This window comes from Asterias amurensis, chromosome 4 (assembly GCF_032118995.1).
Source record: "Asterias amurensis chromosome 4, ASM3211899v1".
NCBI classification, from domain to species: domain Eukaryota; kingdom Metazoa; phylum Echinodermata; class Asteroidea; order Forcipulatida; family Asteriidae; genus Asterias; species Asterias amurensis.
This window is the reverse complement of record NC_092651.1, coordinates 9,864,784-11,018,216: the sequence shown is the minus strand read 5'-3', so window position 1 is coordinate 11,018,216 and position 1,153,433 is coordinate 9,864,784. Positions and strand designations below refer to the sequence as shown.

General features: G+C 38.6%; 37 protein-coding genes, 5 long non-coding RNA genes, 30 other non-coding genes and 1 pseudogene across 106 annotated transcripts; 24 read left to right on the top strand and 49 right to left on the bottom strand.

The window, feature by feature from the left end:
- The first annotated feature begins 10,156 nt into the window (after positions 1-10,156).
- On the top strand, positions 10,157-12,539 carry LOC139936238 (uncharacterized). Its single transcript, XM_071931021.1, has 2 exons — positions 10,157-10,493; positions 11,176-12,539. The coding sequence occupies exon 2, from the start codon at positions 11,198-11,200 to the stop codon at positions 12,095-12,097; it is 900 nt and encodes a 299-aa protein (XP_071787122.1). The 5' UTR covers positions 10,157-10,493; positions 11,176-11,197; the 3' UTR covers positions 12,098-12,539.
- Positions 12,540-12,702: 163 nt separating this feature from the next.
- LOC139935772 (uncharacterized) lies at positions 12,703-18,144 on the top strand. Its single transcript, XM_071930350.1, has one exon. The coding sequence runs from the start codon at positions 12,974-12,976 to the stop codon at positions 13,904-13,906; it is 933 nt and encodes a 310-aa protein (XP_071786451.1). The 5' UTR covers positions 12,703-12,973; the 3' UTR covers positions 13,907-18,144.
- LOC139935771 (tripartite motif-containing protein 2-like) lies at positions 18,142-51,355 on the bottom strand. 5 transcript variants are annotated; one of them, XM_071930345.1, is made up of 8 exons: positions 50,715-51,355; positions 50,482-50,522; positions 47,009-47,208; positions 43,323-43,419; positions 26,694-27,248; positions 24,478-25,893; positions 23,472-23,612; positions 18,142-22,740 (listed from the first exon to the last, which is right to left on the bottom strand). In XM_071930345.1, exons 5-8 carry the CDS (start codon positions 27,192-27,194, stop codon positions 22,588-22,590), a joined length of 2,211 nt encoding a protein of 736 aa, XP_071786446.1. In that variant the 5' UTR covers positions 27,195-27,248; positions 43,323-43,419; positions 47,009-47,208; positions 50,482-50,522; positions 50,715-51,355; the 3' UTR covers positions 18,142-22,587. The 5 variants fall into 5 exon arrangements, with proteins under 5 accessions (XP_071786446.1, XP_071786449.1, XP_071786447.1 ...); XM_071930348.1 differs by lacking the exon at positions 43,323-43,419; XM_071930346.1 differs by lacking the exons at positions 50,482-50,522; positions 50,715-51,355 and adding an exon at positions 48,502-48,639.
- A 1,179-nt stretch (positions 51,356-52,534) lies between these two features.
- On the bottom strand, positions 52,535-75,331 carry LOC139936383 (sodium channel and clathrin linker 1-like). Its single transcript, XM_071931192.1, has 23 exons — positions 75,157-75,331; positions 70,060-70,127; positions 69,486-69,538; positions 67,465-67,537; positions 66,873-66,928; positions 66,324-66,459; positions 65,675-65,746; positions 65,395-65,445; positions 64,942-65,007; positions 64,488-64,649; positions 63,697-63,788; positions 62,821-62,907; positions 62,100-62,190; positions 61,289-61,459; positions 60,643-60,717; positions 60,300-60,442; positions 59,609-59,801; positions 59,091-59,227; positions 58,364-58,423; positions 57,759-57,837; positions 57,201-57,296; positions 56,962-57,062; positions 52,535-55,495 (listed from the first exon to the last, which is right to left on the bottom strand). The coding sequence occupies exons 1-23, from the start codon at positions 75,191-75,193 to the stop codon at positions 55,246-55,248; spliced, it is 2,349 nt and encodes a 782-aa protein (XP_071787293.1). The 5' UTR covers positions 75,194-75,331; the 3' UTR covers positions 52,535-55,245.
- Positions 75,332-79,020: 3,689 nt separating this feature from the next.
- Positions 79,021-89,992, top strand: LOC139936326 (kelch-like protein 5). The gene is made up of 10 exons (XM_071931119.1): positions 79,021-79,172; positions 80,869-81,214; positions 81,437-81,633; positions 81,968-82,180; positions 82,498-82,687; positions 83,448-83,672; positions 84,047-84,209; positions 84,741-84,950; positions 85,221-85,392; positions 86,135-89,992. The coding sequence occupies exons 2-10, from the start codon at positions 80,929-80,931 to the stop codon at positions 86,192-86,194; spliced, it is 1,716 nt and encodes a 571-aa protein (XP_071787220.1). The 5' UTR covers positions 79,021-79,172; positions 80,869-80,928; the 3' UTR covers positions 86,195-89,992.
- An 859-nt stretch (positions 89,993-90,851) lies between these two features.
- Positions 90,852-107,926, top strand: LOC139936553 (sodium/glucose cotransporter 4-like). Its single transcript, XM_071931380.1, has 14 exons — positions 90,852-91,188; positions 93,265-93,336; positions 94,163-94,267; positions 94,821-94,880; positions 95,647-95,751; positions 101,774-101,960; positions 102,535-102,746; positions 103,361-103,496; positions 103,926-104,033; positions 104,415-104,565; positions 104,914-105,082; positions 105,382-105,597; positions 105,972-106,098; positions 106,550-107,926. The coding sequence occupies exons 1-14, from the start codon at positions 91,096-91,098 to the stop codon at positions 106,762-106,764; spliced, it is 1,956 nt and encodes a 651-aa protein (XP_071787481.1). The 5' UTR covers positions 90,852-91,095; the 3' UTR covers positions 106,765-107,926.
- On the bottom strand, positions 91,917-91,989 carry Trnaa-agc (transfer RNA alanine (anticodon AGC)). The gene has a single exon. It is a non-coding gene; the product is annotated as a tRNA-Ala (tRNA).
- Trnaa-agc (transfer RNA alanine (anticodon AGC)) lies at positions 92,577-92,649 on the bottom strand. Its single transcript has one exon. It is a non-coding gene; the product is annotated as a tRNA-Ala (tRNA).
- Trnas-gcu (transfer RNA serine (anticodon GCU)) lies at positions 96,073-96,154 on the bottom strand. The gene has a single exon. It is a non-coding gene; the product is annotated as a tRNA-Ser (tRNA).
- Trnas-gcu (transfer RNA serine (anticodon GCU)) lies at positions 96,269-96,350 on the bottom strand. Its single transcript has one exon. It is a non-coding gene; the product is annotated as a tRNA-Ser (tRNA).
- Trnas-gcu (transfer RNA serine (anticodon GCU)) lies at positions 96,466-96,547 on the bottom strand. The gene has a single exon. It is a non-coding gene; the product is annotated as a tRNA-Ser (tRNA).
- On the bottom strand, positions 96,659-96,740 carry Trnas-gcu (transfer RNA serine (anticodon GCU)). The gene has a single exon. It is a non-coding gene; the product is annotated as a tRNA-Ser (tRNA).
- On the bottom strand, positions 96,855-96,936 carry Trnas-gcu (transfer RNA serine (anticodon GCU)). Its single transcript has one exon. It is a non-coding gene; the product is annotated as a tRNA-Ser (tRNA).
- On the bottom strand, positions 97,052-97,133 carry Trnas-gcu (transfer RNA serine (anticodon GCU)). The gene has a single exon. It is a non-coding gene; the product is annotated as a tRNA-Ser (tRNA).
- Trnas-gcu (transfer RNA serine (anticodon GCU)) lies at positions 97,245-97,326 on the bottom strand. Its single transcript has one exon. It is a non-coding gene; the product is annotated as a tRNA-Ser (tRNA).
- On the bottom strand, positions 97,439-97,520 carry Trnas-gcu (transfer RNA serine (anticodon GCU)). The gene has a single exon. It is a non-coding gene; the product is annotated as a tRNA-Ser (tRNA).
- Trnas-gcu (transfer RNA serine (anticodon GCU)) lies at positions 97,633-97,714 on the bottom strand. The gene has a single exon. It is a non-coding gene; the product is annotated as a tRNA-Ser (tRNA).
- Positions 97,823-97,904, bottom strand: Trnas-gcu (transfer RNA serine (anticodon GCU)). The gene has a single exon. It is a non-coding gene; the product is annotated as a tRNA-Ser (tRNA).
- Trnas-gcu (transfer RNA serine (anticodon GCU)) lies at positions 98,018-98,099 on the bottom strand. The gene has a single exon. It is a non-coding gene; the product is annotated as a tRNA-Ser (tRNA).
- On the bottom strand, positions 98,212-98,293 carry Trnas-gcu (transfer RNA serine (anticodon GCU)). The gene has a single exon. It is a non-coding gene; the product is annotated as a tRNA-Ser (tRNA).
- On the bottom strand, positions 98,408-98,489 carry Trnas-gcu (transfer RNA serine (anticodon GCU)). Its single transcript has one exon. It is a non-coding gene; the product is annotated as a tRNA-Ser (tRNA).
- Trnas-gcu (transfer RNA serine (anticodon GCU)) lies at positions 98,603-98,684 on the bottom strand. The gene has a single exon. It is a non-coding gene; the product is annotated as a tRNA-Ser (tRNA).
- Trnas-gcu (transfer RNA serine (anticodon GCU)) lies at positions 98,797-98,878 on the bottom strand. The gene has a single exon. It is a non-coding gene; the product is annotated as a tRNA-Ser (tRNA).
- Positions 98,991-99,072, bottom strand: Trnas-gcu (transfer RNA serine (anticodon GCU)). The gene has a single exon. It is a non-coding gene; the product is annotated as a tRNA-Ser (tRNA).
- On the bottom strand, positions 99,186-99,267 carry Trnas-gcu (transfer RNA serine (anticodon GCU)). Its single transcript has one exon. It is a non-coding gene; the product is annotated as a tRNA-Ser (tRNA).
- Positions 99,381-99,462, bottom strand: Trnas-gcu (transfer RNA serine (anticodon GCU)). The gene has a single exon. It is a non-coding gene; the product is annotated as a tRNA-Ser (tRNA).
- Trnas-gcu (transfer RNA serine (anticodon GCU)) lies at positions 99,575-99,656 on the bottom strand. Its single transcript has one exon. It is a non-coding gene; the product is annotated as a tRNA-Ser (tRNA).
- Trnas-gcu (transfer RNA serine (anticodon GCU)) lies at positions 99,771-99,852 on the bottom strand. The gene has a single exon. It is a non-coding gene; the product is annotated as a tRNA-Ser (tRNA).
- Trnas-gcu (transfer RNA serine (anticodon GCU)) lies at positions 99,965-100,046 on the bottom strand. Its single transcript has one exon. It is a non-coding gene; the product is annotated as a tRNA-Ser (tRNA).
- Trnas-gcu (transfer RNA serine (anticodon GCU)) lies at positions 100,159-100,240 on the bottom strand. Its single transcript has one exon. It is a non-coding gene; the product is annotated as a tRNA-Ser (tRNA).
- Positions 100,354-100,435, bottom strand: Trnas-gcu (transfer RNA serine (anticodon GCU)). Its single transcript has one exon. It is a non-coding gene; the product is annotated as a tRNA-Ser (tRNA).
- Positions 100,730-100,811, bottom strand: Trnas-gcu (transfer RNA serine (anticodon GCU)). Its single transcript has one exon. It is a non-coding gene; the product is annotated as a tRNA-Ser (tRNA).
- On the bottom strand, positions 100,926-101,007 carry Trnas-gcu (transfer RNA serine (anticodon GCU)). The gene has a single exon. It is a non-coding gene; the product is annotated as a tRNA-Ser (tRNA).
- Positions 107,927-108,443: 517 nt separating the features above from the next.
- Positions 108,444-126,732, bottom strand: LOC139936097 (magnesium transporter NIPA2-like). Of its 2 annotated transcripts, XM_071930816.1 has the most exons (7): positions 126,332-126,732; positions 123,277-123,382; positions 117,339-117,632; positions 116,698-116,754; positions 116,007-116,097; positions 114,826-114,986; positions 108,444-113,961 (listed from the first exon to the last, which is right to left on the bottom strand). In XM_071930816.1, exons 3-7 carry the CDS (start codon positions 117,481-117,483, stop codon positions 113,339-113,341), a joined length of 1,077 nt encoding a protein of 358 aa, XP_071786917.1. In that variant the 5' UTR covers positions 117,484-117,632; positions 123,277-123,382; positions 126,332-126,732; the 3' UTR covers positions 108,444-113,338. The 2 variants fall into 2 exon arrangements, with proteins under 2 accessions (XP_071786917.1, XP_071786916.1); XM_071930815.1 differs by lacking the exon at positions 123,277-123,382.
- Positions 126,733-126,798: 66 nt separating this feature from the next.
- On the top strand, positions 126,799-135,823 carry LOC139936344 (transcription initiation factor TFIID subunit 7-like). The gene is made up of 14 exons (XM_071931143.1): positions 126,799-126,895; positions 128,241-128,447; positions 129,588-129,735; positions 130,183-130,261; positions 130,576-130,628; positions 131,059-131,139; positions 131,291-131,411; positions 132,611-132,669; positions 132,801-132,873; positions 133,362-133,442; positions 133,821-134,030; positions 134,482-134,591; positions 135,312-135,371; positions 135,682-135,823. The coding sequence occupies exons 2-14, from the start codon at positions 128,248-128,250 to the stop codon at positions 135,715-135,717; spliced, it is 1,311 nt and encodes a 436-aa protein (XP_071787244.1). The 5' UTR covers positions 126,799-126,895; positions 128,241-128,247; the 3' UTR covers positions 135,718-135,823.
- Positions 135,417-142,423, bottom strand: LOC139936345 (protein FRG1-like). Its single transcript, XM_071931144.1, has 8 exons — positions 142,259-142,423; positions 140,738-140,808; positions 139,219-139,344; positions 138,645-138,817; positions 138,172-138,276; positions 137,521-137,612; positions 136,732-136,842; positions 135,417-136,477 (listed from the first exon to the last, which is right to left on the bottom strand). Exons 1-8 carry the CDS (start codon positions 142,324-142,326, stop codon positions 136,441-136,443), a joined length of 783 nt encoding a protein of 260 aa, XP_071787245.1. The 5' UTR covers positions 142,327-142,423; the 3' UTR covers positions 135,417-136,440.
- Positions 142,424-142,690: 267 nt separating this feature from the next.
- LOC139935799 (PDZ domain-containing protein 8-like) lies at positions 142,691-165,593 on the top strand. Its single transcript, XM_071930393.1, has 17 exons — positions 142,691-143,017; positions 143,932-144,197; positions 145,910-146,098; positions 149,405-149,497; positions 150,473-150,649; positions 151,724-151,804; positions 152,229-152,451; positions 152,894-153,075; positions 153,467-153,549; positions 153,674-154,379; positions 154,600-154,826; positions 155,247-155,492; positions 155,932-156,010; positions 156,489-156,583; positions 160,221-160,524; positions 160,921-160,983; positions 161,148-165,593. Exons 2-17 carry the CDS (start codon positions 144,051-144,053, stop codon positions 161,448-161,450), a joined length of 3,198 nt encoding a protein of 1,065 aa, XP_071786494.1. The 5' UTR covers positions 142,691-143,017; positions 143,932-144,050; the 3' UTR covers positions 161,451-165,593.
- Positions 165,585-171,384, bottom strand: LOC139935800 (uncharacterized; annotated as a pseudogene).
- A 77-nt stretch (positions 171,385-171,461) lies between these two features.
- Trnam-cau (transfer RNA methionine (anticodon CAU)) lies at positions 171,462-171,533 on the bottom strand. Its single transcript has one exon. It is a non-coding gene; the product is annotated as a tRNA-Met (tRNA).
- Positions 171,534-178,576: 7,043 nt separating this feature from the next.
- Positions 178,577-182,315, top strand: LOC139936198 (uncharacterized). 2 transcript variants are annotated; one of them, XR_011785914.1, is made up of 4 exons: positions 178,577-178,798; positions 180,598-180,725; positions 181,304-182,114; positions 182,159-182,315. It is a non-coding gene; the product is annotated as an uncharacterized lncRNA (long non-coding RNA). The 2 variants fall into 2 exon arrangements; XR_011785913.1 differs by having other exon boundaries at positions 178,579-178,798; positions 181,304-182,315.
- A 1,370-nt stretch (positions 182,316-183,685) lies between these two features.
- Positions 183,686-203,952, top strand: LOC139935994 (uncharacterized). Of its 5 annotated transcripts, XM_071930687.1 has the most exons (24): positions 183,686-183,853; positions 184,525-184,570; positions 184,961-185,046; positions 186,182-186,255; positions 186,464-186,724; positions 187,145-187,278; positions 188,067-188,190; positions 188,922-189,039; positions 189,706-189,811; positions 189,989-190,238; positions 190,621-190,757; positions 191,031-191,073; positions 191,573-191,613; positions 192,342-193,049; positions 193,134-195,315; positions 195,889-196,006; positions 196,724-196,847; positions 198,596-198,812; positions 199,185-199,511; positions 199,936-200,216; positions 200,591-200,731; positions 201,104-201,328; positions 201,869-202,036; positions 202,615-203,952. In XM_071930687.1, the coding sequence occupies exons 2-24, from the start codon at positions 184,535-184,537 to the stop codon at positions 202,642-202,644; spliced, it is 5,931 nt and encodes a 1,976-aa protein (XP_071786788.1). In that variant the 5' UTR covers positions 183,686-183,853; positions 184,525-184,534; the 3' UTR covers positions 202,645-203,952. The 5 variants fall into 5 exon arrangements, with proteins under 5 accessions (XP_071786788.1, XP_071786785.1, XP_071786787.1 ...); XM_071930684.1 differs by having other exon boundaries at positions 184,528-184,570; positions 192,342-195,315; XM_071930686.1 differs by having other exon boundaries at positions 192,342-195,315; positions 201,872-202,036.
- A 1,931-nt stretch (positions 203,953-205,883) lies between these two features.
- LOC139936160 (FHF complex subunit HOOK-interacting protein 1B-like) lies at positions 205,884-235,978 on the top strand. 2 transcript variants are annotated; one of them, XM_071930913.1, is made up of 13 exons: positions 205,884-206,021; positions 208,158-208,462; positions 209,050-209,465; positions 210,213-210,419; positions 210,820-210,978; positions 212,562-212,648; positions 220,348-220,389; positions 223,496-223,663; positions 224,939-225,018; positions 226,331-228,126; positions 228,553-228,731; positions 231,033-231,228; positions 231,657-235,978. In XM_071930913.1, the coding sequence occupies exons 2-13, from the start codon at positions 208,279-208,281 to the stop codon at positions 231,920-231,922; spliced, it is 3,780 nt and encodes a 1,259-aa protein (XP_071787014.1). In that variant the 5' UTR covers positions 205,884-206,021; positions 208,158-208,278; the 3' UTR covers positions 231,923-235,978. The 2 variants fall into 2 exon arrangements, with proteins under 2 accessions (XP_071787014.1, XP_071787015.1); XM_071930914.1 differs by lacking the exon at positions 220,348-220,389.
- A 1,782-nt stretch (positions 235,979-237,760) lies between these two features.
- Positions 237,761-249,303, bottom strand: LOC139935904 (uncharacterized). The gene is made up of 10 exons (XM_071930528.1): positions 249,108-249,303; positions 248,357-248,463; positions 247,968-248,065; positions 247,307-247,467; positions 246,330-246,436; positions 245,890-245,989; positions 245,189-245,358; positions 244,491-244,743; positions 242,382-243,020; positions 237,761-241,593 (listed from the first exon to the last, which is right to left on the bottom strand). Exons 1-10 carry the CDS (start codon positions 249,282-249,284, stop codon positions 241,357-241,359), a joined length of 2,049 nt encoding a protein of 682 aa, XP_071786629.1. The 5' UTR covers positions 249,285-249,303; the 3' UTR covers positions 237,761-241,356.
- A 115-nt stretch (positions 249,304-249,418) lies between these two features.
- Positions 249,419-260,847, top strand: LOC139936159 (post-GPI attachment to proteins factor 2-like). The gene is made up of 7 exons (XM_071930911.1): positions 249,419-249,524; positions 250,453-250,699; positions 251,479-251,624; positions 255,336-255,439; positions 255,977-256,083; positions 256,695-256,803; positions 257,209-260,847. Exons 2-7 carry the CDS (start codon positions 250,520-250,522, stop codon positions 257,340-257,342), a joined length of 780 nt encoding a protein of 259 aa, XP_071787012.1. The 5' UTR covers positions 249,419-249,524; positions 250,453-250,519; the 3' UTR covers positions 257,343-260,847.
- Positions 260,848-263,118: 2,271 nt separating this feature from the next.
- On the top strand, positions 263,119-332,967 carry LOC139935873 (TBC1 domain family member 1-like). Its single transcript, XM_071930486.1, has 19 exons — positions 263,119-264,088; positions 265,399-266,133; positions 285,384-285,482; positions 301,968-302,091; positions 305,130-305,221; positions 308,184-308,333; positions 309,566-309,679; positions 311,422-311,514; positions 312,167-312,522; positions 314,961-315,115; positions 316,492-316,692; positions 317,457-317,618; positions 318,332-318,490; positions 319,101-319,252; positions 320,108-320,200; positions 321,931-322,090; positions 324,555-324,724; positions 325,593-325,826; positions 326,848-332,967. The coding sequence occupies exons 1-19, from the start codon at positions 263,255-263,257 to the stop codon at positions 327,229-327,231; spliced, it is 4,467 nt and encodes a 1,488-aa protein (XP_071786587.1). The 5' UTR covers positions 263,119-263,254; the 3' UTR covers positions 327,232-332,967.
- A 1,277-nt stretch (positions 332,968-334,244) lies between these two features.
- On the top strand, positions 334,245-369,394 carry LOC139935824 (cytoplasmic FMR1-interacting protein 2-like). 2 transcript variants are annotated; one of them, XM_071930421.1, is made up of 28 exons: positions 334,245-334,330; positions 335,537-335,790; positions 340,041-340,118; positions 341,084-341,185; positions 341,806-341,987; positions 343,156-343,381; positions 344,347-344,451; positions 346,813-347,016; positions 347,645-347,764; positions 349,081-349,158; positions 349,648-349,862; positions 350,386-350,533; positions 351,322-351,478; positions 352,433-352,515; positions 353,207-353,280; positions 353,936-354,032; positions 354,852-354,928; positions 355,879-355,987; positions 356,451-356,570; positions 357,632-357,831; positions 358,165-358,252; positions 358,760-358,903; positions 360,151-360,241; positions 363,077-363,280; positions 364,011-364,105; positions 365,199-365,437; positions 366,383-366,530; positions 367,157-369,394. In XM_071930421.1, the coding sequence occupies exons 2-28, from the start codon at positions 335,581-335,583 to the stop codon at positions 367,325-367,327; spliced, it is 3,765 nt and encodes a 1,254-aa protein (XP_071786522.1). In that variant the 5' UTR covers positions 334,245-334,330; positions 335,537-335,580; the 3' UTR covers positions 367,328-369,394. The 2 variants fall into 2 exon arrangements, with proteins under 2 accessions (XP_071786522.1, XP_071786521.1); XM_071930420.1 differs by lacking the exon at positions 334,245-334,330 and adding an exon at positions 334,346-334,426.
- A 2,186-nt stretch (positions 369,395-371,580) lies between these two features.
- On the top strand, positions 371,581-376,051 carry LOC139936499 (uncharacterized). The gene is made up of 2 exons (XR_011785961.1): positions 371,581-371,696; positions 375,847-376,051. It is a non-coding gene; the product is annotated as an uncharacterized lncRNA (long non-coding RNA).
- LOC139936760 (U1 spliceosomal RNA) lies at positions 373,032-373,194 on the top strand. Its single transcript, XR_011786015.1, has one exon. It is a non-coding gene; the product is annotated as a U1 spliceosomal RNA (small nuclear RNA).
- Positions 376,052-376,914: 863 nt separating the features above from the next.
- On the top strand, positions 376,915-383,011 carry LOC139936498 (uncharacterized). The gene is made up of 6 exons (XR_011785960.1): positions 376,915-377,059; positions 377,872-378,073; positions 378,356-378,553; positions 379,372-379,576; positions 380,112-380,309; positions 381,387-383,011. It is a non-coding gene; the product is annotated as an uncharacterized lncRNA (long non-coding RNA).
- Positions 383,012-406,572: 23,561 nt separating this feature from the next.
- On the bottom strand, positions 406,573-429,150 carry LOC139935715 (uncharacterized). The gene is made up of 9 exons (XR_011785843.1): positions 429,080-429,150; positions 421,186-421,319; positions 419,795-419,942; positions 416,838-416,985; positions 411,910-412,163; positions 409,403-409,476; positions 409,034-409,113; positions 408,712-408,810; positions 406,573-408,019 (listed from the first exon to the last, which is right to left on the bottom strand). It is a non-coding gene; the product is annotated as an uncharacterized lncRNA (long non-coding RNA).
- A 1,019-nt stretch (positions 429,151-430,169) lies between these two features.
- On the top strand, positions 430,170-435,415 carry LOC139935714 (COMM domain-containing protein 6-like). Its single transcript, XM_071930258.1, has 6 exons — positions 430,170-430,350; positions 431,204-431,328; positions 431,699-431,775; positions 432,367-432,478; positions 432,982-433,188; positions 433,734-435,415. Exons 1-6 carry the CDS (start codon positions 430,317-430,319, stop codon positions 433,782-433,784), a joined length of 606 nt encoding a protein of 201 aa, XP_071786359.1. The 5' UTR covers positions 430,170-430,316; the 3' UTR covers positions 433,785-435,415.
- A 1,009-nt stretch (positions 435,416-436,424) lies between these two features.
- On the bottom strand, positions 436,425-637,992 carry LOC139935711 (calcium uptake protein 3, mitochondrial-like). 7 transcript variants are annotated; one of them, XM_071930249.1, is made up of 16 exons: positions 637,860-637,992; positions 622,347-622,790; positions 565,980-566,115; positions 514,832-514,945; positions 513,305-513,352; positions 511,219-511,301; positions 509,889-509,978; positions 507,172-507,216; positions 501,062-501,109; positions 497,854-497,939; positions 495,874-495,913; positions 489,335-489,472; positions 460,142-460,250; positions 451,359-451,448; positions 448,062-448,129; positions 436,425-439,892 (listed from the first exon to the last, which is right to left on the bottom strand). In XM_071930249.1, the coding sequence occupies exons 2-16, from the start codon at positions 622,761-622,763 to the stop codon at positions 439,821-439,823; spliced, it is 1,584 nt and encodes a 527-aa protein (XP_071786350.1). In that variant the 5' UTR covers positions 622,764-622,790; positions 637,860-637,992; the 3' UTR covers positions 436,425-439,820. The 7 variants fall into 7 exon arrangements, with proteins under 7 accessions (XP_071786350.1, XP_071786351.1, XP_071786352.1 ...); XM_071930250.1 differs by having other exon boundaries at positions 509,928-509,978; XM_071930251.1 differs by lacking the exon at positions 507,172-507,216.
- Positions 465,484-472,491, top strand: LOC139936490 (beta-4C adrenergic receptor-like). Its single transcript, XM_071931320.1, has one exon. The coding sequence runs from the start codon at positions 466,732-466,734 to the stop codon at positions 467,719-467,721; it is 990 nt and encodes a 329-aa protein (XP_071787421.1). The 5' UTR covers positions 465,484-466,731; the 3' UTR covers positions 467,722-472,491.
- LOC139936193 (probable G-protein coupled receptor 21) lies at positions 484,857-488,091 on the top strand. The gene has a single exon (XM_071930959.1). The coding sequence runs from the start codon at positions 485,508-485,510 to the stop codon at positions 486,498-486,500; it is 993 nt and encodes a 330-aa protein (XP_071787060.1). The 5' UTR covers positions 484,857-485,507; the 3' UTR covers positions 486,501-488,091.
- On the top strand, positions 565,539-634,597 carry LOC139935713 (fibroblast growth factor 16-like). 2 transcript variants are annotated; one of them, XM_071930256.1, is made up of 4 exons: positions 565,539-565,602; positions 624,981-626,022; positions 630,323-630,426; positions 630,829-634,597. In XM_071930256.1, the coding sequence occupies exons 2-4, from the start codon at positions 625,563-625,565 to the stop codon at positions 631,030-631,032; spliced, it is 768 nt and encodes a 255-aa protein (XP_071786357.1). In that variant the 5' UTR covers positions 565,539-565,602; positions 624,981-625,562; the 3' UTR covers positions 631,033-634,597. The 2 variants fall into 2 exon arrangements, with proteins under 2 accessions (XP_071786357.1, XP_071786358.1); XM_071930257.1 differs by lacking the exon at positions 565,539-565,602 and adding an exon at positions 589,769-590,593.
- Positions 637,993-638,122: 130 nt separating the features above from the next.
- On the bottom strand, positions 638,123-683,832 carry LOC139935710 (uncharacterized). Its single transcript, XM_071930248.1, has 20 exons — positions 683,716-683,832; positions 681,549-681,700; positions 680,118-680,152; positions 677,391-677,436; positions 673,322-673,403; positions 671,869-671,923; positions 669,492-669,547; positions 666,670-666,734; positions 665,892-665,951; positions 664,403-664,493; positions 662,747-662,936; positions 660,371-660,451; positions 658,671-658,819; positions 656,634-657,975; positions 655,561-655,695; positions 654,565-654,739; positions 652,990-653,131; positions 650,878-650,959; positions 648,454-648,573; positions 638,123-646,817 (listed from the first exon to the last, which is right to left on the bottom strand). The coding sequence occupies exons 2-20, from the start codon at positions 681,583-681,585 to the stop codon at positions 646,434-646,436; spliced, it is 3,327 nt and encodes a 1,108-aa protein (XP_071786349.1). The 5' UTR covers positions 681,586-681,700; positions 683,716-683,832; the 3' UTR covers positions 638,123-646,433.
- A 1,826-nt stretch (positions 683,833-685,658) lies between these two features.
- Positions 685,659-854,946, bottom strand: LOC139936711 (rho GTPase-activating protein 7-like). Of its 5 annotated transcripts, none has more exons than XM_071931589.1 (18): positions 854,806-854,946; positions 825,553-825,916; positions 799,394-799,433; positions 741,200-741,271; positions 729,476-729,557; positions 725,345-725,405; positions 718,099-719,761; positions 713,905-714,199; positions 704,782-704,847; positions 702,005-702,124; positions 701,476-701,708; positions 699,171-699,296; positions 696,350-696,483; positions 695,458-695,664; positions 693,893-694,039; positions 693,260-693,423; positions 692,390-692,515; positions 685,659-690,535 (listed from the first exon to the last, which is right to left on the bottom strand). In XM_071931589.1, the coding sequence occupies exons 2-18, from the start codon at positions 825,877-825,879 to the stop codon at positions 690,244-690,246; spliced, it is 4,155 nt and encodes a 1,384-aa protein (XP_071787690.1). In that variant the 5' UTR covers positions 825,880-825,916; positions 854,806-854,946; the 3' UTR covers positions 685,659-690,243. The 5 variants fall into 5 exon arrangements, with proteins under 5 accessions (XP_071787690.1, XP_071787691.1, XP_071787692.1 ...); XM_071931590.1 differs by lacking the exon at positions 854,806-854,946 and adding an exon at positions 837,801-837,985; XM_071931591.1 differs by lacking the exons at positions 799,394-799,433; positions 825,553-825,916; positions 854,806-854,946 and adding an exon at positions 791,117-791,370.
- A 201-nt stretch (positions 854,947-855,147) lies between these two features.
- LOC139936712 (pirin-like) lies at positions 855,148-877,528 on the bottom strand. Of its 2 annotated transcripts, none has more exons than XM_071931595.1 (10): positions 877,424-877,528; positions 874,165-874,389; positions 873,494-873,586; positions 872,315-872,395; positions 870,131-870,337; positions 869,442-869,571; positions 868,789-868,871; positions 867,375-867,441; positions 862,377-862,460; positions 855,148-855,242 (listed from the first exon to the last, which is right to left on the bottom strand). In XM_071931595.1, exons 2-10 carry the CDS (start codon positions 874,387-874,389, stop codon positions 855,202-855,204), a joined length of 1,011 nt encoding a protein of 336 aa, XP_071787696.1. In that variant the 5' UTR covers positions 877,424-877,528; the 3' UTR covers positions 855,148-855,201. The 2 variants fall into 2 exon arrangements, with proteins under 2 accessions (XP_071787696.1, XP_071787695.1); XM_071931594.1 differs by having other exon boundaries at positions 855,182-855,340.
- Positions 877,529-879,343: 1,815 nt separating this feature from the next.
- On the top strand, positions 879,344-880,531 carry LOC139935903 (neuroligin-3-like; the record flags this gene model as incomplete). Its single annotated transcript, XM_071930527.1, has 1 exon — positions 879,344-880,531. A coding segment is annotated over exon 1 (1,188 nt), but the record flags the coding sequence as incomplete, so codon positions are not given.
- A 129-nt stretch (positions 880,532-880,660) lies between these two features.
- On the top strand, positions 880,661-883,747 carry LOC139936122 (carboxylesterase 3-like). Its single transcript, XM_071930853.1, has 2 exons — positions 880,661-880,839; positions 882,058-883,747. Exons 1-2 carry the CDS (start codon positions 880,661-880,663, stop codon positions 883,745-883,747), a joined length of 1,869 nt encoding a protein of 622 aa, XP_071786954.1.
- Positions 883,748-884,716: 969 nt separating this feature from the next.
- Positions 884,717-894,197, bottom strand: LOC139936121 (uncharacterized). The gene is made up of 3 exons (XM_071930852.1): positions 890,530-894,197; positions 887,634-889,304; positions 884,717-887,506 (listed from the first exon to the last, which is right to left on the bottom strand). The coding sequence occupies exons 1-3, from the start codon at positions 892,002-892,004 to the stop codon at positions 887,065-887,067; spliced, it is 3,588 nt and encodes a 1,195-aa protein (XP_071786953.1). The 5' UTR covers positions 892,005-894,197; the 3' UTR covers positions 884,717-887,064.
- Positions 894,198-894,879: 682 nt separating this feature from the next.
- Positions 894,880-897,396, bottom strand: LOC139936120 (uncharacterized). Its single transcript, XR_011785904.1, has 2 exons — positions 896,056-897,396; positions 894,880-896,025 (listed from the first exon to the last, which is right to left on the bottom strand). It is a non-coding gene; the product is annotated as an uncharacterized lncRNA (long non-coding RNA).
- Positions 897,397-968,078, bottom strand: LOC139936118 (adhesion G-protein coupled receptor G7-like). Of its 3 annotated transcripts, none has more exons than XM_071930850.1 (18): positions 967,873-968,078; positions 930,354-930,551; positions 928,100-928,180; positions 924,494-924,604; positions 922,989-923,267; positions 921,570-921,803; positions 919,306-919,422; positions 917,075-917,208; positions 915,976-916,125; positions 912,853-913,225; positions 912,027-912,217; positions 911,110-911,346; positions 909,531-909,652; positions 906,647-906,746; positions 904,849-905,017; positions 902,879-902,945; positions 900,013-900,283; positions 897,397-898,419 (listed from the first exon to the last, which is right to left on the bottom strand). In XM_071930850.1, exons 2-18 carry the CDS (start codon positions 930,433-930,435, stop codon positions 898,168-898,170), a joined length of 2,970 nt encoding a protein of 989 aa, XP_071786951.1. In that variant the 5' UTR covers positions 930,436-930,551; positions 967,873-968,078; the 3' UTR covers positions 897,397-898,167. The 3 variants fall into 3 exon arrangements, with proteins under 3 accessions (XP_071786951.1, XP_071786952.1, XP_071786950.1); XM_071930851.1 differs by lacking the exon at positions 967,873-968,078 and adding an exon at positions 930,861-930,878; XM_071930849.1 differs by lacking the exon at positions 967,873-968,078 and having other exon boundaries at positions 930,354-930,593.
- Positions 935,255-967,888, bottom strand: LOC139936117 (uncharacterized). The gene is made up of 4 exons (XM_071930848.1): positions 967,294-967,888; positions 939,505-940,967; positions 936,448-938,118; positions 935,255-936,318 (listed from the first exon to the last, which is right to left on the bottom strand). Exons 1-4 carry the CDS (start codon positions 967,303-967,305, stop codon positions 935,877-935,879), a joined length of 3,588 nt encoding a protein of 1,195 aa, XP_071786949.1. The 5' UTR covers positions 967,306-967,888; the 3' UTR covers positions 935,255-935,876.
- Positions 943,738-950,081, top strand: LOC139936603 (uncharacterized). Its single transcript, XM_071931444.1, has 3 exons — positions 943,738-945,234; positions 945,395-947,065; positions 947,194-950,081. Exons 1-3 carry the CDS (start codon positions 943,748-943,750, stop codon positions 947,657-947,659), a joined length of 3,624 nt encoding a protein of 1,207 aa, XP_071787545.1. The 5' UTR covers positions 943,738-943,747; the 3' UTR covers positions 947,660-950,081.
- LOC139936702 (uncharacterized) lies at positions 952,109-963,137 on the top strand. The gene is given in 4 exon segments (XM_071931578.1): positions 952,109-953,815; positions 959,751-960,109; positions 960,112-961,420; positions 962,199-963,137. Coding segments are annotated over 4 exon segments (3,600 nt in total). The 5' UTR covers positions 952,109-952,358; the 3' UTR covers positions 962,674-963,137.
- Positions 968,079-968,776: 698 nt separating the features above from the next.
- On the bottom strand, positions 968,777-987,689 carry LOC139935902 (uncharacterized). Its single transcript, XM_071930525.1, has 3 exons — positions 986,064-987,689; positions 974,331-975,853; positions 968,777-972,729 (listed from the first exon to the last, which is right to left on the bottom strand). Exons 1-3 carry the CDS (start codon positions 987,549-987,551, stop codon positions 972,231-972,233), a joined length of 3,510 nt encoding a protein of 1,169 aa, XP_071786626.1. The 5' UTR covers positions 987,552-987,689; the 3' UTR covers positions 968,777-972,230.
- Positions 987,690-991,894: 4,205 nt separating this feature from the next.
- LOC139935901 (acetylcholinesterase-like) lies at positions 991,895-993,448 on the bottom strand. The gene has a single exon (XM_071930524.1). It carries the CDS (start codon positions 993,446-993,448, stop codon positions 991,895-991,897), a length of 1,554 nt encoding a protein of 517 aa, XP_071786625.1.
- Positions 993,449-998,252: 4,804 nt separating this feature from the next.
- LOC139936616 (carboxylesterase 3-like) lies at positions 998,253-1,008,426 on the bottom strand. Of its 2 annotated transcripts, XM_071931464.1 has the most exons (4): positions 1,006,940-1,008,426; positions 1,000,382-1,000,528; positions 999,380-1,000,145; positions 998,253-999,340 (listed from the first exon to the last, which is right to left on the bottom strand). In XM_071931464.1, exons 1-4 carry the CDS (start codon positions 1,008,268-1,008,270, stop codon positions 999,284-999,286), a joined length of 2,301 nt encoding a protein of 766 aa, XP_071787565.1. In that variant the 5' UTR covers positions 1,008,271-1,008,426; the 3' UTR covers positions 998,253-999,283. The 2 variants fall into 2 exon arrangements, with proteins under 2 accessions (XP_071787565.1, XP_071787564.1); XM_071931463.1 differs by having other exon boundaries at positions 998,253-1,000,145.
- Positions 1,008,427-1,012,926: 4,500 nt separating this feature from the next.
- LOC139935930 (exocyst complex component 1-like) lies at positions 1,012,927-1,063,618 on the bottom strand. 2 transcript variants are annotated; one of them, XM_071930570.1, is made up of 24 exons: positions 1,063,548-1,063,618; positions 1,061,736-1,061,883; positions 1,060,831-1,060,958; positions 1,060,174-1,060,269; positions 1,059,530-1,059,599; positions 1,058,956-1,059,149; positions 1,058,120-1,058,245; positions 1,049,655-1,049,889; positions 1,048,629-1,048,738; positions 1,047,241-1,047,390; positions 1,044,715-1,044,954; positions 1,044,024-1,044,122; positions 1,041,475-1,041,528; positions 1,038,523-1,038,587; positions 1,037,169-1,037,207; positions 1,036,650-1,036,730; positions 1,035,396-1,035,528; positions 1,034,848-1,034,931; positions 1,033,811-1,033,964; positions 1,030,871-1,030,891; positions 1,030,130-1,030,254; positions 1,028,152-1,028,274; positions 1,027,464-1,027,535; positions 1,012,927-1,016,017 (listed from the first exon to the last, which is right to left on the bottom strand). In XM_071930570.1, the coding sequence occupies exons 2-24, from the start codon at positions 1,061,857-1,061,859 to the stop codon at positions 1,015,865-1,015,867; spliced, it is 2,676 nt and encodes an 891-aa protein (XP_071786671.1). In that variant the 5' UTR covers positions 1,061,860-1,061,883; positions 1,063,548-1,063,618; the 3' UTR covers positions 1,012,927-1,015,864. The 2 variants fall into 2 exon arrangements, with proteins under 2 accessions (XP_071786671.1, XP_071786673.1); XM_071930572.1 differs by lacking the exon at positions 1,041,475-1,041,528.
- On the bottom strand, positions 1,051,300-1,051,492 carry LOC139936761 (U2 spliceosomal RNA). Its single transcript, XR_011786016.1, has one exon. It is a non-coding gene; the product is annotated as a U2 spliceosomal RNA (small nuclear RNA).
- Positions 1,063,619-1,063,775: 157 nt separating the features above from the next.
- Positions 1,063,776-1,075,648, top strand: LOC139936639 (uncharacterized). Its single transcript, XM_071931492.1, has 6 exons — positions 1,063,776-1,064,263; positions 1,070,758-1,070,888; positions 1,071,419-1,071,525; positions 1,072,153-1,072,234; positions 1,073,115-1,073,273; positions 1,073,871-1,075,648. The coding sequence occupies exons 1-6, from the start codon at positions 1,063,914-1,063,916 to the stop codon at positions 1,074,035-1,074,037; spliced, it is 996 nt and encodes a 331-aa protein (XP_071787593.1). The 5' UTR covers positions 1,063,776-1,063,913; the 3' UTR covers positions 1,074,038-1,075,648.
- A 3,997-nt stretch (positions 1,075,649-1,079,645) lies between these two features.
- LOC139935745 (uncharacterized) lies at positions 1,079,646-1,152,767 on the bottom strand. Of its 7 annotated transcripts, XM_071930306.1 has the most exons (48): positions 1,152,641-1,152,767; positions 1,148,965-1,149,078; positions 1,145,289-1,145,337; positions 1,139,123-1,142,236; positions 1,138,358-1,138,495; positions 1,135,636-1,135,704; positions 1,133,015-1,133,076; positions 1,131,217-1,131,298; positions 1,130,475-1,130,546; positions 1,130,257-1,130,332; positions 1,129,857-1,129,909; positions 1,127,830-1,127,883; positions 1,126,181-1,126,215; positions 1,125,717-1,125,765; positions 1,125,150-1,125,256; positions 1,123,831-1,123,915; positions 1,122,980-1,123,040; positions 1,122,244-1,122,297; positions 1,121,381-1,121,555; positions 1,119,504-1,119,588; positions 1,118,004-1,118,072; positions 1,115,701-1,115,731; positions 1,114,112-1,114,152; positions 1,113,508-1,113,535; positions 1,112,150-1,112,311; positions 1,111,285-1,111,343; positions 1,109,384-1,109,454; positions 1,108,852-1,108,954; positions 1,108,028-1,108,063; positions 1,107,180-1,107,227; positions 1,106,312-1,106,420; positions 1,105,303-1,105,372; positions 1,104,339-1,104,411; positions 1,103,257-1,103,350; positions 1,101,854-1,102,063; positions 1,100,285-1,100,390; positions 1,099,471-1,099,555; positions 1,098,216-1,098,380; positions 1,094,253-1,094,336; positions 1,093,370-1,093,481; positions 1,092,171-1,092,289; positions 1,091,196-1,091,309; positions 1,090,185-1,090,267; positions 1,089,433-1,089,474; positions 1,087,999-1,088,062; positions 1,086,087-1,086,116; positions 1,084,203-1,084,256; positions 1,079,646-1,082,048 (listed from the first exon to the last, which is right to left on the bottom strand). In XM_071930306.1, exons 4-48 carry the CDS (start codon positions 1,142,081-1,142,083, stop codon positions 1,081,944-1,081,946), a joined length of 6,585 nt encoding a protein of 2,194 aa, XP_071786407.1. In that variant the 5' UTR covers positions 1,142,084-1,142,236; positions 1,145,289-1,145,337; positions 1,148,965-1,149,078; positions 1,152,641-1,152,767; the 3' UTR covers positions 1,079,646-1,081,943. The 7 variants fall into 7 exon arrangements, with proteins under 7 accessions (XP_071786407.1, XP_071786406.1, XP_071786409.1 ...); XM_071930305.1 differs by lacking the exon at positions 1,145,289-1,145,337; XM_071930311.1 differs by lacking the exons at positions 1,086,087-1,086,116; positions 1,145,289-1,145,337 and adding an exon at positions 1,083,526-1,083,541 and having other exon boundaries at positions 1,081,988-1,082,048.
- Between the last annotated feature and the right edge of the window lie 666 nt (positions 1,152,768-1,153,433).

The window sequence follows — 1,153,433 nt, the reverse complement described above, 5'->3', positions numbered from 1 at the left end:
ATTTAATGCATGATACACACGGCATGTGGTGATTATTGGAGAAAACAAATATATGCGTTGAAAAAAAGCCCGGACTTATAAAAACTTTCAGCTATACTTTTGAATTATTCTGGAACTAAAAACGATAGAGAGACGCAGTTTGTACCTGCGTCATTCTGGCATGTCCCCCAATTCAGATTTCAAAGTCTTAGAGCGGCTTCCAGACTTCGTGATACCGAAAATTAAAAATAGGCGGCTGTGCTCCGAAACGAACTCAACAAGCCTCCCTACGGAATGTTTGTGCACAGAGAAAATCAAAAGTACAACGGGTCAATTTGACCCGAAATCATTGCTTAATCTAAACAAGTTTAGCACCATTGGATGGACAATTCCAAGGGCTTTCCTCTCGTACAAGAATTGGTGCTATGGGCGACGCTAGAGGCCAGGGAGTAGACCCGACACACCCCTTAAATTTTGGACATTTAATGCATGATATACACGGCATGTGGTAATTATTGGAGAAAACAAATATATGCGTTAAAAAAAAGCCCGGACTTGAAAAAACTTTCAGCAATGCTTTTGAACCATTCTCAAAGCGACGCTAGAGGCCAGGGAGTAGTACCACCCCAAAGTTGTATGCATGGGCTATACACAAAAAGCCGACGAATTGTTTTGTTGAATGGTTTTAAAATAAATCTGAGCCGAACTCTTCAATAACTCTGAAATTAAACATGCTACAGACACGAAGTCATTGTACCCGACTCTACCTGGCATATCCCTGTATCCGAATTGTAAAAGTTTTAGGGCGGCTTGGACAATTTCTTGATAGCGGAAAACATCAAGTAAGGGGGAATCAGAACTGTGCTCAACAGTCTCCCAAAAGGGATTTGTGTGCAGACTAATGCCCAATCTCTACAAGTTTACCGCGTCATCGGTTAGCCATACGTACACCCGATTTATTACGGGACGAATTTTGTCGTTTTCCTTTGTACATATGCTAAGTTTAAACTGGTTGAAATGGAGTGATAACAATGCTGTACATTCTCTGTGATCAAACACAAGGGCTTGGCCACAAAACATCGGTATTTCTCATGCTTAAAAGAAACTGTGCCATCTATATAGCCAAAGGAATGTGAAACGTTACGTGTTTAACTCTAACTGGTACAATAGATTGCATAATGGCTATAGAACTAGTTCTGGCCAAAGGAATAAGCTCAGGACATACCGTATCTTCAAACCCAGTTTGAGTTTGAGTTATATTTACATTTACGTTGTGTTAATTATAATATCGCCGTTCTTTGGCCCAATTCAGATGCTCTTCACACAAGCTACTTATTGAACTCTAGGGAGGTTTATTGGGTTAGAGACAAGCCAAAGAATTGGCAAAAAGTTTCTGTATGGCGCCACCACTTATTAGATTGATATGAAATGATATAGTATCTAATTTACCTCACTGAGATCCTTTTTTGTAAAAATGAGTGAAAAAGTGGTTGCGCCATATGGAAAGTTATCCAAAAAATTTGCCCTCATTGTCACCTTGATGTTGAAACAGAAATCCATTTTGTGCCTTAAATTGCCCATTAAACAACGACCTTATGAATATTATGTTGGTTTATGTTATTGATAAAACAAAGACTTTTAAATTCTTTGTAGGGAAGATAGATGTAAGTTTGTTTATGGACACTCCTGATGAAGCTATAATTCATTGCGTTGCAAAGTATGTCTTTTTATTTACCATTTAAAAAAATCAAACTGTGTGAACAAGGCTTTACCAATGTATGTTTTTTGTTATTAGTTAAAGGAACACGTTGCCTTGGATCAGTCGAGTTGGTCTTATTACATATGATTAGAAATATATTTTAAAAGTAGAACATAATGATCCACACAAGTATCACTCTAAGTAACCACTCATTGCGTGGTTTTCCTTTTATAACTTGTCGACAAACACGGCCGGCCATTTTTGGGAGTCAAAATGTTTTGCTTCCATAAATGGCCGACCGTGTTAGTTCGTCAAGTAATATGTGTGGATCATTGAATTATACTTTTAAAACATCTTTCTAAACCATTGTCTAAACCATTTCTAAATTATTGTTATTTTTTATTACAATGTTACCCTCCCCGTTTCGGAATGAAATAAAATACATTTAAAACAGTTAACTTAGAGGATAGACAGGCGGGGGTACGGCTTACAACAGCTTACCACTTGCTGAGTTAGACACGTCCTGCCGTGTTCAGACGCTATCACTCGGCGCTCAAAATGGCGGCAAACTTCACTGTTTCAGCTCTCCTTCAGACGCATTTCCTGATGGTATATCCATGCATGTTCTGCATCAGTCCATAGACAAGTTTGGGTGATCATTGCTACCTTCTTGTGACGGATGCTAAGACCTTTGATGAAGCTGAACAGTATACTGTTACAGTTTGTCCCGCCTTGCGGGGTTGCTCAGAAACGATTTCAATAACTTCCACTACGGGAGTTTTGTGCACAGAGCTGTCGGAGAGAAAAACAAAATGTACAATGGGTAATTTCGATCCCAGTATCATGCTCAATCTTCAAAATTTTACCACCACAGGATTGCCATGTTCAAGGGCTTTCCTCTCGTACAAAACTAAATGCTCTGACGATTTTTAAGGCGGGGCCAGATGCGACGGCGCGAGCAGGCACCCATTAGAAATTGACGTACACTGTGCGTGTCTACAATGTTTACAAACACACGGCGCAGTCTGGAATCCAACCAAAAATAATAGTCATTCAAAAATAGGCCCGGACAATTAAAAACTTTCAGCAACGCTCTGTAATAACTCTGGAACAAAAATGCTAGGGAGATGCAGTTTGTACCTTAGTCATCCTAGCATGTCCCTGCATCAATTTTTTAAAGGTTTATGGCCACTTGCACACTTCTTGATAGCAAAGAGCTCAAGTATGCGGAGTTGCTCAGAAACGATTTCAACAACCTAATATTCTATATAAGACAGATTTGAGAGCCCCCAGAAGGTGTTTCAATGTACAAAAATGTTGCCCAATTGTGACCTGGGGGTTGTCCCAGCACCTTACGCACTGCGCTACAGTGTTGGTGCTTAAAAACTGGTGTTTTCATGGTCATAATCAATAGACCGATTGCGCTCCGTGCCTCACGTGACATAGTGGGTGAAATGTAAACAAACACGGCGTACTGCATATAAACGTGCTATAAGAAGACACGATTACTGTTGCAATTTCTGGCTCAATAAGGACTCAATTCGAAGAATATTCCGGATTTTGTCATTATTTGAGACCTTACGGATGGCTGAACAATGCCAGTAACAGGTAAAACAAACAGTCGCCCAACTAGGAAATTCCACGAGAATGTTAACACGATGTCATGTGTTTATGCACGGAAAGTGTGGTTTCATTGCCCTCATTGTAATGATTTTGCTGCTAATATTGTAAATACAAATCTCCTGAAGAAGCTGCAAATTCATTTATTTTCACCCTCAAGTTATTTTAATTTGAAAGGGGTAGCTAGAGTCGGACGCCTTAAAAGTTGCGGTCTCAGCCATTGGTCCAGCCCGACTTCACGCCGTGTACAGCACAAAATCCACGGCGCGTGAGCTCGCTCTAACCTCAGTAATGTACGTAATCTATCAATACTCTCAAAAGAACCCGTTTTGTAGAAGAATACTTGAAGTATCAAACAGCAAAAGTGATTTAAATCAACAGCACAACATTCAACTTAATAATAGGGCTTCGTTTTAGTCAAAAATACAGCCGATTATGGCCCATCGGCGCGCGTTTCCCCATATCTTTCCTGTGCAGCTTTGTTTTTCTATAACAAAGTGAAAATAATATGATAAAAAAAATCACAAAAACAAAACGCCTGGCAGAAATGTACAAACAGTTTGACTACATATATTTAAAGGGTCTATACTTTTTGTAGACCCAAAAAACACAATGTCCACATATTTACATTAAACTGACACAGTTTAAAGAGAATGATAGTAGAAAGCTTCTCTGAAGTTATTACCTTCTGAAGTGTTGTAGTTTTTGACAAATGAGTAAAACAATGTCATGAAAATAATTTTCAGAGATCATGAGACGAAAATTATTTTAGCATGTAAAAACGTAATTCCATGACATTGTTTTACTCACTCAAAAACTACAGCACCTCAGCAACTATTACCATTATCTTCAAACGGTGAAAGTTTAATGTAAATCTGTGGACACTGTGTTTTGTGTACAAAAAGTACCCAAACCCTTAAAAACCAGAAAACTTAGCAAGACATTAAAATGGTTTTAGGTGTTTAGAAGCTTGGTGAGGTATGGCAAGGGGCTATTTTGATATCTGTTGGTTTTACAGCTAAACAAAGCAAACTTGGCTGTTTGGCGCAATTGCAAGGACGAGTTGTTTTCAGACGCAGTGAACCACCTAGAAAATTTCACAGAATCTCACATAATTGTGTGCTATGTGTAATCATTGATGAAGACATTTTAACTCGCACAACAAGTTTAAAATGCAACAATTGCCATGCCCTCACGTACAAAAACATAATGCCGTATTGCACTTGCACCCTTCAGCATCTGTGCGCCCCTACCCAGCATCTGCGCCCGTCCCAGCATCTATGAGTGAGACCAGGAAGCTTGAACCCAGCAAACTGTGTCCCTGGTGTGCCAAAACAAGGGCTTGCTCTGTGTCCAAATGAACAGAGGAAACTTACCAAAGACAAACAAATTGATCCAGTTGAATATTGAAATAAGGACTTCACATCATTCGGCCATCACAATCCTGTCCACTTGGGTTGCCTTTCTGACCGTAATGTTGTCTGTGTTTCCTCGTAACGCAAATGTACAGGTTTTACGAAGAATACCATCAAAAGTCAACCAACGGGCTGGTCCAGGGAGACTGCAAACAAACTAGTGTCGGCACTGAAGGCTTTGTCTTAAAGAACTGAGCATTCACCCACCTAAAGTACGGTTTAAGATGACCAAGTATTGTAGTAAATTACTTTCGCCATTCTTTGTATGACGAACCAAGAATGTTCTTTTGTTAAGGTTGGCATACTGCACAGCCATTTGGTGTTTGAGATGTATGTATACCCCCCCCCCCCCCAACACCCTCCTCATGTGTCTCCATTGTGTTCTGGAATCTCATGAATGAACTCCTTCGAGGATTTTTAGAGGGTTGGTATTTTGTGTACAAATGGGAAATAGTGTGTATTAGAAGAATCATAGGGTCACCATCTGTCACATACCAGCAGTGTTCAGCGTTTGGTTTCTTGCCAAAGTGGCGGCAATTCAATGGCATACGCCAGCACACAATTGTCATGAGTGGTGGACTCCCAGTGAAAGCAATCGCAAGCCCCCCTTTCTTCTTATTGTGTTTTCATTATGTTCTGTGTATGTCGATAATTAATTATTTCCATGAGTTTACAGGTTGTGAATAGATCTGTAAAAGAGTAGATAGTATGTTAACTTATGAGGTCATTATGGGCACACCTCCTGCCAAATTTCGGCCAGTGCAAAGTGGCGGCATTTCGTGTCAAACGCCACCACCAAATCATGAAACAGTTATGGTCGACTCATTGTAAAAGCAATAGCAATTACCCCCACCCCTTCAATGCAGAGCCAATCGTTGATCGAAATATGTGTTCCCCCCCCCCCCATATTTTGTCTTCGCTGTGTTCTGTGGAACTTAGAAATTAATTCTTTCGGGGATTTTAGAAGAAGTTGGGTAAATTTGTACATGAGAAAAATAGTGTGTTAAAGATTTTGAACATTGTGGACACACCCCAAGGCACACCCCACCACTTAGGCATGTCGGGCAAAACTCAACTTGGTTTCGGTTGCTTGCCAAAGTGGAAGCAAATCGTGAAAACGCCGACAATTTTTTTTAACAAAAGTGTTGAATCAGCACAGGCGCGGTTCTAATGGGGGAGGGGGGCTATAGGCCCCGCCCCAAAAAAGTTAAAGGTTAAGGGGAATACGGGTAAAAAAAAAATCAAATTCCAGCTGTTTAAAATATCTAGCAAAATTCAATATGGCCGCCATTTTAAGTCCTAAATACGTTTTTCCTTGAAGGTTGTGTTTAAGTCGGTTTCAATGCGCAAATGTATAGTACACACGGAATGGGATACTTTCGTAGCTGAACTGTTGATGTAAAATTTCACGCATAAATATTACCTATAGCAATTAGGTAAATGTTATGAAAATGTATTCACTTTTGAATGTTTTTTATAATGAAGACGGGAATAAAACTATGACAAGGAAAATGAAATTCAATCTATCGCTACACGAAGTTGTGTGCGTTTAGATGGTTGATTTCGAGACCTCCAGTTCTAAATCTGAGGTCTCGAAATCAAATTCATAGAAAATTACTTCTTTCTCGAAAACTATGGCACTTCAGAGGGAGCCATTTCTCACAATGTTTTATACTACCAACCTCTCCCCATTACTGATCACCAAGAAAGGTTTTATGCCAATAATTATTTTGAGTAATTACCAATAGTGTCCATGCCTTTAAAGCATAGCTGCAGCACACATTATTTGTGCTGAGACGTTTCTGGAAATGGCTTAACAAAATTAGATTTCTGCAAAATGCATAACAAAGGAAATCTGGTCCGTTAAACGCACGCTGGTATGTCAAATTTTGTTCAATCGAATGCTTATAATCTCAGTGGAAAATAAGCCACGCCCAGCTTCTCACTTCTGCTGTCACATCTCATACACACATGTGGGTGACGGCAGAACTTTGGCTTGGTGTCAAGTTTTCCTAATTTGCATAACAGAAAAAAAACAAAATGTACAGGAAAGTACAGGAACGGCAGGTGTGTAAAAGTCGTCGTTAGCTTTTTGAATGGTGGTGGGGAGTGGGTATTGAATGCATGTTGAGATAATGGTAATGGGCAACATAGTTAATTCTTCCAGTATAGGCGACACTACACCCAAGCAAAATGTGTCCACTGTTTTCAGGTGTCCATCCTATCTCAAAAGGACAATTGTTGGGTTTAAAAAAGCAACAGAAGACCTTAAACGTCAACATCTTTATTTCGTTATGGGTTAATAACATTCACTTGACATTTGAATGGTTAATTTCTTTCATTTGAATAATAGCACGCACGGTGTTTTGATCCATATAACTATTCCAAATAATTACAGTGACCCAAAATAATAATATGCTCACAAAACTAATAAGGGCATAATAAAACATAAAGCAAATTGATCTGGTTCCTAAAACAACTTATGTTGTTTGAAAGCCCCTCCAATGTCGCAAGGTCTTCACATAAATATCAAAGGAGGCCTACATAAAGAAATATTCGTTAAATTTAAAAGTCTTAGACGCCAACGATTGTCTGGGAATGAAACTTTTGTGGCTCATCGTGGATCACACTCACTTCTGCCTACAGTTAAAACTAAACTATTATTTTTCAGCTCGTATATTTTCGGCTGACCCCTAAAATATAATTTGATTATTGTTTTTAAAAACCTGCTGATGAGACTCTGAAATCTTGGTCGTCACAATCCATCAACAGAGGACAATGTGCACATTTAGCGGTCTCCAAATTCTTAGCAATTTCGACCGCTTTGGGTGTCATCACCCGCAAAATGTGCACACCTACTATTTTTGTTCAGAAATCTAGCCTTCTATTTATTTGGCCGATATTATACACCAATTTTCATATGAGCAGTGAAGTGTATTATCTGCTAGGAAAAAGAGTGTATTGTAGGCCTATAGGTCATAATATCATTATGCCTGTAAGCACAAAAAAACTTGCTTAGCACACAAAAGTGTAGCTTAACAGAAACTGTTGCATCTGAGGTTTACATTATTGTGACGCTAGGGCCCCACTCAATGTTTACTTATCAAATAAATTTGCTAAAGCAGTATGTTCTGCTTAACAGCTTCATAAAATTTGGCCCTAGTCACTCTCCGATAACAAGTTTTATAAAGGACACTTAATGGACAATTAATTATGGTATTTCAGGTGAAGTGATTGGACAGGTGCGTCTAGTTGAAGTAGTTCAATCAGGTTGTTAAGGATGCAACATTAAATTAATTGTTCGTTCTTTTTTTGAAACAAACAATTTTAATTAATCATGTCACAGTATTTCCACAACCTTTATAGAAATTACTTTAAGTTCTTGATTTATAACATAAACTGTTGTGGACCTATATAGAAGCTTAGAACAGCTGTAGGGGTGCACTTATGTGCGCACTGATTAATCCCTTTAATCTTTGACAAGCAGAGAATCTCTTCCACTGCTGATTTACCACCTTTTCCCCTACCCGCCCCACTCCTCCCCGTGGTGGCAGGCAGGGAGTGAATGGCCAGGATGGTGAATCTCATTTCTGTTTGTATTTCTTTGTCTTGTTGTCTTCTTAATCTTGTACCGTTTCTGTTAATTTGACTAGTTATAAAATCAATCTAGTTATAACAAGAGTTGACTCTACCTCCATCTTTTTCTCTCTACCCATACCCCGAAAAGCATTGGGGGTGGTTCTATCCAATGACTGATTTACCTCCACCTTCATAAGATACATCCAGCCCGGGAACCACGAAGTACAACGTGGCTCTCTAAAAAAAGCTACAGACAGATGAAAATCTGTCTATCGCGCTAATCTACACGATTATGTAACTTGTTTTAAAAGGAATCTATATAGATAATTAATTTGCATCGGGGATAAAGAATATTCATTTTGGTTTGTACCCCTACACCGATGTGTGCACTGGTGTTAGCACTGTATACTCAGTACTTTCCCTGAGTGTTGTGGAAAAGAATGTTACACGGGTTGGAGTCGAATCCACGACCCTTTCTAAAGCAGTGTCTTACCAACTAGGGGAAAACAAACTAGTGAAACAAAAATATCAATCAAATCGGTAAAACGTACTTAATTCATGTTTTCACATGACGCAAATTAATGTCTTTTCTGATATATTTTCCTGCATGGTGCATGGACATAACCTTCCCAGATTTTCGACGTTATCCCAAAGGCTAAAACAACAACCACCACAACAACATAGACTATGTGCTTATAATATGGCTTACTTCGCTTTTGCACATGTTCATTTCCAACACTGTGAATGCCAACAATTAATTCCCCTTTTCGTCATTCTTACCTTACAATGTCCTCTTTAGGGTGAAGAATTCCAGAAGAACTTTTGCAGTGTATATTTCCAGGGTTTTGACTGTAATAACATCTTATTTCCGAAGCGTAAACTACACACGTGCGATTGTTGTCAACCCGCACACGACATACACGTGTGCATCCGGGTCACACACACCAGCGCCGTTATACTCAAATATGGCGCCCTCCATTGATCACTTTGATTGGTCAATCGGCGTATCTTGAAAAGCATTAATTTCCAGTGTGAGCTACAAAAACACGTTGTCAAAATGTATAGCCTTTTATTCGTTTGATGCTTAATAATATTATGGATTATTTACTTCGATACTGAGCCTTGCATACTCATTAGGTGGCGTCACACGTCTCTTATAAGGGAAACTGGCTTTATTTACATTTGGGAATACACTTACTTTCGGTACAAATTGCAGTTAAACTGTGCAGGCCCCTATATCATGATTGTTTGTTAATACAAAGGGGGTGAACATTGAAAATTACATTACCTCTTATGCAGTGTACCTGTACAAAAAAAAATGACCCTGTGGTGTTTTTTTTTTACTTGAAGCCGTTAAAATGATAAATTTAGCCAAAGTCAGAATAAGGCTTCAATTTTATGGCATTCAACTTGCACAGCTCAGCTATATTGAAAAATTTATTTGTTTTGCAGATGACACAACCAAACTTAGTGAGACATATTTGCACTGAGGCATTTTAATAACATTTTCAGAAAATGTCAGGTTTCTTCTTCTTTTTTGTTCGTGGGTGCCGACTGCATCTCACAACTGACTGTAATTAGCACACAAATTTACTTAGCAGTTATTAATAGCACAAACAAATTTTGCTTAAAAAAAAAGGTTTATTGTGAGATGAATAGAGCTTGGCTAGATGTTACTCGAATAGTGTGGTTTATTCGTAAACTAACATCTTTCACCATTTTGTTTTAACCAAGTTGTTGACTCAAAATGGCGGACGGTGAAAGATCACGAAGTAAAAGGAAACCCACTCAATACCAAAATATATTTGAGTGGGTCATTCTTATCCTGTTTACTTCTAAAATCTCTTTCCAGCCATTTGTATCGTGTTCTTTTCATAACAAACATACGCTGACTACATTATGTAATATGACCTCGTATCCCGGTGATTACGTGCACCGCTCAATGACATCGAGGCCATACGAGGTCACCGATAGTCAACAGTGGCACTACAGAAAAAAACAATTGTCACATGCATAAAATGGTGGCAGTGCAACCAGGGTAAATGCCACTGGGAAAAAATTAAAAGGTCACTCGACAAAAACGCCGAGCCGAGCCGGTCTATACGGACTTCATTGTAACGTTAAGCACCACATAAACATAATTTGTGTAAGCAAAAGCGCTGTGGGGTATCAACGACTGCAGAGTAACCATTCGAGGCTAAGTAAGTATTAAACCATCATCATTCTGATGTGCAAATAATCGGGGTATTATTCAATATACCAAGTTTTCTTTATAAAAGAAGCATATCAGACAGTTTATCCTAGGAAATACTGTCTCAGGGACGTTTTTGCCTAAATGATCCATGGAAAGTTATAAAGGGACAGATTCACCGGGGAGACATATTAATAGGCTCCATCCACACCGTTGTCCCTAGGGAAATCGGTTCACCAGAGATTCTGTAACTTGCAATGAGAACGATTATTCAGACGAGCTATAGGGCGCTCATCATAGATAAAGTTTGTAAATACCTACAATTCACGAGGGGGGGGGGGGGGGGCTCAGTGTAATTGGAACTGAATCTCCTGCCGTACCCGTACATACGCTTGTCATTAATTGTATTGTGAACGTGCAGCAAATCTATCTTTGTAAAAAAGACTGAGCGGGTCAATTTGTGCACAGTTGTGTTTTAATCGATTGTATAGCGATGATAGACATTGGGTACATAATTGGTGACTGGTTGAACAAAAAGCTATTACATGTTTTAGGGCAGACAGGAGGCAAATCCTTCCAACCATGTAACTTTGTATTGATGGTTTTTTAGTTTGTTGTCATGCGAGGAAAGTTTTCTTCACTTTTATTAACCTTGCAGGTTTATAACCTTGCTGTTTCCTATTTTGTAACAGGAATTCGTCAGCAACCAACGATATGGCAGAAGATATGAAACGCCTCTTTGTGTGGTGCGTACCACGCACAGTGTCCACAGCACTTGTCAAATGCCTCAGCTTTGTTGAAGGACTTCAGGTGGTTCTCGAGCCTTACGGGTGTGCCTTCAAATCGGGACCTGAGAGAAAGAATCCAAACCCCGACTTGACAGACCCGTATGAGCAGCGATTGCATGAGTTACGATCAGCACCTGTCGACGACGAGGTTCGTGGTTATGAAGATTCAGTATGCACTTACAGCTTTGTTAGGGACGAGCTCCTGTCAGCATCTTATAAAGACACGAAGATCCTGTTTTGTAAAGATATGGCTTACTATCTTGATACTAAGTATCACATGCTTCCCAGAGGATTCAGGTACAGCTTCTTGATTCGCCATCCGGCCAAGGTATACTCATCAGGTAAAAAATCCCTGACAAAAGTATATGGCGAAGATTTTGACAAAGAAGTGGATTTGCTAAAGTTACCAAAAACGTTGGTTCCTGCTGGATATGGTTTCAAGGAGCTTTACGAGTTGATGGAGTATGTGGAGAAGGAACTCCATCAAGAGCCTGTGATACTTGACACTGATGACCTCTTAGCTGACCCACCTGGCATCTTGTCTGCCTATTGTCTTAAGATGGGTATTCCCTACAAACCAGAGCTTCTGTCTTGGGAAGCAGGAGTTGAAGTCACCGACAAGTGGGTAACATCTAAGACACTCAAAAGGTCAAGCAAGAAAGCTGGATTTTTTGATAATGCTTTTAATAGCAGTGGATTTTTTAGTCCACAACCTCCCCCTGCTCTGGACAGCCTGCCTGCAGATGTGCAGACTTGTGTAAGAGCTTCGATGGGATACTACGAAAAGCTTCGCACCAGACGAATCAGACCTCTGTCTGAAGTGTAGCATCAAAATCAGAAAAAGCCTAGTACGGACCGTTGTCATCTTAGATTTTGATCATAATATGTGTTATAAATAGCTGGAATTTCGACAGTTCTGTATAATATCACAATTCATTTGACAATTGGCTTTCTATGAAACCATTACTTTCTATGAAATCTTGGCTCGTGTATTTCAATCTCAAAGGAGAAACTGTCACAAATCCAAGTATTCCGCTCAGTAAACTCAAGTATCCGTTCATTGAATCACCATTGAGTTTAACGCATTAGGACTAGTCATCATGTTTTAAAAACAACATAATTGTTAACCATACCTCTTTAAAAAATGTCACAAAATGTAAGTTGCGGCAGCATAATACAAACAAACAAAAAAGTAATGAAGAAAATTGAATAAAAGCAGATACAAGAGAAATCAAAAATGCAATCACAAATGTATTAATACATTAAAGCAAGCTGATTAAAGCCCTACTAAAATGCCGTGTTTTTTTGTTGCCTCTGTATAATGTCGTGTGTAATCAACCGTGCAATCCAAATAAACTGGAGACACGACTAGTTAATTCGGGGAGTTCCCCGTCACGGTACCAGGAAGTTCATCTACCATGCTGTCCGGTCAAAGATCACAGCAGGCTCAGCTAAACCAATTCAGATCATTATACACAGTGGTTATTCATTTAGTCCATTGAGTGAAGGAAATGGAGAGCACAACGTTGTACTACTACATGAACTGTTTTCATGACAACTCTGGGAGAGCTCTTTACAACAGCAGGGACGTTTAGCCAGTAGAACTATATATCATTCTCAAAATCTTGTTCGCAGTTACAGCCACGTCTCTATTTATTTCTCGCAATTCAATCAACACATTAGTTTGTTGTGTTGTTTAATCATGACAGCCACTTATTCAACGATGTCTGATGATATGAACCGAATCTTTCTGTGGTGCGTGCCCCGAACAGTGTCAACCGCATTGGTCAAATGTCTCAGTTTTGTCGAAGGCCTCCAGGTGGTCAACGAGCCTTACGAGTGTGCCTTCCATTCAGGACCAGAGAGAAAGAATCCAAATCCAGATCTAAACAACCCGGTAGAGAAGCGGTTGATGGGGTTACTTGATATTACAGGCTGCGACGAAGACATCGGCGGTTATGAAGCGTCAGTCTGCACTTACAGATATGTCAGAGATGAGCTCTTAAAAGCATCATATGGAGATTCCAAGATCCTGTTTTGTAAGGATATGGCATTCTACCTCGATGCTAAGTATCACATGCTTCCAAAAGGCTTCAAATACAGCTTCCTGATTCGTCATCCTGCCAAGGTTTTTTTATCATGGAAAAATTCACTCAAACAAACATTCGGTGAATCATGTGCCAAACAGATGGATGATTTAACCACAATACCAGCCACGGTGTTTCCTGTGGGATTTGGTTTTAAAGAGCTGTACGAGTTGCTTATGTACGTGGAGGTGGACCTCCATCAAGAGGCTGTCATCCTTGACATCGATGACCTCTTGGCCGACCCACCAGGCCTATTGTCTGCCTACTGTCTCAAGATGGGCATTCCGTACCAGCCAGGGCTTCTGACTTGGGATGCAGGAGGCGAAGTCAGCGAAAATTGGGTGGTGTCGAAGTCACTGAAAGTTGCCAACAAGAGAGCTGGATTTTATGGAAAGGCACTTCAGAGTAGCGGGTTCCAAAGCCCCAAACCGCCCCCTGCCCTGGACAGCCTTCCTGCCGATGTTCAGACCTGTGTGGAAGCGTCAATGGGATACTACGACAAACTCCGCGCAAAACGAATAAGACCTCTCTCTGCCAAAATGTTATAGCTTCAACTACAACCTAAGGATGACAAGAAATAATGTCTTTTATAAACTTCGACGACATTGTGTGAATTAGTTTTCCCTTTGAAGCCTCGGAACGGCACTGTGGTAATGAAGTGAAAATTTTAAAATAATTTGACATTTGTTTTAAATTATAAATGTGCATAAAGTACCGGTACATTAATGTTTTTAATTGCTTTTGTTGGGTATCTTTTGTGTTGGCCTGTATACATGTATGAGCCTTTTGTAAAAATAAAATCAAACGATTCACATCAACATACAAAGTATAACTAAGCCATGGGAGGTCAAGTGGGATTTATCTATTTGATAATTCCTGTACGTTACTAAAGTGTAAAGGGCAAATACAACGGGGGTGGGCATGAATCTACGCCTTTGACAAGTATGTAGCAAGTACAGTATCGGGAGCTTACAAACATGGTGGTTAAACAACCCAATGATTTGTTCTTAAACTGAACTATGAAACCAATCTACAATAGCAACTATCCTATACTGAAATCATCCATAAAATGCATCACGTTTTCATATAATAACTTCGAGTCGTTAACAGTACCACCTCCCCCCCCCCCCCCTTTGTATCGATCAATATTCCAAGATGAAAACCAATACATGCATTTCCACAATGAATTGAAAAACACTGATTGCAGCTGCAAGTTCAAGTAGACCTCTACATAAATCAAAATCTCGCATTATGCAGGGTCCAGTCGCATACAGCTGCTTTAAAGCACAAATAGCCCAGCCAAAATATCATTTAACATCAAATAATTCTGTCACCACCAGTGACTGGTTTCCTGCTAATTATGGCTAGCTTAGTGGAAAATCAGTATCTTAAATACAAATTGTTTCATCTAAGTCAGACGGGTACCAGTGCATATGGATATTCGCCAGTTTTTTCTCCGTCCAACCGGATGTCAAATCAATTCAAGCATCCAAAAATAAACCTAAAGTTCGAAGTTCCAGTGGTAGAAGTGTATAGCGCCCTCTGTTGCAGGAATTTGGGCAGGCTTAAAGTTAAAACTTTTTTGATTTGATTCAAACTTTTACACTGGGTGCTGATTGAACTTTGATTAGCTCTGAGTTCTGGGGATTATATCAGTTGTGTATAGCTTGCAATTGTTTTTTTAAGAACTTGAGAAAAACATTAATCAAGGATTTAACACATTTTATGCAATACTAATTCAAAAGTAGCATAAGCACAAAGAGCACAAAACATTTCTGCTTACAGAAAAAGATTGCCAGCTCAAGTGGCATCTGAATTGTACCCTCTGTGACTGGTATCCTGCTTTTTACTTAGCAGAAGTCTGTTAAAATGTACTGGACACTATTGGTAATTAGCCTACTAAAATAATTGTGAGGTAAATTGGGTCATTATGTACAAAGGACTTTTGCTAACAAAAACAGCAGAAGAAAACATCAACCTCTCATTAACATTTTTCCACATTTTTTTAGATGCTTTTTTAATTTGCCTGTCACATAACGCTTTAAATTTTCACAGTTCACCAACAGTTACATAATTATTGTTTTCCTGTTAATAAAACTTGTCACTTTTTAATCACAAACAGTAAAATCATCATTGATATTGCATAGAATGATGCGTCTATCAGAACGCATGCAACATAATACAAATGGATGGGCGGGTTTTGGGTTACAGTCATTGTTACAGCTGACATGAGTTTCATGAGTACTGAGTTATGAGCTAGTTATGAGTTATGAGTTATTACAAAGAGTCCTTTGAGACAAATACTCACAATGCCTTGGATATTCCAACTTTAAAAATACTGTAACCATCCCACTTTTACTATTACAGATATCTTGAATAGGACCAACTACGTTTAATTCATAATTAATATAATTATTTTGCATCTTATTACACATCTGCAGTACTGTACATATACACTGTTATTACTCTCTTAAAACTACAACGGCAAAACTCCATGCCAAAATATTACAACTTGCTAAATATTGCACTAAACTCGCTTTCATCTAAGGCAACTGTCTTGCACAAACATGTAAGCTTCAAATTGAAACCAGTTATCTTTGGTCGCCAAAAGGTTGCATCGTATCAAGAGGGTTAATTTAGAGTTTTAATGCTTGTTGACCAATGTTATGAATGACTGTTAATCACTGACCAGGTGGGCCAATCTAGTACGAGTTGTTGGGTAATGCCTGGCAAAGGCGTGTAATTGGTTCAGACCATCTAACTGCTTCTAGGGCAATTCTTGGTTTGGTTCTATTGTTTATCAGTTCCCAGTGAATAAAGCCTTGAAAATCTTTGTGTTAGCAGAGGTTTTTACTCATCCTACTTAAACACACAATTAACCGGGTGTGATATAATATAATTTAATAAAATAATAGCACACTTGAGCCATCGTCTTTCTCAGCGATTTGACATAACTCATTTATACATATTATTTTTAACTTATTCATGAACTGTCCGACCAAACTGAATGACGACTGTATACAATTCTTATATTTTACAATGGTACCATCAGATATATTTGTGAAAAATCGTTGCAGATGTTTTCTCATCGAACTCGGCCAATGTTTCATTTTTTTTTAAAGTGCCACGCAGTTCTACTGTAAGCCACACCCTATTTCATAGAGCTGCTTAGGCAGAAAAAGTATCTAAGCAAAATAAAATTGTGCTTAACAGAACAAGGTTACCAACCAAACAGCCATGTCACAAGTTGTGACTGCCTGGTATCCTCCTCACTTTTGCTAAGCAGCAAATTTTTAAGCAATACTTGCTTTCTAAGCTGGGGCCAATTTCATAGAGCTGCTTAAGCAAAAAGCACGAAAATAGCACGCTTATTTTACACATGTTACTGGCCAAAATGTCATGCCATATACATTGCTTATGACTAGTATTTAGCTGTTGTTTACTTAGCATAACAGTTGAGTGGAGTCTTGGCCGGTAATCTGATTTTACTAAGCAATGAATTTTTTGCTTAAGCAAACATTTTTGCTCAAGCAGCTCTATGAAATTGGGCCCAGGTGTATGAAATTGGACCCAAAAGCCTACACGAGCTGCATTGAGTAAGTATTGAGCAAGTGTTTCATAGATGATTTATGCAAGAAAACTTCAAACATAATATTGAGCTTGGCTTTTACATACGTTCTCCATCCAAAGACTCAACTTCTTCTCATAATTATAACTTTCTGTCATAACAAATACAAAAACACCACTCATTGAACTTTTAAAAAGTTTAACAAATTTAAGTACAAGTACATGAGTAACTTAACTGACATACAATGTACTTTTAAGACCAGACGACAAAACATTGACCAACACAATGAGTATTCATTGTAAATACTGCAAAATGATTGATTCAAAAAGTTGATTCGATTGTGCATACAGTTATACAGCGCAATTCGTTCTGTGCAACACACACTTACAAACGTTTGGGCAAGCGGATTTCATAGAGTTGCTTAAAATGTTTCTGCTTCGCAGCAATACGAAGGATACCAGTCGCAGAGTGTACGTGTCACATGGTATTTTGGCTGGCATTCTTAAGCACAGTTTTATTGTGCTTAGCTATTTGATGTGCTTAATCAAAAAAAGTAGCTAAGCATAGCAAAATAATGCTACCAAAATTGTTTGCTCTATGAAATTTGGCCCTGGAACCGATTTTTCAAAGAGCTAGGACTGAGCTTATGTTTATCAATCTAAATTGCTTAATTGTAAAGTGGGACATCACAATACAAATTATCTTGTCCAAATCAACAACTTACTCATCTCATGCGCATGAATCTTATAGAGTACTTTGTGAAATCGATGCCTGGTTTATCATTGCCACAAGTTGAAGGTGGCCTTTATTTTGAGGGAGTATGCTAGCTCCCTGTGTTTGCAAGGATTCAATAAATTAACCCATCCAACATTACAGCTTCCTTTGCGGTTCATATGTAATACCTGTTAGGTCAAACTAGATAATGAAGCAAAAAGAACCCTGTGTGATTTCTCCCAGTTTATTGCACTTTCAATCTGTAGATTGGCACATTTTGGTTAAATCTGGTTGTGGAACCATGGGGTCTTAGAAAACTGAGAATACATGGAAGTTTCAGTTGTTTTATGTTGGAGGAAGAAACTGGAACCCTCAATCCACATAATGCCCTGCCAGGGTTTGAACCAGGGTCCAAGTGGCAGGCAAGGAAAAAAAACCTCTACACCAATGTAACCAGCCCACATACAAATGCACTAGGGTTTAGGGTGTGTGTGTGGGGGGGGGGGGGGGGGGGGGGGGGCTGGGCTCACATCAAAGCTTTCATTTCCCAAAGGTACACAATTTCAGAAAGGAAATATTGTTCTTAAAGACAAATCCTTTAATTTGGCTATAGATGGAAAGCTCAAGGCTCTTTTCACAAGTACCGATAAAATGCCTTTAAAATTGCCTTATAAATACATTGTCCCCAATAGCTACAAGCATAAACACCAGTTTTGTTTTACTTAGCTAGCAAGTTCGACAGGTAGCTTGCAGTATACAGGTACCGTCACACGCTGGCTAAGCCGAAGACCCGGGTGCTGCTTGTTTGACCAATAACAATGGGCAATGTCGAAAGTCATGGCAACCCAAAACTCAAGAAATGTCAGATATTACTTTATGTTTTATGGTTATCATTACTGTAGACTGTGTGAATAATTTTTTTTTAATTCTTTGAAAATGTTTGTTCACATAATATATGCTTGCTTGTTCGTTTGTAATTTAAACGGCTGTTGTATATTCTGGACAACTAAGGACCAACCAAACATTACAAGCCTTGACAACGATGTGACTCAATCATTTTGACTGTAAGAAGAGAGCTGTGGCCACTTAAAGGATTTTTCTTTTTCAGGACAGCGCTCCAAAATAATTTAGAAATCCAGCCAGCCAACCAACCAACTTTCTGTAATCTTGGAGCTGAGCAACTGCAATTGTATGTGATTAAGAGTTCTCTTTTATCCAATAAAACTGACTTTCAATGTTTTATTAATATGTTGATAGGTGAGAATATGTTTAAGTGAAGTCAGTAAATAATAATATTGGCGAAATGTTATTTTGGATGAGTGCTGTCCAACACAATGTTAAACACACATTGGTGTATGGGTTACACACAAGTCCTATATATACCTGATGAAATTTTAACATCTACTTAAGACAATTGCCCCATTTGTTAGAGATTTGAAACCCATCCAAGAGTACTGTAAGGGGGAATGAAAACTGTTGTGATATATTATCCAATTTTTCTTCTTCTCCCCCTTTTCTTGTATGAGTAACAAACATTTTAAGGATGTTTGTGGAACCCCAGAGAAAGTTTGCTTCCTCAAGATTTTGTTAGTTATGTTAAAGATGTGCACATAGCTGAATGTTATGAAAATGATGTTTGTCAAATCCTTGTGAACTATTGCCGAACTATTGTCTAACTTGCTTTTATGTGACAAGTTCTTTTTACTTAGGATCCAAAATAAGAACGGTTAGTATTGACTGGTGTGAATGATCAATATGTTAGTAGTATTAGTATTATTAGCAAATGTATGAATGGATGAAGCCATCATTTCAACATTATTTTTAGCGGAAATTAGTTATTTGCATGGATTTATAAATGTTTGTAAATATGTTTTTACATGTTATGACTAATAGCTGTTAGTTCACTTCCCAATAGTTTTTTGCTACCATGACAACATGCATGAATTACAGAGGCAAACATGACAGCACCAGGGCCCACTTAGATCCAGCGCCGGCCAGTGTCAACCAGCTCAATCCAGTTTATTCCGGTTCGGTTCATTCCTGTTAGTAGTTTCATGCAGAGAGCTCTATGTATATACACATCAATATTCCCTTCCACTTTTCCTATTTAAGTAGGCATCGAGTTACATGAGTACATCTTGCTTGTCACCCAGCACGAAATGCCCACTACTCCAAACCTTATCATCAAGTTGCTCGCTGTTTTGGGGGTTTTAAATAGTACTGGGTTTGCAAGCAATGTCATCACAGAGGTAAAACTTGGCATGCAGAATTGGCAACGGAGGCATTTTTCAAAACTGTTTCTCTGCACTATCCCATTTCGTTTTGATCAAATTCATTATCCACAAATTGTGCCATAATAGTGCAATTATGGAGTTAAATGTGATTACCAGGGAAACTGATTACCAGGGAACTGATTTGAAATGGAGACAGTGATACTGAAACCACTTACAGCACTTTGTTTTCAAATTAAAAAAGGGTTGTTATTTTAACACAACAGTGAACGATCATGTTGCTACTTCTTTTGAATACAACAGTGAATGATCATGTTGCTTTGAAAATAGAAGTATTCAGTTTGTCTCCTGAGTAAAAAGCTGGGGAGTATTTCCCCATTGGCTCCCTTGTGTCTAACCAAACAGAGGGTTAGAGAAACAATGCTTGTTATTGCAAATGGAAGCCACTTTACCAAGTTTAATGGCAGCAAAATATTTGCAGAAATATACCAAAGACACATACCAAGTTTTACATCCATTAACAGCACTCTTGTCAATTGAGAAGAAAGGCACGGCAGTATTAGAGCATTCTCGAGTATGGAATAATATTTGTGCATATATTTTCCTCTTTTTTTTTTTTTACACCTATGTACAACATTTTCCAGAGCTACGTTGGCATCATGCCTGCCTTTGGCACATTTTAAGTATGGTACAATTTCTAATCAGAGCTTTGGAATGAGAAAAAATAATCAAACTATTGCAAAGAAATGTATCAACAGAGCATTCAATGACGGCAACGAATTAAACATGCACATGCAGTGTGTTTAGAGGTGCAGACAAATAAGTGTAACTGTGAGTGAATATACAAGAGCTTCTACCCAAAGGGAGTCCTTCATCATGTGTAGAATAGTCATTTTCGGCTTTACCTCAAAAAAAATCACACTGAGGCTCAAAAGAACAATTATTTTTTGTTTTTCTTGATAAGTTTGATTTGTGTGTATTTTAATGCAGTAAACAACATGAGCATGGCCACTTTGAGTACACAAAGGGGCTTTTTCCCCTCAGGTCAACCTGAACAAAATGTGCCTACTTCATTTTAAGAGTCCACCTCGGCCCTCTAGATATCTATTTACCCTCCCGGGTAGAGAGAAGCAATTTTGGTTGTTTGCTATTTCAAAGATTAGGCATTCCGACCCTGGGTCTCCTCTTCTCATCATTTGGAGGTCCTGAACAACCAAGTGTCCCGCTTTGGACCATTAGCCCCAGAAATGTTACAAATTAAATTCTGTCCAACAAATTATGCTGTGGTCTATGGGAAAAACGACAACAACAACAACAACAACAACAACACACAAAACATGCAAGAAGCTATCAATTTGAATAATTCTGAAAAGTTTTAAAGCAAGTTATGTTCTGTGTGGTTAACTTGGACATCAATTTTGAACCAGTGAAACTCCAAGGAAAAAGAACAATACTGCAAGTATTGTTAAAGTACTTTCTATCAAACAAAGAGAAGAAAAACAAATCACTGTTGGCATTCTATTAACACTTACGCAAAAGTTATATATTACAACTTTGTTTTACATTACAAATAAATATACACAACTCTTTTGATCGAAGGTAGAAAAAAAATGTTAGCAAGCATTGTTTTAACTGTACATTTATTTCCAAAAGAAATGTACATTTTTACAAACATAATATATGCAGCAAAACAATATAACATAAAGTATAAAAAATAATAATTCCATGCATAAAGCAAAAGCGTGATCATCCAAAGATGTGAACCATATCCAATTGTAACATGATCTGTCAAAATTTGTGACAGTTGTTAAACTCTTGATAAATTGTTTCAGGCATAAATTTGCATATGAATTTTAGCCGTATGTTTTACTTGTCTTGAAAATCACTTAGAAACGGCTTATTTCAAGTTGGGGTTAATCATACCAGAAGAATGTTGTTTGGTTTTTAACTACAATGCTACAATGAGTTGGCTATGGTATTGGTTTTAATAAAGTCCAGTTGCTTGAGTGTGTTTTCACATTTTCAATTAACGAATCAGAAAAAGATGCATGGTGTTGAGAATCTATAAACTTATTCAGTACGAAGACTTTTTTCATTTTACATTTCTTGGCTGAGATCTGCCAGTGTACATCTCACCTGGTCTTGGATGCATCTTATAAAAAATGGAAATCAAGATGAAACCTGGTGCAGAAAAGTTGAATGTAGTAAGATGCTTTACTACATTCGGCATTTTGTTATCTTTCAATCCTGCTTAAAGCAGGGGTCAGTGGTGACTTTAAAACTTAAAGGGGCTGTGTCATCTTGATCGAAGCAGGCCTGTGGCTGTACATGGAATTATGAACTCTCACCCAGTTACAGCACAAGCGTAACTTGGTGAGAGCTCATTATTCCCTGTACAGCCAAAGGCCTGCTTTAATTCATCATTGAAATAGCCCCTTTTAGAAAATAGTGCTGCCTTAAAATCCCAATATCTAAATTCTACAACAGGCATCTCTCTCTGCTCTAAAATTCCTTGCATGCTTTTTTAGAATTCTACAGACAAAAGTTGCAGAAACTTGTTTGGACGTCATTTTAAGAGTGTGTTGGTATTTCTTATGTCACTCATTACATAGCCAACTCATTTTTAATACTGCCATGACCCGCTTCTTGCCGCGCTCCCACTACATAACATATCCATAAGCCCTCTGCATGGAACATAGGGACACTGGCGTACCTTCTACTGCAAGTACTTGTACACCTTGACACAGTGGTTACCCGAGTCTGCCACAGCTACGTGACCGTCGCTGGTGATGGCCAGATCCTGTGGGCCGTAGAGAGGATCCCCAGTGGTGTTGACGTAGGAGAGGAAGGAACCTGTATGATCAAAGACCTGGAAAGGGAAGATTGAGAGAAGGACAAGAGAAGTGGCTTAAAGAACTTTTTGACATCAAATCCAAGTCATTTGCAATATTTCAATTCTAAATTTACGGTGTTTTCTGCATTCAAAGATGGGAAACTTTTGACAGTCCTTTTTCACATGTCTCACCAGTAGTGTGCGTGCTCAGACATACAGGCGCAATACTAAGCATGTTCACGCACACTCAGAGCCGCAAAAGGACCGTAGTGTCTGCTGCCAGCAGTGTCTCAAAAGTCTCCCATTGAAAATAGAGATGTTTATTTTTTTACATTTAGAGGAGGACTGTTGTCATGCGGGAGTTTATACTTGGTTTTTTTAGACGTGTTGTACTATACACAGGAGTAACAGCTTTATGTCCGACTCGAAAGACGAAATCAGTGAAGGAAACATGTTTCAAGACCGAGACTTGAACCCACACTCTGCTGATCACAAAAACCAGAGCTTGAATGTAGTGTGCCAGCTTGACCACATGGCCACGATAGACTTTGTTTCATACCAAGGGTCTGTAGATTTTGCACACATTGTCATCGACCCCCATACATCCATATTTGATGATAAAGAATGGGAAAAGTGCACGTGTGTACTTAAGCTGTGCTGCAGACAATGATTGCCTTTCACGCATGCACGTTTCATCAAAGATGGTGGTCAATGACGTCATATGCAATCCATCTTTTCCTTGAGTCTTAAACATGCAGTCACATTACCTGGATTCTGCTGTTACCCCAGTCAGCTACAATGATATTCCCGATGAGGTCAACTGCCACACCTGTAGGAGCATTGAACTGTCCATTCCCCTCACCCCTTGAGCCAAACATTGTCACTAGCTGCCCATCTTGCTCAAATACCTAGTGAAAGGGAAGAGATCAGATAATGTCGTCACAGTGCTGAGTACAATCAACCTAGGATATGTCAACAAATAAACAAATCTTTAAAATCTTTAAAGCCATTATACACTTTTGGTAAACAGTATTGTCCAAGTCCCACACTTCGTGTATCACAATTTATATATAAAATAACAAACCTGTGAAAATTTAGGCTCAATCGATCATCGGAGTCGGGAGAAAAAAACGGGAAAACCCACTCTTGTTTCCGCGCGTTTCGTCGTGTCATGACATGTGTTTAATATAAATCCGTAATTCTCGCTACCGAGAATTGATATTGTTTTAATGTTTTCTCAAAAAGTAAAGCATTTCATGGAACAATATTTCAAGAGAAGTCTTTCACTATCACCTTCTGTAAACCCTGTAAATTATTTGTAAATCTGTGAACTTCTTTTTTTTTCTGTACCGAAAGTGTATAATGGCTTTAAAACAAAAAAAATCGCCTAACATCGCATGTCTGCTGAATTGTGCTATCAGCCCAAATCAACTCACTGCCATCAGGGCTGTTTCCACCTCCTGGGGCTGAAACAGGGTTACGCCTTCAGTCTGTAAGGATGTAGGCATGGGTTTCATCCACTAGGAGCCTGGCTGGTAGGGAAGATTGCACTACCTTCCCAACTTTTTATAAAGTTACATATATTATGAGGCACCCTTGGTTTCTAAAGAACTTTCTGCTATACTATATGCAGTGAAGTTTATAGCAAGTTTTGCAGATTTAAGACATGCATTCATTTTATCTTACTTTTGCCATTTTTTCATACTGCCCCCAAAACTTTTCTTTATAAAAGTACCAACTTTGTTCCTTTTTTCCAGATTGAAATGGACTCACCTTAATGCAGTGATTATGGAAGTCTGACACCACTATCTGGTTACTGTTATTGACATCCACAAAGTGAGGTCCACACAGCTGTTGGTCCTCAGCTCCTCTAGATCCAAACTTGTTGAGGAGCTTTCCTGTTGATGTGAAGATCAAGATGGTGCTAGACTTGTTGTCAACGACGATGATGTTGTTGTTGCTGTCCACGCAGACTCCCTTTGGTCCGATGAGCTTTCCCGTGCCGATCTTATTGATGAACTTGCCATCTGGTCCGAAGATATTCACCCATTTGTTGTCGTAGTCCGCCACAACGTAGTTTCCAGATGCTGTGAATGCAACTCCCGTGGGCCGCTGCAGCTGGCCATTGCTGCGGCCTCGGATGCCAAACTTGTGTTTGCAGTCGCCGGTGTTATTGAAGACTTGTATGCACTGATTGTTACTATCTGCAACCACAATCCGGCCACCATTGGCAGCGGTTGTACCTACACCCTGTGGGTTTGTGAACTCCCCTTTATTGCGCCCTCTCTGACCTATGATGAGTACCAGATCGTCCTCCATGGGGTTGGATTTACGATAGACTCTTAGCGATCCGGCAGCGCTCTGTGGTCTTCTCATTGCACGTTGTTTGATGTTACTCCGTGGGATCTTACTCGTCGGTGACTTAGGACTGGATGAGCTGCTCTCCCTCAACACACGCAACTTAAAGGGGCTCCCCTTGATGTGTCGTCCAAAGAGTTTTATACTCAGTTGATGTGGGCCTTCTTTATGTATTGTATACAAGACGTCATACGTACCGTTCTTGTTATCAATCACTCTTGTATCATGAACCCCACCATCTGAGGAGAAAAGCTGGGCACAGATCTCAGCTCCTCCAATGGTTATTAAGACCCCTTGATAGTTCTTCGTTGTTATCGTAACAATCATCTGCTCCCCACTGAAGGCTCGCTTCAGCCCCTCCCCAACGGCTATCGTCTGATGGGCAATGGCGCTGTTGCTGCGCACCGTGCCGAGGTTTGCCAATGACTTCTCCATCTCGCCGACATCACCGGCAAAGGAAATGAAATCATTCTCCTCTGGCTGGAGATGCTGACACTGTTCTGTTAGTTCTCGCAGACGCTGTCCCATTTGTTTCCGTACAAGTAGAATCTGCATCTCGTTTCCGCTCCGCAGGGCCTGGTCAGTGAAGTCACAATTATGCTCTATACTGAGAAGCTCTTTCTCCAGATTTTCCTGCTGTTTGTGAAGCACCTCTTGCTTGGACTCATGAGTGCCCTTCAGTTCATTGATAAGGGTCTCTTTTCTCTCTTGGATTCCCCTCTCTAAGGTGTCGAAGGAGGTCAATATCTCCGTCTCCGCTTTGTTTCTGTTCTCCTCCAGGTTGAGGTTGATGGTTGTCACTCTCTCAATGGCATCCTGAAGACGTGGAATCTAAACACAAATTTTGTAAGTATCCATAAAAATAAAAATAAAGATTTAATCAGTTCAGGGTACCATTCATACACTATACTTTAATAAAATTATTAGGGAGGTAGTGTATAGTTTGTTTTTGAAGTAATAAAAAGCAGATTAAAAAAAATTATTTGACCTTCCACCTTTAAAAGGCACTGGACACTGGTTATTATGAACAAAATAACTGTTAGCTGTAAAAACTTACTTTTTTAACACGCAATGGAGAGCTGTTAGTAATACAAAAACAGTAGTATAAACAGTAGTATAAGACATTGTGAGAAACGGCTCTCTCTGAAGTAACATAGGTTTTGAGAATTAGGTAATTTCCTAAATTTGTGCCACATGGGTGTTTTTTCATTATTCGCTCAAGCAATTGACACCAAATTGAGTCCAACTTTTCAAGATTTGTTATTTTATGCATATATGTTGGAATACACCAAACGAAAATACTGGTCGTTTACCAAAGGTGTCCAATACCTTTAAGATGAATCTTAGTGTACTAAACTACAGGTTTGGACACTCCAATGTTGACTATTTCATTTCTCTCTTTGGCCACTGCTTCACTTCTCTCAAGAAAAAAAGACAGCTCAGACCTGAAAATCTAATTGTATTTCTGTGTGATACTTTTATTAACTTTTGATGGTAAACATATACATGAAAATCTATACAGCTTTGGATAGATGATATTTTTTACAAAATTCTTTTAAATAATTGGGCTGCTTGTGTGATGACTTGTTTTAATGAGCATTTGGGTGTAAATAAAAAAATAACACATTTACCTGGTCCTTAGCTTTATCTAGTATATCCCTCAAGACCTCCTTGTGTTCGTCAATGATGTCACTCAGAAGCACTGTAGGGTGATCAATATGCTCTGACTCTGTGCACTCGCCACACACGGCCGTCTCACAGTCGTCACAGTAATAGTCCAAGGGCTCCCCCTCGTGACTGGAGCAACAAGGCACGGCGTGGTGGGGCTGGTCCCCTCCGCTGGCCCCTTCATCGCTGCTGCTGTCTGGCCCCTCTAACACCTCCATCAGATTGGTGATGAAGAAATTGTTCTGTAGACCTGTCACCCCTTCGATCGGGAGGATGGATTGCTGACGACAGAGAGGGCAGGAGAGGGTCAGGGATTCGGCAGGGACGTAGTTCTGCAGGCACTTTTGGCAGAAGGTGTGGAGACAGGGGAGTACCTTAGGGGTGTGGTACCGCTCTAGGCAGATGCCACAGACTAGGAACTGTTTATCAATTTGCTTGACGACGGGGCTCTGTGTCGCTGCCATGGCGACAGGGTTGGTGACACTGCTGTATCACTCTGGCGACATGATGCATTAGGCCTGCAAAGATGTATTGATAAAGATTTATGAAATATTATGTGGAAAACAATAACATCAACCAAATTAAACTTGAAACTTGAAAACAAATGCCATGATGCACTGGTGAAATGTGTAATTGGAGGTAACAAACATTTAATTAAAAGAAATAATGTTGAAAAATAAAAGTTTCCTAGGGTGACATGAGAACGTTTTTTTTTTTTTCATGAAACAAAAATAAATGCATTTCATGCAGGCAGCGCATGTATCTCAACAACTATCCCTCGCACTGCTCTCATGAGCCATCTGTCTTCCTGTTTAACAGATGTTTTCCACCTACGCTCACATCTCCCATTCCTTCAAACATTTCTCTTTTCTTTTTCCTCTCTCCCCACATCCAGCGCCCCTATAAACAAATAAGCACTCTACCCTTTCCTCCCTTCTCTCTTTTTGTCGCTGTGCTTGATTAAATCGATTCAAGTGTTGCTGACGTCAGATCTATCACATCCGCATCTTGAGGGAAGATATACACTTATTATCCTTGGTTTACCACCTAATCATGTTGTGCCATTACTCAGGCGTTATTCATGCAAGATGAGCAGGTATTCATTCAGCTGCCCTTTAAACATGTCAAAGGGTTTGGGTGCGACATAAAACACAAACGTCCACGGATTTACTTTACATGTTTTACCATAAATATAATGATTGTAGACAGCTTTCCTTAAAATAATACTAATTGAGATGATTTAGTTTTTGAGACATGAGTAAAACGATTTCACAAAAATAACGTCTGTCTTAATTTTCCTTCTTTTTATTTAACTTGAGAGCAAGAGAAAAGGTATACCAAAAGAGAAGAAAACAACTCCCTCTTCTCTTTAAAATACCACATAACACAACAGATTATATATCCATATAAATAGATAATACATCTTTGTGCTCAAAGAGTTTCAAATAAAAAATAATCCAGCGTAAACTAATTCTCATGCCTGAAGGGATAATCAGTCTTGAATTCAACACATCAGATTACCATGGCTCATATTCCAAATGCACTTTGAAAAGATGAAATGGAACTATGTTCAAGATAAAATGGACAACAATTTTTTTTTACAGAAGGGTCATAAAATTGGTATTTGTCAACGAAATGCTCATTTAGAAACAGAACACAAAGAAAGATACCGCGATAGCGTGCTACACCTGAACTCTGGAACAATCTTCCTCAACACTTGCACTAACTAGAATCCCTGTCAACTTTCGTACCATCACTCATAACTCATCTTTTCCATACTCATTATTCTGTTTAATTTTTGTATTGCCTAATGCATCATGAGCATCATGCTTGGCGAATACAAGTGCTTTCCAAGGGCTCATTAAAGCCACCTGGAAATAGAATTTGTTTTCTTTCAAACATAAGAGTATATGCTTACGAACAATAAAACAATTTTTTTAGTAATTGTTTGTCACGATTTATATGTTTAAAAAATATATAAAGTTGTTTGGGGGGCTGACTCCGCCTACCCCTTTTGTGACGCCATTCAAGGCAGAGTTTGCCTGCAATGCGTATAGTAAACACACGTGCAAAGTACATGTACGTCCAAGTCGTGAGTTGGTACATTTCAAATAGTGTTTTTCTGCATTCAGCAGCAATACACCTGGTCGGCATTGCCGGAAAAAAAAAAAAAAAAACTCACGACTTGGTCCGTACATGTACTTTGCAATAGACTGTGCAAGTCTCGCGAGAAATTGAACTTCCGGGACCATTGTGGTCCCAACCTAATGGAGTTTTACGTTGGGGAGATTTTGTTCTGTCAATAATTTTAGTTTAACATAAGTTATGACTCTAAAAAGTGAATATGTTCTTGGGAATGTAAAAATAAGTGATTAAAAACAGAAAAGTAAAATCAATTCAACAAATTAACGAAGAAAACTAAAGAAAAAAACTTGACCTCCAGTTTCCGGTTTACTCTAAACAATTAAGAATATTACCCAATTGACGTTTCCAATTATCGCTGAACCTATGTGATGATCGCACCAATTGGACGTGATTCACAAACGGGGTTTGTTAGAAAAACCATCCAGGTCGATGTCGAACAGCGATCCTCGTCCCGATAAATGTATAATATTTACGTTAATTTAAACAAAACAATTATTATGTACACGAATTAAAATAATAATTATACAAAAAGTACGTTAAAAATAATAATCTTTAAGAATTTTTTAACAAATAACAATTTCAATACAATTTGGTTTTGTACAAAAATATACTTTTTTTCGAATTAAGTTCTCGTTTTCGCTACGTGCGAGACTTGCACAGTCTATTGTGTTTACTATACGCATTACAGGCAAAGTCTGCCTCGATTGACGTCACGAACAGCGCCCTCTCGGGTCGGGGTCTACTCTTAAATTTGTAAATAACATAAGAACTGATTTTTTAAAACCTTAGTTAACTGTTTATTCACATTCAACTCATCAAAACACATATATTAGTGACAGCAGCTTTATTTTGAAAAAATACCACTTCCAGGTGACTTTAATATGCAGCATTATTCTAACATAGGGTTTTTACACATTTTGCAATTAAAATTTGACAACTTGATGGTTGGGGGGGCTTCATAACATCCCTGTGTTTAGATAATTCTCAGCTTCATTTTAACTGGTCTACATTCCTGCTCTTCAAGAGTGAAAGAAGAAAAAAGAGGGAGGATGTAAAACCACACGAGGAGTGAATTGAATATTATACATTTTTTACCACAAAGATTTATACAAGTTTGATAATGATAAACATTTGACAGTCTGGTGGTTGGTGGGGGCATTATAAATAAATAAACAAAATCATGCAATATAAAATTTCTAATTATTAATTATTATTTATCATGTATTATAATGTGCTTAGTTAATCAATTCTCCACTTCATCCTAAACAGGTCTTTATTTGCATTCCTGCATATCCTGCTCTTCACGAGAAAGAAGAAAAAAGAGATGAGGATGTGGAAACACAAGAGAAGCCAAAAAATAGAGGCATGACTCATCATCCTGCATCCCTGTGAGGCTTTATAAGACTGTTAATGTTGACCCAGGAGCAAGAGATGTAAACTGCTTAGTATACCATGGCCCTGATTATACAGTGGCGACTGCTTAATCAGGCAGAGGGGGGGGGGGGGGTATGCAGATGAATGTGGACCAGTCATTAGACATATTGATTGAAAGGGGCTTGTAGAGAAGATGGAGTAATTTTGAGTACAGATTATTTATTTATTTGTGTTTGTTTTGGAATTTCTGCCACACGCTTTCATCAGAATTCTACATGTAAGCAATATTTCTTTCACATATCTAAAATATTACCCACAAATTATTTTTTGAAATCACTCTTATTTCTTTTCCGTAAAAAATCAACACCAAACAAGCACCACAGTCTTATTTATTAGTTACACACACACAAGCATAAACCAAACTAGAATAAAACTAGAATATCCTATATTACAAAAATATGAAATAAAAGTCATCTTTTTGTAATAAATTTCTGAAAAACTCGAAGCATTAAAAATTGTGTTTTTTTCTATTTTCTTCTTTTTTGTACATCTATTTTGTCTCAAATTCTCTAAACTTTGACAATAATTTATTTTCTAAATTATTTTTGTCAGTGTACATCTTTTAAGCAAGTTTTATACTATACCACCATTTGAGTTTGGATAGACAGGCTTTGGGATACAGTGTTTATCCTACACTTTTGTCTATCCTTGCCGGCTTAAAACAGTTATGCTGTTCTTATCTTTTTAATTTCTATCTTTGTTCTTGCTTTCCTATCCCATCCTGTCCCTACCAGCTTCATTTTGACTTGGTATTTGTTTACGAGCGTGTTTGTTTTGTCAACCGCTTCTTTTTCACTCGTAATGTTAAATTGCTTTATTTTGTATTGATCCTTGGTCACATAAATAATATTGATTTAAAGACACTGGACACTAATGGCAATTACTTAAAATAATTGTAAGCATAAAAACTTACTTAGTAACAAGCAATGAAGAGCTGCTGATAGCATAAACATTGTGAGAAACAGCCAATCCCTCCAAGTAATGTAGTTTTTGAGAAAGAAGTACGTTCTCACTCAAATATTCTGAAATTTTTTAGACATCTGTTTTTTCTATCTTTGTTCTCTTGCAACTTGCATGACCACCTGAGTATAAACAATTTCACAGATATGCTTTTTTGGGATACACCAAGTGAGAGTACTGGTTTTGACAATTACCAAAGGTGTCCTGTGCCTTTAAAGTAATAATGGGACAATTGTCATTGGATGCTGATGACAGCATTGTGTCTCCTTCATAGACCCTGACATTCACTACTAGAATCACCACAGCCTCAATGGTAATATTACACTCATAACTGTTTCACACATTCAGATCCTTGCCACACTTACAGTTCGCTCTCGAGTACAAACCTGAGCCAATTTACACAAAGCAATAACATTCATCGCAAAACAAATTGTCAGTATTACCATAGTGATTTGTATTGGCACATCACACTTTACTTAGCAACTAGGATTGATTCGCAGTTAAGATCAATCTTAGCTCTTTGTGAAATCGGCCACTGATGAAACTTAACAAATCAAAGTCCGCTCTAAATTTAAGCCGAGCGTTTTGTCCTAGAGCAGCTAAATTATGCCTGGCGTGATGAATTGATGACTCATACAGCCGAACAAGCCAAGATACATGATGCAGAGTTTGACATTCATGACGATTCCAGTTCAGTATCTCGAACCATGAATGCAGAATTAGAATTCTACCTCCATGCTCAAACATACCTGTCTGCTGCTGAAGCACACACCACCCAGATGTGGTAAGAGATGCCCAAAACCCACAACAAGACTTTTTGCAAAATAGTCAACCAGTGCTCTCGTCTACAAAACGTGCGGGTGAATAAATTACAATGACACTCAACATTATAGATTTACATTCAGGAGGCCAGAATAAAATCTACCCATGGGGGGAACATTGATGTTGCCAGGGGAATGCTTTTCTCTCCTGAATTGATTGCACTCTTGGGATGAGGAGGCCATCCACCTCAACCCTAACATTCCAAATACTGTGCCCTTAGATGTAATTTGGATTTGACATGTTAACTAAATTGTAACTGAAAATATATCTAAAATAGCTGAGAATTGAAGCAACGTTTCTTTTAATATTAACCTACAATTCCCTCAAAGTAGACCCAAGCAGGTTAACTAAACAGGACAAAGCTTCTAAGTTTTGTTTTTGTAATAAGCAGAGAAGATGATTCAAGCAAAGATATTTAATTGTTTAGCTACAAGTAGACTAAGTCTTGTCAACTGTGGTCAGTCACCCATCTAACCTTGATCCCTGCTGCAACTCCACAATTTCTCACAAGAATAATCAATCATGAGCATTCCACTTGGAAACTGATACTGACATTTCCAGTACATAAATGTAAGCCTATAAATAAGCATCAAAGAAAAGTGATGTTATAAAATGACAGGACTAGTGTCTGAATCCGCTCATGATTTTTCCACTTTGGACTGGACTGGAGCCGCTTTGGCAAAATGTATGCACCTAAACTCCAACTCAAAAGGTTCAAACTTTAAAATAGAATTAGCTGTTGTACACTGCACACCAGACACCAACCAAAATGGTATAAATGTACATTGTACAAAAATAGTTAAAAGCCTGATGATGTTTCGATCCTAGCAGAGTCTTTTTCGAAGGCTAAAATCAAACTTTGTACACAGTAGTAAAATTGGAGATAAGGCTGATAACTATAATCCAGCTTCCCTTTAAATCTTGCAACATAAGACCTCCCTGGTACTTTCACATCATTATCTACTTCAACCCAGACAGTCCTCCAACCGTGTGTCACTGACACACTCCATGACAAACAGCAAATTACACTCAAATACATACAAACATATGTCCTACATGTATATCCACAATGAGAACAATTTTCTGAAAATGGTTTGATGCAAAGTAGTTTATAATTTGTTATTATCAGATAATGCACTACCTTGTGTTAACCACACAATTTTGTTCAATTATTTGACTGTCGTGGATGCACTTTTGTAAAAACAAGATCCAGTATTTGTTCTTACCATGCAAAATTATGATACAGTCATAGCAGTCATAACTCCCCTCCTAAATAGTGCTTGTATCTCCCCTCTAACTTAAGGCGCCTGGACAAACAGAAACATTTTAAGACAGGTTTTTGAACTTAGTTTTTGAATTAGGAAAACAATTTTATGTAGTTCCTTCTAAAGATGTACAAGTGCATTCAGAAGCCACTACCAGAAACACTGGGGCAAACCCCCTTCTCCTGGTGACTAACTGGGTTCTTTATATATTCATTACACAATGCACGAGACCTCTGGCTTATGTCCTTTTTAAAGGTTAAAGCAATAATGGTTAATAGCCTATTGCACAAAACAATAAAGTAAGAAAAAGTGACCAGCTATTAAAATTTAGCAATTTTTACGATAAAAACAGGAAGGACAAAATGTACCCCTACCCACTTCCCATTACGTTTTAGTCTGAAAATTATTTTACTCCAATCAGCAGTGGCTTCTTATTGCTAAAACGGAAGTGGATATTAAATGAGTTTATTATTTATGAATGTGTACATGTACTCTCTAAATTAAGTACATAACACAATTTATTTGACATAATCTATAAACAATGTTGCAGTACCTGCTGCTAAAAATTTAATTAGCATTTGAACTACCTCTAGCCACCGGGCATATATAGCGTGTTGGTCTAGTGGTTAGACAAAATGGTAAAGGTTGCGAATTCAAATCCCACCCCAATACTAGTCATGATTATGAGCTGTTATGTGCACATTGTGGTTAAGACAACATAAACATTCAGTGAGACGCCGGCCCTCGTTTAAGGGTTTTACTGATGTTCATTTTGTTTAAATTGTTTAATTAAACACTTTGAGGTTAAATATTCAGAGTTCATGAGTTCATAATTGATTCAATATTTTGAGCCAACTCAAAATATCACACAAAACAACCAGGCTGTAAATTCTATAGAAATTATGCTGTCTAGAAGGCGATATATAACCATGGTGACAAGGATTTCATAGCAAGGTCCCATGGTTACATTGGGACTACTCATGTGGCTAGCTCAGTGGGCATCCACAGCTGAAATGACAATCTATCTGTACGACAACAATGTATAGCTATGAACTTTGCTATTGTATACATACAGCATATTTTATCCGCTCTGTGGAATAACGACAAATCATCTGTTTGTATGATGATGGAAAGAAACAAAAAAGTAAACTGACCTTCAAACAAGGTTTCACAGTCCCAGACAATGATGGCTTTAAAATTTAAAGCCCTTTAAAAATCATGTACAGATTTCCTCAGGCTTGTAATGTGAGCTTCATTGATTAAGTCCAATTTTGAGGCATCCTTGGTTTCATTACCAACTATTTCTAAAGAAAAAGGACCTTGAGCCTGGGTTCAAAGACCACTATATGAACACAAGTCTAGACCACTTTTTGGTGTGAACTTTACTGAAATAGAGGTGTCACCTACATTGTAAACTTGTGCATATAAAAAAACATCATTGCATCTATGGTTGCGAAGAAGGCGCAGTGTCCATGGTCTAGTGTTTACCCTACACCAACAAATGATATTTAAAAAAAACTGTTCTTTACCCCCAATATAATAATGACATCAGGTAAAGAGGGTCTCCATAGGTCAATTGCAGTTTTAAGATCCACCAATTTTGCCAATACATAAGAGTCCCAAGGAAATGGGGGAAATTGCAATATTTTACGGTTTAAAACAAAACTGTGTTTGATACCCTTGAAGTGCGATGTTTTTCAAAATACAAAAATGCTTGATGATGCCACGTTCCAAGGTAAGAGATTTTTTATCATTCCTAAATTTTGATGATATCCAATCAAAACGGGTAGTAAAAACTACTCTGGGCTAGCAAACACCACTAACAAATTTTGACCTACTTATTTATAAGGCTTAATATACTTCTTCCTTTTTAAATGTGAATAAAAAAATTCTAAAAGGTACGTACTGAGTGTACAGTGCTAACACACATCAGTGTATTGGGAAAAAATAAAAAAACATTGCTATTTTCTAAAAGTGTTCATTATGCTGATGCAACTAATTTCATTTGACCAATAAATTGGTTGTGATCGCTACCATGAATTCATCAGATATAGTTTTGACAATACATGTTTGAAATTTGGGCCACTTAAACTTCTCCAGGGCAGATAAATGCACTATTTACTAGCCGGATGACTACCTGTACATGTACTATCTAAAAAGCTCAAGCGCAAGTCCCATCTAATGTCTTCACAACATGTGGCTTGCACTAGTAATATTGTTAACATATGGCGACCATGCTGCATTCAATTTGACTCTACACCAAAGTTCAAAGTGTGTGTGTTTGGTTATTCTTTACATAATGAGCTGAATGAAATCAATTATCAAGAACACTTTACGACTAACGAAGCTGTTGATTGATATTGGCCACATATTTACTACTTCAACACTGGGTTAATTAAAAACAAATTGATGATTTGAGTTATGTAGTGTGTGCATTGTCCATTGCATGAAATGCAAAAGTTTTAGTGCTTTTCACTTGACTTTGAAACAGCATCATCTGCCAAAGTGAGCTTAAAAAAAATATTTTAAAAACGAAAAAATTACATCGGACATGTAATTTTACTGCTAGGCATACGTAGGCCTACTTTATATCCTTTATTTAGGGATGACACAATATAATTATGCAGGTACAGACACATGTAAGGTTAGTAGATGTACATGCAGGTATGTAAATGTAGAGCTCTCAAAATCAGCAATAATTACTCGTTCATTACTATAAACATTGTTTAACATTTTGTATTTTAAAAAGTGTCGGTTTACAGCTATGAACAAAACAAAAATGCCTTGATAGCCAGTACCAAATATGCTCCGAATTCTTAACCAATGCTTGGCAGTGTAAAACACTGAAAACTTATTGTCTATAGATTTGCAAGGTATAGTCAGGTATAGTTAATATACTGTGTTAGGAATATAAAGCTATTTTGATATTATTAAGTAGACCCACCTTTCTTATCATGACTGCACAGATGATGGTTTAGATACAAATAATGGTTTCATATGCTATTGTCTATTAGATAAATTTTTAAAAACCTGTTCTATTTCATGTATAGTTGATAAACTGTATTTAGGAATATATTTAAAAGCTATTTTGATTTATAATTTAGTGGACCCACCTTCTTATCATGACTAGTACAGATGATGGTTTAGATACAAATAATGGTTTCAAATAGTATTGCCTATAGAGAGATTTGCAAAAAAAACTATTCTATTTAATGTTTAAAATATACTGTTTAGGAATATAAATTTTATTGATATAAGTAGACCCACCTTCTTACTGCACAGATGATGGTATAGATGTAAATAATGGTTTCAAATACTATTGTCTACGGGAAGATTTGCAAACAAACTATTCTGTTTCATGTATAGGCCTAGTTGATTTACTACATTTAGGAAATTATAAAGCTATTTTGATATGTAATAATAAAGCAGACACACCTTCTTATCATGACTGCACAGATGATGGTTTAGTAATCAAATACACTGTTGTCTGTAGATAATATTTCAAAAGAAAATATTCCAATTCATGTATATAGTTGATATACTGTGTGTATGAACATAAAGCTATTTTGATATAATATAATAAAATAGACCCACCTTCTTATCATGACTGCGTGGTTGACTGTTTTTCTGAGAGAGACAGTCAGTGTTTAATGGAGCAGTGATAGAGAATGCCTGCTATGAGGGTGACACACGCATCCTTGCTGCTATAGTGAGTGCAGTATGATGAGATGGGGTTCACGTCAACGATGCAGGGGGAATAATAATGAGGGCTAGTCCATTGTGTCTGGAGGGGGATAGCTTGGTGTATTGGAATGGGATGGGCTTGTGTTTGGATGAGTTAATTGGGGTTAGTCTATTGTGTTAACAGGGGTGGGCTGAATGCACACACAGTCCTGTATAGGGCATGATGAAATTGTATTCTTCTGTCTTTCTTCTGTCTTTTCATTAGTCTATTCAAGTATTGAATCCTGAGAATGCACTGTGTACAACCATGGAATAACATTCAGCATGTTTGCCACACTGCTTCATTAAGTATGATTTGATTAAATTAATAAGAGCTGTGCACGTTTCAGCAAGCAGTTTTATGTCTGATGTCATCAACAGTGAGCATTTATGAAAATGTAGTCATATTTCTTGTAAAAAAATACGTGTTGGTAGCTTGACTCCCACTAAAATCTTCTCTAAAAAACTGACTATAATTTTAAAATGATCTAAGAACCTTAATGTGTATGTTCATATAATAATAATAAGAAGAAGAAGAAGAACAGGAGAGGATGTTTATGGTGACCGATCAAAGTCTCCTGTGGTTTTGTTCTGCATATAGCCTGGTTCATACATGTACTTCATGCTAATGCTAAAGCGAATGCGATAAGAAATTTTACGCAACAAATTTGAAATGAATAACTCGCGTCAGTTGACTTGTGCTAAACTCCTACGAAAAATTTGTTGCCAAAACGGCCCAGTTTTACGTCAACAAATTTGTATAGCATTTAAGCATTCGCAGGAAGTATGAACCTCGCTTAACTTGGAGTACACAGCACTCCTACAGGGTGATGGAAAGTTTTTAATTAGTTGGGCATAGCATATAGTCAAATTTTAAATTATCCACTTCTTGGAATGTTTACATAGCTGAATTTAGAAATAACCCACAGGACATTCGATGAACTGGTTTTATCAACAATGGCATAAACATAACAAAAGGCTGAACGGGAAATCTCTCCTTAATCCAAAACAAACAAATGGTAAAATGATAAAGACATTTTTATGATTTGATTTTTTAATAATGTATAGGACTACATGCCTACATGTACAAATCCTCAGCTCATAGCAACCATGTCAAAACAACCCACCAATTGCTGGGCCACAAAAGATGAAGTCACTATCCAAAATCCAATTAATTTCTGAGACTGGTTTTCTCAAGGACCCAAGTGTCAGGACTGGGATTTAACCCCCTCACTTTGCTTCTGATATTACCAAAGCGTTGGTCCATTGAACTAGACCACCCATCAGCCAAGAAAACACGCCACATAAATATTTAATCTAACCAATTTTGATGAGCTTGACAAGATTGTAAAGAATGCTTTGAAAGAGTTCAATCTTCTGACAAACTTAAATGACATCCATGTTGATTCTCCATAATCTAAATCTTTTATACCAAAACTGCTAATCATTCAAGCACATACTTCATAACATGTCATTATGATTCTTTTGTATCTTGATTGCCCGGTTACAGTCAATATAGTTCATCTCCACGGTCAGTATAATCAATTTGTGTAATTGCCAGGCTATACAAAAGATATCCATATGCTATTCAGAATAATTTTTCAGCTAGTATGACAGAAAAAAATTGAGATGTACACACTTTTTTTTTTTTAAATTAGTGCTCCCCGCACCTCTTCTTCTGTTTTTAAACTAGCAGTGTTATGTTCCCAAAGACGGTGCCCTGCATGGCTCCTAGCAAAGACCGACAAAAACTGCAATGTGAAAACAACACTGAAGACCCCAGTGCCACAGAAAACCAGCACAAAACCTGTCAGTGTTGTGATCTAAACTACATGACATCACAGCCTGGATGAAGGTTGCTTATCTTTGTTGCTAAATGCATCTTCCATTGTCTTGTTTGGATCGCTCTGTACTGTGATGTCACAAAGCTTTTCCTGAAATTCAGCATTTTTGCCCAGTGTAACATTTGATCAAAGTCTTAGGTATGTTTTTTTCACAAGAAAGTATAATTAGCTGTTGCAAAGTGCTTACCAAAAAAAATGAACCTAATGACTTGATGTTTCAACCCCAGCATTGTCTTTCTCAAAAGCTTTGCATTTGGAAACAATTATTATTGAATCGTAACTTTGGTCGTACCCTAACACCGATACGTGTTAGCACTGTAAACTCAGTACTTTCCCGAGTTCTGGGGAAAAAAAATCACAGGCATATAACACGGGTGGGATTCGAACCCACGACCTTTGCAATTCTAGAGCAGTGTCATACCAACTAGAGCACCGAGATTGCCCGGTAGAAAGAGATTGCCCGATAAAAAGGCAGCTAGAATAGAATGCTATATTTTAGCAGCGGGTACCTAACCACAGTGATTTAATAGAAGTTACCTTCTATTAAATATATTGAGTTTCACTCAATTATACAATCATTACACACTCATTTACCTTTCTGTTATACAAGCAAAGTACTATTAATTTCATTGAAGTGGATCTTTAACCACTTGATGCCAATGCCTTAGGTCACTTTCAGAATACATCCCTGAGTGAGATGTTGACAAGAGAACCAGACACCAAATCTATACCAATTAGCACGCCTTCCAGCATTGATTTTCTCCACAAGAGAAACTTCATGCCCCAGAAAAGTTGCTCATAAACAAAAAACAAAGAGATTGAAAAACAAAGGTTTGAGAAATGTCAAATCAAAACAAATTTCTAAATGTACTTCTGAGACGTTACAGAAATTCAATTTATATCTCGGTCTTGAGATGTATGGGTCATGTCAAATGCCACAGGAGACAAGTGGAGGTTGACAATAATAAAAGCAGAGTAGGAATTCATTTCCCGCAAGAATTCAGAAATGTTTTAACAATTCCCAGTAGAGTATTGTATTCAATCACTGCAGATGTTCACCAGCACTCAGTTAGGGTTAGATCGAAAACCCTTTCTTTCACATGTTATTCAGTACCTCAATGCTTCAGCCCCTTCATATCTCATTGACTTACTGTCAACCAAAGAACCTGTCAGAAATCTGCGTTACTGTTCAGACACTTCACTTTTTCACATTCAAAGAACTAAACACAGTTGGGGGGATTGTGCCTTTTCTATGGCAGCACCAAGGATGTGGAATCATATTATTACATTGTACTTCATTAGCAAATTAGCAAACTTTGCTTAAATCTCATCTTTTTTCAAAAGCCTACTGTATGGCGCTACGAGCAACGACTGTTAAATTTCACGATTGATTGATTAGGTTATTTAGGAATGCAAGAGCTCTCACAAGCCATGGTGAGATGCAAAGCTGTTTGTCCTGTAAGCTGTGTTGTGTAATGCACGTAAAAGAACCCAGTGTTTCTGGTTTGATTAGCAGCATATTGTGCCACAGCACCTTGTAAACCATTACATGGTGCTACGTAAAAGGATAGTAGGTCTCATAACTCAAAGGTAGTCCCACATGCCTTGGTAAAAAATGCTGCTAGTTAAAGCACCTTGAGCGTTAACTTGCAAATCGACAAACCTTGTTTTGCCAATTTATATCAATTTTAGTCCACCTGTCATTGACAAATTACTTTTGGAATGTCACTGTCACACCCTCCTACATTCCCTGATAACTACCCCCCCCCCATGCAGAAACTTATACTTTATGCTTAGCTATTTTATTTTATTTTCGTAGGAAGGAAAGATGTTTAATAAGTGCCGACATTGTAAGGCAATCTGGGACAGCCCAACGAGCCTGAGTAAACATCGCGTAGGGGGACAGAGGATGAAGACATGATGTCCATTCAAATCCAACACATTCTCAGATTCCTGACGAATATGACAAACATATTTTGCAGCCTGTTATTATTCAATCCAATTGCGACTCATTTTACACTTCATTAGCGAATAAACCACGCATGTTTGCGCTTTGTAGGCCGACATGACACACGTTCTACAATCTTATCGGCTGTGTAAATATGATGGAGAGAAAATGTTCCACGATTTGAGAAGCAAAAGAAAATCCACACAGATAGGACTCAAGGGATTCATCACTAATGGCAAGCCCCTTCAGGGCCTATGAATCATTTTCAATGAATGAATTAACATTATTTATTTGTTTTGTAAAAGTGGGGGTTTTTTCCTGACCAATATCAAGTATTTGGTATCCTGTTCGATTGATGATACAAAAGTACATTGTGTGAGATTTGTAAGAGAAAGTATGGTGAACTGAATGGATCAAATTGAAGTGAATCAACTAAGGTTTTATGCTAATAATTGTTTTGAGTAACTACCAATAGTGTCCAATGCCTTTAAGAAGATAATACTTTATGTTAACATTTTAAAATTGGATTTGTACATTTTTATTACGCACATATTTTAAAATTGGAAAAACTTTGAAAGAGCAAACTTTCTTGCTCAAGAAATCCCAGGTGTTTTGGGGTTGGGTTTTTTTGTGTGGGGGGTATGTTCATGTGGACCTATTTAAGAAAGAAGTTAGGTCCATTTTAAATGGAAATCTAATCCCAAATAGTATAACAACCTCAAATACAAAGTTCTTTGTGTTGTTTATAAATTAATGTTATCCCAGGTTCAAAAACTACACATTGTATTTGCTCCCATCCCTACTTGTCCTAGTTGTTTATGGCAGTTATGGAAAATGTCACTCTGATATATTTAGGACTCCTCGACCTTCCCCTTGACTTTGGAACTCAACCTTTTCAACCCCAATGTCCCGGCAGATTTACTTTGTTTATTTTAAATATCAAACTTTAACAGATCTAGAGTGTTTATTACAAATTTGTATTTATTCACCAACAAATTGCAGTGGTGGTGACAGATATACGATTGTAAGCTGGTTTCATGAGCTCAACAGTCTAGTCAGCTTGGACAACATGTTGGTCCGCAAAAAAAACAGACAGTTCTTTTCTGAACTATGAAGTTCTGAGAAGTCTCCTGAATTCCATAAATCTACTACCCCCCCCCCAATACTTCTCAAAAGGACATGATCTACCTAGCAAGTAAATGAAGATACACACATGGTGTTACCCCGAACCAAATAAATATTGATACCTCATCATGCTATGCCTTAAATCAAATATGTGTTGGGCCAAGCTAACTAAAAATACAAGTTAATCATCCTCGTTGCCATCTTCCTTGAGAGCCACATCCTTTCCTTTAAAAATTTATATTCTTATATAATTTTGTCCCCCAAACTACTAATTTTGTTGTGTATTTCCTCTACATTCCTTCGGCATTTGATTTCATTACCCGTATTATTTTAAGGCTTCAAAGTTCTACAGAGCCAGCAACATAATTTGTATCTCTGCCAACAGCCTTCAGAGTCAATCCTAAAAATATACATCTCTGCTTTGAACTCCTAGTTGACCATTAAATGAACCAAAGAGGACAAGATAAGCATATAGCCATCCAATCCATCGCAAGTCACTTCAGACGTTCATTAAAGCTATGTAAATAACATACTCCTGAACCAATACTCCAAGAGCACTAGCTCAGCATAAAGGTTGCCGACAAATGAAAGCCGGCCGGCAGAGCCAGACTTGATGACAATCTGTTGACTTTGTGCACACAACTTTAGCAGGATTTTCTTTTTATACAAAAGTTTATTACGGACATGATATTTGTTCATTGGGAAAAAGTAGGACAACAATTTCGAGTAAAAGGCCAGGCCTTACTTGTTCATGTGGTATATAGGCTTTAATAGACTTATCAGGCTATTTAATCACAATTTTCCAGAGGAAACTAGAAATTCTTGAAGCAAGAAACACAGTGCTCGAAAACCAGATTTAAGAAGAAAACAAAAGCAGACCAACAACCCCTCTCTATTAATACTTCTCTAGAAGAAAATCTATGCAAACTAATAATAATATAACATTTGTATAGTGCTACATATCTACTTAACAAGTAGGGTCTCATGAACAAAGGCACAACAAAAAGGAACATTTAACAGAAAAACAAAACGTATAAATTAAACTGTTCCATTGTAGGTAATTGCCAGGAGGTGGGTTTTAAGGGAGTTTAGGGTAGAATCAGAGCGAATGTTGCGAGAAAGGCAGTTCCAATGGAAGGGGAAGCAGTATGGAAAGATCTGTCTCCCAAGAGCGATAAGATCTTGGTGCAGTCAAAAAATGTTTACTTACTCAACGAAGACCAGCTCGACTGGAGTTATAAGGCTGGATGAGTTCAGATAAATATGAGGGTGCAATGTATGTCTAAGCGTGGTTTAACTAACAGATTCAATTAAAACACACATTACCTTTCAGCAGAGTAGAAAAATGGCCTCATCTCATCTCATCTGAAACTTCAAACCTAGCATCATTGAAGCAGGGGATTATCAAATCATACCAGAAGATCTGGCAGGAAAAAGAAATAGGATTATTGCTTATGGGGTGAATACACTAATGTTACAGTGTATGCTCTGTATGTCGCATCCCCTTCAGGTGATCCCTCTGCTCCCCCTCCTAGGTTGAATCGAGGTGAACTTGTCTACGGTACTGAAATGTAGACTTGAATGTGATCCCTGGCTATACAGCAGTTACGGGTTGAATAGCTTCTGACTTGCACCCCCATACAAAGTAATTGCCAAAAATAGGGTGACTGTTAACATTAGGGCTCATATATCTCAGTTGGTAGAGCACCCGCACATGAATCCAGAGGTCACAGGTTCAAGTTCAGTTTATTAAAACGATAATTCTTCATTCAAACAGGGAACAAAAAGTGGCTGACTGCATCATTTGTACAGGCAGGCTAGCTCTTTTACTTGGTTTCATTCATCCCCATAAAAATAAATAGTATTAAATGTGTTTGTATTTTATTATCTGATAACTAGGAGAACCAATTGCGGTGTTACTTCACAGGTTACTTTTAAGACACACAGTGGCATGGTTGGGCCTAACAGTTTTGTGCATTGGACTCAAGTTCTAATGGCTGAGTCAACAGGGTAAATTCTGCTTAGCAATTCTGAACTCATTCAGCCTTATAACTCCAGTCGAGATGGCATAACATGTACGTACATGAGGAATAAAATAAACAGTATACTAACTGGGGTAATAATGTTCAAAGTGCCATGATCATTTCTTTGGAATTGTGCTATATAAGAGTTGGTATTATTAGTATTATGTGTCTGGAACATAAAAGTAAAACTTAAGTGAACAAGTAACATCCCTTTAATTCCATCCAGAATTTTAAGTATGAAATACTCATGGGTTAATTGCTTCTGGCAATTTGTGCTGATAGATGTAATGATAGCTGGCTGAAATTGACTTTGACACCTTGGTGTGTCTGTGCTTAGTGTCATGAGGCCTTACCAGACTCCCTAGGATTTAGCTTTCATTTTTCGATCATCAGAGGTGAGGAGGGTATTTTAAAGACAATCAGAAGGGGATGGCTTAATTTTATTTACATTCTTACTGGCTGCCTTGCTCAAGGACACAAATAATGTGACTGAAATGGCCAGGATCTGAACCCTTTTGGGGGCATTTGAAAGCACACAAGTTTGTGCTACACTACAAGGGTGTTTTTTCTTTCATTACTCTCTTGACTTGAGCAATTTAGCCCAAATTTTCACAGATATGTTATTTTTGCACTATGTTGGGATACACCAAGTTAGAATACTAGTTTTTGACAATTGCAAAAGGTATCCAGTGCCTTTAAAACTCAAGTCACATGGAACATATTGGACAGCACTTGCAAGTTACTCTTTAGCACACTTGAGATACATGGATATATGGTAATCAATGGAAGGGCCTGACTTTCCAACCGAGTCCAGAAATGCTGCAATCTCATTTTCCAAATTTTGTTAAGGCCCTACTCTTTTATTTGTGGGACTGCTGGCAACATTACTGGATTAAAAGACTAGCAAGTGAGATGAGGCAGAGAAGGGAAGATGAACTGAAGTATGTATGCGGATAAATTGATTAAACAGATGGAGGAGCAATTGATTTAAGAATGCGGAAGGCTACCAGTTTGGGATTTGATGATTACATTAAATGGGAAGGCCTCTCTGAGGAGTTTACAGTAAGGAATAGATGTGCATACAAAAACACTGCAAGGAGGATCGTATGTGATTTAAGGAAAAACTAATAATAATAGTAATCGTTTTTTAAATCGCGCTTTGAACACCCCAAGGACATCTCAAAGCACTTCCAACATTATAACCTCAGGTCACTGGGTCATTATGATTTCATTCATTACCTCAGTTCCCTGGGGAGTCTACTGCCTGTGCAAATATGTGCTAAGAAGCTAAATCAATCACAGGTACCCATTTACCCCTCGGTGGAGAGAAGCAATTATAGTTAAGTGTCTTGCTCAGGGACACAAGTGTCCTGACCCGACCGGGACTCGAACCCACACTGCTGAACAGCTCGAGTTTGGTGCTCGTTTGACCACAACACCCCATACAAGCAAAAAATAGCAAGCATCAAATTCTATGATTTTTAGAGAAAGGCTACTTTGTTTTTGAATGTAGCATAATTTTGTGTAAGGACACCAGCAAGGCTATGAGCTACATGTATAGGACACAAGGCCAACTTGCATCCTTAAAAGGGCAGCAAGGTCATAAGAAAAAAATCATGAAACAATCTCTGTTCAGTCTCTAAACAAGTTCATCTGGATTGTTGGTAATCTTGGATTATGATCAAGTTTCTTTTTCCAAATCAAAGAACAAAAACACCCCAACCAAACCAAACAACTATAACTGTACCCTGTTTTATAGAGATCCAAATATATGGCTAGTTTGTACTTAAAGAGTACAGAGTGCAATCAGACATGATATTCTCTCTACCTTATAATCTGATTTCCCATTTTGTTTTTGCCCTTGGAAAAAAATGAGTTTTGTGAGAATGGCCATGACCACATTATTCTTGGATCCTAAAACATATCTCATAATCCAATATCTGTGTTCAGATTCTGGCAGTTACTTTAATGAGGCAGGACAGTCGCATATTACTTTCGCTTTTGTCAATAAAGTTGTTTAACCTCTACTCCCTAGGGTTGTTTATTGAGACCTGCCCTCACCTTAAAGGCGTTGGACACTATTGGCAGTTACTAAAAATAATTTTTAACATAAAAACTTACTTGGTAACAAGCAATGGAGAGCTGTTGATGGTTTAAAACATTTCAAACATTGCAAGAAACTGCTCCAATTGAAGTAACAGAGTTTTTTTAAAAGGGGTTATTTCTCACATGTTAGAAGGCTTGAGGCTTGAAGTCTTAACTAGGATGCATCTGAAAGCACACAAATTTGTGCAACAACAGTGTTTTGTCTTTCATTATTCTCTTGCAACTTATGACCAATTGAGCCTGAACTTTCATAGATTTGTTATTATAGATTTGTTATTATGTATACACAATATGTTGGGATACACCCATAGAGCTATATAATACACCAGAGCTTGAACAACATCAAACACTGCGTCCAGCCTTTAGCTGCAGTAGCAATCACATTTCATGTCAACAATCAACTCCATTCGCAAGGATTGAACGTGATTGAGTTAGTTAATCTATCCCTACACAGTCTACAGTTCCAATAACTATATAGTCCACTTAATCTGTGATGGGAGTGAGAGGTAATTGTTGACAAGCCAAATGTCAGAAGGTTGCTGATAAAAAGTACAGAGTGTTTTCTGCTATCTTATTCTAGCTGCTATAAAAACCCACAGCCCAACCCAGTGATCTCTCTTTTAGCAATTACAGCCAAGTCTTGTCATTAATACCAGTCTGTGCTTATTATGGAATTTTGACATTGGCAGTCATGACCATCCGCTCAGAGGGTAAGCGGCAAAATTTTAAGCTCCCTGTGTAAGCAAAGAATTGCTTAGTGACTTAAAGTAAAGTATGCATATGCAAGAGAAATACCCTTGCAGTCATAATCCATGATTTACCAACAATCCAATTGAACTACTTTAATAAATTACCAACAAAAATGATTAGAGATCAACTTACCCTCAAGACTCTCCAATCTTGAATTCTGATCCGATAGCCTCTTAACTCTATTCTATAGGGTATTCTTATTCCAAGCTTGGCTGTGCAGACACAAGTCTCAAGTACATAACATCTGCTCACCTCCCTGGTTCACTATGTAGACTGCGGTCCAAGGCCCATGCTCATTCCCTGGACATCTGAACTATACCACACCAGGCCTGCTGTGTAGAGAGGGTAGAGTGTTTCACATCACATTGAGTATTAACACTTTGGTCAGTGTGACCATGGATTGACCCACAGTAATGTGAACTGCTACTGTCTGGTGATGTAATGTAAGAATATGTGTTAATGTGCCCTACTATCCTGGTACATTTGTACATTATAAACTTGCTGCCTAAAGCATCTTGCCTTGAGCTTAGAGGTCTACACGTGTGTGTGGAGTCAGTATCCGCTTTGCACTGATACATGTACAGAGATAAAAAATATGTACAATTACTTCCTGCAGAACCATCAGATAGTGTTGTGCACTGTGGTACTTACCACATTAATTATGGCTCTGAGTTGGTGCTTAAAGGGCCCAATTTCATGGCTCTGCTTACTGTAAACAAAGAATCGACGCTTACGGAAGCAGGGAATTCTGTGCTTACATGTACATCAACATGCCTACTAGACTTTCATTGCTTACACAGATACGCGCAAGAAATTTCTTCTGCAACATTGGAGAGCTAAGAAAATTTAACATGAAGGCTTCAGTTTTTTTTTTTTTTTGGGGGGGGGGAAAGATGCAGGGGGGGGTGCCACTCAAGACAAGTTTCTGGAGATTCAGAGCATAATATCTACAGTCACATCAAAAACACCCATCAATGACATCACAAAATTGTGCCCCCACACACCTTAAAGGAACACGTTGCCTTGGATCGGACGAGTTGGTCTATGAAAAGCGTTTGAAACCGTTAGTTATGAAATGCATATGGTTAGAAAGATGTTTTAAAAGTAGAATATAATGATCCACACAAGTATCACTCAAAATTGCACGGTTTTCATTTTACGTCGCGAACTAACACGGTCGGCCATTTATGGGAGTCAAAGTTTTGACTCCCATAAATGGCCGACCGTGTTTGTCGACGAGGTAAAACGAAAACCACGCAATTTCGAGGCATATTTGTGTAGATCATTGTATTCTACTTTTACAACATCTTTCTAACCATATCGATTTTATAACAAACGGTTACAGGACGCTTTTCAAAGACCAACTCGACCGATCCAAGGCAACGTGTTCCTTTGACGAAAAGAAAAGTTCCTGGAAATTCTGAGCACAATATCTACAGTAACATCAAAAACATCCTACAGTGATATCACATATCAGCAAACAAAGATAAACATTTCTAAAGTAAAATATTTATGGCCACTAATGCCCAACACTACATGTACAGGGACTTGGGAGGACCAAGTTGGAAAAAATAGGCAACAAAAAAAATAAAGTTATGTTAAAAACTTATATCAGTATAACTCACATGGTTATGAAGCGTCTCAGTTGACTGAGACAATGAGAAACAGACGGTAAACGGTAAAATACAAAGAAACCATAATAAAAGTGGAGAAATAGTCCATGTTGAATGCGTGCTTTCATATCCCACAATAGACATGCGATCAGTCTTTTATACTTTAATCTGTGTACTAACTCCTAAAGGCCACTCTAACACGAGTATCAACAAATCACAGGAAAGGCTGGTTTTCCTATTTGCTAATGTTATCAACTGATGCTACTCTACTCATGATGAGCCGTTATCGGAAACCATAACCAAGTTGGTTGTGTGACCATCAAGGGCTTTCGGAGTGTTTGTTTTGTAGTGTAAGGCCAGACATGTTATATTTGCAATATAGATTAATTTATATAAGCCCAACACATTGATCCTTGTCATTTGATTGGTGGAACATGCATCACATGTCATTTGCCATGTATCTGTCTGCCGCAATGCGTGCCATTTAAAAATGTAGGAGTCCTATACATATGTAGGTTGATGGGACGCAGCGATTCTTCGCAGTGGTGCTTCAAAAACAACAGTCACCGCCCATTCGTCCCATCCAAACGAAACAAGGTCTTGTCCTGGTAGACGAGTTGTCCTGTTGTTTTGAGGGTCACCCTAGGGTTTGGGTATTTTTTTAGGACATAAACGTCCACAGATTAACTTAAAATTTACACAGTTTGTAGATAATGATGCTAGAAAGTTTCCCTTAAAATACTACTTGCTGAGGTGCTTTTTCACGAACAATTTCACGAATAATTATTTTAGCATGTACAACAGATTTACGCGACTCTCCAGAAAATGTGACTTTCACCTTCATTCTCAAAAGCTTGACAACTAATAATGAGGCTGCAACTTCTACAGATATTTTATATGAAATACATCTTCATTCACAGTGAATAGAGTATTTCATGGCCAAAAACCTTATCTACAAAAGGCATCAAACCCCTTGAAAGAATTTTCATAACTTGGGGTGGACGCGTTTCCGTGTCAATTTTTTTTTTCTTTTGAAAAAAAAGTTCAAATGACAAGAGTCAATAGTAAAATAAATATTGAATGCATTTTGTTTGTGCATTGTCGCAGAATACCTCGGTGAAATCTAGCTATCCCATTTCACCCGGCCTTGCCCTTGAAAAAATGGAACAGTCAAAATTTCACCTCGTGGTGACAATGCACTCTCATGCATCTGATATTTGTACAATATTAAAACAACTTTTTCAGTTTTGATATAAAGAATTGGGTGCTTTCCAACATTGAAACTAGCTTATGTCTACATTTCCTGTGTTACATGTAGATGTCCTTGAGCTAACTGCCCTTTCAGGTATTGTCAAAACTATCAAGCATTGACCTGGGACATTTCCTTTAGTTTTATCATGGAGGATTTTGTTCCTCCATGGTTTTATACAGACACTGGCAATGCTGTATAACAAATTAGCTTCCCAGTAATAGCAAATGCTAAAACCTAAATATTCAAAAATACTTTAAAAATAAGTCTCTCGGCCTTTTGAAAACAAATTGAGTTTTTCTCACTCAGGTTAAAATACTTCAAGCATGAAGCCTTATTTAGACATCTGAAAGTCTGTGCAAAACGGGAGTTTTTTCCTTCATCTGTTCATTATTCTCTTGCAACTTCGATGGCCTATTGAGTAAAAATTTGTAAAAAAAAATGGTCTTTGACAATTACCAAAGGTGTCCAGTGCCTTTAAGGGAGAATGCTTATGTGAGTTCACAGTTTTTTTCATGAGGTCTGAGGGTTACTCATCAAAATTTAACTTAATTCTTCAATGTTTCAAGAATAAAGGAATGTGATTTATGTACAAGTACTTTGCTGAAATCTTTTAGACACAGATAAGCACATACAAACTTCAGGTAAATTGCAAAAGTAAAACAATAAAGATGTTTATTATTATTTTTATTTTATATCCCGACAATTCAATCATTATTGAAGATAATATAAATCATTCTCACCTTTTCAATAAGTTTTCCATCTGTGGCAGCATTGATGTACACTAAGAATAATAACAAAGTAAAAAACAAATAATCAAGATACAATGTATGTGGGATTTGAGACAAATAATAAAATTCCTGTCAGAATTATACTGCGATACATGTTTTAATAAACCATTTTTGAATTAAATTGAATAGAGTATAATTACCTGGAAAAAAATGTATTTTAGCAATTTCAAAAAGTAAATATTCACCTTTCAAGAAAGGTTTTCTTCAGCAGCTTTCAAACCATCCCACTACAATAACACTTCAGAGTAGAAAATCCAGTCAGCCACAGTTCCCTTCTTTCCTGCAGTGGACATCAAACTGGAACGGATTTCAGTTTAATAACCTACCGTAGAAAACTAACACCAGACCAAAATAGGATAAACTTCATTAAAACTTCAAAGCAAAATCTCCAGACATAAAGTCAATATTTACTACACTCTCCTAACATGATTGAATCTGCCCATATTTTTTCCTATTGAATAAAATGAAAAGAAGTAAAGAGCCCCCTCACTGAGCAAGCTTTCGTTATCCCAGAACAAAGTTTTTTTCCTAACAAACGTTCAACATCCAACTAATCCGACAACAATCAGGATGTCAGCTTTTAAAAGGATAATAAACACGTTAAAGTAAATACTATATTTTCAAGGTGAATGGTATTTCCTGAAATCCCGCTCTGATAAGCTGTAAAAACCTAATGATAAGCCGGCTGTAGCTTTGAACATGTTTGCTTAGGTCCCCAAGGGGCATTTTGTATTTTTAGACTCAACAATTTAAAGTAGTAGAACTGCTGAAATGGAAAATTGGTTCACAAAAGCTAAACTGAGATTTTTTGCGTCAGCTTTTCCATACCATTTCCCCCCTGGCAAAAACTGCCAACCAGGATCTAAATGGAACAAAACTTTATTCCGTCTTGTTAACACTTTTGTATTTACAAGTTCACCCCAAACAAGGCTAAAAAGCCACTCTTGGTAAGGGGCTAGAAGCAGAAAACATTTGTTATGATCTAAAGGTAGGAATTGATATTCCTCTTAAAACAGCCTAGGTTGCAGGATGGTGGAAAACATGCACCAGTTGTTTTCCATATTCTCCATAAATGTCACTGACCTTAAAGGGACACACCGGCTCACCGTTTACGCAATTTAGGGATGTAGAATCATAAATAATGTTTTTATAGATGGTTGCTGTAAAAAAAAAAGAGAGTTGAAGGTCACGTGATTGTTTGTACCACTTTTTGGTTAGAACAATCACACGACCTGCGTTTTTGTCTTAAAATGCTCAAAAACGGCTAAATTTGATGATTTTTTTTAAGGACTGTTCTTCTTCATTCCTGGAAGACCGTTGAAGTCATATCTTAGTCTATTTTGTAGCCCAAATAGCCCAATTCGGCCGGTGTGTCCCTTTAACATAAGATTTTCACACAAACAGCTCTGCAGAGAGATATAATGGTTTGCATTCATATAGTTAAAAAAGTATTTCCGATTCACATTTCAAATTGCCATAACAGAGTCTGTTATCTTCACTTTTCTTCCCTTTTACCCATTCATACACCATTTATTGTAGTGTTAAATTGATCATATGGACACATTAAATGTTCACTCGTTCAATGTTTTTAAACAGGTCACTCGATGACCCTCAAGCATGTCAAGTGATCTGTTCCCATTCTGTAAATTGTGTGGCTTTTTTCTTCTTTTCGTTTTACAACTAGTTTCCTTTAGAGATTTAAACCGTTTGCTAGTGACTGGTCAGCATATGAAACAGTTACTTTGACATGGAGGGCTGTGGTGGGTGTGATTAGATATTGTGAGGTAAGATTATCAGCAACATTAACAGAGTTTCATGTAAAATGGAAACAATAACAGTGTTTACATGTAGTTCTTCCACCTTTCAAGTTGAACTTCAAATGCCTTAATGCAGTGGAAGTGCTTTGGTTAAATAAAAAAAACTCACCTGTTTAACTTGCCCTCATCTGAATATTCTTATGTCAGAGCTGTTTTCATAATGCAAATGATCAATTGTGACAATCTGATTTAAAATTCACACAAAATCAACCATAAATTTAATGACTACAAGCAAGCAACCTCAATCAATCATGTTTTAAAGACCCATTTGTTACAATGTTGCTACGATTACTTTGATTTATTTCAGTTTCAGAAATGTTGAAGAATACCCTGCGTTAAACCTAAGCTTGTTCGGTGTTAATAACTTTACTTTAATAATAACAATTTTGTCTTGCATAAAAAAGCATGGCACTTGGTGGTATGAGATTAAACCTGCACCTCTGAAAATACTGTTGCAGCAGTGGTTACTCACAAATTTGAATGTGTTGTCTCTTGCATAATATTTAACTGTTATTGTTTGCCTATTGTTTGCCTTTGTGTTTTAAAACCATTGGACACAGAAAAAAAATCACAGATTTACAAATAACTTACAGGGTTTACAGAATATATATAAGTTGTGATACACGAAGTGAGGGCCTTTTGACAATACTATTTACCGAAAGTGTCTAATGGCTTTAAGTGTTTTCTGTATATTTTGTAATTTTAATGTTTTTAGACTCGCAAACCGAAGTGAATTTCACTGTGTATATATATATATCTATGTGTGACAATAAGCCAATTGAATTGATAAGACAATTGACATGAAATGAATAATATGCTGTACTCCAAATGCTGTACCTTAACTAGACTCAAAATGAGTAAGAATGCCTTCTTGAGGTAGGCAGGTGGGTCAAATTTGAAAAACAAATTGACATGTTTTTTGCATTGATAACTCTGAATTACCCTGATGTTGTTTTCATAGGTTGGTTTAGGTGCATATCCTGTGGTTTCATAAAGTAAGAATGTTTTTGTAAGACATTTCAAGTGCCACTGGAATGTCTTGTATATTCAAAAAGGCACTATTGAATTCACTACTCAATGGACAGTTGAGTGACATTGTGCATGCCATCAAATGGTTCAAAAAATTCTGCTTTGCAAAAAAACAAGGGAGAAAATCTAACATACAATGTACAAAAACATTTTATAACAAAGCTACTTTTTTTGCATAAAGTACAATATAGTAATACTACACAATTAAAGAGTATCTCCAAAGTCGAATTAAGTTTTGTGATGAACTCTTTTTCTAATAGATAGAGTCCTCATGAAAGTGTGGTTTTGTAATACAAAAGATCAGGTTTAACGATTTTTCTTAAAAATTTGAGGCCTGTCTTTGAATAACATTCACAAATAAATAGTCATTCAACTTAAATATTTTACAGAATCTCATATATACAAAAACGAATACTCACTGGTATTTTTTCTAGAGCATGTATAATTACTTTACATTTCAAATTGTATTAGAAATATTGAAAACATTCAGCGCTGATAAACAAAATTTCAAGAAGTTTCATAACAAAGCAATCGTTTAAAAAAAACAAATCATTAATTTTTCCTCGTGCCCTGCCTTCCTCGATTCATTTGCATCAGAAATATAAAAATGTTATAATCTTATAATTTTTAGAATTCCATATAAATATGTATTTCTAAGAAAATTGTAAAAGGCACAAAGAATCAGCCACTGGGTGTTAACCCAAAGCCCGGCACATTTTTCAGGCACTCCGTTGTATGCAGCAAAAGCCCCTCGAATAAGGGGGGTCCCTTTTCTAGGTTAAGGGTAGTCTAGCCTGAACATCTGACACATTGAGGCTTGTGAATTGCGCCAGAGATCTGCCATTTGAGCCCACATACATGTACATAATCAACTTTGACCTCGCATCATTTCAAATGGCCTGCATGAGATTCGCAGTTAAATCCGAAGTGCATTATAAAGCGTTATTCTGTCCTTATCCTTTTTCGGATAAGGACAGGGGACTGATCTAATGTTAGTCTCAACTAAATTGTGACTTAATTCTAATATGACTCTTCCAAACAGACCCCTGGCAAAGACAGTACTGGCTAAAGCCAATTGTCCATTTAAACCTGATTAGTTGACCCTGTGCTAAAAACAAGTGGTGTGTATAATAAATATTATTTTCTTGCACTTTTATGAGTGAGAGCTTAGCTTACAGCAAGCAAAGTGTTTGAAGCTTTGCATGGTGTGGAAAATAAGAATTAAGTATTAAACTTGCGGGTACAACCATGAATAAGAACTGTTTTGTTTGAGTGTAACTTACTGCTGGCTCCGAAAAGAGCCTGTGTAGTCTCGACGATTCAAATAGCATACTCTGCTCGTCTTTTTTGTTAGTTCTTATCTTACTTAGCAAAGTATTTACAACTTTTGAAATTGAATACTGAGAGTTTTAAAAAACCAACTGACAAAGGCACAAGAACAAAACTCATACACTGAATAATTGCAGCCCATGTACAGAGATACCTCCCACCCCTATAGATGGATTGCACATAGCGTCATTGACCGCCATATTTGATGATAAACAATGGAAAAGTGCATACGTGTACGCGTTGCACTTTCAGCCAATGATAGCCTTTCACAAATACACGTTTCATCAAAGATGGTGGTCAATGACGTCATGTGCAATCTCAGGCCTAATACTTCATGGAGGCAATGCAGGCGATTGACTCCATGCCTCCTGGTCATTGCCTTAGTGCCCTGAAAATGCTACAGTAGAAATTTCCTCAAAGGGTGCCCTTCATCAAGAAGAAAATGCCTTGGTGTCCTTGCCCTTTCAAAAACGAGGCATACAGGACTGCCAATCTATCTTTTCAACTCTCTTTGTCCAATAACGTTTGTTACTGTGAGCTTTCATTTGAGGTAATCCGGGGTAGAGTTTCCACTCCCAATCGATGACGATGACCGCCCGCTGCGGACACTGCTTGCATGGCTACCGGTCCCCCCACTGGCCGCAGCCCCTCCATTGATGTTATTGCTATTTACGTTATAATGGTGTCCGAAGGTTACTGTTGACTTGCCGTTAAGCGTTCGATGGGGGGCTAACCCTCCTCCGCCATCTTGCCTGGTGTCCAAGTCCGACAGGTGGATTTGCTCAGATAATCTTAACAAACAAGATAACGTTTCTTACGTATGTTTAGAAAGAGTAGTAGAAAAAGTAGAAAAACCCAAGCAATTTGTTTTATAATTTCTTAAACACCAAGTAACTTTACCCTCTTCTGTTTTAATATTTTCAAGTTGAACAAAACAAAATTGGCTAGAGCAGATTTGAACCGATTAACGTGACAGCACTCTACCATATCTTCGTTCGGGTGTATAAAAGACAGATTAGCTTATGAAATAAAAAAACATCATTTTATTTTTGAAGTATTTTGTTCAACAAGTAAACAACGGGTGGTGCTAAGTTTCTTTATCATCTATTTAATAACACTAAGGCTCAATAAAATTTGTTAATACTTCATAAACATTTTTATTTTTTATTTTTAACAAGCTGGGTCATACTTCACTTGAATGCAAAGACAAATTTTGAAGTCACAAATCTTTATTCTCGAGAGATTTAGAATTTGGGATGTCCGAATGGAGATATGAACCTGATTTAACACTAATTGCAACAGGAAAGAACACAAAACAAAGAGGTTCGTCCACAAGATAGCAAGGAACACATTTAACATATTACTCTTGTTTATTAAGCTACACCGATGTTTGATATGCAATGTATTGTATGCTTTATAATAATAATCCACAGGCATGCGACTCGGGTGGGATTTAAACCTACAACCTCTTAAGTGGTATTGGTAAAAATATTTTTAATCCTGAATCAAACTGGTTAATATAGCCTATAATAAAACACAAAATACTCGACTTACAACAGTACAAATCAGAATCAGACATACATTCAACATTGACGTCTTAATTAGATGTATCTTTTCTAAAACATACAATTCTTCCCAGAAGAATTTTAGTCAAGTGCTTTTCAGTAGAGTTGAAGTGCTGTCGAGCACTTTGTACTGGTGATGGGCTATCAAGTAAGAGTACAATTGTCCAAGTACCAAGTAAGCTAATATCTGAGTACTGAGTCCAACAGCCGAGTAGCAAGTACTTAGATCTATGAGTTTGAGTTCAAATACTTAATAAAAACAACTACAAAATGCAACATAAAAAGAATGTACTAGTCTTTAAAATTGTTACTTCTAGACAGTAGTGTGTGCTTGTTATGATCTTTAAAACACAAATAATATTAATCAAAGACAACTTAAATTTCCTTTTTTCAAGAGATTTCTTCCTCTATCCATCAAATCCTTGCATTAACGCACATGAAGGAAATTGAAAAGAAAAGTGGCATTTCGACCACAAGAAATGAAAATTGTAGTAGAGTTTCAGTTGAGTATTGAAAACATGGATTTGAGTCAGATTTTCAGTCGAGTATGTACTTTTCTAGCCTAGTACGATACAAGTATGAGTACGGTAAGAACAATACTCGAGTAGTAATCGAGAACAGGTACAAAGTAAGTGTATTACAACACAGTAGCCAATAAATATTTGTTGATCTTATAAATCAAGCCAACTCACCTGTTTGTCCTACTGGCTTCTAGCTTCAGCTTCTCCAGTTCATTCTGTAAGTGTTTCCTGTCTTGCAGCAATCTCTTCTCTCTCAACAACTGCTCAGAAAGCTGGGGAACAAAACAATGCTATTTATAGTCATTGTATCTCTTGGTTGATTTTTATGAAGAAATTGTTCCAATTTGCTTCAAACAAAACCAATACACTGAGAAAGCAAATTATTTGGTTTGAAAGTTAACTACTTGTACCTTTTTAGTTGCTGTAGTAGCCCTGAGTTCTGTATCAGCAAGTTTTTGATTGAGTTTACGTAGGTTGCTTGCTTCTCCACTCTGTCTCTGTTCACTCTGAAATGCAAAAAGTGACAACACATTATAAACAACAAAAAGCTAAAATTATGATCTTAGGGCTTGGAAGTTACACTGGACTGCTGGGCCAGTAGCCAGTGAATCTAGGCTAAGAAAAGTCCAGAAGTTTTGTGTTTTTTAGTTAGCGAGTAAGAAAACATTACTCTGCATATGGTATCTTTAAAAAATTGACAATTTGTGTGTAAGTGTGTGTCTGATAAGTATCTTTAAAATTCTGTTGAAAATCAACATAAACTTACCCATCAGACAAAAGATATAAACTTTCTCCCAGTGCTTGTTCAAATGTTAACATATTGAACTGTAGGAATTCTTTTTCTTCTACTTTTGATTCTGTTTTTTTTTTTTTATAATCTGGTCTAGTAAAACTTTTGAGCTACAAGCCCCTATAGTCTTGTGGATGTTCCCATATAATTTGATCCCTGAATCTAAATTCTGTTCTACCTCCAGGAACAGTGCCCTCTGTTGACCGAGCTGTGTCGTCAGCTCCTCTGAGCGACTTTTATGCATTGAAATCTCTGATCTGTAAAGGTAAAAATAACAAACAAAGCATAAACAGAGAGCTCAATACAAAAATAAAATACAATTGTGAGCTGGGTCAGGGGATGGTAGCTAGTTTGTATTGTTATGGTTAGGGCTTTTTTGGAAAACAATAACTTAAAAACCCATTCCAAAAGACTAAGGCAAACATTGTTTTAGAGGGTTTTTTAAGGAGTTTGTTTGTGGCACTGCAGCCAACCATATCAGAAACACCTGGAAGAACCTCTTCTCGTATTAAGTGTACTGGGTTCTTACATGCCTTATGTACACATAACACATGGGAACTATGGCTTTCCACACATCAAAAGGACGAAGCAATAATGGTCAAGTGCCTTGCTTAATGACACAAGAGTCAAGACCGGGACTCGAACCCACACTCTGCTGATTGGAAACACCAGAGCTTGAGTCCAGTTTGCTTGACAGCTCAGCCACAACACGACACATAAAATAAACAGGATCATGAATACAGCCCTGTTGGATTACATACTTACTGTTATTTAAAAACTAACCTTAGGTCATTGACTTTTGATTCAAACTTCTTGGCAAGTGTTTTGGACTCCTCCCTCCATCTAAAGTAGAAAGAAACAGCAATAAGTTACTACTATATATTTGGCTTGAGGTATCACCATGTGTGTATCTACTTGCTGGGTAGATAATGTTCATTTGAGAACTTGTCTTGCTTTATATTCTACTACCACAGAGTAGATTTTGGGAATTCGGGAGACTTCTCAGCTCTGTAGATCGAGGGGACTTTGTGTTATTAACTTCACTACCGTGGAGTGAGTTCTAAATTGGTCTCAAGTTTGGACTAACTTGCTCTAGTCATTGGCAGGAGACATTATTTATCAGGAGAAAGGGAACTATATTAAAAATACACAATTTACTTCACAGGGATTTCCCTGTGTTTACAGTTCAATGTAAGACCACATGAAATCTTATGCCAAGGACATGAAGGAGATGACAATGAACTATCAATTTTTGATGTGAAGAATTGAGTATATCTGAAAATGTATTTTGCTGTTACTATTGCGACACTCATAATTGTGTTCAACTACATGTACATGTAAGGCAGTATCAGAATTAGTGGCTACAGCTACGGCTACAACTACCTGCTTATTAGGACATACTAAGTTCAAAGCAAAATGGTGTGGCAATATAGCCATAGCAATACTATAGGTGTAGCCGCCAATTAGAGCACGGCCTAACCACTATGTACACTAGTCAAGCTGCTCTTACTTGGCACTCATTCTTTGTTGAGCTGACAACATTTCTCTGAGTTCCTTCATGGCGCGGTTGCTTCCTTGCTCCACGCCCTCCAGCCTGGCTTCATACTCTGCCCTCATCTGACTCATCTCCTGGTTTACCCCCGTCATCTTAAGATCAAATTATTGATTTCAGATTATTGATTTCAAATAGGAGATTCCAAATTGTTGATTCAAATTACTGATTTTAAATTATTGATTTTAAAATATCGATAACAAATGACTGATTTCAATTTATTGATTTCAGTCTAAAGAAGATTTACACAGGCCACCACGAAGCCTGCTTTCATACATTTATCTTTGGTTTAAAAGCCCTACTATACCCTGCAATCTGGGGTGTCCTATCTTCATGTTGTTATAAATTTTATCTTAACTATGGAAAAAAAATGGATTTCCAGTTAAACACGCAGAAATCACTACCCTGATAGTTGCTTTTTTAATTCCCATAAGACTTGGACAACCATAGTTTGCTGTTAAAAGTTCTATCCATACCTGTGTCAGGCATTTCCTCTCGGCTCCCTTCTTCTCTTTCTGGGCCATAAGGAGACGTTTCTTATAATCGTCAACGACCTCCGTCAGTCGTAGCCGCTCCTCAGATATGGCTTCACATTCCTTAGACACTTTGTCCAGTCGCTGTTTCAGCTGCTCATTGATCAAGAGACTTTGGGATTTCTCCTCTTCGTGACTGTGTGTTAATGAAAGAGTATTAAGTTTCTATTATAATGTTCAGATTACCAACATGTGGTTGTAAGATGCACTCCAGACAACTTGTTTAGCCTTAAACAAAAGCATCAATGTACTTGAAAAGTATTTATCAATTTTATTCTTACCCATACTACTGTGCATTAAGCACTGTATACTGGTTTCAGAATCATTAGTCATAAAGTGTTTGAAAAAGTGAAAATCTGAGAGTCAAGTAATCCCGTTATACATGCTAAAATCATTTTCGTGAAATTGTTTTACTCATTTCTCAAATACTACAGCACCTCAGCAAATAATATTTTAAGGGAAGCTTTCTTCTTTCAGTATCTTTAAACCATGTAAGTTCAATGTAAATCTGTGGACGTTTGTGTTTTGAGTCACACAAAAGATACTCAAACACTTTTGGGCAATAAAACCAAACAATGATCTTTATCTCTGATGCAAAATTAACATCTATTATACAGTACATTTGAAATGTTACCTGTTTTGTGTTCTGTGCATAGCTTTCTCCAGTTTCTGCACCTGTACCATAGCCTCAGCCCGCATCCTCTCTGCGATATTAAGACGTCCTTGTAGCTCTTGGTATAGATGGTCATCAGGACCCTTGGCACCCTCTCTATATACCTAGCATTAACAATGAACACAACACTCTTATCCTTGGGTGCTATAAACCTTTCTGCCGACACCAGAGCTTGAGTTCGGTGCTCAAAACTGCTCGGCCACAACTGGCCACAGTATCTACATCGAGAAAAGGTTTAAGACAATTTTGGTTGAATATTGAGATGTACTACGGTAAGGTGGATGACATGATTGCACCGACTTACAGTCTCAAGTTCTTGTTCTACTGCTCTTTTCTCCCTCATCGCTCTCTCGTTTTCTGCTTGTTTTTCTGCAGTTTCCTGAAAAGAAAAAAAGAAGAAAGGCATACAAAAAATATTTTTATGACCCAAAAGTTCTGAATATTCGACATCTTCACGAGCACCTTTAGTTTGGGCTTTAGGGCGCAACAAATATCCTAAGTTTTATTTTTATTTTATAGAACTATGAGTAAGAGCTGAGCTACTATTTGGATATAGATGTGCACGTTATTTTTAACATTTCAACCAAATTAACATCAAATCATGTACTCCATGAACACGGCCCGAAAAGTGACAAGATTTTCTACTGTACCTAGAAACCTTACATGACTTTCATAGTTATTATTTTCAAGGGCAGTTTGAGGAGTAACAGGTAAGGCGGTTTGGGGCAAGGAGTAACAGGCTGGGCAGTTGGGGACAAAATGAGTAACAGGTAAGGCGGTTTAGGGCAAGCAGTAACAGGCAGGGCAGTTTAGGGCCAGGAGTAACATACAGGGTGTTTGGGGCAATTTATTTATTTTAAGGCACCCGTGCAGCCAAAAGTCTGCTCAATTTACAACTGTTAATAGGCATGAAACGAGGATGGAAAAAAACCTGCAGTAGATCCACTTACCATCTCCAGACTCTGAATCTCCTCCATGAGTTTGCCGATGTTGGTATTACACTGCTTCCTGACATTATCCACCTCCAGCCTGGTCCTCTTGCCTGCCTCATTGATCAGCTTAGACAGCGCCACCTGGAGTCGACCTAACTCCTGGGTCTTCTGCTGCTCTCGCACAAGTGCCTAGTAATGCATAAAAAACTCCCACTAAATGGCAATCTATGACGAGGTTCAGTGACCCTGTACCTCCATTCTTAACCACTTCATTTTGTAGCAAGAGCTAGTAGGGCAGGAGAGTATTGACACCCTTGCATGACGAGCAGTGTACCTACCCTGTCTACTATTTTGGGTGTCAAAAAGTACACATAGAAAATGGTAGAAATATGTACATGTGTGGGCATTTTGCGATGGCGCACTCCTGCGTCTACAAGAGGTCAATACAGATTTAACTGGGTTAGTTAGTTCCAAGCACTTGTGATCTAGGTGCATGTAAAAGATACATTTTATTTACAAATGACCAAAAAGGTAAAGTGATATTCTCAGGTTTTGTTTGTTCATTTGTTAAATTTACTGTACATGTACTTTCCTATACTTCATGGCTAAATTTTACTTTCCAAACAATGTGATATGAGTTGTATAGCCATAAACTACTTGAACAAGCTTATTTGTTGAATCATGTAAAACTCATTATGGTTGGGACCAACATGGTCCAAGAAGTTTGAATATGCGCAAGACTTGCACAGTCTACAATGAAGCTACAGATGCTGATGTTGTGAAACTCAAAATACAATTTTTCGTAGAAACCTCTCTTCCTGTCACATACCTCGTCCTTCTCCAAAAGAGCATTCTCTACCATCTGGATGCTGTCTCGAACCTGAGCCAGTGCTTCATGCTCACGCCTCTCTGCTTTACCACTAAATAAATAAGTAACAAACAAATGGAGTGATAATGGCTCCTGAAGATGATAATAAGTCAGCCACTGATGAATCCAACATGAACAGGTACAGACATGCAGATAATATGCATCCTTTGTGAAGCAATGCAGCTGTTGATACAGAGCTACATGTTCCAACCTTTTCATCTTGCAATCAGGAAGATTTTGTAAAACAGTCGGGGAGATATTACAAACTACATTCAATAAAATGGGGATAAATTATCCATAATCAGGGAGATTTTAAAATGTCTTCATCAGAACATGGAAGGATTGGTTTATTTTCAGGGAACTTTCTGCAGAATCAAGGAGAAGTGACAGCTCTGTTGATGGAATCAACTATTTTGAGACAGGATTCCCCTCAGGGTAATATGGTTTGGATAATTTGTCACCTGACGCCATCATCACTAATCTTGGGTACAATTTGGGGAGTCAACGCCCTATGTGTTTATACAGTATAGCTGGCATTTCAGGTGAAGCAGCGTCTGTACCTTAAAATGAGCCAACTTCCACAATCCAGCGCAGCGGCAGTGTGATGTTTGTGCAAGGGGAATACAATGAAACCCACTCATACCATAAAGAAGAAAAATCTTGATGTTTAATTAAAACTTACCATTTGTGATGAAATGACTTGACTCGCTCTTCCTGTTCCTTCTTGGTGACAAGCAGTTTGGCATTATCTTCCGCTAAATTGGTTAATCTGTGATAAGAAATGCAAGGAGAAATGCTCGTTTGTTATTGTTTAATCTTGAACAGTTGTGTTCAGGAGTTTAAAGGAGTTTGAAATGAAGGCAATGGAGTGATTTGATAATTTAATTTGAGCGACACCACTGCCAGTACTCGAATCAACCCTCTGAAAATGGAAGTAGGATGCTAGACTTTTTGAACTTGTAACTTTTTGGAAATGATCATGGAATGTTGTGATACTCGTGTCACTTTTTTTTATTATATTCCTACATTTTTGATTCCTTGATTTTTGTTGTGGTTCTGCACTCTGCAAAAACTGTGCAACACTGCTCATGTATCATGTGAAAGAGTGAAGAAATATGGGGGCAATTTCATAGAACCACATAAGCTGAAAATACTTGGTTTATACATTATAGCATGAGCAGGAATTTCAGTCACATACAGTATACAATAAATGTTACTTTGGCTGTTATCTGTATTCTGTTGAGCAATATTTTGTTGTGCTAAGCTAGTTTTTGTGCTGAAGCAGCTCTATGGAGAAGACCCTTCCCATGAAATATGTTGATTACATTCACGCATACGTATAGACCCTATTGGTTGGCAAAAGCCATTGAGATGTGCACTAAGCACATGCACAATCGCATCTGCATCACGCCGGTGATAGCCGATACAAAACAGCCCGATGTTCCCTTATTTTGCCATTCAGAATGTTAGTGCAAATGCACTGTGTGAAACTTACATATATGGGAAGGGTCTATTGGGCCCCAGACATGAGAAACCAGTACAAAACTTTCTTTTTTACCTGTGTTCTAGGTCCATAACAATGGCCTGTAGTTGGGTCAGTCTGTTATCAGCAGATTCCTCTCTCCCTTTGGCCTGCTGTGTTTCCCTTTCCTATATTGAATCAACCATGGAACAGATATTTGGATTTGAACATAATATTCTCAAAGAAGTGAGGAAACAATGAAGAAATTTCAGTGTTAGAAGTGGGAAGAAAACCGCACAGAATGATTACCGGGAAAACCCATGCAGTCAAGTTGGGACTGAAAACCCAATCCACATAGTGCCCCTGTTAGGGATTCAAACCTGGGTCCTAGAGGTGGAAAGCAGGGCAAGACACCACTACACCAACCTGACTGTCAATATTGTAAACCATAACGAGACCGATGATAAGGGTGAGAATTGGTGAGAAGTGAGTGCTTTACACACATGCCATTCGTGCCAAAATGTAGCGTTGTCCATTCGGGGATAACCCAATCTATGGAGTAGGGGAGGTCCCTACTCCATAGATTGGGTCATCTATACCCTCAGTCTCCTCTAGGTTCCCTCTCTTTCCCTGTGCTTGTCACCAACTGTATCAGTTTAGTTTCCAGCTCAAGCCTACAAGCTTCACCGAGTATGCCCAGCTTATCCTGTTCCTGCCTTCGCTCACCACTTATGCAGCATCCAGTATCCTCCTGAAGACTATCAGAGCATACTGATCAAAATATTCGGTTGTCAATCACCGGTTCTTTTCAGAACTAACACTACTATAACAGATTTAAACATGGTGCTACGAAAAACCTCAAAACTCTGAAAATCCTACAAGTGTACCTTGATTTTTTTTTCCTCCTTGAGTTGGTCGGACGTATTCCTGGCGTCTGCAAGTTGTATGCTGGCTGTTCTCAGGTCAGCCCGGGATTTCTTTAAGTGATCTCGGAGTGACTCCAGCTCCTGAGACTGAGATGCAATCACCTGCTGTAGATGCTGACTAGCCTGATGATCACAAATTCAAAAAGTGCTCTCTTTAAATCTCCTGGTAAAGCCACTGGACACTTTTGGTTATTACTCAAAATAATCCTAAGCATAAAAACTTTAATGAGCATTTGAGAGCTGTTAATAATATAAAACATTGTGAGAAACGGCTCCCTCTGAAGTAACATAAGTTTTGGGACAGAGGTTATTTCTCACTCAAATTCAACAACTTCAGGCCTGATGCCTTTTATTCGTATTGAAAGCACACACATACCACAATGATTTATCGGTACAGTTAAGAGTTTGCGCTTACCATTTCAAGTTTTTGATTGCTAGTAGCCAAACCTTGATTCTGATTCATCATAGCTGAACCTTTCTCCTGAGGACACAAAATAGAAAGTTAACTATGAATGAGATGAATTGTAAATCAATGTGTCAGTGCAAACATTTCTTAAAGTGTCACTTACATTGTTTGTGTGTTTGAGTGTATCAAAATGTTGTATCTCACTAAAAAATAGCCCAGTTGACACACAAAACAAATAGACACGCGATACAAAACAAATTTATGCATTTTTTTGTGCGAGATATGAGGTTTTCGGAAATCGAGATACATTTTTTTTGCACTGCCACAAGAATATAGTGCCTTTTTATGGGGAAACCAACTTCTTGTGGTTGTTACATGATAAAGGATAAATTCAACATCAAACTGACTAATAAACTCATTAATTATTCAATTGAGTAATCACAACAGGAATTTTATAGCTACCTGAATTGCTTGAAATCTTTGGGTCTGGGCCTCTGTACTGCTCAGTAGATCCTACAGTTTAAAAAAATTAATCAAGTTATTGCAGCGATAGTACAAACAATCAATACTTCACGAAGGCAGCGAAGGCGACTGCCCTTAACATGCTCCAGTAGAAATTTACAATATCCTCATAGGGCCCTTTACACCAAGGAGAAAATGCCTTGGTGCCCTTGCCCTTTCAAAAATGAAGCACACATGCAGGCCTGCACTATGCATTTTCCCATTTTAAAAGTTAACTTACTCTATGGTCCTTTGCAAGTCTGTCCACTTCCAGAACCGATTCTTGCCACATTTCCACAGCTGAATCCTTCTCCTGTGAAAAAGTGTAAAAAAGATATTAGGCTCGAGCGACTTATGACAACTGCACAGATTGCTAGTTTAAGGCTGCGGACACTATTGGTAATTACTCAAAATAATTGTTATCATAAAACCTTTCTTGATGAAAACGAGTAATGGGGAAGGTTGATAGTATAACAAATTGTGAGAAACGGCTCCCTCTGATGTAACATAGTTTTTTAGAAACAGGTTATTTCTCACTCAAATTTTAAAATACAAGTGCAGGCCTGTTTTTAGACATTAGAAAGCACACGTTTGTGCAACAAGGGTGTTTTTCTTTCAATGTTATCTTGCAATTTCGATGACCAATTGACTCAAATTTTTCACAGATTTGTGAATTTGTTCATAGGATGGGGTACACTTTTAGTGAGAATAATGGTCTTTGATTACCAAACATGTTTGGTGCTTTTAAGTTCAAATCTTTAATTGAGTTGGGGTGGTTCTGAAAAGAACCAGCGGTTTCAACTCGACGTTTGGATCAGTATGTTTCTAATACTAATAGTGTGCATTTATAATAAGTTGAGCTTAATAATTGAACTGAATTTTTAACATACTTGTGTAAGAAGAGTTATCTGCTTTTGTAGATTCTCAATAAGTTTGTGCTCCTCCAGTACGCTGGTGTCTGCTCTGGAGACCTGCTGTACCGCCTCCAACTGACCCTCTATGCTGGATTTCAGTTCACGATGCAACCTGGAAATACATTCATTTAGAATTACGTTACTGTGCGCAGAAATAATTTTACTCAACAAAAACAGTTTGCAAGAAATGTTGAGACAATGTTATACTACAAAAAGTTGCGAAACACACACAGAAACTTGAATGCCAGTTTAAAAGATGCCCTTGCGTGTTGCATGCGAGTTTTGCACATTATGATGTCCTCCGAAGTGACTGGTTATTAACATTGTTTGTGTCAATGAAATCACTTGTGGAAACTTTAAATGTAATGTCATTGAAGAATCGAGTGCAAACACATCTGTCTGTTGTGCAGAGATTTCACATGTTAATTGTTCAAAAGTTTGATTTTTGATTGAGCTCTAGTCTGATGAATTCCTAAATGCACACAAGTCTCAAGGTAATACTAAATATTCACACACGCAAATTACCTGTTGTTTTCATTCACAAGCCTGTCAATCTTTCCTGCTAACTCCAAATGTTCTACCTGAAAACAAGAGAGATTACTCCACTCATTAGAACACTGTGCACTGCTTCACTGCTACTGTCCGCCCCTGATCTGCCAGTTGGAGGGTCAAGAAACATGTGAAGATATGCTGAAGGTTTAATCCCCATGCATTACAAGAATAAAATCTGTCAATGTCGTCAAAACTAGTTTTCTATTTACACACAATGCATTTGTTTGTGTATGCCTCATTAGCTTAGAAAAATTTGTAAATAACAACAAGAGCGCTGAAAAGAGTCTTGTTTAAGAAAAATGCAAACAGAAACTATCGCTTTCATTTTTCCAGAAGTGTCCCAATAGAGTTTTGTAACTTTGAGACATCTGAACAATTAAACAAAAAAAGGTGACTACATACAAGGCATGGATTTCATCTTTGAGAGGGCAAGGCCATTTCCATTTTGCAATGGGTACTGACATTGGAAAATCTTAAAGTCTATGGGAAAGTTTTGAAGGGGCACAAAGGCCAAGACCAGGGGCATAGAGACCATGGCCTCCTTCTAATTCTAGACCTAACATACCTTGTATGTGTTAAGCTGCTTACGAAGTGATGCTAGTTGATGGTCATACTCAGCAATAAGAGGTGATAACAAACTGCAAGTAAATAATAATAACAGTAATAATAACTAGTCTTTATAATAACAACAATTTAACAACAATTATTATTGGCCAATAACATTCCTGTAATCTTTCTCAGCTCCAAGGGGGGTGTACAGCCCCAAGCTGCCGTAGCGCTCCGAAGGCTTTTCTAACACAATATCATACTGGTTGTATAATTTTCTGTTTTTTAATGCTTTGTGTACTACATGTATATTATGTTAAATCTATATTAATTTTATTGTGTACCCCAGATGTGGGGCAACAGATCTACGGATCATAGGATGTATTTGCTTTTGTTGTCCCTTGCCCATCTCGGGGTATATTGTCAATGTATTATGTTTTGTACTGTTATGGCAAATAAAATAATAATAATAATAATACTCTACCAATATACTTTTATCTCTGGGTAAAGAGAAGCATGTAGGGCCTATAGTAAAGCATCTTGCTCAAGAGCACAAGTGTCATGAACGAGCTTCGAACCCACACTCCAATGACTTACACACCAGAACTTGAACTTAACACAATTATGTTTTGTTTTTAATTATTTTCATATGTCGTTACAACGGGTTAAAAATTGTACAAAAGAGAAATGGTCAAATCTTTTAGAGGGGTAGCCTTGCTCAAGGCAGTCGCATTATTCGCTCCGAAAAGACGCAGCTGTAAACCCACCCGCCGTATACCCTGTGCATGGTGTGTGCGATCACACCGAATGACCAACCCGTATACACACTGTCACATCGCACGAATACTGTTCACACAAGTCATCGCACTCGTACACCACTAACCGCATGCGGAGGCCGTCAGGCCGACAGCCTTGTCGGATCTGTATCTTCCCGTTTTAATGTGTTGTATTGAAAAAATTCCAATAGTGGACGAAATTGGGGGGGCTCGAGGATATGCTAGTATGCAGCTCATGAATATGTATATCGTTCGTCAGACCTATCAGACAACACAGGATGTGAGACAAATGAATTATTCATTTTGACGTCCAATCACGCACTTCCCTTATCACGACCTTTGGACCCTATCATGCGTCCGTGGTGGTGGTGTGTGAGGTAAACATGTCTCGTCTTTCGCGGGCATTATGGTAATGAGCTGACCGTGGGAACTCTTCGCTTATTATAGTAATGAGGTCAGTGGCTTCAACACAGATCCTACAAGGCTGTACGGCCTCCGCATGCGGATAGTGTACGGGGGCATCGTGTCTTGCGATGTTACGCACAGTGAATACGGGTGGGTTTTACACACAGTGAATACGGGTGGGTTTTTATACAGCGGCGGTCTTTTTTCGGAGTGAATAATTCGACTGCCTTGAGCAAGGCTATTAGAGGGGACAAAAAGTTGAACAGAAACTTGGGGGAATAATTTTAAAGTCATCTGGAAATAGAATTTTTTTTCTTTCAAACATAAGAGTATATGCTTACGAACAATAAAACAATTTGTTTAGTAATTGTTTGTCACGATTTATATTAAACAAATATATAAAGTTGTTTGGGGGGCTGACTCCGCCTACCCCTTTTGTGACGTCAATCGAGGCAGACTTTGCCTGCAATGCCTATAGTAAACACACGTGCAAAGTACATGTACGTCCAAGTCGTGAGTTGGTACATTTCAAAAAGTGTTTTTCTGCATTCAGCAGCAATACACCTGGTCAGCATTGCCGGAAAAAAAAAAACGACTTGGTCCGTACATGTATTTTGCAATTGTGTTTACTCTACGCATTACAGGCAAAGTCTGCCTCGATTGACGTCACGAACAGCGCCCTCTGGGGTCGGGGTCTACTCTTAAATTTGTAAATAACATAAGAACTGATTTTTTAAAACCTTAGTTAACTGTTTATTCACATTCCACTCATCAAAACACATATATTAGTGACAAAAGCTTTATTTTGAAAAAAATACCACTTCCAGGTGACTTTAAATCAGGAGCTTGATTTGCTTACTTTTTGCTGGTCAGCCATGGAGCTGGAGGATCTCCTGGTTTTTGTAAAGTTGCCTGGAATGAAAACAGGTAAATAAACTAAACAGACAATTCTGAGTTTTTATTATTGCTCAGGCCTTTCACTGAACTTAAGCTTTTTGTACAGTACATGTAAAGTAATAATGTGAGTGAGATAGGCGCGGAAACTGCATGATAGGGTCTCTAAAATGGGCTGCATTGGCAAGGTTTTTCAACAGAAATTCAGTATTCACTTTCTGTTTAGTTTCTCAAAGGTACATTCCAAATGATTTTGTCATACATGTACTGTCCTGTCAGGGAGAGTGTGTACATCATTGAGTAATGAGGAAGACACTTAGTTTTCATAAAAAGTTAAAAAGACAACAACTTTGCCATGTTCTTGTGTACAAAACATTGCGCTACTCTGACCCAGCAATGGCGGCTCAGCCACAGGCAGTGTGCAGCACTTGCACGCTTGAATTGGTCTAACACATGTACATTGTAATATCAACAATTGAGTTCAAGTTGGTTGGTAGGGTTTTCCCCAAATTTATCACAGCAGTATTTTTTCCACAAACCTTTTCACTTTCGTTTAAGGCAATGAACCTCTCCTGGTAGTGCTGCAGCTCTGCATTCAAGCGCCGAACTAAAAGGTACAGAAACAGTAATATAACATTTAATAGGCCAATGAAATATAGTTCCAATGACCTGTCATCTGTCATACCGTAACTGTTGAGAATAGGGCAAACTGTGACAAATTTAAACTGTCAGAGAGATCTTGTTGTGTAAAAAGTCGGTCTGTAAAAAAAACTGATATTCAAACAATGGCTGGTCGACGATCGCTATCAAGTGAAACAAAACCCCATCTTTCTTTAAAATCAAACAACGTCTGGCAGCGAAACAATTTCAGTGGATACTTGATGTGCTTTCAGTCAAGTAAGTTATTTTGTCTGTAGACATGGTAGATAATAAAGATTTCAGAAAAATAATAACTTCTTTGGAACATACCGGACACTTTAGTAAACATGTGCAAGCAATTATTGGTTCCACTCAGTTAAATAGAAAACTTGAAGCAACTGGTATTTGAGTTTGATGTCGTCCAAATTTGACGGTTGACTCTGAGAGATGCTCATCAGGTACAATTTGCACACACAGTTTCCATCCAATGTACTATGTATTACCATGAAGCTACCGATCTAATAACCCCAATTGCATGTATGCCGATATTGCCGTGTAGCAATCCCCAGCCGGAAAATGACTTTGCAATCCATCTCGGTTGTGAATGATGAGATGCTCCATGCATTATTGATTGTATCCTGAGGTTGATAAGTCTCTCCGTGACCAAGACTCAAAAATGACAATCACAAGGTCATTATTACACTGCGTCAATCACCATGGTTACCACTGGAGGAGAGGTGGGTAGCAATGCCAATCTGCACCTGCTCTTCACGTAAAGCATTAGCCACGCTTGGACGATGTCATTAGTAACTGTATGCAGACAATGGCATTTTAACAATGGACTCCACCGGTTATAATTTGATGCAATATATTGGAGTTTTATTTATTGCCTCCATGGTTTGTGATTATCGTGTGCACCGCATTTAATTTTAAAAGAGGAGTAAGTAGGGACACTGTCATGCTGTACGCCTGAAAGCAGTACAGCAGTGAGTGAAATTGGCACTTGACAACTTGTATCAGGCATAATACTTGGTCCTTTCGAGAACAAAAAACAAGTTTTATCCAGAACAAGGGCTGACCTATTTACAGGTACTAACGTACACATGGTGAAAGCTTGTAAAAATAATACTTATTAATAATAATAATAATAATAATAAATAATAATTTAAAAAACATTTTTAAGTGAGGTATACTTATTATAATTCAATGGAAACACACAAGACTGCCGAACCTGTCAAATTTGAGACTTTCGAACGCTGGCAGCAGACTTACCAGGTAAATTTCCATTGTTTTCGTAGTTCTGAACATGCGCATAATGCTGAGAACACAGGCTTTACCTGGTAAGTCTGCTGTCACCTTCTCATCCCAAAAAGTCTCCTATTGTGAGTTTACTGGCCCAAAACTATGCCCGGTTCATACTTCCTGCGAATGCGAATGCGATACGAATGTTCACGCCACAAATTTGCAACGAATAATTCGCAGCAGTTGAACTCTGCTCAACACACTTGCGAATATTGGTGCGAAAGGAAGTTGTGACGTCAAATTCACGTCAAATTCGCTTCGCATTCGCATTCGCAGGAAGTAACCATGCTTAAAGGACACCGCCTGGTCCTACTACTTCTGAACTTTCTCGAGTGCTCAAGCATGACTACCCCTGGAGTGTACCCAAGGTATGAGTTTGAGAAGCTCAAGCTCAAATTCATGAATGTTGATCAAACTAAAACACACTGAATTGATCAGCGAAGTACTGCAAACAAATTCTGTTATTTCCTGAAATGCATGTAGCACTTACATTCATAATGCGCGAGTTTGAAATTGTCTAAACGTAGTATCTTGCTTTTAAAGACACCGACACACTGAGATATGAAGTAACAAACTTTTTGAACTCATGCCAAGGAATAGTGTCTGCAGCTTTAATTAATTTTAATCACCATAGATTTTGCGCCATCATGTGGTAAATGCGAATAAAATTGGGTGATCAAAAATACATCGATTCCAAATGGCACAACAACTACATTGTACCCTGCTTGTGTCACCAGTTTTTAGCTGGCTAATGGAAAAGTTGTTCAGAAATAGACGCTGCTCCAGTTTTTCATAATTATCTGATACTTTGTTTTTAAGAAATTCTTAGTTCATTTGAACAGGGTCTTGTAAACTAGAGAGATGACGCATTATAAAAGCATTATTATTTATAACTGACGACATTGCAATCTTTTGTGACAACCCGGATGATTTACAACATCTGCTTACGTTATGCTCTACAATGCCGAAGCATCTCAGATGGCTCTACGCATCAACAAAGACAAGACTGTGACTATGTGTACTGGTCCAGACGTCATCTTTGAGATTGATGGTCAGCCACTCAAAAACGTTGACCACTTCCAATACCTAGGGAGCCATCAATCTACCGACTGCCAGATGAATTACACACTCAATTGAGCAGGATCCAGGCTGCGTCCTGTGCCTTTGGGCACCTGAGAGTTGGTTTTGACAGCCATGACCTCACGAATGAGACGAAAGTGAAGGTGTACCAACAATGTATCGTCCCCATCTTTATGTACAGTTGCAAAACATGGACACTGTACCAGCACCAAGTTCGCACCGTAAGAACAGTCCAACCATGGATGGTCTAACTCAGTCACCTTTGCCAAAGTTTCCGGATCAGATGGAATTATTTTGTTCGAAATGATGACATTTTGATGGTGGCAAAGGTCGATGACATTGAGATAGTTTGGATGCTGTGCCAGCTGAGATGGATAGGACACATCCACAGAATGACCGACGACGAGAGACCAGTGAGCTTGAGGAGGGCACTAGGCGTGCAGGACTGGTTTCCTTATTATGGTAGAGTAGTAGAGTTATTAAATTTTCTCCATTCCGGCCCCCACCCCCACAACTTACTTACATTTTTACATTTTTTATACAATCATAAACTTTTTTGAAACTTTGTTTATACTCAGCGCCTTGAGTACCTTGTTTGGTAGATATGTGCGCTATATAAGACTTTGTTATTATTTTTGTTATAATTGATCAACTTCGAAGGGGCCCAAATGCCCCAACCAAATCAAATATTCGAATAATTTTCCGTATCTTATGGCGCCATCGTAGCCCACCTTGTTGAGCTGTTAAAATGGCTCCGCTTTTAATATCGGTCTCATCACTGTCGCCACCACCAGTGAAGCGACCAATGTTAAAGCCTTTGGACCCTTTCGGTACAGAACAACAACAAAAAGTTCACAGATTTACAAATAACTTACAGGGTTTATAGAAGGTAGTGGTGAAAGACTTCTCTTGAAATATTATTCCATGAAATGCTTTACTTTTTGAGAAAACAGTAAAACAATAATAATTCTCGTTGTAGAGAATTACGAATTTATTTTAAACACATGTCATGACACGGCGAAACGCGCGGATATGATGGTGGGTTTTCCCGTTATTTTCTCCCGACTCCGATGACCAATTTAGCTTAAATTTTCACAGGTTTGTTATTAATTTGATATATCCTCCCCTTACCAGTTTTCACGCTATTATGCCTTTTTCTTAGAATTGGGAAAAAAATAATGATGCCTTATATCAACCGATGCCCTAATTACCTTCTTTTGTTAATATGAAGTATGCAAACATATATTAAAACTTGATGGACATTGAAATGTTCACACTACACACCGATCTTTGATGACTTCAACTGGCCCCATTTGTTTTGAGTTTTTCCTGTTTTCACGGCAAACAAGAAAGTATGGTTTCCTGGTGAAGCCATACATGGAAGAAACATCTGCAGTGACTACAAGTGTTCTTTGAGACTCTGTGTATGAATCTATAGCCAGCAGTTGTCTTCGTTTTATTCAAAATATTTTTTAATGAAATTTTAAAATTACCATGGTAATTTGCAAAAAATAACAAAAATAAATAATTAGAAAAAAAGTGTTAATAATCATTGGCTTTCAAATCTGATTTTTATCTATTTTTTCCCCCTTTTTTTTCTCTTAAAATTTAGAATAAAGCATATAAATAAACAGTGATAATTGAATCAACAAGCTGATCGTTTAAATTTTACTATTAATAATAATACTGATCGGAGGGTTACAAAAAAAAATCTCCAAAAATATTAGAAAATGATATAAGGCACACGACTTCTTTAAGCGTCTGTATTTTTTTTCCAGAATGCTCAGCAAAATATTCATTCACATGGTTTGATCATCATGATTTGTGAATTGAAATAGTGTTTGATGAAACTTTTTCGGTGGGCAAATATTTTTATATGGCCTCAACATTATGACATATTTTTGTACCTTGTAGTTGTAGAAATGCCTAAATAAAATACCAAACTTTTTGCATTTATCCAGTGGAGCCTTACGTGTTTCTAAGTTTTGGTCAAGGGAGAGGAGACTCTTCGCTTGGCAAATAAAACCACACAATTTGTATCTAGGGACTGTTTACATCGCGCACAGAGAGGTAAAAGATTTGCCACGATTTTAGGGACACCTCGAAAACAGGACCTCCTACGAGAAGTTGTGATACACGAAGTGTGGGCCTTGGACAATATTGTTTACCGAGAGAGGGTCCAATGGAAATGGCTTTAAAAGCGGAGCCATTTTACAGCTCAACAAGGTGGGCTAGGCGCCATCGTATCTCATTCGATGAGTATAATTCTTATTTCGGATAACTTTCCGTATGGCGCCACCACTTTTTCACTAATTTTTACAAAAAGGGATATATCAATCAGGTAAATAAGTTCCTATATTATTTTATATCCAATGAAAAAGTGGTGGCGCCATACGGAAACTTTTCCCTTATTTCATAACGAACAAAAAAGTGATGGCGCCATACGGAAACCTTTTCCTTGGCAGAGGCCGCCGGCATGACACGACCGGGAGCGAGTACAGCGTAACGTCAGCAGGGAGGCCGAGTGGGGAGGTGTGTGTACGGGCCCGGCGCCCGCGTACACACGGCCCAGTCATGCCAGTTTACGTGGGAACTTACAAGTTTACGACACTTACCTTGGTCCCTCAAAAACTCCAGTTCCCCAGCCTCCATCTTGATCCTACGTAGTATTTTCAGATTGCATACACACAAAATGTTTTCCTGCCACACCGTGCCCGGAGTGAAATACTTTCTGACAGGCACAGTAAGTTATTCCAAACTCCTGATTTCAACGGACGCGGTTCTGGTGTCCGCCATCTTGTTCAATTCAAAGCGAGGCTTCAGAGCGAGACGTTGAGATGCGCGCGCAGCTAGCTCTGCCACCAGAAACTTTGTCGACCAATCACGGTCCGAGTTTTCATACCCTTTTCCACACGCCCTAGCTGTTTTAGTGCCAATTATCTTTTACATAACAAACGTTATTATTCCTAAATTCCTGTGCTGTTTGAACAGTAAAAGGAAACTTTACGATACGCTTGGTTTGGTGGTAGTTTTGAGCATGCGGGATCTGAGGAATAATTTTAGGTCTCCATAGAAATGGAACCTAGACAACGCTAAGTGATTTTTTGGGCCGAGTTCATAAAAAGTAGCAATTCCTTTTTCTAGGCAGTTGCTTACATCTTCAAATACATAAAAATAAGCCGTTGCTAGCAAGCAAAAGCCCTTATTTCAGAAAACAGAGGTCGCGGCCGAGCTCAGCGTTCTCCGGGTTCCAACCTCCCCCCCCCCCCCCCCCCCAGGTTGTGTAGAGCGGTTACAAGGTTGACGCTTGAAAATAAAGTATACCATGGGGACGAGTTTGGGGGGGATCTGGCATGAGATCAGGGGGTTCACAGACCAGCCAACGATAATAATTTTGTTCCACGTAAAAAATAATATAATTATGTTTTACTTCATCTCAAAAATCTAAGAGTTTTCTATACAAATTTGTATTTTAATATAAACACTGCGGTTTTGTTGTTAATTAGGCCTAAATCAAAAATACATACTCGCTAATACCCTTTTAGTTTCTCTAGACCATTGTTGTACGTAGTTGGTGTCATGGTTTCAAAAAAAAAACGTTTTAAAATAATTATTCACTTCATTTTTGTATGCAGATCTTTAGTGTGACGTGCCTTTAATAATGATTTGCATCATCCGAATAATAAAATTAGTCTAAAACGTTTACGTCACGTCCGATTTCCGCAAACTACTTCCACACCATGACTTCAAGTGCGTCCCCAAATTACCCCATTGCCAAATTTTTACACAGGCTAACAATTCTCCAAGAAAAGATAAGAAAAAAATCACCCCGGGGGTCATGAAGCACTAAGTGGCTCCCTAAAGAAGCTAAAGGCAGATGACAAAACGAATGGTATAATATACAACTGTTACTAGATGACAAGCAAACAAATAATGTACTTTTCTTTAAAAAAAACTTAAGTTGGGCATTACTCGAGTTACTACTTATTAAAATTGTTCAATTCACCCTCCTCTTTATGGAGAAAAATAACCCCACTCAGTAAACCCTGTGAACTCCCCTCCCCCCCCCCCCGGCTGCCTTCGGGGGCCTGGCACGGGGCCCAAACTTCCGATGGAAAGACGGTGTTTTTGGAGTACGGCATAGTGCATCATAAAATCGGAGGCATGGGAGAGATGCCTCGGGGGGACGAGCATGCGGTGAAAACGCGGTCCGTTATTAGAGTACGACCGAGGAGGCTGCCGGGGCTCCCCCCCCCCCCCCCCGGCTGCCTTGGGGGTCTGGCATGGGGCCCGATCTGTTGGAAAGACGGTGTTTTAGGAGTACGGCATAGTGCATATCGGAGGCATGGGAGAGATGTCTTGGGTGGACGAGCATCTATAGCGGTGAAAACGCGGTCCGTTATTAGAGTACGACCGAGGAGGCTGCCGGGGCTCTCGCCCGGCTGCCTTGGGGGTCTGGCATGGGGCCCGATCTGGTGGAAAGACGGTGTTTTTGGAGTACGGCATATAATGCAGAGTCGGAGGCTTTCGTGTGAGAGATTGTGGGGGCCAGCGGCGCTCCGTGCCCCACGAAAGTTTGCGGTGAAGACGCGGTCCGTTATTAAAGCACGACCGACCCGAGGAGGCTGATAGAGCTCCCCTCGGATGCCTTGGAGGCCTGGCATAGGGCCCCGATGTGTAGAAATGCGGTCTTCTTGGAGTATAACGTTTATTAGTGTTTGCTTGTTCTATGGGTTGTGTTTGGTACGCTAATTGGCGTCCCTGACGACATTGCTGTTTCCACGTACTGTGTTGTGTAGCCCAATGGCATCATGTTGTGTTTTGAACAATTTCTTTGATTACTACGTAAATCTCGTAGTACCTGTCATAAATTTTAACAACTTAAAAGGAACACGTTGCCTTGGATCGGACGAGTTGGTCTATAAAAAGCGTTTTTAACAATGTTTTATAAAATGTATATGGTTAGATGTTTTAAAAGTAGAACACAATGATCCTCACAAGTTTGCCTCGAAATTGCGAGGTTTGCCTTTTACTGTGCGAACCAACACGGTCGGCCAGTTATGGGAGTCCAAATTTTGACTCCCATAAATGGCCGACCGTGTTAGTCGACGAGGTAAAAGAAAAACCGTGCAATTTCGAGGCATGTTTGTGTGGATCATTGTATTCTACTTTTACAACATCTTTTTACCCATGTGCATTTCATAACAAGTTTACACACGCTTTACAAAGACTAACGACCGATCCAAGGCAACGTGTTCCTATGTATTTTATATGTAAAGTAAGCATTAGGTGAGGAACTACAAATGTTTTTTAATAATCGTCACTTCGTGGATAAAATCAGTATAAAGTGGTGTTCATTTTGAAATAATCAAATTTAATTGACTAAAACTAGAACTGTATTTTACTCTGATAGATTGGAAATAAAGTTTTTGGAACCATACCATTTTTTTTCCACGTGAAAAAATAATATAATTATTGTTTACTTCATCCCAAAAACCAAGAGTTTTCAACACAAATTTGTATTTTAATCACGGCGGTTTTGTTGTTAAAAAAAATCGAAAAGCGTAGTACCTTTTGAGCTTCTATAATAGTTGTGCGTTGTTGGTGTCATGGTGCCAAGGTAGAAAATCGGACGTACTAGAACTAGAAACGTACTAAAATAATTATTTAATATATGCAGATCTTTAGTGTGACGTGACTTTACTAATGATTTGCATAATGCGAATGATGAAATTAGTCTAAACGTTTACGTCACGTCCGATTTCTGCAAAATACTTCCACACCATGACTTCAAGTACGTCCCCAAATTACCCCCTTGCCAATTTTCTCAACAGGTCAATTAATTAAATAAAAGAAAATTAAGAAAGATTCCTCCCCGGGGGCCACGAAGCACAAAGTGGCTCCCTGAAGAAGCTAAAGACAGATCTCAGACAACTGTATTTCTAGTTGACAATTTAATGAGAACGAATTATTTTCTACTTTTAAATCACATCGATTTACCGCACATTAAACTGAGCAATTTCCCTAACCTAGAGGGAGAAAGATAACTCCACTCAAAAAGCTCAGCAATGTTGGATTTCTTTGATCGGTGCGTCATCTCCGCATGGGCGAAGAAGGTGAACTGTAAGTAAGAGTTCAAACTTCAAATCCGGGAAAATAATGTTAGTTTTGAATAAAGGTTGTTTAATCAATGATGATTATATATATCGTTCATAATGATGTGTTTAATGATAAGCTTAATCAATATCTGTGTGATGCAATGCATTATGTAGATATTTAATGTTATTCGCCGAGCCAAATTTTGTTCTGGGCAGGCCCGCCAAGCTGACCACTGGTCGATCTAAATTGCGCCACCAATCGGCGGACAATGCAAACGTCCTATTGGTGATGTCTTTACCTGGACTTCACAAGCGATTAACATTAGTGTCTCCTTAGAAGTACCCGACTAGCCCCCAAACAATCATTGTTTATGAACTTATTATGCAGCAGGCGCCTGCTGAGATTGCATTATTCATGCAAGGAAACACCTTCATCAAGTGCAACAGATGCATTTTGTTGTCTCTTTAGTCATGCTTTAGTACAGCAGCACTAAATGTACAAAGTATCGTTAGATTCCAAGAGCTGAGATCAGGTAATCTTTCAATGGAAATACGGATATGTAATGTAATAATTGTACTGTATGTTTTTTTTGTAATTCTAAATAATTGTAATTGTTGTAAAGTAATACTATAGTAAAAAGTAGGCTACTCTGCTCATCGGATTCCACTGAAACCTCGATTGTTCAGGTGATTGGCTTCCATGTATATACACATTCACAAAATGATACAAATTATATGTGATGTTTAATAACATTGTTATTAATATTATGTATTTATTTTAGTTGGAGGTGGAAATAAAGTAGGCCTGTTGCGATAACGTAACCCTCCTGCCGACGGTGTAGCCGGAGGGTTACGAAGCAAACGCAATGTGTGTAGGGCGAAATGGTTAAAAACGTACAATTTCGACAGCTAGTCAGCAGATTTGCTCCATTTTTACCACTTTTGAAAATCATGACACAAATTCTAGAAAACACAAACTTGACTTCAATGTCTAATGAATCCTACAATATCACTCAAAACACCATTGAGGAAATAATTTGAAGAAAAGGCACAAAAACATACCAGATTCCCGAGCGAAAGACCCAGGTTGAAAATTCGAACCTGAGGGGGGCGGAGCTTCGGCTGTAAGTGCACGTCACAGACTCAGCGCTGCGTGTGTGGGGTGCATTCTGTATCCCTGCAACTGTGCAGCCGTAGTCTTGTACACGCGCTGAGATGCAGAAATCAGAGAAACAGAGCGGCCGCTAACGTTCGATTATAACAAGCGTGTACAGTTTTTGCCCTGCATAGATCGGAACGTTGGTTGTGTGTGACCGCGCAACATCAATGGTCTTGGATCAAGACTACGGCTACACAGTTACTGGGATACACAATGCACCCACACGCAGCGCTGAGTCGTTGACCCCGGTGACGTGCACACACGGCCGAAGCTCCGCCCCCCTCAGGTTCGAATTTTCAACCTGGGTCTTTCGCTCGGGAATCTGGTAAGTTTTTGTGCCTTTTCTTCAAATTATTTCCGCAATGGTGTTTTGAGTGATATTGTAGGATTCATTAGACATTGAGGCTCAAGTTCGTGTTTCTAGAATTTGTGTCATGATTTTCAAAAGTGGTAAAAATGGAGCAAATCTGCTGACTAGCTGTCGAAATTGTACGTTTTTAACCATTTCGCCCTGCACACATCACGTTTGCTTCATAACCCTTCGGCTACGCCGTCGGCAGGAGGGTTACGTTATCGCAACTAGAAATAAAGTAGGCCGACATTCAAATTCAACATTTATTTATATAACACTAACAGTGCACTGTCACTAACTAACACACAGTAACAGCATGAACAGAGATTCCGACCATGTTGTTGTTGCAACCAACAAAATGCCAGCACAGAGCAGTAGTGGAATGTTGCTTCCCTATTAAGTTCAATTAAATTTAAATGCCCACGGCATACATGGTTTGATTGATTGTAACATTCATGTGGTATGCATTGATCAGTTGATGCTCTTAGGGTATTCTTATGTTAATAATAATAATAATAATAATAATACATGTATTTATATAGCGGCTTTAATGTGGATCAAATCGCTGAACAATAAATAAACAAAACAAGAACAAAGCAAAGAAAGAAAGAAAAACAGAACAACAAAGGACTAATGACTAGGCTGACTGAAAAAGTAGCTCTTGAGGTTTTATATATCATTTCCAAATAATTATCCTTGTATGTATTTTCTGGCAAAGCAATGACACCATGTGTTGAGTAACCACAACAGAGGGTCAGAGACATAGGTTAAAAGCACCATGGACGATTCAACCAGCGTCGAGGGGGAGAAATTCTGTTCTCTCAACCACGCCGAGCGAACCTTTAAGAAGATGCAAGTCTACCTCCAGCGCAAACAGCTCACCGATGTAATCTTGAAGGCAGGAGACGTTCGCATTCCGGCACATCGGCTGGTCCTGTGTGCTGTCTCTGATTACTTTGCAGCGATGTTCACAAATGATGTGGTGGAGGCCACAGCTGGGGAGGTGGAGCTACGAGAGCTGGATGCAACGGCATTGAAAGCATGTATCCAATACATATACACAGGTGATTAACTGTGATTAACATTTCTTTTTAATCTCTCTTAGCTCCCAGGGGAGTATATTGCCCTGAGCTGCCATGGTGCTCCATTGGCTTTCTCATAAAGAATATCAACCTCTTCCCTCGAAGGTACCCTTTTATACTCAAGGACACAAGTGCCATGACTGGGATTCAAACCCACACTTCGATGGCTTAACATATTATGGACTTTTTTATTATGTTCAATAGGAGAGATTTTACTCCAGGAGGACACTGTAGAGAATCTGCTGGCCACAGCATGCATCCTGCAGTTATCAGAAGTGGCAGAGGCCTGCTGTGGTTATCTCGTTAAGCAACTCCATCCATCCAACTGCCTGGGCATCAGATCCTTTGCAGACTCTCAGGGCTGCCCAGATCTACTCAAAGTTGCTCACAACTACACGATGGTATTGAAGTCATCTCTCAGTAATTTTACTATCAAATATGTTGAGATGTGTATTTATTTTGTTTGGACTGTTTTGCTATTAAGTGGCATGTTTACGAGGAGTTTTTACTTTCCATTCTTGTTTCCCAATCACCATCGAAACGACATTGATTTGATAGTCTTGGCTTTGTCTGTGTATTGGTTTCCCATGAAGCAGTGTGTTTACAAGGAGTCTTTACTTTCTGCCTTTTTGTTATCCATCTTTTGGTAATATCCAATCACCCCTGAACATCATTGATTTGATAGCCTTAGCTCATTCTGTTTTGACTGTAACTTGTTCCTTTCCAACCATCCAGGAGCATTTCTGTGAGGTGACTGTCAACCAGGAGTTTCTAATGATGAATGCTAAAGATGTGTGTGACCTCTTCGCTAGTGATGACCTCAATGTCCCTAATGAAGAGATAGTGTACTATGCCCTTCTCTCATGGGCTAATCACAACCTCCCTGAACGCCGTCAGCACATTGCCAAAATCATGGAACACATCAGACTGCCACTGCTCTCTCCACAGGTAAAATGGTCAGAGATTAAGAATAGTAATAATAATAATTGAATTGTATTGTATTTTATTTTATTCCAAAACTGGAACAAACCCTATAACCCTGGGAAGGTTAACCTCAGTATAATAATAAAACCTGAATGAATTTAATATTCATGTGAAAATTTTGACAGATAGTTGCTATTTTTTCAGCAAGTAGGCTAGGCACTGATTCAGCAGAAACTTTCACAAGTGACTTTTATTGTATTTTTTTTTTGTTATTTGTTCAATAAATCAGCACTATATTGACCCAAAACAAACGATGACCCTACCTTTAAATTCTCATTTAGTTCCTGAGTGACATCATCGATAACAACACTCCCTTCAAAGGAGACGAGGAATGTCAGCATCTTATCTTCGAGGCCATGAAGTACCATCTCCTACCTGAACGGCGCCCTCTACTGCAAAGCTCACGTACGAGACCACGTAAATCAACTGTTGGTACTCTGTATGCAGTTGGAGGAATGGACAGTACTAAAGGTGGGTTTGTGTAGTACAGGTATGCATGTTGAGGAGGGTGATTAGATTACCACTTTATTTTGGACTCTATGAGCAAGTTTAGGTGTGCACATTTTAGTTGACTACGGACCAGCAACGACATGGGCAGTGATGCACTCACAGGAATGACTTGTTTGGAACCATCCGTGCAAGGTACTCAACACTCCATTGCCTCCTGCATTTGCTTTAGTGTCACTGGCTCCCCTCTGCGCTTTACACATGTTGGCATGGAGCAGGCTACTGTGACCAGCGAAGAAAGCATGGTCCTGACCTGAGGCTGGTTTCAAATGGTTGAGCACATTAGTCAACCAATAGTGGACCAGCCTAGGTTTGAGTAAAAATGGTCAACCTTTAGTTGGTGTACACTCAGACTTGCTCTATGTAGAAACCATGTGTTGCTCGAAATAAAAGGTTACAAATTGACCAATGGACAGGAAATGTCTTTGGTTATTATGAACAGTGAGAATTTTCACATTGTTAATTAAAAACTTTCATTGTCGTCAAATTAATATGAAAAATTTCGGGAACTTCGAAACATTTAACAATAGTTTGCTGACATATCTTAGATAGCTCCCTGACACCTTAACCATGCTGCCACAGTCAGTTTTCCTTTGAGTTTTCAAAAGTGCATGAACTTCAGTCAAAAGCTAACTTGAGACCTTTTTAGAGTTATCTTAGTTTCCTGCTAAAAGGTACTCCAACCATCTCTTTAAATGCATTTGTGATATTGTCCACACTTCAGGAGCCACGAGTATAGAGAAATATGATTTACGCACAAATGCCTGGACTCACATTGGCAATATGAGCGGACGAAGGCTGCAGTTCGGCGTGGCAGTCTGCCAGGAGAAGCTGTTCGTTGTTGGAGGCAGGGATGGACTGAAGACTCTCAACACTGTGGAGTGTTACAATCCAGTGGGCAAATCATGGAGTATGCTTACACCTATGGGAACACACAGACATGGGCTGGGTGAGTTCAGAGGAACAAATTGCTTAGTGTAGGTTTTCAATAACATCCTTCGTGTAATTTGAATGTCAGTTGGGCATAGATTCAATGAAAAGAGAGTTCTTTCGTTAGAACGACCCAAGTTCAGCAATGTAAAGTGTTACAATCCAGAGACCCTCAGAACAAGTATTGCTATGTTACTTAACCCTGAAATTGACAACCACTACTATCCATGGCAACCCAGAAACCCAAATGTGGCAACGCTTTCACTCTCTTCATTCCAGGGTTAAAGCCAGGAGACACAAATCATTTAACCAATGTGAAGGTTGGGAGGCATTACAGGGTGATGTACCAATGTGTATCAGTTTACATGAATGTAGTTGTTATTATTGATACAGGTGTTGGTATGCTTGAAGGGCCGATGTATGCCGTGGGAGGACATGATGGTTGGAGCTACTTGTCCTCTGTGGAGAGATACGATCCACAGAGTAAACAGTGGAGCTATGTGTCCTCAATGTCATCACCTAGAAGTACTGTAGGAGTAGCTGTCCTGGATGGCAAGTGCGTGCCATTTCATTATTGCAAGCGTTTTCTTATATTCACATGTAGATATTTACCCTCTAGGTTTCCAGCCTTTCCATAAAGAGGAATGGAAATGGCCAGTTCAATTATGTGATGTACTCATTTTCCAATAGATAGAGTCCTTATCTTAAAATGGTGTAAATTGCCATTTTGGAGTCTATACCCTTCCAGCGCAAACCTTTTCAACGTCCAAATCATCTGATTACATTCTGAGAAAAATGGGTCTCTACAAACAGGGATGTTTTGGTTAAAACTGACTTTTTATGAGCAAAATTTGCAACATTATGTCAGTGGATTTCAACAACAAATGGATCTTAACAGGCCTTTTTTTATCTGTCAAAGGCCTTTTTTATCTATCAAGTTGTCATGTTCAAGGTCGTTTTGAGTAAATATTATTGAAAGTCGAGAACAAACCAGAGATCCATTCCAAGTTTTCAGTGTGTTATTTCACATATTCCCACACTGTTTTTTCAACATAAATTTCCTTTCTTCTTGATTGATTCCAACCAGACTGTATGCAGCAGGAGGGAGGGACGGGAGTGCGTGCCTTCGTACAGTGGAGGTATACGATCCACATATTAATCGCTGGACCATGTGCTCTCCTATGAGTAAACGACGTGGTGGGCTTGGGGTTGCTGTGTGCAATGGCTGTTTATATGCCATAGGTGGACATGACACACCAAGTCAACAGTCGTCCAGACAGTTTGATTGCGTGGAAAGGTAATAATTGTGCCCATTGCAGGATTTTCCATTTCAAGCAAATAATATATGGCTACTTTGAAGTGAGCAATTGTAAAGTTATTAATAGTCCAGTTAACATTATTTTTGCGGAATGTGACTCAAAATTCTTATATCAAAAAACAAAGAATGAGCTTGTTTTCAGGGACAGTTGATTTTTGAATTCATTTGTTTGAATGCAAGTAGCATGCATTTTTGTTTGGTTTTTTTAAGATGATTTCTCACTGTTTTCTCATCCACAAATTTATTTAGGTATGACCCCCGTTCCGATGTCTGGTGTACTGTTGCTCCTATGAGTCTGTGTCGAGACGCGGTGGGTGTGGCAGTTCTAGGGAATCGTATTTTTGCTGTCGGCGGTTACGATGGTCAGAGTTACCTCAATGCTGTCGAGAGCTACGACCCACTTTCTGGAGAGTGGAATTACGTAAGTTTATTACACTATCATCACTACCCAGAGTGGCAACACAATCTGTTTTGAATTGGACACTCACAGACTGTGGGCACTCACAGACTCTCTTGTGGGTGCCCACATATCCATCACAAACCCTCTGTTATTACTCACAGAACCTCTTGTGGGTGTTTGGGGACCACAGACTCTCTTGTGGTCACTCACATACCCTCCTGTAGGTCACAGACCATCTGTGGCACTCACATATCCTCTGTGGTCACTCACATGCCCTCTGTGGTCACTCGCATACCTTCTATGGTCACTCACATACTCTCTTGTGGGCACTCACAGACCCTCTGTTATTACTATCAGACCCTCTTGTGTGCACTCAAAGACTCTCTGTGGTCACTTAAAGGCCCTCCGTTATCACTCACATACCCTCTGTGGTCACTCACATACCCTCTGTGGTCACTCACATACCCTCTGTGGTCACTCACATACCCTCTGTGGTCACTCACAGACCCTCTGTGGTCACTCACAGACCCTCTGTGGTCACTTTCAGACCCTCTTGTGTGTACTCATAGACCCTCTGTGGTCACTTATAGGCCCTCTGCTATCACTCACAGACCCTCTGTGGTCACTTTCAGACCCTCTTGTACTCAAAGACCCACCATGAACATTGTCATGCACAAGTTATATTTTCCCGGTCAATTTGTTTGTAGAGTAATACATTGAATTAAACTCACCTCAAATCACTTTACTTCTTTTCTTTACTCAGCTTGCTCCTTTAAATACTGGCAGAGCCGGTGCTTGTGTGGTGCATGTCCCCATCACATGAAACGCCAAGTGTCATGAGGTTAAAGGGATAAACTATTCAAAGCCAAAGAGAGGTAAAAAAAGAAGTGTGTTAATCTATAGTGTGAAAACATCGTAAGCCCTTTATGTTGTTTTGAGGCTGATTGTGATAATACAAGAGTGTTCCTTTAAAGGATTTGGGAACTTTTTGTTCTAATGATAGCAGAAAGCTTCCCTTAGAATGATACTAGCTAAGGTGCTTTAGTTTTGAGAAATGAGTAAAACAAAGTCACAAAAATACGTTTTACATCTTTAGAGATGAGACTTATTTTCGTGACTCGTTTTACTTGTTTCTTGAAAACTACAGCTAAGGGAAGCTTTCTACCATCATTTTTCCAAACTGTGTGAGTTTAATGTAAATCTGTGGACATTGTGTTTTGTGTCCTAAAAAAAGTACCCATACCCTTTAAGGAGCATGTGTACTTATTCATGACATAATATATCGTCACAAAGAGTCACATATTTTAAAATGAATTGATGAAAATGACAAACATGTCAGGATTCTTCAACAGCATTCTATTCCTTTCTTAGAAATGTCTCCAACAAAGCATTTCCTACTGGCATTAGATGATTATATTAACCATGTTGTTTATGGGAGTAGCTGTGGTTTATGTTTAAATTGTCAATATTAAAATTCATGATTTGGGAATAAACAAAGAAACATTTACTAAACTGGGCTTTGATCCAATGACTTACGGTTTAATGTGCTGGCGCTCTACCAACTAAGCTATATATGAGGAGACTCAGAAAGCTCAGTTGGTAGAGCGCTGGCATGTTAAACCGGAGGTCATTGGTTCAAATTCAGCTCTAGTCTATTTTTTCTTGCTTCAACCCAAAATCATAAAATTATTTAACACGTAGCTTGATATTAAAGTCATGCTACATGTTCGTGTAAGCAGATCTACATGTTTCTAATAGTATAAAAAACAAACACTGTGTGTTAATGTTAACGCTTACGTGTCGGTGCTTGCCATGGGAGACTTTCCAACTAGACAACCTAAAAAGCTCCTAAGATTCTAGATTAGCATTTTTGCATCTTGAAAAAAAACGGATGAGAATTTGCATCTGTAAAAACCAAGGAAACCTCTGTTTCGGTCTCTCAATGAGCTTGTACCTTTTTTGTAAAACCGCAATGGAATATTTATATTTAATATTTATTGTAGAAGCTGCTTACGTGACTAGACATATTTTGTTCACAAAGTGCAGAGGACATTTTAAGAGTAAATAACTGATTAATTTGTACGTGTGTATACCCTCTTGCTAGTACAGAAATATGTCTATATTTCTAGTATATTTTAGAAAGCCCTATCTGGTCTTCCCACTTTCCCTGAAAAAAGTGCGTCCATGTGAGTTGTTACCAATTAGAAACCCGTTTTTTTGTGGTGTACAGTTGCTGACATTCCATGCACATTTTGTGATATTGAAATATTATAACAGCCTTTTTTAAACATTATACTAATCCAAATAATATATAGATTAACTGCGTAGAGTTTGTTAACAAGAGGCTCCTGGTCATATTCAGTTTTGTGATGTACTCATTTTCCAATAGATAGAGTTCCTTATTGGAGTGGAAACAAAATTTGCCAAATTTGAAACATGTTATTGGGTTTCAACAACAGCTGGGTCTGTGCTTTCGGAAGGGTAAATTTCGCCGCGGAAATAATGTGAAATTCAATTTACCAAATGAAGTAACCGTACAAAAATGTACAAACCCATATATTCATTGGATTTTTTTGATGCTGACAAAATTCGCCAGGGAAGAGCATCAAAAATTGTTTTAAAATGAGGTTAGAGACTTGTAATTTTAGGACTCTAAATGAGTGCAACACAAAACTGAAAGAGCCCCTCTTTTATGGGTTACACAGCTATACTCTGACACCCTTATGTTCCGTTCTTATTCCTAACCCTAGACCCTAGCATGTAAATCACTAGGGGGGATGACAGTACATAGGGGCTATGGAATATATAGCTGTCACCCTTTTATCAGGTATTGTACTATGAATTTAGCAGATTATTGTCTTTAAAGACATCTGCCACATGTATCTTCCAAACACAATGCCATCATTAACTACTTTTGCCAATCACAAAATAATCGATTGTATGTTGAGCAAATCTGTTGCTGTACTTTAAAGGATTTGCACAAAGGAGAGTTCCAATGACCTTATGTACAAGACATCATTTGAGTAGGTTACTCTTTGCTCAAGATGTGCGCTTTCAATTATCATTGTTGTTTAACCTCTAAGATGGGCCATGTAGGTGTCAGCGACGTAGATGCATGAGGTCTATCTGGGTTTTTATACCACTAAGAGAAATGTGCTGGACAGAAGTTACAAGTGTTAAACTTTTTAAAACCGTATAACACACATTCTAATTAATAAGTTTGCGAAATGTAAGTCGTAGGGGCTTTGTTTCGTTGAATGTTCACACATTTTGTTGGCTTTTTGTTCAGGTATTTCTTACTATACTTTGATGAAGAGGCTCTTAGTTTGAGATGATTATTCAGACATCATCCTTCTTGCTAAAACTCAAGTGCAATTTATACCATACGCATTACTTTTCTATGTTTTTTTAGTTGTCTAACTTTTACATCTCATTTGATGCAAATTCTGGTTTTGTAGTATGTATACCGCACTGACAGATCCTTGTCAGTTGATGTGTGGAACAGGTGTCATGTGTCATGTGTCATGCTTTATTTTAAATGCTTTAGATAATATTTTTATGAACTATCATGGATTACATAAAAAAAAACATAAAATGATAAGGATCTTTGTGTGAGGTACAAAACAAATATTGGATGCATTTCAATCATACCATAACAAACAAAACAAAACTACTTGTTCAAATCTGGACTTTCACTTTGCCTCGTGAAATGGAACAGTCCAGGTTTCTACAAGACTATTTTGCATTTTATTAATGTGCTCATACGCACCAATTTTTGTTAAATATATTTTCCATTTTTCCATTAATGAACATACCTTTTTGGTTCATCGAGGTCATCATAAAGCACTTTTTATGCTAAGTACCTGCTCGGAGTCCTGGTTGGAGGGGGTGGGGGGGTGGTACTTCTGGTGGGATCATTTCACTAGACTGCTCTGAGAAGCCAGCTCCAATCTCTTTAGTGGTACCTGAGGATTAGAATTTTAGCAGGAATTAATAGGACTAACCATGCAGTATTAATATGATTTGAGTCAAATTGTTCAGTTGTTAAGTTTTTTCAGGGCTATTGGTAATATTGTTTGCGCAGAGGCTTTGCTCTACTTGAAGGATATTTTGTATCAATGCAACCCACATTTGAGTACTTATTGTTAACAACTGTTGTTAATTTAACTGTGTATTATAACAACTCTTTGCCATTTCTTTTGCCAAAAGTAACTGTTTATTTTAATATTATTGTACTGCTGTATTTTATGTGTAACTCATTAATCTCAAATTTTAAGTTGTTCCAAAACCTTGTTTTATTTTGTGGTTTTTTGTAGGCCATGAATTTCTTGTCATTACGAAGTGTTCATTGCTGTATCATGTTAAACAAATAAAATGTCTAGCAGCATTGCTGCTAAGCAGACTTTTAAACATGATTCATGCCTTAAGTGGGAATGTTAGGGTTGGTCTGTGTGTTAAACTGTGGTATAATTTTGAATTTTTTGCTTTTATGTAGAATACAAACATAATTTTGATGAGTTTATTTTTTAAATATCATCCACATGAGAACTCAAAACTTGACAATTTGAAATAATAAAAAAAAAAAACATTCAAGTTACAACAATGATACCAACAAAATTGAAGTCGACTGTTACTACATTAGTTAAAAGCTGTGTTTTGTATTCATGTTATCGCTATCAAGACAAATCATGAAAATAAAACTGTTAATTGTTACAGCTTTGATTGTTATAACATTTTCTTGTCGGTTATTTGATGTATGTTTCCCAGTTTTTCCGGTAAAGAAAGAAACCCCAAACGAAAAAACAGCTGCCAGCTCTCACTGACTCTAAGGAAGCTTGGAAGATAAAGCAATCTTTTTATGTTCTGATATTGCCCAACCCACTATGTACAAATAGATAAGTTTATATGGATATATGACTGCTATGACATTATTAAGTGGCAATTTAGTTCGATTAGCAGAGAGATGGGCGTAGAGGTTATAATATTATGGGTCATAAACTGTTGTATGAAGTTATATTCACACACTCGTTAAAAATCAATTTACACGTTTTTAAATTTATTTTTCACAAATGGAACAGAGAAATAGGAGCGTTTTAGACAAGCTGGTTGCACAGTTTTTAGGAGCACATTACTAGACGGTTCAGAAGTAAAGGGTGAGCCCTGATCTCTTATTACCACAGATGGGGAAAGAAATAATGATTAATTAAGCACTTAAATAATTTAGGGATTCCACATCATGGTCAGATTTCCAAACGCGGTTGGCAATTTAAACTTTCTTATCAGCAATAGTGTGATGGGATAAATGTTTACATTGGTTCCCTTGTTACTTGGGATCAAAGATCGTCTACACAAATGAATACTGCTTTGCAAATTATGTTTGCACAAAATATCAAATTTGTATATTCGGGGGAAAACACCACACAAAGTATTCAATGATGATAAAAACGGCAAAATGTGACATTAAAATAGAATACTTCCATGACATCAGCAATTTCAGATGCCCAGGCTTGGGAACTCTAGTAGAAATAACCAAACTTCGTCAGTTAATATTGGTCATTATTATGTAATAAATGGCATCGTTGACCTTTGCTCTGGCTATCTTTATGACAGTGTCCTGACGTGTTTTGATTTGGACAATAAAATATTATAGTCTTCGAAACATCATTCAAAACGGTGAGGCTTGGCAGGAAAGGAGGTGGGGTTTTTTTCTGAAGAGATACCAGGATGGATTATGATGATGCAGGAACCGGACTGGAAGGATGGGATATTGCCATCATAGTCATCGTCTTTGTTCTTGTACTGGCACTCGGATTATGGGTAAGATATTTACATTATTTCTGGTCTGTTATTCAGAATGTAGGTTTGTTGAGTGTTAGGTCCAGATACAGTTACAGACAAACACTGGTGCGGTATTGAAGCCTTAACAAGTTTCAGGTCAGAAAAACGACCCGATTCTGGAACAGTGGTCTTGATGGCCTAAATCTGGGTCAGGCTGAAACTGGTTTAAAAATGGAAGTTTAACGCAGATTGTCGTCGGTTTGACCCATTTCTGGGTCATTTGGACAGATTCCGAGTCTACTGACCCTGGTTCGGGTCACTCTCTGACCCAGGGAGGAGGGTATTGTTTTAACCGGTAACACGATGTTGATTCTGATTTGCTAGATTTGGAACTGAATAAAAATAGTAAAATATCAAAACACCTATATAATAAAACAACAAAAATAACCCGTTTGAAACAAAGGAAATTGCACCGTGCAATTAAACAAAAGATGGTCCACTAACCTTACCCTGCTTAAAAGTTGAATTTTAACTCTGTTTTAACTGCTTAGGTTGACCCATTTCTATGTCATTTTGACAGACTCCCGGTCATACTGACCCATAAATAGGTCAGGCCCCCACGGGAACCTGATTCGGGTCCCTTTCTAACCCGGAATAAGGGGAGAGGGTATACATCGTTTCCTCTGCATGCTTTGCTAAGTTTTTGAAACTGAATATAATTCTCGAATATAAAAATACAAAAAAAAAAAGGAAAACATTCAAAACTTTGGAGAATCCGGGTATCGATCCCGGTACCTCTCACATGCTAAGCGAGCGCTCTACCACTTGAGCTAATCCCCCTCTAATCTGCGCAATATATTTTGTCCTTAAACAGAAAGTTTAAATGAGCCCTCTTGCCTTTCAGGAATGGGGAAAATTAACCCTACAAATAAAAATAGAATAAATAAAAGTGTGACAAAAAAGCAAACTACTCTCTATATGCAAACAAAAAGTTAAAAGGCACTCTTTTGAGCCATATGAGGGACAACTCTTTTACGAGTGGTCTTCCACTCTTTTAGATTGAAGTTTGCATCTTGAGTACGTTTTCACTCTGTCCTGGCATGGAGTGAAACCCTCTAAAAGGGTGGAATAACCATCACCCTTTTTTAAAGAGCCATAATTGTATGAGGGACAACTCGAAATGTAAAGATTTTACATTAAGAGAGTAACTATAAACTTGACCCTGGTTTAAAGATGACTTGTTTTGTACAGATACCATGTCATACTGACCCATATAGGTACGGCCAACGTGGAACCGGGTTCGGGTCACTTTCGGAAGCGAGGGAGGTAATGTTTTGAACCGGTAACCAAAATGTTGCTTCTGCTTTGCCAGATTTAAAACTGAATATAATTAAATATTTTTAAATTGAATAAACAAAAAAAAGTATTGGAGAATCCGGGTATCGATCCCGGTACCTCTCACATGCTAAGCGAGCGCTCTACCACTTGAGCTAATCCCCCTATATGAGATTGAGAAGTGTTCTAGGTTAAAACCGAAAGTTTAAAATGACATATCATGTCTATAACTCAGGAATGGGGGGAATCAACCATCTGACACAAAAGATTGCACCATACAAATAAAAATTAAATCTATTAAAGTATGAGAAAAGAAGGGAACTAACTAACTGAGTCTTATATACGAACGATCTTATTTCTGCATGTACTGTAAACAGAGTGTTGTGGAAATTTAGGTTAATTAAAAAATAATAAAATACCATTTTAATCCTTGATAGTGCGTACAACCATCCTTCCTCTGTGGTACAACCAAATACTGGACTTTGGTCGTTGTGTAATAATCGTATTAAAGTTACACAGCCATCTCAGTCCCATTTCGGTGTAAAGAAAATAATGTTTATATTTAAAAATGTTATATTCATATTAATTTATTTCAGAATCACAAAAATGTTGGTTTAGGTTCAGATTTATTATCTTGTATAGTGCATTAAAAGAATGCCGGGTCAATTGGCCACAAGACTCTGTATTCATTTTAGATCTCAACCCTGTTCGGAAGTTTAATTGTCTGACAAAACCTCACTATCCTAAAAATAAATGGTTGATTTCTCCCCTTATATATAGTCTGCCTGGGTCTCAAATCGAGGTACGACCAGCGGATACTTCTTAGCGGGGCGAAGTATGTCTTGGTGGCTGGTGAGTACAAACAAACACATCGTGTACCTACTTGATAATTCCGGAGTACGTACATGATCTAAGCGTGTACGTACATAATAGTTCGCCTGTATGTAAACGGTAAGACCGGGATATATAGATATTTTTTTATTTTTTTTGTATGTGGTGGCACTATGCGCTTCCGTGATTTGCACTATAAACAATAACTCACTCATTCTCATAGTTCAAATTATTTAATAATTCTTTTCACGAAATGCATTTAGTTTTCATACTTAAAACTGAAAATTTGAACTGCGATATTAGTGAAAACTATTTTAAGTCTGAGCATCCTTTGAAATTTTGATCATCACGTGACAATTTAATATGTATGATGTCATGTTTAGTACATTTGTGATTCTAGATTTGACCTGCCACCAAGTTGAATTGATTGCTGATTTCTATACAGTTTGCCGGGATTCTCTCATAGTGTGTTTGGTTGAAGATATAATCAACTTAAAATAATCGTCCTTCGGATGGGACGTAAAGCCGTTGGTCCCGTGTGTTGTGTAACGCAGGTATATATACCTCGAAAAGAGAAGGGATTCTCCCCGGTGTTTCCGGTTTGATTGGCTGCATACTGCGCCACAGCAGCTTTTAAACCGTTACAATAACTACAAAATAAGTAGGTCTCATAATACAAAGGTAAAGTTCCACATTCTTGCAAGAAAAGCACTGAATGTTGAAGGGCATTCCTAGCCTCACTGAGTGACGGATGTCATCGCTATATACCATGATGCCACTGTATTATTATTAATATTATTATTAAACTTAATTCCGTTTGTTACCCCCACCCCCCTCCCATTTTCAGGTTGGTTTATCTCTGTATGTGAGCAACATTGGAAGTAGCTCTTTCATTGGTTTAGCTGGTACAGCATCAGCCAGTGGGTATGCAGTCATCGCATATGAGTTCCATGTACGTTTCAATGACTTCTGTTTTTCTGTTCTTATGTATGTTCAGACAATTTTGTATAATGGTTAATAAAAGGATTTATTATGCACTTTTACTATTTTTCTTAATTGTCCGCATCTTGTGATTGCTTTCCTTTTTATCATTTTGACTTGATGTACAAAGTTTTCATTCTTTATCTTCAAGGGAATTTTATTAACGAATAAACAACCAATGAATGAATGAATGAATGAGCGAAATAATAATTCGACTGTTCGATATAAGGGAAAGTTTAATTCGATAAGAGAAAGTTTAATGCAAATCGAGCTTACCTTACTGTTGGCTTTCTCCTTGAAATTTCTTCAAGTGTTTCAAGCAGTTCTTGCATCATTCTGAAAACAACACAAGCAACAAAGGTGATTAGAACTTTCAGGTTTGATTTTAGAATTAAGGTGAGCTTTGTTCATTGCTGTTGTGGTGAAATGCGTTCTGGAACAAACAAGTCAGCTTTAATGACTTGACACAACGTCTTTAACCTCAAATTTGTGACATTTTATGGGGTTATTTTCTTCATTTCCAGGGCTTATTCTCTTTAATACTACTTGGGTTTGTCTTCATGCCGGTGTACATCGCTGCTGGGGTGAGTCAAACTTACAAATAAAATAAAATTTTGTATTTTTTCAAGCATTCAAGAAGAACATTAAAACTAATTGAGGTGGCCATAATTGTGTTTTACCCGGGGTTTACCCGATGCATGAGCTAAAGAAGCGGCCATGACAATCAATGGTAAACCGCTTTATTTGTAATTTCTTTAACCATGTAAGCATGTAAGAACATAGGATAATAATATTGAGGATACCATACACGATGCCCAAGTATTCAAAGAAGCGGTTTGAGGATTGATGGTGCAGCTTTATTTGTTATGTCTCATTTAAAGGCAGTGGACACTATTGGTAATTACTCAAAATAGTTGCTAGCATAAACCCTTACTTGGTTACGAGCAATGGGGAGAGGTTGACCGTATAAAACATTGTGAGAAACGGCTCCCTCTGAAGTGCCATAGTTTTCGAGAGAAAAAAAGTAAATTTCCACGAATTTGATTTCGGGACCTCAGAATTAGAACTTGAGGTCTCGAAATCAACCATCTAAACGCACACAACTTCGTGTGACAAGGGTGTTATTTCTTTCATTATTATCTCGCAACTTCGATAACCAATTGAGCTCAAATTTTCACAGGTTTGTTATTTTATGAATATGTTGAGATACACCAAGTGAGAAGACCAGTCTTTGACAATTACCAATAGTGTCCAGTGTCTTTAACCCAGGATAGTAAAACTAATTGAAGGAACCATAATTTTTTAAATAATTTATTACAATTTATTATAATTTTGCTTTATTACTTGAAGGTTTACACGATGCCTGAGTATCTAAAGAAGCGGTTTGGAGGAGAAAGACTCCGCGTCCTGCTCTCCGTGACTGCCGTAGTCCTCATTATTCTCACCAACATCTCAGTGAGAGAAACTGCACAAACAAAAGTGCAAACGATGTTTTTCCAAAAGACGATCGGAGTAAACTGATCGAAACGTCGAGTTTAAACCAACGGTTCTTTTCAGAACCACCCAACCCATTAATAGAGACTACCAGTACATAATGATTCGAACACACGCGTGCAGAGCACAATGGATTAGCAGTCCATCGCCTTAACCAGTCGGCCACCTCGTCTTCTGAATATCATTACACATTCACTGTTGCGCAGTTATAAAAGAAGATAAACAAATCAATAAATTAGAATTTTCACAAAAGTTAAGACTAATGTTTAGGTGCAAAAACGCCGACGAGGATGGGATTCGAACCCACGCGTGCAGAGCACAATGGATTAGCAGTCCATCGCCTTAACCACTCGGCCACCTCGTCTTCTGTATAACGTAACACGTTTACTTTTTGTGAAGTTTTTAAAAAAAGACAATGAATTTTGAGAATTAAGACTTTTCACAAAAGTTAAGACTAACATTTTAGGTGCAAAAACGCCGACAAGGATGGGATTCGAACCCACGCGTGCAGAGCACAATGGATTAGCAGTCCATCGCCTTAACCACTCGGCCACCTCGTCTTCTGTATATCGTTACATATTTACTGTTTGTGAAGTTCTATAAAAAGAAGACAAACAAATTAAGAAATTAAACAAGTCACAAAAGTCAAGACATACATTTTACGTGCAAAAACGCCGACGAGGATGGGATTCGAACCCACGCGTGCAGAGCACAATGGATTAGCAGTCCATCGCCTTAACCACTCGGCCACCTCGTCTTCTGAATATCATTACACATTCACTGTTTGTGCAGTTATAAAAGAAGACAAGCAAATCAAGAAATTAGACTTTTCACAAAAGTTAAGACTAATGTTTAGCTGCAAAAACGCCGACGTGAATGGGTTTCCAACCCACGCGTGCAGAGCACAATGGACTAGCAGTCCATCGCCTTAACCACTCGGCCACCTCGTCTTCTGTATAACGTAACACGTTTACTTTTTGTGAAGTTTTTAAAAAAAGACAATGAATTTTGAGAATTAAGACTTTTCACAAAAGTTAAGACTAACATTTTAGGTGCAAAAACGCCGACAAGGATGGGATTCGAACCCACGCGTGCAGAGCACAATGGATTAGCAGTCCATCGCCTTAACCACTCGGCCACCTCGTCTTCTGTATATCGTTACATATTTACTGTTTGTGAAGTTCTATAAAAAGAAGACAAACAAATTAAGAAATTAAACAAGTCACAAAAGTCAAGACATACATTTTACGTGCAAAAACGCCGACGAGGATGGGATTCGAACCCACGCGTGCAGAGCACAATGGATTAGCAGTCCATCGCCTTAACCACTCGGCCACCTCGTCTTCTGAATATCATTACACATTCACTGTTTGTGCAGTTATAAAAGAAGACAAGCAAATCAAGAAATTAGACTTTTCACAAAAGTTAAGACTAATGTTTAGCTGCAAAAACGCCGACGTGAATGGGTTTCCAACCCACGCGTGCAGAGCACAATGGACTAGCAGTCCATCGCCTTAACCACTCGGCCACCTCGTCTTCTGAATATCATTACACATTTAATGTTTGTGCAGTTATAAAAGAAGACAAACAAATCAAGAAATTAGACTTTTCACAAAAGCAAAGACATACAATTTATGTGCAAAAACGCCGACGAGGATGGGATTCGAACCCACGCGTGCAGAGCACAATGGATTAGCAGTCCATCGCCTTAACCACTCGGCCACCTCGTCTTCTGAAAATCATTACACATTTAATGTTTGTGCAGTTATAAAAGAAGACAAACAAATAAAGAAATTAGACTTTTCACAAAAGCAAAGACATACATTTTAGGTGCAAAAACGCCGACGAGGATGGGATTCGAATCCACGCGTGCAGAGCACAATGGATTAGCAGTCCATCGCCTTAACCACTCGGCCACCTCGTCTTCTGTTTATCCTTACACATGTTTGTAAAGTTTAAAAAAGAAGACAAACAAATTAAGAAATTAAACAATTCACAAAAGTCAAGACATACATTTTACGTGCAAAAACGCCGACGAGGACGGGATTCGAACCCACGCGTGCAGAGCACAATGGATTAGCAGTCCATCGCCTTAACCACTCGGCCACCTCGTCTTCTGTTTATCCTTACATATTTACTGTTTGTGAAGTTTTAAAAAGAAGACAAACAAATTAAGAAATTAAACAATTCACAAAAGTCAAGACATACATTTTACGTGCAAAAACACCGACGAGGATGGGATTCGAACCCACGCGTGCAGAGCACAATGGATAAGCAGTCCATCGCCTTAACCACTCGGCCACCTCGTCTTCTGAATATCATTACACATGTAATGTTTGTGCAGTTATAAAAGAAGACAAACAAATCAAGAAATTAGACTTTTCACAAAAGCAAAGACATACAATTTAGGTGCAAAAACGCCGACGAGGATGGGATTCGAACCCACGCGTGCAGAGCACAATGGATTAGCAGTCCATCGCCTTAACCACTCGGCCACCTCGTCTTCTGTATAACGTAACACGTTTACTTTTTGTGAAGTTTTTAAAAAAAGACAATGAATTTTGAGAATTAAGACTTTTCACAAAAGTTAAGACTAACATTTTAGGTGCAAAAACGCCGACAAGGATGGGATTCGAACCCACGCGTGCAGAGCACAATGGATTAGCAGTCCATCGCCTTAACCACTCGGCCACCTCGTCTTCTGTTTATCCTTACATATTTACTGTTTGTGAAGTTTAAAAAAGAAGACAAACAAATTAAGAAATTAAACAATTCACAAAAGTCAAGACATACATTTTACGTGCAAAAACACCGACGAGGATGGGATTCGAACCCACGCGTGCAGAGCACAATGGATTAGCAGTCCATCGCCTTAACCACTCGGCCACCTCGTCTTCTGAATATCATTACACATGTAATGTTTGTGCAGTTATAAAAGAAGACAAACAAATCAAGAAATTAGACTTTTCACAAAAGCAAAGACATACAATTTAGGTGCAAAAACGCCGACGAGGATGGGATTCGAACCCACGCGTGCAGAGCACAATGGATTAGCAGTCCATCGCCTTAACCACTCGGCCACCTCGTCTTCTGAAAATCATTACACATTTAATGTTTGTGCAGTTATAAAAGAAGACAAACAAATAAAGAAATTAGACTTTTCACAAAAGCAAAGACATACATTTTAGGTGCAAAAACGCCGACGAGGATGGGATTCGAACCCACGCGTGCAGAGCACAATGGATTAGCAGTCCATCGCCTTAACCACTCGGCCACCTCGTCTTCTGTTTATCCTTACATATTTACTGTTTGTGAAGTTTAAAAAAGAAGACAAACAAATTAAGAAATTAAACATTTCACATAAGTCAAGACATACATTTTACGTGCAAAAACGCCGACGAGGATGGGATTCGAACTCACGCGTGCAGAGCACAATGGATTAGCAGTCCATCGCCTTAACCACTCGGCCACCTCGTCTTCTGTATACCCTTACATATTTACTGTTTGTGAAGTTCTAAAAAGAAGACAAACAAATTAAGAAATTAAACAATTCACAAAAGTCAAGACATACATTTTACGTGCAAAAACGCCGACGAGGGTGGGATTCGAACCCACGCGTGCAAAGCACAATGGATTAGCAGTCCATCGCCTTAACCACTCGGCCACCTCGTCTTCTGAATATCATTACCAATTAAATGTTTGTGCAGTTATAAAAGAAGACAAACAAATCAAGAAATTAGACTTTTCACAAAAGCAAAGACACCTATTTTAGGTGCAAAAACGCCGACGAGGATGGGATTCGAACCCACGCGTGCAGAGCACAATGGATTAGCAGTCCATCGCCTTAACCACTCGGCCACCTCGTCTTTTGTTTATCCTTACATATTTACTGTTTGTGAAGTTTTTAAAAAGAAGACAAACAAATTAAGAAATTAAACAATTCACAAAAGTCAAGACATACATTTTACGCGCAAAAACGCCGACGAGGATGGGATTTGAACCCACGCGTGCAGAGCACAATGGATTAGCAGTCCATCGCCTTAACCACTCGGCCACCTCGTCTTCTGAATATCATTACACATGTTAAGTTTGTGCAGTTATAAAAGAAGACAAACAAATCAAGAAATAAGACTTTTCACAAAAGCAAAGACATACAATTTAGGTGCAAAAACGCCGACGAGGATTGGATTCGAACCCACGCGTGCAGAGCACAATGGATTAGCAGTCCATGGCCTTAACCACTCGGCCACCTCGTCTTCTGAATATCATTACACATTTAATGTTTGTGCAGTTATAAAAGAAGACAAACAAATAAAGAAATTAGACTTTTCACAAAAGCAAAGACATACATTTTAGGTGCAAAAACGCCGACGAGGATGGGATTCGAACCCACGCGTGCAGAGCACAATGGATTAGCAGTCCATCGCCTTAACCACTCGGCCACCTCGTCTTCTGTATATCGTAACACGTTTACTTTTTGTGAAGTTTTTAAAAGAAGACAAAGAATTTAAGAATTTAGACTTTTCACAAAAGTGAACACATACATTTTAGGTGCAAAAACGCCGACGAGGATGGGCTTCGAACCCACGCGTGCAGAGCACAATGGATTAGCAGTCCATCGCCTTTATCACTCGGCCACCTCGTCTTCTGTATATCGTAACACGTTTACTTTTTGTGAAGTTTTTAAAAAGAAGACAAACAAATCAAGAAATTAGACTTTTCACAAAAGCTAAGACATACATTTTAGGTGCAATAACATCGAACCCACGCGTGCAGAGCGCACTGGATTAGCAGTCCATTGGCTTAACCACTCGGCCACCTCGTCTTCTGAACATCGTTTGACATTTACTGTTAGTGCAGTTTAAAAAAAGAGGACAAAAAAATTAAGAAATCAGACTTATCACAAAATATAAGACATACATTTTACGTGCAAAAACGCCGACGAGGATGGGATTCGAACCCACGCGTGCAGAGCACAATGGATTAGCAGTCCATCGCCTTAACCACTCGGCCACCTCGTCTTCTGAATATCGTTTGACATTTACTGTTTGTGCAGTTTAAAAAAAGAAGACACATATATTAAGAAATTAAACAATTCACAAAATATAAGAGATACATTTTACGTGCAAAAACACCGACGAGGATGGGATTCGAACCCACGCGTGCAGAGCACAATGGATTAGCAGTCCATCGCCTTAACCACTCGGCCACCTCGTCTATGAATATACCAATGACACAATTTTCATTTTATTCTTGTATCAAAAAGTTGACAGGACTCAGGACTTTGTACTGATAAGTCGCATATACTTTACGTGCCCGTCAGACATTTGGTTTATCTGTTTGTTGTATGAATAGTACGATGCATCCAGATTTAGATCCGTTCTGGGATTAATATCTTAGTGAATTCATTTGACTAGGTTAAATATTGATTTTAAGTATTACTCAGACAGAATGCTGTCGTATAGACCAGTTTTGGTGTTATCCGGGAAGTTCAAAGTATTCAAAATAAATATCTAGCGTTACTTCTAAAATCAAAGATAATTGTTCAAGTTGATTAAATTTAAGACTTCCCAAAGTTGTATCCCTTTTTTTTTTTAAAGTTCAGTAGCCCTACTTTCAAAATGTAACCCGAAAAGTTCATCAAAGTATTCAAACAAATGTTGTTCATGTTGAAGGAACATCAACTATTCCCAAAGTTGTATCCCCTTTAGTGGGACACGGACAAAGTGAACATTTCCACTCTTAATTTTAGTACTTTCAAACTGCCCCGAAAAATTAAAAGTAAGGCCCTATTCAATCTTGAAGTTGAAGGAGCTTTAACACTGACTTGAACCAAAGTTGTATCCCTTTGATTGAACACGTGGAAAGTAAGTGTACAAGCAACTCTAAAGGCCAGTACTTTCACATTGTCGGGCTTAACCCAGAAAGTTCAAAGAATTCAAAATAGCCATATTAAAACTTTGTTCGTATTTTGCTCCAACAGTCTGAGATGTACGCAGGCACAATCATCATCCAGCAGGCATTAAATTGGGACTTGTATCTGTCCGTGTGTCTTCTTATGGCGATGACTGCTGCGTATACAGTGGCCGGGGGTTTAACAGCGGTTATCTACACTGATGCTATGCAATCAGTTATTATGATAGGAGGTGGCATTGCCCTGTCAGTCATTGGTGTGTTATTATAGTTCCTATATTTCACAATAACCTTCCCAATGCGCTTTACATCATTGGGCCAATAACATTCCTCTAATCTTTCTCAGCTCACTGGTGAGTATACAACCGTAAATACCGCGCCAAAGGCTTGTTCGTTTACACAATATCAACCTCACCCACGGAGGTACCCATTTATACACCTTGGTGAAGAAAAGCAATTATAGTAAAGTATCTTTCTCAAGGACACGAGTGGCACGACCGGGATTTGAACCCACAATCTGATGACTTATTCACCGGAACTTAAATTCGATACGCTTAACCACTCGACCATGACACCAAATCCTATGTTAAAGATTATGCAAATTTATGCAAACTTATTCGAAATGGTTTAGTTGGGTTACAGTAAGGGATTTTAACTGAATCTGAACGTGCATTAATTAATTAGCTAACGACTTTAATCAATGGTGTGTTTTAGTTGTATGTTTTATTATAGGTGACAGTATGTCATTACAGCTGCAAATTGCGTTAATATTAGATTTTGACAACTTTTCACATAACATTCTAAAACCTTGTTTTCCCTCCTTTTTTCCAGCATGGATAAGAATTGGTGGCCTCGACAGTCTCTATCTTAAGTTCATGACAGCCATACCAAACACGACAGTGTATGCTGGCAACACGACATGCGGCGTACCGGGCGAAGACTCCTGGCACATCTTCCGTGATGCCGCCACCTCGGACCTACCATGGCCCGGCGTTTTGTTCGGCATCTTTCTACTCTCTGCTTGGTACTTTTGCACAAATCAGGTGAACTTTCCCTTGTGTTGATGTTCATATACGATTAGGATATAATTGAGGGGGGAAATGACAAGGGCGGGATTCGCACCCCATGCACGAAGAGCCCGTAGTCCATCGCGTGGTGCAACCGGTTGGAGCAGGGGAACAAATGTTTTCTCCACCCAATCACAACAACCACATGATATTCAAAAAATTCCCAAATAAATGGTTCGGTAGGCCTTCATCAAAGGGCACAACTGTTTGCATTTCCCCACTTACCCCCTACCCCACTCCTCAAATGAAATGTACAGTTACGCCATTGCCCTTTTCACAGTGCCACTGCCACTATCCTTTTAACCGGTGTCCTTAACCATTAGTTTCCTTTGGGAAGTGCAAAATGTTATTGCTTCTGAGAACATTCACGCAAATAATATAAAAAGAAAGAACAACAATAAGAATAGAAAACTCGAAATCTTCCGGTGGGGAAAAATAATTGTGGGGTTTGATTTCGTAACCTACTCGCCCTGCAGACAATACTTTTTACCATTCCATTGCCTTAATTCATTCATCTCGTCTTCTCATAAAAAAATGTCACAAAATATTTCTTGCAGTAATAAATCAAATGAAATGAATTCTATACTCAGGTTCTAGTACAGCGATCTTTATCAGCTAAGAACGTAACGCATTCAAAGGCGGGAGCTCTCCTTGCTGCTGTGCTTAAGATTCTGCCGATGTTTCTCATGATTTACCCCGGTATGATCAGCAGGGCTCTCTGGCCAGGTGTGTCTTGTTCCTTATTTCAACTAAAACACCCAATTAATTTTGTTCTTTTCTGTTTCGCCATCAATACAAAAAAGTGCCCGTCCTTCATATACCGAGGCCCGATGTGCTCAATCACAAACAGTGACCACTCATCAAAGTTATGCTTACCAGAACAAGGTTACCAGCCAAAATACAATGTCACATGCACCATCTTTTACTGGTATCCTTCTAATTTGCTGGTTAGCAGAATCGTATGCTGTGCAGCTCTAATAATATGAAAATGGTCCTTAATGGAGTGGCGCTATTCTGAAAAGGAGTTTATCAACAAACACGTGGATGTCAAGTTCGTTACTATACTTTTTGTAGTTGTCCCTGACTCAATATTATGAGGGCGCAAATGACGTCATTGATTGTGTCTAATGTTAATGTATGTATTTATTTCTTTAGATTATGTAGCCTGCCAGACTCCCGAAATTTGCTTCAATGTATGCGGTAACACCAACGGCTGCTCAGACATTGCGTACATCAGGCTGCTTCTACAACTTATGCCCACAGGTTTGTATTATAAAAAATAACACATATACTATGGAACGAGGTGTGTATATGCACCCTGTGTGACTGGTGAGTGACCAGAAGAGGTTCTATGACCGGAGGCAGAAGGAAGGGGGAATTAGGTTTTGCTAGTATTAGTAAACTGTTTTATTTTTACTACCAACTCTCCGTTAACCGCTACTATCATTATGTATTGTGGTCTATATCCTTCAGACTTAAAGAGGTATTATCAGTGATAGCCTTATGTAAAACAAAATGTAAAATTACAACCATTTACAAAAACCTAAAATGTATTTTAGGTGTTCGGCTGAAGTCAGAACGCATAATCAATTATTGAACAGATCGACACACGTATATTAGTTACAATTCTGATTACTTCATCAGGTCTGAAAGGTTTAATGATGGCGGCCATGCTAGCAGCTCTGATGAGTTCATTGACATCGGTATTCAACAGTGCAAGTTCCATCATCACCATGGACCTATGGATCAAAGTCAGACCTTTGTCCACGGAAACAGAACTAGTTATCATCGGCAGGTAAATAAGCTAAACAGAAACCACTATTCCAAAATACGTTTGGTAATATCGAAGACCAGTATTCTCACTTGGTGTATCCCAACGTAATGCATAAAATAACATACCTGTGAAAACTGGGCTCAGTTGGTCATCGAATTTGCAAGAGAATAGTGAAAGAAAAAACACCCTTGTTGTATTTCTACTACTCTGTGTGCTTTCAGATGCTTTCTGAGGCCAAAGTGAATTTCCCATTGGGGATATAAGGTGATTTGAAATTAGTTGAAATTGAAATTAACCCCATCCCTTTCCCTCATTTGATGCAGAATTCTTGTTGAACAAAATTTCCCCTTTTTGCACTCAACCGTACAGATTGTGCACCGTGGTTCTTGCGGGTATCAGCATCCTTTGGCTGCCGTTGATAAAGGCCTTCGGCACGGGTCAACTCTTCGTCTATATTCAGTCGATTTCGTCCTATATGTCACCGCCAATTCTTGCCGTCTACACGGCTGGAATATTCTCCGAGCGGACAACTGAGCCAGTATGTATTTGCTTCATTTGCTCTTATTAAACAAAATTGTCAAACCAGTTATTTCTCTGGTATTCATTTCGTACTGGAGTGATCTATAGACCTACAGTCAAACTTGCTATTAATTTGTCTGATAAGAGTCACATAAAAAATATCAACATGTAACAATTGCAACAAAATAATAAATCAAACTACTTACCAAAATGAGCGATTCATTTTCATAAAACAATGCGAATATCATCATACAACCCCCAATAACATGCCCATATCAAACAATACTGATGCAACTATTTTTCTCTTTTATGGTAAAGGGTGCTTTCTTTGGTCTTTTGCTCGGGGAGCTTTTCGGATGTACATGGATGGTTCTGGATTTTCTCTTCCAAGGACCACCCTGTGGCGAAGAGGATATACGACCCATAGCACTACAGAAGATACACTATTTACACTTCGCCATCTTAAACTATACAGCAACGACACTGATGATCCTCCTCATTAGTCTTATGACGAAGCGTATTCCAAGAGAAAAGGTAAACATTAATATCGATGGATTTTTTTATTTATTTTTTAATTTTACTTTTATTTATTTTTTGCGATGTGCCGGTGTCGCAAGGTAATTTGTCCGCATGAGATTCTGTTCCCCGTATGGGAAATTATGGGCTCAAGGAGGATGATTCAAAAGAGATAGCTATCAGTATCAGAAGTAGTTTGTACACAGTTTGCCTAATGGGGCAGTAAAATTGTACAAAACGAATGTTTTGTCAATGGTGCAGGTATGAGCATGGCTAGTATTTAAAGTAGACCTTTACTTGTAATCGTTTTATAAAAATAAGGGCTATGGTCAAATTTATGAGGAGCAACAGCCAGAGTTTACGATTATTGTTTTCATCGTTTATGCTATCAGCTAATCAGACTGACATGGTGGACGAAAACGAGCAAACTGCCGCGGAAACCAATGTCAGAGACAGAGAACAAAAAGGAGATTGCACGCCAAATCAAGAAGAAAGAACTTGCCTTGCAAAAAGAGAAAAGTAAGATGATTTCCATGTTTACATTTTAAATTAAATATATAAAATTTGACTAGAGAAACATTTGTTTATTCTTTGAGCTATGATTTATAACCATAAAAATGATAAAAAATAATACAAAATTATAAATTTAATTAACAAGCTTAGTTTTACACTGGGTCTAATTTTATAGAGTTTCTTATCAGCATAAAAAGTTGCTAAGCACAACACAACAAATGCTTACGAGAATAAGGGAATGTCAGGAAGGTTACAGCTGAAATACCTTTTTACATGTTCAAATTGTAATAGGGGCCATCCTGCTCAGTTGTGGTAACTAGAAAAGTGTTAAGAGGCATTTTCTACATAAGCAGCTCTATGAATTTGGGCCCTGATTTAAATAACAGAAATTAGTCAATCATAATAATGTTGTTCAGCATGCCACCAATAATTAAACTATTCTGTCTTTTCACGATAGCGGACTCTGCGCCACCGTCTACTATCCGCCGCGCCTGGAACTGTCTCTGCGGTATCGAAGCTTCGCCTCCACCCGACATGACTGAAAATGAGATGAAGGAGACTGAGAAACGCATGACGTCGTTGGTTGAGGATCCAACATGGTCCAGAGTCGTCAACTACGCTTGCGTCGTTGTTTGCTTCCTTGGTTTTTTGGCTTTTGGATTTTTCGCATAGACGCCAACAAATGCAAAACCATAATTAATAGTATACAGTTCCAGTGCCGGCAGACCTGGGGACTATTTCACATAGAGCTCACTAGACTCATTCTTAAGCTGTGCGAAAAGCTCTTCTTAGCAAGTGTGATGCCAAAAAATAAATCACTGAAAATTGTGCTTTGAAATCGAGCCCAACTACCTCTTTTTTATCAAACTCCAAAGAAGGGATGATTAGTCATAATGTACCCGGGTGCTGGGATGTTTCAAGAGTAAAAACATTAATGTATTCTCACTCGTAGGCCTACGGGTATTAACTTTCGCTCTCTGCGGCATTCATGAAAAACTTTTGGTTTCACCACGCATGCACCACGCATATTATTGTTTTAACTTCCAAAGTTGCAACAAGTGTACAACGCAGCAACGTCTGCTTGACAAGCATGGGCACCATTGCGGTCAACTTTTTAATATAATTAAACAACTTACTTTGCAAAGTCTCTTCAAACTTGGACAGGTTGAGCCTTCTTCCAACAAGTCTTTCAAAGTATTTAGCACATGTTTTCACGTCAAAATTCATACACTCCCGCCGAAAAACAAGAACTGAACCCTCTCAAAATTGGCCGCCATTTTACTTTCAGAAAAGCCGGCCTCGTTCAAAACGTTTATCATTCACAAACGGAATAAATACTTTCCATGCGTTTGAACATAGTTATTCTTAGGGAAATAAATATTTTTCATTGATTGATTAATTGCGTGAGAATTGTTGTAAACCTTTCCTTTTTTTAAGTGTATTATTTCGCGAATCTTAATTACGATTTGTTATTAATAAATTTAATCAACGGCTGATTGATGTTATAATTACCCCCACCTCTACGCCCGTGTCGTTGTTGTTGTCAGGACATTCTTGTCAATGTCACAACTTAGGCGACCCTTGGGCTAATGTTGATGTTCTCGACCAAATACCTTTTGGTCCCCTAGCTTGATCAAACAGGTAAAGGGAGGGGCGATGTCCGAAAAGTATCAAAAAATAATGTTCCGTGTTTTTCGACAGTGACGGCGCACTAATGCTTGCTTTCTGATCTCCGTGTTGTGGCTTTGTTTTTCACACTTTTTAACGGAATTAATAGTGTAGAGAAATTATATTGTTACCTGTAACTAGTATAGACATTGTTTTAAATAAATGATTAAATATGTTGCAATTTAGTGTCATTATTTTGTTCTGGTTTGAAACGACGTTTTAGGGGTGGAAAAGTGGCACATTTCCGTACCAGCCCTGTAACCACCAGGCAGGACTCCCGGCGCATACCATGTCATGGGCCTTGCTGCCCCCCCCCCCCTCCCCCCCCCCCCATGCCCCTTTGCCGGAACGCCTGCTCTCCCGTGCACGGACTCCCGACTCCTGCTCGTTCATTAGATTGAGACTCAAAGGAAAGAGGCAACGACTACTTGAACTCTTTATGATCCGTCCAAGATAAGTTGCAATACAAATTGTTAGCTGTCAATAGAGGGCGGTATATAAGATAAGCGGTGTACTTCCAAGACTGCCCAATGCACGTCCCCAAGTACGGGGTGTATGGCTTGATAGTTCAGTTGGGACGTCAAACCGAAGTCGCAGGTTCAAATCCCGTTCAAGTCAAACTTTCTATTTCAACCCAATTTTAATAGACAAATGAATATCAGCAATAATGGACACAAACTCACTTTTATACAAAAAAGGGTAATTTTTTTATTCAACATTAATTTATGGAACAGTACATTAAAGTGCACGGTCGTGTGGATTTAAGCAGCATGTGGTTGGCTGTACACATGGAATTATGACCCAAGTGTACTGCATGTGCACACTCTCACTCTTCCGCAAAATCAGCGTCTGCCATTGCCTCCAATTTGGGAGTCAATTCCCAAAATGGCGCATGCAAGTGCAGTAACTGGGTCGAGAGTTCAAAATTCCATCAGCTCATAACATTATAGAGCTGCTTAAACACAAACAAAATAGCTAAGCAAAAAAACAAACATTTTGGCTTGCCCGAACAAGGTTATCAGCCCAAATACCAACTCATCCATGTATGCATCCTCTGTGACTGGTATCCTGCTTATTTTTGCTTAGCAGAAATTTGTTAAGCAATATTTTCTGCTGAACTTGTAGAACATTCAAGTAGGCACTGCTTTGATCAGTCTATTAAGTATCATAGGGAGACAATGGCCACTGTTCAACTCAGTATAGTACTAGGTCGGTTCCTGATTATTATTTTTTTTCAAGGCATACCTCAAACTTTCGAGAAATAATCTTTAGAATGATGAATCGCAAATTGTTTTGAAGTGAGTCTCTGATACAAAACAAAGGCTATCTAAAATAATAGTACTTTTATTCAAAGATCAGTTTACAAGTTCATTTATGTTAATGCGCAGTAGTATACAACTTTTATACCAAACTACGGACCTATACTTTTTGAAACCATTAACTAAAAAACATTTATATGTTATTAAGGAAGTGAGCATAACAGAAATCATTTCTTTTGGTTTAAATACCCTAACACAACCCAAGCAATATGCCTGTGATTTTGCTTTACAGAACTCAGGAAAGTTACACAAATCAGTGTGCGGGTGAAACTTAAAATAGTATTCTTTATCCCAGGTGCAAATTTAACATCTATTAAAATAACACGAGTTAACTGAAATTACACAACCATGTAGCATATAAAACATTTTTATGGCATGATATTGACCCGTTGAAAAAAGTAGCAATACTGTTCAATGCAACCCTCTTGACAGTTAAGGTACATAAATAAGTTTGAAGAATATCATACCTGCTTATAATAGAAAGTTCTTTACTCTATGCATTGACATTAATTTAACATGTTGGAATAAATTATATGACTTGTACCTCCCGGGGTGGGTGTTTTCATAATATCGAACAATTTGAAAGGGAGGCTGTAACTGTCTTTGAGTGGCAGTTTGACAATACAAATTAAGTGCAGTTTTCCCCCCTACTTTCCCCATTCAACTAGTGGCCACTTTCTTTGACTTAAAGATAATTAGCTCCAGTAGTTTCATTAAGGGAATTTTCATGAGGCAAGCTACATTTTATTCAATAACATTTGACTATTAAATGTTAATCTTTTTCTCCTCTTTTTGTTCGCTGCCATGAGCAGTGTACAATGTACAGTTTTCTTGTATTGAAGATGGAAAAACAAATGATTTTGTTTTTGTTTCTGCTTGTTTTCTTTTTAGAAATTCCAGGGGCAAATTTCATGAATTTTATTTATATAGAGCTGCTTATACAGAAACATTGCTCAACAATATTCTGCTTACAAGAAAGATAAAAGTCACAGTATGCTAAATGTGAAATGTATTTTGGCTGTTAACCTTATTCGGGTAAGCATAATTCTGTTGTGCGCTTAGCTCCTTTTTGTGCGTAAGCAGCTATGAGAAATTGGACCCAGAACATGAGTGCCGTCGGTAATGTTAAAATATACAAATCAATAAACATCCACAATGAATAACTATTAATAACTATACATACATCATACACAAAAATACAAATTCTAATTACACATATAATTGTTCTCTGGGATTGACAGTTATTATTTACATACATTTAATTACTTGAAAGAATGGTCTTTCACACCTTTTTGAATGTGTTACAATACATAGACCATGTAACATTTGACACTGGTGGTGTTATTTTTTTTCTATGGGAAACTATTAACATTTGTTTCATAATTTCCACATAGTTAATGACGCCAGCTGAACATGTTTTGAGATGGGCCCCCTTTCTTCATATCAAAAGTTGAGAAAACTCAGACAGCACGATCTCCATAAAGTATAAGATTGTTTGTGTTCTTCAATTGAGCTGCTTGCCTGCAGGAAGTTCAGGCTCATTGGCTCTTTTGTAAACATTTGACATCACATGTTACATGGTTTGTACTCAATAAGGGTTTAAGACAACTGGGTCTAAGCTCATCAAAAACCGAGTATATTTTAAATATTCAAGTGAAGACCGGGGAAACACACAAAAAGGGAAAAGGAAAAGGTCTTCATGAGCCTGGGGTGCCCCACAATGGGTGCCATGAAGTATGGAAGGATATTAAGTACAGGGACACCAGTAAGAACAACTCTACAGGGATGTAAAATTTGTTTGTTTAAACACAAGTAATGAATAAACACATATCATATAGCTTTTTGCCAAAAAGGGGTTACCAACCACAATGCCATGTAATTCACCTTGGTGTAACTGAAGCTTACATATATTTTAAACGTTGATAATGCAAATATTTGCTCAGATCTAGCGCCATGACAGGTCAATTTCAGAAAGCTATTTAGCAATTAAATTGCTTGCCAAGCAAATATTGAGTCGGCTTTATGGAAAATTGGCTGATAACCTCTTGCTGCTAAGCAAGACTTTTTATAAGCTTCAGCAGGTTTTTGTTGTGCTTACAGGCTTTATGAAATTCATGACTTTAGTTTCACTCAGAAAAGTCAGTGTTCTTAAAATTAATAGTTACATGAGCTTAGGTCCATTAAAGATGCAAGGTTTGTTTTTTATCTGGGCCGAATTGACCTGAAAATTTAGATTTCTTTTTTTTTAATTGCTATTTTTAAGAAGCAAGAAAGGTGTAAAGTTTCCATTGAGGTATTGCACACAAATATCTGCCAATGATTAGAGGTAGTTTATTAAGAATGAATTGTTGTTGGGATCCCTACAAAATCTAACATCCATCAGCCATAAAAATATTACATGGATTTTGTGCATTGTCCGTGGCAAATGCAAAGGTTTTTGTATGTTTTTCAGTTTGAAACAGTATCATCTGTCAACAATGTTCTCTACAAAAATTCTTTCAGCAAAAATCAGGCCATGCATCTTTAAGGTACACATCTCAAATATTAAACGAAATGTTTCAGAGGGTAATATATTACTATGTGGCATGTCCCTGTCTCAGATGCAAGTAGCACAAGTTGTTAGATATCCAAATCAAGTACACACAGCTATTACAAATGCTCAGTTTGTATAAATGTACAAGCGCAAACATGCCTGCTGTTACTCCAATAAAAAAGCTTAGCGCTAACATTAACCCCACCAATAATTTTACCCACAATTTCCCAGGAATGCCCAGAAAATTGTTTATACCACCTTTGCACTCTGCTGGAACACACAGCTCTGTGTTACATACCCACTGAGGGCATTCCTTTGTTCTGCACACTTGAGGAAAACCCTACTCTTCAAAACTGGTGAAAACCCATTGTGGATGTGTGTAGGTCCACAGTGCTTCAAAACCCTGCCTTATGTGGCCCTCTTTTGTTTTTACAATGTACATGTATGTCCACAGTTTGAATGTAATGCTTACCCACACCTGGCCAAAGTCAAGCAGGGCTCAGAGTCAAAAGAGTTCTGCATCATCTCCACTTTGGAGGGAAGCCGTTTTTTCTTTTTCAATTCATAGAGTGATGAAGGGTAATACTGCTACCATCCAAACTCCTCAAAATGGACATACCTTAATAGTGTTTAGTGAAATGTGTACCTGCGTGTACCCACTGGATGGATTCAACAAACAATTTGCAGACGAACTCAAAAACTCCAATGGGCAAAACTGAAGTCCCAATTGATGTGTGATAGGTAATGCCAAATAAAGCCGGGTTCATACTTCCTGCCAATTAAAATGCGAAGCGAATGTTGACGTCACATATATTATGGTGGCGGCTGTTTGCAGTGACTGTTTTGCATTGCGAATTATTTGCTGCAAATTTGTAACGTCAAAATTTGTATTTTATTTGCATTCGCAGGAAGTGTGAAATGGGCTTTACAATTCTTCATCCCTCCCCCTTTCCCTGGTACCAGTATTCAACTAAATAACCATTAACAACCGCTCAAATAACAGCGATTCTTTACATCAGGAATGTTGAACAGTTTTTCAACATTGCTTAACAGTCTTGCAGTGAATAAAATTATGATGGCAGTACAAACATGGACGGTGCAATTTCTGTACAAACCTGGCCATGCGTTATAAATGCTCTAAAGGAACTCATCTCGACGAGAATTCCACACAAGGTGAGAAAACAAAAGGTGAGAAAGTCAAGTCCAAACACGTGTTAAGCCTCTCTGTAGAACGAGACAAATTCATTACATATGAGGGTCATCCATCGTACAAAATCACCTCGGCAAGTGACTGTATAGTAACTTGACCTGTCACATGAAATACCAATTACATTCACGCATGCGTACAGACACTGTTGGTTGGCAAACATTGTAGACATGTGCACTAAGTAGATGCACAAACTTGTCTGCGTCACGACACCATCATCCCCATACAAAAAGGCGTGATGTGATTAATTTTGCTGACCAAACTGTTAGTGCACACGGGTGACGTGCAATTTACATATTTCGTGGGAAGGGTCTTTTATGTTCTCACTTCCCCAAACAATTTGAGTTGATGCATCCAAGAGAATATTCGTATTAATGCTGTCTGCTGTTTAAAAGTATAATGTGTCCACTTGGATTAATGGCGATTCATTTGACACAAAAAGCACCAAAGTTATTATGTACAGTAATTATACTTTCAATTTCTGCCTAGATTCTCTCTTTTCTCTGCTTCTTTACGGTCTCAGTTTAACAGTCCTTCTTCTGTCTCACTCAACAGTGTATCAGTCTCTGTATTGATCAATCTACTCTCATCTGGGTTATTAATCGGCGACGACTCTGAACTTCTGATCAGTCCGTTTGCCCCTCGGCGAGACGTCGCTGTGGGCAGATCACTCAAACTCATGTTGACATCCTTGAACGCGTGTAAGAGGAATATACCACATATTATGGTGACAAAACCGGATATGGTGCCCAATACGGAGGACGGATCCATCAACATCCACTCCTGAAATAATATCGCTGAGGCCACAATGACGCTCGTGGTGAAAAAGACATAATAAATAGGCGTCACCACCGAGGTGTTAAAGACGTCCAGTGCACGGTTCAGGTAGTTCATTTGGATGGAGATAAACACCACTAAACAGACTACGAACAACCACATCAGGGGGTTGGACAGGGAAATTTTAGCACCGAAGAAATCCTTGAGGGAAATTCCAAGTCCTTTGGCTGCCATGACGGAGAGTGAGCCAATGAGGGAACAGATGGTGATGTAGATTAGGATGTTTTGTTGACCGTACTTTGGAGCATAGTAAAAGATCATCACCCCGGCTACCACGAACACCAGACAGATGTAGGTGATGAAGGCTGTGTAAAAGAAGAACAGATATTAGTAGGAATATTAACTGAAACTATAAACGTATTAATTCGTTTACAGGAAATATGCAAATGACATTGCATACTTAAAGACGTTTTTCTCCTTGACATTTCCATGAAACATATTGGATCAATAGCTGTACTGCACATGGCGCCAATGATCGCCATCTTTTATGAAAAACAATAGAAACGTGCACGGGTGTATGCACTTCGCAGAACTCTCAGCCAAAGATGGCAGCCAATGAAAGGGGTTTAATGAGAGTCCTGACAGGCACATGCGAGTCCTGACAGGCTCATACCAACTGATGCCTTGCCTTTTGATGGTTCATAAAGCCATTGGTCCCGTGTTTTGTAACACATGACCATGTAAAAGAACCCAGCGCACTCATCGTAAAGAGAAGGGGTTCGCCCCGGGTGTTCCTGATTTGATTGGCTGCATATTGCTCCGCAGCACCTTGTAAGACATTACATACAACCGATTACATTGTGCTATGTAAAAGGAGCAGCAGCCGAGTTAGGATGAGTAGCTCGTTCTAACTTAGGATGGGTTCAATGTGTCCTAACGTCTATGGTTACGGAACTTAACTTGTTAGATTACAAACAGCCGATTACATTGTGCTATTTAAAAGGAGCAGCAGCCGAGTTAGGACGAGTAGCTCGTTCTAACTTAGGATGGGTTCAATGTGTCCTAACGTCTACTTAACTTGTTAGAAGTCCTAAGATTAATCCTAAGTTAGAAAGAGTTTGGTGAAATCGTACTGATTAATGCAGCAACTTAAGTGTCACTGAGTAAGGGATATGAGCGCTGTATAAGAAGCCACTATTATACTATTAATATTATTATTATTACCATACCTGGATCTTTTAGTCTCTTTCCGAGTTCCACAAGAGAGTTTGCTGGGTCTTCTTGAGGGGCGTGTATGACCATGACGGTGGAGCCAAGGATGCAAAGTAGGCACCCTACCTTGCCTAATATGTTCAGTGCTTCATGGAGGAGATATGAAGACAGTACAGCTCTGTAAAAGAAAGGGGGTAGTGAGTGTAAGACAAAAGATCAATCATAGCAGCAGATTGCAGTTTTTGACAAAGCAATTAACTTGTTGGCTGTCTTGTATCTACATTAGTCAATCCTGTTGTAACCATGGTGGGCAGTGCCGGGTGGGCCTGCCCATGACCAACAAATTCCGCCCAGATTGAACTTCAGTAATGGGAATGATGGCCCCCATATCTAAAAGTGAATAATATTTGTTGAACCCCTCGCCCTTTTGGACTAAAAATGGATATAGAGCCCCACTATTCAAATTGGTGCTGGGAAGAGTGTTGGGTCTGAGAAGAACTGTTGTGGTCATGACTTTTTGAAGTGTATACTCTGCTCGTTTTCAGGAGAGACCACACCTGTTCTTTTGAATTTTGATTGCAACCCCATATTTTGGTGGTAACCAGAGCCTTGAAATTGGGCCCTGGTCTCTGTTAAACAAACGTTGTCATTAACAGGTTTTTTCCATCAATGCCAGTAACAAAATACCTTTAAAATCCCATTCATAAATACCTCAGACAGTTTCGCTATTCCTATTGGTGGAGAGCGCGTCACATGGGTGTGTTTAAACCTTTGTTTATGACCGGTAAAATGCGTTAATTCATAGGCGTGACACGCGACCTTGCACCTGTTCTTATAAGACTGTTTCTTAATTCCTATTGGTCGAGAGCAACGGCTGAAAAAGTTGTGCCACATCACGCGATACGCGCGACCCGCACAGCATTCCCTTACAAGGAGTTGTTTACCCGAGGGCGGCGGAGGGCTTTACCATTTCATAGCTGGAAGGATGTTGTGTTGAAAGAAATCATTTAACAATTATAATTGTTGCATTTATTTTACTTTTGACCAAAAAGAACCAGGCCTCATTGGGATTAAACCACTAGTTGAAAACCTCTTCACCACACATTGATTCCCTTATTCAAGCATATGAAACTAACTAGCCATTTCATTTTGCTGGTATGCATTCATAACAGGATTAAATATTAATTTTAATACTTACGCCACTAATACGCTGAGAGCACCGAGTGGAGTCACAAGTGTTGCTGGGGCGAAAGCGTAGGCCACAAAATTAAATAACTCGCCAAATCCCACTGAAATAAAATTTAATCATATTTCTAAAGTGAGACATTTTTTCTTCTTCAAAGTTTTATTATTAACTGATCCCACAATCTACAATCAGTGTTTATATTTTTACTCACAAACCAAAATGTCATGCTTGATGCTAGTGATGGTACATTCATTGATTGATGTATTATTTACTCTTTATGTGCTTGTCTGATATAATAATTCAGCCATTAGGAAAGGTTCTAAAAATACGTTCTTTACCATAAATTCGTCAATCCTACGAGACAGTGTACGTGGCTTGTCATGAGCGTTTCGGTGCATTGAACTCAAGTTCTGGTGGCTAAGTCATCAGGATGTCAGTTTCGAATCCTGGCCATGAAAAGACACTTAACCAGAATTGCTTCACTTCACCCAGGAGTAAATGGGTAGCTGTGAGGGCAGAAGTGGTTCTTGTTATGGATTTAGCTCTCCAGGGAGCTGAGATGGTTGACGGAATGAAATAAATCCTCCAGTGACAGGGGTAATAATGTTGGAGCACCATGAGCGTCACTGAGTGACGGATTTGAGCGCTATTCAAGAAGCCATTATTATAATAATTATTATTTACTATTATTATTGATACTTACATAATAAGAATCCTGCCCACCATAGCCATTCTTTAAGGTATCCGTAACCACCATCACCTAGGCAACCACAATAAAATAAACATGAGCAGGTCTTTACGCAAAAAAAGAGTAATGTAGATCACACATGCATGTACATCAATCATATCTTAATTTATGAGAAAGAATTGTACATCATATCGGTCATGTGGAAAGAGAACGATCCTTTTTCACAATTCTAGGCAGTAGTTCTCAGACCTATGCAATATGCGCCCGCACGCTCAGAGCGGCAAAAAAAGGAACGTGATGTTTGCCGCTGCCAGCGTCTCAAAAGTCTTCCATTGACACACACAAGTCCATGGGACTTGTCCAGTCATAAATTTACTGGCTGGACACTAAAACCACTGGCCTCGGGCCTGCAGTTCAGTGTAAAATTCAAGAACTGAATGTGTTGAAAGAAAAATAGCTCCTTCAATTCATATAACAGGCTTGATATTTGTTCCTTGGAAAAAAAGTTGAAAAATGTTGGCGAGTCCAAGGGTTGACCTACATGTATACTTCCAGGCTTTATTATATCAATTTTTTGAGATTTTCAAAAAGGGATACTAAATCGAAAAAACCTAAGTGAGAAGAATATAATGCCTGATATTAATACATGTATTTACCTGCTCTGGTGGAGTAGGAAGATATCTTAATCAGTGCTTTCTTCTTGATGATAAAGCTGGACCCGATGAAGATGCTGGAGCTAATAGCCAGCGCCAGACCAATGTAGAAATCCTTGGATGCGACTTCGTCAGTGTTTGGAGACATGGTGGTGTCGTTAGTCCTTTCAGAGATGAGATCCCAGATGGTTGTCTTATTACTGGTCACAATGTCCCACTGGAGGGTGGTCTGCAAATCGGGTGTGGACTCGGTGTTGCTGGAGTTGTCAAACCACGCTGTCTGATTTTCTTCAGAACCTGCCACAAAATAAATTCATACCACTCTTTATTAAATGAAAACTTTATGTTGATGGGTATAGTACTGGAATGTCATCATGGAAAGGGCAATGCCATTTTCGTTTTGAAAAGGGCACTTCCATTTGAAAATCTTAAAGTCTACATGTATGGGAAACTTTTGAAGGGGCACCAAGGCCAAGACCAGGGGCAACTGAGGCCATGACCTTTGTGGCATGCGTGTAATTCCAGGCCTGGATGTACAGTACAATTGCAAGCAGGGCCAGTTGTTGCTGCTCATATTTAAAGCTTTCCTTACTTGTCATACAGTGTACATGTACATAAATGTAGATTAGAATGTAATGTTCACATGGTGGTTAGTCAATATGCATTACAATTACAATAGGTATTGTATTGGACTTTGCATCCAAATAAGATCATTTACTTATAAGCTTTAGCCGTTTTGGTTTGCATATATATGGCTGGAACCTCATAAGTACATTATCCATCATCCGCTAGCTTGTGCATGAGGAAACCCAGACAGAAAAAATCAATGTTTAATTTCATAATCAATGAATGAACATGGACGTCATACAACCACAAATATGTTTTCTGTTTTCCTAGCAAGTGTAATGTTTACCAGATCTTCCCAACCTGTTGTTACACATGGATGGTATTGCACTCAGTATGCAAATAATATTCAAGCATGCATTGAGCAAGCCTTAAGCAAGTCAGCAGACTGTCATGCATAGAAAACACTCAAGGAACCATGCAAAATGGAATATGAACAAAGTAAAAGATGTAAGCGATCTATAGGATGATTTCTTTCAGCAGGCAACTTTGCATCAAGAATAGCGTAATCACAACTTGTACAGCACACGTACAATGCATTTTATCTCCTCAATGGTAATCACCGTAATTGTTTAAACGCGACTCACTTTTATTGCTTGTACTCATATTGTACAATGCATAAAATTAACATACACGGTAATTGACTAAGTAATATGCACCATTCCAATCAGTATTAATTGTTAATTGTCAAACACTTTACGATTTAATCACTGCTCTCTTGAATATTATTAAAGTAGTAGTACCAATACTATTACTAATCATTGGTTTTAACTATTTTATAAATCATAATAGGGCCTACTGTACATATGTAAATTTCTGGTAATGAAACCAAGGATGCCTTATAAGACATAAAAAAAAAAATTGAAATGTTCGCGTAACTCGACCTACCCTAAAAATACGGCCGACTCTGTTGTTTGTTGGTGTGTGTAGCCTTGTTTTCTTTTGTTATTGTGTATACTAACGACTTAAACTATTAGAAAACATGTCATTTTCGTTGCTGGGAGGGAGAGAAACATAAAAAGAAAAAAAAATCACTCCCTACCTACATGTACCCTATTTTTGGGGGCCCGTTACGCCAACATAGAAAACATGTTATGCCTAAAAATAACTGTTATTCTCAAGCCTGAGGAAGTAAACAAGAAGGGTGTTTTCTACATGTACGTGAACCAGAAACACCAGGGTTATAACCTAGCAACTCTTATGATAAGTGTTCTCAGTTATATTACATGCACTACTAATCCAAGTACACAAGACCTACTGCCCATACGAAGGACAGAGCAACTATGGTAAAGTATATCAAGGACAATCACCTCCGCTACCTTGGTGCCCCATACAATAGTTCTATAGAAGTTTACAATTTCCTCATACTTAGGAGAAATGCCTTGGTGCTTTTGCCCTTTTATAAACATCTCATAGAGGTGCCCTTTACTGATGAGAAAACGCCTTAGTGCCCTTGCCTTTAAAAAAACACCTTATAGAGGTGCCCTTCACCAATGCCTTGGTGCCCTTGCCCTTTCAAAAGCGAAACATCAAGCCAGCTTGCAAAGGACACAATTTGCGCAAAGAATGCACAGGTTAGGAAGGCTAGACTGGATCAATCACTGCATAGCTATACATGTATGGATAATTTAACTCCCAGCATAGCCAGGGTCCACAAAAACAAGACCTCCTATTCATTTATAATCTTGGCTGCAATATAAATCCCAGTACAATTCCTCGCTCTAGGAGTTCGCATAAACATATCCATCACACTGATCTTCCCACACTGATTAGTATCACACGAGTCCAGGAGTCAAACCATCCCAAAATAAACATGACAAACACAGTCTCATATGAAAGCTATGTACAGTGCTAGGGTATCAAAACAAATATATTTCTAAAATTTCAATATAAATTTCACTTTTCAATTAAAAATGGTTGCTTATTTATTATTTTTTATCTACTATTTCTAATACTCTTTGATGTAAAGCGCGGCCGATGCCGAACATTGTGTAAACACCAGTAAACTCACTTGGTGGATCCCAATAACAAGTCTGTCAAAATCACGATTCAATTGGTCATCGAAGTTGCAAGGGAATAATGAAAGAAAAAACACCCTTCTTGCGCAAATATGTGCGCTTTCAAATGCCTAAAAAGGCTTCAGGCCTGAAGTCTACTTCAGAGGGGGCTGTTTCTCAAATGTTCTATACTATCAACAGCTCTCCATTGCTTGTTATCATAAACTTTTATGAAAACAATTATTATAAATAAAAGCCAAAAGTCCTAAGTGCCTTATGAACTACACGTAGCTCAACACCATGAATGTTTGTAAATAAATAATCATGCTCAAGCTCATGCAGATGCCAGTTAAAACACCTGAGGACCAGTTAAATTTCACGCCAAGTGGTCCAGCTGGCTAGTTCAGTGTTTAAAAGCAACCCTATTTAATATGATTTACGGACAAGTGCAGAAGTTAAAAGTCAAGTAATATAAAACTGGTGCTGCTGGTCAGTCACTGAAAAAGTTAAGGGCAAACCCTGCATTGAGTAACACTTACTGTTCACATTGTAGCAACACATTGTCGATATCACTCTTCCATTGATATATACAATAAACCACTAGCAAATTAGATTTAAATGACGACCAACACAATGCCTTGATCAGTCACAAATGACTGCACAACTGACAAATGACTTTATTTACAGCATATTGCATAATTGTTGTTACTGGGCAAGGCATTTGTGAGTTGCGCAGCTAGACACAATGGTTTCCCATTCTTCTGAGTAAACAAACTAAACTGTACTAATTTCAAGGTCTATTTGAAATCCGCAAACTAAATAAGAGTGTTGCTATTATTTAGTGATGTCAGGGCTCGAAATTGATACTAGACCATTTTCACATAAATGTGCAGTGTTGTATTGTGACAGCATTGAAATAAACGTTTCTAAAATGAATGAATGAATGAATGAATGAAAATGTGAGTGGCATGGTCATGGTAAACCCTCTCCTCTTGTGTCTTCATTATGTTCTGAAAATCTCAGGAATTCTTCTGTAAAAAATGAGAAGAGTGTACCTGAGTACTGGAACATTATGGAGTGGGGGGGGGGGAAAGACTTTCTCTGCCACATATGTATTGGGCATAAATCTGACCTTAAAACAATGATTAACTGACCAGTGCCTAAGTATCACATTCACATAAAAACATTACAGAATAAAAACTAAGAATTTGCAGACATCTGTTGTCTCGAAACAGGACAAGTCATCTGGGACTGGGAGTTACATGTAGTAGGGCCTATGCCCTTTGGCTTTTTAATACTGTCAGACTGGTAAGGGGATTACTGTTATTGATTTATCACCATGCAAGTTGTTTGCTCTGGCTGAATTAAAGGGAGCTGCAACATTACATAATATATGCACACATATTTGTTGACAGAATATCTGATCAAATTATCTGATCAGTATTTTTGACCGCCTGAACTGAATTTATGTGATGCAAAGCACGTAAAACACTCTTTGTTTTCTCTTTGATGTTATTATATTTTATCCATTGATACAAGAAACCAATGTACCAGCAGTCAAAACAGATAAAACTGTGATTGTGATGGAAGGGAATTTGCAGGTGAAAGCGCCCTCATGCGATCATAAATACAGCAAATATTTCACAGATTCACAGATTCTTAACACTTTTTTAAAACAATTGCCCATTTAAATGTGGTATTCAATACAAATACCAGATTGAAATGGGCAATGTGTTAATAAGCAGAAGCTTAATTTCATATTAGTTCACAAATTTTAATTTCTGTGCAACCCGGCCCGCCCACTCACACAAATAAATCAATGAATCAAAATAGCCCAAAGGCGGGTTCAAATAATAATCCACCATCTAGTTAATAATAATGCACGTCTAGACATTGGCCGTTCATGAAGCAATCCACATGTGCTTGAAGCCAATATGTTATTTTCTCAACAGGATGACGTCAAGCTAACCATTTTGCCTGGCGTGTGTCAGAACGAGCAGACACGTTGAGACAAGATCTACGATGTGTACCGGTATTTCATCATGAATTTTACAGTACAGGCAATAGAGTTTTAGGCAACACTGAAGTAATGAGGGGAAGATAAAAGCTCCTGGCTTATGCAGCAATCAATGTACTACATATATACCCATCCCATAGCAAACAATTTAATACAATAATAGCAACGACAGCTTTTTTGTTTGGTTCTAAAGCAAGCATCCTACGTACAATGTAGCTTATTGGGTGTTATACAAACTCATATGGACTGGTTTTACTCCTGCCATACATGTACATGTGTAAAGCTTTATTTTGGTGTGAAAAACTCTTTTCAAAAATGGCAATCTGTGCAGTTTTGGGAAAAAGTTCAACTTCAACTGTGATTTTCTCCAAACACAGAGTTTTGACAGTGGTGCACTATATGTCATTTCATGCCCAAACCGAGCATTTGCAAGGACTAAGTACTTTCAATTTATTGCAAGCAAGAAGTTCATTTCCATGTACAAGGGTGTATGGTACCTGTACAAGTTTGTTGCTAGTAGATTTTTTAGCATGTATAATAGCGGGACGAAATGGTGCTGGTACTTTTTTTACCAATTGATGCAATGGCTTGTTAGCTTTTCAACCTCCATGGTTTAGTATTCAATGTAAATCATACATGAATCATTCACGGTATAATTACTTTAATCATAGTATGTACCTGTACATATATGCCAACCATGAACAAATTATGAAGAAGAATGATTTCTTGAATAGATTCATTAGTTCACAACGATACTACAGCATAGTTGTGACAAACAATCTTGCACTCAATTTCATCTTTATTGTTCAATGGGAAAATGGTCAGTTTACACCATGGTTACACCATGCGAGGAAAGGAAAGATGGAGGTTGTTCGTTCAAGTGTATGGTGTATTGATTGAAAAGTACATGTACAGGATAAAAGTTATTAAGTTAAATCTTTAAAAGAAGAAAAGATGAATGTGCAGATTACACATTATTCTAAATGGGTGTTATGGTACACTGTACGTGCACATGCATCCAAAATGGTCATATCGGTGCATGAGGCAAATTACACACAAGGACCATTTATTGACTGGCTGGTAATTTATTTACTGGTACTCAAACTCAAAAACGTGTGTAGGGCACCAGGCAATACCAACCGCTAGCCGACATATGGTCCTTGTGCGAACTTGTAGGTTGGTGTTAAGATTCTCTGGAACAAGGCAATGTCAGCGCAAAATGCAAAGGTGCTAAATGTGTATGTCAAAAGAATGTAGCAAGACAAGGTGCATCAACATGCAGGATGCATTCATGTTTACTCACCTGAGATGAAATTATTCTTAAATAGTGTAAACTCAGTAAATGGCAAAGCACCAAATTAAGAAAACACCCGTGCATACAGTTGTTGAAAGAAAACTTCACGCTCCATCTAAATGAATGAAAACATCACAGGAAGAATGATGGTATAATGCAGGAGAGAGGGATTATCGGGAGTGATGGGGGGATACATGTACAGTATGGGTGAGGGAAAATATTAGGGGGAGAGAAAATAAATGTGAGTATGTACCACATGCAACAACAAGGAAAAACACAGCTTTAATTTCAATCTTTATTCATACAAATTTAGGCAATGTTGTACACTAAACATTGTACATGTACATGCAGCTTTAATACACAGCATGTAAAGCACTTTAGTTCTGGATTCCCCTTAATAACCCCACACTAAGCTTGGGGGATATCGATTTATTTTATTCACCATATATCGCCGACAATATATCGCGATATTCGATATAATCGCGATTAATTAAATTTGACATCATCAGTCTTCAAACTCCAATTGAAAGTTGTAGAAGAGACAGTCATAGCATAGGAGAGGTGTTCTAATGACCTATTCTTCTGGTTTTACTCCAAACCTATGGGGTGCAAGATGTCTCAGCTAGCAAATACATTGCGATATTTAATCGATATCGCGATGTATCGCGATTATCGCGATATATCGATATATTTCGATAAAAACTAAATCCATCCGATATCGAAATTGTTTTCAAGTTAATATCGCGATATTCGATAATATCGTGATATCGCCCAAGCTTACCCCACACAAACTATGCCAGTGTGATCCAATGGTTAGACTGCAGGACTTACAATAACAAGGTTGTGGGTTTGAATCCCACAAGCTACAAACCATTGAGTTCACAATGACTAGAATAAATATTGTGTTCTAGATTTGTCTAATTCATAATCATAGACGTTAAAACTTGTGTATGAGAGAGATCAGCTGTGCCAGCTTGTCGTTTATGTGGAAGTTTGCCTAGTTCCCTTGATGGGAAGATGTGGATAAAAACTACTTGCTGCAAATGGGAAGATAACAAGTATCAATTTTCCTTGCATGATTGGTCGGGCAACCACTTGGCTCCCCAGAAATATTAGAACACTTGCAAGGCTCAAAGCCAAAACTCACGTTGCCCATGTCATGTCTGAGCTGTTTTTAGGTTAGCCGTTATGTCTGTGTTACATGTATTAATTGCTATTGGTCAACTTGTTTCGATGGTGAACCTCTGTGCTTTATGGCAAAAATTTCCTCCATAACAAAGATGCGCCCAAAAAGTCATTGCATTCTTCTGAGCTGGGAGAACATTGATCAAAAAAGTCCTGCCTCATTTGAGGAGTTGGCTGTGTATTACACAATGCAACATTTGTAAGTGTTTGTTCATCTTGCCTGTCAGACTTAAATAGTTTAAAGGAAGGAAGGAAAGTTAGGCAGTGTGTAGATGAAATTGATGTTTTCTATGATAAGACACAATAGACTCACACAATAAAAGAATGGCCACAAGCTTTGTATACAGCCTGTATGATCATAACTAAGGGAATTAAAGAGATGATATCATTTGTGTGTGCATGTGTCACTATTAGGAGGTTAACTTGTACAGAAGTCAATTTACATGTAGTTCTATTTAACTGAGAAGTGTTACCACTCTAAACATTGGGTAAGGTACACAATGTGTACCTACCCAATGTTTAGAGTGTCACACTGTAGCCATTATGTGGTGAGAGTGCACTGTTGTAAGGGGGTTATGATGGATGCAGACTTGTAGACAAGTTGTTAATTGTCACGTTGAAAGTGTATCTGCTCTCACATGTGAGACTCTCGCTAGACTGCTGGCTCCAGACTGCTGGAATTGCAAAACCTGAAATAAGACTTTTGGCTCTGCCAAACCTACCCGGCCCACAAGCCTTCTGCAGTAGTCGGGACCCAACAGTCTCACAAGAAAGCGGGTATTGGGAGAGTCGTGTGGTAGCTGTTTATAATGCTATCAATGCATCAAAATCTAACAAGTTGTCCACCTAGTTTCTATATTAGGGCCTACAGAATGAAACCTGTAACTCCTGAAATTAAGTACACTATACAATGTTTAACCTACTGCAAACAATGAAAACAACAAGACAAGCCCACTGCACTGATGTGTATAAATTGTACAATAATAAAAATATATATTGTACATTGATACTACATTCATGACATTGGAGCATGGAGGTAGAAACTAGAAATACATTCATAAATACCCCAGACCGGTTCTCTACTCCTATTGGTGGAGAGCGCGTCACGTGGTGTTTAAACCTTTGATAATGACCAACTGGAACTGTTTATAACAAGCTGGCTTCCGCGTGTCGTAAAAATGGGGCAAATCTGGTGACTAGTAGTGCATGTACGTAGCTGTCAAAATTGATTTGAAGGCGAGTTGATTGCACCTACCCAGTTGACGGCGAAGACTAGCGGCAAGACAACGCACTGCACTCAAAGCCATGCGCACTTGCGCTCACACTATCAGTTGGTACATGATGATCACACCGCCAGTGCAGAACTTCAACATGTTTTCGGAAATAATTTCTTCCATGGATATATTTGTTCGCTGTAAACTCGTTGAAAATATAGTGAGGGACACTATGAATATAAGAAGGGAATTTCAACTTCTCAAATCAGGTAAAAAATAAAGGAAATTGTAGTCAAATTTGTGTTCGCATCGTAAAGAACCTTTATATTACTATTAGGTATACCCAGGACATCAGAGTGGCACTGACTGACGTCCTAGTACCTACCAGGGCTAGTGTTGGACCGGATTGTCATTTGCCGATTAAAAGAATCTCGTAACCCTCCGGCCTTCCGGCCGTCGGGAGGAGGGATACGTTGTCGCAACTATGTGGTAATAGTAATACACCAGTGAGTCATTGATTGGTATAATATGGTCGGAATTGAATTCCACCTCCATCATCATCATTTCCATGCTGTAGAAATGAATGGCGCGTCACGGTTAAATTGTTGGCATGATGACGGCACATTTATGACGGTAAATCTGTGATACAAAATAACTATACTTACCAGGATCTAACATCTTCGCAGGTAATCATGGAATTATAAATCACTGAATGTTGTCATCGGAAATAAACTTCACAAGCCGTGATAATTCAGTATTATTCTGCTCTTCTTGTCTAGTAAGCGGTGGATGTCCGAACAACTCTCGTCGAAATGGTCTGTGGGTAATAAATTTACAACGTGTAGTTGAAGAGCCCCTCCTTCGTGTCCATTTGCGAACTGGTCCTGATTTGAAATTTTGGCCGTGGTTTGTCGCGCCTGCTGAGAACAATGCAATTTATTAATTATGGTAAACAGAGCATGTTTAATCCAGATATAGCCTAATTCAAATGAATGAGATGTTTTATTAAACAAACACAAAATTATAGCAGTCTTGTTCTTAATTGGGTTGAGTTCAATTCGGCAGACTGATGTAAAGGGCCGCCCAAGTGCTTGGTGGAAGACCTTCTTATAATTCTCACACAAGAGGGCGCTATCATCCGTACACAATCTCAGCTCAGGAACTGGGATTCCAGAGGTTGATGGTCAGAAATCGTTTATCAATATCCACAATTCTTGACATTATTTGAGGTAAGGTTTATCTCTAAAATCACCCAGTATCATACAGATGCATAGTGCCGCCACATGCATATAAAGTTACTTTGTCAAAACAAAAGAACATTTTGCTAAAAAAAAGCCTACGGCACAAAAAATAAATATCAGTGTGTAGGGGACTGTAGCACTGTAGCAGTGTAGGCATGGGGATGGTGTAGGTTACCACAAAAAGTTACCATTATTGCTGTATACTGCCAGTCAGATCGAGTGATGATTTCATTGGATAAACGTGCAGTGATCCGAGCTTTGCCGTGCTCCCAGAAGACCAGCTTTCCACCAAGTCGGGGCCCCGTGCGGATTCCCCCCGTGCCGGGCCCCCAATGCAGCCGGGCGAGAGCCCCGCAGCGCAGCCCGCCTCGGTCGTTCTCTGTTAGCGGACCGTGTCTTCACATAATGCTCATGGGGCAACTGGGTTCAAATCTCCGAGCTAACTGCTGATTTTACAAGGACTAGAATAAATCTTGTTATCTAGTTACTGAATCACAATTTCTTGATTTGTGTAATATATAATCATCTAGACATTAAACCAATGTTTGTATGAGAGAGATTGGCTGTTGTCAGCTTGGTGTTTATATCCCTTTGTGGGAGTTTGTCGAGTTCCTTTGATGAGGAGATCATTCAAACAAACAATAAATTTGCTGAGCAGTATTTTCGGAATTTTAGCTTTAAACAGCTTTTTTATAAAATTGTGCCTATGGGCTGTTCATGCTGTGGTTGTGCGTTGATGTCAATCTATCTGGGCCTATGTACATGTAAGCGAAGAATGCATAGTAGGCGGGAGTACGTACGTGCACAACCAAAATTTCCCTGCTGTGCTTTCCCGTGATACGCTTGGCGTGATGCACATAATTGCCTGCCTCAAAAAGTAAACACCGATTCTTTGCTTATGGTTCCAACATCAATCAAACAGAGTTGGAGCCTAAGCTGAAGTTTGAAAACAGCTCCAACCAAGGGAATCCTGTATTCAATTGTGGAGCCACGCAGCTATATAAATTAAATAAACACCAGTCTGAGACCAGTGTCTTTAGTCTTTTGATGGGACGCTGGCAGCACAGCAAGGCTTTGTACACAAAGACGCGAGAAAGCCAGTTGTCTTTTTAGCAATATAAACTATTTAAATACACCAACAATCTCTGTCACTCCCATTGAATCCTGCATCGCACGCATGTCTTACAGAAGAAATGTACACACAATACATTACTGTCTGTAGGGCCAGTGTGGCATGAGATTCTGTCACGCTCCACATTTTAAACCTTAAGCACAGTTTATAGCAAAAACAAAAGATGTACTTATTAATGATTTCAAACTTGTTTCTTGACAGAATCAAGATGAGTAGCAGTGGCAGTAAATCTGGTGGCAAGGCCAAGAGTAAGTCACCGGCAAATGCACGACGGTCATCAGCAGGTAGCAGGCCAAGACCAGGTGGCAAGTCTAACAGTAGACCTGGTAGTAGACCAAACAGCAGACCTGGTGGAAGACCCAACAGTCGTCCTGGTGGCCGGCCTGGGGCAAACCGAAATGGAAGCAGGTATGGTAACAAACTGGGTATAAAGGCTGTGCATCTTTATTTGTGGGACTGGACACTATTGGTAATTATTCAAAATAATTCTTAGCATAAAACCGTACATGGTAACGAGTGTTAGAGAGCTATTGATATTATAAAACATTGTGAGAAACAGCTCCATCTGAAGTAGCAAAGTTTTTGAAAAAGAAGTAATTTCTCACTGAAATAATTGAATTTGATTTTTGAGACCTCAGAATTAGATTTTGAGGTCTCGAATCAAGCATCTGAAAGCACACAATTTGTGCAACAAGTGTGCTTTTTCTTCTATTATTCTCTTGCAACTTTGACAACCAATTGAGCACAAATTTTCACAGGTTTGTTATTTTATGCTTATGATAAGAAACACCAAGTGAGAAGAGTGGTCTTTGACAATTACCGATAGTGTCCAGTGTCTTTAAACCTTGCCGGCGCTCTTCCAACTGAGCTATCGAGCTCTATAAATGGCAGTCTCCCTATCAATAACTTTCTTCAGGGTTGCCAGTCAGAAGCCATTCAACCTGTAACTGCAATATAGCCAGGGATCACACCCAATTTTGTCAATACAACCTGCCAGCAGAGGGATCAGGTTAAGGGGAATTCATGCGAGTTTTATCTCAAATATCAAGTAATAAAACACAAGAGAAACTAACTGGGTTAATTAAGTTTTGTAGTTTGGTTTAATCTGCCATTGAAAATTTACATACCGATTTTGTACACAAAGAATGCTGGCATAGGTTTTTTTCTGCCCCCTCCTTACCAAATCACCGACCCCTGTTGATTGAGACCCCCTCTAGTATGTGTGGGATGGTCCAGCTTAGGGTATCATGGCATATGAGTTAATGAGGTTAGCCTTAAGTGATTAGCCTGGAAAGTATGAATTATTGAGCTCTATTACGGAACCTCTGGGAACTTAAAGAGTTTGGGTACTTTTTGTACAACACAAACACAATGTTCACAGATTTACATAAAACTTACACGGTTTAAAAAATTTTACAGGTAAATTATATTACATACATCTTCATTCACAGTGAGTAGAGATTCATGTCATAAACAAAAACTTGATCTACAAAAGGTATAAACTATCTTTAATGTAGACCTACATGTAAATATCTCTTTTTTCAATAGGGCAGGAACCCCTAAAGGCGGAGGCAGTGGAAGATCAACACCTAATAGCAGACAAGGTGGTGCAGGTAGCAAGATGAATCCAGCCACACTACGCAGAGACGAGCATCTACCAGAAATGGAGAATCACTTCATTCTAAGAATGCCACAGGTCACCATGCTACTCCTATTCAATTCAGTTCAATTCAATTCGAGTCAACATTTATTTCAAGATATCTTTTTAAGATATAACATACAAAATATTATTTAGATAAGCAAAATCATTGGCACAGAGGATGAAGGGAAAATAGTTAATCTATGTAAACCAAAATAAAGAGAGTATGAGGCTGTCAAATTAAGCCAATGCTTGTAGAAGACAGCCTAGACAGACAAACAAACAAGGAGACAAGACAAGCGGGTAACAATAAAAATACAAAAGAAAATACTGGGTTGGTATGAGAGAAATATAGGAGCTGGACTGACTATAAGTGAGAGCTATGCCACAAAATAGGAGAAAAGGAATCTACAAACTGTTGTCAAAACTTATTGTCAAGTTCATTTTATGCGTGAAATATTTTCAAACCACATTTTGACTGTTGGAATCTTTTTGTTTTCACAGCATGCAAGCGGTGAATTGAGGAAGCTGGTCAACATAGGAAGCCAAGCTGTTAAAGACAAACTAGCCATAGAGATCATGTGTAAGTTTTCACAAAACACAGTAATTTGAGATTTGTGAAATACAGTAAATGATTGTGTATGGGGTATGACTCGATGAACCGTATAGTGCTATGAGAAATCTAACCCTGCCTCCATACTGATATACATCACCCTTGATAACCAATCAAGTTTGTTGAATATTTTGATTTATGTTCAAAAATAAATGTTGGTGAATTAAAATTGAACTGAGTTTAAAAGTGAAATGAAACATTGTATAACAAAAAAAAACATTGTGATTTATATTATTGCTTCGGTACAAGGTTTTTGATCCTTTTAAACTGTCCTTCTCCTGCAGCTGATATGCGTCATGGAACTGTCAAATTTAATGATGAAGTATTCTCTGCAAAAGTAAGTAAGATTAAGCAAGTTTCAAGAGGGTCTGCTTAAATCACCTTTGAAACCTGGCCCATGGTTTAGGTGTGGATCGGGAGGGGGGGGGGGGGGGGGGGGCAGAGATTTCTCCATGTTCTCCATCTAGAAGAATAACTGGAACTCGATAACAAAACCCATAGGAACTTAACCAAGTGTGTACTACAGTAGTGAACATGGGAAACTGATCTGTGTGGCTTCATTAGAAATTTCTCAATCTCCATTTTATCATCAATAAATTGGAATTGGTAAAATGAACACCTTTATTGAAGTTTTAACGGACATTCCTAATCAATCTATTCAAGATTATTCCACCCATTTTGTTTTTTTTGTGGACATAATGGAAGATTAAAAGTGCGGTTTGTCTAGTAGTATTGTGACTTTGTGTTTGATCTTGTCCCATCATCAGCTGATGGACCTGCCCTGCATTCTAGAATCTCACAAGACGATTGATAAGAAGACGTTTTGGAAGACTGCTGATATTGACCAGGTAATTTACATCATTGCATGCTTTTTCTCTCCATCTTATCAATGAGATTTAATTGTTCAGTAATAACATTTTTTGTAGCTACCACAAGTTATTTGGTGGCATGTCATGGCCGAGTGGTTACAAAAATGTCTACATCCTTTCCTTTTTGTAGATGCTTGTGTGCAGCACAGAGGAGCAGACTCTGGAGACGGATCAGAAAGAAAAGGAAGCGGAGGAGAAGGGATTGAAAAAGACAGACAGAGTTGATAAGAAATTTATTCAAAATCATGGAAGTGAGTAGATTATAACAGCTACATCAACCTTGATTGTAGTGCGGCCATTTTGGATTTCTTTGTTTCAAATGAATGTATGAAAATGAGGCTGGGAGTAATATTGGCCATGGTCCATTTTCATGGCTTTGCTTACCGCCAAATTCTGCGCTTATGATCACCATTCTCTGCTTGCATGGCAAGCGCCAAATTTCTTTGCTAACTGTGTACGTGAAATATACCTAATAACATTGAGTACGCACGAGCCGAAATTCCCTGCCAACCTGAAAATATGCTTGATGTAAGCGAGGAATTCCCTGCTTCTGCTGATAACCGTAATCTGAGCCATGAAATTGAGCCCTGATCCATTTTTAGAATGGTAGTAGACCTTAAAAAGATAAGCATGATGTGATAATTTGTTTTTGCTTTGTTATTGGTCAACCCTTCAGAGACCATAGTGCCTGCAGGTGGCTGGTACCAAAGTGACCATGGGCAGATTGCATTAAAATGGTCTTAGTCAGCAGTCTAAGACCAGTCAGTTATAGCTGGCTATCTGCCTAAGACGGTCTTAGCTTAGTCAGTCAATAAGCCTGTTGCAAAAAGCCGGTCTTAGACAAGTCGGCGAAAAGTAATGCAATTTTACGAACAAATATCCCATAATACTTAGTACTTCTGCAGGCACTGGCGGTATGGCATTGTTCTTATTGCTTTGTTTTGAATCATCGGATATCCAATCTGTGAGTTGTATCATCTTTTTACTCTGGGGAACATTATAAATGTATCATCATCATAATGCCTCTAGTGGGTGTCATCTATTTCTAAAATACAATCTCATCATAGAGCTCTTTGTATCAAATCATCTACAACTAACAAATGCAGCGCCATCTTTAAAAACCAAAACAAAGACCGATTATAGCAAGCTCAGAGCAGGCTTAAGATTTAAGACTGGCTATAATTATAGATCGCGCTATTGCAATTGGTCTATAATTAAAGACTGTCTAAGCGCGTTTCAAGTTAGCCGGCTATAGCGTTTAGACTGGTTTAAGACCGCTTGGTGCAATCCGCCCCATGTGTGCAAGGTCTGTGTTTCACTTGAATGCAGCTAGTCAATCGACTGGTCAAAATCTAGGTCACCCAATGGCCCGTCTGATCATTGTCATAAATTTATCTACAAAAGTTGAATTTTTCTTGCAGTTAGTTTTAAATAATCCGTTTTCTTGCAGTTACTCCACCACTGAAGAATGTTAGGAAAAGGCGATTCAGAAAGACGGCAAAGAAGAAGGTATGAATAGATTAGAATTAAATACTGAAATAATATAATGAAGACTGAGACTGCACAGCTTGTTTCAATGGACATTGTTTGTGACTTGAACCTCTTTCCATTACATCTCTGTCCTGTTTTTCCTTTGACAGTATATTGAAGCCCCTGATGTTGAGGAAGAGGTCAAGAGGTTACTGAGAATGGACAGCACTGCAATCAAGATTCGTATCCTTTTGTTACATTTTTTCTGGGTATGAAGCCAAAGACTCTCAGAAAGGTTAACTTAATCACTGTACTAGCCAAGAACCCAAATGGAGAGAAGACATGGAAGGAAGTATCAGTTATTTGAACTGAGGTACTAGAGGTGCTACCAATGCGGCATCCTACTTTGATAATGACATGGATAGGTTCAACAGTCTATGAAAATACAGTTTTTCGCTCAATCTAATGCATTCAACTGAAACTTTCATAGGTGATTATTGTATCTTTCTTTTCGTCTATAAATCAGCATTACGTTAACATAAACCAAAGAATGGCTGTACTTTTACACATCAAGTAAAACTAACCCACAAATTTAAGTGTTTATGTTTAATTGTGCAAAGTTTAATTATTGTTGACATGGATTTCTGTCGGATTAATATCTGGAAGGGTTGTTCATGAAGGTTCCATTGAAGCATTATGTTCCTTATGGAGGCAATTTTCTAATTTGATAGGATGGGAAGTTTTAGCAGAAGAGGATGTTAAAGATGAGAGTCGTTTGGACCCTACCATACCTGGTGTATCTCACGGCTCTGGTAAGTACATATTATATCTGTGTTTTTAAAACATTTGACGCAAATAATTGTAATAATAATATTAACTAGTTCATATATAACGTTATTTCACAAAATGTCTCAATGGGCTTTACGATAGTGCTGCCCTGGTCGTTGGGCCAACAACATTCTTATTATCTGTCTCAGCTCCCTGGGGAGTATAAAGATTATAAAAAAATTTTACCCTTGCACCGATGTTAGTTAATACTTGGTAAGTTCCCGAGTTCTGTGAACAAATCCACAGGCACATTTCTCTGATTGGGTTCAAACCCATAGAGTTTTTCTCAGACTGTGTGTTTTCAAAAACACTTTGCACAGTCCAGTAGGATTTTATATTGGACACTTTTGGGTTTTTTGCAGCTGAGGGCGACGACCTCACCCGCATCTTCGGTGATGTGAGCAGCTCTGAAGAAGAAGATGAAGACATCAATATCTTAGACATGGACGAGGATACCAGAGACTCTGTAATGATGGGTGAGGAGCTACTGGGAGGAGAGGAGGAGGAGGAGGATGGGATGGATCAAGAAGATGAAGATTCCAAGATGGGTATGGAGGAGACCGAGCAACCAAGTAAGTCCAAAATATACTATCATCAAATTAGGTTGTCAAATTTTCAGGAATGGTTGAACGCTTGTTTCAGGGATTTTTGTGTTCAAAGGCACTGGACACTATCGGTAATTACTTAAAATAATGGCTTGTATGGACGTGCTAGATGTGGTGTGGTCGGTCGTCAAGTGGATGTACATTTGTGCACACAGACTGGTCCATTTGTAGTACGATCGTCCCAGTCACAGACAGACCCAACTCATTACCAGAATTTAACTAACAAGGGTCACACATAGATGTTGTCCGACTTTAGCTATACGTTCTAGCCTGACCAAACCCAATTTTATGTTAGGGTCGGGCTCAAACTAGTTTGGTGTGACCCAGCTTTTAGTAAAAGCAATTGGTTAGCAATTTTTTAATCATTGTAGTTACAGTCGCCCTGCGTTTATGTAATTTATCACTCTCCTTCTTTCAGATGAGTTCATGAATCGCCTCGAAGAACTACGGAAGGAATTGGCAGACTTGGAGGAAAGAAAGCAAGCCCATGAGGAGTCCATCCGAACAGTCGATAACATGTTACTCAAGGTAAAGGTCATGCACAAGATGCGCTGTTTGTAGTTACCATGTGTTAAAATATAACCATTGGGATGAAATAAGATAAGCAGTGGAAAGAACCCGCAAACAATATTTTTACATTTTGTTATGCAAGATATTTTATGTGTCAATATAAACCACAAGGGAAACTGACTAAGCTATTTTATGGTGATTTAGTTTAACTTAACACGATTTGTATTGACAAAATAGGGCGACCAGGGGCATGAGAGCTCAGTTGGTTGGTCTTGTCAACTTTTTGTTGTTCAATCCAAAATTACAGATAGTATTTACAAAGACAACTTAAAAACACAAACAAATTTTCGTTATAACACACAAATTATTCGTACACTTATGCTCGTTCAGGTTGTACCAGGAAAAAAAAAACATTTCCTTTAGCAGGCATGATATTTGGTTCATGAGCAAATGCAGGGAAATGTTATCGAGTACAAAGGCTGACCTACATAAGGTGTGGGGTTTAACCAGGCTTTTTAAAAACAATTTTTGTGACTTTTCCTAGGGCAAATCAAAAACCTATCGAAAATCAGACGAAAGTAGGAAGAATATCATGCCTGCATTAGATGATCAACAAACTTATTTGTTGATTATTTGCTTGTTTAATTTTGTTTACACAAAATGTTCAGAACATAACAATGACTGGAAATGCAGATTTTTAAATACAAGATTTGTTTTGTGACTATTTTTTGTTCCTAGGATCGGTTCCAAGCTCTGCTGGATGGTCTTCTGGAGGACATTCAAATCAGACAGAAAGAGGTAAGTCCCATCAAAACAAATAACATGAAGTAAAATGTTGCAGGGAACCAGTTAAAAAACAAAATTAATTACATGGCTTTTTTTTTGCTGGTAGTCTGGTTCAGCTATGCAAATTTGTTTTGTGCTAAGCAGTTGATTATGCCCTTCTGCTCAACAACTTCATGATATTTTGCTGCTTCAGTTTAATCCCTCGCTTATTTGGGGGTTTTTTAAAGGCCAAAAACCGATAAACTGGTGTTCCTTTGGGACCTTTTGATTCTTTCCAGTTGCTGTGCTTTGATTTGATAGCAATTCTGTTCTCTTTTTGTAGGTGGAGACATTGGAGGCACTTATTGGTGATGGCTGAAGAAAAGATGAAACTAAGGTCCTGGTTGTCACAATTTAAATGTACATGTATTTTATAATTTATTATGTACTTGATCTAAGGACATTATTTACAACAGAGAAATTGGATCAGGGTTATTTATAAAAAGTGACTCCAGAATGGAACTTTGAACAAGTATTCCTTTCTCTGTTCATTTTTTTACCAATCAATAACTCATTTATAACACAGGTGTTACAAAGGTTATTGTCAAAGACCAGTATCCACACTTGATGTGACCCAACCTATAGATAAAATAAATAACCAAAGAAATTAGTGGACAAAAAACTTTTTCAGTTTTTAAACATTAAGTTAAGACTTGCAAATAAAAACATACCCTAGGCAGGGGAATAACTTAGTAGAGTGGTGCTACGCTGTGAAGTGATCATTCACTTGTAATACTACTAGGTACTAGACAAATATGGCCTAATGAGGCATGTTGAAATGAAGTAGCCATCAGGTTATTTCTAAATGCCACTTCAATTGCACATGTTGATACTGGACTCCAGACAATGCTGACTGTGGAATCCGTTCTCCTGTTTATAACTAGTTAAACTTGTGCCGTCTGATGAAGTCATAAAGTCTGATGAGGTCCAAAAGGCATTCTGCAATGTTGGTTGAAATGTCAGCAGAATTATAAACTCCCAAGGTGTATCATGCTAATAAAAAGCTTGTACAGATGATTACAGTCATGTGTTTTGCTCTGGGTTATTTACAGTATCTGTCAGCTTTCATTTTCTCCCTCCTGCAAAATTAAAAAAAAATAAAGTCATTAGTGAAACATCCAGACTAAAAGCCTTGGCCAACTTTCATGGCTATGCTTACAGCACTTACAGCCCATGTGAAGTACTGTAAGCGAAGAATTTTCCAAAAGCAGTACCGCTAAAATGGATCCTGTTGCTCTACGTCAATGTACCAGGCTGGATAGTTAATCTACTTTTTTTTTAAATCAGCCTCACTGAGTGATGGATTTGAAAGCTATATAAGGTTTGTACATACCTATCAAGTAATGCTTCATGTAGTTTACCCGTTGTCCTTGCCTTGGTCAGGCCGCCTCGTTCAGTCTCATTCACCCGCAGTCTGTGATCCTGAAAACTCTGGAACTTTTTTCTGCAAATCAATTGTTTTTTATAGTCGTTTATAAATGAAACTCTGGATGTGAAATGTTTCTCTAAAGTACTTCAATTTTCCTGCAAATCAATTGTTTTTTATAGTCATTTATAAATGAAACTCTGGATGTGAAATGTTTCTCTAAAGTACTTCAATTTTCCTGCAAATCAATTGCTTTTATAGTCATTTATAAATGAAACTCTGGATGTGAAATGTTTCTCTAAAATACTTCAATTCAAAGGAGCGTTTACTTCCACAAGCAATTCACAACGAGTTCAATTACAGGCAAGAAATAACCACAATTAAACCCCCATCACACCGAACTCTACCCGTATTGACAACTTTCTTGGGACGGGTTCAGATGTTTTGGTGTGACCCAGCCTTTAAGAGCCGGGTGCAGGCAAGGTCCAGGAAAAGCAGGGCCAAAATGTGTAGCAGCTTGCCTTTTTTATAAACATTAATTAATAATTTTGAGCAACTGAGCTACATGACTGGGTTGGCAGTCTCCCTATGGGATCACACCCAAGTTTTTATACAACCTGGGAGGCAAGCAGCAGGAGAGAGATCACCTTCAGGGGATGCATCTTTTTATTTCAAATATCAAGAACAAACGACAATATAAAACATGTAAATGTGTGAAAACAGACACACATTGGTTAAACATGTTAAGTAACTTACACATAGCTAACTTCACACGTTGAGATGTCTCCTTTATCTTCTGCTGGTGTAGTATCTTTCTTCTTCTTGATCAGAGGAGCACATGATCGGATCTGAGCAGTGGACAAAATGGATGAAGGCAGATTCCATGAGGAATGTTGATTTGGATACAGATTTTTGTTTCGGCAAACTACATACTGTAGTAATGGGATACTTGTTTAGGAAGATTGGTGGCAGAAGACTTACCAGGTATTTCCATCGTTCTTGGAAATGTGAGCATGCTCAGAGTGACGTAAACAATGGAAATTTACTTGGTAAGTCTGCTGCCACAAAGGGTTTAAAAGTCTCCCATAACGATAAAGTTGGGCCTTTAATGTCCAAGCTGTTCAGTTGTCACTGCCAGCAGACAGGCCTCCCCCTTGTCATAAACACTGCTCCTAGGAGATATTTCCATGGTGTTATACTAAGGCCTAAATGCTTGTTTTTGAAAGGGCAAGCGCACCAAGGCATTTTCTCCTCTGTATGAAGAAATTGTATGGTTTCTACTTGAGAATTTCAAGGGCACTAAGGTAATGACCAGGGGTCATGGAGGCAATCACCTTTAATTTTCGCCTTGGAGTATCAGGCCTGTATACCACTACTCTCCCTGAACTATTATGTTTGACTCATTACCTTCATCATCTCAGCTGGTCCAGCTGTGCTACTTGAAGCCACGATGTCGTCCTGCTCGTTACAAGACATAAAACAAGAGTTGCAGCCCATCAAAGCCAATTTACCCTGCAAAAATATAACATTGTTAACAAATCAGAAAGTCTAAAAGGCTATTAATATCACACCCCTAGGGAAGAATCAAAGTGCTCAGTCCTACAAGGTATGTGGAGCTACTTTTTGAAGTATGAGACCTATTCCTTTAAAGCACCATGTAATGGTTTACAAAAGAGCTGTGGCGTAATATGCTGCCAGACAAACCAGGAACACCAAGGGGAACCCCTTCTCTTTTCGATAAGTGCACTGGGTTCTGTTACGTGCGTGTCACAACACATGTGGTTCCGACGGCTTTACATGGCATATTAAAAGTAATAAATTAAGAAAAGAAAAAAATTCATCAACAAATATGGAAAAGAACAAAGCTCAGAGTTTCTTACATCTTCGAAGACCGGTTCCCATTGCTCCCTTGGCCCAATGGCATCAGAGCGACCAATCACCCTCTTCTCGTAATCCACAGAAATGTATTTATCAAAGCCTGTTTTCAGAGCAATCTTTGTGTCTGACAGTCGGATGGCAGTCAACTGCTCTGGGGGTGCTGGGCCCTCTTGAGCTGAAAAAGAAAACAGAATTGTCAACAAACATCTAAAAGTAAACAGCATGTTTGAAGAATCTTAGTATTGATAATAATAATAATAAAGACATTCCTAAAGCGCAAAACATATCCACCCAAGGGGTGCTCAAGGCGCTCACAAGAAAAACAAATTATTAAAAATGGCGTATTATAAGAATTGATAATTTATATAAAGGAACAATATACACACAATACATTATATTCTTTGGTACTTGGATACAAATTGACTTGGATACAAATTTACTTGGGTACGAGCTAAGAGCTGACTTGGTTACCAGTTGACCTGGGTACGAGTTGACTTGGGCACAAGATGACCCAAATTCTAAATACTGATTCAACAATAACATTTTTAAATGCACACATGACAGTAAGGCACTTACAGTTTGTGTGAGGTGCCCCAAGGGTAAACATGCCGGTATCCTGCGCAAAGATGAAAGCATTTGGTGCCATCTCGATGACAACATCACCGGTAATCTCATCAAAGTTCCTGATGGCCCACCAGCCTCCTAGAAGGCAGGAATAGAAACAATGTGAACTGAGTTACACTCTGAGAAAAGGCATCATACTTTTGAGACGTTGGCGTCAGCAGATATAAAAACCCTTTTAATCGGCTCTGAGCGCGTGCACACACGCTTAGTATATAGTGCTTTTTTGGTCTAAGCACCCGTGTCGCACTATTGCCTCCTTGCGAGAACTATGAAAAAGGACCAAACAAAAGAGTGCCATATTGGCAAACTAAGAAACATACAACGGTTATAAATGTAGAGGTGGACCAAGAAGAATGGAGTACATTGAACAAAATGTTAAATTAGTGTAAGAATACTTTGCGACTTCAAGAAAGGTATCAACAGACCCCCAGGCATTTAGTCACCATTTCTGAGGTCAAACAGGGGAAATGTTATCAAAACCCCTGCCATGCGGCTTGAAATCAGCAGGGTGCACTCATTGGTTTGAGATCAGCAGGGTGTACCTGCAGGTTTCACTAATTGGTGCACCCATCAAAAGGGTGCACCTTTTGGTTTCACCCATTGGTCCATCCTTCAGTAGGGTGCAACTGTTGGTTCCACCCATTGGTCCACCCATCAGTAGGGTGCACCTGTCGGTTTCACCCATTGGTCCATCCTTCAGTAGGGTACACCTGTTGGTTTCCCCTATTGGTGCAACCAGGAGCACCTGTTGGTTTCACCTATTGGTCCACCCATCAGTAGGGTGCACCCGTTGGTTTCACCCATTGGTGCAACCATCAGTAGGGTGCACCTATCGGTTTCACCCATTGGTGCAACCATCAGTAGGGAGCACCTGTTGGTTTCACCTATTGGTCCACCCATCAGTAGGGTGCACCCGTTGGTTTCACCCATTGGTACACCCATCAGTAGGGTACACCTGTCGGTTTCACCCATTGGTCCATCCTTCAGTAGGGTGCACCTGTTGATTTCACCCATTGGCCCACCCATCAGTAGGGTGCACCTGTTGGTTTCACCCATTGGTCCATCCTTCAGTAGGGTGCACCTGTTGATTTCACCCATTGGCCCACCCATCAGTAGGGTGCACCTGTTGGTTTCACCCATTGGTGCAATCATCAGTAGGGAGCACCTGTTGGTTTCACCTGCTGGTCCACCCATCAGTAGGGTGCACCTGTTGGTTTCACCCATTGGCCCACCCATCAGTAGGGTGCACCGTTGGTTTCACCCTTTGGTGCAACCATCAGTAGGGAGCACCTGTTGGTTTCACCTATTGGTCCACCCATCAGTAGGGTGCACCTGTCGGTTTCACCCATTGGTACACCCATCAGTCAGTAGAATGCAGGGGATCATCTTTATTTATCCATTGTTTTTCTGGGAAGAGGGGTGTTTTGATTGGCTACCACTACTAGTGTACAGTAGTCTCTTTTTCTCTCACCATGACTTTCAGCATCTGGGAGTCTTTCATCTTTCTCTTCTTCCCTCTTCCGCTTTTTCTTGTGTTTTTTGCTGTGAAAGACAGAAAAACAAAAAGGTTAAGCAGGTAGGGGTGTTTCAAAAACAAAGAAATGATATTTGATGGATTTTGATTTGAATTCAATTAATCATGAAACCATTGAATATTCATGTTCAGATGTTATGTCTTCAGTCACTGCTGTTTACTTCTAAAGAGCTAATTCGGGTGAGCGACTAGACTTTTTACCACTGCTCTCGATCGAGTTGACCACATCAATCATGCCAGTGCAGTGCTTGGTTCAATCTTACATCCATGGTTTGATATAGTCAATCTTTCTGGTTAGTCTAGTCGGTGTCTAAACAGTAGTCTGTAGTCAAGTGTTGTCGCTCACCCAAACTTGCTCTTTTATAGGTAAGGTTAGCTGTGTCAGTGTCACCAGTAGAGTAGGGTGTCACGCACACTCACAGTCAGTGACAATCAATGTCGAGACCTCCATATATTATGTGCAACTGTGTGCTCTGCAGAGCGCAGTTATATTACCATTCACTGTTTAGTGTGACTGAAGTTAACTTCTGTATAGTCGAACGCACGACTGGTTTTGCGCAAATTTAAAAAGGGGCATATTCAATTATTGCACACGACGTAAAGCCAATTACGGCACCAACTCAAAAGCCATGCGCACTTTAGCTCACACTATCAATTGGTACATGATGATCACATCGCCAGTACAGAACTAGGGCTTATCTTCTACAATAATTTCTTCCATGGATATAATTGTTAGGTTTGAACTCATTGAAAATGTACTAAGGGACACTAAGAATTTATGTACGGAATTTCAACTTCTCAAATAAGGTAAAAAATAATGAAAATTGTAGTCAAATTTGTGTTCGCATTGTTTGTAAAGAAGCTTTATAAATTATACCCAGGCACTGACTGACATCCTACCAGGGCTAACTTCTGTATAGCGTTTTAAGTGTGCGCAGAGCAAGAATCAATAGCAACATAAGCAAACATGCCCCTGGCTTTTGTTTTGTTTATTATGTTTGTATTTTTTATGTGTTTTGTATCTTTTTATAAATTATAGTTTTTTGTACCTTTTATGCCGAATAAAACAAATTAAAAAAAATAATATTATAGGCATATTAATAAAAACCAAAGGGGGCCTATCTCATGACAAAAAAACACATCTCATGTCATGACCATGATGACAGTGCGTTATACATCTCAATCATTTGAAGGCTGCACTTTTCAAGGAAGAAGAAGATTCACTGATGAAAGTCTTTGACCTTGTAACCTTTGGACCTTGTTGTCGTTTAGTCCAGTACTACAGGGCCTACTACTTACTACGTGACTAGACTACATTGTTATACTACTAGTAGTACTACACAGTGGCATGCTAGCCCTGGTAGGACGTCAGTCAGTGCCACGCACGGAGGAGTCCAACCTGGGCCAAGTGGCATGCATGGTACACACTATCACTAATAAAAAACAATCGAAACAAACCTTTTACGATCACTAGTGGTGCCTTTAAGCTTCAGCTTTCCTCCCTTTACAAAATTATATTCAGACATCGTTCTATTCAGATGAATTCTCAGAATCTTCAGAATCAAATTGTTGTTCCCATCTATCTATCTCCGACGGCAGTGTCTAAAAACTACAACTAGTGTATTTATTAACGGTCCTCTTAAATAGCGTCCTCTTTAGTTTGAGAAGTGTCAATGTACCTTGATTGACTCGTGCGATTACGTGACGTGTGTGCAGTAGGGGTGACTGTGCCGTTTTCGAAGCCACGGCTTGAACTTTGGGCTTTGGTCTGAGCTCCCGTCGGTTATTAAAAAGGCGTGTGCTTTACTTACCGATCGTTCCGATCAGCTGAACGGAGCCCATGTCTAAAACGTGGTTTCGAAAACGGCCATGTCTCTCACACAACCTCGCGCAAGGAGAAAAAACACGGATACAAATACACAAGATAGCTCCTCCTTGCCTAAAATAAGGTGGTTGACAGCGCTGTTTTCTGAACTGTGAAAATCAATATGGCAACGCCCACCATTCACGGGAACTTAGCTGTGGAAAAGTAGAGACAAAACTAGAATAAAGTCGATGTTTGCACCCCTTGATTTTTATCAATGTTAAAAAAAAATTACACCTTATCTGAACACACTACACTGGCATCAGTGCCATTCATCACGCACGGAAGGTTGACAGCACAGCAAGTTGGCGTTGTTGTCGTTCTCATGTGATCATGCTTCGTGGAAAATTATGGTGAGAATTTGTTTTATATTTCCTAAAATGAAACCTAGGATGCGATAATTGGAACCAATAATATCCTCTTGACGTAGACTGGACCGGTATGGTACCTCTATCATGGTGTAGAGGGTTACAATTATTGATTTGTTGTCCTTTTTGTCCGAAATGTTTTTGTATTGTAGTACCTAGTAGGTAGTAGTAATAGGGGCGTATTGTCACATACTAGGTACTACAATACAAAAACATTTCAAACAAAAAAGACAACAAATCAATAATTGTAACCGTCTACACCATGATGGAGGTACCAGTCCAAAAACAAAACAGAGTTAATGTTACACCATGGTTACACTGTGTAGTGTTTTGTCATTTAGAATTAGATTCTGGTCTTGTTAAAATTTATAAAAAGAATGTTGGGCCAATAAAAATGTTGAGCAACGAGAACAAGACCGTGTGGATGTTTCACCTGAAAGTTTAGCCCTGGAACTGTGGGGAATGTTGTGTGTGTCTCTTAGATGTATTGAACAAAATGTAGGCAGTGTTCCAGAGGCAAATTAGAAGGTTAAAATTAAAGGGACCTTAGTCACTAAGACTGGCTATGTGACTCAGGGGAACCAGCATGTTGTCTGATGACCTTGAGACCTGGCCTGACATGCTGTCAGGCCAGGTACTGAAGCATCTTCTGTTGGGAAGGAGGTGAAGTGAACGATGAAAGGATTTCAGTATCAGGAATCCTAACAATTGATTGCCAACTTGAGTCATGCTTAATCCTCAAGAATTTCATACTTTTGGAAGCAATGTTATGTTAACTGTTGTTATTAATAATGCATCACTAGTAGTAGTAGTAGTACCTTGTTTTTATTTAGTTATTAACTTTTACAAGTCATTATTTGAATAAATGAACATCGGTATTTCCTTTTTTGTCATTTCAGATACCAGTCTTTTGCCTTGCAGCATGTTGCAGCAACCAACTCTCAGCCAATCACAAGCCATGTACCATAACTCCCACCAACACTAAGTGGTGTGTGTCGTGTTCAGCCAATCGGGCACCATGTTCTTTGTGGTGTTTGTGTCGGTGCTCTTCGGTGCTTTCTGCATGCTACTGATGCAGATGTTTTTGATGTTCCTGTACTACAAGAACCAAGAGGTGCACCCTATTCCACATCGCACACAGTATGAGAAGGCCAAGATTCCAGAGGTAATCAAATAATAACCGGTTTTTATATTGCTCTTTTCACACCCGAAGGGCTTCTCAAAGCGCTCCAATATCATTACCCTTGGTCACTGGGGCATTTAATTAATTCCTTTAAACATCATAAGAAGACATAAGACATAAGAAAACTTTTTTGATCTTCAAAAGAAGAAATTGCATTGCTCAGTTTTTAAAATTACACCAAATGTGAAAATGAAACAACAGGCAGATACAAAAATAGCACAAGATACACGCACAAGGATTTAAGAATAAAAAACATAAATACGCCGACAGACCATGTGTCTACACAACAATATAAAAATATAGAGAATAATTTATGTTAAAAATATGCAAAATTGTGATTCAGCATTTATCTTTTATACAAAGCGTTAAAAAGTAATTCCCATGGGGGCAAAAGAGTGCAGATGACGGTTAGTGCGAGGAATAATGTGATCAGTAAGTTCACCATGGAGCGGGTGGCTATCATCACCAGCCCCCTAGCAAGTATACATCCTGCGCAACAAGTATACGCTACTATTAGCTAAATCAATTTACAAAAACCATCTCTGCCCTCATAGTCATAGATAACCATTTGCCCCTGGGTGGAGAGAAGCAATTATAGTTAATTGTCTTGTTTAGGGACACAGGTGTCACGACCGGGACTCGAGCCCACACTCTGCTGAACAGAAACACCAGAGCTTGAGTTCAGTGCCACAACACCCCTTAAATAAGGAAGTAGACATTGTGGAACTGAATTATCACTTTGTCTTCCTTTATGAAAGTGAAGGATACTTTTTATTACATGTAAGGGTACACCTCTCTGAGTACTGAGGGAAAGTATCATTTGTTGCCAGAACATTTCAAAGGGCACCAAGGCTTTGGCTTCAGCTTAGGCTGCGGTGATTTTTGAAAATGGTGGCTCTTGGTACATGCCTTCTTGAAGGCTGACAAAGCCTAAGCCAGAACCAGAGCACAAGGCAACTTCACCTCGCGGATGACTTTTTATCCGCATGTTTCTGGACTGACTTAACCGATCAAATGGTTTTATAATGAAACTAACATCTTCGGATTTGCCTCACCTTTTTTCCTGGCAGCCGGACGCCTGACAGAAATATCCGCCTGGACTTTCCATTGTGTAGCTGGCACGCACCTACCGTACTACGTTTTTTTCACCCGTATAAAGAAAGACACCATGCCTTGTAAAATTAATTTTGTGGGATTTATGTTTTTTTCTGGTTGCATATTTAAAACAATGTATTATCTTTGGAACAATGAACAGCAAACAAAGTCGGGCAAATCTCATTTCTCTCTAAAAATATCAAGTGGGCCTAATAAACCAGAAGAGAAATTTAACCAATCAGTTTCCCTTGTGGTTTATTACTTAATATTTGAAACATAAAGTCCCATCCCCTAAGGTGATCCCTCTCACTGCCACTTACCAAGTTGTATCGTAATCCTAGGTGTGATCCCTGGCAGTTTCAAGTTGAACTGAATAGCAACCCTGAACAAAGATAGTGACAAAATAAGAGGACTGCCAATATAGGGTTAAATAAGATCAATTGGTAGAGCGCCGGCATGTATTCCGGAGGTGGCAGGTTTAAATCCAACGTCCTCAATTTATCTTTTTTCAACCCAAAATTAATTAAAAATTTACTTTGAAATCATACAAGTATCTTTCCATTCAGTTTTTCCTTCTTATTTGCCCCTTGTTTTCCCAGAACATTGACATCTCCTCCTTATTACACAAGACGGAATCCTGCAATACCCTGAATGTCTTGATATCGTTCCTCTTCCGTGAACTAAAGGATGCCTCGTTTGTCCGTCGCTGGGTTGTCAGGAAGATGAACGTTGAGTTTGAGGAACTTCTGACCACCAAGGCAGCCGGGAAGATTCTGGAGCAGATAACTGTAAGTATTAAGAAAGTGTCTGTTTTTGAGTGTGTTTTTGAGAACAAGTTTGATATAACTGTTAATGCCGCAAAATATTCTCTTGATATACATTTATAGAGCTTTTTGCGAATACCCATTGCGCAAGCGCTAATTGTTGAATGAGTTACATGCCGGTCTAGCTAGCGATCAAACTTGATCACTAGGTAGACCAGCGTGCGGCCCATTCATTGCCTAGCAAGTGCGAACCAAGTATTTGCGGTAAGGTCTATTTTGTGTTCATGTAATAGCGCCCTCATGGGAAAGTGGACGCCATATGGAAAGTTGTTGAAATGTTGTAGGCTGGTACGAAGGCTGGTGATTAAAGAAGTGTTGTATAATTCAAGAACTGTACTTTCTTTAAAGTACATTAAATATGCGATTTTAAAACAAGAATCTTATCTCGTCTCTCCCATTATTATCAAAGTTTATTGTATAGATAAACCTAACAGACCCCATATTTAAGGACAAACTGCATTTTGGCTTGCAGGCACGTCAAGCGTTTGAATTATTTTCGCAGCCGCGTTGTTCCCTGAGTTGTACTTGAGTTTTGTGAAATACATTTGTGCTGCACGTCACTCCAAAGCGAATACGCATGACTGTGTGTTCAAAATTGTCCGTAAATATGGCAGATTGATGTCATATTGAAGCCTATCTATACAGTGAATTAAAATAGACCAAATTGCTTTTGATTCAGGCTCCTACTTTACATGTAGGTCTTGCATTAGTCAGGGCTTGTTACACTGGACTGCAGGCCTGAGGTCTGTGAGTTTAGCATTGGGGCCAGGAAACGTCTGACAGTCTTGTGTTTTGTTCAATTGTTGACTTTCAGTCTGATAAATCGCTTTCAATTCTGTTGAGTGTTAAAGAATACTTAGCCATAAAGAGATACAATGTAAATCTTCTCTTATTACTTGTTCTTAAAACTTAGACAGTTCCAATGTTAAAGACCTGCTTGAACGAAAATGTCAAGTCGTGAACTTTGCTGAATTTCACTTCAAATGTTTTCAATGAATAAGGAAATTGAGTCATATGATTATAAATAGATTTCAATTGTGTAAAAAAAACAATCATTTCGAATGCCCTTATCCAGTGCTTTTCTGAGAGATTTGCGAAAAGCCCCGTAACCAAATCATTCTCAAAACGTCATAGTTGGGAGCTTCAATTTGTAAAGCCGCTTTGTTGCAGCGTGGAGGTATAACAAAGCAAATTCCCACAAATGACGCCAGCGGCATTTGTCCTTCGACGCGTGCTCTCAACAGCAGAAGTGTTTTTAGTTTTTCAAACCCTTTTTAGGTTGGGGCCTGATTTTTTAATCGATAATTACGAAAAATTCAGAAGTGTACACATATCAAAATTACATTAAAATGGTGAACAAGTGCATTATAAACAAGTTACAATACCATTTTCGTTTTAAACATTCCGCTCAGATAGGTGTTTAAACTGTGTAGGTACTTTTTTATCTTGTCTCAATTCTGGTCCTGAAAAAATGTTGGTCCTGTAAACATTACCCTCGTGAATGGAAATAAAAATAGATTTTTGGGGTTGAACAAGGCTTAGTAGTTCTTACATGTAACTTCGTTCCCAAAACAATAGATTCAGGACAATATTAATTTCAGAGTGTTGGTTGGACGAGTTTCCATGTATCTTTTGTTTTTATTGTTACTTATGTGTGAGTTGTAGCAAACACTACATGCAATTCATTAATGCACTGTTGCACATACTCACTTGGATGATGAAATCTGGCCTTTCCATTTCACTTGGCTTCGCCTCAAGAAATAGAACAGTCCAGATTTCACCCTCATAACCTCATTCTGCACCAATGCATGCATCATTGATGTACTCATATCCACAGACATCGTCTTTATTTGACACAAGATGTAATTCAAGACCCCATGAAAACCAGATGGTCTTTCACATGAAGATCCATCAAGAACTCAGAATGTGCAGCAGTACATTGTGTAGTAATAGAACATTCACTGTGGCATGTGCCTCAAGGTGTATGTTCCAATGCATTACATACATGTACATAGTACTGTCTGCACATTATAATAATGATGTGATGTGATCTACAGTGTGGTATACTTGGCTATGGTGCAGTGATGATATGTCACTGTCAGCACATTTCACACTTTAACATGTGCTGTACAATACATTCTTTTGACAAATTGAATACTAGAATTTTAGAGTGTATAGTATATAATTAAAAATGTCTGCATTTTTTTTTTTGGTTCATTTGATAAAGTGCAGGTTGCGATTAAATAAGCAAAGTGGGTTTTTTGTGCGGGGTCATTACAAAAGTTTGACTCTTTCTGCACAAAAATTTGACATTAATTTTTAGCATGTTACATTTTGTTTTAAATAGTATCCTCGCAGTAACTGTTTATTTTTTGTGTAAAATGGCAGCTCAACAGAGAAAAATTGACAGTGAAGATTCCACTTGTCCGTTTTGAAGCAGAATACATGTAGATTACAGTAGGATAAAACTACAATGAAGAAGAACAAGTGTACACTGCTGAATTCAAACTTGAGTTGTGTCAACAAAGGCGTACAGGAATTCCCAAAAAAATTCTGGGGGAAAAAAAACAGTGGGGAAAATTTATGCACAGCAAGAAGAAAATATTGTATTACAAATGCTCATGAGTATACTTTCTCAAACGTGGGGCAAATCAACCCCTCTGCCCCCTTATAAATGTTTTAAATTATTATTTACGCGACTGTCCTATAAACATTTTTCTGTAATCTTCAGCTAAATTATATTATTAATTAAAATACACTTCATTCACAACGAGTAGGGATTAATTTCATGGCAAAAAATTTGATTTACAAAAGGTATCAAATCCCTTTAACACATGGGAGTTGTTTTTTGTTGAGTAACCAGTTGAGCATGTACACATGATCCATTCCCGAAGACAGCACCCAGATGGATCATTATTAATAACCAACCGTTCTCTCAAAGCCGCTCACACTGTGTCCCTATGCCTATAGTGGCCTGCCTCCCCATGTGGAACTAACGCGGTAATTATATCACTGGACAAATATAGACAGTGGCAGGTGTTGAAAACCGAGCCAGGTCTGTCGACCAAGGATCCAATCTTGAGAATTTCCTGTCACTATGTAAATTTTGGGTTTCATTCTTGAAAGGGCACAGCAGTTTTCCTATGGTAAGGGGCACACCTAGTATAAGAAAAATTTAATTTTATTGGATTTTTACAAAGGTAACCACATTTCACCACAATGCAAAACTTTGACTCACCCATTAATTTAAAATGTTTTTATTTGTTCTAGGTTCAAGATTATTGTCTTGGGACATCTTTTCCGACAATCAAATCTGTGACGTTGATGAAATGTCTTCAAGATGATCCGAAAGAAGTCCCTGAGGTCAGTGCTTAATTTCTTTTTTGTGATGCCAGGTTCCCATTGTTGTGCGATCCATTATGAACGCCACGATTGGACATTTAAAGCTGATCGTGGAATTTTTGTTTCCTTCTCCGTAATTCCACATTTGCCCTTTCCCTTTTGCTTCTGGCATTCTTGGGTGGCATCTCTAAAAATCTCCAAAAATACTAGCAAAAGCAACTTGATAGTACAGATGTGCTCTCTTCAAGTGCGATCGCTGAATGATTGGCATTCCATCTTGTCTGGTATATATATGGGCGCAAGAACTTGTAGCGCGAGAACTCGAAAGTGGTCTTTACTGTTGATAAAACATTGAACCAGTTAATAATAGATCACACAGTGTTTTGCAAACACCGTTGTGGGGACTTGCTATTGCTGTTCTATTATTCCGTTTCTAAAGAATCCTGTTTTGGGGACACAGTTTAACAAAGAAAAACACTGTGGGGGCCTTTATCCATTGTGTAAAAATCCCCACAACTCTGTGTAGCTTGAAACCCACTTTTTTGTATGCAGGGATGCAACTTTGTAGCTGATTTCCTGTTGTTTTAGTAGTGACAAAGAAAACTGAAAACTGTACAACGTTGGAGAGTGGTTGGCTTTTCAGTTCTTCCTTGATTGCATTTTCCCTGGAATATTTTTCTGGGGTTTTCTTTCACATCTAAAACTGAATACTTCCTTCTTCAGTGCCTTCTCTCCATTGCGTTCTTGGCTAGTAAAGTGGTTAAAAGTCACTTTTCTGGAAGTCCTTGACTTTACAACCAGAATAAAAAAATGAAGATTGGGTTATGCATAGATCTATGTTTATCTTCTACCAATTCCAATCCGAATTGAAACTAAAGTGCAAGGTGCTCATGACCACCGCAGATCATTCAAACTTACAACACTCTTTTTATGTTCTTTATCTGTAGTAAGTGTGAAGAAGTTTATGTACTTAATGTGCATTTTGTTCTTTTGTAGGAAATTGATGTTGCAGCGGAAATCGAATACAACGGTGGTCTGAGGGTCTCAGTTGACGTGGATCTAGTGTTTGGAACAACTGCCTATGTGTCGGTCGCTGTCACCAAACTCAAGGGTCGGATTCGACTTCAGTTTAGCAGAAACCCATACACACACTGGTCAATGTCTTTCTATGATGTAAGTGGACGGATTCTATTTTTTTGATTTGTTAAACAAAAGTTTTTTAAGGGTTTACAATCTGCTGTGTTACACTCAGCAGCCACTGCCAGAAACACCAGGGCAAACCTCTTCTCTAAGTGATTAAGTGTAACTGGGTTATTTCACCTGCGTTACACAATACACGGAGAATACAGCTTTAAGTCCCATGAAGGACTTAGCAATATTGGTTAAAGCCATTGTACACTTTCGGTAAACAGTATTGTCCAAGTCCCACACTTCGTGTATCACAATTTATATATAAAATAACAATTCTGTGGAAATTTAGGCTCAATCGGACATCGGAGTCGGGAGAAAATAACGGGAAAACCCACTCCTGTTTTCGCCCTTTCGCTGGTCATGACATGTGTTTATAACAAATCCGTAATTCTCGCTAACGAGAATTTATATTGTTTTACCGTTTTCTCAAAAAGTAAAGCATTTCATGGATAAATATTTCAAGAGAAGTCTTTCACCATTACCTTCTGTAAACCCTGTAAATAATGTGTAAATCTGTGAACTTTTTTTTTTTTTTTCTAAACCGAAAGGGTCCAATGGCTTTAAGAGCCTGCTTAACATGGACTCAAACCCGGACTCTGCTGAACAGAAAGCCACAGAGCTTGACTGCTCAGTCACGACACACCAATGTCTTCTTTTTTGAATTTGATATTAGTGATGTATTCGTGCATACAGACATGACAGATTGTGAAAAAAACAACTAAGAATTGTTGAATGGCCAATTTTACAGGACAAAATCTGCACCAACCCCTGTGCCAGGAACTATCTCTTCTACACGTTATAAAAAAATCACTCCTTACGTATGTCAAGACATCTTGAAATGTTTGTGCCTGTACAGATATTATCTTAGTTTCTAATAAAAGTTGTTACCTTTGTTCATTAACTTTTGAATAATATTTGTATTTTTTTTTAGCTATTTACAATATTGTACTGTTCTCGTTAAATTCTAGGGACATGCGAATCTTGATTGTAAAACTTACAGTTGTTCATTTTGAGTCTCTAGATTCTTACAAACAATACTTTTTATGACTGATACAGGAGCCCGAAATAGAGTTTGAGGTGGAGAGTCATTTTGAAGGTCGTTCAGTACCGAAGCTCGGATCTTTAATTGTCAGTCAAGTAAGTCAAATGTAAAGCTGCTTAAAAACAAACAACCCCTCCCCAACAACAAAATATATATGGCTGATGTGAATACATCAAAATGCTAATTTATATGTTTATGCAAAACGGTAGTGAATGACCAGTTAGTTTACAGACCAAGCAGTCTCTTCATAAAATTCAAAATGTTTTTGATCAGTGTGGACTGTTAGATTATTAAGTTAAATACTACTGCATTAACCCCACATAAGCCCCTTTCACACTACACTTTAATCTGGAGAATCTCCCTGTTAATAGAAAAAACATTAGCACAGATTCTGCTGATCAGAAACGACAGAGCTTGAGTTCGGTGCTCTTTACTACTAGCAATTGTCAAGAAATAGACTGGCATGCACAGCATCTGTCTTTACCAAACACAACTTTTCTTGTTTAACTCTCCATACAGCTCAGGAAAACCTTGAGAAAGAAGCACACCCTTCCAAACTACAAGATGCGCTACCAGCCCTTCTACGTCAAGCCGGCGCCTCCTCATAGCAGTGGAGATGTCTACGTTCATGATGCCAAGATAACAACAGGCAAGATGGCGGTCACAGTGATTGAGTGCAGCAGGTTATCAGTATCAGCAGCGCAGAAGGGACTGTCGGAAATCTACTGCACCTTGTCAGTCAGTAAGTGTGTGAATCTATTTATTTATCTACTTTGAATGCACTGTGGTCACGCGCAGTACCTCAGGCATCCAACGCTCCATGTGGTATTCAAGTCCCAGCATGTGGTCTTCAAGTCCCAGCGTCGAATTCTCCCGAACTCCGTTGGCAGTTCTGATCCCAGTTGTGCACTGTTCGAAGAATTTCCGTCAAGTCTCATGTGTGAATTTATTGACTTATTTATTTTTCATGCACTGACATTACATAAGGCGCCACTCCCTCTCTGAAATTTAGTGATTGTCCTGTGAGCAAAGAATGGTGATCGTAAGTGCAAATTTGACAGTTAGCAGAGCCATGAAATTCGATTCTTGTGAGAAGGTGCCAGTGTCTCTTTTTATTAATGGCATGTGAGATGGCTGGGCACTCCTCAGAGATTGACTATTCTCTCTTTTTTTTCTAATGAAAGACCCAGATCCGTGGAACCAAGAAGATATTGTCCGCCGCTTCCCGGGGGAAACATTTGAGGTGGAGTTGCCCAAAGGTGGCCCTCGTGTGGGCGTCACATTTAGGCCTGGGTACCATGAGTATGACGTGGTCATTGCTTCCATCAATCGAGATTCGCCGGCTGGCCAAACTGAGCTCAAAAAGGTAAGTTAGCAGACAAAACTTTGTCATAGGTTTAGTAGGGATGTACCGACAACAGGCTTGGTGTTTGCTGTATTGCTGTGGGTTGTGAAAGGATCTTGGACCAATTTGTTAAGTATGAAACTTCATTTTTGCAAAGTTAATGTCACAATTCAACATCATGAGAAAATACAATTAGCTGTTGCAAACTGCTTACCAAACAAATGGATTTATGGTATACAAATGCAAAAAAATTTTGACCTGATGTTTCGACCATTGCAGAGTCTTAATCAAAGGCTAAGAATTCAAAATCACATGACTTGTTTAGTTTCATCACATTTTTATTGCATTAATTGAATAGTTTATAATTATACTTATGTATATATTGTGTTTTTTCTCTTGGACCCTTTTTTAGGGGGACCTTATTCTTGCAGTGGAAGGAATTCGAGTGACATCAACTAAACATGCTGCTAAGCTCATCAAACAAACCAAGGACAGGTATAACAGTATTTGCTACTTTGGTGTGTACACTCATTTTTTTGTTAAAATAAAAACTTGACATAGGAGGTAGAGAGCTTCTTTTAATTGAATAACATAATGCCACAACTCTTTGCTTTCTCAGGTGTCTATTAAGAGTGCAGCGTCCTGCCCAGCCCATCGATATACCCCAAACAGATGGCCACACAACCACAGACAGTGGCACACAGAAGAACGTTGAAGTGGTGGACGCACAGCTAGACGACAATGACTACGAAGATTTCATCAATGTGAAAATGATGCAGACTCTGGGCGTGAGTGCTGATGAGGTGGATCTCTTACCACGGGCACCCACTGCTCCAGGTGGTCTTCAAGTCCCAGCGACAGATTCTCCAGTACTCCGTCGTCGAACTGGCAGCTCTGATCCCACTTCTGCACCTGTTCGAAGACTTTCATCCAGTCTTGACTACTCCACCCTGAGGAACCTTTCCACAGCTGTGGATCGAGAAAACAGACTTCAGAGCATCAAGATGCTGTTTAAGGAATCTATGCAGGCCAAACCGGGTCCGAGGAAAAAACAGAAACAGGTCAAGAATCCAGTGATTTCCAGTTTGCAGGGACAGGGGGACGCGGACAGTCAAGAGGTTGACCCTGACAAGATAAGTCTTAACAGCTTAGCATCTTTGCCTGATGAGACTGATATGGCGGGAAGTTCCAATACAGCATCTGTGGTGACTGGATCATCTGCATCCATTGGTGGAGGGGACCAGGCAGCAACTTCTGAACCAGCAAACTCTGAGTTTTCAGGCTATGATGATTTGTATGAAACATCTCTAGTTCCTGCTTTTGACGTGAGTTAAATATCAGTAAAAAATAACTAATCAGCAGGTTGTTTGTTAATCCTTATTGATCTAGCTTGTATATCTTTAAGGACATGTCACATGATTCCTTGAATCAATTTACAGGGAACCAATTCCAGGCAATTCCAAACAAGAAAATTCATTCACATTTTTGTTTTACATTATTTTCTTAAAGGTTAACATACAAAACTATCCAATTCATATTTACCAGGAACCACTCTGGGACGAAACTTTCACTTTTGAGATTGACGAGTACGATCGTTATCTCAACGTATGTGTGTGGAATCGCATCCCGCTTTCCAGTGGAACTAAAGACATCTTGATTGGTTACACATGCGTGCCGCTGATGGATGTGGCCTTACAGTGCCTCAACACCAAGGCTGGGGAACATCTACAGCTGTGTAAATTACATCCTCCGGAACAGAGGGCTGGGGCAACGTAAGTGGCACAGTTAGCTCATATAGGGTGTACTCGGACAGGTTCTCAACCCTTTTGAGCATAATTTGTTTGCGGTTTGTGCTTGATAGAGTTGTAGTTTAAATATTTGGCTCCGAAACTTTCATACGTCTCTCTGTAATTTAACTGATTTTTAATGCCTAGCAATAATGGACATGCATTTTGTGCTGGTATCTGCATTAACATTATCACCTCCATTATTTGGCAAATTACTTTATTCCTTAAACATTCCATACAAAATTGGGTATGTAGATCGAGTTGTTAACCACCAGTTCTTTCCAGAACCAACACTACTCAAAAGAGATATTCACATGGTGTTACCGCAAACCTCTCTTGGCTAACAGTATTATCATTTCCCCCTCCATCTCGTTCTGAACACTTTCACTGGTCCTCTTTATGTAGTCGGTTACCTGGCCAGTCCTACTTGTACCAACACTCTGGTTTTGAGAGCCGGCTTTGCTACGGTGACGTCACCCTCTTCTTCAATCACACACCGTCTGGGGAACAACCTCCATCCCAGGAAGATCTAGACACGACCGAGTCTCTACTCAAAGAGCTCCAGAGCAAACACAAGACACTGGCGGAGGAAAGATGGAAGACACTCAATAAGACCAAAGGCAACAAATACACAAGGCCGGATGAACTTAAGTAAGAAACTCTGTTTTTAAAGGGAAATTTTGTTGTCTCCTTAAATGGATTTACTCCTTTTGGTTTTTACCCATATACACGGATGTGTGTCAACACTATATACTCAATACTTACCCAAGTTCTGAGCAAAAAATCACAGGCATATTACTCAGGTGGGATTCAAACCCAAAACCTTTGCAATTCTAGAGCAGTGTCTCACCACCTAGATCACCGAGATTGCCCGGTGGCTAGAGGCAGTTTGAATCCTATGTTTTAGCAGCGGGTACTGCAAACAGTTTAAAATGAAATGTGAAATTTGAATTGTATACGTTTTGTAATTGGAACCAAGTGTTCGTCTCAATCCCATGTGTGGTTATAGAATAATTATACTATGAAAATAGTGAATGTGGGATAAATTAGTTTTAAAGGCTTTTGTTTTTGTTTTTTCATTTCTGTGCAGTTTATTTCCAGGGTTACAGCATAGGTTTGTTGGAACTCATTTTTCAGTACCTACAAGATGTGATTTCTGCTCTAAAAAGGTAAAAATTGTGTGTTGTCACGATGTATGTATACCCAAAAGTCAAAATTTGTATTGTAATTTTTTTTTTTTTTTTTTTTATTCACTCGATTTTTCCGGATAGTCACTACCAATGCATTTTTCTACACAGTCTTGTGTTAAGAGCTTTAATATATTAACAACAGCATCTGTAGTAATTAATTTTCTCAATTTATTATATTTTGTCCATATAATTGTTCCTGCTTAGCTTTTGACTAGTGCCATTTGTTCAGCGCCCTAGAGCATGCCTAGATAAAGGGACTATAGAAGTTTTGATGTTATTATATAGTCATGTTGGGTCTCAGAATCCATCACTGCAATAGCCTATCTTTCTGAAAGTGTGTATATACTCCGCGCCTTGAGTACCTTGTTTGGTAGGTACATGTGCTATATAAGACTTTGATTATAATGTTGAAATTTTGTATACATGACCATTTTTATCAATTCAAACTTTTTTTTAGGTTTGGACCAAATATGCTCTCAAATGTCAGATTTGTCAGTTGATTTGTCATAAGAAATGTTCAGAGAAGACGCAAGCTCAACTACCATGTGACAGGTACAGTACAAATTTGCTATTGCTTCATTCATTTGATCTATGCTAAAGTTGTATGCTGTTTGTCTTTATATTAACTGTTTTTGATCCATGGCATTTGTTGGGCTTAAATGCGGTTTTTGACTAATGCCTGTATTTTGTTTTTCAGCACTTTTGTTTTAGTGAAGACATTTGTCTTTTGGAATTTGAAAAGATTCTTAGAGATCATAGGAAATAAATGAAACATAACATCCAACATTATTTTGACATTCGAACCATTGGTTTTCACTTTATCCTAAATATTTTACATTAAGGTCTTGATGTCCAGAACTGTAAGCCTGTGTTTTAAATGGTTCGTATTATCAGTTTGGTCTTAGTTTTTGTCTTGGCTTTTCAGGTCTAATTGGTCTGAGTCTCACACTTTCATATCCAAACTATATACCTGCAGCATTGGAGCTGATTTTGAAGCTGTTACAAGCTGTTTGAACTTAAAGGCTGTGTTCAAATTGATGGATTTTTAGCAGTGGCTACAGCCGCAATGCCAAAAAGTCCTATTTAATTTTCCCATTGCAGTCATTGGACATGGCTTAATCGTTGCTCATTTTGGATGTTAAGAAGCTAACAATGGCTTCAGTGTTGAATATTTTGTTTTCTCTCATTTATTATTCATTCCACTTATTTTAAAAGTGTTAGACGTTTTTGCCTTAAAGAAAACTGTTTCCAAGATGAAATACTCTTGCACCTTATTTCAGAACTGTTCACAGAAACTGTCATGATGCCCTGGGACTGGAAGATAATGTCTTCTAGTTGCTTAGCGCCCTCGTGCAATGGTTGGTGACCCTTGTATCTTGCACAATGACTGTGGTGCATTGTTGCGCATTCTTGCATGGCATGACCCTGTCATCTTCCGAAAAAGACAATTTAACCTACATAACACTACCACAACTGCAAGTAGCTGATTTATTACTTGATGCATAGCCCACAAATTAAGGCTTTCTTCATATGGTGTAGTGAATTCATTGTACCATCACTTCAACTGCACATTGTTTCTCAGCCTTTCTCAAATTTCTCAGGTTTTGGATGCTTTTCTTCATCTGAAATTTTTCTGGGTAGAATTCAATGTCTACCTTTTGTTTGTCTTTTGAGTGGCTAACTTTCTTTCCAGGGGATGGTACATCATTACCTCTTGGAAGAGGGCATTTTTCCCATTCTGGTTTACAATAAGGAAATAAAAGAGTAGGCGGTGAGGTCTTTTTAAACAGCCACTCAAAACCAGCAGGATTATGGTCGTGTGATAAAAGATTAAGCCGAAAGCAACCATTTGTCCCTTAGAAAAGTTTACATTCATCTGCAAGGGGGTCATCCAATTACCTTAATAAAACACTTTCATTGTAAGTACATTCTCTTATCATGCATTCTCAGAAAACAAGAGGAAGCTTCAATTGGCTACTGTTAGTCAAATCCATAATACCTGTAGCTTAAACAGACCTTGGTGTAAGCATGTTTTGTATGGAAATTTTTAGGTTTTTGGTTAACAAGTACATACTACCATTGAAATCCAACCAAAATTGTATATTTCCTTTGTTACAACACTAATGTACATTAACATGTCCCAGTGCAGTATGTCCATTGTACAAATATTACATACATATGAGTGAATTGTCAGGGAATGTAGTCACATTCAATGTCCGTTTAATGTAAATCACACATAGATCCTTGTCATTCGATATTGTTTTCCCAACACATGCAAAATAAGAAACTCGACCATCCCACATTCTGACTATTATAAAAACAACTTCTAAACTTGCCTCATTGGGACAAAACTTGGAATAACTATTTTGAAAATGACGCTGTGACAGCGGCCAATAATTTCTTATATTGGACTAATATTAAATTGTGGATCATCGTGGCAGCAAATACATAGCAAAATAAAGAATGACACGTGACGCGTATTCGACCAATGGAATGATAAGAATCTGTGTGTGTGGTATGTAACATTGAATATAACTTGCATAAAAGCCAAATTCATACTTTACACACATATTGATGTAAGACAGTGAAGCACTCTGCATCATGGTTATGAAGCCATTATTAATCAAATCTTGTGTGCCCTTTGACCTTTGATGATATAATTCTACTCGGTACTAATATATTTAAGCATGTATTTTCCACAGCCATATGGTGTTACAGTTGGCCATATATTCATTCTTGATTTGTTACTCAAATGTTGCACTGGTCCTCATATCGGTGAATTGTTTACTTAAAGACAGTGGACGCTATTGATAATTGTCAAAGACTAGCCTTCACAGTTCGTGTATCTCAACATATGCATAAAATAACAAAGCTGTGAAAATTTGAGCTCAATCGGTCGTCAAATTTGTGAGATAATAATGAATGAAAAAAACACCCTTGTCACACGAAGTTGTGTGCTTTCTGATGCTTGATTTCAAGACGTCAAATTCTAAACTTGAGGTCTCGAAATCAAATTCGTGTTTCTCAAAAACTATGGCACTTCAGAGGGAGCCGTTTCTCACAATGTTTTATACCATCAACCTCTCCCCAATACTCGTAATCAAGAAAGGTTTTATGATGATAATTATTTTGAGTAATTCCCAATAGTGTCCACTGCCTTTAACATCAAACATTTCTCTTGTACATGTACATGTTAAACATAAAACAGGTTCAAGCATGACTTTTTCAAATTTATATAATATAGTATATAGGCCTATAAGTCTTTATTGTTTCTGAAGATACAAAAAGACCTTTTTTGAAATCATGGTTACTGCTCCTCCAGCATTCATTCAACAATTTTCATCCGTGTACTTTCTGCCTATGATATCTCATGCAAAAGTCTCCAACAGTTAGTTGATGGAATCTGTGCGGGGGGATAACCTGATACCCATTCTGATTCTGCTTAGCATTTTCTTAAAGTATTGCTATTAAGCAAAGCTGCTAAGCAAACGTGTTAGGAGCAGAAGCCATTGCTCCTTTAAGGCACCTGTAAGTACATCACTTTCAGCAATTAAAATTTCTTCAGTAATGGTGCAAAATAGTACTTTATAAATTCTTTCACTAATCATCAAAGTATAAACTGTTTTATAGAGCTCAAAAATGTGATGCCCATTCAAAAATTAGGCATTTTTCAGGAAATGGAACTGGTAGTAAAAGTGAAGAAAACAAAATTATCGTCCATGATATCTATGTGATGTGATACCTTAATCATGCTGTATAGTGAGAACTACTTATTTTATAGGCCTAAATTTACAAATGTAGCTGTAATTTAATAGCTCTACATGTATTTCTAGTCCATTTGTTTAGGAAATAAACCTAGTCTGACATTTAGACATTAAGACGTTAATCAATCTGCAAAAAGGTCCACTTTAGAAAAAGCGAAACTCAAATAATCGGTGACCCAATTTTAAAATTAATTTTTTTTTTAACTGTGATCGCTTTATGTGCATCATGAAAAGGAGGTATTAATCCTTCATTTATTCAGGAAAACAAATAATATCTAGGCCTAAGCCTGCCTTTATACTAATTAGAAAGTAAGTTTTGATAATTGTTTACTCTCTGTTCTTCTTATTGTCCAGTCTTATGTTATCTTCGGATTGTAAATTCACCACATTACTTCAGTAAAACACTCCCTGACTTTTCTCTCCAGAACCAAAGTGTGGCGGAAACCGGACCAGTCCTCCCCGCCGAAGGATCTGAAGAATCTAGACCCCTCCCCTCAGACAACGCCTACAACGCAGCGGCGGGGCTTATCCCCGCAGCCCTCCCCCAACCCCTCCCCGGTCCCGTCACCTCATGACTCCTCCCAGTCTTCGGACGAAGAGGAATATGATGATATCAACACGGCCGTCCGAGGTCTGAACCGACTGAAGAAGGATCTCAGAGACCTGGCTAGAGCTGAAGGCAACCGCATCGATGACACCGATGCTGTATTCATGACAGCTGCAAGAGAGGCAAGTGCAGTTTTCAATTTGAATAGCAAAAAGAAATTGGGGTGTTATGGCTTAGTAGTTAAGAGCATCAGACTCAAGCTCTGGTGTTTCTGATCAGCTTAGTGTTTGGTTTCGAGTCCTGGACTTGGCACTTGTGTCTGTAACCAAGACACTTAACCACTATTGCTTTGTCCTTTGTGTGACACATGAAACAGTTGGTACAATGTGTTGTATAATGCATATAAAAGAATCATGCTACACTTATTGCTGTTTAAATTTTGTGTTTTAGTCTAATAGTTCAAAGAGCTCCACCTTCCATGATAATTTAAGAAGAGCAGTTTATAACTCTTCTCATACTTTCTTAAAATGAAGGAATGCTTGATAAATTTGCTACTGTTTGGTGTGGGTTTTTTTCAGCTCGGCCGGGAGTTGCATGTCGATCTTCCAATTGACGAGAGAAAGGAGAAACTGGAAGCAATGGTAAGGGGTGATAAGCTTTTTGTTTAGGATTGTTTTCGGAGGGGTAGCTTTTCACTTTCATAAATTTAACTAGGAGAAGTTTAGTGCCCAAAATTTCCAAGGGAGATTGGCATAGTAATGTATCACCAGTAAATGCTATACCATCTTCTGATTGTTGTCAATAGGTGAGTAAACTTCAGAAGGAGATAGACGCAGAGGTCGACCGTCAGCTGCAGTTATCCCAAGAGATCCAAGCCGACCAGCACCGACCCCAGCAGCGCCTAAGCCAGCAGCAACTCCACCAGCGCCAACAGCAGCAGCAGCGCCATCAGCGCAAGACCAACAGCATGTCCCGTAGTGAAGAACGCATGCAGATGCTGGCCGTCCTGATGCTGCACTACTGCGCAGGCATACAGCACTGCAATGAGATGCCGTCGCCGCCGCCAGTGGAGGAGCAGAATGGAGAGGTGAATGACAGCTGTGGGTAAGGTGTTGTAGTTGGTGTACATCATGGCAGAGTGATGGCATATAACCCTATATCATAGAGCTGCTTAAGCACAAAATGTAGCTACATTGTAAGTGCAACAAAATCTTGCTTACCAGATATAGAATACTAGCCAAACTACCATGTTACATGTGCAGCTAATGACTGGTAACCTGCCCACTTCTGCCTAGCAGAAAAATTGTTATGCAATATGTTCTGCTTAAGCAGCTCTATGAAACTGGGCCCAGTTAATAACGTTAGATAGTCTCTCAGGCTTTGTCATAGACCCTCAGCACATTTTATAAAGTAAGGCTAAATGTTCTCCGATGTTTTACCATTTTTTGTATGGTTATAAAATAATTAACATTAAAAATGTACTTTACTTTGGAACATTAATATACAATATACTGAGTTTAGCGCCATGAACTCGCGAATCTCTATATGCATTGGCGTTGTACAAAGCGCTCTGCTTGCATGTTTTCAAGCTTTGGTGTTTCTCACCAGCAGAGTGGGGGTTCAAGTCCCTGTCTTGACATTTCGGATAGGACAGAAAGTTGTGTCCCTTGTGTTGTGTAATGCACATAAAATAAACCAGTGCACTTATCATTAAGAAAAGGGGTTCACCCTGGTATGGTTGGCTGCATTAAAATTGCTTGCACTTGAACCAATGTGTGAGTATACTCTGGACGAGGTGTTTGTTTTATTATTATTACTATTTATGGTTTGTTAAAACGGTCAGTTTATTTGCCAAAGGCAAAGTTACATTGAATTCGCAATTGAAAGATTACGTTAAAAAAATTGTATTGAGATAAGGTGGATCATTAATAGTACTCAATAAATTATACAAAAAAAAAAAAAACTTTAAGTGGATACAAAATAATGTGAAAATTAGGTTTAAAAAGCAAAAACTAAAAGTTTGCACAGTACAAGAAGATGATGATTAAGTGCTGGTCACTATGTGAGCCACAAAATGTATGGTAATGTGATGTATACATGTAAATTTGAAACACATTATTACCTTGAAAATGTGCAAGGCTGAAATCATTTGAAAAATGAGTTGTCAATCTTGTCAATTGTAAAATCAATATATTAGAGGATAGTGTTCATTATTGTTTTAATTTTCCATTTTTTATACAATTTTAGTTTTACCCTTACACTGATATGTATTAGCACTGCATACTCAGTATATTCCCGAGTTCTGTGAAAAATCATAGGCCTATTACTCGGTAGGATTCAAACCCACGACCTTTACAACTCGAGAGTCTTACCAACTAGACCACCAAGATTGCCCTGTAGCTAGAAGCAGTTTGAATCCTATGATTTAGCAGCGGGTACTGCAGTGATCTAATAATTGTTGAATTCGCATCAGGATTCAAAGAAGAAAAGTTTGCCTGGAGTGTTTGTGCTATCTCTGCACCCTCCAGATACGCCACTAAAAATGAGCTGCACATTTTGCCTGTGAATTATGTGTACACATTTAACTACAAAATCATTGTTCTTCTTTTAATGCTATATTGTTTTGAGAACATTTTTACCAGGCCAACCTTGGACCACAATTGACCTTTGTCAGAGTCCATCCGTCTCTACTTTCCTTCCTTATTCAAATATCATTTTAGGGCGGTACTATTTGGGATGGATGGAGTTTGGTTAGGCTTGGGCCAAAATATGTCAAAGGCCACAAATATGAATTGAATATTAACTGATTCCATATTGTATATTTTTTAGTAGCTTAAAACAAGAAAACTAAATATAAATGTGCATGTACCATGTAATGTAAAAGCTTCTAAATTAACTTTATTTGTAGTTGAAAACAAAATGGTCACATAAATACACCAGATGAATATCTTGAATAAGTTTTATTTTTTGGATGCAGCCCGTTATAGAAATGTATAATACAAATTTAAATTTTAAAACATTAAGCAGAGTGACTATTTATTAACAACTATGTTGGTCAATTATTAACTTACTGTCGTGTTGTAGAATATAATATACCTTAAAGGCAGTGGACATTATTGGTAATTACTCAAAATAATTATGAGCATAAAACCTCACTTGGTAACGAGTAATGGGGGAGCTTTTGATAGTACGAGACATTGTAAGAGACGGCTCCCTCTGAAGCAACGTAGATTTTTGAGAAAGCGGTTATTTTCCACGTATTTGATTTTGAGACCTCAGAATTAGATTTTGAGGTCTCGAAATCAAACATCTGAAAGCACACAACTTCGTGTGACAAGGGTGTTTTTTTTCTTTCATTATTATCTGGCAACTTCGACGACCAATTGAGCTCAAATTTTCACAGGTGTGTTAATTAATGCATTTGTTGAGTTACACCAATTAAAAAGACTGATCTGTGACAATTACCAATAGTGTCCAGTGTCTTTAAAAGCTGGGTCCTCCTTTTATCAGTATTAGGTCAGATTTTAGTGCTAGTGTAGAATAATTTATTTACTGACTTGAAATTTTTGAATATAATTATAATTATTATAGTAATAGATGTTAAATTGCATCGAGGATAAAGTTTTACCCCTGTACACCAATTTGTGTTAGCACTGTATACCCGGTACTTTCCCAAGTTCTGTAAACAAAATCACAGGCATATTACTTGGGTAGGGTTCAAACCAGTGACCCTTACAATTGAGCCTTGCAATTCTAGAGCAGTGTCTTACAAATTGACACAGCTCTAGAATCGCATAGGTCATGGGTTTGAATCCCACCCTAGTAATATGCATGGATTATTTTTTACAGAACTGGGGAAAGTACCGAGTATACAGTGCAAACACACATAGGTAAAACGGTAAAACCAAAATAAAGTATTAAATGGAGTCTTGTAAAGCGCTGGTTTCCGCCAAAATGTGCTCATGGATCCCTCATGATACAAAAATGGGGATGTGAATAGCTTTGTGAGCTCTCTGATGAGTCTGTGATGATAATGCCGTGTCCAAAACAGCAACTTCGGCTACAGCTACGGCTAGATCATGCGCATCTGCCTATTCTTCAACTCTAGCGGACGCACTTAGCCGTAGCTGTAGGTGAAGTCACCGTTTTGGACACAGTCTTTGGAAGTAAGAATGCTGATGGAATAAGTGAACATTTTGCTGAGTATACTTTAAATCATATTCAGCAGTCTCCTGTTGACTTGTTTCTTTTTCCACCTTATTTCAGTTGGCTTGCTTAGGGCAAACTTCCAAAATATGGGTCCAGATTGCTCCATAGTTTTGAAAGATATTATGGATAACCCTTAGTGAGGGTAGACTGTGTTTAGAGTTGATCTGTCTTTCACTGAAGCCTGCCTAATTTTTCTATTTGTGTACTTCAAAAAATAAATATATATATATATATATCTATTAATGCTTTATTAATGTACATGACGCAAAATATGTGTGGTACAATGTTGACGTTAGTGTCTGGGTTAAATCGGAAGCTCGATTATATTCCAGCAATGTGTTCCTGTATTATGTACTGCTCCATACGTGGGTTTTCATTCCAAAATCCGAACACTTGCCATGTATTTTTGTTTCTGTTTTTCCAAAACAACTCGAATTTCATGAATTGTTTTTTTATTTGAGAACTCTCCATTCCATCTCATCAAAATATCTATTATATTTTGAGTGGTCATTTGTCATTGAACAGTTCTAATGTTGAACTTGCATGCAGTGCATTCCAACATCACAATGTCTGTTTTACGTATTCCTCTCTTTCTCCATTACAGTGGGGGGGGGGGGGGTAGGAGTGTGAACTTCACTTTATGTCAACTGCCAATCTCTCTCATACAAACAATGTGTTAATGTCTTGACAGTTGCAGTTTTAACATAAGAATGTTTATTTTAAGATGTTTTCATGTGAATACGAGCTGCTAAGCACAAAGCTATGCATAGCACAAAAGAAAACTTTTGCATAGTAAAACCAGGTATACCAGCCAAAATGTTATACAGTATGTGTCTGGTACTCCGTGTATTTTTGCTTACTACATTTAGATGTTAAGCATGTTTTTCTTCTGGACAGCTTTATGAAATTTAGGCCCTACTAACTTTGTACATTTCCTGTTAGGGTTCATACGGTGGTTTCCAATGTTTTATGTGTACAAGCCCTGCTCGTATGGACTAAGTATCATAAGCAAGCCATAACCCCCCAACCGCCCCCCCCCCCCCCCCCTCCTCATTGTACTTCAATTATGAAATTACGAAGACTTTTGTACTTGCATGTGTACTCCATTCACATGTATTCCAGATCATCAGGCCTGTATGTTTCGTTTTTGAAGTGGGCAAGGGCACCAAGGCATTTTCTCCTTGGTGAAGGGCACCCTATATGAGGAAATTGTAAATTTCAACTGTGAGCATTTCAAGGGCATGAAGGCATTGACGAGGGGGCATGGAGGCAATCGCCTTTGTTGCTTCTGTGAAGTATCAGGCCTGGATCATGCATGCAACGCTTGAGATACTCAAGGGCATGATGCCCCATACAGGCCGTTATCAAGTCACTTTAATAACCGAAGGTAACTATTTGCAATGATGTGTTCAATAGTACAACCTAGTGTACTTAGGAAAATACTGAGTGAATTTTCTTCTTTTATATCTAATGTGACCAAGTATTCGCTGTTTTGAAAATTCTATTGAAAGACACAGTATTAAAAGATCCCAAATTGTGAAGATGTTTGTAAATAATGAGAGTTATGCCAGAAATCCATGTGTACCATCATGCATATATGCGTAGTGCGCAATGCGTAGTGCGCAATGCGTAGTGTGCAATCCCTTAAAATGATACTCACAGTAGGGTGACAAGGTCATGAGCTATAGTACCATGTACATGCTTTTATTGTTAATGCGTCGTACAAAACTTTACACATTGTGAAAAGGACATACACAAGTGTGTTTGTGAACAGTACATGTACAGGGGATGTCAGAATTAAATGCTAACAGTAATAATTAAGGTCACAGGTCATGTCAGGGGACAAAGGTCACAGCAGGCGAAAGTGACACGAAACAAGGCAGGGTATACCTTTGGTTCTATTCCTAAATTAAAGGTCAAACAAATTTCCCTTCTAATGAATGTGGTTTTAGAGAAAGGGATTCAAAGTTTCACTCTGAGATGAAATGTTTTTAAGGTTGTGTATTCCAGTTTCTAGATTATCCTGCGTGGGACATAACTACTCCAGATTTCCAGTGACATTTCAAAAACGCTACCACCTTTTAAGGGCAGTGGACACTATTATTGTCAAAGACTAGCCTTTGCAGTTGGAGTATATCAATATTTATAAGCATAAAATAACAAACCTGTAAAAATTTGAGCTCAATCGGTCATTGAACTTGCGAGATAATAATGAAAGAAAAAAACACCCTTGTCACACGAAGCTGGTGCGTTTAGATGGTTGATTTCGAGACCTCTAAATCTGAGGTCTCAAAATCAAATTTGTGGAAAATTACTTCTTTCTCGAAAACTATGGCACTTCAAAGGGAGACGTTTCTCACAATGTTTTATACCATCAACCTCTCCCCATTACTCGTCACCAAGAAAGGTTTTATGCTAATAATTATTTTGAGTAATTACCAATAGTGTCCACTGCCTTTAGAAGGAAACTTTCATGGGTTGGTTTTACTATAGCATATTACAAAGGATTAAAACCAGTGAAACGGTTACAAAGACCAAAGGTATACTTTGCCTTTAGCCTGTATTGTACTACATGTATACTGTTGACTGTAACTATTAGTTTTGCGTCATCTCTTTATTTTCCAACCAAATTATGTAGTGTGACATATTAATGAAGTGCAATAATGCTTGATAGTTCAAGATTTAATTTTAATAGATTATTATATTTTATATTTGTGTATAAGTGTTGATGAATAATGTGCATGTTCATAGTACATTGAAAATATGAGACTGCCAATAAAGAGGAAATTACTAAGTTATCTTGAGGAGCGAGTATTTTATTATTGCGCTTTCTTGGCCTTAATTCAACTTAACAAACATTTACTCAAGTACCAAGCCTGGGTGACTAGTGTCGAAGTCGTGACTATTGATTGCTTAGTCGAACGCAACTACCATTTTTCGGGTAATCGGTTATTACAAAAATAGTCGCAACTTCCTGCTCGGTGAACCAATTGGTCACAACTGTTCACGACAACATAATTACTTACAAAACACAATCAGACATCAGTGACACAATTTTTTTTTTTTTTCTATATTTCGCCTGCAAACAATATGCTGCAATGCACCTTGGGAATTAAAAAATAGTGCGACTAGTGTCAAAGTCCTGACTATTTGAGGTGCCACTGGTCTCCTTGGGCTTTTCAAGTACCATTGACACAAATCAATAAAAAATCTATTGGCAAATATTATTTTACGGGAATCATAAGCAGACGTTTTTGTGTTTTCATACAACAGAATGATTAGGAGAGGCTATTGTGAAGATGCTGCGCTAAACAATAGAGTTCTTCAGTGGATATGGAACTACTCAATTCTCCATTTAATTTCACCCCAGCCCGTCTTTATCATACTGAGCCCATTGGGACGGAAGTTTACTGATTGGTCTGTTTAACTGGCAAGCTCCTTGATTCTCCATCAAACTCATTGGCTGCTTAAACGCAAAAAGTAGCTTAGCACAACAAAATTGTGCTTACTAGAATATGGTTGCCGGCCACAATACAATGTCTCATGTACAATTTGGGACAGGTATCCTGCTCGTTTCTGCTAAGCAAACAATATTTAAGCAGTATTGTCTGCTTAAGCAGCTCTATGTAATTGGGCCCTGATTGTCAGTAACAAGCTGTTCTTTTCGTAGCACACATTTGCCATTGTAGTAGAGATTTGCTGGATCACAATCGTCGACTGTGTATTTACCCTTTGCTTTCCACAGCTTGATGATCGCCGACTTCTGTTGCCTTGTTCTGTTTTCGGTGGGGATTTTGAATTGCCCCTTTAAGATGTCCACCATAAGAGAGTAAGATGCTTCGTCTAATGCTGGAAACTTACTGGCGTCATTTATGGGGCTGGATTCCTTTGGCTGTTTCCTTGGTGATGACTGGGCCTCATTGTTCCTTCCTCGATGTGAACTCTGTGATGTATCACTAATGAAAATGAAGATACAATAATATTCATTATAAGAATGTTGGTAAATCCAAATTCCAGGTAGTCAAGGGCAATAATTGCAGTGGCTGCATCTACCTCACCAATGGGAGACTTATTTTGAGACGCTGGCGGCAGCAGACATAACGGCCCTTTTTTGCGGCTCCGAACATGGCAAACAAACATTTGTACAACCTCGGCCAAGTCCCAGCTATTGCCCCGGCATTAGCTGCAAAGAATGGCAAGATATATTTTTATTGTATTACATTGGTTTTACATTTACCTAAATAACTGTATACTGTCATCTCTCTGATCCTGCCTCAAATCTTCACCAAAGTTCCTCCCTGCTAGAGTGACAAACTTGGCCCCATGTGTCCTCTTTAATGGCCTTCCTCGTCCTCGATTCTTTCCTTCTGACCCTTTAGAAGTGAAATCTCTTTGTTGTGATCTTCGTGGCACACATTTTCCATTGTAGTAAAGATTTTCTGGATTGCTATTGTTAACGGTGAACTTTCCCCTATTTCTCCATAGTCGGACAATTGCCGACTTATGCTGTTTTGTTCGATCCTTGACGGGGATGTTAAACCGTCCCCATAAGACATCCACCATGAGTGAGTAAGAAGCTTCGTCTATGAATGGGATTTTATCCTGAGAAGATGTCGAGGCTTCTCCTTGCGTTGTGATTTCTGATTCAACTACACCATCCAGTCCTTGGTCCAAGTTGAGGTTTGTATTACACCTAGATGTGAAATTGGGAATAACAGTGGTGTTTTATTTATTTATTTATTTATTTATTTATTTATTTATTTTGTGGGGAGGGAGGAAGAGGTTTCCTTTTTAATACAAGATAACGTCAGTTTTTATTTTTATAGCAGCCTCGCAATACTATCTTTGGGGCAATTAGGTTAGCATGGTGGTACATTGCCTTGCCCTCCTCTTGGACCCGGTTCAAATCCTACCAAGGGCACTATATGGATTGGGCAATTAGTTCCTACCTGACTGCTGGGGATTTTTCTCCCACATCTAAAACCGAAACTTCCTATCTTGTCTTTTCTTTATTCAGTTCTTGTCTAGAACAGTGATTAAGTTTGCTTTTCTGTGAGCCCTTGGTTTTTTAACCAGAATTTATTAATAATCTTACTCACAAAGATAACCTAATTTGCCAATTTCTTACTCCTTTTATGGTATAAAAAAAAATAATAACAATGTATAATAGATCAGGGATAAATAATATTCATATTGGTTTTACCCTTATACAGAAATGTGAGTTAGCACTGTATACTCAGTACTTTCCCCGAGTCCTAGCTGTGAACAAACTTGGGTGGGATTCCAACCCAAGACCCTTGCAGTTCTAGAGCAGTGTCTTACCAACTAGACCACCAAGATTGCCCGGTAGCTATACTTTTGTTTCTCACAGGTAAAAAGGGTTACACGTACTGTTTAACGAGCTGGTCATTTTGATGAACATTTCTACACTGAAGCACAATTTCACCTCCAACTGCACTTGAACTTCTTGAACTGGATTGAACTTCTGTTGCTTTGTTCAATGGTATACTTGGAAGAACTTGCTCAGGTGGCTGTTCCCATATACTGCACTGTATACCAACTGTACTGGTACCTGGTCTTGTGTCTATCATTGTTTCTGTGGAATCAATTGAAAAAGAAGGCACAATTTGATCAAACGACACATGTGTTACTACCATGTATCTCAAAGCTACAGCACACATGGCTCTTCCCAATTCAAGTCTTTTGACCCATTGCACTAAACATCGCATGCGGTAACTGTGCACGGTCCACTATGACCTTTTCGCAAATACCCAATGCGAGTGCTAATTTAACTGTTGAATGAGGTGCATGCTGGTTGATCACTTTCTAGCTAGACCAGCATGCACCACATTCCATTCCTAATGCGCTTGTAGCGAGTATTTGCAATTAAAAAGGTCTATGCTGCTATGCAGAGTCACACTACATGTAAAAATTATGGTTAATGTGGAAATACTTTGGTCGCCTAAAAATCTGCATTACTCGAAGGATAATTTTGCGCACATCGCTGCCAATTTATCCGCCCTTTTTTAAATAGTGCACCCAAGAATGTTGAATGTGATGTGAGATTGTGAAGGTGATGTCAAAAAATAAAATACTAAAAATGTCACGATTTCACTTGCCATGCCCTTCCTGCCTGGATTTATTTCGAGGTTGAATGAAAGCGTTCTGTCCAACTGTAACACAATTCAGTTATTATAATCATGGGGACCTCCATGTTATGGTCATTAGTTTCCTCATTATATTTTCAGGCAAGCCGCAGGGCCAGGCGAGATGAGGCCCTGAAAGCATACAAATCTGCTGGCGGGCGGGGGACTGCACCTGCGTTTCACGGCATTTTTTTTTAACGTACACAACTTTAAACTCAAACTTTAAACTCAAAATATACTTACCTTTCGAATGCATTCTCACCGCCATTGTGCACATCATTCCACTGATATGTGTAATTTGTTGGGTTTTTTTTTTATACGAAAGTTGAATGAAAGAACACGAAGGAAATTCCAGAACGTGGAAACGGTGGGTGCTCTCACCAAGGTGTTTATGTTTACGAGTTGCACGATTTTTAACAATAGGGGGCGCAATTGAAATTTAACGGTCGGCGTCGCGTTCTCATGTAAAGCATGCATTGCTAATTCTACCTCCATGTGTAAAGTAAAAAGAAATTCTCCATCGAGTTATATAAATCCATAATCATGAAGCAAACATGACCGCCACGAAAATACTAATTACAACATACATCACTGCATTAATACATTAAATACATGCCAGCATTATTATAATTAATTTAATATGCACCACCAAAACCAAGAATAAGCACAACAGTACACATAGGCAATAATGAGGAACAAGTCCGGCCGCTCACTGGTTCCTGAGGATTTTAGGTACAATTTTTTCAGAACTAGACAAAAATTATTAGCAGAGCGAGGTTTCGATCCTCGGACCTCTGGGTTATGGGCCCAGCACGCTTCCACTGCGCCACTCTGCTGTGATGAACTTCAATACTTAAGTCGGTTTAAGTACCTGTGAAATAGATGATGCAATCGCAGTACCGACCATGAAAGAAATTATTAGGTTCACGTGCTTGATGAGTACACGCCTAGAAAGCTAACTGCTTGTCCAACGTGACACATGAAACTAGGTTATTTATTAAATAATTGTTGTAATAAATAAAATAAAAATGGGTAAATAAGGGATTTTGTAATAAATGAGGCGGGCTAGTACTTTTTATTAATAATAATAAATAGGGACAATATTGTCAAATTTCTACCCGTAGTTAAACAAGAAGTGTAAATTAAATCCTATCACTGATGGACGCATTTATTTTTTAACATCTAGAACAAAACATCCAGTCCTCCCCTCTTGAAAAACGCCGTGGGCCTAACCATCCAAGCATCCAACCAAGTGACTGACCATGGGTTTGCAATAAATCACTGAAGGTCAAAAGTGTTGTTCCCCCTGCTCAGGAAAAGTGGACTTCCGAATTTAGGTCTCACTGGTTATTTGGACCACTCTGGACACTCTGGACCAAACTCTCTATCAAGCCTATGCACGCCAAAGATCAACAACAAAAATTAATTAAGATACCACATAATTCTGCCACCCGATAACCTCAACCGCGTGCAAAATCACGGACCACGGAGACAGCAGCAAATTAATTTTAACGAACGGGTCTCAAGGGCCGGGGGAACCAGGAGTTCGCATTGGTCAGAAGTACACGACGACTATGGCGTGTCAAACGTTGCATTATTCGATAATGTACAATATATGTGCGATGTTTCTCATATATATGCGATAATTGTCACATATGTGCGATATTCATTTGATGTATGCAATAAATGTAATATATATGCAATAAATGTAATATATATGCAATAAATATAATATATATGCAATAAATTGTAATATATGTGCGATAAATTGTAATATATGTGCGATAAATTGTAATATATGTGCGATAAATTGTAATATATGTGCGATAAATTGTAATATATGTGCGATAAATTGTAATATATGTGCGATAAATTGTAATATATGTGCGATAAATTGTAATATATGTGCGATAAATTGTAATATGTGTGCGATAAATTGTAATATATGTGCGATAAATTGTAATATATGTGCGATAAATTGTAATATATGTGCAATAATTTGCAATATATGTGCGATAATTTGCAATAGAGATGCGATAAGTTTTAATATATGTTTGATAATTTTGTAGTATATTATATGCGATCATTTGTATGCGATGTTTTGTGACGGTATACATATGCGATAATTTAATATACATGTGCGATGTTCATTCTTATATATGTGCGAAAACGGAATTGTGGGTTATAGTATGGCTTCCTGTCCACTTGATCCCCGTATCCGTAATGTTTTAGATCGGGCCAGACTATACTCTGGACGGTATAGTATGGTTCCTATGGTTCAATGAGATTGGCGTAGGGTTTATAGTGATGGTCAGGGTACGAGACTCGAGCAGCGTATTTCCGAAACAGCCAGCCAGCCGCGTATTCGGATAATAGAACACATACAGTACAGGGAGGTGACAAAATGTTGCATTTTGCTCAAATCTGAAGGTGAAGATCTGTTTTACTCGAACGAATTCTGCAATATTAGCATAATTTAGAATTTTTAATTGATAATATGTCAATTTCATAGCTTCACATGATTAAAAAATAATTTTTAAAAAGTGAAAAACATTAACAAAACGTCAAAAAATGACCCGCAAACGAAAAGGCAAACATTTTTATTTTGTATTTTTTGCATTTTTTAATATGTCAAAAAAACATCACTGTGAAATACAAAACCATAACTTGAAAAGAATTTATACCCTTCGTTAAAACAAAACATTTAATTTGTAATCCAGAACTTTCAAGACTAATATAGTGGGCGTATCAAATTTTGGAGCTGGGTAAATTTGGTTCACTATCTAGTGGTTAATTAACCACAGTTATTCTGACGCCATTGTCAATGTACATTCCGCCCAATTACATAGACGGTGCACTTAAACACAATTTGAAAAGAATTTGAACCCTTCGTTAAGACAAAAAGTTGCTTTCTTGTTCCAGAACCTTGAAGGAAGATAGACTGGACGTATCAAATTTTGAGCTGGCTAAATTGGTCAACTATTATTGATTCTGCAATAAAAAGAAAATGTTTAAAGAAAATGTTTAAAGAAATTGTTTGTCTTATCGAAGGGTGTCACCACTTTTTGCTCGCGGCTGACATAACTATAAATGTGATGACTAAGATTCAAACAATTTGAAAAATGATTTTGCAAACAAGACACAGTTGAATTTTTATAGCACAAGAACTTTTAAATTTTATTGACAACAATTAAAAATAATCAATCATGAGTGTTTCAGATATAGCTCGGTAATTTACTAACTTTAACTGTTCTACGATTTAAAGTCACCTGGAAATAGAAGTGTTTTTCTTTCAAACATAAGAGTATATGCTTACGAACAATAAAACAATTTATTTAGTAATTGATAAGACAAACATTTTCTTTTTATTGCAGAATCAATAATAGTTGACCAATTTAGCCAGCTCAAAATTTGATACGTCCAGTCTATCTTCCTTCAAGATTCTGGAACAAGAAAGCAACTTTTTGTCTTAACGAAGGGTTCAAATTCTTTTCAAATTGTGTTTAAGTGCACCGTCTATGTAATTGGGCGGAATGTACATTGACAATGGCGTCAGAATAACTGTGGTTAATTAACCACTAGATAGTGAACCAAATTTACCCAGCTCCAAAATTTGATACGCCCACTATATTAGTCTTGAAAGTTCTGGATTACAAATTAAATGTTTTGTTTTAACGAAGGGTATAAATTCTTTTCAAGTTATGGTTTTGTATTTCACAGTGATGTTTTTTTGACATATTAAAAAATGCAAAAAATACAAAATAAAAATGTTTGCCTTTTCGTTTGCGGGTCATTTTTTGACGTTTTGTTAATGTTTTTCACTTTTTAAAAATTATTTTTTTAATCATGTGAAGCTATGAAATTGACATATTATCAATTAAAAATTCTAAATTATGCTAATATTGCAGAATTCGTTCGAGTAAAACAGATCTTCACCTTCAGATTTGAGCAAAATGCAACATTTTGTCACCTCCCTGTACTGTATGTGTTCTATTATCCGAATACGCGGCTGGCTGGCTATTTCGGAAATACGCTGCTCGAGTCTCGTACCCTGACCATCACTATAAACCCTACGACAATCTCATTGAACCATAGGAACCATACTATACCGTCCAGAGTATAGTCTGGCCCGATCTAAAACATTACGGATACGGGGATCAAGTGGACAGGAAGCGTACTATATCCCACAATTCCGTTTTCGCACATATAAGAACGAACATCGCACATGTATATTAAATTATCGCATATGTATACCGTCACAAAACATCGCATACAAATGATCGCATATAATATACTACAAAATTATCAAACATATATTAAAACTTATCGCATCTCTATTGCAAATTATCGCACATATATTGCAAATTATTGCACAGTTATTACAATTTATCGCACATATATTACAATTTATCGCACATATATTACAATTTATCGCACACATATTACAATTTATCGCACATATATTACAATTTATCGCACATATATTACAATTTATCGCACATATATTACAATTTATTGCATATATATTACATTTATTGCATATGTATTACATTTGTTGCATATATATTACATTTATTGCATATATATTACATTTATTGCATACATCAAATGAATATCGCACATATGTGACAATTATCGCATATATATGAGAAACATCGCACATATATTGTACATTATCGAATAATGCAACGTTTGACACGCCATAGACGACACAGCGCAGTTATAGTCGTCAGGCATAAAAATAGGTTTGATTATTTTTTTAACGGTCTCCTTATATAGCGCCCCCATCGGAGGATAAGGTCAGCCTAGACTGGTCCCCTCATTTAGCTGGTATCCGCAATGATAAGAACATTCCCTGCTAGTCTGCACTACCAACGGTTTAATTGATGCAATGATTTCATTGGATAACGTGCGTGACGTAAGCTTTCCATACTGTGGTGTGATTGGTCCGAGGTGACGTAGTTTGGTAGTAACTTATTACACATTTTTTTCGGTCGTCTGCTCTCTCCTCTGCGGCGGCGGCATGCATGTGATGCATGCAGAGTGTGCATTACTTGACAATGTAATGTTGTTTTATCGACTACTTTCTGTGTGTATAAAAATTATTGTGAGAACCGAAGCTTACATCATGTAATACATCGTATAATACGTGTGGTGAAGCTCATTGAGCTGGTCGCCCTTATTTTCTTGCCGGAAAAAAAATAATAAATAAGCATTTCTGATTGTGTTTGTCTACTAACGACGAACTTACCGACAAGTAGAACTCCAGAGCCAAAGGTTACATACACGCACAGAATAATCTTCAACACAGCAGTAAATTTGAAGCCCACCTCTTCCCCTAATTCCTAAACAGGGTAACATTATCCACACCCACACTTATCAGCAACTGTTTCTTTCTATCGGTCAACCATAATATTCCGTATTGGTCAGAGTGTCGTCCCAGTTTAATTAACGGTCTCCTTATATAGCGCCCTCCTCCTAAGACTCCGGCTAATAACGTTAACGGTCTCCTGATATAGCGCCCAATGCTTTCATTGATGCAATTTAATTGGCTAACGTGCGTGACGTAAGCTTTCCATACTGTGTTGTGATTGGTCCTAGGTGGTGACGTAGTTTGCTCGCAACTTACACACTTTTGTTCGGTCGTCTGCTCACTGCGGCGCGCGGCGGCACGCATGTGATGTCGTGTTGTATTATTACTTGACAATGTTTTTGTTTCATGGGGACATGGACTACCATTCTGTGTAGGCCTACAAGGTGTGAACCGTTGCTTTTTATCATGTATCTACATAATTAATGACGGGTGGTGAACGCGCAAGAAGCTTGCCGCCCTAATTTTTTTCCTGGCCGTAAATATTTAAGCATACTGACTACGAACTTACCGACAAGTTGACCAGGCAGACAGTAGAGTGTATAGACAGGCACAGAATACGTCAACACAACCAGTCCATGCCTCCAACGCCCACCTCTTTCCCCTATTTCCTGAACAGTGTAACATAACTAATATCCACACCCATACTGGACTCCTTACGGGCCTCGTCAAAAACATTACTACACGGGACCACGGAGAGTTGAAGTTGTTGCATAACTCGGCAACTGTTACTTTTTAGCAAACAGTTCATCCACCATATCGTAATAGTCAGAAGTGTCCTAGTTTAATTAACGGTCTCCTTATATAGCGCCCTCCTACGACTTCGGCTAAATAGTTTAGTTAACGGTCTCCTTATACAGCGCCCCCAACGAAGGATATAGTGCCCAACGCTTTCATTTAGCAATGATTTAATTGGGTAACGTGCGTGACGTAAGCTTTCTATACTGTGTTGTGATTGGTCCTAGGTGGTGACGTATTTGCTCGCAACTTACACACTTTTGTTCGGTCGTCTGCTCACTGCGGCGCGCGGCGGTACGCATGTGGTGTCGTGTTGTATTATTACTTGACAATGTTATTTCATGGATTACTGTGTACGCCTACAAGGTGTGAACCGGTACTTTTATTATGTATCTACATAATTAATTACGTGTGGTGAACGCGCAAGAAGCTTGCCGTCCTAATTTTCTTGCTGGACCGTAATTATAAGCATGTCTGCGACAAACTTACCGACAAGTTGAGTAGTTGACCAGGCAGATTCCTCCCTGGGTATACAAACACGCACAGAATACGTCAACACAACCAGTCCAACGCCCATCTCTTTCCCCTAAATTCCTGAACAGGGTAAACATCGCCACACCAACCTGAGTGACAGCGGGGCCTCATCAAAAACATCACAACACGGGACCACCTTGAGTTAGTTACATGTTGGATAACTCAACATGTTTCTTTTTATTTAACGGTCCTCCATAAACTAATGTGGTCAGAAGTGTTTAGTTTAATTAACGGTCTCCTTATGTAGCGCCCTCCTACGACTTCGGCTAATTAGTTTAATTAACGGTCTCCTTACATAGCGCCCCCAACGGAGGGGAAGGTCAGCCTAGGCTGGTCCCCTCCTTTAACTGGTACCCGCAATGATAAAGACATGCACTGGTCTAGTCTACATGCCCAATGGTTTCCTTGAGAATGATTTCATTGGATAACGTGCGGTGACGTAAGCTTTCTATCTGTGTTATGATTGGCCGATGTGTGGTATAAGTTTTGTACGTCAGCTTGGCACGTGCTTTCGCGATCGTCTGCATGCGACATGCATAATATTAATAATGTGTTTGTGTACTACATACACACATGTACATTGGCCGCTTGTCTCATCAGCAGTATTCGTGTGCATGTACATGTCTGTATGGTCAACTGTATGCTGCTGGCTGGCATGCATCCGTTAATTAAGGTAGGATTTGGCGTTACGAACTAGCCTGTCGAATTTCAGGCCTGAAAGTGAACGAACTAAACTTAGTCAGGATGTTCTGACCTATTTTTATTTGATAATATCCAATAAGATTTAGGCTATTATAATAGCCCTCGAGCTTCGCCTTCGTAAATCGTAGCTAGTAATAATACTAATAGTATTGAATTGAATGAATGGGTCAGCCTTTTTTGGAGGGCACAACTAATTTTGTTGAAGAAAAAACATTGTCGCTTGCTTTATTTACTGTCTACATTATAAACGCTCTCTGTATTGCTTTGGTGTAGAGTGTTTAGTTTAATTAATTCATTAGTGGTGACATTAAGTAGCGCCCTCATTGAGCTCAATGGTCTGTATATGCTGTTTTTGGTGTGCGCATGTGCAATTATAAATACTAGACTAGTGTCAGTCTTTTATCCGTTACTACGCACACGTCCCACCTGGTTTATTGAGGGCGCTATACAATGAGACCGTTAACTAAACTAAACTACCTAGTTCGTATGAGGGCGCTACATAAGGAGACCGTTAATTAAACTAAGACACTTGTGACCAATGAGAGCGCTACTTACGGGGACCGTTAAAAAAAATTACACAGTCGTGACAGTTGCTTTGATTGAGTTGTCCATCTGCTTTCCATCCAAAGTTAGTTCACCGTTAATTTTTCAGATGAAACTAGGACACTTAACTTTCGTCTTGACCTCGGCGGAGACCAAAATGATAATATTGGTTAGTTCCTTGCCGCTGAGTGTAACAGTGTGTAAGTGTATAATGTAAGTGTAACCTGTGTCAGTGGCAAGTATAATATTACATTTATGATTTATACTCAGTCGGTGTCAGTGTCACTGTCACTTTTTGTGTCAGATTCTACGTATCCTGGTGTCATGTGTTCTCAGTTGGATAGCAGAAAAATTCATCACAATCAAAAACTAAATATTTTGTTCCCAAATCATCTGTCCAATTTTTTAACAATAACACTTAGGCCAACCTACACTTCATCGTGTGTTGAAATTTTTCAAGTTTTGGTTTTACTTTACAAACAAGAGACAGTCCGCCATTAACAGTGCTTGTGCATGCACAATATTGGAGCAACGTCACATGTTTTCACACCTTTCATTGGTTGGTATTTTATTTAATATTCAGAAGTTAGTATGGCGTGCAAAATAAATCAAAAATATTATTCAAATTTTACTTCTTACTAAACAAATTTAATTACATTTTTGTCCTAAGGCATTTTGGCTACTTTATTAGAATCCAGAAATTTCACAAGGCATTAGAGTAAAACACCCCACCCCCTTTTAAACACACACACTTCATAACAATCCATTTTCCCCCATTTCAGACCAGTAATGTTTGGTTTCAGGAGATAAGAAACCAATCTATGATATTTTCTCTTTAATGTAGACTTAATATTTATTACGCTAATCGGAATGTATTACAGTATTCAGTAAATCAAAATAAAAAATAAAAAATCCCAAATAGTAACCACCTCACATGATCCATCTAGTGCCTAAGCAGAATGAAACTCAATCTAGTAGATAGTAATTTTGTTTTGAACTTTTGAGGTTGGATGATGTTTCTTTGACTCATTTGAATGTTGGCATAATAATGCACTAGTGATTTGTACCGAAATTCAATCATTTTATAAATGTTTGAGCATAACCAACGACAGGAAACTTTTTTCTCAGCGTGATTAAGCCTGATGAAAATACAGACCGTGAGTAAACTGCATAGCTTCTGTCACCGGTGCAGCTTGCACAATCTCACGGTAAACGGGAATCAAAGTTTGGGACCGAAAACATATGAGGGTCAATAGCGTATGACGCTACGATAGGAGGTCCTGTTTTCATTCAAGGTGTCCCTAAAATCGTGGCAAATCTTTTACCTCTCTAGTCTCTGTGCGCGGTATAAACAGTCCCTAGTGTAGTAAGTAAAAAAAAAAAAATATTGTTTTATTTGTCAATTAAAGAGTTAGCCCCACTTGTGTGGCCATGCGGGGCTAGCAAACATCACTACCAAAGACTCACTTAAAATTCAAATCAAAGCGTCTCCTCTCCCTCGACCAAAACTTAGAAACATGTAAAGGCTCCACTGGTTATTTGCACTTGCAAAAACTTTGGTATTTTAGGCATTTCTACAAGGTACAAAAATATGTCGAAATGTTGAGGCCATATAAAATAAATTCCCACCAAAAAAATTTCATCAAACACTAGGCCTATTTCAATTCACAATTCACGATGATCAAATCATGTGACTGAACTTCCTGCTGAGCATTCTGGGAAAAAAATACAGAGACTTAAAGAAGCCGTGTGCCTTATATTATTTTCTAAGATTTTTTGAGATCTTTTTGTAACCCTCATATTCATAGTATCAATATTGTTATAAATATTAAAATTTTAACATCAGCTTGGTGATTCAATTTCCACTTTTTATTTATACGCCTTATTATAAATATTAAGGGGAAAAAATAAATAAAAATTCGAAAGCCAATAATTATTCAGACTTTTTATTTAATTTTTTATTTTATTCTTTATTTTTTTGCAATTTACCATGGTAATTTTTAAATTTCTAGAAACAGTGGACATGTGGCAACACTCTCAAACAGTCCATTTGGCATCCAGTAGCTGAGTGATTGGCTGGGTGTGATTTAAGTACCATGGTTACCGCCTTCTGATTGGTGAAAGGCAGTTGACACTATTGGTAATTACTCAAAATAATTATTGGCAGAAAACCTTACTTGGTGACGAGTAATGGGGAGAGGTTGATGGTATAAAACATTGTGAGAAACGGCTCCCTCTGAAGTGCCATAATTTCAGAGAAAAATGTAATTTTTCACGAATTTGATTTCGAAACCTCAGATTTAGAACTGGAGGTCTCGAACTCAACCATCTAAATACACACAACTTCGTGTGACAAGGGTGTTTTTTTTAGAAAACAGCAAAACTTTACTTTTTGAGAAAACAGCAAAACAATATAAATTCTCGTTAACGAGAGTTACGGAGTTGTTTTAAACACATGTTATGACACTGCGAAACAGGCTGAAACAAGGGTGGGTTTTTCTGTTGTTTTCTCCTGACTCCTATGTCCAATTGAGCTTAAATTTTCACAGGTTTGTTATTTGATATACCGGGTAGACGTTGTGGTACACAAAGTGTGGGCCTTTGACAAAACTGTTTACCGAAAGGGTCCAATGGCTTTAAAGAATAAATATCAGTTCATTTTCTTCAGCCAACTGGTTTACTAATGTGTTCTTCCTTTTTTGCTCCTTTTATAATCAGGTTTAAACCACTCCTTTGGGAGTGGCCTTACAGTGGAATTGTGAGAAATGGGAAACTTGTCAACATTTGGTGTCATCAGACAACTGCTTGCCAATGTTGGGGGACTTGGAAGTCCATTGTCATTGGCCTCTGCAGGGTCCTCCATGGTACTTCAGCTAGTCACAGCTAGTTATACAGCTAGTCACAGTTCAGTAGGTGCTCTCTAGTCTGGGTGGTCCTTATCTGGAGAGTACCCCCCCCCCCCACTTCTCTGTGTAATAAGTTTACAATTGTGTAACTCTCTGGTTTGTTTTTCATAAAGTTAATTGTTGTATGGGTTATTGAAGTTTTTGCTCATCAACTCGGCCACAACTTTTCTTTTTGTCATTATGGATGCTTATGATTAAAGAATCTTTAAAAGTCATTAAAACAACATTATTAATTTCCAACAATGTTGTTTAAACAACTGTAAAACATGATGGGATGTGCTGTTGTTTTGTTTTTTGCTGCTATTATTTGCTGTTTTAGCCAAAAATGCCATAAAGTGATTTTGTTTGTAAGGAAATGTTAGTTTAAAACCATGTTTCAACAAATATATCAAAAATGAAATTCATGTTTTAAATTGATATTGTTTTAATTTCACTGCACACTATCTAAATAGAAATTTCAACATACAAAATCACATTCATAATTTGATTGGAACTTGCTTTTAGTTTTTAAGGGAACAAGAATTTGATATTTTTTAATTTTTTAAAGTCATTGCAATTTTGGTATATTCTTTTAAACTGAGGGATCGTTTATTGACAACCTTCCAGGGGCTAAACACTCTTAGGTTGGGGCAATTTGACTCTTAGGTTGGGGCAATGTGACTCTTAGGTTGGGGCAATGTGACACTCCTTTATTCTGATCACCATTAGTGATTCTTTATATAAACCCAAACAGAGTAATATTTGGCCTCTGTGTTCACACCACTATTGTACAACTTAATTAGACCATTGGACACAAATAAATGGAGCCTCGACTCTTCAAGACAAAGGAAATTAATGTTTGGACAGTGTTATTGCAATTGAAATGTGATCTGCTTTAAATTATCTCTAAGGTTGTGGAGTACAACTTCATGACACAAAGCCCGGACATCATCTGAGAGCGCTTGTACCAAAGCCTAGATATCCTCGACCAAACACTCATGCCTCACAGTATGGATAAAGATAATGCATCATTAACTTACTATGAGTGGATGACTAAAAATGATTTCACATCACTCAAATTGAGCAATGATTTTGATTAATAATGACTAACCATTAATAAGCAGCACACAAAGGCCTGAATACTGGAATCTCAAAGCACTCTACGAATAAAAGAGCCAAGTTTTGAACTTTATATAGAACCTGCTTGCAGGCTTTATTAAATTGGGCCACGGTCTTCAAGTAGAATTAGAGCAAAATGTCTGTAAGTGTGTTTAGATATTCTCCATATCAGTATAAGTTTTTTCCCTCGTAGTTTGAGCCCCCTCCCCCCCCCCAAGAAAAATATATAAATAAATAAGTCCCCCCTTTTCGGTTTTAGTGAGTTTTACCCTTGGCTGTGCTTTTGCAAGTTTCTAGCTAAAGGCCCATAGAAATCAAAAACATTCAAGAACTACTGGCAAATCCTGTGATGTTTTACCCACCCGGCATAATTACTAAACATTTGAATTAATTGCCATGATCTGATTTTAGGGGTGAAAGACAATGTTTCTATAGTGTGGAATTTAATTTTTCTTATTTTAGCGAGTATAGTAATTATTCCACAATCCTTGGAATATCTCTATTTAGAGGGGTGCATGCAGCCAACTATTATAAAAACTCCCTTTTTTGCGAAATGCTAAATATTAAAAAATACATGAAAATACTAAGTGAAGTCTCACAGCTTTTCACACAAAAGGAAAAAATAATCATTGACTCTTGAAGTGCAAGAAGTGCTCAATTTAATTTGGGAGTCCAGGACTGGAGCCTGTCGTTTTACCCCCCCCCCCCCCCTCCAAGTCAAACCCCCCCCCCCCCCCCTACACTTCCCGTTTAAAAGTTTTCCAAGATTATCTGAGCAATAATTTTTTCAAATGTCTCTGCTCTGAGCAAACAGGACCATATCTATCATCCTTTAAGTTGGATGTCGACAACCCCCAGGTCACAATTATTACCAATTAGCCCAGAAACCTTTTTGGGGGGGGGGGGCTCTTAAGTCTGTCTAGCGCCCTCAAGGAGTGACCAATTTTTGAATACTGTTTTGTAAATTTACAACCTTGTGCATTGTCACGGGCGCACTTCGCTCGTCCCCATCAATTCGATAACCGTAGGGCGCACAGGTAAACGAGTGTGCTACCCGTGCCGTGGGAGCGACACTGACAAACGACTTGCGCCGATTTTGAACTGATAACTGCGCTCTACTATTTACTACGCCTAAAGTCAGAAGAAGATGTGGACCGAAAATAGAGTTAAATGTACGCAAATGTTGATAGTACTATCGTACTTTTAGGGCTTATAACTTAAACAACAGTGCTGAATATCTTTAAAGTAGGAATAACCCTCATTGGTGAGTGTTTTTAACAAAACTTTGACGAGGCAGACTTGACTGCCCTGCCGGCCGGCTGTCGTGTTTAGATTTCTAGATTCACAATCAACATGATCAACAACTTGTTAGTTGCGATAACGTTAACCCTCCTGCCGACGGCTAAGTTATCGCAACTACACTACACAGTACCACCAGGTACAGGTTTAAATTTAATCATACATCAACTTGATCAAGTGAGGCATATATGATGAGATGACATCAGCATCAGGTCAAACCTGCTCATGTCATGCTCTGATGCTGTGTGGTTTGTTTATTTCCAGGCAGGACTAAGTTACTAACTTATTAAAGGAACACGTTGCCTTGGATAGATCGGACGTGTTGGTCTAAAAAAAAAAGCGTTTGGAACCGTTTGTGATAAAATGCATATGGTTATGGTTGTTTTAAAAGTAGAATATAATGATCCACACAAAAACATAAGTGTCACTGAAAATTGCACGGTTTTCCTTTTACGCATGTTACGTTCCGAACTAACACGGTCGCCATTGCTATTTTTCTAGCCCAAACAAATTTCACTAACCTGTCAAGGCGTTAGAGAATTTAATCAGTTAATTACTTGCTATTAAATTACGAAACCCAAACACTACCTATTTTTGTGAAACAAAAACTAAACGTCTGTTGTTTTGTCTGTATAGAAGAAGTGGAATGGATCACGGAAAGCTGAAGAGCCTTGCTCATTGGGTGAGTCAAATATTGTTTTTCATGACCAGGTTTTAAAACTGAAGTGTGATATCAGTTAAGTTTTTTTAAATGCAATCTTAAGATTTCAGATTTGTAATGACTAATGTTGACTTAATGACTAATGTGTAAAAATTATGCCCCCTCCCCCAAAAAGACAAAAAATTCACAGATGCAGTTACTATTATTTGACCACACTGTCAAATAGATGTATGTGATACACGAGACAAGGTACAATTTTAGCACCATCAGATGTGCCAACAATTTAACAAATGAAAAAAATATGCTCCAAGCAAATCAAACAAAACAAATAATTGCTCACAAGTTTTGCTAATGATGACTGAAGTTTATTTATATATTAGTTAAAGAAACAAATTTGTTTTGTCCCAATAGGTAAACTCTGTGGGAGTGGGCCACTGTGTGGAGTCCCTGCAACAGCTTCAGGATGGAGCTCACTTTATCAGTATCGTCAAAATCATGTAAGTTTACCTAATGTTCAGTGAATGACTAATTTTTAATTTCCAAGATGCATTGCAGCATATTGTTTGACGCAGGAGCAGTAGTAATTCATGCTGAAAGGATTGTGTCACTGATGTATAATTGTGTTTCGTAAGTAAATTATGTTGTTGTAAGTAGTCATGAACGACACAATTGGTTAACCAAGGAGGATGTTGCGACTTTTTTGTAGTGGTTGTGGCGACACGATTTTACAGTCTTTTCATCAGGCTTAATCATGCTGAGAATAAAGTATCCTGTCGTAGGTTATGCCCAAACATTTATAAAATGATAATTTTTTAGCATAAATTATTGCATTATTATGCCAACAACCAAATGATTCAAAGAAACATCATCCAACCTCTAAATTTCAAAACAACATATATTATCTGCTAGATTGAGTTTCATTCTCCTTTAGTCACTAGATTGATCACGTGATGTGGTTGCTATTTGGGATTCTGTGGTGTGCCAATTTGATTGAAAAAATAAAATATTTTAAATGAAAATGAAAACGAAAACAAATGTATGATTATTGAGGAATCGATAGTCACAATTTTTCAGAGTTGCACTAGTTGCACAGGCTTACCAATGTTTAATGATCACTATATTGTTATGTATGTGCCTCCTTGTAGTATTCAGTAGTTTATAGACAAAGCTAAAACCATTTCAAAACTAGATGGCAGGCATTCTGCTAACTAGGTCACTTGACTAGCCTTAATTAATTGGGAAGTTTGGAAGATTTTGCAGGTAGATCCAATTCAGGTTGTGACCCTGGTTAACCCATTTAAAACCAAAAACATTGAAACAAAAACAAAACATTGAAATACAATTTCAATTTTAATTAGCGGTTAAAAGAAGCTAACAGTTTACAAAAAGTGATGGGGGCCAAATGGCTTCATTTACACTGTACGTGGGTGTAATTTGTATTCATTTGTATTCATACACTAGTGTTTTTTGTTTTTGTGACTGCAAAGACTGGGTATACACGTAGGTTGTGTCTATTTGAAATCATGATCCATACTGGAAAAAGGAAATCTGCTCCTTTTACATGTTGGCTGATTTACTGGGGTAGGTTAAAAACAGTCAGTTTCTTTTTTGTTTCCCTATTTTTTCTCACAGCAATGGAGACAATGGAACCCAGTTTTGTGACCAGCCTAAGCAGAGGTTTCGATTGATAACATCATTCCTACAGGGTGAGACTGTGTTCAAAATTCTCTTTGGCCAAATGTATACATTCTTCCTTGTACTGTCTCCATTCTTCTGTAGGTGGACATCCAAAAATCCAAAATCTTGCTACTGAAAATTTCAGGCTTGTGGTCAAGCTTTTTCTGTCTCTGTCTCTTGACTTCAAGATCTAATAATGATCAATCAATAAATAACAAAACATCTCCTTTGATACAGAATTTTATCGGATTTCACTGGAACGGCATTTGGACCACGCCAAAATCCTCCAGCATGCCGACATTTCAGAGCTGGCCAAGGTTGCGGCGTTGTTGCTGTGCGCTGCCATTCAGGGACCCAAGTTGGAATTCTTTGTAGACGCCATCACCAAGCTGGACATTGCAGTACAGACCCACCTCAAGGAGATTATTGAGGCCATTGTAGCAAGAGGAAGTGGCAGTCGGCTACATACCAACTTTGACAGGGTCCTCTACAAGAAATGTAAGAGAGTAAATACTTTTTTGTACATTGAATATGATCATGTAGATCTCAGACTACCATAATACCCCCACCTTTTAACTACTGCACTAGTTTTATGCCGCTTGTTCCTCAAAGTCGTATCCTGATTGCATTTCTCCATGCATTTTTTTTTCAACTATTTGTTTTTTCCCCTTAAGAAATTAGCCCTGTGAAAAGCCTGTCAAACATTGATCATGTTTCTTCACCTATTCCAGTTTCGGATAAGACTCTAGTTCGAGTCTAAATATCATGCCTGTCCATGTTTTGTGGGTGTGGTTGATAGGTGTGATGGGTGATGCTTATTGATCTTTTCTTTCGCTAACTATTTTATGGGGAGGGGCGATGAAGTTTTTCCAGTGAAATTGTATGTTAATTTTGTTTGTGGGTCTGATTTATCTGCAGTAAATGAAGAAGTGAGCACATCATCCCCCATGGAGCCCTGCACTCCAATGTTGACTGGCTGCAAAACCCCACTCTCTGCTGCTGGATTCTCCCCCGTCAAGGCTCTTTTCAGCACACCTAATATGGTATCAAAGGTAAGGAGTAAATCAATAAATAAATCAAATGAAATTTGTAACGTTTCCAATAAATGAAAATAAAGTGGAGAAACAGTTATTACATGCAAAGTCACTGTTTAGTGTTACAATTGGAACTTTTGTCGATTTCCATATCTGACTTTGATAATTGTCTACTTGAATTGTTTCATAATGACAAATAACAATGGATTGTACTCATTTAAATAGACTCTTATAACAAACATAAGTGGATTAGGCTTTACTTTTTATCCTGAGTTTCTTAGAAACTATATTGCTGCTAGATATATGGTTTACATGAAAAAGCAATTGACTTGTTCAGAAAAGTTCTGACACAGTTGGAGCCTATTTTCATGGTTTTACATTATACCATAGTCAACACCGATGGTAGCAGGAAAATTCATGCTTAGAGTAAGCACATTTCACTGGTTAGCAAGGAATTTTTTTGTGCATGTGGGTACTCCAGGTTGCTCAAGAAATTAGGCATAACCATCAGCACAGAATTTCGCAGTAGAGCAAAGCTACATGGTTTGGTTGCTTTTCTCTAATGTGAATGCGATACGCATTTTGACGTCACAACTTTGCAACAGTTGCAACTACAGTGAAACATTTGCTGCGGAAACAACCATGTGATTTCAAAATTCAATTTGCATTCGCAGGAAGTATGAACCGGGCTTCATCATTCCTCCATGCAAAATCAAAAGTCTACATTCATAAAACGTTTGCAGTTTAAATTTTTTACGTTCTGCCTTGGACAGAATTACAATTTTGTTTGTACAACTTATTCTCAGATCAAAAATCGCCAAATGCATGATAAAGTTAGAGCGCTGGAGTCAAGCATGGCTAGGGAGAAGGATCTTAGACTGGATCTAGAAGCAGAAATCGTTGAAAAGAATTCCGCCATTGATGAGAGGGGTAAGTAAAAGACAAAGTTTCTTATTTTTAAAGCTTGCCAAATTTCATAATTTTTTTTTCTCTCGAAGAGGATCCAGGTGTTTGAGGAGGGATTAACAAGCCATAAAACAAACTGGGGATAAAAGCTCTACTAAATACATTGGTTGTGTTCGCGTGTGTTACTCGTGTTAGCGACAGTATATCTCCTATGCCCAAGTGTGACTAGAATATGACAAGCGTCAGTAAGCAAGCGTATACTCCCAGTCGAACCGAGAGTAACCTCTTGCACCCGTGAGATTAAACATGGGGTGGGGGAGCACAAGAGTTTTTCTTCTTGTTTATTTATCAACACAGCAGCCTTTTTGATGTTGTGTACATGCACAAAAACAACAAAGTTTGTTCCTGCCCTTTGTGCGATGAAACTGTAGAGTATTGCGCACACGGTATTTTTCTTCACACGGGAGTAGCGAGAGTAACACACGCAAATGCAACCGTTACCTTGCAAAACACTGAGGTAACCCTATGGTTGAACCCCGCTGTATTTTGTGCATTAATAGCCATTAAACACCAACCGATTTAAGAGTGAGAGATTTTTATGTTTACAGTTTTTGCCTCTTGAATACTGACTGTCATTGAAATATATTTTTTTTAAATGACTTTAAAGAAACCTTGGCCTCTTCACGAGTCATAAATTATGTGAATAGCATCAGTAAGAATCACACACAAAAACTTCCTCTGGTTTTTGTTTTCAGATGCCAAAGTGAAAGAATTGACGCAGCGTGTATCTGCCATGAGGGACCTGGTGGGCAAAGTCAATACAATGCAAACATCACATGACCAACTGCAAGCAAGTCAATTACAAGTAGCAAGGTATGTATAAGTATGCACACAGCACTCAAGTAAAAAAGGAAAAATCGCTGAACCATCACACTGTGTTGGAACTAAGAATGCAACGTAAGTTTTTTCTCAACAGGTCAAGACCTCATCCATAAATTGTTATTTCTTTTATACTTTAACACATTATAGCTATTATCATCCTTCTGGTTATATAACCAAGGCACCACAAAAAGAGACTAAAGCACTGTAACCACTGTCCGTGTGTACTAGAGACGATATATAGAAATGTCACTTTTAGATGTGGGAGTATGGCCCCCCCCCCCTTCCCCTTAAACAGGGAAAACCTAAGCAGTCACGTAGGGACTGAAACCTCAGTCCACATAGTCCCAGGTGGGATTGAACCGTGCACTAAGCCAACTGAATGCACTTGTAAACAGGACCATTTACCTAAGGGATGAGATGATAGCTTATAACATGATTTTAAAATGCTAAAGCCTTCAAGTTCAGAAAGTTCTAGAACTGTTTTGATGGTGCCTTATGGTTTTTCTTGTTAGCAGCAGCAGTAGTACAAGTCTTCACCATTACAATTTTTTTCATTTGCAAACAAAACTGTCATTCCCAGTTTGTTTATCCGGTTTGGTTTTTTCTTCCCTAAAAAGTAGTTACCTGTCTCGCTGCATTTTTGTATGCCTATCATAGATTGGAGAAGAGGTTAGCTGAAATGGAACCAATCCGCTCAGAAAATAAAATGCTGGAGTGTCAGGTCGAGAGAGTAGTCAACGAAAACAATGAACTTCTGGCTAAGGTTTGTCATTTGATAATATACTTAAACCCTTTGACTGATATTGATGTGTTTCATTATTTTGCCTTTTTTTTTAGTAGAACCTTGATTCAAATCAGGGTTGTGTCTTGTGCAGAATTGTTTTCATTTCAGAAAGATGGAGGCGTTTTCAAATGTTTTCTTTTTGTGGTCAATAATCAGATGCGGGACTATCAAGCGCTGAAGGAGAAAAGCAACCACCGTAAATCCATCGCGACAGAATCACAAATGAACTTGCGGGAGTATCAGGACAAAGTTCTTCAGATGAAAAAGGAAAAAGAGCTTATGTTGGCCGCCCTCAAAGAGCGAGAAGCAGAGCTGGTCCAGCTGAAGGAAATCGGCACTGAGCGCCAAGAGGTGATAAAAGAACTTGAGGAGAAGCTGCAGCAACAACCAGTCTGGCAACAACCCGGTAAAAAAAATAAACATTTTGACACTCCCTCAGGGCCTGGAATTTCATCTTTGAGAGGGCAAAGCCATTCTTATTTTGCAAAGGGCACTTGCATATTGGAAAATGTCAAAGTCTGTGGAGAACTCTTAAAGGGGCACCAAGGCCAAGACTAGGGCAACAGAGGCCATGACCTCTTTAGTCCCCGTTTAATTCCAGGCCTGCCCCTCGATCCCTCAGCTGAGTCACATTAGATACCCTAAACTCTTTTCTACCACATTCTGTTTGTAATTTAACCACGGCCGGTGAAATAAAAGAAAATAATATCAGTCAACCCATTAATTTGACATAAGGCATGACTGCGTTCGATGTGTGTCTTTAATTTGTTGTGTTTTACATTTGACAGGAGGAGAGACTCTTAATATAGTCCCAGAGCGTCAACTTGCAGAGATGAACACTGAACTACAAACACTGAAAGAAACATGGATACAACCCAAAGTGCACCAGCAAGTTGAAAATCAACTTCAGGCAGCTGTGGAGAATGTGAGTATATATTTGGTTTGATTTTGAAACCTGGCAAAGAAAGTTATCGTTCAAAAGCATAATCGATTCTTAAGCAGCATGCAGTATCAGAGTCCTGCTTTCTCCTGAAGACGATCAGAGCATACTAATCGAAACGTTGAGTTGAAACCTACAGGTCTTTTCAGAACCACTCCAACTCATTAGAGATGATAATTACATTGTATTACCACAAACCTTACGATATATTCGATTCCATTCATTTTGAACGTTTGTTTTTTTTTTTTTTTTTTTTAGATGAGGGTGATGAAAGAGACATTCGAAAGAGTTCAAGTTGAATGTAAGAAACCTTTTTTTTTTAATATTAATTATCAAACTTGCCATGTTGTGGCTGAGCGGATAAGAACATCAAACACAAGCTCTGGAGTTTCTAATCAGCAGTGTTTGTGTTTGAGTCCCAGTTGTGTCCATTAAGTCAATTTAATTGGCCTTGGACTCTGCTCAGGTTGAATACACCATTGCTACACCTTAATTGCTAACACAACTGTAGACATATACTTGAGTTATACATAAGATTGTAGCATGTTAGGCCTATATGATCTCACCATCTGTCTGTTTTTTATCCTGCATTTTAATGCTTTTCTTGGCTGTACAGCACTTTGAAACAGTGTTAAAGGGCTTCATAAATGCATTTAAGTCTTGTTAATGTTTACCCCCCCCCCCTTTTTCACTGTGATCACATCTTTGGGCTTAGTGACCAGTAGCCCCTCTTCAATTTGGTTCAGAAATATCCATCTTCATATTCTCTCCTAAAATCTTTAATTACAAATTATTTACAGATGAAGAAAGGCTGACCACTGAGAGACAAAATGCTAGAGAGGTACAGTCAATTATTCCATTTTAACAAGCTACTGCCAGGGATCTTACATTTTCCTTCCTTCCTGACATGAATTTTATTTTGTGATTTTTTTTTTCGTTTCGTCTTTATTTTTTTTATTATGTGGCCTTGTGTAAAAAAAAAACTTAAAGGCGAACCAAAATTTGTTTGACCCAAAAAAAAGTTCAGGGTAATAGTTTACATGTGTTCATTTCACGCGACAACAACAAATCAGTACTTTTCATTTTTTTTCAGAATCTCCTCACTTGGGGAGGACTCCCTATGATTAAGAAAAACATTGACATTTTATACAAAATGTGTGCATGTCAAAGGCCTTGAAATTATTCCACAATGTTTTATTACTTATTGAAATATTCAAATGTTGGCAGCTATGTATTAAAGCCTTCACCATGTGTACATGTAGTTTTGTACTGGATCAAATATTGCTACTATTTTCCAACCACCAAATATCATTGCCTGATATTCATACACCATGAATAGCAAAACCTTGGCCCTGAGACATGGCTGTCACTTGGGCTCAACCAAGGCTGGAATCTCGGTCTACTCACTAAAATACAAATCACCCAAATTAAAGCATGGAAAACATTGACATGTGAACACAACATCAGGCGTCTTAGTTATACAGCCACCATTTATGTTTTCTTTAGATCTGCAATTAAACAAATATAGCAGTTGTAAAATGTTTATTTATTTCTTTGCACTGCTTGTAGCGCTTTGAAGAATTGGAAACATCCGCTTTGTGTAAGGTCAACTCCCTTCAAAAGGATCTCCAACTACAAACAGATAAAAACATCAGCATTGAGGAGAAATTACAGAAGCACGCCCAACAAATTAAAGGTCTATTGGAGGTCAAAAACCTCCTCACTCAAGATATCAGCAGCGCTCGTGCAGAGATAAGTCAACAATCTGAAGATTTTACTATCCTGCAGGAGGCAATGAGTGACAAAGAGGAAGAGCTCAAGTCGGCCAATACACAGCTTGAAAAGTTCAAAGAAATTATTGAGGAAATGCAAGAGAGTAACAAGATCTTGGTAGGGGAGGAAGAGCGTCTTAAAGAAGAGGTTGCATCGGCCTGTGTCCTCATGAAGCATCAAGAAGAGATCAATGGTGGTCTAAATGAGAGAAAGCGGTGTCTAGAAGAGGAAGCGATGAATGCCCAGGCTTACGCCAAACAGCAAGCTGAGTTTATTACATCTCTCCAGGCATCAAAGGCGGAACTTGAGGGTGAGGTGACGTCATCCTATGAGAAGATAGCGAGGTATGAGGAGGTGATACAGGAAGTTGAGCAGAGAAACAACGACTTGAAGATGGAAGAGAGGCGTCTCTCGGAAGAGATTGAGTCTGCTCATCTACTCGCCAATCAACAGAAAGAAGCTCTGAGTAGTCTGAATGAGGAAAAGAGGCATCTACAAGACGAAGTCTCCAATGCTCAAACTGAGGCTGAGCAGCAAGCTGTTACTCTACTGAGCCTCTCAGCAGCAAAGTCGGCTTTGGAAGACGAGACCCAGTCGGCCAATGCACAGATCAAGAAGTTGGAAGGATTAATCAAAGACCTGCAGCAGAAGAATGATGATTTAACGGCAGAAGAAGGCCCCTTAACTGAAGAAATTTCATCTGCTCGTGTTTTCATCAAGCAGCAGGAAGAAATCATTAATGCGCTTACTTCAGCTAAGAAGGGTCTTGAGGATGAAGTCTCCAGCGCTCACTCTGAGGCCAAAAAGCATTCAGAGATCATCACTGCTCTCCAAACAGCAAAGGTAGCATTTGAAGAGGAAGCCACGTCAAATAATTCTCAGATCCAAAGAAGTACGGAGATGATTGTGGAGCTGCAGCACAGAAATGAGGGTTTGAAGACACAGCAGGAGCGTCTTTCAGAGGAGGTTGCATCTGCTCATGTTCTGACAAAACAGCAGGAAGAATTTATTAGAATTCTGAATGAGAAAAATACACATCAAGAAGATGAGGTCTCACGGATTCGAATTGAAGCTAATCAGCAGTCCGAGGCTATTGCCATTCTTAATGCAGCAAAAACAGCACTAGAAGAGGAGGTTAAGGTGATCCATGCACAGAGTCAGAATTTCAAGGAAATAATCCAGGAGCTAGAAAAGAGGAATGAAGACTTGAAGACCGAGAGAGGATGCCTCACGGAGGAAGTTTCTTCTGCTCAGGAGCGAACGGAGAACCAAGAAAAGATCATCACTGCTCTAAATGAAGAAAAGAAGGCTCTTGAGAATGCAATCCTTGATGCCCGTACTGGGATCTCCAATGCTCAAACTGAGGCTGAGCAGCAAGCTGTTACTCTACTGAGCCTCTCAGCAGCAAAGACAGCACTGGAAGAAGAGACCCTGTCAGCCAATGCACAGATCAAGAAGTTGGAAGGAATCATCAAAGACCTGCAGCAGAAGAATGAGGATTTAACGGCAGAAGAAGGCCCCTTAACTGAAGAAATTTCATCTGCTCGTGTTTTCATCAAGCAGCAGGAAGAAATCATAAATGCGCTCACTACAGCTAAGAAGGGTCTTGAAGATGAAGTCTCCAGCGCCCACCTTGAGGCTGTTAAGCATTCAGAGATCATCACTGCTCTCCAAACAGCAAAGGCAGCATTTGAAGAGGAAGCCACGTCAAATAATTCTCAGATCCAAAGAAGTACGGAGATGATTATGGAACTGCAGCACAGAAACGAGGATTTCAAGACACAGCAGGAGTGTCTTTCAGAGGAGGTTGCATCTGCTCATGTTCTGACAAAACAGCAGGAAGAAGTTATTAAAATTCTGAATGAGAACAAGAAGCAAATTGAAGATGAGGTCTCATGCCTTCATGCTCAGGCTAATCAGCAGTCCGAGGCTTACACCATCCTTAATGCAGCAAAAACAACATTAGAAGAGGAGGTTAAGATGACCCATGCACAGAGCCAGAATTTCAAGGAGATAATCCAGCAGCTAGAGAACAGTAACGAGAACTTGAAGACACAGCAAGAGCAACTTTCAGAGGAGGTTGTGTCTGCTCATGCTATGACAAAACAGCAAGAAGAAGTTATTAGTATGCTTAGTGAGAACAAGAAGCATCAACAAGATGAGGTCTCATGTATTCAAATTGCAGCTAATCAACAATCTGAGGCTAACACCATTCTTATTGCAGCAAAAACAGCTCTAGAAGAAGAGGTTAAGGTGACCAATGCACAGAGCCAGAATTTCAAGGAAATAATTCAGGAGCTAGAGAAGAGGAATGAAGACTTGAAGACCGAGAAAGGGAGCCTCACGGAAGAAGTTTCATCTGCTCAGGAGAGAGCAGAGAAGCAAGAAAAGATCATTAGTGCTCTAACTGAAGAAAAGAAGGTTCTAGAAAATGCAATCCTTGATGCTCGTACTGGGGGTTCTAAGCAACTTGCGGCTCTTGCCAGCATCCAGGCAGCAAAGACAGCTCTTGAGGAAGAGGCCACCTCAGCCAATGCCCAGATCCAGCGCTTCAAGGGGATGATCAAGGAGTTACTTCAGAGGAATGAAGAGCTAAAGACCGAAGAAGGCCGCCTCACAGAAGAAGTTGCATCTGCTCGCCAATCTGCAAAAGAGCAGGAGAAACTTATTAATGTCTTCAAGATGTCACTTGAGAATGAGCGTTGTGCTGATAAGGAGAAATGGGCAGAGACTAAGATGAAAGCTAAAGACAGGCAGCAGATGTTGCAAGGTGAGAAAGTGTAAATAAAAACTACTGCAGACTATTTTGTGAATTTAACATCTTAAGCTAGTTGCCAAGTTTGTTTCGGGTGTGTTTGTTTAAGGTAGGAGAGGGTTATTATTTGTGTTTTTTGGGGTGGTTTTTTGGGGTGTTTGGTTGGGTTTCTGTTTTTTTACCGACAAATGTACAACAGTGGACATGAGTGTGCAAGTCAGTTTTCCATTTTCTTGTAAGTAAAAATCTAAAATAATAATTACAGAAAGCGAAGTTGTTTTTGTCTTTCAAATTCCAACTTTCTTTTGTATAGAACAACACAAAAGTAAACTGTGCGTTGACCATTTTCAAGCAGCATTTATGTTTATGTATTTTTTCTTGGGTGGGGGTGTTTGTTTGGGGTTTTTTTTTACTGGCAAAACAACAGTGACCATAAATGTGCAAGTCAGTTGTTAATTTTCTCGTAATTACACACCTATGTGTAGTTCAAACCTAAACTATTACAGAAAGAAGCTCCTTTTTTCAAATTCTAACTTTTTCCTTTTTGACCGATTTCTAACAGCATTTATTTTGATTATTATATTTTAGATGAGATCGATAGGCAGAAAGAGCAGCTGCAGAGTCAGACGATGAGGTTTGAAGAGACAGTCACCTCAAAGGAGGCCCTCTTGGAACAGATCCAAACGCAGATGGAGATCCAACAACGGTGAGACCAACTTGCTGTAGTATCCTTACTCTGCACACTGACCCAAGTGTAGACATTACCTCATCTACATTCCAATCATGACCCAACCTAACTAATGAATCACCACCCCATGCAATGATTGTTCCCTTGAAACAGTAGCCCATTGCTAAGCATATTGTACCATATATACTGTATTCATGAAGCATGACTTGTACCACAATACACTAAGCAACCAACAAACAAACAAACAAACAGTGTCAAGCTTAAGACAGGGCTGGAAACCCAATCCACATAGGATCTCCAGTCAAATCGTCCACAGAGGTGAATATTTATGGCAGGGCAAGATAGCACCAAAACAACTTGATCCCCTATAGCGTCCCCATTGAAAAGCATTTACACTTTCTTACATTTTACACTTTCGTCTATTTGGGGTGGGAAAAACACCTTATCTCTATACTGACTTTTTTCAAAAAGTCATTTTTGGAGTAAAGCCTGGTTCATACTTCCTATGAATGCGAATGCGATACAAAGTTTGACGTCACATGGCTGTTTTCACAGCGAATGTTTTGCAGTGAAGGAGTTGGACACATTTCAACTGATGCAAATTATTTGTTGGGAATTTGTGACGTCAAAATTTGTATAGCTATCGCAATTGAAGGAATAAGAACTGGGCTTAAGGCTGTTTAGCTGTGGATAGGCTGAGTCAGAAAAGTAATTCGCTTTGGTTTGATTTTTCAGTGTTCATAGAGAAGAGGTCTCTCTCCTTTTGGAAGAAAAGAAGGAGGAATGTGAACTCCTTCAGGCCAAGATTCGTTTTGAGAAGGACAGTCACAGCAAAGAGATAGACATTCTGCAGGAAGAGGTAGGCATGCCCATTGTTATCATTTACATTTCATTTTGGTTGCATCAGTGCCATAAGCCTGTTTGAGGTATGGCGGACGTGATACGCGCACATCACACGCCGCGACTGATGCCACGCTCACCATGTTGGTGGTCATTAGGTTTACATGTAAACGCCGCGTCGCCTAAAATGCGCACTTCACTGAATAACATACGTTCTATTTCTATGGTCAATACGCACAAATTTACCACAACTTTACAGTGTTGTAACATTGTGTCCGCCATATCTCAAAAAGGCTTATGGCTTAAAATTGTCAAGAAAATTGTCACAAGGCAACAGGGGCCCATTTTCATAGAGCTGCTTATAAGCACAACAAAATTATGCTGACCAGGACAAGGTTACAAGCCAAGTACCATGTCGCATGTACCATTCTGTGACTCAGGGTATCCTGCTTCATTGTTGCTCATAAGAAAATTGTAAAGTTAGACTTTTTGAACAGCTCTTAAAATTGGGCCTTCAGCCCAGTTTTGTAGAACTGCTTAACCCTTTAGCCCGCATAACGCCCGGAGGCGCCCTGCGTATGACCACGCATATCGCCCGCACGCGCCCGTGCAGTTTGACATGGTGTAATTTGAGTTATACACATGCGATTATAATGCAGCAAACAGCCGTAGATAGAGCGCTATCTCAAGATGACAACAGTCTAAAAATAGCACATGGTCCACATAAGAAAAAATGACGTAAGGTTCAAAGGTCGAAAGTCATTTCACAATCAAACAACGCATGTAGATGAGTGGGCGCTTTTTCTCTGTGTGGAGCTGTACGTTTTCTCTGTGTAGCCGGATCGTATAGGGGATGTACCACGTACTACGCGCGCATGTACACAGTAATGGCAGTCTTCGCTTGTTTCGCGTCAAACTTTCTGGTGTTTTTACACACGGAATACCGCGATTTGAAAGGATTTTACAAAAGATTTTTGGTACAGAAGGTATCTGTTGATAATAGAGGCATTCATTTTCATTTCTCAAGGTATGTTGTGATTATTTTCAACCACTTTTCGCAGCTTTGTTTTCCTGTCGGACGACAGTAAAGTTGAGAAAACTTGTGTGCACAACTTTCCACGTAAACAAACCTTCATTGGATGCGCAAACAATGTTTTCAATTTTTTGTTGCTCTCTCTTATGTTTCCAACCTGAAAGCTTGGATTTTGTGAGACAAACAAAGCAACTGTGACAATCATCCAAAAGATAATTTCATCCTCTACAAAATAAACTAAACTTGTAACACAAGAAAATAATCACACCGACAGTTATCCAACGTTTTTTTGGATAGGGCTGGAAATCGATTGAATTTTCCTGGTGCACTAAGGAGCGTGTGACATTATGTTTAATGTTGCGTGCGTGCTAAAGGGTTAAAGGCACTGGACACCTTTGGTAATTGAACAGTATACTCTGAAGACGAGCAGAGTATACTGTTAGAAACGTCAAGACCAAACCGGCTCTTTTCAGAGCCACCACTCCTTCAGAAGAGATTTTATTTTACTCATGGTTGTACCCGCAAGTTTACAGATAATATTTATATTTATAGTTACTCTTATAACTCTCTATTGCTTGTATAATATTTGCTAATATTTGTTTTGAGTCGTTGCCAAAAGCTTCCAATGCCTTAAAGCCAAAATAGTATGTCACACTTTCACGAGTATTTCCATCCTGTAATGGTAGGCCCCCCTATATTGTTTAATACTCTATCCATGATGCTCCTAACTATAGCTTGACCACACAAAGCATCTCCTGGACCAGCAGCAGTCATCTTCAAGGTATGGTCTACCCCCAGCCCTTGATCCCTTACCTGTTGATGTCAGCATGCACAGCCTAGACAGCCTGGATGATGGTGAGCTTAACCTGGCCGAGCTCGACACAGGCTCTAGGGCTAGTATTGCGTCCAATGCTTCAGGAGACAGCATCCGATCCACAGACAGTGCCAGATGTGAGTTAGATACTAGAAAGAAATATAAAATTGTACTTGACATCTATCTTTGTCGTCATGCTTGATTCATTTGAATTGTTAGGTAATTATTTTAAACATTGGTAATCTTCAAATGCATTAGTATAATTTGTTTTCATAATTTGATAGCCTCTATGTAATAGGCTCAAAAATCAAGACTGGAAACAGCATTATGATGTAGTTGTAATGTGTTTTATTCCATTGTTCCAACGGTGGAAACCGCGCGCAGCCAGCGCTGTACAAACCTTTTATCTCTTTAAAAACAACTCCTTGCAGACCATCTACAAAACTTTGGAACCTTTGTAAATTGCTCTTTCTACAACGCTGGTAATCTTCCTTCCCTTCTACATACAGGCAAGTATACAATTGAGATACACAGCCGTCAGCACACACCAGTTAACGAGTCGCTAACCACAAGCCAAACGACCACAACGCACCTGTCCACCAGTCGCCACTCCATCACCTCCAATCAGCTACACCTGTCTTCTCACAGTAACCTGTCCGATAGTCTCAACTTGAGCCGCCTCGGACCGCTGTCTGTGTCTCGGGCCAGCACTGACCGTGGGGATAACCTCCCTGATCAGGTGTCGGAGACCATTGATGAGCTTAGTTGCAGTCAGAGCAAGACCAGGAAGATTAGGGCTTCCATGAGGCAATCCCTTGTCAGCCGCAAGACAACGGGTAAGACTAGTATTTATATTTCTTCTCTACAATTTCAGATACAGGATTTTCATAAGCGTTAAGCGAATTTCTTCCCAGCAATATTTTGTATTGGATAAGTATTTAAAGGCATCAAACATTATTGGTATTAACTGAAGAATAATTGTTAGCATAAAAAGTTATTTGGTAACAAGCAATGGCGAGCTGTTGATAGTATAAAACAAGAAAGTATAACTAAGAGAGTTTGCTGTAATACCATTTGAATATCTCTTTTGAAGTAGCGTAAGTTTTTGGGGAAAATGGTGTGTTTTAATGATTGCATGGTGGAAGTATAACTAAAAAAATTTTTAGTAACACCATGTGAATATAGTCAAAATGGTGTTACAACAAAACTCTCTTAACTTGCCTAAAACGACACTACATCTCCCACTGCTTTTGCATGTAGGCCGTGGCCGTTTCTTCATTGTAAACAACTGCGAGGAGGAGCCTGACGTCTTTGACTGGAACCGTCTGTCGGAGCTGCAGCGCAGGAACACCCTCTGTCTCCCCCACTTGCAGACGTCTTACCCTGTGGAGACCCAGACCAGACCCCCGCAAGAAATCTCAGACGATAGTCTGAAGCTGGGAGAAACTATGGAAGGGTCTGTTGGAGAGATGATGACGCGCTCAATGCGCAAAAGAAAGAGTGGAGATCTGGAGCTTCCACCAGGGGGTGGGCCATCAAAGGTTTGAAATTGTGACACATTTTTTAGCTTTGTCCGTTTGCTTGTGCTTTTGCTTAGTTTGTACTTGATTTGATCAAGCTTGTGGTTTGTCAAGATTTTTCTTCTTTATGGGCTTTGTCACAGATCCTCCATGTTTATCAATGGGCCTTCAGATTTTGTTGAAGACTGCCCTTATTATGACCAAGTTGCTTTTTGTGTTTTCTTCGATTTGGGAGCAGACTGATTCTCAGCAAAATTAGTTTCAGTAAACTTCTTTGTTACAGACTGTTTCTCAGTAAAAGTAATTTCTGTAAACTTCTTTGTTACTCTATGGGAAAACAGACTGTTTCTCAGTAAAAGTAATTTCTGTAAACCTCTTTGTTATAATCTATGTAGATGAAAACATCAAACTCTTACCACGCCATGCCACCTCCTCCCCCACCTGATATGAACAACACGGCCAAGAGATCAGTCTCCTTGCAGAATATGAAGTCCACAGCTGCTGGATTATCCTCAAGCTCCAGCCTCCAAAGCAAGGTAAGGCCATAGACCTATATATTGATCAGAGCGCTTCTTCGTTTTTTTTAAGCCCCCAGTGGTCGATTTCACAAAGAGTTAGGACTAGTCCTAGGAGATATTAAAAACTTGAGGCTATTCCTAAGTTAGGACGAGTCACTCGAGCAAACTCGAGATAAGACTAGTGTTAACTCTTTGTGAAACCAACCCCAGGGCCCAATTTCATAAAGCCTGTAAGCACACAAAATATGCTAAGCACAGAATAATATTGCATACCAGAAACAGGTTACCAGCCAAAATTACATTAAGTTTGCATTGTTGTGGCTGTTGCCCCATTTTATTTTAAAAAACAGTGCTGTCCTATAACAAAAAAAAATTATTTTTATTTTTTAGCCACAGGAAAACAGCAGAGGATTAACCAAGAATATCAGCAGCAGTAGCATCAGCAGCAACACAAGCATCCGCAGCAAAGCAAGCACCCACAGCACAGCAAGTAACAGCAGCAGAACAACAACAAGCGGCAGTAACAGTAGAATAGACCGAGCTGGCGTACTGCGAGCCAGCACAAAGTCCAACAAGAGGCATGGGGCAGTTGAGCCGAGCACCAAGGCAGAAAAGGTACAAATGTTGATTAATAAACTTGGCATAGAGCTGGGCCCAATTTCATGGCTCTGCTTACCGTAAGCACAGAATCGGCGCTTACGGAAGAAGGGAATTCTGTGCTTACGGCAAGCGTATTTCAAGGGTTAGCGACGAATTTGGGCTTCTGCACGTGCGTACTTCACGTTACTAGGCATTCTACGCTTAGGCTAGCGCAGAAATTCGGCGCTTGCACGTAAGCGGAGAATCGCGATCGTAAGAGCAGAATTCGGCGGTAAGCAGAGCCCACACCTTAAGAGAACAATATCAATCGAAGTAAAAGTAGAAGTAAACTTTATTAATTCTCAAAATTCCAGTGCCTGGTTTTGATGGATTGTATACACTGCGCAGCCAACCTCACTATGCTTGATGTGATGAGGCCAAGTTGTGATTCTTACCAAATTTCTTACCAAAGTTCAAAGCTTTGGCATAATACCATTAATCAGTGTCGGCGATGCTGATTGACAATTTAAAGTAAAACCTCCAAGTACTAAGGTTAATGATATTTTGCTCACACAGCAGAACGACCCACGTCGAGAGAGCATCGCCTTCAGTGTTGGCTTCTCCCCCAAACCCCAAGCCAGACGCCGCGCCTCCAGAATGTCTCTATCAAAGAAGGCAACCAACAGCCCTAAAGTACAGGCAGCTGCACCGGGAATAACACCCAGCAAGAAATCATCCAGAAGGGTACGTGTCCAATTCTCATGAGCCCAATTCAAATGAAAAATATTTGTGTCATGTCGCAGAAGGTTTAATTAATTTTTTTCTGACCTAAAATGAAGCTTTCAAAAGTTGTTGTTATTGTAGAGTTGATAAACTTGACAAAACTCAATCAAGTGGACATAAAATTGCAGACCACAGCAGCTGCAAGCAACTTGTGGCAAAATTCCCTCAGCGACCGACAAAAGCTGCAAGAGCAGACCTTCCAATCACAACCATGAATTGACGCTTTCCATGTAGGGATAGGATAAGATAAGACAAGAACTTTTCATTCTTCCACACTAGGACAATAAAACTGTTTTGCCTGGTTTGCTTTCAAGACATTTTGCGAAAGCAAAGAAAACATTGAGTTTAAAAAAATCAGCAATTTGAATCATTTCAGGAGATGATTCATACACAAATGAATGGTCTCTAAAGGGTTCAAAACTTATGTCTTTTTATGTCCTCACCAATTTTCTCTTCCCTTTTAACAAATATCTGCTATTTTTTTCTCCATCATCAATATAAACTTGATACTTATTGTTGTTTTTCCTTTTTTTTTACAGAGATCTATTGCTAAGTGGCTTGCCAAGTAGTCGTCCACACGGGTCCATCCTGCTCATCAGTTTATTACAAGGTTTTATTAGGTTCAAGTATCTGCTTAGCATAGAAAACATTTCCAAGCTTTTGGATAACGGTTTACACACTTTGTGACGCTCCATGCTCAAACTTTGAATAGGATTGCACTATTTCGAGAAGTGGCTGTTTTTGCCATGTTGCATCACAAATTATAAGAGTTTAGTGTGTTCATAATTTCATCCTGATTGTAAAAACATTGTTTTGTTGTTTCGTGAAGTTTGTGATTGCATTTTTACATGAGTTTATACCAAATCAAGTGTAATACCATTGGATATTTGATTGGTTAAAATTCTTTGTTCGACCTCCCCCCCCCCCCCTCCTGTAAATAGGTTCTTTTTAAGCTAGATTTGACAGCATTGTCTATCGACTTGTACATATTGTGGTAGTGGGATCTATGCAAATGGAACATTAGAGAAAGGAAAGGGGACCAACTAATTTATAAATTCAATCTCAATTATTTTTCCAGTGATTGTACATATTTTTTACTTTAAAAACAACAGATATGTTGAATACAAACTACTCTTAAAAAGCTTTGCTTTGAAGGACTGGTATGAACCCTTTGCACTGGTGTTGCACACGCGGCTACTGAATGTCAGTCTGCTGTTTTGACTTTCAACTTGTATGTAAAGATATATGGTGATGTTGAAAATTGCGCACACGCCACATTCGGTATGCACCACTGCACAGTTGTGCAGACTTTGAAAGCAAGCTTTTGGGTTTAAAGTTTGTCATTTTGAATTGTTTCCTCTGTATGATTTTCAGTTCAGTTTATTCAGAGCAGCTTTTACATTAATTCAGGTTTTAGTATGACAGAAAAATCTAGGTTATTTACTTTAAAATGCATTTATTCTGCAAAATCGAATGAACTGACCATTGGTTTAAGAGGTGATTCGAGGCAAATGTACTAAATTGTTTTAATTGGTAAAAGTGGTCAATTAAAACAATGGTTTGTTCATGGTGGTGGTCATAAGTTATTTTTAGTTTTGTTTTGCCAATAATAAAACACAAACATGTAAATAGCAACAACAAAAATCCTTCGTAATTGTAAATAATAGATTTTCTATTGCACAAATCATTGATTTGACGTACCATGAGTTTGCCGTGGGGTTGATTACTAATACATGTACTGACATTGTTTGGGGCCAAGTCTTAGTTTCTTACATTTAAATGATGCATAGTTGATGTGGACAATCAAAGGTGAAAGGTAGTATATAAATTGTGTGTACTGCGAGTAATGTGCCATTAAATAAACGAAGTGATTTTTAGACACTAGTTTTCAGCAAAGTTTTCTTTTGTTTCTGTTTAGTATGCCGAGTTGAATTTTGTACAGCTACGTAGACACACAAATAAGCTATACAGTAATATTACCTAATTGAGGTGCCCTTTATAAATGATAGAAAATGCATTAGTGACCTTTTCCTTTAAAGAAAAAAAACTGCATGCCTAATATTCACTCTTGGTATGTCAAATTAGAACAGGCAGTACATTGGACACAAGTTGTGATTGGCAGAGTCTATTGACGATGTGACCTATGTTTACATTCAAACCGCCCTTTGTTGGCAAACCATTGTATGTGTCATGTTTCGCCGGGCAAAAGGACGCGTAGTCATGGTAAGATTGCATACACTTTCTAGCTGGCTGCCAAAACACAAAGGTTTAGCCTGGGGTATGTTATGGTTTTCTGGTGACGTCAGAGGTCGCATCATCTATAGAGTTTGGGTTCGAATCCCGGTCATGGGCAAAAGACTTAACTGTAATTGACTCAATTCACCCTGGAGAAAATGGGTACCCTGGAGAAAATAGTTGTTGATGTAAATGCTAAGCAAACTGCGCTCATTTGGCTTGCATACCGCAAGGGATTTATGTTTGAGACCAAGTGATTGATAAGTAGTAAAAGGTGCCGCTAATAAGGGCCTAATATTATTATTATTATTATTATTAAACTAAAATTTGCAGAAATATCCTTTACAAATTTAGTTGAATGAAGTTTTCAGCTCGGTAAAATTTGGCCTACAAACAAAAATTGTTTTTATATAGAGGAAAAGTTTGTACTTTGTATATTTTAGATAACATTGAACTTTTTATGGGCATTTATATCCTCATATCTTCCACAATTTTCAATTTTGTGAGCATATGCCAGGTTAAGCAGTTTAATGTCACCCAAAGGTTTGTTGATGAAGATCAAACTACTTGCAATTGCAATGTGCTCAATTTAATCAAATTGTAATGCTTGGAATGGAGAAGTTTGGTGCTGGTTTGTTGGGGGTTGTAAGAACTGACCTTATAATATGCACATGAAGTCATTTGAGTAGGGTGCCCCTGGTAGAGGCAAAAGCCACACATTTACAAGATGTGCATTTTCCATTGTTTCATCATCGTTTAACCTCTAAGATGGTGAGATGTCAATACACAAGGTCATGTTGCACATCATGTTTTTTACTTAAGTCGTGAAGGCTTTCTTGGAATGAAAAAATAAAAATAAAACTGCAACTTATTTTGATTAGAAACATATTATTGTATTTTGTTATGTTTATTGTCTTTGTGTTTTTCATTACTGTACATCTCCTGACCTCGTCCTTAGAATACAGTTTCTCTTTGATTGCCTAATATACAGCACATATAAATACTCACATGTTCATCATAAATTTAACAACATTTTTCTTTTCTTTTTTCCCCAAATATCATGACAAATCAGTGACTTTTTCTTTTAAGGGTGCACCACACGTTAACACTAACATTCATCTACAAGCTGATTGTTGAAATTTGTAGGGCCCTCACAATCTTTAAAAAAATAGTTTTTTGGGACATCGTGCAATCAATAGATTGTATTATATACCAACCTGTGGGCTCTGTGCTTCAGATTTGACAAATTTAGGCTTAAAAAGTTGGTAGTATGTATTTAGCTTGGGAATGGGAGTAATGCCTCATGAAAACTTGCAGGCATCGAGTCAGTCGGGGAAAAAATACATTTTCGTGTCTAAAAAATTATCTGATTGTTTTCAAAATGTTGAGAGAATTTAGATGTTGAATACTTTTGAATATTTAGCATTGGTTTATTTAGAAGGGACACCGTTAAGTATGAAGCCCGCCCTCTTGCAAAAAACTTGGCCAGGAAATGACAACTACACTGGTAATCCGCATAATGGCCACAGTATAATCACACTATCTTAGGTAAATTGTCTGTTGATTGCTGCACACCAGTTACACATCAATAGTTCAATCTCTTATCTCTTTTCGTGGTAAATAAACGGACGCCCATCTGCCCGAAAAATAAACGATTCATTATGTTGGTCCATTATTCATTTTCTTGATGATGTCAACTGTACCAGTGAAGGTAAATATAGTTTCTTTTTAACTTCCAAATAATATTTACTTGTGAGTTAAAAGTGTAAATCATTTGTGCATTTGTTGGTCTTGTTTGTCTTGCTGTGAAGTTGGTTCAGTTTTGATGATACCAAAATCAAGTCAACAACTTGAAGTTGAACAAGAGCCATGATATTGGCAGTTTTGGTGACCCTTTTTAAATTTTGGTTGCCTATGCCATTTTACTGTTTTGTTGCACTGGTCTGCAGTGCTGCTGTTTTCGTCCACCCCTTGCGGCTCTAGTCTTGTTATTAAAGCCATTGGACCCTTTCGGTACAGAAAAAAAAAAAAAAGTTCACAGATTTACAAATAACTTACAGGGTTACAGAAGGTAGTGGTGAAATACTTCTCTTGAAATATTATTCCATAAAATGCTTTACTTTTTTAGAAAACAGTAAAACAATATCAATTCTCGTTAACGAGAATTACGGATTTATTTTAAACACATGTCATGACACGGCGAAACGCGCGGATACAAGGGTGGGTTTTCCCGTTATTTTCTCCTGACTCCGATGACCGATTAAGCCCAAATTTTCACAGGTTTGTTATTTGATATAGAAGTTGTGATACACGAAGTGTGGGCCTTGGACAATACTGTTTACCGAAAGGGTCCAATGGCTTTAATGTTGTTTCATAAAAAGTGCATAAAAAGTGCATGTTTTATTTAGTTAGTGCACCGCGCGCAGTCTGCACACTGAGTAGGCCTACCGACACTGCAGTGACACAGCGTCACTACCTCAGAAAAACATGAACCAGTAGCAAAGCACACTAAATCAAGCTCTGACTTCTGAACATGTGACCTTGGTACTAATTGTTTGCTGGTACTTTCTATGTACATACAGAGAACGTACATGGTAGTCTCTCTCTGTTATGATTGTTTGTGTTTGTTGACGGAAGAGACTATGGTAAATGATGCTAACACTAGTTTGCAATAAAATACAGCTTGCTACATTGACAGGAAAAAGACTAGATTAGTGCTGGCTCGGTTTAGTGTAATAATTTTGATGCTGCATCTTCAAGCTGATTAATGATACTGACCAGTTACTGACATGTTTTTGTTTTTGGACACCCATCATGAAGCAAGGTTTCAAAATTTGCTTGAATTATAAAAACTGGGTGTCAAAATTTGTCCCTTACATGCGTATATAATGTAAATAATAGGTACAACCGGGTGTCCAAATTAAAAACGGGGTGTCCAAAAGACACCCAGACAACCCCTCTGGCTAAACACTACGCCATGGAGTTAAGACAAGTACACAATATGAATTATGAAGACATAATGTTATTTTTAAAACAAAAATATTAAAAAGTTGTATGCCCTTATTATCATCACATAACCTTGTTGCACAGACACTGTATGGTTTTAGACGGGTCTAAATGTTGTATCTTGAAAATATGTAAACAACCTTGTGGCACAAACTGCATTGTGTCGTTTAAATGGGGAACAATGTCATACTTCTTAGCGCATCAAGGTCGTGTGTCTGAGCTTGCGTTATGGTCTGAGATACAACTTTGTTGCTTTAAACATGTTAGCAAATTATGACCTGTATCTCTTTAATAATTTAATTTGACAGTTTAAACTTAAAAGTTCAATCAAACAAAGCACCTTTTGTATACATTCAAGTACTCATTTTCACCCCCAAATGACATACGACCTTGTTTCACTGACCCAACATAATAGTCTTGGTATGGTGAGAAGATTTGTCCACAAATGCAACAAATACACTGGAAACATTGCAATGATGACAGCCAGTATGACTTTTCATATAATGAGCCTTCATACTAAACGTAACGCAATACTTCAGTTCAAAGTACTACGGGCATACAATTTGCACTTGCTTTATACTTTACACCTGTGCCTGTATGTCATCTTGTTTACTTAGTTGAGGTTCATTTTACACTTCTACACCCATGAACATTACACTGGGATAGATGTTCTCTTGCAGGTGTACTTTGTAACATATCTGCTTGCTACAAGTTACAAGTATTTGTTGTACGGCGTAGATCACACTGACACCTGTGCTTGTGTGTCACTGTGTTGATTTAAATTCTGTAATTTATTAATTGATGGATTATGTTTCCTGGTTTTTCTTTTGAAAAAACACAGGATGTAAAAGTCAGAAACATGACACAGTGGTTTTGGCACACAGCCAAAATGGAAGTGAAATAAGAAGAGTCGTTGCTGTTGGTGACTTTGTGAACGTGTGTGACATTGAAATCGCATCACCATGAGTCGATTAATCCGGCGTTTATCAGGGTCTTCACTTTCGTCCATTACCACCATTGGGGGGTCGACTAATGGGGCACCTCTACCGGGTGTTGTGGGGTCTGTCGGGCCCATGGCTATCCCTGCAGGAGCTGATCCCCAGGCTTGTTTTGAAGTGTTCTGCAGTCACTGGGCTCAAATAAAAGGTGAGTTCAAGAGTTCCTATGTGTATTTAAATATTTATTGTCCTACAGTCGTAGTTTGTTCTTAATGTTTTTGTCCTATAAAGAAAAGCAGGTTACAACTAGCAGAGAAGATGATATGTTTTTGTTTGGCATAATTATTAAAACTTTGTAAAATCATAAAATGTCTATCTTTATTTTCCCCCTTTTTTGTGGAGTGTCTTTTAGCCCTTATTTGTATCTGGTCAAAGTTCAGTGGTTTTTGTTTAATATAAATATTTTTTTAAATCACTTAAAAAGTATGTTACTACTTCTTGCTAGTATGATTTCAGATTTTGTGAAAAAGAAAAGAACAAAATCTTGTACACATGTTTTATGAGAGTCCTGTATTACATTGTCAATGAAGAAACTATTTTAAAAACTATTTACTGCTGGTTGCTGATGATTGTTTATTTATGTAATTAAATAGACTAAAAAGTCTATTCAAGCCTACACCATGTAAGTCAGCCCTTGTCCTCGATAAAATATTCCCACTTTTTTTCCCAAAGGGCCAAATTATAATATGCCTTACTCATAAATCTAAATGGTTCGGTAATACATTGCCCCTCCAGGAATCATTGTCAAGCAAAATGCCAGTAGTGGCCGTTTTCCCCGCACCAAAGCCAGCTTTGACGACATCCAAGCAGTGGCTAACTACGCCACCCAGATGATGTACCTCCTAGTGGAGGAGACCCAACCCACTGAGGGCGTAATGGGCCACATGCTGGAGCTAACCATCGAGGAGAACGTGATGGACCAGCTGCTGTCGTGGGGCTTACAGTGCGGGGAGCACGTTGAGGACATGAAGAGGGAGCTATTACGAATCTATGAGATGATGCTGGCCCAGGCCAAGCAGGCTGTGTTGATGCATAATGCCCTGTTAAACCCACTATTGAGGTTGCTCATAGCATGCTCGGAGTACTGCTCAGATAGAGTGGAGCTGCATCTTGTCTTGTTGTTACATCAGCTGTGTGTCTCCTTATCAAAGGTAGATATTTCAAATATATATTTGTTTTCTTTCTTACAACTGGTAGGCCTATTCTATTTAATTTATTGGTTTTCTTTTTTCTTTCCTTTGTAGCTGAATACAGAGTTTAGGGTTGCACTATCAAATAAGAGACAATCAGTAATCAGTTCGTTATGTGCATGTCAGATCTACTGCGGGACAAACACAGTATGCTTGCTTCAAACAATACAATTTGTTGTATTCACTTTTTTTTAGGTATTTGCTTTTCCAGTCTGACTATGAACAAATATTTGAAGGCTTTTCATTCAACCTCTGGGAATTTAGATTTACAACGGTTCACATAGAAAAAGTTTCTTTGTGAATGTTTCCTTTCACCTGCCGTATTTGTACCATCTATGCTGTGTTTAGTAAACCAAAAACTTCTGTGATATGTCAATTATTGAGTGCCTTGCAGTTTTTGCTACATACGGTGTGAATAACATATTTTGGTTAATTCAGCACTGGCCTGAAATTACATGAAGGCCATAAAGGCCTTTGCTTCTGTTGCCCCAGGGTTTGGCTGTGGTGCCCCTTCAAAAGTTTCTCAGTAGGCATTTGATTTTCCAATGGAAGTGCCTTTTGTAAAATAAAAGTTGCCTTGCCCTCTCAAAGATGAAATTCCATGCCCGAAAACAGTTGTCATCTTTATCCAATTTCTGTTGTTTACTTCAATCAATACAATCAATCAATCATTTAATATCATCACTTATTCTACTATTTCACTTACAGGACCCAATGCTACTGGAATATCTATTCCATGCCAGCCCTAGCCAGGGGCCAGCCAAGTTTCTTCTCTTCTCTCTCCTGATTCCGTTTCTTCATCGGGACGGCAAGGTTGGCCAACAGGCCAGGGATGCCCTCCTTCTATGTATCTCTGTCTCTAGTCAAGGGAGTAATATCGCCAAGTACATTGCTGAGAGTACAAACCTTTGCCCGGTAAGTACGTGGGTATAAATGAGTAACTGCTAGGATTGAGGTTGATAATGTGTTTGAAAAAGCCACTGGGGCACCACGGCAGTTCAGGGCTGTATACTCCCCATGGAGCTGACAAAGATTAAAGCAATGTTATTGGCCCAATGACCAGGGCACTTATGTGAAGCGCATTGAGATGTTATTGGGAGATGAGCTATATATAAGAACTAGTTATTGTTAAGTGTCTAGACTAGAACTCTAATGCACATTCTGCTGATCACAAACACCAGAGCTTTCGAGTCTGGTGCACTTGACTGCTCAGCCACAACACTTTTACAGATTTTCTTTTCATTTGGGATCGTTTTAACACTCAATAATTTGTCAGGCAAAGAACACACCGTTAACCCCCTACTTCCTTTGGCAGGTCTTAGCAACAGGGCTGGGGGCATTATACTCGCGGCTGCCACGTAAACTTGACATCCGGGTTGACCATTGGCACTGCTTGACCCGTGAAGATTGGACAGTCATCCCTGAACTTTGTATGTTCCTGCACTCGTTAGAATTCTGCAACGCTGTTGTCCAGGTTAGTACTAATTCAAGTTCGAATTCCTATGGAAATCTTTCAGGGATATTCTGTTCCCCTGAGATTCTGTCCCCCATACAGGAGCGCTATCAGAAGGTTGTTCACAGGTCGCCCTTATCCCTGGGGGGACAGAATCTCCCGCCACACCGGCATGAACTATCCAATGAACTATTATTTGAGAGTTGGTTAGTGCACAAGTTAATATCTGATTACTATACTCACTCATTGGTTGGGTTTTTGTTTTGTTTTTTTGTTTTGTTTTCCACAAAATATAGAGTGCTCAGTGAGTACACACAGTGTTTTATTTCTGTTTTGAAAAGAAGGGCATTAGCATCCAATAACCAGTTTTTGTGTAGAAATGTGTATAATGCCTGTATGTGAAATTAACATGCCTCATTCTTTGTATCACATTTATTCTGAATTATATTGTATTTTGATCCTATTTATTCTCACCTTATGTCTTTTTATTATATTTATTCTGATTCTAAATTTCTACAATGTAGTACAACATTGTTTTATTGCTGCAATGTTGTGTCATGTTATATTCACCTGTTACCATTAAATAATTTGTCATTGCATTCATTTTAAAGTATATCATTGTCCCCTTTCATTGACAATGTTTAATTCATGCCCTCTGAATTAATTCATGCCCTCTGAATTAATTCATGCCCTCTGAATTAATTCATGTGCTTGCATTTTAAAAATGTATCTACTTCAATATGTGTGAATTTTTTTGTGATCTGTTTCTGATGATTGTTGCTATCCTTTTTGTTGAAAAAAATGAAACTTTATTTGTTTTTCCCATGAAATATATCTGGTGTATTACAGGCCCAGAGTATTCTATTGCTCTTTCCAGATGCAGCCGTTTCAGTTATTTTTACATCTGATTTCATGTACAGGAATCTGTTTGCTGAAAGTAATTTGAAAGTAATGCAAAATATGTAATGCTGTTCTTGACCAAATCTAGTGTAATGTATTTGTTTGAATGCATTGTGTGCATAGCTTAATCCTCTGTTTACATATCAAGGCAAAATAGACCTAATCAATGACTCAAGGACATGAAGAAGGTAGAATTAAAGTCTAGTATAAAGGCTGCTTTGTACTTTAAAAAAACTCAATAACCAAACGTATTGTCAAACACTTAAATAATTTAAAGGAGACCCGACAGTACCTTGAGAAATAGTTCTGCTTGAAATGCTGTCATGTTTCAGAAACAAAAAGTTCTGGCCAGAATAAATAAGACGGTATCACATACACATCATCAATTTTATTTATTTATTTATTTCCTCAAAACCTCTAAAAGTGGAGAAGATAAAAACATTTATAAAAACTACATCAAATATACAGTATAAGGGATATTAACACATAAATAAAGAAACAGGATAACCCTGACACTCTCGGACGACCCCCTGACCATCTTGACAAGTATGAAACAAAAGAATTGTTAGAACTTAGTAGTTGACCAAAGTGGAAAAACAAAAGCTCTATTCACAAAAACAGCTAATGTGTTTGTGTTGTCATCTTTTAACTTTGCTTAAAGTGGTGTGGTGGTTGAACAGCATCTATCTGTTTTATTCTACTAGGTGGCACATCCGATAGTCAGTAATCAGCTCATACAATACTTCCATGATGGCTTCTTGGTACCAGTCATCGGACCAGCACTACATCAGGTAAAATAAAAGAACATTCATGCATTGTATTTGTTCATACTTTCTGTCTTTTTGTGTATGTATTTGTAATTTTTGTTTGATTGTTTGTTTGTATTGAGGCTAGGGAGGGGATAGATCGACATGTATTTTTGTTGTATTAAATGTTTTTACAATGTGAAATTGGAGGATAGGTACATGTACTTATTTATTTGTTAATAGTTATTTATGTCACCCTAAATGAGTGAGGGGACCCTTAGTTATACCTGTCTTTTTATTTGTTTTCAGGAAGAATAGTTAGGCCGTGTCCGAAACGGCGACTTCGGCTACAGCTACGGCTAGATCGCGCGCGTCTGCCTATTCTTCAACACTGGTAGACACGCTGATCTAGACGTAGCTGTAGCCGAAGTCGTCGTTTCGGACACGGCCTAAGATTTGAGTGGTTTGTGTATTCGCTCATAGTCTAAGTTATGAATTATGTATTAATGCATGTCTGGCAAAGCTGCACAGTGCATAGTTTTAGAACCCAAGGGTAAAAGTCAACTAGCTTGTCTAAATGTACATGTCAATTGCAAGTGGAAACATGTCGCTGTTTTATTTAAAAGTTGTTCAGGACATGAAACGGGCTCAGTTTTTCTCACTTCTCAGTTCTTTGTTTGGTGAGATTTTATTCTTTGTTGAGCATGTTTGTGATAAATGTGAAGTGCGTTTTAAATCAAACAAAAATTTGTATAGTAAATATGAAAAAGGACAAATATAGAACGAAGGATAATTTTCTGAAATGTTCTGCTGTATGGACAGCAAGTAGTTCACCATGTGTTAGACCAGGGCCTGATCTCATAGAGGCTGCTCAAAAGCAGAAAATATTTCTTACAGTTTTTCTGCTAAGCACACCAATGTAGGATGTAAAATGGTATTTAAGCGTGTATCGGTATTCTGGTTAGCATAATTTGTTTATGCTTAAGCAGCTCTAGCAGCCCTATAAAATTGGTCCCAGGCCATTGGGTTACTGTATTACAGTTATGATTGACTTAGATGAACAGCCAACATTTTGTGTAATTTTATAACCTAGACCCCATGAAGTGTGCTAATGGCCATTGAATGCCAAAGAGGGTTATCTTCTCTGGTCTGGTGTCACTTTCTGCAGGACACTACAAATAATATGCTGCCATTAATACGTGTTTGCATAACATTGTGATTACAAGATAGTTCTAAAAGCATCTTCACTGTGAATTACAGCAGTGTTGACCTCAGAGTATTTGAAATGTATGTCAAATTGTGCTGTAAAGTTTAGTCTTTAAATAGGATTTGGAACTTTTGATGATGGAAGTATTACTAGGAGAGATTTGCAGTAACATAGTGTGAATATCTCTTTTGAGTATAGTGTTGGTTCTATAAAGAACCTGGGGTTTACGACTCAACATTTCGATCAGCATGCTCTGATCGTCTTAATGAGAATGCTGGACTCTGTTTGGTCTACATTGTAAAGGCAAAAAATAGTTAATGGCCTGAAGTTTCGACTCTAATGGAGGTTCATAGTTGTGGGGGTAATCAGATTCAGTCTCCATTTCTTTTAGCTGCTTGTAGTTCCTTCTAATATTTCACTCTCGCTGGCCACAACTCAATCCAGGAAATTAGTGTAAAATCTCATTAAAGGCAAAGTAAACCTGTGGTTTTTGGAACCGTACGGTTGTGATAATGCTATATGAATGTACATGTATGTACACAAAAAAACTAAACCTGAAAATTTAATTGCAAAAGGTGATCATGTTTTTAATACATTGCCGAAAATTTTTAGCGGATGCAGGATGACAAATCCATAATACACAATCTGAGTCAGACTCCAATTTGGGGGCGTAAGAACTGTTTTTACGTGATAACCACATTACTTCAAAGTGAAATGTTTCTCAATTTGTTTGCCATTAATTGTTTGATTACCAAATGTAAACCATCCCTTTAAATCCATGTTGATGTAATGGTTAAATGCATCTAGTGGTGTGTTGCCGCAGATTAGTGCCGGAATACAACCTTGTTGTAGTCTTGTGTACCATGTAAAGTTCACTCCGAAAGGTCATGGCCTCTCTGACCTAAAATAGACTGAAATTGAATTACCCAGGCATTTGTCAATTTAGGGGGGCGTATTTTTGCTTTAAGTCAATGTAAAGGGACTATGGTGTGACAGCACACAATAAAGAAAAAATGTTTAAATGTACTGCACAAAACCTGCTGTGAAAACATGTACAAAGTTTGTCATGGCAAAAGGTCAGAGATCAGCTTAGCAGTGATGACCTTTATGACCTTTAGCAACCCTTCTAGGTTGACCCACTTGCTACCAGAGCCCATTATCATTAAAGCTCTCAAGCATCATGTTGGTCACCTACCAAGTTGCCATGTAATGTGCAGCTCTTTAAAGATGGTTGGCTGCTAATATGTCTTGCTGTCAAGCAGCTTCATGAAATTGGGGGATGGAATAACAATGTATTTTACTATTGTTTACCAAAGGCTCACTCTGGACAACAATGTAAATAATTTGACCTTCAACTTGGTATATTATGTTGGGTAAATTTATTAAATATAGCTCAGGAAAAAGCTGACATTTTCTAAGGTACATGTAACTCAGGATTTTTTTTCTGCAAGCTGAGCAATTTAATCTTTTGCCCTTCTCACTTCTATGTATCTGTATCATATTACACAATCTTTACAACAATTAGACTTCAGCTCTCAAATCTTCACTGGTTTCCAATAGAAGTGTTCATGTCTCCGAGCAGGTGTCCCACAACTTAGCACGTAATGTTCACAATGTTCTGTTGATTTTTTGTTAGTTTTTTTTATGAAATTTCCCGTGATATTTTAAACAGATGTGGAAAAACTTGCCCAGAGCAACCTCCCTGGAAACAAATTAACTCTTAGCTGGAAAATGTCAACCAGGCTTGTAAACATTTGACTAGTTGACAGATGATTATGTAGGTGATTTTGTTTGTTTAGATGATCATCCCAACAAGGGAACTCCGCAAATGTCCCTTGGGGGATATAAACCCCAGCTGGCAACAGTGAACCTCTCACATACAGACATTGATTTAACGTCTATGATTGTGAACCAAACCACTAAGTTATGATTCAGTAATTAGATGACACCACCACTTCTTTTAGTCATTGTGAAATCAGTGGTTAGCTTGGCCGGATTCGAACCCACAACCTTGCGATTGCAAAGTTCTGAAGTCTAACCATCTCTGGAAACTTTGATATGTTCAAAATAAATATTAGTTGCAGCAAATTCTTATGCAGAAGCACACTTTCATTGCATGTTTTGCACACTTTTTAAATCATGTTTTAGAAAGCAACTGAAAAGTGGCATTTTTCATGTCGTAGAAAGAAGCGTTTCTTCACATTAATTGTAAAGGGCCCATATTACAGCTGTGCGTTTGGGAACAAAAAACACTTTATTATAACATTTTATTGTATTTATTTAACAATGACAGCTAGCAGCATTCGACTCATATATAGTAAGTCAGCTTTATTTATTTAATTTTTTTTTCTTACTTTACTTTCTCATTGAGTCGTACACTTTGTTTAATAAACTTGTCAACCTCGTAATGTTTTTGTAATAACATCTGTTAAAGCTTCTCATTGTTCCCTTTAACAACAAATCGTGCTGCAAAATTTACAGGAGATCTTAAACATTCGGGTTATCTTTTTCAGTATGAATTTTTTGTTATCACAGCTCAAAAATAGAAAATGCCCTTCTTTTTTGTCAAAGTCCCTAGAAAAAAATTATTTCCTCATTTGACAAGCAATCAATGCTTAAAGTGCTAAAAATACTCAATCTAAGGTTCTTTTTTGATGCAGAAATGCTTCAGCGGGCATGTAATTACATGGAGACCCTCTGTTTCCCCTGGTCTTTAGCGTGGTTCCCCTTGAAAAGTTCCAATAGACTTTAAAGACATTGGACACTATTGGTTATTATCTAAGACCAGTCTTCTCACTAGGTGTATCTCAACATATGCATAAAATAACAAACCTGTGAAAATTTGATCGTCGGTCATTAAAGTTGCCAGATAACAATGAAAGAAAAATAATCCTTTTTACACGAAGTTGTGTGCGTCTAGATGGTTGATTTCGAGACCTCAAGTTCTAAATCTGAGGTATCGAAATCAAATTCGTGGAAAATTACTTTCTCGAAAACTGGCACTTCAGAGGGAGCCGTTTTTCACAATGTTTTATACCATCAACCTCTCCCCATTACTCGTCACAAAGAAAGGTTGTATGCCAATAATTATTTTGAGTAGTTACCAATAGTGTCCACTGCCTTAAAGATTTTCCAATGGAAGTGCCCTTTGCAAAATGAAAGTGGTCTTTTCCTCTCAAAGATGAAATCCGCTACAAGCCTAGTGCACAATCTACTGAGCATATTAGTTGAACACTCATTATGTTTTATGTTCTAGCTACACGCATACATTATGCTCCCATTTATGCATCATGTTCATCATGGCCCAATGTCATAATAATAATAATAATAATAATAATAATAATAATAATAACAATAATAATAATATCGAAGTCTTATATAGCGCACGTATCTACCAAACAAGGTACTCAAGGCGCTGAGTATATACAAACTTTCAGAAAGATAGGTTATTGCAGTGATGAATTCTGAGACCCAATTATTTAGCATCTTATAAGGGTTTACAAGGTGCTACGGTGCATTAAGCAGCCACAACCAGGAACACCGGGGCGAACCCCTTCTCTTTTCGATAAGTGCACTGGGTTCTTTTACATGCGTTACACAACACATGGGACCAACGGCTTTACGTCCCATCCGAAGGACGAAGCAATGGTTAAGTGTCTTGCTCAAGGACACAGTGTCATGGGTGGGGATTCGAACCCACACTCTGCTGATCAGAAACACCAGAGTTTGAATTCGGTGCTCTTAACCGCTCGGCCACGACACTTCCATAAAGCTTTTAAGCACAAATATTAAGCAGAGAGAAACCTTACTCAGCAGACACAGGTTACCAGCCATCATGCCATGAAGTTCACATTGTTGTGATTGGTGCCCCGCTCTTTTTTTGCTAAACCAAGATATTTTTAAGCAATATTTTCTGCTAAATAGCTTTTTGAAATTACATGGGCCCATGTCCCAACACACTGCACCATTTACATGTACTACCTATGACTAGTTATATAACCAAAGCAGCAAGGTGAAATTATGGATTCACTCAAAAAACCAATAACTTTAACGACAGGCCTAGTACCTTCTAAAAATGCTGGTAGGCCATGAGGGAAGGTACATCATGTACATTTCTTGTTGTTGAAAGTTCGAGTTCCAAACTCTTGTTTGTATAATACAATCACAGGTGTAACTGTTTTGGATTGCCGATCTTTTGCAGTTTGACCTTGCTTATTGTTGACATCTCTTATCTACAACAAAAGTTCTCACAGCTGGACAGTATTTATATAAAAAATATACTTGACTTTTGAATTTGTAGTTTCCACCTATGTCAACAACCAAAGTACCATGATTGTTGTCTTGGTCGTATAATTTAAACAAATAATATGTATTGCATGGTTTGTACACTTTAGTGTTCATTAATATTACACGTAACGCACGTACCAATACGCCGTATCTTTTACCGGATGGGGGCGCTCTAAATAATAATTGTCTCATTTCTGGGGGGTACACGTCATTCGTCGGCACAGTTTTATCACTGGCGTTCTGTCACTTCTGTGCGCTGTTGTTTTTAGTTGCTTTAGAGATGAATTAAAATGGCTCATTTAAGAGTCTTGTTGTCCATGATGGATATGATGTCTGTATTGGTAATGTGTCCCAGTCTTTATAACTGTTTTGAACTAATATACCCCCGCAAGTGATAACAATATTTTTTAGAGCGCCCTCACGCGATCAAAAGTATGGTGGATTAGATCGAAAAATTATGCACAAGTGTGGGAAATAGTTGTACACGAACTCTGCATGTCTGTATCTGATCCTGAACAGAAATCTGTGTGGAGTTATTTGTTGGTCTTTTATTAGATTGTAATTATTAATTATTTGTTGATATTGTTAGGTAAATTTGTACAAATCGGGTGAGTTTCTAACACACCAACTTGATCTTTCTTGCGATTTATCCAGAATGTGTTAACAAGGTTGTCCCTGAGCGTGACATTTAACCATCATTGCTTCATCTTTTTGGATGGGAATTAAAGCAGTTAGTCTTGTGTGCACCTGTCGTTAAGATTTAGGGGTTGGCCCAAGTGTTGCTGGTTTACTTTTAAAAAGACACTCATGACTCCACCTGTATTGTAGATTTACTTTTGCTAATTTAACAAGATTTGGCTATGTAGCCCAGCCTTCTGAGAGCCATGACTTCTTCAATGATACGGCACATTATGATGGATGACAACAGATTTTGTCACTGCCATATTACATCGTTGCGATGAACTAGCACCACTACATAAAGCATTTTTGTTTAAAGGCGTTGGACGGCAAATACAATGCAATGCACACACATTGTCTTTTAGAATCCCTTACTGTAGATAAATAGTTAGGCCACATCTTATTGCTTTGTTACGAAAGTTGACAATAAATCCGTTGTGATTGTTTGAAAAAAATGTGATGTAGACACACAGTTTACCTAAGCACCATTGTCCACATTTTCATTGGATTTTTATTTTCATTTTACATGTTTTAAGAGTCAAAATGTAGCGTGTAAATCATTAAGTCAGTTAAAGCACAAAGTTTTGCTTAGCTCGCAAAAATCCCACCGTCATCTCATTGACACTTTGTGACAGGTATCAAGCTATAATATATTCGGGCAACTTTTTTAATGTTTTATTTTTGCTATTAAGGCAGTCACGGACACTTTTGGTAAATACTCAAAATAATTCTTAGTATAAAAACTTATTAAAGAGCAATGGAAATCTGTTGATAGTATAAAACATTGTGTGAAATTGTTCCCTATGAAGTGAAGTAGTTTTTGAGAAAAAGGTAATTTCTCAATCAAATAATAAAAGACTTCAGGCCTGAAGCCTTTTTTAAGCATCTGAAAGCACACAAAAGTGTGCAACAAGGGTGTTTTTGTTTCATTATTCTCTTGCAACTTCGATGACCATTTGAGTCAAAATTTCCAAAGTTTTGTTGTTTAATGCATTTGTTGGGATACACCAAGTGAGAAAACTGGTCTTTGACAATTACCAAAGGTGTCCAGGGGTCGATTTCACAAAGAAACTTAGGACCAGTCCTAATGTTAAACTAGTCCTAACATAGGAGATATTAAAAACTTAAGGCTAGCCCTATATTAAAGTTAGGACGAGTAACTAGTCCTGACTCGAGATGATACTAGTCCTAACTTTTTTGTGAACTCCAACCCAGTGCCTTGAAAGCGGTTTATAAAATGTTGTCGTAGTTGTGTTTTGACGCAAGTCGCACATTCTCTGCCTGAGAAGTACTCGACGGATGAAGGGCTAGATTTGTGAAATATTTTTGTTCTCACTTCAAAATGAATAAATTTAATGCTTAGGAAGTATCAACCATTACATGATTAGCTCATAAGCTAGAAGGTTAGTGTCCGTATGTGATTGTATGTGTTTAGTTACATCACAGGTGATCTGTTACTCGACTATAGAGGGCCTGTGGCCCACGAATCATTTCAAAACATTTTCTTTTCATCACTCATGTTAGTTGTCGTGTTTTTTTCCCCCACTCCCCTCATTCCAATTTCATTCATAGTTCTCTTTTGCCGATGGCGACAGTGGTGATGTAGATAATCCGGTAGGTTTTGATTTATTCCGTTTTTAGGATGAGCTTTTTCCGTAGACGCATGAGTTTGGAGGCAGATTGCATGGGTGTTGCTGTGGTTTAGTTTATGTAGATTTATGCAGATTTATACAATGTTTTGTTTCCTATTTTATATTATTTATGCACATTATATTCATTTGTCATTCATCATACTTCACTTGTTATCACATTTGTAATTAACAATTGGGTTTTTCCAAGTTTTGGGTTTTCCGTAATTACATCATTGTCATCATCTTTTTGTTGGTGTGATGTTTCCAAATGGATGTTCTTCCAACTGTGTATTTAACTCCAACTTATATTCACATACTACACAACACAATATTTTGTCATTATCACTCCCTGATCAAGAGTCTCTACCCAATTAGGAGTCCCTTGTCTAAGCCCCTCAGAATCAGAACAAACCCATCTGCCAGATTTTGATGGATTTGTTATGGTTGGTATTCAGTTGAAAATTCTTTTTCTTTAAAGTGTGGCTCATGGTTTTGTGTGGCTTTATGTGAGTGTGCTTGTTCCACTATTTGTGCATGTTGTTACTTTACAGTGTACAGTGGAAATGGGTCACTGTTAATTTTGGTCATGCAATTAAAAATTTCTTGTTTAATTTTTCTTCAGAGGATTTTTGCAACTAACCTTTACAGTAAACCCAGCACAAACCAAGCATTCTTTCGGATTAAGTCTCTATGCCTTTTGCATGGGCCAATGATAAACTCTATGTTGATTTCAATTTCTTTTTCTCCATGGAAATGCATTTTTGCATGCTGCAAGGGCAGGCACCAGAAATGTTCAGGTGCAAGATTTAGAAAGTTATTTTTCGTTTTCTTTTGAATACACCCAACTTTATCATAGCATGAGAAAAAGCATGATGTTGTTGATATTTCAAAGAGAAAATTGAATACTTGGTGAGAGGAGATTAGCACGATGCATGAGGTGGAAGGGATTTTACTCATTCTCACTGAGAAAAATAACAATAATAATAATATTAACTAGGTCTTATAAAGCGCATTTCATAATAAACGCCTCAATGCGCTTTACATTTGTGTCCTGGTCATTGGGTAGATGACATCCTCGCAACCTTTCTCAGCTCCCTCGGGAGTATACCGCGCTGAACTGCCATGGCACTCCATTGGCTTTTTTCACACAAAATATATCAACCTCTACCTTCGCAGTTACAAGCAGCTTGAATAGTGATCATGTAACAAGGTTAGCACCCAAACCAACCTCCCTCTCAAGCTAACCTACTCCTCATATTTCTCATACATCATATTTGTATGATTTTTTTATCTTGAATCAGATTTGTAAGATCAGCGATTAATTTAAATGTTACACAATTGTTCATGATTAACTTGTGTTTAAAACCCAAAGTGTGCTGTAAGACCATATAGAGACGTCAAATTAAACAACGGTTTGTACAGAATAATTAATTGTACTGAATCCATAGTATTGTTTGTAAAATACATGTATGTGGAGCTCTCACAATATAACAGAAAGTGCATTGTTCCCCTTGGCTGATGAACTTTTCTTTATAATCCAAATGGTTGAACCCAAGTGTTTTGTTAAATACCCCTATTTATTTAAAAATGGTCATGTTAACTACATTGTTTTTTGTAACTTTCTTTGTACGTTAAGGGAATGTCTAAAAAGTCAGGCACGTTCTAGTTGGGGAAAAAAATGATTCTGTGAGCACATACCTTCAATTCAATGGATTATTACACAAATTAGACTGTTCTGCTGGACCACTTCGTTTTGGCAAAGTACAGGATCAATCCCACACTAATTACTTAATATATTTTTTATATTCCGATGACATTACCTCGAGTTGGAATATTATCCGATCCAATTAGAACGTTATTACCATTCCGACTTTTGAGACACTCGCTAAAGGTAACTTTATATAATTTTAGCAAAATTAACAAATAACATAGTTGCTTTAATACTTAATGGTATTAATACAAATAGTTACAAATGTTATTTTATTTTGCTTTTCTCATTTTTGTTTATAACAGTTTCAAGTTTTCAAATTTGTGAAGATCTCTTCATTTTGTTGTGTTGATGTTTTATGTTGAATGCATTTAAACATGTATTGCAAGATTATAGTGCTAACACACATCGGTGTATATGGGTAAAAACAAACACGAATATATTCTTTATCCCCTGATGCAAATTTAACATCTATTAAACCTCTTGCTCTGCAAATGTGGAGTGTCGTACGTATAGTACATTTTTTAGTTAAAGTTCACAGGAAAAAATTGCGAGAAAAAAATTCGTGGCCAATTCCTGAGTGAAAGGAACTTCCATTTAGAGTCAGATTTTTCATTGGGAACAGTTTTCATGGTATAAAGGAGAAGTTTATTGATGTATACTGTGCATATTCCTTATAATATTAAAACGCTTAAATGCGCGCCATGCGCTGAGAGAGGACACATCATGCAGCAAATCTGCCCCATTCCCATACATGGAAGGTCTCCCATCCACTTACTGACCATTGTCAATGCCAGTTTCAATTGGCAGTTAACGCCATTGGCTCTCACAAAAAACAAACAATTGCTGCAGTAGAAATAGACAAACTCTCAACATGTCCATAGAAAAAAGCTCTTAAAAATAGTTATAGACAAACAATTGCATAGTCTACTTTTAATAGTTTAGCCAACAAATGGAAGTACATGGCAATATTAAGGACAGTTGTATTTAGGTTTGAGTTCAGTGATGTTAAGTAGGATTTGAAACTTTGCATGATGGAAGTATAACTAAGAGAGGTTTGCGGTAACACAATGTTAATATCTCTTTTTGAGAAGTGTTGGTTCCGATAAGAACTGGTAGTTTACGAATCAACGTTTTGATCAGTACGCTCTGATCAATCTGAGGACCATTCATTCTAAACATCCCCCTGAAGACAATCAGAGCATACTGATCGAAGCGGTGAGTCGTTAACCACAAGTTCTTTTTAAAACCATTACTACTCAAAAAGAAATACATGTATTCACATGGTGTTACCGCAAACCTGTCTTAGTTTATAGTGGAGATGTTGAACAGATGTCGCCATCCAATTTTGATGTTGTTTGGTTTTTATTTTATTCTTCAGAATCCACAAGACGAGATTGTAGCAGCTACCGCCTACGTGAATCTGTTCCTGACCAGCATCACGGCCCCGCCCCTCATGAAGGGGTTCCTTCACTACCTGTGCATGGGTCAACATGAGGGACAATTAGTGTTAGAGTCATTGCTGTCAAGGTTTAGCACTAACTCCAGGGTAACTATAAAAAATTCTTATATAAATGTAATGCATTTCACAATAACCATCTCAATGTGCTCTACATTAGTGCCCTGGGCCCAATTTCATAGAGCTGCATAAGCACAAAATTTTGCTTAAAGGAACACGTTGCCTTGGATCGGTCGAGTTGGTCTTTGAAAAGCGTTTGTAACCGTTTTTTATAAAATGCATATGGGTAGAAAGATGTTGTAAAAGTAGAATACAATGATCCACACAAACATGCCTCGAAATTGCGTGGTTTTCCTTTTACCTTGTCGACTAATACGTCGGCCATTTATGGGGGTCAAAATTTTGACTCCCATAATTGGCCGACCATGTTAGTTCGCACAGTAGAAGGAAAACCACGCAATTTCGAGGCAAACTTGTGTGGATCATTGTATTCTACTTTAAAACATCTTTCCAACCATATGCATTTTATAAAAAACAGTTACAAACGCTTTTGTTTTGACCAACTCGTCCGATCCAAGGCAACGTGTTCCTTTAAGCAAAAAAATCCTTGCCTAGTAAAATTAATTTACCGGCCAAAACTCCACTCAATTGTTATGCTAAGTAAACAACAGCTAAATACCAGTCATAATTAATGTATATTGCATGAAATTTTGGCCAGTAACATGTGTAAAATAAGCGAGCTATTTTCGCGCTTAGGCAAATTTTTTGCTTAAGCAGCTTTATGAAATTGGCCCCATTCCTTTAAACTTTCTCAGCTCCCTGTGGGGTATACAACCTGGGCAACTGTATCACTCCAAAGGCTTTTTCAATTGCTAACAGAATGCATCTCCCGGGGCAAGAAAATGAATGACGTCAAAATGCAAATCCATGGTTAGTTCTCATGCTAACCTGTGAAATGCGCTTTTGCTTGAGCACATTTTTCTGCTTTAGTTAGCACAAAAATTTGCTTACCATTAAGCAGCTCTATGAAATTGGGCCCTTGAGGTTAATTTGCTTGAAATTTGCTTTAAAAACATTCAGGTCAATAAAGTTTGCTAACTGGTTCCCTAAGACAAACTTTGACTTTTTACTTACGGTAATTACTGTGCATTTCAGCCTCCAATTCAGATTAGGATTCAAACTTTTAGATTTTAAAGCTTAACCTATTTAAGATTAGGATTCAAATTTTTAGATTAAGGCACAGACATTTGCAGATACCAATTGTAGTTTACCATGGTCAACAGCTCAACCTTCTCTGTTAAGAAATTTTTTGCTTCTATATGTTTAATAAATATTTAAATGATACAATGTGTCATTTTTTTCCAGTTGTGTCTTGTGACACTGTCGTTGTTTGACACCCTGGTGAACCTGAACTGTGAGGACTTCATGCTAGAACTTATCCTCAGGTATGTTGTTGAGATAAAACCAAACAAAAGCCCTTTTCACATAGCCAAAATGTAGCCAGGGTCCTTTGCTACAAAATTTACGAGCGTGGATTGTTCATTTGTAATCACTGTGTGGGACTGATTTTGTGAGGTTTCCCACTAAAGCTAAAAAACTAACAACCCTTGTGCGACATGAGAGTGATATAGCATGCGCTGTATGGGCATTTTCTCCTAGGAAGTCGTTCAATAAACAAGGATTCCTTTCACACGATGATGTAGCCCACGTCCTTGGTCAAAACTTCCGCTAGTGTAAGATTTGGTCGTAGGTCCGGACCTCCGACAAAATGTAGCAATGTTGGACAAGATTTGACAAGGGACCCTGGACACTCCAAAAGTATTTGTCCTTTCACACGAGGTGCATTTTGTAAAATCTAACAACCATGCTACAATTTAGCAAGGGACCCTCGCTAAATTGCTCTCGTGTGAAAGGGGCTAAAGTGACACATGTAATAATCTAGTTCTATTGTGTATGTATCCTTAGGGCGAGAGCCTTGTCACTCAAGGCAACCTTTACAGGCAACTTGGAGGCAACCAACTACAGTGCATGCTTATTGCTAACAGACTACTTTGGTCACGCATTGGTATACTTTTAAACAATGTCTTACTACCCCAAGACAAACATTTGAACATTTGAATATGAATGCATTTCTTCTTGGAGATTGCCTGGAACTGGTTGCCAGTGAATTGCCTTGTTTGACATGGTCGTTGTGCTACTTTTTCTAAACCTTGCCACATTGACAAGTTTTTCTTGACATACACTTGTGTTTTTTATTCAAGTTATAAATAATGTTATCTATTATCATTTTGATTTGGACGATTTTGTAACAGTCCATTTATGCACAAGCGCCGTCTTAAATACTATTACAAGCATCCAGGGAATCCGAGCACAGTTAAAAATGAAATCAAGCTGTCAAGATGGTTGCCATGCTGTTACTTTGCCATGTTTTAAAGTTGTGTACTACACTGGTTCAAAATTGGTGTGCTACATGTATGATGGTTGTCGGTGTTTCATGTGTCATTTGTCCTTTGCGTGCCATTCATGTGCATTGGGACTGTAATATGCCTGTATTTTTTTTACAGAGCACAGGAAAGTACTGATTATACAGAGCTTACACACATCGGTGTAATGGTTAAAACCAAAATTGATACCATAGATATACATTGTAGCTGCTACACCAGCGGTTTTCAAACTGTTATTATGTGTAACCATTATTGTGGGTGTGCACTTAAAAAAAAAGAAATTGATGAAAATTATGATTTGTTTGAACAACAGATACTTGGTGCCATGCAACCATTTGATGGTCAGCCAGCGTAAAGCTATCCGAGAGGTGGACCTGCACAGTAAGTCAGCAGACAGGTTCTTGTCGCTCCGACCGGCCTGTTGCAAGACCAAACCCACTAAAGAGGAACCCAAAAAACCGGTGACAGTCCCAGCAGCTAGTGATGCCCACAGAATGTCCAATGGTGACTTGTCACCAGTGAAGAAACAGGTGAAACTTACTTTGCCGAGCCGTGTGTGGACAATCAAGGTTAAAGGCCAGGTTGCCAAACAGCAAGAGCCTCCTCAAGCTGCCGACAAGCTCCCTTCATCGGCCAGTCAGCCAACGGAACATTCCTTGGAAGATTTTGAAACAAGTCAGGTGGAGTACCTCCTCGATGCCAAAGAGGGGATAAAAGCCTGTACTCTCAGCACTCTGAATTGGTCTGCACCCTACGATGGACTCCACCCTCCCCCGGAAACTCTCAGTCCAGAGATTACGCCTGTTCATGAAAGGAAAAGGTCTTCATCCACTTTTGATATGTCTACAAATGCTCCAAACTCTGCAACATTTGCCGTATTAGCTGCCGATGAGGATACTGGATTATCATCAACTTATAAGTCTTATAGTGTAGCGGAATATCTTCCAAGACCTAGGGATAGAAAGCGGAGTGTTGACCCTAAACTAACTGCAACGATTCAGGAGGTGTTATCGTTGAAAATCGGAACTGATTGTGAAAGCGTGGACACCTCTGATGTCAATATCATTGATTTATTCATGGATGAAAAGGATCAGAGTGCAGTTAACGGAGGTTCTCCAGAGAATGAGAACAAGTCCTCTCCAAAAAGTGTAGAATTCAGGCCAGTAGAGAATGGTGTTGCCGACCATGCTGAAATGAAAGGAAGCAGGAACCACACAAGTGAGCCTCAACAGTCTGTGGACAAGAAGCCATGTGTAGAAAATACCACAGGAAGCAGACCAGTTGCAAATGGTCACGGCGGACAAACAAAACCATCAGGTAATCTACACACCACAGAACCCAATCAATCTGAAGATATTGTCAGTGAACTCTCCACGCCAGAGAGCAGGGTCAGCTCGGGAAAATCCAGACCCAGAGATCTTAATGTTCCCTGTAAACACTCACAGGAATCTGATAGTGCCTTTTCTGGGAGTAACTCGCCGGTTTTAGACAGCAACTACAACAGTGGTAGCTCAATTCCTCGAGTCAACCCCATCGGAAGCTCTCACAAGGGCTCCCAGGTTGCCAATTGGCTGCAAGCTCTTGGGGAGGACACTGACAGTGTCAACTTCATAGACTCTCTATCAGATGATCAAAAGAGACGAAAGAGACTCAGCCTGACCAGGCCGGAAATGGAGAGGGATAGCGACGAACCCTGTGTATTCTGGGAGTTTGACATTGAAGCTTCCCCTGAGGCTGTCTCATCGAAGAGGGCTTCCTCAGGAGGTGACGGCATCAAGAATGAGGTTGATCAGATCCTGCATGGGCTGGGATTCAACGTTCCAAGGGGTGCAAACCACAAAACCAACTCGAACGGCGGAGCTTATAGAAATGCACTCAACAGTGAAGCCAGTGAAGCCAGCACCATTGATACTCTAAACTCGTCCATGAATGAGAACCATTTCTCAATGCTCAACTCATCATTCCAGTGGGACAGGAGCCTTAATGCCTCGGGTTTCTCAAACCAAAGTTTTAATAAATCACTGAGGTCCCACTCGTCACCTGTTCAAGGAACTGCACCCAGGTCTCTGTATACTCCAGTCGGAAGGACTATTGGAATGCCAACCACAGGTAAGACACTTTACACTTTATTTTATCTCTACAATGGCATCTTGATTTGATTTGCTTCATATCAATTTGGTAAGTTTCTAATCTTTTGGGGGTTAACACAGTTTCAAGAATGTAGGTGTTTTCTACATTTGAGATAACACGTAACATGTTTCGTTGCTCACATTGACCCAATTTACTTGATGTCAATGTCAAGTAAATTTTGTTTGCAACATTTTGTAAGTTAGTGTCTATGTGTGTTACTGTACTGTACTGTAAAAAACCTTGCCCCGAACCACTTTACACTAGTAACTGTCTCTTTAGTCTGAGGTGTTTAAATCTTAGTGGTGTTTTGTGACTAAGCAAGTCAATGTACAAGACTTTATTCAAATCTATCTTGCAAATTGCTTATTTAGAGTTTGTGTTTCTTCTTGTCTGGTTGTTTAACAGGTCCCTTCATGGATGCCATCTTTGCCCGTCTGGATACCATGATGCAGAACTCATTTTATGTCAATCTACTGCTGACTGGAATCGTAGCCAGACTAGCTTACTACCCACAGCCCCTCATACGCTCGTATCTCCTCAATACAAGTATGGTATTCCAACCGAGTGTCAGGTCGCTTATACAGGTCAGTAATGTTTCATATGATGGTTGACAATAAATATATGTCAAGTTTTCGGTGGTCGGGTTGGCATAGTGGTATCTTTCCTCACCTTCCACCTCCCGCCTCCGATCATGGTGGAATAGGTTTTAATTTTTTGCCTTAAGTGGGATTCGAACCGGTTTCCCAGAGGTGAAAGGCGCAAGTCAAGACACCATAACAACAACCTGACTGTCCATCCATTAATGTTATGTACATGTACATGCAGCATCATTTGTATAACTAAATACAGGAGCGCAGTGTGTTTCTGTCCATTGTGTGTCATTTTGAATTTGTTTAACTTGTTCATTATTGTGCACCATTATATGTGTGCGAAAGACTGGCCGATATTTTTGCTGTTCAATGTTTGTGTGTCATTTTGAATTAATTGTTCAATGACTTTATGATCTACACTATTTTCTGTTTATTACTGTACATCGTTCTTTGCAGAGATCTTTTGTGTGCCAGAGATCTTTTGATGTCAAATGTTTATTTGACATTTTGGAGTGACCTACATTATTTGTTGGTCACTATTCTGCATCATTATTTGCTAAGAACTGTGGCAGAGATATTTTGTGTGTCAACATGAATTTATGTTACATTATAAATTTGTTTACTAAAACTTAATGACCTCTATTATTTGCTGTTCATTATTGTGTCTCATTCTTTGTTGTGAATTGTAGCAGAGGTCTTTTGCTATCTAATGTTTGTGTGGCGTTATTAATTTATTCACTAACTGAATGACCTGCAATATTTGCTGTATATTATTGTGCATCATTCTTTGCTATGAACTGTAGCAGAGGTCTTTTGCTGTACAATGTTTGTGTGGCATTTTGAATTTGTTCTCTAACTTAATGACCTGCATTATTTGCTGTATATTATTGTGTCTCATTCCTTGCTATAGACTGTAGCAGAGGTCTTTTGCTGCGCAATGTTTGTGTGGCATTTTGAATTACTCACTAACTTAATGACCTGCAATATTTGTTGTTTATTATTATGTCTCATTCTTTGCTATGAACTGTAGCAGAGGTCTTTTGCTGCGCAATGTTTGTGTGGCATTATGAATTTATTCACTAACTTAATGACCTGCAATATTTGTTGTTTATTATTATGTCTCATTCTTTGCTTTGAACTGTAGCAGAGGTCTTTTGCTGCGCAATGTTTGTGTGGCATTATGAATTTATTCACTAACTTAATGACCTGCAATATTTGTTGTTTATTATTATGTCTCATTCTTTGCTTTGAACTGCAGCAGAGGTCTTTTGCTGCGCAATGTCTGTGTGGCATTATGAATTTATTCACTAACTTAATGACCTGCAATATTTGCTGTTTATTATTGTGGGTCATTCTTGGCTATGAACTGTCGCAGAGATTTTTTGCTGTCTTATGTTTGCATGTTGAATTTGTGCTCACCTAGAGACCCTTGCCCATTAATTGCCCATTGTTTCATGGATTTGAATGAATTGTTTGTGTGGATTTGTTGAACTTTTTTATGTCAATATTTGCATTATTATGTCAACTACCACTCATAATGAATGGTGTTGTTCATTTTTCTTTTTTTCATGTAAATTATGTTTACTCAGCAAGTACTTTTACAATGCTTTTATTAAACCTTTGTGTATTATTTATTTAATTTTTTTTTTTTTTAAACAATCTTAGTAAACTCATATTGTTTGTTTTGTGGGTATTTTGTTGTAGAATTTAAATTATTATTTCTTAGTTGTTAAAGGAACACATTGCCTTGGATCGGTCGAGTTGGTCTTTGAAAAGCGTTTGTAACTGTTTTTTATAAAATGCATATGGGTAGAAAGATGTTGTAAAAGTAGAATACAATGATCCACACCAACTTGCCTCGAAATTGCATGGTTTTTCTTTTACCTCGTCGACTAACACTTTTGACTTTCATAAATGGCCGACCATGTTAGTTCACGCAGTAAAAGGAAAACCACGCAATTTCGAGGTAAACTTGTGTGGATCATTGTATTCTACTTTTAAAACATCTTTCCAACCATATGCATTTTAAAACAAACGGTTTCAAACACTTTTTATAGACCAACTCATCCGATCCAAGGCAATGTGTTCCTTTAAGTAGTATCTTAGTTGTTAAGTAGTATACAAACAAATTAAAAGTAGTAACACTTCTTTTTCTTCTTACCTTATTTCAGTTATATGTTACCAAAAAAGTTTCAATTATTAGGCTTTGTTTCTTTTCTTAAACTTGTATTCTAGTTATATTTTACCTAAAAAGTTTCAAGCATTAATTTGTTTTTCTTATCCTAATCCTGTCAGGTTCTCACAACAATAAGGAACAACTTAGATGCCTATGCAGCGACCATCCCCGAATTTGAAAACCTTCTTGTCCGGGCCAAGGAGTACCTTTTCATGAGGGAAGATGGCAACAGCGTTTATAAAGGACGCTCCCTCAATGAGAGTGAAGAGCTGGACAAAACTACGAGACAACGAAGTGGATCGCTGAAGAGTAGTGGTGAGATGTATTTCATATTTGCTCACAGTAAAGCCTGGTTCATACTTCCTGGGAATGCGAATGAGATTTTAATTTTGATGTCACAAATTTGCAACAAGCATTTGTGCTGTGGGCAACTCCTGCAAAACATTTACTGCGAAAACAGCCATTTGACGTCAAAATTTGCTTCGCGATTGCATTTGCGGGAAATATGAACCAGACTTTTTCTGGTACCAGTTAGCCTTCAAGGCTTACCAAACATTTTTTTTTTAAAGAACAATACGGCTCTTTTCAGAGCCAACACTCCTCCACAAGAGATTTTATACATGGTTGTACTCGCAAGTTTACTATTTATAGTTAATTATGATCTTATTTTGCACACTCTATGAACAAGTTTAACCACCAATTTTCTTTGTAATCAAAGGGTCTTTTTGTTTCTCTTTTCACAGTGACCCGCAAATCAAACGCCTTGGATCTCTTCCTACGCCGTAGCAGTCGTCGCAACAAATCAATCAGCGCTGCGGAGAAACAAAAGCTGTCCAGAATAAACGAAGCAGGGATGGCATTACCGGCTGCATCTGCAGAGTACCAGTCACTCAAGACAAGGAATGCTGTCTACTGCGCGGTCATTTTGGACGAGTTCCTTAAGGAACTGGCAGCCATTTCTCAAGAGCATGCTGTTGCGTTCAGTGAGCTGGAACTTGGATTAAGATGAAAGACTAATGGGAGATTTTTGAGACGCTGACGGCAGCAGACAGAACGGTCGTTTTTGTGGCTCCGAGTATGTGTGTGCACATACTCAGTTTTGCGAGCGTAGGTCTGGACACATGCACTACTGGTCAGAATTGTGCAAAAGGGCCGTCAAAAAATCTCCCATTGTGGCGACAAGACAGACAAGAAGACTCAGCAAATAGTAGATTTTTTAACAACTTTTAAAAGAATTTTTAGCCATATAGTATTTTTTATGAATCGTTAATCTCTTCTTTTTTTTTCTTTTCTTTTTTAAAAATATGTGGTTATTTTGAGTGTACCAAGGTTTATATGAATAAGTGTCTTTTTTCCAAACATTCCTGGCTTCTGTTGGTGGTTAGTAATTCAATATGCAATGCACACACACATTGGTGGGATGCTAGGGATTATTTGCTACGTCTGGCTCCAAAGCTGGAACCAAAGTGTTCAAAGTTTGGTGCGGTTTACGGTAGATTTACATAACACTTTGTTACTCCAGATACAAGATACAAGATACAAGATGCATGAATTCATTTCTAAGTAACATTATTTGACCACCATTCTCCTAAATCATACTTGGTCTGATTACCGAGGATTGAGGACTACTGACACAAATAACAGTTGTTTTTTTACCATAAAACTGTTCTTCTTTTGTTTATACAATAACCAAGTCTTATACAGCGCATGTATCTACCAAATAAGGTACTCAAGGCGCTGAGTATTTACAAACTTTCAGAAAGATAGGTTATTGCACTGATGAATTCTGAGACCCAATTATTTAGCAACTGATAAGGGTTTACAAGATGCTAAATCGCATACAGCCGCCACAGCCAGGAACACCGGGGCGGACCCCTTCTCTTTTCGAAAAGTGCACTGGGTTCTTTTACATGCGTTGAACAACACATGGGACCAACGCCTTTACGTCCCATCCGAATGACAAAGCAATGGTTAAGTGTTACGGCTGGGGATTCAAAGATTAGCACAGATCAGCAGATTACCAGGGAATTTCCGCCAGCACGTGCGAACTCCACATTACCGGACATTCTTTCCTTCCACCATATACACAGCTAGAGCAGAAATTTGGTGTTTGCCTTGTAAGCGAGTAATTGCAGAGCAAAATGTAAACAATTACTTCAATATCTTTTCTTTTGACTTATCAGCAAAACTATTTTCAGGACATTAAAATAACTTTTTTTTGGGGGGGAGGGGGGGGGAATCTTTGGTGTGTTTTATATATCGATGACAACTGTTTTTGTTTGTGTGCTTCTGATATTTGTCAAATATTAACTCTGTCTTTCCATGGTAACTCACTTGTATTGTTCTACAAATGTGTGTGTTTCAAATAGTGCCAAAGTATCCAATTGTACAGAAACAATTAATATCAGGTTTATTTTGTATCTAATCTCTTGAAAGAAAACAAAGAAGAATAATCTTACAGTGCTCATGTTTCTTAAATGAAAGAAGAGCCAAACATATATATCATAAAACAAAAAGGGGTAAAAGTTGTAGGTGTGATACTGACTGAACTTTTTTTTTCTGAGCATCGCAAAATATTAATAATTGTTCTTTGTGGTGAATGATACAGACATCTGTTATGGAATGGGAAAATAACAGATAAATTATGGATATTTGAAAGAAAGCACTCAGAAAGTATTACATTTTTCTTAACTTGTATTAATGATTTCTTTCTGAATATAAAATCTGTTAAAACTTCCCTTCTGTACAACATATAAATACTTCTGCTTGAGATACCAAACATTGCAAGAACGTTGACATTCAGACTCAAAGATTGAATGTTGTAAACTTGAAACCAGGGCCCAATTTCATAGCGCTGCTTAGCGGCCGATTTTGTGCTTACTGTGCAATTTCTGTTTCATAGCGCTGATAACCGTAAGCACACGAAAAGGCATGCTAACCTTCCGGTGCTTACCGCACAAAAATAAATGATGTCACAATGCAAAATTCAAAACATGCAAGATGGCCGCCCAATTTTTCTGCTAACCTGTGAAATACGCTAAGGCTTAAGCAAATTTTTCTGCTACAGTAAGCACGCAAATTTGCTTACCGTTAAGCAGCGCTGTGAAATTGGGCCCTGAAATACAGTCATAATCAAGAAATTTGGCCCCGCATACAAGATTTGTATTTTCTTTTGGCATATCAAAATTATCATGCAATAAAAAAAGCTCAGATACAATAGATAAAGCTGTTCATCAGAGTTTCCTCTAACAGGAAATCTCATACTTATTTTATGAAGTTTTTTTATGGGTCATTTGTATGTTGTGTTTATTGAAAACAACATTTTTATTTTTATTTATTTATTTTGGGGAGGTTTTGGGGTGTACTCTTCCATACCATTGAAATGCTATCCTATGAAGGGAAGGAACAAAAATAAACAGACCTTAGAAAGTTAAGGAGTTACCTCAACGTACCAAGGTAGAGACACAAAAAAAACAGTGAGGGACCTTACTATCCTATAATAGTCAAAGAGATGCTTCAACTATCATAGGAAGAAAAGAATGCTTAACATACATTTGAAATAATTATGAAATGACACAGACTTAACTAGTTAAAGTTTAAAAGAATGTACATTATGAACATGTATTGTTCCCTCAAATACTAGTCAGTGTCTAGCAAGGGATGCTCTGATAAAACTATATATTGAAGTATAAGTTACAAAATGAACATCAAGGGCAAAACTACCAATGTATGTAAATATCTAATTGCACAAAACAGTGTGTGACATTTCTATTGAAGGTTTTGGTACTAAAGTGAACAAATAATGATACAAATGAAATTGACAGAGCTTTACGCAGTTAGAGTACATTAATCGGATGTCAAGTTTAAATGGTGTAAATACAGGGAACTCAAATTGGCATAATCAAAGGATAGATTGAAGGTTCTGTTCCCAATTTCATAAAGCTGTTAAAAGCACTGGACACTACCGGTATTGGTAATTACTCAAAATAATTGATAGCGTAAAAAAATTACTTGGTAACAAGCAATGGAGAGCTGTTGATAGTATAAAACATTGTGAGAAATGGCTCCCTCTGAAGTAACAAAGTTTTCAAGAAAGAAGTAATTTTCAACTAAAATATTTATATTTGATTTTGAGACCTCAGAATTAGATTTTGCATTTTGAAAGCACACAACTTCGTGCGACAAGGGTGTTTTTTCTTCCATTTTTATCTCACAACTTCGACGACGAATTGAGTTCAAATTTTCACAGGTTTATTATTTTCTGCATAATGTTGTGATACTCCAAGTGAGAAGACTGGTCTTTGACATAATACCAAAGGTGTCCTTTGTTTTTAAGCTGAAAATACTGCTGAACAAATTCCGTTGTTTAGCAAGTGGAGCACCAGGCAAATGTAATTTTGGCTGGTAACCTGTTTCTGCTAAGCAAATACTATTCTATGCTAAGCAAGTTTTTGTACTTGCAGGCTTTATGAAATTGGGCCCTGTTCCTTAGGACCCTAGGTCAAAATTCCAGTTGAACCTAGTTAAACTGGGTTTAACTGGAACTAGTTGAAACCAGCTGATAAACTAGTTAAACACAGTTAAAACCAGCTGGTTAATATGGAAAATGGACGAGTTTGATCACTATCCAGTTGAACCAGTTGACCCCAGTTAACTAGGTTCAACTGGAAATTTGACCTGGGACTTTAACTCAAACATCCAGTATTATAAGCCGTAAATAACAGTTCATACATAAATCTGGAGTAGTTCTGTAATGTATTTTTTACTAATTATAGCTATCACTATATTTTAGCCATTTTAAATTTGAGGTAGTATTTTTAATGTTGAGGATGACAGAACGTTAATGCGAGAGAAAAAGAAAATATGTACATATTTTTTAATGTATTATTCAAATATTTCTGGAGAATTAATATTTGGTAAGAAGATCAAGAGTATATTTTTTACAAATTTTAATGGAAATTTTAACAAGTAAATTGTTAATTTGTGCAGGGTCTGGCTATTTTTATCAAACAGTTATGATCAGCTACAAAGAAACAAAATGCAAAATAAACAGCAAGCAAACGTTGGTGTACTTGTGAGCGTGTGCATATCTTTACATGGTTCAGCTATTTGCATGCAGGAGCAGACATGGTTAATTTTTCTGGGGTGGATTTTACTGGAGTTAGGACAGGCTAGCCCTAACTTTTTTTTAATGTCTTCTAAAGTGTCCGAGTACTAGTCTGTATTTTGGACTGTTTTTGTGAAATTGACCCCTGATCTATTCACATGATACATGTACACTGACACACAGTCCCCTTTGTATTGCTGCTGTGTTTGTCTGTTCTTCAATACCAAACCCAGAAAGTAATATAATTGGCCTGGGGTGTTTGGGGGGGGGGTACTTTTGTAGTGTGCTATAAATTAAGTAGGCATTGGATTAATTTTGTTGTTTGGGGAGGGGGGGGGCGCATCCGCATAACTAGATCTGCCTTTGTTCTTGTAAATGTTTCTTTGTTTCTGTAGATATATTTTTCATTCCAGCTATCCTGTATTGTCAAGTTGCTGCTTCTTAAGCTAACAATAAGTTTAGCATTGAAATAAATTATGTATTCATTTTTATGTAGAACATTTTAAGTTGAGTGGAAAAATCTGCATTTTTTTTATGATCTGTTTTTATCAATACGACATACTAATCAATTTATTAAGTTTAAAGGGTTGATATCATTTGAATTTTTCTTAACCGCCCTTAAAGGCAAGGAAAACACATGATTAATTGTATTTGCTTATTTAGTATCGGTTATAATAACTTTGTCTTTTGTTTCTGAGAGGACCTCGGATACTTTTATTTGGTTTTATCTTCTACCTTTGGGAATACTGTAACCACTGGCCATGAGACTGTTGCTGCCACTATAGCAGAATTTGTTTTGACTAAGCAAGAAATAACCAGGGTACCAGTTGCATCAATGTTAACTGTATGGTGATCTGGTTGGTAACCTATTTTTGCTAAGCTAAGGTTTGCGTGCTTACATGCTTTATGAAATTTGGCCCTTAAGTCATGTTCCTCTTTCTGCAATAGCTGTCAATGGGTCAGACTTTTCAGAGATGGGTTGTTGGACCCTGGAAAAAGGGTGTTAAATCATCTGTGCGTTGCCTTTATCAAAAGTCGTTATCAGTATTTCCACAACACGTCTCCAGAATCTGATTCGGGATTCAGTATTGTCCATGTATCATGGGTTTGCATTTCATGTTGTGAGAAATCATTCTAAATGGATTAAATTTCAGGGGAAGATCAACTGACATCAGGCAAAGAAACAGCTGAACTATAAATTTAGTGTAAAATCCATTTGGCGAGTAGTTATCAAACATTTGCTCTTCAACTTTCAGGGATGATTCCTTTAAATTATTATGGAGTTTTTACTTTTGACGAAATTTATAAGCAAATTGAAAAAGTAACACAAACTTTGAGGAATTTCCTAAATAACAATATACGAATTGATGGAAATTGTTAAATTTTAGACAATTTCCACAATATTCTCATAAAAGTAAACTAGCACAATTTTATGTTCAGCTTGTTGGAGGTGATTTGAAAATATATAAAATGCTATTAGCTTATCTGGATTTAAAGAAATTTTGATTTGGGTTGTTTGTATTCTGTGAAAAGAATCTGTGAGCTATCCCTTACATGTTATGTTCCTGTTATTTTGCAATGCATTTATCAAAAGTAAAATATACTTTACAGTAAAAAAGGAATAACTGTCTTGCCAAATATATTGGGATGTTTTTCTTTGTAAATATAAATAATTTGAGATACTTTGAGAAACAATAAAATAAAAGCAAACTGACAAAGTGTTGACGAGAGATAATTTCCTTTGTGTTTAAAAGTTAAGTTTTATTCAAATATGGCAGATGTATGTAATCACACTATGATATGAAGTTTGAAAACAATGTTTACAATTAACAAACTAAAGCATGTTACACTACTAGTTTAATTTTAAAAAAAATGATAAAATATAATCAGCTGCTGGAAACTGCTTAAACCGATTATAAGAGCACAGGGGTGGATTTCACAAAGGTAGTCCTAACTTAGGACTAGTCTTAGGCAATGCAAAGAGATAGGACCAGTCCTAAGTTAGGATGAGTTACTGGTCCTAACTTAGGAGCAGTCCTATCTCTTAGCATTGCTTAGGACTAGTCCTAAGTTAGGACTACCTTTGTGAAATTGAACCCCGGTGTTGTTAATGCACAAATAGTTTGGCCTGACATTTCAACCCTTCCCCTAGCAGATGGCAAAACAACACAACACACCACAGATAAACAAGTGTAACATAATAGTTATAAGTTGAAATACATGAATAAAGAGAGATGAGCAGAAAGCACACAGAAAAATACAAATAAACCAATGAATATTAAGGAGACAAAGGGGGAAGGGCTTAGTTTGGCCACACAAATAACTTCAATAAAATGTTTGGTAAAATGAGTTGATTTAAAAAGTTAGATAAAATGCAAAAAGAATCTCTCACGAAGATCGGGCAGTTTAAATTATACTTTACAGATGATGCACAAGTTACTTCATACATGAGCTAGTACACAAAAGTAAACAATCCTTTGAGAATAAAAATTACCATTTGTACCTTTTTTGTAACCAATGTTTCTTCAAAATAATTGCAGCTGTTTTCCCATTCTCATTGCCTAGGTGTCCCCTACTTCATTTTCAAAGACACGTTAATAATTAGTAGTTAATTTAACGCATTAAGATAAGTCCAAGTAAAATAAATAACATGTTGCTCTTCTGGACTTTTTGAAAAGGTAAGTGAGGGAGGTCCTTGTTATTTGTTATTATCAAATTTTTTATTATTTTTTTCAAGCTGGCAACCATGTCTAAGATGGCCGCAATATCGTATTTGAAGATGGTTTTATGAGTATGTTCTGTATGTCCTGAAATACTGTGTGTGTTTTTGTGTCTACTTTGATACATTATTCTTTCCAAAGAGTTACTCTTGTTTTTGCTCCAAAGTTATTGCATAGAACTGTGGCATGCAAACGTGAAGGGCAAAATGTTTCAAAGTACCAAGTTTCTCATTATGCGTTTTGCTAGCATTTTTTGTAGGCCTACATGTAAGAAAGATGATGAGTTTTTTATTTTTTTTTCAATAACAAATAAATAAAAAAATCAGTGCGGCCGCGAAAACCGGTGCGGGCGGGGACGAGCAACATGTTATTCATTTTACTTGGCCTAAAATACACTTGGTTAAATATAAAGCAGCTATATATGGCTTTTCACAAAGTTAAAGTACAAAAGTTAACTATGAAAGTACGTAGTCATAAACTTCAAAGGTTAAATTCTGTACTGGTAAAATGTCACTTATAGTGAATTTTAACAGAACTGAAAACTTGTTAAAATGTTGAAGTGTATCCCCTTTTTTAACAAAATTGTTGGCATCGGATGCATTTCAACATAGAAAATTATGTAAACACTACAGAACAAACTTACAAATGTTCCAACTAAAAATTAACTACTGTAAAAACAATTCAAAAGGCAGGTTTCTTGATATTCGTGAATTCATTTTCAATCCCAATTAATGGATTAATTTGGTTTTGTATGATTGCAGACAAAGAATGTTGTCCATCTGCAGTTATAAACAAGTTTTAACCTTAACGATTGTCCATCGACTGCATAGAAAGAAAAAAAAACTTTGTTCTTTCTGTTGGGTCACGACATTCTTTTTGAACACACACTGTATATATTTTTTTCTTTAAAGGGTCTGTGCAGTTATTGTAGGACACAAAACACAATGTCCACAGATTTACACTAAACTTACAGGCAGTGGACACTATTGGTAACAAGTAATGGAGAGCTGTTGATGGTATTAAACATTGTGGGAAACGGCTCCCTCTGAAGTTTTTTAGAAAGATGTAATTTTTAACGAATTTGATTTCGAGACCTTTAGACAAAACTTTATTTAGCATGAAAACGTATTTTTGTGACATTGTTTTTACTCATTTCTCAAAAACTACAGCACCTCTACTACCATTATTTCAAACTGTGTAAGTTTTAATGTAAATCTGTGGACACTGTGTTAAGTTACAAAAAGAACCCAAACTTGAACAAAATACTACACAATAATTGGGTTGCTCTCCAAAGGTTGTGGAATCAGAATTTTTTTGAACAATAACGGACCTGAGATTTTAAAAGTTGAATGTATTGTCAATAATAACCTCAAAACCCACTCTTCTCAATAGTCGGCCATCAGCTTGATACGTTCGGTCATACAGATGTACAACTTAAACATGATTGTAAAATGTATAATTAGGACAGTGGATAAAATAACTGATCATTGCAACCCCTGTTTTGGGGGTTCAAAACAGACCTCAAATTTACCCGCAGCAATTACTGAGGTGCCCTGTGCTTTTGCTGTGTTGCCATTTAGTACACATTTAACTCTCCTCATAGAATGCCACCCCCCCCCCCCTTACCAGAGGAAAAATGATGTGCCCTTTCAAAAGTGAAGTTGAATCATAGAGCTATATATATTGACTAGAGCGCTAACTTGCTCTGCGTTTTGAAGCCACCCTGGGCGCAGACATGTTTGATGTGTTGCGTGAATTCGGAATTTTAAGAGAACACACATTGCCGCGATTATTTTAAGTTCGGCGTGTGCGCTTACGTACGCAACTGTCCACTCGCGTACATCCGAGCTACGAAAACTGTAACTTCGACTTTATTACCGTACTAAAAAAAGTAAACGCGCCTTTTTATCATGACGCACATGACGCTCGCAGTTTGTGCGCTGATCAGCAGATTGTGCGTTCACATTTACTGCATTTTTTGCTTCGGTGGCACATAACAAAGAACAAACGCACTATCATGCAAATAGCCGTACAATTGCCGTACAAAATTTCAAGCTTTTGTATTGGTTTGTACATAAACATGGATGCGCCCACACGGCTTCAAAACCTTAGTGCGTGTATAATGGGGTGTTAGCGCTCTAGTCAATATATATAGCTCTATGAGTTGAATACCTTAGCACAGTTTTCAACAGTATTTCAATCGAAAATGCAATAATACTACAGGTCTGGAATTACACGCAGCTTTGGAGGCCATGGCCTCCGTTGCCCCTTGTCTTGGCCTTGGTGCTCCCATCAAAAGTTTCCCATTGACTTTAAGATTTTCCCAGCGATGGATGTGCCCTTTGCAAAACTAAAAAGGGTCATGCCCTTCCAAATATGAAATTCCATGGGTCAATTTCACAAAGAGTTAGGTTAGGACTAGTCCTAGGAGCTATTCAAAACTTGAGGCTAGTCGTAAGAAGTTAGGACAAGTAACTTGTAGGACAAGTAACTTGTCCTAGCTAGAGATATGACCAGTCTTACCCCATTGTGAAATCCACCCCAGGCCCGATAAAAAAATTAAAAAATAAGAATTGGGAAGGACAACCCAAGTTCTCAGAATCTCCTTGTGTTGCATTACTTGGTTGCAAAACCCATCACATGGGGGCGTATCAATCGGATTAACTTAGGATGGGCAAGGAACTTCTTATAGAGGACCTTGGAGAAGCCGGCCTGGTCAACGTTGACCCATGGTGTCCGAAACTGGCAGCCATCTCCAAGGTAAGACCATACTGGATGGATAAACCACTGGATGGTGCGCACCCATGTCCCTGGTTCGGCCCATACATGTTCCAGAAAGTAGAACTTTCCACCCTGTGTGTAAAAAAAAGCACAAGTTTACAACTATCAAATAATAAACCACAAGGGAAACTTACTAGGTACATTTTATAAATGATTTTGGTTTGAACAAAGAAAATCAAGTTTACAACTTCTTAGTTTGAAACTAGCCATGGACATGTACGAAAAGCCATTTGTATTCAATATACAGTGCATTTCATCTACTAGGTGAAACTGCTTCATTGTACTGGTGTAAGCTAGAACCCTTGCCCCTCGATTCGGCGATTTAGATAAAAAAGTGCACAATATAATAATAAGTAATAAGAATAACCGTATAACGCGCTTTTTGCAAAAGGATACAAAGCGCCAGGTATTTTTACTGCAAGGTGAGTGGGACGATAAATTGGTTTGATACATTTACAGTAACTGCCCCCTCCCAACAATTCTGTGTTTGCCTTCGCTTGAATCCCCTCCTCCCCCCCCCCCCCCCCATATATATGAAATTGTATAGGTACAACTGCACTAGTTGCGATTACGTAACCGTCCTCCCGACGAGAGGAGGGTTCGGGAAGAGGGTTACGTTAACACAACTACAATTGCACTTGTTGTAGAGCTGTAGAGGCACGACTCGTGAGGTAAAAGTAGACCCAGTAAAAACTGGGTTTATTTTTGAAACATTAATGCAAATGAAAATGCAAATGTCAAAAACAAATTAGAATTAGAATAGTACAGAACCCCAATTAGGTCTTTCTAGCTAGTGTGACCATATTTAGTACTGATTTTTAACTTTTTTAAATCTTGGCGCATGCAGTCATAATTCATACCGGTTTAAGAACACGTTTTGCCTCTTTTATCACTGCATCAACGTCCTTGACAGTGCAGAGCACAAGGGTGCTGACCACCGCATCAACGCTGCTGTCATCAACATGTCCACGGAGATCCTCGGCATACGCCACCACCGTGCGTTGCAGACGAACCCGTGGGTAGTACTCGGCAGCGTTCTTCCCGAGGTAGCCGGCAAAATTCGGATTCGGTTCAATTCCAACAACCTCAGTTCCTTCGGGATAGTACTTAAAATTTGCACCAGAACCAACTCCAATCTCCAGAACTGTTATACCTGGAGTCGTCTGGCCATTTGCAGCAGGTTCCTCTACGGATTCTTTCTCGGATTCTGTTGACTTTTCAGGACGAAGACTCTCCAAATCTTTGAGCAGCTCTTGTTTGAAACTATCCATCGCCTTGTTGTACACAGTCCGCATACGGTTTAAGAAGTAGGCCATTAAGGGAGGCTGGATATACCTGATGAACACCACATGGAGGACCCAAAGCACAGCAACAAGGAGCAAAACTCGAGAACTGTAAAAGAATGCCACAGACGAGAAGATTCCTTCTGATTCCATGGTTGAAGTTGGCGGAGGTCCGGCTTCGTTTCCAGGTGTTGCGGCCATGTTTTTGCTGTCCCAGATTTTTGTCAATCAATAAAGCGTATTCTATGTGTGTGTGGAGGCTGGTCATCTCGCCACCTAGCAAAGTTTCCCCCTTTTATTTGTACGGTGGCCAGGACATGACACTCAAATATTAAATATATCTGAACTCAGCAATGTAGAATGATATCCCATAATTTATTTACATCTTGCACAAAGTAGTTGCGTACGGCTTTTGTTATACCAAACGTTTGTAGGAAATATTTTGCTCTTCATAATTGTTATTGTTATTGTTATTGTCAGGTTTGTAATGTTCTCTCGATGCCTACATACTCAAGCGCCCTATTGAAGATTGAACTTTATTGTTTACATTATCTGTAAATAGCAAAGAATTGGTCAACGCACTTTGCAGTATGGATATTGCAATAATGACTTTCCATGTATAACTTCAGTCCGCTAGCTTATTTAAAGTACTAGCAAAAGTAAGCTGATAAGTATTAATAATGCACAGCCAAATCAAATCTCACCATTCAAGGAAGACAAAATGTTTTTCCAAACTCTTTTGTGATCTTTTTCAAAAATTATATGGTTTATTGTTCATAAAAACAGGAAATACAATACAACTTGAATTGTATTATCCTTGTCATATTTTATCCTTTAGAAATGCAAAACAAATAATTACATAACTTCATAAATAACTTTTAAGAACAAAGTTTAAAAAAACTATTTTGACATAAAATAAACTTTGCCTCCTTTTACACTTGTTGTTGTTGCTGTATCTATGGAATGGTAAACTATGTATACAATGAAAAGAAGCCCACGCTGCCCTCTGAAAATAAACACTGAAAAACAAAACTATAAAATGCTCACTTGGGCTCTTTGATTACTTAAAAATAGGTTTAAAAATAAATCAGGGCTTGCTAAACAAAATTCAACATGTTTACTTGCAGAAAAAAGGGTTTAATTTAAAACCTCAGCTTTTTATTGTAGATCTTAGCTATTATATTGTGATGGCTGAGACTATACAATGTAAACAAACCCATGGGCAATCATGTATCATGGGTGTCATAGCAGAGTGGTTAAGAGTGTCAAACTCAAATTCTTTATTATTGTTATGTCAGACAAGAAAAGAAGTTCTCATGCTTTCCCTTGGCGTTGAAATGTCTGAATTTATTCTTGGGTTCTGCCTTAGTCTGGGGTTCCACGTCTTTCTTGAGGAGGTGCGACACATTCCAGAATTTAATTTTCTGGTCGTGGGAGCAGCTGATCAGGAAAATTTAATATTTAAAACCTCAGATTTTTATTAATGTTATTTCAGACCAGAAAAGAAGTTCTCATGCTTTCCCTTGGCATTGAAATGTCTGAATTTATTCTTGGGTTCAGCCTTAAGCCTAGGGGTCCACATCTTTCGTGAGGAGGTGCGCACATTCCAGAATTAAATTTTCTGGTCGTTGGAGCAGCTGATCAGGAAAATTTTATATTTAAAACCTCAGATTTTTATTAATGTTATTTCAGACCAGAAAAGAAGTTCTCATGCTTTCCCTTGGCATTGAAATGTCTGAATTTATTCTTGGGTTCAGCCTTAGCCTGGGGGTCCACATCTTTCGTGAGGAGGTGCGACACATTCCAGAATTTAATTTTCTGGTCATGGGAGCAGCTGATGAGGACCTGTTTGTCTGGGGTGACCGCGAGGGACTCAATTGGGAAGTCACCGTGGTCTCCAACCACACCAAGGAAACGATTTGGGAGGATGCTGACGGCTCTAAAACAAATACAAAAGAAGAAGAGAAATTAATGCTTTGAATAACAGTAGGCACTGGACACATTTGGTAATTGTCAAAGACCAGTGTTTGTTCTCACTTGGTGTATCCCAACATGCGTAAAATAAAAAATCTGTAAATTATTTGACTCAATCGATCATCGAAGTTGCAAGAGAATAATGAAAGAAAAAAAAACCTTGTTGTACAAATCTGTGTGCTTTCAGATGTCTGTAAAATGAACACAAGTGCCATGACCAGAATTCAAACCCACCAGAACTTGAATTTGACACTCTTAACCACTCGGCAATGACACCCATGACACATGATTACCCATGGGTTTGTTTACATTGTATAGTCTCATCCATCACAGTATAATCGCTAAGATCTACAATAAGTACAGTGACAAGAACAAGGTCAAAGCGAGTGAAAGTAGACAGTTTGACCCACCTGACCATTCCATCCATGCTGCCAGTAAACACAATGCTATCAGTGAGTGCCACACAGCAATCAACAGACTGTGGGTGACCGGGGAAGCGGTCACTCAGGTCACCAAACTCATTCCAGTTGTAGATGTTGAGGGCGCCGTCACTCGCTCCGCACACAATTTTCTTTCCATCCTGTAAAACATATCAAATTATAAGAAATTTTTAAGGACACAAAATAATTTTTTGATAGGATGAGAGAGTATATTCATTCATATTCTCTAGTTTTAAACAGTGTATGAAAATTCAATCAAATATCTCGGGAAAAAAAGTTGATGTTTTGTCAGGGATTGGGCTTGTTTGTGATTAGACAATGGTTTTTTTTCTTTCTAATGCTGTTTCTTTGACTGCAGAAGAAGTTAGACAGGTTTCTTTTGAGAGGATTGATCTATAAGCTTACAGGTTGAAATAAATTTCTCACTAATTTCCAATCCTGAGCTTTCTGTTAAAACCCAGGATAAAATTTCCTGCATTTAACATTGAAAAGACAATATAGATGTTGCATGAAGAGAATGCATGGGAAAGGTGTGTTTGCAACCCCCCCTCCCTCAAAGAATAAAAGCAGCAGCTTAAGTTACTGTCTTAATTTAGAGATGGTCAGTACAATCGTGTTGATAAGGCTCAAATCAATGATGAATACTCATAACTTAAGAAAACATCATGTACCTTTACTAGTGTTATTGTCATCATCTCGTTCTGAACATTCTCTGATTTCATCACAAACTTCCTTCGTCTGATGTTGAAAGAAGACATTGTACCATCACCACTGAAAGAAAACATGAACAGAAAAAAAACTGTCAAACACAAGTTCTACACATGATTATGGTTTTACCGCAAGCTATACAATGTTTAATGTATAGGATTAAGCGGATCGCCTATTTGGGTAATTTCACTATGACAAGAACAAGTATTGTCATCTAGTTACTGAATCACAATTTATTGGTTTGTACAATTCATAATCAAAGATGTTAAGGCAATGTTTATATGAGAGACATTGGCTATTGCAAGCTTGGAATTTATATCCCCTTGTGTTCCATTGATGGGAAGATCATCTAAACAAACAAACAAAGAAACAAAGAAACAAACAAGCAGACAGATATAAGTACCTCGTTGCCACAATGATCCGTCTAGCCTTGTCAATGGCCATTTCACTGATGTAATCTTCATTCTCCTTTACTTCCATAATAGCATGTTTCTTTCTCAGATCCCATACCTGTAGGTTAGAAACACAGTAGTGTCAATCAAATATCAGTGGAGCCTAGACCAAAAGATTATTGCCAATTTAAAGGGAATCTGTAATGCAAACATGGATCGTAAGTTTTGCCCAAAAACTAGAAAGCACAGAAAACTTTGTATGTTTTCCAGTTTTTAATGATATTTACAAATAAGAAAAAGGTCTGGCAATGTTGACATTCTAAACACTGAGAAGGAGTATCGGTATGCACAGTATAAATATTTCTTTTATTGAGTAACAAACTGCGATGGTTGGCATGGATGGCCAAGTGTTAGCAAAACATTCAATCGTGTTAACAGATGTTTTAACCAAAACTTAAGTTTCATTTTTTGTAGACTAAAACTAAATCCAAACCCAAAACCATACTAGCTTTGACTCTTCTGGCATCTATCAAAATATTTGTCTTAAGACTGTCATGAGATCTCAAAGACACAAACATTTCTCTTAAGATCCTTGTAGTTAATTGGTCAGTTTGTATCAGTGTGATTTAGTCTACTAAATGAAGCCTGTGTTATACACCTATTAGTATTATTTTAGACCATGTTACTTGGCCATTACGCTTACAAAGGAGACACAGAGCCTGGACTTTCTTACAGGCAAAATCTGTACACAGCTTAAATAAAGTTTGTGGATAATGTAATAAAAAATTCTAGAAATTTGACCCCTGGCGCCATCTCAAAGATTGACCTCTGTATAAACTCAATCTCAGGCCATGTCCAAATCGGCGGCTATGGCTACAGCTTAAACTAAGGATGTCCAATACAACACATGATGACGCGGCGATCCAGCAGTTAGCCACAGCCTGCTATTCGGACACAGCCTAACTTTCAAACTCATGTAATGCCTTACTTTAAATTGACCATCATCATCAGCTGTGGCAATAAGATTCTCATCAGCAACCAGTAAACAGTAGAGGGGGCTATCATGTGCCTTAAGAAACTGCTGTGTCGTCTGTCCAGTGTTGGCATCAAAAACCCTTAGTGACTTGTCCCTTGAAATTGTGTAGAGTGCTGTAAGAGACAGAAGTAAACAAATACATAAGAGATTTTGTGAAGAAAAAAACTAATATACACTTTGAGACAAGTAATTGTTTTTGTAACCTTTAGTCTCACCAAACAGTTATCCATGGTAACTATTTGAAAGACAATACATTGAAAAGCAAGACAGTTCTCAAGAACAAAATCTACCTGGGAAGTACACACACAAGTGTTGTTACCACAAACTATATAGAAAATCAATTGTTAACAACAACAACTGTTTAAAAGGTCTTTCACGGCACCTAAACAAACAAAAATTGCTATTGTTATCACCTCATCTTTGTGGAAGGCAACATCTCACTACACTTTTGACTATGAATCTTCTGAACCATTTTCCTGATGAACATGAGATTTTAGCAAAGAAAAAAGTTGCAGTGTTGTTTCTCACCACGCGTCCAACCAAATTAGCTTGTGAAATAAATTATATTTCTTAATATTTCTTCTTTCACTGATCACAGAGAAATGTGACTTACTTTTACCATCATCTGAGAAGGCCACACCCCTACAGGCTTTCTGATGAGCTGGCAATGACATAATCTCTTCACTTGGCATTTCTGGTGAAAAAGAATACCTAGGCAAAAAAGGGGAGAAATTAAAACAAGTACGTATTTAATACCAGATCTTTTCTGAAGAACTTTGTGTAAAGTAATAAACTATATTGCAAGACATTGACAACTGATATCAAGATTTATTTACACACTTAGAGTCATTATTTTATTAGAAACACAACTTCAAATTCAACACAAAGATAAAATTTCAAAAAATACCAACATCATTCATATACAAAACTTTGGCTAAATGTACTCGAGGAGGCCTATCATTAACAACAATGTGAACATTAGCATAATGTAAAGGGTCTTACAGTTTAACAGTGCCATCCATCATAGCTCCAGCCAGGATGTTATCACTTGGATGGCAACATAATCTGGATATCATATCATCACACAAAATGGTCTTGGGTTTGGGTGCCTGTTCAAAAAATATATAATAATATAAAAACAATAGTTAAAGATGGTTGCAAGCCTCGTCCCCACCAACAGTCCCTGACCAGAGTCAGGGGGGAATACTATAATCACCACAAATAAAATGAATAAAATATATCAAATGAGCGGCTGCAACTTGGATTGGAAGATGATTCATGATTCATTTTCCATGCAATTTCCTAGTTGCGATAAATAACGTAACCCTCCTCCCGACGGCCGCCAGGAGGAGGGTTACGTTATCGCAACTAGCAATTTCCTGGCTTCCTCTACACAAAAACAACAACACACCCAACTCAACTTGTCATATTTATTTCTATTTATTGTTGTGTTGGCATAAACAAGCTGCCCGCGCAAGCTTGTTGATAACGCAAGCTTGTTGATAACGCATAATCTTCAGTTCAAGTTTGCACGCTAAGCGAGGCTGAAGTTTGCGCGCGAGGATAGAAGTTTGTGCCATATTACATACAAACATTGTCATCTTTGTTTGTTAAAATGTATTTATATTTGTAACCCTGTACTGTCCCTGCGGTGGTGCAATATTTCGTCTTTTTTAATCTGTGTAAACAAAAAATTATTTTCATAAAAAAATGAAATGAATTGAATTGAATGAGAATGAATGAAAATTCTCACCTCCGATTCGTCATCGTCTTCTTCTTCATCTTCACTATTCCCCTCTTCCTCACTTTCACTTTCCGATTCTGCTTCTTCTTCTTCGGAATTATTGCTGGCTTTATCTGAATCAGAGACAGAATCATCTTTAGCACAGTCCTCAAGGTTGCTCACGTTTTCCGTCATGGTGGCCGCCATCTTATAATTTCACCCAATTACAAATAATAACCCGAATACGAATAACAACTTCCCCCAAAAGGGGGCGCTATTTTGGGGACCGTTAATTAAACTAAATAATTTCTACCAAAGAGGGCGCTATTTTGGGGACCGTTAAATAAAGAAGGAAGCTAAGGGCCAGCGATTTCTTCCCTAAAAACACACTCCCCTGCCGGTCAGACTCGACGTGACAGTGAAGTGCCAACCTACTTCACCGGGACCGTAAGACGCTTACTCAATTGTAGTTATTGTATTGTATTATTTTGTTTAATATAATATTCTCAACATTCATAACAGCCAAACGAGCAGAGTAAAGAACCTTTACTTTATTTTTTTTTTTTTATAGATGTGGACGATATGAGCGAGGAAAACCCGAGAGAATTATTCCAGGCCAGGGGGAAAACCCACGATTTCATTGTTATTGTTTATTTGAGCATTCGCACTGACGGTGACACTCCCACAGCATTGTGCAGTAAATCCAGTCATTTTCCTAGTTCTTGTCTGGACTTGGATACTTTTCCTACTCCTTTACTGGGTCTCTCAATAATGAGATATCCCTTTATATGAAAAATAGTGAAAAAGTGGTGGCAGGATACGGAAAGATATCCAATAAAAATTATATTTTATAAACAAACAATCCATTGCTATTATTTATTGATGTTCGTTCCTTTTATTTATACTACGCAGCAATAATCGTTCTGAATCTCACGGGTTCTTCACCAGGAGGATTGAGGGTTAATAATCACAACTTACTAGGCCTACCACCCATCTACCAGTGCCACCATCACTGAACAAAAAGTTTAGTTGTAAGTAACTGTGTAGGTTGGTGGTAAGTGCTGAGTTGATTGAAAGACCATCTGCCAAAAACTGGTGCCAAGTTTACAAGGTTACACTCAGGTTTACACAGCTGAATTTGTGGGTGCCAAGTTTCTTGGTTCCAAATAGTTGCGACAACGTAACCCTCCTCTCCTCCTAAACGTTCCGTCCTGCACAGATTGCGGATGCTTCGTAACCCTCCGGCCTGGCGGCCATCGGGAGGAGGGTTACGTTATCGCAACTAGGTTCCAAAGTGATTGGCTCCCATTGCATTACACATTTTTAGATGTAGTTTTATGTTTGTAACCTATCGATCCTTTGTTTTCTCTCAAAGTCTTGAGGCAATTTTTAGGTCGGAGGACAGAGAAGACGCAAAGCTAGAAGAAGCCCAGGCTAAGACAATGCATGACCTCAACAAGAACCCTGAGCCAAGAGGTCGGCCTCCAAGGATTCTTTACATCCCATTCTCTGTAGCAATCATCTTCACGTTGAGCACCATGGCAGTGGGATTTCTGCTTTGTGTTACCTCAGCCCTAATGTTCAACAGGAAGAAGAGTGTCGAGACGCATTGTGGAGTACATGTAAGCTTTTTATTGTCACTTTATTTTGTGCTGAGGTATGGAGGTAGTTTTCTAACTGGTTATTTTTTAGTAGAATAATTGAAAATAAGAAAATATTAATGATGTCTTCTATAGCGCTGGCATCCACAAAAGTGGTGCTCGCTCCAATAACAAAGTTCATCTATGGATGTCTTGCAGTGGTGCACAAGCAAAAACAGGTGAGAAGATGCCCTGCTTAGGGCTTGAGTTTAGGTGAAATTCGATAAGAACACAGAGCTTGTACCTCAGACAGATTTACTGAATCAAAGGAGCAGAATCTGGGAAATATGTATCCACACAGTTTTTCATTCATGTATTCAAGTAGCTTTTTTTATTTGAACAAGTATGAGGTTCAGCCAGATTCAGATTATCAAACAGCATGCCACATTGTTGACTGATTGGACCAAGTAAAAAAATGTAACAAATGTGTTTAACTACAACCGTCAGCGTGACAAACAAAATCTCAAAACTAAATCTACTTTAAATGCTAGTCTGGACAAAGAGCTTCCATTAAAAAGTTTTAAATATCTTCTTTTACTTAAACACCATCATTCAGCGTAGCCTGATCGTGTCTGTGACCACCTCCTCTTCAGATTGTAATGGGGAGAGGTATTCCTGGGGTCACCGCCACCATCTGTTCTCTTTTCAATCACTGCGGCGCTATTCTCAGCTCTTGCACACTTCTTTTACTCCACTTTAAACTATATTTTATTTCCAAACAACATTACCAATGTTTTAAACTTAATCTTGTTGTATCCAAGGTGCCCAACTTTCTTCCTTCAATCAGTGCTGCCATAGCTCTTCCTCCATCCTCGTACATCTGGAAGCTGTCAATCATCTTAACATCAGTCCAGAGACTGGTTGCCGTCAAGTTTCACCATATGCAGTTTAGTTCCATTAGGACAAGGTGTGTAATGAGGGCCTGGATATTCACCATCGAGAGGCCAAAGCCTTTTTAATTTTTTTTAAAATGGCCTTCCAATTGAATCCTTGCAAACCGCAGCAAAAGGAGGCAGATCACAATTAGACTTAGCTGTGAATATAACAGTCCTGAGTGACACAATTGGTTCACCAAACATATTTTTGTAGTAGTCATGGCCTGGCAGCTCGATTAACTGAGTAGTTGAAAAACTGTAGTCATGACGCGATTAAGCAATCAGTCTTGACTACGGCACTACTCGCTTAGCACTAATGCAAACTGTTCAATTCTTCTTCTTTTTTCTTTGCTAAATTTTTCCAGACCACGTGAATGATATTTAGGGAATGTCTGGACAAGGTTGAAAAGAAAAAACTGCTCTTATAAATATTAGCTCAATTTCTTTAGGCTAAAGAAATTAAAACTTACAGTAAATTGGCATACATTTGATTGGTTAGCGACTCACAACTCAGTTAGGAAGCTTGACAGTTGATCCTGTATACAGTGAGAAGTTTGGCCTTTGAAGTCATCACTTTTGGTTTACTGCATGTTTGTGTTAAAATTGCATAAATTTTGAGCTGTTTCTTACCAAGATAGTGTTCAGACTTAAAGGAACACATTGCCTTGGATCGGACGAGTTGGTCTATTTAAAGCGTTTGAAACCGTTTGTTATGAAATGCATCTGGTTAGAAAGTTGTTTTAAAAGTAGAATACAATGATCCACACAAGTATCACTCAAAATTGCACGGTTTTCCTTTTACGTCACGGTCGGCCATTTATGGGAGTCAAAATTTTGACTCCCATAAATGGCCGACCGTGTTAGTCGACAAGGTAAAAAGAAAAACACGCAATTTCGAGGCATATTTGTGTAGATGATTGTATTCTACTTTTACAACATCTTTTTAACCATGCATTTTATAACAAACAGTTACAAACCCTTTGTATAGACCAACTCGACCGATCCAAAGCTTCCTTTAAATTTAACCCTCTAAATCAGAAAATTGTTGTGACAAATTTAAAGTGCTGTATGTTTGTCTTTTATCTGATTTTTAACCCTTCTACGTTAGTTGACCAACTATTTGAAACCATCCTTTTGCAATTGCATGGGTTGTGTATTGTGGCAATGCTTGTGACAGAAAGAACTGTGTGCATTTATGTGTATTGAACATGTTATAGTTGCATCAGAGAATGTCATTTATTCATTTATTCTGGCCTCTTCCTTCTAGGTATGCTGGGTAGTTTGGTTGTAAAGATGTCCTCTGTAGAATTGGTTTGGTGTATGGGTTCACATCCCACCCAAGATGCCATTGTTTTTGTTTGGTCTTGAATGCTTATCGCTTGTCAAGTTTGACCAACATACCATTCTTCTTGTGTTTTCCTTTCATAATCATCATCCTGTTGTTGCTTGTGCTGTTGAATGCGTAGTAAAATTAATTTGGGGTTTAACAAAGAAAAATTTACTCAAGCAGGATCTGACCCTGTGACATGGACCTGTGACCTCAGAATTACCTGCGCTCTACCAACTGAGCTATCTAGTCCTAATGCTGGCAGTTTCCCATAGTTTTTTTTTTTTTTAATATTTTTGTTCAGAGTGCCAGTCAGAATGAATAAATCAATAGTTTCAATTTATCCCTAATACAACTATAACACAGAGGTCGAAATTAAGTGTATTTCCATGGTAGTCAGCAGGGCTAGTGACCAATAATTTTTAGTAGCCCTGATTAGATTTTGGTAGCCCGAAAGACACATTATGTCTCGCGTCACGGCTCAAACTTTACAATACACCAATAACATAGTTCTTTATTGTTTGTGATGATGATTTTTGCATTATTTTTCCACTAGCCCGTCGGGCTATCAAACTGGAAAAATGAGTAGCCCGGCTGTAAATCTGGTAGTCCCGGGCTAGCGGGCTAGTGGCAATTTCGACCCCTGATAACATCAAGTAAATTGTTGGAATCTTTTATGTTCACTCAATGAAAACAAGAAAAGAAATTGTTCCTGTTCTAATAGGAAAAAACTGAAGTTGTATTTAAAAATATTTTCCTGGTGAGGCGGAGAAATTAATATGTGGGTATTTCACTGAAATTTGACAAAACGCCTTCGCTGCTGTACTGAACATTTGCTTTCCATCTTTGCAACTTGACTTTTCACACCTGACTCAAAGATCCCACCACATTCATTACCAAGAAGTCCTGCATGCTGCATCCAATTGGCATCCCATAAACAAGTAACCAATCCTAAGTGTAAGTATGAACTATCTCTCTCCAATAAAACACATCCTTCTCCTTCCTACTTTGTGATTCCGCTTTCAAATTATACAGGGTTGGTCAAAATGAAGTTAACCGAGATTTATGATTTAAAAACAAAACCCCATCAAAGCACATATTAAGCAAGCGTTCTTTCTTGCTTATCTGAAAAGAAAAGAATGAAACAAATTTATAATTTCTAAGGGAAGTTGTGCCTGTTTTACTGAAAGCACTCATGTTTGTAAACTGTCCATGGAATGTTAGAAAGTTATTCCGTGGACAGCTTGCAAAATGAGTGTCTTTATTAAAAGATAAACTCTTCTTAGGAATGATAAATACTTCGTTCATTCTTTTTTTCTAATAAGCAGGAGAGAGTGCTTGTTAATTAAATGCTTTGAGTGTCATTTGTTTAATTTGAAAAACATCACCAATATCGGTCAACTTCTTATTGACTCGCCCTGTAGATTGTTTGCTGCTTTCTGAGCCCTTGGCCACAAACGAAAGCAGATATTATTTTCTAAAGTAAGTAAAATAGATAGAAATATCTGTTTCTTTTACTGCATCATTAAATGCATGTGGAATAGTTTTGTTGCATATTTAGCTTAGAAAAACATGTCATATTTATTACTTGTTTGTTGCATATGAACATTGCATTCTGGGAAAGTGGAAGAAATTTTATTTGACCCTTGACCTTTATATTCTGACTTGAGCACTAGTCATCAGTGTTTTGTGTGAGTCAGACTCGAGTCTGATTTAAGTCACCGTTTTTTATGACTGGGAATTAGACTTGACAGTCTGGAATTGGAATTTGGACTCGGACTCAATTATTGTGACCCGGACTTGAAAAAAAAAAAGTTAATTATTTACACGTATAATTATTTTTCAAAAAAGACAAATTCCTTTTTTTCTTTTTTTAAATGTTTTCTAACTCTTCATTAGGGGAAATACAGTTACATGAAATGAGAAGTTTAACCGGTACAGTATTTATTTTTAAAGTGTTCTTTTTATTAAGGAGCAATGATGAGAATTAAAAAGTTAAAGACACTCGACACCTTTGGTAATTGTCAAAGAACAGTGTTCTCACTTAGCGTGTCTCAACATATGCATATAATAACAAATCTGTGAAAATTTGAACACAATTGGTCATCGAAGTTGCAAGAGAACACTGAAAGAAAGAAAACCCTTGTTGCACAAATTTGTGTGCTTTCAGATGCTTCAGGCCTGATGTCTTTTAATATTTGAGTGAGAAATTACCTCTTTCTCAAAAACTATGTTACTTCATACAGGGAGCAATTTTTCACAATCAACAGCTCTCCATGGCTCATAACCAAGTAAGTTTGTACGCTAACAATTATTTTGAGTAATTACTCAAAGTCTCCAGTGCCTTTAAGTGACTTGTGTGATATCAATGTGATCAGTGAGATGTTGTATTTACTTGTTTATTCCATCTCTTCAGTGCATACTGGTACCCAATGTTGTGCATTCTGTGTGCAGTGGCAGAGCTGATGGAGAACCTGTCTCTGATTGCACTAACATGTGTCACATCATCTGAAGACACAGGTAAATTATCAAACATTCCTTGAATTTTCCCGCGATTTGATCCATACTTGAAATGACTCTTTCTCAAAACCAGTCATGAAATTTCATCTTTGAAAGATCTAGGCCTGTTTCCATTTTGCTATGAGCACCTCCATTTGAAGTATTTGGACAACTTTTGAAGGGCTACCACAGCCAATGGTCTGAAGACCAGAGGCCTTTCTCACAAACCTCAGCTGGGGAGACGGCTTCGGCTCAGGCTTCGGCTCAGGCTCCGGGTCCGGCTCAGGCTTCGGCTCAGGCTCCAGGCTCCGTCTACCGATGTTCAAACCACAACGTGCCAAATATACACTGCTCCAAAAATGCATAGGCCTAACAGCCAGTTCATACTTGCTGCGCTTCCACTGCATGCGCAGGAGAGAGCCAGAGACGGAGCCCAAGCCGAGGTTTGAGAAAGCCCCCAGGGCACTGGAGGCCATATCATCAGTGGCCTCTGCGTAATTCCAGAACCGCTAGAGCTGTTGTTAACTGTCTTTTCTTTATACTTTGATTGTGTACCAGCTCTACATGTGAAGTTCTTTGGCAGTTTTCAGGTGTTTTCCAGTCTGTTCATGCTGCTAATGTGTGTAGTGTACAAGACAGCTAGTGGCCAGCATCCTACTGTATGGGTAAGTTCACCTTCATGTATTCTCAAACAATTTCATCTTTCAAATTCACTATTCAACTGTAGAGTTTGTATAATACTCAGTGCCTTGAGTACCTTTTTAAGACTATAAGACTTCATTATTATTATTATTATTGTTGTTGTTGCTCTTGCTCTTGCTCTTGCTCTTGCTCTTGCTCTTGCTCTTGCTCTTGCTCTTGCTCTTGCTCTTGCTCTTGCTCTTGCTCTTGCTCTTGCTCTTGCTCTTGCTCTTGCTCTTGCTCTTGCTCTTGCTGTTGCTCTTGCTCTTGCTGTTGCTGTTGCGGTTGCGGTTGCGGTTGATGTTGATGTTGCTGTTGCTGTTGCTGTTGCTGTTGCTGTTGCTGTTGCTGTTGCTGTTGTTATTATTAGATCACAACTCGATAAATGGCTAGTGCACCGAAGTAAAGTTGTGTTGGACGAGTCATCCTGATGTGGGTTTGAATCTTGGTCTCGGCATTTGTGTCCTTGAGCAAGACGCCTTTAACTTGCTCCTGGGTGTTTATATCTTGACTGATGGATTCAGCTGAGTAGGGGTAGAAACAAAAGTAAAAGGATACTTGAGATACAAGTGGTGGTTTTTTTTTCTCTGTACAGGAGCGCAAGTCGCTGAGGTTCAAATATGCAGTGTTTGCAGCCAATACTGTCTGCATTCTAATCGCAGTCTTCTTTTACTACAGACACACTTACTACTGTGACAATTATGGTAAGACTTTCTTTAATAATACCAAGCATTTTACTCAGCTTTCGTTTTGTTACACTAAATTGTAGCTTAGTACAACAAAAATACGCTTCCAAGAATAAGGTTACCAGCCACAAAAAAAATTCACATCTACCATATATGACTGGTATTCTGCTTGTTTTTGTTTACCAGAAAACTGTTAAGTAATACTTGCTGTTTAAGCAGCTTTGTAAAAATGGGGACCAGGGCCCAATCTCATAAAGCTGCTCAGCACAACAATTCGCTAAGCATGAAACAATTTGTGGCAAGCATGCCACAATCTCGAGAAAGATTACTATGCCAACCCATATTTGCAAATAAATACCCAATGCATCACTTTTATACCTGATGTTAAAAACATGTTTTTGTTTTATTCTTGTTCCTCATCAGCATACACCATCTTCTCTGCCTTTGAGTACCTCGTCGTTCTTACCAACATTTTGTACCACTTCATAGTAACATACAACTTCAGTGACAGGGGGATTATATTTGGTTACAATCCAACACCAGAAAAGAGAGTCTGATGACCAGTTTATACTAATGCTGTACTTTATCTTGATTCAAAGATAGTACAATATAGTTAAATATCAGGCTCCAATTTGGTGGCTCTGCTTATTGCGAAATTCTCGCCACTTATAGGGCTAGTGTGAAAATTCTGTGCTAGCTGTATGAACTCGAGCGCAGAAGCAACAATTCTTTACACACCTGTGAAATATGCTTATTATAGGATTCAAACTGGTTTGTTGTCATCAGGCACATGCAGTTGTCTCGTGGTAAGATATCAGGACCCGATTTCATGAAGATTATCAGCACAAAAACTTGCTAAGCACAAACAAATCTTGCTTAGCAACAATATGTTACTAGTCAGAATATCATACAATTTCTAATTCTGTAACTGGTACCCCACTCAGTTCTTGCTTGCTGAGCAAAGAATTTTGCTTGACAGAAATTTTGTAATTAGGCCCTGCTCTAGAATGACGAAGGTTGTGGGTTCGAACCCCACCTGAGTTGTAGAACTGTGGGTTTTTCCCCCACAGGACTTTGGGAAAAGCTCTAAATATAGTCACACACCGGTGTAGGGTAAACTCACAATCTTCCTTATAATAAATGCAGTCAATACCAACATATATAATGCATTAAATATGCTGAGATCAAAGGTCTTTTTCTGCAATAACGAAAACCAGAGCCATGAATTCGAGCCCAGCAGCTGATTTCACAAAATGCTAGGATTGATCTTATCTCGAGTTAGGGCGAGAAGACCTGTCCTTACTTAGGACTGGTTCAATGTGCCCTAATGTCTTCGGATACGGAACTTAACTCGTCCTAAGTCCTAAGATTAGTCCTAAGTTAAGAGTTTGGTGAAATCGACGGCTAATCAAATAAAAGTAGCGATGCTTTACAGTATCCAGGTCTAAAAACAGTACCAGCAGTTTTGATAAACCTTGTAGTATTGATATATTTGTCCAGTCCTTCAGTATTGTCTTGTGTATATTACTAGTTTACTTAGGGCCAAGCAATTCATTTTGATGATACGTATTTTCTTTGATAACTAATATGCTGCACTTTATAATTAATTAATTTTTAATCTGTACTGTGTTGTGCAAATAATTTGTTTTTTAATCCAAGCAGCTACGTAAAGTGATTGCATATTTTTAAGATCTATGTAATGTATTTAATTGTTATTATTTTATTGTTATTACTGACAGTACTAATCTTATTTGATATAGTTAGATATACTAAATAAATCATGAAAAATGCCAATATTTAATTGTCTTTTAAAACTAGGCCCTGTTGTACTCAAGTAGTTGTAAGAAGATTTAATATTTCAGGCTGACTGATTTAAAGTTGCCATGTATGTTAACTTGTAAATAATCTCATATCTGTGGACAGATGTTAGGACAGGAATTTTATATTTCCAAATAGAAAATTGGCTGAAAGTTTACGGGATCATTTTGTGGTATTATGAGGTGGTCAAGCAATCCAGTGCACTGGACAAAGCTTTGTTCAATGCACGATTCAAAGAGCTACTGTAGCACAAAAAGCACAAGCACAACAAAACTATGCTTTCCAGAATAAAGCCCGGTTCATACTTCCTGCGAATGCGAATGCGATACGAATGTTGACGTCACAAAATCGCAACGGAATTCTGAGTTGAGTCATGTTCAACTCACTTGCGAATATCGCTGCGAAAGGAGGGTTGTGACGTCAAGTTCATGTCAAATTCGCTTCGCATTCGCAGGAAGTATGAACCAGGCTTTAGTTTGCCATTCAAAGTACCATGTCACATGTACAATCTTTAACTTGTATCCTGCATATTGTTGCTAAGCAGAATTTATTTAAGCAATACTTTCTGCTTTTGTTGGGCACAGTGGTTGTCAGAGTGGGCTCATCTTGTCAAGGGCCCAATTCCATTGCTTGACAAAAATACACTTAGCAGACATGAGCAGGATAATAGTAAAAAATTATGCATGTGATGATGTGACTATGTATTTTGACCGGTGACCTACTTCTGGTAAGCATTTTTTTTTCTTTGCCGCTCTCTATGATTAGGTATCTCTGTGAAATTGGCCCCTGGTCGTGTTACTTTGTAAAACACTTTCAAAAAATTGTCTGTCCTTTGGATGGGATGTAATACATTAAGAATAGGCCTACACTTAGTAATTTCAGAGAAGTATTTTGCCTCTTTGTTTCTGGCATGGTTATCTGCTGAAAATTAATTAATGTTTCAATGCTCTGATAAACAAATTTGAAAATCTTCCTGTATATGGAATTTGTCCTTATTGTATGAAATTCTAAATATCTCTCTGATTTTTTGTCAAAAATCATCCTGGTTGCAAGAGACAAATGTTAGAAGCTCTGCCACGTAAACACTTTCAGGGTGCTTTACTAATGCATCTCAAAACTCAGTGAACTAAACTTGGCATATACCTGTTGTAATGGGAGTCTGTAGATATTATAAGTTATCACACAAGCGCGAGTGAAATATGAAAAAATAAAGTGCGTCTGCGGCACATGGGACGCAGATGCGCCATATTTTCCGTATTTCCACGAACACGCCTGTGATGACGTATTTATCTTCAAGCAAACTTGGCACGTGACATAGAACACACAAGATGCAGGTAGTGATATTAGCTGTGCAATATAGGTTTTTATCACCACTCCATTCTGCGAATCTGATTGGAGGATTAGTGTGTACTTGAAGATATAGTGCTATATATTGTTTGAGTATAATCATAGAGAAAGGATATAATCATTACTATTATTGTGTTTATTCAGAGGCTGACAGTTTTTGACATGGTATAAATGAGACATAAATATCATAATTTCAGGAAGAGGGTACATTTATCTTTGTAAACTTTTTTTCTGCAGGACATGAACTGTATAAAATACATAGGCTGTTTATTATTTAGAAGTTAATATTTATTTACAAAACTGAAATTGAGAGTAATATTATTTTGATAGGAGTGATGAAAGTGGAATATTGCCATAGTAATTGTTTATTTGCTGAAATAGTTTTAAATTGTATTTAATTTTGTTTTGTTATTTTGTGAATTTCGGGAAGAAGTGACAGACTAATTAAAGGCATTTTCTTTAAAGTGTAATTGATTAAAGAAGAAGACTCTGCTTTAGGGTCGTAACTTCAGCACATTTAACTGTTTGTTTTTTTGCATTTATACCATATTAATTTATTCTGTGAGCGATTTGCAACGGCCAATACTAACTATTCTCGCTTCCCCATGTTAACAAAAGAGTTTGAACACACCTTAATGTTAGCCCAAAATGTTTTGTTTTTTACATTGGGCGTGGTCTCATTTTCTTGACATCATAACAATAGTCTTCAACTGACACACAGTTCTCTAACCATGCCCTTTCTTCTGGTTCTGTGAGGGCATTATTCTGAAGTTTTGGCCTTGGCACTCTCCAACAATAGACTATAGACTGCGGTCCAGTCATGCTGTATTGCCCAAGCAAAGCAACAACTGTAACCACATGTTATCAAATCAAATCTGTCTGAGTTTGGGATCACTTTGTGGTCAATATTATTGCCAATAAATGTATCCATCGTTTTCAATTAAAGAGAGTTTCAGATGCTTGATTTTGGAAGAGCAAATCCATCATTTGAACTATCAAATGTCACCTCCCCCCCCCCCCAACCATCACCGCACAAAAAACGAGAACTCTCTATCCAAAGAAAATATTGAATAAATTTTCACCGTAATCAAAAGAGAGTATCTCAAATAAGTTTTCTCTGATGTTTTTCTTGATCGGATCGAATTCAAATTACATTATTTCACCTTTACATTTCGGATTTAATCATTTATCGGGACCTTGAGCTTATTTAGGCGTATACAACTTTTTTTCAGGACTGCCCATTTTCAAACGCTTTTATACGATTGATAATAACTTGGTGAACTGTGGGATTAGCATCTTAACAACAACTATAGTTGACAGTAATTATGAGTCATCGATTATCTGTTTATCAATACAGTCGACCAGACGGCCACTTCCTGTGTTATGGACTACAAGACGTTATTTGTGATGACAATATTAGACCAGAGGAAGCGACTAAAGATAGAACAACAACAATCAATTAAGATAATCATAAACAAAAGTCTGCAATTAATCGCATTTTTCTTTTCCTATCAAACATTTTTCTAGCTCTCAAACGGACGATCTGTAAACATTGGGTAACGATGCTAGACTGTTAAATTGAAATTTAGCCAATAGGGTTCTCAAATTGGCGCCCATCTTTGATGAACTTTAAGAAGAAGACGCAAGCACTTGTGAACAACGATTCGTATGACATGGTTTTTGTAAGGAAAGTACTCGCGCAAGATTTAGTTTTTATTGGGCCTATTATTCGTATTATTTATTTATTTCGAGCAGGCAAAAAGATTGGAATGCATTCAGATGATAAGTTTAGGGTGAAATTTTCTTGAAGAATCTTCAGTGTAAAATCCATGTATGCCGAGACACAGCTGATGTATGAATAAGCATTGTGAAAGTATTTGATTTCGATGCGTGTGAAAAAAAACATAGGTTGTTTGTTTTCCAGCTTTCAAATTGGCTGAACCCATATCCCCCAACTGCAGGTGTGCCATGTTTATGAAACACAAGCACACCATTCTCTGTCGTTACAAGATCTTATTTTTAGCTGGGAGTGTGCCATAACTCATTTGCCGAAGAACCTATATCGATGCCTTTCCCCGGTTTGACGCTTCTAAAGTTCTGCATGCGTCATCATCTTCACAACACACAGCGTTCCCTGCGGTTATTTTGCCGTAAACACCACCGCCAGATCAGACTACATACTGGGGCTATATGGGTGATGATATCGCGCAGGAATGTTCATTGATCATAATATAGCTATTTTTGTGATGGGGACTTTCGCATTGTATTACGCATTATGTTTATTTCTCCTGTCAGTGACCAGCAAAAAAGGGTTGTTTTCATTGAAACTTTTTATGGCATGATTAATGACGGAAATAAGTGTCCGGGGTGAGAGGTGGAAATAACCATCGGGTGGCATTTTGACCCTGGTCGATGGGGTGGGCGGGGTCGTGCGCGTAAGGTGGTAAGGTGCCTGTCACCCAAAGTGGGGATTATTTCAACTAATTTATGACGTTCAAATTGTATAAATTGTCTCGAGTTGCCACCCTATACTGACGTCATTTCCCTCTTGACAATGTGTCCCTCTCGACCTATGCAACAGCTGGCCCTGTGGGGTGTGATCATGTGTAAAAATATTATCCCAATTTTGATGACCATAATATAAAAAAGGCTTACTCGATATTAGTCTCACTGGGATGGGATTCCCCTAAAGTTTTAAATAAACAAAGCTAATAAAACAGCAAGCTTGTCCTCGATTTTATCTAGGCCTTTCCATCATTTATGGAGTGATTATCAAGAAAGAAGCACCTATAAGTAAAACAAAAAGAACGCAGGGACTTTTTGCGAACAATAAAAACCGTTATAGTCGGGAACAATAATCGTTATCACCCACTTAAAAATTACGAGGGGGTGGATTTACGCTTAAGTGGGTTTTCATTTATGACCGTGTACTTCGCGTCAATTTTATTGGGGGCAGTTCCAGTGTGAAATAATATACAAAATACATGTCTGTAGCATAAATTAAATTTTCTAATAAATATATTTTAATTTGACTTGCGTGTGAGTTGGGAAATAAAGTTAAAGAATGTTTTAACACACAATTAGAAAAGGTTTCATCTATACGCGTTGTTTACATTCTCTGGTGTGGGGCCGACCGCATACACACCGTATTATGAAAATGGCGACCCGCTCGCATGGCATTACAGAAACGGTTGGAGGTGCATGAGTCACCTTGTCTTGTGTGTCATACCAAGACGGTAGGGAATTCTCCCCTGAACTACAGAACAAGCTCAAGTACACGCCGGTGACGGCCAAAAGGTTCAGTATGTCCCAGCCTGTACGCCTAGGTACAACCAAAAAAGCACTGTCCTTGGACAGTGGTTTGGGTACGGGAGTAGTTGGTAAACAACAACATCAGCAGGCTCAGCCGCCGAGTCATCAGGGTGCTATACACGCCGCACCGGATAGAACTCTGTCCGTGGACAGTACACGCAATAAAAATCTCACGGGTGATAACGCAGAGAAGCTTTATAGCACTTGTCACATTGTACCTGAACCTTTTACAATCAGTGAAGAAGAGATGCCAGTAGCACTCACTCCTTCACCGGACTCGGGTAGCAACAATAATGCCACAACATCATCTTGTACAACTTCATTTTCAAACACATCAGTTGTGAATCTGGAGGAGAGTGATGATGGCATCATGGATGGTAGCATCTTAGATCCGAGCAAAGTGAAGATGCGCACATCCTTGGAGATAAGCCCCAGAGATAGACGGAGCAAGATGCTGGATCTCCACCCAGTCATCGTGACGGGTGGTAGGGATGTGATCGATGGAAATGCCAAAGCTTTCTTTAAGATGAAGTATTACGGGAATGTGCAATTGGATCGACGTATCACTCAGCCGATGCTGCCATGGATTCTAGCCGATAAGCTGCGTCGAGCGAGGAGAGATGTCCAAAACATCTTCCTGCAGGTGTCGTCGAGGGGAGTACTAGGCATTTCAGAGAGTAAAGGCTCAATCGTCTTTGAGCATTTTCCGCAGAATATTACACGTTTCTCGCGGGGCCACAACAAGAAATGTTTTGCGTATCTATGGAGATCTGAGAGTGATTCTAACTTCACATGTTTTGTCTTTGAAACATCTGATCCAGATGTGGTAAGAAATAGTAAACATCGTCTTTAGTTATTATAAAATTACTGTCTTCCCTGCATACAGTACAGGAAGTTTGTTATGGCTGAAATAAATAAAAAAAATTCTAGTCAGTGTGTTCTACACATTTGCTGTGATTTTAAATTATGGTGTCTGAAAATTGCTCCTTTTGCCAACTAACAAAAACAGACTTACTTAATTTATATAATGGTGCGGTCTTATGCCAAAATGGAAAATATATCGTTGTTTGGGTCTTATGGACCCACAGTGTGGCTAAATGTGAACCACACTAGTGGGGCTAAGCTTCCTTCCACGTTACACAGTAGAAAAAGTGTTTTAATAGAATTAATTGTTCTGTGTTATTCCTGTTGACTGAAGATTTACAAATTGTGCATTCTTACGCTATAGGGATAGAACTTAAATCACTTTATCATGTCAGGATTTGAAGTTCTGCATGCCACTTGATATAATTTTATTACAGCCAAAGTCTACATGCAATGGGCCCTCATTAGGGGATAAAACAAGTTTTCATGTTGGGGAAGGGGGAGGGTAGTGGTAAAGAAAAAGATTGCTCCAGCCCAGTTTCTAGCCTATTATTACAGGTAAATGGTTGTATTCGGTGCATACAATGAGTGTCTGCCAATCAGTGCTTTAACTAGTCTGCTTAATTAAATTAATATTTATTGTTTATAACTGCCTCTGCACTTGATGTATTTGGTCAACATATTTTCAAAGAATTTGGAGGGAATATTCCTTCTAAAGTCTTTAAATGGCAAGTGTGCAGCAAGGATTGAGGGTGATGTTCATGAATCAAGTATGGTGGGCAGTACCCGGAAGAGTGGTTTTTAATTGTTCTAATTGGGAACACGGCTTTAATTGACAGCCGTGTATATGTAGCCTACTTCTGACATGGCCTAAAAGATACAAAGTACGGCCAACTCTTGTCTGAAAGCACTTTAAACTTTAGTTGCAATAGCGCTGCGTAGCCCTCCTGCCGACGGCGAACCCTCCGGCTCCGCCGTCGGCAGGAGGGTTACGTTATCGCAACTATTTAAACTTGAGTGTGACACAAGTTTTTATGTGCACACCGTCACCGTGTATGAAGAAGAATTTATGTTTTTCACTGAAAGTCAATACTACTTTTTGTTTACACTGTGCTTTCAAAACTACATTTGCTTGTTTGGTGTACATGTACAGTAAATGCAGAATATCTAACTTGTTAAAGGTTGTTGTTAAAAGGAAGTGCTTCCTTGATTAGGTTGTAGTATGTAGAACAGTGTTCTGTTGAATAACACAAAGTAATCAATTTTCTGCAGGTGCATCAGGTTGCTGTAAATGTACGCGATGCATCCAAGGAAGCCATGAAGTACAATCTCGTCAGTGAGGAAGAGAAAGCTGGAGTTGAGGCCATTGAGAACATACGCATCAACAATGCAACCATGTTTGAGGTGCTGTACTGCGGACGGGTCACCGTCTCGCACAAGCGCGCCCCGCCCACCCTCATCGACGACACCATTGAGAAATTCAATGTACACGAAATCGAAACCAAAAAGAAGAAATTGGCCGTGACGCGTAAACGTCATTTCTCCAGCGGAGATCAGAATGGAATAATATCGCCGAGCAGTGATGATGCGTCTATGGCCACAGCCTCGGTAGACACCGACAGACTGAGTATGGAGGACACTGCATCATCAGTCAGCTCTGAGTCTATTACCTCGTCCCCTCTCAATCCAGATGCTGATGGGGACAGCATTGGTAGCCGCTCCAGCCAGAAAGACATGGCCAATGTCCTGTTGTCGCCAGTTACTAGGGACAGAGTAAGTTCGGCCGGGGCTGGAAGTCTGAAACATCTGGACGGAGGATATGGAGATACTTTATCCTCGGCTTCGTCAACGACCTCCACGACTTCAGCAGAGACTAAAGTGCTAACAAGTGGACATAATCGCACAATGCTCTTCCAGATTGGCAAGACAATGCTGACTCTCATTAGCCCAGACAAGAAATCCTTCATGCTCACTAAGAAGTTCAACGACATCTCCTTTTGCTCACAGGTGAGTTTCAAATACTTGATATTGTTCTGGTGTGTTGTTTAAGAATGCAGACAATCAATTGGTAATAATCGAATACCAGTATTCAGCGTATGCGTAACTTTTTGAAACAGAAAGGGCACCGAGGCATTTTCTCTCTTTGGTAAAGGGCACCCAATGAGGAGATTTAAAATTTCTACCGCCAGAGCGTAGGCCTATAAAGGGCACGAAGGCAGTGACCAGGCCGGGGCATGAAGGCGATCCTTCGTTACCTCTGTGAAGTATCCAGGCCTGAGTATTTGCACTTTGAGTGACCCATCCATAAAACAACAAACCTAAGAATGTTAAAGTCAACTGGCTATGCGATTTTGTGAAAAATGTTTGGGGAAAAAACTAATACTAACACTGTTTTCAATCGTCAGGTTTTTGCTGCGAGATCAAAACAAATTGTTTTACTTATTTCTCAAAACTAGAGAATTTCAGGCAATGGAAGTTTTTAACCATACCATCTTTTACCATGCCGTGCAATTGGGCAAATTTATAGCTTACAATGTACATGTGTAGTCTATACTACAATGTAATGTACATTTACGCATACTGTCCTTTTTTATTATACATAGATGGGTTTATTTTTTAGTTCAATGTCCAAAGTGCGTGTGGTCATTCTTCTGAGAAAACCATTACTGTTCAAATCAGAATTCATTAGATTTGTTAAGATTCGTGCTTATTTCGCACTAACCATAATAATTTGGTTTGGTTGATCAGTATGTGGATAGTTCCTAAATGGTTAAAATGTGTTGTAGGGTAACATGTGATTGTTAATCAACCTAATTATAGTTCATGAATTTCCAGTGCGAACAGATGTAGTTCTTGCGTACGTGCTGGTGCACACATGGTGTTTTTTCCCCTCCCTTCTGACATGGACATTGGTGTTATAAGTAATGTGCCTGAACCATTGCTCACTCAACCATAGTTGCTTTGCATTCACATTAGTCAGAGTGATCTGTGAGTTTCTCATTCTAAGTAACGCCATAAACCACATTCATGTTTGTATTCTAAAGTGTCTATAGGTCTATAGTGTAAGGCCATGCATTGTATGTTAATTGGCTGAGCTTTTGTGTTTGAATGTGAATTCTCCCCTGCTTTGTCTGTGACTGTCGGATGAATATATCCTGACAAAATTGTTTTTGAAGGAAATAAAAATTAACTTGAAATTGAAAAAAGAAAAGAAACCGCAACAACAGTTTGCAAGTGCTGGCTTTGGGTACGGAAAACTGAACTTTAAATGTACATTGTGTCATTGATATGGTGAGTTTATTGCCATCCTTCAAAATCAACCATTGTGTTTTAAGAGTCCCTGCCTGTAAGAGTGTACCAAGTGGTGATTCATGGGTTCTCAGATCTTCTTCTAAAAAATTAGAGTGATACATCATCATACCAAACGAATAAATCCAAAATTTTAGTTTGCTGACGCTTTCGGTTTTGGAGTTACCAGTTATCAAAGTTTGGGCCAAAAAGCCCTCGAGAAACGAATAGTACATTCCCTGTAAACACAAAAATGTGCGCCAAGGTCATCCCAACAAAAGTAAAACATTTTTTGAAACCTCCAGTTGGGCTTATAACAAAAGTAAAAAAAAAAAATTGGGATCTCGTTGGCGCATCATGTTACGCGCACCTGAACCTTTGACGAACAGTGCCCTCGTGCCATTTTCAACGCCTCATAACTCAGCGCGCCTATAAGTTCCCATGAATTAAACAAGTTCAAATGAAAGAGCTTGCATCCCTAAAACAAATTTAAGTGCAAAGTGCGTGGGATCTCGTTGGCGCAGAGAGATAATAGAGGTCAAAGTTCAAATTTTACCAATATATTGCGTTTTTGCACCTCCGTAACTTCGCGCGCCAAAAAAAAAAAATTGTTTTTATGGCAACTGGGTATTGGAACAGTTTTCATCTAATGACAAATGAAAAAAGAATCTTGGGATCTCTGCATCTTGCATGTCAAAAGATTTTTTGAAAATTTTCTAAAGTATTGTCATTCCACACATTTTGGCCTAAATTGGGACAACATTCACTTTTTTCATCACTGTAAGTATCTGTGCCAACAAGATCCCATCAATGTTTTCTTGTATTTGGTTAAGTTGAGTGTTCCTAAACAGATTTCAATTGAAAAATAATTGGGATCATGTTGGCCCACCAATATAACAAAGGTCAAAGGTCATATGAAACTACACTACTGCCTATTTCGGGCAATTTTACGTTGTCTAGAAATCCACGCGCCAATATGATCCCATTAAATTGTCTGCATTTTATGATTATATAGATTCTCAGCAACACATAAAAAGCAAAAAGCTAATGGGATTTGAGTGGCGCTAACAAATATTACAGATCAAAAGTTTGCAATACATGCCTACACACATTGTACTTATGCATTGCTGTGGCAACCGAAAGTGAGAAATATCCCCCAATTTGAAAATGTTGGCAAACCATGAAGGGGATAGGTCTCCAAAACGAATTTTGGTCAAGAGATAGACTGGACTTGTTTTTACAAATGGTGTTAGTTTAATGTTGGTGGGTAACTGTTGCCAAGGTCAAAGGTTACACAGAATATGGGTGTTTTTTATATTTCTGTCAAGAGCCAACTTCAGAGCCTTTTCAAGATTTTATTTAAAGAACAAGGGCTCTATCCTTTCAGTTTGGGACAGCCACTTATAATATCTAGGCACATATGGTTGTCCCAAATTAATTATAGAGCCCTTCCTTATTTGATAAAATGTTGTCAGGGCTTCGAAGTTGGCTCTCCACAGAAAATGAATTACAAAACACCAATATTTTCTGTGGAGAGCCAACTTCAAAGCCATGTCATCATTTTATCAAATGAACAAGGGCTCTATAATTAATTTGGGACAATCACATGTGCCTAGATATTATAAGTGGTTTTCCCCAACATAAAGGATAGAGCCCTTGTTCATTAAATAAAATCTTGAAAAGGCTCTGAAGTTGGCTCTTGACAGAAAATATCAAAAACAGCCATATTCTTTGTAACCTTTGACCTTGGCAACAGTTACCCACCAACATTAAACTAACACCATTTGTAAAAACAAGTCCAGTCTATCTCTTGACCAAAATTCACTTTGGAGACCTATCCCCTTCATGGTTTGCCAACATTTTCAAATTGGGGGATATTTCTCACTTTCGGTTGCCACAGCAATGCATAAGTATAGGCATGTATTGCGAACTTTTGATCTGTAATATTTGTTAGCGCCACTCAAATCCCATTTGATTTTTGCTTTTTATTTGTTGCTGAGAATCTATATAATCATAAAATGCGGACAACTTAATGGGATCATATTGGCGCGTGGATTTCTAGACGACGCAAAATCGCCCAAAATAGGCAGTAGTGTAGTTTCATATGACCTTTGACCTTTGTTATATTCGTGGGCCAACATGATCTCAATTATTTTTCAATTGAATTCTGTTAAGGAACACTCAACTTAACCAAATACAAGAAAAAATTGATGGGATCTTGTTTGGCACAGATACTTACAGTGATGAGAAAAGTGAATGTTGTCCCAATTTAGGCAAAAATGTGTGAAATGGCAATACTTTAGAAAATTTAAAAAAAATCTTTTGACATGCAAGATGCAGAGATCCCAAGATTCTTTTTCCACTTGTCATTAGATGAAAACTGTTCCAATACCCAGTTGCAATAAAAACAATTTGTTGTTGTTGGCGCGCGAAGTTACGGAGGTGCGAAAACGCAATATATTGGTAAAATATGAACTTTGACCTCTATTATCTCTCTGCGCCAACGAGATCCCACGCACTTTGCACTTAAATTTGTTTTAGGGATGCAAGCTCTTTCATTTGAACTTGTTTAATTCATGGGATCCTATAGGCGCGCTGAGTTATGAGGCGTTGAAAATGGCACGAGGGCACTGTTCGTCAAAGGTTCAGGTGCGCGTAACATGACGCGCCAACGAGATCCCAACTTTTTTTTTTTACTATTGATATAAGCCCAACTGGAGGTTTCAAAAAATGTTTTACTTTTTTTGGGATGACCTTGGCGCTGGTTTTTGTGTTTACAGGGAATGTACTATTCGTTTCTCGAGGGCTTTTTGGCCCAAACTTTGATAACTGGTAACTCCAAAACCGAAAGCGTCAGCAAACTAAAATTTTGGATTTATTCGTTTGGTATGATGGTGTATCACTCTAATTTTTTGGAAGAAGATCTGCGAACCCATAAATCACACCCCCCCCTAATTTGGTACATTCTTACAGGCAGGGACTCTTAAACCATAGAGCAAGGACCACTGGTCATTGCTGTATGAAAACATTTGAATATGTGACCAACTAGAGTATGGGTACAATGGCTTACCTATGGGGTATTTAGACAACCATCAGGCCTTCATTTTAAAGGAGCGCGATCGCGCTCGCGCTCCTCCGCGCTCCTTAAAATTTTTAAGGAGAGCAAAAAAAAGCGCTCCTTACAATTTCAACAAGAGCATTTTTTTTCAAAACGCAAATTGTTGAAAAAAGTAAGCGGCTTAAGTCTGAGAGTTGGAGGTGGCAACATTTAAAGAACTCACGCTTTTCTTTTTTGTTTCCCCTCGATTGTTGAAAATAAGCTAGCTGCTGCTTGATGTTGTTAATTGAAAGTGGTAAACGAGCCCTATTCAAGTACATGTATGTTTTGACTGTGTGTGCGTGCCCGCATGCCTGATGTTTACCGCAGCCGGTCACACAAACGGAACTGAGTGGGTCGCGCGAGCGGGTCTTAGAATATCACACAGGCGGCAAGAGCCCTCTGTGGTTAGATAACAGTCTCGGCACCAAAAATACACGCTCGTGATTGGTGAAGTATTTTTGCCAAAGAATTGGCCGCCCTGCTAAATCTATTGGCCGCCCTGCCCAAAAAAGTACAAAGAGACTATTTTTAGGCTGCATTTACTAAGATCAAACGAGTACCTGACAAGCCAGAGCCGACTTCAAAATTATAGCATCACAAATGCGATCGTAAACAAACTTTAAAACACGATGTACACACGGCCACATGGTTCGTATTTATATGCCGAGTGGATTATGCATCAACCAACCATGCACACACACCACGCTCACCATCAACGATGGGAATACCCACTGCATGCATTGTGCATGAACAGTCCGCACGCTGTGATTGGCCGTTGATATACTCCAACACAACACGCACGTTCACAAACCGAGAAAGAATTACCACACAGTGCTGCACGCATGTACATAATGGTACAATGTACAGCCTCGAAGCATGTTCAAACATGTCAACTTTCGCCCATTGAGGGCGTGCGCGATGCGGGGCAAAGTTCATCGATCATTGAATCTCGATTATTTTATTACAAACGAAGTTCTTAACGACGGAACCGCTAATCACTAATTCATGGAAATGGTTTTGAATGGAAAAAGTAGTATTTAGGGCCATAATTTGGGGATAACATCGTCCAAAAATGTGGGTTTTGATTTTTTTTTCCGTTTTGAAAATTACACACGAAGACCGTCCGATCATGGTCCGATCACCCGCTTTCTAAATTCTGACGTGCGGCATGCCGATCATCCCTTTGAGAATATTTATTGGCGCGGCGCACAAAGCAAAATGTATAACACATTGTAGTTTTGATTTAGTTTTTAAAATAAGGTTGTTCCAACCGAAATGGATGCCCATCAATAGGTAGGTAGCGCCGTCGTAATACATTATTTTAAGAAAATGGTTTTCTCAAGCATTTGTTGATTTCACGTCCGCTGACGTCATATCAAAATGGGCGCCATTTGATTACGTCATATTGACGGGCGCCATTTTGATTACGTCATGCCGCCCTCCTAAAAAAAAGTCTGTGGAGAACATGTATTTTTGTAATAGATAAAATGCCAAAGAGTTGGGGGAGGGATCTCCGGCCGCTTGGCTGGACGCCGATGTTCATGTTCCAAACAAAAAGTGGGAAGGGGGTGGGGAATCTCCGGCCGCTTGGCTGGACATGACCGGTGTTTTTATTAAAGGCATAGACCCCTTAGTTGGCATTTTGAGTAACTACAGATAGTGTCCAGGGCCTTTAAACTTGCGTTTTGTTAGCGAGAGCAAATCACTCTCCTTAATTCATTGTTTTGATTTAAGGAGAGCGATTTTAAAATCGCTCTCCTTAATTTACCTTTTGATTTAAGGAGAGCAATGCACAGCTCTCCTCAGATTTATTAAAATGAAGGCCTGAACCATGATTTGACGAATATCGAGTCTGCTGAGCGCATTTTCTGTCAAGTATCAAGTATGACCTTGTGTGTAGTGGGTTATTTTCAATATTGAGTGTATGGACTTTGAGTGTGAGTACTTTGCTAGCTGAGTACAAAAATTGAGTAAAAGTACCATCAAAATGGTACTCGAGTAGTTGACCAGTGGGCCTACAATTGCAGAGTACAGTATTTTATACTGTAAATTAGACCAATTGTTTTTGTTTGCAGCCATCACCCTGCAGTTCGTTGTGTTTTTATAAGGGGAATTCTTTTTTTATTGTACCAGATTTATTATTTAAAAAAAAATCTTGCTTAATTTTATATACTGACTTTTTATTATGGCAAAAAGACATTTATTTGAGGGAGTTTCATCTTTTTTTTAAAAGCTTTTCTATTTTATTTGGACTGACTTTTGGAATTTGTAAGGCTCCTGCCTCTATGATGAGTCAGGGTATACTTCTTTCAAGTTTCAACAAGGTTAATTACACAGGAATCACAACGGTCTGAAGACGGAATAATCTATCAATTCTGCTCACTATTGAGCCGGGGTATGTACTGAGCCAAGACAGTCAATAAAGAACAGCCTAAACAAGCGCGCAACACTTCAGACTCCTTCCTACTATTTGACATTACTGTAATTTGATCCCACATCCTCCCCCAACAGGAAGGGTAGGCTAGGCAATTCCTCTGCACAATGTAGATCATATCACATTCTGGAACTGCTGTGCAGCGGGCCGGCGTCAACGCATGCTATCTAAGATTAATTGTAATATTCAGAGTAATTCTTTATAACAGTAGTTACTGCCTTGAAGCCTGTGGCTGCTGTCTGGGGCTTTAATTTAGTGAGAGGCAGTGACGTAGTCTTTGGACAATACACGTAAGAGGAATTTGCGTTGGAGATACGCGGGCACTCTGTGCAAACGTGATAAATATTGCTTACAAGTGCTTAAAAACAGGGGGACTCCAATTGTGTTACTATCCAAATATGGAAGTGTGGTGTTCGTCATGCCTTTTCAGCTGGCAAGATTTCCCATCCGCGTTTTTATAATTTGGTCAGCAGTGAAACATTGATCTTTTGAGGTTGAATTTGAAATCGTTTGTGGTTGGTTTGATAATGGTACTTTTGACAATTTTGTTTAGTTTCAACTAGACAGTATTTTTGTAGTTTGATTTATTAGGTACTGTGGAAAATTTGGTGGTTCTTAGATGAGCCAAATTTGGCAGATTTTGTAAAGTTTATAAGCTATAAGTTTTTGTTTGCGGTTTGAAAAGTTAAAAGCAGTTTATCGTTTCTGATGAAAAACAAGTAGGCATTTTGTAAATTTAAGCACTATTTTGCATGCTTTCTGAGTTTTACAGGAAAAATCTTTGCAGGCATTCTTGTTCCTAATCCGGGAAAAAACCCAGAAAAGAACAAAAGATAGAAAGAAAAACAGACACGTGCAAGGAGACCTCCAAAGATGGTTTCGGATATGAAATTTGTCCATGTGTTTCTACATTTTTTTATATCATGTTTCATAATATGTAAACATCTTAAAACTATGCAGTAGTTACTCTGTTATTTTCACTTACTTATCATGCTTTTCAACAAAACATTTGAAAACATTGTGCATGTTGTTCATGTAAACAAAATGTTGTCAGACAGCTAGACTAGAGGTTCAATATTACTTGAAGTAACACAGTCTTGTTTTATCAAGATTTCAAGATCTGCAATCCCGGTTTGGCTGCCCCTTTTTATTTGTTTTTATATATAAATTTCTCACTCAACTGAGCACAAAATGAGCTCCTACCTAGGCATATATGTTGATCTTGTAGTTCTATAAACCACATTACATGACTGAAGGATGAAGCAGCAATACGTTTCATTTTTGTTTGCACAGGTCAAATTTGACTTGTTTATTTTAGCGCAGTTAAATTTCTCATCAGGTTTACTGAGAATAACGACAAATTATGCTTGGCAAAGCAAACTCTGCAATGCCAATGTGTAGTGTGGACTTCCAGACATTGACATTGGTTCTGAATCCAGAAGAACAACATGTGTTTTTTACATCAGTGTTTTCAGAAAGTTGCATAAAGGACCTTTTGTGCAACTTGGACAATGGTCTTTTACAATCTTTCAAAGAATAATAACTTTGTTTCAAGATTGATTTGACAGCATTCCATGTACTTTTCCATCTGTCTAATTTGCTAGTAGTGGTAGTCAAAACTTTTTGTTGTTGTATTATTTCTTTCTTGCCATGGGTCCATAATGTTGAGATGAAATCGGACCCTGTGTGTATGCATGTTACAGATTCATTTCATAGACTTTTCTGCCCAGGGCCCAATTTCATGGAGCTGCTAAGCACATGCTTAGCATGAAATTTCTTCCTTGAACAAAAACAGGATTACCAACCAAATTTCCATTTCTTGCATATATCGCTTATTACAGGTGTTTAGCTATTGTTTGCTTATCCTAAAAATCATGTGGAAATTTGTTTGGTAATCCTGTTTTTATCAAGGCAACAATTTCATGCTATGCAAATTTTTGTGCTTAGCAGCTCTATGAAATTGGGCTGTTTGGAATGGTGCCACCAATGTCCCCCAGCCATTCTGATATTGATTGAGAAAGTCCTTTTCCTTATAAAATGAAGAATAATAATATCTGAAGGCATGTTACCATTGATTAGTTGGACAAACTCAATCGGGGTATTTTATTGTCTTTCTGGGATGAGACTTTGAAACTACAAATCATCAAAAAGAAACATTTAACTTAATATTTATCTGCTGATATTTTGGATTTCAAAATCATTGAAGGTTACAATTACATTGGCATTACATGTGTACCGCCTACGTTTCCTGCAATATACAAACAAGGTCCCTTCCTTTTGGCACAATTGACTTCCTTGTTACGCAGAATTTTGCCAAACAAAAAGGTTAAGTTTTCCTTAAACTTTGGGTTAAAATCCTAGAACTATCCCGACCCATCGAAATCAAACTTCTGTGTTTGATTCTGCATTTGGCCCGTTTTAAATTTTGGACACCCTGTAGTGTTTTTACATTATTGATGTTGAACAATTGTATACCCGGGTTTTAGATTTCCAGTAAATTTAGACCCTTTTACCAAAATCTTGCTGATAAATGCACAGTAGTATATTGGGGCCAAGCATTATCTCAATTTTTAAGAGTAAAAATACTTTGGTGTTTTTGTAAAGTCCTTGATTTTGTCAGACTTGAGAAAGGATCCTAGTATTTATCACTCTCTGAATGGGATTTTAGGGTTAATTTTTATGGAAAGTTATTTAAAAGAGCAGAAAAGACACTCTAGCTAAACCAGCTTGTATGCCATTGATAACTTGTTTGTTTTCAAATGCACATTTTAAATTAAGCTGGACCCCATTAAAAACTTATGTGCCTAGCATAATGCCTTGGGGAATTTTGCAGAATGGAAATCCACACTAAGCCGCAGTCATGGCCACTGTGTGATGAAACAGTACACAGAAGATGTAAAGATGAGACCATCTATAGGCCAATTTATCTCAACGCTTTAGTCAGCACTTAACACCCGCCTGGCCCATCTTGCATTACCCTGTGCAGGGTTTCAGAGTGACACGTTTATCAAGAACCAAAGCATTCATTTAAAAATAGCAACTGATCAATTGTCCAAGTTGTAAAAAAGCTAAGTTCTTACAAGACACTCACTGCTTGTTCACAACATTAGAGGGCCGAGAACTAATTTTCGTACTAATTCACTGCCCAGTTCAACCATACAAAAACAAATTACAAAAGAAATGCCACAATAAAACCTTTCAGTACAAATGATATTGAAATAGCAGCACTTTTCATTTTATGCAACACTTTATTTCTTCAACATCATTTCTCTTTTTAGAATAAGTACATGTATGTGCACATTATAAGTACATTTAGGTTGCATGTAAGTGTCAAAAATTTAAATTGAAGTGATGCACACCTGCTGTTACTTTAATTATAATGAAAGTTCTCAAGAAAAAATCCCAGCGGGGCTCCCTGTATCCTTAACATCCCAATTTTACATACAATGTAGGCCCTATAGATGCCACCTTGATACTGTCCCTACCTAAATGGAATGTCATGGATCTACCTCCATGGATGAATAATGTCTCTCAAAAAGAACCCAAACATTTGACTTTCAGTTAAAGGCAAAGTAGACCTTTGGATTTTGGAAGCGTTAGATTATTTTACTCACTGTATAAATGTAGACATTATTATAGCAGTAAAATTAATATCAACCGAACATTTTATTTCAAAAGTTGATTTTTAGCATTTTTTGAGATGCATGTATGGCGGAATGTGCTGAGCAGGAAGCAAAAAATCCACACTTGGAACTGTTAATTCGGAACACACAATCTGAGAAACGTTTCTGACAGAAACATTTCTTAGATTCAAATTTGTTTGCCACATTACTTCAAAGCGAAATGATTCCTTTGAAGATGCCTTTGAATGCTGACAACCAAGTTTTGTTTGCCATTAATTTTTTAGAATTAGATAACCACATCCCTTTCTAGTCTTGGTCCAGAAGTATTCATTTGAATGTTTTACATCATGTAGCTAAAACAACAGCCCTAATTAGGCCTACAACAATCTATAGCAAGATTCTGCATCTTTTGCAATTATATTTGTATGTCAGGTTTTTGTGAACAATTTACTAATTGTATGTAGTCTATACTATTATTTTTAAGTAGGTTGTGTAGAATGTTACATTACAAGTAGATGGCCTTGCTCTAGATGCTTTGAGTGTTGGTTTGATTTTTTTGCATTTTGGCAATGAATTTACCCTTGGAATGGATACAAAGTGCAAGTAGTTGGTGATGGTTGCAACAGGATCCTATAATTGGTAAAAAGGAACTTAGGGGTTTCCCCAAACTGTATTAGGTGCCCATGGGTATGTAGAAAGTCCCATGGGATTTCCCAATGCTTCACTTTGACATGTTGTAAACAATTTTGCAATAGAATTGTAAAAACCCCGAGGAATATGTTTAAAAAACGCAATACCAAGAAAATATAAGAAAAAAACCCAAGCCCAAATCGATTCAATTGGCTCATATAATAGGTCATGCCTGTTCAGGAAATAGTGTCTAGAGTCTAGCCTAACAACAAGCATTATAGCAGGTCCACAGGGGTAAATAGATTACCCCATATGGAAGGGATGACATCAAGTTGGTAAAAAAGGAAAGGGGTTTTCCTGTACTGCCCTACCTTGACTCGTACAATATGCATTTATACATGTTGTGAGCACACAAAAAAAACAAATTATTACTGAGAACGGCTATATATTGTAAAACTCCAAAACTAAACAAATGCAGCCCCCTATTATCAAATCATTTGTAAATTGTATTATGTGCTCATGGCCGCTTGCTGTTTTCAAATATGCCAACCAAAAAATTTGTCAATAATTCACCAGTTGAGACAGGCCTGAAGATAGGCGAGGAAGCCAGAGGGGAAAACAATAATTATACAATATGTACACGTATTGTAATTTGTATATTACATCAAATAAATTTTGGTCTACACTTATAAATAAGTTGTATAGGTCTACATTAAAGGAACACGTTGCCTTGGTTTGGTCGAGTGGGTCTTTGAAAAGTGTTTGTAACCGTTTGTTATAAAATGCATATATGGTTAGAAAGATGTTGTAAAAGTAGAATACAATGATTCACACAAACATGCCTCAAAATTGCACGGTTTTCCTTTTACCTCGTCGACTAACGCGGTCGGCCATTTATGAGAGTCAAATGGCCGACCGTATTAGTTCGCAAAGTAAAAGGAAAACCTCGCAATTTTGAGGCAAATTTGTGTGGATCATTCTATTCTACTTTTAAAACATCTTTTCAATTAAATGCATTTTATAACAAACGGTTACAAATGCTTTTTATAGACCAACTTGTCAGATCCAAGGCAACATGTTCCTTTAAATCAATTTTATTTCTATGTACACTAGATCCAAGGCAACATGTTCCTTTAAATCAATTTTATTTCTATGTACACTAAATCATTTTTTGTCCACGTTAATCCACATAAATAAATTTAATGTGTACACAAAAACATTATATTAAATCGATTATGTGGACATTAAATCAATTTTATGTCTACAATTATTCAAACTATGTGGGACATAAATATATGTCACCTAATAAAGTGTGTTTGAATGAAATAGGCTGCTAAAATTCTATGCAATAAACATGTTTTTATTTATTTATACAATGTAATGATTTATTTTGTTCACCTTTGTCTTGCCTACTGAAGTAAAGACATACAGGATATTGTTTGCCCTCTTTTTCTTTTCCTTGGATGCATTAAAAAAAAATCTATCAAAATTTCTGCAATACTGCATTACTTGCGACTGACTGCAAAGATCTTACCCGAAGATGTATTCATGGTTGTTTTAATCCCAACGTACACACGACTATAATATGATGAATTCATTTACCTCACCCCTTTATTCGACATATATGGCATTGTGTATGTGTTGTAGTGTTCATTTGCTTCTAGAATTTTATTCAAAGATCGCACGTACGAGGAAACGTGTCCCACCCTCAGACCTGGGGCTTTTTTGTCACCTTGGTTTAGGCTTTGTATACGGCTGTGGGCTATGTTTGATGTTGGAAACATTGTGCAAAATAAAATCTACACTCCTCTAAAATTGATGACAGAGCCCTGGCGGGGGCTGGAGCCCAAGACGAGGTTTAGGAAATTACCATGATGATTTGTTCATGAGGGCAAGACAATTAACAAGCACCGCGGTATTAATGACCAAGGGCATCCTGGCAAACTTACCCTCCATTGCCCCTATGAACAATCCTATCACAAATCCTTAATTCAATATCTAAGATTGCTTTCAAAAGCAACAGCATTCGTTCCCTGTCTCAATTTGTGTGCTGTAAAACACTTGTTTCAGGAAGTGGTTTCTGGTAACATTTTGTAAACATGAAGTAAATTGAATTGATGTTTAGCGTTCCCATAGGAAGGGGTGTCTTTGGCTTGAGACCCAGGCAACTGAATCCTGTGAAATGGTCCACTCTTAAGTACATTTTTTTGGGTGATGATGTAGGCCTTCCTCTGCACAAATATATTGGACTTAATTAAAGGGGCTGTGTCATGTTTTTTTTTGGAGGTTGGTGTTGTTGTAAGGAGAGGAGGTATGTACATTTGTACAGTTGTTTGAGCCATGCTAGAACATGGAAGCCTGTTACTTCACAGAGGCAATCATTTCTGGTCAAGCAGCCTCTGTTCCTCCATTGAGCCTTTGAGTTGTCCATTACTAAGGAAACATGCCTTCCTTTTAAAAGAACAAAATATCAGGCCTGCAATACAATGGTCATTCATAGATAAAAATGTAGAACCTTTATTGTACTGCCACTCAACATTTAGAAAATATAATTTACTAGTCGCTTCCCAACACAGGGTGGTTTAATGTGTACAACTCTCAGCGCTTCAGACTAGATTCCAAAGCCCCAGGGTCATAAATGAAATGTAAAAAGTGGTTGCTAAGGAGCTTGCTAATGTTTGCTGAACACTAAACATCCTTCTCGTTTGAAGGTGTGTACAAATCAAGGGAGTGGTATAAAGGAAGGAAAATCACCAGCAGAGACAATCTTACCCAAACAGACAATTGCACTCCCCTTGATTAAAACAGAGTTGCAATGGCAAACGCTATTGGGAAACAATTTGCTGACGTTGGGAAATAATTGACAAGTTTAGTTAATTTGGAATTGTATGTTTTTGATTGATCAAATAAACCCCAGTGAGGCTTGCTAGATTTTCACTGTGTAACCACTTCAATTCGTTTCATAAGTTAATGATCTTCAAAGTACACACATCTTCAATGTACATTACAAGTTCTGAAACTTGCTGAAAATATTAAAAGCAATTATGTCAAGAATTTGTATAAAAATTACAACCAAATGTTGACACATTCGTCAGTTCATGAAAACTGCACGATGTAATTGTGTGAAGAAAATGCATTCAGAGTCCCTGATTAGATGATACAGCACAGTGATTACTGCTTTATTATTTTAATTTGGTAATATGGTACCTGCAGCTTTTGCCTTGAATCCCTAATGAAAATTGATGGAGTGTGTAATTGCATCAATTCCCTAGGCGTGTTGAACTAAAAGCAGTTCCCTGCGCATCGGTAACCAAGAAGCGTAACAGGCGATAGGTTTTAAACCGTTTTGATTCAGACACCGGTGTATTATTGGTAGGCCTAGGGAGCTGGTAAAGCAGACCTCATGCTAAGTTAAGGGGCACCTCTATGACGGAAATTTAAATTTCTTATTATGGAACATTTCAATGGGCACATTAAGACAATGACCAAGGGCATGGAGGTGATTGCTTTCATTGGAAAGAGGTACAAGGGTCACAGTATAAAGCAAGTTGCCAAAATCTAATTGTTTTAACATGTAGGGCCTCCTCAGTCAGTTTTCATTGCCGTTAAAATCCAATGACTTTTCATGCTTAACAATTTGTTTGAAATGGTACAGTGAAATGAACGAGTCACAACCTGTGGTCTTGTTGAGGTTTTTTTATGCAATCAAGTCTTCCACTATCATTTTTGTAAAACCCAGACTATATGCAGTTTCTTCCTAGAAATGTGTAAAATCTTTCTTTTGGGAAGCAGGAGACTATGCTTGTTTTAAAATTTCTTGTAAAGCGCTGTCCTACCTCGTGTAAGAGCGCGATATAAATGTCTCTTATTATTATTATTATTTTGAGATGCTGAAGGCAGCAGACATAACGCTCCTTTTTTGCAGCTCTGAGTGTACGAGCACATGCTCAGTATTTCGACCTAGTTTTGAGCATGCGCACTTCTCGCGAGAACTGTGAAAAAGGATCGTAAAAGTCTGTCATTGCAACCCCTAATCTTGGCCGGGAATTTTCAAATGCTGAATTGTTGTAGCTCCCCTTTAAATTGATGCAATCATTGGCCAAGTGACAGAATGGCTTTGGCCATCAGATGTCACTCAATGAAGAGATTTGTTGGTGATGATATCACTGCAAGTGCTCCAGGGTGATTTCCTATAGTGTATGCTGTTCACTGTATTGCTTTCAATGGAAATTGCCACATTGTGTTGGGATATTATTTTAGTGACTGCAAGGCTTTTCATCCAGGTAATAAAATTACATAGGTGTTGGCCAATGAACGGTTCTGCTGGTACATTGAAGCAGAACTTCACATAATTTGTAATTAAATGGATGGTGCTCAATTTGCTAATTGAGCAAAGACTAGACTAAATTCCTTCCTCCATGGTGGTCCGGTTGGCATAGTGGTATCTTTCATCGCCTTCCATCTGAAGGACCCTGGTTTGAACCCCGTTGGGGCACTAGATTTTACTAGGTTCTCATTCCCTACCTGACTGCGTGGGTTTTGCCTGAAATACTTCTTTGGGGTTTTCCTCCCTCATTCTCTTCATTGTTCACTTATAAATTGTTTGGAGTCCTTTGCCTCACAGCCCGAGTAAATGAAATAAAATGAAATTGTGTATAATAATGTGGCCATATTGCTTACATTAGATTTCAAAGTCATCATGCGGTAGGAATTATAATAGCATGTCCTTTAGCAACATACCCTTTTTTTAAAGTAGCATTCTTTGGTTTAACTGTAGCCGCAAATTTAGGGTCTTAGGCTAGAGTGAGAAATATAGTCTGGTCCCTTATAGTTTGATTAGAGAATGGGTCTATTAAAGCTCATTGTGACAGGGGAAACTAACACACTGCCTGGACAATGTTCGTATTTTACATCATAGTCAGCCACATCTCAGGATTTGCAGAAGATTATGTGTTGTGTATCATGAGTAACGAGGCGGAGCTAGCAGTAATGATGCTATAAGTTAATGCCCTGCTGCTCAAATCTCTGGGCTTATAATTAATATCAACCTACTTGACACTTGAAAGCTAATTAATCAGCAAGGATTGGCGTAACGGCCTAATAAGGTGTTAGTTCCCATGGGAGGTTGAGAAATCACAGCTTTGTCTGTCCCCATAGGAATGTATTATTATATGCTGTGCATAAAATAACAACAATCTAAACAGTTGAATACATGTAGGCAGAAACATAGACGAGAATTTGTTACACAAATATTTATAAAAATACAGCCTAATAACATCTAAAACTGCTCCAGGGTTGGAAAATTGTTTTTGTATTTTCCTTCTTCAAAAACAATATCGCATACCTACATTGCAAATTGGGTGATCCACATCAAAAAAGTGAAACCAACAATTTAATGCAAAGAGCGTACATTTTTGTAAATAATGTTTAAAAGGAAATTTGTGCATGCTCATGGTTTGTTATTTGCTTGAATGAAGCAATGATAATTTGGGTTTGTGATCCCCATATCAATTCCTTACTTTGACAGTATTTCAGATTGAATACTGGAGAATGGGTACTGATCGTCCAGTACAACATTTATAACTAGCGAGCTTTCATGTTGAATCTTATCAACAACAAGAAGTTAATGTTTTAAATTACTGTACTTTTTCTATTGTTCAGGCCACCTGCTTAAAAAAATTGTTTAATAAACTTATTATAAAATAACATTTTGCCAATTAAAAACTTAATTTGACACCTTAATGTTTTTTGTTGAATGTTTTTTATGGATGTAAAAGTTAGATTTTTATCTAATTTTTAAACCCTTTGTTTACGCCAGTGTGCATTTCAGCTTGTATGCTTATTAGTGTGTGCGCATCAAGATTAATTTTCCATACACTTTGATTTATTGATTACATTATAAAGCCATCTACAGTAAACACGAAGTGTACAAATAGAAAACATGCACAGCGTAATTGTATGGTACAAGTACTCCTGTCATACGGTGAATTTGCACAGTTGCTCATGATACAGACGCATTATAACATAACAGCCCTGTACACATTGCATTTACACACAAACTCATAGGAGCAGTAATTAGTGATGTAGGCCTATCCAATTTTAACATGTGCCATTTGTGCCTGTTTGCTCACCATGTTGATATTTAACTTTAAAAGGTCATTTTGTGTGTAGTATCGTACGCATAATTTGTTACGAGGACGTTAACGAGGACTTTAGCTGGACATCATCCCTGGAATAAATTAACAAATTCTATTCTTATTTGTACACATCAGTAAGATTCAATGCTACGGGTTTCGAAAGCATACTGTGTGCAAGATGGCTCGTAGATATTGGTTTTTTAAATGTCATTGCAAGACATACATAATTTACTACGTCACTGACATACATTGTGTAAATAATGTAGTTCACATCGTACAGTGAGGGATGCTAACTGCTAATAAATAGGGCCTCCAATATGAATCGCACACTCATTTGTGACGTTTTTCATACACGAATGGCTTCAATTAGCTGTGAAAGGAGATTCTCAGAATTTAGTGTCTCATGTCTTCTTTTATTAAAAAAATGTATTACAAATTTCTTTATAAAATTAAAATACATAACAGTGTTGGATTTTATTTAATTTTTGTTTACCCCATGTTTGTGTTTATTGATATTTGTTCATGCTGTGTGTAATTTGAATGAAATAATATGTAGTCATATATCTCACTATTTTTTTCTTGCTAGCCTTTAAAAAGACTCTGCTACATGTAGGGGCGATATGTCAGGCCACAACTGTTTGGTTTTTAACTAAAATTTGAATGCAATACTCTTTGCGGTATGATTATCTAAATTTGGGATGTCTTAAAAAAGTTGAGACATAATATTGCAAGTCAGATTCAAATAATATCTGGTCCAGTGAGTTGCAAAGTCACAAGTAACCGCTTGTAAAATTTCAATTGCTCGGACTATAGACAGTTTCTGTGTCACATGGTTCAGGGCAGAAGTTTTTACAATTTCTTTTTTTAAAGAGACAATGAACACATAACCTATGCAATTCTGAATGAGTGTGTATGACATAATAAGGTCTTTTCCCACCTGGGGTCCCTTTAAACATTTTGCCTGAACTAATGTATGTGACTTATTCATCTGCAGTATTTACTGTCTTTAGTCTGAGGAATCCAATGGGAGTGTTAACTTGCAGCCAATCAAGTCATTGTACCAGACATTATTAAAAATGTACAGTTTTGCAAATAATGGCTTTATTCATTTCAGTCAAATTTGCAGCTTCCACCCAAATGTTGTCCCCTTTAAAGGGAAGGTACATTTTTGGTAATTACTCAAATCAAATATTAACTTAAAAACTGACTTTGTTACGAGCATTGGAGAGCTGTTGATGGTATAAAATATTGATAGAAACAGCTCCCTTTGAAGCAGTATAGATTTGGAGAAAGAAGTAATTTCTCACTAAAAAAATAAAAGACTTCTAGCTAGAAGTCTTTTATTCCTAACTGAAAGCACACAAATTCGTCCAACAAGGGTGTTTTTTCTGTCATCATTTTCTCGCAACTCCGATGACCAATTGAGCTCAAATTTTCACAGGTTTGTTATTTTATGCTCATGATGGGTACACCAAGTGAGAAGACTGGTCTTTGACAACTATCAAAAGTGTACCTTCCCTTTAAGTTACTTGTCCGAGATCATCCGCATAACATTTTATTCGCATAACATTTTGAAAAGTGGATCTTGTGTCAAGAATTCAAAATCACTTTAAAAAGTGATCCTGCTGGAATTGTCTTTAGATGAATTGCACATGGCGTCATTGACCACCATCTTTGATGAAACAGGCATGCGTGCAACTGCAGGTCTATCATTGACTGGGAGGTTGCGCGCAGCGGAAACACAAGTGCACTTTTCCATTGTATATCATCAAATTTGGCGGTCGATGACACTATGTGCAATCCATCTCTTCATCTCTGCTGTGTTTAGTTTTTAAGTTTCAATTTTTTACTCATCCTTTTGGCAGGTTCCTGGAAAAGGTCACCGCACTCTCCCATCTAGGATTTCCTTCCTATCTTAGATCTCTCCAAAAATAGTTCACCAAATCTCATCTACTATCTCCTAGTCCTAATATATCTTGTAAATAACACCTCTTTGAAGATATAAATGAACCTGTTTTTAAACTTTATGTCGTCTCTCTCCACAGGGCATTAAAGAGCCAGAGTTCTTCGGCTTCATCTGCAGAGAGAAGTCCACCGTTTCCAGCTACATGTGTTATGTCTTCAAGTGCCAGTCAGAGCCTGTGGTATGTACTTAACACATCAGTTTAATAAAAACATTAGGAAAACTTGCCCTATCCTGCCACCACTTTTTCACTCATTTTTACAGAAAGGAATATGCTCATTTGAGTAAATTTACGATTTTATTTTATATCAAATAAAACAATTGGTGTCGGATACGGACATTTTTTCCAAAAATTTAAATTGATGGGATGTCTGTTTCTGTGTGAATCAGTTGTGAGGTGAGAAAGTATGAAGTTGAGAGATGCGTGCACTTACATGTACCAACCCCAAACCCATCAAAATACAACTGGTAGACTGATGAATGCACTTGTGAACTGATTATGCTTTTATGGGATCAATCTCAGAAGGAATTTTGTTCTTGGGACACAGCAATTTTGCTATTTTTTTGTTCTTCTATGAAACGATTTAAATTTGTATTGGAACTTTGCAAAGGGCACCACAACGGAAGACCATGGCAATTGGTGTGGCTTCTTTGTGTTAATTTCGAGGCCTGAATCTTACCATTTTACCACCGTACAGAGTCTCAATAGTTTATGTGTTAAATTTTGATGGCGTTCGGATTTTGTAAGAGTGTGGAAGGATCCTAGGTGATCACTTAAGAAATGTTAGGGTTGTATGGTAGCAAACAAATTAGAATAGGATTAATCAGTGACTTCTTGCATTAAGTATATGTAGTGTCATTTAAAAGTAGCGGGAGGACTGATCCTAAGTGTAGTAAGTCACGCAAGGGAGTTATAGGTTTAGCATCTTGAAGTATAATATCTAATTTGGTTCATTGGGGACTTATTATGCTTTATTACTGCATACATGTAGTTTAACAAGTAGATTGAGGAATTTCAAGATGTGAAGTCACTCAAGATAATTTTTTCGTCTCCTAAAAATAATTTTGTTTTTTTTCTCCGATAATGTTGAGAGCAAACAAATCGATTCAGAACAACCGTGTTTCTTAGTTACAGAAATAATCTTAAACAGATTCATAAATACCCCAGACAGTTTCGCTTCTCCTATTGGTGGAGAGCGTGTCACGTGGGGGTGTTTAAACGGTTGATAATGACCAGCTGGAGCTGTTTATAACCGGCTGGCTTCCGCGTGTCGGGCGCGCGTGACCGCCAATATTGTCACGCAGAACGGGCAATTCATAGCTATTAGTAACAGCGCGTAATCTATTTCTAAGCGCACATGTAATCTATTTTTAAGCGCGCGCACGTAATCTATTTCTAAGCACGCACGCGCGGACACAACCCACACTGCAACGACCCTGCCGGTTTTAACCGGCTGTTAAAGAACTCGTCGCTACCCTTTTATTTCCTTATTTATAGTACCATAATTTCCTGCGTACAAGACACAGCTTACCTGACTTTCAAAAGGTCAAACAGACAAAACAAACAAACAACATGCACTGTGTGTGTGTGTGAAAACTTATGCGAAGAGGATACATTGATTTTTCTTTGAAATTTTGGGTTAATTTGTAAGGTGAGCTGTTTATTGAAGAAGCTCTTGCCTAGGATATTGATATGTCTGATATGTATGTGATGGAGATAGCAGAAGGTGGCTTCAGTTCGGTCAGCTGAAGGCCAAGTTGGGTCTGAGACTCTTTAATTCTACGTTTATTTCTTACTTCTTTTCTCAAGATGAAACATACAAAATATTAAATAAGAAAAATAACAACCACATTATGACATAAGATGTAGGGAAAATAGTTAAAAACCAGCACAAGGAGAGCATGGGGCTGTCAGATTAAGCCCAGGCTTATTGTTCATGTAGAAGACAGCCTAGACAGATAATGTACGAACAATGAGACAAGACAAACGAGTAACAAGAAAACATAACTGGGTTGCTATGAGAGGGATATTACGAACTAGCAAGGCTAATAAAGCAAATGGCTTATGACATAGGAGCTCGGACTGACTATAAAAGAGAGCTATGCCACATCTTTGGACGTGACTTTTGGCTTTCTGTTTCCATGGCACTTTGAATTATGGACCAAATCGGGGATAATGTAGCCTTGCCAGCGGGTACAACTGCTATATGTAAGTCCCTCAACCTTTCCCAATCCTTAAACCTGCTTGGGTTTTAGTCAGGAAATTGAAAAGAGGTATCCATATTTATGAATGACGTATGGTGTCCAAATTAAAAAATAGGGTGACCATTCCAAAAAATACAGAGAGAGACCCATGTATCTGGCACCGTATTTCCCTGCACTTTATCGCCTCCATCCACAGGCCTGACTCCAATCTTGTAAAAGGCAGGGCAGTTTCTCCCAAGGGCACCTCTATGAGGGAAATTAATGTCTGGAACATTTCCAAAGGGCACTGAGGCAAATGGCCAGGGGCATGGAGGCAATTGCCTCTGTGAAGTTTCAGCCCTGCCTCCCACCCCCTCCTTGAAACCCCTCACCCCTTTCCGCCCACATCTTTTCCCCGACTCCTATACTTTGTTAACGACAGCGAGAAGTAATCGCGTTTCCTCGCCCACACAGATTCTGGGATCTGTGCCTCGCCGCTGTGTGTAGGAATCACAAACTGTCAACATTTACCTGTTTACTCCACACAGTGGGTAGTTTCCAACCACAGCCTGTTTCTTAAGCTCAATTAATCACAGCCCCTAATCCAGCCCCGAATGGCATTTTTAGGGACAAGGTTAGTCATTCAGATTGGAGATTTAGTTCTAGTCGGACTCCGAAGCAGGGAGGGAGGGGGGGGTTGTGTGACCTACATTATTTTAGCCAAACTCGGTGAGCTTGAAGTTGAGCTCACCTCCCAGCATGCAGAATTTACCTTTCTGTAACTTGTTTATTTATACCTTACTGTCCTGATTCCTTCAATCCTGTTTTTCTTTGTTCGTTTGTTTTTGTAGTTGTTGCTGTTTTGTTGATTATTATTGTTATTATTTATTTGACCAAAACAAAAGTTACAATTGTACAAGAAAGAACAAATAAGAAAAAATTAGAAATAAAGCAAGAAGTAAGGATGTTGTTATTTTTATTTGTATTCTTTATTATTATTATTATTATTTTTTTTTTTTTGGGGGGGGGGGGTTCAGCTTGGTCAAAGCTCATCAGTCAGAGTGAACAAGGTTGGGTTTTTTTGTTGGTGAACTACTGTTGGATTGGGAAGTTTACTCTTAATAAAATTAATGTTTGTTATATGTAATCTTGGTGATACTCATGTAATTGCAGGGGTCGAAATTGCCACTAGCCCGCTAGCCCGGGACTACCAGATTTACAGCCGGGCTACTCATTTTTCCAGCTTGATAGCCCGACGGGCTAGTGGAAAAATAATGCAAAAATCATCATCACAAACAATAAAGAACTATGTTATTGGTGTATTGTAAAGTTTGAGCCGTGACGCGGGACATAATGTGTCTTTCGGGCTACCAAAATCTAATCAGGGCTACTAAAAATTATTGGTCACTAGCCCTGCTGACTACCATGGAAATACACTTAATTTCGACCCCTGAATTGGTATGGTAACTCATTTCACGGCATGAAATGTGTCTGAATTAGGGTTTTTCTTTTTTAAAACAGCTCTTAAAAAAATCTTCGTATTATTCACAACAGTCCATCGCCCCCTTCCCCTTTCTGGACGGTTTTACCACATTATTGAGTATCGATTCAAAGAGAAAATTACCACAGATTCAATGCATGTATTTTTTTTGACACTGTTTTTTTAATAGCTACAGTTGAATTGGAAGTTCTCTTTAAAAAAACAAGTAATTTTTGCATGCCAAGAAATCCTCCAGACAGCACCAGAATCTAAAATCCACATACGTCAAGTCCAAACTTGATAAATGTGACTCTGAGGAATAAATTTTTCTGCTCCCACACGCTCCAAATTTGTAACCAGCGAAGGAGCTGACAACATGTATATTTAGACAGGCGGTTTCAAATCCCAGTTCAGTCTTGGACAGGCAGAGAAAACTCCTAGAGAAAATTATTTTTATCCGTGATCTGGGGATATTCCATCTGCAGAATCGGAAATTTCATTTTGCCGACTGTTACATTTAATAGGGATATTTATTTTAAATCTGTGATCTGGGGGGAATATTTGATCTGCAGAATCCAGTATTGCATTTGCCCATGCCCACTGTTAGTAGGGGTATTACTCTGTAATAGCCAATCTCATTTAGGGTAAGACTGCACACTGGGAAAAAACCCAAGGCATATCTCTATTATTACATTGCAATTTGCTACTCTAATATTTGAAAGGCCAAAGGTATAAGAGGGGAGAATGGTTCTGCCTTTTTTTTCTTTATTGAGCTGAGGCTGAGTGGTGCAATAAATTCTAATTTGTTGGCCCTCCATCGTGTTGTGTTAATCGAGCTGAAATGTTTTACACTTCTGCATGGTTTGTGCGATTGACAAATCATTTAAAACATCTTCTAGCGAGACAGATGTTGAGTTTAAATAACATAAAACTTTATTGTTAACTACATGTTTGCAATTGTCAGCGTAAGGAAAATCACCCTGATTATTTCTTGAGATGCAAGCTTATATTACCTGAGATGCAAATATTTACAACTGACACAAAAAAACATTTTCATGCTTGTGTGAAAATCATTTTGTGAAATACCCAATAATCATCTAAACAATTGATACTTTTTGATAAATTAATAACATTTTAAGATGGTACTTAAACTTATAGCTAAGGTTTTTTTTTAAGGAAAACCAATGCAGAAGTAGACCTACAGTGCAGCTGTTTTGCAAAAACATGTATCTTTGCACCTTTCATGTACCTTCCATATAAGTTTCTCTCTTCTTACCAACACAGTAACTTTATCGCTGCATTGCGCAGTTCCTCAAAAAAAGTCGTCAGGCGATCTATTTCAGACATGTGACCTACGGAAGTAAAGTACGTAAATACGTACTTGGTCTAACCCTGGGAACACAGCACCAACGATAAACAGTTTTAAAACCATTCTTCAGTTACCTTTCGTGCGGTTCGCAAATATCAAAGCCTATCTTGGGTGAAGCTTACTGATTTGAGTTTGCATTTCTAAATTTAGAAGACTGGGCAAGTTACGCTGTTCAAGAGAGCAACATTGAGTTGGAGTAATTGGAACTTGGCCAAAGCCTCTTCCGAGGCTAAAATTTTTTACTGAGAGTAATTTTGCGCTTTTGGTCGGTAAAAGGTCGTCAAAATTAGGATCTGGGGTTGGAAGGAACATCTGTTGACTGGAGGATTTGCTTCCTTGACGTAAAACTTTCTTGGAATGTAAATCTTGGCCAGAATAAGAAGTGGGAGTGATTTGACATACGCTTGTAGTTTTTCTCAGCTTTGAACCACAGTTTATAACAATTTAAGTGAGTTCTCTTCCTACATGTAGGCATAATCAATCTCAAAATACGGCAACAAATCTGCAGTTTTTATTCTTGAACTATACATTTTCTCAAGTGCCCTCAAGTTGGTCTGAAATGTTTTTGTAAATGTAGAATATCTCCGAGCAAATATTAATACAAACTTGAGAGAGTCTGTAGATGTTTACGTACTGATTGAGTGTACCAGGGCACTTTGAACACAGTTACTCCTGCACTCAAAGGGTTTGGGTAAATTTTGTATGACAAAAAAACACAATATCCACAGATTACATTAAACTTACATGGTTTGAAGTTGATGATGGTAGAAAGCTTCCCATAAGTTGCTGAGGTGCTGTAGTTTTTGAGAAATGAGCAAAAGCAATGTCACAGAATAATTTTCCTCTCAGGTTACAAAAATTATTTGAACATAAAAAAGGTAACCAGTAGTAGTATTCATGCGACTTTTCTGAAGAAATTTTATGTACAAAAGGTTCAAACCCTTTTAAGGGGTGTTAAGAACTAATGTGATGGACTAATGTTTTGGATGCCCACAGGGTTTGCTCTTTATGATGTATGTATCCTGTAATTTTGTTTTGTGTACTTGTAATTAAATGGAAAGATGGGATTCAACATGAACTTCGAATTCACACACAAAATTGAATTGAGTGATGGAACCCATCGATCTCCGTTGGCGTCAGATTTTGTTGACGGTAGTGAAATTGTCATAAAAGATCGTTCTTGTTAACATGACCTACATGTAACCTTCAGATCTATTTGAAATGATGAGAGTATGTAAACGTCTTTAATGTAACATCCTGTTAAAGGCACCAGACACATATAAACATATAAACATATAAACATGGTAATAAATCAAACTAATTGTTATTTTTCAAACTTACTTGGTAACAAGCAATGGAGAGCTGTTGATAGTATAAAACATTGTGAGAAACGGCTCCATCTGAAGTAACATTGGGAATGAAGAGTTTGGTGAAATTGACAGCAGGTCCACAAAAAAGTATTACTCTGAAACTTCATGTTTTTATCGAGATCTATTAGAATAACAGTATATTGTACCATACAGCAAGGACCTCCTTGCCCAAACCTGGGCCCAGTTTCATAAAACCTTTAGGCACAAAAACTTGCTAAGCACAGACGAATATTGCTTAGCAGAAACAGGTCACCAACCAAAATTACATGAAAATTGCATTATTGTGAGTGGTGCCCCACTCAATGTTTTCTTAGCAAAGAAATTTGTCAGACAGCTTTATGAAATTGGGCCTTGAGTCTCCAAAACCAGGTTTTGCTGGATTTGAAGGGATCTGAGTCAGCTGATAATAACAAAATATGGCCACCTTTGAAACAATGATTCTCTAGTTTTGAAAACACCTGTTTTGGCTTGAGACAGTTTTGTGCAAGTCCTGTTTCTGTGTCCATTTACTGTTTGTTTGTTAACAGGGAGATGTCTTGGTTTTTATGATTTCTTTATATACAGTATCATGCAAAACAGTTTATGCTCACTAGAAACTTTCCAAAGATCACACATTGTACATATTCTGCAGTGTTTACAAACAACAAACAGGGTTTGTATTCATGCTGGAACTCCTGCTCATATAAAATGCATTCTTTCCTGAAACAAACCAGCACACAACATGGTCCAATTTCATCCAATTTACATCAATAAGTGGTGTTACTTATCCATGTGTAGTAGTCATTACGCAGAATAACAGTGTAGTAGAACAGCCATGGCTGACTCATTCAGACAAACCACAAGTCCAATGTAGACAACAAAAATCATACCCTCGTCTGAGCTTTGCATGTTTAAGTGCTGCATTATCGTGCATAGACCGACCCATTTATTATGTACACAGATTTTGAATTTATTTATTGGTGTCATTTGAGCAGTGTGTCAATATCTACAGTTTCCTTTATGTGAGTTCGTTTTATTTTTTTATTTTTCTAGAATGAGCTATTAAAACATTTTTCGATGTAGAGCAGGAATGAGATTTTTCAGACTTTTAATCTAAATTCAGACTTTTTATGTCGACCTGGCGAAGAAAATCATATTTTATTTTTTTCACATTATAGAGAAGTCCTGCTCTTTGGTCTACCTAGTGCTGCAGATACTGTTCCCAAAAAGCTTCTTGGAAAATTTTACTCCAGGGGTTACAAAAATGTGGAAATGCCATCATTTCAACATACAAAAATAATTTGCATCCAAATTTCAAACTTTGTTTGTTAGCAATGAATCTCACCCCCTGATAGAGGCCCTGACATACATGTAAGTGGACATACATTGTTTGTGCGATCGCTATTACATTTTCTATAGGTTCACAAAATTGCAATAGTTGTTTTGGCAAAAGGAAACATTACCTTTCCCTTAAAAAAAAAACCATACTAGTATTACATAGTAGACTATACATACAAGTATTTTGCATCATGAATATATATGATGCGAAATACTTGTATACAGTATACTGTACTGTACTGAAATAGTATATTGAATAGTATGATGTACTTAAATACCCACATGTTTTACCTTAATATCATCATTATTTTATCTCTCCCGAACTAGAACATTCTTCAATAATGTAACCAAATCGAGGTGGGGGATGGGGGGGGGGGTAATGAGGACCCCTGTGAAATTTAAATTGGAGCTATCCCAGTATCCAGTTGACAAAGTGGTGATGGTCTTTTGAATGGGAATATATACTTTCCGATGCGTTAGTAATTGGCTTAGTAGAGCATGAAGTATGTATGACCCAGTGACTTTACTGGTGTCCTTTATTGAGCCCCAGAGCAAGGAGGATTGTGCTAAGAAGAACAATAATTGTGCTGCTAAGTGCTAATACTTATTATTGAGGAAGGAATGTCAGATATGCAGAAGTATCCCCTGAAAGAAGTGCCCACTACTTTAAAATAAGGAAGCAACTGTGCACAGTGTTGTATTCAGCTTGGATTTACCATACCCATGGAGGTACACATAGACATGCCAGGTAGTTTTATCATAGAGGAAGGATATTGGTTTGATCAGCTACTGAGAGAAAGGAGTGTTCCGGAAATACAGCGGTACACACATACTTATTAAAGAGATAGATGTAAGTGATATTTTCTATGGAATATTTTACCTCAAGAGTAGTTTTGCTTTCTTGGTACTACGCTCATTACATATCCAAGGGCCTCGCTGAATACTTAGTGTGGGTGTTCCACTGTACTTTTATATAACGGGAGAATAAGACACAAGATCTGTGTCCCACAGTGCTGCAAAAAAAGAAATTTTCCTTAGATGTAAGTGATATTTTCTATGGAACGTTTTACCTCTACCTAGAGTACTTTTGCTTTCTTGATACTACACTCATTATAAATCCAAGGGCCTCACTGAATACTTAGTGTGGGTGTTCCACTGTACTTTTATATTATAGAGGAATAAGGGACAAGATCTGTGTCCCATCGACAGGGATGCAAAAGATGAAATTTTGCTGTGATGGTGTTCGGAGTTATAGAGCTACAATGTAGTGTAGATTGGGTAAACTGTATAATTTCAACAGGTGTTCTTGTACAGTTTGTAATGTATTTGTAATCGTAGACACTGGACAGATATATTTTTCACCTGTTCAGCTGGAAATATTTTGTTAAGAGAATATTTATATCAGGCCTGGAATTTCATCTTCAAAAGGGAAAGACCAACTGGAAAATCTTAAAGTCAATGGGAAACCTTTGAAGGGGCATCAAGGCCAAGACCACGGGCAATATGGCTGCATCTAAATTAAGAGACATTGGATATGGCCATTGGCTGTCCAATGACAGCATTTAATAATGAGGACATTGGAGCGTTCTTTTGGGGTAGCATTTCCCTCTCACCTTTGCCCGACACCATGAAGAAGACACTTCTTCAAGAGAATGTATTGTTTAATACACCCTGGTTCTTTTCAGAAAGACAGAATAAATATATACTCAAAAGAGATACTTCCTTGTAGTTAAAATATAACATTTGTGTTTGTTGGTATAATTCTACCAAATCAGGAAACTATCTGAACATGTCATAGCAACATTTAGTCACACTATAGGACAATTTATTTATAGAGGAAGGAAATATTTTGTACCACAACATTCACTCCTCCTTTGGAACTGTTTCAGATGGGAATGTATTCAGAAAAAGAAACAGTGCAAACATTTTTATCTCCACTTTCTTGTGTTGACCAAAAACTGAATCATTTTCACCCAGATCGGATTGAGATTTTAATCGGATTAGATTAAAATAATTATATCGGTCGTAACAAGTTAAGTAGTGGCGGTCAGATACAGCACTTTTACCTACCGAAGTTTAATGTTTGTTACCATTGATGCTATTAAGAAACACTGTCATTTGGAAGTTTCTTAGTACACAAAGCTCTCACCCCCTTCCTCCATGCTCACCCTAAGCTAGTCTTAGTGCAAGACATTCTTATGGGAAAACCCTCTATAGGTCCTACGTAATGTATGATACACTCAACGCTGCCACACATCACGACTATTCTATCGATAGTTGAGTGGTATTGAATAACAACGCCTTGCACCAAGACTAACCCTAAGGAAGGTGATGTATTATGACAATTAAGTTTTCTAAATGCGTTGTCATACTTCACATCAAGGTACAAGTATTATCAAGTTCTCCATTAAAAATGCATAGTTTAATGAACTGTTGATCAGTCAGTATCAGAAAGGGTACTGTTTAAAGGCACTGGACACTATTGGTAGTTACTCAAAATAATTGTTAGCATAAAAACTTACTTGGTAACAAACAACGGAGAGATGTTGACAGTAAAACATTGTGAGAAACGGCTCCCTCTGAAGTAACGTAGTTTTTGAGAAAGAAGTAACTTTCCACTAAAACATGTGAAACCAGTGCTTAATATTTGTTTTATATATATTTCAAGGTATACATTTAACTCAAGTGTTCCTTACAGCATGCACATGTTTTTCATTAATTTCGAGACCTCAGAATTAGATTTTGAGGTCCCGAAATCAAGCATCTGAAAGCACACAAATTTGTGTGACAAGGGTGTTTTTTCTTCCATTATTATCTCACAACTTTGACGACAAATTGAGTTCAAATTTTCACACGTTTGTTATTTTATGTTAAGATACACCAAGTGAGAAAAACTGGTCTTTGACAACTACCAAAGGTGTCCAGTGTATTTAAGGAACTGTCAGTATCAGACAGGTTAATGTTTACTGTTCACTTGTTGATTCCCTAAGAAGAGTCGCCTTGCAGTGTTTTCTCAGTAGCATTGTTCTTAAAGCATTGTCTCTTCCTGTTGGCTCTCCCACTGAGACAATAACCGCAGCAATGCACAGCGACTGAAGTGTCAACTTCACATGTTGATAATCTCATTCCATTAGTCGTATCCCTCGAGAAAAATTAAGTGCTGACTGCGGGTACACAGGACGCGCAAAACGGCTCCCAGCGAGGTTTTTATTTTTGGTCTCTTCTTATTGACTTTAAAGGTTGAAGGCATTATTCTGCCCACTGGGGGGGGGGGAGGGGGACTGTTGGGGGATCCTCTTCAGCTCGGGTAAACAACCATGAACGGGTTAATTAAAGATGCAGGGATCCGTCACAATCTACATGAAGCACTTTTTAAAGGCACTGGACACGTTTAGTAATGTTCAAAGACCAGGATTCTCACTTGGTGTATACCATCGTATGCATAAAATAACAAACTTGTGAAAATTTGGGCTCAAATGGTCATCGAAGTTGCATGAAAACTTCTTGCACAAATTTGTTTTGTTTTCAGATGTCTAATAAAAGGCTTCAGGCCTGAAGTCTTTTAATATTTGAGTAAGAATTTACCTCTTTCTAGAAAACCATGTTACTTCAAAGGGAGTTGTTTCTCACAATGTTTTATACTATCATTATCAACAGCTCTCCATTACTCGTTACGAAGTGAGTTTTTATGCTAACAATTATTTTGAATAACTGCCAATAGTGTCCAGTGCCTTTAAATGTGCAGGGATCTCTGTCACAATCTACGTGTGTCTGAGGAGGTTGGTACTAGAGGCACAGCTTGATTGCTTGTCATTATGAGGGTTTATACCCTCCAGAGTTAATTGCCAATTTTAGCTTCCTATGGAGTGACTCGGGATGAGACTGGGTTTTCAAATATTGTTTAAATAATACTTAGACCAAATTAGTATAAGTTTGATGTATGTACATGTGGATGGGAAAACATTTTTTTATGATTTTGGTTCTGCATTAAAAAATAACTCAAAACAAATTATTTATGCAGTACTATGTAATGTTACTTACAAATTGTTGTTGGTAAAAATTTTAAAACAAATTAGGGGAAAACAATAACAATAGGTTTTAAAAAAAATACTTGTTTTCATTGAAAACTTGGTGTCGAACGAAAAAGAAACTTGTGTAGACCTGGTCAGTGGTTTTACTTCTTTGGAAGACAAGAAGTGATACTTATGGTGATCCCCTTACTGCCACTTGCTAGGTTGTGTCACAAACTGGGTGTAATCCCTTGCATTCTACGCCCTCCCCCCCCCCCCCCCCCCCCAGAAAAAAAGGTATTGACAAACTAAGGCATCTGCCAACATAGAACTAAAAAGCTTGATTTGAGGTTGCAGGTTCAAATCCTGGTTTAGTAAATATTTTATTTTTTTCCAAAACGTTTGAGAAGGCCCTATTACCATAAAGTAGCAAGGCGGGTCCGGGAACCAAACATTAATAATAAACAATGGTTTATAAACAAGACAACCAATATTTCAGGTTAATTTATTTATTTTTAAAATGAAATGAATATTTTAATAAGTATTCAAAGATGCGGAAAGGTCAGCGTGTTTCTGTACCACTCCTTCATCACCTCCAGCCTACGCTGATGCTGTCCCACTGAGAGGCAAATAATAATAATGCAGTCATTGAACTGCCTTCACAATTACTCTCAAGAACCTCCTTGAATTTAGGGGGCTCTACATGTAGGTGTAGGTTATATGCAGACATTAAAGTGGTGGTGTAGGGGTGTCTTGCCTCAACTTCCACCTCTGGGAGCCTGGTTGGAATCACACCGGGGGGGCACTACGTGGATTGGGTTTTCAGTCCCTAGTTGACTGCGTGGGTTTTCCCTGGAATAATTATCTGGGGGTTTTCCTCCCCCACATTTAAAACTGAAATGTCTTCATTGTCTTCTCCCCTTGTCCAGTTGCTGAACAGGCTTGACACAAATTATCATAGATGTAGGTCTACTTCACTTATACTTACCTGTAGAGCTCAAAACCTGCTGCTGCTTTTGATAGTATAAAGCATTTTGGGAAACATTTCACTTCGAAGTACATTGGATATAAAAAAATAATCACTTTTTATGCCTCAAAATTTTAATCCATGAAGCATTTTTGTCAGTAACATTTCTCAGATTGTGTTTTCATAATAATAGTATAAAGGCTGAGTCACACTGCAGCGATAACGATAACGATCACGATGCAGAGAGAACGCATTCTATTGGTTGAATTGCTCCACGCAGAATACGCACACGCCTATTCAACCAATGGACTGCGTTCTCTTTGCTTCGTTATCGTTATCGTTCTCGTTATTGCTGCAGGGGGACCGGGCCTTAAGGCTCAGAAGCTAGAAACCTTTAACACTACACCATAATTGGTGCATTTGCAGACATTTTGTAGGGTTATACATAACTCCTTTAAGACATAAAAGGTGAAGTAGGAATATTAATCCAGCCATGAGTTATTCCAAGTGTATGACGGAGTGAATTTTCTAAGAACACTTATGTACGTCATATCCATGGAGAGCGCGCATCCCTTTGCTCCACAAGAAGTGAATCAAAATAAACACCCGGATTTGTTGTGCTTTATTTAATGCTCAGTTCTGGGAAGATTGGGGATTAACTTCCGAGGTAAAGTTTCATCTATCGGAGGAAGGGCTAAACCTGGACAGTCAGTCTAAAGATGAAGGAATCCTTTGCCATGCAATTGAAATTTTTAAACTAAATTTTTGACTATTTTTGTTGGGAGTCTTCTTTGATTTCACTGAATCCCGAAGCTGATTCTGTTTTGGGAGGCATAATTTCTTGTTTGTTCTTGAAATCAGTGCTTAATTTTTGTTTTGTATACATTTCAAGGTATACACTTAACTTAATTGTTCCCTTTAGCATGCACATGTTTTTCATTATTTCTAGCTCAAAGTATCCGTTTGTGTGTAATGTAGCCTGAATGCCTTGCTTTTCAATTATAACAAATTTAAATGAGATTTGAATCCAGAAAGAAAAACTTGATAACTTGACATTTTCAATTGGCCTCTGACAATATCAATTGAATATATCAACCATAAATATCAATTGAGCTAGAGTGTGATGTTGGTTGGTTGATCGTGGGTTTTTTTTTTTTCAAGTTTGTTTAAAAATTTATCAAGGTACATGTATATATATACTTAAGGCATTTTTGTTTTGTGTGCAATTTTGTGCACATTTAAAGGCAGGGGACACTGTTGGTAATTACTCAAAATAGTTATTAGCATAAAACCTTACTTGGTAATGAGTAATGAGGAGAGGTTGATAGTATAAAACATTGTGAGAAATGGCTCCCTCTGAAATAATGTAGGTTTCGATATAGGAGTAATTTTCCACAAATTTGATTTCAAGACCTCAAAATTAGATTTTGAGGTCTCAAAATCAAGCATCTGAAAGCACATAACTTCGTGTGACAGGTGTGTTTTTTCTTTCATTATTATCTCGCAACTTTGACGATCAATTGAGCTCAAATTTTCACAGGTTTGTTATTTTATGCATATGTTGAGATACAGCAAGTGAGGAGACTGATTTTAATCTCAATCATTAATTCTGTCATGTCGAAACTTAATGCGCATTGAAATGAATGTACATGTACACTTAAGAGGGTTCTGCACATGCACAAGCTGGGCCGAGTTATTTGCTTGTCATGAGCGCGAATTTCAGCGGAAATGCAGAACAAACAAACAAATAAATTTATTATTTCACACACAAAAAAACACAAGGAAAAACCATTAGTAGGGCTTTTAAAACTTCTAGAAAAAATTGGTCCAAACTGCCCCACAGTTTGGATAAAACCTGGGGGAGAATTAACCCTGCATGTATGTTATAGCATAGAGGTCCTTTCTCTATTAAACTAGTAATTTTCCAAGTGGCAGGGAAAGAATTATCCATTGCATTCTCTGACCACCAATTACTCTCCTCAATTGTAACAGTAGGCCCTAATAACAGTGTTCAGTGGTGTCGCTTTCATTTTGTCTGAGTTGTTGGCGCAACTAAAAGCGATGGTTTGGTTGTACCTGTACCTGTCTTAGCCCCTCCCCCTCCCCCTTTTGAAATTGCCCAATTAGTCTATGGCACATTGATCAAGTTCTGCAACACTATAGCCCCAAGCTGCTGAAAATTTACCCCCCAAGGAGGTGACCAAAAGGTCAGGAGCTTTGTTTTGTCGCTGTTCATTTCCCCTTAAGTCAGGCTCACCTATGATGAAGTCTGTCCACAGGAACTTCTTATAGATGACTTTTACACATAAATAAATAATAAGTCTGCCTAAAAATCTCGGCCCAATTTCATGGCTCTGCTTACCGCTGAATTCTGCGCTTACGAACACCATTCTCTGCTTGCAGGACTAGCGCCGAAGGCCCAGTACATGTATGTGGAGTAAGGTGATTTACAAATAAATAAAAAATATGTCTGCCTAAAAATCAGGGCCCATCTTCATGGCTCTGCTTACCGTAAGCACAGAATCGGCGCTTACGGAAGCAGGGAATTCGGTGCTTACAGCAAGCGTATTTCATGGGTTAGTGGTGAATTTTGGCTTCTGCACGTGCGTACTCCCCGTTACTAGGCATTCTAGGCTTACAAGGCTAGCGCAGAAATTCGGCGCTTGCACGTAAGCGGGAAATCGCGATCGCAAGCGCAGAATTCGTTGGTAAGCAGAGCCATGAAATTGGGCCCAGGGCCCAATTCCAGGGCCCAATTACATGGCTCTGCTTACTGCCGAATTCTGCGCTTACGAACACCATGCACCGAATATGTGTAAGAGAAGAATGCCTGGATGGAGTTCGCACACGCACAAGCCAAAATTCCCTGCTTACCTGTGAATACATAAAAATAAAAAATACTCAAAGTCAGTATAGTATTAACTTGTGTCACATAAGACCACCGGACTTGTCCGTTCATGACTTTACAGGCTCGACACTGAAGCTACTGGCCTAGGGCATGTGGCCCAGTGTAAAATTCGATCCCTGTATATGATACTTTGAATAAATAAATACTCATTTTTAGCAAGATTAGAAGCATCCTATGGAGTTAAACCATTAGTAACTCAGTTGCAATTTACCACATATGGAGTTTTGTGTGTGTATAAGGGTAGACCTCAAGTTGAACTCATTAATGCATATTGCTGCATCCAAATCACTCAAACCATGGAGCTACATGTATAAACCTACAGTGGTCGATACCCACATGTGAAGATTGCATGTATTTATAAACAATGTGTAATATCATAGAGCAAGGGTAATACGATACCTGTATATTTACATAATGTAAGCATTGAGGTGTTAGAGAGAGCTTTTGCAGGTATTTTTTTATCTGTAAATTGAATGTGATTTTCCTAAACTGGTAAGTAGTCAACCTTAACAAAATTACTTGCATGTGAGGTTTATGGTATTGGTGATATTTGTTGCGTTTGTTGATCTTTGTTTTCTGAAACTTTGAGTTCTGAAAAGGAAGATAAAGCCATGACCTTCCTCCATGTTGGTTGGAACAGTGTTGTTTGGAAGAGTTGCCAAAATTTCAGGGTTGTGTTTTTAACAGTTTTTGACGAAACCTTTTTTGGACAGGAGTTTCTGCTAAACTGCGAGGAGAGATCATCTGTGAACTTCTGAGCTTGCACTTTTTGTGCTTGTTGTGTCCAAGATTTTAGGAACCCGATTTTGCTGTTGCTGGTAATGGAATGAGAAGACCTGTAGTTTAGCCCGGATCATATATCCTGCGAATGCGAATACGATACGAATATTGATGTCATGGGCTGTTTTTGCAGCGAATACTCCGCAATGTGTTTTATCACATTCGCACTCACCGGAAGAATGAACCGGGCTTACCAAGCACTTCAATGTTGGGGAGTAAATATTTAAAGTTGGCGAGTCAATATAATATAATTATTTTTTGTTTCCATGAATCGTTTCCAGGTTGATAGCATTATGACCACCCTACGGCAGTCCTTCAACGTCGCACTGCAGAAAAGTAAACTCCATGTGATCTGCGGAACGTGCCCAATGCACCAATTGCACAAGCTCTGTCAGACTTTGGAAGGTTAGTGGCAATCCCAGAATAAATAACACGCCAGAAAAGCTTTTAGCGCCCACCGACATAGATGTTTGCAGGAGTATCATTTTTAAGCGTGATATAATTCACTTTATTACGTGTTTTTTATTTGAGAAGAGAAAGTTTAAAGCAGAGCTGAGAGTATGGGCAAAGCTGTTTGTGACAGTAACATTTTTATTTATTTTATGTGGCATAGTTCGATTTGTAAATGTTTTGGGGGGAGAGGCGGTAAACAAGAAAGAAAAAATAGGACAGTTTGCCTATAGATATCATGAGAGGACAATTTTACCCTGTTTCAAGCTGGATTCAATGATTTAGTTAATTGCTCTGGTATTTTTAAATTAATATGTTTGATTGGCCATAATTTCCTCGCTTTTTCTGGATACCTTCTCTTTTTCGTTTGCGCCTCTTTATTGCTATAAATGTATTTGTATTTGTTTGTACTTGTTTATGCCTCTGAAGAAGGTGCGGTTTGCATTTTAAGCTGAGGCAATCTAACCCTACTCATTTTGTATTGTTTTGGGTATTTTTTTCCTTCTTCAAGGGGGGGGGTTTAAAAAAAGTTATAGCAAGCGAGGAAAGTCACTATTGTGGAATGATGCCGGATTGAATCAACGTTGTTCTTTACAAACTAAGCCAACAAGCCTTTTTGAGATATGGCGGACACAATGCTACAACACTATAAGGTTTGGGTAAATTTGTGTATATACACCCAAACCAAACGGTACACTCCTATCAAATCTGCCATACCTCAAAAAGGCTTATGAACACTGTAGATTCCACGCATTCTGAGCGTGTCAATCACAGCATTTGAATGCAAATTGCATTATCGTCCCAGGGCTGTTTGGACATGGTGTTTTCAAGTTTTTTCGTTTTGTTTCTTTTTTACATTGGGTGTACCACATTCATTGTTGAAGGGGAAACATTCATGCAATACACTCTGCATTAATGAAAGTAAATCAATCAATAAATATTGACAAACTAAGTGATGGTTATTTATAAATGTGACTGGTTTATTCATTTGCAAATCCATAGTGACCGAAGGTCAAAACAGAAAAACTATGCTGAATGCAACATTACAGTCAAATTCTGTGTGAGTTTTTTAAAAAGAAATTCACCTATAGGCCTAACTAAAACAAATATCTTAGATAATTCATTGAAAATTTATTTTGACAAATTAGATTTGTAGGCCTATACACATTGAAATCAAAAAAAGTGAGTGTGAGCCATTGAAATATTCTTGTTGACAATGACATCTCTTTATGGTAATAAAGCCAAGGATCCCATTATATCTTGTACTTGGAACTTGTTTTGAATTTTTTTTTTTAAGTTCACAGATTAACAAACAAATAACTTACAGGGTTTACATAAGGTAATGGTGAAAGACTTCTCTTGAAATATCATTCCATGAAATGCTTTACTTTTTGAGAAAACATTAAAACAATATCACATTCTCGATATCGAGAATTACGGATTTATTTTAAACACATGTCATGACACTGCGAAACAGGCGGAAACAAGGGTGGGTTTTCCCGTTATTTTCTCCCCACTCCGATGACCGATTGAGCCTAAATTTTCACAGGTTTGTTATTTTATATAGAAGTTGTGATACACGAAGTGTGGGCCTTGGACAATACTGTTTACCGAAAGTGTCCAATGGCTTTAACATTGGAGATACAAGACAATGCACTAGAACATGTTTAATGGGATTCTGAATTGGGCAAACTCAGCTAAAGCTGGGACCGAACGCGAACACTCGAGAGGGAAACACCGGTTCTAGATGGGATGTGAATCTAGTACCATCTAGTGGTGAATTGTTGGACAGGATAAAATGTACATTGGCCTTATACCATTGTGTATTATCACTCACTACATGATACTCTTTCCCAAGTTTGTGATAACAATTTGTAGGCATAATCACTCAGTTGGGGTTCGAACCCACAACCTTTGCTATGCTAGAGCTAGATGTCTTGCATTAGACCACCAGGCGAGCTTGAGGCAGTGTGAACCGCAACAATCTAACAAACTCAGTGGAAGGACAAAAACTAAATAATATTTTGTATCCCCGATGCAAAATAACATCTATTCATTGCATACTGTATAATACAAATTTGTGTATCAATCATGGTGAATTTATCAATGTGCACAGCTGACAATCTATGCTGAGCTTCTGCAAAATAAATCAAATCCACGAATGTTGATTGTATATGCTGCTTGCATGCATTAGAACTACTCATTTACAACTGATTAGAGCACATTTACAACTGATTAGAGCAAGTGTTCCAAGTGACAGCTTGTATTGGTTTCATCTACATACCTCTGGCATGCATGTAGCGTGCTGGCTGTTTTAAAGGGTTTTAATACCTTTTGTAGATCAAGTTTTCTGGCCATGACATGAATCTCTACTCACTGATTAATATTTAATATAATGTAACTTTTGTAACTAAATGTAAGTTTTGAGGAAATATAAAGAAGAAAATCACAGAGCAATGTTTTCAGGAGAGTTGCGTTAATCCATTGTACATGCTTAAATAATGTTTGTCTCACCCTTGCTCTATGGTCTCACTGAGACGAAAATAGTATTCATAATTTTTTTTACCCCATTTATAAGTACTATTTTGAGGGAAGCTTTCTACACTCATAATCTTTAAACCGTGCAAGATTTTATGTAAATTTGTGTTTAGTGTAGAACAAAAAAAAATACCCAAACCCTTTAAAGGCTAAATGGAAGTATAAGATATTACCTGGGGTCTCGTTATGATCGTAAGGAATGAACATATAGAGGCTGGGGAGAAGAAGTGTGAAAATATTGGCTTTAATTGTTTACAAACATTCATGTATTGAATTACTAAACATATCTAAACATGAATAATTTTGTTGAACTGCACTTTGTGGACTAAAATTGGTCTAGCTACAACACTGTTTACAACCAGAATAAATTAAATGAATGAAATGACCTATGTATTATCTGTACATCTAATGTTTACAAGACTGGTTAATGTTTTTTCTTCTCCTGTATGTTTCAGGTCAATCTCCTGAGAAGGGGCACAGTATTTTGCTGAAGCAGCTGGAAACGCTGAGTGAGTCAGAACGCAGCTCCGTCGTCACAAAAACAAAGGTGTGTAGTCTAAGTTTCTCCTGTTCAAAGGAAAGGTATACTATTGGTTATCACTCGTAAAACTAATGGCAATGCATTTGGATAAAACTCAATTCAAAATAGTGTGGTTACGTAACAAGATATCATGTTTTTAAAACATGAATTTGAGAAACGATACTGTCAGTAATGTTTCTCAGATTGTGTATTCCAATTATTCTGGACCTATCTGCTGTGGATTTTCGGTGATATCTCACAAGCGCAACCACCTTTTGAAAATAATGTTCACATGCTTTACTGTATACATCAAATTGATTTCAAAAACACAACTACCAAAGAAATTTTTCACACTTTCCCTGTAAGCGAAGAATGGCGATTACAAGCGCAGAATTTGGTAGTGAGCAAGTTTAAGCCAAGTTATAGCCACACTTTAAGTGACATTGCCTGGCTCTAAATTCTCTGCATTTATTTTCTGCTACTAACAGCTTCTAACGGACTACCCAGAGCTGATTTCTTACAGCTCAGTGAATTTTAAATTCTCCCCTTTCGCCCACAAATTATTCCAGCTCACAAAATCTGAAAAAGAATGCCAGATGGATAAGTCTCAGGAGTCTTTCTGTATGTTTGTTTAGTCTGGCTGATATTAGAAATATGTCTTTAAAGTCAACTTTCATCTAATATAGACATTCAACCATTCTTCAACTGTGTTTGTACAGTTCACAATATGCCATATAGTATGTGCACAAACATTTACTTAAGGTTCTGTTGGTGCTTGCTTGCTGTCGAATCAGCTTTATTATTATTACCGATACATTCATTGAAATTGGCAGTAAACACAAAAATGTTGCTGCCTTTTAAAGGGTAGTTGGAGAGGTGAAAGGGGGTGTGAAATGATTATAAGTTTTTAATATATCATGGTTTCCAATCCCCAATACCCAAATAAGTTTGTGAAATGAGGTGCATCACAAAACCAGTCAAATGGAAGGCGCCCAATATTTGATGTTTGCCTTATTGAGTTAATTTCTTTTCACACAAGATACCTGGAGAGTCTTTCTTATATTATAAACCGAACATTCAGAAAGCTCCCAAAACTGAACCTTTTTAATACATTATAGTACACTTGATTTTGACTGGCCATGTTCATAAATGTTAATATGATAGGGGGTAGGGCTAGGTCCCTGAAGCAGCTGACTGAGTCTACAAAGACAAAGCGCAAACCCCGAGTCTTAACAGGCAGTTCTTGTTTTTCTAAGTGCAAGTTGGCACCTTTTAGGGCCTGATAGTGTGCAGTGAAGACATGCACGATAAATAGAGAGAGGTAGCATGCCTCGGTTGTCGCTTATAAAGGGAAATACTGTCTGCCACCTGGTGTGATGAGAACTGGGCGAGGGTCCCTCGATGATCGAGTCATAGCTTTTGATCGATGGATGCAATTATTCAGTCCAGAAATAGATGGATAAGTTATCTTTGTTTTTTCCCAATGCATCATGTGCAGATTCAATCTGTGTACAGAATCGTGAGTGAATTTGAGTTGTTTTACTCTTTACAAAAAAAATCCTTTCTTTTTTATCAGGTGTTTGCTTTTTTTTTTTTTTTTTGAGGTTTATTATTATTTCAGATTTGTCATATTCCGCTAAAACATTGCTTGCTAGAGATGTCTTTAACATATTTCTTTTGGTTTTAAAAATCATTTTATAATTGAAAGAACTGTTTTTATTCATAATTATTTGGTTGTTTTTTTATTTTTTTTGGGGGGGGGGTGAAAATGTGTTCATTGTTTCCATTTATACTTTGAAAATGTGAAATGCATGCATCATTGATTTATGTTTACTGCCTGAAAGAATATTTTGATATTTTTACATCATAAATTTGTTCCTTCTTAGGGGCCCTGGTTTCACCCCGAATTAGTTTTTATTCATTTTATTCATTTATGTATTTTTTTGTGTGTGTGATATAAACCTACTATAAATTTTGGACAAACTTTGGTCTTGGAGTGAAACCAAATAATATTCTTTGTCAACTTTGACACGTAGTTTAAACCTCTCTAACTATGATGTCATGAGCTTAACAGTGCACTCATGCTGAGAGTTTCATTCTGTGCAACACATGTGCGTGAATTAACTGTTTGACAAACGCTGTGCTCACAGTGTGTCTTATAGAACATATCCATCTGCACAAGAAGGGGTCTACATATTTTGTTTCCTAAAAATAGCTAAAATATTTGTAATGCATTATACAGAATTGGTAAGGATATAAAAAAACACAATTGATTTATTTTAGTCTGAAAGCTTATCGATACTAGAAACGAAACATCTTTCCAGTGAAATACCTTCCTCAGAAATGAAGTCATGTTGGAGAAAACTGTTTCTGAAAACCTAAATATACGCAACAGCTGATTTCGGTTGTTACAACCAAAATTATGGAAAATGTGTTTATATTTGTTGAAAAATTTGTGCACCGTTTTTAAAACATTGTTTAATGGCGTCGCACAACGAATCAGATGTAAGCACGAGTGATAACACAAAACATAAACACTGTTTGCGACTATTTTATCAACTCTGATTTCTGTGTAAAGCCTTTAAAGGGTTTGGGTACTTTTTGCATGACACAAGACACAGCCGTCCACAGATTTACATTAAAATGTCACGGTTTAAAGATAATGATAGTAGAAAGCTCCCCTGAAGTTATTACGTGCTGAGGTGCTGTAGATTTTGAGAAATGAATAAAACAATGTCATGAAAAAAGAAAAAAAGTTGTCTCAGTGAGATGAAAATTACTTTAGCATGTACAACGGATTTGCGCAACTCTCCTGAAAACAATGTGCTGTCATTTTCACCTCTTCTCTTTCAAAAACTTGACGACTAATAAAGCTGATACTTCTATAGGTAAATTATACATACTTCCTTATTTTACAAAGAGTTGGGGATTCATGTTATGGCCCAAAACAAAAGGTATCAAAACCAATTAAGTGTCTTTCATCTTTCAGGAAGCCAGAGCTACGAGTGCCCAAGAGGCTAATGAAATCATCATGAGCCATCTGATCAGCATCTGTGAGCAGCAGCAGAATGCACACACTCACAACAGCGACACGGAGGTTGGTGGTGGAGGAGACAGCACCAATGCAAGTCCTACGCAGGTATTGTCAAGACTGACCAACCATGACTTGTTTCATCAGTAGGCCCTACAGCTGCGTTAAGAGTTTTGGCAAGAATGTCCCAAAATAATAATACTTATAATTATGCGAGACATTTATATGGTGCATAATGTAGAAGCCTGTATGATAATAATAATAATAATAATAATATCGAAGTCTTATATAGCGCACGTATCTACCAAACAAGGTACTCAAGGCACTGAGTATATACAAACTTTCAGAAAGAAAGGTTATTGCAGTGATGAATTTTGAGACCCATTTAGTTAGCACCTTATAATGGTTTACCAAACACAAAACATAAAACAGTTATTCAATTATTCAAGGATGTCTATACTTTATTCAAAATGAAAAACAAAGTTTATAAAGTAGAAACTTTTAATCCCTTAAAAGTTAAATTACAAGTTAAATGAAAGGGTTGAAGAGAGCTCTGCACAATACAGGCAATTCACAGCACAGTGTGCCTGTATGGTTTACCAAGGAGAGACAATTTGTCAAAATATCCTCCACTTCAAACATTACTTGCAAAGCTTCAAAAAAAAATACCATCTCATGAGCTTGCTACTTTACCTGCATTCAAACCTTCAGTGCAAACCTTTAGTTCAACATTATTAACCAAAAACCTGTCCTTAGAAACACTGCGAAAACACCATTCCCCAAGGAATGTTTCGGACAGTCCCCATATTTGATTTAAAGGAACACGTTGCCTTGTTGGTCTTTGAAAAGCGTTTGTTATAAAATGCATATGGTTAGAAAGACATTTTACAAGTAGAATTCTATGAACCACACACATTTGCCTCGAAATTGCGTGGTTTTCCTTTTACTTTGCGAACTAACACGGTCAGCCATTTATGGGAGTCAACCATAAATGGCCGACCGTGTTTGTCGACGAGGTAAAAGGAAAACCACGCAATTTCGAGTGATACTTCTGTGGATCATTGTACTCTACTTTTAAAATATCTTTCTAATCATATGCATTTTATAACAAATGGTTACAAATGCTTTTCAAAGACCAACTCGACCAATCCAAGGCAATGTGTTCCTTTAAAGGGGGGGGGGGGGGGGCTTGTCAAATACCTTAAAATCCCTTTGGCTAACACATGCAGCTGCTGTGAAGAATATTCAATTGCTCAATAAAAATACATTCTAATTAAAACTTTGCCAAGATATGGATCACCCAAGTTGAAATATGTTTTTCCTCTGTATCCCTGCCTTAGGAGCGGAAAGTGCTCACTAAAGGAGCATCGACAGAAAGTGGCGAGGGGAAAGTCGGGGCTTTCAAGAAGGCCAAGAAGTCACTGGCGACTTCCTTTGAGAACCTGTTGTCGAGAGTAAGTAATCTGATACTGCTGGTTTGTTTCTAATGAGGTTTGAAAACAATGGGGGGACTTTTAGGACGCTTGGTGGCAGTATAGACTTACCTGGTAAATCCATTGTTCTTGGGATTGTACGCAGGCTTAGAACTATGAAAACAATGGCAATTTACCTGGTTAGTCTGCTGCCACCTGGCGTTCAAAAGTATCTCACTTTCAAAATAGTACACTTTCGTAACAATTATAATAATAAAAGTTTATACAGCGCAAAATTACAATGAAATCTCAAAGCGCTTTTGGGAAGTGAGAACCAAGACTGTTGAATACAAAATGCATACAATGCTCATTAATGCTCATTACAATATGGAGAATCAGGGGTGGATTTCACAGGGGTGGAACTCACAAAGAGTTCTAAAAGATTTGTCTTATCTCGACCTAGTTTTTAAAAAAATTTTAATATCTAGTCCTCAATTATGACTTGTCCCAATCTTTTTGTGAAATCGACCACAGGCATGATATTCTGCCTACTTAATGTTCGCCTTTGTGCTCAATAAAGATTGTCCTACTTTTTTTATGAACCAAATATCATGCCGTGAGAATTGATTCCCCCCCCCCTTTCATTCTTTTTTGTTTTCAGGGATAAATTCATAATTTTAAAAGCACTCTCGAAACACATTTCCTGGCCAGTTAAAAGGATCCTGTTTTGGCCTGCAGGGCCTAGTTTCAGAAAGCTGTTTTTACAGAAAACGAAGCTGATACATTTTTATTAAATGTGGCCTTGTTGTAGAAAACAAGCTGCATTAAAGGCACTGGACACCTTTGGTTAATTGTCAAAGACACCAGTTTGTTTACTTGGTGTGTCCCAACACATGCATAAAACAACAAATATGTAAACATTTGAACTCAATTGATCATCGAATGTGCAAAAGAATAATGAAAGAAAAAAACACGCTTCTTGCAAAAGTTTGTGTGCGTTCAGTTGCTAATAAAAGGCTTCAGCTGAGATCTTTTAATATTTGGGTGAGAAATTAGCTCTTTCTCAAAAACCACGTTACCTCATTTCTCACAATGTTTTATACCAAAGTTTTACGAACAATTATTGAAGGTAAGATTTCTGCATGTTGCACTTTGCCACAAGAAATTGTAATGCGAGAACTTAATGCGCTAAATTTTTCAGCAGTAAGATGGCAACAGACATGACATAGTTTTAAAGCAAATGGCGAAAAAGTAGTTAACAGACTGATTGATAAAAAGAAAAGAACAGGATTATAATCCAAATGTTTCTGTTTTTTAAGTGTCTTAAAGGCAGTGGACACTATTGGTAATTGTCAAAGACTAGCCTTCACAGTTTGTGTATCTCAACATATGCTTAAAATAACAAACCTGTGAAAATTTGAGCTCAATCGGTCATCGAACTTGTCACACGAAGTTGTGTGCATTTTGACGGTTGATTTCGAGACCTCAAGTTCTAAATGTGAGGTCTCGAAATCAAATTCATTGAAAATTACTTCTTTCTCGAAAACTATGGCACTTCAGAGGGAGCCGTTTCTCACAATGTTTTATACTACCAACCTCTCCCCATTACTCGTTACCAAGTAAGGTTTTATGCTTATTAATATTTTGAGTAATTACCAATAGTGTCCACTGCCTTTAAGATACTTGCCATATATAAAACTGTATTATGTATTGCTTTTTTTATTGTGTTTAGTTTGATTGGAACATTTTAACTTATTAGTCCTTTGTGTGTCTTTTTGCTTTAGAACAAAAAGAAAAATTCCATTGAAGATCAGACGAGTTTCCCCAATACTGGCTACAGGAGTAGACAAGGCACCCAAGAATCCATTAACAGTGTTGTAAGTTACACAGTTAACTGAAGTCACTTATTTTAATAGGTGATCTAACATAATCTAAGTTTTACACTACCTTTTACAACTCTAGGGTACTCACACTTGTGATCTGGGTCAAATTTTTAAGGCCTGTTTTCCCACAGAACTTTGCATTTTTGGTGCACTTTAGAGTGCATGATTCCTTAAGGAACATAAGCACAGAATTTGCAGTAAGTAGCTCGTGAACTTGGGCCCTAAAGTCTTTGTAACTGAAGAAAAGCTGAAGACTCTCTCCTTTCTACCTTTCTACTTTTTGAAGAGTGAATTCAAAACCTATTTTTTTCTGAACATAGTCCATTCATGAGAAGATCATTTGGTTGAAATTTAACTTTTAACAAAAGTTTACCATTTCATATAACTTTGTTTTTCTGGTTGCATAAATGTTTCAAGAGCTGCCAACTCTTCCTGATTCTGCGGAAAGTTCCCTGAAAATAAAACCAAATTTTCTATGTTCTGATGAAAGAAATTTTGAAATTCTCCCTGATTAAGGAAACTTATGTTCATTTATGTTAAATGTGAAACTAATACTCCCTGATTATTATACAAAATCTCCCTTTTGCAAGATGCAAATGTTGGCAGCTCTGTTTCATTAACAACTTCTATTGTATCTTTTCTTTAGGAGTCACCTCATGAATCTCCACGAGACTCCCCTGTTTCCACAGCCCTACACACACCCCCTGTTCAAATCGTCACACCCACAACGACACACAAATACAGCATGGACGACATCCCCACCCCGCCTGACAGTAAAGATCGGCCCCGACGACCGAGCCCCATCATGTGCAAACAGGACAGCCTACCGGAGTTCATGGTATCCCCCATGACACGCCCTCGCAGTAAAACCCTTGGTGACACGCCTTCACCATCGCCCAAGACCCCGCCCCCTGAAAGCAGCTTTCAATATCCGCAGACAGCCAAGACGGCCCTTCAAGCAGTGCAGAAGCCAACCCCATTGCGCAAGGTGCCGCTTTTAAGGTAAACATTTCTAAAAATAATTACAATAATAACAACACATTGAGAATTGAGCACCAGATAGCCAAAGGATGCAAGATGATTTAGACCTAGTTTTATTCCCCTCAGAAAAAATGAATCTGAGACCTGACCCACTTTTCGGATTTATGGAATGGCCCACCTTAGGAAATCAATGAATACGACTCTCCCAGGTTATGACACATTGGAGAAACTTTTGCCCACACAGTTTGATGGCATTAGGGTGGGTGTGTTGGAAACCAAATGCACTTTGCCATAAGCCTGTTGCATACAAAATACAGACGGCTCCATTTATCTGGTAAGCTCTCTTGTTTTTGTATTATGTACCGCAAATTGTTTTCAACTATTTTGTTTTTACAAGCTTGCTAACTGACGACCCCTGAGTAAAAAACAACTGTTGGAAATTGACTTCCATACACCCTCCCAAAGAAAGTGCCCTTGCTTCAACCCTGCCCTGTTCATGCCCCCAACACAGAGAAAAAAACTGCTAGAAGGATGGATTTATACTCACAAATCACCATGCTGTCTTTTCATTCTTGTTGGATTGATGCTTTTGGGCCTGCAGTCGAAAACTGCCACTTAACGTAGGGGCGCAGCTTTACTGAGAAGTTGTTGTCTGTGATGTTATTTCATTAGATTCTTCAAAAGAAAATTGGAAGGCTTCCCCCAGAAATCATGTTTATCTCGAAAGAGAAGATCTTCCTGAGCTTTTTACCAAGGGCTATGGATAATAATAGACTGTCACTAAACGGAGAGGCACAGCTTTACTGAGAAACTGCTTGTCCATGATGTTATTTAGATTTTTCTTTAACAATTTTTAAGGCTTCCCCCCAAAAAAATTGTTTTTCTCGAACAAGGCAATCTTCTTGGGCTCTTTACCAAGGGCTATGAACATAATGAAGATTGTGTGGGAAAATCTGACGCTCTGGTTGATTGTTTGCCTTGAACGACAAGTTCCCCTGAGAACAAGAATCCTATGGTTTGATTTCTTCAGGGCTGTTACTTTCTAAACTGTGTCATTAAAATTCATGGCTCGAGGGCACTGCTTTCTAAATGAACAAACATCAGAAAAACAACCAATTATGATAATAAACGTGTTTCTTGTAGACACAGTTTAAGAAGAAAATCTATTGGCATTAAAAAGAATAACAAGATCTGAAGGGATGACAAATAAACCACTGTACAAGGAAAGCTTAATTTGCTTGTTGCTTGTTGCTTGTTTTTTTATTTTTCTAGGAATAAATTGAACAAGACAGATCTTGTGGGTGATACTTGATTCAAAGAAAAAAATAGCCCCCCACCTCCTCAAATTTCCTAAATTTCATTTTAAGATGCATATTAAAAACCAACAAATTACACAACTGGTTTAAAGGCAGTGGACACTATTGGTAATTACTCAAAATAAATATCATCATAAAACCTTTCTTGATTACAAGTAATGGGGAGAGGTTGATGGTATAAAACATTGTGAGAAATAGCTCCCTCTGAAGTGACGTAGTTTTCGAGAAAGAAGTAATTTTCCACGAATTTGATTTCGAGACCTCAAGTTTAAAATTTGAGGTCTCGAAATCAAGCATCATAAAGCACACAACTTCGAGTGACAAGGGTGTTTTTTCTTTAATTATTTTCTCGCAACTTCGACGACCGATTGAGCTCAAATTTTCACGGGTTTGTTATTTTATGCGTATGTTGAGATACACCAACTGTGAAGACTGGTCTGTGACAATTACCACTAGTGTCCACTGCCTTTAAGTAATAGCTGTATAAAAATTGAACTCGCCTGCTCTTGGTTCTTATTAAGCACCTAATCACACAAAACAAGCATTTCAAATTCCTCATTATTTTGACAACATGTTTATATATAGGACATGCAGAGTTGACTGTATTGTACGACCCACTTACATAGCATCTTGTAGGGGTTTACAAGTTGATGCAATGTGATCTGTTGCCAACTATGCCAGAAACACCCTGGCAAACCCATGGGTACTTTCACATGCATGATACAATACACAGGACCTGTGACTTAAGCGCGGTTCATCCTTCCTGCGAATACAAATGCGAATGCGATATACAAATTTTGATGTCACAAATTTGCAACAAATGTTCAACTCCTGCAAAAAAATTCACTGCAAAAACAGAAAAAAAGTTTTGCCTCTGAAGACAAGCAAAACTTTTTTTCTCTCATGAAGATGAGCAGAGTATACTGTTTGAAACGTGAAGACCACTGCTCTTTTCAGATCCAACACTCCCTAAAAAAAGAATTGTTACCAGGTTGTACTCGGAAGTTATTATTATTTATAGTTTATTCTTATCCTTCACACCATGCTAAGCTTCAAACATCACTTAGACCACATAACATCTTTCCTGTTTTGTAAGACCTTTCTGATTGACATGACTCATTTTCCTAATTCCTTCCTATCCAGAACGAATAGCGCATTCTATGATGACAGACCACATACGCTGACGCTAAGCCCTTACAGTCCCTACCCAGGAGCATCCACTGCTCGTAGGATGTCATGGAGACAACAAATCTTCAACCGTGTGGTCACGCCCATCAGCGAATCAAAACATGGACAAGGTACATACATTGGGGGGATTTTTTCTCAATTTTTAACCAGAAATCCTTTTTTAAATTTTTTATTCCAGTAAAAAGAAGCCATTAAGAGTTAAAGCCATTGGCCACTTTCGGTAAACAGTTTGGTCCAAGGCCTACACTTCGTGTATCACAACTTGTATATAAAATAACAAACCTGTGAAAATTTAAGCTCAATTGGTCATCGGAGTCGGGAGAAAATAACGGGAAAACCCACCCTTGTTTCCACCTGTTTCGCCGTGTCATGACATGTGTTTAAAATAAATTTGTAATTCTCGATATTGAGAATTGATATTGTTTAATGTTTTCTCAAAAAGTAAAGCATTTCATGGAATAATATTTCAAGAGAAGTCTTTCACCATTACCTTCTGTAAACCCTGTAAGTTATTTGTAAATCTGTGAACTTTTAATTTTGTTTCTGTTCCGAAAGTGTCCAATGGCTTTGAACAAGAACAATTTTTTATTTATAAGAACATGAAGATAAAACCATATGGAACACTCCAGATGGCAGAGCAGGGCTTTAAAAGTCAATGATAAATAATTGTTGGCAGGCTTCGGGGCTCCCAAGCTTTTGCGCTCATAATTCAGGGTTTATTTCAACAGCTTATCACATCATATTTGCAAGGCTTGAAATCTACACTAAACCACAGGCCCAAGGACAGTGGTTTTGTGTCAAGTTGGTTGTCTTGTTGTCTTGTGTTTTCTCAATTAAATATAAAATATATATATTGAATGGTGTTCGAGTGTTGACTTTGAGTCTGATAAATATCTTTCAATTCTGTTGAGTTTCAAAGTCTACTAACCCATAAGACAAGTGAGATCAGTCTGTTCTTCTAAAGAAAGAAAACAGTTTATTGGCCGATGCTAAAACTGTTGACACAAATGACTCTTTAAAGTCACATTATAGGATATATAAGCAAGTTTCTGCCATTTAATGGTGTCTTTTGTGTATTTTACCCATAAGGGCCCCTAGTGATAAACAGTCACTACATGTATAGTGCACAAGACTTAATGGAGAACAGTTCTCGTTCTGCAAAACAACCGTGATGCAGATTGTGCCTTGTTAAAATTGAAACTATTCCCCCGGTTGAATTATATCTCATCTTACTACATGTACTGTTGCTTGTTGTCTACGTACACGTAAACACACACTGTTATTGTTACTTGGTGTGTAGGTGTTATTTTGTTTGTTTTGTTAACTCGTCTTTTGTAAAGGTTTTGTTTCATTTTGTAGCCTGTTCCTAAACAAGACCAGTTTTTTTAACGTGCCTCCACATTCATTTATTATTGACTGTACTTTTGATGATAATATGCGGAAATAAACGCAACTTTGAATTGAATTGAATTAAATTTCTTTACAGTGTCGGATATTAATGAGGAAGCGGAGGAAGATGTGTTTGAGACCGAGGGGTTGCCGTCTCTCCGAGGGTTGGAGAGGCAGGACAGTTTACCTAGACCAAAGAGGTTCAGCTCAAGACAACAGATCAGTGATCTATGGAAGAAGGCCATCAGAGAGCAGATCCTATTGATCCGTATGGATAAGGAGAACAGAAACTTACAAGGTGAGACTCTGGCAGCATCTGAAGCCCTTTCTCCTTTATGTAGCCTTAAAGACACTACACACCTTGGTTAACTGTCAAAGAACAGTCTTCTCACTTGGTGTATCCCAACATATGCACCAAATATCAAACCTGTGAAAATTTGAGCTCAATTGGTCATCGAAGTTGCGAGAAAGTGAAGAAAGAAAAAAAAAACACCCTTGTTGGACGAATTTGTGTGCTTTCAGATAGAAATAAAAGACTTCTGGCTAGGAGTCTTTTATTATTTTATTGAGAAATTACCTCTTTCTCAAAATCTATTCTACTTCAGAGGGAGCCGTTTCTCACATTGTTTTATACTATCAACAGCTCTCTAATGCTTGTTACAAAGTCAGTTTTTTAAATTAATATTTGTTTTGAGTAATTACCGAACATGTACCTTCCCTTTAAAACACACAGGGGTTAAACAAGAACTTGTAAATGCCTGCTATTATTACTGCTTGTATAGAACTACATAGTAAGGTACCTGCTGCGGTACCTGAACTGCCTCTAGCTACCAGGCAAACTTGGTGGTCTAGTTGGTTAGACATCTGCTCTAGAATTGCAAGGGTCATGGGTTTGAATCCCTACCGAGTAATATGTCTGTGAATTTTTTTTACAGAGCTCGAGAAAGTACTGAGTATACAGTGCTAACACACAATGGGGTTTATTGGTAAAACCAAAATTAATAGAATTACATGTAGTAAGATCCGTCCTTAAACTTTCTTCCTTTGTTTGTTGGTCATCAGCTCGACAAGACGCTGCTCATGAGAAACGCATCAAGCTAGACTATGAGGAGATCACACCATGTCTGAAGGAAGTGACGATAACATGGGAGAAGATCTTAAGTAGACCCAACAGGAGTAACGTCCGACTGAGTGGAGATGAAATGAATGATACCTTCAGACAAGGTAGGTAACTCATAAGGCAGTTGCCTCAATGACCAACAAATCATATGGGGAATACTAGATCCCTTACCACTACCAAAGTACTCACTGTCATCAGACAATAGATGGATTGCAATAGTTGTCATCGGCTGCCATCTTTGATGAATTGTGAATGCGTGAAGAGCTATCATTGGTTGAGAGTCAAGCGAAGCGCGTAGACTCTTGCACTTTTTCATTGTTTTACATCAAAGATAGCGGTCAATGACACATATTGCAATAAAAAATACTCTGTTGAGTCAAAACTTCAGGCCATTAACTATTTTTTGCAAAGTTATAAAGCTTGAAACCGTAGATCTTGGGCCAATTTCATAAAGCCTGTAGTCAGATGGTTTAAGGTAATGGAACGACCTTTTAGTACATCAGCCTGCCGGTGTTTCTCATTGTTCCACTTCATCATGTGATGGAGTATATGAAGTCATTTTCAACACCCTTAGCAACAGTCATAGCTTTAACTGTAGCAATTCGTATACAGCTTAAGTATAACTTGTAGGTAGTATAGTCTGATGAACACCTTTATAATCTACATCTACATGTACATCTATGTGGGTTCTCATCAAAGCCTGTTCAGCATCTAGATGAGGAACGGTGTGCGGTGCTTCTAGTGGACACTAACAATGTGCTCGACCTTGACCTTTGGATTTGTAAATGGTTTTCTGTATTGGGTTTGTTTCACCAAGGTATACCAAAGACTAGGAGGGGAGAGATATGGCAGTTGATCTGTGAGCAGCAGAAGCTGATCGGCTGTGTCGTCAGCGCTAAGATACCTGAGCATGAACCCTATAAGGAGCTACTCAAACAGTTAACCATTCACCAACATGCCATACTCATTGATCTAGGTGAGTCAAGATAATAAGTCCATGTTTTCCCCCTTTAGGTTTTTCCTTCCACATCTAAAACTGGGCAGTTCTTTTTGTTTCCTATTCATTCTGTTATTGGCGCTAATTGTGCTGTTAGATGTGTAATAAAAGTAGATTAAAAAAAAAAATTGAATTACACAAACTACAAAAAGGATTGGACAAGGCTTTGCATTAATCAAGGATATAAAAATAGTACACAAAAGTAAGAAGTGATGATCAGAATACTTCTGTAAATCTCTCTCCTTTGAATAACATGGATTTAAAAGTTATTTTGAAATCCCTGTTGCGTGTCAATGAAGCATAATTTCACATTGTCTTGATGCCCCTTGAAATGTCCAGTAGATATTGAAAGTAAAAAAGTTGCCCTTTACTGAGGGAAAAAAACTGCCCATAGCACTAACCTGGCCAGCATTTGTGTACAGTGCCATATGACGTGCTTGTACAGTCTATTGTTAAATTTCCCCATACAGCACAATACATGTAAGATAACATTACAAGACCGAATGTGAAAGCGACATGGTTGTCTCTTTTCTCATGAGCATTGATTACTCTGATTTCCGATGACGATTTCCATCATCTCACGTTTCAGGTCGAACGTTTCCAACTCATCCGTATTTTGCCAATCCACTCGGCCGGGGACAGCTCTCACTTTTCAACCTGCTGAAAGCGTATTCCCTATTGGACACTGATGTTGGTTACTGCCAGGGGCTGAGCTTTGTTGCCGGGGTGCTGCTGATGCACGTGAGTCACCGCCCGATCAGGGAATTCTATAGGATGACGTTATTCATGCTTGATGTGCATCATCTCATAAGAAATTAAGCGTTATGTTGTCTTTTTCCCAGACTAAGAGAAACCTACAAAACTCACACAAACTCATTACAAATCTTTTGTGATATTGCCTTGAGTTAGGTTGACACAAATCATGGAACAGGACATTTTATTTTCTATGTAAAAATAACCCTGTACAATGAATGTTCAATGATTCAGTGCCAGGGTCATACGTACATGTTTGATCTATTTTATGTAATCTGAAAGCACTATTGTCGTACATGTACAATCTTGTTTATGTACTCAAAAAGTGTCATAATTTGTACATGTTCAACCCATAATATACATGTTATCAAAAGAGGGCATTATCACTCAAGAAATACTTTTGACTTTGGGATGTAACACAAATCAGCAAGATACATTTTTGTTTGGTTACATAGACTTATTTGTTTATTTGTTATACAGAATTTCGAAAACCCTCAAAAAGCTGGACATTTTAGGTTGAAACTCAAACACAAAGCGGGCACTAAAAGAGTTATTATTATTATTTTTTTCATGAAATGTTTTTTGGCAGTTTTTGTGATGCAAGGAGGAACTACAAATTGATTTGATAGTAATATTTATTTTGTTTTGACGTTGTTTGTTTTGAGTGAAGATCTTGTGAGTTAGTTGAGATGCACCAAAGGCCCTGTTTAAATATTTGGATGGTTTTCTTATTCTGTGTACTTGAAGCTGAACTGAGAGTTATTGAGATGCACCATAGGCCCTGCGTATAAGATTTTGATTGTTTTATTATTCTGTGTATGTACATGTATGTGTCATTAACAGATGGATGAGGAACAGTCATTTGAGATGCTAGTTTATCTGATGTTCTCACTGGGCTTCCGTAGACAGTACAAGCCAGACATGATTGCACTTCAGGTTAGTGTCAAGAATTCTTCTCAAAACAAACCCCAGACTCAGCACCCCCCCCCCTCACGCACCTTAAAGAAACAGTGGACAAATGAGAAAGACAAAAAGATCAATCAGAACAGAGCTTAAGGAGGTAAAGCTCGGATTTGTATTTACTAAAGTCCTAAGTATATACAATTCATTGCTGGCAGACTTGGGTTATTATTATAGGACTAGTATTAAGTTTACCAGAATTTACCACTCAGAAATTCTGATATTAAATAACAAACCACAAACAGAACTAATATGGAGACCGTCAACAGATGGCTAGATATCTCATTTGGTAGAGCGCCAGCACGTTAATTCAGAGATTGGTTCAAATCCTGCTCTAGTCAATTTGTCTTTGTTCAACCCCAAATCACCCAGACATTTTGTCGACTTTGAGAAAATTCTATTTAAATCCTGATCCCACATATTATCTTGCCTGACAAGTCCGTAGAAACAACTGCAATACTGTACCAATAAACGTATGTCTTTAGTGAACTCTGTCTTACATTTATTGTTGGGCTTTTATTGATGTTGAGCATCAGGGCCCAATTTTATAGAGCTGCTTATGCCCAAAAAGTAGCTAAGCATAGTAACATTATGCTTACTTGAATAAGGTTACCAACCAAAATAGCATTCCACATGCACCATTTATGATTGGTATCCTGCTTCTTTTTGCTTGGCAGATAATTGCTAAGCATGGTTTGCTGCATGCTTAAGCAGCTCTAAGAAAATTGGTCCATGTGCTCCATATCAATCTCCTTGCTCCTATGATCTATTGTTGTATAACATTGCTTTAATTTTGTTAGGGTAATCAATTTGGCTGACTAAAATTCTCTCTTGGAGAACATACCAACAAAGAGTCGCTGGAAAGATTAGTTGAAGGATGGGCTTTGCCATGCATAAATGATGTACACATGGCTCATTTAACCTGTGATCGAACATAAACTATATACTGTACATGTAATGTATTTCATGCATGCACTTCGAGTGTACCTCCTGCCCCATCACCAGTGGGTATTTGCACTGTCAATATGCGCACACGACAGAGAACATCTAGCTGTTTATTTTATGTCTGCATAGACCAGACTGTCATAAAGTGCAGCAATAAAAGATACATAGTGGGTGCATGGTGGGTGCATGTACTCTTCAATAGAAGTCTCTAGAGCAGAAAACAAGCGGGAACAAATATATTTGCCAAGGCAATCAATGTTAGCAGGGAGCTATTTACAGCCAGTGTTATGAATTAGGGGGTAATATGTTTGCAAAGTTGGGGGAGGGGGGAGGACAACATTTGCAGCTGCTTAGGTGTTGTTACAGAGTAAATCAGATATAACATAACTTTGAATTGACAATTCACGCTCTTGAAAAGTTTGGGAACCTTATAATTCCAGTGCGCCCTTTCTGAAATACCCAGTATAAGGTGTTTGTGAAATGCAGATTTTGTTTTGAACTCAGGCTGTACAAAAATAAAAGCCTGGTAATTCCAATTTGCCGTTTCAAAAATACTATTTTAGAAACATTTGCAAATGGCTGGTTTCTCAATTTTGTGGGAATAAACGTGAATTGAACTTGAAAAAAATAAATAAACAAATTCCAGACGAAGGTTACTAACTGGATGAGGAATATATGTAGAAACCCACCCATTGCAAAGCAAGATGTTAGACACCTCCAGCACACACCATTCTAATGATCTTAATTACACCAATATTTAGATCCAGATGTACCAGCTGTCTCGTCTGCTCCATGACTTCCACAAGCGTCTGTATGACCATCTGGAGCAAAATGAGATCGGTCCGTCCCTCTACGCCGCTCCGTGGTTCCTCACTCTCTTTGCCTCTCAGTTTCCCCTAGGGTTCGTCGCAAAGGTGTTTGGTAAGTTGAATACTAAATGAATTCTGACACTCTGTGACAAAGTGGGTATGAGCAATAGGAGAGCTTTCAAATAACACCTATTTTGGTGTGTAATTAGTTTTGCAGTTAGGTGATGGGTTTCAGCGTTGTAGCCACGGTGGGCAGTGTTGGGCGGGCCTGTTGAGAACTACACATTTTCGCCCAGCACTCCGAGCGAAATACTCTGTGCCGCCCGTCACAGATTTCCCCAAGATTGCAATTCAGCAAAGATGGCCCCTCATCTTAACATGAATAATGTTTGCCCTTGGTGGATTTAGAGCCCACCACTATAATTGGTCTAGCTACAACGCTGGTGGGTTTGTGCCTTTGATGACTTTAAATCTGGAATTACCCTTTGGCCTTTTATCTTTTCTCATGACATACTCTGACTGTGTGCCGGAGATGCTTCTACCATCAAAGGCACAATTCCCCCAAAAATTTCCCTTGTCTGCAACCCCCCCCCCCCCACTCCCCCACCCTCTACATATTGATATTTTGTTTAAGACGTTACATCACAATGATGTCATGTGCGATGTTTCGATTGCTTGGACTTAAATGTAATTTCACATGCTTCGGAGCAGTTGGAGAAGTGCCTGATTTTGGGTATGGAATGACATAAATGAAGGGGAAAAAATGTAATACTAATGGATAAAGGACAAAATTTCAAAGAACAAAATTCTCTTCCCTGAGTGAAGAACTGCATTTCGTGAAATAAACCCCATTTCTTAGGTGAAAATGGTCAACAAACCAATCCAAGTACTCTTTAGCCGTATCATTTTACTGTAGTGATAATATTTATAACAGGCTTGGTCAGTAAATTGCTTTATAAAATATTTCCTATATAAGTGCCTATGCAGCTCTCACTGTAACAACAAACATCAGCAGGGTTTTATCCTTAAGAAGTTTGTCAGTAGCTTTGATATGATCACTTGTAGTATCAGGATCTTTTATTTTCTTAATTCCATACCTCAAGGAACCCTGCGAAAGCATTTTTAAGTCAAACAGAAGTTGACATTCTAATCCTGTCGACAAGAGTTGGTTATCTCAGCGTTGACTGTTTTTTTCCCTCATTGTAGTTTCCCCTCTTGGTTTTTGTAACACCAAACTTGTATCCTCAAGTCTTAAATGTTTGTATGCCTTGCTGTAGACCTTTATTGCGTTGGCAATTTTCCCCCCCTGCTTTTGGGAACCTGACAAAGATTGCCAGAAAAGATTGCCATAAAGGTCTAAAGTGAGAACTCTGGTTTGCTTTAAGCTGCATCCCAAATCTTGAAATCAGAACCAGTTCAATTCGCTTAAATATGACATTTCATTCATATTGACATCCTCAATGACAGTGAATACAATTTGTAGTAGGACAAATTTAAACAGTATTTTGCATCAGAATCAAACATGTTTCTAGTAAAGAAGCTTATAGTTAGTTTATAGCTGCATCTGAAATCTTTAAATCAGAACCAGTTCAATTCAATTCAAAATGACATTTGTCTCATATTGCGACCTCAATGACAGTAAAAACAGCATGTATAAAGACAAATTTTTAAATTTTTAAATTTTTAAAAACAGTATTTGGCATCAGACTCAAAATAACATGTTTACAGTAAGTAAGCTCAATTTTATTTAACGGAGAACACTTGAATGTAAACAAAAAAACACTTTACGATGTCAACATGTGGGAAATTAGGTGAGAAAAGGAGTGAGACTTGCTACAATGTATTGATTAACAAACAATAAATATAATAAATTGAAGACAACAAAATTAAAAACTCTCAGTTATCTCCATATTGACCATTTCTCCTAACTATATTCATACGGTTGTAGTGTTGATCCTATTTTTTTCCAAGCTCTTGCCGAGTGTTATTTTGCTGTCAGTTTGATGTCCCAGTACTAAGGCAATACTTTGTGTTTTTAGTGATAATTTTCCCAGGGTTTGTGCCTTTAGATCTTGGCTTTTCTTGTTCTGTACACAGCACACTTACATTTAAAGGCACTTGACACTATTGGTAATTATTCAAAATAATTTTTAACACAAAAGCTTACTTGGTAACAAGCAATGGAGATCTGTTGATGGTATAAAACATTATGAAAAACGGCTTCCTCTGAAGTAACATAGTTTTTGAGAAAGAGGTAATTTCTCACTTAAATAATAAAAGAGTTCACCTGAATCCTTTTATAAAGCAGATGAAAACACACTATTTGTTGAACAAGGGTGTTTTTTCTTTCATCTTTCTCTTGCAACTTCGACGACTAATGGAGTCCAAATTTCCACAGAGTTGTTATTTGATGCGTATGTTTGGATACACCAAGTGAGAATACTGGTCTTTGACAATTACCAAAGGTGTCCAGTGCCTTTAAGTCAACTTGAATGTCATATCGTGTTTCAATCGGCAAATAGTTGTTATCTCAAAGCTCATCTGTTTTTGTTCCCCCTGGTGCTGTGTTTTTGCAGATCTGATCTTCCTGCAGGGGTTTGAGGTGATCTTCAAGGTGGCTTTGATCGTACTAGGTAGCCATGAGGAGCTGCTATTACACTGTGACGGCTTTGAGGCCATCATTGAATTCTTAAAGGACACACTGCCGATGCTGGGGATAATCCAGATGGAGAATGTCATCAATAAGGTGATTAGAGTTAAATATTCAAGAAAAGACTCGGCGATGTGTAGCCGCTGTGATCAAAGATCACCTGTTTTTTCTTCACCTTTGGTGATTGTGTGTCAAGTTTTCTTGGGATGCGCAAGACCCAAATGCATCAAGATTTTCCCAGATAAAAAGCTTGCCTTCAGATTTATTCGTTCATTCATACATGAGATAGATAAGCTCAAATCAAAACAAAACTTGGGCAAGTTTTGGAGGCGTAATCTAAAGACCAAAGTGCATGTAAAATGTCTTTATAAAATAAACACTGGACCAGCATTTACAAGAAATTATACAAGACAGACAGAAGAAAAAAAAAGAAAAATAAGAGTAGAACTTGACCAGCAACACACATAAGACTTTTCTCTAGATTAGCTGGTTTTCTCTGGGATTTTTTTTCTTCCTTCTTTTAAAACAAGGTGCCTCAGGAAGCCTGAAAGAACAATAGTCAATATACTGTTAAATTGGTATACTTGGGATTTGGAAGTTGGGTCAATTGTTGTACATGTAGGCCTACAGCATTTCCTCTCCTTTTTACATCAGTGTTATTTTCTAGTGTTTTCCTCTTACTGTAAATATTGCCACGGTTATGTAGTCCAATTTCAATGCCGATCTTTGATTGCCTAGTTTTCTTTTACCAGTCACAAGCTACATTTTTACGTGGCTTTTTGAGTAGTCTAGTATCTTGTATTTTGGGTTTTATCGCTTTTCACGGTTTTGGTTTAATTTGAATTTGTTTTTTCTGTTGAATTGAATTGAATTAACTGTACAAAGTTGGCTGTGGCCTCCCATTTCCTGGGAGTTGTTGTGATGAATGTTAAACATCGGTCCTGTTTTTCTTTTTTCTTTCAAGGCCTACCAATTGGATATTTCCAAGCAATTACACGCCTACGAGGTGGAGTACCACGTTCTTCAAGAGGAGATGGCGCCCTCGCCTGTCCACCAGCGCTCCAGGGCAGTGACAGACATACAGAAGCTGGAGGGGGCCAATCGTAACTTGCGTCGTCATAACAATGAGCTGTTGGAGCAGCTCCAGGGAGCCCACACATCCATTCACAGTCAAGAGGCCATGATCCACAACCTGAGGGTAAGAATTCAAGCTTTTACTTTCATTGTGTTTTAGGTTTTTGTTCTGGTTTGGGAAGCCACAGATTCTTATAGAGGTGAATTTAAAAGAACACGTTGCCTTGGGTCGGTCGAGTTGGTCTTTGAAAAGCATTTGTTACCGTTTTTATGGGTAGAAAGATGTTGTAAATGTATAATACAATGATCCACACAAACATGCCTCGAAATTGCACGGTTTTCCTTTTACCTCATTGACTAACACGGTCAGCCATTTATTGGAGTCAAATTTTTGACTCCCATAAATGGCCAACCCTGTTAGTTCGCACAGTAAAAGGAAAACCACGCAATTTCGAGGTAAACTTGTGTGGATCATTGTATTCTACTTTTAAAACATCTTTCCAACCATATGCATTTTATAAAAAAGGGTTTCAGACGCTTTTTATAGACCAACTCGTCCGATCCAAGGCAACGTGTTCTTTTAATCACTGTATTAGCCACGACCCTAAAGGAGAGAAAGGGAGAGAAGTTTCAGTGCAGAGTTTTGTTCCAGAGAGAACACACATTATTAGGTAACCCAATCTACATAGTGCCCCCGGCAAGATAAGTTCATGCTTCAAGCGCACAATTTACCCCCAATTTTTTTTTATATACATGTATTTCAATTTTATTTTTCCTTTTTTTATCAGACATTTTTCTCCAAAAAGAAATCCTAATTGTTAAAAATAAATGTACACTTCCTCAACGCTTACTGTACATCACACTTTAAAGGGAAGAACAATACACATCTTTAAGGATGGCCCATTGAAAAATCACCTTTTTAGGTGACATGGTTACCATCATTTAATAAAGCTTGTATTATTATAGTCCCTGGGCTCCATTAGAAGTTTGGTGTTCCTTTGTTTCAAAATAAAACAGTAAAATTCGCTTCAAAGATCAGTTCTTTTTTGTTAAATCATTAATACTTGAAGCGATTTGCTGCGTGCACAGAGTTGCTTTCTTGTCGCTTTAGATGTCAATCAAAATTTTCTTTTTTCAATTATTAGAAAAATGAAGACAAACACAAATCTGAGATCCGCTCTCTCAACCTAGAGAGAGCCGCTCTGCTGAACACTGTCGCCAAACTCCGCAGCCTCCTCCCAAAAGACATCCTCCTGGAGGATGCCGGCATCAACTTTACCACCACCTCTATCCTGTCAGAGAGCTCCTTCGATGAAAAGGACTCCTCGCCGGACCAGAAGGCCGACAGCGGGACGGGAAATCTTTCCGGCTCCCAGACTTGCTCCCTGGACGAGCTCGACACGGAGGTGGCCTCCATCACTGAGAAGAAGAAGAAGTGGGGTCGTAACCATAGCAACGGGAGCTCCGGGAGTGAGATCAGCACCAGTGGGAGTAGCGAGATAGATATGCCGACCGATAACCTATCATGATGGGTCTCTCTCTTTTTGTGAGTTTTGCCGATACAGTCGGTTGAGTACTGCACGTTAGCATTTATATCTAGCGGCATGACATTGTTTATAGCTAGACGCTTGGTATTTAAAGATCTATTTAATGCAACATGCCTGGGGGCTTCTTGCACTTTAGCTCAAGATGTGACATCCGTGGTCTTGAGCTGTTTTCCGTTCTTATTTCAAGAAATGTTGTTTTAACATCGGTGTACTTCTCTCTGAAGAAGTTTGAAGAATTTGATTTCTTTAGTGTTTGTCGAATATCTCTCCCTCAAATCTACATTTGTTTGTGAACCAGCCTTGTAGTAAATGTGTTGCTGAGGTGTTCCAGTTTACTTCTATAAGAAATTAAAGGCTCTTCGAGAGAACATTTCCAGAAAAAAAAAAAATCAAAACAGTCAAACCCTCGCTTTGGACCAAACTATATGTAACAATGCAACATTATATTGTACATAACAGATAACAGTTTATTGTCATGAAAGATGGAGAAATAAATGTGGATAAACCTTTACTTCACCGATCCATCGAAACTCATATGTGTGATTAGGACGATTAAATAGTTCCAATGCTTGATTTCTAAACAGGCGTGGTGTAGCAAGAGGGGTATCTGGTTGTCTTCTGAGCCCAATTTCACAGTAAGCATGTAAGCACCAAAACTTGCTAAGCACAAAATAGTATTGCTTAGCAGAAACAGGTTACCAGCTAAATTTACCTGAAGTTTGCATTATTGTGGCTGGTGCCCCAATGGATTTTGCCATGCAGTATTTTTTGCTTAGCAGCTTTATGAAATTGGGCCCTGTACACATTTGGCTCATTTCACCTCCTTTACATGAAAGTATTGTAGGTGATCTATTGGGACAGCCATTTTGGCACCAATTTGTGGTGAAAGTTTTGCAGGACTTGCACAGAAACTGATGTGCTCAGATTTCTCCCCGTTCAGTTTCTGTGGGAAGAGTCCAGGTACAAATGCTAATGGAGTTTGGCTGAAACCAATCACTGGCATTCATTTGCATGTACATGTATCCAAGAAGCTGAAAGGGGCAGCATTGTGTGTGTGATAGTACAGGAAGTACTGTGAATAGAAGTCAGTTTGTTTTGCCAAAAATGTAAAAAAATCATTAATGTTCCTTAAACATTGAAAATGCAAACGAGTATTACTGAATTTGTGGCAGTTATTGGGCTGCATAAAATGATATTAGGATGATTCAGATTGACTTATTTACTCAAACACATAACCATATAGCCATAATGTCAGTCTGTACGGATTTTATGTTTGAACTTTATCTCTGTTCAAGAAAAGATTTCAAATTGTTCATCTGATCTTATTGGGTTCATTCTGTTTCTTATAAGAAGCTGGATATTGTTTTAAAACTTAATCTCTGTTCAAGAAAAAGATTTCAAACTGTTCATTTGATCTTGATAGGTTCATTCTGTTTCTTATGAGCAGCTATTTTCAGTACTGGTTGAAAATTAAACCCGTATCTTATAATTTTCTTTCTTCCTTTTTCTCAGAGATGTTTACATTGATATTATTTCCCTTTAATACTGCCCAGAGAAAGTAGTATAATCAATGTATATTACAGATAAATGTGGATACTACTTCAATTGATGATGTAAAAAAACAGTCTTTGTATAAATTGTAACCATTGTACATACGTTAATCAGTTCAGTGCTTGCCAAATCTTTTGTACTCGCCGAATGTTGCAGCAATACACTGTCAAAGAATGTACAACAAAAATGCACTAACATTAAACTACTTTAAATCTTGTTAGGGATATAAACTGTTCCTGCAGGTAGATGTTGATAGGATCAAAAGAATTGGTTTAATATCAGAATCTTCCGCAAAGGAATCATGATCTGGTTTGTTGTCTGGCCATGCAGCCTTGAACAATCCTGATCAAACAATCCACTGTCAATGAAACAAACCCTTTCCACACTACTCTATTCCCTGGGGGGGGGGGGCAACCCAGGAGAATAACGACCTGGCCCTTTCTTATTTGGATCACTTCACCCCTGATCTACCCTGGGAAATAGATAACCATGCACTGGAGTAGGGGTAAGCAGTAAAACTCTGGGGTATTCTTGAAACGTACAACCGAAACCCTGTGGAATAGGGACCTATGCAGGTATTGTAGCTTCATGGAATTGGACCTTGCAATGGTTGTTTCAACAAAAGGCTCCCCTCATTACACCACAGTATTACATGGTAGATGCAAGGGATTTTATTCAAGTGAAATAAAATCTTCTCTGAAATTCATTTTGGCAATCTTTAATTTCAATTTTATAGATAACTTAAGATAATGAAGTGTTGCTTGCTTGCATTGTCAAACACAAGTTGTCTCCTAATGTGTTAGTTTTATTAAACAAGTGAAGAGAGGTCTATAACATTTTAGTCATAATCTTTACTTAATTTAGACTAAGCCCAATGATGTAACCATAAAACAAATTGAAACTTAAAAAGTTACATTTATTTTAGTGTAAGAAGTATAAGATTATTATTGGTTTGATGGGTAAAGTTGTTATGCCAAAAAGCCTTTCCCCCTGTAAGTATATTACTCTCATTTATTTGTGTTAAACTGTCAGTCTTGGTTTACTTTATGGTGTTGTTTTGCCGACCCATACAAAAATTGCGACCTCATTTCTTAATATGTTCCTGACATGATGATGTAGTCTTTTTTTCCAGAGGGTATTTTGTTTGACTGAGCTTCTCTTTTTGGTTATTGATTTTAAGCAGTCATTTCTGATTGTGCCAAGTGCTGATGAATAACCACCATGGAATGAATCATGTAATATCAAAAGAACCTGATAGTAACAGCTGGAATCAAGACTAATATAGGTATCCATAATGAAATAGTTGGGACAGAGTAATCCGAGATAATGAGAATATTAATACTAATGATTTTGGAGCGGTGAATACATTCAAACTGGTTATTTTCAAAGAACAAAGAAATAACCTGAAAATACACTTGGTTGTCACCAATTGACAAAATGTACCCTCCCTTCATATATTTCCATATCCTGGTCTTGACACTTGTGCCCTTTAGCAAGATACTTAAAGACACTGGACACTATTGGTAATTGTCAAAGACCAGTCTTCTCACTTGGTGTATCTCAACATATGTATAAAATAACAAACCTGTGAAAATTTGAGCTTGATTGGTCTTCGAAGTTGCGAGATAATTATCGAAGTTGTGTGCTTTCATATGCTTGATTTCGAGACCTCAAATTCTAAACTTGAGGTCTCAAAATCAAATTCGTGGAAAATTACTTGTTTCTCAAAAACTATGTCACTTCAGATGGAGTCGTTTCTCACAATGTTTTATACTATCAACCTCTCCCCATTACTCGTTACCAAGTGAGGTTTTGAAAAGGGGCATAGAAATGGCAATCAAGTTTCTTACCTAGCATTATTATCCAAACCTGTTTAGAAAAGTTGAAGTTAAAACGCCCTTTGAATGGCAACGATAAGTGTGTGCTAAAAATTCCAAATAATGATTTTGGGTGGTTTTCTTTTTCATCAAGTTTAAATCTATCAAAATTGCAACATTTATGGACAAATTGAACTGTGATTATTTTTGCTGATGTTTATTTTTATAGTAATGTTAAGTTCCCTTCCGTTGTTTGTTTAATAATATCCCATCAAGTTTAAGAAGGCCTCATTTGGTGATTAATACCAGACTCAAAAGAGAATATTTTCCTGGAAATGAATCACTCAAAATCAATTGTTTTAGGCCTTTGTTATAATTGTGATGTTTCATTTTGAGTAATTGCAAAGACAATATTTATTTTGATAATAGCGTTAAAATTTTGTTTCACATTTAAAAGCTATGGCTGGATCCATTTAATGTTTGTAAAAAATGATGAAATATGTTGTATAAATAGAATAATAGATTTGTTTTTGTACTTACTAATTGCGTTATTAGCAACATGTCTGGTTTAAAACCTGTTGTTTCAAATTAACTTTACAATATTTGAATTTATGAGGGAAACAGTGCAAAATTTATAATTGGTTTGATTAAGCATCAGCATTGTAGAACTTCTACCATGGCGCGAACATCTTACTTTATTTTGCACCCTGAGTGCGTATGAATACTGAGAGGAAACCATAAAATGGATATTTGAGACCAGACTATTGTCCCCCATCATAGCTTTACATTGGTTGTATTGTGTTTCAAGACATCGACACACAAGGCGACTTTTGAAGGCAACTTGCAGGCAACTTGGAGGCAACCAACTGCAGTGCATTCTACAGGACCACTTTGGATGCATATTAGTTATTTTTCAAACAATGCCTTTTGATTCACAAGAAAACTATAAGAACATTTAAAAACCTGCAGACACGGGTTACCAGGCAACATTCCATAAAGTTTACATGGTTGGGTCTGGTGCCCTACTCTTTTTTTGCTTAGCAAACAAGATTTGTTAAGCAGTATTTTCTGCTAAAAAGCTTTATGAAATTGGGCCCTAGTCATGACACTTGTTTCACTGAGCAAGGCACTTAACCATAATTGCTTCTCTTAACCCAGGTGTGTGAATGGGATCCTGAAAGGGCTGAGACAGTATTGTGTTGGATTATTAAGTTAAGCAGCTTGGGGATTGTACGCTTCACATGGAGCTGAGAAAGTTAGAGGAACGATCTTACTTACTTAAGGATAATAATGATATAAAGCTTCTTGATCCAGCTACTTGGAGAAAATAGCACACTACTAGTGTGCTATTTAAAGGGAAGGTACACTATTGGTAATGGTCATAGACCAGTGTTCTCACTTGGTGTACAGTATCTCAACATATGCATAAAACAACAAGTGAAAATTTGAGCTCAATTGGTTTGTCGGAGTTGGGAGAAAAAACACCCTTGTTGGACGAATGTGTGTGCTTTCAGATAGGAATAAAAGACTTCTAACTAGAAGTCTTTTATTATTTTAGTGAGAAATTACCTCTATTTCAAAATTTATGCTACTTCAGAGGGAGCCGTTTCTGACAATGTTTTATACTATCAACAGTTCTCCAATGCTCGTTACCAAGTCAGTTTTTAAGTTAATATTTGTTATGAGTAATTACCAAACGTGTACCTTCCCTTTTAGAGCCAGTTATTCATTAATATTGACCCAGAAACGCCCCTGTAATAAGAAATACACAATGGCTTTCATGATGATGGTTGAAAGACCAACCTACACTACTGCTGGCATTCTCTTTCATGGAAAGTTAGTTTTCTACTAACTGTAATTCTTTACCTAAATATTGAATATTACAATAATTTATTGTTTTTATACAAAATTAAAACTAATTCCATTTTTTAGTTTGATTGATTTGTTTTGAGAGATTGCCACTTTGGCAAATTCCATTTCAAATTAAAATTATTGTGTGTAAATTTGTAACTCTTACAACTAAAAGAGTGTTGAAACAAGATTATTGAAGGTGAATTTGTTTTATGAAAGTGTATTGTTAAATTAAGAAAACGTGACCACAAAGAATGTAGGAATCTTTCAATGCTTATCACTGATTAATTTTATACAAATCAGTTGTAGAAAGCATATTAAGTTCCCCTGTGTTTGTGTCACTCTAAACAAAAGTGAGTTATATACTTTGAGAATGTTATTTTTCAAAAACCAGCTTTCTGTTGTTATGTCAGAACTACTTTAATGAGTAAGATTAATGAAGTGTTAGGCTGGATAATAGACTGAAATAAATCCAATAAACAAAAGTTAAAAGCTATTATGTATTGGGTCATGGTATTGTGTGGTTTGTTGTTGGATGGATCATATTTTTGTTATTTTGTGAAACATTTTTGATGAATAATTAGAAATTTACTACAATCTGCAAACTCCAGATAAACATGCAGATATTACAGGAGATTCTGCCCCCCCCCCCCCTCCTCATGTTGTGTGTTAGCACCCTCATTTGAATAAACTTTCTTCCAACCAAGTAGGTTGTATGAAAACACTCACAAGATCCGCTACAACACTGACTTAAGCTATCTGCAGGAAATGCATTACAACTTTATAGCCAATTCTATAATTATCTTTAACTTAACAAAAAGTGATCATTTAAAAAAAGGGATCACCCCAGATGTATTGATTTACATTGTAAATTTTGATCAAAATATTGTCTTCTAAGAAGTTAACTAGATCACAAAAAGAGTAATCCTTCCCCTCGCACAAAATGACTACCCTTTATGGAATATTATTCCATTGACTTGGGATGTTTTTTTTCCCTCCTTTCTTTAAACCATTTCCCAGAAGAAACTTATTTTAAAATGCCTTGCAGGGTTCTGTACAGCCTGGGCGGGATGGCACTCTTGGGTCGACAGTAAAGCCCGGTTCATACTTCCTGCGAATGCGAATTTGACGTGAATTTGACGTTACACACTCCTTTCGCAGCGATATTCGCAAGGGAGTAGAGCAGAGTTCAACTGCTGCGAATTGTTCGTTGCGAATTTGTGACGTAAAGATTTGCTTCGCGTTCGCATTTGCAGGAAGTATGAACCGGGCTTGAGGAATGCCAGACACCTCAGCCCTTCCATGGCCAAACTGAAAAAGAATTGCATCTGAGAAAAGCAAGAACAGAGTTGAGACGTTTGATTCAATTTATAAAAACAGGATAATAAGGACATATTCCGTCTATGCATAAACTGCATTTGAAACTGAAGAGTGAACAGTGCCCTCAACTTACCAATAGACTATCTTAAATGAGAAAATTTAAATACATTCGCTTTTCATGCATGGCTGTTTTGTATGGAAAGGCAAATACTCTCCAATATACTGGATGAAATAAGTTCTTTCTGTGAGCCGTACTTGTTAATAATGGTTCAAAACTGCGCTCTTTTTAATGAAATATTATTGCAAGTCCTTTTTTCTTTCACGTTTTTGTTAAATTACTTTTTTTTCCAAACAATTTAAAACTATCTGACAGCTTATGTTGTTTGTTATTAGTGCCGTACTAATTATTTTCAACCGCATGGTGGCGCTGTTTAAATTGGGCAGTGAGAAATATCAACGCCCAGAATGTCAGAACTGTGTACACTTCCGTCTAACATTTGATACTATTTCCTTGTCTTTTGTGTTGTTTGGGAGGGTGAAAGGTAAGTCAATTGATGTTGTGTATTATTTCCGCACTGTGGTTGTACCTGTAGGCTTTTCATGTGTGCTTGTTGAAGGTCTCAAACTTGCGAACATGGGTAAGAAAATTGTTGCTTTCTGATTTGATTTTGCTGGACCGCCGTACGTGCTTGTCAGTCCACCATTGTAATACACAGTTCTGAGTGACTCATTGAAAGTGCACGTACTGTTGTTGTTACAGGGAGAGAGAGAACTGTTTATATATAGGAAAAGTTTCCGTATGGCGCCACCACTTTTTCATTCGAAATAAAATAATATAGTATCTAATTTACCTGATTGATATATCCTTTTTGTAAAAATGAGTGAAAAAGTGGTGGCGCCATACGGAAAGTTATCCAAATGTCATTATAGTAAACCATGCACATGATCATCCATGGGTCCTTCCCTCCAATGGTTTGGCTGCGCTTCCCAGCATGTTCAATTCATTATCATCATCATCTTCCTATACTGTGCAGAAACCTCCTCTGGAGTATACTCGCACATTGGTTGAGGTGCAAACTAGTTGGTGCAGACATAAACTCAAGGCATAAAAAGATACGCATGTATTTAGTATTATGACTGTGTGTACGTTGCTGTTGTTAATGTTGTGTTTTTATAAATGATTGAATTTTCTTTCTTTTTTTTGATGTTAACTTAATTTGTTAAGCCTTTAAAAAAGAAAGTACTCTCTGTTCGTTTCATTTTGTTGTTTTGTTTTGGTGCAACTTACAACATCAACAACAGGCAAAGGAAAGAGAAAGTTAAAACTTTTGGGCATTATGCCACATTGGTATGTACATACTACAGATCATGGACTCGGTCAAGCAATGTATTGCCCCATAGTAGTATTTAGTAGTCTAACAGTAACACAGACTAACTTGCACGGTGTCTGTAAATTATCTTTAAAGTTTGACTTGGTGTGTCTATATGACCAGATGACTGAGGTGTAATGTTGAGATGAATGAATGAGTAAACATTGGTTTAATGTTTTGTGTGGCATTTGCAATATTTCTTGTCATACATGTACATAAATGTAAGATTTATAATTGGTGAAGAAAATTTGGAACATTCTTAACAGCTTGTTGTTAGACTTTTATCTTGCACATGCGTCAATTGAAACTTTCTCAAAATGCCATGTAAGTTTTGCTTGTTATGATTTAAAGCGTACGTATTATACAATTTTAATTTAGAACCAGCCGGAGAGGATCAGGAAACCAACCTGACAAGTGGCAAAATGGCCGCCGCCACTGTCACACTCGAGGATGCCCTATCCAATGTGGATCTCCTGGAGGAATTACCACTCCCAGACCAACAGCCATGTATCGAAGCTACGGCCGTCTCCATTACGTACCAAGCCAACTTTGACACCAACTTTGAAGATAGGACGGCTTACGTGACGGGAATGTCCAAGTATATCGAGGAAGCAACTGTTCATTCTGAACTGGTAAATATAATTAAAACTGATTATTTTGTCATGTTGACATTGAAACAATTTTTGAGGTGAACTTTCATGCCTGGAATTTCATCTTTGAAAGGGCATGGCCTTTTTTTGTTTTGAAAAGGGCATTTCTATTGTAGAATCTTAAAGTCAATGGGAAACTTTTGAAGGGGCACCAAGGCCAATACAGGGGCAATGGAGGCAATGGCCTGCGTGTAATTCCAGGCCACAACTTTGGATTCAATTTGTATCTTATACACCCATGGAAACTGACTGATTGGTAAATGCATTGATCACAGGTTGTTATTGCAATCTTGTTTACTATGATTTTCCTGCTTTGATATGTTGAAACTGGTTGTACCAATTTCTGCATAGCAAGTCATGATAATCGTTCGATGAGACAGGTTGCTGATTTCCTGTGACCAGTACCATGAAATTGCCTTTTGATTGTTTCTGTAATGTGTGCAACAGGGTGCGCAATATGTATCTCTCATTGTTGGTCTAGTTCAGAAAATCAAAGAAAGCTGCATATGTGTACATCTTGGTGCAGTTTTGAATAACTTTAATTGTGAAATACTAAGATGATATCTTGCTAGCACAATATGGGTGGGTTGCGATACGCGTCATTGATCACCATTTTTGATGTGTTAACTCTGGAAATGTGTACCTGCTGCAGTGACTCTCGACCAATGGTAGCTCTCATCAAATATGGGGGCCGATGACACGTTTTACAATCCACCTATACTATGCAATCATGACAAGATAAACTTGTTGTACGTTGCACAAATTAGTTTTTAGCCATACATGTATTGTTTCATTGTAACTTCAAAATCACTTTTTTGTTTTGAACTTGCATTAAACATTGCTTTTTTCCCCTAGTAGCCATGATCAAAATCTGTCGTCTTACTTGTACTACATTTTTGATGGGAGGTGCTTTGAATTACCAGAATCTGAAGTGTTATTTTTAATTTTAGACCGAGAAAGTAGCATTTGAAATATTGTTAGAACCAATGTTTCAAGTGTTACTTTCTTGGTTTTTGTGGTATTTTGGGTGTGTGTGGGTATGCATTGATATTGAAAAAATACACAATTTTATGGTCCAAATCAAAGACATCAATTTGAAACCGTAAACAAAAATGGCTGAATTATTGATAAATTGTTGATTGTATGCTTGTTTTTATTTGATGTATGTTGCAGTTTATAATAACTGTATTAATGTACATACCTTGATTGATGACTGTTCCTATTCACTAATATGGAACATGCATTCTCACAGAGCCTACCAGCAGCCTTGAAAAAAATGGGTCTAGAGGATGTTGTTGCCTATTTAAGTGTCAAAAGTAGAAAGGACATTGTGAGTTGTTGTTTTGTGGCAAGATGCAAGAAGACAAAATAATAAAAACGCCTGATGACTAGTTTCCAAACAAACCCACTCAAAAGCATGGGCAATGGGAGACTTTTAGACAGCCCTTTTTCACAGTTCTCGGCAGTTCTCTGACATACGTGCACAATACTGAGCTTATGCATGCACACTTAGAGCCGTAAAAAAAAAGCGTTTTGTCTGCTGCCCTCAGCTTCTCAAAAGTCTCCCATTCACCGACATGAATGATGTCTTTAACTTGTATTGACTAATTAAATCATAACACATCCCTTTTTGTTTCATGGATGATGAATTTAATACATGTATAGTACGTGCCTTATTTATTTTTTATCAAACCCCAATGCTTCTTAATTTGCACAGTTAACCACACTGATTTGCATTACAGTCGCTTATACAATATTTTTGTTTTACTCCAATAGGGCCTATGAACTCCAAATTTATTTTGAAAGCTAGGCACAATAGGCTAGAGCATAAAGGCAATGGTGGCAATTGCCTCCTTGTCCCTGTTCATTCATTGCCTTGATGCCTGTACAAAGTCACATTTTCCTCAGTGAGGTGCACTTTTTGCCTTGCCTCTTCAAGAATAAACTATCAGGCCTAGTACAGTATGAACTGGTTCTGCCCAACGTTTTTCATTATTTTATTTTTTAAGACGACAAAAATTCATGGAATTTTTTTATTGTGTCAGAGGACGTTTGAGTCTTTTAAAAGTAAAATGATGACTGAAATAATATATCCTGTGTTCCCTTTGCTGCTGATTTCCAGGTTGTATCATTAACTTGGGTATAATCCCTAACAGGTTGATTGGATTTTGACTGGCACCCCAACAAAGAATGACAAAGTACAGTAGACTGCCAATATTAGGGCTACATACATGTACAGCTCGGTTGGTAGAGTGCTGGCACATTAATCCAGCAGTCACAGGTTCAAAGCCTGTTCTAGTCAAATTTTTTTTCCTCGACCCAAAATTATAATTAGAGTTTACTCAGTCAGTTTTCTTTAAGTGCTTTATTTCCTGATAAAAGTAAAACACATTGAGAATTGATAAGACGTACCATTTAAATATTCTAAGATGGTTTGCGGATGTAGGTATGAGTGAGATCCTGAAGTCTGTCATTGAAAAGAAAGGAAATATTATTGGAAGGGGTTTACAGAGCATACATCCCTGAAGGAAACAAAACAGAACAAGGAAACTGAGCACATTTGTTTGGGTGGGAACACAATGCTGTACTTGCAATAATAACCGACTCTGTTTCTGTAATGCACACTGGCTGGCTCATAAGGCATGTAGGATCCATGGTGCTTTTGTTCTTGTTGCTTTCATTTGGCTGGTTTTATATCCCTCAACAAATCTGCATAAAGTCATCTATACACAATGCCTCATACAAAAGGAAGTTTGGTTGTCAGTCATTAAAGCCTGGTTTTGCATGATTGAAATTGTACCTCAAGGGGGGGGGGGGTCCCTTTCCCCTTTTCATTTGGAAACTAAAAAAGTAAAGATTGGTTGCAGGGGAGAAATATTGCATGCTGGGACAGTATATTTCACCATTTGTGGAGCTCATAATTTTTGGAGTTCATATTTGAACATCATTTTGGGGAATTTTTTTGAGCTTCTTGAGTACATTTTCCTTTCAAAAAAGTATTGTCACAAAGAAGCCATGAATTGACAAAGACAGCAATGGTTCTCGCAACAAGCACCATTATTTGTTGCTTTCTTTTTAGAAAATAGGATTTAAATAATTCTCTGAGAACGGCAAAACCCTTGGCTGTAAGTCGCCATCAATAATCTGCCACTATGCTGGAATCTTGGAATACTCAAACTTTACCAACCGAGCCCAAAACAATGATTAACAATAGTGGCAACTTGTCCATTCTTGTGAGCCACATTTGTATTAAATGACAACAGGTTGAAATCAGGATTACACAATTACCCTGAAAAAGGGGAGATTTTGAGTGTGATTTACACTACCATCTGACCCTCTCTGTATGGGGGAAATGAACGATGCGTGGTAGGTGCATGCCTGTGCACTCTACGCAATAGAACATTGTGTGAATATAGCCGTCCAATGATGAAAAAAAAAAAGAGGGTGCTCCAAAGTTGATGGTTTTTGTAAACGTCCATCGTAAGCCAGTTTGGAAGCTGAAGTGTCATATTGTCCATATAGGTCCCCCTTTATTACATTTTGGAGCGTCAGGGCAATATATTGGAAAATAAAGGATGACACACGACTTATGTCCTACCAATCAACTACGTGGATCTGGATAAGTGTATATATAATACCAGCATGATATTCTTCCTACTTTATTCTTTTTAACATTTTTTTTTTGCCCTTTTAAAAATCTGAAAAGTGTGATTAAAGGGTCTATGTAACTTTTGTAGGACAAAAAACACAATGTCCACAGATTTTCACTAAACTTACACAGTTTGAAGATAATGATAATAGAAAGCTTCCCTGAAAATATTACGTGCTGAGGTGCTGTAGTTTTTGGGAAATGAGTAAAACAATGTCATGAAAATAATTTTCGTCTCATGAGACGGAAATTATTTTAATCATTTACAAATGTTTTTTCACGACATTGTTTTACTCATTTCTCAAAAACTACAGCACCCCAGTAAGTAATATTTGAAGGGAAGCTCTCCACTATCATATCTTCAAACCCTGTAAGTTGAATGTAAATCTATGGACATTTTGAAAATGTACCCAAATCCTTTAAATAGCCAGAAATGTTTATAATGCCTACACCATTTATACATGTAGGTCAGTCCTTGTACTCGATCAAATATTCCTGCTTATTTCCAAGACCAGTCATGCCTGATATTACTTATAAACATATAAATACATGATGTTTGAATGGAATGTTGTTTTATTTACAGAACAAACTGTTGGAAGAAGGAGAGAGCTACGCAGTCAACCTGTACACATGGAGAAGCTGCTCCAGGGCTATGCCTGCTGTAAGTTCATCCACAGAATCACAGAAAGGTTTCAGACATTTGTCAGACAAACAATTATATATTTACATATATTTTTATTTTCTTTGTTAGTTTTTTTAAATGTAAATTTGTTATTTGAGGCATTGCACGGTAAGGTATCAATATATGTTTGGTTTGCGGTAACACCATATGTGTATCTACTTGCCAGGTAGAGTTTGTTCTTAGAGAACTGTCTTGCTTAAATCTACTACCGCGGAGTAGATTGTTTGGGGTGTACGGGAGACTTCTCAGTTCTGAAAAGAACTGTCCTGCTTATTAACTATTACCTGGGCGGATGGTATAGAAACAGGCTGGGACTACTACTTTAGCTTATAGGATCGCAATTAACTGTACTGCGGTAGTAGAGTTAAGCAAGACAGTTCTCTAAGAACAAACTCTACCTGGCAAGTAGATACACACATGGTGTTACCGCAAACCATATTAAATTTGTTATTTTAATTTCTAGAGAGCTTGAGGTGCACTACAATGTTTGATGTTTTGGTTTCTAATTGGCTGACTGAATAAATTATAATCTCATTCTAATCCCAGTTTAGCTTTCACCAGCTGTAAAGGTATTCCATCAAGTAACAAGTATCAAGTAATAATTACAAAAAGCGGAACACAATTTTTGTTATTGTGAGCAGTGTCTTTGAAAACTTAAACTTGATTGGTTGCTGTAGAGAAAGGACATTTCTTTGCAAAACTCTGAATGTTTATTAGGACGAAGACAAGAGCATGCAAGTTCAAATACAGCATAAAGCTATGTAAGCACATAAAGTTGCTTAGCACAAACTACTTTTACTCAGCAATAATGTATCATCATTTATGGTTTGATTCCCCAGATAAGTTTGCTAATTTTGTTTGAATGTCTGAGATCTGAGTTTTTTATTTTTAGCATCAGTGCGGCATTCTTTTTTTGGTTAACCATTTCACCTTTTTGTCATCAGATCAAATCAAATGACCAGAGCAACCGTGTGGAGATCTATCAGAAGTTTGTGGAGGTCATTGAACCCGAGGTCACCAAACTGGTCAACTTCATGTACTTCCAGGTATGTAATATGAAAGGCACTGGACACTTTTGGTAATGACTTAAAGTAGTTGTTAGCATAAAAACTTACTTAATAACTAGCAATGGAGAGCTGTTGATAATATAAAACATTGTGAGAAACAGATCAGATCCTTCTCAAGTAACAGAGTTTTTGAGAAAGAGGTAATTTCTCACTCAAATATTAAAAGACTTCAGACCTGAAGCCTTTTTTAGGCATCTGAAAACACACAAATTTGTGCAACTTCGATGACCAATAGAAACACGAAATAGAAACTCGCGCAGCAAAAGTGCAAAATTGGCTGTTATCAGCATGTATGAAATTTGGCCCTATAAAGCATATAAGCACAAAAACTTGCTAAGCAAAGAAAAGTATTGTTTACCAGAAACAGGTTACCAGCCAAAATTACGTAAGGTTTACATTTTTGTGACTGGTGCCCACTCAATTTTTGCTTAGCCAAGCAAATTTGTCAAGCAGTATTTTCTGCTCAACAGCTTTATAAAATTGGGCCCAGGCCATTTGAACCTAATTTGTACTGATCCCCAGGTGTAGTAACTGGCATTAAGCAATGATAAAGGAGAACCATTTCCACATTTTAAACCTTCTAATATCTTTCATTCCAGCAACGAGCCATAGATGTGTTCTGCCGTGATGTGAAACGTCTGTGTCACTCTGAAAGGAAAAAAGACTTTGTCTCTGAGTCGTACCTGTTAACCCTGGGTCGTCTTATTAACATGTTTGCTGTATTAGATGCACTGAAGAACATCAAAGCTAGCATCAGGAATGATTACGCTGCATACAGAAGGTAAACAATTATTGGAATCATTGAAACTTTGCCCGGTGGAGAAACAATTGAAAATATGGAACGTCTCAACCAAAGGATCGCCTAAACCTTGGCTGCAACTCGGGAATTTTGGAGTTGCCTCTGTATTCCGAATACAATGAAAACAGTGGTGTTACATTAACCCATGGACCCCAGTCACAGCGTGCAACAATTGTTATACCTTTGTATAATTGTTATTCCTCTTCTCGAAGTTCTGTTGTCATCTTCAAACGTTATTACGACGGACTATTCATTGTTTAATAAGCAGACGAACAAGAAACAATCCCCTCGAACCCGCGGTTGTTTCGTACACAGCGCTAGAAATCGACCAACGCTGGGAACGATCAAGGTGATGTACACCGGTGTACATCACTTTTCATGTTACCCGGCCCGTCGAGCCATGTAACATGCGTTTTGGTTGCGCGTCACATGATTGGTTCTCGACCAATAAAATTTCACAGTAACAATATAGCTTATCAATCTAGGTACAGCAAAATGACAAACATCTGGAATTAAACAATATTCACCAGAATGGGAAAATTTGGAGCATAAACTCCAGTACCTTTTTCTCCTTCTTTGTGCACATGCTGCACAATGGCATATCTGGCATAACTATTTGTACGTCAACTCACAAGAAATTGTTCTGAAACGTATTAAGCATCTACTATTCCTCAGGTTTGAACAGTTTTGTGCAGTAAGACGTCAACCCATGTCAAGGGCATTTGATGAATGCGCCTACACAGTACCACACATAAAAAAAGACAAAAAAGGCAGTTCTGCGCATAATTCTTACACCATCAGGCCTGATACTTCATGGAGGCAACAAAGGCGATTGCCTCTATGTCCCCTGGTCATTGCCTACATTAAGTGCCATTGCCTTGGTGCCCTTGAAATGCTCCAGTAAAAGTTTACAACTTCCTCAAAGGGCGCCCTTTACCAAGGAGAAAAATGCCTTGGTGCTCCCTCCCTTTCAAAAAAGAAGCAAACAGGCCTGTCCATACACAGCCCAGACATTTGATTGGTTTCAAAAGGCTTGCCAACTTTCTGGAAAAGGCTACTAACAGTAGGGCAATGGAAGTGGGGGGGGGGGTTGATGTTGAGATTTACTTTGGCAAAAGATTAAATTGCTTTAAAAATTTTGATCTTACAGGGCGGCTCAGTTCCTACGAGTCATGGCTGACCCAAATGCTCTGCGTGAGTCCCAGGAGGTAGTGATGTTCTTGGCCAACAATGATAAGATCACCCAGACACTGAAGGAGAACCTGACAAAGATTGACGGGTATGAAGAGCTCATGATTGACATCATCAATCTGTGTATGGAGATGTATGAAGCGCGGCAGTTTGTAGTCCCCAGTGAGAAGCATGTACTGGTTAAGGTAAGGTTGGACCAGCAGTCAAATAAATATCCACTCGGTACGAAGGGAATTTAAGGTCTTGCTTTTTAAGTTTCAAGGTGATTAAAAGAGGACACACGCTTTAAAAAAAAACATTTTTCTTTGTACACTTTAAAGGCAATGGACACTATTGGTAATTGTCAAAGACTGGCCGTCACAGTTGGTGTATCTCAACATATGCATAAAAAACTAACCTATGAAAATTTGAGCTCAATCGGTCATCAAAGTTGCGAGATAAAAATGAAAGAAGAAAACACCTTAGTCACACGAAGTTGTGTGCGTTTAGATGGTTGATTTCGAGACCTCAAGTTCTAAATCTGAGGTCTCGAAATCAAATTCGTTGAAAATGACTTCTTTCTCAAAAACTATGGCACTTCAGAGGGCGCCGTTTCTCACAATGTTTTATACCATCAACCTCTCCCCATTACTCGTAACCAAGAAAGGTTTTATGCTAATAATTATTTTGAGTAACTACCAATAGTGTCCACTGCCTTTAAGGGGCAAGATAGGGAGTATTGAAATAGTGTACGGTTGGTGCGCTTGCAAAAAATTTGATAATTGTGAGCGACCCCTAATGTTCGGTATTCCTTTGTGTATACAAAAGCAAGTTTACAGGCAGTGCTGTTTTGGGCAGTTTGAGGGCTGAAGAATTAGGTTTCAAAACCAAGAAAACAAATGTTTTTGAGGTTTAACCCACATCAAGAATTTAACGGGCCTGATGCTGTGGGGTGCTTGCCTCCATGGCCCCTTGTCGTTGCCTTGGTGCCCTTAAATTGCTCCAGTAGAAATATACAATTTCTTCAAAGGGTGCCCTTTACCTAGGAGAAAATGCCTTCGTGCCCTTGCCCTTTCAAAAGTGTAGCATGCAGGCATTAAGTGATTTTAGGTTTTTAATCTTGGTCTTTGGATGTCTTGAAAACCCAGTTTACTTGTTTGTCATGTTACAGGTTTTGGCATTTGGTTTGTTCCTTTTGGATAGCAAGGAAATCAACATCTACAAGCTAGACCAGAAGAAGCGCATCAACATCAACAGAATAGACAAGATATTTAAGGTACAATTGACTAATAAGAGTATTCCCCTTTTATAGATGTGTTATTTGGTAGCCTGGAACCATTTTTGCAAAGAAAAAAAACAAAAGCCAGAAACAAAAAATGTTAAGCCATCAAGGTGAAACCATAGTTGAATTAGTTGAATTATGAAGCTTGTCAATGCCTAAAATAATGCATTTTTTAAAGATTAACCACTTGTGCTTCGGAGCATACAATAATGCTCAAAACTTGTACGCAGCATGCAACTGCGGTCTTATAAAGTGGCACTGGAGTTGCTGTGTGTTTGGCTGTAGTCTTTTCAGCACACCCCCATGTGGTGCAAGGCACTATTGGTGGGCTGTGCGTACACAGCAATGGGAGACTTTGGAATGGTCCTTTTTTACAGTTCTCGTCAGTACATGTAGTAGGGCGCGTGCTCAGACTTACATACACGTGCAATACAGAGCATGTGAGTGCACACTCGGAGCCTCAAAAAAGGGCCGTTATGTCTGCTGCTACCAGTGTCTCATGGTTATGGAGTCTCTGTAGTTATTGTACGGTGTCCCTGGTGAAAAGCGCAGCAAGCATTGAAAGGGTGCATTGATTTGTGCCTAATGCCGTTATCGATGACCTGTTCCTTACACATACCAGCCATGGTGCTGGCACTTCTGGGGTGATCGTCGCCTTTCACATGCCGGGTCCTACTTCAAATCCGACAATTAGAGATACTTGTTCCCAATTCAAGACACATCTCAAAACATATCTATTTCAGAAACCATAGCTTTCAAACTTTGGTTGTCTTTGTGTATACAGTAGAGTTCTTGTTGTTTTTATGGCAGGAGTGTCATCATTGACAGACACGGCGCACTAGATATGTTCAATAGTATTATTATTGTTTCTGCAATGTCATCTCACTTCCACCATCTGTTTGAATGGGGGGCGGTCGATCGAGGTCTACCGTTATCATAACTAAAATCAAATCATGTACTTCCTTCCGCCATGGTTTAGTATCGGACAACTTTACAAAGATTAAAGAGGAGACTATCACAGTATGTTGGTTCATAGTTTGGTGAAAAATCATTTGTAAGGCTGGCTCGAAACGTTTCAAAAGAATTCTGATCAGGTTAGCTTACTTACATGAAGAGCATCTGATAGAGACACAAAACTTGAAACATCCTATAAGAGATAACTGGTTTTTTAAAGCTTTTATCAAAGCTTACACATGTATAACGAGATATTGCCCAACTTCAAGGTGAGGGCTACACTTAACTGATTTTGGCTATTGACCCAATCAACTGTCAACAGGAACACTTTGCCACCTACTCTTGGGTTGTCCCTTCACAGTCCATGAGGATTGAGGCATGGGTATCATCCACTAGGAGCCTGTCTGACAGCAGCAGAATGCAATACCTTCCAAACTTTTTACAAAACAATCATGGTTAAAGCCATTGGACATTTTCGGTAAACAGTACTGTCCAAAGGCCCACACTTCGTGTATCACAACTTATATATAAAATAACAAACCTGTGAAAATTTAGGCTCAATCGGTCATTGGAGTCGGGAGAAAAAACCGGGAAAACCCACCCTTGTTTCCGCAGGATTCGCCATGTCATGACATGTGTTTACTGTAAATCCGTAATTCTTGATGTCGAGAATTTAAAATTGTTTTAATGTTTTCTCAAAAAGTAAAGCATTTCATGGAATAATATTTCAAGAGAAGTCTTTTACCATTACCTTCTGTAAACCCTGTAAGTTATTTGTAAATCTGTGAACTTTGAATTTTGTTTCTGTTCCGAAAGTGTATAATGGCTTTAAGTGCCTCACTCAAGGGCACAAGTGTCACAGCTGAGATTCAAACCCACACTCTGCCGCTGACAATACCAAAGCTTGGGTCCAGTGAACTAGACCGCTCGGCCATGGCATGACAAGGCTAAACCAATGTCTGTTGGTGTATCGATAAACATTCAGCACTTCCAAAGTTCTTCCTTGGTACTCTGGGTTCATGGGTACCTGACAGGCATTCGCTTTTTAATAGTTACCCAACTCTAAAATTGCACAGCTTTAGTTTTTGTTTTTGTTGTAATTGTCTGTCCGTTCATTCTTGTCCCCGTTTATTGTCTGTCCCCAGGCATCCCTACATAAGCCTCGGCTTCCAGATGATGCCTCCATACTCTATTTATGTTTCTCTCACCCTCATTATATAGCTTTGCTAATTGGTTATTCCTTATAAAACATTGTTTGTACTCTTTTTGTTCATGAAGTATGGAAATAAATATAATTTTGAATTGAATTGAATAGTTTGCTTACAGCAACAAGGGATTTCCAATTCATGGACTCAACATTTCCTGATTCTTAGTCATATGTGTAATTGTTTCACCTCTCAGCAACTGGAAGTTGTTCCCCTCTACGGTGACATCCAGATCCCAGTCTTCTCTTACATCAAGAAGGGTCCAAACTACGAGGCTCATAAGTCCTCATGGAGTTGCGACTCCAGCAATGGCTCCCAATATAACTTACTGGAGCACCTCTCATCGATACGTGAGGACCACACAAGATACATCAGCCAGCTTGCTCGTCATAGCAACAAGGTTTGTGGTATTATTGTTCCATAAACTCAGAAAAGACACTGAAGCTCTGTTCATACTTCCTCCAAATTAGGTGTGATACAAATTGCGACCTCACAAAATTTGCAATGAATAATTCGCAACAGTTGAACTGTGCTCAACTCCTGCAAAACGTCAAAATTTGTATCATATCTGCATTCACAGGAAGTATGAACCAGGCTTCACTCCAATTCTAAATTCCTTTCATTGGCTTCCTGTTTGTTATGGTACTATTTTTAAGTTGAAATTACTTGTTTTTCATTTATTACAAGGTTCCTGCTAGGAAGGAGCCTTAGATTTTCAGATTTGTCCTTGCTTGTTGTTTCTCTCACACACAATCCCACAGGGGGATCGATCATTCTCTAATGCCAGTCCTCTTCTTTGGAATAAATTTTCTCAGAATATTCTCAACTTATCTTCTGTGAGTTGTTTAAGGAAACTGTCAACAAGCATGTGTTGTCATTTAGCCTTCGAGAAAGACTCTACTTGGGTCGAATCGTCAGGCCATTAACTATTTTTTTTTGCAATTATACCATCAGCCCTCTTTTGGTTGGTAAGTTGTTTGCGTGTTTTACATTGTCTAACCCTGTACATGTATGTCATGTGACTGTAGGAGATGACCACAGCAATGAAAAACACCGGGCGCTCTGAAGCTGAGAATAAGCAACTGTACAACCTGGCTCTCAAGGGACTGTGCTTACTATCCAAATGGACTTCTCTGGTCACTGAACTGGTATGTTGGATTTGCATTTCAATCAAGTTTTATTCACTGTGCAAGTCTTGTGCGTATTATTGTTGATTTCAAACATCGCTGCCAAAGGCTGAATTGTGTTAAAATCCAGAGTTTTATAAAAATAGATAATAAATTAAAAAAACTAGAAAAACATTTAGAAAAACAAAATAAAATTATAAACACAAATAAAAAGTATATTCGCGTGGGCCAATTACAATAATTGATTTTAAAAAATTGCACGATTAAGCAAGCACATAGAAAAGAAAAGATGTTGGGACCTATTACAGTACGCAGACATCTTTTCTTCTCATGGCCTGTAAAGTAATGATACAGTAGAGTATCCTACTGATGATTAGAACAAGCTGGACAAAACCTTGAGATCATTGAAGAACTCACTCCGCAGTAGTGAAGTTATGATCCTCTATAAGCTAAAGTAGTGGTCCCAGCCTATTTTCTACCTTCCGCCCAGGTAGTAGTTTAGTTTATAAAGTGGACAGTTCTTTTCAGACATAATAAGTCTCCCAAAATCTGACAATCTACATGTACTCTTCGGTAGTAGAATATAAAGCAAGACAAGTTCTCTATAAAGAACAAAATCTACCTGGCAAGTAGATATAAAACATGGTGTTACCGCAAACCAAATAGTAGGATCTACTGACAACATTTTATCTATATGTGGACCGGGTAAAGACACCTTAGTTTGGCAAATATTTATCATTTTGTGTCCATACTGTCTCGGTCTAGCGAGGGATACATGTACATTGATATTTTTGTGTCTCTACTAAGTCTTAAATGCAGTGGACACTACTGGTAATTACTCAAAATAATTATTATCATAAAACCTTACTTGGTAACGAGTAATGGGGAAAGGTTAAAAAACATTGTGAGAAACGACTCTCTCTGAATTGAAGTTGTTTTCGAGAAGTAAGTAATTTTCCTTGTATTTGATTTCAAGACCTCAGATTTAGAATTTGTGGTCTTGAAATCAAGCATCTGAAAGCACGCAGATGTTTTATTTCTTTCATTATTATCTCGCAACTTCGACGATCAATTGAGCTCAAATTTTCACAGGTTTGTTGTTTAATGCATATGTTGAGATACACCAGGTGAGAAGACTGGTCTGTGACAATAACCAATAGTGTCTTTAAGTTGTGCCTAAAAATCACCGAAATATTTCCTAAAAGTTAAATTGATGTAGAGTCCGAAAATGAACACCAAGGTTATATGGAGTAATTTAGATAATTAATAATAATTTAGATTGGTGTATTCACATTGTTATTGTTTTTATTTGTGTTGTATTTTGTCTTTATTATCAGTTTTCGTGGAAGTTGATCCATCCAGCCGACAAGCGCACTAATCCAAAGATACCGGACACAGCGGAAGAATACGAAAAGGTGAGGAAGCTGTTTCAATTTCCTTTGACAAATTATAATGATTTAAACATTTGGATTTTTTGTATTCCAAATGCAATATTTTCAACATAAACCTCCCTCTGGCTGTGCTTACACATACCTTCAAGGCACTCATGCTGGAACATCCAGTAAACATCAGTGACGGGCTTCAGCAGCATCAACCAACTCTCAACCTACGTTCTTCCTTGCGCAACCTTCTCTTTGAGCATTGAACAAAAGGTAAAGGAGGAAAACCCTCATCGCTCAGCAGAGAAACAAAGTACAACTCAACTCACATATGGCCCTGGCCGGGAATCGAACCGGGTCACCTTGGTGAGAGGCGAGCGCTTTACACACAAGCCAACCATGCCACTCCATTGTCTTTATGGAAGGAATGTTGTCCAAGCGATAATTCTGAAGAATGAGATTAATCTCAGCTAGGCATTTGTGTTTGTCAACGCACCAATTCTCGCCTTTGTTTTATTATGACAGGCAACTCGTTACAACTACAGTAGCAGTGAGAAGTTTGCCCTGATTGAAGTGATTGCTATGATCAAGGGTCTACAGGTGCTAATGACACGCATGGAGAGTGTGTTCCAGGAGGCCATCCTGCGCACAACGTACGCCGAGGTGCAAGACTTTGCACAGAAGACCATCCGAGATGGTCTCCGCACAGCGATTAAGAAGAAGAAGAAGCTCATTGAAACGTAAGTCAAGTATTTTTCTTTTATATGCTTTAGGAGTCTGCAGGATTGAGAGACATTTTCCAAGTCTGTACATTTAAGGTGTTACTGTTAACAAACTTGTTAATTCTATTCTATGTTCTTGATATTGGATCTCGCACACCAATTTGTCATTGTTTTTTATTTTTTACATGCTTTGGGATTCTGTTGTTTATTAAAATATACATTTTCAGAGTCTACATATTTTAAAAAGTCTTACTTCAAACAAAAACGGTCAAGGCTATTATTTTGTGTACCTATTTAGTCATCCATGTATAGTTGATTTATTAGTTTGTGTTTACGTACTGTAAAGAGCTCCACTCTCTTTGTGGATGACCAATTCAAATGAAAATGTAATCAATCCCTTGAATACAAAAGGAATTTCAAAAATATTTGGAAGCAGACTGCTTTTAACCACCCCCGTTTTAACCACCCCCACAGCCTCGCATTTCGACCCTAGCAGAGTCTTTCTCAATGGCTTTTCTTTATAATTTTGAAACTCTGACAGGATTATCCGTGCTGTACGTGAGACATGCTGTGACTGGGAGAAGGGTTGTGAGCCCAGGGATGACCCATGCCTCAAGGGAGAGAAGGACCCTAAAACTGGGTACACACTCAAGGTACCCAGGAGGACGGTGGGACCCTCAAGTACACAGGTAAGTCCTCAATTTCTGGGCTGGATGGTAGAGCCCCGTCACGTTCATTCGGAGGTCTAAGGTTCAAGTCCTGATCAGTCTATGGGTTTTTGTTTAAAGACACTGGACACTAATGGTAATTGTTTAAGACCAGTCTTCTCACCTGGTGTATCTCAACATAAAATGACAAACCTGTGAAAATTTGAGCTCAATTGGTCATCGAAGTTGCGAGATAATAATGAAAGAAAAAAAACCCTTGTCACACAAAGTTGTGTGCTTTCAGATGGTTGACAGAAACGTTGACAAAATTAGGGCTAGATAGCTCAGTTTGTAGAGCACTGGTACATCAATTCAGAGGTCTCAGGTTCAAATTCTGTTCTAGTTAAAAGTATCAGACCACTGTAATCTCAGAAGACTTTATATTGAGTAGATGCATTGTAGGTATGTTAACTAAGCGTGGGAAACTAGTGTGACTAGTGTCAAGTTGCGACTACCATTTTTCAACTACGCAGTTACTGGTGCCGCCACGACTACTGCAAAAATAATCGCAACTTTCTGCTCGGTGAACCTATTGTGTAGCTCACGACTATTCACGACAACATAATTTACTTAAAACAATTGGACATCAGTAACACAATCCTTTGATTCTTTGAGCAGGAAGTTGACTTTATTGTAGCTAACATTACAATGCATATTGAGAACTGTTGAAGTCATGACTACTGAAGCTCGACTGGTCGAGTAGTAAATTTCACTATTCGCCTAGGCTTAATATTAACCACGGATTTCTTATGACTTGCCTTGCATTACAGCTGTATATGATCCGTACTATGTTGGAGTCACTGATAGCAGACAAAGGAGGCACAGGCAAGAAGACGCTCCGGAAGGAGCTTGATGGGTCCTCCTTGGAGGCTATTGATGACTTCCACAAGAGATCCTTCTTCTACAAGCATCTCCTCAATTTCTCAGGTAGGTCTTGATTCCAAAGTCTTGATCTTATTGGACTCTCTGAGTCACTTTAAGTTTTCAAGAAACGTCTCAAAACTTTCCTGTTCAATGGTTGATTACTTATTAAAGGCAGTGGACACTATCGGTAATTACTCAAAATAATTATTAGCATAAAACCTAGCTGTTGACAATATAAAACTTGGTAAGAAACGTGTTTTTAAGACAAACTGTTTTCCCATTATTAGTGCCATTATTTATTTGCTTATTGTTCTGTTTCTTGTAAAGCGCTGTGGTACCCTGTGTAAGAACAGTTTAAAAATGTCTGTTACTATTATTATTATTAAAACGCTCTGCTAATAAAGAGTACTCTTTGAAGTCCCAAATCCCATTTGAGAAATGTTACTGGGTACACACTCAAGGTACCCAGGAGGACGGTGGGACCCTCAAGTACACAGGTAAGTCATCAATTTCTGGGTTGGATGGTGGAGCCCCGGGACATTAATTCGGAGGTCCCAGGTCCAAGTCCTGCTCAGTAAATTTGTTTTCGTTTGACACCAAGTTGTTATGCCAGAATTGTCTTGTGTTCTGGATATTTTTTCTCTCCTAGATAGTTGGCAATCTTGAGAGCCTCATCAAAGGTTTCCGGTACATTTTGTACTACACAAAACACAAATGTCCATTACACTAAACTTGCACAATTTAAAGTTAATGATGGTAGAAAGCTTCCCTTAAATTATAAATTGTTTCGTTACCCGCTGCTGAAATAGGATTTAAACTGCCTCTTGCTAGCGAGCAATCACGGTGGTCTAGTTGGTAGAATTGCATGGTCTTGGTTTGGAATCCCACCCCGAGTAATATGCCTATGCCTGTAATTTTGTCCTCAGAGCTAGGGAAGGTACTGAGTATACAGTGCTAACACTATATGGGTAAAATCAAAGTTAATATAAATTTCGGTGTGAATTGTATTTTGTTCAGAGACACTGCAGCAGTGTTGTGATCTGTCCCAGCTGTGGTATCGAGAGTTCTTCCTGGAGATGACAATGGGAGATCGTATCCAGGTCAGTGTAAACCTTGGCTACATTTCAAATTGGACAGTTGTCAGAATAATAATAATAATATTAACAGAATATCGTGCATAACGCAAAAAGCTATATTGACGCTGAGCTCACACATAAGATTTTTTATGCACAAAGAACAGCTATCAACCAATCATTTGCCTTCTTTGACCTCAGTGAGGGTGCTTTTTGACATCACACGCTCTTTGACCATGTGACGTCACATGCGAGGGGTCTATATAGTGCTTTATCACACCCCTAGGGGCATATAAAAGCACCAAGTATGTACTGTAAGGTATGAAACCTAATCCTTTATAGAACCATGTAATGGTTTACAAGGTGCTGTGGCACAATATTCTACCAATCAAACTAGTAACACTGGAGTGAACCCCTTCTCTTTACGGCAAGTGTCATGACTGGGTATGGAACCCACACTCCGCTGCTAAGCATACATCCTGGAGACTAAAGACCCAGCTATGATGGAGTAAGTAAAGACGGAGGAGAAATTGAAGACCTCTTATTGAATTCCGATGTTTTTTTTGTCTGTCTGGTTAAAAAAGCGTAGCTGGTGAACTAGACCGCTCAGCCATGACATCTTGGTGGCAACTGACTAACCAGGTTAATCCAAATACCATATCATTATTCCTTTTTTTTTATGAGGTTGGGTTTTTTTCTTTATTTATTTCCTGTACAGTTTCCCATTGACATGTCGATGCCATGGATTCTGACTGACCACATCCTGGAGACTAAAGACCCAGCTATGATGGAGTAAGTAAAGACGGAGGAGAAATTGAAGAACTCTTATTGAATTCAGATGTTTTTTTTGTCTGTCTGTTTAAAAAAGAGTAGCTGTTGTTTTCTTCTGATGTGAAGAAGTACTGCTCTTTGATTTAAAATTGGGTCTCTATATGAAAAGCACTGTTAAGAAAATGCCTGCTTATAAAGAGTACCGTTTGAAGTCCCAAATCTCATTTGAGAAATGTTACTGTCAGTAATGCTTCTCAACTTAAACTTTTTGGGATTAAAGATTGATAGTGTTTTTGTTCCCCCTTACATGGGGTGAGGGTGTCAATTTTTATGATCTTTGTGTAATTTGTTCCTTTTTGCTGCATTCGGGACTTTTTGGATCTATATTTTATGTATTTTTGTTTTGGTTGAAATTTGCTGTAATTTTTATGAACATTTTGTGCAATTTGCGCCTTCAAACAACTTTCGATGGAGATGCCGCACAAGAAATGCATTAAATTATTTTCATTCTATTTATTACCGCATTACTTCGAAGTGAAATTATTCTCAAATTGCCTGATGCTATCTAAAGCTGCTGTGCTTCTAACCAGAAGTTTTTATTGCCATTATTTTAAGAGTGACTACCAAACGAATACCTTCCCTAAGTATTTACCTTGTACACTGTTGCTCTTGCCAGGTATATCCTCTACCCATTGGATCTGTACAGTGACAGCGCACAGTATGCCTTGACAAGATTCAAGAAACAGTTTCTCTATGATGAGATTGAAGCAGAGGTAAGATTTAAAGTTTTACCACTAAAGTAAAACATCGGATGTTGAACATATTCGTTGTGATTGAATTTTTGATTTTCTTGCTTTTTATTGGAATTGAGGTTGATTTCCTCTGGGTCGGCGTGACACATATTGTGTTGTGCTTTATTGTGTGGAATGCATGTGTTTTTCTTACAATGAATTTCCACTTCACTGCTTATGTTTTTCTTAGTTACCTGTTCATTTCTTAGTTACCTGTTGTCATTTAGCCTCCGAGAAAGACTCTGCTAGGGTCGAAAACGCCAGGCCATTAACTTTTTTTTGCACTTATGGTTGGTTAGTTGTTTGCATTAGCTAATTCTATTTTCTCCATTAATTTTTTAACACAAATTTTGAACCTCACATAGTTTCCATGGTTAAAGATGTGTGTGTTCGGTATATCGGGTGGCATGGTTGGCATGTGCGTAAGCGCTCGCCTCTCACCAAGGTGACCCGGTTCGAGTCCCGGCCAGGACCATATGTGAGTTGAGTTGTGAGTTGGTCCTCTGCTGTGCCACAAGGGTTTTCCAGACTATCCGGTTTTCCTCCCTCGGGGAAAAATCAAACACCTTCGATCTTGGCTGTGCTCCGTGGTCATAATGGGTTGATGTGGCTGGCAGCTGAATGCGCCCTTGCATGCCTGCTTCGCGAACACGTTGTAGCTCTTAGCTACAATTCAGCTCTTAGCTGCGAGTATGGATGATTAGCCCCCAAATTATTATGTTCATTTGAGACAGGATAAGACCTATTGAGATAGAATTGACTGATGCATTTATTTTTTGATTATTTATTCATTTTGATCAGGTGAACCTGTGCTTTGACCAGCTTGTGTACAAACTCAGTGATCAGATCTTTGCTCACTACAAGGCACTGGCTGCAAGGTAAACTGATTATCCGTCAAACTGCCACACTCAAATGTTTGCTACATTTTGTTTTCAAAAAAACATTTATTGAAACGTTTTCTTTTTGTGACATTTTATAGCAAAGTTTTATTCCAATTTTTGTGCTTAAAGGCTGGTTCATACTTCCTGCGAATGCAAATGGGATACAAATAATTCGCACAGTTGAAATTTGCTCAACTCCTGCGAAACGTTCGGAGTGAAAATGGGGTCCTGATGTTAAAATTTGTTTTGCATTTACACCCGCAGGAAGTATGAACCAGGCTTAATAAGTAGTGACAATACATTTTCTGTTTTTATAAAAGTGTGCATATTAATTAAGTACTTTACTTTATGTACTGTTAGATTTTATAATCAATCTCATGTTTTTTTCTGTAATTACCGGAAGAACAAGTTAAAATTTTACAATATTGATATGTTTAAATATATTTGCATCCTTCTTAGTTGGATTCCCTGTTTATCAGTATCATATTAGCACTAATAATCAATGCTTTAAAGGAGCCAGACTATTTTCCCTCAGTTTGAACACATTTTTATTTGATATGAGGTGATAAGCTCTCGCATCATAGTGATTATCATAGTGATTAGGTTTACTTTCATTAATCCTGGCCGCCTTAGAATTAATTGATTGTTTTTGTTGTAATTCTACCGTTGGTTTTAGCCTGTGTTTAATTGCTGCTTTATTGTTTTGTTTCTTGGAGTTCAATTTTTTCTCTCTACATCCACACCCATTCTCTTCTCTCCCATCCTCAGCCCCTTACTACTGCCTTTTAAATCCATTTTAATTTTGTTTAGTCTCTTCATTTATAAACTAGACATCCTGTTACCTGTCCCTTATGTAATTTTGTTTACTCATATATTATGTATAACTGTCCAATTATTTCACATTATTACGAATCAATATCAACAATAATAACAATTTCTTTGTACAGCATTTTGTTGGATAAGCGTTTCCGTACCGAGTGTGAGATCTACGGTATCGGCATAGCCTACCCTCCTGCTAACAGATATGAGACTCTACTCAGACAGAGACATCTACAGGTAAATAGTCATTCTATAGACAGTTACATTTTGACTAATGTCTGATACAGTGACTTGATTGGTCAGAAGCGAACACTCAAATTGGATAAAGTGTTGCTGTTTCACATTGTTTGAGGTAATTGCATTCTGTTAAGCAGCCACCAGATGGGCGAAGCCTGGTATCATTGAGCCATACGCATTCTCTCAGAATCGTACAAGAATTGTTTACCGCCTCTTTGCAAAAAATTCAACTGAACCATATGACTTAGTCGGGGGAACTTAATTTAAGCACTCACTTTTGGCTATGCAAGTCATTGTACGATAATTCCAATTTCTGTAGACAGTTTTGGGACATTTTACACACTGACATTAAACAAAATGTCTGACATGTTTTTGTTGCCCTTGGTAAAAACGGTAAACCCCCCCGTTCTTGATTTTTTTTTCTGAATTCTTACATTCTTGAATTGTTGTTTTCTTTTCCTAGCTGTTGGGTCGCTCAATTGATTTGAATCGTCTGATCACTCAAAGAATCAGCACAGCTATGTACAAGAGTCTGGAGATTGCCATTATTCGTTTTGAGAGCAGTGACCTTACAGGCATTGTGGTATGTAGCTACCAGTAACCTGTTCTAAGTTTTGTCTTAAGGATTGGCAGGGATCTTTGCCATTTTAGAACAGATGTCTCACTACTAGACCACAGAGATTTCCCAGAAACTAGAGGCAGTTTCAATCCTGTGTTTTAGCTGTGGGTGTCACCCACAGCAGTTTAAATTTCCATCAGGGATAAAGAATGTTATTTGGTTTTACCTTTACACTAATGTGTGAAAAGCACTCTGGCATGCTGTGGCCGAGCGGTCTACATAGACCGTATCGCAAATACCATTGCGCAAGCGCAGACGTTTGAATGAGGTGCATTGCGGGATAGATGTGGATCAAATTTGGACACCAGCTAGACCACAATGCACCTTATTCCAAGTGTTATGCGGTCACCTGACCCAAGCTCTGGTGTTCGTCAGCAGCAGATTATGGGTTCAAATCCCGGTCATGACACTTGAGCAAGACACTTAACCATAATTGCTTCGTAAAAAGTTGAGAATGGGAAGGTAGTGCATTCTGCTGTAGCAGTCAGGCTCCCAGTGGATGATACTCATGCCTACATCCTTATGGACTGTGTAGGGGGTAACCTTGTTTCAGCCCCAGGAATGGTGACGGTCAAGTGTAGCCCTCACCTTGAAGTGGTTGTCCATTTATGATGTCTTATATTTGTTTAAACTGTGTAATCAGTACTTTCATGAGTTCTTAGGGTGGTCAGGTTGACATAGTGGTGTCTTGCCTCGCCTTCCATCTCTGGGACCCCAGGTCAAATTCCACCCGAGGCACAGTGTGGATTGGGTTTTCAGTCCCTACTTTACTGCGTGGGTTTTCCCTGGAAAAATTCTCTGGGGTTCTCCTCCCACATCTAAAACTTAAATTTCTTCATTGTCTTCTCTCTCCTCTTTTGGCTCTAATAAGAGCGTTGAGAATATATAATATCCAGAGCATACCTGGGTTGATTTGGCTGAATGCCAGAGGCAGTCTTGCCTACCTGCGACTGAAACATGTTTATAGCCGCATCCTTCAGAAATAAAATCCCAGAAACTAAATTGTTGTCTTCTTGTTCTCCCAGGAATTAGATTGTCTGCTTGAGGTAAATCGTTTAACCCACTCCCTCCTGAGTAAACACATGAAGCTGACAAACTTTGGCTCTATGCTGAGGGAGGCCAATCATAACGTCATGGCACCGTATGGACGCATTACTCTTCATGTCTTCTGGGAGCTCTGCTCTGACTTCATCGTATCGTTCTGCTACAACGGCTCCACAGAAAGGTACAAAGTAGTTACTTTGAATGGTCTCCAGAAGTATATTTTGTCAAATTTCAAGTGTTTAAATTAAAACTGTATTTTCGTCATTCTTTATTTATTTCTTGCTCTTTTTCTACTGTGTGAGCACCTAAATTTTGTGGTTTTGGCACATTTCAAATCCACTATATTAATATTTATGATGTTAATTATTTGAACATTTTATCTACTGAAGAAAAACACTAGTAAAAGTGTTGTCGAGGTAACCTGACTTTACTCTGTAGATAAAAGACTGTTAGACCAGTCTCGGCTTGATTTTGTGATTTTTATGCAAAAGTTTGTTTGTTTATCTTGCCATAGGTTCGTACGCACCAAGCTGGCGTTTGTCCAACCACACAACAGGGACAAACCTCCATCCTCATCACCATCCTACATCTATGGCAGTAAGGTAAAGGAAAATATCCAACTTTTCTTTGCATGACCTTTTTCAGAAGTTCTTTATTGAGGTTTTTCATAGTAGAAAGGCAAGCGATTCAACATTTAAAAAAATTAATTTGATTGTTATGTTATAAATGGAATACTATTGGCACCCTCGAATGGTGATATTAACAAAGCAGGAGACTTCAAACTTTGGGTCTAGATAGCTCTGATGGTAGCATACGGGCACATTCTTTTGTCTTTGTTTCAACCTAAAAATATTGTTCGTATACCATTTGAATATTTTCAAATAAGCGTTTTACTTGACCATGTGATATGAGTTACATTCTTTGTTTTAATATAATCTAATCTTACTACTCATAACGAGTTGAGCTTTATACTCCCTGAGGAGTTTAGATGGTTTCAGGAATTCTTAAGGCTCCAATGAACAGGCGTAATAATATTGTGAGGTGTTTTTTTAGCCTATTTAGAACAAGTTTGTTCTAATTATGTATTTTTTCTGTGAATTGAATTGCAGTTGCTGAACACTGCCTTTGCGACAGTCAACAGTCTGTACAACTCATTCGTTGGAATCCCACACTGCCGTTGCATTGCTCGGTTGCTTGGCTACCAGGGTATAGCAGTCGTCATGGAAGAACTCCTCAAAGTTATCAAAAGATCGGTAAGGGACTACAACAAATATTGCCAAGAACTTGAAAGCATTTATATTTAAGGGCAGGCGGTGAATCACCTGAAGGCAACAGAGGTCATGACCTTAGTTGCCCCTGGTCTTGGCCTTGGTGCCCCTGCAAAAGTTTCCCATAGACTTTAAGATTTTCAAATGGAAGTGCCCTTTGCAAAATGAAAATGGCCTTGCCCTCTCAAAGATGAAATTCTAGGCCTGAACCAAATGTCTGTACACTTTTGGTAATGACCGAAAATTAGTTGAAATAAAAACTTACGTGGTAAGAAGTACAGCAGCTTTGGGTAGTATAATGCCGCTTTGGTAAAAGATATTGCTTTTATTTCCCAACTTGGTTTTTGTAACCGTTCAAATGTTTTAATCATAATTAGATGTAGTTGTATACATTAAATTTAACCTGAGAAAATTTCGTGTTTTTGTTGTCCATGCAAGAAGAATAATCCCTGTAGAAATACACAAATTGGAGTACAAAAAGATTATCGTGCAATAAAACCTTTCAGATTAGGTATTTCTACAGGGATTTTTCTTCTTGCGTTGACATCAAAAACGCTTAATTTTCTCAGGTTAATTTTATTGTATCTAACATTGAAAGGCAGTGGACACTATTGGTAATTGTCAAAGACTAGCCTTCACATTTGGTGTATCTCAACATATACATAAAATAACAAACCTGTGAAAATTTGAGCTCAATCGATCATCGTAGTTGCGAGATAACAATGAAAGAAAAAAACACCCTTGTCACACGAAGTTGTGTGGGTGTGGATGGTTGATTTCGAGACCTCAAGTTCTAAACCTGAGGTCTCGAAATCAAGTTCGTGGAAAATTACTTCTATCTCGAAAACTATGGCACTTCAGAGGGAGCCGTTTTTCACAATGTTTTATACCATCAACCTCTCCCTATTACTCTTCACCAAAAAAAGGTTTTATGCCAATAATTATTTTGAGTAATTACCAATAGTGTCTTTAATAGGGTTGAAACAATCCAACGGTTCCAAAAACCAAAGGTATCTGATGCCTTAAAAGCCTTTTTGATGGTAGCAATTAAATTGATGTCACAAGTCATGGGTTTGATTTACATTATGTATTTTGAAGCCAGTAATAGTAGCCTAGAATTTGGAAAAGCACTAGAGTCGACCATCCCGTTTAAATTTTGCCTAGTTTTTTTTGTAACGACCTATGGAAATTAGCTCAATTGTTTGACTCATTTGTTTGTGTTCTTGTTGTAGATGAATGACTACATCCTTCCATACGTAAAGCTCCTGATGGAGGTCATGCCAAAATCATGTAAACTACCAAGATTTGAATATGGGACCAAAGGTATGTGACTCTGATAAAAACAAAAAACAAATACATTCATAAATACCCCAGACAGAAGTTAAATGGCTCTGAGAGGAGAACAACAAAAATATTAATTAATCACAGCCCCCCCCCCCCCCCTTATTGAATTATACCTCATCTTACTTCTGTTGATAGTTGTTGACAAACACATAAACACACACTATTTTTGTCTTTTGTAATATTGTTTGTAAATTTTCTCTTTGTAGGCAAGACCCGCTTTTTTAAACGTGCCTCCACATTCATATTTTATTGACTGTACTTTTTGATGATGATATGTGGAAATAAACATTACCGTATTTTCCTGCGGATAAGACACTCGGCGGACAAGGCGCAGGACGCTAAAATGACCAAAAAAAATTCAAACGTCAGCAGACAAGGCGCACGTTTAACCACAAAAAAAAGAACACCTGGCACCACCCGTTGTCGGTACATTGACACAAAGACGTAATTTGTTGCCTTTGAGAACCTACTTATACCGACCTTTATCCAATCAGCCAACGCTGTATATTGTAAATAACATAAAGTTCGGCCCAATCAGCGGGCAGAAACCATGGTCCACGCACTGTCTGAAGTTAATTTTATTTGCAACATGAACACAATGCCTCCCTGGACACATCCATCCGACGTCCCCGCAAACTACGAGGATCCTTGCTGATACAGATACATTGCAACGACAGACGGACGTAGCGTGTGGGTGTAGTAATGTATCCTCCGGCCGGGATGTCGCTGCATGCACATTAATATGCACATGTACACAGTGGATTGCGCTGCTCAATCTCGAGATTGCACAACAGATGTTGGAGACCATGTGGGCACCGTATTGAACGATGTTCGCCGACGGGTTACGCTAAGCCGTCGCATTTGCGCTGCCTGGAAATGCGCCAAAATTCCCACGTGACTGTGCGGATCCCAAGCATGCCCAGACATAGCCTGAACGTATGCAGTCAAATTCCATTGCGGACTTGAGAGCAGTGACTATTGGGCATCTATATCACTGCACGTTCATTGTATCCAAAGGGAATCACTGGATCTAGCGGCAGGGACCTTCCGGATAAAGACAGGGGCGCAGTCTAGCCCAGACACGTCGAGTCTTGTCTCAATGCGTTTATTGCTGGTTCACGTATTTTTTACCAATAGAGGGCGTTTAACCTCATGCTATTACAATGTTCCAAAACACCCTCTAGCGTTCAATGTTTCTTGTATTTATTGTCACACTCACAGTAACAACGACTATAGGCGTGATATCTGCTTTTATGTTGCGTGATTAAATTTACAGACCTCGGAACGGTTGCGTTTTGGGGCTAATTTTCTGTGTCGTTTTGAGAGATTTTCGAGTCTGAACTTGGACATAGTTGATTTTACAGGCAAGTTTCATGCAAGGGCAACCATGATTTTAACAACCGTTCCTACCCGAAGTTTTGAAGCAATAAAATAAAATAAACCCTCAAAGTTTACCACACAATAGCGGTTGGGTGAATGACGTTTGTATGAAGTTATTGACTGTCAATCGTTTTCGGAACGAATACCCGGCCACACAGAAAAACATTTGTACACTGCCGACGTCTGTTGGACCGAAAGCTAGACGCATTGCGGCATTAATGGAATGAAAGCACGGTCATGGGGAATAAACACGTTGCAGTATTGTTGGAATAATTGGACCGTCTGGGGGATTGCGGCATTGTTCGAACGAAAATACGGTCACAGTGTCTGAATAGCCTTGTTCGACCGCATTATTGAGTAAGGTTTCTTCACACAAAGATCGTTGATTTGAACTGGACACGAAGGTATTTTTTATTTCACGCAGTGATCATAAAAAAAAAACAATCGTCAGCAGACAAGGCGCACCGAAAGATAAGACGCATCGATGTTTTGGGGGTCTAAAAAGTCAGATAAGACGCGTCTTATCCGCAGGAAAATACGGTACTTTGAATTTGAATTTTAATGATATAAAACCCACAAGATCCTAGAAGTTGGGAAAGGGTGAATTCTTATCATAAAAGAGTGGAAACCACATCATATGTAGCTTCTTAAAAGAAGCTGTTATGGGACAGTTTGAGGGATAAATGACAATAACGGAAGTACAATCCAAACTGAATTTTGACTTTCATAGAATTTTTGTCCATATTATAACATCTTCTGAGAACAGTTTCTTCATTCTGTTGGCTTGTAATAGACACATCTTGTAAAGGATTTTGATACCAAAGTTTTGTGTCTTGACATGTATCCCTACTCACTGTGAATAAAGATGTATGTCATGTATTTCTGTAGAAGTTTCAGCTTCATTAGTCGTCAAGCTTTTGAGGGGGAAAAAAGTTAAAATCACAGAGCGATGCTTTAGGAGAGTAAATACGTTGTACATGTTAAAATAATGTTTGTCTCCTGAGACTAAAATTTTTTATGTGACATCAAAAACCACACCACATCAGCAGGTAATATTTTAAGGGAAGCTTTCTTTCATCATTATCTTCAAACCCTGTAAGTTTAATGTAAGTCTGTGGACGTACCGGTACTGTTTTTTGTCGTACATACGTACCCAAACTCTTTAAGATATGGAACTGGTTACATTTTCTGTATTATTTTTTTTACTAGGCGTTTTTTGCTTACCACTGAGCCCATCTCCAAGACATTGCTTTTGAGAACAGTTTCTTCATTCTGTTGTATTACAATAGACACATCTTTTAAGATATGCAACGGGTTATATTTTCTCTTAGTTTGGTTTCTAGGCGTGGTCGCTTACTACTCCCATCTCCAAGACATTGCTTCTGGGAACAGTTTCTTTATCTTTAAATACATTTTCTCTTTTTCCATTTCTAGGCGTTGTTGCTTACTACTCCGCTCACCTCCAAGACATTGCTCAGTACCCCGACCTCAAGATGAACCTCTTCCACAACTTCCAGGAGATTGGTAATGCCATTATCTTCATGAAGATGATGGAGCAGTGTCTGGCCGTGGAGGAGGTTTGTGATCTTCTCCATGCTTCACCGTTCCAGAACATCATCCCAAAGCCACATGTCAAACGTAAGAACCTTTCTGTTCTGAGTTGGTATAAGGGTTTCTTTTCTCTAATTGGTGATAAGAGAGCGTCTCTGCAAAAGAACATTCTCGTAACCCAGGTTCCCATGTAATCATCTTGGTTAAGAGAGACATGCATGGCTCAGTGCCTCTGCTCAAGGACACAGTTTCCATATGACCATTGAAGTATCTTGAAGTAATGGAAGTGTCGTCGCCAAGCGGTTAAGAGCACCGAATTCAAACTCTGGTGTTTCTGATCAGCAGAGTGTGGGTTCAAATCCCCGGCCATGACACTTAAGCAAGACACTTAACCATTGCTTCGTCCCTGGATGGGACATAAAGCCGTTGATTTCATGTGTTGTGTAACAGAACCCAGTGCACTTATCGAAAACAGAAGGGGTTTGCCCCAATGTTCCTGGCTGTGGCTGCTGTATGCGCTGTAGCACCTTGTAAGGTGCTACATAATAGGGTCTCAGAATTAATAATAATAATAATAATAATGATTACATTTATATAGCGCTCTATACTAAACAACCTATCTTTCTGATAGTTTGTATACACTCAGCCCTTAAGATGTTACTATCTTGCCTGTCAGAAAGGCTTTGTAATGTACAAGGTTGCATCATTATTCATGTAGTATTTGATACATTTATTGAAGATCAAACAATCAGAATTCCGTCTTCCGTTTACAACGGAAGAATAACAAGTTGAAACTTTCCTGTTTTGTTTCTCACAGAGGGTGAGAAGTTGGAGAATAAGTTGAAGAGGCTGGAAATAAACTATGCTCCTCTTCAAGTGGTGCCTGTTGTTGAGAAGATGGGAACACAAGAGGTAAAACTTAGATATTGTCAACTCCAATCTGCAAAATCTGTTTGTCACCTTTATTTTCTGGTTTGATGTTAATTTTCTTTAACAATTTCGTTTATGTAATATTACAGCAAGCATGACATTTTTCCTATTTTAATCTAAACTTGGATTTTCTGTGCTCTCATAAAATCAGTCAGATTTTGATTGAATAGCATTAGCCTGTTGGGGATGTGGCGGACACTATAAGAGTGCACTGTTTGGTTTTAGGTTTATACAGACAAATTTACCCAAACCTTATAGTGTCATAGCAATGTGTCCGCCATATCTCAAACAGACTTACGGGTGAGTTTATACGAGCGTATTTCTTACATCAGCCCTTGTCAGACAAAGAGGGTTGGCAAGTTGGGTGGAGTTCATAGAGCTATATGTATTGACTAGAGCACTAACACCCCGTTATATACGCACTAAGGTTTTGAAGCCATGTGGGCGCATCCATGTTTATGTACAAACCAATACAAAAGTTTGAAATTTTGTACCGCAATTGTACGGCTATTTGAATGACAGTGCGTTTGTTCTTTTTGATGTGTCATCGAACCAAACAATGCATCAAATATAAACCCACAATCTGCTGTTGAGCGTAGAAACTGCGAGCGTCATGTGCGTCATGTTTAAAATGCGCGTATGCTTTTTGTAGTTCATCAATCAAGTCGAACTTACGATAAGTCGAGAATGAGCAGTCGGGTACGTAAGTGCACATGCTGAATGTAAACAAAATCGCGGTATTCTTTTAAAATTAAAATCGTTCCATATAGTCACGCAACACATCAAACATGTCTGCGCCCAGGGTGGCTTCAAAATGCAGAGCAAGTTGGCGCTCTAGTCAATATATATAGCTCTATGGTGGAGTTACAAAGATTATTGGACACAGAGTGAGCTATTCTCTGTACACTAACGAGTGACGAGTTTTTTAACCAAATTTAAAGGAGAGTTGATCTCATCTAACTTAAAGAGTTTCATTTTTGAGCTTATTACCAATAAACTACAAAGAAGTATGGTTGCTAAGAACAATATAAAGAATGGTTCTTTCTAAATTATTTGTCTTGTTTGAACCAAACAGCAAATCGCCGATGCAAGAGAGGGTGACCTGCTGACCAGGGAGAGACTCTGTTGCGGACTCACCATGTTTGAGATCATCCTACACCGCATCAAGGGATTCTTATCCGACACTATTCTGCAGGGTCCTGAACCAGCGAACGGTGTCATGATCATCGATGAGTGCTCCGAGTTCCACAGATTGTGGAGTGCCTTCCAGTTTGTCTACTGCCTTCCACTCAAGGAGCATAACTTTACACCAGAGTAAGTTAAGATCAAGTTTATAGACCAATTCGTATGCCCAAGTGCTTCACTGCTATTGCTGGCACCCTCATTGCTGGTGCCTTTTTATTTGTATGCAAGTTAAGTGTCTTTCTTCACGATTCACACAATTTCAATGACAGAACTGCATAACATGATAATGTAGAACATACTTTTTTTAAATAACTGCAACTTAACAGAAAGTGAATGCTGAAAGATTTAAGCATTTATAAAATCTCTGACACAAAGCCCAAGATTTTTTTCATTTTCAAATCAAAGTGACCATCAAATTTCATGAAACGTTCTCAGATTGTTTGTATGTTGTTTTAAAACAAGATGATCCAAATGAAATTACTCTTACCAAGACTAATGACAAAGTCACCCTTAAAGGCACATGTTGCCTTGGATCGGTCGAGTTGGTCTTTGAAAAGCATTTGTAACCGTTTGTTATGAAATGCATATGGGTGGAAAGATGTTGTAAAAGTAGAATACAATGATCCACACAACATTGCTTCGAAATTGCGCGGTTTTCCTTTTACCTCGTTGACTAACACGGTCGGCCATTTATGGGAGTCAACTTTTTGACTCCCATAAATGGCCGACCGTGTTAGTTATTAAAGGAAAAGGAAAACCACACAATTTCGAGGCAATGTTGTGTGGATCATTGTATTCTACTTATTAAACATCTTTCTAACCACATGCATTTTATAACAAACGGTTACAAATGCTTTTTATAGACCAACTCGTCCGATCCAAGGCAACGTGTTCCTTTAAACTATGCTTACATTACTGTTTCAACAGGACTTTTTATCCATTAGCTTTTCACCACTGAATGTTTTTCTGGTCACAAAATGTGGCTTTTTCCACTGCACCGAAGCAAAGTAATTTTTTAAAGATTTATTTGCTAGTATTAACTCACATCTCTGCTCCTACATTTTGTTCACTCAGGGAGAGCTATGGTGAAGGGCTGAACTGGGCTGGCTGTGCCTTGATCACTCTGCTTGGACAACAGAAACGCTTTGAAGCGCTGGATTTCTGCTACCACATCCTACGAGTGCAGAAAGTGGATGGTGTAGATGCAGACATCAATGGCATTGTAAGTTTCCCTTCAACATTCAGAAACAAACATTGAGCTTGGCCTCAACCAAGTACATATTTTCTCCAATAGTCGTTACGTATACTCTGTATATTCTGTATATTTTGTGCCAGTATATTTTGCCATTCAAAAAATTTGTGTGTGTGGGCATGTCTGCTATTGATAACCAAGGACTTCAAGAAAAGGGATTCGGGAAAAAATCACACCGGGGACAGTCCTCGGTAGTTTTTGTGTACAAAACCAATGGGTACGTCTGAAAAATAAACCATGTCCAAACAATGGGAGAACAAAGAGTGTGTGTGTGTGTGTATTTTAAAGAGGTAGCTCTCTTTACAAGCATGCAACTTTTCAGCATTTCTCATCTTGAGTTTATAAATGTGAATCTTTGCATTGGTCGTTAGTCAGCAGCAGCAAATTTGAAATTCATCGTTAATTCCAACAGGCAGATGACTTAACCTTTAACCTGTCTCACCCACTTTAATAAGTCAAGGTGCATTGATTGTACAGTATATAATATTTTCCACATAAAAAGTCTCTCCCAACCATGCTCTATGTGCCGTTGCTTGTAAGAAATACTGCCGTCTTTGAACCATGTTCTAACTTTCTTGATGGTTTTTCTTTGATAGCCCATCGGACGTCTCGTAGACCGCATCCGCAAGTACCAGATTCTGAACAACCAAATCTTCTCTGTACTGAACAAGTACCTGAAGGCAAACGAAAGTGACACCACGCCTGTAGAGAAAATACGTTGCTATCAGCCACCTATTCATCAGTCCGTCATTGATGGAGGAATGTAAAAAACAGAAATGATGGAAGACTGAAGAGGCATGGTGGAAGGGCAGTAGTAAGGATTTGCAAATGAAGTTTCTAAACATGCTGTAAACTGAAAAATAAGGCATCTTTAATAACAGAATGTTTCATGAGACACACACATGCCAATATCTGGCAAATGTCTTGATGTGAAGTATTGAAGGGGAAGTTCGGAGAGTCCTTCTATTTTTTTATATTTTTTTTTAAACAATCCTCCAAAACCAAGAAGTTCAAGTTCAAAGTTGTCTTCAAACTCTTGTACTCTGTTACTTAGAATTGTTTAAAAAAAAAAAATCCACCTGCAAACTGACAGTCCTTCTATTTTTATACAAGCTGTCTCAAAATAGTTGTTTGTTTTGTATGTAGAGGAAACAACTGATAAGGGGGGTTGCATAAGTAAGATTTTTTTGTGTATGTACTTCTTGCCCCTTTCTTAACACTTTGCAAGTTGGTTATCTAAAAGACAGAAAACTTTTTTTGAAATGATACACAAGAATTGCTATTTATTTTGTTGTTATTTTAATGATAAACAGTATGTTCATTTTGTTTTAATTTTTTGTTTCGGGGGGGGGGGGGGGGGGGGTGTTAATTTTCGAATGTGGCTGGCTAGCAAGGTAAAAAAACATCAATCTTATTCAAAGTTGTATACCTAGTCTGCAAGATTGATGTAGCACCAAAAGACAATAGTGGACACTATTGGTAATTACTCAAAATAATTATTAGCATAAAACCTTACTTGGTAACGAGTAATGTGGAGAGGCTGATAGTATAAAACATTGTGAGAAACAGCTCCATCTGAAGTGACAAAGTTTTTGAGAAAGAAGAAATTTTCCACAATTTGAGACCTCAGATTTAGAATTTGAGGTCTTGAAACCTAGGGTGTTTTTTCTTTCATAGTTATCTCGCAACTTTGACGACCAATTGAGCTCAAATTTTCACAGGTTTTTATTGTATGCATATGTTGAGATACACCAAGTTAGAAGACTGGTCTTCGACAATTACCAATAGTGTTCAGTGTCTTTAAATGATATATATTATATTAATATATATAAAAGGGGGGTGCTGTAGGTGTTGTAGCACCCCCAGCTTTTGGGATGGAAGTTTCTTTAAATTTACCCTTTAACATAAGCGAAAAACTTGCAAAGGTAAAAAATGTATGAATATATGTAGCATGTCATATATAGAATTTTTAGAAAAAAACAATCATATTCGGCCCCAAGCTGTGCCCAGCCGGCCAGCATTATCATACACTGTAATATGCCTGGGTTTTGTGTGTGCCTGGCCGGCCGGCTGATCAGGGCCCAGTTTGTGTGTAGACCCCGCTATGTATTCTCTTAAGAAATGTGTATGATGCAGGATTAAATGAGGGCGACACAAAACCTTGTGCTGCCAGAACTTGGATTTACGCTCTGCACTCGCCTATTGACTTTGGGGGAAAAGAAACACGGCCCTGTGTCCTAGCAGGCCTGAAAGCAATTGTTAACTATGATGATCAGTGTTGAGTGTCTGCTACAGATGGACATATTATTGGGAATTTCACTTCTCAAAGCACTTGTTAGGCAAAAAGCCAAATTCCATGTTATGTCCTGACTATTTATTTATAATGAAATTAATTCATCAAGCAAATAATTTGTATTTAGGATAAATTCGTACCATTCAGGCCTGGTTCTCAGTGCCTCCTGTTTTTGGTTTAGTTTATTCCGCTCTTCCTTTTTTTTAGTACTTAAAAAGTGAAATACTTACATGGTCCATTTTACACAAATGGGTTTAACGATACTTGAACATAAATTGGCAACTTTTGTACACCACATTAAATAACACATGTGCAGTAGTTGCATTTTAAAAGGTTAGAGTCCGGTGAAGGTTGATATTTTTATTATTAATAATAACTTTTGTCTAGCATACATGGTATAACGTAGTATCGCATCAGATTTTGCATTGATATAAGTTTAACCAATTCTGCACGGTACATTTGTAAATACAAGCAGCAATGTAATTGTATGGATCTATTTAAAGGCATAGTTGACAATAAAGAGAGTGGCTTATATAAACTACCAAGCGTCAATGATTTCAGGTATATTTAATCTCCAACACAATCATTAAAGTTGTCCTTAACGAAAAATGTTTGTTTTACCCTTTACACCTATGTGTGTGTGTGTTAGCACTGTATACTCTGTATCGGTACTTTCCTGAGTTCTGTGAACAAAATTACAGGCATACTACTCAGTCAGGATTTGTACCCACAAACTGCAATTCTAGAGCAGTGTCTTACCTGTAAGTGGTTTTACAGATACTTTATATAGCTCAATCATTCAAAGCATTGAGGAAAGAAACAAAGTAAGTTTTGGGAGTCGGTACTTCTAGGTATGCAACAGTATTTTTAATTTTTATCTATTTCATCCTCGAAGTGTGAGGGGCCAATTTCATGGAGCTGCTTAAGCAAAAAATTCGCTTAAGCACGAAAATAGCTCGCTTATTTTACACATGTTACTGGCCAAAATTTCATGCCATATACATTGCTTGTGACTGGTATTTAGCTGTTGTTTACTTAGCATAAAAGTTGAGTGGAGTCTTGGCCAATAATTTGATTTTACTAGGCAATGATTTTATCGCTTAAGCAAAATTTTGTGCTTAAGCAGCTCTATGAAATTGGCCCAGATGATCAGGCAAGGGGTGCACCCCACTAAATAAGGCAAAAACAGAGTCGGAGTGTCAAAGCTCATTAATGTTTTGTAGGCCCTCAAAACATTCTATATTAAACAGGCTTGAGAACCCCAAGCCGTTTCTCACAATGTTTAACCTACCAACAGCTCTCCATTGTTACCAAGTAAGTTTTGTTACTAACAATTATTTTGAGTAATTACTAATAGCGTCTAGTACCTTCAAGTTAGCTCCTCTGATAATAATGCTCCTTATGTCCTCAAGTTATTAAATAAAAGTAACTCCATGCTCCACTAAGCTAGCTCAACAGTTTTAATGTGTTTTGCTCCACAAGAAAAAATATTTATCTCCACAGGTCCTTAAAATGGCATCTCCCAAGTTAAAGACTGATGTAGGCCATCTAAACAAAGTAGTGATAAGTTTAAATTAGGATTGTACACTCCAGAAGTAATACTGTTCAAATACCTCAATACCTCAAAGCCATTGTAGGGCATAAAACCAGCGCGCAGAATCACATTTATATACAGGTTTACACTGAATTATTATTGGAGGGTAAAGTTATATCAGATTTCTGAAATGAAAAGAATTTATAAAAATTCTGCTTAATTGTCAATGTTTTTGAAACAGATTTCTTTTAAAAGGCCTGCATACCCCAGCTATCCTGAAATGTAAAGGTCAAGGGGTAAATCTAGTGGACTCATTAAAAAAAAAAATTCAAATCATGAATGCTGGTAACAAATTAAGCTGAATCTGGGGTGTCCATATGCTTAGGCCAAGCACTCGCCAATCATTCGAATGTGTACAAAAAACACTCGAGGAAAACGAGGACAAAAATTTTCATAGAGCACAAAAAGTGTTATTTCTGTTGTTGTTTACAATAGCACAGGCTTTTGAGGGCGCTCGGCGCGGTTAGATGAGGGTGCAACTTTTGTAAACAAGCGATTGAAGTCATGCTTGATAGGGGGGATCCACAAGCTAAAAGTCACTGGTCTCGCAGTTATCGAAACTGCTCATGACTAACGTCAAATTGGTTTCATTAAAATCTTTTGCATAATTATTATACACGTTATATAGGGGCCTATTGAACGTTCAAACATTTTCAATTTGGCTTCCCCAGCTACACGCTCAATAATGTAACTTGACCTTCTCCATGTTTGTTTTGATATGAAGACCACCGTGCGTGTTAATTACATCGTTTATTTTGACAGTGAGGGGAGCGACAAAGACATTTATTAGAGCGGTTACTGTTTGAAGTGTTCAAACTTCGCGCATTCACAATGAGTAATCCACTGACATTAGGCTTAAATGTTTTTTGGGAGGCGATTTGTGGATAGTCTCGGCTGGAACTGGGGGTAAGTTTCCCCCCTAAACATTACGAAATTCATTTAGAATAACATAAACAAAATGTTTTCAACAAAACGAAAACAAAAACCACAAAACTTTTTACAGTTGAGCTCCGAAATTTGCGCCAGTTACGCACGGCCATCAGGCGGCGTGTAACTTAGAAGTTCCTTATGACGTCACGGCGGGCTCCTGGGCATAAAATACCCACAATTCAATGTATGATGGAGTCAACATAATTTAATGGCGGACCATTTTGGACATCATTTTTTGCTGAAAATCTACTTTTTTTAGAAAGATATCTGACACAACTGCACCTCCAGATGAACCAGCAACATTTCCTGCGTACCTAGGGTGAGTTTTAAAAGTATATTATAGGTTATTTTGATTGATTTTTGAGCATTTTGTATTTGACACCATAACTCAAACTGATGATAACTGTTTTGGCTGAATTAAAATCGGGCACCTTCGGGCATTTTTTTACACATTCGCGAAACGTACGTACTTAATGTGTCATTTCACGTAAATTTGACTTATTTGAAAGATTTTTCTTATACTTTTTGGGTGGAAGGGCGTTTGGTAAGGGCGTTTGGTAAGGGCGTTGTTGTTGTTGTTATTGTTTTTTGTTTGTTTTGTGTTTGTTTGTTTTTTTTTTTTTTTGTTTTTTTTTTTTTTTGGGGGGGGGGGGTTCTAATTTTACTAGTCTGTAAAACTGATTTTATTTTAAACTCTTATTTTATCTATTAGTACAACTCCACCCCACCAAAATGCAAACTTATTTCATAAAACCTGTTTTATCACTACAAAAGTACCATCCTTGGCTCTACTTCGCACAAACAATAATAATTGCTATAACACTCACCCTTATGGCTTATGCTGTTTTTTTTTAACATGCATACTTATTACTAACTTAGACAATGTAGTATTAGAGCAAGTTTTTTTGTTAGAACTGGCAAAATCAACATTTTTACACCATTTTTGCCAGGGGTCTCAGAATATTTTCCTTTCAGTTGTGACTAGGGCCAGCACTGGTCTTTGTATTTCTGGTGAGAAAAACTTGGGCAATTGTATCCTGCTGTGACAGTACTGCCTCAAAAATGTACCTTTTTTTCAGAAAACATGACAAAATGCATTCATGCATTTTTGTTCTACCTCCATATATTTCATATGTTGAGTTTGTTTTATTGTACAATTCTTATTGAGTTTTATATTAAAATGTGTAACCATTACACACTCATTGACCTTTTTTATAAAAAGAGAACAATTCATTTCATTAGAGTCGATCATAAATGATTGTCTTCAAAATTATGTAGCTAACTAGAATCAGACCTAGTTAAAGGGACTATTAACTTAAAAACTGACTTGGTAACTAATATTGGAGAGCTGTTGGTAGTATAAAACATTGTGGAAAACGACTCCCTTTGAAATAACATAGCTTTTGAGAAAGAGGTAATTTCTCACTAAAATAATAAAAGACTTCTAGCTAGAAATCTTTTATTCCTATATGAAAGCACACAGATTCGTCCAACAAGGGTGTTTTTTCTTTCATCATTTTCTCACAACTGCGATGACCAATTGAGCTCAAATTTTCACAGGTTTGTTATTTTATGCATATGTTGAGATACACCAAGTGAGAACACTGGTCTTTGACAGTTACCAATTAGTGTACCTTTTTTACATAAAAAATAAATACTTACCTGGCTCAGGAGATACCGTGATCAATAAGGCGGTTCTCCCATGGCGAGGCCTATCCATTGCACTTCGGACGGGTTGACTTATGCGATTCCCCCAAATGTGGGGAGCTCGGGAGTCAGTTTCCCTTGTGGTTTATTATTTGATATAAAAAAATAATTAATAAATAAATACATAAACTGACAAATCTGTAGAAGTTTGAGATCAATTGGCCATCAGGGTCACGAGACAATAGTGAAAAATTGATAAAACGTTATGCACAACACCGATTTGAAAAGAAAATGAATAAAATGCTCATTGGGGGATAAACTCCAATCAGGAAATAAGTTTTTATCTATTTCTCACCAAATACAACATTTCAGACAGTTATTTAAAGTACCATGCCATCATTTCCTTTCATCATCATCAGACCATTTTATCTGTTTCCATAAAAACTTCTTGGTAACAAGCAATGGAAAACTGTTCATATTATAAAACATTGTGAGAAGCGGCTCCCTCTAAAGTAACACACATGTAGTCTTTGAGAAAAAGATAATTTTTCAATCAAATTAATATTAAAATAGTTTTCCAGGCTGTTTATCCTTTTTATCCTTGTGCAACAAAAGTGTTTTTACTTTCATTATTCTCCTGCAACTTCAATGACCAATTGAGTCAAAATTTCCACAGATTTGTTACTTAATGCGTTAATATTGGGATATCCCAAGTGAGAATACTGGTCTTTGACATTTACCAACTTAGGGTTTCAGTGCCTTTATAGGAATTGAGCTGTCTCTAGCTACTGGGATAATCAAAGTGATGGTTAGTAGCTTATCTGCTTTAGAATGGCAAAAGTCATTTGTTCGAAAAACCATCCCTAGTATAAGAAGTAGTATGCATATTTATGTGTAATCAATCTGAGGAAAGTAAAGTTTCTAAACCAACTCAACACAACACCTCTTTATTCATCAGCATTCATATTTCTTTACACTATTTCAACAACTTCTAAACATGGCGTCCTGTATCCCAGTCATCGCACAAGAGTTTTCATTAACACAACATATGTGAGCAAGCTTGATGAGTCATGTCAGCAGGTTCATGACGGAGAAACATGTCAAAACAGGGGTAACATTTTCAAGAAAATTGTTTTTGTTAAATTCAAGTGCCAAAATATCTCTATTTTACATTGGTGACTTCCTTTCTGATAAACGTCATCAAGGGGTTGAAATTAGCAAGGGAATTAAGTTTAATGATGTACATTTGTGAGAGAAAGAAATCAACAACAATTTTAAAAGCATTGTTTGCAGATACAAGTTCTTTCAACTTTGTTGTCATGTCATAGCAAAAGAATACTTCAAAGGTGATTGAAAACAATCACAACATACCTTTGAAAATTAATATGAATGTCTCTGTTTCCTACAGATAACTTCTGTACCTCAAACCCTTTGAAAAATATTGTTACATCACTGTATTCTGTGTGTAAAAACATGATCGCGAGGTTTAATCACGAAAAAGCGGAGATTGCCATTACTGTGTGTACATTGTGCATGCGATACATGGTACATTCTATTACGGTCCGGACACACACACAGGAAAAACAGCTACTCGTGCTTCACATGCGTTGCGATGTCAGGACTTCCAACCTTTAAATCATTGAATGGGATTTTTGCTATGGGCACTTCGTGCTATTATCAGACTGTTTTCCTGTTGAGGTTGCGTTCTATCTACGTCTGTTTGCTGCATGTTAATGCTAAGTTTAGAACTAAAATTATGGCTCATCAAACGTTGACGCCGTTCGGCGCGATATTCAAAGTAATCGCAGGGAGCCTGTGGGATGTATGTACATGTATGTGCACGCTTAAAAAGGTCTGACACCGCTTTCTATTTGTTTCAGTTACTCTTATCTCTAGGTGTTTCTTCTTTCACATCTTTTGAACAAAAGGTTGTAAAAACATGATGTTTTTAAAGAAGTAAAGCATAGCTTTTGCTCTTTGCAGATGTCTAAAATATAAAAAATTACAAGGGTCGACAAACGACTGAATTTACTCAGTTCTTTCCCGTGTCCTGTGAAAAATTATTACAGCCATGTTACTCGCGTGGGATTTGAACCTACGACCCTTGCAATTCTAGAGCATTGTCTTACCAACTAGACTACTGAGGTTGCCCGGTAGCTAGAGGCAGTTTGAATCCTATGTTTTGGCAGCGGGTACTGCAATGATTATAAGAGATGTTAAATTTGCATCGGGATAAAGAATATTAATTTTGATTTTTTACCCATACACCGATGTGTGATAGCACTGTAAACTCAGTACTTTCCCGAGTCCTGTGAAAAATTATCACAGGCATGTTACTCGGGTGGGATTTGAACCCACGACCTTGCAATTCTAGAGCAGTGTCCTACCAAATAATAATTCTTTATCCCCAATGCAAATTTAACATACTCTAGAACAATTGTTAACTGTCTGCATCTAGCAACCGATTGGTGTTCTAGTTGGTAAGACATCTATTTTAGAATGGCAAAGGTTGTGGGTTCAAGTTCCAACTGAGTAATTTGCCTGTGGATTTATCTTCACATGTATCAGGAAAGTACTTTGTGCATGTTACATCGGATAACAGCAAGTTATATTCATAACTTAAATTGTTTGAATTGCTTCAGGTTTCTCATTGTATGCCTTTTGACATGAGTCAGACTATACAAACTTGGACTCATTGCCTTTTTGCAGAGTTGTAGTACTCATACTCATAGCCTAAGTTCGCACAAACTTAGCTTAAGAGAAGCAAGTTTTTTGTTGATTTGACACAGTGTAAATTAAAACACAACACTTTTGTTTTACAGAAAAACACATCTGCAAAATGACACTACAATTACATCTCTGAAGGACACCTTTGGCACCCAAAGTCAACCACTTAGTACGATGAGTGTCGTTATTGAGGTAGCACCTAAATCACCAGTGTCGTGTCCTCACTAAGACCTGAACAAACATACCGGAACAGAGTCAACTATATTGGATGGATGGCTTATTGTAATGGCTGGAAACAAGGTACACAAATTCAAATTTTATTATAGCACTTGGGTAGGACCTATAACATGCTTAGAAAAATGAAAAATAACTCGAGACATCAGTCTTTTGTGTCAGACACTTCACGAAGTAGCAACTCAATTTGAGTTAATTTGACGGTTGGATGCATATTTATCGATCGATTTGTATTTTTGCCTTGACCCCTAAGAATTGGCATATTTGCTTTTGACCCCAATTTTGCCAATGAATGATGGCTACCTTTGCTCTTGACCCCAACTACTGTCAACGATTGATTGGAGTTTGCATCTCTCTAAACCCAGGAGAAAGTCTGTGATGGCACAGATTTTATTTCATTGGTGCAAAGTTTGTGTCTCTCTCAAATCAGGAGAAGGTTTGTGTGACTGCACAAATTGTTTTTTTTTGTATAGATGTTGAGTTTGCATCTCTCTAAAAGTTGGTAAGCCATCTTCTTTAGAATGGCAAAGGTCAAGATCTGCATCTAGCTACCGATTGGTGGTCTAGTTGGTGAGCCATCTATTTTAGAATGGCAAAGGTTGTGGGTTCAAATCCCAACTGAGTTGTTTGCCTGTGGATTTTTCTTCACATGTATCCAGAAAGTACTTTATTCATGTAACATCGATGTCTGGGTAAAAGAAGATTATATTCAAAACTTTTGACATTGGTCACACTATACAAGCTCGGACTTGTTGCCTTTTTGCAGTGTTGTAGTACTAATACTCATAGCCTAAGTTCGCACAAACTTAGCATAATTTTTTTTTTTTTTGTTGATTTAAAACATTGTAAATTAAAACATAACACTTTTGTTTTACAGAAAAACACATCTGCAAGATGACATTACAATTACATCTCTGAAGGACACCTTTGGCACCCAGAGTCAACTACTTAGTACGATGAGTGTCATTATTGAGGTAGCACCTAAATCATCCGTGTCATGTCTTCACTAAGACCTGAATCCAAAGCAGAGTCAACTTTATTGGATGATGGCTGATTGTGATGGCTGGAACCAAGGTACACAAATTCAAATTATATTTTAGCATTTTGGTAGGACCTTACATGTTAAGAAAAATGAAAAATAACTTAAGACTTGAGTTTTTTTGTGTCAGACCCTTCACAATTTACCAACTTGATTCGAGACAACATGACGGTTCGATGGACTTTTATCAATCAATTGGTATCTTTGCTATCTTGCCAGCGAATGATTGCCACCTTTGCTCTTGACCCGAATTACTGTCAACGAATGTTAAGAGTTTGCATCTCTCTAAACCCAGGAGAAAGTTTGTGATGGCACAGATTTGTTAAACTGGTGTAAAGTTTGTGTTTCTCTCGAAGCAGGAGAAGGTCTGTATGACGGCACAAATTGTTCTTTTGTAGATGTTGAGTTTGCACCTCTCTAAAAGCAGGAGAAAGTTTGTGACGGCACAGATTTTTCTCATTGTTGTAAAGTGTGTGTCTCTGTAAATGCATTTACAACTGAGTATTATGAGTGTAGAGTTTTTTCTTCACATAGACCTATCAGGAAGGTACTTTATGTGTAGGCCTTACATTTTACTTTGGTTTTTAGGTAAAGCAAATTGTATTCAAAACTTGGTTTGTTTGAATGGATTCAAACTTCTCGACGTATGCCTTTCAGCATGAGTCGGACTGTACAAACTTGGTCTCTTTGCCTTTTTGCAGTGTTGTTATACTCGTGACTCCTACACCTTGAAGTTAATCTCGAGTTAAATTCAGCACCGCAATTTGCACAAATTTAATGTTAGTGAAGCAAGTTTTTGGTTTATAAAAAACATCGTTAATTAAAACACAACACTTTTGTTTTACAGAAAAACACATCTGCAAGATGACATTACAATTACATCTCTGAAGGACACCTTTGGCACCCAGAGTCAACTACTTAGTACGATGAGTGTCATTATTGAGGTAGTGCCATCATCAGTGTCATGTCCTCACTAAGACCTGAATAAACATACCAGAACAGAGTCAACTATATTGGATGGATGGCTTATTGTAATGGCTGGAAACAAGGTACACAAATTCAAATTTTATTTTAGCACTTGGGTAGGACCTATAACATACTTAAAAAAATTAAAAATAACTTGAGACATCAGTTTTTGGTGTCAGACACTTCACGAATTACCAACTCAATTTGAGCTAACTTGACGGTTGGATGCATATTTATCGATCGATTTGTATTTTTGCCTTGACTTACCTTTTTAGCCTAAGTTTGCACAAACTTAGCTTAAGAGAAGTAACTTTTTTGTTGATTAAAAATATTGTAAATTGAAACATAACACTTTTGTTTTACAGAAAAACACATTTGCATTATGACATTACAATTACATCTCTGAAAGACACCTTTGGCACCCAAAAGCAACTACTTAGTACGATGAGTGTCATTATTGAGGTAGCACCTAAATCATCCGTGTCATGTCTTCACTAAGACCTGAATCCAAAGCAGAGTCAACTTTATTGGATGGATGGCTGATTGTGATGGCTGGAACCAAGGTACACAAATTCAAATTCTATTCTAGCATTTTGGTAGGACCTTGCATGTTAAGAAAAATGAAAAATAACTTAAGACATAAGTTTGATGTGTCAGACCCTTTACAATTTACCAACTCGATTCGAGACAACATGACGGTTCGATGGACTTTTATCAATCAATTGGTATCTATGCTCTTTGCTTTCTTGCCAGCGAATGATTGCCACCTTTGCTCTTGACCCGAATTACTGTCAATGAATGATTAGAGTTTGCATCTCTCTAAACCCAGGAGAAAGTCTGTGATGGCACAGATTTTTTATATTGGTGTAAAGTTTGTGTCTATCTCGAAGCAGGAGAAGGTCTGTATGACGGCACAAATTGTTCTTTTGTAGATGTTGAGCTTGCATCTCTCTAAACCCAGGAGAAAATTTGTGACGGCACAGATTTTTCTCATTGTTGTAAAGTGTGTGTCTCTGTAAATGCATTTACAACTGAGTTTTATGAATAGATTTTTTCTTCACATGTAGGCCTATCAGGAAGGTACTTTATGCGTAGGCCTTACATTTTACTTTGGTTTTTAGGTAAAAGTAAATTATATTCAAAACTTGGTTTTTTTGAATGGATTCAAACTTCTCAACGTATGCCTTTCGACATGAGTCGGACTGTACAAACTTGGTCTCTTTGCCTTTTTGCAGTGTTGTTAAACTCGTGACTCCTACACCCTGAAGTTAATCTCGAGTTAAATTCAGCACCTCAATTTGTACAAATTTAATGTAAGTGAAGCAAGTTTTTGGTTTATAAAAAACATTGTTAATTAAAACACAACACTTTTGTTTTACAGAAAATCACAGCTGCAAAATGACGTTACAATTACATTACTGAAGGACACCTTTTACACCTAAAGTGAACCACTTAGAAAGATGAGTGTCATTAGTGAGGTAACGCCTAAATCACCAGTGTCATTTCTTCACTAAGACCTGAATAAACATACCGGAACAGAGTCAACTATATTGGATGGATGGCTGATTGTAATGGCTGTAAACAAGGTACACATATTGAAATTTTATGTTAGTACTTTGGTAGGACATGAAATGCCTAGAAAAATGAAAAATAACTTAAGACATCAGTTTTTGGTGTCAGACACTTCACGATTTACCATCTCACAATTCCAGATAACTTGACGGTAGGATGCACGTTTATCCATTGGTATTTTGTGGTATCTTTGCTTTTGACCCCTTTACTGTTAACAAATGATTGATACCTTTACTCGTGACCCCAGTTACTGTCAACGAATGTTCAGAGTTTGCATCTCTCTAAACCCAGGAGAAAGTCTGTGATGGCACAGATTTTTGTCATTGGTTTAAAGTTTGTGTCTCTCTCAAAGCAGGAGAAAGTCTGTGTGACGGCACAAATTTTTTATTTATAGATGTTGGGTTTGCGTCACTCTTAACGCAGGTGAAAGTTTGTGACAGCACAGATTTTTCTTATTGATGTAAAGTTTGCATCTTTCTCAATGAAGAAGAAAGTCTGTTTGTAAAAAAAAAACATTCTTAATTAAAACAAAACACTTTCGTATTACAGAAAAACACATCTGCAAGATGACATTACAATTACATCTCTGAAGGACACCTTTTACACAAGAAGTCAACCACTTAGTACGATGAGTGTCATTATTGAGGTAGCGCCTTAATCATCAGTGTCATGTCCTCACTATGACCTGGATCCAAAGCAGAGTCAACTATATTGGACGGATGGCTGATTGTGATGACTGGAAACAAGGTACACAAATTCAAATTTTATTTTAGCCCTTTGGTAGGACCTTACATAATAAGAAAAATGAAAAATAACTTGATGCTCTTCAAAAGTTTCCCATTGACTTAAAAATATTCCAATGGAAGTGCCCTTTGGAAATGAATATGCCCTTGCCGTTCAAAGATGAAACTCTTGGCCTGTTTTCCCTGATTACTGTCAAAGATCTTAATCCCTATTGCTGTTGCGTAAGTTTTGTGTAATTGCTTTTTAACCACTATTGCTGTTGACAAAGAACTGGCATCTTTGCTCTTGATCTTTTGTAACATCATTAATTGTCTGATACATTCGCCTTGCCCCTTCTACTGTTAACGATTGATTGGTATTTGTGCTCTTGACCTTATTACTGTCACAAATTATTGGTACCATTGCTCTTGACCCAAACTACTGCCAACGAATGATTGGAATTTGTGTCTCTCTAAACCCAAGGGAGGGTCTGTAAAGGTGCAGATTTTTTTTCATTGGTGTAAAGTTTGTGTCAAAAATTGTTTAAAAATGATTATTATTATTAAAGTGTCTTAATAAGGGAATCAATGTGTGGTGAAGAGGTTTTCAACTAGTGGTTTAATCCCAACGAGGCCTGGTGCTTGGTAGTTTTACCGAGACGAAGTAAAACCACTAGTTAAAAACCGATTCAACACACTTTGATTCCTTTTCGGTCAAAAACATCATCACTTTTTGGTGAAAAAGTAAAGTAAATGCAAAATTATAGTTGTTAAATTATTTCTTTCTATACAACACCCCTCCAGCTATGAAATGGTAAAGCCCTCCGCCACCCTCGGGTAAACAACTCCTTATAAGGGAATGCTGTGCGCGTCGCGCGTATCATGTGATGTGGCACAACCGTTTCAGCTGTTGCTCTCGACCAATAGGAATGAAGAAACAGTCTTATAATAACAGGTGCAAGGTTGCATGTCACGCCCATGAGTTAACACTTTTTACCGGTCATAAACAAACCCACATATACACACCCACGTGACACGCTCTCCACCAATAGGAATAGCGAAACTGTCTGAGGTATTTATGAATGTTTATTTTCATTTGTAGACTGGACGTGAAGAAGAACCCAAAACTAACCTAAACTGTTACCTGCTATTTGGCTCAAGATCTGCACGAACTTGCCTGGAAGTGTTTGATCAAGACAGATGTGACATGCTATCAACAAGGATGAACAACTTGTACGACATGTGATAATGGAACCGTAAGCTTCCTTATGAAATTTTTCATGGATTGAGTCAAACTATTAATTTGCATATTCCCTATGACGCCAGGCTATATTGCTCCCTTAACCGTCTTACCCACAATGGGCCATGAGACTTCCACTTTTCTCTTAGCTACATGACGGGTGCAGTTGTTAATTTCTGTGTCCACAGATTTTTTGATAAGTAAAACCTTGACATTCAGCGTCAAGCTCTGACGAGTCTTCTTCGGCTCAGACAAGCAACAACGAGGGGGCATCCCGTGGGACCAGTGGGCACCAGGGGACTGCTCTGTCGGCGGTCTTTGCCCCAAAAGGGGAAAATGATGCAGCTGATGCCTCTCTCGGGGTTTCAACCCACCTCAATGCTTGTTAAGCGCTGATGGGGCACATTGCCCTCCAGCACTCTCCGGCACAGATAACGGCGCAAGCCATCCTGGTTTGTACCACAACGCTATGGTCATGGCGTATGTCAACAACCGGGGGTCATCCTGCCGATGCCTCTCTTGGGGTTGGATTGTCACAACAGAATGATCCCCTGCCCTCGGTCGGCCCATTCGCTCTTTCAGTTGAATGACCGGCTCCCTTGTGTGCCTGTCACATAGCAGTTGTGTGGGGCCATGAACATCTTTTACCCAACCTCAATGCCTTGAAATGCTGACAGGGCCCTATGCCCTCCAACACTTTGGGGCACAGGTAATGGGGCAGGTCATCCTGGTCATTTCATAACGCTATGGTCATGGCGTATGTCTACCACCAGGGGGCATCCGGTCAGACCAGGGGGCACCAGGGGACAACTCTGTCGGCGGTCTACATCCCAAGAGGGGAGAATGTTTCAGTGGATGCCTCTCTCGGGTTGAATTGTCCTGACAGAATAATTCCCTGGCCCCTGCTGTCCAAGTTGCTCTTTCAGTCGATTGACCGGCTCTCATGTTTGCCTGTCATAAAGCAGTGCTATAGGGCCAGGGCAACTTTCAACCTGCCTCAATGCCTGGAAAAGCTGACAGGGCGCAAAACCCTCCAGCAGTTTCGGGCACAGATAATGGGGCAAGTCATCCTGGTACGCTTCATAATGCTATAGTCATAGTATGTCAACCACCAGGGGGCATCTGGTCGGACCAGGGGGGCACATGGGGACTGCTCTGTTGATGGCCTACATCCCAAAAAGGGGAGAATGTTGCGGCCGAAGCCTCTCTTGGGTTTGGATTGTCACGACAGAATGGTCCCCAGGCCCTGGCCTGGGTGGCCAAGTTGCTCTTTCAGTCGACAACTGGCTCCCGTGTTTGCCTGTCACATAGCAGTGGTGTTGGGCCAGGAACATCTTTCAACCCACCTCAATGCCTGGAAATGCTGACAGGGCACAATGCCCTCAATCACTTTCGGGCAAAGATAACCGGTCAAGCCATTCTGGTATGTTCCAACAACGCTATGGTCATGGCAGATGTCAACCATCAGGGGGCATCCGGTCGGACCAAGGGGCACAAGGAGACCGCTTCGTCGGCGGTCTACATCCCAAAAGGGGAGAATGTTGTGGCCGGTGCCTCTCCTGAGGTTGGATTGTCACAACAGAATGGTCCCCTGCCCCCTTTCGGACCAGTCGCTCTTTCAGTCGATTGATCAGTTCCCATGTTTGCTGTCACATGGCAGTTGTGTGGGGCCAGGAACATCTTTTAACCCAACTCAATGCCGTGAAATGCTGACAGGGCGCAATGCCCTCCAACACTTTCGGGCACAGATAACGGGGCAAGTCATCCTGGTACGTTTCATAACGCTATGGTCATGGCGTACGTCAACCACCAGGGGTCATCTGGTCTGACCAGGGGGCACCAGGGGACCACTTTGTTGGCGGTCTACATCCCAAGAGGGGAGAATGTTGCGGCCGATGCCTCTCTTTGGGTTCGATTGTCACCACAGAATGATCCATACCCCTGGAAAGCCCAGTCGCTCTTTCAGCGGATCAACTGGCTCCAATGTTTGCCTGTCAAAGCAGTGGTGTGGGGCCAGGAACATCTTTCAACCCGCCTCAATGCCTGGAAAGTTGACAGGGCGCAATACCCTCCAGCACTTTCGGGCACAGATAATGGGGCAAGTCATCCTGGTCAGTTCCAACAACGCTATGGTCATGGCGTATGTCAACCACCAGGGGGCATCCGGTTGGACCAGGGGGCACAAGGGGATCGCTCTGTCGGCGGTCTACATCCCGAGAGGGGAGAATGTTGCGGCCGATGCCTCTCTTGGGGTGTGATTGTCACAACAGAATGGTCCCCTGCCCCGGGTCGGCCCAGTCGCTCTTTCAGTTGAATGACCGGCTGCTGTGTGTGCCTGTCACATAGCAGTTGTGTGGGGCCAGGAACATCTTTTAACCCACCTCAATGCCCTGAAATGCTGACAGCGCGCAATGCCCTCCAACACTTTCGGGCACAGATAATGGGGCAAGTCATCCTGGTACGTTTCATAACGCTATGGTCATGGCGTATGTCACCACCAGGGGGCATCCGGTCGGACCATGGGGCACCAGGGGAACCACTCTGTCGGTGGTCTACATCCCAAAAGGGGAGAATGTTGCGGCCAATGCCTCTCTTGGGGTTGGATTTTCACGACAGAATGGTCTCCTGCCCCTGACCCGGGTGGCCAGGACACTCTTTCAGTCAACAACTGGCTCCTATGTTTGCCTGTCACATAGCAGTGGTGTGGGGCCAGGAACACCTTTCAACCCACCTCATTGCCTGGAAATGCTGACAGGGCGCAATGCCCTCCATCACTTTGGGGCGCAGATAATGGGGCAAGCAGTCCCGAATGTTCCAACAACGCTATGGTCATGGTGTATGTCAACCACCAGGGGGCATCCGGTTGGACCAGGGGGCACAAGGGGACAACTCTGACGGCAGTCTACTTCCCAAGAGGGGAGAATGTTGCGGCTGATGCCTCTTAGGGTTGGATTGTCACAACAGAATGGTCCCCTGCCCCCGGTCGGCCCAGTCGCTTATTCAGTTGATAGATCGGCTCCCATGTTTGCTTGTCACACAGCAGTTGTGTGTGCCAGGAACACCCTTTAACCCACCTCAATGCCTTGAAATGCTTGTAGGGCGCAATGCCCTCCAACACTTTCGGGCACAGATAATGGGGTAAGTCATCCCGGTACGTTTCATAATGCTATGGTCATGGCATATTTCAACCCCCAAGGGGCATCCGGTTGAACCAGGGGGCACCAGGGGATTGCTCCGTCGGTGGCCTACATCCCAAAAGGGGAGAATGTTGCGGCCGATGCCTCTCTTGGGGTTGGATTGTCACGACAGAATGGTCCCCCGCCCCTGACCCCGTGTGGCCAAATGGCTCTTTGAGTCGACAAATGGCTCCCATGTTTGCTTGTCACACAGCAGTTGTGTGTGACAGGAACATCTTTCAACCCACCTCAATGCCTGGAAATGCTGACAGGGCGCTATGCCCTCCATCCATTTCGGGCGCAGATAACGGGGCAAGCCATCCTGGTATGTTCCAACAATGCTATGGTCATGGCGTATGTCAACCACCAGGGGGCATCCGGTTGGACCAGGCGGCACCAGCGAGGACCGCTCTGTCGGCGGTCTACATCCGAAGAGGGGAGAATGTTGCGGCCGATGCCTCTCTTGGGGTTGGATTGTCACAACAGAATGCTCCCCTGTCCTCGGTTGGCCCAGTCGCTCTTTCAGTCGCTCGATCGGCTCCCATGTTTGCCTGTCACAAAGCAGTTGTGTGGGGCCAGGAACATCTTTTTACCCACCTCAATGCCTTGAAATGCTAACAGGGCGCAATGCCCTCCAACACTTTCGGGCACAGATAATGGGGCAGTCATCCTGGTACGTTTCATAACGCTATAATCATGGCGTATGTCAACCACCAGGGGGCATCCGGTCGGACCAAAAGGCACCAGGGGACCGCTCTATCAGTGGTCTACATCCCAAGAGGGGAGAATGTTGCGGCCGATGCCTCTCTTGGGGTTGGATTGTCACAACAGAATGGTCCCCAGCCCTCGGTCAGCCCACTCGCTCTTTCAGTCAATTGATTGGCTACCATGTTTGCCTGTCACATAGCAGTGGTGTGGGGCCAGGAACATCTCTCAACATGCCTCAATGCCTGGAAAAACTGACAGGGCGCAATACCCTCCAGAATGTTGCGGTCTATGCCTTTCTTGGGTTGGGGTGTTTCCGACAGGGGACCGCTTAGTCGGCAGTCTACATCCTGAAAAAAAGGATAATGTTGCTGTCGAAGCCCTCTCTCGGGGTCGGATTGTCACAACAGACTTGTCCCCTGCCCATGGGTCTTTTAGTCAATTGATCGGCTTCCATGTTTGCCTGTCATGAACACCTTTCATCCCACCTCAATGCCTGGGAATGCTAATGGGCCGCAATGCCCTCCAGCACTTTTGGGCACAGATAACGGGGCAAGCCATCCTGGTATGTTTCGACAACGCTATGGTTATGGTGTATGCCGACCACCAGGGCCAGTGGGGCACCAGGGCACAGCTCTGTCAGCAGTCTACTTCCCAAGAAGGGAGAATGTTGCGGCCAAATCCCTATCTTTGGGTTGGATTGTCCCGACAGAATTGTCCCCTGCCCCAGGATGGCCCAGTCAGTCTTTCAGTCGCTCTTTCAGTTGATCGACCGACTCCCATGTTTGCCTTTCACAAAGCAGCGGAGTGGGTCCTTGCACACCTTTCAACCCACCTCAATGCCTGGGAATGCTGACGGGTCGCAATGCCCTTCAGCACTTTAGGGCGCAGATAACGGGGCAAGCCATTCTGGTACGTTCCGACAACGCTATGGTCATAGATATGTCAACCACCAGGGGACACCCCATCGGACCAGGGGGGCACCAGGGGACCGCTCTGTCGGCAGTCTACATCCCAAGAAGGGAGAACGTTGCGGCCGCAGACCTCTTTTTGGGTTAGATTGTCCCAACAGAATTGTCCCCTGCCCTAGGATGTCCTAGTCGCTCTTTCAGTTGATCAACTGGCTCCCATGTTTGCCTCTGCTGTAAAGCAATCAGCTGCCAATCTACTGTGCCAGGGGCATTGTCACCAAGGCAAGGCAGAGCAACGCACTGTCCATGCACTGGGTTGGGCTGCTGGCCCATCCTCCTCATTCCACAGGTTTTGACCAAGATCGAGCAGGGTTCTCCTGATTGCCCTGTTCTGGTCACGACAGCAGCTTGTTATATAGGGGGATGTTTATTACCTATTCCCCTGTATCCAAGTTGGTCACATCATCCGTTAACTATGCAAAACTCGCTTCGAACTGCTGAGCAGCGCCACATTGCTGAACTTTTTTGTAGTTTAAGGGCTCATAGAAAAGAAGACATCATCGTGGGCCCTATTGTTTGTAAAAGTCTTATCAATATTGCCTGGCGGCATAGGGATTATGAACATTAGTAGTTCAACTCTACCATTAAGTATTCAATCATAGACCCATCCACACTACTGTGGGGATTTAAATGCACTGGACACCGTTAGTAATGCCAAAAAGCAGTATTCCCACTTTGTGTACCCAATATATGCATTAAATGACAAATCTGTGAAAATTTTGACAGTTACAACAGAATAATATAAGAAAAAACATTTTTTACATAAATTTGTGTGCTTTCAGACACATTAAAAGGCTTCAGGCCTGAAGTCTTTTATTATTTGAGCTAGAAATTACCTCTAAAAAAACTAGGAATAGAGGGAGACGCTTCTCACAGTGTTTTGTTTTGTACCATCAACAGCTCTCTGTTGCTCATTAACAAGTAAGTTTTTATGCTAACAGTTTGTTTGAGTAATTACCAATAGTGTCCAGTGAATTTAAACTAGTAGTGTAAGCAAGCATATTATTGTTTGGTATGCAAGCATCTAGGATAGTGATGTTATCTAATACTCTGTATAGTGTCCATTGTTTTAAGGCACTGGACATGTTTAGTAATTAATGAAGACAGATATTGTCACTTGGTGAATCCCAACATATACATAAAGTAACAAAAGTGAAATTCTTTGCACTTTTGTTCATCAAATTCGCAAGAGAATACTGAAAATAAAAACACCCTTGTTGCATCATTTTTGTGCGCTTTCAGTTGCATAATAAAAGGATTCAGCTGAAGTCTTTTATTATTTCAGTGCAAAATTAAATCTTTCTCAAGAACTACGTTATTTCAAAGAGAGCGGTTACTCTCAAATGTTTTTTCTACCATCAACAGATCTCCATTGCTCCTAACTAAGTAAGTTTTTATGGTAACAATTATTTTCAGTAATTACCGATAGTGTCCAGTGCCTTTAAAGCTGAATATTAAACATGTTCATTACTTTGTTGTCATTCTAATTGAACCCATGGATGTTTTGGTGGGACTAAGTCCTTTGCTCCAGTTGTATTAGGGCCACTTTGGTGTTTTTGTTGTAAAACGGTTTCATATGTCTTCGTTTGACTTTAGTCACAACTTCTTGTCAATGTATTCAATGAACCAGGTGTTAAAAGTTTTTAGGAGATGTTTTGGTGCTACTTTAAAAACACTCTCAAGTTGAGAAAGAATTTTGCTGTTATTTTCTTCAGCCCTTATTGGGATTAAGTCACATTCTCCTTAAATGTGCAGCTGTTATTTTGTCATGCAATTTAGTCGCTTTCTGTAAAAAATAAGTTGGATTTCATGTCATTTAGTCATCCCTCTTCTGCCTGGTAGTTTTCCTTGGACTAATTCATATTCTTATAATACATGTCTATGTGGGCCTGTGGTGTTTTCTTGGAAAACTCTGTATGCTCTTTAAATACTTGGTGATAAGTTGCAGTTTCTTCCAATGTGGCTGTGTTTTTCATGTAACTTTGTCGTTTTCTTCTCCCAATCTTTGGATGTTTTCTGGGACATAAACCCTTTGGACGTTTTGTTTTAACTAAATCGTATTCTTCTAAATTTCAGTCATGTTCTTGCTACTTTCTTGTTATTCTTGAACCCTTCTGATGATACCTTGGGACTAAATATTATGGTTTTTTCAATGGAGATGTTTTATTAGGGTTAAGTCATAGTCTCTATCACTGAAGCTTAGGTTTTCATGTGTTTATGTCATCGACAACCCTTGGATGTTTTCATTGGAGTTGTGATCTACTTCAGTGTAGCTGATGTTTTTTGTGCAATGGAATCACCAATCTTCTCGATCCCTTTGACACTTAGTTGGGAGTTCTGCTGATGTTTCCTGCGACCCAGGCAATTGGAAACAGGGAGTGTTACGCTCCGAGGGCCCGCTCTCTACAGTTCGTTTTACTGTTTGTTCGGGCATCCCTGTCACACAGGTGACATCAGAGCCATTCTCAGAGACCTCTTTGAGATGCTCTGGAAAAGAGTCCTGCCATTCTTGCTGCTCTTCTTTGAGCTTAAGTGGTTTCTCTCACTGGTGTGGTGACCCTTTTGGGCCATTGTGATGATACAGGCAAGGGTCCACATGACTCAGCCTCCCGTGAGGGGGCCCCTAGCCATTATGCACTGTTTGGTGACACAGTATCAGTGGGGTCCACCAGCACACTGATAGCTGTGCTCTGGAGCCCCCTCAAGGCTTGCAGCACCCCCTGCCACAAGTCTTCTGCCCAGGGCCTATCGACCGTTAACGGCTGCTCATGGGGCTGGCATCCCGCCAGGTATAAGCCTGGACGTGTTTGGTCCTTTGAGTCAGACAACGACTCACTGGGGCACCACGATGACGCTTTTTGGGCCATTGGGTAGTGGTGCTCATTCCTAGGGGCAACTCGTCCCCCTGATTTAATCATCTTGGCCGAGGAGGACGAGCTGGCCAGCAGTATCGAAAGACTTGGGAGCTTGATGAGGACGTAGCCCAGAAAATTGACACTTCAGCGCACAATGGTATGCGTACCATTTGATTCTTTTCTCCTCCCTGTCTCCAACTAATTGGCACTGGGGTGGGAGGAGGAAGTGGCTGTACCGCCTGATATGATGATGCTGCCCTCAAATCGGCCATTGCCTGTACTGCTCGGCTGGCAAGGTGCTGCCCCCCTTGAGGGGGGAGATAAATTATCTCCTTCTGAAGTAGGTGGTCTGTATTGTCCCCCGTTTTGGGACTCGGACAGGCTTCATGCCATCTTTCTTCCTGACCCCCAAGAAGGAGGTTTTGCGTGTAGCGCCTATTAATATTAACCTGAAACCCCTCAACAGGTTTATTCGTCTCAGGAGTTTTTGTATACTAGGCTCAATAATAAAGCCTGCAGGGGGGGGGGCAACCATTCGAACCACAACAAATTTTGAATGTGTGGAGTCCAAAACACTGATTGTCTCACATCAATGCCCAGGAAATAACTTCTGCAATATTTCCAGACAGACATCGGGGACCAGCAGTCCTGGTGAGATGCGACAATGTCACTGTGGGGTGCACTCAGTCAGGCTGGCTGTGTGCACTAGCGTGGGACCTCATCCACTGGTGCTTTACAGCACGGGACAGATATGACAGCAATCCACATCCCGACGTAAAAAACGTCACAGTTGACACTCGCTCCAGAGGCTGGATCACCCCTTGTTTGATGGTAGAAGCCAACCTTACATGGGGTCGAGTGTTCCAACCACTCTGGCAGTCCTTGACCACTGTCACCAATGTGTCTCTGTATGGCTGGGGGCAACTAAACCCTTCACCCTTACCACATAGTTTGGGTATGAGGCCTGGAACACCTTTCAATCCACATCAGCGTTTGGCAATGCCCTCTAGCACTTCTGGGCACAGATACTGGGGCAAGTCGTCCTGATACGTTAACGACTATGCTGTGGTCGTGGCGTATGTCAACCACAAGGGAGGCACCCGATCGACTCGGCTGTGCGCACTGACCTTTGACCTAATCCATGGTGCATAAAGCAGGGGACTGCTCTGTCAGCGGTCTTCATCCCAGGAAGAGAGAATGCTACGGCCAACGCCCTCTCTCAGGGTTGGATTGTCCCCACAGAGTGGTCCCTCCGATCCCGGGTGACCCATGTCGCTCTTTCATTTGGTTGACCGGGCAGGGGGTCATGACCTTGAGGCTTGGCAGATCGATAAACTGTCCATGCACTTGGATTGGCTGCTTGCGTACGGACCAGGGGGCACCAGGGGCACGCTCTGTTGGCATTCTACGTCGCAAGAAGGGAGAAAGCTGCAACTGACGCCCTCTCTTGGGTTTGGATTGTCCAGACAGAATGGTCCCCAGCCCCCGGGTGGCCCAGTCGCTCTTTCAGTGGATCGACCGGCTCCCATGTTTGCCTGTCACATAGCAGGAATGTGGAGCCAGGAACACCTTTCAACCCTCCTCAATGCCAGGAAATGCTGACGGGCCCAATGCCCTCCAGCATTTTTCAGCGCAGATCACAGGGCAAGCCATCCTGGTAGGTTCCCTTGGCATATGTCAACCATCAGGGGGAATGTCGCCAAACCAGGGGGCACCACGGGACTGCTCTGTCGAGGGTCTACATCCCAAGAAGGGAGAATGTTGCGGCAATCGTCTGTTTTCGGGGCTTGATTATCACGACAAAATGGTCTCTCCGCCCCAGGGTGGCCCAGTCGGTCTTTCAGTCGATCGACTGGCTCCCATGTTTGCCTGTCACATAGCAGGGGTGTGGGGCCAGGAACATCTTCCAACCCACCTCGGTGCTTGGAAATGCTGACGGGCCACAATAAACCTCCAGCACTTTCGGGCGTAGATAACGAGGCAAGGCATTCTGGTACATTCGGACGCGCTATAGTCATGTGGTATGTCAACCGCCAGGGGGCACCAGGGGACCGCTCGGTGAGCAGTCTACATCCAAAGAAGAGAAAATATTGCAGCCGACGCCCTCTCTCAGGGTTTGATTGTCACAACCGAGTGGTCCCTCCGCCCCCTAGTGGCCCAGTCGCTCTTTTAGTCGATCGACCGGCTCCCATGTTTGCCTGTCACATAGCAGTGGTGTGGGGCCAGGAACATCTTTTAACTCATCTCAATGCCTCGAAATGCTAATGGGTCGCAATGCCCTCTAGCACTTTTAGAGGCAGATACATTGTACATTCTGGGTTGTACATTGTACATTCTGGGTTGGATTTTGTACATTCTGGGTTGGATTTTCCCATCAGAATGGTCCCCAGCCCCCAGGGTTTTCCCATGTTTGGTATGTTCCGCAATGCTATTTTCATGGCATATGTCAACCAACAGGGGAATCGGAGGTCTATGTTCCAAGAGGGCCAAACCATCCTTGTACATTCTGGGTTGGATTTTCCCATCAGAATGGCCCCCAGCCCCTAGGGTTGCCCAGCTGCTCTTTCAGTCGCTTTTTTATATGATTGACTGGCTCCCATGTTTGCCTGTCACATAGCCGGGGTGTGGTGCCAGGAACACCTTTCAACCAACCTCAATGCCTGGGAAAGCTAATGGGCCTTCAGCACTTTCGGGTGCAGATAACTGGGAAAACAATCCTGGTATGTTCCGCAATGCTATTGTCATGGCATATGTCAACCAACAGGAAAATCCGTTGATCAGGGTGCACCAGGGGACAACTCTGGAAAAGGCGATCGAAGCCCTCTCTAGGGTTGGATTGTCCTGACATAATTGTCCTGGCCCCTGGGTGGCCTAGTCTCTCTTTCAGTTGCTCTTTCAGTCGATCTACAGGCTCCCTAGTTTGCCTGTCACATAGCAGGGGTGTGGGGCCAGGGAATGTTGATGGGCCAGAATTCCCCATAGCACTTTCGGGCGCAGATAACGGGACGTTCCGACAGCGCTATATGAACGGCGTATGTCACCACCACGGGTAATCCGTTCATCAAGGGGCACCAGGGGCCCGCTCTGTCGGAGGTCTATGTTCCAAGAGGGGAGAATGTTGTGGCCAATGCCTCTCTCAAGGTTTGATTGTCACGACAGATTTGTCCCCTGCCCCCGGATGGCCCAGTCGCTCTTTCAGTCGATTGACCGGTTCCCCATGTTTTGCCTGTCACATAGCAGTTGTGTGGGGCCAGGAACATGTTTCAACCCACCTCAATGCCTGGGAATGTTGACGGGCCGCAATGCCCTTCAGCACTTTCGGGTGCAGATATTGGGCAAGCCATCCTGGTACGTTCCGACAACGCTATGGTCGGCGTATGTCAACCACTAGGAGTAGTCCATTGATCAGGGGGCATCAGGGGACCGCTCTGTCGGAGGTCTACGTTTCATGAGGGGAGAATGTTGAGGCTGATGCCTCTCTCAAGGTTAGATTGTCACGACAGATTTTTCCCCTGCCCCCGGATGGCCCAGTCGCTCTTTCAGTCGATTGACCGGCTCCCATGTTTGCCTGTCACATAGCAGTGGTGTGGGGTCAGGAACATCTTTGAAGCCACCTCAATGCCTGGAAATGCTGACGGGCTGCAAAGCCCTTCAGCACTTTTGGGTGCAGATAACGGGGCAAGCCATCCAGTACGTACCAACAACGCTATGGTCGGCGTGTGTAATTCGTTGACCAGGGGGCACCAGGGGACTGCCCTGCTGGCGGTCTACCTCCCAAGAAGGGATCTCTAGGGATTGGATTGTCCCAACAGAATTGTCACCTACCCCTGAGTGGCCCAGTCACTTTTTCAGTTGCTCTTTCAGTCAATCTACCGGCTCCCATGTTTGCCTGTCACATAGCAGGGGTGTGGGGCCAGGAACACCTTTCAACCCACGTCAATGCCTGTGAATGTTGACGGGCCGCAATGTCCTCCAGCAGTTTCGGGCACAGATAACGGGGCAAGCCATTCTAGTACGTGCCGACAACGCAATGGTCGGCGTATGTCAACCACCAGGGGTAACTCGCTGATCAGGGGGCACCAGGGACCGCTATGTCGGCAGCCGATGCCTCAGGGTTTGATTGACATGACAGAATAGTCCCCTGTTCCCAGATGGCCTAGTTGCTCTTTTAGTCGATTGACCGGCTCAATGTTTGCCTGTCACATAGCAGCAGTGGTGTGGGACGAGGAACCTCTTTCAACCCACCTCAATGCCTTGAAATGCTGACTGGCCGCAATGCCCTCCAGCACTTTTGGGTGCATTATAATGGGGCAAGCCATCCTGGTACGTTCCGACATCGCTATTTTCATGGCGTATGTCAACCACCAGGGGGCATCTGCTCGGACCAGGGGGCACCAGGGGACTGCTCTGTCGACAGTCTTCTTCCAAAGAAGGGAGAATGTTGCGCTCTCTTGGGGTTGGTGTCACGACAGAATGGTGCCTCTGCCCTTGGTGGCCCAGTCACTCTTTCAGTTGATTGTCTGGTTCCCATGTTTGCCTCTCTTGCAAGCAATCAGCTGTCAATCTACTGTGCAAGGGGTTCCGATTCTGAGGCTTGGCAGAGCAACGCACTGTCCATGCACTGGGCTGGGCTGCTGGCGTACACTTAACGGCCCATCTCCCTCATTCCACAGGTGCTGACCAAGATCGAGCAGCGGTCTATCTACTGTGCAAGGGGTTCCAATTCCGAGGCTTGGCAGAGCAACGCACTGTCCATGCACTTGGATGGGCTGCTGGCATACACTTAACAGCCCATCTCCCCCATTCCACAGGTGCTGACCAAGATCGAGCAGGTTTCTCCTGAGTGCCCCGTTCTGGCCATAATCGCCTCGGTTCAGGCTTCTGGTGCACAGGCCGATGGTCTAATTCCCACAACGACCGGACCTCTTGTACTAGCCCTATTGCGGAGTGACTCAGTGACTCTTTCGTAAAAACTGCGTTATTTCAAAGAGAGTCGTTTCTCTCAATGTTTTTTTATACCATCAACAGCTCTCCATTGCTCCTTAAACTAAGTAAGTTTTTATGCTAACAGTTGTTTTGAGTAATTACCAATAGTGTCCAGTGCCTTTAAAGCTGAATATTAAACATGTAAATTACTTTGTTGTCATTCTAATTGAACCCATGGATGTTTTGGTGGGACTAAGTCCTTTCGTCCAGTTGTATTAAGGCCACTTTATTTTGTTTTTGTAAAACGGTTTCATGTCTTCGTTCGACTTTTGTCACAACTTCTTGTCAATGTTTTCTAAGAACCTGGTGTTAAAAGTTTTCAGGAGATGTTTTCGTTCTTCTTTAAGAACACTCTCAAGTTGTGAAAGAATTTTCTACAATTGGGATGTAGTCACATTCTCTTTGAATGTGCAGCTGTTACTGTCATGCAAGTTTGTCACTTTCTCTGTCAAAAATGAGTTTGTTTTCATGTCATTATGTCATCCCTCTTCTGCCTGGTAGTTTTCTTTGGACTAAGTCGTATTCCTGTAATGCATGTTTACGCAGGTCTGCTCGTTATTTTGGAACAACTCTGTATGCTCTTTAAATACTTGGTGGTAAGTTGCAGTCTCTTCCAATGTAGCTTTGTTTTTCATGCAACTTCGTCGGCATTTTTCTTTCAATCTCTGGATCTTTTCTGGGGTCATTTAATGCAGATGTTTTCTTAGGATTAAGTTGCATTCTCCATCACAATCCTCATCTTTGGACGATTTGTTGTGACCAAGTCATAATCACCCTCAACTCTACTGAATGTGTCATGTGCATCATTTTCCATAAACCCTTGGACGTTTTGTTTGGACTAAATCGTATTCTTCTAAAGTTTACTGTTTACTGCGACTTTGTCGTCAATCTTTAGCCCTTCTGATAATATCTAGGGACTACATCTTATGGTTCTTCAATGGAGATGTTTTATTAGGATTAAGTCGTAGTCTCTATCACTGAAGCTCATGTTTTCATGTGCTAATGTCATCGACAACCTTTGGATGTTTTCATTGGAGTTGTAACCTACTTCAGTGTAGCTTATGGTTTTTCATGCAATCGTCATTCTCCTCGAGCCCTTTGACAGCTTGGGACTAAATCTAAATCTCCTTAAATTCTGCTGATGTTTACTGCGGCCGAGGCCATTGGCCATTAGGAGTGTTAAGCTCCGAGGGCCCGCTCTCTTCGTTGGGTTTTGCTCGTTGTTCGGGCATCCCTGTCACTCAGGTGACATCAGGGCCATTCTCAGTAACCTCTTTGGGATATGCTGAAAAAAAACCTGCCATTTTTGCTGCTCTTCTTTGAGCTCGAGCGAGCCCTCTGACATGTACACCATGGCAAGCGCCACAGGGGAGGTGACCTGATCTCTAGAGAGGTTTTTTAAAGGCTTTTCACACTCAAGGTCTCCCTTTTGGGGCGTTGTGAAGATACAGGCCAGGGTACATACGACTCAGCCTCCTTAGGCACTGTTGAGTGACACAGTATCAGTGGGGTCTATCGCACATTGCTAGCTGTGTTCCGGAGCCCCCTCAAGGCTTGCAGCCCCTGCTGCCACAAGTCTTAAAGCCAGGGCCTATTGGCTATCGGCCAACGAACTACAGCCATGTGGGCTTGCATCCCGCCAGGTAGAAGCCTGCACATGTCGGCTTCCTTTGAGTTAAAGGACGAGTCACTGGGGCACCACGAGAATGCTTTTTTTGGCCATTGGGGTATGGTTTTCATTCCCATGAGGCATCTCGTCCCCCTGATTTGGTCATCTCGGTCAAGGAGGAGGACAAGTTGGCCAGCAGTGTCCAAAGACTGTGAGACCGAGCTGCGCCTGGTCCATAAAGACATAAAGGGTTCTGTCTTCCGCCTGCCCTACGGTGACAGTCCTGACCCTTGAACCACAATAAATTGCAGGTGTGTGGTCCCAAACATTGATTGTCCCACATCAATGCCCAGGAAATGTTGTCTCAAACTTTTGCAATGTTTCCAGACAGACATCAGTGGATGTGCATTCCTGGTGAGACGCAACAATGCCACTGCGGTGGCTTACATAATTCACCAGGGGGGCACAATAGTCTGAGGCTGGTTGTGTGCCCTAGCATGGGATCTCGTCCACTGGTGCTTACAGCATGGGACAGAACTGATGCCAATCCACATTTCGGGCGAAGGAAACTTCATAGGCGACACTCCCTCCAGAGGCTGGATCGCCCCTTTTTGGATGGTAGAAGCCAACCTTACACAGGGTCGAGTGTTCCAACCGCTCTGGCGGTCCTTGATCAATGTCACCAATGTGTCTCTATATTGTTTGGGGAACTAAACCCTTCACCCTCACCAGATAGCAGGGTTGGAGCCTGAAACACCTTTTAATCCACATCAACGTCCTGTAATGCCCTCAAGCACTTCTGGGCGCAGATAACGGGGCACACAGTCCTGGTACGTTCTGACAACGCTACGGTCATGGCGTATGTCAACTACCAGGGGGGCACCTGGTCGACTTGGCTGTGTGCATTGGCTTGGGACCTAATACTCTGGTGCATACAGCAGGGGACTGATCTGTCAGCGGTCTTCATCCCAGGAAGGGAGAATGTTACAGCCAACACCCTCTCTCAGGGTTGGATTGTCCTGACAGAGTGGTCCCTCCGCTCCCAGGTGGCCCAGTTGCTCTTTCATTGGTTGACTGGCCCTATGTTGACTTGTTTGCCTCTTGGATTAACAATCAGCTGCCAATCTGCTGTGCGGGGGGTCATGACCTTGAGGCCATGGTAGATCGATGAACTAGGATGGGCTGCTTGCGTATGCTTTCCGCCCATCTCCCTCATTCCCTGAGTGCTGATCAAGATCGAGCAGAATCACTACAGGGTTCTCCTGATCGCCCTATTTTGACCATGACAGTCCTGGTTCCCTCGACTGGTCAGGCTCCTGGTGCACAGGCCAGTGTTCCTCCCACAATGACCAGACATCCTGTACCAGCCTGGATCAAGAGTGAACAGCCGCACAGATTTGTCTTATAGATGATGAGTGTCTCTCTCAATGCAGGAGAAAGTCTGTATGACGACACAAAGTTTTCTCATACATGTCAAGTCTCTGTAAACGTTAGAGAAAGTCTGCGAGACGGCACAGATTTATCTTATTGATGTAGAGTTTGTGTCTCTCTCAACTCAGGAGAAAGTCTGTTTGACGACACACACTTTTTTCGTTGATGTAACGATTGCATCTCTGTAAGCACAAGAGAGTTGTAGAGTTTGTGTCTCTCTTAATGCAGGAGAAAGTCTGTATGACAACACAACTTGTTCTCCTTGATGTACAGTTTGTGTCTCTGTTAACGCAGGAGAAAGCAGCCTGTGCAAAAGCACATTTATTTCTCTTAGATGTTGAGTTTGCATCTCTCTACATGCAAGGGAGAAGATCACTTCAGGGCTCTCCTGATCGGCCTACATGACAGTCCTGGTTCCCTCGACTGGTCAGGCTCCTGGTGCACAGGCCAGTGTTCCTCCCACAATGACCAGACCTGATCCAGAGTGACTCATCTGCACAGATTTGTCTTATTGATGTAGAGTTTGTGTTTTTCAACGCAGAAGAAAGTCTGTATGACGACCACACATTTTCTTGTTGATGTAAAGATTGCATCTCGCAGGAGAAAGTCTGTTTGACGGCACAGATTTTCTTATTGATGTAGAGTTTGTGTCTCTCAATGCAGAAGAAAGTCTGTATGACGACACACACTTTTGTTGTTGATGTAACGATTGCAATCCATGTAAGCGCAGGAGAGTTGTAGAGTTTGTGTCTCTCTTATTGCAGGAGAAAGTCTTAATGATGACATAAACTTTTCTCATAATTGTAAAGTTTGTGTCTCTGTAAACATGGGAGAAAATCTGTGTGAGGGCACAGATTTTTTGTATTGATGTAAAGATTGTGTCTCTATTACACAGGAGAAAGTCTGTGCAACAGTACATTTATTTCTTAGATGTTGTGTTTGCATCTCTCTCTACGCAAGAGAGAGTCTGTTACGACGTAAAGTTTATGTCTGTAAATGCAGGAGAAAGTCTGTGTGACGGCACAATTTTTTCTCAGTAATGTAAAATTTGCATCTATGTAAACATTGGGAACAATGTTGCAAACATAGGAGAGAGTCTGTGTGATGGCACAGATATTTCTCATTGATGTCATGTTAGCGCAGGAGAAAGTCTGTGCAACAGTACATTTATTTCTCTTAGAGAGCGTCTGTGACGGCACAGATTTTTCTTACTGATGTAGAGGGTGTGTTTCTCAACGCAGGAGAAAGTCTGTATGTTGACACAAACATTTCCCATTGATGTAAAGTTTGCATCTTCTGTAAACACAGGAGAAAGTCTGTTTGACGGCACATTGATGTTAAGTTTGCATCTCTGTAAATGCGGGAGAACATCGTGTGATGGCACAGATAGTTGTTATAGATGTACAGTTTGTGTCTCCGTTACGCAGGAGAAAGTCTGTTCAACAGTACATTTACTTCTTAGATGTTGTGTTTGCATCTCTCTATACGCAAGAGAAAGCCGGTGCAACAGCACATTTATTTCTCTTAGATGTTGAGTTTGCATCTCTCTCTCTTGATAGAGTCTGTGATGGCACAAATATGTGTCTCTCTCAATGCACGAGAAAGTCTGTATGACGACACAAACTTTTTTCGTTGATGTACAGTTTGTGTCTCTATTACACAGGAGGATGCCGGTGCAACAGCACCTTTATTTCTCTTAGATGTTGAGTTTGCATCTCTTTCTCTTGATAGAGTCTGTGACGGCACAAATATGTGTCTCTCTCAATGCACGAGAAAGTCTGTATGACGACACAAACTTTTCTTGTTGATGTACAGTTTGTGTCTCCTATTACACAGGAGAAAGCCGGTGCAACAGCACCTTTACTTCTCTTAGATGTTGAGTTTGCATCTCTTTCTCTTGATAGAGTCTGTGATGGCACAGATTTGTGTCTCTCTCAATGCACGAGAAAGTCTGTATGACGACACAAACTGTTCTCGCTGATGTACAGTTTGTGTCTCTATTACACAGGAGAAAGCCGGTGCAACAGCACCTTTATTTCTCTTAGACGTTGAGTTTGCATCTCTTTCTCTTGATAGAGTCTGTGATGGCACAGATTTGTGTCTCTCTCAATGCAGGAGAAAGTCTGTATGCCGACACAAACTTTTCTCGTTGATGTCAAGTTTGCATCTCTGTAAACGCAGGAAAAAGTTTGTTTGACGACACAACTTGTTCTGTTTGATGTTAAGTGTGCATCTCTGTAAAACTTCTGTGTGATGGCACAGATAGTTGTTATGGATGTACAGTTTGTGTCTCCGTTACGCAGGAGAAAGTCTGATCAACAGTACATTTACTTCTTAGATGTTGCGTTGCATCTCTCTATACGCAAGAGAGTCTGTGATGGCACAGATTTTTCTTATTGATGTAAAGTTTGTGTCTCTGTAAATGCAAGAGAAAGTCTGTTTGATGGCACAATTTGTCCTTCTTGATGTACGGTTAGTGTCTCTATCATAGCAGGAGAAAGTCTGTATGACGGCACAACTCGTTCTCATTGATGTAATGGTTGCATATCTGTAAATGCAATTCGTTTGTGTGATGGCACAGATATTTCTTATTGATGTCCAGTTTGTGTCTCTGTTAACACAGGAGAAAGTCTGTGTATCAGCACATTTATTTCACTAAGATGTTGAGTTTGCATCTCTCCCTATGCAAGAGAGAGTCTGTGAAATACAGATTTTTCTGATTGATGTAGAGTTTGTGTCTCTCAATGGGGGCAAAAGTCTGTATGACGACACAACTTATTCTCATTGATGTAAAGTTTGTGTCTCTGTAAACACAGGTTTCTACATCAGTTTTAGATTTAATGAATTTGTTTGGTCATTTTTCAACAATGAGATGGTTCCTGGAGACTATGGTCTTTCAATTCAGATACTTTCTTAGGATTAAGTTGTATCCATCACTGCAGCCAAGGTTTTGATGTGACTTTATTTTCGCCAATCCTTTGATGTTTTCATCAGACCAAGTTGCAGTCCTAGTTCAGTGTAGCTGATGGTGTCATTCAAAGCTAATCGTCAATATTCCTGAGCTTTAAGGACATTTTTGGGGGACTATTAAGTCTTAATCTCCTTGAATGTTGCTAATAATTCATGCAACTTTGTTGTCATTCTTATTCACGGGTTTGGATGTTTTGGTTGGGACTAAGTGTTAGTCTCCTTGAATGTTGCTGATGTTTCTACCAACTTTGCTGTCATTTTTATTTAATGGTTTGGATGTTTTGGTTGGGACCAAGTGTTAGTCTCCTTCAATGTTGTTGATGTTTCTTGCAACTTTGTTGTCATTCTTATTAACAGATTTGGATGTGTTGTTGGGACTAAGTATTGCTGATGGTTCTTGCAACTTTGTTGTCCTTGTTATGTTTTGTACGCACTAAGTGTTAGTCTCCTCCAATGTAGCCTACGTTTGTGCAACTTTGATGTGTTTTGTTAGGATTAAGTTGTAGTATCCATAACAGAAATCGTGTTATCTAAACTTAAGCAACGAAACTAAAGTAAGCCTATTTGACCAACGTTTCCAATGACAATTATCTACTTTGGTTGACAGTGGTAGACGTTGACAACCACAACAACCTTTACGTCAGAATGTAGAATACAGCCCTCAACACAATCAGCTTTGTCTGGAATTGTTGAAATCTGTATTAATTTTATATATATATGTATTGTATTTATTGATGTACACTGTATTTATGAAGTTGGTATTCCTGCATGCGTGGTGCGCACTTTTCATTTTGCACAGCGAAATAAAATGCTTGTCAGCTGACATTTATGACAATTTGGCGATACTTGTTTAGAAGATAAAGAACAACTAAATACTGTCAATCAGGTCAACCTATTGTGCGTCATTGCAACAGGGGCGTTGGCAGTATAATGAATGACAGGCAATATAGCCATACTTTGAATACCAACTTTTGCTTGTTGCATATAATTGTAGCTAATTACCTGAGTAAACCAATATAAGCATGAACATAAACAAGGCTTCCCTTAAGAGAGTGACAACTTCACAAGCCACTGGCACTAAATATGAAAGAATTGAAAGGGACAAGAGTAATAGATGATTTCCATGGGGCCAACACAGGGGCCATAACCTAAACTGTAGGACAAATGTGTGAATTTGTAGGCAAGGTTATTGAACCTGTTTGATGTTTTCTTGGGGGTCTGTCGTATGGTCTTTCAATGCACATGTTTTCGTCGGATGGAGTGGCAGTCTCCAACAGTGGAGCTGATTGGCAGACAACTGTGTTATCGATAAATAATGGAAATTTGTATCGTTGAGTTTATTCTTATTAATCTGGAGCCTGGGTCTACTCTGTGTGACACCTGGTTGGAATGAAGTTGCATTCATTGCCAAATTTGCTTCTGTTTCTTAATTATTAGAGTTTTCCCCAAACTTCTTGGATGGGTGTTTTTTGAGAGGAGGTAGTTTTCTTCAGTGTAGATGATGTAGTTGTATATCTCAGTTTGAACTACTTGATTGATCTGGCCGTCATGAGTTTTCATGAGATGTTTTGTAGAATATGTTCATGTAATTCATCACACCTGTGCTTTTGTTTTCTTGGGTTTCAATCATTCTTCCAAAATGCATGTGCTCATGGGCCTTTGATGTTTTCTACGAACAAATTTGTACTGCACTAAAAAGTAGATGGTTGCTTGGGATGAAGTTACAGTCTCTGTCATGCAACCTGGACATCCCTCTTGTTGAAGTTTTCAATGTGTTGTTGGTACTACGTACTATGGTCATTGAATGCGATGTGGGTATTGTAAATCATTAGATGTTTAAGAGGAAACAAGGAGTAGGCTACTACAGTGCAGGTGATGTTGTCGTTCAGCTAAGGTATACTTGAACCCGATGGATGTTGTGTTATTCTTGGACAATTTTGGTGATCTTTCTGGGACATTGTGGACATTGCTATCGAGCGTTTGTGATGCTTTGATTGAACTAAGTGTGTTGTCTTTCATTGAAGCTTATGTTTTGGGTAAACTTAGTCGACTGTTTTCTACAAAGTTATTGATGTTGTGTTGGGACTAAGTGTAATTGTTCTACAAGTTCCCTTATGTGTCTTGCGATGTTGTCATCATTCTTCTTGAACCCGTAGATGTTTTCTTGGCACTGATCATCGCTTGTCTTTCAATGTAGAAACTTATAGATGTTGTGTTGGGACTAAGTGTAATTCTTCTTCAAGTTCTTATGTGTCCTGCGATGTTGTCGTCATTCTTCTTGAACCTGGTGATGTTTTCTTGGCACTCATCGTTGTTTGTCTTTCAATCTAGAAACTTATTGATATTGTGTTGGGACTAAGTGTAATTGTTCTACAAATTCCCTTATGTGTGTTGGGATGTTGTCGTCATTCTTCTTGAACCCATTGATGTTTTCTTGCCACTGATCGTTGTTTGGCTGTCAATCTAGAAACTTATTGATGTTTTGTTGGGACTAGGTGTAATTCTTCTAGAAGTTTGCTTATGTGTGTTGGGATGTTGTCGTCATTCTTCTTGAACCCGGTGATGTTTTCTTGGCACTCATCGTTGTTTGTCTTTCAATCTAGAAACTTATTGATATTGTGTTGGGACTAAGTGTAATTGTTCTACAAGTTCCCTTATGTGTGTTGGGATGTTGTCGTCATTCTTCTTGAAACCGGTGATGATTTCTTGGCACTCATCGTTGTTTGTCTTTCAATCTAGACACTTATAGTTGTTGTGTTGGGACTAAGTGTAATTCTTCTTCAAGTTCCCTTATGTGTCTTGCAAAGTTGTCGTCATTCTTCTTGAACCCATTGATGTTTTCTTGCCACTGATCGTTGTTTGGCTGTCAATCTAGAAACTTATTGATGTTTTGTTGGGACTAGGTGTAATTCTTCTTGAAGTTTGCTTATGTGTCTTGGGATGTTGTCGTCATTCTTCTTGAACCCGGTGATGTTTTCTTGGCACTCATCGTTGTTTGTCTTTCAATCTAGAAACTTATTGATATTGTGTTGGGACTAAGTGTAATTGTTCTACAAGTTCCCTTATGTGTGTTGGGATGTTGACGTCATTCTTCTTGAAACCGGTGATGATTTCTTGGCACTCATCGTTGTTTGTCTTTCAATCTAGACACTTATAGTTGTTGTGTTGGGACTAAGTGTAATTCTTCTTCAAGTTCCCTTATGTGTCTTGGGATGTTGTCGTCATTCTTCTTGAACCCATTGATGTTTTCTTGCCACTGATCGTTGTTTGGCTGTCAATCTAGAAACTTATTGATGTTTTTTGGGACTAGGTGTAATTGATGTTTTCTTGCCACTGATCGTTGTTTGGCTGTCAATCTAGAAACTTATTGATGTTTTTTGGGACTAGGTGTAATTCTTCTTGAAGTTTGCTTATGTGTCTTGGGATGTTGTCGTCATTCTTCTTGAACCCGGTGATGTTTTCTTGGCACTCATCGTGGTTTGTCTTTTAATCTAGAAACTTATAGATGTTGTGTTGGGACTAAGTGTAGTTCTTGTTCAAGTTCCCTTATGTGTGTTGGGATGTTGTCGTCATTCTTCTTGAACCCGTGGATGTTTTCTTGCCACTGATCGTCTTTCAATCTAGAAACTCATTGATGTTTTGTTGGGACTAGGTGTAATTCTTCTTGAAGTTCCCTTATGTGTCTTGGGATGTTGTCGTCATTCTTCTTGAACCCGGTGATGTTTTCTTGGCACTCATCGTTGTTTGTCTTTCAATCTAGAAACTTATTGATATTGTGTTGGGACTAAGTGTAATTGTTGTATAAGTTCCCTTATGTGTGTTGGGACGTTGTCATTCTTCTGGAAACCGGTGATGATTTCTTGGCACTCATCGTAATTTGTCTTTCAATCTAGACACTTGTAGTTGTTGTGTTGGGACTAAGTGTAATTCTTCTGGAACCCGTTGATGTTTTCTTGGCACTCATCGTTGTCTTTCAATGTAGAAACTTATAGTTGTTGTGTTGGGACTAAGTGTAATTGTTATTCAAATTCCCTTATGTATTCCCAAGGGATGTTGTCGTTATTCTTCTGGAACCCGTTGATGTTTTCTTGGCACTCATCGTTGTCTTTCAATCTAGAAACTTATAGTTGTTGTGTTGGGACTAAGTGTAATTCTTCTTCAAGTTCCCTTATGTGTCTTGCAAAGTTTTCGTCATTCTTCTTGAACCCGTTGATGTTTACTTGGCACTCATGGTGGTTTGTCTTTCAATCTAGAAACTTATTGATGTTGTGTAGGGATGTTGTCGTCATGCTTCTTGAACCCGGTGATGTTTTCTTGGCACTCATCATTGTTTGTCTGTCAATCTAGAAATTTATTGATGTTGTGTTGGGACAAAGTGTAATTCTTCAAGTTCTCTTAAGTGTCTTGCGATGTTTACTTGGCACTCATGGTGGTTTGTCTTTCAATGTAGAAACTTATAGTTGTTGTGTTTGGACTAAGTGTAATGGGATGTCATTCTTCTTGGTTTGGCTTTCAATCTAGAAACTGTGTTGGGACTAAGTGTAATTATTCTTCAAGTTCCGTTTTGTATCTTGGGATGTTGTCGTAATTCTTGTTGAACCCGGTGATGTTTTCTTGGCACTGATCATCGCTTGTCTTTCAAGTTCCCTTGTGTGTGTTGCGATGTTGTCGTCAATCTTCTTGAACCCGTTGATGTTTTCTCAGCACTCATCATTGTTTGTATTTCAATGTAGAAACTTATAGTTGTTGTGTTGGGACTAAGTGTAATCCTCCCTCAAGTTGCCTTATGTATCTTGGGATGTTGTCGTCATTATTTTTCAACCTGGTGATGTTTTCTTGGCACTGATCGTATTTTAACTAAGAGTGTTGGGATGTTGTCTTCATACAATGTAGAAAGTTATAGATGTTTTGTTGGGACTAAGTGAAATTCCCTTATATGTCGTGCGATGTTGTCGTCATTCTGCTTAAAACCTGTTGATGTTTTGTAGGCATTTATCGTGGTCCATATTTCAATTTAGAAACTTATGGATGTTTTGTTTGGAACAAGTGTAATTATCCGCCAAGTTCCCTTATGTGTCCGACGATGTCGTAATGCCTTGGTGTATTATTAGTAAAGCGTTAGATAGTTTGCGTTTAACCAAGTAGAATGTTCCCGTGAATTTATGGCGTAGAGTAGGTATTGTATAACACTAAACATAAAGCAACGCAATGTATAATATTGAAGTACTTGTACTGCAGATGTTATAGTGTAAGAATAATATAAGTATTGAAATGTAATGATGATGTAGTATGTAAACGATAAGTGTTATAAATATAAAGCTGTATGAAATGTAAAGTGTGAAATTAAGAAGTAAAAATAAAAGAATGAAAAAAAAAAAACAGAACTTGCAATGTTGTGATTTGTTGTGTTGGATATTTGTGTAAATAGGAATCATAAACGTTTAAAACGCGTAAGCACACGGCCTTTGGGAATGCCAACTGGCTAAAAAGCGACGGTACACTATCCACTGCCATCGGGAATAGGAATGCCAACTGTCTAAAAAGCGAAGGTACACTATCCACGGCCATCGGGAACAGGAATGCCAACTGTCTAAAAAGCGAAGGTACACTATCCACGGCCATCGGGAACAGGAATGCCAACTGTCTAAAAAGCGACGGTACACTATCCACGGCCATCGGGAACAGGAATGCCAACTGTCTAAAAAGCGACGGTACACTATCCACGGCCATCGGGAACAGGAATGCCAACTGTCTAAAAAGAGACGGTACACTATCCACGGCCATCGGGAACAGGAATGCCAACTGTCTAAAAAGCGTAAGAACACCATCCTAGCCATCCCCTCCCACCATCCTAGCCATCCCCTCCCACCATCCTAGCCATCCCCTCCCACCATCCTAGCCATCCCCTCCCACCATCCTAGCCATCCCCTCCCACCATCCTAGCCATCCCCTCCCACCATCCTAGCCATCCCCTCCCACCATCCTAGCCATCCCCTCCCACCATCCTAGCCATCCCCTCCCACCATCCTAGCCATCCCCTCCCACCATCCTAGCCATCCCCTCCCACCATCCTAGCCCGGGGGGATAGGGGGGCGGAGCCCCCCTGGGGCGGCGGGGCGGAGCCCCGCAGGATGCGCCCGAAGGGCGCGGCGATTTTTTGGGTCTATTGTTCTACGGAAAAAAATTTTTCGGGGGTTATTTCTATTTTTTTTTTATTTTTCTTTAATTTTCATTTTTATTTTATTTTATTTTATTTTATTTTATGTATGTATATATATAATATATTATTAAATTAAAATTAAATTTTTTAATTAATTTAAAAAGAATTAAGTTTGTTGAATTAGAAGATTATTAAGTTAAGACTCATGAAATAATACGCTTGGTGATGAGAGGAAAATAGTTTAATGTTTAATGTATAACAATATATCAAACACTGTACAACAATTTTGTTAACAAAATTTAAAGTAAAAATTTCAAAGTTAAAGAGAATTTTATACAAGTTACAGAAGTAAATTGATCAACAGTTTTAAATGCAAATATAAAGACAGATTTTCTAGCAAAGATTGACGCAATTGTTCAGCCAAGTTGTACGCTAGTGCAAGTAAAGCTTGACGCAATTTTTAGCTTGGATGCAATTGTTAGCAAAGTCAAACACAATTTCAAGGCAAATTTTCAGCAAAGTTAGACGCCATATTGAGCAAAGATTCTGCAATTTTCAGCAAAGTTTAACGCTAAGTTCTGCACAATTTTGAGCAAAGTTTGAAGATTTTTAAAGCATAGTTCGACGCAAAAATTGAAGCATAGTTCGACGCAATTTTGAGCAAAGTCAAATACCATTTCAAGCAACAATTTTAGCAAAGTTCAAAAATTTTTATAGCAAACTTGGACGCCATTTTGAGCAAAGTTTTCCAAAATTTTTAGCAAAGTTCAAAATTTTCTAAAACAAACTTGGACGCCATTTTTAGCAAAGTTTAACGCTAAGTTCTGCACAATTTTGAGCAAAGTTTGAAGATTTTTAAAGCAAAGTCAGACACCATTTTAAGCAAAGTTCGACGCAATTTTGAGCAGTGAGCAAAGTTTGAACAATTTTAAAGCAAAGCTGGACGCCATTTTGAGCAAAGTTTTAAAGAAAGTTCCGCACAATTTTTAGCAAGGTAAAAAAAAGTTAAGCAAACTTGGACGCCATTTTGAGCAAAGTTTTACACAATTTTTAGCAAAGTCGGACACAATTTCAACCAAAGTTCAACGCAAAGTTATGCACAATTTTTAGCAAAGCTTGATAAAATTTCAAGCAATGTTTCAAACAATTTTTGGCAAAGTTGGATGCAGTTTCGGGCAAAGTTTCTAGCAAAGTTTGACACAATTTGTAGCAAATTTTTCAAAGCAAAGTTGAATGCCATTTTGAGCAAAGTTTGAAGCATAATTCTGCATAATTTTTAGCAAAACTTGAACAATTTTTATGCAAATTTAGTTGCCATTTTGAGCAAAGTGTTCTGCAATTTTAAGCAAACTCGGACATCTCAAAAGCAAATTTTGTCGCAAAGTTTGATACAATTTCAAGCTAAGTTTCTAGCAAAGTTTGCAATTTTTTGTAAAACAAAGTTTGATGCAATTTTTAGCAAAGTTGACACAAATTCAAGCAAAGTTAGCGCAGTCTGGTTGAAATTTTTACCAACATAAGTAAATGTTACATTTAATGAAATCTTGATCTTGTGTTTCCCATCTCTTCTACAACCAGATCTTCATGGCTTGACTGGAGGAGGGTGTCGACTCAAACATCAAACTTGCAAATCTGTGTAATAAAATGAGAAAAGAATTAGAAATAAAGCAATCAATCCTTATTTAACAACCATGCCTTAATAATACAATTATTGGCAAAGTATTAAAGCAATTTATAATATAATGCAACAGAATTTTAAGCAGTTTTAACTAAGACGCAGTTTAAGCAGAGTATTACAATATGCAGCAAAGGTAAGGGCAGTTTCAGCCAAAAATTATTGTAATTTGTAGCAAAGTTTCAAGTAATTTAAGCAGAAAATAAATACTTTTTGCAGTAAGAAGTAACAGCAATTTGGACAACCAAAAACAAATGCATTTTGCAGCAGTGTAAAGCAATTTCAACCAAAAGAAATAAATGCAATTTGCAGCAAAGTTTTTAACAATTTCAAACAAATATTAATGCAATTTGCATCAAAGTTTAAAGCAATTTCATGCAATCAAATAGTAAAAATGCAAGTTGCGAGAAGTTTCCAGCAATTCCAACCAAACATGAATGCAATTTGCAGCAAAGTTAAAGAAGTTTCAACCAAATATAAACGCAGTGTGTAGCAAAGTTTAAGCAATTTCAACCAAATATAAATGCAATTGGCAGCCAAGTTAAAGCAATTTCAACCAAATCTAATGCAATTGGCAGCCATGTTTAGAGCAATTCCAATCAAATAAACATGCAATTTGGGCTGTAATATAAGTAGATAATATACGTACAATGTTCTTGGGGGTTTCAATAAGCTGTATCCACAGAGAACCCCAGGTAGACATCACATCGATGACATCTTACAGCACAGACATCGTCAGGCCATCAAGCTGAAATTGAACCAGAAAATATTGTACAGTGAGTGCAGGCATGAATAGAGAAACTTGTACATTGGATGATGCAGAAAAATACATAGTGAATGTCATTGCAAGTAACATGTTATAAATGCAGGCGATTTCAACTAAACATTTATGGAATTTTCAGTAAAGTTAAAGCTATTTCAATCAAGTATAAAAGCATTTTGCTATGTAATGTAGAAAGAAATGTACGTACAATGTTGTAGTAGGCTGCATGCATCAGAGAACCCAAGGTAGACATCAAACCACATCTTATCGCTTAGACAGGCCATCAAACTGAAATGAAACCAGAACATACATGATTTATCATTGCAAACAAATAACAAGAAATGCCAAGTTTAAAGTAATTTGTAGCAAAGTTAAGGCAATTTCAATCAAACATTACTGCAATTTGTCGCAAATTTTAAAGCAACTTCAACCAAATATAAATGCAATTATCCGCAAAGTTTAAGCAATTTCAACCAAATATAAATGCAATTTGCACAATATGTTTAAGTAAAGGTAAATCAATTTCATCAAGTATAAATGCATTTTGATATGGTAATGTAGAAAGAAATATACGTACAATGTTCCTGCATGCATCAGAGAACCCCAGGTTCAAATAACATCTTACAACTCGGACATTGTCAGGCCGACAAACTGAAATTGAACAAGAAAATACATGATATGTCATTGCAAACAAACCAAAAGTAATGCAAAGTTTGAAGTAATTTGCAGCAGGGTGAAAGCAATTTTAAAACAAAATATTGCAATTTGCAGAAAGCTTAGGCAATTTCAGCCAAACATTAATGCAATTAGTCGCAAAGTTTAAAGCAATTTTAACAAAATATAAATGCAATTTTCCGCAAAGTTTAAAGCAATTTCAATCAAATATTAATGCAATTTTCCGCTAAGTTTAAAGCAATTTCAACCAAATATAAATGCAATTTACACAATATGTTTAAGCAATTTCAACTAAACATTAATGCATTGTGTGGCAAAATTAAAGCAATTTCAATCAAATATAAATGCAATAAAAATTTAGAAAGAAATGTACGTACAATGTTCTAGCAGGTTCAATTAAACCAGAAAATACATGGTGAATGTCATGTCATTACAAGTTATGTGTTATACATAAATATATGCTATTTCAGTCAATGTGTAACAATTTGCAGCAAATGTTAAAGATGTAATAACAGAAAGCAAAGTTTCATTAATTCAAACCAAATACAAATGCAATGTGTAGCAAAGCAATTTCAACCAAATTTAAACTCAATGTTTAGCAAAGTTTAAAGCAGTTTCCAATATGCAATTTGCAGCAAAATAAAGCAATTCCGAACAAATATAAAAGCAATGTGTAGCAAAGCAATTTCAACCAAATTTAAACGCAATGTTTAGCAAAGTTAAGGCAGTTTCCAATATGCAATTTGCAGCAAAATAAAGCAATTCCGAACAAATATAAAAGCAGTGTGTAGCAAAGCAATTTCAACCAAATTTAAACGCAATGTGTTGCAAAGTTAAGGCAATTTTAAGCATGCAATTTGCAGCAAAATAAAGCAATTCCGAACAAATATAAATGCAATGTGTAGCAAAGCAATGTCAACCAAATTTAAACGCAATGTGTTGCAAAGTTAAAGCAATTTGAAACATGCAATTTGCAGCAAAATAAAGCAATTCCGAACAAATATAAATGCAATGTGTAGCAAATCAATTTCAACTAAACATAAATGCAATGTCATCGCGAAGCAATTTCAACCAAATTTAAACGCAATGTGTAGCAAAGTTTAAAGCAATTTCAAACATGCAATTTGTAGCAAAGTTAAGGCAATTTCAAGCATGCAATTTGCAGCAAAATAAAGCAATTCCGAACAAATATAAATGCAATGTGTAGCAAGGCAATTCAAACCAAATATAAATGCATTGTGTGGCAAGGCAATTTCAACCAAATTTAAACGCAATGTGTTGCAAAGTCAAGGCAATTTCAAACATGCAATTTGCAGCAAAATAAAGCAATTCCGAACAAATATAAATGCAATGTGTAGCAAGGCAATTTCAACCAAATTTAAACGCAATGTTTTGCAAAGTTAAAGCAATTTCAAACATTTGCAGCAAAATAAAGCAATTCCGAACAAATATAAATGCAATGTGTAACAAAGCAATGTCAACCAAATTTAAACGCAATGTGTTGCAAAGTTAAAGCAATTTTAAGCATGCAATTTGCAGCAAAATAAAGCAATTCCGAACAAATATAAATGCAATGTGTAGCAAGGCAATTTCAACCAAACTTAAACGCAATGTGTAGCAAAGTTTAAAGCAATTTCAAACATGCAATTTGTAGCAAAGTTAAGGAAATTTCAAGCATGCAATTTGCAGCAAAATAAAGCAATTCCGAACAAATATAAATGCAATGTGTAGCAAGGCAATTCCAACCAAATATAAATGCAATGTGTTGCAAAGTTAAAGCAATTTCAAACATGCAATTTGCAGCAAAATAAAGTAATTCCGAACAAATATAAATGCAATGGGTAGCAAAGTTGAGGCAATTTTAACCAAAATATAAAGGCAATGTGTAAAAAAACAAAGCTATTCTAACCAAACAAATGCAGTGAGTAGCAAAGTTAAGACAATTTGCATCAAAATCAATTTTAAACATGCAATTTGCAGCGAATTAAAACAATTTCAACCAAATATAAATGCAATGTGTAGCAAAGTTAAAGCAATTTGAATCATGCAACTTGCATCAAAATAAAGCAATTTCAACAAATATAAATGCAATGTGTGGCAAAGTTACGGCAGTTTCAATCATGCAATTTGCAGCGAATTAAAACAATTTCAACCAAATAAAAATGCGATGTGTAGCAAAGTTTAAAGCAATTCCAACCAAATATAAACGCAGTGTGAAGCAAAGTCAAGGCAATTTAAGCAACTAAATATAAATGCAATTGACAAAAAAAAAGCAATTTCAACCAACTATAAATGCAATGTGTAGCAAAGCTAAGGCAATTTGAACTAAATGTAAATGCAATCGGCAACAATGTTAAAGAAAATTCAAGCAAGATACAGTAGAATTAACATGAAAAGAGATGCACTTACATGTTATAGCTTGGGGTTGAATGGTACAGACTTGTACACCCAAATACCCAAAGGTTGACATCAACATCAGGCTACCATGAGCCCATCAGGAACAGCTCCACCGGCAACCAGCAACAAAACAGGAATGAAGGCTGCCAGTCGCAAGACCAGGTTATATACCCCTCTGCTCACGGTCCAAATCCCTCATCAACAAAAGCTAACCAATTCACAAAGTGGTTTAGCCAATCAGAAGTTGCGTCTAGATACCCCGATATCTGTAAGTATACAACAATGAATCAGTTAACTTCTCTACAATCCAGTCTATTTTGGGAGCTATTTCAATAGGAGTAAAGTCGTTAACTGTCACCCGAGCGCCAGCCCTATTCAACGCATAATTCTTCTCCCAGCGCTAAACGCAGATAGCTGATTTAAATGACTAAGAACTTTGTCACATGGTATTGCTGAATTATTCAGTAGCATCCTTAAGCTGTTGTTCTTCAAACTGATTGGTTAGAATTGCTAAGATGTCGGACCAATGAGCGGCACCCCGGGAATTATTTCGCGGATAATTTAAGTTCGTGAATAAATTAAAGTTCTCAGGGAATGCAGTGCGCGCACGAGCCTCGCTGATTATCTTAACAAAATTATAAATTGAAGTGCTAAGACGACGCTTGAATTATGCAAGTAAGGGTCTGACTTTAACTAAATATGATGTATTTCAAATTCTCAACTTGAACACCCTAAATTGTGATCAACGAAGCATAACGAACTTATGGTGAAACAATGAGCTCATCCCCGCAGCGGGCGCTATTTGTGTAAACAATCTAAAACAAACAATTTTACGTCACGCTTTGGCGGGCAACGTAATTTTGTTTACGCTGCAGCGAGGGTTTTTGTATACAGCACTGGGCGGATTGCTATTTCGCCAGGGCTGATTATTATTATTTTGCCTGGGCTGAATATTATTTCGCTTGGGCTGAATATTATTTCGCCTGGGCTGAATATTATTTCGCCTGGGCTGAATATTATTTCGCCTGGGCTGAATATTATTTCGCCAGGGCTGAATATTATTTCGCCAGGGCTGAATATTATTTCGCCTGGGCTGAATATTATTTCGCCAGGGCTGATTTTTATTTCGCCAGGGCTGAATATTATTTCGCTTAGGCTGATTTTTATTTCGCCAGGGCTGATTTTTATTTCGCCAGGGCTGAATATTATTTCGCCAGGGCTGAATATTATTTCGCCTGGGCTGAATATTATTTCGCCTGGACGGATTATTATTTCGCCTGGACGGATTATTATTTCGCCAGGGCTCAATATATTTCGCCAGGGCTGATTATTATTTTACCTGGGCTGAATATTATATCGCCTGGGCTGATTTTTATTTCGCCTGGGCTGATTATTATTTTTGGCGGGGATTGTTATTTTGCGTGCGGATAATTATTTCATTATTCGCCGGGCGGATTGCTTTTTCGCCGCGGTGCGATTGCTATTTTGCCGCGGTGCGGATTGCTATTTCGCCGCGGTGCGATTGCTATTTCGCCGCGGTGCGGATTGCTATTTCGCCGCGGTGCGATTGCTATTTCGCCGCGGTGCGGATTGCTATTTCGCCGCGGTGCGGATTGCTATTTCGCCGCGGTGCGATTGCTATTTCGCCGCGGTGCGGATTGCTATTTCGCCGCGGTGCGGATGGCTATTTCGCCGCGGTGCGATTGCTATTTCGCCGCGGTGCGGATGGCTATTTCGCCGCGGTGCGGATGGCTATTTCGCCGCGGTGCGGATGGCTATTTCGCCGCGGTGCGGATTGCTATTTCGCCGGCGGGCAGATTATTATTTGGCCTTGGTCCATTGCTATTACGCTCGGGCGGAATACTTTTTAGCCCGGGCAGATTTTTTATTTCGCCAGGGGTAGATTATTATTTTTCTTGCGGATTATTATTTCGCCAAGGCAAATAAATATTTCGCGTGGTGATGACTTCTACTCGTTAAAGACCCGAGACATTATGCACAGCATTGTGTACATTTGTACTGGTTTAAATACATGTTCACTGGCTCTACAATATGCTTAAAACATGCTTTCAATTTTGCAAAATAGTTAGAAATGTAACCAAGCGTTATTTCACAAAGGACAAAGTTTTGGGGAGAATTGGTTTAAGTCAGAGAATAATAATACTCTAAAGTGTAGTTTCTTGACTTCAATGTACTCGACTTCGGCATGTACATTCTCCTCAACTGAATCCAGATTGTTATCAAATACATGGTTATGTTTTACATTGGGTGTTCCCAAAGTACACATTGGGGTTTAAATTGTACTCATCAAATACATGTTATTTACTTAAAGAATTTTTTTGTGTCGTTTTGTTTGTTTGTAGAACACAATATTCACAGATTTACATTAAACTTACACAGTTTGAAGATGATGGTAGAACACTTCCCTTCAAGTATAATTGCTGAGGTGCGGTAGTTTTTTAGAAATGAGTAAAACAATTTTACAGAAATAATATTTGTCTCAGGAGAACACTAATATGTTAGCATGTACAACAAATTTACGCAACTCATCTGAAAATATTGCTCTGTGATTGTCACTTTTTGTCTTCTTCTCAAAAACTTGACAACTAATGAAGCTGAAACTCACAGGTAAATTTTAATACATACATCTTCATTCACAGTGAGTAGGGATTCATGTCATGGCAAAAAACTTGATCTACAAAAGGTATCAAAACCCTTTAAAATCAAGAAACTCAGTGCAAAATAAAGACCATTAAATCAAAGAAGTGAAGATGGGCAGGTCACCTAGCAAGGAGGCATGACGACAGGTGGGCATGCAGAACAACCAACTGACTCCAAGAAACTGGACAAGAAAAAGATGGTGACAAAACAGAAGATGGAGAGATGAACTAAGTACATACAGGGGCATTGCTTGGCAACAGACAGTGCAGGATAGAGTGAGATGGAGAAATGGTGAAGAGGCTTACATCCTGCAGTGGAGTGAAGTAGGCTAAACCTGTGTGGGTTTGACGTTTCTTTGACTTTTCTTGTGAAAATACCAGGACAGGCTTTCAAGTTTTCTAAGCAAATACACACTATTTTTACCTGAAACTTTCATACTGACTTTGACCTTACACAAACCTCTTAAGGTAGGCCTTGCATTTGACACCTCTACTAAACGCTACTGAATAAATACTGACTTTGCCCAAACACAAATCTCAAATCCTTGTTTTATAGAGAATTTATCAAAATCACAAGAGGGTAAAGCCTTGCACTTGACCCCTCTACTCAACGCTACTGAATAAATACTGACTTTGTCCTAACACAAACCTCAACGGATTGTTTCAAGAAGCATTTAGCCAAACATCACAAGGAGTAAGCCATGGGTTGACTTGGGTATGAGTTGACTTGGGTATGAGTTGACTTGGGTATAAGTTGACTTGGGTAGGAGTTGACTTGGGTAGGAGTTGACTTGGGTAGGAGTTGACTTGGGTATGAGTTGAATTGGGTATGAGTTGACTTGGGTATGAGTTGACTTAGGTATGAGTTGACTTGGGTATGAGTTGACTTGGTTATGAGTTGACTTGGGTATGAGTTGACTTGGGTATGAATTGACTTGGGTATGAGTTGACTTGGATATGAGTTGACTTGGTTATGAGTTGACTTGGGTATGAGTTGACTTGGGTATGAATTGACTTGGGTATGAGTTGACTTGGATATGAGTTGACTTGGGTATGAGTTGACTTGGGTATGAGTTGACTTGGTTATGAGTTGACTTGGGTATGAGTTGACTTGGATATGAGTTGACTTGGGTATGAGTTGACTTGGGTAAGAGTTGACTTGGGTAGGAGTTGACTTGGGTATGAATTGACTTGGGTATGAGTTGAATTGGGTATGAGTTGACTTGGGTATGACTTGTTTATGACTTGGGTACGAGTTGACTTGGGTATGAGTTAACCTAGGTATTAGTTTACTTGGGCATGAGTTGACTTGGGTATGAGTTGACTTGGGTATGAGTTGCCTTTGGTATGAAATGACTTGGTGGGCATGAGTTGACTTGGGTATGAGTTGACTTGGGTATGACTTGGGTATGAGTTGACTTGGGTATGGGTTAACTTGGGTATGAGTTAATCTAGGTATGAGTTGACTTGGGTATGAGTTGACTTGGGTATGAGTTGACTTGGGTATGAGCTAACTTGGGTATTATTTGGCTTGGGTATGGGTGGACTTGGGTAGGCGTTGACTTGGGTATCAGTTGACTTGGTTAGGAGTTGACTTGGGTATAACTTGGGTAAGCTGGGTACGAGTTGACTTGGGTATGAGTTAACCTAGGTATTAGTTTACTTGGGCATGAGTTGACTTGGGTATGAGTTGACTTGGGTATGATTTGACTTGGGTTTGAGTTGACTTGGGTATGAGTTGACTTGGGCATAAGTTGACTTGGGTATGAGTTGACGTGGGTATGAGTTGACTTGGGTAGGAGTTGACTTGGGTATGAATTGACTTAGGTATGAGTTGACTTGGGTATGAGTTGACTTGGTTATGAGTTGACTTGGGTATGAGCTGACTTGGGTATGAGTTGACTTGGGTAGGAGTTGACTTGGGCATGAGTTGACTTTGGTTTGAGTTGACTTGGGTATGAGTTGACTTGGGTATAAGTTGACTCGGGTATGAGTTGAATTGGGTATGAGTTGACTTGGGTAGGAGTTGACTTGGGTATGAGTTGACTTGGGTAGGAGTTGACTATGTTAGGAGTTGACTTGGGTAGGAGTTTACAGAGAAGCTGACTCTTCATCAAAAACAAAATTTGGTACTGTCACACAGACCTTCTCTTGCATTTGGATAAAGATGGACACATGACTCCAAGGGTGTTTGGGTGCAATTTCAGATGTTACAAACAAGGAAGTTGCAGGCAGTTTGAGAAATTAAGTTTAAATGATAAAACGAAGATGATCACATACCTTGCTAAGTTGCTTGTTTCTTGTTTGTTATAGATGTTTTATCCCCTCATGAGGTGCAATCAATATCTGTTAATTAGTTGCTTGCAGAGTCCACTGGTTTACCAAGCAGTTTCAAGTCAATGGTTCAAATTATTTGAAGCTGTCTTATCTGCCAAAAAAATAAACAACATTTACAATTAGAATGGTGATTTGTTTTCTGGTACATCCAAGGTATGAAGATGTTTTATTAAGAAAACTCAGACACATGAATTCAGAATGTTTGAATTGGAAAATTTTTACCTGCAAAAACTTTATCCAACACAAACCTCAAATGCTTGTCTCAAGGAGAATTCAGCAAAACCAAAAGTGTCAGCCTTACATTTGACCCCTCTACTCCACACTACTCAATAAATACTGACTTAATCCTATTTTACACAAACCTCAAATGCTTGTTTCAAGGAGAATTCAGCAAAACCTAAAGTGTAAGCCTTGCATTAGATCCCTCTACTCAACACTACTGAATAAATACTGACTTTATCCAACCTCAAATCATTGTTTCAAAGAAAACTCATTAAAGTCACAAGAGGGTAAGCCTTGCACTATATCCATCTCCTCAACGCTACTGAATAAATACTGACTTCGTGCTAACACAAACCTCAAATGCTTGTTTCAAGAAGAATTTTGCCAAACATCACAAGGAGTAAGCCTTGGGTTGACTTGGGTGAGTTGACTTGGGTATGAAGTGACTTGGGTATGAGTTGACTTGGGTATGAGTTGACTTGGGTATGAGTTGATTTGGTGGGTACGAGTTGACTTGGGTATGACTTGGGTAAGAATTGACTTGGGTATGAGTTGACTTGGGTATTATTTGGCTTGGGCATGAGTTGCCTATGGCAGGAGTTGACTTGGGTATGAGTTGACCTTTTATTAGTTGACATGGGTATGAGTTGACTTGGGTATGAGTTGACTATGGTAGGAGTTGACTTGGGTATGAGTTGACAATGGTAGGCGTTTACTTGGGTATGGGTTAACTTGGGTAGGAGTTGACTTGGGTAGGAGTTAACTTGGGTAGGAGTTGACTTGGGTAGGAGTTGACTTGGGTAGGAGTTGACTTGGGTATGAGTTGAATTGGGTATGAGTTGACTTGGGTATGACTTGTTTATGACTTGGGTACGAGTTGACTTGGGTATGAGTTAACCTAGGTATTAGTTTACTTGGGCATGAGTTGACTTGGGTATGAGTTGACTTGGGTATGAGTTGCCTTGGGTATGAAATGACTTGGTGGGCATGAGTTGACTTGGGTATGAGTTGACTTGGGTATGAGTTGACTTGGGTATGACTTGGGTATGAGTTGACTTGGGTATGGGTTAACTTGGGTATGAGTTAACCTAGGTATGAGTTGACTTGGGTATGAGTTGACTTGGGTATGAGCTAACTTGGGTATTATTTGGCTTGGGTATGGGTGGACTTGGGTAGGCGTTGACTTGGGTATCAGTTGACCTGGTTAGGAGTTGACTTGGGTATAACTTGGGTAAGCTGGGTACGAGTTGACTTGGGTATGAGTTAACCTAGGTATTAGTTTACTTGGGCATGAGTTGACTTGGGCATGAGTTGAATTGGGTATGAGTTGACTTTGGTAGGAGTTGACTTGGGTATGAGTTGACTTGGGTATGAGTTGACTTGGGTATGAGTTGACATGGGTATGAGTTGACTTGGGTATGAATTGACTATGGTATGAGTTGACTTGGGTATGAGTTGACTTGGGTATGAGTTGACTTGGGTATGACTTGGGTATGACTTGGGTACGAGTTGACTTGGGTATGAGTTAACCTAGGTATTAGTTTACTTGGGTATGAGTTGACTTGGGTATGAGTTAACTTGGGTATGAGTTAACCTAGGTATGAGTTGACTTGGGTATGAGTTGACTTGGGTATGAGTTAACTTGGGTATGAGTTAACTTGGGTATTATTTGGCTTGGGTATGGGTGGACCTGGGTATGAGTTGACTTGGGTATGAGTTAACTTGGGTATGAGCTAACTTGGGTATTATTTGGCTTGGGTATGGGTGGACCTGGGTAGGCGTTGACTTGGTATCAGTTGACTTGGTCAGGAGTTGACTTGGGTATAACTTGGGTAAGCTGGGTACGAGTTGACTTGGGTATGAGTTAACCTAGGTATTAGTTTACTTGGGCATGAGTTGACTTGCGTTTGAGTTGACTTGGGTATGAGTTGACAATGGTAGGAGTTGACTTGGGTATAAATTAACTATGGTAGGAGTTGACTTGGGTATGAGTTGACTTGGGCTTGAGTTGACTTGGGTATGAGTTGACTTGGGGATGAGTTGACTTGGGTATGAGTTGACATGGGTATGAGTTGACTTGGGTATGAGTTGACAATGGTAGGAGTTGACTTGTGTACAAATTGACTATTGTAGGAGTTGACTTGGGTATGAGTTGACTTGGGCATGAGTTGACTTGGGTATGAGTTGACTTGGGGATGAGTTGACTTGGGTTTCAGTTGACTTAGGTAGGAGTTGACTTGGGTAGGAGTTGACTTGGGTATGAGTTGATTTGGGCATGAGTTGACTTGGGTATGAGTTGACTTGGGGATGAGTTGACTTGGGTTTGACTTGACTTGGGTATGATTTGACTTGGGTTTGAGTTGACTTGGGTATGAGTTGACTTGGGCATAAGTTGACTTGGGTATGAGTTGACGTGGGTATGAGTTGACTTGGGTAGGAGTTGACTTGGGTAGGAGTTGACGTGGGTAAGAGTTGACTTTGGTAGGAGTTTACAGAGAAGCTAACTCTTCATCAAAAACAAAATTTGGTACTGTCACACAGACTGTCTCCTGCATTTGAATTAAGATGGACACATGACTCCAAAGGTGTTTGGGTGCAATTTCAGATGTTACAAACAAGGCAGTTGCAGGCAGTTTGAGAATGTAAGTTTAAATGATAAAACGAAGATGATCACATACCTTGCTAAATTGCTTGTTTTTTGTTTGTTATAGATGTTCTATCCCCTCATGAGGTGCAATCAATATCTGTTAATTAGTTGCTTGCAGAGTCCACTGGTTTACCAAGCAGTTTCAAGTCAATGGTTCAAATTATTTGAAGCTGTCTTATCTGCCAAAAAAATAAACAACATTTACAATTAGAATGGTGATTTGTTTTCTGGTACATCCAAGGTATGAAGATGTTATATTAAGAAAAGTCAGACACATGAATTCAGAATGTTTGAATTGGAAATCATTTTTACCTGCAAAAACTGTATCCAACACAAACCTCAAATGCTTGTTTCAAGGAGAATTCACCAAAACTAAAAGTGTAAGCCTTGCATTTGACCCCTCTACTCTACGCTACTGAATAAATACTGACTTTATCCAACCTCAAATCAATGTTCAAAGAAAACTCATTTAAGTCACAAGAGGGTAAGCCTTGCACTAGATCCATCTACTCAACGCTACTGAATAAAACTGACTTCGTCCTAACACAAACTTCAAATGATTGTTTCAAGAAGAATTTAGCAAAATCACAAGAGGGTTGATCCCTCTACTCAATGCTACTGAATAAATACTGGATTTATCCAACCTCAAATCAATGTTTCAAAGAGAACTCATTAAAATTACCAGAAGGTAAGCCTTGCATTTGACCCCAACTCAACGCTACTGAATAAATACTGACTTTATCCTAACACAGACCTCAAATAAGGGAATCAGAGTGTGGTGAAGAGGTTTTCAACTGGTTTTTATTCCCATTCATAAATACCTTCTCGGTCAAAAACATCATCACTTTTTGGTCAAAGAGTAAAATAAATGCAAAAATTATAATTGTTTAATGATTTCTTTCAACACAACACCCCTCCAGCTATGAAATGGTAAAGCCCTTTGCCGCCCTTATTAAGGAATGCTGTGCGCGTCGCGCGTGGTATGGCACAACTGTTTCAGCTGTTGCTCTCAACCAAAAGGAATAAAGAAACTGCCTTTTATGAACAGGTGCAAGGTCGTGTGTCACGCCCAGAAATTAACACTTTTTGCCGGTCATAAACAAAGGTTTATACACACCCACGTGACCCGCTCTCCACCAATAGGAATAGCGAAACTGTCCAAGGTATTTATGAATGCTTGTGTCAAGGAGAATTCAACAAAACCAAAAAGTTTAAGCCTTGCATTTGACCCCTCTACTCTACGCTACTGAATCTGTGCCGTCATTACAGAGACTTTCTTCTGCATTTCGAAGAAAGTTTGACTGACCAAGGTAGTTTTGTATTCCCGAGTGTACAAGTTAAGATGCAACTTGTCAGTCTTGGAGGGTATTGTAGACTTTTGGAGAGCTAAACTTTGAAAGAGAAAAGTTAATGGCAACATACCTTGCTAAGTTGCTTGTTTTATAGATGTCCTTTCTATTTGGTGCAATCAATGTCTGTTTAATTAGATGCTTGCAGAATGCACTGGTTATCAAGCAGTAACTGGTTGATAATTGAAACAATTGAAGTTGCTATATCTGTTAACAATTTAAAACAACGATTACAATTAAAATTTGTGATTTTGTTTCATTTTGTTGCTTGAATTGGAATCCAGTTTTCGACCTGCAAAAAATAAAATAATTTGCAGTGAGAGAAACTTCATATAATTAAAAAACATCTGTGCTAGAGAAACAAAAACTCTAAATCAATAAGAAAAATATGTGTCTTCATACAGACTTTCTCCTGAGTTTGGAGAGACGTAAACTATTAATGGATAAGAAAAATCTGTGCCATCATTTGACTTTCTCCTGAGTTTCGAGAAACTCTTTTCAAAGAAGAAAAACCTGTGCTGACATTTGTCCTCAGTTTTGAGAGACGCAAACTCTACATCAATAAGAAAAATCTGTGCCGTCATACAGACTTTCTCCTGAGTTTGGAGAGACACAAACTCTACATCAATAAGAAAAATCTGTGCCGTCATACAGACTTGCTCCTGAGTTGGAGAGATGCAAACTCTACATCAATAAGAAAAATCTGTGCCGTCATACAGACTTACTCCTGAGTTTGGAGAGATGCAAACTCTACATCAATAAGAAAAATCTGTGCCGTCATACAGACTTTCTCCTGAGTTTGGAGAGATGCAAACACTACATCAACAAGAAAAATCTGTGCCGTCATACAGACTTTCTCCTGAGTTTGGAGAGACACAAACTCTACATCAATAAGAAAAATCTGTGCCGTCATTCAGACTTACTCCTGAGTTTGGAGAGATGCAAACTCTACATCAATTAGAAAAATCTGTGCCATCATACAGACTTTCTCCTGAGTTTTGGAGAGACACAAACTCTACATCAATAAGAAAAATCTGTGCCGTCATACAGACTTTCTCCTGAGTTTGGAGAGACACAAACTCTACATCAATAAGAAAAATCTGTGCCGTCATACAGACTTGCTCCTGAGTTTGGAGAGATGCAAACTCTACATCAATAAGAAAAATCTGTGCCGTCATACAGACTTTCTCCTGAGTTTGGAGAGTGGCAAACTCTTCATCAATAAGAAAAATCTGTGCCGTCATTCAGACTTACTCCTGAGTTTGGAGAGACACAAACTCTACATCAATAAGAAAAATCTGTGCCGTCATACAGACTTTCTCCTGAGTTTGGAGAGACACAAACTCTACATCAATAAGAAAAATCTGTGCCGTCATACAGACTTGCTCCTGAGTTTGGAGAGATGCAAACTCTACATCAATAAGAAAAATCTGTGCCGTCATACAGACTTTCTCCTGAGTTTGGAGAGACACAAACTCTACATCAACAAGAAAAATCTGTGCCTTTTGACAGACTTTCTTCTGAGTTTGGAGACACGTAAACATAATCGGTAAGAAAAATCTGTGCGCTCATTAGACTTTCTCCTGAATTTTGAGAAATATGCTGTCATACAAACTTTCTCCAGAGTTTGGAGAGGCGCAAACAATAAGAAAAATCTGTGCCTTCATACAGACTTTCTTCTATGTTTAGAGAGATGCAAACTCTAAATCAACCAGAAAAATCTGTCCCAAAACACAAAATTTCTCATCAGTTTAGAAAGATGCAACCTCATTAACCCATAAAAAATTAAATAAGTTCTGTGTGATTGACATACACACATTCTTTGAGTGAAGTGTAGAGTTTCAACATACCTCAGACAAGAAGGGACTGATGTTTAACAATCCAAGTTGGTCTTGCTTGAAGTATTTTCTGATAAACAGGCTCTAGTACATGATGGATACTGTTCTTCCATCAGTCAATAATCTGCAAACAAAATAGGAAACATTAGCACTAAACTTTCATTTCAATAGTAGCTTACTGCATTAACCTGGAATAATGAAAAATGGTTTGTACAGTACAAAAACAAATAAATGGTTTTGAGCATTGTCACAACTTTAGTTCTGAAATTATTTGTAAAGAGCAACATTAACCTGGAATGGTTCTGAAACATGATGCCACATTGGTTGAACAATTTTGGGCAATAACATCTTGGAATACTGAATTTGTGGTAGAACAATATTGGTTTTAGAGAGATTGATACAGTTCATCAAAACTTTCTTGAAATGGCAACAAATGGTTCTGGAAAGATATGTACAGTTCAACATCAACTTGGAATGTTTCAAGAGATTACAAGTAGGTGGTTGGTAGAGAAGCAAACTCTTAGTCAATAATCAACATCTGTGCCACCATACAAATTTTCTCCTGAGATTTGAGAGATGCAAAGTCTACATCAACAAGAAAAATCTATGCGGTCAAAAAGACTTACTCAAGAGTTTGGAGAGACGCAAACTCTACATTAGTAAGAAAAATCTGTGCCGTCATACAGACTTACTCAGGAGTTTGGAGAGATGCAACCTCTACATGAGTAAGAAGAATCTATACCGTCAAAGAGACTTTGTTCTGAGTTTTGAGAAACTCTTCAAGAAAAAGAAAATATGTGCCGTCATAAAGACTTACTCAGGTGTTTGGAGAGATGCAACCTCTACATCAATAAGAAAAATCTGTGCCGTCATACCAATTTTCTCCTGAGTATGGAGAAATGCAAACTCTACATCAATAAGAAAAATCTGTGCCGTCATACAAACTTACTCAGGAGTTTGGAGAGAGGCAAACTCTACATCAATTTGATTAAATTGTGCCGTCATACAGACTTACTCCTGAGTTTGGAGAGATGCAAACTCTACATCAATAAGAAAAATCTGTGCCGTCATACAGACTTACTCAGGAGTTTGAAGAGACGCAAACTCTACATCAATAAGAAAAATCTGTGCTGTCACACAGACTTACTCAGGAGTTTGAAGAGACGCAAACTCTATATCTATAAGAAAAATCTGTGCCGTCATACAGACTTTCTCCTAAAGTTTTGAGAGACACAAACTTTTCATCAATAAGAAATATGTGTGCCATCATACAGACTTTCTCCTAAGTTTGGAGAGACGCAAAATAAGAAAAATCTGTGCCATTATACAAATTTTCTCCGAAGTTTGGAGAGACTCAACCTGTACATCAATCAGAAAAAATTGTGCAATCATACAGACTTTCTCAGGAGTTTGAAGAGACCAAACTCTACATCAGTAAGAAAAATCAGTGCCGTCACACAGACTTACTCCTAAGTTTGGAGAGACAAAAATTCTACATCAATACATAAAATCTGTGCCGTCATACAGACTTTCTCCTGAGTTTGGAGAGCGAAAACTCTGCATCAATAACAGAAATCTGTGCCATCATACAGACTTTCCCCTGGGTTTGGAGAGAAGCAAACTCTACATAAATAAGAAAAATCTGAGCCGTCGTACAGACTTTCCCCTGAGTTTGGAAAGAAGCAAACTCTACATAAATAAGAAAAATCTTTGCCGTCATACAGACTTACTCCTGAGTTTGGAGAGACGCAAACTCTTCATCAACAAGACAAATCTGTGCCATCTTACAAACTTTCTCTTAAGTTTGGAGAGACGCAACCTTTATCAATAAGACAAATCTTTGCCGTCATACAGACCTACTCCTGAGTTTGGAGAGACACAAACTCTACATCAATAAGAAAAATCAGTGCCGTCACACAGACTTACTCCTAAGTTTGGAGAGACAAAAATTCTACATCAATACATAAAATCTGTGCCGTCATACAGCTTTTCTCCTGAGTTTGGAGAGCGAAAACTCTTCATCAATAACAAAAATCTGTGCCGTCATACAGACTTTCCCCTGAGTTTGGAGAGAAGCAAACTCTACATAAATAAGAAAAATCTGTGCCGTCATACAGACTTACTCCTGAGTTTGGAGAGACGCAAACTCTTCATCAATAAGACAAATCTGTGCCATCTTACAAACTTGCTCTTAAGTTTGGAGAGACGCAAACTCTTCATCAATAAGACAAATCTTTGCCGTCATACAGACTTGCTCCTGAGTTTGGAGAGATGCAAACTCTACATCAATAAGAAAAATCTGTGCCGTCATACAGACTTACTCCTGAGTTTGGAGAGATGCAAACTCCACATCAATAAGAAAAATCTGTGCCATCATACAGACTTACTCCTGAGTTTGAAGAGTCGCAAACTCTACATCAATCATAAAAATCTGTGCCGTCATACAGACTTTCTCCTGAGTTTGGAGAGAAGCAAACTCTTCATCAATAAGGAAAGATCTGTGCCGTCATACAGACTTTCCCCTGGGTTTGGAGAGGTGCAAACTCTACATAAACAAGAAAAATCTGTGCCATCCTACAGACTTACTCAGAAGTATGGAGAAACACAAAATCTCCATCAATAAGAAAAATCTTTGCCGTCCTACAGACTTACTCCTTAGTATGGAGAGACGCAAACTCTACATCAATAAAAAAAATCTGTGCCGTCATACAGACTTACTCAGGAGCTTGCAGAGACCAAACTCTACATCAGTAAGATAAATCAGTGCCGTCACACAGACTTACTCCTAAGTTTGGAAAGACACAAATTCTACATCAATACGAAAAATCTGTGGCGTCATACAGACTTTCCCCTGGGTTTGGAGAGAAGCAAATTCTACATCAATTAGAAAAATCTGTTCTGTCATATAGACTAGAATTTCTCCTGAGTTTGCAGTAAAGCAAACTTCTAATTCATGAAAACTATCTGTGCTGTCATAGTTTGGAGAGACGACACAAACCCTAAATCAACAATCCTACTGACTGTCTCTTGAGTTGAGGTGTAAGGTGTGAGGTTTCAACATACCTCAGACAAGAAGGAAACGATGTATAACAATCCAAGTTGATCTTGCTTGAAGTATTTTCTGATAAACCGGCTCTAGTCCATGATGGATACTGGTCTTCAATCAGTCAATAATCTGTCGTTAAACTTTCATTTCAACATTACTGCACCAACTTGGAATGGTTTTAAAAAAATGGTTTGTACAGTACAAAAACAAAATGTATGGTATGTAGTAATGTCACAACTTTGGTCACAAGTCATTAGTACAGAACAACATTAAACCTGGAATTGTTCTGAAACATGATGCAACATAGGTTGGACAATTTTGGGCAATAACATCTTGGAATATTTTCTTGAGATGGAACAATACTGGTTTGAAAGAGATTGAAACAGTAACACAAAAACTTGGAATGCTTTATTGACATGCCAAAGTTGGAGCTTGAAATATATGTAAAGTTCTTCATCAACTTGGAATGTTTCAAGGGATGGCAGGGTAGGTGGTAGAGAGAGATGAAACTCTGAGTTTGGAGAGATGCAAACTCTATAAAGAAAAATTTGTGCCATCATACTGAATTTTTCCGAGTTTGGATAGACGCAAACTCCACATCAACAAGAAAAGTCTGTGCCGTCGTACAGACTTTCTCTTAAGTTTGGAGAGATGCAAACTCTTTAAAGAAAAATCTGTGCAGTCATACAGACTTTCTCCTGAGTTTGGAGACACACAAACTCTACATAAATAAAACAATCTGTGCCATCATCATACAGACTTTCTCTTGCATTTCCAAGAAAGTTGTACTGACCAAGCTTATTTTGTATTCCCATGTGTAAATGTTAAGATTAAACTTGTCAGACTTTGAGGGCGGTAGCAGGCTGTTTGAGAACTAAACTTTTGTTGAAAATTTGTTATGACAACATACCTTGCTAAGTTGCTTGTTTTGTAGATGTTCTATCCAATCATAGTCTATTTAATTAGATGCTTGCAGAGTCCACTGTTTTACCAAGCAGTAACTGGTTGATGGTTCAAACCATTTGAAGTTGCCATATTATCTGCAAACAATTTAAAACGATGATTACAATTTAAATTTTTGATTTTGTTTCATTGTACTCGTAATCCATGGATTACGAGTGCTCAAATTGAAATCCACATTTTGACTTGCAATAAAATGTTTGCTGTAAGGCAAACTTTACATCATTATGAAAATTTGTGCTGGAGAGAAGCAATGTTTGTCACATAAATTTTTTAACAATTTCTACATCAAAACGAAAAATCTGTGCCGTCACACAGACTTACTCCTGAGTATGGAGAAACCCAAACTCTAAATCAATAAGAAAAGTCTGTGCCGTCCTACAGACTTACTCCCGAGTTTGGAGAAACACAATCTCTACATCAATAAGAAAAATCTGTGCCTTCCTACAGACTTACTCCTGAGTATGGAGAGACGCAAACTCTACATCAATAAGAAAAATCTGTGCCGTCCTACAGACTTACTCCTGAGTATGGAGAGACACAAACTCTACATCAATAAGAAAAATCTGCGCCGTCATACAGACTTAGTCAGGAGTTTGGAGAGAGACAAATTCTACATCAGTAAAAACATCTGTGCCGTCTTACAGACTTACTCCTGAGTTCGGAGAGATGCAAATTATACATCAACAAGAAACATTTGTTGCAACATAGCACTTTATCCTGAGTTTGGAGAAATGCAAACTCTACATCAATAAGAAAAATCTGTGCCGTCATACACACTTTCTCATGAGTTTGGAGAGACGCAAACTCTACATCAACATAAAAAATCTGTGCCTTCGTACAAACTTTCTCCTGAGTTCGGAGAGATGCAGACTCAACATCAATACAAAACATTTGTTGCAACATAGCACTTTATCCTGAGTTTGGAGAGATGCAAACTCTACATCAATAAGAAAAATCTGTGCCGTCCTACAAACTTACTCCTGAGTTTGGAGAGACACAAACTCTACATCAACAAGAAAAATCTGTGCCATCATACAGACCTACTCCTGAATATGGAGAAACACAACCTCTACATAAGTAAGAAAAATCTGTGCCGTCATACAGACTTACTCCTGATTATGGCGAAACACAAACTCTACATCAATAAGAAAAATTTGTGCCGTCCTACAGACTTACACCTGAGTATGGGAGACGCAAAATAAGAAAAATCTGTGTCGTCATTCATACAATAACATCTTGGAATATTTTCTTGAGATGGAACAATACTGGTTTGAAAAAGATTGAAACAGTAACACAAACACTTGGAATGCTTTCTTCACATGTCAAAAGTTGGAGCTTGAAATATATGTACAGTTCAACTTGGAATGTTTCAAGGGATGGCAGGTAGGTGGTTGAGAGAGATGAAACTCTGATCAATGATAAAAATCTGTGCTGTCATACGGACTTTCTCCTGAGTTTGGAGTGATGCAAACTCTTCAAAGAAAAATATGTGCCATCATACAGAATTTCTTCCGAGTTTGGAGAGACGCAAACTCCACATCAACAAGAATATCTGTGTCGTCATACAGACTTACTCCTGAGTTTGGAGAGATGCAAACCACTTAATTTATAAGAAAAATCTGTGCCGTCATACAGACTTACTACTGAGTATGGAGAGATGCAAACCACTTAATTTATAAGAAAAACCTGTGCCGTCATACAGTCTTCCTACTGAGTTTGGAGAGATGCAAACCACTTAATTTGTTATAAAAATCTGTGCCATCATACGGACTTTCTACTGAGTTTGGAGAGATGCAAACCTCTTAATTTATAAGACAATTATGTGCCATCATACAGTAATTCTCCTGAGTTTTGAGAGATGCAAACCTCTTAATTTATAAGAAAAATCTGTGCCGTCATACAGACTTACTACTGAGTATGGAGAGATGCAAACCTCTTAATTTATAAGAAAAATCTGTGCCGTCATACAGTCTTCCTACTGAGTTTGGAGAGATGCAAACCACTTAATTTGTTATAAAAATCTGTGCCATCGTACAGACTTTCTACTGAGTTTGCAATCTTGTTCCTAATGTTTGTACTTCTACACATATTCAACATTTTAAATGTTGGTTTCTAGTTACCTCATACAAGGAGAGATTGATGCAATCCCAAACATCTTCTGATGAATCAGGTTCTTCTCCATGATGGATACCAGTACTAGTCTTCTTACAACCCTCACAAAAAAAAGAAATAAGAAAGAAAGGGGAAGTAGGGGAAATAATGTAAACCATATGCATAAACATTTTTTTCCCTTCACTTTTGACTCTATTTTCACTGATATTATGTACACATACGCCCCATAGTAGTAGAATTTATCTAAGTGTCACATAAAACTTTGCATGCAAGTGTCTCTTGAAAACCCTCCCCAAAAAAAGAATAAACAGAAGAAGAAAATAAAGGAAGTATAAGTTGCATAAATTAGAAATTGTCACCTTTTCCTCTACTTTCCCTGATAGTAGTAGAATTTATATTATCGTCACATAAAACTTTGCATGCAAGTGTCCCTGGAAACCCTCCCAAACAAAGTATCTTGAAAAGAAAATAGGGGAAATTATTATGCCCAATTTGTTGCATCCTTTTTTCACTTTACATGTTTGCCCCAATAGTGAGGTGGATAAATCCATACCCCCAGCCCGGGAAATAATTATGCTCAATTTGTTGCATCTTTTTGTCCACTTTACATGCACGCCCCAATTATAGTGAAGTGGATAAATCCACACCCCAGCCCAGTGGAAACCGTGAATAAAATAACTGTCAGTTTTGTTCTCTTATATTGTGGGCCTCCATTTGATGAGAAATACAACCTTTAGTTTTAACAAATTAATTTTTGAATTGATGACGAAATTTGTATAGTTTTGGAATACCTTATTTCCCAAAATTAATATTTTTCATCCCCAATGAAAATTTTCATAATTTGGATTAACTTTATTAGTCAAAAGTGAAAATTGTTTATCAATGTTGTCAGTCATAACAATGTAAGAAAAGTGTCATAAAACGTCCAAAAAGAGGCAATGAGTTGTTTACTTTATGCACTGTAATCACCACATTTAAATCTGTCAGAGCCTTATAAATATGTATGTTGCTTTCAGTCTTAAAGCCCTGAAAAGTTGAAATTAAAAAATAAAAGCAGGCAGAAAATAACAGAATTGCGCCCTCAATAGTCGGCTTTTGGAAACTGTTCACTTCCTGGCTGGCTGTTCCGTCTGTTTTACTTACTTGTTACAACACATCAACAAACAAGAACAACCCTCCCACAATTGCCATAAAAATACAGTGTTCGTGTTCATCTTGCAAAAGATTTGCTAGCTGGTGTAAAAGATGGGAATGACTGTTTTACAGACAGTTCCTGAAGGTAGGTAGGGAATCCGGAAATAAACCGTGATCGTGCAAACACTAAAATACAGCATCAATGATTGATTCATTTTGGACTCCATTCGTTTGTACACACTACTGTCACTACATTTATGGTTTACACAGTGTGTTTGTGTACAAACTGAATGAGTCCGTGATTAGTTCATTCAGTCTTTGCCACTCACTAATGTCAGATGTTGTTATTGTTGTTCAGTTACTTTATACTTGTGTCATAAAAAACTCTTACTAAAATACTTTAAAATTATTTTTAAACATTGTTGACACTATATTGACTAAATAATAAGTATATTAAAGGAAAAGTTTTACCGTACCCGTAAAAGAGAGTCCTATTTTTATTTAGTCCTTAAAGGCCCAGTCATACTGGCCTTGATAATGAGAATGGAAACAAAAATGCACACCCGCGATTGGTTGAAAAAGCATGCGTGTATTCTGCGAGGAGCAATTCAACCAATAGAATGCGGTCTCTTTGCATCTCTTTGCTCTGCGCAGAATAAGCGCACGTTTATTCAATTGATCAGGGGCGTGCATTTTTGTTTCCGTTCTCAATTAAAAATAGGACTCTTGTGATCGTTAGCATTTGTTATCGCAGTTCGTATATTTCCCAGATGTCAAGAGACTTTGACACTATTTTAACATGTTCATGCTCATTTGCGAGTTGTTAATTTAAATTAAATGAATAAGATCAAAAAGCCAACCAAATATTTAACTAGGACTGGAGGTTAAACTTATCTGGTAATCCTGTTTAGCAATTCTTTTCTGTGCTCAGGAAGTTCTTGTGCATACAAGTTTGATTAAATCCGGCCCTATTCTTTTGTGTGTATATTTCCGAGTAGGATTTACCAGTGCAGTAGAGCATCTGAACACCTTCCCTCAGGATATATTTGCAGAGCTGTGTCAGGAAGTCATATCTTTCCTCCAGTATACCAAGGGTCTGGTCAAAGCATCTCAGGTCCTTGATGTAAGTAGAGAATAAGACGGACATATACACGTACGATTAACAATTTGCAGTTTCCATCAGACAGTACCGGTTAGCTGCGATAAGGTAATGCCAGAACACTCCTCTAGGCTTCGCCGTCGGGAGGAGGGTAACATTATCGCAACTACGCGCCCGTATGAATCTTCTAGAGGACTGTTTCTGTCAAAGAGAGACAATTGAGGTCTTGGACTTTTTGGAGTTTATGCTTGAAGCTTCCCCTTTTCCCTGGGGTTAATGTGCAAGGGGTGGGATGTGCACTAGACCTTTCTTTGGAACATTTAAATTGCAATGTTGTTGTGGGGGGGGGGGGTGATATGATTTTGTAGCCAACTGTTTTTCCTCTTTGTTTTAGAGACTTCATGAAGCCGATGTTGAAAGTAGCGAGGAAAGTGTACAAGCAGTCATCAATGCACTCACATTCTTATTCAGGTAACAGACGTTTAAAAGCACTCGACACTATTGGTAATTAAATTACTCAAAATAAACTTTAGCATAAAAAAAACTTACTGGGTAACGAGCAATGGAGAGCTGTTGATAAAGCATCGTGAGAATAGGCTCCCTCTGAAGTAATGTAGTTTTTGAGCAGTAATTTCTCACTCAAATGTAAAAGGACTTCAGGCCTGAAGCCTGTTATTAGGCATCTGAAAAGGGATATAAACGCCAAGCTGGCAACAGCCAATCCCTCTCATAAAAACATCGGTTTAACCGATTAAAGACATTGGACACTATTGGTAATTGTCTAAGACCAGTCTTCTCACTTGGTGTATCTCAACATTTGCATAAAATAACAAACCTGTGAAAAATTTGACTCAATTGGTCATCGGAGTTGCGAGATAATAATGAAAGAAAAAACACCCTTGTCACACGAAGTTGTGTGCTTTCAGATGCTTGATTGCGAGACCTCAAATTGTAAATCTGAGGTCTCAAAATTTGGGTCAGGATATCAAAGAATCTTTCTTTGACTGTATTCAAACTATTATTTTTCAACTTTAACAGTTGCCATTGTTGTTTTGTTTGCAGATCAGCAGCAAGATCAAAAGTTGTTGCAGAAGACTTAGTGAAGGAACTAAAACACAGCCTAGCGTGGTCCGATGGGAGCTTGAGTGTCATTAAACATTTGTGGGCAGATCAGGTTGGTGAACGTTGGGGGTGGCCATTGGTAGGCCAGTGCATTAGCACTTAGAAATGGTGCAAGAACTGTTAAAATTCCAGTTAAAATGGATAGGTGACTGTTGGTAATTATTCAAAAGATTTGTTAGCATGACAATTTACTTGATAACGATTAATAAAGCGCTGTTGGTGGTATAAAACATGGTGAGAAACGGCTCCCTCTGAAGTAAGGTAGTTTTTGAAAAAAACTTCAGGCCTGAAGTTTTTTATTAATATGCATCTGAAAGCACACAAAGTTGTGCAACAAGGGTGCTTTTTCTTGTATTATTCTCTTGCAACTTCGATGACCAATTAAGCCCAAATATTCACAGGTTTGTTATTTTGTGCATATGTTGGGACACACCAAGTGAGAATACTGGTCTTTAACAGTTACCAATTGTGTCCTGCGTCTTTAAAAGATGAACATAGAGTAAAATACATTTTGTTTTGTACCTGAGGTGTTGTATCCTTTTTTCTCAACTCCAGGGCCAGTCCTTCTCTTCCCTTGAGCTTGCCAATAAACTCCTCAGTGTTGGTCAACTTGTGGACATGCAGTGGAAACTAGGTGTAGCTATGACATCGGATAGCTGCAGAAGCCTCAATTCCACCTTTGTTGTCATGGCAATTAAGGTCGCTGACCCCTCCGGTAAGGTCACGACGAGGTCGTTTGAGATGACCGTGGCCGAGTTTAAGGTAAAGACTCAAAAGAGTGCTCTGTGGTGAACTATTTTAAAAACACATTTATTGTCGAATCTAGGAATCATCAGCAAAAAAATGCATGTGAACTTGTAGTTTGAGAACATTAAAAAATGTTGGTGGTTTTTGCACTGAGATAACAAAAGAATGATCACAAACTGTTCATACATGGACGTTCTGAAGTGCACAACTTGATATGTTATCTTTCTAAATGAGTCCACATAGTATATGTATAGTAAGCCAGCTTACAAATCAATTATCAAAAAGTAAGAGAAGCTTCAATATAAGAAACTTGTAGTGCCACAAGTTGGATAACTTTTGAGTTATTGGTAGTTCTGACAGTATACTCTTCAGACATACAGAATATACTGTTTGAAATGTTGAGTCCATCGGTTCTCTATAGAACCACCAATCACTCTAAAGAGATCTATCCACATGTCACTAAAAGGTGATGTTTACGTTTATTGTCCTTCCACCGTGCAAACTTTCAAAGAGAGAGAGAGTTATAAAATAAATATTCTATGCCTTTTTCCCCACCGAAGGCTTTTTCTAAACAAATGAGGGAGATGGCAGCAATGTTGGAGACTGTATAACGCAACTCAAGAAGAAAACCAATGGTCCACTACACTATAGAGCAGTTTGATGAAACCTATTCACATCTAAGGGACCTGAAATCGACAGTGAAGAACTACTTCAGCTCTCAGTATTCCTCCACTGCAGTTTTACAGTGACACAGTAGACATCAGGCATCATTTATAACTTAAATCTTACTCGATAAAAGCTGTTGGTTTCACCTTCTGAATATTCTTTGGCCGGGTACATGTTTGGATGCCAGGGTCGGGACGTCATGATTTCATTTTCACTCTTTCATTTCGTCAAACAAATCAAGCACACAATGTTACCTAAGTGACTAGCATAAAATCAAATCACTGCACACCACCTTAAATTTGTGGGTGAAAAACGGTGTTTCAAATTGCTGATGTTTTAATGCTGAGCGAACATTTTATGTTCAAAACCTTTCATCCTCAGTCATGATACTTGGCCTACTGAAATGGCGTAATTTGCATAAAGTATATTGCATACAAACACTGCAAGTACATTTTAATATCAATTTTTGTAGTACAGTAATCTATTCAACAAATTTGAATACATTTGGAGTCAGGATTGTTTGCGTCTGTATACATTTCAGGTACTAATAGATCATAAATATCTTCGATTATCAAGATGACAAAAGTGTCAATACTCAACTGATTTGGTATCCTGAAACAGTTTACTTGATAGTTCAACTACTTACATAAAAAAAACTGCTTAAAGGCAGTGGACACTATTATAATTATCAGCATAAAACCTCTCTTGGTAACGAGTAATGGGGAGCTATTGATAGTGTAGCACATTGTGAGAAACGGCTCCCTCTGATGTGACATAGTTTTCGAGAAAGAAGTACTTTTCCACGATTTTGATTTCGAGACCTCAAGTTTAGAATTTGAGGTCTCGAAATCAAGCATATGGAAGCACACAACCTCATGTGACAAGGGCGTTTTTTCTTTCATCATTATCTCGCAACTTCAACGACCAATTGAGCTCAAATTGTCACAGGTTTGTTATTTTATGCATATGTTGATATACACCAAGTGAGAAGACTGGTCTTTGACAATTACCAATAGTGTCCAGTGTCTTTAAGGCCTTTTATTATGTATCTAAAAGCACACACTTGTGCAACAGAACAAGGGTGTTTTTCTGTCATTATTCTCTTGTAACTTTGATGACCAATTGAGTCAAAATGTTCACAGATGGTATGGGTATGTTGAGAATACTGGTCTTTTACAATGTGTCCAGTGTCTTTATGTGCTACTACTACCTTCCTTGTTTGATGGACTAATCAGTTGTGCTTAATATCTTTTTGAAGTGCCTTCATCTTCAGCAAAGTTAGATACGATCTTACACTATTTATCTTGCCAAAACAAGTGAAGTAAAAACAAATGTTTGTGTAACAAAACAAAAACCATGCAGTTGCTTTGTTTTCTAAAAAAAGACATTGCTTTCTTGTCACATGTGCACAGGTTGTGCGATTTCTTTTTGTTAAACAAGATGATCCAATGGAAATAATTTTGTAATTTACTGATCGTTGGTTAATGTGCTTGTAAATAAATAAGAAATGTAAATATGCAACAATGAATAGCACCGAAGGAAAATAAGAGTGATTTATTTGTAAATTGCAACAATGTCTTTAGGGGTTTGTGGGGGGGGGGGGGGGGGGGTTCCGGTGAGTGGGTGACTGCTATTGTAATAACAAACAAGAAACAAATTAATTCAACTATGATTTTATTTTGTAAATTAACGATTTTTAAATTAACAATATCAACAAAATCAACATCCTGGCAACAAAACAAAACTACAAAGTGCTGTTTACAAAAAATAAATAATTGATGAGGTGAAATAGACAACAAAACGGAACAAATTGTCCAACACAAAATAATTTTGAACAAATGCAGAAAAGGTTTTTGTTTGTTACCTGTTCCTTCAGGCTTGTGCTTCTACATTTTAGTCCAGGACGTGCAACCTGTTTTCATCACAAAATCTTTTCTGGTAGTTTACTAACAACCTTTCTATGAAAAAAATATCTTCACAATCACTTTTTGAGTAACTCAATTGAAACTTGAAATAGAATAATTTTTTTATATATTTTTTTTTTATAGATGCCCATTTTGCATCCAGGATCAAGAATATTATTTGTTTTTTACCCTTTAAAACTAAACAGTATATATAAAGGAATCAGACTGCCCCTGACCACTGGGCTAGCTCTGTGGTCTAGTCGTAAGATGTCTGCTCTGGAAATGCAAAGGTAGTTGGTTTGAATCTCACCCAAGTGATTTGCCTGTGGATTTTTCACAGGACTCCAGGGAAAGGACCGAGTTTAAAGTGCTTCATACACATACAGTAGCAAGGGTAAAAAACAACTGATATAAAGTTTCTATAATGTTTCTACATCACCTCATACATATTCATGATCGAGAGCCGAATTGTCATTGGTCCATTCACCATCACGTGCCTTTTGGGCTAATCTCTGTTGTTTACCAAACATTCACACACACGTTAATACGCGTAGTAGTGGGCACGGGCAACCGTCTCGCACAGTAGTTAAGCATGCGCAGTAGACTATCACATGGGCAAAATGAGTCCAACAAGAAAATATGTAATGGTCTACTGTCTGCAGTTTAACGAAGCATTCCACATTTTTCCGTGCTCAATGATGGCAAACTAACAAAGTATGAGTACAGTTAAACAAACATAACATGGTTTATATCGGGTGGACAGTCAATACAAGCTCCCCTTGGTATTTAGAAGTTGACAAACTAGTTTCCTTGGCTATGCTTCGGGAGCAAGTCATCTTCCAATACTTCCGGGAGCTTATAAATCGACTGTGCACCCTCACACCATGTTTTGTTTGTATAATACTAACAAATTTTGAGAAAGAATGGTTATACACAAATTGATAAATTCAACTAGCATCTTTTCCGTACACCAAATGGTGAGTAAAGTTATTTACACGCTAAATCCCAAAAGTGGCTTTCAGAAAAAAAGATTTAATCTTAACTAATTAATTTTATGAATTGAGTGTTCTTAACAAGACACAAATCATATGATGATTGCTCATGAATGTATTAATTGGTTAAGCATCAAATCATATACTTTAAACTTTTACTTTTCAAGGCTCAAGCTTAGTTGTTAAATTTTGACTATGTTACCCATTAATGTTAGGCCTATATACTTAAGTAGTTTGAAACTTCATTGGTGAAAACACACCGGACCCCAATTTCATAGAGCTGCTTATTTTAAGCACTAGCAAAAAGGAGTAGCTGAGCAAAACAAAATTATGCTTACCAGCATGGGGTTACCAGCCCAAATGCAATTTCTCATGAACCATCTGTGACTGGTATCTTGCTCATTTTTGCTTAGCAGAACATTGTTTAGCTATGTGTTCTGCTTAAGGACAGAGTGTACTTTTGGTAAAGAACACTGAAGAGCTGTCAATGGTGTAAAACATCGTTAGAAACAACACCCTTTGAAGTAATATAATTTGCCATTTTCCATTGAATCTGAGATAGGCTTTTCTCAGGCTTCGGAAAGCAAACAATTCTATGCAACAGGTGTTTTTTCCTTTCATTACTTTTCTGCAAATTTTATGACCAATTGAGCCAAAATGTTCACATAAGTTTGTTATGTTATGCACATATGTTGGGATACACCAAATGAGAATACTGATCTTTGACAGTTGTCAAAAGTAAACCCTGCCTTTAAGCAGCTCTAGGATATTGGGCCCAATATTTAGAAGCCACAACTCAAACAATTCCCAAGACCTTATAGAGTGAAAATTTTCTTCGCTTTCCCATTTATTTTGCTACACAGAAACTGAGGTGTCATGCATCCTTTATGCCTGTGTCATGTTTCTCAGAAAATGGTGTCTTTCAATTATAAACGTCATCCCCAAGCTATGAACGCAATACACGCCTGATTAACTCAACATGATTGCAGCGGGATTTTAATACCAAGCATGTCTAGTTGGTGTGATGAGCCTTTATTAACACCTGGGTCAAATTTCATGGCTCTGCTTACTGTAAGCGAAGAATCCTTGCTTATGGAAGCACGGAATTCTGCGCTTATGTCATACATATTTCACAGGTTAGCCGGGAATGGTGATTGAAAGCGCAGAGTTTGGCAATAAGCAGAGTAAAGAATCTGTGCTTATGGATGCAAGGAATTCTGCACTTACATGTACATCAAGCGTATTTCACATGGTAGTGGAGAATGGTGACCGTAAGCGCAGAATTTGGTGGTAAGCAGAGCCAAGAAATTGGGCACTGAATTATCATGAAATCTAAGCTTACATTGTATATCTCTACAGTTGGTGTGCACCTATGGCAGATGCTATCTAATTAAAGCTACTCAGAAATGTACTTTTTAATTACGCAGATTACATTCTGAGCCTACCTTCAGGTTTTAGCTAATGAAAAAGGATCAGAATTGATTGCATTTCTTGATCACTTGATATCATCCTCCCACTTGTTTTCTTCTATCAAGTTTCACTGCCATCAGCAAAGGTTCATTCAGCCATGGGGAAGGCCTCTGTTAACTAAAGTCTGTCTCTATTTATCTACAACTCCAATGAATTCCATAATGCTATGTTTCACCTGCTGCGGCCATCTTGGTTTCAACCATAATGGTTTCAGTAGCCAACCAAGACTTGACAAATAGAACTGGGCCCAATTTCATAGCGCTGCTTAGCGGCCGATTTTGTGCAATTTCTATTTCATAGCGCTGCTAACCGTAAGCACACAAAAAGGCATGCTAACCTTCCGGTGCTTACCGCACGAAATTAAATGACGTCACAATGCAAATCCAAAGTAAACACGCAATATGGCCGTCCGATTTTTCTGCTAACCTGTGAAATACGCTAAGGCTTAAGCAAATTTTTCTGCTACAGTAAGCACGCAAGTTTACTTATCGTTAAGCAGGGCTATGAAATTGGGCCCTGGAATCATTCTTGTATAAATGTAGCCTTTTGCCAAGGCTTTCGTGGCTTAGGCAGCTTCATAGAGCTGCTATCCCAAGCGACTGGAAGGAGAGACCACACCTCAAGTGGCCCAGCACGAGGGCCTTTTACAACTCAATTACAGTTTCTTATCTTTTTCTTTATAAATCTTGACTTTTGCTTCCAAATTGGTATGCGTCAGCATACTTTAACAAGTTATGCACACTGCCTGGTAAAACAAAAATCTTCCAACTTGGATCAGTTTATAAAACAGTTTTTGGAAAGTCCGTGTTTTTTAATTGGTTAATCTTGCCGCACTTTGCATACAAGTTATGAATAATGCACAAGTCATAATTCATAAATAACCGCAAATGTAGGTCCTTGCCACTCTTCCAGTCACTTGGGATCATGGCTCTAAGGAGCTGTGTAAGCCACGAAGGCCTTGACAAAAGGCTAGTATAAATGGAGAAAAACCCTGTACAATATACAAATATTGGATGCATATTTGCAATATTGCAAAATATTGGGTGAAATCTGGACTATTCCATTTCACGAAATGAAACTGATTGGAATGGAAAAAAAACAGGTACCACAGAGTGACTATATTCTGTGACAATGCACAAACAAAATGCATTCATTATTTGTTTTGTATAACTCACACATCCTTGTCATTTGAAAATGTTATCCTTGTCATCTGAAATTTACTCACAATAAACACAACATAGATCTGGAAACTCATTCACCAAGCCAACACTCTGAAAAATGTGGATGATTCCATAAAAACAGCGACTATGTATGCCGACCTTGCCTCAATTGGACAAATGGGCGGAAAACACCTCTCTTGAGGCCATGCAGCAAAGTGTCCATAAGGAACCCATATTGGACTCCAATATTAAATTATGGAGTGTCGGAATAAAAATACATGGGAAAATAGTGGATGACACGTGATGCCTGTTCTACCAATCAAATGACAAGGATCTGTGGTTTACGATATAGGATACAGAGACTCCGAGAGAACAACAAACATGATAAGGAGTTATTGTCATCAGAATATTTCACGACGACGACGCCACACCAGGGAAAGCTTAACGTTACTGGCTCATTTCTGCTTGAGTTCTTGTTTGACGCATGCCTTGAATCCCTGCCAGCCTACTGGCTTCTGAAGATGTTCCTGGGATTACAAAAATGGCAGAACATAAAAACAAATGTCACATTATGGGATTTGAGGCATCCATGGTGAGGTATCAATATATATTTGGTATGCGGTAACACCATGTGTGTGTATCTCCTGACGATGGCTAGAGAAAGCTAGTTGAAATGTTGAGACCAATAATAATTAATAATTTAATAATATTTTTTATTTTTTATTTTGGGGGGGGGGGGGGGCTAATCATCCTTACTCGCAGCTAAGAGCTGAATTGCGAAGGACGCGGCTACACGTGTTCGAGAAGCTGCCATTATGACCACGGAGCACAGCCAATTTTGAAAGTGTTTGATCTTTTTTCCCGAGGGAGGAAAACCGGATGGTCTGGAAAACCCTCGTGGCACAGCAGAGAATCAACGCACAACTCAACTCACATGTGGCCCCGGCCGGGAATCAAACCGGGGTCACCTTGGTGAGAGGTGAGCGCTTTACGCACAAGCCAACCATGCCAATAAGAACTCACTCCACGGTAGTGAAGTTAATAATATTTCACTATCGATTTACTACCTTCCACCAGGTAGCAGTTAAAAAGCAGGACAGTTCTAAAAAAAATTGAGAAGTCTCCCGAACACTGAAAATTTACTCTGTGGTAGAGTGTATAGCAAGAAAGCACTCTAAAGAACAAAATCCACCTTGCAAGTAGACAAACACATGGTGTTAACGCAAAACCAAATTTACATTAAATGTCAGAATGATCCTACCTTTTTACCAAAACTTTTGAAACAATTTGTGATTAGAAAAAGGCAGAAAATCAAACAAAAAATGTCAGTTTAATACAACATTTTACAAAACAAATCACACTTAGAAAAGTAAGAAAAACATCATTCTTGAGTAGAAATCGGAAGTTATTTTTCACAAAGCTAAAATCTACTGGTTTTAATTTCATTTATGTACATGTACACCTAAGGGGTTCTTCAAAACTGATTTAATTTGAAAATGAGTCAACAGTTTCCTGTTTGTTTCCCCTCATCATCTCAATGTCCATTTTAAATTAAGTAGGAGGAAACAGCCATCTGTTGTGCTAATGCTGGGAAATTAGCGCACAGAATAAAGTGAATGTATACCTTTGGTAATTCACTATAAAAGTACAAGACTATTAAAAACTTAATTGGTAAGCAGAACTGCAGCTGTTGATAAACGTATCATTTTGAGAAAATATTTCTGCATGAAATGTTTCTCAGATGTGTATTTCAAGTACGGATGCCAATGTATTTTTGACAATGTATGTAATAATAATTTATTGTTTAATATCCTTTTCTTTGTTAACTTCTACTTGATGTAATTTCTAGGAGACATACGCCTTTTGGCGACAGTTATTAGCTGTTTCGTAGCGCAGCGCAGCGAAACAGCTCTTGTTTTTGTTAAAGTTTTTTTTTTTATTATTAGCTGTTTCGTAGCGCAGCGCAGCGAAACAGCTCTTGTTTTTGTTAAAGTTTTTTTAATTATTATTATTATTATTTTTTTATATTTTATTTGTCATCTTCAGAAAAATTCCATATAAGTGCTGATTTGCAATGTTCCCAAAGAGCAATTGCAATGAAATTTTCAGGGATGAAAGGTATTGGTGCAATGATCATTGCGAAACAAGGATGTCATTATGACATCATCACAAGTCACGTGACGTCATCTTAAAGGTGTTGTATTTTAAATGTTTGAAAATTTATAACAAATCAGCCACAAGAGACCGTAGGTTTCTGTTTGCGGGATTGGGGAGGGATAAATAAGGTCTTCATTTTGTTTCGTGTGCGTGACCTCACATGACCTCTACTTCCGGTCGAAACCGGAAGTGGCCCTCTAATTCAAAATGGGAAAAAGATATGAAGTTGCTTTAAACGATGTTAGTGCTTGGCAAGGGTGGGCAGTTCAAAAAAAATACCAATGACGTCACAAAATGCAACGGCGCCCTCTAGCCGCAGGTTGAAAACTCGTCAAAATTGACTTTTTGAAGATGTGTGTGGTGAAGTTTTTTGTAATCACTTCAAATTTTACACACACGTTAACTGTCAGGCAGCCATCATATGTGTGAAGTTTCAGATCAATGACGTCATTGGGGGTCACGTGACGCGGCCTTAAAGGTGCACTTTTTGAACTAATATAACTCTCTAAGTAATTATGCGATTATGTTGAAACTTGGTAGGTTGTTAGATATTGGCAAGCTCTCGTGAATTGTGAAATGACGTCATAGTGACGTCATCACACGATATTTTATGATTTTTTTCAATTTTTGCACCTTTAACGAATAAATTGCTATCCGAACATGGTATAATCCAAATTTTTTTTTTTTAATAGCCTGGATTAGTCATAACTGCTTTAAAAAAAGAATACATTTCAAATTCAGATGACAAAATTTAAATTTTTATTAACGAAACCGCTCTGCATTTGTGCACAAATGCAATCATGTCTAGTTATTTTTTTATTTATTTGTCATCTTCAGAAAAATTTCATATAAGTGCTGATTTGGAAGGTTCCCAAAGAGCAATTGCAATGAAACTTTCAGGGATGAAAGGTACTGGGGCAATGATCATTGCAAAACAAGGATGTCATTATGACATCATCACAAGTCACGTGACGACATCTTAAAGGTGTTGTGTTTTAAATGTTTGAAAATTTATAACAAATCAGCCACAAGAGACCGTAGGTTTCTGTTTGCGGGATTGGGGAGGGATAAATAAGGTCTTCATTTTGTTTCGTGTGCGTGACCTCACATGACCTCTACTTCCGGTCGAAACCGGAAGTGGCCCTCTAATTCAAAATTGGAAAAAGATATGAAGTTGCTTTTAACGATGTTAGTGCGTGGCAAGGGTGGGCAGTTCAAAAAAAATACCAATGACGTCACAAAATGCAACGGCGCCCTCTAGCGGCAGGTTGAAAACTCGTCAAAATTGACTTTTTGAAGATGTGTGTGGTGAAGTTTTTTGTAATCACTTCAAATTTTACACACACACGTTAACTGTCAGGCAGCCATCATATGTGTGAAGTTTCAGATCAATGACGTCATTGGGGGTCACGTGACGCGGCCTTAAAGGTGCACTTTTTAATATGAACTAATATAACTCTCTAAGTAATTATGCGATTATGTTGAAACTTGGTAGGTTGTTAGATATTGGCAAGCTCTCGTGAATTGTGAAATGACGTCATAGTGACGTCATCACACGATATTTTATGATTTTTTTCAATTTTTGCACCTTTAACGAATAAATTGCTATCCGAACATGGTATAATCCAAATTTTTTTTTTTTAATAGCCTGGATTAGTCATAACTGCTTTAAAAAAAGAATACATTTCAAATTCAGATGACAAAATTTAAATTTTTATTAACGAAACAGCTCTGCATTTGTGCACAAATGCAATCATGTCTAGTTATTTTTTTATTTATTTGTCATCTTCAGAAAAATTTCATATAAGTGCTGATTTGGAAGGTTCCCAAAGAGCAATTGCAATGAAACTTTCAGGGATGAAAGGTATTGGGGCAATGATCATTGCAAAACAAGGATGTCATTATGACATCATCACAAGTCACGTGACGACATCTTAAAGGTGTTGTGTTTTAAATGTTTGAAAATTTATAACAAATCAGCCACAAGAGACCGTAGGTTTCTGTTTGCGGGATTGGGTAGGGATAAATTAGGTCTTCATTTTGTTTCGTGTGCGTGACCTCACATGGCCTCTACTTCCGGTCGAAACCGGAAGTAGCCCTCTAATTCAAAATTGGCAAAAGATATGAAGTTGCTTTTAACGATGTTAGTGCCTGGCAAGGGTGGGCAGTTCAAATAAAATACCAATGACGTCACAAAATGCAACAGCGCCCTCTAGCGGCAGGTTGAAAACTCGTCAAAATGAACTTTTTGAAGACGTGTGTGGTGAAGTTTTTTGTAATCACTTCAAATTTTACACACACGTTAACTGTCAGGCAGCCATCATATGTGTGAAGTTTCAGATCAATGACGTCATTGGGGGTCACGTGACGCGGCCTTAAAGGTGCACTTTTTGAACTAAAATAACTCTCTAAGTAATTATGCGATTATGTTGAAACTTGGTAGGTTGTTAGATATTGGCAAGCTCTCGTGAATTGTGAAATGACGTCATAGTGACGTCATCACACGATATTTTATGATTTTTTCAATTTTTGCACCTTTAACGAATAAATTGCTATCCGAACATGGTATAATCAAAAATGTTTTTTTCAATAGCCTGGATTAGTCATAACTGCTTTAAAAAAATAATAAATTTCAAATCCAGTTGAAAAAATTTAAATTGTTATTAACGAAACAGCTCTGCATTTGTGCACAAATGCAATCATGTCTAGTTTTTTTAACTTTTATGCTCTCCTGGGCACCCCACTGTTGTTTTTCTTTGTTTTCTTAAATATTTTTAATGTATGTATATGTGCTTGTAAATGTGATTGCCCGAATAAATATTATTATTATTATTGTTTAAACATATGATGTTGACATGTGCAATTCAGTTTTTAACTGCGAGACATGTTTTAATAAACCATTTTTGAATTCAATTGAGTTGAATTGAATTCTTTCTGCGTGGACATAACCGCTCCAGATTTTCAGCAATATCTAAAAAACGCTGTAGCCTTTTGAAATTAAATTTTTACAGGTTAGCTTTATTGTATATCTACACATATACAATGTAGGATCATAACAATCAAACAGATCCAGAAACCAAAGGTAAACATTGCATTTAAAGGGTCTATGTAACTTTTGTAGGACAAAAAACACAATGTCCACAGATTTACCCTAAACTTACACAGTTTGAAGGTAATGATAGTAGAAAGCTTCCCTGAAAATATTGTGAGCTGAGGTGCTGTAGTTTTTGTGAAATGAGTAAAACAATGTAATGAAAATAATTTTCGTCTCATGAGACGAAAACTATTTTAATAATTTACAAACGTATTGTCATGACATTGTTTTACTCAGTTCTCAAAAACTACAGCACCTCAGTAAGTAATATTTGAAGGAAAGCTTTCCACTATCATTATCTTCAAACCCTGTAAGTTTAATGTAAATCTATGGACATTTTGAAAAAGTACCCAAATCCTTTAAAGATAACTTGTGAAATTGGAAAGAAAAGTAAAAAAAAGAAGAGAAGAATTGGAAAAGGAAAATTAACATAATAAGGTGTATCAAGAAGAAATATGTGCAAGTCAAGAAGATAAATAAAACAAAATTATCCTAGAGTACATCATAAAGGGAAGGTAAAACATCCTGACCAGGTCTGAAGGTTCTGAAAATTTAGTTTCGCTGATGAATATTTAGGAAAAATAGTGACAAGAGGTTATTTTTGGTTAAGGCCTGGGTGACTCAGAGTTGCGACTATTGATCGCTATGTCAACTACCTGGTTAACCATGCTGCCACGACTACTATTATAAACTTGTAGTGGGGTAGTGAATTTCACTAGTAACCCACGCCTTATTGTCATTGTCTGTTCCGATATATTGTTGCAGCAAAAAGGTAACTTAATGCAGTAACATCCATTGCAATGAATGCTTCAATCTCAGCATAAATTTTACCACCTTGCGATCCTCAATCTTTGGTTTTGAAAAGTCTTGAATAATGTCAAAGTTGTGACTAATTGAAGCACAGGTAGTGATTTCCACTAGTCACCCAATACCTCAATGTTATTTCGGGATACATGTACATTTATCAAGTACCTTTTTAGCTTTCTCTAAAAATACCGTGCAAGGATAAAGTTTCATCTTTCATTTAGGAGAACGCCCAAACAAGTTTTTACCTTCCCATTATATTAATTCTACCACTACCAAGACTTTAATAGGACATAAAATGCAACTACATGTAAGCTTGCAACTGACTTTGCCAAGATCTGGTCGGCTGCTAACATATGCAACTAAAAAGCACAAACTGACTCCTTTTAGATATTATCCGAAATATCCATTAAAATCTAAAAGCATTAACGATTACATCCTTCTTAAACAACTCCAGACTTCTCAGTTTTGTCTGAGGAACTCATCAGTCAGTGAGCATTTAGGAAGATTCCCATGACTAGGATCAGCCCGACTCCTGGGATGCATTTTCGCAGTCGTAACCAATAATTTTTTTGGTCAATGGCTAGTGGTTAACCCATGGCAAGTTCAACAGGTATTGGTTATGACCACGAAAATGCATCCAAGCATGCGGCAATGCGACAACTTGGGGTCGACTGTTGAGTGAGTGAGGATCAATCGCATAACCAGACGTTTACATCATTGGGGTAGTAGGGTGGGTTAGGGGGCGAGCAGGGAGGAAACGGGGGTTAGGACATAATTAATTGTTGTTTTAGGGCGGAGGGAAGGGGTCTTTGCATGTATCAAACCATCCATCTGTTTGATCCCATGTTGGAGGGTAGGGGGGCGGCAAGGGTTTGTAACCTCCCTTCACCCAAATATTCATGATGGAGAGTGCATATAGAAGTGTGTTTGGAAGTCATTTGTTTGTCCACATTATGTACTTACCGTCTGTGAATGTGATGCCAATGGGAGGTAAACATAAAAGAGGTGTCAACATGAAATTAAAAATGGATTCTGTTAAGATGCATCGCCTTACTTTGTTTTAACTAGAACAGCGAAGCTGCCATGGCGAGCTGCCATTCAACTGATGGTCAAAGGGGTGGAGACATTGACAAGTATGAAGTTATGACCATTTAATTGTTTTAGCTCTTTCAACTGGAACCAGTGATAAACTCTTTGAGTTTCATCTTGTTATTGTACATGTATATTCATGTAAGAAGCATTATTTGATTGAAGTTTCAAGTCAGAACATCCTTGCAATAAGGAGTTATGACCATTTAAGATTTGGCCATTGCAAAAAGGAGTAATGACCATTTATGATTGTCATCGTTTCAGCTCATTCAACTGAAGCCATGCAGCGATGCACTCTTTGAGTTTTATATTTTATTGAAAGCTGTTGCTATTTAGTCAAGGATGTTATTAACTTTCACTTGAGACTCTGATTGAAAATTCCTATCAACGATTAGTAATCCTTGGTTTAAAGGAGACCCACACGAGTTGATGCCAAGGCCTAACATATTACCTCATGTTAACAACAGCCATGTACAATTGCATGAATTGTGTGTGGCATACACAAATGTAATAGTTGTTTAAACTTGAAACATCATAATTTGTCAACGTTTGCCTTGAGAATAACTTTCCTACACTAGGGGGTCTTTTAGCCCAAAGTGGGGTGATGCAACTTCTAATGCAGTATTAAGAAAGTACACCACTTTTTCTTGGTCAAGGAGTTCCACAGAAAGATATAGACAAATCCGGGCGCACAGGTGTTGAGCACCGCGCGCCATTTGCTGCGGTGTCTTCAGTGTATAGATTGTGCACAAAAAGACACCGCAATTGTAAACAATTTCAATAGAGGGCGCTACCAATTTTGTTTCGTCGGATTGGTTTATAGATAGTTCCCACAGTGTTTGAGGCACTGAACACGTTGTACTGAACATACATGTATGCATAAAATAACAAGCCTGTGAATATTTAGACTCAATTGGTCCTTTAAGTTGCAATCAAATTATGAAAGAAAAAACACCCTAAAAACTATACGGAGAGTAATGAGCAATAGAGATTGTGAGAAACGCTGAAGTAAAACAGTTTTTGCGAAAGAGGTAATTTCCCACTCAAATATTAAAAAGACTTTAGGCAAATGAAAGCACAAAAGTTTTTTTTTTAACTTTCTTTCATTCTCCTGCAATTTCGATGACCAATTGAGTCCAAATGCATATTATGTTGGGATACACCAAGTGAGGATACTGAACGTGTCCAGTGCCTTTAATCAGTAACAGCTTGAGGTTCCAATCATAGAGACAACAGATTACAATGCTCTTAAACCATGACCATACAAGTGCAATGACTGTCCCATTATTTTTATTATTATTAAACAGGAGAGTGCATTTATAGGTGAAAATGGCTGTCAAAACCACCCTGTAAAGTAGGTCCGCAAGAAACCCACCAACAGACTAAGCTCTTGCACCGTGACCATAAAAACTGCCGGCTACAAGTACATTGACTGTCCGCTATTGTTATTATTACTACTCGGTCGACGACACTTCCTTTCTACATGGAATGTTTCTACGCACAAGTATTTCCAATGCTCAGTCAATCAGTGTGTTTAAAAACTCCTTACCCTGAAGCCACGGTGGATCCTGTTTTTCATCACTCCTAGGAACTCGTTCTGACTCAGTTTACCATCGCCTGTCAACGAGAATGAAGTTGCATCAAAAATGATCAGAATGCTCAGGTGAACATATTCAAGACCTAATTGTAAACCATCTGGTCAACCTCGACCCTGACATTCAAGAAATATCTGCTGTGTAACTTGCAGCTCTTCACAAGTTTGATTTCTCAGAAGCGTATACATTCAAGTTAAAGGCAGTGGACACTATTGGTAATTACTAAAAATAATTATCAGCATAAAACCTTACTTGGTAATGAGTAATGGGGAGAGGTTGATAGTATAAAACATTGTGAGAAACGGCTCCCTCTGAAGTGACGTAGTTTACGAGAAAGAAGTAGTTTTCCACGAATTTGATTTTGAGACCTCAAGTTTAGAATTTGAGGTCTCGAAATCAAGCATCTGAAAGCACACAACTTCGTGTGACAAGGTTTTTTTCCCATTATTATCTCGCAACTTCAATGACCAATTGAGCTCAAATTTTCACAGGTTTGTTATTTTATGCATATGTTGGGATACACCAAGTGAGAAGACTGGTCTTTGACAATTACCAATAGTGTCCAGTGTCTTTAATTCTTGTACATTTAGGAGAATGTGTGATATTGATTGACCTGCAAGAGTGAAACTATTTCAGTGTCAAGGTCCTACATGTACAGGCTTTATTAATAATACTGGCTTCTTAAAGACACTGGACACTATTGGTAATTGTCAAAGACTAGTCTTCTCACTTGGTTTATCTCAACACATGCATAAAATAACAAACCTGTGAAAATTTCAGCTCAATTGGTCATCGAACTTGCGAAAATAACTATGAAAGAAAAAACCACCCTTGTCACACAAAGTTATGTGCTTTCAGATGGTTGATTTCGTGGAAAATTACTTCTTTCTTGAAAACTACGTCACTTCAGAGGGAGCCGTTTCTCACAAAGTTTTATACTATCATCCTCTCCCCATTACTCGTTACCAAGTGAGGTTTTATGCTGATAATTATTTTGAGTAATAGTGTCCACTGCCTTTAAAAAGCATACATATCAGTCACTCAGTGTCGCTTAAAGGGTCTATGTACTTTTTGTAAGACAAAAAACACAATGTCTACAGATTTACACTTAACTATACACCGTTTGAAGATAATGATGCTATAAAGCTTCCCTGAAAATATTACTTGCTGAGGTGCTGTAGTTTTTGAGAAATGAGTAAAACAATGTCATGAAAATCATTTTTCGTCTCAGTGATCATGAGACGAAAATTGTTTTAGCATGTAAAAACGTATTTTCAAGAATTGTGGTACTCATTTCTCAAAAACTACAGCACCTCAGCAACTAACATTTTAAGGTACGCTTCTACTATCATTATCTTCAAACGCTGTAAGTTTAATGTAAATCTGTGGACATTGTGTTTTGTGCTACAAAAAGTACCCAAATCCTTTAAGGCACTGTAACATAGAGTATTTTCCTGCAAGATATGTGGGGCTACATTTTGAATTATGAGACCTTCATAATTTCACATAGCACTTTGTATTGGTTTACAAGGTGCTGTGGCGCAATATGCTGCCAATCAAACAAGGAACACCAGGGAAAACCCCATCTCTTTTTGATGATTGCTCTGGGTTCTTTTACGTGCGATACAAAACACACCAGACCAAGGGTTTTACCTCCTTCAAAAAAGGTTCAAAACTATAGTTGCTCTAGGACACTGATACTCATTGATTTCCTTCTTCTTCTACTTTACACAACAGACAGGACCAGCGGCCTTATGTCCCATCTAAAGGAAATATAGTTTCCTGGCCCCTTGCTCTAAGACAAAAGTAGACTCTGATTTCCTTCTTCTTCTTCATTACTTCAATAATTTTGTGATGAAATTTTCATGTGACATCCTTTCTGATCGGAAATGGAAAGATATGTTTGGCGTGATAAAAGTCTCAATTCATCCAGATAAAATAACTATTAAAAAAAGTTGACGAGGCAAAATATCAAATATATGACCACAACTGTGTCATTGTGTTTCAGACTAACTGATCTGCACATTTTGTATGCATGCTAAAATAACAAAGTTTACGGAATCAGTGACATGTTATATCTATAGATCTATTTCCCCAGTGGTTTAAAAATATTACCAGCGAAGGCTATTTTCACAGAATCAATAAAAACGAAAGAATCAATTCCCAAACAAATAGGGAAGTGGTATATTTTGTTTGTAATCAGATACAAAGTTGTGAAAGGTTCTAATATAATGGGGGTAAGCAGTAAAAGTATTTGGCAAATTTTGGGGAATGGATTAATGGTACAGGCTGAAACCAGGGTACAATTTCAGGGGGGGGGGGGGCACACCAAGGTGACTATTTTTTTCTTTGGGGGCACTACTGGCCAATTTAAATAGTAGTTCCCATTTGCATTTCCCTAAAGTAAGCTCCTTTTCAACGCTTGTAAATGATCAAAGACGGTCAGGTTGGTGTAGTGGTGTCTTGCCTAGCCTTCCACCTTTTGGACCCTGGTTCAAATCCCACCTGGGGCACTATGTGGATTGAGTTTTCAGTCACAATTCGACTGCGTTGGTAATACCCGGAATAATAGACCCTTTTCATGAAATATGTAAATTGCACATAGCGCGTGCGCACTATTGTTGTGGTTGGCAAAATGAGGGTACATCGCGCTGTTTTGTACACCGCTAATGGGTGCGTGACGCAGACACGATTACGCGTCTGCTTAGTGCACAACTCTATGGCGTTTGCCAACCAACAGGGTCTGTACGCATGCGCGAATGTGATTAGCATGTTTCATGGAAAGGTTCCATTCTCTGGGGTTTTCTTCCCATATATATCAGGGGTGAGAGTCATTATCAACGAAAAAGTCTGAAACTTGGATACAAATTCAAAGGTATGTTGAAATGATGGCATTTCTACCGTTTGGTAACCCCTGGGGTTATAGATTCCAAGGGGCTTTTGAAAACAGTATCCAAAACACTGGAGAAGTAGACAAATTAGCAGGATTTCTCTATTTGTGGAAAAAAACATTGTCTGATTTTCTTTAACAGGCCAACATAAAAAGTCTGAATTCAGCCAAAAGTCTGAACAATCTCATCCCTGATGCATCTAAAACTGAAGTTTCCTCATTGTCTACTCTCTTCGCATTTGGCTCTAATGAGCGTTATTCCAAAAATCCAAATCCAAAATGGCAGATATCCACTACTAGACATCAAATAAATAATTCAAAATAAATAAAATAATAACAACAAGTTCAAATCAATTCTCACCGTCCATGTCAAATATCTGGAATACTGTGTGGACCACATGTGGATCTAAGAAGTGTCCCGTTGCTATCTGCACAGCTCGCCCAAACTCTCCTGAAGAAACAAGACACAAAAACTAACTCGGTAAAGTTAAGTGGTGTGCCACGGGGGGAAGTTCAATAGGCTTAATTTATAAAAATAGATGGATTGTACAAAGCGTCATCGACCGCCTTATTTGATGATAAACAATCTCAAAACTTGCCTCTACAGTCAAGCCTACCATATATTTTCCCTTGGTCACTTATAGCGCAGTGAATAGTTTTTTTTTCTAGATAACAGCGCTTTATAAGATTTATTATTATTATTATAGGTTTTCTCGGCCAATTTTGGAAAAAGAGCAACCAATTTAACTGTCAAGCTATTATATTTCGCGCGAAATCGAATGTACTGTAAAGGGTCATTCGATTTCGTTTTAATATTAGTCAAATGTAATGTTGCGTCATTCGATTAAAAAAAATAATCATTCAATTTAACAATTCATCAAAGCAGCATTCAAATTCGCAGACGCTTCTTGAGGCATGTGTGTCTCAAAAAGGATGACGATAAACTAAATTGAACATAGTGCTAGAGGAAATTGACTCGACTCAAAACGAAATTGAATGGCCGAATTCTGAATTTGGAACGCAGTAACAACTAGAGAGGCAAAACAGCTTTAATTCGAACGCATGAAAATGAAATTGGCTGCTCATTTGCCAAATTTGACCGAGAAAATCCCCCCCCACAGTAGTGTGGGTGGGGTCTACGAACGAATACTTACCGGTAGAGTCGAATTACTAATTTGCATATTCCCTATGCCGCGAGGCAGAATGCTAAGACTTTTACACACAATAGCGCCCTCCACCGTCCTACCCATAACGCCCCGCGACATGCCCGTCACGGAGTCGTCCTCTTTTCGATGAGCCCTACTAAATGTAAGCACCCAAGGACCGAGTATGTGGGGAAGGAGGGAGGGATACTCTACCGGTAAGTATTCGTTCGTAGACCCCATCCACACTACTGTGGGGGGGGAGTCTACTTCACTCTACTTACCGGTAGAGTCGAATTACTAATTTGCATAGACTCGCACCGAGGAAAGGCGGTGGGTATACGCGGTGCTACTGCATGTCTTAAGTGGGGGGGGCGTAGGACCCCGGCGCGCTCAAAATTCAGAGAACGCTTCGCGGCCGCTAGGCCCGATAGTGGTCCATGCCCAAAACGTACAGGGGGTATCGTCCCACGGGTGAACAAAACATTATAAGTATTGTTAGCACTGTATTACCGTGGAAGAACTCACCTAAACACGTGACTGCCGAGGTGGAGCTTGTCCTGGCTTTGCAGCTCGGCTGGCCGCCTGTAAAACCGCTCTACCTGCTCTCCCATCCACCTGTAGAACGTCCTTCAGGTAGCAGTCAGAGAACGTGGACGGGCTCTTCCAGGAGGCCGCCCCTGTAATATCACTCATGGAGACCCCTTTAAAGAAAGCCCATGAGGCCGACACCCCCCGTACTTCGTGGGCATGAACTGGACCATCGGACGCTGGCCATCCGCCCGGCACCGAGCGGATGGCTGTGACTATCCAACGCGCGATTGTATCGCGGGACGCTGGTCGGAATGGTGGAACCGTGGACACGAACAGCTGTTCGTGGCCGGTTCGGATTGACTTTGTGCGATCGATGTACCACTTTAGGGCCCGTACCGGGCACCAAAGCTTGTCCCCCGCGACCGCCGAAAAGGTTTTAAGGTCGGGAACAAAAATATCCGGGGGTTCGAAAGCACTGGATTGATTTTTGGCTAAAAACCCCGCCGCAGGGACCAGGCGGACACCTCCGGGTTCCCACCGGATGTGCCCCGCCGCCACCGTAAGGGAGTGCAGCTCGCTACGTCGGCGAGACGTAGCGACCGCTAACAAAAAGGCCACTTTGATCGTTAGATGTAGTAGCGTGGCCCCACTCAGTGGCTCGAAAGGGGGTTTTGTTAGTGCTGACAGCACGCTAAAGAGGTCCCACGATGGGACCAGTTTGCGCACCGGGGGACGGGTGACAAACATCCCCTTAGTCAGCTGTCCAATCGCCTGGTTATCTGAGACTGTCGAGCCGTCGGTGAATCCTCCGTGGACTGCAGCAATGGCCGAACGGTAATTTTTCACCGTGGCCATTGCCAGCCCGCTATCAAAAAGATATAGGAGGAAATCCCCGACTTCCTCTACAGAAGTATCGGCGGGATGAATAGCTCGCCGCCTACACCATTTAAAGAAATGGCGTAGTCGGCAGTCATAAACTCTTCGGGTTGAGGCCCTTCGGGACTGGGCGGCAACTTCCGCAGCCCGTCTCGAAAGGCCCGCTGCTCTGAGGGATCTTGTGACAGCACCCAGCACGTCAGGTGCAGGTCCCTCGGAGTCGGATGCACTACTCTGGACCCGGGCTGGTATATGAGGTCCGGGCGCTGTGGGAGAACTACCGGCCTGTGTACCAGGAGCCTGACCAGCCGTGGGAACCAGGGCTGTCGGGGCCAAAAAGGGGCGATCAGGAGAACTTTGCAGTGATCCTGCTCGATCCTTGTCAGCACCCGTGAAATGAGGGAGATGGGCGGGTAGGCGTATGCCAACAGCCCCTCCCATCGTATAGTCAGAGCGTCGATCCGCCATGCCCCGGGGTCGGGGCCCCTGGCGCAGTAGATCGGCAGTTGATTGTTCATCCGAGAGGCGAACAGATCCACATGAGGTCGGTCGATAAGCAGGAAGAGCGACTGGGCCACACAGGGGCGGAGGGACCATTCTGTCGGGACGATCCAGCCCCGGGAAAGAGCGTCGGCCGTGACATTCTCCTTCCCCGAGATGTACACCGCCGACAGGGCGATCCCCTGCTGTATGCACCAGTGGATCAGGTCCCACGCCAGTGCACACAGCCGGGCCGACCAGGTGCCCCCCTGGTGATTGATATACGCTACCACTGTAGCGTTGTCGGAGCGCACCAGGACGGCCTGCCCCACTAGCTTTGCCCGGAAATGCTGGAGGGCATTCCGGACCGCCAGCATTTCCAGGACATTGATGTGGGTCGAGTGGTGTTCCGGGCCCCACACCCCCGCTATCTGGCAGGGGTCGAGGGTCGCCCCCCAGCCGTACAGAGACGCGTCGGTGACGACGGTCGCTGATGGTCGGGGCGGGCGGAACACCCGACCACGTGTAAGGTTGGCGTCCTCCACCCACCATTGAAGGTGGGGGGTCAGCCACGGCGTGGTAGGCACCGGGAGGTTGACCGAATGACGGCTGGGCCGAAAGTAGGAGAGGAGATGGAGCTGGATAGGTCTCATCCTCAGCCTGCAGAAATCTACTAGGTCTACCATGCTGGCCATAAGACCGAGTAACTTGAGCCAGGCTACCGCTGGCGCCACCGTAGCCCCCAGGAAAAGGGCCACGCACTGCTGTAAGTTCTGTACCCGTTCCGCCGAAGGGCGGGCTAGCCCCCTCTGAAGGTCGAGAGCCGCACCGAGAAAGGTGGGCACCTGAGAGGGGATCGGGTGCGATTTCTCGGAGTTGATGAGAAACCCCAGGCTGGACGTGAGGCGCCAAGTAAGTGTAAGCGCCGCGTCCGTTGCCTCCCGCGATCGGCCCACAATCAGCCAATCGTCGAGGTATTGAAAAATCAGCAGTCCTCGTCTCCGAAGTGCTGCCCCGATCGCCCGTACCACTCGGGTGAAAACCCGAGGGGAGGTCGACAGCCCAAAGGGGAGCACCCCAAATTCGTATAGCGTTCCGTTGTAGAGGAAGCGCAGGAATTTGCGGTGTTCGGCCCTGACGGGGACATGGAGGTAAGCGTCCCGAAGGTCCAAGCTCGCCCCCCATGCGGGCGTTTCGATTGATTCGAGGATTGCCCGCAGCGTTTCCATGCGGAAGCGCTTTGGGCGGATAAATCGGTTTAGGGGCTTTAAATTCAGGATCGGCCGCCAAGCGTCCGCCTCCTTCTTGGGAACTAAGAAGAAAGTGGACATGAACCCCGTCCGTGTCCCCTGGTCGGGGACAACGCGTATTGCCCGCTTGAGGAGAAGGGAACTGATCTCCCCTTCGAGGGCACGGCGCTTGAGAGGGTCGGACGGGGTGGGCGTTGGCCGAACCAGCATGTCCACAGGGGGTCCTCGTGAACTCGAGTGCGTAGCCGTACTCGATCGTCTCGAGGACCCATCTGTCGGACGTGATCTGAGCCCAGGACCCCAAAAATTCCTGAAGGCGGCCTCCCACGGGTCCGTCGGCGGGAGGTCGCCTGGAGACCGGGAGGTCACTTCCGCCACGCCCCGGGATACCGGGGGGCGGACGCACGAAAACCACGGCCCGGCTGGGCCCGCTGTTGGCCTTGGGCCGGCGTGCGTGCGTTCGGTGGTCCTTGGTTCCCACGAAAACCGCCACGGGCGGGTCTCTGTGGGCGCCTACGTGGAATCACAAAGGAGGCTTGTTTGCCTTTCCTTGCCGCCGGTACAGAGGTCCGCGGCTTCCTTAAGTTGATTTTATCCGTGGCCTTGAGGCGTCTGGCTTCGGCCTCCATGGACTCCTGGAATTTCCCTGCAAACAGGTCTCGTCCCGTTAGGGGGAGCGCATCAAGTCGTTTGCGAGCCCCGACGGACGGGAGGAACAGAGCGTCTAGGACGTTTGCCCTACGTGCAGATGTTGCTAGGGTTGAAACCCTCGTAAACTGGTCTAGGACCGTGCGCAGGCCATTATCCAGGCAGTGGAGGGCCGCCACCATCATGTCCGCTGGGATTGCCGAGTCCTCGTCGCCGGCAAGCGTGAGGTACTCGGACAGAAGGAGCAAAAAAGACGACGTTCGCATGCCAAAGCGTGATGCTGAGTCTATCTTCCTGGCTGCTTCTTCCAACTTCCCCCGCGCCTTGTCGGCGAAGGGAAGTTTAGAAGAGGTTGCCCCCCTGTCTGCGGTCAGCTTGTCTGCCGCCGAGTCCGGCAGGACTGGGGTCGAGAAATATTTATCGAAATCCCCGGGGGGAAATCGGTAATATAAATCCGCCCGCTTGGGGTAGGCCGTCCAAGAGGATGCCGACATGATGCCTTCGATGCGGTCAGCGCATACCCGGTCTAGCGGCATCGCCGGGAAAACATTCCCACTCCTCGGAGCGGGGCCAGTCCTTCTCTTAAAAGACCGTCGTTCCTCGGGGGCGTCCCCCGCTTCCTCGGCGGGGAGACCTAACACCCGGGCCATGTCCCTTTGCACAAGGCGCAATTCAGTTTCGGCAATCGAAAGCCGTTGAACTGCCGTGGTCAACTCGTCCTCTTCCGGGGACGAGCCGCCGGACCCGGGGGGGTCGGATACACTCACTGATTGTTGACCCAAAGGCAGGGCTGTGTCTAACAAATCATGGTGTTCTGCATCCCGATCGGATACAAAGGATCCAGAGGGGTGTATGCTAATCCCCGTCTGGGACTGTGGACGTGCACCCGTGCGTGACCGCACATCACCCTGTTCCATCACACCCCATGCAACCTCCTGTGTGGTGACCGTGGGACGGTGACTGGGAGGGGAGGCCGGTGGCCGGCTGACCGTGCACGGCACGCCGCCTCGATCCTGGCGCACCCAGCCATGACCGGATTGGTCGGGCTGGGTGTACGGTCCCGAAAATTGGGAAAATTCCTGAACCTCGCGCCGGCCGGATATTGAGGCCGCTAAGGTTTGGAAAGCCGTGAGGAATTCGTCTCGGGAGAGCGGCTCGCTACCCCGATGATGCTTCCTATGGCCGTCAGGAGAGGAGTCGTCAGACGACCGAAGATGACGGTCTTTTCTGGACCTCTGCCGCTTATTCGGTACCCGCTCACGGGACGAATCCGAGGCTCTCTCTGAGGAAACTTGAGTGACAGGGATGCCCGAACAACGGGTGAAACCCGAAGACGAGGGCGGGCCCTGTGAGTGGGGTATCCCGGGGGAGTCCCAGGTACCCGACTCCGCACCCATAATCCTTCTCCCCATGGCCAGCGCCCCACAGCCTATGGCGTGGGCAGGTGCCTTGTGGGTCTTAACACCTCGCAAAAGGCCGTCACCAACCGTCGTGGGGGAATCCACGGTGTCGGTGCGGGCCGGGTATTCTGAGCCGTGCGGAGGGGGGATGCCCTCCGGCTGCAGAGACCCCGAGGCGGTGCTGGGAGAGTGGGCGGTGCGCTTCGGAACGGAGCCACCTTTTGCCCTGCCTCTCTTGGTCGCTGCCCCGGCACCGTTCTTCTTGGCCTTGCCGGGGCGTTTGACCTTCGACTGGGTCGACCCACGCACACTGACCGAAGAGGGGGAGCGGGAAGCAACCCCTCTTTGATCGGTGGGTAATCCGGCCGACGTAGCCGACAGAGGCTGCGTGGGCCGGCTGGAGGGCTGCAAGCCGGGCGACGGAGTGTCGCCGGTGCAGCCCCCCGAGAGCTCGGACTGTCCCGGGGAAACGGACGTAACCCCAGTAGCGACAGCCGAAGCCCTCCCCAGTTTCTTAACACTACTCATTATTTATCAACGAAATCAAACTATAGTTTATTTCACAACTCACTACAACAACAACAACTACAACTCTACAATTATCAAGTCTTTATAAGCACTCTTAGCGAGGAAAGGTTTAGTTATAACGGTTGAACTGTGAAACAGATTTAAAACACAACCTCACCCACTCGCGGCTAAGAGAAAAGAGGACGACTCCGTGACGGGCATGTCGCGGGGCGTTATGGGTAGGACGGTGGAGGGCGCTATTGTGTGTAAAAGTCTAAGCATTCTGCCTCGCGGCATAGGGAATATGCAAATTAGTAATTCGACTCTACCGGTAAGTAGAGTGAAGTAGACCCTATATTATTAAAAAGGCATGCATATAAGCGCTGCGTACAACTCAGCCAATGATAGCCTTTCACGCATGCACATTTCATCAAAGACGTCATCTTGCGATCCATCTATAGCATAGGGACTCAAGTACATGAACAATGCAATTTCTATTATTTGGCTATATAATGCTATCTTCTTTGCATGTTTAAGTCTAAAGAGCTTGAGGTGCACTACAATTTCTCATGTTATGGTTTTTAACTTTTTAACATTGGCTGAAAGAAATAGTTCTAACTCTATAAAATTATTGGAGCCTTTAAATGTAGCACAAATCTTTCCATCAATAATTTGCTCAATGCACTTGAACAAATAAAAACATTTTTTATTGATTTTCAAGTTTATGAATTATGAGACCCATTTATGCAGCAACTTAGGTGCTGCAGTACGATGGGCAGCCACTGCCACAAAACCTGGGTGCAAACCTCTTCTCAAAGTGATAAGTTTATGGGTTCTCCTTTAAATGCATTACACAACACACAGGACCTGAGGGTTTTATGTCCCATCTGAAGGGCATAGTAGTAAAGGTTATGTGTTGTGCTTAAAAACACAAGTTTCAATAGCGTAACTCAAACCGATATACAACAAGCTGTGAAAGTAAATAGGACAACTCATATTCAAAGGCCATTGAAATTAACATCCCTCTCTGAAACATCAACAATCTTTTGTCTTTTGATTAAAGGGAAGATACACGTTTGGTTATTACTCAAAACAGATATTACCTGACTTGGTAACGAGCATTGGAGAGCTGTTGATAGAATAATACATTGTGGGAAACAACTCCCTCTGTTTTTAAGAAAGAGGTCATTTCTCACAAAAAATAATAAAACTTCTAGCTAGGAGTCTTTTATTCCTGTCTGAAAGCACACAAGTTCGTCCAAAAAGGGTGTTTTTTCTTTCATAATCTTTTCGAAACTTTGTTGACCAACTGAGTCAAAATTTTCACAGGCTTGTTATTTTATGCATATGATGGGATACACCAAGTGAGAAGACTGGTCTTTGACTATTACCAAAGGTGTACCTTCTTTTTAAAGAAAATTTAGTCCAGTGAAAGTAGAGTGAGATTCGTTTTGATCCATGTTTACACCGACTTCAAGGAAATTGGTAATCACTGATAATTGAGAGGAAATTATAAACGGCCCAGGATAGAAACAGAAAACTCCCCTCATATCACATATTTTTACAAGTAACAAGGGTAACTCAAGGTCGGATGTAAACTCAAAACATCATGGTCTAGATTTTTAACTCCATTTCCAAGAAGTTGTGGGGTAAAATAATGTCCCACTGGGATTAGTGTTGTCTGCAATAAGAGATATGTAGCCATTTCGAGGTGCGCTGCACCATAGAGCAAGGACCTTCTGGGCACGGGTTCATAAAGCTGCTTAAAGGGAAGGTACACGTTTGGGAATTGTCAAAGACCAGTGTTCTCACTTGGTGTATCCCATCATATGCATAACATAACAAGCCTGTGAAAATTTGAGCTCAATTGGTCATCGAAGTTGCGAGAATATGATGAAAGAAAAAACACCCTTGTTGGACGAATTTGTGTGCCTTCAAATAGGAATAAAAGACTTCTAGCTAGAAGTCTTTTATTATTTTAGTGAGAAATTACCTCTTTCTCAAAAACTACATTACTTCAGTAGGAGTTGTTTCCCACAATGTTTCATACTATCAACAGCTCTTCAATGCTCGTTACAAAGTCAGTTTTGAAGTTAATATTTGTTTTGAGTAATTACCAAACGTGTACCTTCCCTTTAAGTAGCTCTTTAAAATTTGGCCCAGATCTGTTATTACTGTTACTCATTTTAAACTTGTGGTAATATTTCACTGTTTCAGCGTTGTCAAATATAAAGGTCAAAAGAATCAATTCAACACCAGAGTTTTGGGGAAGAATGATGATCATATGAAAATGGGGTTTGGTCATACCTTCATTCATGGGCTGGTCTGCGAAGGTGAACATCCTCAGAACAATCTGAAAGTCATCCAGGTTATTCAAGAACTGAAAGAAGTCCTTGAAGTTCTCAAAGTTTATGCCCTGACAAAAATGGAAAGAAAACAATAAATTATGTGAATGTAAACAGGCACTGAACACGTTTGGTAATTGTCAATGACCCGTATTCTCACTTGGTGTATCCCAACATATGCATAAAATAACAAACCTGTGAAAATCTGGACTCAGTTAGTCATTATAGTTGCCAAAAACAGATGAAAATAAAAAAAAAACCTGTTGTACAAAATAGTGTGCTTTCAGAGGATTCAGGCCTAAAGTATTTTATTATTTGAGTGAGAAATTACCTCTTTCACAAAAACTAGGTTACTTCAAAGGGAGTCGTTTCTCACAATGTTTTATACCATCAAAAGCTATCCGTTGCTCGCTAGAAAGGTTTGATGCTAATATATATTTTGAGTATTACCAAACGTATACAAATGGAAGTTTTGCATACATTGGCTTGAGTTTACTAGCCTGACATTGAAATTACAGTCAAATTCCAGACGTGCCCATAATCTAGACAGTGTTATACCCACATGTATGTTGTTTGCAGCAGTATTTAGAACATGTGGAGCATTGGCCTTGTAATAATGAGCCAAGCAATGCCAAGGATTAAAAGGTTCTAGGAAATTCCTCAAAATAATGTTCTGTACTTCGTTTTCATTAAAACCATGAACCCAAGATGAAAACACTTCTATTCTATAAGCTCAAGGCAATCAATCTTGTTCATCTGGTTTTGTTTTTGGATGAGGGGATGATAATGGATTGTGACTATATAGAGCTGCTATGGGGCTTCTTGCATGGATGGTACTAATGTTGTATGGATCAATGTGAACCTAGGGATATGGTGGTCCTTGCTAAGTACAGATACACAGTCTACTTCAGAGATGCCGACATTTGCATCTTGCAATAACAGAGATTACAGTCCACTTATCCATGGAACGTTTAATAAGGGAATAAATATGTGCTTGGCCGGTTTTAAACACACTCTGTTTAATACTGGTTGCAGTCATCAGCATCCAGACTGCATCCGGTTTTAAACAGAGTGTTTAATACCGGCCAAGCACATTTTTATTCCCATCAAAAATACCTTTTCGATCAAAAAACATCAAACTTTTAGGTCCAAAAGTAAAACAAATTGCAAAAATTATAATTGTTCACTGAATTCTTTCAACAAAACAACCCTCCAGCTGGTAAAAACTCCTTATAAGGAGATTGGCATGCGCGTCGCGTGTATAGCATGATGTGGCACAGATGTTCCAGCCGTTGCTCTTGACCAATAGGAATGAATATACTGTCTTATAATAAGCACAGGTGCAAGCCCGCGTGTCACCCCCATGTTTACACACTTCTGGCTGTGGTTATATCATCCATTTAAACACCCCCACATGATTTCCTCTAAACAAATCAAAAATAGAGAAACTGTCCCATGTGTTTATGAATCTAGTTTATTGCTCCTTGCTTAATAGACAGAGCTGCAAACATTTGCCCCTTGCATTCGGGGAGATTTAGTACAACATGCTAATGGATCTGAACCTGCCTCTAACCATTGGGCTCAGCTCGATGGTCTAGTGGGGTAAGACATCTGCACTAGCAATTCAAAGGTCATGGGTTCGAACCCCACCCGATTGAAATGCCTGTGGATTTGTTGTATAGAACTTGTGAAAGTACTAAGTATACAGTGCTTTATTCACATTGTTGTAATGGTATACAAAACACATTATAATCAATGAGATGTTTATAATTCAATTAACATAATAGAGAAAAAAATTCCATATAATCAGGAAGATGTTGTTCAATTTGTTTGTGCAGAACATAGAAAGGTTAGTTTATTTTTAGGGAGCTTATTTCTACAGAATCCGGGAGAATCGGCAGCTCTGCTTCTTACGTACATGAGTGCTCCACAATAGACCTTTATCATGGTGTGGCTGTCTTGATTTTACTCCATTCTAATTCATTGTAACCAAACTGAGGCTGGACGAAATACTAGTCTGGTGCCATGTTTTCGAAAGGAATGTTAGCATTCATTACTGTTCTTGCAACAGGGAACATGACCAAGATGGCTGCACTATGATAAAGGTCTATAACTGGTGCTGGTGAAAAGCTATAAATGTTGGAAGAAAAAAAACCTTGACAAAAGGTCATCCATTCAAACAAAACTCAAGATGTTAATAAAATATCTCATATAGTCAAAGAAACTCCGGTTTCAGAAGTTCATCATTCAATCAATCAAACAATCAATCATCATAGACTATATGCCGCCTAAATCAAAGGTTTGCTCAAATGCGCTGAGGCTCAGAGGAAATAAACAAGTTCATCATGAGAAACTGCAGAGAGAAATTATTTCAGTTTATCAACAATTGTTTGGCTGTGGTTTAGATCACACCATGACATTTCAGATATAACTGATTCTCATTTAATGACAATGGGGGAGTGTACTGTGTTTAGCGGAAGGTATAAAGGAAGAGAGGGCAGATTTAATCACAGCCTAAAAACAAGATGCAGATTTACATGGAAGTCAAATTGCATTTGCATGAATGCATGACCCCATCGTTCTCTATTATGGTCCTGCGGAGAGACTAGCTGGGAAGCTAATCAGGCCAGAGGTCATCAATCCAACAGACTAAAGCCCCTTTCGCACGAGAGCAATTTAGCAAGGGTCCCTTGCTAAATTGTAGCATGGTTGTGAGATTTTACAAAATGCACCTCGTGTGAAAGGACAATAATTTTTGAAGTGTCCAGGGTCCCTTGTCAAATCTTGCCCAACATTGCTACATTTTGTCGGAGGTCAGCGGAAGTTTTGACCAAGGACGTGGGCTACATCCTCATGTGAAAGGAATCTTGTTAATTGAACGACGTCCTAGGTGAAAATGCCCATACAGCGCATGCTATTGTGGGTGCTATCTTGTCCAATCAAGGTGATCAGGATTACCAATTCGTCATATCACTCTCATGGCGCACAAGGGTTGTTAGTTTTTTAACTTTGCAGTGTGAAAGCTCACAAAATCAGTCGCGCACGGTGATAACAAATGAACAATCCACGCTCGTAAATTTTGTAGCAAGGCACCCTAGCTATACTTTTGCCGTGTGAAAAGGGCTTTAATTACCATGGTCAGTTATCTTTGCAATGACCACCACAGTGTGATAAAGTATTGCTAATAAAGGGGCAATGTTGAATTTTTTTAAATAGACCTTATCGATTGACGTCATCCAACCACCATCTAAGAGGAAAAATCGAACGCACAGATTTGTGCGCGCTGCGCACAGCATTGGCCAATGAACAGCCTCCTTTTGACCTCTAGGTGATGTGCGCCCTACTGAAATGACGTCATGTACTAAGGTCTATTGTGGGTGGGTTGGTCAAAAGAAATAACTCATCAAAACCAAAATTCAGTTATTAAAATAAATCACATTATTGTATGAAAGAAGTAAAAGAAACTGCTTTAACAATCGAACAAGTGGACAAGATAAACAACTTTTTGTTTTTATAGCTGCTGTAAGTAGGTTTGTCTTGACCCAAGTTTTCAGGGCAAGATAAAACTTTCTTTTTGTTTGTTTAGTCAAAACATGAAAAAAAACCTTTGTTCTTGTTTTTCTTCAAATCAGATCAACAACTTCATTCTAAAAAAAAACATGTAATTACAACCAAAGTGGGGATCTGCTTGCTATTTTCTTAATTCACAAATGAAAAAAAAGAAGAAGTAAAAAACCTAGCTGTCCAAGATGGACAATTTCATTCCTGATTTGACTACAAGGTTGTTCATTTAAAGGCAGTGGACACTATTAGTAATTGTCAAAGACTAGCCTTCATAGTTGGTGTATCTCAACATATGCATAAAATAACAAACCTGTGAAAATTTGAGCCCAATCGGTCATTGAAGTTGCGAGATAATGAAAGAAAAATAACCCTTGTAACAAGAAGTTGTGTGCGTTTAGATGGTTGATTTCGAGACCTCAAGTTCTAAATTTGAGGTCTCGAAATCAAATTCGTGGAAAATTACTTCTTTCTCGAAAACTATGTCACTTCAGAGGGAGCCGTTTCTCACAATGTTTTATACCATCAACCTCTCCCCATTACTCGTCAACAAGAAAGGTTTTATGCCAATAAATATTTTGAGTAATTAACAATAGTGTCCACTGCCTTTATTTTAGGCCAGGCTAAGGCAAAGCCATTGAAAATTACTGATGTTGGAGACCTTTGATCTAAAATATCTAGGGTGCATCACTTAGTTCTTCAGTGTGTTCCTTGTTCTATTGTTACATTTTTCTGTAACAATAGAGCAATAATAGTGTAATAATGTAAAAATATGGCTTCTTAAAAGAAGCCATTCAAACAGCAAGGGCACCAAGGCATTTCTCTTTGGCAAAGGGCACCCTATCAAGGAATTGGCAATTTCTACTGGAGCATTTCATCAAGGGCATCAGGCAATTGGACCAGGGGCATTGGGGCAATCACCTTTGTTGCATCCTTTCCCAATTATGGGGCTGGTGGGAGGGTTGGTTAAATCAATAAAATAAAATCAATTTGTTTTTACGCCTTAATGGCCCCTCACTAAGAAGCTAAGTCCCATAAGTTTTATTCATTACATGGAATTATCTCACTAACAGTTTGTTCTGCTCAAAGGCACTGGACACTATTGGTAATCACACAAAGTAATTGTTAGCATAAAACCTCACTTGGCTTTATGAGCAATGGGGAGAGGTTGGTAGTATATTGATAAAACATTGTGAGAAATGGCTCCCTCTGAAGTAATGCAGTTTTTGAAAAAGAAGTAATTTCTCACTTAAATAAGAAAAGATTTCAGGCATAAAGGGTGTTTTTTGTTCATTATTCTCTTGCAACTTTGATGACCAATTGATCCCAAATTTTCACAGGTTTGTGATAACAACATCGGTTGAGAATACTAGTCTTTAGCAATTACCAAAGGTGTCCATCATGCTCTTGTAAACAACTTTTATTGAAAAGTAGAAAAATCAGACCAGGAAGGAAATAACAACAGGGTCATCATTTCAAACTCCATGGTCGTCCCATGATCTATGGTCATCTAAACAACTGTTTTTGTAGATAACAGACCAATGACTCATATCAGTGAAAAACCAGGGAGGTGTAGGGTGGAAACCATGGAGGTAGGGTGGAACCCATATATGGAGGTAGGGTGCAAAACAATCCTGTCTGGTATTGGTCCATTCTTTGTACCAGTAATGATTGGGCCCCCATCTATTACGTAACAGCTAATCTTATAATCAATTAAAGGTGGAGAAGTATAAGTGGCTAAGCAGCACCCTCAACCCTCTGTCCTTGATAGATGATACCACACCAGCATGGTATTGAAGATAACAAAGCATCTAAGTCAATAGTTGTGTACATAATCAGCAGCAGCCTAGTTAGTAGTAGGTATCAGTCGGGCCAGTCTAGCCATAGAGGAAAGGTCTACCAGAGAAATGCACTGTTCTCCACTGAATGGCAATGCTCTACTACCCAGCTTTGATATGATCAGAAATATAAAAATCGGCCAACAGCTTTTTTTAAAAAATCAGTTCCACTCTCAGTTGCTATGTGATGCTTTAGAGCGGAAACCAACCACTCAACAATAAATTCATTGCACAGGCATTGCTGAACAACAAGTTGTAACCAACAGTGATCCCATAAATCACTACATTTCTTCCTGGTTCTGATGTGAAGCCACCCCTAGAGAATTCTCTGACTGTTTAACCCAGTGCCACTATATGATGACGATATGCATGCATGGCTGAAGTAACTCCAACACTAACACAGTTGGTTCAGGAAGTGGACACAAAGGATCTGAACTTTTTAACTGCAATCTTCAGTGTCCAATACACAGTGGTGTGAGAATTGTCATTGACACAATTGCTGAGTGCTTAATCTGACTCACACAGGATCGAAAGAAAATTTGTATTCAAGGCTTCACTTTCGCTGAATATTTAATGTTGGTATGAGTGACGACGTCATTGCTTTTATGATCACGGTACTACAGCTAGGCAGGTCCTCGAGGGATATAAGTGGACTACACCCTACACTTTGAATTTCAAAGTAGTGGGCTTGGATGTTTTCTTTCCTCAACGACTCAACGTGTATGGTTTATTCAAGCAGTGATTATATCATGTAGGTTCCTGTATATGCGGCTATTATGATACTCTAACAGTGCACAATATATTATTTGCCGATTCACGGATTGATCACGCATGCGGACAAGATGAGTATCCCATGATAAGTCCACATAGTACTGAGTGCTACCATTTACCAAACAATCAACCTTTGTTATAAGTATTCTGCTCAAGTCCTAGTTTTCACCAGCTGGTGTTGAGATTTGTGACATCGCACTATGATTACTGTACAACAGCCAGGATCTAGGAATAACACCATCGCATGCGTATTCATGGTTTGACTCAGTGACAACTTGACAATTGTTATTGATTTTGACACACAGTGGCTATTCACACCACAGTACAGAGGGGTCTGTGGTCTGCACTTGGTGGCTTCACAGTACTGAGAACAAACTTCACCATGGAGGGTGGGGAAAATCGAACGGAGGAGGAGGTGACCGACATTGTCTTCAACATCATTGGGGCCTGTGCTTGGACTGTAACGACCGTGTTGATTCTGTTTTTAAACACCATGTGCCTGATCATCCTACCAAAGGTTGGTGAGTTCCACCATTCCACCAGGATCTTCTTACAATCCATGACGGTTGGTGATCTGATGCTGGGTGTATTCTTCTACTTTCCAATGACAGGGATTTGGCTGACAGGATCGGGAGTATGGCCATATGGGGATGCATTGTGCTATATCCAAGCATGGATGATCAGACAAGCACTACCGGCGTGCTCCATATCTCTACTGCTGGTGACAATAGATCGTTACATCGCCGTCGTTTATCCCCTCAAGTACAAGACGGTACTAACGTCACGACGAGCCAAAATCATCGTGTGCATACTCTGGATTATGACCAATATCTACACATTGATATTGACAGCACTAATGCAGTGGAAGAATAAATACAATGACAAACTCTTCCTTTGTCAATTTGGAGAAACAACCAACACCCTTGCAGCTTTCATCCTAACAGTGCTAACGCTATTCGTCGTCGTGGTTATCATTCTGATGTACGTCCAGATACTTTACATCGCACGGAGTCAAGTATCGCGGATTGCAACACAGCACCATCTTGTCACCATCGATGGTGAGTGGCAATCACCACAAATCAACCGCAAGTCTTTCACCACAATCTTCATAGTCACCATGGTTCTTTTCGTCGGCTGGCTTCCATCCATTGCTATGGGACTCATGAGGAAAAATTTCTCTCCGCAATTGCGAGTCTCCAGCCAAATACTGTTGGCGTCAGTGAGTTGGTTAAACGTTATAGTGTACTGTGTAAGGAACAAGGCTTTCAGAGGAGCTGGGCGGAACTTCCTCTTAAAGATATCCAGGAATTGTTGTGGATACTATAATAAAAAACCAACCTACACTACAGGACACAATAACAACAGTATTTAAAACATTGAATCCAGTGGAGTGCCTCGTTTGTGATAGAGGATCAACTGTGTATGTACTGTTAAAAAACTCTTCAAAGACAGTGGGAAAAATACTTTGAGAATGTGCAAATAGTGTGAGTATTCAAACATTTTCCCACACATTGAGTCATGTTTTAATGTGTAATGGGAACAGAAATCCTGCACTTAAACAAAGCCAAACATTTGACTCATATGACTCAAAACATACACGCTCTAGGCTTACACGCTCTATTGCCTAAATAACTGACTTCTTTTTTTGTTTAATCAGGAGTGGATAGCGTGTGGGTAGTGTGTGATATTTGCAAATGGTAGCAACCATGGCGTAAACATTTTTAACTTAAAAATTCAAGAAGCTTTTTAAACGAAATAGCAAAATTTGATGCAGTCAGTTTAGATTTTGTTCTTGAGTTTTGACGTCGTGTCAGGAATATTATGTCAGTATTAAAGCCTGGTTCATACCTCGTGTAGGGAAGCAAATTTTGATGACAGAGCTCTGTTGTCACCGCGAACGTTTAGTAGAAGCTACCTACAACTCAACTCTTCTGAATTATATGCTGCGCAATTGTGACGTCAACATTCGTATTGCATTCACATTCGCAGGAAGTAAGAATCGAGCTTAGGACTAATTCTCAAGAGGCTCAAGCTATTTAGCATCTGTTAAGTTATGTCACATACAAAAAGAATACAAAACTGTACATGTCTCCTCCTTACAAAAAATCAATGTAAAAAAAGTAATCAGAAATTTGAGAGTCTCTGTTCCTCTGACCTTCTTATAGTATAAACACACATGTTACCCAACATCTGACATCAATGGCCTTTTGCAAGGAAATTTGAATATGTATGGCATATATGCACCATACACTCTTCTGTACACCGAAACCAACCATCAATGCCGATTGAAAATAAATTGGAAAATATATCAAATACCATCTTGCTGCAATGACTGCCTTCAAAACTGAATTGTTGTTCGTGCAAGCAATAAACTAAATGGAGCGAGCTGTATAGCTCCACTTTGTGATCAGGTTTCAGGGAAAAATGTCATTCGGAACAACCCATTGACCTTTTATTGTATTCCGAGCAACAACAAAAACACCCCAAACTTAATTTTTTTAAAACCACATTTCAAAAGACACGTTTTCCATGAATCTATCACAATGGTCTATCAATGGTACAGAATGAAACTTTGGATTTGTGAAATACGACCTAAGTGTTTGTTATTGATGAGTCAGTTGTTATTCCTGGTTGTATAGGAAAGATATTTTGGGTCTTTTCCCACTCACTTCCATTCGGTGTCAAAACACTGGAACATTAAATGCTATTAAATAAATAAAAAAACACTCAGTTTGCAAAGTGCCTGGGGTCAATTTCACAAAGATAGTCCTAACTCAGGACTTAGTCCTAGGAGATATTAAAAACTTAAAGGCAGTGGACACTATTGGTAATTACTCAAAATAATTATTAGCATAAAACCTTTCTTGATTGTGAGTAATGGGGAGAGGTTGATAGTAGAAAACATTGTGAGAGACGGCTCCCTCTGAAGTAACAATGTTTTTGAGAAAGAAGTAATTTTCCACAAATTTGATGTCGAGACTCAAGTTTAGAATTTGAGGTCTCGACATCAATCATCTGAAAGCACACAACTTCGTGTGACAAGGGTGTTTTTTTCTTTCATAGTTATCTCGCAACTCCGACGACCAATCAAGCTCAAATTTTCACAGCTTTGTTATTTTATGCATTTGTTGAGATACACCAAGTGAGAAGACTGGTCTTTGACAATTACCAATAGTATCCAGTGTCTTTAAGCCTAGTCCTAACTCGATATAGTCCTAAACTCTTTGTGAAATCTACCCCAGGTATCAAGCTGTTTGATCTCACACACTCAAAAAGTTTAATTAGTCTGTGACCAGGAAAGAAATTATACCTACACCTGCTTTCATTTGCATGAGCTCCAGACAATGTTATTAAAAATTAATCTTACCGTGACCATATGTTGTATGTAGGCCTATGTGAAATGTTTTCTTTAAAGGCTTTGGTAACTGATCAAAAAAATAATGACCATGAAAACTTACTTGGTAAAGAGCACTGGAGAGCATAATGATATTAAATAATTTTTTTTTGATTTAGAAACGACCCCTTTGAAGTTACATAATTCTACAGAAGGATGTAGTTTTTCATTTTCAGTTTGTAGATTGAAATTGTGCTCATATAAGCTTGTATACAATTACATACATCAAAGCTCTGTTCTTTCTCTATGACTACATTTACTGTACAAAGTGAGATAGGTTTGCGATGACACAATAAGAAATCTAGTTTGTGAGTAGTGGAGAAACACTGGTTTCTGGCTGGACGCTACAATCAGTATGCTCTGAGTCTGACCATCTTCTCAAGTTTGTTCGAAGACAGTCAGAGCAAACGATCAAAACATTTTTCAGAGCCACCACTTACATGGTGGTCACCACAAACCTTACTTACTTTCCACACTGCATAGCCTTAAGACTTCTTATCTTACTGTCCAGGATTGAAGTATTTGTTTAGATTGCCATGATATGTAACTGCAATTCCATCCAAGGTCGCATTAGGGCATATCATGGATTTCATCCTATCTAGGATGCTGTAATTGCTGTTTGATTGATCACAAAGGTGAACTACTTATGTACATCCAAAAAACAACTCCTCTATGGTAAACACATTTATGGTTTGTGGTTTGGTGAAACTGGGGTGGAACATTCAATGGTTATCTCTGTCCTTAATCTATGGTCATACCCAACCATGTTTACAATAATACATTTGCTACAGTCATGCATATTTGAGTAAACACAGTCTTTCAAACGGCAATGTATCAGTCTAACTACCACAAGATTATCTGTGAACTTTGGATATCAAACAAAATGTTCTTTTGATTCCTATCACAAACCCTGAACAAAAAATTAAACTTTTGTGCAGTGAAATGTGTTTTACTATAAAAAAAACACAATGAAAAACATACTTTACAGGGTTGCCCTTAACCTTTTTCAGTGACAAACCTGCAGGACCAATTAGCTTGTCTTTATAGCAGACACGTGAGTAACTAGCCATGAACAAAAAAGAGGAAAAGAGAAAACCAGGCAAGCAAAAAAGAGGAAAAGAAAATTATTTTCCTATACTTTTGTACAAAGTGAGTTTAGGAAGAAAGAGGAAAAGCAAAACCCAAAAAAAAGAGGAAATCAGCTGAAAAGAGAAAGTCTCACATGCCTGAGCAAGTCACCAAGCTTTTTCACCGGGCCATATTTCAAAACAATGAACTAGCCAGGCCAACCATCTGACATTTTTTGTACTGGTCTTGGGGAGGTTTCAACTGGCATTTGGCCAGCGGACCACTGTTTAGGTAAATGTTATCATTATTTTGGGTAGGTTGGTTCATTCAGATTGCTTACTCTGCAGAAGTTCAAGCCACTGAATTCACATTAGGGAAAGTGAGAGAGACATGTACAAATAACAGACTGGTCATGATGGAACAACTTGCTGACTGGAGATCTGTTCATTTTTTAATTTAATCAGTGGGAGAATAAACAAATATTAACCATCACCTGAAAGCTTGTTTGGATGAAAAACATGACCATGGAGTCTGGTCAAAGATCAATAGTGTTTGGATTTTCCGGAGGGAGGAAACCAGAGGGCCCAGAGAAAAAAACATCATGACAAATAGAAGAAAAACAATGTACAACTCTATTCATGTAGGCCTTTACCTGGAAAAAAACAGGGCCGCATTATAAGTATTAGGCTTGATAAACTAGCCACCTATACATTGTATGATTTTATTTTCTATGAAAATTATTCTACCAACTTGCTGTTCTGCTTATTAAAGGAACACGTTGCCTTGGATCGGTCAAGTTGGTCTTTGAAATGCGTTTGTAACCGTTTTTGTTATAAAATGCATATGTGTAGAAAGATGTTGTAAAAGTAGAATACAATGATCCACACAAGCATGCCTCGAAATTGCACAGTTTGCCTTTTACCTCGTCGACTAACCATTCATGGGAGTCAAAATTTTGACTCCCATAAATGGCCGACCGTGTAAGTTCGCACAGTAAAAGGAAAACCACGCAATTTCGAGGCAAACTTGTGTGGATCATTGTATTCTACTTTTAAAACACCTTTCCAACCATATGCAATTTATAAAAAACGGTTACAAACGCTTTTTATAGACCAACTCGTCCGATGGAAGGCAACGTGTTCCTTTAATAGTGTCACTTTTTCTACAATGAAAAACGGCAGCATGTGTGTGGGTGTGGGTTTGAATTTTGGTCATGACACTTTTGCCCTTGAACAAGCACTAGGAAGGTTTCAATTTGGTAATTACTCTTAAAGTTAATGACAATAAAGCATTACTTAATATCAGTACAGTGGCTATTCTCAAATATGCTATTTGAGAATCATTTCACAATGAGGTAAATGTGGTTATGGAAAAATATCAGTTTTTATCCCAAAATAAATTTGAGATGGTATATTCCTGTGTGGACACAGATTTTTAAAAGTCCCAGGAGTAGGTGGTTATGTACCCCTTGTGACAGATGATTTGGGTTGACATTCCAAATAAGTGAATTGTATCGTTATGCCTAAGTTGAAGTGGAGGTCCAGCGATTTCTCAACAACAAATACAAAAATCAAATAGTTATTTTATCTGTCTGTAGATTACTACTAGTACTAGTTGATAATTAATGGAATGTGTGTGTCCTACAAGGATATGTATATAAAGAAAATAAAACAGGAAAACAGTTTCCTCAGAGTATAAACATTCATGTTATTGTTTTCTATCTGTTCACACTAACCATACTAATATCTCACTTATTGCTAAGTGATTTCCTGCTTAGCAGAAATAAGCAGGACATCAGTCACAAATCGTACTTGTGACATGGCATTTTGGCTGGTTACCCTGTTCTGTATACTCAGTACTTTCCCGAGTCCTGTGAAAAAATATCACAGGCATGTTACTCGGGTGGGATTCGAACCCACGACCCTTGCAATTCTAGAGCAGTGTCTTGCCAACTAGACTACCGAGGTAAAAACCAAAATTAATATTCTTTATCCCCGATGCAAATTTAACATCTATTATATCGTTGCGGTACCCGCTGCCAAAACATAGGATTCGAACAGCCTCTAGCTGCCGGCAACCTCGGTAGTCTAGTTGGCAAGACACTGCTCTAGAATTGCAAGGGTCGTGGGTTCGAATCCCACCCGAGTAACATGCCTGTGATATTTTTTCACAGGACTCGGGAAAGTACTGAGTATACAGTGCTAACACACATCGGTGTATGGGTAAAAACCAAAATTAATATTCTTTATCCCCGATGCAAATTTAACATCTATTATATCGTTGCGGTACCCGCTGCCAAAACATAGGATTCGAACAGCCTCTAGCTGCCGGCAACCTCGGTAGTCTAGTTGGCAAGACACTGCTCTAGAATTGCAAGGGTCGTGGGTTCGAATCCCACCCGAGTAACATGCCTGTGATATTTTTTCACAGGACTCGGGAAAGTACTGAGTATACAGTGCTAACACACATCGGTGTATGGGTAAAAACCAAAATTAATATTCTTTATCCCCGATGCAAATTTAACATCTATTATATCGTTGCGGTACCCGCTGCCAAAACATAGGATTCGAACAGCCTCTAGCTGCCGGCAACCTCGGTAGTCTAGTTGGCAAGACACTGCTCTAGAATTGCAAGGGTCGTGGGTTCGAATCCCACCCGAGTAACATGCCTGTGATATTTTTTCACAGGACTCGGGAAAGTACTGAGTATACAGTGCTAACACACATCGGTGTATGGGTAAAAACCAAAATTAATATTCTTTATCCCCGATGCAAATTTAACATCTATTATATCGTTGCGGTACCCGCTGCCAAAACATAGGATTCGAACAGCCTCTAGCTGCCGGCAACCTCGGTAGTCTAGTTGGCAAGACACTGCTCTAGAATTGCAAGGGTCGTGGGTTCGAATCCCACCCGAGTAACATGCCTGTGATATTTTTTCACAGGACTCGGGAAAGTACTGAGTATACAGTGCTAACACACATCGGTGTATGGGTAAAAAACCAAAATTAATATTCTTTATCCCCGATGCAAATTTAACATCTATTATACCCTGTTCTGGTAAGCATAGTTTTGTTGTGCTTGGCTACTTTTTGTGCTTTTAAGAAGCTCTATGAAAATGGTCCCTGACTACTGAACAAAAAGTCCACTACTAATCCCCCAACCCCCCCCCCCCCAAAAAAAACCCCCAAAAACCCTGTTAAGTCAAAGAAAATAAATAGTTAACGAGGTCACAAAGCTGCTGTCCCCAGTATGCAGACCAATCTATACTTTATTAACATGCACAACATAAGCAGTACTAATCTAAGCCTGTGATCACACATTAACAACATGACAGCCCCCCCCCCCCCCCCCCGGGAAATTAGCGCTGCCTTTTACTGCCAGACTATACAAACAATTTGATAATTAGGAGAACTTGTCAATGTTTACATTTTTTAACTCATTTTTCTTTGAAACTCTTGCATGGCTTAAAGGCACTGGACACTTGGTAATTACTCAAAATAATTGTAAGCATAAAAACAAATTTTGGTAACGATCAATGAAGAGCTGTTGTTGGTCTAAAACATTGTGTGAGAAGAGCCTCCCTCTGAAGTAACGTCGTTTTTGAGAAAGAAGTAATTTCTCACTATAATATATTTGAATTGATTTTGAGACCTCAAGCGTGAGGACTCGAAACCAAGCATCTGAAAGCACACAACTTCATGTGACAAGGGTGTTTTTCTTCTGTTATTATCTCGCAACTTTAACGACCAATTGAGTTCAAATTTTCACAGTTTTGTTATTTTGTTCATATGTTGAGATACACAAAGTGAGATACGTTTGGTTATCACTATTAAACATTAAAGGCAAAAAAAAACTTCGGTCATTTTATCAAACATTTCCCTTAAAAGTAATGTGTAGGATTTGAAACTTTGCATGGTGGAAATAAGATATAGAAGAGTTTGCGGTAACACCATGTAATAACAATCTCTAAATGAGTTTCTCCAGAAGACGATCAGAGCATACTGATCATTTAGAGATTGTTGGTGTTACCGCAAACTCTTCTATAAAAGTAATGTGGTTATGCATTGAATTTGTGTACTATTAGGGATTTATTCTAACTGAGTGGACAAATTCCGCCGTTTTTTTTGGCGATATCTCAAAAAAGCTACCACCTTTTGTAGTCCAAAAACGAAGGCATATTTCACCTTTAAAAACAAAGTTACTGTCCACCTTATTGTGAATGAAAAAGGTAAATGAATTCTGAACCATGTTGTGGTATTTAGGCCAGCATGACTACGAATTAAGGAGGCAGAAACTTCCCAGTATTCGAGCTTCATGCTGATCTCTTGACCATGTTATGCAGCAGTTTAATGTGGAATGCTAACTACTTGTCAAAACACATCAGGGGTTTCCAGCGTACATGGTCCAGATGCTGGTTAAAACACGCGAGAATTGTTGATAAATGCATTATCAGTAATACATCTGTAAATGCATACACACCAAACACTTTCAACTCCATCAGTTTGTTTGGTCAGGGACACAACTGGTAATTGGCAAAGACCAGTATTCTCAATTGGTGTATTCCAACATATGCATAAAATAACAACCCTGTAAAAACTTGGACTCAATTGGTCATCACAGTTTCAGGAGAAAAATGAAAGAAAAAACACTCTTGTTGCACAAATTTGTGTGCTTTCAGATGCCTAATAAAAGGCTTCAGGCCTGAAGTCTTATTCGATTTGAGTGAGAACTTACGTTTTTCTCAAAAACTACGTTATTTCAGAGTGAGCCATTTCTCACAACGTTTTATACTATCAACAGCTCCCCATTGCTCATTACCAAGTACGTGCTTACAATTATTTTGAGTAATAACCAATAGTGTCCAGTGCCTTTTAAACACGAGCCACTATTTGATCAATGATGGTTTGGCTTCACGCTAGTACATATTATCAGTAACCCATCTGTAAATGCATACACATTGATCAATTTAAATTCCATCAGTTTGTTTGGTCAGGGTACACTTTGGGTAATTGCCGAAGACGAGTTTCCTCAGACGCCCGATTGTTGAAAAATTTCTCTTAAAGGCACTGGACACTAGGCCTGGGCGAATTATTCGAATATCCGGTTAATGGCAAATAGGTTTTCCTATCCGTAACCGCGAATGCCTTTTTTTTCTTAACCGGATATCCGCATAGGGCGCGAATACCTATTTACAAACCGGATAATTCTATAATTACAACCGAGTAACCGGATATTCTTTAATATCCGAATATCCGCGGACGTCGGGCGACAACTGATATGAATGTTTTGTCTGAATTCTTATGAGACTTCTATTAAAAGACAGCATAAAACAGCATAAATTAAGTATTTAACTATGCTCACCTCCGTGAAGAGTTAAAACAATGACATTTCACACGTAATTTGTTCAAAGATTACAAAAGTTTTCCTTCACGTAGAGTCAATCACGATCAAAACAAAAAGCAAATCGCCATCTTTAAAGTAGATCCGGTCATTTTTATGAATGAACCGAGTGACACTGTCTAAAACTAATATCAATCCGCCCATAAGATCTCATTCACAAACGAACAGCGCCCTCTAGCGAAAAAAAAAAAATGATTTTTTTTTTATTTTTTAAATAGCGCCCTCTTGCGGCGAAAAAGCTATTCGAATATCCGGTTAATTTCGGATAGTTGGCCAGCGGTATCCGAATAACAAAATTTCACTATTCGCCCAGCACTACTGGACACTATTGGTCAATTTTGTCAAAATTCAGTCTTCACAGTTGGTGCATCTCAATATATGCATAAAATAACAAACCTTTGAAAATTTGAGCTATATCGGTCGTCGAAGTTGCGACATATTAATGAAATAAAAAACACCCTTGTCGCACCAAAGTGTGTGCTTTCCGATGCTTGATTTCGAATCCTCAAATTCTATATCTGAGGTCTCGAAAACTACGTCACTTCAGAGGGAGTGTTTCTCACAATGTTTTGTACTATCAACCTCTCCCCATTATTCGTAATCAATAAAGGTTCTTTGATAATAATTGTTCTGAGTAATTACCAATAGTGTCCACTGCTTTAAAACATCATTACCTCAAAGGGTGACATTTCTAACAATGTTGATTAATATCAACAGCTCTCCAAATAAGATTTTATGGTCATTAACTTTTGGAGTTATTACCAAAGGTGTACCCAATAATTGCGCCATGGTACAACCACGTGTGCATCTCTTTTGTGGGGGTGTTGGCTCTTGGTTCTCTCAGAGCCAACACCCCACAAAAGAGATGTACACACTATTTCTCCACAAAAGAGATGTACACACTATTTCTCCACAAAAGAGATGCATACACTATTTCTCCACAAAAGAGATGCACACACTATTTCTCCACAAAAGAGATGCACACACTATTTCTCCACAAAAGAGATGCACACACTATTTCTCCACAAAAGAGATGCATACACTATTTCTCCACAAAAGAGATGCACACACTATTTCTCCACAAAAGAGATGCACACACTATTTCCCCACAAAAGAGATGCACACACTATTTCTCCACAAAAGAGATGCACACACTATTTCTCCACAAAAGAGATGCATACACTATTTCTCCACAAAAGAGATGCACACACTATTTCTCCACAAAAGAGATGCACACACTATTTCTCCACAAAAGAGATGCATACACTATTTCTCCACAAAAGAGATGCACACACTATTTCTCCACAAAAGAGATGTACACACTATTTCTCCACAAAAGAGATGTACATCACGTACACACTATTTCCCCACAAAAGAGATGCACACACTATTTCTCCACAAAAGAGATGCACACACTATTTCTCCACAAAAGAGATGCATACACTATTTCTCCACAAAAGAGATGCACACACTATTTCTCCACAAAAGAGATGCACACACTATTTCTCCACAAAAGAGATGCATACACTATTTCTCCACAAAAGAGATGCACACACTATTTCTCCACAAAAGAGATGTACACACTATTTCTCCACAAAAGAGATGTACACACTATTTCTCCACAAAAGAGATGTACATCACGTACACACTATTTCTCCACAAAAGAGATGCACACACTATTTCTCCACACCATGCAAGGCTTCAAACAACACTTAACTATAAACCTTTCTATTGTTGATAAACAAACAGTGCTAATTGGCAGGGGGCGTCTGAGTGTTAATCAAAAACATTCAATTGTGTTAACAGATGTTTGAACCAAAGTCAGTAGTCCCAGCAAACTTTCAATTAAGTCAAATTTCTTATTGTTGAATATCCGTTTTACATTGTTACAAACTGTGGCTGTCTGTTTTTGTTTTGCATTCATGGCTTTCCAGAGTTTTCCACCCTCGGTTGTTCGCAAAAACTTGGACTGTGACATGGCAATATAGAAAGGTCTTTCAAGCTTGGCAGCACGATTTATTTGGTTTCAGAAGATGCATTGCGGTATATTTTAAAATGCGCTTCTGCGTATCAAATACTTCTTCACCTTCATTAACTACAAGGGTAGGGTAATCTCTCCCAATTGTAAATAGTGTCATCTCCCATGATAAGCAAGCTTCATCATTAACATTCACACCAAGAGGGTGTCATGGCCGAGGGGGTAAGAGCACCGAACCCAAGCTCTGGTGTTTCTGTTCAGCAGAGTGTGGGTTTGAGTCCCAGCCAAGACATTTGTGTCCCTGAGCAAGACACTTAACTCTATCTCAATGGTGAATGAGTACCTGTAAGGGCAGAGACGGTTCTTGTGATTGATTTAGCTTAGTAGTGCATATTTGTTGTCTGTATACTCCCAAGGGAGCCGAGATGGTTTAAGAAATGAATTTGATGGCACAGTGACCAGGGATAATGATGTTGGAAGCGCTTTGAGACGCCAGTGTGAAAAGCGTGACATAAAAATAAGTATTATTATTATCTCCCATAATGAAATCAGCAAGCTCTCATCATTAACATTCAATTGTGCTACAAGTATGACTGATTGAGTACAAGTCAGACAAAGGACATGGACAAATTTTAATTCAGAGGGCTTCTCAATTCTTTAAAAATTGAATAAAAAGGGTGAAGGATGGAGTGAGTCTGTCATCGGTGAACAAAAACTAATGGCTGTATTAAGCCAGCCTCAGGTTGACCTACGATTTGTATGCACCCGCAACAAACCCAACAAAAATATACTCAGGTCAGGTCACAACAACTGAGAAATCCTGCGCCTGCGATTGGTTCCAGACCGTCGGGATCACGTCGTACAAGTTGAAATTATTCTACTCTTGCCACTGTAAATTGTTTTGAGCGGCGACTGATTCAGATTATCTTAAAATCATTGCAGTTACGCTCAGGTCGTAAATAGTGCCGAGTTGATTGATTGATTTTTATTTCCAAATATCACAATAAATAATCATAAAACATACAAGAAAAAAAACTAAGGGTGATAAGAGGAGGGCACCAGGAAAAAGCTTAGGCTTATACAGAGCCTGTCGTCGATTCCACAAAACTCTTCTTAAGACTAATCTTAGGACTTAGCACGAGTCCCAACCCTGCACTGTAGCATGCAGACCTTAAGATTAATCCTAAGTTGGACGAGTTACTCGTCCTAACTCGAGATAAGATGAGTCCTAACTCTTTGTGAAATCCACCCCTGGACCCTTTAATGAAAAGTTCCTAATGGTCTTAAGCTCAGGCGCATAGTGTGACCCTGAGAAGTCAGTTGCTGACTGTTTTTTGTTGACCCAAGGTCGACCTGACGCCAGCTTTAGAGGGCGGGTTTACCTTTGGTATTAAATTACTCACAGAAGTAATAATCATAACAACTTATTATTACTTTTGAATATTAACTGTACTAGGTATATTTTAGAATGCTCATGTGTGTGTGGTATATTCCTTCACCATCATTTACTACAAGGTTAATGCCAATTGTGATCTCTGTGGGTAAAGGTTCGATTCCTGATTAAGACCACAGTTAGATATGCATAGGAGTTGAGTACCTGCTTGATAATCAAGGGATACTGCTGTGTAATCTGTCTATCTTTCTCTAGAGAGAGAGACAGGAAAAACAACTGACTAAACAAACAACTACATGCACTGTATTGTTCAAATGCAAAGTCATAATGATGGCCTGAAAGAATAACATTTCAAGAACAAACACAATGAAAATCCTTTCCCTTTCGCTTCATGTTCTAGGAAATTAGAAGTCTATAAAAAAAATTGAAACAAAAGATCACAAACAACAAACTGGTTTTAGTTTCCTTAATCTGAACCAGTTCTTTGAACTTCTTAATTTTAATGGTCCTAACCAAAATTGTTAGTGCCATTAATTTTAAGAGCGATTACCAAATGTATGTATTCCCTTTAATGACAGTGGACACTATTGGTAATTACTCAAAATAATAATTAGCATGAAACCTTTCTCTGAAGTAATGTAGTTTTCGAGAAAGAAGTAATTTTCCACGAATTTGATTTTGAGACCTCAGATTTAGAATTTGAGGTCTTGAAATCAAGCATCTGAAAGCACACAACTTCAGGTGACAATACGCATGTGCAATATGCATATGTTGAGATACACCAACTGAGAAGACTTGTGTTTGACAATTACCAATAGCATCCAGTGTCTTTAACCAAATCAGCAACAACAAAGACGACTTTTCAGGTATTCCACAATCTACAATTCCCCTTCCCCTTATTTCACTCAATCTAAAAGGCCGTCTCATGGACAACAAATTACAGTGAATCAGCATGGGAAATCATTGCATAATGAGAGTGTGTTTTTCTGCTAGGGAACAGCAAGTCGCCCTCCCCTTGTTATGCCATAAAGGCAAACCCATTACACTAACTAGACAGTAATTTGCTTTCAAATTTACTGTGCAAAGTCTTGTGTGCATTCGAACATTACAACCTTTTAGAAGTGAGCGAGCTAATTTTCATCATACGTCAAAACAATGTACATGGGAACAAAGTGGTCCCACAAATATTCAAATACATCAGAGAATTTCACAGTTTTTTCTAATCCACGAGACTAATTTATCAGAAAGGCAGACTGATGACAAATGCCAGAAATAAAGAACAGTAATTGTTTCAGAGACACAAGGTTGCTGGACAAATTGGCAATGATGCTCTGATCACTTTTGTACCAGATGGTTCATAAAGTGCTTTATAATCCAAAAGGAAAATGAGTTTGAAACTCATTTCTTCACAAGGAATTTGACACTCACTTGAATTAAAAGAAGTTGTACATTCATTTCTCTTAGAAAGAGTTTACCACTAAGTTCTCTTGAGAGTTTGACACTCATTTCTCTTGGAAAGAGTTAGGTCTCTCGAGTTTGAACCATGCGTTTTTCTCAAAAGAATGACATTTATTTCTCAACCAAAGAGTTTGACACGCATTTCTCAACTAATGAGTTTGACACTCATTTCCCTCAAATCGAGTTTGACAGTCCTTTTTCTCTAAAAATCGTTTGACACTCATTTATCACCAAAGAGATTTGACACTCAATTATCACGCAAAGGGTTTGACACTCATTTCTTTGCTAAAAGAAGTTTCACACTCATTAATTGTGCAAAGAGTTTGACACTCATTTGTCATGAAAAGAGTTTGTAACTCATTTCTCACGCAATGAGTTTGACACTCATTTCTCATGCAAAGAATTTGACACTCATTTATCATGCAAAGCGTTTGACACTTAATTACCACGCAAACAGTTTGACACTCATTAATCACGCAAAGAGTTTGACACTCATTTACCACTCATATATCACACAAAGAATTTGACACTTCTCACGCAAAGATTTAAACCATCACCAAAATAGTGCAACAGTCATAGAGCGTGACACCAATAAAAAACAAAAGAGTGTGACACTCACAAAAAGACTGTGACACTTACCAAAAGACCGTGACACTCACCAAAAGACCATGACACTCACCAAAAGACACTCACCAAAAGACACTCACCAAAAGACCATGACACTCACCAAAAGACCGTGACACTCACCAAAAGACCGTGACACTCACCAAAAGAGCAAGACACTCACCAAAAGAGCGTGACACTCACCAAAAGAGCGTGACACTCATTGGTTTCACACTCAATTCTCTCAAAAAAATAGTTTGAATCTCACTTCTCTCCAACACAGTTTGACAATCTCCTCTCTCAAAATGGTATATATTTAAGACCTTTTATGCGGAAAACTTGCTGTGAAGTTGAAGGCAATTCACAAGGTTGCTCATAATTATAACAATGACAACAATTACAAGACAATTGCAACAGAAACAGAAATTACTTTCCAGGTGGGATCTTCTTTCAAATAATTGATCATTCTTATACCAGTCATTACATTTATAACAAGATTTGATTAGTTTCAATCAGGAAGTTCAATGATTAAAAAGATCATACCAGACCAAACCTCTTCCCTCGGAAATACTTTCAATAGTCAAGGAAACTTGAAAAAAAACATGCATTCACTCATACTTATTTTGATTAACACAATCAAAATAAGCCTAATAAAACATTTACAGGTCCAGAACAAAATATTCACAGGTTTTGAGTGTCTTTGTTAATTACAGAACCAGTAAACTTTATGACATTTTAACAGGTTGGTTGTTATAGTGTGTGCAAAAATATGTTAATGGCCTGACATTTCGGCCCAAGCAGAGTCTTTCTCAAAGGCTAAAATGATTGAAAACTAAGATGATAAAGACGAATTTATAAACAAAGTTGTACTTTTTATTTAAATAACTTCCTTCCTGTTTTATGTACTGGTATGAAGCAAAGGTATCAGGACTTTTTGTTCTTTAGTGTCAGCATTTCCTTGATGACCATAATATGATAAGACACTGATCACCAAGCAATCTGACATAGACGTTGTGTACATGGAAGTGAGATGTAATGACACGTTACATGTAGCTGAAAAAGGGGGAAAGGCAATATATGTGAACAATTGTTTTACAAAATTGTGAAAGTTTGATTGGTTTGCTGTCATTTATTAGTCATCATAGGAAGGTTAAATTCTGCATGGGAAAAGGAAAACATATCTTTGATGTAATTCTAGTAACAGTAAAGCCACATTGTTTTGGTCCGGAGCCAATTTATTATAATTTATTATGATTTCTGAGTGCACATTTTTTATGGTTTGTAAACCATGATTTGTGAGTGCACGTTTTTATGGTTTATAAACCCTGATTTCTGACTGCACATTTTTTATGGTTTGTAAACCATGATTTCTGAGTGCACATTTTTATGGTTTGTAAACCATGATTTGTAAGTGCACTTTTTTATGGTTTACAAACAACGTTTTTGAGACGTGTAAATTTTCATGGTTTATAAACCATGTTTATTAAGAAGTCTCAATTTTCATGGTTTATAAACCATGTTTTTTAAGAAGTCTCGATTTTCATGGTTTATAAACCATTGTCACAAACCATGATTTTATGGTTCATTTGTTATGGTTTATAAACCATGATTTGTAAACCACGATTTTTATTCTTCAATTTTCATGGTTTATAAACCATGTTTTTTAGATGTCTCAATTTTCATGGTTTGTAAACCATGATTTGTAAACCATGAATTTGATGCTTCATTTTGATGGTTTATAAACCATGTTTTTAAGATGCGTAAATTTTCTTGGTTTATGAACCATGATTTGTAAATGTTTTTTGTATGTTCATGGTTTGTAAACCATAAACTTATACACAACAAATACTTTACTGGTATGTAAACCATAACAGGATTTGGCAACAGTTTCTATGGTTTACATCCAATTGCTGTAAACCATGGTAAAAACATGCCTTAAAAGTGTCAAACAATTAATGGACAAACGGCGCCCCATAATTTATTACTTACAGCCTTTTGTTACTGTGAAACAAAAGTACACCGATTGCGAAAGGGTCTGACATAGTCGCATGGCATGGAAGAAGGAAGTTTTTTTAGGGCCATTCATGAGTCATCATAGGAAGCTAAAATTCTGTATTTGGAATGGGGAAAATCACTTTGGGGTAATTCTATTTCTACTAACTGTATATGCCACTTTTTGTTTGGTCAGGAGATGTTTTTTTTACTGGGAAATCAAAAGGGCGGAGAGCCTTACGCCCTTCTCCAGGGCACAGGACACCATGATATGGTGCAGTTATTAAGTACACCGATTGCCAAACAATCTGACATAGTGTAAACTGTTTGTAAAGAGGTGTGGTGTGGGGGAGTAGAACCCACAAGGGAAGGTAATTACATCTTAAATAGACCTTGACCTCAAAAGATCCAACAATGGTTTCTAAATCAGGAAAGTTTCCTCACCACGGTGTGACCATGGAGCTGTAAGTGTGACCATAGAGAAACTCTATGGTGTGACCCACAAACCGTTAATCAGTGAACTTTGGTTACACTTAAATGGTCAAAGACTACGCCATACTTCACTCATTACAGTAATTCAATTGAAGAAAATGGTTCGTTTTGTGCCTTTGTTTTGATGAGACTTATTTCATTACAAACTACAAGGTCTTTAGGGATGAAGCCGCCCCCCCCCCACATCATTGCACTGCCCACAGTGGAGAAGTTCAATGGATCCATCATCAATGCCTGTGTCACAAGCTTTGTACTTTGTACACCACGTAGAGCACCGGTGTTTAAAGTATTTCTAAACGCAACTCTCCTCCAAAAGTGTTCTCAACTAGTTTTCTTAGCTTACAGTGGACACTTGACGATTTCAACTTATGTACAAACTGTTTTTGAATATTGGATGTCCTAAATCAATAAGCAACTAAGTATAATTAAGGCCAATGTTTGTTTGTGAAACTGAATTAAAGACAGTTTCCAATGTAATATGGGCGAGTCACGGAAGTAGGAAAGTCCGTGCATGCTCCACGCACAGGTACATGTGTCAGTTCTCTGAAAACAAATATTTAGTAGACATTTAAACAATTAAAAACATGGTTTTTGTACACACAGTGCTTTTGGGTCACCAGTGACGCATAGCAATAGATAACAAATTAGGTCAATGTACATAAAATGGGCCCCGTACCGGGTCAATGTCCTTGATAACATTGTACATGTTGTAACAAAATGATTTAATCGTTTTCCCAAGTATTGATATGTCATCATTTAAAGTTAGACCCAGAAAAAGGCTTCACTTTGGAAATATAAGAATAGTTTTCAGCGATCCTCCAGTCCAAAACATTGATTGCAACTTCCTGAACTCTGCCGACCACAAACCAACTTTCAATGACACACCAAAAAACACCATTTCCTGAAGCTGTTTCAACAAAATAAGTCCCACACATTAGTCTTCCTTCTACCCATTCCAAGGACTCGTTTTGAACTGGGCGATCTGAACATATGGTTTCATCATTTGGGTTTGGTGTGTGGTAATTTTCCGAGAACTCTATACAGTACTGCCTGTAATTACTATTGGCAGACACAGGGCCTTGCAGCATTCCTTTCTCAGTAGAGGGAACGGAGTTGAATGGAGTGCAAGTTCATTTCAACCTGTGGATTTATTGTCTTGTATTACCACAGTCTAATATTTGGACGCTATGCTGTGAACTCTCCAGTGGATCAAGTGAATGACAGCCACAATGCTATCATAGTAAGTCCTTTCTGATTACTCTCTACTGTCAGATACTGCTTCAGGATTTACAACTGCTACAGATTTACTTCCTCAAGTTAAGTTACATCCGAGTACAGTATCGGTGGAACCGATTCTGAAATCTGAAAAACAGGCAATATGATTCTGCAAGACAGAAATAATTCCAGCAACTCCACGAGCAATGAGGTGATCAGCGTGGTTGGCGTTTGTATATGGACCATAACTACAGTGCTAACGCTATTCCTCAACACGGTCTGCCTGGTTCTACTCCAGCATGTGCAGGGGTTCAATAAGTCCACATTGATCTTCCTAAAGTCTATGACCGTTTCCGATCTACTCTTAGGAGTGTTCTTTTACTTGCCTACCATCGCGGTCTTCGCTGCTGGACAAACATGGCCTGATGCCCTCGGACCAACTTTCTGCCTGATTGAGGCGTGGGTTATTAGACAAGGGCTACCCACAAGTGCACTGTCAGTGTTACTGGTTACCATTGATAGATACATTGCTATTGTACATCCTTTGAAATATGAGGTATGGTTATCGCCAAAGAGAGCCAGGTTAATAGTATGCATTGTCTGGTTCACAGCCAACATGTATGCCCTCGTGTCGTTACTAACGACTGAGAACATGGAGGGAACCTATAGTGACATCTTCTTCATATGCACCATCGGAGAATTCAATGAAACTAAAGCGGTTTTCACGCTGATCCTACTGGGTGTAGGGATCATGATCTGTATCACCATTATGTACATTAGGATTTTGATCATCGCGAATAGACATGCAGCCCACATAGTCACCCATCGCCCCAGTACATGCAGTAGGGACGGTCAAGTACAACCAACAACGCCTACTCCCAACAGGAAATCTTTCACAACCGTCACCATTATAACTATGACTCTAGTTATCGGATGGATGCCATCTGTAATTATACATGTAGCACTGACCAACACAAAAGACACACCGCCCCTTGTCGGTTTTGTTACACAGGTACCACTTGCATCGGTAAGCTGGTTGAACGTTATTGTGTACTATGTACGGAACCAAGCATTCAAAGAAGCTGGACATGCTCTCCTCACAAGAATTTTGAAATACTGCAAAGGCTGCTGTCGGAATAATGATACTGAACTTTGAAGGTGCCAGTGTGGCAAGAGATTCCTTCCCCCATAGACGTTTTCGCAAATACTGGGGCGCGCGCATAAAGGTTGGAATTAGGTGCATTGTGGTCTAGCTGATATCAAAATTTGATTCATATCTATCCCACAATGCACCTCATTCAACAGTCTGCGCTTGCGCATTGGTATTTGCGATAAGGTCTATACTGAAAACTGTGTACAAACTTCTTCTGATAGCGCCCTCTTTTGAGTCATCCTCCTCCAGCCCACGTTCAATTCCCAACTTGGGGACTGAATCTGCGGAATTCCCTGGGACACTAACAATGATGGAAAAGACAATATTCAGCCTGAAACACTGGACAATCGTTACAAGACAAAGCCATTAACATAAAGAGAACACTCGACCACAGTCCCAGAGCTTATAAAACATGCAATCATCAAGAACTTGTACAGCAACCATGAAGATATTTTGAATTACATTCAACATAATTAGGTAAATCAAGGAGCAGTTGTAGCAGAAATTAAAGACTAACTAATTACATTTACAAAACACCCCATTAAACTACGTATCAAAAACGACTTCATCAGATGCAACATAATAGGGAAAATGTTTCCACAATCAGGGAGATTAGAACATTGAAAAATTAGTTTACTTTCTTGGAACTGTCTGCAGAATCAAGGAGAGTTGGTGGCTTTGTCAGTCCATTTTACCCTACTATACAAGGTGACAAGGTTTTAAACAGATATTCATAAATACCCCAGACAATTTCACGCGTCACGTGGGGGTGTTTAAACAGTTGATAATGACCAGCTGGAGCTGTTTATAACCAGCATGCTCAGGGCCTTGTAATAATTATTGCAAAGCCAAAACCCTGCAAGAGTTTATTCTTATTCCCAAATAATGCCCTTTTGTTAAAAAGCATAATAATGTAAGGAAATTCTGTCAAACTTTTCTGTTTTGTGTACAATTTAAATCTAATCCCTAAGCTATATTTACAAATAGTATGTGACGCTATCGGGTGTGTGAACATAATCGTACTAACTGATTCTACATTGAGTTCTGGTATGCATCTGGTTGCTTTACACGTAGATTTAGCACGGCATACATTTTAACACTTTTCCCCTTATGTCTCAACTAGACGTTAAACAGAACCTCATGATCTCCTCTCCACCAATCAGAATGGATAAACTGTCTTGGTATTTATGAATGTGCCATTAATCACAGTTACAGGTACCATTCATAAAAAAAAGGAAAATAAAAACAAACCAGTAAATAATAATGTTGAACACTTCTAGTGCGCCATGTCTGTCGATAATGACACTCCTGGCGCAAAAAAACCAAGAACTCTGCTACACAAAGCAACCAAAAGTTTGACAGCTATGGTTTACCATATAGATACAACGTATGTTTTGAGATTTCTGAAGTTTCTGCTTTTAAATTTTGTTTAAAGAGTATTTTGTGAATGCAAGTAAATTTGTGTATATTTTGAATAATTTGTACGGATTGATTGGCAACAGCAAAAAAATGGAAGTAAAAGTAAATGAACACTATTAAATATATTTGAAATATGAGTGACAGTGACAAATTTGATCATGCTCTATATGGAAGCAAGAGGCAATAATTAAAGCAATAGTTTAAATCACAGAACAAATACATTCTTTGAGAGTGTCAATGGTTTGTGTTTTCAATTAATAAAGTTCTTTCCACTGTCTTTTACACTAAATGCGCACACAGATCCTTGTCATTTGATTGGTGGAACACGCACCACATGGCATCTTTTATTTGTCACACAGCTGCCAAACGCTCCAAAATTTAATATCAGAGTCCTATAGGGATAAATAATGGACACTTGGCAGTGTTTGTTTCCAAAATTAATCACACCCTGTCCATTTGTCCAAAAATGCATTGTAAAAACAACATACATGTAATTGCTTAGTCAAATAATTATACATTTCATTCATGCATTGCCGCAGAATATAGTCATTTGGTAAAATCAAGCTTTTTCATTTCACTTAGCTTTGCCTCCTGAAATGGAGTGGTCAAGATTACACCTCCGTGACCTCGCGATTATATTTTACGACATGCGTCCAACACTTGGGTGCGTTTTTGCGACTACAACCATTAGTCGTTTCAGCCAAATGCCAGTGATTAACTAATGGCAAATTAGTTATTGGTTACAACCATCTGACCATAGAAATAAAAACCTGTGAACACGGCGTATCGATACCACACGATACGTATGTATGGCAAAATGATCATCGCATGACACGCGTCATTGGCAAAATTAGCATCATGTGACACACGTGTATGGCCACGTGGCAAGGTGTCAGCGGACATAGACCGTTTCTAGTGTGTTCATTGAATAAATGATGACGTCACTGTATGGCAAAATATTTCGCCATACACGCGTAACAAAAATGGCGTATGCACACGCGTAACAAAAATGGCATATGCCCGTCCATAAAAATGGTATCACAACGAAATCGGACGAACAACGAGACACTCAGCGTTCTCTGGGTTCTATTTCTATGGTTACAATTGAGAAATCGCACCCTTGTAACTTAGAAACACGTATATGGCCAAGTGGCAAGATGTCAGCGCACATAGACCGTTTCTAGCGTGTTCATTGGTAAATGATGACGTCACTGTATGGCAAAATATTTCGCCATACACGGGTAACAAAAATGGCGTATGCACACGCGTAACAAAAATGGCGTATGCTCGTCCATAAAAATGGTATCACAACGAAATCGGACGAACAATGAGACACTCGGCGTTCTCTGGGTTCTATTTCTATGGTTACAACTGAGAAATCGCACCCTTGTATCTTAGAACATTAAGGTGTATCCTACCTTTTCTTCAGGCATCCGTTCTTGAACTCTGTGAATGAACTCCTGCATCTTGTACTCCTCCATGTTGGTGTATCTCAGTAGAATGTGAGCAAACTCAGACTCGGAGATTGTCGGCATACCCTTAGAGAACTCATAGAAGTACACAGGAAGTTAAGGAAAAATTACATCAACAATATTGAAATACAAAAACACATCCAAAAACCTAAATACAACTGATTCCAATGCAGGTGACTAAAAGGCACTATACACTATTGACAATTACTCAATAAATAACATCTCTTATATTCAATAATTGTCAGCATAAAAGCTTCCTTGGTAACGAGCAGTTACGAGCTACTGAGAGTACAAACACATTGTTTTAAGAGGTAATTTCCCACTAAATTATTAAAAAAGACAAATGTGTGCAACAAGGGTGATTTTTCTTTCATAATTCTCTTGCAACTTCAATGACCAATTGAGTTCAAATTTCCACAGTCTTGTTATTTTATGCATATGTTGGGATACACCAAGTGAGAAGACTGGACTTTGACAATATTACCAATAGTGTCCAGTGTCTTTAAAAGGGAAGGTACATATACGTGTGGGATCACTCTTAAAATTAATAAAAACTTACTTGGTCAAAAGTACAGCAGCTTTCGATAGTATCGTGCATTTTATGAATCATTTCACTTTGACGTAATGACTGGCTATGGAAAAGTAAATCAGTTTTTATATCCACCAAAATTTGAATCTCAGAAGCCCTAAACAGTAAACGCTCTTCAGATTGTTAATCCCAATTACAAATTATTCTTCCTGCATGCACATAATCGCTCCAGATTTTTGGGAATATCTCAAAAATTCAACCACCTTTTGAAATGAAATTTTCACTTTTTTTTGGGGGGGGGGGGGGGTAGGCCCCTATATATCTACATTTTAATATGATTAAAACAATGTTCTAAAAATTCCAAAGGTATTGTTTCCCTTTGACTGTCAGCCAAGGTTCAATGCACATGGAAGTAATTACCTTTCCTGATCCTCTACGGCAGATGGTCTTTGTATTTTTAAGTTTCTTAACAAACCACTAACAACCAGGTGTTAGTTTCACAGCGGTAAAGCAAATTTTTGTGCGAACTACAGCAGAAATATTTGCTTAATCGCAAGCAATTTTTCATGAACTGATGTCAATGAACAACCATGAACTGTTCATGAATATTCATGAACATGTCATGATCATCTCGTCTGGGGAAGGCCCACAATTTATATATAAAATAACAAACCTGTGAAAATTAAAGCTCAATTGGTCATCGGAGTCGGGAGAAAATAAAGAGAAAACCCACCCTTGTTTCCACATGTTTTGCCGTGTCATGACATGTATTTAAAATAAATCCGTTATTCTTGATATCGAGAATCGATATTTGTTTTAATGTTTTCTCAAAAAGTAAAGCATTTCATGGAATAATACTTCAAGGGACGTCTTTCACCATTACCTTCTGTAAACTCTGTAGGCTATTTGTAAACCTGTGAACTTTTAATTTTTGTTCTGTTCCGAAAGTGTCCACATTAAGCAGCTCTGTCAAAATTGGGGAGACTCTTGTAATTATAAATCTTTCAATTCTACGCCCCTCTAGATGATGCAAACTTAGTGTTGATGTTCACCAATTGCACTGTCACACATTGGAAGGCAATTGATAATAAACAACCCGGGGGGCATGGCATATGCAATTCAGTTGATGAAGTGAAATAAATTGACCAATTAATTATACTACGGGTTTTCCCCTGCCAATTTCATTCACAATAGCGCCTGGCTCATTCAAGTTGGATTTATATTGAAAAATTACCCAGATCATCCATCAACAGGATAATGTGAAGCTGCAAAAGCTGATCAATAAAATGATACGATAAAATCCAACACAATAAAAATAAAAATAAAAATAAAAACAAAAACAAAAACAAAACAACAGCAGCGGCAGCGGCAGCGGCAGCGGCAGCGGCAGCGGCAGCGGCAGCGGCAGCAAGCGGCAGCGGCAGCGGCAGCGGCAGCGGCAGCAACAGCAACAGCAACAGCAACAGCAACAGCAACAGCAACAGCAACAGCAACAGCAACAGCAACAGCAACAGCAACAGCAACAGCAACAGCAACAACAACAACAACAACAACAACAACAACAACAACAACAACAACAACAACAACAACAACAACAACAACAACAATAACAATAACAATAACAATAACAATAATAATAATAATAATAATAATAATAATAATAATAATAATAATAATAATAATAATAATAATAATAATGTGAGTATGAAGACCGAGACAATCCCAGTGGTCATCGGAGCTCTGGGACTAGTAAAGAAAGGACTTGAGAAATTCATTGAACGTATCCCTGGCAGCATAAGCATCAACTTAGTCCAGAAGATTGCACTCCTCGGCACAGCTCACATACTACGTAGAATTCTGTCCATTAAATAACATCACCCCTTTAGCGCCTCAGATCCATAGTCTGGATCCGGCTTTGTAGGATGTATCGTAGATAGCATAAAATAAACTTCATCATAATAATAATAATAATAATAATAATAATAATAATAATAATAATAATAATAATAATAATAATAATAATAATAATAATAATAATAATAATAATAATAATAATAATAATAATAATAATAATAATAATAATAATAATAATAATAATAATAATAATAATAATAATAATAATAATAATAATAATAATAATAATAATAATAATAATAATAATAATAATAATAATAATAATAATAATAATAATAATAATAATAATAATAATAATAATAATAATAATAATAATAATAATAATAATAATAATAATAATAATAATAATAATAATAATAATAATAATAATAATAATAATAATAATAATAATAATAATAATAATAATAATAATAATAATAATAATAATAATAATAATAATAATAATAATAATAATAATAATAATAATAATAATAATAATAATAATAATAATAATAATAATAATAATAATAATAATAATAATAATAATAATAATAATAATAATAATAATAATAATAATAATAATAATAATAATAATAATAATAATAATAATAATAATAATAATAATAATAATAATAATAATAATAATAATAATAATAATAATAATAATAATAATAATAATAATAATAATAATAATAATAATAATAATAATAATAATAATAATAATAATAATAATAATAATAATAATAATAATAATAATAATAATAATAATAATAATAATAATAATAATAATAATAATAATAATAATAATAATAATAATAATAATAATAATAATAATAATAATAATAATAATAATAATAATAATAATAATAATAATAATAATAATAATAATAATAATAATAATAATAATAATAATAATAATAATAATAATAATAATAATAATAATAATAATAATAATAATAATAATAATAATAATAATAATAATAATAATAATAATAATAATAATAATAATAATAATAATAATAATAATAATAAGAAATCCAAATAATGTAGAAAGGACATTTGATTTGAAATAAGGCTGCACAAATTTAGGGCTTGGGCTACATTTAGGGGCCGCACAGGTGTGTGGCAGCACAATGTGTTTGGAGTAGTGTACGTTTCTGAGAAAAAAATGGTGGTTAACAACTATATACACCATGTGTAAATCTCTTTGAGAATCTAGATTTATATTGTCATTGCTCTAATAAGAGCCAAACGAGCAGATTGTACTCGCTAGTTTACTATTTAGTATTTATAGTTACTTCCTACTAGAAGTAATACGAATTTGAAGTGGTAAGTCATTCTAGCAAGTGGGCAAATGCGAAAATGACCCCATCACGATTTCCTACTCTAAAGACACTGGACACTATTGGTAATTGTCGAAGACTAGCCTTCACAGTTGGTGTATCTCAACATATGCATAAAATAACAAACCTGTGAAAATTTGAGCTCAATCGGTCGTTGAACTTGCGAGATGATAATGAAAGAAAAAAAACCCTTGTCACACGAAGTTGTGTGCATTTAGATGGTTGGTTTCGAGACCTCAAGTTCTAAATCTGAGGTCTCGAAATCAAATTCATGAAAATCACTTCTTTCTCAAAAACTATGGCACTTCAGAGGGAGCCGTTTCTCACAATGTTTTATACTATCAACCTCTCCCCATTACTCGTTACCAAGTAAGGTTTTATGCTAATAATTATTTTGAGTATTTACCAATAGTGTCCACTGCCTTTAATGCGCAAGGAACATATAACGAGCAAAGATGGAAGAGATTGTACACAAGTATATGATTTTACCAAAGAAACACTATACATTAATAGGCCCTATTGGCTAAAAAAAATGATAAATGAGGACAGTATCACACCATCTTGCCACCCGGCACGCTTTCAGGCAATCATTTGGTGGCCTTTTGGTAATGTAATCGATGGTAAACATTAGCCTCTTATTGGCATCCTCAAGGCATAGAGTCCCTGTGTGCACGTTGAGTCATTATGACAGGAAACGCTCACCCTAACATGTCCCAGATCGCGACACTTCAAACCCAGACAATTTGGTTTCCAAACTCTGTAGGGCTTTCTCCTGGTTCAAATTCCCCTCAAGCAAAATGAACTTGAATATTAACAGACATTTGTATTGCACAACACCTATATGAATATACTCTACCATAAAAGGGACAGAACAATATCGGCTATATGAATATACTCTACTATAAAAGGGAAAGAACAATATTGGCTATATGAATATACTCTACTATAAAAGGGAAAGAACAATATCGGCTATATGAATATACTCTACTATAAAAGGGAAAGAACAATATTGGCTATACGAATATACTCTACTATAAAAGGGACGGAACAACACCGGCTATAACAAGACTCATTGTTTTGTTTACACAATTTGTTTTATATTGGAAGATGAGAGGTTTGTTAGAAACGTATACACCTCCATTTCATTTTGTTTTCCTTAAATTATACTGGTTGTGAAGCCAAGGACTCTCAGAATTAAATCCCTTTACAAGCCAAGAACCAAGTGGAGAGAAAACAAGTTAGGAAGTCTCGGTTTAAGATGTAGGAGGAATACCCAAGAGAAATATTCAAGGGAAAACCCACATAGTGCCCCGGCGTGATTCAAACAGGGGTCCTAGAGGTTGAAAGCGAGGAACGAAACCACTAAGCCAACCCGACTACAGGCTTTTGAGATAATGCGTTCTGCCTTTATCTTTAATTGGATGCCTACTGTATTACATTATGCAGTTAAAAGCACTTAGTTATCCGAGGCCTAAATGAGATTGTCTTGAATACTCAACAAGGGCTCTTGTGCGGTAATTTGAAGCACACTTAAGGTTTCGCTTGTTTCACGTGCGGTTTGATCAACAAGATTTGCTCAATAACAAAAAGCTATCCCACTGTAATTCTATTGACTCTCAAAGCACAGTCAAGGAGAAACCTTTCATAACATTTATTCTTCAGACTAAATCGCTGGAAGGTGCCTGATATAAATGAGCACCCAAGACAACGTTCAAGAAAGGAGGATTACTCTAGAGCAGGCTTGTCGAAACGCCTAAACAAATTATTATTATTATTATTCTTATTATTATTTAATCGGCATAAAAACACATACAAAGTACAAACATACAGTACAAAACAAAAGCCAGGGACATATGCCTGGAATTAAAAAAGTTTACCTAAAAACTGTGGCCCGAAGGCCTTCAATTCAAATATCCCTGGCCATATATAAAAAATCTATAATTATTTACAATAAATCTATAAAGACATTAAGAATATTAAGACAGAAACAGAAAGAAAATTAAAAGCAGGGACGCAGAATTGATGGCCATGTCTCACTGATATAAAACTACATAACTCGAAATGTAAGAAATCTTCTTTCCAATGTTTGTCAAGTCCAACAGTTCAAAAACAGTTGTAATAAATTAGTCTTACCAATGTTAGTTCCTCTGAATAATTTTGGGGAAAATAATAGTCACTAGAATAGTTATAAAAGAACTGACTCCGTGGTAGTGCAGTTAATCACGATCCTATAAGCTAAAGTAGATAGTCCCAGCCTATTTTCTATAGATGATGTGACCTATGTTTACATTCAAACCGCACTCTGTTGACAAAACACTGTATACGTCATGTTTCACTGGGCAAAAAGACACGTAGTCATGGTAACATTGCATAAACTTTCTAGCTGGCTGCCAAAACACAAATGTGTTGCCCGGCGGTATGTGTGCGAATCATGTTATGTTTTTCGAGTGACGTCAGAGGTCACATCGTCTATACCATCTGCCCGTAGTTCTTTTCAGAACTGATAAGTCTCCTGAACCCCAGAGCATCTACTCCGCGGCAGGACAGTTCTCTAAGAACAAACTCTACCTGGCAAGTAGATACACGCAAACCAAATATATATTGATACCTCAACATGCAATGCCTCAAATCCTATAATAGTTCAACATTCTTACCATCCTAAGACGTGGTGAAAGTTCTCTTCTAATGAGAACTGATGACACAAATTACTAAAAGGATATTTCAAGCTCCAGAACCTCCGCCTGTAAATTATCCATGAACCTGTCGGGATGATAACAGAAATACGGAAACATAAATGTTGTGTTGTCAGGACATAAAAAAGGTCATAAACTAAAAAGAGATTGAGAAAAATATAGCTTGTGAAGATTTGAAAACTGACTTTAAAGGCACCGTTTGATTGTTTTTAGTCCTACATAAATACATACAATAAAACTGACCTGTCAAAATTACATTTCAAATGGTGATTGCACTATTTAACATGCATAACATAACAAACCTGTCAAAATTTGAACTCAATTGGTTGACGGAGTTGCGAGAGAATACTGGAAGAAAAGACACCCTTGTTGCACAAGTTGTGTGCTTTCAGATGCTTGATTTCAAGACTTCAGCCGAGGTCTCGTATTCAATTAAGTATTTGAGTGAGAAATTATTTTTTTCTCAAAAATTACATAACTTCAGTGGGAACCACTTCTCACAAAGTTTTATACTATCAACAGCTCTCCATTGCTCGTTATAAAGTAAGTTGCCATGCTAACATTTCTTTTGAGTAATTACCACAGTGTCCAGTGCCTTTATGACATAAAAAGGCTATAATGAAAAAGACATTGTGAAAATATAGTTTGAGAAGATTCAAAAATGACTTAAAAAAAGTTCAAGACCACAAGATTAGGGTAGTTTTGATCAGACTGGTGCTACTGACCCCAACACAGAAACCTTAACATTGATCTTTGGAGACCTGACCCGGACAACTTCTGGGTTTGTGATTTATAGACCTTTCTTTTGCCAACCGAGGCTGGGAAAACTATGAAAAGCCAGAATTGCAAAACAAAAACAGACGTCACACAACTATTCAAAAAAAGTGTTGGAAGCAACGAATCAAGGGAGATGTTTTATTTAATTGAAAGATTGTAGACAATTTTTGAATTTGAATGTTTTACTAACAATTGGCCATTATGCACACTAAAAACCCAGACATCACTTATTTCCGGGTCAAGTTTACCGGGAAACTGGCTTAAAAAAAAAACCAAAACAGAATCTAAAAAGCCTTTGGAGTGATACAGTTGCCCAGGGGCCAATTTCATAGAGCTGCTTAAGCAAAACATTTGCTTAAGCACGAAAATAGCTCGCTTATTTTACACATGTTACTGGCCAAAGTTTCCTGCCATTTTTTGACTAGTGTTAAGCTGTTGTTTACTTAGCATTACATTTGAGTGGAGTCTTGGCCGGTAATCTGATTTTACTAAGCAATGAATTTTTTGCTTAAGCAATTTTTTTGCTTAAGCAGCTCTATAAAATTGGGCCCAGGTTACAACTCCCCAGGGAGCTGAGATAGATTATAGGAATGTTGATGGCCCGATGACCAGGGCACTAATGTAAAGCGCATTGAGGCGGTTATTGGGAAATACATTTATAAGAATTTGTTATTATTATTATTATTTAAAGCCATTATACACTTTCGGAACAGAAAAAATAAAATAAAAATTCACAGATTTACAAACAACTTACAGGGTTTGAAGAAGGTAAGGGTGAAAGAATTCTCTTAAATTATTATTCGATGAAATGCTTTATACTCTTTGAGAAAACATTAAAACAATTATCAATTCTCGACATCGTGAATTTTGGATTAATTTTAAACACATGCCATGACACGGCGAAACATGCGGAAACAAGGGTGGGTTTTCTCGTTATTTTCTCGCGACTCCGATGTCCGATTGAGCCTAAATTTTCTCAGGTTTGTTATTTTATGTATAAGTTGTGATACACGAAGTGTGGGCCTTTGGACAATACCGTTTACCGAAAATGTCCAATGGCTTTAATAAGAAAAACCTAACTTTTTGGCAGTTTCTCTGGGTCATTTTGACCCGGAAATAGGTCATGCTCAACGGGACTCAAAATCCGGGTCAATTCTGACCCCAGAGTTTTTAGAGTGTCTTATCAACCAGTGGGGTTTGTTTATCAACAATGGAAAGCTCTATACTCACGTGCAGAAGCAGGTATAATTGAGAGTTTCTGTGCCCTTTGCGCCAAAGAAGTATCGCAACAGTGTGGTTTCCTGAACCTGTAGCTCCTGTTTGAAGGTTTAAGTGAAGCATGGCAGGTAGACAAGTTAATAACCAAAACAGAAAGTATTTCCTTTTACACATACATCAAAAACCATGAAACTAAAATTACAGTTGGTTTCAAAAATGATTTTGTTGGGATTGAATTTGGATGTAAAACATCAATAGAATGAACAAAACCTTATTTCAAAGTACTATTTGGAGAATATATTGAAGAAGACAAAAATGTCCCCACTCAACTTAAAATGCAATTGATACCTTTTACCGTGTGATATATTTTGAAATGATAGTAAACCATGCAGAGAAAATCACATAACACAATCTTCCAGGCAAAGATAAATCATGCAAGAGTGGATCACCCTTAAAACTGATGAAAAAACCTCCACAGAGAAAAAAAGATGTGCAAAGTGAGAAACGGATTTGTCAATCTATAAAAATATAAGCCTGTTTCTGCTACATAAATCTAGACACTGTATATGACATTAATGTTGACAAAGGTTACATATCGTCACTGACACTGCGAGCTAGCACACATGTAGATAACAGTAAAAATTGGCAATTGGAGAAAGCTGTGTTTAAAGTTTAATGCTTTTTTAAATCAAGTTTTCCAACAACATTTCAAGGTATTTTAGTGTTCTCACAGTGAAGACTTGATGCATTGAACTTTATATATAGACATTGTTTTTTACTGCTTTTTGTCTTAAAATAAAAAGCTAATGTGCAAGTTCGTGCGTTGAAAATTAACGTAAATAGACATTTTCCGTTTTCTAATGACCATCCATCCAATGGTTGTTTGTCGGTCCATGAAAATGTAGAACAATGCACACGTTACACACAAGGTTGTTGCTAGTTCGTTGCAATTGTACATTTAACCTTTGTGTTAGTTCGTGGCAATGACAATTTTCTGTTTCAGTGCAAACTTCCAATGCCTTATCATAGTAATTAAAAAAAGTAAAGTCTTGAAGAGTTGAAACTTCATGAATATAAAGGCCTTGGTTAACAGTGTTTTAAAAATGTAAGGACTGAACACCAGAAAAAGTTGTTGTGTGCTAGTTTGTGGCACTGGTGACGATATCGTAAGCATGGTATAATTGTAATGTTGGCAAAGGCTAGCTTTTCTTCTTTTGAATCAAGATATAACCACTGTATACAGCACAAAACCTTTGGAATAATCAGCAATAACACGTATGTATATAGAAACAGAAAAAAAAATTAATATTCCTTTTCAATTTTATATTTTTTAATCAAACTTTTTAAAAGGGAAAAGATAAATGGGAGAGTAATTGATTCTATTTATGTCACCAGGCAACATCTGCTCTATCAATGCAAAGATCGTGGGTTGGATCATCCCACCTGAGTGATGTGCTTGATTGTTTTCAACAGAACTTAATGGAAAGTACTAAGTATACAGTGTTTTACACACATCTGTGTATGGGTAAAAACCAAGTAATATTATTATCCCTGATTTAATATCTATTAAACTTATCAGTTATAGTATCTTTTTTTTTGCCTTCATGATGATTTGGTTTCAGTACCACGGCATAAAACGCTGAATACATCGGTGCGGGAGTAAACAAACAAAATATAAAGCCCAATACAAAACTAACATATACTAAATCCATTGTTGCTCATACACGTATTCCAGTGTGGAGTTCCCTAAAGTTTGATGTGTTTCCCTTCTGCTCTACCCATATCTTTGGGACCAGCTTGACCAGATTTACAAGAAATGACAATGCCTGATATCTACATCTGAGCTTCTGGTAAATAGATTTACAAACCTGTCTGGTTTTTACTTGTGCTCATTTTAGATACCATACAGAGACCAAGGGAAAAAAAAGAGGAAAAAAAACCACAAAAACTTATTTCTGTGACTTTTAACAGCGTGGTTGCTGTAGGTTTACAGTGCGGAGCTTTTCAGCGGCCTTTATAAGTTACTGTGGCTTGCAAAAGTCTTCTGCGTCTTTTTTTCGGTGAGTTAGTTTTACATCACAGTCGCAGTAAGTTGACAGGGAGGTCAGTTTATAATGCGTCCCCATTGGATTTAATTTTGTCATTCTACAGAAATGTAGTGGTACTCTAACCCTCAAATCCAATGGGAACACGGTTTTAGATTTGGCTTCAGATTTCACTGTTTCGCTTTTGGTTGTAGCTTTTATGTAAAGCATTCTGTGAACTGACAGGAAATCATGTAGAGGAAGTGGATTGACCTGGCAACAAGAAACCTTTATTGACTTACCGTTTGAAAGATATTTACATAAAAAAATATTATAAATCAAGCTTTGTCTGAACAAACTACTAATACCAAATCATCATGAAGAGAAAATCATACTATAACTGATATGTTAAGTCACACAAAGTTATGTGCTTTCAGATGCTTGATTTCGAGACCTCAAATTCTAATTCTGAGGAAAATTACTTCTTTCTCGAAAACTACGTGACTTCAGCGGGAGCCAATTCTCATGTTTTATACTATCAACAGCTAGCTCCCTTTTACTCATTACCAAGAAAGGTTTTATGCTAATAATTATTTTGAGTTAAATCCAATAGTGTCCACTGTCCACTGCCTTTAATTAATGGACTCAGGATAGTATACCGAGTTTAAGTGCTTTACACACATCTGTGCAAGGGTAAAAACCAAATAATGTAACTGCTGTGGTCTTAGTTAAATTTTGATTCAAAGAAATAAAGCGCCACCACCAAGAGGTATCTTTGCCTTAACAGCCTAGTTTGTAAATTCACACATTTGAAGAAAAAAAAAACAATGTTGGAGAATACATTCTCAAAGAAATATGTATAACACCAGAACGTACAAAAAATGAAGTTTTACAAAATGCACTTTTGAAAAGATGCAAAGAAACAGGAACAAAATTCAAAAAGCAAAATGTAATGTTTTGATTATTAATGGGTAAAATAATAAAAGCTGTTATAATGAAAAACGTGGAAAACTCAAAAACGTTTTGTGATAAAACACTGTTATTATGTCACTGGGTATTTTCAAGCACTTCACACGTTCCTACGTTTCGCATTTAGTGTTCAATTCCCCCAAAACAATGTATTGTAAAAAATATGTATGTGTTGTTGGAATGCATTTTGTAGTCATGTTGGTTAAAATTAAATCCACCACAATTACCGGTTGAGTTGAGGATCTAGTCTTGAGGTTTCTGGCGTCTCTCAAAGCCTTAAAAGAAAAGTGTCACAACTCAGTTTAAAATGTCAACACTACTATCGCTCGTTAATTTCATGGCAAGCAAAGGAACATAATCAATGATGGGTGTTATGACAGCATGACTTTGATTATTGGAGAGGCTTAATTTAGTTAATACCTGTTATTTGTAAGGTCTACCATTCATGCCCTTACAACTTTTCTACTAAAATGTTGATCAACTTTTTTCTGCAAAGCATTTAGTGATTGTCATGTGGGAACTTGTTCTCGATGATAGATGAAAGTTTCATCGACAAAAGTTAAGATAGTTTTGACTACAGTTATTCATCTTCCCTTAGTACACTGCAGTGAGTTTTACACAGCTTGTCATGAACTCAGTTCAGTTGTTCACGTAAGAATTTATGTCCAACCAAACTAAACTGTTTTTCCTCAGAAAATGTCTGAGATTAATTGCTGGTCCATTCAATTACGAAAAAACTTTAACAGAATATGTGCCACTGAAAGCCAGTTTGCAATATATTGAATTTCATCCAAACATCCTCACACAAATGGAAAAATAATGGCTCCATAAACAGTAGACCATATAACCCTGTAGGAATCATCAAATTTGTAATCACTAATTCTGAAATTTGTTTACTTCCTAGACTTTAAAATAGATTGTCCTATTACGTCTTTTATCGAACGCTAGTTAGTTTTGAGTTGATTGATTTTGACTACGGCTGTTGCTGCAAACTGCCTTTTGAGATGAACAATCCAAGATTCTAAATTACATTGTGTTTGTCTATAATAGTAGCAAGTAGTAAAATGTGTGCAAAGTGTCACCTACGCCTAGGATGCTGGTTAGCTTCTAATCAATTTATGTGAGGTGCAGTAGATTAACAGGTGCAGTAAATTATATTGTGTGCCGATTAAGGTGAAGTTCTGGGCCCAATTTCATGGAGTTGCTTAAGCACCAAAAGTAGCTTTTTAGCACAATATAAATACGCTTACCAGAATGCGGTTTTCATCCAAAGAAGCATTCTACATGTACCTTTTTGTGACTGGTAAAGCTGCTTATTTTAATGCAGAACAATTGTTAAGCAGAATTTCCTGCTTAAGCAGCTCTATGAAATTTGGCCCAGGTTTTGGTAAAGATCATTATATTGTGAATGTTGGAGTGAATTGTATCGCAGAGTGACAGGGTTTGTTAGAAAAGATGTTAATTATTTTAACATGAGAAGAAGTAAAAGCAAAACTGATCCGTCACCAGTAAGACGCATTAGCATGAAAAAATGCATGTGCAAATAATTCTAGCATTTCCACATTCTTTTCAAAGACACATACCGTGAGAATTGTCAATGCTTAGTTCTTTAAAAAAAATGTCAATCATGCAATAAAAGACCGAGTTTGTTTTCAAGACATTGGTGTCAGAAACTAACAGCCAACTTCTTCAAGTATTCAGCTTGCTACATCAATAAGCCCTATGCTATTTGTGTCTTTTGATGAGAAGGCAAACTGAATTGAAGATGAGTGATTCAGTAGACCGATCCATTAAGCTCCGCCCCATTGCATATTGACCAATCACATCGCAACGAAAGTCCGACAAATAAGGACCGACATGCGTGCGCATTCTAGGGGCGCGCGGCAGAGTTGTGCAGAAAGGCATTGGAGAGCCCCACGTGTTCTTGCTCACACATGCGTCGTGGGCGGAGCCTACTGGATCGGTCTATTAGCGATCTGACCACAATAAATTGCATGATGTTAGTACTTAAGCAAAATAAGCAAAAAAGCAAGCCCTCTATAAAATTCATATTTACAAAATATCAACAATTCAAAAAGCCTTGAACATAAAGTTACAGCAAAAAGGCACCAATGTAACTAGAAGTTTGCACATAACTACAATGAAGTGACTTGAACATTTTTAAACACTGCTCTATTTAACATTGCTCTAAATAGATTAATTTGCATGCGGTTGAAGCTGAATCACCTTCTGGAGCATTATTCCTGATCTATTAGGCTACGATAGCTACCGCATTATGTCAAACACATCTTCTATTTATCATAACATGCATTGGAGTCATCATGTGTATGGCTCCAGAGTAACACCGAATCAAAATACTGAATTAAGCACATGAAAAGTTTGACGTCTGAAACAGTTGGGAGCGTCTTAGTTTCAGTCGTTGATCTTGGCCAATTTTAGGCTCATGTATGGAAATTGGATGAAAATAGATGGAAAACTGACATCTGCTGTTCAGCCTGTTGTTTTCAAATAGTAATATGGAATACCCTATTACAGTGGTACTAAAGCAGGTCATTAGATTAAGAATAGAACATTTCCAGCTTAAACAAATTTTGTATTACTATTTCTAGCCAATTTACAAATTAGTTCAACTGTCAGAAATCAAATTTTACTTGGGACCGACGTACAGCCGCTCCCATTCTCTTTGGTTCGACGCGACTCTGGAGCGCCTGTCTGACCTGAATGTAAGACAGCTCTTGTAAAACGAGACAGAAGTCAGCGTTTTTAAGAGTGCCAACATATAAATTCCATCATTATTTCTGACAGCTAAGGAAACTGTATCCCGAGGAAGAAGTGATTCTTGTAAAATCTTATCCTATAACGGCCACAGTGGAAATTAGTAACATTGTGCAATTTATGCTCAAGTAATAGAGTAGTAGGTCATGCTTTCCATGGCAACCGCAATTAAATAATCAAAAGTCACAGGCAAAATACTGAAGCCAACATACAAAAGAAATGGTGAACGCTATAAAAAAAACTCGAAACTGATGAAAAGAAACATAAAAATTTGTGAATGCTGAATACGATAAACTTGAAAATAATCAAAGAAATATAAAAATTGGTAAACACTGAATAGTATAAATTTAAAACTGATGAAGCCAAAGAATTGGAACGGCAGAAAAAGTAACGAGGATAAAAATGGTTGGGGGGAAATCAGGAGAACTGTTGGGAGTGCAATTTGTATGATTGGATACCTACATGCAGATGACCAGAGTATCATCCAGGGGTTAAGTGAGAATGATACACACAGGAAAGGGGAAAACGGAAAGGAAGAAGTGTCAATAATATAATGGTTAGGATAGGTGTCAGGTTAAATCCATTGTGAAAATTAATCCGGCAATAGGACCTATTGTAAAACGCGCAGCGCACATACATGTGCGTCTCCTGCACGCCATTTTGGGTGTCAAAACATGCACAAAAGGAATGGACTCCCCGAAAACGGCAGAAATGGTTGACGTGCTTTGTTCGTTGGTGCCTGCATGAACACGTGTACCATCTTTTTGTGTTCGTTTTGACACACGAAATGACAGACAGCAGAGGTGCGTGCAAGTGCGCTTCACATTTTGCGATGGGTCCATAATAGCCAAAAGACATTCACCTCAGTAAAAAATCTTTAGTAAAGAAATGTGAACAAAGTAAAATTCAGTGGTGCAAAGGTCTCAATTGACAGGGTAGAAATATTGTGACGAATTGTCTGTAAACTTTTTCAGATATTTGTCATTCTAACGTTGGATGGTCTCATTACCGTTTCCCAATAAAATACTCTAAATTAATTAATATTGCAATGGAATGAAAGACAATGAATAGTTTGTGTTCAGTTTGTGAAAACTGAGTCCACTACAGTTAGGGCCAGAGCTGGATACAGCTTATTAAAGCCCAGTTCACACTTCCTGCAAATGCGAATGAGAAACAAATTTTGACGTCACAACTTCGCAACAAATAACTCGCATCAGTTGACTTAAGCTCAACTCCTGCAAACATTCCCTGCGAAAAACAGCCCTATGCCATCAAAATTTGTATCGCATTTGCTTTCGCAGGAAACATGAAGCGGGCTCAAGTGACCTCATTCGTATAAAAATCCAATTAATATTAAGTGCCTAAATACACAAACACAAACTGAAGAAGAGTATGGAGGTTTATGACGCTACTCATTAAGCTGTCACATAATGGCAGGCGTTATTGGAAAATTGAATGCAAGGGTGGACTGATGAATACTTAATAAGCCAGACATTATGCTTTCCAATTAATTTACAGTGGAAATAATACACAGGTAGCAATGCTTAAAGGAACACTATGCCTTGGATCAGTCGAGTTGGTCTTTGAAAGCGTTTAAAACCGTTTATTATAAAATACATGTGGTTAGAAAGATATTTTAAAAGCAGAATACAATGATCCACACAAATTTGCTTTGAAATTGTGTGGTTTTCCTTTCACTTTGCAAACAACCACGGTCGGCCAAAATTTGACTCCCATAAATGGTTGACTGTGACAGTCGACGAAGTAAAAGGAAAACCACGCAATTTCAAGTGATACTTGTGTGGATCATTATACTCTACTTTTGAAATATCTCTCTAATCATATGCTTTTTATAACAAATGGTTACAAACGCTTTCCAAAGACCAACTCAACCGATCCAAGGCAACGTGTTCCTTTAATACAGCAGTCCAGACTAAATGGTATGAGGTGTAGAAAATATATTTATATTGAACTCTGATTGAACTGAGCAATATAATGGAGACAATCAGTGGTGTAACCAGATGGGGAAAATGGTGCACATGTAGTTTTTGGACAAAAAAATAGCTTCTCTATGCAAGTAGTCGCAACTCCCTCAATACAGAGCTCTGCCAATAGCCCCCTCTTGTGGCCACTTACATTGGGAAGGGTTCCAACCACTGATCTTTTATAATACTGACTAGGATATAGCAGGTTGTGTGTGTTCATTGCAGTCAGTAGACACCATTTTGAAACTCGCATTGATTGAACATTATCAACGCGTGCCGAACAAGAACATTTTCAAGAGGAGTAAACAATCAATAAAATAACAATGTGGGCAATAAAAAGCTTTAGGAATCAAAATCCAAGAAGAAAAAAACTTTGATGATAAATCAAATCCCTTTCTTGATTCACAGAGTACATCCAGGGTTCGTCTCCAAAGGATTTTTCAAAACTGTTGGGCATTTTGGACCCAACTATGTGAATATTTGGCCGAAGCACACTGAATTAAAATGCAAGGTGTTCAGAATGCTTTCCGATTATAATAGTTTGGGGGGGCTTATCATCCTTACTCGCAGCTAAGAGCTGAATTGCGAAGGACGCAGCTTCAACGTGTTTGAGAAGCTGGCATGCAAGGGCGCCTTTGGCTGCCAGCCACATCAACCCATTATGACCACGGAGCACAACCAAGATCAAAAGTGTTTGATTTTTGTTTGGTGTGCATCCGAATTTTAAGAGCCCTATCGTGCGCTACATGGTTTTCTCTTGATCATTTTTAAGAAGAAGAAAAAACAACAACATATACATGTGTTTGTATGCAGTGTTTGTATAAAAAAAGGTTTTTATGCGAGTTTCAAAACGACCGCCGCATGTATGTGACAACCTCACGATTTGTGCACGCGCAAAGGCCCGACCTGCTCACCCGTTGGCATCATATAGGTCAGTGGCTGCAACTCATCCAGCACAATGCCCTTACCATCTTGCTGCCTTTTTTTTTGGACAGAATCTTAACTGAAGCTAAAGTCACACACAAAGTTTCCAAAAGCTACATTAATGCGCTCAGACAACTACACACTCAAGTGCATGCGCTATGATACATTACAGAGTCAAACTAGGGTGCTGTTTCATTGACCAAGACAAGCAGATGATAATGATGCAACTAAAGCCCGGTTCATACTTCCCACGAATGCGAAACGAACTTTCACATCACAATTCATTACGAATAATTTTGTGTCTGTTGACTTGTGCTGAACTCCTGCAAAAGTGGTCACGTGACGCCAAAATTTGTTACACATTCGCATTCGTAGGAAGTATGAACCTGAATTTACGATACTACATGTATGTGTGCAAAGTTAACATTAAACAGAAACAACACATACAGCATGCCAGACAGTGATACAACACAAACATCTACACAGAAAGATGCAAAAAAGTCTTCATGAGCATCATGGGTTTAAGCACATGAATTTGATCATGCATTCACAGTGCAGCAAATGCAGTACAATGCACAATACTGTAGCAATATGCAATAAATAAATACAGCAAGTTAATTTTGTTGTTGGTTAAAAATCAATACAAAGCTCACTTGTCTGTTTAGAATCTTTACATAGTTGCATCTGAGGTCCTCATTCTGATTATCAGCAACACAAATGTGTAAATAAAAACTTTACAATTGTTTTCTTTTGTAGTCGCTCTGATAAGTAAATCAGAAGTAGTACCCCAAATTTAAAACCATTACATCCAAAAATGAAAACATTTCCCCAAACAATTTGTCTTGTTTTTCCCTCTAAAACTGTTTCTTGTAGGAGGCACATTGAAAATTTTGTCTCAGGTTTTTAACGTGAGGTTTACAATAAATTGAATTGAATTTTTGTCTCAGGTTTTTAACGTGAGGTTTACAATAAATTGAATTGAATTTATTTGAATTTGTGCAATCTGACAAACCTTTTGTAACTATAACTATGAAAATATGCTTGAAAAAAAAGAAATTGTTGCATAGCATTCCATTCACAAGTTCTTGATTTCTTTTGAGCAATTTGTTTTTTACCGCACTCTGTAAAAGTTCGCTGAGAGAGATAACATCCTCTGGCAAAGTTGATTTGTTGATTGCACTGTGGGAGCTTTGAGGCCATAATCCCCACAGACGGCTCCAATGTTTAAGTACATGCTGTTGGCAATCAGATATGAACTCTTAAAGGGACTGGACACGTTTGGTAAATGTCAAAGACCATTTGATGTATCCGTATCCCAACATATGCATAAACAAAAACAACTCTGTGAAAATCTGGACTCAATTGGTCATCAAAGTTGCAAGAGAATACTGAAAGAAAAAAAACACCCTTGTTGCATTACCTTGGTGTGCTTTCAGATGTATGGAAAAGGCTTCATCTAAAGTCTTTGATTATTTGAGTAATAAATAACCTCTGTCTGAAAAACTTACCAATGAAGTTTTTATCAGACATGCAAGTTTCTAATTGCAAAAAAAGGTGAAAATGTCCGATAACACTTAACTTTAGTACAGTGTTTTTCAGTTTTCTATGGCACTGTTTTGAAAACAAAAAAAGAGGAAGTCAGCTGATCAGCTGATAAGTTGCATGCCTGGTTTATGCTAACAATTATTTTGAGCAAGTACCAATAGTGTCCAGTGCCTTTAACTACAACTGTTCTTATTCTAACAGACAACAATTTCATTTAATTATGAAAGTGGCTCACACAAAGCCTGGTGTTGAGAGACAGATCAGCGCATCATAAAAACAAAAAAAAGAGAAAAAGAGAGATAGACAAACATTGTAGCAGAAACACCGAGCAAAAGACCCACACTAAAAGCTCCAAACCCAGCGCACAAAGAATAACACAGACATTATCAGTGCACAGAAACTCAGCCTGGGGTTCAACGAAAAGAGATCAATGGTTAGTTCAATTGGACAGTGTTGTGTGGCAAAAGGGGGAGAAGATAAAGTTAGTTGACTAGTAAGCCATTTGCGATTTAGATTTGAATATTGTCAGGTACAATGACTTGCTTGATCACAAGTTGCCACTTAAATTTGAATTCATCAGACTATAGAGTCAGTTGCTATGTCAGATGATTCGGGGCAAGCTTTTGCTTAGTTTTGTAAGAGACCGTGAATACCCATACACAACTCTGAATGGATGTGTATGGCATAATGGTACCAGGGTCTGTTCATCTGGACAGTCTGCATCTGGCGGTTGCTATACAAAAGCTTGTCCTGAACCGTGTGACATAGCAAGTGTCTCTATAGTCTGAGGAACTCATATTTAAATGGTAACTTGTGATGCTGAAGCACGTCATTGTAACAGACAATATTCAAATCAAACATGCAAATGGCTTACTGTGGCAATGAGGTCAAATGTTTATTGAGGAGATTTCTATACTACTTTACACAGAGTGCATTTCTTATAGTAAACCGCCCTTCATACCCAAAGAAAGTCAGAATAGGGATTTTTAATTTTTTTATAAAATATTTAAAAAGGTCAAAATAAATAACTGGGAAAGAAATTGCCAACTCACATAAATTAAGCGCTGGTTCAAGTAAATGTAGCATCAGTATCAATTTATTTTTTTTCCATAGCAGGGAGTTTTAGCAATTGATGTTACTTTGATTTTGCCAAAAATAGTAATAGGCCTGACATTTTGACCCAAGCATAGACTTTCTCGCATAACTAAAGCCATGGACACTATATTGGTAATTGTCAAAGACCAGCCTTCTCACTTGGTGCATCTCAACATACGCATAAAATAACAAACCTGTGAAAATTTGAACTCAATTGGTCGTCAAAGTTGCGAGATAATAATGAAAGAAAAAACATCCGTTTCACACAAAGTTGTGCGCTTTTAGATGCTTGATTTCCAGACCTCAAATTCTAAATCCGAGGTCTCGAAATCAAGTTCGTGGAAAATTACTTCTTTCTCAAAAACTGTCACTTCAGAGGGAGCCGTTTCTCACAATGTTTTATACTACCAACCTCTCCCCATTACTCGACACCAAGTAAGGTTTTATGCCAATAGTTATTTTGAGTAATTACCAATAGTGTCCACTGCATTTAAGCTTTGTAATCGAAATGTCAGGCTCCATATGCTAGGGTCATTTGTTACATTTATACCATAGGTCCTTTTGGTTGGTAAGCAGCAGGAAACAGCTAATTCTATTTTTTTTATTTTGAGTTTTGAGTTTTTGTGCCGCAAACATTTGAAAAACTTATTCTGGACGCATAATCTGTCTGGAAACAACAACACAGAGGCCTGCCGTGTGCACACCATAGAAATTGGAGGACATTACATACTGGCTTTGGTGTGTAGCGGTATTTGGTTAATAAACTCACAAGCTCATTGCTCTTATCGCTCTCGGTCTTCTTACGGAATATCTCCTCCATCTGTAAAATGAAGACAATGTTTAATCTAATTATTAATCAAGTCATGAAACATATGAGTTAGCTAAGAGAGTTTTGCCGTAACACCATGTGACGTGGCGTGTCATGGCCGAGCGGTTAAGAGCACCGGATTCAACTCTGGTGTTTGATCGACAGAGTGTGGGTCCAAAACCCGGTCGTGACCCTTGCTATGTATGTACATGTATGGACTGTAAAGGGAGTAACCCTGTTTCAGCCCTAGGAGTAGGTGGCAAAGGCCTCTGGAAAAAAAAATATTGTAGCCCAGTGGCATTCAGGCCTTGTGTGTCTGGCGACTTGCATATAAAAAGTTTAATTTTTTTTTTTTTTAAACCTCCATTGAGAGGTGCTGGGTTCTGAAAAGAAATGGTGGTTTAACAACTTAATGTTTCGATAAGTATGCTCTTATTTTTCTTCAAGAGAAGAACACCAGTTCTTTTCAGAACCAACACTACTCAAAGAAATATTAACATGGTACAAATTGCTTACAAACATCGGTGTAAAAGTAAGGACCACATAATACACTATTAAATGTTGGCAAACCATTGAAAGTAAATATTACATTAAGGGTGTGTTTTGCAGTCGTAACTATTAACTGTTACGATTCACGTGGCTAATTGTTAACCATTGGTCAATGACCCAAACAGTTATTGATTACAGCTGGGAAAAACATACCCCTGCTATTTATTGTGTGACCCTTGTTCTTACAAAAAGAGTGACTTTGTGCGTTCCGCGGCATTTCCTGGCAGGCAAGATACTAATCTTTAAATTTTGTGTCACAATTTTAACATAAAGAGCAATAAGTTTTAAAGTAACACTGATTTTTTTTCTTCTAATTAAACATTGAAACCCCTAAACAGCAGTGCAGTTTCCATGAAATATTTGATTTTATATTTTCTTCCATTGGGATGTGTACAAATTGTGCCCACAGGAAGTCCAGGCTCTGTGGCATTTTTGTAAGACAAGACACTCTTGCTTTTCAGCACAGCGCCACCTTGTGACCAAAATTTACTGCATTTAGGTAATAAATTTAACACTAGTTGGAATTTGCTTTGCAGTTATACATCGGGGCGCCCCCATGTGGCAAATAAAAGCCAACTGCTTTTTTTTTTTAGTGTGTTAATCTGCTTATGTTTCTCTTTGGGATTTATAGCTTCCTCCATGTTTTGTGCAATGTATTTCATTTTTACTGTTGTGGTTCGAGTAAATAATAACAATAATATACCAGAAGGAATTCTCTGCGGTCTATTTTGTTGTTGCCGTCTCGGTCAAACATCTTGAACGCCACCTCATATCCTGCCTTGGGTTCTGTGGAGTAAAAAGCAAACATCTCAACAATGGTACCAAGGAGCTGAAAGTTGACACAAAGATGCAACAAGGAAACAAAGGAGGAACAATAACTGATTGTTAGAAAGGTGGTCCTATGAGGGACATAATAAGTGTAGTGTTGAGTCACTTGTGATCATCCTGGTATACAAATAACACTATAGAGAACATAGGTTCCCGGTTTCTAAAACCCTTCATGTTATTTTTGTTGACATTTTTTACTGAATGGAGAGAGCATTTATTTCTATATGATCATCACGAAATGCCCAAGCATCACTAATTCTTTTCATTCAGTTATTCAAATTTGTTTAGTCGACATGTCAACAAAAAGAACATGAAATAGAAAATTTGTTTTGGTGTTCCTTGAGTCGCTATTTTAAAGGAACATGACAGAATTGGTAAGAAACAAAAATCGTGAAGATCACAGATTTACATAAAACTTACACGGTCTAATGATGATGATAGTAGAAAACATCCCTTGAAATAATTCCGTCTGAAGTTTCATATTTGATGAGAAATAAATAATCTAACTTCGCGTTTGGAGTTTATCGCTCGGTGAGCGTCTTATTCATGGTTGTTTTGGCATTGATGCAATGCAAGATTTGTAATCGATTTTTCACTATTCTCTCTTAACCCAGATAGCCGATCGATCTCAAACTTCTACAGGTTTGTTAGGTTATGTATATGGTGGATTACATAAAGTGCTTACACTGCTAGCAACTTTTTTGCTAGCAAAACCAATTCTGTAATGTTCGTTTAACATAAGAACCATTTCATATCTGGACATGACCTTTACTTTGCCTTCGTTATGCGAGTGGAAGTAGGTCAAATCTTGCTGTCATTTTTCTGCCCCTTCAGGCTTTTTTGGATCTAAAAAGGGTTAACATCTGAATTGTGTTACATGATGAACTTACTAATTAATTGATACAAATATGTATGTTAATTTCTACCAAATATTTCATGTTTTGCAAGTTTTCTAGCTCGCTATTTCAACTGTAATAACAATTAATACAGCTTATGTACCCTGATTGGTTGAAAACTGGTCAACAAGGGGTGTACTTACATGATATAAAGACCGGCTATGTGAACTGGTGGACTTAAATGGCCCCTTAACAAGAATATTCCATGGTGACAGACTTTTGTGAAAACTTTTTACAAGTACAGACGGTGCCACGTGCACACCACGCTTACGTACAGACAATGTATCAATTTAAGCTAGCTGGTATGCAAACAGGCGAACAATAACCAAAGTATTTAAATATGGTGATGTTAACTTTCAAAGCTCATAGTCTGTTTTTTTTTTGCAAATAAGCCTTTATAGTAAAATATGTGTAAGAGATAGGATCCCATGCAAAAATTTAACAGCCTAAAGAATGGCCCTTGGACATGAATAGAACAATTCCATACAAATATCAGCAAAATGAAAAATGAAAAATTCTGATGATTGTTACCCTTTTTTTTCTTCATTAAAGGTACTTACTACCAGCACTGACAGTGTCGGGAGCAGGTCTTTAATGTGTAGTAAAGGACCTTATGTTGGTGGCCGGTGACTATGTAGCTGCCAAACCAAAACCTGGTCATTACCATGCAGTGAAGACAGGCTCCTCACAGTTATTGCTGAAGCATATACTGCGATATAAAGGAGTACTTAGGTATAACCATAGAAAAAGAACCCGGAGAACTCAGAGTGTGACATTGCGCGTGTGATTTCAATGGAAAACCTTTTTTATTATTATGCGTGTATGGCAAAATAAGCAAATAACTCGACTGTTTTGCTGTCAGTGATAATATGATGTCATACAGTGGACGTCATGAACATTGACCAATGAAAACACGTAAAAATGGTCTATGTGGGTTGTCATTTTGCCATACACGCGTGTCACGTGATGACGTGGTGTAATAAGCTGGCCATAGATGACACACGCGGCAGTCAAGCTCAGCATTCTTTCGGCTCTATTTCTGTTATGGGTATAACAGATACTTACTGGTAAGTATGCACAGCAGAAACAGGTACTCAGTGTAGGAAATGATTCCTGTATTGAAATAAATCAAAAATAAAGGAAAACTTTGAATAAAAAACATAGAGCACAAAACAATTTCAAGCTTGTCTACATAATTTTTGTACTTATCTTATTGCAGTGATACAACTGAGGCAGTGGTAGCTTAAAACAAAAAGTCATAAACCAACCCCTTTTTTACAATTGAAAGTAGCCATAAGTTAATTATTACAGAGGCCCATTTTGGGCAAAGATTGGAAAATGTTGCCATTTAGAACAGTAATGATGAAGTTCAGCAAATTGTTTTCCCAAGAATGAGAGAAGGAGGAATGGCCATATGATTTAGTATGAGCGATGTATGGGATGAGTTGAGAAGTAGAGCTGAAGTGGAGGGTACAGTGAGGCGTAGGCATGAAGGAGTTCTTGGGTCACAGATTGATTGAGGGATTTGTATGTCAGTAGAGGTGAAATGGAGGGTACACCAAGGTTTGTTCGATGAGGTTCGCATGAATGAAAGAGTTCTTGGGGTGCAGATTTTGTTGAGGGATTTGTATGCCACTAGCTGGACTGGAGGGTACAGCGAGGTTTGTATTGATGAAGGAGTTCTTGGAGGTACTGGGGTGCAGATTGGTTAAGGCATTTGTATGTCAGTAGAGGTGAAATGGAGGGTACACTAAGGTTTGTTCAATGAGGTTGGTATGAATGAAAGAGTTCTTGGGGTGCAGATTGGTTGAGGGATTGGATGTCACTAGCTGGACTGGATGGAGGGTACAGCGAGGTTTGCATTGATGAAGGAGTTCTTGGAGGTACTGGGTCACAGATTGGTTGAGGGATTTGTATGTCAGTAGAGCTGAAACGGAGGGTACACCAAGGTTTGTTCGATGAGGTTCGCATGAATAAAAGAGTTCTTGGGGTGCAGATTGGTTGAGGCATTTGTAAAGCAGCAGGAGCATAAACTCAACTCCTTTGGAGATAGGTGACCAATGATGTGAACAGAAAATGAGGTGATATTTTGGCGGGATGATGAGCCGGTGACAAGTAAAGCAACAGTGTTAGGTGGTTAGTTTTAAAGAGTCTTTCCTAATTTCCTACTGATGTCAATAACCTTGAACTTGATTGATGTAGAACTTAGGCTTTAGACCTCTAGATTCTTGTGTTGGTGTTGTACTGAGTTTGTAGAGGCCTTAAAGTATCTGCCATTCCATTTGTTAGTGAGTTATAACTCGACACAAACCAGATGTTTTAGGAAAGAGGGGGATTTACTCTTGTTATGTCACGGTACTGCAGAAAAATCCTTTGAAATCCCTTGTTAAGAGATGTTTGACGCAGATAATGTTTTTAGGTGACTCACCAAACACCAAGAAACTTATCAATCACTTGTATCAGAAGACTGGTACAGTGAAGTGCGCCCTCTGTTGAAAGTTTAAGGACATCTTTTTAGTGTGACTACAGACCATGAGGGCCGTCTCTATGAATAGACAACTAGATACGAGTGGTAGTAAAGAATATTATTACCTTTATCCATTATGGTTCTGAAGAGTTGTGTTGTGGATCCCTTCTTTTTACCAGGGGTATTGTCAAGCATATATTTCACCTTTTCTGCCTGCAGTCGAAAACGGCCAATACGAGCTAAGAATTGAAAAAAGAAAATTAATTTAAAAACATTGACAAAAACTATACAGTGAGATCAAGAACAATTATTTGAATACACTCGCTCATCATCAACATCTTACCTTGCTATTAACTTTCCATTTTTTAATTTTTTTATTTCAGCAGTGGCGTGTTATGGTCGAGCGGTTTAGTTCACCGGACCCAAGCTCTGGTGTTGTCAGGAGCAGATCGTGGGTTCGATACCCGGTCATGTCTCTTGTGCCCTTGAGCAGGGGCTGATTCCACAAAGAGATAAGACTAGTCTTATCTGAAGTTAGGACAAGTAACTGGTCTTAACTAAATACTAGTCATATCTCTTAGCGTTGCCTAGGACTAGTCCGAAGTTAGGAAGAGTTTTAAGAAATGTACTTAGCCATAATTGCAATAACTAAAAAGTTGGGAAAGTAGTGTATTCTGCTCTCCCAGCCAGGCTCCTAGTGGATGATACCCATGTCTACTCCTCACGGACAGTGAAGGGGTAACCCTGTTTAAGCCCCAGGAGTAGGTGGCAACATGGCCATAGGGACAGTTGATTTGGGTCAATAGCCCAAATCAGTTAAGTGTAGCCATCACCTTAATATGGCTTCTGAGGCCTTGTGATGTAAAAAACAAACCGTTACAAATAAAAAAACAGTTGGCATCTACTTGTTTACTAACCTCAGTGTACACAGCCTACAATCTAAAAAGGGGGCAGTCTCTACATGCTTTTAATAAGACACCAATATCAATTAGGTAAAAAGAAACAAAATCTGGCCAAGTCAACATGATCAACACTTTGTGTGACGTCAATCTGCTTGGTCATGACGTAATTTTCCTTGCTTTTTTAACAGACGTCTGATGATTGCTTTGTAGTCCTTAAGGTTCCATATTGACTGAGGTTAATTAAGCGTCCCGTGGGGATGAGTTAAGAGGGGGAAATCGTCACAGTTTGTCATTACAGGTGATATTTACCCAAGGAGGTCTGTTGCTCTCAAACACCGCAACAGAATATATCAAATATATATCAATAATGCTCTATATATAGATGGTATGATTCTTAATAGAGACAGGGCGTGTATCAGTTAATGATTAAAAGAAAATCAATGTTTACTTTTGAAAGTAAAGTTTATTGAGCGTAGGCGATGGTTACACCTACACACTTCTTCAGGAGAACTGTTGCTCAAACTCAGTGTCAAGTTTTCGGCCAAATATCCAATTAAGCCAACCATGTGCTCAAACTCAGAAGTTTAACCTCTTTGACCACTTTCAAGCACCATTTATTTTAGTGATAAATTTATCATATGGACACATTAATTGTTTAAACGATTGTGGCAAATTGTGACCCCCAAAACTACAGTAGCCCCCTCAGGGAGTCCTCTTTCCAATTCTGAAAGTTATGTGGCTGTGAGATATTTATCTTTTCTGAAGGGATTTAAAACTGGTCATTAGTGATTAGTTTGCGCGATAAAGAGTTAAGTGGCTTGACTTAAATATCTCCTTTCCTCAAATCTAATAGTGCTACTGTACTTTAAAGACACTAGACACTATTGGTAATTGTCAAAACATACAGTCTTCTCACTGACTTGGTGTATCTCAACATATGGACAAAATAACAAACCTGGAAACAAAATTGAACTCAATTGGTCGTCAAAGTTGCGAGATGTTAATGAAAGAAAAAACACCCTTGTCACACAAAGTTGTGTGCTTTCAGATGCTTGATTTCGAGACCTCAAATCTAATTCTGATGTCTCTAAATCAAATTTGTGGAAAAATTTACTTCTTTCTCGAAAACTACGTTACTTCAACCTCTCCCCCTGGTTCATTACTAATTAAGGTTTTATGCTAATAATTATTTTGAGTAATTACCAATAGTGTCCACTGCCTTTAATTATTACCATTGATGTTACTGGAAGTTTTTCTTTACATAGTGGAAGTGAAATAATAAGCTACAAGGGTAAGTTTGGAGTAGTTTGAGGTTGACAAAAGAACATTGACCCGAGCTAGATTTCAACCCTTGGTATTAACCACCGGAGCTAGACAGCTAAGTAGGTAAAGCACCAGCATGTTAATTCTGGAGGGCGCAGGTTCAAATTTTGTTTGTTTAACACATGGTATCCTAAATGGAAATCAAAAGGATAAAGGGGTCCACAGTGGATCCTTGTAAGCTATAAAGATGGTAAAGAAAGACCCCTTAACAATTAAGTCAAAGATGTTAAATAAAATGGGCTCAAATGATCCACAAGACCAACGTTGCTTAAAATGTTTATAGGGCCAGAATATATTCATTGGGCCAGAATTGCATTTTCAAGACCCGATTCAAAATGAGAAAAAAAACTTCCTGACACAGTTTAGCAATCCTAACTGGTTTTTGTTTAACAAGCAAATGTTCAACAAGAAATGTACAAGAAGATTTATCTCATCTGTCTTTATGGGCATTAAGTTCTTTTCATTACTCAACAGACTTGACAAATATTTTTTCAGATTCACAGTCAACATATGACCATAATTTGATTTTGTTCAAGATGTACACATAGTAAGGTATTGAAAAACACAAGACCCACAGACTTGTCCAGTTATGAATTGACTGCCCACACTAAACTTCTGGGCAATTCCAAGCAAACATGGACATGACACAAAAAAAAATCAATTTTTTTGTCACAACTTTCTTACCACTTAGAAGTTATAGCTAACATATGAAACCAATTTATTTTTAGTTGTTGACAAGGAATGAACCTAATTTTGCCAAACAAGAACTCGGCTTGGGCTCCATGTAGGCGTGGCTACATTGTCTGGAAAACTGTAATGCGACTGCCCGTAATGCGACTGACCATGGTTTTGCCATGTATACCTAAAAGTTCAAATTGCTGACCATTTATAAGTATCCTGTTGGATACTCTAAGAGTTGTGTGTTACATATAGTAACACTTTCGCAAGCTTTTTGATAGAGGATATCTTTGAATTGTGACAAGTGTTTTTTTTACCATGTCCTTTTTGTGTAATGCGACTGACTGCTTTTTACAACGTTATAACATCCAGAGCACAAAGCCTACAACATTTCTACTATTATCAATTCAATCAAAGCCTTGGGTGTCAAGTACAAATCAGTCTTATAAACTTACTGGAAAGAATATCTCACATAGAACTTCCAGCACCAAGATCGAGAAATGACACTGAAAAGTGTAATGCGACTGACCGTGGAATTGCCCTTCTGGTCTCAGGCCCACGGTCCAGTGTCAAATTCAAGCCCTATACCAAATTTCATAAAGCCTGTAAGCTCAACAAATTGCTAAGCACAGAAAAATCCTGCTCAACAGACACTGGTTACCAGCCAAAATGCCATGCAGTTTACAATGTTCCAACTGGTGCCCTCCTCATTCGTTGCTTAGCAAAGAAAAGTGGCAAGCAATAATTTCCTGATTACCAGCTTTAAGAAACTGGGCTCTGACCACATGTGGTAAATGATATTGCTTTCATATTACACAATTGCGGTTTCTTTCCAATCTAAAACGTCTCTCTTAAAAGTGCAGGGGAGGGGGTTTAACATTCTTGACACAACAGCACGAGAGCAAATACAATTAGGTGGGGAGCGCAATTACTTACAGGCCTATACTAATACTTTACCCTTCTAGAAATCGGTTAGACAGCACAAAAGCATCTCTACCTACTGTTTGCATGAGACGTGGGTGTGTACTTCACACAAGATATGAAATATCTTTGACGTCTTCTTACGCTGACCACCGAGAAATGAGACAATGGTTGGGATGTAATAATACATGTAACCAGGGCTTGTATGCCGTTACAAATTATTGAGGCCCTTTCTATAGTGACACGACGCCATATAATGCAGACGAGGCGTCAATTCCTTACAAGTAGAGGTGTTTAAATGAGTGCGGGTAATCAAGAGTCAGTCTGGACCCATTAAAGGTTCATAAATACTGGGTTATGAGCTAATAGAGTACCAAATCGCAGGACTTGTGTCTCCAAGGAATAGAGTATATAGTAGTCTCAGGTAACTTGGTAAACATTCCTCTCTTTTTCAATCATGTATATATTTTTTTCTCTACTTTTTTTTTGATAGTCGTGATTAATTTCCGGGGAGTGTGAAACTGAGAAGCTCAAACAGGATTAACTGTTTGCAAAGACTTTCATCATCAAAGATGGGCGGATATTTATTGGCGGAGTCGAGTTTGACGCGACAATGATGACTCAAAAACAAACAGAGAACGAAAAAACTCTGACTGTTTATGATAGATGACATAACAATGTCTATTTTAAGTTTTTGGAGGGAATTATGAATACTTTAAAAAGGACAGACCACAGGGATTAATCAGCTAGGTGTAAAGTTAATCAATATTAAATCGATACCCAACTTAAGCTTTACAAAGCGTGGGAGTGTCACTATGCAAGATCTGTTGGAAATGTTTAACTATTAATTTCTTAGAGAAAAACAAATTCCACCCACTAACCAATTTTGAACGTCAACTTTTGATTTAAGGAAAGCTATTAAAGTCTGCAGATAGTATTTGTATGATCGATGGAATATTTTCTTCTCCTGAAGCTCATGACGGCATTAGACTATAAATATTTTTTTACAAAACAAAATTTTGTTCCCTTCTGAATTAGTGAGAAATTCCATTTTAGAACTAAAAAATGCTAAAAAATAAATAAATAACTGAATAGACCACAAGGTAAACTAAACTGGCTGGGTAAATTCTAAAAGATTTGAACAAAGAAATTTTTTTCGGACCGGGACTAGAGCCAAAGACCTCCAGATTAACATACCGGAGCTCTACCAACTGAGCTATCAAAGATGTTGGCGGTCTCCCTGTTAGTCAATGCCTTCGTTCAGGAAAAATAAAATAATACTTGCACTCTACCAACTGAGCTATCCAGCACTATGTTGGGGGTCTCCCTATTAGTCAATATCTTTTTTTTTTTTTTTTTTACAATTGCACAATTCAAAATTCCAAGAGACAATGTAACTTTTTAAAGACACTGGACACTATTGGTAATTGCCAAATACTAGTCTTCACAGTTGGTGTATCTCAACATAATTTTTAATGCATAAAATGACAAACCTGTGAAAATTTGAGCTCAATAGGTCGTCGAAGTTGCGAGATACTAATGAAAGAAAAAAACTCCCTTGCACCATGGTCACACGAAGTTGTGTGCTTTCAGATGCTTGATTTCGAGACCTCAAATTCTAAATCTGAGGTCTTGAAATCAAATTCGTGGAAAATTACTTCTGATTTTTGGGGTTGAACAAAGAATTGACTAGAGTGGGATTCGAACCAACGACCTCCGGATTAACGTGCCGACGCTCTACCAACTGAGCTATCTAGCCCTATATTTGCAGTGTCCCTATTTTGTCAATATCTTTGTTCGGGGGTGCCAGTCAGAAGCCATACAACCGTTAACTGCCGTGTTGCCAGGGATCACACCCAAATTACGATACAACCTGGGAAGCGGCAGCTAGGGGATCACCATAAGGGGATGCGACTTTTTGTTTCAGATATCAATATAAACCACAAGGGAAACTGACTGGGTAAATTTGTAAATGATTTTTGGGGTTGAACAAAGAATTGACTAGAGTGGGATTAGAAAATTACTTCTTTCACGAAAACTATGTCACTTCAGAGGGAGCTGTTTCCCACAATGTTTTATACTATCAACATCTCCCCATTACACGTAATCAAGAAAGGTTTTATGATAATATTATTTGGAGTAATTAGCAATAGTGTCCACTGCCTGTAACATCAATTTCATTTTATATTGTCACACTGGGAATAAACACACTGGGAATATATCATTCCACTTTAAAATTCATCTGAAAACTTAAACAAACACAGTGTCTTGCTGACAGAGCTCGGCGTTTTCTGTCAATCTCGAATATTGTGTGTTAAGTCTCATCAAGAAAGTGAACTGATGGATGAGGTGTGATCAAAACAGTGTTTGCCTTGGAAGACCTTTCACATGAGTGTACAGAGAGAGAGAGAGAGAGAAAAACAAAACTACTAGACCAGTAAGACGTTATCAGTGCTTGCCGACAACGATGAACATAAACATTAGATGAATGGGGAACCGCCTCATTTAGCTCCCACGCAAAGATCAAACACCGAACACACCGCCCGCCCATAGATTTGATGACACTACGGCCCATGCTGGCCAGCAACTTAAACAAATTAATATTTCCTGTTTGAGATGCTTGTGGTTTTGTAGGATGGGGAGGCAGAGGGGGTAGCTGTGGTTACATTGGATAGCTATAGGGGTAACGTAAACTGTGGGGGCGGTAGAGATGGACTTGAGCCTCCTTTCCTTTGTGTGCTAAAAAAAAAAAACATCACTTTATTTTTATACCGTGTGTTTAAGATCCTGTCATTGCACACAGTTTGATAAATTAGTTCAAAGCTCAAATTTGTATGCCTGAGAAGTTTAATTAACTTTCACCGAAGAACTTGTTTTTGTTTTTAATCTGCTGTTGACCTTTAGGTTATTCCAGACAACTCTGACACCCACACATTACCATCCCTTTTCTGAGTGACCAATAAAGTTTCGTTAACGAAAGTTTATACAAATATTTTGCACAAATATAATTTTTCCTCACTTTGCATTTGTGTAAAATATCAACAGGGCTTTATGACATCACACATAATCCTGACAGGCGATTTTTGACTATAATACTACTTAAATCCTAATATCTCTTTCTGCTTATGAGAAAGGGGTATTAAATTGAAGGACAATTTTGAAGTTTGAACTTTATTTGCTTATCCCTTTCATCAGGAAACAAAGTACACTTGTTTTGAGAAAATGACAGTAACAATCAGGGAGTCTTAAAAAAAAGGGGTCTTAAATCTTATATTGTAGGATCATTTTGAAGTTTGAACTTTAATTGCTCATTCATTTCATCAAGAAAACAACGGTACACTTGTTCTGAGAAAATGACAGTCACAACCTGGGAAGCAGCTGTTACAACAATTTCCATCACAAACCTTTAACCATAAATTACTTTTAGATTGTCCCTTTTTTCAACCCCCTACTGGAAAAACTTTTATCAAAAGGATGAGGAAGTACTTTTATCTTATAGCCCCGGTACTGTTTTTCCCATGGAGGTAGTTTCTATCTCCATGGTTTTTCCAAACGTAGAGTATCTTTGACTAACCTCTGACCCTTTAGTCACTCCTCTATTAACCTTTGACTTCCATGAGTTAGTTTTGATCCTCCACTGAGTCCAAGATTGTTGATGCATCTGCCCCGCACTCCACAATTCGTGCCCTATAGAAATCTTGGTCAAGTGTATTGTAGGATGAACATCGGTCTCTAAATAGCTGTAACATAACTACGTGAACTTGACTGAACCATAACCTCCCAAGATTTAAAGTGGGAGGGTATTTGCCATGATGAAAATAGGAATAACAGTGCTTTCCTTTTATTTCTCCCCTCCCGACCGAATAAAAACAGAGGTAAGATACCTCTCTGTAAACCCAGTTTCCCCCGACAGCTGAGTATACGTAGATGGATAGAAACACATGGAGGATTTATCCTCGCAACCCCTTGGATCGCCTCCCCTCCTCCTTCCAGACGCTACATCAATAACGACCTTGCCATTATGGATGTAGTTTTCTTCTCTGTTTTAACTCCTGCCAAAATAAACAGTCACTTCTATATCCCGACGACGTTCGCATGTAACAAAAGACTGCTGCTGCGCGTGCCAAAAAATCCAAGACACCATTAACTCTGGGAACACTTTGCTATAAAAAAAAAATTGTGTGTGCTCCGACAGCGCCAGGTCAGTTTTCTCAGTAAACATTATCTCTTCCATTTAATGTCCTCATGGATGGATGGAAGTTATAATGTGTACTCCCATCTTATGTGGAAGGAATCTTAATGATAAGGGGGTAAAGAAGTGGGGATAGTTCAAGTAAACTGGAATGGTTTGTATTTTCTCCTTCAAAGTACCTCAAGACCTCTGTCTTCAATATCTCAAATAAAAAAGTACTGCACAATAATAAGAAAAGTTGAGCTTGTCATCCCGATAACACAAGCAACGTTGACTATGAATACGAGTCACTTTCTTTAGCTAGGAGAAGAATCTTTGCATGCTGCTTTAGCTTTTTTTTTTATTTTACTCCTAGTAAAAAAAATACACCCTTCATGTAGAGAGGACTATTTGATACCAATGACTGTCGGCTCCAATTTTCATGTCAAACTTTATTTAATCTGTTTTACGTTACACAAGGGGGGAAAAGTTCAATTGCAAGGTTTAAAACAATGCCTTGCAGCAAATCTCTAAATCCGACAATGGAAAAACGACCTACGCTGTCTGCACAGAAGAAGATCGGGAGGGCGTGAAGGGAAGAGGGGACTTGATCAAATTTCCTTGTCGGGGGTGAATGTATCTCTGGCCTTTCTTCTTCTGCAGATTGCTTTATCCTGTGTAACTTCATCGCTCAATCATATTAGACTTAAGTTGGATTTGCCCCGGACATGGAAAAGAGCGTGAAAAGCGTATGATATTTGACCTACTAAAGAGCTGTATCACTAGTAGACAATGTTTGTAACCATACATATTCACAGGTCCATGATTCATCAGAAAAAGCACCCCCTAAATTGTTCTTATTGCTCCATGACAAGACACAATGTTACCATATTTTCACAACTATTTCCACTTGACAAAGTTTCCTGTCTCTCTTCATTTACGACTTAAGGCACTACTGTCTATCAGACTCACCTCCAAAGTACTCTACCATGAAAAGAACGGTGCATGAATAATTTGGACATTTGAAGATTATCCCCTGCATCTTCTCAAACCAAAATAAGGACAGTGTACATTTGGCTAAGCAGATTAAACCCCCCAGAATCTCTTTTGATTTGGCAAGAAGATAAACACAAGAGGAAGCATGGTATAGCGACTCGCAGACCAATCTTACTTAGAGCAAAGTTATCCACAGTCAAAAGCACAGTCCAGTGAGTCATCTCTATAAACAAAACAAGGAAAAGCCCTTACCAAAGCAAAGGATGACAAAAACTCCACTTCATCCTAATGGGTAAGATGACAATCAGCCAGGCAGACAAATTACCTTAAGGATGGTTGCCAATGTAAACCTAACTAGCGTCTGTAAAGCCGCTGTCAAACAATTGCAACAGTTCCCCATTCAGTCTCCCCGCTCTCAACCGATTTCGTGTTCAACTCGAATCAAGTACCCTTGTCCATTGACAAATTAGGACACAGATTCCTTTGTGTGCTGCATTTGAAACACAAAGTGAACAATACATCCAAAACAGGCTATTGTTGTTTGATTGAAACAATTAGCTATTCATAAACAGTGGACAAAGACAGATCTGTTGCTCAGATGATTAAGCCAATAAGTCGGACTAAACAGATTGACTTGGAGCAAGCAAGCGAAAGGAAAAGGCAGGAGAGTCAATAAGAAGAATCAATCCAAGATTTTTTAAGCAAAAGCTCTCTCAGCAAATCTTTTTGACAAAATCAAATGGAGGAGACTCAAAAGGCCACACGTCAATATTATTCTATTTACTTATGGATTAAGATTATGAAAAAGTCTTTTGATAAACTGAACACAGAATTGTTGTTCTCTCTTTCATTCGTTTCAGGGTGTGTGGGAAAACATTTCTTACAGCAGTGTCAGAGCTGCTTAGGCAGTATAATACTGCTTAACAATTTGCTGCTAAGCAGAGATGAGCTGAATACAGTCACAAATTGAACTCGTTACACGGTAGTTTGGCTGGTAACTTTATTCTGGTATGCGTAAACTTCTAATGCGTAGCTTCTTTTTGTGCTTAAGCAGCTCTATGAAATTGGGCCCTGTAATACTCAACTACAATTCTTGATGACAGAAATGATAAAGCCACCTTAACGTTTTCAGATCACATCACACAGGATCCTAACTATACTGAAGAAAGAAAACCAGGAGGCAAACTTTCTGTAAAGAAGTCACTCTCGGTTTATTCTGTAATCCTCACTACTCCAGGCTACATTACAAACTGAGTGCTGAGAACAGAGCGTCAACCCAACCGGAAACAAATCCCAGACAATATTAGTGCCGCGATCTATCCAGGTGGAAAATTTACCAACAATATACTACCTTACCCTGAGATTATACTTTGTGCAATCCTCTTGAGGTTTGTCATATAACGGTCCGCCTTGGGTTCCGAGTCACCCCAGTAAGAAGGAACGAGTCCGGGGGAAAAGAAGAGATATAGCAACAGCACGTGGCATCAGAAATTAATTGCCATCATGGGACTCGGGAGTTGTTCAGAAAAAAATGTCGGTTAAATGCTGTGGGGGGGAAAAGGTTAAAAAGCTGTCCAAATGTTGTCACGCCTTGGGAGGAAAGGTTTTGGTGAAGAAGTGGCTAAAGGGGCCTGACATATGTCGGGGCGTGATCTGTAGTGTTCTCCTGGGGCAACCGCTTCGTCATAATTGCAGAGAGACCCATCCATTATATCACTTGTGTGGAGTGTGGAGCATGAGGCAAGTTGCATTTTCACTGCAGTCTGCTGCCCTCGTTTGGTACTACACCGTCATGCATCTCTTTTTGCAAAGTCACTTTTGCAACCATGTCACAACCCACAGGAGATTTACTAACTTTTAAAATGTCAATGGTGTTAGTAATGTATGATTTGGTGGAAAGATAAACATTTCATGATACACTGAACACATCCTGAAGGTATCATTCCACCCATTACTGTTTTCCAACAACCCAAAGCAATCAACAATTACAATAAGAAGTCTGTCAGCACAGGCCCTCTTGAAAATGATATACCAAGTCGGATTAAAACGAAACCTCTCAGACATTCTTTCTTGTATTCTGCCAGTCACATTTTACTTTCCAATAGATCTATAACAACATGAGGCAATTAAAGGGACGCAACCCACCACTTGATAAAAGTAATAAGTCCAGATTAAGTCTTGCTCAGGCTAGCCCCTGACAGCACAACCTCGGTGGCCAAGCCTTATCATCACTGATGCCAAACCACATTTATAGAAACCAGATCCCGTGCCATACTTTGGAATTAAGGATTGTTCAATTTGAGTTTCAACCAACTATTTGCAAGGAGGAAATCTCTCTAACAATCACAGCAATCAATCTAGGATTTAATCAAGGGATGAACAGTAACACAAAAAACAGTTTTATATACAGAAATGAGATGGAAAGATGTCACAATAAAGCCTTTCTGGTATGAGAGCTTTCTGAATGAATTAAATAGTCTGGACATCTTACAGCAAGGAATACTATCAGAGCGTGCTTAGTTTAGTTTTTTCACGGTTGTCCAGGATTGGTGAATCATTAAAAACAGATCTATAAAGTGCTGACAATTTCTTATAAACAACTGAAAAGTTAAAAGTGAAAAAAAAAACAAAAAACAGGCCCTCGTTAGATAAATGTCACACTGGGTATCGCATACTGCATGTGCTCTCCTACTCAAGAGGTGTTCTTAAGTACAATTTTGTCGCGACAGATTTATAACGTTAAATAGGCAGTGCTGATAAAAGCCTACTTAAATACTGTCATAAATATCTAAACAAAGCACAACTAGTACTCAGGTACACAAGGCTGTCAACTAGATACACAAGGTGTGTGGGTTGCACATGGGGATGTGTTCAATAACATTATATTACACAGTTAAAGACACTGAACACTATTGGTAATTGTCAAAGACAAATCTTCTCACTTGGTCTATCTCAACATACGCATAAAATAACAAACCTGTAAACATTTGAGCTCAATTGGTCATCGAAGTTGCGAGATAATAATGAAAGAAAAACACCCTTGTCACATGAAGTTGTGTGCTTTCAGATGCTTGATTTTGAGATCTCAAATTCAAAACTTGGTCTCAAATTCAAATTCGTGGAAATTACTTCTTTCTCGAAAACTACGTCACTTCAGAGGGAGCTGTTTCTCACAATGTTTTATACTGTCAACCTCTCCCCATTACTCACTACCAAGTAAGGTTTATGCTAATAATTATTTTGAGTAATTACCAATAATGTCCACTGCCTAAGGTACTGGATGGAGGACACTATTGGTTATTAGTCGAAATAACTGTTAGCATGAATTCTTACTTGGTAACAAGCAATGGAGAGCTGTTAATAGTATCTTTAAAAAAACATTGTGAGAAATGGTTCCCACTGTATAGTAGCGCCTGAAGCCTAAAACAAGGGTGTTTTGTGTAAACTCAAAAAGATGGTTACGACCCAATGTTTCAACTCTAACAGAGTCTTTGTCTATCCGCTTCAGTAAGAAAAAGTTTGGGACAAATATCAAAAAATCGTTATTTGTGTTTCTGTTCTGTGTTGTCATTATAGTCTGTTGGTGTCTGTAAAAATGTAAGACCATTAGGGACACTTAGTGCAGATATCCAACTCTATTCATCTTCTCATGATCAATCAAAAGTAGGGCCTAAATAAAGTAAAGACACGACATCAAAGTTTTGCAGTCCAATTTTACAGACTTTTTTTTCCAGATGCTTAGAATGTTTCCAACAAGGCAAGTTTTCCTCAGACAGTGATAATCACTACTTCAGCAGACTTGAATAAAGCGGGATTTTCAAAACATTCGGACAGTTTTGAAATCCTTTGGTGCTGGTGACAAACAGTAGTGGATTCAAACCAACATATTGTACATCAATCCCGCCACGGACCACCTTTTAATATACATTGAAGCGTAAGCAGATGAAAATGGCTTTACGAAACCACTATCGCTGAAGCATACGTCCCACTATTCACAAAACCAGAGAGTCCGAGTGTCTTGCAAGTAAAGCTTAAGCGATACTTTTAAGGATCCGTAGTCTGCTCCAAGGACAAAAAGTCAGTTTTTTTATTAGAAAACTTTGAGGGGAAAAATTTAGGGGACACAAAGGAGCAAGTCAGATCAGTTAATGAAACATTTGGAGAGGGTACAATAACTGTGGGTTTCTAGGTGGAATGCAAGTGATGGCCTGGCTTTAGTCTAGAGTGATGGATACTATAGGATTAGCAAGGTTTGCACGTCTGAGAGTATGAGATGTCAATCTAATCTGGGTAAGGCTGTGTGATAGGAGGCGGTATGTGGGAAACTGCTCAGCTGGTGATACCATGGTTGCTAACAATATTGAGACAGGTTGACAAAACAGAAGCACTGTAGTGGCTAAAAGGATTAGGTCTCCTTGCCTTGGAACTATTGGAACCTTCCAAGTAAAGAGAATTAAGAGGTTTGGAAATGAAGATGCACAAAACGGTTTTATTTCTTCAGGGAACCTGACAGTATATAGGGCTCATAGAGCTGCTTAAGCACAGGCAGTAGCTAAGCACAACAAAATTATGCTTACCAGAATAAGGTACCAGCTAAAATAGCATGTCACATGTACAATCTGTGACTGGTATCCTGCTCATTTCTGCTTAGAAGACAATTGTCAAGCAATATTTTTTTGCTAGAGCAGCTCCTTTAAAATTGGGCCCAGATTTGAGCTGTTAGAATTCAAGATGTTTATCAAATTATATTGAAACACTGAAATACAAAATAAATTGTATTATATATAGCCCCCCCCCAGTGTCACCTCTCTAGTTTAATATCAAATTTAGAACTCTAAAGTATAACACTGACATTTTGCATGGTAAAATCTAATAATCTGTCAGAATTCCATTTGCAGTGCTTAATCATTTCTTAATATTTGCCACATAAAAGCCCAAAGCTTGTCCCTGTGGAGTGAGAGTTTAACCACAACTAAGGGAAGCCTCGTAAAACTGCTTTTTAAAGACCTTCCACACCCAGTATGTATGGCCCACTTAAGTCTCCTTTACACTACTCTGAAATTTACGGAGTCAGGCCCTCGCGGGTGCTCACGCTGGGCCCAGACACTGATCTAAGCTATCAATATAAATGTATTTCCACTAAATCATACATCTGTCTGTGGCTGTTTCTGCAGTAGCTGCCAGGGCTCACAAATCACACCAGTACAACGGTGTAACTTTGGGAAAAACCGCAACGTTTTTCGTGTCGAGGACACACAGAAGCTGGCCACCTTTTTCCTGTGCTGGAAATTTATGAATTCAAAGAATTAAACCGCGATAAAGTAGAATCTCACCATTTACACCGGTCGTCGATAAATTCTTCAATGCGCCCACAAATCATATTTCCTTTTATGTCTTATGTTAGTATTGTTTGCCCCAGTGGAAGGGAAGGCCCACAAATCATTCAAGCGCATTAACCCTCTAAGATAAAAACGCACTAAATCATCTTAACATAAAACGGTCCAAGAAGCAGGCAGTTTTGAAGTATAGATGTATAAAGTACTCACTGACATGTGAGAATGAAAAAAAAAAACAGTAAAAGAGTCAGAGTTTAAGTCAAGTTCACTGGGTTAGATCACATGTAGACCAAAGTATGCCCACAATAAAGATATAACCTCCATCTAGACTGCATGTGCTATATAGTAAAACAGCTTGTACTTTGAACGTTACCAAATAAATCTTTTTAGAAAAATGTTAAAATAAGCTAGCCCCATTAAATGAGAAATTACAACTTACCCCCACTTGGGTTCACATTTATTTTGCTATTTACAAAACCCTTCATTATCTCCGCTCCACTTGAACCAAACTAAGTTCTCTCACCTTACCCCCCCCCCCCCCACACCCAACTCCCTTCAACCCTTAAGAATTCCCTTCCAACCTTAAGAAAATTAACCCTGTAAACAACTGATTTTTCAAGTGAATCTAATGATACAATAATTGGTAAAAAGCCAACTTGTAAAAGTGCATACTTTAATTTCAAAATTTGTGTGAATTTTAAATTAACAAAGCAACTATTTGAATGACCTTACCTAAAGCAACAAATGAAATAATTCATTAAAACCTGCAGACCCTTTCTACATTTTGGAAATACAATACATTCCGACACTAATTATTTGTATTGTAACTATGCCAAATACAATATGCTTGAACTACCGCTAACTACTGCTATCATCATTATCCATCAATCACAACTTGTGCTTGATTTGCTTACGACGTAAAAACCAATTAAAATTTCTAAAGATAAAGGCAAATGCTTCGGTGTCCTTTCAGTATTGACGTGCATCACTTTGAGGCTGACGATATCAGGAAAATTGACGCACAAAGTCTTGGAATGACGTCATTTTTATAGTCACCTCGCATGATCTTTCACCCAATACTGACCCCATCTCAAATACTTCGCTCCCCACATTTTGTTCGCCGACAACGTGCTTCCGGCGGCTGCATGATCAGAGACTGCGGAGTACACTAGAGGTAATAAACATCCCCTTTCTCAAGCCAACCTCGCCCTTCTATTATATAAAGAAACACCTACTACCTGGAGCAGTCCTCTCGCCCTGTCAACACCCCTATGCAACTTGGCTGTAAACACCTCCCAAAAACAAGGCATGAGCAAAAACAGACTAAATAGACTTTAACGAATATTGGCTCCTGCGGGTGAGAACAGGGTCATCAATCAAGCACCATAGGAGTTGCTAAAGTGCATTCGCCAGGCGATTAAAGGCACTGGACACTCTTTTGGTAATTACTCAAAACAATTGTTAGCATACAAAACTTGGCAGTGGAGAGCTGTTGATAGTATAACACATTGTGAGAAACGGCTCCCTCTGAAGTAACATAGTTTTTGAGAAAGAAGTATTTTCTCACTAAAATATTTGAGTTGAAATCGAGACCTCAGCCGAGACCTCAGCTGAGGTTTCGAACTCAAGGCATCTGAAAGCACACAACTTGTGCAACAAGGGTGTTTATTCTTCCATTATTTTCTTGCAACTTTGACAACCGATTGAGTTAAAAAAATTCACAGGTTTGTTATTTTGTGCAAGAGAAACACCAAGTGAGAAATCTGGTCTTTGACAATTACCAAAGGTGTCCAGTGCCTTTAACAGGCAGTGGAAGTGTTCGCTTCGCTCTCAATGGATGATGATGCGTAACCGCCTGTTGTGGAACCACGGTGGGGTGGGCTAGACGGTAAGCACGTCGCTCCGTGCTACTACCATAATGTTGCCTCTTACAATAACATGGCTTTAATATCATCTAATACCAATCATTAGTCTGGTATGTGTTGACTTATTCAACTGTGCAGGACCTTTACCATAATGATGCTACTTTCAAAAAGATATGTCAAATTTACACTTGGGCAAATTTGTCAGCATTTTGAAACCCAAGTAAGGATATCTTTGATTTATGTACCAAGTAATTACCTACATCACAAACAACATAGTATCAAATGCAAACCATCTACAATTCGTTGTTATTCAAATAAGTACTGTGCAAAATGCCAATGACCGTACTTTACAATTAGTTCCTAAAATCTGTTAGTGGTGTGTTTCTGCGGCCTGACCAATGACTCCTACCGAAGACAGGTAGCATCAACACTGGTGGTAAGATTTAAGGCCTTGCCTTCATTGTGGACACCACAGTGTCTATTTTCTCTTTGTGTATCTTTCCTCCATTGCTGCACCCATTACATCTTTGTGGGAAAAAAACCACTTCCCTCTGGGGCCCCCTCTGTTTATCATGTAATAGACCCAGGAGGTGAACGATGTTTATTTGTTTGCCCTCAAAAAGTAGTTTACCACTGGATGTTACACATTTATAATACCATCATATCATATCCTGATTTATTTTTACACCAGGCTCCGGACCACAGGGCCAAACTTGTTGCTTCTATTCCCATCATGAAGCCCTGTGTGTGAACCCATGATTTCTTCATCACTTGCCTAGCCTGGCTCACCCTGTCTGAGTATTACAAGCAAGCAAACCTCAACCCAATTGTAGGATATTGCCCTTGGGGGAGAAACTACTACATAGTAGTATTCTGTGATTTATGAATCATCAAAGTTCATGCTCCGCTTTATAGTGCCCTGATTGAACTTAATTAAACTCATTGATAATAGTTAGCATAATGCACATCACAAGATAAAGATGCAATGTTGGCAGCCACTTGAGAGAAAACTCTCAAACAAAGATATTTCACGAAATGGGGAGACTGCCAACATTAGGGCTAGCTCAGTTTGTAAAGTGTCTACACATTTAATCCAGAGGTTACAGGTTGAAGTCTCGCTTTAGCCAACTTTTTTTTGTTCAACCCCAAATAATTTTTTTTTTTTTAAACTGACAGACAATAAAGTTATTGAAGAACACAGTTTACAAATAAACGTTAAATTTTGATGCCAAATTAAAAAGAGGCAATGTCAAAAGTCTTAAGCAGTGATTTGACCTTAACTTGTTTTGTGACTGGCCAGCAGGACAAGTTAGCATGTCATTTCACTGCGTTTTCAGTAGTCCTTATTTCAAATGAAATATTGATGCTTTTTAACTCTGAACTAGATGGCTGGACCACTTGGAATCAATGCTGACTGGTCCTCATGTGTTTCAACTGACATTTGGCCAGCGGACCACTGTTAAAGTAACACGTTGCCTTGGATCGGTCGAGCTGGTCTTTGAAAAGCGTTTGTAACCATTTGTTATAAAATGCATGGTTAGAAAGATGATTTAAAGTAGAATACAATGATCCACACAAATTTGCCTCGAAACTGCGTGGTTTTCTTTTTACTTTGCGAACGAACACAGTCGGCCACTTATGGGAGTCAAAAATTTGACTCCCATAAATGGCCGACTGTGTTAGTCGACAAGGTAAAAGGAAAACCACGCAATTTCGAGTGATACTTGTGTGGATCATTATATTCTACTTTTAAAATGTCTTTCTAATCATGCATTTTATAACAAATGGTTACAAACGCTTTTCAAAGACCAGCTCGACCGCTCCAAGGCAACGCGTTCCTTTAAGGGAGACCGCCTGTGAAAATTTGTTGAAAGTGGCACAGCTTTCCATAATATTTGAATTGCTGTAACACCGTGTGTGTATCTACTTGCTGGGTAGATTATGTTCTTTTGAGAACTTGTCTTGCTTTCAATTCAACTACCGCGGAGTAGATTTAGTTTTTCGGGAGACTTCTCAGTTCTGAAAAGAACTGTCTTGCTTGGTACAGGGGCCAATTTCATAGAGCTGCTCAAGCACAAAAAGCAGCTAAGCACAAAATAATTGTGCTCACCAGAATACATTTACAAGGCAAAACACCATGTCCCAATTTGTTTTACTGGTATCCAGCTCATTTTTGCTTTGTAGCAGCATTATTAAATTGGGCCCAACTTTGTCTTATCACATATAATAAAAAACTTGTACTTCCTAACTTAATTATTGTTTGCGTTTTTAACTTAATCATGGGAGGGGAAAAACTTCAGAAAGTAACAACGTGATGCGGGAGGTGGGTGTGGGAAACTCCTGACACCCCTAAACTCCTGTTACTGACAGTCTCCTCCAATCTACAACCCCAGAGTGAGAGTCCAGCCCAATGTGATATCTCTCTGAGCTGCTGATTTAATACCAGCGGACAGTATTTGTGTTTGCCTGGTGTAGTGTGTATGTGTATATTTAGTGGTAGATTAAACAGCAGACAGCCTTTGTCAACGAGTTACACCAATGTTCTTTTATGACCCCCTTGGAAGAATACAAAAAAGAAAATCGACAAGAGAAACCCACAGCACAGGTTCGTCCTTGGATTGGAGGAAAATCTTTCTGCCTTCTTATAAAAAAAAGTTGTGATTTAAGAAATTTTGAGATGTATTTATTCAAGTTATAAAGGCACATGGAGATAAGAGTGTTTCAAATTGTGTCAGTTGGTAGGTGGTATGGTCATTTTATGAAACAGCGCCGCACCTTCTAAGCACTGGTTGCTGAACAGAGTGTGTAATCAAGTGAGGCTTAAATTAAGCTGACAGAATAGATCTCCCGTGAGTGGAAACATTTGAAATAAAGAATTGTGTCAAAACGAAAAGGGTAGAAATGAAGTGAGGAACACAGAAGGGAAAGAGACAGGTTACCCCCACTGGAGTGAAAAGCAATTAATCATAAAAAGTTAGTCACAGATACCAGGTTGGATATAAAGAATTCAAATTGAAAGAAAAAAATACTATTAAATACAAAATAATGAATGTTTATGAGTGCAATGGTGTGAATATGTTCATGAATTGAAGAGCCGAGTTGAGTGGAACATTTCATCTTTCAATGAATGAACATATTTGCACTATTGCACGAATGAAAAACATTCATTATTTGTTTTATATAACATCCAAGTAGATCTTTGTAATTTTGATTGGAGGATACAACTTTCAAAATAAACAAAGCGTAGGCCTACAATTTCTAATTGTGAAATTACACCCATTTCATTTGGGTCGGCCTGTTTGACAATGTGCGTTCTGTACTTTGAGACACGCAGTTGCCAAATGCTAGTTCGTGCCTTGTAGTAACACTGCTGCATTACCAAAGACACGCGCACGCAGTGATGTTTTTTGCTCAGCGTGCAATAGTACTTTTCAAATTAAAAAAAAAAATGCACGCTGAGTGAATAGCGTGCAATAGTACTTTTATTTGTTTACACGTGACAGACAATCCTCCAATCAAATGGCAAGGATCTGCTTGGGTGTTATATAAAAAGAAATATAGACAACATCATGATTTGAACCTTTGACCTCCAAACTATTATGTTCCGGTGCTCTACCAACCGAGATCAGAGTAAAAAGCAACTAATCATGAAACATCACAGTTATCATGTTGGGTATAAGGAATTGAAATTGAAATTAAAAATTTAATTGAAAGTTTTGGGTTGAACTATAAAGAAAAATTGACAACAGCAGGATTTGAACCGTTGACCCCCCAGATTAATGTGCCTGTGCTCTACCAACTGAGATCAGAGTAAAAGGCAACTAATCATGAAACGTCAGTTATCAGGTTGGGTATAAGGAATTCAAACTGAAATTAAAAATTTAATTGAAAGTTTTGGGTTGAACTATAAAGATGTGAACCTTTTACCTCCAGATTACTGTGCCTGTGCTCACTGAGATCAGAGTCAAAAGCATATTATTATGAAAACGTTAGTTATCAGGTTGGATATTAGAATTTGAAATTGAAATAAATTTTTTAATTGAAACTCAACTAGTTTTGGGTTGAACTATACAGAAAAATTTACAACACCTTCATGTGCCCGCGCTCTACTAACTGAGCTATCTAACCCTAATGTTGGAACAAGTCAGTTTCACTAGTGGTTTATTACTTGATATCTAAATTCAAATATTTACTTCTGACTCCAAGGCTCAACTGAATCTTGATCAGTGTTGTAGCCACGGTGGGCAGTGCCGGACGGGCCTACCCAGAATGTACAAATTTCACCCAGCACTCGTAGCAGCTTACACTTTCCCCCAGATTGCACTTCAGCAATGATGGCCCTCTATCTGAACATGAATAATTTTGTTGATCGCTCGCCCTTGGTGGACTTGGATTTAGAGCCCACCACCATTGGCCTAGCTACAACATTGATCTTGATAAATACATCTCAAATGCAGTATAGGTATATGTGAAACCATGGTGAAATCAATAAAGACTTTGGGTGGGCTACCATCCAACCAGTAACCACCAGGATTATAAGGGTCATATATGCCCGAGTATCAAAGCCACTCCTGGGAAATAGTTATCACAGTTTACTGTGATAAAAATGGATGTCAGAAATATGGGTTAGTCAAACACATGAAGAATGTGTAGTTTTGACATTTATTGTTAGACGTGTTATATATTGGGTAGTTCGGAGATAGTGACTGGTGTGGAAATCTTAATGATGGGCCGGCCCTACTTCTTAATGTTAAGTCAACAATGGGTTTTTTCCTGAGGGCAATGTGAACATGAACAACATAGGTTTTGCATGGTTGGTAACTATTCAAATTCAGAGTCAATGTACTAAAAATGGGATTTGAATCCAGGTAAAAAAAAATTGCAATTTTGGAAGCACCTTTGCTACAGGTAAACTTTACTTCATAAATATGCACAGAATAAGCGATATTAAAGGCATGGACACCTTTGGTATTTGTTAGAGACCAGGATTCTCATTTGGTGTATTCCAAGATGCATACAAAATAACAAGTCTGTGAAAGATTTGACTCAATTGGTCATCAAAGTTGCAAGAGAATAATGAAAGAAAAAACACCCGTGTTGCACAAATTTGTGTGCACTCAGATGCCTAAAAAAAGTCTTTTAATACTTGAGTGAGAAATTACCTCTGACCTAAAAACTACATTACTTCGGAGGCAGGCATTTCTCACACTGTTTTATACTAGTACAAGCGTTCCATTGCTTAGTACGAAGTCAGTTTTTATGGCAACAAATATTTTGGTAATTACCAACAGTGTCCAGGGGTCGATTTCACAAATAGTTAGGTTAGGACTTGTGCTAGGTGATATACAAATAACATGGATAGTCCTAAGTTAGGACGAGTAAATGGTCCTAACTCGAGATAAGACTAGTCCTAACTCTTTGTGAAATCCACCCCAGTGCCTTTAAATGTATCTCTTAAATGTATCTTTTTTTGAAACTCAAAATAGGAATGTGAAGCAACAGCAATGTTTGTTTTACAGCAAACGGCGAGCCACGCGTGCATCTTTCCCAGGGACTCCTCAGTAAAATATAGAAAAGTGAAGTACTCTTAAAAAAAAAATGGAATCAAAACCTTTCAGTCAATTTACTTGAAAGCGAAAGTGGCACACACAGACCTTTTAAAAACTATTTACCTGACCAATTACTTTTAGTATACAGTATGAGAAATAATCAATGCATTGTTCAAGTTGTCTTGCGTGGCAATATGCCAGACAGCTTTTGTGTAACTTGAGTAAACAACCTATTAAAAAAATAGGTTACCCTGTATAAACGCAAATGATTTCGCAACACTCTGCCAGTTTTCCCCAGGGCCCCTTTACTAATAATCATTCAGCTGTTCGTATCCATTTCAATTAACAACTGTTTCTAATTACCTGCCATCAATGAGTTTAAAGGGAAGGTATATATATATTTGTTAGATATCACTTTTAAAGGATTAGAGTACTTTTTGTAACACAAAACACAATGTCCACAGATTTACATTAAACTTACACTGTTTGAAGATAATGATAGTAGAAAGCGTACCTTAAAATATTAGTTGCTGAGGTGTTGTAGTTTTTGAGAAATGAGTAAAACGATGTCCCTAAAATATGTTTTTACATGCTAAAATAATGTTTGTCTCATGATCATCGGGACAAAAATTATTCTCATGACATTGTTTTACTCATTTCTCAAAATCTACAGCACCTCAGCAAGTAATATTTTCAGGTAAGCTTTCTACTATCATTATCTTCAAACTGTGTAAAGTTTAATGTGAATCTGTGGACATTGTGTTTTTTTGTCCTACAAAAAGTACACAGACCCTTTAAAATTAATGGCAATAAAAAATCATCAGAATAGAAAAGCCTACAGCAGCTCTCGATACTATAAAGTATTTTGAGAATTATTTCACTTCAAAGCAGGTCTCCTGTGGTTATGGAAAAATATATTTGTTTTTATCCCTTAAAAATTTGAATTTGAGAAATGTTACTCACAGCAACATCAGATAAGTTTCCCAAATTGTGTATTCCAGTTATGGTTTATTCTTCCTGCTTGGATATAACCGCTCCAGATGTTTGGCTATATCTGAAAAACGCAACTACCTTTTGAAATGAAAATTTTACAGGTTAGTTTTACTCATTTCTATACATTTATATAGAATTAAAACAACTAAACAGGTCCAAAAAAATCACTGGGTATACTTTGCCTTTAACTGAGTTTGACTGTAAGTCTTCAATGAATCAAAATATGTCAACCATTTGCTTCTCTTTACGAACTGAAAAAAATTGTACCCCTTCACTTTGTCTTCAAAATACATTACAATACAAGGTCTCTGCTACAGCAAACGTGATAATTGGAGGTAATTTGGCACGTCTAATTAAGTCGGGAAATCCTGTTTGGGGAAATTAAACTTGCAGGGGAGGAACAAATTTTCTCCCAAAAATAAAGACAAAATTAAAATGTCCTTTGAGGTAGCCCTATTTGAGTCATTCCCAAACTCATACTAAAGTAAGGAAAGACCTTTGGACAAGGAGTTTTATTTTTCTCCATGGAGCAGAACTTTCCATGACCATTGCCTGTAGTTTTGACATGGTCGGCACCCCGTTGCGGACCCTTAATACTTTATTGGAGGTTCTATTCTTGAAGGATAAACTTTGACAGTACTTGAAGAGCTTGGAATTCTTTAAGGTAGGCAAGAGTTATGGATGATTATTTGAATAGTAATACACTTTGTACACAGCCATTAAAGACAGTGGACACTATTGGTAATTGTCAAAGACCAGTCTTCTCACTTGGTGTATATCAACATATGCATAAAATAACAAACCTGTGAAAATTTGAGCTTGATTGGTCGTCGGAGTTGCGAGATAACTTTGAAAGAAAAAACACCCTTGTGTTGTGTGCTTTCAGATGCTTGATTTAGAGACCTCAAGTTCTAAAATTCGTGGAGAAATGCTTCTTTCTCAAAAACTATGGCACTTCAGAGGGAGCCGTTTCTCACAATGTGTTATACTATCAACCTCTCCCTATTACTCGTTACCAAGTGAGGTTTTATGCTGATAACTATCTTGAGTAATTACCAATAGTGTCTACTGCCTTTAAAGATTTGCCATTTGAATTATTCATTCAAAACCCAAACTGAAACTTTTGAACCCATGATCAGACCCTCTTCCAATGAACAATACTTAAAGGGCACAGATTGATAATTACTCAAGATAATTGTAAGCACAAAATCTTACTTGGTATCAAGCAACAGAGAGCTGTTGATATTATAAACATTGTGAGAAGCAGCTGCCTCTAAAGTAACGTAGTTTTTGAGAAAGTTTAATTTCTCACTCAAAACATTAAAACATTAAAAAACATTAAAACATTAAAAAAGACTTTAGGCCTGAAGAATTTTATTTATTAGGCATCTGAAAGCATACAAATAAGTGCATCAAGGGTGTTTTTTCTTTCATTATTCTCTTGCAACTTTGATGAACAATTGAGTCAAAATTTTGACAGATTTTTATTTTATGCATCTCTGGGACACACCAAGTGAGAATACTGGTCTTTGACAAATACCAAAGGTGTCTATCCAGTAACTTTAAGGATGTAAAGATGGTACAATTAAAGCTACTCCTTATCAGCCTACACAGATAAACCGATGGGGATGTGTCAAAGACACATGCTTCGGTAGTTCATTGCTGAAACAAGAGGAGAGAAAAAAGAAATCCACTAAATACCGGACATTTTTGTGGTGAGGTATCCAGCTAGGATGCCCTGCTCCATGGGGAAATATAACTCCCTGTCCAAAGGGAACTTTTTGTCTGCCCTTAGACGTTTAAAAACAAACATTTATAATTTCAACTGTCAAGTTCTAATGCTTTTAATGGCGGTTTGGGGCTCAAGGAAATTCCTTTCCCTGGATTGGTTTTCAGCGGGAAATAATTATAATTTCACTGTTGACAGCTGGGTAAAAGAAAGACAAAAATAATGGGAAGAAATTTGTTCTAACATAGTGAGAGTGATGGTGTAGAAAAACTGAATCCCCCAAATAAAGGCTTACTTTTAAGGGAAAGTATACCTGTAGATAGTTTTGAGAACCGTTTGATTGTTTTAATCACTATATAAGCATATACATTTACGATTCAAAACTAACCTGTGATTATTCAATTTCAAAAGGTACCAATATAAACCACAAGGGAAACTGACTGGGTAAATTTTGAAATGATTTTTGGGGTTGAACAAAGAATTGACTAGTCAATTCCTTGTTCAACCCCCAAAATAATTTCAAAAGGTGGTAGCCTTTTTGAGATATCGCAAAAAATGCAGAACATTACGCAACACAGAATAAGCTGTAATTGAAATACATATTCAATAACTGTTACGATCAAAAATGCTTCTAAAATTAAAATTTTGTTTGATAAAAACTGGTAAATTTTTTTACATAACCACATTGTACAACAAAACTAAATGATTCTGAAAACCCTTTATACTATCGAAAGCTGCTGTACTAACCAATCTGACACCGTAACAGAGTTGTCCGGAAACTGGACTGCTTGCCTATAGTGTGTAACGGGACCTGCAGTGCAAGGAGGGGTGCTTTGTTTTTGTTCAGCGGAGTCGCTTGCGCTTGCGCATTGTAAATGCATTTGTAGGTATCGGAGGTGAGCTATTTTCTGTAATAGAATACCAAGTGCAGACTTTCCCTTTAACTCCATACTATGGAAATCATGCAAAGAAATGTAGAATAAGATAATGAACGAGTTTGATTGGGAGTTGTGCAGGGCAGTGACAACAAGCAAACAATAATTACAATTGCATAACTTTTCATTTTCATCTAATTTGTTATGTCCATCAACAACAATATATGTAACTTTGGTTGCATGTACTAACTAAACTGGTCCAACTGAAACAGAAGCACAAATTGAACTACTATTGGTTCCAGTCAACTATGTATACTTTGTCGCTTAAAGCCATTCAATTCAATATTCAATTCAATAAACGTTTATTCCATACTCTTGTTGTAAAAAACACAATTGTGAGAATTAAACAGTACATAGAAATTTAACAAATCTAAAGTGTAAAAAATTATACAGAAAAACAATATAATCTAAAAGCCATTATACACTTTCGGAACAGAAAAAAACCTTTAAAAAAACTTACAGATTTACAAACAACATACAGGGTTTACAGAAGGTAATGGTAAAAGACTTCTCTTGAAATATTATTCCAGGAAATGCTTTACTTTTTGAGAAAACGTTCAAACAATTATCAATTCTTGACATTGAGAATTACGGATTTACATGTCAAGACATCGAGAATTACGGATTTACATGTCATGACACGGCGAAACGTGCGGAAACAAGGGTGGGTTTTCCCGTTATTTTCTCCCGACTCCGATGACCGATTGAGCCAAAATATTCACAGAATTGTTATATATATATAAGTTGTGATACATGAAGTGTGGGCCTTTGGACAATACTGTTTACCGAAAGTGTCCAATGGCTTTAACAAATAATTGTGTAAAATAAGCCAAGGGCAAAGGTGGGGCTTTTTCCAAACTGACATAGAACACAAGGACCTCAATATTAATATCTAAATTTTAATTTCTCACATTGCGTGCTAATGTGACTCATCTATAAGTAAAAACAGGAAACACCGAATTAACACTATACTGCCTTAACACATAAAGGAACCCAACGCATTCTATTTCCTTCTAAATGTTAGTGACTTTTATTACGATTGAGAGACCCAATACATAATGTTAAACTTCTAAATGACAACTTCAGTCACTTCAAAGAGTATGTTCTTTGAATATCTTATGAGCCTGCCAGTGCATAACACATAACTGTCAACTTGGGTAAACTAAGTGTATTGATTGATATTGAAGATGGATTTTCTCTTCTGCTTAGGGGTACAGCACACAACTTTGTTAGCAATTGGAAACATGTGTAAAAACGTTTTTAACATCAAAGTAAGTAAGGTACAAGCTCTTTTGTGAGAAAAGATCATTTTTGCCTTACATTTTGATCAGTGTGCCCTGAACATCTTCTGGAGAAAGTATCAAGTTCTTTCGTGCTTTGATGTGCAATGCTCAGAAAAGAGAAAGCTTTGTGTTAAGGTTATATCAATATGCTTAGAAGTAGAAGCAAATTAAAGAAGAGGGTAAGGGGGTTAAAGGGTCTATGTAACTTTTCTAGGACAAAAAACACAATGTCCACAGATTTACACTAAACTTACACAGTTGGAAGATAATGATAGTAGAAAGCTTCCCTGAAAATATTACGTGCTGAGGTGCTGTAGTTTTGGGGAAATGAGTAAAACAATGTCATGAAAATAATTTTTGTCTCATGAGACAAAAATTATTTTAATCATTTACAAACATATTTTCTTGACATTGTTTTACTCATTTCTTAACAACTACACAACTAAGTAATATTTGAAGGGAAGCTTTCCACTATCGTTATCTTCAAACCCTGTAAGTTTAATGTAAATCTATGGATATTTTGAAAATGTACCCAAATCCTTTAATGGGACCGAAATAGAGTTAATCTTGGATTGGCGATGCTAGTATTTGGGTTAGTCACCAGTGGAGGCACAACATCGACTGGCTCCGAAGGACTGGACAACTCCAAGAATCTTGTTGCAATAGTTTGGCACAGCCGCCAGGCAATAAACCAGGTAGATCAAATTGAAGGCTAATTTGCATAACTTACATTATTCACATAGGGGTGACCGGAGAGAAATTGGTCACAGTCTGTTCCTCATGGACCCAACAATGGAATGATTTGTTCAACATGTACCTCACAAGGGAATTCTTCAGGGAAAATGGAATAACAGAAGTTAACAAAGTTATCAATAGATTCATTTCATGCATATTCAAATAAATGTGGGCCAAGACAATGGCTTTTGAGACGCATGAGTTTTTTAAACACACATCTGTTTGATTTTGATATTTCTTTCATTTTTGGTGTTTTGATCGCTGGCGGCTATGTTAATAACACAAATGTCACCAATCAAGACTAGGCTAGCAATGGTTAAAGCCATTATACACTTTCGGATTAGAAAAAAAAGAAAAAAGTTCACAGATTTACAAATAACTTACAGGGTTTACAGAAGGTAATGGTAAATGTCTTCTCTTGAAATATTATTCCATGAAATGCTTCACTTTTTGAGAAAACATTCAAACAATTATCAATTCTCGACATCGAGAATTACGGATTTGTTGTAAACACATGTCATGACACGGCAAAACGTGCGGAAACAAGGGTGGGTTTACTCGTTATTTTCTCCCGACTCCGATGACCGATTGAGCCTAAATTTTCACAGGTTTGTTATTTTATATATAAGTTGTGATACACGAAGTGTGGGCCTTTGGACAATACTGCTTACCGAAAGTGTCCAATGGCTTTAAGGATGTACTCAAATTAAAGATCACTGGATGTAGGTAGGTGGCAAATTGAGAAGGGCAGTATCCCTTAAATCTCCTCTTGGCGCTATTGTTATGGAATATATATAGATAGCAATAACACAAAATGAAGAAGAAAAAAAAAATCCTCATCCAAATTTTCCTCCATATCTGCTTAGATGTATTCATAAATCAGCCATTCATGCCAGGCAGTAATTTGTACAAGCTAGGCAGGATGATTACTCCAGGCTCCTCTGAAACGAGGCACCCATTACAACCTCTTCCTTATTCTCTCTGACTATCCACCTGTTGAGATCAATACACACAGCTGAGCCTATTAGGCAATGACAGCCATGGTCTAGAAAACATCACGCAACCCTACAGTATGTGTAGTTGTACACTTGCGCCTGCTATACACCCACCAATGACACATTATTCCTTCACATTGGCTGTTACTGCGGTTGCTATGGTTAAATCACACTGTCCACTCAGGATGAGCTTATGGGATGATCCAGCACTTTTAAACCACATATTATCATGAGGCTTGTGGTCATCAAACAATCACAGCTCAAACCAAAAATGAATTCATCTAAACTTGTTTCAGAGTTTGCGAGGAAATATTATTTCACTTTTGAGAAAACAGTTATCATTAACTGTATAATCAAGAAAGGTTATTGAGCTTGGGTACTTGGTCATGTGTGGTTTGTGGTAGACCGCAGTTCTACTCTAGCCTAGATTGTATTTCCATCATGGGAACCTTAAACTCTTCATTAATTTGATTACCGTTTGTATCTCATGCAGATGCAAACAAAATTGCAGTTATTTTGTTGCGTCAGAGCAAAAACACTGTTCCTCCTGCAGCTGATTTCACGAAACTTTACGCAACTGCGGAAGTCACAACTTGCGCATAAACGTTGCGCAGGTGTACTTATGCAGTTGCGTTAAGTTTTGTGAAATCAGCTGCTGAGATTGAATTTGTCAAACTGTCGTAACTCGCTTAAAATAGCCTGGATGTACATACAAAACAAGTAAGCCTACACTAAGATATGACGTAACAAGTAAGCCCAGGCACTAAGATATGACGTTTTTGCCAAAAGCACATCCAGGGAGATACAACTTCATGTACAGTGTATGTTGCAAAATTGAGATATGACGCTTTTTCACTGACGCAACAATTTAATCTCTCATCGCTGATACAGTGTTGTAACCTATTCTCATTTCATGGAAAGCATTACTCTGACATCACAATCCCCTCACCCTTTGTGCGGAGTATACGTGTACCTCTTGCTTAATAGATGATGGCAATCTGAATCCATATATATGATATATTTCCTGCATTATTCACAGCATCTTAACACCTGACGTTGTGTCAGAGAAGGGTGGACTTAAAGCATCTCGGTTGGACCAACCTTCCGAGCAACGGATTATTTCAGTACCAAAAATTACTATGATTCAAGTGATAATATAAGATAGAAGTTGAACTTTTCTGTGTGAGCTCCACAATAAATATTACTATAATAATGAGTTGGAAAAAACCTACATTTTGAGGTCGCTGTCAACTACATGTGCCTAAGAATATAGGATGAAATACAGGAAACATACTCCAAAATAATAACAAAAAACGTATTCATAACGCGCCATTTGCCAAAGGATACAAAGCGTTAAACCCTTAAAAGGGTACTTTGTGTATGCACAAAACACAAACCTCCAAACATTTGCATAAAACTTACATGGTTTAAAGATAATGATGGTAGAAAGCTTCTCTATAAATATTACTTGCCGAGGTGCTGTAGTCTTTGAGAGCTTCCCCTTAAATTTTACTTGCTGAAATAATTTTCACTGATTTTCCCTCTCAAAAACTTGACCATTTATCAAGCTTAGACTTCCACAGGTGTATTTTATTACAGATCCATTCACAGTGAGTAGGGATTCATGTAAAAGGTACCTACACCCTTGCAGTGTGACTTTTGACAGCACATATTGCAATGGTGGAGGTCTAGAATTGACATTTATTAACAGTTGCTCCCCTCGTTTGAACCAGCATTCCAGATGTAATAACACCAATTTCATACATTTCGTCATTGTAAGGAGATAGCCACCTACATTTGTGATACACCTGTTATTGGCCCAAGTTGTCTGCATATGTGACATTTATTGGTTTCAGACAGATGTCAAGACAAGGTGGTTAAAACTTTGGACAATAAAAAATGGGGGGTAAAAGTCCTTGGGCAAAAGGACTGCATGGATGGGACCTGGTGAAGAGCCAGCTCTGCAGTCTAATCAACAGCTGATAACATGCTGCAGTGAAAAGCTAGCAGCTCAAAGAAACCAGACAATTTCATCAAGAGGAACTTACTATAGTTCAATGTTACTACTTCTCCATGATGTTCAACTTGTTATGCTCTACTGTTGGGATGTTTCAGTGTTTTTGTTTTCTTTTTAAAAAGATTTAATCGCAGATTGTTTTTTTCTGGAGAGTTGAGAGAGGTAAATTACTGTTTGCGAGTTTAACATCAATGTATGCTTAATCAAGAAAAGGGGAAACACGGACCAGGAACTCACATGAAAGTAACACCAAATGAAAGTCACTTTTTTTTTCCTGTTGGATTGGAGGAGAGCCAAACGTCAAAACTTCTACCTCCGTGATAACAGTCAGGTTTTGATTAAAATCGCTACGTGTTACACCAGAGACTTGCTCATTCTGGCACTTTCTTCCGACTTTTCCCACGGGAAATCATTCATTTACGTTGTGAAGAATACACTGCTTCCTTCACGGGAGAAAAGGGGGAAAACTCTTGATGCGATGAACTATAAAGCACTCGATGGGAATACATCAGCTGAGCCCTCACAGGATTTGATCTGACCTTCAAGAGAGGTGAGTAAGGGTATTACAGCATCCCCCTTATCCCATTTACTGGTCGAGTACTAGCAAGCGCTTTAGCTAGTCACTTGTACTAGAACGTAGCATGGAGGTCTTTTCCTACCTCAATGCTATGAATAGTACTACTGTTACTTGGCTCAAAAGCACTGGTCCAGTGCTAGCAAGTGCTTTAGCTAGTCACTTCTAGTGAACACTATTGTAACCTTGCTCAAAGGCACTGTTCCAGTCCTAGCAAGCGCTTTAGCTAGTCACTAGTTAAGTACTACTGTTACTTGGCTCAAAAGCACTGGTCCAGTGCTAGCAAGTGCTTTAGCTAGTCACTTCTAGTGAACACTATTGTAACCTTGCTCAAAGGCACTGTTCCAGTCCTAGCAAGCGCTTTAGCTAGTCACTAGTTAAGCACTACTGTTACTTGGCTCAAAAGCACTGGTCCAGTGCTAGCAAGTGCTTTAGCTAGTCACTTCTAGTGAGCACTATTGTAACCTTGCTCAAAGGCACTGTTCCAGTCCTAGCAAGCGCTTTAGCTAGTCACTAGTTAAGCACTACTGTTACTTGGCTCAAAATCACTGGTCCAGTGCTTTAGCTAGTCAATTTTAGTGAACACTACCGTAAATGGCTCAAAAGCACACCCATGTAAATGCAGGGGAAAAAAGAGACAGGGGTTAACATCGGAGCTTCTTATTTTGGGGAATCATATCTATAGGAACAACTCCCCCTCATACAGGTCTTCCAATTACTGGTCCAGTGCTAGCAAGCCCTTTAGCTAGGCACTAACTAGTACTGAATACTGTACATTAACTCAAAAGCACACCCATGTGAATGCGTGGGAGAGACAGGGGTTAACATTGGAGCTCATATTTTTGGGGATGCATATCTATAGGATCAACTCATGCTGTGGTCACGCCAAGGTTTGGGTTACCTTTTCCCAGTCTCTCCTGTGGCAACGAGCAAAGAAATCCAGCAAATAGTACAATTTAGAAGTGAAGGACATGCCTCCCACTGATTGGCTAATGGCATAGCGTCCACACTGCCTGGTTGGAAGCTGCAGAATGCATCCAAACATCACTCTCTGTTTATCGGTGTAAACCAAAATTGTGTTTGATCTTTTTTTTGACAAATCGTTCGATGCCCATTTCTCAAAATTCCGAGGGGTGGTCTCATCCAAATTTGCCGTTGGTTAGGGTTCCCACTGATTCCCATGTGAATGATTAATTTCTAAATGCAGCTATTAGTCAGACCACACTAATCAGGACCAATCAGGCCCCACTGAGAAGAATCCGTTGAAAATCTATAAATATAAGTTGATGTCTTTTAACTTGAAAATGTAGACAAAGGGATCTGTGTAGTTGTAAAAATAGACGTATACAAAAGAACATATTTTTTTTATGGTATAAAAATAGAATGCACCTACAAAGACCGTACATAAAAACTACATGGTAAAAAGTTGATAAGGACTTATCCTGCATTAAAAACAAAATTGAAATTAAACACATTTTACCTTGAACAAAAATTATTAGTTAGTGTACTGTAAAGCCTATTTCTGCAAATGATGTGTGTAAACTTTCAATACTACTGCACTGAGACTAAAATTGTTTGTGTGTGGTAAGTCATCTATGTGCTAGTTCTCACAAACTACACACATTAATCACCGAATGACAGTGAAAATGACAAGATGATAGGGCAAGCCTTAGATCATAGAGCAAGGACAGATAAAAAGGTTGCAACAAGTTACCAGTCAGACCCCCCAATAACTAATGGTTTTCCCAGTCAATGCTTTACAGTGACTGCTTTTCAGTGACTTAGTAACTCCCCCAACAGCCTCCAGTGTAACATAAAACTCAATAAGCAGATAAATTACATCATGGTCTGGGGCTGTTATCACAAGAGCTCAAATATTTCTACAAACCCTAAGCCCCGCTCAATACCAGCAACATTGTACCATTTAGTTTAACAATGAGATTAGAGCCCAAAGCGGATTGAGCCGTAAGCTCAACTAATCAAAGTGGGACGTGGATGAGGTTTCCTTAAAACGCACCGCCGAAGTCATGAAATAATAAGATATTGTTTTTAAAGTGCACATAAGAAGCTCAGTGTTACCTCTCTCCCTAACCCCCTTTTGATCGGCCACCGACAGCATGAATCGCGCTTGATTAGTTTGGAGGGGGGTTTTGTGCTTCTGCATCTAACAAGTATCTGTGTCAAACCAGGCCTTAAGAACCACTCAATATCTCTAGTGCTGATTTAGATAGCCTCTGCTGACATCTTGAAAGTGGGTTTTTTGTTTTGTTCGAGAAATGACACTGTGCAGACTAGACATTAGTGCACATTGGCAGACCACTGATCAGACTTTTGTTGTTTAGGGGGAATCCATACAATAATCTGCAGAGTTAGACAGTTACTTATAAAGCCCTTGAACAGTTAAATTCGCGATTCGACCACAATGGTCATCTATATAATCAATCCTGAAACAAAGCCCTTTTCACACTACTGTATTCCCAGGGGACTACCCTGGGAAATAATGGCTGGGCCCTTTCACACTAGGATCGATCTACCCCGGGTATGTTCATACCTCTGTGAAAATCTAACCCTGCTCTGGAATAGGGGTACGGGTAAGCGATAGATCCTGTGGGTATTCTTGTGTAGCGTGCAACCAGAACCGTGCAACCAGAACCCTGTGGAATGGGGACCTAGGTGGGGACAGTGCGCCAGGGTAACAGTGGACTAAAAAAACCTCATGGGGCCTCCCCAGGGCTGTATTCTACGGGGATAAGAGAGACAACATGAAAATGAGCTAAAGTGGTCTTCCAACTCACAGGTACTCTCTTGCCCCCCCCCCCTGCTTTTCTCTTGATCTCTTGTCCAATTTGTTCCCTGTTAAAATTCCTGGCTATTTCAATATCAATCCAAAAGCAACAACTGTGCTCACTAAGAAGGCCTAACCCCTGGGTGTGATTTATTTCTGACCCGCCCCGTTGCTTATTTGCTTCATTAGTTGTGTTGATATACTTTTGGGATATACAAACAAATAAATAAGTATATTCAGTTACCTGTATTGGGCCCTCTTTCAATTAAGATTCACACAACTTAAAGTTTTCAGTGGAAGAGATTTAGACATTCAGTTTGTGTAGAGGAACAATCAAGGAATAGTTAGGGATGTCTTTGTTCAAGCAAAAGCAAGCTTGACAGAACAGTACACTATATCATTTTGCTCATCATATTACTACTGTCTCTGTGACAAAATCTGCATGTGTACAGGGCCCAATTTCATAGCGCTGCTTAGCGGCTGATTTTGGGCTTACTGTGCGATTTACATTTCATAGCGCTGCTAACCGTAAGCACACGAAAAGGCATGCTAACCTTCCGGTGCTTACCAATTGAAAATAAAAGACGTCACAAGGCAAATCCACGGTAAACACGCATTACGGCCGCCCTTTTTTTTCTGCTAACCTATGAATCACACTTGCCCCAGTAAGCACGAAAATTACCGTTAAGCAGCACTATGAAATTGGACCAAGGTCTCAGGAGGAGGTACAACAGATGCAAAGTCTCACAAGACATTCTGAAATATCCCGTTTTCAACTCATCTTCCCAGACGATGGGCTGTCCCTGTCTTGTTTTGTCCAATCCTTTAATACCAAGAAAGTTTGAACAACACACCTTCTCATCGTTAATATACACCTGATGAGTCAGGGTACTTCAGCGGGTTAACAAACACCCTCTGTTCCCAACACCACTCGAGTGTCAAAGCGCTGGACAATTTCCCCCCACTTATCTCTCTGGTTTTTTTTACATGGCCCCGGTATTACATCCACACCACATCTGGTTATCACAGACCAGCTTGAGTCAGAGGAAATCAAGTGGTCCTCAGAATATCTTGGTTTGCTTTTGTTGTTGTTGTAAACGACTGTCACATCCATGGAATTTTTTTTCCTCTTCTGGAAAACAACGAAAAGGGTCAGTGACCACTTGGATGCTTTCTAAAGTTGAAAGCAACTGTCGAGAGAGGATTGGTTCCTTATGCTGGGATGGGAACAGAGTTTGTAGTTGATACCTGTTTGCCAGACTTGACTTTTACCACAAACTGTGAGCACACTGTTGATGGAGGAAATTGGTGGTAATGGTTTTACACTCAAAACACACATATTCTAGATAGAGCCCCTAATGTCATTATATCCAACTGTTCAGCCACAAAAACAATAACAACACATATTGGAAGAACTCTCTTGTTATTGTGTGGGATCAAGGTTATAGGAGGAGTGGGTGCTCATAAAATTGGTGGATGATGGAAACTTCTAGATTAATCACCACCTGAGGGTGCTGTCTCTTGATCTGGAAAACGTTCACTTTAACCTTGTGTTGGATTCCATTTATTTTTTTCATTTGGTAAGCTGTAATTTGGGAAGTTCTAATTAAGTTAAAACCCTGCTATAGCCCACTTTCCTAAGAATAAATGTAAATGTGTCACTTAATGATCTGTTTTTAACCGTGTAACAGCACAGGCTAAGTTCGGACCTCATATGGTTTTTAAATCTAATTTTGAATTAATAAAACACCCTAAAAGAAGCAGGCGGTGGTGCTAAAAACAATTTGTTACGCCATAAACAGGGTCTTTTACCATCCAGAAAGAGACTGTAGAACATGTACATTGTAGTAAATTAAGTTCAATGGGTGAAGAAAGCTGTACCAAATTCACACCCTTTTCCCCCCCCATTTCGACCAGATCCACAAATAAACTTGGCACAAACACACTCCTTCCTCCGTGACTCAACCTCCGAACCAGTTTCATGCCATCCATAATAATCATTTATTTCTATCCATAGACTAAATTAAGTACCTGCCATCAATACATTACTCCATCTTTTTCCCATCCTCCGGAAAAGACACGCCAAAGTTTTGAAAAACACACATAGATAAAAGGATTCCAATAGCTTAATTAGTTTAGTCTATCATCTTGATTGAGCCTTGCTCTATGATTGAGCTGACCATACATCAAATATATTTCCTCCAGATGCCTGATGAAGTAGTACCTGACAGTAACAGCAGCAAAGTTTCTAATTAACACATTTCTTAAATAATGCTTTAACCAAAGTTTCAGTACAGGGCCCAATTTCATAGAGCTGCTTGATCATAAAAAGTAGCTAAGCACAACAAAATTATGCTTACCGGAATAAGATTACCAGACAAACTACCATTCCACGTTTCTAATCCCTAACTGGTATCCTGCTCATTTCTGCTTAGTAGACATTTGTTGAGCAATGTTTACTGTTTAAGTAACTCTATGAAATTGGGCCCAGGAGAGGAAGCAGAAGACATTGGAACTTTCTCAGGGATTGGTTGTGGTTTGATGGTTTGATTATGGTTTTGAAATCGTGGCTTTATTTGGAAACCTAAAAGTAGTAGTTTTGACTGGTCCTAATTGCTCTCAATTAGGGCCTCAATTAACAGATTGGTTAAAGCCCATGGGTGCAGTTGGGGGGTAATTGATGACCCTGATGAACAGCCAAGATAGTAGAGAGAATTAAAGTGGCTACTTTGTAGCTACATTCCTGGTGGTGTTAACTGGTCAAATATACAAAAATATCCCTTTTCAAATGCATTGACAGCTAAGGGTAGGTTCCTTGCTCTATGGTTAAAACCGCTAAGTTAGAGACATCAATATAAAAACATGCTTTGTGTAAACAGACTAGAATTGTCCTTTAAAAATGTCACAGGTCCACCCAACCTCCCTCCCCCATCCCTTAAGGCACAACCTGTCACCATTTGGTGCTAATCTACCCATGGAATCTCAGCTTTAAGTGATTGATTGGCTGTAATTGGTCAGGCTTGCCAAATAATGATCTGCTGGTAATAGTATGTGCTACTTTCTGGCCATACCCCAAATACCTGTAGCCTATTTTCCAGGAGAAACAATAATAACTGTCCAACCTTGGTTGGTGTCTGTGGTGGCAACGACCACTTAACAAATTAGTGGCTGTCGGACTTGGGATGTTTTTAAATCCATGAACTTCTTCAACCATGGTATTTTTCATTTACAATAAAACCGACATGATTTATTAACTATATCAGCCTAGCTTAACAAACTGGCAAATTGATAAAGATCACAAAAATTGGAGCAGATGAAATTCTATCACAAACATGTCAAAATTGACAGTTAAAGTATGTCTTAGAACAATGGCAATAAAATAGAATTTGGGTTGGTTCACACATAGGACCTAATTTTACTGCGGTCTTTGTTTTTAATTATTCAAATAGTGGGTTCATGAGAAGAAAAACTTTTCCAAAGTCTACCATGCGTTTACACTGGTAATGGTCACCATTGGCAAACACAGTAATACAGTTGTTGGTAGTTTTTCTTAGTCAGGTTTTTCTTGGTACCATTTGATTGTTTTCCTGTGTAACTGTATAGCCATACACAAAGTCAGTTACTTAAGTTGATTAACTTTTGCTTGAGTTTATTAAAACAAATTTGAAGGCATATAAATTTAATACCAATATTCAGATATAGATGTTTGTAGTAATGTTTATATACTCGGGAAAATAACAATACTTCAGAAGCTTCTTTTCTTGGGGGTGGGGTGGGGGGGGTCAACTTGATACCAGCATTTTGTATGTCCCAGGTACCGTTTTTTCACTGGGGCCCCAAAAAGTACTGCCCAAGGTCTTGCTCAATAAAACCTTGTAGTTGTTGTCTCGAATAAATACATAAGCATCCTTGACATCATATTTCCTCACAGACTTACGTCATTCCGTGGAAAATCAACAATGGAACTTGCTAGATTTCGTAACACTGCTCTTCCTATTTTCAACATCCCTTTCCTGTACCGTATTTTTTTCTGATACGAGATCCCATCAATTTATTGCCAACAACTATTTTGCAATAATAACATGGCGAATGGTATGCATTAAACGACATCGTTACCAATGAAGAGGATAATGATAAAATGGGAATACATCAACAACAAAAATGGGTGACAGAAAAAGTATCTAGGCCTACACAATCCAATATTTTGCTCTTAATGTAGACATTATACATGCATCTGACAAGTTGTGCAACGAGGTGCAAAATGGCCATGCCACAAACTAAAATTATTTAATTATTTTACACTGAGAATTTTGTGTATTGTTTTATAGGATTATATACTGTAATAGGGCCTTAAAATGGGTGCTACGAGCAAACTTTTAGCGCCCGCACCGGTTGGTCTAGGGAATATGCAAATGCAGTAGTTCGCTCTACATGTAACAATTTTGTTATTTTATTGGCAATTCTGTGTATCGTTTTAAAGCATTCTGTACTGAACTACTCATAGGGCCTAATCCAAACCTTGGTATCAATGCTAGCTCCGGCTCTGGCATAAATTTTGGAGTAGTGTACATTTTACATGATCTTTCTAATGGAGCCCAGAGCCGGAACCCAATGAGGTTTAAAAAAACAAACACTCATTAGTTATACAAAATAATTAAAAAATCATTAGTTTGTATGTGATGTTTGACACTGAAAACAAAGGGCCTTAATTTACTAATAGGTTCCATTACTAATGAGTACTTAAAACTAAGTCAACATCAAGCTAGTTATAACTTTATTTTTACCCTTACACTGATGTGTGTTAGATCTGTATATACTCAGTACTTTCCCGGGTTCTGTGAAAAAAATCACAGGCATAATACTCAAATTGGATTCGAAACCACGACCCTTTCAACTCTAGAGCAGGGTTTTACCAACTAGACCACCGAGATTGCCTGGTAGCTAGAGGCAGTTCGAATGCTATATTTTAGCAGCGGGTTCCTGCAACGATCAAATAGATATTAAATTTCAAATTTAATATAGTATTAAATCATACTATTGATGATAGAAATACAATAATACATATCCAGAAGGTGTTTAGTTTCATAAACCGTTTCCTAGAGTTCTGTTTATAGAAGGGTTCTAATGAATCTTTTAACTCATTGTTTGCCAAGGAAGTCTTCTCACGCACAATGTATACTGTGCAAAAGTTAACCTGGTGAAAGGTGACCATGTTGATTTAAAACAAGTTCAGTTTGACCTTCAATGACAAACAAACAAGTTTGTTTTTTCAATTAAAAACTTATTCAATTGTTTCTAATTAGTACTGAGGTGATCGTACTTTTCCAATGTTGAGTGACTATAGGAAACAAGTCTTTTTTCATTAATGTATGTAAGGGCAAACATGAAACAGCGCTGTACAATTATCAATTATTCGCCTGGCAGGCTTTTCATATGAACAGTTCAAAGTTGTAAAAAACAAAGCCTGTATATCCTTAACACAAAATGATGGACATTTACCTAATTTCTTTAGATTAAATTAAAGCCAACAATACAAATGTCCAATGGTCCATCTGCTTTTAATTGTTGCAGTACTTTGTATTTACAACAGGTATTTCTCTTGACTGAACGTCAAGTGAAGTCAGTGGCAATGAGTTAACCACATTAACCGCAAATGAAGCTATACAGTTGAGCTTTACTACTGTGTTGTGTCATAGATAATCACTGACCATGGGAAATACAATAATACTAGAATTGGCCACAATCAATGTTGACTGGCTTGGCTACTTCCGGAAACTCGCACCAATGAGAAAAGGAAGTTGTTCACCTTTGTATATCAAAAGCAATGTTTGTCCATAACGGCATACACAGTTATCCTGTTGAATGCAGCCTGGGAGGTTTTCTTTAACCCCATGGTTACCCTGGCACAGTATCACAGGGTTATTGTGAAATCCTACCATCCTTTTGTTGTACAAATGAGGATAATTAACAAGATACTGACAGGCTGCTTTCATTGTTTTTCAATGTCTCCGTCATATGGGAGGTGGCTTATAGTCAAGGTTCAAGCCTATTGTCTGTAAGACATTACCCCAATTTCTCAAAAGAGAAAGAAAAACACTGGTACAAGGGGACTTTAGTTGTCTTTACTTTATTCCATTATTACCATGAAATTCAAAAGAGACTGGTAAGACACTGCTCTAGAATTGCAAGGGTCTTGTGTTTGAATCCCACCTGAGTAATATGCCTGTGATTTTTTTCACAGAACTCGGGTAAGTACTGAGTTTACATTGCTAGAACACATCGGTGTCAATGGGTAAAACCAAAATTAATTAAACAAAACAATAATAGTAAAATATATTGTGCAATGACACAGTAAAGATTTTTGTTTACGTAGACATGGTCTTAGTTTGGTCTTGTGCATCTTGTGAATTCTCAAGGTCAAATTACAGTCTTTGTATTATTATACTATTATGATGATAAGTTGACGTTGGTCCATCATACACCTAACTCTCCCACGCTTTGATCATTCAATCAAAGTTTGACAATACTACGTACACTTCCTATAGGGTAGGCGTATGTTACGAAAAGAAAGGAAATACTGTCAATCGAAAAAAAACTGCAAAAAACAACAAACAGTACAAACAAACAAGTCTAATTCTCGTTACTAAACAATGGGAGGAAACAATAGGACTGCAAAACTAAATAGGTTCATCTCTTCATAACTTTACTATCTTTATATGGCGGTTACCTATGTGACAAATTTGGGGCAGAAGCTGAGATAACAGACTAAACTAAAAGTAAGACCAATTTATTATCGGATAAGGACCAACAACTCTGACAAAGGTAGAGTTTTCAATCTCTAAAAAGTCTAGTGGTCTTCCATGCTCACTGAAACAATCAGATATGAGAGTCACTGCTGACAAAAAGAGTCTGAAACTGGGACCGAGATCTTAGGAGGTACCATTTAAATGATGGCAAGTCCACCTTTTGGTAAAAACCCCTGAAATTTATATAGATTCCAAGGAGATTTTTTTAGAACAGTATCCTCAGCGCCAGAAAAGATTATCAAAGAGCCTAGCTTATTAAATTAAAAGAAATTGGTTTGGGTTAAAGGGGTTTTTGATTGGCAGATGTCAAACGATTGTCAAAGTTTGGACAGTCCATATGCTCAATTCCTTAAATTTGTACTATAAAAAAATAAAACCCTTAACTTTGATGGGTCAATTTTATGCAGAGAACTTTCCTGAAAGTCACCTGGAAGTGATATTTTGTCAAAATACGTCTTTTGTCATTAAAATATGTGTTTTGATGAGTGGAATATGAATAAACAGTGAACTAAGGTTCTAACAAAAAAAGTTTCCATTTTATTTAGAAATTTATAAGTAGGCCCGACCCGAGAGGGCGCTGTTCATAAAATGTGTAGTCTGGCCCCGTACACTACGTCTTGATACCTGATCAGTATGATGCCTACATACAGAACTACGGTCACGGAGCAAACTGCACGCACTGTATGGCTGTTGTGCGGACGGTCCACTCAAATTACCCAGCACAGTGAATCGCATGCAGTTCAAACACAAGAAAGTAATGCTTGGCGCAAGCTAAAAACATGCCCTCAAAGTTGAAACAATACCCGAATTTATTCATATGAGGCAAACGCTCCTTTATGTTCATCACGTCTTTTTAGGTACCTTCTTCGACTTCCAACTAGCTGGAAAAATTGTTGGGACGGCGTCAAGTTTTAGAAAAGAACTTTTCTCTTCATGTCAAAATGTGTGGTGTATTCCCGATTCTCGAAACAGTGTATGCTAATTAGACAATTACCAATAGTGTCCAATGCCTTTAAGCGGTGATGATATAAGGGACCACTTTACAAGTTCTAGGATACCGTAAACTCATTTGTTTATCAAGTCCACAATCCCTCCTCAAGCCACTTTCATAAATGGGCACTTTTGTTTTATTAAGTAGCCAACAGAGGCAGGGAAAACAGACCAAAATGTTCCCCTCTGCGAATCTACCAAAGTATCACCCTGTTAGCTTCGATCTCGTTTCTCACTTATCCCTTGTTCCCGGCCAACTATCGTTCATGGTCCAACGAATCAAACACAACACTAGAAATGGCAACAGCAATGGCACAGTGATGAAATCTGACAGGCTGGGTAGATGATTCATTGATCTCCATAAGACAGTCTGCACGCAGGCTGCAAAACCTGGCCCTGTAAATAATTTGCGCACAATTATACCGGGAACACGTGGCAGGCAGGGCAGGCACCCAATGAAAGTTCAATAAGATAAAGGCGATAATACCACAGGAGCCTCTAAATTGTGGAACACTTTGAATACCTTTTGGAAAATTGGGGATATCAAATCGGCATAATTCTTGTATTGCTCAAAGGACTATTTAACAATTTTCCAAACTTGTACTGCATATGCCTGATGTTGGTGATACAGTTTATCAGTAATTTTGTTGTCGCTGCACATAGGTTTCGTAACCTCAGGTCTCAAAATAACCCACAGCACCCACACAGCAATAGACCGATCCAGTAGGCTCCGCCCACCACGCACGTGTGAGCAAGAACACGTGGGGCTCTCCAATGCCTTTCTGCACAACTCTGTCGCGCACGCATGTCGGACTTTAGTGTCGGACCTTCGTTGCGTTGTGATTGGTCAATGGGGCTGAGCTTAATGGATCGGTCTATTGCCCTGGTGCCCTGTGTAATTTTTGCTGTGGTGGTGTCCTCTGCAAAGTTCCAAATACGAATTTACATTTTCCTCACAGAAGTGCCCCTTACAAGAGGTAAACTCCTATCCTGAAATTCACGGTCCATGTAACCTCTAATTAAGTCTTTTACCATTGGTGGAATTTAATCACTTGCTGTTTGTAAATTGTTTTTCTCCCTGGGAACTTTTACAATCTTTGTCAGGGGGAAGCTATATTCAATCTACAGGTTTGTGATGGTTTCCTGTTATTTTAAGACTATTGACTTATTTTGTTCCTTTCTTTATTAGTTAATTCCGATATTTCTCCACTTCCTGACTAATTTACCTTCAGCCAACTTGACGCGATTTTGTCTAAATTCCAAAATCTCAGACTTATATTCTATGACTATGTTCCAAATACAACCCTTTCAGGGTTATATTGTTAAGGTCAAAGGGCTGGGAATGATGCAAATGTCACAGGTTCCTCAGTGATTGCCAAAATTGGATTACATGCCATTAATTTAGCATTTCCGTCTGCCACTTTCATTTAATCATCAATGAGCTGGCTAACGAACTGATGATAACTGCCCATGACAAAATAGGTCTGTTGTGTGGGCTAAGAGTATAAAATCAAAATTACCAGGGTAGCTTGAGTGTAGGATAATGTTATTATTGAGTAAACAACGGAATTCACCTCAAAATATTGCAAAAGTTTTCAGCATGCAAAAGATTAGAGGTTACTATTTAAATGAAAATGTCTATTGTCAATAAGTCATGGTGTGGCCCTTTTGATGAGTCTAGCTAAAGTCAATTGTGAAGTCTCACAAAATTTTGTTTTAATTTAGGCCCATCTAATTTGGAAGAGAAAAATAGTAGAAATTGCATGTGAAATGGGAGATTTTCCTCTACAATAAATGTAACAATATAGAGTTACATAGCTCAATTGGTTGAGCACTGGTACGCTAATCTGGAGGTCGTAAGTTCAAATCCCACTCTAGTACATTTCCCCCCTCAATCAGAAAAAAATTATCTGACAAAGAGTTTCTTTTAAACACAGTGAATACTCAAATACGTTATTTTAGTACAAGAGATACTTTTTTTATAACAAGAATTTTCCTTACCACACTACAATTATACTACACACTCTTCAAAAAGTTTCCTTACCAAAGATAACATCTGAAACAAACAAGCCATAATCAATCAACTTTACAGGTAAGGTTCCTACTAAGCAAATTGAGCTCATAGATACATTCATGAGTAGGGTTCCAAGAAAATCACTAAAGTTCACTGGTCACTTCTATTATTAGTACTCTGACTAAAAATCCCATCAGGCTAAAATATACAGTATCTCCTTCGTCAGTAGGGAGACCTTCACCTACCTACTATAACCCTAAGACCCACTGCAAAGCTTTCTAGCGATTTCACTTAGGCTCAATAAACACTATAAATTGTCTCTTTCTGTCTTCCCGGTGTATGTTTACATCTTCTTTGGAGAATTTGTTTTCTTGGTGATGGCAAACTCTTCTTTGCACCACCCACCACCGCTGACCCAAAAAGTGTGAGGACCCAGAGCAGTCTTGCGCAACCGAACACCGTGACCTTATCCAAATACTGCCAACTACCATCATTGGATTCAGGTATAAAAAAACAAAACACCAAAAACAAGATCACCGACTGCAGTACAAGTCTCTTGCTTTTATAAGTGAAACATGACCGGAAAATTGGGTCAATCAAAGAAAAAACAAACCCTGGTGACAAAATACGGCGGCTAAATTTATGCCGACCCGGTGTAAATGATGGGACGTTTAGGGTACACAGATAGGGCGAGCGGGAGAGATCGTTTGATGCAACGTCAATGTCACATATGGTGGGTGGCAGTGAATAGGGAAACTGTTATGGCACTAGGCTACTTTACAGCTGCTTCTAGACCTTAAGGAAACAAACAGTAAGTTGTGTTGCCAAGACAGAAAGATGATTAAAGATACAAGTTGCTCAGATCAGGCCGATTAACAACTCTATATTTGGAAGGGAAAACAAAAAGATTCAACAAAATCTAGCTCTGGTCACTACCCGGTTGGTTTAGACACGCTGTAAATATTCCAGAGACAAATTAATCCGAGTTTAGATCAAGATCTCAGATGATTTTTTTTTCTCTTGGGTGTGAAAATGGAACAATAAATCCTACACACTATAGGCACTCTGTAGCAGAGAATGAGAAGTGACGACAAGTCAGAGAAGTTATATTTGCCGTTAATCTAGGTCAAAGCTTTCATCTTTTTACAAGGTTCCCTGTTGATTTTCAATTTAAATTCAAAATAAACAAAATGTACAAAAAGGGGACAATATGAAGGCCGACTGGTGTACTCCTGCCTCAAACCATCCAAGGAGTGGTGGTGAGTCTGTAAACACTAACAAATACATCCACTGGACTGAATTCAGTCGGCAGTTGCAGTCTGAAGGAGACAGCAAAAAATCTTTTAATGTGTTTTTCTTGCCTCGTTTACAGCTTAGGAGCCTCTTAAAAGGTTCGGCAAAAAACAATGCGCCTCATTAGAAAGGGCTAAGTAGTGGAGGGATTTGTTTGTGTAGCTTTTCTGTTTGTGCGGAGATGGAGCTGGGCCAAGTCACGCATATCTGTCTGGCTGGTTTACAAGCACAAGAACAACACACTTGATTGTGGGGGCTCTTGTCTCTGACCCCCGTGTAGTGATACAAGCACAGCATCTGATTCAGAAGTTTCGGGGGCTTTTCATTTCCCGCAGGGTATTTGGAAAACCTCTAATAAATCACAGCAACCAAGACAGGATTTGTGATGCAAACACGGGAGGTTAAAAGAGCATCACTAAAAATACTGTAACATCAAGACCTGAGCAAATACACCACGACACTGGAAATCTAACAGCAAATATTCAAGTCCTTCCTCCATGGTCTTAATGCCAGGTCTATATTTTATAAATCTCTGTATTTTAAACTCAATTCAGCCAGGGCTGCGATGTTTTGAAAAAAGAAATAATAATAGTAAGTGTTATGATATGACATAAGTGTGCACTTAGTGTGAAAAGCATTAAAGTTGGTGCACATTTACCTGATATAAAAACATGAAATTTCAGATAAAGTGCCATCTCTGAATTGGCTACATTTTTGCAGCGATCCTAGTTTCAAGTTCGCAATGGGTCTATATACAAAATTATGAAAAACATAAATTAAAAGAAAGTATTGTATATTTTCTCAAAAAAGATTCAAGGGTAAGAAACAACTACTTTCTGTTCTCCAGTTTGTTTCTCCCTCAGATTTCCTGTCCTCAAACTAAACAAAAAGGTGCATCCAATGTTCTTTCTAATGAGCTTGAGGTTTCCCTGATCTTAGCTGGGATTTTATCCTTAACTGTCCTAGGAATAAATATGTTTTTTTCTATCCTAGGAAAAAATATGTTTTTTTTAATAAAGGTATTTCCTAGGATGGTTGAGGCATTAACTTATCTATCCTATGAGGAACAACAGGTATAGTGACTATGTGTTTTGCCTCCTAGGATAGTTGAAGCATTTACTCAACTTTCTTAAGTCTTTCTTTAAGTTTATTGTTTCTTTTTCACATGTTCTGTATGTACCAATAAAACATATAAAAAATATACATTCTGTGCAACTATATTGTGCAACTATGTTATAAGAGGCATGATAATCATAGCTGCTCCTCATTTGTGGAATTTGTAACCACTGAATATTCAAACATCTAGTTCCTTAAGTACTTTTAAATATGGGTGTTTTGGCTGTAAGACTGCCATTTTGAAAATGTTGTTTTAGTCTAACATTACAACCACAAACTGCTTTATAATGGGCTTTTGTATCCAACTTACATGTGCTGAGAGACAAAGGGGAAAGTGAATTTTTCTTTGATACTGTACACGACTTCCAGCTAGGACAAGCTACTAATGGTGATGATGACATATTAGTAGAAAGTACCAACTACCAAACAGACACAAATTAAGTGTTACATGTAGGTTGGTTACTGAAAGGTCAGCAGAAAAATACATGTCACTTTTTTACCTATAAATGCTTTAATATGCTCAAAAAAGTTTTCAATTGATGACCCCAAATTTGTAATAAAAAATTGATTCTTACATTTAGTTTGCAACTCTTAAATTAGCCAAACAAATCTATTCAGTTACTTATTATGCCACAATTACAAAAGACTATCGGTTGATGTGCTCAGTATGCTTGAACCGGACATGCATTACCTTTCCTTGCACATATTTAAAGACACTGGACACTATTGGTAATTGTCAAAGACTAGTCTTCACAGTTGGTGTATCTCAACATATGCATAAAATAACAAACCTGTGAAAATTGAGCTCAATCGGTTATCAAAGTTGCGAGATATTAATGAAAGAAAAAACACCCTTCTCGCACCATGGTCACACGAAGTTGTGTGCTTTCAGATACCAATAGTGGCCACTGCCTTTAATGAGTCAGTGCCATTTGTAGACCCTGGGTCATTTCTTAACTCCAGGCGTTAAATATTCAAACCACCATCTTCAAAACTTTCAATCCAAGGTATCATTTCTAAATTAAAAAAATACAACATTTAATAATTGTTGCCTTGATAGAATTTGTGTTAACTGCAAAACTGATCATGCTACAAAAATGTGTGTTGCAAAGGCCCCAAATATACTTGTTGTTCTATTCATATATTTGGTAATGTGGTGCTTTAAAGCCATTATACACTTTTGGAACATAAAAGAAAAAAAGGGTTCACAGATTAATAAATAACTTCCAGGGTTTACAGAAGGTAATGGTGAAAGACTTCTCTTGAAATATTATTCCATGAAAATGCTTTACTTTTTGAGAAAACATTAAAAAAATTATCAATTCTCGATAGCGAGAATTACGGATTTATTTTTAAAAACATGTCATGACACGGCGAAACGTGCGGAAACAAAGGTGGGTTTTCCCGTTATTTTCTCCCGACTCCGATGGCCAATTGAGCCTAAATTTTCACAGGTTTGTTATTTTATATATAAGTTGTGATACACGAAGTGTGGGCCTTTGGACAATACTGTTTACTGAAAGTGTCCAATGGCTTTAAAGTAGGCATTTCTGACTGGATAAAATGCCCTTTTCACATTACTCTGTTCCCCGGTGGGAAACCCTTTCACACTAGGATCGTTCTACCTTTGATCTACCCTAGCATAGCCTCAGGGAATAGCCACCACTGCTCTGGGGTAAGGGTAGGTGGGGGCCGAGGTAAGGGTAGGTGGGGGCCGAGGTAAGGGTAGGTGGGGGCCGAGGTAAGGGTAGGTGGGGGCCGAGGTAAGGGTAGGTGGGGGCCGAGGTAAGGGTAGGTGGGGGCCGAGGTAAGGGTAGGTGGGGGCCGAGGTAAGGGTAGGTGGGGGCCGAGGTAAGGGTAGGTGGGGGCCGAGGTAAGGGTAGGTGGGGGCCGAGGTAAGGGTAGGTGGGGGCCGAGGTAAGGGTAGGTGGGGGCCGAGGTAAGGGTAGGTGGGAGCCGAGGTAGCCATGGGGTAAAAATCTCATGGGGCCTCCCCTGGGCTGTATTCCGTGGCTATAAACAAACATTTTATCAATCCTGTGATCTTGGAAATAAGGAAACAGTCCCCGTGAAACAAATTTAAGGTGGCATTTAATAAAAGGGAAGGGATTACAGGACAGAGCAGGCAGTTTGCCTCCACATTGACTCTGATTTCCTACCTCCATTGATATGGGTCAAGATGATGACAATTCACGTCAGGAGTTATTCCCAAAATTATTGAACGTGCAATCTTTATTCAGGATGTAATTCACCGCTAGATAAGATATTAAGGCCGAAGCTGAGTAGCTTCGTTTTTAGAGGTTTAGAATTGAAATAAAAACAAGAGAAATGGATGCAATTGATAGATTGATTGATTGATTGACGTAGCAGGAATAGGGGGTATAGGGAAGATGCCTGTTTTAATGGCATGAGTGTGTATTTGTTTTTGGAGGGAGGGAGTGGGAGTTTAAACTGTCAGTTCCAGTCACCATCTGCCCAGTTTGATGTCCATATTGCTAAACGCTTTAATCCCATTATCGGTTTTCTTATAGAGTAAGTTCCATATTGCAAAATCAGGGCACATCTTACCACTACCGCCGCTAAAAGAAAATAGGATGGTTCACGGGCCACGCTTGTGTGGGCTCTATGGGGTGGCCACTGTAGGGACTATATTGGTAAACTCTTACCCATTAGCAATTATACCTGCCGGTCTAGAAAATATGCAAATGTAGTAATTCGCTCTACAGGTAATGTATGAGCGAAGTGGATTGGGGGAAATATCCACAAGGCCACAGGGCTTTTAACTCAGAATTTTTACTCGAATCAGAACTTATTTTACAAGACCCATATCATAATGAGTTTAAGGCAGTGGACACTATTGGTAATTACTCAAGATATTTATTAGCATAAAAACTTACTTGGTAATGAGTAATGGGGAGAGATTGATAGTATAAAACATTGTGAGGAACAGCTCCCTCTAAAATAACGTAGTTTTTGAGAAAGAAGTAATTTTCCACGAATTTGATTTCGAAACCTCAAATTTAGAATTTGAGGTCTCAAACTCAAGCATCTGAAAGCACACAACTTTGTGTTACATGGGTGTTTATTTCTTTCATAGTTATCTCGCAACTCCGACGACCAATCGAGCTCAAATTTTCACAGATTTGTTATTTTATGCATATGTTGAGATACACCAAGTGAGAAGACTGGATTTTGACAATTATCAAAAGTGTAAGCCTGGACAAAAGTGTCACTGCAACAGCAAGTAGGAATGTTTATTTAACTCACGGTAACACGCATACTTTGTTTTAAAGTTTATGTTTTTAGAAGGGGTAGAGAACTTTTTCATCTGTTCTTTGGTTAGTTTTTGGTTAGTACACAAATCCTAAGCTAGTAACTATAGATTCCAAAAGCAGACATGACAAACAGAATTATGCTGACCTGGGGTCGATATTTCTAAAGAGCTAAAATTGGTCTTAACTGCAAATTAATAGTAGTGCAAAGCTAAGTGTGATGTCACAATACAAATTCCCTATGGTAATACTGACAAACCTACTTAAGATGAATTGTCTTGCTTTGTGAAATCTAGCCCAGGACTTCTTGAACTTAACTGTGTGTCATACCCCTTGCAACGAACACCCATCATAATGCAATGTCAAGGACAAGAAAACATATTATTACTCGATACGATTTGTTCTCAAACTGTTTTCTGAGACCTAACTCAAGAGTTTAAACTAGAAACAAATAAAGAAGAATCTGGTTTTACAAGACTAGATAAGAGTTCACAGAAGGTGTTGTTATCCTTGACTGCATTTTAAAGTTATATAAATGTGTTATAATATAATAATAATTTATAGCATTTCTTGTGCGCCATCTCCATCCATCCAATGATGTTTGAAGGCGCAAATTCCAACAAAATTCCCCCCAAATTACAGCAAATTACAAAAAATAAAAATAACATTGAAAACAGTTCGAAAGGTCCATACAAATGCAGCAAAAGAAAAAAACTTCACAAAGATGATAAAAACTGACTCCATGTAAGGGGTAGTGATATTAAATGCACGTTGGTTTGTTTCACAATTAACAGCAGTGACATTCCAGCCAATCGCTGCTTGAATTACACCCATCCAAATTGATCAATCAAACTCAAGCCGCCTCCATTTCGCCCCAGACCAATCCTAAATAATATTGACCCTACATTAACGCTTTCGCTGAGATCACAGATAGGCTGTGACATGGTAGGCCAAGTGTAACAGGTCCCCACCCCACTGTGTGTGTTCAGGCAGAGTGGTGCCTAAACAGCAGGTAAAAGTCGCTTGCAACAACTGTCGTTTCCACTCTGAAAAACTTCAACCAGTCATGCCAAAGACAAAAAAAAGTCATACCACCCAATCCACACAAACGTAGAGGAAAAAATACCTAGGCTTACACTTCATAGCTGCACCCAAAGCCGGGGCAGGTCAGGTCACATGTTAAAACCGAATCCCACCAAAACTGAATTCCGCCCTAATGTTACTTTCAATAAACGAGTCTTGTGTTTGAAGCCCACCTATTTTGATCTCAACTGGAATGTCAGTTGAGCGTATTGAGCCGTCTGGTTTCAAAATGCACAGGGCAGTCTGGATAGGGCTGCCGTTGACAAGTCATCTAATCACATCTTTGGGGTGTAATTGTCGGGGGTATTTCACTGCAGCGCTTTTTCCTAAAAACAGCTGCAATAACATGTTTCCTTAATGCCTTATAGCTGGATGCAAAAAAATGGAACCTGAACTCTGCTCTCCCCTTTATAAGAAATGTTATCTTGTCTCAGGGTGAGGAGGTGCGGTCAAACTGGAGAAGGCGGGCACACCTTGCTTGAAGATATTCTGCCTAATCTAACCAGTCACCGTGCAGCTTTTCCCCCCTTGACTGGTGAGTATATTAACGTGACATTGATATCATTCCTTTATATGACCCCCACAGGGAAATCTAGGGCAAAGTATCCATCACACACACAGTCCAGACTTGCATTAATGCAGACTTTTTGTACAAGTCGTCAATACCTTGACCATGTCTTACAAGATGACATAGGTCCCTGGTCTCCTGTGTTCTTCTCAAGTTCATGTTTACATGCTAACATACAAATTGAGTCAGTGATTGCACCTGTTCCAAATCCCGGACCCCACAACACAGTTGAACCATGGAGGGTAGAATTGGTTGAACTGATCCACAACATTGTTGACATTATTTCCATCGGAAACCCTCTATAATAACTAAGAAATAATTACAATGGACATGGTTCAACTTACGTCTTGGATTTTCTTCAGTGACAGACTCCAGGAAATCTTGCATTGTCATGTAGATTTGGCCATTGTAATCGATGGATGCAAATGATCGGAATCTCTCTTCTTTGTCTGATATGGGGTAGTTGGCATAGTCTTCAGGCTGCAGGAACAAAACACAAAAGAAATAACCAATAACAGATTCCATCCTAACAAATTTCATCTAAACAGTTTTCATTTTCTTTTCGTCTTAAAAATAACCCTTGGCACCCTTAGCAAAGCCACGTTGCCCTGTGCATTTGCTGCGGTGCCCTTTGCAAAGTTCCAATGCAAGTTTCGCATTTTCCTCAAAAAGGTGCCCCATACCAAAGGAAAATTGCTGTGCCCTTTCAAGAACAAAATTTTTCTATATTCAGGGCCCAACTTTAAAGCGCTGCTGAACAGCGGATTTTGTGCTTACTGTAAGATTTCCATTTCATAGCAATGCTTCAATTGCAAGCACATGCAAAGGTAAGCTGACCTGCAACTGCTTGCTGCCTGAAAATTAATGACGTAACAATGTATCCACGGTGAACGAGCTAGATGACCATCTAATTTTCTTGCTAACCTGTGAAACAAGCTTTCCATTAAGCAATTTGTTTTTTTGCTACAGTAAGCACAATAAAGTGCTTACCGTTAAGCAGCGCTATGAAATTGGGCCCGGTTCTTAACCTGGTATGTTTAGGCTACTCAGTAAAACTATCAACTGGAAGCTCCAGGGGGCAGGATGCAATAGGAGAGGGTCAAGAGCTATTAGTCCCTCTTGAAAAAATAAGAAGAAATAGATTCTGTAACTTTCCATGTTTACATGCACTAGCTCCAATCCAAAGTAACCCGAAATGATGATTCACAGCATTTAGAGTGGGTCAGCAATTTAATGGCTTTGATTGAACTCTTCCTTAACCTTGACCTACATGTGCCCATTCTGTGTGTAGTCTGGTGGTCACAGGTACATTTACCAGATTTGATACCCCGAGCCATTTGACTTAGCAAGTAGCTTGATGGCTCAAGTCTTTTTTGGTAAGTATTTGATTGTCCATTTACTCTCTCTTTTGAGCCTTTAAATAACGGCAGCTTGTGCAAATTTCAAAAAAGTCCATCTTCATGATTGTGCCTAACATTATTATTTTTCATTGCGGGCCGTAGCATGGCAAGACATTGTTCTCCTGTCGGTACGTTTCGTCAAAGCGTCTTAAAACTACACAATATGAACGGTTCAGGTTTTATTTGAAGATATATGACTTAACAAGTAGAATTATTTTACAGTAAAAATGTAAGATTTCACGTAGTGATCATCACAATGAACTCAATCGATATAAGACGAGGCATATCAGAAAATAAGACGCAGTTATTTTGTTTGGACATTTGGAAGTCAGGTAAGACGCGTCTTATCCACAAGGAAATTACGATACTTGTTTCAAAATCAAAGCATCAAGTGTAAGAAAGCTAATGGAAAACACTCAAAAACTTTGCAGGATAAAGCTTTCAACTTAAGATGAAGTTTTCTTTGACTTAAAGTTTTACTGGTGTCTACATTTGTATCAGTTCAAGATGTCAGTGATGATATGTTCCCCTCATGGGCTACATAGGTGAAGGTCAGTGAAGTAAAGATCGTGAGACAGACTTAATGCCATTTCTCAGAAATGACTTGCTGATTGTTGAGCTGCAATGATGATTTCCTTTTCCAAGAATATGTACAAAGTATATCCAGGATATTGTTATTTTCCCTTGACTCGACTGGACTGTATGTTTATATAAGAAAAAAAAGTCGACCAGCAGGTTTCTCACTTCCCCCTCCCCCCTTAGCGAAATCCGCAAATTAAACCCGTTTAAATAAAACTTTGACCCAAAGGAGCACCTACAAAATGAAACTGCAGTGTCCACATCAGAGCGATACATTAGCTATTACTTGCAATTAGACACTGCAAAGGTCATAGGTTTGAATCTCACCCGAGTAATATGCCTGGGATTTTTGTTTCACAGAGGCTTAGGAAAGTACCGAGTACACAGTGCTAACACACATTGGTGTATATGGGTTGAAACCAAACTAATAACTTGTAATTAGAAGCCATTTTGTGTAAAAAAAACAAAAACCATGGGCAGTGCGCCGTATTGATACCTCTCGTCACTAACCCCTGGAAGGGATGTACGAGAAACAATGCTGATTGGCTCAGGAAATTGGTTATGCATTAGATGTCAAGCGCAGTGCGCGTAGTGTTAAGATTATTTGTGTGTTGATCACGCCCGCGTTTTTTATGACACGAACATGTTTTTCAAAAACAAAAACATTCTGTAAGACGAAATATGTGCGAATATGTACGCTCATTAATGTCTCATTTAAATGTGCTAGCATATAGCACATTTATGGCCAATTCCAGGGGTAATGATCGAGCTAGGCATGCTGGGGAAAAAATAGCACGGTGAGATCGATCACCCCTGGGAACGAGGTTGCTTTGTGCTGCATTTGGACCGAAAACACTGCAACTCTCTCAACACACAGCTCTGGTCCCAACACAAACTTGATAGTTACAAACACCTATTGATCAACCATATGACTAACTTTCCTTAATAAAACAAAAATTTGCTGCTGCAAACGTATATCACAGAGACACTAAAGGCCCGGTCCCACCGCAGCGATAACGAGAACGATAACGATAACGACGCAAAGAGAACGCTTTCCATTGGTTGAATAGGCGTGTGCGTATTCTGTGTGGAACAGTTCAACCAATAGAATGCGTTCTCTCTGCGTCGTGATCGTTATCGTTTTCGTTATTGCTGCAGTGTGACTCAGCATTAAGTATGTAGCGCCATGATTGCGTAGTCATTGTATAGTTTACGGCAGACACCAAATTTGTTTAGGTAAGGTATTAGGTGGCTGGCGATCATTCCAAAGTGCTCTAAGGTTCAATTTCCAAGCAGTTAAAGATGAGTAGCGCTTTAGTGCAATGCATGTACATTTGTTATATCCGGATAATTAAGCATAAAATGATGTAAGGAAACTAGAATGATTCATGATTCGAGGAGATAAGAAGACTAGTTTTTAGTTTTAAGGAAACTCATAAATACATTCACCCATGCCTTTCTTTCTAGAGGAAAACATTTTCAGCACTCTGCAAAACCGATAGGTCATTTTATGCGAGAACACGGCTCTGGTAAAATGCAATTTAATAGGATAAGCTCCATTAATTTCTGTTTTCCCCTGATCATAAGGAAACAACACTTCCACCAGTCTACAGCCCAGGGTAAACCGAAGGTCTATGGGTAAACCACATTGCGATACAAGCTTTGATGAAAGCTCTTCCAAGCCCCTTTACATATGTACAATCTGTCAATGATTAAATTCTCATACTGCGTTTGGAGAAGTTCACTTTACATAACGCAAGTGGGAACGGGGGATGATATAACTTCTGGGTTTGCAATTGGGGTTCACAACCTTCAACACGTTAGTTGAATCAGTGTGGAATAATAAAGCTATTAGAAATTGTGACGGCCGGCGATGCACAATGTGGTAGTACATTTACTCCCCCAGAGTCATCAAATCCATTGTGACCACAATAAGTTCCTATACCATGGCTCATTATAAAAAGAGCAAGTTTGAGTGCCATGGTTAACTAAAGGTTGACTATTAATTGACTTGAACCCAGGCTGGTCGACCATTACTTGACTACTGTGGTTGACCATTTGGAACCAGCCACGCAGTACCATGGTTTCTTCCGTGGTCCTGTATCATGCTAACAATGTGTAAAGCGGAGAAGGGAACCAGTGACCCTACAGCAAAAATTAATGCGGAAGGCAATTGGAGTGTTGCATACGGTGGTACCAAATTGGTTTACTAGATCTCCAAATGAGTTGTTCACTTGAGTACGTCACTGCGCATGCTCGTTGCTAGCCAGTGGTCTATCAAGAGTCAAGTAAAAGCTCGCACTAAAAATGGTCTATCAAGAGTCAAGTAAATGCTCGCACTAAAAATTTGCTTTTACTTGAATTAAGTTGCAGACCTCACTATCACTCTTTATAACACCCCTTACCAATATTCTGCCTTTTCATTGGTTTAGAGCGCGTCACATGATATGTCTTAGTTTTGCTAGACGACGGCCGTGTGATAGCGCATCGGTTTGCCGTGCGCTAGTCCGAAAGACTAGCACACGGCGTGCAGTACCCAGACGTGTGTTGCGTGTACGAGGATGATAAATTAATAGTCTGTAACCATTTCGGATTACATGACACTGCATGCAGAGCACAGTAAAAGTTTTCGCAATCTGTATTCGCGTCGTCCGTGGATTGTAGCATTCAGGTCTGTAAAGTCTGTACAGTATTTAAAAATGTTTGGGGTGCCAAGGGTTGCATGCCATCTTTATTTTCAGTTTCTCAGTTTCTGTCTAGGCCGATAACATTCATGTTAATTTTCCTCAAAAACCAAAAAAGGTGCATTCTCATTGGTCACTGGTTTAAAATGTTCAATCAGTTTACTGTAAACAGTAAGTTCAAAAAGCCCACAAGAATTCTGTGGTTGGTTACCGATACGTGCTAAACAAAACGGCTTGAGCGCTGGCAGCCATCGGCTACAGAATAAGAGCCTGTGATTGGACATTGTGCAATCAAACCTTCCCAATAACTGAAACCAATGGATCCTCCAATAAGAATTCGTTGCTGGAATTCCGACAACTGAATAAGCAAATAATGAGCTAGTGTTTATATTGGAAACAAGGCTCTTGTTGAGACCTCGTTGTACGAGGTTGCGAAATTGCATAAACCTCAAAATATTTTATACGCTGCTGTCACGTTTACATATGTACTGCATGCCTGACTTATGGTTGCACACCAATATGCAAGCAAGTGCACTTGTGTAAAGAGCCTCGGACACGGCTATGGTTGTACAAGGTTTTCTGAGGTGAGTCAAGGTGGGGGAAAAGGGGAAAAGGGGAAAAGGAATAACAAAGAAAAACTGCAAGCTGACAGTTTGAGTTTATTTAGATAATGCCTGTGTGTTGGATTGGACACCCCCAGGACATTCACACTACATCCACTGGCTGTCAAGATGATCACCATCCCTATCACTGACAATTGAGACATTAGCTTCCTGGGGTGAAGGCAATCTGATGGCTGGCAGGTCAAAGGCACAGGCCTTTGAAATAGCCTGGCCAGGTATAGGACCTCCAACAGCGGTTACAGGATGGCTGGGCAGGGAGCGTGTAGCGTTTAGTTTGAAACCAAAACAATGGCTTTGCCCCCAATGGGCCTTAGGCTTATATTGGGCGGCTTCTTTGAGCCGGTCAATTAAGGAGTTTGTTTACAGATGAAAATGCTATGGTAATCAGCCGTTAGGGAGGGAGCAAGGCCGAAGTTTTGGTTTTGTGTTTCAGATTTCCAGGCTGTAGTATTATGGCGGTCAGACTCCAGCAGGCAATGGACCTATCTCTCCTCCCCCATGAATCCACTTGTGTCACGCTGGCAATGTTTGATTCCAACAATCCTACACCATCCTTCCCTGGGGGCAAATTATCTGCGTGCTCAAAAATTACTCCAGCAAAATGATTCCTGGATTACTTGCCATGTTCCATCAGTGTAATCATTTGGTGACACAAGCCCTAGCTGTGCCTGTGTCGCCTGCTCTATTTGAATACCACCGAGCCCAGCCAAGGATAACAAAGTGTTCTTAAATGAACTTCTACTACAAGGACCCAGTTGACCTCTGGTCTTTTGTGAGCTAGAACTCAGCAGTAGGTTTATGTCTTGGATTTCATCAAGTCTTTTGGGCCATCCAGGATGCAAACCGATTCATGGCCTGTCTGTAATTTTTAGCAGTTCTTCACCAAATTACATCTGTCTGCCAAAAGTCAGACTCTGCCCTTGACATCCAAATTTTCTCTCTCTTTTTTCCCCCACTGTGATACAGATATGTTGCTTGATCAATTCAGTTCATTCGTGTTGTTGTGTTACTTCAATTAGTTTGACAGTTAATCTTCTCTCATCTACTTTTAATTTGCCTCTTAAATGAATAAACTACCACAAGAAAAGTTCTTAACCCAGTTTGCTTTGGACTAATTTTCAGAGTACTTGCATACAACCTCTCAATTAATCGTGCCGCCACGACAAAAAAAAGTCGCAACTGCCTGCTTGGTGAACCAATTGTGTCGCTCAGGACTATTTACAACATTATTTACTTACGAAACACAATCGAACACCAGTGACACAGTCCTTCAACCCTTTCAACTTTTTACTATATTGCGCCTGCGGCAAACAATATGCCGCAATGTATCTTGGGAGTTAAAAAATAGTCAGGACTAGTGTCCAAGTCATAACTATTTTAGGTGCGACTAGTCGAGTTAGTAAATTTCACTATTCGCGCACACTATACAATGAATGGTCTGGGCGAGTTGTCACATTAACCGCTATTGCATCACTGGACACCTTTGGCAATTGCCAAAGACCAGTCTTCTCACTTGGTGTATCTCACCATGCATAAAATAACAAACCTGTGAAAATTTGAACTCAATTGGTCGTTGAAGTTGCGAGAATAATGGAAGAAAAAACACCCTTATCGCACAAGATGTGTGCTTTCAGATTCAATTCAAATATTTTAGTGAGAAATTACTTCTTTCTCAAAAAACAATGTTACTTCAGAGGAAGAAGTTTCTCACAATGTTGTATATTATCAAACAGCTCTCTATTGCTCGTTACCAAGTCATTACTATGCTAACAATTATTTTGAGTAATTACCAATAATGTCCAGTGCCTTAAACAACATAAAATGTTCAATTGCGGAACACAACACGTCACTAGACAAATTTTATCAGGTCTCCTCCATTATTATATTTTTGAAAAAGAGTAATGTTTTACACACGTCATCTGTTAAAACAGCGCATTGTATTTCACTATAACTGGCAAGCATTTCCACAGCTAAGCTACTGAACATAGAAAAGCTGAACACAAATCTCCTCAAGTATTAGTCAGTAACCAGTCTATTTTTAGATGAGCACTTAATAAATTCAAGACAAGGTGTTGACAACACTTTTGAGGGCAGGTTACAACACACTAGGTCATAAGTTATCTGGCTAAATTATTGTGCTAATAATATTAGCCAGCGGGCATATACAACAGTACTGTAGGTTATTAGAGTATGGTTAAAGCTTGCCCTATTCAACAAAACCAAGTGGTATATATATAGACCAATGTGTGTAAATGATAATTATTAGTTCTGTGTAGACCATTTTCACCCACATATGCCCCCCTATAAAATACCTGAAGTTTTCCAGGTGTCAAGTTTTCCAAGATTCATTTGACGTGGCAACCATGCTCCTAATGCCACACCCATTTATTTTCTCATTAGGCACTGTTTCCACAAAGACTCTCGGGGGAATAGGGCAGGCACTATCTGAATTAAGTACTAATTTCCTCACTTGAAAATGTTCCGCAGGTTTGCACGTCTTTTTGAATGAGCAATATGAGTGGTAACATGTGCATAGTAGCACCTCCACTTTGAAAGAGCAACGCTCAAATTTTACACTTTACTGCAGGCCTGACTCGAGGCCAGTGATTTTAGCATCAGGCCAGTGAACTGATGACTGGACAAGTCAAGTGGTCTTGTGTTTCTCAATTGAATAGGCCTTATAAGGCTAACCACACACTGCTGTGTAATATCTTTAATATCTTTAATTCATAGAAAAGAAACTCAAATGTTGACTTTGAGTTTGAGTCTGCTAAAAAGTTTATTCTGTGTTGAGCAAGAGCATCGAAGTATACTTTTCCGTAAGACAAATGAGATCAATCTTCTCTCAGTGGTTGTTCAAATGGAAATGGTTTGTAAAACATGAAGTCAACTTTTCAGAATGTTCTTTCTCATTTATATCATAGTCTAGTAAAATACATCGTGGTCTGGTAAACATTTTCAAAACGTCATAAGGCCTGCAGTCTTAGGGAATTTTACCCCAAATTCGAGCCCCGAAGAGGATTGGATGTTATACAAGTAATGATTGTTTATGAGTGCAATGGTGTGAATATTTTCATGATTAGAAAGATTATGCTCTTTTCAAAACAAACAAACAAACAAACAAACAAACAAACAAACAAACAAACATACAATACTTAATTTTGACAATACGCCCCATAATTTTGGTTCAGCTTGTTTCAACTTAACAGTGACTAAGTGCGTTCTGTACTGCTTCGTTTTTTGAGACACGCAGGCGAAGTAATATACTATGGGCCTTGCAGTAACTGTACTGCTGCATTATCAAAGAGATGTGCACGCAATAATGTGGTACGCATGCACCGTGCAATGTAACAAATCAAATGGCAATAAAAATTCACAATGAATGAAAAAACAAAATGCATGGAGAATGATGTAGCGTGCAATGGTTTGTTTATCTGCTTCCAAGTGACGGACAATCCTCCAATCAAATGGCAAGGATCTGCTTGGGTGTTAAATAATTCTGCATAACTGCATACCATGATCACCAGAATGTAGGCCGTGGTTTATTTTCTGATTTCAAATAGGCCTTTACATTCATGTATGTACCATACCAGGTACAATGTGCATTCCAACACGGTCCCAACAAAATACATATGACACTGCTAATTCAGATCAACTTCTCTCATGGGATTATCACAACAAACCATTCAATCCTATGGCTTTACATTATTAGGTTATGCAGTTCGTACTTGTGAACAGTTGGGGCCAGTCTAAGAAATCATGGGTAATAACATAGAATTTCACAAACTTTTTTTTAAACCGCAATTTCAAAACCTGGGGCTGCTTGCTGCTGCCCTCTGCCAACTTGTAAATAAATGGGATCAAATCATAAGGGAGCGTGTTTTAGGTGTTTTTTGTAACTAGGGCTCTTAAAAGCAGAATAATACAATTTCTATAAACTATTTGAAACATTCAGTGTTATTTCTTCAACATAAACGCTGGCAACTGAATGTTTAACCTTTTTCTGTTTTAACAGGCATGATATTTTGCCCTTGGAAAAAAGTAGGAACATTTCATCGTAAAAGGGCGGACCTACATGTTCACATGGTGTATGCTGTAACAGACTATTCATGTTTTTTAATCATAACTTTTCTGATATTTCCAAGAACAAAACAAAATCTGAAATCAGACTATCATGCTTGTTTAAAAGCACTGTACACGTTTGGTAATTGTCAAAGACCTGTGTTCTCACTTGGTGTATCCCATCATTTATAACCATACCCCCCCCCCACAATAGTGTGGGACGAGTCTATGATTGATATTTACCACCCCCCCCCCCCCACAATAGTGTAGGACGAGTCTATGATTGATACTTACCCAAATAGCCACTACTTATGCATATTTCATAGCCGACAGGCTAATTCGCTAGAAAAATTGACAACCAGAGGGCGCCCTCTCGCGCCCACCCAGCATGCTACGCAGTAGCTCCGCCAAATACATCCTTCTTTTTCTAGCGACCGTACGTGGTAGATGTGAGTTTTTCCACCCTCTTGCCTTTATAGCTAGAGTCCTTGTACGTTCGCTTTATTCCTATAAGATTACAACCAGTTCATTAGTAGAGTTTTCAGTCATTTTGAGTGACGTTTTGGAAGAGCCCGAGACGTTTTTACGTTACACTTATCCTCCGAATCCTTGCGAATTATTATAAGCATAAAATAACAAGCCTGTGAAAATTTGGGCTCAATTGGTCATCAAAGTAGCGAGAAAATGATGAGAGAAACAACACCCTTGGTGGAAGATTTTGTGTGCTTTCAGATAGGAATAAAATACTTCTAGCTAGAAGTGTTTTATTATTTTAGTGAGAAATTACCTCTTTCTCAAAAACTACGTTACCGGATACTTCAGAGGGAGTCGTTTCCCACAATGTTTCATACTATCAACAGCTCTTCAATGCTCGTTACTAAGTCAGTTTTTAAGTTAATATTTGTTTTGAGTAACTACCAAACGTGTACCTTCCCTTTAATACATGAAAAATGCCTTAAGACAATGCTCACCATTCAAATAAATGAAGTAGGTTTAATCTGTGATCAGGCCAGAAGTCATCCTATGAGGCAAGTCTGTTATTGCACATCCAAATTAATAACCTTGTGGAGGAAATGACCATTTGACATGTAGAATGCCCCAGATAAGGATCCACCCACAAATGTATTCCCAATGGGCTGGGTTTGTCTACTTAGGGATAATGACTCTAACGAGTGCATGCAAAGCAATTTAAAATAGGAAACTATTGATATGCATCGTGTGTATGTTCAGGGTGTGTTCAATATGAGTGAGAGCCTTTGTTTCTTCTGAGAAGTTACAAACTAAGGTCATTTCTTAAAAGGAAGCATACTTAATAGGCCATGTCTCCAAGAAAGTGAAACCGTGCCATGAACCACTCCTCTTCTGCTAAACATTGACAGTAGAAAGAAAAACTTAGAACAACAAACAAGAAATCACAGTCTCCATATCAATTTCCTTTTGCATCCCACATTGTGAACTAGTCTTGGGTTTGGCGCATGACCAGCATCCTCCAGAGACCCCTGACTCAAACCCAGAATACCGTGCAAGCTTTTAGAACAGGAAAGGAAAGAGGGTCTTGGAAAGAACACAGGAGGGGGACATTGTCCTTAAATTCAGGTGTATAACGTTGTGTCAGCACGGTGTAGTACTACCTTCCTGACACAACCTTACTCACCTGCTCACATATAAAGTAGCACCTTCAAATTCCTCACCATTTCCACAAAGCAACAAATGTGCACCACAGCCAAAATACCATGTTTGGTGTAAAGTCACGTTGGAATGAAGATTAAAATCCCAAACTTTTGTAATAAATATTACATTTGCATTGGGAGTATAGTTGGTTTTACCTTGCTCTACAGTTTTACCCTTACACTGATGCTGTTTCAGAGATGGCTTACTTTTTTTTTTTTTTTTTTACTTTATCATCGAAATAAATAAAACAGACTTCTTCATTTATACATAATGTCAATATGTTTCCATTCTTTACCAAGTTCTTTATTCCTACACACAATGTCAACTTGCAAAAACGAAGTAAAGAACTTTGTACAAACCAGTATATATTGAGATCTGCCCTCAAACACTGCTAAAAACTTTAATAGGTCAGCAAATTCGTTGGTTCGTGTCGAGGCAAAAGTCATACCAAACTTGTTTTGCATGCCAGTGCTATGTACTTCAACGGATAAAATAACAAATCTTGATCTGACACTTTGTGCAAACCAAAAATGGCAAATATAGTGATTTATTGCTCATGCTAATTAGCGTAATTACAAGAGGATGTTACAAAAAAAGATTTGCAAAACTTTGTGATTTTTGACGCATTTGATGGTTTGTGAAGATGGTCATGAATGTCCTGGTTCACATCACATTCATCAAAAAGTTGCAATTAAGCAAATCATGAGTGGGTCATCCATTCTTCGGCGAAAAACGAAGCAAAACATATTCAGCAAAATATTAACTAGTATAATATCTTTTTATGTAATATCTCGCTTAAACGTCAGTCACCATTTTGATGCTAGTATAAAATCTCATGTTTTAAAGCAGCATTTAAATCATCCTTCAAAACGTTGTCGGAGGTTTTTTAAGTCAATTACTAAAAACTGTGAAATTTGGTACTTGAAGATAATGAACCAATACAAGCAGAGTAATAGCCCATCTCAGGTTTCGAATGACCCCTGTCCCCTTAACACATCCAGCTGCCTTTAGACTAATTGTTTACATAGCCCTTTTCCATCACACCGCCTCCCTTCCGCTAATATTTGCTCATGTTGACTATTTCTTAAAATCAATCTCATACTTTAGGGGGTAGGGGGTAGGTTCCTCGGGGACCCCTAGGTGTCTGTCATTATGCACCCTTCGGAGACAAGTGTGGCCAGACTGTAAAGCTTGTCCCCCTGACAGGAGCCAGGCCGGGACCTGGACCCCTCTGGCAATGTCACCACCAACTTGAAACAGTTTGTGGCTGATGAGGGGCCATGGTGTGCCTGACCTGATTTTCAAAAGTCAATAACCTTGATTGGAACTTTTGTGTTGTGTGTTTTTTGGAACAGACTCATCCTATCTGGTGAATTGGTTTATCTAAAACCTCACCTCAATTTGTCAACCTGGTTTTGTGTTCTTTCCGCAACCATTCATGGGAAGTCATTGAAAATAAGGCTGCCATATACATGAAAGTAACCAACGTCCATTTAGCCAACATGCCACAAGCATTGGTGAAACTTCCCAATGCATGGTCTGTAGTTCACAAACACCAACAACTGGGGGCAAGTTTTTTTCATGTTATTGGCACAGTGTTTTTTTTTTAAAGCAAGTTTGCCCTCTTATAAAGTAGTATTCCCAGCCGATTTTCTTCCTTCCGCTATTAGAAGTTAAAAAGCAGGACAGTTTTTTTCAGAACTGAGAAGTCTCCCCAAATCCAAAAATCCACTCTGCGGTGTTAGAATACATAGCAAGACAGTTCTCTGAAGAACAAAATCTACCTGGCAAGCAGACACACACATGGTGTTCACCACAAGCCAAATAATACTGATACCTCACTATACAATGCCTCAAATCCCATATAAAACTGCCCTTGTAAACATACAATTATTTGTCTGGATGAGTAAGCTAAAGACCCATATTGCACGTAAATACGCTCTACTACTACTCAGGGTATAAGAAATAAGATTGGAATGCATGGATCAAGGCCCTTGGGGCGGCCATGAATAACACTGGATACCCAAGAGCCCATTTAAACGGTGTAATCGCCCTTGCAGCGTTGTTAATGACGTTCATTTGTCATGCCAAGCTGAAACATCATCAAACCATATATTAGTCTGGTTTCCCCCAAAAAACCGTCAGGATTTCTTGGAGAGAGCGTAATAAGGCAAGCATTTCTGAGCAATACGCAATATGGATCCACCTGTTCGGTCCGCAGCTCCCACATTGTATCAATCTGGTAATATCTCAGTCTGATTGTGAACATGAGACACATGGAGTACACCTGTGCCAAGTGCACAGTTGAACTCTAAACACTCCCAGTGGGATACCACACTTGTAAGCCTTCATTTCCCTATCACCTTCCTTGTTTTTGGCTTGCCACAGGGGTGAAAAGGATACAGTTTTGTTTGTAAGTTTACAGCACTGCATGGTAACAATTTCATGCTGTACAAACTTCTGCTATCCAACTGGTTGCCAGTCATTTAATAACCATACTGCTTGAAAATGAATGGTGAGCTCTATTTTTTCCACGTCTTCCTAATTCTCAGCATGGAACTTAATCGTTTATAAACAATGTTCTAATTTCCACCAGATAAAAAACAAAATAAACTTCTCAGAATAACTGCCTGACATGCTAATTCGCTGACTAAGAATCACACAAGCTTAAAAAAAAATCACTGTTTTTCCTCCAATAAATTTGTATATTCCTTAAAAAATATGCATTTATATGCTTCAATATTTTTTCCTTCAAAAATGTGCATATGCTTCGTTAAACTTTCAAGATTTGTGGCTGTCGGTCAAGAACTCTTATACTGAAAAAACCATGAGCAATCTATTCCCAGACTAACCAAACACAAACAAGGTTGTACTTGTTTGATGTGTAATAATAAGTGGCAAGTGCTACATCTTCATCTTCCCCCTGGTGTGTGAAGACTCCAGAGGGCCATGAAGTGACAATTTGCGAATTACTTCTGTTTTCATTTGCCCAGCTTTCTTGATAGATATAGCTCTCAGCTGTTGAAAGTTGATGTCATAATCTCAAGTGTGTTATCGTTGCACAAGTGCCCAATGAAGATACAATAAACCTCCAGGCGGGAATGATCTATTTCACATTTCTGTTATTCATCACAGATCTTTAGAAACACGGGATGTACACGATGTACTGTTAATAAATCTACACTTCTTTCAAGTTAAAAGTAACCATACTTCATGGAGGCAATGAAGTCAATTGACTCCATGCCCCTTGGTCATGACATTAGTGCCGTTAAAATGCTCCAGTAGAAACTTACATTTTCCTCATAAGCTGCACAGAGAAAATGCCTTGGTGCCCTTGCTCTTTCAAAAGCGAAGCATACATGCCTGAACAAGGACTATAAAGCAGCCTACATGTACATCTTGTGAACCCTGTAAAAGCACTCCTCCAAAAACACAACTGCAACTATAATGCACATATATTGCACAAAACAACTTTAAAAAGAAAGATCACATTAAAATCCACACTAATTATATCTTTTTAAAATAATTTGCGATGATTAAAACCTACATTTAAACAAGTCTACTGTATTAGGCCAAGTTCGATTGAGGTTCTACCGATCCATTATGGCGAAACAAAAGAGATTACGTGCCCACCCGTTCTTCACCGAATGTACATTTCAAACCTTTGACTTGTGATAAATAATTAAATTTTCTTGTTTATAAAATGAGATTCCGTTTGATGATTTACGCAAAGTAATACCCGCAGACAAAAATATGGTAATGGTTTCAGCTTAAATACATATCTCCATCCCTTTGTTATCATAACCTTCTCAAAGAAAAACCATCTGGGACTCCCCATGACTGTAACACTCAAAGTGCATCTTGAAAAGTACACACAGTTCTGTCCTTTCGTTTCAAGAAATAAGGCACATGTGGTGCAGGCCATATATTGATTCTAGGAAAACTGACTGGGCTTGTGCAATTGTTTATTTGTGTGTGTTTGTAGGGTTTGTTTTGAGACCGTTCCAGTGTTGGCAAGAAGAGATATAAATTGAACCGTTTAAGCCTAATAAGTTTCTCTGTCCTTCAGTTGTACTGTGTAACAGGCAAGATCTGGCGTCTTTACTTTATTTGTTTGGTTACTTTTATGTTTAGGCTTTTGAGTTCGTAGAAATAACTATTTATCCACAGTTCACCAGGATACGGTCATGCGCAACAATAACAGACACAGCTGTACGAATCGCATTAAACTAGGTTCATGCTGTGAAGAGGCCGCATCATCATACTTGTAACAGCAAATGTTGAAATCTTTTCATGCAGGTCCGAACCATACCAAACCTCTAGCCCCTGGGTTATCTCGATGGTCTAGTGGTTAGACATCTGCTCTAGCAAGGCAAAATTCGTGGGTTTGAATCCCATCCAGTGATTTTCATGTGTTTTTTTTGTTTTCACAGAACTCTTGAAAGTACTCAGTATACAATGCAATTATCCACATCGGTGTGATGGTGAACAAATCATATCTGTATCTCGAGAATATTCCCGAAGATCTTTGTACTTCCAGCAAGTTCGCTGCCATGTAGGATCAGTGATTCATGAATTAATAGTAATACATTCAACGAGACCCAAGGAAGACCCCAAAACTACCACCAACAAGCTGTTTCGTGCCAGTGCACAATCCTATGAGTACGTCAGACCCTTTACATCCAACCCCCCATCTCCCCACACCCCCACCATGTCCTGAACATGCCATTGTAAGACTAGAAGAGATGAATTTGCAATCTGATACTACCGCTAATGCTGTAGATTATTAGAGGCAGACAATTCATGGTGAGGCTCTTGATCATTTTACACCACACCTAATTTGACAAATATCCTCCAGTCATTCTTCCCTCCGCCCATGCACTTAAGCAATTTGCTCTATTGACATTTCTGACTCAATTCAAGTTCTATATTGACTTGTCTTTTACTTATTGGTCGTCATAAAAGCATTTTTGTACAACTAAACGATAAATATTATCATCCACCACCTTAAGGTAATTTTAAAATTTTGTTCTTATAAATATTTAACGTGTAGGCCAACTTTTAGAATGAAAATCCATAGAATGTAAAATCACATCCAACAAAAACTTGTCCACTTTGCTACAATTCTACATTCTACTTTGATTAGCCAGTGCAATTTGACAGTTTTTAAGAAGTAAGCTGCCCTAAAACAAAATCGTTGTGACCAATTGTCACATCATTATAACCATAGAAGACAAATATTTAACTTTCTATTAAAACAGCATACCTTAAATGTCCCGATTCAAAAGTTTTGTTCTTCAGTTTTTCAAATAATTGTTTTGACAGGCCCATCCCCCCAAAGTTATTATTTTTTTAAAGTATTAAATGGCTTCATAATATTATCTACACACTGAAGAGCAAAGTGTATGTCTCAAATGAAACAGATAATTTAGATCAACAGTCTCCAACATCAGTAGTTTCCAGTGGCTTTCCCTTTTTAACAAACAACTTTGTAATTCAATCAGGAATGAAATTAACGATCTTACCTCACTGGGTATTATTTCCTCTGCTTTTTTCATTTCTTGAACAATTGATTTTGATTTTCAGTTTATTCTTTTGACCCACTCACCTACAATTTCAAATAATTATTGATTGTTTTAAAACATTGACTATTCTAAATGACCCCTAAAAATATTTATTAAAGGAACGTTACAGAATTGGTAAGAAACAAAAACCGTGAAGATCACAGATTTACATAAAACTTACACGGTCTAATCATGATGATAGTAGAAAACATCCCTTGAAATATTTCTGTCTGTAATTTCATACTTGATGAGAAAAAAATAGTCTAATTTCGCGTTTGGAGTTTATCGCTCGGAGAGCGTTTTATTCATTTTTTGTTTTGGCATCGATGCAATGCAAAATTTGTAATCGTTTTTTTCACTATTCTCTTGTGACCCAGATGGCCGATCGATCTCAAACTTCTACAGGTTTGTCAGTTTATATATATGGTGGATGACATAAAGTGCTTACACTGCCAGCAACATTTTTGCAAGTAAAACCAATTCTGTAATGTTCCTTTAACCAAGTAAAATGTTATCTTACTACACAGACTTTTCCTTATCTTTCAAACATAATCCAATAGGCAGATACATCCTATCATCTTAACAGAAAGAAAAAAATGGAAAAGTGTTTTTTTTTATCTATCATCTTGATACTGCCCAGCATGAAATAATCTGGAAAGGGGTTATTTCCAACCACCAGATTATGACACTGTCAGAGCCCACATCGCAGATATGCCGTCAACAATTTCCTGAAATGTTTTCACATAGGTTGATTCACTTCTCAGGAAGTTGATGAAATTCTACATAATTGGAAACTGCTGTGTCCCTTTTACAGACTAAATTTTAGGGAAAATGCCCCTAGTAAAAGATTCAACAATTTTGTTTTCAGTTTGCTTTATGTCAACTAGGCCCTATGTGTTTCAAAGATACAAAATAATCAACTGGGATCCTCTAAAACTGGAACAATGACATTTGAAAAACAATTCATGAATTAAAGTGATCAAAACCTATGAAATCAGGGCTCAAATTTAACATTGGACCACAGTCCCGAGGCCAGTGATTTTGGTGTTGGGCCAGTAACTTCATGACTGGACAAGTAAGACGGTCTTGTGTTTTTAATTGAATAATAAAATCACACTGTGTGATAGTGTGTTAAAATGTTGACTTCGAGTCTGATCAACACCTTTCAATTCTATTGAGTAAAGAAGTTTGTACCCATAATGACAATGAGAAAACAAATTAGTTATAGCATATGTCTTGGTAGTGTGTGTTTTTTTCTTCAAATAAAAACAGTATGCCTGTTTACCTGGTTTGGTCTCAATTAAAACAATTCGGTACAGTATACATTTTGAGCAACAAGCCAAGAGGTTTTGTGGATTCCCCCCAAAATGCATTTAAGTTAATTAAGCTCATAGGTCTTGAATGTTCTGATCTTGTTTAAAACAATTCTGAGCCAGTTAACATTTTGAGCAACAAGCCCTGTGTTATTGTGGATTTCCCCCTAATTCAAGCCATGTAAATGTATGCATAGCTCTTGAATTTTGCACTATAAAAAAAAGTGCTCCAACTTTATACATAAGATGACATCAAAATCCCCCTAAATGTTGCCTTTTGTTACAACAGCATACAACTCTGACCTAATTCTACAAACAGGGTGAACAAACTTATGATTTCTTTCAAAAGATATTTATTTCAGACTAGAGCAAGCGTAAACAATTTGATTTATGTAGAGTCGGAACCCTGGACAAAAACATTAACAGACTTCTCAAAACGCTTTAGGAAATTAAAAGTGAAACTAGCCACGTCTTATAGAGCAACACAAACATCTATTACAGAGTTATATTTAGAAGAAGAATCGGATGAAGAAACCGATCCTCTTCTTTCTTGTGAAGACAAACATCTTTAAATGATAGGTTGTTAGATTTATTGCGGCATAGAAGGGTTAAAAACATGACCATAAATATGTCTCAAAAGGGTTACAAACTTGATTCAATTTAAACTGTCTGGGGAGGACAATTTGAATTCTCAACCATCTTCCATCACATAATGCAGTTTTTCTAAAGCCATCACAACAATTATTTGTGTGGAGGAGAAACATTTAAAGGCACAGGACTTGTCTAAGACCAGTCTTCTCACTTGGTGCATCTCAACATATGCATAAAATAAAAAACCTGTGAAAATTTGAGCTCAATTGGTCGTCGAAGTTGCAAGATAATAATGAAAGAAAAAACACCCTTGTCACACCGAGGTGTGCGCTTTCAGATGCTTGATTTTGAGACTTCAAATTCTAAATCTGAGTTCTTGAAATCAAATTCGTGGAAAATAACTTCTTTCTCGAAAACTACGTCACTTCAGAGGGAGCTGTTTCTCACAATGTTCTTTAGTTATACTATCAACCTCTCCCCATTACTTGAAATCAAGAAAGGTTTTATGATAATAAATATTTTGAGTAACTACCAATAGTGTCCACTGCCTTTAACAGTAGGGTATGGAAATGAGAAACACATTCTGAATGTTAACGCGCAGCAATCTTTGCGAAGAGAAATTAATTACAAACTGATTAAGTGGTACACACATGTTAACAATGCCAAGCTGTATACATGTGTGTGTGTTGAGTACATCCCAACTTAATGGGTTAACCTTGGTTTACTGTGCCAATTTCAATCTTCTTGAAAAAAGACATACACTCCTCAGTGTCACATTTATTGATATCAAGGTCGCCTGAGGTCAGTGGCTCAGTCTTACAGCATCACTCTGTACAAATATACAGCCACAGCATGAACAGCCCAGGACCCTGGCAAATCATACAGGGGACTACTCACAATCACATGATGATGGCTTGTGGGATGCACAATGAGAAAAAAACAAACAGATACTAGGCCTAAATTATATAATGTTTCATGTGAAAAGACACTTTTAGTCAAGCACTATTTACGTAACTGGTGCAGGGGAGATATTATTGTTTCCTTGAGCTCAGCCACACTAAAACTTAAATAGTGCATCCATATTATTAGTTAAATAGTCAAATGTGTAGCTTCGGTTGGTGAAAATCAACCAACTAATTACTTAAGAGAAAACTGATGATATACCAGCAGAGTGCATTTGTATCAATATCTCAAAACTAGTCTCTCGACAAGTTTTTTTTTCATCAGTTATTTTAATTTCCAGTTATTTTTCAATGTATGAGTATATGAGGCCGACCCCTACACCTTTACTGACAAAGTCATCTGAGACTACAATTAATGAATGTCTGGCTGATGTTGGCCGTATATCTGATTAGTTAGGTTTCATATTTCCGTTGGAATCAATGTAGATCGTACACTACATGAACCAGCTGGCATAAGTGAAGGGAAGGAAACATAAGACTGGAAAGTGAAGAGACGTTATTAACTCGTGGGTACATACCATTTACAATCAAATGCTACGATTGAAAGAGAGCATTCCTACACATCGGTCACAATTACAAATCAGTCTACAATGATTATATCACAGTAGACATTACATACTGCACAACACTAAGATGGTTATTGTGTATACTCCATTGAGAAAAAAAGGAAAAAAAGGGGGAAAAGGATAAATGATCGCTTCGATTTAGAAGACCTTCTTTCTGTTTGCTTTGCTGGAGCATAAGTAGAGCTGCCAACAGGTGCATAATGCAATCATGGAGGTTTTGTACCTTACAAAACAAGATATTTACTCTCTAATGTAAAAAGGTTAAAATTTCACTCTCTCGCCGAGTGGTGTAAGTTTCGCTCTTTTGAGAATGAAAGTCAATCAGTGTCACTCTTTTTGAGTGAAAATAGAACAAACTTCAGTCTAAAACGAGTTGAAAGTACTCGTCTTTCACTCTAAAAAGAGTTTTCCTCCATATGGCTCTTTAGAAGAATGGTATGGCCGACAAAACGAGTGGTTTTACACTCTTTTAGAATTACATTCAACATAATTAGAAAAAAAGTTCTCATAATCAGGGAGATTTGTTTTCAAATTTGTTCACCAGAAACTGCAAAAAGTGGTTTACTTCCATGGTACTTCTTGCAGAATCAATGAGACCTGAATTTTGTCATCACTAGACCCTTCTTTTCCTTCCTGGCAAGAAGCCTTTTTTTTTGGGGGGGGGGGGGGGGTTGGTTGATTTAACATTATGCATGACAAATCACCTGACAAGGTACAAGTATGTCTATCTAGATTCACATTGCCACACTAACCTTTTTTCTGGTATTGAAAACAGTTTACAACAAGTATCTGTAACAACAAGATAATTCTACCTCACTTTGGAGAGTATTGAAACGAAACAGGCTTTCATTCAAGGGGATCCCCTTAACACTAACAGCGTTATAATAAACTCTTGCAATGAACTTTATTGGTTTCAGCGCCATGCATGGAAACTCATATATACACCATCCATGTATGGCGGTTGATATACACACAGGTTCTTAATTGGCCTGTTGGAAAAACAAAAGCCTAAATATAGCTAACTTATTTACATCAGAACTGTCACGCAAGGCTCGACGGCGAGTCTGGGGTACCAACCTACTTTTCCTAGAGTACATGTGTTACTGGCCAGTCGCAGACACCAGCTTTGATCAAATCCTTATAGTGCATCTCATCCAGTTCCTAACAAATGATAAAGTCAGCGGCATGGACATGTATCATTAATCAGTTGGAATAACAACAATTATACAACCAACCTTACACGATCATTTTATAGGCCTGGGGTGGATTTCACAAAGAATAGTTTTTATCTCGAGTTAGGACGAGTTACTCGTTTTAACTTAGGGCCAGTCTTAAAGTCACCTTGAAGTGGTATTTTGTCAAAATAAAGCTTTTGTCACTAAAATATGTGTTTTGATGAGTGGAATATGAATAAACAATTAACTAAAGTTTAAAAAAATTACAAATTTGAAAATAAGCCCGACCCGAGAGGGCGCTGTTCGTGACGTCAATCGAGGCGTGATGAATCGCATGCAGTGCGAACACAAGATAGTGACGCTTGGCGCAAGCTAAAAACATGCCCTCAAAGTTGAAACAATACCTGAGCAAATGTTCCTTTAGGTTCGTTACTTCTTTCAGGTACCTTCTTCAACTTCCCCACTAGCTGGAAAAATTGTTTGGATGGCGTCATGTTTTAGAAAAGAACTTTTCTCTTCATGTCAAAATGTGTAGTGTATTCCGGATTCTCGAAGCACGGCGGCTGTTTGCTGCACAGCGCTGGAAAAGACTTGCAAATATTAACTGACCCCATCTTTAGTTGTTTTGCTGCATCCAGCAGTAATACACCTAGGCGACATTGCCGGAAAAATGCAAAAAAAAACTTTTTCGAAACATACAAACTCACGACTAGGACTTGAATGTACTTGCACGTACGTGTGTTCGATGTTCGATCGAGGCAAAGTCTGCCTCGATTGACGTCACAATAGGGATAGGCAGAGTCACCCCCCAACTTTTTTTTTGGTTGACATATAAATCGTTAAAAACAATTACTAACAAAATTCTTTTATTGTTCAGAAACATATACTCTAATGTTTGAAGAAAAAAATTATATTTCCAGGTGACTCTAAGTTTTTAGTAACTCCTAAAGAGTCCTAGGAATAGTCCTAAGTTAGGACTATCTTTTTGAAATTGACGCCATTCAAGAAAAATAAAAAACATAAACTTTGTATGTATTTGGTATATTTTTGATTTGGGGTTGAACAAAGAAAGTTTGACTACAGTATGACTCGAACCAATGACCAGCTGTTTCAGGACTTTATCTTTTCAATGCAACAGTTCACAGAGCCTAATAATACAACCAACCTAACAACATTTTTAGATAGAACTGGGGTCGATTTCACAAAGGTAGTCCTAACTTAGTACTAGTCCTAGGCAATGCTAAGAGATAGGACCAGTCCTAAGTTAGGATGAGTTACTGGTCCTAACTTAGGACCAGTCCTATCTCTTAGCATTGCTAAGGACTAGTCCTAAGTTAGGACTACCTTTGTGAAATCCACCCCTGGCGTAAAAGAAACCTCAGTTTTTAATGCATTTTGGGTATATTTTTGATTTGGGTTGAACAAAGATAAACTGTCTTGAGTGGGACTCGAACCAACAACCTCCGAGTTAACTGTTTTAGGTAGGTATATTTTAACTTTTGAGTGCAACAGTTCCCAGAGTCCCATGTGTTGTGTAACGCATGTAAAAGAACCCAGTGCACTTTTCGAAAAGAGAAGGGAGGGGTTCGCCCTGGTGTTCCTGGCTGTGGCTGCTGTATGCGCCATAGCACCTTGTAAACCCTCATAAGTTGATAAATAATTGGGTCTCAAAATTCATCACTGCAATTACCTATCTTTCTGAAAGTTTGTATTTACTCAGCGCCTTGAGTACCTTGTTTGGTAGATATGTGCGCTATATAAGACTTTGATATTATATTATTATTTAAATAAAAAAAAGTATAAAAACAATTTGGCTAACTGATGAAGAAGGCCTCTGACCTTTAAAAAAATGTACATGTTCCAAACTTGCAACATTATAATCGTTGGGTAAATGAATGTTAATGACGGAGATTGACTGAGACACCTTGAATGTATCAGGGCCAAGTGCCCCTGGGCATAAAAACACAAGTTCCATCAATTCCATGAGGGTTATTTTCGTTCACGGGTCTGTCATTGTTATTGAGTCGCACTAGCCTCACGGTTAACAAACCCGGCGGTTAGGAAACAAATCTTCCCGACTTCACCATACCATCACACCCCAACAATAGCCTGTAATACTAAAGAATGTAAGTATTTTAATACCACACAAAAGAGTCGTTCCAGCCCTATGGAACCTGACTAAAGTAAATACTTACATCTATCAAAAATCACTTTTATGTAGGCCAGTAACACAATCTCCTTGATGTAACCCGTGGCTAGGTTCACCATTGAGAGGAGATCAGCCTTCTGGCCACCACTGGTGTGATGCTTTTATCCTTAACTGAACCTAGAACTTGATAACAAGGTACAACATGTCTCTGCTGTTACAATTTGATGAAAAGGTTTAGATTATGGACAGACAGCAGTGGATATAGCTTACAGCTATTGGCGGTGCCATTGACTACCTGGTGATAATAAGTCATTTTACATGGTTGGAGATATGAGCTAGGGGTATCTCAGGAGGAAGACTGTAACTCTTGGTAAGTTATAACAGCCTCCCCCACCATGATTGGAATACTTTTGTTTTGGCGAGTTTTTAAAAACAGCCTCCCCCACCATGATTAGAATACTTTTGTTTTGGCGAGTTTAAAAAGTAAAAAAGTTTATGAAAACCAAAAGGCATTTTGCTCTTCCCTTGAAAATAATTCAGGAGAAAGACTTTAACTTATGCGTTTGGTAAGTTATTGTAAAGCAGCTTCCCCCCACCATGATTGGAATATTTTTGATTTCGTGAGTTAAATGTAGATGTAGACACACTGATGACAGTATTTGCCAAACAAAGAGTGTGGTGCCTCAACTAATCTATGCCTAAAACATGGGAAATAGTTTATTATAAACTGACACATTTACCCAACAAAAGCTCGCAATCAATTAAACTACCTGAAATTGCATTGGTCACCATCCTGCACCTTATCATAGCCTGGTACTATGTACCTGTAGTTCAATTTCGCAGACCCTCCCATCTGCACAATGGGTGGAAGGTTTGAGTCCAGGCTTATGAGAAGAGCCTTCATCAGCTGTTAGGATGAGTGAGTGACAGTCCTAGGAGGTGGATCAACTGGAGGCCTGATGAATAAGTATTGTCTCAGCTCACTCAAGGCCAGACCAAGGGGGTTGCCAGGATAGTTCAACTCAAGGGATACTTCAATGCTTCAACTTTGTGTAGCCACAACAGGGGGGCAGTAAGATCCTACATACAGTTCCATTGCTCTCATTGCTTCAACAGGAAGGATTAGGACATCCTTGGACTTCAAAATGCATCTTCTCCGCAACCCTCAATGCCTTCAAGATCTGCTGTGACCAGCAATTACATCAGATCACATAAGTTCACAAAGGAGTCCTTGCCCTAGCAGAATGTTCCTCTTTGTTGTTTCCATTGGCCAAAGTGTGACAAATAAGGACAAAGGCAATTCGCTCTAAATTGTCGTTTTGTTTGGACTGAACTCGATGAAACAAGGCTGACCACACACAGCGAAGTTACTGAATACTTGGTCATCTTTAAAAAGAGGAAACTTGGGTTGTACCACAACCTGCCCTGCCTGGATTGCATACAGACTTTTTACAGAAGAATCAAGCCAAGTTATCAGCAGTATCAGTATCGAGACACACAGTTCAACTAGTCAATTTAATACAAGTCTGAAAGAGATCTGACTGGCATCACAAAGCAAAAGAATATGTAACTACCAACCGATAAATCCTGGATTGTCACAAATATTCACTGTATTGAAGGTGAGTTCCTTTGCATGCCGTTGAATTTTTTTTTTACTATAAAGAATAGACTGCACCCATCTGTCATAACCTGTACAATAAAAAATACATCACAGAAGTATGCAGTGCATTGTGCAATGCTTTGTGGCATTTACAAAGCACTATTGTCAAACCATACTATTGACAATATATCAGGGCAAATTATAATGCTGACATAGAATGGTTTTCCCCCACTTGTGACTATTTAGGAACATTATCTCACAAATTGCATCATGTATGTTATTGTGTATGAGTCCTTTACTTGCAGTCAGTTTGGCTTTTTCCCAACGTGTCTGAACAAGCAGTATAAGACCTTTGCCTGGTGGCCTATTTAGTCCATTTCTAACAACCGCTGCAATATTTGCATAAGATATAAACAATTGTCAAGTATAATTTGTCTAGGACCTTTAATAAAAAAATCACATCACAGTTACAGACTTGATCTACATGTAATAAGCTCTAAAAATAGTACAGAGTCTCTGAACTCTTTTAGCGCATGCTACACACTCTATATCTACTCAATGATTAAGACACACATAGTGAAGTGTTGCAGTTACACCATCTTTCCAATACTGTCCCAAGTTAACTATCAACTTCCTCCAAAAAGGTCAAAATGACCTTTGGTATGACCCCGAGCTGTGCAATCCCACTGGTCAGCAAGGATTGTTTGGGAGATAATATCGGTAGTGGTGGATTACTGTCCAGAGAGTCACTCACCCAAGAGGATGAATAAAGACGGTATCAATATTTAGGAGATCAACGTCTTATTACTTTCATCCTTGGAACATAAATATTGTCTGCTTTTTTTTCGCCGGCTGCATTATCAGCACTGTGAGTACAAGGTAAGAAATGCACTCTTCTTAATGGGAGACTTTTGGACGGTCCTTTTTTATTTACTGTTTTCGCCAGTAGTGCGCGTGCTCAGACCTACACGCGCAACACTGAGCATGTGCATGTAGGTCTGAGCCATAACAAATAAACGTTATGTCTGCTGCCACCAGCCTCTCAAAAGTCTCCCATTGTTTAACTAATTCACATTTTGAGTTGTACACTTCAAAATGTTACTCTTCTCTTAAAAAGGTGCTTTAATAAACCATAAGATTTGAACATTATTTATATGGTACATTACTAGTATATTGATCTATTGATACATGCTCAAGGCCATGTATTAGTCATTCTAAAACAAGTGAGGACATTCCTAATTGACAAACAACAACTTTTTGTTATGGCCTTGTTTCACTCCGGCAAATCTGAACATAAATACATTTTCATTCATATTTGTTCCTCATAGATAGACCTGGCCTCAATATGTAGTTCTGTGGTACATCAAAATGTAATAAGACGGCAAACTATTGATGTGATCACAAAAATGGATAAAATCATTTATCTTCAAGCAGGCTTGAATCCTTGATTCTGATTGGTCGATCAGTAGCAGCAAGGATTTAAATCCCACATCACACCCCGCGTATTGTGTGTTCTAACTCCAAGTTTTGCGCAAAACGTACAGCTTAGTGGCACGTTGCATTGAAAATAAATTTGTTTTCACACAAGCCAAGAATATACAAGTTGGATATGGGACGCAGACGCGCTATATTTGTCCATATTCCTCTTGTAGTATAGATTTTGGCCTATAACGCACAAAAAAGAGGTCAGGATGTCCAGACAAAGTAACTTGAGGCAGGGGGGAAGGCGTGTGATAAATGACTTATAACATGTGCAGCCTATTCATTTTTCCCCTTACACGGTTATTTCAACGAACCACATAAACCATACATGCTTAATTTGCTGCAACAAGCTTTGGGCAATTTCCCCTATATAATTAGCAGGTCCAGAAATCTTAACATGGCATGGCACAGATGCAGAAGTAACCACACACTAATCTCATTCTTCCTGCCATACATTAAACATGCAGCCATTTTGTCTGATGGAATTTCATTGGCTTAAAGTTTACTGAGGAAGCCGAGATTACTAGTAAACCAAACGTTGTGAGCAGCTGTCCCTTTGCCCCCACCATACTGTAAAGTCGGGATAGAGGAGTTCATGGTAACACGAACAGAGACCCAAAACCCAGTGATGTAGGATAAATTAGATGGATCCTTGATAGCTGAGAACCTGGTAATTTGCTTTATTCAATGACTCATTTTATGTTTGTTTAGTTCAAACAAACTGAACCTGTAGGGTTGGGGAAAAGTCCCTGGGTATTGCGTCATCGTCAAATCAATTCTATCTTTATCACTGAATCTAGTGCAGTGATTAAAATATGCCCTGGTGCTGGTCAGAGCATGGTCAGAGATATTTGTTGTACTAAACAGAGATGATGTCCATTGGCATCAGGCACTGATCATTGACACCTCTAACAATGGTCCCATAAGACCAGTGGGTATGGATGGTCAACAAATAGAGCACAACAGTATTTTACATATATAACAATGGGTCAATAAAAGTTCACCAATGTCCAATGGGAGTTGTGGTGGAGAGATAACTGTTTATTATCTGTACCAATGTCTGAAGCCTCAGTTAAAAATCAGTGCATTGGACTGTCCCAAATGTCCCCCTAGCCTTGGCTGCCTCAGGCTATTACTCTCCCTGTGGTGTCCAAGGTTGATGGATACACACGTTCCTTCTTATAATGTCTCATCACACAGTGTATGCACAACTGGTAAGACTCTCTTCTTCAAAACTACTATTGTCTATATACTAAAAGGTGCATCATGTTTCTGGTTTTCCATAAATGGATACAGATCTCAATGAAGTTGAGAACTAATCAAGCTCCATTTGATTTTATCAAATAATCATAACTTACACAAATTTAAACTGTGGGACTTTCTCTGCTATTTTATACAGCAATAATGTTTTGTAGTTAAAACAAAACCACAAAGTTCCCTAAAAATAAGAAGTATCCTACCGCATTGCAATTCAGGATATTTATAGGATTTTACGCATGTCGAAATTCATGGAAAACCTTGGGAAGTAGTCTAGGATGTTTGTGTGTCTAGTGGTCAATAAATGATCCAATTACATCATAAGTTCCTGTAAAACAAATCGTGGTACAACCTAATGAGACTTGCTGGCACACACCAAAAACGATGTAGAAACTTTAAAATTCAGAGTTAGTGGTATTCTCACTTTCTACTAGTCATCAGGTTTCAAATGATATAGGTCTATTACTGTTAAACGTACTCCATTCATAACAACTGTGGAGCACAAAAAGGAAGGAAAGTTTTTTACAAATATTTGACCAGGCACACTTATCACCTAAAGCTTTACAAGGTTTGGCCCAGCATACTCTGGGTATATTTTCGCTTTAATACGAATCAGCATTTAAACAGATGTAACACACAACAGTAGTATACACACCCTGGAATAGTAAACAACCACAAGACATAGGTTGAGTAATTTAAATATCTTCATTTCACATGTGTCTGAAAAAGTTTGAAAGTAAGGCCAACTGATAAATAACAATTTCAAACTTAAAGGTCAGTGTCACTCCTGTGCCTTGACCAAAGTTTACCCTTACATGTGTTGGTTACTAATAATCAGGGCCCGCTTTCATAGAGCTGCTTAGGCTCAAAAATAGCTAAGAACAACAAAATTGTGCTGACAAGAATAAGGTTACCAGCCAAAATACCATGTCACATCTACAATTTGTGACTGGTATCTTTCTCATTTCTGCTAAGCAGACAATTGTTTTAAAGCAATAAAATTGAGCCAAGCAGAGATCAAAACAAAACAGAGTGCATCAACTTCCGAACTTTATTTTGGAATTGCTAATGAAAATCTGAACGGCTCATTTGGGATGGTTTGTTGTTATTTTTTAGCTTGGCTTCTGTCCTTTAATTGTCCAAAACAAAATAGCAGACACACTTGATTCACTAGTTACCAAGGAAAGTAGAACAACGTGAAAAACTGTTCCACTCGCACCTTGAGATTTGTGTAGGCCTCTACAAAAACTAATGAATTTATTTCAGAGAAAGTATTAGCTCTGGATTGGTTTTGCTGTAATTTGCACTGTGAACCAAACACTTTGTGGATGTGACTGAATGATGAAAACAACTTACAGGTTCATGGAAATGTTTTAGTATTCTTGTTAAACCTTTAACCTCCAAGAGAACGATTTTCCACTTTAACACTTTAAATATATTATAATTGCTTCCCACTGTACATACTGTGGAGGTCAGTTCAACTTTGACAACCTGGTAGCAAACCCTGTGCTGTAGGGCCCAGTTGTCAAAATCGTCTGGCCCTGGTCCTGACTGAAAGGGGGTACTTTGAAGTTCCCACCAGGTAGGCTGACCATGGGCTGATGAGGTGAGGTGACCCATCTGGTGCCATATGGGTTCCCTGTACAGGTGCGGCCAATTAACCTGGTCATTAGTAACTGTTGAACAAGGCCCAATTATGTGATATCTGTGATGGCTGATTCAATCCAGATGCAAATGGGCAGATTGTTTTACAGTTTGTCCAGATTACAAAGTTAGTGCTTGGTTGGAGCTTTCTCTATAATGGTTGGGAGAACAGAGAGTGCATCTATTTCTACCTCCATGCCGTTACAAAGTGGAGCTGCTTGCCAAATCCTTTAGGGTTCAAGATACTTTTTTGTTAAAATTACGTGCAGTAAGCTATAAGTGCATATTTTTAGTCCATACAAAAATACTATAAATGGCCTCGACATTAGTTTCTGCAGTACTCATTACCTCAACCTTGAAATTTGGCTCAAAGTTATGGATGGGGACCAATGTGAAGATAATCTAACCTTTCAAATGTCAAGTTTACCTACCGGCGGATCATTTTACACATCATTTATGGTTTTGTGCAATACGTGATAGCAACACGGTCAATGCCGTACTGTATATTCAGTTACTACACCAATCTTACAAAGCCCAGTTAAAGGGTTTTGGGGTACTTTTTGTAAGACACAAAACACAATGTCCACAGATTTACAATAAACTTCAAGGTCTTAAGATAATGATTATAGAAGGCTTCCCTCAAAATGTTACTTGCTGATGTTCTGTAATTTTGAGAAATTAGTAAAACAAAATTAAAAAATAACTTTCGCTCAGGAGACAAAATTATTTAAACATGTACAACGTTTTTACCAGTACTTGTATTACACGCTTCTCCTAAAATTGTCGCTTTGTGATTTTCAAACGTCTTCAATCACAGTGAGTAGGGATTCATGTCATGCCCAAAACCTTTTCCTACAAAAAAGGTATCCAAACCATTTAAAGGAGCAGTTTGAAAATGGTTCTGATGCTTGAGAGAAAATGCATCACCACCCAACAGTATAATGCACAGCTAACTTTACGGTCATTAACTCCTACAGAACCCCTCATACAGGGGGCCAGGCCAACAGATTGATCACATGGTTGTTTATTCCGTAAGCCATGTGCTCTGTAAATTGTGGCACTAGCTTCCACATGGTGCCATTTCCCATTGCAATTCTGTGATTGATGTCAATTCTACGTGAATGTTGTCTATAACCTGCTCAGTTTTTTTTTTAGTAGCATTTCCTGCTCCGGATGGGACTTTGCTATCTAGTCACAAATGATGAGAGAGATCCTGAGCATATGACCCTACATCCCCATCGCAAAGCCATATTCATGTTGCGTTTCCCATACATAAGAAACAGATGTACTCGATTAGTCTTGGAAGTACCTGCTCCACTCCTTCTTTTGCCAGGTTTGGATCAGATAAAGCACCCACCACAAGATACAACTTTGTAGACCTACTCTCTATATGTAAAAGAGTGAAAAACACCGCTCTTTTCAATGGCTCTTTAAAAAGAGTGGTGGTTATTTCACTCTTTTACAGAGGTTTCACTCCAGGACAGAGTGAAAAATCACTCAAAAAGATGCAAACTTCAATCTAAACAAATGGAAGACCACTGGAAAAACATAGTTGTCCCTTTCTACCTTCATGGTCCCTCATATGGCTCTTGAAAGAGAGCTTTTTCACTCTTTTGTATTTATAGAGTAGCATCAATCTTTTCATAGATTTTTTAGACTCTTTTACAGCCCTCAAATTAACCCATGGCAACCATGGGGTGCCCTGTGCTTTTGCTGTTGTGCCATTTGCAATGTTTCATCACAATGTATCATCACAAATGTTTCATCATTTTCCTCATAAAAGTGCCCCTACCACAGGAAAATTGCTGTGCCCCTTCGAAAGCAAAGTTCAAGGCCTACCTTTACTGTATAGTGATGTCCTGTATTTCTTAGAATAAATAAGGGAATCAATGTGTGGTGAAGAGGTTTTCAACTAGTGGTTTAGACCCAACGAGGCCTGGATCTTGATAATTTTACCAAGACAAAGTCGAGGTAAATTATCTAGAACCACACTTTGATTCCCATTCATAAATACCTTTTCAGTAAAAAGACATCATCACTTTTGGTCAAAAAGTAAAATAAATGCAAAAATTATAATTGTTCAATGATTTCTTTCAACACAACACCCCTCCAGCTATGAAATGGTAAGGCCCTCCGCCGCCCTAGGGTAAACAACTCCTTATATGGGAATGCTGTGCGCGTCGCGCATATCACGTGATGTGGCACAACTGTCCCGGCCATTGCTCTTGACCAATAGGAATGAAGAAACTGTCTTATAAGCACAGGTGCAAGCTCGCAGATCACACCCATGTTTCAACACTTTTTACTGGTCATAAACAAAGGTTTATACACACCCACGTGACGCGCTCTCCACCAATAGGAAAAGCGAAACTGTCTGAGGTATTTATGAATATATTTTAAAACTAGATTATCAGAATCAATGTAGATAAAAAAAACCTATTGGACTCGCAGTAAACTCATTGTAAATGCATGCGTCAAAACACTAAGTTGCAACTTCCCTCAAAAAAACCAAAACAAATGTTAATAAACTGTCTTCCATGAATTGTGACCTGAAGACAAGCGAGAACAATTGAAGGAATAAATGATTGAATGCTATCCCCCCCCAAAAAAACACTCGGTCCTAAGCAAATAGTCAAAAGGAAATTCACTTATGTTTATAATGAATAGCTTAAAGTATAGATCCAGAGTTCCTGGCAGGACATAATGATGTCATAACTATAGGACAGGTACCACACCCTATCTTCATTGTGGGATTTGTTTCTGTTGATAGAGCAGTAACCGATTTTAAGGCAGTTTAACAAGAATACACAGGGTACTAATTGGTAAGATTCATCTTTTATTTCATTCTCTTAGTCTTGATTGAATGTAAAAGCATGCAGTGTTTAACTGGTTCTCGATTTTTTAAATGTTTTTTTTAAAGAAGATAGTTTCAGTTTCAAGTACCTGACTTGTTAGCAAAGTTATTGCCACAGCTGGCGATTGCCGAAGCATGAGACAAAATTGGACTTGCTGGTGTTGTGTATTGCATTGTCATTGATGGAGAATCCAGGTGATTAAATGTGACTGAAATTTAAGGTATCCATTAAACCAAATTTGTCAATCTCCTTCGACTCCGTTCACAGGGAAATGTTTTGTTTCATTGGGCTGAGTGATGGACAATTAAGTTAATGTGTATAAGGACAGGAGGAAATTGTGTTTGAGACATTATAACTACGGCAATCAATGTTTAGACAAGACAAAAGAGATGATGTTACATTCAAGACATCCTCACAAACACCAAGACCACCAAAATGACTCACAGAATAGATTTATGTACATGTTTTTCACTGGTAGATGCCTTCAAATTGGCAGAATAAGTTAAGCTTGTGTATAGTAAGACGGGGTCTCCAGTTTCCGTTAATAGTTTAACTCTGAAAGCCAACCTGTTCCGTACTAGCGATAAGGCCGTTTGTAGCTGAGCGCCTGACGATGACCAGTTCATGACCTGATCGTGGCGCTTAGCACGCCATCTCTGAGTTAACCGAGGGAAATCAAAAGACAGATAAGGGGAAAGAGCTGAGTGATGAATAAACTTGCTTGTGCTTAGTTTGTGTCATTTTCAATTTAGCCAGCCTCTCCAAATGGGTAGAATTCGTCACACAGTGATGATCCCCACAACTGTTTCAGAACTCCGGTTGTGGATGACAAAGTCTCGACACATTCAGTCTTAAACTGCACATTACATCCTCGTGTCTGCCTAGATGCAGTGGGTATAGATAGAGCTGTCTGCCAAAAAGCTGGATGGAATATCATTACTGTGCTTTGATGGATGAATAGGACAAACGTTTTCAATACTTGTTGTGTGGATTTTGTGGATTTAGCCAGAGACATTAAGTTGTTTCAGAGGACTTTGGATTTTATCAACAAAATAGTAGTAAGTGTTTCTTTATATATCTATAACACAAACATATGCGACAAAACATTGCATGGGCAGTTTTCGAGATTACTGAGCTGGGATTGATTTCACAAAGACCTAAGATTGATCTTAACTGCAAATCAATCGTAGTTGCGCAGTAAAGTGTGATGTCACAATACAAATCACTATAATATTACTGACAATTTGTCTTACGATGAGTTTTCTTGCTTTGTGAAATCGAGTCAAGGGATGGTATTGTTCAATACTGAGAGCCGTTTTTTGAAATACCATCACACCAAAAAGTTCAGTTTTTAATTCCAGTACTGTGATGTACACAAAATCATGACCGTATCTACATATAGCCTCTATTGACCCTTTGCATGTGTGTCACAAGCGGCGACTGATGCCACGCTCACCATGTTGGTGGTCAATAGGTTTGCGTGTGAACGCTGCGTCGCCTAAAATGCGCACTTTACTGAATAACACACGCTGACATTGACCACCAAAGTTGCGCATCCAAGATTATTCTGATGATGACGTCAGGTGAATTGGGTAAATAGTGATCGGATTCTGATCTGTACTCAAATAGAATACTCCTAGCTTATCTGTAAACCCCGTTTACATGTATAAACATGTAGTGAGAGAAGACAACAAGCACATCATTGTAACTGATACCATTACTATCAGGCATTTATTCAGCTGATGCAATGTGTTTATATTTGCCATTTCTAGCCTCGCTTAGCAGCTGTAGGCAGCCAGCGAGAGATTCACGCAAACTTAGCGCTGCTCGCGATTTGTGCAGGTCCAAACCTTCATTTCTAGACTTGTACATTTCACGTACACTTGTACCAGAAAAACAAGTTTTACAAAGGTCTCAGATTCTTTCATCACTTCCACTTACATAAGAAAGCAACTTAACTTTGTGAAACTTAAAACTAAGCTGTTTTTATTACTTCAATGGTAAATACTAACAATGCTCACTTCTCAAGATGACACATGTCTAACTTGGCCACTTTCAGCATCCTGTTGCTTGCTGCAAATGAGGAAATTTGATGGTCCTTAGGGTTTTAGGTTTAATTATACATACTGTGTTTGTTAAAAGCTGTGTTCCCATTGGACTTTTTTTTTGGTTAAAGTCCCAAGACTTTACTGAAGAATGACAAAATGAAATCCAATGGGGACAGATGGTAAACTGACCTCCCTGTCAACTTGCTGCGACCGCGATTTAAAACTAACAGGCCGAAAAGGAGGTCGCGGAAGACTTCCTCGCAGCCACAGTAACTTAACACAGCAATTGGTATTTCTTATCAGCAGAGAGTAGGTTCGAGTCTCAGTCGTGTCTGATACTTTACCATATTGATTTGTCTTAAGGATGGGAAATTAAGCTGTAGGTCTTGTGTACTAAAAAACACTTACACCACAGTGGAAGAGTTGGGATAACCAGGCTTGCAACGTCCCTGGCTTCATCACCATAGTAATAATAATAATAATCGTAAACAACAGTAAGTTATGGTAACATCACTAGTAAAATATTGTCCACAAATTAATCAAATTTAAACATTCTGTCAACAATTTATCCTGCTTGTACTACTACTATATGACAAGATTATTTTTCAGACACCTTTCCTGTACATGATGAACAATAAATTACAATGCACCATCACTAGTAAAATAATGTCTACAAGTTAATCAAATTTAAACATTCTGTCAACAATTTATCCTGCTTAAATACAAGATTGTGGTCAGACACCAAAGTTCCTGTATTGAATGTACACATTATCTGAATAGTAGGAATAGCTGCACTGACCATGTCCACAACAATTATGAGCAAGACATCCTTCATGGTGTATTACGCCAATCACATCTCCTAATGAGTTTTTACTTAGTTACATATGACACATGTTGAGTAGCTGTTATAGCCCAGTTAATTATGGGTGTGTTCAGGAAGCATCAGATTCACCGGTATTACAAAGAGATTTATGATTTATAACCAATAAGAATTGATCCCAAGGTGATCACATACAGACCCTCTCCTATAGGTCTCAAGGAAGTACAAAATAAAGAGGACACCATTAGTTTACTGAGCAAGGTGGAATTAATTAATAAATACAAATTATGTTTTAACAGAGAGCGAGGAAGATTTACACACACAGTTAATTGGAAAGCCTTGCTGAAAACTCATTAGGCTAAATTACACACAGTGTATAGAATTCTTTAACAAACTGAAAGATGACTGTCGGAAATAATATCGGTCTAGTCGGCAATATAGACAAGAGAAATTTAATTTCTCCATATGCTGAAACACATGCTAGAATGTTGTGAATTGCTGACGCACACATACGCGTCTCTTTAATATTCAAGTCTGTTTCGATCATACGAGAAACAGTCCTGGCTACATGCCTAGATGCAGTCTGTATGATGGAAACTTATATAATAATTATTGACATTAGTCCAATTCAAGAGATGTTTCCTTAGCCAGAGATGCTGCACAGCTGAAGGATAGTCTTGCAAGGCAATACTGTTGCAAGGATGCTAATTTATTGGTCATTGACATCACAGCCTATTATCATTTGGTTAAATGTATTTGGCATTAAGTAGTGTGCTCATACTCATAGCCCTAATAATACAAACATGAAATGATTACATATTATATAGAGTAACCTAAGTTACAAAAGTTGATAGCATTCCATAAAAACGGGTTGGTCTGTTGTGAACAATTTCGGGACCTAAATTGAAAACTTTAACTTTAAAGGACTCATTGCCTTTTAAGAGCATTCGTTATGAAATTAATCTGGTTAGAAAGGCATTTAAACTGTAGAATAATCCACGAAAATGTCCCTCGAAACTGTGTTTTTTTTTTTTATTTGCTAACTAACACGGTCCCCCATTTTGTAGAAAATCCAATGCTTGACTCAACGTAAGGGGTAAAACCACACAATTTTGAGGTATATCTGTGTGAATTACTATGTACTACTTTTAAAGCATTTTCCCAATCATTTTTTCATTTCATACCAAACCCCTTTAGAGCCCATTCACGCCTTCCAAAGGCAAAGTGTCCCTTAGCAAAAGGCATTACTACAACAAAATGACAAATCTCACAAACTTTTTAATAAATTTCCACGAGTCATTCTCTTTGTGCCAAAGTATAAGGGTACAGCATTTTTGCTAACAGGTTACACAACCTTAGATTTCAGCAGGCTACAACTGTACATTCCTATTAGTGATATCCAAAATTATGAGGTCATATTTCCCCCTCAACTGTCACTACGCGTTTTGTCATAACGCTTGTCCATTTTGTGTGCAGCTGATTTCATGGATGTGACGACTGTAAGTCAACTGGAGCCATTCCAAATTGACTCATGGTTTTCTCACTAAATCCTTGGGACTCTTGTAAAGTCACTTGGAACTGCAATCCAAAATAGTATTGATTGATTTGTCTTTAGCATTGATCGACCATTTAGATTTCCATTAATCAAGCAAGTGTGTTAAATTCCTCGATCAATCAATTTTTCTGTCGATCGATCACGCTTTTCTCCATTGAGGTAAATATTCTGACTGCAAAAGAGCTATAAATAATGAAAGACTAACCGACCGAGACCGATGAATGTAAATCAACGAATGTGTATTGATGTGTAGACCATGAACATTAATCACTGTATTTACGATGACAAATGAATAGATTGATGAGCAAGGAACGATGAAGAGAAAGAAAAAAAACATTCCACACACAAAATACCATCAGACCTCATTTCTGCTAATCATACATCAGGCCTTGAACTTCACTCTTGAAGGGGTGCAACAATTTTGTTTTAGTCAAGGGAATTGGAACTTTGCAAAGGGAACCACAGCAAAAGCACAGGGCACTGATGAATTATTTGTTTATATTCATAATGTTGGTAACCCAAATAATGAGCAATGCTATCAACACAAGTGAGGGTCAAAGGAGCAGTCCATTTTACTCTTGGAATCTCCAATCCCCCAAAAACCTAGATTTCAAATGAGGAGGGGGTACCCAGTGGGCACAGACATCAAATTCATATTCCTTGCGACATGATACAACAGTGCATTTTAATGATAGACGCCTACTTTCACATAAACCTAGCAGCTTAGCCTTGGCATTCAAATGTCTAAATAAGTGCAAGTTCTCCGAAATGCTTTTTCAAAGCTTAAAAAATTGTTTGACTCATCAAGGTTACCAAGGCTACAATGTACGTCGTACATATACGTGTGTCCATGATGATTATTAATTGTCACTTTTATTCTCATGTTTTTGTCATTTTGGAGGGAGGTTCCAAATGATATCTAAAAAAATCCAACATGGTATTTTACTTTTTCCTCACAAACGAAAATGACCTTAGCCTTGTGATTCTAATGTGTTCAGATTTTATTTGCTTGACTTTCGACATCCTTTTGCATGCACCACAGAGAGTGCTGTAAGGCACAAGACAGAACTCGTGTGTGTTCTCTTAATCCTTACGAACCAAGCTGACAATATGTGTCAAAAGTACCCACAGGCAAACATCAATTTTAACCCGTCTGTATTCAATATTCTCATTTTAGTGGACAAATACCGAGTTACCAGGTCAGCTGGTGTCACAGACAGTACTTGCCTTGCGGCCAGGATTTATTCTATCAACAAGTCTGAATTAAATGTGGACATATGTGTTATTTTACACCTGTAGGGCCTCTGCGTCTTTCCCTTGCAGGGTTTTGAAACGAAAATTTTAAACATTTAGATAACTCAATTAAGTAAGTGTAAGTTGTTGTTGAGAAAAAAGGCTAATGACAAGACAAATTGGCCGATTCTAATAAAAAACCAAGTATGCATTCCAAATTAAATCAGGCCTTGAACTTCACTCTTGGAAGGCTGAAGCAATTTGCCTCTGGTAAAGGGGTACTTCTATGGGGAAAATGTAAGCAAAAGCACAGGGCACCTTGGCAATCGCTGTGGGTGCCGCAGGTTATCCGAGGCCTGAGACATTGTTGTGAAGATAATCACTTCTCACACCACATCTGACTAAAAAGTTAAGAAGCGTAATCTATTATTTCTTTGATTAAAGACCAATTGAAGTCCGACCATACAGAATTGTGTGGAGTTGACCGTGTTTGACTCGTTTGTCAGTGTATGTATTTCTACCATGGGTGACTGGCAGTGTGTTTTATTATCAACATTCCTCACATCTATTAGACTGGTTCCTACATTGTATACCTTTTATTTCAATGGTTCAATGACCACCAAAGGCGTCATTCTAATTATTGGGTCTTATTGAGTTATGGCCTACAAAGTTTTTCAATACATGTCAGGAAATGGGGGCAAGCCTTTAGGTGAGCCTCTACCTGGCCAAGCAGAAACAGAATCGGAGAAGCAAACAAGAGATGACACCATCATTTCTGTATATATTCCAACAAAAAGCGTTTGTGAAAAAGAAGATTGACAGATTTCCCAATGGGGCTCTTTCAGGTGACAACAGTTGGTTCTCTTCTTGATTGCCAGTGACATTGTACTGGACATATGAATTGATAATGGTTGTTCATTTGTCTTAAATCAAATCAAATTTTGTGAAGGGATACATGATTTCAAGGGTTACAAATTGAGGACGGACTTCCAAAAGAGGATGTCTGAGTTATTTTTGGTTTTCAGTTATATTGCAACTAGACTTATAGGGATCTTATTATTGAGGAAAGGAAATATAGATCCGAAGTTAAGTCCTTTTCCTCATTTGCTTAAGAAAACACAAATGAGTTAAACAAGACTTGACAAGAGAGGCAGATGCAAATGGGTGCTAAATTAGGTCATCGGTCATTATTAATTGATTCAGAATTCCATGCTTTATCTGCTATTTATCTTAATGAATGACCCAGTTGACAATCCAATAGAACAGAGACAGAATGTTCCCAAATTGCTTGTTGAAATGTTTTTAAATCCAGTTTTCTGAGTGTAACTCGTTCCTCCTTAGTTGTTCATGTTCACACTGAAGTTTAACCTAAGTTTCATACTGAACTGCACTCTCTCAGAGTAAAAGTTTGGAGGGACAATAACATACATTTATGACAAGCCAGCTTGAAGCACATTCAATGGTGTACAAAAGAGACAGCTTTAAAATGTTGCTCATTGGACAACTTACCTCCAAGGTCAACCAGCGAGGTCAAAACCAGTAAGTGGCCACTTGACTCATAGGTTTATTTTCATATGTTTAATACCTCTTGAACAGAATGGGCTATTGTTACAACCAAGTGCCACATGCTTGATCAAATGATCAAACAGTGAGTCTCTATAATAACACTGAAAGCAACTTCGAAATGTTTTTTTTGTATTTAGCAAGGGAATTATGGATTAATTTATAGGGTCAGGGACAATGTTTAACATATTAGTGGTACATTTAACTTGAAATGACTATGGGGCAAGCCAACTTGAAAACCCAATAACAGTGGCTATCGACACAAGTACAGGATTCACACTATGCATGTTTAATGCATGTCTATAATTTGTACTAATGGGAGATATGCTTTGATGACTATTTACGTGTGCTGTCAAACAAAAGGTATGTGCTATTGTTTGTGATTGTATTTATTTCTGAATAGGCTAGTTAATGTGTTCCAAGGAGTTTCCATGCTGCTATATGTACCAATGTACTCAACAAAGAGAAAATCTTACCAGTGATACAGTGATGCCTTATTTCTGTTCAATGGAAATCATTCTGAATTTATGACTCATATTGTAACTTGGTTAAAATGTAACTGGAGTTTTAGAACAATATGAACCCTGTACATGTTGACATTAAAGACAAATCATTGACTGTTTGGATTGGTCCTTTGAATTAGCAGAGGGTGTAACTCTGTTTATCTCCGCTCCAAACTACATATGTGACAAAGAAAAGTTTTTATGGACATGTACAGAGTACGTCATCTTTTAGCTGTTTATGAGTCACAAAAAGCTTTGGTGGATCTTTAAGATGGACACTGTGAAACTCTGATACTCCAAATAATAGCAATTAATGAGGCAAAGGGGTACCGCCACTGCGCCTCTTAGGTGGCGACGATCCATTATGGAGCCTTAATGGGGGTTTGTCACAGTCTTGGCTGCATGCAACAATAGCCAGGTATCTGATACCTGATTAGTGTGGGATTTTGCACGGGTTTTCATCCAATAATGTTAATCCTTAGGTGTTGGGGTGGTCTATTCCTCGGGGCAGCTGCAGTAGCCAAACATGCTCTCTTCAGACTCACAATGTCTTCAACACCAAAGCCACTTTTTTGGCTTGGAGATGAAGGTGTTAGGTGACAGATTCATGGCTAGACAGTGTCCATTATTTAGTGCTGTCCGTAAAACTCTTAAACCTTGTACCCTGGGCCTTTTCTTACGCTTGTCAGATCCCATTTGGGGATAACTGTAAGTATTGGAGCAGCTGGGTGTAGGTTTAAGACTGATCTTCAATACCACTCTTGAGAGGGGGTAAAACCCCTTGAAATAATCTCCCACACCACACTCTGACAATACCTCTTTACTCCCAAGACGCTTGTGTGTCCAGCAACTTGGCATACCCCACCCACCACCAAAGATTAACTCATGCAAGCTCTGTAAGTCAGCAAACTATGTACATATTGTTGACAACATCGCATTTGGGTGGAGCTAAGCCAACAAACATTTATAAAGACTTTTGAAGAAAAAAATATACATTTAGTGCTACACAGATATATTCAAGTGAGATTATACCATTTGTACCCTTCGTCGTTTTTTGTACACTCATCGTAAATGCTGTAGCCTACTGAAAACTCATCACAGCTGTGGATACACAATTTGAAAGAAAGAGAATATGTTCAACCAAACAGTACTATTCCCCTATGCAAATCCACCAAGCAGGGAGCACCTTATGGTTGTTGGCAGTCAAATTACACAACATGCTCAGAGTGCAAAAGTAGTTGTGTGCAAGCAAACAACTTTTAAACATAATTTTAGTACCACCACTCAAAATGGCAAAGCAGTTCTTGATGACATCATTGGCAAGCCAAGTGGGACTAAGAATAAGATCCAACAAACATCCAGGGATACATCATCGCTAAGTAAGATTTTACATAGTGATCCTGAGTAAATAAAACATAAGATACTGCACACTGTGTCAAAACACATCAACAACAAAAGTGAGTTTCAAACAAACTATTGACTCTGGACTCTACCCATGACTTGTGTATATCTTTTGCAAATCCTGTGCTGAATGATATCTCAATGAGTGTTGACAATGGTTGCACTTGATTTTCACTCGCCAAATGCTGCTTCGCCGAAAATGAACAGCATCGTTTCGAAGACTCATGCGTGATGAAAAAAGAATGACACATTCTTGACAGCTGCACATGAATGTGACCGACTTCATAAACCCAGTTGACAGTCATTTAAATGCTGCTTGAATGAAACCGGAAGTGACTTACCAATACGAACAGCCGGATTGTTTCAATCGACAGCCAACCCATCAGACATGCTATACTATAACCTCTAACCTAGCGATGCTGATAATTTCACACAACGGACATCTTAAAGTCAAATTACGATTGTGCATACCTTTTTTGATGTGGTCAGTAAATGACAATGCTTTGCCAACATTGATCACCTTGCTGTTGGGGTCTGTAATTTAATGATTGACATTGACAAATTATTCCTTTCAATGGATTCAATTCATCCTGACACTTGTTTAGCCCATTCGGCTTCAGTGCTAGAGATACTATACATCCATTCAATGTGACAATTGGGTTTCCTTTGCAAGAGACAAATACTCAACTGTCATTTTTCATGGATCTCAGAAGTCAGTAAAACTCTTGGATATATGCAATTACTGTCCTTCAAAAATGCAGAGCATCCGGCAGTTCTTTCTACCTTTAGAAAACCGCAAAGTCTCCTGGGCAGTTGTTACACCAGTAATCTTAAAGCAACAGTGATTCAGAGGGTAAGACGGTGGGATAACTTTAAGACACAATAATGTGGCTAGCCTCGTGTGGGGATGTTGGGTTTTTTGTGTGGAGCTGTCTTTACCAAGCAACCCATTGTGGGGTAGTACTAAGCTGGGCCAACAACCCCAGGGCAAGCTCAACACTGTTTGTCGGCAGAAGTTTGTAAAAACCTTGTCAGGAACTTGTAAAAACCTTTGAGTTTGTACAGTTTCTTCTTGCTCAGAGGGTTGTTTAAGTGTTATACAATTGGCAGACCCCTCTGATGATAATCTGTTTTGTTTATGGACGAGACAGGTTTATTTGCATCAACAATTTACAGTGACTTGGTTGCATGTTCTTTATCGCAAATCAAAAACAAATGATCCGGTTTGAACATTTTGAGAGAAAAGTCAATTGATTTGTGTTTGTTTACAACTTAAAGGAGTTACTCTACAACTTGTTTGTTTCTGTTATTCAAAATATTGGTCACATGAAATTAACAACATGTCATGAAGTGTACAATAGTTAACTCTTAGTAACCTCTGATGAATACATTTGCATCGCAGACCTTTCTTTAATAATGACGTAGGCAGTGTATGATAATTAACTCTTAATAACTTCTGAATACATTTGCATCGCAGACCTTTATTTATCCATGACGTAGGCAATCATTAGCATTCCGAAACAGCTCTGAACTCTAAAGACTTTAATCACACATACTGTGCTACATTAAGATTGACTATAAGTATTAAGCTGATGGAAAGATAAAATATTTCACAGTTTGACGTTTGTCTGATTAATTTATGGCAGACAGATTTGTTTTCATTGATCCAGGAATGTGTCTGCTGATTGGAAATTTAATCAAATTTGTATCTAAATATTTGCTAACCTTTGTTTATCAAAACCTAACACGCACACTTGCGTTGCAAGGCCCATAAAGCTACAATAGGAGCACTTTTCCCCATTGTGTTTTATCAGCAGGTGAGCTATCAACATGTGTTGTAGTGGTTCACAAACTCTGTTTCTGGGAGAAGGAGGCATGCACAATGACAAACAGTCCCTGAGATAACCTTCCAAATACATCCAAATCATTTTTCTGGATGAGCTGGCAAGCCCCCACATTCTGGTGCAGGCTTCAAAAGCCCCTCCGGCACCCAAAACACAAAGTCACTAACCCCCCACCAAAATATTTGGCCCTCTTAAGTCTCTTATCTCATCATCACTACACAAGTGAAAAGTGATCGTGCATCAATTGGGATGGGCATGTAGCCCTGGTGTGTGCAACACCTCACCTATTGCTGTGTTTGTTTGTTTGCATTGCAGTCCCTCCCTTACCAACAAAAATAGATACTGTAGCCTTCAAGTGTCCCACAATTACATAGAGGATTTGTTTTGGGGCATTCCTTGCATCCCAGTAGGGATTTTGGCGGCTGCTTTTTCAGTGGGATTTTAGGCATACCTTAAGGGAATGAGTCGTGGGTTTTCAGCTGAGTGTAAAACTTTTGTGTTGACTGCTTCTATGCACGGTATATATGCACCACTCCCACAAATATCCCTGGGAACAAAAAATGTGGTCTGATCAGACGCAATCGGTACAGGTGTCCACCGCCAAAAATGTCTTTATAAAAAGCGCAGCGCACCGTCTTGTCAATTGATATTCAATCATCAGTTTAAACCTTAACTCAGATTAAATAAGCATGCTGGGGCATCCCTACGTGCGCACTAACCCCTAGACCTATTCTTAGACAACTCCGAGTCGGAAGCGGGAAGACCTTTAGTTCTGTAAGCACCACAGGAAACTGCTGGCACAAATAAGAAATGTTTTGACAAATTACAGCTCCCCTAGGCACTTCCCTCTCACACCAAACTACCCCCACCACTGTATCAATTACATGCACCGCCGCTTTTTCTTTCATCTACAGTCAATCTGGTGGTTTGCAAAAAGTCAAAAAGCTTCAAGATACATGATTGTACGAATACAAACATACTTTTGTGGCAAAATTTTACATGCACTTCAGGCATTTAACAAGCAATAAATATCTCACTGAACTTAATCTGATTGACATGTGCTAATTTGCTTTTTACAAAGTTAGCTAGATACCTTCTGCATTTTTACTTACATATAATTGTAAGTCAAACCATAGAGAAAGGACCAGAAACACTGTTCCCAAGTTTATGAGCTGTTTGTTTAAGATGATTAATATGAAAAGACATCATCTTTTGGTGCAAATCAGCATTAGAGTATCTTTGCATTTCACGTAGGTAGGGGTGTGGCATTTGTGTGTGGGTCACATAAATCAAATAATTTTGCATAATCCTTATTTTAATCCTGAAATTAGAGAGCAGAGGAGTTTTAACTCCATTAAAAGTGCTAAAAATCCCAATTGCAAAGTGAAAGTTGACACACAAACTGAAGAAAGCAATTGGGGACAAAATATGGGATGTATCCTACAAATGTAGGTGAAGTCATTGAAGTCAAAATGCTTCTCAAGTTCTTAAGAAAACAGTTCAAAAGAAATTGAATGGAAACCTTAATGTATGTCTGGAATGTATGGAACACTTGACATGGCTGCTCAGCAAATCTAACAATGTCTGATACTCCCAATTGTGACGTAATACATGCATTTGGAGACAGTTATTCTTTGCTCTGTGATCCACATAATGCAACTTTTATTTGATTTGCAACAGACCATAAGTGATGTGTGTAACCAGCAAACAGAACAGAAATGGATAGAGGTTCTACTTGGACAAACTGGGGTACAAAGAAACAAAGTGGCTTAATTAACAGTTAAGCTACATTTGTCACAAAGGGCCCCGCTAAGCTTTACCTACATGTATACGCTTTGTTGTGCCAACACCGCACGTATGCTATGTAAAGTATACATTATCATCAAGTAATATCACTAAAGCCCCGACAATTGACATAGTGGGTGGCATATGTGGACAGCCTTTCAAACTTGGACGATTGCACTACCATGTGTTGGTTCTACTCTTAAAATGCCAGCATTGGTTAGCCACAACTCTGTCCGATTAACATACTTGGGCAAGTTGCAGTTGGCTTTTGTCACACCATTGCAAATGCTCTAGTCATCATTGTGTTCGTTTATTTCAGGACATAATTCTGTATGGAATTTCAGTGATGCTCGCCTTAACTACGAGATCATCACAGTAATTATAAACAATATCAAAGCAGTGTCTCTAGGGTGACTATGTATTAACTAGGCTTAAGTAGATCCAAATGCACAAAAGTGATTGGGGGAGGGGAATGAGGACTAGTGATACAAACGTAACCCATATCCAACACGTCCCCCTTCACCCCCCCCCCTCTCCCATCCCACAACAATAACTGTAGTACAAAAAGCATGTACAATTTGTTACCTTACTTAAAGTATTACTTCCATTTTTCTAGAAGACTACCTCTCTCCCCCTTTAAAGCAACATAAGAAAGTGGTAGCTGCCTGACAGGCTGTTTGCAAGTGTCCAACAAATGTTCTAGGTCTAGCCCAAAAGAGTTCACCTGAGCAAACAAGTCAGTTCACAGTAGCAACAGGAGACTAACACCGACAAAGAAGTTGCTACAGTTACTGACCAGGGTGCCTTCCCAAGACACCTAAGCAGGTGGAGATGAACTTAGCATAGGGAAAGGAAGTAAGGAATACACAGGTGTAGCATTATGCCTTTTTCGGTCCTAGTCCTAGAGATAATCGTACACATGTAGGGCCTAGTGTAGAGTAGGCAAATTAGTTTATACTCCTTTACTAAAACACATTCGAACAAAACAAACATTCATAAATACCTCGGACAGTTTCGCTATTCCTATTGGTGGAGAGCGCGTAACGTGGGTGTGTATAAACACGCGAGCTTGCACCTGTGCTTATAAGACCGTTTCTTCATTCCTATTGGTAGAGAGCAACGGCCGGGACAGTTGTGCCACATCAGGCGATACGCGCGGCACCCACAGCATTCCCTTATAAGGAGTTGTTTACCCGAGGGCAGCAGAGGGCCTTACCATTTCATAGCTGGAGGGGTGTTGTGTTGAAAGAAATCATTGAACAATTATAATTTTTGCATTTATTTTACTTTTTGACCAAAAGTGTTGATGTTTTTTTAACGAAAAGGTATTTATGAATGGGAATCAAAGTGTGTTGAATCGGTTTTCAACTAGTGGTTTAAACCCGCCGAGGCCTGGTTCTTGATAATTTACCTTGACTTTATCTCGGTAAAATTATCAAGAACCAGGGGTGGATTTCACAAAGGTAGTCCTAACTTAGGACTAGTCCTAGGCAATGCTAAGAGATAGGACCAGTCCTAAGTAAGGATGAGTTACTGGTCCTAACTTAGGACTGGTCCTATCTCTTAGCATTGCTTAGGACTAGTCCTAAGTTAGGACTACCTTTGTGAAATCGACCCCAGGCCTCGTTGGGATTAAACCACTAGTTGAAAACCTCTTCACCACACATTGATTTCCTTAATCAAACTTTGATTTAATTGTTTGACAGAATATTGTGTGGAACTTCTAAATGAACATGCAGCACTCAGTATACTTCTCTATGGTATACTGCGGTAGGCCTTTACTGTGAATACTGTGCATTTACTTTTGTGGTGGTTGACATTGTTCAAGGTTGGTTGGTCCCTTGTTATCAAAAGAGTCTTGGTACTGGTAGCCACTGTTGTTCAGAGCATGATAAATGTATCTTCCAATACCCCAACCCTTTATCTTGAATAGATGTGCAAAGTGATGTACCGAACTGTTAGGCACCTTGTTTCTTGTGTAGCTCACTTGTTAAAGAACCTTGCTTGCATGGAAAGTGGTGTTTTTGTTTTCATGGTGGAGGAGGCTTGAACACAGATAGCACACAAGCCCTACAAGCCAAAAATAAAAGGGTTCCAGGTAGGGTTTAAAGCTACCCTCCGAGGCCCTGTAATTGCTGATCCCCCTGTTGTTCCAGAAGGCAACAACAAGGGATTAGCTTTTGATTCTTGAATAGAGGCGGAGAGCCCCACAGGTACGACTAACCCAGAGGGGTAAACACCTTCTAACTGAAGGGTGTCTCCATAGGATAAGACATGTTTGGTGCCATCTTGAAGCTGTGGCAAGATATTTTGTAAGTACTACTGTATATACAATGTGTCAACACTTCTAAGAATGTTTTTCTTTTTGCTGGCCAGGGCCTTTCAGATTGCAATTGCAGTTGCAACAATGAATCTCGATAAAAAGTTTGGTTGCGTAAGGTAAACTTTCATCTTCACAAAATAACTTTTTTTTTAAAAGGAAATACATTATGCGAAGCCTTGACCCTTGTGCTGTAGAGGAACAGCATTTGTCCCTTGTAAAAGGAAACAATTTCTACTTGGACAAAAATTTAACATCTAACATAACATCTTCGCATAAAATTTGCACTATACACAGAAACACTGGGCATCTGACTTCCAAAATGGCACCATTATGATTTATTTGTGGTGATGTCAGCATGATGGGTATGGGTCACTGGCAGTGTTTTAAGAGTTTTGTAAAAACTGCTTTTACTGAGATGGGTCTTTATCATGATTTGTATACAACATCTTGCAGTCAGTTTGCTGCTGATACATTTTAAGTACATTAATGCATGGTTACTAAGCTCAACTCGTTCATAATAATAAGAACTTTAAAAATCTCAAAATTAAAACAAACACATGTGCAGGTGTTAAATTTTAAAAAGTTCCACTCGCAATAATTATTTTGAAGTATTAAAATGTCATATCAATTTCGCACCAGATTGTTGTTCGTCCCGCAGTGTGATGCAAGCACATCAAAACACCCACACAAACAAACAAACACAACAGTAAATACAAAGTAACTATGACACACCCTTTAATGGATGGAACTTTAATTTCGAAGGGTGCAGACACTGGCATTCCACAAAGTGTTAACCAGTCTTTTTTTTTCATCACCATTACTTCAATTCCATGTGGGTTATAAAAATAGTCAATATTTGTAGAGCTTATTGTGCACAAGCAAAGGACAGATACCAGCTGAAGCGGCACCTGTGTGTCAAACCAAAGACACAAATTTGTCGATCTTAAAAACTGCTACATTAACTTTTGTGTGTGTAGAGGGGCTCTTTTTTCCTCATCGGCCCCTTTCAAGTGTACTCTATCCAGGGAAGCAGGCTTACTGGGGAAGGATACACCCACCACTATAGAAAAAAAGAACACCTAATCATGTCTAAGGAGGGTTGTTTGCCCAGCTAATTGGTTTTTAAGCAGACTGAACATAGTTAAGAGTCCCCATGTAGTCATGGCACCCACTATATATATATATCGGACCCCTTCTGAACTGGCATCCCCTGTCTACTCTAGGGCCTTAGTGTCGATGAATGACATGGGTTTAAATAGTGTTGGCAAAAGTTTATATAGACATACCTCCCGTGCATGTACGTGTGCATGTACGTGTACATGTCCAAGAAAAGTCTAAGAACATGTATGCACAACTTAATAGTTGTATTGTATGATCAAATATGATTACATTGGGAGTACAGCTACCTCCTCTGCCTTTCAATTGACGTTCCAGAAAAGGGTTTCTCAAATCTTGTGTATACTTCGTTGGAGTTAAAAGTAACGATACCCTGATTACATGAAGACTCATTAATATTATGAAGTACTGTTGTCCTTCTTTAGTTTAAATTAGTATACTACAACCAATTCAGTTACAGAGTTGATACAAACAAAAGATCAGCTTTATGTCGGTTTTTCAAACTTACTTCCAAATAAAAGTGTAATGATCTTGACTGGTCCCCTGCTTTCTCAAGACTCATGCCCCAGCTTCTGAGGCATGTCAACCCAGCATGGTTCCCACACAATCAAGTTCAGGCTCAGGACCAGATCAAGTTTAGACAAATACTGTGCACCTTGCATTGATTACAGCCAAGTGCTGGACTGTGCAAACATAGCTGGATCCAGTTAATTGTAAACACCAATTAAGTGCAATAATGGGGTGATAATTGCTCTCAGTTGATTCAGTCAGGACATTTTGTGGAGGGGTAACAACTGAACCCATGGGGGAGAAGTTTACCACAAAAAGAAGGTACCAGGCTATTCACAGCAGGGTTGTGTATGTAGTTTTAAATGAAAAACTACAGAAAACATGACTAGCATGGGTTTGTAAATTAGTTGAAGTGTCTTTTTAACTGTTACTTTATTGGTAGGTTGTTTTCTAATGATAAACTTTCTTGTAAACAAACCTGGAGTCCTACCCATGAAAACGATACCCTACAAGTTTTATATACGGAGAAAACTCATTCTGACTATTTTTTTATATTTTTAGAATGCCTCAATTTCGTAATGCATAAAGATACATCTTAGCATTGGATAATCTAATTAAAAGTGTCCTTAGATTAATGAGGACAAACAAGAAGTGATTAATAAGTTTTGAAAAAATTAGTTTATCCTGTGATCTGAGGAGGTAGGGAGCTTTGATACGGGTGTGCATTTCTGCAGGTAAAAATGTACAGACATTTTAGGTTTAGTCGATTATATTTAATGAGGCCAATCAGCAACCCTCATATTATGTTGATTCTACAACCGGACATCTCAATTGACATCTGCTCTTCCCCCAGCTCTTCACTTTTCATAACACTTCAAAATCAAATCTTCATTATCCATCGCAAGTGAAGGATGTACCAAATTATATTTTTAATTTTTGTCTTTATAGGCACTTAACTTGTGATTAGTTAATAAAAGTAAACGTGGTTCGATCACAAAGGTTTGCCCGGTATGTAACTCAAATCAAATGACCAACGTTATAAAATATAAGACTCAAAATTTAAACACTTGCAAAGTTTTTGCATGCGGTGCAACTGTCAGCAGGTTAAGACTGAAAACTTCCAGAATTAAACTATGCTTCAAAAAAGTAAAACTGCTAAAACAGTTTTAGACAGAAAACATTAAACTTGTGTCAGTCCTCGGAGAGAAAACAAACTAGGGGCAACATCAAATCATCATAGGTATGTGTTTAACATTCCATTTTGCATAAAAGGTTTAGGCATACAGACCCTAATTAATGCTAATGTTGCTTCACTGTGTTTGTAAACCAACAGAACTGTACTTGTCTATTATATAGAATGATACTGTATCTGTCAAGGCCTAAATGTAAGTCAGTGGGTCGTCAAATGGACTTTGTACCCAAACTTTTGATAGCAAAAGGACATCAAAAGCATGTGATTTGTGGTATGCAGGCGTAGGCGTAGAAGACAACGTGGAACAATGGAAGTTGGCAAACCTTTTCTAATATAATCTACAAAAACAAGGATTTTTCTATTTTTATTGCTTACATAATAGACTTGCAAATATTTTGGAAACAACAGACCCTGGGAATATCCATTGGGAGGTGGGAACTAAATATTTGCTGATATTCCAAGATAGTCTGTTGTTTTTGTTTGTTTGAAATTAGGCATGGCGCAATCATAATAAGTTCCACTGTAGTGAGTTTGGACACTCTTTTGTAAAGGTAGGGTCATAGATTGTTTTTTTTTATCAATTTATTGCTGATTTATACGCAAAACTGTCTGCTACAGTCATTTTCACAAGAACATTGAATGCATCCACGTTTGGCGAGGTGGAAAATTATTCAAAAAATACTTCGCAGGGAATCCATTCTTAAAGTAGTTTATATTATCAACATCTGCCGTGCTTCTCACCAAGTAACTTTTCATGGTTTTGGAGTATTTACCAATCTATGACCCTACCTTGAAACATCTTATTTTGTAAAATTAAGCCCTTTCTGTTATCCTTTTTTTATCTAAATAATAGTTCCTCTCAATCTAAACACAGGTGGGACAAAAACTTTTATGGTCCAACTTTTATTGTGGATATTTTTATATCATATTTAATACTTTATTTCCCATGGTGGTTATCTCTCTTTTCTGAACACGGGGGAGTAAATTTGCCTTTGATAATGGTATCACATATTGAGTTGTCTGTCGGCAGCTCAAAGAGGTTGCAAATGTATTTTTGTATTAACCACAATTTCATAAATAGCGTTCAGCAGTAGGGGATTTTCTGACAAAGAAACCACAACATGCAGAAAGAGCTAACAAAACAGTTTACTTAGTGGTTATAAAGCTTGTATTATGCAGTTTAGCCCTCAGGGAGAGCACCAAATGTGCAACAAATTTAATTATAATTCAAGAAATATGGTGGGGAAAGAGTAATAAAAATGTATATTTGCTCAGGAGGAGGCTATAAATAGTGTTACAGCGGTGCAGCCCACTAAAAATTGCTAGTTCTCTTGCTGTTTGCGGCAATTACACATACAGCGGACAGACTGTGCGTAACTGCAGGGATAACGTGATTCAAGACAGTTAATGAAATCCTCGCTTCCTGATTTGCCACCCCAGTCCCTGGTGGCCAGCCTTTTTTTTTCTCCTGCTGGGAGGACTTCTGCTGCACAATGATCAATCACCTGGCATTGTAAGGGAATTGGCCAAGTGTCTTTGTAGGAGTGACCACATAAATTTACGACAGGTGTGCCAAAGAAAGGGCGGGAGATAGACAGAAAATCGGAAGGGATTGCGTAGACTTAAAGATTTTTCCACATGAGATTTTTTTAAAATAGAGAAAAGACCACCCATACAAATGTGACAAACATGGAAGTAGTTGTTAGAAGGTAAACTTTGCCCACCATAATCCCCATTAAGAAGCCACAGTCAGATCTAGCTTCATTCTTCTATCTACAATTGTACTCCGCCCAGTAATTCCTTCAAATGGATGACAACCTCTGACTGCCATTTCGACTTAGCTGTCTTAAATCCCTATTTAATCATTTTCTCTGACATCTCTTCACGGTAGAGCAAATTTGACTGCATTTTTGCAAACTTTTTAGGGTATTCTTAAAGCTGAATTATATTTGGTCTGAAAGACCACTTGCAAATCCATAAGAAAATCCATAAGAAAATCCATAAGACCGGAATGCTTGCTAAAAATACTTACTGTATCAAATTCAAAATGAGCAAAATCACTTGCTGACACAGTTAACATGTGATGAATGTATTTATAAATGAACATGAACTAAGACAATAAGAGAAGACCTAGATTCCATTCGTCTTAATGGTGTTATTATTAAGTATAGGGCCTACTTGATTACTCTTAGAATTAAATTGAGTATTTTATCCAACCCTAAGTCAACATTTGAACCTAATTTAGTTTTGTTACTAAGAAAGTACACAGTGAGGTGGTGTAATTCAATTAATAATGCAAGACTTTTCAGGTCCTGAGTTTATTGGCCGGTCATTTAAAGGACTGGACTGGGACTGTGGTCCAGTGTAAACTTCGAGCCTTATAATGACATTACATACAGTGACAAACTACAAAGGAGTTGAACTCCCTGACTCCTCATCATAAAACATCATTCAATGTAAATTTCAATTGATTAAAGTTATCTAAATCCAATGCTGGTCTGAACTAGAACAACTAATGCTAGATTTAATAACCAAACACGGCTATTTCATAATTGCACAGTGAACAAATACTGTGGGCGTAAGAAGTTATTTACATGAAGACTGCTTAACAACCATGCTGCTTGTTCAATACAACAGTACTGGGGTAACTGCACAAAAGTATCAAAACTCTGAACATGTACAGACACGCTCTTCTTCAAACAAACACAGAAAAGTGTAGTAGAGCAATTCCTACGATTGAGGAATTTTACTCTTTTACAACAGAGGAATGTTTGACGTATTGTGATTGAAGTTTGCAGACCTTGTATACAGCCAAGAGTACTTTTGCTTTCATTTTCAAATGAAAACTATATTTAAAAGTACAAAGTACAAACAACCACCCACCAGTAGGTTACTTCATCTCCCTGGGATATACACACATTTGTGTTTATCTGTGAACGAATGTATGATCTGGACCCTAGCTACTGCACGTGTGTTTTGAAAACATAAAAATTACAATGTTTTGTGCCATTTAAAACAACATGATGGATATTTGATGCATTTAAGCTGCAGATGGAACCCCTTCATTAGATGGGCTGGACATTGGTTTGTATACAATTTAGTTGTACCCACAACAAAACAATTTTAAAAGTCTTTATGCAAATAGCTTGGAATTCAACAACATATTATGACATGCTACGGATTATTTGTGTATAAATTTACCCAGGAATTTGTTAGGAAAGGACCTTTGTAAGTTGCAGGTATCATAAATGGGTGGAGGATCACTGATAACATAACTGTGTTTGATTTAAAACTCTACCCAGTTCTTTATCTTAATTAAATCTCTTTAGTCTAGTAACAAGATTACAATATCTTTGCTATTTTTATTTTAAGATGTGGGTTTGAACATAAAGTGCACGTGCACAAAATGTACAAAAACATGTACTACACACTTTTTGTTTGTCTAGTGTATTTACATGTACCAGCTGTGAATGTGGTCAGATATAACTATTAATAACCTAAATTATTGTTCTAAATATTGTAAGGTTTCCATTGTTCATTTTTTTTGTTTTTAATAATAGTTACTTTTACTTCCTTTAAAGGCAGTGGACACTATTGGTAATTACTCAAAATAATTATCAGCATAAAACCTTTCTTGGTAACGAGTAATGGGGAGAAGTTGATAGTATATATCATTGTGAGAAAGGGCTCCCTCTGAAGTGACGTAGTTTTCAAGAAAGAAGTAATTTTCCACGAATTTGATTTTGAGACATCAAGTTTAGAATTGTAGGTCTCGAAATCAAGCATCTGAAAGCACACAACTTCGTGTGACAAGGGTGTTTTTTCTTTCTTTCACAGTTATCTCGCAACTCCGTCGACCGATTGAGCTCAAATTTTCACAGGTTTGTTTCTTCATACACCAAGTGAGAAGACTGGTCTTTGACAATTACCAATAGTGTCCAATGTCTTTAACACATTTAGCAACTCTGAACTTCTGAAATGTTTCAGTTGTTTAATGTATTTTAAGCAGTTCGCTTCAAAAGACACAACTGCAAAACTCTTACGCAAAAGGCAGCGAAAGTCTTATAAACTGGCATTCCAGTTTCTGTACCTTATAAGAAGTACTAATGCCACATGTGGTGAGGCACTGTGATGATATGCGCATACAAAGGCAACTGTTTTTCGGAGTCCCTGTGGTCATGGTTCAGTGGCCACGGTGAAAAGGCACTACAAACAATAAATGGACTAACTATTTGGATGAGTTTTAGCCTAATGTTTTTGACTAAGACCTGTACTTTTGAAATACCAGCCAAGATTTTGTTAAAACAGATTAAACTGCATTGTAATGATGAGGCCTTTACATGTCACCCTAGGGCGCATCTGTTAGACTGGGCATGGGTCGATGATCAGCTATTACAACAGGTTCAGAAACAAGACGGCAACAAAATATTAGCTTTTAAAAATCGTTAAATGTCAATTAGAAATCGTCTTTATAAATGGGTGTCCAAATGGAGTTTAATTGGAAAATACCCTTTAATCCTTTGAAGAAAATACCATGCAAACAAACCTGCATGAGATTTACCAATCAGGCAGTAAAAATGATGGTATTATGTGTTCTATCATCGGATCATTTTCAAAATTGTATACATTGCAAACAATGGCATGCAATACTGTACACCAACAATAATAAAGCAAAACTAAGCAAACTTGAGGAAAGCGTAATGGGTAGGACTCTTAAAAATGGCAATTGTTTGTGTCACACCCATCCAAGGTGCAATTGGACAGTGTATTGTACATACAGTTCTTTAAATTACGTTAAGGCAATTCAGTGTAATCATAGAAGTACAAGGGACCACTCTGGTGGTAGTTTTGTTTTTGTTTTTGGGGGAAACGCTTTCACTAAATTGTTCTAATCCTTATAAACAAAGCTGGAAAAAAAGTAAAACAGTAACACACATCCATGAGACCGATCTCAAGTTGCCTGCCTAGTCTTCCCAATGGACCTTCAGGTCTCAGTCTCGGACTAACGACAAAAACACTGTCAGGTAGCTGATTTGCCCATGAAACCAACAATCTAAAGCATAATTTCGAACACTTTCCAAGGTATTTTTCATAGTCTGGATCTTCAAAATATATACTAAATAATTAATGATGTGTGGGCCCAAGACTAAGAGATAACATGTATGTCCTGCGCAAACATTTAACACCCTAAAGAATTGTCCTTGAACATAAATAGAGCAAATCAGCGAAATAAATATTACAAACTCTGATAGGCCTAGTATTTACAATTGCCATAAAACGTAAGATTTTGTTAATGTTTTCTTCCGCTAAGCTGTGTACTGTACACAGATGCCTGTAGGAAGTCCAGGCTGTATGGCTCTTTTGTAAACATTGGGATGTCGAGGGTTACATTATTCAATGGCCTTTAAAAGCTGGCACAGTGCCAGTAAAAACATGTTGTGTTTTATTACTAGCTCTGGCAGGTAGGTATACCATGGATGCAATAGTACATGTACTATTATTGAAGTAATTCAAGTCATAAACAGTAAATTGCGGTATTCATTTAATTCCTCCTGAGAGAATACACTTGGTGGTTCCTTGGAACCGTCAACTGCTAACCGTGTGTTCAAAGTTTAATATTTTTGATACTGCTTCTAAAATTATTATAAGGGACCCAATTTAAGGGCTGTATGCTTCGTTTTTGAAAGGGCAAGGGCACCAACACATTTTCTTCTTGGTATAGGGCACCCTATGATGAAATTGAAAATTTGTACTGGAGCATTTCAAGGGCACCAAGGCAATGACCAAGGGACATGGAGGCAATTGCCTCCGTTGCCTCCGTGAAGTTTCAGGCCTGCAATTTAGAACATGCAACACGTTTGGGAATTGTTTCATTTTTAGAAATGCTAAATTTATTGTAACAATTCGATCATGGCGATCTATCGTCAGAAGGAATCAGGATTACAATAATTGCAACTATATGAATCATTTTGTACAGTTCTCCTGTAAAAAAAATAGTTTACAATACACTTCAGTCTTAAACAGTATTATTTATCTTCCAATATGAAAATATTGTTTTCTGTTAAATATGAAAAAAGAAGATACTTTGTTGCAAAGCAAAGTGACCTGATATTTTGTTACAGAAAGAGGCATAGAAATAAGAGTAGGAACATTTCCACATCCCTACATCTTTACGTACGTGTAGAATTAAATTGGATACGTTCACAGGAGGGGGGACCATTCTTCCTCCATGCTACTACTACTACTACAACTCTGTAGAGCAGTCAGCAGTCACTGAGTCAGTCTCATTGACTTTACAAATACAACATTACAACATACGACACACCTCGGGTTATTATATACAATACAACTACAAAACAGTCAGTATTCAATGGACAGAGTCGGTCTTCAGTTCAGCCCAGTATTTTAAAATTGTATTCCGGTTCAGTCAGGTTCATTTTTGTTGAACAATAAACACTAACCAAACAGTCTAAACTTCTTTGCAAACATAACCCTATTATTAATAAAACGCATTTTATGTGTAGTAATGTTGACCCTGTCTGACATTTTTTACATACCACCAAGGAAGAATATTCTTCGAATTCGTGAATGCCCATGACGGAAGTGGGTGTGGATGGGAGCGTAGTGAATAGGGTACATACCTTACGCTGTACTTCTAAAGCGAGAACTGTTGTTGACGGAAACGCTCCCACTTTCCCCCAGCGGTGTTGGCGATATTGCGACCAGAATACCCCACCAGCAGCACAAAGACCACAAGTTCCGATAGCTAGTCGTTTAAATCTAGCTAAATTTGAAGTTGCCTCTGTCGCCCCGGTACTCATGGGTCTCTGAAAACCCAAATTCGTCCATTTCGACGTCCGTCGGCCAAAGATTTTCCAGGATGTCGCCATCTTGGAAATACTTGTCAGGCAACTGCGACTGCGCTGTACGTTTAGTCTGTTGACCGGTTTTTGTGTATTGCAGAAAGCAGTACGGGTAGTCTGGGCTCTAAACTCTCGGAAAGTAGATCGAGCAGACGACACTGCAGTTGTGCGATAACACATTACGTGTTCCGGCATGTCCTCATGAAAAGGCCCGCAATACACCTGCAACAATTTCACAACCGATTGAAATTCTATTAGTGTTTCTACACAACGAACGAAGCAGTACCGAAGTACATTTTCTTTTAAAAGTAAGCATTTAGATGTGTTATTTAACAAGGCATTGTAAATTTAATTACTAACAATTAATTGATGTCCAAAAGGGCAGCGTTTCACTTGTCTTTCCTGTAGTTTGAAATTAATTTGTTTGTTTGTTATCGCTTTTAAAATTAGAACATTGTCCGTTCAAACGAAAAACTCATTAAGAATCGCCGTGCTTCTTTTTATAGCTGTGTGTGTTTTCTCGTGGTGTAACGGCTGAAGAATTATTAATTGTGTGCACACATTTTCCCTCTTGACTTATTTTGTTTTATGATTGGTTTAGTTTTGTAATCAACATGCCGTCTTCATACGAGAACGGTTATTTCGAACGTTAGACTCCGGTTGCAATAATATAGTCATGCATACGTGAATTAATATTTTGATTATAGCTTGGAATGTTTCTGTTTTGGTTTTTGTAATAGGAAAATCACTCACCACAATAATTCATCTTTCTATTTCAAATTTGAAAATCATGCATGCATTTGGGGTAACAACGTACAAGTAGCCTATCTCAGCAACGACTTCGTTGCGGGAACGCTCTTTTGGTCAAACTCAATGTTTGAAACTCGTTATCATGATCTCCCATCCCATCTTCTCGGCGCATGCATTACAATATTTAATGGTAATGATTAGCCATTGGATTTTCTAAAATGGACTTTTGACAATTAAATCCAACTTCCTTTTCAATCCAATCCATACTCGGCAATCGAGTGTTGCCGAAATAAGTTGACTTTCACTTTCTCGTTTTATGCCCGGTACCTACAAAATTATTTCAGACATTTTTTTTCTCGGCGGTCGTGTGATGTACTCTAGGAAGAGATTGGCCTGGATTCCATCCTGACCTTGTCTGAAAGTCAGTCTCCTGGGGGGCGAATATACAAAATAAACAAACTGACTGAATATTTTTCCATCGTTAAAAAGAACCGACCACAATAAACACGGTGGCGAGTCTGGAGCCTGCTGAACCCAGCCAGGGAATCCTCCGCGGGGAGAGGGGGAACATTGGAGGGAATTTAACCGCCGAAGTATGTGCGCTGTGCGCGGTCAGCTTGTACCGATCCGCAGCGAGAAAACAAACGATCGCTACTCAAATCCACACCGTAAAATATTATAGGTCTAATTGGACATTCATAAATGAATATGACTGATAAAACAATAATTACTTGAACTTTACGTTGACATTTTGAAGTGTGTGCTTTTTTTACTGTGTGTAGAAGCGTATAGGCCTAACGTGTACAGATAAAAATGCGCCGATTTGGGAGATCATCTTTTGCATTCCGTGGAAAATAATCCCGATGTAGGTTTTAATGTGTAACTTAGAACCTCACAAACACTCTACCTTGCTTAGCACAGGATTTTGAATGTTCGATCTGCCCTCGGATAATTTTCAAATATAATTTAATTTTGTAAACGGTAAACAAACAGACAACCAATGTTTTTTTGCTTCGAAAATTAACGGTTCTCTAACAAACAAAAAAAACACAAACATAAATATCACCAGCAAGTTGGCTATATTTCAACATGTAAAATTTAAAGTTCAAAGCAAAATTGTGCAGGATAACCTGGTTTTCTGCTTGTTGCTGAAACCTTTACTCTAAATCTTAAATATTTACACAAATTACCATATTCTAATTTTAGTGCCCAATTGTAGCGCACCAATTTGATTGCAGTCTGATGGGGAATGCACCAAGTGAAAAATTACTTGTGAGTCATGTTGTTGTTCCGATGTTCATTAACCTATTGTATAAAACGGCTTCCCCGACCGCATGTCCTTCCGCAACACCACGGAATCAGAAAATAGAACATTGGTGGGAAAATACAACTTCCGGCGGAAACTTCTTACTTGGCTGTATTATTTTTTTTCTGATTAAATGGTTCGTAGGCGGTAAGGAAATAGAACGGACATCAGAGATTAAAATACGTCACGCAACTTGCGCACATGTTCTGCCAGTGCCAAGGGTTTTTCCTTGTGTTAGTGACTTCCCGGTGTAAGGTTGTTATTGACAGGTAACAAAACATTACTTCATTAATAGCCTGTTACGTGTACGTGTGGTTAACAGTTTCCTATTGTTTTTTCTTGGTTCCTAAACACAGGGTTACCCCCACGATTTGCCGCGGGCCGACACGCTTCTGGCGGAACACCATTCGTCCGCAGCGGTGACTGACGTATCGACTCTATGACCGGATCTACAAACTGTCTGATTGCCAGCGGAGGAGGAGAGATCACACACACGTGACCGGCGAGCGAGCACACTGAGCGCTGGGATAATAATGACCTCATCTTATTTACATGTCGGAGTTCGAAGTACATATATAGAGGCCTAATCTCCCCGGGCGTTTATCTATATCCTTGGCTGGGCCAGCGAGAAGTTCGCCAAGTGCGTGACAGTGTGCACATCTCACGCTAAGCGGATTCCCTTTTTCTACTCTGAGGTTATATTGCATTGCAGCATCTTTCTCCCTCGTGGCAGAGGATAATATTGCTTGGACTAGCCGGCCTCTATTCGTTACCTACCAGACAGACAGGGAAACTTTTACGTGACGCACCGCTGCAACTTCTTGTGCTCGGAGTTAGTGTCTCCAAATTGTTTAGTGCGTGTTGTGTGTGTATTGCCTGCGGGCCCCGAGAGAGTTGTCTGCTGGCGCTTAATTTGGAAGCGCACGAGAGATATCAAGATGAATAACGCAATGGAAAGTTGGATTGTAGGAACGAGCAGGAGAGCTATGCACATCGGAGCACTGTTGCTCCTTCTCTGTTTAACATTATCCTCAAGTAGGCCCACACCGACTTTCAATGCTGCTGCTGATGTTGTGTCAACGCGGCAAGCCCTGCCCGAAACCCATGAGCCTTCAACTCAAAGTACTGAGCTCGCAAAGGGCGATATTACAAAAAACGTTGTACATAATACAGAAGTGAACATCTCGGTGGTGGAAAGGAACAATATCATCCTCAGCACGGTACAAACGTCTGTGGAGGACAACAGAATATCCACAAGAATGAGGAGGATGATCGGAGAAGGATTCCGAAAGTATGAATCCAATGTGCTGAAACAGTTATACAGCAGAACTGGTTATTGGCTTGCAATCTATGACAATGAAACAATCCATGGAGCAAGAAATAGATCAGATCCTTACAGTAAGTATATATTAGATTAAGTTATGTAATAATATGTGATCATTATTTTAGGCATCAATTTATACTTTTATAGTCTTGTAATCACCTACGGCGTAATGCTTGTGTTGAAATCGCACGCGTCTCGCTCGTAAACTTGTTCGTTGCCATGCATCATAGTTCCGAAGGTCTTTCAACGACTCAAAACACACCGTGCGCTGTCTCATGTCCTTGGAAAAAAACTTTATATTTTATTGAAAGCAGGTTTGACACAATTTCTTTGCAAGTAATCGGACGGATGAACCACGTCGGGTGAACGTATAGATACACCGTGGTTGACAGAAATTTCCTTCCCTAAATTTTGACTAGTTTTACAAGTTGAACGTGGGACAGGAATGAGTAACCGGCAGGGGTACTCGGTCCGCCCTGGCGGGTAGAGTCGTCCCGTCGGGAGGATGCCAGCACGATAGACGCTGGGGTCATTTGCACACTTCCTCCCCGATTAACGCTCAAGCTGCGAAATCAATCGGAGCCACTTGTGATTTTTCCAATGGGTCATTTACCACGTGCTAAAAAGTTAAATGCTCCAGAATAGCTCGATTTTTAATGAATATCTAAAACCATTCTATTTAAAGTCTCAGCTCTCCTTCCTGAGAGGTATCATAATGAGTGCCGTCTTTATAATTAGTATGAATACTATAAGACCGGTACATGTAAGGTGTTGCGGCTAAATAAAACCAAGTAAAAGGGGTGCGACAAACTTCATTTTTGACGGACGGATTTTCCTCGAACAGGACGCGTCGCCGGACTACAAACATGATCCTAAAGTGGCCTGTAATTAGGGCCTGGTTGAGTGCCCGGTGAAATAGACCCCGTGGCTATTTTTCTTCTTGTACCATTGATATTGTTCCTTCTCTCGGTTCGCTAACTTCCTTGGGCAAATAAGTTGAAGACGGGTCCCGCGTGGAACCATCCTCTTTACGGCATACACAGGAGGGGGTTTCTCTTACATAGGGAGTGCCCTGTGCACCACAACAAAATTCCCGTTTCACACCACAGAAATTGCGTCACCAGCTTATTCACGCTGAAATTGACATGAAAGAGAACATACCGCGAAATGGAAAAAAGTGTGTGTCGCTTTCCAACGTTAGTGGGTCCCGACAGACATTTCTGGGCGAGTTTCTCTAATTGATGTGCGAACTTTGACACGGCCTTTTTGTACACGGGGTCGACAGCCTTCGAAGAGCAGGGACCCCTCATTAATTTCAAGTGGGCCCTGGAGGAAAAAAGTTACTCGAGTGGTCTTCGACACCTGGATCTTGCAGCATTTATGGACAGCAGCCCAACAACCAAACTACTCGGACAGATTTCACTCAGTCTTCTTGCTGTAGTTACCCTCTTTAAGTAAACATGAGGGAGGGTGTTCTTTATCATCAAGTCCCACTTCTATGATTCCCGTGTTTGAAGATAAATATGGTTTTGTAATGCAACAACGGTCAAACTTTAGTCATGAAACACAATACATGTAGTCATAGCTGCCCAGTTCAATTCCCTATTATGTGAGTTCATTTCAAGAGTTTGAAGTAAGTGACAACTATCCTTTTTGAAACTTTGCGATTCAAACTATGCCGCGCCCGTCTCACGTCAAAATGCTGACCAGATATACTCATCTAAATGACTTTTTCGCTATGTTGACAAAACGGCCTATATGCCCCTTTTGTAATCCCTGGTAATCATTGTACAAGCAACACAAGCCCTTTGCCTGAAAACCCTGGTATTGTCAACTCGGCCCTTGTAAACCACCGGTGTACGTAAATAGCTCTGACGTAAAGACTAGGTCCTTCAGCAGTGTGCGTGTAAATTCAAGAGGATAGGAGATTGGTTGGTTTGGGAATATATCAACCACTTGAATTGGGCCGAAATGGACAATAAGACTGGCTTCAGCGGCACCTCTTTGGGGATTATGTTCAAAGATGCCCATGTTGTGGTTTTTGTTGTTGCTTTCTACTTTTGTTCTGGCACTCAAAGAACCTTTCGAAATTCACCTCACAACGCTTTGAAATTTTGTAAACTGTCAGACAACCCATTGCTTTGATTGGTCAAGAGTTGCCGATGGGTAATTTTCTTTGCAGCTAATTATAAAGTAGACGTCGTCACATTCTATTCAAAAATCAACCGTCTCCTTAAATGCACAGAGTTACACAAAATAAGACTCTGGGAGATGTTAAATATTTGATGGAGGATTGAGAAAATTATTACTCGTCAAAAATCCCCAGCAATTAGGCCCACCGCCGACGCGGATAGTCCGTGACCCAGAGACTGGGGACATGCCGTCACCATATGCCGCTGCGCTCGCTGTCGGATTACCAGGCGAGACTTGGTCGACTGTGTCCCCACTTTGACCTGTTTTACATTTACAAGGATTGCCCCCTCAGAATTCGTTACTGGCCTGCGAATGGTGAGACGGGTACAAGACTGAAGTTCAAGGGTTGAGCAATTTATTGAGGCTGATATTCCAGGAGGGTGGTTCGGTTGTCAGATGTCGGGACTTGATCTCTTGATTGAGTTGAGTTGGGCTGCACCTGATGTAGGTTGTCGAAGAAAAAGGGATGGGTGGGATGCATGCGTACAATTTTACCATTGGGATATCCGTTGCACCCTCAAGTCCCCCACTTGCAGCAACGGCACATAATGAACAAACATGACCAAAATATATCACTCTGATGCATAATGATTGAAAAGCAATAGCCTATCGGTATCACCGTGAACTTTTAAACTCATGAGACATTCCTTTAACTTATCTATAAGAAAGTGTGGCAGCATTGGCTTGGGTGTGAGCATGGAGCTCCATGGCGTGATGTAGTATGTATCGATAAGACATGGTGTCGGGACGATAACAAAAATAACCTCAAATTTACGTGGCCACAATGCATGTACTCAACATATCCGTGTCTAAGAATATTCATTCATTATCACAGTTGCAAATAATAGTTTGGTCAAGACTTGCCACCGGCTCGCCGAAATTACTATGTCTTCTTCGTTTGCAATTCAGCTCACATCTTTCTTGTAGAAAAATAAGAAAAGAGGTGAAGATGGTCTGTGCCATGCGCATAGACTCATTGGCGACTGCTCCAGTTTCCCAACACGCGGCGCCGAGTCTACCGTTAATTCTCGTCTGCACACAATCGACACGAAAGATGACACCGAAAGATGTGCAAACTTTCACCAAAAAAGGCTTGAAATAACGGTCTCCCGCCAAAACTTAGAGAGAGGGAGAGACTGGCAGACGAAACTGGCTGTGTGCACCACCGGTTAAACAAACCGTGCTGGAGACAGCATGGATTTGTGATTTATATTTCTGGCAACTGCACTTTGGCAGGCACTTGGCTAAGAAACGGCGCCCAAATTCCAATATTTGACCACTCCATTATAGTGGCAGTCGTCTCCATAGCAAGTGTTTCTAGTGTTTGAAAATCCTTAACAGCTTATTGCCAGAATTATGAGAAATAAAGAAACAATAAAGAAAATACAATTTAAAACCCAAAGAGTATAGTTCTTATTGCGCAATAATGATTAATTTTGTGTTTTTGCAGTTCCATGTGAGGTTTGAGTCATTCCGCAAATGGGTTTATGTTCTGTGCATTATATTGAAACTGCGGTGCACTACTTTAATGTTGAGCCATGGAAATAATTCAATTCAATTCCAAATTATATTTAAAAAAATCGTTAAAAAAATCTCATAATATTCAAAGACTCATATGATAAAACAACCTTTGCGTTAAACATTTGAGAAAGTGTAAAAATATAACTTTGGTGGTGTATTTTACCTTTCGTCTTGTTTTCTTGACTGGCCACTTCAAAAGTGTTAAAGCATAGTACACTGCAAGTGCAAAGTTGTTTTCTTGGGGAGCTGCTGCGCGATCTCACCGAGTGAGGTCGCTGATCATTTTCATATACACTTTGGCCTTTCGATGCACGATTAAAACTAGGATTCAGACGTCAACTCTTATACCAACATTTTAAGACCGAGATAATTTCAGTGCATACTATAATAATACTCTAAAACAATGTTAACAAGAATAATATTGTGTGAGCGCGACAGACTGGTTTTAAATATAACTAAGAGAGGTTTGCAGTAACGCCATGTGAATATCTCCTTTTTTTTTATAGTTCTAATCGTTCTAAAAAGAACCGGTGGTTTATGAGTCAAAATTTCGGTCAGAATGCTCTGATCGTCTTCATCAGACATATACTTGACATATGGGTCCAGTACGCCTTGATAATGCTTGTTTAAAAAAAAGTGTTTCTGTTTTATTTATTGCAGCTCACTTGCGGATAACAACGCCGTCGTTTGGACGAGTCAAGATCCAAGGTGTACTCAGCGGAATGTACGTTTGCATGAATAGACATGGCAAACTCTTCCCATCGGTAAGTAATGGGTCTTTCATGTATACCCGCCTTTGACATTTATCAATAATTCTTACGACAAATGCTATCTATTAATGTGCATTCTTTGAATGCTGGTATGTTTGAGATAAGATTGTTTTTGACGATGTCCGTTCAAACTTTCACAGACTAGACTTTCGCAATATTCGACTCTTATTTATTGGGAACAGCATGAGATGTAACATTCTCAACAGATTTTCCATCTTTCTTTATGAAAATTTAGTGCGACCGTATATGTTGAATGGATCTTGACCAATGAAACAATTGCTCGTGTATACCCATACCAAAAACGTTACATAATACATAACAAACTGACAAAAAACAAAAGCCACAGTCTTCTTGACGTAAATGACTCATCACATCCATTGTTATTCCCACATACAGCCTGTTCACACGCACGAATGCACATTTGAGGAGAGATTCTTGAAGACTTTCTACACTGTGTTCTCTTCCGATCACCATCCTGTTGGAGGCAAAAAGAAGTGGTACATCGGTCTCAACTCAGACGGCAGGACAAGGCTCGGGAACAAGACAAAGATAAGGCACCAAATGGCGCAGTTTCTCTTGGTATCCATCGAAGACTCGTAGCTCCTGTAACAATCATCTTAAAGGGGGACAGGTGTAAATCAATGAGACGAGGAACTCTCTATCGACGGGAATTATTACAGCTTTGTGGTGTGGGAAGCCAGAATTTGAAACCTCTCGCCGGGATCAATTTGAAAGAGAGTCTCGTGAACTCAGTGCATTTTTGGTTTTGAAATGAATCCCTGCGGTGACGTCATGACAATGCAGAAAGACTGCCCTCATACTGATGACTGCACCGCCACGTATAGGATGAAGCACAGACCAAAGACATAATGCTTCAACATTTCTGTGCCTATCGTTAAATCTCTCAGAGTCTCGTCTTCAATTACTAAATATATAAATATATCTATATAACGTGCAGAAAGTATTCCTCATTGACGAGAGTTCGTTGTGTGCTATACTGTCATTTTTTTTAAAGTTAAATATCTTTAGTAGATTTTATCCAAAATGAAAAACAAAAAAATATTTAACATTGTTTCTGTGCAAAATGTGTTACGATTATTACACATTTTAAACATATAGACAATGATGACCATCTTCTGCGAATGTATCTAGTTGTACCATGCACGCAGGAGAAAGGGCACGCATTTTTGATGTTTTTTTAAGAAACTTGTCACAACCGATGTTAATTCCCCCCAAAACTAAGTACTACTGGCCTTGGGAGCGAGACTTTTACCCCACAATAACTGACATCGCACAACTTCCATTTTAAATAGTGACCACATTTCCATCATGATTGGGTCCCCAACAAAATAAGTCCAATTCCGACAAACACAATTTGAGACAAAGCGTATTCGATTTGATTTAAGCACTTGGGAAGAATCTTAGATAAATAATGTAAGGACTTTAAAAAAAACGCATTGATGGTCTTGGGGCATCTGATTGAGCTTATCATAAGCTTCCCATTCATAAGGTCGTGCAGAAGTCAGACAACCATATAAATGTGCTAATCGCTGTATGACTTGGAGACTAATAAGGCTTATTGTGTTGGGATTCAAACAAGATTTGTCGTGAAATCGGATGTATTGGCTGACGAGAATTAGTTCAATTCCATATTTGGGCATGACGACTTCCGCCGAATTCAATCAGTGTCTACGCAATGATTGCAATAAAAAGATTAAGTAAGACAGGACAAATCTAAGGTGGTATGTTCATGATTTATACTTTGGTAAAATCGGTATATACAACCGTCCAATACTGGCTTGCATGATTACGCCTATATTAAACCACATAGCTGTGTTATACTGTTCCCCAATGCAAAGTAATTGACGGCAATTTAAACACAGTTGATCTATTCATACAGAAAAAAAACCTCCGTCTGGGACAAGAAGCTGTGCCTTTTTGTTAATGGCGGTATCCAATTTGGCTGGGACTGTCCTTCAGTTGCTCAGGGGAGAGTCCACCCGTTCGTGGTGTCCGATCCCCTGTCAGTCATTCCAATAAGAAGGTATTCACTAAGTTTGCACACATCAGTCGCTTTGCCGACACACCTGGTTTAACCTCTATGGCATCAGCCGACCGTGAAAAAGGGGCTCAGGCTGCCAAGATTAGAGATTTCAGACAAGTAGAGTGACGTTCTGTTACCAGGTCTTATTAGCAGGCCGCCCGGGCCTTTCCTCCTCGGAAAAAAATGCGTATAGGCCTACCATTGCTTTACGGTCTTAATACACAAGTCCCTATTAATTAAGGGTTTGGCTTTTCCTTTCACAAACAAAATGTTCCAAGTGCTACGTGTTTGTGGTCTATCACCAGTCTATCACACTTTCCGAAGTAGTGATACATTGTACCTGTTGGGAAATACATTTTGATTCGAGCCATTTTTTTTGTAGTAATGCCCACCGAATAGCTCCTCTAGAAAACGTTTGATTATACATTAAAAACTGGCCTACTCTAGATGTGTACACTTTCATCGTAAAAAGTAATGAATGCTTTTAAAATATTGATGGGTTAAATTAGGAAGCTTGTGGATCTGAGACCCAGTCCCACTTAGTCATTTTCTGTGAACAGCCCACTAAAGTGCTGATGCGTGCTTCTGTAATATTTATGAGAAAACATCCGAGGATATATTTTTATGATGATATTTTTATACGTAAGTTATTTATACGGTGTATTTATTGAATTTAACTTCGAAAGTGTGTGACGCCCTTAGAAGTGTGCACACTGAGAAAGGAAAGTCGCTGTATAGAGGTTTTTTAATGGAGAAGTGTGAGAAAATGAAGAGGTTATAAATATGAAAATATTAGCAAATGATAACTATAGTTGACAGACAATTCTATAACTATGTTAAATGAATTGTAGGCCCATTACTCAAACATTACGGTCAGTCCTTAATAACATTATACTGTTAATATTCGCTGAAGTGTCGTTTCGGATTTTCCCGCAATTTTTACGTGAGAATCTTACTACGTCTGCAACAATCATGTAATTTATATTACGTGTAAGTAAAGACTCTATACTCAAAATTCACGTGACAGTTTATCTCAGTCATGTGTACTGTAAATACTAAAACTTAATAACATTTTCGGAACACAGTTATCCTGTAATTTAAATATTAACTTAAAATGTTTACAAAAACACAAAGGAAGGCCTGTCGATAAAGAATGGTTATTGCATGCAAGCCAAGTGGTAAGACATTACAAGATAACTCAAGTACTAATATACTTTTTGTCTTAGTAGAAGTGCAGTTAATTAAGGACTAAGTACTACTTACACCAGTAGGACACTAAGACTTAAACTCGATTGGACCACCACCTATAGACATTGTATTGTAATCGGCAGTACAACGAGGTTGTGTTAAGAGAAGGGATGCATACAATAATATTCCGAGTATAGTTGGAGTTGGGTTGTTCATTGGGCATAATTTTAGGAAGATTGTAGTTGTCACTACTTAAGATGCATCAGAATAATTGATCCACCCTGCAATTCTTAGTTTAAATTGGATTGGACATATATAGACGAAATTATGGTGCTAAGAGTGTCCTTATAATCATACAATTGTTGTTGATTACCGAAACATTTTATAGAAACACACGTTTCAAGTGAAAGTATTAAGCCAAAATAATATGAAATAATATGCAGGGCGATGTTAATTTGGTTGTAAATACTAATGACAATAGTATGATCCAATTCACTTAATATTTTGGCGAGATTATGGATTATTTATTTAAAAATCTCACGGTATTCTGACACAACTCAAAAGTGTTTAAATCGACGAACGCCAAAATAAACTGATTGTGAGTTTTTTAAACTGGCTAACGTATTTGATTATTTAATTTGAATACAGTTAACAAATCTTTTAAGTTAGTGGAAACAACAAATTCAAGGAGTATTAACGAATTACCACTTGGCACTCAAAGCAAGATTCGAAGGTGATTTACGCCAATTCTTTGCAAACAAGTTTGGTTGAATGATGCGTTTGGATTAGGTTGTTGCTTGGGCTGGATATTGTTCAAGTTAAGGCCAATTATCGAGGTAGGGCTCTACTGAAAAGTAGGATGAGTAAAAAGAAACCGAAAGATGTGCTGGTTACTTTGTCAGTATTAAAAATAAAAAATGAGTTGTGTTACAAATCGACCTGAAATCGTTGTTATATGTGTACATATTATTTTTGTTTGTCTGCAATGCCACCCCCTCCCCCAAAAGCAACAACAAAATAACAACAGGCATGATATTTGGTCCTTGGAAAAAAGTAGGATTATTTTATCAAGTACAATACAAGGGCTAAGCTTTATAATACACGTGGTGTAGGCTTTAAAATGACTTTCCAAGCTATTTAATCACAAAAATCCCAGACTTAAAGCCATTATACATTTTCGGTACAGAAAAAAAAAGTTCACAGATTTACAGATATTTACAGGGTTTACAGAAGGTGATGGTGAAAGACTTCTCTTGAAATATTGTTCCATGAAATGCTTTACTTTTTGAGAAAACATTAAAACAATATCAATTCTCGATAGCGAGAATTACGGATTTATTTTAAACACCATGTCATGACACGGAGAAACGCGCGGAAACAAGAGTGGGTTTTCCCGTTTTCCCGACTCCGATGACCGATTGAGCCTAAATTTTCACAGGTTTATCATTTTATATATAAGTTGTGATACACGAAGTGTGGGGCTTGGACAATACTGTTTACCGAAAGTGTGTACTGGCTTTAAGTACGAAGAATATCATGCCTGAAAAAAAACCCTGAAAAAAACCAAAAAACAAAACAACAACAACAAACAAACAAACACCCCACTAAACTGGAGTCTCACATCGTCTTTATAGAGTCAATAAAGTCATGTGCTCACTGCAGTTAAATGTTTATTAGTTGTAATGCACGAATCAAAGACAAGTTCCAAGACTGGCGACGGAACGGTAAATAAAAGCTACTCTTTTTTGGCGGCAGCGAGAATAGAGGGCGCTATTCATTTCGTGTAGACTGAAAAGTGGAGCCACATAATTGACCATGGAAAATAAACCCGTGTGGTGACAGTGACATCACGCTTACAAAGAGCCTGGAAGATAATGCAGATACGATTTGTGCAAAGCCTATCGTACGAAATAAAAGTCTTTTATTTGATTGAGATATTCTACTTTCTAATTTTTTTCTTCAAATTCGATAAAAACATGCCAGCTAGTACATGTGTAAAAGTTAACATAGTACAGGTGTAGCATCTTGCCCGACAGAAAAGTATCATGTAATGTACATTTAAATGTACAAAGTCACTCTTTTTGTAAACAAAGGTTGCATGAATTTTATGTTCACAAAGCTCAGGTATCATCAACTATGATAATGATTCAGCACCCTCGCCCCCAAAATAAAAAGCTCAAAATAATGGTTGGGACACATTAAATAGCCCCACTAAAATGATGTCACTACCCACATTACAGACCCCTCCCATTTCCCCCAAAAATGAATAGTTGTGCCACTGAATTTTTACAAATAAATCTTTCAACTTCATGTGATAATTGTCAAAGACCAGTGTTATCACCTGGTGTATCCAAACATATGCATGTAAAAAGTCTGTGATTTTTTAAAACTAAATTTGTCATTGGAGTTGCAAGAATAATGAAAGAAAGATCACCCTTGTCGCATTAATTTGTTTGCCTCAGGATTAAAGTCTTTTAATAATTAAAGCTAGAAATTACCTCTTTCTCAAAAATTGTTTCTCACAATGTTTTACATTATCAACAGCGCGTCATTGCTCATTACCAAGTTACTTTCTTATGCTGACAATTGTTATGAGTAACTACCAATAGTGGACAAAAATTGTAGCCTACACTAAAAACTGAAGAAGAAATGAAAGCAGCCCCCTACACATAACACCTAGCCTGCGTGTGGAGGCCTCACAAATAATCTGACCAAGATCAATACAATTAGCCAAGTTCCTGTCTTTGTGATGTGAGGATTTTAAAAAGCCCCTTGCGGACAGGAAAGTTATTTTTTGGTAAAAACAAATTAGGTTGGTTTACAAAAATTCTGTGTATATCAAATTACCCCAAAAAAGAATCCTGAAAAGCTTGTTATGGGTGAAGATATGAATAAACATAAACACCATGGAGAGGATAATTTTCATAACACAACAGAAAAACATATTTTCAGTCTTGTATTTCAAATGTTCTTGTATATATTGATTCAAGGCGTAGTCAAGGTTTGTACACTATCTATCCCAGCGCAAAGAAATAAAGCAAAAGTGTACAGAGATTGCAAATACTGTCCGTGCCTCTTAAGTCCGGGTCATACTTCCGAAGCGAATTATGACATAGACATCACATGGCTGTTTTTTTTGCAGCGAATGTTTCGCAGGAGTTGAGCACAAGTCAACTGATGCAAACTATACATTGCCAATCTGTGACGTCAACATTCGCATTTGCATTGAAGGAAATATGAACCAACCGGTCTCCACCAAGTCAAAGAAGTTTTACTTTCAGGCAAAACTTAACCAGGTACTAAACAAAGGGGGGAACACAAAATAGAGTAGAGCACCTCAACCACCCCTCATTTCTATCACTCATTGACTCATTGCTTTTTGAGCTCCAAATCCAACTTTTCAGCCACGCCCCAAAGTAAGACAGAGGTGGGTGGTAGTGCCCCCCCCCCTTCATTGATAGTCATCAGTGCATTGTCCTCGATTAATAGTGCCACTTGTCACCTTGGCAGCAGTGGATCCTGTATGTAACCAAATGTAAGTCCCCCTAATTAATTTACTTCCTGATGCAAGCCCTTCCCTTGGTCACACTAAAGACTAAAGTCAGCAGCTCAGATTTTTTTCTAAGGAGACAGCATTACCCACAATGGACACACAAGCACACCTGCTGACTTCTGAATGTCGCCAGCGGATTTCTTGCTTCCCCAACAACTGTGCCTGTCCCCCAAACCGCGAATTGGCCAAATGAGCTTAGCGGGAATTTCCTTTTTGGTTTGAGAATCGAGTTTCTAACTGCCATGAGTCACATTACGAAGCTTATCAAATGTAGTTTAAAACCAATCAGTCGATGACTTGAGGGCTGTTTGCCCCCGTGTCATGAGTTGCAAAATCTATGAGCATTTAAACACCGTGTTTCTATTTCTCTAAAAGAATGAATTTTGTCAGTCAAGTGGGGGGTAAAGAACAGGAAATTCTCACAACACATTCATTTCACGTGAGTAGTTTCCGGTGTAGGCCTTTTAAATTCGTGTCAACCTGTCACTGGCACCGTGTGTACATAATCCTACGAATATCATTTGCGCACGCGCACTTTACTCTATGAAACACTTGGCGCACATGTTCAAAAATTAAAAAAACATTAGTTTTGAAGTGGTCTAAAAAATGTAAATAGAAAAGCAAAACGTTTTTAAAACTTACATGCTCCTCCAGAAAGCCTCAGTTATTCCAGAGACGTATGTGAAGTCCGGAGAGTCGCACTTTCCACTTCAAAAAGCAAGAAAAACAGGCCAGTCCAGTGGGGGGTCCAACGTGACAGCGCGACGGCGTCTTGTGAAAATGTGTCAAAAAGTTGCCTGGTTCCGGTTACGAATATATGCGGCATTCTATCGCACTCACGGGGTACCAGTCAACTAGTTGCACCGAAAATGTCGTCTGCAATCAAGCATCTTAATTAATGTGAAACCAATGACATACAGTTACAATGTATTACCATCATCACAACATGTGTGCTTGATATAATTTTATTTACAAACCATCGTCGGGAACTGGGTTTTTTACCGTGTGTTTAAAAAAATATGAATCAGTCACAATTTTCTTACCTCTTGTTTAGGCCTAACAACCATTAATTATTATTATCAGAGAGGGAAACTAACAAATAAAATATTTATTGTTTACACATTTGGACCAGAACAATAAAATCAATGGGTTTTTGAGAAAAATGAGATTATTCAATTATTGTTTTAAATATTAAGTTAATTTCCCCCAGCAAACACTATACATAAAACAGTACATGTTTTCTTGTTTAAATAAACATGACCAAAAAATACAGGTAGTCCGTTGAAAATGATAAAGAAACTCCAACACAGATAAGAAGTTTGTAATAATAACTAGTTCTTATATAGCCCATTTCACAATAATGTCTCAATGCACTCTACATAAGTGCCCTGGGCCCAATTTCATAGAGCTGCTAAGCACAAAAAATTGCTTGGCATGAAATTTCTTCCTTAATAAAAAAACGATTACCAACCAAATTTCCACATGATTTTCAGCAAACAGCAACTGAATATAAGTAACAAGAAATATGCAAAAAATGGAAATTTGGTTTGTAACACTGTTTTTATCAAGGAAGAAATTTCATGCTAAGCAAATTTGTGTGCTTAGCAGCTCTATGAAATTTGGCCCTGGTTATTGGGCCAATAACATTCCTCTTACTTTCTCATCTTGGGAGTATACAGCCCTGAGCTACCATGTTACTCCAGTGGCTTATTCATGCACAATATCAACCTCTACCCTCGCCGGTACCCATTTATACCCCTGGGTGAAGAGAAGCAATTATAGGAAAGCATCTTGCCCAAGGACACAAGTGTCATGACCGGGATTCGAACACACACTACGATGACTTAAGCCCTGTTCATACTTCCTGCGAATGTGAGTGCGATACAAATATTGACATCACAGCCCTCTATTCACTGCAAATGTTTCGCAGGAGTTGAGCAAATTTCAACTGATGCGAATTGTTACTTGAGAATTTGTGACGTCAAAATACATATCGCATTCGCAGGAAGTATGAACCACGCTTTAACCACCAGAACTTGAATTCGATGCTCTAAACCACCATGAGACCCTAGTTTGTGTATCAGCTAAAGATGAAACACAAAGTAATGACCGAAACATCCTGTAGAGAAGGTAGGAGGTAAGAGACGGTAAACAACATTGAAGATTGATGACTGAATACGAGCAGAAAATAAGATTTCCGGAAAAGGGGGGGGGGGGGGGGTGTTACAGGATGGTAGGGGTTTTATCTATCAATAAGCCACTATGAGTGAGTCCATGATGGTACATCACAAGATTTGTTGTACATAACAATTACTTAAACTGCTTAAGTCAAGCTACTTAACGAGTGATGTTCGGGCAAGTCAACATGCTAGACAATTCTATCACTGTCGTGATCATGATCCAGCATGGATCATGATATTGTTAACATAGAAACTAGAAATGAGGCGTGGCCACCAAGGTATTTAACCCAATCAAAAACTCTTACTTATTACTGCTGGGTGGCGCAACCAAAGGTTAGTATGGGCAGAGGCGAGAGACAGCATTGAAAGTAAAACCACAAATAATGATTCAATACATTAAACAGCCACACCCTCCCTAAATTATGTCTTGTCTTCCTCTTCCCCCAAATGAAAATGTCCGGTTATCCCATTGTTGTTTATACATCACAGACAAATAAAATTGTAAGTACCTATGTGTGTGATGAATATAGATATTTAATACGATTCTACGTCATTAAACAAATCAGGAAAACGTTACTGGTGTGGCACTAATTTTGTTTTTGCGAGGATGAAAAACAAAATTGCTTTCAGTTTACAATGTGTGCAATGCTAACGCTTTGATAGAAGTAAATACAACATTTTCCTCTCTAAACCTGTAACACATTCGTTACAGCTACTTGGGAGGTAAGAACTTGTAACTTTTGGATCGGTTGATTCTTGGTAAACTAATTTGAATAAATGTAGTCAACCCTTGTTATAAAGAACACTGTTCTAAAGACGTGCTGCTTATAAAAAGTACATTTCATTTGTGCTTTGTGTTTCTTTGTCCTCTTACAACAGTGTTCTTGTTTGCCAGTCCCAGGGATCTTGTTAAGGAGAGTCAACTGCATATAGTTTATAGTGACATTTTTTGCTCCTTGGTCATCATAGGGCCATGTGACACGAGGCAATTTACAGGAAACCAGTTCCAAGCAATCTCCAAGAAGAAAGGCATTCACATTTGAATGTTTTTCATTGGGATATAAGACACTGTCTTATTACAAAAATTACCCATGTGCTAACAGAGTGATCCTGACTCATGCACTGCAGCAGTTGGTTAACATAACATAACAATCATTTACAGGCGCTATTCCATCAAGATCTTACTGCATATAAAAGCAATTAACGTGAATCTTTAAATTTGTACGAAATGTAGATAAAGTAACAGATTCCCTAATGTCAGTTTGGTTTCCTCCAAGTTGCCTCGTGTGACCCTAACACAGAGGTTGCCCTTACACATTATACGTCATCAAATTTTCCATGAACACTTGCTTGGAAATACAAAGTCGAACCATAAATAGCTCTTGTGATTTGCATTGCCCAAAAGTGCTAAACTTAGCAGCTAATAATCAGAAAAGGTACGACCAAGAGGCACATGACCATTACCTGAGGTTATATTCATTAGGGCTGTAACCATGTACTAGGTTTGGAAGGTTTGTCACAGGTTTGCTATGAAATGGCAAACTTTAAACTTTGCTTGGAGTTTAAACAAGCAAATGGATCTTTGATGAAACTTTAATATTTGTAACTTTGTGCTCATTTTCCCAAGGGCACTCGCCATCATTTCTTTTAGTAGAGAGAATGCTCGTGGTAACTGTTTCGCAGTACAGCGCAGAGAAACAGCTCTTAAATCTTTTTGTTATATTCCTTCTATGCGTTGGAATGTTTAAACCTCACCTTAGTGTCAATCTTCCAGGAAAGAAATAACACATTTTACTTTTTTTTTTCACTTCCAAAAAGTGAATAAGCAGTTTCCTAAATCTGTTCGCATAGTCTTTGAAAAGGCAACACCCTAACAGCTGGTGGAATCCCAGCTTTTAAAATGTACGTAACTGCCAACTGTCACAAAGGGGAACCATATGCAGTCAACATTTAGTGCCTACCTCACCCCCACAAAAAAAAGAACCGGTAAACAATTACCTTCAAACATCTTACTTGCAATGAAATGAGGGCGTGAACAGCTCAGTCCAATTACGATCGTTGTACTGAGAACACTTTGCAGGACACAACTGAAGTATTAATTAATTAGAAATTGACATTGTGGTTGAGATAGAACACAATATAGTTTGCAAAAGAGGCACGTACCCCCTGCTTAAATAAGTAACATCGGTCCACTATTTCAACCCGCCCTTCCGACATCTAAAACCTTTCTATAAGCCATTGTTGAAAACCAGGAGTCATCATTGGCCCCCAGCCAAGTTAGACAGGGCCCATTCATAAAGCTGTTAAGCAAAAAAATACTGCTTGGTAAATTTCTTTACTGAGAAAGAAATTATTGGGGCACCAGTCACAGCAATGGTAACTGTATGGTATTCTATCTGGTTAGTTTGTTCTGCTAAGCAACATTATCTTATGCATAGCAAGTTTTTGTGCTTTATTAAATTGGGCTCTGGACAGAAAGCTATAGTCAGTTACATTTGCACTCACTGTGGCTTATCAAAGTGAAACTTGGGGAAATAAATTATGTCTGAAAAGTTATATAATTTTAAACTTATTTCCACATACAATATCAACTTGTTCACAAATCAAAAATAGTGTAGTCCTTTGTACATAATAATTTGATTTCCAATTTGCTTCAAAGCAATTTGGGTTTCAAGTGAAATTCTATTAAGGGTTCTTCTAATAATTTCAAACAAATATTTACAACATGGTCAAATAACATATCTACAATATACAAGAAATATTCCTGAGGTAGGATCATATCAAGGTGAAAACTAATAAATTTAAAAATATCAAGAAAGTTTCAAGGGCAGATAAAAACATGGAATACACAATTGCTGTATTAGCGCATTGCTATTTAAAGACACTGGACACCATTGGTAGTTTGACAAAGACCAGTATTCTCACTTGGTGTATCCCAACAAGATGCATACAATAACAAACCTGTGAAAATTTTGGCTCATTTGGTCATCAAAGTTGCAAGAGAAAAATGACAGAAAAAACAACCTTGTAGCACAAATTTGTGTGCTTTCAGATGCTTGAAGTTTTAAATACTTGAGTGAGAAATTAACTCTTTTTATAAAAAACTATGTTACTTCAGAGGGAGCCATTTCTTTCAACAGCTCTCCATTGCCTGTTACTTGGTAAATGTTTAAGCTTACAATTATTTTGAGTAACTACCAATAGTGTCTATGTCTTCAATTAACTGACGTTTGGACAGCATAATGTGGATGTTCTTGAGTTATATATAGTGCAAATGGAGTGTAAAGTTGGAATGGTGATATAAATATGCTGGATTTCTGATGAATATAAATAAACTACAAGCATAACTTGGAAACCACAATCCAACAAACGTGAAAAAAAGTAGAGCAACTAAAGAGAGAAATTGTCTGATATAAATATTGTATGCGTATGAGTGAAAGAAAAGCCAGACCTCATTGAGTGATTACGTTCTGCTGACCCAAGGCACAAACAAAATGCATTCAATAGTTGTTTGATTTAACTCACACACATAGATCTTTGTCATTGGTGAAAATGTTTTCAAAATAAGCACAACACAGACACGAAAACTTGCCACCTTCCTCTACAACTTAGAATAACCCCTTCTAAACAATGCTGAGGACGCCATGTAGACACAAACCTTGTCTGCCATGACACAGTCTTGCCTGGTTTGGGCAAATGGGCAGGGAATTATTTCGTACTTCCTGCAAATGCGATTGCGATACAAATTTTGACGTCACAAACTCACAATGAATAATTCGCATCAGTTGCTTTTTGCTGAACTTCCAGGAAACATTCGCTGCCAAAACAGCCCTGTGGGGTCATCAAAATTTGTATCACATGTGCAGAAAGAATGAACCGGGCTTTACTTTGAAGGAAAGAAAAAATGCTGCAGAGCGCCCTAAAATTATCTCATACTGTTAATATTTGTATGAGCCATGTTAGTATATGGCAAAATAAAGCATGCCATGTGATGCGTGTTCCACCAATCAAATGACAAGGATCTGTTTGTGCAGTATAAAAAACTACATCTATCCCTTATATCTGTACATATATATATAAACTATGAATGTGTTTAAAATACGATGTACTTGTAAAAAATCCTGAGTTCTATATGAAAAGCACATTTAGTTGATATTAACGATCAACTTGAGGGAATGTTGAACGCCGCACTACATGAGGAAAACGACAGAAGTAGGTTAGTTAGTGACTGTCTTACTGTGTGACATCACATAATCCCTGATTAAGTAGGGATTTTCAGAGAAGACGACTGATTTTTATCTGATCAAAGCACATCTATATAAGTCACTAGAATAGATTACATGCTGTCATCATGAATCTTTCTCCAATCCAGGTTAAAAAGTTCACAAACACGCTTAACTTTTTCCAAAATGCTTAGCAACAATTTTCCACACATATAGCATTAATAAATATATTTATAAATGAAACTATGTTACATTGGACGGTTTGGGTTGACAATTCATGTCTTTTTGATAAACATGGCATAAAGCCCTGTTCATACTTCCCGCGAATGCAGAAAAAATGTTGACGTCACATGGCTGTTCCTGCAGCGAATGTTTTGCAGGAGTTGTAAACAGTTCAACTGTTGCAAATTATTCACTGCAAATTTTAGACTTAAAAATTTGTATCGCAACCAAAGTCATGCAAAACAAATTAAGTGACAAAAGTAGCAGTTTCACTGCTTGCATTTGATTAAGGCACCATATGTTTAAGGCACCATATACTCAAGGCAGCAGGATTGACAAAAATGACACGTGAAACATCGCAGCAAGAGTCCTTACCAACATTCAACAAAACCAAAAGCTAAATTTCTTAAAGTCTTAACCTTCAAACAAAATTGCTTAAAGTGCTGGCAAGTATGCTAACATTTTTAAAGAGCCAGGGCACCAAGGCATTTTCTCTTTGCTAAAAGTTGTAAATTTCAACCATTTCATTTCAAGGGCACCAAGGCAATGGTCATGGGGCATGGAGGCGAACGCCCTTGTTCCCTTCGTGAAGTATCCCGCCTGAAAGTGTGTACCTTTAAACAAAAATTGATTGGAGTGTACACCTTCTAACAAAAGTTGCTTAAAGTCCGAACCTTCAAACACAGGGACGTATTTGATATAAAAAAGATCAAACCGCAGATGAATGTTTCCGTGTTTTCTAAAAACTCTTAATTCTTCTTGGTACCCCATGCAGACTGTCTAATTCATCAGTGTCTGGCCTGTCGACAAAACCAATTATCAGGACATTATTGTAATCAAACATGCTCTCGGTGACTGTAGACAGTCACCGTAGTCACCACAGCCAAATATACTGACTGTTTCATGTTGTCATTCATGTCAATCCTACTGCAGTAAATATAGAAAGTTGAACATGGCAGGTACTTTTTGCAAAGTAGAAGGCACGCAAGCTTCTTCATAGACGACTTTGTAATCCCTTTGTACGGCAACACATGGATGTGTTGAATGTGTTCCAGCAAGACCAAATGTCATTCAGATTAATGACAACCTCATCCTAATAATAGGAAGTATATAGGCCCACATTTAGATCTAACCATGTAACACTTATCAAAGGCTAAACGTAGCTTTAAAGGAACATAAATGGTCGACCATGTTAGTTCGCACAGTAAAAGGAAAACTTTGCAACTTAGCAATTTCGAGGCAAATTTGTGTGGTTAATTGTATCCTACTTTTAAAACATCTTTCCAACTATATGCATTTTATAAAAAAACCGGTTACAATTGCTTTTTATAGACCAACTCGTCCGATCCAAGGCAACATGTTCCTTTAACTACGAGAGCAACAGCAGGGCCCAATCTCATAAAGCTGCTTCAGCAGAAAATATTGCTTAACAACTCTCTGCTCAGTAGAAATGAGCAGGATGACGATCAGAAATGGTACATGTGACATGGTAGTTTGGCCGGTAACCTTATAATTTTGTGCTTAAAGACACTGGACACTATTGGTAATTGTCGAAGACCAGTCTTCTCACTTGGTGTATCTCAACATATGCATACAATAACAAACCTGTTAAAATTTGAGCTCAATTGGCCGTCAAAGTTGCGAGATAATAATGAAAGAAAAAACACGCTTGTCAAACGAAAATGTGTGCGTTTAGATGGTTGATTTAAAGTCCACAAATTCTAAATGTGAGGTCTTGAAAACTAATTCGTGGAAAATTACTTCTTTCTCGAAAACTATGTCACTTCAGAGGGAGCCATTTCTCACAATGTTTTATACTACAACCTCTCCCCATTACTCGTTACCAAGTAAGGTTTTATGCTAATAATTATTTTGAGTAATTACCAATAGTGTCCACTGCCTTTAAGCATCTTTTTGTGCTAAAGCAGCTCTTTGAAATTTGGCCCAGTTTATAAGGACATTTGTTCAGAGTTCATAAAACGACCTCATCTTAGGAAATGCCCCCACTGGTAATTGAACAGCTCCAAATACAAAACAGATGCCTGTTTAACATCGCTGTCAGTACAAGAAAACAAATGTTTTCCTGAGCAATTTCCCTGCTTAGCAGGTCAATTGAATTGATCGAACAGCTACAAAGATTTTACGTAGACTGGATGTCTGTACTGAAATTGTTTTGAGTGATCCAAATGGTTGCTTGAGAGTTTTGTCAATGGCCAGCTACACTTCAACGACAACTCACAGAGTGACAAATTTTCCTGCTTAGCAGGTCAATGGAATTGATTGACAGCTTAAAGCTACGACATAGACTGTGTGTCGGTTCTGAAATTGTTTTCAGCAATCCAAATGGTTGCTTAGTAGTTTTGTCAATGGCCATGGGCAAATTTCAAAAAGCTGTTAAGCAAGAAATAGGGCCTACCGCCTGAAAAATTTCTTTGCCATACAAAAACTGAGTGTGGCACCAGTCACAACGATGTAAACTTATCTTAATTTTGGATAGCTAGCTGTTTTTATTGAGCAATACTTTCCAGTGCTGTGAGTTTTTGTACTTACAGGCTTTATGAAATTGGGCCCAGCTACACATCAATGGCAACTCACAGAGTTGCTTCCCTGAAATCAGGAAGGCTCGGAAGTCGACCACCCCTGGCACTTTTGACCGGCTGCAGGGTGCTGTGTGCCATCCCGCTACTATTGCCATCCGAGGAATTACCCCCTTCTACTGCCGAGTGCATACCGTGAGACCAGCTAGAGTGATGAGTGGTGTCAACCAAGTTATCGGGATCGGACTTGGAATGCTTGTGGTGAGTGTGGTGATGGTGGAGGTGTGTCAGGCGTCGATCACCAAGGTCTGCCTCGTGGGAGGTTTTACGCATAAGGGAGGCGTTCGACGAGACGGATGTCTGGAGGGAGGGGAGTTGTTTCTGGAGAGGTTGAAGGCGTGGCTCTCTGGAGTGGTGTAAAGCTCCACTGAGAAGATTCTATACAAGAAATATCAAAGTTATTAAAGGGAATGTATACATACATTTGGTTATCACTCTTAAAATAAATGGTAATACTAACTTTGGGTTAGAAGACTACAGCATAATAGATAGTGTATTTTGGGGAAGATTTCACCTCAAAGTAATGTAGGTATGTTTTTATGCCTGAAAATTTGAATGTGTGACAGTAACACTTCTAAGATTGTGTTGTCCTACTAGGGATTATTTTTAGGCGATATCTCAAAAGCGATACCACCTTTTGGTATGAAATGTTCGCATGTTATTTCTTTGTATCAGCTATATTGACATAAAATTGGAAAAATCTACTGGGGTCCATTTCACAAAGAGTTAGGACTAGTCCTAACTTAGGACTAGTCCTAGGAGATACACAAATTGCATGGATAGTCCTAAGTTAGGACAAGTAACTAGTCCTAACTCGAGATAAGACTAGTCCTAACTCTTAGTGAAATCCACCTCTGGTTCCAAAACCCAAAGGTATACTTTGCCTTAGATGAAAGGGTTATTCTGATAATGAATAATAATTTCACAACTAAACTGATGCTTCCTACAATACATTTTACTCAAATGTTACCAACATATAATGAAATAGCGGTTTGAGTTCAAAGCAGATTTTAGAATAGTTTAAGATTGACTTTTCTTCAAATCTAACAGCTATAGTCTTAAGCAGCATAAATGGAAAACCTTGCAAAATAATATCAAAAATAATTGGTTTTTACATGCACTTTATCATGGGGCATTACAAAGCGCACAGTATTTTGTCCAGCAAGGTATGTGGGGCTACATTTTGCGTATGAGACCTACTCCTTTGAAGCACCATGCAATGGTTTACAAGGTGCTGTGGTGCAATATGCTGCTAATCAAACCAGGGGTCGATTTCACAAAGAGTTAGGACAAGTCCTAACTTAGGCTAGGAGATATCAAAAATGTATAGTCAGGACGAGTTACTCGTCCTAACTCGAGATAGGACTAGTCTTAACTCTTTGTGAAATCCACCCCAGGTAAACCTGGGAGAACCCCTTCTCTTTAGGATGAGTGCACCGGGTTCTATTACGGGTACTACATGCAATACACAACACACACGGTCAAGGACTGGGATAAGGAATTTATAACTAGGTCAATACGATTTCAAAGTTGTGGCTTTGAAAGAAATTATTATCTTTATTATGAGCCCCTTAAAAGGGAAGGTACACGTTTGGTAATTAATAAGAACAATTGTCAAAGACCAGTCTTCTAACTTGGTGTATCCCATCATAACCATAAAATAACAAGCCTGTGAAAATTTTGACTCAATTGGTCGTCGAAGTTGCGAGAAAATATTGAAAGAAAAAACACCCTTGTTGGACGAATTCGTGTGCTTTCAGATAGGAATAAAAGACTTCTAGCTAGAAGTCTTTTAATATTTTAGTGAGAAATTACCTCTTTCTCAAAAAATACGTTACTTCAGAGGGAGTCGTTTCACACAGTTTTTTATACTATCAACAGCTCTCCAATGCTCGTTACCAAGTCAGCTTTTAATAGTAGCTTTTAAGTTAATATTTGTTTTGAGTAATTACCAAATGTGTACCTTCCCTTTAAGGTCATGCTTCGAGTGAAATGACAAATGATTCTGGCTAACCTTTTCAGCTGTTGGCGTTTGGTTGATCTTCCTGATTGGCTTAGACTGCTCTCGACTGCCGTAGACATTCCGCTGCATTGCAAGACGCTCAGTATTGGAAACTTCCCCATGGATAAATAACTGTAAGAGAGGACAAAAACAGATGTTTAAAGACAGTGGACACTATTGGTAATTACTCAAAATAACTATTAGCATAAAACCTTACTTGGTAACGAGTAATGGGGAGAGGTTGATAGTATAAAACATTGTGAGAATCGGCTCCCTCTGAAGTGGAGTAGTTTTTGAGAAAGAAGTAATTTTCCAGGAGTTTGATTTCGAGACCTCATATTTAGAATTTGAGGTATCTAAATCAAGCATCTGAAAGCACACAACTTCGTGTGACCATGGTGCGAAAAGGGTGTTTTTTCCTTTTATTAATATCTTGCAACTTCGACAACCTATTAAGCTCAAATTTTTACAGGTTTGTTATTTTGTGCATAAGTTGAGATAAACCAACTGTGAAGACTCGTCTTTGACAATTACCAATAGTGTCCAGTGTCTTTAAAATCGACACGTATCCTTATAGTACGGGGGAGGGGGAAAGACATAATACCAATAACAGAGTAACAATAAATCACCTTTTAAAGTGATTGCAAACGCCATACTAAAAATCAACCACATTGACACAACCAAGGGTGTCATCCATGCCATAATTTTCGTGACAAATTTCAACTCCAGAAAGGATTACCGATATGCGTGTTTTTAATTACAACTACAGCAGCCCAGCTGGCAGTAATTACTTGAACACATCACTGTCGTACTGTTTCAGCGAGAGAACACTCACATTTAAACTAGAATCAATTCTAAATAAAAAAGACAACAAAACAAGCACACACAGCTCTGACATGGTACTTTGGCTGGTAACCTTGTTCTGTTAAAGGAACATTACGGAATTGGTTTTGCTAGCAAAACAGTTGCTGGCAGTGTAAGCACTTTATGTAATCCACCATATACATAAACTGACAAACCTGTAGAAGTTTGAGATCGATCGGCCATCTGGGCCACTGAGAATAGTGAAAAAACTATTACAAATTTTGCATTGCACCGATGCCAAAACAAAAATGAATAAAATGCTCACTGAGCAATAAACTCCAAGCGCGAAATTAGGTTATCTATTTCTCATCAAATATGAAATTTCAGACAGAAATATTTCAAGGGATGTTTTTTACCATCATCATAATTAGACCATGTAAGTTTGATGTAAATCTGTGATCTTCACGATTTTCGTTTCTTACCAATTCTGTAACATTCCTTTAACCATAATTTTGTTGTGATTAGTTACTTTTTGTGTTTAAGCAGTTCTATTGAATTGGGCCCATGTGTGATACTGCTCATACTAATACCTACAGCTCAGCTATGGTCAGGATCAATAGCGCCCTCTTGTGTTTTTCTAAAAACTGAGGTAATCCTATTTTTAAGGCAGTGGACACTATTGGTAATTACTCAAAATAACTATATAGCATAAAACCTCACTTAGTAATGAGGAATGGGGAGAGGTTGATAGTATACAAATATTGACTGCTTCGAGTGCTATGGTTAAAACTATGACTCCCGAGGTGATCCCCGGAGCGTTCTATTTTCCCGAGGTGAAGCCGAGGGAAAATAGAACGCTCCGGGGATCACCAAGGGAGTCATAGTTTTTAACCATTGCACGAGTAAAAGCAGTCAATATTTGTTTTATAACACCCCAAACATTTCTAAATACTGTACTATTATTATTAAGTTACAGACCTGAATGCTACAATCCACGGACGACGCGAATACAGATTGCAAACACTTTTACTTACTGTGTTGCATGTAGTGTCGTGCAATCCGAAATGGTTACAGACTATTAATTTATCATCCTCGTACACGCAACGGACGTCTGGGTACTGCACGCTGTGTGCTAGTCTGTCGGACTAGCGCACGGCGCCGTGTGCTAGTCTTCGGACTAGCGCATGGCAAACCCACGCACTATCACACGGCCGTCGTCTAGCAAAACTAAGACATGTCATGTGACGCGCTCTAAACCAATGAGCAGGCAGAATACTTGCAAGGGGTGTTATAATATAAAACATTGTGAGAAACGGCTCCCTCAGAAGTAACGTAATTTTCGAGAAAGAAGTAGCTTTCCACGAATTTGATTTCAAGACCTCAGATTTAGAACTTGAGGTCTTGAAATCAAGCATCTGAACGCACACAACTTTGTGTCACAAGGGTTGTTTTTCTTTCATTATTATCTCGCAACTTCGACGACCAGTTAAGCTCAAATTTTCACAGGTTTGTTCTTTAATGCATATGTTGAGAATACACCAAGTGAGAAGACTGGTACTTGACAATTACCAATAGTGTCCAGGGTCTTTAATAAGTTTCCTGATTTTTCTTCTAACTACTGACTGCTCTTACCGATTGACTTTTTTTCTTCTTCTTTCTTTTGCTGGACTGTACCTCTCTCCATTGACTGTCGCTAATTTCTTTAGATGATTTCCTACAATGAAAATTGCATGTGTTTATGTACATGAATCTAATGAATTCTGAAAGATTTTCGGATATTGACAATTGAGTAAAGACCAAACTTTGATAGATCTTACATTTAGTCTATGAGAAACACTCAAGTGGTGTTAAAACTGCAGGCCACTAAATAAGGGAATAAAAGGGTAGCGACGAGTTCTTTAAAGGCTGTTTAAAAACAGGCAGGGTCGTTGGCGTGTGATGAGGGCCTTTATCGCACAGCAACGACCCTGCATGGTTTGTAACGGCCGTTTAGGAACGAGTCACTACTCTTTTACTCCCATTCATAAACACCCCCACTTGATGCACTCTCCACCAATAGGAATAGCGAAACTGTCTGAGGTATTTATGAATTTATTTTTTTGCAGATGTTATATTTGTAGGAGATAAAGAACAGTGTTTTTGTTCACTGATGCATCTATGCATTTGAGCACTGTATACTTAGGTAGGATTTGAGCCCATAACCTTCACCAAAGACCAAATGTTGGTCAAATGATTACAACTCAACTTCAGTGGTTATTTCTAATGTCACCTTTAAAAACAAAGTCTTCTGTGTTTTACGGAGGTTTTAATTGGAGATATGGGAGAAGAATGACTTTAAAGGAACATGTTGCCTTGGATCGGACGAGTTGGTCTATAAAAAGCGTTTGAAACCGTTTGTTATGAAATGTATATGTTTAGAAAGATGTTTTAAAAGTAGAATATAATGATCCACACAAGTATCACTCAAAATTGCACGGTTTTCTTTTTACGTCGCGAACTATCACCATCGGCCATTTATGGGAGTCAAAATTTTGACCCCCATAAATGGCCGACCGTGTTATTGGACGAGGTAAAAAGAAAACCACGCAATTTCGAGGCATATTTGTGTAGATCATTGTATTCTACTTTTACATCATCTTTCTAACCATATGCATTCTATAACAAACAGTCACAAAACGCTTTTCAAAGACCAACTCGACCGATCCAAGGCAACGTGTTCCTTTAAGCTAATTTATCTAAAAGAGCTCTGTCTTGAGGCGTGTTCCTATAGACCAATATCACGGTGCAGCCATCTTGAATTCTCCCATTGATATCAATGTTACCAAACCGAGGCTGAAAGAACAAAATAGTTTGGTTCCTAATTGCAAAATCATTATTAACATTCATTGTTATTTGATATGAGGAACATGACCAGAATGAAGGCATCGTGATAGAGGTCTATTGGACCCCTTTTTGCTGCCACACGGAAAGTTACTGTGACTGGATTTAGAAATATTCTACTGTGCGTTCCCACCTTGACTTATACTCTGCGACATTTAAATAGCGTTTTACAACATGGTCGCGGTAGGTTTACAGCGTGGAGCTGTTCCCATTGGACTTTTGAGCAGCCCTGTTAAGTTAGTGTGGCTGCCTTCCACGAACTCTTCCGGCCGGTTAGTTGTACATCACGGTCATGGTAAGTTGACAGGGAGGTCAGTTTACCATACATCCCCATAAGCCTTTTTGAGGTATGGCGGACATGATAGGAGTGTACTGTTTGGTTTTAGTGTATACCATAGAAATAGAACCCGGAGAACGCTGAGTGTCTCATTGTGCGTGCGGTTTCGTTGTGAGACCATTTTTACTGATGCGCACACGCCATTTTCGTAACGCGTGTATGGCAAAATATTTTGCCATACAATTTTGCCATACAATGACATCATCATAGACCAATGAAAACACTAGAAATGGTCTATGTGCGCTGACATCTTGCCATTTTGCCATACGCGCGTGTCACACAATGATAATTTTGCCATACGCGCGTATTGCGCGGTATTGGTACGTCGCGTCCACAGACGACACAGAGGGTGGTCGAGCTCAGCGTTCTCCGGGTTCTATTTCTATGGTGTATACACACCAATTTACCCAACCCTTATAGTTTTGTAGCATTGTGTCCGCCATTTCTCAAAAAGGCTTATTTAATTTTGTCATTTACAGAAAAGTTGTAAAAAAAAATGTCCAATGGGAACCTGGCTTTATTCTTACCATGAGTTATTGCTGTCCGCAGTGTTATTGTTGTGTTTATTCTCAATGTAGGAATCTCTAGATGGCTTGGTACTCTGCCTATCTGAGAGGCCACTGGAACTATTTGTTGACAGATATGATGTTTCAATGAAGGGATTTTGATCTGTAGATAGAGAAGAACACAGGCAATCAATGTCAGGAGACACTTTATGTAAAAGTACTTTTAGTAAGACACAAAACACAAATGTTCACAGATTTACACTAAAAGGAAGGTACATGTTTGGTAATTACTCAAAACAAATATTAACATTAAAACTGACTTGGTAACGAGCCTTGGAGAGCTGTTGATAGTATATAACCTTGTGGGAAATGACTCCCTCTGAAGTAACATAGTTTTTGAGAAAGAGGTCATTTCTCACTACAATATTAAAAGACTTCTAGCTAGAAGTATTTTATTCCTATCTGAAAGCACACGAATTCATCCAACAGGGGTGTTTTTTCTTTCATCATTTTCTCTCAGCTTTGACGACTAAATGAGCCCAAATTTTTACAGGCTTGTTATTTTATGCTTATGTTGGGATACACCAAGTGTGAAGACTGGTCTTCGACAATTACCAAACGTGTACAGTGCCTTTAAACTTACACGGTTAGATAATGATTTAATAGATGTAAATTTGCAAAGGGGATAAATAAGATTAATTTTGGTTTTACTCATAGGCTCAGTAGTCTAGTTGGTAAGACACAGCTCTAGAATTACAAAAGTTGGGCGTTCGTATCCCATCCAGAGTAATATGTCAGTGATTTTGTTTCACAGAGCTCAGAAAAGTACTGAGTATACAGTGCTTACACACATCGGGGTATATAGATAAGGTTGGTAGAAAGCTTCTCTTGGAATATTACTTGCTGAGGTGCTGTAATTTTTAGAAATGAGTAAAACAATTTCCCAAAAATAAATTTGGTCTCAGTGAGAAGAAAATTATTTTAGCATGTACAATGAATTTGCGCGACTCCCCTGAAAATATTGCTCAGTGATTTGCACTTTTCCTCTCAAAAACTTGACGACTAATGAAGCTGAAACTTCTACAGGTAAATTATATTACATACATCTTCATTCACAGTGAGTATGGATTCATGTCATGGCCAAACAATTTATCAACAAAAGGTATCATCAAAACCCTTTAAAGGCAGTGGACACTATTGGTAATTACTCAAAATAATTATTGGCATATAACCTTTCTTGGTGACAAGTTATGGGGAGAGGTTGATGGTATAAAACATTGTGAGAAATGGCTCCCTCTGAAGTGGAGTAGTTTTTGAGAAAGAAGTAATTTTCCACGAATTTGATTTCGAGACCTCAGATTTAGAACTTGAGGTCTCGAAATCAACCATTTAAACGCACACAGCTTCGTGTGACAAGGTTTTTTTTCTTCTTTTATTATTATCTCGCAACTTCGATGACCGATTGAGCTCAAATTTTCACAGGTTTATTTTATGCATATGTTGAGATACACCAACTGTGAAGGCTAGTCTTTGACAATTACCAATAGTGTCCACTGCCTTTAAGTCCCAATCAAGAAATCTAAAGCTATGACCTACCACCGAACTGATGGCTTCTGCTTTTACTACGTGGCCAGGTGGAAACTCCTCCTTGATGCCCTATGCTGAGGCTTGCTTTCTCTGCATACGTTGCCTGCTGTAGTTGTCTGTCTTGCTGCTGCTGCTCTTGTTTCTGTTGATGGTCTCTCAATTTGAAGGACTGGTTTTCTCTGATCTGAAATAGGGAGACGTATAACGGCACGTCAGTCAATGTACATCACCAAAGTGCAAGTTGCGTTACATTGAAGTAAAAATGTATATTCCTTCCTCCATGATTGAAGTATATGAAATTGTTAATTAGGATGGTCTGCAGTCAAGTGGGCTTATTTTCTTTCTGTTAAGCAGGCAACCCTTGGACGATTGGATGGCGCATCACTCCCGGTATTTCTTTATTTGATCATGCATCACACAGGCATGTTTTGCAGATTTTTTTCTCCGCTTGAGAACAACAATGTTTTTATGTAGAATATTTTAAAAGTGATCTTTCACAAAAAAGGGTCGCTGGTTTTTGTTCTCCAATGTTTACAAGTCAGCGTATAGACCATGTGAACCTTGTCTACAATAAGTGTGACTTTGTACATTCTTTCAATATTCTGGCAAGCAATATACTACACTGGTCCTAAGGGAAAGTTGACATTTTGTGTCATAATTTACACATAAAACCAAGAGTTATGAAAGTAAAAGCTGGACAAGTTTTGAGATGTGCCCCCTTTCATCATATCGAAAGTTGATAAGAATTAGACAGTGCAATCTCCATAGATTTTATGTTTTCTTCCATTGAGCTGTGTACACATCATGCCTGCAGGAAGTCCAGGCTCTGTGGCTCTTTTGTAAACATGTGATGTCAGGGTCACATCGTCTATAAGCCGCCCAACGAATGAACCGCAGCAGTATTTTGAAAGGCCAAATTCAATGTACCTATATAAGTCGTGGCCTTTATGCCAAAGAATATAATTTTAAAAAACTAGTTCCCGATCACTTTTTTAATGGTCTTACCTCCTGCTCATCGGGTTTCGGTGTCTGTATAATGCGTCCCTTGTAAGCAACTGAGCCCTCATACTTCTTCTTGCCAGACTTTGGCTTCCGTTGGACGTCTGGTTCAGTTGAAGTATTCTGGGCGCTTGAAACACCCTGTGTCAACGGAAACGGAGGAGGTTAAAACCTGTGCACAATTTCATAGAACTGCTAATGCAGAAAATACTGCTTAAAGCCATTGGACACTTTCGGAACAGAAAAAAAAAGAAAAAAAGTGCACAGATTTACAAATAACTTACAGGGTTTACAGAAGGTAATAGTGAAATACTTCTCTTGAAATATTATACCATGAAATGCTTTACTTATTGGAAAACATTAAAACAATTATAAACTCTTTATATCGAGAATTACAAGGGTGGGTTTTCCCGTTATTTTCTCCCAACTCCGATGACCGATTGAGCCTAAATTTTCACAGGTTTGTTATTTTATATATAAGTTGTGATACACGAAGTGTGGGCCTTTGGGTCACACTGTTTACCGAAAGTGTCCAATGGCTTTAAACAGTTCCTGCTTCGTAAAATTAAGCAGGATTTAATAAGCCACACATAGTACGCGTGAGATGGTATTTTGGCTGGCAACCTTATTCTGGTAAGTATAATTTTGTTATGCATAGCTACTTTTTGTGCTAAAGCAGCTCCATGAAATTGGGCCCTGGTTGGTGATCTTACACAAAGTTTAACATAAAAAAATGTGTTTTTCAGCTGCAGTTCCAGAGACTGAAACAGAACCAAGGCCTGTGATTTTAGCGCTGGGCCAGTAAACTGTTATTTTTTAATAATAACACCTCACATTATAAAATTAAATTGACAATTCAAACAATCTTTCAATTGGTACTCATTACAAAAATGAGATCTTAAATCTTCTCTTAATGCTTGTTAAAAAAAAACACTCAAATGTGAACTTGTGTAGATAGTCTTTTTGTGAGATTCCGATCTTGTAACAACTTCTCTGGTCCAGCAATCTTGTATCTAGCACACCATCTCATCTATTAGGTTTTAGGATCAATTTCATTTTAAATTTCATAGCTGTCCTACCTTAAGAATGCTTTTCTTTTCAGTGGGCTGTGGGTTTGGTCTAGTCACAGACTCACTGGCTTCCTGACTGCCAGTGTCTTTATGATCCACAGACTTGTTGGTACCCAGACTCCCCTCAAGCTGTTCCCTTGGGGAAACCTTAGGAGAGATGTTGGGTGAGCCATTCAAGGATCCTTCTTTAGACCGGTTCCCTCCATGGATGCTGTCCTGGCAAGAATCCGTGTTTGGAGCAAGATACCTTGGGGTTTCTGAGGTATTAGACAAAGGATGTCTATTCCCGTCAAAAGAAAGCTTCAGTTTACTTGCAACAGGAATAAGAGGAAGTTCTCTCTCGACGAGATTAGAGCTTTGTTCAAGGTTGTTGGTCTGATTTGAATTTGAACCACTACCCTCAAGCCCCCTTCTCTTGCCATCATGGAAGTTTATAGAGGATTGCTTAGGCTCAACAGCCGGTTGACGCGGGTCGCTAAATAGCACAAAGCTGTTGCTGTCCGATTGAGTGGGTTCACTTTCAAAATACCGCTGAATGTTTTCACTGACTGTGCCGGGTAGGGAGTCTTTGGATGCAGACTTTGCCGCCGCGGTGTTATTTTTCTTGTCATGGTTTTTGAAGTACTTCGACGGAGGTATGTTGGATCCCATGGGGTTCGGTATGGCGTTTTCTTTATCGGTAGCATCTTCTCTCAGTCTGTTGTTTTTAAGATCCTCAGATGCTACCTTGCGGACTTCGTCATCCCTCGGGGAGAGGGCGCCCTCGTGTGATCCACTATCCACATTGTTTGTATCGGTATAACCATGGTACTTGGAGGTCACTTTCGTGTTTGCGTATTTCCCGAGGTGCTTTGCGAATGATTCCGACGGTCCCTTGCTGTGCGCGGATTTGGCGAGGCTGTACGATGTCCGCTCGTGGGGTTTCTCGTTCCGAGTCTCATGAGTTCTCTCTCCTCTGGCTATCCTCTCCATTTGAGTTTCAACATGAGGCTCTGGGTGAGGCTCCTCTGTGGAGTACCTCGTGGGCTCCGTTGGGTGGCCGGCCTCCCCTGGTTTGTCCCAGTGGATGGGAGGGGACTTGGATTGCACAGCCTTCTGTTGGCTTCTCCAAGTCTCCACGTTGCTGTTCGTTTCCGCCTGGAGTTGCTGTTGTTTCTTCTTGCTGGACTTGAGGAACTTCAGATGGGCGGCTGGGATCTGAATGCTGTTGCTTGCTGTGGCGTCTTCTTGGGATGGCTTCTGGTTGTAGGAATAATCATCCTGAGATGTCCCAACAGTATTTTTATTTGGATTTACTCCTGATAGGACTTCCTCTTTAGGCTCCTTGACAAATCCAAGCTTGGGACCATTTCTGTATTGCACAGATAAAAATATGAATTAAAGGGTACGGTTCATTTTGCACAACATAAAACACAAATAGATTTTCATTAAACTTACACGGTTTCAAGATAAGGATGGTAGAAAGCTTCTATTCATTTTAAGTATTACGTGCTGAGGTGCTGTAGTTTTTGAGAAATTCACAATTATATAGAAATAGTTTTGGTCTCAGTGAGACAAAAACTGTTTGAGCAGGTATAAGGGATTTCCACGACTTTCCTGAAAACATTGCTCTGTAATTTTCACTATTTTTTTAAAAACCCGACAACTTAGATTCATGTTATGGCCGAAAACTTGATCCACAAGAGGTACCAAAACACTGAAAAAGAATACCTCACTCAAATAATAAAGACTTCAGGCCTGAAGCCTTTTTCAGGCATCCGAAAGCACACAAATTTATGCAACAAGAGTGTTTTTTTTCTAACATTATTTTCTTGCAAATTCGATTACCAATTGAATCCAAATTTTCACAGAGTGAGTTATTTTATGCAGATGTTGGGATACATCAAATGAGAATACTGGTCTTTGACAATTACCAAACACGTCCAGGGGTCCAGATATACAAATTGCAAGTTAGGACGAGTAACAGGTCCTAACTCGAGACAAGACTAGTCCTAACTCTTTGTGCAATCCACCCAAGTGCCTTTAATTGCACTGCAAATAACTTACTTGGATGGAATCTTCTCAAATTGTCTGGATGAATAGGCAGACTTGGGTCTTGGAAGATCTCGATGGAGTAACCTTTCAGTATGGAATGCTCTATGCTCCAAACACTGCTCAATAGTGAACCGATCTGATGGCTCTAAGCGAAGAACATTCTAGTGGAAAGTTTAACAAGTTGGTTATAAAACACGTCAAAGATGGCTCAGAGCAAAACAACATGCTACTGGAGACTATCTTACTTCCAGAGGTGAGCCGAACCAGATAGATCAGGAGCGATTTTAGTCGTTCCGAATGATTGCAACAATCGATCTTCCAACTTCTAGTGTGCCTGACACTCCTATCTGTTTAAGATTTCAAACTTTTCAAGTACTAAATTCATAATTTGATGCGTCTGTCTGAAATGGGTGTTAAACACCAAGGTCACACGTTATCAAAGCTATCGCAGTGTTCTCATTTAAGAAAGATGACACAATGCAACCTTCTTACACCAGATATGAGCAGAACTCTGTGGCATACCAATATTCCATAAATTATGTATCAAAATGGTAGGCACAGAATGGTAGGCACACAACCACACAAAGTGTTATAAAGCCAACGTTTATAAGTATCGTGTCACCTGATCTAGACCATCTGCTATGCAAAATGTTTAGGGTTGTATGCGATTTGCTGGCTTAAACCAACCGGCTGGCTTAAACCAACTGGCCACTCAAATACTGTCCATCTAATCTATGGACAAATGTCATTTTTTTTATAATGGACAAACAGTTATTAATTTGTTATACAGATGGCAACATTTCACTTTAAGTTAGGTGAAGTATATTAAGTAGTACAGGTGACGTATTATGGAGCAATGTATTAAGCCTCTTTCACAAAAGAACCAAACTGTCTGTTCCATATTTTGCACACCACACGTCGCAAATTTGTGATTTTATTACACCGATGCGATTTTGGTGCAACAACCATCGTTTACAGATCTTGCGGGAAACAAGCTTTGGACCATTCTGCAAAATGCACATCCACTGTATGACTACTGTTCACAGAGCTGCTTAACGGCTGCTTTTGTGCTTACTACGTAAGTTTCCATTTTTTAGCGCTACTAACCTTCTGGTGCTTACTGTGTCAAAATAAATGACGTTACAATGCAAATCCGAGGTGAATGCCACCTAATTTTCTTGCTATCTCGTTATAAGCTTATGCTAAAGCAAACTTTTCTTGCCATTATTAGCACAAACAATAAAAGCAGCGCTATGAAATTTGCCAATGTTGAAATTGGCCAAAGTATTAAAGGAACACGTTGCCTTGAATCGGACGAGTTAGTCTATAAATAGCTTTCAAAACCGTTTGTTATGAAATGCATATGGTTGGAAATATGTTTTAAAAGTAGAATGTAATGATCCACACAAGTATCAATCAAAATTGCACGGTTTTCCTTTTACTTTGCGAACTAACACAGTCGGCCATTTATGGAAATTTGATTCCCATAAATGGCCGACCGTGTTTGTCAATGAGGTAAAAGGAAAACCGTGCAATTTTGAGTGATACTTGTGTGGATCATTGTACTCTACTTTTAAAACATCTTTCCAACCATATGCTTTTCATAACAAACCGTTTCAAAAGCTTTTAATAGACCAACTCATCCGATTCAAGGCAACGTGTTCCTTTAAATGAACACCATTGCAGACATTGAAGACTAGAACTATTCTTACCTTCATAAAATCTATGCTGACACTGTTAACAACTCCTGAATATTTTCTCTCCAATGTCTGAGGTTCAGAAACTGATGGAAACTAAGGAATAAATACACAACAAACAAATCTTACGCATTACAATTGAGGAAAAACATCTAAATTGTTTAATTGTTGGGTTACAGCAGTTCAATATCAACAAAGAACTGATTTTAAAGAACTGATTATTCATGATGTTGCTGATACCCTTTAATAGATGGAAAATTTGCATCGGATATAAAGAATATTAATTTTGGTTTCACCCATATACACTGATATGTGTACCCACTGTATAATCAGTACTTTTCTGAGCTCTGTGGAAAAAATTCACAGGCATATTAAGGGCCTACTTGGGTGGGATTCGAACCCAAAACCTTTGCAATTTTAAAGAAGTGTCTTACCAACTAGACCACCGAGATTGCCCGGTAGCTAGAGGCAGTTCGAATCTTTATTTTTTTTTGTAAAGCCAAAATTATTGCAGATACCCATTAAATGTGTTCATGGCGTCCTCCAAGTGCAGTAAGAGATTAAATAATAGTAACAGATGCTCGTCCACAATATCATGGTATGAAACACCCACATCCTTACTACTAAGTACAGACTTTTTGAAGAGTTCCCTCATGGAGCACAAAAGTGACACCAGCTTTGATTAATGAGGAATTAATGATTAATCCTAATTAAGGGAGCCGGCAATCCTAGCCACCAGACGGACCAGCCACTTTAGCACTAGACTAGGGGGTGCAATGAGCCTCTGTCACCATCAAGTACATCGTTAGAGTGGAGTGGGTCCACTCAAGTTGTTAAAGCACAGTGTTTATTGATTCCGTTTCAATTAAAGAGCTTTCCACACTCAAACAATGACATAGCTGTGATTTATTTCTAGTTCATGCAGGCCTTTTACTTCACGGAGTCATGCCTCTGCTCATTGCCTTGGTGCCTTTGAAATGCTCCAGTAGAAATTTATTATTTCCTCATAGGGTGCCCCAAACCATGGAGAAAATGCCTTGGTGCCCTTGCCCTTAAAAAAAACCCCAGCATACATGCCTTTTCATATTTTAAGAAAATACTCTTTGCCAACATATTGTTACTGAGCCCAGAGAACTAAACACCAGGCAACCCAACCTTACTGAGCCCAGAGAACCCAGGCTCAATAACTTAATATCAAGCAACTCATCCTTACTGAGCCCAGAGAACCCAGACTCAATACCTAAACATCAAGCAACTCATCCTTACTGAGCCCAGAGAACCCAGGCTCAATACCTAAACATCAAGCAACTCATCCTTACTGAGCTCAGAGAACCCAGGCTCAATACGCCCAGAGAACCCAGGCTCAATACCTAAACATCAAGCAACTCATCCTTACTGAGCTCAGAGAACCCAGGCTCAATACCTAAACATCAAGCAACTCATCTTTACTGAGCCCAGAGAACCCAGGCTCAATACCTAAACATCAAGCAACTCATCCTTACTGAGCCCAGAGAACCCAGGCTCAATACCTAAAGTACAAGCAACTCATCCTTACTGAGCCCAGAGAACCCAGGCTCAATACCTAAACATCAAGCAACTCATCCTTACTGAGCCCAGAGAACCCAGGCTCAATAGCTAAACATCAAGCAACTCATCCTTACTGAGCTCAGAGAACCCAGGCTCAATACGCCCAGAGAACCCAGGCTCAATACCTAAACATCAAGCAACTCACCCTTACTGAGCCCAGAGAACCCAGGCTCAATACCTAAACATCAAGCAACTCATCTTTACTGAGCCCAGAGAACCCAGGCTCAATACCTAAACATCAAGCAACTCATCCTTACTGAGCCCAGAGAACCCAGGCTCAATACCTAAACATCAAGCAACTCATCCTTACTGAGCCCAGAAAACCCAGGCTCAATACCTAAACATCAAGCAACTCATCCTTACTGAGCCCAGAGAACCCAAACTCAACTAAACATCAAGCAACTCATCCTTATCCTGAGCCCAGAGACACTTGGGTTCTTCTCAAACAGTACCATCTGGTAGTTGGGTAGAGTAGAGCTCCCATAATCGAGCAACTAATCCTTACAAAGCCCAGTGAACCCAGGCTCTATACCTAAACAACAAGCAACTTCTCCTTACTTAGCCCAGAGTACCCAAACTCGACTAAACATCAAGCAACTCATGCTTACCCTTAGCCCGGAGAATCTTGGGTTCTTCTCAAACAGTACCATCTGGTAGTTGGGTAGAGTAGAGCTCCTATAATCGAGCAACTAATCCTTACAACGCCCAGTGAACCCAGACTCTATACCTACACAACAAGCAACTTATCCTTACTTTAGCCCAGAGTACCCAAACTCGACTAAACATCAAGCAACTCATGCTTACCCTTAGCCCGGAGAATCTTGGGTTCTTCTCAAACAGTACCATCTGGTAGTTGGGTAGAGCTCCTATAACCTTCTGTATGATGTAGAGTTGATCTATTTCACTCTCTCCAGGGAAGAGTGGTTGTCCGTCACTCAGCTCCCCTAAGATACATCCTATAGACCAGATGTCTACTGCCTTGCCATATGGAGCACTTCAGAGAACAAAAATTCAAAATATCAAACTTATTAATATGACACCAAGTAGGTAATCATGATTTTAAAGGCCACTTCAAGGTGTGGGTTACAATCAATTATTTATCCAGGGGACGTTGCCACCTACTCCGGGGGCTGAAACAGGGTTACCCCTCCATCAGAAGCCTGGCTGGTAGAGCGGAAAAGCACTACCTCCCCAATTGTTTATGATAATCAGGTATTTATATAGTGCCTTTACAAAAAATCAAAGCGCTGAACAAAATAATCTCAGTATCCGTTGAGTTAAATGGGAATGTAATTGGGGCTCAAAATTAACACTGGACCGCAGGCCCGAGGCCAGTGTTTTTAGCATCTGGCCAGTAAACCAGGCATGTTTCTTTGAGTATAAGGACTACATGTACATATGGTTTAAAGGCAGTGGACACTATTGGTAATTACTCAAAATAATTATTGGCATAAAACCTTTCTTGGTGACGAGTAATGGGGAGAGGTTGATGGTATAAAACATTGTGAGAAACGGCTCCCTCTGAAGTGCCATAGTTTTCGAGAAAGAAGTAATTTTCCACGAATTTGATTTCGAGACCTCAAGTTTAGAACTTGAGGTCTCGAAATCAACCATCTAAACGCACACAACTTCGTGTTGCAAGGGTTATTTTTCTTTGATTATTATCTCGCAACTTCGATGACCGATTGAGCTCAAATTTTCACAGGTTTGTTATTTTATGCATATGTTGAGATACACCAACTGTGAAGGCTAGTCTTTGACAATTCCCAATAGTGTCCACTGACTTTAAGCTTCACAATATGTTTAAGGCTATTTATTAATAACAATTTTTCAGATTTTCCAAGGTAAAAACAATTAGGAAAAACAGACTCAAATAGGAAAAATATGATGCCTGGTAAACTTATGACCGGACAAGTCTGGCAGTCTTGTGTCTATAAAGAATAACACTGCCTCATCTTTAATTTTCAGTTATGTTCAAATATTGACTTTAAGTCAAATCTTTCAAAGCTTAATAAAATTTAATCTTATAACACACCTCTTGCATGTTCTGTATTCTGGTTGGCTGAAACACGGTCACGTGGGGTGAACTAACATTGTCTAGTAATCACACGGGCATGTTTTGAGGGAATATGAATAGTGCCCGCCGGGCACTAGTCTTTTAAAATAGTGCCTGGTTACAGCGCCCTCTCTTGACGTGAACCTTGAACTGCAACTAAAAAACTTTCTTTCTTTTCCAAGTTTCTTTTCATATTTCACATTTAAAACATAGGTGTTCTAAAACACATATTGACTGGCATAACGCGGGCCTGTGAGTGACCAGAAAAAGGGGACCTCTGGAAATAGGTCCCTCTTCTGGTCACTCAAAGTCCCTCGGGGGAATAGACATGTATGTCTACACACTAGTTACCTCATTGCCAGTCAATATGTGTATGATATTCAAGGAAGTAATGAATAGCTTACCCAAGGAGTAGCTCTGGTGAGCGATACCAGCGTGTAGCTACATAGTCTGTGTAGTTCCCTGTACCATTACCACCCAAGTTACGAGCGAAACCTAGAAGAGAGGACAAAAAATATTAAAGGTAAAACTTGCTGTTAACATGTGCAGTTACCAGCCAGCAGGGTCAGGGCCCAATTTCATAAAGCTGTTCTGTGCCTTTAAAACAATCGCACATCTGTAAACAGTTTTGTCCAAAGGCCCACACTTCGTGTATCACAACTTATATATAAAATAACAAACCTGTGAAAATCGGTCATTGGAGTCGGGAGAAAATAACGGGAAAACCCACCCTTATCTTCCGCACGTTTTGCTGTGTCATGACATGTGCATAAAATAAATCCGTTATTCTCGATAACGAGAATTGAGAATTGTTTGAATGTTTTCTCAAAAAGTAAAGCATTTCATGGAATAATATTTCAAGCGAAGTCTTTCACCATTACCTACTGTAAACCCTGTAAGTTATTTGTAAATCTGTGAATTTTTATTTTTGTTCTGTTCAGAAAGTGTGAAATGACTTTAAAAAGGCACAGAACACAATTACTAATTACTCAGAATAGCTGTTAGCATAACAACTTACTTGGTAAAAAGCAATAGAGAGCTGTTGACAGTATACAAATATTGACTGCTTCGAGTGCTATGGTTAAAACTATGACTCCCGAGGTGATCCCCGGAGCGTTCTATTTTCCCGAGGCGAAGCTGAAGGAAAATAGAACACTCCGGGGATCACCGAGGGAGTCATAGTTTTTAACTATTGCACGAGTAAAAGCAGTCAATATTTGTTTTATAACACCCCAAACATTTCTAAATACTGTACTATTATTATTAGTTACAGACCTGAATGCTACAATCCACGGACGACGCGAATACAGATTGCAAACACTTTTACTTACTGTGTTGCATGTAGTGTCGTGCAACCGAAATGGTTACAGACTATTAATTTATCATACAACGGACGTCTGGGTACTGCACGCCGTGTGCTAGTCTGTCGGACTAGCGCACGGCGTCGTGTGCTAGTCTTCGGACTAGCGCATGGCAAACTGACGCACTATCACACGGCCGTCGTCTAGCAAAACTAAGACATGTCATGTGACGCGCTCTAAACCAAGCAGAATACTTGCAAGGAGTGTTCTAATATAACTTATTGTGAGTAATGGCTCCCTCTGAAGTAATGTAGTTTTTGAGAAAGAAGTAAATTCTCACTCTAGTACAAAAACACTTCAGGCCTGAAGCCTTTTATCAGGCATCTGGAAGTGCACAAATTTGTGCAACAAGGGTGTTTTATCTTTCATGACTCTCATGCATCTTCCAAGACCAATCGAGTCCAAATTTTCACAGGTTTGTTTTGGGGATATACAAAGTGAGAACACTTGTTTTTAGCAATTACTACAGGCTGAGAGAAACGAATCATCCAACATTTTAAATCTCTAATTAACACGATAAAAGACAACTAACCAAAATCACAGAGCTTCAAAATGTCATTTTCACTGATCAGCAAATTTTCCGGCTTGATATCTGAAATGAAAATAAATACCCAATCAAATTGTTAAATGAAGAAATTTGAGCTGTACTTCTTCTTACACAACAGCTGTTGATCATGGCTCAAAATTTTCACTGCACCGCAGGCCTAAGGTTAGTTTTTTTTTTCATCGGGCCAGTGAATTTATTAATAGACAAGTCCAGCAGTCTTGTGGCTCTTTATTTAAACAAAATTATGTTCAAATGTTGACTTCAGTCGGATAAATGTCTTGGAATTCTGTTGAGTATTCATGAAAGGTGTTTGCATAAAGTACATCTAAAAACTGTTTAATTGTGGCACTGTGTACAAAGTTCCCCCCCCCCATTTGATTTTGGTCTTTTGAAAATTTGAAAATATTTGAGCAACAAGACCTGCAATCTTGTGGATTGCCCCCTCCCCCAAAACAATTAATAACATAAAAAATCAAGCCCTTTTACATACTTAAAAAAAATTCATGAAATTAGTTCCTAATATTTCATAAAATTAGTATTTTATTTCACTATTTTACTGCCAGTTTTCTTTCTTGATCGGTCGACCCCTTTTGCCAGACATCATCACAATATTCTTGGTTGCACTATTTCCGAAGTCAATGTCCTTCCCTATGTGTTATAAAGTGCAGTTGGGTAATTTAAGGCGATGCTCTGTTTACATGCTTACGACGATCATAATCGCTCGGCAACAACACACATTATGACTGTTACCATGGTAACCTACCTCTATGGATGATGTCATTCTGATGACACCAATGGATTGCCTTCAGCAACTGATAGACATAACTCCTGGAACCAAGAAGGGAAAGAAGAATTTTCAGATTATAGAACATTTGTTGGTGGGATTTTATATTGCAGAAGAGCAAAATTCTTTCCCATTTTTATACTTCTGAAAATATAGTAAAACCCCTTTTCACCATACGCTATGAGAGACTATTGAATGCTAAATGGCAGCATACTCATCAGGTAAATTTCCATTGTTTACGTAGTTCTGAGCCGCGCACATTACCAAGAACAATGGACTTTACCAGGTAAGTCTGCTTCCACCTTGGCACATGTACAATTTGCGACTGGTTTGCTGCTTATTTCAGCCAAGCAGAAGATTGTCAAGCAGTACTTTTTTGCTTAAGGGCCCTGGGATACATTCACTCTGATTTAGGAAACCCTCCGAGCTTATTAACGGTTCCCTGCTGGGACTCTTGCTGTGAAAAGTGCACTTGGGTTACCAAGCTGCCTTTTGTGCCACTGCGCTCATGGTCACAGTCACGTAGTTGGCTTTGACAAACTTAACAATTGATGTTTACAAATGTTCCCGCCCGCACTGAAAAGACTGTTACTTGACATGACAAATTGCACCACACAGTCATAAGGAGAATGAATGAATGGAATGTAACATCAATCACTGAGCTGGAACTCTCATGACTTGATCACCGAGGCATGGCTACAATAAGCACTCCCTCATTAAAGGCACTGGATACTATTGGTAATTACTCCAAATTATTGTTCACACAAGAACTTAAACAAGCAATGGACAGCTGTTGATAGTATTAAACATTGTGAAAAATGGCTCTAGAGCTCTGAAGCAAGAGGTAATTTCTCACTCAAACAATAATAAAAGACTTCAGACCTGAAGCCTTTCATTAGGAATTTGAAGCCTTTTGTTAGGCATCTGAAAGCACACAAACTTGTGCAACAAGGGTGTTTTTTCTTTCATTATTATTCTCATGCAACTTTGATGACCAATTGAGTCCAAATTTTTCACAGGTTTTATATGTTATGCTATGTTTAGATACACCAAGTGAGAATACTGGTCTTTAACAATTACCAAAGGTGTCTAGTGCCATGACAGAAGTTCATCAGGCTGGTAAAATATCAACTTAATAAATGAATTTTTTGTGAACAGCGCCACCAACGGAGAATAACTAGTGAAACTAGTCAAAACGTAAACGATAATTTCGCGAGTATTGGCTGAGTTTCATAGAAAATTCATTTATTAAGAGTGTATAGTGCCCTTAATGACATGTAGTAGAATTTGAAAAGGTACATTCAATGGGTCAGTCGAATCGTACATGAATAGCCTCGGCATTAAATCGACTCACATGAAAGGAATAGCGTAACAATACCTTCCTGAAAAGTCACAGGGTGAATAGTTTTCCAAAGTTGTCTGACAAAAGGGAAAGGGTTTCTAGGCGTTCTTAAGTATTGGAATGCACTGGGGGGATTGCATTGTGGTGCATACTAGGAGTTGTTTATTTAGCGGAGAATTAACGGCTAACTCTTGTGAATTTGATACTTGATATGTTGATTTAAGCTTGATGTATCAGTTAGCAGATATGAGGTTAGTAAAGTTCATCAAACTGTAGTTGCTAACACGACCGCCAAAACGTTGTACTCAAAGCATAATAATGAGGACATGTGAGATGGTATTCTAGCTGGTAAACTTACACTGGTAAACATAACTTTGTTGTGCTTAGCTACTTTTTGTTCTTAAGCAGCTCTATGAAATTGGGCCCTGGTCATTGAGACAAAAACATGCATGTAATCTTTCTCAACAACCTGGGGAGTATACAACTATTAAAAGCATCTTTCTCAAAGACACAAATGACATGACTGAGACTCAAACTCACACCCCGATGACTGAACCACCATGGGCCAATTTCATAAGCACAAAAAGTAGCTAAGCATAACATAATCATGCATATTATAACACCCCTTGCAAAGATTCTGCCTGCTCATTGGTCTAGAGCGCGTCACATGACATGTCTTAGTTTTGCTACACGACGGCCGTCGGTTTGCCATGCGCTAGTCCGAAGACTAGCACATGGCGCCGTGCGCTAGTCCGACAGACTAGCACATGGCGCCGTGCGCTAGTCCGACAGACTAGCACACAGCGTGCAGTACCCAGACGTCCGTTGCGTGTACGAGTATGATAAATTAATAGTCTGTAACCATTTCGGATTGCACGACACGACATGCAACACATTCAGCAAAAGTGTTTGCAATCTGTATTCGCGTCGTCCGTGGATTGTAGCATTCAGGTCTGTAACTTAATAATAATAGTACAGTATTTAGAAATGTTTGGGGTGTTATAAAACAAATATTGACTGCTTTTACTCGTGCAATGGTTAAAAGCTATGACTCCCTCGGTGATCCCCGGAGCGTTCTATTTTCCCTCGGCTTCGCCTCGGGAAAACAGAACGCTACGGGGATCACCTCGGGAGTCATAGTTTTATCCATAGCACTCGAAGCAGTCAATATTTGTATACTAGAGTAAGGTTACCAGCAAAAATAACATTCCATATATACAATATGTCACTTGTATCTTACTTTTTGCCTGCTTAGCTGAAATATCTTTAGAAGTAAATTCTGCTTAAGCAGCTCTATGAAAATGGGCTCTGAACTTGAATCTGACAAGCCACAGCGTAGTTAAGTTTTTATGGCAAACTAGTTTATTTCTGTACTTTTCTTAAAATATCATATATATTTTTAGTAAAGGCTGTTTGCTATGAAAGGGCAGTGCAGTTAATTTCTCTTTAGACATCTTACCTGACTTTCTCTGGTGGTACTCCATTGGGCAGCTCCTCCAGCAGCTCAAGCATATTCTGAAATAACAATAAATGATACCAATAACTAAATAAAACAATTTAATAAAATAAAACTAGGGCACAAAGTTTGGGGGAGGGGGAAATCTGCAACACTACAGGGCATTGTAGCTAAAAATATTTTCTGGACCAGAATTTTTTTACAAGACCAGTCATGAAAAAAATGCTTTTTAAACTGTGTCAAGGCACTAATGGTAATTGCACAAACAAATTGTAGGCATAAATTTTACTTGGGAAAAAGCAATGGAGAACTGTTGATACTATATAACATTGTGAGAAACAGCTCCTCTGAAGTAACGTTGTGTTTGAGAAAGAGGTCATTTCTCACTCAAATATTAAAAGACTTAAGACCTGAAGCTTTTTTATGGCATCTAAGACGTACACCAATTTGTGCAACAAGGTTTTTTTTTTCTTTCATTATTCTCTTGCAACTTGGATTTAACCAAATGAGTCAAAATTGGTTATTTTATGCATTTAAAATGTTGGTATACACCAAGTGAGAATACTTGTCTTTGACAATTAGCAAAGGTTACTTAATGATTAAAGCCATTATACACTTTCGGTAAACAGTATTGTCCAAGTCCCACACTTCGTGTATCACAACTTATATATAAAATAACAATCCTGTGGAAATTTAGGCTCAATCGGACATCGGAGTCGGGAGAAAATAACGGGAAAACCCACTCCTGTTTTCGCGCGTTTCGCCGTGTCATGACATGTGTTTATAACAAATCCGTAATTCTCGTTAACGAGAATTTATATTGTTTTACCGTTTTCTCAAAAAGTAAAGCATTTCATGGACTAATATTTCAAGAGAAGTCTTTCACCATTACCTTCTGTAAACCCTGTAAATTATTTGTAAATCTGTGAACTTTACTCTTTTTTTTCTGTACCGAAAGGGTCCAATGGCTTTCATACTTTATAATTTGTTTTCAGGGGTTTGCATTTTTTTTACTGTAAATGTCTCTCTGCATAATGTGCGCATACTGTTTATTTGTTCGATATTGTATACCTATGGTTTTAGGATTTTCTGTATTTTTGTAACTTTTTATATTTTTAGACTCGCAAACCGAAGTGAATTTCACTGTATATGTATAATGTATGTGTGACAATAAAACAATTGATAATTTGTTGATTGAAAAAAAATCTATCACACTAAAAGTACAAAAAATAAAAGAAACAACAAAAAACAAGACGGCCATTTTTGTGAGATAACGAGCTTACTGGCTCGATGCTGAAATCACTGGCCTCAGGTCTGTCATCCAATGTAAATTTCTAGCCTTGAAAATGATATTTCAAATCAATAAAACCATTAACAAGTAAAATGAAGATGCCCGACTCCTATCCACTCATCATTATTGTTGTCTGTAACCCCTCGTCTACCATGACGATAATTACATTAACCTTTCGATGAAGCCCCAAAATAGTCGCATCTCAAAAATCATTCTTCCTACATAAGATGCACTTTGAAACTAGAGAGCAAAAATCAATAGACTAACTGTTCCTCAATGCTCACTTTACACTCTTAAGACTACATTCACACAAGCCTCATGGCTATGTGTAATTCTGAGGGGAAGGTCACACACATAAATGTAGCATTGTGATTGCCTTGCAAGGCGAATGTACATAATGCAAGATGCACATCATGTTTTGATTGTGGTGTGCAGAAAAACAGAGCAATAAGATAACTGCGTCACTCAATTTGATTTGCCTGCAATTCTTGACTGTATTTCATGTTTCTCACTGATTATTTTCGTTAAAACAGTGCAGAAATGACCTGCTATTTCCTAACAATTTCAGAACATTATTCCCGTAAAAATCATGACTCAATTTTATGAAGCTACATTTACAAGCATGTAAGCGGCTAAGCAAAAAACAAAAAATGTTAACCAGGCAATTTAATATGCCTACATTTCTCGACTGCATTTCAAGGTTTCTCAGTGATTGTTCCACCTCCATGATTAAACGTAGCAGAAATGACTAGAGTCGCGGCACATTATTCCCTAAAAATTACTCAGGGCTTAATTTTATAAAGCTGCTCAAGCATGAAGTGCAGCTAAGCACAAATAAAATAATGCTTCCAGCCGAAATGTTCAAGCAATGTTATCAGCTCAGAAGCTCTATGAAAAACTGGCCAGGGGCCAATTCCATTGAGCTATTTAAGTTTATATTAATGTTGGTTATTTACCCATACACTGATTTTTACAGGTTGTTATTTTATGTATATATGTTGAGAACCAGCAAGTAAGACAGGTCTTTGTCAATTACCAATAGTGTCCAGTGTCTTTAATGAAGTAAAGGGATTTTTTGTTTTATCTTACCCTCTCAACATATTCAAAGACGAGATACAACTTCCCTCTCCTTCTGAAGGCTTCCCTGGGAAACAAATAATAAAAACATCATGAATTATGCCTGAAAATATCACTGAACTGAATAGAGAAACTTGCATGAAGAGAAAGTAACCAGATAAGAAACTTTGAATGAAACTGAACAGAGAAGTTATTCTTCGTTTTGTCTGAATCTTATTTATATAGACCGTATTGAATAACCCTTTTTGCGCCATCTTGTAGGGCAAACCGTATGCTTCATTGAAGCACGCAGCACGCAACATTCTAGGTTTTATTTCTACGGCACATGCACGCACACACGCACACAGCTGTGTTTATGGTGTAAACCGAGGACTTCTCTTTGTTCTCCCATTGTTTGGGCATAGTTTATTTTTCAGACGTCCCCATTGGTGACTTTTCCCGGATCCCCTTTTGTTAAAGTCCTCGGTTTGAATGCGTAGACATGCCCACACACGCACGCACACACGCATGCACACACGCACGCACACACGCACGCACACACGCACGCACACACGCACGCACACGCGCCATCTTGTAGGTCAGATATTTAAACGGTGACTTCATATTCAATACAGTCTATACAAAGCAAACATAATTTTGAACATGTTTAAAATATTTCCCTCTGAAATGAAGTCATATTCAAGGTTTGTAGCTATTTTCTCCTGACTCACACAACAGAAATACAACAACATTTCCACAGGTTAGTTATTTCATGTATATACACCAATCCGGGCGCGCAAAATCATGTTCCTTTTCACTCTCTATGGAAATTTGATGTTTTCCTCAACGACTTACACAATTGCCTTGACAGGACATCATGATACCAATGTAGATCACTGACCACAAATATTTGCAACAAAATAGAAACCGAATCATCTTGAAAATGGTGCTTGTCTTAGGTGAGTTAGGGGTCGCAGACGTGGAAACTGCATAATAGTCGCTATAATGCCTTACATCAGCAAGGTATTTTGTCAGAATTTCAGTATTTTACTTTCCCCTTAAAAAATGTATCAAGAATGTAGTACCTCGTAATATCATGCAGCCATATCAGGGAAATTGCATAGATGATCGGGAAAAATATTCAACTCCCATTAAAAGTAAAAAGGAAAATGATTTTCTTGTGTCTTTGTGCACAAAATTAGTGATCACACAAAACAATTAGCAGTAAAATACAACTATTTTGTCAGCTCTACCAATCATGTGATTCCTTTAGAATTATAGATAAATATGTTTTGGCAAACAAATAGTAAGTAGTGACATTTCAACCCTTGCAGAGTCTTTCTCGAAGGCTTAAAAAAAACTTTTAGAAAGACTCAGCTTGGGTCAAAATGTCAGGCCACCAACTATAGTTTGAAACAAGATTAAACACATGAAACATTTCTGTTATTGCTACATAGACAATTTAAAAATGACATTATTTTCTTACTTGAGTTCTACAATGTTTTCCTGTTTGAGCTGCCGGAGAACTTTGAGTTCTCGCAACGTGGTTCTTCTAACATCTTCATTGTCTGTCATCAGATTTAAAGCAAAAAACATCAAATCATTAAAAATTGGTCAAGGCAGGTTTGATTTAAAACTGGAATTGAAGTGGTTTTCCTTTTACTTTGCGAACTAACGCGGTCAGCCATTTATGGGAGTCAAAAATTTGACTCCCATAAATGGCCGACAGTGTTAGTCGACGAGGTAAAAGGAAAACCACGCAATTTCAAGTGATACTTGTGTGGATCATTATATTCTTCTTTTAAAATATCGTTCTAACCATATGCATTTTATAAAAAACAGTTGCAAACGCCTTTCAAAGAACAACTCGACCGATCCAAGGCAACATGTTCCTTTAAAGGAACATTACAGAATTTGTAAGAAAAAAGTTTGTCTAAGATCACAGATTTACCTAAAACTTAACACTGTCTAATTGTCGAGTTGCAAGAGAATGATGAAAGAAGAAAAACACCCTTGTTGCACAAATTTGTGAGTTTCAAATGGATAATCTACCTAATGCTTCAGATCTGAAGTCTTTCAATATTGAGTGAGAAATTACCGCTTTCGCAAAAACTACATTTCATAGGGAGCCGTTTCTCACAATGTTTTGTACTATCAACAGCTCTCCATTGCTCGTAACCAAGTAAGTCTTTATCCTAACATTATTTTGTAGTAATTACAAATAGTGTCCAGTGCCTTTTAATAAATCAATCTAACACCTATGACCTTCTTCAAGATTGACTCAATCAATCCACACAAAACACATGAAGGTGTTTTCCCCCCATCACAACAGAAACTTTAAATTGGCCCAAGTATGTGTCAATATTTAATACCAGTGAAACTGTTGATTAGATTTATCTGAGACCTATGGCTTTGGTGACCATCTTAATCCTGTTTGAGTTCCACCAGGACTCAGTCAGAGAGATTGGTTGCGTCAATCAATCGATAAATCTCTTCTTTTGTTACATTGTCAGATCAACTGAATCCCTTTTGATTGTCTGGAACCTAGGATCCATGGGTGTTATTTAAGCATTGTTTGGGTGCCTAGTCTGTGCGCCTGCAACCACACTAAGTTCCCCAGGGTGTAATAGAGGGCTTTGTGGACCTAGAGCCTTAATCCCTGTTTTTGCTACCATGCCAGTAGTCAATAAACCATGGGGGAATGGAGCTAAAGAATGGGGCTGAAATGGGGTATGGGATTCACCATGGTACCCCCTCTATCCCACAGGTTTCATATATTCAACCCGCTAACTATAAACACTAAGTATTGTTTAATCATTTCACACAAGGGGGAGCTTGAATGCAGCCTTTACTGATGATTAGCAGGGGTAGGCTTTACAAGTCGTTAGAACCATAGACACAATCACTAGGTGTCACAACCAAAACAACCCCATAAATATTTATATAAATATTATTACACCAGCATAAAGCTCCACATTACATTATGTGTTATACTTCTGCATGTTACATCTTTTTCCAGGCTTAAAGTCAACCTTGGTGCTAAATAAAACAGGGTGGTTTTGCAATAATACTTGCTCACACCATGGTCACATCATGGGTCACACCACCATAAAGCAAGGTCCCTGTTTTACGGTAACACACACTCACTTCCACTGACCAATTCATCAGAAAACAAAAACTGTACCCCCTCCCAACACCAAGTCCCAACTTGAAGGATTTGGGTAATTTTTGTAACACAAGACGTAATAAATGAGTAAAACATTCTGGTAATGAAATCAAGGATGACTTATAAGGGAATTTAATCACTGTAGCTAGCAAACCTCAGGAAACCTGACCTTTGCCAACCAGATGTGAACCAGAAACCAGGGATAACCCCATCTTCCATAATAATTGTTCTGAATTATTTTATTTTGTGTGCACTAAAAATCCTGTAGGCTAAAAGAGGCACGACAGGGACTTGATCCAAAACACCAGAGCTTGAGTCCAGTGCCCTCAATCACTCGGCCATCAAGGTTGCCTCATATTAAAGACACTGGACACTATTGGTAATTACTCAAAATAATTGTTAACCTAAAAAATGACTTGGCAACGAGTAATGGAAAGCTGTTGATAGAATTAAACATTGTGAGAAATTGCTCCCTTTGAAGTACCGTAGTTTCTGAGAAAGAGGTAATCTCTCACTCAAATAATAAAAGACTTCAGGCCTGAAGCCTTTTTAGCCTAATGAAACCTGTAAAGGGTGCTTGCTATGTAAACCCCAGACACAGTGGTCAACCCCTACTCTTCAGCAGTAAGTGTTCTGGGAACTACAAGCAATATCAATCTTAGTACGAATGCCATGACTGGGACTCGAACCCACACTCTCCTTTACTGAAAAAAAAACAGAATTTGAGTCTGGTGCTCTTAAAGACTGTGGACACTATTGGTAATTGTCAAAGACCGGTCTTCTCACTTGCTGTAGGCTTATCTCAACAAATGTACAAAATAACAAACCTGTGAACATTTGAGCTCAAGCGGTCCTCAAAGTTGCGAGATAATAATGAAAGAAGTAACACCCATGTCACACAAAACTGTGTGCTTTCAGATGCTTAATTTCGAGACCTCAAGTTCTAAATCTGAGGTCTCGAAATCAAATTTGTGGAAAGTTACTCCTTTCTCGAAAACTAATCCACTTCAGAGAGGTTTATGCTAATAAATATTTTGAGTAATTACCAACAGTGTCCACTGCCTTTAAGCACTCGACCACAACATGACACATGTACAATGTTTGAAAATATGGTTCCAAATGTACTTTGTGCATTGTCCTTAAGTTTGTGTATGATGGTATAAACAAAAGACTACTCTCACACTCAAATAAAAAAGAGAACATTGGGAAAATAATTTGAAAACATGCTTGCTATTATTTTCCACTGCATCTTTAAATTGTACTGTTCTTATTAATTTTGGTTAAACCCATATACACCGATTTGTGTTAGCACAAACTCAGTACTTTCCCCGAGTTCTGTAAAAAAAAAATCACAGGCATACTACTTGGTGGGATTTGAACCCATCACCTTTGCAATTCTAGATCAGTGTCTTTCCAACTAGACCACCAAGATTTCCAGGTGGCTAGTTCAAATGCTATATTAAGCAGCGGATGACGCATTACGTTGCACAAAAAGCAAAGGCGGACCCTACCCTAAACGCATAATGTACAATCCTCCAACACCTCCGCCCCAATAGAAAGGCCTAATAAATAATTTTGTTTGAGAACATTGCAAAGTAAACATAGTAAACAAAGTAAGATCATTTTTATGTCCATAATCATTGCAGGTGAATATTGATTTATTTTCACATAGAGAGAGAGAGAGAGAGAGAGAGCAGACCTCATGCAGTAGGAACATACCAGTTGAGCTCTTACAACAACCAAAAGGGCAGCTTAAAGGCAGTGGACACTATTGGTAATTACTCAAAATATTTATTAGCATAAAACCTTACTTGGTAACGAGTAATGGGGAGAGGTAAAACAGTGTGAGAAACGGCTCCCTCTGAAGTGGAGTAGTTTTCAAGAAAGAAGTAATTTTCCATGAATTAATTTCGAGACCTCAGATTTAGAATTTGAAGCATCTGAACGCACACAACTTCGTGCGACAAGGGTATTTTTTCTTTCATTATTATCTCCCAACTTCGACGACCAATTGAGCTCAAGTTTTCACAGGTTTGTTATTTGATGCATATTTTGAGATACACCAAGTGAGAAGACTGGTCTTTGACAATTAACAATAGTGTCCAGTTTCTTTAATAGACATTTTCAGGTTCGTAAAAAATTTGATTGCAATCACCAGGACTGTCAAATTGCGTGAACATTCTTTTATTTTTATAAGTTAAAAATATCTGGATGTTGGTAATTACAAATGAATCATAGTTATCATAATAAGGATAATAACAGTCAATCACACATACAAAAATGTTTCTATTGAGTAAAGATAAACATTTCTTTCAATAAATTGTTTTTCATTATGGAGTGCGTTTCTTAGTAATAGCATGAACATGATCAATTAGAATTATTGTCTTACCTTCACTGTCTTTGAACTTCTTAATAGCAACAATTTCATTGTTTTCCTGTCAACAAATAAAAAACAATTGTTATGAAAGTCTGGTCAGAAACTATATGAGAGTATCTTGGTTTAAATTCTCCTGTACTTTAGCCAGTGTCATGGCCAGAGTACAATAGTTCATAAGATATCGTTTGCAAATGTCAGAATATGGTTTTGAACACTGTAAAATATCATGATCCTTATATGCTATAGCAGTAGTTAAAATTTGTTTGATATTAACCAATGTTTATACATCATGTGATGTGATCAAGCAAAATGAGTCATTTGTCGACCCATGTAATTTTTGTTATTTCTTTTATACATTTGAAAATAACACAACAAATATTACCTTTGGTTCACAAGTTTTAAAAGCAGAAAGAGCAAGAAATGTGAGAGAATGAAAATTGGGAAAAAGAAAGGGTTTAAAGTTGAGTTGTTTATTGAAATATATCGGCACATTTTATTTCAATGCTAATTCATAAAATACCCCAGACAGTTTCTCTACTCCTACTGGAGGAGAGCGCGTCACATGGGGGTGTTTAAAACGGTTGATAATGACCAGTGTTTATAACCGGCTGGCTTCCTCGTGTCAGGCACGCAAGATTAGCACGCGGAACGCAATTCATTGCTATTAGTACCAGCGCGTAATCTACTTCTAAGCGCGCGCATGAATCTATTTCTAAGGGCGCGTGCGTACACACAACCCATGTGCAACAAACTCTTCACAAAGTTTTTGAAAGAAATATTTCAAACCTCGAATTTTCAACTATCAAAGTGTCTGTAATTGTATTTTTTTTAACAACAGGGCATTTATGAATGGAAATAGAAGAGTAGTCACTCGTTCTTAAAAGTCCGTTTAAAACCTTGCAGGGTCGTTGCCATGCGCTAAAGGCCCTCGCCGTCGACCCTGCTGGCTTTAAATGGTCGTGTAAGAACTCGTCGCTACCCTTTTATTCCCTTATTTTAAACCCTTTTCAATGTTATTTATCAGTTAGAAAGTTGGCAATAAAAAATAAAAATCTTTTTGACATTTTAATTTACAATTTTTGTGTATTTTTTATTTCACCCCTGTTGACCTGTTTTGGCTTGTTCCTCAATTCAGATACTTCCGATAAAACTCATTCAGCTCAATTGCATCACGTACATCATTTGCTCTATGATGTTATTGAGCAACCATCCCAACACTCATTGGCTTGTACATGCAGTGCACTGAAAGTCCGTTACAGTGCAGCACTTTGAGTTGACCCTTTCGACCTTATGTCAGGTCAGTAGATATCTGGTACCATTTGACCTTTGATGGCATCAGGGCAAGTATGGGTACTTAACATGTAAAAATTGTTTGCCTCCAACCATAAACGCAATAACAAACCAACCAATACATATTTTCGTCAGGTCAATTACCAAACAGAAAAAAGATCATTGCCCCCCAAAACACTATCTTCACAATGCTCATACCTATTGTTAAAGACTAGTCTTCTTACTTGTAGTATCCCAACATATGCATAAATGAACAAACCTATGAAAATTTAAGCTCAATTGGTCACAAAAGTTGCAAGAAACTAATGAAAGGAAAAATACCATTGAAGCATAAATTTGTGAGCTTTCAGATGCATATAATTAAAGGCTTCAGGCCTGAAATCTTTAAATATTTGAACGACAAAAGTTACCTTTCTCAAAAACTATGTTGCCTTGTCTCATAATGTTTTAGGCCTATACTATCAACAGCTCTGCACTGTTCGTTACCAAGTTAATTTTTATGCTTGCAACTATTTTGAGTAATTACCAATAGTGTCCAGTGCCTTTAACCAACATACCTGAAGGAACCTGAAGGGTGTCACCCATAACAACTAGGTCGCAACAGGCAAATACTCCCATCTCAACTTGACTGTTTGCACAACCCTACACTGTTTCCCAGGTAACTATGGTGGTACAGTGATGAGCACTTCACTATAAAAGTTCTTGTTTACTTAATTCCTGTAGTTTTTCTTTGAGGCCGGTTTACAACTTGAAGAATACCAGGCATTTGGGAATGGGTTAATCATTGACATGGTGTATGCAGTGATATATGGGAAAATAGTGGGCCTGAATAAGAGCATGTATAATTAAGGGAATCAATGTGTGGTGAAGAGGTTTTCAACTAGTGGTTTACACCCAACGAGGCCTGGTTCTTGATAATTTTACCGAGACGAAGTCGAGGTAAATTATCAAGAACCAGGCCTCGGCGGGCTTAAACCACTAGTTGAAAACCGATTCAACACACTTTGATTCCCATTCATAAATACCTATTCGGTCAAAAAACATCAACACTTTTGGTCAAAAAGTAAAATAAATGCAAAAATTATAATTTTTCAATGATTTCTTTCAACACAACCCCCCTCCAGCTATAAAATGGTAAGGCCCAGTCAAGGCCCTTGGGTAAACAACTCATTTTAAGGGAATGCTGTGCGCGTCGCGCGTATCGCGTGATGTGGCTTAACTGTCCCGGCCGTTGCTCTCGACCAATAGGAATGAAGAAACTGTCTTATAAGCATAGGTGCAAGCTAGCCATAACCAAAGGTTTATACACACCCACGTTACGCGCTCTCCACCTAGGAATAGCGAAACTGTCTGAGGTATTTATGAATAAATGGTTCACAGTTGATAAGGGCTATCATTATAATATGGGCCTCTAAGATTTATAGACATATTGGAATAATTTGAGCTTACCTTGTGCCTGCATTTGAGCACGACTCCGTAGGCACCTGTGGCAAGAAGTACAAAATGATAATATTTAGTGAAATTCTTACACATTCAATAATTACTTCTAGGTTAGCATGTGAGCGAATACAAAAAGATGAATTAACCAAATGCATAAAAGTTGTTTTTCAAAGAAAATGAATTGCATGACTAAATTAGGTAGAAATAGATTGTAGAGAATCCATTGTAAAAATAAAACCAGAAATATGTCAAAGCTTTAAAGCAAATATGTTTTAACATGTATCGCAACCATGTGATTTGTTTATAGTATCTTGCTTTAGGATGTGTTTTGGGTTTTCAAAATTGTGAGGGCATTCTGGAGCCCAGTTTGTTGCTAAAATTTGGCTGAAGCAAGCTGAATTGAAACTGGATCTTCAGACTATTCTCTTCTTTGTGCTTATCTTCTGGAGCATTAAACATAGTTTTCTCTTTGTGTGTTTTTGTGTGAAATTAGTGATTCAAAAAAATAAAAAAATAAAAAAAGTACATAAAAGCATAAAGTGCAGTAGCTTGTGCATGAGGACAATCCTGTGTTTGAATTATCAAGATTCAATAGGTTTGAATATAACTTTGGTTTACAACAAGGTAATATTATTACTATTTCGTACATAGAAGTCATATGAATGAAGTGTTTCTAGACAAAAATTAAACCAACAAAAATAAAAAATATAAGTTATCAATGTTATACCCCCTTCATTGAAAATATTTTTAAAATTGTTATTTATTGGTTAGCATTTACATTTTATCACAATTGCTTGTACTGTGTACCCACTGTCAAAATCTTTAAATAAGGTATGTACAGTGAACATGGTAGTAAATTCCGCCTAAATATGCAACAAATCTGGAACTCTCTAGCACTCAGTCTTAGATCTTATCTTGCACCACAAAATTATAAAATCTCTTCGCAAAAATGATCTTTTGTCGCAGGTTTGTTTGTTTGTTTAGATGATCTTCCCATCCATGGGAACTCGGCAAACTCCCACAAGCGGATATAAACACCAAGCTGGCAACAACCAATGTCTCTCAACCCACATTGATATAACGTCTATGATAATGAATTGCACAAACCAAGAAATTGTGATTCATTTATTAGATGACAATATTTATTCTAGTCATTGTGAAATCAGAGGTTAGATGGAGATTCAAACCCACAACCTTGTGATTGCAAGTCCTGCAGTCTAACCACTTGACACTTTGATGATGCATAGTAATGATATTGCTGCCATGTCTGCTAATGAACCAATGAATAAAATTGTAGGTTTTCAATGACTAATTTAGTTGTCTCTGTTTTCTTTTCTTTGTTTTGGTTTGAATACTGCGCCTTGAACACCCAGCAGGGTGGATAAGTGCCCATTGCAAGAAGTCTTTACTATTATTAGTAATTATAAAATAATCACATACCTTCGCCTACGATTCCAAGCACCTCGTATTTATTCATCAGTGCAAGGTTTCCATTGGCAACTCTTCAGATGCATAAATCATCGTCTATGCATCTAAGCATAATCAGGTTTATCCACATTGATGATGCTGAAGTAACGATGCTGCTGCCATGTCTGCCAATGAATCAATAAATAAAATTTTAGTACAATGAACTCTGACTTTAATACACCAGGGAAATTAAAACAACAAAATGAACCATGCTTGAATAGTTCTTCTGTTTTTGAAAGTAATTGTTATCGTCAACTTGAAATGAATTCATTGGCAAGTTCTTGATTGATTATGCGCATTTATCTCGTTGTATCATCCACTCAATGGGAATGCATATCAATGCAACAGACAAAATAATTTATACCCAATTGCTGTTAGTAGTATGCATGAGTTCATTCTTTCTAAAAACAAAAATGAAAGCTCTCTACAATTTTAATGAGGAATTCAAATAATCGTATAGTTATACTCCAACCAACTCATACTCGACCAAACTTAGCAGGTAATTGGACTTCTACATATAGATGACCATACTTGAGAATATATTTTTATAAAATGAAGTACAATGAGCGTAATTCCATCCAGGTTCTAAAATGATAATCCCTTTGGTTTGGATGTCAAATCCCTCTGATGTACATAGTAAGTACCGTGAAAAACGTGGTTCCAAAATTACATATTATTCCTGTTGCTTGCAAGAACACTTGGTGAGATACTTATTTCCATTTATTATTATGTTAGGCATATTATATATATGTAGAATTCCAGTCTTGGTTGAAAATGAAATTCACACTTAATTGAAAAATTGTGTAATTTGTTTACATTCCCCTCCCTGCAGGAGTTTACTTTTAATCATGAAGGCTACACTTGAAGAAGAAGAAATACCTTAAAGGCAGTGGACACTATTGGTAATTACTCAAAATAGTTATTACCATAAAACCTTACTTGGTGACGTGTAATGGGGAGAGGTTGATGACCAGTATAAAACATTGTGAGAAACGGCTCCCTCTGAAGTGACATAGTTTTCGAGAAAGAAGTAATTTTCCATGAATTTGATTTTGAGACCTCAGATTTCTGTGAAGGCTAGTCTTTGACAATTACAAATAGTGTCCACGGCCTTTAAAGGATTTGGGTACTTTTTCAAAATGTCCACAGATTTACATTAAACTTACAGGGTTTGAAGATAATGATAGCGGAAAGCTTCCCTTCAAATATTACTGACTGAGATTGTGGAGTTTTTAAGAAATGAGTAAAACAAGTCACAAAATTGTTTTTGTCTCGGGAAGACAAGAATTTTTTTAGCATGTTCCACTTCTTTGTTTCTAAGGTGAAAGAAACCTAAATTTTATGTTCACTTTGCTTGAAAATGAAATATAGGAAAAAGTTTGACTTCATCAACTATCAACTAGCGGTCACACTAAATACCGACAACTCACGACCCCTCATGACAACTCACGACAACAATTTTTAAATGCACTTTAACAGGACACTTGAACATAAGTCAACCAGTAAATATGTGCATATATTTAACCGTTGACTTATGTTATGTTCAAATGTTCTGTTAAAGTGCATTTAAAATATGTTGTCGTGAAATATATATATGTCGTGAAATATATTGTTGTCGTGACCAAACAAATTGGTCACAGTAAGATTTGGTCAGAGTTCATACTAGTCAGCAGTCAGAGGGCGAGTTGGTTGGATAACAACGAGTTAGTAAAAAAACGTACTCAAATGTTCAATTTATTTAAAGAGTTGACAGGTTTCCAGTCATAACAACCTGGCTGGTTATGGCAGCCAAACTTGGTTGTAAAGTCAGAATGAGAATGGAAAGTTATATTTAGCTTACAAATGATTTGGAATTTTTGAACAGAACCAAGCAATTGACCGAAAAACCTGACCGTACCACAACAAAACAAAGGGTATTTTGAGCGACGGGCACACGAACGATAGGACGAACGACATAATTCATGAATTCCAGTGAATGTGACGGAATTTTCAATGTGCCGAGACGGTCGTGTTTCGCCTGCACGGTACGCGAGCACACGAGAGGATGAACTCAACAAAAACGGAAAATGAAAATATTTTCAAAGACAGCGGTCAACTGACAACCTTTATTCAACAAAGTGCTTCCAAAATGTGTACTTACCTACGTTTCCAACTTGGTGAAGAACTTGGGGGACATTATTACGAGGTCAAATTGTAAATAACAACAATTCAGTCGCAGTCGTCTGCCACAGCCTGTCAACACTTTGCGGAGTCCTTGCCAACATACCCATAAGCCATTGCGGCACAATTAATTACACACGGTGCCCTGTACTAATGAACGTAAAACGACTGATATTTATCAACCACCAAGCACCAGACTATTTTCCAACTTTACGGTCGACTAGTAGGGCGCCCTCTCTGGACTGTTAACGAAAAACTTTATTTGCTTTTAGGGGGCGCGGTTAAGAGGATGGAATTGGGTGAATTTATGTCAATCTTGAGCAAAATAGAGAAGAGTTCAAGTCAAACCAAGGAAATTAATTTAAAAAAAAACATTTTGTAAAGTAACTCGAGTATCTTCTGCCAGATACTGCTTAGGCTACGCTTGTTGTAGCCTGGCACATTTTAATAAAGCAAGAGGCCTACAGAAGGCCGATAGCCTGAAAATCTGACCGCATCAGGTCAATCCCCGTCCATAATCACCTTTCATTTTTGACATTTATATACAGACGACAGAAAGTGCAGCTGCCAAATGTCATCTCGGACCAATCAAAGCACAGATATAGAAAGCTTACCGTCCCCAGAATGGTTTATCCTAATTGTTCTTAGGATGAAGGGAACGCCTCAACCTCAGACAGGTAGACAACAGAGGGCGTCCCTTTCAGTACCAAAAGGGGGGAACACTCTATTACTCAGCCTCAACAAGATCCCATTGTGACCACCAAGCTTTATAGCTCCATGGTTGGACTACAATAACTACTTTATTGGACCAATACAGATATCGCCACGACTGGCAATAAACCTGCAGTGACCATCAAAGAGCGCCTCAAGGAACACTTATCGCCGCACTACCCAATTATACACTGAAAAGAAACCCATTCAAACCCAACATGGTCCCTAAACTACACTACAAAGTCCCCTCACCTAGCTCCTGCAAGAATCATTACAGCCGACTTATAAGTCGACCAATCCCCAAACACACAACAGCCCCTCAGTCCAACTTACATAAGATTGAGTCGAAGAACAACACTCTCAAACTGTGCAGTCAGAATTGAGGAGAATAATACAGATCGAATCATTCCGCCCCCTCATCACTCTACACATCGCTGCTTTAATAGCATTCGCTATGTGCACACATGACAGGTCTGGAATTTCAAGGGCAAGACCATTTTCATTTCGCATTGGAAAATCTTAAAGTCAATGGGAATCTTTTGAAGGGGCACCAGGGAATATCCCACTCCTCATGCAGGGGTGATCTACACACTATCTTTTAGAATTTGTATTAGCTAAGGGCCAGACATTCACTTTAATAATTTGGTTTTATTATCTGAAAATAAAGATGAGCGTCAAGACCAGGGCTGCTTAAGCACAAAATTTTGGCTAGTAAAATCAGATTACCGGCCAAGACTCCACTCTATTGTTATGCTAAATAAACAGCCAAATACCAGTCACAAGCAATGTATATGGCATGAAATTTTGGCCAGTGACATGTGCAAAAGAAGCGAGCCATTTTCGTGCTTAAGCAATTTGTTTTTGCTTAAGCAGTAACATCAGAGCTTGAGTCTAGTGCTCTTATCCACTTCTCTTAAGTTGTTGGAAGATCTGGGCCCAATTTCATTGGTCTGCTTACCGTGAGCAAAGAATCGGCAATTAAGGATCAAGCGTATTTCCAGTATTAGCGCAGACATTTTGCGCTTGCACATAAGCAGAGAATGGTGATAATAAGCGCAGAATTCGGCGGTAAGCAGAACCATGACATTGGGCCCAGACAGTGTCCTTGGAAGCCGGAAGGATGATGCGATAAATATGGACTAGAAAGTTAAATCCGGGTCTACAAAACATCTACAGACTAAATCAATTAAAACAAAACATCATTAATTTTCTTTTCCATTATAATAATAGCACATTTTATCTTTGTCTGTTAATACAATCTTTACAGTTGACACTGATGATTCCATTATATTGCATGTAATCAGAAGCGACAAGAAATAATTAACATAATTGTGATCGGCTACATATACATCCACCGTAAACACATCTGTCGAATAAATAAAAACATCACATAAAATACATATTATTAAACTATTGTACCTAAAACTATTTGTAAACACTACACCAGTTTTTTTTATAGCCCAAGTCCAGACTACAACACATTATCTCAGTGGCTTTTGAACTTAACTGGTCTGGAGTTGAGAAAATTAACACAGAGGTAGTAACTTTTTGTCATGTCTAGGGAGTCCAAGAAAAGAAAGAAAGGAACAAAGAAAGAGGAGGAAAGACAAATTTGAAAGACAGAATTTCAATCGGCCCCCTTTTTTCACAAGTATTGATAAATATTATGATCTAATTGTGAAATTAACATTTTTAAAAGCACTGTACATGTTTGGTAATTGTCAAAGACCAGTGTTCTCACTTGGTGTATCCCATCATAACCATAAAATAACAAGCCTGTGAAAATTTTGGCTCAATTGGTCATCAAAGTTGCGAGAAAATGATGAAAGAAACAACACCCTTGTTGGACGAATTTGTGTAATTTCAGAAAGGAATAAAGTCTATTTTAGTGAGAAATTACCTCTTTCTCAAAAACTACAATACTTCAGAGAGAACCATAATGCTTCTTACCAAGTCAGTTTTTAAGTTAATATTTTTTTTTGAGTAATTACCAAACGTGTACCTTCACTTTAAGGATCCACAAATGAATTTGACCTTGAAGTGATGGTAAACGGCAAAACAATTGAGTACCTTGATAAACAATAGCCACATTGTTTACAAACAAGCACCATAAATAAATATACTTCAAACCTTTGTAAAAAGTGAGATTATTTGCACTGTAAACAACTAGCAAAACTTCCAAGGGCAAATCCAGTGATCTGGGACTAAGATTTCATATCCCCGATACAAATAATATTTAAAGAAAAAAAAATCATAATTTAAGATAATTATTGTTTAAATATTACTTGACTGCACCAGTTACAGTAAAAGCACATATAATCCATTGATTTAACCTACATGTAAGTATAGACAATGAATACATACTTATTTAAAATACTGATTGATTTCAAACATCAAGCCACAATTCAACCACCTTTTATAACAAACATTTATTTAAAAAAATAGCTATTAAATAAAAACTAATGGGTTTTGTTTAGTTCTTGAAAGGGTTATAGTTTCTTGAAGTAGATTTGTTAACCAGATTTGTGGTTCTTGCTCACTTCAGTTTCAGACACAGAAAGCTTTGAGGTTTTGAATACAAAAATCGAAATGTTACACATTTAAAAATATTATCAGCTGCGAATTCATATTTTTTTCCCCTCTAAACATTTCAAGCTTACTTTCAGGTATGTGGTCAGCATTTTTGTTTACTTGTTCATAATTTTTCTTTATATTTTCCCCTTATTTCTTTAAAAATGATCCCATTATTTGCAATTATGTTATGAAGTGTTAACTCTTTCCTAGGAAGTGTTAACTCTGACATAAACAAAATTGAAAAAGGTTTATAAAAAAAAAAAAATTGAAAAAAAAGGAAAAGAAAAAAAAACCACATTTTCCATCTGTAAAATTTATAATCAAAAAATAAAAACTTTAAAAAGGAAAACAAGTACGCTATGAAAACTTTGAATACGTTAGTCACTGCCACACAAATCTTTCCATGACTACTGTTACATATCCAACTATTTAAAGACAAGGTGAAATAGTGATAAACATGTGTTCAAAATCCATAAAGGCTTGCACACTGAACAGTCAATATTCCAATAAATATTGTACACCAAACATCTCAAGAATTTAATACCAACATTAACATTATATTAAGATTAATTATGAAATAATGTCAGCAATTGTACAGGCTTGTTTTTTTTTACTTCTTCTCTTTCAATGTCACAAACTTGTAGCACACAGCTGAGATATCACAAGGCAGTGTTAACAACTTGGACTAAAGGACCACACCAGGTTGCCTTGGATCGGACGAGTTGGTCTATAAAAAGCGTTTGTAACCGTTTGTTATAAAATGCATATGGGTAGAAAGATGTTGTAAAAGTAGAATACAATGATCCACACAAAGATGCCTCGAAATTGCACGGTTTTCCTTTTACCTCATCGACTAACACGGTTGGCCATTTATGGGAGTCAATTTTTTTACTCCCATAAATGGCCGACCGTGTTAGTTCGCAGAGGAAAACCACGCAATTTCAAGGCAAATTTGTGTGGATCATTGAATTCCACCTTTAAAACATCTTTCTACCCATATGCATTTGATAACAAATGGTTACGAATGCTTTTTATAGACCAACTCGTCTGATCCAAGGCAACGTGTTCCTTTAACCGTTACAGAATAAAAGACCTCGAGACTAGAAGCCTGTCTGAAAAAAAATCTATGCTCCTATTTCCTAGAAAGATAGGAATTAATTTGGAAACATCTGCGCATCTATTTAGTCTAAAACGGCCAAGCTGAAAAGGTTCAGCCACAATTCAAAAACGCAATTATAAATTGACATTAAACTTGATTGATGTTGAAATATACAGCATTTAGTTTATATTTACCAGTAAGATCCATGACTCATTGCCTCTGAAATTGTTTATCTATTTAAAGAAAGACATCTAACGAAAAAGAGCAACTGAAGTCAGATTCAGAAAAAGGCTAAAGGCCAACACAAGAGGGCGCTGTCAGGTTTCTCATTCAACACCAAGAGCAAATGTGTTTCAACACCCAATGTATACCATTGTCTGCAATGTTCATAAACCCAGTCATACGTCATGCAAATGTGAAGCAAACTTGACGTCACAAATTTGCAAACAAAGAAGTTGCAAGATTTGAGCTGCTCCACTCTTGCAAAACATTCGCATTGAAAAACAGAAATGTAAAGTCAAATGGGCATTCCAATCCGCAGGAAGTATGAACCAAGCTCTTAGTCGAGTGTTGAATTGGCGTCATTCAATTTCCATACCTAAAACGTCATCACAGCGCCCTCTTGTGTCCACAGTTAAAGTTTTTTGCAGAAGCTCAGTCAAAAATTGTTCCTACATGTGCAGAAACCTACAAAACACTGTATCAAATTTAATCCACCCCAGGTCCTTGAAAGCTTTCCTATCGTTCCTAAGGCCGTGTCCAAATTAGCGGCTACAGCTCTGGCTACCGCTAGATTTCTGCATCATAATGCATTTAAGTAAAGAAAGTCCATAGCAACACACTTAGCCGTAGCCGCAATTCAGATACTACAGCCAGACATTGACAAAACTTTGTGCACCAATCTACAAAGCTGGGGCCAATTTCATAGAGATGCTTAAGCCCCCAAAACTGCTTAAGCATGAAATTAACTTGCTTATTTTACACGTGTTACTGACCAAAATTTCATGTCGTATACATTGCTTGTGACTGGTTTTTAGCTGCTGTTTACTTAGCATAAAAGTTGAGTGGAGTCTTGGCCGGTAATCTGATTTTACTAAGCAATGATATGTTTGCTTAAGCAAAACTTAGTGCTTAAGCAGCTCTATGAAAATTGGGCCTTGATGGCTCTGAATAAGCCATTGCTATTGCTTCCTGGCAGACTCAACGAGTTTTAAAAATGTTTCCATCTTAAGAAACTTTACTGATAAATTATAATGTTGTGTCAAGCACCAAGTAAAATTCATAAGTTAGAACTTTTTTGAAAATGTGTACAAGTAAAAAAAAACTCATACCAAAGTCCATGCTACGGACTGTTTTTCTTTCTGCTCAAAATTACGTTGTATTTCCCACCTTATCCGACATTTGAAAATTAGAGAAAAGAAAAAGAAATTTGAACTGAGTTGATAAGAGGATATTTATTTTCAAAATGAAAAAATAATTGAATTCTAATCGCATTACGTTAATGTTGTTAACTTCCTAAAATGGGTTATAAGTAACTCTGTTTTTATGTACAATATTTTTAATAATCTGTACATGGTTATATAATATAAATACTATACATATATTTAAGGGTTCACTGTTGTTAAACAGTGCATACAATAAACTATACCTGAGTACATGTACATATAGATACATCAATGTTTGTTTATACATACATTTATACTGTTGTTGTTATGTACATAAACAGATTTCAATTTGAACACTGTCAGACGACGGTCCGACATTCCTTGTGTAGTACGCCCGTTCTTGAAAGCAGAATAGCTGTGAGATTTGAACCACACTAAAACATTTGATGTTAAATTCATCTAACAGTTAATTCTTTGATTAGCATACAGCTTTTAAGGTAGTCACAATCATTACTCATGAACAATTCCCCGTGTGTAGCTCAGACGAAAACCACTTCGCTTGAACCAGCGTCAATATCAAAATCAACGTCAGAAGAAATCACTTGGTGATTCAGCATTGTCCGTATCAATTGTATATAGCTCACTTATCCATGTAATCTTGACAGTATAGTCCTCTCTCCAACTCTTGCCTCAGGCACTAAAGCAGCTTCGTCACACAATCCTGGTACTTTCCAAGTCTTCAGACTTTGGTCTCGGGTCCCTCTGCTTCGTGGATATACAAATCCCGAATCTTCCCCACCAGTCTAGCCATGACGTGACCATAGGCCTTGTTGTACCAATCCACTGTCCGCCCCTTGGTGTCTACTCGGCAAATATGTGTCAGACGAGATTTTCCAGACCCGCAAGGCTCGATGAGGAAGCGAGAAGCGAGGACTGTACCTCTTACCCCGCCCATCAGAGGGCCGTCTGGGTGCTCTATGGAGGTGGAGACCAGGGCGCAGGTTCCTCTTGGCAAATCATTTCTCCATGACCTGAAGGTGGGAAATAAAGTCATATTTTAATCACAAATGGGAAACAACAGAAATTCCTGTCCATGAGCCATCCAGACAATAGACATTTTCAAAAGACTCATCTTTTTCATAAACATTTCAGTAACATTCCATAGACATTGTTTTTATTTTTGATTTTCTTGATCTTTGCACCGCTGGAGGACAACCAAGAGGGATCTTTTTTTATTATTGTAGCAAGCGCCATTAGCACTTTTTGTGAATACTGACACTACAGATGACGTCATTATTATTATGATAGTATTTTTTGACATTCTGTGTTTTTATTTTCCATCCTCCCACGGTTCATCTAAAAGTCAGCCATAGCTAAAAATTGTTGTTAGTCTTAAGCCAGGTGCTGGACAACCCTAACAGTTGCCAGGTAGCAGGCTATCCCCTTATCTCATCTAATGGGGAGTCTGGTGCCAGACGGCTGTCTGTGACAATTTGATTAGCTACATTATCTACCAAGATGGATTGCAGGTTCCCTAGATAAGCATCGCACAATGATTAAAAATAAATCTATTGACGTCAAACATTCATGAAGGCTAACATTTTCTTTGCCGAAAATAACATGGTGTTATCACAAACCTTTATTCTTTATAATAATCCTGTACCTATATTGCCAGTTTCTAAATTTTCATCTGGGTTTGTTTGCGGAAAGAATGATAAAAACCTTCACCTTGTGCTTGCACTGTGACGACAATGACAATCAACAACAATACACAATGCAAAACAATCCTAGGCTACACCTAACAACAACCCACCACATAAGCTGTGAAACAATCAGCCGACCAACATCACCAGTGTGTTTATAAAATAGATAAACACCAGTGTGTTTAGTAAACCAACTCTGGTGGCAACACTGCCGACATAAATATGATTCTCAATGAAAAATTTTCCATGTATAACAGAGAAAAATGCTACACAAAATGTTTCTACCCAAAAAACGTCATTTGCCAACACATAAGCTGTGAAACAATCAGCCGACCAACATCACCAGTGTGTTTATAACAGATAAACACCAGTGTGTTTAGTAAACCAACTCTGGTGGCAACACTGCTGACATAAATATGATTCTCAATGAAAAATTTTCCATGTATAACAGAGAAAAATGCTACACAAAATGTTTCTACCCCAAAACGTCATTTGCCACCACATAAGCTGTGAAACAATCAGCCGACCAACAACACCAGTGTGTTTATAATAGATAAACACCAGTGTGTTTAGTAAACCAACTCTGGTGGCAACACTGCCGACATAAATATGATTCTCAGTGAACAATTTTCCATGTATAACAGAGAAAAATGCTACACAAAATGTTTCTACCCCAAAAACGCCATTTGCTATTCAATATTAGCGCTCATTGTGCACAAAAGTTGTTCAGTCAAAATATGTTGCTACGTAAACTTTATGGCCGAAATTTCCCCTTGATTCTACTCAAAGAGCAGAATGCCATTACTCGTATCAATTCGTATTAGTACAGGTCCTTACGTCAGATCTTTGGGTCCAGCTGGATTTATATATTGAATATCAAGCAATATTCTTCAATTGCTGGTCCCAATATTATTCTGAGAAAGTCAGAGTGTAATACTCATTCCAGACGAGGCACAATTTCACAAAGCCTGTAAGCAAAACATCTTGCTAAGCACAGAAAAAAATGCTTTATACAGAATTAGATTACCAGCCAACATTCCACAAAGTTTGACTGTAATTGCCTCCGGTGCCCTGCGTATTTCTTGCTTAGCAAAGAAAACTTGCTGAACAGCTTAATGAAATTGGGCCCAGATGACTTTCATGGCAGATGGCAAATGTCACCATGTCTGGTGTCCTACTCACCTAAGCACACAGTAGTCTCTTGAGGGATGGGGCGCCATGGAGTTGACTACATACTGGAATACCTCAGTAGTCTTCTCCAGAGTCTCCACTGATCGCCACTTAACAAGATCCTCATCCCAGAGATGTCTGTAAAACAAACAAAATCAAATCAGTAATGAAAACTTAACGGGCTGTAATTAAATTCTATCGTTCAATGCAATGTAATAAAAAAAATTGAGTCACAGTTATTATCATCATCAAAGTGGCGTCAATGCGCATACAGCGCACAGGCATTGCTAGTGGCTTCATTTTGTTTGTTCTGTTAATTGTTCGTTTTCATTGTTTGACATGTTGAGCGGCTCGGTGAAGCTGGTTTAATCCAATACCAACCATCCTCAGAGAGTTGCTGTTGGTAGGTATGCATAAGTATCCACCTTTACGATGGGGTTCTGTAGGTTGGGTCTTCTTGAGTCACAGTGTATAAACCATGTAAACTTTGTTAGTGTGACCTTGTGCATTCTTTGGGTATTCTGGCTGGCAGTATACTGCACTGGTCCTATGGGACAGTTGACATTTTGTGTCATAATTTCCACATATATCCAAGAGTTATAAAAGTAAAAGCTGGACAAGTTTTGAGATGTGCCCCCTTTCATCATATCAAAAGTTGATAAGAATTAGACAGTGTAATCTCCATAAAATATATAAGATTTTATGTTTTCTTCCATTAGGCTGTGTAAAAATCATGCCTGTAGGAAGTCCAGGCTTGGTGGCTCTTTTGTAAACATGTGATGTCACAGGTCACATCATCTATAGATAGGGGAATAATATTCAAATTTTTTGGGAGGAGAAACATGAGATGTTTCTTTTTTTTAGACTGAGAAAGATACGCACCTTTCTTTGAGTACCCGCTGTAGAATATCAGCTGGTGGCGCACCAATGTCGACGGTACATTTCCATAACCTCAATGGGTGACCATCGCCGACCTTCTTGAAGGCAACTTCCACGCCGTCTACCGCTGGACATATCACCCATCCTTTGAACTTGTCTCTTGATTCCTGAAAAGTGTGTAATCATTTATTGACAGTTAGTACAGGGGAAGAAATTTCTATGACATCTCTTAGTGTTCACCAAAACTTGCAAACTTTTTGAAAAAAATATAAATCACAAACTGTTTTTAAATTAGAATCAACTCCAACATGATGTGTCAACTTATTACAAATAGACACTTCTATGGCTTCTCTCTGTGTTCACTTTTCGAAAAAGAATATGAAATTGGAACACTTCACAAATTCTTTTACAATTATAGTGTTAACAATAATAATTTTTAACAATTATACTCCAAAAGGATGTGCTCAACTCATATTCAATAGAGTCTGGTTTGAACATTTGAATGCTGTTTTATTGCAGAGGATGAGCTGGCAATCTTGTATAGTAGGCTCAGGCCTGGTGCTTCGTTTTAAAAGGGAAATGGGACCAAGGCAATTTCTCCTTAATAAAGGAAACCTGTATGGGGATATAGCTCACCTTAAGCAGTCCTTGTAGACAGCTTTCTAAATAGCTACCGTAGTTTCCTGATTCATCGCTTCTCTTTCTGCCCAGCTCCTCCAGCTCAACCGGCTCGCCAAGATCCATGTAGGAGAAGTGACATTTAGTCATCAAGTCTTCAGGAACCTAAACATTAACAAAACCAAAAATGAAGACTCATGAGCATTTGATTCCTCATCAAGTCTGAAAAAAACATAGTGAGCGATGCCCCTCATAAAACTGTCTGAAGTCTTTATTTTAACGTGCAGAAGATCTGTCATATTTTCTGGTGGGAAAACTGTTATGGTTCCGTCCACAATGACAACAACAAAGTGAACTCTCTGTAAACTCAATCAGTTCTTTCAGACCTTAGATAAACATTGTGATCTTTTCAAGGATTTGAGCGTAAGTCCAAATATACTGTGATTTGTGGAAAAAAACTGGTTAGAAAAGCCAATCTGTTACCAGAGATTTATGGCGGCTGCTCCTACAACCCTCAAACAAGCCCTGAAATATCCCTTCAATGTTGACGTACATTTCCCGACCAATCCACATTTCGAAACCAATTTGAAAAGACAACATGGATTTGATTAGAGCGACAGAGCCACTTAAGCCGCTCAGATAAATAACACCGACAAAAATAGGGCGTCGCTTAATAAAAAATACAAACCCTCTAAGAACCCCGGCCTAGTCCTGGTTTGATTTCCCGAGCAGCTAAATGTCAGCGAAGTTGGGCAATGCTAGAGACATTATAGATCATCCTTAGATGCTGACAGATCAGTAGAGTGAGGGTCTAAAAATAAGCATCATTAGGGTGTTCTCCGCCAAACAAACTACCCTCAGCCTTGTTAAATTACAAAAGTGTGTCAGCAATCAAACCCTTTTAAGCTGCGCCACGCCGAAGATGAACATTGCGCGCCCACGTTTGTCAATAACTAATTGATGTAAGTGCGGCCTGGCTAAACATTGCGATGTTTGGTACGGGGAGGCATTTCGTTCAGGTCGTATACATTAAGCATGTTGTTTTTCCTTTTAGTGAGGGAGTCACGATTAATGTTACACTGTCTTTTTTTTAACAAAGATGTTGGTGTATAGTTCTAGCAAAGAGAGATTGATAATGACATTCCTTAGTTTTCAAGGCAATGGACACTCTTAGTAATTACTCAAAATAAATGCTAGCATAAAAACTTACTTGCAATGGAGAGCTGTTGATAGTATAAAACATTGTGAGAAACTGCTTCCTCTGAAGTAACGTAGTTTTTTGAGAAAGAGGTAATTTCTCACTCAAACAATAAAATACTTCAGGCCTGAAGCCTGTTATTATGCATCTGAAAGCACACAAAATTGTGCAACAAGTGTTTTTTTTTTTTTTTTCCTTTTCATTATTGTCTTGCGATTTCAATGACAATTGAGTCAAAGTTTTCACAGATTTGTATTGTAATGCAAATGTTGGGATACACCAAGTGAGAATACTGGTATTTGAAAATTACAAACAAGTCCAGTGCCTTCAAACGATTCTTTTTTATTTTTAAAAGGGGGGGGGGGGGCGGTTCTTTCTTACTCACCATGAATAGTTTCTTGACCTCTCTGATCATCAGAGCAAGGCACTCGTTGGCAGCCACATTCTCGATCAGTTCTTTTTGGTCGGGTCTGGATGTGGCCATCTTGCGTGCGCGTCGTGGACTGCTGATCTGACGATTGTTTGGGATTGGACTCTTCCCTAGTTGGAATAAGGACGGTGCAAAGCAGACGGCCAAATTGTAGGCAGTCATCTGAAAAGGAAGAATGAATTTGTATAATAACCTCATGAAAAATGAAATGTGTTCTATTTAAGGTAATTGAAACTGAACAAAACAATTTTAAGTGGATGGAAATTTCAATCAGGGCCCAATTTCAATCAGGGCCCAATTTCATAGAGCTGCTTAATCGCAAAAAGTAGGTAAGCACAACAAAACTAAGCTTACAAATACAAGGTTACCACAGCCAAAGTACCATTCCACGTGTATCATCTGCAACTGGTATCCTGCTCTTTTTTGCATAGCAGAAAATTGTTAACCACCAACTGCTGCTTTTAGCAGCTCTATGAAATTGGGCCCTCTGTTCTATAGACATGCAACTTTCCAATTGCAAAAAAAAAGAGGAAATGGCCGATAACAATTAACTTTTGTACAATGTTTTTCAGTTTTCTATGGCACTGTTTTGAAAAGAAAAAGAGGAAATCAGCTGAAAAGTAGCATGCTTGGTTCCAACAGAGGACCCCAGATTGCTTTAATTAGGCATGTAAAAAAAAAAGAAGGAAGCTACAAAATTTAAATGGTTTTGTATAGCATTTTTCAATTTTGAATGGTAAAACTGAGAAAAAAAGAAAAAAAAGAGGAAATCAGCAGAGTCGAGGCAAAGTTGCATGCCTGTTTTAAAGCCTTAAGAATCCTAACAATCATTTGAGCCTGCTTTTACCTGATTCTCATTGGAGTGTTCTGCGATGTCGCTTAGGAATAGCAGCAGTGACTGAAGGACCTCGCGGTTCTCATCAGGCATCAGCATGACGGCAGCCTGAATCGCAGACAGACGGAGATCCTTGGGCATGCCAGCTGTAACCACAGACAAAATACACAATTGATCAATCAGATTAACGAAGAAGAATTCATCATCAGGACAGATATAACGGAATTCGATGGCGGTCATCAGCGAGCAAGCCCTGGAAATTTAAACAAATTGGCCATTTTATCAAGGGTTTGTTGAGTGTTGAGTTTTGCATGCTTTAGATGGTAGACAGTGAGGTTGGCCACATTATAGAGGTTTCTACATTGCATGTTTTGACAGAGCAAGACTCGCGTCATTGTATACAAATTGCGTCTATTAATAATCTGTTTTGTTTCACGCCAAACAAACGTGATAAGAAAGGGACAAAAGAGTTTCTAAAAATGGATTCTTAGTGTTTCCTTGCAACTGACTTGTTTTGAAGTTGAATCCAAATCACTCCGTAGGTTATATTCTGGAGGATATAAACTAATATTTGCCTTCCTCGGTTACCATCCGAGGGTGTGATGCCATTTAGTCAAAAGGGAATTTGTTCTGAAAGGCGATTTTTAGCTCAGCATAAACCAAGTCAACACTTTCCCAGTATAGAGATCAGTGTGTTTAGCGTTGTTGGGTAGATACGGGGGCGTTATAAACAACACATACAGTGGCATGGCTGATGTTGACTGTCTACGGTTCAATATTACTAGTGTCTCACGTAATATCCCTCACTTTATAAGAAAGGATAAAACACTAAAAAAACAAATGCTACCTACGCTTTTTCTAAAGTTGCATTTAAATGATCTCCGTTCTCAAATAGAGAATCATATCATTTTACCTTTTCTCTCCGAATTCGTTTTGCAAAACTTTCGATTTACATAATTGTGGAGATCAAGAGTGCGTGGGTTGTATTCCAGCATAATATTGATTGCTTTTGGCAAGTAAAGCTTAGCTCAGATCAGAAATCGCTATATATATAATAAAAGAAGCTGGCCTCACCCCTAAATACTTGGCGCAGTGCCAACGCTCATGGGGCCTTATGTATATTTATTTCTGATATGATAAAACCCTTTTGGGCTGGCTATTCACCGAATCTACTTCTATTTTCAACTGTCTCCCTTGTATGGTAAAACCTAATACTTCACATCGGCAATTTGGCAGGCAGAAGTACAGACCCGTCACTTTGCATAGAAAGAAAAATCACACAAAAAAGCGATGATGCACAAAGACCCAATCCAAATCACTTGCACTCTAAATAGCATGGGATTATCAACTGCCCTTGTAGGCATAATAATCTTTCTAATTTGTTCCTATTTATAGCATTAATATATAATTTGTACTAAGCAAGGCACAACTGTAATGCTTAAAGGCAGTGGACACTATTGGTAATTACTCAAAGTAATTATTAGCATAAAACCTTTCGTGGTAACGAGTAATGGGGAGAGGTTGATAGTATGAACATTGTGAGAAACGGCTCCCTCTGAAGAACATGAGGTCTCGATATCAAGCATCTGAAAGCACACAAGTTCGTGTGACAAGATTTTTTCCCTTTCATTATTATCTCACACTTTTGACGATCAGTTGAGCTTGCAGATAGGAATAAAAGACTTCTGGCTAAGAGTCTTCTATTTTTTATTCATGAGAAATTACCTCTTTCTCAAAATCTAAGCTACTTCAAAGGGAGCCATTTCTCACAATGTTTTATACTATCAACAGCTCTCCAATGCTCATTACCATATCAGTTTTTAAGTTAAGATTTGTTTTGAGTAATTACCCAACGTGTACCTTCCCTTTAAACAAATGTTGAGTGGATGTTATTCTGACCAGAATCAAGTTAAGTGGGGAAAATGCTATCAGATTCGATACCAATGCCGGGATTCCATCATTACAGTACAGTTAGAAAAACACTGCGGCTATGTAAGTGTGTTAGTATCGATCAAATTCTATGCACATGGTTTAGACTTCCAGGGGGTTATTTATTGAGGAAATGTTAAAGGTTACACTATGTTCTTCCCTTCCTCTCTCTCCCACGCCAACGGGTAATTAAACACTTTCCCTGTCCTAGTTATAAATATCTCGCATATTTTATACATAGTCGAATATTTTAAAGAGAATTGACATTAAATAAACAAAATGTACAAAAAATACCAGATTTACCCAGTTTCAGGCCCTAGTGACTTAATCTAAAGCAAATTTATATATCCTTAATTGAAAATACAATTGCTTTCTCCTTAGAACTAATGAGGTCAATCCAAGGTACCTGTTGGAACAGGATGAGGGACATTACAATGAAATACATCTAGGCCCAATTTCACACAGCTGGCTTTGAACAGAAAAATATTCCTGGATAGTTTACTGCTTAGCAGAAATTAGCAGGATACCAGTCACAAATGCTACATGGGACATGGTATTTTGGTTGGTAACCTTATTATGGTAAGCTCAACTCTGCTGTGCTATTTCTGTGCTTGAGCAGCTCTATGATATTGTGCCCACCTGTAAGCACAAAAACCTGCACAGGAAAATATTGCTTAGCAAAGACAAGGTACCAGCTATCATTTCAAAAAGTTTACATTGCTGCGACTAGTGTTCTACTAATTTTTGCTTAGTAAATAAATTTGACAAGCAGTATTTTCTGCTAAACAGCTGGGTCCTGGTCATCCCTTTCACCCTTATCCAACGCTAGCCCCAATTTGAATGATGCAAGTTTGCTAGCAATAGTTCTATTTCTGCATCTGTGTTTCGATGAAAATATACTCACATGTGAAAACACTGATGAAAGTATCTGAAAGCTTGGTGGTAACTACTGGTTCGGGGAGATCCCGGAAATACTGCTTCAGCATATCGGCAACATCGTAGGACATCATGCCTTCGTAGCTCATGTTATCTAATAATAATTAGAAGAATTGAATAGAACTTATATAGCGCTTTATATATAAAAAATACACCCCAAAGGGTTTGCACAAGAAGGGAATAGTAGGCCAACAGAATTGGATCGACGCCAACAAATAAGATGACATAACGGAAAACCATTGGCCTCGACTAAGTCCGCAACCCTTTTTGTTGTCAAAGGCTACAACTAATTTGGGAATTTTAATGTGGAATAAGACTTCTTAAACCCCAATCTGACAAGATGATCTCAAGTTCGGAGGGACAAGGTCCGGGCCAAAATTCTGCTTGATATTTTGTCGGATTTTGTTCTTATATATTTCTCTCTTGGAATCTTGCCATAAGAGAATTTCCCAGGGATATTAAACATAATCCAGACAGGGAAGATCGATAGGAATGAAAATGGGAATACCATAAGTGAATCGCATTAGCGAGGCAAGACATGACTGGAAATTATAACGCAGATCTGGCAGTTATCGACACTGGTTAACATTTGACATTTGTGGGGGTGTGGAGAAAAAAAAAGAGTTTGCTGAAGAAAATACTTTATTTTTTCAGTGTCCCATCCTCGGGTAAGAGGTGTTGGGCTGTCGAAGGGGAAAACATGGGAATCTCGTGGACTAGATTACCTAAATCCCATCTAGTGATCTGCATTGGTTAACATTTGACATTTTGTGTGGGCGAGGGGAAAAAGAAAGACTGAGAAAGGCAAACTTACTGAAGTATTTTATTTTTTTATTTGTCCCATCTTCGGGAAAGAGGTTGGGCTGTAGAGGGGGAAAACCTGGGAACCTAGTGGACTGGATTTCCTAAATCCCGTCTAGCAATCTGGTTAACATTTGACATTTTGGGGGGCGAGGGAAAACAGTATTAAGAAAGGCAAGTTTACTGAAGTTATTTTTCCATTGTCCCATCCTCGGGAAAGAGGTTGGGCTGTCCAGAGGAGAGAAAAAAAACTTGGGTGTCTGGATTTTCTAAATCCCGTCTGACAGGAAAATCTCGTCAGCCGGAGCGGAGCGACACTAGCAGCAATCCTTCTTTCTGACAACTCTGGCTACCCCAATCTATTCATCATCATCATGTCTTCATCAAGTTGAAAACCTGTCAGTAGGCCTACTCTGTATAGATGCGCCTTAATGTTCCATGGAACTGGGTCGGGGCAGGCCCTGAGGGGAGTTGCATTTCATTTGACATTTTGTCATGATCAGGTGTATCTTGCAGGCGACAGATCACCTGCCTTTTTTTTTTTAAGGGGGGAAACTGGGCCAGAAGGACCGTGTGAAATGAAATGAACAGAATAATGTACTCTGATATAATCCTTTCACAGTTGAGTTAAACATGACTGATTGTTAAGAATAAATACATGTAGGCTGACCAATTACGTAAGTGTGTTCAACCTTTTAAAGACCATTCATTTCTGTATAGTCATCACAAAACGCCCAGACATTGCTATTATTGTTCCATTTCTTTAATCAAAATTTTTGTCAGCAAAAAATAATCAACAAAATAACACAATTCAACAAAAGTTAGTTTTGTGTTTAGAAATTGGGATACAAAGTGAACTTACTGTTCATTGATAATTTCATATCCGGACATGACCTTTAGTTTGACCTAATTCAAGTCAAACCTTCAAGATATTTGTGGGCTGCTATGGTCATTTTGGTACAAGCTGTTTATCGTTGCTATGGACTTTCAAGGATAAAGATAGTAACAGCTTCCTGCACTTCTAGTTAATCATAATTTAACTTTTTGAAGTTTAAAATTTAAAAGGCGCTTAACACTACTGGTAATTACTCAAAATAGTTGTTAGCATAAAAACTTACTTGGTAGCGTGTAATGGTAAGCTGTTGATAGTATAACTTAACTCCTCTTAGACAGAAAGTACCCAAACCCTTTATTAAGAGAGCCAGGCACCACACAGACCAGCCACTTTAGCACCAGACTAGTGGATGCGCTGAGCCTCTGTCACCATCAAGTACGTCGTTAAAGTGAAGTGGGTCCACTCAGTTATTTTATGCATATGTTGGGATACACCAGGTGAGAATACTGGTCTTTGACAATTACCAAAGGTTACCAGGGCCTTTAAAGAACTGTCAGATAGAAGGATTTCTATCATTTATTGTGAAAGACTTGAGAACATGAGAAACAGAGAAGGATAATATGGATAGAATCTTTACCTGGATTGCTCTCATTCAGCCTCTTGAGTTGCTGGATGCGAGATCGTACCCCTGGCTTACGGAAGATGCCCACTGCATCGTTGGATGTACGACGGAGGTACCTCATAGCGTAAAGGATTGTCTGGGGGAGTGGTAGACCCGTCTGTTGTAACACCTGGAGAAGGGGCACGCCAAAGACGTTACGGTCCTTGTAGTCCGGGCTCTTAATGCGCTTCATGAACCGGGGCATCATCCTACATAGAAAGAAGGAACATGAAAGTGTTATAAAACAAGCGAAAAAGATTGCAATCATCAAGAACTATTTTTCAGATTTGTTTCTCAAAATTTGTAATTCTCATTTTTTCTTCCAAAACTCGTGATAAGATTTGAAACATTGCATGGTGGAGGTATAACTAGGAGAGGTTTGCGGTAACACCCTGTGAATATATCTTTTGAGTAGTGTTGGTTCTGAAAAGAACCGGTGGTTAACAACTCAAAGCTTCTATCAGTATGCTATGGTCTTGATTTTGTTTTGACAAATTATTCTTACCAGCTCCACCCACTGCGGTGTGTGATAGAATGCCTCTCCATCAGTGAGGTGAGCTTAAGCAGAGAGAGTTTCCGCAGGATCATCAACTGGCTGACGGACAGACTAGAGATCTGAAACGGCCTGAAATGACAAAGAAAAAAAAAGTTTGCTTGATCCATTGGGTGGAAATAGCTATTTAAAAAAAGCATAGCTATAAAACTGCACAGCTAAAACCTCTTAGCTATAACCTCAGAGCTTAAACCTCATAGTCATAGTCAAAACCTCATATTCATAGCCAAAATCTCACAGCCGAAACCTCAAAGCTGAAACCTCAAAGCTAAAACCTCATACCTCTAGAGTAGCTGAAACCTCATAGCTTAAATCTCATAGCTAAAACCTCAGAGCTAAAACCCCATAGCCGTCACCTCATAAAGCCTTGTTGCTAAAACTTCATAGCTAAACAACCGGGACCATATTTCATGAAGCCTGTAAGCACAAAATTTTGCTTAGCATGAAATTTCTTGTTACTGGTACTCAGCTGTTGCTTGCTTATCCTGAAAATCACGTGGAAATTTGGTTGGTAATCCTGTTTTTATCAAGGAAGAAATTTCATGCTGAGCCAACTTTTGTGCTTACAGGCTTTATGAAATTGGGCTAAAACCTCATTGATAAAACAGCACCTGCAAAGTTTGCAGAACTGAACTGGTTTAGTTATAAATTTGGTATGGTCCCAAAGTGCACCGAGTATCGTGTTCTGAAAGTATGGCTTCAATACTACGGTTTAATAACCTTGTACTGATCCTGATCAGTACACTAGGCTCTGAAGTCAACAACAGTGTGCCAACAAAGGTCTGAATAGGACATATATGCATGGGAAATATTATGAACTTGTTCTGGTTATCATGGGACCAGCCCAAGAAAACACCAACCAATAGATGATTACACTCAACTCTATGTACACTAAGGATTTGTGTCAGTCCCACGACATGAGTTCAATAGCCGAAAAAGGTTATACATAATAAAAAATACACGACGGCCCTTGGAGTACCTAGGCTGGATATGTCAAAATGTGGGGTTTATTTGCTTGACATACAAACTGAAAGAAAAGATGTGGGTATGGGGAATAGCTGCTAAGTGGCAAACCATAACAAGAAACGACCGTCCGAAACATTCTAAGGTGTGCCTACGTTATCTTTGAGAAGCCTAAGAAGAATGTTTATAGTTTAAAAGTTCATATTTTACAGCTCGGAGTGCAGTGCAGCGCTAGCTTTCAGCAGAAATAAAAGGCATTATTAACCGTTGAAATCATACTTGTATATTTGAGTCCCTGGAGCCGTGAGTCAGGCCCAAAATACTTGAAAGTTTTACAACCACACCATAAACAAAATCCCTGCTGGACCTATCTTTATAGGCAAAGTATATCGTTGGTTTTTGTAACGGTATAATAAAACCGCTTGTAAAAAAATTCATTCCAAAAGGAAGTAGTGTTTTTTTTGGCTATCGCAGAAAATTTGGAGGGGTTGTGTCCACGCAGGATACAAGAGGAATTGGAATACACAATCTTAGAAAGTTATATCGGTTTCTCAGATTATAGTGATTTTTTTAAAACCCTCTCTCTAAGACATTGAAACCCTCTCTCTAAGACATTGAAACCCTCTCTCTAACACAACATTCCTTTGCAGGGAATTTTGTCTCATAACGCTATACATTTTCAACAGCTGCAGTGCTTCTTACCAAGTGAAGTTTTTATGATCGTTAATTTTTGAGTAATTACCAAAAGGTTCACCCCTCCCTTTAAAGTCAGGATGCTTGATTACATGAACCTTTGAACTCATCCGGAACTGTTAATAGATCCAGAGGGAACTGTTAATAGTAACCAGGAGCTAAATATAGCATATATCATCTATTTTCAATCTATCTCAAGGCATCCCCAGTACTGTTCTAATACTCATTTTGCTCTATATAGAAATGAACCTTTAGAATGTCAAAACACTGGAAATAAATCAATTTATATCTAAACAGAAAACAGTCCTCGGTATTTTTTAAGGAGATGATCATCATAAATATTTGTTCTGGAGTCGTTTTATTCAATAAGATAGTTGGTATGTTTGAGATAAACACATGTACTGCCACTGAAGCAGTAAAAACAAGTTGTGCTTTACAGCAAACAATTTGCTACACATCAGAATGTTTCTACATTTTTGGCTTATAAGATCTCATATTGCTTGGAAGGCATGTTATTTGGTCAATAGAAAAAAAAATGGGGATAATAATATTTAAGCCTGTGTAAAGCCCAACCAGACTTATCACTCTATTGAATCACAACTTTTCTGATTACTCCAAGGGCCAAACAAAATCGGAAATCAAACTTAAAAGCAGTGGACACTATTGGTATTTACTCAAAATAATTTACAGCATAAAACATTACTTGGTGTCGAGTAATGGGGAGCTGTTGATAGTATACAACATCATGAGAAACGGCTCCCTCTGAATTAACGTAGTTTTCAAGAAAGAAGTCATTTTCCACGAATTTGATTTTGAGACCTCACATTTAGAATTTGAGGTCTCGAAATCAAGCATCTGAAAGCACACAAGTTTGTGTGACAAGGGTGTTTTTTATTTCATTAGTATCTCGCAACTTCGACGACCAATTGAGCTCAAATTTTCACAGGTTTATTATTGTCTGCATATGTTACACCAAGGGAATAGACTGGTCTTTGACAGTTACCAATTGTGTCCAGTGTCTTTAAGTAGGAATGATAGGGAAACAATATTTGCTTAGCTTAAGTAAATCTCACCTTGAATTGAGGCTTGGCCTGTGGGACTTCTGAAAGCTGTGCCATCTGATCCTAGGTCTCTTTCCACTGTGATGGAAAAAAAAATGGAATTAGAATTTGAGATGTGAGAAATATCAGAAGGCGAAGTGAGGGAGAATGGAACAATGAATTCTTTAAGAGCTGCAACACAAAAGAGATCACTTTGATTTGCAATCACTACATATAATATTGCCCCTAAGAATAGAAAATTAATTTGTGTATCAATGTTGACAATGTTAGAATGGGAACAAGTCATTATCCATAAAGTGAAAACTTGATTCTTTCGAAAGAAAAACCTAACATATAAATTAATTTTGTTTTAACCAGAAATGAGTTCAGGTATAGTTTAGATGGTTTTTAATTAAGTTCTTGACAATCTAAACATGGGTTAATCTTAAGTAGGATTTGAAACTTTGCATGGTGGAAATACGATATGGAAAGGTTTGCTGTAACACCATGTCATGACTATCTCTAATGAGTTGGGGTGGTTCTGAAAAGAACCGTTGGTTTCAACTCGACGTTTCGATCAGTATGCTCTGATCGTCTTCCGGAGAAAGCTGTAAATGGGTAAATTTGTAAGATGCATCCCTTAGAAAAATGTTCTCTGTATAAAAAAACAACATCTGTACTTAATATCATCATGATTGGCCACATTCCCAGTAAACATTGCACAAATGCCCATCAGTCTGGATGACTCATATATTTAATGTCACTAAATAAAAGCTGAGCCATTTATTAGCTATCTGACATTATAGCTCAGTACTAAATTGATGTCTCCAGCATGTGTCGGGTCCGACGGGTCCAAATGCCAGGGTGTGTTTTATAAATTACAATGACTGAAATAGAGAGTGATATTAAACGGAATAATGTCAGAGCCATCATCGAGCCCACTCTGCACTCGGTGCATGGCGAACCGAGCCAGTACTGGATTGGAATTGTTACCATCAAATGTGGGGAAAGAGAGCAAAGCAATGAGTGATATTTAGCGTCTGCCCATGCAGGAATTTTCACAGCCCAAGCCGACAAATTTTTAAGGGCAAGTTCATGTAGGCTGGGTTCATTCAGATGAATGACCATTCACTTCAATTAGACTAGACCACAATAAAAAAGTGGAGAGCTTGATATATTTGTATTATTTAATTATCAGAATTTTTTTAAGTAAAAAGTGTTTATTTTGCACGGGAGATAATATAAAGAATAAAGGATATAACCCCCCCCCCCCCAAAAAAAAAAGAAGTAAAAACATACAAACAGGCAAATAACTGTTGCCAGTAAACTCTGGTTTCTTCATAATTTTTTTTCAGAATGGGAGAACCATAGGACGACCGCATGGTTCGAATGACAAACTATGACAAATTGATGACACAAAGAAAAAATAAAAGATGTTGATCTAATATGCTATCACTCCGTTTCAACGAAAACAAAGAATGACGCAAATTTCTGGAACGACAGAAGCCCGCTGATTTTCATTTCTCCAGACAAAGAGAAACGTGCGTAGGGAAGAGAGCTATTGTCATATTATTTTATTTGTGGCCGAGTAATAAAGAGTCACTGTCACGATCAAGGCCAGTACATGATGAGTCAGTGAGCAGCTGATTGATTTTCCAGAAGTCAATTTACATGAATTTACATACAGGAAGGAGCTACCTTGACACACTAAGAAATCAGTATGCAAATTCAATTAAAAATATGCATTTCAAGGAATATGTTAATACTTTGATCACAGTAAGTAAATTTACATACAGGAGGGAGGTATCTTGACACATTGAGAAATCGGTGTGAAAATTCAATTAAATATGCATTTCATGGAATTTGTTGAAATTTTGAATACATCTACGAAGGCGTAAGAGACAACCATGATCAATTCTTCTTGAGGGGTTTAAATCCTAGATAAATTACAGTTTAATTTTATCAACTTTGGTTTAATCTATTTCCTGTCCAGGGCCACATACATAAAAAGTACAACTCAATTTTTCCTTTCATAACTACAAAAACCATGGACCTGCATACCCATTCAAAAAATACTACACATACTAATTTTAACCCCATGGCCACAAAAAAGCAACCCCTCTTTCGACAAATTCCATCAAAGGATTTCAATTCTTGCATGAGCAAATTGCATAAATAGAAGTGCACGAAAAGAAATCGACAATCCGCCCTGGCCGCCCATCTGAAAAGAAAAAAAAACTGACCCTAAACCGCACAAAAAAATCTCATTACAATCTCATTTCATGGTTGCATAAAGATAGGATTAATAGCCCGTGATGTATGTACCTGCTCCACCCCTCGGGCCATAGTTTCACCTGTCTACATGTAAACAGGATTTCAAAAACAAGATGAACTCAATAAAGTTGATTGACGATTCTCAGAAAAAAAAAATGTCACTGGTCACAGAGACTTCCTCCGTATTCGGGGAGGCCTAACATTTGCGTTTTAATTGAGGGGAAATGCTATTTCTGTGATTACTGTCATTTGGATGTAATTTTCACACTAGATCCAGTGGCTTTGTATACAGATGGTCAACATCCTGTACTGTACTGCGAAATTTCACAGCCGACTCTACTAAGAAGTTACCTGGACTATTGCCAGGTGCAAAATTGAAGGATTAAGAAAGCTAGGAGCTACCTCCATCCATAAGCTGATTATTGAAGGTCTCTCATCAATAATTTACATTTTGACTCGGATAAACATCAAAGGAATACAATATTTTGCGAAAGGAACTATTGCTATTAGTGAGCCATGGAGGTAGAATAACACTGGATAATTGTCAACATACCACGAGATTCTTACCAGAAAAAAAACGTTTGTTGTTGTAAATTCACAGTGACTGGAGTAAACGTTTCGGAGAAAATCCAGACCCTAGGAAATCTGTTTGTTTACCTCTTCCTTCACAGTTCAAGAAGAACCTCACACATTCCAGTGATACTATTGCAGTTCAAACGAGCCTTTCGGCATTGGATCTTTCACAGAACTGTACACATCTGACAATTTCCTGACTTTATTTGTGTAGATTTTCATGTCCGTTATCGGGGATTTTTCAGACCACTTTCGGAGCAGTCAATGACCAACGTTGTATTGTTGGAAGGAAAAGGGGATATACTGACCACTTGTGATATGACTCACTATATGATAAGGGGACACCCACATTGATGTAACATTGTAGCCCTATGTGGTAATAATGACCACCACACTGACCAGTGACCACTGATTATGGACAGTCACTGGGCTACCCCCAACAATATCCTCAAGTATCAAAAAGTGACACATCAAACTGACTAATACAACCATCATGAAGAGTACTCAGAAATGAACAAAGAAGAACAGTAACGATAACAACCAGACAGCATAGAGGAACACTGACTGGTATTCATGTAACAAAAGACAACAAGTTGCATTATTCTCCTGCGACTTCCGTTTGGGGTCTTTCTTAAAACAATATTATACCAAAAGGTACTGATAAAAGAAGTCACAAATGTCTGTCTGACTCACAATACCCCTAGCAAGCGGCAAAGCTGTGTTTCAATAATTAAAATAAAGAGTCACAAATGATCTACTCTGTCAGAATCACACTCACTCACACTAACCCCTGGCAAGCACGAGCGCGTATGTGGAATAAACAAAAGGAATAATGCAATGAAGACGAAGCTTGAAGTGACAATCAGACAGCATAGAGGAACACTGACTGGTATTCCTATAACAAAAGACAACAAGTCACATTATTCCCCAGTGACTTCCGTTTGGGGTCTTCCCTAAAACAATATTATACCAAAGATTATTGATAAAAGAAGTCACAAATGTCTGTCTGACTCACAATACCCCTAGCAAGCGGCAAAGCTGTGTTTTAATAAATAAAAAAAGGATTCACAAATGATCTACTCTGTTTGAATCACACTCACTCACACTAACCCCTGGCAAGCACGAGCGCCGCATATGTGGAATAAACAAAAGGAATAATGCAATGAAGACGAAGCTTGAAGTGACAATCAGACAGCATGGAGGAACACTGATTGGTATTCATATAACAAAAGACAACAAGTCACATTATTCTCCTGTGACTTCCGTTTGGGGTCTTTCTTAAAACAATATTATACAAAAATTTATTGATAAAAGAAGTCACAAATGTCTGTCTGACTCGCACACTATACCCCTGGCAAGCGCCAAAGCTGTGTTTCAATAATTAAAAAAAGGAGTCACAAATGATCTACTCTGTCACTCACACTAACCCCTGGCAAGCACGAGCGCGTATGTGGAATAAACAAAAGGAATAATGCAATGAAGACGAAGCTTGAAGTGACGGATCATCAAGGGATTTGATTGATGAGGCTCAGTATTCCAAGCTACAATCGAGTTAATTAATTAGTTCCATTCAACATCGCTCCGTCTCTTTTTAAGTAATATGTCTAGACGTATGAGTCACTGATTATGCAATTTATATATATAAACAGATACATGTACAATTCTCAAATAGAATAGATTTAATTAAACTAGATTGTGTTTTTTGCTATGTCAGATTCAAGAAAAACTTAAACGACAGTGAACACTATTGGTAATTTTCAAAGACGACTCTTCACAGTTGGTGTTTCTCAACATATGCATAAAATAACAAAAGCTGTGAAAATTTTATCTCAATCAGTCATCTAAGTTGCAAGATAATAATAAAAGAGAACACCCTTGTCACACGAAGTTGTGTGCTTTCAGATGCTTGATTTCGAGACCGGAAAATCTAAATCAGAGGTCTCGATATCAAATTCATGGAGAATTACTTCTTTCTCGGAAACTACATTACTTCAGAGGGAGCTGTTTCTCACAATGTTTTATTCTATCAACTTCTCCCCATTACTCGTAATCAAGTAAGGTTTTATGCTAATAATTATTTTGAGTAATTACCAATAGTGTCCACTGCCTTTACGATTGAATGAGATTGCCTCTGTGTCCCCTGGTCATTGCCTTGGTGCCCTAGAAATGCTCCAGTACAAATTTGCAATTTCATCATAGGGTGCCCATTACCAAGAAGAAAATGCCTTGGTGCCCTTGCCCTTTCAAAAACGAAGCACACAGCCCTGGAACCAGCCTTGTTTTCAGCATAATTTTTTAATGCTACCAGAGAAGAGGGTCAGTGATACAACAGTCTAGTCCCTATACTTTTTAAGAGAGAACAAGAACCCACTTGATTATCCTTCCCCCCCCCCCTTCCTGTTGATTGGTTTCCCTCCTTTGCTATTCACAGAAAAGTCACATAATACTAGCTGCAAATAAACAACCACAAGGGTATTTCCTGTGGTTTGGTTCCTCTCTGCTTTGGAACACACAGAAATCAACAGGGAAAGCACAGCATGTAAGCACATGGTCCAGCATGACTGTGCTGTGGAATTATGTAACTATGACTGGTGACTCATAAAGGCTGTTGGTAAACAAAGTGATTGTTCCACCTTCACACAGGAGTGGTGGGGGTGGGGGCGTCTATTTCTGGAAGTCACTAACCCCGTCATGGCATGTGATTTTTCTTTCTGTTTCACCCACACAAGCATCACAGGAAGCAGAAACTGAATAGTCTATTTTCTGTACCGATTTTGATTTTATCTTAACTAAGCTCGGGTGATATCACAATATTATCGAATATCGCGATATTAATTTGTCACGATTTCGATATCGGATGGATTTGGTTTTAATCGAAATATCGATAATCGCGATATATCGATATATCGATTAAATATCGCGATGTATTTGCTAGCTTAGACATCTTGCACCCCATAGGTTTGGAGTAAAACCAGAAGAATAGGTCATTAGAACACCTCTCTTATGCTAGGACTGTCTCTTCTACAACTTTCACTTGGAGTTTTAAGACTGATGATGTCAAATTTCATTAATCGCGATTGTATCGAATATCGCGATATATTGTCGGCGATATATCGTGAATAAAATAAATCGATATCGCCCAAGCTTAATCTTAACCATTTGGTTTTTGGACACGAAATCGTCTAAATAGTCAAAGCAATTTGAACAGGTCAAAAGTGTTTCCCTCCAGAATCATAACTCGAAAAACAGTCACATAAATTATAACTTGTGTGAAACTAACCTATGAACAAACCATTAAACTAACCAACAAACCATCCAACCAACAAACCAACCATTAAACTAACCATTTAACTAACTAACCAACCAAACAACCAAACAACCAACCAACCAGTCTTACAGACTGATGAAAATTCTTTCTTCTTGGAACTTAACAAAATATGAGAAGATCACTCTTTAGAAGTTGAAAGTGCATTCTATAGTCAATATTATGAACAAGCGTGAACGTCAGAAGGGCTGAGATCACATTTCACACCACAAATACATAGCCAGTATTTATATTCTAGTATGACTGACTGATTACTTGGTTATCAATCCTTACGAACAGTAACAGTGCCATCAATTTCAAGACCAATAATTCAATAATGAACTTAGGATGCCAGGCTAAGTGGTCAGTCATACAGGGAATGGTATTCAGACACCGGTGTTCAGCGCTAATGTCTTGCGGTTATTATCACATGCCAATGCGTGGTATCCTGGCTCCATGGTAACTATGATGGAACGCCCAGTCAGACAGAGAGAGATGTCTTGAATAAAGTGCCTCCTTTTTTTCATCAAATAGTATGGCCGAGTGATATAACATAAGAATTATTTGTCCAAATACATTTAAAGGCACTGTGGACTGCTTTTGTATTTGTCAAAGACCAGTATACTCACTTGGTGTATCCCAACAATATGCATAAAATAACAAATCTCTGAAAATTTGAATTAAATTGGTCGTCGAAGTTGCAAGAGATGAAAGAAAAACACCCTTGTTGAACAAATTTGTGTGCCTTCAGGTACCTAAAAAAGGCTCCAGGTCTGAAGTATTTTAATATTTGAGTGAGAAATTACCTCTTTCTCAAAACCTACATTACTTCAGAGGGAGCCGTTTCACACAATGTTTTATACTATCAACAGCTCTCCATTGCTCGTTACAAAGTAAGTTTTTCTGCTTACAGTTGTTTTAAGATTACCAATGGTGTCAAGTGCCTTGTTCTTCATTGTTTGAGTTTGCTCTCTACTTTCGGTTTTGTGTGTGGCCCAACATCAGACATATAGGTAAATTCCGGCGAAGGCCACCAACCTGTTTTATTTGTCACACAGTCAGTGATTTACTGCATCAGTACCTACAACCAGCAGACTTTGTAGTAGGCACTTCCATTAGGCTGGCAAAGGGAGCATCATGATAGTGATGGAGATTTAATGCGTGGGATGCGAGAAGAAGCCAAGGATGCTGACCAGGTTATGCTGGTCACTGACCCTACGACCAGAACCCAATTTCATAGAGCCGCTTTAAAGCAGAAAGTTTTGTCTAACAAATTTCTGCCAAGCACATATGAGCAGGACACCAGTCACAAATTGTACATGTGACATGGTAGTTTGGCTGGTAACCATATTCTTGTAAGCATAATGTTGTTGTGCTTAGCTTATTTTTGTGCTTAAAGGCACTGGACACCTTTGCTGCGAGAGAATAATGGAAGAAGCAAACACCCTTGCCGCACAAGTTGTGTGCTTTCAGATGCTTGAATTCGAGACCTCAGCGGAAGGTCTCGAATTCAATTCAAATATTTTAGTGAGAAATTACTTCTACTTCAAAGGGAGCCGTTTCTCACAATGTTTCATACTTTCAACAGCTCTCCATTGCTCGTTTCCAAGTAAGTTTTTATGCTAACAATTATTTTGAGGAACTACCACTAGAGTCTAAAAGCAGTTCTATGAAATTCGGCTCAGGTTACGCTATGGTCACTGACCCTTCGACCAGACGAACCCCAATCCCAAGATCATAAATATTTTCATATCAGAATATATGTACACCCTGACTTAACAACGAGTATCAGCTTTCAGAGTGTACTCCTTGAATCCTTTCTGCACACAGGAGTCCATTCCAAAACCCATGGTAGGAAACCCCCAGTCGTTGCTGTTTGGGGAGTGGATTATGAAACCTGGATATACTATTGTGTGGCCAGTGTGTACATAGCATCCCTGATACTAGCAACATTGCCAAAACAAACCAAAAGTCTCTTCTAAGAAAAGGTTGTGCTCTCTCTCACCTCAGTCAGGGAGATAAGTGTACACAACTGCTCTTTTTTTAAGTCGTTCACTGAGGCTCAAGAAACATGAGCAAGGGTCAAGTAGTCCCCATTGACGTCATTGGTTTCTTGCAGACGCTGAATTTTGTAATATCAGTCGCCCTGGGGAGGGAGGGCAAACCAAATACAGCAAGCACGTTTGAACTTCCATAGGGGTAATTCAAACTGAGACCTAATAAATATGAACCTGTACTAATTAATCTAAATTTAACGCAGATAAAATTAAACTGGACTTTCAAACCATACTAAGAGCTAATAATAGAACGACACACAAACAGGAGGACACACACGCACTCCCTTTCCTCAGGGCCCATTTTCATGGTTAAGCACAAAAAGTGGCTTAGCACAATCAAATTATGCTCACCAGAATATGGTAACCAGCCAATTAGCCATTTCTCATGTACAATCTGAGACTAGTATCCTGCTAAGCTCTACCAGAAAAGTGTTAAGCAATATTTTCTACTGAAGCAGCTCTATGAAATAAGACCCTGTAATAATAATAGAACAAGGCGCAGACCAAGACAGGAGTCACGTATACATCATCATCATCCGTCGTTCATGAAATCATAACCTTCTCTTTGAAACGCACAACATCACATCAAAACTGCATGTACTCAAACTGTATACAAATTTAATGTTAAATTTGCATCGGGGATAAAGAATATTAATTGTTGGTACTTTTGTATTTAAATTGCTGCTAAAAAGTTGTTTCAAACAACTTTTTAGAAACAACTTTTGAAATAAGTTTATTGTTGTAAAGCGCATCAAGACTTTTGTGTGCTGTGCTGTAATCCCACCTGAGTAATATTCCTGGGTTTTTTTTTTTTACAAAGAGTTTGTAAAGTACACAGTGCTAAAATACATTGGTGTTGCTGTATATGGGTGTAAAAAAAAATACTACTTTGTTATTATTTATTATCTTCACAACACACTAAACCACCTCTCCTCTGTTCATTCTTACCTGTTTGGTCTTGTCAGCGAGTTACCAACACCAGAGTCTCGTCGCTCCCTCATTGTAGCAGCCGTGTTTGACGCATCTAGACTATCATTAGGGGATCCTGTTGCATCAGCTTCACTGGCCACGGTAGAGTCCTGACTGGCGGACAGGGTGCTTATCCCAAGATCCTTCTGGGGGTCGGAGTGGGGCAGCTGGGGGGAGGGAAGGGGCGAGGGTAGCGGGGAAGCAAATGTCGAGGAGACGGGAGAACAGAGTGGTGATGACACTTGTGATGAAACTGACGACACACTACCTTCATCTGAGAAAAAAGAAAACAATGAAGACATGAATTTCAAATGAGTGGATTAATTAATGGTGCAGTTTCCTGCTAAGCTTATTTGAAGGATTTTGATACTTTTTGTAACACAAAACACAACATCCACAGATTTACATTAAACTTATACCGTTTGAAGATAATGATAGTAGAAAGCGTACCTGAAAGTATTAGTTGATGAGGTGCTGTACTTTAAGAAAAATGAGTAAAACAATGTCTTAAAGGAACGTGTTTTACATGCTAAAATAATTTTCGTCTCATGATCACTGAGACAAAAATTATTTTCATGACATTGTCTTACTCTTTTCTCAAAAATTACAGCACCTCAGGAAGTAAAATTTTCAGGGAAGCTTTCTACTATCATTATCTTCAAACGGTGTAAGTTTAGTGTAAATCTGAGACATCGTGTTTTTTTGTCCTACAAAAAGTACATAAACCCTTTAAGAACCAATCACATTTGAAAAACAAATGTTTTCTTGGAATCTCACCGATACCCTTCCTGTTGGTTTTGAAAAGTCCATCAGTGATGCAGTAATGGGGATGGAATAAACATGTCAATGAACTTCTTGTATAAGAGAAGGCATTGCACTAGTTAAAAAAGAAACCATGTACGTCAGGAAAATTCCGGAAATGAGTGGTTTCAAAAGCTATTTCTACAGTACCCAATAACAATCGGAACTCCAAACAGATAATACTAACCGCAGATCCTGTAGTAATCCCCCTGATTGTCACCGTGCAATACGAAATATGGTCTTTAAAAAGTACATATGTAAAAGTGCTCATTGTCTGCTCTACCAACGCCAATCATTGGCATTGAGACTGGGTGCCAATAAACTCAAGGCCGAATGAATGCGAGCAATGTCAATTTCATCGGCCTGATCAGAGCAATAGTAATATCTGTGAAAACCATCAACGGGGCACTACCCTGAGCTGAGACAAATAACCTTGGGCGAACTCTGACATTTCACCTACTCCCAATTGTATAAACTGCTATAATTCATGATTGAAAGTGGGCCTAAATCATTAGTTTCTAAACTTGTTTAGAAGTGCATGTCCTTTTTTTCTAGTTCGTACTGCTATTTATTTCACATTACAACCCTATGTACATGTATCTCCAGTTCATTGAAAGACCAAGATTCTTCAGATTCAATGTAGGCCTACATAATAAATTTCCTAACTTGTATAGAGGAGTCTGTCCATTTTCTGGTTTTGTAAGACAATTTAATTCACAGTGTAACCCCACAACTGTACATACAGTACAAAACAGGATTATTGACTGGCTCTATGCCTCTACATACACAAGCTTAGAAATAAATGACAGAGGCCTACATTAAATCCTTGAGGGTTCCTGGATGATACAGTCTGACAGGAAAACAAAAATAACCAAACAAGGAAAACTGTGGTAAGTCAAATGAACAATACCAACAAACAATTCTCCCCACTCCCACCTCCACTCCCCCCCCCCCCAAAAAAAAATAATAACGACCTACAATGAACTTTTTAAGTATGAGTAAAAGGCAGAAAGTGAGCTTTTAAGAGCTTAACCCGACAGAACTTCTTTTGTAAACTTGCTTTGTATTGTATCCATGCGAAATCAGTCATTTTTCAGTGTCATAACCTCACAGGCGATGCCCATACAGTAAATCATAAGCATCAGACTTGATTAATCCCAACAGCTTATTTCTCGTGTCTTGTTTTACAAACTTTTTTAGGGGATCTGAGCATTGCCACGAGCAAGGTTTTTCTTTTCCTTTTGATAAACTTTGGCATGGGAAATAAAATAAAATTGAAAAGCTGGCTGAATTTCATGACAGCCTTTCAAAACTGATGGCTAGGGTCATTGTACAGCGTATCATTTATGCTGAGGGGTCGCTCACAGAAAATGAAATGTTGCATAAATAATCCAATCAAGAAAGAAATCAAACAATAACCTCCCGGTAGAGTCAAGGTTGAACAGTGGGTTCATTTACCAGACCCAGAAGGGGGAAATTAATTAGCCTGGATATTGTCTTACCAGAAGGGTATCTGTGAATAATCATTGTATCAGTCACCGATTCGATTGTCTGATAAGTCATTATGGGCTTGTTTGAGCGTATAAATTCTCTACAAGTTTAATCGGTCAGGGTTTGGATACATTTCCAAAAGTCAAGGCGAGGTGGGAATAACAAAAAAAATCTTTAAAAACATAATATATTTTTGTGTAATAGACCAGGTCAAGGTTGATGGAGCTAGCAGATTTTAAACCGCATAATTGTGTTCTGTCTTTTATCAAAATGTTTAAGGTTTGTTTCAAAACATAATTTGTCAACAATAGCCTTGAAAATACTGTATGTTTAAAAACCACTTCTTTTCGCAAGCGTCGATCTTAAAGGGGCTGTGTGTGATACCTTTTTGTAGATAACATTTTGGCCTGTACAATTTACCTGTAGAAGTTTCACCCTCATTAGTTGTGAAAATCGCAGAATAATGTTTTTCCCCAAATACTACAGCACCTCAGCAAGGAATATTTTAAGGGAAGTTTTCCACCATCATTTTTTTTCAACTGAGTAAGTTAAAGTTTAAACTAAAATTCTAAATCTGAGGTCTTGAAATCAAATTCGTGGAAAATTACTTCTTTCTCAAAAACTATGTCACTTCAGAGGGAGATGTTTCTCACAATGTCTTATACTATCAACCTCTCCCCATTACTCGTTACCAAGTGAGGTTTTATACTAATAATTATTTTGAGTATTTACCAATAGTGTCCACTGCCTTTAATGACTCGAGTACTGGAATAATGAGTTTGATTTCTGGCCCTGCCAACACTCATATCAACCCCTCGTAATTTCAGAGTATTGGGTGTTCAAGAGTTTTGGGTGTTCAATTTAATCCAAGGGTACAAGCTGCCTGTGTGTTTTATGTCACTGTTTCAAGACCTACAAGGAAGTACACGCTGTCTGACCTGATACAAGGACAACATTTAACACAAAAAAACCATCAATCTTACTGTTTGGAGAACAAAATCACTTCAGAGACCATTCTAATGAAGTTTGTGGTATTAACTATTTAGGCTAGGTATTTACAGATTCAACTTCACTTTTTAGGTCGTGTCTAAAAAAAAAAACCTGCACAAGACAGTAACAAATGAATGAAAACAGGCCAGGGCCCAATTTCATAAATATATCAAGCAGAAAATACTGCTTAGCAAATTCTTTGCTAGGCAAAAATTCAGTGGTGCACCAGTTGCAGCAATGTAAAATTTATGGTTTTGCTGCTAACCAGTTTCTCTTAAAGGCAGTGGACACTATTGGTAATTGTCAAAGACTAGCCTTCACAGTTGGTGTATCTCAACATATGCATAAAATAACTAACCTGTGAACATTTGAGCTGAATCGGTCATCGAAGTTGCGAGATAATAATGAAAGAAAAAAACACCCTAGTCACACGAAGTTGTGTGCGTTTAGATGGTTGATTTCGAGACCTCAAGTTCTAAACTTGAGGTCTCGAAATCAAATTCGTGGAAAATTACTTCCATCTCGAAAACTACTCCACTTCAGAGGGAGCCGTTTCTCACAATGTTTTATACTGACAACCTCTCCCCATTACTCGTTACCAAGTAAGGTTCTATGCTAATAATTATTTTGAGTAATTACCAATAGTGTCCACTGCCTTTAAGCAAGTATTTTTAGTGCTTAGCATGTTTGAATGCTTACAGGCTTTATGAATTTGGGTCCTGGACATACACAGAAGCCAAGGCCTCTGTTGCTCCATATCTTGGCCTTGATGTACTTCAGGAGTTCCCCATAGAATTCAAGAGTTCCATATGGAAGTGCCCCTTGTGAAATGAAATGACATTGCCCTCTCAAAGATGAAATTCCAAGCATGCGAGAGGTCTTAAAACGTACCTTTGCGGAGGTTCTCCTGCATTTCATGAAGACTCTGGTTGATCCCATTCAGCAGAGATTCCAACTCAGTATTGATCCCGTCCAGTTCTGGGTCAGCCGCCTCAAACCTCGTAACGCTCTGGACCTGCATGCTGCAAGGCCGCGTGTCTGGCAGGCTGTTGCTGCGAGTCCTCTTGCGAAGCATGGGTACTGTCAAGTGATCCTCGTCCAAGGTTTTCTCAGCGACGAGAAGTTTTGTAATACTCGATAGAATATCCTGCTTCTCTGATTCAAACTCATTCTTTGAGATGGCCTGACTATTTTGCTGTGTTAGGGAAAGCGGATCGCATTGGGTCGAAGTCGATGGACGAGCCTGGCCTGCTGTGGTTTGATCCGATGGGGCGTCGCCAATGTTTTTCAGGTTGTAGATCTGTCGCAGGAACTCGCATTCCGCAACTGCTATCTGGGCATCGGAGACGCGCTCACAGCTGGAATGCAATGTTCTGGGGACATTTCCTAAGACGCTGCTGTTCCACGGAGATGTCATATTGACACTCTGAGGTGACAGCAACTCTTCGCTGGAGCTCCACGGAGCCATTTTGTCTGGGCAAGATTGGCACTGGCAGTCAGGGGTACCGCTACAACTCAACTTCCTCTCCACTGTTCCCGGAGAGGATGCGGGTGAAATGTCCATCTCTAAAGATCTGTCAGGACTGAGTTTGAACACCCCTCTGCCCTCATCATTGTTATTCCTCACATCCGATAGGGTCAGTTTGCTGGTGAGAATGTTCATGTGAGCCTCCTCCAGTTGTCTGTAGAACTCCCTGTCGATTTTCCTGCTCACCATCGGAGAGCTCGGTTCCGAAAATACTCGCCCCTTTCGTTTCTCAGAGTTGTTCTTTTCACCCGTTTGCGCCCTCCTCCGCATAGCAGGAGGAGTGAGCGGTGTAAACCGAGGGGCCCCAGGTGACGCGGATTTCGACCTCCTCGCCTGATCCAAGTCAATGCAGTTGAAGAGTTCAATTTTGTCTTTCAGAGTTCCTTGCTCGACGTTTGCTATCGGATCGCTAATCACAATTGGTTCCCTGTGGTCCTTTCCCTTTTTACTGCCGCGCAGGCTACCTCCGCGCTTCAGCTTCAAACTGTCCAACCTCTTCAGGAAGTTCTTGGCTCCTTTCATGCGATCTTTGGAGACCTGTTGTTGTTGTACTACCTCCTCAGATGCTTTCCCCTTGCCCATGATCGGCGAGGAGATCTCAATGATCGCATTGCGGGGGCTCTCCTCATCATCTCCAGGCATCAACATGATCGGGGAGGATGGCGGAGTTCTATGAGTTGGACTTAAGCTGCGGTTTCCTGTAGACGCTGAGCAAGTGATCTCAGCTGAGCCTTTGCGCTTAATGCTATATGTCTTATGGATTACAGCAGGGCTGTCAAAGCTGCTTGCACTGGTGTATCCCTCGTTGTCGGTTGTCACCAGACTATCCCGACTGCTGCTATTCAGCCTTGTGGCTGGGGCATGCGTGAGGGTCGGGGAACCCTCGGCAGAGTTTGATCCTAAGGTATCAGGCGAGTGAGGGGCTAGTTCTTCGTCGGTCATACGGCGAGACCACCTCCGACTGCTGCGAGTGTATTTCCACTTGGTACTGATTGCACATTGGTCCTCTTCGTCTGATTCATCACCCTGGATCAAGCAAAAACACACACCAAAACCACAAATTAATAAGAAGAATAATTCAAGCCTAACCACCATCCAGTGGCCGTATCAGGAAACAGCGCCACCATCCTGGTGGTGCCTTGTTCAGGCCTGTATGCTTCGTTTTTGAAAGGGCAAGGGCACCAAGGCATTTTCTCTTTGGCAAAGGGCACCCTATGAGGAAATTGAAAATTTCTACTGGAGCATTTCAAGGGCACCAAGGCAATGGCAAGGGGCAACGGAGGCAATCGCCTCCATTGCCTCCGTGAAGTATCAGGCCTGCTTGTTCTGAGGATGCCTAGTGATCAAAAAACGAAATTTACGTAAGTATTGGCTGTGTTTGTAGAAAATTTGTTGGATTAAGTTTAATGTAAGCATTTATTTAATAGCGTTCTTGCACAGATAACGAACAACAAGGCTTTACTACAATAACATTTTAAAGGCAATCAACCATTAACAATACAAACAAAGAATGAAATAAATAGCCCTAGTAAGCAAAATAAGTCTGGAAAGTTGAGTTTGAAGGGATGTTTTTAAATTAGAAAGTGAAATAGCATGACGTACTTGATAAGGAAGAATGTACCAAAGGTTTGGAGCAGCTGCATAAAAACCTTTGGCAGATGAAGTTTTGTCTGGTTTTAGGTTTAGTGAGAATCCTTGTATCTGAGCTGGAGCGGAGTGTGCGATTTGGCCGATAAGGATTAATAAGGCTCAGTAAGGTAAGAGGGAGCAGTTTCATTCCAACATTTATAGGTGGTGGTTAACAGCTTGAAGATGATACATTCATGAATAGGAAGCAAGTCAAGTTTAAAACACCTACAATCAAACCAAACTTGTTTTCTGTTTCAACACAATAGGCCTGTGAGCAATTCTTTTGTTATCGGCAAATCTGGACTTTGAAAATTATCTAAAAACTCATGATGCATACATGAATCAGGATTTGTCAGCATACGTGTCACATTAAAGTCAAATACAGTAACTCTAACAGCATGCTTACACACGTGTATTGAAGATTAAAAACAATGTTACTGACTTTGGAATATTAAGCCAACCACAGATAAAAACAACTTTAATCGGCTACAACCCCGCTGACGAAAAGTTCACCGAGGATAAAACAGCCCTACGTACAAGTTGTGCATGACAGAGTACCTTCCAACCACAAAGTTGACAAAAAAGATAGTGGGGGTATCAAAAGCATTGTATGCCCGGATACCGAAATGGTAAACATACAGACCTGGAGTACCGCTATCAATTTATGAACTGTCCCGGGTTGTTTCATAATGGGCACAACACAACACCCTGGTAATTATAGCAACAAAATTACCCATATCGGTTTTCTTTGAAGTTCTTGTGTTAAGATTTTTTTATGGCCAATATAGTTTCATGTTCGTCTCACTGATTTCATGAACAGTTGTGGGTTTCAACAGGCAAACTGAACAACAAAGTTGTGGGTTTCAACAGGCAAGCTAAACAACAAAGTTATTGACTGAAAGTTAGAGCTTCAGTTTGGAAGGGGGATGCTTTTAAAAAGTTGAAACCCATTCTTGAAATCTAATAACGAAGAATCAACTAGTCTAATAATAGGGTGTACGCTTCATTTTTTTGAAAAAAGCAAGGGCACCACTGTATTTGTTTTCCTCCCTCGTAAAGGGTACCCTACATGAGGAAATATACCAAGTACCCTAAATTGTAAACTTCTACTGGAACATTACAAGGGCATGGAGGCATTGACCAGGGGGCATGGAGGCGGTTCGCCTTTGTTGCCTCCATGAAGTATCAGGCCTTTAATTAAAATGTAAATGGAGATATAGACTGAAGGAGCTAGAACATGCCCCCTTCAATGCAATGAGTCCCGAATTGCATTACAAAAAAAATACTGAATAAACGAGCTGCAGATGCCATTTGAAGCCAGCTATTAGCTAACCTGCGGACTCTTTGTTTATACCAGAGACCATCAGACACAGCTAAATATTTATGCAAAAGGCTGATTAACCAACCAACCCCCACCCCCCCCCCACACACACACACACCAAAAGTATGAGAAAATGTCCTAAGATTACAAACCAATGTATCTTTGTGAAGAAGCAGATGGAGAAGGTATTTCTAGTGATAACAAATAAATGGTCATCACATTCTTTCCCACTGCTCAGCAAAACCCAAACAATGAGCTGTTGAAGGTCAAATGATCACACTACTAAGTCTTTTGGTAGTTTTGTTTCATATTACTAATTCGTATATCTTTTATACAATTAGGGTCGAAGTTGTAGAGGTAGTAAAGTGCATTCTATACAGTAGTACTAATTAATGACGCCCACGTTCGTCAATTTTAATATGTTCAAGGGGTAAAAAATGCCTGAACAAAAAGAAAACTTAATTCATTCTTATTCATTACTGCAGTAAACTGTATGAGGGATCCTCCTCAACGTAATGTTTCATAAACAATAATATAAAATACTCAACATCTTATCGTCTATTTATTGCTTATAGTATTTGCAGGAACGCCAATTTAGCACCCACCGAAAAAACACCTCTCATAAAAACATTTATGACAGGCTAAAATTATCCACCTGAGGCCACGAGAAATATAGGACAGTAGGGCATGGGTTATGAATGGGGGTGGTATAGAAGCTAGATGGGGGAGCCCTAAGGAACTTCCTGTGTGATGTGTGGTTGATGAGAGTCATTCAGACCAGGGGGTATTGACAAAAGTGGTGTTTGGAGAACGGCCCACAAAGTTGCTGTTCTTTCATTCGACCACCGACCCTCTTGATTCACCTAATTCTACTTTATATACTTGTGGCTTGTGGGAAAGGCATTGATGAATTTAACATGTTTGCTGGAAAGCTGGAAGTCTTTTAACAGTGATAAAACCTGACAATAACATTTTGAGTCATCCTAATTTAAATTTAAACCGAAGAGAAAAACCAAAACAATACAACATGACTAGATTAAAAAAAAAAAACTACAGGTAGGTCGATCGCTCTTGAAACACAGCACTTCCCTTTGGTGAGGGGCACACTTCTACGAGGAAAATGTGAATTTGTATTGATCTTTTGAAGGGCACCACAGCAAAAAGCACAGGGCACCATGGCAATTGCTGTGTGTGCCATGGGTTATTCCGAGGCCTGAATACATGCTAATGTGTGGGATTAGAAAACGTGTGGGGCGTTGACATTAACTTTGCATTTGTACCAAGGGTCTTTGTAATAAAGTGCACAGCAGGTCTTTGCAAGGCAAACTCAAGTAGGAGGCCAAGCATTTGCTCACCTCGGCATTCCACTGCATGCAAATTGTACCCAACATACAAATAAATACACACAAGGCGAGACATCTGATAGATTCCTTATCGACAATGGTGAATTAATGAGAAGTCTTGAAGTAGTGTATGCATTATGCATGATATACAGTGGTTTGAGGCAGACACGTAGGCTGTTACAGTGCACTCCTTGTGTGGTATGCCCGTTAACGGCAAAACCCTAATATAATTTTGTATTTAACGCTGGGCGATATGATAAGTGGAAGCCTTCACTTTGGGTTCTCAACAAGTACTCTGGTGAGGCGAACCATAGGGGGTAGTGTTCCCTCTGGTTAGATCATATGGACACCATCATACAAATGATTACCACGGATAATAGGGAGTGTTTGAGTCCTGCCGATGGAACAGCATGGTGTGCAGTTCACCAGGGTCAAAAATCATATTTGTCTTCAGGGGGGAAATAAATCAGAACTGGGATGTGAATGGCTTTAACAGGGTTTCGATGTTCAAATACTGAGAAGTTATTCTTTACTGTACATGTACTCCAGGGAATTTTGTATAGCAAATTCATTGGACTGGACTTGTTTTGTGCTAATATTGAGTTAGCAAATGACGATTATTATTTTTTAGTAGCAACTGATACTTGTTCTGTAGCATTTTGATTTGCTCTGCAAGGGAATTTGTCCGCTGGAATATTGATGTTCAAATAATGAGACCTCCTTCATTAATCTATACCTGTACTGATTTAATGCTAGTGATTATTTAGTTCTAAATATTATTTTCTGGAGACTACAGATTCAGCAAATATTACTTCCAGTTATGTCATTGTTTATTAAATAAGGACATATCACTTTCTGCGGTGTACATTTTTGGATGGTTTTGCTGTGTGTGGAAACTGATGTGGTTTTCATTCGTTATCAATTTTGTTACATTTTTATGGAGGGCAATATTCAATTGAGTTGTTTTTGTATGGGCGGTGTATCTATAATATATTTTTTTTAACCGTGACTGCGATCTGTTTTCTATTCAGTGTTAATGATCTGTCAACTTTTAACGCCCAATTAAATGTGTATTTCAAACAACCCGACAAACAATCCCGTCAAAGGTTCCACTTGTGTTCTATTCCGGTCAGGTACCCTCTTCAACAACAAAAGCCCCCGCGATTATTTCATACCGTAATGGGCCAGTAATGGATTGGACTTTCTATTATCAATCGGTGGAGTGAAGAGGATAAGGACAGAAGGGCGTGTGGTGCCAGACATGATGTCTCTAGAGTCACGTGGACTGATACCGATGTCTGTCACATTACACAATGTCTCCAAAATCTGTGTTTGTACATGTTTGTTTTTTAATCTTTCTTTTGCAATGACTGCTTTAAGCATATTTTTTAATTTTTAAAAAAATGTTTCGTGTTGTGCATGTAGGCTCCTGCATTATGCGCCGCAAAAGTATCTCATATTATTATTATTATATTTATGTTTGTTCATTCCTGCAACAACAATTTTAAGAAGTTTTGTATTTTTTGCTTGGCTTTACTATTGTTAGCCTGGGTGTCACAACTTCACAAGATACTTTCACTGTTTATTTACTGTTGTATTTTACCGGTAATATTGTATTTGGTACTTTTTGTTTAAACCTTGGCCGAATTAATAATAACAATAGTAGTAGGAGTAACTATGTAATAAGGCACCTTTCGTTTCAATTGCAAGAGCTTTTTAGAAAAGTGTAAACAAATTTGTATCAACAACTTGATGCTACAAAATAAATTATTATTGGAATAAACAAACAGAACAAACAAACTGCGATGCATTGACACTGATCTTTGCCACTCAGGAAAAACTGCCACTCAGAAAAATTACCACTGCAGGAATCGAACAAGCGTATAATTTTTGTTTTGATCAAGCACATACAATGTACTACAAGACAAGCGAGTATAAAGAAAGATGGCAACAAAACAATAAAAAGCTGTTGTTTGTTGACAAGCTTTAGAAACCTTGAAAATGATGCGAGACACTTCAAATATTTTGAATTCTAGCGACTACTACAGAGGAAAGGAGAAGGCGTGCAGTTTCACTTTCTGAAAGGAAGTTGTTCTGAAACTGATTGCATCCGGATGTTTTCAGTAATCCAAAACCAGCGCATAATATTCCACTCCATTGTTTTGATCAATGATACATAAATAAATGGCAATACAAATCAATTTTTACACACAGCTGAATGATTTCAGCTACCAAACATTCAAGTGTGATAGCAATTAGTCAATACAATATATTAAAGTAGTGTTTAACAATATATAAAATAAAAGTTGAACTTACAGATCTGTGGAGAGGAGCTTCAATCTTCATACTTGCACATTTGTTGAGAATATGAAGTCTCCTGTGTGGACAATGACATATAAATCCAAAGAATAGTTATATGGTTTCAGCATAGGTCCTTGGCAATATTGTCTTGAAGAAGTGCCTTGCCTACATCAAGCAAGACCCGGACACTACGTCAAATCAAAGTACATGCACACCGAAAGGGCTACTACAACACACTGTCCCCTGTGGTACACACATCCCACGCAGTACAGTACTCAACCCTTCTTCCCAGTGGTTGTGATTATGCAAATGTGTCCTTGCATAAGCCCCGCCTTCCTGCTGACATCCTGGCAGCGGATTGGTCGGTTCTGCCAATCACCTACTGAGTTTATTTGCCTCTGGGATAAAATCACAATAAACTGGCCAGGGCTTGAAGATCATGCTGGTAAGATTACAGTGGGGATACTGTATTTAGTGGCAACGTGCACATGAGAGAGACCCTTGTACATTAATGGTAGAGGGGAACCAACCAGCAAGAATGAGCAATATACAACAATGTACATTAATACAGATTTCCTGTTTTTCTCCTGCTCATTAGTCTGGTCTAAGCATGGAGGGTCTAAGCACGATCCCTTTAAGGGCGTTGATACCTTTTGCAGATCAAGTTTTGGGCATGACATGAATCTCTACTCACTGTAATTGATGATGTACAGTATAAAAACTAACTGTAGAAGTCTCAGCTTCATTGACATTAGTCGTCACGTTTTTGAGAAAAGAAGTGAACAGCACAAAGCAATGTTTTCATGATAGTCGTGTAAATGCTTAAGTAGAGGCTAAAATAACTTTCGTCAGACGTGGAATTGTTTTCCCATGGTTTTACTCCCTTCTCAAAAACTACAGCCCCTCAGCGAGTATAGGGCCTACATTTTAAGGGAAGCTTTCTACCATGGAGGTAGAATCCATCAATATCTTTAAACCGTGTAGTTCATCTTTGGATGTTTGTGTTTTGTGTGGTACAAAAAACAACCTAACCCTTTAAAGGATTTCCTATAATGATCAGATAATGGTTTAACCACCACTGGAAGGACGTCCTTCATCTAGGGGTATATATTGACCACCATTAGGGATGTGCATGTTCATATTATTAAATGGTCTGTGTCAACTGCAAGCGCAGGCTGGTTAAAATTAGTGCTGTCCTCCACCAAGAAATCGTGGACATGCTGACAAAGACTCAACTGGACCATGGAAGATTCCTTCCCCCATGACTGGACGCAACTTGTAAACATTTATGGGGTCTTGATCTACAATAAGTAAACATCACATGGCATGTAGGATTGTGGAATACATAGTAAACATATTTAGAAAAACAAACAAAAATGGAAAGAGCAAAATCCCTTAAAGGTGGATTTGTTGTTGAGGGTTGGACATTGGAGGGCCCAATCTAATATCTGTTAACCAGAACATGAAGCTAAGCACAACAAAATATGCTTAGCAGATTAAGGTTACCAGCCAAAATATCATGTTACATCATCTACGACTGGTATCCCGTTCATTTTGCTGAGCAGAAAACTGTTATTTGTTTAGGGCCCAAAAAGCAGAGACTGGCCCTTTCTGACCCACGTTTGTGTCTTAAAGGCACGCATTGTTAGAAGAAAGTTTTACAGAAAAGTAATTTTTCACCCAAGAATTTGAATCTGAGACAGGCTTTAGGCCTGAAGCCTGTCTCAGGCATCTGAAAGCACACAATTCCGCGCAACAAAGGTGCTTGTTTCTGTTCACTTATTTAGTGTTTTTGTTTTGTTCCAGTTTTTTTTTCTTTTGAATTTTGTCATCACTTTTCAGTATTGTTTATATTAATATATTTTGTTGTTGTTTTTAACTCCACTTAGTAATTTCCAAAGTGCTTATTCATGTTGAAATAAATGTTTCTGGAAAAAAAATTGAAAAAAATATATAACAAAATTACATTGGATCGGAAACCTTCACCCAAGATTTGTGTTTTGTGTGATAAGATCATTATTTTGATCATGAAGGAGACTGAGCTCATCATTCCCTTCAAGGTTAACTCTTTCTTGGATGAAGTCTTAAGTTAAGGAACAAGATTATAAGACTAATTAGATGTTTGATCCATGAGATTATATGGCATCAATTTGAAAGGTCGCGTCCATAAACTTTATCTGGTCAGCAGGTCGATTTCACCGAACTCTTTCTAACTTTGGATTAATCTTAGGACTTCAAAGGATGATAAGTTCCATAGACGTTAGGACGCATTGAAACCATGGACGAGTTACTCCTTCTAACTCGTGATAGGATTAATCTTGGCGTTTCGAGATATTAGCTGCAGCTCAAATAAGTTTATCTTCATTGGTGGAAGAGTGGCAAAAGTCATGAATTTGGGGCCATGCTTGGAGCCTCTACGCTTGGAGCAAAGCTGGGAACAATACTTCAGTTATCTCCCAAAAAAATTATGAGCATGAAAACATACTTGGTAAACAGCACTGGAACGATGTTGATATTATAAACATTGTTAGAAACTATACCCCCTTTGAAGTAATATAGTGTAAAAGACATAAGTAATTTTTCACCAAAGAATTTTTATCTCGGAAAGTCTTTGAAAGTGAAGCCTTTCTCAGACATCTGAAAGCCCACAACTCAATGCAACAAGGATGTTTATTTCTTTTATTATTTTCTTGCAACTTCTACAACCAAGTGAGCCGAAATGTTCACAGTTTTGTTAAGTGAACAAACTGTTCTTTGACAATTACCAAAAGTATACCCTGCCTTTAAATATTGCATCATAAACACTAAGTTTTTGTAAGTTGTTAACACTAAATTTTACATTATTGACTGAAATTATTGGGGCACAAAAGATTACTGACCAACAGAATCTGTTAATTCTGAACAAAAATAACTCGCTGCTCTTAACAAACAGAGCAAGAACATTGTATGGCTTCAATGTGGTTATCGATTAACGTTAAATGGTAAAAAAAAATCAATTGCTTTGGTGAAAATAACAACAGATGTTTTCTATAAAAAAAAATCACAATGAAACAAATCATTATATAAATACATCATATAAAGAAGAGGATGATGAAATAAGCATGCAACTCAAGGCAGCCATCTTCTTTTTTTTTTTTTTTTTTTTTTTTTTATGTAAGATAAAATTGATGCAAAAAAAGGCTGATGCCTTGAGTTTGATTTTGGGATTTTTAAAATTAAATCAGCGAAGTGCTTTGGAGAACATAAGCTGCTCACAAAGGATAGTGGTCATTATCTGATATTTATAACTCCACTTGTTTCTTGGTGATGAAGAAATTATGAAAATAATGGGGGAAAAACTATGCAATTGGTATTACGACTGAACACACATTTTTGAGTTACACTGTATTAAGTGCTCTCTAATGAGCTTTGGCAAACTGACAACTGGGAGAAAAAATCTCAGCAATTACCAAAATTTTTTTTTTTATATATATATATATATGCGTTCTTGTTTCGAGGCGTGAGAAAATGGTTGCAGCGTTCGAGCGCGAGAAAGTCTCCCCTGAGGCGTGACTTCCACGCCTAATGCTTGAGACTTGAAAGGTCCGCGTCCATGACTCTTGTGACTTTCTAACAAAACAGAAACAATACAAACTGCACTCCTTAGTACAAAGCAAAGTCACATAGTACGCAACAGGACCCCACGGACTGAACTTATACAAGTTCTGTACGTCTTGATTTACGTACTGATCACAAAAATACAAGATGAAGATGTCACCATGATGTGACTTCGATTTATAGTTTCAGCAGGATAACAATACTTTTTCCTGTATATATGCATCTTTGAAAAGTGCTTTTTGCAATTAATTTTTGGAAGATCTCTCTTTTTAATCAATTTATTCTGTCTTGAATTGTTTTAATTTATTGGTGTACAGTCAGGGTATGCGCGTCACACGCGGCAACTGATGCCACCTCACCATGAACATTAGTGGTCAAACGGTTTACGTGTAAACGCTGTGTCACCTACAAAAAAAATGCGCACTTCACTGAATAACACCCATTCTATTTCTATGGTCAATACGCACAAATTTACCCAAACCTCATAGGGTTGTAGCATTGTGTTCGCTATACCTCAAAAAGGCTCATGGAGTTGGAGGCAAAACTTACCGTATAACAGCATCGAGGAGATCTTGATCAAGAAAGTCATGGTCTCGCTCCACTGAAGAGATGTCAATTGGAAATGTACACTCTAAATAGATAGACAAAAAAACAAAGACATTTTGAAAGCATTCCTTCCTTGCATATTGGTAGATTTTATTAAAATTGTCTGTGTGAAGCCTTGGCCCCATTTCATAGCGCTGCTTAAAGTTACGCAAATTATTTTGCTTACTGTAGCAGGCAAATTTGCTGAGGTGCAAGTGTATTTCATAGGTGAGCAGAAAGATTTGGCAGCCATATTGTCGTTCACAATCATTTATTTTTTCGTGCAGTAAGCACCGGAAGGTTTGGAAACCGTGCAGTAAGCACAAAATCGGCCGCTAAGCAGCTCTATGAAATTGGGCCCTGGTGTTCATCAATGACTTAAAGCAGAGCTACACTATTGGTGACCAATGCAACTTGGCTTTGTTTTTAAAAGGGCAAGGGCACCAAGGCATTTTCTCTGTGATAAAAGGGCACCCTATGAGGAGATTGTAACTTTCTACTGGAGCATTTCAAGGGCACCGAGGTAATGACCAGGGGGCATCGAGGCAGTCAGGCCTGAACTTCAACAATAAACCAATTGGCACACTCTAAAATGATGAATAATTCTTGTTAAAATCCATCGTTTGCTCTAAACATTCTCAAGGTATGCATTTAACTAGAATTCTGCATTCCCAAACTTTACCTCTGGTCTTTGAAAACTATTTTTTTTAATTTGTTATTTTTTTTTTTTTTTTAACTTTCACAAAACAGTCAAAGTTGAGGGGGAGTATAGGGTGAGTTTTAAAGCATCGTTAAACATCCACGAGGGGAATGTGAAGGTTATTATTTTCATTTGAAAAGAACAAGAAGATTGTTACAGACTGTGACATACTGTTCGAGTCACTGAGTCACGTTGGGCGTGGAGCTGGAATTCTAGTTTCAAATATCGCTCTGGATGTGAAATATCCCATAAAAATATTAACCGTATAGTTAATGAATGAGCAGGTCTCGGAATGCGCAAGCTAGCAGATATCCCGATACGCACGATCTGCGTGCATTAATAACAACTATTTCAATTTTCTATATTAAACTTCACACAAAAAACATCCAGAGAAAACCATTGTCTCAATTCAGCGTGCTTCAGCCAAACTTCATAAACTTTGGTCCAGAATGCCCCCTGTTTTAATCAAAGCGTGGGGAGAACACTGATAACCATTTTCAGGAATAAAATGAATTCATTACAACCTGAGTGGGTACAGTGATTTTAAAGCGCTATCATTTTATTTATGAAAAATAAACCCAGCTGATTCAGATTCTGATTTTCGGAAGTATCCCATAACAATTATCAATTTCAACCATGTAACTAATAAAAAAGACATTTCAGATACGAACACTCATATGTTGTTAAACAATTATCAATTCAGCCTGTTTTTGTGATCTTATGGTCAATGCATATTAAGCTCATTTAGTTGACAATCATTGTTCATTTAATTGAATGAATCACCAAATCTGTGAGGATCAAATCTTTTTGTAAATGTTTCCTTGAATGTTTTTCAAAACTAATTTTGTTGTTAGAAACCTTCTCTCTAAGTAACCATTTGAAATTCACTTAATTGACAGACATTGCTCATTTAATTGAATCAGTCATAAAATCTCCAACCAATCCATAAGGATAAAGACTTTTTTATAAATGGTTCCTTGAATGTTTTCCAAAACAAATGTTATTGTTTGAACCTTTTTCTTCTTGTAAACAAAGTCTTCATTCTCTTTCTGACCAACTGACCCAAACATGAACGACATCAACCGATAAGTCATCTGAGAAGTTCTTGTCAAAACTTTTAATCAAGCAGTAGTACTAGAAGTCTATCTGCAGTGATTAAGAATAAATGCGACCGCCAATCTAACTCTGCCCTTACTTATTACTGACCTTCAAATACATCCAATGAGTTCACTTTCAGAACAAAGACGACACAAACCCTTACCATTCTTCCCAATTTGATCCCAAATCCCTCAAATTTTACGACCCATTGTTGATACAATCAACACCCTACCACAACAATTCACAAAATAAGACCCAATTTCGTCCGCTGCGTTGTTCAGACCCCAACCCGTCAATAATAGAAAGCTTCGCCGACCGCCATTCAGTATTTTAAGATCAGAATTGATCCCTGGTGTTAACATCAAAATTGGTTTATTATTCCACGGTAATGAAACTGAACCTCCATTGACTTTTTTAAACTCCGCCAATAAACTGGACACAACAGATTTTTTTGTAATTTAATCAGTGCGAGTTATGCACTTAGTGTTACGATACCCCGCCGGAAGGAAAAAAGGGTCGCCAGTCTACATTGTTGGCGGTATTACTTTGTAGTGTCAAACTCTAGTCACCTTCACCCCGGCAGGTTGACTTTACTAAAGAGGCGGACCATACACCACCCATGAATAAAATCATAGATAAAACCAACAAGGGGAAAACTACCCTCTCCCTACAGGTGCATGGTGTAAATGTAGCATTGCGGGGTAAGTAATTGATACACGCTGGCTACGAAGGAAAAAAACACGTGGTGGCTATATAAGGCCAAGTTAAAAATTATAGCAGTTAATTGTCCGTTTTTTTACCAGAAAAGAGGATGAGGGCCCTTTTATTTTTATTTCTTTCAAAGGTGGCCGGCAAGCGTTTTAATTCCAACTGGCCATCAATTCCAACTGACCACCAACACTTTTAAAGCCATTACACACTTTCGGTAAACAGTATTGTCCAAGTCCCACACTTCGTGTATCACAACTTGTATATAAAATAACAATCCTGTGGAAATTTAGGCTCAATCGGACATCGGAGTCGGGAGAAAATAACGGGAAAACCCACTCCTGTTTTCGCGCGTTTCGCCGTGTCATGACATGTGTTTATAACAAATCCGTAATTCTCGTTAACGAGAATTTATATTGTTTTACCGTTTTCTCAAAAAGTAAAGCATTTCATGGACTAATATTTCAAGAGAAGTCTTTCACCATTACCTTCTGTAAACCCTGTAAATTATTTGTAAATCTGTGAACTCTTTTTTTTTTTCTGTACCGAAAGGGTCCAATGGCTTTAAGTAGGTATAAGTTCTTAAAACTTAATGGAGAAAAACACAGAAAATTGTCTTTTAGAAGAAAAAAACTAATAAAATAAAAAGTAAATAAAAAAGGATGCGACCTCAAAAGGGAGGGGACGATTACCCGTTTTTTAATTTTTTTTATTTGGCCTAATGTTTCAATCTCAAGGACTTTTATTATTCAGTATAGCCCCGAATTCAATCGCAATTAGTTACAGTTGCTAGAGGTTTTTAACCTCATTGTAACCTCATTGTCTGACAGTCAGGTCTCGATACAATAGTTCACTTTTATAAGACAAAATAAGTTGCAACAACAGTTTCCTCAGGGGTCCAATTATAAAATCAGTATACGCACACAGACTCTTAAAAGAGACCAATTAAGTATTAAAAAACCTAAGCCGGTGCTAATCTAAATTTATCTGGAAGACATCATACAAATAATATTGAAAAACAAGGTTCAAAAATAGACCAGAAATGTTTTAAAATAAATAACCCACTGGTAGATTTGCCTCAGGAACATTTTAATAACATTGCGGTGAACCAAATTAGAGGCACTTGACACCTTTTGGTAATTGTCAAAGACCATTATTCTCACTTGGTGTATGTATGTATCCCACCCAACATACCCATAAAATAACACATCTGTGAAAATTTGAACTCAATTGGTCATCAAAGTTGCAATAGAACAATGAAAGAAAGAAGAAGAAAAAACCATTGTTACGCAAATTTTGTTTGTGGACAGTCAGATGCATAATTAAAGGCTTCAGGCCTCAAGTCTTTTAATATTTATTTGAGTGAGAAATTACCTCTTTCTCAAAAACTACCTTACTTCAGAGCATTCAGAGGGAGCCGTGTTTCTCACATTGTTTAATACTACCAACAGCTCTCCATTGCTCATTACCATGACACTTTCATGCTAATAACTTTTTTTAGTGTCCAGTGCCTTGTAAGACACTGGACACTATTTGTAGTTGTAAAAAATCAGTCTTCTCACTTGGTCAACATACGCATAAAATAACAAACCTGTGAAAATTTGAGCTCAATCAGTCGTCTAAGTTGCAAGATAATAATGAAAGAAAAAATACCCTTGTCACAAGAATTTGGAAAATTTATTCTTTCTCGAAAACTACATACTACTTCAGAGGGAGCCATTTCTCACAATGTTTTATACAACCAACATCCCTCCATTGCTCATAACAATGTAACTTGTTATGCTAATAATTATTTTTGAGTAATTACCAAACGTGTCTGGTGCCTTTAAGGCTGTATAAAAAGCCATGGAAATCAGCATTGCACATGACCATGTATAACACCTTGAATAATTGGAAGTATGTTCCATCTCAAGGTTGGTTGGTTATGATCAGGGTCCTGCTGGGAACACTGTGCCTGTACAATCCTCACAGTGTGATAACTTAAAACAAACACAGGCAGCTCTCATTGTTGCCAGCACTGGGTGTGTATGTTATTGTAGCATTGACAATGACATTGCTACAGTACAAAAGACGGAAACAACCTTGAACGGTGAAAGGGTTTCGATACCTTTTGTAGATCAAAGTTTTTTGGCCATGATATAAATCCCTACTCACTGTGAATGAAGAGTATGTAATAAAAGTTTCAGCTCTGCTAGTAGTCAGGTGAAAATTACAGAGCAATATTTTCAACAGACTCCGATAGCGTTAATCCACTGTACACGCCGAGTTAATTTTTGTCTCACTTAGAAGAAAATTATTTTAGTAAAACTGTTTAATTCGTTTCTTAAAAAATACAGCACCTCAGCAAGTAATATTTTTAAGGAAGCTTTCTTCTATCATTATTTAGTTTAAGTTTAATGTAAGTCTGTGGCATTTGTGTGGTTTTTTGTCCCAAAAAAAGAACCCAATGCGATACCAATGTTGACGTCACAAATTCGCAACAAATAATTTGCAACAGTTGAAATGTGCTCAACTCCTGCGAAACATTTGCCATAAAAACAGCCCAGTGGCGTCAAAATGTGCTTCGCACTCGCAGGATGTATGAACCAGGCTTAACTCCTTTTACAGTGACATCTTCCAAGAGTCAAGGGACTAGCATTGGTCTTATCACTTCAAGACCAAACAAGTGTGCATGTTCCAAGTCAACATATGTTGCTTGTGCTATTGTAATTAGTACTGGTGTTTAGGTTTTGAAGGGACATTTTTCCAACCTTTTTATGCAAGTTCATCCAAAATAAGGTTAAAAGTCACTCTTGGTACTGGGCTACAAGAAGAAACATTGAAAGGGCAAGGCATTATCTCTTTGGTAAAGGTCACCCTATGAGGAAATGGAGAGTTGTTGATAGTATAAAAAGACTTCTTGCAACTTTCACAGATTAGTTATGTATGCAATCTTTAAAGCCATTGGGCACTCTCCGAACAGACAAAAAAATAAAAGTTCACAGATTTACAAATAACTTGCAGGGTTTACAGAAGGTAATGGTACAGACTCTCTTGAAATATTACTCCATGAAATGCTTGACTTTTTGAGAAAACATTAAAACAATATCAATTCTTGATATCGAGAATTACGGATTTATTTTAAACACATGTCATGACACGGCGAAACGTGCAGAAACAAGGGTGGGTTTTCCCGTTATTTTCTCCCGACTCCGATGACCAATTGAGCCTAAATTTTCACAGTTTTGTTATTTTTTATATAAGTTGTGATACACAAAGTGTGGGATTTTGGACAATACTGTTTACCGATAGTGTCCAGTGGCTTTAACAGTGAATGTTTCTTGCCAAAGCTTAAAAAAAGGTAAGCTTAAAAAAATAGCGAAACTTTGATAAAAAACATTAGATTTTCTAGTGGATAACCTTGGCTTGTTTATAACTTAATAATTTCCCTTTAATAAAACCACAAACTTTATATTTCTGTAAGAGCAAACAATATGCTTGAACCTAAATTGAACAAAAACATCTTTCGTCGTTTTGTTTATTCAGTGGGGACAAAGTACAAACAAACAGTTTTTTTTTTATCAGTTCAAGATCGTGATACAAGTGCAGAAAAATGCCATTAATTAAACATTAATAAAAACCAGTATGGTGATTAAGAATTGAGTATTTTTGTCTGTCTAAAATTTGAAATCCGTTAGAGACACAAAAATGAGGGACCTTGTCATGTCGGACCTGATATTTTGCATTTGAAACAAAGGTTGGAACTTTTATCAAATATAAGAGTATTTTTTCTAGACTTTTCAGGCTGTACAATCACAATTTTCAAAGGGGGAAAACAAAATGATCGGAAATCAGACTAAAGAAGGAGAATATCATGCCTGTAAAGCAGCTCTTCTCGTTTCTTGTAGACCTGCATTTCTGAAGAACTATATTTTTCCTCCCTATATGATAATAACTGATTCACAGTAACCGAAAGGCTTATATGCAATGTTTGCACTTGACACACGTATACACGCACAGTGACTGTGTATAGAGTCATAGCATCTTTACTATGGCACAAAGTTTTGCCGGTTGGCATTTCTATGCAGTTGAGACCCAAGGAACATGTCCTACCCATTTGGGAATTAATTGAGGCCAAAAAAGTATTTGATTTTCTCGTTACAATAATAACCTAAAGGTACATGTGGATAGCGGAGTCAATATTTGCCCAGAACCCAAACAAAAACCAGCACTAAACTTAATTAAGACGGTTATTTAAATATTTTCTTTCTGTGGTGGACATGTACTCAGGTAAAAAAAGAAGGCATTATTGCACCCACAAGACCGCAAAGGAAACTGTTCTCTCTATCTTTCCTTATGTCCTCCAAAAACAAACCAGATAATAATACCAGTACTAATTAGTTAATGTGTCCTTACAAACAGTGAGTGGATTAGAGAATGCTGCAACCAGTGCATGTGTTAAACACAGGAAGTGGGTACTGGAATATGTGACTTCAAATCAACCCTGAAGTCACAACAAAAGCATCCTCACATACTTTTTCTTTCACAATTTTTGTTCCTGTGGGTGTGTCCTTGTCCAGAGCACAAACTGCTTTCAATAAAGAGAACAGTGGCACTAATTGGAGGCGAAAAGGTCCCCCAAACAGGTGACGGGATTCTGAGGTCAGTCTGTAGGCGCTCTGGGATCAGGCTAATTGGGGTTGCTTGCTAAGAAACTGGCCAAGAACGAAGCTATCATCTTGCCACTGGATAATATACTTGTAACCCTTCAACCTCCCCGAAAGCAACAATATTTTAATAAAGAGACTACCGATAACTCTTAAAAGGAAATCTTAATTCTTAAGTGATTACGTGGAAAGTGAACACAGCACAAGATGAAAACAGGATTTAGTGTGATAAAGAAAATTTCCTGTCAGAAACTTTAGAAGGAAGCACCACTTAAAGGCACTGGACACTATTGGTAATTACTCAAAATAACTGTTAGCATAGAAACTTACTTGGTAACGAGCAATGGAGAGCTGTTAAAAGTATAAAACATTGTGAGAAACGGCTCCCTCTGAAGTAACATAGTTTTTAAGAAAGAGGTAATTTCTCACTCAAATTAGACTTATGGCCTGAAGCCATTTATTAGGCATCTGAAAGCACACAAGTTTCTGTAACAAGGTTGTTTATCCTGTCATTATTCTCTTGCAATTCTGATGACCAATTGAGTCAAAATTATGTTCACAGATTGCAATACACCAGGAGGGAATACTGGTCTTTTTAAAGTGCCTTTAAAAGTTATTACGTGCGAAATGTGGTAACAAGAAGGGCTACTAGTGAGAAAAAGAAAAGTCACTGTCAATTTATTTTCGAGGGAAGCACCACTTAAACAACAAGACATCTGGTGTTTTGAATTACCTGTCCCTGAACACGTGATAAGCCTAAATCAAATGAATGATTTAACAGGTAACATGCAAGGACGCTATTCAGTAGTAAGTCTCATGTAATTTATTTTATTTTCAGTTGCAAGATTTGCCCTAAGATTGCTCATTGAGCAAGGGGTCAAACACTGTTCATTTCACCGTATAATAGAAACTGATAAGGTCAGCCCCCCCCCCCCCCCCCCTGGCTGGGGAACAAAAAGCACAAGCAAAATCTGTTTTCCATTTTGATCTGTTGGTACACACGCTGAAAAAAAAATGCCAATTTCTCTTGAAAGCCTGCCCCAGTTTTTTGTTTATGGTGTGATAAAAAATGCAGCCAAACAATCTTTTCAAACTGTTTTATCTGTAAAATCCGGGAGGGTAGAGAAAACACTTTGAAGATATGAAATAGGGCATGTAATTATCTTAAAAATCAATTAAGTCTCTTGAAAATCTGTCCGAACTATGAAAGTTCCCTTTTAATCATCAAGAAGTCAAATTGTGGAAGTTTATGGTGTATTATTACGGCCACATCATTTATTTCAAGGAAAACTAAGTATTCATTTCAAAAGGTTGTAGCGTTTTGAGATATTGCCGAAAGTCTGGAGCGAATATCTCCAAGGAGGAAGATTAATCTCTAATAGAAATAACCAGCTCTATGGGAATACACAACGCTTCTCAGATTCAAATTTCTGGGCATAGAAACTTATTTTTTTTACATACATAACTACATTACTTTGCAAAGAAATGTTGATCAAATCCTTTATACTGTTGAAAGTTGCTCTACGCTTCATAACCACAAGAATTCATTCCCATTAATTTCAAAAGAGTGATTGTCAAACACATGCAATACCGTCCCTATAAGGAGGGCAGAGGTATCGATTTGCCCCAAATTGTACACAGATACAAATACTATACCAATTTTTTAATGATTTTTTTACTTTCTGTCGGATTAATTTTCTTCCTGCGATTCCCCAAAGTTTTGTCACTAATTTTCCCGAATCAGGAAAGGGAGTTTCGCCCTCCCAAGACAGAGAAACCATTCCGAAATAACCAGATACAGGTTACAAATACTAGTACCAATTTTTAATACAGAATCTCGCCGTTTTCTCTATAGTGTGGAATTAATTTTCTTCCTGCTGTTCCCTGAATTTCCGCCACTATTTTGCCCCAACTCGGAAGAGCATTTACCCATGTTCTGCTTTCCCAGGGACGTACAAGTACAGCCAGAAAAACAATTCAAAAATAACCCGTTCATGTTAATGATGTTTGTTTAATCAGTCCCGAACATTACATCGGAGGTGGATGCCTTTCTAGAAGTACCTGGATAGAAACCTGACAAGGCTTTTAATAAAGCCAATGATAATTCTCGGAAAACAAGGAATTTGCCACTCAAGGACATTTCCCAATTACAAATATTATCTTGGAACAGTACGCCTGATACATCTCGCTGTATACCTCTGGTTTTTTTTTTTTATATGTTTCAAGTTTAATTAAAACTGTGATTCCCATGGTGAATGGTGCCCACCAGCAACACTTAATGAAAACAGATAACTCAAGACAAAGTCAATAATGTTTATGTATTTTTATATAAGAAATTTCTTCAGGGATTGTTCACAGTTAAAACTCCCCTTAAAGGAAACTTGATAAGATATTTTGTAAGACTGCTCTCCCTGAAGTATTAAAGACACTGGACACTATTGGTAATTGTCAAAGACCAGTCTTCCCACTTGGTGTATCTCAACATATGCATAAAATAACAAAGCTCTGAAAATTTGAGCTTGATTGGTTGTCAGAGTTGAGAGATAACTATGAAAGAAAAAAACACCCTTGTCACACGAAGTTGTGTGCTTTCAGATGCTTGATTTCGAGACCACAAATTCTAAACTTGAGGTCTCAAAATCAAACTCTTGGAAAATTACTTCTTTCTCGAAAACTACGTTACTTCAGAGGGAGACGTTTCTCACAATGTTTTATACTATCAACAGCTTTCCATTACTCGTTACCAAGTAAGGTTTTATGCTAATAATTATTTTGAGAAATTACCAATAGTGTCCACTCCCTTTAAACCGCACATTGTAATAATAAGTATGTTTGGCGCACAGTAGCACATCATATCAGTTCGACTCCATTCATACAGGCCTGATACTTCACAAAGGCAACGGAGGCGATTGCCTCCATGGCCCCCTCATCATTGCCTATAGGTGCTTACTATAATGCTACAAGAAAAATAGAATGCCCTTTACAAAGGAAAAAAAGCCTTGGTGCCCTTGCCCCCCCCCCCTTTTTTGTTTTGAAGCGAAGCATACAGACTTGTTAATGACACCACACCAAGGTTAAATTTTGCGCCAAATTTATAGCACATTGTTGACTTTATGCATGAAGAGAAAAAAAGTATGTATCAACTCTTTAAAAAAATGAACTACACATGAATGTGTTTGTATAAATTGACCACAACAAGAACTAGGTAGACAGGTTTTGTTTGCTTTTATGGCAATTAAGTAAGGAGAATAACTTTTGATGAAGGGGAAAATATTCAAATGCCATGGGAAAAAGCTAGAACCAGTATTATTATTTTTGTCTAGACCAGAACACAAAAGCATCCCGGTAGGGGCTGTTCATCCGGCGCCCCATGCAAAGAAAACATGACAAGATAAATAATAGTAAGCAACGAAAACATTGAGAAATGTACATCAACAAAACTATCGTTTCATAACTCATGAAAATAGTGTCATGAAAAAATATACACAATAGTAGCATATTTTTGATATTGACAATGGAGATAGGGTTTCTAACAGGTGTCAGGGTTAACATAAACTTGGAGTGGCTTGGACCTGCCCTCACATATTTCAGTTGCTATGCCGGACACGAGATCACTTATAACGCACGACTATCCATAACGAGTTAGACTTTGATCGACTCTCGTCCAAATTCTCACAAATAAAAGTTCCAATCATATATTACAACTTATCGCACAAAAATGTGAAGATTTGTGTAAAGGAATTTGACACAGATTGTCACAAGTGATTAATTGTGTGACAGTTTGAGAATTTGAAAGATTTATTGTTTGTTCAAAAGAAAATGTCCCCCTTGTAGAAAAGCTAAAAGTATGTCCCCACAAATAGCTTTGATGTCAAACCAAACATCTGTGTAGCCTTAGAAGGAGGAAGTGATTTGACATTCATGTGTAAAAAAAAATATGCTGTAATATTTGAGTGAGAAACGTCCTCTCCTCTTTCTAAAAAAAACAAAAACTATGTTACTTCAGAGGGAGCTGTGTCTGACAATGTTTTATACTATCAACAGCTGCCCATTAGCCCTTTTGAGGTATGGCTGACACTGTAGCAGTGCACCGTTTGGTTTGGGTGTCTACATACAAACTTACTTAACACAAATAGTGTCATATGAATGTGCTTACCATATCTCAAAATGGCTTATTGCTCATAACCAACTTCAAGTAAGCTTTTATGCTAACAATTATTTTGAGTTTCAGTGCCTTTAAAGAAAATGGAGAAGACCTCAACCTCAACTTTCGTCTTAAAGAATGTTTTTGTTTTTAAAAAACGTGTTCGTATCATAAAAAACGCGGGCGTGATCAACATACAAATGTCTTATATCTAAGCGCGCACGCACTTGACATCTAATTCATAACCAATTTTCTGAGCCAATCGGCGTTGTTTCCCAGTACATCCCTCCCAGGGGTTAGTGACGAGAGGTATCGATACGGCGCGCTGCCCATGGTAGCGAAGCTGAGAAGACATTGGATATATAAATATGCAAGGGTAATCAATAACTTACCTTCAAACATCTGAGCATATTGTGGGAAGCCAGCAGCTCTAAGCCATTGACATGTTTCTGCAGCTTCAATTTCTGTACACAAGAAGAAGAAAAAATAACAATGCATTTAATTCATGACATGTCTAATATACACTTTAAAGAGAATCAATTTGAACTCCTGTACGGAAAAGTAAGAACAGCACGGTCTACATGTTATTTCTTCATTAATAGTAGTAAAACATAAAATATACTCGTAAGAGAATTCTCCTCAGCATTTTGTATACAATTCCACACATTCATGATACATTTGTTTAATACAATCATTTACTTTCAAGATTTACAAATATCTACTCGAATCTTCACCTTCAGGAAAAACACATTAAATAAAACAAGTTGCCCTGTAGACACATTCCAGGCGAGCAGAGACAAAGTTATCAATTCTTCATATCAGGAAACGATGAACTTATAAAAAAATATTCCCAGGCCTGTAGAGAAGAAATTCAACCTCAAAGCAGAGAGCCAGGGAAGAAGGCTTTTAAAGACACTGGACACTAAATTGGAAACTGTCAAAGACCAGTCTTCTCACTTACTGTATCTGAATATGTATAATAACAAACCTGTGAAAATTTGAGCTGAATCAGTCAACAAAGTTGCGAGACAAATTTACAATTTCCTCATATCTTTTAAGGAGAAAATGCCTTACAACAGAGACAAAGTTATCACTTTTACAAATCAGGAAATGCTTTATAATTTGAAGGTAGATGAACTCATGTAAAGAAGAAGAAAAAAACTCCCAGGCCAGCAGCGAAGAAATTCAACCCCTCTTGACGATCTCACACATCGCCAATGCAGAGAGCCCAGGAAGAAAGGCTTTTAACATCCCAACAATTTTCAAATTTCTCCTCTTTCTCGCTACGCCATGTAGAGGTGATAGAATAAAGTCAAGAGTGAGACCCAACACTTCAAGAAGACAACAAATGCGATTGCCTCCATGCTCCCTGGTCATTGCCTTGGTGCCCTTGAAATGCTCCGGTAGAAATTTACAATTTCCTTAAAGGATGCCCTTAACAAAGGAGAAAATGCCTTGCAACAGAGACAAAGTTATCACTTTTACAAATCAGGAAATGCTTTAAACTTTTAAGGTAGATGAACTCATGTAAAGAAACAAGAAACATCTTCCCAGGCCAGCAGAGAAGAAATTCAACCCCACTTGACGATCTCACACATCGCCAACGCAGAGAGTTTAGGAAGAAAGTCTTAAATGTTTCTATCTCCGCTATCTCACTACGTCATGTGGAGGTGAGAGGATAAGGCCACAGCATCCCAGCCTCGTATAACAGTATCTATGATGTTATGATTGCTGCTTACTTCTTCTTATTAGATATTTGAATAATGCCAGCTGTGTATCATCAGCACTTACTGATTACTGTTATTCAAAGGGCTTTGTGTTTATTCAGCAGCCCAGCGGGACCCATCCACTCAGTCAGAAACATCAACTAGTCAGAAACGACTGCAATAACAGTAACCTTTTTCGCTGTAATCATTTATCAAAATTGCCGGTCAAATTACTGTAAGTTCAAAGTCCATGTCATCCTTAAGGAAACTTTATACTTGATACTGTTATTCTTTTTAAGGATGTCATCATTTCCAGATGAGAACTAATCGAATTGAAATAATAATAATAATAACTAGATCTAATGATAATAATAATAGTAGTAATAATAATAATAGTAATAATTGATTCTTATACAGTGCTTTATCACACCACTAGAGGCATATCAAAGCGCCCAGTATTATTTTCTGCAAGGTATGTGGAGCTAAGTATTAAAGTATGAGACCTATTCCTTTAAAGGGTAAAAGGTCTATGTAGTTTTGCCTAACAAAAACACTATGTCCACAGATTTACATTAAACTTACACAGTTTGAAGATTATGATAGTAGAAAGCTTCCCTTGAAATGTTACTTACTGAGGTATACTGTAGTTTTTGAGAAATGAGTAAAACAAATAATTTTCATCTCAGTTTTAGCATGTAAAAACGTATTAACCAGTTATGCTATGGTTTTGGTATAATATCACAACTGGTTAATGGGATTTCACATGCTAAAATAATGTTCGTCTTTTTGAGACAAAAATTATTTTGTGACAAAAATTATTTTGTGACTTGTTTTACTCATTTCTCAAAAACTACACAACCTCAGTTAGTAATATTTGAAGGGAAGCTTTCCACTATCATTATCTTCAAACCCTGTAAGTTTAATGTAAATCTGTGGACATTTTGAAAAAGTACCCGAATACTTTAAAGGAACACGTTGCCTCATCGACTAACACGGTCGGCCATTTATGGGAGTCGCACAGTAAAAGTAAAACCACTTAATTTCGAGGCTTGTGTGGATCATTGTATTCTACTTTTAAAACATCTTTCCAACCATGTGCATTTTATAGACCAACTCGTCCCACCCAAGGCAACGTGTTCCTTTAAAGAACAATGATTTACAAGGTGCTGTGGCACAATACATGCTGCCGATCACAGGAAAAGAGGTTTGTTTCAGATTTAAAAAGGCCTTTAATCTTTAATTACCGAAAATGCATATTTATCCATTGAGAGTTGATTTACAGTATTATGTTTAAGGCTACCATGGGGGTCATTGCCGGGTTCCAGTCAGAAACGTTATTACATTTCGGGTAAAAAGGCCCACTGGGGGGAAAACACTTGACTGCAAAACCAAACAACTGAACCAATTACACGTTTTTTGCACTTGATATTTTATGAACTCCTGTCAGAGTCACGTCCCTGCTGTCTGGATAGGCCTACTACACAGAGAGCTGCTTAGTCTCAGTTCCAGCCATGATAAATCATTATGATTATAGCTGTAACTCACATTCATGTTTTATCGTTCAAGTTCAAGGGCTACCTCGAAAAAAGAAGAAAAAAACCTAACCAGGTCAAACAAAGGGTGCTAGTTTGAGCCTAAGAATCTCTTTGCATATTCAGCTGGGTTTTTTTTTTCTTTCTTTTTCTTCTTGTATAGTCTATAGGCAATCTGAAAGTCTTTCACACACTGGATAATTCTCCTGAAAATTTGACTGACCGTTCCACACCCATGAATGTTTGACCCAGGCAAACTCTCCAAGGAAAAACCTAACCAGGTCAACAACAAAAAAACTAACCAGGTTAAATATGTGCGAGTACGGGCTTAAGAAACATACATTTAAGGTGCTGGATTTTGGTTTGGGGAAGGATGGATCCTACAAGCATGCGAGTTACATACATATGAACAAAAGAGGAAAAGAGAATACCAGGCAAGAAAAAAGGAGGAAAAGAGAATATGCCTATTCTTTTGTACACAGAAAGTGAAGAAAAAATTAGGAAAGTCAAAACCCCAACAGAGGAAATCAGCTGAAAAGAGGAAGTCTCACATGCCTGATCCTAGTAAACCACTCATGGCTTCCTTGTGGTATTTTTGTTGTAGTTGCAATTCATGTACTAATACCAATTATAACACCCCTTGCAAGTATTCTGCCTGCTCATTGGTTTAGAGCGCGTCACATGACATGTCTTAGTTTTGCTAGACGACGGCCGTGTGATAGTGCGTCGGTTTGTCATGCGCTAGTCCGAAGACTAGCACATGGCGTGCAGTACCCAGACGTCCGTTGCGTGTACGAGGATGATAAATTAATAGTCTGTAACCATTTCGGATTGCACGACACTACATGCAACACAGTAAGTAAAAGTGTCTGCAATCTGTATTCGCGTCGTCCGTGGATTGTAGCATTCAGGTCTGTAACTTAATAGTACAGTATTTAGAAATGTTTGGGGTGTTATAAAACAAATATTGACTGCTTTTACTCGTGCAATGGTTAAAAAATATGACTCCCTCGGTGATCCCTGTAGCGTTCTATTTTCCCTCGGCTTCGCCTCGGGAAAATAGAATGCTCCGGGGATCACCTCGGGAGTCATAGTTTTAACCATAGCACTCGAAGCAGTCAATATTTGTATACTAACAGCTAATCTATAAATTGAACAGTAATACTAAGTGTACTGTTTTAATCAACATTGAGTCACGTCAAACAAATACGAATATTTGGCATACATACATACTGTTCACAGCATCTGTTTTAGGGTCCATTGTTCAGTACACTTAAGATGAAAACGGAGTCTGTAGAACTTGTGGGAAGTAATCTACCATTACCAACTTTGATTTTGACTGAAGTTCTGAGGAACTTATATGAACCAGGGAAGCAAGACTATAGAAGAACCTTGCCGATTCATTCAGCACAAAAGAAACTCATCATGAAACGCGTAGATGGTCAATTGGCCCCGAGCCAGACCCCTACATTATTAATGGCATTGGGTCGTTCACCGCATACCACCACAATTGATTGGCTCATTCAAACATGCACGGAACAGATATATCATTAGCGGAGCTTAGCGATTTATTTACTTTTTGGTATTGATTTCCATTTCAGTGCACTTCTGAGAGAGTGTACAAACACAAGAAAATTAGTTGAACAATGGAACTGGGGTGAAAAACCGCCATAGGGAACAGTGATGAACGGCCCTTTGATGAAGCACTTATTATTGAATTCTTTTATTTTCTCAATCCTTCAGAGTGCATTAAATACTCATGAAGATCTTCACATGGCCTTCGTCGAGGAAAAAAAACAGGAAGAGAAGAAAAAAAATAGCCAATGGAAAATATTTTTATAAAAGCGGGGGAGATTTTACTACCAGATGATTGCCGCATGAACTTCAATAAACTTTTATACATTCCAATACAAAAAAATATACAAAACATGAGAAGGATAACAAAGACCAACTCACAATGAAATGCCAATCCGTATTATTCACAAAGAAATGCAATAAGTATTCTGGTGGTAAACAACATCACATAGTGTAGATCGGCTAGATCTGATCACATTTTCACAAAATATATCCCGTTTAGAAGCCTTTACAGAGAGTGACCAAGACAGCATTGCAATCATAGTCTGATAAGTTTGATGACTAAAATGGTACAAAAGAAGTTTAGAAAAAGTACATGGGAAGACCGTGGTAGATCCCTAGTAACTCCCACATGACAATCATGTGTCAACTTCTACTCAAAAGATAAACTCGGATTTAAGTCGGACTATCTGAACACTTCATCACCAAAAGCTACCATTAATCACTGTTCCTTTTGGATAATTCACAGGCATTTACAGTCTCCTGACAATGACTAGAGCAACCTAGTTGAAATGTTGAGACCATTTAAGAACTCACTCCCCAATGGTGAAGTTATACCAACCACTAGACTTAATATGTAGTAGTCCCGGCCGATTTTCTACCTTCCGCCCAGGTAGTATTTAAAAAGCAGGACAGTTCTCTTCAGAACTGAGAAGTCTCCCAGATTCCGAAAATCTACTTCGCTTTAGTGGAATATAAAGCAAGACAAGTTCTTTATAATGAACAAAACCAACCTAGCATTTGGCAGGTAGATACATGTACACACATGGTGTTACGCCAACCAAATATAACATATCGATACTTCATCATGCAATGCCGCAAATCCCATATAACATTGATGACTGAACTGTTAAAACCAAAGTTTCGAAAAAGTACACAGGAAAACATTGTAGTAGATCCTTGTTAATTCCCAAATGACATATGACAATCATGTGTTGACTTCCTACTCAAAAGATAAACTCTGAGTTAAGTCCGACTATATCTGAAAAGCTTCCATTAATCAATGTTCCTTTAAAGACACTGGACACTATTGGTAATTGTCAAATACCAGTCTTCTCACTTTGTGTATCTCAACATATGCATTAAATAACAAACTTGTGACAATTTGAGCTTAATCGGTCGTCGAAGTTGCGAGATAATAAGAAAAAACACCCTTGTCACACAAAGTTGTGTGCTTTCAGATGCTTGATTTCAAAACCTCAAATTCTAAATCTGGGATCTCGAAATCAAACTCATAGAAACTTACTTCTTTCTCAAAAACTACTCCACTTCAGAGGGAACTGTTTCTCACAATGTTTTATACTATCAACCTCTCCCCATTACTCGTTACCAAGTAAGGTTTTATGCTGTTATTTTGAGTAATTACCAAAAGTGTCCACTGCCTTTAAGTTTATTCACATGTAGGCCTACATGTATCAAGGAGAAGAAAAAAAATGTATGAATTACCACATCGTATCTGGCACAACAGCAGGCTCTCCCTTCTTTTCCATTCATAATCCTTCATGTCCTCGCAGCTTTTCGATCCCAACATACGGAGCAGCGGTGATCCTTCCCCCAAATATTGACAACTACATGTATTTGTTCATCCAACACACCAGCAGTGCCACCGATAGGAGTACAACTACCATGCACTGAGGATGTGAAACTCAAACTACAGGTACCAATTTACTAATTGACCTGTTGGCTGCCGCTGCAGAGTGCGTGGTTTTAGGTCGTGACCGTGAATCATGTACTGTTATTTCACCATTCACAACAGCATACACGTAGACACTCTACCCCAAAATACACCTATCCTGTGTGGACGATCCCCGGAAGTTTACAACACACCAATAATGACAGGTAATAACTGTTACACCATATAGCTCCTCGGTGGGAGTTGTGCGTCCAGTGTGTAGTGGAGTTAAGTCCACTGTGTGTGGAGTAACCGTGGGCCAAGACATATCCAAGCATTTATCTGGTCTTTATCATGCTAATGACCAAGGGGACAATACCTGGTGGGCAGTGCCAAAGTAAGGCCTAAAGAATGCAGGTGCGTAGAGCACATTGAACGCCTGAAAAATGAAAGGAGCCAGGCTAGCGTGAAGCCGGGTTCAAGTACAGAAAATGCGTGGAGGCCACCAGTTATCATAATCACCAACAAATACAAATACTTAATATCACTGGAAAACCACAACAGAAAATAAAAAAGGTGCGACAGCTAACCACCTCTGCGATTTGCATCAGTTACCTTTTCAAATTTACTTCAGACAACAACAAAATAGCGGCTGAGTTAAGTGTGTGGGGAAAAAACACAACCAGGTCCTTTTCTAACTCTGTTATGTCAGTACTTTATCGATTAACATTGTTTCGAAAATAACATGGCAATTAAAAAATATATAACAACCCAACTCAACCTATTCAAAACTTTTAATGAAAGGCTGTTGTGTCGACCATTATGAAATATTAGTGGGTAACAGTGTATCCTCACAGTAAAATAAGTTACGATTTTGTTTACCACAAGGAGGGCGGAGGGGTCTTAAAATGTTGCAAAATTTACTGTGTCATTGAAAGTTTCAGAGAAACTGTGTACTGTTTGGAACTTTTCTCCTATAAAATGTTTATTATCATTGACTTGACTCGCAGAAATTAACCTTTGGTACAGCAAACACATCACAAAAAGACCACAAACTTCACAGGAAGTTGTTTACAAAATGACACACATACATTGTAGATGTAGGTACACAAACTGCTCAATTTGTTATCAATTCAACACAAATGTCCATAAAATGGTCATAAACACTGAAGTGGCTGCTATCTACACGTAGTTATGCCCTTGTGTTCCAATGACCCCCTACCACTTTACAAGGTCTTTTCGCACATTACGATTTCAATTTCTCTATAAAATTGAGCAATCGGAGATGATATAACGGTATAAATGACAACAACGCACAGATGCTGAGCACATTGTTTGTAAGAACTGCGAATTGTGCGTCAAGTTAATGTGGGACATTGAAGGCCAGTCTTTTAAAACAAAAACATAAATTGTTAATCATTCAAAGCACAAACCACAGCATCCGTGTTTCCAAGACAAGTGATCACTAAAAAGTATGTTTAGTCCAGAATTCTGACAGGTTTTATAGGAAAAGAGAAAAACAGTCAAATGGAGAGACTCCCATGGTCACAGTGGTTAGACTGAAGGACTTGCAACCACAAGGTTGTAGGTTCATATCCTCAATAAAATAATTATTGTCATCTATACTGAATCAAAATTTCTTGGTTTGTGTAATTGATATTTAAAAAAAACGTGAAACCAATGTTTGTACGAGAGAGATTGGCTGTAACCGTCTAGGTGCTTATTTAAATCCCCTTGTTTGAGTTTGCAGAGTTCCCTTGGCGGAAAGATCATCTAAACAAACAAACAGACAATTAACCGTTTTTCCCCACAGTTAGCTTTGGGCCACAATCACAAACAACATGACTCTTTATATCTATGGTGTGTGGTTCCACACACCAGTTGGCCAGTTGGAAAGTCACTGCGACTATGCTGTACTTAACACAAGACACAACAACAAACATACAACACGAGAGCACCAAATAATGCCTTTGGACTTAACTTGACTTTGCTTGACTTGAAGTAATTGATCAACTCAGGCTCCAAGCAATGTTTCATTATTTATTTTTTATTTGAACCCCTTCAAGGTGTCATTTAAAAGTTTAATCTGTCACGAAAGTTTTCATTATACATCACAATTTGACAAACAAATGGAATAACTTCATGTTGTTTAGTTCCGTCTTTCAACGAAGGGATTAGAAACCCCAACACATTAGATGGATTTTCAAGATCTTGGGGTAAAAAAAAAATGTGGTTAACCTCAAAACATTGGTAGATCCCACCGAATCTCTGACAAATAGGATTGTGACAAAATAGGACATCCTGCCACCGATGTTCCAACCATCAAAAACAAAACTAGAATCCTCGAGCATGAGAAGACAGATTTGACGCATTGCTTGAGAGAGACCACAAGCCATCATCATTGAGCTGGATGTAAAGCCTCTTGCTGAGTGATCATGGTTCAACCTTAAATATCCTCCTCAATCAAAGTCCAACCTTTACACTTCTGGGCAATCGCCAACTTTTAAAAGAGACACAACAAACACACCTTTTTCCTCGGTCACTGACCAGCCCTTACTAAAATAGCTCTGGGGGGAGCGTCCCTGCAAACTGGGCATATCTTTCAACTCTCTGAATTTTTTAACCTAAAGAAATAAACCCCAAAACTGTGAATAATGTGATTAAATCTATTCCCATTTTGGGGGGGAAATTTTCAGGGTGAGGGGAAGGTCAGGCTTTTGAGTGTGTGTAGGTTCTAAACCCTAATCCCTTCCTCGCTGTTGGTCTTGCATGAAATGCACAACAAAAACACAAACTAACCCTGTGTTAACTTCATGCAACTAGTTGGGTTTCATATTTTTCACACAAAAAGTAGCAACGTTCTAATGCACAAATATTTCATGCTGTGTGTACAAACATGAGTGGAAAAATTTAGACAATTTTGTTTTCAAATAGGTAAACAGAGTAACCTTTTGTTAAAGGCAGTGGACACTGTTGGTAATTACTCAAACTAATTGTTGGCTAAAACATTACTTGGTTAAGAGTAATGGGTAGAGGTAGATAGTTAAAAACATGGTGAGAAACGGCTCCCTCTGAAGTGATGTAGTTTTCCAGACAGAAGTAATTTTCCACAAATTTGATTTTGAGACCTCAAATCAGAATTTAAGGTCTCAAATTCAAGCATCTGAAAGCACACAACTTAGTGTGACAAGGGTGTTTTTTTCTTTCATAGTTATCTTGCAACTCCGACGACCAATTGGGCTCAAATTTTCACAGGTTTTGTTATTTTATGCATATGTTGAGATACACGAAGTGAGAAGACTCAGTCTTTGACAATTACCAATAGCGTCCAGTGTCGTTTCATTGAACTAGTTGGGTTTAATTTTTTCACACAAACTGTATAAACACATTCAAAATGTAGCGATCATCTCATCAGGCCTGGAACTACGCACGGGCCACAGAGGCAATGGCCTCACTTGCCCCTCGTCTTGGCCTTGGCGCACCTTAAAATCTTCCCCATAGACTTTAAGGTTTTTCAATGGAAGTGCTCCTTGCCAAAATGAAAATGGCCTTGCCCTTTCAAAGGTGAAATTCCAGGCCTGTCTTATGCACTAATATTTCACACTGTGAGTACAAAACATCAGTGGTGAGTTGTACACAACTTTACACAAATCGACAGGTAAACTGAGTTGATGAATTTAGGATATTCAGTAAAAAATCTCTCTCATTAACCCATCCCTTTAAGTTCACAACATTGAAACTTTGTTTCATGACGGTAATACAAAAACCAGCATGGCTCAAAGGTTTATATCCTATCCCATCCTATACAAGTCACTACAAGGCATAATGTATGACATGATTGCAACGCCATTGGTCTGTTTTGGTGTAATAACGTCATATCCTGGACCAAATGGATTCTGTTACATTTAATACTCACAAATGTGAGCGTTTAAACCTAATACTACGGCTATACTACAGATGCCACCAAGGAATGCAAAAAGTTTTAAAGGAACACGTTGCCTTGGATCGGTCGAGATGGTCTTTGAAAAGCGTTTGTTATAAAATGTATATAGGTAGAAAGATGCTGTAAAAGTAGAATACAATGATCCACACAAACATGCCTCGAAATTGTACGGCTTTCCTTTGACCTCGTCGACTAACACAGTCGGCCATTTATGGGAGTCAAATTGTTGACTCCCATAAATGGCTGACCGTGTTAGTTCGCACAGTAAAAGGAAAACCACGCAATTTCGAGGCAAACTTGTGTGGATCATTGTATTCTACTTTTAAAACATCTTTCCAACCATATGCATTTAATAACAAACGGTTAAAAAACGCTTTTTTTATAGACCAACGCGTCCGATCCAAGGCAATGTGTTCCTTTAATGGCTTGTTGCTGTTTTTTACTCTAGCACTAGCGGAGTTTCAAAGGCTTAATGATAACTTAACACATACAAAAACAAGTATACTGTTGTAACAGAAGAAGAATACAGAAGATTATGTGAAGAACCTCACCACTCAGTAAACGTCACTAATAGAGCGTGACGTACATTTAAACCGTGAAATACGGTTAAAATGCCGAAATAGGTATTTCCGAAACCGAAATAAACGCTCATAAAAACTCTTCACAACAACATTATTTCAAAAACAGTTTCTTCCTGACGTAAATGACGTCAAACTCTTCCTGTTGAAGCCTCGCCTTGGAGGGTGTGATGATAAACAGTTCTTGTGACTTCATCAGTGCCTCATTAGTGTGATATAAAAAGCCCTAAGAAAATCCACAAGCATAAAGTGAGACCTCCAACACTGCAGCCTGCTTTAAATTGTCAATCCCCTAATAATTTTAGATTGTGTACTCAGTGAAGTGTGTTTTGCATCAGGGATTTTTTCAATAAAGCTCCCCCTTTTCTACCTCTCGATACGGTAAAAGATGAAGAATAGACCATGGATAATTGAAGAATTAATGCTCTAAAGAGACTGAACTGCATGGGGCTTGGGGTTTGACAAAAGGCAACCATCAAAGTTTAAGCTTTTCTCTGGAAGTGCGTCATGACAAGAGTCAGAGGTAGTATGACAATGTTTGGTTAAGGAATAGCTGTGTCAGGACCTGATAAACATTGCCCTGACATCATAGGGCCGATACAACAAATGCATAAAATAACAACTCTGGGAAAATTTGGACTCAGTTGGTCATCAAAGTTGCAAGGGAATAATGAAAGAATAAACCCTTATTGCACAAATTTGTGTGCTTCTGATGTCTAGTATAAATAAAAAGCTTCATTCCTGAGGTCTAAAACGATTTGACTGAGAAATTGCTAATACTATGCTATTATGGGAGCCGTTTCTCACAAATGTTATACAGGCTACTAGCAACTAGCAACAGCTATCCATTTCTCGGTACCAAGTAAGTTTTTTATGGCAACAATTATTTTGAGTTATTACCAATAGAGTCCAGTGACTTCAAAAGGTAAAATATCTGCATAAACTCCAACGGAAAACCACTGAACAGTGGTAACACAGAAGGTCAGAGTTTTAAAAAAGGTTTTTGAGTTATCTATTCGTCCTTTTACATTTTTTTTTCTTTCGTATAATGAAAAATCGTTTATCCACAAGAGGTCAACAGGGTAACACAAGTTCATAACCCATGGGTGCCCTTCGTTTATTTTACTTTGCAATAAATAACCGCTGAGCCAAATGACCCACATCTCGACGACTACTAGCCCACAGCAAACTCTAGGTTTGTAAAGGACAATGTTTTTCCATAAAAATATGGATGTCCAGTAGAATAATAACAAAGTTCTTGTTTAAATACATGCCTTCCTTTTTTCACTCTAAATACTTACATTAAGAGTACAACTTTTGGTTTCAACCCATATACACTAGTGTGTTCGCACCGTATACTAGATACTTTCCAAAGCTCTGTGAAAAAAAAATCACAGGAACGTTACTCAGGTGGGTTTCGAACGACCTTTGCAACTCTGACTAGAGCAGGGTCTTACCAACTAAAGACCACCGAGATAGCCTGGTAGCTAGAGCCTAGGGGCAGTTCGAATCCTATAAGAACACATTATTGAAAAGAGGGTGGCCACAACTAGGTCAACAGAAATCATTCATTATTTTTATATTGCTAGTGTCCCTCTATTATTACGAGAACCAAAACAACAGCTTTACCCGAATTGGTCACCTGAGGTTTGGCACGATGGTTGTTGCGTTTCACGTGACTATTCACTGCTCTGGTATGACCCATATCCTTACAGTGGTTAACCTAGTTTTGTCCCCCTCTGAATTAAGGGTCAGCTTGAAGTCACACAATATTTCCCTCATTCCAGTGATTCATTGGATTCATTTGCTTGGAAATAATCATTTCAGATTCATTGTTCGAGATAAGAGAACTCCGGAAATAACCTTTTAATCGACTTCACAAATGCCTACCTTGTTTTTTTTAAATATACGCCTCATTATTCGGCCTATGCTTTTTTGATAATACACTCAACATAATTATTAGCATAAAACCTTACTTGGTAACAAGTAATAGGGAGAGGTTGATAGCATAAAACATTGTGAGAAACGGCTCCCTCTGAAGTGACGCAGTTTTCGCAGGAAAACACAATCTGAGAACGTTTCTTGCATGAAGAGTTTCTCAGATTAAACATTTTTTTAATCACTTTCTCTAAAACCACATTCCTTGAAAGAAGGGAATCATGTCTCAAATTGTTAAACATTATCAACAGCTGCAGTGCTTCTAACCAAGTAAGATTTTATGGTCAGTCATTTTTGGATCAATTACCAAAGATACATGTACCCTCCCTCTAAAGGCAGTGGACACTATTGGTAATTACTCAAAATAATTATCATCATGAAACCTTTCTTGATTACGAGTATTAGGGAGAGGTTGATAGTATAACACATTGTGAGACACAGCTCCCTCTGAAAGAAGTAATTTTCCACGAATTTGATTTTGAGACCTCAAGTTTAGAACTTGAGGTCTCGAAATCAAGCATCAGAAAGCACACACCTTCGTGTGACAAGGGTGTATTTTCTTTAATTATTATCTCGCAACTTCTTTGACCGATTGAGCTCAAATTTTCACAGGTTTGTTATTTTATGCATATGTTGAGATACACCAAGTGAGAAGACTGGTCTTTGACATTTACCAATAGTGTCCACTGTCTTTAACCTATTTTTTCGGGAACATAATCACAGTACATATCTTCATTGTTCCTAGACTTGGTTCCAAGTCTGTGGTGAGCAAGGTTTTCCCAATAGCTAATACATTATTGCTCTACGACCGTGTTAGTCGACGAGGTAAAAGGAAAACCACGCAATTTCGAGGCATATTTGTGTGGATGATTGTAATCAACTTTTAAAACATCTTTCGAACCAATATGCATTTTATAACAAATGATTACAAACGCTTTTCAAAAACCAACTCGACCGATCCAAGACAAGGTGTTCCTTTAATGCTCACACATTTATTGCCCCTCCATATATCCACCCCCTCTTCCTCGAAAGCCAACAAATGAAGAAAAAAATATCCTGCACAAACAAGATTATTAATTTAATACCCATATAAACCCTCCTTCCACTATACAGATTACCTAGGGGCTATTTGAATTACCACACTGTGGTTCAAAAATGCTCAACCGCCAGACTTCACCGAAAAAGCCTTCTGTAACTAATGGCCAAGGCAAAGTACTTTGCGCGTCCCTCCCTCCGCCATGATCTAAAACCCAAAAGCCAACTATTAATGGCATGCAGATCCCATTACCAGTATAGATGGACTTATACCTTGGAGGGGTTTGGGTGACTCACACATGTTGTGGAGGACTAGACCATCAGCCTCCAGGGCAAGGCATTACCTATAATTCCAACCACGTCCCTATTCATCTCCAGAATATGATTTTATATCACTACCTAATTTCCACCATAATGGGTTGCCTTGGTAACAAAGTATGAAGTTTCGAAGGCCCGTGGCAAATGCACTTCTCATATTCGCATTTTGAATTTCTTTCTTTCTCCTCAAGCTTTGCGTCCTTCTTTGCTCTGGTTAAACACACAGGGGCAAGGAGCAATCAATTGCGGAACAAGAATCAATAGACATCGGGTCAAGGGTCGAGTGGCTGGAAACAATTTCATTTTTCCTCAGGAATTTTGCTATTATGATAAAACATCAACAAGGTGAGAGTAATTGGAACTAGAGATTTAAGGGATAAGCCCTTTTTCAGAAATTGATACAGAGAGTGGTCAGATCAAAACATGTTGACTCCAAAAGGGGAATGACCATGACAAGAAGAGAAACTTACACCTTGTGCAATATAACACTGAACCATTGTTGCAATAATCTTGTAACGTATAACTACCAAGACCCACACAACTTCCATCCCAATACAGTGAAATACTGGTGTGTGTTTTTTGTGGTTTTTTTATGCAAATTATCACTGAACCATTGTTGTTGCAATAATCTTGTACGAATAACCACACAACTTCCATCCTGATACAGTTAAATACTTTTCCTACAACAAAAAATATTGTGTCAACTCTGAACATGAAGCTTGCTGTCCTTTCTCTATGCTCTGAACAATCAAGCTACCATCATATGCAAGTTAACACTTAACCATCATTGCAATAATCTTGTAAGGTACAACCATACGAAAACCCACACAACTTCCTTCCCTGTTCGTACAAACAGTGTGTACAAGCAAATTACTTGCATCAACTCTAAAGTCATTAGATTCCAAACAACGTGATGTACAACTAAACAACTGAAAAGGTTATAATAAATCTGCAGTTTTCACTTAACTTAATTAAAAACAAATAATGTTTATCAGAAATAGGGGTCATTCGGAACATCCATCAGATCCCCAAGTGCTTTACACAGACCGTAAAGAACTAAAAACAAAAATCCCCAAACAAACAACATCTGCAAATACATCTAATGCTGTACTGTCAGGCCATGATGTTGGAAGTTAAAGGCTGCTGTGGACTAATGGGCTGTCAAACTACTGGGGCTGCTGCTGGTGGAAAAAAACAACTTGAAGTACTTGAAAACTGCCAACAACTGGCTCATGCGTTTCTACATTAGGATCAATGAGCCCATTCAAATATGAAACCTCCATCCCATCCTTCTGCCAACACAAATTAATGGGAATAACCTGCAAAAGTCATTATTTAGCCAAATGCAAAAAAAATTCAGAGATTTTGTTTGTTCATTCAAATAGCGCATTTAGACGGTATGAAATGCGCTATGTAAGAACAAGTCACTATTATTATTGTACATACGTATACAAGATATTGACACCAGAATAAGAGAAGTGTCAGGAATTTCCACAGAACATTCATACTTTTGAGTGAAAATAAACAGATTCACCTGTATATATTAAAATACATCCAAAGTCCTTTCTAGGCAATGCTACGAGATAGGACTAGTCTTAAGTTAAGACCAGTTACGGCCCTAACTTCAGATAAGACTAGTTTTATCTCTCTGTGAAATCAGCCCCAGGCATGATTTTTGGTCCTTGGAAAAAACGGTAGGAATGTTTTGTGGAGTACTGTAAGAAAGCTGACCTACATGTACACATGGGTTAAGCTTAAAGGCATTGGACACTATTGGTAATTACTAAAAAATAATTATCAGCATAAAACCTTACTTTGTAACAAGTAATGGGGAGAGGTTGATGGTATAAAACATTGTGAGAGACGGCTTCATCTGAAGTGACATAGTTTTTGAGAAAGAAGAAATTTTCCACGAATTTGATATCGAGACCTCAGATTTAGAATTTGAGGTCTCCAAATCAACCATCTAAAAGCACACAACTTCAGGTGACAAGGGCGGTTTTTCTTTCATTATTATCTCATAACTTCGACGACCAATCAAGCTAAAAATTTTCACAGGTTTGTTATTTTATGCATATGTTGAGATACATCAACTGTGAAGACTAGTCTTTGACAATTACCAATAGTGCCCACTGTCTTTAAGAAGACTTTTCAGGCTATTTAATTACAATTTTCTGATTTTTCCACAGGCAAAAAAAAAGAATTCAGAAACCAGACTAGAGTAGGAAGAGTATCACGCCTGAAACACTTTGAACCAAATATAGGCCTACACACAGGCTGCAGACATATTTCGAGTAAAGAAATTTGCTTTTTGTCAAAACAGAGTTCACCACAAACCATCTCCTTGTCAACAGAAGAAGTATGCCATACAAATACAAATTCAATGACCTGGAAATTGTATTCAAAATAAAAGTGGGAAAATGCATGAGGGGAAAGAAGGAAAAAAAAATGGTGCGATCTATTTTTGTTCTGTTACTCTGAAGGTTGCAGAATCCAAACCCAAAAGACTGGGCACCGCATCCTTGGGACTTTTTGCAGGTCACTTTTTACCTGTCATTTTTTTGTTCAGTCAACTTCAAGGTTTGACAATTCATTTCATGTTTGGGTTACAGTGAATGGACTGTATAGTAAGCTTCATGTCACGTTTGCAGGATTTTTCGAGGTGACATTCTTAGAAAATTAGTGCAGGTTGAGGGGTGGGCAGAGAGATATGAGTTTGAAATGTCAACAGGGTTCTATTTTTTTTTTGGAGGGGGGGGGGGGGTGTTTCTTTACTCTTTGGCCTCAGGGGGAACGTGGGTTTTTCTTCAGTAGGTGTGAAACTCACTGAGTCATCGTTCAATTTATTACAACCAGGGGATCCTCTACGACCAAGGCCCAATTTCATAGACTTGCTTAAGCACACATAGATGCTTAGCACAACAAAATTTTGCCTACCCGAATATGGTTAACAGACAAACAACTACGTTACATGAATGCCTACCATTTTTGACTGCTGGGCACCATGCAGAATGGCGTCATGGAATTATTTCTGCTTAAAGCAGCTCCGTGAAATTAAAACATAAAATAATTCTGTATTATTGACATGTTCATCTCATTGGACTTTAACATTGCCCAAGCTCAAAATTCCTCAAAATGTAGGCCTACATGGTAACATACATTATGCTTTGTTTTTGAAAGGGCAAGGGCACCAAGGCATTTTCTCCTTTGTAAAGGGCACCCAATGAGAAAATTGTGAACTTCTACCGGAGCATTTCAAGGGCAACAAGGCAGTGACCAGGCAGTCACGTTCGTTGTCTCTGTGAAGTATCTGGCCTGGTACAACACAACAACACTTATGTATCTGTGAAACTTGGAACTGTTCTCAAATAGTTACTCGTCTATAAATCTGACCTGATCTTTTGCCGCCTCTCCCTTGCGGGAGGGGCTTGTGGCAGTGATCCATGAACTTGCACTTGACTCTCCTTTAAAGTATGCATTTCTGCGCTTAATTACCATGAAATCTCTTGGTGATTCCAAATACTTGTTATGCTATTTCCACGCCTTAACTCTGGGGAATGTCACTAGTTTAAATGTTTGACTTGTTTGGTGTTTTATTTTAAGAGGTAGGAAAATAATAAACACAGACTGTTACCGTACAGTCTAGTAGCAGCATTTTGGCTGCATTTTGCGCCACAGCACCTTGTCAACCACTACATGGTGCTTTGTCAAAGGAGTAGATCTCATAATTCAAAAGTACTCCCATAAACCCTGCAGGATAAAAATGATGTTAAAGTGCCTTGAGCATCACTGAGTGACGCACTTGCGCATTATTATAAGAAGCCACTATTATCATTAGTTATTACTATTATTCCAACAGTGTGACTGTCTTGCAGCTTATAGTGTTTCTGCTTGGGAAGTGAACAAAAAAAGAAATTTCAGTACTATTATTACTTCTGCTAATGGCTAAAATTTTAATGAAAGATCCTACTGAAATATTCACATATTATTTTATACTGAACTTTTTACCAAAGGCTTCAGAAAGTACACTTGGTATTACTCATTCCTTCCAATTTGCATAGCCCTAAAAAATAATACAATTTTCTTTGTGACGTGGAGTGAAGCATTAATCACTTTAATTGCTGAGCCAATTACGAAGACACAAAGACGCCCGTCCGGCAACCGGCAACCGTAGCCATTCAACCCCAACAAACTGAGCGAAATCAGCCGAATAAATCAGAAATTGAATTTCGGCTGAGCATGGCTTTACAATACAAGCGAAGGTTAATTTGGGAGATGACTCATGGGGGGGGGGGGGGAGACACGACAGAGAAAATAACGAGGATGGGGAAGACAAGACTTTTAATATTTGGAATCAATATCATCTTAAAATAAACAAAGGATGTTTGGTTGGGCTGATTAGTAAACACAGACTTCCATAATTTGTGGTAATAGGAAATTTTGGACAGTAATTCAATCAAGAAATGTGAACTGTATGGTTTATATTACATGCAAGCTCATAATTCAAATAACCATACAGCACAGACCAGATGTGGTATTTGCTCTATGTAAAGAGTAAGCAAACCAACATAAACATATTTTCTTGATCATTTTAAACCAAGATATTTGAAGCTTTGCATGGTGTGGAGGATAAGAATAAACTATAAATAATAGTAAGCTTGTGGGTATGACCATGTAATTATTCTCTCTTGAGGGAGGGGTTGGCTCTGAAAAGAGCTGGTTTGGTCTCGATGTTTCGAACAGTATGCTCTGCTCATCTTCAGGAGTGAAAAGGGGGGGGGGGGGGGAGGAAACAAATTGAGTAATAAGACACAACAGAAACTGACGGGGTAAATTTCTAATAACTAGGGGCAAACAAAGAAAAATTGCCTAGAGCCAGACTTGGACCTGCAACCAACATGCTGTTACTCTACCAACTGAGCTATCTAGTCATAATATTGCCAGTCTCCCTGTACAGTCAATATCTTTGTTGTGAAGGGGGGGGGGGGTGTCAGTCAGAAGCCAAACAACCAGGGATCTCATCCAACCTGGGATTCTGGGAATCAGCAGAGTTAACACCTTTTTATCAGTGAAATATATTTTTAGATTTTTTGTTTCATATGATCAGGTGGTTGCAATCAGTGTGAAAGGATCACTGATTAGTGTTGCAGGCATGTATGCTGTTTTTGAAAGGGCAAGGGCACCAAGGCATTTTCTTCTGGGTTAAAGGCACCCTGTTCGGCGTCTCTACTGTAGCATTTCAAGGGCACCAATGCAATGACCAGGAGGCATGGAGGCAATTGCTTAGTGCTGGAACAATCATTACAAGTTATGTATGGCATGTTGAAAACCACAGGCAATTAGACCATCTTTTACATCATATTCATGAAGCATTGAAATACACAACCTAAAAAAATAAAAATCTGAATCTGTGTGCAAGAAGCATTGGTATCAAAATAAAAAAAAGTCATGCACCATTACCTGTTCCTGTGTTGTCATTTAGCCTTCGAGATAGACTCTGCTATGGTCCAAACGTCAGGCCATTAACTATTTGTTTTGCATTTATACCATTAGGTCCTTTTGGTTGATGGCAAGCAGTTTGCAATAGCTAATTCGATTTTCACCATTAATATGTCACAAAAGAAGATGGGGCAGTGGTTTCACACAGTGGTCAGCTTGGCTAGAATGAGGGAAGCTAGTTTATAGCTTTTGTTATAAATCTTGGGAGGTCAGTTTTGGGAATAAAACACCTAGCCCAACTTCCTTCCTCACTCATGCATATAGCTGGGTGTCAATAAGAACACAACAGGTTGCTAATAAGTACTTTGTTGTTCAGGGCAGCAGGCGTGACCAACAGTGTGATGGGTGGATGGTCAAGGGGGTGGGGGAGACATAACATGATTAGAGGCTTTACAGGAAACACAATCTTTTCATCAAGAATTTGATTGGCATGACTTTGGTGGGTGAAGAAAGGAAAAGAAGTTGGCCCCATGATGTTTCCAAGCACGCTTATGAGAGGTGTTGAATAGAATTAGCGCAGATGTCTTCCGCATGGGCTGAATGAAGGAAAAGAAACTTCACAACTGTACACTTGAATGACAGAAGGTGGCCAGGGTTAATCATAACCACATGCCAATCAGCAAATAAATTGCAGTCATTATTTAGCTGTGGAGTTTCCCATGTATTCAATGACACATGACTCTAGTTCAAGCATAGCTTGCTCTTTGGTTCAAACACAGAGAAAGGACCATGTTAGGTTCAAGCAATACAGGAGTGATGAACCCATTCCCAAATAATACCACACAAAGTTTACACCTGTCAAACAGTTAAGTACTTAAACAAATAATACCTCACTTAACTACATGAACAAGTCCCTTCTGTAACCAACAGAGGAAGAAATAAAACATGTTGTCACCTTAAAAAAAAATTGTTTTAAAGTCTGTGGCACAATGTTTCGAAAGGCTCTGCCAGGGTCGAAACGTTGCTAGTTCAAGCAACCCTAAGGAAGGATGAACCCATTCTCAAATAATACAGAACAAACGTTACATATCCTGCAAACAGTAACGGGATAAGCACTTAAACAAATAATACCTCCTACACGAACCAGAGTAAATACCACAAGAATAAATAAAAGATGTTACCGCCTTAAAAAATACAAACAAACAGTTCGTGGCCTGACATCTCACAAAGGCTGTGCTAGGGCTTCTTACCATTTCTTCGCATTTATATTATAGGTATTTTTGGTTCGTACACAGCTTGCGACAGCCAACTCTATTTTCTCACCTTAACAAGACATTCCAACAATGGTAAGAAAAGAAGATTCCATTCCAAATAAGATTATTTTCCCTTCTTCGCACTTTATCTTTAAAATTATAGTTTTTTAAAAGACACGCATACAGCAAGAGTTATTTCAATAACTCAAAGTATGTAGGGAACATAACGCATTGTTGTTCGAGATTAACAAACACAAGGAACAATGTTGGGTCTCTTGTTTACTTTCAGAGAAAATGTGGAAAAGAAAATTACCAAACTAGTTCGTTATCGTTTTTGTCAATATAAAGGATTGCTTAGCGTTTGTAGAAAGTCAAAATGTTGGGCCATTAACTATTTTCTTGTGCATTTATATACCGTAGAGACCTTTTGGTTGGTAGGCAGCTAATTTTACATGGGTTTTGATACTTCGCGCGGTGAGGTATCAATATATATATTTAGTTTGAGGTAACACCATGCGTTTCTACTTGCCAGGTAGATTAGATTCTTTTGAGAAATTGTTTACCGCAGAGTAGATTTTGCGGAATTCGGGAGACATCTCAGTTGTGAAAAGAATTGTCCTGCTTTTTAACTGCTACCTAGCAGAAGGTAAAAAAAGGGGAGGACTACAAGCTTTAAGTGGATCACTATTAAACTTCACTACCTCGGAGTGAGTTCTTAGCTGGTCTCAATTGCTCTAGTCATTGTCAGGAAAACTGTACATGCCAGTGATTGTGAATTATCTAAAAAGAACAGTGACTAGTGAGGTAGCTTTTGGTGATGAAGTATTCAGTCCGACTTGAGTCCGAATATATCTTTTTAGTGGATCGTTATTAACTTCAATACAACTACTAGCTAAGCTTATATTCTTATTACAACTTACCAGCGGAAATCCTTTGTAATCTCATCTTCTGCATCAACCATCCTCTATTGTTATTACTGTTGCTCCTCAAGGAGCTTGCCACAGAACTGATCTTAATCTCCGGAGTTGTCTTTCTCCTCCTCAGAAATACCTCATTCGGTAAAGTTGGCGACGAGACAGAGCTGGAAGAAGCTGAAGACAGAATTATTTCAACATCCTCCTCTTCATCAGAGCATCTAGTGGCCTCAGGGATGTGTAAGGTAGCTGAGGAGGTGGCCATCCCGGTGAGCAGAAAACACACGCCAGATATAATATATCATACGAAGAGACCATTTAACAGAGAAGCCAGGCTTTTTTATGTTTGGCTGAAGCACTCCTGCCTGACTGATCTTCTTATTGTTACTGGAATTTCATTGTTAATGAGCCATAGAGGTAGCCATTAGTATGGATGGGGGCCCCTGAAGGCTGGCTGGGCTTTTGTCAGGAGGCTGTGAAGTCATAGGTTGGTGGAGTCGGAGATCTCTAACAATTCTGTTCAGCATTTGCATATGCTACAGGATGGTATATGACATCAGCACGGTGTTGTGATAACGGTTGACACCGATGTCCAGTTGGTGGCTCTGCTGGTACGCAAGCTGTGTTTGAACTGATTAAACTGAAGGTTGTCTCTCGCAGTCTAGTAATAAGACAAAAGCTCACCATGTGTTTCGTGTTGGTTGGAAAATAAGTTAATAAAGACCAGTATGAGCAGAATGTTGTTATTACATAACCGCGTTCATATGCACCTCTTCTTACAAGGTATGAAAGGGACGTGCTCAGAAGATTGTGGTCGATTTCTACTGCAGGCTGTATACAAAAATCACAGAGTGTCCACACATTACTGTCTGCGTTGTTTAGTAAAAGAGGACGCACTACCAAATGTCAATCTTATTACATTGATGTATTCATGCTCTTTGCTTAAGACCAGTGATAGGGTAACATCATATCAGCCACACAGTTGATGCTGTCGTTCGCACCGTTGAGAAAGGACCAGACTCCCAGCTGATGTTTCTTCTTCTAAAAGCCCTGAAGATACTAGATACCCCACTCAAGTTCAGCAATGTAGTCTTTGGAGTGACATGAGTACCAGATGATAAGGCTCAACTGCACTGTGCTTAAATTACATACCAGCTTTATCATCTACAGTCCACCACATTGAGTACACAAAACCTCAGTCTTCACTAAAGCAAAACAGTCATAGCATTTCACTAACCCGTGGATGCCGTCAGGGTGCATTCTTAATGCAGCTTAATCCAACCCTGTATCCTAAGTCCCCGCTGTGTGTCCGCTCCCATATTCACCATCATTGTGTTCCATTAAGCCAGTTTCGGAGTTAACAAATCCATTTCTGTCATTGGGTTTGGCAAGATGGCAGTGGAGAAAACCTTGCACTAAAAACCCTATTCACAAACAAGGAGGTGATTTTGTAAATAATCACATGAAGACCGAGGCTGCAGCGTGGCGGCTGAGTTGGCACAACCTCCAAGTGGAGTTGAGCATTTGACATGCAAATGCAGAGTGCCAGAGGGCCTAGAAGTAGCCAAGGGAATAGAATGGAAGTATGAGCATTGTGGAATCCCTGCTTCATCTGCAGCTCACAATGGTCTCAAGAGATTGGCCGAGCCCAAATCCCTGTTGAGGGTATTTTCACACAAGGATGAACAAATTGTAAACGTACAGCACACACTGAGTTGGCGCAGAGTCGGATTTTGAAAGGAACTTTTTTTCCCGTTATAGATCAGGGAGAAGAGATCAAGCAATGTGACAAAGATGATGTTTTTTGTTGCTGGGGTTATAACTTCTGACATAATCCATGGTTGGTATTTCCTCCAGAGTATAACAAAAAAAGAGGAAGAAAAAAAAACTGCCCTTCCTGGTCTTTTGTTAATGTGAAATTCTCTGCAGTGTTGGGCCTTACAGCATTGGGGTATCAATAATAACTCTACGCACTTTCACTTACTGAATCAGGCCTTCATTTTAAAGGAGCGCGATCGCGCTCGCGCTCCTCCGCGCTCCTTAAATTTTTTAAGGAGAGCAAAAAAAAGCGCTCCTTACAATTTTAACAAGAGCATTTTTTTTCAAAACGCAAATTGTTGAAAAAAGTAAGCAGCTTAAGTCTGAGAGTTGGAGGTGGCAACATTTAAAGAACTCACGCTTTTCTTTTTTGTTTCCCCTCGATTGTTGAAAATAAGCTAGCTGCTGCTTCGATGTTGTTAATTGAAAGTGGTAAACGAGCCCTATTCAAGTACATGTATGTTTTGACTGTGTGTGGTGCCCGCATGCCTGATGTTTACCGCAGCCGGTCACACAAACGGAACTGAGTTGGGTCGCGCGAGCAGGTCTTAGAATATCACACAGGCGGCAAGAGCCCTCTGTGGTTAGATAACAGTCTCGGCACCAAAAATACACGCTCGTGATTGGTGAAGTATTTTTGCCAAAGAATTGGCCGCCCTGCTAAAATTATTGGCCGCCCTGCCCAAAAAAGTACAAAGAGACTATTTTTAGACTGCATTTAATAAGATCAAACGAGTACCTGACAAGCCAGAGCCGACTTCAAAATTATAGCATCACAAATGCGATCGTAAACAAACTTTAAAACACGATGTACACACGGCCACATGGTTCGTATTTATATGCCGAGTGGATTATGCATCAACCAACCATGCACACACACCACGCTCACCATCAACGATGGGAATACCCACTGCATGCATTGTGCATGAACAGTCCGCACGCTGTGATTGGCCGTTGATATACTCCAACACAACACGCACGTTCACAAACCGAGAAAGAATTACCACACAGTGCCGCACGCATGTACATAATGGTACAATGTACAGCCTCGAAGCATGTTCAAACATGTCAACTTTCGCCCATTGAGGGCGTGCGCGATGTGGGGCAAAGTTCATTGATCGTTGAATCTCGATTATTTTATTACAAACGAAGTTCTTAACGACGGAACCGCTAATCACTAATTCATGGAAATGGTTTTGAATGGAAAAAGTAGTATTTAGGGCCATAATTTGGGGATAAGATCGTCCAAAAATGTGGGTTTTGATTTTTTTTTCCGTTTTGAAAATTACACACGAAGACCGTCCGATCATGGTCCGATCACCCGCTTTCTAAATTCTGACGTGCGGCATGCCGATCATCCCTTTGAGGATATTTATTGGCGCGGCGCACAAAGCAAAATGTATAACACATTGTAGTTTTGATTTAGTTTTTAAAATAAGGTTGTTCCAACCGAAATGGATGCCCATCAATAGGTAGGTAGCGCCGTCGTATTACATTATTTTAAGAAAATGGTTTTCTTAAGCATTTGTTGATTTCACGTCCGCTGACGTCATATCAAAATGGGCGCCATTTGATTACGTCATATTGACGGGCGCCATTTTGATTACGGTATGCCGCCCTCCTAAAAAAAAAGTCTGTGGAGAACATGTATTTTTGTAATAGATATAAATGCCAAAGAGTTGGGGGGGGGGGGGGGGAATCTCCGGCCGCTTGGCTGGACATGACCGGTGTTTTTATTAAAGGCATAGACCCCTTAGTTGGCATTTTGAGTAACTACAGATAGTGTCCAGGGCCTTTAAACTTGCGTTTTGTTAGCGAGAGCAAATCACTCTCCTTAATTCATTGTTTTGATTTAAGGAGAGCGATTTTAAAATCGCTCTCCTTAATTTACCTTTTGATTTAAGGAGAGCAATGCACAGCTCTCCTCAGATTTATTAAAATGAAGGCCTGTGAAGTATTCATGTGATTTTTTGTTTCTTCTTTTCCGTGCAATAAAAACCGCCTCCTGTCAGATGCCTTTATCATACTTTAGATTGGTGAACATTCCATAGCAGTCATGAGATATGCCAAAAATGACAAGAAACGGATAACGTTACAGGTTAACATTTCACTCGCTGGATTGTTTGTGTAAGTTTCAAAGATGCTCATTAATCATGTAAAAGTTCTGTTATTTTAGGCAAAGGGGCTCTGTTAAGTGTTAGAGCCTCTGTTTTAAAGAAATTACACCTACACTCTAAAAACTGAAGAGTTGAATCCAACACTTGCATGTGTTCGGTGAGTGACTACACTTTGAAAGTGTTGGATCCAGCGTTTTGTTTGTTAAATCTAGCATTTCAAATTTTTGATCCAAGGCAAAAAGGGTTAATTCAACAATTTAAGTGTTATTTCAACATTTCTCAAAAATATTCCTTGGAATAGTTGGATCAGCTTTTTAAACGTTCAACTGGCACTTAAATTGTTGACTGAATACTTTAAAATGCTGGATTTAACATATAAAATGCTGGATTCAACACTTTCAAAGTGTAGTCACTCACCGAACTCATGTGTAAGTGTTGGATTCAACTCTTTAGTTTTTAGAGTGTAGTCAATTAATCATAACAATTATTTATAACAATTACACAAAAAATGCTAAATACATGTTGTGATAAAGGAAAGTTTTTTCATTTGGTATTCGCTCTTAAAATGAATGGCAATAAAACCTTACTTGGGTTAGAAGAACAGCAGTATCAAACATTTTGAGAATCAATTCACTTCAAAGTAATGTGGTTATGGAAAAAGACAGTTTTTATCTCCCAAAGTTTGAATCGGACAAATGTTAAAACTGTCATAGGCCTATACACTTTCTCAGATTGTGTAGTTCAATTGCGGATTAAAGGCAGTGGACACTATTGGTAATTACTCAAAATAATTATTAGCATAAAACCTTACTTGGTAACGAGTAATGGGGAGAGGTTGGTAGTATAAAACATTGTGAGAAACGGCTCCCTCTGAAGCGGAGTAGTTTTTGAGAGAAAAAGTAATTTTCCACATATTTGATTTCGAGACCTCAAGTTTAGAATTTGAGGTCTCGAAATCAAGCATCTGAAAGCACACAACTCCGTGTGACAAGGGCGTTTTTTCATTCATTATTATCTCGCAACTTCGACGACCGATTGAGCTCAAATTTTCACAGGTGTGTTATTTTATGCATACATTGAGATACACAAAGTGAGATGAGTGGTCTTTGACAATTACCAATAACGTCCAGTGTCTTTAAGACATAATCGCTTCGGAATTTTTCCTGCTACCACCTTTTGAAATGAAATTTTCACAGGTTAGTTTTATTGAAGGCTAAATAACTACATGTGTAGGATTAAACCAATCCAAGGGTTCCAAAAACAAAAGGTTCCTTTCAGTAAGTTGCTCTTATACAGTAATTGTACATCGTGATATACTCTTTGGAAATCCAAACTAAAACAAATTACAAGTTGCCAAAAAAAGTGCAAAAGAAATGCCACAAGTACAGAAAACTTTTGACACAAAGAAATGGCCGGGTCAAATATTCTCACTCACGTCGACTCTTTGACTTCAGGTTACACACACAACACACACTCAAAGTGGGCGGTAAATTTAGAAAGTGGACTCATGCCATGCAATGTCAGCTTTAATCTGCGTGTATAATTCACCTCCATTCACTGTACTCAATGAAGCAATCTACCACTCATAAAATCCATTAATAATAAACGACTTATGGATCCATTGGAAGGTTGAATGGATGCCGGAAAGGAAGTGTATAACATGCTTTATGATGAGGCCGCTGTGTGAGGGTTCCTGGCCGAAAAGAATGCCCTGGCCAACTACTCTAAAGTTCTAGGTCAGGTATATAATATAAAAGAAGATGAGCCTTAACCCTTGGATCACATCAAGAACTTACAAAGGAAACTAAGCTTGAATATCTCATCAATCATTTTGTGATTGTGAAAAGAGAAACACAGCTTTGAAGGTAGAATGCTACTACCTCACCAACAAATTGGAATACTTTTGTTCAACAATGTGGGAGGTGAAAAAGAGAGACAAGCTTTGTACATGTCAAGAATAAAGTCTCCTGACGACGACTAGAGCAAGCTAGCCCAAACGTTGTGACCAATTAAGAACTCGCTCCGCGGAAGTAAAGTTTATGACAATCCTAAGCTTAAGTAGTTGTCCCAGCCGATTTCCAACCTTCCGCCAAGAAGTTAAAAAGCAGGACAGTTCTTGGTAGAACTGAGAAGTCTCCTGAAATCCCCAAATCTACTCTGCGGTAGTAGAAAATTTAACATCTAAAGAAAATCTACCTGGCAAGTAGACACACATGTTGCAGGCCTGTATGCTTCAATTTTGAAAGGGCAAGGGCACCAAGGCGTTTTTTCTTTGGCAAAAGGCAGCCTATGAGGAAATTGTAAATTTCTACTGAAGCATTTCAAGGGCACCAAGGCAATGGCAAGGGGCAACGATTGCCTCCGTTGCCTCCGTGAAGTATCAGGCCTGATTTTGTTGTATTACCGCAAACCAAATATAAATAGAAATAAATAGCAACACAGCAAATCTAACAGAAAAACCAACCATTGGGAATTTGACTATTCATCCATTTGGTGTTGTTGTGTATTGTTACTCCTCTGCAGGCATTTTTTTAAGAGGGTTTAAAGATGACAGGCACCATTCTCCTCTCGCCAAAATAATGCCATCCAAATCCAAACGATACAAGTAAACCGTTATTCAAATAACGATCGGACAAAAGCTCACTGTTGTTGAGCAGTATGTCACCCTGGGCAAGTTTCATTTTGTGCACATATCTCTTTCCCAAGAGGTCATGAGATACATATATGTGAACTGAAAATCCCTATAGTTCTCTTCAAGGTAAAAACCCCAACAAGGTCGCTCTGGGTAAAGGCTTTAGCAGTAAATCCTTTACCCTCCTTCCATGCAACAAATAATCTAAACATACACAAGCCCAGAGCAAAGGGTTGGACAATAATCTATAGCTTCTGCTATGTCCATAAGAGTCCTAGCTGCATCTTTTTAAAGTTTAAAATAGTTTCAAGGACAATCTGCCGAGTATTAACAATAAATAAAGCAGGCCTGTGAGTGGACTAAAACATATACATCAGGAATCTACCAACAGTGGTCGGAGCCGGGTGAAGCGAAAGCGAAACAGTACAAGTGATTTCTAAATCCTTTCTCTAAATTTACTGATGACACCCAGGTGTAATGTTGGTAATAGATGTCAGCTGTTAATTAATATATAACAAAAGACCATCTACAATAATCATTTAGATCACTACAGTCACCTTAATCAATCAATAAGGGCACAAATCAAACCGAAAGTCCAAACAGAGCCCAATCCTCTGGTCCAAATAACGGTACGACCGTTCACATGAGTAGCTTACTACGCTGCTAACCTCCCCGTTAGCTATTACAGAGAAATTTGTTACCATGTGAATGCAAAAATAACAATTTCCCTGCTAACTTCACTGTTAACTCCAAAAGTTGGCAGAGTCCAATCCTCTGGTCCATATAAAGGTGTGTTCACACAAGTAGCTTTCTTCGCTACTAAACCTCCCTGCAAGTTAACAGAGACGTTTGTTACTGTGTGTGAATGCAAAAGTCACCTTACTTCCCTGCTAACTTCACTGTTGACTCCACAACAGTGAAAAGTTCCGCTGCTAACTCAACCTCAGTGAACCTCACTTGATACTTCTGCCACAGAGAAAGGAATTTATCATAGGTTTTTTTTCCCCTCGTGTGAACATAACTGACCTGAGATAGCTCATGAATTCAGCCATGTCAGCGCCACGTGTGGAGTTGCACGTACGTAGGCCTATAAATTTTTCTCCTCACTTGTCGCAGAAGTTTTTTAAGTTTTACAATTAAGTTGAATGGAGATCATCTCTATTCCTTATGACAGCTATAAATCAAATTCACATAGAAAGAGAATAAAGACTGAAAAATATTTTAGGATTTATGACTGTAACCTATCGAATTGATCCCCACATGATTCCTATTGCCGACCATTCATCCGAAACGCTGCAGAAACTTGAGCTATTCATCAAGCCAACATGTGAATTTCCTCAACAAAGCTACTACAGTACCAAAGAAAACTACTGGAAGTCAAAACACTCTTTGCTGGTTAACTGCTACCATGTACCGTGTGAGCTTAAGGTAAATTTTAGCCAAGTTGTTTTGTCTGTGAACATTTAGCAGTGAAGTGTGAACATATCCTATAACTCTCAAACTTGTTACAAGAAATCAACTGCAGCATGAGTAACCAGCAATACAATAATGAAGGTTTAAACCAAAGGTATGATTTAAAGGCAGTGGACACTATTGGTAATTACTCGAAATATTTAATAGCATAAAACCTTTCTTAGGGACGAGCAATGGGGAGAGGTTGATGGTATAAAACACTGTGTAAGGACCGGCTCCCTCTGAAGTGCCATAGTTTTCAAGAAAGAAGTAATTTTCCACGAATATGATTTCAAGACCTCAGGTTTAGAACTCGAGGTCTCAAAATCAACCATCCAAACGCAAGTTCGACGACCGATTGAGCTCAAATTTTCACAGGTTTGTTGTTTTATGCATGTTGAGATAATCCAACTGTGAAGGCTAGTCTTTGACAATTACCAATAGTGTCCACTGCTTTTAAAATACAAAACTGTCAGGTTTCCTAAAAACATAAACAAGTCATATTCAAGAGTCCAACCAAGATTTTCCACCGATTTCAGCATACAGTACAAGCTGTGTTTAAAAAGATATAAAAACAATCTCAACTCCTAAAATGTCTGTCAGATAAATTTCAAAATATTGCGCTTGTGGCATCCCCATCCTTCACAAATGAAATGAAGAGCAGATTGACAAATTTCATAGAGCTGCTTTTGAAGCGGGCAATTTATGCTTAAACAAAAAGCAGGATACCAGTCACAGAATGTGTGTAGAACCTGGTATTTTAGCTGGTAACCTTATTCTTATAAGCATATGTTTGAACGTTCGATGACCAATTGAGTCAAATTTTTCACAGATTTGTTCATGTTATTTTATGCGTATGTTGGAATACACCAAGTGAGAATACTGGTCTTTGACAATTACCAAAAAGGTTACCAGTGCCTTTAAGCAGCTCAATGAAATTCATCAGAAATCGTTCACTTCTCTTTTCCCAGGTCTCCCTTTAGTAATCCAGCAACAAAGGCGATTGCCTCCGTGTCCCTGGGTCATTGCCTTGGTGCCCTTGGAATGCTCCAGTACAAGTTTGCAATTTCATCATAGGGTGCCCTTTACCAAGAAAAAAATGCCTTGGTGCCTTTGCCCTTTCAAAAACCAAGCACACAGCCCTGGTAATCCCTTCTTGCGGATGACTGCCTGTACCACCCAAAGAACTCTTCATACGCAGGTCTAATCTTTTCTAAATATGGAATCCAAATATAGCGTCTCGCCGAGACTCCCATGAAACACGACAGCATTTGGGATTAGGGCACAGAGAAAGCGTTTACTCGATAAGTTTGTTTTAGGGCAAGCCCTGTCATTTTAAACTATAACCTGAATCATACTTTCCCCTCTCGTCACACAGTGGATTCCTTTCTCTGGTCGGTCATTCAACAAACATAGGGATTGATTGATGGCAGATAAAGGCTAAGTAATCCAATGATCAAACCCATGTGTATTACCATTTGCCAAGAAAAAGGGAATCATTTATTCAATTTTGTAAATTGCCTACATCCCTTCCCCCACGGCACAAATTATCCTCCTAAAAAAATCACAATCAAAGTTAAATGTCGGCCTCAATTTGGAGTAAACATACCGTATTAAAGGCATGGACACTATTGGTAATTACTCAAGATAATTGTTAGCATAAAAAACTTACTTGGTAAAGAACACAGAGAGCTGTTGATTGTATTAAGCATTGTGAGAAACGGCTCCCCCTAGCCCCGAAGATTTTGAGAAAGAGTTTATAATTTCTCACTCAAATAATAAAAGACTTCGGGCCTGAAGCCTTTTTATTAGGCATCTGAAAGCACACAAAGCTGTGCAACTAGGGTGTTTTTTCTTTCATCATTCTCTTGCAACTTTGATGACCAATTGAGGCCAAATTTTCACTGATTTGTTATGACATGCATGTGTTGAGATTCCCCTAGTAGTAAGAACACTGGTCTTCGACAACTACCAAAGGCATCCAGTGCCTCAATTTTGAGTAAAAAAAAACATTAAAGCATAGAGAAAGGCTTGCTCTGTGAGTGTGATTAAAGTAGCCTCACCACCATGATCCATTGCCGAAGCGCTTCATTTCCTTGAAGGCATTAACACTAAAATGTAATCATTTAGTTTAAAACTTACTTAGAGGGAGTGGCTGGCGAGGCCGCTGTTGAAGCACTGGGGTCTGGTAGCGCCAGTAAGGTGAATATCTCTGCTGATGAGGAGAAGGATACGATGAAGACGACGATGACGATCGATCCTTCTTCAGGTTTATATATTTCTTAATAAGATCCTTCATGATGATGAGTAGAAGTAGAGAACAACTTTATATTGACTCCTGGATACTGGCACTCCTTGTTTTTAAATGGGCTGAGGTTTATGCAGGGTTTGGTGGCTCGACTGTAGATTACTCTCAGCAGGTGTTATTTCTTCCTTTTGCCAACATGTGGAAATCCTGATCAGAGACTTGGCAGGGGCCTACTGCTAAGGCATAACGAGTAACGCAGACATGGTTCCAATGAAGAGCTAGCTATAGTACTCCAGCATGGTTTTGATTAGCATAAAATAGTGTGCTAAACAAGAAAACCCACCACAGAAAGTCTTTGAAATGTCAATATTTATCTTACTGGATGATCACTCTTGAAGACCTGAAGGGTACTGTAACATCTAACAATGTCATCTTTCCCAAGCTTGTATTCTACTCAGTATAGCCCAACAACTTTACACAATCCTAGCATGAGTCTCCACCCTGTTGTTAACTGTAACACCACTGAGCAACACCATTTCAAAAACCCATCACAAATTCCACCAAATTCTCCAAATTGCAGGGTCTCTCCCATCCATGCATACACTGGCCGCCCTGAATGACAAAGCATTCCAACTGTGAATTCATGGCCACAGATTTACCAAAGGGCCCATGGCTCAAGCCTGAATTGCTAATGAGGGGAGGGGAACATTGGGGGAAAAAAAACTACTGAGTGCTAAACCATTGACACAGAACACATCCCAGTCTCTCTTTACGCAGGGAAGTTGAGCCCCACACAGTGGCCTAATCCAGGCTGTACCTTTTTTGGGGGTATAAGGCCGAGTGGTGAAGGACAATTGGTGCCCTGTAGCATGGTAAAATAAAATTAACTGAAGCTTAATCATTAGGGACCAGTGTACTGGACCTTAAACCACATACCAAGACCTTTCTCTATGCATAGACCAATATAGTTTAGTGGGGGTGTGAACAGGCCATCTGAAGTGTAGAATTGCATAACTTGTGCATTATTCATACATTTTGGGCCAGCCTCTGAGATCAGTGTCTTTGCAGCAACAATAGTTCAACCCTCCATGGTTCAACCAAGCACTGTGAGTAGCTGAGAGTGATATTTCAAGTTTGCATTTACTATTAAGTCCTAGGGTTTTCCCAAATGCAAAAACCACAAAGTAGAGCAAGGCTGTGTGACAATAAATAATCAAATAGAATTAAACTTTGCTCTAGTTAAAAAAAAAAGAAAGATGTTTGGTATCAAGGCTGATTTTGAGCTTAAAATCTTTGCATGGTTTGAACCTCCTATGATAGGAAAAGAGACATGTAAAGCTGTGTTCCGTCTTATGCTGCCAGTTGGAAAGCTACTGTGATTGGCTTTCGTGTAATTCTACCGTACCTTCACACCTGGACTTAAATTTCAGGACTTTGTATGGCATTTGCACTTTTTAGCGGTCATGTTCAGTTACCGTGGCTGCGCGAAAGTCTTCTGAGACCTATTTCGTCCAGTTAGTTTTACATCACGGTCGCTGCAAGTTGACAAGGAGGTCAGTTTACCATGTCCCCATTGGATTTAATTTTGTAATTCTACAGAAAATTTGCGACACTTAGGTCACCGTGGTCAAGTGGTTAGACTGCAGGACTTGCAATCACAAGGTTGTCGGTCCGAATCCCCCAGCTAACCGCTGATTTCACAATGACTAGAATAAATTAGTCGTCTACTTAATGAATCACAATTTCTTGATTTGTGTAATTAATAATCATAGACGTTAAATAAATGTTTGTGACAGAGATTGGCTGTTGCCAGCTTGGTGTTTATATCCCTTGTGGGAGTTTGCCGAGTTCCCATGGATGGGAAGATCATTCAAACAAACAACAAACAACCCAAAAAAGTCCAAAGGGAACTTGGCTTTAGACAAACACTCTCAAATCTGTGTTTTAAAAGTCTACATAATTGTTTCTGCAAGGACTGCTTTCAGGAGATGGTTTAACAGCTTGATCACCTCTCACATTCACATTCTGTGGTTTAAGTTGTGTTGTTTCAGACCTAGGGGGCCTTTCCACAAAACACACACAAGAATTGGTGGTTTCCGCAAAGGAATCCAAATGGACCACTTTCACTTTAAATGTGTGGCCAACTCATCTCAGGCCTTATTATCCCACAGAGGCGATTGCCTCTATGCCCCCTGGTCATTGCATTGGTGCCCTAAAAATGCTCTAGTAGAAATTTGCAGATTCCTCATAGGGTGCCCTTTACTAAGTAGAACATGCCTTGATGCCCTAGTACTTTCAAAAACGAAGCATACATGCCTATGTACCTTTTTAGCTTGAAATTTGTAATAGGAAAGGACACAAAGTGCTATTGAAAGCTCACATCTTCTGGAAGTGGAATGCATAAAATAGATTTAGATTTTCCAACGGAAGTGCCCTTTGCAAAGTGAAAATAGCCTTGCCCTTTCAACATGTTCAAAGATGAAATTCCATGCCTGGAGAACCTCTCCTGATAAGGTTTAATAAAGTCCATGAACTATTTTACTAAACACAAATCTTTTTCTGCGTCAAATTGAGGATGTTGTAAAGGAATTTATATGTGTATTCACACAGCCCCTGAAACAAGTGACCAGTCAAGTTCCTTGCAAAAGATTGTCTGAAAAATGCTTTCACAAGAGGGCTCACTTCAACCTGCTCTAAGTGCTTTACTGATATTACTTTACATCCAAATCATATGACTACTATCCTGATCCATCACCATAGAGCAAGGATTATCAGCTTAAATGAACTTCCTTTGCACCCCGAGCACTGCTCTAGAAAATCCCTAAATCACATGAGCCAGTATTTTATACAAAAAGGAAAACCAGACGTTTATTCTTTCTTTATAAATGTTAAGTTATAAACCCACAAATCTTTTTCAAATGATATCGACAATAATGTTGTTTATCAGCCATTCCAAACACGGCGTTATAAGTATAACCAACGAAGCGTACAGTCCTTTGGTAACAACGGCATGAAAAGTGCAAGTACAAGGGTCAAATCTTGAATTGAATTGTAAAAATTTGGCGTTCCAAACCATTAACTTCATACAATCAAGGTTCATAAAGCAAAGAATTCTAATAGAATGAAATCTCATGTGGAAGAGTATGTTTCAAATCAAGCATTCCTCTAACTGCGTGTTAAAGGGAGGGTATTACCTTAGGTAATTACTCAACAAATGTCCGACAATAAAAAACTTTTGTTAGTAAGAAACACTGTTTGATAATGTACCATTTAAGTGAACATTTCCCTTAAGGCAAATGTGTTTTCAGAGAGAGGGATTCATTTCTGAGAAATGTATCTGCATGAAAAGTTTCTCAGATTGATACATTTCGGGAGACGAAGGTTATTTTAGCATGTTATAGTATTTATGCGACTCTCCTGAAAACATTGCTCTGTGATTTTCTATTAAAAAACTTGACGACTAATGAAGCTGAAACTTCTAAAGGGAAATTATATACATCATTAGTCACAGAGAATAGAGATTCAGGTCATGGCAAAAAAACTTGATCTACAAAAGGTATCAACAAAAACCCTTTGGAAAACCTAAAATCTATAAGCAGAAATCTAATCATAATTCTCCCGATGACTGTTTTTTTGCCAAGATACAACACTCAACCTATTTGCAAATGAGCTATTCATTTTCCGGTTTTCCATCAGCACTGCAAAGACTTTCTTTCTCCAAGAGGTTACTGACCATCATCAAAATACCTCTGGCAAGCCATGACATGTGGCGACCACAGAGTCCGACTGTAACTGAAAGATAAAAACTTCATGGAACTCTGACTTCTCCTGGGAATCCAATCATTACCAGAGACTGATGGATGATGTATTGAGCCAAGAACGATTGCAAATCTCAATGACTACCCAATGAAGAAAATAGATTAAAGCAATTGAATCGTTTGAAGATATCTTTTGCTGCCTGAATATTTCATCAACAGCCAACAAACTTGGTTGATCCATCACACTGATAAGATTCATCATCCCATTTGCAGCACATACAACTGGGCGTTGTGTTTCGACAAGATCAAAGCGCTCTTAAGTGAGCAAACCATAGGAACTATACTACAACATATTTTATTTGATACAGATAAGTTCAGGTCTGATACTTTATTAGCATAAAACCTCACTTGGTAACGAGTAATGGGGAGAGGTTGATAGCATAAAACATTGTGAGAAACGGCTCCCTCTGAAGTAATGTAGTTTTCGAGAAAGAAGTAATTTTCTTTGAATTTGATTTTGAGACCTCAAGTTTAGAATTTGAGGTCTCGAAATCAAGCATCTGAAAGCACACAATTTTGTGTGACAAGGGTGTTTTTTCTTTCATAGTTATCTTGCAACTCCGACGACCAATCGAGTACAAGTTTTCACAGGTTTATTATTTTATGCATATGTTGAGATACACCAAATGAGAAGACTAGTCTTTGACAATTACCATTAGTGTCCACTGTCTTGAAGGCGTGCGGTGTCAGAAGCTGATCGCAAGAAACAATCATTTACAAAAAGAAAAGTCTCTCAATGGTGTGGATCTCAGTGGATCATGGGCATATGTTCTGTTTTATGGAGGATGGAGAAACAATTGCAGGGTTTGACTTTTACACTATACCATTCGCCCGAAGCCAGTGATTTCAGTGTCAGGCAGGTCAGCTCAAGACAGGACTAGTCCAGCTGTCTTGGGTTTTTCTTTTCAATTCAATATCTTTGTCTCAAAAGAATGATGTTCAAATGTAAGTGTGGGTCTCACAAATATCTTTCAATCATGTTGAGTATCACCAAGAGATAATTGAGTCTACTCTAAAGTTTTAGTTTTTAAATAAATTAAATAGTTTAGATGATAAAATTAAATACGTTCCTCATTTTGATCTACGGCTCTTCTCATTTTGATTCTGGTCTTGTTAATCAAATCCTGCAGCCGATTTCACGAAACGCTAGGATTAATCCTATCTCGAGTAAGGACGAGTAACTGATCCTAAATAGCATTAATCTTAAGGTTTACATGTTACATTGTAAGGCTGGGACTCGTCCTAAGTCCTAAGATTAATCCTATGTTTAAGAAGAGTTTAGTGAAATCGACGGCTGGTCCAGTAAATATTCTAATCTACTAGTCCTGTGGTCTAGTGGTCCCCCCCCCCCCGCCCACCCCCTAAATTTGAACCCTGTCTGTGTACCACTTGATAACATTTTTTTCCAGTTTCCTTACTCAATGTTCATAAGTTTTTACAATAACACTAACAATCTACCACATGAAAAATCATACGCGTTTTGCAAAGCGGCATTTTCTTTTGATCAAGTCAATGCAACACCTATTCTCTCCAGACACTCGTCCCAAGGTAAAAATAACCCCAAACAGAAATCCTCCTTCAAAACTGTCCATGAAAAGGACTCACATCTCCAGGTGAGGGGATCAGATTGCATTGTATGGCCGTGACAAAACAAAACAACTGTCAATGCTGGCCTACCATTCAGATTCAAATGGCAGAGGCAGTGCATACATGATTTTCAGATGTAGTTTAAGCACCTCTTCAGTAAATGCACAGCCGACTGTACAAACCTACAAAGAATGGTGTTTTCAATGGAGCGTTACTTTCCCATGCCGATTCTTGTTATTTGTGTACAATTTAAACTTGCAACATTTGCGGAAGAACATCAACTTTATCAAAAGTCTCTCAGAAAAAAAATTACTTCTGGGAGTTTGCATTTAACACCACTTGGTGTCACCTCATACAATGCATAGTTCATTGGAATGTCGACAAGGGGAATAAAAACCAACAGGTTGAGCACTGCCTTATGCCATCTCTTTTTGTCCTGAATTCATACTTGTTATCATTATGCAAAGTGCATACATACATCCACATGACAAAACCAAAAGCCAAAGGGTCCCGTGCCCCCTTTTACACAAACCTCATCCCCTAAACAATCAGTTACTGTACACATTATATTACTCCTGCTACAATCACAAATAAATAAACTTTACGGAGGTGACCCATTTCTGACAAAATCATGTTCGATAAATTGACAACTGAAAGCCTCCAGGAAAAAATGCTTTTAAGTGAACAAATAAATGTTTTGAAATACTGGTCAAGAAAGGATCTACTGGTCTATAATTTGTTCAATTCTTTTTCCTTCTACCTGTAACCGTATCTCCACTAGCATTTAATATCCAGCCAGGGCTCGAATTTGTGGGAAAAAATCCATAAGACTGAAGGGCTTGTAGCTCAAAACTTTGACTGGACCAGAGAATTTGTTAACAAAATCAGTGAGGTTTGTTTATTATTAAAAAAACACAAGACTGCCGGACTTGTACGGTCATAAGTTTACTGGCCCGGTGCTAAAGTCACTGGCCTCGGGTCTGAGGTCCTGCAGACATTGCACTACCAGTATAAGTTTGTTCACAAGTTCTCCAGTTACTCATAACCGCTTTGTGTGTATATTAATTTCTTTTTAGATACAGTATGCTCTTTTCTATCATGTTTAATATCTCCTCCACGAGCTGGTCAACAACCTAACTCAGGCCTGCTGCTCTAGATTCCAATCTCACTAATGACTAAACCTACAAGGACTCGATAAATCAGGTTTACTTTTTTCAATCCTGCTGCTACAACTACGCAATCTGCGCTACAACATGTAAAAGCGGGCAAGTGCATTTGTCAAGGGTCAGCCAATAGGTCTCAATACACCATCAAATTTCCATTGCATTGAGATCTATCATCGTTACTTTAATGGCACACTTGCTCCAAATGCCCGCAATGGTTGATTCTCCTTCATTATTTTTCCCCTGCAATAACCTGTCCTGCTGTTGAAAGATCAGCACAGTTATAGTTAACCAACGCTACATCATCTTCCACCATTATTCCCCTTTTTATCACCATTATAGCATCGAAGGAAACTTGATGGAACCAATGTGCTCCAAGTTTAAAGGCACTAAACACATTTAGTAATTGTCAAAAAACAGTATTCTCACTTGGTGAAACACAACATGCATAAAATAACAAACCTGTGAACTTTGGACTCGACTGGTCATCAAAGTTGCAATAAGAGCAACTATAAATATAAATATTAATAGTAAACTTGCGGGTACAATCATGGGTAAAACTCCAAAATGGCTCTGAAAAGAACCGGTTTGGTCTCGACGTTTCGAACAGTATACTCTGCTCGTCTTCAGGAGACGAGCAGAATATACTGTTCAAAACGTCGAGACCAAACCGGTTCTTTTCAGAGCCACAACTCCCTCAAAAGAGTTTTTACCCATGGTTGTACCCGCAAGTTTACTATTAATATTTATATTTATAGTTGCTCTTATTCTCCACACCATGCAAAGCTTCAAACACCATTTAAAGCTGCAATAGAATAATGAAAGAAAAACACCCTTGTTGCACAACTTTGTGTGCTTTCAGATGCCTAAAAGGACTTCAGGCCTGAAGTCTTTTAATACTTAGCTCTTCCTCAAAAGCTATGTAACTATGTAAAATTTTTAAGGATATGAGTATTTACCAAATGTGTCCAGTGCCTTTAAACACAAACAATGATACTGAAATAGATTCTAAGGAAGAAGAGAGAACTTCAGCCGTCAGGCTCATTCTCTGTGTGTTAAAGGCAGTGGACACTATTGGTAATGATACTCAAAATAATTATTAGCATTAAACCTTTCTTGGTAACGAGTAATGGGAAGAGGTTGATAGTATAAAACATAGTGAGAAACGGCTCCCTCTGAAGTAATGTAGTTTACACAAAAGAAGTATTTTTCCATGAATTTTATTTCGAGACCTCAAATTTAGAATTTGAGGTCTCGAAACCAAGCATCTGAAAGCACACAACTTCGTGTGACCAGGGTGTTTTTGTCTTTCATTATTATCTCGCAACTTCGATGACCGATTGAGCTCAAATTTTCACAGGTTTGTTATCATATGTGGAGATACACGGACTGTGAAGGCTAGTCCTTGACAATTACCAATAGTGTCCAGTGTTTTTAATTCGGACACACTTAAGTACTAGCATAGAGCAATGAGTCCTTGCTCAAAGGTACTAGTAGTATGGTACTAGATGACATATAGGAAATGCCTAGTCCTTGACAATTACCAATAGTGTCCAGTGTTTTTAATTCGGACACACTTAAGTACTAGCATAGAGCAATGAGTCCTTGCTCAAAGGTACTAGTAGTATGGTACTAGATGACATATAGGAAATGCCCCAACCTTCAGTATGACAATGATTAAGATTACATTATCTTATCAATAGTGAACTGTTTGTGTTGCTGAATCTTGGGTCAACAAACACCACAGGTAATAACTTTATCGTTTTATTTGTTTCGCTTTTATCTCCTCTTGCGTTATTGACTCACAAGGGCTCCATTCATAAATTAACAAGAGTAAGGGCGGAGTTTTCGGACATCATTTCTCAATTTTCAGGGATGGACTAGTGGTGATCTGTAGTTATCTGGTTTAGATTAAAGGCCTATTATTAGTTCATACTTTTTATCAGCGTGTTTGGACTTTTGAGTGGGTTCGTTCAATAATCAGTAACTAAGTACCGGTTATTACGGAAGGCCTTTGAGCAATCGAAAAAACAAAAGGACCGGGTACTTTCTTTTTAAACACACCAAGTGTTTTTGTCTTCAATGCAACATCAGGTATGATATGGAGCTCAGGAACGATACTTCACGCGGAGGCACTGAAGGCGATTGCTTCCATGCTTTCTCCTGGGGCCAATTTCATAGAGCTGCTTAAGCAAAAAAAGCACGAAAATAGCTCGCTTATTTTTCACATGTTACTGGCAACATTTCATGCCATATACATTGCTTGTGACTGGTATTTAGCTGTTGTTTACATAGCATAACAATTGAGTGGAGTCTTGGCTGGTAATCTGATTTTACTAAGCAAGGATTTTTTGGCTTAAGCAAAATTTTGTGCTTAAGCAGCTCTATGAAATTGGGCCCAGGTCATAACATGTACCTTGTTCATGCCCTTGAAATGCCCCAGTAGAAACTTACAATTTCCTCATTCACAAGGGTGCCCTTTACCTAGAAGAAAATACCATGGTGCCGTTGCCCTTTCATAAATAGGAAGCTAACAGGCCTGGCAAGTCACTTTGATTTGTAGATTTTATTTCAATATGTAATAAATTGAAATATGAGTCTGCATTTCGGTTGTTCCATGTTGAAACAGCCAACTAAACAGATTAATAAGATCAATTCTGGATAATATTAAGGGTGCTCTTTCACTTCAAAGATTCAGAGGCATGCTATATGAATGTGAATATAGCATCCGTTTTCTTTTATGACAAAACGGCTTATCTCTGTACTTCCTTTTCTCAAAATATCATTTTCTGCATTTGGCTGTTTTGCCATGGGAAAGGCCAAGGTAAACTAAATAAATTTCCTTTAAAAAAAATCATTCCCTTATTTGGTAGTGTTTCCCCATTCCATTGCTCTCCTATCCACTCAAGTGGATCACTTCAAAGCACAACGAACATAAATTGTACATGTCCAAGTTAACTGCATGTCAAGTGCAAGTGTTCCTTATACGCTAAATGAAAAAAAGAACACATGGGCTATGAAGTTTGAGTCCCCATTGCCATGGCAACTGTGATATATGTGACAAAGGTTAACCCTCTGTTTGTGTTTTTTGGCTGGTGCGTATCCTCCTCTTCATTCACAAAGGGTGTACAGCTGTATATATTTTTCCTTGGTTTCAGTTGAACTTTATTAATTTGTAGAAACAGTGAATTGAGGTAACACTATTGTATAGGCCCTATACATGTTTCATGTACTATGTTGCTATTTTTCTCTGTTTTGAATGGGTTCCATGTAGGCCTTGGCAGGGCCTTTTTTTTTAAATAAAGTTAGTCCCTTTTTATGTTTTTTTTTTTAACGTGGTTAAGTGACACTGGGTTGCATCAGTGTGAGGCACTCCATAAATCTAACCATTGTTATTATTAATTGCGGAAGTCAGATGTAAAAGGGAGGGTAACAAGTTTTCACAGTTATGTATTTGGTGCATGTTTGGGAAACATCATACATGTGCTGTTTTGGGGAAATTCAGATTAGGAGTGAACAGATATAGATCATTTTACATGTTTTCAGCATTTGATTGCCAATAAACATTTCAAGCAAACATTCTTCACCTTGATAATAAACTTTTTAAAACTTAAAAAAACAAAAACAGAGAAACTTTGCCACCACGTTTGTTGACCTGATGGTGACCTCAAGGTTCAGGTCAGCAGATCCAAGCCATAAACCTTAACTGGACCCCCAGAGAGTATAGAAAGTGACAGCTTTCTATGACCTTTGACATTGCAAGGTCAAATTTTGAAAGAGGGAGGTCAAAGGTACTGTGGATCTCACCTAGTTCTCATGCTTTCTGAAATTAAAATTCGAACCATGTGAATTGTGAAAAGTTGAGCAGGACTAACTACACATGGTGGTAGATTGGTCCTCTATAAATAATTACATATTTATCTAACTATACACTTTTATTTTTGCCGGACTGTATTTTAATTATTGCTACATCAAATGACAAACCAGAACTTCAGAAGGGAAACTTACTAGGTAAATTTAAAAGTAATTATGGGTTGAACATTTACAAGAGCGAGACTTCAACCTACGATAACTAAAACAAGACACCATGTACCAAAAAGCAATATCATTTTGCATATTAACACAAAGGAATTACAACTACAAAATGCTGAAATAAAAGGCAGTAATGTTATTGATGTTACCAGTAGCAAGGCAAACAGATTAGCCATGTACATTTACAATATTGACTTAAAAACACCTTAAGCTTATTATCTCCCTCCACAAGAATAAAAAAACCTGATAAGTATAAAGCTGGCTTTGCTGAAAACACGCCCACTTCTGAGACCAACAAAAAAGGTAAGAACAGACCCCTTTAACTTTTGTTTTGAAAAAAATAATTCAATTCAATTCAACTCAATCAGCAATAGATCAAATAAAGGAGAACAATAAAGAAACTAACAGGCCTATATGTTTTTAAAGGTGAAAGGGCAAGGGTACCAAGTTTCTCCTTGGTAAAGTGACACCCGTTTTCTACTGGGGCAGTTAAAGGGCACAAAGGCATGGACCGGGGGGGGGGGGCATGAAGGAAAATCACCTTTGCTGCTTGTGAAGTATCAGGCATAAATTAAGTACATTTATTTAAATCAAAGACAGTCAAGAACTTGTCAAGAAAAAATGAAAATGAATTGAAAATAATAGGCCCTATACATATTCAGCCTGGTAATATAACCAAAACCTACAGGTACATCACAAAATTTATACAAATCAATACTCAGAAACTGCAAAAATATTGTGGGGTAATTGTTTTAGCTCAGTTGGTAGAGTTAGCACACTTATCTGGGGAGCACAGATTTAAGTCCCGGTCTTGTCAATAGCTCTTTTTCAAAACTATTTATAATGCATTTCCTCTGTACCTTTAAAACGATGTGCAACACTCAACTATTGTAATAGGACTTTCTCTGTAGACAAAATTGAATTTCACCAAAAGAAAGAAAGCTAGAACATAGGAATCAAATTGCCTCCATCTACTGGACAAGTGTTCCAGTTGGTAAGGCACTGCTCTAGAATTGCAAAGGTTGTGGGTTTGAATCCCAACCAAATAATATGTACCATGTGATTTTTTGTTCAAAGAACTCGGGAGAGTACCGAGTATACAGTGCTTACACTCATTGGTGTCAAAACCATAAATCAAAACAAGTTTTCCACATGAGAAAAACAGTAGGCCAAAACAGAGCCTTGGATAACAACCAATTTGGTATCCTCAATGTGTATACCATCAGCAATGCTATATGAATTTCCCCTACTCAATAGTATGTTCACCTGTTGTATGGTTTGATCCTATGCCCAAACTAAATCTCTATGGTTAGTATTCTATTATCATTGTGTGTATAAAGGCTATCAAGCCTAATCCCTGAGCTCCAGAAAAGCTGCTTGATATTTGCCTGTATGAATCGGGCCGTTTTGAATACGTGAATATAACTGAGCAGCATGAATTTACAGGCCTGTACCCATGATTTTCTGAAAGGGGCAACAAGGCATTTTTCCTTGGTAAAGGGCACACTATAAGGAAATTGTCAATTTCTACAGGAGCATTTCAAGGGCACCAATGCACTGACCAGGGGGCATTGAGGAAATCGCCTTATTGTTACCTCTGTGAAGTATCAGGTCTGAATTTACTTGGGCTAGGCTTTGTAACTGCATGAATGTGCACATCAACTTATCTTATCAATTAAACACAAATAATAACAGTGATGTCGAAACTGCAACAAGGTTTTGTAAATATTTCAAGTAAACTTTGAAAAGTTTAGACTCGGAATTTGGAGCGGATATAATCTGACCCCAATCTTCAGAGTACGAGTCACTCAATAAATATTGTAACATTGAAGAATTGCCCAATTATGAATTAATATATGTCGAGAAGTAACCTTTTGATGAGTGAGAATGTTTGACAATACAGTGTGAGAATCAAACCTCTTGAGAGGGAAGTAACCATCGAATTGATTTTCAAAACTGTGAAGGAAGAATGACACTTAGCAAGGCCCCTAGGGGTGCAAAGACCTAGGTCTACGGGTCCATCGGATCTACTATTGTAAGGCTTATGTTCGTTATTAAGCTAGCCTTGAAAGGTACCAAGTCTTCGTCTATGGGTGGTTCTTCCTTTGGTAAGGGATTGATTCTAGCCCACTCAGGAGCTGAACAAATCTTAAGTTTGGATACTTGTGCTTCTGTTATTGGGGGCTGATACCAAATGAATAGGGTTCTTGTGTTTGAGCACACACAGATTACACAGTGGGCCCAAGAGAATCTTAACCTGTATTGTTCATACCAATGCCGGGCTCATTCTCTACTGGGGAAAAGGTAATCTTAAAAAATAAAATCCAGGCTTATCAAGAGTTTTTATCACAAAGGTGGAAATCAGAGCGTTCCTTTTTAAGGTGACGCTTTCCCAATCCCAACTTAAACAAATTGTGAGATTTAGTTTAACAGGGAGGTCATTGCTTTAACAATTGCAGACCATTTAGTCAAGAAGAGTCAAGCTTTAGTCAAGCAATTTCAATTTGTCACTTTCAACCATAAACCACTTAGGCACTTTTCATCCAAAAAGCCTTTATGAACACTGCATTTCTTGAAGTTCCTTTAAAACATCATCAAGGTAGAACTGTTTTGTTATTACAATAGGTTCTATGGTATTACATGTAAGCCTAGGGGAAGGTAATTTTACAAAACTGCCAGTTCACACAAAGAAGAATCTTTGGAAGGATTTGTTTGGGTTGAATCCACGATTGTCATAGGCCTACATTGAGCAATCCTTGATGATTTTATCAAATTATATAATCTTTGAAAACAAGTTGCTGCAAACCGAGAAACATACACTACACGTTCACTTTCCTTACATACACCATGGAGCAATAAACTAGACCAATAAACGCAGACACAGAATTCACGTTTCGGTGTATTATGTGCGCAGCACCATCAACAAAGTACATCAGTTTCCGGAAATATCAGCCACTATGCGTGTATACAACAAGTCAACCTGCCTACATAACTTGACAATTCAACAAAAGTCACCATAATAAATGCTGGAATATTTCCCGCCTCGCCTTTAGCTTTTGATGCCGATACAAAAGGGGTTTTAAAACTGTTACAGTACCAATGGAAGCCAACCAAAGCCCACCCTTAGGAAAAGAGAAGAAAATTACCCAACCCAATCAAAGGGCAAGACTTTTTGACACAAAGACCCCTAGAAGCTCATTGGTGGTGTTAATAACCAGTGCCAGGCCCTGTTGCTGTTTTCCCTCACCATTGATGTTATAGAGCTCTGTATGGTTTCAAGCAGAGTGTGTTAGGAGTCAATGGCCTGGTCATGCCTGCCTTACATTCCCCTCGTCTTAGCTTACTTGGGTTCGGGTTCGTGATGTGGTTCACGTTCACTCTTTCTCCCTTGCTAATACAAGGAAGCAGAACCCAAGCTGTGGAATCTGGGAGTGCTATTTATTGCACTGTTATGCTATAATCCCTCAGGCAAACCACATGGGCTCCATTTGTTAACTGTTTTCCTTTTCTTAGGGCAATATGGCACTGGATGATTAATCATCATTCTGTGATATTTATATTATGCAAAACTTTAACAAGTCAAAGAAGCCTGAACACTCAAATCGTTGTGAAGGTGATTTATGCTTATCAAACTTGATTTGTCAATGCAGGCCCTCGAAATAACATGTGGCTCAGCACCCACAGCAATTGCCAGGGTGCCTTGTGCTTTTGCTGCACTGCCCTCTGCAACCAAAGGTCCAATGAAAACATACGTTTTCTTCATAGAAATGCCCCTTACTAAAAGAATTGGCAGTTTAAGAATTCTATTTTGTACCAGTTCAAACAAAGTTTCAAAATTATTCTTCAAACTTCACTCAGCACTGTGCTGCCCAGCATAGATTTCCCCCAGATTGCACTTCAGCAAAGATGGCCCCTTATAATCTAGACATGAATAATTTTGTTGAACCTCTCACCCTTGGTAGACTAAATTGGATTTAAAGCCTATCACTAAAATTGGTCAAAATATACAACACTATTATTGACATAATACGCCTACCAATCCATCAGAAATCAAGGTGCTCTACATGCACCCATCAACAATTCAGTGGAAATTTGTTCATGATGACGAGGTGCTAAATCTGTGACTCAAATTTCCAGACACCTTGAGGGAATTCAAAGTCTTGCTCTACTGAAAGGAAACCCACCCTCATTCCGGTCCTGTCTCCTTCCCCTTCCTGGGGACCAAGCCTGATTGACAGAAGAGTCACTTCAGTCAGTTCATTGTAAAGTGATGCAGCAATAAACAGCATTTATAGCAGGATGGGACTTGATCAATGATTGCTTTAATTGCAAAAAATGATCAAAACCAGTGAAATTTATATTATTATTAGAATTTTCTAGGAAAATTTATGTTGTAAGTGATGCAGCAATAAATAGCATTTAACCCCTTTGCAGGATGGGACTTAATCGATCAAAATATAGTGAAAAAATATTTATTATTAGGATTTTCCAGGAAACTTATCCGTTCAAGTAATTACCCAGAAAAAAAAGTTAAAAAATTCTTTAAAAAAAAAGTTAAAAAATTTACCAAAGCCCTAGTCACTAGTGGGAAAACATCTGCATTACATGAAATGACAGACACACCTGTTTGTAGGCCTACAATCAAAATAACAGAGTCCTTGACAGTCTGAAAATTTACATTATAATAATACAAAAATAGCGCCTGAATATTTTTGTGATGTGACCCAATAGAAATAACAATGGCTGGGAATTGACTCAACAAAAATATTTTCATCATCTTGGCTAAGTTTAGCAATTACCACTCGTAAAAATGAAGTTAATAACGAGCCCTCGCTCCACTTAGTGGAAAGCAAAAGTAGTAATCCCGGCGAATTTTCTACCTTCCACCTAGGTAGTACCTCTAGTTTAAAAGCAGGACATTTCTTTTCTTTTCTTGCGAATTCGAAAAAATCTACTCCGCAGTAGTACAATAAGGCAAGACAAGTTCTCAAAAGAACATACAATGTAAGCTCTCAAAACATCCAATAAAATAGTAATATAAGATGCAAGGTATCATTGCCCCTGAAGTGCTCAGAAGTGGCACTCTCAATAAAAGTACATCCATCCAGTTTTTCATAATAAGCCTAATTGATTAACTTTTTCACTCGGTTAAATTTATTTAAAAAGTAGTTTGTGGTTAACCCCATTGCAACTCCTCGAGTGGGTATTGCTCAATTGACTTTCATGTAACACAAGAGCTAAAACTTTTATAGTGTGTTGTATTTTCAAGAATGCTGCAAATGACTTTCAGGAGCCTGGGTTATCAAAACAATTTATTGACACAAAAATTGCCCGGGATAAAATCCCAGCGGCATAAAAGAAAGCAGATATGTACACCTGTACTACTAGGGTCAAAGAAAAGTCACTACAGCTAAAAAGCCCACACTTTAGCAAATTCGCAAACCGGATTATTAGTTTTCGGTACAAAAGAATACGTATCAGTTTTCACGTGTAGCACTTTACAACTTTGAACAGTATTGAGTTTTCAATGTATATGGGCCTATACAAGACCTGACCTTGTATTTGACGTTGACACAAAAACACACATATTTCATACTAGTGGTGGTAGGGTATGCAAGATCTGGCAGATTAAGAAACTTATTTTTAATCAATTAATTAGGCCTTATACTTTCAACTTGCAACTTGACCGTAAACAAAGTTAATTACCAAATTCTATACAATAAAGCGCAACACATTTCTCAGAGTCGATTTGTTTTCGTTAGCATTCCCAGGATTCCATGTGACCTTGTTCAATCTGTCAAAAAAAAATGTGTTCATCTTCATGTAATTTACAAGCAGCTTACTGCCAGGGCGAAACAGAATTTATTTTAATCAATTTATTACAAGGCATACTTTCATGTAAACCATTCAAAGGCGCAGGTCTCTTTCTATGAGTGTAGTGTGTGATGCCCAACAGAAAATTAACGTGTAGGATACAGTCTTAATTCGTTCTAATCACTTTAGTGTTGGGAAACATGCTTCTTGAGTTTGTTGATGATATTATTTGTTTACCATGTGATGATAGACTTAACTTTTAGCAAGATACAATAAACTCCTTCCAATTTATTTTACTGATAACTGTATGTGACACAATTCTATTCCTTCTTTTTAGGGCCTACTAATAAATGTATACGACGCACAAGTAATTTCCTCTGATTGCCTGGTAAGTTTCATCGGGCTAAGCTAAAGCCATTAATACTGTGGTTGTATTTTGTCAAAAGCTTACTTCTTGTTTGGCTTTGTATGTTTACAACCTGGTATTGAGCGACTGCTGGGGCATAACTCAGTTTGACCCAATTTCAATATGGTAGCCCCGAACAGCAAACTAAACTTGGCAAATGGTGTACTATCAGTGCCATAAAACACTGTGTGTTTCCATTGATAGGATGAAGGGTTTTTTAAGCATTAGGACCATGAAGCATTTGAACAGCCAACCTGCAGCATGAATTGAATAGGTTCAGTTGGAGGGCAACGGACACAAGGACACTTTGAATGCACATTAAATCATCCAGTTTTGTGGAAGATTTCTATTTTCATACCATAAATCAAAATGTGGTTTTGTTTTATGTGTTTAATATGACTGTGTTTAAATATACATTTAAAAATGTTCCCCAGGTACTCATTTAAAAGAAGGATTAAATAAATCTACTTCTAGGAGATGTTCCACACAATCAACAATTATAATCCCTGTAGAGTTCTTAGACCCTCGTTGAGGTTATGGGAGGGTCCAGGTCCATGGTAGTCCCAAGGCTATTCTACTCAAATTCTACCACCACAGCGACACCACAAATCCTATCTGTCACCAAAGTTCAAGCATTGACTGTTAAGCCCATGGCAAACCATGGCAAGCCATGGCAAACAGGCCAGCACTGCTCCAATGTCACCTTCCAACATCCATGGTAAAACGGGTAACACAACAGTAAGTTACTGTGTGTGTTACTGTTAGTGTTGACACACCAAAAAGTCTTGCTTTTTAAAGCAACCGAATGTACCTCGCATCTTTTAGTGCAAGCTATTTTTCTTCAGCAGGTAACACTTTTTAGTAGTTGAATATTATGGTATATTATATTATAACTTTAGCAGCAGAAACTCTGCAAAAATGCAGACCAAAACAGGATTTTAATTTGTCGTCCAACCTGACGGTGAATAACTCGCAGCAGGAGCGACCGGTCATTGCCGGTTGTTGTAATCATTGCAAAAACGCATCCTTCAGCAAACTACAAAAGTACAAGCTGCAATTTTTGGCAAAGTAAACACAATGATTTGAAGGAAAATACTCACCCAGGAGCCTCTTGTTACGGTTTTTGTTTACCACTTTATCCCAAGTGTTCGACTTGAATCGCCCGGCAGGGTCCCGTACGCTCAGTGAACGGGACAGTATCTTCGACATGATTTTGCCGGTTTGCCTGGGCGCTGGAGGACAGTTATTAACATCAGCCATGCCGGCGTTTAACTTGCCATTCCTCCACATTTTTTTCACTCCACCTCCTGGCAAATTCACATGAAGTTTTCTGACCAATGTTCTCCGTATGTAAACCTTCAGAATTCAGCACAAGCAGCTTGGACCTCAGCACAGTTCATCTCAATGTTATGAGAGTTCTAAATACAAATTCCGATGCGTGAGTGTGGTGATATACAGACAACGTAAGGTAAACACAACCTACCGCGCCACCACCAGATTTACATTGTACATGTGTGTACGTTTTTTATGTACAAGGCTATTATATACATGCAGTGGCCACATGGTAAGGACATGATGAGACGCGCAATTTGATTGGCTTATCTGTGTCATCCCTTCTTTATTACGGTACTCGTAATTGGCTTGTAGTTATTTTAGGTGATGTTCATTTTGTGAAGAGGGGGGAAGTCGCTTCTTCATTGAAAAATGCGTTCTTGATTTTGCAGGGTTGTGGGGTGGGAAAGTGGGGTGATAGTTTTTTAGTTTCGTGGGTTAAATAAATGTTTTAACTTTGATAGTCTAGACGGGATAGAAAAAGTCTCCCCTGAATAAAGAAGGGGGTTATAAAAATAGGCGATCACTTTTCTAGGAACCTCAAACTTTTGTTCTGGTATTTTGTTTAAAATGACAAAAAGTCCTAGTTTCCCTTTGGTTTTCGGGAACGTCTTTTGCAAATTCCGACATCACGATAAGTGCGTGGGATAAATGGTTTTTACCCACCTGCCACTCAGCACTGATAATCACTGTGACGTCAATATAAATACAAGATAAACCCCTGGTAGTTCTTTATCTTTACTTCGGTTTAAAGGGAAGGTACACGTTTGGTAATTACTCAAAACAGATATTAATTTGAAAACTGACTTTGTAACGAGCATTGAAGAGCAGTTGATAGTATAAAACATTGTGGAAAACGACTCCCTCTGAAGTAACGTAGTTTTTGAGAAAGAGGTATTTTCTCACTAAAATAATTAAAGACTTCTAGCTAGAAGCCTTTTATTCCTATCAGAAAGCACACAAATTCGTCTAACAAGGGTGTTTTTTGTTTCATAATTTTCTCGCAACTTTGATGACCGATTGAGCCCAAATTTTCACAGGCTTGTTATTTTATGCTTATGTTGGGATACACCAGGTGAGAAGACTGGTCTTTGACAATTACACAAGGTGCACCTTCCCTTTAAAGGCACTGGACCCTCTTTGTTACTCAAAAAAATTGTTTACATAAAAACTTACTTGGTAATGAGCAACGGAGAGTTGTTGACGGTATACAACATTGTGAGAAATGGCTTCCTCTGAAGCAATGCATTTTTTTGAGAAAGTGGTAATTTCTCACTCGAATATTAAAAGACTTCAGGTCTGAAGTCTTTTATATTTAATAATATAGGCATCTGAAAGCACACACATTTGTGCAGCAAGTGTGTTTTTTCCTTCCATTATTCTCTTGCAACTTTGATGACCAATTGAGTCCAAATTGAATACAGGTCTTTGAAAATTACTAAAGGCTGGTTTCTACAGTGCCTAAGGCAAGGTTGACTGGTGCACTTCGCAATCTCATTGAAGACTCATTTTTTCAGCGGTTTACTGACTATGTAATTAAAGGCAAGGTAAACCTTTGGGTTTTGAACCCTCAATGAATTGAATCCTATATAAATGTGACAGTAAAACTTATCTGTGGAAGTTTCAATTCAAAACATGGTGGCGTTTATGAGATTATTGACGAAAATCTTGAGTGTACACACTCTGAGAAACATTTCATAGAGAAACGATTTTTCAGATATAATTTTTTTCCAAACCTCTCTCTAAAACCACACTTCTTTGAAGGGAATCATTCGCTAAATGTTATAACTTCATCAACAGCTGCAGTGCTTTTTACAAAGTAAGTTGCAGGTTTTTGAGTATTGTCATTCTTTTTTGAGTAATAATTACCAACGGTATCCCCCTCCCTTCTGCAGTACGTTATTATGGTGGCAGCCAGTCCTTTTTGGTTTGCCACATTCAGCTTAATAAACTTCTTGATTTATGATGAAATAACTCCCTTACTTATTAACGTGTTCAGCGCATTGAAGTTACAACTCCAGAGGGCAATTTCATTTGCGCTTCAAGCATGGGTTGATGGGGACACTGAAGCATATTAAAGAGCAGTGGACTCTAAACGAACAGATGACATTGATACAGTCAAGCTGGGTCAATGGATACAAAATGGTGTCAACTACAGTGAGTCATCGCCATCGCTGGTGCAGAATCTAAATCACTCCTTTAACGAATTAAAGGGAAATTATATGTTTGGCACTCACTTTTAAAATGAATAAAAACCTCTGGCAAGAAAGCCTACATCAGCATACGTTTTTATGTGTAAAGCATTTTGAGAAGCATACTTTTTTCTTTTCTTTTTTTGAAATCAATGTATTAAAAACCTATTGTGCATTGCTGAAATTCATTTCTTTGTATTTCATTCCTCAATTGAAAAGAGTGTTTTTTCTCAGAAATATTCAGGAACTAATTAGAATATGCTTGTTCCCCCCCCCCCCACCATTATTTGTTATGGCGGGAAGAAGTAGGCCTACAATGACTGTTTACTACATACACAATGCACAAAATATAAAGGTTTAATCCATAGTATTGCATTACAATCTGAACTTTTACAACATTTCATAGATCGTTTCAGTTCCTATCAATGGCAACACCATAAAGGTTTTTAAACGATTTAAAAAAAAAAGGCCGTTAAAGAAAACCTTTAGATCGTTTCAGTTCATACAAATGGCAACATAATAAAGGTTTTTAAACAATTTCAGAATTAAAGGAACACGTTGCCTTGGATCGGTCGAGTTGGTCTTTGAAAATCGTTCTGTAACCGTTTGTTGTAAAATTTATATGGTTAGAAAGATATTGTAAAAGTAGAATACAATGATCTACACATATATGCCTCGAAATTGCGTGGTTTTCTTTTTACCCTGTCGACTAACACGGTCGGCCATTTATGGGAGTCAAAATTTTGACTCCCATAAATGGCCGACCGTGATAGTTCGCGACGTAAAAGGAAAACCGTGCAGTTTCGAGTGATACTTGTGTGGATCATTATATTCTACTTTTAAAACATCTTTCTAACCATATGCATTTTATAACAAACGGTTTCAAACGCTTTTAATAGACCAACTCAACCGATCCAAGGCAACGTGTTCCTTTAAGGCCATTAAGGAACACTTTTACAGACTTTTTATAGCTTTGAGATTCCATTCAATTTTCCATTTGATACTGTTCACCGCTACATAACTTAGTTCCACCTGGTTTGAGCAGTATTCAGTAAACAATTACCAACTAGCGAGCAACAAAGCCAAAGCAAAAAGGAAAAGAGCCGCTTTTCAACCTTGACCTTTCCAAAACACAACAACCAATCTTGCTTTCAACGTTTTTTTTTTTTGTTTTTTTTTAACTCACAAAGATTTTTTACCCTAATTCCCTTCTTGTGATTGAAAAAAGGAGTGTGTTTGTTGCATGATGCGTTACAGATGCAACAAAGGCGATTGCCTCGATGCCCCTGGTCATAACGTTTATCTAAAATAGCAAAACATCAAGAGAGGGCGCTGTTGAACCCACACAAAGATATAGGCGTTGCGTGTGAGAGTCATGCATGACAACATACACCGCATAGCAAAATTGCCCCCATCTACCTTCCCATAACGCATTGCGATTCTGAATCACGATAAACCTTATTGCTCTAAGTGCCAATGAAATACTTCCGTGAAAATTTGCAATGTTCCCAATATAGGGTGCCTCTTACCAAAGAGAAAATGCCCTGGTGCCCTTGCCCTAAGAAAAACGAGGCATATGATCAACCATTCTACCAAAACCCCAAAACAGGGATGGTAGAGAAGAAGATTGAGATATGCGAATGCAGGAACAACATGGACCAGAACTGCATAGAAATGAATGGTATTTACATGAAGAGGGCAACACCGCCTAATGACGATTGAAATATCCAAATTAATATACACAGTTAGTTTGAGTAAAACACGCACACCAGCGGTCAGGTTGTTCTGTTGATTGAGACCGTTTCCTAAATCCTGACCCCTTTTAGTCATCGGAAGCATACAAGTATAAACCAACAATTTTTTCCAATGACGAAGCAAATTTTCTCAGATGAATGGCAGAATTTGACAGAAGATAAAAAAAAACATCCAGATTGTGAAACAGTCACAGGGTCATGAACAAGCCCAGGAGTGTTATCAATAATAATATTTACTATATATAGCGCATTTCACAATAACGTCTCAATGCACTTTACATTATTAGTGCCCAGGGCCCAATTTCATAGAGCTGCTAAGCACAAAAATTTGCTTAGCATGAAATTTCTTCCTTGATAAAAACAGGTTTACCAACCAAATTTCCATGTGATTTTCAGGATAAGCAAACAAAAGCTGAATACCAGTAACAAGCACTATGCAACAAACGGAAATTTGGCTAGTAATCCTGTTTTTATTGAGGAAGAAATTTGATGCTTAGCAAATTGTTGTGCTTAGCAGCTCTATGAAATTGGGCCCTGGTCATTGGGCCAATAACATTCCTTAGTCTTTCTCAGCTCACTGGGGAGTATACAACCCTGAGCTGCTGCTCCAAAGGCTATGCACAATATCAACCTCTACCCTCCCAGGTATCCATTTATACACCTGGGTGAAGAAAAGCAATTGTAGCAAAGTATCTTGCTCAAGGACACAAGTGTCATTACTGGGATTCGAACCCACACTCAGATGACTTAACCACCAGCAGCCGATTTCACAAAACGCAAGGATTACTCCTACCTCGAGTTAGGACGCTCATCCTAACTTAGGATGGGTTCCATGCCTCCTAAAAACTATGGTTACGGAACTTAACTCATCCTAAGACCTAAGATTAATCCTAAGTTAGGAAGAGTTTGGTGAAATCGACAACTGCTCTTGAATTCGATGCTCTTAACCACTCAGCCATGACCTACAATCCTGTCACACATTGAAATAACTCACTGTTCGCTTCAGGGAAACTAAGGGCAGACAGTCAAACAACATTCAGAGTTTACTGAACCTTGACATATCTAAACATTTACCGTACAGGGAATTCCTTTTTTAAAAGATATAAATTGGAAATTTGGATAAGGAGAAATATGGCCCACTGTTGTTGAATATAAAAGTTAAATATTCAGGTGTGACGATTGTACAGAAGTAAACATACTATGATAAGCCTATGTCTATTAAAAACTAATTAAATTTCTCTGCAATGCCCCACCCATCGATTTGTTTATGGCTGCTAATTCAGTAGGGTCAAGGGAAGGTCTCAATTATACTTGAACACCCAAAATCCTATAAATACATTACATTGAGTTTTAGTTCTGTTTCTAATGGAGATGAATAAGACATTTTGCTCTAGCAGTGCAAAGGTTGTGGGTTCGAATCTCACCAGAGTGATTTGCCTGTATGTTTTTTCCACAGAACTTTGGAAAGTACTGAGTGGCTTTAATACACATCAATGTAGATGGAGGAAAAAAATAAGTATACCTTTAATTATAATATGGGGAAATATCTTGTTTGTTGTTTGTAGCTTTATGTGTTCATACAAAATTACTGGATCAACAACATGCACGATGACACACGAAAACCCAAGTCTTATTTTGGTACTCTTTTTTTTTTTTTTTTCTTTTTTTACAAACATAAACAAAAAATTCTGTTAACATTTTCTTCCGGACCCAAATAATTATCAGAATGACATTACATGTTCATATCCAATTCACTTTTTGTCAACAAACATTTTTTTTTTTTTTTCATTTCTTATGTTAACAATTTCTTCTGGACCCAAGTAATGATCAGTATGTCTTTCCATGTGTATATCCAATTCACTCTGGCTTTGACAATCTTCCAACAAACATTACAAGCACAGATGATTTACCCACAATAAATCTACCAGGAAAACGACAGACTGTCAAAAGAGAATACCAAAACAGAGTCACCTCGCACAACTGTGTATATGAAGAAGGAAAAAAAATAGCCAGTAAAGCATACCGCCCGTTCAAATAACTTCAACTTGTCCATAAACTTCCCAATTATAAAATTGTTTAGGTCCGTCGTTGGTCTCCCCACAGAGTACTCAACACAAGGCCTCTCCAAATTCCTACCCATCAGTTTTGGACAGACAACTCTCAGTCTCGCATGATTAATTCTATGGCGTTGCAGCTGATCATATAGTTTTCTACATTGAGCGCCACCAGATGGTGCAAGCTGCAATAACCCCAACCCTTGGATTCTCTGAAGTTGTTGCAATCAAAGTAAAAAAAAAAAAAAAAAAAGTTGTGACGCAGTGAGTGGCCTTCCACACTCTGTGGAAATTATTATCTTAATTAGATATGGGGAAGACGTATGAGCCTTATCAAGCAGTTAATTTCTTTTCTTTTCTGGGAATAATAATTCACTGATAACCTTCTTGTAAAGCTTTGAAGTTCAATTACTGCAAGTTTGATTACTGATGTCAAGAGTTGGTATGGCAATCTTCCAAAGGACGCTTAGAGGTGCTCTGAACTTTGGGGACACTAGTAAATATATAGTGCAAAAGACTGCACTGTGACTGAAGTACAGCCATGGAGGTAAAATAACTCGCGTCATGACCCAAAAACAGGGAGCTGGTTTTCACACACAAATTCCCCGTCAATAATATAATACTGACAATAACACCTAGTTCTTATAACCATATTAATGCACTTTACATTAGTGCACTGGTCATTGAGTCAATAACATTCTTGTAACGTTTCTTAGCTCCCTAGGGAGTAAACTGCTGAGGCGCTCCGAAGGCTTTTTCATACACATTATATCAACCCTCGTCAGTACCCATTTATGACCCTGGGTGAAGAGAACCAATTACAGTAAAGCGTCTTGCTCAAGGACCAAGTGTCATGACCGGGAATTGAACCCACACTCCAATGACTTGAAATCGATGCTCTAAACCACTCAGCCATGATACCATATACACTTAGACAGTGTTTTCTTCGAGGCATGAGGTAGGCCCTTTCCCCCCTGCATTTACTGATCTAGCCCCAATTTCATAAGGCCTGCAAGCACAAAAAAATTGCTAAGCATGAAATTTCTTCCTTAATAAAAACAAGATTTCCAACCAAATTTTCACGTGATTTTCAGGTTAACTTAAGCAAATAACAGCTGAATGCCAGTAACGAGCAATATGCAACAAATTAAAATTTGGTTGGTAATCTTGTTTTTTATCAAGGAAGAAATTTCATGCCAAGTAAATTTTTGTGCTTACAGGCTTTATGAAATTTGGCCCAGAGTTAGCCTTTCACAACTGTTTTTTTTTCTCTTTTTTTCTTTGAAACATTTTGATCTGAGGTGAGTAGTTAAATCTTTTAAATGCTCGCATCACCAACTGTAGGGGGACTTTATAAAGCACAGGGTGAAGTGAGACAAAGAATATCTTAAAAGGGTTTTGTAAGGTTGCGCAGGCTAGGAAGTAAATGGGGGGGATACCTGTGACAGTTTGGTCTCACTGCAACGTCACTCAATATTTCTCAGTGCTAGTGAAGAATTAATCTGATATTTGTGGGAAGGAGGGCAAGTGAAACCATGGGGGTGAGAGTGATGCATTGCTGGGTGAGGTTGTCTTGCATCTTCATGATGCCGCCTGGCAACCACTGAACCAAATAGTTTAAAGGCACTGGACACCTTTGGTCATTTGTCAAAGACCAGTATTCTCAATTGGTGTATCCAAATATTATGCACAAAATAACAAATCTGGACGCATTGGTCTTCGGAGTTGCAAGAGAATATTGAACGAAAAAGCACCCTTGTCGCACAAATTTGTGTGCTTTCAGATGCATAGTAAAAGGCTTCAGGCTTCAGTGAGAAATTACCTCTTTCTCAGAGGAAGTTGTTTTTCACAATGTTTTATGTTATCAACAGCTCTCCGTTGCTTGTTACTGCAAGTAAGTTTTTATGCTAACAATTATTTTGAGTAAATGCCAATAGTGTTCAGTGCCTTCAAGTATTTTCCAGAGCTCAAACGCGGCTGATACTAAATTAATACCGAGTAAATGCCTTGGAATCTTTATGTAACATTTATGATGAAAAACCTACCAGCTTTTTCCCTTGAACTTTTCAGACGACTTTGGAAATACTGAAACAAAAAGAAAAGAGAAAGACACAGAAAAATGGGTTAAATATAGTGTAGCTACAAAAATAAAGTTATTGTTCAAATAGTTTTAAAGAAATGTTAATAAAACAACCATAAATGATGAACTTAATTGTGTTTGAAGTTTGTTCAATTTTGTTTTTGCATTACCTTGTGTTTACTAAGAGCACTGGTAAAATTAGGTAAAGTCTGTCCAAAGCCAATACTGCTCAATGGACCGATTTATATTTCCAGGTACATTGGCAATAAATGGCTGAGAACATTTCCATTCCACCTCGACAGGATGCCAGTCCATTGCAAGTTACTCCCAAACTCTTACCAGTGCCCATTTGTACTCCTGGGTGAAGAGAATCAATTTATGATAAAGTGCCTTGCTCAAGGCCACAAGTGCCGTGACTGACCAGGTCGGGATTCGAACCCACAATCTGTAAATCACAGAACTCGATTCCACCACCCTAGACAGCTTAGCCACAACACCACAAATGAGAGTACCTGATCCGACAACAGTTTCATTATATTAATTTTGGTTTTTACCCATACACCGATGTGTGTTAGCACTGTATACTCAGTACTTTCCCGAGTCCTGTGAAAAAATATCCCAGGCATGTTACTCGGGTGGGATTCGAACCCACGACCCTTGCAATTCTAGAGCAGTGTCTTACCAACTAGACTACCGAGGTTGCCCGGCAGCTAGAGGCAGTTCGAATCCTATGTTTTTGGCAGAATGGGTAAAAACCAAAATTAATATATTCTTTATCCCCCATGCAAATTTAACATCTATTATAACAGTTTCATTGAAAACATTCTCGAATGAACACCGGGAAAAAACATAAATTGTTTCCCCTTTCTTACATATGCTAACCAAAGTAAGAGACTTCTTTTAAGAACAAATAATAGACTTTTTAAAGATTTTGTTCTAACAAATAAAGAAATGAATATAACTTGTTTTTACCATTACATCGATGTGTTTAAGCACTGCATTTATAACCAGAATCAGTACATTTCCGAGTTCTATTAAAAAAAATCAACAGGCAAATTACTCGGGTTGGATTCCAACCCACAACCTTTGCACTGCTAGAACATATGTCTTACCACTACACCAGTAGTGCTAGGCTAGATACAGTTTGAAGAAATTAAGAAATGCTTCACCAAACCAAAATATCTATGAACTTTTGGATTAATGATTCTACGCTTACTGGTGTTATCTACCGTTATCTAACAGCATCACGAAAGCATTCAGAGCCCAAATGTCAAAGACATCCAGTGAAATGTCAAGGCGTGGCTACCTTCCTGGCTAGACTTGCTGTGAATATGCACAGATGACCTAGAAGAAAACCCACACTAGGGGAAATGGAAAGGCCAGGGGTGTGGCTTAGGCTAGTATGGCTACTTCCCCCTTTCAGACTTAGGGCCATGTCACACGACGCAAACTTTTGCAGGCAACTTTTGCAGGCAATCAAATACATGGCATGATACAGGACCACTTTTAGTAGTAATGAGTAATTTTTTCCAAACATGTCTTACGATTCCCAAGAAAATTGTAATGATTATAGTGGCTTCTTGTAAAGCGCACATATCAGTCACTTTTACCCTAAAGACTCTTTTACATTCAGTATTTTCCTGCAAGGTATGTGGGACTTTGTTTGAGACCTACTCCTTTTACATAGCACTATGTAATGGTTTACAGAGTGCTGTGGCGCAACAAGCTGCCAAGTGAAACCAGGAACCCCTTCTCTATCAGGGATGCCAATGACTCTTTCCTCCAGAGCCTGAAAAAAAAAATCGCTGCAAAGATATGGGGGGCACTTACTTCCTTACTCGCAGCTAAGAGCTGAATTGCGAAGGACGCGACTACACTGTGTTCAAGAAACAAGCATGCAAGAGCGCCTTTGGCTGCCAGCCACATCAACCCATTATGACCACGGAGCACAGCCAAGTGTTTGATTTTTCACGAGGGAGGAAAACCAGATGGTCTGGAAAACCTTTGTGGCACAGCAGAGAACCAACGCTCAACTCAACTCACACATGGCCCTGGCCGGGTATCGGACCAGGGTCACCTTGGTGAGAGGCGAGCGCTTTACACACAAGCCAACCATGCCACCCATGGTTAAGTGTCTTGCTAAATGACACAGGTATCACGACTGGGACAAACTTAGTTCAACCATGGCCATGGTTCAACCCTAGCAGAGTCTTTCTCAAAGGCTTTTTTCTGATTCCACAGAGCATGTACAGAGCTATGGTGATTCCAAGCTCCATCTGATAACGAACCAAATGCACTGTGCTATGCACTGTGGCACCAAACTGGTGCAACAACATCAGTGTTTAGGGATGAGTATGCCTCAGGCAAATACAGGGTTATAATAGAATGAGGTTGAACTTTGGCAGTGTCAACCTCTTCAACAATTCACCCTCAAAGCATCATTATTTTTTAGGGGACAAAATCAGAACTTGGTACAACTGTTGTGCACAGGTGGGTGGTGTCCAATCACGATGACACATTACTCACGTGCAGCGAAAAGAAAAGTAGGTCAACTAAATCTGGCTCTAATTGGAAATTTCCACCTCTACGGGCCCCCCAAAAACACTGTCTGGCTTTCTTGGAACCCAACCCTGTACTTTAAAAACCTTCAATATTTGAAGCTTTCTGAGACAGTTAAAGGCAATTGGTATACCTTTGGTTTGTGGACCATATGATTGTTGTAAAGGATTTGGGTACTTTTTCAAAATGTCCATAGATTTACATTAAACTTACATGGTTTGAAGTTAATGATAATGGAAAGCTTCCCTTCAAAAATTACTAACTGAGGCGCTGTAGTTTTTGAGAAATGAGTAAAACAATGTCATGAAAATACGTTTGTAAACGATTAAAATAATCTTCGTCTCATGAGACGAATATTATTTTCATGACATTGTTTTACTCATTTCCCAAAAACTACAGCACCTCAGCACGTAGTATTTTCAGGGAAGCTTTCTACAATCATTATCTTCAAACTGTGTAAGTTTAGTGTAAATCTGTGGACATCGTGTTTTTTGTCCTACAAAAGTTACATAGACCCTTTAAAGGCAGTGGACACTATTGGTAATTACTCAAATCAATTTTTAGCATAAGACCTTACTCGGTAACAAGTAATGGGGAGAGGTTGAGAGTATAAAACATTGTGAGAAACAGCTCCCTCCTCTGAAGTAACAAAGTTTTTGAGAAAAGGGTAATTTTCCACAAATTTGATTTTGATACCTCAGATTTAGAATTTGAGGTCTCAAAATCAAGCATCTGAGCACACATCTTCGTGTGACAAAGGTGTCTTGTTCTTTCATTATTATCTTGCAACTTCGATGATTGATTGAGCTCAAATTTTCACAGGTTTGTTATTTTATGCACAGCAAGTGAGAAGACTGGTCTTTGACAATTACCAACAGTGTCCAGTGTCTTTAGTCCTTTAAAAATGTCCGTAGATGTATAACATAAAACTAACATCTAAAAACCTGGTTGCCATTTTGAGATATTGTCAAAAACCAGGAGCAATAATGTCCTGGCAAATCTAAGAAGTGTTACTGACAGTAACGCTTCTCAAATTTAAATCTTGGCACATAAAAACTGATACCTTTTAAAATAATCATATGACAAAGTGAATTGTATCTCAAAATGCTTAATACACTCCAAAGCTGCCGTAGGCTTCTAGCCAAAATTTGTATTGCTCTCAACTTTATGAGTGATTATCAAACGTATATATATATATATAGGCCCTTTAAAGCCATTATACACTTTCGGTAAACAGTATTGTCCAAGTCCCACACTTCGTGTATCACAACTTATATATAAAATAACAATCCTGTGGAAATTTAGGCTCAATCGGACATCGGAGTCGGGAGAAAATAACGGGAAAACCCACTCCTGTTTTCGCGCGTTTCGCCGTGTCATGACATGTGTATATAACAAATCCATAATTCTCGTTAACGAGAATTTATATTGTTTTACCGTTTTCTCAAAAAGTAAAGCATTTCATGGACTAATATTTCAAGAGAAGTCTTTCACCATTACCTTCTGTAAACCCTGTAAATTATTTGTAAATCTGTGAACTTTTTTTTTTTTTTTCTGTACCGAAAGGGTCCAATGGCTTTAAACCTTCCTTTCCTTTAAAAGTACATTTGTGTCCTGTCAATTGTGATGTGTCGTTAAGAGAATGAAAACCACTCTTGATGTTTATTTGGTGACGCCATTTGACAAGTTGTTGTATCTAACCCTCCATGACATGGGTGGAATTTATGTGTTGCAAAGGAGTACATTGATGAGAGGTCTTCCGTTGGCATTTGAAATTGAAAGGCAAAGTATACCTTTGGTTTTCGGAACCGCTGGATTGTTCTAATAAATGTAAAATTTTCTACCTCCATGATTAAACTGACATGTGAAAAAAAAAAAAATTCTTTTGTGGGGAGGGGGTGGGGGGGACCATAAAAACTGACAGGGGTTTTACATAACCACATTATTTTTCAAAACACTTTATACTATTGAAAGCTGCAGCAGGCTTCTCATAATAATGCATTAATAATAATAATAATGCATTTATACTGCGCCATCTATCTAGTGTACAAGACCCTATTCCGAGGCGCAGAACAAAACACAATATACACAACAAAAAAGAAATGTAGAACATAATACAAAATTATACAATGAATAATCTACTGTCAAGACATGTAACGAGCTAAGTGTAAGAGGATTTAAATAAATGAGTTTTAAGCAAGTTTTTAAACAATGGAAGAGAACTACAGCGCCTTATGTTATTAGGTAAAGCGTTCCAAAGTTTAGGAGCACAAGCGGAAAAGGCACGATCGCCATTGATGAGGAAGTTCTAGGAATAGTTAAGAGGGACTTAGCAGAAGAACGAAGCAATTAACCAACCAATTAATGCCATTAATTTTAAGAGTGATCACAAACTCACACTGTTGAAATAAAACTGTGTATCCCATGTAATAATACATTTTGTGTGAAGTTCAACAACAACAAAATTTGCACTTCATTACATTAACAATAACTAGTTCTAATAGCGCATTTCACAAAATGTCTCAATCAAGAAATTGTAATTCAGTTACTAGAGGACAAACAACAGGGGCCCAGTCTATACTCCAGACTGGGCAGGTCCCTGCCGCTAAATCCAGTAATTCCATTGGATACAATGATATTGGGTAAACGTGCACAAGAGACATGAGCTATAGATGTCAAAACAGTTCACTGCTGTCACGTCCGCGATAGAATTTGACTGCGTATCGCGATGTGACATGACTGAGGTCCAAGGTGAATCTACACGCCGGTTTTGGAGGCAGGTCTCTGGCGTTATTCACGAGCCTCGAAGTGTGATTTCATATGTTCAGGCCAAGACTACTCCAGACCATAATAACTACTATGGTTGCAGCAAGAGGGCGCTATACAACCTTGCCAGCTCCTTGATCCTACATACGCTATTTGATACCTAACTATATGCACTTGACCACACAGACCATTCAAAGTGAGAGGCAGGTGGAGAAAATGTTGTTTGTGTTGAGAGCTTACAAGATCTAAACAGAAAAGGACAAGACATATTGCTGCACCACACATTATCCTTGTCAATCTCAGCAATTAGTGTGTGTGGTCATCATCCCTCACAATGCATGCAATGACCTCAGGGTGGGGGCTTCAGAAAATCCCGGGAATGTGGTTGTGTTTTTCCCCTGAAAACTTAGAGGGGGAAAACAAAACTGAAAGCTATGGGGAAAAAATGTCGTGACACTATACAAGCAGAAAGTTGACCAAACTATGGCAGTAAAATGGGGAGTGTAGGGGCTATTTGGCTTAAAGGGAGGGTACTCAAAACAAATATTAACTGACTTGGTAATGAGCATTGCAGAGCTGTTGGTAGTATAAAACATTGTGAGAAACAGCTCCCTCTGGAGTGACATAGTTGTTCGAGAAAGAAATAATTTTCCACGAATTTGATTTTGAGACCTCAGATTTAGAATTTGAGGTCTCAAAATCAACAATCTAAGAGCACACAACTTCATGTGACAAGGGTGCTTTTTTCTTTCGCAACTCGCAACTTTGACGACCAATTGAGCTCAAATTATTATTATTTTTTTGATATGCATATATGTTGAGATACATCAAGTGAGAAGACTAGTTTTTGACAATTACCAATAGTGTCCAGTGTCTTTAATATGTTTACACAATTGCAACACTGGACAAAAAAAAACAAATTTGAAATTAAGGTCTGATTAATTTGTTCACCTCAGGGTGAGGGCTTCACAAAACCTTGTGAATGTTTTTTTTCCCTTCTTCTTTCTGTACCTGAAAACTGAAGGAGGAAAGCTTTGAAAAATAAATTTCAGAAATGTCATGACCCGTGTACAATAAAAGAAAAATCCTGGGAATCTTTTCATTTTTCCTTGTACGTGGAAAACAAAATTGAAAGCTTTGAAAAATGAATTCCAGAAATGTCATGACCCTATAAAAAAAAAAGTCTATGCAGCCAAAGAGTTGACCAAAATATGGCAGTAAAATGGGGGTTTGGCTTAGCAATGTTTACATCAACAACCACTTTATAGGCCAAACAAGACTGGACAAACAACTTTGACTTTAAGGTCCTGTTTAACTTGTACATTTGGAAGGAATTCTTAGTGAGTGACTGTCTGTCAGCATGGCGTTTTGTTTTTAAGATGACCAAGGCATGCATGTTATGGGTCCTAGCTCTATGATGTTATCAATACAGATGTCTGTGACTAGAACCCGATGCCAACAAGATGTAAACCTTAAAGTCACTGATGGACACCGTTGGTAATTGCAGAAGACCAATATTCTCAATTGGCATATCTCACATGTATGCATAAAACCTGTGGAAATTTGGACTGAATTGTTCATCGAAGTTGATAGAGAATAATGAAAGAAAATATACCCATATACTTGTGTATTTGTGTGCTTTTATATGCGTTATAAAAAGCCAATAAAAGTCTTTGAATATTTGAGGAAGGAAAAAGAAAGAACATTGCATTTTGTGTACTTTCAAACATATAATAAAAGGCTTCAGCTCAAATCTTGTATTAACCGCGTGAGAAATTACCCCTTTCTCAAAAACTAGGTTACTTCAGAGGGAGAGGTTTCTCACATAATTTTATACTATAAACAGCTCTCCCTTGCCTTTTACCAAGTACGTTTTCATGCTAACAATTATTTTGAGTAGTTACCAATAGTGTCCAGTGCCTTTAAGATGACGAAGGCATGAGATTAACAAAGTGGTCTGTTTAAACTACAACCTGATGTCAATCTTAAACACAGTGGACCAGTGAGGAGCCCACCCATCAGTCACAATCCAACATTCCCATAGAATGACTAATCAAAACATTCAATCCATAAACAGTCTTTTGAACCTAACCAGACTTCTTTCAAGAAAGCTTTCTTAAAGGGAATTCGGAGCCATTGGGTTGTTTAATCTTTTGCAGATATCTACAATAAAGCTAATTACCTGCAAACATTTCATTTTCAAAATGTGGTCAAGTTTTGTAAGGAATTGCCAAAATCCAGGGTGCAAACTTTTTTTTGAATACACAATCAGAGAAGCGTTTCTTACAGAAGCGTTTCTTACAGCGTTTCTTACAGCGTTTCTCTCATATTTAAATTTGTTTAGACTAGAAAATTATATATTTTTCCATAACCACATTACTCAAAATGCTTTACACTAACAAAAACTACTATGTGCTTCTACTGAGTAAGTTTTGTAATGCCACTGCCAGTAATTTTAAGAGTCATTTCCAAACGTTCCCTTTAAAACATGGGGCAATACTGAAAGTAAAGACGTCACCCATCAGTTATCTCTCTGTTGAACTACAAGTATTCTTTCTCAAGATGTGTGCCACCATGCCTTGGCGTTTAGTATTGCCTCAGCTATTAGTATTGGGCCTGGAACTGGGGCATGGCACATTACATGCATTACATGCTACTAGTTTTACTACCATAAAGAAAGGTCTGTCCTGTCTCTATGCTACAACCTCTAATGCTACTACCAGTACTAAGATTGGCAGTGCAGGACGAGCCTGCCCTGGACTTACAATTCTCGCCGGGCACTCTGGGCAAAAAACTTTAAGCCGCCCAGCAAAGATTTCCCCCTAGAATAAGTCAAAATATTGTCCACTGTGCATTGATCTGAGACACAGCTAATGAAAAGGAGTATCAAATGTCCACAGAGAAAGAACACAGTCAAAATGCACTGCAACTTACTGCAAGGGCCCATAACATGAACAGTTTGGAAACCTTGCATCATGCCTGATGCTTGCACTTCAGCAATAATGGACCCATAGTTAAACATGAATAATTTTGTTGATCCACTCACCCTTGGGACCTTGGTGGACTTAAAAAAAGAAGAAGATTTACTGCCCACTAAAATTAGTCTAGCTACAACCCTGGCTACTACACAGCAGATCTAGGTCTAGGCTCTGAATGATTCATTTCACTGATATCATGAATGACACCTTCACAAGAAATTGTCTCTTTTTCTTTTGGCCACAATACACTATCCATTACTTTCTACTGGCTGTCATTCAATGTCAAATCAATCATACCGATGTTTACATTGCAATTAAAGTGGTGGGGTTGTAGATAAAGTAGCCATTAGTAAGGCCATACCAAGCATTGATGGGGGGGACACCGATGGAGAAATTATAAACTGGGTAATTTCTTAGAAGTCCAAGGCTGCTCCACGCCAGCCCCTGGGGACTTGAAAAACCACTTAAAGAAATAATTTAATTTCCATTGAAAGGATTTGATGTAATCAGGTTTTTTTTTTGTAACACCTATCCTATAATATAATAATAGCTGTGAACTTCTGTGTAGAGGACATTCTTAACTTATAACGAACAGTTACTTATATCAATATAACTAACAAGGGAAACTGATTTTGTAGGTAAATTTGAAATGATTTTGGGGTAGAACAAAGAAAAATTGACTAGAGTGGGACTTGAACCAACGACCTCCGGATTAACGGGCCAGCGTTCTACCAACTGAGCTAACAGTAACAGCTTCCCTTTTGCTGACAGTTAAAAAGATTGTGCCAAATCTTTTGGCCGGGCAACACTGAAAGATTTTTGACCAAGAACTTTGCTTGCTCAGGGAACACTCAAGCAAGTGATGTCAAGTGTGGTCCAAAGAAAATGTGGAGGAGCGTAATGTGACAAAGACAAAATATATCTAGGAATAGTTTTGTTCAAGCATTGACTACATGCTTGAGCCACAAGCCCCAGGTAGCATTGTTGATTCCACCTCTCCAAAATATGGGCCATGTGTTGTACATGAGCTATAAGTGGCTTTTGGGTGTCCCTGGATATCTATGTCTGAACTCATACAAGATATAAATCTGTCAAAACGGCTTTTAGAGAACACGTTTTTGCCAAACGTAAGTGGAATGTGTTACTTTTGAAGGCAATGCTATTGTAAGGCCACTGGGCTTTTTTTTTTTTGCAGTCTAATTTTAGAACGCCTGATTGGGGTCATGAATCCCAGGTGACCCCATTTTCTCTAAAAGACCACCATCACTCAGTATCAACAACATGTGCTTACGGAAATGGCATCTGCCACTAAACATGTCATTGTTTTGACCATACCTCTACGTTTTAACCAAAAACATTCCCACTCCTGCATTTTCTCGATTACAATAAAACAACTTATTTCATACTGACTCAGGTTAATGATACATTTTGATGATTACAGGAAACTAATTGAACAATAAATTGGATTATAGAAACTTTAGTAACAGAGCAGATGAAAATGGAGCCAGCATGGTAGGGGGAAAAAAGGAAGCAGAAACAAGTGAAGCTGATACATGCTTTTGTACTTTTCCCTTTAAACAGACAACGGGGACAATATCACACAACATTACACATCAAACACACAGACCAAAATTTAAGTCTGACAGTAGAGACCCGACAAAGATGGATTAAAATAACTATGAGTATAACATGAGAATTGTAAGTTAATAAATTAACTTAGTGACTTGTGTCCATCCAACAGGTATTGTTTAAGTTTTAGAAAATGTGCCAATTGTAGCAGGCTGTTCGAGATCTGTATGGAGGTTATTCCAGTATAAAATAACTCATTCATTTTGGGAAATTAATGGGGAGTTTGCATATAGTAAACAACATTTCTGACATAAAGATGTATGTGAGTTTCAAATACCTTTTGGCTGTTTTGAATCAAAGCTGACAAATGAAAATAGACAGACACTCAATGTGTTGATGTTGGAGAGAGTTTGGTATCACTGTCATCCAGCAATATTCAACAGAGGGCGCTGTACACTTCTAGCAGTGGGATAACACAAAGGTCTCTTTTTTGCTTCTGTGTATGGGTCCATACACATTTATAACATAACCCCTTACATGGGGAAATAAAATGATGAAAAACAGACATTCTCCAGACGAGAGAAATGTTTAATAGAGAGGCATTGAGAGACAGATGAAAGTGGGGGGGGGGGCAGTATTGGCCATTAGGAATGATCCATATTTACATGATTTTGATTTGTGTAAAGCATTGTAAACACTATTATTTTCCCCGAGTCTGCGAACAAAAATCCACACGCAAATCACTCGAGTGGGATTTAAACCCTTGACCATTGAAATTCTAAAGCAGTGTTTTACCAAGCAGACTACCCTAATTGTCAAGTAGCTAGAGGCAGTTTGAATCCTGTATTTTAGCTTTGGGGGTAGCGCAAAACATTAAAATCGCAAATCCTACCCAATTAATATGTCTTTGAATTTTGTTCACAGGCCTCGGGAAAATTATACACAGTGCTTCCCATCCATTTGTGCAGGGGTAAAAAAAAATCTCTTTATCCCTGATGCAAATTTAACATAATTATTTGAAACTTGTTTTGACACACCCTGGAGCTATAAAATAAAAAAATAAAACAGCTCCATGGCCAAACTCACCCACCCAAAATGTTGATTGATTAAATATTGACTGATTATTTAATTTACAGAACGAAGTAATGCCTCAAATGAAGCAGATCATGTTTTAAACAAAAGCTTTCCAGCCAGGGAGTTTCTCATTGACTTTTCCTGGCTTCCAGCGGGCAACTTTGTAAGAAAAGAGAAAATCCCTGACATCTTCACATTATGTACATCTAGGTCAAACAAGGCCGACTAATAACAAAGGGACTGCACAGGCATGACAGACAATGGCAGAGGTGTAATTATATATTTACTACTTCAATTCTATTATTTGAATCAAAAACTGAATTTTTATTTTCCAATATTTCTTTTGACCCGCCCACCCACAAATTGAAATCAAACTTGTATAACATTGGCTATTCAAATTTCCCCGCAAAAAAAAGGGATAAATAATATTTTGTAGGAGTAAGGTCCGAGGATAGATTAAAAACCCATGAGAAAAAATATGACAACGGCAAACACATTACTCCTGCCTAGTACACAAAGTTCTCTGGCGCCACTTGCAACAGATATGACAGCCCACACGTAGCTCGACTAATATGCCCAAATCATAATAATAACAACAGCTGTAATCTAGCAGCAACATCAGGACAAACTGTAGCAATATTGAAAGTCATTTCTTGGACGAGGCTGGATCAACAGCAATCATTGTTTGGTCAGCTACAAAACTGTCCAAACACAAATAGTAATTAGGTAAACAAAAATCCAATTGTACCTGTGGATTTACCGATTGATCAAATTTCAACATTTTTTGTTTCTTTTCTTCAAAAAGGATTGTGAGGAATTTGATAACAGGTCCCACTTTTATAAAGCTGTTATGTATGAATATTACTTAGCACAGAGAGATATGTTGCTAAGAAATATTGGCTGCATATAGTGCCACAGCATCTTGTAAACCATTACATTGTGCTTTGTGAAGGAATAGGTCTTATATACTTCAACATGCTACACTTATGTAGCTGTGGATTCACCGATTGATCAAATTTCAATAATTTTTTTTGTCTTCAAAGGATTGTGAGGAATTGGATAACAGGTCCCACTTTTATAAAGCTGTTATGTATGAATATTACTTAGCACAGAGAGATAAGTTGCTTAGAAAGATTGGCTGCATATTGCGCCACAGCATATTGTAAACCATTACATGATGCTTTGTGAAGGAATATGCCTTATTTACTTCAGCTAAACACTTTGGGATGAAGCCCTATATTAGAACTGCCGTATTATTATTATAATAATTAAAGAAAAAATACCAGGAAAAGTATCATGCTATGTATATTAGATTTGTTTCCAACCAGTTTTTGCCTAGCAGACAAATTCGCTAAGCAACATGTTTTAATATTATTACTATTAAGGGAACACGTTGCCTTGGATCGGACGAGTTGGTCAAAACAAAAGCGTTTTTAACCGTTTTTTTATATAATGCATATGGTTGAAAAGATGTTTTAAAAGTAGCATACAATGATCCACACAAGTTTGCCTCGAAATTGCGTGGTTTTCCTTCTACTGTGCGAACTATCACCGTCGGCCATTTATGGGAGTCAAAATTTTGACCCCCATAAATGGCCGACGTGTTAGTCGACGAGGTAAAAGGAAAACCACGCAATTTTGAGGCATGTTTGTGTGGATCATTGTATTCTACTTTTACAACATCTTTCTACCCATATGCATTTTATAAAAAACGGTTACAAACGTTTTTCAAAGACCAACTCGACCGATCCAAGGCAACGTGTTCCTTTAAGAAAATACAGCCAAACTAATATTGACTATATAAACATTATTTGTGATTTGCTCCCAGCTAGTTTAAGCATAACAAATTGCTAAGCAACATATTTTGCTAGGTAGCTTTATGAAACTATGGGCCCAGATATGTTCATCTTATTCAATGCTATTTAAAGATGCTATGTCAGATTTTTGGCCCCAAACATTAAAAAATATACTTTTTTGGGTGACTTTTACTTTTAATGGTCAGGAAACGTGACAAAATTCAAAACGTTTCCTATAAAACACATAAGAAATGATATATTGTCGGGATCCCGACAAAAACTAATTTTGAGCACTTTATTTCACTGCTACTAATAATTGGCAGACTTTTTCGAGCAGTGGCTCAAATGAAAGCTTGTAATTTTCTTGACCCCCATCAAAATATTGAATTTTATATCAAAACTTTGAGGTCAAATCGGCCAAAAATCTGACATAGCATCTTTAAGTTTCAAGTTACTGGAATCAGTGCCTTTGCAAAAACATCTGAACATCTGAAATGTGCTTTTACAAACATTCAACAGGAAAATTTGTTAAGCAACATTTTCTGTTAAACAGCTTTATGAAACCTGGGCTTGGATATATTCATATTACCTACTTATTAAATGCTTTTTAAGATTCAAGTCACTGAAATCAGTGCCTTTGCAAACATCCAGTATTCAAATATTGAATATTCAAAAAAATGTGTTTTTTTTCCTTCTTTTTATAATGAGAATAAGTTAGAGGGTTTGGTTGATACTTTTTTTTAGATTTTTGGCTATGTCATGAATCCCTACTCACTGTGAATGAAGATGTATGTAATACAATTTACCTGGAGAATATTCAGCTTCATTAGTTGTCAAGTTTTTTAGAAAAAAAAAGTGAAAATCACAGAGAGATGTTTTCAGGGGAGACGAAAATATGTTTGTGCTTTTGTTTTACTAATTTCTCAAAAACTACAGCACCTCAACAGATAAAATTTTAATGGAAGCTTTCTACTATCATTATCTTCAATACAGTGTGAGTTTGATGTAAATCTGTGGACATTGTGTTTTGTGTACTACAAAACTACCTAGACCTTTTAAGTTGACTGAGGCTAAGTTTTGTATAAAACATGATGGGATGATGGACAGGGATAAAATGTGCACACTTTAAGTGTTTTATACATGCATAAAAATCCCCAAACTGTTTGTTTATTGGTAAAAAAAAAGGAGGCGTTTCATATTACTACTACTCACGCCTACAGCCAGCTCTGCATGCAACTAGTGACTCTTCGACTTGACTACTCCACTTATTGAATGTAGGCCAATACAACTGTCATTTCTTATCCCTATACGAAATAAGATATTTTAAAAGTTCAATATTAGATTAAAATGAACAAACTCGTGAATGTAAACGATAGCCCTTCCAGATTTTTTGTGACACTTCCAAGGACTTTCAAGTAAGGCAAAAATTAGCATTGTTGAGGAGTTTCTAGGGTTCAAAAATATCCCAGGACTCGATTTCATGGACTTGTTTTAAAGCAGCCCTGGATAAATACCTTGGCAGTCACTCTGGAGTATATGTCAATTTCATTATGCGGCAACCCACGATGATTTTCTAGGAAGAAAATCATTAACCCAGAGAATTCTCTGTGTACATTCTTCTTGTTGCTTGTAGGGTAATTCTCAGCCATAATGGGGAAGAAGTGTGAAAAACAACTGCTGATGAGCGGAGAAAATCTACGTTTCAGTATTTACGGAAAAAGGATTGAGGGGCCTGGGGGAGGGAATTGATGCTTCACATCTTAAAAAAGGCCTGGAAATTTGGGGTTGTTGTTTTAGTGTTACCGATTTTACATAGTACTTCCTCAACATTTGTTTTTCATCCCATAATCTACAAAGGGGGATGGTGAAAAAAGCTGTCTGATATTTTTTGTAGATTAAATCTTGGATGTAGATTTCTTTTTAACGATGGAATTTTCTTCTAGAGATGCTACGTGACAACAGGTAAATCCATTGTTTTTGGAAATTTGCTCAAGGTTTAGAAGTATGTAAACAATGGAAATTTACCTTATAATAGTAATAATAATAATAATCCATTTTTATATTGTGCTTTCACGCCCGAGGGGTGTCTCAAAGCACTTCCGACATTATTACCCCTGGTCACTGACTCACTGGGCCTTTAATCATTCCTTACACCATCTCAGCTCCCTGGGAGTATACCTGCGCAATATATGCGCTACTCGGCTAAACCAATCACAAGAACAATCTCTGCCCAAACAGGTACCCATTTACCCCTGGATGGAGAGAAGCAATTATAATTATGTGTCTTGCTTAGGGATACATGTGGGACGACCGGGGTTTTGAACCCACACTCTGCATCAGAGCTTGAGTTCGGTGTTCTTATCCACTCGACCACAACACCCCACCAGGGCCCAATTTCATAGAGCTGCTAAGCATAAAAACTTGCTAAGCATGAAATTTCTTCCTTGATAAAAACAGGATTACCAACCAAATTTCCACATTACTTTCAGGATACGCAAGCAACAGCTGAATACTGTTTTTATCAAAGAGGATATTTCATGCTAAGCAAATATTTGTGCTCTATGAAATTGGGCCCTGGTAAGTCTGCTGGCACCTAGTTTTACAAAGTCTGCCAACAGACCACCTTACCCATGACGTTCCATAGTTACATTTTAGAGCCACAGAGCCTGGCCTTCCTGCAGGCATGAGTTGTACACAGCTCGACAGAAGAAAATATTTCATAAAGACTAACACTGATTGATATTTTTTATCAAATTTTGATGTTAAGAGAGGGCAGTACATTCTCAAAACTAATGAAACAGTTAGGCCTACGTTTAAAACTCTTGAATTTATGAGGAAAATTTAACACAAATGTGCAATTTCCCATATGACCTATGGTTGATTGCATAAGAGAGAATAAGAATTCTTTAAGAGTTAATCAAAACTTAAGGCTAGTCCTAAGTTAGGATGAGTACCTTCTTATCTCAAGATATGACTAGTCTTAACTCATATTGTGAAAGCCACCACAGTATTTTGCCTGCCAGAAAGGCCCTGGAAAGTACCTGGACAATATTTTTGAAAACAGATTTAGAGCTGGCCAAAAGCAGATGTTCCAAGGATCACTTTTTGATCTATAACCCCAGAAAACAATTTCCCAGCGGACTGGAAACAGTCCCTGGTGCACTTTGTAAATTAGTAATAGACCATGATAAGAGTTTCTGACGCTCTTCAGAATTGGGCTTGAGTTAAAGGCACAAGACACGTTGTAAACTACTCAAAATAACTGTTAGCATAACCACCTTCTTGGTAATGAGCAATGGAGGGCTGTTGGTAGTATAAAACATTGTGAGAAACGGCTCCCTCTGAAGTAACAAAGTTTTTGAGAAAGTGGTAATTTCTCGCTCAAATATTAAAAGCTTCAGGCCTGAAGCTTTTTATTAGGCATCTGAAAGCACACAAATTGTGCATCAAGGGTGTTTTTTTTCTTTCATTATTCTCTTGCAACTACCAAGGGTGTTTTTTTTTGTCTTTCATTATTCTCTTGCAACTACAAAGACCAGTTTTGTCCAAACTTTCACATATATGTTATTTTATGCATATTTTGGTATACACCAAGTGAGAATACTGGTCTTTGACAATTACCAAAGGATTTCCCATAGATCGTAGGACTAGCCCTAACTACTTAGGACCAATTACAGAAGGTATTCAAAACTTAAGGCTATAGTCACTCGTCCTAACTTGAGATAAGACTAGTCTTAACTCATAATGAATCCATCACAGTGCCTTTAAATGGTTAAATGGAGTAAGGTCTCTGGGTCAATGTATTGATCTTGTCATGGGGAGGAGAGACAGCACTAGCGGTACATCCCTGAGGGGGCAAAGGAGCATGTGAACTTGATGGATTATCCAAGAATGCATACCCCTCAAACATAACAAAATATAGCGAAGTGAATACAACATCAAACACTGCTCTGTGCTGTACTAACTCCGTGGACATGCCTTTGGTCTGTATAAAATCCTGTTCTTCAACACTGTCAAAAACACCGTGTGAGCAGATCCACATAGTGTTTCAAGTCCCTAGAAAATATAGACATTACTTTGTTATGTAAATTCCATTCTTCAACACTGTCAAAAACACTGTCAAAAACACTGTGTGAGCAGATCCACATAGTGTTTCAAGTCCCTACAATATATGTGGAAATTCCTTTGTTTTGTAAAACCTATTCTTCAACACTGTCAAAAATACTGTGTGAGCAGCTCCACAATATGAGGACATTCCTTTGTTTTGTAAATCCTATTCTTCAACACTGTCAAAAATACTGTGTGAGCAGCTCCACATAGTGTTTCAAAAACAGTGCAATATATGAAATCATTCCTTAAGTTCTGTAAAAATCCTATTCTTCAACACTGTCAAAAACAGCGTGTGGACATGTGGGAGGTCCCTACAATGTGGTCATATGTTCTGTAAAAAAACACTGTGTAGGCAGATCCACATAGTGTTTCAAGTCCCTGCAATATGTGGACATTCCTTTGTTTTGTAAGAATCCCTTTCTTCAACACTGTCAAAAACAGTGTGTGGACATGTGGGAGTCCACATAGTGATTCAAGTCCCTGCAATAATGTGGTCATTCCTTTGTTTTGTTAATCCTATTGTTCAACACTGTCAAAACAGTGTGTGGACGTGTGGGAGTCCACATAGTGTTTCAAGTCCCTACAATTTGTGGTAACTCCTTTGTTCTGTAAAAATCCTATTCTTCAACACTGTCAAAACAGTGTGTGGACATGTGGGAGTCCACATAGTGTTTCAAGTCCCTACAATATGTGGTCATTCATTTGTTTTGTTAATCCTATTATTCAACACTGTCCAAACAGTGTGTGGGCATGTGGGAGTCCACATAGTGTTTCAAGTCCCTACAATATGAGGTAATTCCTTTGTTCTGTAAAAATCCTATTCTTCAACACTGTCCAAACAGTGTGTGGACATGTGGGAGTCCACATAGTGTTTCGAGACCCTACACTATATGGACCTCTTTGTACTCAGGGTCCACAAGTCGAAAGTAGCATTAAAACAAACATCATATTTAACATTTGAAATTAAAAAAGTTTCTTATGCTGCATTAAGTAACAAACTGAAAAAGTATCTTTTTAATAAAAACAAGAGAATTATTTGATGACAACTGAGAGTACTCTTCAATAATTCTAGCTGTCTAGTATTAATCACGATCTTGGCAGAGGAAAGACAATGACTGTTTTCTATTAAAGCTCAAAGTGTTGCCACCTGAGTACATTGGACAGGTAACTGTCACTTTCCACTCAATAAGCACTGCAACCCAGCACTCCATCAACCCATAAGCGTTCAAGTGTAATGCAAGGATGGGGATTTTAACCACAGTTCATACAGTGATGCTCACAATGAAATAAAATTACAGTTTCAAGAGCAATGCCCCACACAAGTGTTTTCATTTGGGAAACACTTTTGATTGATTTAATAATTCAATATAATTGTCCAAACTGAAGTGCCCACCTCAAATTTAGACTGTTTTAGTTATCGTATGGATCGAAAAAAGGAATACGTCTAGGGTGTAGGTGGCAACCCCCCCCCCCTCCTTCCTACCAATTGATTCTACCTTTCTGAAAGCAGGACAGCATCAGACCAGGCGCTCGGCCGGGAGAGGCGAATCGCGGACCCCCATCGCCAAGAGCCAGAAGACTCAGTACTCTGCGCCTTTTTTGACACTTGGGCACATGCCTCACAGATATCTCAGCGCAAAGACCAGTCTTCTCACTTGGTGTATCCCAACATAGCATGCATAAAACAACAAATCTGTGAAAATATGGACTCAATTGGTCATCCAAATTAAAAGAGACTAATGAAAGACAAACACCCTTGTTGTACAAAATTGTTTGCTTTCAGATGCCTTAGAAAAGGCTTTGACACTGGCCCTAAGTATTTTTACTATTTGAGTGAGATTTACCTCTTTCTCAGAAACTACATTACTTCAGAGGGAGCTGTTCATCACAATGTGTAATACTATAAACAGCTCTTGCGCGTTACCAAGAAAGATTTTATGCCAACAATTATTCTAAGTATTACCAATAAATAGTGTCCATGCCTTGAATTGACAAGTGCAGTCAAGAAAAACATCAGATTCTTCAACAATCTCTTCCCCAGAATATATACTATCATTTCTGCCGCAAAAATAATCACAACAGTCGCTCGAAACTCCCCACAAAACATACATCTCTGGAGAAAAAAAAACACCCAGGTATGGTGTGTGTAAAAACTGTAAACACGAGAGTCGGAGAGTATGGATTTGTCATTCAAATCCTTGGGGACGTTTTATGAAAAACACGTACCACAAAAGTAATTTTGCGAGAGCTTAGCGCTGAAATTATATGCACATAATTACCATGTGCTGATATTGGACTCTCTTTTTTTTTTAGCACTAGCCACAAACAACCTTCATTGGAAACGCTGAGGATTCTCGTCATTTCAAAAGGAAATCCTGTGACTAGGCTGAACGTAATTGACTTTGAAAATTTGCAAGTTAATAATCTTATACCTGTTTTGCAAACATTGTGGTTGTTTTGGACTAATGGACTGTTTGTTATTATTATAAATAAAGGTTGGCCAATATCATTGATCGCCTGCTTTGATGACAATCAAAGGAAAAGTGTACGCCCTGCGCTCGACTCTCGGCCAATGATAGCCTTTCACGCGTGCACGTTTTCATCAAAGATGGCAGCCAACGTAAGGGGTCTATCATCTATGTTGTTTTTTTTTTTTTGTTTTTTTTTTTTTGGGGGGGGGGCTTTGAGATAAAATGTAATTTAATCTGGTGATGGTGACTTAGGGGGCCTTATCATGCCCAACACAGCATATTCACCGTACAGAGTACCCCCTAAAAATGTAGATTTTTGTGTATTCCTTGGAATTTCTGGGATTTTTTTAGGTTGTGGTTGAGATTGTTTGCAGTATCAATGTATACGTCTGCCAATCAGGTTTGCTTTGCTTGGATATTAAAGGATTTGGGTACTCTTTGTACGACACAGAAAACAATGTCAAAAATATTTGTACCAAACTTTTAAGGTTTAAAGATAATGATGGTAGAAAGTTCCCTTAAAATATTACTTTTAATTAGGTGCTGTAAATTTTGGAAAATGGATAAAATAATGTCAAAAATAATTTTTGTCTCATAAGACAAAAGTCAATTTTGCATGTACAACATATTACATGACTCTTCTGAAAACTCTGTGATTTTAAAAACTTGACTAAAGGAGCTGAAACTTCTATAGGAAAATTATATTACAAACATCTTCATTCACCATGTCATGGCCAAAAAACTTGATCTACAAAAGGTATCAAAACCCTTTAAAGGGAGACAAAGTCATTTATCTGGCGACAAAACCCATGCCTTTTCAGAGCCTACACCGCATACTCACCCACTAAAAATGTAAATTTTTTGTTTTGATGAGAATTCTTCTGTTTTGCCTGGGTGGAATTTGTAAGCCTGCGCTTTTAGGATAACGTGCGCAGACGGAATGTCTGGGGGAGGAATAATGCACAGGCATGCTTGCGGACTTAGAAAGCAACAGTAAGTAACGGATAAGTCCACTTCATCATGTCACAAGACAAAAAGTGTAAAGGACTCAATTGAACTTTATAGTCACGGTAAATCCAAATAACAAAATGTCAAAAAAGAGATAACGGTAATATTAAATTGGAAACCTTATTTAAAAATAAATAATCTGAAAGAAGTACTTTAGAGTTACTTTAGAGTAATCTTTTTTCGCTGTCAAGCATTTACATTTATAAACCTTTTTAAAATTCTATTTTTAAAACCACCAAATGGTTAAACTCGCCCTTTGTTGAGGTTATTAACATGGGATATATATTCTTGATTTTGCTATCAAGTTATTATGTGTGTGTGGCATATTGCCCTGGTGCAAAGAACTGAGGCATGATTTTTCAGAATTTTATTTTTTAAAATAACAAATAACAAAAACAATCGGTGGGGCCCCAAATATCGAGGCGGGCGGGGACCAGCAACATGTTATTTTTTTTACTTGGCCTTAATTGTTTAATTAATTACCTGTAATTATCGACATATTTGTTCAATTACCTTGAAATAAATGTTGTTGTTATTCGTTTCCGTACAAAATAGGGAGACTTCCAACATTAGGGCTCGATAGCTCAGGGCCCAATTTCATAGAGCTGCTAAGCACAAAAATTTGCTTAGCATGAAATTTCTTACTTGATAAAAGCAGGATTACAAACCAAATTTCCACGTGATTTTCAGGATAAGCAAACAACAGCTGAATACTATTGTAACAAGCAATATGCAACAAATGGAAATTTGGTTGGTAATCCTGTTTTTATCAGGGAAGAAATTTCATGCTAAGCAAATTTTTGTGCTTAGCAGCTCTATGAAATCGGGCCCTGTTGGTAGAGCACCAGCATGTTAATCCGGAGGTCGCATGTACAAATCCAGCATGAGTCAATCTTTTCTTACAAATTTACCTACTCAGTTTCCCTTGTGGTTTATTGCTGTTTCTGTGGCGTCACTCTATTGATGAAAGTGTAGATTATTTTTACGAATTTACACCTAACTGGTTTCGTTATGAAAATCAGTCAACTGTAGATTCGATACGAATCTACAGTAGAGTGTACAAGTGATAGTTAAACTTGAAAATGACTGTCTGTCCAAAAATAACATGATGTGAAAAACTCAGCTGAAAACATGTATATAATATTTCAATTTCAGAAAACATTTTATAATAAAACAATTTACCTTTATACAAAGCATCGTCTTCAAAAATGTTGCAAGCACTATATAATATGCTTGTAAACTTTATCATCAAAACTAGTTATAAATGTGACCAAACAATGTTTGAATAAGTACAAAGTTTGGGGGAAATAGTTTAAGTCAGAGAATAGACTCTTAAGTTCCTACAATGTACTCGTGGCACATGATACATTCTAGCCACGAATCTACACTTTCTCGTCTGTTCTCCTTAACATTATTTGATCCGTTGGACTACTAAGACAATTTGAAGTGTACAATCATCATATCCAGAATATTCAACCCGCGCGAAGGTCTCTTTACACAACGAAAACAATCCTGACTTGACTTCACCCGGTCATCCCAGGAAAACAACAGATCTAGATCACTCCATACCTGGAGGAAGCGGGAATAGGATTTGGATCATAAACTGACACTCCACGACGACGGCAGGAAAAACAAAACAAAGTTGTCTTCTCCTTTGGGAATCGCTTCTTAAGACAACCTAAAGGCGACGTGGAATCCTCCATAGTTAGTCAATGTTGTGCGTTCTTCGGGGCAAAGAATTACGGGGGCCCAAGATTGAGAGCATATTAAACAGCAACGTCCTCCATCACTTTGTTATTAGTATACAGTGATCTAGTTGATAGATCTACTTTCAGTTTGAAGCCGGGGGCTTTGTTTCAGTTTTTAGATTCAAAAGAGACATTTTTTATTTTTTTATTAGGTTGATGAGTTTGCTCCAAGATGGATGATGAATCAATCGGGAAAAGGTTGGATTACAAATTGAAAATAAATTTGGAAGGGCTTTGAAAACTTTTATTTTCTGATTAGAATGTACGTACATAGACTAAAGCCACTTGGTCCCATACACAAGCTAGCCTATGGAGCTGATACGCACGATTTGTGGGCCGATACATGCACATTTTGTAATATGACAACAGAAACGAAACATTCACACAACAAACATTAAGAGAAAACGATATGCTCAAGTAGGGCTTTTACATCCAAGATAAAAATCCAAATATAAAGCATTCTGAAGACCTTTATTCGACTCAGCATGCCGAGCAAATGCAAACATCAAAAAGTTTCAGTCCAGAATGCCCCCAGTTTAAAAAAAAAACCTGGGGAGGACCCTTGAGTGACAACTTGAGATTATAGAAGCCATTTTGTGTCGAAACAAAATGCATTGGCAAATACAGGGTGCTAGACTAGTCTGCTCATTGGGTTGTGTTGCGTTTGGACCGAAACTGGCGCCCAGCAAACACGTGACTAAAGAAAACTTGTCCCTCTATGTCGCAACTCTCTCTCTCTACCTCTCAATACACAGCTCAGCCTTTACTCGTTGTTTCAGCTTTGCTCACAAACCAAATCTTTCCATCAATATGAATGAAGTCCCTTTGGAAGACAATTTGCGTTTACTTTACGCTTCAAAGTAAACACTCGGAAAAAAGTCATTTCCGCTCGCCCAACCCCCAGCCCTATTCCCCCACAGCTCAAAGTTGTTGAAATCCCCCTCTTAAGGACAAAATAAACGCCTGCTACCCAGTATGCTGCAACATATGAATAAATCGTCTCACAGGTTGGAAAGGGGAGACTCGAAGATTTACCAAGATCTTAGCAAGAGGACAGGAATTACAGTGAGATCCGGAACTGCATATTACGAAGCTTAGTTGGTATCAAGTTCTTATTCATTTTCTCATTGTCTTCTTTCTTTACTCAAAGAGAGAAGAGAAGAGAAGGAGAAAAAAAATTGGTAATTTTTACGAAGTTCAAAGCAAGACATTATTTCAGCTAATCAAAAAGGGGAATCCATTGGGCTACCCAGGTGAGCTTGAGGCATGAGTTTGTTATCCTGGGTAAGAATTTCAAACCGATTCTAATTCCGAGGATTTGTCACAAATTTCAACTTCGTCTCTGGACCCTTAAAACTCTGACAATTTTTATCAAACTTGGATATGAGCAAACTGCATCAAAATGGACAGGAAAACCAATTTATCAACCAAATTATCCTCTTAAACTGTGTCATGTATAAAGCCCTGTTTCATACTTCTTGTGAATCAAATGCAAAGCAAATTTGATATCAAGACCCTGTGAATGTTTTGCAAACCCATCAAAATGTCTGGGAAAACCAATTAATCAAGACAATCAATCAATTGGAAACTGCGCAAGGCTTAAAGCCCATTTCATGCAAATTAAATGCAAAGCAAATTTGATGACAAAACTATGTTCTCCCAGGTGAGTGTTTTGCAGGCTCTACTCTTGCAAATTGTTTGTTGTGAATTTGTGATGTCAAGTATGAACCGGGCTTAAAGCCATTATACACTTTCGGAACATAAAAAAAAAAAAGTTCACAGATTTACAAACAACTCACAGAGTTTAAAGAAGGTAATGGTGAAAGACTTCTCTCGAAATATTAATCCATGAAATGGTTTACTTTTTTAGAAAACATTCAAACAATTATCAATTCTCGATGTCGAGAATTACGGATTTATAGTAAACACATGTCATGACACGGCGAAACGTGTGGATACAAGGGTGGGTTTTCCCGTTATTTTCTCACGACTCCGATGACCGATTGAGCCTAAATTTTCACATGTTTGTGTCACAAGTTGTGATACACGAAGTGTGGGCCTTTGGACAATACTGTTTACCAAAAGTGTCCAATGGCTTTAAGGCAGAAACATCAATTACAGACACGACTTCCAAATCCACAAGAAATGATGATCTGATGTCGAAATAATCGTTTATATAAACAACTCTCTTTAAGTTTGGATTGATTCTGTCTTCAGAAATCTTACATTCCGGATATCTTACAGATTGGTGGTAAAAATTCTGATGCTCAATGGTGAAAATGCACATTGTTGTTCTTCATTTTGTCCCTCTTCGAGAGACTTTTTATCCCTCACACCACGTTTCAAAACCTATACTTTGGACCAAACCGAAAAAAATGAACCTGAAAATCCTGACCTATATATAAGTGTACATATTAAAAGCATCACTCGAGTGCAACTGAAAGTAGTTTTGCACATTTTGTAACTTTCCCTGCCAGACTTTTTTTTCTGAATAACGACATCTCTAGACTGCATTTGAAATCATGCTCTCGTTTCATGCACTACAATGGGGGACATGAATTATGGAGTGTTACTGACGGAAGTATTAACATGTCAAGTTAACACTTGAAACACTTGTAAGACCAAACATATACAATCTTGAGTTGATACACTTCCTTTCCGATAGCAAGGTTGGAGAAGTTCTAAATTATGTTTGCACACTGCAAACTGTGACCTTCACAAACAACTGAGAAATGAACATTTAGTGTCAAATTTATTAAAAGCTCAATGTCTAGTAGGATTTTAAAAAAGCTAAAGGCAAGATCAGCAAAATTAGTTTTGTTGCATTACCATAAGGGCACAGCCACAATCGTGGGAATACATTTTTTTTGTGTCCAGCATTTAATGAACGACCTGTTTGTAAACCACTGATATGGCAGTTATCTTAATGTTATTTATAAATCATTCATAAACACCTCAGACAGTTTCGCTATTCCTATTGGTGGTGAGCACGGAGAGCGCGTCACGTGAGTGTGTATAAACCCTTGTTTATGACCAGTAAAAAAAAGTGTTAATTCATGGGTGTGACACGCGAACTTGCACCTGTTCTTATAAGACAGTTTCTTAATTCCTATTGGTCGAAAGCAACGGCTTAAACAGTTGTGCCACATCACGCAATACGCGTGACACGCACATCATTCCCTTATTAGGAGTTGTTTACCCGATCGGGCCTAGGGCCTTACCATTTCATAGCTGGAGGGTGTTGTGTTGATAGAAATCATTTAACAATTATAATTTTTGCATTTATTTTACTTTTTGACCAAAAGGTGATGATGTTTTTGACCGAAAAGGTATTTACGAATGGGAATCAATGTGTGTTGAATCGGTTTTCAACTAGTGGTTTAAACTCGGCGAGGCCTGGTTCTTTATAGTTTACCTGGACTTCGTCTCGGTAAAATTATCAAGAACCAGGCCTCGTTGGGATTAAACCACTAGTCAAAAACCTCTTCAGCACACATTGATTCCCTTAATTAACAATCGCTTTGTCAATAACGAATAAAAAGTGCTTGAGTTTGTCGAATGCAAGATCTGCAAAGAGTTACTCAATATACCTCTGTTGCTCAGTTGGCTTCTTTGTAACATAAAGTGTACACTGATTGTGGCACATTAGTGACCCGTTTTTTGGCTCCCCTATGGCACACAATAGCAATTTTGCTTTTGGTATACTTTATTTTATGAAAACTAATGAATAAAAAGTGCTTGAGTTTCTAAAACACAACATCTGCAAAGAGTTACTCAATATTCATTTACTTTCTAAATAAACAAAAAGTGTACCACTGGCCAGGCACATTGGTGACCTTTTTTCTCTTCACCCCTAAAAGCCATTATCGTATGGTGGACGAAATACTATAAAACTGTAAGGTTTGTGTAAATCTGTCTGTATACACCCAAACCACACAGTACACTCCTATAGTGGCAACAATATCTCCATAAGGCAAATGACACACTTAGCAATTATTTTTCATTCCGGTATAATTAATTTCATAAAAACTAACAATGAGCTTACCTTGAAGGCTTTTGGCTTGGCCCCTTTACCAAAACCCTTGCCCCGTTCAGAGTCAGGCGAGCTGAGCGGAGACGATCTCGGACTCCTCCCTTCCGTCGGTGAATTCTCCCCCGAGCGAGTCACCCGTATCTTTGGGACGTGTCCCGACCAGGCCGAAGCGGGCGACGACGCAGCCCGGGGTCTCATATCGGGCGACAGATCGCCCAACCCATCCATGGACACACCTAGGTGTGAGCTGCGTGGGGTGACCAGGGCAAGAACCCGTCGGAAGAGCGGCCGGGGCGACGGCGAAGTCTGCCGATCAAATTTATCATTGTGCTCGGCCATTGTGTCCTTGGATGATGACAGGCATCGACGACGTCTCCTGGAGGAAGAGAAAAGAAGGACAGGTCTTTGCTTGATGGAACTCATTGGGGAGAAATCGAAGAAGTTCAGTCAATAAGGAAAGATAACGCCAGAGCGGAAGAGAGCGGGGGGAAACTCAATATAACCTTCTTCTTACTCCCTTGATGTACAATGAGAGAGGAGGAAAAAACACAGCATACACCATGAGAGTACTATGGAGTGAGTGATATTATCATAGGGCTACACCCATGCGCCAAGTCTGTGATGTAAGTCATCCATGTGGAAAGCTCATCAGTGTAGGGAAAAAGAGAGAGAGAGAGTCAACTTGTGCTGAGGGGGGAGGGGAGTGTGACCCAAAACAACTCCTGCAGTCCCCAGCTTTTATCGCACCAACCCCTGCTGTTATGTAGGATTCTACAATACTTTTGGTTGTGTAACCGCCGCCCGTAATGAGATTGAACCATTACAATATTATCATAAAAATCTTTAGGAGTACAATTGGATTGTTGTTTTACTTCTTTGAGCTGTTATATTTTAACCCGAACCTGACAGTGTACAACATGGATTTTTGATTGGTAAAAAAACAAAATAAAACCAACGGAGCAAATCTTTGGGAAATAAAAATGCATCTGCTTTTCAGACGGATTGATACTTATATTGATAGTAAGTTTACATAAACATGTTCATGAACGGAAGTCCAGTATTACTAATAGAGGAATCATGACTGAAATAAAAGGGAACTTTAGAGCTTGTTCTGACATACTCTGAAGAATCAATTCATTATGTTAAGAGGTCAGCAAGTTTGAGGACCTATTATCTATTGGTTTTGTAATTAAGACCAATTACAAACTGCTTATCCGCCAAAAGGACCTATGGCATAGATGCAAAATTAATTAATGACCTGCCGTCGATTTCACAAATAATAATAATAAATTGCATTTATATAGCGCATAATGTGAATTAACATCTCTATGTGCTTTACAAAACAAAAAATTACAATTACAACAGAAATATAAACATAAATAACAGAATAAATACACATACTTATACAAAATTTGGAATTGAATCATTACCCCTATGTAAGGGGGAAAACAAGACAAAATTAGTTCTTAAATAGTTGGGTTTTTAGTAGTTTCTTGAAAGTGTCCAGGGTTGGTGCAGCACGGATGTTGGATGGAAGTTGATTCCACAGGGTTGGTGCTGAGATACTGAAGGCGCGTTGACCAACTTAAGACTAATCTTAGGACTTAGGATGAGTCCCAACCCTGCACTGTAGCATGCAGGCCTGAAGATTAATCCTAAGTTAGGACGAGTTACTCGTTCTAACTCGAGATAAGACGAGTCCTAACTCTTTGTGAAATCGACCCCTGAATTTTATAATTACACTAGTTAATTAGCATAATGGACAACTCACTGGTTTTGCCCGTTTGACGTTTTCATTGTTGCGTTTTCATTGTCATACATAGCAATGGCACGGTGCCAATCATGTGTTGTATGACTGTTGCGTTTTCACTTATCAGACGAATCTGTTGACTAATTTAAGTTTAGCATTTTCATGAACGGCGTATGTCGATCACTTTGAATTTGTTTATACACAGCGCTCAAGCACATTTCTTATCTCAATTCTTAGAAGAATTGTTTGAATAAACTCATCAAAATTGATTGTTGCAAATTTTAAACATATTGACAATTCTGTAAACCTACAGTTGTATGTCTGATGATGGCAACTTCACTAAAAGAGATATTTAAAAAAGAAAATGAAACAAAAAACAATTATGCAGTGACTCGAAACAGCAGTTTTGAAAAATAGTTCACTTACTCCAAATGTGAGTTTCTCCAAACACAGAATTTTGGCTACAGTGCAGATTTGGCACGCTCATGAATATCGAGACGCGTATTTGTTCCTGTTAATTTGTTCCAAAAGGCAACAAGTAAATATACATCTAGCTAGGTGCTCATTTAACATGCAAGACGGCAAAGCTAGTGCAAAACCGCTAATAGATGTTTGCTTACATATAAACTGATAAAGTGGACAAAGTGGAAATGAAACAAACATAAAACAAAATAAGGACGGATACATTAGCGACATCTTAAGCCTCCCTTCTTCAGAATCAGGTAACCGATATAACAGAACAACGACAACAACAGAATAACGCCATCTTCATCATCAACAACAGCAATGTAAACATCAATTCAGTGACGGTGAGCCAGCACAAATGGAGAGACCATCAACAACAACAACAGAGATGTAAACATCAGTTCAGTGACGTCGAGCCAGTAAAAATGGAAAGATCTTGTGACGGGACCTTTTTTTCCAGTCCCCGTCTAAAACAGGTCATAAAAATAAACCAAGATTTTTTCACCTGTTTTCCTCACAAGGGGGGGAAGCTGAGCTCGATATAGACATCTGCAGGATTCGTCAAAACAAGGCATTGAATATATGTTTAACTCTCGTCTCCGGGCCAATTCACAGTTGTACATGGCACAATAAAATGTCAGTTGATATTTATATTTGCTATTAGACAACTGTTCTGTGTCGCAAATTGAGCAGATGGCACTCTGATATTGTTCTCTGTGAATTTATTATTAAATTGCTGTGTTATTGAAAGGCTCGCATTTTTTTAATTACTTAAAATAATTACTAAAGGTGCAATGTTGTTGTGTTGTGTGTAGAAACAAAAACAGTTGGCAGTTGTGGTAACATTATTTGAAGCCCAGATATTGCATAATTTATTTCATTTCAACTTTGAACGTGTATTTTTGAAGAAAACAAATAGTTCATTTGAGAAAGACTCTGCTAGGGTTGAACCTAACCATTTTTGTTGTTGTATTTATATACTTTAGGTCATTTTGGTTTATAAGCAGTTTGCAACAGCTAATTCTATTTTCTCATTTTATATTTCAATCAGAAAATGTAAATGTTATGTTATGAATAATCCCTTTAAAAAAAGTCAATGCATTGAGTGATCCATATTTAGTTACTGGAACAAATTAAAAAGATATGTTCTATAAATGATTATTTCTGGCATCACAGACATAAAAAACAATACTTTCTAAAAAGAGGCGATCGCGAGTATTAAAGACCAGCTTGAACAAAAGTGGCAACGAGTGATCTTTGTTTGGAATTCATTCAACAGTGTTTTTCGATATACACTGTACATAGGAAATTTAGTTAACATAAATAATAAACAGATCTTAATTGTAAGCAACCTCAATAATTTTGAATATCGATCTCCAGTGCTTTTCAGGAAAATTTGCAAAAAGCCCTGTTAAGTCGTTACTCATGTTAAATCAGTTGTGGTGGCTCCGTTTTGTCTAGCCGGTTTGTTGCAACAATGTAAAATCCTGAAAATGACGTCAAAGGGTTGTCATTTTGACACACGCCATCAAAATCAGAAGTATGGATAAAAACCTTATAGTTGGAGGGCATCATTTGTTTATCAATAACTACAAAAACTTTACAAGTGTAAAAGTATCAAAACTAAAAGTAATGATAAACATGTTTACTTTTTTGCTCAAGTACCTTTAAAAAACAAAAATCTTGTTTAAAGGCATTGGACACTTTCGGAACAGAAACAAAAAAAGTTCACAGATTTACAAATAACTTACAGGGTTTACAGAAGGTAATGGTGAAAGACTTCTCTTGAAATATTATTCCATGAAATGCTTTACTTTTTGAGAAAACTTAAAAACAAACTATCAATTCTCGATATCGAGAATTACGGATATTTTTTAAACACGATGTCATGACACGGCGAAACGCGCGGAAACAAGAGTGGGCTTTCCCGTTATTTTCTCCCGACTCCGATGACCGATTGAGCCTAAATTTTTTGCAGGTTTGTTGTTTTATATGTAAAGTGTTATACACGAAGTGTGGGCCTTTGGACAACACTGTTAACCGAAAGTGTCCTTGAGGCTTTAAAGGCAGTGGACACTATTGGTAATTACTCAAAATAACTATTAGCATAAAACCTTTTTTGGTGACGAGTAATGGGGAGAGGTATAAAACATTGTGAGAAACTGCTCCCTCTGAAGTGCCATAGTTTTCGAGAAAGAAGTAATTTTCCACGAATTTGATTTCGAGACCTCAGATTTAGAACTTGAGGTCTCAAAATCAACCATCTAAACGCACACAACTTTGTGTGACAAGAGTGTTTTTTCTTTCATTATTATCTCGCAAGTTCGATGACCGATTGAGCTCAAATTTTCACAGGTTTGTTATTTTATGCATATGTTGAGATACACCAACTGTGAAGGCTAGTCTTTGACAATTACCAATAGTGTCCACTGCCTTTAAGGTCACTATTTTAAAGCTCCACATAAAAGTACAATACCAAGCTTCAAGTTTTAAATGGCATTTACTTTGGCCTCTTTCCTTAACCTAGATAAATCATGCATATCCTCTTCAGAAAAGAACTTGAACATAAGTACAGAAAGTACAGTGCTGCTCGATCGAGTCCCATGCTAAAAAAGGAAAAACCTCTCTACGTCAACCCTTCACTCAGTCCCTGGTATCAAAACCCAAACCAATACAGCATATGTATTACACACAAAAATGCTGTAACCCTAATATTATGCCCTTCTTGAATATCTAAACACAGCCCTTGGGAAATTGTTCACCCGCCTACGACGACGAGAAGAAAGTGAAATAAAAAAACGTTTTCACGGCTACATGAACCCATCAGTCTTGTTTTTTGTGGGTTTTTTTTTTTCTGCGTACGTGTGAGTGTGCTACAATTATCCGCAGGCAACTTATAGCCACAGTATCCCTCGAGAAACACACAAAACCCGCTGACAAAATTGCTACTACTACAAATTCGATATTTTTTAGATTGCATCAAAAAATTTGAAAACCGAAGACATTTTTTTGACAAAACAAAGTTGTCCAAACGCAAACTCTGCTGTGCCTAATCAACTTTTTTCCAGGGTTGTTTTTGTATATTTCTAATTTTTTTAAATACTAATATACGCATGCAACGTCACTTTGTTTACCTAAAAAAAAAATTGTTACAGCGAATTTTAATATTATTTTATCTTTTACTGCAACAAGACGGGGATTGCCGGAGGGGACGGTTTTTTTTACGTCATGATTTTACAAAGTTGCAAGGAATTTACATGATGTTTTTCAACCTTCCGTTGTGAATTAATCAGCAAAGGCCTTCGCTTGTACATAATTTTCACAACAGACTATCCACGTCAGAAAATCATTGCTGTCATTTCCAATCTTTGAGAAGCCTTCATTTGTTTTTTGATATGTACATGGAGAATCAAGTAACGTGTAATTTGTTTTCCTTACGAAACCAAACACCAACAGAAATTATGGATTCATGAGTATTCTTTAAATACGTGGCTGCATGTCAAAAGAGAATGGATGTTTTGACATTTCTACAGAACAACAATCATTCATAATAATAATAACAACAATAATTTTTAAAAGCACTCTTATAGAGCGCATTTCAGTTCTGAGAGAATTCTCACTGCGCTTTACAAACAATACAAATAACAAAATATAAGATTAACCTACAAACTAACTTAAAAATAAAAGATTACAAAAAAGATTGAGTAAACAGGTGGGATTTGAGGTGTATTTTGAAGAGACTTGTGTTCATCTGAGAATGGGTTTTTTATATTAAAGGCAGTGGACACTATTGGTAATTATTCAAAATATTTATTAGCATAAAACGTTTCTTGGTAACGAGTAATGGGGAGAGGTCGATAGTATAAAACATTGTGAGAAACGGCTCCCTCTGAGGTAACGTAGTTATTGAGATACACCAAGTGAGAAGACTGGCCTTGACAATTACCAATAGTGTCCAGTGTCTTTAAAGGCAGTGTACATTATTGGTAATTACTCAAAATAACTATTAGCATAAAACCTTTCTTGGTGACAAGTAATGGGTGAAGGTTGATGGTATAAAACGTTGTGAGAAACAGCTCCCTCTGAAGTGTCATAGTTTTTGAGAAAGAAGTAATTTTCTACGAATTTGATTTTGAGACCTCAGATTTAGAACTTGAGGTCTCAAAATAAACCATCTCAACCCACACAACTTTGTGTGGCAAGGGTGTTTTTTCTTTCATTATTTTCTTGCAAGTTCGATGACCGATTGAGCTCAAATTTTCACAGGTTTGTTATTTTATTCATATGCTGAGATACACCAACTGTGGAGGCTAGTCTTTGACAATTACCAATAGTGTCCACTGTCTTTAAGTACAGATTCATTAGTTTGTATGCCCTAAATATTAATCAGAGGAAGTGTTACTGCAGTATTGCTTCACAGATTGTGTATTCTTACTAGAAATTAATCTTCCTGCATGGACATATTTTGCTCTGTATTAACGGCCATATCTCCAAAACGTGAACTTTTATAATGAAATTTTCAGATGTTAGTTTGATTGTATCCATCGACATTTACATGGTACTAAAACAATCCAACAGTTCAAAAAACCATAGGTATACTTTGCCTCCAAGTCCTGGGGCCAATTTTATAAACTTGCACAAAAATTAGCTAAGCACAATGACATATTGCTTACCAGAATATGGTTACCAGCAAACTAGCATGCCACATATACAATTTGCCTCCTGCTCATTTCTGCTAACATTGTTAAGCAATATGTCCCATGTAAAATTTGTGACTGGTATCCCGCTCATTTCTGCTAAGCAGACAATTGTAAAGCAATATTTTCTGCTATAGTAGCTCTATGAAGTTGGGCCCTGAGTGTTGTATGATTCCAAGGTGCAATGCAATGCAATGCGCGTACTGCACGTAGGCCTAATTCGTCTACCTGAATTAACATTAACAGTGCTGTTATCAATTTTTAATTTCCTGGGCTAGATGAGCAGTCTCTTACAATTGTGACAATAAACACACAAGATAAAAAGGTGGCGTGAACAGACTGTGGACTAATCAGGCGTTGAGATACTCTCCTTGATGGACAAATATGGTACCTTGTTTTGAAATTTTCTGAATTTTTTTTTTCCCTCTCTCATGGACACTGTCAATAAAATATTAGATTAGTTGCAAATTATGAAGGCTTTCATCTGCAATTCCTCTGATTAAATTGCATAAGGTTTGCCCTTCCAACCGTAAAGGCACCGGACACTATTGGTAATTACTCAAAACTATTATGAGAATAAAACTTACTTGGGTGATGAGCTACGGAGCTGTTGATGGTATAAGACACTGAGGAACGGCTCCCTCTGAAGTAACGTAGTTTTTGAAAAGGAGGTAATTTGTTGCGCAAATAACAAAAGACTTCAAGCCTGAAGCCTTTTTTGTTCTGCATCTGAAAGCATTAAGCCCGGCTCATACTTCCTGCGAATGCGAATGCGAAGCGAATCTTGACGTCACAAATCGCAGCAGTTGAACTCTGCTCTACTCCCTTGCGATAATCGCTGCGAAAGGAGGGTGTGACGTCAAATTCACGTCAAATTCGCTTTGCATTCGCATTCGCAGGAAGTATGAACCGGATTTTATGCAGCAAGGCTGTTTTTTTCTTTCATTAATCACTTGCATGGTCATTGAGTCAAAAAACTTTGCAGATTTGTTATTTTATGTTTATATTGGGATACACCAAGTCAGACATTGAATATGTTTTCCCGTCTTAAAACTTGAAGACAAAATATATGGTAGATTGTTCTCCGAGAATTTGCTAAAGATGTTATAATTTGAAAGCCCTAACCAGGATCAAGCCTCCTGAGAACTGTTTCGAACTTAAATACTGTCTATTGACCCATTTCACCTGACGTGATCATCAGAAAAATCTTGAATGCGCCATACTGGTGGACAATTTCACTGTGCGTTTTCATATAACTCCATGCATTGAGTATGCAGTGCGTTATGCAGTGAAGTGCGCGTTTTAGGCGACGCGGCGTTAATACACGTAAACCTAACTGCCCACCAACATGGTGAGCGTGGCATCAGTCGCCGCGTGTGACATGCGTGCAAGGAGTCAATAGTCAAGAGTATATCGTGTGGAAACGCCAATAAATATTTCCTGTCATTCATTCATTCATTCAAACTTTCGATTGCCACAGCGTTTAGTTGCTGGAAGGTTGTGACGTGTACCAGCATAGAAAGTTGTTTGCTTATCCTGAAAATCACTTGGCAATTTGGTTGGTAACCCTGTTTCTTTTTAAAGAAGATATTTCATGCTAAGCAAATTTTTGTGCTTACAGGCTTTATGAAATTGGGCCCTGTTTTGGGGGGTTTGTATCATTCACACACTTCAAATTACACAAATCTTGAGGTTTTTTCTGTGTGATAGTCTGGAGTGTTTAAAGACACTAGGCACTATTGGTGATTGTCAAAGACTAGCCTTCTCACTTGGTGTATCTCAACATATGCATAAAATAACAAAATGGGGTCTCATCTATATTATCGTTTTCTGCATCTTCATTTATCATCGAACCCTAGTAACACCCAAACGTTTACGTGTTACACAAAGGGTTTGGTTAATTTCTGTACGACTCAAAACACTCAAAACACTTCCACAGATTTACAATGACACTTATCAATATAAGATAATTGTTGTAGAAAGCTTCCCTTCAAATACTACATGTACTTACTGAGAAATGAAACAAAATTACAAAAATTATTTAAGTATGTACAACGGATTCGTGCGACTCTCCTGAAAACATTGCTCTGTGATTGTCATTTTTTTTTCCCCCTAAAAACTTGACGACTATTAAAGCTGAAACTTCTACAGGTAAATTGTAAATATGACATACACCGTATACTAATGTACTCTTCATTCACAGTGAGTAAAGATTCATGTCATGGCCAAAAACTTGATCCACAAAGGATACATTTCCTCTCAAAATGTTGATAATGTAGTATAGAAAGCGTTTCAAGATCTTGTTTGTCATGATTGGGCACATGGAGTATACAGTATGAAGAATCAAATAGTTTATGCAAAGGTGGTGTGGTGCCTAGCGATGGAATTAAACCTCCCATGCCTTGATAGATATGTCCGCAGGCAACATTTCACCAGTTCATCTGCCAAAGTGCTGCCGGCAACATATACACTAAAAAAAATAAACGCCATGTTGTCGTACCTGTAATAGGATTTCAGAGATAGTCATCTGAAGCTTTCTCTCTTTTTGAATTGATTGCTTTTTGCAAAGAGAATATTTCTTCTGATTGTTTGTTTGCTTGTTTTTTGGTTTGTTTGTTTGTTTGTTTGTTGGAGTGTTTGTTTGTTTGTTTGTTTGTTTGTTTGTTTGTTTGTTTGTTTGTTTGTTTGTTTGTTTGTTTGTTTGGTTTTTGTTTTCTTTATTTTTTTTTAAATGATTTTTTTGCCAAGGGAACTCAACAAACTCCCACAAGGAGTAATAAACGGGAAGCTTTAGCAACAGCCAATCTCTCTCACAAACATTGGTTTAACGTCTATGATTATGAATTGCAATTGCACAATTCAAGAAACGTGATTCAGTAACTATAGACAACAACAACAACAACAACACTCATTTATTTGTTTGTTAGCTTGTTTGCTTGTATAGATGATCTTCCCATCAAGGGAACTCGGCAAACTCACACAAGTGATATAAATGCAAAGCTGGCAACAGCCAATCTCTCTCATACATACATTGGTTCAACGTCAATGATTACGAATTGAAAAAATCAAGAAATGGTGATTCAGTAACTAGATGACAAAACTCTTTTGTTTGTTTGCTTGTTTGTTTGTTTAGATCATGGAGGAACTCCATGTTTAGATGATCTTCCCGTCAAAGGAATTCAGCAAACTTCCACAAGGGATATAAACTCTAAGCTGGCAACAGCCAATCTATCTCATACAAACATTGGTTTAACGATGTTTATGAATCGCACAAGTCAAGAGATTGTGATTCAGTAACTAGATGACAAACTCGTTTGTTTGTTTGTTTGTTTGTTTGCTTGTTTGTTTGTTTGTTTAAGTGTTTGTTTTCTTGTTTAGATGATCTTCCCGTCAAAGGAACTAAGCAAACTCCCACAAGGGGACAATACTTATTCTTGTCATTGTGAAGTTAGTGGTTAGCTTGGTAGGGTTCAAACCCACAACCTTATAGTTGCAAGTCCTGCAAACCCACAACGTTATAGTTGCAAGTCCTGCAGTCTTACCATTGGCCCGCTGCGGAACTTAAGAGAATGATGTTTGAAAATGCATCGAATAGGGACACAAATTTATACTGTCAACGACCGATGGTTACTTTTGTAAATCAATATATGGGTGGAGGGGAGTTCAATTGTTAACAAGTGAACCCAACACTGAATAAGTTACGGAATATTTCTATCAAATTGATAGCAGTACTGCTTACATTCTCAAACAATACAAAAAAAGTTAACTATTGGAACTCGACTCTTGTATTAGGAATGCAGCTATAATGGCATAAACAAGTAAAAGAACACCATCAATTGCAACTGTAACTCAAGTCCACTTCTGGAATTCCTAAATTTATACATAAGACTTTAGAATAAATGCTCATTCGATACAGGTACAGGGTACTGAGACGGTGACCAGATGCCCTGTGCAAAACAAAGTGTTTGAAATTTACCCATGCTCTGATAACTACAAATACTGGCCGCTCTATTTATATGCTTGTGGCATTTTCTTCACCCATTTGTATTAACTAGTGCATTACAATATTTAACTGCTACATGCCTACAGTACTGTCTATGCCTTGGAGAGTTGCTCACTGTATAATGCTATGGTGTGATAAACAACTGAGCATCAATAAAAACAGAATCGAAACGTCAGGCCATTGGCTATTTTTGGCAATTTTTTTAGCAACGTATATGAAATAAAAACATGTTTGTCTTTATAACGCACTTTTAGAAGTATCTCTTTCACATTTAAATTCAAAACGTTTATTGTTTAGGCATTCTAGTTTGAAAATGTCATCGCAGCATACTGCTGAATTGTGGCATAACTCAGTCGTTAAAAATATTACTCGCCGTCTATGCAAATTGACATTTTAAAACATTCAGTAAACAAATGACTATTTTAAGTAGGATTTGAAACTGTGCATGGTGGAAAATATACGATATAGAAAGGTTTGCGGTAAAACCATGTAATGACTATCTAATGAGTTGGGGATGGTTCTGAAAAGAACCATTGGTTTCAACAAGACGTTTCAATCTTCTGGAGAAAGCAAAATGACCAATTTTGTTTTTATTGGATGGAGCTAGCATACACTATGTGGCTAAGTGTTTCACAACAATGACAATCATTCTTGCAAATGGTGTTTTTTTAAGGGCAAAACACATTTACATTTTGGAGAAGGGGGAAGGGAAGACAGTTCGATGAGTGGAAGGATCATGAACCCACATTGTCGATCAATATCAGGACATCAAATGGCGCTTCATGATTTGCTTGTACAAGTATTCCTTGTAAACCCTCGACCTTGTGAGTTCTGTGACCCTTCCTGTATTGAAGGGTTTGGGTACTTTTTGTATTCACGACACATAACACAATGTCCACAGAATTACATTAAACTTACATGGTTAAAAGATAATGATGGTAGAAAGCTTCCCCTAAAATATTACTTCCTGAGCTGCTGTGGTTTTTGATAAACGAGTAAAACAATGTCACCAAAATAGTTTTAATAAATTTAGCAAGATATTTACGCATACATCTGTACGCAGCTCTCCGGAAAACATTGCCCTTTTATGTGATTTTCACTTAAAACAAAACAAAAAAACTTGTCAACTAATGGAGCTGAAACTTAGCCAAAGTAAATTATAAACATCTTCATTCACAGTGAGTAGGGATTCATGTCACTGACAAAAACTTTCAAAACCTTTTTCCATTGATAAACTGTTTTTCCTTGACTTCATCAAACCAACTCCAGTTACAAATCCATTGCTTTATACAAACTCAAATTACAAATTTACCTCGATGGAAGTATTATATAACATTGAACTTACCGTCTTTGTACTATGCAGCAAATCAACAGAGAAGTTGCGCTGAGCCTACAGAAAATTTACGCCGTTGTTAAAATGTCAGTTTACTGTTGTGAGAGCATCTGCCATATCGACCAGTTTCGATTCAAAAACATCTCTTCTTTTTAAAGAGCAACTTGAAGTGCAATCTACTGTCAGCAATGAAGCGTTTTTAAAAACAACTCTACAGCCATGGCTTAGAGAGAGAGAGAGAAGTTGGCAGATGTTAAACTTGAATTCTCTTTAACACCGTGGAGAGGAGCTGTGATGTAACCCATGGCGACCCTCGTCTGTGAGCCAACTAATGATGTATAGCTCCTCCGTTAACAGTGAAAACACATCGCCATACAAGTCCCAATGAATTAGCAGATGTGTCTGTAATAGGATGGCATCAAATGCTCTCTATCCGCAAGCTTCAATGTTGATGATCTCTAGTAGTCACACTGTATTATCTGTCTCTATCATAGGTAATGCTTGTCCACATCGTCATAGCATGTAGGGTTTGCTGTATGGAGATAGGTCATCAACCCTGAATCACGTTGGAGGCTAGAATGAAGAAATAAAAGACGGCGGCGGTGCTACTACTATACAGCTGCATTGGGTACTGGCATCATCTTTAGTATTTAGCTCTCTGCGTGTGCGGCACTGAGACAACTTGACTGCTCAATCAAGATGGCCAGACACTAACAAGATTTTACAACCTCTCTAGAATAACCATCCTCTGCAACAAAGCCTTGGTTAGGATTTATCCCCTCCATCTATGAGGCCTTTAAAGAGACACTGACCTCCTGTGGACAGATTCCAATCTTTTTGTTGTTGTGGTTTTTTTTTTATATATGCAGAAGGAAAACAGCGAACACTTCAGGTCAGAAGGAGAATTGATTCAAACTGGATACCCTCGGGGGCTATATGCACATTAGCCAGCTCAAGCAATAATGTTTCAGGATTCAGTTACACATTACACATCACCAACCAGCATGTATACTCCAGTATTATCTTACAGTCACTAGTCTTGTTGTATTGCCTCATCATATTGGGGTCATAAACAAGAGGGATTTACCCCCACCCCCCCCCCCCCCCCATTGCATAACCATCTTTGATGTTTATGGAATATGCCAAAAACTCATTTTATGGCTACGTGCAAATACAATTATATAATGGTGCATTTAAGTGTGCCATAAACCACGGGAGTATACAACAATTAACTCAGGCGCTACGAACGAGTAAACTCTTTTCTAATATAACATTATAATTAATTAATTAATACAGCCCGTGAAACAGCTCAACATTGGTTCTGGGTTTTTTGTTTGGTTTTCAGAAAATAACCAAAACAGTTTCAGAGATTTTAGAATGCTGAAAATCAAGCACAACAATTCATCGAGCATCATCACTGCAAATAAAGGGAGATCAGTGGCAGAGTCCACTTTTAACACGGGGGGTAATGATGCGGATTCTGAATCAACACACCAACCTGTACTCTTTGGTTCCCATGGCAACAGGGAAGCAAAGGAAACGATAGCTTATCTTTGACCAAAAAGTATGAAGAGAAGGAAAAAAGATGAAGCTGCGGACTTTGCAATCAAAGTATTGAACGACTGAAAGATTTTCCAAGGTTAAGTGTTACACATCTGCACAATGTTTTTTGACAGGTGATTCTGTTTTTCAATTACAGTCAAATTTGTACATGAACGAAAGGTGTTTTTTTGTATGGTCAATATGGGATAATCATGCAGGCCTGTAATCTTTGTTTTTGAAAGGACACCAAGGCATTTTCTCTTTGGTAAAAGGCACAGGAAACTGTAATTTTCTACTGGAGCATTTTAAGGGCACAGGCGATGATCAGGGGGCAAGGAGGCAGTCGTGTTTGTTGCCTCCGTGAAGTATCAGGCCGGATAGTGTACATCAATTTTGTTTAAAGGGAAGGTACAGGCTTGGTAACTACTCAAAACAAATATTAACTTAAAAACTGACTTGGTATCGACTATTGGAGAGCTGCTGATAGTATAAAATATTCCCTCTGAAGTAACGTAGTTCTTGAGAAAGAGGTAACTTCTCACTAAAATAATAAAGGACTTCTAGCTAGAAGTCTTTTATTCCTATCTGAAAGCACACAAATTCGCCCAACAAGGGTGTTGTTTCTCTCATCATTTTCTCGCAACTTTGATGACCAATTGAGCCAAAATTTTGACAGGCTTGTTATTTTATGCTTATGTTGGGAAACACCAAGTGAGGAGACTGGTCTTTGACCATTACCAAACATGTACCTTCCCTTTAAGATTTTTTTCTAGAAAATACATTTCAAATTCTAAAAGAGTAAAAGGGGAAAAAACCAAATCAATTTAAGGATCATGCTTGTTAAAGGCAGTGGACAGTATGGTAATTACTCAAAATAATTATTAGCATGAAACCTTACTTGGTAACGAGTAATGGAGAGTTGTTGATAGCATAAAACATTGTGAGAAATGGCTCCCCCTATAGTTACCTAGTTTTTGAGAAAGAGGGTTTTTTCCACGAGTTTGATTTTGAGACCTCAGATTTAGAATTAGAGGTCTCGAAATCAAGCATCTGAAAGCACACAACTTCGTGTTTTTTTTTGTGTTTTTTTCTTTCATTAGTATCTCGCAACTTTGACAACCGATTGAGCTCACATTTTCACAGGTTTGTTATTTTATGCATCATATGTATTGAGATACACCAACTGTGAAGGCTAGTCTTTAACAATTACCAATAGTGTCCAGTGTCTTCAAAGCCATTTGACACTTTCGGAACAGAACAAAAATTAAAAGTTCACAAATAACTTACAGGGTTTACAGAAGGTAATGGTGAAAGACTTCTCTTAAAATATTATTCCATGAAATGCTTTACTTTTTGAGAAAACGGTAAAACAATATCAATTCTCGATATCGAGAATTACGGATTTATTTTAAACACATGTCATGACATGGCGAAACGTGCGGAAACAAGGGTGGGTTTTTCCGTTATTTTCTCTCGACTCCGATGACCGATTGAGCCTAAATTTTCCCAGGTTTGTTATTTTATATATAAGTTGTGATACACGAAGTGTGGGCCTTGGACAATACTGTTTACCGAAAGTGTCCAATGGCTTTAAGGATGTACATGTATAACATTGGTTAAATACAAGGTTTTAGCCAGGAATTGGTAAAGGGGCTTCTCGAAAATTCCTGGAAACTTAAAAACTTGTGTCCAAAAAAACTTGTGTTCAGGTACCCCTATGGCTAACACGCTTCCAACAGCGCTTTTGAGGGAATGATTGTTAAAACAACCTTTATCATGGTGTGGCCATCTTGATTTTACTCCATTACAACTCATTGTAACCAAACTGAGGCTGGACGAAATACTAGTCTGGTGCCATGTTTGCGCAATGAATGTTAGCATTCATTATTGTTATGGAAACAGGGAACATGACCAAGATGGTGACAGCGTGATAAAGGTCTATCGGGCTCTCTCCAGGACTTTTTTATAAACTGTGGGGCATACTCATAGAGTTATAAGAACTAGATGGCCCACTGGTGATGCTGCTTGCACAAACACGATGGGACCGCAAGGAGACACGCGCGCCATTCTGCACGCGCATTGAATATGAAGTACACGTCGGAATTTGTGATGCTGTTTTTGTCAACTTACAAAATGGCAGCACAAACACACGCCGTGCGATGCCTGTTTTGTCAACTTAGAAAATGGCGACCTGCGCATGCCAGGTCGCGTATATAGAACAGTGCGCCCTCTGGTTCATATATATATCTCTATGGGCATACTGGACCCGACTGTTTAAAAGACACCCAGACACCACTCTGGCATACACTATTTGGTTTAGTAATATAAAAAAACAGAGTAGGTATATCTTTACAAAATAATATCTTAACCAGACATATATACTCCTAGGGCTAACACGCTTTTCAAATTAAGTATTTTACAATCATTCTCCTGTCATAGTAGGGTCTTCCACAATTTTGTTTTTTACTTTCGGGCATTGTAGACACAATTATCACAAAGAAACCCAGACACCCCCCTGGCAAACACTATGGTTCAATAATAATAAAAACACAGTCATATTATGTATACCTTTACACAATAATATCTCACAAAATGTATGACTAGTGTGAATTGCTTCCAACCAGTCTCTAAATCAATGATTTCAAGGGAAATGGGGGGGGGGGGGCACAGGCCACATTGATTTCTGTCTCATGATAATTGAGCCATTCCAATATCAGTTCATTCTTCATGCAAATAATAACGACTGCCCATAGCTTTCTCCCACGCTGTGTAAATTGTTCTAAGTATCTAGGGTGAAATTGTGGGGTAAAAATCATTACAATATTTAATTTGTTTATGGTGAGTTTAAAAACAAAATTCCATTTTAGATTCGGATAACTAGAGTTCAAAAAATATAGTCAGAATCTATCTCCATGTATATATAAGGTCAGACTTGATACCTGTTAATCGTTATATTTGTCAATATTAATCTACATACAATTTTGAGTGTGTACTTTTAGCACAAGTTAGTGCCTTCAAGCAAAACCAAATGAATGAAACAAATTTATTTATGTATTTTGCTTTATATATTTGTAAATAATAATCTTATTTAGAGTGTTTATTTTTAGTACAGGTCAGTGCCTTAGAGTAAAACAACAATATTTATTTATGACAACTTTTCAAATGCTTCAGCTAAATATAGATTACAACATTTTCATATTGGGAAGAAAAAAAATTCTAAGAAAACTCCCACATAACTAACACAGACTTGTCCAAAACAAGTCTATTTTTATTTGAGACAACCCTTGCAATCTTCATATTCGACCCATCAGAGAATATAAATGTTAGAAGTTTTTCACGAAAGAAAAAACGTTTTAAAAAAACACCTCACTTTGTTTTGAATTATGTCCTGTTATTGTGTCAGTCATCCACGGCAAATTGCACTTAGCGCTTATCAATATTTTGATTACAATGTTATTGTTGTCCGATCCATTAAGAACATGCTGTGAGCATTAAACCAGCCCCCAATCATTGTAGATTATCTGTCATAATTTGACAAGGAAGAAAGGACATCAGTGGGGAAAAAAGAAATGGCCGTGGTAAAAGCAAATCAAGCACCAATCTTTGGGCCATGTCGGAAGTAAACCATTTTATCCCCCGTCCCAGACGCACTTAACGCCTGAATATTAAATGCAGTGAACACAATAATTGATCCTAAGTCAACCTACATTGTGGAATACAGCTTCGTTTAGTACACATAACCCCCCTTTGCTCGGCGTAAGACAGTATTATAGAAGAAAGTGGGGGTGTATTACCAGAAATTCTATAATTAAAGGTGGGTTAAAAACGCACGGATGTAGGTCATAATCAAAGTCACGGTGCATTCATTAATAACAAAATCACTCGGGTACGAAGCAGACTGCAAAAGCCATGTAGATATAACGGTAAGGCCTTTCAAACAAAATATATCAGCTGCGCAACTTCTCAGATGATTATTAGTGTGGGGTTGTTTTGAAAATTCATATGTTTAATGCATAATTAATGTTTTCTCTTTAATTAACTTGGCACTAATTTTAAGTTTTAGTACCCTTTGTGTTTTTGGCTATGACATGAGTCCCTACTCACTGGGTATGGAAGTTGTCAAATTATTGAGAGAGAAAATGAAAATCGCAGATCAACGTTTGCATGAGAGCCGCCTAAATCCGTTGTACATGCCAAAATAATATTTGTCTGTTGAGCGAAAATTATTTTCTCAAAATTGTTTTACTCACTCCTCAAAAACTACAGCACCTCATCATGTAATATTTTAAGGGAAGCTTTCTACCATCATATCTTTAAATTGTGTAAGTTAAATGTAAATCTGTGGAGGTTTGTGTTTCGTGTCGTACAAAAAGTACCCAAACCCTTTAAACAAAACAGAAGCCTGTCTGCTTCGTGGCTCCCCAACCGAAGTATCACACCGAATACTTCTTTACCAGGGTACAACATATAACAAGGGAGAATGACATGTTGTGAGAATGCCATGTAGAGATTTCTCATTACATGGGCGTTCGTTGGACAGGCTGGAATTCCCAGGGTCTGACAGCAGTCTGCTTGAGCTAAGATTACAGATACATGTTTATCATGAATATAAAAACCATCAAACGTTTTTTTACATATTTTTTTTTGATTGGGACTTTTTTTTCTTGCTTTTTAATTTTTTATGCTTAGACAGACACAGATGTGAATACATGAACCTGGACTTGTCTTTAAAAAAAAAAAAAATACCTTTTGAAAATAACAGAATTTCTTTATGTTTATCATGAACAATATAAAAACCACTAATCCTTTTTTATTCTTTTTTAGCCATTTGACACTTTCGGTTAACAGTTTTGTCCAAAGGCCCACACTTCGTGTATCACAACTTATACATAAAATAACAAACCTGTGAAAATTTAGGCTCAATCAGTCATCGGAGTCGGGAGAAAATAACGGGAAAACCCACCCTTGTTTCTGCACGTTTCGCCGTGTCATGACATGTGTTTAAAATAAATCCGTAAATCTCGATATCAAGAATGGATAATGTTTTAATGTTTTCTCAAAAACTTAAGCATTTCATGGAATAATATTTCAAGAGAAGTCTTTCACCATTACCTTCTGTAAACCCTGTAAGTTATTTGTAAATCTGCAAACTTTCAATTTTTTGTTCTGTTCCGAAAGTGTCCAATGGAAGATTACAGATACAACGTTTATCATGAATAATAAAAAACATCAAATGTTTTTATTTCTTCCTTATTTGGGACTTTTTGTATTGCCATTTTAATTTTATTTTATGAATGCATGAACCCAGACTTGTTTTTAAGTAAAGTGATATTTAGAAATTAACAGAATCTCATTTTCAAAAGATTACAGCTGTACATGTTTATTATGAATGACGTAAAAAACATCACATTTGATGTTTTCCTCTTTTTACTTTTTTTCTTGGAATTTTAATGTTATGCTCAGACCTACTAGATGAATGGACGAACCCGGACTTGTTTTCAAGAAAAGCGATTTAAAAAAATTAACAGAGTTTCTTTTTTTTCTAAAGATTACAGCTATACCGTAATTTTCGGATTATAAACCGCCGTTTATATGTGGTTTTATATATTGATTTTGCGGTTTATTCGCCGGGCGGCTTGTATGCCGACATAATAATATTGAAGAAGAAAAAAAAACGTACATTTTTTTAAAAGAAACATCGTTTAAAAAAACTTCTTAAAAACAAATACAAAACAGACAGGAAAAATCATACACCGGCGCACCAAACTCCCTCTGAAAATCCTGTAACAAGAAATTATTGCTACATGGACGACTCCACCAACCTTACATGTTTATTATCAATAATATAAAAAACATCAAACGGTTTTTGTTGCTTTTTTTTTCCTCTCACAAGTTCAGATTTTTTTTCTTGGCATTTTAGTTTTATGCTTGAACCCAGACAACTATTCAAGAAAAACAACAATGGTTGGAAATTGACAGAATTTGTTTTCTTTCAAAAGATTACATATAGGCCTACACATGTCTAACATCATGAATAATATAAATATAAATAATATTAATCTGTTTTTTTTTTCTTCTTTCTTTTCTCTTTTTTTTTGCTTAGAGCCACTGATGAATGCATGGGGGGGGGAGGGAAACAACGTTAGAAGTTTAACCGAATTTCTTTTTAAAAAGGATTTGCATTTGATTTGATTTTGTCTATGAGGCCGGCCTCATTGTGATCCCGAAGAGCCTGGCCTCGCTGTATTTCTTATAAGGAGAATGAAGAATGATAAATGACAACTGACTGGGTCAATTTCATTATAGCACTTAAAGGGAAGGCAGACCTGCTTGTTTTTGAAAGGGCAAAGGAACCAAGGCATTTTCTCCTTGGTAAAGGGTTATTAGGAATACAACTTTATGATCGCACATTCACTGTAACTGCATCCACAGAATGGAACAATATCCCTTTCTTTCATTAAACCCGCAAAATCCACAGACCAATTTAAACAACTTCTGAAAACATATCTCTTCCCTGTTTAGCTTTTCTGTTTTTCTCATGCTTTTCAAACATTGTGTTTGTAGCTTTTCCGATAAGATTTTGTTGTTTATTGTGCATTTTCAGTTTTCTATGGGGAGCGTTTCTAAATACCTGTTATTATTATTATTATTAAGGAAATTGTAAACTGAGCGTTTCAAGGACACCAAGGCATTTTCTCATTGGTAAAGGGTTATAAGGAAATTGTAAATTTCTACTTGAGCATTTCAAGGACACCAAGGCATTTTCTCCTCGGTAAAGGGTTATGAGGAAAATGTAAATTTCAACTTGAACATTTCAAGGGCACCAAGGCATTTTCTAATCGGTCAAGGGAACCCTATGAAGAAATTGTGAATTTCTACTTACACTTGTAAACTTTCAATTTTTACTTTCACTGTATACACCTTCACAGGATTAAAACAATCCTACGATTCTAAAAACCAAATGTATACTTTGCCTTTAAAGGGAAGGTATTGCTTGTGTAATGAACTGCACATAATTCAATTGAAAAATTAGCATAAATTAGGTAGGATAACTTCATTTGTAAACAATTTATGAAGCATTCTGACAAATAGCTATCAATGAGGAGTTGTCACAGGAAAGAATTGGAATTTGTCATTATTGATTTAAAAGCATTGTCATTCATCCATTCACTATGATTGTGCATCGCGGATGAATTGCACACGATTCACAGTAAAAACAGCTATGATCAAGTTCTTGAATATATTCATTAGGAAAGTCCATTAAAACTTCTATAAAAAAAAAATTTCCCCATCTATTTTATTGGGATTGGTAATAGATTAATTACACAACAAACAAAAACTGCTAAAAATGCGGAAAATATTATACACAGAATAACAACAAACACTTAAAATTTAAAAACTGAAGGGGAAAAAAACTTTAAACAGCCTGATACAAGATGGGGACATGACATACAAGCGAGAGGTGTTGGTGCACATGTTGCACGAACACCTTCAAAATTGGATAAACAAAAAAGAGTGAATTAAAAATTGACTGAATGAGCAAGAACCCCCAAAACCTCAACACATACCCCCCAAAACAACACTTTTTTAAACAAGAGAGGGGAAAAACCAGCAACAACAAAAATGGAATCTGTGGTCGATTTCACAAAGATAGTCCCAACTGTTAAGGAGATATTAAAAACTCAAGGCTTAAGTCCTAAGTTAGACTTGTCCTAACTCGAGATAAGACTAAGTCTTAAGTCTTTGTGAAATCTACCCCTGGGCAACTGAGGAGCATGTTCTCCTATGCAGTCCTAACAACATCCCACTCCCATGATTCAATAAATTCTGAAACCCAAAAAATGTTTTCCCAAGTGTGATTTATTGTGTGTCCTACAATAAATTGAAACTGTTTCTCATGCGTATGAGCGCAGCAAAGGAGCATGTTCTCCTATGCAGTCCTAATGAACCCACAGTCAGAGGTAAATCATTCTTATTCAATTTGTGTGTTATAAAGTTGTTTCATTTTCATTTCTGAGTATTTGGTTGAGAAGCCAAGGACTCTCAGAAAAGCCAACTGTATCACCCTACGACACTAGCCAAGAACCCACTTGAGATTTGAGTGAAGACAAGAAGGGAAGTTGTCAGTTTAAGATAGGGGAGGAAAACCCCAGAGAATGATTCCAGGAAAAACCCACGCAATCAGGTAGGGACTGAAAACCCAAGTCCGTGCCCCCACCCCTCCATTTTACCTAGAGGTGGAAGGTAAGGAAAGATACCACTACGCCACCCTAATTGCATCATCCCCCCCCCCCCCCCCCCCCCCCCCGCCTGAAAAAAGGAGAGAAGATTTTTAAATACCCAGCAAAAACAAAACAAGAGCGATTTACAGTGACAAAGTAAACTCACTTGTTCTTCAACAAACAAAACTCAGCCAAGTACTCTCGCATCCTTAAAGAAAATAAACAGAGACAGGAAACAAGTGCAGAGAGACATTTGTATAAATATTTGCAGAATAGGGTTTGGTACTACCCGGGATGCATGGGCATATATCGTTGGGGAGGATGGAGTCCGTTCCCTTGCCTCCTCCTCTTATGAAGAGATGGTTGACTGTAGACTCCTTGCCTGGAGTCACACGCTCAAAAAACACCCTCACTGGGGTCAAAAAGCGCCCTCACCTAGGCCAAAGGAGGTGCATGATTGGACGATAGCTGTTCTTTGTGCGTAAAAAAGTGTGAGTCAGTGTTGCGTTTTGCATTATGCAAGAGGTCTATTGACGTGGTTGACATGCATTAAAGCCTGTGCGACTAGTGAAATTTACTCCTCGACTAGTCGCGCTTCAAATCGTCGTGACTGCAACTCTAACACTTGTCCCAACTAATTTTGGTAAGTTCCAAAGCTGCACCGTTGAAGTATATTGTTTGCTGCACCGTTGAAGTATATTGTTTGCTGCACCGTTGAAGTATATTGTTTGCTGCAGGTGCGCAATAAAGTAAAATTCACGCTAAAAAGATTTAGGGATTGTGTCACTGATGTCTGATTGTGTTTCACAGTTGGTTCATCGCACAGGTAGTCGCGACTATTTTTCTAGCAGTCATGGCTGCATGATTAACCGAGTAGTTGAAAAACGGTGATCACAACTCGACTTAACAATTGATAGGAGCAATTTTGACACTAAGACACACTCCAAGAACAGAATGTACAGGCTCCAACTATTACATTTTTACTAACAATATTATGCATCATCAGTTAATTGTACTAAGGCAAATTTCCTTTGACAGAAACGAGCAAAAAACCTTCCAAGTTGACCAGTCTCAAAGGAAGAGAGGAAGTTCCTTACATAACCAACAGTGTGAAGACAGGAAACTAGATTTCCCATGAGACCCTATGGAAACAGCTCTTACAATTAGAGTTTGTAATTAAAGCGCAGCTGTTTGCGCTTCCTGAAAAATATATATATGGCTCGACAATTGTGCGATTTATTCTGCTGGGTATACCAGAAACTGTAAAAAGGATTACAGAGATTCTTTTCATAATTTTTGGTAGTGCCACATTCTGGCTTGATGAATAAAGAATTACGCAGATGTGTCAAGCATTGGTTCACTTCAAAGAAGAGGAAATCTAATGTTTACAGTAATTTTGTTAACAATATTAAAAGAGTTTTGTGTGCTCCACCAAACAGTACTCCATAAACATAATTAAGCATTAGGCGCTTTAGGCGCTTTACAAATGTCTTAATTATTACTATTATTATTAATATATTATTATTGTTATTATTAATACTAATAGTGAGTTTCTTCACCAGATCAGTATGTGGCTTTATTTTTTAGCTGTTGTTTTTTATGAGTGTATTTAAAATGAGCTGACGTTGAGGCTAGTCACCTTTCGTTTCTGTCCTTTTGAGGGGGAGTCGTTTACTTCCGTTCAAAATACTGAGCATAATCCTGTTTTTCCCAATCTGAAACTCAATGCTTCCCTACTTATTATAATATTCAATAAAAATCCATATCACTGTTACAAAGGTAAGCTTTCAGAAAGGTCAGTGAAAGCCCTTAGGATTTGAAAAAAAATCTCAAAATCTCAGTATTCAAATCTCACAATATCTCAAGATCTAAAGCTAAAAAGCTGGGCTGACAGGCGATGCACAAATTAAGAAATTGTAATCTTTTTTCTTTTTAATTGCCCCAACCACAATCTGTTTGCATCAAGGGCTTTATTAACCAAACCTGTGTTAGCCCTAGTTTTAACTTGTAAGATCATATTCCAAGTTGATTTCTGTTAAATACTTTTTAACCAGTTCGTAATAAAACAAACGTCCAATACTTTTACGCATCGCGCAGTGGCAGGCTAACAAACTGGCATTTGCGATTCTGCGCTTTTCGGTTTGAACAGCCCCCCGATATTTGAATTGTAAAAAACAGTGGACCGAGCAGAATCACTTAAGCTTTTTTAGAAATCTAACAACAATCACTGTGAAAATAAAGTTGATTATGCATATAGGATTTGAGGCATTGCATGGTGAGGTATCAATACATGTGTGGATTGCGGTGTATCTACTGGCTAGGTAGAATATGTTCTTTAGAGAACTGTCTCACTTTATATCATAGTACCGCGGAGTAACTTTTTCGGAATTCAGGAAACTTCTCAGTTCTGAAAAGAACCGTCAGTTGCCTGCTTTTAAACTACTAACTGGGCGACAGGTAGGAAATCGACCGGGACTACTCTTTTTTGCTTAGTGGATCGAGGGGACTTCTTGTTATTAGATTCTCTATCGTGGAGTGAGTTGTAATTAGTCTCAACGTTTTGACTAGTCATTGCCTGGAGACATTATGTATGCAGGACTTAATTTTCAAGAAAGTCAAAGAAAATGTTGATACACAAAACCAATAAAGAATGGTTTTCCACCTGTATTGAAAATTGTTTTTCGCCTGTTGTCTGTATAGTTTGTCTAATTTTTTAAATTGTTCATCCTTTTTTTGTTCATTGCTTTAAAGGGTTTGGGTATAGTTTGTGTAGTCCTTAATTTTTTAATATGTTTTGATTTTCAAATGTTATTTAAATTTCTTGCCTGTAAGTAGAGTTCTCCGGTATTTTAATGTTTTTTTTTGTTGTTCTTGTGTGTTGTTGCGGTCAGTTAAACATTTCCTTTTTAATATATAGACGGATTGCGATGCACGTCGCTGGCCGCCATCTTTGATGTAACAATGGATTTCAAAGTGTGTACGTGCTACGCACGACTCTCAGCCAGTGATGGCTCCTCATGCGTACACATTCATCAAGGATGGCGACCAATGACGCATGTTGCAATTTGTCTTTTGTGCATTCCCTAATGTTTATTTTTAAAATATTTTACTGTATTAATGTATATATTGACGCAATTTAGCCATTGGCTACAAGTTCAATTTTAATAAACCATCAATAATAATAAAAAAAGAATGCTTGAACAAGACCAGGCTCTTCTATGGAACGTTTTCTCCCTGGTGTGTAAAAATCTATTGCACCATGAAAAGATTGTTGCGACTGCCACATCAAATGAATGATGCACGCAACAATACAAGAAAACTGGATGTGACAAGTTTCACTCAATGAATAAAACCTGAAGCACTTCGGGGAAATTTGAAGAAGAAAAAATGAGATTGGCTGAAGTGGCGGGTAGTTTTTTTTTTTTATGCATGGTAATTCGTTGGCAACAAGCTCAATTCTCGAGGAAAAAAAATGAGCAGCTGCCCAACTAAGAAATGTACATGGGACTCCAGGCATTGCATAATGCGGTTTGCGATAACACTGTGTGTATCTACTTGCCAGGTAGATTGTGTTCTTTTGAAAACTTGTCTTGCTTTATATTCTTTTACCACGGAGGTATTTTTTCAGTTCCAAAAGACTTCTCAGTTCCAAAGACAGGTATCTTTACGCGTCAACATTATCATTGCAGTAAGGTGTTGTTTTCAGAGAATAAGCTAACAGACCTTTGTTGTGGAGGTTTTTTATAGCATTTTTTTTTAATGATAATATAAATAAAGTTTTGGCGTTTTCATTAAAGTAGTCTGAGGTTAACAAAACTTCAACGGTATAATACAAATTTCTGTGATGTAAAAACTCTGTTGTGAGATATGTAATCAATTCCCTGCTATGATATTTTTCTTCGACGAAAAAGGAAAACATAAAACTTTATACGGTTGCTCGAAGCGTTTTGATTGGAAAATGGAAACCCGATGTGACAATCAATGATTTCCATGGCGACTAACCATATTTGTGTCTACGCCGAAAAAAAAAAAAAGCATTGTGTTCAGAATCAATACTCGTACGGAAGAATCCTCTCGTCTATCAAAATAAACGGCACCTCATTGCCAGGAAAGTTGACATAGTGGGTTTAGCAAATAGGCTGGCTCAAAATCAGTCTAGAAACCCGACTCGGTGTGTTAAGAAGAAAAGAAAACATCTATCTCGACATGAAGTCAGGTTTGACTATAGAGAGAAACATGGATCGAATAGTGTGGTTGATAACATTGGACCAGTAACTCACACAATACCCTTTATTGTGAGTTTCACCGCATAGAAACTATCTAAACTCACAACAATATCCTGTTTTTTTATTTGGCTAAAAATATCAAAAGTAACATCTGCTTTGAGAATCAACTCTTGGCAACTCTCATTTTTTAATTTCTTTAATTTCAAGAGTCCCTCGCTTCAAGGTGATGCAGCTTTCAAAATGTCTATGGGGGGCGTGCATGGTCTCACCAACTAGTCTACCAAATGTCTGCCATTTACCACTCGGCCAGAAAAACTGATGTAGATTTGTCCTAATTTCTCTAGCAGAAGTAACAAATGGATCTTTGTGGAGTTGGGTAAGTGAGTAGGAGACATGGGTCAGTAAAGGTAGGGCAGGTTTCCACTGGGTGTTGAAAACCACCTGTACGGCCCCCCTGCTAGGGAAACTACAAATAGACTATTTTTAAGGAATAATGACTATTGCAGAAGTTTTATATCAAACCCAGTCCAAAATTCACATTTTGTGGTTCGATGACAGGCATGCATAGTGAACCCTGAAAATAAAGATGTAAAAAAATACGGCAAGTTTTCCCCGAAGGATTGGCGAGGGGGAAAAATATCTGGTGTCATGAGAGTGGGCTTTGGAATCATTAAAAGACTTCAAACAAAGAGTGTTATGAATAAGACGGGTGGCTTTGCAAGGTGTAAAGCGACACTGTGGGATGAGCTTTTGCTTCAAGTCATGCCATCTTGAATTATACATTGATTTCTTATCTGAGAAATACCCTTAGATTTAAATTGACGTCGCAGAAAGAGATATTTACACCCAGCGGAAATATGAAAACACTAATACAATTTATTGGTGATGAGATGTATAATGCTTTACCAGGAAGGCAATGTTTTGACTTGTGTTTTGCTTTTCGTAGTACCTGTAATTGTCAACAAACAAAAAGAATCATGGAAGTATTGAAGTGTATGTTGAACTGAACTGAATTTAATTAAATTTGTTTGAAAGAAGATTTCTGACAATTGACAATATTCAAACTTGTTTTGGTTCATTATGAAACATTATCTTCCAGTTTGCGACAGTTTGTGAGTGTCAATGCGTCACGCTCTGCATACGGACAGCACAAAAATTACATTCTAAACTTCTCGCGCGCATGCTGTTCGTCGCGAAATAACATTCTGAAATTTTTAGACTTTGCGCGTTGCACGTGAGACTGGAAGATAAATACGTTATAACACGCGCGCCTATTGGATATGCATCGCAGAAGCGCTATATTTTTTCCTGTATTCCACCAGCGCTTCTGTGTAACTTATAATAGTTTGTTTTGATCAGTTGATTCATTTAAGTATGAGTTCATGAAAAAACTATATTTCCGTCTATTTCCAATTCTTATTACAAATTCTTATTTTGAGACATTTGGTTTGCAATCAATAGTGATCCAGTCATCTACAGGGCCAAATTTCATAGAGCTGCTTAAGCAGAAAACTTGGCCTTACAACTTTCCGCTAAGCAGAAATGAGGACACCAGTCACAAATTGTACAAAGAAATGGTAGTTTGGTTGGTAACCTTATTCTGGTAAGCAAACTTTTGACTTGGACTCAAACTAAGTGACTCGGACTAGGACTTGACGCAGGTGACTGAGTCAAGTCCACTGGGTCAAGGGGTATGAGCACTATATAAGAAGCCTCTATTATTATTATTATTATTATTTGTATTACTACTAGAGGAAACCTTGAGAATTCTGTAGTTATGCATGATTCAAAGTTTGAAGTGTCCTTGTAATAGTTCAAAGCAGAGTGCAAATCAATCATCAACTTCTATACAACAGCACAAACATATAATTTAGATAATTGTACCTGTGGGAGAAGGATATGTTTGATTATTCACTCTTAAAGGAACATTACAGAATTGGTTTTTGCTAACAAAACAGTTGCTGGCAGTGTACACACTTTATGTAATCCACCATATATGCATGAACTGACAAACCTGTAGAAGTTTGAGATCGATCGGCCATCTGAGTCACGAGAGAACAGTAACAAACCGATTACAAATTTGCATTGCATCGATGCCAAAACAAAACTGAATAAAACGCTCCCTGAGCCATAAACTCCAAATGTGAAGTTGGATTATTTATTTCTCATCAAATATGACATTTTAGACAAATATATTTCAAGGGATGTTTTCTACTATCATCTTCATTAGACCTTGTAAGTTATATGTAAATCTGTGATCTTCACGATTTTTGTTTCATACCAGTTCTGTTACGTCCTTTAAAATAACGGCAGTCAAACTTTAGGTAAGAAGCATACAGCAGCTTTTAATAGTACCAAGCATTTTGAGAAATATTTCACTTTTATCAGTTTTTATGCCCATAAATTTGAATCTGAGAGGCGTTATGTCAGCAATATCTCAAAAACGTGGCAAGATTTTCTCAGGTTAGTTTTATTGTTTACTTCCTCTATCAAACAGTTCCTAAAATCAATTTTAATCATACGGATTTAATTGAAGTGATAAAATCAGGATCACTAAAAAAATAAAATGTCTTTGTAAAAATGCTGTCCCAAAAGCCATGCCCACTAGACTGAACGGCACAAGACACTACTGGTAAATACTCAAATTGTAAACCATTGTGATACCCAGCTCCCTCTGAAGTAAAATAAATTTTAACAGATAGAGGTCATTTCTCATTCAAATGTTAAAAAGACTTCAGGCTTGAAGCATTATACTTTGCATCTTAAAGCACACAAATTTTGTGAAACACAGTCTCTAGCAATTTCACTGACCAATTGAGTCCAAATTGTCACCGGTTTGTTATTTCATGCATATTTTGGGATACACCATGTGAGAATACTGGTCTTTGACATTAATCAAAGGTGACCAGTGCTTTTAAAGAAACATGTCCGAACTTACACAATTCCTTTCCAATTATCACATAGAATTTCATAAAACAACAACACATCAAATCGTCATAATAATAGCAAAGGATTTGCTCAACTTACCAAATGAAGTTGAATCCGATTATCTTGTCTATCCGGCGCTGTTGGAGATAGTGTCGCTTTCCTCTCCGGCGGTGGTTGATGAGCAGTCAGGAGGAGAACGTTAACCCTGTCTTGAAGGCAGCTTACTGAAGAAGGTATGAGACGTCCTCTTAGTGTCAACAAAGCCCAAGACTTGCTTAGATGAGGTGCTTTGGGAATCAGGTCTTTTTTTCTCCTCCTCGGCTCCTGCGATAGGTTCCACGAAACTCTCGCTCTTCTCTTTTCTTTTCACACTCCCCGATCTCTCACAGTCAGCTTGTTGTTTTGGTCAACCTGGGAGAATGCAGTGTTTAGTTTTGGCAACCTAACCACTTTCAGGAGCTTCAGACCGGCCACTTCAGAAGGTCTCAAGACATTTCAGGAAGAGGTTTGGTTTGGAGTTTTCCACAGTGAGCACACTGTGTCAAGAAAAAAACAACATGGGCATTTGTTGACATCACACACATGTAAATGTAATTCTCCTGGACTGCCTGTGGGCTTTTTGCAGTAGAATAACCTATAAATTCCAGAGACAAAAAAGTTGCATTTGGTCAACTTTTAACATTCCTCTTGACCGCAACAGATTGGCATTACTTTATATCAACACTTGTTTAGGTGAGAGTTTAAGTGGAAGGGGTTGTCCCACAATGTGTTACAAAGCAAATTCCCCCCCCCCTACCAAAAAATAAAAAATAAAAATGAGCATCTGTGACAACACATACATGTTCTTCTGAACTGCCTGTGGGCTTTTATTTTAATAGAATAACCCATAAAATCCAGAAAAAAGTTGGGTTTGGTCAAATTTATACACTGCCCCCTTGTCTGCAACAGTTTAGCATCACATTTGCTTGGAAGGGGTTGTCCTGTTTATTTGAAGAGCCTTGACTTAATGTATGTAACAGGTCAGATTTGGAACAGGGCAGTCAATTATTAAATTAGAAAACATCATTATACTGTTGAAGAACGGTCAAGTGAAACTCACTCGCAATACAATACACAGCTTCTCCCATGAGAGTTCTATGCAGTCAATTTCTTTTGAAATTGTGGTATATATTTCTTTATTAGATTACAAATCCATATCATTGAACAAGTCACACAAATTATAATAATTTAAATCATATAGCGCTTAAAAACATACTTATTACAGATGATGTGCTGGAATAACAACAAAATCTGATGTATAACTGTGAGTATTAGTAAATTATAGAAACTGTGCTAACAAAAATAACAATATCTGATATGCAGGGGTCGAAATTGCCACTAGCCCGCTAGCCCGGGACTACCAGATTTACAGCCGGGCTACTCATTTTTCCAGCTTGATAGCCAAACGGGCTAGTGGAAAAATAATGCAAAAATCATCATCACAAACAATAAAGAACTATGTTATTGGTGTATTGTAAAGTTTGAGCCGTGACGCGAGACATAATGTGTCTTTTGGGCTACCAAAATCTAATCAGGGCTACTAAAAATTATTGGTCACTAGCCCTGCTGACTACCATGGAAATACACTTAATTTCGACCCCTGGATATGTATAACAGTGATTATCAGTATAATATAGAAACTGTGCTGGAAAAATAACAATATCTGATATATTATAGATTATTAGTATAACATAGATAATGTGCTGTAAAAATATAATATCTGATATATAACAATGATTATTAGTACAACATAGATACTGTGCTGGGAAAAATAAAACAATATCAAATATATAACAGTGAATATTAGCATGATGTTGTGCTGTGAAAATAACAAATATAAGAAAGATAACAGTGATAAATAAAATCTTGTAAGGCCTATATCCTTAAAAAATAAATGCTATTTTTAAAGTAAATGAAATCAACGAAAACTACAATACTAAAATAATTTGATTGATATGATCTGGACAAAAGGACCTATGATTTAAATGTAAATAATAGTTCACAGCCTGACGTTTTGACCCTAGCAGACAATTTGTTAACTTTATTTTCTATTTATGTGATAATATTTTTATTTTTTTATTTTTTATTTTTTAGAGCAGCACCATGAGCATCGCTTGCGGCAGATACAAACGCTTTAAAAGTTTCCATTATTATTATTTTATTATTATTATTCCTCTAAGGCTGTAATATATATACATTGATTGGCTGCCTTCTCATTAGAACAAAAGAGTTTAACCAATCGAATTGCATCTCAATCTCGGTTTTATTGCATACAATCTAAGGAACAGGAGTTGTTATTGCCACAATATTTTCTAAATCAAGATTTCTTCCCTCTCCAGGCCCATGTCTCTCTTTGTTATAATATAAGTAAACATTTTTAAAATGACCTTTTAGTTTCCAAAGATCATATATTAATTGATTATAGTTTGCTATGCACAACTGTAAGCAGCTTTGGAGTGCACACAGTGTTAATACGTACGAATAACATGTGCAAAATAAGCGAGCTATTTTCGTGCTTAAGCAATTGCTTAAGCAGCTCTATGAAATTGGCCCCTTCTGTCACCTCCAGAAACATAGATAGATTCAACAGTCTTCGAAAAACACCATTTATTTTAGCTAATTTCCCAGACACTGAACTCAGCTGAACTTTTCACATGTGTCTTTTTTTCTTAACTTTCTGTAAAATTGAGCCTATAAATCAGCATTACAAAGACATTTATATTCTTCTTTTTTTCTTCAGCTGCGCCGCGCGGGAACTCTTTTTAACTTCATCTTAGATCTTGTCTTTCAACCACAACATTCAAATTTCTTCTCAAAAATTATCCCATGACACAGGTTTTCAAGGATTAATTTAGTTGTTTCTGTTTTCTTTTGTTTTTGTTTTTTACCATGCCTTGAACATCTAGCAGGGTGGTTATGTGCACATGACAAGTCTTTATTATTTTTATTCTTATTATGATTAAATCTGTGTCCCTACCTTTAACTTGTGTGTTGCATTTTGTGTAATTGATGTCAGTTGAACCATAGAGCAAGGTTGTACAATATCTATGCATGTAATACGATGTAGAGTGAAAACCAAGGGCTGTTGAACCCATTACTCTTCCATCTGATATTGGAATAAGACCCAACCGATTTGGAGCAGTGCCCAGAGCATGCTAACTAAATTCAAGTAGTTTTCTCTTGGTTTGTGTGTTGTACCAGGGGACCCATGGGAGGGCTAGCGGGTTGCCATGGAATGCTTTACCTAGGAACAGAAAATCCATTATGGATGACTTTCAATTCAATCTTCATATTAGAGGTGGGCGGGAAAAAAACATTCCCAAAGAAAGTTTCTGACAGTAAACAAAATCGTTAAAGGGTTTGTAGGTCGAAAAACACAATGCCACAGATTTACATAAAACTTACACAGTTTGAAGATGAGGATGACAGAAAGCTAACCTAAAAATATTACTAGCCGAGGTGCCGAAGTTGTTGAGAAATGAGTCAAACAATGTCATGGAAAGAATTTTTTCTAAGGAGACAAAAATTATTTTAGCATGTACGATGTACAACGAATTTACCGGTACTGGTATTTATCCTGAAAACAGCGCTCTGTGGGTTTTCCCCTTTTGTTTTAAAAACTGGATGACTAATGAAGCTGAAACTTCTACTTGATCTGCAAAACAACTATACAATTACACTTGTTTACAGATTCCTCACTTCCAATTTTCTTTTCAATATTAAACAACTCACTTTAGAGCCATTCATCAGCTTAATGTTATGGTTGGAATAAATTTACCTTTAATTGCGTTAAACTTCAGGAAGCGGAATATTTTTTTTAACAATGTCCAACTATAATACATGTCGCTTCAGGCTAATTATGAGATAAGAAAGATTCAGATTACTTTCTTCACTCTTCAATTTCCAAGCAAACAGTGAAAATGTATCCCAATTTGGTTGTTCCTCAACATGTTTTGTTCAAAATCTTATTTTTGTAGGTATCTTAAGTGCGTCATCATAGTGTCTGGTTTAAAGAGTCATTCGCGAATTTCGATGAAAACAAAAGTTCCACTACTGACCCCCTTGCACTTGCGTCACACGCGGTGACTGTACCCAATCACCATTTTGGTGGGCAATATGTTTACGTCGCGTCACCATGGCTGCGCACTTCACTGAATAACGCACAGTGACATCGCCCACCAAAAGGGCGCAGCCAAGATTATTCTGATGATGACGTCCGGTGAATTGGGTCAATAACTGCTGTAACCAAAACTCTGGTCAATACGTTAACGTTTAGAAACAACTATTCAGAGAGTTCCATTATTTAAAAGACTATGCATGCTGCATGGATATTCATGGAAACATAGCTTTCTTTCCGTTGAATGCTTTGCCAGGTATACCATCATTTTGTACTTTTTCATTATACATCAAACTTTCACTTTAGTTAAGCATTGTTGTTTGTAAGTTGTTTTTGTTCCAATTCGAATGTCCTCTGTTTGTCCGTTTATCTTGCCTCTGCCTGTCAACAGGCTGATTACTACAAGCCTCAGCTTATCAAATCGGCCTCCTTAATGTTCATTTTCTTTGACTGTTTATAACTACTCTGTATGCTATTACATTGTATATATGTAATGCTGTGTTTTCGACAATATGAAAATAAATGTGAAATGAATTTGAAAATTTGAATTTAGCGAATGTTAAATTTCCTAATAAATGGCTTGCATGCCTGGCAACCCCCTTGCTCTAGATTGGAACTCTCAGATATTACAATTCAAAAAGTTTATGGACTCCGTGCATCACCAAAAAAGTACAAAACCACATGTTTGGACAAAATGTGGACTATTTCTTCAGTGTGGACTATGGCTTTCGTTGCGGTCTTGGCCTTGGTGCCCTTCAAAAGTTTCCCATTGACTTTTTAGATTGTTCATGTGCCCTTTGCTCAATGAAAAAGGCCTTGCCCTTTCAACATGTTCAAAGACGAAAGTCCTTGCCTGTTTCTTTCTCCCCTTGGTGATTGCTTTGCTTATGCTCAAGAAAATCTGAAGGCTCAAGAAATTCATACAATTCAGGATAAATCCTGAGAAAAATCACACGCCTGATCTTTAAGTGCCAAGACGGGTAACGCATGAAATCCAATCTGTGTGTTTACCTAGACAGGGCTGAATTCCAGGTAAAAGAAAGCTAAAATAACAAATCAACCTACTCCATCACAATGAATGATTACAGTCACAAGAATGTGGAATTGTTTCTATGACACAAGGACACCAACGGATAGAATGATGGTTTTTCTGTGAGAGACAAATTAGCTCTTAAATTTCACACACACTCTTATAATTACATTTATATATTATCACATAGTTTCATACACGAGATTAGATATGTATACACTATCACTGAATTTCACACACACTCCTATAGATTTATTCATTTACTATCGCCTATGTTAAAAACTATAGACGATGTGACCTATGTTTACATTCAAACCGCACTCTGTTGACAAAACACTGTATACGTCATGTTTCGCCGGGCAAGAAGACACGTGCTCATGGCAAGATTGCATACATTTTCTAGCTGGCTGCCCGGCGGTATGCGCGCCCAACGGTATGCGTGCGAATCATGTTAACAGTTTTCGTGTGATGTCAGAGGTCACATCGTCTATACTATTACAAAATATACTAATATGTGCGATTTAGTTATTTGCCAAAAAGTAGGCTCTTTGCAGGGCCAGCATAACTTGTAGTAATTTTTAAGGGCAGTTTGTGAAACCCCTTTAAAGAAACACGTTGCCTTGGATCGGCCGAGTTGGTCTTTGAAAGCGTTTGTAACCGTTTGTTATAAAAGGAACACATTGCCATGGTTAGGTCGAGTCGGTCTTTGAAAGCGTTTGTAACCGTTTGTTATAAAAGGAACACGTTGCCTTGGTTAGGTAGAGTTGGTCTTTTAAAGCGTTTGTAACCGTTTGTTATAAAATCCATGGGTAGAAAGATCTTGTAAAAGTAAAACACAATGATCCACACAAAAATGCCTCCAAATTGCAGTTTTCCTTTTACCTCAGCAACTAACACGGTCAGTCATTTATGGGTGTAAAATGTTTGACTTCCATAAATGCCCGACAGTGTTAGTTCCCAAAGTAAAAGGAAAACCATGCAATGTCGAGGCAAATTTGTGTGGATCATTGTATTCTACTTTTAAAACATCTTTCTACCCATATGCATTTCATAACAAACTGTTACAAATGGCTTCTTATAGACCAACTCGTCTGATCCAAGGCAACGTGTTCCTTTAATAAGTTATTGCCATTATTTTGACTAAATTCATTGAAAATTTGAATATCTCAATCAAAATAAGCCACTTTGGGTTTTGGCTTTGGGTTTTGGGAGGGAGATGCAGCCTTTTTTTGTTGGTGTTGGGGGGGGGGGCAGGGAGGGGGGGTGAATCAATTTTTGGGAAAAATAATCAATACATATTTTGCAAGAAAAGTTTTGAGTTCTTCTGCTGAATAGCCATATGCTGTAGTTTGAGCAAATTTTTACATTGAATTTTGAGTAAAAAAAACCAAAAACACAAACCACACAATGCGATACATCAAGAATACATCAGACATTCAATGATGCAGGCTCCGACAATAAGTGTCCCTGATGTCAATTAAGGAGACAAATTGTCTGCCCCCTTGACATTTCATCAGGTGACAAAAAAAAAACAGAGCGAATCAAGCGCATCAGTGCATTAAGTCTCGTCTGTCCAAAGCAGTTGCCCGAGACGCGATGGTGAAATGCACCGATAAATGCGAAACACTAGTATGCACATTCAAATAATGTGATAAACTAATTATCGGTCATCAGGCTTTAGAGGTATTATACATGATTGGTTAGAATGAGTTAAAGACAATGGACACGTTTGGTAATTGTCAAAACTAGCCTTTACAGTTGGTGTATCTCAACATAAGCTTAAAATAACAAACCTGTGAAAATTTGAGCTCAATCGGTCATCCAACTTGCGAAATAATAATGAACGAAAAAAACACCCTTGTCACACAAAGTTGTGTTCGTTAAGATGGTTGATTTCGAGACCTCAAGTTCTAAATCTGAGGTCTCAAAATCAAACTCGTGGAAAATTCCGTCTTTCTCTAAATCTACGTCACTTCAGAGGGAGCCCTTTCGTCACAAGTAAGGTTTTATGCCAATAATTATTTTGAGTAGTTACCAATAGTGTCCACTGCCTAGTGTCCACTAAATAAAAATAATACAAAGCATAACAAAATGAAACAAAATAAAATAAAGCAAAATAAAATAAAACAAAAGAAAAACAAAATAAAATAAAGTAAAATGAAATAAAACGAATTAAAATAAACTCAAATCAAATAAGACAAAATAAAATAAAATAACTTGACATATTATGCCTTCCGTTTTGTATGAATATAATTTAAAAAGACAGATAAAGCATATTCTAATAATGTATGGGAATTGCCTTGTTGCATTATTTATCACTCCAGTTTGCGATTTTCAAGTCCAGAAAAATCTGCTCCGTTCAGAAAGTCGATAACCACCAGCATCCATTTTGACACACGCCCAACCCCCTCCGACTGTGTCCATCGTTTAACACTGCAATTCCTATTATTTAGAATTTACTTCCATTTTTTGATCTCCACTTACGAGCTTTCTCAAATCCATTCACGCCATTGCGATAGTCAGAGATTGCCTGTTGGACCTCCTCCTGAGTATTCATGACAAATGGACCTGTTGACAAACAACAGACAACAACAAATAAACAAAGAACCACAAATAAACCCTTCTTCAAGGTGTTCCTTTGATATTAAAAATTAAAAAAAAACCAATAATATTAATTTGGACTCGGTACTTTTTCTCAGTATTTGAACAAAAATCACTTACTCGGATGGGATTCGAACCCACAACCTTTGTTTTAACATTATACACCGATGTGTTTTAGCACTGAATATTTAGTATTGTGAAAAAAATCACAGGCATATTACTCCGGTCGGATTCCAACCAACGACCTTTGCTATTCTAAATTCTGATACAAGGTTCTTATATAGCGCTTTATCACTAACCTATAGGGGCGCATCAAATGTCTTAGTATTTTTTCCAGCAAGGTATGTGGAGCTATTGCTTAAAATGGTTTACAAATGGCCAATCAAACCAGGAACAACAAGGCGAACCCCTTCTCTTTACGCTAAGTGCACTGGGTTCTTTTACGTGCGTTACAAAACACACAGGACGTATGGCTTTATGTCCCATCCAAAGGACGAAGCAAAAAACTGGTTTAGTGTCTTGCTTTAAAAAAGTTTTTAAAATGGCAGACCTTAATGGGTTTTTTAACTGTAGGACTCTATTAACATATACATAGCCACTGGAATGAAATTCTAGGCCTCTTACACTCGTTTCAGACAGGCGCTCCAGAGTCGCGCCGAACAAAATAAATTAAGAGCAACTCTAGGTCGACCCAAATACCTTTTTTTTTCAGACAGGCGAACTTAACATAACATTTACATTGGCCTCGGCTCATGACAAGATCGACGTCTGAAACCAAGCACTCCAGAGAAGTTCCGAACGACTGCAACTTAATGTACTTAATTCAGAGTTTGGTTCGATGCAACTCTGGAGCGCTTGTCTGGAGCGCTTGTCTGAAATGTGTGTTACATTTCGAGTTATGTAGTTTTTATATCAGAATTAAAATGGCCGCGAAGGCCACCACAGGCCAAATTAGAGATGGCACTTTAACTAAAATTTAATGTTTTGGTATAAAGTACGCGTCATTAACATAACATTTGCATTGGCCTCGGCTCATGACAAGATCGACGTCTGAAACCAAGCACTCCAGAGAAGTTCCGAACGACTGCAACTTAATATACTTAATTCAGAGTTTGGTTCGATGCAACTCTGGAGCGCTTGTCTGGAGCACTTGTCTGAAACGTGTGTTACATTTCAAGTTATGTAGTTTTTATATCAGAATTAAAATGGCCAAATTACAAATGGCACTTTATCTAAAATTTAATGTTTGGTATAAAGTACATGTCTGCCCAGTTTCAAGCTTTTACAACAAAGTGCAAAAACATCTTTGCCTCCTTGCTCCTTCATAAACTAATAAGAAAGTGATCAAATGTGTTTTTGTTATTTCATCATTTGGATTATTTTGTTAGAGTGTTATGATTGAAAATACAATTTCAGACATCAATCAATATGTATCATGAGCAACCTTGCTCATACATTGTCGATTATCTTGATTACAAAGCAGTGATAAATTACAACGCAGTAGTAGTACTTTCTGAGTTGAGTTTGGGCTGAAGGTTCTAAAACTGCAGACAATGTTTTTTACATCAAGCGTAATTCACAGGTAAGTGTGTGCTTTTGCGCGTGCACACTCCACATTACTAGGTATTAATAATTACCACAGACAGTTTGGCTATTCCTATTGGTGGAGAGCGCGTCACGTGGGGGTGTTTAAACGGTTGATAATGACCAGCTGGAGCTGTTTATAACCGGTTGTTTTTTCGAATAGCATTGTGCAGGTTAGGGCACAACCTTGTTCCCCAGGGTGATTGATCTCGTTGTTCCATTAGCCCATGGAAACGAGGATGCATTTGCGCATTTCCACACATACAGAGCTCAGACGTCGGTAAACAGATAAGTATTTACAGAGTTTTCTACTCTATTACGCCTTTTAACCAAAATGGCATTTATGAATGGGAATAAAAGAGTAGAGACTTGTTCTTAAAGGCAGTGGACACTATTGGTAATTACTCAAAATAATTATTAGCATAAAACCTTACTTGGTAATGAGTAATGGAGAGAGGTTGGTAGTATAAAAAAATTGTGAGAAACGGATCCCTCTGAAGTGGAGTAGTTTTCGAGAAAGAAGTAATTTTCCACGAATTTGATTTCAAGACCTCAAGTTTAGAATTTGAGGTCTCGAAATCAAGCATCTGAAAGCACACAAGTCCGTGTGACAAGGATATTTTTTATTTCCTTATTATTTTGCAACTTCGACAACCGATTGAGCTCAAATTTTCACAGGTTTGTTATTTTATGCATATGATGTGATACACCAAGTGAGAAGACCGTTTAAAACCTTGCAGGGCCGTGGCCGTGCAATAAAGGCCCTCGCCTTCGGCTCGGACCTTTATCACTCGGCCACGACCCTACCAGTTTTAAATGGCCGTTTAAGACCTCTTTGCAACCCTTTTATTCCCTTATTCTGCACTTACACAGCTACCCTAGAACTTCGGCTGAGAATGGTGAACGTAAGCACAGAATTCAGTGGTAAGCAGAGCCACGAAAATAGGCTCTGGCCCAATTTCAAAGAGCTGCTTAATAGATATTGCTTAAAAGTTTTCTGCTAAGCAAAATTAAGCAGGATACCAGTCACAGATGGTACATGTGGAATGGTATTTTGGGTGGTAACCATATTTTGGTGAGCATTATTTTGTTGTGCTAAGCTACTTTTTTGTTTATGCAGCTCTAAGGTGGTATGGAGGCGAGTTCCTCCATGGTGATAGTGATATGGTACAACCGGATGCAAAGATCTGAGCCTGGAACCCTATTCCTCGGACCAAATGTCCGGTCATACTCAATCACCGGCCAGACCCGATCATTTGTCAAACCTATCCTATACACGTAACATAACCTGCTTCACGGTAAACAGCCATTTACTGCAGGCATGCTAACGCACACAAGGGATTAAAACTACAGAGTTTTTCATTACGTACGTATGGGTATCATGCACATTCTCTCATGCTGAATGCCTCAACATCAACTATGCAGATTAGATTAAATTTGATCTACCTGGATTTTGCCAGGGTCCTGTGCAAAAATTTGTCAATATGCTAGTTTTAGACAGATTCAAACCCTTGCAGGACAAGGGAGTTTTTCTCTCATTCTGGTTTTGTACAAACAATTCTAGTTCAGTCATTATTTTGAGCTATAAGACCCGGGGCCTTGAGTATTTTTCTCCCAAATTAAACCCCGGTGATGATCATTTTATTACACTGAATGTGATCTAAAAGGTAGGGTTAATTTTTCGTTATGACTCGGTAAAAGAATTGTGTAATTCCTACCCAAAAGCTTACTTGTAGTATTAAAGGCAGTGGACACTATTGGTAATTAGTCAAAATAATTATTAGCATAAAACCTTACTAGGTAACGAGTAATGGGGAGAGGTTGATAGTACAACAGAGTGTGAGAATTGGCTCCCTCTGAAGTGGAGTAGTTTTTGAGAATGAAGTAATTTTCCACGAATTTGATTTCGAGACCTCAGATTTAGAATTTGAGGTCACATAATCAAGCATCTGAATGCACACATCTTCGTGTGACTATGATGTTTTTCCTTTCATTATTATCTCGCAACTCCGACGACCAATTGAGCTCAAATTTTCACAGGTTTGTTATTTTATGCACATGTTGAGATACACCAAACGAGGAGACTGGTCTTTGACAATTACCAATAGTGTCCAGTGTCTTTTAAGCATCCTACAAAATTATTCCATCTGAAATGCCCCCGTTGATTAGAAGCATCAATTAGAGCATCGGAGAGAAACAATTCTTGCATGAATCGTTTCCCAGATTTCTCAGGGTTGGTGTCCGCTCTTGATTGCCGCGACCAGAGATGCTGTCACGAGCAAGTCCAGGTAAGCAGTATTTTCTGAGCTGCTTAATCACAAAAAGTATCTAACCACAACAAAATTATACTTATTACAATAAGGTTACCAGCCAAAGTACCATCTCACATGTTAAATTTGTGACTGGTATCCTGCTTATTTTTGCTTAGCAGAAAGGTGTTAATGGGAAGGTACACGTTTGGTAATCACTCAAAATAAATTTTAACTTAAAAACTGACTTGACAACAACTATTGGAGAGCTGCTGATAGTATAAATTATTGTGGGAAACGACTCCCTCTGAAGTAACGTAGTTTTTTGAGAAAGAGGTAACTTCTCACTAAAATAATAAAAGACTTCTAGCTAGAAGTATTTTCTAAAAGTCTTTTATTGATATCTGAAAGCACACAAATTCATCCAACAAGGGTGTTGTTTCTCTCATCATGTTCTCCCAACTTCAATGAGCTCAAATTTTCACAGGTTTGTTATTTTATGCTTATGTTGGGAAACACCAAGTGAGAAGACTGGTCTTTGACAACCAAATGTGTACCTTCCCTATGAGCATCACTCTCTGCTTAAAGGCAGTGGACACTATTGGTAATTACTCAAAATAATTATTAGCATTAAACCTCACTTGGTAAAGAGTAATGGGGAGAGGTTGGCAGTATAAAACATTGTGAGAAACGGCTCCCTCTGAAGTGCAGTAGTTTTCGAGATAGAAGTAATTTTCCACGAATTTGATTTCGAGACCTCAAGTTTAGAACTTGAGGTCTCGAAATCAACCATCTAAACGCACACAACTTCGTGTGACTATGGTGTTTTCTTCTTTCATTATTATCTTGCAACTTTGATGACCGATTGAGCTCAACATTTCACAGGTTAGTTATTTTATGCATATGTTGAAATACACCAACTGTGAAGGCTAGCCTTTGACAATTACCATTTGTGTCCACTGCCTTTAAGCAGCTCAATGAAATTGGGCCTGATTGGAAAGTTATCTAATTGAATTTGAGAATGTTATTGATGTATTACAATACATACCATGCTGGACAACGGGCTCTCCGATTGGTTTGCCAGAAATAAGCACAAAACGACAAGGCTCCGTCTCCTATAATAGGATGGAAAGAAATTGAAATTTATTTCAGCAACTTTGTTCCAAATCAAATGATTTGAAGTTCTCCCAATCAATGGGTTGTGTGGGGGTGTCTTCCTGCAGAAACCAATGATTTGAATAATGGGGATCTGGGTGTTCTGAAAGAGTGAGGATAAATTGGCCGTTGCTAAATGAAAGTCAAACCCAATGGAAAAATAAAGAGTCCTCGATTTCCAAGATAAGAAAATGGTGAGTGTGTGGGGCTGACACATGCAAACATACTGGGTGCTTCACAGATCACACAATGAAACATTGCTACCCCACAAGGTTTTCTTGGTTCTAAAAGTTAAGTTGATAGAAAAATTATTAGGCTTGTTTTCAAGAGCCAGTGTGACTTCAAAATATTCTTTTTATAGTATATGGGAATCCGGATGTTTTTAGCATTGGTTGCTATGTGAAGCTTATATTTTAGTGCGGTGCACCCAACCACAAATAGCACTAGTTTTTATACTGCCCTCTCTTGGATAAAATATAGAAAGGGAGAAAAACTAGGGAGGTAATGTTTTATTAATAAACTACCCACTACTTAAAAGATTGATTTTGTTAATGCTTAAAGACACTGGACACTATTGGTAATTACTCAAAATAATTGTTTGCATAAATGCTTACTTGGTAGTTCAAGTAATGGGGAGCTGTTGATAGTAGAAAACATTGCGAGAAATGGCTCCCTCTGAAGTAACGTAGTATTCGAAAAAGAAGTAATTTTCCACGAATTTGATTTCATGACCTCAAAATAAAATTTTGAGGTCTTGAAATCAAGCATCTGAAAACACACGACTTTGTGTGACAAGGTTTTTTTTTCTTCTTCCATTATTATCTGGCAACTTCGACGACGGATTGAGTTCAAATTTTCACAGGTTTGTTATTTCATGCATATGTTGAGATACACCTAGTTAGAAGACTGGTCTTTGAGAATAGACCGATCCATTAAGCCCCGCCCTATTGCGTATTGACCAATCACAACCCATTGCACAACCAAAAGTCTGACACAAAAGTCTGAGATGCGTACGCGTACGATTGGCGCCCGCGGCAGAGTTGTGCAGAATGGCATTGGAGAGGCGCACGTGTTCTTGCTCACATGTGCACCGTGGGGGAGCCTAATGGATAGGTCTATTACCAAAAGTGCCCAGAGTCTTTCAAAACCTCCACTTGATGCGCTCTCCACTAATAGGTCTAGCGAAACTGTCAGGGTTATTTATGAATAATGCTTAACTCAAACATCAGAATTGAAAACTTTCAACTAAATGTTTGAGAAGGTATAGTTTAGTGAATGTAAACACCGAGTGTACATCTTCTTTTTACCTTGTTCTGGATGTGTACATGGTCCCCATCACTCAGCAATACTGTATGATGTGGCTCGCCTTCCTGCTGCTTGTCACCAGTGCCTTTCATGAGAGAATGATAACAAATATTCAGTTCAGTTCAATTCAAAACTCACATTTAATAATACTCTATGAAAACAGTACTAATAATTTTCAAAGAAAAAACCCAATAAACAAAGCTCTATGACTTTTACAAGGCAGAGAACATATTAATTTAGTTTGGGGAGGCATGGAGGCATTATTATTGGAAAGTATCTTCTAAAGAAGGTTGTCAATAGACCTTATGCACATGACGTCATTTCCGTAGGGCGCCCTCACCTAGAGGTCAAAAGGAGGTTGTTCATCGGCCAATCCTGTGCGCCGCGCGTACAGATCTGTGCGTTTGGATTGTTTCGTCACCGTTTTTCCAGTAAGACGGCCGCTGGATGACATCAATGCATAAGGTCTATAGATGGACTGCACTTAGCGTCATCTATTGCCATATTTGATGATAAAATGGAAAAGTGCAAGCAGGTAGTAGCTGCACACAACTCTCAGCCAACAGCCTTGAATCAAGACTAGTTTAATCAAAGATGGTGGTCAACGACGTCATGTGCAATCCATCTATAGTGTAACAGTGATCCTAAATCCTACCAAAGGCGGCTTTGCCGGAGAGAATATACGCAAAAGCTGTCCATCCAAGTGGAATAGGTTGATCAACTACACCTCCTTTCTGCAGAGTGAAGTCTAGGTAGGAGGTAGGGGTCCGGGTATAAACTTTGGACTAGAACAACAAGTAAACAAACCAACTAGTTAGTGTTGGAAATCAAACTTTCAGATTTTAAAACTGTTTAGTGCAAGACCAGACACAAGTATCACAATTTAATGCAAGTATAGTTTACAGGGTTCGAAATTGGCGGTCGTCCGGTCGCAAGAATTGCCATACATTGTGCAGCAAGCCTGCAGATTGTGTACAATACACAGCCTTGGATCAAGTCTAATCAAACATGGACAACTTTTGCCTACAGAGGGCGATGCGGGGCACAGTTCATTGAATGATTTCTCAATGTGGGTTGTCGATCAATTTACAAAGATTTTATTGCATACAAGGTTTTAAAACAACCGATCCTCAAATCACGAGTCCATAAAAAAGGTTGTCGATGGAAAATGTATAATTTAGGGCAAAAATTAAGGGATAAAATCGTCTAGTCGGCCAACAGAATTGTGGTCAGGTACACAACACAGAACTGTTGAGACCTTTAGTAAGTACAACTTATTTACCCAATTGCTCCTCAACCCCCGAAACACCATCTTTCAGAATTGTCATTTTAACTGTCTCTTACCGTTTTCCCTAAGGCTTCCCCAGCAATGACGCGAACTTTGACCCCATCTTTTTCTACTTCTGGTATGTCCTTGCTCAGCAATTCTTGGTATGCGGGCTTGACCATTTTGTACTCTTTGGCCAGATTGACCCAGAGTTGTAAGCCATGGTTTACCCCATCAGATGCTGGCATCTCAGAGTGGACGATGCCTCTTCCTGCCGTCATCCACTGCAAGTTGGGGGGAACAAAAACCAACAAATTACACAACTGGTTTAAAGGCAGTGGACACTATTGGTAATTACTCAAAATAATTATTATCATAAAACCTTTCTTGATAACGAGTAGTGGGGAGAGGTTCATAGTATAAAACATTGTGAGAAACGGCTCCCTCTGAAGTGGAGTAGTTTTCTCGCAACTTCGACGACCGATTGAGCTCAGACTTTCACAGGTTTGTTATTTTAAGCATACGTTAAGTTACACCAACTGTGAAGACTAGTCTTTGACAGTTACCAAAAGTGTCCAGTGTCTTTAAAGGCACTCCACTGGACACCTTTGGTAATGTCAAAGACTAGTATTCTCACTTTAACATTGACTTATAGATTTACAGATAACTAACAAGGTTCAAATAAAGATGGTAGCGGTGGAAAACTTCCCTTGAAATAGTTTGGCCTAAAAGTCTATAGTTCTTGAGAAATAAATCCTGATGTCTAAAAACAGTAAAGGCATACTAAGGTGGTTTCCCTCAATTCTTGTGACTCCAGTGACCGGTTGACTGAGCTTAAATTTTCACAGGTTTGTCATTCAATTCTTGTGACTCCAGTGACCGGTTGACTGAGCTTAAATTGTCACAGGTTTGTTATTTCATGTTACGGTGGGTCGCATCAAGTGCAAATGCCGGACATTTACCGATGATGTCCGCGTACTTTAAAGGCACTGACAATTGGTAATTGTCAAAGACCAGTATTCTCACTTGGTGTATCCAAAATCTGTGAAAATTTGGACTCAATTGGTCATCAAAGTTGCAGGAGAATAATGAAAGAAGAAAAATCCTTGTTTCACAAATTTGTGTGCGTTCAGATGCCTACAAAAATTAAAACACTTCAGGCTTAAAAAGATCTAATATTTTAGTGAGAACCCCAAAAATCATTTCAAAATTTACCCAGTCAGTTTCCCTTGTGATTTATATTGATATTTTAGTGAGAAATTACATCTTTCTCAAAAACAATGTTACTTCAAAGGGAGTTCTTTCTCACAATGTTTTATACTACCAACAGCTCTCTATTGCTTGTTACCGAGTTGTTATGATATAAATTATGTTGAGTAATTACCAACAGTGTCCAATAGTTTTAAACAAGAAACAGCTTTATAAGGAAACAAAAGGGCACAAAATCATGACACTCCGCAGTAATGCTAGAAATAGAGGACAAGTACTCGGATCCCAGACAGCGTGTCAATATTCACTCATGTATGCATATATATAGGGTGCTGTGGCCGAGCGAATAAGAGCACAAAACTCAAGCTCTAGTGCTTCTGTTCAGCAGAGTGTGGGTTTGAATCCCGATCGTGACAGTTGTGTCCTTGAGCAAGACACTTAACTACAATTGCTTCTCTCCACCCAGGGGTAAATGGGTACCTGTTCTTGTGATTGATTTAGCCGTGTATCGCAAGTTGCACAGGCTGTATACTCCCTAGAGAGCCGAGATGGTTTAGGGAATGATTTAAGGCCCAGTGACCAGGGGTAATAATGGTGGAAGTGCTGTGAGACGCCCTTCAGGTGTGAAAGCGCTATATGAAAACTATTACTATGCATGGCAATATGCTCTCTGTTAACTTGTGTGGACTGGTGACAGGGCCTAATTTCATAAAAACAAAGAAATCACAATAAAGAAATCACATCCCTGATAAAAGCAATCCCAACCAATGTGACTCAATCATAAAGTGAGGAATGACTCCTAAAATAATAACAACATTGAGCGGAGGTGGCCCAAGCACTTTGGTGACATCATTAAAGCCCGATTCATAATCGCAGTACGAATGTCGACGTCACAAATTCACAACAGTTGAAATGTGTTCAACTCCTGCCAAACATTCCCTACGAAAACAGCCATGTGAAGTCAGAAATCGCTTCACATTCCGATTTGCAGGAAGTATGAAACAGGCTTTATGCAGGGCTGCAAACTTAAGAATGCGATCAATTGTTCATACCTGTAGGTCTCCTGGCCCCAGGATCCCAGCATGTCCTTCAAAGTCTTCATGTGAAAACTTTCCCTCAAGAAAATAGGTCACCTGAAAACCAACACACAAAACTACTAATTAAATACATGTAGTTACAGACAAGAAGGTCTACCAATAAAGCTTTTAGCACGGGTGTGTACCTTCAATTAGAACACAACCAATTAAAGCATAGGCCATATCCAAATATCCAAATTGGCTGCTACTACTACTGTTGAGTTTACAAGAGACTATTAGCGCATGTTCAACTTCCATACATACATACATACATACATACACACATACATATTGGGCACTTGTATAGCGCCACTAAGAGTGCAGCGCATTAGATAGGGTACAGAGAATGTTTGATACACTTATTTAAAATGTTCGAATTTCAGATTTCCCGATTGAGGTGGAGAGTGCATTCCAGGTGTGTGGAGCAAAATGAGAAAATGTGCGACTTGTAGCTGACTTGAGAAGCTTGATTGAGTTAGGTTTCATGAGGCGAGTAGTGTCGGATGCTGAGCATAGAGTTGGGCGGCCAGGCCGATGGAGAGACAGGAAAGAGGATAAATAGCCAGGAGCTGTGTTGTTGAGGCATTTGTACACATAAACCAAGATCTTGAAGGTTATCCTCTAGGTCATGTAGACCGACGCCATTGAGATTTGTAAGTTAGATCTGAATTAATCAAAAGACTCAACAGCTAGGGCTACGACTGTTGCTAAGGAAGTCCTATACTTCAACACATGGTGACGCAGCCATCCAACCGTACCAGAGCTGTAGCCACCGATTTGGACATGACCATACAAGGCAACCAGATAGATGGATTTGATCTTGGTTCATACTTCCTGTGAATGCGAATGTGATACAAATTTTGAAACCACAGGGCTGTTTTTGCAGCAATTGTTTCGCAGGAGATGAGCAAATTTGAGCTGATGTGAACTATTTGTTGCGAATTTGTGACATCAAAAGTTGTATCGTATTTGCATTTACATTTGCAGAAAGTATGAACCGGGCTTAATATGCACAACTTTAGGCCATCGACCTTATTTTCAATGGGCAAACATTTGAATGAAAAAGTGATCTCTGCCAAAATTCATGTAAAATATTTTATCAATCATTTTAATCCTACAGTTTGTCAAATAAATGTCCTGAACAAATATAGTTACCGTTTCAAAGCCCCTGTGCGGATGATCAGGAAACCCACCAGAGTTCTTGGCTTTAAACTCATCCAACATCAAGAACGGATCCAGGTTTTGTAGCTGAGGAAGTGGGATGAAGAAACATGTCCAAAAATCACAGAGCATTTTCACTTTTTTTTTACCAGCGTAATATCGTTATGCCAGTGCAACAAAATTTTATCTCGGTTTTGTACAAACCTTGTAACTGGCACAAAAATGCTCCATGCAAAAGTGGTATATCTTGGCCGATTCCACACTTTCATTCCCATTCATAAATCGGTCAAAAAACATCAACACTTTTTGTCAAAAAGTAAAATAAATGCAAAAATTATAATTGTTCAATAATTTCTTTCAACACAACACCCCTCCAGCTATGAAATGGTAAGGCCCTCGGGTAAACAACTCCTTATAAGGGAATGCTGTGCGTGTCGCGCGTATTGCGTGATGTGGCACAACTGTTTCAGCCGTTGCTCTCGACCAATAGGAATGCAGAAACTGTCTTATAAGCACAGGTGCAAGCTTGCATGTCACGCCCGTGTTTCAACACTTTTTACTGGTCATAAACAAAGGTTTATACGTGACGCGCTCTCCACCAATAGGAACTGTCTGAGGTATTTATGAATGATTTTTTTCCTTCAAATATTGATTGTGACACTCACCTCTGGCCTTCCAATACTGCGCATTACACGAGCCCCGACTCCTTCAGACTGCTCATTGCTCAACACAGCTTTAGTGATGTACCTAGACATTGTATGGTTGGCTGCTGTAATAAGCACACTGTTCGGGAATGATTCCGTTAACGTGACAACGTGAGCCTTGCTGGATGATGTCACCTCCAAAGCTACCAAGATCAAAATTATAATCCTGACAAGTCGGACCCACATCTTTAAATAAAAATAATGAAAAATATTAATAATAGTACTTGGTCCTTAGTATAGCGCTTCATCACACCCTTAGGGGTATCAAAGCTTACAGTACTATTCCCTGCAAGGTATGTGGAGCTTTGTATTGAAGTATGAGACCTATTCCTTTAAAATACCATGTAATGGCATACAAGGTGCTGCTGGCACAATATGCTGCCAATCAGACCAGGAACACCAGGGCAAACCCCTTCTCTTTTTCGATAGTGCACTAGGTTCTTTTTCATGCACTACACAACACACGGGACCAACGGCTTTACGTCCCATCCGAAGTATCATAGAAGTGTCTTGATTCAGGACACAGGTATCATGACTGGGACTCGAACCTACACTCTGCTGATCAGAAACACCAGAGCTTGAGTGCTTTTGCTCTTATCTGCTTGGCCACTAAAAGTCCATGTGGTCTTAGATTACAGGTGGTCTAGATAGGATTGTGTGCGCCATAAAGTTATGAGTGAACGGCGGGCAATGTAAACGGACAGCTTTACCGAACACGCGCCGAAGTTACACGTGAACACTTTGCGTGCCGATTTTTTTACTTATCCAGCCAACCTCGACCGCCGATGCTCGAAAATTGACGTCACTCTCGGATGTGACGGGTTTCCCAACCTTGCCACTGATGCCTCATTGATACATACATTAAGCGTTTGCTCGATGTTAACAAGAAGTACAGAAGCCGAGATATGATTGCGTGAAGGAAAATCTAATGTCTTATTTAGGTATAATTAGGTATCAAAGGCCCTATAGATAATATGCAGTGCATACGTCCTCATCCTCAAGACAATATTACAATACTAAAAATGGCATAGGCCTAAGTCAAAAAGTACAACACCCATTGGTTCCATATAAAAAGTGTTATAATGTATTCTGCATTCCCTTTAAGGTGACACCAAAATCAGCACCCTACTCCATAGTTGCGATAATGTAACCCTCCTGCCGACGGCGTAGCCGAAGGGTTGCGATAACGTAACCCTCCTGCCGACGGCGTAGCCAATGGTTACGAACCATTCGCAATGTGTGCAGGGCGAAATGGTTAAAAACGTACAATTTCGACAGCTAGTCAGCAGATTTGCTCCATTTTTACCACTTTTGAAAACCATGACACAAATTCTTGAAACACGAACTTGATCCTCAATGTCTAATGAATCCTACAATATCAATCAAAACACCACTGAGGAAATAAGTTGAATAAAAAGGACAAAAACTTACCAGATCCCCGAGCGAAAGAGTAAAAAACATATGTCCCAGGTTGAAAATTTGAGTCTGAGGGGGCGGAGCTTCGGCTGTTTGTTCAGCGCTGCGAGAGGTGATTTCTGTATCTCTGCAACTGTGCAGCCGTAGTCTTGTACACGCAGTGAGATGCGGAAATCATAGAAACAGAGCGCCCGCTAATGTTCAATAATTACAAGCGTGTACAGTTTTTGCCGTGCATAGATCCGAACGTTGGTTGTGTGTGACCGCGCGACACCAATGGTCTTGGAACCAAGACTACGGCTGCACAGTTTACCGGGATACACAATGCACCACACGCAGCGCTGAGTCGTTCACCCCGCCGGTGACGTGCACACACAGCCGAAGCTCCGCACGCCGTCGGAAAGAGGGTTACGTTATAGCAACTACCTACTCAATTGATAAAATTTTGACCTGAAAAACCCTACACTAGAACTAGGCTATTTCGCTAGATTCATTTTTTTTTAAATTTTGACATTATCGGTCACATCGTAGCGTCATACGTTATCGACCCTCATGTTTTCGAACCCCAACTTTGATTCCCGTTTACCGCGAGATTGTGCAAGCTGCACCGGTGACAGAAGCTCTATGCAGTTTACTCACGGTCTGTATTTTCATCAGGCTTAATCATGCTGAGAATAAAGTTTCCTGTCGTTGGTTATGCTCAAACATTTATAATTGATTGATTTTTGGTACAAATCACTAGTGCATTATTATGCCAACATTCAAATGAGTCAAAGAAACATCATCCAACCTCGAAAGTTCAAAACAAAATTACTATATGCTAGATTGAGTTTCATTCTGCTTTGGTCACTAGATGGATCACGTGAGGTGGTTACTATTTGGGATTCTTTGGTGTACCAATATGGGGAAAAAATTAAAATCTATTAAGTGAAAATGACAACAAAAAAATTGTTTTGATTAACTGCATACTGTAATAAATTCAGATAAGTGTAATAAATATTAAGTCTATATTAAAGAGAAAATATCATAGATTGGTTTCTTATCTCCTGAAACCAAACATTACTGGTCTGATGGGGGAAAAGGGATTGTTATGAAGTGTGTGTGCTTCAAGGGGGGTGGGGTGTTTACTTAAATTTGTTAAGTAGTAATTGAATAATATTTTTGATTTATTTTGCACGCCATACTAGCTTCTGAGTTTTCAATAAAATACCAACCAATGAAAGGTGTGAAAACATATAACGTTGCTCCAATGTCGTGCAGCCATAAGCACTGTTAATGGCGGACTGTCTCTCTCAACGTAAAACCAAAACTTTAAAAACACACCATGAGGTGTATTAAGTGTTATTGTTGAAAAATTGGATAGATGATTTGAAACAAAAATATTTAGTTTTTGATTGTGAACAATTTTCCTGTTATCCTACTGAAAACACATGACACCAGGATATATTAAAAATATGACCGATAATGTCAAAATTTTCGAGGAAAAAAAATGAATCTAGCGCCCCATCCAGTCACTGGGGGCCTACATTATTCCTCCATTAACAAAATAAAACACATTTTGACATTAATAATAATAACCAGAGTCAAGAGAAAAGAGTGCGCAAACGTAAATTTGTCGAGTCATGGTCTGATCACGACACACACATCACTTTAATTAACGTGTAAACTGTAATGTTAACATTTCTCAATTCAAAAGCTTTTTTTTAGAATGCAAGCAAAATATTTGCTAGAGAAGTTTTCCACCATTGCTACTGAAGTATTTAAACATTTTTTTAGCATTTATTACATTCCATTCTCTTCTTACCAATGCTGTGTACACGGTGACGGTCTTTCTCTGCCAGAAGAAAAGTGTTGACAAGCAAAGAAAAGTTGTTTCGTGGTTTTTAAAACAAGTTAATGGTCCCCATAAATAGCGCCACCAAAATGTTAATTTAGTCTAGTTTTGTTAACGGTCCTCTTAAATAGCGCCACCACAAGATCCATTAAGCTTAGTTTTTTCACGGACGGTGAGACTGGTCCCCTGTCTTTATCCGCAAAAAGACGGGTACTTGCTTTTTAGAACCAGCGATATAATTGGATACAATCATTTAATTGGATAAACGTGCAGTGACGTAGGCATATGCGGTCCATATCTGTCTTTTGATTGGTCCGAGGTGATGTGGCCAATCAAAACACAGATTTTTACAGAAAGTTTTCAATAGGCCCACTCATCTCTTGTCACTCTTTTTATGCGGTTGGATTTGACTGCGTGAAATGAATGTAAGTGAAAGGGGGCTATGCAAATCTCTGGCGTAGGCTAATAATAGTAAAATATTCAAAAATACTATTATACTTTCGGACAATTAAACTTCAGATTTCTTTTAAGTTTTTGGCAGGTCAGCCATTTGGAATGTTTTTCTAAATAACCACAGAAAGCAACACCCCCAAAATAGTGTTTTTTCTAAACTAAATTAGTTACTATGACTAGTGTTTGTGAAGCATGCCTCGACCTCCCAAGTCCAAAGTCAGATTCATCAAGTCTCCTGAAGCACAGTAGAACCTTTATAGGTTGTGCTAACTTGTCATAAACTATACTTGTGTTAATAACATGACCCCCCCCCCCCCCCTGAAAAAGGGCTTATTGGTAAATTATTTGTTAACAACATAATAACTATGAATCAGTTTGGGGCGCACCATTTTTGTGTGGTGGACCCATTTATATAGGTCTACGGGTGGACCCCATGTTGAAGTCCCGTTCTATAGTGCGAGAGGTCCGCCGTCAAAATGTAGCTATTGCATGGACCCGCGGCACAGGTAAGGTTGAGCAGTTTTCTGATGATAGGCGATGCATAGAGTGACAATTAAAGTACTCCCACGGGATTGAGACTTGAGTATAGACGGACCCTTGTCTGTGGGAGTGCTGCGAGAGCTCACCCCCGGCGCTGAGGCCGGCCGCAACGGAGTTGGACACGGAGGCGGGGCAGGCTGATGGGAAACGCCGGAGCTCTGTTCCCCACCAACTGGCCGGGCCGCCGACGCGGACTGATCCTTGAACCGATCCATTAGTTCAAACTAAAAAAAAAGGAGTCTGACCAGAAAGAACTTAGGTGAACAAAATTATCAAGTCGGTGATATTTTTGTGTTAAACTTTTTCTTTAGTCACACCAATTCAAGCACACTATCTATTGCAAATACACTTTATAATTATATGCCCATAGCAAAAATGGACTTGAACTTGGACTTAGCAAGCGCAGAGGGGGCGGGGCTAGGGAATAACGGGCAAATCCCCCACCAATGGATTGCTAAAAATGTAGATTTTAAATAGAAATTGCATAAGGCCTCAGTCAGTCAGTCCTCAAACAAAACAGTCAAGTCCTCAAACAATATTTTGTCTTGTCATTCACCAAACCATGAACCCGTTGATAAACTTGTAATCGTGTTTACATGTGTACTCTTATCACTAAGTACACAACCTCAAAGTTCAGTGATAAATGTGATAAAATAAAATATTAAAAATTGCCGTATGTGAATGTGTTGATGAACCTTGTGGTTCGATTAGGCCTAATACTCGTTATCTTGCTATCATTTTAACGACATCAGATGGTTTGCTATTATTATGAAAGGGTATCGCGGTGGGTGAATCTAATTAAAGCAAATTATTACATTATTATGAATTTGACCATCCAACAAAGAAGTACGTTCTCACATTGTTAGATTTTCAACAACCCAGAGTTGGTTATCCAAAATGAACGGCATTGTGGTGCAAATTGTTGTGGTCGTTTTAATGACAGTGTCGCAGTTTGAAGTGGCTTCTACATCCGAAGATGCACCGATAATTGACACAGCAGCAGGCCAGGTTGTAGGCTCTCGAGCCAAAGTTCCCCTCACTACTTCAACAAACTACACGAGTTTCTTGGGAATACCATACGCAGAGCCGCCACTAGGAGCACTCCGCTTTGCCAAACCTGTCCCTAAGAAGCCATGGGAGGGTGTTCGGGATGCGTTAACCTACGGGGCAGAGTGTCCTCAGAAAACATCCAACTCGTCCGAGACGCCAGACGAGGACTGCCTGTTCTTGAATATATTTGTACCGGTCGACTCCGTGACTGAGTCAAGTCGACTTCCTGTCATGGTGTGGTTCCATGGGGGAAGTTTCACATCAGGTTCAGGATCCACATACAATGGTATGAAGTTAGCAACACACGGAGAAGTTGTGGTGGTGAACTTGAACTATCGACTAGGGCTATTGGGGTTCCTTTGCACGGGTGACGAAGCCTCCCCTGGTAACTATGGTTTCTGGGACCAGAGACTGGCAGTGCAATGGGTGAAAACAAACATACGGAACTTTGGCGGCGACCCGGAACAGATCACCATCTTTGGTGAGTCCGCAGGAGGAATGAGTGTTTCGTTCCATGCATTGTCGCCAGTGAACGACCGGAGTTTGTTCCAGAGGGTCATCACTCAGAGCGGTGCTGCCGACGATTCTTTACTAATGGCCGGTGAAACCTGTCGTGCAATGGCCGGTGCCATCGGTGGGGCGGTCGGTTGCGACAACACTACCGACTCCACCCGCTCTCTTATAGACTGCCTCCGCAATGTTCCCCCACAGACATTCATCACTCTCCAGTCCCAGCCATCAGTGATTGGGCATACACCCATCGGCCCAACTCTGGATGGTGAATTCATTACAGATCGTATAAGTAACCTTATACAATCAACCAACATTGCCCAGTATGATCTCCTGACAGGTGTTAACAGTGACGACGGTTCGTACTTCGGCATAGATCCAGATGGTGTGGATGGCCAACTCTTCACGTCCCAAACCACCGCCTTCTTAGATGATGGATACCCAAGTAAGAACCCTGAAGTCTTGGCAGAAGCTACCTCGTTCTACTACACCAATGGCGTTCTCACTGACCCAAAATCCAACCAGAAAAGCTTGATGGTAATGGCGGGAGACTCCGTCTTCTTTGCCCCGACCATCAACAACTTACGCCATCACTTTGACGCTTCTTTGCTTTCATCTCCAAATCAGACGCACAGATACCTCTATTATTTCTCGATGACGTCTTTCCGGAAGATATTTATCCCTGATGGTTTCGAAGAGTACGTTGATGGCGCCCCACATGGGCTGGATGTTCTCTATGTGTTTGGTTTGGTGGCAGCTTTTCCTCTCCCGACCCCGGCACAAAAGCTCAGCTCAGCTATGATAAAGTATTGGAGCAACTTTGCTAAAACCGGGTAAATGTGGGCCTTTTCCAACATAGCACCAAGCTGGAAGACCCCAGGCACGTGCACAGCATCACTCTCTTCCAGCAGAAACTTTAAAACACACTTGTTAATGCTTACATTCCCAACAATTTGACAATACTTGAATTTAATCTTAAACTTATTGCAGACCGGTGCATTAAACGAAATTACTCATATCAACATCTTTTTACAGTAAGTTGCACATAGGCTGACAAGGAAACACACAAGTATAGTATAAAGCGGTCTAAGAATATAAATTCCCCCCAAAACACAAAATCTACCAAGCAAGGTTACCATGGACATGGTGTTACCGCAAACCTTATATTCATTTTATACCTCACAATGCATGCTTCAACTCCCATATTTTCCCAGTTTCAAAAGATGTGTTCATAAACCATTATAATTAAAATCAAATACACCTAGTAATAGTAAAGTTTGTTTGATATTGAACATTGGACTCTTAGGTTTGTACAGTGCATATCAATATTGTTTTTATTTTTATATTGGACATTGGACATTCACGTTGGTTTGTCAGTGAACCTTTTGTACTGTGGACATTCATATAAATTGTACAGTGAATGTCTACCTTGTATATCGCTATTGTTTTTTGGACATCAAACTAACTGCTGTTATACCCAAGTATTGAGTTCGCATTTTTCTTTCACAAAGACCTTAACATGCATTGCCTGGTATGCTCTTTCAGCGCTCTTGTTATGCATTTGACTGGCCTGACGTAAATGTAAAAACAAATACACTGACAATAGTAATGTTAATATGACAATAGTTGCGAAGAGATTCCCAAACAACGGTTCAAAAGAGCTCTAAAAATTAACATACTTCAGGGAATTTTGAATCTCAGATGTCCAGATATCAATAAATTGGGGCAGGGCACCACAGTCTGGGGGATGGGTGCACATCAGTTTGCCCCTCTATTTTAAACAACAGTGTGACCGAAGGAAACTGAAATGACTGTAAAATAACTGTCATTACTGTGATTCTTTTGAGGTCGCTAGGTGGCAGCAGACTTACCAGCTAATCCATTGTTTTCAGAAATTGTGCGTGTGCTCAGATCTGCGTAAACAGTGGAAATTTACCTGGCAAGTCTGCTGCCACCTAGCGTTCCAAAGTCTCCCATTGTTTTCCCCGGTCGGATTTATGTTCATTCCATTTGCTTTTTCCTCAACTCATGATTTATTCTTACGTCAACAGTGACCCCAATGATAGCGACCTTCTGACCTGGCCACAATGGGACCCTATTAATGAACAGTACATCGCCTTGGATAAGAAAATCTCCACCAGTCAGCATCTGCTCACTGGGAGAATCAACTTCTGGCTCGACTACATCCACAAGCTCATCCAACCAGTTGATCCACATGTCTGTCCACTAAATGTTCCAGTCCGTAGTGTGGAAAGCCATCAAGCTTCCACTAAGATAACTCAAATACAAACAGACAAAGGTGTGGTTCTCGGGAGAGTTCTTGGCTCCCTGAAGAAGGCAGACCCTGCAATGGGCGGGCAGGAGGTAGCAGAGTATCTTGGTGTTCCTTATGCAGAACCACCTCTAGGAAGGTTACGGTTCCGGCCTGCTGGAGAGGTGCTAGCATGGGAAGATCTTCTGAACGGGACCATTCGACCTCCAGTTTGTCCTCAGACCCTTGGGAGCAAACCGTGGATGGTAGACTCGGGGTTTGTAGAAATTAGTGAAGACTGTTTAACTCTGAATGTATACTCTCCAACAACGTCCCCCACGGATCAGCACCTTCCCGTTGTAGTCTACGTTCACCATGGTCTGGGGATATACAGAACTGCCTCCGTATACGAAGCAACTACGCTGTCATCAAAGTCCAATGCTGTTATTGTTGTTATCAACTATAGACTTGGAGCCTTGGGATTCCTGAGTACTAAGGACGAACAGGCACCTGGTAATGCTGGGCTGCATGATATACTGGTAGCTCTAGGATGGGTGCAGAAGTATATCGGGAGCTTTGGTGGGGATGTCAACCGTGTTACTCTTGCTGGATATGGTTCTGGGGCCTCCCTTGTCCATGCACTTATGGCATCCAGGAAGTCTAAGGGGTTGCTTCACCAATGTATACTTATGGGTGGTTCAGTCTTCGATCCAATGATGTCGAATACAGTTCAGATGGGTCCAGCTGAACAGGCAGCTACTTTAGCTACGAAGCTCGGTTGTCCAACCAACACCCATGCGGCTATGATACAATGCCTGCAACAGCAACCAGTTGCCGACCTGGTCACCAACACACCTCTACTACCTTTGACCACAGCCTTCCGGCCTGTGGTGGACGGAGACATTTTAAGCGATGCTCCTGTAAAGTTGATCCGTGCAGGTCAAATAACCAGCGGGGTTGATTGCATCATAGGAAGCAACGAGCATTGGATGGACTACCAGGTTGCCGAGCTTCTACCAAGTGATTTGCAGAGTTGCCCAAGCAAACTTGAACTCACAACGTTGGTAAACAACACCATCAAAATGTTTTTCCATCACAACTCTGACCTCGTCTCACAGGCCGTTCTAAATGAATACGTAGATGAGTCCGTGAGCAGCGGCAGTTTCTGCCCTCAGCGTCAACAACTGAGATGGTTCATGCAAGACTTTCTATCGACTGTGCCCATCATGGAAGCCGCACAATACCACTCTATGGCAAACAATGCAGTCTACTTGTACTCATTTAACCACAACCCCAAATATCATTATAGCTCTCTTCCAACTTGGACTGGTACATCTTTGGGGGATGATCTCCAGTATCTGTTCGGGTTTCCGTACTGGCCTGCTGCAGTCTCTTACCCACTCACGAGTGTCCCCTCCTATAGACTGACCGATAAAAAGACCACACTGGAATGGACTAGTCTTCTTTCATCCTTCATCCACAATGGGTAAGTGTCTAAACTAAAAGTGAGAAGAAATTTGAAATAAAAATGGTCTCCATTAAATCTGCACTTCGTATGTTGGCAAATAGTTATGATTGCAAATAGTTTTTTCCAAGCTTCCGGTTTTCAAAAGAATTGCTCAGGCAGTCGAAAAACATGCAATGCCTCAAATCCCACATTTAAAGGATACGACTTGTAATTTTGTAGATTTTGTGTTCTCTTTGTAAATGTCAGAGCTTTTGTAAACATCAGTGGTGAGGTACCCCCCCCCACCCAATATCGTTCGAGGTTTGCGCATTTTGACCAAAAACGGGGCGAATCTAAGAGACGCAATAGGGGTGTCCCTTTTACGCGAGGCACGTATTAGTTCAAGGCATGCGCCAATTCTAGGCATCAGCAGTCACCCCCCCCTCTCAATTTCCCCTTTCTTGAAACACATAACTTCCAGTGTTAGTGATTAATGAAATGCTTTATGATTATTTTCATACTGATGCAGATCACCAGGCGCCTCCCTTTCGGGTACAAAATGGCCTTCCTACAACGCCACCAATGGCAAGATGATGTCAGTGTCCACGTGCCCCGGTCTTGAGCCCAGCGCAATGCCGCATAACCGATACCAGTTTTGGACTGAAGTTGTCCCGTCCGTTGCAGATGCGCCGTCAATTGAACCCACTAATCCAGACAACTGCATCATTGATGGCGGTTTGGGATTAACGTTATCCGCTGCTCAAGCCAATGCAACGATCAAAGCCCTGTTCGGGATCATGATTTGTCTTTGTATCCTAAATTTAACGTTTGTTGTCTTATACTGGGTGATCCGATCGAGGCACAAGAACGAGAGAGGGCGGTATAATGCAGGTACCGGACAGGAACATAATTTTGAAAACCCTATGGTCGAGTGGAATTAAGATCTTTCTAAACAAATATTATACTTTTTGTGGTCAGTATTCAGTCTACAGTACTGTACTTATGCAGTATGTCTTTCACAGTGCGAGATAACACTCATATTTATTCATACATTTCTAGTATTGAACTTTGTTAGACAGTAAAGATACCATTTCAATATGCGTACAAACAAATAACACATAATCACCATACTTTATATATAGACCTTTTATAACCTTTGTTTGCCATATAGTAACAAAAGTAAATATTGTTTAAACACAAAATTAAAGAATAATCGCTGAGTAAAAAACTTATACTATTAATATATATGTGGAAAAGACATAACACTGAGGAGGGAAATCATATTTAACTTTCCTATAACCAATATGTTACTGCTAATAAAACGTTCAAAAAGTTCAGACAAACAGTATACAATATAACAATGTAATTTAACCATTATTGATGTGCATTGTTTGTGGACGTGAAACAATTGATTATTCATGTAATAAAAAAGTTTCTATAATTATTATACATAAAACAAAAGACGCAACCTTGTCTAAAATAATTAAGGATCTTAAAGACACTGGACACTAATTGTCAAAGACCAGTCTTCTCACTTGATGTATCTCAACATATGCATAAAATAACAAACCTGTGAAAATTTGAGCTCAATTGGACGTCAAAGTTGCGAGATATTAATAAAATTACGTCGCAACAAGAGTAATAACAAAATTACTCTGTGGAGTTGTCAATATTGATATAGCTTTAAGCATATTGTGGAAAAAGTCACGCACATGAATGTTGTCAGTGTCCACGTGCCCTGGTCTTGAGCCCAGCGCAATGCCGCATAACCGATACCAGTTTTGGACCGAAGTTGTCCCGTCCATTGCAGACACGCTGTCAATTGCACCCACTAATCCAGACAACTGCATCATTGATGGCGATTTGGGATTAACGTTATCCGCTGCTCAAGCCAATGCAACGATCAAAGCCCTGTTCGGGATCATGATTTGTCTTTGTATCCTAAATTTAACGTTTGTTGTCTTATACTGGGTGATCCGATCGAGGCACAAGAACGAGAGAGGGCGGTATAATGCAGGTACCGGACAGGAACATAATTTTGAAAACCCTATGGTCGAGTGGAATTAAGATCTTTCTAAACAAATATTATACTTTTTGTGGTCAGTATTCAGTCTACAGTACTGTACTTATGCAGTATGTCTTTCACACTAGTGCGAGATAACATTCATATTTATTCATACATTTCTAGTATTATACTTTGTTAGACAGTAAAGATACCATTTCAATATGCGTACAAACAAATAACACATAATCACCATACTTTATATATAGACCTTTTATAACCTTTCTTTGCCATATAGTAACAAAAGTAAATATTGTTTAAACACAAAATTAAAGAATAATCGCTGAGTAAAAAACTTATACTATTAATATATATGTGGAAAAAACATAACACTGAGGAGGGAAATCATATTTAACTTTCCTATAACCAATATGTTACTGCTAATAAAACGTTCAAAAAGTTCAGACAAATAGTATACAATATAACAATGTAATTTAACCATTATTGGTGTGCATTGTTTGTGGACGTGAAACAATTGATTATTCATGTAATAAAAAAGTTTTTTATAATTATTATACATAAAACAAAAGATGCAACCTTGTCTAAAATAATTAAGGATCTTAAAGAATCTGGACACTAATTGTCAAAGACCAGTCTTCTCACTTGATGTATCTCAACATATGCATAAAATAACAAACCTGTGAACATTTGAGCTCAATTGGACGTCAAAGTTGCGAGATAATAATAAAATTATGTCGCAACAAGAGTAATAACAAAATTACTCTGTGGAGTTGTCAATATTGATATCGCTTTAAGCATATTGTGGAAAAAGTCACGCACATGAATGTTTTGTCAAAATGGTTCAATTTTAACCCGGATATATAAATAAACCAACAGTTGCTTAAAAGAAGACAATTTTCCCATCTCAAAGCAATCCACCCATTTTTCATGAATGGGGGGGGGGGTATTTATTTTTGTTCGGAGACTTTTGAACGCTAGGTGGCAGCAGATTTACTAGATAAAATTCCGTTGTTCACGTCGTTCTGAGCATGCTAACATTTCCATGAACAGTGCATTAAGTCTGCTGCCACCTAGGGTCCCAAAACACACTCATTGCGTGGCAACGATTTTGGGCAGATTCGGACGAAACAAGAATCAGGTGTATAAAATGTGTACAAATCCATTGAATAGCCAAAGGAGTTAACTTGAAATGTATGCAACCTCAACATATAGGGATATGGGTCAAGATAGCAAACATGGCCAGGTTCAGCAATTGTCAGTCGGCTGCCCATTTCTATCAACAAATCTACCAATGTGAGTATTAAATTGACCTTTCTTTGAACCAAACGCATTTAGTCTTAAAAGAACCTATTTTCATCTGATTGATTATAGCTATCCATTTGATACACGCTCTTTGATTGCTTTTCGTATCGGGCTGAACGGGTCTTATAAGCCACACAACCACCAAGGAAAAGAACAGATAAAACCAAACTACCTATTAATGCCCCCACAAGAACTTCAATCAGGAAAGTTGCTTCATCTGGGGTCAAGTTCAACCCAATACCCTTCCCAACAAGACAGGGCTCTGTTGGATCGGTGGTGTCTGGGTAGTTGGTCGGCTTGGCTAAGGGTGACAGCATTGTGATAGATGGTAGCAGGTTGGACCAGAACTGCACAAGGTGGGGCCAATCGTAATCCCAACCAGATTGAACTTCAGGACAGCCAGTCAGAGACATAAAGGCGAGGTTCTCTCTGTCAAAACGTGGCCACTCAACTCCGGAACGAGAAACGCCTGGTTTCCTATAAGAAATAAGGAGCTAACCATTAGCAATAAACTTGGAAAGAACCTAGCCCAACCCTAACAACCAAATGCATGTCTGCGGTCATTTTCAACACCAGTAAAAAGTCCACCTCTAAATAAACTTACCCATTGTGAATAAAGCTCTTCCACAAGGTCATCATCTCTAAGCTGATCTGCTTATCCTGGAGTCGGAAGGTGAGCTTGTATTCATCAACGTGGGAACTGTAAGGATCTCCAAACAGGAACTGAAGATCGTCACCAAAAGCAGGTCCTGCTTGTGGGGGAAGGAAGCTGTAATAGTGAGAGCTTGGTTCGAGATCGAACGAACAAAGAAAAACTTCTTTTCCCAAAGCAGCATGAAGCTCAGCTGCTTCCAATGTGGGTGACAAAGTCAACATATCTTGCATAAACTGCCTGACACTCCCTCTTGTAAGACACTCGTCCTCCATGCCTTTCCGTCCAAGATACTCAGTGGAGAAAGCTAAGGCAGCCTTCTCAGGATTATTGAATGAAGCTCGACTGACAACTGCAATGATGCCTTCAGCTTCCTCTTGAGTTGGACAGAAACTTACGTTGCTGAAAAAGAGTGGGAATGAAATTGCAGAGATTTCATCCTGGGTCATTCCGATGATCAAATCTACATTGTTGATTGTTCCTGATTTCAACAATGCCCTTGGATCATCAGTCAGAATATCACCATCGATTATTGGTCGGAATGGGAGTCCCAATGGGGAGTACCTGCTGCTCCCTGCAACATCCAGAGCAGGTTTCTCACGCAGGCATTTGATCATTACCTCATTGCTATCGATTGGACAGTCCACACTTCTGGCAAGGTTTCTAGCTTGCTCGATTGGACTCGGTTGGACAGAATTTGAAAGTTGACGCAAAAGACCAGAGGCACTCATTAGTACAACTTGCTGAAACAGCCCCTCTGCCTTCTCTGACATGACGAGTAAGTGTGCAATAACTGACCCAGATCCATGACCAATCACAGTGATGCGGTTAGAATCACCTCCGAAGCTGCCTATATACTTGCTGACCCATTTGAGAGAAGCCAACGCGTCATGCAATCCATAGTTACCAGGAGCTTCTTCATCTTCAGTACTCAAGAATCCCAATGCTCCAAGACGATGGTTGATGACAACTACGACAGCTTCTATGTTAGATGACAGAGGTACAGCATCATAAACAGATGACGTGCCGACAGTGCCTCCTCCAGGATGGATGAAAATGACGACTGGTAAGGAAGCGTTGTTGGCAACAAGTGGAGCATAGATGTTGAGAGTTAGACAGTCCTCACTGACTTCCGTCAATCCAGCGCGAACCATCCAGGGATCTTGTGGGATGTCTTGAGGGCAGGCAGGGGGTAGTTTGTCAGGGATTCCAAGTGGTTCATCTCCCCATGGTCCAGTGTCTTGCGGAGCCCGGTATCGTAAATCCCCAATCGGGGGTTTGGCATATGGTATTCCTAGAAACTCGACTACCTCTTTACCGCCCACAGCCTCGTCTGCGATCCGTATGGCACCAATTATGGACCCTAATACTTCGCCGACTTCACTTGTAATCACTACAGTTTTAGTTACGGGTGTTTTTGAGTTTCCTCCTCTAACCGGGACTTCAGTCGAACAGGTATCTGAAAAGATTGATTCTGCTATTGTAGGGACGTAGTCTCTCCAGAAGGCCACTTTATCTGCCTTGAGGTGTTGCCCAATTGTGATGTTTGGTTCCAGGATGAGATAAGTCTCGTTCTCAGCGTTAAACTTGGGCCACTCAGGTAGACCGGCCCCATTTGGATCTCTAAAACATGAAAAAAGAAGGGAGCAATGAAAAGTAGCAAATTTTCAAGTTGCATTGTTCATAAATAGACTAAGAAGCTGAGGGACTCACAACTTTGTTAAATGATTCTCTCCAAGTGTCAGACTTTAGGCCTTTTCACACTACAAAAAATCTCTGTGTTGGACACAGATACGATCCGGATAATGTGCACTGACCTTTTCACACTACAAATTTTCAAGACGCTGTCGATCCGGATAATGATTTTATCCGTGTCCAAACCAACCCTGCCCGGGAGGTGGGTTGATAAATCTCTACCCGTGTCGAAGATTCCAACACAGATCGCAAGCCGTAGTGTGAACACCTCCGGGTTCATTTTTGATCCATGTAGAAGATGCGGCGTGGATGTGAACCGCGGTAAAGCAATTATGTGCGTCAGTTTGAATTGCTATGCGCCATTACTGCTTTGATCCGTGTAAGACCTTGCAGTGTGAAACGGTCGCACAATATCCGGATTGAAAGTTACACGTGTAACCAAAAAAGCCGATTTCACGCAGAGCTAGTGTGAAAGCGAAGCTGTTTGTATCCGTGTTGAGGTTTTTCCGAACCAACACGGACCCTATCCGGATAAGGCTCGACACGGATCAAAGGTCGATAGTGTGAAAAGGCCTTATGTCTCTTTATGAAGAAAAAATTTAACTTCTAAAGCTGTCACGAGTCGGCCCAGAAAAAAAAAAACATGGGAGTTTAAGTAACCTTATAATGGGTATGTATTTCCACTATGTATCAAAATAGTCAGAATGCACATATTTTGCATATTGTTATAGCAAAACAGTTTACCCGTTTAAAGGCAGTGATGGACACTATTGGTAATTACTCAAAATAATTATTAGCATAAAACCTTTCTTGGTAACGAGTAATAAGGAGAGGTTGACAGAATAAAACATTGTGAGAAACGGCTCCCTCTGAAGTAATGTAGTTTTCAAGAAAGAAGTAATTTTCCAAGAATTTGATTTTGAGACCTCAGATTTAAAATTTGAGGTCTCGAAATCAAGCATCTGAAAGCACACAACTTTGTGTGACATGGGTGTTTTTTTCTTTCACTATTACCTCGCAAATTCGATGACCAATTGAGCTAAAATTTTAACAGGTTTGTTTTTGTATGCATATGTTGAGACACACCAAGTGAGAAGACTTGTCTTTGACAATTACCAATAGTGTCCAGAGTCTTTAAAACATCTTTACGTACCCATAATAAGCAAATTCCGCCCAGTATTGCACCGACTGTTGTGCCAGCATCACCGCCTCCGAGCCCGAAGGAAGAAGGTATTGTGCATAACCAAACACGTAGAATAAGTCAAGAGCATGGGGTGCGCCCGAAATCAGATCAAGAAATTCTGCTGAAACTAGATATTCCTTTCCAACGTCGTATGTGAAATAATAAAAGTACGTGTTGGTATTCTCAGCGGATTCAGCATGACGATAGACAAAGTTGACACTTGGTATAACAAAATATTGATCCCCACCTACATCAACATCTTTCACAACATTCTGTCTTGGGTCGTCCAACGTGTCTGCTCCATAATAAAACGCCAGAAGTGCATTGTTGACGTCTTCTGGGTTGCTGCATGCACATTTGGACGTTGTTATTCGAAGGGTTGATGCTTCGAGTTCCTCAGGGGTTAGACTACTTTGACTGAGTGAAATTACAGTTCCGTCCTGGCTATTCACACCCATCAGAAGATCATATTGTCCCACTTGTGATAGAGACGTCAGATAGTCAATGTTTGGGAGGAAGTCTCCGTCTATTATAGCACCCTCAAGGATGATGCTGGAATTATTTTGCAGAGTCTGCATGTCAAACTCCCTCAGACAGTTGATTAAGTCTCGGGTAGTACTTCCATAAGGAAGGTTACAACCAAGCACTTCACCTAGATTCCATGCTTGATACCGAGCAACATCTGTTGGTGTTATTATACCAGGAAAGGCTGCTCCACTTTGAGCAATAACGCGCTGGAACAGAGTCCGGTCATTCAGAGGTGAAGCCATTTGGTAGGTTACACTCCAACCTCCAGCAGATTCACCAAAGATCGTAATCTTGTCTGGATCACCACCGAAGTTTTCGATGTTATTTTTCACCCACTGAATGGCGAGTCTTTGATCCCAAAGTGCGTAATTACCAGGGGCTGAATCGTCTCCTGTACTGAGGAACCCAAAGAGTCCAAGTCTGTAGTTGATGGTTACTACAATAACCTTTCCTTGTAGGGCTAAGATGGTACCGTCATACAGTGATCCTTGTTCGTTAACGAAGCCGCCACCATGGATGTACACCATAACTGGGAGTGGTCCCATGCTGTCCATATCGTTATCAGGTATATACATGTTTAAAGTCAAGCAATCCTCGTCAATATCTCTATTGGGGAGAAACTGGTCAAAGGCTTCACTAAAAGTGATGAAGAACTGTGGACAGCTTGGTCCAAACATCGTAGCGTTGAGAATCCCGTCCCAGGCTGCTTTGGGAACTGGCTTGGCAAAGCGCAGTGGCCCAATCGGTGGTTCAGCGTAAGGTATTCCACTATATTGGGTTAGTGGAGGGAGACCAAAGCTAGAGATTTTCTCGCCCATGATCTGCCCTAGACTCGTATTCGTAACAACTGTCTCTCCAACAACATGGTGCCAGCAAAGACAACACAACAAGTACAAGATTATTGACACTGCCATCATATCCAACGGGGTTAACAGTAAAAATTTGGTGAATATGAGCAAATATAATCAGAGGTTTCTTCAAATTGAAAAACACACAGTGTAGACTGCAGTCAACTGCAGATTAAACTTTGAAATACTGTTTCTAGGTCAAGGCACTCCCCGACTTTACAAATGTAGTTTGTTGCCTCTTACGACTTGAATGCGGTCCATGGATTTTACAGCACAAAGGGTTTTTCAACCTTTGTATAAAAGTCATTCTTTTGAAAGAGCTTTTGAAATATTCCACACAGCTTACCAGGTAAATATACAATGAATAAGGCCATACTTAAATTTCTATAGACATTTCGAGTTCGTCAGTGTACATAGCTTGTCCTGTCTAGCCTTGTTATTAAGGCTACCAATCATGAGCCAGACAACAAAACAATTTTTTACAACAGTTGCGTAAACCAGGTCACAGAGCTGCGGGCCTATGTTCAGTGCAGTCTACAATATAAATTCAGTTCAAAATGTAAACTTTTCATTTTCAAAAAAGAAGGCTGGCTGTGTGACAGTTTCTGTCGGGGATAAAAATGTCTCCCTCAAGAAGACAAAACTAAAAAGTACCAGCGATGTTCAAAACCCCAATGTGCTTATCAACAAGACTCTAAGAGCAACCACAGACCGTTCACGACCGAGTGATTTCACTGACAGCATAAGAGTACCATGAACTATTTGTCATAAACAAACTTTTTGCTATATTAAGCCATTATAATAAACCCGTGCATCGGTGTGTGTCAAGCACCATACACAACCTTTACTTTACAACTAAAGGTGTGACATTGTGTACATTCAGATGCATCATATAACAGGCAATAATATACAACACTGGTCATAAGACACTTTTACATTCTAATTTCCAACATTTAAAAAAGTCACAAAAAGTATTATTAGCTAAATAAGTTTTGAGATGTTGTACCCCTTTCTCTATATTAAAAGTTGGTAAATCTCAGACAATGCTATCTCCATTACATCATATTTAATATAATTATTTGTCCTTTGAGCTGCGTGTACAAATAGTGCCTGCAAAAAGCTCAGGCCAAGTGGGTTTGGGCAGAGACATGTGACCTCAGAGGTAGCTTTAACCTAGTATAGGTAAATTAAGACGGGGGAAATATAAAATGTGTTTAAATACACGCAGCAACTGCATATTATATTGCAATGTATGACATAATAAATCGTTGACAGGGAATATTTGTGTATTCCAATATTCTAAAGTATGCAAACTAAAATGAATATTTATTACAGTTCAATTTGAAAATCAACTCACAGAACATTCAAAATTGCTGGAGCTTCTTATTCAACTACATTGTATCAGCCTACACATTCAGTGTAGATTTCGCCGAACGATAATGTAATGCCATATTAATTCACAGGCTTCAAAGTGAAAATAATGGTTTCAAATGACGAGGCAATAACAGTTTAATATGAATGCATGGAAGTGAAAGAGGCTACCTTTCATGCAAACCCAAAAAACTGAGAACATTATGTGACATTTCAGTGACATTTCTCACTAATCCATGTTCAAATAAAATATGGAAGCTTTGCAACACTGTCAGCCAGCCCACTTGGAGTGAACATAGACTGGGCCTAATTTCATGGCTCTGCTTACCGTAAGCACAGAATCGCCGCTTACGGAAGCAGGGAATTTTGTGCTTACGGCAAGCGTGTTTCACGGGTAAGCGGCGAGTTTGGGCTTCTGCGTGTGCGTACTCAATGTTAAGTTGTACTCTACACTTACAAGGCTAGCGCAGAAATTCGGCGCTTGCACGTAAGTAGGGAATCGTGATCGTGGAACTCGGCGGTAAGCAGAGCCATGAAATTTGGCCCTGGTCATTGGGTGTTTTAACTGGTATTTGGTCAATGAGAGAATGGTGCTGTAAATCAACAAATATCAGGTTTAGACCAAAAGCAACAACCCTTGATGGTCTTGCCGCTACAACACTTGAATCCAAGACCTTCACATGGACTCGCTAACATGCATGGACAGCGCGCCGTATCCCCCACTAAGCCTTGCTGCAAGTCTATTTGGTTCGATTTCAAGCTTCTGTAAGGCGTCGAATGGTCTACCGATAAAAAAAAGAAGAAGAAAAGCACGTGTTATCATGTTAACGTTTCAAGTATAAACAGTGATGTCTTGGACCAAGACTACAACACCAGAATCATACTCCTCGGGTGGATTTCACAAAGGTAGTCCTAACTTAGGACTAGTCCTAGGCAATGCTAAGAGATAGGACTGGTCCTAAGTTAGGACCAGTAACTCATCCTCACTTAGGACTGGTCCTATCTCTTAGCATTGCCTAGGACTAGTCCTAAGTTAGGACTACCTTTGTGAAATCCACCCCCGCTCTCGTATTATTGAGTACTTGCTATTGAGACTGTTTTGCAAGCATTGACGTCACAGGTTACATGGCCTATGCTTCGACAAACAAATGTACATAACGTCAATTTATTTTGTACAAAGTACGTGTTTATATAAAAGCAATACTTTGTTTATTGGAGAGACCTCTCAGCAGAACATTGTGCTGAGCATCTATAAACAAACATTAGAATAAAAAAAAATATTAAAAAATTACTTTCAGAACATTAAAAAGATATTTATGAAAAGGTAATAACATCCAGATTAAGATAAAGGCAAAATTTTAAAATAAAAATAACAAAGCAGTAAAACAAAAAAGTATGTACAATAAAGACCAAGGTATATTACCTAGGCCAGTCTTGGAAAGCTCTATATTTTTTGTCATAAACACTTACCGGTACGTGGTAACGAGCAATGGAGAGCTGTTGACCATTAAAACATTGCGAGAAACGACTTCCTCTTAAAGCCATTGGACCCTTTCGGTACAGAAAAAAAAAATTTTTAAAAAGATTTACAAATAACTTACAGGGTTTACAGAAGGTAGTGGTGAAAGACTTCTTTTGAAATATTATTCCATGAATTGCTTTACTTTTTGAGAAAACAGTTTAACAATATCAATTCTCGATAGCAAGAATTACAGATTTATTTTAAACACATGTCATGACACGGCGAAACGTGCGGAAACAAGGGTGGGTTTTCCTGTTACTTTCTCCCGACTCCGATGACCGATTGAGCCTAAATTTTCACAGGTTTGTTTATTTGATATAGAAGTTGTGATACACGAAGTGTGGGCCTTGGACAATACTGTTTACCGAAAGGGTCCAATGGCTTTAAGAAACATGGCTTAACCACATAAAGGAGAATGGACGAGAGAGTGTAGAATCGTCATTTTAGTCTCTTCTCTGAGTAAATTATTTCCTCCAATCTTTGTACTGTGTCAAACGGTGTTTTGTCACATTTATTATTATTATTTTTTTTATTTTTTTTTTTGCTAAGCATTGCTAGCAACATCATCCGAGTACAAAACTTGTATTAAAATTATGTCTTCACTAAAGTTGTAGAACTTAAAAAATGGTGTTGTAGACATTGAAATATTTCATTTTTTTCAGCTAAAAAGATTTTTTCACATTATGTTATTTTTGGAAAGACAGTCATTTTCAAGTTGAACTATCACTTTAGTTTGTACACTTTACAGTAGATTCGTTACAAATCTACATCTATGTGTAGATTCATAAAAACAGTCTACACTTTCATCAATAGAGTAATATCACAGAGATAGTTCAACAAGTAATAAAAGACTGAAGCCTTTTAACAGGCATCTGAGATATGAGAGCACTCAAATGAATTTGTGCAACAATGGTGTTTTTCTAAGATAATTCTCTTACGTCTTCGATGACTAATTGAGTCAAAATTTGCCCAGATTTTGTATTTTTATGTATATTGTTGTAATACCGCACACCTATTGAGAATTGACAACTACCAAAGGTAAAAAATTTCACCTTTCACATAACGACTGCCACTTAATAAACAATTCTTTGCAGGCGTAAAATTCATTGACATAAAGTCTGAAACTGCCCTCTATTCAATATACTAGGGCATAGAATATTATTTCAAAACGTACAATAGATTTGCTAAATAGTGAACCTGCATACTTAGATTTGCTAAATAGTGAACCTGCATACTTAAATTCACAAGTTATAGTTTCAACACAAAATATTACAAGTCAAATTTGTGGTCACTGTTAAAGGATACAAAAATAGTTGATTTTGAAAGCTATCTTACAAACGTTCATATACATTCTTATACTATTTATACAAAATAAAAAAATGGCCTAAATGCCATCCTACAGCGACTATAGTGATAATTTTCAGCAGTTACTTTGAACATTAACCAAAAATGAAAAAATGCAGTAAAAATTAACATGTTAATGGATGTTTTTAAGTGTCCCTTACAGACCCACTGGTTAGGTTTAAACAGCATTTCCTTTTGTTGCTCTTGAAAAATATATCAAATTCTTAATTTTGCCAAAGGCTGTCAGGACCAGTGAACGACGGCTATTATTATTCTCTAGTAGTTTGTCATTTTGTAATTTTTTATACAATTTTCCTGTTGTTGACTTTTGTCTTTTTATCTATAGCATAGTTTTATTCATCGCCCTTTAAGGCAGTTGTGCAACAGTACGGCGCTTTATGAGTTTTGCCGATTTTCGTCGACAAAAATCTTACAAAACAAATTTTGCTATATAAGTTGTGACAGATAATGCTGTTTGAAAAGAACATCATAAAAACAAATAAAATTATTTGTTCATGACTGGTGGGCGCGAGGAAATATATACCTAATGATGTCATGTTCCTAACAGCAATATCTTTTCGGTTTTTAGTTTAAGTCAAATAGTTCCTTTTATCAGTAGTGAGTTGTATTTATTATTGCAAAACCCTACATGAAAGTCTATTACTTTCTCATATTTATAACACAATTCTGATTCAAATCAGCCAAAATAGGACCTATAGACCTATAGCCGCACACTAGTTACCTCATTGCCAGTCAATATGTGTATACTATTGGATGGGAATAAACACACTCTTGACATAGGAGTGCAAGTTCAAGTCCAGGTCTTGACTCTTGTGTCCTTAAGCCAAACACCTAACCATTATTACTTCGTCCTTCAGATGAAACGTAAAGCAAGAGGTACCATGTGTTGTTATAAAAACTATCAATGCATGTCAAAGACTTAAGTACACACTTAAAGGAACACGTTGCCTTGGATCGGTCGAGTTGGTCTTTGAAGAGTGTTTGTTATAATATGCATATGGGTAGAAAGATGCTGTAAAAGTAGAATACAATGTTCCACACAAACATGCTTCGAAATGGCACAGTTTTCCTTTTACCTCGTCGACTAACACGGTCGGCCATAAATGGCCGACCGTGTTAGTTCGCACAGTAAAAAGAAAACCACGCAATTTCGAGGCAAACTTGTGTGGATCATTGTATTCTACTTTTAAATTATCTTTCTAACCATATGCATTTTATAACGAACGGTTACAAACGCTTTTTTATAGACCAACTCGTCCGATCCAAGGCAACGTGTTCCTTTAAGAGAAAGGGTCCACCTCAGTGTGTCTTGCAATGCGTTTATCTTCAATCGAAAAGGCTGTACTCAAAATGGAAGAAGGACAAAAAAGAAGAAGAAAAACAACAAAACAAAACCAACAAACATAACAAACAAACAAACAAGTTCCGTTTATGATTCTCAGGTCACACTTAAAGGCAGTGGACACTATTGGTAATTACTCAAAACAATTATTAATAATAATAATAATAATAATAGTAATAATAATAATAATAATAATAATAATAATAATAATAACAATAATAACAATAATAATAATAAGACTTATAATGCGCACGTATCCACCCTGCTGGGTGTTCAAGGCGCATAAAAACTTTCTCAGTAACGAGTAATGGGGAGAGGTTGATATTATAAAACATTGTGAGAAACGGCTCCCTCTAAAGTGGAGTAGTTTTCGAGAAAGAAGTAATTTTCCACGAATTTGATTTCGAGACCTCAGATTTAGAATTGGAGGTCTCGAAATCAAGCATCTGAAAGCACACAACTTCGAGTGACAAGGGCGTTTGTTCCTTTCGCAACTTTGACGACCGAAGAGCTCAAATTTTGACAGGTTTGTTATTTTATGTATATGTTGAGATAAGGCTAGTCTTTGACAATTACCAATAGTGTCCAGTGTCTTTAAAACTTCTTTCAAAAGAGAGCTTTCAAAACACCTTTCAACGTGGATTTATACTTGTTTCATATACAGGTGAAGGAGTCTCGTACTGTGGGTTATCAATCCCACTCACAGAATTTTCATAATGTGTCACTTTTGTTCCACCACTAATGGAGGCGAGGCCCACATCTTCCGTCTTGGTATTGGACGCGGTACGGCACGTTTGACAGCAGAACAGCCACCCAAAGTACGGTGCCACTGCCTTGCGGACCTCTTTAGGGCGCAAGAAAAACATGATGAAGATAACCACACCCTGTGAAAGACAAAAGCGGAGCAGGAAATATCTTAAAGAAACAACCATCCAATAGTGCATACTTGGTTCGGTTTATTTGCCACAAAAAACTTACATCTTAATTTTTTATGGATGGAAAATTGCATGGGGATGAAGATTATTCATTTTGATGTTACCATATATACACCAATGCGTGTTTGGCACTGTATACTCAGCACTTTCCCGAGCTGTGTAAATTTAGGACGTGAACTGCCTGAAACTACTGGAAAATCTCGGTGGTCTATTGTTGGCAATACACTTCTCTAGAAATGCAAAGGTAGTGGATTCTAATCCCAGCTGAGTAATATGCCTGTGATTTTTTTCAAAGAGCTCAGGAAAGTACCGAGTAAACTGGTTTGTCTGTTCAGCAGAGTGTGGGTTCGAATCCCGGTCGTGACACTCGTGTCCCTGAGCAAGAAACTTCACTATACTTGCTTCTCTCCACCCAGGTGTAAAGGGGTACCTGTGAGGGCAGAGTTGGTTCTTGTGATTGATTAGCCTTGATTGTGCTACATATTTGGCGGCACAGGCTGTATACTCCTCAGGGAGCTGAGATAGTTTAAGGAATGATTTAAGGCCCGATGACCAGGGATAGTAATGTTCATGAGCGCCATGAGCGTCACATACGTGACGGACCTAACGCTATATAAGAAGCTACTATTATTATTACAGTGCTAACACACATTGGTGAATATGGGTAAAACCAACATTAGTATTAATATATAAAACAATTAATTCCAAACAGTTACAAAATCTCTAGCTAATGCGCCTTAGGCTAAATGTACTTCATGTACTCCATAAAAATAGTTGATGTTCAATTTATTTTTTCAAACTGTTTTGACTCAGCCGGCCACCCCCCCCCCCCACCAACTTTTAAAATATAGAATAGCTTCGCAATGTCATCTTTATACAAGAACAACGATATGCCCAAAGTGAAACAGATTTCTTAGATCAAAGCTTGCAAATGTCTTCAACACCAGTAGTTTTCAATGGCTTTTCTTGGCTTTAACAAACAATTTTTACTTTGTAGATTGAAGATCTTGCGACAGCCATCGGGCAATCTCGGTAGTCTAGTTGTTAAGACACTGCTCTTAAATTGCAATGGTCCTTGGTTCGAATCTTGCCTGAGTAATATGCCTTTGAATTTCTTTCACAGGACTCAAAAATTAATATTCTTTACCTGATGCAAATTAAACATCTATTACATCGTTGCGGTACCCGCTGCCAAAACATACGACTCTAACTGCATCAATAGGCCACCGGGCAATCTCGGTGGTCTTGTTGGTTAGACACAGCTCTAAAACTGCAAAGGTTGTTGGTTCGAAACCCACCCAAATAATATGCCTGTGATTTTTTTTTTTTGACAGAGCTCAGGAATGCGAGTTTAAAAAGGTGTATATGGGTAAAAAAAAATTAAAAATTAAAGTGTTTATTCTGTTTTACAAACTGAATTCCAATTTTCGCTTCTTAATTCTGAACAAGCACACAACTTGTAATCTTTTATTTTTTATTATTTTATAAACATGAACTATACTGAATGTTAGAATAATTTACACCATAAATTACATCAGTTACCTGCAAAGAATTGGCAATGCAGAAGAGCAACTGAAAGGTAAAGGTTGCGACATCAATGGCGAGGAATGCGAAGACCCAGGTCAGGCCCATCAGGACCGAGATACCAATGGCGTTCTGGAGGCGTTTGGAGATCTGCTCCGAGGTGGACTCCTCCTGGACCTTTAAGAGGCTCCGCATGACCAAGACAAAGGTGATGATGTTGTGGAGGAGGACCAGGCCGATTGGAACCAGCAGACCGAGAAACATCGTCAAAGTTGCAGCTACGCTACAACTAAAAAGAAAGAAAGTAATAATACAACTTTGAATCCAATTCAATATTGTAAGTCTTAAATTGTCATGGATTAGAGTTTAAAGGCACTAGACAATTAAGGTCAGACTTACTTTCTAGTACTCTTTGATACCTCTACTTAACAAGAGGACCTACTTACTAGTACTCTTTGATACCTCTACTTAACAAGAGGACCTACTTACTAGTACTCTTTGATACCTCTACTTAACAAGAGGACCTACTTACTAAGACTCTTTGATACCTCTACTTAACAAGAGGACCTACTTACTAGTACTCTTTGATACCTCTACTTAACAAGAGGACCTACTTACTAGTACTCTTTGATACCTCTACTTAACAAGAGGACCTACTTACTAGTACTCTTTGATACCTCTACTTAACAAGAGGACCTACTTACTAGTACTCTTTGATACCTTTACTTAACAAGAGGACCTACTTACTAGTACTCTTTGATACCTCTACTTAACAAGAGGACCTACTTACTAGTACTCTTTGATACCTCTACTTAACAAGAGGACCTACTTACTAAGACTCTTTGATACCTCTACTTAACAAGAGGACCTACTTACTAGTACTCTTTGATACCTCTACTTAACAAGAGGACCTACTTACTAGTACTCTTTGATACCTCTACTTAACAAGAGGACCTACTTACTAGTACTCTTTGATACCTCTACTTAACAAGAGGACCTACTTACTAGTACTCTTTGATACCTCTACTTAACAAGAGGACCTACTTACTAGTACTCTTTGATACCTTTACTTAACAAGAGGACCTACTTACTAGTACTCTTTGATACCTCTACTTAACAAGAGGACCTACTTACTAGTACTCTTTGATACCTCTACTTAACAAGAGGACCTACTTACTAGTACTCTTTGATACCTCTACTTCACAAGAGGACCTACTTACTAGTACTCTTTGATACCTCTACTTAACAAGAGGACCTACTTACTAGTACTCTTTGATACCTCTACTTAACAAGAGGACCTACTTACTAGTACTCTTTGATACCTCTACTTCACAAGAGGACCTACTTACTAGTACTCTTTGATACTTCTACTTAACAAGAGGACCTACTTACTAGTACTCTTTGATACCTCTACTTAACAAGAGGACCTACTTACTAGTACTCTTTGATACCTCTACTTAACAAGAGGACCTACTTACTAGTACTCTTTGATACCTCTACTTCACAAGAGGACCTACTTACTAGTACTCTTTGATACCTCTACTTAACAAGAGGACCTACTTACTAGTACTCTTTGATACCTCTACTTAACAAGAGGACCTACTTACTAGTACTCTTTGATACCTCTACTTCACAAGAGGACCTACTTACTAGTACTCTTTGATACCTCTACTTAACAAGAGGACCTACTTACTAGTACTCTGTGATAACTTTACTTAACAAGAGGACCTACTTACTAGTACTCTTTGATACCTCTACTTAACAAGAGGACCTACTTACTAGTACTCTTTGATACCTCTACTTAACAAGAGGACCTACTTACTAGTACTCTTTGATACCTCTACTTAACAAGAGGACCTACTTACTAGTACTCTTTGATACCTCTACTTAACAAGAGGACCTACTTACTAGTACTCTGTGATAACTTTACTTAACAAGAGGACCTACTTACTAGTACTCTTTGATACCTCTACTTAACAAGAGGACCTACTTACTAGTACTCTGTGATAACTTTACTTAACAAGAGGACCTACTTACTAGTACTCTTTGATACCTCTACTTAACAAGAGGACCTACTTACTAGTACTCTTTGATACCTCTACTTAACAAGAGGACCTACTTACTAGTACTCTTTGATACCTCTACTTAACAAGAGGACCTACTTACTAGTACTCTGTGATAACTTTACTTAACAAGAGGACCTACTTACTAGTACTCTTTGATACCTCTACTTAACAAGAGGACCTACTTACTAGTACTCTTTGATACCTCTACTTAACAAGAGGACCTACTTACTAGTACTCTTTGATACTTCTACTTAACAAGAGGACCTACTTACTAGTACTCTTTGATACCTCTACTTAACAAGAGGACCTACTTACTAGTACTCTTTGATACCTCTACTTAACAAGAGGACCTACTTACTAGTACTCTTTGATACCTCTACTTAACAAGAGGACCTACTTACTAGTACTCTTTGATACTTCTACTTAACAAGAGGACCTACTTACTAGTACTCTTTGATACCTCTACTTAACAAGAGGACCTACTTACTAGTACTCTTTGATACCTCTACTTAACAAGAGGACCTACTTACTAGTACTCTGTGATAACTTTACTTAACAAGAGGACCTACTTACTAGTACTCTTTGATACCTCTACTTAACAAGAGGACCTACTTACTAGTACTCTTTGATACCTCTACTTAACAAGAGGACCTACTTACTAGTACTCTTTGATACCTCTACTTAACAAGAGGACCTACTTACTAGTACTCTGTGATAACTTTACTTAACAAGAGGACCTACTTACTACGTAGTACTCTTTGAACGTAGTACTCTTTGATACCTTTACTTGAAGAGAGGACCTATGTACATGTACTTACTAGTACTCATTCCAGTAGTCATCAGTCTTAACGCCTACGGTGATCCCCACCACCACCAAAGGAGACCCTGGTAAGAAATAGTCACAAGAGTATTAGGATGTTTTAGGTGGAAAACGTGCTGTATTTTACTTAAGTCGAGTGTAAAGATAACTTTACTGATTCAAATTCAAGACGATAACCGTAGGCCTCACTAAAGAAAACTTAAATTGATATAATGACTATCTGGTTAACATTATTCATTTCACACTTGGCTTTAACTTTAACAAACTATGGAGGTCAAATTATTGAATTATGCAAGCAGGCACACGCCTAGCATACCTCTTGGCCAATGACAGGGCTTCATTTAAGTCAGTGGAGGGCGCTGTTTTAACTTATGAAATAATATGCAATGGGCCTATCACTTTTTGAGCGTAATACAAAAAAGTCACTGGACTAATACAAGTTTTTTTTTTGCATCAGCGCAAAACAAAACAATTGGGGGGGGGGGGGTCGGAACATCACAGGGCAATTCTAACATGACATGATTACAATATTATAGGCCTAATTAAGCAAAAACAAAATAAATCAAAATATCTGAGCAAGCTAGATAAGAAAATAACACCATTTTACCAAAAAGTTTAAAAGTAGAGATAATCGATAATAAGAAGAAATAGAGATACACTAGAACAACAGAAATTGTTTAAAAAAGGAGAGTAGACAATTGCAGAACTACAGAATGTTATTTGGGAGATGGGGGGGGGGGAGGAGATCAACATGCTGGAATATTAATCAAGTGGGATTGAAAAATGTTATGTTCAAAATCACAGAAAGAAAACAAAATTGCAATGTTATACACATAAAAGAACGCATTATGGAAATACATCAGCAAAAACATTAAGTTCAAATACACTGAGAGAACAAAAAATGCAAATATCATACACATAATAGAATGCATTATGAAAATACATCAGCAAGAACCAAGACCTCTGCTATTCTATAGCAGACGTCTGACCACTAGACCACAAGTTGGTCTGATAATAATAATGGCAATAGTACATGTAATTTCACTCTCTCGACAAAGCAGAGCACTGTTTGAATATATAGAGAGAAAAAAAACAATTGCAATATTATACACACAAGAGAATATATTATGGAGATACATCAGAAAAAGCATTAAGTTCAAAAACCCAGAGAAAAAAAACCAATTGCAATATTAAGGCATAAATTGTCAAGAAACATCACACACTGCTCAAATACACAGAGAAAAAAACAATTGCAATATTATACACACAAAAGAATACATCATCAAGAAACATCAGCAAAATTATTACGTTCAAATACACAGAGAAAAAAAAACAGTTGCAATATACACACAAAGGCATCGATTATCAAGAAATATCAGCAGAAACAATTTGCTCAAATGCACCAGAGAGAGAAAAAAAATAGCAATATTATACACACACACAAAAGAATACATTGTTGATATACATCAGCAATAATATTGTTGACATTCAGAGGCACAGACATGTCTCATGATGACGATTTCAGAATCGCCACCGAAAGAAAATATCACAATAAAAATGAGCATATCAAAGAATACAAAAATAAGTACAATTTTTGCTTCAGGTACTTTCTGAAGACACTCAAATATTGAAATGAACAAAAACTGTTATGCAAGTTTGCCCCAAAACAAGCCATACTTGGTAAGGGGCTACAAGAAGAAAATATAAAAATATAACTGAGGAGCTGAAGCCAGGTTTGATAAGGGTTTGGTAAAGGGGTGTCCAAATTTGCTGGAAAATTAAAAAACTGGGTGTCCAAATTGTCCACTCAAAATGCATTTGTGCACAGCCAAACTTCTCTGTTTTCCATAAGCACTGATTCTTTGCTTATTGTAAGCAGCGCCATGAAATTGGGCTCTGGTCTCGCTGTAGCTGTACCCGAGGTTGCCGTTTCAGGCACAGCCTTAGCCCGAGCTGTGAACTACTCACCCCAAGCAAAGAGACACGCCTTGAGCATATAGTGGTGGACGTCCTTAGGGTTCATAGCGTTGACCGTGCTGTCATACATGTTTCTGGCCTCGACTGCCATCCACATCATTGTACTCAGCAGCAGATAGTGAAGTAAGGCAGACACCACCACACAGGCAACTTTTGAGCTCTAGTAAAGGAGATGGTATAATCTGGCAATCACTCTTAAAAATATTGCCAATAAAAACAATTATTTTGAGTACATTAACAGTGCCTTTAAAGGCAGTAGACACTATTGGTAATTACTCAAAATAATTATTAGCATAAAACCCTTTCTTGGTGACGAGTAATGGGGAGAGAATGATAGTAAAAAACATTGTGAGAAAAGGCTCCCTCTTAAGTGCCATAGTTTGAGAAAGAAGCAATTTTCCACGAATTTGATTTAAAGACCTCAGATTAAGAACTTGAGGTCTCGAAATCAACCATCTAAATGCACACAACTTCGTGTGACAAGGTTTTTTCTTCTTTCATTATTATCTCGCAACTTCGATGACGGATTGAGCTCAAATTTCCACAGGTTAGTTATTTTATGCATATGTTGAGATACACCATCTGTGAAGGCGAGTCTTTGACAATTACCACTAGTGTCCACTGCCTTCAAAGGGGGTGGTTCTTGACTCTTGACTACTCTTGATGCCCTTGTTACAATTTGTTTTTTAAAACAATCTTTTTCATTTTATTAACTTTGAAATTGCACCTTATACCTTAAGTATATAATGCCTGCAATGCGGCAGAGAGTATCCCCAAATTGTTCCAATACTATTGGTAATTACACAAAATAATTGTTATAAAAAACAATTACTAGGTAATAAGCAATGGAGAGCTGTTGATAGTAGAAAAAATTGTGAGAAATGGTTCCCTCTCAAATTTCTCACTAAAATATCTAAAATGAATTGGAGGCCTCAGCTGAGGTCTCGAATTCAAGGCATCAGAAAGCACCAAACTTGTGCGACAAGGGTGTTTTTTCTTCCATTATTCTCTCGCAACTTTGACAACCAATTGAGTTGAAATTTTCACAGGTTTGTCATTTTATGCATATGGACACTACTGGTAATTACTCAAAATAACAAGCATGGGAGAGCTGTTGATAGTATAAAACGTTGTCAGAACCGGCTCCCTGAAAATTTTTGAAAAAGTGGTAACTTCTCACTCAATAATAAAAGACTTCAGCTGAGGCCTTTTATTAAGCATCTAAAAGCCTTTTATAAGGCAGCTGAAAGATACTATGTAAGATTTTTGGCAGATTGGACCCAAAAATTTTGATTTAAAATTCAATAGGTATTTTGATGGGGGGTCAGGAAAATTACAAGCCTTCATTTGAGCCATTGCTCGAAAAAGTCTGCCAATTATTAGTAGCAGTGAAATAAAGTGCTCCAATTAGTTTTTGTCGGGATCCCGACAATATATCACGTGACCAATTCTTATGTGTTTTATAAGAACATTTTTAATTTTTGTCATGGTTCCTGACCATTTCAAGTAAAAGTTTAACTTGTTTTTGTCACAGCAGGTGATACTCTTTGAAATAGTACAATTCGCTCAAAAAATCTATTTTTTTAATGTTTGGGGCCAAAAATCTGTACACAAACTATGATGACCAATTGAGCTCAAAATGTTATGCACATGTCTGGATACACCAAGTGAAAATACTGGTTTTTGACAAACACCAGTAGTGTCTAGTGTCTTTAACACACCTTTTCCCTCTTGTAAAGAAGTACATTCGCACTGATAAGACAGAAACCAAATGAATCTGGAAACTTACCACAGCGTTCTCAACACCAGCCAGGAAGACAATGTACAACAACAGCAACGAGACGCAGAAATGGATGAAGATCTTTCGAGATTTGCCTGTTCTTAGTTGCCTGTGAAAACCAAATAATCAATTGAAGACTATAAGTAATAATAACAATAATAGCATAGGCGTCCGGATGTTGTGCTATTAGATAAGACGAAGAAGATGTGTCATCTCATTGACATAGCTGTGCCAGGTGATATAAGGGTAGCTTCGAAGGAGATGGAAAAGATCGAGAAGTACCAGGACCTGGCCAGGGAACTTCGTAAGATTTGGCAGGTAAAGGTAAAAATAGTCCCCGTGGTGGTTGGAGCACTTGGCACCATTCCCAAAGCACTGGGGAAACATCTAGATGAAATAGGGACAAATGTGAGGGTAGATCTGTTACAGAAGGCAGCGCTTTTGGGAACAGCGAGGATCCTGAGAAAGACCCTTGAGATCTAGGGCTATGGGACGTAGCCCGACTCGAGGAGTTACCGGCACAAAGGAAAATGAGATCTTTCTTTTGCATGCTGTGATAAAATGAAATAATAATAATAATAATAATAATAATAATAATAATAATAATAATAATAATAATAATAATAATAATAATAATAATAATAATAATAATAATAATAATAATAATAATAATAATAATAATAATAATAATAATAATAATAATATTTAAATCTTATATAGTGCATTATATCAACAAATAATCTCAATGCACTTTACATTACTATTACAGATACTGATAATCAATTAAAAACAATGAAAGATAATAAAAAGCACGTTAAAAATCAATGGTAAAGTAATAATAAGTATACGATTGGTGATGAACAGAAGACAAAACATAAGTTTAAATTTGAACACTCTCTAATAAAAAAAGCACATTAAAAACATTGGAACAACATTAATAAGTACACGATTGATAATAATAATAAAAACAAATTCTTATATAGCGCCTTTCACAATAACCGTATCATTGCGCTTTACATTAGTGCCCTGGTCATACGGCCAATAACATTCCTGTAATGTTTCTCAGCTCCCTGGGCAGTATACAGCCCTGAGCTGCCTGTAAGGCGCTTGTGGCTTTGCATACACAAAGATCAACCTCTACCCTCGCAGGTACCCATTTATACCCCTGGGTGAAGAGAAGCAATTATAGTAAAGTATCTTGCTCAAGGACACAAGTGTAACGACCGGAACTCGAACCCACACTCAGGTGAATCAGCACCAGAACTTGAATTTGATGCTCTAAACCACTCGGCCATGACACTCTACAGTGATGATGAACACAAGGCAACATATTTTAGTTTTCAATAAGAACACTCTCTAATTTACCTTAAATGTTCTGCCCCAAGTTCTTTGGACATAAACAACCCGCTTGAGCCGTCATTCTTTGACCACTCAATCGTGAACCACACATTCTCACACAACAAGGATATTTACAAACTCTATTATTTACCTTGAAGAGTTCTTTTCAAAGCATGATAAGTGTTATGTCCTATCCCTGAATGACTGGCACAGGTTATTGATGTACGTTTCAAACATTTAATGTCAACTTCATTGCTCCAAACTAGAACTAACTCTTACTCACAACTGAACTCTTATGACTAATTACAACAACACAACAGCGTATGCACAAAGCTTCAAGTGGCAAGCAACTTAAAGGAACACGTTGCCTTGGATCGGTCGAGTTGGTCTTTGAAAAGCGTTTGTAACCGTTCGTTATAAAATGCTTATAGGTAGAAAGATGTTGTAAAAGTAGAATACAATGATCCACACAAACATGCCTCGAAATTGCACAGTTTTCCTTTTGGTCGGCCACTTATGGGAGTTAAATTTCATAAATGGCCGACCGTGTTAGTTCGCAAAGAGAAGGGGTTCCCCGGGGTGTGTATGGCAGTGTGTTTATCTTCAAATAATACTTGGTTCTTATATTATAATTTATCACACAAGCGCGAGTGGAATATGGAAAAATATAGCGCTTCTGCGTCCCATATCCAACGAGGCAGACGCACTATATTTTCCGTATTTCCACGAGAGCGCGCGTGTGATAACGTATTTATCTTCAAGCAAACTTGGCATGTGACATAGAACACACAAGACGCAGGTAGTGATATTAGCCGTGCAATATAGGTTTTTATCACCACTCTATTCTGCATATCTGATTGGAGGATTAGCGCATACTTTAAGATAAAGCGCTTTATCACACCCCTATGGGCTGTTCAAAGCGTCCAGTATTTTTTCCTGCAAAGTATGTGGAGCTAAGTATTGAAGTATGAAACCAATTCCTTTACAGCACCATGTAGTGGTTTACAAGGTGCTGTGGCACAATATGCTGCCAATCAAACCAGGAACACCGGGATGAGCCCCTTCGTTTTAAAATAAGTGCACTGGGTTACTTTAGGTGCATTACACAACATATGGGACCTGCGGCTTTCCGTCCTTTATTGGTTACGAGTAATGGGGAGAGGTTGATGGTATAAAACATTGTGAGAAACGGCTCCCTCTGAAGTGCCATAGTTTTCGAGAAAGACGTAATTTTCCACGAATTTGATTTCGAGACCTCAGATTTAGAACTTGAGGTCTCAAAATCAACCGTCTGAACGCACACAACTTCGTGCGACAAGGGTGGGTTTTTTCTTTCATTGTTTTCTCGCAAGTTCGATGACCGAGTGAGCTCAAATTTTCACAGGTTTGTTATTTTATGCATATGTTGAGATACACCAACTGTGAAGGCTAGTCTTTGACAATTAGCAATAGTGTCCTCTGCCTTTAAGATTGATTTGGCGCATTACAAAAAATCTATTATTATTATTTATTATTTTTATTATTAGAAAGGAAATAGAAGATGAAATATTGGTACCTGATACAGAGATATGCAGCCAGCGTGATAGTCAGAGCTGCTATTGACAAGGCACATCCAATCTGACTGATCAACTGCAGAGCCCGTTCTGCAGCGGGAGGCAGTTTCTGTCCACTGAAGTCCTGTTATGCGAAAAAAAATAGAATTACAAACAAATTACTCAAGAATGTTCACTACAATCATAATGGTTTTGAATTCTCTACGTGAATGTCGATTGAAGACATTGGAAACCTTTGGTAATTGTCAAAGACCAGTCTTCACACTTGGTGTATCTCAACATATGCACATAATAACAAAGCTGTGAAAACTGGTAGTCGAAAGTTGCGAGATAATAATGGAAGAAAAAACACCTTTATCACACGAAGTTGTGTGCTTTCAGATGCTTGATTTCGGGACCTCAAAATCTAACTCCGAGATCTAAAAATCAAATTCAAATATTTTAGTGGAAAATTACTTCTTTCTGAATGAAAATGAGTGCATCACAAAACTCTATTTGACTGTAACCCTCTGGTGTTTCATGGCCAAGTGGCTAAGAGCACCAAACTTAAGCTCTGGTGTTTCCTATCAGCAGAGTGTGGGTTCGAGTCCAGGCCCTGGCTTTGCTTTGCCTTCGGGATAGGACATTAAGCTGTAGGCCCCATGCACACATCAAAGAACCCAGAACATTCCAGTAGGGGTTAACCCTGGTGTTTCTGGTTCATTGCTAGCACCCTTATTTACAGGTTTCTCCAGGCTTAAAGCCTGGGTCATACTTCCTGCGAATGCAAATGCGTGGCAAATTTCAACGTCACATGGCTGTTTTCGCAGCAAATGTTTCGCATGAGTTGAGCACAAGTCAACTGATGTAAATTATTTGTGCAATTTTGTGACTTCAAAGTTCGTATTGCATTCACATTTGCAGGAAGCATGAACTGTGATTTACAACCTACGGTGATTATAAGTTCACTCATGAGGGTATTCTTGGTTTCTATTACCAGAAATAGAAATAACTATGACTTAAGTTTTTGTTCAATTTTTTGTTGTAACACATCCCAGTTTGATTTCTAGGGTTGAACAAAGAATTGACTAGAGTGAGATTCGAACCAACGACCTCTGGATTAACGTGTCGGCGCTCTACCAACTGAGCTATCTAGCCCTATATTGGCGGTGTCCCTATTTTGTCAATATCTTTTTTCGGGGGTGCCAGTCAGAAGCCATACAACCGTTAACTGCCGTGTATAGCCAGGGATCACACCCGGAGGTCGTTGGTTCGAATCCCGATCTAGTCAATTCTTTGTTCAACCCCAGAAATCATTTCAAAATTTACCCAGTCAGTTTCCCTTGTGGTTTATATTGACATCGCAGTTTGAATACATGTAAGCTTCATTTCACCTTGACAAATCATTTATTACTCAGTATACAGATCATGAACCTGCACCTTTAAGGTGACGTCGTGTGACGCTTGATGAAGCCATCGTGGTGTGAACTAATTTCTTCGATGTAACAATTCCAACTTGGATACATGCAAAGTTTAAGCTTGATTACCAAAGTTGTCCCTTACTTTATTAGTCTTAAAATTAAAATTAAAATGACAACCTACCAAAAGAACAGCAAAGTTGGTTGCACGGACGCGCTTGCTCTTGCGTGCCACAGTGTCCGGACGCACCATTTCAGTAATTTGGGTTACGGGGTTGCACTTGCAAACCAAGCTGCCGTCTTCAGCTCCAGTATAGTCGCATCCTACACTTGACCAATCACCAACACCATCTTCAAGTGTGAAATCCCACGACACACATTTTGTCGAATTTAAAGTTGCATTGGTTGCATTTTCAGGTGCCTGTGGTAGTGAATTGATTCACACTGACATTTATTTGAATTACTGTGTCATGTGGCAAGGAGCTCTGTAATACCATTTGCGTGTGAGATTTGAGTATTGTCTGATACAATGACGTGCTTGATTAGAAGTTACAGCTTAAATTTGAACTCCTTAGACTATCAAGATGGTTGGGCAAGCTTTTGCTTTGTTACGTTAAAGCCATTGGTCCCTTTCGGTAAACAGTATTGTCCAAGGCCCACACTTCGTGTATCACAACTTCTATATCAAATAACATTCTGTTAAAAGTTTAGGGTCAATCGGTCCTCGGAGTCGGGAGAACATAACGGGAAAACCCACCCTTGTATCCGCACGTTTTGCTGTGTCATAACATGTGTTATAACGTAAAACATGTAAAATAAATCTGTAATTCTCGATAACGAGAATTGATCTTGTTTTACTGTTTTTTCAAAAAGTAAAACATTTCATGGAATAATATTTCAAGAGAAGTTTTTCACCACTACCTTCACTTAACCCTGTAAATTATTTGTAAAACTTTTTAAAAACTTTTTAAAGTCTGTGAATTATTTTTTTTTCTTTACCGAAAGGGTCCAATGGCTTTAAAGAGACAGTGAACACCCATATGCGATTCTGAAGGAATCCATTCTCCTTTCTTATTTTGAGAATAATCTCTTGAAGCTAACCTTAAACGTAATGACCAAGGGTTCCTGTAGGTTATTCAGTGTATTGTCGTCAAGAGACACTGAGAGAACGGGTCCTGCGACGTCTACCAGTGATTCCTCCTCATCTTGGTTATTCTGAAGAGATGCAGACTGAAACAACGCATCCGTTGCATAGATGACGAAACCAGCTTGGAGTTGTGTACCATCATCATCTACAATGTATCAATCAATTACATCATTTGTGTTAACAGCATCAGGGCCCAATTTCATAAAGCATAACATGAAGCTTAGCACAACACAACTATGATTCCCAGAATAAACTGCGGCAATAAAGTATCTAAACACTTACAATGGGTCAGATTTATCAGAACCTGAAATAGTATTCAAAGAAATTATAAATTCAATTCACCATTATCTTCTGCGCATTTTGACATCTCTTTTCTTGCGCTACAATGTTGTTTGGTGGATTTATGGGCACTTGAGTGTCTTAACGACACTGGACACTTTTAGTAATTGTCAAATACCAGTCTTCTCACTTGGTGTATCTCAACATTATATGCATAAAATAACAAACCTGTGAAAATTTTAGCTCAATTGGTTGTCCATGCTGCTTAAGTACTAGGCGGTGGATCAGCGTCGATGCACGAAGGCGGGAAATATAGGCATAGGCGGGAAGTGAACTCGATGATGTGTGGTGAAACCTGTTGTGAAGCCTATAAGTTAGGACGAGTAACTATAGTTACTCTTATAGTCCTATCTCGAGATAAGACTAGTCCTAACTCTTTGTGAAATCCACCCCTGTGTCTTTAAGTCCAAGGTAAGGCAAAGTCCACATAAGTATACTAACCTTGAGTATTATCGAATCCACTGGCCGGTATCTGTACAGACGCTAGGACATCAGTTTCAATACTGGCATCAATGAACGTCCGGATTGTAGAACCCTGAAGACCGCTCTCATTCTCATCGTCTTCATTAGTCTCGTCCCTCACAGATGCAATGATGAGTGCATTGCGGATATCAGACCGATTGCGGCTGATCGCCTCAACTTGTAGTGTGTCTTGCACTATGCTGACATCTCCTTCATTCTGAAGAGTCTGGGATACTTGATCCTCGACGGACCTGACTATCGCTGAGGAACTGCTGGGGTCATTGGATAACTCCTGGCTGTCTTCCGAATTCTGGATGACATTGTTAACAGCTTCGACCACCGATTGCGTGACCTACGAGACAATTCATCATAATAATTAGGGAATAACAGTGCGAGTACCCGGTCTTCACTGCGTGGTAATGACCGGGTTGGTGGCTGGCGCTGTTAACGGACCGAGCCGAAGGCGAGGTCCGTTAACAGCGCCAGCCACCAACCAACAGTGTTCGTACCCGGTCTTCACTGCGTGGTAATGACCGGGTTGGTGGCTGGCGCTGTTAACGGACCGAGCCGAAGGCGAGGTCCGTTAACAGCGCCAGCCACCAACCAAGGTCATTACCACGCAGTGAAGACCGGGTACGAACACTGTTATTCCCATTAATAAATACCTTTTTTAGCGAATTAAACGGCTAAAATTGTCCAAATTTTGTAACTTTTCTCTCGGCGGCACTTCCAGACAGATTCAGAGCCCATATTCGAGCTTTTAAAGGTTCCCATCTCTTTCGTGCGTTAATCACATTACTGATCTTTGAGACCAGTGACTCTTTGAAATAATGTTTATATTTGTTCAGCGCCTTCACTGGGGTCAAAGGAGGCACATGATTGGACGATAGCTGTTCCTTGTGCATTAAAACGCGCACGAGCTCGGCGTCGTCAGTTTATACGCGCGCACATGTTACACGCGCGCACTCAAAATTGATACATTTTTTGCGCGCGTATGCGAAGTGCGCGAAGTTGCAATGAAACTAACAGGGATATAAATTAGCGTGCGATACAGTGCAACGCGCAAGCTTACACAATGTATGCTGATTTAGTGGCCACTTATTCGCTATTTTCCAAAGCCGGTCTTTATACCACCGTTAACACTCCCACACGTGACCGGGTTTTGACCAATCAGAGACTTGAAACCGTCAAAGGTATTTATTAATATGAAATAATAGCAGGGAAAATAAAATAAAATAAACGTGTTTTTATATAGCACTTTTTACATCCCAATGGCGTCTCAAAGCGCTTCCAATATTTTTACCCGTGGTAAATTCATTCCTTAAACACAGCCTGTGCAACAAATACGTGCTACTCGGCTAAATCAATCGCAACAACTATCTTTTGGTCTCAAAGGTACCCATTTACCCCATGGGTGAAAACACTCTATACACACTACACAACCCCCCCCCCCCCCAGATTTCTAGTCTTTGATCTGCTTTACATTTTTGAAAGGAGATTTAATCATTGTCAGATAGGGTTGGGGTAGAATAGGTGAGGCGGGTTTAGGAAAAGCAGAGGGGGTAGTACATGTATGTTGGAAAGGCAACATTTCTTTTGTTTTAGCCGTAATAACCTTGACATTTGGCCTAGGGTCAAAAGCAATAGGCTTCTTGGGGATCCCAAGACCAGTAGACAAACCAAGTTTGGAGTTGATATGACAAGTACTTCTTGAGACAACAATTCTTTTGTTTTAGCCACAATGACCATTGTTTTTGCCTATTGACCCATTTCACCTGACGTCATCATCAGAATAATTTGGGATGCGCCATTTCGGTAGTCAATGTCAACGTGTGTTATTCAGTTAAGTGGACATTTTTAGGTGACGCGGCGTTTACCCGTAAGCCTATTGACCACCAACATGGTGAGCGTGGCATCAGCCGCCGCGTGTGACGCCCGTGCAAGGGGTCAATAGTCCAACATCGTCAGACCTCTGGGGGTGGAGGGGGAATCCCAAGACCAATCCATAAACAAGGCAAATCCACAAACCAAGTTCGGATTTGATATGACGAGTACTTTTTGAGATACTGCTCAGACAGCATTTCTTTTGTTTTAGTCATATGACTCAAAGTTTGGCCTTAGGATCCAAAAGCAAAATGCTTATTGGGATCCCAAGACCAATCCACAAACAAAGACCAATCCACAAACAAAGACCAATCCACAAACAAAGACCAATCCACAAACCAAGTTTTGAGTTGATTATACATGTAACAAGTACTTCTCAAAATATTGATCGGACAACATTTCCTTCGTTTAAGCCATAACGACAAGTTTGTTTGCCTAAAGTCCAAAAAGGACAGACCACTGCAGGTGGGAAGGATCCAATGTGCAATACACCTAGTTGAAGCTAGCAGATAGAATCTTGATTTTCATTGGTAAACACCTGTGTCATATTAGATAGTTCATTGCCAATGTGGGATACCAGGTAAATACTTACTTTTGCATTAAATATTGATCACGCAACTATTTTTGCTTATAAGTTGGGGGTGGTTTTTTCTTCTGAAAATGCATAATGCGCTTGTGGATCAGTATCTTTTTTAAAGATTTCTCCATTGTTTGAACCATGCAACCATTGTCCGAAGTTTGGAACTAACAACCTTACTTGCTGACTCATGACTCCTGGTTTGGGATTAGTATTGCTAGTGGTAGCGACCACTTAGCACCTCTATTAACAACCACAAATATTGACTTTCCAGGCCATACAGGTGTTTCTTTTGTTGGTTTTTGTATTGTTCTATTTATAAAAGGGCATTAAACAATGTTTTGCTCGTAATGGGTCGCCCAAATAACCTCATATAACCGTGTTCTCGCTACTACAGTGCTCGTATAATCGATATTTTAATGCATTGAAACACGCATGGGCTAGTTCGGGACCTGCAAAAAACCTTGGACTAACCGGATTCTTGCAACATGCGAGCTCGTAATAACGGTGTCGACTGTATTACCATAGAGATTTGCAACATGATATCACGCTTTACCAAGAAACTACAATTGATTTGCAGTTCTGATCAATCTCAGCTCTTCATAAAATCGGCCCCGGTGCCTTTAGTCTGTTCAACTTACCTGGGGATCTCCTGAATATGCCCCGACTATATTCCCCAATATGGTGGCAATGGTATCCACATCTACTTTATCACCATTCTGTTGCGCCACTAATGTCTCATTGGCAAGGAACTCAGCTACCTCTGGTGCGTTTCCCACCGAAACTTGGGTCTGTTGGAAAATTGACAAGTCAATAAATTTTCAGTTGACCGTTTATAACGATTCCAATAAGTGATCAAATTTTGTACGACCATGTTTTTGTTTCCTTCTTTTCAAGTCAATGGAACATGTACCCTTTTAAAGTTATATATTATAGATGATTATATCGTAGCCCGGCCCCTACATGCTGCCAAGAAGTTACATAAAATTGCATGTAGTATCACATGCACATGTGTCGATTGATCGCCATGTACATGTACCAACCTACAGCATGTCTACATTAGGCCTGAGCGTCTAGTGCCACTTAGGTTGTAGTCAGGACTATTGATTGTTTAGCATATCGTGCCTGCGACAAACATTATGCCGCAGTACATCTTGGGCGTAAGTCTAGTGGGAGTGTCGTGGCCGAGCGGTTCAGAGCACCGGTTAAGAGCACCGAATTCAAACTCTGGTGTTTCTGATCAGCAGAGTGTGGGTTCGAATCCCCAGCCGTGACACTTGTGTCCTTAAGCAAGACACATAACCATTGCCTCGTCCTTCGGAGCACAACAAATATGCTTACGTTTTTGTGTAACACAACAAATATGCTTACGTTTTTGTGTAGCACAACAAATATGCTTACGTTTTTGTGTAACACAACAAATATGCTTACGTTTTTGTGTAGCACAACAAATATGCTTACGTTTTTGTGTAACACAACAAATATGCTTACGTTTTTGTGTAGCACAACAAATATGCTTAGGTTTTTGTGTAGGGCCATTTTGTATTGGCCACTTGTTTTACTTCTTTTCATCTGTTAAGCGCCTTGAGGGACTTTTCAGGCGGATTTTGGCGCTATATATACTTTTTATTACTATTATTAATTGGTCAGGTAAAGTAACAGCTAAATCTATTTTCTAAATAACCAATTGTATCATTTGCAAATAACTTAATGTATTTTCTGAGAAAAGAATCCGAATACCTGTTTGACATCATCAAGGGTAATGTCATTCATTGGTTCTCCGCAGCTTTCAGAGGTGTGGCTCTCCCATCTGAAATATAATGGGGCCCCCTTCTTGGAGCAGTTCCTCAATCCCTTGGGCAGTCCAAGCGCACCTTCAAGTAAAATAAACATCAACAATTCACTAAAGCGTTTGTAACCATTTGTTATAATATGCAAATGGGTAAAAAGATGTTGTAAAAGTAAAATACATTGATCCACACAAATTTGCCTCGAAATTGCACGGTTTTCTTTTTACAAGCAATCAATCAATCAGAGGGAATTTATATAGCGCCAAATTCAACCAAAGTTGTTACCTCGTCGACTAACACGGTCGGCCATTTATGGGAGTCAAATTTTTGACTCCCATAAATGGCCGACCTTGTTAGTTCACAAAGTTAGGTTACAATTGCTTTTTATAGACCAACTCGTCAGATCCAAGGCAACGTGTTCCTTTAATATTCTTTATCCTCGATGCAAATTGAACATCTATTTTATCATCAAAACATAGAACTCGAACTGCCTCTAGCTAGCTACACAATGTACCAGGCAATCTCAGTAGTCTATTTGGCAAGACACTGTTCTAGATATGCAAAAGGTTGTGGGTTTGAATCCCATCCTAGCAATAGCTCTGATATTATGTTTTCACAGGACTCAGGAAAGTACTGAGTATACAGTGCTAACACACATCGGTGTATGGGTAAAAACCAAAATAACAACCAATTCACAATAATTATAGACCATGCAGGGCTCAAATTTTTAAAACATAACAAGAGGCCAGTCATGTTCGTTCCGGGGCAGTAGACTAATGACCAGACAGGTCCGGCAGTCCTGTGCAGTTGTTTTCAACTGAATAATTCATTTTATCGCGCAAGCGATAACATTATTTATACTCTGCATATTGCTCCCTGTTGGTGTTAGCTCGCATGAGTCATGGCGAGACTTGTTTTCCAATCTAGGTTTTTTCCCTATGGTAGTGATGGGTATTCAGCAACCAATGGGAGCGTGGCTTACATAAGTTTGTGTTGGTTTGGTTCACATGGTTGACCAATTAGGATTGGTCTTGCAATTGAGTGGCTGAAAGTTTGGCGGGAGCATATAACTATTGTCAGCTTAATTTTGGAGTAACTTTTGGTTGGCCACTAGTAGGGACTTGGTATAGTCCATTGGACTCGGTAAGTTCATTTGTGTTTGGTTGGACGTGGTGTCCATATTTGTTTTGGGGATGAAGGTAGTCCTCAAAATTTATGTCGTAATGTTATGGTTGATGTGTGTCTGTTTAGCCGGTTTGCCCTGTGTTTGGTATCCGGCTCATAACTTACTACTAATCTACCTAGGGGAACATTTCACAATTTGGTGTGTGAATAAATTCGGCTTTTAAGCTGTGGCCTAAATCAAACTACTTTTGTTATTGTTTAGTCTGTAATGTGTCTGAGTATAATAATACCTCGCTGTGTAATATCTTTCAAAGTAAACAACAACAATTCACAAAGTTGACCCAATTAACCTGACGTCAAATAGAATAATCTTGGCCGCCCCACACTGGTGGGCAATGTCACTGTGCGTTATTCAGTGAAGTGCACATTTAAGGCGACTCGGCGTTTACAAGTAAACATATTGAACACCAAAATGTTGAGTGTGGCACAGTCGCCACGCAGGACGTCCGGCAAGGGGTCAAAAGACCAGTTTTTATTGCTATTAACTTTAGGAGTAATTATCAAACGTATAAGCCCTACGTTCCCTTTTAATAATAATAATACTAATAATAATAATTGTGGTTTCTTATATAGCGCACATGTCCGTCACTCAGTGACGCTCCTGGCGCTGTAACATACAGTATTTCCTGTAAGATGTGGGACTACGTTTTTGAATTATGAGACCTAACTTTGATAGCACCATGTAATGCTTTACAAGGTGCTGTGGCGCAATTTGCTGCTGATCAGACCAGGAACACCAGGGCGATCCCCTTCTCTTTTCGATAAGTGCACTCGGTTCTTTTACGCGGCTACATAACACATGGGACCAAGCTTACTGTCCCATCCGAAGGACGAAGCAATGGTGAAGTGTCTTGCTTAAGGACACAAGTGTCATGGCTGGGGATTCGAACCCACTTTTTGCTGATCAGAAACACCAGAGTTTGAACTGGGTGCTCTTAAACCGCTCGGCCACGACTCTTCCACATAAAGACGTCCTGAACATAGATATATACTAACCTCTTTCTGTCATTAGAGGGCATATCTCAATAGACCATGCTAAGTTGCCTGCTTGAGTGGCTGGCCAATTGAGAACTACAAAGTTGTCATCAGCAGTGATTTCCACTGGGCATTGTCCTTAAGATCGAGAAAGAAAAACTTTGCGTACAATAATTTGTATTTAAGCAATAAGCAGCCAGTTGCATGTTACGATTTGCATATCTGGTACAATGACATTCTCGATCACAAGTTAACGCTTAAATTTGAACTCCTCAGACTATAGAGACATGTTGCTATGTCAGATGATTAGGGGCAAGTTTTTGTTTAGTTACGTCTGAGACGATGAACATCCATAAACAATTCTGAATGGATGTGTATGGCACAATGATACCAGGGTTTGCTCATCTGGAGGTTGCTATACAAAAGCTTGCCCTGAACTGTGTGACATAGCAACTGTCTTTATATGTCTGAGGAATTCAACTGAAACAGTAACTTGTGATAGGCAAGTCATTGTACTAGACACTATTCCAACATTCATAAATACCTCAGCGATTTCGCTGTTCCTATTGGTGGAGAGCGCATCACGTGGGTGTGTATAAACCTTTTGTTTATGACCAGTAAAAAGTGTTGAAACATGGGCGTGACACGCGAGCTTGCACCTGTGATTATAAGACAGTTTCTTCATTCCTATTGGTCGAGAGCAACGGCCAGGACAGTTGTGCCACATCACGCGATGCACATCATTCCCTTATAAGGAGTTGTACCCGATCGGGCCTAGGGCCTTACCATTTCATAGCTGAAGGGGTGTTGGTGTTGAAAGAAATCATTGACAAATTATAATTTTTGCATTTATTTTACTTTCTGACCAAAAAGTGTTGATGTTTTTTTACCAAAAAGGTATTTATGAATGGGAATCAAAGTGTGTTAATAAATCGGTTTTCAACTAGTGGTTTAAACCCGCCGAGGCCTGGTTTTTAATAATTTACCTCAACTTCATCTCGGTAAAATTGTCAAGAACCAGGCCTCATTGGGATTAAACCACTAGTTGAAAACCTCTTCACCACACATTGATTCCCTTACTCGGATAAAGTACAGCTCCAAACAATAATTAGATTGAAATAGAAAATAATTGGTTTGGCCAAGTTTTTAAAGGCAGTGGACACTATTGGTCATTACTCTAAATAATTATTAGCATAAAACCTTACTTGGTAACGAGTAATGGGGAAAGGTTGATATTATAAAAAATTGTGAGAAACGGCTCCCTCTGAAGTGGCGTAGTTTTCGCGAGAAAGTAGTAATTTCGCGAGAAAGAAGTAATTTTCCTTGAATTTGATTTCGAGACCTCAAAGTTTAGAATTTGAGGTCTCGAAATCAAGCATCTGAAAACAAACAACTTCGTTTGACAAGGGTTTTTTTTTTCTTTCATTATGTTCTCTCAACTTCGATGACCAATTAAGCTCAAATTTTCACAGGATTGTTATTTTATGCATATGTTGAGATACACCAAGTGAGAAGACTTTGTCTTTGACAATTACCAATAGTGTCAACTGTCTTTAAATTGCCAGACAGTTTTGGCACCCTTTTACCAAATCCTGGCTAGAATTGCCCCAAAACACAACCTTGAACAACCCCAAGCTAACTTTTTTAGATTTGGAAGTGGATTTGAAGTGTAATCTACCACCACTTTCCGAGACCATAATGCAGAGACGTCTCCAGTTTGCTGGCCACTGTTTGCGAACAGCGGATAAACCTATATCGCATCTGGTCTTCTGGAATCCCCCTGGCGGACATCCAAATCGCGGCAGGAGGAAAATGAGCTACTCTGACACCATCACCAGAGACACAAATCTCAATCAAAACGAGACTCAACAACTCATGAGGGACAAAGCAACCTGGCACCACTTCATCAAAGCTGCTTCTGCTATTCCGTCTAAGGACGACGGATGATGATGATGATGATGAAGTGTATAAAATACTTTTTATAAATCCTCCTTTATTGTGACATGTCACCACACAACCATGACAATTGCAACCCTCTCTCTCCTGTTAACAGCATTTTAAGCAATGTGGAGAACAATATAAGTTCACACAAGCGCGAGTGGAATACGGAAAAATATCCACAGAGGCCAAAGGTCAAGTTGGATATTGATGGGAGACTCGTTTATTTTTTCCATATTCAACTCGCGCCAGTGTGATAACGTATTTATCTTCAGGCAAACTTCAAGCAAGGCATGTGTCGATAAGAAGTCATAACAAATGAGTTGGTTTCATAAAGCATGACTTACCCTCCACCGTTACAAAAAAATGACAGTCCAAAACGCGGCCGTACTGGTTGGATTCGTAAGTAACCCGGTGGGTGCCGATAATGAACAAATCTCCAGGATTATTGCTGGAGTTGGTACTCCTCGATTCTCCGTCCAATCCGCCGTGGAGATCCTCATCATTCCAGGTCACTCTGGCCCGTGTGTCTCCCGGGGCTGCCAAAGTTGTCACATTCTTTGGGCAGTTTAGCACCGTCGCTATAGAGATTAAACATTTTTAAAAAACAATACAATTTTGGGTTTGTGATAGGTAGGCCTTGATGGATGACTAAGTGTGACCAGAGTCATCGTCATGACTATTCATTGCTTACTTGAGTCTACCATCTTTCAACTACTCGGTTAACCATGGCACCAGGACTACTACAAAGTTCTTTTACAGGGGGTTCTTTTACGTGCATTGAACAACCCACAGGAACAATAAGCCTTTTTGAAGTATGGCGGACGTGATACGCGCGTCACACGCAGTGACTGATGCCACGCTCACCATGAACGTTGGGTGTCAATAGGTTTTCGTGTAAATGCCCCAACGCCTAAAAAACTGCGCACTTCACTGAACAACACGCGTTCTATTTCTATGGTCAATATGCACAAATTTACCAGAACCTTATAGTGTTGTAGCAAATTGTGTCCCCCATATCTCAAAAAGGCTTATGACCTTATTCGGGGACACGGGTGTCACAATAATAAAAATTATACTAATAAATATAATAATAATAATACTAATAACCATTCTTATATAGCGCTGTAAAGGGAAATCAATAATTGAACAAAGTGAACAGAGATGTTTTCATCCAGGTTTTGAATTGTTCTGATGTCTGATAACAACCTCTGGAAGACTGTTTTATAATGATTTAAGGCCCGGTGACCAGGGGTAATATTGTCGGAAGCGCTTTGAGACGCCCTCCGGCGTGAAAAGCGCTATATAAAAACGGTCTATTATTATTATTATTATTATTATTATTATTATTATTATTATTATTATTATTATTATTATTATTATTATTATTATTATTATTATTATTATTATTATTATTATAACTGGACTGCTGCATACTGGAAAGAGCGGGAACCATCAACTTGGTTTTGATAACTGGGGGAGTCAGAAGGGATTTATTCGAAGATCACAGACTTCTAGTTGTTTTGTACTCCTGAACTATAGCTTTGAAGATAAACAGGGGCAATACCATGGATACATTGATGAGCCAGATCCAAACAAATTTAAAATCTATTCTAGCCTGTATTGGTAGCCAATGTTAACCATTTAAAATGGGTCTCGAACCACACACTCTGCTGATCACAAACACCAGAGCTTGACTCCGGGTTTCTCTTAACCGCTAGGCCACAACACGCCACATAAAATTCAAACATCTATCCGTAACGCACCTGCGACTGTTACAGTGAAAGCGCAAAATATCTCCAATCCACCGGTCTCTGTAGCAGTGTACATGACCTTTGTGATTCCAACTGGGAATACACCAGATCCATCTTGCCGACAACTGACGCTGCGGCCTGGTCCCAAACACGTAAAGATGACGCTGGTAAATTGTACCGAGTTCGGGTTGAAAGGTGGGTCCCAGTAGGTTGTGATACTATCAATCTCGTCCGTCACAGGGATGAAGATATCTTCGGGGCAGGCGTTGAAATTACCTGCATATCTATCACCTGGAAATAAATTTCAAATCAACATTTATTTCCACACAAACACAATATACAAATACAAACAATAGGATTTTACAAGACTGAAAACTGTATGGAGGCATATAGCCCATTAAAGCAAAGCTTGTAGGCTGGGATACCTTTATAAAACAATGGAAAGTTAATAATAAGATCATTGAAATTATAAAACAATGCGTAGTAACAACATAAACATCAAAATGTGACAAATAAACGAAACACACAACAAGACAAACAAACAAACAAACACCTCAAACAAACCAAACAACACCCCAACAAAAAAACAAATAAACAATACAAACACCACAAGACGGCCACGACGACATAATGGTTGGAGAATTAATGTTCATTTTGATCCCAGACAAAATATGCAATTTAGCTTGAGCACATAATCATACTGTAATTTCTTGCGGATAAGACGCGACTTTAATCTGACTTTCAATGGTCCCCAAATATCACTGTGTCCTATCTCCCAGTGCGCCTTATCTGAAAATGATTAAGTTCATTTTGATGACCACTGCGTGAAATTTTACATTTATACTGTAAAATTAAACCCTTTTTTGGGGCCCAGGTTAATTCTACGTAGTCTTACATGTATATAACGCACATATCTACCAACAAGGTCGAAGCTCTAAGAATTTGGGTCATGGTCAGGGGAGTATACAGCCTCGGGCTGCCATGTGACGCTCCAAAGGCTTTTTCAAACCTAATTGGCAATCTAGACACTCGCAGGTACCCATTTATACCCCCTGGGTTGTCATTTGAAAGCTACAGTGTTTCCATGCTCACCCTCCATAGCCAAGTGTTCAATGGTTGGAAAGAGATTGGATCTGCCCTATTTCAACAGGTTAAAAATAAACATACATGTAGACTTGCTGTTTGTTACCCAATACTCTGATAAAGAAAGTGAAATATGATAATAATGAAAGAAAAAACACCCTTGTCACACGAAGTTGTGTGCTTTCAGACGCTTGATTTCGAGACCTCAAAGTCTAATTCTGAGGTTTCGAAATCAAATTCGTGGAAAATTACTTTTTTTTCTCAAAAACTATGTTACTTCAGAGGGAGCCGTTTCTCACAATGTTTTATACTAAAAGGTTTTATAAGGTTTTACGCTAAAAATTATTTTGAGTAATAGTGTCCACAACCTTTAACCATTCCTCCAAATTAAGCATGGTTGGCAGGTATGCTCATAGAGGAAGGACAATACTTACCACAAGTGTCTGTCTGGAGACAGCTGGACACTTCCTCGCAACCCTCCCACGGCTCATCCAAGCAGGCAAAATTCCCGCAGCGATACATGCCCTCTGGGCAGTAAACAATTTCTGAAGGAAAATAATATGAAACAGAGTTTAAACGATAAGAGAACTTAGTGTCATGTCCACTCACCAATAAGCCTGGGCGACTAGTGAAATTTTAATTGACTTGTCGAGCCTAAAATAGTTGCGCATCAACACAATTATTTCTGTTGATTTACATGTACATATTCAATTTTAAAGTAAAAAATAAAAAATAAACAGACACAAAAAAAACCAGGAAAACCTAAGTGAGAAGTTGAAAGCATAGATACTGTGGCAACTTTATTATTTAATTATTTTCAGCTAAAGCCCTTTATTCACACGGCCAAAATGTAGCCAGGGTCCCTTGGAACAACATTTACAAGCGTGGATTGTTTATTAATCACCATGCATGACTGATTTTGTGAGCTTTCACACCGCAAAGTAAAAAAAAACTAACAACCCTCGTGCGACATGAGAGTGATATGACAAATTGGTAATCCTGATCATCTTTTTGGACAAGATAGCACCTAGGACGTCAGTCAATAAACAAGGGTTCCTTTCACACGATGATGTAGCCCACGTCCTTGGTCAGAACTTCCGCTGGTGTAAGATTTTGTCGTAGGTCCGGACCTCGAACAAAATGTAGCAATGTTGGACAAGATTTGACAAGGGACCCTGGACACTCCAAACATTATTGTCCTTTCACACGAGGTGCATTTTGTAAAATCTCACAACCATGCTACAATTTAGCAAGGGACCCTTGCTAAATTGCCCTCGTGTGAAAGGGGCTTAATAGTATTACCGACACACCATTAACAACATGATAATAACAACAATTTTTGTTTACATTATTCACAGCAAATTTAAATATTAATAAGAAGTCCACTGTAAAAGTATTAAGTTGTTTGCACAGTACACCCAAGCATGCCCGGCCCCCCCCCCCCAAAAAAAAGAGGACATCAGCTAACACTGTAGTGACTATTTGGTGACACAGAGAGAGACTTCCCGCTCACTCTGGCTCCTTGGATAATGGTCATTAAAGTTAGGAAAATGCACAGGTCCATACTCCGTGTACAATCTGTGGGGCAAGCCGCTGGGTCCGTACACATCTCACGGGGTTACTCCTACCCTTCTAGGCTTAATGACGTAATAAACACGCTAAAAGACTATAAATTTGGGGTTCTTACAGCCTGTAGTTGTTTATTTCATACTCGGGGAAACTCACTGAACATCACACCATCCCCTAAAATCAAGCCCGCATCGACCACTGGTCAGATGCCCATGTCACATAACTTGGCACATTTAATGGATATGCCCAGTCCACCCGGCAGTGCTGCAACTGGCACTACAGTAACAATACTTTAGAATTTGCATTAGTTTATTCTTTTTACTTGAGTTAGGGTCAGGGGCCGTAAAAAAAACTGGTCACAGGAGGGCACCACTGTGTTTCTCTACAGTTCAGTTACTTTCATTTCAGTCAATTGTTTGGGAAGACGAATAACTTTCCGTATGGCGCCACCACTTTTTCACTAATTTTTACAAAAAGGGAGGTTCATATTATTTCATATCTAATGAAAAAGTAGACCAGTCTTCTTTCTTGATGTGTCTCAACATATTACATATGCAGTAAATAACAAACCTGTGAAAAATTGAACTCGATTGGTCATCGGAGTTGCGAGATAACTATGAAAGAAAAAAACACCCTTGTCACACAAAGTAAGTAGTGTGTGCTTTCAGATGCTTGATTTCGAGACCTCAAATTCTAAATCCGAATTCTCAAAAGTTCTCAAGTTCGTGGAAAATTACTTCTTTCTCGAAAACTACGTCACTTCAGAGGGAGCCGTTTTAATAAACTATCAACCTCTCCCCATTACTTGTTACCAAGTGAGGTTTTATGCCAGATAATTATTTTGAGTAATAACCAATAGTGTCCACTGCCTTTAAAGTAAAACATGTTATGGTAAAGAAAAAACAAGATAGAAATACTGCACAAAATTATCCAAAGATAATTAATAACGAATGAAAATCTGGTGGCAGGATACAGAAACATTTCCCAATACCATTGTTAGACAAGGGAAGTCAAACTTGGACCCAAAAGAAAACATTTTATTTAACCTACCTCCACTTCACTTTCAGTATATGGTCATGACAGCCATGACAGTCGTATTCACTACACTCAACATCCAGTGTTCATAGAAATAAAAACCGAGCCGTAACGTACACACAGCCATTTTTGACAGCAGTTTCACCGTCTCACTGTCACTAGTGTCACCCGGTTTGGGGGAAGGATGTGTCACTCTGAAATGTCACTATCACTGTCCATGTCAAACTATGTTTTCTATTGATGTGTTTCATGGTTCCAAATACTCCCGCACACAGAATGGTCTGCGATATTTGAAGGTTTTTGAAGAAAAAAATCCCTGAGCTGACAACCGCACGTGTCTCGAACACCATCTTTGAAACTGAACAATTTTTTTTCCGAAGTGCAGCCCAATCACATAGAGTAAAAGGAGCTGACCGAACGAGGGCGCTATACAAAAGTTTGACAAGAATAATAAATGTTTGTTTGGGGAATGGTTTTGCATGAATTGTTGGGTAAATATTATTTTTCGTCACTAATATCAATAGCAAACCGTAAAGGGTTGAACAATAGACGTGAAAGAACAAACATGCTACAAACTTCAAACTTCTCGATGGCACAGGCCTACAGACAAAGTGAACTGCAAGTTGTGAAACATTTTTTTTACATGAGGCCGACAAGGAAATTGGAAAACGCATCTGACAAAAAAAATCCCAGTTCGGTATCATTTAGCTGGAACTCTGAATATGTTTTTATTGTGTTGGAGGTTTTCCTTGTTAGTATGGTAGTGTTCAGTTTTGGTCAATACTGTCATTACATTGCCATTATATTTGTGTCAGTTCAATGTTTCATGTTTTGTTTAACTTATTAAAGTAGTGTTCCTATACCATAATATGTTATCTTCTTTTTTTTTGCAAAATTAAAACTTTTATTTTCTATATATTTACATACATGCCATTTGTTGGCGAAATCTGGGAGTATACATCGCTTTGATAACAGGTTTTTGTTTTTTACTTTTGCCTTACACACTGAACGGCTCCTTAAAAACAAATAAAATAAATCAGTGTGTATTCTTTAGACATGCGACATTTGAAAGTCATCAAATGACAGAAAAACAAATTTTGTTTTTATTTGTACATTAACTTTTTTTTCTAAAACTCTGCCGTCAACTTTCTTGATGATTTGACCGGTGGACCATTCACGTGAGATAATATAAACAACATGTTTTCCTTTAAAAACCCTGCTTTAAATGCATTTCAGGCAAAGATTCACATGTTAATGGAAAAACAAATGATAACAATAATAATTATAATGTAAGCACTTATTATAGCGCCCCACAAAGATTGGAGCGTTTTACAATTTACATACAAACAAACAATGCGATGACAAAGATACAAAAAACAGTACAAAAACAAAATGGCCAGATTAAACAAATAAATAAATGATAATGTTATATTTACCACATTCCGAGTCGTTACTTCCAAAGCAGTCTTCGCATGTGCCACCAAGTCCAGTGCAGGACATATCACACCCACATTCATCTGAAAAAATATTAATGTACGTATGTTGTTTAAAAAAAAAAGGGGGCTTTGTAAGGACACTGGACACTATTGGTAATTGTCAAAGACTAGTCTTCTCACTTGGTGTATCTCAACATATGCACAAAATAAAAACCTGTGAAAATTTGAGCTCAATTGGTCGTCAAAGTTACGGGATAATAATGAAAGAAAAAACACCTTGTCACACGAAGTTGTGTGCTTTCAGATGCTTGATTTCAAGACCTCAAATTCTAAATCTGAGGTCTCAAAATCAAATTTGTGGAAAATTACTTCTTTCTCAAGAACTACTTCTCTTTAGAGGGAGCCGTTTCTCACAATGTTCTATACCATCAACCTCTCCCCATTACTAGTTACCAAGTAAGGTTTTATTCTAATAATTATTTTGTGGCCAGCTTGAATTAAATACTTGGCAACCCCCTTTGAAAGGGGAAAAAAATGGGAACAAAAGAAAAAGAAAAAAAGGCACTTATCCTCATCTTATTGGAAAAACCAATTATTGAACGATCGGTGTTTTCTTTACTTGGCATCAAGTTTGTATTTTATTTCAATTATTTATTCAAACGTTAAAGGCACTGGACACTACTGGATATAACTCAAATTAACTGATAACAACTTACTTGTATAGTACCAGAAATAGAGAGCTGTTGGTAATATAAAACATTGAGAGAAACGGCTGTCTCTGAAGAAACATATTTTTTGAAAAGGTAATTTCTAAAAGGCTTCATTTTTTCGTCATCTGAAAGCACACAAATATTTTCACACGCTAGTTATTTTATGCATAATGTTGGCATGCACTATACATGTAAGTGAGAAGACTGGTCTTGCAATAATTAAACATGTCCAGTGACGATAAAGAGTAAAGATACTGCATGCAAACGATTTCACAAAACACTAAGATCCTTTCTCGTCCTAACTTTGTTCGCGTCCAAACGTCTTTGTATACGGAACTTCACTCTTTCCAAGCCCTGAGATTAAAAGGCAGTAGACACTATTGGTAATTACTAAAAATAATTGTTGGCATAAAAACTTACTTGATAATAAGTAATGGGGAGAGGTTGATTGAATAAAACATTGTGAGAAACAATGAAGTGACGTACATTAGTTTTCGAGAAAGAAGCAATTTTCCACGTATTTGATTTCGAGACCTCAGATTTAGAACTTGTGGTCTCAAAATCAAGCATCAGAAAGCACACAACTTCGTATGACAAGGGTGTTTTTTCTTTCATTATAATCTTGCAACTTCGATGACCGATTGAGCTGATTTTTCAGGTTTGTTATTTGCTCCATAATCATGTTGAGATACAGCAAATGAGAAGACTGGTCTTTGACAGTTTCCAATCCTTAGTTAGGAAGAGTTTGGTGAAATCGACGGCTGGACACCTTTGGTAATTGTCAAAGACCATCTAAACATCTGCACAAAATAACAAACCTGTAAAAATATGGAGTACTGGTCATCAAAGCTGCAAAAAAAATTATAGAAAAAAAAACCCCAGCCCTGTCACATGGTGCTTTCATTGCTTGCTTGTGACTGGTATTTAGCTGTTGTTTACTTAGCATAACAATTGAGTGGAGTCTTGGCCGATAATCTGATTTTTCTTAGGCAAGGATTTTTGTTGCTTTAAGTCAAACAATCACGCAATCTTCAAACTAGCTTCTTGGTCCCAACTCGATAGAAACAGTTTCTTTTATTTCATAATTGGGCCAAGGTCACAAGCCAGACTTGCATAAAGTTTACATTGCTGCAAGTGGTGCCTTTTGCTTGTTTTCTTAATAATAACATTTTCAATTCTTGTCTGCTGTTTTGTTGCATTGTCACACCATTGTTGAGTTAAAGTAGTTCAATTTCAATGTGCAATTTTCAATGTGTAAATTCAGGGGAGTGGCTTAACTATTCCACATATTTGTTTTTATTTTTGTATAACCAATTTGCCTCCTACTTAATTTCAAGTTTTAAATTTATGTAAAATTGTTGTAATTCAGCCTTTGTGCTGCGAGGACAGTTTTTTAATAAACAATTTTATCTATCTATCCATCATCTATCTACTATTTGCTCAGCAAATGCTGCTGAGAAGTAGTTTCTGCTTTAGTTTTATAAAATTGGGTCCTGCTGTTTCTAACAGGCAGCAAGAACTATATACACAGAAGAACAACCTACCTTGATTTGCCTGTCCTAGGTTTATGAATCCACACACCAGAAGTGTCCCAACCAAAATGAGTGGCCGAACAGATACAGCCATTGTAGCTTCTTGATGGATCCAGTTGCTGTTGTTCCTTCTACTTCAGATGCTTTTATGAGAAGATATCCGTCTGTGAGTTTGTATTTTGGACGCTTGGCACAGACCTGCAAGTCAGCCTGCAAGGAAGAATTTATGAGATAATGTTGTTTACAGCCACCGTACACATTTCCCATATACAGTACATTTTCCACATCAACTTCTATATAAATCGGTTGACTGAGCTTCCACTTAGGTTTATTGTGTAGGATCGCGCATAACAATAGCCTGGCACTACTGGTGGTGGCAGAAAGGGGAAACCCCATACTGAATATTTGAAGTAGTTCTATAAGTAGCTCTATAAGTAGCTACTCTTCTCCAAGGCAATACAAACGCCAGGGTTGTCCAACATCCAATATTCAAGGTATACGTTTTCTGTACAAACTTACGGGAATGTCCAATATCCAATATTATCGAAATAGCGATATTCACTGTACAAATTCAACGTGATTGTTCACTAATGTTTATACTAAAGGCACTGGACACTATTGGTAAATGTCAAAATCCAGTCTTCTCACCTGGTGTATCTCAACATATGCATAAAACAACAAACCTGTGAAAATTTGAGCTCGATCGGTTGTCGGAGTTGCGAGATAACTATGAAAGAAAAAACATCATTGTCACACAAAGTTGTGTGCTTTCAGATGCTTGATTTCGAGACCTCAAAATCTAGTTCTGAGGTCTCGAAAATCAAATTCGTGGAAAATTACTTCTTTCTCGAAAACTAGGTCACTTCAGAGGGAGCTGTTTCTCACAATGTCTTATACTACCAACCTCTCCCCATTACTTGTAACCAAGACAGGTTTTATGACGATAATTATTTTGAGTAATTACCAACAGTGGCCACTGCCTTTAATGGTCTCAACCAAGGACTTCTTTAGTTTGGGACAAACATCTCGATTGGTTGTGTACTGTGAAAGTAAAGCAATGACTGTTCAATTTAAACAATCCCAGATACCTTTTGTTAAAGTAGCTGCTCGTCTTCTGTGTATAGAGAAGGGCACAGTGGTGTCAACCGAGGATCTTTTTTTTTTAGGGACAAATCGATTTGTTTTGTTTGTGAAAGCAAAGGGGCAATTCCAAGCAAACATGGACATGACCCCAAAAAAATAAAATTTGTGTCACTACTTTCTTTTCACTTAAAATAGCTAACATATGAAAGGAAACAGACATTAATTTTTTTTACACACTCTGTACCATTTTGTACAAATTCAGCTCATGTTTGCACAAGCTGTGAACGGACCCTAAAAAGTGAGCACATTAAGGTGGTTTCTTCAAAGTTAAATATTTCCCCCCACACAAGGAACCTTCCAGCAAAACTTTAACAATTGTGATTAGCAGCAGGATACAACTTTTTCAAATCCAGAATGAATTTTAATTCGTGTTTGCTCATTTGAGCAATATGTGAGTGTACTTGTGGGAGCTTCAACAGGGTGTAATGCGACTGACAGAGAGACGAAGTTATTTCAATTGCAAGAAAAGTCCACAGACTATCTTGATGGCATTTCAAATATGCTTCTACCCTTATTGCCAAGTCTGAAATGAGTTAAGAAGTCAACACTCTAGTTGGTATATTTTTATAACGAGTCATCAAAAAGTGTAATGCGACTAACTGGTAATGCGACTGACCATGCAATGTAATGCGACTGACCAATTTTTTACTCAAGAGGAGGACGCTAAGAGGTCAGCAAAGCTGGATAACTTGGTTATGACTTACTAGAGGACAATGTTACATGAATTAAGAGATCTGGGGCTATGCAGATGCCACATGCTGAAAACTATAATAGGTGTTGTACATGTGCCACTCCAATCTGTAACTCCTAGTTTCATCCTTTGTACAGAGTCTTTATCTTAACATGTGAAATAAAATAAAGAAAAGCAACATTACTGAGAATTTTGAGTGGAAAACTTACTCCTGTTTTCGCGCGTTTCGCCGTGTCATGACATGTGTTTATAACAAATCCGTAATTCTCGTTAACGAGAATTTATATTGTTTTACCGTTTTCTCAAAAAGTAAAACATTTCATGGACTAATATTTCAAGAGAAGTCTTTCACCATTACCTTCTGTAAACCCTGTAAATTATTTGTAAATCTGTGAACTTTTTTTTTTTTTCTGTACCGAAAGGGTCCAATGGCTTTAACGCAAAATGCTACCTTACAAATCAGGGTATCAATGCAAGGATAGCAATGCATGGTCAGTGGTGTATGGTGTAATATGCAGTGAAATGTATGCCAGGTAAAGTCAAGGAGATGGGTGAACAAGGTTTTTTTGTGTTGTAATACACTTTTTACGTCACAAAACAAATTGTTTTTTTGCATTGAGGAACCTGTGATAACCAACAAGGCCATTTTAAATTCACAGACCACTTTTAAACAATAAGCCAAACTTTGAATTTTCAGGGACAATATGTTTACATGTATGTAAGTCACTTTAAATCTGTTGCATTATGTTAAATGCACAACTCTGAAAACAAAGTTGGTCAGTAAAATAGGAAATAATAATATTTCCGAAAAATGTTAATTTGAAACTTTTGACTTGAGACAAGTGTATTTTTTACCATGTCCTTTTTGTGTAATGCGACTGACCGCTTTTTACAAAGTTATAACATCCAGAGCACAACGCCCACAGCATTTCTAATATCATCACTTCAAAGCCTTAGGTGTCAAGTACAAATCAGTCTATAAACGTAGTGGAAATAATATCTCACATAGAACTACTAGCACCAAGATCAAGAAAAGTAACAGAAGAGTGTAATGCGACTGACCATGGAATTGCCTAGATGACTAGATTGTTCTTATCCCTTTTTAAGTAGCTGCTCTTCTGTAAGACAATTTTGTGTCCAATGAGGAGACCTTCTTTTTAAAAGGGTATGGGTACTTTTTGTAGGACAGAGTGATATGGTTACAAACGCTTTTCAAAGACCAACTCGACTGATTCAAGGCAACGTGTTAACTCCTTAATAATATTATTCCCATGAATCAATAATAATGACCCTATTAGCTTTCACACTCCACCTTTGTCTTTGCACACCGCTCAAAGACCGCTGGGCGGATTTCACAAAGAGTCTAGAGTTTATTATTAGACTAGTCTTATCTTGAGAAAACTTAGGACTAGCATGAAGTTTTTAAAATCTCCTAGGTAGGTCCTTAAAGGCAGTGGCCACTATTGGTAATTACTCAAAATAATTATTAGCATAAAACCTCACTTGGTAACAAGTAATGGAGAGCTGTTGATAGTATAAAACACTGTGAAACGGCTCCCTCTGAAGTGATGTAGTTTTCGAGAAAGAAGTAATTTTCCACGAATTTGATTTCAAGACCTCAGGTTTATAATTTGAGGTCTCAAAATCAAGCATCTGAAAGCACACAACTTCGTGTGACAAGGGTGTTTTTTCTTATTATCTCGCAACTTCGACGACCAATTGAGCTCAAATTTTCACAGGTTTGTTATTTTCTGTGTATGTTGAGATACACCAAGTGAGAAGTCTTGTCTTTGTCAATTACCAATAGTGTCCAGTGTCTTTAACTCTTTCTGAAATTGACCCTGGACATGTTTGGTAATTGTCAAAGACCAGTATTCTCACTTGCATGTATCCCAACATGCATAAAAGAACAAATCTGTGAAAATATAATAATAATATCAATATAGTAATAATAACTTTCAGAAAGATAGGTTATTGCAGTGATGATTTCTGAGACCCAATTATTTAGCACCTTATAAGGGTTTACAAGGTGCTACGGCGCATACAGCAGCCACAACCAGGAACACCGGGGCGAACCCCTTCTCTTTTCGATAAGTGCACTGGGTTCTTTTACATGCGTTACACAACACATGGGACCAACGGCTTTACGTCCCATCCGAAGGACAAAGCAATGGTTAAATGTCTTGCTCAAGGACACAGTGTCACGGCTGGGGATTCGAACCCACACTCTGCTGATCAGAAACACCAGAGTTTGAATTCGGTGCTCTTAACCGCTCGGCCACGACACTTCCACAATATGGGCTCAATGGTCATCGAATTTGCAAAAATCGAGGAATACAAAGACACCTTGTTGCGTTACTTTTGTGTGTGTGCTTTCAGATGCATACTAAAAGGCTTCAGGCCTGAATTTGGTGTTTTATTTGAGTGAGAAATTGACTCTTTCTCAAAAACTACGTTACTTCAGAGGGAGCCGTTTTTCACAATGTGTTTCAACAGCTCTCCATTGCTCGTCAAGTACATATTTATTCTAACAATTATTTTGAAGGGAAATAATGTGTGGTGAGGAGGTTTTCAACTAGAGGTTTAAACCCAACGAAGCCTGGATCTTGATAATTTTACCAAGACGAAGTCTAATATTATCGGGAACCAGGCCTCGGCGGGTTTAAACCACTAGTTAAAAACCGATTCAACACACTTTGATTCCCATTCATAAATACCTATTCGGTCAAAAAACATCAACACTTTGGTCAAAAAGTAAAATAAATGCAAAAATTAAAATTGTTCAGCTATGAAATGGTAAGGCCCTCGGCCCAATCGGGTAAACAACTCCTTATAAGGGAATGCTCTCGACCAATAGGAATGAAGAAAGTATGGACCATAGTGATGTACCTAGGCATCATACCGATCAGGTACCAGACGTAGTGTACATGGCAAGAAGTACACATTTTCTCTTCAAATATCGCGCCTCGATTGAGGTCACGAACAGCGCCCTCTCAGGTCGGGGCTACTCTTAAATATGTAAATAAGATAACAACTAATTGTTTAGAACCTAAGTTAACTGTTTATTCACATTCCACTCATCAAAACACATGTTAGTGACAAAGCTTTAATTTAACAAAGTACCACTCCAGTGTTACTACTATATACCCGTTAAAAGAACTACAGCATCATCATTGACTTCTAATAGCCGTTAAAACCTAATTGTCCTTTAAAAAAACTAGTTTAAACAAAATAATTATAACAAAAACTACCAAGGAGGAGCTAAAACAAAAAACTAAGTCAGACTTGAGTAAAACAAAAATGCGTTGATTAAAGGGATACTGTCGGCAAGATAATAGTCTGCTTATTTATTGTAGGGCATGGTAAAAAACATGCACTCTTACCCTTACACGTCGGTTTTGAAAAGGAAAAGAAACTCTTTAATTTGTTGGCGGTGTTTGTTCTTTGGGTATTTGGCAAAAACTCCAACCGACAAAAGAAATCTCAAGATAAGTTGTCCAAAAAATAGATATATAATAATTATTTGATTGGTTTACAAAAAGGTAGAAGACTTGAAGTGTTTATGAATACTTGGCATTGGCTATAATATGAGAGTTTATTAGTGTGGTGCACTCTCAAGTCCCTAATGAGCAAGTCCATGGTGCGCCCTCTAACGGTGACTTATACATAAACTAGAGACGCCCAAAAATCGAAATCTGAACTTAGAATAATCTACGTTCATCTGAATTATCATAGTTATCCATTTGATACACAGTCTTTGATTGCTTTTCGTATCGGGCTGAACGGGTCTTATAAGCCACACAACCACCAAGGAAAAGAACAGATAAAACCAAACTACCTATTAATGCCCCCACAAGAACTTCAATCAGGAAAGTTGCTTCATCTTGGGTCAAGTTCAACCCGATACCCTTCCCAACAAGACAGGGCTCTGTTGGATCGGTGGTGTCTGGGGAGTTGGTCGGCTTGGCTGAGGGTGACAGCATTGTGATAGACGGTAGTAGGTTGGACCAGAACTGCACAAGGTGGGGCCAATCGTAATCCCAACCAGATTGAACTTCAGGACAGCCAGTCAGAGACATAAAGGCGAGGTTCTCTCTGTCAAAACGTGGCCACTCAACTCCAGAGCGAGATACGCCTGGTTTTCTATAAAGAAATAAGGAGCTCACCATTAGCAATACACTTGGAAAGAGCTTAGCCCAACCTGAACAACCAAGTGCATGTTTGTGGTCATTTTCAACACCTGTATAATGTCCACCACTTAATAAAACTTACCCATCGTGAATGAAGTTCTTCCACAAAGTCATCATCTCTAAGGTCATCTGCTTATCCTGGAGCCGGTAGCTGAGCTTGTATTCATCAACGTGGGAACTGTAAGGATCTCCAAACAGGAACTGAAGATCGTCACCAAAAGCAGGTCCTGCTTGTGGGGGAAGGAGGCTTAAGTAGTGAGCACTTGGTTCGTGGTCGAACGAATAAAGAAACACGTCCTTTCCCAACGCAGCATGAAGCTCAGCTGCTTCCAATGTGGGTGACACAGTCAACATATCTTGCATAAACTGCCTGACACTCCCTCTTGTAAGACACTCGTCCTCCATTCCTTTCCGGCTAAGATACTCCGTGGAGAAAGCTATGGAAGCCTTCTCAGGATTGCTGAAAGAAGCTTGACTAACGACTGCAATGATGCCTTCAGCTTCCTCTTGTATTGGACAGAAACTTATGTCACGGAAAAAGAGTGAGAATGAAATTATAGAGACTTCATCCTGGGCCATTCCGATGAGCAAGTCTACATTGTTGATTGTTCCTGATTTCAACAATGCCCTTGGATCATCAGTCAAAATATCACCATCGATTATTGGTCGGAATGGGAGTCCCAATGGGGAGTACCTGCTGCTCCCTGCAACATCCAGAGCAGGTTTCTCACGCAAGCACTTGATCATTAACTCATTGCTATCGACTGGACAGTCCACACTTCTGGCAAGTGTTCTAGCTTGCTCGATTGGACTCGGTTGGACAGAATTTGAAAGAGGACGCACAAGACCAGAGGCGCTCATAAGTACAGCTTGCTGAAACAGCCCCTGTGCCTTCTCTGACATGACGAGTAAGTGTGCAATAACTGACCCAGATCCATGACCAATCACAGTGACACGGTTAGAATCACCTCCGAAGCTGCCTATATACTTGCTGACCCATTTGAGAGAAGCCAACGCGTCATGCAATCCATAGTTACCAGGAGCTTCTTCATCTTCAGTACTCAAGAATCCCAATGCTCCAAGACGATGGTTGATGACAACTACGACAGCTTCTATGTTAGATGACAGAGGTACAGCATCATAAACAGATGACGTACCGACAGTTCCTCCTCCAGGATGGATGAAAATTACGACTGGTAGGGAAGAGTTGCTGGCAATAAGTGGAGCGTAGATGTTGAGAGTTAGACAGTCTTCACTGACTTCCGTCAATCCAGTGCGAACCATCCAGGGATCTAGTGGGATGTCTTGAGGGCAGGCAGGGGGTAGTTTATCAGGGATTCCAAGTGGTTCATCTCCCCATGGTCCAGTGTCTTGCGGAGCCCGGTATCGTAAATCCCCAATCGGGGGTTTCGCATATGGTATTCCTAGAAACTCGACTACGTCTTTACCGCCCACAGCCTCGTCTGCGATCCGAATGGCACCAATAACGGACCCTAATACATCACCATCTTTACTTGTAATCACTACAGTTTTAGTGACAGGTGTTTTTGAGTTTCCTCCTCTAACCGGGACTTCAGTCGAACAGGTCTCTGAAAAGATTGATTCCGCTATTGTAGGGACGTAGTCTCTCCAGAAGGCCACTTTATCTGCCTTGAGGTGTTGCCCAGTTGTGATGTTTGGTTCTAGGATGAGATAAGTCTCGTTCTCAGCGTCAAACTTGGGCCACTCAGGTAGACCGGCCCCATTTGGATCTCTGAAATAATAAGGGACAACAACGATTTACTAGCGAGCCTACTTTCAAAGTTCAATGTTCAGCGAAGAAACAAAATGTTCTAGAGAAAGTTACAAAAGCACTGTGTCTAGAAGTTAGTGCTGGGCGAATAGTGAAATTTTGTTATTCGGATACCGCTGGCCAACTATCCGAAACTAATCGGATATTCGAATAGTATTTTTGCTGCTAGAGGGCGCTGTTTGTTTGTGAATGAGATCTTATGGGCAGATTGATATTAGTTTTAGACCGTGTCACTCGGTTCATTCATTAAAATGACTAGTCTGGTCCCCTGACCAAAGATTCCTTGACGTCTCTTGTTAAAAATCTTAGGTCAGAGCATGACGCAACTTGTCAGGGTTTATCTCCAGGGAAACCATGTCTGCTTGTGTTTCGATAACGTAACCCTCCTCCCACCGGCCGCCTGGCCGGAGGGTTACGAGATTATTTTGATCGTCAATTAATGACAATCTGGTTCAACACGTTTAATTTCGACAGCTAGTCACCAGATTTTGCCAAATTTTTACCACTTTTAAAAATCATGAAACTTAATCCCCAATCAATGTCTAATGAACACTCAAGTCAAAACACCTTTGAAAAAATATTTTTGAAGAAAAAGGACAGGTTTATATATTTTGAACTTGTCGCATCGCTTTGCAAACGCTTTATTTAGGCACAACGCCTGCATTGGCAATAACTGGCATAAAAACTCCTGGATCTATGGCCGACAGGACTGACATTACGAGTCCGTACCGAACATCAACGATACTGTCAGAACATATCGGATAACTGCGAAAGAGGAGGAATTCCTCCTTTTTGGTCACATGATTTTGGGTGATACTGGACCCTAAATTTGACAGAGCCTAGTCGGAGATTTTTGGGTCTGGGAACCAGTCTAAAAAATGACTGGATCTAATTTAAAGATGGCGTTTTGCTTTTTCTTTTGATTGTGATTGACTCTACGTGAAGGAAAACTTTTGTAATCTTTGAACAAATTACGTCAGATATGTCATTGTTTTAACTCTTCACGGAGGTGAGCATATTTAAATACTTAATTTATGCTGTTTTATGCTGTCTTAATACAAGTTTCATAAGGATTCAGACAAAATATTCTTATCAGTTGTCGACCGACGTCCGCGGATATTCGGATATTAAAGAATATCCGGTTACTTTGTTGTAATTACAGAACTATCCGGTTTATAAATAGGTATTTGCGCCCTATGCGGATATCCGGTAAAGAAAAAAAAGGCATTCGCGGTTACGGATAGGAAAACCTATTCGCCATTAACCGGATATTCGAATAATTTGCCCAGGCCTACTAGAAATACAGGTAGTATGGAAAATAAAGCACATACATATTAATTTACATACCCGTTATGAGCAAAGTCCGTCCAGTACTGTACTGACTGTTGTGCCAGCATCACCGCCTCTGAGCTCGATGGAAGAAGGACTTGTGCATACCCAAACACGTAGAATATGTCAAGACCATGGGGTGCGCCCGAAATCAGATCAAGAAATTCTGCTGAAATTAGAAGTTCCTTTCCAACGTCGTATGTGAAATAATAAAAGTACGTATTGGTATTCTCAGTGGATTCAACGTGACGGTGGAGAAAATTGACACTTGGTATATCGAAATACAGATCCCCACCAACATCAATAGCTTTCAGAACATTCTGTCTTGGGTCGTCCAACTTGTTTACTCCGTAATAAAACGTCAGAAGTGCATTTGTGACATCTTCTGGGTTGCTGCATGCACACGTGTACGTTGTTATTAGCAGAATGGCTGCTTTGAGTTCCTCGGTTGTTAGACTTCTCTGACGAAGTGAAATTACACTTCCGTCCTGGCTATTCACACCCATCAAAAGATCATATTGTCCTACTTGTGATAGAGACGTCAGATAGTTGATGTTTGGTAAGAAGTCTCCGTCTATAAGAGGACCAGTCCTGATTATTTTGGAATTATTTTGCAGAGTCTGCATGTCAAACTCCCTCAGACAGTTGATTAAGTCTCGGGTAGTACTTCCATAAGGAAGGTTACAACCAAGCACTTCACCTAGATTCCATGCTTGATACCTAGCAACATCTGTTGGTGTTATTATACCAGGGAAGGCTGCTCCACTTTGAGCAATAACTCGCTGGAACAGAGTCCGGTCATTCAGAGGTGAAGCCATTTGGTAGGTTACACTCCAACCTCCAGCAGATTCACCAAAGATAGTAACCTTGTTTGGATCACCACCGAAGTTTGCGATGTTATTTTTCACCCACTGAATGGCGAGTCTTTGATCCCAAAGTCCGTAATTACCAGGGGCTGAATTGTCTCCTGTACTGAAGAATCCAAAGAGTCCAAGCCTGTAGTTGATGGTGACTACAATAACCTTACCTTGTAGGGCTAAGATGGTACCGTCATACAGCGATCCTTGTCCGTTAACGAAGCCGCCACCATGGATGTACAGCATAACTGGGAGTGGTCCCATGCTGTCCATATCGTTATCAGGTATATACATGTTTAAAGTCAAGCAATCCTCGTCAATATCTCTGTTGGGGAGAAACTGGTCAAAGGCTGCACTAAAAGTGACGAAGAACTGTGGACAACTTGGCCCAAACATCGTAGCGTTGAGAATCCCATCCCAGGCTGCTTTGGGAACCGGCTTGGCAAAGCGCAGTGACCCAATCGGTGGTTCAGCGTAAGGTATTCCACTATAACGGGTTAGTGGAGGGAGACCAAAGCTAGAGATTTTCTCGCCCATGATCTGCCCTAGACTTGTATTCATAACAACTGTCTGTCCAACAACATGTTGCCAGCAAAGGACTCCAACCAATAAAGACAACATCATCTGCAAAATAAATGCATACATCTTTCGGATAAAACAAGAAACATGAGAGAAGTTGTACAATGGTCAACCACTATTGCTGCATTTAACTTGTGGTATATTTCAAGCACTGAAATTGTCTGACTTTATTAGTACAAAAAAAGTTACTCTATGAGTGTAGTCAGGCATAAACCTACTTAAGGGTGTCAAATACTGTGCTCACCTCCTTTGTATTGAAAAGAGGTCATAATTCATTCAGCATTCAGGGACAAATAATTTGACAGATTACAACCGAACAAATGCTCTATTGAAGCCACTTATGGTGACAAGGCTAGTTCAGTGGTATTAAGGTCACAGTATTAGACTACGGTTAAAGACCCTGGACACTATTGGTAATTGTCAAAGACCAGTCTTCTCACTTAGTGTATCTCAACATATGCATAAAAATAACTAACCTGTAAGAATTTGAGCTCAAATGGTCATCAAAGTTAAAAGATAAAAGTGAAAGAAAAAACACCCTCGTTTCCGCACGTTTCGTGCGCCGTGACATGTGTTAAATGAATCCGTTATTTTTGATATCAAGAATTGATAATTGTTTTAATGTTTTTCAAAAAGTAAAGCATTCCATGGAATAATATTTCAAGGGAAGTCTTTCACCTTTTGTAAACCCTGTAAATTATTTGTATATCTGTGGACTTTTAATATTTGTTCGGTGCAGAAAGTGTCAAATGGCTTTAAGTGCACTCAACATACGTGTGGTGGTGAGCCTATCATACAACTTTCTGATGTTCTCAAAAGAAAACGCGGGTGGCCAATTTCGGGTCCGAGCAAAAACAACTTTTCAGGGGGCAGAAAAGTAGAAAATTAAAAAGTCAAAGTTGTTCAATTTGATTTCCGTCCGCCAACAAAAAGAGGAAAAGTAAAAACTGCTTTCCTGCTCCCAGAATAGCAGTAAAATTGAAAACCGTTTTCAAAAAAAACATTCAAATCTATTTGCAGAATAGCTGAATTTTTCAGAAGAAACGATATTCATTAAAAAAACAATGTTAAATCTGAATATTTCTGTGAAGGAGTAATATTAGTAAAGCTTGGGCCGCAATCTGTGCTTTAAAATACACTGTACACAAATTAAAGTACTCAACTAATGCCGAACATTTGGCTGGATCAGGATAGACCCATGTACAAAACAACAGAATATCAGATGGCATTGGAGAACAATGAAAAGGCATTGGTTTAAAACTGTCACCGACAACACGATTAAGAAAAGTGACGTTAGCATATTAAAATAGCATCGGCCCAACTGATCTACTGATCTCTTTGAAGGCAGTGGACACTGTTGGTTATTACTCAAAATAATTGTTAGCATAAAACCTTACTTGGATACGAGTAATGGGGAGCTGTTGATAGTATAAAACATTCCGAGAAACGGTTCCCTCTGAAGTGAAGTAGTTTTTCGAGAGAGAAGTAATTTTCCACGAATTTGATTTCGAGACCTCAGATTTTTAATTTGAGGTCTCTAAATCAACCATCTAAAAGCAGACAATTTCATGTGACAAAGGTGTTTTTTCTTTTATTATTATCTCGCAACTTCGACGACCAGTTGAGCTCAAATTTTCACACTCACAGGTTTGTTATTTTATGCATATGTTGAAATACACCAAGTGAGAAGACTGGTCTATGACAATTACCAATAGTCTTTAAAGTGAATCAATCATATCAATCATGCGGGTGTTTGTTTCTACAAAGTTGTTTGAACTCCAAAATGCTTTGTTATGGAGTTGTGCTCCGGATGGGTTAGATAAAGGACATGCACGATTCGCACTATAGTGTTTACAGCAAGTCATGTTGATCAGTCACCTTGATATAAAATACCACACAAAAATAAAAATATGTTTTAGAGGCCGTCTCTTCTTTCATTCTTGTTTTTACGAGAAACATAACCCAAACATTTTAAACCATCCGAGGGTTGTTTGTTTTAAAAAGGGCAAAATAATTGTCTTAAAAGTTTGTCGGGAAGCCATTTATATATATATATTTTAAAATAATAATAATATTAAAAATAATAATTCCTCCTTCTTTTTTTTCAAAAAGGGAGGACGCCAAACATTTTTTTTTTATTTGTCCTTATATGTAGCTAGACTTCAGAACTTTTAAAGGGAATGGTACATTTGAACATTAGTTTACAAATATTGATATTAAAATGTATGGAAATAGTTGAGTTTGTTTATGATTAGATGGGCTTTTTACATTGCCACCTTGTCCAATCTGTTGTCAAAATAAATTGCCAATCATGCATTTTGTTTTTTACAAAAGGTATGTCGACTTACTACACAAGAAACGCTAAAATTAACGGTCCCAAATGTTTGAGAATTTATTTTTAATATCAAATACATTCTGGTTGGATGACACTGCACTACAATTGCAAAGGTCATGGGTACGAGTTCCACCACTAATATTCCTGTGATTTTGTTCACAGAGTAGGCTACTAATTGCTAACACACATCGGTGAATATTTGTAAAACCAAAAACAATATTTCTTATCCCGATGCAAATTTAACATCTATCAAATACAGATTCAACCGACAACATAAATATTTACTGGTTATGTTGAATTCCTAATCTATTTTCAGAAACTAGGCATATATCCGGACACATTTTGACCTTACTTCGGATAAAGTCACCACTACACATATGCAAAACGGATACACCACTTCCTTTTAAAAACAGTTTCATTGAACTGAAAACAACACACGGAAGGTGTGCCTTTTCCGAACATTTCTGCTTCATACAGAAATTCTGTAAAAATGGGTTGCGTGTATTTCAAAATGGCTTTGCTTTTGTTTGCTTTTGTCGGTGGTTTCCTCGGCTGCACCGATGGACAGACAGTTATTACAAATACGAGTCTAGGGCAGATCATGGGCGAGAAAATCTCTAGCTTTGGTTTCCCTCCACTAACCCGTTATAGTGGAATACCTTACGCTGAACCACCGATTGGACCACTGCGCTTTGCCATGCCGGTTCCTAAAGCTGCCTGGGACGGGATTCTCAACGCTACGAACTTTGGACCAAGTTGTCCACAGTTCTTCGTCACTTTTAGTGCAGCCTTTAACCAGTTTCTCCCCAATAGAGATATTGACGAGGATTGCTTGACTTTAAACATGTATATACCTGATAATGATATGGACATCATGGGGCCACTCCCAGTTATGCTGTACATCCATGGTGGCGGCTTCGTTAACGGACAAGGATCGCTGTATGACGGTACCATCTTAGCTCTACAAGGAAAGGTTATTGTAGTCACCATCAACTACAGACTTGGACTCTTTGGATTCCTCAGTACAGGAGACGATTCAGCCCCTGGTAATTACGCACTTTGGGATCAAAGACTCGCCATTCAGTGGGTTAAAAATAACATTGAAAACTTCGGTGGTGATCCAAACAAGATTACTATCTTTGGTGAATCTGCTGGTGGTTGGAGTGTAACCTACCAAATGGCTTCACCTCTGAATGACCGGACTCTGTTCCAGCGCGTTATTGCTCAAAGTGGAGCAGCCTTTCCTGGTATAATAACACCAACAGATGTTGCACGGTATCAAGCATGGAATCTAGGTGAAGTGCTTGGTTGTAACCTTCCTTATGGAAGTACTACCCGAGACTTAATCAACTGTTTGAGGGAGTTTGACATGCAGACTCTGCAAAATAATTCCAAAATAATCAGGACTGGTCCTCTTATAGACGGAGACTTCTTACCAAACATCAACTATCTGACGTCTCTATCACAAGTAGGACAATATGATCTTTTGATGGGTGTGAATAGCCAGGACGGAAGTGTAATTTCACTTCGTCAGAGAAGTCTAACAACCGAAGAACTCAAAGCAGCCATTCTGCTAATAACAACGTACACGTGTGCATGCAGCAACCCAGAAGACGTCACAAATGCACTTCTGACGTTTTATTACGGAGCAGACAAGTTGGACGACCAAAGACAGAATGTTCTGAAAGCTATTGATGTTGGTGGGGATCTGTATTTTGATATACCAAGTATCAACTTTCTCCACCGTCACCTTGAATCCGCTGAGAACACCAATACGTACTTTTATTATTTCACATACGACGTTGGAAAGGAACTTCTAATTTCACCAGAATTCATTGATCTGATTTCGGGTGCACCCCATGGTCTTGACATATTCTACGTCTTTGGGTATGCGCAAGTCCTTCTTCAGGCGAGCACGGAGGCGGTGATGCTGGCACAACAGTCAGTACAATACTGGGCCGACTTTGCTCATAATGGGTACGTAAATTAATATGTATGTGCTTTATTTTCCATACTACCTGTATTTCCAGACACAGTGTTTTTGTAACTTTCTCTATAAAACATTTGTTTCTTAGCTAAACATTGAACTTTGAAAACAGGCTCGGTAGTAAATCGTTGTTGTCCCTTATTATTTCAGAGATCCAAATGGGGCCGGTCTACCTGAGTGGCCCAAGTTTGACGCTGAGAACGAGACTTATCTCATCCTGGAACCAAACATCACAACTGGGCAACACCTCAAGGCAGATAAAGTGGCCTTCTGGAGAGACTACGTCCCTACAATAGCAGAATCAATCTTTTCAGAGACCTGTTCGACTGAAGTCCCGGTTAGAGGAGGAAACTCAAAAACACCTGTCACTAAAACTGTAGTGATTACAAGTAAAGATGGTGATGTATTAGGGTCCGTTATTGGTGCCATTCAGATCGCAGACGAGGCTGTGGGCGGTGAAGACGTAGCCGAGTTTCTAGGAATACCATATGCGAAACCCCCAATTGGGGATTTACGATACCGGGCTCCGCTAGACACTGGACCATGGGGAGATGAACCACTTGGAATCCCTGATAAACTACCCCCTGCCTGCCCTCAAGACATCTTACAAGATCCCTGGATGGTTCGCGCTGGATTGACGGAAGTCAGTGAAGACTGTCTAACTCTCAACATCTACGCTCCACTTGTTGCCAACAACTCTTCTTTACCAGTTGTAATTTTCATCCATCCTGGAGGAGGAACTGTCGGTACGTCATCTGTTTATGATGCTGTACCTCTGTCATCTAACATAGAGGCTGTCGTAGTTGTCATCAACCATCGTCTTGGAGCATTGGGATTCTTGAGTACTGAAGATGAAGAAGCTCCTGGTAACTATGGATTGCATGACGCGTTGGCTTCTCTCAAATGGGTCAGCAAGTATATAGGCAGCTTCGGAGGTGATTCTAACCGTGTCACTGTGATTGGTCATGGATTTGGGTCAGTTATTGCACACTTACTCGTCATGTCAGAGAAGGCACAGGGGCTGTTTCAGCAAGTTGTACTAATGAGCGCCTCTGGTCTTGTGCGTCCTCTTTTGAATCCTGTCCAACCGAGTCCAATCGAGCAAGCTAGAATCCTTGCCAGAAGTGTGGACTGTCCAATCGATAGCAATGAGGTAATGATCAAATGCCTGCGTGAGAAACCTGCTCTGGATGTTGCAGGGAGCAGCAGGAACTCCCCATTTGAAATCCCATTCCGACCAATAATCGACGGTAATATTCTGACTGATGATCCAAGGGCATTGTTGAAATCAGGAACAATCAACAATGTAGATTTGCTCATCGGAATGACCCAGGATGAAGTCTCTGCAATTTCATTCCCACTCTTTTTCAGCAACGTAAGTTTCTGTCCAACTCAAGAGGAAGCTGAAGGCATCATTGCAGTCGTTAGTCAAGCTTCTTTCAATAATCCTGAGAAGGCTGCCTTAGCGTTTTCCACGGAGTATCTTAGCCGGAAAGGAATGGAGGACGAGTGTCTTACAAGAGGTAGTGTCAGGCAGTTTATGCAAGATATGTTGACTGTGTCACCCACATTGGAAGCAGCTGAGCTTCATGCTGCTTTGGGTAACGACGTATTTCTTTATTCTTTCGATCACGAACCAAGCTCTCACTATCACAGCTTCCTTCCCCCACAAGCAGGACCTGCTTTTGGTGATGGTCTTCAGTTCCTGTTTGGAGATCCTTACAGCTCCCACGTTGATGAATACAAGCTCACCTACCGACTCCAGGATAAGCAGATGACCTTAGAGATGATGACCTTGTGGAAGAACTTCATTCAAGATGGGTAAGTTGATTAAGTGGTGGACATTATACTGATGTTGAAAATGATCGCAAACATGCATTTGGTTATGCTCTTTCTAATTGGGTTTTTTCCAAGTTAGCACTAATGGTGAGCTCCTTATTTCTTTACAGGAAACCAGGCGTGTCTCGTTCTGGAGTTGAGTGGCCACATATCGACAGAAAGAACCTCGCCTTTATGTCTCTGAAAGACTGTCCTGAAGTTCAATCTGGTCAGGATTACGATTGGCCCCACCTTGTGCAGTTCTGGTCCAACCTGCTACCATCTATCACAATGTTGTCACCCTCAGCCAAGCCAACCGAGACTCAACCAACCGATTCCCCAGACACCACCAGGCCAACCACGGAGCCATGTCTAGTAGGAAATGCTCTTGGGTTAAACTTAACCCCAGAAGATGCCACTGCTCTCATCCAAGTACTCATAGGGTTGGTTGTAGTGGCTTTGATCTTGAATGTCTTATTACTGATTGGTTGTTTGGTGTACAGCGTACGTGCTTCCCGTTCTGAATGTAGAGAGGATGACGAAGGGACTGGGGTTAGGTTAAATTTCTTTGAACAACCTGATAAAGATTTTCTTTGAACAAACTACACACAAAAAAAACCTGCTAAGGTTGCATCGGGAAAAGGAATAGTACTTGTTTTGTTTACACCAATGTGTATGAGAGGGTTCGCGTACTTTTTCACATTGTGAGTTGTATTACAAAAAGTACCTTAACCCTTCAAGCCCTGTACACAATGTATAATAGAATAACATAGAATTAGCCAATGATTAAAGACACTGGACACTATTGGTAATTGTCAAAGACCAGTCTTCTCACTTAGTGTATCTCAACATATGCATAAAATAACAAACCTGTGAAAATTTGAGCTCAATCGGTCATCGAAGTTGTGAGATAATGAAAGAATAAAACACCCTTGTCACACAAAGTTGTGTGCTTTCAGATGCTTGATTTCGAGACCTCAAATTCTAAATCTGAGGTCTCAAATTCAAATTCATGGAAAATTCTTTCTTTCTTGAAAACTACGTCACTTCAGTGGAAGCCGTTTCTCACAATGTTTTTTACTATCAACCTCTCCCCATTACTCGGTACCAAGTGAGGTTTTATGCTAGTAATTATTTTGAGTAATTACCAATAGTGTCCACTGCCTGTAAAAAAACATCACAGGAATTGAAGTATTGGTCCCACATATAGCATATCAAGTATATATAAAGCATACACAGTAAACTGCCGTCAACCAAAAGATCTTTCGGGGACAAGTCTTTTTCTGTTTCAGGGTACAGGGAACAGTCTCCCTGTAAACCTTCGTAATGCCCCTAGTTTAAAAATGTTTAAGAAGTTTTTAAAAACTTTCCTCTTTCCAAAGGAATATTAATGTCGCTGTTTTGGGGGGGTTTTTTCTTTGCAAAGCTTTTCCCGTAGGTTTTTATATGTTGCAAATTTTTAATATTCTTCTAATGTGCTGTTTCTTGTGCTTTTTATGTGTGTGCATAAATTTGCTTTCTATTGTATTTAATTTCAATTTTTATTGTAAAGCGCATTGGTCTATTTTGGAAATGCGCTATATAAATCTTGTTAATAATAATAATAATAATATTAAGAGTTTTGTAAACCAATCCACAGACTTGTTACTCAGGTGGGATTCGAACCCACGGCCTCTGCTCTTATCTCAGAGCAAAAGTCGTACCACTTTAGACAACTGAGATTGCCCTGTCGGAATCCTATACTCTAGCAGCGAGTACCGTACCATTTTAAAACATAAGTTTGCAGGGTAACTAATATTGTTTTATGGACCGATGTTTTTCCAGCCTCCTGGGGAAAAATACCAAAATTATCTAAGGATAATGAAAACCTGGTTTAATTTTCCAGTTAGTTTGGACCCGGGGTCAGTTTATGTGTTGCTGGGGTTCACATGAGTTCATTCCAAGCCGGGTTCGGGTCATTTAGGTGTTTAAGATAGAATACTCAGTACTTTCCCAGAGTCCTGTAAAAAAATCCACATGCTTTTTATTCGGCTGAGATTCGAACCCACGACTTCTGCTTATCTGCACAAGATTTCGGTTCAATTTGAATTGTTATACCTCGGTAACAAACTGTGAAGTTTGATTGGTCGAGAACCAATCACGTGCCGTGCAACAAATACACTTGTTATACCCCTGTACAAATGTGAAGTTTGATTGGTCGAGAACCAATCATGTGATGCGCAACAAAAACGCATGTTACATGGCTCGACGGGCCGGGTAACATGAAAAGTGATGTACACCAGTGTACATCACCTTGATCGTTCCCAGAGTTGGTCGATTTCCAGCGCTGTGTACGAAATAACCGCGGGTTCGAGGGAATTGTTTCTTGTTCGTCTGCTTATTAAATAATGTTTGAAGATGACAACAGAACTTCGGGAAGAGGAATAACAATTTTACAAACGTATAACAAAACCATTGCTGCATGCTGTGACTGGGGTCCATGGGTTTTGTACACCCTTGAGAGGAAATGGCACCCTCGGGTGTCATTTCCCCTCTCGGGTGTGCAACAATTGTATCATGTACCATGGCTGAGTGATGTTCACCGGTGTACATTACCTTGATCGTTCCCACCATTGGTCAATTTCCAGTGCTTAGTACGAAACAACCGCGGGTTCGAGGGAATAGTGAACAATTAATTTAAACTATGTAATAATGTTTAAGGATGACAACAGAACTTTGAGAAGAGGAATAATAATGTTACCAAGGTATAACAAGACAATTATTGCACCTTGGACTGGGGTCCCTCGGGCGTACAAAACGCCATGGACCCCGTCACAGCGTGCCACAATTGTATAATGTTGGTTCATCCATGTCTGAATGTAAAACATCAAGTATATAGTATTATTTAAGTAAAGATTACATAATATTAAAGGATTTGGGTACTTTTTCAAAATGTCCATAGATTTACATTAAACTTACAGGGTTTGAAGATAATGATAGTGGAAAGCTTCCCTTCAAATCTTACTTACTGAGGTGCTGTAGTTTTTGAGAAATTAGTAAAACAATGTTATGAAAATACATTTGTAAATGATTAAAATAATTTTTGTCTCATGAGATGAAAATTATTTTCATGACATTGTTTTACTCATTTCCCCAAAACTACAGCACCTCAGCACGTAGTATTTTCAGGGAAGCTTTCTACTATCATTATCTTCAAACTGTGTAAGTTTAGTGTACATCTGTGGGCATTGTGTTTTTTGTCCTACAAAAGTTACATAGACCCTTTAAAAGTCAAATTACATAATACTTTATATTATAAGCAATGAAAGAGTATTATATAAATTTAGAAACTTCGTAAAAACTTTCAGGATAAAGCGCAAATATTGTTGTAAAGCATTCCACTTTCACAGATAATCATTTGACTATTAAAACCTAATAATTGTGTCCCTTTTAATGTGTTGGATTATGGTTGATTCGTAATAAATGCAGGGACAACGGAAATAACAAAAGAATACTCCACAATGACGCATTTTTGATAATGTGTACAGGTATTGTCAAATACAAAAAGTAACACTTGACTGAAGTTCTTTAAAAAAACTTTTGAAGAACTGTTTTTCCACCTCAATGACAGAAAAAAAGGATCTTTTAAAAAAAAATTAATGGAAGTTCGTCCTGAACAAGACTTTAAGACTTTTGACACTATTGGTAATTGTCAAAGACCAGTCTTCTCAATTTAATTAAACTTAAGCAAAAACACCCTTTCTCCGAAATTGTGTGATTTCAGATGCATGATTTCTTGACCTCAAATTCTAGTTTCAAGGTAACAAAATCAAATTCGTGGAAAATTACTTCTTTCTTGAAAACTACGTTACTTCAAAGCAAGCCATTTCTCACAATGTCTCAACCTCTCCCCATTACTCGTTACCAAGTAAGTTTTTATGCTAATAAATATATTGAGTAATTACCAATAGTGTTCACTGCCTTTAAAGCTACTCTTGGAATGGGGCTATTATTGAATGTGCAAATGACAGGGGAGCTGAAGGTAGGAATTGATATTCCTCTTTAAACAGTCTATAAGTATTGTAGGAAGGGGAGAAACATGCACCAGGCAAGGAGTTCCACAGAGATGCAGCACGTGGAACCATAGACAATGTTGTTCCTTGCTCTATGGTGGAACAAAGCTGTTGAAATGGCTCTTCTCTCTAATTCTCAGCAAATCAAGAGTGTATGGGTGAGAACATAGTGAGAAGAAGCAGAAAGTCTGGTTTCACAATCAAATATTCTGATAGGAAAAACTAGGTCGGACACACTGGTGGCACATTTACTACGGAAGTATTGCTGTTATACTTTCATTCTCTTTGCAATAAACCTGGGCCCAGTTTCATTAAGTTGGTAAGCACAAAAACTTGCTCAGCAGAGAAAAAATTGCTTAACAGAAACAGGTTATCAGTCAAAATTACATTAAGTTTGTTGTGACTGGTGCCCCACTCAATTTGTGCTGAGCAATTAAATTTGTCAAGCAGTATCTGCTTGGGCCCAATTTGAGCTTCTTAAGCACAAAAGTAGCTAAGCAGCTCAAATTATGCTTACCAGAATAAGGTTACCAATCAAACTTCCATGTTTCATATACAATTTATGACTGGTATTGCTTATTTATGCTTAGTAAACAAGTTTTTAACAATATTTTCTGCTATAAGCAGCTAGCTCCATGAAATTTGCCCCAGTATACTTCAAGGCCTATCTGTGTTGTGACACACAGAGCTATTTGATTTATGGGCAGCTCAACACACAACATTGAAATACCAAGGATAGTTCTATGGACTATTACCTAACTGATGAATCAGCTGTGTTTGCTATACACTGGTTAATTCTTCTCATATAAACAAGTGTGAATGGCTAGGTATTTCTGTTGCAAATAAGATGTCAGCAACTTTGAATGGGAGCAGCGATTATATTGTTAAGGTGCTATCATTACACCATTACTTGCAAGGACAGTTTTTTTCTTCTTTCTGAAGGCTGTAGACACTGATGTATGGTGCATGAGGAAACGACTTGGTGCTAAAAACACAGAGAGGTAATAAATACACTTGTTGACCTCGTGGGTTTATTAGGCACAATAATGTTTACTTCAAGTGCCCATTATTGTTTGCATGTATCATATTTATGAGCGTCGATGTAAAAGCTGTCACCCAACACGCCTCCCAGTATAAGGAGATTGTTTTGTCATGCAACCATATGAGGTCGGCAACTTATGCCGTGAGGGTGTGTAGTCTTCATTGTGGACTACTTTAGTTGTCTGACGAATGATCGGGACAATATGAAAATCACACACGGCATTTTACTTTGCCTCATCGGTGCTTTCGGACATGTCAAAGCCGAGCCGGTTGTGAACACCACAACGGGGGCAGTCCGTGGGCGTGTCGTGGCGCCACCACCGGGCCTGCAGGCGACGGTTCCCGGTGCTCAGTTTGGTACAGTCAGCCAATTCCTCGGTGTGCCGTACGCCGAGGCACCTACTGGGGCCCTTCGCTTCGCCAAACCGGTCCCGAAGATCCCTTGGAGTGGAGTTCGGGACGCGCAAGTCTATGGAGCGAGTTGCCCACAGGATGCAAACGGCATGACTGAAGACTGCTTATTTTTGAATATCTTCATACCAGATAGTGCAGTCAATACTTCTGATCATGTATCAGTCATGGTTTGGATCCATGGCGGTTCATTCGTAAGGGGACAGGGATCACTATACGATGCTACCATTCTCTCTCTGCTAGGTGAAGTGGTAGTCGTTACCATCAACTACCGGCTAGGAATACTTGGGTTTCTCAGCACTGCTGATGACCGCATGCCTGGAAACTACGGCCTATGGGATCAGAAGTTGGCTTTACATTGGGTGAAAGACAACATTGGAAACTTTGGAGGTGACCCAGATCAGATCACCATATTTGGTGAGTCGGCAGGCAGTTTCAGTGTCACCTACCAAATGCTGACTCCCCTGAACAACTTCAATCTATTCCGGCGTGTCATCGCTTCGAGCGGGGTGGCAGCGGCGGGTCTTTTACTCACATACGACGGGGAGCAACTTCGCAAGCAAACCTCCCAAATCGCAGCAGCACTCGGATGTCACAACACATCCACTTTATTAGTTTGTCTCCGAGAGGCACCAGTGAGCTCCATCCTCTCCCTCACCAGTCTCCTCGAGTACCCCATCGCGATAGACGGTGAGTTCATCTCAGATCGAATCGACGGACTCATATCATCGCGGCATTTTGCACAGTACGATCTTCTCGCAGGAACCAGCAGCAATGAGGGATCCGTCGTCATCCCAACATTTGGTGCCCCAGAGTTAAACACCAAGGATTTCTACGAGCTGTTGGTGATCTGGATGAGTGGAATCTGCCAGTGTAGTAACGCAGCATCCCTCACAGACGTTGGCAAGCTCGTGTACACAACTAAGGCGAGGTTTACAGATCCTCCAGAAAATGCCAGAATACTTTTTGATCTTATTGGGGACTCTTACTTCAATGCTCCAACCGTGAACTTCCTCAAACAGCACGCGGACTCAACTGCCACCAATACGTACTCTTATTACCTTACGTATAGCGAAGGGAAGGAGGCTTTGGTGCCTGCCGAGTACCTGGATGCCATACCAGGATCACCTCATGGCATCATTCCTGGATACATCTTCGGTGATGCATTGGCTTCGGGAAACTCGAGCAATGCCACAGCACGGTTCTCTCAAGACATTATTGCGTATTGGACAAACTTTGCTAAGTATGGGTGAGTTCTAGTACAGAATATTATTATTCTGGTTTATTTATTTACTGCACTGGTGGCCGAGCAGGCCAAAAAGTACATTTACAATAGAAACGAATAACAATAATATATATTATATAATTATGGGTCATTCCATGTCAGACCATCGCACTTTTTTACCTCATGTCTTCCGATTTTGATAAAAATTGCTGTGATTGTAGGTCCTTATGAGCAATGAATGCACACCAATTTTGATCTGACTTACCATGTGGTCAGGGCAGAAACCACAAAAAAACAAAATTTTTAGGGTAAAATACCACCTTTTTGGTAAAAATATGTCATAACAAGGTCAATTCTCGTCACATGCAAATTTGGTATCAAAATGATGAGAATTGCATGGTCAAATGTGAGTCACTGTAATCTTTAATATGTTATTGTGACTTTTGACCCAGTTTTTGAAATAATGTATCATTCAAAAAATCAAGGAAATAATCACTTGATAGAGCATGTCTTCCTCTATCAGAATCAACTAAGAAACAGTTGGGCTTTTCAAAATTTACAACTTTATGACTGTTTTTGTACAGTTTGTACAAATTAGTCAATTTTTATACTTTAAATAATAAATCCACCAACAAAACTCACTCTTCTGTTTCTAAAGTTACTAAAAGTGTTCATGATTTGCGATTTGTTTCTTGTTGAGGGCTGATATGGTTTAACCAGAATCAGAATTTAAATTCAAAGCAGAGACACACCCAGAATTTATTATTTTGGGGGGTGGGCCATAATTATTTTCCCAAAAAATTTCTTTCGAAGATTGTTAAAAAATAAATAAAAACAAATCAAACAAACAAATTGATGACCTTGGAGGGGCTGGGATCAATCCCCTAGACCCATCGTCCCCCACTTTCATTTTATTAGTGATCCCAGTTCGAGATTACATCAAGGTTGAGATGGAGAAGCTGTCTGCCTTTCTTCTAGATCACAAACTTATGCAGTCTTGCTTTAACCCCCTGTGATGAATCTTGAACAACAAATTAATGCATAATAACTTTCTGAGAAATCCTCAAGAACAATTTGTTCACCATGCTGCAACTCTGACTTCAGGGCCCATTTTAATAGAGCTGCTCAGCACAAGATTTTGTGCTAACTGTGCGATTTAAATTTCATAGCGCCGCTAACCGTATAGCACACGAAAAGGCATGCTAACCTTCCGATGAAGTCAGAGTTGCAGCATGGTGACATTCTTTTTTTTCATCTTGGAAAGAATTTTGTTTGGGAAATATCCCCCCCCCCCCCACCCGCAACCCAAATTAAATCCTGGGTGCGTCACTGCTGGTATTTTAAAGTATTATTCTGGTTAGACCACATCAGCCCTCAACATGAAAAAATCCCAAACCATTAACAATTTTAGTAACTTTGGAAAGTTTGTTTTTTGTGGGTTTATAAAGTAAAGTATATATAAATTGACTAATTTGTAACTTACCAACTGTACAAAAATAGTCTTAAAGTTGTAAATTTTGAAGAGCCCAGTTGTTTCTTAGTGGATTCTGATAGAAGATGACATGCTCTATCAATTGATTTTCATTTCGTTGATTTTTGGAATGATGCGATATTTAAAAAATTGGGTCAAAGGTCACGATAACATATTAAAGATCACAGCGACTTGTACTAAAATAGTCATAAAGTTGTGAATTTTGAAGAGCCCAACTGTTTCTTAGTGGATTCTGATAGAGGAAGACATGCTCTAACAAGTGTTTTTTATTTCATTGATTTTTTGGAATGATACATTGTTTCAAAAACTGGGTCAAAGGTCACGATAACATATTAAAGATTACAGTGACCTACATTTCAAAAAAAATTTATTGTTGACAAAAGAATTGATTTGAGCATGCAATTCTCATCATTTTGATACCAAATTTGCATCTAATGTGTGACAAAAATTGACATGGTTATGACATATTTTTATATGGTACTTTACCCTAAAAATGTCAGATTTTAGTGGTTTCTGCCCTGACCACATGGTAAGTCGGATCAGGCTAAAAATTGGTGTGCATTCATTGCTCATTAGGACCTACAAGCAGAGCAATTTTTAAAAAAATCGGAAGACATGAGGTAAAAAAGTGTGTTGGTCTGACATGGAATGACCCTTATGCCTCATTTCCAGAAACCACCCCCACCCCCCCCCCCCAAAAAAAAAACCCCAAACAACAAAAACGGGGGAAAAAAACACCCTAAGATTTTTGTTAAAAAGATGCTATAACAAAATTAAAATTGGTTTTGAATGAGGCATTGCACGGCAAGGTATATAATGATTATTCAGTTTGCAGTAATATCAAGTGTACACAGGCCTATCTACTTTACTGTGTATGTCTGTTCTTTGATAAGTTGTCTTGCTATTTATTCTGCTGCCGCGGAGTCGATTTCGGAATTCGGGAGAATTCTGAAATCTACTTCGCGGCAGTAGAATAAATAAAATGAGTTTTTTAAAGATTTTAAGTAGAAGGTTAACGCTTGGTAGATACTCAAAACAAATACTTACAAAACATCTGAAAGCACACAAATTCGTCCAACAAGGGTGTTTTTTCTTTCATAATTTTCTCACAACTTTGATGACCAGTTGAGCCCAAATTTTCACAGGCTTGTTATTTTATGCTTATGATGGGATACACCAAGTGAGAACACTGGTCTTTGACAATTACCAAAAATGTGTACAGTTGCTTTAAGTACTTAATGCTGAAAAGAACTGTCCTGCGTGCTTATTGACTACTTATACATGGCCAAGAGATAGGAAATTTAATACAGGTGTTATGTGACAAAACCAATGGTGTAAATTTTAACACCCCGGTTTTGTAGTGTCAGGGGACGGAGTCGGAAAGCCAACTCCGTAACTTTCGAGAGATGGGGGAGTGTCTTTGGACTTGATGGGTCAAGCCGTGGAATGGACAGGGCCCAGGTTCATGAAGCCTGAAGGCGCAAAAACTTGCTAAGCACAGAAAAGAATTGCTTAAAGCCATTGGACACTTTCGGTACAGAAAAAAAATAAAAGTTCACAGTTTTACAAATAATTTACAGGGTTTACAGAAGGTAATGGTGAAAGACTTCTCTTGAAATATTATTCCATGAAATGCTTTACTTTTTGAGAAAACATTAAAACAATATCAATTCTCGATAGCGAGAATTACGGATTTATTTTAAACACATGTCATGACACGGCGAAACGTGCGGAAACCAAGGGTGGGTTTTCCCGTTATTTTCTCCCGACTCCGATGACCGATTGAGCCTAAATTTTCACAGGTTTGTTATTTTATATATAAGTTGTGATACACGAAGTGTGGGACTTGGACAATACTGTTTACCGAAAGTGTCCAATGGCTTTAACAGAAACAAGTACCAGCCTTAATTACGTTAAGTTTTTATATTGTTGTGACTAGTGCCCCACTTGAATTTTTGCTTAGTGAAATTTGGTCTTGGGCGATTGGCCGACCGTAATTGGGAAAATATAAATATAGGCACCTGCCTTTGAACACAAGTTATCTATTGCGTAAACAATATTTGAGGGGAACTGTGCAATTGGGACTGTGTTTCCAGACCAGTTGTTTACACTCGTTCTTGGACCGTTATAACACGGTGAAAAACGCAGTGATCAAATTTCTATTGTATGACCATTTTAATTCGTTTATGACCCCTACACGCCATTATAGAACTATAGTACAAGTCAACATTGTTAAAGAGGGAGTGACCAAAAAACGTTAGTGAGACTGGGCAAAGAGACCATGAAATGTTGATCAATTTGATACAATGCAATCAACCAGCCTATTGAAGACCCTGGACACTATTAGTAATAGTCAAAGACTAGTCTTCACAGTTGGTGTATCTCAACATATGCATGACAAACCTGTGAAATTTGAGCTCAATCGGTCGTCGAAGTTGCGAGATAATAATGAAAGAAAGAAAAACCCTTGTCACATACGAAATTGTGTGCTTTCAGATGCTTGATTTCGAGACCTCAAATTCTAAATCTGAGGTCTCCAAATCAAATCTTTGGAAAATTACTTCTTTCTCGAAAAATACATTTCTAACAATGCTTTATACTATCAACAGCTCTCCATTAAGAAAGGTTTTATGCTAACAATTATTTTAAGTAATTACCAATAGTGTCCACTGCCTTTAACGAGATAGAATAAAACCATACATTATCACACGCTTAGATCGAGCCATAATGCACCATGGTGATAAAACAAACTTATATAAGCCTATTACCTGATATCACAATTTTTAAAGAGCAAAGGAAAAATCAAAATCAATTTTGTGATGTACTCATTTTCCAATAGACAGAGTCCTAAAATGAATGGGGAAATTGCAAGTCTTTAAACCTCACATTAAAATTGTGTAAATTGCCAAAATATCCCCGTACAAAAACGTACAGACTCATTTTTTTTTTATAGAATAATGACATCGGATGCTTTGAATGTTGAAATGTTTGCACTATTTGCAACTTATACCATTTTAACATGCGACAATTTTCCCACCCACATGAACACTATTTGTATTGAAAATCATAAATTTGAATTGGACATTTCCAATTCTTTTTAGTGCCGTACACTGCCAGTTAACATCTGGTTCACTCAACGATTTTTTTAGGTGTTCGGCCACCAGCCGAACAACTATTGTTATTGTTCTGTTTTTTTTTTTTTTTTTTTTTTTTTTTTTTCTGCGTGTTCTTCTCCTCGAACGTTCTCGCGCGATTTTCGCAAAAACTAAAGCTTGTATGAACCTGAAACTTACCATATATATTGATCTTAATGAGTAGACGAAACAGCAACATTTTTGGAATGATGACGTCATTGATGATGTCATTACGTTCAAAAAAACGCTAAAAATTGGAGAGTTCATATCTTGAGAACTACAAATGCCACACACAAGATATTTGGTGCATATAAAAGGTCTTGTAATTAGCTACAAAAGTCGTGCACAACGTGACCTCATGTGACTTTTACTTCCGATTGAAACCGGAAGTTCAAAATTTCAAAAGTTCATATCTCAAGAACTATATATCATATTCGCAAAATTTGAATATCAGTTTGAAGATCAGTTATCCTGCTCAAACTTTTGCACAAACATAATGCCAGTTGAATTTTGCCTTCTGGTCGTAAAAGCGCGCGTTTGTGTTGACCTCCATTCATTACGCGTAGAAACCAGATAGTATCGCCATTCATGTATGTGAATGCTACTATTGTATTGTGGGTGTGTGGGTGTGTGTGCGTGTAGTTCATGTAGGCCTACATTGTATCCATGCTCTACGACAAAACAGCACTGCGTGGCTGTGGGCATTACGGGTTGTGTATACACATGCAGACTCCGTTGAAGGCGCGCGTAATTCAAATTCCACTACGCTGGGATTCGCCTCATCTTTCTTCGTGCGATTTTGAACAAAATGTTAAACTACTATGAACTTGAAACTTATCATAAACATGAACCTTCATGAGTAGATGAACCCGCAACTTTTTTGGAATGATGACGTCATTGATGACGTCATTATGCTCAGAAACACGTTAAACACTAGAAAATTCATATCTTGAGAACCTCAAATGCTACATACAAGATTCTTTCACTACATGAAACCTCCTGTAATGTTCTACAAATGTTGTACACAACGTGACCTCATTTGACCATTCACCCGAACACCCTGAGTTTGTACACAAACTCTCAAGTTCTAGTTTATTTTTAAACTTTGCCTATGAATTTAGTTGAAATCCAATTTCCCTTAATTCTAAGAGAATGCGCTTGAGAAAGACAATTAAGTTTGAGTGGCCAAGGCAAGGTTGTTTACCCGCTGGTTAGTTTACTACAAAGACTGGTCGGCTGTCTCAAGGGACATCCAAATGACTCGTATACAAACGAGCTTAAGTCTGTCAAGTAAGAAACAATAATTGCATGTATTTCAATATTCATGTTTCAGAGATCCAAATGGGGCCGATCTACCTGAGTGGCCCAAGTTTGACGCTGAGAACGAGACTTATCTCATCCTTGAACCAAACATCACAACTGGGCAACACCTCAAGGCAGATAAAGTGGCCTTCTGGGGAGAATACGTCAAAATGGCTTCTGACCCGTTGGACCAAAATGCTTGCCCAATCACAGCCCCTGTTAGACTCGGAACAAAAACAACGCCTGAAAATAAAACTGTAGTGATTACAAGTGGAGATGGCGAGGTATTAGGGTCCATTATTGGTGCCATACGGATCGCCGACGAGGCTGTGGGCGGTGAAGACGTAGCAGAGTTTCTAGGAATACCGTATGCGAAACCCCCGATTGGGGATTACGATATCGGGCTCCGCAAGACACTGGACCGTGGGGAGATGAACCACTTGGAATCCGTGATAAACTACCCCATGCCTGCCCTCAAGACATCCCACAAGATCCCTGGATGGTTCGCGCTGGATTGACGGAAGTCAGTGAAGACTGTCTAACTCTCAACATCTACACTCCACTTGTTGCCAGCAACTCTTCCTTACCAGTCGTCATTTTCATCCATCCTGGAGGAGGAACTGTCGGTACGTCGTCTGTTTATGATGCTGTACCTCTGTCATCTAACATAGAGGCTGTCGTAGTTGTCATCAACCATCGTCTTGGAGCATTGGGATTCTTGAGTACTGAAGATGAAGAAGCTCCTGGTAACTATGGATTGCAAGACGCGTTGGCTTCTCTCAAATGGGTCAGCAAGTATATAGGCAGCTTCGGAGGTGATTCTAACCGCATCACTGTGATCGGTCATGGATCTGGGTCAGTAATTGCTCACTTATTCGTCATGTCAGAGAAGGCACAGGGGCTGTTTCAGCAAGCTGTACTTATGAGCGCCACTGGTCTTGTGCGTCCTCTTTCGAATCCTGTCCAACCGAGTCCAATCGAGCAAGCTAGAATCCTTGCCAGAAGTGTGGACTGTCCAATCGATAGCAATGAGGTAATGATCAAGTGCCTGCGTGAGAAACCTGCTCTGGATGTTGCAGGGAGCAGCAGGTACTCCCCATTGGGACTCCCATTCCGACCAATAATTGACGGTGACATTCTGACTGCTGATCCAAGGGCATTGTTGAAATCAGGAACAATCAACAATGTAGATTTGATCATAGGAATGGCCCAGGATGAAGTCTCTGCAGTTTCATTCCCACTCTTTTTCAGCAACGTAAGTTTCTGTCCAACTCAAGAGGAAGCTGAAGGCATCATTGCAGTCGTTAGTCAAGCCTCATTCAATAATCCTGAGAAGGCTGCCGTAGCTTTCTCCACTGAGTATCTTGGACGGAAAGGCATGGAGGACAAGTGTCTTACAAGAGGTAGTGTCAGGCAGTTTGTGCAAGATATGTTGACTGTGTCACCTACATTGGAAGCAGCTGAGCTTCATGCTGCTTTGGGAAACGACGTCTTTCTTTATTCTTTCGATCACGAACCAAGCTCTCACTATTACAGCTTCCTTCCCCCACAAGCTGGACCTGCTTTTGGTGATGATCTTCAGTTCCTGTTTGGAGATCCTTACAGCTCCCTCGTTGATGAATACAAGCTCACCTACCGACTCCAGGATAAGCAGATCAGCTTAGAGATGATGACCTTGTGGAAGAACTTCATTCACAAAGGGTAAGTTCTTGAGACCTTTTGGGGCCTGGGGTGGATTTAAATTTCCTGGAGTTCAATAGCAGATATGGTACTTAACGAAGGTGATTGCCTCCATGACCCGTGGTAATTCTTGGTGCCCTGGAAATGCTCGAGTAGAAATTTACAATTTCCCCATAGGGTGCCCCTCACCAATAAGATGATTCTTTGGTGCCCTAACCTTTTCAAAAATAAGCATACAGGCCTGCAGTCATTTTCTATAGTAACTATACCCTGTGTATACTTCAGGAACATTTTCTTAAATTGTGATCAATCTCGGATCACCAGTCGGAACTTGGCTGTGACTACCTTTAACACAGCAGTCGATCTTTCTGATAGACAAAGACAATGAGTTGATCATTTCTTATATCAAGGCAAACATTTGCGCAAGGCTAAAATATGAAAATAATTATAATTATAATATGGAAAATTTCTAGTGCGCCACATCTGTAAATGATAACACTCCTGGCGCAAAAAAACGAGAAAGTTTGAAAAGCTATGGTTTCTGAAATATATATGGCTCAGCATAAGAAAGGCGACGATCACCCCAGGAGTGCCAGCACCTCGGCTAGTATGTGCAAGGAAAAAGGTTTCATGATAAAGGCATTAGGCACAAATCTATGCTCCCTTTTAAGCAACAATCAACCAAAGAGTGCCAGCAACGTGGAATGTCAGGAGAAGGTTGTTTGGTAAGTTTATGGAAAATGTACTTATTGAACAGATGTATAACCTGTATTTATGAATGTGGTGCTTCCAATTACAGACACCCTGGGCAGTCACTTTCCGGTGTCGAGTGGCCAGCTTATGATCAAGGAAACCCAGAGTACATGCGGTTGGGAGCCTGCCCTATGGTCCACAGTGACGACAACTGGCCACACATCCTCCGTTTCTGGTCCGACTTGATACCATCCATAACAGCGCCCTCTGCTGTTCCAACGAGGTCAACCACACCACCATTTACCACTGAGGAGGACCACCAACAGCCTTGCATCATTGGGGAAGTCATCGGGCTGGCTCTCTCAACGGACGAAGCCTTCATTCTTATCACGGTCCTAGTTGGGGTGCTTGTAGGAACCCTTGTACTATCTCTTTTATGCTTTGGAGGGTGCCTGACCTACAAGTCCCGTTATACCAACTTAGTGGCTAAATCGAACCATTATGGGGTCTACACGGAGCCACACCTTTCGAGTCACGCTTACACTAACAACGGGAACGAGGAGTTAAGCTCAAGACTGTAGTCGGATCTAACATTAAGAGATGGCCTCTCGAAAAACAGTCTGTCGAAGGTCTATAATGTACTTTATTATGCGCTTGTTTTGAACTGTTGAACCAAACTCAATTAAGTAGAAATGTGAAAGATGCAATGTCTTTGGACATGGATATCGGGAGATTCTGTGTAAAAACTTTTCTTATAGCGCCCTCTTTTGGTTCAACCTCACTCAGCCCATTTTATGAGGCACATTACAAGGATCAGAATCACTGCGACAGATTTCCCCACGACACCAATACTATAAATTTCAGACGTGGCATGTACAGGTGTAGATGACCAGTTCCATCGTCATGTCGCTACAGATCATTGATTTTCAAGTTCTATAATTTGTTAAATTTTCATACACTATGAGTAAAGTTAATAACTGTGCAACCCATTCATTTGTATTAAATGCCCGACCATGGCACAGGCCATAGCGTTCGGCAAACTTGGTGCAAGAAACAATTGTTTAAAATTTATTCTAATCAATGTTGAATAGGCCTATATACTCTCTTTGTTATCCCAAAATGAAACTACTCCATTGCACTTACTATATCAAGAGACATCCAACAACAAACAAGCCAAAACAATACCCCCCTCGCCTGACTGCTTGCCCTATTATATGACAATAGTTTATAGTTTTACTTGTGTTAACTTTTCCTGGGGGACTTCTGTTATTTTCTAAAGGCAACGTGTTTTCCATGAACATGATGAACAATAGATGCCTTGTAAAAAAAAAAGGAGGACTTATGCGCCATTATTCATAAAAACAAGTTTGCATTTTCACTAGGCCTGGGAAGGTTGATAATAATACAAAGTTGTGGAGGAAAAAACAGTTCATATTAGATGCTCACATTTCAGTGTTTCGCCTTAACACTTCCTAACACATCATAAAAATAATTGTTCATTGAATTGAATCACCCCTTATTGCTTAAAATGGAAACAGTTTTCATCAAGCACTCACTCACTACACACGGTGGTCTAGACCCCACGGTTACCCGAAGCAGCCCCGGAACAGAGGACCTTGGCGCCCCACGACCAAGCTGTTTGCGTCGCGCCCATTCACCCCTCCCACCCCTTCCCCGACTAAATACATTCAAGAGTTGTAACCGATGCTCCCTCTGTCTGCGAGTCCATTAAGCGAACAGCCGGCGGAAATTTATATCCAGTCGGTTTATTTTTAGCATAGGTTTCGGAAGTTTCAGAGAGTAGACTATCATGTTCCATTGACATGAGCAATGGAACATGAGATGGGGTTTGAAATACGATCAGAATGGAGTTCTGACAGGTCTGGGAAAGTTAAAAGAAACTTTTTATTTATTTATGGTTTTACAAGAGATAATAATGGTTTCATCAGTTTTGCATATTTAAGTATTTTTCAGTCGGGTATCAAGTATGCCTGAGTACTAAGGTTGGCGAGTAGTACTCGACCCTGACGATTTCCTTGGGTAATTGGGTTCAACATTCAAAACGGTAGTACTCAAGTACCGAGTTCCAGTACGATCAACATTAAAAACAGCAAGTCGATACAGAGTTCGAGCACCATCAACATTGTAAACGGTAGTGCTCAAGTACAGAGTTTGAGATCAACTATCATCCTCAAGTAACGAATTCGAGTACCATCAACATTAAAAACGGTAGTACTCAAGTACCAAGTTCCAATAGGCCTACTACAACATTCAAAATGGACTCAAGTACCGATTTCTAGTACGATCAACATTAAAAACAGCAAGTCGATAAAGAGTTCGAGTACCATCAACATTAAAAATGGTAGTACTCAAGTACCGAGTTTGAGTACTACCACATTCAAAATGGTTGTACTTGATACTGAGTTTGAGTAGTACAACACTCAAAAACGGTAGTACTCGAGTACTGAGTTTGAGTACCATCAACATTCAACAGTAATTAATTATTATTATCATTATCATTATCATTATCATTATCATTATCATTATCATTATCATTATCATTATCATTATCATTATCATTATCATTATCATTATCATTATCATTATCATTATCATTATCATTATCATTATCATTATCATTATCATTATCATTATCATTATCATTATCATTATCATTATCATTATCATTATCATTATCATTATCATTATCATTATCATTATCATTATCATTATCATTATCATTATCATTATCATTATCATTATCATTATCATTATCATTATCATTATCATTATCATTATCATTATCATTATCATTATCATTATCATTATCATTATCATTATCATTATCATTATTATTATTATTATTATTATTATTATTATTGTTATTATTATTATTATTTTATTTGCCATAACAGTACAAAACAAAATACATTGACAAATATACCCCGAGATGGGCAAGGGACAACAAAAGCAAATACATACTATGATCCGTAGATCTGTTGCCCCACATCTGGGGTACACAATAAAATTAATATAGATTTAACATAATATAGTACACAAAGCAATAATAAAAGCAGATAATTATACAACCAATAGTGAATAATAAATATCTAATAAGAAAGCATAAATTCAAAATCTAATAAGAACAAAAAATAAATTAAAAGTAAATAAGTAAAAATAAATTAAAAATAAATAAATTAAAAATAAATAAATAACAGATAAGGTAAGGATAAACAATAAAAGGAAATAACTAGACATACAATTTTTGTTAATGACAAAAATACGGTGTTCGGTTGGGCGTTAAGTGATGACGTAGTTCAAAACCATTGAACCATAAAGATGACTTTTTCTACAACGTGTCGTTAATTTTTATAGTTAAACTTGTGTCACAGGTTTTAACGACTCCTTTTTTTCTTCACAAATGCAATATTTTTGTGTGAGATTGGCTTTAGGTTTTAATTTGCAATTTCCAATGGGGAAATTTCGTAGTTCTTTAAACATGAAATTATGAATTTTCAAACTCGATTTTGAACCAGAAGACGAGCTCAAAATGGGATCATGTCTGTGAGGCATTTACGGAGGTTTTAACGAACTTTCCAATGATGTGTCGATTGTAACAACCCATCATGTAGATCAAAAGTTATGATTTTTTGAAATAATAAACTTTGAAAATTCATAACTCAAGAATTGATGACGTCATCGTGACGTAACTCAAACGGTTTCTTCTCCTAATAAATATCTAACTATGTGTGAAGTTAGAAGTTCATACAGGTTTGGAAAGTGTGTTTTTGTTAGAGGGCAAGGGACGGAGATGTATTTTTGAAGAAAAATATACAATTGCAAACTTTGACCTTCCGGTACGAACGGAAGGAGGGGTCATACGATTTTGACGTTAACTTTTCAAATGTAGTCCCAGTCTTGATCTATCAGATGCGTAATTATGAATAGCATAACTGTAAAATTCGAAGACATATAGCGAAAAGCAAATGGTCACTTTTTGAACCTAAAAACCTTGTAATTCGACACCTGATGACGTCATCATGACGAAACTAACACGGTTTCATCTACTAATGAATATCTAATTATGTGTGAAGTTTCAAGTTTATGTGAGCTTAGCAAGTATGTCTTTTAAACCAGACCTTTGCCAGACTTGTATGCTGTGGTGATGGTTAAGCATCAAAGGATGTATAATTTCAACCTAAAAGGCAATAAACAACGCCCTTTCAAATCATTTCACAGTCACATCCGGTTTAAACAGGTCAAAAGGTCAACGAAAGTTCACCAACATATCCATTTCTGTAAAGTACGTAACGCCCTTTCATATGATGTATAGATTGTCAAAATAGCTTATGTAGTTTAGGTTATATGAACTTAGGAAATATTGACGACTGTAGAAAAGACTGTAAGGGGCATGTATGTTTTAACCGCCTTGAACGAGGACTATTTTTCATGAAGCTTTTTCGCGCTCTATGGATGATCACTGGAGCGTGACTCTGCTGCACCGCTAATACACTACACGTTGCAATGTTTATGCACATACCAATGGGGATTTACGTTGTTCTTTAGACGTGAATTTTGAAATTTTCAACCTCTCTTTTGAGCCGGAAGACAACATCAAAATGGGGTCATGTCTGTGGGGCGTTTACGGAGTTTTCAATGACAATTCCGATGATGTTTCAATTGTAAGAATCCCTCATGTAGATCAAAAGTTATGATTTTTTGAATTAATAAACTTTGAATATTCATAACTCAAGAATTGATGACGTCATCATGACGTAACTCACACGGTTTCTTCTCCTAATAAATCGCTAACTATGTGTGAAGTTTCAAGTTCATACAAGTTTGGGAAAGGCGCTTTTGTTAGCGGACAAGGGACGTTCAGAAGAAGAAGAAGAAGAAGAAGAAGAAGAAGAAGTATGAAGAAAAAGAAAAAAAAAATGAACAAAAATAAGAGGTGTTCCGGGCTGTTGGCCCGAACACCTAAATAAATAAACAGTAGTACTCAAGGAGTTCAAGTACCATCATTATTACAAATGGTAGTACTCAAGTACTGAGAACGAGTACTACAACACTAAAAATGGTAGTACTCAAGTTCGAGTACCATCAACATGCACTTTGACCTTTAACCCAATTTAATGAATAAACAGGCCTTTACAAAAATCACAGATGAAGTGTACAACAATCAAAAGTAAAAAACTCACCATAAATTTCATCTGTACTGTCAGCGAGGCAGCTAACCGTTGCAGTGGTGTCAACAAGGTCAAGGAGCAAATGGCTAACTTGGGAAACGAAGACAACAAAAAGCACTCTGCATTCAGCTGTTGGGTCCCATTATCCAAAGAAGAAAGTTGTGCAGAAGGGTCGAGTTTGGAGTAGCGGCCGAGGTTGTTTCAAGTGCTTCAACATGTGGTGATCCAGCAGCGACCGCAGCCGCCAATTCCGCACGGCCATTGCCTCCTATAGCTCGTCTCTCGCTTCTCATTTTGCACCTCAGCAAACCGTGACGCTCGAATGAGCATCTTCCAAACATGGAGGTAGAAATCTATTTCTACCTCTCATGTTCCAAATAAGCGTTTTACGTATTTGTGCAGACAATGCTACAAAAATGTCAATCCCCACCACCAAAGCGATTAAGAGTGCTGCATTCTGTGACATTCCCAAGGATTTACAAATCGCTACAACATGATTGTTAGCCAACAAAACTGGCAGAATGCGAAGTTGGTTGATGGATGACAACATTTTTATGGTTTGGATGAATCAATAAACAACACATCACATACCAAGGGAAGAGTTTCTTTGAGCCTCACAGCAGTCTCAGTTCTTACTACGCATTGGCTTTCTCCGTTACACATAATATAACCACAAAGGAAACTGACTAGGTAAAGCTTGAATGATTTGGGGCTGAACATGGACAAAATTAACCAGAGTGAGACTCGAACCAACGACCTCCGGATATAACGTGCTCACATAATTCGACGTGCGTTGTCTCTACTCTGCTCAAACCATACATTCTGGATCTGTACCTGTCACAAATTAATGAGCGCCCTCTGCAGTCCAAAAACTCACAGGTCAGACTGTCCCTTGAGCGAGTCATAGGCCGTGTCCGAAACGACGACTTCGGCTACAGCTACGTCTAGATCAGCGCGTCTACCAGTGTTGAAGAATAGCAGACGCGCGCGATCTAGCCGTAGCTGTAGCCGAAGTCTTCGTTTCGGACACGGCCTATCGGTCGGCTGAAGAAAAAGAAGAATAATGTCTGAGCTTAACAAACCAGTGCTTCTTATATATAATGCAAATAGCAATGCTTCAAATCAGGGCTGAAGTTCCCTTTATAAAAATATGTCATTCATCGTGTGTATAAAGTTAACTCGTGTGAAGTGTTTATCAAATCGGATGTGCTGAACAAGCAGGGAGGAAATGTTGACGATGGCTGCGAGTTTCTAGAAAAACATTATGGCATCTTCAGTGAACATGTTTAAAGGTCCACGATTATTAGTAATTAAGAAACAGAAGAAGAAAAAGATAATTAGGTTCAATCAGTTCATTGTTTATAATCTAATACACATCCTTAACAAAGATAGTGATATATCACTTAAAGATTAATTTACAATTCCAAAACATACAAGTCAAAACTGCATTATCTTTCGTAATCGTAGCAACAACTTTACTTCAGATACAATGAAGGGGACATGAGATGTCAAAAACAGCCGAAACAAAAATATGCTCACAAAATTAACACCATCCATTGTGTTTTATCTAAACATTTAATTCGAATTCATCAACAATGTTTACATAATTTACAATTTTTTTTTAATTTAAATTAATTGTACTGGTGTATGAAATGATTTCTACCCCGATTGGAAGTTTGTATAAATCCAAAGCAGCGTAAAATGCAAAACATTACTTTTATTTGGGGTTTTGAGGCATTCGATTGTACGGGTAAGGTTTGAATGTTTAGTTTAATTTTGCAGTAAACACCTGGTGTATATATTTTATACTATTTTTACACTTCCAACACCATTGATTGGTACCAAGTCAGTTTTTATGCTTACAATAATTTTGAGTACCAATATTGTCGAAAACCCCGGCTTATGTAAATCCAGTCGACCCAGTAAATTGAGTAAGGTAAGACATGGCGTTATATAACGCCAGTAGAACTCACTGAATATAATATGTAGACTTGTAATGTTAGTGACAATCTAGTACGCCATGTTTTAACTTATAACCTGAAACAGGGGCGTCAATTCGTCTTGAAAGATGGGGGGACCACACATGACATTTACGGCGTAGGGTCCGGGGCCCGCTTTAAGGCCCGGGAAAATTCATCCTGTCGACTCCTGAGTAAATATATTGAGTGAGGTTACGCCAGTACGACTTAGTAGTGAACATAACATCATGTTAAGGACAATCTAATACGCCATGTTTTATTTTCAAAGCCAAGAAGCGACTTTTTCTTAGCAAGTTTCGTAGTGAACTCAACCCAAGAATAAGTCGGAAAGACAGTCAACCTTGCGAAAGAACTGATCTCATTTTCTGAGTGTTGACACTCTGTGTGAACCCTGTAACATGCTGCTAAAAAACAAGTGTCAGAAATATTCAATATACATTTTTATGGACATACATAACCTATGCTCGATGCTGGGGTAACATCATACCTGCGTGTTCTGTTGTGCCAATCATAATAAAGGGGTCAACCTAGGTCATCGATAGCTTCGGGGCTGTGCTTTGACGAGTCGAGTTCGATTCAAAGTAATAAACTAGGCCTACATACAGTCTTCTATATTGAATGTTATTGCGGTGCATTTTCCCATGAAGTCTGATACAGTTGTACATCTGCACTTGACCAATAGCTTCTTATAAAGTGCTATAGTCGCACCCCTAAAGGGGGGGGGGGGGCGCTCTTTGTTTTCCTGCAAGGTATGTTTAGGAACTACATTTTGAAGTATGATATTCCTTTAAAGGCAGTGGACACTATTGGTAATTACTCGAAATAATTATTACCATAAAACCTTTCTTGATCACGAATAATGGGGAGAGGTTGGTAGTATAAGACATTGTGAGAAGTGGCATAGAAGTGGCATAGTTACGAGAACGAAGTAATTTTCCACGAATTGACAAAGGTATTTTTCTGTCATTATCATCTCGCAACTTCGATGACCAATTGAGTTCAAATTTTCACATAGGTTTTTTATTTTATGCATATGTTGAGATACACCAAGTGAGAAGACTGGTCTTTGACAATTACCAAGAGTGTCCAGTGTCTTTAATATGTAGGACAGTTGTAAACATCAAAATATAGAATTTTAGAGACCAATTCAGAACTGACTCCGCGGCAGTACAGTTATTACGATCCTATAAGCTAAAGTAGTAGTCCGGTCTAATTTCTATACCATCCGCCCTGGTAATAGTTATAAAAGCAGGACAGTTCTTTTCAGAACTGAGAAGTTTCCCGAACCTCCGATTATCTACTCCACGGCAGTAGAATAAAGCAAGACAGTTCCCTAAGAACAACTCAGTCAAAATAGTACAGTTAATACGATCCTATAAGCTAAAGTAGTAGTCCAGTCTAATTTCTATACCATCCGCCCTGGTAATAGTTATAAAAGCAGGACAGTTCTTTTCAGAACTGAGAAGTTTCCCGAACCTCCGATTATCTACTCCACGGCAGTAGAATAAAGAAAGACAGTTCCCTAAGAACAACTCTACCTGGCAAGTAGATACACACATGGTGTTACCGCAAACCAATATATATTGATACCCCACCATGCAATGCCTCAAATCCTATATAAAATATAGAATGTTTTAAAATCCCCATGGTCACTTTTACTTTATACTGTTCCTTTCTTTGTACAACCCAATAATAAACATTGGATTATTACCTCTAGGGTCCGAACTCAGATAGGCAAAACAAAACCACTCGGACCCGTGCTGTAACACTAAAATAAAATAAAACAGACATGCCAACTTGTGATATTGTTCAGTATTCATAAACGAACTGACAAGGGAGGATTACATTTCACATAGGTCGGTTACTGGAGTGCAGTGTGAATAGAACATTACGCCTCTCTGCCAAACCACATAAAAACTGCCCAAACTGCTAATCAATTCAAATCACTGCTCAAAACCTATTTATTCAATTAGTTCTCTGTTGTTTTCTGCCGCTTTCTATGTATATATGCTTATCTTTAATTATGTTAAGTTGTTACATTGTTTTTTTCTTCTTGTAAAGCGCTTTGAGGCTTTTTGTGTGAAGCGCTATATAAAAACTGTGTTTTATTATTGTTATTATTATTATGAACAATTATAATTTGTATATACTCCTAACACTAAAACCAAGGTTGATTTTTTTTTATCTGTGTTTTAAAATATTTATCTAATTGTTTGTCCTCAAACTATGAGCTCGATTTCACAAAGTACTAAGAATCAGCCGTCATGACATCACACTTTGCTTAGCAGTTAAGACCAATCCGCTTTGTGAAATCGAGAAACTTCGTGCTTACTCGTAACTTACATAACAATTCGTAATACAAAAACTACTTATTACAAGTCGTGTGCGAATAACAACATTTTGATATGTGTATTAAACTTCTCAATATTTTTTACATTTCCTGATATAGAGACATTTCTTAACTGAATGTAGAATGCACTAACGCCAAATCAAACATTATTTACAAAGAAGGCCTAAAACGTATTTCGATTTAACGCGCGGTAAATATGTTTCCGTAAAAATTCTATATTATGCGCGAGTTTAACTTTGTTTTCGTGACATTAAATAGCAACCGATAACGTTTTATATACACAACGGCTGTTCATTTTAACTCCAACAATCCCTTGAAAATTGGGAATATGTTTCCTTAATGTCTACAAAAAGAAAGAAATCGTGACAGTAAAAAGCAACATGTTTTACGTTTGATAACTCACAACGGCTGTTCATATTAAAAACCCAAACAGTCACTTGAAAATCGGGAATATATTTCTTTAATTAAACACAAAACACAAAAAAGGGAAAATTCTTGCAATTTGTTCAGCCTGTTTTGCTGTATTTTGTTTCTATAAAGTCCAGTAGGTCAATGACCTAACTACACCTGTCAGGCTCCAATCGTCGTTTGTCGATTGAACATTAATTTGTTTGTTTTCTTTACATTTTCGTATCTTCTGATTCGGAGTAAAAAGCTTCGTTCACTTCGAACGCCGAGTTCTTCTGCAGCGACCCGTTGGTCTTGACAAGCCCGTTCGATTTGGAGTGAGTCTTGTTTTCTTTGTACTTAAACTTGTACCCAAGTACCGCACCGAATACTATAATAATCAGCGCAAGCAGAGCAACGATCACAAACAAGAAGACTTCAATCAGTGACTCTGCTTGGTCCGGCGTCAGCTTGAAGCCCAGGCCTTCGCCGATGAACACCTCCTCGCAGAGCGGGGTGGCCGAGCCGTCCGGCTGGTCGGGGCAAGACTCCACGGCGGCCCGGCGGAGATTGGGGAGGTAGTCAGTCCAGAACATGACCTTATCCTGGCGGTATGCTTCACCCGGTGTGTCGTCGGCCAGTTGGATGAGCAGGTACTTCTCAGCGTCACCGTACTTTGGCCAGTACGTCAGGTTGACACTCGGGGGGTCATCTGGGTTGACGTTCGGATCTCTGTTTATTAAACAAAAACAAAATACAAAATTGCAGGCATTTGTATTCATACTTTCACGGGAAGGGATTTGGAGAAATTTGACCCTGTGTTACTATCGAGCAACCGCGGAAGCATTTTGGTTTGATCGACCAACATCTGCTTCAGGATGCAAAAGGGTGTGGGCCACGGACGCGCGCGCGGACGTGTTTGAGAAATATTCACATCTGCCACACCCATGTCACACCCAGAAAGTATCGAGCAAGCAGTACGGTCAGCCTTGACCATGGCGGTAAAAAGTACTACCTAAAAACGAAAGCGGCACGAGCCTTAAGGCGTGGACACGTGCGAGAACTAGAGTGACATCGTCACAATATGGGGTCGATGTGCTTTTGCAACCTCGTACTCCGACTGCACATAACACCATGGAGGAACTTAACAGTAATGTCACGGTACAGTACGGCTGGCAATGTTAAGGCTAATAAACCTCTACCCCAGGCGAACTTTAGTTGTGCATCACCAAACAGTGTTCTGGGAATGAACCGCTTGGGACATGGCTAAGTAAACAGTGTAGGGGCAGAACTGAAATCGATTCCACAATATTTAACCGCTTTACATGACTCTGGCCTCGACCTTACAAGTGCGTCGCGCAACCCACGAATGGGTTTAGTTAAAGATGCATCGCCCGAGTTAAAAAAAACAAATTCAACATTAACGGCAAAAAAAATGCTTGATTTTGTCTTATTTGTCTGTAATAGATGAAGTTACACCTGTTCGCTCATATGGCGATAAGTGGGAAAGTTATTTTTATCCAGCGTTATTTTTTACAATTTGCTTTTACATTCAATATGTTTGGAATCATGTGAGAGTCGTTCTAAAATGATAAGTTATGAGACGGTGGACACTATTGGTAGTTGTCAAAGACCAGTCTTCTCACCTTGGTGTATCTCAACATATGCATAAAATAACAAACCTGTGAAAACCTGGTCACACGACGTTGTTTGCTTTCAGATGCTTGATTTCGTGACCTCAAATTCTAAATATGAGGTCTGGAAATCAAATTCGTTACTTCTTTCTCAAAAACTACGTCACTTCAGAGGGAGCCGTTTCGTAAATGTCTTATACTATTAACCTTTCCCCATTACTTGTTACCAAGCAAGGTTTTATGCTAATACTTGTTTTGAGTATTTACCAATAGTGTCCACTGCCTTTAATGACAACAACACACACATACAATTTAGGTATTACAACAAAGGTACACAATAATATGTTCATATTATTTGGTACCTCATCAAGACCAAGCAGAACAAAACTGAGTAACAAAAGGACTCCTCATGGAAATTCTCAAGACTGGGATGCTCCTCAAGTAAATATGTATATCAAGTCTATGGGAAACTGTAAAGTGCAGGGACAATGGAATGGTCCACAAGGGTGAATTTTTAAAAAGTTGTGCCCTTGTATTATTGAGTTTGCAATGAACTTTTTGTGTGCATACCCAATTTCAATTCGGCTCAAGCTTGTCTGTACTTCTATTAAGCATGGTCAAATTGACCTCCTGCACACTTTTCATTGGGGAAATTATAAAGTGGAGATGAACTGAACTGAAGTTGAATATTGAACCTACCCGCTCTTGGCAAAATTTGACCAGTAGGTCATGACCCGATGACTGAGCCACCTCTCATCATCAGTGAAGCTGTACGCCTTACTGAAAGGCAATCCAAACACGTAGGATAACTCCTCTCCATGAGGCACCAGGTTGAGTTGTGGATACCTGTCATCCGCGTCACTCCGGTGGTCGAATATAGCCGCATGGCACAACCCCAGAGGCGGCAGCCCTTTCAGTAGCCTGGACAGGCTAGCGAGGTAGTTGTAGTCCAGCATGACATCTGCGAGAGATTGCATACGAGAGATTCCATCCTGGTCCTGCTTCGTGTACGCACGAGTAACCGCGAGATTGCCCAACTCTCCCAGCCCAAACAAACGCAGTACATGGTCAAATTGCTCTTGTGTTATTCCATCCATAGGGTTGAACGCGGGGACAGCCCCCGAGTCTAGAATGCCCGACCCATCGCCGGATGTATGCAGGACCAGGAGATCATGAAACAAGTCCGGACGGTCAAAATCATAAGACAAGAAGACGTCATCAATGAACGGGATGTACACAAGGGGTAACGGGCTGATGCTGTCGGCCACAGCAGCGCCGTGTGCGAAGAGCTCCTCGGGCGTCTTGCCAGCATCCCGTAAGCATTCGAGAAGCCTTGAAGTATCTTTATAGTTACACCCCGTAGCCTTCCCGATACGGGTGGTGAGATCTTCAATCTCGCTTGTAGGCTTCAGCATGCTTGTGGACGCAACGGGTCCGCTGTGGGTAGCGACACGTCTGAAGAGCGGGCGACTGGCGTTAGCGAAGAGGTGAAGGGTCACAGCATCGCCACCTGCAGACTGGCCGAAGAGAGTCACCCTGCTCGGGTCGCCCCCAAAGGCAGCGATGTTCTCGTTGACCCACTTCAGCGCTAACTGCTGATCGAGCAGACCGTAGTTCCCCTTAGCGTTCTCGTCACCTGTACCCCAGAACCCGAAGAAATTCAACCGGTAGTTGATAGTGACCACGACGACATTACCGCGAACTGCCAGGGCGGACCCGTCGTATCCACTCCCCTGACCCGTCAAGTAGCTCCCCCCATGTATGTAAAAGATAACAGCCAGACCGGGCCCGGACGCATTGCTATTAACATCCACCGGAGTGTACACATTTAGTGACAGACAATCTTCATCAAGCACGGCGGCTTCCGTTGGTATCTGCACGACGTAATCAGGGTAGAATGTGGCCACACCCGTGATGTCTTGCCAACACGACGGTCCGTACTTGGTCGCGTTGAACGTACCGTCCCACGCTGCCTTTTCCACGGGGGCACTAAACCTCAACTCCCCGGTCGGTGGCTCTGCGTAGGGTATCCCCTTAAAAAACCAGTAATCAGTCCCGTCAAGATCTTGTTGGACACCTCGAAGATCCCCTGAAGTCGTACTCACGATCGGGCCAACGACACAAGCAATCGGAATAACCATAAGCGACATGCACGCCAAAGACGCGAGCACCGCCATTTCGAGTGAGAACATTTTTAATGACAAGACGAAACACGCCTGTAATTACTGACCCGAACTCGTACAGGTACCGCTAACGTAGTTGCACTTGTAGTTCGATGCATGAATGGGTAATATTAATGACAAAAGAGCACTCTATTCAATAGTAAATTGCGTGCTTGCTGACCGAGTCATAGCCTACACAACAAAACTTTAGAAGCTATTGAAATTATGGAATTTCATTTCTCCAGCAGAGCATAAACAGACCAAGTCGTACAATACACAGCAGGGCGACAATACACTAACGCTACACAAAAGCCTTACGGCAAATTACACATAGGGGTCACTAGCAAACTAGTTTGCACCACGTTGAGAGTTGAAGACGCTATGCAGTGTAGTAGTAGTCCGTTGATAAGAAGAAGTGCCACCCCTCGCCACTCTCAAAGATATTCCACTGCCGTGAATAATAGGAATGACTATAGAGCAAGAGTCGAAACGTTGACAAATTAAGAACTCAATCCGTTGTAGTGCAGTTAAAAACGATCATATAGCCGATGTTAAAAAGCAGGCGGTTCTTTTCAGAACTGAGAATTAAGACTCCCGAAGATATCCGAGAACATCTAATCCGCGGCAGTAGAATATATAGCAAGACAGTTCTCTAAAAAAACATACTCTACCTGGCAAGTAGATACACACCAAATAGTATAAAGAATAAATAAATTCCACTACTAGGATCCACTTAAACGTGGTTTAGATTCTTCTCTCACTCAGAAGTGTTCATTCATTCAATCAAATACAAAAAAAAGCTACTACAGATTTCTCAAATGGTGCGCGTGCACCATTGGCAATTTTCCCAATTCCGGTTTTTGCAAACCCCTCATTCTGGAGTAGGCCTACTTGGTGAGAGACGGCATCGGTGCCACACGTCCTGAGAAATTATTATTCACCTGACACGACAGTTTTGAGACATTGTTCCCTTAAAAAAAATTAAGGTAAAAATCCTGTGTGATACAGAAGCGGATATCCTTAACACTGTGCATAATATTCATGAAGACATGCAATTTAACACGCACATGGATACCCCCAAGGAATTTGAATTCCAAATTAGCTCAGCCGGAGGAATTCAATGTAATTCGGGTCTGCCAGATAAAAAAAATGAGGAAAATATTCAAGCGTTTATTCAAACGCAATCGCCCCATCCCAAGGAAAGCTTAAAGAAAGCTTTAAAAGGCTTGAGTACAAATACATTCCCTATAAGAGATGTTAAATTTGCATCGGGGATAAAGAATATATTATTTTTTTTATATTTTATTTTACCCATACACCGATGTGTGTTAGCACTGTACATTCCCTTTTAAAGGTATTATACAAGATTGGTATATAGCCGACAAAACAGTCGTAGAGCGTGTTTATGTTTTGTGTGATAGACCATACATGCAATAACAAACCTGTGAAAGTTTGGGCTTTATCAGTTGGGGGGGGGGGGGGGCGGAGTTTACTACGCTTCTATATTTTTTTATGTACATTATTATGGACAAAATGAGCCACAGTGACTTTTGATGCTCCAAAATCAGACAACATCAGTGCATACTACTATTACAATATGCTGCCTACACAATGATGTGCTTCAATGCTGGTTTGGAAATCAGGGAAACTGTAATCGTTCTATATTCACCATCTATTTTAAAAGAGGATTATGTCAACAGAAGCGATCTGAAATGTCATGTTGTTTGTTTTGTTCGTCAGTCTTTCCACAGGCCCTGGCCTGTCCCTGTTGTTTTCTTTAAATCGGGTTCACCGAATCCTTTGGGTAGGGAAGCGTGTTGCCGCCACATCAATAACAACAAAATATCTCTTATCGTGTACGTACACGACACGTTTGGATATACCGTGTACGTGATCCGCCAAATTTGAAAGAGCTACTTAAAGGGAAGGTCCATGATTGGTAATTACTCAAAACAAATATTAACTTAAAAACTGACTTGGTAACGAGCATTGGAGAGCTGTTGATAGTATAAAACATTGTGAGAAACGACTCCCTCTGAAGTAACGTAGTTTTTGAGAAACGGGGTAATTTTTCACTAAAAGATTAAAAGACTTCTAGCTAGAAGTCTTGTATTCCTATCTGAAAGCACACAAATTCGTCCAACAAGGGTGTTTTTTCTTTCATCACAGGCTTAACATTTTATGCTTATAATGGGATACACCAAGTTACACGGGTCTTTGACAACTTCAACCTGCACAGTGCCTTTAAACTCCATAATCACTATTTTTAGCAAACACAAGTTAAGAAGATGAAGTACATATCGGTAATGTTAGCTGCTTGCATCATCCTGATATATTATGCATGTGCAAAAATATGGTACAGAATTAGATGCATCGATCTATTCACTCCAAGCAAAGTGCATTTAGATACAGCTTTAAAGGCACTGGCTGGACACTATTGGTAATAATTCATCAAAATAATAGTTGGCATAACAACTTATTGGTAAAAAGCAAAGGAGAGCTGTTGGTAGTATAAACATTGGGAGAAGCGCCTCACTCTGAAGTAAAGTAGTTTTTGAGAAAGAAGTAATTTCTCACTCAAAAATGTTCAGGCCTGCGACCTTTTATTGTGCATCTGAAAGCACACACATTGTGTGCACTGACAAGGGTGTTTTTATATTATTCTCTCGCAACTTCGATGCCCAATTGAACCCAAAATTGTATAGATTTGTTATTGTTTGCATATGTTGGGATACACCAAGTGAGAATACTGGTCTTTGACAATTACCAACGGTGTCCCGCGCCTTTAAAGCATTGCCATTGACCTGAGAGATAGAGATAGAGAGAAAACCACGTCCTTTCTCTAATGGTACACGCGATGAAATCTGAGAGTGAAAATGGAGTAGTATTTTGTCTTGCGGGAGACTTCGTTTCGAGTACGGGGTATCAAGTGAGATCGTAAGGTGTCAGACTGCCCGTATCAATACCGTTGCATTCGTGGGCTTTTTACATCTACTTATCACGAAACACGCATAATTACTTCAACGTATAGCCATTTAAATGTTAACACTTTCAACAGATATCTTATAAAAAAAAAGGCTTAGGCCTTATTGCCTGTTTTTGGGGAGTAATATTTGCCAAAATATAGATTCTAAGGGATGGATTGTATACTTCTAATTCATGAAACCATGAAACCAACTTTTTGATCCAAACCTATATTGTTGTATTGTAGATTTAAAAAAAACATAGAGCAATGATAAAACTAATCTGTAAAGAATTGTATTTCAAAAGGTGGTAGCTTTTCTGAGATATTTCTTAAAATCTGGAGCGGTTATGTCCTCGCAGGAAGAATGATCGCAATAAGACACTATCTGTGCAGCGTTACTGCCAGTAACGCTGCACAGATTTAATTTTTGGGTGATCACTGGTGGCTTCTTTGTCCATGACCGCAGTACTTCGAAGTGAAAAGTTTCTCAAAAATATGCTATCCAAATCTGCACGATTTAGGCTATATGCCTTTGTTCAAAAGTTTGTTTTTATTGCCCATAATAATTGTCATTACCAAACGTATAATTATATATTGTTGTATTTGGCTAAAATGCAGCCAAAGCGAGACATTCAGACAAATTCGTCCGGTCTCGTTCTTTGGGCTAACGATAAAAACCACGATATTCATCAGGGAATCCAACAAAGACGTCTACATGTAATGGTAGAGTTTATACGATCCCACAATAGATCCCGACGATCCTACAGTCGATCTCGATACGATCCAACCGTGGATCCCAATACGATCCCTATGGATCCCGACGATCCCATAGTGGATCCCAATACGATCCCAATGAATCCCGACGATCCCACAGAGAATCCCGACGATCCCACCGGATCCCAATACGATCCCTATGGATCCCGACGATCCCATAGTGGATCCCAATACGATCCCAATGAATCCCGACGATCCCACAGAGGATCCCGACGATCCCACCGGATCCCAATACGATCCCAATGGATCCCGACGATCCCACAGTGGATCTCGATACGATCCCTATCTATGGATCCCGACGATCCCACAGTGGATCCGGACGATCCCACCGGACCCAAATACGATCCCAATGGATCCCAACATTCCCACAGTGGATCCCAATACGATCCATATGTATCCTGACGATCCCACAGTGGACCTCGATACGATCCCACAGGATCCCAAAACGATCCCAATGGATCCCGACGATCCCACAGTCGATCCCACAGGATCACAATATGATCCTAATGGATCCTGACGATCCCACAGTGGACCCCAATACGATCCCACATGATCACAACACGATCCAAATGGCCGACGATCCCACAGTGGATCTCGATACGATCCCAACGGATCCCAATATGATCCCAATGGATCCCAATGATCCCACAGTTTATCACAATACGATCCCACAGGATCACAATACGATCCCAATGGCCGACGATCCCACAGTGGATCTCCTCGATACGATCTCAACGGATCCCAAATATGATCCCAATGGATCCCAACGATCACACAGTGGATCCCAATACGATCCCACAGGATCCCAACACGATCCCAATGGGATCCCGTATCAATCAGACGGGATCTCTCATGAGGCGTCTGAATACACCTGACCCTGTGCCCTTTCCGGCAGCTCACTATGCCCCTCAACCTTTCAACACCTACCTATTGGATCAGGTTCAACGCTAATAATGTGCCAGTAAGTTGAATTATGCTCAACCTATTTGAACCGAACACCTTGAATACAAAGAAGTAGAAACGCATTCCACATTACTCCAATGCCGTCTATGATAAACAAAAAGTCGTTTGTAAGCGAAAGAGGGTCGATGGTTTACAAATCGGAACCTCTTAATTTGTACACCAAGTACATGTGCCTCAGGACTTGTTGTGATTTATGGAAGCCTTACTCTATGATGATGGAAGCAAGATAAAAACAAGGAATGGAGGTTTGTGAAGCACCTAAAATGTCGTTCTAAAGAGACCTGCCGTCGATTTCACAAAACTCTTCCTAACTTATGACTAATCTTAGGACTTAGGACGAGTCCCAACCCTGCACTGTATAACATGCAGACCTTACGATTAATCCTAAACTCGAGATAAGACGAGTCCTAACTCTTTGTGAAATCGACCCCTGGTCTATTACAAGTGGCAGTTCTATTTAATTGTTTATAGCAAGTGATTCTGTAAGACCGCCCCTCCCCCCTTCCTCGCTCAGAACATTTGCCACCCCATCCCCCCCCCCCAAAAAAAAAAGGGGGGGGGAAGTTCTTAGGTTTGGGAAGAGTAAATTCATCGTGAATGTATGGTGGCCCCGAAGGGACATCGCATAACGCAAACGTGTGCGCACACGTATGCAATGTCGTGAAACAAATCGCGAATATATGCGCACACGTATACAATATCGTGAAACAATTCGCGAATATGTGCGCACACGTATGCAATGTCGTGAAACAAATCGCGAATATGTGCGCACACGTATGCAATGTCGTGAAACAAATCGCGAATATGTGCGCACACGTATGCAATTTCGTGAACCAAATCGTGAATATGTGCGCACACGAGTGCGATTTGTTTTGCAATGTCGTGAATTTTATTGCATACCATGTTGCATACCATTAGGATGATGTCATAGTTGTGGATAATTTGTTACCGATCTAGGGAGTACTGTGGCGCTACAGCAGGCTCCCTCTGTAAAGCATGTGTATACCCAGGAACTTGGCACCAGGTCAAGGACGACCACACGCCTCGCTTGCCTCACAACAAAGACTACTGCTGCAATGACTACCGCTTATCTCACTGTTGGAAAGAAACCCCCCAGATCATTAGACATTTTATTCAAAGGTATGCAACATGGTATGCAATAAAATTCACGACATCGCAAATAATATTCGCAGACGTGTGCGCACATATTCGCGAATTGTTTCACGACATTGCATACGTGTGCGCACATATTCGCGAATTGTTTCACGACATTGCATACGTGTGCGCACATATTTGCGAATTGTTTCACGACATTGCATACGTGTGCGCACATATTCGCGAATTGTTTCACGACATTGCATTCGTGTGCGCACATATTTGCGAATTGTTTCACGACATTGCATACGTATGCGCACACGTTTGCGATATGCGATGTCCCTTCAGGGCCACCATATGAATGTACCATCAAACTACCCAGTGATAAGTAAATTAGGGTAGGGCAGTCTCATTTGAATTACTGGTAGGCCTGTTTTCTTTTTTTTACTGAGTGGTTGCATACGCTTTTTCGCGTGGTTTCTTTTTTGGCAATAACAAATAATAAGTAAATTGTCTCCGTGTGTGTGTGCGTGTGTGGGGAGAGCTATTTTGTAGACTTTGGCATTTCAAACCGAAACTCCTGAGGATTCAGGAAAGCCTATCTGTCTGAACTTATAATCAGTATCAGCTTTCATAATGCAAAAAAATAAATTATGGTTTACATACAGAACATGCGGTTCAAGTGTTATCAATCAAACATTATTTTGGAAACAGGAACGGGTCTTAAAGGCACTGTACACGTCTGGTAATTGTCAAAGGCCAATCTTCTCACTTGGTGTATCCAAACATAACCATAAAATAACAAGCCTGTGAAAATTTGGGCTCAATTGGTCATCGAAGTTGCGAGAAAATGATGAAAGTAAAAACACCCTTGTTGGACGAATTTGTGTGCTTTCAGATAGGAATACTAGACTTCTAGTTCTAGCTAGAAGTCTTTTATTATTTTAGTCAAAAACTACGTTACTTCAGAGGGAGTCGTTTATCACAATGTTTTATACTATCAACAGCTCTCCAATGCTCGTTACCAAGTCAGTTTTAAGTAAATATTTGTTTGTTTTGCGTACCTACCAAACGTGTAACTTCCCTTTAAATCTCTCCATCGGGCCTATATATTACCCCCACATCGTTCATATTAACCTATACTCATTGTTACATGCCGCTATGCGAACACGAGACTTTTATTGGTCTACATCGTAACACTTGGGAGTCGTTTACCAGACAAGTTCAACTCTCCCCCACCGTCAAGTCCCTCACTCCGGCCCACTAAAAAACACCTGCCAATTAAACCCAGACGAGTACGACGCACCTGTACGACTGAATCCCGGATGCCAACCCCCCCCCCCCCTAAACAAAAAGGGAGAGACAAAAATCCAAACAAAACTACACTAGTTTCCCCGCGGTCATCACTTTTCATTGCCCACTGGCATCCCCCACCCCCTCCCATGCAGAAACACATAGATATTCAAGCTCATTTTGGAATGCCATGAGAGATGATGATTTGCGGTATAGCAATAAACTGGCATTTCAATCTCAGAGAGGAAATTAGCTTCGATGACTCTCCCACGGGCTAATTTTGCTTTTCATCGATTTCACTTCTTGAAAGGGAATAATACTATACATCATTTCAACCTTCAGGGCCCAATTTCTCCAAGGTTTTTCATTTTTTGCCAAGAAATACAAATTTGCTTTAAAAAAATAAGCGAAGTTCAACAGGGAGAAACACGAACGAACAAATTTGTCATAAATATTGAGTATTTCATATTCAGATGCCAGGGTTTAGATTGCAGGAAAACAAATCAGAAATAACTATTCTCTCCAACAATCCCTTAGCTTCATACTGCAATGTCAGCTCACTTCTCATCACATAAATCTACCTTAATTTATATATATCTGAAACCTCAGACCAACGGGAAGCTACATAGAGAAACGGTAGGCCTCCATAGGCTAACTGATAACGGCAAGTGGCATCACAACGAGGTCAAGCGAGACATGACTACACCTTTAAGCGCACTGTATTCTCACTTCGTGTATTCGTGTATTCATGTATGATGTATCATGGAGGAATAATTATTCCTCCATGGATGTATAAAATAACACATCTGTGAAAACTTGGAATCAATTGGTAATTGAAGTTGCAAGAGAATGATGACAGAAAAAACACCCTCGTTGCACAAATGTGTGCGTTTCCAGATGCCTATAAAAGGCTTCAGGCCAGAAGTATTTTAATATTTGAGTGAGAAGTTGCGCCTTTCTCAAAAACTACGTTACCTCAGAGGGAGCCGGTTCTCACAATGTTTTTTTTTTTTTACTATCAACAATTCTCTATTGCTCATTACAAAGTAAGTTTTATGCTGACAATTATTTTGTTATAATTGAGTGCCCAGTGCCTTTAAGTTTTTTTTCTCCAGTATTCAAGAAAAATGTCGATTAGAGCAACTGAACACCTTTTCTCTATTATGTGTTTGTCACGGGTGATTTGATGCCACGGTGCATACAGCAGTTGAGTGCAAAGGGCTTCAGGGGCCATATCAGTTGAATGACTTGTGTGGTGCGTGGTTACCGGGGTTGGTTGTAACTGGTCGTAGAGGGCGACATGCAAACCAGACCGCATCCAGTCAAACCATTACTTTTTTGTTTACTACACCCAATACAGATTCTGTTTGAAATCACTGCTGTACAATTTAGATCAGATTTTTGATGGACCCGAGTGAAGCTCTTACAATAATCAATATTGTGGCTTCCACATTTATCTTGAACTGACTTGCAAACGCAAGGAGGCTGTATAAATAGCTCTCCTTCATTCATTGCTGGTGCTTTATTACAGACGGCTCAAGAAAAGGCGTCAAAAACCGCTCAGTTCCGACTCGTTTGAGGAAATTAAGCAGTATTCCTATGCATGATTTCTGGTTCATCTGTCTTAATAAATTGTAACTTTTTTAATGAATGTTTTAAATTGTCGGAGGAAGTAAAGGTATTAGCATTCTTGATGCACCTGTCTCAATTATTTCAAATTTTGGTGCTGTCCACAATATTTAAATAATGCCTAAAAGCAAAAGTCTTTATTCTAAAGAGATTAAATTATACTCCAAAGGTTCACATTTTGTACACACCAAATAAAAAAAATGTTTTAAGCTGTCGAGGGAAAATAAGCTGGAGTTCTAAAGAGATGCAGTACGAGGAATAAAGCTGTTGGAATGGCTCCTTGTTATCTCAGTATTAAAAAGGTTAAGATGTGACTTCAACAAGCAATAATTCATCAGCATTCTTTATGAAGCTGTCTTAATTATTTGTCAAACTGTTTGTGCTGTATACAACCTTTTTTTTATGTTCGAACTTTACATATGATCATGATGTCAAACAGCAGTTGTGCTGATATTTGTATCATGTACAAATATCTTGAAATTAATGAATACATAAAATAAAGGTGCAGGATTATTCTTCGATAACCCGGATTTGCGGAAAGGATGAATGCCGGCTTTGAGTTACATAAAAACATCTAAGATTTACAATGTGATTATCACCATGAACAAAACCCCTGATCTGAAGGATGGCTGGATATCAACCAAAGGCCTCAATCGCTTTACAATTCCCAGACTTGTGAGCTATGGAGATTACGTACAACTTTAAGTGGATTATCCGCTCAGCCATTTTGAATTATAGAAATGGTGCATTATTCATAACTCGATTTTTGTAGGAAATATAACTAGCTTTTTACTGTAACTTTCGTTAAAGGTATGACCTACATCTGTACATTATTAACCACAGTATCGGTTTGTATTAAATGAGATTTCAACACAAAATTCATATTTTGTTTTTTATTAACACATCACATCGATTCAAAAATGGCGACCGTACATCACTCGTAGATCGTGAGACGGCCCTCTCGTGTCGTATCCCAGAATACAAAAAGAATAAAATTACGCAAACATTTTTGTAATTTTGCCAGTCGTTTGCATGGCTGTGGATTAGGCCGTACAGCCCGGTTGGATGGCCGAGATATTCGACTATATAGCCGAGACGTTCGACTATAGAGGGAGCTTTTCCGGCCCTTAACTTTCGAAATTACAGATTTGACTTCAGCTCAGGCTTCGTTTGTGTGTAAAGCCCCTAGCACACGTATTTAGACACAGTACTTGCCCGCACGGTATAGATGGGACTATACGTTTTGAATTATGAGATCTATTCCTTGCACATAGCACCATGTGATGGTTTACAAAGTGCTGAGCGCAATATGCTGCAAATCAAACCAGGAACACCGAGACGAACCCCTTCTCTTTTAACATACGGGACCAACGGCTGAACGCCCCATTCGAAGGACAAAGCAATAGTTAAGTGTTTTGCTTAAGGACAAAAATGTCACGACTGAGAACCGAACCCACACTCTACTGATCAGAAACACCAGAGTTTGAATTTGGTGCTCTTAAGCACTCTGCCACGACACTCCCATCAAAGCATCAAAGGATAAAACAATACTTGCCCACTCTTGGCGAAGTTTGACCAGTAAGATATGACACGTCCACTGAGATCCCTTTCATCGTCTGTGAAGACAGCGCCCATACCAGAACCGTTAAAAGGCAATCCAAACAAAAATGGTATCTCCTCTCCGTGCGGTACTTGGTTGAGACTCGGGTACCTGTCATTAGCCTCGCAACGGTGATCAAACACGCCCATGTGAACGGTTGTCGAGTTGGGCAAGAGTGTCAAGAATGGGTTGAGTCTAAGCATAAAGCTCTGCTCCATCATCATCTCTGTCATGGCTTGCATTCGGGCAAAGTTGGGGTCTGGCAAGGTGTTGTCCATGTACTCGAAGGCTGTAGCAAGTTTTGTTACCTGTAATGAGCTGTAGGTCATAGTGAGCCAGCTGTCCCATTCGTCTTCCGTTAAACCAAGGGTTGCATTAAATGCATTCATACCACGTAAATAGGTATCAATGACTTCCAAAATTACGGAACCGTCCCCAGATGTTAAGAGGACCATGAAGTCGTGCTGCAAATGCAACTGAGAAGTGGTTAAGGATATCATGTTGTTATCCAAGACCGGGAACCAAATGTGCGAGGCCACCGCGGCAGACACGGCTTGACCGGCCGCTAGAACATCTTCCATCGGACGTTCCCGGAGACATTGTACAAGTTCGGAGTTTGTGGACCCCGAGTCGCACCCCGCTTCCTCGCCGATGTCCCTTGCGCGTTTTCCGAGCCATCCACCTCTTCCACTGGCGTATACGGAGGGGTGACGGTAGCCGCTGTGTGCCGCTGCTCGCTGAAACAACGACCTGCTCTTATTGGCGAAGAGGTGAAGCGTAACCGAAGCACCGCCAGCTGACTGGCCAAACAGCGTCACCCTGGTCGGGTCCCCTCCGAACGATTCTATGTTGTCATGGACCCACTGCAGGGCGAGTTGCTGGTCAAGCAGACCGTAGTTCCCCGGTGCATTCTCGTCGCCCGTGCACAGAAACCCAAAGATATTCAACCGATAGTTGATGGTGACCACTATGACATCTCCACGGGTCACCAGAGCGGACGGGTCGTACCCACTCCCCTGCCCCGTCTCGAAGCTCCCGCCATGAATCCAGAACATCACCGCCAGACCGGTAACTGTGTCCGTAACTGGTGCGAAGATATTCAAAGTTAAACAGTCCTCGCTTATTTCTCGAGCCCTGTCTGGAATCTTCACCATATAATCAGGATAGAACTTGGACACAGCTTGGATATCCTGTGGACAGGATGGTCCGTAGGAAGTTGCGTTGAGGACCGAGTTCCAGGGTGACTTTGCAACGGGGTCTCTGAACCTCAGTGGCCCCACGGGCGGCTCGGCATAAGGGATGCCAAGGTACCGATGAAACTGGACTCCGTCTAGTTCATGTTTCACTCCTCGTATTAATCCCGTTGAGGTCCTGATGACCACCGAATCCACACTGACCATTAACAAAATGGCGACCAGCATGTGTCCAACCAAAGTCATTGTTTGGTAGGTGCCGTACCTTGCAGTCCTGGAAAGTAAATGTAGTAGACCCGGTCAATGTTCTGCCTTCCGCCCAGATAGTAGTTAATGAGCAGGACAGTTCTTTTCACAACTGATGAGAAGTCCCCCGAATTCCGAAAATCTAACCCGCGGCAGTATAACATAAAGCAAAACAAATTCTTACTCATCTACCTGGAAAAGTAGGTTTTACAAAATTGTAAGTGTTCGGCGTGTCATTGCTATACCAACTCTTCGAACCAACTGCATACACACATGCAATGTCTACGTACATACAGCACATACCAACAGTGATTGGCGATTTTTTTTTTGTAGAGCTTACCACTGGGCCAACTTTCAAAACGTCATCATCTTTTTTTTCCTTCACCGCACCGAAATGCATAACATTCCACCACTACTACATTAGACTAGGAAGAGAGTTTAACCTCTGATTGGCGTGTAATTATTTGTAAGGTGTGCTGAACCACGTCGATCCTGAAAACAAAGTGTGGGGTTTCGAGGGTCATAGTCTAGCACACTCTCAGGGGAGATAGTGGAGAATCAAACGGGCCGATGCATCAACGTCACATCTTTAGCCTTATAGGTCATTTTGAGAAATTATCTGTATTCACAACAACGTACGATAAATATTTATTATCACTTTATAACCATGGAAACAGATTACCTTCATACAAGCCTCAACTAATCTTCATATAATAAATGAAAAACAGGTATCACCATACATTAATTGTTATTGTATACCCCTTTGTAGGCCTAATTGATGCACATTTAAAATGGTCTTTTCGTTATGTATAAATACGTTAATAAATAATTGAACGAATGAAAACGAGGTATCACCATACATGAGTTTGTAATGTATATATACCTTTTTGTAATTGATGCACATTTTAACTTGTATTTCGTTATGTATAAATTAATACATAATCGTCGACTCTAGGCTGTGACAATCTACAATCTCTATACGTCTTCGATACTTTTTTTTTAAAAGACAACAGTTCAGACCTGCATTTCACTTCATCTTATGGACAATTCTAATTGCCATTGAACTCACCGTCCTCGAAATAAACTAGGGCACCCACAGCAACTACCGTGGTGCCCTGTGCTTTTGCTGTGGTGCCCTCTGCAAGATTCAAATACTAACATATCAATTTTCCCATAGAAGTGTCCCTTACAAGGGGGAAATTGCTGTGCCCCTTCCAGATCAAAGTTCAAGACCTGAACTCGATTATAATCCACAAGTCTGATTAGTTTAACGTGCCGATAGATTCCAACAGTTTCTAGAAAAATATTGCCCATTGGCTGCACAAACCCTAAAACTAAACAATACGGACATTGTAAATGTCGCAGGCTTTACTCCTTTACAATAAAACAGACCAATGTTACTTAACCCATATGGACGCATGGGAGAGACACAAGTTTAATGGGTTGTCGGACATAAACAAACAACCAAACACAAATTCATATTGACAGATTTACAAAATCAATTTCGACCGCTGTATAAAGCCGAAACTACACCTGTCGAATTATGATCGCTCATTCGGTCCGACTTACACACGTTGGCATGTAACGAATCGTCGGTGCCACACGCTCAAAATTGAATTATTTGTTTGATTCGAAGGGAATAATTATATATTATACGCTTGGTAGAAGCAATCTTAAAATTAATGCCAATAAAGACTTACTTTGTTAGATATACAGCAGCTGTCAATTACAGTACATTGCAATTTGAGAATAATTTTACTTTGAATTAATGTGGTTATAGAACAAGTATATAAGTTTTTATCCACCAAATTGAGCGGGGGGGGGGGGGGGGGCAGCTGAAGCGGACAAAGATACCGAACATTCTCCTGAAGACCATATCAGAGCATGATGATCGAAACGTCGAGTTGTTACACACCAATTGTTCTTTTCAGAACCTCCATATGAGAGACTTTTCATGTTAACGCAAATCTTACTGGAAAGGAAAATCTATAATGGATTTTGATTTTCAAAATTTAAGGGTTGTTCTTACCAGTTGCAAACCAGGTTAATTACCCAGATTGATAAATCGGGTTGATTTAACCAGGTTCTGACAAACCAGATTGATAAACCAGGTTGATAAACTAGTGCCCGTGATTTTTCTTTTTTAAATGACTCCTTCAGGAAAGCAGACACAACTCATGGGCCAATTCGTTATACCTAAATTTAATAACGTGAAACTGTTTGCATTTCCTCTCCGATGTGTCGTTTATCATGCCTTGAAATGATCTGCTGCTCCTAAGTAAATAAAGCCACTGGACACCGAAAATATTTGCCAAGAGGAAGCCGGGTTACTATGCCAACATGACACGTACAGGTATCCTTGAACTGGTTTCATCATGAAGCAAAAACCACTTTACAAATGTGGGTTTTATTTTTACAAAACAATCTTCAAGGACTTTGGGGGTATTATAATTCCACAAAACTAGGTCATTGGCAATTTTTTGGCTTTTATCATTCCATATACATATACGGACAACTGCACCCACAACCACACATAATGTTACAGTCACTCTGTGGACATTGTTCTATAAAGGCTATTCTTCAACACTGTAAAAAAAAAAAAACACTGTGTGGTCCACATAGTGTTTTAATATGGACCTCTTTTGTTCTCAAGTCCACACTTCGTATGTAGTGTTACAGACTTTTGGTATTCGGCAAAAACAAGTGTTCTATTTGAGTGTGTAAATAACATCTTTGTCATAAACTACATTACTTAAGAGGGATCCGTTTCTCACAATGTTTTATACCATCAACCTCTCCCCATTACTCGTCACCTAGTAAGGTTTTATGCCAATAATTGTTTGGAGTAATTACCAATAATGTCCACTGCCTTTAAAGAGGTTCGTTTTTAAAAACATGAATAGCTCGTTAAAGGCGTTTTTTTTTTTTACACATTTATCTTTAACTTTCAAAGAGGTAAACACATTTTTACTGAACCGGTTTTTAAAACGCCTAATACGGTGGGAGACAAATAAGCAGTCAATCATCAAAAGTGTTTTTTAGATTGTTATCTGAAAAAGTTAACCTTGATGGATATTAGGAATGGAGGGGGGGGGGGTTGCTAGTTTGCTAGATGAAGCAATGTTGGACAAGTTTTTCACTTGCTGTCATTTTACACGAGTTACACTTTGTAAATTGCATATTAACCTTGCTTTAATTTAGCAAGAGACCGTTGCTAAATTGCAGTCGTGTGAAAGGGTTAAAAAAGTACAATGGTGACAAGACTGCAAGCGCTTGTTGGCCGACAGGGTAAACTGATCTGGTTCTCTTACTTGAAAAAAACAACAAAAACATTAAAGATATTGGCTAGTTTGTTCCTCAAACGATATTGCAATCATTTGGTAAAAGAGCAGACCAATTTCAATACGACGTAATTTTGACAGAAAGAGCCAATTTTGACAGAAAGGGCAAAAGAATATTGCATTGTCGTTTGGGGACAAACAAATCGCTGCCCGGTGTCCATTGTATGTTAACTCTACGATGAGCGCCATGATAATTTGGCCCAAATGAACTAATTCAGATTGATTTAAAGGCATAACTGGCCAACCGTGTTAGTTCGCAAAGTAAACAGAAAACCATGCAATTTCGAGGCAAATTTGTGTTGATCATTAAATTATACTTTTGAACTATCTATCTAACCATATGCATTTCATTACAAACGGTTTCAAACGCTTTTCAACGACCAACTCGACCGATCCAAGGCAACGTGTTCCTTTAAATTGCGTTTGGTTTAAGTCTCTAAGAATCATTCCAGGGAAAACTCACGCAGTCAAGGGACTGAAAACCCAATCCACATAGTGAAACTCGGCAAGACACCTTCACACAAATAAAGTGCGCTTACAAATTGATGTTTCCGCCGGGTTAAAGAACACATGTGGGGGAACAAACCAATATCATGGAGTTGCTTGAGCAGAAAAATGCAATATTATTTCTGCTAAGCAGGAATAAGTAGCATAACAGTCACAAAGGGTACCAGTCACAAAGGGTTCATTTGACATGGTAGTTTGGCTGGTAACTTTATTCTGGTAAGCGTAATTTCCTTGTGCTTAGCATCGTTTTGTGCTTAGGCCCTGGCACGCATCAGGGCCCAATTCAATAGTGCTGCTTCAGCTGATAATGTTGCTTATAAATTTGTACTTTGCAAAAATTAGCAGGATACCAGGCACAAATTCTACAAATGATATTGTATTTGACTGGTTACCTTCTGCTGGCAATCACAATTTTGATGCACTAAGCTGCTTAAAGCTGCTTTTTTGTGCCTAAGCAGCTCTACAAAATTGGCACCAGGTTTGTTAATTAAGTACTCACCCAGTTTTTGCAATATTAGTCCAGTAAGTTATCATTCGGTCACTCAATGCACGCTCATCGTCAGTAAACAGAGACCCGATTCCTGAGCCATTGAAGGGCAAACCAAACACGTAGGACAGCTCTTCCGAGTGCGGCGCTCCGTTCAACCAGGGGTATTTCACACGAGGCGTGCTCCGGTGATCAAACACGAACATACGCCTCGAGTTGGCTCCCCCGTAGATGCTGCCCAAGACCAGGTTCAAGCCGTAGAGAAAGTTCACGTCCAGCATGACGTTCGTGATCTGGTAGAGATTATCCAGAGTTCTGTTCAGCACGGACCAGTCTCTGTACTCGTGATAAATGGCTAACGATCTGAATTGGTTGTTTGACGTCTCGTCAGAGAGGGTGAAGAACTGAACCAGTCTGTCGAAGTCGGTTCGGGAGAGTCCAGTCGACTGGTTGACTTGTTTATGTATTATGAAGGGGAGCAGCTCCAACAAGGGGGATCCATCGTTTGATGTTATCCCAGCTATAATGTCATATTGGCTGAAGCTGATTGCTTTTGGAGGGAAAGTCTGTCTGGGGTAGAAGTTTCCGTCTATGACGGCTAGCCACAGCATGGGGATAATCACCTCTTTAGCCACTTCAAGACCAGCTTTCAGTACGACCTGGGCCGATTTGCTCCTCAGGCAGTCGACTATCATATGTGTATCAAACAAGAGGTTCCCGCTGTGATCACAACCGGCTTTGAGTGCAATCCGCTTGGCGTATTCTTTGAGTTGTTTCCCTACGGACTCCAGGCCGGCAGACCCGGCGAAGATGCCACTGTGGGCGATGACCCGGTGGAAAAGAGGCCGGCTTCCCGGAGCTGAGAGGTGGGCCATCGCCGTGGCACCACCAGCCGACTGACCGAAAAGCGTCACCCTGGTCGGATCCCCTCCAAACGCACCTATGTTGTCATGGACCCACTGCAGGGCGAGCTGCTGGTCAAGCAGACCGTAGTTCCCCGGTGCATTCTCGTCGTCCGTGCACAGAAACCCGAAGACATTCAACCGATAGTTGATGGTGACCACTATGACATCGCCACGGGACGCCAGAGCGGACGGGTCGTACCCACTCCCCTGCCCCGTCTCGCAGCTCCCCCCATGAATCCAGAACATCACGGCTACATTCCCAATTCTGTCTCTCCGTACGGGAGAGAATACATTCAAAGTTAAACAATCCTCACTTATCTCTCGAGCAGACTTCGGGATACGGACCACATAGTTCGGGTAGTACCTCGACACATCCTCTATATCCTGCGGGCAAGACGGTCCGTAGTTGACCGCATCGAGAGTCCCTTCCCACGATACCTTCGGGACCGGTGCTCGAAACCTCTGGTGTCCGGTAGGTGGCTCAGCGTACGGGATACCGAGAAACACCTCGTAAACGCGCCCGTCCAGCACCCGTGTCTCGCCGCGAACTCTCCCCGTCGATGTGCATACATCAACCTGGTCCGAACCGGACAACACCACCACCGTGGAGAGCACAATATTGAGTGTGAAAACCCTTGCCGAGAACATCAACAACATGCTTGCCGAGTGAGTGTCCAAGTGAGACTAAGCGTTATACCCGCTTGCAGTGTAGTACCCATCTGCCGTCATCTGATGATGTCTATTATTAGCGTCTTTTTAGATGTGGTCGTTGCCCATGGTATTAAGCATGCACGCGATGGGATTCTTCCTGATGCCTCATACATAATCCAACTCCTTAGGTATTTCTTCACATAGATCAGCAAATCTATCCATAGTTACTGGCTTGCGTGTGTTATTCTCTTCATTAGACATCTACTTTGCGTTGGGAAAAACACAACCGCTAGGAGGAACGACTAGTAAAAATATGAAAATCAATCCGCTGGCTGTATAGTCTGCGATGCTAGCATCGTTGGTGAATAAGGTCGACGCACTGCGTACGGACGGCACGGCTGTGCATATCAAGCTTCCCTACAGCCCCGAGGCTATCATTGATCACCCCCCCCCCCCCCTGAATCGAATAATAAGCTACGGTCAACACGCGCAGGCTAACAAAATTTCATCGTCGTATCTCAGGCGAACAAAAGGTATGTTTGCATTTGTACAACAAATTAATACAATTGAAATCAACCTGATGTGTTTGCATTTGGACAACAAAATAAAAAATGAATACACTTCAAGTCAACCTATAAAATGTATATCTCATCAAGATTTGATTATTTTTTTCTCTATTTAATATGAATTATGGAAGGGGTTGGCATGGGTTACTTTACAAAAGGAGGGTTTGATAATATGGTTTACGGCGAGGCAAATATTTGCCAGTCTCTCGCCTACAGATGACCCTATTCGTCACAATCGTGTGTGTTACAAAAAGAACAAACAAGACAATAGTGATCTCTTTGAAAATTCATTTTAAGGCACGACCTAGATTAATACTGTGTTTATTTTGTTGATCAAGTCACTAAAGATCCGTCTATTTCAGGTTGTTTCTATCTTGTAAAGATCCCCCAAAAATATAAATAACATAAATTTAATTAATTAAAAAACGACCCCAAACAAAAAGTTTAACTAAGTTAGTAAGTTATACAAATTAAATAATAAAACATGCCTGTGATATTTTTTCACAGGACTCGGGAAAGTACTGAGTATACAGCGCTTACAAACATCGATGTATGGGTAAAACCAAAATTAATAAATTAAATAATTGTAAACATATATAAAAACGCAGATATATTAAAGTGTATTTTTTGTATGTTTTTAGAGGAAAAACACTCCTAGCGTTGCTTTTCATTTCGAGGTGCATAGGTTGATTTCGTTTCCACACTATCAAAGTCAATAAATCTACGACAACAGTCTTTGCAAATAAAAACTACAAACTATATTCTTAATCTTATATCAAACTTTTGAAATGTAAATATTACTGCGAACGAGTCCAAGGGTGAAAACAAAGGCTTGCAAAACACGGATTCAAGAAAGCCCACACTCCTTGAGCCTGAGCCAAGACAAAGAATTGCATTTGTGAAATCCTTGGTCGTATTGAATGTAAGTGGTCTAACTCGACCTAAATATTGTTTTCCGCATGTGATTTTAAATACAATGAGGAACTGATTTTGTGTATGATGAAATAACCCACTTTGCAAAATGTGTAACTCTATTATTCGAGAGGCGAGTAAAATCGAGATAGAATCACAGCAGTTGTTATTAAATTACATGTATAGAAAGCTTTGTAACAGCAACAAAAGCCCCTTTTTTATTTTCTATCCTCTCGGCATTAAGCTGCAATAATACTTGACTACTTCTTTATTGATCTAGATTGTGCCGCCTTGTTTACGTAATGTGACAAAAATCGCACCATACGAAAACAATAATGACGCACGCGGATCGCTTTAGGGAGCTGTGTTTCTATCCGTGAAATGCGCAGTTGTTGTTCTTGAGCGTACAGACCGCAGGAAGCCAGGTACACCTGACTTAAAGGCAGTGGACACTATTGGTAATTACTCAAAATATTTATTAGCATAAAACCTTACTTGGTAACGAGTAATGGGGGGAGGTTGATAGTATAAAACATCGTGAGAAACGGCTCCCTCTGAAGTGCCATAGTTTTTGAGAAAGAAGTAATTTTCCCAGAATTTGATTTCGAGACCTCAGATTTAGAATTTGAGGTCTCAAAATCAAGCATCTGAAAGCACACAACTACGTGTGACGAGGTGTTTTTTCTTCCATTAAATATCTCGCAGACGAGATATACTTCGACGACCGATTGAGCTCAAATTTTCACAGGTTTGTTATTTTATGCATATTATGTTGAGATACACCAACTGAGAAGACTAGTCTTTGACAATTGCCAATAGTGTCCAGTGTCTTTAGAGGGACTCGGGTGTAGCATTCTTTGTTGAAGGGTTTGTTGGAAACAATAGCATCGTCAAACATCTGCATACAAAAAGTCAATGACGTGTACTCTCAAATCAGCCAGCAAAATGTCCCCAACATCCTTATACCTTATCTTGATTCAAAGACAGCAAACATACGCCACTAAGAATAGTTTTATAACAACCATCGTTGTTATACCACATCCCGACTCAAAGAAAGAAGCGATACTTAGTGTTATATCTTATTTAGCACTAAGGATAGTTTTGATAACGGCCATAATTGTTATACAACATCTGGATTTAAACACCAGCCATCTTAAACATATTATACCTTATATTGATTCAAAGACAGTGAACATTCCACACAGAGAATAGTTTATATAACAACCATCATTGTTATGTCACATCTAGACTCAAAGACAGAAATCATACTCAACATAATTTTTCCCAATATCATTAAATGTTATACATTATCTTGATTCAAAGACAGTAAACTATTCATACTAAGAATAGTTTTGATAACAACCATAATTGTCATACCTCATCTAGATAGACAAAAATCAAACTCAAACTAAAGTTCCCCAATATCCTTAAATGTTATACCTTATCTTGATTCAAAGACCGCACTAAAAATAGTTTTTAAAACAACCATAATTGTTATATTTCGTCTTTGTTCAAAGACAGAAGCCATCCTCAAACAGAAGTTTTCCCAACATCCTTTAAATTATAATACCTTATTATCTTTATTCAAATACAGTTAAAAAGACATGGTTTGCAGTTTTGCCATACTACAAACACGGTGCTTATCTTGATTCAAAGACCGCACTAAAAATAGTTTTTAAAACAACCATAATTGCTATATTTCGTATTGGTACTCAAACAGAAGTTTCCCAACATCCTTAAAATTATAATACCTCATCTTGATGCACTTACAGTAAAAAGAAACACCATGGTTTGCAGTTTTGCCGTAATATTACAAACACGGTGTCTTTAAAACATACATCCCTCAACTAATTCTTAAAAGGCAAGGCTGTACGTTCCATTTAAAACTCAAACCAAACACTAGATGCATTGATTGAGCGGCGACCACATCGCCATAGTTCCGTACTCTATTAGGAGAACAATTCATCACCATCTCATTGCAGCGCTCTTTATTGTCTTTGAGGGGCAAATAATGAGCTTTTCTAGACGTGCTTTCGGTCTGAAATGAAGGATTTGTCGGGTTTCTGACTTGCAAACACGGAACTGCGGCTTGAGACGGGGCACGAGCTCGGAAGAATGAAACGTGACCAGGAATACACGCCCGAGGGAAGAGCATTGGGTTGGGACGTGGAGCCAGGAATATCACGTGAAATTTACTGGACAGACAGTCTCAATTAATGGATTCTTAAATATTCCAACTTAAATAGTCAATCCACTGTACAAACCTATGGGAATATCCAATATACAATAACTAAAATGCAACATCGATATTTGCTGTACACGCCCGAGGGGTTGAGCAATGGGTTTGAGAACGTGAAGCCAAGAACATCACGCAGTTATAATACGACAGACGGTCTCAATTATTGGATTCTTTAACATTGCAACTTGAATTGTACGATTCACTGTCCAGCGCATTGAATTTTGTAAAATGCGCTTTATAAGTCTCATTTATTATTATTATTATTATTATTAATGTCCAATATCCAGTATTTAAAAAGCAGCATCGATATTCGCTGTACAAACTATGGAAAAGTCCAATATCCAATAATATGCAACATCGATATTAGCAGATACATGTACATGTACATGCCCAAGGGTCGAACAGTGGGTTCGAGAACGTGAAGCCAAGAATATCACGCGGTTACTGGACAGACGGTCTCAATTATTTGAGTCTTTAATACTAAAAATTCTCAATTCTTATTCATCAAATAACAAGAATAAACGAAATGACAGTAAAATATTGTGTTATTTTAGCACCCTTTAATATTATTGTGTCAATTTAATTGGTCTTTATAGTATGTGTCAAACACCCATAATGTCAATTTGAACAGCCCAGATTTTGCAATGATAGGCTGGTGCCTAATTCAATCCTGTATGTACAACGGTGGAATGTCCCTTTAAATCCACGCGCGTCAACAAATCCAGGATAGGCCTACATCGGAAACCCTTCCTTCTCTTCTCCAAAGGCAAACCACTCACAATACAAAACCTACGATGAATGACAAGATATAAAAAGGCTTTCAGAAATGCGCTGTTTTTTGTGCAAATGCAAGGATAAGGTTGAGGCTAAAATGCTGATGCAATCTTGACGGAGTGGCTTGCCAGTGTGCCGTGGTAATACTTCTGGCTTTGAGATTGTGGATTTAGGGTCTAAAAATACATGTGTCTTCTTTCTATGCGGAAGGGTCTACTACTTTTCATATCCGTTGCAGACGCCCTTGATATAATCTTACAATCGAATAAAAAAAAAAAAAAAAATCCATGTCAACAAAACAACAATTTAGAAACTGATGTTGGCTTAAAAATGTATTGACTGTATAAAACCAAAAGTTACTCTAATTAATTGTAAAAAGAATCAATAGTAATAAAATAAACAAACATCAAAAACACCAACCAAAAAAGTACAAGTGTCTTTCTACACGGACGGGTCTTTTCACATTCGTTGCAGACGCCTTTGGTACAATTTTACAATCGGATAAAACAAAATTCACTAAAAAAACAAATCAATGTCAACAAAACCAAATTTAAGAAAATGTTTGTTACAAAATTTACTGATTGTACAACACCCAAAGTAAACCTATTTGATTTATTTAAAAAAACAAAAAACCCCACATTAAAACCACTTAAATAATTGGTGCGTTCGCTCAATAGCTTCCCTGGGTCATCCCCGGTGCGTTCGAATAGCCTTTGACGTCATTCCAGGGGCTCACCCAGGTCAGCCCCCAGTGTGCCCCAGGTAAACGAATTCATTACGAGAGCGGTGACGTGAGTGGTCGTTCGTTTAGCTCTTGTCAGGGGCTCACACATGTCAACAGAACACAAGTTTAGAAACTAATATTGGTTTAAACAAATATTTATTGTATCAAACTTGATCATCGATATAGCCAGTCATATTTGATAGATGAAAAAACCCTCCATGTATCATATAGAGAATCGTGCAAATAATACAAGTATAACGACAAGAATCAACAGTAAACGCGATAGACAGCTCAGGACAACCCAAAAAGAAAATTGAGTGTTTCAGTTACTACATACAGACGAGTCCGAATCCAATTATGCTAGAGAGTGAACAGTCCAACACGACCTTTTAAGCTATTGAAAAGCTTGCTTCATTGTTGGTCCAAACATCAGGCTTAACCTGATGGACAGACAGCCCAGGAAAAACAAAACAAAATTAGTGTTCAAGTTATTACACATACAAAATATTTGTCCGAGTTTATATTCACGTTGGATAGTGTACAATACAACACGAGGTTTGAAGCTAATCAATAGCTTCCAGACAACACGACTTCTTAAAGCCTCTTTTTGTCTCCTCAGGTGTTATCTAAGAAGCCGGAACCTCGTCCTCCTGTGGTACCGGTACATCATCCTCAACAGTTGGCTCTTTGTTCTTTGGTGCCTTATCCTCCACGGTGCCTGCCTCTTCGTTCTTTGGAACCTCATCCTCAAGGGCCGGTTCTTTATTTTCTGGCTCTCTTTCCTTCTCTTCATCTATCTTTGGTTTCTGGTCATCGCTGGGCTGTCCACCATCTCCAAGGTCGACCGAAGCCGTTTCTGCATTGTCTACGACGGCATCAATATGATCAAGTGCCTGCCTGACTTCCTCGTCGTCGTTGATGTTTTCGTAGTCCGCCTCTTCTTCCTGACTCTCTGAAGGTGTTTGACTCTCTGGGATGAGAGGCTTAGTGTCGTCAGTGTCTATGAGAGCTGGTGGTGGTGGTGGTAGGGGTAGATCGTCCATAGGGAAAGGCACGGATACAGCGATGGTAGACGGTAGACTCGAGGAAGCGTTCCCCCACGACTTAAGCGCCATCTCGGTGTCCCCCGTCAGGGTATGCGAGAGTGACTTCGACCTCTCTCTGTACCCACAGGTGGTAGTCAGCAACACAATGCACAGAAGACCAAGAACAGCAAGTACAATCAGTAAGACAAGTATCACATCTCCAGCCTCCGAAGCAGTGATACCAACGGTTCCTCCCACGACTACACCTTCACATTCATCTGTCTCTTCCGCATCACATTGGCTGATGAACTCGGTGAGTTCTGGTAGCCAGTTGAGCCAGAAGTCCACCTTTGGGGTGCGGTAGGCTTGACGAGCGACGATGTCTGGAACCTGAAGGTGGAGATACTTCTGACTCGCTTCTTCATATTCAGGCCATGCGACTGCAGAGTTCTGATTCGGCGATCTACAAATAATGCGGATGAAAAAAATGTCATAAAGAATTGATTAATAAGGCACTAATATAATTTCGTCGATACTTTCAGAAACAGCATCATTAAGAATGTTAAGATGTGGTACTCTTTAATTAAGCAAACAATCTGAAAATTGTATATAAGACAATTGCTTTGATGAAATTGGCAGTAAAATGACTGCAGTCGAGTTATTACACATTCTTGTCGCCTAACGTCACTTAGAACTCACCCGTATTTGGCAAAGTTGGTCCAATACGTCATTATGACGTCACTAAGGGCGCCCTCATCCGTCGACCAAGAGGAATCATTACCGGTTTTCCCCCAGACGTAGGGCAATATAGAACCATGTGGAGCACCTGTAAGCCAAGACGGATATCTGAAATAGATGTAGGTGAAAATGGGTGTAAGAGGTGGAAAATGAAATCACTTGAATCTATACATAGGCTTAAGCTAGACAGGAATATTAAACATCAAACTCATTTTAATAGCAATGAGAATGGTTCTCTATGGTATTTTATGAGGAAAATATTAAACCTAATGTCACTAGGCCTACTATGATATCACAGGCTACTTTTTATGTAACAATTCAATATTTTATTATTTATCAGTTTATTGTGTTGCTTTAAAAAAAAATCATGAGCTAAATGCATGAGAGCAACATTTTTGTAATTTTTTTGTTTTCAGTTCATTTATATGTTAGTGTTTATTGTATTGTGTGTTTTGTATTTTGTATTGTGTTTAACGACGAATAAATAATTATAAAAAAAACAAAATATTTGGAATGTCACAAGTGTCTTTTTGCGGTTGATTTATGTTTTTTTAAATTTGTTTGTCTAGTAAGTCAGCGGGTAGTCTAAGTGGTAATGAGCCAGCTCAACGGTATTTGTTGTCACCCAAATTTGTTCTTGCAGTAATGGAAAAGAAAATTGCGAGTAGAAAAACCAACGTCATTTTGTATACTGATTGCACCAACCGAATTGCGTTCCATCGCGTCCCCTTCTTTGATTTCCGAACCCCACACACGTCTGCATTTTGGAAACCCTGTTAATTTCATCAGCTATTAATATAATTAATTAGAGCTCTCTAATGGTTTCGTGATATCATTATCGGTTTATTTCTTGTTAAGTTTGAGGCTTTCTGAAGCGATATCCAAGGGAGGCTTCTTGTGTAGCTCCACATAGTGATGAGTCCCTCAATAGTTAACCAGTAAGGAGAAATTATGCGTTGATTTAAAGGCACTGGACATCTTTGGTTATTGTCAAAGACGAGGGCCCAATTTCTTAGAGCACAAAAATAGCTTGCTTATTTTTCACTTGTTACTGGCAAAAATTTCATGCCATTTACATTGCTTGTGACTGGTATTTAGCTGTTGTTTACTTAGCAGAACAATAAGTGGAGTCTTGGCCGGTAATCTGATTTTACTAAGCAAGGATTTTGTTGCTTAAGCAAAATTTTGTGCTTAAGCGGCTCTATGAAATTGGGCCCTGCATTCTAACTTGGTGTACCCCAACGATTGCATTAATTAAACAAATCTGTAAAAATTTGGAATTAATTAGTCATCGAAGTTGCAAGAGAATAAACATGAAACAAAAAATAAATGTGTCTGCTTGCAGATGCCTATAAAAATGCTTCAGATTGAAGTAATACATTGAGTAGTGACAAACGAACTCTTTCTCAAAAAACTACGTTACTTTACAGGGAGCCGTTTCGCACAGTGTTGCTTATATCAGCAGCTCTCCATTGCTCGACCAAGTAAGTTTTTATCCTAACAACTATTTTGACTAATTACCAATAGTGCCCAGTGCCTTTAATGTCATAACTTGCAATCGCATCTGTATTGGTTCGTGTCTTTATCCACATTGCTGGCTTCCCCCTTCCCAGCAGTGTGTTTTTCTTCGTGTACTTCATCTGTGATATCCATCACACTTGCGCATCCCAACCAGCTGACATCAGGTAATGGTGAATGGCAGCTACGCCAAGAGTCTTCAGTTTTTGTTAAAGGGCAGCGTTTTAAGTTTCATTAAATGCTCGTTGAAACTTAAAGGGGGGCGAATATCATTGCTCTTTAAGTACTTATATCCTTAGTTGGTGACCTAAATAGGTTGACCCTTAGTTGGTTAGTACATATAGCCCGAGTTGGTACCCTAAGTACTTACATACCATTAGTTGGTTCCCTAAGTACTTATGTACCGCAAATTGGTTCCAGTACTAAAATACACTTAGTTGGTTCCCTAAAAGTACTTATGTACCAAAAGTTGGTTCCCCAAGAACTTATACCCTTAAGTTCCCCAGTACATGTACTTAAGTACCACAAGTAAGTTCCCAAAGTACTCATACCCTTAGTTGGTCCACTAAGTACTTAGGTACCATAATTTGGTTCTAAGTACTTATACCCTTAGTTGGTTCCCTAAGTACTTAAATACCATAAGTTGGTTCCCTAAGTACCTTTATATGGTTCCCTAAGTACTAAGGTACTATAAGTTGGTTCCAGGAATCACACGTTCATTGACATTTCGTTATATTTTTATAAGAATACTGGCTTCTTATCAGTACGAATATCCGTCACTCAGTGACGCCAAGGCGATTTAGAACCTGCAAGGTATATGGGACTACGTTTGGGGAAACTTTAATCTTCAATTTAAAAATGACGTACGTTTACAAAAAGGATCTAACCCTTTCGAGAAAATAGATAGCAGTCTGCAGCCGTGACTAAAGGTCGAGTTTGTTTGTCACGGAGGACTATCTAAATTGACAAGCCTGTTGTTGAGGTGAATGTAGGCGATAATTGTCAAATTTATTTTCAGTAACTTATTTATGCACTGGAATTGAATCACTTTGGATTGATGCTGGCCTTCATTGGGGTCCCACAATATCTTTCAAAGTAGTCCTTCCCATAGGAGCACCACGATCGATGTTAAAATAACACATTGGCAGGTACAAGTTTGAGCCAAATAAAAATAAAAAGCTGTTTAGCGTCCCCGCCCGCTTCCTTTTAAGAGGCCACCTGCCCTCCTTAAAAGGATTATTATTAATTATTTGTAACAAAATAAAGTGTGTTTTTTTTCTACAAAAGAATGCTTTTTAGCGATCTCAGCAACAACAATGTTTTTGAAAAAGCCGAGGGGTTTGTATTTAGGCTAAAAAATGTGTCGGGCGGCCTTATTGAAATAAAAAGGACACTGCTCCTTCTATTTTTAAAGGGAGAACGCTAAACACGTTTTTGTTTTGCCCTAAACTCTCATCACCATCCTTTCGATTTATTTGCCTAAAAGGCTTCGTCCAAATCGGCCCTTCAATTTGGTTCTCTGCTAACCCCTGCAATAGCATTCCGTGCACATTTGTGTGAGTTAACTTAATCAAGAGCAACCATCCCCTCGCCCACCCACTGATGTCTTATCGACTTGCACAAACTACACACCAGGGATGCAAGCGGGAGATAGTAATTGAATTTACCGGTATGGATGGGCTACGTAGTGCCTTGACATGTGGGTAATTTGGTACCAGAGGATCAGACGTTCTGTTAAAGGTATGGAACGTCGTCAAGGGTTTTCTTTTTAATGGGAACTTCATTTTATTGCTTACTCTCTGGTTCTACAAGAACATGTGAAATTTATAGCAAAAGAAATGTGGTTCATGCTCATATAAAAATATTGTCTTGGTATAGTTGAGATTTTATAGTATTTTATAGTGCCACATGTGGGTTATTTGGTACCAGAGGATCAGACGTTCTGTTAACAATATGGAACGTCGTCATTGTTTTTTACGGGAACTTCATTTCATTGCTGCTATCTGGTTCTATACAAACATTTTGACTGATCTGTGAAACTTATACCAAAATATTGTGGTTCATGCTCACATGTAAACATTGTCTTGGTAGAGTAGAGATTTTAAAGTATCTTGGTATAGTTGGGATGTGTTGTGTAGTGCCCATACATGTGGGCAATTTGGTACCAACGGATCAGACGTTCTGTTAAAATATATGGAACTTCAGTCCTGATACTTCACGGAGGCAACGAAGTCGAATGCCTCCATGCCCGTTGGTCATCGCTTTGGTGCCCTTGAAATGCCCCAGTTGAAATTTACAATTTCCTCAAAGGAGAAAATGCCTTGGTGCCCTTGCCCTTTCAGCGTACATGCCTAAATGTCGTTGTTGATTTTTACGGGAACTTCATTCCATTGCTATATACTCTCTGGTTCTACACGTAAAAAAATAGTATGGTTCACGCTCACCTTAAAACATTGTCTTGGTAAAGGGGGGGGGGGGGGGGGTTATTGGGTCTGATCCACTCATGATGACAGATTCATTTTACAATGTTGTCAAGACCAGGACAATTTTAAATCAATACATTATGTACTTATGTCCGAAGATTTATAACAACAATAAATGATAAAAAGTTGCTCAATGGTGGCTGCAGCACTTTCGAACAAAATTTCAGGTTGAAAATCACGGGTATGTTTATTCCAATCATTGCCACCTTTACCAAATTATGAATTCGTCCAACGCAATCATTTAAAAAGGGTGTCAAATAACTCTATAGGCCCCACACTAAAGAGAATTAGCGTTAACCTGGAAAGCTCACAAGAAGCCGTTTGTTTCAGGAAAGGTCTAATAATGTGCCTAGAAATAGATACTAAAAGTCCCCGTAAATCCATCTGAAGCTATTTCCGACATTTAAGATGATTAAAAAAGTGCACGTAGATTATAAATAGCATGTACTGTCCAATATTTTGTATCAAAAAAATGCGAATTGAGCAATTTGAAGTGTGTCATATTAAAGGCAGTGGACACTATTGGTAATTACTCAAAATAATTTATTGTGAGAAACGGCTCCCTCTGAAGTGGAGTAGTTTCGAGAAAGAAGCATTTGCCACGAATTTGATTTCGAGACCTCAGATTTAGAATAAGTTGAGGTCTCGAAATCAAGCATCTGAAAGCACACAACTTCGTGTGACAAGGGTGTTTTTTCTTTCAATATTTCGCAACTTTGATGACCGTTTAAGCTCAAATTTTCACAGGTTCATTATTTTATGCATATGTTGAGATACACCAAGTGCAAATATTGGTCTTTAACAATAACCAATAGTGTCCACTGTCTTTAAGGTGTGAAGTGCGTGGGGGAAATCTCTAATATTCGACGGCTTTGGAAAATGACGGTGTGATATGAAGGAGCGTCAGACAGTAAACATGATATTGCGTTCAACACTGAGGGACAGTCTGACTCTGAGCACTTGGTAGTGCAAAAGGAAATCATTGGGGTGACAAGGTTCTGTAGAGCGATAACTACCAAAAGTAATGCGGCAGGCCTGTATGCTTTCGTTTTTGAAAGGGCAAGGGCACCAAGGCATTTTCATCTTAGTAAAAAGGGCACCCTACATGTATGAGGAACTGGAGCATTTCATGGGCACCTAGGCAATGGCCAGAGGGCATGGAGGCAATCGCATTCGATGCCTCCGTAGGATATCAGGCCTGTAAGAAGTTAATTTCATGCAATATATTTGCGTTTACAAGATGCAAGAAATATTGTTGTCATCCCTGTACAAACACATCATATTGACAGATAACACCATCAGGTATAACCGCTGTTGGCGCGAAGTTAACTGCCACTTCAGCAGTGCATGTATCCGAGCGTAAAACGTCTAGACTGTCTCTATTAATTATGGAATTAATCTTACAGAGAAGACTGGCGGCGGAGCCCCCCTAATTATGGAATTAATCTTACAGAGAAGACTGGCGGCGGAGCGTCTCGAATTATTCGGTAGATTTGTTTAATAACTGCTGGGAATTGGTAATTTCCCTAAAAAAGACGACATTTGACAATTTAATTGACATTATTTACAGTTTATAGTCTCCGCGAAACGTTTCACTGATGGAATTGTTGCATAGTTGGACTTTAAACGGGTGATATAGTGAACTTTGAGTCTAAATTGTATAGCAATACTGAAATGATTTTCGGCGTAATTAATTTGTTTTTAATTTGACCAAAAGATTTTCGGCGTAATTAATTTGGTTTTAATTTGACAAAAATACGTTTGTTTCTCATGAAAACATTTAGAGCAAACTGATCGAAACGTCGAGTTGTTTACCACGGGAGTTTTAAACCGTCTATTCTTACGTACCCGGTAGTTCGACATCATCGTAACTTTTTAAACCATTATTATTTTACTATAGTGAATGTTCAACAGAATCAACCAAACTGTATGCAGTGATCTTTTGATGGGCTCGGTAGGGGATATACTTCAGGTTATATTCAGTTAAAGAGATCACTAATAAGTGATAGTACTATTGCATTTATAGCATAATGTAAATATAAATGAGATGAATTGAAAACGATTTAATTAACCAAATTTATTATGCAAAGTTTCAAACCAAGCATAATGTGCTAAAGAAATATACGTGCATATCTACCTTACATTAAACGCACTGGATATCTGTAATTGTCAAAGATAATTATTCTCAATTGGTGTATAGCAAATCTCTGAAAATTTGGACTAAATTCGAAGTTGCAAGAGAATAACGACAGAAAAACACCATTGTTACGCAAATTTGTGTGCTTTCAGATGCCTACAAATTAATAAAAGACTTCAGGCATGAAAACTTTTAATATTCGAGTAAGAATTTACCTCTTTCTCAAAAACTAAGCTACTTCAGAGGGGGCAGTTTCTCGAAATGTTTTATACTATCATTAGCTAGTTACCAAGTAAGTTTTTAGGCTAGCAATTACTTTGAATAGTTACCAATAGTGTCCAGTGCCTTTAAAAAAAATTTTTCATCAAAAAGGTTGCTTACCCATTAACAGAACTGGTATGATGGTCGAACACGTAGAGGCGAACACTCTGGGCAAGACTAGCCACCTGTCGAAGTAACAACACAGTCGGTAACACATAGCGGGAGTCAGTGTTTAAATCAACAGCTTGCTGGAGACGCAGCATTCCGTCGGTCGAGTTGCCATCGATGGGGACGAGATACTCGTGGTCTAATGCAGCCTGGAGAAGAATACCCTGCTCATCACTGCCTCCATGGGTGCTGCGATGTCCCTTACCACCTGCGACGAAGGGTCCTGAATATGCTTCCCATGCCTCGCGTGAGAGAGGCCCCTGTCCAAGTCTGTCCACGACCCCAGAGCCGTCACTCGAAGAGAAGCCGACGACCAAATCATGTTCGTCTCCCTGCACCTCTTGCAAGGTTTGGGTACCGAAGGTGGTCACGGGACCCCAGACCAGAGTCTCGTGGTGTCCGGACTTCACTTGTACCTGACCGTTCATCAAATCGTAGAGAGGAAGCGCTCTCAGGCAGTCCACGTACTCGGATTCCACGCATCCCACCGCTGCAGCTAAAGCGTCGGCGTGCACAACATTATTAACAGACTTCATGGGATACGAGGAGGAGATGCTTTGAAGGATAGCTCTGGAGAACAGGTCGCTACTCTCTGACATTACAAGATGCTGAAGGATGCTATTACCACCGACATCATGGCCGAATAATGTTACTTTAGTTGGATCCCCACCAACCTCGGCGATGTTGTCTTTCACCCACTGCAAAGCGAGACGTTGGTCCATTAGTCCGTAATTACCCGTGGAAGAACCATCTCCTGTACTGAGGAACCCCAGCGGGCCAAGACGATAATTTAGGGTGACTACAACGACTCCTCTGGACGCTAGATCAGTACCGTCATAAGCAGCTCCTTGTCCGGTCTCAAATGATCCACCATGAAGCCACACCATGACAGCTTCGCTAACAGCTCCAGCTGGAGAGTAGACATTCAGAGTAAGGCAGTCTTCATTGACCACCCTTGCTTCTTCGGGAAGGGCCTGCAAGTCCGGGTTACTCTGCATGTCCTGTGGGCAGGACGCCCCGTGTTTGTCGGCAGCCCGGGCTCCTTCCCACGGTATCTTCGGTACGGGAGCCCTAAATCGGAGACTTCCGATCGGTGGCTCGGCGTAGGGGATACCCAGAAACAGACTGCCACTTGTGTCGTCAGAGACACCGCTAAGCATCCCCGTAGTTGTGTTAATCATGACTACATCAGATTGAACTTTCTCCAAGGAAAACGATAACATCAAACACGATACAACAAATAAGACAGCCGAAGAAGGAAGATTTGTAACGTAGCCAGCCATTACGAACGTCGAGGAGCAAAATGATGTATCTCTCGCCGGGTAACTGCGCAATATGTTGACATGGGTGGAAAAATAAACACTCAATTCAAAGCTTTCCAGTCTACTTAGAAAAGGATCTCATGTGTAGGAGGGATTTGACTAACAATGAGCACTAAGCACTATTGGTACATTTTGTAAACCTTGTGGGGACAGTCATAACAGGTGCAGCCATGCGAGTGAAGGTATGGAGAAAGGTACTGGTATAATTCTTAAGCAGAACAGCTTTTAGCACCTTGGCAAGGTTGACCAAGCCGTCCATCTCACCACGGAGGAAGGAATTTCCATGGTTTGCGTAACAAGAAAACACAGGGCGTACCCTACACCATTAGTCGCATAATAGGTGTTCAAGTATCACATAACACAACGTTTCATGGAAGTTATTATAACTTAATAACTTGAGTTATAACATAAGATAATGTGGATTACATAATAGGTACTCAGAAAAAAAAAATATATATATTAAAAATTAAAATGACAATGATAATATCTGCACAAAATCCCCGCCAAAACATGAACTGTCAACCTTGATGTTTTAATTAAAACGCGATTACATAGTTTGACATTCAGGCTCTGGTTTTCATATTATATTCCAAAGAAAGTAAACCACAACAAGTTATGGATGTAAATGATGCAACAAATAGTTAATGGCCTGACGTTTCGACCTTGTTACATAGTCTTTCTCGAAGGCAAAATGACAACACAACAAAACAAATGATATTACAGAGATAGGTATAAAGTAAAGTGATGCTGAGAGACCCATTTATACCAACGACAATGATATATTATTTCTTATTATTAGAAGATTGGAAGATTCAAACTAGAGGATGGGAACGAGTTTCTTAGTGACAAAATATTCGAGGTGGAGAAAAATGTGTGATGATGTTTGACCCTTAAGGGAACTTTTGTTTAGTTTTTGTTTAGTACACATGCAAAAGGCTGGTCTACATACGTTTCAGGACATGCTGAGTTTTCTGGGGGCACAAAAACCAGATTGAAGAGGGAAGGAAAGTACATTGAAGTCTAAAGGACGGGGTAGAATTTGTTTTAAATCCAACGTAATAGTTATAATACAGTTGACTCTCGCAACATAACAGGGCTGGCCAAACTACCCTTGTAGAACAGGAACACTGTTATAGGAGGACTCAAAGAAACACAAAGCAGAAATAACATTCGGGAGTCGGGACTTCGGAACGTACTCGTGTTTTAAGTAGAACTATATCGTTGAGTATAACAAGTTCAGCTTTGTAACCGTCAAAAGGTTTCGCAGAAATAACTGTCTAACATTCAAGAAGCAGACTCAACGGAGGTCTTATCTTAAATCCAGTTTTAGTTATTGATGTACATTCGACTCTCGTAACTAGATCGCTGGGACTGGCCAAAGTTACCTCTTAATAATACGAACACTGATTTTAGATACAGCAAAATGAAGGAACACATAGCATAAATTGCACCCGTGACTTCAGAATGTAGGCCTATCTCTTAACAAACAGAACTACTTCATAAAGTACTCCTTAAAACGAGGTTTGACTACAATGTGTGGACTGGCCAAAGTTACCTCTTAATAATACGAACACTGATTTTAGATACAGCGAAATGAAGGAACACATAGCATTGCATCCGTGTGACTTCAGAATGTAGGCCTATCTCTTAACAAACAGAACTACTTTATAAAAAGTACTCCTTAAAACGAGGTTTGACTACAATGTGCATGCTCTTCATATTGTGCAATGTATGTGTCACATTCCTTGGAGATAACCGTCTTAATCCTCAGCGAGGACTTCTGACTGTGGGCGTTGAATATCAAGGCCGTGATCGATACCTCAACATTTCAGGCATTTGAGCACTATTACACAATTCCGAATCACAATCCAACAGCTTTATGGCAACTCAACACCCACCCCTTAAGACTCGGCTGAGATTGGTATGCCTAGCCCCATGCCTTGCGTGGTTGACAGTGTTTGCTATCTACAGGGGGCCTGAACGACAACAAAATAAACCGGCATCAAAAATCCTCTGAAAAGTCCAACCGGCTTCGCTAACTCATCTTTTTAAAAAGAAATTTACCATTTCGAATAATTGAGGCATAAAAAGGGAGTTTCTTCCACAAACAAGCCCCTACGTAGACCTATAAGCCAGACGTAGTTGTAGTCACCTTAGAGGTATCGCGAACGTAAATTATCTACCACTCAACCACTTTAACATTCATTTTGCTCAGGCAATGATTTCAGTGAAAAAAACCCATCCGTCTTGCTGTATTTTCCGAAACACAAATTCATAAAAATACAAATACTGCCAATAGTTACTGTTTATTTTGTAATCTTTATAGAGGTAATTAAGAATTATGACTCTGCCTCAATTAGCACCTGCTTAACAGTATGTATGAGCTTGAGACTAGCAGTGCGCATATTATCATGTTCATGTTTGTAAAACTGTAAAACACTTTCAAGTACATATTCAATATGCGAGTATTGCCAATTGCTGTACTATGAGCAACTTCCAAGTACACGCCCAATATGCAACTTCAAAGTACACATCCAATATGCAAGTGTTGCCAATTGCTGTACTACGAGCAACTTCCAAGTACATGCCCAATATGCAACTTCAAAGTACATATCCAATATGCAAGTGTTGCCAATTGCTGTACTATGAGCAACTTCCAAGTACACATCCAATATGCAAGTGTTGCCAATTGCTGTACTATGAGCAACTTCCAAGTACACATCCATTATGCGAGTATTGCCAATTGCTGTACTATGAGCAACTGCCATCCATAAGATATGTACTTATTGTTGCACTTTTTAAGCCAAGCAGCCTTCTCTAAGCACCTGACACTAATACTACCCCAACTGTTCAATGCGCACACATGTTGTGTAAACATCATGTTAACATCAACATACTCTACACCTGCTGATATCCATTTACTCCTAGGTGCTGGGAAGCAATTATGGTTAAGTGACTTGCCCCTGAAATTAATCGTCATGACCGGGAAACCCGTACTCTAAGTAATGCTAAGTACTATACATTGGGCAACTGTTATCCAAAGGTATTGTTTTACATATAACAAGTGTATTTATTTGTGCTTGTTCAAGCCAAGCGACTTATCAAAGCGTCTTACACATTACAATACCCACTTGTTCATTGCCCACAGGGGTTGCTAACTAATCACATCAACAATATCTATACCTGCTGGTATCCATTTACTCCTGGGTGCTGGGAATTAATTATGGTTAAGTAACTTGCCCACGAACATAATTGAAATGACGGGGAAACCTATACTTTAAGTAAAGCAAAGCTATACCATTGGCAACTGTTATCCATAAGGTATTGTTTTACATATAACAAGTGTAATTATTTGCGCTTGTTCAAGCCAAGCAGGCTTACCAAAGCCTCTTACACATAACTATACCCAATTGTTCATTGCCCACAGGGGTTGCTAACTAATCACATCAACAATATCTATACCTGCTGGTATCCATTTACTCCTGGGTGCTGGGAAGCAATTATGGTTAAGTAACTTGCCCACGAACATAATTGAAATGACGGGGAAACCTATACTTTAAGTAAAGCAAAGCTATACCATTGGCAACTGTTATCCATAAGGTATTGTTTTACATATAACAAGTGTAATTATTTGCGCTTGTTCAAGCCAAGCAGGCTTACCAAAGCCTCTTACACACAACTATACCCAATTGTTCATTGCGCACAGGGGTTGCTAATTAATCACATCAACAATACCTATACCTGCTGGTATCTATTTACTCCTGGGTGCTAGGAAGCAATTATGGATAAGTGGCTGTCCTGACCTGGATTTGAATCTGTACTCTAAAAGTAATGCCAAAATATGGGCAACTATAATCCATTAGGTATTGTTTTAATAGTAGTAAATGTAATAATAGAATCAATCCTGTGTATTTTTTGTTGTGCTTCTCAAGCCAAGCGGCCTTCTCTAAGCACCTGACTCTAATACTACCCAAACTGTTCATTGCACGCGCACAAGTTATGTCGCGGTGATAGTATTCTGACTCTCCCCGCGATATTCTACTACTGCTGTCACAAGTAGAAGATGGAAACCAGCAGTTCGCGCGAGAACTCGACTATCTCACCACGTGGGACCATTAACGATTTGTCCACAAGTCTAACGAGTTACTAATCATCATGTTAACATCAACAATTCCTACACATGTTTTTATATTTATTTACTCCTGGGTGATGGGAAGCAGTTATGGTTATTTAACTTGACCATGAACATATTAATTTACTACTGGTTGTTGGGAAGCAATTATGGTTAAGTAGCTTCCCCAATAACATATAATCTTGACTGGGATTCCAACCTGTACTCACATGATTCAGCTACACTATCATGACTTGAAACCACTCGATCAAAACACGCTTTAATTGTGGCTGTCCAGCGCCAGAAAAACAATATTAGACCAAAACCATTTGTAAATTTGGTACATAAATAAATACAATTCTGACACAACCATGTAAAGAGTGTGTGGAAAGGTAACCAGAAACTGAAGTATAAGGGCACCATAAAGATATGATTTATTATTTTGCATAACAACGGCCCCAAAATGAAGCAACAACCTTTTTTGACACATTGTTACATATCTTTTCCTTTTATTAATATCTTTTTAAAATAAAACACATAGTTATGCAGAAGCAGTCAATATTGTTCATATTGTCTGTTTTTAACAGAAACAAAACAATACCTTTTCTATTATATAAAATGATAATTTAAATCTTCAATTTTCAATTCAAGCAAAATAGAAAAACAAAATTTCACAGCATCGTCAGAATGTGTACATAATTGCCAACAACTTCTAAAAACACAACTTGTGGCAAAAATGTACACGCTGCTTAACTGGTTCATTTATATTGCGTAAGTGACATGGTACAATGTAAGAATATGTGAAATGTGCACTACAATGATTTAAAAACAACGGTGGGGATCAGAGTTTGTTTTCAGATAAAGTGGTGCATTGATTGCAGCAAACTTGAATACACCGATCCAGTAGGCTCTGCCCAGGACGCACGTGTGAGCAAGAACACGTGAGCCTCTCCAATGCCTTTCTGCACAATCTGCCGCGCAGGCCAAGCATACGCACACGCTTGTCAGACCTTTTAATGTCGACCTTCCTTGCGTTGTGATTGGTCAAAACGCAATGGGGCGGAGCTAAATGGATCGGTCTATTGCTTAGTATTGGTAGTATTTATTATGAAAAAAAGATACAACTTTAGATGCGGCCTAATCCCGGAGGGGAGGTTCTCATACTAGGCAGGCAAGTCACCTTCTTTTGCAGGATTATTGATAATTATTTCCATGTTTGTTTACACATTAATCTCAGTGCTTAAATTTTGTCTCCTGATTAAATAAATATATATCTGTTTTAAATAATCCAGTACACTATCTACAGCCTTAACACTACCAAGACATTCAGACTTGCTTGTTTTTAGTAGTTACACATTGTGGTACAGAACCTAGCTTTTGGGATCTGGAATGACATACTAAAGTGTGCATGCAATTTGTTTAAACAATCAGAGTATAAAGGCGTTACTTCAGTCTTGCTACCATGGTCAGCGCGCCGTAACAATACGTTTTGTCACTAAACCCTGGTACGGAAACACTCAAAATCAATGACGATTGGCTAAGAAAAAAATAACTGCTTTACGGGCAGACTTAATAATAATAATAATAGTGGCTTCTTATATAGCACACATGTCCGTCACCGTGACGCTGTAACATACAGTATTTCCTGCAAGATGTGGGACTATGTTTGAGTGATGAGACCCTAATTCAGATAGCACCGTATAATGTTTTACAAGGTGCTGTGGTGCAATTTGCTGCCGATCGGACCAGGAACAACCGGGGCGAACCCCTTCTTCTTCCGATAAGTGCACTGGGATCTATTACATACGTTACATAACACATGGGACCAATGGCTTAACGTCCCATCCGAAGGACAAAGCAATGGTGAAGTGTCTTGCTTAAGGACACAAGTGTCACAGCGTACATTCTCAAGTCGCTTAGTATGGGCATGTTAAATTGCACTCACACATTTTGATGCAGTACATTTAAAATAAATCATGCTTTTATGTGGTCCTCCTAAACTGCATACAGATTGACATATCAATGAGCACCTGTCGTCTAACACAGAGTGGATCATCGACAGAAAGTATATACATATCAAATATATTTGAATACTTTCAAGTCACACTTCCAGGGGGTTATGATCGAGCAAGGCTATCTGGAAAATCGAAGAAAATGGCGCGTCCAGATTGTACACCGCTAGGAACGAGGGTGGCTCTACTTCTTGTCATTTTGAGAAATGGTGGAAATTATAATTGCACTGTTTGGTTTGGGTAAATCTGTCGGTGAACCCCCATTTCAAGTTCTGTACCCCTAATGCTGTTCAGCATATCTCAAACAAGGGCTAACGGGTAGTGGGATCCAATTACATTTTAAATAGAAATGTCAGCTAACTCATTTGCTTCGTTCAAAATCAACGAAACAAGATTGAGGCTGACATGGCACTAAGTTGTCCAGTCCCCTTTATGGTGTCATGAGATTCAGTAATCATTACTGCAATTGCACGCAGGGTACTCGACCAAGATACCTTCATCATGATAACGGCCAAACTCCATAGAGCTACTGAAGCACAAACAGTAGCAGAGCACAAACAACATCATGCTTACCTGAATAGGGTTGCCAGCCAAAATACCAAGTCACACATACTATTATGTGAATGGTATCCTGCCCTTTTTGTAGCATATGAATTGATGAAGCGATTTAAAAAAAATTTTTAACACAGGTTTAGAACACTGTGCCCAATTTCATGGAGCTGGGTTCAGAGAGTACCTGAACTAAATTATGCTTACCATAAAATGGCTACCAACAAAAATACCATGCCACAAATACCATCTGTGATTGGTATCCTGGTTTTGTTTTTGTTTTTTTTTACTTCAAGTCACAAAGTTGTTAAGCAATACTTTTCTGCTTCAGTTTCTTCCTCCTGTTCTGAGTCCAGCCTTCATTTTCACCAAACTCTTTCTAATTTAGGATTAATCTTATGACTTAGGATGAGTTAAGTTTTGTATCCTTAGTCCATAGGACCCATTGAACCTATCCTAAGGTAGGATGTTACTCGTCCCAACTCAAGATTGGAATAATTCTAGCCTTTTGTGCAATCGGCTGCATGGTCCTTAAACCACGCTCTGGTCTTCGCATATGTGGCTGGGACATAGAGTTATATATAGGTACTAGATGGCGCACTGGTGATGCTGCTTGCACAAGCGCGACAGGACATCAAGGCGCCATTTTGCACACGCATTGAATATGTAGTACACGTTGGAGTTTGTGGTTATTGAATGCTACGCGATGCTGTTCTGTCAACTTACAAAATAGCCGCACAAACACACGCAGTGCGATGCTGTTTTAAAAACTTAGAAAAAGGCTGCATGCATGCATGCCGGGCCGCGTATATACATGTAGGCCAGTGCGCCCTCTAGTTCTTACATATAACTCTATGGGCTTGGACGTGTTGGCAATCTGCCTTTAATGAGATTGAGCGATTTCTGAGAAGAACTGAAGCAGGTCCTGCACCTTGAAGTCTAGAGTGACATTAGCCCCCGGGTAGCAACGGTGAATCAGATCCTCAAAGTGTTTATACTGATGGATGAATTCATCTTGCATTAAATGCCACGCAACCTGTTCAATCAGGAGAAATGATTATTAGGTTGCGGTAAAAGAAAACAAAACTGGGTGATCTTACAGGGATGGTTTATGTTTGGTTATCACCCTTGGAATTAATAAAAAAAATAGTTATTATTTGCTAGAAGTCTACAGCAGCTTTTGACAGTAGAATAAAACATTTCACTTTGACACTACATTGCTGAGCTTTGATACATTATTTGATATGGCATTCACAAATACCTCAGACAGTTTCGCTATTCCTATTGGTGGAGAGTGCGTCACGTGGGTGTGTATAAACCTTTATTAATAACCAGTAAAAAGTGTTGAAGCATGGGCGTGACACGCGAGCTTGCAACTGTGCTTATAAGACAGTTTCTTCATTCCTATTGGTTGAGAGCAACGGCTGAAACAGTTGTGCCACATCACGCGATACGCGCGATGCGCACAGCATTCCCTTATAAGGAGTTGTTTAACCGAGTGCCTTACAATTTCATAGCTGGAGGCCGAGGCCTGGTTCTTGATAATTTACCTCGACTTTGTCTCGGTAAAATTATCAAGAACCAGGCCTCGTTGGGTTTAAACCACTAGTTGAAAACCTCTTCACCACACATTGATCCCCTTATTTATCTTGTTCCATTTGATTAATAATATAAGACACCTCTTCTACTTTTCAAATGTTTAAAGGGAAGCTATACGTTTGGTAAACACTTTTAGAACTAATGGCAATGTGTAGCTTTTGACAATATAAAGCATTTTAAGAAATATTTCACTTACTACATTGCACCTATATAGAGAGCATTTATACATTATTTGATACAGCATTTAAACTGTTCCATTTGTTTCAATATAAGAAACTTCTACTACTTGAATGTTTAAAGGAACGGTATACGTTTGGTAATCACTTTAAGAACTAATGGCAATAATTGGTTGAATGTCTTCAACAGCTTTTGATAGTATAAAGTATTTTACGAAAAAAAGTAATGTAGTTATGTAAAAAAATAAAAAAAAATTTATGCCCAAGAATTTGACTCTGAAAAACATCAGAATCGTTTATCAGATTATGTATTCTTATCATTATTTTTCCTTCATAGATATATTTGCTCAGGATTTCCATCAATATCTCAAACTTTTGAAATGATATTTTCACAGTTTAGTTTCATTGCTTATTACCAATTTACAACTAGAATGGGAACGATCGTAGATTCTTTATTTCATTTGTTTTTACCCTCACATCACTGTGTATTAAAGACACTGTACACATTTGGTAATTGTCAAAGACCAGTGTTCTCACTTGGTGTATCTCATCATAAGCATAAAATAAGAAGCCTGTGAAAATTTGGGCTCAATCGGTCATCAAAGTTTTGAGAAAATGATGAAAGAAAAACACCCTTGTTGGACGAATATGTGTGCTTTCAGATAGGAAGTAAAGATTTCTAGCTAGAAGTCTTTTTTTATTTTAGTGAGAAATCACCTCTTTCTCAAAAACTACGTTACTTCAGAGGGAGTCATTTTCCACAATGTTTTATACTATCAACAGCTCTTCAATGCTCATTACCAAGTCAGTTTTTAAGTTAATATTTGTTTTGAGTAATTACCAAACATGTACCTTCCCTTTAAGCACTGTATACCACAGGCAAAAAAAAAACTCAGGTTGGATTCAAATCCACAAACTTTACATTGAAATAGCAAATGTCTTAACACTATTTAAACCATCTAACAAGCGAAGTTAAGATTCTAGTTAGTGTCTTAACACTAGTTATTATTTCATTAACTTCTAATTGTTTTTTCTTATATGCCAATGGAAGCTAAATTTCTGTATATTTATAATACAGAAAAAAAAAAACATTCTATAAGATCATAGATTCATGTGATTTAGGGCACCAAGCTCTTTCATACATAACATCTAAAATTTGAAAATCTTCTTGTTCCTGAGTTGAATTCAAGACAGATGGTGTTTTTCCGTTATCCCATCCATCTCTCTCTCTATTGCTCCCACCAGAGAACAGTTTGCACAGTTCATTAATGGGTAGCTAAAAATAGACACGGGCTTAGCCTAGGGCAAGTCTGGCACATCCTAAAAGGCTGTTGGATACTGCCAGTTATTTCTTATAGACAATTGTTAAATCAGATTGAGCTTTAGTTACCTGAGATGCTTTAATCTAATGTAGTTATAATTTTATTTAAAGGCAGTGGACACTATTGGTAATTACTCAAAATAATTATTAGCATAAAACCTTAATTGGTAATAAGTAATGGGGAGAGGTTGGTAGTATAAAACATTCTGAGAAACGGCTCTCTCTGAAGAAACATAGTTTTTGAGAAAGAAGTAATTTTCCACGAATTTGATTTCAAGACCTCAAATTTAGAACTTGAGGTCTCGAAATCAAGCATCAAAAAGCACACAACATCATGTGACAAGGGTGTTTTTTTCTTTCATCATTATCTCGCAACTTCGATGACCGATTGAGCTGAAATTTTCACAGGTTTATTATTTTATTAATATGTTGAGATACAGCAAGTGAGAAGACTGGTCTTTGACAGTTACCAATAGTGTCCACTGTCTTTAATCTAATAAATTTTAATGTATGTTTTACTGTAAATCATTTCAAGAGATAGCACCACGTTTAAAATAAATGTTTGTGCTGCGGAAAAGCAAAAATGCATTTATGAATGGGAATAAAAGAGTAGTGACTTGCTCTTTAACGGCCGTTTAAAACCTTGCAGGGTCGTTGCCGTGTGATAAACCAAACGAGACCTGCGCAGTTGATTGAACAAAAACTTACTAGCAAATGTTTTGGAAAGTAGGACTGTTCCATAAATATACCTCTTCCAATTGAATTTGGAAGTGATATGTTTCCAACATGATTCAATTATTTGAAAGGCACACCGACTATCAATATAATATGACAATGTTTACAGAAATTAATGCACCCTCTGACAGCTTGCTTCTCCTATAATCTGGGCAAACAGGCTGGCTGTGTTATCGTCAATGTCAAATATGCTGCGCCTCTAAAGGGTAGCATTTAATGTTACACAAAACTGTCTTGACTGCTGCACAAACATCATACCTCGCTTCAAATTTCATGGAAGTGCACATAAAAACGTTGAGCCTTCAGATAAAATGCTTTTGCGATTGGGTAACAAAATCGAGATACACATAAACCATTGAATGGTGCTATGTAAAAGGAGTAGATCTCATATTTAATAATATAATAATAATATCAAAGTCTTATATAGCGCACGTATCTACCAAACAAGGTACTCAAGGCGCTGAGTATATACAATTTTTTCAGAAAGATAGGTTACTGTAGTGATGGAATCTGAGACCCAATTATTTAGCACCTTATAAGGGTTTACAAGGTGCTACAGCGCATTAAGCAGCCACAACCAGGAACACCGGGGCGAACCCCTTCTCTTTTCGATAAGTGCACTGGGTTCTTTTACATGCGTTTCACAACACATGGGACCAACGGCTTTACGTCCCATCCAAAGGACGAAGCAATGGTAAAGTGTCTTGCTTAAGGACACAAGTGTCACGGCTGGGGATTCGAACCCACACTCTGCTGATCAGAAACACCAGAGTTTGAATTCGATGCTCTTAACCGCTCGGCCACGACACTTCCACATACCTTAAGAAGAAAGGAACGATTCTGCTAACAGTGGGAGTATCGGACATGTGTCCAAAGTTAATCATAATAACAATAATACTGCCACCGAGAGGTTCCTATTATAAGTTATCACACAAGCGCGAGTGGAATACGGAAAATATAGCGCTTCTGTGTCCCATTTCCACAAGCGCGTGTGACATGTATTTATCTTCAAGCTAACTTGGCACGTGACATAGAACACACAAGACGCAGGTAGTGATATTAGCCGTGCAATATAGGTTTTTATCACCACTCCATTCTGCGAATCTGATTGGAGGATTAGCACGTTCTTAAAGATAAAGAGCTTTATCACACCACACCCCTACTCATGTAAGTGGTGTATCAAAGTGCTCAGTATTTTTTCCTATGAAAAATGGGGAGAGGTTGATAGTATAAAATGGTGTGAGAATTGGCTCCCTCTGAAATGACGTAGTTTTCGAGAAATAAGTAATTTTCCACGAATTTGATTTCGAGATCTAAGATTTAGAATTTGAGGTCTCGAAATCAAGCATCTGAAAGCACACAACTTCGTCTGACAAGGTTTTTTTTTCTTTCATTATTATCTTGCAACTTCGACGGCCAATTGAGCTCAAATTTTCACAGGCTTGTTATTTTATGCATATGTTGAGATACACCAAGTGAGGAGACTGGTCTTTGACAATAATACCAATAGTGTCCACTGTCTTTAACCGCTAGGCATACAAAGCACCATAAAAATAGCACGTTACTACATCAAGATACATATGGGTGAGTAGGGGGAAAGTGCCCCAACTCAGAACCCTTCAAAAGCCCATAGCCACCCCTCCCCCCACAAACACAAACACAAACACAAAATTAAATAAGATTCAATAAAATGATTTACCCCGAATGCCCCCCCCCCTTAAAACAAGAGAAAGAAAAAACTAAATAAGATACAATACAAGTATATCTTTGCCCCCTTAAACAAAAAAGAGGAAGAAAAACCTAGTTGTGATACTGCCTTTAAGATGCAATGTTTTTTGCACCAAGTATCTCTAGTGAGTTTAGCCATTGTAACAAAATGGACAAACAGTTTTATTAGGGAGCCTCTCTTGTGCAGAACTTGGCATCGTTTCAAGAGACAATGTTATTGCAGGTATAATGAAAACAAAAGCTCTTACGAGGAGACCTTGAGGATTTGCATAATGACTGTTTATAGACCACCTTAAGACTTAAGGCTGATGGACGATGGATATATCGTCCTTCCATCAAGAATAGTCAAGGTTAAATCTTGGCATCCGATTTGTTTTTCTCACTGTTTATTTGACGTGTAAGAGCCATTACATTTTTTAAATAAGTGCTAGATGTCTAGATACCGGGCAATCTCAGTGGTCTAGTTGGTAAGACACTGCTCTAGAATGGGAACCGTCGTGGGTTAGAATCCCACCAAGTAACATGCATGTGATTTTTTTGCAGAACTTGGGAAAGTACTGAATATACAGTGCTTACACACATCAGAGCAAGGATAAAACCAAAATGAATATATATGCATAAGTCAGCAAACCTGACAAGATAATGGTTTATTCATTTTGGTCACATTCAGGATGGTAATAGGGGTTTCATTCAACATTCGGTAACCGAACCCCCCCTAGGAATTCCGCCAGTCGTGGGAAACGAAATGGCCAGATAAATTACCAAAAGAAAAATTAACAAGTCAATAATTTTTGAACTCGCAAACGATTCAAAAGTTTCCAGTTGTCGTCACTGTAATTTCTTTGCAATTTTTTAAATCAACTTACAAAATAACTTCCAAATCTCAAATCACATAAAATGTAATAGGAAAAACTTCCTGAATCAGGGAAAATTTTCTAATCTGTTCATCAGAGCATGGAAAGGTGGTTTATTTTTAAGGAACTTTCTGCAGAATCAGGGAAAGCTCGCAACTCTGCCTTGTAGTGACAAGCAAAATCAGAGAGAATGTTCAAGTGAGTTCATTAGAACATGGAAAAATTGGTTCATTATTAGTGAAGTTTCTGCAGAATCAGGGAGAGCTGGCAGCTTTGCCTTGGACTGATAAGCAAAATCAGGGAGAGTGTTCAAGCTACATGTAGTTCATTAGAACATGGACAAATTTGTTCATTTTTAGTGGAGTTTCTGCTTAAAGCCATTGGACCCTTTCGGTAAACAGTGTTGTCCAAGGCCCACACTTTGTGTACCACAACTTCTATATCAAATAACAAACCTGTGAAAATTTAGGCTCAATCGGTCATCGGAGTCGGGAGAAAACAACGGAAAAACCCACCCTTGTTTCCGCGCGTTTCGCTGTGTCATGACATGTGTTTGAAATAAATCCGTAATTCTCGTTAACGAGAATTTATATTGTTTTGCTGTTTTCTCAAAAAAAAAAAGCATTTCATGGAATAATATTTCAAGAGAAGTCTTTCACCATTGCCTTCTGTAAACCCTGCAAGTTATTTGTAAATCTGTGAACTTTTATTTTTTTTTCTGAACCGAAAGGGTTCAATGGCTTTAATCAGCAAAAGCTGGCAGCTTTACAACAATAATAATAATAAAACCATTCTTATATAGGGCATATCACCGTGAGGTCCCTATGCGCTGTAAAAGGAACTCAACAATTATTGCCCTGTATGCGTAAAAAAAAAAAAAGACCCAAGAAAAGGTGGTCTTTTTTTAGGGATCTTTCTTCGGGATCAGGGATCATGGAGAGCTGGGTGAGGGGGGAGTTATTACAAGTATGAACAATCTCATTCTGAAATGGGAGTGGGAAATTCAACACGTACACACTATCAGTTGAGGACCATGTAAACATGTCATTTTGCACTGGTAAGGGTGACTGATCTACAGCGACCTTGGGAACAAATTACCATGTCGGGTCAACAGAGGGCGCTTTCAACACTCCCCTAAAGGCCTTCGCAAATAAACATCAAGTGTGAACCATAAGTCAATGATGTGATAAGCAACAGTACAAGTACCTCTACATGTCAAGGGTGCACAAAAGTTCAAGACATCCTGCAGGGTTCTTGTCAATAAACACCAGATGTAATTACTTGGTCATGAACACCCTAAAACTATTAAGTTATCCTGTGTGTTATCCACTTTCAAATGCATTTCAAGATGCAAAGCTCATTTCATTTGAATTGGCCTACGTTATTGCCAGGTGTTTTCCTGCTGTAACATTTTATTTAACCTTTAAATTTTCTCAAAATAACATTTTGGTATCGTTGATAATCTGTTTAGCTTTCTGACTGTACTTTGGTTTCAAGGAGAAATTTGCTTATGGCAAAAGGTTTAAAGCCATTATACACTTTTGGCACAAAAAAAAATAAAAGTTCACAGATTTACAAACAACTTACAGGGTTTACAGAAGGTAATGGTGAAAGACTTCTCTTGAAATATTATTCCATGAAATGCTTTACTTTTCTAGAAAACATTAAAACAATTCTCAATTCTCGTTGTCAAGAAATACGGATTCATTTTAAACACATGTCATGGCACGTGAAACATGCGGAAACAAGGGTGGGTTTTCCCCGTTATTTTCACCCGACTCCGATGACCGATTGAGCCTAAATTTTCACAGGTTTGTTATTTTTTTATATCAGTTGTGATACACAAAGTGTGGGCCTTGGACAATACTGTTTACCGAAAGTGTCCAATGGCTTTAAGGCTTACACATGGCTGTTGAATAAAAAAGCCAAACTATGAGTGCAAAATGTGAAAGCTAACAAACGCGGAGCCTGCTGTCGTATGATCTTTGGTTTTAAAAGCCATAATCTGCAATCTGGTGTGCTCCATATGGTTTGATTTGCATGTTCTTATGAATTGTACTTGTTGGGAGGGGGTGTCAAAAACCAATGTAATTCTGGTTAAAAACAAGGGAAATCGCATCCCTGAATATGGAGGCGGTACAATCTTTGTCAGCATCAAGGAATCACAGTGGCCTACCTTGGCCAGCGCGGTTTAGTGCATCAGACTCAACCTCTGGTTGTTGAGTCATTAGGGTGTGCGTTCGAATCCCGGTCATGACACTTGAGCAAGGTGGCAGAGCAAGTCACATTACTACAATGGCTTCTCATCACCCAGGGGTAAATGAGTACCTGTGAGGGCAGGGATGGTTCTTTTTGATTGATTCAAATTAGAGCACTACATACTTGGCAGTACAGGCTGCAAACTCACCAGGGAGCTGAGATGGTTAAAGGAATGAAACATATGGCCCAGTGACTAGGGGTAGTACTGTTTGAAGCGCCATAATCATTCTCGGGAATTGCGCTATATAAGACTTAATACTTTGAAAATTTTATTCAAGAGCTTGTACTTTCTTTGTCTGCATACTGGATCACACCTGTCTTATCGTACGGTGCTGAGACACGGAGGACCACCAAACGACTAGACAAACATTTAAGGTTGATAGAGAGGGCTATGGAAAGGGTTATGATATAAGTAACAAAGACGGACAGGGTGACGAATCAGGACCTAAGAAATAAATCAAGAGTGCAAGATGCTATCAAGGCGGTCAGGTCAAAAAGTGGAGATGGGCAGGCCACCTAGCAAGGAGGCATGGCGATAGGTGGGCATGCAAAACAACCACCTGACTCCAAGAATCTAGACAATAAAAAGAGGGCGACAAAACAGAAGATGGGGAGATGAACTAAGTACATACAAGGGCATTGCTTGGCAACAGACAGCGCAGGGAAGAGTATAATGGAGAACTGGTGAAGGAGCTTTCCTCCTGCAGTGGAGTGAAACAGGCTAGACGACGACCAAATTTTGTTCAAGTTGCTAACTCTTGAAGTTTGAACATTACGCTATGTTATATAACAGTTACAACCTTCCCTTGGTTAACAAAGTGGCAGAGTCTTAATTTAAACCTTGATGGTTTAAGACTTATAAAGTGCTGGTATCAGCCACAGCGCTGATTATATTGTTCATTTTTGTTGTGATTAATTTATAATGATTTGTTTACGATAGTCAGGTATGCAGAGCCTTGGTTTATGAGACCCAGCATTTTGTAAGGGTTTACAGGTGCTGCGGCACGTTCTGCAGTCAACAATGTCGGAATACATGGCGGGGGGAGGCAAACCTCTACTCTTAAAGTGTTTGGGTAAACAGTTCAGGGGTGAGAGTCATTACTAACGAAAAAGTCTGAAACTTGGATGCAAATTCAAAGGTATGTTGAAATGATGCCATTTCTACCGTTTGGTAACCCCTGGGGTTATAGATTCCAAGAAGCCTTTGGAAACGGTATCCAAAGCACCAGAGAAGTAGACCAATGAGCAGGATTTCTTTATTTGTGGAAACAATTATTGTCTGATTTTCTTCACCAGGCCGACAAAACCAAGTCTGACCTCAGCCAAAAGTCTGATCCCTGACAGTTTCAACATAACGGTGGTAGAAAGCTTCCTTTAAAATATTATTTTTGTTGAGAAATGAGTAAAACAATTTCACAACAAGTTTTTGTTTCAGAGAGACAAAAATTAATGTACGCATACGTATACTAGATTTACACAACTCTCTTGAAAACCTTGCCCTGTGATTTTCACTTGTTGTCTCAAAACTTGACGACTATTAAAGCTCAAACTTCTGCAGGTACCGGTAAATTATATTACATACATCTTCATTCACAGTGAGTAGGGACTCAAGTCACGGCACAAAACTGATCTACAAAAACCCTTTAACAATAAAAGTACCAAGCTTTTGTTCTGTGCATTACACAACACTTTGGATCAATGGCTTTACGTCCTTCACAGAATGAAGCAATGATGGTTAAGTGTCTAACTTAAGTAAACAAGTGTCAAGACTGGGACTCAAACCCTCTCTCTGCAAAATCAGAACAACCAGAGCTCGAGTCCTGTGCACTTGACCATAAATGTTTGGTAAAAAATGGGAAGGTAGTGCATTCTGCTCTACCAGCCAGGCTCCTAGTGGCCGATACCCAAGCCTACATCCTTACTGACTACGAAGGAGGTAACCCTTTTATAACTCCAGGAGTAGGTGGGCAAACAAGCCCTATGACAGTTGATTTGGACCGAAAGCCCAAATCAGTTAAGTGTGGCCCTCCCCTTAAAGTGAACATCACGCCATCACACCTTGTGATGTTAGGCGATAAACCATTAAAAACCCACCTCAAAACGAAAAAAGGAACCACAAAGATCCTAATGTAGCAAAGTATTCCACGAAACACATGGCTCCCATTATCAAATGAATCTGTACTTATCCAATTACTTTGTCCCAGTAGACATGGGTTCATCTTAACCCAAGTCTCCCTTCCTTAACACAGTGTTCTCCCTTAACAGGGTTTAATTGTAGATGTACACAATAAAACTAACATCTGAAAATTTCATTTCAAAAGGTGGTCATGTTTTGAGATATCCGCAGCGAATATGTCCAAGCAGGAAAAATAATCCCTAACAGCACTTGGGTCATCTTAACCCAAGTCTCCCTTTCTTAACACAGTGTTCTCCCTTAATAGTGTTTAAAATGTAGATGTACACAATATAACTAATATCTGAACATTTTATTTCAAAAGGTGGTCATGTTTTTGATATACCTGCAGGGAATATGTCCACGCAGGAAGAATAATCCCTAATATGAGTATACAATAAATTAAAAAAATGTTGGCGAAAAAACTTATCTTTTTACAAACCACATCACTTCAAAGTGAATTTTTATACCTCTGTACAAATTGTGAAGTTTGATTGGTTGAGAACAAATCATGTGACGCGCAACAAAAACGCATGTTACATGGCTCGATGGGGCCGGGTAACATGAAAAGTGATGTACACCGGTGTACATCACCTTGATCGTTCCCAGCGTTGGTCGATTTCCAGCGCTGTACGAAACAACCGCGGGTTCGAGGGAATTGTTTCTTGTTCGTCTGCTTATTAAACAATGAATAGTCCGTCGTAATAATGTTTGAAGATGACAACATAACTTCGAGAAGAGGAATAACAATTTTACAAAGGTATAACAAAACAATTGTTGCACGCTGTGACTGGGATCCATTGGTTTTGTACACCCTCGAGGGGAAATGGCACCCTCGGCTTCGCCTCGGGTCCCATTTCCCCCCTCGGGTGTACAGAATGCCATGGACCCCATCACAGCGTGCAACAATTGTATAATGTTTCTGAAAATGCTTTATACTATCGAAAGCTGCTGTTGTAGGCTTCTTACTAAAAAAAAATTATTGACACTAATTTTAAGAGTGATAACCAAACATATACCTTCCCTTAAAGAAGATCCACCAAAAAAGAGATCAAAAACAAAAAAAACTAAACTCGGGAACAATCCTTAGAAATGAAAGCCCTGAACACAAATTAATTTCATCAGGTGTAGTTTCCTGTTGCTCTCCCAAACTATACTCAATTTTCCAAGAGCCACCTGGGCCCAACTTCATAGCGCTGCTTGACAGTAAGCAAATATTCATGCTAACTATACCAGAGAAATTTGCTCAAGCATAATTCACAGGTTAGCAATTAAAGTAAGTGATTCAACACGGATTTGCTATGTTCTGTCTTTCATTTCCATACAGTAAGCACCGGTAGGTTAGCATGCCTTTGCGTGTGCTAACGGTTATCAGCGCTGCAAAATGAAAACTTGCGCAGTAAGCACAAAATCTACCCTTAAGCAGCTGTATGACTTTTGGAACTACTTGCTAAATACATGGCTTGGTGAGCACAGATTTCCGCAGTTAGCAGTGAAATTGGACCCTGCTCACTTTAATATGCCTAATCATGGATAATTTGTTTAACCTTTTCATCACAATCTAATGGCTAAGAAAGATCTCACAATCTAATGGCTAAGAAAGATCTCGCAATCTAATGGCTGAGAAAGGATCTTACCTGCATTAAGTTCTCCTCCTCACATAATGTCTTTTCCATTTTCCTGTAGAGGTTGTCAAGACCTCTCCTCACCTGAAACCAATTAATATTAATCAAAGTTTGATCAAGACGAATGACTAAGAGGTTTGCGGTCCGATTCATGTGATCATCTGTTTTTGAGTAGCGTTGGTTCTGAAAAGAACCATTAAAGGGTTTTAATACCTTTTGTAGATGACACAAATTCCTTCCTACCGTGCATGAAGATGTATGTAATATAATTTACCTAAAGAAGTTTCAGCTTCATTAGTCTTCAAGTTTTTGAGAAAAAAAGTGAAATCACACAACATTGTTTCCAGGAGTCGCGTGAATCTGTTGTGCATGCTAAAAATATTTCTGTCTCACTGAGACTAGAATTTGTGAAATTGTTTTACTAATTTCTCAAACTCTACAGCAACCCATCAAGTAATATTTAAAGGGAAGCTTCAAACATCTTAATCTTTAAACTGTGTAAGTTTAATGTAAATTTGAAAATGTTTGTGTTTTGTGTCGTATAAAAACTAACCAACCACTATAAGCAGCTCTAGTGGCTTTTATTGTACTTTTGTTCATAATTTGGCCTATAATAATTCAGCGTCGGCAAAACTCTAAACAAAGATGAAGACGAAATTTGAAAAAGGCCTTTTCCCTCGATCCACCTTCAGAACTTTACCTCTTTCCCAGGGTATTCCCTGATGACTTTCCGTAGCTCTTGTTTATTGAATGCCATCTGGTACCCAACCTCCTCTTCCTTTACACCCTGTGATACAAGCACTTGGATACCTTCAAAGAAATTCTGCAAGAAGAAGTAACACAGATAATATTCATAAACAATAAGTGATTTAAAAAAAACATAAAACCACTTTGTTTAATCTCGCCTATGTGTAATTGGTCTATTTGTCTTGACTTTCTTGCTGTGTGTGGTTCCCCCTCCTGTGCGCCTTGAGCACCTCATTTTGGTGGATTTTGGCGCTCTATAAATATTTATTATTATTATTAGGGCATTATTAAAAGGCACTGGACAAAGTTTGTAATTACTCAAAAAATGTAGCAGCATAAAAGACCTGAAGCCTTGCTCAGGCATCTGAAGAAAAAACCCCACAAATTTGTGCAACAAGGTTTTTTTTCTGTCATTATTTTTGTACAACTTTGATAACCAATTGAGCCAAAATTTTCGCAGATTTGTAACTTCAGAGAGAGTCATTTCTAACACACCTCTCCAATGCTCATTGTCAAGTAAGTTTTTATGTTAATTTATATTTTGAGTAATTACCAAACGTGTTAAGTGCATTTGAGGTAAAAACAAATTGTATTCTTTATCCTCGATGCAAAATTTAAACCATTTCAAAAACTAACATCTAAATGATCCTAATTAATCCGACATGTAGTTGTGAAAGTTAGCTTAGAACTTTGGTATACCTGATGACTGCAGTCATTGTGTTTAGAATTTCCATTTTGAAAAAAAAAACATGTACCAAAACTGCACCTGGACTGGAAATAGTCTGGACCCTGCCACCTCAGAACTGACTATCAAGGTATGTTACTGTATGTATTCTGGGCAAATGACAAAAATGGCCGAAGCATTGTCCAAAACTTAGCAAAACACCAGTCAGACATGGTGCAAGTGACATGGAGCAAGTTCGAGTATGCACAATGGTTAACTAAAGGTTGACCATTTGCACTCGAACCCAGGCTGGTCGACCATTGGTTGACTACTGTGGTCGACCATTTGGAACCAGCCTCGAGCCCATGGTTTCTTCACTGGTCCCAACAGCATGTTCCATTCTAACATATGTAAAGCGCAGAGGGGAACCAGTGACACTAACGCAAACAAAAACGAAAGGTTGACTAGACTTCCATGAATTGTTCGAGTGAGTACGTCACTGCGCATGCGCGTTGCTAGTCTGTGGTCGACCACTAGTGGACTAAATGTGCGCACTTGAACTTGCTCATGGTACTTTGGCTGGTACCTTTCATTCGACAAGCATAATTTTATTGTGGTTATATTAGCTACTTTTAGTGTTAAAGACAGTGGACACTATTGGTAATTGTCAGTCTTCTCACTTGGTGTATCTTAACTTATGCATAAAATAACAAACCTGTGAAAATTTGAGCTCAATCGGTTGTAGAAGTCGTGAGATAATAATGAAATAAGAAAACACCCTTGTCACACGAAGTTGTGTGCTTTCTGATGCTTGATTTCGAGACCTCCAGTTCTAAACTTGGTCTCAAAATCAAATTCATGGAAAATTACATTCTTCTCGAAAACTACGTCACTTCAGAGGGAGCTGTTTCTCACAGTGTTTTATACTATAAACCTCTCCCAATTACTGGTAATAAAGAAAGGTTTTGTAATGATAATTATTTTGAGAAATTACCAAGTGTCCACTGCCTTTAAGCTGCTCTATGAAAATGGGTCAATTTCATAAAGCCTGCAAGCACAAAAAACCTTGCTAGGCACAGAAAAGTATTGCTTCGCAGAAAAAGCTTACCAGCCAAAGTTAACTTTACACTGCTGTGACTTGTGCCCCACAAAAAGTTTGCTTAGGAAAGACATTTGTTAAGCAGTTTTTTCTGCCTAACAGCTTTAGGAAATTGGGCCCAGGTCTGCTGGTCGGTCGGTATGTCTGTGTTTCTGTGTGATATCTTACATTGAGTTTGTCCATAGGTCGTCCCAGTGACACTCTGATATAGGCTTCTAGGTGGTCGTTATATTTCTGCTTGGCTTCTTTGCGTTCCGTTTCAAGGCAAGTGATTTTCAGTCTGGACAATGTAGCTGAAAAGGAAGGTGAAAAAGGTATTAAGTTTAAACCACCAGGGAAACTGACTCGACAACTCAAACCAATCTTGAAAGAAAATATTTATTTTCTTTTTTTACAAAGGCCATTTTTTAACCTTTGACCTCCAGATTTATGTTCCAGCAGCAGATTTCACAAAACTTAACTCCACTTATGCAACCTTTATTGTGCAACTTACGGGAAACTGACTAGGCAATTCATACTAATCTTGAAAGAAAATTTTTTTTTTTTTTTAATAAAGGCCATTTTTAAACCTCTGACCTCCAGATTAATGTTCCAGCAGCCGATTTCACGGAACTTTACGCAACTGTGTAAGTTCACTTGCGCAACGTTTATTGTGCAACTTACGCCATAAACTTTGCGCAAGTGGACTTACGCAGTTGCGTAAAGTTTTGTGAAATCGGCTGCAGTACTCTACCGAACATTAACTAAGCTATCTAGCCCCTATAATGGTAGTCTCCCTATTTTTTTCAGTACCCATGTTCCGGAAGTCAGAAGTTCCACTCTCCCAAATTTGTCTTAGTTTATCGAAGATTTGATTCATTGTTTAAAAAACTTGAGAATGTTTTCTACTCAGGATGTTTTCACACTTACCATGTAGATGATGAAAGTTTTCTGTTAAAAGAAAACAAAAAGCTTTGTATTAATACAAACTTGCATTTGGTTGTTTCAGTGAAAAATTTGGTAGATTAATTAATCAAGAGATGTTTAAAAAGTAAAACAACTTTATTCGCTTAAGTTATTCGCTAGGCCTGCTAATGTAAACATTATTATTTAAATCCTTATTTCTTGTATTTTTAATAATTTAATTTTTTTTGGTTTAGGCCCTATATATTATATCTAGATCTGGTGTTTGTTATGTTTTAAATTTGTATCTACTTTTGTATGCATTGTTGTATCTTTTTTATGTCGGCTATTTTTCTGTTTAATAGTATTTAGCCTATACTATTTTAATTGTTCTTGTTTTTTTGCCTTTGTAGTTTTATTGTTAGGCGCATTGAGGAACCTTTGATTCATAATGCACTTTGTAAATGCTGTTTATTTTTATTACTAAGCCTAGCAATGAAAGTTACACAAGATTAAAATAAATGCAACAAAATAATTAATGATACGAGGATTTGACCCTAGCCAAGTCATTTTCAAATGCAAAATGACAACAACAAAACACAAACACATGTACAAAAACTATTTACATAACAAATATATGCAAGTAATTTAAAATGTCACAGAGTGAGAAAACAGAATCAGAATGAAGTCAGAAGAAGAGGAAGATGAAGATAGGCAAGGACTAAGGAATCAAAGAGGAATAGTTGGAATAATATAAGGGCAGAATCAAAGGTACATAAGAGCATTAATAAATCTAAAGTAAAAGAAGAATGGTTTCAATTTCAAACGTGACCCCAGTGGGAAGAAAACCACAAAAACAGAAAGTTGTTATGCAAACAGTGAAATATTTCAGATTTGTTGGTACAATTATCAAAAAATGACAAAAACAGCGCTTATGATCATAATCAGTTACACATTAATTTCAGAGAAAAACTCATTCCTTCAAATTTAGATCGTTGAAGATTTTGTCAACACACCAAATGGACTGTCATAACCAAGCAATATAGTGCACACTCAAGATCTAGAATTCAGTCAGAGTGCGGGTTCAAATCATGATACAGATGGCAGCAATTACAAGTATTCAATCAAATAGAAAAACAGACAAGTTGTACAAAACATAATTGTTAAAACAGCAATCAATCAATCAATAGAATAAACGGTAAAGCATGCAAATTGTTGATGTAGCAATACAATTAATTGTTGCACACATACACAAATATTATTGGGATTGCAGACTTGTAATATTTACAGGTATGTTTAGTGTCTGAGTCAGGTGAAATAGGAGTTTGGAAATGGGAGGAAAGGGAATCAAAGGAGAATCAAAACACCAATCAATCAAACAATCAATAGAATAAACTGTTAAGTATGCAGAATGTTGTGTGCAGTACAATAGTATTGTTGCACACATACCCGTACACAAGTATTATTAGGATTACAGGTGGAATAGGTGGAAACACAAAGGGCAGAATCAAAGGAGAAAATGTTATACATTTGCAGTGAAGGTGACACCTGTGGGGTAAATTTACAAAAAGAGAAATATAGAACACCAAACACTCAAACTGTAGAATTCAGTCAGAGTGTGGGTTCATATCATGACACATATAATTTTCAAAGATACAGAGCAATAACAAACAATCAGTCGCATATAGAAAAAAGATAGTTGTACAAAACATCATTGTAAAAACAATCAATCAATCAATCAATCAATCAATCAATAGAATATAATGTAAAGTATGTAAATTGTTGATGAAGCAATACAATAGTAATGTTGCACACATACACAAGTATTATTAGGATTACAGGAACAGGAGTTTGGAAGTAGGAGGAAAGGGAATAGGTGGAAACACAAAGGGCAGAATCAAAGAAGAAAATGTTATAAACTTCCAGTAAATGTGACATCTGTGGGGGGGGGGGAAGGGGGGGGGCATAAAAAGATAAATACAGTACACAACACACTCAAACTCTAGAATGCAGTCAGAGTGTGGGTTCAAATCATGACACATGTTTTTCAAAGATTCAAAGCTATTACAAACATTCAATCGTACATAGAAAAGATAGCTGTACAAAACATTATTGTACACGCAACAGTCAATCAATCCAATCCATAAAATGAATGGTAAAATCCAAATATTCATAAAAGCAATATAATTGTTATCATTACACAGATATGTTCACCACATTTCAAAAACAGCAAGGCAATAGAAAATACATGGAAAGTACAAGAAAGAATGCAATACAAAAGTACAAAAGCAAGATAAAAAAATCAATCAATAGAATGAATTGTAAAGTAGGCAAAATGTTGACAAAAGCAATACAGTAGTGCTACTTTTGTTGTTATTATTGTTATCATTTCACAGATATGTTCAACACATTTCAAAAACAGCAAGGCAATAGAAAATACATGGAAAGTACAAGAAAGAATGCAATATAACAGTACAAAAGCAAGATAAATGAAACACATATGAAAACAATTGAGTAAACCTCAATTGTGTATAATTAATGTCTGGGCAGCAAGAGGAGACAGATTTAGCATACAAAATATATGTTTATGGGTAAATTTGAGAACAAAATTGGGGTGAGAAGTATCGTTCCAATGGAAGAAGGAATATAATCTCTCCATCACACCAATGGAAACCATTCATTATTTGATTTGTATAACACTCAAGTGAGTATTTTTCAATGAAGGGAAAACTAATCACCAAAGTTTAACAAGATTGTTTGCTTGCTGGAAATGGAGGCAAAAAAGCATTCAACTCTACATGTATATATTAAGGACATGCATATTAGTATCAATATCTGTTCTATTATTATTTCTATAATTCAATGTAGCTATTGTTGTAAAGTTCATCTAGGTGATTCTAATATGAAACTTTTGTTCATAATCTTGCTCTATATTTAATATAAAAAAAGTATTTCAGAAATAATTACCAAATATGACGACATCACTTGGCGTTTTCTGGTGTTCCAATGCAATCTTATGAATTGCACTGAACTGAGCAGCGATGAGCTTAGTGTAAGCTTTGTCCAAATCCCCCCGGCGATCTGATCCCTTGAAGACTGTCTCTGCCTGCTCTGCAAATTGCTGTTGGGAAACAGAAAGAGAACTCTAGAATTGCAAGGATCGTGGGTTCGAATCCCACCCGAGTAATATGCCTGTGATTATTGCTCAAGGGGACGTACTGAGTATACAGTGCTTATACACATTTGAATCCCACCCGAGTAATATGCCTGTGACATTTGTTCACGGGAAAGTACTGAGTATACAGTGCAAATGCACATCGGTGTATGGGTAAAAAAGAATAATATTCTGTATCCCTGATGCAAATTTAACATCTATTATATCATTGCGGTACCCGCTGCCAAAACATAGGATTCGAACTGCCTCTAGCTACCGGGCAACCTCGGTAGTCTAGCTGGTAAGACACTGCTCTAGAATTGCAAGGGTCGTGGGTTCCAATCCCACCCGAGTAATATGCCTGTGATATTTGTTCACGGGAAAGTACTGAGTATACAGTGCAAGCGCACATCGGTGTATGGGTAAAAAAGAATAATATTCTTTATCCCTGATGCAAATTTAACATCTATTATATAGAGGAGAACTTTTGTGAAACATGGTACTGAATGTTGTGGGATAAAGACCCAGGGGAACAGTGTGAAAGTGTACCTAGGCTTGTTGTGGCCGAAGCATAAGCAGGCACCTTAAGGCCAGAAAATGCTCTTGGAGCTGGGACGATCATGGCCCATTATCATGACTCTGCTTAACACCAAGGCAAGCGTCAAACTTCCACGCTTACTGTTTAAGTAAAGAATGCCTAGTAAGGTAGAGTACGCACGCGCACATTCCCTGCTAGCCAGTGCAATCAGTTGCAATAAGCATGGAATTCACTGCTTTCGTAATGATTAATCCCTTTCTTACTGAATTCTCTTATCCCTGAGTGCAGTAAAGTTAAAGACACTTGACTCACCTCAAACTCCTTAACAAATGAAAGGATGCCGCATTTGCTCTTCTTAGACAGCTTGGTCTCTTTGATTGATGTTGTGATGCTATCCTATAAAAACAAGTCATAGAAAACAATCAATGGACTGAACAATCTGATTTGATTTGTCGCCTTCCAGGCACAGGACACTTAGAACTATAATTGCTTCTCTCCACCCAGGGGTAAAAATGGATACCTGTGAGGGCAGAGATGGTTCTTGTGATTGATTTAGCCGAGTAGCGAATATTAATGTTGCACAGGCTGCATACTCCCCACCAGGGAGCTGAGATGGTTTAAGGAGTGATTTAAGGCCCAGTGACCAGAGGTAATAATGTGAAGCGCTTTGGGACGCCCTCCGGGTGTGAAAAGCGCTATATAAAAATGGGTTGTTATTATTGTTACTATTATTGGTGATTACTCAAAATGATTGTTGGCATAAAAACTTTCTTGGTAACGAGCATTGGAGAGCTGTTGATAGTACAGCTCTTTAAAAATAGACTAAAGAAATAGTTTCTAATCAGGCCGTGTGTACTTACAATGTACTTGTCAAAATTCCTCTTGACTTCAATCAGACAATTAGCAAGCACCATACGGAGGTAGGAGCTAGACTGCTTACTAGGAGATGCCATCACTTGATACCCGATCCGGACTAACATGTACACAGAGAAACTAAAGACAGAAATGGACACTATTGGTAACTGCTGAAAAATAGTTGTGAGCATAAAATCTTACTGAGTAACGAGCAATGGAGAGTCGTTAATAATATAAACATTGTGAGAAACGGCTCCCCCTTAAAGGGAAGGTACACATTTAATAATTGTCAAAGACCAGTCTTCTCACTTGGTGTACAAAATGTATCCCATCATGTGCATAAAATAACAAGCCTGTGAAAATTTGGGCTCAATCGGTCACCGAAGTTGCAAGAAAATGATGACAGAAAAAACACCCTTGTTGGACGAATTTGTGTGCTTCCAGATAGGAATAAAAGACTTCTAGCATTACTTCAGAGGGAGTCGCTTCCCACAATGTTTTATACTACCAACAACTCTCCAATGCTCATTACCAAGTAAGTTTTTAAGTTAATATTTGTTTTGAGTAATAACCAAACGTGTACCTTCCCTTTAAGTAATAAAGTTTTTCTTTAAAGGTAATTTCTCACTCAAATATTAAAAGACTTAAGGCCTGAAGCCCTTTATTATGCATCTAAAAGCACACAAATTGGTGCGACAAGGGTGTTTTTCCTTTGATTATTCTCATGCAACTTTGATGACCAACTGTTTCAAAATTGTCACAGATTTGTTATTTTATTATTATGTTTGGATACACCAAATGAGAATACTGGTCTCTGACAATAGCCACATGTTTGGATTGGTTATAATGACAAATAAGGATTGGTCTTGCAAAAGATTGGGTGAAAATTTGTCAATAGTGAATTTATCGTAAATTTTATTGGCAAACTTATGTTAGCAAAAACATTGAAGGGGTCTACACCATAGATATAGAATAATAACACCTACATGTAGATCGGCCGGGCGTACATACGCGGGGTTCTGGCATGGGGGCAGCCATTAGCCTATCTCCAACGTTCATCTTCTACCAGCACCTGACTTAGTAGCGCGTCCACAGTGGTTTAAGGCCTATCTCCCATGTTCATTTCCTGTGCAATACCACCAGCACATGACTTTTTAGCGCATCCATGGACAAATAGAAATGTTTGTGTACGGCTTATTGGGCGTATGTACGCGAGCCCGATCTAGTTATTATATTCTATACCTACAGTCTACACTCACAAGTTATCCATTCTTTCAGCAAATGAGATGAAGTTCTTGAGCTCTGGCTCCAGTGACTGGAAGAGGTCGGACATCACTGCCCTACGAAGACAATACATACATGTACAAAGGAAATTTGTAAAAACTTTCATAAACCAACTCTGAATGAATGTTTGTGCTGTGCGCATAAGCGCACCTTACTCAAGCTCTAGTGTTTCTGTTCTGCGGAGTGTGGGTTTGACTCCCGGGCATGACACTTGTGTCCCTAAACAAGACACTTAACTTTTAACTCCTCTCCACACAGGGTTAAATGGGTACCTGGGAGGGCAGAGATGGTTCTTGTAATTGATACAGCTTTAGTAGCACGGAATTGTGACCCGGTCTGTGAAAATGAGTCAGATGTAGGCAATTTCAAGAATTGAGTTTATATGCATGGCTGGAAAGAACACATCAGCAGTGGTAATTTGGTATATGTCTAAGCTTTGAGGTGTATAGCGTTGTTGAGTTACTCCCATTTGAAATTAAACATAATCCACTTACCTCATATCACTGTTTGGTAATACGGTCGTCTTCTTATCTCTACAGGGTTTTAAAAACATAACAATCATTGCAATTACTACAAAAAAATAAAACTCTTTTTTTAAAGATCAGAATTGAGGAAAAACTATGTACATGTAGGATCAAACCTATACTATCATTAACCCTCCTACTGTACGACCTTTCAACAGACCCCATGCATAACAGCAACGAGGTCAAAGGAAGACCTATGGGCTTAGTGTTATGCGTGGTGCAGCTAGCATGGAGCAAGTCTGAGTGCGTACCCCATGGTTATCCACTGACTAGCAACATACATGCGAAGTGTACTCACTCGAATGCCTCCATTGGAAGTCTCATCAACCACGGGTCTGGCATTTCACTGCCTTCCCCCATTTAAATACAGTGTCACTGGTTCCCTTCTTTGCTTTACATTTGGTTAGTAAGAACCAAGGCTACCAGGACCAGAAAAGAAACCATGGTCCTGAGTGTGTTACTAAAACTAACAATGAGTTTTTACCGGTAAACAAGGTTATTTCAGCCAGCGGCTGCCAACCATCAACATTAAAGCCATTGGACACTTTGGTACAGAAAAAAAAAAAAGTCAACAGATTAACAAATTTACAGAAGGTAATGGTTTACATAATGTAATAATGAAAGACTTCTCTTGAAATAATATTCCATGAAATGCTTTACGTTTTGAGTAAACATTAAAACAGTATCAATTTGTGGTATCGAGAATTATTTTAAACACATGTCATGAACCTGTCATGAATATGTCATGACACGGTGAAACGTGCAGAAACAAGGGTGGGTTTTCCTGTTATTTTCTCCCGACTTTGATGATCGATTGAGCCTAAATTTTAACAAGTTTGTTATTTTATATATAAGTTGTGATACACGAAGTGTGGACTGTGGAGAATACTATTTACCGAAAGTGTCCGATGGCTTTAAACCAAAATAATTTTTTTTGCATTTTTTTGTATAATATTTATAGTTTTTTGCTAAAACACTAAGTGTGTACCTTTTGTCCAGGTTTAGTTTGTTCTTAGAGAACTGTCTTTCTATACTCTACTACAACGGAGTAGATTTATCGGATTGTTCGGGAGATTTCCCAGTTCGGAAAAGAACTGTCCTGCTTTTCAACTTCTACCTGGGCGCAAGGTAAAGAAAATAGGCTGGGACTACTACTTTAGCTTATTGGATCGTTATTAACTACACTGCTGCAGAGTGAGTTCTCAAACATATTGATACCTCACCAAGCAATGCCTGAAAGCCTATTATTTTAACAATAATAATAATTTTAACATATAAATAATATATAATAAATAATTTTAACAATAATAATAAAAAGACTTACTCTTTCTTATGTCTCCCCAGCATTCCTACTTCTACTGTAGCCATCAGTTCCTCCATGACAAAGTCCTGTAATCATCCAATCACATCAACAATTTAATATTTTCTCACAAAAAAAACCCAAAACATCTTAAAGCACAACAGAAAAGCAGTAATTTTTTTTGCGATTTCAGAAAACGAATGCATGCATTAATTCCCTGCGTCTTTTTACCCACTCCATTCCAATAATCAAGTTCTACTTATCAAAGAAGATAAAGGGGATTTTAGCGTTTGTGTGGTATTGTTTTGTGTCCACCATATCTCAAAATGGCTCATGAGATTTGGCCCAAAAAATTTTATTTACAAGGAATTAATGCAAGCACTCATTATTTTACTTCCAGCCAGCGCTTTTTTTTCTACCGTGTTGAGCTTGTCTCTACTTAAAAATGGTTCATACTTCCTGCAAATGCGAAGTGCAATTTTTGTGTCACAGTGCTGTCAGAGCAAAATGTTTTGCAGAAATTTAACACAGTCCAACTTTTGCGAACTACTCGTTGTGAATTTGTAATGTCAAAAATTGCATTGTATTCGCATTCACAGGCCTTTTAGATTTTATTTGTCATAGCTGCGCCAAGAGCCACTCGCTTTCAAAATACTTACCATCAGTTTCAACATCATTTTAATATGAGGACGTTTAGGACACCAGATGGCCGCAGACCTACCACGTAAATCCATCATTCTCGACAATGTGCGCATGCTCGGAACTATTTTAACAATGAAAATTCATCTGGTAAGTCTGCTGCCACCTTATGTTCCAAAGTCTCCCATTGACATTCAAATAGAAAAGTAACAGTTTTAATAAGTTATCAGGAAATATGTAGAGGACAAACCTAGGACACCGAGGTAATTCAAAATAAAGTTAAAGGAACACATTGCCCTTGAATCAGACAGGTCTATAAAAAGCGTTTGTAACCGTTCGTTATAAAATGATCCACAGACATTTGCCTCGAAATTGCGTGGTTTTCCTTTTAACTAACGAACTAACACGGTCGGCCATTTATGGGAGTCAACAATTTGACTCCCATAAATGCCCGACCGTGTTAGCCGACGAGGTAGAAGGAAAACTGAGCAGTTTCAAAGGCATGTTTGTGTGGCTCATTGCATTCTACTTTTTTATCTTTCTACCCATATGCATTGTACAACAAACAGTTACAAATGCTTTTCAAAGACCAACTCGACCGATCCAAGGCAACGTGTTCCTTTAAGTGCACTTGTTAATTGAAAAAATTGATGAATATATCCCGAGATTGACTTCTCGTACAAGCCAAGAGAAGTAAAAAAATAAATAGATAAAGATGTCAAAATAAGTTATTGGTAGTACCTCGTTTACTGTTGTCAGCTCTTACTGAATGCCTACTGTTTCCAAACGATTGAAGGATATCTTTTTTTCATGATTTTGGAACAATAATATTTCTTTCTTTCCTTAATAGTTTCCCCTCAAATTTAACTTTTGAAACAGTAGACATACAATTGTGCTACAGTGATAAAAGCAATATTTGAAAGCATACTCAACATGCCCCGTGCAGACTCACTACTAAGTTCATGCAAATGACTATAAAACCATGCTATACAAACAAAAACCACGCTGTTAGTGCAAAACCACCACCACAAGCAGCATATCTACCTCACACAACGTGCATTTAAATACATTTATAGCACCCTATTTCTCCCACCCTTTTGCGATTGCCCAATTTCATGGCTCTGCTCGCCGTGAGCAAAGTATCTGCGCTAACTGAAATAGGGAATTCCAGGCTAATGTATAGCTAGCCCATTTTTTTTATTGTGCATATAAAATGTGCTTTCTTCACATTACTGGGCTGGTGCAGAAATTCAGCGCTTGCACAGTAAGCGGAGAATGATGATTGTAAGCGCAGAAGTTAACGGTAAGCAGAGCCATAAACTTGGGCCCTGATCTTCATTGGATTGCTTTAGACTAAGTAGAACATATGCAGTTTGCCTGGAAAACAAGGCATGACAGCCACTTCAAGGTGTTGGCTACAATCAACTTTTTTGTCCAGGGGCAGTTGTCAACTACTCCTTGGGCTGAAACATTAGTCCATTTACAGGTGTAGGTTTGGATATAATTTTGGGGGCAGACGTCTTGATTATAAACACATGAAACTAGGTTTTCAAAACATGACTTCTAAAAAATGGTTTGTTGCTGAAACTGGCTTCCACTTTGCCTCAAACTACAGCACCCGTTAACTAAAACTTTCTGCAATTTTATAATTTTGATGATTTGACTATAGTAGCTTCTTACAGGTACGACTCAAACTACAGCAAGCTGGAAATTGTCTGCCCTGTGTGATCACTCCTGGTTTACTTTGTCTGTTAGTCTTGGTGCAAGTGCCAAACGTAATGCACATACACCCAAAACTACATACATGTACATACATGTACGTAGCAACTATTCCACCAATAGAGGACATTTGAGTGTGGTGTGGTGGGGCGTTGTGGCAGTTTTTACCCGCTAGCATTCGATAGTAATGTGCGATTGAGGAGAAGTAAAGCAGGGATCACGATATTTGAGTGATATTGAATAACAATGTCATGCACCAAGACTATCTATCTGCACACAGCGCATAGAATGAGTCTCATGTATAACGCTTTGCACCAACGACCAGACGCAGCTAATGTCTGCCATTTCGGGAGTCACATTGCAGGTGAAAATATAGTGTGCCATAATTTCAAGGACATTTTGGCAGATATGCAGACATAAGGAGTAAAATAATAGTTAGTTAGAGAGTGACGGTTCAACACTGAAAAGGCAAAGAAGTGGATTAGTCACACAGTTTTCAAAAGAAAAGTTATTCACAACACATGCAGACTACTCTTTCATGCAGCAAACTTAAAAAAAAAAAGGAGACATGAAATAGCTGTTTGCTGGTTTTGTGCAATATGGCATACGATCTCTGACCTTTCCACCTGGGGTACTGCCATGCTCTGTATGTCTCGGAGCTGATGGTGCTGTCTGATGGGAGTAACACATACAAGCGGAACAAGCAACATGTCATGTTAGAACTTGACTCCAGCCAAAAAAAGGAAATCACAAAAAATCCCTGGGATTCCCCCCCCCCCAATGCCCGAGGGCTACAGAGGAGTTAGGCTGGTCTCTGTTAAGTATGGATCATCGGCACTGGTGATTGCATACAGGGAGCCAGACCAAAACGGCTGCGGTCTCACACAGGCATGCCACAACTCATTCAAAATGGAAAGGGAAAAAAATGCACCCCAATTCTCCCTGGGATTTACAAAAAAACCTTGGTGATAAGAAGCAAAAACATTGCAAGTACAATTCAAGTGTAATGACACCATTGATACATTTTTTGTAATATTCCATTTGTAGAGTATAGGCATAGAAATCTGCGGATTGACATCTGCAGACTTGAAAATCCCATTTTTTTAACCTGTTCTCAATTGTCTATGTCAAAAGTCCAACAGGAAATGGTTTGTTATAGAACCCCATCTCACAATCACCAACATCCATAGAATGCTAGTAACAAAACCAATCCGCTAGTGAAAACCCAAAACACATAGTGCCTCTTGGTGAGTTTTGAATCATGGTCCTAGAGGTGGAAGGTAAGGCAACATACCACTACACAAACCTGACCAACCTCTTAAGGATTGTCCAATTCCTTCTCCAATTTCCACCAAATACTTACAATGAATGTGAGCAATAAATGAAAGGATTGTCAGCATGTAGATGAAAGCACACACACAATGTCTGTATTCCAACTGGATTTTGAATTTGCATGCACATAACATGCTTGACTTTTAACAGATATCAAATAAGAGCCATATTTTTTTCTTCATTACACCCCATTGCCTGGACCCAATTTTGTAGAGTTGTTTAAGCAATATCAGCTGGTAAACTTATTGTGGTCAGCATAATTGTGTTGTGGTTTTATCATCTTTTCCCTTAGTGATTGCGGGGTGATGACTATCCAAAACAATGGAAGTCTAAACTTAAGGAGTAAAAAACCAAAGAGTAATTCAAGTTGGACATTGGCTTAACACCCCCATCGAGCGGGTCACTGTTATGAATGACACAGGTAACATCCCCCATCACACCAAACTCATTCTCACCACAATCTGATAAATGTAGTCTTGGTGCAAGAAGTGTTATTCACACTATCACTCAACTTTCGCTATCCCCGCTCCCTCCCTCGCTCCTCCTCGCCACACACATGACTATCATCTTGCACCAAGACTACATTTCTTCAGAACATAGTGAGAACGAGTTTGGCTTTATGGGTGTATAAGAAAGAAACAGCACATAGATCTTTACTGAACAGTCTGTTCTTGTTTCATGAGGTTAGCTTTGACGGATCAATGAGCACAACCACAAAGATGAGTCTGCTATTTCTCAGCCAATCAAAATCACACCAATCACGTTAATCAATACAATCATTATTCATACAGAGTAGCCAACAAATAATCTAGACAGTTCACTTGCTCACAAAACTTCATTGTTAAAAAGTTGAAAATATACAATGGAGGACACAATGTATTCTGTCATAGCTATTGACTCTCGATAAACAAGTAGGGATGAGATTATGAAACAGTTAAAGGAACACGTTGCCTTGGATCGGTCGAGTTGGTCTTTGGAAAGCGTTTTGTGACCGTTTATTATAAAATGCATATGGTTAGAAAGATGATGTAAAAGTAGAATACAATGATCTACACAACTATTCCTCAGAATTGCATGGTTTTCTTTTTACCTCGTCAAATAACACGGTCGGCCATTTATTGACTCCCATAAATGGCCGACCTCGACAGTTCACGACGTAAAAAGAAAGTCGTGCAGTTTTAAGAGATACTTGTGTAGGTCATTATATTCTACTTTTAAAACATCTTTCTAACCATATACATTTCATAACAAACGGTTTCAAACGCTTTTTATAGACCAACTCGTCCGATCTAAGGCAATGTGTTCCTTTAATTAGAATCAATTGGAGGTGAACAAAAAAAAACTAGATTTCCATTAACAATTTGTTTCACTTGCTGACCGAACAAGTTTAAAAAAATGTGGGTCGCCTGCAAGTTTTTTCACAAGCCCACCTGTTTTCATGCAAACATTTTGGGACCTGCGCAAAAAAAGAAGGTCTGAATGTCGAAAAGTCGGAATTTCACCAAAAGGCGAAAGAAGCTCATCCATGTGTAAGTGTTGTCGGCGTTGAAACTCAAATCTTTTCTTATCTCAAGTGTGAACAAATTTGGTTAAAGTCCTGAACAATTGTTCTTCAACCCTTTTGACCAAACACAGCTTTCTGAAAAGGGAAATTATGAATTTATAAATTCCAGTAACATCAAATATCTGTAACATGTTATCACTTTCAAATTTTGTTTTTCAAAGTTCAAACTTTTGTGACAGGAAATCACCTGCATGCCCCGACTGTACCGTATTCTGGACAGATCGCGATAGCAAACTGTGTGTTTCATTTTTGAAATTCAACCATCACTTACCATGAAATCCGTGTCTGAACCGAGCCCAAAGAACTTGGCGCAGAAATCCTGTTCTGCTTGGCACATTGGAGCAACCTCATTTAGGATCTGGGTGAAAACCTATAGAGTGAAGTACGGACTAGGTGAACTTTGTGTACATCTAATAAACAGCCTCTATTGAAATGTGCATACAAATCTTATCAAAGTCAAAACATGTTGGTGTGGAGTTATTACCAAGGTAATTTTGGTAACTGTCAAAGACCAGTATTCTCACTTGGTGTATCCCAACATATGCATAAAAAAACTGTGGGGACTCTAGGCTATACAGAATGCTCCTTGAATAGTTGAGGGGGTCTTATTCACATTTTCACCTGATGGAACGTACACAGTTTAATCTGTGAAAAGTTGGACTCAATTGGTCATCAAAGTTGCAAGAGAATAATGAAAGAAAAGAAAAAACACCCCTGTTGTACATATTTGTGTGCGTTCAGTTGCCTTAAACAGCTTCAGGCCTGAAGTCTTTAAATATTTGAGTGAGAAACTACAATTTTTCTCTAAAACTACATTACTTCAGAGGGAGCCGTTTCTCACAAGGTTTTACACTATCAACAGCTCCCCATTACTTGTTACCAAGTAAGTTGTTATGTTAACAATTATTTCCAGTTATTACCAATACTGTCCAGTGCTTTTAACTACTCCTATTTCATCTTACCATATCAAAGCGCTGACGGTCAGTCAACTCAGCCTCTGACCCCTGGAATTCCTGACCTTTGCCCTTTAACACAGCCTTGGCAAGGTCACCGGTTGACCCGTGCAGCTTCTCTTTGCCACCGAAGCCAAACTTCTTTGGGTCCAGAGTGTTTCTGGTCTTGCTGAGCAGGGCCTGCTTAGCATGCTCAAAGAATTCACTGATTTCATGGTCGTAGAGCCTGTGAAGGGACTTTGTGTAGTTCTGTATAAACAAACGCAGCAGACAAAATAAAGTGTTAGAAAACTAGTTCAATCTGACATAATTTCAAATGACAAGGACCTATGTGCGTGTTATTTGAAATGAACACAGAATGTATTTCGTTCATGCATTTTCGCAGAACCTGACTATTCCATTTTACTCTGCTTCGCCTCATCAAATGGAGAGGTCCAGATTTCACAATGTGGGTGTATTCTGTCACTATGAACTCATAATCATCACATATTTGTATAATGTTATTGTACTCAATTGCATCCAATATTTGTGTAATATTATACTAATGCATTTAATATTGTGCAACAATGTAATCGTAAGCATTAATAATTTCTATGATATGCATAGAGTATTTGTACTGTACTCAGATCCATCTAATGATTGTGTACCGTATTTTCCTGCGGATAAGACGCGTCTTATCTGACTTTTTAGACCCCAAAAACATCGATGCGTCTTATCTTTCGGTGCGCCTTGTCTGCTGACGATTGATTTTTTTTTATGATCACTGCGTGAAATAAAAAATACCTTCATGTCCAGTTCAAATCAACGATCTTTGTGTGAAGAATCCTTACTCAATAATGCGGTCGAACAAGACTATTCAGACACTGTGACCGTATTTTCGTTCGAACAATGCCGCAATCCCCCAGACGGTCCAATTATTCCAACAATGCTGCAACGTGTTTATTCCCCATGACCGTGCTTTCATTCCATTAATGCCGCAATGCGTCTAGCTTTCGGTCCAACAGACGTCGGCAGTGTACAAACGTTTTTCTGTGTGGCCGGGTATTCGTTCCGAAAACGATTGACAGTCAATAACTTCATACAAACGTCATTCATCCAACCGCTATTGTGTGGTAAACTTTGAGGGTTTATTTTATTTTATTGCTTCAAAACTTCGGGTAGGAACGGTTGTTAAAATCATGGTTGCCCTTGCATGAAACTTGCCTGTAAAATCAACGATGTCCAAGTTCAGACTTGAAAATCTCTCAAAACGACACAGAAAATTAGTCCCAAAACGCAACCGTTCCGAGGTCTGTAAATTTAATCACGCAACACAAAAGCAGATATCACGCCTATAGTCGTTGTTACTGTGAGTGTGACAATAAATACAAGAAACATTGAACGCTAGAGGGCGTTTTGGAACATTGTAATAGCGTGAGGTTAAACGCCCTCTATTGGTAAAAAATACGTGAACCAGCATTAAACGCATTGAGACAAGACTCGACGTGTCTGGGCTAGACTGCGCCCCTGTCTTTATCCGGAAGGTCCCTGCCGCTAGATCCAGTGATTCCCATTGGATACAATGAACGTGCAGTGATATAGATGCCCAATAGTCACTGCTCTCAAGTCCGCAATGGAATTTGACTGCATACGTTCAGGCTATGTCTGGGCAAGCTTGGGATCCGCACAGTCACGTGGGAATCTTGGCGCATTTCCAGGCAGCGCAAATGCGACGGCTTAGCGCAACCCGTCAGCGAACATCGTTCAATACGGTGCCCACATGGTCTCCAACATCTGTTGTGCAATCTCGAGATTGAGCAGCGCAATCCACTGTGTACATGTGCATATTAATGTGCATGCAGCGACATCCCGGCCGGAGGATACATTACTACACCCACACGCTACGTCCGTCTGTCGTTGCAATGTATCTGTATCAACAAGGACCCTCGTAGTTTGTGGAGACGTCGGATGGATGTGTCCAGGGAGGCATTGTGTTCATGTTGCAAATAAAATTAACTTCAGACAGTGCGTGGACCATGGTTTCTGCCCGCTGATTGGGCCGAACTTTATGTTATTTACAATATACAGCGTTGGCTGATTGGATAAAGGTCGGTATACGTAGGTTCTCAAAGGCAACAAATTACGTCTTTGTGTCAATGTACCGACAACGGGTGGCGCCAGGTGTTCTTTTGTTTGCGGTTAAACGTGCGCCTTGTGCGGCGGTGCGCCTTGTCTGCTGACGTTTGAATTTTTTGGGGTCATTTTAGCGTCCTGCGCCTTGTCCGCCGAGCGTCTTATCCGCAGGAAAATACGGTAATATTGTATTCATAGCATCCAAAATATGTATATTGCACTTATATGCATCCAATATTTGTATAATATTTACTCAAATAAATAATACTTCTGTAAGCACCCAATATTTGTGCAGTACTCATACGCATCCAATATTTGTATAATATTGTACTCATACGCATCCTATATTTGTACAATATTGTACTCACATGCATCCAATATTTGTATAACATCATTATGAAATTGAAGTCATTATATTCTAACCTTTGACAGCAACTTGAAGCTGGTGTAGTCTGCCTTCTTAAGCCACTGCATCAGCTCAGGATACGGGATCAGATCTCGATGGAAAGAATAATGTTTTGGTAGAGAGAGACGGCCTGATTGGACAGACAGGGTATCACCGGTACTACTGCCCTGTTAGGATGGTAACAAAACATTCAACAGGATATACGGTTACTGTATGGGGACATGTAATCTGTCACTAACACCCGTTTTAGAGAGGCGTCCAGAGTCGCGTCGAACCAAATAGCTAAGGAGCGACTCTAGGTCGACCCAATTATACTCAAGTTTCAGACAGGCGAACTTTCAGGCAAACTTAACATACAATTTGCAATATGTTCAGCTCATGACAAGATCGACGTCTGAAACCAAGGCACCCCAGCGTTGTGCCGAATGACTGCAACAGTCAATCTTTTGACTTCTAGAGCATCCAGACGCTCTTAAAACTGTTTCAGACGTCAAACTTTTCATGTACTTAATTCAGAATTTGTTTCGGCGCTACTCTGTAGTACCTGTCTGAAACGGGTGTTAGCTTTAAACACACATATATTGGTCATAACAGTTACAATCTTTCAAGTTATAGAGCGCTCAGACCCCAAAATACAAAATACCAATTTCACAAAGAGTTAAGACTAGTCCTATCTCGAGCTAGGATGAGTTACTCGTCCTAACTTAGAAATTTGTAATATATCCAAGTCTAACTATTTGTGAAATGGACCCTAGGACACCTATAGTAACTGTCAAAGACCAGTTCTCACACTTGGTGTATCCCAACATATGCATTAAATACCAAATCTGTGCAAATGTTGACTTATTGTTTAGCAAATGTGCAAGAGAATAACTAAAGAAAAAAAACCTTTATGCAAAATTTGCGTGATTTCAGAAGCCTAAAAAGGCTTCAGGCCTGAAGTTTGTAATTAGATTCAAATATTCGAGTGAGAAATTACCTCTTCCTAGTGGACACTATTGGTAATTGTCAAAGACTAGCCTTCACAATTGGTGTATCTCAACGTGCATAAAATAACTAACATGTGAAAATTTGAGCTCAATCGGTCATCAAAGTTGTGAGATATTAATGAAAAAACAAAACACCCTTGTCAAACGAAGTTGCGTGCGTTTAGATGGTTGATTTCGAGACCTCAAGTTCTAAATCTGAGGTCTCGAAATCAAATTCGTGGAAAAACACTTTTCTCAAAAACTATGGCACTTCAGAGGGAGCCGTTTCTCACAATGTTTTATACCATTAACCTCTCCCCATCACTCGTCACCAAGAAAGGTTTTATGCTAACAAATATTTTGAGTAATTACCAATAGTGTCTAGTGCCTTTAACTGGGAAAAATGGGTTGATTCCAGGCTTCTGACCAACACTTACCTGCTGTACAAAGATATTGTTGAGATGGATTGCCAGACGTTGGGCAAATTTCTCCTGAAGGTTTGTCAGAAGCTCTCGCTGATCTGTCAATGCACGTAGTTTGCTCAGTCCTGATTCAGTGCAAATAACAAGAAATAAACATAATTACTGGCAAGCAGCAGGTCTCGTGCTTCAGTGGAGCTAAGGAGAATGTGTACATGTACAAGCAAAATGTGTTTCAATCTATTTCAAAAAATTAATGGCCTGACGTTTCGACCCAGAAGCAAGTGGGCCTACAGTGAGTTACATAAATGGAAATTTAAGCACAAAAATAAGTTTTCAGGTGAATTTTGAAGGTGTACTTGTATATAGTAACTTGCCAGATAGTGGGAGAGAGTAAATTTCATAGTGCTGGGCCAGAGTGTGAGAAGGGGTTCTTTATTGTAAATCCGACACCTACAATTGAAATTGAATCAAAGGGCCTTTCCCAAACCCAAGTGTGGGATCCAGCACTGTCTTTGGCTCCATAATATATTTTACAGCAGTGTGCGTTTTGCAAGATATTTTAAAGTCAAACAGAGACTTTCAAAGCCAGAGCCGGAGCCTAAAGCCTGGTTCATACTGGCTATGAATGCATAGCGAAACTTGCATCAAACAATTCGCAACAGCTTAACTGTGCTCAACTCCTGTAAAAACATTTGCAGAGTAAAACAGCTCTGTGAGCTTAAATTCTATTCACATTTGCAGGAAGTATGAACCGGGTTTAAAGGGTCTGGGTACTTTTTGTAGAACACAAAACATAATGTCCACAGATGTACATTTAACCTTAACAATGATAGTAGGAAGCCTCTCTTAAAATATTACTTACTGAGGTGCTGTAGTTCAGCAAGTAATATTTTAAGGGAAGCCATCCTACTATCATTATCTTCAAACTGTGTAAGTTTTATGTAAATGATCTGTGGCACCATCTGTGGATATTGTGTTTTATGTTACAAAAAGTACCCCAATCTTTTAAGGTGTGATTTGGAAAAAAAGTCCTACACATACCAGCATGCATCTCAGCTTCCATCTTCTCCTGTAAGCACAACGTGGCTTCAGTACAGTCTAAGATGCCTTTAGGTGTGGCTATGACGCTGTCCAGGAGGGCCATCTTGTGGTGATGAGGCATGTCCAGCCGGCTTATGATGGTCCGGAGTTGATCAATCAGCTTGGAATGGTTCTGGCTTTGAATCTGTATCATAGAGTCCTTCTGCTCCATAATCTCCATGTGGACACGAACTCCCTGATCAAGTCAAAGATAAAGTACAAGGTTCGTCAATATCAAAAGCTGGCCTGCATGCTTCGATTTTTAAACTAGTCCTAAGGTATTAGCAGCTGACAAACTACCACGATATTACAAGTTGACAAACTAGTTCCCCGGCTTTGCCTCAGGAACTCGGGCATGTACGCTTTGTTTTTGAAGGGCAAGGGCACCGAGGCATTTTCTCCTTGGTACAGGGTAAAGGGTACCAAGGCAACGACAATGGGGCATGGAGGCAATTGCCTTCGTTGCCTCTGTGAAGTATAGTCAATAGCTCACTGTTTTGATTTGTTTTTCGAAATTGTGTGTGGGTGGATCAAAAGAAATAAATTTATGCAAATCAAAAATAAGTTATTATTTTAAAAATACATCTAGGGGACTGAATACGAGCGAGCAATGTTGTCATAATTCCTGACTAAACTACAAAGTGCTCTGTTTAAACCAGGAAAAGTCATTGAAAACAACTGATGTTGTTCAAAATCAATGTACCTTAAAAATCACTCGCCCCCAAAAAACGAAAAAAGGAAAGAAATTATATACCTTACAATACACTGGAATATATGGGATAAAGGGTTTGCCCTTAACTTTTTCATGAACTGCATGTAGCAAGCAGAACCAGTTAAATTGTAGCTTGTCAATTAGCTCCATCAGCTTTTTCAATGGTCTGCAAAAATGTAGTTTCTTTTCAACATACAGTGTACACGCATTAGCGAGGGACTACATGTATGTGATTTGCAATAGGGGCCTATAAACGTATGAACAATATTAAGTGTAGTCAGTGGTAAGCAATTTTGGCTAGTTGGACCATACAGAATTCTAACTGGTCCTTGGATGGTTCAACTACAGCATGTATCATTTGGCCAGCAGACTACTGTTAAAGGATTCAGGTACTTTTTTAAAATGACCACAGATTTACATTAAACTTACAGGGTTTGAAGATAATGATAGTGGAAAGCTTCCCTTCAAATATTACTAACTAAGGTTGTGTAGTTTTTGAGAAATGAGTAAAACAAGTCACAAAATAATTTTGGTCTCGTGAGACCAAAATTATTTTAGCATGTAAAATCCCCTTAACCAGTTATGATATTATACCAAAACCATAGCATAACTGGTTAATACGTGCTAAAATACGCGCTTAAATACATGCTAACACTGAGACGAAAATTATTACTTTTACTCATTTCTCAAAAACTACAGCACCTCAGTAAGTAAAATTTCAAGGGAAGCTTTCTATCATGATCTTCAAACTGGGTAAGTTCTGTGGACATTGTGTTTTTTGTTAGGAAAAAGTACATAGACCCTTTAAGGGGTAATGTTTAGTTCGTTACAGAATATTCAAATTACAAGAGTGATAATTAATCTACTTTTTGATTTTATTATTTCCCCATGAATGGGGAGTGGGCCGAATCCTGGAGGTAGTGCAATACCAGGCCAACCCGTGGCCAGGACGAGGCAAGCCCCTATTCCATGGCCCAGATCCAAAAATCAGTTTAATATACTGGCTGCTCAATGAGCAGCGTTTCAGATATTAAGCTGAAAAGAACAGATACTACACATGATCTTAGCCAAAAGGCCGAGAAGCGATACCAAACAATTGTCGCGTCAAACCAAGGGTATCGAAACAGTGTCCTTTCCATTCATAGTTGTTAAACGTCCACTTATTTACAATAAAATAATTAACCAAGTACAATCTGTTTAACCCCACCTTAAAAAAAAAACCATAAAAAGCAGGACACAACGTATTTTTCCATATTGCAAACAAGTTTTTAATTAACCCAAAATAAGCATTTTGAGTGAAAAATATTAGGGAATTAGTATTCAGTCATGAGAAGCATACTTGCTCTATGGTACAAGGTTAGAAGTGGTTACTGCGCAGGTGCGTACTGTTTACAATGCTATCCAGACAAAGGTCATACGGATTACACCATGTGGATTCAGCACACTGCCTAGGGTGCATAATTTACTTCCTCTCCACTTCCTTTAGCACAATAGCAGGAGTCCTGTGGTCCCCCATGTACATGTACTGTGCATGTACAATGAATACTGTGCTGAATACTAAACCCCATATCACTGTGCAGTAAATACTGTGGTCCCCACGTACTGTGCAGTGATTACCATGGTCCCCATGTACAGTACACATGCCTGACATTACAGTGCACATTGTGGTCCCCATGTATGGTGCAGTGCTAGTCTTGGTTCCAAGACCATTGGTGTTGCGCGGTCACACACAGCCAACGTTCCAATTATGCACGGCAAAAACTGTCCACGCTTGTAATGAACGAACGCTAGCGGGCGCTGTTTCTCTGATTTACGGATCTCACCATGTCCTGTGCACACCATGGTCTTGGATATTTGCAAATTGAAGGCGTGGCCAGACTATGTAAATTACTTTTAATGTATGCAATATTCATATCACGTGACGAATTGAAGATGACTATTCAAACTAGATCGAGTCAAAGGTCAATATGATCGGTCTATTTTTAATAATCTTTGCTCAAAGAGTGATTCCGTGGTCATTATAGGCCTATTAAAAGGAAAACAGTGAAATTTTAAGTATAGGTACCTATTCAGATTATGGATACGTGACGATTTGAAATCGTAAATAATGGTCAAAAATCGAACGTAAAATTAGCATTCAGAGAGTCCGTGTATCGGACGCTGTATGGCCCCATGGCGTGGAGCAATCGGAACGTGAAATAAGCCTTGTGGAATATCACGTACCGCCCATGCCGTGTCTCGTGGGGGTTGGAGGTGTTAAATCCCAGGCGCTATGAACTCCCAGCTTGCGGGTGTCGAATCCGTTGTTTCTTATGATCGCAACGTTCCAATATGCTCCATTTTAATTCATGGCCCCTAATTTCTTTTTGTTATGAGTTTTCAGGTAATTTTGATGATGTCAAAACGTAGGAATATCGCATATTATTATATTGACAGTGTTATTGTGTGAGTAGCTTAAAAAAATTATGAGAATTTTTTATAAAAGGTTTAAATAAAAATAATGCTAAAACAAAATTCCCTCAAAGCATAATTTTGTCAAACAAAGTATTATTTTTTTAATTCTGTGAATGAAGAGTTATTTTTGAGGTAATGATTAAACTGGGCAACTAGTGGAATTTAATGACCCGACTATTCGCCTCAAATAACTGGGAGTTGAACAGCAGTAGTCGCCGCTGGACAAGCAATCAAAACTCGAAATTTCTCATGAGTTATTCCAAAAGATATTGTTATTCCAAAAAAATGTTATATGGTTACGTTCCAAGCTACGCAGCTACTCGGCTACATTTACGTTCCAAGATACGCTTAGGTCTCTGTCCTTCAAGTTACACTATAATATCAAAAGGTATGTTTTCAAGCCCGAGTCAAGCTACGCTTACATTCCAAGATACGCAGCTACGTTTACGTTCCAAGATACGCTTAGGTCTACGTTCCTTCAAGTTACACTATAATATCAAAAAGTACGCTTCCAAGCCCGAGTCAAGCTATGCCTACGTTCAAAGATACGCAGCTGCGTTTATGTTCCAAGATGCTACGCTTCAGTCCAAGATATGCTTACGTTCCAAAAGATGTCAACGTTCCAAGCTACACAGCTACTCAGCTGCGCTTACAGATCTGCTTACGTTCCTTCAAGTTACGCTATAATATCAAAAGGTACGCTTTCAATCCCATGTCAAGTTACGCTTACGTTCCAAGATACGCAGCTACGAATTACGTTCCAAGATATGCTTACGCTCCACCAAAAGATACTGTTATGTTCCAAGCTACGCAGCTACTCAGCTACGCTTATACACTCCAAGATACTAATAGGTTACGCTACAATATCAAAAAGTACGCTTTCAATCCTGAGTCAAGCTACGCTTACGTTCCAAGATATGCAGCTATGGTTACGTTTCAAAATACGTTCTCACAAAGACGCTTTTGAATCCCTCAAGATTTCCTTCCCCCAACATTAAAAAACTTTCACTGTGAATAACACTACAGGGCCCACCAGTTACATGTAATATCTGTTTGGCAGAAAATACTGTACAAAATTTCTTTACTATCCAAAAATTTACTTGGGCACTACAAAATTTCAAATTTAATTAAAAATTGGCTGGCAACCAGTTTCTGCTAAGCAATACTATTTTGTGCTAACTATAGGCAAATTGTTTAGCCAATACAGGCTTCATCAGTGTGGGCCCTGGCACGTCGGGAGCATAACGCCACGATCGCATTTCAAGCTGCATATCATGGCAATGCAGGTGTCTGGATCTGGACATTATACATAGAAATGTTTGTGCTGGTACCACAAACCTTTCTTTATCGTATTTCCACCCTGTGTCAAAGTTTCAAATCCTACTGATCTGGACATTATTTAACTCCGATAAAAACATATATACCCACACAGAGTAAAGCAAAAGTCATGCAACGGAATTACTGCATGCATTGTACACTACATGCACAACACTGATGAATTGTTCAACCCAGCCTCTGATTGGCTCCACCGGAAAGTCGGGGGAGATTTGCCGAAAAACAATAAAAAAGTTAAGACCCGTCGCTGCAAATATTCAAGACCATGGTGAGATCTAAATCAGAGAAACAGAGCGCCCGCTAGCATTCGTTCATTACAAGCGTGGACAGTTTTTGCCGTGCATAATCGGAACATTGGCTGTGTGTGACCGCGCAACACCAATGGTCTTTGGACCAAGACTAGTGCAGTGCTTACTATTGCCCCCATGTACATTGTTCAGTGAATACATAGTCCCAAGAGATGGCAAGTCCAGAGGCCAGCTATGCATGAGATTTTTCAAAGCACACCCCCCCCCCTAATGCGTGAGACTTGGTAGGTATGGGTCCCCTTTAGTACATGTATGTGTGAATACATTTACTGTTCAGTAAATACTGTACCCCATGTACTGTACATTTAATACTGTACCTCTCATGACATGTACAGTGTACATTCAGTTTCAGTATACTTGTGCACTGTACAAAGTGCACAGGACACACAGTTCCATGTACAATGTACGTAATTCAGGTGGGGGGGGGGGTAACCCTGTTTCAGCCCCAGGAATTTGAAGCAACATTTAATACTGTACCCCTCATGACATGTACAGTGTACATTCAGTTTCAGTATACTTGTGCACTGTACAAAGTGCACAGGACACACAGTTCCATGTACAATGTAGTACATTGAGTATTCAGGTAGGGGGGGGTAACCCTGTTTCAGCCCCAGGAATTTGAAGCAACATTTAATACTGTACCCCTCATGACATGTACAGTGTACATTCAGTTTCAGTATACTTGTGCACTGTACAAAGTGCACAGGACACACAGTTCCATGTACAATGTAGTACATTGAGTATTCAGGTAGGGGGGGGGGTAACCCTGTTTCAGCCCCAGGAATTTGAAGCAACATTTAATACTGTACCCCTCATGACATGTACAGTGTACATTCAGTTTTAGTATACTTGTGCACTGTACAAAGTGCACAGGACACACAGTTCCATGTACAATGTAGGTACATTGAGTATTCAGGTGGGGGGGGGGGTAACCCTGTTTCAGCCCCAGGAATTTGAAGCAACATTTAATACTGTACCCCTCATGACATGTACAGTGTACATTCAGTTTTAGTATACTTGTGCACTGTACAAAGTGCACAGGACACACAGTTCCATGTACAATGTAGGTACATTGAGTATTCAGGTGGGGGGGGGGGGGGTAACCCTGTTTCAGCCCCAGGAATTTGAAGCAACATGCCTTCGGTATAAGTTAAGTGTAGCCCTCACTTTGAAATGGCCGCCCAGGTTAGGCGATCACTCATAAAACATTTTCCTTAAAACTCATTTATTTTTACAAAGCGATCAGAGAGCGTCTTGATCGAAGAATTCAAACAAAGCTATAACCTCAAATTTGATTAGAGTTCCTGTTGTTCATCAGAGCTACTTCACCATATTAGACTGCTGTTTTGCGTTTTGGAATGCTGTCCATCTATTAAAGATTCTGGACACTATTGGTAATTGTCAAAGACCAGTCTTCTCACTTGGTGTATCTCAACAAATGCACAAAATAACAAACCTGTGAACATTTGAGCTCACGTCGAAGAGATAATAATGAAAGAAAAAATACCCTTGTCACACGAAGTTGTGTGCTTTTAGATGCTTGATTTCGAGACCTCAAAATCTAAACCTGAGGTCTCGAAATCAAATTCGTGAAAATTGAAAAGTAAAGTAATTATCAAGTAAGGTTTTCTGCTAATAACTATTTTGAGTAATTACCAATAGTGTCCAGTGCCTTTAAGACAAGTAATTGTTCTACCTCCATTAAGCTAGACCAGTTTGTTGTAACAGAAACCTGGCTGATTGGCGATGAACGTTACAATTTGGTAACTGTAGATTTGGCCAACTCTCTAACTGATTTTGAGTACACCATGTCCCACATGCCAATAGAACTAGTGGAAGTGTGTTTCATTCTTCGTAAAGGCTTCAAAATTACCAGAAACGAATGTCCTGGTTTTGCATCATTTGAACATAATTTGGATATCACAGTTACATCTGGAGGAAGGTCCTTGAGGCTGTCCGTATAAACTCCTTAAAAAAAGAAAAATGGACCCACTTTTTCAAATTTTCTCAATGAGTTCTCAGAGCTGATTGAACATCTCTCCACAATCTCAACCATGATACTTATAACCCAGTCATAAATGATTGGTTTTAACATTCATGTTGATGATGAGCACGGCCTATCTAAGCAAGGCAGTTTCTTGATGCGCTGTCTTCAGCTGATCTCCATCAACACGTTGCCCATTCCACCCATAGACATGGTCATACAATTGATCTAGCTAATACCCATCAGGCAGTGAAAACATTACATCAAATACAAGTGGATGATATAGCTTACCATCGAATCATTCTGCAGTTTTGATGGGAGTTTAAATGTCCACGCCCAAACTCGTAAATTACTGAAAATCAACCTTGATAACTTTTGAAATGACATTATTTCATCACCCCTTATCAGGAACCAATCCGACACCATCAATGACTTGGTCTTGCAGTATAATGGAACAATGTGTGGCCCGATTGATCAGTATGCACCTGAGAATACACGTATCATCACACTTAGACCTTTTCACCTTGGTCTCTGATAATCTTTGTTCAGCTAAACATGAAAAACGAAAAAGTGAGCTACAATGGAACAAGTCGCACCTTGATGCCGATCGTCAAGAAATGTAAGAGCTACCACCACATGCTTTTAACAATGCCAAAACTGACTAGCACAGTAATATGATATCAAAATGTGAGTTAGGCCAGTTGTTTCACAAAGTGGCAAGGATGACAAACACGCTGTCATCTTAGCGTATTTTTCCAACTGGATCAGATCAACATACAGCAGACAGTTTCGGAAACTTCTTTGTTGACAAGATCTCTGATATAAGATCTAGATTGATGCAGATTAAACCTCCACATATCACTGTTAATAGTATTGACGAGTCGTGTCAGAGTACGCTTCGATCCTTCAATCCAATCCCTGAAAATGCAGTCAGAAGATTTATTATGAAAACATCTAGGAAGTCCTGCTCCTCGGAACCAATCCGGACATCTTTACTGAAGGCATGGTTGGCTTGTGCGTAAAGCACTCGTCTCTCACCAAGGAGACCCTGGTTCGATACCCGGCCAGGGCCATGTGTGAGTTCAGTTGAGCGTTGGTTCTCTGCTGTGTCATGAAGGTTTTCCAGACCATCCAGTTTTCCTCCCATTGATCTTTGGCTATGCTCCGTAGTCAAAATTGGTTGATGTGGCTGGCTGCCAAAGGCGCCCCTGCACGCCTGCTTCTCGGACAAGTTGTAGCTGATGACACCCAGCTCTATCAGGTATTTGATCAGTCGAACCGCGACGCTGCCCTTGCTGCTGTTGAAGCTTGTGTAACTGATAAAAAATACTGGACGGTTTCTCACAAGATTTTGCTGAACGACTCTGAAACCGAAGTCGTTCAATTTACATCAAATTTTGCAAGTCTCAGCCTTTGTGGCACATACAAATAGGAATTTCACTTATCAAACCAGCAGTGGAGGTTCAAACCTTGGTACAAAATTTGACCGCCACTTGGCTATGTCAAATCATGTTGTATTTGACTAGGTATGTAGAGGACCCTATTTATTATTATTATAGTTTGGACTGCGACAGTTCCTGGCTCTAGATTTAATAAGCAGTTTGAAATGGAACACTAAACATAGAATGCTTACCTCTAACATGCGATCGTATTCATCCAGATTAGACTCTAGTTTGTTGACCTCAAGCAAGGATTCATCGAGGACATGCATGAGACGAGCAACCTCTTGTTGAGATTCGATGATGGAATGAATGTTGGCCTGCAGATCAAAGACAAATACACTCGGGTCATATCTACATCTGTTTTTTTCTTGTGTAGTAGACTAATCCTAGTATTTATAACTAGATGGAACACTCATAGCATTTGTAATTATGAACTCAAAGAATTTATTGTGAGCTGAATTACACTCTGTGTCACCGACATGTAAGTATGAGCTAAGCATGGCGACACCCAGTGCAGGCTACGTGTAGTCACATAACAACCAAAATAGACTTGCCCAGTCGAGACATCAATTCATTACAAATTGAATAATAGATCAAAACGTCACCAACTAAACCTTGTCACTTAACAACTAATACAGCGGATGATTTGTATTTCCACCAAATTTTTCTGGACTGGCCTACAATGGGCAGTATATTACGCCAGCCGTAGGTTTCACCAAACTCTTCCTAATTTAGGATTAATCTTAGGACTTAGGACGGGTTCAGTTCCGTATCCAAATACGTAGGACGAATTGAACCCATCCTAAGTTAGGACGGGTTACTTGTCCTAACTGGGCGGGTTACTCGTCCTAACTGAGTTAGGATTAATCCTAGCGTTTTGTGAAATCGGCCCCTGGTGTCCTAGGGAATTTGGACATCTGGAGGAGTATGATTCAAAAGTCATCGTTAGGAGACTGGTTTAGTTTTTTTTAACAATAAACTAATTTAACTGTACAAAAGGAGATTTAACTGAGGTTAAAGTTCTTACCCCATCCAGGACAGACAGATCATTTGCCAGTTGTTCCACGAACGCCTCTGCATTGCCTATAGCAAACTCACACTCTGCCATCATACGTTCAAGATCAGCCTCTTCCCGGGCTGCGAGCATCTGATAGTCATCCCCAGGGCCTAGATCATCCTCGGATTGTTGTGCTCTGGACTGGTCCACAACAGGAGTAAATTCTATACAAACAAAAATTAATATTTGTGTTGAGAAGTTTAATGAAAAAACAAGGATGCGAGTGAATGAAAAAGACCAATCCTGTAGAATGCCAAGCAGAACTAACTTGCTAACAGCCCAATTTTTACAAAGCCTGTACGCACAAATACTTGCTAAGAACAGAATAGTTTTGCTCAGCGGAAACAGGCTACTAGCTCAAATTACATTAAGTTTTCATTATTGTGGCTTGTGCCTGACGAACACAGATGATTGTGCCTCTACGGGAGAATGTCAAATATTTCTACTGGAACATTTCAAGGGGCACCAAGCCAATGACCAGGGCCATGGAGGCAATTGCCTCTGTGAAGTATCAGGCCTGAAACTACAATCTACTGCAACCTACCTTCTAGTAAGGCTTCGTTGATGTTCACAAATTCTGTCTTTTTCAGCTGCTTCATGTATCTCTGTGTCAGCTGGACATCAAAAAGGAAAAGTAATACTCATGATTTAATAAGAATTTATATTGTTATAAAATGCCTTTTGCTGAACGTTAGACATCTATGAGACAAGGATCAAGGCGCTTGAACAGACAGAAACATTCTCATACAGGTTTTTAATGAATTTATTATGAGACCGCTACACTGGTATTTACCCAATTCACCTGATGTCATCACCAGAATAATCTTTCATGTGCCATTTTGGCGGGCAATTTCACTGTGCGTTATTCAGTGAAGTGCACATTATTAAGGGGACACAGCCTTAACACATAAACCTATTGCCCACCAAAATGGTGAGTGTGGCATAGTTGCCGCGTGTGACATGCATGCAAGGGGTCAATACAGATTTATGACCAAACTGAAAGGATGAAGAAATTCCAGTTAAGTGTCTTGCTCAAGGACACAAGTGCCATGACCTGGATCCGAACCCACACTCTGACAACACCAGCACTTGAGTAAGGGTGTATTTCTTTCTAAGTGCAATTCATTACATCTTTAAATTGTTGAGGGCCTCCAGTTCAGCACTAGTTATACCTGAATCATTACATACCTTCCATAGTGTGGCTATGAAGGAGTTTTTCTCAGCGGGGTTGCTTGCAATCCACCTGTAGCATTTGTCAAAATGCAAATCAAAGTCGGGAATCTCCTGTTTGGTAAATCACATTGGAAAAAACACAAAAATATAAATAACAGTGTAACAATAGCTAGGTCATCCAAATCAATCTGTTTAGTCCAAAACATAAACGACGAGATGAAAGTGATAGGCAAAGCAAAACTTGGACTGTGTTTTTCCAAACATGAGGATGGATGCTATCTTGGAAATTGCTCATTCAAGGAACTGCAAATCGCGTTATCAAATGTTTTCAACCCTACCGTGCTCTAAAATTCATATTTTGCAAGTTTAACATCTGTTACATTGTTGCTATACCCGCTGCTTAAACGTAGGATTTGAACTGCCTCTAGCTACCAGGCAATCTCTAGTTGTCTAGTTGGTCTAGTTGTGGATCCTGCTGATTAAGCCAACAAAAAACGTAAACACTGCTCTAGATTTGCAAAAGGTCGTGGGTCCAAATCCTACCCGATAAATATTCAATTTTTTTTTCACAGAACTCGGGAAAGAATGATTATTCAGTTCAGACAATATCCCATTGTGTTCATTATAGCGGCCTTCTACTATATATTAAATACAACTTGGATAAAAACTTACAATAATGGAGTCTTTACCATCAACTAGCCTCAATTCAGTCAGATTCCAAGATTGCCGCTTCTTATAGTTGTCTTTATCAACCTTCTTCACCTTCTGAATAGAGACCAGAGCTGGCACATCAGTTGTCACTGGAATAAAATTCATATTATCACCCATTATCTAATACAAAGTATAGCATGGTGCTTCAAAATTAGCCTGATATGACATGACCGATAGACTGACCTGACCAACTGACTAAGCTTGGGGGACTAGTATCTATGCCGTGACTATTGATAGCTTTAGTCAAGTCGTGACTACCGTTATTCAACTACTCCATTAATCTGGCTGCCACGTCTACTACAAATATAGTCTCAACTTCTTGCTTGGTGAACCAATTGTGTCACTCATGACTATTCACGACCACATAATTTACTCACGGAGCACAATCAGACAACAGTGACACAATCTTTCAATCCTTTCTGCACGAATGATACTATTGCATCATCTTAGGAATTAAATTAGCCGCGACTAGTGTCAAAGTCGCAACTATTCGAGTTGCGACTGGACAAGCAGTAAATTTCACTAGTCGGCCAGGCTTCAAACTGACCGACCCAAAATGTTGACGTAACCCTATTGTATCAGTAGCCTCGCAAAATCTCTCCATTATTTGTCCATTACTACTCAATGTTAAAACTCAGCGTGCCAGCAAAAACTTGCCTGCAAAATACTGTTATACTGTTTACTCTGATAAAAATAGTTGGACTAAATACCTGCCATTTACACGGATCTCCAGTGTAGCCCCGTCTTGTTGCAGTTTGTTTTATGTGCCTTAGAATGTTCTCTACAGACACAAGTACACACAACCACATGATAGGATTTAGAGGCGAGATAAGCAACATATTTCAGTAAAACAAGATGGCACATACCTGTAGCACAAAGGAAGCTGACTTTCTTCCTTTTACCCGTCTTTGTGACGTGAACAAAACCAATGAGTCTTTCATCATTGGGTAGGAACACATCCCTTTGAAGGGTGTGTCGAATTGCTGTCATCTTTTCTTTCCTTGAGCTTCAGTTCTATCATATGGAAGTAGAAATAGAGGAGTTAGAATAAGAGACCACAAACCATAAGCCTGTTGGAGATATGGATGGCGGACACAACGGTACAACCCTATAAGGTTTGGGTAAATTTGTGTGCATACACACAAACCAAACAGTACACTCCTATCACGTCCGCCATACCTCCAAAGGGCTTATTGGGTTGGTGAGAACTTCCGGCTATGCTATACAAAACCACAGTTGACCCAAATTGTTGGGCCATTTGGCAAAATTTCATGGCACTGCTTATATCGCAGAATTACAGGGTTCAGGGTATGCGCAAAGTTCTCTGGTGAGCAGGGCAATGAAATTGGGTCCAGACATGAAATTGGCCCAGTTGTTCGCAGCAAATTAGAGGTAAGTGTTGTTGTGTTTGTGCACATTCTTGTAGACTTAAAATAAAATGCGAACTTGTACAAATCGCCCACAACATACCGGTAATTTACTACTTGTGTGTGTTGTTCATTTCAAGCAGAGTATTTAAACACCTTTCTGTGTTGGTGGAGTAGTATTGGTTTTTTTATTTTTTTGTAAATGTTTGTTCAAAACATTTTTGATTATTTTTATATTTGCTGGTTTGCAAGCGTGCAAGAATGCATGGGGACACAATGTCTGAACAAAGTTTCAGCTAATTTAATCAGGTAGTACCCGATTGTCAAGTTCCTCAGTGGAAGATTCAGGATGATAACTACTAAGCTTAATAACTACCAAGGTGATGAAGTTAGGTGATTACAATTAAATATTTGTGTCATAAAACAACATTCATCACAATTCAGTAGGGACACCTTCACTGTCCCCTACTGAATGGAAGAATGGCAAGTCTACTAACTGTAATTGACTGTCGTCACTGGCAGTGCAACCAAGCCCAAATAGACCAGGTTGGACTCCTCTGTTGCACAGCAACTCCCTAGAAATTTGTTGCGTTTTAAATACACCATTTACAACCACAGCGCGACTGGCGGAAAGATTTCCATTAACCTGCCACCACTTTTCCACTAATTTTTCCAAAAAGGAATGGAAAAGTTTCTGTACTGAACCAACCTGCAACCACTTTTTCAATCGTTATGAAATAAAATAGAACTTAATTGAATTCAATGAGACATGTCTTTGAAGAAAATAAATAACTGAAAAATGGTGGCAGAATGCGAAAATCAACCTACCATCCTGCTAGGCCTACCACTTTTTTATGATATGAATTTAAAATGTTCCTATTTTTATATTAATTATTTACTCATTCATACATAGTTATTGAGTAAGATAGGGCCTTCTTATGTTCAATTCATAACAAAACAAGTGAAAAACTCGTGGCAGGACTCCGGCAACAAAACTATGGAGCAATACTGCTTATAATGTTATTTGCTGGGTGGGGGAGATTTCCGGGCGGCGCAGACGACTTTTCACTTTCTTCAACCAGTTCATGTTTGGTCTGGTTTCTAGACTTGACAATCATATCACGCAGTGGTTGGGTTAGTCTGGTTACTGTTGACAGTTTGCGACAACTCCCCTAAATTTGTGTATGTTTTAAAAACACCATTTACACCCAACTTCAAACAATTTTTTCCAATAATATTGCTTTTCAAAACGGTGGGAAATGTTATAATTCTATTTATAAACAAGAAAAATTGCAAACATATCAGAATTACCAGAATTTTCCAGATAGTAGTTGCGAAGTCTCACTTCTCGTTTGCATCCTCCATGTGGGCGACCATCTTACTGCGCACAAGTCACCAAAAACGGTCTTTGCGCATGTTCGGTGACTAAAAGGTCACGCGATTAGCATATGAAAGTGGTAATTACCATATGAACAGGTTGTACGGTTGCTTAGGGCTGACAGGTCACCCGTTGTACACAACAATACTGGAAACCCCACAATAATGTGAATCCCTCGTAAATCCCTTACGCAAACAGTTGTTTTTTTCCCATTCAGGACTCTGAGTTGGATCAGATGTCATAGAATTTATTCCGGATAAAGTCCATTGAATATAGATCGAAATAAGACTCTGGAAATTATGGCAACTGGACACATTTTGCCCGGTCGCGGGAGTATCGTGACCAAATACCGGTCCAAGTCAGCCGACCCGACGATGTCCGGCTACCGGTACCACAAGGAGGGTCGCCACGCCGGTCGGGGGACCCACGGTCGCCCCTTCAACCCGTCGCACCACAGCAGAGATTTCGCGGAAATCAAAAGGGACGCTCTGGAAGCTTGGAACGAAGAGCTGGAAGACTGGACCAAATCGCCGAACAAGAGACCGACAACTTATGAGCATAGTTACTATGGGAAGGAGTTGAATGCAGACGACGCGGCCAAGATCAGGCCGATTTCACCCACGAGGAGAAATAAACCACATCCCAAAGAGTAGGTTTACTTGCTTATGTTAGGATTAATAGTTGATTTGTGGTAATAATTGATTGATATTATTAGAAAACTCTCTGTGAACTTTCTTTCTGTATTTGTTATGAAACAAACAAATTAATATATAATTTAATTGTTTGTTTGTTTGTTTGTTTGTTTGTTTGTTTGTTGGGGTGTTTACTGAATCGTGTTTACTTGTTTGTTTGTTTGTTTGTTTGTTTGTTTGTTTGTTTGTTTGTTTGTTCGGATGTTTGTGTCAGTAAAACATAATGCTATTTATTAGCATTATGTTTAACGGACACTTTTTTTTAAATCTTTATACACAATTGGTTTTTTTCCTGTTTTTACTTTTTGGAATGTACTTCACTATGATCAGAAACAATACTTCATTTGGGTAAATCAAGGAACTTTTTTCTTAAAAAAAAACCCTCAATTCTGCTTAACTTCTTTTCGCGAAAGTCTAAATTTTCTAGGTCAAACAAATTGTCTCTATGAGGCTTTTAAAACTTTTTTTTGCCATTTTTTTAATTTATTTTTTATGTGTGTTAATGCGAACTATGCCTCTTCATTTTGTTGTAATTTTTGTATATTATAGCCCAAACTACTAATTACAAATACAAAAACATCAGGTAGAGCATCATTTCCAAGCTGGAGCTTATAATATAGAAAGGTTTGCGGTAACACCATGTAATGACTATTTTTAATGAGTTGGGGTGGTTCTGAAAAGAACCATTGGTTTCAACTCTACGTTTTGATCAGTATGCTCTGATCGTCTTTCTCCAGAAGACGATCAGAGAATACTGATCGAAACGTAGAGTTCCAGTTGAAACCAAGGGTTCTTTTCAGAACCACCCCAACTCATTAGAAATAGTCATTACATTGGGTTACCGCAAACCTGTCTATATCATATTCCACCATGCAAAGTTTCAAATCCTACTGGAGCTTATAGTTTTTTTTTTCAAGACTTCTTTTGCAGACCTGAATATTCAGAGAAAGGTTATAAGTCAGTAATCTAATAGTTGTTTTGATGTCAGGGATGCGTTGTTCAGCAGATAATCCATACACCATTACACATCATATACAACATCATGTTAGCCTGAGAATGATCTCTTTAAATACCCCATTAAGATTAGAATATTAACTTTGTTAAACTGAAAAGTGTTGTATAGAAATGAACATAAAATAAAAGATGATAAGATAACATAATATCGACAGCAAACATTTTAAAGTTCTTATCTAAGACAAACATTGGTCCTGATATTGTATACTAAGGATCATCAAGTATCAACATAGTATGTTATAAAACTAATACCATTATATACAGCCATTACAGCAGTTCCTGTCTCATACTCAAAACTCAATTGCCAATTATCCAATCTTGTTAGGAACTCATTCTTACCTATATCATCATCAATAAATTACCCTTTAGGTCATAGAGTTGAGTTGAAAGTCCACGTATTTCAGACACAACTACTGTTTACATTCGTCTTTGTCAGTTATTAAACATGGACCGCGTGGACCTTCGCTCCGGTTTCAAGTTGAATTTTTAAACAGACAAACAAACAGTACCTATACTTCACTTCTGTTTATATGTAACCAACCAAACCCAACTCTAACGATCTTTTGTCTGGATTGAAGTGGTTTGTCATATTTTTTTCTTCAGTTGCCATTTACAGGACAGTAGTCATGGTAGTAACCCCAAACTAAACAAGTCGCTCACACAGGGTGCGTTCGTTTAGCCTCCCTGGGTCGACCCAGCAGTGCTCACTTGGGTGAGCCGCTGACAAGAGCTAATCGAACGATCACACTCGCCCTCTCATGGTGACCCCAAGTGATGACCCACTCCACAAGCAGGGCACTCGGGGCTGACCCAGGTGAGCCCCCTCAAAGCTTTTCGAACTTGCCGGGGCAGACCGGGGTCGACCCAGGGAAGCTAAACGAACGCACCCACAGTCTACATGTAATGTTTTCCAAAACCAAACACATACCCTTTTTTCAGCAAAATTACTAATAGATATGCACTCAAACTTTTTAAATTCAAACCTCCTCCTTAAAATGAACCAAACACATAAAAACTGATAAAAACAAACAATTATATTTACCTCTTGTGAAATAAATTCTGGTGCAGTAAATATTTGCGCATTGTGACCTTAGTTTCAAATGTTTTGTAGGCCGAAACTTACAAGTACTACAAATTTGAAGTCCAAGTTTAAAAGAAATCTGTTACAGCAATTTGGACAAAGAGGTTTAAACTCTTTGTTGGATCAGGTTTGACTCAAGAGGGACGTTGTTATCCCTAATACACTAGGAATACACAATCTGAGAAAGCTTTCTGACAGTAATGCTTCTCACATTCAAATTTTAGGGCACATTTTTATTTTTTATTTTTTTTACTATACATATAACCACATCATTTTGAAGTGAAATGTTTCTCAAAATGCTTTGTAACTATCAAAATCTTCTGTAGTTATTACCAAGTAAGTTGTTGTTGCAATTAATTTTAAAGCGATAAATAAGCAAAGACAGAAATTTATGTGTAGGTAAAAAGACAATTTGCCACCTGTCGATGTTTGCTCTAGACTTTGAAGTACATACACACTTTCATCAAGCATTTACATGTATCGCGTTGAAGATCTTTCACGAGCTGAAACCTGGACCATGAAAAAAGAGTTTCAAGATCGCCTTGACGGCACATACACCAGGCTTCTTAAAAGGGTGCAGAACATCTCATGGCGTGAGGACAAGACCACAGAACAGATGTAGGAGACATTCCACCAATCTCTGCTACTGTTGCTCAACACAGTGTCAGCTCTGCTGAACTCTGCTTTCGTGCCAAAGACCAGGTCATACATGTTCATGACATGTTATATTGGAGACTGCCGTGCCCTAATAGAGGACCTAGACCACTCAACTACAGCGACGTGATCGGTAGAGACACAGAGTCTGAAGTTGTGGACCTTCCAAACATGATGATGGATAAACACCTCTGGCATGACAATGTAAATGAAATCTCAGTTGCGACCGCTAAATGATGAATGATGATGAGAAATGCTTGCTCAAATATAGAAAATATAGTTACGAGAAGTCCCACTGACACACAAACTGTAGTAGTAGCCAGAGTTAACAGAACAAGTTCTTTCAAATATACATGTATGTATTATCTCACTCAAGGATAGTAAAGACATTTTCCAGAAGTCCTCCTCAATCCACAAACTCTATTCTGCAGTACTACAGAATTAAGAGCAAAATGGTTTTAGAACTAACTAAGCACACTCAGTGATAGTAAAGTTGATCTGAAAACGTTACTCTGCAGCCTTAGACATATATACACAACTTCACCAATTCGCAATCTTTCTATGATTTTGTTCTCCTTCAGGATTAATATCAAGAACTGGAAACTAAACTTCAGAAGATAAAATCAACTATTTATTTGGGGTTAACTACCAATCTAATGTGTTTAACATATTACTTTTCATTTAGTGGCAGCAAACTCAGTCACAAGTAAATTGACAGTTTGTCTTAAAAACCAATTTCAGTTTTTAACTGTCCCAACACAAACATGAATTGGCTGAAGTTGCTGCGTACTCTTTCCAAGTGTTAAACATGTTATTTTTCTATGGTAGCAGAAAACTCAGTCACAAGTAAATTGACATTTCTACTCAAAAACCGCTTTCCGGTTTTAACCGCTCCAAACACAAACATCTTCAACTGAAGTTGATGCGTATAGTCTACCCTTTCTCAGTGTTTAACATTTTATTTTTCATTTAGGGGAAGAAAACTCGGTCGCAAGTAAATTGACATTTCGACTTAAAAACCGCTCACCATTTTTAATCGCTCCAAACACAAACATCTTCAACTGAAGTTGATGCGTATAGTCTAGGCTTTCTCAGTGTTTAACATTTTATTTTGCATTTAGTGGAAGAAAACTCGGTCACAGGTAAATTGACATTGCGACTTAAAAAACGCTTTCCGTTTTTAACCGCTCCAAACACAAACATCATCGACTGAAGTTGTTGCGTAGTCTACAGTTTTTTTACACTATAACCATGGAGGTACCTCTATAACTCGCTTTGGGCTTGTTTGCTTGGGCTTATGATCAATGTGTGTACTTAGAGGGTAGAGGGCCTGTTGGGACCACAGTGGACTGGGGCTTCTTATTGATGCCTTAATCCTTCACAAGTAGGGAGAGCTATTTAATAACCATAGCTACCGCCTCTCAAAGGACTTCATTACACTCCATCCAGCCTTGTTTGGTGGCTCTAGTAGTGCATCATTGGGAGGGATCGTTAGATTTCAATCAATATAATTCTATGAAGGCTATAAAGTGTTCCAATTAACCACCGTACAGTTTAGTCACTGGAGCTGCTGGCATTAAAAGGCGAGTTTGAAACCTTTTTGGGCAAGAACTTTCATTCCAAGTTTGCCTGTTTTTGATGTAAGTACTGGTAGGTCTGGATTTGTCAGAAGAGGGAAAGTAACTGTACAATTTGTGGTTCAATCTGAATTTAAAATGATCTAATTCTCGGTGATTCACCAAAACAATTTAACAAGGTACACAATTAGTATAACTAAACTCTTATTTGTTATTGGAACTGAGGCTCTTCATAAAGTTAAAGATACTGTTCGACCATGGTTCAACAGAGAGCCAATTAAAATAGTTTGTGATACTTCTGCCACGTAAAGTCCGAGATCCCAAATGGGTACGATACAAACTAATCTTAATGCTAAAATCCTCTCATCCTCTTGACCGTTTGAATCAGATCAGAGGGTCACTTAAGCCGCTTTATTCTGATAGAGGTTTTTGAATTCCACACAGGATGTATTTGTGTTTGTTACTTTGGGATTCAGAACTTCAAAAGTGCTTTGAGGATTCTTAAGTCCCCAGTTCAGTGTTTGCAAAATATAAGGAAGGCAGTGTTTGCAAACTTAGATTTAGTTTCTTTCAAGTAGATCAGGGCGCCATGTCATAAACTTTGTAAGCACAAGAACTAAGCACAGAAAAGTCTTGCTTAGCGGAAACATGTTGCCAAACAACATTCTATAAAACTAACATTGTTGTAATTGGTTACCCCACTTATTGTTTGCTAAGCAGAGAAATTTGCTTAGCAGTTGTAGGCTGTTTGCTGATTTTAAGGTAGTTTCTGAATTAACGGCTGTGGCTTGATCTTACATTCTCGTTGGAGAATAGGAGACCTAAAGCAACAGAGCTGTAGCCATAGCCATCAAACTGGACTCTTACAAAAAGTTTATTGTTTAGCATAACCAAATTATATATAAGCTACATTTGATTAGGCAGGGGAAACATTGCTACCAACATGACCAATAAAAAAAAATCAATAAACAGTTTGTAATAACTCTTACAGGTGTTTAATGGCAGTGTGGAGTTGCCTAGGCGCGTATAACTGACGTCAATGACCGTGGTGTAACTGTGGGACCTTATTGTGACAAAACTTTACCCAAGTCAAACTTTTAAAACTACCTGTACAAAAAAAGTCACAGAAGATCAAGTGACTATTGTGTTTAGCTCCGTGACGCCACCAGAAAGTTTGCAGCAAGCCCGGTTCTTGTGAAATATGAGATATCAAGTTGGATTAATTACAATTGTTGTCTGGTTTGGTGTGGGACATGTTTACTTGTAACCTACATGTGTAAGGGGTGTATAAACTTGGCACATGAGATAAAGATAGCTCAGGGGTAGATTTCACAAAGAGTTGGGTCTAGTCCTAACTTAGGACTAGTCCTAGGATATATTAAAAACTTAAGAGTAGTCCTAAGTTAGGAAGAGTAACTCGTCCTAACTCGACCCCTGCTTTTATACATAAAGAAACCTAAACACCATTTTTTTGTTGTAAAAAGTACAAATCATAGTACTCAGAATTATTATTTTTTTTTTTAACCACCCGTTCCCCTCCCCAAAAGATATTGTTTTAGACATCCCTTTAATATGCCTGATTTCAATTTGTGTCTTCTTGGGAGTGTTGACCAATAAGCCATTTGCACGATGGATTTACAAGTAACCGCTTTAGTTTAAATTCCTCAGAATATCAAAACAGTTGCTATGTCACATGATCAGGTCCAAGCTTTTTCCTAGTTACAAGAAATGGTAAACACCCAAACACAGTTAATAAAGGATGACGTATGCCACAATGGTGTATGGTACCAAGGTTTGCTCATCTGGAGGTTGTTATACAAAAGCCTGCCCCGAACCATTTGACATATCAAAGTTCTGTCCTTATAGTCTGAGGAATTCGAATGTAGGCAGTACAATGTGACTAAGCAAGTCATTGTACCAGACATAATTCAAATCGCAAACTGCTTATTGAAACCATGAAGGACTTTAACTAAAGGGATCCGGGTGTGTTGTCAAATCACAGCGTTTGAGTAAAAAAGATGTACACGAAACGTATTTTCTTTTTAAGATTTGTATTCCTAAAATCACAACAGAAGCGTGATGCTCATTCATTAAACTGTTATTTTATTTTATTTTTTTTGGACAGTGTTTTCCTAACATGCAGACTACAGAAGGTACCTGGTTATTATGATCCCAATTCGGCTATGGGTAAAGAGATTGGCACAGTCCATGGATTCCAGAACCCAGACGCAAGAATCAAGGAAGAGGTTTACTTAGGTGAGGTGTACCACAATGCAACGTTAAAAAATCTCAGCATAGGCCAAAATCATGTTCCAGGTTTTCTTAAAGCATAATTATTAACTTCTTAATTCATATGGAAATACTTTAATAGCAATTGTTAGGGCCTACTTACATTTAAATGAGTTAGGAGTAACCTACAGTTTTCAAAATGGTAATAACTCAATGAAATTGTTGGCATACAAATTTACTTGGTAACGAGCAATAGAGAGCTATTGGTGGTATAAGAAATTGTGAGAAATTGCTCCCTCTGAAGTAGTTTAGTTTTTGAGAAAGCATTAACGTCTCACTATTCCGGCCTGAAGCCTGTTAGGCACACAAACTTGTGCAACAAGGGTGTTTTTCTTTTATTCTTGCAACTTCGATTCCCAACCGAGTCCAAATTCACAGGTTTGTTTATTTATGCATGGGATAAACCAAGTGAGAATACTGATCTAAGAAGATAAATTAATATATTGTAATTTCTTTAACATGAATGTTGATTGAATTATTTATTCTTTTCTTGACAGTTGACGCATTATGTCCAAAGTGGGAACAAGCAGAGAGGCGCCAGCTAAGACATAAATATATTGGAAGACCAAGCACAGCTAATGTTATGGCATACAGGGATGAAGAGGTAATAAATTCTGGAGGCATCTTAAAGTAAAAAATTCAATTACAGAGTGATAAAATATTCAAATCCCAAGGCATGTCGTCACCAAGCGGGAAACAGAACTCAAGCTCTGGTGTCTCTGATCAGCGGAGTGTGGGTTCAAGTCCCGGTCGAGACACTTAACTGATCCTTCAGAAAGACACTTTATCATTATCTATCGCTGCATCCTTCAGATGGGACGTAAAGCCATATGTCCCGTGTGATGTGTAATGCACATAAAAGAACCCAGTACACTTATCAAAAAGAGAAGGGGTTAGCCCTGGTGTTCCCGACAGCCCTTGTCAAACAATACATGGTGTGATGTAGAGGAACAGAACTTATACTTAAAAAACGCAGCTCTGATACCTTGCAGGAAAAATACTGAATGTTGAGGTGGCACGAGCGTCACTAAGTGACGGATGTGAGCAATAAAAGAGCTTCACTAATATCATTATTATTGTTATTATTTTTTTTTTTAAATGGTTGAAATCATTTGAAAAATTTATAATTGCACTTTGCATATGATGATCACAAAGAATATCTGGGACAGCTAAATTTGTAAAAAGTTGTCATGAAAATAAAATGGGATCAAATTATTTGTTTGTTTTTTAGAGGGAGAAGATGAAGAGAGTGATATCAGACCCGTGGTCAGCTCAGGCAGCAGAGGCGTGGCTCAAGCTAGCTGGTAGTCAAAGTAAGTATAGGGATTTTAGTTTCTTTGGGTTTTTTGTCATGGACCTGAAATCTGTTTAATAATCATACCAAAGTCTTATATAGCGCATGTATCTACCAAACAATGTACTCAAGGCGCTGAGTATATACAGGTACAAACTTTCAGAAAGTTATTGCAGAGATGAATTCTGAGACCCAATTATGTACATGTAGCACCTTAAGGGTCTACAAGGTGCTACAGCGCATTAAGCAGCCATAACCAGGAACACCGGGGCGAACCCTTCTCTTTTCGATAAGTGCACTGGGTTCTTTTACATGCGTTACACAACACATGGGACCAACGGCTTTACGTCCCATCCGAAGAACGAAGCATCGGTTAAGTGTTTTACTAGAAGTCAGAATTTATTTGCTACATTAAGCTGCAAAAAATATGGTCACACCATTATTTGGTACATACCTGCCTCTCAGCTATCAGGCAATAGCATTGTACACCGTAGTCATTGCTACTCAAGTACTGTGTTCTACAAAAGAGCAACAGACTCTATGGTTCTACCATGCTGTATAGTACCCGAACTCGGTACTCACTCAAATACTACTCAAGTACCATTTTGATGGTACTTCTATATTTGGCTAGCCTATACTTATGGCTAGCCCATGAGTCATGATCTGATACTTGACTGGAAATGTACTCAGACCTCCGATTTGAGGACTTAGGCAGACCATCGAAAAAAGGAACCCAACAAGTGAAGCAATGAAACTGGACAATAGTTTATACTATGTGCCCCTAACATATATGTCTAGGGCATGTACATAATCATTATTCTCATAGTTAGCCTATGAACTTCTACGTTATGTTATAAATCTAATAATCTACGTTTATTTTTTCTCTCTTTGATAACAAGGTGGCAGAGCTGTGAGGACAATGGTTGATCAAGCCCATACCAAAGGTCAAAGGACAAATAGACAGTCCCTCAACAGAGCAAGCATAAATGTTGATGAACAAGTCAGGGTGCCATACCAGTCTTCCGTTCATCGCTTCCTGAAAACAGCTGGTTATGAAGGTAGGTTATGCAGTAAAGTTATCCCCCACAAAAAAAAGGGAGGGAGGAATAGGCAGGAATTTTTGTTTAGAAGTCAGTAGTCTCCCGATTGTTTAAATCCACTGCGGCAGTAGAATAAAAAGCAAGACTTTTTTTTTCCAAAGAACAAAAATCAAGACAGCAAGGTAGATATAAGCACATGGTGTTGCCACAAAGTTTTGGAGTATATGCACAAAAGAAGTTCACCGGTTCACACTAATGAAGGAACCTTTCAAAAGACACACGACCTGGATTCAAACCTAAACCGCCATGACTTACATTGGAGCTACCAGCTCGAATGTGTCCGTGTGGCAGCCCACATACAATCAACCACATCATTCATGATTGCCCAGACTTCAGACCACCAAAAGGCTAGGAGGGACTCGTAGACCTCCATGAGGATACTATCAACTCTATTTATATCAACTCTAAAACATAACAAACTGAAGTTTTGTATGTATCATCCTGGACCTCAAATGGGGATGACCAGTGTATTATCAGGACTGTTCATTTCTGTTCCTGCACACTTATAAAAAAAACTCATCAAAAACTCTTCTTTTGTGTGTGTAATCATGACAGAGGCCAGATCAGCTGACAAGATGTTACAGAGTCTAGAGAGTGGACCAAGACCCCTGCCAATGAGTGGTCCACATTTCCATATCACAGACTACAGCAAAGTACACCAGAAAATCCACCCTAAACACATCCGCTCGGACTTCACCATTCACCCAGAATGGGTACCTTGATTATAGTATTACATGTACATCTGTAATACAGTTTTATAGTTCAACATTTTTTGTGAAAGCTCCATCAAAGAAAGAGGCTAAAATAATGACATCCTTTTCTTATGACAACTAACACCTGTTATCTCGTGGATCGTGGCAAAGTTTAAAAGGTCCCTAAAACATGTATGCTATTTGAGTTAAAATTAATTTTAGTGAGATATTGTGACTGCTAAGTGTATCTCTATATTGTGCAATCACCTTTGTACTATTTAGTATTACTTGAATGTTGTGTGTGTGCAAGAAGTTCAAACAATTTCTGTAAATGTTGATGGTACATAATTTTTGACAAATTATGCTCACTATTTATTTTATGTGTTTATCGGTGTAATAACTGCATCAGGATTAAATAATTTTGAACAACATCGAGCTATGTAGGCTTTCATCTTTGATCTGTGGGCGTGTGCTTTTAGGAACAGTCCACAGGGTATGCAATATATGCGCTTTATATATGTTCTTAAATAATATTACTCATTAATTAATATAGCACCTTAAAATGGCTCACTAGGTAACGTGGTGCAAACTGCAGTAAACCATGCCAGAAAACATCCGGGTGAACCCCGTCTCTTACACGCAATCTTACTTCCAATAATCTCCAAGCTTTTTTTTTTTGTTATTTTGAAATAAACAAATTAACAAGTAGGTTTCAAAATCTCCTGCAGTGTTATTTTGTTGTATATAGCTAATCAAAGCAAACCAAAGTAAAACCAAATAAATAATGTTGAATGTAGCAAGAACATTATATATAATCACTCATACATGGTGATAGTTTCATTTCCAAATTGTTCTTGTTTTTGCACAAAGAAACATCACATTAAATGGCCTACTATAAGTATAGTCTGACAAACCCCCTAAATGCAGCACCGAAACTTGGGTCAAGAGGAAGGCATAAGGGGGTGGTCTAAGTACTGTAGTTTCCATTTGCATTTCTCTGAAACAAGTCCCTTTTCAGTGCTCTCTTGTTATGCCATTTTCCATTTTGTATACGATAAACCATGGATAAACTGATGTGAAGGCAAAAACAAAGCATTGTCTTCATGCAAATGTTAATATAGTTCTAACATTTTACTCTTGAATACCTGTGTTGAAATCTCAAGTCAAGATTTCAATTGGGAAGTATCCGCTCCCCCCCCCCCCAGTTACAGCACTTCCCCCTCGGCTAATACTCTAAACCATTTCCCAGCCCTTTTTTAAGGGTAAAATATCATTTGATAATTCGAATCCATCGGAATGAATCTTACAAATGTTTTTAAGATGCAGCTACATGTACATCAACAATGTATGGTTTTTATAACTAATTATTCTATGTTAATATCTTGCAATGCATAAAAGCATTCATTCAACCAAAGTTACAACAATTGGGTAATTTTTTACATTATAATTTAAATAATTGAAATGTTGCGCATAAACTGATCTATTTGGATTTGATTTGTATAAATAGGATGGTTGATTACAAATTAATTAAATTGTACACATTCCAAACAATTGTATATTTGGTGTAAAATAGTAGAAATGCAGTTGTGTTTTGTGGACCGTGCACTTGCAAAATAAAACAGTGATAAAGTCAACAATTTATAGACTGTGTCTATGGGTGAATGTTTAGTACCAGTGCCGAGTTGAAAGGAAACATATTCGTAGATTTTGTGTTAACATTCATTTTTTGTTGGGTGAGGGTCGTGTATATTTAATTATGATAACATTGGGTGCGTTTGATAAGCTTCCCCAGGTCGACCCTGTGGCGCTCATTCGGGTGAGCCCCTGTCAAGAGCTAATCGAACAATCACACTCGCTCAGTCATGGTGACCTCATGCACCTCGGGCCAGCCCCAAGTGACCCACTACAAGCGCGGCACTTTGGGCTGACCCGGGTGATGACCCAGGAATGATGTCAAAGCTATTTGAACCCACCAGGGGCAGAACGCACCAGGGGCAGAACTCAGTCGACCCAGGGAAGCTAATCAGATGCATCCAATTTAAAATGTCAATGGAACAGGGTTTTAGTCTAAAGGGATGGGTCAAGAACAAATTGTGATTGTTATATGAAAATGTGCAGGCCCTGTTTGTTCCGATTCCCCTGTAACTTTTTAAACTTTTCCACTAAAAAAACCCCCACATTTAAATGAGGTACTCTCTTAAGGGTTGTCAACCCTTTGGTGTCTATAGTGGCCAGTAACAGCTTGCACCAAAATGCCCACAGCAGCCACAAGATCGGACCTACTTCCACAAACAAAATAGTCACAGTAAACGTTGTGTCCTGAATTTACATTTCTCAATATTTCCGATGTTTACTATAGTTTCTGTGTTTCTAAAAACAAAACAGAAGTTCTGTTTCATGTTTTTTTTTTTTCCAGACACTTTTAGAAACAAAACTTGTGTCTAAAACTTAACAATATTAGCAATGGGCATGAAGAGATGATTATATACATGTACAAAAAAAATTATTTTTATGATAGGGATAAGGTTTTAAGGTTAGGATACCACTCCAGTCGTTGTCATGCGAAAACATAAACCGAGTCTCGAGACAGTGTTTGTTATCAAACAATACCATTCTTTACTTAAACAGTTCATAAAGATCAATGCATCAGTTTGGTCTGGCCAATCAATGCGCACCGCATTTTCTTACCCAGACGTTATTTCTACACCAATAAGTACACTTAAAGTTTTCGTTGCAAAATGCGTAACACTCTGTATCTTGAAGCTAATACTTATACAACATAAAACATAACTTTGAATTGTTGTTGACTCTTTCAGTGCATAAGTCGTACATGTGCAATATATTATATGTATTCTGAAAGCGACATTATCGTACATGAACAACTTTTGGCATACGTACTCGAAAAGTGTCATCAATTAACATGTACAACTATCAAGATACAAATAATAGATGTTAAATTTGCATCGGGGATAAAGAATATTAATTTTGGTTGTTACCCATACATCGATGTTTGTAAGTGCTGTATACTCATTACTTTCCCGCGTTCTGTGAACAAATATCACAGGCATATTACTCGGGTGGAGTTCAAACCCACGACCCTTGCAACTCTAGAGCAGTGTCTTACCAAATACATGTATAGACTACCAAGATTGCACGGTAGCTAGAGGCAGTTCGAATCCTATGTTTTCGCAGCGGGTACCAAAATTAATATAAATATACATGTCATCACAAGAGGGCATTATCACTCAAGAAATACCACATGTATTTACTACCGACTTTGATATGTATCAAGGCAACACAAATCAGTAAGATACATTTTTGTTAGGTTAGAAAGACTTATTATTTTGTTATACAGAATTTCAAACAACTTAAAAAGCTTGACATTTTAAGCTCAAAAAGCAGGCACTGAAAGAGTTAAATGTTGGACACAGTTTTCCTATTTTAATTTGCATGTCTTAAAATCTCCCCTGCACTCAACGCGAACACAAGCGCTAGCAATGGTGCTACAAAATCAGTATATAATTTGGGAGGCTAATCATCCTAACTGGCAGCTAAGAGCTGAATTGTAAAGGACGCGGCTACAACGTGTTCGAGACGCAGGCATGCAAGGGCGCCTTTAGTAGCCAGGCAAATTACGGCCACAAAGCACAGCCAGAGATCGAAAGTGTTTGATTTCTTCCGAGGGAGGAAAATGGAAAACCCCTGTGGCACAGCAGAGAACCAACGCACAACTCACTCACATATGGCCCTGGCTGGATATCGAACCAGGGTCACCTTGGTAAAAGGGCGAGTGCTTTACGCACTAGCCAACCATGCCACCTTGCAAATCAACCCATAGCACAAGTCATCTCAAATAGATTGATCTATGAACATCCGAGTTGAAAGTCAGGAAAATATTTCCACCCGCAAAAGATTCGTTCTAATAAAATACGCATCTGAAACTAAGTTGGTATGTTTATATTACTACATGAGCTTTATAACGTGGTGAATAAAAATACAAAAGACAGGCTTCAGCTTAAGCCCCTTAAAAGGGTCATCATGGTTTATAATCTACATATCCCATAATAGTGTTCAATTCTCTACAATATAAACCATAAAAACCACCGTCATAGGTGCTTTGGCGTATTTTGTTATAGCATGGAGGAAGGAAGAGAAGGAGCTCGAACAGAGGGACATCAAAAGCCGAACCCATGGTACCGCGGTTGTTTAACGACACCTCGTAATCACCCACATACCTTATACAAACAATGGGCGTATGTGAGTTTGCCGTGCGCACTTGGTTCTTCACTCAACTATGGTGTCGTATGTGGTATGGATATAATACAGAAAAAAAACTTATAAAAATTGTGTACACTTTCGCCCACCAAATCGAAAACACATTTGAATACCAACCACGCTCGTGTGCTAATACCCACATTTTGAACCACTGCTAGTGACAGGAAAGTCACAAAAAGTGTAAAAATATGTCATGATATTTCCATTAAACATCACAAACGGTAAATGAAAACGTGTATATTTACAATTCTTGTCTCCAATGATTCAACTTTACACGAAGGCAGCTGGAGGTCTCCTATTTTTTTCCACTGGTCAGACAGGGGCATTGTCAGTGTATTCTTTTGTTACTCTGCGGTTTTGCGGGTCGTTCGAGCTCCTTCTTCCTCCATGGTTATAGGCACTGGACACCTTTGGTTATTGTCAAAGACCAGTATTCTCACTTGGTGTTTCTAAACATATGAATAAAATTAAAAAAATTGTGAAAATTTGGACTGAATTTGTCATCGAAGTTGCAAGTAACGAAATAAAAACTTTCCTGGTTGCACATTTTTATGTGCTTTCAGGCTGGTCTTTTAATATTTGAGTGAGAAATAACCGCTTTCTCAAAAACTACATTTCTTCAGAGGGAGCTGTTTTTCAAATTAATTTAAACTATCAACAGCTCTCGATTGCTCGTTACCAAGAAAGTTTTTATACTAACAATTATTTTGACTAATGACCAAATGTGTCTCTGCAATTTTGAAAAAAACATTGGAACAGTTTCCTCTGGGGTCAGGAAGGAGCTAAGATTTGAACTTTTTGTTTGAATCATGGATGTTTGTTTTGTTCATCACCCTTTCAAAAGATACTTTCATGTTATTGATACAACATATTTGCTGGTTAAGTATAATATATTCGCTTGTTAAGTATAATATTAAAAATCAGAGAGATTTCATAATCTATAAATAAGCAAGTTAATGTCGCTGTTAAAGTGTCTTTTCTCATAAAGTACATATTCACAAATTTATATACAAATATTAAATAGAAAATAGTAATCCTATGATATGAAGAAAAAAGAGCAGCATCAGCAAAAAAAAAAAAAAAAAATGGAAAAAGCCAACACTACCCTTTTTTATTGTTTTATTTGCAAATATATGATAATAAGCCTACCTTTCACGCTTTTGTAGGGCATAGCATAATCGACAATATTAAGGTAAATTTCACAGCGAACCATTTGAAAGTCACTATTGCTGAACCTAGACATCCTACATCAAATCACAATTGATCAATGTCAAAACTCAAAAACTCCCTCACTGAAATAGCAATTAGTAAAAGATAACACAACATTATATATATACTTATGTTTAGAGACATCAAAAATACAGTGTTGTTTTGCTGGTCAGAAAAGGAAAAAAAAAAATCAAAAGGTGTGCTCTTACATGTTTGTGCTCCATACATTAAATAGCCCCTTAATTTAAATCTGTGATCTTCACTTTTTTGTTTCGTACCAATTCTATAACGTTCCTTTAAATATCCCCCCACTTAATCTACCCATCCACCAATTGGATGGAAACAGTTTACAAGGAAGAACATTCCATCACAGTAAAATAAAATATCAGCAATGAGTGATGCAAAGCGATGTACCTATACAACATTTTCCAAAATCTTTGTAACAAGAAAGTTCACATCGACATATAACACGCACAAAGACTGCATAAATTATCACCTTTTTTTATGTGACCAGAAATAAAACATGCAGCAGGCACACATGTTACATTAAAGACATATCTTATCTATCACTCTCATTATACAAAATTAACTGTATAAAAAAAATAAGTTAAAATCTGTTGTACAAAATAAATCGAAAATAATGCATCTATGATTTCAATTTAGTCATTGTTGCTTAAACAACCTGTCTCTTAAAAGTTTCAGAAATTTCTCTTAAATATTCTCAGAGATAAAACTAACATAGACCAATCTAAATTAAAGAGAATGTAACATTCGTTTTAAGCCATATACAAATTGATTGTGCGTGAGTTTTGAATGAGGTGCTCTTTAAAGGCAGTGGACACTATTGGTAATTACTCAAAATAATTATTAGCATAAACCTTTCTTGGTGACGAGTAATGGGGAGAGGTTGATGGTATAAAACATTGTGAGAAACGGCTCCCTCTGAAGTGCCATAGTTTTTGAGAAAGAAGTAATTTTCCATGAATTTGATTTCGAGACTTCAGATTTAGAACTTGAGGTCTCGAAATCAACCATCTAAACGCACACAACTGCGCGTGACAAGGTTGTTTTTTTCTTTCATTATTATCTCGCAACTTCGATGATCGATTGAGCTCAAATTTTCACAGTTTAGTTATTTTATGCATATGTTGAGATACACCAACTGTGAAGGCTAGTCTTTGACAATTACCAATAGTGCCACTGCCTTTAAGCCAACTTGAAAACAATCTTGAAATATGTGTATAGCTTTGAATTGTAAAGAAATGTTGCGAGTTTCGGAGTCATAGGCATTCGATCAAGCGGGGGAACGAGTCAACTGCCCACCCAAACTGCTCAGTGTCAGTTCAGACATGGCCCTACTTTGCACGCCAAATTTTAGGCGATAAGCAATTTAATTCCCGTAAAAGCAACCATTGGGCAGAGAGTAGCTGCAAATGACGCCAGTGCATGGGGTCTGAAGCAATGTACATCATTACTTTGTCAAAGAAAAATCTCTATTTAGATATTGCAGGATGATTATTTACACGGTTGCAGTAGCAAGATACATTTTATATACATATATACTTATACATGTTCAAGGCCAAAACAGATCTGCTTAAACACAAACAGTACCTAAGCACATTACTGCTTAGCAGATTTAAGTTACCAGCCAAAATTCCGTGTCACATGTGTAATCTGAGACTAGTATCCTGCTTAGTTTTACTTAGCACAAACTTTGAAGACAAATGTTCAAATTTTAGCGACTTTTTGTTACAGTTGTGTCTCTGAAGCGCAATCAGACAGTCTAAAAATTCATTAATTAATCATTGACGCATGGCCGGTTGAACATTGACGCATGCCCGGTTGAACAGACGGCATCCCGAGCAGAGATGGAAGGCCTCATGTCAATGCAGTATAATCCGATTTTTAAAATTTTGGCTTGTGTGTGAGAGGAACAGGTCTCCGATTAGAGCATTGGGCACGAATCCATCTAAAGAGTTAACCTGTTCATTGTTTACAGTGCCCTTCAATCAGAACCACCTAACCATGACCACAGGGACTCTGTAAAACACTCGCCGCACAATCCGTCCCGGTGCCCCATCTGATTTGGGCAAGGCTCAATGTACGCTTTGATGGGACAGAAAACTAGGAAGCCATGAGGGGGTCCCGTTAGCGCAGAACCGAATGCGACCAGCTCCTCAGAGGTCCCCAGTACGCTCGCAAAAGTGGCATGTTGACAAGACTACCACTAAACACACACAGACATTTGAATGGCATTTCATAAGTCTGCTGCTGCGTAAAGCATAATAGTTTTATGCTATGGCGGCCTCCGGAGCAAAACTGCTTAAAGAGTTGAAGAAACATTTCTTATACACCAGACTGTACCTCCACTTTAAATATCACTTCGTGTTGTGTCAGAGTTTTGTGTTTTATGGCGCCCTCCGAAAGCAAAACTGCTCGTAGAAAACATTTCTTATAAATCGTCCACTGAAGGCGCTCTGGACTTTCTCCAGAAGCTCATTTTACCGACGACAGTGTTCAGTTGACGAGATTGGCGACTCGAGAAACTCTCATGTTCCTATCGGGAAAAAGAAACAAGTGTGGTGGGTTAGTACAACTTGAAAATTGATTGTCAGCTTACACTTACAATGACACAACTACGTAACACCTTTAACAAGTAGTTAATGTTGGACACTAATATTAAAGGAACACGTTGCCTTGGATCAGTCGAGTTGGTCTATAAAAAGCGTTTGAAACCATTTGTTATCAAATGCATATGGTTGGAAAGATGTTGTAAAAGTAAAATACAATGATCCACACAAGTTTGCCTCGAAATTGTGTGGTTTTCCTTTTACTGTGCGAACTAACACGGTCGGCTATTTATGGGAGTCAAAAATTTGACTCCCATAAATGGCTGACCGTGTTAGTCGACGAGGTAAAAGGAAAACCGTGCAATTTCGAGGCATGTTTGTGTGGATCATTGTATTCTACTTTTACAACATCTTTCTACCCATATGCATTTTATAACAAACGGTTACTAATGCTTTTTATAGACCAACTCGACCGATCCAAGGCAACGTGTTCCTTTAACAAGGATTTAGCCTTCGAGAAAGACTCTGCTAGGGTTGAAACGTCAGGCCACTATTTACATATTTTTTTATAGTATTAACAACATAAACTTTGCAAATTCTCTTGACTGAGCATATCTGAGATAAATATATAATAATAACAATACAAATAATAATATAATAATAACAATAATATAAACAAAGATAACATTAATAAAACTGTACATTTATAATGCAATATGTATATGCCATAAATGACACCCCTGCAAAATATTATCAAATTTACTGGAGCTTGTTAAGAATGATTTAACTGGATGAAGCAACTATAATTACAACCCCCAGCAGAAACCCTATATAAAGCGCTATATAAATGCAAGCTATTATTATGATCTAGTATTAACAGATTGAAAGCAAAACAAGGAGGCAAATGATCTTACACATTTACATTAATAAGCTATTATAAATTATTGAAAAACTGATTAATTTCAACATTTATCAATGGTTTGTCAGTACCAATACACCAGAGAAACCAATCCTTGGACTAGGACTCTCAAGTCCGGCCTGCAGCACTGTTAATGCTCACTGTTTACACTACAACATGATCCATCAAATATTTAAGTGATTTCATGTTTTGTGCGTTAAATAAAAACCTGGAGGATGAAAGCAAATTTCAATGACACAAGATTTGCTCTCTTATAAGCAATGCTGCAAAGAAAATGAGAAGATGGTTATCATAGTATATTGGTCGAACGTCACAAGACTTGCAAGTATAACTGCATGAAAAATTATTCTGGGCTCACTTTCTGCAATTTGAAGAGAATTTTGTTTTTGATGGACATGCAAAGAAATCATGCAGTGACATACATAGAAATGACAATTTAATCAATAATAGTAGGAGAATTGACCAGATTAAAATAAAACAAGAGAGCGATGTGTGGGTGTGGTTTTAAAATAACCTGTGGAATCAATCATCAAAACATTTCTTACCATTTTAAAGTCGATTCTTCAAATAAAAAAACAAAGTACATTGTTTTTTTGAAGTGGCAACTTTTAAATATTAAGGGGCTGATATTCAATATGGAGGGGCTTAGAATCAATAATGAGGGGCTGATAATCAATATTGAGGGGCTGATAATCAATATTGAGGGGCTGATAATCAATATTGAGGGGCTGATAATTGATAGTGAAGGGCTGATAATTGACAGTGAAGGGCTGATAATCAATATTAAGGGGATGATAGTCAATATTGAGGGGCTGATTATCAATATTGAGGGGCTGATTATCAATGTTGAGGGGTTGATTATCAATATTGAGGGGCTGATAATTGATATTGAGGGGCTGATGATCGATATTGAGGGGCTGATGATCGATATTGAGGGGCTGATAATCAATATTAAGGGTATGATAGTCAATATTGAGGGGCTGATTATCAATATTGAGGGGCTGATTATCAATATTGAGGGGTTGATTATCAATATTGAGGGGCTGATAATCAATATTGAAGTGCTGATAATCAATATTTAGGGGTTGATAATTGATATTGAGGGGATGGTAATTGATATTGAGGGGATGATAATCAATTTAGAGGGGCTGATAATCAATTTTGAGAGGCTGATAATCAATTTTGAGAGGCTGATAATCAATATTGAGGGGCTGATACTTACTGATCTGAAGGATAATGCATGCGGTGAGTATGTCACAGACGAAGGGTCAACTACCTGTAAATATCGAACAGCCAGAAGAAAAGGGAAGATATGGGATGCAAGAAAGAATGTGTTTGTGTTACTAGTGTGAATCTTGCGTCAAGATCAAGAAAGTGTACCAAGGATTATGCCATATTGCAACCAGTAAGATGTGCTATAAGCCTTGTCCTTGTCATGCAGTGACAATCGTGGTGCTTGAACATTATAACCCCTGCTTACTGTACCATTTATTTCATTCCTTAAACCATCTCAAATATAGCGCACCAAGCTTTACCAATCACAAGAATCAACTCTGCCCTCACAAGTACTCATCTCTACCCCTGGGTGGAGAGAGGCAAATATAGTCGGGTGTCTTGCTCAAGTGTCGTGATTGGGATTTGAACCCATCTACACATTACAGCTGTGTCTTGAGAGGGTTGCCACACCTTGTGACAAGAAGCCATTTTCACTAGCTCTATGTCTAATACACAACTCTGCCACACACTAGCCACGCAGCCAGCAAAAATATAACTTGCATGAGCTGTATGTCAAGCAGTATGAAGTATGAAGGTTGAAGGTTCTTGTATTTTTTTAAACCATTAGTGTGCATGACTGTGAATTTTGGCCCAGTGATCCATAGCCTAGGGAGGCTTTACTACCATGGCAAGGAGTTAAGGCCCCGTCACACAGGCCTCGATACAAGAACAAAAACAAGAACGTTAAAAATGCATGTCCTCGATTGGTTGAATACATGTAAGCGCGGGCGTTTTCTGCTAGAGCAATTCAACCAATAGAATGCGTTCCTTTGCATCGTTACCGTTATCGTTTTCGTTATCGCTGTAGTGTGACTTAGCCTCTACAGTCACAAAGTGCAAAACAGTTTTTAGTACAAGCGTCCTGGACGAGGCTAGACGAGCTATGATAGTAGCTTCATCAAGCCAAGTCTGGTGCTTTCCACAGTTGTTGGCCACGAATGGTATCAGCCAGAGTGGGTGTCTGGGTGTCCTACGGACCCCTTTTTAGATTTTAGGTAGCTATTTCATCTGCCATTCAATAAAACTTCCGAAGTGCCCCATTTTGAAATATTTTACTATAACATTGGCTAGCTGTAGCCTTAATCATGTATAGACCTCCAGTAAGCTAAACTAGCAGACTCTTGGTCGATGTCACTTACAGCATGGGAAGCTGGGGTAAGTGGACCTTCTATGCTGCTGGGCACCAGTTAACCCAGCTTTGTAGGACAAGGCCGAACATTTAAATTATATTTTTCAGCAAATGATGAAAATGCAGAGAGTTTAATTTGAGTCTCGTTAGAAAAATGTTGAGGACACTATTAACCATGCATACAAATTAGTTTAGCACTAATAATTAATCAGGCTTATTAAGGAGAAGGTTAAGGATGTTAAATATGACAAGAAACTTCCACAATTTTTGGCTAGTTAATACTTATCCAGATTATAAATGTAAGTCTCTTTCATTATGTTTTCAGGCTTTTTTAAAACTGTGTTAATTCTGTATATCAGTGTCATTCCTCCACACTAAGGCTTGGGCGACTAGTGCGGCCACAAGTAAAACAAAAATAGTTGTGACTACCGCAAAAGTAGTTGTGACTACTGGGAATTAAGAATTAGTCGCGAGTATTTGAGGTGCGGCTAGTCGAGTGGTACATTTCACTAGTCACCCATAGGCTTACAACATAATTCAACCATTAAACTTTCCAGAGCATGTAGCGCAGCCACATTAATAGTGCTGATCATTGTGCATTGTCAATTAATGTGCATGCAAGTAGATTAAGACTCATTAAACAAGGAATGAAGAAAGGAGAAATGAAATTAGTTTGAGATAAAGCTTTAAATATATACATACAGCATTTCCCAAGTTACTGCTAGCTTCCTTCTATGCACACACAGCCCAAGATAAAAACAGCAAAGACAGAGCACGTCAAATGGAAGATAGATGGTGTATGAGAAGATAGAGAGAGAGAGAGGGAGGGGGAGGTTAGAGTGGAGTGAAGAAGCAAAAATACACGGTGATTTTTGGGGGGTGCCAAGCTGTGAGATGAAAATATACAACTCATTCATTTTAATACAGATTTTGAGGCAATCTGTGGCAGCAGAAATACCTACCATATGTTTTTTTCTTTTAGAACTGCTCAAAGAGATATTAACACGGTGTTACCACAATTCCTCTTAGTTATACTTTCAACATAGACATTATCGCAAGTGGTCTGTATGCACACGTTAGGGGTAATATGAGGTGCTTGCTGGTCTAGCTAGCAATCAAGTTTGCTCGCTAGCTAGACCAGCATGCACCTCATTCAACAGTTAGCTCTTGCGCAATGGGTATTTGCGAAAAAGTCTATGCAAAGTTCAAATCCTACTTAGATCAAGGTGCTTTACACCATCGACAATCACTGGTTTTCGTTTTACATTCCAGGGTTAGGAGAAGCAATAATATTGTTAAGTGGCTTACTAAAGGACACAACTGGGATTCGAACCTTCACTCCTTTGGATACAGAACCACCCGAATGCTTGAATATTCTCCATGGTATTTCAACAACAAACTGTTTAAGACTTGGATAATGCCTGGCTTTGTGATTAGCAAATGCTATTTGGTCACGAATATTATCATGAAGCCCTGAGATGGTGTGGAGGCAAGTCCAGTGCACCTTCATCCTGGCACCCCCGAGGGCACCAGCTTTAGGGTCCGCCTGCCTTAAGGCCCCAAGAAGATTAAATGCCCTTAAATGCAATCTTAGTGCCCCGCTGTGATGTGGTTTTTGTGCATACTTGTGCAGAAACAAATCAGTAGTGAAATGGGTGAGTTATCATAAATGTTAAATTTGCATCGGGGATAAGAATATTAATTTTGTTTTTGGGGTGAGTTATCGATGTATATTTGGTTTGCGGTATTACACCATGTGTGTAACAACTTGCCAGAACAAACTCTACCTGGAAAGTAGATACACACATGGTGGAAGTGTCGTGGCCGAGTGGTTAAGAGCACCGAATTCAAACTCTGGTGTTTCTGATCAGCAGAGTGTGGGTTTGAATCCCCAGCCGTGACACTTGTGTCCTTAAGCAAGACACCTAACCATTGCTTCATCCTTCGGATGGGATGTTAAGCCGTTGGTCCCATGTGTTGTGTAACGCATGTAAAAGAAACCAGTGCACTTATTAAAAAGAGAAGGGGTTCGCCCCGGTGTTCCTGGCTGTGCACCTTGTAAACCCTTATAAGGTGTTAAATAATTTGGTCCAATCAGCAGCAAACTGCACCACAGCACCTTGTAAAGCATTACATGGTGCTATCAGAATTAGGTCTCATAAATTCAAAACGTAGTCCCACATCTGGTAGGAAATACTGTATGATACAGCGCCAGGAGGTGGGTGACGAACACGGCGCATTATAAGAAGCCACAATTATTATTACTATTATTATCATTGTTACTGCAAACCAAACATACATATATCTAAAATTGTCAGACCAAAGAACCGTTGGACTTACAAGCTGTCTAGAGTATTGAGAGATCTTGTCTTTTTAATCAAGCATTGATTTATTAGATATCAGATCAATTTGAATACATTAATTTTAGGTGCTTGACAGGATATGATTTTCTCATGCAACAGCCCGCCTGCATATTGTCATGCACATGAGTATATGAAATCAAAGCAAGGGGAACTTCTCAAACCTACTGGTGCTTAATGGGTGAGATAAACTATAGTAACGTTTGTAAGTTACCGTTAAAAGAACTATGACTGCAGACTAGTAATAGCCTCACCTTTGATTTGAGAAGTCCGGCCAGCCAGAAGTGGTACGAACCTTCACTGTCCAAACACATTGCTCTAAAATGATAAGTCATTTACATTAATGAATAGTACATGCAAATCATGACATAATAAAAAAAAAGAACCTATATAGCGCTGGAGCCACCTAAAAAGACGCCTAAGGCACTTAACACAAACAATAGAAGTAAGAAATTAAAAAATGCACAATGCATAAATAAAACTATACATCATCTCACAGTTAAAGTTATCTTTGAAATATTTTCTTCGAATAAAAAAGAACAGGTTAAAACCAGAATCTTTCGAAAACTGCTATACTAGAAACAATGCTGTGTTTCACCACTAAGGATGAAGTCAGTTTTAATTACTAATTGCCTGTTTTACCAAGGGCCAAGTTATTTCCTTTGTCCCATATGTATCATGTTTTTCTAATTTTTGTTTTGTTGATGTCAGTATTGTTTTTTCCCGAACCACGTGATTCCCGAGTCACGCTAAATTGTAGATATTTGTATATAAAATAGAGGTATTCATTTAACTATTTAATTATTTTGTTTATTGTTATTATTGTTATTATTATTGTTATTTTCTGAGCTTCTGTTACTTACTGTGCCTGTTACATATGAGAAGTATTTACTGGAGTGTCTTTTGATAGTGTGTTTATTTGATGTATGCCTTTACTAATGAATGTTGGATAAACAGAGTAATATAACTCCACATCAAGAGAGAAAAAAACTCGAAAAGAGTACAGTAATACATGTATGTAAAATACAAGCACTGACAGGAGGATACCATCAAGAGGTTATTTTATAAAACTACTGAAGAATTAAACTTTATACACAAGTCCTTTACAGCAAATGTTTGACATTGGTAACACGTCAGTGACACAATCCTTTAATCCTTTCAGTGTGAATTTTACTTTAACACGCCTCTGGTAAAAAAATATGCTGCAATGCATCTTGGAATTTAAAAATTAGCCGCGACTTTTGTCGAGGTGGCGACTGTGGTGTTTAGGCTTTAACCACTGAGACACTTAGACATGTTTTATTGGACTGTTTTTAACGATATCATACGTTTATTATTGGTCAGACATCTTGGATTGCAACTAATAGACTTAACAACTACAGTCAATAGAGGGCGGTATAACAAACTGGTACAGCGACTATTCGGGCGAGACTAGTAGAGTGGTAAATTTTACTGGTCGCCCAGGCTCAGTAGACAGGGATCACACTCAACTTTACAAAATAACCAGGGAAGCGTCAGGAGAGAGATCTTAAAGGGTCATCGTCATGCATCCTTTGTGATGACCCCCCTCCTTCCCAACCCCCTCCATCCCATGCACTCTTTTCATGACCATGAAAAAATTAAACCTTAATGCCCAAGGCGTGCCAGATAAAAATTTTTTAAAAAGGTGAAGCCTACGAAATACTCACTTCAATCCCTCTTCATTGTTGATGGTGAACGATATACCCCATCTGCAAAGAAACAACAACACATTCAATAAGAGTTTACATGTATGTTGAAAAAAAGGTTTAACAACTCGTCAAGATCTTATGAAGTACACGCTTTGCAGAATTCTGAGGTAAGCCAAAAAGTTTGCTATGTTTGAACCACCGAGCAGGCCGAATGACCAGAGGCCAGTCTGAATCCAAGACCATGCTAAAGACCCTGATTGAAGACGTAGGAGTAGTCAACAAGAAGTAGCTAATGAGCTGTTTGCGAGATAGAGTTGTGTGGCGTGTCAGACATAGAGCCCGACTCAAACGCGCTGCAACGGGACAACTTGGGTCGACTGAGTGAGTGAGTTTGAATCCTGTGGTCGGCGTTGTGATGGTAAAACCAGAAAAATATTGATGCAAAGTTAACATCTATTAAATCGCTCTGGTACATGCTGCAACAATTAGGATTTTAACTTACTCTAGCTACCGGGCAATCTTGGGGGACTAGTGGCAAGACATCGGCTCCAGCGATGCAAAGGTAATGGGTTGACCCCCACTCAAGTGATTTACCAGTTTCTTTCACAGAACTCGGGAAAGTACCGAGTACACAGCGTTTAATACACATCAGTGTGAAGGGTAAAACAAATTGCATTGTTTATCCTCAATGCAAAGTTATCAAAAGAATTTTATCATTCAGAATATTTAAGAAATACACATGTAATAAAAGAAAGCCTGGAATAACTTACTGAGTTGGAGGAGACCTCTTCCTCTCTACTCCAGTGTATATCTTCATATCAGCAACTTTCCACACATAGGAGGCTGTTGAACTCTGTTTAATAACAATGATAATAATAATAATGATAATAAATTCTTATATAGCACATTTCACCATAACCGTATCAATGTGCTTTACATAAGTGCCCTGGCCATTGGGCCAATAACATCCATATAATCTTTCTCAGCTCCCTGTGGAGTATACAGCCCCGAGCTGGCGTAGCAACCATAGCGCTTTTTCAACAAAATATCAACCTCTACCATCGCAGGTACCAATATATACCCCTGGGTGAAGAGAAGCAATTATAGTTAAGTATCTTGCTCAAGGACACAAGTGTAACAACAGGGGTTCGAACCCACACTCCGGGGACTTAACCACCAGAACTTGAATTCGAAGCTCTTAACCACTCGGCCGTGACACTCTGTTTAAGATAATAGTAAGACACTACTCGAGCGTTATATTTAAAACCAATGGTTCGAATCCCCAGCCGTGACACTTGCGTCCTTAAGCAAGACACTTAAGCAATGGTTCGAATCCCCAGCCGTGACACTTGTGTCCTTAAGCAAGACACTTAAGCAATGGTTCGAGTCCCCAGCCGTGACACTTGTGTCCTTAAGTAAGACACTTAAGCAATGGTCCGAATCCCCAACCGTGACACTTATTCCTTAAGCAAAACACTTAACATTGCTTCGTCCTTCGGATGGGACTAAAGCCGTTGGTCCCTTGTGTTGTGTAATGCATGTAAAAGAACCCAGTGCACTTATCGAAACAGAGAAGGGGTTCGCCCCGGTGTTCCTGGCTGTGGCTGCCGTAGCACCTTGTGAACCCATATAAGGTGCTTCATAATTGGGTCTCATAACTCATCACATCAATAACCTACCATCCTAAAAGTATGTATATATACTCAGCGCCTTGAGTACCTTGTTTGGTAGATAAATGCACTATATAAGAATACGATATCATACGTCTCAGCTCAACCTACCTTTTCCTTGTAGCAGGTCACCATGTTGTGCTCAAGTCCAAACGTGTACTTTTTAAAGCTCTTTTTGCTCTCACTGAATTTCACATGATCCGTCAGGGTGGCCTGATCCATATACTGAGGACAGAGAAAATAAAGCGTGTCATCCTTCACATTTTAATACTTAAAACTACTCCACGGTTCAAAATAAACCATTCATGGGTTAAATTTTAAGTCTTGAACAATTACTTGCCTAGTCCCGAGTTAAATTCCTCAGACTATAGACCATGTGAACCTTGTTTACACTAAGTGTGACCTTGTACATGTACATTCTTTGAGTATTCTTGCAGGCAAGATACTACACTGGTCCTATGGGAAAGTTGACTTTTGTGTCATAATTCCCCCCAAAAAGCCAAGAGTTATGAAAGTAAAAGCTGGCTAAGTTTTGAGAAGTGCCCCCTTTCATCATATCAAAAGTTGATCAGAATAAAATATAAGATTTTGTTTTCTTCCATTCCATTGAGCTGTGTACAAATCATGCCAGCAGGAAGTCCAGGCTCTTTTGTAAACATGTGATGTCACAGGTCACATCGTCTATAGAAACAGTTGCTATGTCAAATGGTTCAGGGCAAGCTTTTGTAAAGCAACCTCCAGATGGGCAAACCCTGGTACATAACTCTAAAAGCCGAGGGCCCAATTTCATAGAGCTGCTAAGCATACAAATTTGCTTAGCATGAAATTTTGGCCAGATTTCAAGATTTCCAACCAAATTTCCACGTCATTTTCAGGATAAGCAAACAACAGCTGAATACCAGTAACGGGCAAAACGCACCAAATGGAAATTTGGTTGGTAACCATGTTTTTATCAGGGAAGAAATTTTATGCTAAGCAAATTTTTGTGCCTAGCAGCTCTATGAAATTGGGCCCAGGCTCTGTGGCTCTACTGTAAACATGTGATGTCACAAGTAACATGGTCTAGCAATTTGGTAATCCATTTACCGGTTTGATCTTTTCAATGAGTGAGTTGTGTTTGATACAGATGTAGTTGTCTGCTGCCATCGTTTGATTCCAGGCTAGAATCTGTGGTAAGACTGTCTCATATCCGTGGATCAAACGCTCTGAAACATAACAATATAACTGTGATTGGAATGTGTATTCTTTGTGCTGCAAAGTACCAGCTGGACCCAATTTCATCGGTCTCCTGCTTACCACTGAATTCTGCGCTTTCTGATGCAACCAAAGGTGGTAGTTTTAATCCAGTAGTTGTCCATTGGCTCATCTGCTTACCGCTGAATTCTGCGCTTTCGATCACCATTCTTGCTTGCACAGCAAGTGCCAAACTTATGTGCTAGCTGTGCAGGCGTAGAATGCCAAGTAACCTGAAGCACGCACAAGTCAATATTTCCTGCTACCCTGTGAAATATGTTGATAAGGGCATTCCCCTGCTTCCTCAAACCCTGATTCTTTGCTTACGGTAAGCAGAGCCATGAAATTGGGCCAGATAGGCACAAGTGTGAGGGTGCATCTGCTACAGAAGGCGCCACCTTTTGGAACGGCAAGGATAGTATGAAAGACCCTTGCGATCTACACTATGTAACGTAGCCATAATCGAGGAGTTATCGGCACAAAGGAAAGGACATAGATGACTCCTCAAGGAGTTGGAGGGGACGACGTTACAGAATTGGTAAGAAACAAAAACCGTGAAGATCACAGATTTACATCAAATTTATATGGTCTAATAATGACAATAGTATAAAACATCCCTTGAAATATTTCTGTCTGAAATGTCATGCTTGATGCCAAATAAATATTCTTATTTGCCGTTTGGAGTTTATCGCTCAGGGAGCGTTTTATTTAATTTTGTTTTTGCTTCGATGCAAAGCAAAATGTGTAATTGGTTTTTCACTATTTTCTCGTGATCCAGATGGCCGATTGATCTCAAACTTCTACAGGTTTGTCAGTTTATGTATATGGTGGATTACATAAAGTGCTACCGCCAGTAACTGATTTGTTAGCAAAACCAATTCTGTAATGTTCCTTAAAAGGAACACGTTGCTTTGGATCGGTCGAGTTGGTTTTTGAAAAGTGTTCCTTTAAAGAGGCAAAGAAAAATGCCATTATTTGTTTGCATGCTGATAAAATGAAACAGTGCAGTAATAACTATAACAATGATATTAATGATAACAGTAAGTATTTACGTAATTCTCCCTTAGCGATGACCTCAAACATTGCCCAACTGCCATCATCAATCTGTTTCTGTTGCTCCAGTGCTATCCTGACAATCTCTTCTGCTGTGTGATCCATTGACATCTGTGGGAACAATTGAAAAACATTTTAACAACTTACTTCAGGGAACAGAAAATAGTTAATGGCCTGACGTTTCAGCCCTAGCAGACCTGCGACAAAGACTCTGCTAAAGGCACTGAACACTATTGGTAGTTACTCAAAATAGTGGTTAGCATAATAACTTACTTGGTAGCGAGCAATGGAGAGCTTTTGACAGTGTAAAACATTGTGAGAAATGGCTCCCTGTGAATTTACATAGTTCTAGAGAAATAGGTAGTTTTTCACTCAAATATTAAAAGACTTCGGGCCTGAAGCTTTTTATAAGGCATATGAAAGCACACAAATTTGTGCAACAAGGGTGTTTTTTCTTTCAAAGCTATTTCTCACAATGTTTTAAATCTATCAAAAGCTCTCCATTGTTTGCTTCTCTTGTAACTTCGATGACCAATTGAGTCTAAATTTTGACAGAATAGTTATTTGATGCATATGTTTGGATACACCAAGTGAGAACAGACCGTTTTGAATATGCTGCACAGTTCAAATATTTGCCCTACAAGATGGCGTCTGCATGCGCGCGTGTGTGTGTGCGTGCTTTTGCCGTAGAAATCCAAACTGGGAATTCTGGGTGCTGCGTGTTTCTTTGATGTACGCGTTTAGAAGCGCATACGGTTTAAGCTACAAGACGGCGACTTTCATAGCAGCATAAGGGGTTATTCAATACGGTCTCTGACAATTACCAAAGGTGTCCAGTGCCGTAACCTACATGTTCATGTATTTGTTGGCAACTTCTATTACCTTTATATTAATGCTGTTGGTATTCGCTGGTTCCCTCTTGCCCATGAAAATCTCCACCATGATCAACTGCTCATCAGCAAACGACTGCAAAACCAATATACCCAAAATAACATTAATACATAGACAAACTATATTTGAGATACAGTAATAACAAGTTTAGGCCTATGTAGTTTACTTGATTTGTTTTGTATAACCTTGACTACGTTTTTAATAATTAATGTATATTATAATTGAGCCTATTGTGTACTGTACAATCTATAAAAAAAAATACTTATATGAAATAAACCAATAGTAATAAAAAGTAATAACATTAATTTCTGCACACAAAATATTTGTACAAATATGTCAGTGTAACATAAGTGTCAAATTAAAGTAATTGACTAGAGAGGATGACTAGAGCAAGGTAGTCGAAACATTGAGACAGATTTAAGAACTGACTCCGCAAGTAAAGTAGTAGTCCCAGCCTATTTTCTATACCATCCAACCGGGTTAAATATTATTTTAAAAGCAGGACGTTTTTTTTTTTTTTTTTTTTTACTGTGAAGTCCCCCGAACCACAGAACATCTACTCCGCGGCAGTAGAGTAAAGCAAGACAGTTCTCTAAGAACAAACTCTACCTGGCAAGTAGATACACACATGGTGTAACCACAAACCAAAAATATAGAACGACAGTTCTCTAAGAACAAACTCTACCTGGCAAGTAGACACCCACATGGTGTTAACGCAAACCAAATATATAGCGAGACAGTTCTCTAAGAACAAACTCTACCTGGTAAGTAGATATACACATGGTGTAACCACAAACCAAATACATAAAGTATCAAATTGCTCATCATTGCTCCTCATTATTACAATACAGGATGTACATATATAGGCCTACAGCGCTGAAAATCATTTAAAACAAACAACAATGTTTCTAAGGCACTTTACAAAATAAAACATCCAGGAAAGAATCACAGTAGTATAAGCACAGGCAAAAATACACATAAAATTTCACACATGAAACTGGAATAGTTACGAGAAAACAAATCTTGCAATACAATAAACCAGAATGAGAAATTCAACAAGACTTTGTCTCCTGAGTCAAAGCCAAGGGAACTAGTATGTCAACTTCCAACACCTTAAAAACATGTGGGAAAGAATCTCAGAAATAAAAGCATAGGCAAAAATGTGTAAAATTTCAAACAAAACTTGAATAGTAACGGCAAAGAAATCTTGTAATACAATGAATCATGATAAATACAGAGTAAAAACAATAAAAATAGTTGCAATGTCAACAACATGTTCAGAACAAAGTAAAAACAATAAAAAATATTTGCACAGTCAACAACATGATAAAATCAGAGTAAAAACAATAGAAAATATATGCACAGTCAACAACCTTATAAGTACACCACAGTTATTATTGTTATTACTGAAATAGTTCACTGTAACAGTTTCATACAAATATTTGATACAAAGTTACTGTACTGACAATTTGGGGAAAAGCTGACACAATTCCTAAAGATAAACTAAAGGTATTGAATTAAGGTATTCAACAATTTAAAACACATAGAAAAGTCACAGTAATTCTTTTGTATGCAAGTTTGCCCAAAACAAGGCTAAAGGCCACTCTTGGTATGGGGCTACACGAAGGAAAACTATTGAATGTGAAAATAACTCAGGGGAGCTGCATGTAAAGGTAGGCATTGATATTCTTCTTAAAACAGTATAGATTGTAGGATGGAGGGAAACATGCACAAGGCATGTGTCAGGATCGCGCTGCGTTTATTTATTTTTACTGTTCTTTAGCCACCCCTGCAACACATTGGTTTAGCCTTCCCGCATGACGTATAGCCTTAAGCCAATCGCGCGCGTTTAGTTTTCCCGCTGCTACAAACCGCACCCTCCTGTATTTTTCCAGTGCTTTTTTTTGTGTAACATAGGACGCTTTTTCGTTGTCACAGTACATTACGTAATACATCGGTCGTGGTTATTGTCCCCGTTTAGTTCTGTTATTGTTGTTGTTTAGTCTGTCGTTTGTTGGTGTTTGTTCTTTTGTTGATTTTGGGAGTTTAGGAGTGAGTGAGTTTGCTAGTGAAATTGAATGTTAGTTTTGATCAGAACGATTTTGATCGGCGATCTGAGAGCATGTTTTGATGGTGAGCTTGAGTGTTTAGAGACTGTACCAACTGCGTGAAGCTTCCTGAAGCAACAGGTAGACAGTCAACAAGAATTCTGTCTTGTTTGATCTGTGATCAAAAAACTATAGGCAAAACAGAGCCATAGTAACGATTCTTCCTAACCCCGGTCGACACCGCAACACTCAGCCTGAAGACGCCTCAAGTTAGTTCGCCCGCACAATAACCATGGCCATTATTTGGGGCTTCGATCTCCCGTCCATGAGACTCCCTATTTGAGATGAACTGAAAGACGAGGGCCGCTGTGAACTCCTGAAGTGGAGACTAAACTTAACGTCATCTGTGTGTGATGTCATACTAGACTGCGTGCCAATCGCCATTCATCGTACGTGAATTAAGAACTGACTCCGCAAGTAAAGTAGTAGTCCCAGCCTATTTTCTATACCATCCAACCAGGTTAAAAATTATTTTAAAAGCAGGACGTTTTTTTTTGTGTTTTTTTTACTGTGAAGTCCCCCGAACCACAGAACATCTACTCCGCGGCAGTAGAGTAAAGCAAGACAGTTCTCTAAGAACAAACTCTACCTGGCAAGTAGATACACACATGGTGTAACCACAAACCAAATAGATAGAACGACAGTTCTCTAAGAACAAACTCTACCTGGCAAGTAGACACCCACATGGTGTTACCGCAAACCAAATATATAGCGAGACAGTTCTCTAAGAACAAACTCTACCTGGCAAGTAGATATACACATGGTGTAACCACAAACCAAATATATAAAGTATCAAATTGCTCATCATTGCTCCTCATTATTACAATACAGGATGTACATATATAGGCCTACAGCGCTGAAAATCATTTAAAACAAACAACAATGTTTCTAAGGCACTTTACAAAATAAAACATCCAGGAAAGAATCACAGTAGTATAAGCACAGGCAAAAATACACATAAAATTTCACACATGAAACTGGAATAGTTACGAGAAAACAAATCTTGCAATACAATAAACCAGAATGAGAAATTCAACAAGACTTTGTCTCCTGAGTCAAAGCCAAGGGAACTAGTATGTCAACTTCCAACACCTTAAAAACATGTGGGAAAGAATCTCAGAAATAAAAGCATAGGCAAAAATGTGTAAAATTTCAAACAAAAATTGAATAGTAACGGCAAAGAAATCTTGTAATACAATGAATCATGATAAATACAGAGTAAAAACAATAGAAATAGTTGCAATGTCAACAACATGTTCAGAACAAAGTAAAAACAATAGAAAATATTTGCACAGTCAACAACATGATAAAATCAGAGTAAAAACAATAGAAAATATATGCACAGTCAACAACCTTATAAGTACACCACAGTTATTATTGTTATTACTGAAATAGTTCACTGTAACAGTTTCATACAAATATTTGATACAAAGTTACTGTACTGACAATTTGGGGAAAAGCTGACACAATTCCTAAAGATAAACTAAAGGTATTGAATTAAGGTATTCAACAATTTAAAACACATAGAAAAGTCACAGTAATTCTTTTGTATGCAAGTTTGCCCAAAACAAGGCTAAAGGCCACTCTTGGTATGGGGATACACGAAGGAAAACTATTGAATGTGAAAATAACTCAGGGGAGCTGCATGTAAAGGTAGGCATTGATATTCTTCTTAAAACAGTATAGATTGTAGGATGGAGGGAAACATGCACAAGGCATGGAGTTCCAAAGAGATGCAGTACGTGGAATAAAGTTGTTGGAAAGACTCTTTGTTCTAAATCTCAGCAAATCAAGAGTGAAAGGGTGAGAACAAAGTACAATGTAAACAATTCATAAATGGGGTTACCTCTGATGCTCGTGCAGCCTTGATTTTTTCCAGCCCTTGCTGGTATTTCAGTTCTTTCTCCCGTTCTTTGGCCATCTCTTCATCTGACACATTGAAAAGCCAAGCATAGTACGTCAGCAGGTCAGCTATGACTGCAATCTCATGCTCAGCATGCACAAAAGTTGACTGGAGTGGAGCAAAATGAAGAGAGGAAAAAAAGTTATAACCTCACTTGTTTGAAATTCATCCAAAGGTGCATTCACTACCATATACTGTTTCAGGCATTTAATTATTTTGATTATTTTTAAGGAGTACCCCATGAAAAACGAGCATAATATCCCTTAGGATAGCTAAGTGCTCATTTCAACAGACCAACCTACGATAAAAATCAAGAAGAAAAGAAAGGAAATAATGGTTATTGGCCAGTGATTAAAAGTTATTGGTTCTGACAGCCAAAACACACTCCAGTGTTAAAGGCAGTGTGGACACTATTGGTAATTACTCCAAATAATGATTAGCGCAAAACCTATACTTGGTAACGAGTAATGGGGAGAGCATGATAGTATAAAAACATTGTGAGAAACAGCTCCCTCTGAAGTGACGTAGTTTTCGAGAAAGACGTAAATTTCCATGAATTTGATTTTGAGACCTCAGAATTAGATTTCGACAACCTATTGAGCTGAAATTTTTGAGGTTGTTCAAAAACTTTGTGAAGAATCTGTTCGATGCGCGTGGGTTGTGTGTACGTTTAGATTACGCGCTGTTACTATAGCTATGAATTGCTTTCCGCATGTTAATCTTGCGCGCCCGACACGCGGAAGCCAGCTTGTTATAAACAGCTCCTGCTGGTCATTATCAAAGGTTTAAACACCCCCACATGAAGCGCTCTCCACCAACAGGAGTAGAGTAACTGTCTGGGGTTTTTGTAAATGAACGTTCAAGAATGAGTCACCACTGTTTTACGTCAGTAACTTGTTGTCAAAAACACTTGGTATATAAAGGGCTTAGTATATAATATCCACACACTTAGTAGGGCCTAGTATGTAATATCCACACACTTACATGAAGTAGGGCCTAGTTTGTAATATCCACACACTTAGTAGGGCCTAGTATGTAATATCCACACACTTAGTAGGGCATGGTATGTAATATCCACACATTTAGTAGGGCCTACTATGTAATATCCACACACTTAGTAGGGCCTAGTATGTAATATCCACACACTTAGTAGGGCCTAGCATGTAACATCCACACAAAAAACTGCAACGGTACTTACATCACTGGAGGCCATTAGTGTTGGGCCAAACACTGCAGCAAGATTGCGTACATACATTTTGTTGAATTCACTATTATCGGCAACACTGAAAAAATAAATAAAAAATCCATTTTTAAAAAACTTTTCAACCTTGACACAATACTTTCCGTCACGGCTAAAAAATTACTTAAAATGTTTAACTTTTTATATCGAATATAAAATCTAGGGTGATTGTGGCCCTTGGAGTGTTTGTATCACTAAACAGCTACATTGTCTTACAACTAGTTTCTTACATAACAGCAGTTTCAGCAGTAGTTTGAGACAAATTAAAGTCATTACATCTGTAATTTTGGAAGCGAACTATGTTCCACATTGTCTTTGGAAGAGTCAATGTGCAGGTCTAGCTTAATGGCGGTAGAACAATTACTTGTCTTAAAGGCAGTGGACACTATTGGTAATTACTCAAAATAATTATTAGCCTAAAACCTTACTTGGTAACGAGTAACGGGGAAAGGTTGATAACCACATAACTTCGTGTGACAAGGGTGTTTTTCCTTTCATAGTTATTTCGCAACCAATTGAGCTCAAATTTTCACAGGTTGGTTATTTTATGCATATGTTGAAATACACCAAGTGAGAAGACTGGTCTTTGACAATTACCAATAGTGTCCAGTGTCTTTAACCCTTAATGTTAAATGTTAAGAGTGTTGGAGCAGTACACAGTGCAAAATAAAGCATTACACATTACAAAATGCTCCACAAACCAAATGACAAGAATCTAAAAGTGGGTATTGATGATTTATAAGTACAATGAAAAGTTCCAAGGGGTGCTTACTTTTTGAGATGTCCGATTAACATCTTGAGTGTGGAATAGTTAACAGGAGGGAGTTCACTAAGGAGATGTTGGTGCCACTGCAGCCGAGCTGAATGATCTTTATACACTGCAAGACAAAAACAATTATACTTTTATTGGTTATATGGAGGACACAAAATGGAACCTTACATGAAAGGCAAAAATTAGATGCGAATTGACTGCAAACAGACTAGTGTCATGGCTGACTTATGCAGCACAATGCACTACCAAGTGCTCATCACACTGGTGTACGGTCAAACAAAAACAACAAAAAAGTATTCATATCACACTTAAACCAATCTAATTTTGAGTATTTCATCTAGATCTACATGTAGATCTAGATAAATATTCCCAATGCTTCTATTAGAGCCAAAGACAATGAAGACATTTCCGTTTTAGATAAGGGAGGATAACCCCAGAGAATTATTCCAGTGAAATCCAACGCAGTCAGGCATAGACTAAAATACCCAATCCCTCAGCGGGGACTGAAACCCAATCCACATAGTGCCCCCAGTGGGATTCAAACCAGGGTCCCCGAGGTGTAAGGCAAGGCAAGACACCACTACACCAAAGTGGCCACCCTGACGCCCTGATAGTAGAGTGTCGTGGCTGAGTGGTTAAGAGCAACAAATTCAAGTTCTGGTGCAGTCGTCAGAGTGTGGGTTCCAATACCGGTGGAGACACTTGTGTCCTTGAGCAAGATACTTTACTATAATTGCTTCTCTTCACCCAGGGGTATAAATGATTACCTGCGAAGATAGAGGTTGATATTATGTATGAACAGCCACAAGCGCCTTACAGGCAGCTCAGGGCTGTATCCTCCCAAGGGAGCTGAGAAACATTTAAGGGGTGTTATTGGCCTTATGACCAGGGTCCAATTTCATAGAGCTGCTAAGCACAGAAATTCGCTTATCATGAAATGTCTTCCTTTATAAAAACAGGATTACCAACTTACTTACATGTACTTCTTACTTCAGATACATTTACTTCATGTCAACATCAATCAATACATTGTGATAACATTGTTCAGAAACATATAACAACTTCTACGAGGGAAAACTCAATCCAGTTAATGAACCAAATTTTCATGTGATTTGTAGAATACGCAAACAACAGCTGAATACCAGTAACAAGCAATATGCAAGAAATGGAAATTTGGTTGGTAATCCTGTTTTTATCAAGAAAGAAATTTCATGCTAAGCAAGTTGTTGTGCTTAGCAGCTCTATAAAATTGGGCCCTGTTTAGTGTAGCCCTCACCTTGAAGCGTCCTTGTTATGTTAGGCCGTCTATCATATAAAAAGAAAATTGTAAACAACTTTCCGTGCCCAGCAAAGAACTTGTTGGAGCTTCTCGAGTAATCATTTTCCTTTAGAAATATTGTCACCACCATGAAATCCTGATTTGACAATTTGTTTGGCCCTGGGCACTGAAATTTGGCCCTGGGCACTACTGTAAAGCGCATTGATACGGTTATTGTGAAATGTGCTTTATAAGAATTTGTTATTTTTATTATGAGTAAGAGGGTGGACAAGGTAAAGGGGTGAACTTACACACGACTTCAGTCCATTGCTTATACAGCTTGGAGGTCAGCAGAGGATCAGGAAGCTCCCGGAAGAATTTCTTGAGAGCTCCGGTGACATCGTGGACTGAGTACTCCTCCACTAGCCGAGCTGTGCGAGGGTCTTCACTGAAGGTAGCTACGATCTTCCTGATAACGCTGCTGGTACCGCTCAACCGATAAATACCCTCAGTCATTACTCCTGTTATAGGTGGAAAATGTAGCGATCTTTAAAGGCACTGGACACTATTGGTAATTACTCAAAATAATTTTTTGCATAACAACTTACTTGGTTACGAGAAATGGAGAGCTGTTAATAGTATAAAAGATTGTGAGTAACGGCTCCCTCTAAAGTAACATAGTTTTAAGTTCAGAAACAGGCAATTTCTCATTTAAATATTAAAATACTTTAGGCCTGAAGCCTTTATTGGCAGTGGACACTGTTGGTAATTACTCAACATAAATATTATCATAAAACCTTTCTTGATTACGAGTAATGGGGAGAGGTTGATAGTATAAAACATTGTGAGAAACAGCTCCCTCTGAAGTGACGAGAAAGAAGCAATTTTCCACGAATTTGATTTCGAGACCTCAGATTTAGAATGAGCTCTCGAAATCAAGCATCTGCAAGCACTTCGTGTGACTATGGTGCGACAAGGGTGTTTTTTCTGTCATTAATATCTCGCAACTTTAGGGACCGATTGAGCTCAAATTTTCCCAGGTTTGTTATTTTATGGATATGTTGAGATACACCAACTGTGAAGACTGGTCTTTGACAATTACCAATAGTGTCCAGTGTCTTTAATTAAGCATCTGAAAGCACACACATTTGTGCAACAAGAGTGTTTTTTCTTTCATTATTTGCTTGCAGTTTCGATGACCAATTGAGTCCAAATTTTCACAGATTTGTTATTTAAAGACCCTAGACACCAATGGTAATTGTCAAAGACCAGTCTTCTAACTTGGTGTATCTCAACATATGCATAAAATAACAAACCTGTGAAAATTTGACCTTAATCGGTCATCAAAGTTGGAAGATAATAATGAAAGAAAAAACACCCTTGTCACACAAAGTTTCAGATGCTTGATTTTGAGACCTCAAATTCTAAATCTGAGGTCTCAAAGTCAAATTCGTGGAAAATTACTTGTTTCTCGAAAACAACGTCACTTCAGAGGGAGACGTTTCACAGGATGTTTTATACCACATACCTCTCCCCATTACTCGCTACCAAATAAGGTTTTGTGCTAATAATTATTTTGAGTAATTTATACCAATAGTGTCCACTGCCTTTAATGCTTATGTTGGAATACACCAAGTGAGAATACTGGTCTTTAACAACTACCGGTGCCATAATGTCCAGTGACATTAACAAAGGAAACACAATGAGTATCTACCTTCATGTGTAGCTACAAAGCCAATACACTGGCTGACAATGATTGGTACGTTATCTCTCGTCAATGACTGATCCTCAAGAGCTTGACCTTTTCGCTGTAAGGAAGAGAGCAAGTAAAAACAGTTTGTCAAATCAGGATGTCATTGCGGTGACAATATTTCTAAAGGAAAATGATTACTCAAGAAGCTCCAACAAAAACTTTGCTGGGCACGGAAAGTTGTTTACAATTTTATTTTTATATGATAGACGGCCTAACATAACAAGGACACTTCAAGGTGAGGGCTACACTAAACAGGGCCCAATTTCATAGAGCTGCTAAGCACAAACATTTGCTTAGCATGAAATTTCTTTCTTGATAAAAACAGGATTTACAACCAAACTTCCATTTGTTTACTGGTATTCAGCTGTTGTTTGCTAAACCCTCAAGTCACGTTGAAATTTGGTTGGTAATCCTGTTTTTATCAAGAAAGAAATTTCATGCTAAGCAAATTTTTGTGCTTAGCAGCTCTATGAAATTGGGCCCTGTTTTGGACTGTTGATACAAATCAACTGCCACCAGTGGCACAATGCCACCTACTCCTGTGGATGAAACAGGGTCATCCCCTTTCAAAGTCCATGTGGATTTAGGCATGGTATCATCCACTAGGAGCCTGGCTAGTAGAGCAGGATGCACTACCTTCCCAGCTGTTTACAAAGCAATTATTGCTCAAGGGAACACGTGTCATGGATGGGACTCCAAGGCCGTGTCCGAATTGGCGACTTCGGCTACAGCTACGGTTAGGGCGCGTGCGTCTGCCTATTCTTCAACACTGACAGACGCGCTGATCTAGCCGTAGCTGTAGCCAAAGTCGCCAATTCTGACACGGCCAAACCCACACTCCTGTTACTGCCAATACCAGCGCTTGGATGCGGCGAGCTAGACCCCTCGGCCATAACACAACATTAGGTGGTTAATTGGATTTTACCTAGGAAATGTTTTTTGGCATGTTTGGGTGGTAGGACTAGGGACTAGGTTGGTTGGGACTAGGGACTAGGTTGGGGGGACTAGGTTGGTTTGTAAGTCTTGATAAACTTTCTGCGTACCATTGTGACTTTATTGATTTCTTCATACCAGCAGTCTGCAGCTTGTTTGGTTTCTGCTCGTAGGTAGATGTTCCTAAAGGATAAAATATTAAGCATTTTTGTCAATTTGTTTGTAAATCTAATTAAATCAGGGAGCAGTTTCAGAAATTCTGTAAGCGGGGCCCAATTTTCATGAAGTCTGTTAGCACAAAGGCTTACTAAGCACCTGACTATCGCTAAGCAGAAACTGGGCCCAATTTCATAGAGCTGCTAAGCACAAAAATTTGCTTAGCATGAAATTTTGGCCATCATAAAAACAGGATTTTCAACCAAATTACCATGTGATTTTCTGGATAAGCAAACAACAGCCGAATACCAGTAGCAGGCAATATCCATCAAATGGAAATTTGGTTGGTAATCCTGTTTTTATCAAGGAAGAAATTTCATGCTAAGCAAATTTTTGTGCTTAGCAGCTCTATGAAATTGAGCTCTGGTAGTCGGCCAAAATTCCATACAGATAACATTGTTGCGACTGGTGCTCCGCTCATGTTTTTGCTTCTAAATTCAAATCCAGATTTTTGAGTAAAATCGGCCAACCATCTTTAACATTTCTACCTTTACATGTCAATATTGAACACAAAAACTTGTATAGGCGATGTTGAATTGCTAAAACTGATTATGCTGAATTGATGTCGACACTAAAGATCAACACTAGATGAAATAATGGGTGTGTTCGATTAGCTTCCCTGTGTCGACCCAGCGGTGCTCGTTCGCGAGAGCCCCTGTCATGGGCTAATCGATTGATCACTGGCCCCCTCGTGATGACGTCATGCAGGGCACTTGGGGCTGACCTAGGTGAGCCCCTGGAATGACGTCAAAGCTATTTTAATGCACCAAATAAGAAATCCCGAGTCTTCCAGTGGATCTGAAAGTCGAGCACACTGGAAAACACAGACAATTGACGCACAAACCAAGAGCGACTTACATTCCAGGCAGCACTATGGATAACGTATGATTATAATCCGAAGATCCTACACTGTCAGAATCTTGCCGACCTGCGATTGGAAACCAAAAGATAGAAGAAAATTCTTAGGTCTTTTACATAGATTGGTTAGACGTCCATGATGAAAACACAGTGCCATTGTGTAATCTGAAACTGTTACAATCAATCGTCGATGTACCCTTCTTGATAATTTTACCTTTAAATCAACAAAGACCAAACAATAACAGTAGTGGCTTCTTATACAGCGCTAAAATCCATCACCCAGTGATATTCAAGGCGCTTCAACATTCAGTATTTTCCTGCCGTTTATGTGGGACTTCATTCGAATCATGAGATCTATTCCTTTCATATAGCACCATGTTATGGTTTACAAGATGCTGTGGTCCAATATGCTGCAAATCACACCACAGTGCACTGGGTATCTTCACCTGCAAAGTATGCAGCATCATGGTTATGTGTCTTGCTTAAAGGCAGTGGACACTATTGGTAATTATTCAAAATAATTATTAGCATAAAACCTTACTTGCTAACGAGTAATTGGAAGCTGTTGATAGAATAAAACATTGTGAGAAACGGCTCCCTTTAAAGTGACGCAGTTTTCGAGAAAGAAGTAATTTTCCACAAATTTGATTTCAAGACCTCAAGTTTAGAATTTGAGGTCTCAAAATCAAGCATTTGAAAGCACACAACTTCTTGTGACAAGGTTTTTTTTCTTTCATAGTTATCTCGCAACTTCGATGACCAATTGAGCTCAAATTTTCACAGGTTTGTTATTTTATGCATATGTTGAGATACACCAAGTGAGAAGACTGGTCTTTGACAATAACTAATAGTGTCCAGTATCTTTAAAGGACACAGGTGTCATGACTGGGACTTGAACCCACACTCTGCTGATCAGAAACACCAGAACTAAAGTCTGATGCTCTTGACACCACACATTTAAGCATTTGATGAACAATATAAACAGCTTGGCGATCAAATAACTACTTACTCAGTGAGATGAGTTTCCTTAGGTCAATTTCCTCCAATTTGTCATGAATGACCGAGTAAGACACCAGAGATTTGCCCTTCAGAATGAACCATAATCTCTGCCAGTTCGTCTAGAATAGAACAACAATAAACATCATCAGATGAGATCATCTTTGGAAGTTTCAAATGAATGATGGAATACAGGGACTTTAGATAGATAAATAGATAGATATCTCTTGTTTTTGGATGTATGTTATCAATTTAATTTCTATGTATATATATATTGGAGCTTGTTTTATTGATGTATGTTGTTGCTGATGTTTGTTGTTGACACATCACAACTCCACATCAAGAGGGGGAAAAAATAGATAGATAGACAAATAGATGTATAGATACCCCTAAATTTGAAAACATTGCACATTGAAACTAAATTAATTGAACTCAAATATGGACTTTAAAGGCACTGGACACTATTGGTAATTACTATAAAATAATTTTTAGCATAAAAACTCACTTTGTAACGAGCGATTAAAAGCTGCAATTTCTCACTTAAATATTAAAAGACTTCGGGCCTAAAACCTTTTATTAGGCAGATGAAAGCACACATATCTGTGCAACAAGGGTGTTTTTCTTTAAAAATTCACTGCAACTTCGATAACCATTTGAAAAAAAAAAAAAATCACAGATTTGTTATTGAATGCATATATTGGGATACACCAAGTGGAAATACTGGTCCTTGACAAAAACCAAAGTAGTCCAGAGCCTTAAGGAAAAAATCACCCACTACCAAATTTTTCTTTCACCGATTATAATACATAAACAAAAAACAACAGGAGTGTCATCTTAAAAGATACAAAAGGATTATCTCTAAGGAGACATTAACTACATACCGCTGCGGCTCCTTCCTTTTTGTGCAAGAAACCAGCTTGTTCAAACTCCTAGAAAGTAAATAAAAGAAATTATCAGAGCATTGAAACCAAACAAGCAACCTTACATTCCACATTATATGTGTAGCAGAAAATGTTGCGTTGAATTAAAACAAATGAGGGAAACTGACTGGGTTAGTTTTAATTAATTCTGGGTTGAACAAAGAAAAATTGACTTGACCTGAATTTGAGCTCAACTTTAATTTTTTTTTTTTTTTTTTTTTTTTATGGACTTGGGCTATCCAATTACTTTTGTCCAGAGGCCGTTGCCACCTACTCCTACCCCTTTTACAGTACATACGGATGTAGGCTTGGGTATCATCAGTCCGAAGCCTGGCCAGTAGTGCAGAAAGCACTACCTCCCCAATTTTATGTAGCAAGTGTCATAACCGGGATTCGAACCTACACTCTGCTGATCAAGCAGCTTGAATCCGGTGCTCTTAACCGCTCAGCCATGACACGCGCAGAGTTGAGCCTGCGACCTGCCACCCTTACAAAAATTTTCCATGGTATTATTCAGCCATTCATGTCAAAAGGCAGCTTCCGACAGGCACTCCACACAAAGATGTCGACAAAAGAGGGAGACCGCCAACATTAACGGCTAGTTGGCTCAGTTGGTGGAGTGCCGGCGCATTAATCAGGAGGTAACAGATTCAAAACCCGCTCTAGTCAGTCTTTCTTTTGTTCAACGCTGAATCAAAGTAAATACATCTTTGCTCCCGGTGTCTTGTTCAAGTCACACATGTATCATGAATTGGATTCAAAATTGAATGATAACATATTATTTTGACAAATATTGAGAGAAATTTTACCTCCAGTGTTTGCCACATGCACTCCAGTGAATGAATCTATAGGAGAAATAAAGGCAGAACAGTTAAATATTTATAAAGCTTGCTTTGAACACTGAGATAGATGTCTCAGTATTCCTAATATATATTTCTGGTAATGAAACCAAGGAGGCCTCATAAGTGAGTTTAATCACTGTAGCTCGCAAGCCTGAGGAAACCTGTAAACAAGGGCGCTTGCTATGTGAACCAGAAACAAAATTATCATAGGTTATTTTGATTTATGTACATCTACATTTGTATAGGAATAAAACAGTCGGAAAATTTATATTATACTTTGCCTTAAAGCCATTGGACCCTTTCGGTACAGAAGATAAGCGAAAAGTTCCCAGATTAACAAATAACTTACAGGGTTTACAGAAGGTAGTGGTGAAAGACTTCTCTTAAAAAATTATTCCATTAAATGCATTACTTTTTGAAAAAAACAGTAAAACAATATCAATTTTCATATCGACAATTACGGAGTTATTTTAAACACATGTCATGACAAAGCAAAACATGCGGATACAAGGTTGGGTTTTCCCGTTATTTTCTCCCAACTTCGATGACCGATTGAGCCTAAATGTTCACAGGTTTGTTATTCGATATATAAGTTGTGATACACGAAGTGTGGGCCTTGGACAATACTGTTTACCGAAAGGGTCCAATGGCTTTAAAGACCTGTGTAATAGATCTCTGTCAACATCTCAAGAAAAAGAAACATACTCTTGAGGAAGTTGGAGAGGAGAGACATTCATTCTGCCTCCTTTGATTTGAGACACTTGTCATCCTGGAAGAGAATTGCAGCTTACCTTGGCTAGTACAATCATCCACTCCCTACGGTCCTCTTCTGTCTCTGCAGAGAGGAGATAGGTCCTCCCAACAGATGTGTAGATCTCAAAGCAGTATTTATGCCTGGAGAGTTATCAGAAAATCACAATAGTTAATCAGGGCTTGAATTTTACACTGGACAACTGGCTCCAGGCCAGTAGTTTTAAGCCGTTTTCCCATTGGACTTTGGCGCAGAAAGCTGTCGTGACTGGCTTTGGTGTAGTTCTACCATGCATAATCACCTGGACTTATATTCCGCAATTATTTTTACAAATTTTTCTATAATGTGCATGCGGCAAACTTTATGCGGCGATGCATCTTTGGAATTAAAAATTAGTCACGACTGGTGTGACTATTCCAATAGTAAACTTCACTAGTCGCCCAGGCTTACATGTACTTGTCATTGTAAAACATATGTTTCAAGTAAATGCTATTTTTGGAGATTTGACCTTGTTGCTTCGACAATGATATGATGTGGTTTGACAAACAAGAGAGGTAATAGCTGCCACTTACCCTGGCCTCTGCTCAGCTGTAGCAATTAGGACCATGTCAATGCCTTCTATGGTGTTCTTTGGAGGCTGACTCTGTTCAACAAAATAATTAGAATGGATGAATATATTTGGTTTGCGGTAACATCATTTGTGTATCTACTAGATAAGGTTCTTTTGAGAACTTATCTTGCTTTATATTCTACTACCGCGAAGTACCTTTTCGAAACTGGGAAGACTTCTCAGTTCTGAAAAAGTTCCGGGTGGAAGGTAGAATGGATGCGGTTTGATGGCAGGGTATGTTTTCGGTATTTGTCAGAGACCAGCCGTCGATTTCACAAAACTTTTCCTAACTTAAGACTAATCTTAGGACTTAGGATGAGTCCCAACCCTGCACTGTAGCATGCAGACCTTAAGATTAATCCTAACTCGAGATAAGACGAGTCCTAACTCTTTGTAAAATCGACGGCAGTATTCTCACTTGCTCAGAGATGCCAACATTGAACTGTGAAAAAGAGTAGCATCTCCCAAAAGTTAAGGGCGAGCGCAGCTTGGGCTCCCTAAACCGATCTTTCTATTACTCTCTACAATGCTAATTAGCTCATTTTCAGGCATTGTCGTGAAATAACAATTACCTCTGTATGCACGAACAGAACAGCTACAAATGTTTATAATGGCCAGTGAAAAAAAAAATGGAAAAAAAAAAAATTCCCTCATCTTCTGACTTTGTTTCAAAAATAAATGTAACGTAACAAAGGGTGGCCTTACTTAAATGTTTTTGTTTTAATGATCAGAAATGCAACAACAAGCTATTGGGAGAGAGAGAAAAAAAAAAAAAAAACGTGTCCGGATTTTGGGCAAAAAATACATGTCCGTATTTTGGGCATTGTCTGGACATCGGCGCTACAATTACTAGTAAGAAAACATGGAAACTGTCTAGCTTAAATCTCACAGGCCACTCAGTTGAAGGTATTTTTGTTCAAAAGGTCTCCTTTTTTGTCGCCATTATTTCGTACTTTTTGTGCCAAGCTTCGGTGAAGTACATGTACAGACATCGTGGGCACAATAATAGTGGATACGTGAGGAATGAGGTTACTGTGACACGTTAGCTCACACACAACCTCATTCCCCACGCACGTGTGCACTATTCCCCATCGTGTAATAGAGACGATCTTGCAGCAATGCACTAGCGTAAAAATACTCATCCGGCCAGCCAGTGGGGGATCAGAGGGCACGCAACAATCATGTTCGAGTGAATTCGCCGCTATTATTTAACACTGCGTTCTAAAATGTTTTAAGTGTTTTTTCTTTTCTGTTACAATATATTTTCCTTAATTTTTATTTCCACTTAATAGTTCATTCGTTGTTTGCATGTATTGTACGATTTAATAAAATTATATTGGGCGGCTTGTTTAGCGTGTTTTATTGAGTATTATCGTAGCGTCGTAGTCACGGCTCGAAATCGTATTTGCTAGGCCAAATCGTGTATGTTGGTATCTCTGCTTGCTGTATCCCAACATATGCATAAAATAACAAACCTATGAATATTTGGGCTCAATAAGTCATCGAAGATGCAAAAAAATAATGAAGGAAACCACCATTGCGTGCTGTCAGATGCCTTTCTTCTTTGAACTAGGTAGTCGCCCAATTTACCCAACCTACTCTATGGCAGTAGATAAGCAGCAGGACAAATTGTTGGCAAAATTTCATCAAGCTGCTTAAGCAAAATATATTGCTCCACAAATTTTTCTGCTAAGCAGAAATGAGCAGTATACCAGTCACAGACTTTTCATCCAACATGGCAGTTTACACGGTAACCTTATCCTGGTAAGCAGAATTTTGTTCAGCTTAGCTTCTTGTTTGTGCTTATTAAGCAGCTCAATGAAATTGGTCCCAGAATTGATATGAAATGAAAGCATGACTTACCCTGTCGTCGTAGTAGCTGAAGATGCCATGCATAAGGGTGCAGTATCGTCGCTGAAATTCTGTTTGGAAAATAGTTCATAGAATAATCTGATTACTAGATACAAAGGTTTGTTGTTTAACAGCATGAAAGTGTCTGTTCAGAGTTATGATGGGTCTGTGTGGGTGACGCTAGCACACTCCTATTTATTCAAAGACATGCAGTGCCCGAATTATGCTTCCCGTGTGGGCATAGACGCAGCTGAAGATGTTTGGTAATCACTTCCTAAAATGAATGGTAGAAGTACAGCAGCTTGGGATAGTACCAAGCATTTTGATAATCATTTTGCTTTGAAGTAGTGGTTATGGAAAAAGATATCAATTTTTTTGTCCCTATATATTTGAACCTGAGAAACTTTGCTGTCAGATCGTTTCTCAGATTGTGTATTCCAATCAGGGATTCTTCTTCATGAGAAGACAAAAGCGCTCTAAATGATGGGTGATATCTCGAACACAACTAGTTAGAGTTCAACCAACCGAACAGTTCCAGAAACCAAAGGTTTACTTAATGATAATAATGGCTTCTTACATGTACATCGTGCTCAGGTCTGCACGCAGTGATGCTCATGGCAATCCAAAATTATTACCCCTGGTCACTGGGCCTTAAATCACTCCTTAAACCATCTCAGCTCCCTGGCTTTGCCTTACGGTATGAATTGCTATGAGGTGTAATATGGACTACTTTAACCTCTATATAGTATTGTATGTGAGAGGTCGTGAGACAACTATTCTGGTTGCAGTAAAATATGGGGTTCAAAATCACTTCATGGTGGCAGCGGTGGGATTCGAAACCAATGCCATCGAAATGACTATTCAATGGGCAACTCACCTTTCTTATTGTTTCCAGTCTTATGCAAGTACCCTTCCTTCTTAATGAACTCTTGTTTGCTCTCACGGGTCGGCTGTGTCGTCACAAGTGACGCCTTATCGTTCTTGGGCTGTCCCTTGGAAATACTTACGGGAGCACCGTTATTCTTAGAAGGCATCATTTCTGAAAATTTTGTGTAAAAAATTAGATTATTTTTTTTATTTAAAGATACTGGACACTATTGGTAATTGTCTCACTTGTTGTATCTCAACATATGCAAAAAAAAACAAACCTGAGAAAAATTGAGCTCAATTGGTCGTTGAAGTTGCGAGATAATGATCAAAGAAAAAAACACCGCTGTCACACAAAGTTGTGTGATTTCAGATGCTTGATTTTGAGACCCCAAAATCTAATTCTGAGGTCTTGAAATCAAATTCGTGGAAAATTACTTCTTTCTCGAAAACTCGGTTACTTCAGAGGGAGCCGCTTCTCACAATGTTTTATACTATCAACAGTTCCACATTACTCGTTTCCAAGTATTGGTTTTATGCTGATAATTATTTTGGGTAGTTAGTGTCCACTGGCTTTAACTCTTACACAATTATGTGATACACTGTGCAGTGCAGAGCTGACAACAGTTACATCTTGCAATCAGTGAGACTTTGTATAACAATCAGAGAGATAATAGATGTAAAATTTGCATCGGGGATAACGATTATTAATTTTGGTTTTTACCCATACACCGATGTGTGTTAGCACTGTATACTCAGTACTTTCCCGAGTCCTGTTTAACATCTCATATATCGTTGCGGTACCCACTGCCAAAAACATCGGATTTGGACTGCCTCTAGCTACCGGGCAATCTTGGTAGCCTAGTTGGTAAGACACTGCTCTAGAGTTGCAAGGGTCTTGGGTTGGAATCCCACCTGAGTAACATGCCTGTGTTTTTTTTCACAGGCCTCAAGAAAGTACTGAGTGTAGGGTGCTAACACACATCGGTGTATGGGTGAAAAACCAAAAGTTAATAATCAGGGAGACATTTAGAATTGCATTCAACATAAAAGGGAAACAATTTCCAAAAACAGGGATATTGTCAAATTTGCTCTTTAGAACATGGACATATTAATTAATACTCAATGACTGAAACTCACACATGTCTTAAGTCAGGGTCACCAAAATGCCAAAATGGGAAGTTCAACGCTCCCTAATATCGATCAGTCATATTGTACACAAAGTATACAAAAGATCTTTGAATTGAAAGTCTTATTTGATATTTGTTTTGTAGTCATGTGCCCACCCCTTCCAAATGGACTTCTTGCAAATGCCAATACACGTTTTTGAAAAACTCTGTCCGGAATAAAAGACAAGGTAATACTCACGTATGCCAATGTTCTGCTGCAGGAACTCCTGTAAGTGGTAAAAAAAAATCAAAATCCAATGCAATTTATCATGATGTTGAGATAGAGTTATGCTGTACTGTCATGACTGTCCCCAATCACATACAGTGCAAATGTTATGTGCATTCACAGAAGTATGTGTGTAAAGACAGTACAGTTACAAGGTTTACTGATACGCTGTGCTGTGGGTCGGAGGTACCAAATAGTGGGCATATCCATGTTTATAACACCCCTTGCAAGTATTCTGCCTGCTCATTGGTTTAGAGCGTGTCACATGAAATGTCTTAGTTTTGCTAGACAACGGCCATGTGATAGTGCGTCTCAGGCGATGGCCATGGGCATCAGATCAATGGCAGAGGGCATCGGTGCAATAACCCAGGGCATCAAGGCAATGACCATGTGCATGTAAGAAATGGCCAATAGCATCAATGCAATGGCCCAGGACATCAGTGCAATTGCCATTTGCATCAAGGCAATGACCAATGGCATCATGGCAATAACATATCAAGGCCATGGAACATTAAGCAATTGCCAATCGTGAGGTATTGGGCCTGAAAATTTGTCAACAAAAAACACAACTACTTACCGCTACACCAAGGAAGTTGGATGACATTGCCACATCATAAGCTTTGAAGAAAAGTCAAAAATAATGTCAAGGGTGAAACTGCATATATGGTAAGCTTTTTATGTTTCTCTTTAAATTGATGAGCCAGGGTTTTGGCGGAAACAGTTTTCTGTAGTCAGACTTGCTCAATTGATTATGTGGGAAGGTACATGTTTGGTAATTACTCAAAAAACATTGTGGAAAACGACTTCGTCTGAAGTAACATAGTTTTTGAGAAAGAGATAAATTCTCACTAAAATATTTAAAGTCTTCTAGCTAGAAGTCTTTTATTCCTATGTGAAAGCACACAAATTCGTCTAACAAGGGTGTTTTTTCTTTCATAGTGTCCTCGCAGCTTCGTTGACCAATTGAGCCCAAATTTTCACAGGCTTGTTATTTTATGCTTATGATGGGATACACCAAGTGAGAACACTGGTTTTTGACAATTACCAAACGTGTACAGTGTCTTTAAAGGTACTGGACACGTTTGGTAATTGTCAAAGACCATTAGTCTCAACTGGTGTATCCCAACAAATGCATCAAATAACAAACCTTGGTCATTGATTTTGCGAGAGAATAAAGAGAATAGTAAAAGGAAAAACAACCTTGTTGTACAATTGTTTGTGCTTTTATCTGAATGCACATTCAGTCTTTTAATATTTGAGTAAGAAATTACCTTTTCCTCGAAAACTACATTACTTCAGAGGGAGCCGTTTCTCACAATGTTTTATACTACCAACCCTCTCCATTGCTCGCTACCAAGTAAGTATTTCAGCTACCAATTACTTTGAGTAATTACAAAAAATGTCCAGTGCTTTTAAATGCATGAAGTTTAGTTTAGAAGGGTTTGAAACTTTGCATGGTAGAGATACAATCTAGTAAGGTTTTGAGTAACAGTTTGTACACGAGTAGGATTCAAAATTGTGCATGGTGTGGATACAATCTGGGCCCAATTTCATGGCTCAGCTTTCCGTAAGCACAGAATCGGCGCTTACGGAAGGAGGGAATTCTGTGTTTACAGCAAGCGTATTTCACGGGTTAGGGGCGAATTTTGGCTTCTGCGCGTGTGTACTCTACGTTACTAGGCATTCTTTGCTTACAAGGATATTGCAGAAATTCAGCACTTGCATGTAAGCAGGGAATCGCGATCGTAAGCGCAGAATTCGGTGGTAAGCAGAGCCATGAAATTGGGCCCAGGTATGGTTTTTGATTAACACCTTGTACATGAGTAGGATTTGAACATTTGCATTGTGTTGAATACAAAATCTAGTTAGGTTTGCAGTAACCCCGATCAAATCCTACTCATGAACATGGTATTATCGCAAACCATGAATAAATGGATTTTTAAGATCGGGCGTTTCTTTGCCTGAGAAAAGAAAACATTGGAGACATACACCTTTTGGAGAAAGCTTTAACTGTTATGCTCTCCTGGGCATCCTACTGATGTTGTTCAACTCAAGTCTCTTTTTTTTATTACTAATTTGGTTTTAGTTATATTTCTAACGTTTGTGCTTGTGAAATCTTTCCCCAAATAAATAATAATATTATTTAAAAAACCAAAATGAACTTACCAGTTTTTCCATCTTCTCTAGCATAAGTTACCTGCAAACAAATCGGGCGCATGATGATTTAATCAGAGAGTTCTATGCAAGAATGAATGTCTACCATGGAAGGTCTCATTAGCGTCATAAACTTGTCTTCTCCTTTTTTTTTACAGACAATGGCAGCTGAACTATTCAACTTCCTTTTTATCAATGAAGATAAGATAGTGCCTTTTCAAGGACTATAGCGACTGCTCAAGAACAGCATATTGATGAGTCAGGGTTCAAGACCAGGGCCCAATTTCATAGAGCTGCTTACAGGCAGTGGACACTATTGGTAATTACTCAAAATAATTATTGTCATAAAACCTTTCTTGATTATGAGTATAGGGAGAGGTTGATAGTATTTTAAAACATTGTGAGAAACAGCTCCCTCTGAATTAACGTAGTTTTTAAGAACAAAGTAATTTTCCACAAATTTGATTTTGAGCCCTCAGATTTAGAATTTGAGGTCTCGAAATCAAACTTTTCAAAGCACACAACTTTGTGTGACAAGGTTGTTTTTTCTTTCATTATTATCGCACAACTTTGGCGACCGATTGAGCTCAAATTTTTCACAGGTTGTTATTTTATGCATATGTTGAGATGCAACAAGTGAGAAGACTGTTCTTTGACAATTACCGATAGTGTCCAGTGCCGAAATTACCGCTTAACAATTGTGCGCTAAGAAGAAATGAGCAGGAAACCAGTCACAGATTGTACAAGGGACATGGTAGTAGAACTGGTAACCTTAATCTGGTAAGCATAATTTCCTTGTGCTAAGCTAGTTGTTGTGCGTAAAAGCAGCTCTATGAAATTGGGCCCCGTGCTACTTATAGGTAGCAAATCTCCTGACTCTGTATTTTATTTTTCTGCTTAGTAAACATAAGCAGGAAACCAGTGAAGGACGGTGTGTCTGAAATGGTACTTTGGTTAGGTCGGAGGGGACTTCTTGTTATAAATAATAATAATAATGGACACTTTTAAAGCGCCGGTATCCGCCACAAGCGGCACTCATGGCGCCGCTCTGCAAGAGATCAACTATTAAACGAACACATTGCCTTGGATCGGTCGAGTTGGTCTTTGAAAATCGTTGTTATAATTTGCATATGGGTAGAAAGATGCTGTAAAATTAGAATACAATGATCCACACAAACATGCCTCGAAGTTGCACGGTTTCCCTTTTACCTCGCCCATAAATGGCCGACCGTGTTAGTCAACGAGGTAAAAGGAAAACCACGCAATTTTGAGGCAAACTTGTGTGGATCATTGTAGTTTACTTTTAAATTATCTTTCTAACCATATGCATTTTATAACAAACGGTTACAAACGCTTTTTTATAGACCAACTCGTCCGATCCAAGGCAACGTGTTCCTTTTAACAGCAAAAAAAAAATAAGAAGAAAAATAAACTTATCAAAAAACTTCTCTATGAAGATGAGTTTTTAAACTGTTCTTGAAAATGTTGAGTGATTTGGAGAGTTTCACAGTTTCCAGGAGGGAGTTCCGAAGCATCGGTGCTGAGCTCTGAAAACTTCTCTCCCTCCATTGATGGTTTGATAAACTAGTTATAAAGATTGAGTTCTTTGTATAATACATATAATACAATGATTCACACATGAAAATGTTTATACTTTTGATAATTGTCAAAGACTTGTATCTTAACTTGGATTAATTTAAGCTTAATTGGTCATCAAAGTTGCAAGAAAATAAGGAAAGGAAAAACACCCTACTTGTTGCATAGTTTGAATTGTGTGCTTTCATAATGGCAACATAGATTCAACTTCTTTGGTGAATACCTTTTTTCTCTAAAACTACACTGTCAAAGGGTCAAAGGGGGCAGTTTCTATTAACAAAGTGTTATAATATCAACAGCTTCCCAGTGGTCTTTACCTAGTTTTTACAGTCATTAAAGGAACACCCTGCCTTGGATCAGTCGAGATTGTTTTTGAAAAGTGTTTGTACTCATTTGTTATAAAATGCACATGATTAGAAAGATATTTTATAAAATAGAATATAATGATCCACACAAGTATCACTCGGCCATTTATGGGAGTCACATTTTGACTCCCATAAATGGCCGACCGTGTTAGTTTGCAAAGTAAAAGGAAAACCACACAATTTCCAGACAAAGTGTATTCTACTTTAAATCATCTTTCTAACCATATGTATTTTGTTACAAACGCTTTTCAAAGACTAACTCGACCGATCCAAGGCAAGGTGTTCCTTTAACTTGTGGAGTAATTATCAAAAGTTACCATCCTACATTTAGAATGTGAAACTGAAGTGACTTACTTTAGCACCAGAGAAGACGAGCCTGATGCATTCATCAAGGTCACCAAGAGATGCTGCTTTCACAAGAGTCTGAAACCAAAAAGAAAGATCATCCAATTAGGTATGGTCTAGCTTTGCCCGATGACCAAGCTACTTTTGATAACATGAGATAAGCAACATGTACACATGTGTATACCAGCATCACAGTTTCTTGCAGCGGATTTCACGAAACGCTAGGATTAATCCTATCTCGAGTTAGGACGAGTACTCGTCCTAACTTAGGATTAATCTTGAGGTCTACATGCTACAGTGCAGGGTTGGGACGCGTCCTACGTCTTAAGACTAATCTTAAGTTAGAAAGAGTTTGGTGAATTCGACGGCTGGAAACTTACCTAAATTGACCTTTTGGTTTGTGTCCAATACATTCTACTTTGATTTTACGCAAGCTCAAAGCTGACTTCCAAATCTTTGTTTTGAACTTCGTCATTTCAGGTCATGTGGTGTGTTGTAAGCAATACAAAATGCCTTTGAGAAAGACGCAAAGCCTTTAACTATTTCTTGCATAAATACCATATGCCCTTTTAATTGGTAAGCAGTTTGCAGCAGTTTGCAACAGCTAATTTGTTTTTCTCAATACAAAATGCGCTACACACACATTGCCAAAACAAACGGTGCCGCCAGAAATTAGGCCGGGCACTTGAAGGAGATACAGAAGGAAAAGAGCACTATAGACTTCAGCCTGGTTCATACTTCCTGCGAATGCAAATACGATACAAATGTTGACGTCACATATTCACAATGAATTATTCTCAGGGGTAGAGTTGGGCCCAACTCTCTTGCGAATATCGCAGTGAAAACACAGTTGTGACGTCAAATTCACACTGTATTCGCATGAAGTATGAACCGGGCTGTAGGGTTCCAGACTTATATGAACTTCAATCAATCAATCAATCAATTATGCCATGCTATTGTATTTGCTTAAGTGTTAATTTGGGTGTTATTTCAATCCCAGCTACTGATCTCTTTTTGTCACAGATATTTATTGTCTATTTAATGTAACTTTTTAGTTTCTATGTTTTTGTAAATTCTGTACATTTTGTGTATGAATAAAGTGTTTGCTTTGAAAAGTCAAAAAAAGTCAATCAACCAATCAATCAATCAGTCAATCAATCAATCAATCAATCGTTAAATTTATAAGGCGCTTATCCAACAGTCGTTGCTCATAAGCGCCATACAATAGGCTTTTGAAAAAAGATGAGATTTAAGTAAGGTTTTGAAATTTGCTAATGAAGCAGATTGCCTGATGCTCTGAGGAAGATGGTTCCACATCCTTGGTGCTGCGATAGAAATGGCACGACCCCCCCCCCCCAACTCAACTGTGTTTAGTTCTTCGAATGTGAAAAATTGAAGTGTGGGAAAAGGAATGCAGATTTCTGACAGGTTCTTTGATTGACAATAAAGTCAATGAGATATGAAGGGGCTGAGGCATTGAGACAGTGAAAAACAACCTTGATTTCTTACCCTGTCCATGTTTTCATCTACAGAGTTCTGGTTGCAGTACTTTCTCTCTTTGTATTTATTGAAGATGTAAGCTTGTCTCCTCTCACTGTGATAAGAATAATTAAATAAGAATAAGAATTTGGGCGGCTATACTCATCTTTACTTGTAGCGGAGAAGCTGAATTGCAAACTGATTAAATTCATGTTACAATTCAGTCGTTATGGCGCACAAGTTTAAAGACACTGGACACACACTATTGGTAACTGTCAAAGACCAGTCTTCTCACTTTGTGTATCTCAACATATGCATAAAATAACAAACCATTGAAAATTTTAGCTCAATCAGTCGTCAAAGTTGCGAGATAATAGTGAAAGAAAAAAACCTTGTGTGCCTTCAGATGCTTGATGACAAGACCTCAAATTCTAAATCCGAGGTCTAAAAATTTTGTGGAACATTACTTCTTTCTTGAAAACATGTACTTCAGAGGGAGCCGTTTCTCACAATGTTTTATACCATCCACAGCTCCCCATTACTCGTTACCAAATAAGGTATTATGCTAATAACTATTTTGAGTAATTACCAATAGTGTCCACTGCGTTTACATAAACCTTTTAATAATAATACTTGCTTGTTATATAACGCTCATATTCATCAATCAGTGACGCTCAAGAGACTTCAACATTCAGTATTTCCTGCAAGGTATGTGGGGATTGTGAGACCTATTCCTTTCACAAAGCACCATGTAAAAAGGTTTACAAGGTGCTGTTGCGCAATATGCAGCCAATCAAAACTGAGGCGAACCCCTTCTATTTTCGATGAGTGCACTGGGTTCTTTTATGTGCGTTACACAACACACATGACCTAAAGCAATACGTTCTGAAGGACGAATCATCATACTTAAGTGTCTCGCTCAAGGACATAGGTGTCACGACTGGGACTCGAACCCACACTCTGCTGATCAGAAACACCAGAGTCTGGTGCTCTTAACCACAGATTATTGATCTATGCACCTTATTTTTGACCGAGTGAGGGCGCTATAAATAGTATTTGTATCACTTCCAAGGGTATATGCGATTGGACCTGCACAGATTAATAAGCGTTCTGTCACTTTTTGTTGCGCGGTAGTTTCAATTTGCTTTAGAGGTGGAATATAACAGCTCCTTTAAAAGTCTCATTGTCCGTGATGGATTAGATGTCTGTGATGGTTGATGTGTTCCATTCATTCAACAACTGTTCTAGGTATGAATACATATATATATACCCCTCAGGAGCAGAGCTGTACATTGGGAGAGTTACAACAACTTGCAATTAGAAGTTATTTTGTTCCCCAAGAAAAGCATGGGCGAACATTGGGTGCCAGACTAGTCTTCCAATTGGGTTGTGCTGCATTTGGAGACAACATGGCGTCCAGCAACCACGTGACCAAAGAAAACTGGTCCCTCCACGTCCAATACACAGCTCTGCCTGGAAGTGATTGGGAGCGCCTTCACATGCTCAAAAATATGGCCCTTGGGCTACTTGGTTTCAAGTTGGATCTGGTACTACCATTCATTCTAAGAGATATTGCTTACTGATGAAATATTTCATAAAAAACACCAGGGCCCAATTTCATAGAGCTGCTTAAGCACAAAAAGCGTCTAAGCACTAAATAATTATGCTTACCAGAATATGATTATCAGCCAAAATACCATGTGTTTAAGATGCACAATTTGTGACTGGTATCCTGCTTAATTCTGCTAAGCAGAATGTTTTTTTTTTCTTTTTAAGCAGCTCAATGAAATTTGGCCCAGAGCTTGAGTCCGTTGCTCGTTAAACCGCTAGGCCATGACATGCCAAGTTACGCCACACAAGTTTGTAATAAACCTTCTACAAATGAATCAAGGATAACAAAAACTCACAGGGTGTCATCTGGCACGGCTTTTTCCCGCTCATTCAAGTTGGCCTCCCAGAATCTATTAGACTTTCCGTTACCGAGCTCTATCATGAGCTGCACCAGCCCAGGGGTCCAGACTTTGGTGTCCATCTTAAGGGATCGGACCTTGGAGAGCTGCACACCAAGATTTCTATGGAGACCTGGAATTTTTTTTTACAAATATTAGTTTTGATAGTAATACAGACATTTATCTAAAATAGCCATATACATGTAGGACTCCTTTTCTAAATTTTGGAGTGTTGCGGCAGTATTCATGTACATGTCCGAATAAAGGATGAAACGTAACTTGTTCCACCAATCAAATGACAAGGATCTGTGCATGCGCTTATCGCAATCAATAGAAACCTTGCAGGGTCGTTGCCTTGTGATAAGGGACCTTGCCAACAGCTTGCCTTTAATGGGTCTCTGTACTTTTTGTAGGACAAAAACACAATGTCCACAGATTTACACTAAACTTACACAGTTTGAAGATAAAGCTTCCCTGAAAATATTACATGCTGAGGTGCTGTATTTTTTTGGAAATGAGTAAAACAATGTCATGAAAATAATTTTGGTCTCATGAGACTAAAGTTATTTTTTGCATTTACAAACGTATTTTCATGACATTGTTTTACTCATTCCTCAAAAACTACAGCACCTCAGTAAGTAAGATTTGAAGGGAAGCTTTCCACTATCATTATCTTCAAACCCTGTAAGTTTAATGTAAATCTATGGACATTTTTAAAAAGTACCCAAATTCTTTAACCGGCCTGTTACTACCTCATTGCTACTTTCAAAGTTCCTTAATTTAACACAGTCTATTAGAAGCAGCACTGTTGTTAGACTCACCAGAGCAGTTCTTGCATACAACTATGGCCAGGTTAATGGATGCCCAATCAGGATCTGTACAAAACGAGGGGCAAAAAATATACATCTGTAACATAAACTATAGACAACAAATAAAGTAATTTTCTACATTTTGTTTTTGTTCTTTGGAATTTAATTTTGTGTTGAACACAGAAAAATTTACTAGAGCAGGATTTGAACCAACAACCTTTAGCATTTTGTCAATCTACACGCTGCGCTATTGAGCCTTATAGACCTTTATTGTGCCGTCTCCATTTTGGTCATTATGTTCCTTGTATCGAATAACAATAATGAATGCTAATAATCATTTTGCAAATAGGAACCAGACTATTTTATTCTTCCAGCCTCGGTTTTATTAGACCATGTCCAAAACGGCAGCTTCGGCTACAGCTACGGCTAGATCGTGCGCGTCTGCCTATTCTTCAACACTGGTAGACGCGCTGATCTAGACGTAGCTGTAGCCGAAGTCGTCGTTTCGGACACAGCCTTACACTGATATCAATCAATGGGAAAAAAATCAAGATGGCTGCACCATGTTAAAGGTTTATATTGGTGGTCACCCTTTTCTGTCATTATCTTTGTTCAAGATGGCAGTAACAAGCCATATAACTTGCAACTGCCATAAAGCAAGGGAGCACAGCCAAGTTTATGATACAACTTCTGGAGTTTACATAGGAAAATCCTCATAATTTTGCACTCATTGTAATTAATCACGAACCTTTCATTCCGCAATCTGCACAGTACTTGTTGGATGAGTTCTGCCTAATCTTCTCCAAGCTCTGCAATGAACATTAATGAAAAACATCGATAGATATGTATTTTCAAACATCAATGAATGAACCGAGACATTTTTTAGCTAGAAATCAAACTTTATAAAGAGATTTTCCCACAAATGAACAACATAAATTTGGTTTAAAGGTCACTTGGTCCTCAACATGTGGCGTGGTGTACCCCCCCCCCCCCCCCCCTTTAATATGTCTCCAAGTGTCCTGAGATTCTCCAAAAATATTTAGAGGATTTTCAAGGGGTACTTCTGTACCACATAAAAGAGTGTGTTATAGTATGGGAACGTTTGAGACTGTCAGGGCATGGTGTAGTATAGTATGGTACAAGCACATCTCACAGGTTAGGGAAATTTTGTTTTTCAACGATGCCAGGCATTTCACAATGCCCGACTTCGCCTGCACAACTAGGACAGAAATTTTCCCCATGCAAAGGGAAGCGGAGAATGCTGTTTGCAAGAACCTAATTCTGCAGTAAGCAATTTATGCAGGGCCATGAGATATGTATCAATGTGAGTTCTGGGCCCAATTTCATAGAGCTGCTAAGCACAAAAATTTGCTTAGCATGAAATTTCTTCCTCGATATAAATAGGATTACCAACCAAATGTCCATGTGACTTTCAGGATAAGGAAACAACAGCTGAACACCAGTAACAAGCAATATGCAACATGTGTAAATTTGGTTGGTAAACCTGTTTTTACCAAGGAAGAAATTTCATGCTAAGTAAATTTTTGTGCTTAGCAGCTCTATGAAGTTGGGCCCTGCATCTAACAGTGCTTGACTTACCGAGTGATCCGATAGGCCCTCCTGGATGGCCTCCTTCATGGTTTCAATCCATTCCTTCACATCAGTGGGAGAATCCACAGTCAATCTTTGAGGTCAATGGTCAAAGGTCAAAGGTCAAAGGTCATAGGTCATAGGAATATGATTTCAACATTTGTAAGTTTAATATTTGCATGTACCCATACACTAACATGTGATATTTACTGTTTCCACCTATTTTTCAACAAGCAGTACACTTACCGGGTCAAAATTTACATAAAGAAATCGACCCCCCGAATTTACGAAAGCGGGAGATGTCAATACTCTTTGCTCCTCTGATAACGAACGATTAGTGTTTTAGATTATTTTATTTGCATAAAAGGGAAGGTACACGTTTGGTAATTACTCAAAACAAATATTAACTTAAAAACTGACTTGGTAACGAGCATTGGGGAGCTGTTGGTACATGTAGTATAAAACATTGTGGGAAAGGACTCTCTCTGAAGTAGCGTAGTTTTTGGGAAAGAGTTAATTTCTCAATAAAATAATAAAAGACTTCTAGCTAGAAGTATTTTATTCCTGTCTGAAAGCACACAAATTCGTCCAACAAGGTTTTTTTTTTTTTTTCATCATTTCCTTCGAACTCCGATGACCAATTGAGCTCAAACATTCACAGGCTTGTTATTTTATGCTTATGATGCGATACACCAAGTGAGGACACTGGTCTTTGACAATTACCAATAGTGTACTTTCACTTTAAACAACAAACAGGACTGATGACTTGTCAAAAAAATGAAACAATTATGGTTCAGTGTCTTGTTCAAGAACACAAGTGCCATGACCAGGGTCCCCAACCCACACTCCAACAACAGTTCTTGGTGCCAGAACCAATAAGCCACGCCAATAAGTGTTTAAAGGCAGTGGACACTATTGGTAATTACTCAAAATAATTATCATCAGAAAACCTTTCTTGATTACAAGTAATGGGGAGAGGTTGATAGTACAAAACATTGTGAGAAACAGCTCCCTCTGAAGTGACGTAGTTTTCAAGAAATCAGTAAAATTCCACGAATTTGATTTCGAGACCTCAAGTTTAGAACTTGAGGTCTCGAAATCAAGCATCAGAAAGCACACAAATTCGTGTGACGGAGGGTGGTTTTTTTTCATTATTATCTCGCAACTTGGACGTCCGATTGAGCTCAAATTTTCACAGGTTTTGTTATTTTATGCATATGTTGAGATACACAAACTGTGAAGACTTGTCTTTAACAATTACCAATAGTGTCCATGTCTTTAATGTCCTTTAGCCATGACACTCCTAGTTAGAAGTTCCATGTACTTACGTGTAGATCTTTGGTGGAGTTGCTAGCTGCATCTTATTTTTTGGCAGTTCCTTCACCGATGCAAGCTTCATCTGGATATCTGAAATCGCTATGGCCGACTCAAAATCCTGAAAAATAAAATAATTAGCAAGTTGCTTTAAGCCACACACAAAGTTCTTACGAATATAACAAATCCAATTCAATCCTTCACGAATAAAACGTGACAAAACCTTTGTTGCCGCTTGAATAAGAAGTCTCATCCATGAACAAGTTAGCGTATCGGTGCGTATACGCAAACACTTTTTTGTTGGCCTAATTGTACAAAAAATCATCAAGAAAGAACCATTTGGCCTAATTTTACAAAAAATCATCAAGAAAGTACCATTTATAACGATCCAGAATGCCAAAGTCCCACCAACTGAGCTAAATAAAAAGCCCTATGTTGGAGTTCCACTTATTTTGTTCGGGGCGCCAATCAAAAGCCATACACCCCAAATCAAAAACTACTAAGCTTAAACACTGATACCATAAACAAGCACAACATGAATCAAATTTATTTGCTCTAGATAAGCAGCGAGATTTTCTTACCATTTCCGTGTTGTAAATGCAAAGCATCTCTCCTTTGATAGCAAGAAACCTACAAAACCAAACAAATATATTAAACTAATATAAGTGTAACACAATCACATTGAACAAAATTTTTCACATTTTTCCAAGGGCAGAATCTAAATACACTGAAAACTCATTACAGACTTGGGTTTGAATACCCCGAATGACTTCAAGAATTCAGGCCTGATACTTCACAGAGGCAACAAGGGCCATTACCTCCATGCCCCCTGGTCATGGCCTCGGTGCCCTTGAAATGCTACAGCAGAAATTTACACTTTCCTCATAGTGTGCCCTTTACATAGGAGAAAATGCCTTAGTGCCCTTGCCCTTTTAAAAACGAAGCATACAGGTCCAACAGTTATTTCTGAAAAACTTGTGTATAAACATCCAGCTCAATCCAAAATTAATATACAAAATTAAATGACTTTTAAAAGATTTGTTACCTTTTTGTGCGGTACCCATCAATCTTTACATAACCCTGCAAAAAAATGAAATTAATTTCTCAGCATAAATTTTAAGGATTTTTAGGACAAGAAGATCAATTCCAACAACACGATGAATTGTAAAATTGAATAAATACACCTAAAGAGGGTAACAAATGAAAAGCTGCCCCTTGGAGGCTTACCGACGGGTGTTAGATAACAATTTCACTAAACCCTTTGCGACAAATTTATTCATCGCAAAACATAATGGCGATGACAATATTGCGAAGACTTGTTATTACATGTAAGTGGGTCAAAGTACAAGTTCATCGCCAACTTATGACAAAATGCTCCGTTTAGATTTGCAGTACGTCTGGACATAGTTGGTGCGTAAAAGAGTAATAATGGCGTTTTAATTGCTCTTCCTGCTCTAAGTGGTCATTTACTGGGAAACTCAGGAAAAAATTTGTTTAACCATAATTTGACCAAAACCCAATGTATTGATAGGCCTACTGCATCCACCATGCAAGACCCTCAGGGACTAAATGTATAAAGCATTACATAAGATGTGCATTATATTATTTGTATAATGTCAGTGAAATACTTCTTTCAGGAAGCAATACTTCTCAGAATGAATGATAGAACAACGTCCAACTTGAAACCAAGTAACCCTACAGATCAACAACCAACACTTAATGTTCCTGATCCTATCATTACCATGACCCTATCAGTAATGAATCAAGGAAGTTCCTGTTAAGTTTATATAAGCAGACTATGGCTAGGATTTCAACGGCAGACATGTCCTTTATTTGGAGGGCAAAGCAGTCAGTTCTAGATTTAAAGGGACATTGTCGTGACCTTTGATTTGAATAATACACTGCCACATTCACCTCTCAAAGGCACTGGACACTATTGGTAATTGCTCAAAATAATTGTTAGCATAAAGACTTACATGGTAAGCAATGGAGAGCTGTTGATAGTATAAAACATTGTGGCGAGGGCTCCTTCTGAAGTAACATCATTTATGAGAATGAAGTAATCTTCTTACTAAAATATTTGAATTGAATTCGAGACCAGCATCTAAAAGCACACAACTTGTGCGACAAGAGTGTTTTTTCTTCCATTATTCTCTCGCAACTTCGACGACCAATTGAGCTCAAATTTTCACAGGTTTGTTATTTTACGCATATGTTGATGTAATTGTCTTTGACAATAACCAATAGTGTCCAGTGCCTTTAAAGGTTGACATGTCAACAGTGCGGTTAGAAATTACCTATTTCTCAAAAACTACGTCACTACGAGGTTGCCATATTCAAATTGTCGTCTACTATAAAATGCTCTCCATTTTTCATTACCAAGTAAGTTTTTATGCTAACATTTATTTTGAGCAATTACCAATAGTGTCCAGTGCCCTTAAGCAACTCTATGGAAGTGGACACAGAGCTTGAATTCAATGCGATTGACCGCTCTGCCAGGACATTGCCACAAGTTGTGGGATACAACACTCAAATTGACAACGAGAGGCAACAAACTAAGAGACTGGAAGTGGGCCCGGAGCTTGAATTCAGTGTGCTTGACCGCTCGGCCAGGACATTGCCACAAGTTGTGGGATACAACACTCAAATTGACAATGAGAGGCAACAAACTGAGAGACTGGAAGTGGAACTTACCATTTTGTCAGGGCAGCTCATATCTCCTCCCACAGGAAAGCCGCCCGGTGGAGTCTAAAAGGAGAAAGCATTGTTTGAATGATTAGTCATCAATATCAGAGGAGACGTTACTCAGAAGTATGTCAAAGAAAGAAAATAATTTTACAGACAGTAATTGTATCTACAACCCCAGCCAACATTAAAGGAACACATTGCCTTGGATCGGTCGGGTTGGTCTTTGAAAAGCATTTGTAACCGTTTGTTATAAAATGCATATGATTAGAAAGGTGTTTTAAAAGTAGACTACAATGATCCACACACATTTGCCTCGAAATTGCGTGGTTTTTCCTTTTACTTTGCGAACTAACATGGTCGGCCATTTAATTTTACTCCCATAAATGGCCGACCGTGTTTATCGACGAGGTAAAAGGAAACCTAGCAATTTCGAGTGAGACTTGTGTGGATCATTATATTCTACTTTTAAAATATCTTTCTTATCATATGCATTTTATAACAAACCGTTACAAACGCTTTTCAAAGACCAACTCGACCGATCCAAGGCAACGTGTTCCTTTAAGAGCTATTTTATCTACTCAGCTTGCAGAGACAGGTTTTTGTCAAGGGGAAAAGAGAAACATTTTGTTATAGAACTGTAGATTCTTTGTTAACATGGGAAATTTGACAATGTAAATTTAGTAAATAACTTGTGCAGATACCTCTTTCTCTTGTTTGAGCATACATACGCTGCTCCAAATCTGTGGAACAATCTCCCAGCTTGCATTAGACAGTCTTCTTTAGTTAATTTATTTAAATCTAAGTTAAAAACCCATTTGTTTATTTCACCCATTTAATTCATTCTTACTCTGTTTGTGTATTTGTTTTTTCATTTTTTCTCTGCATTTTTTGTATACCTTGTAATGCGCAGTAGAGTATATTTATATAGGTAACTGCGCAATGTAAATGTCCGTTTTATTTTATTTTATTATTACATGTAAGTAGGTCATATAATGTAGCCATTTGCAGCCGCTATGGGCATTTCAGTACAAGCCGCTTGTGGCCACTAATGGTGGCCGCTTGTCATGCCTGTTGCCACTTTGGTCTCCATTAGTGCTGGGAGAATAGTGAAATTTTGATATTCGGATACCGCTGGCCAACTATCCGAAATTAACCGGATATTCGAATAGTTTTTTTCGCCGCTAGAGGGCGCTATTAAGAAAGAGGGCGCTGTTCGTTTGTGAATGAGATCGTATGGGCGGATTGATATTAGTTTTAGACAATGTCACTCGGTTCGTTCATGAAAATAACCGGATCTAATTTAAAGATGGCGATTTGCTTTTTCTTTTGATCGTAATTGACTCTACGTGAAGGAAAACTTTTGTAATCTTTGAACAAATTACGTCAGAAATGTCATTGTTTTAACTCTTCACGGAGGTGAGCATAGTTAAATACTTAATTTATGCTGTTTTATGCTGTCTTAATAGAGGTTTAAAACGGATTCAGACAAAACATTCCTATCAGTTGTCGCCCGACGTCCGCGGATATTCGGATATTAAAAGAATATCCGGTTACTTGGTTGTAATTACAGAATGATCCGGTTTATAAATAGGTATTCGCGCCCTATGCGGATATCCGGTTAAGAAAAAAAAGGCATTCGCGGTTACGGATAGGAAAACCTATTCGCCATTAACCGGATATTCGAATAATTCGCCCAGGCCTAGTCTCCATAGGGTTAAAGCCCATGGAATCACATGCCTTACAGAGTGCCAGGAGCCGATTTCACAAAGAGCTAAGATTGATCTTAACTGCATGTCAAACGTAGTTGCTTAGTAAAGTGTGATGTCACAATACAAACCAGTGGTAGTACTGACAAATTGTCTACTTGCTTTGTGAAATCGAGCCCAGAAGTGCAGAACTCTGTGGTAAGCAGAGTCATCACAGTGGGCCCTGTTTCCACCATGCATAGCTTCAAGTTGTACTTCACTTGACAACTCTTCAAAGATATGTCCATGGTACTTCTGCAAAATCTCTCAATAACATTTTTCGCTTACCTTGTAGGAAAGAATAGCTTGCATCAGCGTATTGGCCCATAGCGTTCCCTCAACTACAACAAAATAGTACAAATACATTGTTTGTTTTCTGTCTTCATATATGTATTAGTCTGAAATGTGTTCACCTTTTACTGATGGCCAAGTTGGATTTAAGCAAAGTACGGTTCCTTCGCAATCTTAGCTTGTTCATGAAAAAATTACCGAAAGTCATGAAAGTGTAGGCTTTATTTTACAAGAAAAAAACAAAAGAAAAAAAACAAACAATTTAGGACACACTTGATGGTTTTGTTTTCCGAGCAAAGAGAATGAATGACCAACAATGAACACAAATTAAAAGATGTAAATAGATTCACAAATGTGACTAAATAATGGTATACCAAGGAAAATGCTAAATTCTTACCCAAGGTCTCGGCAGCAAAATGGAACGACCTCCCAGTGGTCTCCACAATGATACGGTTGTGTTTTCCATCGCCAAACTAAAGGATACATAAAAGGACAACAAATATAACATAACCCACATTTCTAAATTCCTGCTCTTTTTTAAGGATTGTATCTCACCTATTAGTGTTTTGCCAGTGTAAGGTGAAATAAAATTAATAAAATGAATATCCAACTTACTTTGGCTGTTCCGCAGTGGTTTTTGACGTCACGCATTGTCCCCAAAGGGATGATGCCTTTGCACTCCGACAACTAAAAGTAGATCAGAATAAAATATTCTTTATAGATAATGGACGTTAAAAACAAATTTCCTCAATCCAAAGCGAATATCTCAAACCTTCCTTAAGTTATAAACCTACAAGACGTTTGAAAACTTACTTGAAAAGAATTAAGTGAAATAAATTACATAGCTCTTTATCTACTGGCGTCTCAAAGCAATTGTTATTTTTTAAGACATTGAAAAAAATAGGGAGACCCCCAACGTAGGGCTACATAGCTCAGTTAGTAGATCGTCGACACATTAATCCAGAGGTCATTTTGTTCAAATTCTGCTCTAGTAAAAACAAATTTTTGTGCAACCCCAAATCTGTAATTTTTAAAGACAGCTTTTTGATGTTTTGAATTGTAAGACCCATTTATGTAGCGCCTGATAAGGGTTTACAAGGTGCTGTGGAGCGTTCATTAGCCACTGCAAGAACACATCAGCAAACCCCTTCTCTTAGCGATGAATGAAACTGGGTTCTTTAAAGTGCATTAACTACACAACAGGTTTGACCTACACGTATGGCTAGCATGTACGCCGCATCCGAAGGACAAAGCAATGATGGTTCAGTGGTTTAACCGCTCAGCCAAGACACGACTATCCCGTTTTATTTGGCCACTATATTTCAGAGCTTTAAGTTTTGAATAATTTGTCACTTACCGATTGTTCGTTTTCAAAGTATCTGATCTCGGTTCCATTAAAGACAACCCAGCGCTTCCTGAACCCTTTATTATTCTGCTTTCTGCTCGGATAAAACAACAAAGGTTATGATGAAAATATGTACAAGAAAAATTATTTTGTGTGAACAAAGACAAATTGACTAGAGCAGGATTTGAACCAACAACCCCCTCTGGATTAAGGTGCCTGCGCTCTACCAACTGAGCTATCTAGCCCTTTTGTTTGGCGTTCTCCCTATTTTTCGTCAACATCTTTGTTCAGGGTGCCAGTGACAAAAATAGGGAGACAAACAATGAACAACATAGGACTAGATAGCTCAGTTGGTAGAGCACCAGTATGTCAATCCAGAGGTCGTTGGTTCAGATCCGCTCTAGTAAATTTGTCTTAGTTCAACCACAAATCATTCAAAATTCAGACTTAAAGATTTTGAAGTGTTCATGAAACTCTGAAAGAAAGTGTAATACCATTTGTCACTGCTTCCAAAGAGACAAGAACCTTGCACAAAAATACTTGATTTGGAGGAATTATTTAAAACACAGTGTTTTTATGATTAAATTAGAAAACAGTCGCTAACTGATGTGTATTAAGCACTTTTACTCAGTATTTTTTCAAGTTTTAAGTCACCAGGAAAATCACTCCGATGGGATCCAAACCCGAGACCTTTGCATTGCTAGAGCAGAAACTATATTGTTTACCCCCAATGCAAAAACTAACATCTATTAAATCGATGTGGTACCCGCTGCTTACACACAGTGTTCAAACTGCCTCCAGCCACCAGGCTAGCTCAGTGGTTTAGTGGTAAGACATCTACTCTGGCAATGCAAAGGTCGTGGGTTCAAATCCCACTGGAGTGATTTGCCTGTGGATTTTCTCCCGTTCAAATCAATAGACATTTATTTTGCAAGGTCACAGCTCAAGTTTGTGCCAACCCAGATTGGAAAACTATGGAAAGCCATAAGTGCAAATCAAGAGAAGATTGCTATTTTTTGTAACAATTTTACAAAATTTGTTGATTAAAAAAAAAAAACATAATAATAATAATTATAAGAGGTTTTTTATTTAATTGAAAAATTGCAAAAAATATTAAATTTTGTTACAAACATCTGTTTAACAATTTAGTATTTTACTAACATTTGGCCAACCATGCCAACCAAGGCAGTTTTTGTATCAACAAAAGAAAGGTCTATATAACCAAACTGAGAAAGGAAGGAGAAATAGTCTGGCTCTATTTTTTTTATTTTTTTATGCAAGTCGCCAGACACACAAGGCCTTAAGGTCACTTCAAGGTGTGGGCTACAATTAATTTTGTCCAGAGGCCGTTGCCACCTACTCCTAGGGCTGAAACAGGGTTACCCCTTTTACAGTCCATTGGGTATCATCAGTCCGAAGCCTGGCCCATAGAGCAGAAAGCACTACCTCCCCAACTCCCCAATTTTATGTAGCAAGTGTCATGACCGAGATTCGAACCCACACTCTGCTGATCAAACACCAGAGCTTGAATCCGGTGCTCTTAACCGCTCGGCCATGACACAAGGAAGATGACCAATATGGTGGCTGTATGGTACAGGCATGTGCATGTACACTAAGCACAAAACATGCTAATCACAGAAAAGTATTGCTTTAAAACAGAAACAGGTTCCCAGCCAAAATTACCTTAAGTTTACATGCTGTGACTGGTGCCCCACTCAATTTTTGCTGAGCAAAGAAATTTTTCAGCAGAGCTTTCTGCAGAACAGCTTAATGAAATTGGGCCTTGGTCTACAGTTGAAGATCAACTTACCCGCCTTGTTTCCAGAGATATCCACTCTTCTTTAGCTGGACTGCCTTAGTTGATGACTGTACCTAGACCCAGGATTAAGATATCATGTACATGAAGTTGATTTCCTCTCTGATATAGATAAGTGTGCGATTCTACCCTGATTCTACATTTACCCTCTAACCTACACCCTTTGCACATGTACTCTTTCATGTGTACTGTATGCATGAGACTGGTACCAAATGTGGTATGCCTGGTGCACCCTTTGCACATAAACTTGTAACTTTTTACACATACTGTACATGTATGCATGATATAGATAAGTGTGCGATTCTACCCTGATTCTACATTTACCCTCTAACCTACACCCTTTGCACATGTACTCTTTCATGTGTACTGTATGCATGAGACTGGTACCAAATGTGGTATGCCTGGTGCACCCTTTGCACATAAACTTGTAACTTTTTACACATACTGTACATGTATGCATGAGACTGGTACCAAATTTTGTATGCCTGGTGCACATGTACATGTAAATTACTCCCCCCCCCCAAAAAAAAAAAAAAAAAAAAAAAAAAAACGTTAGCAAAAAACTTAAGTAATGCAACAAAGCTGTCTTTCTTTCATTAATCTCTTGCAAATACGATTACCATTTGAGCAAAATTTTCACAGGTATGTTATTTTATGCATGTTGGGATGCAACAAGTGAGAAGTCTGGTTTTTGACAAACAGCGAAGGTGTCCAGTGTCTTTAAAGTAATGGTGTCACTGAGCAATTACAGCCGTTTGTTGTGTACTGGTTAGCTGCTTCTTGATGAATGAGTGTACAAATTTTGGCGTCACAAATTCACAACGAATAAGTCGCAACAGTTAAACTGTGTCCAACTCCTGCGTATTAATCGCAGCAAAACAGCCACGTGAAATCAAAATTTGCTACGCATTCCCATTTGCAGGAAGTACATGTATGGACCGGGCTTTAGCAGGTACATTTTCATTGTTCTTAGCATGCAAACTTTTCCTGGCAAGTCTGCTGCCACCTAGTTTCCCCAAAGTAACATAACAGTTTTTACCGAAAAATGTGCAAAGGAAACAAGTACATGTACTTCTGCACCATCATGCTCAACAAAATGTCCAATACAGTATTATTACTCTACATGCTGCAAGAAAAACTGTGCGGTCGAGAATTCAAACTCCCATAGGCAACCACAAAATTAAATTCCACTTTGTTAATACCTTAACTTTTGTTCATGTAATGTATGTGATTTGGCAGTGGGAGATTATTGCAACGCTGGGTGAAGGTGGCAGCAGACGTACCAGGTAAACTTCCATTGTTAATGTACTTCTAAGCTTGCACACATTACCAAGGGGTAGGGCTGCGGCCACCTAGCGTCCTAAAGGTCCCCAACTTTATATCTCACATTTAAACTTTGTTTCCCCAAAAAGCACCTACATGTATTATATACCGACAGGTTTGTTGTAAAGCCCGTTTCATACTTCCTGTGAATGCGAATACAAAGCAAATTTTGACGCCTCGGGCAGTTTTTGCAGTGAATGTTTCAAAGAAATCAAGCAGATCTCTACTCTTCCGAATTCTTTGTAGCGAACGTGTGACCTCAAAATTCGTATCGCATTATGAACTGGGCTTTACTTGGTTATTTGTATGACACTTATGAACAGTTTGTGACCTGTGAAGACATTTACATACAAGTACATGGAAGTGAAGGATCCATGACAACCAATCAGAATGAGGCTAACTTGAGAGTGATGACCAATTAGGATTGGTCTTGCAAATGAGTGGCTGGAAGTTCGGCAGGAGAAAATCTATTGTCACTTTGTCACAGCTTTTGTTAAGAAATTAATTGAAGTACATGTACATGTACATCATAGTGTAGCCATTCCTGACAATTCAAATAACCTACTCTTGAGGCTCAAGCGAAAAGGAAATCTTTTAAATAAATGCAAAGAACCAACAGTGCTCTATTAAGCATCATTGAAGCATCATTGCAACATCATTGCAATAAAAAACTGGACATTTCTAGTATTTTCAGGAACGTTATCATGTTGTCATTTATAATTTCAATTGATACTAGGATCTGCCAAGAATTAGCACTCCGCACTAATTCTAAAAATAGAGGCTCAATACCCAGATCTCAGACAGTGTGTAAAATTTCATTCAAGTACGCGAGTCCATGCTTAATATGTACTCGCAAAAGCGGTTTAAACGCTGATGGTGTGGTGATCGCGTAAAAAACGGTTCATGCTTCCTGCGAATGCAAATTTGTACGTCAACGCAACGAATAATTCACAACAGTTGACTTGTGCCCAATTCCAGCGAAACATTCGCTGCAAAAAACAGCTCTTTGTTGTCAAAAATTGCTTCACATTCGCATTGGCAGGAAGAATGAACGGGGCTTTAAGGCCCTGTCACACAGGCCTCGATAACGAGAACGAAAACGTTAAAAATGCATACCCTCGATTGGTTGAATAAGCGTGGGAGTGTTCTGCGTTATGGTTTTCGTTATCGCTGCAGTGTGACTCGGCTTTTAGTGGTAACTGGTTTGTCTGACAGCCGGGTATTTTGAGCAAAAATGTGACATCATTAGTGCAGGGTGCTGTTTTCTCCCAGCATAGGAGTGCACTGCTTACCTCAGCGGTGATGTTACAATCTTGCAGAGAATGCGATAGTTTTTTGGATAGACTGTGTCTAGTTTTCTCCTGGAGTTGGCATGCACAGACAAAGATGGGAGATAAAGAGGAAAGACACCACAAAACAAAAAAAGTAGGGTTAGTTCACCATGCAGTCTACGTCTAACACCACTTTTTACAATAGATGACATCTGACATTAACATCATACATAGTGACATATTTGATAAGATGAAGCTGAATGAGTCGGTCATTGAAAATATCAGTAAAAAGGCAGTATTTAAAGGCAGTGGACACTGTTGGTAATTACTCAAACTAATTATTATAATAAAACCTTTCTTGATTACAAGTAATGGGGAGAGGTTGATAGTATAAAACATTGTGAGAAACAGCTCCCTCTGAAGTGACGTAGTTTTCAGGAAAGAAGTAATTTTCCACGAATTTGTTATCGAGACCTCAGATTTAGAATTTGAGGTCTTGAAATCAACCATCGAGTGACCATGGTGCGACAAGGGTGTTTTATTCTTTCATTAATATCTCGCAACTTTGACAACTGATTGAGCTCAAATTTTCACAGGTTTGTTTTATTATGCTTATGTTGAGATACACCAACTGTGAAGACTAGTCTTTGACAATTACCACTAGTGTCTAGTGTCTTTAGTTTAAATGCCAAAATTTATCTAACTTTATAATTACAAACTTTCTTTCTGACAAACAACATTAAAAAGGGGTTAAAATTAGCATTGAAAGAATATGTGCCAATGAATTTTCAATAAACTTGAATTTTCAAGTTTTGAACCAACGGTTGAATCAACATGGTGTTTCCAAAAACAAATAAGCAAAGATGAAATGCTCTTTTCAAGTGCATCAAAACAAATTGACCTGGGTCTACAAACGACTCATTTTGCTTAATCGCATCACATACATGTATCTGTGAAAGGAACAAAATCCATCAATATAAAACAATGACTTACTTGCAATTTATATTTCAAGCAATATCTGGTACAAAGACTTGATTGGTCACAAAGTGAACACTAAAATTGGAGTTCCCCTGAAAAGTGTTGCTATATGAAATAGTTCTAGGCAAGCTTTTGTATGGCATTCTCCAGCAAGGCAAAGCCTGATACATTTGTGTCAAATACATTTATTCAGAATTGTGTATCTAGGTGTTCACCGTCTCTGATCCGCATTCAACAAGAACGCTTGCCCTAGCCCTGATGGTCTTACACTTTTGAATTGTACTATGCTTTATGTGATTCTTAAATTGGCCGAACTATCATCAACATCTCTATTCATCCAATTTACAGATTCGATCCGACAATAAACCATATTCAAGAGATCTGCAAATCCAGTTTCCCCGTGCCTTATTAAACAGTGACTTCTAACAACATCTCTATGGTCACACCTGCAAGAAACCACTAATTTCAACAGATTCACATTCCATGGCAGCATATATTTTTTCTGCGGTGGGTTTTGATCATCATATGTTCTTCACAAATCCATCATTTTCACGAAATAATGCAGCTCCCAACGTTAAGGAATTCCCATTTGTGTTCGTACTCGCACAGTCTGCCGTGTGTACGCAAGACGCGCAAATCTTGCGTTGTGTTTGGGTGTTAATGGTGACCAACAATTCATGCATCTTGCATCTTGTGTCTTGCACGCGAATGTATACGCGTACGCACGGCAGCAGACAACACTGTGAGAAAACGATCAAAACAGGAATTTTTTTACGTTAGAAGCTGCATTATTTCATGAAAATGACGGATTTGTGAAGAATATATGACGACCAAATAGAATGTGAATCTGTTGAAATTAGTGGCTTGTTGCAGGTAAAATTTGAGTTGTGAAGCTTTGAAAATTTTCCGCCCCAGAAATGGGCCTTAATAGTTAGAACTCTGTATCTGTGTACAGAGGAAGAGTCTTATATAGGGCTACGCTTACCCCAACACTGTTCTTTAGTCTGGAGAGTTTGTATTTAAGCACTCACTTATGACTAAGCGAGTCAGTGTACCAGAGATTATTCAAATATAACTAACAAATGGCTTATCGGAAGATTCTTGATAATTTTAGTCCTTGTAATGCAGGGCTGTGATATTAAGCAGGCAATCGCCTTCATGCCCACTTGTGCATTGTATATTGTGCTTTTGTTGTATCTGCCCGTTGTAACTTTTGTCCGTGCAATGCAATTTCTTCTTTTTGGAGACCATTAGGTTTCCTAATTTGCCTTTGTGCCCATCAAATTGCCCAGGTGAAAATTTCAAATTCCTCACAGAGTTGTTGGGACTGCCTTCCCCTTCTATATCAAATCAAACACTGTTTTGCTGACCAACTTGTATGGCCCTTTTTCCAGTGTGATCAATGACATCGCCTACTTTGCAAATACTTGATACCCGTGTGTTAACCATCGATTGGGGTGCATACGGGTCTAGTTGAGCAGGAGACCAGTGACAGTGGGATTTTGCTGGTAACCTTATTATGGTAGGCGTAATTTTGTTATGCTTAGCTACTTTTAGTGCTTAAGCAGCTCTATGAAATTGGGACGTAATCTGTATGGCCTCCAGAGGGCATCAATGCTGTACCTTCCCTACAACTTGACAGTGCACGGTGCATAACATGTACATGAAAGATGCAGACATTCAACTAATTTTCCTACAAGTTCCAAGTAGTTTCCACATCCACCAAGCTACAAGACACAATCCAAAACATTGCAGAGGTACTTACATCGATGGCGCGACTATGCGTTCGCTTTACTGGGGGATGATCAGGTACTTCTGGCTCCCGCTGCCACTTCTGGCCCATCCGCATAACGTGATCCTGGATTTTGCTACGTCTGTCTGCCAGATCGACACTATCACATTCCTACAAGTAAACAAAATTAAGTAAATATTTATGACCCAAAGCAAAGCCCGCTCCATACATCCTGCGAGTGTAATACGAATTTTGACTACATAAATTCAAAGCGACACTTGAGAATTTGCAACAGTTGAAATGTGCTTAACTCCTTCAAATCATTCCCAGTGAAAAACAGTCCTGCAACATCTCAATTCACTTCACATTCGCATTAGCAGAATGTACTAACCGGGCTTTAATCAGTTTAAACTCACTTACTCAGTGAGAAGGGGATGTATACTTTCAGAGTCTTTGTGGCCAAACTTGAAACTCATTAATGGAGCTTGATTGTAATAAAAATCAGGGACACCTACAGAAAGTAAAAGGAGCTTACCCCTAGTTTCAGGAGCGGCTGCTTAGAGCCAGTTCATACTTTATGCAAATGCGAATCAAATTTTGACGTCACATAGAATTGAACACAGCTCACAAGTCACAGCTAACAAGTCAAATTTCGTATCACATTTGCATTCGCAGGAAGATGAACCGGGCTTCATGCGCCCTCTCTGGGCATGTTTAGAGTATTGTTTACAAGATGTGCATTTGAATATATCCATTTATAATTTGGGCAATGTAAAAATGAGTAAAGTGTGTTCTTACCTCCTGCACAGATGCCTTCCTATAACCCAAGCTGTCCATGTCAAAGCCAGAATCATCATCGTCTCCACTCTCTTCATTCTGCGCCAGTTCCTTGAAAGCAAACTTATCTGCTAGGCCTATGGGTTCCCCTTGAGGAGGGCTCTCTCGCCCAATCCCGTTGGCGTCCAGTAAGTCGTATTCATCCTCGTTAAGAATTGGTGGCAGCGTTGGAGATGAATGCCTCATGGGAAGGACAGGTACAGCTCTTGTCGGGAGTTTGGGGGTTTGACTCGGAGCCTGTTTGGCCACTGGGGGTGGAGGAGCGCGTCTGACTGGTTTGTGGGATGTCTTTGCATGTTCTTGTTGCAATGGCGCACCAGCCTCTTGGTGTTCCTCGAAGGGAGATGCCAATGTTGGCATGAACCGCTCTGTTGGGATGGTTGGGTGCTCTTCAGTGACACCACTTATAGACTCACTCAGCAAGATGTAGGAGTGCCGATCTGAACTTGCTCCTGAGATGGGTCTTGACTCAGCATCTGCCAAGCAGCTGTAGGTGTCGTCCTCGTTGCAATCGGCACCGATAGGACTTGGCCTCGGTAAGGAAGCAATTGAAGGTTCTGCCTCACCCTGCGGATCCAGCCTTGGAGGAATTGGCGGAGGACGAGAGGGAGGCGGAGGCACTTCAAATGATCCATCAAATGGTTCAACATCCTTTGGAGTTAACGAAGAACGAAATATCTTTGAGTACTGGTCTTCAAGGTTATCTTGAGTTATCGCTACAGAATATGGGTCAAAAGTACTTTGCGCCTGATCACTTCTAAAACCATGATCCACCGATCCCTCCTTTCCACTACCAGTAGTGTTGAGCTTGACAGCGTAGCCTTCAAGATCAAGCAAGTCTGATGACTTACGGGGAAGCGCCATTGGTACGGGTGATTGATGCATGTTTTGTCTCACAGGAGCAACTGGTGGTGTAGGTACCGGTCCTAGGTTTGCTAAGGGCCTGTGAGATGCTTTGGCTGGCAAGGCTGTTGCTTGCCAAGACTCTGCTGGAGGTGAACTCCTTGGCTCTTGATTAAGTACTGCTTCCTGCAGTAAGTAGGGCTCTGTCTGACTTGGAGCCGCTGTTTTGTCTGCAAAGTGTGAGTTTTTAAAGTCAGGATCTACTGAATCGAGGGAACGGTTTAGGGTGCGATCGGGCAGATGTGGCATGCAGCTGACCAAATCTCTGGTTGGTGGAGTTGGAGGAGGGTGGCTTCCACGTCTCGCAGCAGGAGGGAGGGGAACAGGTCTCGACATCAAGTCTATCGAGAGATCAGGATCAATGATGGGTGCAAGAACGGGAGATGGCCGGGGTTCTGATGGGAGTTGTGGGGGAGGCGTGGAAGGGGGTGGGCCGAAGGACAGATCAGGGTCAAATGTCTCAGGGTTGCAGAAAAGGGATGGTGGACGTAATGGAGGTGCATCCGGATAAAACTCAATAGTATTCTCATCTGTGGACAGTGGGTCAAACTGTGCAATGTCTAAAGTGTCAGAAAAAGTTATCTGTTTCTCTTTATTTGTTGATTCAAATGGGTTAAAAGAGCTCCTGTGTGGCTGGGGTAGATCCTTGAGTACACTTTGTACAGGTCTCTCCTCAAGTGGTAGTGGAGGAGCTGGCAAGTCAGATGAAAGTGGAGTCAAGGCCGATACATTTGAGGTGTCGTGACGTTTTGGTGGCATGGGTGGGCACGAACCTATTGACGGGGACAACTCTCTTGGTGGAGCTGGAGGAGGAAGCACTGGAAGGCTTTCTAGCTCTTGGTCATTTGTTGACACTGCACTGGGAGAAGGAAGGGCTGCTGCTTTGGGGGGAGGAGGGGGAGGGGGGAAACTAGGAGGGCCATTATCGTCAAACTCATACCCTGATAACATCACAGAGGAGCTGTCTGTTAAGTGTGACCCAACATCAGATGAGAGTGAAGATGTGTCTGGGCGAGCAGGAGGGGGAGCTTCTGGTAGATCCCTTTTAATGATTTTAGGACTGGGTGAACTCTTGGGAGGGGGTGGAGGAGGCAAGTTAGGAAGGCTGTCATCATCCGCATGGACATCAAAATGACTTTGAGACTGCGAAAGTGGAAGAATTGGTGGCGGAGAGAGAAATTGCACGGATGGCGATAGAAGAGAAGCGGAAGTAGGAAAATCATCTAGATATATGTTTTGCTCAGATAAAGGGAATTGTTCTGCAGGGGAAGATAACGTCAACAAGGAATGGGGTTCGGCAGCAGGAGCAGGGGCTTTGGGTACTGGGCGCTGCTTTGGCACAGGTCTGGTATCTTGCCTTTCCCGTCGGTCAGGTAGTGGGGGAGGTCTCTCTGCTGTACTCGGCTCTGGCCTCGCTCGAGGTTGAGGCCTGGGTACATCTCGTGGCTGCTTGGGAGGAACCTCTGGATTTGCTGGAATCATCCTTGGACTATGGCCTCTTGGAGGAACGGACGGGTAAGCATTGGGGTCGCTCAGGCGTTTTGGAGGCAACTGATGGTCCATTTTCCCTGTCTCCAAGATGTTGGGAGCAGATCTCTGCCTTGGAGGCAGGATGGGAGTGTTGGATTCAGCTTCGCCTGCACCAGGCGGTGGATGCATTAAATATGATTCATCATCAAATATCGGCTTCTTGCCTTTATTGTGACCATTCTCTTTGCTTTGCGATTTGGCATTGACCCTCGGCGGAGGCATTGGAGCATCCATCGCGGGCTTATGGTTATCCTTCTCGGTATTCACGACGAACTCCGACAACAAGGCCTCTGCCTGAGTTGGTAAATGGTTGAGGATCCGTTTCTGGTAGCCTCTTTGCGTGATCCCTAATATGTGCAGCTGATCTTCCGTCAGGTGACACACCTGGTGGAGCTCCGTCACACCATTGACAAGAAAGTTAGGGGTGAAGTGGCCGAGATCTAGCGACTCCAGCCAATCCTGGATTGATGATGCTGGCTTTTGAGCCATCAGGAGCCGTCAGAGACAAAAGTGCAGTCTGTATGATGAGTGAACTCGGGAAATAGCGGCTCGTTTGCACTGATAGGGAAGAGTGGAACTGTGCCGGTTGACCGCGGTATTATGCTTCAATAAATCACTTCCTCATAGTGGTTGATCTCCAGCCTGCAATGGAGAATTAATGGGAAAAATGTATCAGGGATTAACAACTATATTCATAATACTCTTTAGTTCAGTTGAAACATGTCTGTCTCACTTAAACTTTATTGGCAACTTTATTGCCACCTCATTTTCTCAACCTAAAAAATTAGACCTTTATTTACAAGTTGATGATAGTGAGACATTAACGCATCTACAACAGTTAAGATACTAGTGAAAGTTTAGGCTGAATCATATGTATGTATAATTTTTAGAAATCATAGCATGGGCCAACACCCCACCAAAATATTTTATTACAAATCTGTGTAATAAACTCTACTACAGTGTATGTTTAAGTTTTGTTTCTGCATTGGCACAAACTATAATCACCCAGCCAAATTTGGCTTTTCCATCATCACTCCGCTTTCGTCTCGTGAAATTGAACAGTCCAGATTTTATTTTGTGATTATATTCCGCACCAATGCGCTCATGTGCACCCAATATTTGTACGACTGAATGCAAAGAGGTCAAAGCCACATACAAATAAACAGATGATGTCACTGGAGTTGTGTTCAGATTCAATAGGAAACTTCTTACAAAAACATGATGAATGACAAAGAGGAAATGGGGGAAAAAAAACATGAACAGGACTATTTCCCGCAATGCACATTTTTGTAATTTTTGGGTTAAAGCCATTGGACACTTTCGGTAAACAGTATTGTCCAAGGGTATCACAACTTATATATAAAATAACAAACCTTAGGCTCAATCGGCCATCGGAGTCGGGAGAAAATAACAGGAAAACCCACCCTTGTTGCATGACATGTGTTAAAAATAAATCCGTAATTCTCGACGTTGAGAATTGATATTGTTTTAATGTTTTCTCAAAAAGTAAAGCATTTCATGGAACAATATTTCAAGAGAAGTCTTTCACCATTACCTTCTGTAAACCCTGTAAGTTATTTGTAAATCTGTGAACTTTTTTGTTTCTGTACTGAAAGTGTCCAATACCTTTAAATAGTAAATTGTGCACTGTAACATTCTTCTAATGTAATTTGGTAGTAGCAAAGGTCACTCCTCTAGAAAATGGCACTTGGGTATAACAGAATAAAGCAAACAATGAGACAAGTTCATAGGGGTGCTGCAGGCCTCAAAACAACCAGGTCATGTCCCCTGCAGGGACATGTTATTGTTTCACTACAAGCCAAACACATTCTAAGATCAAAGGAAGGGCAAAGGATCAGTTATTCTGGAAATGTTGAAACAAACACATGGCTGGCAGCCACAATGGTAGCTTAAATAACCCAAGTTCACAATAGAAATTGCACATTAATAAAACAAAAACTCTTTTATAAAGACTACTTGTATAAAGACTCACCAAAAACCTACAAGGCAATTCAGAATTGACCAAAGTTTTAAATTGTCAATCTTTTTTGTGTTTTGACCACAAATGTATCCTGCCTCACCCCAAATATATACGGACCATTTCTGTATACACTAAAGAACAAAGTATTGCCTCAAATAAGGCAGATATTAAGAAGAGTTCTCCCAGCTCAGGGTTTTCAATTAGCCTTTTTGAGGTACATATGGCAGACACTACAGGGACGCACTGTTTGGTTTAGCTGTATAAAGACAAATTTACCCCAACCCAATAGTACAATGTATCACATGAATGTCTAAAAATGGCTTTTTCATAACTTCAACGCTGCAATTTGTAGTTGGGGAAATGTTTGCCAGTTCACTTCAGGCAGGGGTTAAGCACGGCTATGGATGTTAGGCTGAGCAATAACAATAGACATCACAGACATGGCAGATGATCTGGAACAGAACGCTCCGACTAAAAAAATAAACGACTAAAAAAAAGCGAGAGGAATTATTATTGTCAGAAGGTCAAATTCAATGCTGTTTTGAACAGTAAACAACTTCCTAAAAATAGCTTATGGCTTTTTCATGACTTCAAGTTTGCAACTTTGTAGTTGAGGAAATGTTTGCCATAAACACTTCAGGCAGGGGTTAAGCACGGCTATATACTAGGCTGAGCAATAACAGAACACTCCGACTTAAAAAAATGCGAGAAGAATTCTTGTAGTCAGAAGGTCAAATTCAATGCAGTTTTGAGTAGACAACAACTTCAGAAATGAACTACAAATCCTCTTGACAAATATATACAAAGACCCTAAACAGGGCTTCATCAAAGGTTTTGGGATTATGAAAACGAATTTGCAATTGAAGGGTATCACACAAAGCTAATTTAACACCATTTTAATGTGAGGTTATAGACTTCTTTTCCTTTCTCCAATTATAAGGACTCTTCTAAACTTGACCCTCAGAGCATACAATATATCTTCAATTAATAAAAACATTTTGTGTGTCAGTATTGTGCAGTGAGTACACAAATTGTTAAGTACAAAAAACCATCATAAGGAAAACCTTCCTAAAGCACACTAATCCACAAAGCGCTCTTGTCATAAAACAGAACATGTACAGTAAGAACACAAATTAAATCTTAAGTTAAGAAAATCGGGAGTAATGAAATACAATTGCTACTAAACACAAACATTACTCAAATACTTGATGAAAAGATGACCCCTTGGGTTCCAAAGCTGCATGAGCCTTTGCAGTTTTGCATGTGGTTCTATTTCAAGTTAAAGGCAGTGGACACTATTGGTAAATCTTCAAAAATAATTATTAGCATAAAACTTCGCTTGGTAACGAGCAATTGAGAGCTGTTGATAGTATAAAACAATGTGAGAAACGTCTCTCTCTAAAGTAACAGAGTTTGTGAGAAAGAAGTAATTTTCCACAATTTTGGTTTCTAGACCTCAGAATTAGATTTTGAGTTCTTAAAAAACCAAGCATCCGAAAGCACACAACTTCGTGTGACAAGGGTGTTTTGTCTTTCATTATTATCTCACAACTTTGACAACCAAATGAGCTCAAATTTTCACAGGTTTGTTATTTTATGCGTATGTTGAGATACACCAAGTGAGAAGACTGGTCTTTGACAATAACCAATATAGTGTCCAGTGTCTTTATAAGGCAGTGACTACTTTCAGTAATTGTCCATAAAATAACTAACCTGTAAAAATGTGGGCTCAATTGGTCATTGAAGTACCAACAACAAAATACTGAAAGAAAAAAAAAAACACTTGTGGTTTATTCAACAAGGATGTACACACTCTTGTTGTATAGAATTGTTTGCTTTCAGATGCCTGAGAAAAATTTATCAGATAAAAATTTTCGGGATAACAAAATAACTTCCTTCTCTGAAACTAAGTTACTTCAAAGGTGTCATTTCTAATGCTCTCTGGTGCCCTTTACCAATTTAGCTTTTATGATAATTTAGAGAAATTACCAAACGTATCCCTCCCTTTAAACAAGTTAAAGGCAAGGCAGTGGACACTATTGGTAATTACTCAAAATAATTATTAGCATAAAACCTTTCTTGGTGACGAATAATGGGGAGAGGTTGATGGTATAAAACATTGTGCGAAACGGCTCCCTCTGAAATGCCATAGTTTTCGAGAAAGAAAAATAATTTTCCACTAATTTGATTTTCGAGACCTCAGATTTAGAACTTGAGGTCTCGAAATCAACCATCTAAACGCACACAACTTCGTGTGACAAGGGTGTTTTTTTTCTTTCATTATTATCTCACAAGTTCGATGACCAATTGAGCTCAAATTTTCACAGGCTTGTTATTTTATGCATACAATGAGATACACCACTGTGAAGGCTTGTCTTTGACAATTACCGATAGTGTCCACTGCCGTTAAACTGATATGAATTTTTCACACACACACCAGGAAGTCTGTATTTGCTTGCTATGCTATTCAACCAAGTCAATTTCATGTTCATGTACAATACAGATTGCTTTGATACGCCCCTAGGGGTGTTATACATTGAACACTCTATATACATATAATAATTTAAATGCAAACAAAAAGCGGACGGAGGTTACGACACTAGCAGAGTCATTCTCTAGGAAGGCTAAAGTAATAATTCAAAAAAAGATTTCTTGGAATGATTATGGTAATACTTATATGGCTATAAGAAAGATGGAGCTACCAATCCCTCTTAGGACAAATTGACATTATCACCACCTTATAAGCACTATCTTGAAGGCACAAGCACAGAGCGCAAATGGAAATTGCAACCCACCCTCTCCAGGACAGCAGCAATGCTTATGGGAGAGTTCAACAATGCAAGATGCAAGATGGCAGTCAATAATGAAAATCAACAATGAAAACCAATAGAGTACTATTGTGTCAAGCTGGACCAAATACTAAATGGATTATATTAATTATATTTTTTAATCCGTGTACAAAAACTCCAACAGACTGGCTTGCTCAATCCATTGGAGAGCTAAACCAACACATTTAGCGACGTTAGCGCATCACCACAGTCAACACTTAGGGGTTATAAGTAACTTAAAGGCAATTACTCAAAATAATTATTAGCATAAAACCTTATTTGCTAATGAGTGATGGGGAGTCAGTTTTCACAATGTTTTATACTATTTTTTTCCCCAACAAATCTCCATTGCTCGTTACCAACTAAGTTTTTATGCTAATAATGGTTTTTTTTAAAGTGATACTAAGCGTATTTAATGCTTTTAACACTGACAACGATAATAAAAATACTTATATTTGAAGAGAAATAGGCTTGTCTCAAGGTCTGCTAGTTTCAATTTTGATCTCTAGGCCTGCTGAGTCTCAGTCTTGTTTATGTTACTTTAAGGTTTAGTCTCATGTGCACACAAACTCAGGTGTCATAACCTGACAACATTGATCATTATTTTTACTGCAGTTGATTTTGTTTTTGTTTCAAAACACTGACAGCCTTTTTCCTTGAACAGTACTGCCGTACATGTCGATTTTGAGCCGATATGAGGAAATGAAGCCAGAGGATTTTTGCGAGTCCAGCTTCCTCTATTCATGATAACTATCTGCCTATCAGGGAAATTCCCACCGCATTGTTTGTACACGACAAAAAACTGCATGAATGAAACAATGTACTGGAGTGGTGTTTACAAAGAGCATTAATTAAAACTAGACCTCTGTGATGCTTTCATATAAGCCAGAACCCTGTTAAGTGAAGAACAAGGATCTGGAAATGGTTTTTGTTAACTTGCTCTTTTAAAGCCATTGGACACTTTCGGTAAACAGTATTGTCCAAGTCCCACACTTCGTGTATCACAACTTATATATAAAATAACAAACCTGTGAAAATTTAGGCTCAATCGGTCATCGGAGTCGGGAGAAAATAACGGGAAAACCCACCCTTGTTTCCGCACGTTTCGCCGTGTCATGACATGTGTTTACTATAATCCGTAATTCTCGTTGTCGAGAATTGATAATTGTATTAATGTTTTCTCAAAAAGTAAAGCATTTCATGGAATAATATTTGAAGAGAAGTCTTTCACCATTACCTTCTGTAATCCCTTTAAATTATTTGTAAATCTGTGAACTTTTTTTTTTTTCTGTACCGAAAGTGTCCAATGGCTTTAAGAGCTTTTTATAAAAGTAGCCAATCAGTCTACGAAACTCCGGATTTAACTTGCCTCCAGGAAGTTTTAGTAGCCATGGTTTTAAACAGGTATGTCATTAATGTATCTTTCTGATGCATTAATGGTAGCAATCAAAACCAGTAACAAGCAAAAAGAAGTTCAACTCAAACTTTAAAAATAAATTAACACACTTAAAAATAAATTTGTAAACACCTCACAGTTTCGCTATTCCTATTGGTGGAGAGCGCGTCACGCAGGTGTGTATAAACCTTTGTTTATGACCAGTAAAAAGTGTTAATTCATGGGCGTGACATGCGACCTTGCACCTGTTCTTATAAGACAGTTTCCTCATTCCTATTGGTCAAGAGCAACGGCTGAAACAGTTGTGCCACATTACGCGATACGCACACAACATTCCCTTATAAGGAGTTGTTTACCCGAGGGCGGCGGAGAGCTTTACCATTTCATAGCTGGAGGGGTGTTGTGTTGAAAGAAATCATTTAACAATTATATTTTTTGCATTTATTTTACTTTTTGACCAAAAGGTGATAATGTTTTTGACCGTAAAGGTATTTATGAATGGGAATCAAAGAGTGTTGAATCGATTTTCAGCTAGTGGTTTAAACCCGCCGAGGCCTGGTTCTTTATAATTTACCTCGACTTCGTCTCGGTAAAATTATCAAGAACCAGGCCTCGTTGGGAATAAACCACTAGTTGAAAACCTCTTCACACCCGTTTTTCCTTAGCAAATTCTGAGACCCTTTTCCAAATCCTGGGTAAAACCCTGGCTACAACATGGTCAAGCCGCCGGCATGTATGGTCCCCTTTGGCAGCCGGCAACATTGGCCCATATATGGCCCTGGAGCATAGCACAAAGAAAACAGTTGAACAGTAGTTCCCCCACCCCTTTCCACAGTACTGCTTAATGGTAAGGAAAGTTTTTACCATAGCAGAAAAATTTCCTTAAACGTAGCATATTTCCTAAGTCTAAGTCAAGAAATTAAGCGGACAGCTTGCGCGTCTACCATTGCTTTGCATTGTTAAATATCATTCATTTTGATACAGTAAGCACAAGAAGGTTAACATGCCTTTTCATGTGCTAACGGTTAGCAGCGCTACGAAATGGAAATTTTCGCAGTAAGCACAAAATCAGCCATTAGGCAGTTCTATGAAATTGAGCCCAGATCTATTGCACACAACATTAAACCGGAGAGTACATGAACCACAGGATGTAATTTGTACCTACCACGTTTTCCTAGAAATTTGAATTATCAAGTAGCTCCGAGGTCAGCGTTGCATGGAGCACTGTTAATACCGCTCACTCCAAAATGAACAGCACGTTCCTCTTCAAGCGATACCACTGCAACAACACAAACAAAAAACAAGGTTATAAACCTGGGCTAGTACTCCAAAAATTAATTGTGACCATGAAAACTTATTTGGTGAATCGGACTGTCAGAAGTTGATTGGAACCTTTTTTGAGGAAGTATTTCCTTTGAAGTAATAGGGCCTATGGTTTGAATTAAGTTCAATTCGATTCAATAATACGTTTAATTCCATACTCTTGTTAGAAAAAAAAGAACAATTATGAGAATTTAATAGTATAGAAATGTAACAAAATCAATAGCGCAAAATGTTAAAGCAAATACTAAATACAAAAGTAGGAATTAACTGTGTACAAGAGCGGAGCGAGAGCATGAGGCTGTTAGAGTAAGCCGAGGCTTGTAGACAACAAACAAGCAAACAGTGAAGAAGAAACAAAGACAAGACAGACAAAACGAGGAATGACATTACAAAAAGCTGACGACAAAATAAAAAGAATACTATACCAGGCTAACTGAAGATGACGAGAGTAAATTTTATAAGTGAATAATTTCTCACCCCAATATATTTGAATCTGAGAAATGATTCATCCATGAATTGTTTCTCAGCATTTTGAGGGTTGGTGTCCGTGCATGAATGCTGCGTCAAGTGATGCAGTTGGTACCCACTGTCAACTCGCTAACTCAGAATTAAACAAGCGGTAACTGTGGTTGACCCCCCCCCAGCCCCCCAAACCTTGAGCCTTACCTCCAGTTCTGACCTGTTTAATTTTGCATTCCTTCCAAACTGAGTCCTATTATCATTATAAACATGTTTTACAATAAATGTTGAACCAATAATTGATACCATGAATCAAGATCCTGTTTCGCTTTGTAGTCTGATAAATCGTTTTTAAAAACACTTTATGATTTGGTCGCTGAAGACAACTTCCACATGGAAGGCCTACAGAGGGTGATCGTATTCAGTGTTTTTCCAACACAGAAACTTTTTCACATCTCGTATTTTACATTGGACTGCAGGCCCGAAGTCGGTAATTATATTTTATCGTCAGGCCAATAAACTCATGACCGGTGTCCCAGGAAATTCTGTCCGTCGGAGATTCTGTTCCACAATGGGAACAGTCTCCGGGGGGGGGGGGGGGGGGGGGCACAGAATCTCCTGCCACACCGGACAAGTCCGGCGGTCTGGTGTCTTTTTGATATTTATGTAACAATACCTCAATGTTGTTTCACAGTTATTTAGATTCTGGTGTTGTAAAATAAATTTTTGGTCTGGTAACAATGTTGAGCAACAGGTTCTATGGTCTTGTTGAATTGTACTCCAAACTCCAGCCCTGGTATAAAAAAAGAACCTATTTAGGCCTACTTTATTTGATTTGCTTTATTAAAAGGACACAACACAGTTTTATACTTTTGTTTTAACCTTGACAGCCCCTGTACAACTTGTAACTATGTCTAAAGATTTAAAATAAAAAAATAAGAAATAAAATAACACAAGTGTCATGACCTGGACTCTGAACCACGCACTGCTGAACAGAAACACTAACCAGAGCTTTAGTCCGATGCTCTTAACCGCTCGGCCATGACACGCCACAATATAATTTTATATTGAACCAGAGTTTGTTTTTATTATACACATTATACACGTAGGCCCACATTTATGAGTGTTTGCATTAAAACTGATAGTAAAAGTTCAGGAAAAATACTGTCTGCTCTAAAATATCTCCTGTGGCTATTACTTGTTTCTAAATATTTATAGGTTCTATTTAAAGATTCTGACTAATTGTGCATTAATTAGCAACAGTCTCCTGACCTTCCTTGACACTGCCACATTTTGAATTATAAGCCATCTAATCGTAATGTACAGAATGTGTGAAGTACAGTTTCAAACATGTACACTGGATGTCGTACAACTTGTTCTAATCCCTTAAATCTTGACAAGCAGACCCACGTACTTAAGGGAGATGAGCAATACATTAGGGGACATCCAAATGACAAGATAAACCTTGATCAGTACAGGATCAGTACAGGAAGGAAGTGTTCCATTGCAACAAGTACATGTAGGCACCAGTTAAAAAATGACAAATCACAATGAAAATCATAATCTATCAATGAGACAACACTAATAAAGGATAAGCCTAACAGATGAGGTCTTAAAACGGCTGTTTGAAACTCGCAGGGTCGTGGCCATTCACTAAAGGACTAGTCTGAGGGTGAGGTCTTTTATCATACGCCCATGACCCGTAAGGTTTCACACAGCAGTTTTAAAAGACAGAGGCAAGCACTACCCTTTTACATGTATTCCTTGTCATTATTTTCATCGTATTTGTTGAAAACGGTAAAAGTAAAGGAAAACTGTAATTGAACTTGTTCATTTGTAAAATTGTTTAATTAATTCACTACTCGGGCCATTTCCCCAAAGATAAAATTGCATCAACACTCAACCATGTATTAAAGACACTGGACACTATTGGTAATTGTCAAAGACCAGTCTTCTAACTTGCTGTATCTCAACATATGCATAAAATAAGAAATCTGTGAAAATTTAAGCTCAATCTTTCATCGAAGATGCGAGATAATAATGAAAGAAAAAACACCCTTGTCACACGAAGTTGTGTGCTTTCAGATGATTGATTTTGAGACCTAAAATTCTAAATCTGAGGTCTTGAAATCAAATTCATGGAAAATGACTGATTTCTCGAAAAATACGTTACTTTAGAGGGAAGGGTGTGTTTCCTTTCATGGAAAAGTTTCCGTATGGCGCCACCACTTTTTCATTCGATATGAAATAATATAGCAACTCAAATTTTCACAGGTTTGTTATTTTATGCAGTATATGTTTATGTTGAGATATTCACCAACTGTGAACACTAGTCTTTGAGTGATTGACAATTACCAATAGTGTCCAGTGTTCTTTAAAATAATTATTGTGTAGGATTCAGAACTACTTGGGCCAGCGCAGTATTCTTACCCCAAATGAGGCATCTTGTATAGACGCACGTCTGCAACAACTTGCCATGCTTGCAGTGGCTGCGCCTACGCCCTCGCTATGTATGGTTTAGAATTGTCGCATACTCAATGCATACAATAATAATAATTAAGAGAGGCGCATGGCTATGATATGATGAGGTTCGTTCCCCTACGCCAGTCTTCGTGGAGAAGAAAGCGGAACGAGACAAACTCATGGAGTGACACCGAAACATTAATTTTAATTCTTTTTGTAATATTTGTAATATTATTTAACTATTTAGAAATAGGAGAAGAGAAATGGGAGGATTTGGTGCGCATTTTGGTCAAACTGCCTAGTCTGTCAGGGTTTTAGGTAGGGTTTACATTCAACATGCACAGATCCAGCAGTACATCATTCACTCAGAGAGCATTTTCGTATTGTTTTGTGTGTAAACACAGGATTTTTTATATTGCACTAGTGTAGCAGTACTAGTAATAGTCTAGTCATTCATACTAGTAGAATATGATTTTTAGAAGGCAAGCATGCACGCTACGTAATTTCGTTAGAAACAGCAACCCTTGTTGTTGTAAAAATTGTAACATTTTTGTACAAAAGCCTTGGCTTAAACGATTTAACTAAAATTGACTTACCTCTACTGCATTCCTGAAGTAATTTACTCCAACATTCTCGCAACAAGTGGATAATTGCGACGCTTTTTCGGGGTGGAACACGTCAATCTTACATTTCTTTCACTTCTACTTCCGCCTTCGGGATTTGCTGTTCATCAACAGTTAGCTGAAAGTGCGCCCTCTGTTGACATGAGACAAACCTATCATGATGTCATAAAAACTTTTAGCTGGAGGAATGAACTGATTCCATTTGGGTTTTGTGTGTGGCATGGCCCAATGACGTTACAATCAAATAGTTTGGAGACTGCTTCTAATAAATCATATTTATTCTATAATGAGCTATCAGTGGAGGCCAAAAATTACCCTTGGCTTTATAAAAATATACAACAATATAAAATAAAAGTGGACGGGAATGCAAGTGGGTCCATGATCATTCTACCGAGAGTTAAATTTTATATATGACAGCATGGGGGTAAAGGGGGGGGGGGGCTACACAGACTACATTATTTTCGAGGGGTTCTTTTACATACTGGGCTCAAAAAACTCGACCAACCCTAACCATACGCATAAACAATCAAACCAACCCAACTCTAACCGAAAGAAGTGACAAATTTTTAACTTTGGATCACTTTTTAAAAGACAAAAGGCGGAAAAGTCTCCCTTGGAAAAAAAAAACATGAGCTCATGCTTGCGAGTTAAATCGAAGTTTGGTGACTCTAACTCTAGTTAGAATGACAATATAACTCCTAATGGTAGTGAAACAAACTTTATTAAGGAAAAATGGATTTCATAACCTATATATAATCATGTCAGG

Bases quoted from the DNA above. Each gene is read 5' to 3' on its own strand.
- LOC139935824 (XM_071930420.1), top strand. The intron at 340,119-341,083 runs GTAAGTTCATCC...TTTTGTCATCAG, and splicing joins GCTCCAGGGCTATGCCTGCT to ATCAAATCAAATGACCAGAG. The intron at 354,929-355,878 runs GTAAACTGATTA...TTCTTTGTACAG, and splicing joins TACAAGGCACTGGCTGCAAG to CATTTTGTTGGATAAGCGTT.
- LOC139935714 (XM_071930258.1), top strand. From the start codon at position 430,317: ATGGGAATGACTGTTTTACAGACAGTTCCTGAAG. The intron at 431,776-432,366 runs GTAACAGACGTT...TTTTGTTTGCAG, and splicing joins GCACTCACATTCTTATTCAG to ATCAGCAGCAAGATCAAAAG. The intron at 432,479-432,981 runs GTTGGTGAACGT...TCTCAACTCCAG, and splicing joins AACATTTGTGGGCAGATCAG to GGCCAGTCCTTCTCTTCCCT.
- LOC139936603 (XM_071931444.1), top strand. From the start codon at position 943,748: ATGGGTTGCGTGTATTTCAAAATGGCTTTGCTTTTGTTTGCTTTTGTC. The intron at 945,235-945,394 runs GTACGTAAATTA...TTATTATTTCAG, and splicing joins GCCGACTTTGCTCATAATGG to AGATCCAAATGGGGCCGGTC. The intron at 947,066-947,193 runs GTAAGTTGATTA...ATTTCTTTACAG, and splicing joins AAGAACTTCATTCAAGATGG to GAAACCAGGCGTGTCTCGTT.
- LOC139935745 (XM_071930306.1), bottom strand. From the start codon at position 1,142,083: ATGGCTCAAAAGCCAGCATCATCAATCCAGGATTGGCTGGAGTCGCTA. The intron at 1,114,153-1,115,700 runs GTAAGTTCATTT...TTTTCTTCAAAG, and splicing joins TAGAGAAGATGGAAAAACTG to CTTATGATGTGGCAATGTCA. The intron at 1,113,536-1,114,111 runs GTAAGTAGTTGT...TACCACTTACAG, and splicing joins CCAACTTCCTTGGTGTAGCG to GAGTTCCTGCAGCAGAACAT.
- LOC139936238 (XM_071931021.1), top strand. From the start codon at position 11,198: ATGGCAGAAGATATGAAACGCCTCTTTGTGTGGTGCGTACCACGCACA.
- LOC139936118 (XM_071930850.1), bottom strand. From the start codon at position 930,435: ATGGCTGTATCTGTTCGGCCACTCATTTTGGTTGGGACACTTCTGGTG. The intron at 928,181-930,353 runs GTAGGTTGTTCT...ATATTTTTTCAG, and splicing joins CCTAGGACAGGCAAATCAAG to ATGAATGTGGGTGTGATATG. The intron at 900,284-902,878 runs GTAAGTACATGT...CTTTCTTTTTAG, and splicing joins GACTACTGGAATGAGTACTA to TTGTAGCGTAGCTGCAACTT.
- LOC139936490 (XM_071931320.1), top strand. From the start codon at position 466,732: ATGGAGGGTGGGGAAAATCGAACGGAGGAGGAGGTGACCGACATTGTC.
- LOC139936193 (XM_071930959.1), top strand. From the start codon at position 485,508: ATGATTCTGCAAGACAGAAATAATTCCAGCAACTCCACGAGCAATGAG.
- LOC139936159 (XM_071930911.1), top strand. From the start codon at position 250,520: ATGCATGACCTCAACAAGAACCCTGAGCCAAGAGGTCGGCCTCCAAGG. The intron at 250,700-251,478 runs GTAAGCTTTTTA...GTTGTATCCAAG, and splicing joins AGACGCATTGTGGAGTACAT to GTGCCCAACTTTCTTCCTTC. The intron at 256,084-256,694 runs GTAAGTTCACCT...TTCTCTGTACAG, and splicing joins GCCAGCATCCTACTGTATGG to GAGCGCAAGTCGCTGAGGTT.
- LOC139936345 (XM_071931144.1), bottom strand. From the start codon at position 142,326: ATGTCTGAATATAATTTTGTAAAGGGAGGAAAGCTGAAGCTTAAAGGC. The intron at 139,345-140,737 runs GTGAGAGAAAAA...CCTGCCTTCTAG, and splicing joins CCCAGATGCTGAAAGTCATG to GAGGCTGGTGGGCCATCAGG. The intron at 138,818-139,218 runs GTAAGTGCCTTA...TTTCTTTTTCAG, and splicing joins TGGGGCACCTCACACAAACT to CTCAAGAGGGCCCAGCACCC.
- LOC139935799 (XM_071930393.1), top strand. From the start codon at position 144,051: ATGTTCTTTGTGGTGTTTGTGTCGGTGCTCTTCGGTGCTTTCTGCATG. The intron at 149,498-150,472 runs GTCAGTGCTTAA...GTTCTTTTGTAG, and splicing joins ATCCGAAAGAAGTCCCTGAG to GAAATTGATGTTGCAGCGGA. The intron at 154,827-155,246 runs GTAAGTGGCACA...CTCTTTATGTAG, and splicing joins GAACAGAGGGCTGGGGCAAC to TCGGTTACCTGGCCAGTCCT.
- LOC139935873 (XM_071930486.1), top strand. From the start codon at position 263,255: ATGTCCCAGCCTGTACGCCTAGGTACAACCAAAAAAGCACTGTCCTTG. The intron at 322,091-324,554 runs GTAAGTTGAATA...GTGTTTTTGCAG, and splicing joins GTTCGTCGCAAAGGTGTTTG to ATCTGATCTTCCTGCAGGGG. The intron at 324,725-325,592 runs GTGATTAGAGTT...TTTTCTTTCAAG, and splicing joins TGGAGAATGTCATCAATAAG to GCCTACCAATTGGATATTTC.
- LOC139935902 (XM_071930525.1), bottom strand. From the start codon at position 987,551: ATGACTTTGGTTGGACACATGCTGGTCGCCATTTTGTTAATGGTCAGT. The intron at 975,854-986,063 runs GTATTGTTTTAT...TCGGGTCAGTAA, and splicing joins ACTTCGCCAAGAGTGGGCAA to TTACAGGCGTGTTTCGTCTT. The intron at 972,730-974,330 runs GTAGGTTCAATA...TTTAATAAACAG, and splicing joins TCAAATTTTGCCAAGAGCGG to AGATCCGAACGTCAACCCAG.
- LOC139935771 (XM_071930345.1), bottom strand. From the start codon at position 27,194: ATGGCAGCGACACAGAGCCCCGTCGTCAAGCAAATTGATAAACAGTTC. The intron at 25,894-26,693 runs GTAAATGTGTTA...ATTTGTGTTTAG, and splicing joins TAGATAAAGCTAAGGACCAG to ATTCCACGTCTTCAGGATGC. The intron at 23,613-24,477 runs GTGAGTCCATTT...CCCTTTCACTAG, and splicing joins TCCATAATCACTGCATTAAG to GTATTTGAGCAAGATGGGCA.
- LOC139935713 (XM_071930256.1), top strand. From the start codon at position 625,563: ATGAATAACGCAATGGAAAGTTGGATTGTAGGAACGAGCAGGAGAGCT. The intron at 626,023-630,322 runs GTAAGTATATAT...TATTTATTGCAG, and splicing joins AAATAGATCAGATCCTTACA to CTCACTTGCGGATAACAACG. The intron at 630,427-630,828 runs GTAAGTAATGGG...TCCCACATACAG, and splicing joins ATGGCAAACTCTTCCCATCG to CCTGTTCACACGCACGAATG.
- LOC139936616 (XM_071931463.1), bottom strand. From the start codon at position 1,008,270: ATGGCTGGCTACGTTACAAATCTTCCTTCTTCGGCTGTCTTATTTGTT. The intron at 1,000,529-1,006,939 runs GTAAGCAACCTT...CATCTATTTCAG, and splicing joins CATACCAGTTCTGTTAATGG to ATATCCGTCTTGGCTTACAG. The intron at 1,000,146-1,000,381 runs GTGAGTTCTAAG...CATTATTTGTAG, and splicing joins ACCAACTTTGCCAAATACGG to ATCGCCGAATCAGAACTCTG.
- LOC139936711 (XM_071931589.1), bottom strand. From the start codon at position 825,879: ATGGCCGAGCACAATGATAAATTTGATCGGCAGACTTCGCCGTCGCCC. The intron at 719,762-725,344 runs GTAAGTTCAACT...TGCTTGATCCAG, and splicing joins AAGCTCCTCTCCACAGATCT to GGTGATGAATCAGACGAAGA. The intron at 695,665-696,349 runs GTAAAAGCAGGC...CTTCCTTTTCAG, and splicing joins AACACTCCAATGAGAATCAG to ATGACTGCCTACAATTTGGC.
- LOC139936121 (XM_071930852.1), bottom strand. From the start codon at position 892,004: ATGATGGCAGTGTCAATAATCTTGTACTTGTTGTGTTGTCTTTGCTGG. The intron at 889,305-890,529 runs GTACGTAAAGAT...TTCATGTTTTAG, and splicing joins GCGGAATTTGCTTATTATGG to AGATCCAAATGGGGCCGGTC. The intron at 887,507-887,633 runs GTAAGTTTATTT...TATTTCTTATAG, and splicing joins AAGAGCTTTATTCACAATGG to GAAACCAGGCGTTTCTCGTT.
- LOC139936712 (XM_071931594.1), bottom strand. From the start codon at position 874,389: ATGTGGGTCCGACTTGTCAGGATTATAATTTTGATCTTGGTAGCTTTG. The intron at 872,396-873,493 runs GTAACTATATTT...GTTGGTTTTCAG, and splicing joins CGCACAGGGGCTTTGAAACG to GTGACCTATTTTCTTGAGGG. The intron at 869,572-870,130 runs GTAAGAGACAGT...TTGTTGTTCTAG, and splicing joins GGGAAGCCTTAGGGAAAACG to TCCAAAGTTTATACCCGGAC.
- LOC139935772 (XM_071930350.1), top strand. From the start codon at position 12,974: ATGACAGCCACTTATTCAACGATGTCTGATGATATGAACCGAATCTTT.
- LOC139936553 (XM_071931380.1), top strand. From the start codon at position 91,096: ATGGATTATGATGATGCAGGAACCGGACTGGAAGGATGGGATATTGCC. The intron at 95,752-101,773 runs GTGAGAGAAACT...TTGCTCCAACAG, and splicing joins TTATTCTCACCAACATCTCA to TCTGAGATGTACGCAGGCAC. The intron at 104,034-104,414 runs GTTTGTATTATA...TTACTTCATCAG, and splicing joins TCTACAACTTATGCCCACAG to GTCTGAAAGGTTTAATGATG.
- LOC139935904 (XM_071930528.1), bottom strand. From the start codon at position 249,284: ATGGCGGCCACCATGACGGAAAACGTGAGCAACCTTGAGGACTGTGCT. The intron at 247,468-247,967 runs GTAAGTCACATT...TGTCTCTTACAG, and splicing joins CTTCTCAGATGATGGTAAAA to CACTCTACACAATTTCAAGG. The intron at 243,021-244,490 runs TAACATTAATAA...TTGACAAAAATC, and splicing joins ACTTCTTTTCTGGTCTGAAA to TGGGACAGCAAAAACATGGC.
- LOC139936326 (XM_071931119.1), top strand. From the start codon at position 80,929: ATGGACGATTCAACCAGCGTCGAGGGGGAGAAATTCTGTTCTCTCAAC. The intron at 83,673-84,046 runs GTGAGTTCAGAG...TTATTGATACAG, and splicing joins AACACACAGACATGGGCTGG to GTGTTGGTATGCTTGAAGGG. The intron at 84,210-84,740 runs GTGCGTGCCATT...GATTCCAACCAG, and splicing joins GTAGCTGTCCTGGATGGCAA to ACTGTATGCAGCAGGAGGGA.
- LOC139935710 (XM_071930248.1), bottom strand. From the start codon at position 681,585: ATGAATAAATACGAGGTGCTTGGAATCGTAGGCGAAG. The intron at 680,153-681,548 runs GTATGTGATTAT...TTCTTGCCACAG, and splicing joins GCTTGGAATCGTAGGCGAAG to GTGCCTACGGAGTCGTGCTC. The intron at 664,494-665,891 runs GTTAGTTGTCTT...CCTCTCTTCTAG, and splicing joins TTTGAAGCTCTGTGATTTTG to GTTTCGCTCGTAACTTGGGT.
- LOC139936344 (XM_071931143.1), top strand. From the start codon at position 128,248: ATGAGTAGCAGTGGCAGTAAATCTGGTGGCAAGGCCAAGAGTAAGTCA. The intron at 129,736-130,182 runs GTCACCATGCTA...TTGTTTTCACAG, and splicing joins TCATTCTAAGAATGCCACAG to CATGCAAGCGGTGAATTGAG. The intron at 133,443-133,820 runs GTAAGTACATAT...GGTTTTTTGCAG, and splicing joins TGGTGTATCTCACGGCTCTG to CTGAGGGCGACGACCTCACC.
- LOC139936117 (XM_071930848.1), bottom strand. The intron at 938,119-939,504 runs GTATGTAAATTA...TTATTATTTCAG, and splicing joins ACGGACTTTGCTCATAACGG to AGATCCAAATGGGGCCGGTC. The intron at 936,319-936,447 runs GTAAGTTTTATT...ATTTCTTTATAG, and splicing joins AAGAACTTCATTCACGATGG to AAAACCAGGCGTATCTCGCT.
- LOC139936160 (XM_071930913.1), top strand. From the start codon at position 208,279: ATGAGTCGATTAATCCGGCGTTTATCAGGGTCTTCACTTTCGTCCATT. The intron at 210,979-212,561 runs GTTAGTACTAAT...TTATTCTACTAG, and splicing joins TCTGCAACGCTGTTGTCCAG to GTGGCACATCCGATAGTCAG. The intron at 220,390-223,495 runs GTAGGTTTTGAT...TTTATTCTTCAG, and splicing joins GTGGTGATGTAGATAATCCG to AATCCACAAGACGAGATTGT.
- LOC139935901 (XM_071930524.1), bottom strand. From the start codon at position 993,448: ATGTTGTTGATGTTCTCGGCAAGGGTTTTCACACTCAATATTGTGCTC.
- LOC139936122 (XM_071930853.1), top strand. From the start codon at position 880,661: ATGACGTCTTTCCGGAAGATATTTATCCCTGATGGTTTCGAAGAGTAC. The intron at 880,840-882,057 runs GTAAATGTGGGC...TTACGTCAACAG, and splicing joins AGCAACTTTGCTAAAACCGG to TGACCCCAATGATAGCGACC.
- LOC139935711 (XM_071930249.1), bottom strand. From the start codon at position 622,763: ATGCCGGAACACGTAATGTGTTATCGCACAACTGCAGTGTCGTCTGCT. The intron at 497,940-501,061 runs GTAATTGTGGTG...ACCTTCAAACAG, and splicing joins CTAGATCCTCAACTCAACCG to GAGCTACAGGTTCAGGAAAC. The intron at 489,473-495,873 runs ATATCCTTTTAG...CTTCCTGTGTAC, and splicing joins CGGAGGTTCTGGAGCTTGAA to TTCTATGAGTTCTCTAAGGG.
- LOC139936097 (XM_071930815.1), bottom strand. The intron at 116,098-116,697 runs GTAAGTATCAAT...ATTTTATTTCAG, and splicing joins GTGGGCAGGATTCTTATTAT to TGGGATTTGGCGAGTTATTT. The intron at 114,987-116,006 runs GTAAGTATTAAA...TTTCTTTTACAG, and splicing joins GCTCTCAGCGTATTAGTGGC to AGCTGTACTGTCTTCATATC.
- LOC139936639 (XM_071931492.1), top strand. From the start codon at position 1,063,914: ATGGCAACTGGACACATTTTGCCCGGTCGCGGGAGTATCGTGACCAAA. The intron at 1,064,264-1,070,757 runs GTAGGTTTACTT...TTTTTTGGACAG, and splicing joins AATAAACCACATCCCAAAGA to TGTTTTCCTAACATGCAGAC. The intron at 1,072,235-1,073,114 runs GTAAGTATAGGG...TTTGATAACAAG, and splicing joins CAAGCTAGCTGGTAGTCAAA to GTGGCAGAGCTGTGAGGACA.
- LOC139936383 (XM_071931192.1), bottom strand. From the start codon at position 75,193: ATGGAGGCTGGGGAACTGGAGTTTTTGAGGGACCAAG. The intron at 69,539-70,059 runs GTTTGTGGAAAA...TTTTCATTCCAG, and splicing joins CCTTAAACGAAAGTGAAAAG to GCAACTTTACAAAAACCAGG. The intron at 62,908-63,696 runs GTAAAAAAGAAA...TTCTTATCACAG, and splicing joins GTTATGGACCTAGAACACAG to ATTAACCAATTTAGCGGAAG.
- LOC139935930 (XM_071930570.1), bottom strand. From the start codon at position 1,061,859: ATGACAGCAATTCGACACACCCTTCAAAGGGATGTGTTCCTACCCAAT. The intron at 1,059,150-1,059,529 runs GTAGGTTGCAGT...TTGTTTGTATAG, and splicing joins CAACGAAGCCTTACTAGAAG to AATTTACTCCTGTTGTGGAC. The intron at 1,034,932-1,035,395 runs GTAAGTACACAC...TTGTTTTTATAG, and splicing joins GGAATTTTGACAAGTACATT to GATAGCATCACAACATCAAT.
- LOC139935994 (XM_071930684.1), top strand. From the start codon at position 184,535: ATGGATCACGGAAAGCTGAAGAGCCTTGCTCATTGG. The intron at 190,758-191,030 runs GTGAGTATATAT...TTTTTTTTTTAG, and splicing joins TTCAGGCAGCTGTGGAGAAT to ATGAGGGTGATGAAAGAGAC. The intron at 196,848-198,595 runs GTAGGCATGCCC...TCCTAACTATAG, and splicing joins TAGACATTCTGCAGGAAGAG to CTTGACCACACAAAGCATCT.